Source organism: Ambystoma mexicanum, chromosome 1q, assembly GCF_040938575.1.
Source record: "Ambystoma mexicanum isolate Mex_15411 chromosome 1q, UKY_AmexF1_1, whole genome shotgun sequence".
Lineage (NCBI taxonomy): Eukaryota > Metazoa > Chordata > Amphibia > Caudata > Ambystomatidae > Ambystoma > Ambystoma mexicanum.
In genome coordinates this window covers 666,779,591-667,933,023 of record NC_090922.1, presented here as the reverse complement: position 1 = coordinate 667,933,023, position 1,153,433 = coordinate 666,779,591, and the positions used below count along the sequence as shown (strand labels likewise).

At 44.6% G+C, this 1,153,433-nt stretch overlaps 1 protein-coding gene across 1 annotated transcript; it reads right to left on the bottom strand.

Annotated features, from left to right (window-relative positions):
• Positions 1-477,504: 477,504 nt before the first annotated feature.
• LOC138535037 (dimethylaniline monooxygenase [N-oxide-forming] 2-like) lies at positions 477,505-1,024,080 on the bottom strand. Its single transcript, XM_069641264.1, has 8 exons — positions 1,023,937-1,024,080; positions 1,018,681-1,018,869; positions 966,071-966,233; positions 892,143-892,285; positions 798,086-798,282; positions 693,790-694,142; positions 602,502-602,574; positions 477,505-478,445 (listed from the first exon to the last, which is right to left on the bottom strand). The coding sequence occupies exons 1-8, from the start codon at positions 1,024,078-1,024,080 to the stop codon at positions 478,070-478,072; spliced, it is 1,638 nt and encodes a 545-aa protein (XP_069497365.1). The 3' UTR covers positions 477,505-478,069.
• Positions 1,024,081-1,153,433: the final 129,353 nt, after the last annotated feature.

The following is a 1,153,433-nucleotide window of genomic DNA, read 5'->3' as shown; positions in this document are numbered from 1 at the left end:
CTTTAACGCCAGAGAACAGCATCTTTAAAGAACCAATGTAAAAACACTTATAAAACATAACTGAAGCTTCGTTTCCCAAAACACTGTGGAGAAATGAGAAGTTTAGTCCAAGATGATGTGAAGTCCAAATCAAACACAGCACAGGTCATAACAGTCCTTTCCCCTTAACCAACTTCCTCTTTCTTTGAAGCTCAGAAGACAGTTAAGTATCTCGCTGGCACTGTGTCTGTTATTAGCATGTTAAGTGTATTTATTACCGTCTATTCAGGGGTGTGAATAATTATATATTGTAAATGCTATGCTAGTGCAGCACGGGAGCAGCACGCAGGCCGAGCACGACACGGAGCAGAGCTGACAGGGCACTATCAGGCCGATTCATGGAAATACAGTCAAAAGTATCGCACGCGGCTGGCGCAGAGTGTTCCCGTGCGAATGTCTGCGCCAGCCGCGTGCGATAAAATCCATTTCAGCGCACATCGTATTCATGGATTAATCCTCCAAAACAAGCCGTGGCGCAGAGTGGCGCAGCGACCCTGCAGCAGCGCCAGTTACGCCCCCAAGAACGCCCTTGCACAAGGAAAAGCCATCAAAATCGCTAAAACATCGCAAAGGGCTGCGCCAAACCTTGACAAGTTTACCGGACTGCCAAAGCGGGGAAAGTGTATTACGGGTTTCGTGGATTTCAGGGGTGGATTTCAGGGGATTTCAGGGGTGCGCGAGAAGTATAACACACGATGGGGCCTGGGGGAGCGGGGTGCGTGAATTCCAGGGGCCTGCGGGTGGTTTCACACGCGATGGGGCCTGGGGGAGCGGGGTGCGTGTATTCCAGGGGCCTGCGGGTGGTTTCACACGCGATGGGGCCTGGGGGAGCGGGGTGCGTGTATTCCAGGGGCCTGCGGGTGGTTTCACACGCGATGGGGCCTGGGGGAGCGGGGTGCGTGTATTCCAGGGGCCTGCGGGTGGTTTCACACGCGATGGGGCCTGGGGGAGCGGGGTGCGTGTATTCCAGGGGCCTGCGGGTGGTTTCACACGCGATGGGGCCTGGGGGAGCGGGGTGCGTGTATTCCAGGGGCCTGCGGGTGGTTTCACACGCGATCGGGTCCGGGCCTGGGGGAGCGGGGTACCACTCACCGTTTGCCTTAAGAACGCGTAGCCAACACCCACCCGCTGTGAAGCATAACCTGCGAACCCCAACAGCTGGAAAACACACGCACCGCACCCCCGAAAGGCACGTACGAGAAATGGAAATCCACGTGGGATCTCCAAGCCCTGCCAGGGCAACGCCCGTGCGCGATACGTCACAGACGCGCTTACGCTGTAAGGGCCTTTGGTCCAATAAAATCGCGTTCGCGTGCTGACGCGCATACGCGCTAAGGGCCTTTCCTCGAATTACACGCAGACGTGCTGCATTTTCACGTGCAAAATCACTCCGTATCAAGCTGGCCACGCGTAAGCACATGGAAGACCACGCTCCTGCCCGAAAGGCCGAATTGCTGCCCCCCAGAGCCCCGAGCAGCCTCCCACGAGCCATCTGCTGCTGCCTGCCTGCCTGCCTGCCTGCTGCCACCGTGCCCTGCCATTTGGTGCCTGCACATCAGCCATCTGCAGGGTTCCAGTTGCTGTGTCCACCCCTGCTGGAACAGAAGACTCCCGACTGGGATACCATCGCTCCACAGCCCAGCCCCAGGACCCAGTTGCCCACCCACGCCTGCCTCTGGGGTTGCCATGTCGAGCCCACCACCATCTGGCAGCACTGGCAACCCCCAGCCAGAGAGGCAGAGGGCCACCAGCTTCACGGCCACCGAAGTTGGTGTCCTGGTGGAGCATGTCCTGGGGCATTATGATGCCCTCTTCGGAAGACCACGCGCCAACAAGGAAGGACGGGAGAGCATCTGGGACGATGTAGTGGTTGCCATCAACGCGGAGGGGGTGGCAACCCGCGACATCAAGCACATCAAGAAGCGCTGGGAGGACTTGAGGTCCAGGACCCTCAATAAGGCCCGGTGCCTCGCGGAGGGGGGCCGGGCACGCCTGAGTGACATCCAGATGAGGGTCCTGGAACACGTAGACCCAGTGCTCCACGCCCAGATCCTTTGGAGGCAGACCCGTCTGGAGTTGAGCGGTAAGTGGCCAAGCATTGCTGTGTGAGACAGGGCATGTTGCAGTGTGCTGGTTGTCTGATACTTGCCTGTATGTGTGACATAGGCCATGTACGTATGTGTGTGTGCAGGGACATCATGGTCAGGCATGTGAGTACAGTGATGTGTGAACCACATGGTTGGTGCATGTGTTCTATTGCAACATGGGGGGCTCTATGCGGAATGGACACATGGAAGCATGGCAGTCTCTGTTCCTGGACATGGGTGGGGGTGAGGGATGGGTGCTGATGCCATGTACATGTATGGTGTCCATGTCTGTGTGTCTGACCTGCGTGTCTGTGACTTGTAAATGCCATGGATGCATGACACATGTCTGTGACAATGTTTAGATCCACTGATGCAGCCTAGTCATCCTTGTATCCACTGCGTCTGTGGTGTACGAGGCCAGATGGATGGAACTACGGTGAGGTGTGTGCATGTGATGGCAAGACCCATGAAGCATATGAGTTTAAAACCAACATTGTATGAATCATGAGTCCCTTGGTCATGTATGCCAATGTCCATAGCATGCGCCATGCCTGTTACTGCATGTGTTTGCCTGCACTGACCCATGTGTTGAGGAGGGACATGATGGAAGTGATGTTTGACAGTGCCACTCATCTGCTAATGCTTCCTGACTAGGGGACCATTGTACAGTACCCTGATGCTTGTGTTCTATGTCTCCCTCTACACAGTGGCAGGTGAAGAAGAGGGCGGAGAAGGCGCTGTGGAGCAGGGCGGCGGGGATGCCCCCACGGCTGCAGCGGAAGGGGTGGGTGAGCCCCCACAGGGGCTTGCAACGGCGGAAGACGGCGTGGAGACATCCAGGTTGGTGGTTTCCACAGAGGGGGAGGAGGCCGCTACTGAGCCACACATGGGGCCTGGTGGGGGCATCCCCGCTGGTGCAATTGGTGCAGTCCAGGGCCAGGGGCAGGAGGCAGCACAGGTCGCCGTGGAGGGGCCTGTGCATGTCACTGTCCCTGACACTGTGACTGCACCACCATGCACCAGCAGGGATGCCCCATCCCAGGCCCGTCCGCAGGTAGAGGTGATGTCCATGTCATCTGACACTCCTCTTCCTGCGGACGAGGGGACCCCTGGCCGTGTGGAGAGGGTCCTGATTGGTGTCGCGTTGCGCACGGCTGTCATTCGTGATGAGGTGCATGCTTCCCGGGAGGAGCATGCACATCATCACGAAGAGCACCGTGCGTACGTGAACCATTTGGGAGCCGCCATGGTCGGGGGTTTCCTACATGTGTGTGGCCTTCTGGCGGCCCTCTCCTCCTCTGTGGGGGCTATGCGCCAGTCGTGCTCCATGCCGTCTTCCCGCCCAGATGCCACCAGGGCCCCCTGTGGACCTGCCCCGACCAACGCAGCCAGCTCGGTGGGGACCCCATCCCTGCCACAGTCGGGAGTCGAAGGTCCAGCAGGGGTGGACACACCAGCAACTGTCCCCCTGCAGATGGAGGATGTGCCGGCATCATCTGGCAGGGCACGTGCACGACGGCATCGGTGGATTCCATCAGCCTGGATGCCGTCGTGCTGGCAGAGGCAGTGGCGTCGGAGGCAGCAGCAGGCTCGACGTGGGAGGCATCATGGCTCGGGGCCATCAAGATCAGAGGGGCAGGCATCGGCCGGGGGGCAGGAGAACCCTGGGATGGCAGTGTCTTCCGTGTGGGAGCAGTTGGTCCAGCGGATAGGTGCGGAGCGGCAGCGGGCGGAAGAGGAGCGGCTCACCATGGTCAGGGCGGAGTTCTCCATGCGTCGGGCGTTGAGGCAGGCTGAGTGCCTCGAGGAAGCTCGCAGGGAGTTTGAGGTGAACACGGGGTTGTCCCTGCGAGACCTCGGGGCCAGGACAGAGTCCCGCCTCCAGGACATCGACATGGAGTTCGAGGATGCCCTGGCCCACAACATCACGGAGTGAGCCGCAGGACTTGCCCGCTGCCCTTGTAAATAGTTATTTAGTGTTAAGTTTCCTTTTTTTTTTAATTTCTTTTGGTTGCGCTTGGACAATGCACCACGTTTTTTTATATAGCTTTTTATTAGGTAGTTTTTGTTAGGTTTCCTTTCCTCAGTTGTGCTCATGGACACTGGATTGTTGTGTATAGTTCTACATTTGAATCTTCATTTTTTCGTTTTTCATCACCATGGAGGAATGGTTTTCCCTTTCTTTTTATAGTTGCATTTGATTTGTAGGCCTGTGACTTTGGACAACATTACTTTTGGATTTCTTATGATTTTGATTTCTGGTTCTTGATTATTTCACGGCCATCCAGCTTTCTTTTTTTTTATTCCCATAGTTGTTTTTTTGATTTGCATTGCTTTCATTTGTGTTTAATACATTTTTACATTCATACTTCAATGTGTGGTGTTCTCTCATTGGTTTCATGCATGTCAAGTTATGGGTTTCCACATTCACTTGCAACCATTGTGTGTGGGTGACGGACATGTGTTCATTGTCATACTTGCCATTGGGGTTGTATCATGTAGTTGCCTTTACTATGGGGGTGGTTGTAATACTTGGTGGGGTCTTTGTGCTGGGTGGGCTGGCCATAAGGGACATGATTGAGGATCGTCATGTGCTGGGGGAAGGGGCATATGAGTGTAACATGAGTGGGGGCCTGCTGGCAGGTGCCCCACACTGCTGGGGGGTTGGGGTGCAGGGGGACATGAGTGTAACATGAGTGGGGGCCTGCTGGCAGGTGCCCCACACTGCTGGGGGGTGGGGGTGCAGGGGGACATGAGTGTAACATGAGTGGGGGCCTGCTGGCAGGTGCCCCACACTGCTGGGGGGTGGGGGTGCAGGGGGACATGAGTGTAACATGAGTGGGGGCCTGCTGGCAGGTGCCCCACACTGCTGGGGGGTGGGGGTGCAGGGGGACATGAGTGTAACATGAGTGGGGGCCTGCTGGCAGGTGCCCCACACTGCTGGGGGGTGGGGGTGCTGGTGGACATGGCCATGGTGTATGGGCTGCCTGCCGGACATGGCAACGGGTGCAGGGTACTCCCCTGTGGTGTGGGCTGCCTGCAGAGGCCGTGGAGGGTGTACACTGCCAAATCACGTGTAACACCTCTCGCGCACCCCTGTAATACACGCACCCGCTCCCCCAGGCCCCATCGCGTGTGAAACCACCCGCAGGCCCCTGAAATACACGCACCCGCTCCCCCAGGCCCCATCGCGTGTGAAACCACCCGCAGGCCCCTGGAATACACGCACCCGCTCCCCCAGGCCCCATCGCGTGTGAAACCAACCGCAGGCCCCTGAAATACACGCACCCAGCCCATTCGCGTGTGGAATTTCTCACGCACCCCTGTAATACACGCACCCAGCCCATTCGCTTGTGGAATTTCTCGCGCACCCCTGTAATACACGCACCCAGCCCATTCGCGTGTGGAATTTCTCGCGCACCCCTGTAATACACGCACCCAGCCCATTCGCGTGTGGAATTTCTCGCGCACCCCTGTAATACACGCACCGAGCCCATTCGCGTGTGGAATTTATCGCGCACCCCTGTATTACACGCACCCAGCCCATTCGCGTGTGGAATTTCTCGCGCACCCCTGTAATACACGCACCCAGCCCATTCGCGTGTGGAATTTCTCGCGCACCCCTGTAATACACGCACCCAGCCCATTCGCGTGTGGAATTTCTCGCGCACCCCTGGAATACATGCACCCAGCCCATTCGCGTGTGGAATTTGTCGCGCACCCCTGATATACACGCACCCAGCCAAAACGCCTGTGCGCACCCCTGAAATGCACGCACACGCTCCCCCAGGCACAATCGCTGAGCTGTGTATACGGTATTTTTTAAGCGCACATTTTGGCGCACATGTATTGGGACGCTACCGCCTGCTTTCTGTGGCGTACGGGTATGGCCCTGTGCGCGTCTTTGGCCCTGCGATGTTTTACCCGATTCGATTCCATGAATGCCTGTTGTGGGCGAGCGTCTGGGCGTTCCGCGCACTTGCCTCCTGGACCTCCCCTGTGACGCCCACATTTTCACGAGTTGTTCCCCATTCCGAGATTCACGCCCCGGTTTCCGCCTACTTTTGGGATGTGCGCCGCGCTATGTGCGAATTCGCTGTGGCTTTAACGCACAGCGTTAGATGACCTGTGCGCTAGCATGCGGCGCGCACTTTTTCGGCGCACATCCCACTTTTTGCTCGTGCCCGTGCTTCCATGAATGGATGTGCGGTGTTTTCTGTGCGATTTTCTGCGATTTTTTCTGTGGCACTGCGATTCGCACGTTTTCGCACGCGTGCGCCGGTTTTTCCGCGCACATTATTTCCATGAATCGGCCTGTATGTCTTTTCTCACTGTTGCTCGACAGGTGCTTGCGCATGCGCGGAGCAGTACCACCATTTCACGGTAACCTGCAGTGCACTGCAATGCGAATTATGCGACTGAGCCACCCGAGGAGTGCTGGCTTCTTCTCGGTGCCACCGTTCTTTCAAGACCTCTGGGAGAGTGAGGAGAATCCCGAAATCCTCCGCCCAATCCCGCAGGGCCCAAAGCATGCTTGGAGGAAGATCCGCCTGGCAGGGTGCGCACAGGGTCTGCAGCAGGAATGAAAAGAATGGCTGAGGAAGGCTTTTTGCGAGTCTTCCACAAGGTGTTTGCAACAAAAAGACAAAGAACAGAGAACACGAAGAGGAGGAAGACCCCTCTTCGAACTCTGACATCGGAGATGACTGTCCCGAAGGAACAGAACACTGAAAGGGAGGAGGAGAGAGATTTTGACCTGGAAGATTTGATTAACCCTAAATCTTCCATTTGGGAACCAGCGCCGAAAGTGGCAAAATACCTGCACAGAAGAATTTGCAAACCCCTGGGCAGAGTGCCCCAGGCCTTCCTAGGAAGTAAAATTGCAGCCACACCATCATTAGACTCCACGATAGTTACCTTCTTAGGTAAATTCTGAAAGGACGCCAAACAGGAGATAGATAGGTCATGGCGAAACCGCCAGGACAGACTATTGGACATATCGGGGCCAATAGTGAAAATAATGGAGACGGCCCAAGCAGCGAAAGATAATGGTGAAAGCATAGACAAAGACATCCTCTTAGGATGGGTGCAGAGAACGCCAATTGTGCTCTATCCATGAAAAAGCGCAGGTGTATACTACTCAAAATAGACCACAGGCTTGCAGACCTTGCAACAACTGAAGGCAGAGAGAGAGCAGACTGCCTGCTTTTCAGAGATTCCTTCATCAAAGAAATGGCTACATTTGTGGGGAACAAACACACGTCCATGAAGAGTGTTTTCAACACAAGAGTTTTCGACAGGGCTGGGTGAGGCCAAGGCCACTTGTCCAGCAAATGTTTTCACCAGCAAAGCTCCCGAGGAGGGCACACAGGCTATTTTAATACAGGAGCCACCTTTCCGCAGTCACGAGGAAGAGCTGACAGCAGCTGAGCGTGGAGAGGAGCTCAGGAGCAGCTGCCAGCTCCCCCACGCGAGTGAGGCAAGCGAACAGACGCCTTTAGGGGGGCGAATAGCACAGCGATTGCATTACTGGTGCAACATCACGAACGATGCATGCGTGCTGCACTGCTGGCCCATGCCAGGAGAACCTCATCCCTGTTATAGGACCTAGGTTTCTAGATGAGCTGGGAAAAGTCAGAATTACGCGCAACACACACACTCTGGAGTTCCTGGGAGTCACAGTGGACAAGATCAAAGCATTGCCAAGATTATCGCCACACAAGATGCTCACGATCCGCAAAGAGATTTCGGCAACAGTGGTGAAGCAGAGGACATTGCTCATGAGCATAGTCTGGATAGTAGGTCTACTGGCATCCTGAATTCAAGCAATATTCCTGGGCAGCTGCATTATGGATCACTCCAGAAGATGAAGATTCAACACCTGCGAAGGATCCTGTTTTAGGAGCAGGAGGTTCCGATTTCCAGCAGAGCGTGGACAGAGATGCAGTGGTAGTTGGACCACATGGCAGCCCAGAATGGCAGCGCGATCTTCGTTTGCACCCTAGATGTGATAACAGAATCAGATGCCAGCAGGAAAGGATGGTGAGCCCAGTGCGTAACAGTGACCACATGAGGGAAGTGGTCCCAAGCGGGAACTGAGGTACCACATCAACTGCCTTAAGCTATTAGTGTGATCGTTCATGACCAAAATCTCTGACACCTCGCTCAGTGAAATGCTGCGTCCTCCTAAGAATGGACAACATTTCAGCGGATAGGAATACCAACCATCTAGGTGGCACATGTTCCCAACTACTAGAGGAGCTAGCCAAGTACTTGAGCACTACTGCCTGGAAAGAAACATCTCAGTAGAGGCAGAGTACTTACCAGGCTTGGTAAACGCGGTTGCACACTGGAACTCAAGACATGTGAAGGACACCAGTGACAGGAGGCTGAACAACGAAGTGTCCCAAAGACTGATGCACACATGGTTTCCATGTGCCACAGATATTTTTGCTTCGAGACTCAACCGTCAGCTGGAGGAGTTCTCCAGTTCAAGGCAATGCCCAGCAGCAGCAGCAGCAAAAGATGCCTTTCTCCAGGAATGAGGTCCTTTCCCCCATTTGTCATGATCATGTGTATGCTAGTAGCCCTCAGGAGACAAGCAGTCAAACTAGTGTTAGTGACTCCTCTCTGGGCAATGCAAGCATGGTACCCGCTTGTTAGGGAGAATTCTCCAGAAGGGCTAATTTCCCTTACCTACTGAGTCTCTCAGCAGCTTTGCTGGTTTTCTAGGATTTATATTTTTCACCTGGTAAGAGTGTGAGCCTTTTATTCTCACTCTTGCATGTGTTTTGCTGTGAGTTTGACATTTTTGTGTTCATAGACTATGGAGCTTCACCTACTCCATAGGCATCATCTTTGTACTGTGTGTTGCACAGCACCTTTAGTGATTTTTTCAGACTTTCCACTTTAAACTCCATTTTCTGGGACTGACTACTGTCTCCCAGAACATGTAAAGTTGCCATTGACTTTATTAGCATTTTTAAATTCCCAGATCCAGTACAAACTATCTTCCATAGAGTACTGTAAAGGCTTAATAGTTATCCCTTTGTGTCTGTCTCTCATGGAACATTATTTCGTTCCCCTTTCTTTAATATTTGGCTGGTGACAGTGGTATCTACCATATTTCCATTACCGTGGTCTATGTAAATAGCCTGGTACTGTTTTAGGCTATCTTGGTAGCCTCAAACTTAAATAAGCTGGACCACATTTAGTTTTATTTGGTTCCGGCTGGGTTTATTCACCATTTCTTTTTGTAAAGGTCTTTCTCGTGTTTTACTCGGCGCGCCAAACCAGGTTTGGTTCCTTTGTTCACTGTCCTTTGGTGGTCTTCTGCACAGAATCCCTCCTTATGCGCCTGAGAGTCTGGGTGGACAGGATGTGAGGGAGGGGTCTTCGGCCCCCTGCAGAGGGTTCCCTTGGAAACCCAAGTCACACTCTGGTTTGATTGGCTAGGTGACTGTCCTGCCAGGACAGCCACCCTGCCGTGTGATTGACAGCCAGGCTGTGTGAATGGGGGAAAACTGCATAAAAAGCAGGTCTCTGGGACTTGGAAGGCAGACTCGCCACTGGATCGAGAGAACTGAAGAGAAGCTGAAAGTAGAGGACCACTACCATGACTGAACCTCCCGGTGAAGCCCTGCTGCGGGTTCCGAATCTCCAAACTTCGACGACAGAGAAGATCTGCAAGGAATCCCTTGCCAAACACCAAGCAAGGCCTCCCTCCCCTGGTCGAATTTCCTGTGCACAGCTGCAGTGAACCAGATAGCCAGGAGGACCGGACCCTGTTTGGGTTTTAAGGAGCGCACCTTTTATTTTTTGCTTTGCTCTGCTGCTGGTTTCTTCCCTGGGCAGTGCAGGGCCCTCCAGACTTCCTCCTTCGTGTCAGTCCAACAGTCGCTTCAGGAACCATGAGCCTGCAGCATCTGCCAGGAATTCTGCCTCAGCTACAGCATTCTTTTTCTTCTAAGGTTGTTCGTTCCGTCCGACCGCAGTGAAAGTGTTTTAAATCTTTTGCCAATCTGAGGGCTTGTCCTTCTCTACTCTTTTAAATAACTTTTCCTTCAACCAACATCATTTCGAACTCTTGGCAAAGACTTAACCGCTAACTACTTTGAACTGTGTGATCCTCTGCAAAGACTCTGAACCATTAACATTGGCTCAGGCCTATTGATTTGGATCCTCAATGTAGCAAGCATTTTCTAGATTGCCCTGCTTACTTACCTGTTGGTGTTGCTTAATGTTGTATAACCTTGTCTTTCCCTCCCTTTTTAATTGCTGGAGTGCCATTTTGCTCACACTTTATTTTGAGCTTAACTTGTCCAGAATTGGTTGGGTGTTGTGAAGTACATTAAGAGTGTGATGTTTCTGCTGCTTTATTTAGTGAACTGTTTTTCAAATGAATGTGTAAATAAATGCATATTCTTTTACTCAGAAACCTTGAGTCAGTCTGTTTGAACCATCGTAATTACTGTCCTTTGTGTAACTTCTGATACTGCTCACTTTACTCTTGAGATAAGTCTGGCTGCTCAGTCAACGCTACCACTTTAGTGTGTAGTACAGGCTTGTACCAAAGGTGAATTTGTACTTGCACTTGTAGTCTTAATTGTGTGTGGTGTTCCCAAAGGGTACTGCATATGATTCTGCCTAACACTGCTCCTCCTACAGCTTTACATAGAGCTGCCAAACTAACTCCCCAGGATACCTCACATAATTCAGAACCCATCAGGAGAACTCCATCCGGTGGTATGGGACAGAAGGCTGAAGCAAATGGCATGGAAGAGTTCCAGAGTTCGTGGAGAAAGCCAGGGCTTTTTTGAGTGAGTTGCTGACAGTTCATCATTAATCCCTGGGCACCAGGTACAGTGAGTTCCTATGGAGCAGCTTCGACTAGCTGGCATGCCTGATGCATGCAGAGGGACCAAGATCCCATTGTGGCAGATGTGGTAGAAGAAGCAAACCACCTATCCGAGTTAGCATCAGAATGGAAGGCTTACAAGACAATAAATATCTATAGGTCAGCGGTCTCGGCGGTGCACACACTCATAAAGGGTACACCTATTGGGGGAACATCAGCTAATCAGAAGGCTTATGAAAGTGGTTTAGCTAACAAATCCTCAATTCACCAAAGTGTCAGGAGCAGCGAAACAGGAAGTGATGTCACATGACCTTTGGCCCAGATGGCATCAGTTCTTGTTTAACCCTGATGACACCACCAGAAGTGACTTGTGGGCTTAAAAAAAAGTGCATACTTGCACAATAAAGCAGACTAGAATATTTTCGATACTAAGCACATTTTAACAAGAGTACTACCTTCATATGCCATACATGATATGATAGGGTTAGACCCAATAGAATCAACATAGGCAGAGGCACTGCCACAGATATGCCACTTCAACATTGTATGGCCATTTACTACCATATTATGCAAATTATAGCTGTGTTTCAGGTATTGTCATTATATGATAAGTAGAGCCCCTACATTGCCAGTTGCTGCAATATTACAGTATCCAAAAATCCAATAGATGCAAGTCGACAACAGTGCACAGGAGCATTAATGCATTGATTCATGATCATGATTTGTTATTTATAGATAGTGTTTGCCAAAGCAGTATACATAGCACATAATTACATACAATTATCATCCTTAGTGAAGTTGGTACTCATTTATCAACCTCAAAAGAATGAAAGGCTGAGGTAGCCTTGCCGGGATTCGAACCTGCATATCACACATAGATTGCAGCAGCGAGCGCTCAACCTGCTGAGCTATCTTACTGCTTTGCTATTAAAAATGCAATGTCACAATAAGAAAACATGTCAGAACTGGCTGCACAATGTAGGCCAGACACATAATACCACTTATCATGTTTGGTATAGCCTTGATGAAGCACAGTAAAAAAAAATGCCATGTCACAGTAAGACATAACTAGATGGGCTGCACCAAAATGCCAATCTAACCATGTAATAACACGTATCATGCTTACTTTATTATAGATGCTCAGAAAAATATACCATGCCACAGTAAGGAAAGGCTAGAATGGCTGCACCCAAAGGCAAGTCTAGCCAGGCAATTACACTTATCATGATTGTTTTATCAGAGATGCCCAGTACAAATTGTTAAGCCACAGTAAGAAATGGCTAGACTAGCTGCACCAAAATGCTAGTCGAGCTTTGTTAAGTGCACATATGATGCTTACTTCGTTATACATGCCCAGAAAATATGCCATGACACAGTAAGAAATGGCTATGCTGACAGCACCCAAATGCTAGTCTAGACAGGTAATAACATGTATCATGCTTACTTTATTATAGATGCCCAGATGCCCAGTACAAATATAATGCTGCAAGAAGAAATGACAAGCCTGGCTGTATCAAAATGTCAGTCTAGCCACTAATATATATATCATGCCTGCTTTATCATTGAGGATAATTATGCCTGAGTGTACCCCTTCCGACACCTCCCCTCTCCCTCCCATTATTCTCCTCCAACCGCCAAAATCAGCTCTTCAACCCAGCATAACCTTCACATCCCTCTTCCTCGTCCTAGTACTTATGTATGAGGCAGGTTGCTTCATAGGTAGGTACTGGGACGAGGAAGAGTCAGTCTTTGGGTGGGTTGGGTATGCAGAAGTTTGGAAAGATTGGGTTAATGGGGGTCAGTATCCTAGTTCAAGTACATCTTCTTCCATTTGAGTTGTATTGCTGTGGATGTGGTTGTTGCTGATTTCCTTTAAAGGCCATCTGACTGGTGTGTGATGGTGCGGCACCCTCCCAGATGTATCCTAATGAGTATTGTATAATGTGATTGGGTGTGTCTAAGTCTTTCCCTGTTTCCTATCTATCTGTCGTGACATGAGTCTTTTGGAGCTTCGGAGCAGCAGGGAGTGGTTCCGGGCCAGGGTGAGAATGATGGTTCATCCTAGAACTTGCGTCTTGGTCTGCCTGTGTATATATATATATTACACAGCCACATTAGTGGCTGTGTAGTTATGGTTAAGTTGCTGTTTCCATAGGAAGAGCCCTTTTTGGGTGGCTTATAACTTCACTCTCCCTGGACGAATCCTCACCAAACTTTGCAATGGGTCACTCTGAATCTTTTTGCAAAGTTTGGTGAGGTTTGGTCCAGGGGGGGGCAAAGTTATAAGGGGGGGTCCCAAAACTTATTTTTTTCCCATAGACTGAATGGGGAAACAACTTTGCTCAGGCCTACAGCCCAAACCGTTGGACGAATTTTCACCAAATTTGGACCAGGAGCAGCGGCTTGGTCCCGAAAGTGTGCTTTTGCAAATTTGGTGAAAATCTGTCCAGTAGTTATTTAGAAAATGAGCAAAAAATAGGTTAAAATCAATGTGTGATATCTATGTTCGGTCCGCGGACACACTTCCCTGTTCGCTCTGCGGACAGTGTCCTGATTGGCCAACCGGCTTGCGTCATGTCCGCGGACATGCAACGTGTTAGTTGATTGGACGGTGAAGAGCGTGAAGCGTGTCAGATTTTCAGGAACGCCCACCATCTTGGATTCGCGGACGTCCGCGGACAGCACGGTGAAACCTGGTGGAAAAGTACTATTTAGTAGAGTGTGTTGGTGTGTAAAAGTGTTTGGGGAGGGTGGGGCAGTAAGAGATGGGTTAAATGTTTTATTTATTTAGGTGGTAGACCTGCCTGTTGTGTTCGCTCTGTCCGCGGACAACGCAAATGTTCTAAAATGTTCTAAATAAACGAAATGGGGGTGTTCTGAGGACACTACGCCTGTACGTATTGTTCGCAAGCAAGCTGAAAGTGTTCTAAGAACACATCATGTGTCCTGGGATGTTCATCAATAAATAAAATGGGGGTGTCCTGAGGACTGTATGCCTGTCCGTTCTGTTCGCAAGCAAGTTCAAATTGTTCTAAGAACACATGTTTGCAAGCACGTTCAAAGTGTTCTTAGAACACATTATGTGTCCTGGGATGTTTGTAAATAAACAAAATGAGGGTGTCCTGAGGACGTTATGTCTGTCCATACTGTTAGTAGGCAAGTTGAAACTGTTCTAAGAACACTCATGATGTCAGCGGACATTAAAAGTGTCCATATGGCAAACTTAAAATGTTTGACTCTATGGGTGTGATATGCTGCGGTGGTTATGGCTAGGGCATAGAGTCTTACACCCAAGACTCTATGCCCTGGCCACAACCACCGCAGCATATCACACCCATAGTGGTTTATAACTTTGCGATCCAAGAACAAATTTATAAGCAACAAAGTTATAAGCCACTATGGGTGTGATATGCTGTGGTGGTTGTGGGCAGGGCCTATAGTGTTGGGTGCATGGACAAGATCAAATTTATAGGCAGCAAAGTTGAAACTGTTCTAAGAACACTCATGATGTCCGCGGACATTAAAAGTGTCCATATGGCATAGTTCAAATGTTTGACTCTATGGGTGTGATATGCTGCGGTGGTTGTGGCCAGGGCATAGAGTCTTGGGAGCATGGCCATATGCTTTTTTTGGTAGATTATACCTATTGTTGTGAAGGATTTTTTACCAAGTGATACTTGACCATGTGTGAATCCAGTCAGCTTGCAGTTGTTTTTGGTACCATCTGCATTGTAACACAGAAGCATTAATATTACGTATTTACTATGTGTTTGTATTAGTAAGGTGGCGCGATTATCTGAATTGCAGGAAGTACATAATCTACCATTGTACGTTTTGTACAAGTTGCTGAAATGGAACAGATTCACAATTAGGTATTGATACATACACAAAGCACTCATTGGGGATTTGTTCTTGTGTCACATTGTTGCAAAGAGTGCATGTGTGTTTCCACTTCATTTATAGGTATGATTTTGTTTTCCAGTACTTGTAGTAAGTACATTAGAAATTCTTGTGGATCTTCCTGTGAGTTTATAGTGAATTTCACCATTCCAGCACAGTAGTCCAATTGCTGTCTTATTCCATAAACGCTATACGTGTTGTCAGGATTGTTTGTTGTGTTTCTATGAAGTACTAACATTTGCAAACACAATTGGTCTGTACTGTGTAAGTAAATGTTGTCAACTATTGGTGGTAATTGAAATAGAATATTCATTGCTACATTTGCGTAGCAACTTACACCAATTACATTTGAAAGTTTAAATGGACCAGGTAGTTCTGTATCTGAGTGCTTTTTTGGAGTTTGTCTTCCTTCTTTGAAGAAGTACCTGGTTTACTTTCCCTAATAGGTTATTTTTTGATTGTAGTACTTGATGAAGTATTAGTTTCTTTTAATCTCTTTGGAGGATTTTCAGTGACATCCTGTTGCATTTCTGTTTGATTTAGTTTTCTTTTAGAACATTTTACTTTTTGTGGAATAGGATATGTTTTTAGGTGGGGGTGTATAGTGAGCGAAGTCTATTGTTTTCTGAAATGCAAGGAATATCAGCGTTTAGTTTACTTGCATCAAAGTTGATTAGAAATAGACCGTTAAGTGTACGTAAGCGTCATAGTGCTACATAGCTCATGCCTTCTTTAAAGACTGTGTTACCAATGTCTATCAATGCTTTGTCTAGGGTAAGACATTGTGATTTATGAATGGTGACTGCGTATGCAAGAGTTAGAGAAAATTGTTCTCTTCGTAAATACATGTCTTTGAAGAGAAAGAATCGAGCTGTTGAGCATCCTATCCTTTTCACTTCTGAAAGTTTGTCAAAGAGAATATTGACAAACTGAATGTTTTTGTCATGTGGGTATGTTTGAAAGCCAACAACTGTACCCAGTGCTCAATTAACTAGTCCTTGATCCATGTCAAGGTTACGTTTAAGCATTACTCTGCAATTTAAGGATAATTTGAATATTTTTTCCAATCCAGCTGTGTTGGAGATTGAATTTTCTAAACTATTTAGTCTCGTTGTGGCTTGTTCATACATGGGTAGTGTCATATTATTGGTTGCATTTCTTTTTTTAACATTGTTTCATTGAATTTGAAACAGCTTGCAAGAGTTGGCATTAAGGCCATACAACTGAAATTTTTGTGGGCTAATTGTTCCATAACATCCGTAGCACATGCATTATCGCCATAAAGTGCATGAATGTGCCGGATTTTCAATATTGCTTGTGCTTCTTGAGATAATATACCAACTCTAATACTTTTTAAGATTTTGGCATAAGTGAGATCTGTAGATTGCCGCATGTTTTCTGTTAATTTTCTGTATTGGAAATCTTGCCAAAGGTTGACATTTCCAATGCTGCCAATAGTTTTACGGCAAAGTTTGTGTCCTAAGGTTTTAAAAATAGGCTCACCTTTCACTGGTGTCAATTGAAGAAGATCTCTGAAAACAATAATGTGTTTTCCTCCAAAGAGCTCTTCGTAGTTTGTTTTGAGTACTTCTTGGAATCTGAGGTGAATCAAGACCAACATTAGGTTGGAGACCATGCTCACTTCATCTATTAGTAGCATTTTCATTTGTTTTAATACTCTGCATAGTTCCATTGCAGCTTCTGTAGAAAGTTTGTAATAGTCTAATTTGTTTTGGTGTTCTACTGGCAGGAGTAGTAATCGGTGTAAAGTGACACCGCCTATGTTGTAGGCAGCTAAACCTGTGGGGGCAGTGACAACAGCTGACAGTTTTCTATAGACTAGATTTCTTATAGTTGAATGATGTGTTGATATCATTTTGATATAATGGAAGGTGGTTTTGCAAGTAGGTCCTGAAATGCAGGCCAATGAATGTCCTTGTAGTCCTGTGTACTTGCGCACTGGACAGGTATCCATATTTTGCAGTAGTTTCATTTTGATTTTGCCGTTGCCTTTCACATATTGATTGAAGAATTGGCGTAAAGACTTGAAAGATTCTTTGGGAATGTTATACATTGACGTGCATGGCCATTTGTATACTAGACGTTCTGATTCAGTTGAATGGAGAGGTAATTCTAAGTTTTCTGGGGATATTTTTGTAAGCAGTATTTCTTGTTCCAATATGGTATTATTAACTTTTTCATTACCTCGTCCACTGCTATGTATGGCAATTGTATTTGTTTGCTTTTGTTTGTATGCTTCTTCATTAAAGTATGGTTCTGTGCTCGTAGTGTGACTCCATTCACCTCCACAGATACTTAAGAAGTTATTTCTGTTGACATTTAATTTATTGAGAAGTCTTTTTTGTAATTTAGTCATTAGTTTTATTAGTGGTTTCATTTTGTTTAACACTAAAATAAATAACCTTCTTTTGAGAAGGATTGCACTGTCTATCAACGCTTCTAAGATTAATTTCCTACGATAGGTTTTAAGGGTTGAGTTTGATTTCTCTCCTGTTTTTATAAGATTTTGAAGGACTCTGTGATGGAACATTTTTGCTAAAATACTTTTTTTGGTATGCTTAGTTTGCACTATATCAAGATTTATAGGAGCAGTTTTATCTGTAGTGGTAGCTGATTTTTTGTTAATTGTTTTGTGGTTTGTTTTACATTTTGATAGAGGAGGCAAAGTTTCTGTACTTGAAGCTTGTTTTGTTTTGCTAAATGACGGTATTAGCTGTTTTGTTTTAACTTTTTTTTACAAATTCTGCTAGAGATGGATGCTTGTTTTGGACACTTTTATTTTCATTTGCTCTGCTTCTGCGTTGCTTTCTACGGACTTGATTTTTGGTAGGCATTCTTTGGGGTCTGTTGAAATAAGTAAAAAGCTGGAGCTAGGGTGTGGGTTAGGGCCGTGGTGCTATTGATGAGTCACCACCTACCACCAAGCAGCAAGTTCACCTTCCCACAAGATGGCGAGCTTCGCTGATAAGGGAATGCTTGAACTGAAGTTACTTGAATGGACAGCTATGCGAAAACGTCCGTAGTTTGCTAAAGTAGCCTGATCAGGATCATGGTTCAGGAGTAGGGCTTTTTGGAGACTTTTATTTCTTCAATTATTATTTATTCCTGTGGGCTGTAATATGCAATGTCGGTATGAAAGTTCAGCACTTGCTTCAGACACTGGTGTGCTGAATACCTGCAGGGCCGACTCCGCCCTTGTTCTCAGATCAATACATTACGCACTATTGTGTTGGGCAGTGAGCGATGCCCATTTTGGCTGTGCTCCAATGTGCAAGAAATCAGCTCTGAATCACTCTGTGAGAACGTGGGGATGTTCTCTTTGTTCTGCTCAGCGCTGGTACATCAGTCCGATGCTCCCCCCCCCCCAGATGTAGCAGGGACTGCAGATGTGTATGGATTTTGGGAATCACTTTTTGATAGCTTCAATCCAACTTTGCGGCTTCTACTAAACCAGCATTTAAGATGTTTTATTTTTTATTTGTTAACAAAGTTCCTTAACTTGCTTTGTGAACATTATTATGTGAGGCTTTTTTTTTGCTTTAATACTGTGTTTTTTGTTTGTTCTTAAACAGTTGGCTGCAAGGAGTTTAAATTGGCTACTGTAGATTAATGGCCATTACTCTCTCACTTTTCTGGACTTGCCACGTTTATTAAGGAGCTTCGCTGACAATATGTATGCTGTGTCTTGGCGCCTGTAATATATGCTGCTTGATAGCATCCGATAATAATAAACCGTCCAATAGCAAGAGGATCATGATGATACTTTGCTCTACAGCGCTTTTGCCCAAGTGCTGTACTCAGAGCATGGTTATATGTAGTTATTACACAATCAAAGTTAGTAATGAAAATGTGTTGTTTATATAGTGCTTTCACCAAAAGTATGCATCTACCAACCTTGCAAGTGCGGAAGGCCTGAGACCATCACAGAGGTGTTGCTGGGGTGTGGGGGGTGGCGCTAAAGAGGCTATAGTCCTGGTCTTCTGGTTGGAGCCCCCAATAGAAGCTCAGGGGCTACAAGCAAAAGGCTAGCTAGCCGACAGTCCCGACATTAGTTTAACCCCAGAACTTTTCCACACCTAGCAACACCCCTGGGCCATCTCAGAAGCCCTGAAGAAGGGCAATCAATACACAAATACCAAAGGGTCTCAACAATACGCAAATTCCTACATTATGCACTTCCGTTGGTTTCTTTTAATGCCTGTCCTGACCCCAATCATATCATTTATAATTAGTATTATTGAACTGAAGTTCCTAAATATATACAAACAAGTTACCTAGAGGGTTCGCCACATCAGGATACATCCCTAAGTGAGGTTCACCCACTGGTGGTGTCCCTGCTTGAGCTAAACTTGACCAAAATGGCAGGTGATGCCAATGCGGCACAGCTTGTGAGGTGCCTACTCTCGACCTTACATGGATTCAATAGTAAAATTGTGTACCTGCCAGATTCCTTTATGGGTCCATGTTTCAAAGTAAAAGTGGTCCCTTTTCTCAGGGAGGAAAACTTGCACAAGCATCATAAGGAGACATTGTACAAACATGCACAAGGATTCCTTGCTGCAGTTCAAGCAGCATCAACTGGAGAAAGAACACTGGCAGCCAGAAGAACACCAAAGTGCCCACATTTTACCAAGTGTACAAGAAATGTCCATCTAAGGACTGACAGCATCAGTGTCAAGTACATCAATGTCACCTGTCCAAAGCTTTGTGAGAAGTGTGGGTGCATATTGTGAGGAGAGGAATCTCTGGGACACCCTCCTCCATGCCCAGGGCACCTTGAAAAGAAATGTCATCAACATCAGCCATCAGTAGCACAGATGCTTGATGCCTATCAATTGACATTTCACCCATAGGAGGGGATGATGGCGCATTACAGTATTGGCACAGAAAGTGACCTGTCTAGCCAGCAGCACTTGTGTGAGTTGCTGTTGAATCACAAAGCATTCACCCAGTCAATGTGAATTCTGAGAGAGATTTTGGTGTGGCACATCGTTGGCCAAGACTATTGTCTCTAACAACAGGAGAGGCCTAGCAAGGCTGTGTGTTGAACAACTTAATTTATAAAAATTAGCAGTCACTTCATTCAGAAGACTATGGAATGCCATCTAATTGCCATCAATCGAAATTACAATACAATTACTAACCATGAGCAAAACACCAGCTCAGAGGTTGATGAGGATTTGTTACCCAGTGCATGTCAGATACTAAAAATTGGAGCAGGATTGTTTTGTGTGATGTGTGGTTTGGAAATAGAAGCTGGAGAAGTGGCCTAGTGGCCTTGACTAGTTGCTGTCTTACCCATGCAGTTGCCTATAATGTGAGTAATGTTTTGCCTCACAATAATTATACCACTTGTCAAAAGGTCTCATATTCTCCCATGGTAGCAGCCACGTGGTAAGGCTCTCAGGTTCTCAAAAAGAGCACATCCACCCCTTAAGGTTCTTAGTTTTTCTCAAGCCTCTAAGGTTGTTGAGTTGTTTCACAGGGCACATCCACTCACTAGAGCGTTCAGGTTCTCCCACAGGGCAATGCCACCCCTCACAGTTCTCAGGATGTGTTCACTCAGTGCCATCATCCACTACAGTTCTCTGAATTTTTCGACGGGGCACGTCCACCTACTAAAGATTGTGGGTTCTCCCACAGGGTGAACCTGTTATCTATGGTTCCTGGGTTCTGTCACAGGATGCAGCCTCCCCCTTAGGTTCTCAGGTTTTGTCCATATGGCAGAGCCAGCAACACAAGTTTCTGGATTCTCCCACAAGGGCGTGATATTGCTTAAGGGTCTCTGTTTTTTTTCACAAGGTACAACCACACCTCAAGGTTGTCAATTATTCCACAGGGCCCAGCATCCTTCTATGGTTATAGGATTCTCCCATATGGCACAACCGCCCCTCATGATTCTCACGTTTTTTCAAAGGGTGCAACTAGCCACTAAGGTTCTTGTTTTTTTACAGGGCAAACCACACACTGAAGTTCTCGGTTTTGTGCACGGGACAGAACCAAACTTAAGCTTAACAGATTTTTTCCCAAGGCACTGTTGCCTACTTAAGTTCTTGGGTTTTTCATAGGGTACATCCACCTATTTATGTATTCAGGTTTTCCCCTGGGAGCAGGGCAAAGGCACCCCTTAAAGGTTTCATGTTCTATCACAGGAAGAAGCCACCTTTTAAGGTTTTCAGATTTTTTTGTGGGTGCAGCTGCCCACTAGAGTTCCCACGCTCCCTCAAAGAGCATATCCTAAAGTTCATCACCTCTCCCACAGGTCCATCCCACTCTTGTGGGTGTGGAGCCTTATTCCTTCCCACCTGAACAACATCCTGCAGAAGGGAAGGGCGGTGTAGATCCAAGTGCCTCCTTAGGTTACCCGTCACCACTACACAGTCCAGCTCCCCCTGCTAATGAACTGCGTTCAACAATTTCAGTGGGTACCTCCATTCGTCATAATATAGTGGAGGGGTTCCTTCCCTAGGAAATGTGTTGCCATTGGCTCACAGCTCCCAATAGCTTCTCTGGGTGGCACAAGCAACGGGGGCCTGCTGCCTGCCACAGTTTCCAGTGTATCTGGCAATAATTGGGCAGGCTGGACTGGTGTAAGGGTTTTGGCACTGTGGGCGTGATTTTGCTGCCATGTTGCATCGTGGGCAAAGGAAGTTCTATGACCCTCTCCCTCCTCAGAACTGCTGCAGAGGGCAGTGATGACAGCCAGGTTGATATTAGCAGCCATTGAGACAGATAGCTTGTCCTTCAGGTTGACTTATGCCATCAATGGACATAGTTCCTCATGACCATCACCACTATGGTGTGGCTCTTACCCTTTCCCTTCTGCCCCTACGTGATCCTCTTCCCACAGCCATTCACTATACAGAAAGCATCAGGTCCCCGCCTGATGGTCTTGGTTGATAGTTGGGAAAAATAGTCCCACACAGGACCAAAGGCCTGTGTAGGAGAATGGAGGCCCCCTCTCTCTGTGACTTCTTCTTTGCCTGGCCTTCCTTCTCCACTTTGGCAGGTGCAGGAAGAGTCTTCTTAGCTGCCTCCGCAACCCCCCTTTATACCTGCTTCTCTTCCTCCCCTGCAAGCCTTGCTGAGGGGGCCATCCCCAAACTCAGCAACAAATCACAGGTTGCGGTACACTCTGGGTTGGCCTAGACTACCACCCCAACTGCCAAAATCAGCTCCTCATCCAGAATTACCTCCACGTCCTCTTCCTCGTCCCAGTACTTACCTATGAGGCACCTTGATCCATAGGTAAGTACTGGGATGAGGAAGAGCTGGATTAAGAGTAATGAAGATTACAGGTAACTAAACCAGGCATTACATCCATGTCCCTCTGCGTGATCCCAGTACGTGTGCATACACAGGCACTGGGACGAGGAAGAGTAGAGCTAGAAGTAATGAAGATTACCAATAAGAAACCCAGGCATTAAACACAAGCACACACCATTATCTCCATGCCCCTCTTCCTTGTATCAGTACTTACCTATGAGGAATTTTGCCTCACAGCTAAGTACTAGGATGAAGAAGAGTTGGATTAGGAGTAATGAAGACTACATGTAACGAAACCAGGCATTACACCCACGTCCCTCTACCTCATCCTAGTACGTGTGTATGAGGCAACATGTCTCATACACAAGTACTGTGACGAGAAAGAGTAGGATTAGGAGTAATGAAGATGATCGGTACATAATCAGAACATTCACCATACACTCACACACGCACACCCAGTCACCCATTCATTTACATGTGCATCCTTTCACCATACACTCTCACACACAAACCCAGGTAGCCATCCATACATTTACATGTGCACCCTTTCAAGAAGGGTATGCTACTGTGGGTGAGGGGGGTGATCCAGCAGAAGGAGCTCAGGGGAAGGAGCAGCCTGTAGATGTACCAAAGCATCAACTGAAATAATTTCTTTATGAAGGCAGAAGGACTTCAAAAAGAAGTTACTTCTTTTTGAAGTCATAGACCCCTATGACATGAAGGCTTCCAGGGTGGAGGCCTCCATGTCACAGTGTGAGGAGAGTCCTATGACTTCAAGAAGAAATAGTTTATTTTTAAAGTCTGCCTGCCTTCATAAATGAATTATTTCTGTTATGGCAATTGGTCCCGTAATGGAAATAATTTCTTTATGAAGGCAGAGTGACTTAAAAAAGAAATTATTACTTTATGAAATCATAGGGGACCCCCGCACACCGTGACATGCAGGACTCCAGCTTCATGAAAGGAACAAGCGTTCCTGTTAGCCTGAAGGCCTTGTTCCCTTTCCCGGATCAACGGATTCAAAGGTAAGAAAATGTATTTTGTATAAAAATGTGTAAGCATTCATGTAAGTGTGTGAATGCTGATGAGTGAAGGAGTGCATGATGTATGGGTGTCTGCCTGGGTGTGCGTGTGTGTATGGTGAAAGTATTACAAAAGTATTTCCATGTTAGCATGACACGTTTCGGTCCATCAACCTTCTCGAGAGGCATTTGAGGCTAAAGAGTAATAGTAATATATAGTTTAGTACACTTAGAAATTCATGAAGCTCACCCTCTAACCTCGCTCAGAAAATAGGCTTAAGATACCTTTTAAACATAAGCATCCACAAAGATGCAATTATCATGGGATATCCTCGAAACACCAAACTATCCCTGAGAACAAAAGACCAACCCCTGTATACAAATAAGTAAACACATACTAATCTATGTGGACCGGTGCCCACAAACTGCACAAGGGTCCCCCCTCTTCATCTATCATGGGAGAATTCCCATCTCCATGCGTGGAAAAATTCAGCTCCTCCTCTGACTCCACTGCAACCTGCTTACTCTTCCCCTCCCATCATCACATGCAACTCATGATAACCTCAAATTGGAATTTTGAAAACTGTTTGAGAACCATGTCTGGACAAACTTTGAGAAATCAAAGTGAAACACCAAACTATACCAAAAGGCACTCAGGATCCTCTGGGAGACAATCATACACAGGCACTGCGAGACTTGTCCTTGGCCTCAAGCCCGGGGACTGTATCTCTCCAGGACTGAAATCTCTACACTGGCTCCCAGTGGCTGCGAGGATAAAGTTCAAAACCCTCTGCATTGTCCACAAGGCCTTCTGGGGCCTGGGTCCTAAATACCTTCAACTCTCTCTTCCCAAATATCTTCCTTCCCGAGCCCTTCGCTCATCCGCCTCTAACTCCCTCAGGGTTAGCCGCTTCTCGAAGCAACGAGCTGGGGGTAGATCTCTCTCCGCGGCAGGGGCCTCCCTCTGGAACAGCCTTCCTGCCTCCCTGAAACTTGAGGAGAACCATCTCCGGTTCCGGAAGCACCTCAAAACCTTCCTCTTTGCTTCTGCTTTCCTTCTCCCTCTCCCCTGCTGAACTGCTAATTAATTTTCACTGAAACTGCACTGATCCTGCAACTGGACCACTCTAAACGGCCTCGGTCCTGGGCCCTGCCACTCTCCACTTGCACTGATGCCCTGGAACCCCTTTGCACTGCGGGACTGTCTCTGTATCCCTACAGCCCCCCCCCTCCCCCAGCACTTGTTCTGCACTTACCTCACACTTGCCACCAGCTGGCCCTATTTATTTATTTATTACGTACGCCACTTACCTTGTACTGCACTTTTCCCCCTCCCCTTCCCCTTGCACTTTTTCCCCCTCCCCTACCCCTGCACTTGCGCGATCTGAATGACACCTGGCCTAGTAGGATCGTTGTCTGTCTCCCCTTGTCCCCCCCTCCCTGCCTCGTCGCGCCTTGAAACACTTGTGTATAGGCGCGTTACAAATACCATGTCATATCATATCATATCATAATCAATGCTCGACTCAAGAACATTAAAATGTTAATACATTATGTAATCAAGAAAGAATGATTGTAAAATACTTAAAACAACAATCCAAGGGAGCCGTCCAAGATGGCGACTTACCAGTGAGCTCTGTGTAGCTCCTACATCAATCCTGATAAATCGTAGCTTCTTTGGTGCCTAAATCACCCGCCAATGCCACCATCAAATTTGCGAGGCAATTTGGCACAAAACGTGGCCCCTATTCCATCCGATGCCCGCTAATTAGCCCCAAAGATCCGGCTTAGAGGAGACCCTGCACGCCCGCGCGGAGTCATGGCCTTCAGCTGCGACGCTGTGAGTGCCAAGAGGGAGAGCAGCCTGCCGCGGAGTGGACCAGCGCTGAAAGGGAACATCCGGAGAGCACCAGACACGTCCCACCGAGAGCTCTGGGCCACAGTGGGATGCTGATGCGTGCGCGGCCCCAGCGCCTGGGAAGGCGGGGGAGCTCCTGGAGCTGTGGAGGACTGGCGCGGAGGGAGGAGGAGATGCTGCTTCACCCAGACGAGCTCCGAACAAGAATCAGGTACGAGCGACCCGCGCGGCTCTACAGACGCTCACCCGTGCGGCGGGCTCCCCAGCTGACCCGGTCCTCCCGTGTGACACAATACTTATTGGCAGCCGCGGGGGCACCTCTGCAGCCAAGGACCTGTGTGCTGAAGGGACACCGATCATGGCTGGACCACCCAGGACCACCTAGAGGGCGAGCGACACAACGCAGAGGCCCGCCATAATTACAGAACACTTAACTGGAACACCCCGGGGCAACGTGTGTAGCTGATACTTCAGGGAGCACCACACAGCCCCTTTCCAGTATACCAGGTAGAGAGACTGTGGGGGAGAGCCCACCATCAAGTTACTGTCCCACACCATCAGAAGTGGCTGACAAGAACTGTAAATACTAGTCTTTAAGAACAGAACCGTGGTGGTATCATTACACAACCCTGGTGTGCTTCGAGCCACAGACACAAACTATCCTGCCCATGCCTAAGAGGACCGACCCAGTTCCCCTACGTGGCCCCACCACCAGCACAAAACTAGGTGGCTGACACACACCACAGCCGGCACAAATCCCCCTTCCAGGAGAAAGGCAACAGACATAGGCCTCCTGCAGAGGACAACACCGTCACCACCAGTCGTGGCTCAGCGCCTCGATTCCGCGCCTACCGAACGCCGCGAGAAGCATGGCAAAACCATGCAAAGTTCAGCCACAAAGCTCCTCGACCCACCCACAGAAGCAAGACAATCCACCAGATATAGGTATAGACAACCAGCCAATAACCCCAAGCCTGATCCTGGCCACCACCTGAGCGCAAAAGTACTCACATCAGAGCAGGAAATTGGGAAAATGGATAAATCACAAAGAAAATTGAACTTTGAAACCAGCTCCTCCTCCAAAGTGCTTAATCCCAACAGCAGACCACAATCACCCACACAGGCACCCCTCCAGCAGGAGGAAGAAGTGCAAGACTTCGACATCAGAGAAATCCTATTAGACCTGAAAGCAGGATTGGAGGCCTGGGAAGCAAATTAGACACACTTACCTAAAAAGTCGACCCGCTCCAACACCGTCTGGACAAGCACGCAGACAGACTAGATACAGTTGAACAGCGGGTGTCAGACCTCGTCAACGGCGCAACATCCCTAACCTCCAGGGTATCCTCGCTGGAATCACAAATGAAAGCAGGGTGCGCCAAAAATGAGGATTTAGAGGGACGCTCTCGAAGAAATAATATTAGGATTGTTGAGGTCAGAGAGCAACAACTCAAGATCAAAATGGAAGAACACGTGAAGAAGATCTGCATGGAACTATTCGGAGCGGAGACCCTCTCCATGCTGTTCATTATAGAAAGAGCAAACAGAGTTCCCAACACGAGACCAATCCCGGGAACAAACCCTCGCCCAATTATAGCAAAACTGCTAAACTACAAGGACCGCGATGCAATACTCAGGGCAGCCAGGGAAAAAGGAGACCTTCAATTCGAGGGAGATAACATACAATTCTTTCCAGACTTCTCCAAGGTAGTCCAGGCGCAAAGAAGATCGTACGCAGCCGTTAAACGCTGATTGCAAGATAACCAAATACAATACTCAATGCTCTTCCCGGCGAAACTCTGCATTCAATATGAGGGCAAAACCCAGTTCTTTAACACACCGTAGGAAACCAGTGACTGTCTAGACCGTGCCGGCTGCAGACCCGCCTCGACAATGGAAGACCACAAATGAGAGACCGGATGAGAAGAGACCTGCCATAAAACCACTCCACAATAAACGCAAGGCAAAGGCATCATGTTAAAACCAATACTACAAAATAACCACCACAGAACATATCTACGACAGCAGAAGGGAGCCCACCCCCCTCTTGGAGGGCTACCAGCGCCCCAAGCACAGCAATGTTGACTGTTTTGTTTAGAAGTGAACGTTCATCGAGGGCCAGTTGGGTTGCCCACGCATGGGAGGGAAGATAGTTATACAAAGACGCCATTAACTGCTCACCCACGCACCACAATGTCCACACAACGGAACGGCATCTGGATGAAAGCAATTTCCGACAGACTCTTACACGCACCTAGACTCCAGCCGCAATCAAACGCCCAAGGCTCGCCCACATCCAACCATCCTCCTAGATGCCAGTGACACTGTTTAAAATCAACCAGCAAAAACCAGGAAAATCCTCCAATACCTCCGAAGACACGAAATCAATGTCGCCATACTACAAAAGACCCATCTCCTTCCGTCCTCGGAACAACATTGGGCCAAGTCCTGGGGATGCCATAGATATTTCTCGTCCTACTCATCCTTTGCATGGGGAGTCGCAATCATAATTGACAAAAGAGGAAACCTCAGCCTGATTGACTCAAGGAAAGGCGCAGAAGGGAGAGCCCTACTGGTGAGAGGGTTACTGGCAGGGAAAGAAGTAGTCATGGTAAACTCGTATGCTCCAAACACTGATGGCCCAAACAACTTTAACTGGGTTATGACTCAACTAGGAAAGACCAACGCAGCGACCATTATTTGGGGAGCCTTGAAGTCAAAGAAATTTGCCAGGCATTTGATCTATCTGACACGTGGAGACAATACAACCGGGATGCAAGAGAATACACTTTCCATTCAGCTGTCCACAACACCAGCTCCCGTATAGATTATATTCTGGCATCTGCCCACAGTCCATTCAACTGGGGAGCGAGCCAAATTCTCCTACGATCCTTCTCAGAGCACTCAATGGTGACACTCGAAGTCATACTATCCGGCGCTGCAACACCTGGTCTCAATTGGAGGTTCAAGCCTGGTTCACTAGCCGACGTCGTGTTTGCAGCAGAACTACGCCAAGAAATCACATCATTTCTAGAAGTAAATCAGGGCTCCGTAGACTCGGCTAGCACCATATGAGAAACATTAAAATGCTATATCTGTGGAGTATGCATGGCAAAGGAGAATGGCATGTTAAAACTGATCCGCAGAGAGCTGGCTAGTAGCGAACAGCGCCTGAAGGAACTGGAGCTCAAACACACCACCACCATGGATTCACATACCCAAGCTGAGTTAAAAAGAGGAACTACTGAAGTTCAAAGAAACGGCCGAACACGAACTGAAATTTCTAGGACACAAACATCAGATCCGCCAATACGGAGAAGGTCAAAAACCGGGTGCACTGCTGGCCCATCTATTAACAATCGACAAAACGCCCACCTGCCTGGAACGCATCAAAGATGCACAAGGAACACTAGTCTACACGGAAGAAGAAATAGTCAACGTGTTTCGCAACTTCTACCAAAACCTTTATAGTTCCAAAGGCAGTATAAGCCCAGAGTCAATGAAAGGCTTCCTGAATGACACTGAATTGTACTGGGTAGCCACTGAGCTACGTGAACCTCTAAACGCACCTATAACACTAGAAGAAGTTCTGGAAGCAATTAAATCTCTCCCAAACACTAAAGCGCCAGGCCCTGATGGACTCATAGGGGAGTTCTACAAAGCCCATGCAGCAACTGTGACCCCCCTCTTGCTTCGTGTCTATGAAGAATCAATAGACAGAGGGAGCCTCCCACACACACTGCGCGAAGCCAACGTAATAGTACTGCACAAAGTAGGCAAACCCCCAGAAGATTGCGCATCATACAGACCGATCTCCCTGATCAACTTAGACAATAAGATTCTGGCCAAAATTCTGGCAACACGGTTACTCCCCCTAATGCCAGCCCTAGTACTCGGCGACCAAGCCGGATTTATCCCGCACAACCTATGGCATCAGAAGGCTATTTGGCGTCATAGAGGCCCTTGATCCAACACAACAGGCAATAGCAGTATTGCTTGACGCCGAGAAGGCCTTCGACTCAGTGGAATGGCCCTACATTTTTGCAACGCTCAGACAAATGGGGCTAGGGAACTTCTTTATCAAGTTAGTATCGTTGCTATACAGCGACCCAAGGTCCTACATAACACTAGGGAATTCTAGATCCTTAAGTATCAAACTAGAGTGCGGGACTAGGCAAGGATGCCCCCTCTCAGCTCTAATTTTCGCCGTAGTGATGGAACCCCTTGCCTCGAGGCTAAGATCCAACCAACTGCACAGGGGCCTTAAACTGGGACCCCACAGACTAATAGTCTCCCTCTATGCTGACGATGTCATGTTATTTGTAAGCGACCCCCAAACTAACTTCAACCCTATAATGCATGAAGTGATCAAGTTCGGCCAAATGTCCGGCCTCAAAACCAATCACTCGAAATCAGTAGTATTCCCTCTGACTCCGAATACCATTGAGTTTACGGACGATCACGGCTTCAAATGGGAAAACTCAAAGGTCCGGTACCTGGGTATCTATATGTCCCTGAGTCACAATGATATATATAAAGACAACTACGTGACAACACTAAGCTCCTTGCAGGAACGGGTCCACAGATGGAAGTCACTGCCGTTAACGCTATGGGGTAGAACCTCACTGACTAAAATGGTTATTCTTCCCAAACTCCTCTATTTATTTACAAATATACCGTTGCTCATCCCAAAGTCCTTCCTCCAAAAAGTCAAGAGTCTTATCCTGGAACTACTATGTTCCCTTCATTCCCCAAACAGCCACCAACATGGGACTTACTACATAACGTAATCCAGGCCCAGGGAGAAGGGAGACTAGAGTCACTGTTATATAAATCCCTGTTAACCGACACAGAAACAATTGACCCCCGGGTGAAGCAAAAATGGGAAACGGCCATTAAAGAAATAATACCTGCAAGACTGGACCTATATTCTCTGTCAAACCCAAAAAGTTGCGATAAACACTAATTCACTTCAACTTTGTGCATCAAACCTATTACACCCCAGTTAGAAAACACAGACACCACCCAGAAATGTCGGTGCAATGCGAAAGATGCAACACTGCAAATGCAAACTTTCTCCACTTGGCCTGGAAATGCCCGGAACACACCGATTCTGGACCACTATTTTACAAATAATAGCCGACATCATAAGAGAAGAAGTGACCCCACTCCCGCTAGGGCCCTCCTTGGGTTGACCAAGTACTTACAACCCACAACATGAAAACTACCAGCTCTTCTTATGGTGCTGGCATGGAGGAGGATCGCTATGACATGGGGCCGTGGCCCACTACCTACGATCGAAGCCTGGAAAAAAGACATTCTGTACTGCCAAGACATGGACAATGAATTCATAAAGACACTACCACTACATGCACGGCCCCCCGACATCTGGGAGCCATACATAGTATATCTACTAAATAGCATTGAGACCTTAGATTCAGAAACCCCAGAAACATAAACACAGCGTATGGAACAGTGAAACTCAGAAAAAGTGCAAGAGACAGACCATTTCGGCGTGGATGAGTAAATAATTATATGTTTACTGAAGCGGGCGTCAGGGGCGGAGGGAATTCGAGCAGTGACGTTTCAAAGTTGATATTGTTATGGATACACCCGGTTGGTGCAAATGTATATGTTTATATATGCAAATTCCAAAAAATAAAGTCTTAGAAAAAAAAAAAAACAATCCAAAAGATGTATATAAATGTAAATGAGTGATCTATTTGATGTGTAAACGAAATCCATTCCAATCACCATTTCATCAAAGCATTCTAGCTATTGTGAAGGTCACTAAAACAATTCGTTCAACAAAGCCTCATACAGAATCCAAACATATGTCTATGTTAGCATGACGCGTTTCGGTCCAGCAACCTTCTTCAGAGGCAGTTGAGGCTAAATATTAATAGTAATGTATTGTTTAGCACACTAAACAATTCACAAAGCTCACCCTCTAACTTTGCCCAGAATATAAGCCTAAAAGGTACAATTATCATGGGATATCCTCCAAACACCAAACTATCACTGAGAAGAAAAGCACAACCCCTGTATAACAATAAGTAAATACTATGTTTATTTTATAACACAACACGACAGACCAGAAACATGTGGGAGAAGATGACACAGGGAGGGGATTAGGAGGCAGGGCATCTTTTTTGCCTTTTTCATATTTTAAAAGGGGACAGGCCAGAAAATGCAAAAGAGAAAATAATTAGTGTCTCTCTTTGATATGGGGTACACTAACAACACGTAGAAAAAAACATCAACAAAGAGGCACAAAAATGCCCTACAAAAAAACACAACATAAAGAAAATAGACAAACAACAACAACATCAAACAGCTGCAATGCCTCAAATCGCCACTCGAAATCTCCCCAAATCCTCCTAAAACCCTTCAAGTGTGAACCTGCCCTGTGTACTCTTTCCATCACAGTGTATTTAAACCCATAGAGGAAAGGAAAGCGAGCAGGGCCTTATGTAGGGGATCAAACTTCATTTAGGAGATTCTAAGGGTATGATTGGCTGACGAAACTGGAACAAACTGAAAGACTGAGCCTGAGTGGGCTCTGATTATCTTTTAGTGAATAACATGTAATTCTACCCGATATCAATGGCTTGTGATTGGATAACAGATTGTTGTGTGTGACCCAGAAGGCTGCCTCAAGTTCATCAGAAATTCGTCTACACCTAAACTCTGTTCCATTCCTGTGGTAGGGCCGCAGAGACAAGGGCAGCGCATTATCTGGACTGTTTGTGGCTGTAGGAGCTGGGACTGGAGTGCACAGAGTAAAGAAGCAGCCTCTGTGTTCTCCATGTGAACGCCGTGTGAACGCCACAGCTGATTTGTAAAGACTGTTGAGACTGGGCTTTGTTTCTTTAAGAGCCCTCAGGCTATTCAGACACGTGTCACGTGACCAGACACGTGACCAGGAAGAGGAGGACTTAACGCAGTGCGCCTTACCCTTGCGGCGAGAAGCCCGGCTGCGGAGACATTATCTGGACTGTTTGTGGCTGTAAGGAGCTGGAAGAGGTAGTGCTAATAGGCTAGCACGGAAAGCAGGGATCAGTGCGTGAAGACCGCTACCCAGTGAAGAGCAAAGGACTCCCGTGTGGCAAATTGTCTGACGGTAAGAGATGCCATCTACTCCGGCTTAGCTCTGAACTTAACCCTATTCCACTGCATATCTTACCTTGAGGAATTATAAATATATTGAGCAGTGGAATTGTTGAAGATAGTCACTGTTACTGTAACTGGGCATTCGGGAGTCTAGACTATACCTTTGAGCATACTCCCCGATAGTCGGGTCCCGCAGGACACTCCCTGACCCACTGGAAAAGCCTCTGTGTTCTCCATGTGAACGCCGTGTGAACCCCACAGCTGATTTGTAAAGACCGTTGACACTGGGCTTTGTTTCTTTAAGAGCCCTCAGGCTATTCAGACACGTGTCACGTGACCAGACACGTGACCAGGAAGAGGAGGACTTAACGCAGTGCGCCTTACCCTTGCGGCGAGAAGCCCGGCCACGGAGACATTATCTGGACTGTTTGTGGCTGTTAGGAGCTGGAGCAGGTAGTGCTAATAGGCTAGCACAGAAGGCAGGGATCAGTGAGTGAAGACCGCTACCCAGTGAAGAGCAAAGGACTCCCGTGTGGCAAATTGTCTGACGGTGAGAGATGCCATCTACTCCGGCTTAGCTCTGAACTTAACCCCATTCCACTGCATATCTTACCTTGAGGAATTATAAATATATTGAGCAGTGGAATTGTTGAAGATAGTCACTGTTACTGTAACTGGGCATTCGGGCGTCTAGACTATACCTTTGAGCATACTCCCGATAGTCGGGTTCCGCAGGACACTCCCTGACCCACTGGAAAAGACGGAACAGTATATTAGACTGTCCCCTGCTCTTGTTGCTAGGGCGGGTAAAATAAGGGCAGCTTGAACACAAGGAAAAACAGAAAAAGGTTGGAGAGACCGTAGGAGCAACAAAAAGAAAAATTTGACATACTCTCCCTAAAATCCCTGAGCACCATGAAGCTACGTAGCAGGGTACTCTCAGAGATCATAGATGCCCAGAGTGGGATGGCTCATATGTAGTGGAGCAGGATTACAAATGCTTTCAAACGGATGTGTGGAGCCCCCGGGTCATGTTGAACAAAGATCATTGAATCTTAGTTCTAACCCATTCGAAAAGGTTTTTGTGTAATTGTAAAGCTTGCATTTTAAACATAATTTGTTTCCTTTTGCAATAATAATAATAGCCTGTTTGCAATGGAGCTTGAGCTTGGCCCCATGTCATAATAATCCATGATTCCTATCATAATAAAACACAGGATATTCTTCCAGGAAACATCTCTTAGCCTGGCTGTTTCACTGTGATCATGCAGGACAATGGTTCCAACGATGACTCAATTGGGGAGGATGGATAGCTCAAGAGCAACGCGTTTGTCTTGGAAGCAAGACAACCAAGCGCAACACAGGTTTGAATCCGCGCTTAGAAACCACTCGTTGGTAGTAAGTAAGTTGGTTATAGTAAGTAACCACTTCCATGAACATGTTGTCATACCTAGAATGGACCCTTTTTATGAAAGATTTGTATTCCCTCATTATTAAATGCTAAAACGTAGGAAGTACTTCTAAAACAGGGCTATTTCCCTTACCCCACATTATGGAAGCTACTAGCATTCTGATTGCACCGTCATAACTATTCTAAAGCGCACTATCACTCTATATTTAAAGTTACACAGATGTCAGTAAAGCATCATTGTACCTCTAAACAAAATGCAGCACAGACAAATGTACTGGGCAGTAGACTGTGGACTGTGCTGGATGGTAACTGCCTGCAGTCAGGGCCATCTTAAGGTTTTTTCAGGGCCCTGGGCATGGACATCTTTGGGGCCCCCCTCAATCAAACCAAAGGAATTAAGTGATCAAGTATATCTGGTGGCACCCCCCCCTCACCGTGAGCAAAACCCATAGGTAGACATGCCATCTCGGAGCATTCAAAATAAGCAGGTTTACTCCCTTTAAGTTCCCTTACCCTCTTCATTCTTGCTCTAATCAGATTGATAAACAATTAGCGGTTGAAGGCCAACATTAGCAGCCTACGAAGAGGTTACTTCTCTTCTAGAATAGAAACAGGATACTTTTTATCAATATCATCCGGCAGGGTATGCAGCCTGTAGTATTAATGCAGTACTGTATGTAAAAGGTACATGTAACCCAGAATAGGCAGAGAGCACACTTTAGCTGACTCAGAGAATACAAAAGTGTTCAAGCATGGATAGAGTAGACCAATTGTAAGGAGGGAGAAAGCTACACATACCATAGCATGGGTAGTGGAGGCAGATTAGAAGCTACCAGGAAGGTGCCTCTATCCAGACAGACTGAGATTAGAAGTGGGACATAGTTTTCAAATAGCGTTGCCGTTAGAGATCAAGGGAACAAGTGCCTGTGGTGTGCAGTATATCAATGCTCACTATTATAGTGGAAGCAACGGTATAGCCAGTGAAACCACGAGTGAGGCTTTTATGATGATCATACCCTGAGAAGGAAATCACACTGAGGGGATGACAATTTTGAAAGGTTTAGGGACTGGCAACACTGAGAGGTTAGGGAATACAAGATTAAATGAGATGCCCAGGATCACGTATTGCTTAAGGGGTGAAGCTGGGATGTGTGCCAACACTGCAATTTCTGCATTTGAACACTTTCTTTTCCAGCTCTTACCATGTACTAAAACAATCTCATTTTATAAAACTGTCTTGCAAAGTACACAAATCACATTTCCAAACCTGACCATTTTTAATACCAAAATATTACAGAAAGGTGTTACGCAAAATGGAAATGATTCTAGCTACATTCTCTCCATCATCAAGGGAAGTATATAAGTACCAGAATACCAATCGTTGTGATTTAACAGATTTCATCTATGTGTGTCTTTTGTACTTTTAAGCTTTAAATACTTCCAAAACAATGACTTGTGAAATTGGCATTCATAAATATGCAGAAAAACCTTTGACTTTTATACAAAAATCAAAACGTTGTTTGTGTCAAACGAACAGACCTTAGAATATGCTTGCCCAATGCCTACAACATCTGGTCTGCTCTCTCCTGTCTACCACCCCTTCCACTCAAATGGCCTACATAAGAAGAAAGATCAAGTAATGAGCTAAACGCTATCACCAGCATGCAAGAAAGCAAACCTCACAGAAGACAGCACAGTAATGCAAGAGAAATATGATTTGACCAGGATCACTGTATCCTGCTGGCAAAGTCAGGATACAAGCTTGAACACTTTGGTCCACAGTCTTTTATTCACCTTTTGGATTAATAGTTTATGCTCATCTTTGGAGGGGATTGCCTAGATTTTAGAACGCCCCATCTGAACAAACCAATTTCTAGACCTTCACCATACGAATGGCATGTTAGTTTTTATAGCAACCCTATCTGGTGCAGGAGCATTGCTGATAATAGCACCTCTTATGTTGCAAAACCAAGTACATATGCAGGTAGGTTTATAAACTTCAGTCATAGGAAAGTTTCAGCTAGCCTTGCTGGAATGTGCTCTTCTAATCTTCCATATGAACACACATCTCTGCAATGCGTGCTTAACACACTGAGCTAACGTCTGAACCATTGTGGCACTCAATTTATCAATATGGATTTCAACTTTGGCTATTGCACATGATCGACATAATTCCCACAAGAAGGAAAGAATGCTACAGAAGTTGTGCAGTATGGAACAAACAAACTATGTATTCCACAGTGAACACAGAAAGCATTACATGATTAATTGATAAGGCAGAATGTACTTGTCAAAACAGACAGACAATAGGTTTAGCGCCTCAGCAGCATGTCATAAAATCTGCTGGTGTGTGCTATTTAAGTCTGGTGAACAATGGAATCTTACTTTAGATCAGGCAGCCTTGTGTGGGCCCCCTCCAAGGTGGGGGCCCTGGGCAAGTGCCCCTTTTGCCCTCCCATAAAGACGTCTCTGCATGCAGTCCAAGTGTACTCTTTAGCTGCGCTATAGAAATTGGCACATATGTAAGCAAGGTAAGGTCAGTGAAAGGGCAAATAGGCATGAGATTAGTGAGGGCACTTAAGACTTGCAGAAGGGCTACTGCCATCTTGATATAGCCTATTACTGAGAGTTTAATACAATTAGCACACGGTTACTTTCGTATGAATGCATCTTCTTAAATTAAAGGAAACCTATTCAAGCATGGCTACCGAGACAAATAGGAAAGGAGCTCATAAGAAAGAGCCCGGTTTTCTATTTCGTTAGTGTCCATTGCTCAGCAGAGCCAATATGAGTCGAGGAGCAGCAATGAGAGGCACGAACATAACTCTCAACCTTTTGTGTTGCCAAGGTGGGTGTAGAGACCAGATTTTCTTTTGAGTGGGTGAGAGCCCATTGAAGTGAATAGGCGTATACGAGCTTAGCGGGTGAGCCAGCTGATTGCAAAGCAGGCAACAAAGGCCAAAAGTATGTGAGTTGAGAGCTTTGCAAGAAGTCAAGTTTGTTTTAAGGTAACTTTTATTTTTATTTTACATGCCTCAGATTTAAAATGAGACGAGTAGCAGGGAGTTGCCAAAAGCTTGCTCAGAATGCCGGTTTGTACCGCAGGTACTTTCTGTGCTCGGAGCAACATAATTGGCCTCTCATCCACCCCAGTTGCTAATGAAGCACATGACACTATCAGTCATCCCACCATCATCATGCTTTTGGGCCTGGCCCTATTTTAAATTGCCTGTGGGACTGTAGCAGGAGTTATGCAATAGTGATATGTCAGGAGTGCCAGGTCTAATTCAAAATGGGCAAGCTCTTTGCAATGTATTCACTACATTCTACAAAGCATTTCAACCCACTAGGGTGATGTCATAAGAATGCGTGTGCCACTTGTATCCCCCTCCATCATAAATCTGAATGATAACACAATTGTTAAAGATAAAGTTAAGGTCGTAATATATATCCTTTACCTTTGTTACATGTTTTAAGCACTGTTCGTGATAAACCTAATGTCGAATATGCTATGAAGTCATTGGAAAGATGTCACCTCTTTATTTTCCTTTTCAATTGTGTTTCACTTTCTTTTTTCTCTTTATATTATGGTTATGCTGTTTATTTTTAGCAATGAGTTCCTCTAGATGTCTGTAACTTGCGAATACATGTATCGTCATTACTTCTTAAAATAATAAAAAAAATATTAAAATTAAAATAGAAATTGTTTATTCAAATTTCCATTGTAGGAATGCTTTGAAAACGTGTTGGTGTGTGCCTCTGATCTCTGTCAGAGTGATGCTTAATATTGTTGATGTGTGGCACTCTCTCCTGCGTCAGTGTGGCATGATCTCCCACCTCCGTTATTTCGGTCAGGCTATACATTGTGCCTCTCTTGCTGTGCCCATCAAAGAGTAGCTGCAATCTGTTGCTCTGCACAAACGGTCCCCTGTGGAAGTGCAATCAACAAGTCTTGGTGAATGTCAAGCTTTACTCTTAGATTGCTGTTAGAAATGGCTGGCGTGCCTTACTCTCCCTTTGTAGAGAGTGTTGGGATGGAAATGAGTCTGTCCCGTCCCCATATGTGCTTCCAAATCGGGCAAACCCCATATGAGGCAATGTAACCCACAAGGGGAGAGAGGCATGCATCATTATGTACCATATAATGACTTTCCAGCGCTTAAAAGTAAGCTTTCAGCACTAGAACTGCCCACACTATGTGAAGCCATTTTGTATTAGGCCCAACCAGAGCAGGCTGCAGGTCAACCATGCTTTCACTCCCAAATCACCCAGTCTCGTCCATGCACAACATGCCAGCTCTATTTGAGCCTTGTTTCCACGGAAGTCCATTTCTCTCTCGTCCCTTTAGTGTTGCGAATATTTAATATCACATCAAGGAATGTGCCTGACACTGAGCGTGCCTCAAATCCCCACCCAGCCTGACCGGTGATGGTCACACACCACTAACCTGACCCTCACGCCCTTTGCTTTCTGATAAGAATCCAACCTGAGGTCCTAACCTCCATAAAATATCCACTCGTCTCGGGAGGATAGCTCAGGGGCAATGTGCTCGCCTTGGAAGCAAGATGACATGGTCCACGCTTAGAAACCCCTGGGTATTAAGCGCGTTATAAATAACATATCAAATCATATAATATCACTACAGACCTAAAGCCCACAGGACTGTATTTTCCCGTTACAACAACACACGTCTGCAGTGGCATGAGATACTGGGAAGGGTAAATCAAAGATCAATCCTCAGAGGGGAGACACCGGGTGCGGGGAGTGCGGCATCAAGGCAGCCCACAATGTATGGGTCAGCATGAATGTATTTTATCCTCCCCTCCCCAAGGCACCCCTTTCCTGTGCCGCCCAGGTGCCTGCCATAATGAATGAATAGTCTGTTTCTGTTTAATTTAGCAAGATACACTGTGTTTTATGCTTGCCCTGACCTTCACTGCGCAGATGAGCCCAGCTGACCCACATGGAGCCAGATTGATGCAGAAGAACTAACCAATTGTAGTCTGGCATCCCCTACGGAGCAGATCCATGCGTAGGGCCTCACCAACCAGGCTTGCATATTTTGACCATATGTAATGATGTCACTGATGATTCTGTATGCCTTAATAATGTATTTATTTATGACATTTGTTATAATATTGTTCATGTAGACACTGCCAGAGCGCTCTCAGGCAGCAGAGTCCTTTGCTGGCATTTGTATTTTGTAGAATTAAAACCTTGTTATCCTTGCAAAGCTATCTCTTGGCCTATTTCCCTAGCGGGGTGTATTTACTCTGGAGTGTGCGTTCAGTGGGGCTCGCCCTCAACAGGAATTGTTGGACTGTGCCCCTTTGCCATTCAGGCGCATCAATAAAAATAGCTGATATGAGTTACACTGTTGACTCTCTCACAGGGTCATGGGAAACTGGTTACATTTCCATGAAAGAGAAAGAATTGATCATTCTGACGTTTTAGGAATCAGATCATCATCAACATTATTTAGCCTCTTGCCACTGTTGGGAAGAAGAGAAGGTATTCACACCCCCTAGGCGATACCGAATGAGAAATAAACACTAGTGGGCCCATGCAGGTAGTAGAGAAGCGGGGGTGCACATAGAGAAAGAGGCACAGCCGAGCCAGAGTGGCTCCAACAGCAGACCCCTTGCATGAGCGCTAACAATACCCACACCCTGACCAGGTCTCACAGAGTTGAAGAAATTCTCCATTGTTCTGCAGAAGTTACAGGCCCTCACTCCCTGGGAGTAATGCTCCCAGCAAGGTCATGAGAAGGGAGCAGCGCACCTGTTGGCAGTACCATCCCACAGAACAGATAGCAAGGCCCTCCTGGCCCAATGATCCATGTACAAGAAATATAGCTTGGCAGCACTTTCATCCTAGGACCCTTGCATGCCACAGGATCTTCTAAGCCCAGACCATGACCTTAAACCTTTACACCCCCTGATCGATCACTAAGATCAGAAGGCAAGGCTATCGTGCCTTCACAAGTGGGTCACTTGATTTGTTCAGCGAGGTGCAAGGTGGCGTCTAAATTATAGCACAAACCGAAGGTGGAGGCCCTTGGGAGTGCTGATCTGCCTGGGAATGAGTGTAGTGAATAAGTAAGCGTGACCTCAGCTCTCCCCCTAGTGCCTCGATGTATCAGCCATGATAGTATAACATTGTTATTAATAGTGTATAATTGATTGTTAGACCAGCCTTGCATCGGATGACGTGCCCTGCGGTGCCCATGCTGGCGAAGACGGACAGATGGAGATGGGCCAGTTGCCTCATATCCCATATGGAACAGACCCTACATGTATATGTGCCATCCACTAGGGATCGGAGAATTGTTCTATCTGTAATTGATGCTGTTTGTGCTTATAACATGCCACACAAGCGGGCGGAGGGCAGAACATTCCGTGGCAGCAGAGTCCTTTGTTGGCTCTTTTCCTTTTTGCATGGAAATAAATACTTATTATCCTTGCAAGAGTTTCTTTGGCCTTTTTCCCTAGCGGATTTCATTGTTTCTGGTGTGAGTGTACAAGGGTGTGCCTTCATTTGGTGATCCCGAGGTGATCCCATCGGTTCCTGTGCCGAGGCCGCTTCTCTGGAGGAGCCATGCCAACATGCAGCGATCAGTCCCCAAAACGTGTAATTCCTAGAGGTTTACAGGAGCCATTTTCACAGAAATTCTGTCTGCTCTTTGAAGCGGGTCATGGCTTGAAGGAGAGTGCAAGCCAGCGTTAGGACCCCGGGATGGAGGAGTTTGGGTGAACACGCATATGCAAGTATGCACTTGCAAGTGATAACATGTAGGGGAATGGTATATGGGGAAGAGTGTGGTATGCGACTGAATGGAAAACGAAGGTGTAGGTGTGTATTTTTTTTTATTATTATTGATTTTTAAGGACGGATAGGAAAAACAGGAGTGTAGGGAACCTTCCTGAGTGAGGGCAGGGGGTGGTACCACCTTTTTGTGTAATGGAGGAGAGGAAAACAAGTAAAAGCCCTGCATAATTAGTGGGATTGGATAATTGTGGAGGTTGTTATTTTAGCTTGTTGTTTTAGCTTTCTCTTTTCTGTGTTTTGTGATTTATTGAAGGAGGTAGAAGCCCAAGAGTAGGCAGAGTCTTTTAATTGTGTTTTGAATGAGTGAAATATTGAGGGTATGTGAAAGGGTGAGGATTGGAATTAACTTGGGCTGATGGGGTGGAACAGACAGGAACGATTTTTTGGGCTGTAACATTGTTGCAGCGTGTGCAGCGCGAACCTAGGAGCATAGCAACGCTTTAAAACATGTAAGATCACTGCGATGGGAGGGGAGACTCTGCTAGGGTACGTGTACAAGGTTTTGCCCCTTTATATTTATTATTTTATTTATTTATAGGTGTATAACACTGCTGAGCCTGCAGCACAAGGGCGCACAGATACACAAGTAGACAACAAAAAGACAGGACGGTTGGCAGAGGGAGGCGGAATGCTGCCTGGGGGTATTCAAATAGAAGATTCTTCAGTGACCTCCTAAAGAGATTGATGTTAGCTTCTTGCCATAGGGGTAGATGCAGCATGTTCTAGGTTTTGGCTGAGCATACTTTAAAGAATTTGCCCAAACCTTGTGTTCGTTTGAACACTGGGCAATTTACCTGTACCAGGTTAGATGATCGCAATGATCTGGCCAGATTGTAGGGGGATAGTAGGTTTTTCATGTAGGCATGCGCTTTGCCATAGAGGCACTTATGCACCATGGTGGCTGGCTTAAATTCAACTCGAGCTTTAACAGGGAGCCAATGTAATGCCTGTCTGTGCTCAGATATATGTTTTTTTCTTTGTATTTGTTTAATAATGCATACAGCATTATTCTGAATGACCTGTAGTTTCTGCAGGCTCTTCTTATCAGCACCAAAGTGAAGGGAGTTGCAGTAGTCTACCCTTGACAAGATGATGGATCGTGCTGTGATAGTGTAATTATTTTCAGTAAGATGGGTCGAATATTTTTTAGTAGCCTTAGGTTTTAGGTGCAGTTTTTTTAGGTCTGATTGACATGGGTTTCTGCACCCAACGATGAGTCGAGATGTATGCCAAGGGTTTTAATCTTGCTCAGGACTGGAATATTGCAGTCGGGAATGGGAAAAGCTTTGTAATTTGATGTTTGTTTAGCATTAGCTTGCAGAGTTCCAAAGATTAGAAGTTCTGTTTTCCCTCCATTGAGGCACAACCAGTTTTCTGTCATCCAGGTTTCAATCATACCATAGATGTGTTTTAGGTTCACTGAGTCGATGACGTAGTCACCAGCAATATCCAATATAAGCTGAGTGTCATATGTGTAGTTGGTAAAGAATACCCCAGTCTTTTGCAGAGTGGTTGGATGTATACGTTGAAAACCACAGGTGACAAAACAAACCTACTGGGGTGCACCACAGGTCGTGGGTGCAGGAGCTGCAGAGGCATTTCCCCAGTAAACACTAGACACTTGACCAGACAAGAAAGATTGGATCCATTCAGATGTTCAACGGGAGCAGCAAGCAGTATTTCCCTAGATGTATGGTAGGCACTCATGATTCCGGAGATCAAAAGCCGTTAACAGGTTGAGAAGAGCCAGCAGTCCTACCTTTCCCACAACTACAATCCCCAACAGATATGATTGAAGATCGACAAGCACAGTCTCAGTACTGTGGGAGGGTCATAAACCCGATTGTCTGGGATGAAGGACGCCAGAGGTTTCTATAAAAGTCTAGATTTGGAACATAGCTGCTTTATCCATGACCTTTAATAGAAAGTGGCAATTTGTTATTGGTCTTAGATTACTTACGTCGGTAGAGTCTAACCCTGTTTTTTTTTTAAAGTGGGATCACCGTAATATTTTTGATGTTTTCAGGGACAGTACCGGTGCGGAAAGAGACGTTAATAAGTGTCTTTGTTGTCTAAGATAATTTATTGTGGTGAGATATTCCCTGGACAGGCTAACGGTTGCATAGAACCCATCATCTTTGTCAGGTCTGGGATTGACACTGGTTGGAGAATGAAAGCACAGGAGTTTGTCGTGACAGAAGAGTAGTGGGGGTAGTCTGAGTCTTAGTTTGGTTCATTTCAACATTCTTTATTTTGTTTCTCACCTTACATACTTTCGTCTCAAAGGCCGATTGAGCTCTGGTACAGTCCAAGTTTGTAGGTGTGAACATCACTGATTGGGCTTTTGGTTTTTGCGAATGTTAGAATTTCAAATAGCTTCTGGGATTTATTGTTAGCATCATCAATTAGTTTGTTAAAAAAGTTCCTTTTGGGATTTGATGATTTCTTTTTTGTAAAGCCTCTCTGGGGTTTTCCAAGTAGCTTTATTCTTAGAAGAAGGGTATTCCAGCCATCGTTTCTGCGCTTTCCGTTTATCTGCTTTCATGGCTTTAAGCTCACTGTGTCATAGTCGGCTGTGGGGGTATCTCTTTGCCAGCTTTTTTGAGAGGCTGTAATTGCATCTATAGAGGAGCCTCGTATTGTAATTTAATACTATAAGGTCTTTTATTCCATGTTGCTCCTTCTTACTGCTCATTGGCTATCTTGTTAGCACCCTTCTTGGCTCACGGCTAACCTGATCGTGGTTATCATTGGCTGATTGGACCTCATGTAAATGTTTATCCCCGTTCTCTCTAATTTTTTCATTTTATGTTTTATGTTGCGGATGTATTTAATTTTGTCTCTATCTTTGTCTGTGCCCTCACACCTCAGAGTTCAAGGCTGCACGATACAAATTGATTAAAGTAAAGCAAAGTAAAGGTGAGCACCACTTTTGGTGTCCTGTATTTTCTCGTACAGTCTTTAGATGGGCTAGTTTATCTAATAAATTTCCAAACTCAAGATTATAGATATTGACTATTAGATCAGGGTGGTCAGACTCAGTAGTACTAGCCATGATTCTGATGATGCACTTTTGGAGGTCTGTTCCCAGTACTTTTTTGAAATTACGATTAGTGACTTTCTTTATCAGGTTATTTGCTTTGGCTAGGGTGCTTTGAGATGTATGCAGAATTTGATCATAGAATGGTCAGTCCATATACACGCCGCGGTACTTTCAATATTGATATCTAGGTTCCTATTCACAATCCAGTCTAGGATATTGGTTTTGGGTGTTGTCGGGTCATTATTGACTACAAGGTGGTCAACAGTCTTAAGGGTTGATTCAAGAGCGATGGCTTCTTTATCTACAGTGTTACCTTGCCATCTATTAAGATCACCCACGAAAAGAGTGGTGTTATTTGTCCCGTTCTGATCAGATAGAAGTTGAATAATGTCACCATTCAAAGATGGCATCTCCACAGGCAGTCGGTAGATCAGTATAAACTTAATGCTGCTACATGGTGTGGGGGTAGTTTTTAGATGTATTAGGTTAAAACAACCTAACCATTGTAATTTTTTAATTAATTTTTTGAATAGCTTGATAGAATTTTTGTCAATAATTGCCAGGCTGCCTCCAATCCCCTGCTCTCTGTTTTGGGGAAAAATGGAGTAACCCTCTAGAGTGGCTACAGTGATTATTGGGCCACTAGTGTCCGTAATTCAGGTTTTCGTCGGGAATAACATGTCAAGATCATGGTCAGTGATATAGTCCTGGATTTCCAGTGCATCTCTGTTACGAGATCTTCTATTTAATAGGTCTAACTTAAGATTTATTATAGGCCTGGATTTGCTATTTCTTCTTTGTTGATATATTTATGAGATTCAGGTTTTATAGGTCGGGTATGGAATCCTTGATTGAGGTTTTGTTGTTTACATGTATGTCCTCAAACGTGGAGGGTGAGGTTTGGGTATTGACGCCATGTGATATCTAAAGTGTTTCTCGCAATGGGTGGTGCAAATATGTTATTTTGAGGGGGGTCATTTTGAGTGGTTGGCATGCAGCTCTCTGTGGTCACATTAGTCTGAGAGGGTAGAGTGCAAAGGTGGGGACAAAGAGGACCTTCGGTGGGCTCAGTCAGCTTTTTGAGATTCAAACTCCTGACATGGTCGGGCTGAATGCACAGAGTGCCTGCATGAGCTCTCCACTGGTTCTCTAGTTTGGCTTGTATTTTTTCCAGATGACGTGCTACTGTAGCCAAGCGCTTTGCTTTCTGGCTGGCTAGTAGCAGGTTTAGCTCCGTGGAGTAGCGCATGGTGCTCTATGACTCCGGCTTGGTAGGGGCTGTAACAAGTGTTGGTTTTACTTTGCTTTTCTGGTGGGGAGATAGTTAAGGTTAGATGCGCGAGGTCCAGTTGGGTAGTACACAGCTTAGTAACAAAAGGGACAGCCCTTCAGAGGGAAAAGGAGTATGGGCTATCTAAATATCAACATGGGGGGCATCGTTCCCTTAGTATTTTGCTATGCGTCTTTTATTTAGGCAAACAGACTTATGTTTTTGTCATGTGGGGTACACACTTGGCAGGCTAATAGGTCCCTGGACATTTCAGCAGGTTTACTTGGTGAGACTTCTTCTGTGGACTGGGAAAGGTCTCCCTTCAATGTGCTTAGACTTAGGTCTCTCTGTGTATCATTTATCTATTTTCTTAAGGACTGGATTCGGTCGGAACTTGCTCCGTTGGAACAGCGCATTTTTATTGGCACTGGTCGAGTGGGGTGTGCAAAGTGCGACTTCTGTTCAGGGGGTCGTTAGTTGAAGATTCCCAAACTGTTTGCCAGATGGCACTTGTGCGGTGTCGAGGCCAGCCTCCTCACGGGTTTAAGAAGTTGATTAGTGGGCGACAGAGACGGGGTCCTAGTCAAGTTGTATGTAGCAGCCGAGGCTTCTAAGGAGCCCATGGACCTATTACTGTCTATATATAGGCTGCCCTCTATATGTGATCTGTTCATTCAATTCCTGACATTGACCTATCATTAAGTCACCCTTATGTGTTCGGCATTGCAACTTTGTATTTGTATAGGTTGCTGTAATGTGACTACTATTTGAATTTGTAAAAATTTGGTGAATTTTCACAAGTCACTGGAGGTGAAGGTACACCACAACTATCACTATGAACGATTGAGTTTATGTTTTTTGGGGTAAATGCATCCATACTTGGACATGGACTTTACCACCAAGAACCCTGCTATAAAAGTATACAATAAGTAAAATAAGATCAAAAGGAAGCAAACTAATAAATGCTGTCCTTCTTCTTGAATTAATCTGTTGTGTTCTTTTGCTTAAACATTATTGTAAATGATCTACATGGTACACTGAAGCCTGCCAAGTGTGTACCCCGCCTGACAAAAACATAAGTCTGTTTGCCTAAATAAAAGACAAATAGCTAAATATTTAGGGAGGGCAGTACACAGCTAACTTTGACAGGAGTGTAAGGGTAACAACTTACTTTTGATCCGATTGATAGTCTCCTAAAGCCGGTTCGCCGAGTTCCAGTGAGGACCTGCGAAGACCATGCTTGTCTCAGGTGCGCTGGTGCTGGTGCGCCTAGTCAACCATTTTGTAAAATGATGTCGCTGCTGGGTGATGTAGTTTCCCTTTCTGGTGTTATTTGACTACTGCTGGATTTATAAGGTCAATAGCTGCTTTAAAAGCAAGTTCCAGCAACTCTCATGCAGCGTAGGGGGACATTAGACAAAATCAATGACTATGTTTCGAAATAAAGAATGAACAGTTCTGCTCAAAATCAGTAACTATGATTACTAACACGCTTCAGGAAAACATGTGCACCATGTGAAATCACTCAAGCGATGAGACAATATTCACAAACACACTTCACTCTGCAAACAAGAATAACTGGCTATGGGACAAAATTGAAAGGCACCACAAACAGTGGGTAATAGAGAGACAAGGGGGATGCCCGCTCATGACCAGAGTAGGGCAGCCATAATAAGGGAATTTTGGAACACATTTCTACATTTTTACCTGCTAAATAAAAAGGCAAGCAGCTTCAGAAATGAAAAGAGATTCTAGATTTATGGAGAAATGATCAAGGATGTGGCAGATACCAATGAAAAGGATGGACCAGATACCCACGAGGGAGACACGCAAGCAGAGGGGAGTAAGGCGAGACCAACAGATAAATGGGTGTATCCATTGACAACGCACCAGCGACAGGTTTTCTAACCCAACATATAAATCTACACAGGCTTGTGTCCCACCACCCCCATATATACCCACTCCAGCAACCACTCCCCCTTCAGAGTGCTCTGGGTAGTGGTGACTAGAAGAAGCACTAGAATCAGCGCAAACCAAACTAGCGTGATTGCAAGCAAAACAAAGTGAGGCGAAGGGGAACTGTTTAGATGAGTGGAGAGCGAGAGACATTTTGTATAGATTAGACAGCATAGCAATAAAAGATGTACACATAGAGATTGAAGGGAATGGCCGAGGAGCCGTCACAGGGTATGTAAAAATAAGGTTCAACAAAGGAGCACGGGGCCCAGGAGAAGATGGGATGAGTACTGTGGATGAGTTCAAAGATGTTGGGGAGGAGAAAGTACAACAGGCATCTGAGACAACCATACAGGTGGAGAGTTTGTGGGACAAGAGGGTAACAAGGTGTTTCCAAATGGCAGTGCCAAGAAAAAAGGGAAGAGAAAAGTCAATTATGCAACATGTCATGAGCGAGGATGAAGACCCCATACAGTACATTATTAATGTTCAGGAGCTGTGGAGAGCAGAGACAGGAGACCATCGGGACCCATCAGTTCCTCTTTTTTATTTTGTAATGAAAAAGGGCTTATGGAAGGAAGTACAATAATACACCATTGCAAGCTAATAAAGACACAGCACAACAATTACAGGCAAATGAGGCAAAACTAGTGTAGAGGAAGGAGTGGTGACCACATGCACTTGCAGCGATCATTGGGAGCGCACAAGGGAATGCGAATGTCAGGAATACAGCATTTTGGCTGATGGGGACAAGGGCAGTGGGGGGGTGAACAGCCATTCTACACTCAAGAGTGGCAACAAGGAGGCCAACAGCATGGGAGGGTTGGGGTTAGGGGAGCCAGAGGGGGCTTTGGAGGAGGTATGGGCCTGTGAGGATCAGGTATGGCCCATCAAAATGCAGGATTTGCAAGAAGTGGGGACATTTTCCAAGGGAGTGTAGGAGCAGGCAGGACTTGGACACAGCACAGTGAATAACTATCACCCACCAGCCCAAAATATGCAGCAGATTCCCACATCAATAATGACCTCATCTCTTATAAAATACACCAAGCATACATACAGCTCCCACCCAGACCCCCGGAAGCACAAGCCCCTCTCCAGAATAACCAACCACAGCATTACCCACAGCAACCAATGCCCTAGCATGGGAACAATAGCATGCACACACCCAATGAAGTGCCAAACAGCACTGTGGTACCATACAGGGTAGTAAGTGTGTTGGGGAACAACCCTTTCATGTTCCCTGAGTCGAACACATTCCCTGACTAGGACAGCCCACAGAGAGCGCTTGCGTTCCCAGTTCGATCTATGATGGTTCTCCCTGATGAGGAACCCTTAGTGAGTACAGATATAGGAAACAAACAATTCATTTTTATGGTCTACACAAGTGCCACAAAATCACGCATCAGTGAGAGAAGATTCCAACTGTCAGGCCAGACTCTTGACATGCAGGGCTTCTCTGGGGCTGTATCCATGTTTCCATACACTAAGGAGGTTGACATTAAGATAGGGGGAAAGTGGTGCGGGCCCCCCTGTTGTATTCTGGAAGCTGTCCGGTCAACTTGTTGGGCAGGGACCTGCTAAGCAAGTTGAACATGACAAGTCATTTACAGACAGTGGCTAGTGAGTGCAATGCCAGGAATGCGTGCCATCAGGGCCATGCTTATTATTCATGCATTGGGCAGTGAAGTGGTGGTTTGTGGAATTCCCTCAGACCCAGACATGTTCCTGTATGGGATAACGATACTTGTGGAGGCGGTGCCTCACATTGGCAAGGGTTGGTGGCGTTTGCCCACAGACTTTATTTTTCAACTTGCTGTATCCCCTGATTTTGGGCCAAGCACTATACTCTCCTTATACTTGTGGGGTCTGATGGTTTCTGCTAAAATAATTGTGGTGATTGGAAATGACCAACATTGCTGCGATTATTGCACATTACTGTATAGTGACCCCACGATACCCCTGAGAGAGGTGACTGATGCAGATTTATTTGAGGACAGGCGGATCATGGAGAGTTAGTACTGAAAATGTACATTCCCTGTGAAATTATGGCACAGTACATGGTGCCCCTGAACACAGGGCCATGAGACCAACCCACACCATGTGGGGCATGTGGCCTTCACTACACCAATTCTTGCAACTGCAGAGCAGAAGAGGTGGTGCGACCTTCGGAGCGCTCTATGGACTGGGACTTTGCCACAAGAGCCAAGAAGGGGTTACACCTATACGAAAATTTTCAGCTGGGGAGGACCATCCTGACTGTTCTGTTGTATGTTGTACCTTTTCTTTTTTATTAAAAGTTCCCAGCCACTTTTTAGTTAAAGTTAATCCTATTTACATAGTACCCAAAAAACAGTGAATGCACTACATGGTCTTGGCATTCTCCTTGGTTGCCAATGTCCCCTATGTGAGATGTATCAAAATTTGGATCGATTTAGATTGGCTAGCCAATGCCAAGGTCAAGACCACTTCACACGTTGGAGACTTCACCAACTTACCTGAAGACCAGAACAAATCTTCTCCCCATTGAATATCCTCAGCTTGAAACTGAGATACTCTGCCCATCTTGACTGTGCCCTACCAACCCTGCCTGTCGGACTCAAGTAAAGGACCCTCATCTCTTATTTCCCAGTCCCCAGGGTCCATCGCCAAATCAGTGATAGCAAGAACAAAACACTCTCTGCGGGCAGGGTTTTAAGAGGCCTCTTCCAAATCCAAGTGAAGGATACAAGACCCATCCTACTAATAGACAAAGAAGTTTTCAATGACGTCAGGGATCCAGAAGACAAGGACTGTTGCTTGGAGTGGGATCTCCTGGGTACCAGGACCCAGGTCAGAAATTAAGGATGCACCAACCTGACAAGACTCATTGGCAAGAGCCATTGAGTCATTCAACATGCCTTACTGAACAGTCCCACCTGGGGAAGTGGTCAGCCAAGGAAGGGATATCCAGATCAAGTCACACCTGCCATGGGACTGTAGCCACTAGCCTCCAGCAAGATACTGACCAGTGCAGAAACTTGGGCAGAAAGGAACAGGGGCAGAAGTGGGAGCCTCAACTCCAACCAGCCTCCTGGACAAGCTTGTAAGACTAGAGCTAGCCCACCTGGGCAGAACTGAGCTTCAGTACCACCAGTTTCCCTTTTATAGAAATATGCAGAAGAAGGGGACGCTGATGCATGCTTCCATAATGTTGGGAGTATCCCCAAGGCTGTCCTAAGGCAGAGGACCTTTGGGTCCCATTATATTGCCACACTTCTCACCCGGGAACTACAAGCAGCGTACCAAGTCCTTAACGTGACAGACAGTTGCCTAATGGCATTCTAGAGTGGTTTGGGTGTGACTCTAAATATCACTGGCAGCATCTGTTGGATGTTCACCTGCAGCCCCAAGAGCAGGCTCAAAAAATGTCCTACCGGATCAAGTTCCTTGTCTAGAAGCAGATGTCCTAAAAAACAGTGGGAGAAATCCATACAGAACCAGTCCAAGAGCTGTATGTTACCTCACTGCAAAGACACATAAATAAACTCCATAAGCATTCACTGGAATAAGCCATACAGATTTGTCATCGGGCTGCAGTAGAAGCAATAGTCTAGGCCTACTGGGCCTGTAAGTTGGGACCCAATGTCTCCCAGCAAGACATTAGACCTGGTGTCGGGCCACTAATATGAAGAAAGACCAGGACCAAGAATATAGTTATCCCATCCATTCAAAGCTCAGGAACAGTCATGGCACCCAGAGAATGACCTCAACAAACCTACCAGGGAGACAGGAGGCAACTGTGAAACCCAAAAGGTGAGTCTAAGGGCCTCATTACACGGTAGGCGGTAAGAGTTTACCGGTACCGGTATTTTACCGGTACCGGTAAATCCTTACTGCCTTACTACGAGGTCGCTTTGCGGGTTGGGGAATTAAACGCCTGCTTTTTGCAGGTACCGTAATTCGCGCCTTCCCCATTCCCATCAAGCCCTATGGGGCAAAAATGGGAATGGGGAAGGGCAATGGTGGAAGGGGGAATTACCGCCCCACCAACCTTGGAATGGGGCGGTAATTCCCCTTTCCACCAAGGCAGTGCCGGTATTTTACTGGCATGAACCATGGCGCTAATAGCGCCATGGTTCACCGCCTTCCGTGTAATGAGGCCCTAAATGTTGCAACATGTACACCCTATCCGGTGTTATGGATATGCTCAAATGGGACACTTGGCTTGGAATTGCCCCTCGCCACCAACAGCAAAAGCAATGGATGACAGTTATTGTATCCCAGTTCACGGCATGATTCACATTCATCGCTGATTTTTGGCCATAAAAATGAATAGAAAAATATATAGTGGGGGATGGTCGGGGGGTTAAAGGGATATAAGGGGTCAGGGTTGGGAATAGGTAGTAATAAACTGGGAAGGGGGATTGGGTCCCTTTTTCTCAAAAAAACAATGTTGAGTTTTTCTGGTTCTAAAATCAGCCGAAAAAAACTCAGTAAAAAAAAAACTGCAGATCGAATGACATACAACCCAGATGACATGGATAACTCTAAAAATAAATGGTGGTTAGAAAGTGAATATCATACCACCGGGATGGCTGAGGAGTCAGAGATCCCGGCACACGTACACCGGGGGAGGACCTATTACCTACCCATCCTCCTGCTGTGTGGGTTGACCTTGTGTTTCCTGAACAAGTCAAAAATGTGCACCCAATCCCAGTCACCTGCATCCATGTTGATAGAGACATATATCCAAAGGCCAGACTTTAGTTCCAGGTTCAAGAGGAACAATGAAGCAGAAATGTTGCTGCTTCCAGGGTTGCAAGAGGAAGTAATCCTTGGCATGACCTCTTGCAATTCAACAGGTGGTTCCAGATTGCCAAAGAGGACGAACCAATGGCCCAGCAGAAAGACTTCATGCACTGGGTTGGGGAGATGGAGTGGCCTAGGGATGTTCTTCCTTGCTCAGAGGGAACCTTCAACAAAAGCCAGTCTTCTTTAAAAAATCACATAGAAAGAGAGATTACAGATAAGGGAAGGGGGGTTTGTGGAGAAGTTGCCTGTTTGGTTCAGCATCAGATGGGAGAGGATTCTTCGAGGATCTGTGCTTCCAAGAGGCAGTAGATTTTGGGACTGGTGGCAGAATTCAAAGGATCCCTAGCACACACTTTCTCCATCACAGTAGCAGCACCATACACCCACCGACAATTAGGGCAACTAACCCCAGGCCCTTCCCTTAAAACATAAGCCCTGAAAAGGCTAAATACAGTAGAGATATAACCCACTCCCAGCTTAGGCCAAGCAATACCTGCCCCATGCCCTAAAATAGAACTCCTGAAAAGGTCAGTCAGAATGACTATACCATAACTCCTGCCAAACATAGGCTAATCAATGCAAGTCCCTTCCCTCAAAACAGAACCCCTGAAAAGGTTAGTCACAGTAGCAATACCATAAGAATTCCCCAACATAAGACAACCAACAGCTGGGCATTCACCTAAAACAGAACAACTGAAAGCCCTGCCCCGTCTTCATGAGCTACTGTGAGAGACCTCCCCCTTGAACTGAAGAAACGGAAGTCCCATATGTAGCGGGTATTGTGAGGCACGCAAGTATAGTCAGGTCCAACAATCCATTGGAGGGGCATGCAGACCCATATGGGTCTGCAAATCTATGTACAAAGTCTGGGACCCTGTGAGTATGCAGGAACAATATAAATAGTACACAGAACAGGAGAATAAAGTTAAAATATACTTTTCAACTTCTGTTAATAATAATCCTACTTCTTGTCTTCTAGCTATTGAATCCTGGAAGTTAGATCAGTTTCTCGTCTTAAAGGCTACTAAATCTGAAGTTTTCCTTTTTCCCACTAATACTATTCCTTCTCCTTCTCTGCTCTCTTGTATCTCATTTCCTCCTCCAAAACTACCTATTTCATCTCCTTCTCATAATCTTGGTCTCTATCTTGATGCTGATTTATCCTTTTCTCATCATATCTCTATTACTTCATGCGCTTGTCGCTAATGAAGAGGAGCAGACATACACATCCGCAGGAGATCATACTCCCCGACCTCCCCTGCATTGGAGACATGCAACAGTGCCTTGTCTAACACCAGCTATTATACCAATAACGCAGCAAGTATTTGGAAGATGGTATCCATTAAGACAACATTTAAATGTACCCTCGAGTTGATGAAAGCCTGCAGGGGGAAATCCCTGAAGGAATATGAGAAAGAGCTAAGAAAATGGACTGATGATGTCATAAGAAAGTGTACACAAAGTTTCTGAAATACTGACTGTAGATAATGTATGAATCCTAGAAGAGAAATGACAAAGAAGAAGATTGCACAGTAAAAAGTGCTGATGATATGAGAAGTATAATAGAGGTTCATGCGCTGAAACGCAAGATAGATTAAATCATCATATAGGCTAGCTACAAGTAGTGAATGGAATGCAGGCGGGGCCACCATTGTACAGAAACTGGACATTGGTATCATGAAATAAGTAAGACAATGAATCATGAAGAGAAAAGGAAATGCTGTGTTGCAGTAGAATAGGAGGTTGTAGGAGCTGCATTGCGAGGCTGCCTGGCCTTAAGTCAAGAACTGAGAAGTCAAAGCCAGCTATCTACGCTGAAGAGGAACATGTGTGCGCAGGATGAATCCTCTGACGTTAAGGTGCAAGAAAGAACGAAGAAGATGCCAAGTCTTAATTCATTAAAACATTAAAAACCTTGCAGAATCAATAGAATCGTGGTCTCTTGTCACGTGAGTCGAGGCTGAAAATAGGGCTTGAACTTGGAGTTCCAGATACGATAGCGAGTACCCTCACTCCCATTGCATTCCTAGGACAAGAAAACTCTGCAGGCCAAGTACAATCAGAATTTCATGGCAGAAGGCATGTGTGTTGAGAGATGTTGGGCTAACTGGGTGGTAGGGCAGCTCCATGTCCTATCTATTTGCTCTTGGATCGTGAATTATGTGATGCTAATTGAACCGAATAGTCCAGACATGGCACAAGCATGCCAAACCAATTGTATTAGTCCATATAACGAAGGACCTCATGGCTTGAGAAACCAATAAAACACTGTATTACTGTTTTTTTTCTTAAATGACACGTATGAACAGGTAGTCATGAGTTGGTTATCATTCCATGTTCTTTCTGGAGCTACCTTTTTTGAAATATTTGCAAGGAACTTGGGGTTGGTCACCCTGAGTTACCAGGGGGCAACCAGACGTGGGCTTCCTGCTCACTGTGCTCAGAGAGGCACAGCTTCACCTCACTGATGAGGCCCAACAAGGCCGAAGCACATGTATGGGGTTGCTGTTGGTACTCTTGTTAAGAGAGGAATTGCCATAGCATTTTGGTGCTGGACTGCCCATGTGGGCGGGACAAAGACTGATATGCAAATGGATATTTCCCATCTGTGAAAGGTACAGTGAGCAAAAAGTGAGCGTGTGCTGCAAACTCTCATCTCAGAACAGGTTATCATGCCATGTTCTTTCTGGAGAGGAGCGCCTGCTACCTTTCTTGAAATATTTGCAAGGAACTTGGGGTTGGTCACCCTGAGTTACCTGGGGGCAACCAGACGTGGACTCTCCGCTCACTGTGTTCAGAGAGGCACAGCTTCACCTCACTGATGAGGCCCAACAAGGCTGAAACACGTGTATGGGGTTGCTGTTGGTACTCTTGTTCAGAGAGGAATTGCCATAGCATTTTGGGGATAGACTGCCCAAGTGGGCGGGACAAAGACTGATATGCAAATAGCTATTTCCCATCTGTGAAAGGTACAGTGAGCAAAAAACGTGTGCTGCAAACTCTCATCTCAGAACAGGTTATCATGCCATGTTCTTTCTGGAGAGGAGCACCCGCTACCTTTTATGGAGAAAAAAAAGTCATGAGTTGTCCACCTGATATCTGACAGCCAATTTCAAACCTATCTCCTATATGATTGTATATCAAGATGTGTCCCTTAACCAATCCCAACCCTTGATAGATTTCTCACTAACATGACGTCATTCTGACGCACAAAGAGAGTATATAATTGTATTTCAAATGGAAATCACTGAGAATGAGCGTACAGCCGTTGATGTTCGTTGTAACTCCCTGTTTTATATAATTGCTAATAAAACAGCAACTTGCCATCTTCTTGAGTTTCTCTGCTTATTTGGACTCAGAATTATTCTGGTGTAATCCCATCCAGTAACATATACACGTTTCCAAGGGCTATTAGCTCATGCAGTAGCAGAGGATTGTTTCGATGTAAACTAGTTTGACTTCAGAGTTTCGGATGATTGTGTATCCTCTGCCATTAGCTGGAAGATTGTGGAGTTTCCTGTGGAGAGCTGCAGATAGAAATAAACTTGCAAGAGAAACTGAGATGGTGGGCAGGTCCCTCTTTGAAGAAATTCCTGCTCTGTTTACACTTGTGATCCATGGACAGAAAGCAAAGTGGTCGGATTGAAGGAGGAGTCGATACCGAAGGCTTCAAGACGATTAAACGGATGCAAGTAGGCTAAAGGAAATGCCAATATATAGCTGTGGGATTGTGATATTTTATGAAAATATGTTGGGTAATGGGGGATTTTGTGTGGATAACAGAATGCCTTGGTATTCCTTTTTCAAGAGAGATAGAAGAAAACATCTCAAATTCCATGCAGATATTAGGAGAGAGGATACACACAGTCAGGACCGTGGAAGGGGAAATCTCATACTCTGTACAAGGTAATATAATTGGTGGCGTAGGAAGAATACCTCTTACTGTAAATATTATAGGGAAAAGAGAAGGTGATCAAATGAGGTTTAATGCATACTGTGTTATTATTTTGATAATTGATGTATGAAGTTCTGAAAAGCGATCAATTGTGAAATTTGGAATTGAAGTTGTTTTGAGTTAAGTGTAGTGAACGATTAGCACCAGTCAGAAGACATATAGGTTGATGAGACAAAATAGGATTGACCAGCGATTGATGGTGCTTGCTCATATTTATTATTTTTATGATTAAAAGTGGTGAGCAATAAACTCTGTGATGAGTAGAGATTTATTAAATATAACACGATAACGATCTGATAAGTATCGACAGTACATTGTGACTTGTCATTATAGAGGATACTCCTCTTATGCACCTTTGCAAAACATTACCACGACATGCGCCCACGCTCAAACAGTACAGTGCAGAATGGGTAAAGGGAAAAGCTGATAAAATGTTCATGTCATGGCTACAAGTGGATCATTATCAAAGGCAGCATTACAACACATGACCACATATGTGCATGATGCATGCACAGGAAAGAAATTAGAGAAAATATTGGCAGTTTTAGAACTCTGGAAAATGTATCGAGAGAAGAAAGAGGACCCGCCACCAGAGGAGTGGATGCTCAATCACCATAAAGGGGAGGTGATTGGAGCCCTAAGCTACTCTTACTCAGCCTGAAACCAGGAATGTAGATGCAGAGGAGACAGGGTTTTATCCTTTAGAAGAATTAAAAGCAGTGGCGGGGTATAGTAACCCAGTATATGCACCCCCTTTTAGTAGTGATGACAGTCCAGAAGAGAATAAAAAGAAGGAAGACCCTTGTTGGTTCATACGAGATAAAGAGGAACAAGGCAAGAGATCGAATATATCAACAGATATAGACATGGAAATTAAGAGATGGAAAGGAGAGAAGGATAGGGCTGATGAGTTAACGCTTGACAGAACTAATGGATGAAAGGACAGCTATTACTCAAGATAGATGGGAAAAGCATCAAGGGGGTGAGGCAAAAGGAAGACAAAGACGAGCAATAAAAGAAGGATTAGGAACAGAGGAAAGCAGTTTAGGGAGGATGAGCAAGGAAAGAAAAGCAGGGAACGACGGGAAAAGATGTATAGAGAAGAACAAGAGAAAGACAAAAAGCGAGCAGAGGAACAAAGGAAGTATGAAAGTCAGAAGAAAGAAAAGGAAGAAAGGCACAGTAGAGAAAGAAAGAGAGAGGAAGAAGAGGCATAACGAGTGAATGCAAAAGATAACAGAGAAGAAGAGAAGAAGAACGGTGAAGAGAAGAAATAAGAAGGGAAGCACAAAAGCAAGAAGAAGAGAGGGCAATAAGAGATGCGAGAGAATGAAGGGGAGTGAAGAAGGGATAAAACAGAATAGAAGGCAGTGAAATCTTGACACCAGCCTCGTTCTTAAAGAACAAATAAGACCATGCAACGAAACACAGGGGCAATGGGAGACTATAATGGACATTTCATTTTCCCAATGAAAGAAGTGACTGAAGAAGTACCTAAAGTAGCACAAGAATAGGAAAGATATGATACAGAAGGTATTTGAGAGAGGATTGATAAGTTAAATCAGTCAAAAGACACAACAGTGAGTATTCGACTCAGGGGAGTGGCAGACTATCCCAGATACCAATAACAAAGGATGAGGAGGAAAACATGTTCATTGATGAATGCAGAGCTTTGTCTTTGAGTAGATTAGATTTAGATAGGGAAGAGGAGGATGATAGTCACACCAGCCGGGGTGTAGCAATGTCAGACGAAGAAAGGGAGTCAGGTCTCATAAGATAGAAGGGGAGGGTGCATGCACCCCCTTGGGAAGTTGAAATCTGGATAAGGAGGTAGTTGGTCAGATCTGGAACTGCCAAAGGAAAGAACACCAGATCCATACAATATCCCAAACTTTCCCAAAGATGATTGCGTAGTGTGAGAGAAGAATCCCCACCCTATGTGAGTAGGTTATGGTCTTTACCAGCACGAAGACAAAGAGGGGTGATTACTCCTTCATTGATTAACCGAATATTGGGGTCCAGTTATGGGATGGGGTTCACACAATTCCCCTTTTTAGAGAAGGGGGGAAAGACCACAATATATTCCATGGCCTCAGATGGATAGGGATAACTTAAAATTCAAGTTCCCTAGTTTGACTTCGGAGGCTGGAAAATGAATATATGAATGAGAGAAAATGACAGGTATAAATATGTTGGGCATAGGTGGCATGAAAGGTCTACTGGCAGATATTCTTGTAGAGAGAGCTGACAACATTTGGAAATGAGCAGGATATGCAAGTGTGACAGCACAAAATACAGCACATGATGGGGCGCCCTTTAATAATTGTAGGACCGATGATTGAAGGGCTCTCAGGATGCAGTATCCCGATACGTCAGATGTGGGTGCGACTATGGCACGTAAAATGAAAGAAGATGATGACACTATTGCTTATTTTCAGGATATTCAAGAGACATGGTTGCTTGAGATGTGTGAGCCTTGGGAAAAAAACAGTGGCATTATTCTATCACATTTTGTTCCACAGAGTGCCAGATACAGTACATATACAACTGAAAAAACAAGTAGGAATGGAACCATAGCCGTGGGCTGAGATACAGTTGACCTTTGTGCATTATTGCCGATTGTTACAAGAGAAGAATAGAAAGAAAGATGAGAACAGGAAGGTTGAGGAAGCCAAGTTAGGTCAGAAGAAAGTGTCAAAATCTGGTATGGAAGGTGCAATATTGACAAGTGGAGAAGGAGGAGGAATGCAAGAAACATTGTGTGCATCGCAGGTGAATAATGTACACCCAGTGGATCAAAGTGGGTATGGGTTTTGGCCTTGAGGTAGAGGTGGAGGATTTAGCAGAAGAGGAGGTGGATTTCAGAACACTCAAGGTGGATTTCAAAATGCCCAGGATGGAAGTCAGAACACTCAGCAAGAATATAATGGTGGGTTTGCCAGAGGGCCACCCCCATTGTGTTGTATTTGTGGGATAGTAGGGCATGTTGCACATATATGTAAATGCTGAGGAAACATGCAACAAAATTGACAAAATTCAAGAGGGGGACAGGTCATCCACCGCCATGCAGCACACAAACACGAGAGGGCTGTGCACAGGATCACACATCCGATAAAACACAGGTGCCACAAGCACATCAGGCACAACAGCAAGGGCCAGTGCATATGGACCCACTGCAAGCGCAGTGGCAACAAGCACCTATGCAGACACAATGGAAAGTGAACACAGGGCAATCACAAGCACCTAGGATAGGGGGTGTCACTGGGGTAGGAGGGAACCCATTTACAGGGACAGGGATGAATTTGTACCCTCAACAGGACAGCTCACAGGGTGACTTCATGTGTTCAGTACTATCAGTAACACCAGACCCACAAGAGGAAACATACGACGATAGGAGGCAAATCTTTTTCCTATAGACACTGGGGCGACGCGCTCTTGTATAAGGGAGCTACACAATTAGTTCCTTTTACTGTAAAATCACCTGTTTCTATAGGGGAATGTGACATGTCTGGCCCCATGTTATATTCTCGACAAATGCTAGATAACATTCCTTGTAGAGATTTGATGACAAAACGTAACATGGTGATTTAATTCACTGATAATGGAATAGTGTACTCCACTCCAGGTAAAGACTGTTTAGACATAGGAGAGTTTATACTAGCATGTACAGGACAAGTGGCTCTACAAGCGGTTCCAGTAGATCCGGAAGTCTTCGAGTATGGGTTAGCATTTTATTAATATGGCTACCTGCATTAGCAGGGGAATGTATGAGGATACCTGATGAATTTTTATTTAGACCACAAGCACCTATGGATGAGGAAGAAGGGCAGTTTATTCCCATAGACTTGCAAGCAGCTATAGTACAAAGGGAAATAGAAATGCTTGAAGGAGTAGATGATGAAGGCAGAGCATGGAGGACAGTGATAGCTCTTGAGGAGGGATACAGACTGACTGATATAACAGATGAAGATATGTTCAGAGATGAACGTATAGATGATTAGCTAGTATGTTTCATAAGCATTACATATTGGATAAAGATTGAGAAAAGGGAAGTCCCATTGCAAATGGCACTGATACCGGAAAGACCAGAGTTCTTTCAGGAAGACGTAGAAAAGGTACCAACCGTCCTTTGGACTACAGGCCCATATGACGTTGGTCTATTGAAGGGAATAGGGGAGGTTAAAATAAAACTCAAGCCAGGAGTAATTTTACCCCAAGCCAAAAACTGCCCCATGTCTTGAGAAGCTGATGAGGGCATATTTTAGGCTATGTCAGCATTAATGAAACAGGGAATCCTAGTGCCGTGCCATTGGAGTCTTTGTGCAATACGGTAGTGTATCCGATAAAAACGAAAACAAAAGGGGGGTCATGGAGATTTATCCAGGACTTGCGCCCTCTTAATCAGATTGTATAAGTGGAATTTCCATTAGTTCCGAACATTGCAACAATATTGTGTAGCAACCCAGTTGAAGCTAATTATTTCACTGTGATTGATTTGAAAAATGTATTTTTCTCGATCTCATTGCACAAAGACTCACAAGACCTTACTTCCTTTGAGTTCAGATACAAAAGACTAAAACATACTTGTTTGCCTCAGGGGTACTGTGAGTCCCCTTCAATTCTTAATAGGGTCCTACAGATGGATTTAGGTGATATTGAACTCAAATGTGTGGTTATTCACTACGTAGATGACATATTAATCTCTAGTGAAACAGAGGATTAATGTAGGTAGGGCCCTGTTCAGGTAAGGACTGTATTGGCAAACAAGGGATTCAAAGTATTGCCAGGAGGAGGTTTTGTAATATAGGCCACTTCATTTCATATGAAGGAAAGAAAGTGACATCTGAGCGAGCTGAGGTTATCATGAAAACACCAAAGCCAAATACAGTGAGGCAAATGCAGCAATTTCTGGGCCTATGCAATTATTGTAGGGCCTGGGTGTTTGACTACAGTTCACACACAAAACCACTTTTGCAATCACTAAAGAAAGCACAAGTGGGAAAGGAGAAGATAGAATGAACTGAAGAAATGCAGGAAGGATTTGAGGAATTAAAAAGAGCAATTTATACAGCTCCAGTTTTGGGAATTTCCAATTATAGCAAAGAGTTGTATTTGTTTTCACACACCAATGGATCAGCAATGGCAGCCATGCTCACACAAAGAACAACACTGGGGCATAAACCTTTGGCATATTGCAGTGGGATTTTAGATCCAGTTATGAGAGGTCATTTTCCATGCAAACAATCATGGCTGCTGCTGCGTTTGCAATTGAGGAGTCCACAAGAATTACCATGGGCTCTGCAATGACTCTATATGTGGAGCACGCCTTAGTTGACATTTTTGAGGAACCAAAAAGTACATTGATGACACAAAGAAGGTCGGCATATTAAGTCATGATTTCTAATCCAGCGATTAAAATTGTGAGATGTAAAATAGTGAACCCAGCCACGTTTGTAGCTGAACCCATAGAAGAAGGTGATCATGTAAATGTTTGCACTAGCTATGTTCTATGTTATGATGATATACCCTGTGTGAAAGAAAATGCTTTAGCAGGAGGGGAGATTCCCTTTATTGATGGTTTGTCAAAAATTAATCGGATTAGTGGGGAGAGGCATAGAGTATCTGCAGTTGTAAAACACAGATTAAATGGTGAATTTGAAGTAGTGGTGAGTGCAAGACTACCATCCCATTTTTCAGCACAGGCAGCAGAATTGGTAGTGCTTATTGCCGTGCTCGAGAAACACAAAGATCAGGAAATTACAGTGTACAGTGACTCTGCCTATGTGACATCAACCATACATGCAGGGCTGTCACGTTGGAAAAGGAGGTGTTATCTCCATGCAGCAGTCACTCCAGTGCAACATGCTTCTTTATTGGACAGGCTCATTAAGGTACTACAACTCCCAGTGGCCATAGCGGTCGTAAAATGCAGAGCTTATACTAAACACACAGACTTTATTTCTCACTGAAGCAAAGCTGCAGATTTAGAAGACAAAAGGGTTGAGTATTCCTCTGAAATTTTGAGTTTTGAAACTAAAATGTTAAAGAAGTTTCAAATAAAATTATGCTGGCATGAGAGGGGTTTATTATGCTGTCAATTATGCAACTAATAGAGATACAGGGTAGAGCACCACAAGAAGAGCAGGGGCTATGGAGAGGTAAGCGGTGTACTTTATCCCCCACAGAGGCACTATGGAAACAGGAAAGCACAGGAAAGCCAGTGATGCCAGCAGCATTACTAAAAGTGGCACTTTAGCAGCTGCATTTCCCCGTGAATACGTTGCACAGTTCATTGTTAAATAAATCGTGTGTCGGAAGTTCAGGGCTGGGCATACACTAAGAATAATCGAAGGAATAATACCCTGTCCAAATGGCCGCTATCAGAATTTGTATATTGACTAGATTGATATGCTGCAGTCATTTAATGAATATATAGGTATCTATTGGATGTGGTGTGTCCATTTTCTCGATGGATCAAAGCTAGTCCTTGTACACCTCCTGATGCCACCTGTGCAGCGAAGTACTTAGTGCACAAGGTATTTCCTAGATGGAGTGTGTTGGAAGCATTAAAGTCAGATAATGGTCCACACTTTCTCAATGAGCTGTTTGAATAAATATGGCTTTTATTGAATGTAAAGCATACGTTTTCTTCTGCTTTTCCCCCACAAGCAAATGGGATATGTGAGAGGCTCAACAGCCTCCACAAGGAAAGAATAGCAAAGATATGATTAACTTTGAAAAAGGGATGGCTATATTGCCTACCCCTAGCCTTGTATGCCCTTCGAAATCAGCTAGGTTCAGATCATCACCTTAAGCCCCATGAATTAATAACTGGGCACTGCATGAGGAAACCCCTTACACCCCCAACTAGAGTTAGAAGTGATGGCCAGAGTGTAGCACAGGCTCTAGGTGATGAGATGCACGATTATTTGACATTCATGACTACCCATATTTTTTTCATTTCAGATCAAGTCAAGCATCAGAGGGAGGGGTAGAGGAATATCGAACAGGACGGCCCAGTAATCGATCCAAGAGAACACGCCCAAAAGATCCAGCCATTCCCACATTGAAATTGATAGACAAATGGGAAATTGACCTGGAAACATCCAATTCCAAACATCTCCTGCCTAGCAGGTGTATGCTCAAAATTTCCATAGGCAACAAAAGCATAGTCCATATTGTTGGGTCGCACAAGCGTCCCTGCTGCATTTTATTTAGGCAGTGACATTCTCAATCGCTTTGCCATTAGTTTGGACCTAATAAACTTCAAAGCGTGGTCCTGATTAGCGGGTAATCCAATGGACTTTGATGACCCAGAAAAAGCATTTCGATCAGCTCAACTGCTGCCATATGTAGTTGAAATACAGATTGGAGAGGAAGTCGCCATCCCAGAACGGACACAACAATTCTCACTGAAAGTAAAAATTAAAAGAGGACAGAAAGTGAAAAATCCTGACGCATATGTTCACCTGTCAGGTTGAGCCCGTTCCTCCCCCCGTTCCTCACCTGTGGCTTCCGTTTCGCTGACCTTAGTAGCTGAAGACTGCTTTCATAAAGGCTTCTAAGTATCTTTGTTTAATTTCTCCTTGGATTTCCTGTCATGTAAATAAGGTCTGGCTCCCTCGGAGGCCACCTTGACAGGAAGTGAGACCTGTCTCGGGGGGCCCCGAGGAGCCAAACCCCAGTTGACAGGGAAAAAGCCATTCGGCACCAAAAAACATTGTAGTAGTCCTTGATGTTGGTAATTGGAGCAATAATCCGAAGGGAAGATAGGAAGGCTGGAGGAACTTCAGGTAACAGGAAACGCTGCTACACACAGTAGGTTAGAGGGATGACTCCGGTAAGAAAATAGGCTCAGGTGAAATAGGAGACTCCGGATGGCAGAGTATGTAAGCAGGAGCCACCGAGCAGCACCAAAGCTGCTATGCACAGTTGAGAAGAAAGAAAAATGGGAGGTATCGTGATAGAAGGAAAGAGTAAGTAAATAATAGAAAGATAAACCCCCATGACCCAGGTAAAGTATGTAGCCCGAGAGATAGAGGGAGTAATGCGAGGCACCTCGAAAGAGGCAGAGTAAGGGACCGCTTAGAGAGAACGGCGAGACTGCTGAGTGTAAAGTAAAGAAGGATACGGAAGTGGCAGCGTGCCGAGAGAGAGAGAAAAAGAAAAGCGGGATCAAAGGGTACAAAAGGTGGGAGTCCAAAAGGGAGCACAAGCGAACCGGGAGGAGATAGGGGTAGCAAAAGTCAATAGAAGGCTGCTAAACGAGGTTAGCGTAGAGCGCAAGTATCGACAAGCAAAACATACAGATCCAATGTGCCGGGTGGTGGGCGGGGCCTGTTCTTATAATGGAAGCCGCCATCTTGGTAGAGGACTAGAGCACAACTTCCAGGTATGCCACAACTTCCATCTACGGGTCCTGACATCACCTCAACGCCCATTTCCAACAGCAAGGGTTGGGGTTAAACCCAACACCACTAGTCAATACAGAAAACGGCACCATTACAATAGAGGTGGATAACAGTGACCTTAGGAGTATCACTCTGGGCGCAGGCACCATTATTGGAATGGCGGTTGATGACCAACATTTTTCCATAGATTTAGGTAACAAACTGGTAGGACCAATCCCCAATGACTGTTTTGACAGTGATAGCGACAATAAGACAACACCAGACAGGATCTTCACCCGTCATGGGGGGAATTTCCTGGTGTACTCTTCCTGCCCTTATGGTAAGGAAGAGGTGACCTGTGACTTCAGGAGGGATGAGGTGATCTTTCAAGTCCACCAGGACTGCCTTCCCCACCTGAAGCCATCAGTCCAAGCCAGTACTTTGACCAGGGACTTCTCCACCCAGCTGGAGGAGGCTGCTGATATAGCCAAACCATAGGTCTTTCTGGACTTCCGGCAGATGGTTGAAGAGAGAGTCAACCTAGCTGATGCCTGCGAGACTCTGGAGCAAAAGCAAAAAATTGAAACAAGTTTTCTTCGATTTTCAAGATCTCTTTGTGGTGGACTCATATGAATGTGGTCGCACCAACATCCACACAACAACAATTCCCACGGACCCTGAAATGACTCCAGTGTTTGTGAACCAGTATCGCTTGCCTCTCGCATCAATGGATTCCCACACTGAAATAATTAAGAACCTTGAGTCCCATGGGATAATTTGTCCAGTCCACAGCACATTCAAAAATCCGGTGCTGGGGATTTTGAAACCAAACGACCAGTGGAGACTCTGTGCTGACCTAAGGGGGCTCAACAAACGGGTCCATACTTCCCGATGGCCTCTTCCCTACATTGACCAAGGGCTGGCCCAGATCCAGGGGTCAAAGGTATACACTGCCATTGACCTGACCAATGGGTTCTGCACTGTACCTGTCAGTAGGGAGGACCAATACAAGCCGGCCTTTACCTTCAGGGGGCAGCAGTACACTTGGACCCATACTCCCTTCGGATACAGCAACTCCGGCAATGAATTTAACATCTTTCTACATAAGGCCATGCCCGACCTGGGTGAAAGGGGTAACCTGGCCTACGTAGATGATGTTCTAAACAAAAGCTCAAATGTGGAGGAACACATAGCGGAGATTCGTTATGTTCTGATACAGTTGAGGGATGCCGGAGCAAAACTTTCTTTCCAAAAGGCACAGTGGTGCAGGACCAGTCTCAATTTCTTGGGGCATGATATAACTCCTGAGGGTCTCTGTCCCCAGGAAAATAAAGTAGAATCACTCCAGAAACCAAAAGACCCCACAACTCTGCGGGAACTAAGGAGCCTCCTTGGACTGACTAATTACAGCAGAACGTTTATTGAGGACTACGCAGAGATCACGAGACCCCTGATCCATTTGTTTAAGGGAGGGGTCAAGTGAGAGTGGGGTCCAGAACAAGCCGAGGCAGTAAGACAACTCAAAAGAAGCCTCTCACAAGCACCTTGCCTAGCTTACCCTGTCAAAAACAAGGAGTTCTTCTTGGAGACAGGGTTCTCAAATACATGCTTGACTGCAGTATTATATCAAAAGCATGACAAGGTCAATAAAGTAATCTCCTATGCAAGTAAGACTTTATCCTCTGTGGAGGAAAAATTCAACGATTGTGAGAAGGCCCTCCTGGCAACGATGTGGGTATTGAAGATTTACTGCCCGTTTATCTAGGGGCAACACATCATAGTGGAGACTCCACACCAGCCTCTGCAGTATCTTCAAAGTGACAGAAACCGGGCCGGAAAGGTGAGTGATTCTCGAATTACTTCCTGGATTCTGTCAATGCAAGGCTTTCCTGTGGAGGTCAGATATTGCCAAAACAAGAAGAGTCCCTTCGCACAAGATCTGGCTGACTTGAATAATTGTGCCAGAGAAAACTGTCTCGAGGAAGAAAGTCTTAAAATCAAGGATAACATGGAGGCATACCTTAATTCCCCACACAAGGTCTATGAAGAAGACAAGTTTGAGGGAATGCCCACTGTCTATGTGGATGGGTGCTCCTACCATGTTGACAACAACGGGGACCTTTCTCTCATCTGTGTTAGTAAACCCTAACTTCTTATTGATTTGATTAAGAAAAGTAATTCCCAAACCAACTGAAACTAGAGTACCACACATGAATGCGTATGAGCGGTCGTGAATGACTGATTCCTGTGTGGCATTCTCTTTTTTGTAGTCCTTAATATAGCATAAGAAAACCTATCTGTCATCTTTAAACCCGAATTTCACTTTTCCATTTTCGTGCCTATTTTACAAAAACAACTTTTACTGAAACATCTATAACTCCCTCAGTTTTTATGATGGAAGCGGAATTTCAACTCCTACTTGTACCTAACATCCTTAGCTATCTATAGAACTCTAAACCGCAGTGCGATTGTTATAGCGAATATCGCATAAGGAAAACTTTGCCGCAATTTGCCTTTCTGAGAAATTTTACACGTGTGAATTAGCAGTAAATTATTTCCCACCATGACTTTGAGATTTCAAATGTTTTCTTCTGACTAAATCATTGTGATTGTTTGCATCTGCTCAAAGTGGCTCCCATAAGAATTTAAATAATTTAAGTATTTCTGACCACATTTGGTGTTTTTGTTCAGCCAATTCCAAAGACAATTTCAAAGCCATGCTGACAGTTGAAAAGTCAATTCCATTTTTCTCTTGTGTTTGAAGGGGGAAGGTGGGAGTGATATTGTGTTTGATTTGTGTTATTCCTGAGTACCTCCTCTCTCTTCACATATATTTCATTGCCTATTGGGGGGTTGAGGGGTGTTGCAGGGGAAACCTCTAGCCATAGTGATATCTGTTCCAAACCAACCAAAAAGTATTCTTTTCTGTGCTACATTTGTTTTGTGCTTATTATTTGATTCCTAGTGCATTAAAGATATTATTCAGTGTTTTGTCACCCCATTGGTGATTGCTCTTACCTATTAAAATATATTGTGATTAAATTCTAAATACATAAATAAATATTTACCTTTGCAAAGCAGCCTGATTCCTTGTTCAGTGTGACCGGGGTAGGGGGGGGGGCAGTCTCAGGAGAAGGGTGTGATATGAGTGTTATATCGTTCAGAATATTAAAGTTATAGATAAAATAAATAAGGGTTTCATTTGCGCACTACATGCTGGGCGTGACTTGGGTGTGTGCCAGATTGAAATCACTTACAAGATGTCACCTTGGCATCTGGAAGTCCTGAGAGAAGTAATGATGTTTTCCACCTCGCTGGTTGTGACTTGTGAGAACTTAAATTCACAAATGCATTTCAGTTGGAGTTTTGTTGGTTCTGGGACCGAGTCGGTTTTGGCAATATTGAGCCTTTTGGCTGCAATTATTTTTTGGAGGGTGGCTATTTTGTTTGACAAAGCATTTTGTATGTCTGTGCACCAGATTTTCCTTGGTACAAGGATCCTCGGGGGCTATGTGGGATTCAAGTTCCCTTAAGATCGCAAAGAGTTCCTTGGTGCTGGAGCTGGCTTTGTTGATCCAGTTGTTGTAAGTTTCTTTTTTAGTTCAAAGGATTTCAGCTTTGTAATTGCTTGCTGATTCAGTTAAGTTGCGTTTGTTTTCTTTGGATTTCTCCATAAAACCTCAAGTTTTCTTTTTTCTGCACACATGATTTTTAGCTTGGTGGTGTACCAAGTGTTAAAATGAGCTTTTGGTTGGTTTTTTCGCAGTTTGAGAGGCGCAATGGTGTCTAACGCACGGGTCATAGAGGAGTTGTACATTTCAACTTGGTTGGCTGGGTCTGTTGATTCTGAGGCGTTGTTAAAGGTGGGTAGTAAGAGAGGCATGAGCTTATCGGTAGTTATGTTTTGTTTGCTCCTCGTAGGGCAGGGAGGCACTATCTGATTAGTTTTGGTGTCTATTTGGTTGGTCTGAGTGGTGAAGGAGACGAGAAAGTGATCTGTCCAGGTTAAGATTAGGATAGATGAGATGGCAGTCTCTGCATTTAGGTCTGCTACCCAGTCAAGAGTTCTACCTTTCTCGTGAGTTGGTTGATTGACTCTTTGCGTCAGGCCCAGTTCCGTTAAGACGTTGGATAATGCCTTAGCTTGAACGTCATTAGGGTCATGAAAGGCCAAATTGAAATCACCTAGCAGCAGGATTTGGGATGAGGGCTTGGTGTTGCCTGAGGGTAATGTCATGATGTCTTCTTCGAAGGAGCCAATGTGGCCAGGGGGTCTGCAGATTAAGTAAATGGTTATGGTGTTAGTCATGGACGTGGGAAGTTTAACTGTAAGTAGTTCACAGGACTTTATGTTGGGCGAGGCGATTACTCTGAGCCCTAGGCTAGATTTGGCCATGATGGCGATGCCACCACCTTTCGAAGTGGCTCTGTCAGCTCACACAATGGTGAAATTGTTGGGTACGGCTAGTGCTAGCGAGGGTCCTGCTGCCTCATGTAGCCAGGTCTCGGATACAGCTAGGAGGTATAGGTCTCCTGTGGTGATTAGATTGGCTATATCTGTGGCATGGGCCACCAGCGATCTGGCATTGATCAAAGGACCTTTTATCTGGGAATAGTAGCGGCAGGAGGTTGGTTTGAATTTTAACTTGGATATATCTTTTATTCCTGGAGTCTTAGAGGTTGCACAATTGTTTATGCTTTTAGTGCAAGATTTGTCCTGCGAGTTAGAATGTAAGGCGTGGTTCCTGTTGAGTCTGGAGGTGAGCCTGGCATTTCTGTCCTTAGTAGAGCAAGGTTGATTCGGAGTAGGTTTCCTAGCATATAGGTTAATCCATTGTACTGGAGGTAGGGTTGCTACTGATTCCGACTTGGTGATGGAGATGATGCTGGAGGCCTTGGGGGTTTTGCGTAGTTCAGGTTAGAAAGAAGTGGGTCTAATGTTCAGGTGGTCTGAATTAATGTTAAGGGAAGGTAGGAATTTAGAGGATTTAATCCCTGATGTTAGTGGTGGAGTCATATTAGATGTGGCTTTTGGAAGCTCTGAGGGCGAATGATCCGTCAGCGTGAGGTGATGACTAGCCTGAGCTAGGCTGAGCAATAAGATATCTAGGAGGCAGCCGGCAACATGCATATTGTGGTCGGTATATGTAAGAGGAGTGTCATTCCACTCAGAATGATAACATAGGGTACGAGGTACTGTTGCGCACTATGGTGTAAACGGTAGGTTGGCAAATCAGATAGTACCGCAGTACTGATCAAAATTAAGTAACAGCGGGCGATTAAGAGAGGACATATCAAGTAAGGTGTTGCACTGTACAGATCACACAATACAGCCATACAATAGAGAAGTGCAAGGCTCACCATACAGTACAGCAATGCTAAGGCAAATGTGGGGCTCACCATAGAGTTCAGCAATGCAATAGGCAAATGCAGGGTTCACCATACAGTACATCAGTGCAATAGGCAGATGTGGGGTTCACCATACAGTACAGCAATGCAGTAGGCAGATGCAGGGCTTACCATAGAGTAAAGCAATGCAATAGGCAGATGTGGGGCTCCCCATATAGTACAGCAATGCAATAGGCAGAAACGGGCCCTACCATAGAGTACAGCAATGCAATAGGCAGAAGTGGGGCTCACCATAGTGTACAGCAATGCAATAGCAGATGAGGGGCAGTACAGCAATGCAATAGGCAAATGCAGGACTCACCATTCAGTACAGCAATGCAATAGGCAAATGCAGTGTTTCCCAGTACAGCAATGCAATAAGCAAATGCAGGGCTCACCCTTCAGTACAGCAATGCAATAGGCAAATGTGGTGTTCACTATACAGTACAGCAACACAACAGGCAAATGCAGGGCTCACCATTTGGTACTGCAATGCAATAGGCAAATGCAGTGTTCACCATACAGTACAACAATGAAATAGGCAAATGCAGGGCTTACCATAGAGTACAGCAATGTAATAGGCAAATGTGGGGCTCACTCCAGAATACAGCAATGCAATTGGCAAATGTGGGGTTCACTGCACAGTACAACAATGCAATAGGTAAATGCGGGGCTCACCATGGTGTATAATAATACAATAGGCAGATGCGAGGCAGCCGCATAGTAATGCAAATCAGTTCAGAGGCAGTAGTATATGGCATGATGCAGTATGATAGGTGCTGTTAATAGTTCAGTAGTATACTTCTTGTGGTACTGTAGAGCGTTCAGAAAGGGCATAGGTGGATTGAATAGGGTTGTTTGGGTTGAGTGATGCACGTTGAGGGGCACATCGCTGTACACTGACCGGCGGCGCTGGGGTCAAGTGTGTCAATTGGGGAAGGCACACAGCCGTGCAAAAGCGGTAGATCAGATCATACTGGATCGCAGGTGATTTATGATGGGCCACAGGGTGCGGGCGAGTGTGGGAGCAGGTTCGGATAACCCTAGGGCTGTAACACTGTATGTGGAATTATGGCAGTGAAGCGTCTTCGTATTGCAGAGAGAATAGTGCGGGAAGTGAAACAAAGTGGGCGTACTACAGGTAGTAAAGCAATGTACAGTGCTTAAGGATAGGTGGCCAGGTGGAAATTCTTTGGAGCCTCTTACCCTGATCAGGCTGCGTAGGTCCTGGCTACCCCGACCCTTCTCAGCACAGCCAGGCATGGACAAGGGGACCTTGTTCTAAGGGCCTTAGTCGTGTGGGGCCGGCTTCTGCCTCCGGTCCCACATGATTGGCTGTTAAGCTGCTCCTACAGGTTGCTAGGCAACCGTCATAAACAAAATTACGATTGTTGGGCGGCGGCCATCTTAGTTAACATGACCACAGAGTACAAACTCCACGTGGGTGAGAGGCGTTGCTAAAATCACAGAGCCAGTAAATGATGGCTAGATGCAGCTTTATGGCTCAGATGTTCTCCAGAGCGAAGACGCTCATATCAGGTAAGCATCAGGTGGGTGAGGAGCATGTAGCGCTGCTCCTGCAGCTCAGAGGCTGCGATGATGGTGGAGCTGCTCCTCCAGCTAGGAGGGGTCAATGGGGTCTTGCCATGATGAGGTGACTCGGCAAGCAGTAGTGAATGCCAAATGGTTGCAGATCACCAGATGACAGCTGTTACAGACAATCAATGCCACTATAAAAGGAAGAGTTGAGGACCATAAGGTTAATGACCCTCCAGAACAGGTGCGTCCTTGACATGATTACAGCAATGGAAGGAAGTGCTTGTGCCAAGGTCGGGCCTTCTTGCTGTACTTTCATGTCATCCCATGATGGTGAGAACAGGACTCTGACGGATGCTACAACTATATTGACAGAACTGCACACAAAAATGGAGGAGACAGGGGCTATTGGAGATGACGATTGTTTCTCATTTCTGTTTGCATGGATTCTTGACTGGATGGCAAATGTGTTCAGGTTCCTTGGAAAAATATTGGGGATGATAATGTTCGGATGCTGTGTTATAAGGATAATAATGGGGCAATGCCAGGAAAGAGCAAAGAAAGCAGTGGCAATGAAGATCATGATTGATGTGAAGGATGAAACAGAAGACAACACGCAGACTAAAAGTACCATTAGAAACCACATAAAAGCCAGAATTGTGGCACCTGAAAGAACAAAATTCCCGTACCCAGGAGACATAAGATTTATGTTGGACGTTGGGTCTTCTATATCCCAAGGGGAGAATGTAATAACTTGACCTGGAGTGTGAAAGAAAACATCAAAAATGCAGGCACCCTGAGGAGCTGATGAAGATATGGATACCAAAGAAACCCTTATTCAAGAGAAGATTCAAAGAAGCAGGAAAAATGATTCCGATGGGTGTTTTTCCATGGACTTTTTGCCCCAAAAACTTTTTGCATTTTTTAAAAATTATTTATTCTTAGGGGGTTCCCCCAAACCCGCCGTCATCTACCTATTTTTTATTGCTGACCACCCCAAACTCTTTATATGCCCTTTCCCACCCCCCAAAAAAATGTCAATATGTTTTATCTTCAAACATTCTGTGGAAAAACACCCATCGTAAAAATGGGTGTCATTGATAGGATGTTGTACCAAATGTACATTTGCTGAAACGCAGGATAGATCAAGTCATTGTATAGGCTGGCTAGAAGTAGTGAATAGAATGTAAACAGAGTTGCCATTGTACAGAAACTGGAAATTTGCATCACGAAAAAAGTAAGCAAAAGAATCATGAAGAGAAAAGGAAAGGCTGTGTCGCAGTAAAATAGCAGGTTGTTGGAGCTGCGTTGGGAGGCTGTCTGCCCTGAAGTCAAGAACTGAGAAGTCGAGGTCAGCTATCTATGCTGAAGAGGAACATGTGTGCAGAGTATGAATCCTCTCACGTTAAGGTTCAAGAAAAAACACAAGAGATGCCAAGTCTTGATTCCTTAAAACATTTAAAAGCTTGCAGAATTAACAGGATCGTGGTCTCTAGTCACATGAGTTGAGGCTGCAAATAGGGCTTGAACTTGAAGTTCCCGATGTGATAGCGAGTGCAAGGACAAGTACAAAGAGATTTTGATGGCAGAAGGCATGGGTGATGAGAGACTTTGGGCTAACTGGGTGGTAGGGCAGACCCATGTCCTATCTACTTGCACTTGGGTCTTGGCTTATGTGCTGCTAATTGAACCAAATGTTCCAGGCATGGCACTAGCATGCCAAACCAATTGTAATAGTCCATATAATGACGGGCCTTATAGCTTGAGAAACCGTTGAAATGCTGTGTAGCTGATTTGTCTTAAATGACATGTAAGAAGAGGTAGTCATGAGTTGTTCACCTGATATCTGACAGCCAATAACAAACCTAGCTTCTATATGATTGTATGTCTATATGTGTCCCTTAACAAATCCCAACACTTGATTGGTTTTTCACCATTGCCACGTAGCATGATACCATTCTAACGCACAAAGAGAGTTTATGATTGAATTTCATGTGAAAATCGCTGAGAACGAGCATGTGTCCATTGATGTTCGTTGTAACTCCTGAGTTTAGATTATTTCTAATAAAACAGCACTTCTTGAGTTTGTCCGGTTATTTGGACTCAGAATTATTCTGGTATAATCCCATCCAGTAACAGATGCACATTTCCAAGGGCCATTAGCTCAATATCATCTGTTTAACATTTGCAAATCTTGTCCTTTTCTTACGTTTGATGCCACCAAGCTTGTGATTTCTTCACTTATCTTTTCACAATTATTCTATTGATCTGCCACACTCTTTGGACTCTCTCCATTGGCATCTTTAAAGTCTGTTTTCAATGCTTCTATTCATCTCCTATACCTTCTTTTCACTTCTGACTCAGTTTCTCTGCCATTGTCATCCTCTGGCTGGCTTTCGTTTCACTCTTGTCTCAAATGTAACTTTCTCTCACTTGTCTTTAAATCTCTCTATGGCCATGTGCCCTCTTATCTTTCCTCTCTTGTCTCGTTTTATTCTCCAGCATGTGTCCTTCATTCTCAGTATCAATTTATATTATCAGTTCCTTGTTCCCCCTGCGCCCAATCACAATTTTGATATTTTACTTTGCTATCTGCTTCTCACTGGAATGCTCTTCCCATACTTCTTTGTTTTGTTACCTCTTAGTCTCAATTTTTTACTACTCTTAAGACCTTCTTCACTTGGAACGACAACAATGAATATCTTTTTGTAGTTTTTAACCCTATATTTTAATGAACTGCTACATTTGTTCTCTATTCAGCGCCTTGGCGTAAAACGCTATATAAGTCACAAATAAATACAGATACAAAACCATCTTTAGTTGATGTGCCGAACACAATCAGCTTGATCTCCTTTGTAAAGCAGACCACCATCTGAATTCCAAAATGGCTAAAGGAGTTCAAATATATATAGGCCAACCCCTCAGCCTCACCCTCTCCTACAAAAAACTGCTCTATGCAGCCACTCCCTGCCCTTCAAGATTTAGGGACCAGAGTTACAGATCCTTAAGCAGAGTTGGACTTGAGGGGACGGGAATTCACCTATATATGCCAGCCAACCCAGCCCAGTGGTCTGAGGTGGAAGAGCAGGAGGCTCAGAGTTGGGGAAAGACAGGAGGTTGGAAGGAAGAGTAAGGCCAGGAGGCTACCAGAGAGAAGGAGGCTGGAGAGGAGGCACAATGTAGAGCAGGAAGGGGTGGTGAGAGTTGAGGGACTGGAGATGCAGGAGCAGTTAATATCTGGAGTAGAGTGGAAGGAGCTAGTAACAACATAAGGAGATAGTAGGGAGGAGCTAAGCTCAGGAGTAGATTGGAAAGACGTGGAAGAGGAAAGTATGGAGAATATAATAGCTGGGTGTGAGTGGAAGGTTGTAATACAAAAAGAAGGTGGGAGGAAGCAAGATTGCAAGATCTGAAGCAGATCAGAAGAAGCTGAATACCACTAACAGGGCAAGTAAAGAGCAGGGTATATCATGAGTGGTGGGAGGCTGAGAAGTACTAAGAGGAGTGGCAGGAAAGTAAGTAGCAATAACCAGAGTGGAGAGCAAGGAGGTGGTTAGAGAAGGTCTGAATAGGAAGGAGACAGTAACAGAGCAAAGTGAGAATAGGGGTGAAGTCAAAGTCCAGGAGGTGGTCAAATCGGAAGGTAAGACTTGGCAAGGTCAAGATCAGTTGGAGCTGACAAAAGTACTGGGCAGAGAAGTAGATACATTTTCATCCTCCAGGAGTGAGACAGAACCAGGAGTAACATCAAGGGAAAGTGGTAAAAAAGAGGCAAGTAGGACGTGAAGGAGTCCTTGGAGTAATAAAGCCTATGATGAAGATCAGGCCAAGCAATATAGAATAGGCAAGTTCAAGCGGGAGGAGGAATGAGACAGAGTCAGGGAGAGTGCAGTCAGTACGGATAAGGGGAGAGTAAGGTATCTAAAGGTTTGGTGAGCCAATTTAAGGGACCCTCTTTAGGTCTCCCTGTCAGCCTAGGGCTCTAAGGACTGGAAATTAGATGCGAGAGCCGAGCAGGCCTGATACCAAGACCCAGGGGGGAAGAGAGAACCACCCAGAGTTTTTGGTTGAACGTATTACCTTTTCTGTTATATGAAAGCATCCCTTTTAGTGATTCCCCTGTACAATAAACCAGTGGTTGAACTGCATGGTGTTGGGATCTTTCTTGGTCCCTGCTGTCTCCTATGTGACAGATGATACTGGTATTTTCTGCTGATGGCAGCTTGGAGTACACCATCAAGCTTTGCTAAGCAGTTCCGGTGCTGTATGATGAGCTGAAATGCATGCAGATTGTGTGTGACAGAATATTTCATAGACAAGGAGTCAAACAGGAACACATAATATCACACAACAAAGCCAGGCTATTTAACATTTGCATTAGTGGTAAGAATTGCACCAGATGTACTGCTTTTACAGTATAAATGAAAGAGCGTCACTCCACCTTTTATCGAAAAACAGGGTTTACATTTTAATTCAACCCATTTATTCATCCATGGTTAAAATACACAACATGGTTCTGGTTAACAAACAAAACCCCTTCCTCAGGTGGTTTGTAAAGCAAGAAACACATATTCTTATGTACCAACACAAGAGCAACAAAAGAGCGCGAGACACCAGATGTTGGCCCGATTCATAGAATCCTGTGCAGAAAAGGTGCAAGCACCGCGTGCCAAGAAGGAGCGTGCACCAGCTGTGGCGCAGAGAAATGATTGTGCAGCACGCATATTCATGGATTTCCGGAGGCATCAGTAGCAGTGGGGAAAGGAACATCAAGCTGCTTCAGAAACGCCCCCAACACGCCCAAACGTACAATAAAAAGCAAGTGAAATGCTGAACATGGCGCAAGCCCCCGTGCCATCGGCCCAGCATACAGCCCCCCTAGCAAAATTGCGTGAAGACTCTGCACCCCAGCCAAATCACGGGAAAAATCTGCACGTACCTCAGCCACACCCTAGAGTAATTGCATGAAAACTCTGTGTGTACCCCTGTCGCACCCCAGCATAATTGCGTGAAAACTCTGAGCGTACCCAGCTGCACCCCAGCCAAATTGCGTGAAAACTCAGCCTCTACCCCAGCTGCACCCCTGCCAAATCATGTGAAAACTCTGTGCGTACCCGGGCCGCACCCCAGCCAAATTTTGTGAAAACCCTTTGCGTTTCCTGGCCTCACTCCGAGTAATCGCGTGAAAACTCAGCCCGTACCCCGGCCACACCACAGCCAATTTGCGTGAAAACTCAGTGTGTGCCCCGGCAGTACCCTAGCGTAATTGTGTGAAAACCCCACGCGTTCCACGGCTGCACCTGAGAGTAATTACGTGAAATCTCTGTGAGTACCCCGGCCGCACCCCTGCCAAATCGCATGAAAACTCTGTGCGTACCCCAGCCACACCCCAGCATAATCGCTTGTAAACTCTGTGCGTACCCCGGCTGCACCACAGCCAATTGCATGAAAACCCTGTGCATTCCCCCGGCTGCACCCTAGAGTAATCAGACCCGTCCTGACGGTACACCCACACCCAAGCCCCCATCACTCGTGCGGCACCCTGCAGGCTGCGCACTCCACATGGGACCCCTCAGACCCGTCACCCCTCACCCACCCTGCAGACAGCCAGCTCTACATGGGACAACCCAACCCCTGTCACCCCTCACCCAACACTGACACTGCAGGCAGCCCACTCCACATGGGACACCCCAGCCCCTGTCAACCCTCACCCCACCCAGCAACTCATCCCACTCCACATGAGCAATCCCAGCCCCTGTCACCCCTCACCCCACCCTGCAGGCAGCCCACTCCACATGGGACTCTCCAGCCCCAGTCACCCCTCACCCGACCCTGCAGGCAGCCCCCTCCAGAATGGACATCCCAGCCCCCGTCACTGTTCAGCCCACCCTGCAGGCAGCCCACTCCACATGGAACACCCCAGCCCCTGTCACCCCACACCCCACACCCCACACCCTGCAGGCAGCCCACTCCACATGGGACACCCCAGCCCCTGTCATCACTCACCCCACCCTGCAGGCAGCCCACTCCACATGGGACACCCCAGCCCCTGTCATCACTCACCCCACCCTGCAGGCAGCCCCCTCCAGAATGGACCTCACCTGCATGCAGGACACTGACATAGTGACACATGATCACTCCATTGATGGCGTGTCGTGCACCTTGACTGCCGTGTTGTGACACCACCCTGAACATCCATGGCAAAACGTATCCTGCAAACACAAATAAATGCATACACCTGGGCCACATCCTTCAGTGTGGCAGCTGCTCAAACACAATTGCTGTCTGCAACCATCTCCCAACATACACATCTGACTAGTTAATGGTAAAGTAAGGCCCTGCTGGCCATGTGACAATGTCATGTCACTAATCCCCATGGCAAAATAGTAACACAATGACAGAATAAAAAGCAGCCTCAATGTGTGCCACATGAACAGACATTTCCCAGGTGTGTCACGGCCTGAGCATCAATGAACTGCCATTACCAGAACAGATATCCCAATAAACATATCACTGCTCCTCCCATGTGTGAAGGACATGATATGAATTCATATCAAATGACATGGCATTCATAATGCGCCTACACACAAGTGTCAGAAGGTGCAACAAGTCTGAGGAGGGCTAAGAGTGAAGACAGAGAGAACGATCTAGGTAGGCCAGGCGACATTCAGATTGCGCCAGTGCATGGGAAGTGGGGAAGTTGAAAAATGCGGGGGGAAAGGAGAAGGGGCAGTGCAGTACATGGGAAGGTCATCATAAGAAATACAACAACAAAGAAAATCATAGAAGTGCGGCCAGCTCATGGCAAGTGCAAGGCTAAGTGCCGACATTATGTGTCAAGTACAGGTAAGGGGCAGTAGGAATACAGAGAAACAGTCCAAGGGTGGGGGATGCCAGGGAGGCAGTGCATGTGTGCAAGTGGCGGGCGCGGGGACCTTGGGCTGAGGTCAAAGGCTAGCCAGGTGACCAGTGCAGATTCAGACAGGAGTTCAGCAGGGTAGAGGAGGACAAAAAGCACAAGCAAAGAGGAATGACTTGAGTTCTGATTTAGTACGTGGCAGTCCACCGATGTGTAAAACCAAAGTAATGCCAATATTGCATGACAATGCAAGATGCAGACCAACACCTGTGACAATGATAACTGCACAAACACATGCCAGTGAAGGAGAAAGCACTACATGTGTGTGAGACACAGAATCAAGCAAATCATGTGCAAATACTGTGAACATGTAACACCCCCACAGTCACCCCACCCGCCTCCCTCACAAGCACAGGAAATGCCACTTGCCGTGCACACCCAAACTCCTCCTTCACACTCCTCCACTGGTCCGCCATATGTGAACATTCATCACGCAAAATGGATAGTGAACATAACACATGCATGCAAGTAAGCAGACACACGACCAATGATGGTCAGTACCAGGGACACTAAACCTACAAACAAAGTGGCATACTAGAAAAAAAAAATATCACAGAAACAATGACTGTGAGTTAAGAAAATTAATTATGCTCTACAAATGTATTTTCCTCATACAAAATGCAAATCATAGTTCGAAATATATGCATGAATAAATAAAAAGAATGGAAAAATGTCCATGTCCATGAAAGTCAACTGCAATGTCTGCAAACTGAAAACAAAAAAAACATTAATGCATGGTGAAACAAAAAATTGAAAAAGCAAGTAAACTAAGTACATTAAAAAAACATGGAGTAAAGTCCAAAAGCTCAAAATCATAAATGAAACAAATGTAAACTTATACCTAAATAACTATTTACAAAAAGGCAGTGGGCTAATCCTTCTCCTCGCCATCCTTCCTCAATGTTTCAGCCAGGGCAGCATCATGCACTGCGTCCACTTCCCCTATCCGGGCCCACGCTCTCACCCCGAGGGCTTGCAGGGACTCCAGCATGGTCCTCTCCATCCCCTCCCACTCTCTGCACATCTCCTCGAGGACCTCATTCCGTCTCTCTTCCCAACGCAGCGCTATGTCTGCCCTGGCTATGGTGAGTCCTACCTCCTTAGCCCATTGCCTTTCTGCCCCGATTTGCTGCCCGTACCACTCCATCACGGAAGACATCCTTATCCTAAGGTCCACATTTGCATCCTGCTTGACGCCGGATACCTGCCCCTTTCCGATAGCATGCCCTGAGTCACGAAGCCTCCTACTCAGAGCCTGCTGCTGCCTTATTGCCCTGGGCCTACGTTGCCTGGCCAGCCTCCAGGCTCATGAAATTACCCGGGGGTGTCTGGCATGTGCCCTGCTCCTGAGTGCCTGCTCTCCCTCCATTGCGTTGTCTCCTGTGGCCTGGATTGAGGCAGTGACCACCTCGGCTGATCCAACCTCAGGCAAGGATGTGATCTCCACCAGGCGGGCCGATGTGGGTTGGACAGGTACTCAGGGGGCCCTGGTGTCATCTGGGTTGGAAGGCACCAGGGAGGACAACTGGCGCACTTAGGAGGAAGATGAGGAGGGGGTTGCATAAGTGGCCAGCCCACGCACCCAATTTGTGACCAGGAATGTAGCTAGCCAGTTCAGGAGATGCCATACCTCATTGTGATGATGTGCAACCCCCCTATTAGAAGCCTGCACATCATTACGAGTGACCACAATATGCCTTGTAATACCGGCTAGCACAGGTTCCACTCTGTCATGAATGGCGTGATCCTCAGGCATTGGGGTGTCGGTTTGTGTGGAAACCTCTGACACCTGTGGATGGGTCCAGCATGGGGCATGCCGGCACATGCATACTGGTGCAGGCACAGGCCCTGGGGCAGGATTTGGCACAGGCACCTCCACGGCAAACTGCACTGCATCCTGCCCCTGAGTCTGGGCTGCACCAGTCACACCCACCTCATCACCCCCGCCGGGCCCCATGGACTGCTCCTCCTCCCCCGCCAACATGGATGACTCCTCAGCATCGTTCATGCCCACACCAGACTCCTCGCTCCCTGATGATGTAGATTCCAAGGGGCGTGACTGGGCCTTGCGTCTCTGCCCGCTGGAGGCATCTACACTGGCTTGCTCCACAGCACACTCGGCCCTCTTCTTCCAACACCGCTGGAGGTATGTGTTAGTGCTCGAGTTGGAGACTGGTTTCAAATCCTGGCTTGGCCACTTAACCAAAGTGTGTGCTCCAAGGGCAAATCATGTTATCTTCATTCGTCTCTTTGCTTACTCATTGCAACTTGTTTTGATGTGCCATCTCATGATACCCTCCAGTATTAAAGACTGATTCTCTGCCATACATTTCTGTGATGTCACTATATATGCAAATAAGAGGCCCCCACATATCATTTGCCACGCGGGGCCCTACAAATCATCAGCCCAGCTGGGTCTTAGGTTGGTCCCTCAGAGGGACCCAATAGGACTCAATTTAATTGTTTCAATTTTCCATTTTATGTTCAAATCTACCATTTTGACTTAGTGATGAAAGTGAAGCTGATTGCGAGGGCTCAGCGATCTCTGGACTCTCTTCACAATCTCTGGACTCTCTTCACAATGAAATGACATGGCCAAGTGTGTCAGGGCCTTCACTAAAGACATTAGAAATCACTGAGCTGAGACATAAAAGGGACTCCTCCCCTATATGTTGTACATCACAGCAAAGTTCTCTCTCACAGTCAACAGTGTTGCATAGTAACCCTCCTGGGAGCATGGTAGCTCCCAGGATATTGTCATGGGTCACGTGGCTGTTGCCACGTGACCAACCGAATAAAAGTAACAAGCCGCCTCCAGCTCGTCAGTCACACTCTACCCTGGCTCCGGTGTCATCCTTTGTGTGCCTGCCTGGCACAACACCACGTGGTGTAGGCCCAGGGACCGGGCCCACCACGAGGCCGGCGCCCCTGCTGGGCAACGCCGACCTCCACTGACTGTGGGCCATGTGAACATGGCTATTGGGGAGGACCCCGGCCTGGGTGCCCCCAGAGCCGGGGCCGTCGTGTGCTGGGTGCCCCCAGCAACCTGAGGACCTCCAGTGATCTGGAGCTCGCGGGGTGACCCCCACGACATCATCTGCGGTGTGAGCGCCGCCTAATGTAACCCCATCGGGTGCTCCCGACCTGTGTCTGGGGCTGCCCAGTGATTCGGAGCAGCCCCCATAACAAACAGCACACAGCTGTGTTCTTACAAGTATCTGTTCCACGGGGTGAAGCTGATGGTGTGAGGGCTCAGCTCAGTGATCAAATCTGCACAAATTATCAGATAATTAATATCCGTGTGCACAGATTAAATAACACAAGCGAACACTGAGCTTCACTCAGAGGCACAAGGACTCTCTCGTTAAAGCACAGCCATGCGCTGTTGCACTACAAGGGCCAGCAGAGCACTCTAACACGTGTGCAACAACACACTTCACCACCAAGTGATGAGACAGGGGAGCACGGATGGCCGACAATTCACGATACAACACCATCGCTGTACCTTCTGTGTTGCCACTGAAAGGCCTACAAAGTGTGAAGAAGGAAGAGAGCTCTGCTCAATGCAGGTGGTTTGCACACCTATAGGAGCACTTGTTGTACTGTGTGATGCACAGAAAGTGGTGCTTGCTGCAAGAGGGTAGACCCAGAAAGGAGTGGTGTGCTGGTTCCAGTCTGCCGCTTGGCACCACTCTAGGCTGATGTTTTTCTTCCTGGGACAGGAGCTGAGGCATGCCACATCTCAGATCCCGAGAGACAAATGTTGCCAAATCTCGGCCCCTGGGTAGAATACTCGTGAGGACTCCAGAGAATGACATACAGTTGTCACCCAGGGTTCCACACACACAGAATCAGGCTAGCAAAATGACAGTATGTAACACAGTTTCCAAAAAGAAATGCATTATGCAAAAACCATAATGTCCTCTAGACACCACAAAATAAACAAAACCCAGTTAAAAGCAAAATGCACATGGAAAATGTAGAGTATTAGTCACCACACATTCCTGCTAAGCAATATAGTTATAATTAAGCGTTAACCACCCCTTACAAAGGTTGGAATGGGTGATAATGGCCATAGGGCATTCCACCCATTCCAGCACTTGGAACGGGTCATTAACGCCATTAGCACCTGTCCCATGGGCTTGGACGAGGCTAATTTAAGACCAAGTCTGGTCACAGAGTATTTGGGTGTAGACTCTAATCTCTTTCCTGAGGAGCTACGAGACCTGCTGCTGCTGTGTATCCAGTCCTCTTTCTGTGGTGACTGACATTCTCCTTCATAACCTCCCAAACTCTGCGGAGCGGCCGTGGAGCTTGGTCACAGAGTCTTTGTGACTTCGGGCTCTGCAAGCTTACGGCCCTTAACTCTGTGACAGTCTACGACCAACTGTGTGGTCCTGCGCCTAAAGGAAATGCGTGAGTTATTTTCGACAACTACAGCTACAACCTACTATCACCCCGAACAAAGATGGCTAATACATCTGACCCTCGTACCAGATTATGTGGGAAGGCTGGAGCAGCTTTGCCTTGTACCCCGCCACCGGCCTCGGCACAGCCAATGATTGAACAGACGTTGTCCAAATTCAACACCGGAAGCGAGAACCCTCACTGACAGCAGCGCAAGTGGGAAAGGCAGGCGATAATAGCCCTCATCACGACTAACATGACGGTGAACAATGTTTAAACCCCGCCGATGCTGCATCGAGCACAGAGACTGAGTTGGTCTCTCCTTTGAATCTACCAGTACTGGGTAACAATGATGATCTTGTCAAGCCTGACCGAGAGGGCAGTTCCTCCCCCGACCACCCGCAAATATTGAACATATGGATAACAATACGAAATCCTTCAGTGGAAATAACCTGATGACAAATTATCAAGGAAATGCACAAAACATCCACCCTGGTTTGTTTGGTGGAAAAGAGCCATTAGGAGATCTTATACCGTTACAAACGGAAACCCCAGCTAATCTATATCAAACCGTAGTCCCAGAACAATCACTCCAGAGTATTGATGAGAAGGCTGATGGCCGGCCACTACTGCCTACATTGGGCGCAAGGGATGAGAAGTCTGAATTCCAAGAAAAGGAACCAACAGTGCAAGGAACCTTGGAACGACTTAGTGACGAACCCGACTTGGACAAACCGCAGATGGTACTCTTTGGTACCTCTTTCCACAATACGCCTCAAAAATATTATGAAAAGACCTCACTGGACTGCCAGCTCTCTCATTCAGAATGGATGGTAGTCTCACATCAGAATGGGCCCCCAATCAATCAAAGGCTCCGTTGAAAGGCTGGTCTGAGCTAAGAGGGGCTGTGACGAAGAAAGAAAAGGCCCTTATGGCTAGGCTACAATGGCAGAAAACTTATACAAAGAAAATCAAAATGGAACAAACCATTTTCTAGATGAATCAGCCCCCCAATACCCATGCTGCCTGTCTACCATTAGATACCACGGAAATAGAAACTCTGATGAGAAGTCACGAACAAAGGATAGTCTTTGGGGAAATCTGTGACGCCAGGAGAAAAGATACTCAACGCACTTTGATGCCGTCTGACAGAGGAACCTACGGCAACTTAGGTACCTCACCAGAAATAATTCATGGACAAGAATGAGAACCAACAAGTGCCTCTCTCCCAAGATGGAGAGAAACAGGATGAACGGAAGATAGATCAGAAACGATGTTTGGACCAGAAGGAGAATAGATGCCAATGTGAACAGACAGAGGCACACCAACATGAACCTATTCCAACCACCATGATCGATCTTCAGAATATGTTGATTGGGCCGACCTCTCAATCAATGATTTAATTCATAAAGCTACAAGAAGCCAACTTTGACATGATCAAAGACCAAGCCACTCTGTTGGCTTTGATACATACAAAACAGATACATCTTGAACATTTCATCACAAACGTCATAATAACACTGAACCTAATAATACAAATGGAGAAGCACTTTTAGCTCTTAGGATTTCATTGTGCCAAAGCTCGAATGATCTCCACCAAAGACCCTGAGAGACACCGACTCCTCAAACAAGAACCCCAGGAGGTCTACTTTAAAACAAAGACAAAGGGAGAAATCACGAGATGTTCAATGTTAATAGACAAAGATTCTCACTAGTCAACCACAGATCAACAAAACAACTGGAGTAGATCAAACATTGCAAGATCCAACATTACTAAACATTTTATATGGAGAGACATGGAAGACTACTCCAAAAAATGGTGAAAGGGTAATAAAAGATTCTTATAACCACTTGCTCCCCACACCAAACCACCACTTGTTGGACTGTATGTTCGTGGACATGGCCATTTATTCCAACAAGCCACCCCGACCTTGAGAACTTCCAAATAATATGTTTGCAAGAAACGTGGATCGCTCTACAACCGATCTGTGATGAATTCATTACTCATATGAATCCAGCCATCCATCCAGCGGAACCAAGGAAGACCATCATCAGGAATATTGATGCTGATTAAAGTTGATTCCAGTGGATACCATCAATCTGAATGCTTGGGCTCAATCTTCCATCTTACAAAGGATTGACGACAACCCTGATAGCAATCTCAAACAAATGAGAACACAATCAAGACATTTCTTGGGAATCCTGAACCTTTATTGGAACCCCATGGCCATCAATGATGAAATATTTATTGATTGTGCTTTCACGGCTATCCATGTAGCAGCTGAAAAATACCACAACATCAAATTTATTCTCTGTGGTGATCTGAACATCCACCTATTTGATTCAAAGGGCTGCTTAGTGGAACAAAGTGAACTGAACAACAGAGCTCGTAGATGGTCAAAGGAAATTGCGATCAGATACCTGACCTTAACAGGTAAAGCTCAAGATAGAAATAAAGAACTGATACCACTTGGACGCGGGGGATTTCTAAAGCTATAATAGATTACACATATGTATCCCCCGGTATATTGGATGCTACATATAAAACCAAAAACATCCACGCACCCAACAGTGACCATCATAAATTGACAATCTTGTGGTCAGGAATTGGCTACCAAAGGAAAAAACAACAGCTGCCTCAATTGGAGTTAAACAGCACGATGAACAGACTGCGCCTTAAGCAACATCAAACGGACCAATTACCTTAAAGTTTCAAACGGACACATAGGCAGGGAACCGTAAAAATGAATTATGAATGGTTACTACCTCTTTACTAACAAAAAGTGAATCTCAAAGTAATTACTATAAAGATACACAAGCATCATTTTAATGCTCAAATCATGGAGAAACTCTTCAGAAGTTGAACAGCGAGGAAAGATTCAGGTGTATCAAACGCGAAAAACAGCGCAATAACAACTGGCTGAAAATGACACAAATTACATTACATCAAGCAGATACCGAAAACATCCTCGAAACCCTTAAGAACAGAAAAGTAAGAGAGCTATGGAACCTGCTAAACCCTAACGTGAAGTAACAAAACCACCTAATACTGAATGTAGTAGAATCTTAATGGATGGACCATTTTACTGCCTTTTACAAACCACAGTGCGTGGTCTACACCGATGATATACCAATAACAACAAATAAATGGAACCTAGCATGGGACCAGGATGACATTTGGAAGATAATTAACAAGCTAAATATGTCTCGTGCCCCGGGGCCTGAAGGTTTATCCAAAGCAATCATCAAGCAAGCTTCTGAGTTGTGGGCAGATGTCACCACCCAAATACTCAGCCTAATTGCAGAATTGAATCAGACTCCAAACACTTGGAAGATGGCATCTCTAATCCCAATTTTTAAGCAAGGAGAGAGGAAGGATCTGCTCAATTACAGACCCATTGCCCTGTTGGATCCTCTGGGAAAGATATTTGCTACCTTTCTGCTGAATAAACTGACCAGCTGGGCACAGATCAATAACAGATTTGCAGTCAGACAAACGGGCTCTGCTAAAAAAGTGGGCGCAAAAGGTAAATCTAATTCTACTAAACCTTATCAACCAAGAAGCCATCATAAATAAAACACAAGTATTGGCAGCATTTGTCGACCTGCACTTGGCTTTGACGAAGTAAATAGGCAACTGCTCTGGGACAAACTATCGAGATGGAACTGTCATCAAGACATCATCAAACCCATAACATTGCTATACTCGAATACCAAGATGACAGTTAGGATGTCTAAAGAAGGAGTTCAAACAGGACTGATTGAGACTTGGAACTGTCTAAAGCAGGATTGCCCACTTGCGGTGACCCTATTTAACCTATATACATGCGACTTTGAAGAGCATATGCACTCAACTTTCCTAAACCCACCGAAAATTAACTCTGTCCTGCTACATGTCATGATGTATGCAGATGATATTGTTTTATTGGATAAAACGATTGGTGGTCTACAACAAAGCTTGAAGATGATGGAAAGATACATGGAAAAAAAATGAACTAGAAGTCAATACTGTGAAAACAAAAATCATGCCCCTAACTAAATTATTAACAAAAACATTGAGATTGCCAACATTAATCCTTGAAGGGAAACCATTCTCAGTAGGGTCAATGTTCAAATATTTACAGGTATTGATCTATCACTCAAAAACAGAAAAGGAATGGTCCAACTATCTGGTAGTGAAGACACAATCTCTAGCCCGACAAGGAAGATTCCTCCTACCAAATATGGAAAATTCTCATTCAAAGCCATCATCGCCTTTTACAGACAAAAGGTGGTCCCAAGCCTGATCTATGGGAGCGAAGCTATGATCAAATTCCCCATGACCGTGTGGCAGACACTCGAAGCAGTATTTTGGAGGAAAATTCTGATGTTACCTCCCTCATTTCCCATGCCAAAAATCGGATTTGAGGTAGTAACCCAATCACTGGTATCAATGGTTCTGTGGAAACAGCTAGATCTATAGAGTAAAGTGATGAATGACGAGATTCCGGCAATCGATATTTTATGGAACAAGGCGAATGCAATGTTTATTAAAGCCCTGAATGCATGGAAATGCGATATGGAAGCGAAAATGATGATTGAAGATATATTGTTAGAAATGCTATTAAACCGTCCGCAGTATACTAAACGAAAGGTCCAACTAAACAATTGGATTAAGACGCTACAAGAAAAAACCATGAAGCATATGAATTTGCAATGTGATGCAGAGATAAGGGCAATTAACCAGATCCAAAGCTACCTCTCAATTTTTCCAGACAAAGCCATTCGCGACACATACCTAAAACTGCGCCTCAACCTCCTTCCGATGAGATATAGGCTGGCAATAATGAAATTACTTCCAATAACCCTACAACATTGCAGGTTCTGCAATACCATTGAATTCATTGAAACAATCCATCATATCATCATGGAGTGCCCTGCATTGATGGAAAAGAGAAATATTTTTAGAGACCATTTCAAGATATCCTCAAAACAGATGGAGCCTGAGACTAGATAGGCGCAGATCCTCCTAGGAAAGGATAAAAAACTGATCATCGCTATCATCCAATTCTGGAACAACATCATGGACTCAACCTAAGTCAACCAATTGATAAGAGACTAAAAGCTGTCATAACGCTTGATATGGTGATTTAATACACATTTGAATGCCCATATGAAGCACGAGAAAGTCTAAAAATGAAAGGTTTAATATGTAAACTACATCATTTTAATAAAAAATAAAAAAAAGCATTTTCTTTCCATGAACAGGTCACCTCGCAGCATCCAGTTCACGGAAAGGAAATATTATACAAACATATTTGCCATGAAAATGGAAGGCGGGGCTCCACACAGAGCACCTCTTCCATTTCCATGGTGGCCAAATGGGGCAGAGTGCATGGAGCAGCAACAGCTGTGGCTGCAGCACTCTTCCCCCCAGGTGCAATGAGGTAAGTGGGGATGGGGGAGTGACAAAAAAGTGAACGGAGGATGGAGGGAAGAAGGCGGCGGCAAACCACTCATCGCATGGTTTGGAACACAGGCTACATTGGCAGTATCATCCCACATTCCTACCCTACTGATTGGTTGGCTCCCCCACACAGGGCGCTACTATTGTGCATGGGTTCTAGAGCAATTTGCAACAAACTAATTTTCTAAATGCTGTATGCCCCTACTATGATGTAACAATAGAGGATTATGTAAATCATCATCCTTGTTCTGGGAAATCACAGCTGGGGAATACAACATCCTTTTCTCTGCTTCCCACAGTTCACATTGGATGCCTGGGGAAGCAGAAGAGAACCAGCCCCTGCCTTTATAAACCGCAGTTCTCTGACAATGAGGGAGCTACATGCCTGGCAGTTTTGAACAGCTGCAGCTCTGCAAAAGTTATGTTATGGTATGTTATGTGATGTTATGTTATGCTATGCTATGTTATGTTATGTTATGTTGTGTTATGTTACGTTAGGTTATTGGGCATTTGTAGAGGACCTTTTACCATTGGTATGATTCCAAAGCGCTGTGGGTTGAACGCCCTCGGGGTGCGTTGTCCAGGTCAGTGGAGAGAGTAGTGTAGTAAAAAGTGCTTGGGTGCACTCTGTATGTGTGCAGCCAGTGTGGATTAAGTGATGTGTAGCTGCATTCTAGTGCTAGGTGTGGTGCAGTGGATGTGTGATATAAGTATAATGTCTGAAGAAAATCCAATTGTACTTGTGTAGCAGCAGTCTGGTGGTGGTTGAGTTTTTGAATGGGATTATGTATGCAGCCAGGATGATTTTTGTGGGGTATAGTATTTATGCATCTAGGCCGAATTAATCGAGGGGTATAGATGCATTATATCTTTTTTTGGTGCAGAGGAGAGAGTTAGCATATTGGTGTATTTGAGTGGCTGCGTGGATTGGAGGGAGACACTGTTCCTGATGAACTTCCAGTGCCTGTCGAGGTGACAATATCTTCCTTCGGGGGTTACAGGCTATTAGGCAAAGGTAATCGCTGTGTCTTGTTGGGTCTGCAATTGCTTATTGGAGTACCGCTGCATTCAGTTCAGTTCACGGCTGGTGCTTGTGAGCCCGGTCAAGCATCAGTGTCTTTGATCATCACTGTTTCTTGCTGCGTCTGCAATTGCTTGTTGGAAGCACCTTCTCAATGTGCGGTTGTATCAAGTTCTGTCTCAATGGACATACGAGTATATCCTAGATATGGTTGCAGGTGCTCAGTGAACCGAAGGTCCAGCATCTGGCCATGCCTTGTTGTTTGTGCTGTGTCTGACTAACATAGTTACATACAACACATTGATGTCCCTTGCAAGTACTTGCCTCGCCAGTTTAATTGCCTGATTTCTAGACCGTATTCCCTTGAGGGTGGAACTGCAGTTAGAGCATAAGTGCTACTGGATCCACATTTGTAGGGTCCCAGGTAATTGTTTACAGCGGGACATCAGGTATTCCCATCCTAGTTTATGGTTTGAATTTGAGAAATTGCACTGCATCAAAGTTCTTTGAGAGAACTGGGTGTGCACGAGTGATCAAGCCCTTATCTGATAGAAGAGTGCAATGAATAATAGCAAGAGACAAAGAGCAAGCCCAATAAAGCATGAGAATACATGATTTACTACACCCCACGTGAAAAGAGTTCCAGGATAAATTCCCAGATGGATAAGATTAGGCATCAGATGATCCGTGGAGTGGAGATAAGATGATCCCAGAACAATTATGTCTGTTGGACGATGACAACCAGATCTGACCCAAATCATATTGTTCCAATATAGGTCCTAGAAGGACCTTGGTATATAGTTCTGCTCATTAAAATTTCCAGATAAGTAGGATTAGCAAAGATAGACATCTCCTGGACTGATAACGTAGTGCGTATCAGGAGGAGGCAATGATCAATCTCAGTCCTGGTATTGGTACATAAGTGCTAATAGTGCTTGGGTTACGAGTGCAGCACAATCGATCAAAATAATTGCAGATAGATATATATTGGCCTCAGAGCGTAATGAATACCTGGTGGAGGAAGGCAAAGATCCAACTCAGTCATGGCCTAGGTACATAAGTGTTACTAGGATTCGGGTTTAAACGCTAGGGCAATGGTTCCAGATAGTTGGAAGTAGATGTCTCCTGACCTGACAGCGTAATGCATACCTGGTGGAGTGGACACACAGCATCCCCAGTTATAGCATAGGGTCTGAGTGCTAGTATGACCAGGGTTTGGAATCCAGCCTGTAAACTTCTAGGCTGGATAATTGTAATGTATTGAATAAGTCATTTACACAGCACCCCTCCCCATTTGCATGGACCCAACGTACCCCACGGCCAGAACACCCCCGGTGACCGCAGTCCAAGTGTGGGAGATTCCAAGAGTTCATTTATGTGCATGTGTGCATTTGGCCCGGTTAGGACAGAGGTGGGCCGGCAAATTTCCAGAAAGCAGCCCAGAGGTCAGGTACATGGGCGGACACTTTGGGCGGTTTAGGACAGAGTGCCAGAGACTTGACATGTGGCCAGCCAGACCGAAACTTCAAAGGTCGTCGCTGCACACCAGTGGTGGTGGGGTTGAAGCAAGTCAGGGGGCCCAGTGTGGACAGGGATGCAAGCAGCCAGACCAGAAAAGCACAGCCACAGCTGCACTTCAAAGTGCATGGATGGGCGGCCTTGCCCGCGGCCTTTGTCCACAGACTTGGTGTAAGGTACACATACCCTAAACTCGGATGGAGTTCATCTTCAATGTTGTTTTTCAAGGTCCAGCATAATTGCCTTGTCTCGCCAGTTGTGTGCTCCCTAGAATGAGAGCCTGAGCAGTGGAAGAGAGGCCGAGGGAGTGATGTGCGATCTTATGAGGGTGATGGGGAGGCAACTTTATCACCTAGATTTTGGGTACTTAGACAGGGGGATAAACACCTAAAATGGTGGCACAACAGTAAGTGCCGAACCACCTAGATTTGAGATCCATGGATAGAGTGAGAAATGCCTAAAAGGGAGCACAATAGTAAATGCAGAAACATACAGATTTGGGATAGCTGGTAGAGAGAGAAACATGTAAAATAGGGGCTCAACAGTAAATGCAGTAGCACCTACATTTGGGATAGATGGATAGAGGGAGGAACACCTAAAATGGGGGAACAACAGTAAATGCAGTAAAACCTAGATTAGAGATAGCTCAGTAGAGGGAGAAAGGTCTAAAATGGTGGCACAACAGTAAATACAGTAACACCTAGATTTGCAAAAAGAGCGCCTCAGATGGGGACCCAAGAGTTAATGAAATGTTACTTAACGGTTGGAGTGTAGCATTGATGGGACTATGACTTACTATCTAGCAGACCTTGGTAAGCTATATTAAGAAGCTGAGAGGGGCAGTAGGGCTTTTCAGAGTACAGTGGTTGCTGTATTCCCCACTGTGAGAAACCTGAAGGTGTCTCCCTGACTGGTCCCCGGGGATCTGTCATACAGGTGGCCAGGACACACCCATCCAAATTGGATCCAGTTCCTTAGGGTGTACCAGTGAGGGAGGATCACCTGGGTGGGGGGTCCTCAGGCAGTGAAAGTGGGACAAAGATGGATGAGATGCGGTATCCCCCTTCATATAACACCTTTTCCACATCCTACCATGTAGAATACTGTAAAGTAGACCCTGGGGAGGGGTCTTTAAGCGAGCGCACCAAAGCCCAGGAAACATGCCCCAATTGGAGCGCTCAGTCAAAAGCAAGCAGGAAAATAGAGCTAATACCAACGTTTAAAACCATACCCCTTAGACTGTTACACAGCAGGCAGATCAGCAATGAAAAACATGCAGACCACCCGGAACCATACTCACTGGAGCGGGATACAGACAGCCCGCATGATGGGCCTATCTCTCAAGCATTCCCAACACGGCAGGATGCTGACAGGTGGCGCTGCAGACCCAGTCCTCAGGCTTACCAAACACCCACAGGGGTCCAGTCCCCCGGGTCTGTCTTGAGGATGTTGAGACGTCATGCCAGGGGGGAGGAACCAGGGGCCAGAACATCCCCTTACACCACGCAACCAAGGGAAAAGAGCCAACAGACTCGGGCTGAGGAGAGACACTCCTCCCAAGACTGCCGGAAGGAAGCTAGAGGAAATCAGATGGCAGCTCTTAAGCGAGGCGGTGCTAACAAGCACCAGCCAATAGCATATGTGCTAGACCAGAACGTTTCAGATTGGTGAGGAAGCAAGCTAGGGGCAGGACATGAAAGCCTGTGTATTTATTCTTTTACAGAATGGTGATCAGCAAGGAGAAGGAAAGAGAGAATGGTGGGCCTATCCGGGATACAAGGAGTGAGAGGCAGTCCAGGAAACTTCCTCTTCCATACCTATGAAGGACTTGACAGTGAGGAAACTATCAAGAGACATTATAATCAGTTCAGTTAAATTTGATTTGTTAAATAAAGATATAATTTCAGCATCAACCCACAGTTCCCTAGTCTTCCATTTTACAAGTGGCGATGAAGGTGGGATTTGGCAACGCTAATGGAAAATCTAATTAAGACATTGTTAGAAGAACAGTAGCAGCTGCAGCACTCAAACAGCTGCAGACTCACAAACCGTTACAACTACCATATAGGCCATACAACTACAGAGTACTTTCTAATGACGGCCCAAGATAAACATCATGAGAACATTGTGTGTCTCACAGACTTTGTCGCCAGTTCTAGGAACCAGCCCTAGGTACCAACAGCTTTGTTACAAATATACAAAGAAGGGCAAGACCCTGCATTTTTCTTTACCACATTTGAAAGGATTGCAAGAAAGGCCCAATGGCTGCCTGATTGATGGGGACAATACGTGGCACCCTTGTTATCCGGGGTGGTGCAGGGGATATACCAGGCTGTAAACCCAAATGGAAGCACACCCTACAGGGAGATCAAGGCCACAGTGCTTGACCGATTGGGCTTGGATGAAGAAGCTTATCGGATACAGTTGCGTGACACCAAATTAAGGGGGGGAGAGAGTCCCCGACAACTATATTATGGTATCAAAGACCTGGTTGAGAAGTGGTTACAAGCACCCACCCCTGCCAACCAGAAACTGCTCAACAAGATCAAATTAGAACAATTTGCGGAGGCACTACCAGGGCCTATGCAAAAATGGGTGCAGCAACACCACCGACCCACCCTAGCAAAAGCTGTAGGTATTGCATCTGCGTATCAGAAGGCTGGCGTAAACAGGATGCCCACGCCCAGTGCCACTGGATAGACGGTCTTGCCCAGCACTGACAGTCCAAAGGAGACGACAACCATATACCCTAGATGGAGATATATAGAAGAATCACCAAGAAAGCCGGATGAGAAGAAACCTGGGTCTGATGAAAAACCTATTGCTACGGGATATCGACAAACCCAATGTTTTGATTGCAGTGAGTGGGGTCATATAGCGAGATTCTGCCGCAGGAGGAGGACCACAGAACCCATGGAGATTGGATATATGAAGTCCTATCCTGAACAACCTATCCTGAGTCCCTATATCGTGGATATCCGAGTGGATGGGAGACCAGCACGTGCATTACTGGACAGCGGCAGCAAGCAGACCACCATCTCACCAACCGTGAGTAGTTCTCACAATTTACCTAATGTAGTGGTACCGATCAAATATATACATGGGGACATGAAAACTTATCCTATGAAAGAAATACAGATAGAGATAAATAATGATGTGACATCCTTAAGGACTGCTGTTTTACCCTCGTTACCCACCACAGACCTACCCCACTTTGACCAGGTGATAGAAGGGAGATCAGGAAAGGAAGAATCCTGTCTTAAAACAATCACCCCAGAAACACCACAGAGAAAGAACCTGTCCGAAGCAATGAAGAAGGAACAGGCTGGCCTGGTGTCAAGCCAGTTATATGATGCGACCGATTGATTGGAAAACTGAAGACCATGAGGAGTCCATTAGGCATAGACCCTTACTGACCATTCCCTACTGATAGCCAGAGAAAGAGATAACAAGAAGGAAGATCCGGACGAGATCCAGGATTCCTATTTAGACAAGGGCTGCTATACAGGAAATACAAGGCTGAAGATGATACCACAAGGGGCAGCTGGTGTTACCCAAAACCCATTGAACGATTATAATACAGCTGGCTCACCACCACCCTTGCGGGGGTCATATAGCATCACTAAAAACACAACAGAACATTCTGAAAAGGTTCTATTGGCCCGGGATATATGGGGAAGTGGCCTGATTCTGCAAGGAATGCCCTACATGCCAGCTAACTAGCGGAACCATCCCTGCCAAGGCACTGCTACAACGCATGCCTCTAATATCCGTACCGTTTCAGAGAATTGCCATGCACATAGTAGGTCCCATGGAACCAGTCTCGAGAAGATACAAGTTCCTTCTAGTAATCATAGACTATGCAACACAATACCCAGAGGCATTTCCCCTGAAGGGGACATCAGCTCGACAGCTTTGTGACCAACTAATACCCTACTTTGCTGGAGTAGACTTCCCTTCTGAAGTCATCACGGATCAAGGCACTAACTTTATGTCCACTGAATTACGAAAAGTATGTGAATGGGTGATGATCAAACAACTAAGGCGGTCTGTTTATCACCCACAAACAGATGGGCTTGTCGAAAGGTACAATAAAACCATCAAGAAAATGATAAAAAGAGTAACTGGACCAGAGGGGAAGGGCTGGGACCAAGTGGTACCGTTAGTACTAATGGTTTTGAGGGATTCTCCCCAGTCCTCTCCAGGCTTTTTTCCCTTTGAACTACTGTTTGGAAGACAGCCACGTACAATCTCGACCTGGAAAAGGAAGAATGGGAAGCCACAGAGGAAGTATCATTGACAGAATATTCTGAGGAACTCAAGAAACATCTAACCACCCTGCGCACTGTGGCCAAGGAGAATCTCGGACAAGACCAGTCAGTCCAGGAAAGAGGCTACAACAAGAGAAGCCGCAAAAGAACTTTTAAACCAGGTGACCAGGTACTGGTACTCCTTCCTACAACCCATAACAAATTGTTGTTCAGGTGGATGGGCCCTTACGAGATCAAGGATGTTGTCAGTCCAGTGACCTATCGAGTCCATCAACATGACCGAACACAAACGGATAAAATATATCACATGAACCTATTAAAGGAGTGGACCAAACCCCTCCCAGTGGCGGTAATGGACACATAAGAGGGAGAAGAAAACTAACAGACCATTCAAAGAACCCAAGACCACTTTGAGGACGTACAGTGGGGAGCGGCATTAACCGCAGACATGAAATCAGAATTGATGTCCAGGAGGACCACCCACGCAGAAGCTTTATCCTCTCTACCAGGGAGGACCACCCTAATTGAACATACTATTGAGACAATACCAGGGCAGACCATAAGGCTCAGACCTTATAGGATTCCAGAAGCCAGACGTCAAATAATCAAAAAAGAAGTAGATGACATGTTGCACATGAACATCATCGAACCCTCAACAAGTGCATGGTGTTCCCCAATAGTACTTGTCCCAAAACCTAACAGATCAATCTGTTTTTGCATGGAGTGCCGTAAGTTACATTCAGTGTCCCAATGCGAGGCCTACCCTATGCCAAGGATGGACGAATTGCGGGAAGGACTTGGTTCCGCAAACTTCCTAAGCACCCTAGACCTAATTAAAGGGTATTGGCAGATTCTCCTAAGAAGCCATGACTGAAAAAAGACTGCCTTTGCTACGCCTCAAGGGCTGTACCAATTCAAGGTCCTTCCATTGGATTACATGGGGCACCAGCAACGTTCCAGAGGTTAATGGATATGGTGTTGCAACCTCATAACAGATTTGGCGCAGCCTATCTAGACGACATTATGGTATGTAGCAAAACATGGAATGATCATCTCCAACACCTGCAATCAGTGGTGGCAGCGTTGCTTAAAGCCGGCCTACACATAAACCCCAGGAAGACAGTAATAGGAGCACATGAGACCAAGTATTTGGGTCATCTAGTGGGAGGGGGGTTCTACGACCACAGGTCTCCAAAGCCGAGGCCATAAAGAAAATCCCAACTTCCTCCACCAGAAAACAGATCAGAGCATTCCTAGGATTCATCAGGTACTATCGAAGGTGTATACCTGACTTCTCCACTGTCACAGCACCCTTGACAGGAACAGCAGGTCACCCAACCTATCCTCCATCGAAGAAGCACTGAAAGCTATTGAAGTACTGAAAAGCTGAATGACTTTAGAACCCATCCTGAGATGGCCAGATTTCCAGAAATGCGTCTATCTGCAGACGGATGCCTCAGACCAGGGGTTAGGAGCAGTTATCTCACAAGAACAAAACAGAAACCTCAAACCGGTTTGTTTTATAAGCAGGAATCTGGTTCCCCACGAGTCAGCGTATTCTACTATTGAAAAGGAATGCTTGGCTATCAAGTGGACTGTCGCTAGCCTCAAGTACTATCTACTGGGTCAAAGCTTTACACTGTATACAGACCATGCTCTGTTACAAATGGCTCGCCAAACGTAAGGACACCAACCAACGAATTCTGCATTGGTTTCTATCCCTACAGCCCTTTGACTTCATTACCTTGCACAAGCCTGCCAGGTTCCAGTTGTTGGCTTATTATCTTTCCAGATGTTCACCCTTGCCCGACCGGCCTGGGACTGTGGTGGGGATGTGTAAAGTAGACCCTGGGGAGGGGTTGTTAAGTGAGCGCACCATAGCCCAGGAAACATGCCCCAATTGGAACGCTCAGTCAAAAACAAGCGAGAATGAGAAAATAGAGCTAACGCCTACATTTACAACCATACCCCTTAGACTGCTACACAGCATGCAGACAGGCAATGAAAAATGCAAAGACCACACGGAACCATACTCACCGGAGTGGGATACAGATGGCCTGCATGGCGGGTCTATCCCTTACCATACCCCACATGGCAGGACCCAGTCCTCAGGTGTACGAAACGGCCACAGAGGTCTGGTCCCCCAGGGTTGGTCTCGAAGATATTGAGATGCCATGCCAGGGGGGGAGGCGCCAGAGGCCTGAACATCCCGTTACACCACACAACCAAGGGAAAAGAGCCAACGGACTCGGGCTGAGGAGAGGCGCGCCTCCCAAGATTGCCGGAAGGAAGGTAGAGGAAATCAGACGGTAGCTCTTAAGGGAGGCAGTTCTAACAAGCACCAATAGCATACGTGCTAGACCAGAACGTTTCAGATTGGTGGGTAAGCAAGCTAGGGGCAGGACATAAAAGCCAGTGTATTTACTGGGGATGTTGTGCATTCTTTTACAGAATGTTGACCAGTAAGGAGAAGGAAGGAGAGAGTGGTGGGCCTATCCGGGCTCCAAGGAGTGAGTGGCAGTCCAGGAAACTTCCTCTTCCATACCTAAGAAGGACTTGACAGTGAGGAAACCATCAAGATACATTATAATCAGTTCAGTTAAATTTGATTTGGTAAATAAAGATATCATTTCAGCATCAACCCACGGCTCCCTAGTCTTTCATTTTACAGATACTCAGAAACTCTACCCCCACTCCTTTTCTGACAAGAACACTTTCACACACCATGAAAGATAACAGACTAACACCAAAGCCATTTACCTGACATGTCCCAACACAATGGTCAGGAAAAGTCAGGCAATGGACCAGAATCACACACACCTGATGGCCCTTTCCCTTCCACACAGGGATAAAAGGTGGAGCACGAGAGCACACTACGAGCAAGGCAGACCGCACAAGGACACAGCTATCCCAGTATAGCAATTCAAGAGGAAGAGAAAGGTGGTGAGAATCAAAGGAGCGACAAGGAGAGAATGACCTTGCCCTTTCCGACCCAGACCCTGTGAAACCTCTGTGAAGGAATCGTAAGACTGCAAACAATATTCAGCGGGTGTTGCAGCAGATGTCAACGGTACAAAAAGCCCTCCTACACTTATAATCAAGTCAGGTAGAGATGCTTGCTACCATGGTATCATCCTTGACTCCATAGACAAGAAAAAACAAGTGGTTTATAACAGCCAGTGAGTTAAGGGGAGAACTGATAAGAAAACGAACTGTGTTGAATGAAAGTTGCAAATGGCAAATTAAGGGAAAATCAAAGAACTGTTAACTCCTACGGAGAAAGCCAGCTGCAGAGGGGTCCAGTACCACGTGGGAACTCCCTCGAGAGACTCTGGATAATTGCCCCACTGTTGAAACTACCGATACCAGTAGGCCTAGGGAAAGCTGCAAGAAAAAGGTCAACGTGGTCATACAGGGGTCTAGAAAAATCCCCTGTACAGATAAAAGTCTTTGACCGACAAACCATTGGAAAGTGATGGGAAGTGGATCCTGCATAGTGAGTAAGTAGAAGAACCTGAGAGGCTGGCAAACGTTACCCCGACTGAGGGATGCCTGCAGAACGGGGCGAAGCATGATGCCCAAATGTTCATTGTGTTGACAAGAGTGAACCAGACAGAGGGATATCCACAGCGGATTGTCTAAAAGGACATTAATACAGCAACAGGTGAAAGAGTTTTTGAGGAAAGCCGTAGTGAACCCAAAGGAGGGAGGCAAACATTCGAGAAGGGTCTGAGCCCAGAAGAGGGGGATCCAGGGGTGAAAAGCAATCACTCAATGACGCGTGAATGTAGCAGATGATATCTTTTTGAATGCAATTGATAGTGAACCCGACGGAGAGAGGCTGACATTCGAGAGGGGTCTGATCCCAGAAGAGAGAGACCTAGGGGTGAAGAACCATCACCCTAGTCATTAGGGTAATGGGGGCCCCTGCAGCTCCCATGGTGTGGGGGGCCCTGTCAGTACATGTTCTGGGAGGGAGACCCACTTCGAAGAAAGAAATGCACAAAAATGTTTGTTTCAACAAAAACAAATTATGTTTCTTTTTAAATTCACTCGGCATTCATAAAGAAATGATTTCTGTAACAATGCAAAGGGTCTTGAACTTGATCCTTGCAGCCACCGGGAGCCAGTGGAGTGATTTCAGGGCTGAAGGGATACGTTCCCTGGGCTTGAAGCCAAGGATAAGTCTCACAGTCCTGTTCTAGATTAGTTGCAGAGGGTGGAGAGTAGAGGGAGGCAGATTGAGAAAGAGGCTGTTGCAGTAGTCCAGCCTAGAGAGAACCAGGGCTCTGGAGACAGTGAGCTTCTGGGGGAAAGTGAGAAAGGGAATAGTCCCTTTGAGGAGGAGCAGCTGGTAGTGGGACTTCTTGGCAATGTCCGAGATGTAAGGAGAGAAAGTGAGAGTAGATTCAAAGATAACACCAAAGTTGTTTGCCTCACAGGAAGGCGATGTAAGAGGTCCATGGGGAATAGGACAAAATGACAGAGGGCAAAAAGTCTGACCCCCAAAAGTCTGACCCCCATTTATCCGCAGATATATATATGGGGGGTAAAGTTAATAAACATGTATAGGGGTAAGGTGGGGGGTCTGGGGGTTCTCCCCCATGTAAATATTTGCGGAAAAATGAAAATAAAAAAAAGGTCAGACTTTTGGTAGTCAGAAATTTGCATTTGGTGGTTTCACTTAGATCCGTCCAAGGTGGGTGGTCAGAGTAAGAGGGAAAGCAGGGGTAGGGGTCCTAATGAGAAGGATCTCCATCATACTGGCTTTAAGGCAGAGATTATTGGAGGTGCACCAATCCTGAGTCATGGATAGACAGTCAGGAATGAGCGAGAGAGGAAAAGAGACTGAGGGGAGCCTGAAGGAAAGCGGAGTGTCATCCGCATAACACTGAAAGTTAGACGAGAAGGTAGAGATCAGGTGGACCAAAGGGGCCAAGTTGGACCTGGGAGGGGCATGCAAGAGGAAGGAGGTCAACCACTCCAGGGCTTGATCTGTGATGCCCAGATTCTCATGGAGTCGATTGAACAGGATGGTGTGGTTGACCATGTTGAATGCAGGGAAAAATAAAGGAGGCTAGGACAGGAGGAATGCTGGAATCAAAGTTGGAGAGCAGAGCTTCACGGGTGTTTAGGAGAGTAGTTTACGTGCCTCTGGCAGCTCTGAAGTCAGACTGATGGTCATGGAGACAACCAACAGAATCAGTGTGGAGTATAAACTGGGAGATTTTCAAAGAGTTTGCCCAGGAAATGGGTGATGAAGATTGGGTGGTAGTTTGCCGGGCAGGTAGGATCGGTAGACAGCTTCTTGAGGGGTGGATCTATAAGGGAGCGCTTAAGGGGAAAGGGGAATGTTCCAGTGGGAATCTAGGCTGGCACAGAGTGTGGTACAACCTGTGATTTGTTGCCAAGTTGGGAGGGAGACCCTGAGCATGGCTCGCAGGGGAGCGTCCACATTTTGTGTTAAGCCACTGAACCTAGTGCAATCAGCAAAGAACTTTTGTTTATTATTTTGAACATATCAGGCACTAGGAAGAAAGAAACTTAACCACCAAAGGTCCTGATATCACTAGGAACTTTTGTGGATCTGAGCCCAGAAGAGTGGGATCCAGGGTTGAAAAGTCATCACCCAACGTACATGCAGAAAGGAACTTTTTGTTTGTTATTTTGAACACATCAGGCCCTTGGAGGCAAGAGACTTTAGATTAAAACTGAACTGTCGTTTCGTGCTGGGAAAGCTGAACAGTGTGCTGTGCTCAGGAGTCCTGCTTTGCCCCGTGCTCGAAATGCAGAGAAGGGAGACCACCGGCTACCACATCCTGACTTATCATTTGTGAACACTTATTTCTTTCTTGTCAATTATCTCCCACACACTTTTTTGTATTTAGTTGTAAGGATTGTCAATAGTCTCTTTTTTTTTAGTATAGGCCCTTTTGATTTGACAAGATACCATTAGGACTGCCTTATTATTATTTAATGGTCATAGCCTGCTCCCATCTTATATTTAGGTTTAGATTAGGCATTTTTCCAACCGGCATATACAGTTTAATAAACACCCTTGAAATGTAATCACTTCCTTACACCACACCATGAGTTCCTTATATCACTCTCACCTTGTCAGTTGCTGCAGGTTAACGATTGCAGGTTTCACAGGCAACCAAGGCAAACACTGACTGGAGCTGCTTCTTTGGAGGTGCCTTTTGCCTCAGGGCCCTTACCCGAAGGGGCTGCCTGGGCAGAATGGCTGCCCTGGGTCGTTGTACTAATAAGGATCTAGGAAGCGAATGGGGCTGGGGGCTATTGGGAGAGAAACAGGGATGAGCCAGGAAGCAGGGCAGAGGACAGGGAGCTGTAATGAGAGAGACAGTGAGAAAATGGGGGCAAACGCCTAACTGGATGGGGGAGCAATCATCTGAAGCAGGCACAGGGATGGAGCAGCAGGACCCATGTTCACAGGCCTGCTGCTGTGATCTGACCATACAGAGACTTGCAGAAGTAGGTAGTGGGGCTGCAAATGCAGCTGGACCAATCACAGGCAGGGGGGACGGGAAGTGGAAAGGATCTGGGTGGCAACGTGCATAGGGTCGTGGGGTAGCCAACAAATATGCGTAAAAGGAGCGCAAAGAAAAAGCAAAGAGGAAGAATGAATGAGAGTGACCGAGGCAGGCCCAGGGTGAGATCACCAGGACTTGCATTCACAGGCCTACTACAGTGATATGACCAGGTAGCAGGGCTGCAAAATCAGCTGGACCAATCACGACCGCAGGCAGGAGTGGCATTGGGCTACAAAGTGCATCGGGGAGGGGAGATCCAATGAGTATGGGGAAAAAGAGGGCAAAGAAAAAGGAAACTGGAGGAATGAATGGAGACACTGATAAAAAAGGGGGCAAATGCCGAAATGGATGCAGGAGCATTCACCTGAGTCAGGTCCAGAGACGGAGCCACAGGACCCAATTTCAAGTGACTGATTTGTGGCTGACAAACTGTTGTAGAGATACCCTGCAGGGGTGTTGTTTAGAGGATGAGAGATGGTGGGGTGTGTGTCAGGTTGCCAGGTACTCATTTGTGTCTGGGTGTGGATTAAACACAGAAGCATGAGGGATTGGGAATGTTACTGGACAACATTATTGAATGTTTTTGTTTTATCAGAGTTAAGAGGGTGAGCACAAGAGAGGGGAAATGGTGTCAGGGAACCTTCTACTGCTTCTGTTTATTTGGCGGTGGTAGGAGAAACATGCAGGGGAGGGTGGGAGGACATGTGCTATTGCTTTTATTTTTGCAGACAAACATAGAGGTGAAGTAGGAAGGCAGGAGGCCAGGTATTTCAATATTATAGAGAGGGACATGTGGGAGTTCATTGTTTATGTTGTCTGTGGATCATTCATGCCTCTCTTCTCCACCCCTTGTAAATCTGGGCCTTGGGGTCAACACAGGGAGGGATGCAGAGCACCATGGACAACATAAAATTGTAAATGGGTAGCTGTTAACTACTGGGTGTATCCCATCTTGCGGTTCCCAATAAGGTCAGAGCAACTCGAGCTTCACCTTTGTTATCTATCATATGTAACATGAAACCGCTCGACTAATATTTCCACATAGTTGATAGATACTCATCTTTAATCGTATATAGAAGTAGGTCAGTATTTTCTGATAAATAGATGTACATATACTGCTACAGCAACATCTGTGGTGTGTGTGGGTTATGTGAGAAACATCAGGGTATTCTCACTCCTACTCCACTTGGACCTTCTGTGCAGGCGGCCAAGGAAAGGCCATCTGTATTTGTTTATTATTTATGTCGCGCATTGAACCCTCAGGTAGCTGGGCACTTGAAAACATGATGGTTACATACATGTTAAGAGGTTCCATCACTCTTGGATGCTGACCCTGGGGGTGGAGAAGTGAGGGAGGATCACCTGGGTGGAGGGTCCTTAAAGATTGGGAGTGGAGTGCCCTTGGGCAAGACATGGAATCCCCCTTTCCCTATTGATGCCCAACCTTACCGTCCCCCGACCTGTATGGGCTGTTAGAATCCAGCTCCCCTCATTTTCACACATGTGACACTTGACAGTACTGGGAAGAAGAAGAGACAACTAAGAGTAATAAAGACACTTTAGTACTGGGATGGGGAAGATCCCTCCAAAGATCTATGAGGGTCTGGCATGTACCTTTGATTATGGTTGTCACGATCCGATTACTGACCCAGCACGGTTGGGCCCAGGGGAGGGGTGTTTTTTTCCCCATGATAGAGTAGGTAGGTGGTGGACAGGTATGGTGGCTGGCTGGCGTAAGCGTGTAGAATGGAGCAAGGCCACAATCTACACCAGTGTGCCTACCAAGGGAGAAGAAACGCCAGGCATGTGCAAAGGAGCGCCAAGCATTGGTTCTTCATCGCCTGCTCATCGTGGTTCTTCCTCAATTCTCCGACTGTTGTCATACCCGCAGTATCTGTGGACCTGAAAAGCAAGGCAACAGTGTGAGAGATCCCATTCCGTTATTCGACCACCGCCCGTCCCAGTGCCTAGTGTGCTCACCTGCGCAGTGAGTCCCAACTTTGTTCCTTCAGCCTCTCATTGCGGCGTTGGCCTTCAGTCGCTCAGCTCGTGTGAAGAAGCAAGCCATTGTGAAAGTAAGCTCAGTCGCTGTACAGAACAAGTTTGCAAGCACAGCAAGTTTGACACCCGTGTTTAATGAAGACTTATCTGTTCACCGTCGTATCCTGTGTGTTGCAGCCGGCCTGGACCATGCACCTTTAGTGAAGTACCTGGAGGAAGATACGTACCTGAGTACTGCGACCGTAGTCGAAAATATTATGGTGAGCAGTTCTCGCTTTCCGCCAGCCAGCCAACCCAGGCTCTGAGGGGTAGGGCAGAAGGGAAGGCCCTACACTTATACTTACCCTGTACTTACCTTCAGGTCAACCTGACCCCCCAGAACGATACATCCCAAAAGTCCCGAAACCACCCAGGTCCCTCCCAACTTCACAGTCCCCTGGGAGTTAATCCCCAGTCGACCAGTGGGGAACAGAGTGGCTGGGACGAACATCAGGGTGAAAGCAGTCAGCGAGGGGGCTACACATCAGTACACACCGGATCAGGTACCCCTGCAGGGCACCAGAGGTAAGTGTGACATGAGGCAGGCAGTGCTAATCAAGAATCCACACCTGCACCCCATCAAGGGGCTGCTGGCGTATAAATAAAAACCAGTAAAGCAAGGAATAGAGCAACAGGGAGACCAGCAGGAGACTGTCCTGAGAAGGCAGCCATGGTGGGACCGGAGAAGGATCCAGGACGCTGGCAGTTATCTTAGATGACTTTTGGGACTTGAAACTAGTGGGCACAGTAATAGCCACAGGTCAGGGAGCCTCCACAATGTAGAGCAAGCAGCAGGAGCTGCTAATGAGCCTGGAACAGAGAAGACACCACCCGTGTCCGGGAAGAAACCATGTAAGTAGTGGCATGTCGAGAGAAACCCACATCAGGAGAGTGGGGCTCGCACCAGTGAATTTCCCTGTTTCCGAAGCAAGGAGGAAGTAGCAGGAACCATCGGGAAGAGACACAGAAGGCTGATGAGTCTCGGAAGGTTGCTCAATGCCCTAGGGGACTTCTATCGGACCGCAAGTGAATAACGATCCGTTAAAGTAAGCTAACAAATGCATATTGAATACTGAACTAGACGGAAACTTAACACTGGAGAAAACAAATGCATATTGAATTCCAAACTAAATGGAAACTTAAAGTTAAGCAGCATAACTGCATATTGAATACTGAACCAAATGATAACTAAAAATTAGGCAACATAAGGGCACGTTGAACATTGAACTAAAAGTAAACACTATTGAATGCATGCTACACAACGATTTAACTCAAACCTTGAAGTTAAGCAAAAGCTGAAGGAAGCAAAACAGTGAACTTTTATAAGTAAATGCAGTGTTATGTTATGTTATGTTATGTTATGTTACTTGGGCTTTACATAGCGCTTTATATATCCTTAGTTTGACCTCAAAGCGCTGGTAGGCTGAATACCCTCAGGAACCGTCGTTCTGGTCAGTAGAGAGGGATAGTGTCCCAGGGTGCTTGGGTGCACCAGATATGTGTGCAGCTGATTTAATTGCCAGATGGTAGCTGCATCCTAGCGTTAGGTTTGGTGTTGTGGTTATCAGTTAGATGTGTGCAGTCTGGTGGGTGGACACCCAGACTGGGCTCTGGCTGTGTTAGGCCTGGAGGACGCCTATGTGAGCAATTAGCTGGAATGTGCTCAGCTATCTGCGTTTTATGGGGTGATGAGGTGATCATGGGTTTGTGTTCATATGTGGACAGCTAGGCTGAATTAGTCAGTGGTATAGCTGTGTTCTAGTTGGATGATGGTGTATAGTATAGAGTAAGCGTAGTGATGTGATGTGATGGTTATATTTAACGTGCCCAAGACCAGGCACATGAACAGGATGGCGGGGTGGAGAGCGACATATGGACACATAGAGACAGGGGTCTGGGCTTACAGCGACAGCAGGGGATACAGATATAAAGCAACAGCAGGGAACTGAAAGTAGGATAACATTTACATTAGTATTTCATCCACTCTGTCCATTTGATTCAATCTGTCTGTTCCGTCCACTGAGTCCGTTCCATCCACTCTGTCCGTTCCATCATTATGTCCATTCCTTCCACTCCATCCACTTCTTTCATTCTGTCCACTCTATCCATTCCATCCAATCTATCCATTCAGTCCACTCTATCCATTCAGTCCACTCTTATTCATTCCATCCATTTCAACTATTCTGTCCGTTCCATTTACTCTATCTATTCCATTGCTTCTGTCTATTCCATCCACTCCATCCACTTCAACCATTCCATCCACTTTATCCATTCCATCCATTCCATCTACTCTACCCATTCAGTCCATTCTATCATTCCGTCCACTCTCTCCATTTAACCATTTCGTCTATTCCATTTGTCCTATCCATTTGATGTATTCTATCCACTTTATCAGTTTCGTCTATTCCGTCCATTTCCTTGCCTTTCTATCTAGATGGTAGATTCGATACTGGCTACCATTCATGATTTCATCTAAGAGTGGCGCATGCACATTAACAATTTCATATAAGTTTTGTGCATGTCATCATCCACATTTTAATCTAGATGCGAGGCAGGCTAGTGTTCATGATTCCATTCAAGTGGACACATGCTAACATTCAAAACTCTATCGAGATGGGATGCAGGCCAGTGTTTACGATTCCATCCAAGTGTGGCACATGCTAACATTCACAATTTCATCCAAGTGTGGCACATGCTATCCCTCACATTTCTATATAGATCTGACACAGGCTAAAATTCACAATTTCATCCAGCTGTGGCGCAGGCCAAAGTTCACTATTCCATCCAAGAGTGGCACATGCCATCATTCACATTCCTATCTAGGTGTGGCGAGGCTAAAGTTTGCGATTTCATCTAGTTGTGGCACACGCTAAAGTTCACAATTTCATCTTGGTGTGGGGTAGGCTGAGGTTCACAATTCCATCTAAGAGTGGCACATGTTATCATTCACATTTCTATCTTGATGCGACGCGGGCTAGAGTTCACAATTTCATCTAAGTGCGGCTCAGGCTAAAATTCACGATTCCATCCAAGGTTAAGGTTCATACTTTCATGTAAGAGTGGTGCAGGCTAATGTGCACAATTTCATCTAAGTGTGGCATATGCTTTCATTCACATTTCTATCTAGATGCGACGCAGGCTAGTGTTCATGATTCCATCTAAGTGGGGCACATGCTAACAATCACAATTTCATCTAAGTGTGGCACATGCTATTCCCACATTTCAATCAAGATGTGACGCAGGCCAAAGTTCACGATTCCATTTAAGTATGGCACATGTTATCATTCAAATTTCTATCTAGGTGCGGCTCAGGCTAAAGTTCACGATTTCTTCTAAGTATGGCACAGGTTAAGTTCATCATTTCATCTAAGTGAGGCACATGCTAAAGTTCACAATTTCATCTGAGTGAGGCACATGCTATCATTCACATTTCTGTTTAGGTGTGGCGTAGGCTAGAGTTCACAGTTTCATCTAAACGTGGCCCTGGCTAAAGTTCATGATTCCATCTAGGTGTGGGGCGGGCTGAGGTTCACAATTCAATCTAGGTGTGGCACATGCTATCATTCACGTTTCTATCTAGATGCAACGCGGGCTGAAGTTCACAATTGTATCTAAGTGTGGCTCAGGCTAAAGTTCACGATTCCATCCAAGGTTAAAGTTCATAATTTCGTCTAAGAGTGGCGCATTGTATGTTCTATCCCTGTGTGCAATAATAAATAACGTGAGGCTAATGTTCGCAATTTCATCTAAGTGTGGCACATGCTTTCATTCACATTTCTGTCTAGATGCGACTCAAGTTAGTGTTCTTGATTCCATCTAAGTGGAGCACATGCTAGCATTCACAATTTCATCTAAGCGTGGTACATGTTATTCTTCACATTTTTATCAAGATGTGATGCAGGTTAAAGTTCACGATTCCATTTAAGTGCGACAGATGCTATCATTCACAATTTACAATTTCATCTCACTGTGACATATGCTGACATTCACAGTCTTATCTAAGAGTGGTACATGCTATCATTCACATTTCTATTTAAGTGTGGCTCAGGCTAATGTTCACAATTTCATCACCTGAGTGCGGCACATGCCATCATTCACATTTCTCTTTGGATGCGACGCAGGCCAGTGTTCATGATTCAATCTAAGTGTGGTGCAGGCTAAAGTTCACAATTCTATCAAATGTGGCACAAGCTAAGGTTCACGATTCCATTTAAGTGTGGCACATGCTATCATTGACAATTTCTAACTGTGGCGTATGCTGACATTCATAGTTTCATCTAAGTATGGGACATGCTATCATTCAAATTTCTATCTAGATGTGACGCAAGCTAAAGTTCACAATTTCATCTATGTGTGGTGCAGGCTAGAGTATACAAATCTCTCCAGGAGTGGCATTTGTTAATATTGACAAGTATGTTAGTATGCAATGAAAGGCATCATTTACAATCCTGTCATGAATAGATTTAGGCTGATAGTCACAGGTCTTTCTAAGTATGCCTTGTTTACGTTTTGGCAGCCCATGTTATGGAAAGAGAAAGGTAGAGTGGCGGGGCCTTTCCAGAGTAGAGTAATTGCTCTACACCCCACCCATGCCACACTTACAGTTTTGTTGGTGTCTGTCAGCTGCTGGTTTCACTGGCTTCCCCTGCTGACACCGGCGGACATATCTTGGAGCCGCCACTGTAGGAGCCGCCCTTTGGCTTGGGACCCTTAGCCAGAGGGGCTACCCGGTAGAGGGCTGCCCTGGAAGAGTTGGTTATAACCAGGTGAGTCAGCCAATCAGGGCGGTGGGCGGAACAAGAGGCGGGAGGGAGAGGGGAAGACCAGGAAGGGGAGGCTGGGTAACACAGATCTACACGGGGCCTGGGCCAACTATTTCAGTAAAAATGGGCACAAATGGGTACAAACACTCACCTGCTCCTGCGATGAAAATGGGGAGCAGGGGATACAAGCAGGACACTAGGCCTAATGCTTGCCAGAGGGAGAACCAATGAGGGGCAGTGGGCAGGATGGGAGGTGGGAGAGAGAGGGGAAGACCAGGAAGGGAAGGAAGGGGAGGCTGGGTAACACAGAGCTACAAGGTTCCTGGGACAACTATTGCAGTAAAAATGGGCACAAAAGGGTACACACACTCACCTGCTTGTGCGATGTAAATGAGTGCAGCAAGGCCACAGATTGGCAAGAGGTGTGTGACATGTGGTGGCAGGGCGAAGAGACTAACTAAGGAGAAGCCAGACGACTGCAATAATACACATAAAACCAAGAGGCCAGTAAAAGGAACTAAGTGAAGGGCACTTGGTGCACAGGAGCAAGTGCCAAGGAACCTTTGTGGGCTGAGGAACGCTGGGATCGTGGTTGCATGACCTGTGCTGGGTGGACTGTGCGGTCTTACGACTGCACCTAGACCAGAGAGCCCTGAATGGTGAAAGATAAGGACAAAGTGAAACAGCCCAATTAAACCATTTAACATTGAGTTTTGTTAAGACTTTTTGAAAAGATAGAAGCCAGTATAAGTGAAAAAGTTAAAGTCTTTGGGAAGGGAACCCTGAGGCTTAAAGGACTGCACTTGTTGATTTGAGAACAGAGACTCGAGGCCATTTTCTCTTATATTTTATTACTTGAAACTTGGTGAACGGAAACCCAAAGAATTGATTTTCACCTGTCTAACCTTGTACTGTAGAAAGGTAATATTGAGATTTTTTCATGGAACTTTCTTATGCCTGGGGAAGGGGAGCTGAAAGAAAGCTACAAGCTGGAAGAAGTTCAGAACTTTAGGATGAACACTACTTCTTTTGACTTTGATATCCCTACACATTGATTAGCTTAGTGTTTCACGGCAAAGATATGTTTTGGGCAAGGAAAGGACTTTTAAGATAAACACTTTGATTCAGACTTTCCTTAGTTTCATTCGGGTAGGAAAATCCCACCTTAGCATAGGGCAAATTAGGTCTTTAACCATCCTGACATTTAAGGTAATAAATATCATTTTTTTTAATAAAACATTTTATTGTTTTTCATAACAAGGTCGAAACAACCACAAAACAAGAAAACAAAAACAAAAGAAAAGGACAGCAAAAGCATAAATATCTTTTGTTTGAACTTGAAGTCTGTTGTCTGTGTTTTGCTTCAAGATGCCTTCAAAGTGTCTTCTTTTCTAATTCATCAATGCGAAAATCAAGTTAGTTCAGGAATGTAATGAAGATTACATGTAGTATTGTAGCCATTAGAAATATTATTGTGCACCTGTTTAAATGTGGGATTTCATAGCTGAGGAAACTGAAAAATTAAAATTGGTGATATCACAATAATAAATGAGGAAATAGAGGAAACATTTACAGATCAGATCCCCGATCAAACCTCCAATGAGGTGTATACATGTAGAGCAGAGGTTTTGTTCAATTGTTATGAAATGCAGATGTATGTTCAGGGAAGGCCTGCACATCCTCAAGCTGACAGTTGCCTGGGACTGGTAGATGGAGTATCTCCAGCCCTGGCAAGAAGGCAAAAGTGATACTGTGGCAGTTCGTTTTCTCTTCGTCTGTTACAAAGGGCAGGCAGACATATTACTGGATGCTAGCCAGTACTGGCTAGTGCACTGCCAGCACTCTGGAAAAAAGAATTTCCTGCTTCCGTCTGAGAACCTGTGGGCCAGTAACCTTTAGAAGGCCATGCACATGTAGATGTGTTGGTAATTGGCAATCTAGCCATGCACCCGATTCCTCCGCCTCTCACAAAATGACAGCAACCTTGTCATTTGCAAGGTTCCCCAGGTCAATCATTAGAGTAAACTACATTGGGTAAGTCTATTTGTTGAACTATGAAAGGATGGAAATGACAGACCGTGAACTTCAACAGGTTCTTCGTTAAATCCATCAGAAGACATGAGAGTGGTCCACTGATTGGGGATGTGTCAAAACGAAATCAATAAATCAATCTCTAAGGCCCTGCACTGAAGAAGGGGAGATAGACATCCCTGGAATTGTGCAGGAGAAAAGAGACGCTCCCCACAAAAATGTGAACAACAAGTCCTTGGCCACCTGCAGAGATTCTGTTTGAAATGTTAGCGCAGATTAACGGGACAAGGAGGATTTGATCATTTTGAACCAATACATTTTATCTTCAAGGATTTCTAGCAATAGCTATTCATGGGTACCTCTGGTGGCAGTGTCACTTTAAACATGACTTTGCCAGCCAATCTGAGACACTGCCCACAGATAATGAGCAACTAAAGACCCATTTCGTCCTGTTGGGGTACTCAGTATGATAAATCCAACATCTAAGAGATAAAATGGTTTCCAGGGGTGGCTAATACCAGTAATTGTACACAAGATCACAAGATCACAAGTTAAAATGGCAGGTATTCAAGTACAGTCCCACACTATTGATACCCTAAGTTTGACTTGTATCTTTGCTGCTCCTAGCACTCAGAGAATATCACACCTGTTATGAGGCATATTTAATAAATATTCCAATAGATTTTAAACAATACCAGTTCAATGATACTTTAATTTTCATATGATAAAATCACATACATAAATTCATGACATTATTTTACAGAATTACACAATTTTACAATCCAGTGATGTTTGTATCAATTTCTCATGAATTCTCATGTAAATGAAATAGCTATGCAAATAGAAGATATGAAAAGGATGAGATATCAGTGCAGTAGGGCTCAGTTACAGTCACACCTCATTTCCCCTGTACTTCACTGTCATCTTGTAATGGCATATCAGACTAACTCACTAAGCATGTTATGATTTTCCATCAAAGGCCAAGTCCCTTACAATACCCACTTCTATTAGACTATGCAGGAAAATATGTTGCCATCTTTAAATTAAAATGCACAATTTGTTGTTGCCGGGACTTAAACCACGGACATGGTTCATATATAATATGGACGCGTTTAACTAGCTGTGCTAAATTCCTTGCTTCCTAAGCCATCTTTATCTACAATAGCAATATCTACAAGACTATAGTATTATGGGCTGCCATGTGTAAACTCTCCCCAACATATGCGTTCTTCCTGGCGGACAAGGGTTTCAATCAATCTTGCCAGGAGTCGCTCAGCTTTCACTTTCTCATGGCCTGTAAATGACAGTAACTGTAATATCAAACAAGATGAAGGGCTTAACTGGTAAATAAGCCTATCATCTGTGCAGACGGATCTATTTTCTTCGCTATATGGAGGCAATGAACGTTCATACAGGACCAGCTGGTGACATTTTTAATTGGAGGGGTATACACGTTGGCCACAGATATGGCAGCGTAAAAACATTTTCAGGCAGGCTGTGTTCATACATTTTCATGCTGGCTGCACCTGTACCTACCAATATTCCCATATAATAATGTACACATATTTTCATATTTGCTTTGTGCCTAATGATAGTAATGATTTAAGAAAACATGGCCAAACTGTCTCTGCCAATATATGCAACTACCAGCACATATGAACACACTCTTGTTGGCTTTGCCATTAAAAATGGCATGCTACAATAAAAAAAATGTGGACACGTAATGACTGCATGCTTACATTATCGAACATGTCCAGTGAAAAAATGTGATGCTACATTAAGAAATGGCGGCACCAAAATGCCTTTCAAGCCACATAACACTGACCATGCTTGATTTATCATAGATGGCAAGTCAAAAAATGTCATGTCAAAGTAAAATCTGTGTAGACTAGCTTCTGCACCAAAATGTTATTCTAGCCACGCAATATCACATATCATGCTTACTTTATCACAGATCATCTTTGATAAAACAAGCATCGTAATATGTGTTATCTTGTGGCTAGACTGGCATTTTGGTGCAGCCAACCTAGTCATTATTTACTTTGCCAGGACACATTCTACAAGGCATCTGTGACAGTTGCCTAGTAAAAAATGTCAAGCCCACAAATCAGAGGCCTGTTCACCAGTATGGTGAGGACCGCTCATCATGCTGGTTAGCAGGACTCTGATTTATCCACAAATCAAAGGCATGCTCACAAGCACTGTAAGTATGAACTGTCAAATGAAAACCACATTTCCCTTTGACAGATCAAGTCAGCCCAGGAGCACTCCCTCAGCTGTGTGCTGCAGTTGATGGAGTGCTCAGCGTTTTTATTGGGCTGGCTTGGCAGCTTATCCTAAATGTGTGGGTTGATGCCCTGTTCGCCACAATGGATGAGCCGGCCCTGTGTTTCACAATACATTAGTGCGACGGGTGTTAACTGGGAGGTTAGTGATATTAGTGAAATTACCAGCTATAACATGTATTTAGTATGTAAGAAATAAGCTAATACATTCATTTGTTTCCCATGCGTTGGAACCTATTTCTTCTATGCAAGATAGTGCTCATCCCCGGTGACCTTCTCCCCAAAATCAGGACATCGTTTTCAACTGAAAATAAATCTCAGGATCAGGAGACAGCGAACCCAATTTCTGGACATTCCTGGCAAAACCAGGTTATCTGGTCATGCTAAAAGTGTGGGGAATTGGAGATATGGTTGCAAAAAAGAATATGTTCATCAACCTTCTGGATGTCTGGATTGCGCAGGTCAATGAACCTGAAAAGATGGATCCAATTGCTACATCCAGGGCATCAATGGTTTTTTCTTTCTATGACAGAGGAAGCAGCATCTCGGGCAAGGAGAGTTCAAAAGCCCAGAGGTCAAGGAGAGGAACATCGAACTATCTATCCAAAGACTCATTGACACTGCTTTAAGAATACAAGCAAAGCTAATGCCAAATGGCTCCAAACTGTGCACTGGGAACTGGTCCAGATTGCAAATGACACTGATCAAGAGTGCAACGTCATAAGGGTTGAGCTGCGTGCACTGAGGTTGATAACAATGCAGAACCGTTACCTCTTGGATTTGCTGACAGCAATGGAAAGAGGTGTGTGCAAAAAGATCAGGAGTTCATGTTGCACATTTGTGCCTTAGGAAGATGCAGAAATAGGGTCCCTGTCACCCGTAATAGCTGCAGTGCACAACCTGAGGGCCAAAATGAAGAAAGAAGCCAGTGGTCAAGAGGAGGACTGGTTTCCAATGGCTTTTAGCTGGGCTCCATATTGGCTGGGAGCGCTGGTGACGATGTTGGTGCCTATCATCATGTTTATCCTGGTTCTTTTCTGTATGTGCCAAGTAGGACTCCACTGTTGTGCCAAAGCAGTGCCTAGTAGCACAATGATGAAGGTAGTACCTCATAACACAAAAGAGATAGAAATACCCTATCTCCCACATCATCCCCATACCCTATGGCCCTTAGAATTATAAGATAGTGTGGGTAGATGTGTCAGGGGATGAGGAATCTACCTACATGACATGCACTCCTGAAGAGTATGCACATGCAGGATAAAGCCTGTTGAATGTATGTAGGGCATGGATACCAATAAGGGGCACGCCACCATTTGAAGCTGTGGTAAGGAGAGAAAATGAACACAAGTGTGTGGAGGGATTCGTTATTGTAGGAGTAACGCAAGGGGTAATGTTGGGAAGGAAATTAACCTTTCCCACCCCCTAGGCACTTCAGAGTAAGGTGAGACCCATAGACAGACATGTGAATTACCAGCGGGAGAGGGCCGTGATGAGAAACCCTGCATGCACACAATATTGCATGAATTGCAGATGCATAGGCTTAGTGTGTGCATATAAAGAGATGTAATTTTGTAGTTATGGTAGACATGTTTAGCCCTACAAGGCTGCACGGTAAACATAGGCTCAATGGAGAAACCTGAACAGGTGGAAGCGCTGATGGTAGAAGGACCGGGCTGATAATTCCCATAGAAGCTTCCCCTTTGTTCCATAACTTTTGCAATTACTTGTTATTCCTAAAAGGATTGTGCCTTGCAAGGCCACAAGACAGTACCAGGCAGCTCACAGAGCACTTTCATCACAGTCCTTTTATCACAGCCAGGCCAAAGCAGGCCCTGACCCCCACGCAGCCAACCATGCTAACACCCACAACTGTCCCAGTCCAAGACCCCTGAATTCCCTGATAGTAGGTGACCCTTGACCATCAATCATAAACCAGATGGCCATAAAATATCTAAACAGACACAACCATTTCACCTTGTTCCATAAATACATCCTTTGTAGTAGGAGGTACAGAGAGGAATACATTATAGCTCAAAACGAGGCTGGAAGCCTTGGTTGTGTAGAGTGCGATATGACCCGGGCAGAGAATGTGTGGGTCAGCATGACCATGTTCCCCCCCCCCCCCCATGCCAGTCCCCAGGGCTCCCAGGTGCATGCTATAATGATGTAGTACTGTTATCATACAATAGTAACCCTGGAACAACATGTGAAAATCCTGACCTTCAGTCCCGGGAGAGATGAGCCAATCTGACCCCATGTGAGGAGAGGCAAGCAGACCAGATTTGAGCCAATCATAGCCTGGCATCCCCTATTTCATGATGTTCTTCTGTAACCTATGTAATGTATCCTGTCACTTTTGTTTGCCCTGCTGCTCTTCCTATGTAAGTCTGTATTAAGCAAGTATTATGTAACAGTGCCCCGATGCCCCAGGGCTGCTGTGCGCTATATACACTTTAATAAATAAAATAAATACATAGGGTGTACCTTATTGTTAGAATGATGGTGCGTCAATAATCTGAAACAATATAGAAGCCTCAGGATCCTGCACAACATTTAAGCTGAAGATATTTTAGAAAGATGCAGGTATATCTTGTCATGTAAAATATCAGATAAATCAAGTATATAAAAAAAATCTTATATGCATATATGCAAGCTGTAGCTGTAGATTGATTACGAATTTACGGATGTGAGCTTTTTCATGTATGCTTTATTTTTTTTAATGTTCATTTATTTGAAGAAGAGGGATGTCAATTTCTGTCAGAAATGACTTACAATAACACATTTACAGATGGAGAGCCATTCCCACAAACGGTGCCAGTGCAAACACGAGAACAGTGCTGATTGTGTCAGTTTATGAGGGTGTATAGTAGGTATTTGTAGTTGTATGTACCCCGCATAAAATTATAAATGAACCCTTTTCTACTTTTCCACTCGGGGTTTTACGAATTTTTCAAGCCATTTTAATCTGCTACTGTTACTTCAATATCTTCAAATGATGTGAAGCAAGACTACAACTACCAGGATGCAGTTTGATCATTATAGGGCATTTGACTCAAAATAATAGCATGAAGCTTGGTCGCGGTTGAAGGCCGTGACGTGTATTTGAGTGGCATGGCATTAACCCAACGAGCAATAAACAAATAAATAAATCCCCCTGGAGACTGGGATTAAGCGCGGATTGTACTCACTGTTTTCGAGTCTGAAAAAGAGGAGCCCTTTATCTTCAGAGTTAGGGGTGACGCTCTCAATGTTTTCTTAGCTGCAGTTGCAGCTCCCTCACTTCTCGAGTAAGGTTAATTGGCAATGACAGCAGGACGCTGTTTTTCAAGCACTGCTACTTTTCAGAATGAGGGTGGCCAGGAGGCAGGCAGCACCTCCCTTTAAACGCACGCCTTGGCTAACATCCCAGACAGAAAATACTAATAAACAAATGACAGTCGATGTGGGTGACTAGAGGCAGGCGGCCGCTAGAGGTTGTTAAACGTGTGGCACAAGCGCTTGCTCTCTGAGACTGCTGGGGGTCGTGCTCAATGCTAATTGGAGAGGGTGGGTTGTGGGGTATTATCTATCTGTATCGGGTCCCGCCAACAAATCATCCCATGCCAGTCCTATGGTTTCTACTGCAGAGCCTCGGAAACATGTACTGCAATGCAATTAATTCAGCAGGAGGGGGCCAGGACTACAGATCTCAGAAATCATTGCGTGTTTTATTTGACCGGTTTAAAGAACTTCTATGGAGCGGACAACCGAATCTACCTTGACCCTAGTTCAAGTTTACCAATGGGGGAAACAAAACGTAATGCTACAAGCAGAGTTAATTGTGAGATGTTGGGTAATTTCTGCCCACACTTCAAATGTGTTCATTAAACAAATCCCATAGTTGGTTTCAAACGTAGTTGGAATAGTAACACAGTAGTGAGCAACATGAATGAACTATCTCGCAGGATTAGAGCTCGCTTCTTGGCAGACGTCAATCATTGTTAAACCTCGGTGCCAATCCCTCAGTCTACAGAAACATGCGAGGCTATTAGCAACGTTTTCATCAGCAAGACAGATAAGATACGACGACAAATCAATACTGAAAAATCGGTCGCCCCCTGCGCTCGAACCGACTGAGCATAACACAAACCTGGACCACCTTCACTCCACTCACTCCCAAGGATCTTGCTGACAACGTTGCGTCACTTGAACCAACCATATGCAAAGATGGCACACTATCCACTACAATTCAAAGCTGATCAAGGGGTGATCCTCAGACCCCTCCTGGAATAGTACATGCCTCCCTCGCACAAGACATCTTCTCATGCACCCCGGAAATAGGACTGAGCCATCCTCTCTTCAAACACACACCCTGAACCCAGATGGTCTCCTAAACTACCGGCCAATCACAAGCTTCCCATTCATTGGTAAAAAAAATCATTAAGGAAGCAGTTGCCAAATAACTAGTTAATCAGATTAACTAACATGACCTGCTTCGCATTTGCCAATCTGGTCACAGGCCTAAATATGGCACTGAAACAGTCACCACCCAGGTCATAGGTGATGCTCTTCAATTCATGGACAAAGTCTACTCATGCCTCCTGGTCCTCCTCGACCTCTCTGAAGCGTTTGGCATGGTCGATCACCTCACACTGACCAGCAACTTGCAAATATACTGGGTTTCTCAGAGACAGTTCTGAATTGTTATGTATCTTGCATCTAGAACAGGCACAAAGCCACTCAGATGGGCAATTTAGGTAAGATTGCTGCTCGGTCACTGTTGCAGATTCCCACAGGCTCAATACTTTTGACACAACATCTCACTCCACCATTACAGATGTAGCCCCACCTTTATTTGATCCCAGTTACACTGTTGTGGCCATAGCACCTAGGTCAGAATGGGGACCCAATGTGACCATCTCTCCTCTCCTCCCTATTCCAACTGAAAGAGAAGGGTTAGTCAGGCAACCTGTGGGATATTGATGACACTTGTAACAGGAGACGGGCTACTACCAGAGTTCCTCCTGTGTAAACACTATAAAGATATAATCCTAATCTATCATAAATGGCACCAGACACCAGGGTGGATTTTTTTTTAGCCCCTATGGAGAACTTTGCTTTAATTAACAGCAATAATGATACACATCAACACTCTTATGTCCCTTTGTATTTCGAATTACTCCTCACTAATGTTGCCCACCATGGCCTAATCCTCCTCCTGGGGACCTGCACCTTCAGCCTGTCCCTCTCTTAAAGGAGTCATGGAGATACACTAGGATGAAGCAATGGAACAGTCCTGTTTTTCCTATCCTGTGCCACCCACATAGAACTTGGACTATAGGACCGACCCTTTGGTTGACCCCTCTTCCCAGGACAGCCTTAAGCAGCCCACCACCTAAACTAACAAACCCAAACCAGGCCAACCTACAATAACACATCCCCAGCTACATGCCTAACATAATTATTACAATAATTAAAGAATTTTTTCTTTCACTGTTTTTACGGATAACCATGGTTATTCGTTGGTGGTGGGAGCATGCAGATAACCGTTGAAATTCAGCGGATGTGGGAAGTCGTAACCAGCTTTAGTTGGCACCCTCCCATTGCAAAGCCAATGAGCATATACATATTACAAGAGAAGAGATTCACAATGACATACAAAATTGCATTATGGGGGACATAGCATTATGGGGGACATCCACAAGAACACACTAAGTTAAGCTGGTCAAGAATTCCCATATCTGCGGAATTTCAAGGGTTTTGCTGCGTTTAATCTGCTCAATTTACCCACACTTTACCTAAAAAAATGTCGGTGAATATATATTACACAAACCACAGTAGTGGCTGTGTAGTTATGGTTACATTGCTAATCCCATAGGAAGAGCACTTTTTGGGTGGCTTTTAACTTCGCTCCTCCTGGACGAATCCTCACCAAACTTTGCAAAAAAAGTATATGGCCCCCTCTGAATCTTTTTGCACATTTTGGTGAGGTTTGGTCCATGGGGGGGCAAAGTTATCGGAGGTCCCAAAATGTATTTTTTTCCCATAGACATAATGGGAAAAAACTTTGCGCATGCCTACAGCACAAACCGCTGGATGGATTTCCACCAAATTTGCGGCAGGGGTGGCGGCTAAATCCAAAAGGGTGCTTTTGTTAATTTGGTGTAAATCCATCCTGTAGATTTTTTTAAAAAATGACCAAAACGTAAGGCAAAAAAACACATTTCCCTGTTCGCTCTGTGGACAGGACATCGATTGGCTAATCGGCTTGCGTCATGTATGCGGAAATGCAATGTGTCCGCCGATTGGCTGGAGTGAGGTGTGAGGTGCTTCACATTGTTTTGATGCACACGCCATCTTGAATCTACCGACAGTGCAGCGGCGAACAGAGGCAAAATGCAATCTTGGGGAGTTGTGTAGATGTGCTTGGGGAGGGTTGGGGAGTAAGAGATGGGTCAAATACTGTATTTGTTTAGGTGGCAGATGCCCCTGATGTGTTCTTCACCATGTCTGCAGTCTTCGTGGCTGTCCGCGGACATAATAAAAACACTACTGATTATTTTACTTTAGTATGATGTTGGCTTTGGGTTGTTAGTAGAGCATTGATTGTAATTAATATCCCCTATAAGCAGTCCACATACCACAGTCAAAATGTTTGGTAGTATAGGTGTGTTATGCTGTGATGGTTGTGGCCAGGGCCTAGAGTCTTGCTTCCAAAACTCTAGGCCCCGGCCACAACCTCCGCAACAAAAAAAACACCCATAGAATCAAACACCCATCAAATATCCACAACCCAAAGGTTTGTGTACTGTTTCATTTGTAGAGTTTGTATGTGAAGTTTTGGCTAGGCTATGCAGTTAAGATTGTAGAGTTTGTAACAAGGACTGCAGTGTTTGCGAGTCTATTTATTTTATACTTACTGGTTGAGTTTTTTCATGACATGGGTAACTGGACCAGACATACTTTTTCGATCTCTGTGATAAAATAAAAGATCATATGTTAGAGTAGGTAGTTCATAATGAGTTATTGCATTGGATAATAGACATTTCTGTATTTTGTTACCCTCATATTTAGTACTTTACAAGTACTATAGTTTAAACCAGTGTACTGCGCAATTTGCTCAGTTTCTGTGTTTGTTTTCTAAATCGTTGGGTCTGTGGGAAAAAAATCTATGCTGGATTAAAAAAAAAACTTCTATGTTGTGGTACAATATATTTCTTTCATTGTTTTACTGTTTATTCCTTGCTAATCTTCTATCTGTTGACTTGTTGCAGAATTTTGGGGCAATTAGATACCTGTTGGCGTATTCTAATTGTTTATTTCTACTTTTATGCTATTCATCTATCTGTTGGGTTATTACAGATTTGTTAGGGCAATTAGATACCTGTTGGCATATTCTAAGTGTACATTTCTTGTTGATTTTAGTGGTATTTATTTGATCTGTTTGCTTGTTGCAGAATCTTGGGACAATTAGATACATGCTGGCGTGTTCTAACTGTGCACAGTTTTGACGTCAAAGTTTTGCTTATGTTCATACACAGATGTACTAAATTTTGATTTTAAGAATATTAAGTAAGCATTTACAAGATTGTCTGGTAATCTCTGCTTTAGAGTAATGGTACTATCATTACATTCGAACCATCCACAATTCTTTTTTATACATGCAGTGTAGTGACCTGCATTGGTTGTGGTTACTGCGTGGTAGATTATACCTATTGTTGTGAAGGTTTTCTTACCAAGTGATACTTGACCATGTGTGAATCCAGTCAGTTTACAGTTGTTTTTGGTACCATCTGCATTGTAACATAAAAGCATTACTATTACGTATTTACTATGTGTCTGTATTTGTAAGGTGGAGCGATTATCTGAACTGCATGTAGTACATAATCTGCCATGGTTTGCAATTTGTACAAGTTGCTGAAATGGAATGGATTCACAGTTAGGTATGGATACTAGGGGTGTACCGAACCTTGGCTTCGAGTAATTATTCGGACGAAATTCGGCTAAAAAGTAATTATTCGGTTTCGGCCGAATGCATACTTGAAGCCTTACTCGAAGCCGAAGTTAACACACTATAAATTCCTTCACTGAAAAGACCTGCTCCCATATTAAAGCAACACGTTCGCCTTGTATGCAGAGCTTAAATACAGCAGTTGCTGCACAAACCATATGAGCCACTAGATGGCAGTCAAGTTGCACACAAAAGAACTTGCATTGCGTGAAAAACCAAGCTGCTTGAACTATCAGCATGAACAGTATTTATATCGCGTCCCTCCACCAATCCAGTCACTTTTAAAATATGGATTTTCTGCATAACTCGCTTGGAAACGCCTAGCAGCAAGCCCCCATTGATTTCTTGAAGGCACCTCCAGCGCCTGGGAAATCGGATTGAAGGGCTAACAAACATCTCTCTCTCTAAACAGGACTCACACGCAACCAGTTTGCATTGCTTTGCTAAGTGGGGCGGGACAGGCATGGTAAAGGAGGGCAGGGGCACTTTGGATTTCAATGGGATGGGAGGATATCCGAGTCCCCAGGAGGTTGTTGAGCCCGGGGGTGTGAGAGAGGCTGGTGTCAGTCTCATTGCACTGCATAACATCTCAGGGCTTCAGGCTCTCCATAGGTGCTGTGCTCACAGTGTCTATCTCCCCCCTGCAGGTGCGTCCACTGACAGTTAATGCCTGCCCTCGCCTCAACGGCGCTGGGCAGGCATTGATTAATGGCATCTCTTTGTATGGCAGTACAAAGAAGTGGCCCCTTAAGCATGTGTTGCTGCTGCATTATCGAATTTCAATAGAAGGTAGCCTAATGAATGTTCTTCAGTGAATGCAGGCTTGCTCTGCTAACACGGTTGCAAAGTAAATGTGCACAATGATGCATCTCTGTGGATATTCGTAAAGCATGAATATGAGCGATCACCTTGCCTGCCCCCTAATTGTTCGGCCACTTGCAGAGATAAGTACATCAGTTTTTAAAAGTTTTAGAAATGGATACCATGGTTACAAAATGCTCCGCCAAGTTGAAGTTACACAAATGAAACACAGAAGAGTCTAACCCAATTACAAAAGGAGCTAATGGAATCCTGTGCCCCTTTCCCATCCCTACACAAAAGCCAAGATGACTATTCGGCTCACTATACGGTTCCGGCCGGATAGTAAATTTACTATTCGGTATTCGGCCCAATAGTAAATTTACTATTCGGTACACCCCTAATGGATACATAAACAAAGCGTTCATTAGGGACTTGTTCCTGTGCCACATGGCTGTAGAGAGTGCATGTATGTTTCGACATTTATGAAATCTGGAAGATTTCATTTATAGGTATATTTTTGTTTTCCAGTACTTGTAATAAGTACATTCGAAATTGTGGCGGATCTTCTTGTGAGTTTATAGTGAATTTGACAATTCCAGCACAGTAGTCTAATTCTTGTCTTATTCCATGAAAACTGTAAGTGTTGTCAGGATTGTTGGTTGTATTTCTAAGAAAGACTAACATTTGCAAACACAATTGGTCTGTACTGTGTAAGTAAATGTTCTCAATAATTGGTGGCAATTGGAATATAATATGTATTGCTACATTTGCATAGCAATTTACAGCAGTTATATTTGAACATTTGAATGGACCTGACAGTTCTCTGTCAAAGCCATTTGTTCGGAGTGTGTGTTGCTTCTTTGAAGAAGTAGTTGAGTTACTTTGACCAGTAGATTCTTCTTTGGTTGTGGTACTTGATAAAGTATTAGTTTCTTTTGTTTTCTTTGGAGGAATTGCAGTGGTATCATGTATCGTTTCAGCTTGAAGTCGTTTTCTTTTACAACATTTTTCTTTTTGTGGAACAGGATAGGTTTTTAGATGGGGTTGTAGAGTGAACGCAGCCTATTGTATTCTAGAATGCAAGGAATGTCTGCATTCACTCTTTACTTGCATCAAAGTTGATTAGAAATAGCCCGTCAAGTGTATGTAAGCATGATAGTCCTACATAGCTCATGTCTTCTTTAAATATTGTGCTACCAATATCTATTAATGCTTTATCTAGGGTAAGACCTTGTGATTTGTGAATGGTAACTGCATATGCTAGAGTTTGTGAAATGATTCTTTGTGTACATACATGTCTTTGAAAAGAAGGAAGCGGGCTGTTGAGCGTCCTATCCTTTTAACTTCTGATAGTTTGTCAAAGAGAATATTGACAAATAGAATGTTGTTGTCACAAGGGTTTGTTTGAAAGCCAACAACTATACCAAATGCTCCATTAAACTAGTCCTTGCTCCACATCTAGGTTACGTTTAAGCATTACTCTACAGTTTAAAGATAATTTTAATATTTTCTCCACCCCAGCTGTGTTGGCAATAGAGTTTTCTAAGGTATTTATTCTTGTTGTGGCTTGTTGACACATGGGTAGTGTCATACCATGTACATCCAGGTTATCTGTGGAGCAAATTTCAATTAGTGGTTGCATTTCTTTTTTCAAATTTGTTTCATTGAATTTTGAACAGCTTGCAAGAGTTGGCATCAAGGACACACAATTGACATTTCTGTGTGCTAATTGTTCCATGACATCAGAAGCACATGATTTATGGCCATAGCGTGCATGGATGTGCCTGGTTTTTAATATTGATTGTTCTTCTTGAGATAGTACATCAACTCTAATACTTTTTAAAATGTTGTTGTATCTTAGGTCTGTTTTCTGTTAATTCTCTGTATCGGAAATGTTGCCAAAGGTGGACATTTCCTATGCTGCCAAGACTTTTACAGAACAGTTTGTGCCCTAAGGTTTTAAAGATAGGTTCAGATTTCACTAGTGTCAATTGAAGAAGATCTCTGAAAACAATAATGTGTTTTCCTCCAAAGAGCTCTTCGTAGTCTGTTTTGAGGACCATCTGAGGTGAATCGAAGCCAACATTAGGTTGGGGACCATGCTCACCTCATCTATTAACAACATTTTCATTTGTTTGAAAATTCTGCATAGATCCATTGCAGCTTCTGTGGAAAGTTTGTAATAGTCTAATTTGTTTTGGTGTTCTACTAGAAGGAGTAGTAATCGGTGTAAAGTGACACTGACTATGTTGTAGGCAGCTAAACCTCTGGCAGCAGTTAAAACAGTTTGTTGTTTGTCAATTGTTGAAGGAACTTGCTTATGATTTTGATTAAGAATGTTTTGCCTGAACCAGCTTCACCACTCACGTATAGCAGTATAGGTGTGTAGTCTTGGCAGGTACAGTTTTTATTTTCATGTTCCACACCATGTTAAATTTGTTTTGTTATTTCTTGGAAAATACTACTCTGCTCATTGTTCAGTTGTGATTTCAGTAGAGCGAAATCTTTTGTAGCTTGTTCATACTGACACATGGTGTTTTCTACTTCTATCATGGCTAATTCTGCCTCATTTGCTATTAGTGGCTGTCCAAGTGGTTCTTGGCTTCCTGTTACAGAAGGTTGACTACTGTTGGGAGTGTCCACTTGTAGTTGGGCCTGGAGTTCTTCTTCGTGTTGCCGTTCATTGTGCAATGTTGTTTGGTACTGTGTAAAGTTTATGTCTGTTATAGTGCTTTCATTTGCTTTGAAAGCGTCTTCATAGGAGTCATATGTATCCAGTAACTCTTCTTCTTTTCTCCATGGTTTAAAAAGTTGTAGCAGGGACATGTAATACAGTTCTTTATGTTGAGGAGTTTTTAATGACAATTTGATATGATTAATTAGGCTGTGTTTAGTAAGTTTCACTAAGCTGCCTTCACAATTTACAACTCTGTATCTACCTTTCTTTTCATCTCGTTTAACATTATTTTTGTATGTGAAGTTTTGGGCTACGTGGTAGAGACACATGGTTTCCAAAGTGGTACTCCTGTTTGGGTAGTATGTGTCTAGTAAATTGTTTTTCAAAATGTCTAGGCTGTTGGGATCATTTTTGGCTATTGTTTCTATGTCCTCATATGATTTGAGAACTCTTTTTCTAGATTTTGCAGGACCAAGACTTAGCCATACTATATTGTCAGATTTTCCAAAGTACCAGTTAAGCGGTCTGCAGCTTCATAGCAGCCACATTCTCTATGAGAGATCATTTTTTATACCTAAGATGTACAATTTCAGTGATACTGTTTTGTTAGATGATGTGTCATCCCAGAGGTCCTGAAGCTCTGTTTTCTCTGCTTTGGTTAAGTAGGCTGTGACATATCGTGCAACTGCAGTGGAATTGTCTGCAATGTACTGCACATTTATGTTTCCATTCCATAGGAGGGCGATGAATGCATTATAATCATTGATGTATTATGATTCTTCTGTTGTTTTTATGTAATATGTGTTCTTAGGTGATTTACCTTTGATACTATGGCCCTCATTAAAATGAAGGTGGTAGAGGGTTAACGGCGCTGATAGAGCTGCCGGCCCTGTTAACCCCCTACTGCCTCACTTCGAGGTCTCCTCGCGGCACCCGCTAATGTCGCCTAGTAAAACCAGGCGTCATTAGCGGGTGCCGCGAGGAGACCAGGATGCAAACAATGGGCCCATCATTAATGGGCCCGTTGTTTGCATCATCCCCATTCCCATTGAGCCCTATGGGGGCTCAAATGGGATATGGGATGTACCGGCTGCGGGTTCCCTGAATGGGGAAGTACCGGACCCTACAAGGTCACAATGGCCAGGTTTTTCCCCATTCACAGAACCCGGACCCGGTAGCCATGCCGAAATTGTGGCATGGCTACCTGCAATGTCATAATGAGGCCCGATGTCTGACTGAAGACATGACGTTGTTTACTTGACCTGGTGCTCAAACTGGTCTAGGGACACCAAAGTGGCATTTGGTGTAGTATTTACCTTTTTTTTTATATTTGCAACAACAATATTTCCCACATTTGTGTTGTTGAAATTGTAACATTTGTGCATGAAGGTCACTATGTGTTGTTTGTGAAGGGATTTCATAAGTGACATATTTTTGGATGAACTGCAAAACAGTGGCATCATTGCCCTGACCAAATTTAGGAGCATCTTTAATCCATAATAGCATGTGGATGTGTGGTGCTCCTCTGGCTTGGTATTCTTTTTCTCCAAAAGAAGTGCTGAACTTTTCGGGGGGAGTAACAGTCTTATTACAAATAAAGTGTAGCATAGCAATGAAGCGATGATGGAAATATCTTGATACATTTACAGGATCTAGAGAGCAGAGTTCTCCTGGTGTTTTTATATCTATGTTTGTTTTGTTTTTGTTTGTTATGCATAGGAAATCGTGTTAATCTTACCATGCATATTGTGCAAAACTTAATGTAACAAACCAAGTGGGTGGGCCAAGGTTTCTTATCATACAGCGTAAATCTCCATGACGTCGGAACCAGTATTCTTGCTAAACCATGCTAACCATGCATGTTTGCTAAAAGATTTGTAATACTTGACTGTAAAATATCATCTTTTTCTTGCACTTTTTGTAATAATTGCGTAGCTGACATATTTTGAAAATGAGTACCTGATTTTAATGTGTGTGCAACTCCATAGCATAGAGTTACTAGTTCACTTTCAAAGAGAAAATGGAATATGTATTACATGTTTTGTCTGAATCTGGGGTCGTCAGAATACATTCGTAAAGAGCAAAATTCTGATGCTGTTATTTGTGTGGGTCTATCATCGTACCTTCCTCCTTTTCCAGTAGGAAAGAGTAGAGGAAAGGCTTGTGCTTCTATACTTTTTTCCCATATGCTGATTGAAGATCATTTGGCTTGTCGCATTTGGTACTTTTCAGTGCATCATCTATAGTGTCTTTAGAGTGTGAAGGATGAATTGTATAACGGTTTAAAATATTGGATTCTGTAGCAGGATTTAGAAGTTCAAATTGACAAGTTTCTGGTAACTCTTGAATTATTTCAATGGTTTCTCTCAGGTTTTCTTCAATATTAATTTCTCTGTAGTATTCATTATTGTTTTTTAGATATTGCAGAGCTTTTCTAAATTTATGTAAGTCCACAAGTTGTTGCCAATTTTTTTTGTCTTTTGTAGGTACGCCATTTACTAAGACAATTAAAGATTGATCTATTGACCGTTGCACTCCTAGAGTGTGTACATTTTCTTTGAGATCTAATGGTAAATAAACTACTTTGCCACAAACGCCTTTCATTAATTCAGAGGGAGGTAATTTTGCTGTTTTTGGTTGGAGGCGTAATATTGCTTGAAATGGGTGGACTGTTTGAATTATGATGCTCTCATATAAATTTAGATGTTGCAGGGGTTTTGGTAGTGGGAATAATTCCAAGTTATTTGTGATAGCACGTGAAGGTGTTTGGTTGTTGTCAGGTTTTGCAGTGCAGTAATTGCAAAGTATTCAGGGGTCAGTAATGTCGTAGTTGTTTTCTGCAATAAGGTAGAGAGCTAATTGGAACCATTTGGAATCTTCATTGTATTCTATTTTGTACGTTATGTCTACAGTGTTTGTGGTAAGTTTATAAGAAGTCCTGCGGCAACACATACACACATGGTTTGGTACTTCAGCTGAGGTACTTTTAAACTTCAGTATTTCTTTTTTGTATGTGTTTAATAGAAGGTTACTATTTGTACAGTAGTTGCTAGTTTCCTGTACATCTATTGCATTTTGTAAGTGGCTTTCAATTCCAAAAAAAATTCTTTGAATATGCTCTATTTCTTCAAGTAGTTGGTTGGCTCTACCAAGAAGAAGATTGTTATTTAAATTTGCTAGTGCTAAAGCAGGACTTTTAGCATAGTAGAGTTTTTTGTACCAGATTTATTATAGTTGAATGATGTATTGATATCATTTTAATATGATGGAAGATGCTTTTGCAAATAGGTCCTGAAATGCAGGTTAATGAATGTCCTTGTAGTCCTGTGTATTTGCGCACTGGACAGGCATCCGTATTTTGTAGTAGTTTCATTTTGAATTTGTCTTTGTTTTTTACATACTGATTGAGGAACTGGCGTAAAGATTTGAAAGAATCTTTGGCAATGTTACACATTGATGTGCACAGCCATTTGTAGACTGGACGTTTTGGTTCAGTAGAATGGGGAGGTGATACTGAGTTTTTTGGGGATATTTTTGTGAGCAGATTTTCTTGTTCCATAATGGTGTTATTAAGTTTTTCACACCCTCGTCCACTGCTATGTATGGCAATTGGTTTTGTTTGCTTTTGTTTAGATGCTTCTTCATTAGAATATGGTTCTGTGGTCATGGTGTGACTCCATTCACCTCCACAGATGTTTAAGAAGCTATTTTTGTTGATATTCCGTTTATTGAGAAGTCTTTTTTTTGTAGTTTAGTAATTAGTTTTGTTAGTGGTTTCATTCTGTTTAAAACTAAAATAAATAACTTTTGAGAAGGATTGCACTGTCTATGAGCGCTTCTAGGGTTAATTTCTACGGTAGGTTTTAAGGGTTGTGCATGATTTCGCTCATGTTTTTATAAGGTTCTGCAGGACTCTGTGGCAGAATATTTTTTGTAAAATAGTTTTTTGGTATGCTTACTTGCCATGACATCAAGATTTATAGGTGCAGGGTTAGCAGTAGTGGTAGCTGAAGTCTTGTTAATTACTTTCTGTTTCATTTTACATTTTGATAGAGGGGAAGTTTCTGTACTGGAAGCTTGTTTTGTTTCGCTTAACGACTGTATTAGCTGTTTTGTTTGAACTTTTTGTACAAAATCTGCTAGAGATGGATGCTTATTTTGGACAATTTTATTTTGATTTGATCTACTTCTGCGTTCTTTTCTACAGAGTTGCTTTTTGGTAGGCATTGTTTGGGGTCTGTTGGAGAAAAAAAAGAAAGTGTGGGTTTGGCCGTTGTGCAGTGTATGCATGCTTTGTGCTTTAGTGTCTGAGTATGATGGTAAGGATGATTGTGGAGGTGTGTGATTGTGCAATGGGCATTTACATCAAGTTGGGAATGCTATGTATTTGTGTGTTACTATACTGGGCTTCAGATGACAATATAAAGTATGGAACTGGTAAGGGGAAGCACTAATACTACATTTAATGGTAACGGGTTAATACACTTGTTTGTTCTACAATACTAAAATGCTAGTGTGTTTGAGTAACAGTTAGAACATTATGTTAGTATTGTACTTACTTTTTTGTATGGAAAGAGTAGGTTTCTTCTAAGTCCTTGTTCGTACTTCAGACGCTGCTGCTTTTCAGGAGACTGGTCTTCATTGCAATTGTAAAAGAAATAAGTAAGTGAATATGTCTGTTTATAGCAGTTTTGTTAATGTAGGCATTGTTATGTTTTTGTTTCATAATTATACTGTTATTTCTCCCATCTTATAATATGAAATAATATTTTTTTAGGTGTGTGTATGTAAACACAAATTTGGAGAGCAGAAAGGTTTGCAATTGACACTTCATCATAGCAGATAGGAGAAATGACAGTAAGTTCACTTTACAGTTTTTACAGGGTAAGTGGCAGTTACTCTGTTTATATTTGTATTTATTTTATTTTACATTTTTAAAGTGCTCACACAGCCTGCGGGCATCGAGTCACTGTTACAGGAATTGCTTGTTTTTTAGTTGCGTAATTATTTTATCTTAGTTGTGTATTCATAATATGCTTAAACACCCAGAGGTTTCTAAGCGAGGACTCGGGGATCGAACCTGTGTTACTCCGGGTCGTCTTGCTTCCAAGGTGCACATGTTGCCGCTGCGCTATGCTCCTGGGATGTATTGTATTCCCAGAAGAGCTGTTCATGTACTGTGTAGAATATATTCATACCTGCAGTCTGTGTTCATGCATGTGGATGTTCATGAATCTGCAAGTAGAAGTCTTGGGGAGTTTTATAGTAGTTGTTGCTGTAGGTCCTTTGCAGTCACAGCCAAATTGTACTGAGAGTGATCAATCGAACATCTAAAGTGCTATCTCTGTGATAATAGAGTTAAATGTAGAGTTCTTGGATGTGATTGGTGGATGATTGTGTGACTGCTTAACAGTAGCCAATGAGGGAATGGTGCAGAGTGTGAAGTGGAAATGGTAGAAGGGCTGCCCCAGTGTTCCGCACTCCACGGTCACCATGGTTGTCCGTGGACCAGCCGTGCCAAATCCGGGGTTTCTCAGAAAATCCAACATGGGAAAGGGACTGTAGGGATCAGCCAATCAGATGTTGAAGTTGTGGTTTGTGTTGAAAAGGCTTTGTGTAGTGAAGATGGCAGAAGGTGAGAAAGTCAGGGTGTTTTTGCTCGGAAATATGTTTGTTGATAGTTTGGAGCAGTATGCTAAATGTAGGAATGTGGCAAATAATTTTGATGTAAAAGGAGTGGAGGACGTGTGGAGCACTGTGTCTGTTTTTTATTTGCAGGCAATATTGGAAGTTTGCCAGGATATGGCTAGGTTTAATAGTACAGATGTAGTTGTCCTCCACTGTGGTGCTGTGCATTTGGGCTATGTCAGTGCCCCTACTTTGTTGCAAGATCTGCATAACTTGGTTCAGGCAATCATGAAAGTCCTTCCAAATGCCAATGTTATTTTTTTCTTCTTTGTTATCTGGGGCAGTATGGGACAATAGTTTTGTGTTTTGTCCAAGCAAAATATTGCTAGGTGTGCAATCAACCGAGGCATGTATGCTTTCATGCTTAAAGCTGATATGTTCTTTTGTAATAATGAGAACATCGATTTTGGTAATGTTGTTTATTGGCATTTCTTTATCTTTTATGGGAAATGCCATGCTCTTTTGGAACATTAGGGTTGCTTTGGAGAAGCTAATGTGAAGATCTTTAGAGGAAAATAAGAATAAAAACAAAAATAAATACAAAATGAAAGTTTTTTTTGTAGCATCTGCAAAAAAAACAAAAAAAATGTTATTTTCAGAGCCAACCTCAAAGGGGAAATAGGGCACACTATTTAAATTTTCATTCCGCACGTTCAGATTTTTGATTTGTCCACAGACACTGCATTTGTCCACTTACACCACATATTACATATGGGGATTTTGGGGTTGAGAGGCATGCAAATGAGAGCAGAGCAAGGGATCGTTTAAGAAGGTGTACTGGGTGTGCTCTGTAAGGCGAGAGTTTGTCAGTAGGTCTTTTTCCTGAGGGAAGAGCAGGTATCTATGGCTGTGTGTTTCAGAAAGAAGATTGTCTGGATTGTGGGAGGTTCTTGGATAAATTGGTTGGAGGTGCATGCAGATCGCTGTGGAGTGGCTGCACATCTTGGATTCTCTCGTGTGGAGGTGCACTGGCATGGAGTGCATGGAATGAAGTGGGTGGGTTTCGAACCTCTCTGTGCTTCTTTGGTGACGCAGCGTCATCCAGACATTAGTATTATTCATTGTGGAGGGAACAGTTTAGGACATGTGTCTGGAATCTCTTTGCAATTTGAAATGAATAAAGGACTTGGGAAAGTCATGGACATGTATTCAAACTCTAGAGAAATTTTTTCCTGTATTGCGCAGAGATAAATGTGGTTGCGTTCTTTTTCATTTGGTCCACAAATGGAGAAAGCAAGACGCAATGTTAACAAGGTTGTGTTAAGGATTTCAATCAGGCACACACCCAGGTCTCGCCTAGAATGTAGTGCACAATGAAATCCTTATTTATTTGTGTCTATAAGTTCAATATTCTGAATAAACTCATATCACACCTCTCTCAAAACAACCCCCAGGTCACACTGAACCAGGAATCAGGCTAGTTTGTAAAGGTAAATATTTATTTATTTAATTAATATTCAAATCACACATACACTTTAATATATAGATATATGGGGCAGCAATCACCAAGTATTGACAATACAATTCAAAATAAGTAAAGCAATTGAATTCACTTATGATAATGCAGAATGTAAAACACAGGAAAAAGAACAGTTTTGGTTTGTGAACAGATATCGTTTAGGTTAATATTTCCACCTGCAAAGTACTTTAAGGCACAAATGATCAATCCTACACAGATGTCAGTAATCAGCAGGTATTCAGGAATGAAAAGATAATGTCTAGAGTTGAAACAAACAAGAGAGAAAACCGTTTTTGGAAAGGGACACTTTTAAACTGACAGGTGAAAATGGCTTTGTGAAATAATGCAAAATGATGTAAAAATGCTTAAATGGAGAACAATTCTTAGGAAAGAAACTCTAAATAAGTCCTAACACACATGAGCTACAAGATAAACAACAGAACACACTATAGATCAAGATGGGAGTTTAGAAACACTTTGAATTGGAAAAGACACGTGTAAACTTTGGAAAATGCCAAAATTTCACTATGCAATATTTGAAAGAGAGGGTCAAATACAATGTTCTGTTTCTATATATAAATTTGAAGAAGTTGTGGAGGTTTTAGTGAGAGGTGTTTTTGCAAAATAGGCACGAAAATGAAAACAGAAATTCTGTTTTAAAAATGACAGATGGATTTCATTACACTATATTAATGTCTATGAAAAAGAGAATGCCACACATGAATCTTCACAGTTACGTGGCCAGCATAACCCTTCATGTGGTGGAGACTCAATTACTTTCTGGGATCTACTTTAGTTACTCAAAATCACTAATGCCTTAGGGTTTTGTAACATAGATGAGAGGAAATCTGCGCAAAATGGTTCTGAAGTTAAAGATGGGATGGTTGAGATAGGGATAAGACAATGCAAATATACTATGGGTCACTGTTCTTCCTATTAATACTTACAGTCCCTTTTAATTAAAATTGGACCGTCACGGTTCTGGTCATGGATCGGGTCAGGTCTACCGGCAGCAGGGCACTTCTGGAGGGATTGGATCAATGGCGCAGTTCTGGTCAATTTTGAACTGCACCTCAGACTGGATTTTGGATGGGCCCTTCTGCTCACTGGACACGGCAGATTTCAGGATGCAAGTTTCAGCAGGCAAGCCTTAATGGCAGCAAGCCAAACTGAATCAGAATTACTCTTTTAAGTTTTGGGATGGTTGAATTTGGGTTTAGCTAAAAAGAGTTCAGCAATGCTATAGTTTGGATTCTGCAAAGAAATCTGGATCTTCAAAGAAGTCTTAAGTCAGCTACAAGATGAAGAGTTCTGGAACAAGGTGCTATGCGGAAATCTGGTTGTGTTCTGGAAGGAGTGTGTCCTATGTGTTGTGTAGTTCGTATATTTATACTACCAAATTACATCACCAAGTTTATGGTGTGGGCAGAATTTCAAAAACAAACCCCCACGGCTGTGAGTGGCCATAGGCACTTGCCTTGTATTGGTTGGCAGTCAGAACAGAGACAGAGCTGTCATCTTTACGATGGGATTTAGGAACTCCCACATTGATTTTGAGCATAATTTAGCTTTCCATGAATTCACATTTTTACAATTATTCCCTCTGCTAAAATCAGATACATGCATTATATTTTTTATGATTTATCCTGGCATCCTATTCCCATCTCTGTGAGAGCTGTCTTTCTCATGCTATTGAATTTCATCCATTTTAATCATAACAGTTTGGATTAATAATTTCTAATTCGGTACATCTCTGGGCGCTTATCAGTGGATCATGTACATCCAATCTTAAGCTTGCAACATTAATTGCTCTGCTACAATGAAAGTTTTTTCGTAACTTTGTTTCCTTAAGTGGTACAGGTGTCATCAATGTCTTCAAAGCAAAAGCCTGAAATTAGGTTAACATCTACCAATTTCGAGATTTATCCTTCTTTAGGTTGCACAGTTAAAGAGTTTAAAATTTAACCACAAATACAAATTTAAACACCAAAAAGTTGCTTTGAACAGAGTCTTATTTTCTCTCCTTTCAACAAACAACAGCTGTCAGATCTCTTTGATCAGGGTGGGGTGTAGAGGGAAGCATCCTGCACCTCCCCAGCAGAGCCTGTCCTTTGTTCTTGGCTCAGCCACAAGACGAATGTCTAATGATTACATTGTGCTCCATATGCGAGAACCATTAAGGCTTCCTGTAGAAAGGGGTTGCCAAACTGAAATGTCAAACTTACCAGGCTGGCCACTGTCCAATCAGAATTAAGCAGTTACTTAACTCCAATACTACAATACTGGGTTGCTTTTAAAATTCATAATGAAGTCTTTTCTTTAATACATATAAAAATAAGCACGATTTATAAGGGATTTGGACATTTAAAAGAATTAAGCCTTCACAAACATGCTTTAAATAGGCAAATTTGGCACCTCTTCAGAGAAAAAGCATGTTTAAACTTGGTTTGACATCTAATTTTCTTATGCAGCTGTCAGGCAGTGTGGTCTGGATTCCTCTGACTGCACTTGATGATCTGTGTTTTCAGCACACTTTAATTTCAATTCTTCACTTGGAAAATGCCTGCAATTAGTGCCAAAACAGCACTTTGAAGGTTGCAATTGGTTAAGAAAACCTTCTGTGGCCTGGATTTATGTGAGAGGTAACAGCACCCACTGGCATTCTCCTGCAGGGAGTTCTTGTTTGGACATCCACTTTGCCTGTGTGTGGCAAGGTGGTTCAGCCATTTTGTGATCTATGAGCTATGCACAGTTTTGCAGATTTGGCGTGCACAGGGGTTAGCTTCTCCATTTTTGGCCGTTTCTTTCCCCCATTGGCAAAGGGATGTAGTAGGGCACTTTGGCATGAGTTGGAATATCCCACAGCTATGTGTGCCTTTTGATAGATATTGGTATGTCCTCTTTTCAGAATGAAAACATTATGTTTTGTAGGAGACACATTTTTCGCAGAGATGGAGAACATCTTACTTATGCGGGCAATCAGATTTTTCTGCGAAATATATAAAATGCATTGCAATCTTTTTTGGAAATACAGAAATCCATTTTGCAGTAGGTGTTGACCATTTGAAGTTTTTGAAACACAAGAAAACACCACAAAAAGGCTCTTTTCAGAGCCACCACTTCCCCCTGTAGAAAAGTGCAATGGTTCTGATACGGCAGTACTCCCAAAAAATATATGTCCCCGGACTGTCCGCAGACTTCTAAAAATGCACGGGGCCCTGCAATATTTATTTGTCACTTCTATTTTTAAACCGTGAAAGGCGGCTCTGAAAAGAGCCTTTGCTTTTTTTATATTTTTTTTTGTTTTTTTAAACACAACACACAAGGAAAGAAGGGGAAATGAGGGTAAGGAAGGGACACCAACCACAGTGATAAGAAAGGACATGTGGAGAGAGGAAGATGTAGGGTGGGCCTTATTGAGGTAGGTCACCGACCTTCTGATGTTCCTTAACTGCAGTCTCGAAAGCACTCAATATTGTGACCTTCACAAGGTAAGGGTCAACAGCATCATGGATGGCCTGTGAGGCAGCTGGAGGGATGCGCTGTCACACAGGAGTGTCTTTTGTGGTGACAGGAGCGGAAACGGAGGATGCTGCAGAGGACCTCAACCTACTACGTTTATCGCAAGGTATAACGTTACGAATATCCCCATTGTGGAACAACATTAGGTGTTGCTTCATTGATGTAGTACCATAGCTATACGAACCAGGCTTGCCACGACTGAGCACCATACGGCACTGAGTGCAGATCACCTTGCTCACATCAGCTTTTGACTTTCCATCAGCAGTGATAAATAACCACCACACCCAAGACTCACGATGAGTGCTAGTAGTAGGGACTTCCACTACCTCATCCTCTTCATCCTTCTCTGCATCCTCATGCCTGTTCCCCTCTGCAGGCCCTTGGGGATGTGGTGGTGGTGGAGGGGGTGGTGGTGCTGATGCCGAGGCAGTAGCAACAGAAGAAATTTGGCATGCCATCTGGAAGATTAATAACCAGGAACCAGGAACCAAGAACAGCAACCTGCACAGTTGTCCTGTTGTAAATCTTGGAAATCCAAAAGTAGAATGAGGATCAGCTCTGGGGTGTGGCCTTTTATAGGAGTGTAGTTGCGGGCTTCACGGACACCCACGCTGGTCGTGGACACATCAAACACCAAGAAAGGGCCCAAAAAGTTCCAAAAAGTATGTAGATCGGCAGGGACATTGTCTGGGACATGTGCAACCGTGAACTTTTACTGTAAAATACTTTGGAGTGCTCAAAAAAGCACTTTTTAAATGTTCAGGAGCCCGGACAGTGTCCGCAAATCAGGCCACACACTCAGCGTGGGTGCGGTGACATGATGACATTGCAGACACGCTCACAAATGGGACGGCTGTCCGCAGGACACCAAATGAGCAGGGACGGTTGTGCGCATGTGTGAGGGTGTTCTACGGACAGTGTTCGGGTCCTCGAACTTATTAAAAGTGCGACACACGTGCGGTGGACAGTTACGGACAGGCACGATGTTCGTAGGAGCCAACGGTGTGGTGCGCATGTGCGCGGGTGTTCTACGAACAGTATTGAAGTCCCCGAATAAAATGAATATGCATCAAAACTTTGCGGACTGGAGGACAGGATATGTGTTTTACGGATATATTGATTCTGGTTGCCAACAATACAAACGGGGGGGGTGTTCTTAGAACACCCCCATTTTGGGTGATTGCAGACAGGCAGACATCTTGTGTGTTCTAAGGACACCTCCATTTTAATTACAAACAGTACGAACAGGTATATTGTCCTTAGGACACCCCCATTTGGATTAATTGCAGACAAGCAGACAGCCTGTGTGTTCTAAGAACACCGCCATTTTAATTATGCACAGTATGAACTGGTATATTGTCCATGGGACACCCCCATTTGGTTGATTTTGGACAGGAGGACATCTTGTGTGTTCTAAGGACACTGCCATTTTAATTACGAACAGTACGAACAGCTATAGTGTCCTTAGGACACCCCAATTTTGGTTGGTTGCGGACATCCCCGGACACTCGCGCTGTCCGCGGACACCCTAACTGCCTTTTAAAAAAGAATAAGACACAGGCATATACTAAGAACACACTTAAAATGTTATTATTGTTTAACAGTATACACATCACAAAAGAGAGCGGGAAGCAGAAACTGGATCAAATCCAGGGGAAATAGGGGTTTGGACATGATGTATGGGAGGGGAGGAAGGATGAAGTCTCATCGTAATATTTTTCTTGCTGGGAGAGTTTGGGGATAGTTGGCTGGGACATGGAGAGAGGAAACAGGTACATGTGGGACAGTGCTATTTAATCTTTTCTTTAATGTGGTCCTCAATAAACTGTTTTAGAAGATTGAACGTTTTCATTAACATATCCATTTTTAGTTCCATTAGTTTCAGAGGATCTTCTAATGTCTCTCTTGGTATATTACACTTATTGTCTGTATGGTCTGTTAAAAAAATATATATGTTAACTACACATAAAGTAATGGTTATTAATTGGCTTATATAGAGAAATGTTGTGTCTCGTTGTCTTCACTCATTTCATCTAGTGGGAAATGTTCTTCCAGCCATTCCAAAGTACTGGACATATCTGTGTAAAAAAAACAAAATATTAGCTTTAGTGTATGTAATACTGAAAATGTATAAATATATGAAATAAATATTGGGTACTTACTAGTTTCTTACAAACATTTGGTGTTACTACTGTGTAGGTATGCTCTTGCTTTTTGCTGCACAGTTTCTGTGAAGTAATTCTGTTGGAGGCATATTTATTTTGTTTTGGTATATTCCATTATATTAGCAACGCTATTTCAGTGGATGGTTGGTGTCTTACATATACAGGGGGTAATTCATAGAATTCAGCGCACAAGTGGCACACGCGGCTGGCGCACAGTGTGCGCATGCGACTTTCTGTGCCAGCCGCGTGCGCTAAAATCCATTTCTGTGCACAGCGTATTCATGGATTCTAACATCCAAAACCAGCCGTGGCGCAGAGTGGCGCATCGACCCTGCAGCAGCGCCTGTTACGCCCCCAACCCCTCCCTGTGCGCCATGTACTGCGCACAAATCCTGTACATGGCACACAGGCTCACAACCTTGAAAACGCCTGTAAAACTCCCTGCACACCCCTCCGAATACACGTACCCCGCTGCGCGGGTAGTCTCACACGAGATTGGCCCTTAGCGAGCAGGGTACGTGTATTACTGGGGTTCACGGGAAGTTTCACACGCGATTGGCCCTGTGCGAGCGGGGGACGTGTATTACTGGGGTTCGTGGGAAGTTTCACACGCAATTGGCCCTGTGCAAGCGGGGTACGTGTATAACTGGGGTTTGGGGGAAGTTCCACACGCGATTGGCCCTGTGCGAGTGGGGTACATGTATAACTGGGGTTCACAGGAAGTTTCACACACAATTGGCCCTGTGCGAGCGGGGTACGTGTATTACTGGGGTTTGTGGGAAGTTTCACACGCGGTTGGCCCTGTGCGAGCGGGGTACATGTATTACTGGGGTTCATGGGAAGTTTCACACGCGATTGGCCCTGTGCGAGCGGGGTACGAGTATAACTGAGGTTCGCGGGAAGTTTCACACGCAGTTGGCCCTGTGCAAGCGGGGTACGTGTATTACTGGGGTTCGCAGGAAGTTTCACATGCGATTGGCCCTGTGCGAGTGGGGTACGTGTATAACTGGGGTTCGCGGGAAGTTTCACACACGATTTGCCCTGTGCGAGCGGGGTACTGTATTATTGGGGTTTGCAGGAAGTGTCACACGCGATTGGCCCTGTGCGAGCGGGGTACGTGTATTTCTGGGGTGCGCGTGAAGTTTCACACGCGATTATGCTGTCAGAGCAGAGTACGTGTATTTCGGGGGTGCGCATGAAGTTTCACATGCAATTTTGCTGTCAGGGCAGGGTACGTGTATTCAGTGTGGTGCGCGGGGAGTCCTACACGTGAATTGGCAGTGTGGGTCCTCCCAGGTGTCCCCTCTACCCCCTCCATGGCCCCTGCAGGCAGCCCACACCACAGGGGACTACCCTGCACCCCATGTCATGTCCCGCAGGCAGCCCATCCACCATGGGCATGCCCCCCAAACAAGCCACATGTCACCTTGCAATATGATCACCAACTCATGTCCCCCAGCACCCACACCCCCCAGGAGTGAGGGGCACCTGCCAGCAGGCCCCCACTCATGTCCCCCAGCACCCCCACACCCCAGCAATGAGGGGTACTTGCCAGCAGGCCCCCACTCATGTCCCCCAGCACCCCCACCCCCCAGCAGTGAGGGGCACCTGCCAGCAGGCCCCCACTCATGTCCCCCAGCACCCACACCCCCCAGCAGTGAGGGGCACCTGCCAGCAGGCCCCCACTCATATCTCACTCATGTCCCCCAGCACCCCCACCCCTCAGCAGTGAGGGGCACCTGCCAGCAGGCCCCCACTCATGTCCCCCTGCACCCCCACCCCCCCAGCAGTGAGGGGCACCTGCTAGCAGGCCCCCACTCATGTCCCCCAGCGCCCCCACCACCCCAGCAGTGAGGGGCACCTGCCAGCAGGCCCCCACTCATGTCCCCCAGCACCCACACCCCCAGCAGTGAGGGGCACCTGCCAGCAGGCCCCCACTCATGTCCCACTCATGTCCCCCAGCACCCCCACCCCCCAGCAGTGAGGGGCACATGCCAGCAGTCCCCCACTCATGTCCCTCTGAACCCCACCCCCCAGCAGTGAAGGGCACCTGCCAGCAGGCCCCCACTCACGTCCCCCAGCACCCCCACCCCCCAGCAGTGAGGGGCACCTGCCAGCAGGCCCCCACTCATGTCCCCCTGCACCCCCAGCCCCCAGCAGTGAGGGGCACCTGCCAGCAGGCCCCCACTCATATCTCACTCATGTCCCCCAGCACCCCCACCCCCCAGCAGTGAGGGGCACCTGCCAGCAGGCCCCCACTCATGTCCCCCTGCACCCCCACCCCCCCAGCAGTGAGGGGCACCTGCCAGCAGGCCCCCACTCATGTCCCACTCATATCCCCCAGCACCCCCACCCCCCAGCAGTGAGGGGCACATGCCAGCGGTCCCCCACTCATGTCCCTCTGAACCCCACCCCCCAGCAGTGAAGGGCACCTGCCAGCAGGCCCCCACTCATGTCCCCCAGCACCCCCACCCCCCAGCAGTGAGGGGCACCTGCCAGCAGGCCCCCACTCATGTCCCCCTGCACCCCCAGCCCCCAGCAGTGAGGGGCACCTGCCAGCAGGTCCCCACTCATGTCCCACTCATGTCCCCCAGCACCCCCACCCCCAGCAGTGAGGGGCACCTGCCAGCAGGCCCCCACTCATGTCCCCCAGCACCCCCACCCCCCAGCAGTAAGGGGCACCTGCCAGCAGGCCCCCACTCATGTCCCCCAGCACCCCCACCCCCCAGCAGTAAGTGGCACCTGCCAGCAGGCCCCCACTCATGTCCCCAGCACCCCCACCCCCAGCAGTGAGAGGCACCTGCCAGCAGGCCCCCACTCATTCACCCCCCTACATGAAATAAAGATGCACAATCATGGCCCACTTCTACACCAAAATACCACAGCACACCACCCCATTCTTGAGACGTAATAATTTCCCAATCCAGCACACACTGACATGCCTATCTCAAGACACAAACCAAAAGTCAACTATGTACATCCACACATGTCCGTCTTACACACACACACACACTGGTTGGCATTGATTGTGTAAACTACATTTTCACATGCATTAACCCAATGAGCGAATCCCACACATGGAACTAAAATATCAAAATGTATTATGTACAAAAATAAAGCAATGAAATGAAAGCATAACAAAATAGCAAACATGAAATGAAAAGCATGTGCAACAGATGAGTAAATGAAAAGTATAACCAATCCAAAGAAATCCGAAAGAAAAATAGTCCAAACTCTCCCTCCACCAAGGCAAATCCAAAGGAAACGTAAAAAGAAAAATCCATTGATCCATAGTGAAATCAAAAGAAAAAGTTCATAATAATCCATTGTCCAACTATGTACAATCCATTGTCTAAAAGAAAAATCCATTAATCAACGTTCAAAATCAAATAAAAAGTTCAAATAAATCCATTGTCCAACTATTTACATTCCATTGTCAAGGGTCCATGAGCACAACGAAAGAAATGAAACCTACCTAAGAAACTACCTAATAAAAAAAAAATATACAAATGTGTGTGGCATAGTCCATTCACCACAAATCAAAGGAAAAAGAAAAGGAAACCTAACTCTAAAAAACTATTTACAATGGCAGCAGGCTAGTCCGACGGCTCACTTCCCGATTTCCCGGGCCAGGGCATCATCGAACTCCTGCTCGATGTCCCGGAGGCGGTCCCCTTCCATGGCCCTGAGGGTTTGCAGGGACGATGACATGTGGACCTCCAACTCCCTGCGAATTGCCTCGAGGCACTCGGCCCACCTCAGAGCCCTCCACATTGAGATCTGACCATTGTGAGCCGTGCCTCTTCCGCCCGCTCTGCATCTATGGCCTGGCCCAACCGCTGCCACACGGATCACTTCCAATCCTCGGTCCTCCTGCCCTCTGGCCGATGCCTGCCCCTCCAATGTTGAAGGCCCCAAGTCATCACGGCTCCCACCTTGTTGCTGCTGCTGCTTTGCCTGTGCCTTGGCTCTTGCTGCCTGCATGTCCTCCTCCAGCTGGGGTGCAGTTGTTGAGGTGGTCACCCCTGCTGGACGTCCGACTCCTGACTGTGGCAGGGATGTGTCTTCCACCAGCCTGGCCGCAGGGTCAGAGGCAGCTCCACAGGGTACCCAGGTGATACATGGGTGGGAAGATGGCATGGAGGACGACTGGTGCATAGGGGGTTCAGCTGAGGAGGGGGTCGGAACAAGGTCCAGCAAATGGGGGAACCCGGCCCTGGTGACCCGTCCTAGTAGGTCAACATGGTCAACGAGGCATTCAAGATGACGTGCAGTGTCCTCACAAAAACACTGCAGGTCATGCCCCGTTGACGCAACGCCATCCCACTCAGGACAGGCTCAACCCGGTCCCGGATAGCAACGTCCGCAGGGAGAGGAAGGCCAGTTGTTGTAAGCGGATCCCCTACCTGAAAACGGGTCTGGACGTAGGCATCACTGCTGGTGCAGGATGATGCAGTCACAGGATCGGGGACAGGATTACACACAGGCACCTCTGCGGCGGCCTGTGCTGCCTCCTGTCCCTGCCCCTGCACTGCACCACTAGCACCAGTGGAATCCCCACCTCCAGACCCCATGTCTGTCCCTTCCATGGCCTCCTCCTCCACCAAACCCCCCACCAACCTGGATGACTCTGTTCCATCTTCCTCAGTCGGACCCTGTGGGGTCTCTGCTGCCCCTTCTGCTGCCGAGGAGTCCAACTCTGACCTCCGCCTCTTGAACCTACCCTTGGCAGCTGCGGCCTGGGACGCGGCACCGGACTCTTGACTCCCTGATGAGATGACAACCTGGGAGGGGAGCCAGGCCTTGCATCTCCGGCTGGCGGTGCGATCCCTGCAGCCTTGCTCCACAGCACCCTCTCCGCCCTCTTCATCAGTTGACGCTGCAGACAGGGAAAGATAGAATATTGCACCAGGCTGCACCATCCATACACATACAACAGCATCAGCATCCGAAGGTGAGCCTGACGTCACATGAAACACAGGGAGTACACAACACATGCACACAAACCAACACACTTACATGCATGTGTGCATGTCCACCAACTGTCAGATTGATGAGATCACCATCCATGTCACATTTGGCATTCAGCCTTCTACATGTCAGTGCCACATGCATCCATGTTGCATCACATTTGCAGACTTGTCAAATACACACACATACACATGTACACAGTGCAGATACATGCAGCTGGAAACAACATCCATGTTTGACACCACAACCATGCCAACGTACATACACAGTAATTCAAACATGTGTGCTCCCACATCTGCATTTGGCCGGCATGCTTACCCACACATACACCATCCATGTGTCTCACACATGAGAGGACTCGCATGTGTCAGCCTCACGCCCCTGTACATACACATCCATACATGGCCCTACAAAAACACATGTGCAACCTGCACACTACTGGCACACCACGACACACACAGCGTCCAATCATTATGCATGTATACTTACCACTCGACTCCAGACGGGTCTGCCTCTTAAGGACCTGGACGTGGAGCGCTGGGAATATGCGTTCCAGGACCCTCATTTGGTGGTCAGACAGGTGGCCCCGGCGCCCCTTGGCATCCGCTACCTTGTCGAGGGTCCTGGACCTGAAGTCCTCCCAGCACTTCTTGACATGTTTGATGTCGCGACTTCCACCCCCTCCTCGTTGATGGCAGTCATGATGTCCATCCAGATCCTGGTCCGGCCTTCATAGTCGGTGCGAGAACTTCCAAAGAGGGCATCATACTGCCCCAGGACTTGCTCCACCACGACACCAACTTCCCTGCACTGAAGCTGGTGGCCCTCTGCCACTCTGGCTGGGGGTTGCCAGTGGTGCCAGATGGTGGTGTACCCAACATGACAACCCAAGAGGCAGGTGTGGGTGGGCAACTGGGTCCTGGGGCTGGGCTGTGGAGCAATGGTATCCCAGTCGGGAGTCTTCAGTTCTAGCAGAGGTGGTCACAACAACTGCACCCCTGCAGATAGATGATGTGCAGGCAGCAAATAGCAGGGCACATGGGCAGCAGGCATTCAGGCAGCAGCAGATGGCAGGTGGGAGCATGCTCGGGGGTCTGAGGGCAGTAATTTGGCCTTCTGGGCAGGAGCGTGGTCTTCCATGTGTTGTTGCGTGGCCAGCTTGATACGGAGTGATTTGGCACGTGAAAATCTTGCACGTCAGCGTGTAATTCGAGGAAAGGCCCCTAGCGCGTAAGGCCCCAAGTAGGCAGGGTGGGGAGGCTGCAGGGGCAGCTGCAGCTCTATCCACCCCAGCTCTGAGCCTCCCAGCCGGGACAGTGTCGGTCAGGTCCATCAAACTGACGTTGCCCCTGCCAACATCACACTTCAGTCAATGCCTGCACCAAGACCTATGGTCATTGTGCATTCGAACACTGATAGTACCCAGACCACTGGCACTTCTGCCCCTACTGACCAGAGTGGCGTAAGCCACTCAGGTTCTGTTCCACCTTTGAAAAAGAGGAAGAAGGGTGCTCTGGCACTACAGGCTGAGACCCCAGACATGGCTACACACTCCGACACGTCAAGGAAGCCTAGCTTTAATGACACCGAACTTGATGCACTTGTGGCCTATGTGTCGGCACATAGCCGCAACATGGTGGTGACTGCAGGGTGCAAGACCACACCTGGTCAACGTAGGGCACACTGGCTGACCATCGCGCACCGCATAAGTGCCCTTGGATTTGTGAGGCGCACAGCTGATGATTGCTACTGAAACGCAGAGCAAAGAACAAGCTGGCCTCAAATCATGCCGCTACTCTGGTGACTGGCGGTGGGTCTCCACCAGAGGACAACAAACTCGCTGAACATGAGTCTGTTGCTGGGACCTTCGTCACAGAGGAACAGATCCAAGGCGCCAAGGCGTGGGAGACCTACCTGATTACGACACATTGTCCGGTGAGTGCCCATGCATCTGTGTGTGATCCATGTGTATGTTGTTTGGGTGACGGGTTCTGATTGAGTTCCAGGTGAGAGTGTGTACTTCTGAGTGTTATGGGTCACCCATGTGCTTCCTCCGATACATTCACATGCCTTTGATTTGGGTATGACAGTATCCCTTCTGCCCACAGTAGCCAATTAGCCCCACATTACTGCTGTGCTATCACCTTGCAACAACATTGTTCTGATTTTTTCTGTGTTCATTCAGGCTGATTGTTTAGATTCTGTCATTGTTTACACCCCATATTGTGCCACATTTGTTACCTGGTTATGTGAATGATTAGACCACTCAGGGCGAGAGAGTATTGGCCTGATGAAATTTATTTTTAGGGCATGTTTGCATGTGGAACATGATAGTTGTTTCCGGTCATGATGAAGTGACCAACCATTGATGTGTACATCTGCCTACAATCACTGTATTATTGTACACTGAACGTGCTGCAGTGTGAGGCACATGCATATTTCGCAACACTATTCTGCATTAATCTTCTCATCATGTCCATGTGATATGGATGTGTGACAGTACTCATTCACTGACATATGGCTGTAGTTGTCTAATTTACCATGGCTATACTACATGACATCTGTGTGCTGGCATGTGTCATGTATGTGTATTGGATATGCCATTCACAGGCTGATATGTGATGCTAGTGTTACACAACATGCTGCGAATGTGTTGCTTTCCATCTTGGTGTCCTCATTGTCTGCCTTTTTGACTCCCCTTCAAACTCATTGACAGTGCATGCATGCCAGGGTTATAGTCATGTGGGACATGTGTAAACCATGTACAGGATCTCTGTCTTGTCAGGCCTATGTGTGTGCTATGGTGCTCATGCCTGTTTTCATTTGTTGTATTTCATGTTTTTGCAGGTGACGACACACTTGATGCTGGTGAGGTTCAGGAGATGGTGCAGACCCAGGAGGATTCTCAGCCACGACCAAGCACCAGTGGGGGATGTGGTGTGGTGGTGGGTGAAAACACTTTGGTACTGAAGACCATACTGTTGAGGGGTGTCTCTGGGTGCAGCTCCCCAGACCTCTATTCAGGTGCTGAGTCGGATGATGAGACTTATGTGCTGTCGCAGGTGAGTGCTTCTGGCACAGAATGTCGTTTCTGTGGGGAAGGGGAAGTGGAGTCTGTGAGGCATCTGTTATGTGAATGTGGAGCTCTGGTATCTTTAAGGGACGGTGTGCTAGTACATTGCTGGGGGAATTGCCAGCCTCCCAGCCACCCAGCCTGGTAAAACCCCTGCTCTGAGCCTCCTCAAAAGCAGGAGGCTGACATCTTCCCCACCAGTACTAAGGTAAGTGTGCCCTCTGCGCCCCCTCTCCCCCACACCCAAATCCCAATTTCCACATCCCGACTGCATCCACGCTTAGTTTGCGCTCCTTCATCTTTTGCCGGTGCCGGTCTGTATTTCCGGGGCAGCACCGTCATTGTGACAATGGCCTCCATAGAAAGGGACAGTGGACTACATTCAGTTCCTTTCTCCCTCAAACTAAACAAGGTGGCCACCAGTCGGATGATGAGACTTATGTGCTGTCGCAGGTGAGTGCTTCTGGCAGGGATTCTGTTCTGTCCAACCCACCTGCACCAGGGTAGAACCCTCTATGGGGATGTCAGTGTTGGTAGGTCCGCCTTTGTCGGTTACGGATGTAGGGTCACACTCCACAGCATCTGATCCTGTTCCTGGGCCAGCAGATCAGAGGGGGAATGCAGTCCTGCAGCCTCAGGCAGTGCCAGCACAGCAATGTGCAGATCGCCTTGCCCCAAACAGGTGTGGTGCCTGCCGACGCGGTGGCCGTGCACCACCAGGCAATACTGTACGGGAAAAGTCCATGTACGGTATGGCAAGCCAACAGGCAACATCAGTAGAAATGATCACACGTTCACTCTCAGCTGAGCTGCAGGCAACACGTGAGGAGATCCGGGCATCACGTGAGGCCATGTGTGCAGAAGTGCAGGCAACCCGTGAGGTGCTGCATGGGGATCTCTGCACTTTAATCCTCCAGAATCAGACCTTCCAGTCCTGCATGCTTGCTGCCATGGAGGACCATACCAGGGTTTTGCGTGGGCTGCCTCCCATAGTGCCACCACCTCCTGAGGCAGCAGCAGAGGGTGAAGAGAGCGACAGCAGTTCTCCCACAATGGAATAGCCGTGCAGGCCATGAGCCCATGGAGGTATTTATTTTTCTCCCAACATCCACGCAGGTGGGTGTTGGTGTGCACCCTGTCCTTGAACCTCCTGTCCCCCACATGGCCATTTTTGATTTTTTTTTTTTTTTACTGTGTGTTGCCTTGTGTGGCTCCCGTGGGCATCCACTGTATTCTGGCTGGGCACATGCAGGCTGGTCCTGAGTTTGGGTTAGATACTTGGGTTCGTGACACACACACCCTTCCTGCTTCCCGTTTCCATGGGCTTGCAAAGGGTGTCACCAAGCGACAGTGATTTACACAGTGATACTGGGCTCCCATGAGCTGTGTGGGCAGTCTAGTCAATACTGTGTGGACATCCCTAGTGGGTATTGTTGTTGTATTGTACACTGCATGGTGTATTGATTTGTGCTTGTGCATCCATGTGTTCATCCTAATTTGCAGGTTCCTTCCTCATGTCTTCACAAGGATGTCTCCTTTGCAGATGGAGTTCATGTTGTATGCAGTACACTGACACATTTGTGTGGCAGCAACACTCTGGAGTTGGAAGGGGTCGATGTGCTGGCTTATTGAGGTTGTATGACTTACATTACTTTGAGTTTGTACTGTCAAATTTTGGCGATGTTTCATGCTGTGTTGCTGTATTGTGTTGCTGGTAAGTATTTGGTCATGTGTGCTGTTTGTCATTGATTACTGGGAGCATATTGTCTGTGGGCAGTTTCCATTTGGGACAGTGCACTTTGTGACACTTGTGTCATGTGTTGTGCATTGCTTTCTTTGCTTTCACATTGCAGGACATGCCATGGTGTGTTGGGTGGTGGAGATGGGGAGGGGTTGGGTGACATGGCGCTATTTTCATGTTGTATTTTGCAAGGGGGTAGTCATTCATGCAGCATAAATGTGTGTCTACTGTGACACAGCATTGGTTGTCTTTCGGTAGGTAGGGATGCACACAATGTAACACTTCCAGGTGACCAATCTCAGTCTGGTATGGTTGTGACAGTTGACTGTCCCTTATGTCATCATCATTGATTGTCAGCTGGTACATGCCAGGGCTGTGTGCACTCCACAGGGGTGTGATTGTAGGTGAAGTAATTAGCCACCAGTTGCGTACGGACTGCCTCACCACGTGCCCTTTCCCCTCCCATGCGCAGCGGGCGTGCTTGTGGTTGGCGATGTGGGGGCACCACCATGTCCACCGGCAGGCCCCGGCGTGTTGCAATGTTGTGCAGGACACATGCTGCCACTATGATCCTGCACACTACTGGGGGCGCATATAGCAGCTGCCCACAAGAGCGGTCAAGGGAGCGAAAGCGTGACTTGAGCACTCCGAATGCGTGCTCCACTATGCCCCGGGTTGCAATATGGGCTGTGTTGTATCTTACCTCGGGTGGTGTGGTGGGGTTCCGAATTGGCGTCATCATGTGGGTACTCAGAGGGTAGGAACTGTCCCCTGGGGAGGTGATGATGGGTATCATTAGTGGGGTTGTGTCATTACTCAGTATCTGACATGCATGCATGTGCAGGGGCATTTATACTCACCAAGCAGCCATGTATCACCATACTGCCCAGCTTCTAGGTCCCGGTTTAGGGTTGACATTCTGTAAATGAAACTGTCATGGGTGGACCCTGGATAGTTGGCATATACTGAGGTGATGATTCCCTTGGCATCACATACTACCTGCATGTTGATGGAATGCCAGTGCTTACGGTTTCTGTAGATGTGCTCAGTTGCCCTGGGAGGACGTAGAGCCACATGGGTGCTGTCAATGGCAACCAGCACTTTGGGGAAGTGTGCCACCCCGTAAAAATCCTGGACGACAGCCTGCCTTTCTGCAGGTGTTCTGGGCAGGTATATGTGCCTGCGGACTGATGGGCGTGCAGTCATGATGGCCAACACCTGGTGCAGGCAGCGTGACTGTGTGGCCTGTGACACCCCCCCCCCCCACTATGGCACTTGTCCGCTGAAATGAACCAGTGGCTAAGAAGTGCAATACATTGAGCACCTTTTCCAAGGGGCTTAGTGCTTGGGAGCACAGGGTGGGTGATGTGAGGTCATCCTCCCACTCACTCACCAGGTCGAGTATTTCGTGAGGTGGAAACCTGTTCCTCCCTTACACCTAGTCATCAGGAATACAAAAAAGGCTGTTTCTGGGTGTAAAAATTCTGGCCCTGACTATCCTCCTCATCCTCCTGCGGTATCCCACGACCACTGCTGCGAGGAACGGTATATTCATCTTGGCGTCTGAGCTTGTTTGCTGTTTGCGCACACTTTTATGCCGCGCGAGTCCACGTACGCCTGCTTTCTGCTGGCGTACGTGTTTCTGGATTAGCGCGTCTTTTTTGGCTCACGCGTTAGCCCCGTTCGATTCCATGAATATGTGTCGTGGGCACACGTATGGGCGTTCCGCGCATTTGCCTCCTGGACTTCACCAGTGACGCCCACATTTTCACGCATTGTTCCCTGTTCCACGTGTTACGCCCCGTGTTACACCTACTTTTGTTGTGTGCGCTTCGCTATGTGCACTTTAGATGTGCGCGTAGCGCACGCAGTTTGAAGACATGTGCGCCAGCGTGCACCACGCAGAATTTTAGCACACATCTATGGATTTACACACGCACAGACTTCCATGAATCGCTGTGCATGGGTTTTCGCTGCGATTTTCGCACTTGCGCTGCGATTCGCATGCTTTCGCACGCTTGCGCAGGAATATTCAGCGCACATTAATTCCATGAATCGGCCTGACAGTTTCCACTACTTATTTATTATTAAATGTAATGTATTTATGTGGTGGTTTTTTAACATGTTTGGTGTTTTTAATGTATGATACATTTGTGATGTCATTTTTGATGTCTTGGGTGTTAGTCTTAGCAGTGCACGGTGGTGGCGCAAGTTATGGTTACTTAGCGTACCGTAACTTGCGAATTTCAAGGGGTTTTCAGTTTACGTGGAACCATAACGTCCCTTTAACAAAGTTTTTTTCACTGAATTTCATAGGTTTGTAGTAGCGCAATTTACCCATATCGTCCCTTTAACAAAGTTTTTTTCAATGAATTTCATAGGTTTGTAGTAGCGCAACTTAACCATAACGACCCTTTAACACAGTTTTTTTCCACTGAATTTCTTAGGTTTTTAGTATCGCAACTTAACCATAACATCCCTTTAAAAAAGTGTTTTTCACTGAATATATATATATATATATATATATATATAATATATTCATTGAAATCTGCTCAATTTAACTGCACTTTATCTAAAGTTTTTTCAGTGAATATATATATATATATATATATATATATATATATATATATATATATTCATTGAAAAAACTTTAGTAAGGGACAGTTAAGGTCATTAGATTTAATGCAGCAAAACCCTTACATCTTTACATACTATACTATTTGTTACTTCAAACTATATACCATATACTGCATTTAAAGAAATTACAGCAAAATAAAATGTGCCTTAAAATTACAGCAGAATAAAATGTATCTTGAAAATATGTATATGCATTTTATGTAAAACAAAATAGTCCTAAAATGTGAACATGTAATTCATGTAAATCTTTTATTAGTCAAGTCATATACAATGTTATGTCTGATGTCAACAGTGATGTCATCCGTGATGTAATCAGTGATTTCAACATTGATGTCATTAGTAATGCCATTTGCGATCTAATCAGTGATGCCATATAATGTAATTTGTGATGGCACCAGTGATATTATCAGTGATGTAATCAGTCATGTCATATGTGATGTAATAGTGATGTCACCAATGACATCATCCATGATGTAATCTCTGATGTCATCATTGTGGTCATATGCTGTGCAACAGAGGGCAAGACGGTAAGGTGGCTTTGTCTGCATTGTCAGTCGAATTTTAGGGGTTTTGTTGTGTTACATTTTCATCTTGCGTCCCTGCAAATAAAGTTTTTTCCCTGAATTTCAAAGGTTTTGTTACATGGTATAGCTCACATTAACTGTTTCCAGAAAAAACATGTTTTCATTGAATTTCAAAGGATTTGTTAATGTATACTTTATACATTTTCTATAGTATCTTCTCTATAGAAAGCAGAAACTCTATTAGTTTGTGCCATATACAATTCCACACAGTTCCACCAATATGCAAAGGTTTTTGCATAGTTACCTGTTAGGACCCTCTGGCCATTACTGGCTACATGACATTTGGACAAACCACCGGATACAGCTCATTTTAAGCATCAAAATGTGAGCAACAAAACTCAAAGGTCCCTCTGGGGTATGTCAGCCAGCCATTCTCACCCATTCTCAGTGCAGTTTACTTGAGATTCCAAAGCACATCAAGCGATAAACGACTCAGAACATCAACCTAAAGGATCATTGATTTTCAACAATTGATGAGAGTGTTATCATGTCTGTCTACAAAACCCTTGCTGAGTACAGGTAGTTTTTGCTAGTAATAAATAATACCATGTACACACATTACAGAAATACTTTCTACAAATAAAAATATTTAAAAAATAAAATAAATTGCATTATTTCTTACCTCACATCTTCATCTTCTCTTAATTTCTGTATCTTAGTCAGCATGAAATCTGTGAATAAAAATGTAACTTCATTCATAATGGAGAAAAAAAAACACGGGTTCATTTTCTTTCCATAATATTATTGTATGAATATTTAATGTATTCTTAGTACTCACCAATTAAGGTTGTCACTATTATTCATGTGGCTGTAGAGGAAAACATCTTCTCTTTGGAGAGAAAAAGAACTCAACTTCTCCAAAGTAAAATATATGAAATGTTCCTATCTTTACAAAAATAGTGTATCTAATTACTGTAAATTACTGTACTTGTGTAAAACTCTAATATTTACAATAATGCTAATATATACATAATTCTAGTGTTTGCAAAAACATTAAACATAATATTTACATACTATTTACGGTAGATATTGCTAATACATCCTTTTCCTATATATATTATTATACACACATATTGGGCCTCATTATGAGACCGGCGGTAGCCGTGCCGATATCATATTTTGCGCCCACAAATGGGCAATTACCCAGTCATTATGGCCCCGCCGGACCCGGTAATTGCCCATTTCGGGGGCCCCGGAATAAAATGCTTTCTATTCCCATTTGAGCCCCATTTGAGCCCAACATGCTCTCCTCGCGGGTGCCCTTACACCCGCCAGGTCAGACCTGGAGGGCGGGAAGGCACCCATGAGCAGAACTTGCCGTTTGCCGGTCCGGTAACAAAGGTACAGGAAACCTTACCAGTACTGTTGTTACCGGACCGGCAAACTTATAATGAGGCCCATTATGCTACTTAGCTGATAATGACATCACTCTTTTTAAACGTTTTTCTTCTGATATGGTTTATCGAACTTTTCAGTACATATCCTATTTTTTACACAGTTAACATAAAACTCATTCCTGTTAATGATTTAACTTTTTAAAGAATTTCCTTCCAAAGTAAAGTGAAGTAAATAATTCAAGCATGGTTATTCCGACTCATGAACACTTCCCATATCAAATCGTAGCACACCGTCCCTTAAAGATACCAGAGCTCCATATTCACATAACAGATGCCTCACAGACTCCACTTCCCCTTCCCCACAGAAACGACATTCCTATGCAACTCTTGCTGTCTGGCACCATGCTCCCTCAAATTCCCCAGTTCTGTTGGTGTTAAATTTTCGTTTGAGGTAGTCCCACACCACATAATTACCCACAAATTGATGAATGTATATGGGTCTAGCCCTCCTTGTCAGGATATAGGCCATAAACTCAGTTGCAGAGTGTTTGTGCTGAGATTCACTGTCACCTTTTCCTGTCCATAATTAACTAGTATGGCTTTGATAGTTGTCTTATACTGAGGGTAGGGAAAGCTGAGCAGATTCCATGCACATGTGATAACCAGCTGTTAGCTATATTACTGAGCTTGGCCACATTGCTAAGCGGCATCAAAAGAGCATGGGACTGTGGAGCGTCGAATATCAGAGCCAGGAGGGAGCACACCAGGCCATTAGACAATTTCCAGAAGGTAGTCAGACAGCTCAAGAACATTCTGCAAAGGATAGACATCACATTGTACTCCAAAAGGACCGTCTCGATCACTGTACATTGAGGAAGACGCAATAGAGTCCTCAACAGATATATTACCAGTGTAGCCACTTCATATAATCTGGATCCCTGCTTGTTGAATTATGGTAGATAGTGCGACGACATTAATACCAGTGTTAGAGTTCTTCCGGAAACCTGTCTGGTTGTAAGGGATGATGTAACAATTTTCTGCCCATTCCTCCAGCTCTTTAAGGAGGACCCGGGCAAACGTTTTTTGAGGTACATCCAACATGCTGTTTCTCAACTTGAAAAAACAAACTAAACAAGATGGCCACCATGGATGAGGGAGAAAGGAACTAAATGTAGTCCACTGTCCCTTTCTATGGAGGCCATTGTCACAATGACGGTGCTGCCCTGGAAATACAGACCGGCACCGGCAAAAGATGAAGGAGCGCAAACTAAGCGTGGATGCAGTCGGGATGTGGAAATTGGGATTTGGGTGTGGGGGAGAGGGGGCGCAGAGGGCACACTTACCTTAGTACTGGTGGGGAAGATGGCAGCCTCCTGCTTTTGAGGAGGCTCAGAGAAGGGGTTTTACCAGGCTGGGTGGCTGGGAGGCTGGCAACTCCCCCAGCAATGTACTAGCACACCGTCCCTTAAAGATACCAGAGCTCCACATTCACATAACAGATGCCTCACAGACTCCACTTCCCCTTCCCCACAGAAACGACATTTCTATGCAACACTTGCTGTCTGGCACCATGCTCCCTCAAATTCCCCAGTTCTGTTGGTGTTAAATTTTCGTTTGAGGTAGTCCCAAACCACATAATTACCCAAAAATTGATGAATGTGTATGGCTCTAGCCCTCCTTGTCAGGATATAGGCCATAAACTCAGTTGCAGAGTGTTTGTGCTGAGATTCACTATCACCTTTTCCTGTCCATAATTAACTAGTATGGCTTTGATAGTTGTCTTATACTGAGGGTAGGGAAAGCTGAGCAGATTCCGTGCACATGTGATAACCAGCTGTTAGCTATATTACTGAGCTTGGCCACATTGCTAAGCAGCATCAAAAGAGCATGGGACTGTGGAGCGTCGAATATCAGAGCCAGGAGGGAGCACACCAGGGCATTAGACAATTTCCAGAAGGTAGTCAGACAGCTCAAGAACATTCTGCAAAGGATAGACATCACATTGTACTCCAAAAGGACCGTCTCGATCACTGTACATTGAGGAAGACACAATAGAGTCCTCAACAGATATATTACCAGTGTAGCCACTTCATCTAATCTGGATCCCTGCTTGTTGAATTATGGTAGATAGTGCGATGACATTAATACCAGTGTTAGAGTTCTTCCGGAAACCTGTCTGGTTGTAAGGGATGATGTAACAATTTTCTGCCCATTCCTCCAGCTCTTTAAGGAGGACCCGGGCAAATGTTTTTTCAGATACATCCAACATGCTGTTTCTCAACTTGAAAAAACAAACTAAACAAGATGGCCACCATGGATGAGGGAGAAAGGAACTAAATGTAGTCCACTGTCCCTTTCTATGGAGGCCATTGTCACAATGACGGTGCTGCCCTGGAAATACAGACCGGCACCGGCAAAAGATGAAGGAGCGCAAACTAAGCGTGGATGCAGTCGGGATGTGGGAATTGGGGTTTGGGTGTGGGGGAGAGGCCCCCTCTCCCCCACACCCTCCGCGCGCAGAGGGCACACTTACCTTAGTACTGGTGGGGAAGATGGCAGCCTCCTGCTTTTGAGGATGCTCGGAGCAGGGGTTTTACCAGGCTGAGTGGCTGGGAGGCTGGCAACTCCCCCAGCAATGTACTAATTTGATTAATTGTGACATTTTGTTCTTAATGACTTCCATTTTTGTTTCTGAGCTGGAGCACAAGGGGGCATGTACATCTGTTTTCCTAGGATAGCCAACTCGAATATATTGATGGATTGCGCATTGTCATGCTTCAGGAGATCTGGTTGACTGCTCCCCTTGTGGTGGATGGATGGACATTCATAACATGTGAGGCCTAGAAGGGCCCTGGAGGCCGCCCTAAGGGGGGGCCTATGATTGGGGGTAATTAACTATATGGGGCTGGCTATCTCCACTTCCAGTGATATTCTAATGGGCAGAATGTCCTTGTATCCAGAATCTGCCTCTGCCCGCCCCCGGGAGATTTTACTCATTGTCATCTTTGTACCCCTATATGAAGGAAGCGTAACCACCCTGCGAAAGGAAATGTAGGGAATACTGGGAGATTTGAACTTTGATTGTCCAATAATTCTCTGTGGGGACTTTCATGCCAGGATATCACTATATGACACTGCATGGGAGGAAGATCTTCTTGAGAAGATGTGGGCTGTACTTAGAGGGCCAAAAACAGAGAGCACATTGCTGGGGGCTGTAGTGGGCAATGCTTGCTGTCAATGCATGGCTTCACAATGATTAATGGCACACGTCCCTCAGATAACCCGCCCAATTTCAGCCGGCTTTGCATTGGAGGGAGCAGTATCTTAGACTATTTATTTGTTGCCAATTTGACCCCCATTGTGATGGACATGTGTGTTTACTTGTGTCCGGAGAGCAATCATTTTCCAATTCAGGCACATCTGGACCTACGATCAACAAAGCAGACCATTAGGCCTAAAGGGCAGATAAGTGTTAATACTGGCAAGAATTGCATTTCCTGGAGTAACCGGAATTTGGCCGTGGGTATTATGGTGCTGTGAGATAAATTGGGTTATTTTGTTCGCCAGGTGGAGGGGAGTGTCCTTTCAGTGATTCCTCAGTTGAAGAGGGCTATGGGAATCATAGAGGGGTGCTCCATGACAACTATCCTTGAAATGGGCAGGATGGGTCACGGTCTCAGGAGTTCGCATCACTACTCTTTCAACAGGGAAATAAGGGATCAAAAGAGGAAACTGAAGGGGGGACTGAGGGCTATCGCCAAGTGTGAAGCACTGCCGGTGCACCACGAAGTAGAAACTCAAAAATCTAAGCTTTTGCAATGCGGTATTCCGTGTAATGCGATTGGGCTTAGGCCAATATTAAATATAAGGAGGCACTATATAATTACGGTTTAACACCTTGTGTTCCAGCTCAGAAACAAAAATGGAAGTAATTCAGAACATAATGTCACAGTTAATCAAATTAGTACATGGCTGGGGGAGTTGCCAGCCTCCCAGCCACTCAGCCTAGTAAAACCCCTGCTCCGAGCATCCTCAAAAGCAGGAGGCTGCCATCTTCCCCACCAGTACTAAGGTAAGTGTGCCCCCTGCGCCTCCTTTCCTCCACACCCAAACCCCAATTTCCACATCCCGACTGCATCCAAGCTTCGTTTGTGCTCCTTCATCCCTTGCCGGTGCCGGTCTGTTTTCCCGGGGCAGCACCATTGTGGCAATGGCCACCATAGAAAGGGACAATGGACTACATTTAGTTCCCTTGTCTCTGATCCATGGTGGCCATCTTGTTTAATATGTTTTTTCAAGTTGAGAAACAGCAAACATGCTGTTTCTCAACTTGAAACAAAAAACTATTAGTATCCCGGTACAATGTGCTAGAATACTAATAGCAATAAAGCCCTCCGGCCGGGGGCGTAACTGGGGCAGATAATGCCCAGGCTAACGTTAAAGCTTTCTCTTCACCCTGGCTTCTAACTGCCCTGGGGCATTACCTGGCACAGTAATTCCCCGCCCGTCAGGGTTTTTTGCTTAAATAACATTTTATTTACACTCAAATGTACACTAACAACAAAACACTAACTATATACACATATCTTACGTTTCATGTTTGTACAAACTTTATTTTTAAAAGCTATGCATGCATAGGAATTGCAGAATAGTTTACGTAACCTTACTCAGAAAACTGTGACAATTAACCTAACCATGTCACCAGTTTTACTGAGTATATTCAGCCATGCTGAGAGTGTATCATTATTTTGAGTTGAAACATTTTAATGTAAGGTCAGACTATAATCTGAATTAATAGCAAGACAAATGTAATATTACACTGACTATAACTGAATACATAGGGCCTCATTACGACCCTGGCGGAAAGGGGTTTGCGGCAGCGTTAGCTGCGCCAACCCCTTTCCGCCAATTACGAGTTCCCTTTCCGCCATGGCGGTTTTTACACCTGCTTTTAGCGGGTGTAAAAAACCATGGCGGTAAGGGAACTTGGTGTTAATTACGCCACCGTAATTTACGGTGGCGTAATTAACGCCTTCCCCACTCCCATTATGCCCTATGGGGCAAAAATGGGAATGGGGAAGGGTAAATGGGGATTGGGGATTTACCGCCCCGCCAAGGTCGGAATGGGGCGGTAAATCCCCTTACCGCCATGGCGTAAACGTAGTTAGCGCCATGGCGGTAAAGTCACGGCCCTGGCGGTAACTTACCGCCAGGGTCGTGATGAGGCCCATAGATCATTAATTCCATGCATTGTGCATCTGTCTTTATTGTCATTAAAATACTTCGTGTAAGACCTGTGTGTGCCCTTACTTTGGCCACCTACACACATAAGAAGTTAATGACAATATTCTACACTTACAAATACAATTTTTTTTTAAATGTCGACTTGTTTGATCATTTACATTTCTGTGATTTTACATTATAGCTCTCTTTAGAACAGTTTATTTTTTTTGGTTTCATATGTAAACAGTTCTCAAAGTACACTCCCTAGCACTCAAAATAGTTTACATGGAACCCACATTTTTTACCATATTCACCTTTGGAAAATAAATCAAATATATGTACAGTAACGTTTCTACTGTAATCATATACTACTTCAAGTATTATCAAACGTTTTATTGTTTGTGTCCTCTTATTGACAGTATGCACACTGATTTTCCAGAATGCAAATAAACTAGGAATATAAAACTTTACACAGTTTTACTTATTTATTTATTTATTAGCTATTTATAAGGCGCTTATGCAACAAGAACAGTATTTCAAAGTGCCACAAGGCAAAAGGGAAGGAAGCAAAGGAAAAAATAAACAAACAAATTACAATGAATAAATAATAAAAAAGAACAGAGGTCCTACTAGCCCTTGTGACATTCGGAATGTGCAAGTGCAATGAAACAAGAAGGGTAGGGTGGGGGTTTAAGGGCTAAAGTGTAACACACTGAAACAGTATCAGCACACAAATATTGCATCACTTGTAGTACATCACTTGTATACAAACATATGATATGATATGGCATTTATAACGTGCCTGTACACAAGTGTTTCAAGGCAAGGGCGGACACAGGGAGGACAAAAAACAATGATCTTACTAGGCCTGGAGACATACAGAATGCACAAGTGCAGGGGAACCGGCAGGCGAGAAGTGTCAGGGGGTGGGAGGGTGGACAAGTGCAGGACCAAGGAAACAACAGGAAACAGCAAGTAGTGCAGCCAATGGGTGGTAAGTGCGGATACTCAAAAGTGCAGACAAGTGTCTGATAAGTGCAAGAGAGGGGACTGTAGGATTACAGATACAGACCACAAGTGCAGGTGTTACTAAGAGGCAGTGCGGGTTTGCCGCTGGACAGGCAGGGACTTGGGCCTAACCTCAGAGAGTGGCCAGGTGACCAGTGCATGGATCAGACAGGAGATCAGCAGGGGAGAGGAAAAGAGAAGGCGGAAGAAGAAGGTCTTGAGGTGCTTCCGGAACCAGAGATGGTTCTGCTCAAGTTTCAGAGAGGCAGGGAGGCTGTTCCAGAGGGAGGCACCAGCCAAAGAAAGAGATCTGCCCCCAACTGGTTGCTTGGAGAAGCAACCGACCCGTAAGGAGTTGGAGGTGGAGGAGCGGTTAGCTCGAGCAGGAAGATATTTCGGTAGAAAGAGTTGGACGTATTGTTTGTTTGTTTGTTTATTTATAGCGCGTGCCAGACCCGAAGGTATCCTGGCACGTGTGCAAGAATACTTTAAGCTTACAAGTTACAGTTACATAAATACAGGATACATTGACAGCAGGAAAAATGATTACCCTAAAAAGTTTGTACACGGGGTAATATACAGGGTTATATACACAAATATTTGAACATAGTGATGTATACACAGTATACATTGAGAGACAAAAGCAGGGTGGAGTAGGCTAGGGGAAGAGCACATAAGTATGCGTTCAACTACAGATTAACAGATGGATAAGACGTAAGTAGTCCTGGTGTCGGTCAGTTACAGGTCATTTTCTTTGAGCCATTTAATGCAGTTAAGTCTGAAGTGTGGATAGGATTGGTCAGACCTTAACGAAGTAGGGAGGGAGTTCCACAAGTAGGCTGCTTTGACAGGGAAACTGTTCCCTCCGGCAGTGCTCAGTTTAAATGGGGGCACAACTAGCTCGTTGGTATATGCTTCTCTGGTGGGTCTAGTGGCAGTTCTTCTTTTGAACCTTTCTGTATTTGGGGGCTAAGTCATTAATAATTTTGAATGTTAGTGATACTGTTTTAAGGTTAATTTTGTCTGCTGTAGAAAGCCAATTAGATTGTCTTGTGACATCTCAGATATGCTCTCTTTTTGAGATTCCTAAGGCGGCTCTGAGGGCATTATTCTGCAAGGTTTGGGTTTTTTGCAACGTGTGTTTATTCGACCCTATATATAGTGTGTTACAATAATCCAATTTGGATAATACCAGAGCTCTTGATAAGGTAAGGCAGCTGGTAATGGACAGGAATGGTTTTGCTGCTCTAATCAGCTTACAAGTGTATACTCACCTGCTTTGTTAGACAGAGGCAAGAGTCGAGGTAAAAACCTAATGTTTTTACCTCTTTTGCTACTTTAATGGTGTTGCCATCTATAACAAATGATGAATAAACATTGTTCAGTTTTTTGATATTTTGTGTATTCCCGAGGAAGATGAGTTCTGTTTTGTCATCATTCAGGCATAGACTATGATGGGCCATCCATGCCTGAATGATGAGGTATATCTTATTCACCAAGGCCAAATCCTGTTCATAATCCCCCAAAAGTGGGATGAGGATCTGAGTGTCATCTGCGTAGTTAGTGTAGGTGGCACCCAGAAGGTCCATATCATCGAACACGGGATTCTTGAAAATGTTATACATGGTAAGAGAGACGCAGGAGCCCTGGGGAATGCCACATGCGATGGGTACTGGGTCAGCAACTGCAGAGGTAGAGAAAATCCTCACGGTTCTGCCACTTAAGAACAACTTGATCCATGCAATGGCATGTGTAGAGAAGTGGGCTGCAGATTCCAGGTGGGTACAGAGCACATCATGATCTACCAAATCAAAGGCAGCTGAGAGATCCAATAGGAGGAGTAAGGCTGTTTTTCCAAGGTCTCTGAGCTCATCGACCTGGGTTTTGAGATCGATGAGCGCGGTTTCTGTACCTGCTGAGGCCTGAAGCCTGATTGTCTGGTACCTAATAGTTGATGCAGCTCCAAGTGTTTTTGGATCTGTAAGTAAGCAACTCTGTCTAGTATTTTTAGCAGAAATGGTACCGTTGTAATTGGCCTATAGTTAGTCGGGATGGATGGGTGCAAGGTTTGCTTTTTAAGGAGGGGGAGGACCCATGATTTTTTTAGGTTGTCTGGTATCGTGCCTGAAGCAAAGGAAGCATTATTGAGTTTAGAAATAAATGGGAATAGGTCTGGCTGCATCTTTTATCAGTTGGGGTGGGCATATGTCGCCTCGACAGTTGGAAGGTTTGAGCGAGCGTATTATCTTTTCAATCTCTAAAATAGTCACTTTAGTGAAGTTGAATTTTTGTTCTGGTTTAGTAGACGTAGGTGGTTTACCTCTTTGAGTGGTTGAGGGAGGAATATTTTGTTTCTTTTTCTCAATTTTAGTTTGAAGTGTAGCTATTTTGTCATTTAGTGCTTTTTGGATGTTGGAGCAACACATTTTATTTTTGTCGCAGTTGTCCGGGGCAGGGATGCGGTTTTCCAGTTCCTTTAGTATAATGAATAGCTCTTTTGTTCCAGATTTAGCCTGCAGTATTCTTTTGCTAAAGATATCTTTTTTAGCTTTCCTTATTTCGTTTTTGTAAGTCATAGAGGCGTTGATGAGAGCTGCTTTATTAGTCTCAGATGGAGTTAATCGCCAGGTGGATTCACATTTGCATTTTTCAATCCTTAGGGATTTGAGGTGAGGGGTGAACCAGGTGTTTAAGTGAGCTCTGGGCTTACTTTTTCTCATTTTCAAAGGGGCAATAGTGTCCAAGGCTATTGGCATGGTTGAATTGAATTCATTCACTAGGGTTGAAGGGCTTAGTGATTCAGGTATGGCATTTAAAGTTGGGAGGATAATTGGTAGCAGTTTGTCCATGGTTATGTTTTTTTTATTTCTGGTTGGTAAGGGGGGAGCCAATATATTTTCCTTAGGTTGGGTGGTGTTTACATTTATAAGGAAGGTTATTAGAGCATGGTCTGTCCAAATTTGTGGGCTGACATCAGTAATAGTTACATTACAGTTGTGGTTGGCTACTCAGTCGAGTGTTCGACCTTTTATGTGGGTAGGTTGTGATATTCTTTGGGTAAATCCTAATTCTGTGATGACTTTGGCGATATTGGTAGCTTGTAAATCTTTGTGGTCAATGAAACCTAAGTTCAAGTGTCCCAGAAGGATGGTTTGCGATGAGTTTTTAAAGTTATTTCAGAGGATCATTGAGATGTCCTCCTCAAAAGTTCCAATGGGACCTGGTGGCCAATAGATGAGGTGAATATTGATAGATTGAGAGGATGAGGTTAAGAGTTTGGCGGTTAAGGATTCACAGGATTTGGTGTTTGACGGTGTTTCTATTTTTATGGTGAGATTATTTTTAGCGATGATGGCTAGGCCGCCTCCTCGAGAATTGGTTCTGTGTTCACTGAGGATGTTGTAATTCGGGGGCAAGGCAAGCATCCGAGTGGGTCCTGCTGCTTGGTGAAACCAGGTTTCCGTTATGGCTAGGAGGTCATAATCACCTAATTGGATGAGATCTGCAATTTCGGTAGCATGTACTATTAGTGTTCTAGCATTGATAAGGGCACCCTTCAGATGGGTGTTTGGTTTAGGTGTCGCAAGGGTGGCACGACATTTCTTTTTGGTTGTCCTCTTTTTGGTTGTCCTCTTGCTTAAGGTGTTTAGTTTAGTGACATTGAGTTGGGAGTCTCTTCAATTACTAGAATTGATGACTAGTCTGGCTGGAGGTTCATACATTTTAGGTAATCTTGATCGTAATTTGGCATTTCTGCTTAAGGTGTCGCATGGGATGTTTTTTAAGGAGTGGCAGGGGATAGGTAACTTTATAGTCTGAAAGTTAGTTTCTGGGGTGAAGGTCGGTAGGCGCTCATTAGAGTTCGATGTTGCGGTGGGCATAAATTGTGGTAGGAGTTTTGCTATTATCATTGTGGACCAGAGAGTGGTCAAATAGAAGAGGGTGGAGGTCCTCCTATCTCTAAAGATGATTATCTATGTCTGGTGGAGGGGCCACAGTGATGTCTAGGTAATAACTGATAGATTATGGAGCTCATGGTTTCTAGCATTATAGTAGTGCCAGTCGTAGTGGTGGGGAGCAGAGTGGTGTGTCTCTGGCTAGGCCAGGGGCATAGTCTGGCACCAGGTTTACTAAGTTGTGAAAGCAACTCAGCGGCTGGCAGTAGGCACAGTTCTAGTAGTTAGTTATTGCGGATAGGCATGCTCGCAATATAGGTATGCTAGCTAAATACAGCTATCAAATGGCAATGCAAGAGGAGGCTAAATGCAACTATCAAATGGCAATGCAAGAGGAGGCTAAATGCAACTATCAAATGGCAATGCAAGAGGAGGCTAAATGCAACTATCAGATGGCAATGTAAGAGGAGGCTAAATGCAACTATCAAATGGCAATGCAAGAGGAGGCTAAATGCAACTATCAAATGGTAATGCAAGAGGAGGCTAAATGCAACTATGAAATGGCAATACAAGAGGAGGCTAAATGCTGATATCAAATGGCAATGCAAAAGCAGATATTAGATGGCTATACAAGTGATGCTAAATATTCAAGTACAACTAACAAGTGGTAATGCAAATGGAAGTACATGGCTAAATGCAGATATTAGATGGCTATGCAAGTGAGGCTAAATACTGAACTACAACTAACAAGTGGTAATGCAAATGGAAGTACATGGCTAAATGCAGATATTAGATGGCTAAGCAAGTGAGGCTAAATACCCAAGTACAACTAACAAGTGGTAATGCAAATGGCCCTGGTGCAAGCAGGAAGTACTCACATTTGGGGTTACACCTGTGATGTTTAGTACTGCGTCTGCTGAGTCCTGGCATATCAATAAGTAGAGACTAGTGAGCTGCAAGGGGCAGAGTTCATTGCCCTGGTCCTGGTAGTCCTGGATAGGCACGGGTGGGCGTAGGCCTTAGAGGTAGACGGGGGGTTTCTGTAGGGGCTGCACGGCTGTGGGGAGACAGAGAGGCAGGCAAATGCTACATAGCCCTCTGCTGTGAAGAACAGCTGATGGCAAACAGGCGTCACGCTGACCCTGTCGTTTTGTTGATGCTCAACTTGAAAGTGCTGCACTTGCCGCTCTGGAAGGTGGTGGGGCTCACCGTATAGGCAGGGGCTGAGTTTGTAGGAAGGCGAGGGCAGCTGAGGATATGCTCAGTGGCAGAGCTTAGTGCTCTAGTGCAGCCAGCAGCTCGGTCAGCTCTGTCAGGATCCAAGCCTTTTCCGATACGATGTAGTGTGGAGAAGTATGGAGAAGTCTGCAGTAGAGTTCCTTGGAGGTAACAAAGGGGGAGTTGGCTACGGCACAGAACTTGCACGTAACAGGTGCAGAACAGGCCTTTTCCCTCAGCGCCTTCTCCAGAATGGGCCAGATTCCACCTGCCGGTGGGGGCTTCTGGGGCTAAAGCGGTGGTGTTGCATAGCAACCGGCACCAGCCTCGCTTTCATGCCGCTTTGTGGTCCCAGCCCCAAAAAGCCTTGTCGACGATGCAGATTGCCTTGAACTTGATCCTTGCCCCCACTGGGAGACAATGAAGAGGTTTCAGTGCTGGAGAGATACGATCCCTGGGCTGGAAGCCAAGGACAAGTCTCGCAGTCCTGTTCTTGATGAGTTGTTGAGGACAGAAAGTAGAGGCAGGTAGATTTAGAAAAAGGATGTTGCAGTAGTCCATCCTAGAGATAACTAGAGCTGTGGAGACAGTGAGGTTCTGGGGGAAAGTGAGGAAAGGAAGATACCTTTGAGGAGGTGCAGCTGTTAGTTTGACTTCTTAGAGATGTCAGAGATGTGAGGAGAGAAGGAGATTGTGGAGTCGAAGATAACCCCGAGGTTCTTAGCCTCACAGGTAGGAGCAGGAAGAGGGCCCCGGGTGGTTGGTCAGAGAGTGAGAAGAAAGGAGGGTGCTGGTGATCTGATGAGGAGGATCTCCATCTTACTGGCATCAAGGCATAGATCATTAGTGGCACACCACTCCTGGATTGCGGAGAGACAATCCGGGATTAGAGAATGTGAACTGAGTATCATCTGCATAGCAATGAAAGTTGGAGTAGAAAACAGCTATGCAGTGGGGGAGAGGTGGCATGTATTGGTTGAACAGCCGAGGAGAAAGATTGGACCCCTGGGGAACACCACAGGTAGAGAGAGAGAGATAGAGGAGAGGAAGGACCAATGTTGGACCTGGGAAGGTCGATCAGAGAGAAAGGAGATCAGACAGGCCAGGGCCTGATCAGTGATACCCAAGTTATCAAGGAGCTGGTTGAGCAGGATGGCATGGTTGATAGTATCAAAAGCAGAAGAGAGATCGAGGAGGATAAGGACAGAAGAATGGTTAGGGTCGACGTTTGAGAGCAGGTCTTCATGGATGTTCAGGAGAGCAGTTTCAGTGCTTCTGACCTACTTCATGCTTCTATCTTTATACAGATAAAGGTCCTTCCAAACATCATCTACACAGTCTTTTACTTTCTTTTCTATGTACAATTTTTGGATTTATCTTCTGTAGAATGTGCGTCGACAGAACACACAAACATACTCAGGTTTTTCACTTGAGGAAGGTGCAAAATTTGCCATTTCTTGACCATACACATGACACATTAGATCCTCTGAAAGCATAGGATCATCACAGCCACTTCCTAGTGATTCTTCTACATGGAAATCATATTTGAGATGAGTGGTTTTTATCATCTCAAGAGTAGAAATTAAATTTCACAATCATCAGTTTTCTGCAGCATCTTGATTTGTCATTGTACATTATCATTTCTGTGTAATTGTAAGAATTCCTTTAAGTATTTGTCAATATTACACAAGGAAGTACCTTTCCATACTAGATTTTCTTTTCTTACTTCTATTGGACACTGGCCTAATGTATCTTCTTCACTTGTTCTTGATTTTCGTATTTCTTCACTTTCAGAAATCAAAATTACACTTCATATCCTCGTTCAGTTTCTGCAATATTAAGAGTCACATTGCATTTTTTACTGTACATCTCTTCACTGAAAACTCTTTTTGTATGTGAAGTGTGTTTCCAATCTCTTCCTAACACATCACAAATGTTTTCTTGTGTTATTTTGAAACGTTTTGATAGAATCCCTTTGAGACCTTAGTCAACTTGTTTAAATTGTTTCTATGTGAAAAGCCATTGCAATGATTCTCTCAAATTTATTTTTCTGCAAGAAACGCTTCAACACATGAGCATGATCTGATTTCACACTTCTCCAAAGCTTTGAGAACTCTTGAGAGTGAAACATTTCTTTATGCATATTCCTAATCCTGTCTCTTAAAAATAATACAGCGCTTGTTTTTCTTTTTTAACTATCTCCCATTTCTTCGAAGGCATTCTTAATCTATACTGCAGAAAAAAAGAACATAAATAATACTTAAATTACAAGACCAATGTCATATGAAGAATTGAATATGCAATCAGCTTAATATATACAGTCGAAAACTGCTATTGACCAACACAATAAAAGTATTGTAATTACTGCTAAGTACTGATAATTGGATAAAGTCTAGGAGCTACTAGCTATTAGATATGGTTGCCACAAAATACTACAGTTCTAAAATAAAAACGTACACTTTATGCCTGATACCTGTTATGACCCCGGTTCGTACAGCAACTTTACTCCCAGGTCGGCTCTGGCAACCTACATGAACTCATAGGTATCAGAGCACCTGTGTGCATAGAGCCATTCCTTCCCCTCATTAGCAGAACAGCAGTGCTCTATCCCGTGCTCGGATGTTCGTGTTGATACAGTTCCCCACCAAGATGGGCATCAGAATTGGATGAGGTGAATCAAATCCTCCTCCAATATGGCCACTATGTAGCTATGCACACGTCACTCCGGATGAGGAACCAAGACATAAAAGCATGGACAAATCAGACCTTGGTGTCTCGCAACTGCTTCAGTACATTGGACCACATCTCAGAAGACTTCAGATTAGGTATTTAATCAGGTAAGCATATAATATGTTTGAATGCACTTTCAATTTCTGTATGCTGTAGCAGCACTTTCTAGTAGATGCAGAGTAGGTTCCTTAGTAAATGTTCTTTTTGTTATAGACCTGTTTGACCATACCCTCTGACAGTAAGAAAAGTCCTCAAACTTTCTCCTGTGGCTACATTAAGAAGATTCACCATTGCAGATTGGGTTATTATTCCTGTGATGTAACAGGAACAAACTCCTTTTCAGATGGTTCGAGCCAGGCAGAGCAGGAGATAGGTATGGTCCCTAAAAGGTCAGTTAAATACCTTTCTATTGTACTGCAGAGAGGGAGAGGAGCCTTAGAATAACTTTTCTCCTTTTTCTTCTCCCACCCAGCTCCTGTTCAGGTTATCTGGAAAGATAGCAGTGGTTGGACAGCTAATAAGTTGTCCCTGCCTGATTTTAGCTAGTGCTCTCTTGTGCAATGTGCACAGGTGGTCATTGGTTAAGGTAATGTCATTGGTTGACGCCGTTCATGACTCCTGAGGATCCCTCGTCAGACAAGTTTCAGGACAAAACCTAGTTTTCACACTTTCTGCTAGTAAATAATTATTTAGTGCCAACTGTAGGACACAAATAATCTCCTGCAACACTCGTATGAGGCAGATATAAAAAGAGACATATAACTGAGACACATACTGTTTGTTCAAATACCCAACCCTTCATGCTCCATACTAACCCCTGTACTCATTCACACCCAATAACTACCACCGCCCATTCAAAATGCATCTTCCTGTTAAATCTTTCCACTCAATGATTCTTTGATCATGTGCCCATGTTCTTATGCAATATATATTCTTGTAAAATGTGACATAGTGAGTAAGTATTGATACACCCAAACAAAAGTCTCCTTCGCCAATGCTTTAATGCATTCCATTTACACCACAGCTAGGATTCAAGCTTTGGTATGAAAGAGAGAATGACTGCAACTGTACTCGCATTCAGAATATCTGCTAAAATGGATTAGCATTCTTACAGACAACATAAACACCCTGCAATCTACAGCGTTCAATATGTTGTGTCCTAAAATTCCCATAATCCCTCAACATTCACTGTAGCCGCTAAATCAGAATTTAATTAAACAGTAAAACATATGAGAACACCAGATTGCAGAACCCAAAATACCTTTATTGGATTATTGGAATCCATTCCTATTGCATACCCTTGGAGTGACATTTGCCTTATGTTATGAAGGCCTCAGGGCGCAGTAACAGCACTTAGGGCCTAATTATGAGTTTGATGGTATCTCAGCAGTTAATACACTGAGATACCACCCAGCAGAATTACCACCAGATTTCAAATGGCAGTATGGTGGTGTTAGTCCCCATATATGTAGTCTGTAGGACTCCATGGGGATGTTGGTGGAATTAACACTGCAGTAATTCAGCCAGTGTTTGTTCTGCTGAAATGGCTGCATTTTGCTGGAGGTTTCTCTTCCACCTTACCTCCAAACCCGTAGTTCGGAATGCATGAATCTGGCGGTAATGTAGTGGTAACTCTGTTACCACTGCATTTCCACCGTTTTTGGCCACATCGCCGAACTCGTAGTCTTTTCATAAAATCAAATATGATAATGGTACTAACCTACCATCAATAGTAAGCAGGCAATAGGAATGCTACCAGGTTTAGCTTTTGAGTATGCATGCCAAATACTTTTTTCAAGAACTGCTGCAGTCATATGAAGTGGCCATTTATGTTAGCTCCTGCAAAATGATCCACGTGCCTGAGCATATAATAGCAGTGGCTGGCACATTTCTAATCGTTTTTAATTTTTCTAAAACTATTATCTTTTTCAATAATTGTTTTACTATTTAATGCATTTAAAAATGCTGGAGATCCCTATGGCTTCCACCTACTTTATGCAACAGTATTAGTGGGTCAGCCCGAGAGCCCTCCATTCTACAGGCTCCATGCCACGCAAGCATGAAAGGGAATGCACACACTTATAATTAAACCTTCTCTGTCAGGATTCAATAAAGGGAGGGTTTAATTCATGTGGAAATATTGCTTACCATGCGTATCATGCGTACCATGCGTACATGCTAACAACTGTTCAAAATTGCAAGTACATGGGGGGTGGCGCTGTTGAGCAGCCCAAGATGGCTGCTTAGTCTCATAGCTCCGTGCGGCCTGGCCGAAAATCCGACTACAACTGCGGTTCCTGACGAATTTGCAGCCCTATATTTAGAGGAATCACCACTGTGCTCCAGCTGCCTGCTTCACTCTGATCCCAGCTCGAATCGGCCACGGGAAGCCTGAAAAAGGGACTCCTCGCCCGGCTGACTGGCAGCCTGCAGGGCCCTGCGCGCGCGGCCGGCCCACTGCCTCCTCCTTGCTGGCTCTCTATTGGGGTGATTGGCAGCCGCGAGATCCGGTGCCAGTGTGGAACGTCTCCGCTGGGGCCTGCGGTGTGCCTGGTCCTGGGCAGCTGGAGCAGGACCCTGCCATCAGCTCTGGCGGCCCTCTGCAGTGGCACTGTTGCGCGGGGGCTTGCGCCAGAGCGCGCCCCGACTCGCCTGTGTGCCGGCTCTGAGCCACCTTCATCACTGGGGTGTGCAGCGGCTGGGCTGGAGCCTGGCTGCCCCCTGGACATCGCGTCCCACGTTCCTGGGACCTCCGGACGCCAGGTGAGGTGCGGAGGGTGGGAGTGCCCGCATTGTGCCACCGGCAGTACTCTCACTCTGGCCCCCATGGTCCAGCCTTGAAGCCCTGAGAGGCCTCCCACCCTGCCCTGAGGGGGTGGGTGCACCATCTTGACTGTCCACCTAAGCGGGGGCCCCAGGAAATCCTACACACTGGTCATCTCACCGGACTTGGCCACTGCGGCACCAGACTGCGCAGTGTACCCCCCCAGCGGGAGGGGGCTGGAGGAGTTGAACCCCTGAACTGGTGGGGTCATAAACTCTCACCTCCCTACTCATTCCATCTGAGGTGCCTGCTCCACGGGGCCTGGCGCATTACCCCCTTGATCTGCAGGAGGGATGGGCCCCCGCACCGCAGTGGCCGTACTTTTCGTTCAGGGGACTATCTGTATTGCTGAGCCGGCTTCCTAGCCTTGTTTGCCCCTGAGTAACTCGACACACTTGACATTCCTCTTGCCCCCTGGTCTGTACTGTGCCCGCGGCTTGCCCATACCATTGCCACGTGTGCACTGCCTGATATCGACCATCGACTGGTTCCTACATACCTCAACTCTCTCAACTATCCCGCCTGGGTCCCCTGAGCCGCCAGAAACAGCTTCAGTGATGCCCAACAAATCCAGAGGGAGCTCGAAGGGGGGAGCCATGGACAAATTCGCTAGGACCGTCCCGAGGGCGGAATCTGGCCCCTCCTCATCTCTACAGGAGGACTCTGAACCAGACCCTCACCCCTGCACGGTGGCCCCTGACTTGACCACACTATTGGAAACTAAGGCCAAGAACTTTGCTTCATTCCACGAAAAACTAGATGACATTAATGCCAATGTTGCCACTCTGAAAACGCATGTGGATCAGATGGCCACCAGGATCACAGATGCAGAGAGTAGAATATCTACGACCGAGGACGATATCCAGACACTTCAGACTACAGTTGCCTCCCTATCTCGTAGGAACAACCTATGAATTATTGGGGTCCCTGAAAACACCCTGAAGGGGCGCATGGAGGACACAATTGAGGCCCTGCTCAGAGAACTCCTCGGCAAACCGGATCTCTCACCCTATTTTACAGTGGAGCGTGCACATCGAGCCCTCTCACCACGCCCCAAGCCGGGTGACATCTCGAGCGATATCATTGCTAGGATTCAAAACTACCGCGATAGGGACCTCATCCTCTGTCTGGCGCGTGAAAAGGGAGACCTAAGACTTGAGGCCAATACCATCAGAATTTTCCCTGATTTCTCGATAGCAGTGCAACAGGAGAGACACCAATTCTTCTGGGTCAAGAAACTACTTCGGGAACGGAAAGTCCCATATGCCATCCTGTTCCCCGCACAACTTAAGATTAAACGGCACATGCCACATGGTTGAACAAAAACCTGACCAAATAGAATTTCGCTTCCAGAATAATCAAATCCCAGACGTGACAGTAATTGCAGTAGGACAACAAACTGGGGATGGGGAGTTCTCTCTATTTCTGAAAATCAACCTTCCTTCCAGTCTAAGGTGGCATTCCACACTGGAAGGAAACACTCCGAAATTCTTTACAAATTCACAATCAGAAAATCCCACTTCTATAGGCCAAAAAGATGGGAAATCAGCTCAAATCTTGGCTGATATTCTGAAAATTGGAGAGCAGTTGTTCATTCCTATTCAGTTAAATGAAGGGAAGGACTGTGTTCTCGCCCAAGTCTGTGTGAACAACGGTAAGAGCTTCATCAGCGAGGCCATGTTCTGCAAACTCCCAAAAGATCCAGCCATTCCCACATTTAAACTGTTAAACAAATGGGAAATGGACCTGGAAACACCCAATTCCAAACATATCCTGCCTAGCAGGTGTATGCTGAAAATGTCCCTAGGCAACAAGAGCATAGTCCATAATTATTGGGTCGTGCGAGATGTCCCTGCTGCATTTTACTTAGGCAGTGACATTCTCAATCACTTTGCCATTAGTTTGGACCTAATAAACTTCAAAGCTTGGTCCCGATTAGCGGGTAATCCCATGGACTTTGATGACCCAGAGAAAGCATTTCGGTCAGCACAACTGCTGCCATATGCAGTTGAAATTCAGATTGGAGAGGTTGTCACCATCCCAGAACGGACCCGACAATTCTCACTGGAAGTAAAAATTCAAAAAAAGAGGACAGAAACTGAAAACCCTGATGCCTATATCCATCTTAATGCTCATTTCCAACAGCAGTATCACTCTGGCCACAGGCACCATTATTGGAATGGCAGTTGATGACCAACATTTTGGCAAACTGTATTTCTTTACTGTGCCTGAAGAGGCGGTGACATTTATCGAAGCACACATCCCACCCCATGCTCTGGATGGTGCCCGTGACGGTGAGGACTGTCCTCGCGCGTGGTACCCTAGGGCGATCTGATCTATCTAGTAATTTCCTTCTCTCAACTAAAATGTGTCAATGGCAATAATGTACTGCAACCTCATCGATCTAAATCCCGTGTATGGTCAGCCGGCCTGGGGTTTACCCTGGGTCCCTTGGACATCATTCTTCGTTCTTCGTTCAGAGCATGGGACTGACCAAGACCTTTTGCCACTTCATCATTACCATCTGGTCCCATCAGTGAACTGCTGAAGTCGAGACCTGACCTGACCTGTGATCCGGTTACCACAGAACCTGACCTGACAGCTACTTCCGTCCTACGCAATACTCAAGTGGCCGTCTGCACGGCAACAGCACACCTCACTGCGATTGCAATGTTCATGTTTGGTTTGGTATTATTGTTGGTTGGTCCCAGTTGGGCCAGAATATGGGCATATCCCCGTTGGATAGTGACTCTGACCTCCATTGCTCAGGGAGTGTCGAGTCACCTGGTGGCACCTTCACTGGTTCAGTTAGTGGCGCATGCTTTTGTGGGGGGGTAATTCCCACTGCAAGTTGGGGGAGGGCAGTGAGGGTGGGGGTGGTAATGTTGGGGATTTGGGGAACTGTATTGTAAATGACAGGGGCAGTTTGGCAGACCGCACGACATCGGGGCACCCCCACGGGGGCTTTCTTTATCCACTGTGTAAGTTTCGACAAAGGTTGTGAGATGTACCCTAGTCTCCTAGTCTTCTGAAATGGCGACAATAGTGATGTCCTGGAATGTCCGGGGTTTGAGCAACTACACCAAAGCCCGTAAAATCATGGCCCACACCAACAGGCACGGCTGTAAAATACTGCTCTTGCAAGAAACACACTCTGAGGGCCATTTGGCTAGGTGCATGGCACCGTCATGGGGTCCCCATAGATATTTCACCTCCTACTCGTCCCGTGCCATGGGGGTATTGATGATGGTCCATAGGTCACTCAGGTTTGTACTCCACAAGAACTATATAGACTCAGAAGGAAGATATGTTAGGGAATACTTGCTGGTTAACACGTATGGCCCCAATGTGGACTCTCCCGACTTTGTCAACAGGGTGGTATCTATATTATTGGGATATGTGGGAGTGCAGATCATCTGGGGTGGGGACATGAATTTCATATTGGACACCAGACTGGACAGAACAGGCACTGCCCCCAGACTGCTTTCTAATGCGGTGCATAGACTCCTGGCGCACAGCACGACGCTTGATGTTCGAGACGCATGGCGGGTACTGCATCCGCAGATGCGTGAATACACTCATTATTCCTCTGTGCATGACAGCTCCTCCAGAATCGATATGTTCCTTTTGTCTCGTACGCTCCTGGGGAGGGTGGTTGAAACTCAAATTTTGGCACGCACCTTATCGGACCACTCACCTATTCGGTTATCTGTAGATTTAGGAGTCCCTGCCCCCACGTTTCAAGTCTTTGGCCCTGCAGGACATAGTATTCAAGGCGGATATTCTGTCCGACATATAGTCCTACTTTGAGCTTAACTCACCCCAGTCCACCTCCCTGGGGGTCCGTTGGGAGGCCTCCAAAGTCTTCATCAGGGGAATGTCCATATCGAGGGAGGTGGGAATTCTCAGAGCCATAAGAGCAGCCCTTACCCGCTCCAAAACCAAATTACGCGACCTAGAGAGCGCGCACCCTACATCCGTTGACCCGGCCACTCTCTCTCGAATCGGTGAGGAACTCCAATTCTTTAATGAACAAGCCACCAGGGAAGTTCAATACTTCAGTCGCCCACAGGCGGCTCGCAAATATGGAGAAGGGGACAGGCCTGGCAGGACGCTGGCTGCAGTGGCTAGGGGTGAATGGGATCCAGCGCAGATCACTAGCGTTAAGGACAGCTTGGGATCGGAACAATGGACCGATCAACAAATTCTGGAAGTCTTTGTGGACTTCTACGCATAACTATACTCCCAGCCCCCTGAGCATAGTGAGTCCCAAATGCATGACCTCCTTGAGCAGATCCCTACGACGATCATCTCCCCCACTACCAGAGACCAACTAGATTTCCCCACACTGCTTGATGAAATAGTTGAGGCGATATCCAAATTCCCCAAGGGAAAAGCACCCGGTCCAGACGGGCTAACAGCAGAGTTCTATCAGGAGCACGTGGCCATTCTGGCACCCAAATTGCTGGAAGTTTGGAACGAATCGCTCCGGTTGGGCACCCTTCCCCCGACACTACGTGAGGCCATCATTACGGTCCTGCTTAAACCTGGTAAGCCTGCAGATGAGTGTGGATCTTATAGGCCCCTCTCATTAATGAATCTGGACACTAAAATCTTCGCCAAAGTGATTGCTAGCCGCTTTCTCCTGGTCATGTTCTATGTGTTACACGACGATCAATCAGGGTTTGTTGCAGGGAGATCGACGTCCCACAATATTAGAAGGCTGTTCAATGTCATGGTCCACATTGACCAGGGCGCAAGTGCAGTGGCGGTCACCTTAGATGCCCAAAAGGATTTTGATATGGTGTCTTGGAAATATACTTGGCTGGTATTGGAGACTATGGGTATAGGGCCAAACATGATAGCATATATTAAGTTGCTGTACACTTCCACGGTGGCTAGGGTTCGAGTTAACTCCCAGACGTCCGCTCTGTTCCCTCTTTCTAGAGGCACCCGACAGGGATGCCCATTTTCCCTGATGTTGTTCTCCCTGGCAATAGAGCCAATGGCCGACTATATCAGGGAACGGCACGCATGCAAGGGGATACGGCTGAAAGGCGCCCCGGTGATTGTCTTGCTGTTCGCGGACGATGTGTTGCTTTTCATAAGGGACCCAGGTGTTCATCTAGACCCAATCTTACGTGATATCACCTGCATAGGTACATACTCTGGGTTCACTATAAACTATACTAAATCTGAGATCTTCCCCCTTACTAGCTCCACGATACAACCGATCACTGAGTACCCGCTCCGTTGGTCCCCGCAAGGAATTAGGTACTTGGGAGTCCAGGTGTCCCTGACCAAAGATTTGTTACTCGCAGACAACTATTGGGCTGTGGCGGAGCAAGCTGAGGCCAAAATTGTGCGCTTGCGCGCCCTTCCACTGTCACTAGCTGGTAGACTCTCACTGGTGAAGATGATCCTACTTCCCAAGTTACTATACATTTTCGGTAATGTCCCCATCTGGCCGGGTAGGAGATACTTCGCGAACATGCACAAATTGCTTGCCCAATTCTTATGGCACACTGGTGCGGTGCGTAAGAAGTGGTCAGACATGTCTCTGCCATATGACAGAGGGGGCTTCACAGCCCCGGACCTGCTACGATACTGGACAGCATCACAGGCACAGTTTGCATCGTACTGGTATCCTGGGCCCCCACCCCGTACTCATGTCAAGCTGGAGGTTCTGGCAGCAGCAGGCACTAATGTAATGTCTTTGATTCTAGACAGAAGGAATGAACCAGACTCGCCCATTGATCTGGTCCGGACCATGGTGCAGGCCTAGGCCCAGATGTTTAAAACCTGTGACGAACAGTACCCGTATTACAAGTGGCTCCCCACCTGGAACCTTCCCGGGCTGGAACCCACACATGACATCACACTGGCACGACACTGGGAGGCCCTGGGATACCGTGCCCTCACTGATTTTTATCCAGAAGGGCGGTTTATAACACCACAGACGTGGAGGCCGGGACACTCAGGCTCCGTTATGGAGCTTCTGCAGTTCTACAGGTTCCACGCTGCTTTCCGCAGTGCGTGGCCTGACTTTCCCGATGAGCCCCAGGACTCCCCTGGAATTGCTTATATCGCCGTCTCGGGTGGCGCCCGAGGGGTGGTTTCTTCATTGTATAAAGTGTTATTGACTACTGCCTCTCCCCAACTGTCCAGGGCCCGGGACGACTAGGCCTCCGAGCTGGAGGTGGAACTCACTGACCAACTGTAGGAAAAGATGTGCTCTCATACTAACAGGGTGTCCCTGAACTTCCGTTACCGCACCATACAATATAAATTGCCCAACAGGCTGTATTACACTCCATGTAAAATTTCGAGGTTTACATACTCTGATCCACGGCTCTGCCCCCGTTGCAGTGCGGAGGTTGCGGACCATCTTCACATGTTTTGGAACTGTCCTGCGCTGGCCACATTCTGGAGTAAGATCATAGAGACACTGTCTGTAATCACTGATTCTGTTGTCGAGCCCGACCCGATGGTGGTCCTGTTTGGGGTTTGAGGATCTTGGGGGCCTAGGGACATGCTTAAGTTCTTGAACGTGAGCTATGTGGTGGCCAAAAAGTGTGTTCTTCAAAGTTGGAAGAGACCCGACCCCCCCTACATACCAGAAATGGTTGAATCTGCTCACATGGTCTCGAAACTGCAAGGAAGAATTCCTGGGTATGCTCCCGACCCGTTCCCGTCCCCATAATATTTGGTCTGCTTTCAACAGCTATCTGAATAGCCTAAATGATGCTTCCTCTATGGACGAGTCCTCCCAGCCCTCTCCGTTAACTATTTGAGATGTTGGTGCTCCATGATATGTCGCTACTTGACCACTGTTGCCTTACTCTTGCATGTAAGCCCATTGTATTCATGTATTTGTGTACCAAATGTGTTACTGCTGCTCTGATGTATGTGTGTACGCTATCTGCCTCTGTCAACAAAAATAAATGTTTAAAAAAAAATAAAAAAATTGTAAGTACCTATTTCCCAATATGCAATCATGTCTGTAACAGTTACATTCCTATTGTGAGTGCTGTTTACCATGTAAGAATGCCAGTGTTCACAATAGAAAATAACATGGCTATCACGTCAGCATGCCAGCGACCATTTACTCACTTTAGACTATATAATGCAAATGTGAAAACTAGCCCATAGTGCACATGCATATACACCGATATTTGACCTATTGGTTTAACTCCCTCTATGCAAATTCAAAAATGTGGGAACAAGACATTTAGAAATACTCACTATTAACATATCAGGTCCCCAGATCTATAATTCACTCTAGAAAATCCAGTAGTAACACTTCAATGCATTCCATTTATGCCATACCTCATTATCAAGCATTTCTATGGGAAATAGCAGAAATAAAACACTAATTAAGCAATATAAGCCGAGCGGCGGGGGCATTACCGACTCAGGTAATGCCCCCGGGGCCCATAGTTATAGGTCTGAGCAAAGCGTTTCGGGACAGAAAAAAAAAAAAAAAGAAACAACAAAGAAAATGGCCACCATGGAAAGGGAAAACGGAATCCGTCTTCCCTTTCCATGGCGGCCATCGGGAGCGGACGCACTGGGAATGCAAGTGTTCCCAGCGCGTCCGGCCCGAAAGAAAAAAAAGAAGCAGAAGGTAAGTGGGGTTGGGAGGGAAAAAAAATAAAAAACGTACCTGCGTACGGAATGGCCCCGCTCCGAGTCTCCACACGGCTGGAGGCCTCCCTCATCCCTCGCCGGGGAAGCAGGAACAAGCAGGTAAGAGGGAGTAGGGGGGAGGAGGGAGGAAAGGGAGTTAAAAAAAAAAGCCTTACCCGAATCCCTGGCATGGGGCGAAGGCAGCCTCTCAGCCGCGGGGAGTCTCGGAGCGGGGATGGCCCCGCTTCCAGCCTCCTCATTGGCTGAGGTGTTGAACCACCCCCGCCGAGGACAAGGCGGCTGGAATCCAGGCCGAGAATCAAAGGATTCTAGGCCGGGTAAGGACCCGGCGAGAGCCAATCAGAATGCGTGTTGCATTCTGCTTGACTCTCGCCGGGTACTAATTCCATTTACATTGAGTGTGAGGCTGGATGATACCGGTACTCTATCTGCGGAGTTATTGCTCAACAGGGGAGTTAAGCAGGGATGTGTGCAGCTGCCCTGTTATTTAACATCTACCATCGCTGATGTGTCGCCATGCCTGGCTGCTGCTACTGGGTGCTATCCTAGAATTGGTGGGGTGGCAGTGCCGTATATGTTGTATGCGGATGACTTGGTGCTATTTAACCACACTTATCATGGTGCAATGGACATGTTCGAGGAAATTATATCTTTCACTATAAAATGACCTGTCAATTAACCTGGATAAAACTAAGGTGATGTTGGCAGCCGACAGGAAGGTGAATCGGATAGTTTGATGGACAATTTTGGGTCAAATGGAGTACGTGGAGAAGTACTCATATCTTGGTCTTGAAATGAGTGCTAGAGTTGATTATACATATATCAAAGAGGCTAAGCAAAGGAAGGCCCAGCAGTTAATATATATGATTGATACATTTGCTAAACAAACCACAGGTTACTCCTTGGAGGGCATTATTATCTCATACAAACAGAGTTTTTGTCCTATGGTATTGTACGGGCTTGAAGCAATCTCAATGTGCGATCTGACTTGGCTTACCACATTGGAAGGTTTCTTTTGGGAAAATATATTAAAACAGTCTCTCTCTACGTCAGTCGAGTATTTAATGCTGGAACAGGGTTTGCTATCATTGAAAGGCCGGCTCCTCATGAGGAGGGGGAACTGTATTTGAAATCAAATCTCGCCCTAAATGTCCACTTCTAGCCTTGATGGGAAAATGTAATATGACTGTCAGTTTGAAGTACTAAATACGAAATTATTTGCAGTAATAGGCTGGTTTCCAGATTTTAGACGAGGTACAAATTATCACATTTTAAAGGCTCTGTTCAAGAGATGGTTTGAGCAGTATGACTGGGAGAATAACTACCATTATGTATCTACTTTACGTACGTATCAGTATGTAGCTAATGTCAGTCATCAAAACTACAAAACTCAATCTTACTTCGGCAGAGCTCCAGCCCAGATATAGGCAACCTGATGCTTGGACTGCACAGTAATCAATGACCTCGGTTAGACCTTCAGGGAGCACACAGAAAAATGTTGCTCGAAAAAAGTGTGTGCCAGATTTGTAAAATAGCACAAAATATTGAGATTGCAAAGCATGTTTCCACAGAATGCCCAATATTCGGAGCAGCCTATATGTCTATATTAGGACAATATGTGCACTAATACCACTCTATTAAATTAACAGAATTGTGGACCTATTGCTTTAATTCTGAATCCGAGAGCTTGCACATTGCACTTTATCGGTTGTGGCATAATATTATTAAATGTCTCCCCTGATTTTATAGTAAAAGATTTTTAAGGGTATGTTATGATTTCATTATCATTTTTAGCAGGCATAAATTAGAAATTTGATAAATAATATTGGCTGTATAAAGAAAGATAGCTATTTATTGAATGATTATACTTTGTATTGATGATAAGGTAATTTAATACTGTGTAATGCAAAATAATGTTATTGTTTGCTTTGTAAAGGTTCTTTTAGAATCAGAACAGTAAATAAATTAAATAAATAAATAAATCTACAATTCACTCTAGAAAATCCAGGAGTATTACTTCAATGCATTCAATTTATGTCACACCTCATTATCAAGCATGTCTATGGCAAAGAGGAGAAATTTACATTTACACTACTCCCTTCTACTGTGCCACACAAATGATCCAGCATGTGTGCTGAAATGTGTTAGCATTGTTACCCACAGCTTAAAGGCACTGCAACCTTCAGCTTCTCATATGTTCTGAACTACAACACCCTCAATATTCACTATAGCAACTGAAGCTGTTACGAATTGTACACAATGAAACATCTGAAAAACCTTCATTAGATTGTTGTAATGCATTCCTGTTATATACTTGGAATGACCTGTGCCTTATGTTATACAAGCCTCAGAACCTACTGGCATCACTTTCTCTTTTCATAACATAAAGTGTGCTACCGATAGTACCCTAGCACCAACAGCAAGGAAGTATTAGACATTCCACCAGTTTTGAATTTCGAGTAGCCATGACAAATGCATTTCTCAGTCTAATTTCACATGATTACTGGTCATACACATTGATACAGAAACACTCTTTGTAGAAGCACACATAGTCCACAGTATAACATTTTTCAAAAAACACATTTTTAACCTTCAATACCCAATATACTATGTAACAGTCCTCTTTTGATCTCCTCAAAAGAGGTGGTTCCTAATGGGTTGAAGGTTTGGTAGGATGCTTGTAATTTTCCTTTCAACATAGGTGCTAGATAGCACATTTTAATTTCCTCACCCGATTGATCCTCTGGGACAATCTCTCAAAGTTTAGGAAAATAAATCTGAGATCTTCACCCTATCTGTAATTACCATGTGGGAGAAGATGTCTTAGTTGACTTGCTGTTAATTCCTCAAGACCTTCCCGATAGTTGGGGTCTGTCTCTATCTGATGGATTACAAGTTGGTATAATTATGTTTCTAGGAGATTCGTGTTGAGGTAGTTGGTCGGGTGACTCTGGGATTCCCTCAACTCTTCCTGACTGCAACTCTTGGGAAGTCTCAGAGGTCACTTCTTCCCAGTCCTCGGAATTCCCTTCCTCTTCTTGGTTTCATTCAAATGTGTTGGAGGATTCGCCAGGTGTTCCTGGGCAACGACACAGAGGTTCTGATTTCCCCCATGCGACAATTCCTCCTCTGACTTCTCTGAGAGATCTGACCATTGGGGAGATGGATCGGTATTCTCCTTTATAGACTTTACAAGCCTTTCCTGTGTACGTTTTTCTGTTTCTTCCTCACTGTCTGAGTCTTCTCTTAAGGAAGAGATTACAGGTGTTCTCTCAGTATCTAAATGTCGTGGTCTTCTCAAACTCAGTTTTGTTCCCAGTAATACTATGGGTGGTAACTCTTTGCCTGCCTAGACCATGCACTTCTAGGGGTCTAACCACTATTTATCTGGTGGACTAGGATTCCACTCTGACATCATATGTATGGGCTCAGAATAAGGAGGCTGACAGAAAGTTGGCATGTTTGTCACTAAACACTTTTATTATCAAATAAGGAAGAAAGAAAGAAATCAAAAAGAAAGGAAGAAAAAAAGAAAGAAAGAAAGAAAGAAAGAAAGAAAGAAAGAAAGAAAGAAAGAAAGAAAGAAAGAAAGAAAGAAACAAAGAAAGACCAGCTATCTCTCCCTATTCCTAAGACACGTTTCCCTGCCTCAACTAAAGAGATAAGGTGACTGTCAGGATGTGTGTCAACTAAAAAGTGTCCACTGTCCTATGTCAAGAAAGCCTTACGCCCCTTACACTAGAAACTAAAGAATAAGGCATTATTCTTCTGGTCCCAGGAGAATGACTCCACTCTCCTGGGTTTTGGTTTCTGACTTGTTGAAACCATTCCAAAGCCTTATAACAGTCTTGGGTCTTACACGTTGCCAGGAGGAATGGCTCCCTTGCCCTGAAGGTAAAGTTCCCAGCAATACTTTCTCACACATTATCAGGGGTAATGGCTCCCTTTCACAGGCATTTTTGGACCTTAGTGCTGGTCTGAATTGCCAGGTGAATGACAAGCTTCTCCTGGTATCCTGTTCTCAATTTGTTGCAACCAGGGGAAATGACTCCCTTCTCCTGGTCTTTTTTCACTAGGCTCCACACCTACAATGCCTAGTCTTGTTTAACCTCTTCTTTGAAATGGCCCACATGGTTCATTTCCAAGTACTGCCATGAGGAAGATGACTCATAACTTTCATGCTCTGGGTCCCAGACACTGGTTTCTCTTCTTCTTTGAACTGGCCCACTTGGTTTACTTCCCTGCCATGTACTGCCATGAGGAAGATAACTTGCATCTCTTTCCTGTCTGGGTCCCAGACACTGGTTTCTATTCTTCTTTGAACTGGAGCACTTGGTTTACTTCTCTGCCAAGTACTGCCACAAGCAATATGACTCATATCTCTTTCTGGATCTTCACAAATATGGTTTCGTACCCGACCCTTATTTCTCTCCCCTTCTCTTTATGTCCCCTTTGCTGCCCTCCTTGCCAGCTACTGACACAATGGGGATAGTCCTCCTTGTTATATCCATATAGGGCTTTTTCCTCCTGTACCTTCCAGCCCCCACTGGTCCGTGTGCCTCTCCATAGCTTGACTGTTTCCGAGAAGCGCTGCCAGTTCTTCCTGGAGTCCTCTTATGGCATGGACGCTGCCTCTTTCATTCCTGTTACCTTCTGCCAGCCTCCAGTTACTGTATGGACACCCATGGGCAAAGGAGTCCCGTTGTCCTCGTGACACTGGGAGAGGACTTCTCTCAGCTCCGTCCTGGCCTACTGCGCATCTCCTATGAGTTTCCCAGGCTTCACAGTCTCTCGTCCCGGTCGGCTGTCTCTCTCTGATAGGCAGTCCTTCTTTGTTTTTTATGGTGTAGGGGAAACCACGCCTCTTTGGAAGTTTAAACAGCTGTGGTTCCTTCTTTGTATTGCTCTTCATTGTTCCTGTGCACAACCTCATCCTAGTGGTTACCTGTTCGATAATCTTCTTGCAGTGGTTAATCTTCTTTGTCACCGTCAAAATAATAGGGGAGCTGTGACTATAGCAGATAGAAGAGCTGGCAAGGGGAGGCTGAAGGAATGTGTCAAAAGGTTTGGAAGGGCAGGGGTTGGGGTGTTGTGTGTGATTATACCCAGGTGTTTGTCTTTATCCCTAGGTGGGAGTCTCTCCCTATGAGATCATCCAGCATGATACCACTCCCAGGGGGACTATCGGGTAGCTGCTTCACCTCCCTGGTCTCATGGGAAAGGGCCTCCTTTTGGGGAGAAGTGATGACACCAAGTAAATCATCACATTTTTCAAAAACCAATGGCGATGAAAGAGGACTAAACATCCCAACCTAACAAAGTGCCTGACACGTTTTGACTTCAAACTATCACATAAAAGAACACAATTAAAACAATCAAACCTACCAATTACAAACACAGAAATACTGACATCATTCATACCCTATTGCAACTAATACTTGAATTACAAATGATCCTGCATTTTCAAGAAAACAGTGACAGAGTGCAGACATGATGGCTGGAGGTAAACCTCTGTGGGTGTAGGAGACTCGAGGATGTGTTGGTTGATTTATTAGGGAAGCCTACATATTGGCATTGACCTGAATTTACCAGATTTTAGAATTATATGGTTTGGATTGCGAGGAATGTGATGGTGGCAAATGTTTCCTAAATGGTTTAGCATCAGAAGCAGAGAGCAGTCAGATGTCATACTTATTCCTTGCAGAGGAAATTATATGGGGGATGGAGGAGGAATATCTCTGTCTTGGATTATAAAACAAGATTGGAAAAATGCATGGAACTCTCACACCACCTTCATTTATCCAACATAACTGAACAGCAGAAATGGAAGTGGACCACCAAATTGAATTCCAAAAATTGAGAAATCACATAGAAATGTGAATCAAGTCGTTTCTGCTTTTTTATCAGAAATCATACACAACACGATGTGGAGCAACACAGGGCTGATCCCCGGGTCCGCGCTTAGAAACCTCTGCATATTAAGCGCATTATAAATAACCCAATTACAATTACAAAATGTAAAAAGCAAACATTTTCTTTTACTATTATTGAATAACTTTGATTATACCACGACTATAAAAAAACACTTCACACACTACATTTTCAATATGATTAAATACCTTCCATAGGTTGCTCTTAAATGAGCTGTTGTGTTGTATATCAAAATTATACCCCAAAAAATTTATTTTATTCTGAGAACCCCTCTCCTTCTCCACTACTGCATTCCTTCAAATAATTCAGAAAAAGTAGCAACATTTCTCTGTGCTCTTCCCTTTAAATGGTTTATTAATTTATTTTTGTCAAAAAGAACATATACTGTGCTCCCAGTCAAAAATATCTGTCCACAGCTCGATCACATACTTTCTTTCTTCAAACTCCGTCTAAAGTGATATTGTAAAACCAGAACAATTTAGATAGTCAAGCTTTTCATAAAGTTGACCTATATCTTTCACATCACTGTTAGTGTCATTCTCAGAATTATATATTCCTCCACATTCTTCTGAACAATCAGAATAATCACTTGATAACCCAGTGAATGAGTTGTCAGAATTTGTTTCTTAAATTACCCCCATTGTTCCACCTCTAAAACATATTTATGATATGATATGATATGATAAGGTATTTGTAACGCGCCTATACACAAGTGTTTCAAGGCGCGACGAGGCAGGGAGGGAGGGAAACAAGGGGAAGACAGACAAACGATCCTACTAGGCCAGGTGTCATTCAGATCGCGCAAGTGCAGAGGTAAGGGGAAAAGGAGAAAGTGCAGGGGGAGGAGGTGGGGGGGAAAGTGCAGTACAAGGTAAGTAGCGTAAATAAATAATAAATAATAAATAATAAATAAAAAGGGCCAGCTGGTGGCAAGTGCGAGGTAAGTGCAGAGCTGGGAAGGGGGCTGTAGGGATACAGTGACAGTCCCGCAGTGCAGGGGGAGCCAGGGAGGCAGTGCAAGTGGAGAGTGGCTGGGCCCTGGACCGAGGTCGCTGAGAGTGGCCCAGATGCAGGTATAGTGCAGAATTCAGTGGGGAGTTAAGCAGGTTTAGCAGGGGAGAGGGAGAGAGAAGGCAGAAGCGAAGAGGAAGGTTTTGAGGTGCTTCCGGAACCGGAGATGGTTCTCCTCAAGTTTCAGGGAGGCAGGAAGGCTGTTCCAGAGGGAGGCCCCTGCTGCGGAGAGAGATCTGCCCCCAGCTCGTTGCTTCGAGAAGCGGCTGACCATGAGGGAGTTGGAGACGGATGAGCGAAGGGCTCGTGAAGGAAGATATTTAGGAAGAGAGAGTTGAAGGTATTTAGGCCCCAGGCCCCAGAAGGCCTTGTGGACAATGCAGAGGGTTTTGAACTTAATCCTCGCAGCCACTGGGAGCCAGTGAAGAGATTTCAGTCCTGGAGAGATACGGTCCCTGGGCTTGAGGCCAAGGACAAGTCTCGCAGTTCTGTTCTGGATAAGTTGCAGAGGGCGGAGAGTGGAGGCAGGCAGATTAAGATAGAGGCTGTTACAGTAGTCCAGCCTTGAGAGATCCAGGGCTCGGGAGACAGTGAGCTTCTGGGGGAAGGAGAGGAAGGGAAGAATACCTCTGAGGAGGTGCAGCTGGTAGTGTGACTTCTTAGAGACGTCAGATATATGAGGAGAGAAGGAGAGTGTGGAGTCGAAGATGACCCCGAGGTTTTTAGCCTTGCAGGTAGGGGCAGTAAGGGGGCCAAGGGAGGCCGGCCAGAGAGCTGCAGGGAAGGAGGGAGTGGGTGTGCCGATGAGTAGAATCTCAGTCTTACTGGCGTTAAGGCAGAGGTCGTTGGCGGCACACCATTCCTGGATAGCAGACAGACAGTCGGAGATGAGGGAAGGAGAGGAGGAGGCCGAGGGTAGCCTGAAAATGAGCTGGGTATCGTCCGCATAGCACTGGAAGTAGGGGCAGAGAGTGGTGATGCGGTGGGCAAGGAGTGCCAGATACTGGTTGAAAAGCCAGGGAGAGAGGTTGGATCCCTGGGGGACACCACAGGTGGAGAAAAAGATGTCAGAGAGGAAGGAGCCCATTTGGACCTGGGAGGGTCGACCGGAAAGGAAAGAGGTCAGCCATGCCAGAGCCTGACCAGTGATACCCAGGTTATCACGGAGACGGTTGAGCAGGATGGCATGGTTGATAGTGTCAAAGGCAGAGGAGAGATCGAGCAGAATGAGAACAAAGGGAGTGTTGGAATCGAGGTTCAGGAGCAGGTCCTCACGGATGTTCAGGAGAGCAGTTTCCGTGCTTCTGGCCACTCTGAAGCCGGATTGATGGTCATGAAGATTTCACAAACGTCCACCAATTGCATGTATACAGTCTTCAACTCCACATCTGCTAAGAACACACAATATCCCGGAAGACAATATAAAAAAATCCCATATTGAAAAACCACAACGTCTTGCAAAATACACCTTGTATCAACCAATCACACATTGTTTTCGAACTCATTGGTCTAGACGTTTTCAACCTGACCTGGATAATCGTGGTTAAAATATATGCAGGTCACACTTTATAACGGCAGCTACCAAAGCAGCATTTATGATTGCAAAAATTGAAGCCTGCCAAAGTACACAACGTCCTATTGGCTGACCCATAAATGTGGCTATGGTGGTGAGCCCACAGCACAATCTAATATTGCCAACTCATTTAAATTGTTAAAAAGAAGATTTCCCCCTTTTTTATGGCTTTTTATTTTGGGTTCCATGACTCGTAACGGCTGCTATGAGAGGTGTGCTGACATTGGCTGGTGGGATCCCCGCAGTTACACCCCAGCCGTTATAGCCACGGTTAGCAAAGCACACCGAAAACGCACAACATCCATTGGTTGTCCTATAACTGTGGCCACGGTAGGCATGGTATAACTGTGGCTACTCTGTCCATCTGAAACAAACTTTTAAAAGGACAGTTGCAGAACAAACAACCCCAGACCACACCAGAATTAAACATTCCCAACTCATTTAAATCATTTAAAAGAAGATTTCCCCTTTTTTCCAGCTTTCTTTTTGTGGGTTCCCTGGCTTGAAACAGCAGCTATCAGAGACATGCTCTCATTGGCCAGCGAGATAACCATGCCTACATGCCAATCCAACCACACATGCGATAACCATGGATATAGAAAAAATAAATTGCTCATAGGTGCAGTATTCCCGCGGTTACACAGCCGTTTTGTAAGAAGACTTTTTAAATGGCTTTTGCTAATACAAGAACCAAAGTCCACACCACTTTCAACCATTTCAAGGCCATTGACTCTGTGAGAACAGACAAAATCATGCATTTTTGAGTCTTTTCTTTAAGGTTTCTCTGGCCCGTAACCACAGTTATGAAACCACACCCCCCGCAGCACCACAACGCCATTCCTGATTGGTTGTCTGTCATAACCACTGTTATTTCAACACATCCACAAGAAACTTGTATGATTCTCTCATTGCTTTTTTGTCTTGCCCTGAGACACCTCTCACTCTTGCAAGCAAAAGCTTTTTGCAAACAAAATCAACAATTTTTCCTATCCCTTTTTACCTTCCCTTACTGCTTAAACTCTCTCCTTTGTCTTGTCAGCTGTGAGTATTGTTTATTCTTTTTTTAAGAAGTTTTCTTTTTGGTGGGATTGGACCTCATTATGACCCTGCCGGTTCCGAAACAAGGGTGCCCGTAAACTCACTGGCACCCTTATTTCAGGACTGGTTTGTGTGCCAGAACTGCTGTGCTCGACAAGTTTGAACCTGTTGGGTGCAATGGTCACGGTAAGCAAAGCCGCCACGGGAGCGCCAGCACCGTTAATAACAGTGCCAATGCTTCCATGTCCCCACTCCCATAGAGTCCTATGGGACTCTATAAAAATGGGGATCAACACAATTACAGGCGCCTGACTTCCCGTTTGCCAGAGTTGTAATCTACGCTGGCACCGTGAAGTCAGGCGCCAGTATTGTTTTATGGGTCTTATGGCAACCCACTGGTAGCACCTGCAGGGTTAGCTACAGGCCCCTATTGAGGCACATTGGCCCTCACTATAAGGTTGGCGGAATGGGTTTACCGGCACCGGAAAAAGGTGCCGGTAAACCCGTTCTGCCCTATTACAAGGTCTCCTCGCGGGACCCGCAATGGGCGCCTGGAAAAACCAGGCATCCTTACCGAGTCCCGCGAGGGGACCAGGGAGCTAACAACGGGCCCGTCATTAACGGTGGCTCGAAGGGGAATGGGGATGGACCGGGTCCGGGTTCCTCGGACGGGGAATTACAGGTTCTGCCAAGGTTGCAATGGCCCGGTAATTCCTCATTCGAGGAACCCGGGCCCGGATTGCGGAATGGAGGCAATCATGCGGCTAAAAGCGGCATGGTTACCTCCAACCTTCTAATGAGGCCCATTGGGCCTCATTACAACTCAGGCATTAAGGGTTAACGCCGTCGTTAACCCTTAACGCCTGATTCCGATTTTAACGGCTGCTTTTAGCAGCCGTTAAAATCCATGCCGCTAACCTGCCATGATGCTAATTACGCCACCGTAATTTACGGTGGCGTAATTAGCGTCTTCCCCACTCCCATTATGCCCTATGGGGCAAAAATGGGAATGGGGAAGGGAAAATGGGAAATGGGGATTTACCGCCCCACTCACCTTGGAATGGGGCGGTAATTCCGCCATCCACCATGGTGTAAACGTAGTTTACACCATGGTGGTAAAGTTGGCGCAATTAGCGCTTGGGTCGTAATGACCCCCATTGTCTTTTTGTCTAGTCTTTATTGTTACTGTATTCATTTTCTTCCCTGTCCTTCTTTTACCATCATGTCACTAACTTCTCTGATGACACTCAGTGTGCCTCATTACGACCCAGGCGGTAAGTTACCGCCTGGGCCGTGACTTTACCACCATGGCGTAAACTAAGTTTACGCCATGGTGGTTGGCGGACTTACCGCCCCATTCCGAGTTTGGCGGTAAGTCCCCAATCCCCATTTACCCTTCCCCATTCCCATTTTTGCCCCATAGGGCATAATGGGAGTGGGGAAGGCGTTAATTACGCCACCGTAAATTACGGTGGCGTAATTAACTCCATGGTCCCTTAGCGCCATGGATTTTAACACCTGCTAAAAGCAGGTGTTAAATCCGCCATGGCGCTAAGGGACCTCGTACTCAGGCGGTAAGGGTCGGCGCTGTTTACGGCGCCGTAAACCCCTTACCGCCTGAGTTGTAATGAGGCCCAGTGTGTCATTACCATGTAAGGACACTGCAAGGAGGATAATAAAGGTTGAATGAGACCTATGAAATCATTGATTGGTGGATGAGGGAAAACGGCTTAGCACTAAATAAAGAGAAAACCGAGTTGATGGTAAATGGTACAAGTCATAAAATAAACAAACTGGAAGAGTACTACAAACACTTTGAAATAGCTGGGTGTGTCGTAGAAACTAAAAAGAAAGTGTAAACTCTGCGGTTATCTTGGACCAAAACTTAAATATGAAGGCACACTTAGGCAGCCTGGTGTCCTCCACAGCCTATCATGTCAAACTGCTGGCCTAACTCAGACCTTTTACTTCCCAAACTAACTGTGAGACTATTGCTAGGCCATTGTGGGTTCAAAGGTCACTTACTGTACTACTCTACTGGTGGGTGCAGCAAAATCCGATATTGCCAGATTACAGATGCTCCAAAACACCATGGTTAGAACCACTGCAGGTCTAAAAAAGACTGACCATGTTTCAGAGGCAAGACGTGGACTGCATTGGTTTCCTGTTGCTGCCAGGATCCAGTTTTGGCTGCTGACCATCACACATAAATGCCTTAGGGGTTTTGGCCCATGCTACCTGACAGAAGCACTGACAGTAAAATGCAATATCAGAACGCAAAGGTCAAATAACTCTAATCAACTACAAATTACCAAAGACATATAAAGTGTGTTTTTTTATGAAAGCTCCTAGGCATGGAATAATAGCCCACCTGAACTCAGAGATATTGGGCCTCATTACGACCCTGGTGCTAATGGGTTAACGGCGCCGTAAAAGGCTGCGGTGCCGTTAACCCATTAGCGCCTTACTACGAGGTCCCTTTGCGGGACCCGACCTGAACGGCTGGTCTAGACCAGCCGTTAAAGTAGGGACCCGCAAAGGGCCCTTGGTGCTAAGTACGGTAACGCAATTTGCGGTACTGTACTTAGCGCCTTCCCCAGTCCCATTGAGCCCCATGGGGCAAAATGGGAATGGGGAAGGGCCAATGTTCAATGGGGAATTACCGCCCCGCCAACCTTGGAATGGGGTGGTAATTCCCCATTGAAAATTGGCAGACTCGTTACGATACCGGCACCAACCATGGTGCTAATAGCGCCATGGTGCTAAAAGCGCTATGGCTTAGCGCCAGTATCGTAATGAGGGCCATTGGGCCTCATTACGACCCTGGCACTAAACCATGGTGCTATTACCACCATGGTCCACGCCGGGGTCCGCCATGGTGAATGGCGGAATTACCGCCCCATTCCAAGGTTGCCGGGCGGTAATTGGGCTCAATGGGAATGGGGAAGGCTCTAAGTATGGTGCCACCAGCCGTTAAGGTCGGGTCCCGCAAAGGGACCTCGTAATTAGGCGCTAATAGGTTAACGGCGCTGCAGCCTTTTGCGGCGCCGTTAACCCATTAGCGCCTGGGTCGTAATGAGGCCCATTGACTCTATGGCAGCCTTTAGAAAAGGAATTAAGACGCTGCTATTCAAATAAAAAAGTTCCCATTGGATAATCTCTGTTAATCATTATAAGATCTTTCTGACTATTTGCCGTGCCCTCACGCCCGCAGGTTTTTTGGTTGCACTATACAAATAAAATAAAGTGAACAGTGACAGCAGCGATGACGGGCGACAAGACAATGATGTCAACTGGGTTGCCACCACTTCACCCAAGCGCAAGAAGGCAGAGAGCCGAATATTGGCACCAGACAACTGCAGATATTTCTTTGTGCCAGAGTGCCACAGCTTAAAGGAGGTGGAGGAGGTACGCTGAACCTTCTGCTGAAAAAGTCCTGCGACGGGGGCCATCCGATTTGCCACCCCAGAGCCTGGGAACCTCAACCTTCATCCAACACCTTGAGAGGGTCCACTGGGATGAGGTGGATGAGTCCTATGGGCAGGCCCACCAAAAGCAGAAGTTCAAGACTAATGGACCCCAAGCAGAATGACAGGTCTGCAATGCTGCATCCACCTGCATGACCATCAGCTCTGGCTGCATCATCTCCAGCAATATCTGGGGTCACAGCTGCAGCACCTCCTACCCGAGGGTCAACGGCTATACCACCTGTGACCCAACCTGCTGTCATCCGACCGGTGGCAACCCTGAGAGAATGCATGATCTTGTATCTCATCTGCCACAACAGGATTCCTGTGGGAGGTCCACCCTTGATGAGTGGGCAGTTGCAATTGCAATTTTTTTAAGTGGAAATCCCCCCTTTTTTGACAAAAACCCACCCAAAAATGTAAAAACCAAGAAATAATATATATTTCCTTTCTTTTACTGCTTGTTACATGTTCCAACACTAATGTTCACTCCCCCCGGTTTCCCCCTCCTCCTTTGAACCCCAAAGGTTCTTTTAAGAACCACACTTAAAGTAATTAAAAAATAGGGAAAAAAATCACATAATACATAACATGGATTAATAAAGTATATGTCATCCATTTTATACAGTATGTGTCACTACAACCTTATATTTTGCCCCTGTTAGGGAGAATTCTCAAGAATGGCTAATTTCCCTTACCTACCGACTCCCTCAGCAGCTTTGCTGGATTACTAGGATTTTTGTTTTCACCTGGTAAGAGTGTGAGTCTTTTTTCCTACTCTTACATGTGTTTTGCTGTGTGTATTTAACATGTTTGTGTGTTCATGGACTGTGGAGCCTCACCTACTCCATCTGCATCATCTTCCTACTGTGTGTTACAGAACTTCCCAACTCAGACTCCATTTTCTGGGGCTGACTACTGTCTCCCAGAACATGTAAAGTTGCCATTTACTTTATTAGTCTCTTTTAAAACTCACAGACCCAGTACAATCTATCTTAAACAGAGTTCTGGAAAGGGTTAAAACTGATCCCTTTTTGTCTGTTTCTCTTGGAGCATTGTTTCGCTCCCTTTTCATTAAGACTTTGCTGGTGGCAGTGGTAACTACCCTATTTTTCCTACCGTGGTTATCTTAAATAACCCTGGTATTGTTTTAGGCTATCTTGGTAGCCTCAAACTTAAACCCACTAGACGATATACATTTTTTTTACGGTTCTGGCTGGATTTAATCACCATTTCTTTTTGTAAAAGTCTTTCTCGTGTTTTTCTCTGCGCGCCAGGTTCCTTTGTTCACTGTCCTTTCGCGGGCTTCTACACAGAAGCCCTCCTTAGGCCTCTGTATGTCTAGGAGGGACAGGATGTGAGGTAGGGGTTTAGGACTCCCTACACAGGTTCTCCTTGGAGACCCATGTCGCACTCTGATCTGATTGGTTGCGGTGAATGTCCCGGTGGGACAGCCAGCTTGCTGTGTGATTGACAGCCAGGCTGTGTGAATGGGGGAAAACTGCATAAAAACCAGGTCCCTCGGGCTGGAAAGGCAGAGTCGCCACTGGAATGAAAGAACCGATGAGGAGCTGACAGAAGAGGACCCTACAATGACTGAACCGCCCGGTTAAGCCCTGCTGCAGGTCAGAATCTTCATACTCAAACAACAGGGAAGATCTTCAAGGAATCCTCTCCCCTTGAGCTGGTGGGAACAACCAGTTTACCAAACTGCTCGCCAGTTCTCCCTTCTCTGGTCAAATTTGCTGTACAGAGGCTACAGTGAAACGGATAGCCAGGAGGAATGGGGCCTGATTGCGTTTTAAGGAGCAAACCTTTTATTCGTTGCTTTGCTCTGCTGCTGGTTTCTTCCCTGGGCAGTGCAGGATGCTCCAGTCTTCCTACTTCGTGTCAGTCCAACAGTCGCTTCAGGAACCATGAGCCTGCAGGACCTTTCCAGGAACGTCCGCCTCAGCTGCAGCCTTCTTCTCCATTTAAAGGGATAGTCCAGTAAAACATTTTATTTAAAGAATAGATGGGCAACATTAAAAAAGAAATACTAGCACTTTTTTTTTAAACTTCCTATGTAAAATTTTGAGCTATTCAAGCTCAAAATTCACAAAAGCAAGCACATGGGCACATCCATTTTGTGAAATGGGTGCCCGCCTGTGCTGGCTTTTGCTTTTGCAGCACTAATGAAGGAAATGCCAGCCAGCTGTAGTAAACAAAATCTACCGCTGGGTGGCTTTTCCTTCATTGGTGCTGTACGCAGAGGACGGGGACCGGAGACCAGAGCAGGAAAGCTGCAGCTGAATCTCGGTAAGTGCTATTTTTTTTTTTTTAAATAAGCACTAGCTGCGGTTTTTTTTCTAAGTTTTCCGGGCTGGAGGAACCCGGAAAACTTAGAAATAAAACCGCAGCTTTAAAAACGTATTTATGTTTGCGGTCGCTTTTGAAGCGACCGCAAACATAAATACAACGTTGTGTTTGAAAACGCTGCGGTTTTTCTTTCCAAGTTTCTCAGGCTCCTCCGGCTCGGAGGAGCCTGAGAAACTCAGAAAGAAAAACCGCAGCGTTTTCAAACACAACCGCGTTGTGTTTCTGCCTGCTGTGGCTATCACTTTGGGTCTCCGGTGCTCCCCGAGGGGAGCACCGGAGACCCAAAGTGAAAGCCAAGGCAGGCAGAAACACAACACGGTTGTGTTTCTGCCTAAATCTGCCTTCCCATTTGGGGCTCTCGGGCTCCCCACGGGGGGCCCGAGACCCCCAAATGGGAAGGCAGATTTAGGCAGAAACACTGCAGCATTTAGCATTTCCCACTTGGGGCTCTCGGACCACCCGTGGGGAGCCCGAGAGCCCCAAATGGGAAATCAGATTTAGGCAGAAGCACTGCAGCATTTAGCATTTTCCATTTGGGGCTCTCGGGCCCCCGTTGGGGAGCCTGAGAGCCCCAAATGGGAAATCAGCTGTAGGCAGAAACACCGCGGCATGTAAACACAACCGCGTTCTGTTTCTGCCTGCCTTGGCTTTCACTTTGGGTCTCCGGTGCTCCCCTGGGAGCACTCATGTGTCTATGTATTATTGTTTCATTCATTGCATGTACTTCTGTTTTTTTATATAAATGAATACATTTTTACATATGGTCCTGTGATCTATCACAGCCAACTCAATGTTTGTATATGCTTATATGTATCAAAGTATTATTTTGGTAAAAGGGTTTCATACACAATTTGATTAGGTTATTTTTTTATTTGAACTGGTGTCTTCTCAATAGGATATGAAATAACTCAAATGTACTAGTAAGGAGAATGTGTGTGTTGTGCAATTTGGTTTCTCTGCTCTCCATTCTCATGTCAGGGTACCCTGGTGTTGTCTAGATATAGCAGGGCAGGGGCTGGCCACACACTGTCTGCACATGTGGCCGGCATGGACAACGATCTGGCATGGCAGCCGTGCTCCGTCATCTTCACCCAGGCCACAGCATCTTCAATGGCCTTCCCTTCTGGCCCCAGGATGGGCCGACAGCTGACTGCTACAGAGGCCATGCCACCTAGTCCTGGGCCACCGTGTTCATCACTGTTCGGGGCTGGGCAGTCATATTTACCCGACTGCACCACCCCTAATGGCTTGGGCTCTGTTCTACTCTACAAAGGGCATGGCTTTCTCCGTGGCCCGTCTACGCATGCCGCCGGGGACACCGTACTTCTATGGCCTTGCTGGTCTGGCCCAAGGGTAGGCTGTAAGGCTCCTCAGGCGGTGAAGATGCTCCGGCTGCCCCACACATGCGGCCCAAGCTAGTCTCTATGCTAGGCCCCCTACTGGCATATGCAGTCCAGCTTTCAGTGCTTTTAATGCCCGGGGTAGTTACATACCTCGGCTGCCCCAGGGTGCTGCAAGCTGGTCCTCTTTCTGTATCTCTCTCTCTCTGACTCCCAACATTGCTTTCTTCCTCAAGGTTCTCCAAAGACTCCAGTCCATGTCCCAGGTCAGGGGTAGACCTGTTCATTGTTCTTTCTCCCCAAAGTTTCATAGGGCACCTGAGAGGGGCTTGATGGTGCAATCCACAGAGAAAGCAAGTACGTGTCAACAGTAAAAACACAAACGTATACACCTACACATTAAATAAAGTATTTTCTTTTCACTGCAGTGTCGCTGTCTTTTATTTATCTTCTTTCTCTGGGGCTTTAAGCAATGCCATCCACTTAGTCAGGCCCTTATTGGGCCATGGGCGATATGAGTATGATACTCAATTATATGTAAAAGTCAGTGGTATCCAGGAAAGCTCACGCATCAGAAATGTCCTCTCATCTGCCCAAGCCTGGATGACTAGCACATACCTGAAGCTCAATTCCACACAGTCCGGAATTCATTCTACTATGTCATTCATTTAAGCAAGATAACATTCAATAGTGGCTAAAAGTCATGCATCTTGTTGGCTTCCCACCTCACCTGACTACCAATGTAAAATCACTTGAGTTCACTACAGACAGCACACTCTCCTTCCAGCAACACACATCCTTCCACGTGAGGACGTCAGAGCCACTGTGCAGGCCTTGGTAATCTGCCAATGCACCAAGCCCCACTTGGGGCCACACGACATGCCATTGCACATCTCATGATGGGAAACAAGAGATTCAACCACATTTCTACCATTCTACGGGTGCTGCACTGGCTTCCCATCCCAGCCAGAATACTCTTTAAGATGGGCTGCATTATCAATACTGTATGATTGCTCACACACCTGCCTACCCAGCTCAAATGCTCCGTAGCTCATATGGGTCGTGCTCCTCTAGACTCAAACCAAAACTGGTCCAACAAATGAACAGGAAACATGCCTTCCCTTGCCACGTCCCTAAACACTAGAATGCCATTCCAGTGGGAATTTGGACTGCACCAATGATCTTGCAGTTCAGGAAGAAGTGCCACCTAGTCTCCTTGCATTCCCACATCACATCCCACTCAAATCGCCAGGACATCCAACGGCAGATATTGTAACATATTGTAACCCTAACCTACCTCGTATGTTACCTTCAATGACAGGGGCAGCACACTGCTACTTCCTAGCTAGGTTTGCACAAGACAAATCCTCAATTATAAGTGAAAATATAAAAATGTAAGCACTTGCAACGACAGTGAGGTCATTTACAGAAACAAGATGGTTATGTGTAAGGCATTTTGGTGGATATTCTGAGTTTGGTAGTGTCAACACCAAGGCGGCAATTCTTTTTCCACCGTGTGTTTGACGACCACCAAATTACTGCCATTTTTACTGCAGTGCCAGTTCCTGACTTTGTACTTGAAGGGGAGGATTTACCTCTAGTCAGTCGTTGGCAGTAAACTCTCAAATGTAATGCCATAAAGTAGTAGGTTTATCGGGCGCTTAATAGCCGCCTTTGGGACATCTGCCAAGCGCCTCCAGAAATAGGGATTAACACCATCATCTCCTGACTCATAAAGTGTGGTAAATTCATCAGACTAAGCGGTGGCAACAGTAACTAATGTTAGTGGTATTTATACACAAATACTGCAAAATTCACTATGACCCTAATAGTGGGTGGAATGGTCACTGTGGCATGGGACAGACAGGCTTTGTCATGCCATTTGTAATTTGCACAGCAAGTGGATATATTTCCCTAGATCAGCAGATAAGACATATCCATTGAATACACCTAGTAGAGACATCATTATATTTTCGCTGTTTTTTTTTTTTAAACCGGCTTTCCTCAGGACAAGAAGTGTTTGAAAACATTTTAGCAGAAAAGCATCCTGTTTCCCAAGAAGGTCAAATTGCATTTTGGACTAGGGCTGGCTGTCTACCCATTGTCTTCCCCTGCAAACACTTTTCTTCTGAAATCCTTATGTATTTGTATGTATTGAAAAAAAGAAGGTGAGTGCTTCTATAACAATCACTGTCAAATTACCACCAATATGAAATATGTCAATCACGAGTTCAGAGATACATGTATTATTTATTTCTGTACAGATAGCTATCTGGCTCCCAACACCTCACAGTGTGCACCAGCAGACACCATGAGGGGAGAGAGTGCTGGACATTACAAAGCATTACATAGTCCAGCCCTTCTCCAAGTTAACATTTTACTAGGGCTCTTACCCAATTCACATGACAAATACAGCAATGTTGTCTTCAAACAATTGAGATGCTTTTATATACACAAAATAAAATGGTAACGTTGGTTCTCCAGCTTAAAGTAAGTCCAGTTTCAAGAAATGAACATAATGGGTTTCTGCAAAGGCACACAGTTTCAGCTATTCAGTATTCTATTCCACTGTTTGAACAAGGATGAAGGTATTGGTGCAGGCAACATCTAAATAGTAGTTTAGTTCAGCTCCAGGGTTTCTTAGTGCAGGACAAACATTCTGCTACAGCAGCCTCAACATGTTAACACAGTGCAAAGTTCATCTTTCCCTGCTGCAGCCGAAAACACAGCTTAACATAAGACAGAAACAGGAGTTAAACAAAATGGCAGATGATTCTAAAATGGCGGCAAAGTCAGCTTTACTCAGGTTAATTCGGACACTGTTTTCAGTGCGATGTGAATGTGCTTAGGCCAATGTTCATTATCAGGTGGTATTATGTGAAATATGGTTTTACAAACACTCTTTTGGCCTAAGCCAAGAACATTTACTCAGACATTTTCACTATACAAAGACCATGTATCATTATCAGAGCAACTTGAGTCACTGGCTTCAGAGATATCAATCACCATTAACTCCTTGATGGTAATATACTGCATTACTAAGACACTGGTAGATTTTTCAAGCATATGTATCGTAGGTGCTAGTGTACCTAGGGCTTGTGCCCAACATCCTCCTATCATAGAACAAATGACAGGCAGACATTGTATACACCAACAGCAAAACAGAAAAATCAGAAGGACTACCATTAAGACTGCAAAGATTTCAGCAGGTCCCGGAACCACGTGCTAATATTCAAGTTTCCCTCTGGGACATGTACTCAAGGTATGTAGATTCTGAATTGCCTTAAATATGGTGGGAGAGGAGTCGGGTACAAAAACGCAACATGCAGATCACACCATTTTGCATACTCCACCACACTCAACCAGAATGATGTCTAACACCATCCTATTTTGGAGAGCCACTAATCTAATTGCCTTTAGTTCTAGCGTCATGTTATACAAAATATCAGTGGTCCTATTGATGGTTTTCTCCAATATCCTTGCTAATTTTCTGATATCTTTAGAATTCATTATCTGTCCCCAGAATGGCACGAATGATTTGGCAACATCACCCATGACTTGTGAAGGAGTATCATCATTCTCATCCGCGTTGGATGAGTTTTAGAGACTTCAGCAGTTGTGCCAACATATACTCCTGGCAGCAATATACCCAAGTAACAAGTACCCTCCCAATCTCTGGGTAACCACGGATAGGCCTCACTGCCGCAAACAAAGTAAACAGGATCTCTTCCATACTGTCACGTCTCCCAGTCCACGCATTGTTAAACAATCCACAATTACACAGATGAGCCCGGATCTACCTGGCACGACAGTCACCTCTCATCATGGCGCAAAGAAACGGTATTCCGCTCGACCACGGAGCGCGCTGACTGGCACTCGGGGAGTTTTTCGACCCTCATTGTTGTGACAACTTCCATGGAAACTTCTGCATTTCCGCCGAGGAACATGGAGATTCACGCGCCACGTGAGATGAATGACTACCAATCACATTCATCATCTGTTAGCACGTGATTTTCCTCACGCTTCTGTGATGCGCATCATGTGACTGTGGTTAGCAGTTAAAAGCATCGGAAGCCACAAAGTCAGTGCTTCTCAGCTGCCTCTTAAGGACTGTTTAGCATTTTGAATCTCATTGGATATTTAGGCACTATTACCACGGACTGCTTCATGGATTTGTCTTTGTCCTTCTCTTTGCATCTGTTACCTTTGCCCTGGTTCTATTTCTACTGGTATGGACCCGGACACTCTCAACGGACTGCATAACGAACTGCCATTTGCCTGGAACTTTTGGCCTTGTAACCACTGTTTTTTCATCTCGTTTTTTGATTCTGGACTCTTGTGCGGATTTATTTTGACCCAGGTGTTGAACTGTCATCCAAGCCTCACTGGATACCGACCCATTGACTCTGCTGTTGATCCCCTGATACATCCCATCCTTTGTGGCCTTGTTTACATTACACTCAGGTAAGCCTTATTACAACTTGTTTTCATATAACCTTATCATCATTGCACTTTGTTTGATAACCATCTATTGCATTACAGCGCTCAGGGTGTCCTTCCGGCGTTCCTGGTTCCAGAATGACGGCTCACTTCACCTATAGCCTCAAAGATTGCACAGGCAGTGATTGGCCATTCTGCCTGTGTGGTACTTGGGGACGGAGGTATTCATTAATCTGCACGACCATCAAGATTAGAACACATACAAAGGTCTATCCTCACTGTTTAGAATTGCAATGATAGTAAAACTCTCTAATGTACCCATTGGTTGAGAACCTTCTCTTCATATGCAGAATGGATCGGAATTGGGATTATGATTGATAGTATAGGAAGGAGGCATGGCATCCCTATTGCCTAAGAGAGCCATCTTGAAGGTAATCAACGACTGAAAAGGTCTAGAGAGTCTGTTAGAAGGCCTAATAGAAGCAACATACAGCTTGCTCCTATTTGCAAACAAAGAACATCCTAAAGGTGTTAAAACTCGCTTTTCAAATTCATTAAAATTAGTCCAATCAAAATTCCCAGTGACGCTATCGTTCCATCGGCCAAAGAATAATGCCCTAAGCAAAGTGTAGCAAGCAGTAATTAAAGGGAGGGGATGAATATAGCAGCCCAGTCCCTTTTCCCCATTACAAATGCGAACACACCCAGCAGTTTGTCTTATTTAGGATGGCATGGGTTGCATTCATAATTAGCAAAAGAGTGTTATTATGATAACCCCCTCTGTGTTGGAAGTCTCGAGGAGGAAGAGTGTGCAGATGCTCATATGGTGGAGATACAGTGGAGGTGCTTGCAGTCAATAACAAGACATCAAGCAGATGCACATTTTCTAGATACCAGAACCCAAATGTCAATGTAATCATAAAAATTGCTATTATTGTAACCAGTAACCATTTGGTTCTCGAAGACCATGACCCTCGACGGCAGATTCATCATCAGAAAAGTGACCAACATGCTTTTTAGTATGAACGGCTTTTATAATGGGCATTGTTTCTCAGTGTCGGTTAAGAAGCCTCACTGTTAGGCTTTTTTAGATCATCCGGCGGTGGCTCCTGACCACATGGCCTATGTTGATAGAAGGTAACTTTGCTGGTCCCCACCTCTTATTTGTATTCAGAAGAGGAATGACGAGGGATTGGTTCAATGGTGGTTTCTTCTGAGCACAGCCTATGCTGCACTTTATGTTGGATTCCGTGGTCGCAGATCGTACCTTAAGACTCCAGGTACGGTGTGATCGGTGAACAAAGTGTCGTTGTTTCCTGAAGACAATGAGGAAGCAGAAACAAGATCACTTGATGGTGAAGAAGAATTTGAAGAAGAACTTGAAGAAGCAACAATCTCCCAGGCCCCACAGACTCAGGAAGGACTTTCATAGACAAAGCAGCAGTCTCCCCAGGCCTCACGGGCTCAGGAAGGTGTCAATTAGAGCAAGCTCAATTTGGGCATCAAGATCATCAATTCCCTTCTCCTCTCCTTGTCGTGGGTCAGAGGATAAGGAATCCTCTTCACGTGCGTCACGTGGATCCAATGTTTCTACCCTGACACTCGTACGGCGGTCTTCATGGGTAAAAGGACTTGGTGGGGTCCCTTCCAGCGAGGTGCAAGACAGGAGCCCCTCTCACATTTTTTGAGTAGGATCCACTGGCCAGGTCAGAGTCGATGACCTGGGCCCTCATATTTTACTGGGAGGGCTTCTCGCACCTGTTGATGAATCAAATACAAGTTTTGAGTTAACTGGTCACAATAGTCAAAAAGAAGTGGTTGTCCAACATCTCTCAACAGTTTGGGTTTTGGTATGTTCCATATATTGGCTGGCCTCCCCATGATGATTTTGTAAGGGGAGAGCCCTATCTTTCAGTGTGTGGTCATCCGCATTGACAAAAAGGCTGTTGCTAGGGTATCAGGCCATTTAAAATGACCATGCACACAAACTTTTGCTATCTTGTTCTTCCATATACCGATATGGAATTCTACAAGTACGGCACTCTGAGCGTGCCTGGCTGAATGGAACCGTTTATCGATCTGTAATCCCGCGCATACTTGCAGGATGACAGCAGCAATAAAATGTGGACCATTATCAGACCAAATGACTCTCGGCAAGCCAAACATAGGAAATTATTCCTTAAGCATGACTTTCTCCGTTGACATTGCTGTGGCATCTTTTATAGGAAAAGCTTCAACCCATTTACTGAACGCACAAATAATTACTAAAACATATTTGTAGTTCTGACAACGCTCCATCTCAATAAAATCAAAATGTATCAAAATGGACAACTCTATCAGCAATCTTTTGAATATTAGTATTAAACCAGACAGGATCTAACAGTTCGCAAATCTTTTTGGCACATATATGCGTTGGACCATGAGCCATTGTCACCATAGCGGTAACATAGGCATTGGGTAGCATCCATCTTCGCTTTTTATTATCCACCCAACAACCCTCATCATCTAAGACTTGCTAGACCCTCAGCCCATTGTTTAATTTCATCTAGAATAGCATCAGCCTGAATTTCTTTTATACAGCCAATTCCTTCATCTATCATACAAGTGTCAGTGACCCCTTTTGTTGGATCTAACATGTACATTTTGGAATGCAAATCGGTGGCAGTCCATTTGGCTATTCCGTCAGCAAAAGCATTTCCTTTTCCTACATCATCCGTCACCTTCTGGTGAGCAGTACACTTCATTAATTGCTAACTGTGTAGGAAGCGCAAGTGCCAAAAGTAACTGAACTATTAAGGTGCCACGCTGAATCTTTGTTCCATGCGAGGTCAAGAAACCTCTCTCAGCGCATAGTCGACCAAAGCTGTGAACTACCCCAAAGGCATATTGGTTACCCATGTATATGTTCAGCCATCTGAAAATTCACAGGCTCTAATCAACGCAATAATCTCTGCGGCCTGCGCAGAATTATGCAGAATTTGTTTGGTTTCCACTATAAGCCGCAGTGGATGTACCATCCAGAAGATTAAAGTAGGAGCCATCACAAAACAGCTCCCCTTGCGGATTCTTTAGAGGTGTATCACTTAAATCAATTCTGCCGTTAGTTTCTTGTTCTGTGGTATAGAACCAATCATGAGACATCTTGTAACTACAATCAGTTTCTTGCAGAAGAGGCAATAGTTCTGCCGGATTTAATGAGCAACATCTCTTAATTTGGATATGCGGAGCAAATAGAATCAGCTCATACCTTGTTAGTCGTGCTGATGTGAGATGTGGTGTCTGCATTCTGTTTAATAGAACGTCTATGGAGTGGGGTACCATCACAGTTAAAGAATCACCTAAAACCATACCCCACTTTGTTTTACAGATGCAGCAGCTACAGCTCTCAAACATCTCGGCAAAGCGCATGCAAAGGGTCTAACTTTGATGAAAAATAACTGCACATTCTATTCTTGCCCCCATGTTCTTGTGTCACAACAGCCAAAGCACATCCATCACAGGCATGTACATAAAACACAAAGATCTTTTCGTAATTTCGTGTGCCCAAAACTGGTGCTGAACACAACAAAGCCTTGAGCAGATAAAAAGCGATCTGGCAATCCATGTTCCGTGGGATAGGCAAAGAAATGCCCTTCTTTGTCAGTGCCAACAGAGGTTTTATCATTAATGAAACATTTGGGATCCGTTGTCTACAGTATGAAGCCATGCCTATTTAAACTCTGCCCTCTTTCTGTGTCTTTGGGAGGGACATGCTAAAGATGCCTTTTATCCGTTCAGGTGTCAGTCTTCTTCCCTCCTTCGACAGGAGATCGCCTAAATAGGCAACCTCCTGTTGACAATATTGAAACTTCTTCAACAAAGCCTTATGCCCATGTTCTTCTTAATGAATAAGCAGTAACATGGTGCCCTCCTTGCAAGCAACTTCAGAATCTGCAGCTAGAAGCAAATTGTATACGTACTGCAACAACGTGCAAGTAGAAGGTAACTCAAGCATATCAAGCTGTTCTTTCAATGCTCTTCTATAGATGCTTGGACTCTGAATGTACCCTTGTGGCAGCAAGTGAATGTAAACAAGCATCCCCCTAGGGTGAACACGAACAAATATCTACTATCAACATGTAAAGGAATGCTGAAAGAAGTGTTTTTCAAATCCACAACACTAAAATGTGTAGCCGTAGCTGGAATCATTGTCAATATTGTAGTAACATCAGTTACAATCGGAAACTGTAGAGCAACAACCTTATTAATGGTGCGCAAATCAATAATGATCTGAAAAGTTATTGCATTGTCCCCTTTCTTATAAACTAGTAGAATCAGACTATTACACACGCTCCCTGCAATTTCCTCAATCACACCAATATGTACAAAATAAAAAAAAATACTCTTCAAAGCCTGTTCACCTTCAACCGAAATCTTATGCTGCAGAATACGTGGCAATTTAACACCTGGTTTCAACACAATTTTAATTGGTTCAATTTGTAAAATGCCAACGTCATTGTCATTAACTGCCCTTAGGCATGTCGGAACCTTATTCAATTCAGGTGGTAAAGGTCTAGACACAAATTGTGGGTCAGAAGTTTGATGAGGTGAAATCGTTAAATGCACTCCATCTGGAGAACAGTAAATTACAGCATTCAATTATTTTAATAAATTTAATCTCAACACATTTTCGCCACAATTTGTCGTCAAAAGAAATGGACATGAATCATTGAATGGCCCCAGTGAAATCGGTACCGGCGAGAGACCGGACTAACCACTGGCATACCAGAGAACCCTACAGAAATGTTGTTCTGCCCTGACAGTGAAATATCTGGAACACATGATTCATCAATAGAACACCTCTGCACGCCTGTATCTATCAAGAATAGATGCTCCCTATTCCCCACCTTTATTTCAAAATAGGGCCCTTTCTGATCGACGGGAATAGGTACAGCTTCGGGTTGTCCCAGTGGAACAGTATATCATCAAATGCGAGATCCTCAGAAAAATAGACAGTTGAAGGATTATCAAAAATCTTCTCACTATTAACACTTTGTTGCTGACTATCTTGTGAAGGTGTCTGTTGATTCTGTGCAAACTGACTTCTACCAGGACCCCCTATCCCAGGACGGCCTATGGCTCGTCTACCCATGGCACTGTATGTGCTATTCGATCTCTGCTGAAGGATTTGGCATTGTGCTCGCCAATGGCCTTCCTATCTACAATATGCACATTGGTTCATGTGTACAGGACCCAGTTGTGCATTACCCTGTGGTATAAATTGACCTCTAAACTGTGTATTCCCTGCTGCAACAATACTCTAGTTTTCAAGTCTCTTTCTTTTCCACTCTCTCCTTCTCTGTATGAAGTTTTTTTTCATAGTACTGAGCCATATGTAATACTTCAGATTGTGATTCGCTTGCCAAGCGCTTTAAGAAGTCATAATCTGTGATTGGATTTCAGGCAACAATCCGCGCACAAACTTGACCAATAAAATCTGAAAATACCTGTTCAAATCAATTAAAATATTCAGTCGCACCCTCTGGCTTCAATTGTATGCAAGCCGTAAATGTGTACCATATGATTCTTTTCTCAGGAACCAGAGTTTTTAATTACGCTACTATTCTATCTGGTAACATGAGTATCACTTGTGACGGTTTCTCACCAGCATTCCTTTCCCCAACTATTTGTACTAAGTTATCCCATGTATCACCCATCCCTGCCAGATTGTCTACAGTTCTAACCTGCTTCCATAAATCAGCAGGAAGGATCACGGGAAAAAGCAAATCTATATCACCCAGTTTGAAAACTGATGAATGCAAAACATTGGAAATTGCAAAATAGGCAAATCTGAACGCTTATTAAGCAACAAAGCTAAATCAAGTGACAAAGTAGTTAAAGCAGAATTGGGCAAAAATACTCTCCTATAAATGACCATCAAATCTGTGGGACAACAAACTTTTCTCTTCATAAACTCATCTTGTAGATACTCTACCATCACCTGTAACACTTTCCTTTCCTTTGCCGGAGCATACTGGCTAAACGTGTCATGCACTTCAATGGGAGAAATTGAAACATCTGAAATCCATCTAAGAGCGTCTCTTGTGCAAGTGCGCATTTATTCACTCATTGGTTTCAATGGAGCAAGAAACCGTTTCTGCACATATGAGGCTTCCCGTCCATTACCATCCAATTCATCTTTCTGTAACCGATCTAGCTCCCTTTTAAACTCAAATACCTTCTCAACGTGCTCATGTACTTTCTCTGCAGTGTCCCTTGAGCGGGCAAGGACATTAAAATACCTCAACCCCTGTGGGACATTCATTTCCAGCAAATCACTCCATATATCAGCTAAATGCATTCCAATCCCTTCTATCAAAATAGTCTGTTCAGAATGATTCTCTTAGACAGAAATCGCAACTAAAACAGCCGATTCATCGCCTTCGTCTACATATTTTTTAACCCATGTATGCAATTCTCTTTTTCTAGCTTTAGATACTGTACCACGAGTCACTATTCTTGAATTAACTCCTGCCCCTTCAACTACTACAGGTAGAGCAGAACCACTTGGTAAGGAATCAATAGGTAACAAAGGCAATATCGCTGGAGGTGCAGACAGATTTGAGGGGACGGCAACTGTCGGTAAGGATGGAGGTGCAGGAGGAGGAACAACAACAGGAAGAGGAACAACAACAGGAAAAGGAGGAACTATAACGGAAGGAGGCACAACAACGGGAGGAGGCACATAAGGAGGAGGTGCAGTTGCAACAATTCTACGTTCATTCAACAATTTGTGAATTAGTTCATCTAATGTATGAATATCTTGAGAGGGATATATATTTTGCACATTAAGTGAGAAAGCCCTATCCATACTTCTGATAGATTCAGACTGTTTCTGCTGATCATGCGATAATGCTTTTTCAGTATTTGTCATGTGTCTACATGATTGTTTTTCTTTACTTATGAGTTGCTGCATAGCTTCCTTTCTCCAATCTTTAATTGCATCAAATGCTGCAGGCCTAGCCTTTTTCTTCAGCAATATAGATTCTAAATACTCTAGGCAGGCAATTTCAAAACTGCCATAGACTGGCCACTGAAGTTCAGAAACATGTCTAGTTTGTCTGTGCCAAATATCATTAAATACGATACTACTTAGGCCATACTTACAGTACATTAAACAATCTGGCAACTCATTGGGTGGTGCCAGTTGGCCTCGTCCCAAAGATTGTTTATCTCTGTGGAATAATACACGGAAACAGGAAGACAATTTTCCAGGCATATCAGATCACTGGTGTTACCTGGCGTCATTTGTATTCGCGATTACAAAACTGCAACCAATATCAGGATTCTTAGGAATTGGGGCACAACTCACCTGATTTCAAAGATACTAAGGGTCTGATCTGATTTCAATGGATCATCATGGCTGACGATTTTGGCAAAGAGCCCACCTCGATATGGGGACCCTCGTCAAGATGTTCTCCCAAACCGCTTGCTCACCGTCCAGTGATTGGATCATGCAGTACTGCTGAGGAGTCATGTCTCTTACATGGAGCCCCTTCACTCTCCAATCCCAGTCCGGTAGCTGCGTCTCTTTTTCAGCAATGTTGACATATCGAAGCTTACTACCATCAAAATGAAATACGCCAATCACGAGTTCAGAGATACATGTATTATTTATTTCTGTACAGATAGCTATCTGGCTCCCAACACCTTGCAGTGTCTACCAGCCGACACTGTGAGGGGAGAGAGTGCTGGACATTACAAAACATACATCTTTTATACACAGTCCCGGTTACATTGTCCAGCCCTTCTCCAAGTTAAAATTTTCTCGGGTTCATACCCAGTTCACATGACAAATACAGCAATGTTGTCTTCAAACACTTGAGATGTTTTTCTATATACGAAATACAATGGTAATGTTGATTCTCCAGCTTAAAAGAAAGAAATGAACACAATGGGTTTCTGGAAAGGCACATAGTTTCAGCTATTCAGTATTCTATTCCACTGTTTGAACAAGGATGAAGCTATTGGTGCAGACAACATCTTAATTGCAGTTCAGTTCAGCTCCAAGGATTCTTAGTGCAGGACAAACATTCTGCTCCAGCAGACTCAACATGTTGACACAGTGCAAAGTTCATCTTTCCCTGCTGCAGCCGAAAACACAGCTTAACATGAGACAAAAACAGGAGATAAGCAAAATGGCGGATGATTCTAAAATGGTGGCAAAGTCAGCTTTACTCAGGTTAATTCGGATGCGATTTTCAGTGCGATGTGAATGTGTTTAGGCCAATGTTCATTATCAGGCGGTATTATATGAAATATGATTTTACAACTGTACATGAGGAAGCTAAGAATGAATGCAGCAATCATGCTGTACTGTGCTTTTCATGAGGTCATGAGGTCATAGTGATAATTGTGCAAGTAATGATCCAGTGAGGTCAAGGGGGAGATTGTAGTAAGAGCATGGAATTTGGACAACACAACTGACCACCTAATTTTCGTGCAATATATACTGATAATTACATGTTAATATACAGTTATTCAGGTGAAAATAAACTATGTAGAGCAGGGGAGAATAGGAGATCTTTGTATAGGGACAAACTGCAGGTATACAGCAGGATACTCTTCAAGGGAGAGGTAATGGAGTAACGGAGATTTCAATGTAGGATTAGTAGTGATATTTTCGATGTTGGTGGAGGGAGTATATCAGGAAAGATGGGCAAGGAGAGAAAAGGAGTGGAAGTGGGAAGCAGCACCGACTATGAAGATTCTTAAATGAAAGCCCAGAAAAGGCAATAGGCCAAAGGTCCTAAGCAGAACTTCTAAAGTCAATTCCCTGCTTTTCATTAATTCCTAATAGGTTGACTGTCTTCTTGACATTTTGATGGCTTGCTCCCCTGTAAGCTCTAGGTTTCCAAGAGCATATTTCACACCATGTAACCCACACACTTCCTAGGCGGGTTCCCTCACCTAGCTTGCTGCGAGAAACCTACTGTTGGTAATGTGTGTCATTTTGAAGGCGTAGAACATGGCTGTGTCCCTGGTGTGGGCGTACCGTCTTCCCTTGATAAACTCCAGTTGTGATGCCATTATTAGGATGGAAAGGGTGTGCCACACAGGTGTAGGCATACATGTTCATGGCTTATATATATTTGTTAATATAAAAGGAACGCTTGTCCAAAGGATGTAGTGCAGAGAACCTGTTATGGAACCTGCCAGCCCCTGCAAGTCCATGAGAGTGAGAGTGTTATGTACCCTTCAAATCCAGATTTCTACATTCTAGAAGTCTCAACCTGAACCATTACCTCTGTTAACCATCTAAGGTCAGGAATGTGCCTCGCCTGCTTGGAGAAATTACACTTAAGAACTGAGACAATGCATTTTGAATTGGGTGTGAAGTGTGGGTGTGCTTCTAGCGATGCTGTTGGGTGGGTGCGCTGTGGCATGCATGGCTTAAATTATATGGCCTATTTGACTTTTATATGTAATGGTAGCAATATCCTTAATGTGTCAAGTATTTATGGATGTCATGTTTTGTTGTAATCCTTCCTGTGAGAGACCTGAAGGTTTCTCCCTGACTAGTCCCCGGGAATCTGTTATCCAGTTGGTCAGGACACAGCCATGGCTATTGGATTCCGTTCCTGGGGGTGGACCAGTGTGGGAGGATCACCTGGATGGGGGGTCCTTGGGGAGTGAAAGTACCGACAGGTGAGATGCTGTATCCCCCTTCTTATAACACCTTTTCCTTATAACACCTTATAACACCAGTCTACCACGTTGGATACTCACACACTATACCCCCTTTTTTGACACAAACACTTTCTTACACCATGAAAGACAACAGACTAACACTAAGGCCATTTCCCTGACATGTCCCAATGCAATGATCAGGCAAAGTCAGGCAATTGACCAGAATCACACACCTGATGGCCCTTTCCCTTCCCCTCGGGGATAAAAGATGGAGCACAAGGGCACAAGACGGGCAAGGCAGACTGCACAACAATAGGGCTATTCGAGTATGGCAGTTCAAGAGGAGGAGAAAGGTGGTGAGGTCCAAAGGGGCAACAAAGAGAGAAACAACCTTGCCCTTTCCAACCAAGGTATGCGAAACCTCTATGGAAGGAATCCTAAGACTGCGAACAATAGCCAATGTGTGTTGCAGTAGATGCAAGCAGTACACAGAGCCCTCCTCAGCTGATAACCAAGCCAGGGAGAGACGCTTGCTACCGTGGTTCCATCCGTGATGCCAGAGACAAGAGAAGACAAGTGGTTCATCATAGCCGGTGAGTCAAGGGGAGAGCCAATAAGAAACAGAACTGTGAAGAATGAAAGTTACAAAATGGCAGAAAAGTTAAAATAACTGTTAATGTTAAGGGAAAAGCAGCTGCAGAGGGATCTGGCACCACGTGGGTGTTCATTCAAGAGACTCTGGTTGATCCCACGTTTTGTTAAAACTACTGATACCAGAAGACTCTAGGAGAGGTGAGAGGAAAAGGCCAAAGTGGTCATACATACCTTTAGAGTCGAAAGTCTTTGACTGACAAACCAGTGAAAACCCGAGGCGAGTGAATCCCGCATCATAAGAAAGTAGAGGGAAAAGTAAAGCTGGCAAGAGTGAACCCGACGGAGGGATGCCGATGAAACAGGGTGAAACCTGAGGTCCCAATGAACAGTGTGTTGACAAGAGTGAACCCGCCAGAGGGATGTCCACAGTGAACTGTTTAAAAAGACATTACAATTTGTGAAGCCCACAGGAGAAAGTGACCTAAGGAAAAGCCATAGTGAACCCGACGGAGGCAGGCTGATATTCAAGAGGGGCCTGAGCCCCGAATAGGGGGACCCAGGGGTTAAGAATCCTCACCCAAGTGCCATCAGAAAGGAACTTTTGTTTGTTGCATTATACGGATTAGGTCCTCGGAGGCATGAGACTTTTTTGTAGAAAAAGAGGCTTAACCACTGAAGGTCTTGACAGCTGAGAGCTGAACTGTCGTCTCGTGCTGGGGAATCTTGAGTGTGTGCTGTGCTCCGCAGTTCCACCTTGTCCCATGCTCAAAACATGGGGGAGACCCCCGGCTACCACATCCTGACTTATCATTTGTGAACACTTTTTTCTTTCCTTTGAATCCTATCAAACACGAATCCTATAACACACTTGTTTGTATTTAGTTTTAAGGATGGCAATAGTTTCTTTTTAGTATATGCCCTTTTATTTGACAAGACGCTACTAGGACTGCCTTATTATTATTTGATGGTTGTATCTTTCTCCCATCTAAGATTTAGGTTTTTCCCAAATTACTTACACAGTTTAATAAACACCCTTGAACTGTGATCACTTGTGTCTGTCTTCACTTTTGCCACCATGAGTTCCTTACAATCCCCTTTTCATGTTTCCACATGCTACCCCTTTAACACCTGTCCCATTATCTCCCTCATAGTGTCATTAATGATGTACAGCGGAACAAAAAAGAGACTGCTGCACTGCCTGTTTGTACTATATACAGCACTTCTGCTCGGAGTGCCACATTTCCAAACAAATAAAAAATAAACACAGAAAGGGTGAAACATGACTGCACACCTCTCGGTTTATGGTCAAGCTAACCTAGCACAGCATCAGAACCATATCCCTAATAACATCTATTATTACGGGCCTAGATGTGGGAATAAGACAGCATGAAGCACTACATAAAAATATAATACTAGTATTACAATTCTAATATACTGGTCAGTCACTGCGTCATTTGATGACTTACACCTTGATATCTAAACTAGGCCAGCACCATGGTTAGACCAACAATGTTTTAATGAGCCTGTGTGTTATCCTGCTTTTGTAGTGCTTCCTGCCTTAGCTTATTGCTTCAAAGTGCTTTGCCTGTCAGAGAGGCAAAGGAAGAGTATGATAGAACATTCAGTAGTGGCAGGGAGAAGCCAAGTTGGGTAGATAGTTGGGGTGAGTGATAGATGAGATACACAGGAAGGCATGGGAAAGAAAAGGTAGAGGGGCTATGTGTACAATTGCACCAAATTTATCATGGGACTCAACTGTATTCTATGGGAAGCTGTGCCAAGAGGCGAGATAGCTGGAGAGGAGGTGTTCTCAGTGCAAGAGAGATTTTTCTGGGAATTATTCACTGCTTGATGAGTCTGGCCATGTAAAACCCATATGCGTTCTTCCCCAGGCCCCTAACAACATTTCGGAGGGGTTGTATGTTAGCAATCCGAATTTTGTCAAGTTTTCAAGTTTGTAAAAGCTCTCTGAAAAGCAAGCAAAAACCCACACGTTTTTAATTTTATTAATTTATGACATGGTTATCAAAACCCTAGGCTTGAGCACAAAGGGATTATGACCAAGCCTTGAGCCTTCCAGTGTCATGGTGTGCCAGGACATGTAGAAAACACAGCTTGCAAAGTGCCTCTTCTTACACCCCTAAAACCAGAATGGCTCTTCTTCAAGGACCAGAGCCGGTGATTTCCATCTGAAGGTATGATGTTCTAAACAGCCAGGTTCTTCTTCATCTTCTTCTTCTTCTTCTTCTTGGGATGGCTCCTCAAGGGCCAATTGCCGGCAATTTTTATCTGGAGAGATGATGGTCGAAAAAGCCAGGTTAAATATGTGGGAAAGCTGTAAGGAAATATGGGCACATTTAACTGAGGGTGGGATTTTGACCACAGGTTCCTTGGGAGCAGAAGACCAGTCTGCCCTTTCTGAAAGTTCCTGAGTCCTGCTAGGGCCTTTCAATAATGTTAATATTAGGGTGAAAGGCCGGTATCCTCTTATTCTGAGGCTGAGCACTTATGGGAGTAAATTTACATAATCCAGCCCTTGACTAGCCTTCTCACCTGGGGATGCAGTTACTGTGTTCTGTTAACAGAGGGCATTATGTGAATGTTAGGTCAAAACAGGGGTGTGTGGTATAATTAACAGATTAGATTTCCAGGTCTAACTTCTGTTTTTTTATTTTATTTTTTATTTTTAGTGTTTAGGGGGTTGCAACATGGTGGTGTCTTAGAGCTCCTTCAAAAGCTGTTTAAAATTAGACATTTACAGCAAAACATTAAAATAAAACCTCAACATAATGTAACATGACCTAAGCCGATGGTATAAAAGGAAACTGACATCATTTTCTCCCCCCAAAAGGATTGAATGGGTACATACAGTAGCACCCAGGTAGATTTTAGTCAATATGCATTTAGCTTTGAGGAAATAACACGTTGATCCCAGCAGATCAAGACATGGCAAACATGTTTCTACTTATTAAAACATGACAGGAGGTAGCATCACATAACACAATGTAGCATACCAAACCTAATTCAGTATAGCACTTCAAAACAACAGGGACGGGTATAGATAGATCTTAGTACAGGCACATAGCAAAACATCAAACACATATACATACTCTCCTCCACACTCACCTTCTGCTGCTCCGAGCAGAGGCGTTGCTAGGGGGAACTGGGGGGGCCATAGCCCTGGGTATTTTGGTTGTAGCCCCGGATAGAAGCTACAAGCAAAAGGATATAGCTAGCCCCGAATACCGCCAGTCCTGACATAAGCCTAGCCCCTGATCTTTTCCATATCTAGCAACACCCCTTGCTCCGAGGGTGACTGAGCTCATGATGAAATGCCTGCTCTTTTTGAGGCCAATGCCCTGGTTCTTCAAAGGCAAGGGGCTCCACCCTTCACACGTTTGTTCACTCTGCCCGGGGCAAATTACTGTTTCCCTTCATTAAGAGGTGCCATTCCTCCTTTCATTAAGAGGTATTATCTCTCTTGGCCAGACTGAGAAACATTTGGATGCTTTTTTGTGGATAGTGATGACTCATCCTTGAAGCAACTGGTGTCTTCATAATGAAGTATCTTTTTACTTTATTTGTTCATTTATTTTACTGGACTAACCCCCAGGCTTCTGCTTCTGGGCAGAGTGCTTAAGGACCCAAAGCATGCCATTGGCTCTGCTTTAGTCATACTAATGAGTCTCTCACAGTGTCATGGTGAGCATGAGCATGTCAAAGCCCTACCAAGAAAACATGGCTGGCAAAGCCCTTCTGCTTTTTTACCTAGGTGGGTAAACCTGTGATCAAGTAAATACATTTAGCAATCCAGATTAGGTCTAATGATTTGCGACACTTCAATGCTTGCATATTAACACATCTAAATCATCTCTCTCTCTCTAGAGACGGTTCTTATACAGTGTGATACAGCATTAACCTGCATCTTGACACCCCACTCCACACCCCAGAACTTGATTTACTTTGCTTGAACATGAATGCCAATAGCTGAGCAAAGGACAGCTACAAAGCCCTGCTTTATTTTGGAAAGATTACCCAGCCTCTCCATTAGAGCTTGGGGATAAATACTGACCAGTAGGAAGACGGCGCCTCGGGTAAACCTATGAACACTGCTGCCCAGGCTGCCTGATGACATGGTGGTAACCCATATGTCTGATTTTAGTCTGCTTTCTTCCTTCTTTACCAGACTGCACTATCCCAGCATTCCATGTCTAAATTTGGACCCCTGGAAATTGAAGATTCACACATTGACCCATAAATTGCTTAGGAAAAAGAGGTATTACATCCGGGCTGCAATACACTTAATACCATACAGTCTATGATCTATGTCAAGCGTCATAGTAGTCATGGACTTTGAGAACATTGAAGTACTAGTAATACATTCTCGGTAGAGATTAAAATTCACCTTTTTATATGTCTGTGCTGTGAGAAAGATATTAATAAGGGATCTCTCTATCACGATGTATAGGCTCCAAGATGAGTATATTATGTATAAGAGTAGGCAAGGGTAGGCAAGCCCAGCCAGCCCAATATCACAATACGAACTGAATATCCCTTTTGACATTCAGCGGTCCTCTGATATCTCCTGGGACCTATACAACCACAACAAGTATTGCTTCAACCTGGAGAGTGTTAAATCATACACCAGCCATAAGAACTACAAAATGATCAAAACAATATTGTAATGTACAAAACATTAAAAACATGTACACATTACACAACTTAATAACATGTGCCCCATATTGCCCTCCCACCTCCATTTTCTTAAGACAAAACAAAATCTCACTACTCTATTTAAATTGAAAATGCAAAACTCTTTCCTATGGGCTGTTCACCCTCACAAGCAACATTTTTGGTTGTCCCAAATGCCTAATTGCCTTACATGATCAGGTTTCTCCAGTTATCAACATTTATGAGGGGATTCCTCAGGGGTTGAAGACAGTCTACAGAGGACAAAAAGGAAATTAAATCTCCATTAAAATCTGCCTTAAACAGCTATCCTTCTATTGGCCGATACACTTTGAAATAACAAGCACCATTTCCTCTTTAATAATATTTCACTGGACAGGACCTTGTATCCTAATGGCCTTTCTATGTGAACACCCCAGGAAGCGCACACACTTTCTCAATGAGCGGTACACTGTCAAAACATCCACATATATATGTATTGCTGTCAATATAGCCCATTAATAGCTAGTGTCTATACTTGTGTAACTATTGGAAGAAGCATAGGGCGACAACTTGTACTGACCTTTACACTGACCTGCAAGTCCTACTCAGTTGCTGCTCTTCATATGCATCAGACAGATCTTCCAAGAGTCAATTTCATCTGTAGGTAAAACGCTCATATTGGAGTATCCCTGTTCCTTTTTGACTTCAAACACAGGTATACAACATTCTTTGGGCCACATGCTAAATTGGCCAATGCGGTAAAAAGGAGCCAGTATTCATGGATAAGAGCCCTTTCCGGGACCAGCTGACTACAGATTTGCCGGTGGGGCACCAGAGTAACCTCCAGCTTTTAACAGGTGCCCCACAGGCAAAAAACGTCATTATTATCTGTTATCGCAGGTGCCAGTAATGATGGTAAATCCACTCATAGAGTCCTATACTCCCAATACCGCTGGACCGGGTGCCGGAAACAGTAACAACATTATCCTGGCAGCTCTACTGCCAGGATATGGGCAATGTTAGAATTAGGCCCCCTAATGCTTCTGCAAGCACTCATCTCACCTTTAGCTATCTTAGCGCAAAATTGTTAGTAAACACATGCAGGCCAATATCCAGTATGATTTCGGATGCCTGTGTCAATATTCAGCGTTTCTCTAATGAAATCAATCTTTAATAAGAGAATCGTAACAATCAAAGAGCTACCACACCAGCAGAACTTATAAACATAATTGCCTCTGTCCGTGCTTTTATCTAGTATAGACTAGACCATTGCCTGACACACACTATGAGCTTAAAAGGCAACTAGAACTAAACATGACTTTTATATCTTTAAAAAATTGAAAATATTGCAGAACTGCTCCTACAGACCACTATTGACATCTAAATACTATTTCCAAAAGATGTCTTCATTAAGTCGCATGAGATGAACTACTATCAATAATAGGAGCCTTTGTCCCGTTAACAACAGGACCCGTTTCATGCCATCTACATTGCATGTTCCTTTCTTTAACAAAACCCATTATAAGTCATGTACTTTATGATTGAAAATCATATCATGAGTCACATGAATTTCTTGAACACTCTGATTACGGACATTACCTCTATGTTCTAGAATTGATGCCCTATCTTTGTGCTTGCTTTAACCAATCCAAAGCTTGTTACATGGAAAAAATATGGCATAGACCACACATCGAGGATTAAACTTGGGGAATTCCTCCTTACACCAAGGGGTAATGAGACTGTAGAGGAGGTCCCAGACATGGCCTGCACCCATGCCCCTCATTTCGAGGTACAAGGAGCGGACTCGCCAAGATATGTGACGTATGAGGAGCAGATGAACCATCAAAGAGCTGCACTGGGACTCTGCCCAGTGTACATCGGAAGATCCATACCTATTGAAGCGCCCATAACCAGACAACCCTGGGCAGCACGGTACCCTATCAGACAGCCGTACCAGCCGCTGAGACGAAATGAAGACTACCTACAGATGGTCCATGAAGAGACCCAAAAAGCCTTAATGGAAGGCCAGTGGAAATGACATAAGGGCCTGGACAGACTTGCGAATAGCTATGAAAATAGATGTAATGGACACAGGGAAGAGACAATGTTAAAACGTAAGGAAACGTTGCTATGAGATGAGATGAAGTAACCAACCAGTTAAACGTGTTTAAATAGGCTTGGAACGCAAGAAGCTAAGAAAACGATACTGCTAGCAAAGCTTAGTAGAAGTATAGAGCGGCAAGCGCCAACTATATCTACCTCAATAAGGCACGCCAGGGGCATTGCTAGGAGGGGACTAAGGGGGCTATAGCCCCTGATCTTTTGGTTGTAGCCCCGGATAGAATCTCAGGAGCTACAGCCACAAGACTAGCTAGCCCCCAGTCCCAACAGTTCCAACAGCAGTGTAGCCCCGGGTCTTTTCCAGACCTAGCAACTCCCCTGAGGCATGCTATATAAGTGCGACTCCATTTTGTAAAAGCAGATGTATGCCCAGGCGGCCAGAGGCCTGGTTTCATATCCCAGCCAAAGCCAAGAGAAGGAGCAGAATCGAAACTCAACAAAGAACGGCTCATGCCTTGGAAATCAAGGTCATCCAGAGAAAGGGAGGAGAGCATCAGCTAACACGAATCAAACTTCAGAGCGTACCAGCCTGCCCCATGAAGGTCAAGATAAGGGGGGCCCATGCAGGTGGTGAGAACGAAACAGAATTAAATACACTAAAAGCTGGAAACTGAAGCAGATTCATGGTGAACTAACACGTGATCAGCCAGGCGCAAAGAGGTACCACCGCCTGATGTCACCCTAGAACCCGATGATGCCATAACTTTTCTTGATAAGAGGCTACAGTTTCGAGGCCATACCCAGCCAACTATTTGACACATATCCCAAGATACTGATTGATGGAAAGGAGGCAGGGTGAAACTTGGGACACCAGGCACCTGGGTGTCCATTCTGCATGCTGCTAATTAAAAGTGAAGATGTATGTCTAGGGGTGTAACCTGCCCAATCACAATGGACCAAGTTATCTAGGGTCCTATATATTGTAGAACCAATGAGATGTCGTACCTGTAGTGATGTCTATCACTTGTGATATAGAGGGAGGGGTGTAGACGCCTACCCGATAAGAGTAATCCAATCCACATGCTCCATTATCATATACAGATATAGCACCTATATTTAAATTAACTTTCCTAACCAATTATATTGCATGACGAGTTTTTAGAATTAGACGTCAATGATGACAAGTTTTGTGTGTAAAATTGCTGTTCAACTGAAGTTCAAGGAAGTCGGAGCGAGACAGGTGGTTGCAACGATGCTGATTCCCAACTGCTTCCATGTTTGATGTACTTGTCATTAAATTGCCTTCCCTTTGCCAAACTACTGAGTCCTCATTATTGAGTCGTGTTGGAGTAAATGAATCCTGCACCCCCATCCCTCACGTCGTGCAGGATTCAACTAGAGGGTGAGCACTGACCTATGGGCCCGTCAGTGGATATCTCGTCCTCTTTTACACTTGGTAGCGTAAGGATGGTTTCACCATCGGTTATGGATTATTGATTAATATAGTTATAAGACACCTATAGACAGACGGCACAAAGTAACTCTAGGCCTTCGGCAATATCACAAGTCCTTTTGACATTCTGGCTGAGTAGCCTGAGAAGCTTCCCGCGGACCATGATAGTGTAAATCCATAAAAATCTGCAGTGGGTCTGAAGGAACCCGCCTTTGCAAGCAAAGCCCTTCTCATTCCCACGGGCTGCTAATCGGACGAAAGAGCGCAAGAGGCTGAAAAGGAGGGGCGGTGACCCAGAAGCTCCAGAGAGGAAAAGATGTGATCAATGAGTGAAACAACAAACTCGTTACTTTGGCAAATGTCTTGTAGGCATTAGAACAAGCAAGGGAAAGGTAACGGAGGGTGGCGGAGAAAAAATAAAATGGTTAGAAGTAGAGAAGACTGTATACATATAAGGGGTTAATAAATCAAGTATGAACGAGAAAAACGTAAGGTTACCAGGGGGCACCCGAGAGAAAAACGTAAGGTTACCTGGGGGGCAACTGAGAGAAAAACCTAAGGGACAATTAGACTACGATGACGTTTAAAGATGCATTAAAGGAGTTTGTTTAAACTCCATGACGGGGTATTGATTAGAAGGCAGGTATATGTATGACCATCTGGTGTCGGTCTAGTCTGTCAAGTGTCTGTCCTGCAGAACGAAGAAGATGCAAGGAGTTGTGTAAACTGGGAATATTCATAATCTGACTCTGGTGGGGAAATGGAGGATGAGGCACACAAGGAAGGGAGATGGTGCGAAAAACAGCTCCCAGCAGACCGAGGGATACGATGGTCAGATGCTAGCGAGTCCGCAAGTAGTACAGCAAAGTCTGCCGCACAGTCCTGCCGTCATGAAGGAACACCCAATGGTCAGAGGGGAGGCGTCAGTACCTGCCTATGCAGACAGATTGAGGGCATTGCCAGGGAGACAGCAAGGTGGGAATGCCACCCCAGCGGTAGACAGGAGAGCTATGGGGAAAGAAAAGGAAGACTGTGCATTCCAATTCCCGCTGCTAGAAAAAGGGGGAGCAAGACCACAATATATTCCATGGCCACACATGGATCGAGAGAACCTGAAAAATAAGCTTCCATTGCTGACATCGGGAGCTGGGAAATGGATAAATGAGTTAGAGAAAATGACGGGAGGTGTCACCTTAGCAATAGGAGACATTAAGGGCCTCCTAATTGCCATACTTGGTGAAAGAGCAGACGATGTATGGAAACGGGCAGGCTACCCTAGGGTAACCCTAATTAACACCTCCCATGACGGAGCGCCATTTAATAATTGTAGAGCAGCAGTGTGGAAAGCGCTGTGAACGCTATATCCAGACACTTCTGGTATGGGGGATATAATGACTCAAAAAATGAAAGAGTCAAAGGATCCATTGATTTATATCCAGAATTTTCAAGACGTTTGGGTGCTACAAATGCATGAGTATTGGACAAAATCTATCCCTGTATTCTACCATATATTATGCCAAGGGTTGCCTGAGCCAGCGCAAAAACAGCTCAAGAAATTGGTAGGAATAGAAGCTAAACCATGGGCCGAAATACAGTTGACAATTGCGCACCACTGCAGATTGTTGAAAGAGAAAAAACAGAAAAAAGAGGCAACTCGTAAGGGTGAGGAGGCAAATCTGGTGCAAAAGAAACTCTCAAACTATGCTCTCAATGGAGCCATGCTGACAAGCCCAGCTGAACTGCACGCACAGCAAGCGACTAACCCATCGCTGAATAATCAGGGTAGTGCAGGATTTTCCCTGAGGGCAAGGGGTTTCGGAGGAAGAGGATGGCTTAGTAACCAGGGTGGGTTTCAAGGTAACCAAGGTGCATTTCAAAATGTGCATATGGGCAATCCAGCCACGCTGGTTGGACAGATAGCCCGACCACCACCGGTGTGTTGACTATGTGAAATAACAGGACATGTGGCGTGCATGTGCAGCAGCCAAGGCATGTGGCAAAACAGCCAAGGAATGGGAACAGGCATGGTGAGTCAGCCTGCTGTCCCACACCAGGCCAGTACCCAAAATCACACAGTGCAGCAGGAGGTGTCAGGCTTGCAGCAAGGTGCGCAGCAAGTGGTTCAACCCTCGCACATGGGGAACGTACGGCATGAACAATCTCGGAAGGCACCAGCGCAAATGTCGCAGGGCACAAGCTCCGGAGGGATAATCAACCCCGGAAATGGGGGAAAACAGTCGGCCAAGCTTATAAATGAAATAGGACAGCTCACGGGGGACTCTGATGTGTTCTATCCTATCAGTGACACCAGACCCTAAGAGGGAACATAGGGTGAATATCATCATAGGGGGTAAAGAATATTCCTTCTTGGTTCACACGGGTGTGACACACTCATGCATATGAGAAGGCAAGTTTTCCTTGTCCGGCGAGGCCATAGATACTCAGAGTTTCATGCGAGCTCACAGTAGAGTTCCCTTTACAGACGCTCTCCCAGTCTCTGTGGGAGAGCGTGAAATGAATGTACCCTTATTATATTCACGTCAGAACCCAGTAAATATCCTGGGTCAGTACTTAATGACTAAGTTGAATATGACAATTTCGTTTACCGAGAATAGTATAGTGTGCTCCACTCCAGGAATGCATTATTCGAACGTGTGCAAAATGATCAGAGCATACTCCGGACAAATAGCCATGAGAGCTATACCATTAGAGCCAGAAGTCTTCGCATATGGAATACAGGGGCTCATGGCGGGATTGCCAGGCCTTGCAGATAGAACTATCAGGACACCTGATGAGTTTCTATTCAGACCAAGAATACCTATGCATGAAGAAGGTATTGCATGAAGATTTCCCTTAATGATACAATCTGCCGCAGTGCGAGGGAAAGTTGTATTGGTCGAAGGATATGACGACGAAGGCAGACAATGTTGTGTGATTATTGCCATCGAAGAAGGGTATCGAGTGACTGACATCACCGAAGACGATCTGTTCAAAGAACACCCTGACCTAGAAGGGACAAGGGTGGAATTGAGTCTCATATTCTGGGTCAAAATGATCAAATGGGAGGTGCAACAGAGAATGATGTTAGCGCTGATATGTCCAAAATACTTTGATGACGACATGGCCCAAGTGCTTGTCGCGGTATGGACTACAGGGCCCTATGACGTAAAAATGACGTAGGCCTCCTGAAGGGGGCAGGTGAAGTGAAAATTAAACTGATACCAAGAGCAATTTTACCAAGAGCACGACAATATCCTATGTCCAGAGAGGCAGATGAAGGGATCGCGAAGACAATTTCTGCCATGATGGAGCAGGGTATCCTAGTGACGTCAGAATCACCTTGCAATACGGTGATTTACCCTGTCAAGAAATCAAAGGGAGGGTCTTGGCGTTTAATACAAGATTTAAGAGCTTTAAACGACATAGTTGAAGTCCCTAATCCATCCACAATTTTATGCAACATTCCCACTGAGGCAAAATATTTCACGGTGATTGACTTGAAAAATGTGTTTTTCTCAATCCCGTTGCACTGTGACTTACTTTCAGACAAATGCATCTGAAAAGCACGAGATTGCCACAGAAGTATTGTGAGTCTCCGTCTATCTTCAATAGAGTCCTGCAAATGGACCTAAGCAATATTGCAGTAGACAGTATTGTCTTGCAGTATGTAGATGACATTCTGATCTGCAGCACCACTGAAGAGCAATGCAGGCGTGACTCTGTCCAACTGACTATACTGGCTGAGAAAGGATATAAGGTTGACAAGGAGAAGTTACAATACTGTCAACAAGAGTGCTGTATATAGGCCAGCTAATCTCACACGAAGGGAAAAAGGTAACCCCAGAAAGCGCTGACGCTATCATGAACATGGCTAAGCCGCTCACGATAAAACAAATGCAAAGCTTCTTAAGCCTGTGCAATTATGTCAGAGCATGGGTCTTCGACTACAGCTCGTATACCAAGCCATTGCTTCAGGCCCTAAAGAAGGCCCATGCGACAAGGGAAATAATCAAATTGACTGAGGCAATTGAAAAGGGGTTTGCAGAACTCAAGGGTGAGATTTGTAAGGCCCCAGTTCTCGGGATTCCTAATTATGCAGAGGAATTCTACCTGTTCTCACATACCAATGGTACTTTTATGACGGCAGTGCTTGTGCAGCAAACCTCACTGGGGTACAAGCCCCTAGCATATTACAGCGGAGTCTGGACCCGGTCATGAACAGCCACTTCCCATGCGAACAAAATGTAGCTTCTGCCGAGTTCACCATTGAAAAGGCATCATCCATTGTGATGGGGTGCTCTATGACATTGTACGTCGAGCACTGGCGATTCGGCATACTAGAGAAGCCAAAGTGCACACTGACATCTCACAGAGCATCCGCATATGAAGTGATTATCTCTAACCCATCGATCAAGATAGTGCAATGTAAAACTGTGAATCCAGCCACGTTCATAGCTGAGCTGGTCACAGAAGGAGAACCCGTACATGACTGCACGAAATATGAGGAATTCTATGATGAAATCCCCAGGGTAAAGGAAAATGACTTGGCAGGTGGTGAGATCGTGTTTATTGATGGCTCATCAAGAATCAACCTAGAAGATGGACAAACATACACAGGCGTGGCCGTGATAAAACACCTAGCGAATGGAGAGTTCCAGGTACTCGTCAGTGCACGAACACCATCTCACTATTCTGCGCAAGCTGCAGAACTATTTGCGCTGATACTCGCCATTGAGAATCATGCAGACCAGGAAGTAACGGTGTACAGTGACTCTGCCTATGTGACATCTACCGTGCATGCAGTTTTAGCATGCTGGAAAAGGAGGGGCTACCTCTGAGCGGACGGCACGCCAGTGCAACATGCAGCCTTATTGGACAGCTTGATAAAAGCACTACAGCTCCCAGTGGGCATGGCAGTCGTGAAATGCGCCACCCACACCAAAGGGACAGATTCATGGAAATCATGAAGCGGACACGGAAGCCAAGCACGTGGCATCCAAGGATGAACCAATCATGGATGTGGAGGTGGTACGTACCCATGAGCATATGATGGCAGCACGAGCCACACCAGAGGCCTATAGCAACATGGGACAGACTCAGCTAATGGAACTCCAAGGGGAGGCACCTCAGGAGGAAAACAACTTGTGGAAGCGTCGAAAGTGTTCCTTAAACCCCTCTGACGGGTTGTGGAGGCAAGACAGCACTGGTAAACCAGTAATGCCTGTCACCCTACTGAAAGTAGCATTGGAGCAATTACACCACCCTATACACATGTCAAAAGAAAATCTTGCTGCAATGATCGCAGAAGACTGGTTTACACCGAATTTATCAGAGCATGTTGCGTTCTTCATGGTGAACTGCATAATCTGCCAGCAATTCACCGCTGGGCACACACTAAAAGTAGTTAGAGGAGTTATCCCCCAGCCAAATGGGCCATTCCAGCACTTGCATATCGACTACGTCGACATGATTCAAGTGTGCAACGGGTACAGGTATTTAATTGTGGTGGTGTGTCCATTCTCTAGATGGATAGAAGCAGGTCCCTGTGCACACCCAGACTGTGCTGCCAAATTTCTGGTGAGGGAAGTGTTCCCTAGATGGGGGGGGTGCGAGGTAATGAGGTTAGACAATGGGGCTCACTTTGTTAATGCAGTTTTCGAGCAGATCAGCTTGTTGCTTGGTATTAAGCACAAGTTCTCATCGGCGTATCATCCGGAGGGGAATGGCATATGTGAGCGGCTCAATGGCTTGTTAAAGGAGAGGATAGCCAAGCTGAAACTCACATTAAAAAAGGGATGGCTGCACTGTCTACCACTGGCATTGTATGTACTTCGGAACCAACCAGGCTCCGACCATCATCTCACGCTGCATGAGAGTCACAGGCAGAAGGATGAGCACCCCTCTTACCCCCCGAGATAGAGCTAGATGTGATGCCCAGCCAACAAGTGAGGTCTTGGGGACAGAGATGCAGGAGGACTTGAATTGTATTACATCCAGCGTCTTTGTTATTTCAGGCCAGCTGCAGCAACAGCGAAAAGGATACAGCAGAGTACAAAATACAACAGGAAATACTGAAACAGACGCAATGCAAGGTGTAGGTGTGCCTCTCATCTTCCCTGGGGATGCTGTTCTTATAAGGAACTTTACAAGGAAGAAGTGAAATGAGCCACAATTCAATGGCCCTTTCATTGTAGAGGACTGCACTCCTTCAGCCGTCAAAGTCCAGGGCAGAAGGGCATGGCTCTTCCTGAATGACATTAAACCTTATATAGGAGAAAGCCCTCGAGCTGCATCCAACCACAATGAAGCCACAGACAACGGGGAAGACCCTCAGCACGTGCAGACAAAGATCCATGGCAAAGAAGATGGACGCATGAGCAGCAAAACAATGACAAAGATCTCTGTTTTAATTTGTGACTTTTAAATAAGAACATTTCCCCAAACCAAAGAAAGGTGATAAAGAACAATAACACGGACACTCTGTGCACCACAGTTGCAGGATAAAGAAGAGAACTACATACACAAAGCCACAACAACACAGATAAAATGAACTATAACGTCACGCTCAAGTAGTATAAAGAATCAAGACTCCGATAGGAAAAAAAAGACATTTCTAGAGAGCGTAACACAGCACCCTGAAAGCAACCAGTGTCGAGACTTTGTCTACAGAACTTATGGTATCTCCCAGCAGAGACCTCAAGTGGGATGTGCTAACCTACTTCCAGATGGTGGTAATATCATACCCATCACTCATAGAGAGAGAAATCAGTGTCACAGACTTTATTCAAGATCTTGTGAACGAGAAAATAATCAGGCAACTGCTGACTGTCATCACGGAAGCCTTTGCCGAGCTACCCAAGCAAAACAAAGAGGAAACAAATGCTTCCACCACCAGTAGACATTGATGAACTCACATTTACTTTGTTCTTTCAAATAATCGAGAGATGCCCAAGACTCGTCGTGAGACAGCAACTGAAACATGTACTTTCATCGGAGTCCCAAGAAACCTGGCTCAGTTGAACCAGCTGTGGACTAAACTAAATCACCTTGTGGTAGTCCAGGCAACAGGAAGGTGCAGAGACTGTGCGAATCAAAAGGAAAGCTCATGACCAGGACCCAGCCAAACAGGACAAATGTCCCTATCACCCGAGGATGCACAACGTCCTGCTTAGACTAGTCACAGACTATCCAGAAATGGTGGGGAGGCCTGCAGATGAGGACGTCATCACCTTCCTTAGAGACCCAGCCAACGCCCCACACATGGGCACACTCCTCCATGGCATAATGTTCCAGGTGGAACTATCTAACTTCAAGCGAGAATACCTTAGGAGGTTCCAGTGAGACTTTCCACCGTGGGACAGATAGTGGAAACAGAGAGACAGTGCTTTATCTTCCGCAGTGGGACAGATCGTCGAGACAGAGAGACAGTGCTTTATCTTCCGCCGTGGGACGGAGCGTGGAGATAGTGAGACAGTGCTTTATCTTCCGCCGTGGGACAGATCGTGGAGACAGAGAGACAGTGCTTTATCTCCCGCTGTGGGACAGATCATGGAGACAGAGAGACAGTGCTTTATCTTCCACCGTAGGACAGATCGAGGAGAGCAGAGACAAGAACTACACCATCTTATTTTTTCTTTTTACCTTTTCCTCTTTTTTCCGTATTTTGACTTTATTTTTCCTACCCAGTTTCATTTTTATGTTTTATATTTATTTTTACAACATTTTATTTTGTGTGATTTTTAGCAGTTCCACCTTTTCATTCCTTCGCATTGAACAGGTTCCCAGAGATTATCGACAGCACCCACAAGAGGGGGGACACTTGAAAAGCACTTGTCACTTAGTAGTAATGAACTCATGAGCTATGAGATCAGAGCAAGAAAAGGAATAAATAACTGATTACGGACTTCTTTGAAATGGGGGCACAGAACAGTAACTTGGTTTTACCACCAGCACAGAGGCGCCCCGCTTCCCTGGAAGGAAATGCTGCCAGATGTCCTACAAGTCTATTGTGTGTATAGTAATTATCATTGTCTTTCTATCATTGACTATCAGAACTGCTTTCTTTATTGGTGTGCGAAGTGTCCAAATCTCAGTACACCCACCAGATAATGAACGTCTGGGGCCTACGATAGCACCCAGACCCTATATAGTCATCCCAGTCCCAAGAAAACCTAATGGTAAAGTTAACACACTAAAATTAAATATAATTAGCAGTGATACAGACACACTTGAGGTAAAGAATGACGAGAAAAGCTGGAGACAGGCTCAGCACGGAATTAATGAAAACGCAGCACTTACCACTGCACGCACCCACACACAGAATGCACACAGACAATACAGGGCCTCCAACAAAGGCAGCAGAGAAGGGGAGACTGCCTGCCGAACAATCAGTTCCAGAAAATAGCGGAAGCAACCAAGAAGAACCAAGTGAGAAACCAATGAAAGAGGGCATAACTGTCATGATGCCTACCTCCAAGGAGCCGAGTCCGACCCAGCAACCCCAGAGGCAGGCATCATTCCCCCCAGGGAAGTGCCAGCGGGCCCAAGCTGGGGCCCTTTGGACACAGTCCTGGCGCCTCAGGCGCCAGGCTCATGTTGTACCCCTGTCCTGGCGCCTTAGGCGCCAGGCTCATAAAGCTAGATATGTGTTCAAGTGTTTCAATGTGCACTTACCTGATGCAGACCATGCTGCTACATCCAGGCCCTCTTGAGGCCTGAATGGAACTACTTTACCTGTGGGACTACTTTCCACCTGGGTGTGGTCGGGGAAGGATACATACATGATCGGTGGAAGGATACATACCTGGAACTTCTTCCAAAGCTATTTAAACCACACCCGATCAGCAACTCTTGCTTCGCGTTGTTCTGCTCCTCGCAGCTGGACGCTCACCTTGTCAGCTCCTGCATCTGGACTTCAGCCACGCCTGTCAGCATCCTGGGTCACCTGCAAAGGGAGATAAGAGAGAATTGGGGAGAAAGAAGACCTTACCTGCTAAAGCTGTACCACGGAGACATTACACCGACGATCCTGAAAGGGAAGACATCATTTTTTAAAGCATTTCGTTTCGATCGCTGCAGCGCTGCATTTCACTCACCTTTCCTGGGCACCTCCATCTTCAGCAGCGATCATCCGGATCCGCAGCCACTTCCCAGTGCCTAGAGAGAAAAAGACAAGAACACAAGGTGAGAGAAGGAAGGGAATAGGAAAAGCTCAGTTTCCTTCTAAGACTTACCAGTTGGGTCATTCCCATTTAATTTCGGGTCCTGCCGCTTCCTGGCATTCCGGACCCCGGCCCCTAATGGGAAAAAGACATAAGCGTTAGCACTTGCTGCAATAAGACTATGAACATTATTATTAAGCTTGAACTTTTGAACTTGCAACAGAACTCTTACAGCGCCTTACCTGAATAGTCAAGCTTATTTGAACTTCCATCAAACCTCAATCCAGTGAAGTAACTGGGTTTCAACGCGCCCCTGTATCAGAAGCAGGATGGAGAACTCATCCTTCCATACCCTAAGGTGAGACTTCACGGGGAATCGTGGAAGGGTATTGTGGAGGGTTGGAAGGAAGTGGGAGGCTTGAGCATTATTCCGTCAGTAGGTAATACTCCCTTTTCACGCACAGGGGAATATTCCTACGAGCCAGAGAAGCCAGAGTAGAGGGGCCTTACCTGTCCATCTTCAGAGTCCTGCGCTTCACCATTGAAGAAGCATCAGCACTCGAAGCCAGACCTGCGCCTCTGTGGGAATCAGGTGAGCGTGACAGAATGCAAAGACTACCCACAATTTCCCACCCGGGCGCTATGGAGACTTCCGAGACAGATCAGCTGGCCCAGCTTTTGGGAGAATTACGGGCAGAAGTGCACTCAGCCCGCCAGGAGACTAACGCTCTCAAAAGAGAACTGATCTTATCCAAGGAAAGAACAGATGACCTGGCCAAAAGGTTATTGCAGGCCCAGGCAGGGTACACTCCTTTACCTAATTCCAGAGGTACTTCCACATCAATGGGATTGAATAACCCGGTACAAATCAATCTACCTGGACACATGCCTTTGGCTTCGCCTGAACGTTTTGCGGGGGATCCCAAGAAATATGCCGTCTTTATGAACCAATGTCGTTTACACTTTCTATGCAGACCTGGGGCCTTCCCTAACGACCAGACCAAGGTAGCCTTTATACTATTTTACCTCAGTGGCAGTACTGCCGATTGGTCTATTCCATTGGTAAATCAGGATGATCCCATTCTCCAGAATTTTCAGGGTTTCCAGGCCAGCATGGAAAGATTGTTTGCTCGACACTCTCAAGGACAGGCCCTTGATAACGAACTGCTATCCTTACGACAAGGTAATCAGGATCTCCTGTCCTACGTTGCCACCTTTAATAGACTGGTTGTGGAAACTGGATGGCCAGAAAACAAAAGGATCACATTGTTTCATCGAGGCCTGCGCAGAGAGCTTAAGGATGTTCTAGCTCAGATAGTAGATCCACCCCAGGTCTGCGCAGACTACATAGACTTGGTGGTTCAACTTGATCACAGACTTCAAAATAGAAAAGCAGATCGGTTCAAGTACGAAACCCGAGTACCGATCAAAACCCACGCCAACTTCAAGAGTACCGACCTATCCGAACCTATGCAAATCGGCAGTGTTAAAGGACCATTAACGCAGAAGGAACGAGAGAGAAGACGGCAAATGCAACTTTGTCTGTATTGCGGGACTTCCGGTCACTTTCTTCGAAATTGTCCGGTTAAACCACCTAAGAAGGTGGTTGGAGCCACTGATAACGATTTATTGACACCTGATTCGGGAAACGACCTAGCCCGACAAGCGTAGGGGTCTGCTTGCCGAGCTTGAAAACAGATTCTTTGACCTCTCATTTTGTCATGCCAATGGTGCTCGTGGACCCAAAACAGCCTCAGCAGTTGCATGCTATAAAAGCATACATCGACAGTGGAGCTATTGGAAATTACATAGACCGTGAAATGGCTTCCAGGATTAAGCTCCCACTCCGGCCGAAAGTAACCCAAGATGTCATTACTACAGTAGATGGAACCAAAATAGCCTCAGGGCCTGTAACGCATTCCACTGTTGAAATGACACTGGTGGGTCAGGATGGACATAGGGAAACAATCGTGTTTGATGTGATCAAGGCCCCACAATTTCAAGTAATTCTTGGAATTCCTTGGTTAGAAACACAGAATCCCAGAATTGACTGGCGAGCAAAGAAGATAAGTTTTCCTGATTGTGAACCAACATGTTATCCAAGAAATCCAGTTATGGGTCTAACCTCAGCAACTTCCACCCCTGTACAGCTACCGTCAGAATACCAAGAATTCCAAGACGTTTTTCAGAAGGAACAGGCTAACACGTTACCTCCCCATCGGTCTTATGATTGCCAAATCGATCTGGTACCCAATGCTCAACTACCTTGTAGTAGGATTTATGCTCTTACGGAACCTGAGAACCTGCATTTGCGTCAGTATTTAGATCAGTACCTAGCCAATGGTTTTATTCGCCCGTCCAAGTCTCCTGTCTCTTCAGCTTTGTTCTTCGTGCCGAAAAAAGAGGGCGACCTTAGAACATGTATAGACTATCGCGCCCTAAATCAAATAACGATTAAGAATCGTTATCCTCTGCCCCTGATCCCTGAGCTTATCGACCAGGTGAAAGACGCTTGTGTGTACACCAAGTTAGATCTTCGAGGAGCTTATCACCTGGTACGTATAAAAGAAGGTGACGAATGGAAGACTGCATTCCGCACCAAATTTGGGCTCTTCGAATATCAGGTGATGCCCTTCGGTTTGTGCAATGCAGCTGCCGCCTTTCAGTACTTTATGAATGATGTTCTTCGGGAACTTATCGATGTCTGTGTCATTGTTTATATTGACGACATCCTGGTGTACTCTACTTCAGAATCCGATCACAGAAAACATGTTAGGGCAGTTCTTGAGAAATTGCGCCAGCACAGACTATTTGCAAAGCTCGAAAAATGCGTTTTTCATACCACAGAAGTTGAGTTTCCCGGATTCATCCTGACACCACAAGGAGTCCGAATGGACTCGCGAAAGGTGGACGCCATCCTCCAATGGCCATCTCCTAGCTCGGTGAAGGGAGTTCAGAGCATGCTCGGCTTTGCCGATTTCTATCGAAGATTCATCCCGGAATTTTCCCGAACAGTCCAACCCATCACAGCTCTCCTAAAGAAAAACAAACGCTTTGAATGGACTCTTGAGACCGAACAAGCCTTTCAGGACCTGAAAATCAAATTCACCTCTGCACCTGTATTAAAGCACCCGCACCCAGATCTCCCTTATATTGTGGAAACCGACGCATCCAGTTCGGCCATGGGAGCTGTCCTGTCGCAAAGAGACCCAGAAACTAACCAACTACACCCAGTGGTCTTTTGGTCCAGGAAATTTTCTCCTCCTGAAATCAACTACGCAATTACCGACAAAGAGTTACTGGCTATTAAATCTGCTTTCAAGGCTTGGCGTCACTACCTTTTCGGGGCAAGACACACCATCACCGTAATTACGGACCACAGAAATTTACAGTATTTAAAGACGGCCAAAGCTCAATCTTCACGACAACTCCGATGGGCTCTATTCTTTGCGGAATTTGATTTTGTAATTACCTATCGCCCTGGCTGCAAGAATGGTAAAGCGGACGCCTTATCCCGGATTGGCATGGAAGAACCCAATTCGAGTTTAGAACCTGTGCCAATCATACCTGAACAAAGAATCTTAGGCCTAACTTAATTGCAAACTATTGAGGACATCCAAACGCAAGTAAAACAACTTCTAGACTCTTCAGCCTTACTGGAATGGAGTCAAAAGGGTCCTCATTACACCGTTAAGGATGATTTACCCTACTTCCAGGAGCGGTTGTTTCTGCCAAGTAAAGAATTGCAAGAACTTGTTATTGCCCATCATCATGAATCATTAATGGAAGGACACCCTGGTATCGCTAAAACGGAGGAAAAAATCAAACGCCACTTCTGGTGGCCTTCTTGGAAAAAAGACATAAAGTCTTTTGTATTGTCTTGCGGAATTTGCGCCCAAAACAAGGGTCAAAAGAAAGGGCCAGCCGGCCTACTTCAACCCTTGGATATTCCACCGGCACCATGGCACACCTTGTCAATGGACTTTATAACTGACCTGCCTCCTTGTGCTGGTTACAACACTATTCTTGTAATTGTGGATCTATTCTCCAAAATGGCCCACTTTATCCCTTTAAAAGGTTTACCTTCAGCTTCCACCTTGGCCAAGGAATTTCTGGAGAATATAGTTCGCATACATGGTTTCCCTTCCATATTAGTCTCGGATCGTGGAAGTCAATTTATCTCCCATTTTTGGAAGAAGTGTTGACAACTAGCACAAATAGATGTGCGGTTATCCACCAGCCACCACCCCCAGACCGACGGACAAACCGAGAGAACCAATCAGACTCTCGAGCAATATCTTCGGTGCATGTTACACCAATCCGAGTTAAATTGGAAAGACATCCTTTGGATCGCAGAATATGCATACAACAATTCAGTGCATTCTGGAACCGGACAAACTCCTTTTTATACTTTGTATGGTCACCATCCTCGGACCTCTGACCTGGATACACCTCTGACCCTGGAAATGCCCGCAGTAAATCATTTGCATTCCACAATAACCCAAGCCTTCAACGAAGCTGCAACTCATTTACAGCAAGCCAAGAAAAAGTATAAAGAAAACGCTGATTTGCACCGAAGTAAAACTCCTCCTTACCAAGTAGGAGACCAGGTATGGCTAGCAACGAAACATTTACCCCTCAAGGGCCCGCGAACCTTCAATCCCAGATTCATAGGACCTTATCCCATCAAGGCTATAATCAACCCCGTGGCCTTTAAACTGGATTTACCGTCCAACATGCGTATTCATCCAGTTTTTCATGCATCACTTTTGAAGCCAGTACAACCAGGGACCCGACTGTCCAAGCCTCCAGACCCAGTTCAAATTGGAGGAGAATTAGAATTCGAAGTTAAAGATATTTTAGACTCCAAGGTGTTAAAGTCAAAACTCTTCTATCTTGTTGACTGGAAGGGATATGGACCTCAGGAGAGATCGTGGGAGCCTAGTAACCATGTTCACGCACCTCGATTAATACAAAGGTTCCACCGGAGATTTCCGAACAAGCCAAGACCCCCGGAGGGAACAACCTTGGGAGGGGCCTTGAGGGGGTTACTGTCATGATGCCTACCTCCAAGGAGCCGAGTCTGACCCAGCAAACCCAGAGGCAGGCATCATTCCCCCCAGGGAAGTGCCAGCGGGCCCAAGCTGGGGCCCTTTGGACACAGTCCTGGCGCCTTAGGCGCCAGGCTCATGTTGGACCCCTGTCCTGGCGCCTTAGGCGCCAGGCTCATAAAGCTAGACATGTGTTCAAGTGTTTCAATGTGCACTTACCTGATGCAGACCATGCTGCTACATCCAGGCCCTCTTGAGGCCTGAATGGAACTACTTTACCTGTGGGACTACTTTCCACCTGGGTGTGGTCGGGGAAGGATACATACCTGATCAGTGGAAGGATACATACCTGGAACTTCTTCCAAAGATATTTAAACCACACCCGATCAGCAACTCTTGCTTCGCATTGTTCTGCTTCTCGCAGCTGGACGCTCACCGTGTCAGCTCCTGCATCTGGACTTCAGCCACGCCTGTCAGCATCCTGGGTCGCCTGCAAAGGGAGATAAGAGAGAATTGGAGAGAAAGAAGACCTTACCTGCTAAAGATGTACCACGGAGACATTACACAGACAATCCTGAAAGGGAAGACATCATTTTTAAAAGCATTTCGTTTCGATCGCTGCAGCGCTGCATTTCACTCACCTTTCCTGGGCACCTCCATCTTCAGCAGCGATCATCCGGATCCGCAGCCACTTCCCAGTGCCTAGAGAGAAAAAGACAAGAACACAAGGTGAGAGAAGGAAGGGAATAGGAAAAGCTCGGTTTCCTTCTAAGACTTACCAGTTGGGTCATTCCCATTTCATTTCGGGTCCTGCCGCTTCCTGGCATTCCGGACCCCGGCCCCTAAGGGGAAAAAGACATAAGCATTAGCGCTTGCTGCAATAAGACTATGGACATTATTATTAAGCTTGAACTTTTGAACTTGCAACAGAACTCTTACAGCGCCTTACCTGAATAGTCAAGCTTATTTGAACTTCCATCAAACCTCAATCCAGTGAAGTAACTGGGTTTCAACGCGCCCCTGCATCAGAAGCAGGATGGAGAACTCATCCTTCCAGACCCTAAGGTGAGACTTCACGGGGAATCGTGGAAGGGTATCGTGGAGGGTTGGAAGGAAGTGGGAGGCCTGAGCATTATTCCGTCAGTAGGTAATACTCCCTTTTCAAGCACAGGGGAATATTCCTACGAGCCAGAGAAGCCAGAGTAGAGGGGCCTTACCTGTCCATCTTCAGAGTCCTGCGCTTCACCATTGAAGAAGCATCAGCACTCGAAGCCAGACCTGCGCCTCCGTGGGAATCAGGTGAGCGTGACAATAACAAAATCCCTCAATAGAACAGAAGTAGCCACAAAGGAACTCACAGAGATCACACAAGCACTGATAGATTATTTGTTCCCATTCATAGTCAGAGCAACCAAACTGCATGAGGAACTGAAAAATAGAACTATAGAGACTATAACAGTAAGCACGTCAGCTCAGATGCAAGGAACAAGCACCAGACCGATGACACAGCCACGCATTGGGGAGTTGGTGAGCCAACAGTGATTAGAGAACCTCTATGGAAGATTACAAGAGTAAAGGAAAAGAAACAAAAAACCTTCTCCTACCACTGCGATACAGCCAAGAAGGCCTGCTCTACCAGGTCGCACAGAGTGGAAAAGCAGTACAGATGCTTTTAAGGACATAGTAATAGCAAACTACAGAAGAACACTGAGAATCAAAATAAGCCTGCATGAAGATAACAATGAGCTCTACGATTACCTGGACAGCACAGCCCATCTCAGAAATAACATATGGTACCAGCACATGAAGGAAGTAGAACTAAGCAGGTCAGAAGGAGAATGCTTCGTCTGTGCTCTTCTACCATACAGCATGGGAAAATCCAAGATCTTCGTGGCTGTAGAAATTGATGTACCCACAGCACACTTTATGTCACATGTAACAATGTGCAACACCAGAGGACAATTTATGGGAAGAGATGCCTCGTTGATATGGGCCAAAAAAAGGACTACCCAGATGAAGATGGCTACGTCCAGGACATTAAGACAAGAAACAGGGTGCATACACGGAATCACATGATCAGATACAAGAATCCTGACGTCAAAGGATCAGGAACACATTGGGAAATAAACCCGAGACTGAACGTTCAAGGAAAAACTACAGAAGAGGCTCAAATTTGGAAGAACAGAGGCCAAATGCAGATCTGGGGGACAGTAGTTTCCCCTGGTGGATGGGAAGAAGGAGTAGTTATATGCCGAGCATGGATGGTCCTTGGAGCCTGCAAGGAAGCAATAGAAAACTCTCAAAAACTGTGCAAACCCCTGTGGCCAAAGCTAGTAAAGTTACTAACATGGGTCGAAGATAGAGCCCGAAACTATGCTTCAGAAACAATGGCACAAGGAAGATGGGAGAGAATCTAAACTGCCAACAAATCTTTGAAGCCCCAGGAATGATGCAAGGAACTGCAGTAATTATGGACCATTACTGGGCGTGTGGATCCAAAGCATCCATAAGGTTGCCAAATAAATTGGGGAGGCCTATGCACACTAGTGAACATCCACCGTTCCTGCACTAGTGATCCCCAAAAATGACCTGTGTATTGACAGTTTCCCGAGGGCAGATGCTCATCTAAGAAAAAGGAGATCTGCAAAACTGTTATCCAGGATGAAGAGAGAGAATTTCTTTTCTACCAAATCAGAAGAAGCATTCCATGCAATCCCATACGAGCAAAGACTGTTTAGCCTCACCTCAACAGTATTCACAACACTACTCCTGCCCCACGTCGAAGTTGGTGTAAACACGAAATGGTTGCAGATAACCAGATGGGAGTTATTGTAGACCATTAACTCTACCATTAAAGGATTTAATGCAATCAAAGAAGAACTGAGAGCAATCAGCCTGATGACCCTCCAGAATAGATATGTTCTAGACATGATCACAGCAATGGATGGAGGTGTTTGTGCAAAAATCGGAGAATCATGTTGCACATTTGTACCATCGCACGATGAAGAAAATGGAACCCTGACAGAAGACATAGGGATGTTGACAAACCTAAAGAACCAAATGATTGATGAAAGTGATGAGGTGGACAACGACAGTTGGTTTGGAGCCCTGGTCTCATGGGTCCCACAATGGATGGCAGGTATATTCTGGGAGCTTTACTAGCAATGGTACTGCTAGTATGCTGTGTTATCAAGATAATGATCACACAGTGCCAGAAAACTGCGAAGATAGCCATTGGGATGAAAATCATGGTCGATGTTGAGCCAGGATGGAAGCCCAGAGATTTGACCAATGAAGAAATAAGAGACTTTGTGAAGGCTAGCTAATTTGTGCCAGAGGGAACAAAGTTTACATATCACAGGAAACAAAGAAAGTATGAAGGGAAATGGATCTGCTGCAGCCCAAATGCACATTTCTACCCTTGTGCTTTTAACCTGTTGGCTACATCTATAGCAGCTATACATACTGGTACTTAGTAATCGTAAGTACCATCCAAATGGTATGCTTTCCTTTAAAGAGCAGGGATGTGTGAGAAACCTCACAGTGTTCTCCCACCTATTACCCTGGGATCCTCTATTCAGGTAGCCTGGGAAGGGCCATCGCCTTTCGATCCCGACCCTGGGGGTGGACAAGCGAGGGAGGATCACCTGAGTGAAAGGTCACAGGGGATTGGGAGGGGAACACCCAAGGGCGACACATGGTATTCCCCCTTTTCCAATTTCACCTCAAAACCCTTTCACTCGGCTTTCATGGGGTATTTCCAAACCCATTCCATCTTCCCCTCTCCATTTCCAACAAATACAGGGGCGAGGAAGGGGCAACAAGGAGGAATGAGGAATTCCCATAGGAATAACATAGGGAGTGTAAGGGAAACTGGCTGCAGAAAGAACTTAAGTTATCCCATTGATAGAGTCAGTAAGAGTCAGGCATTTACTAATTATAACTCACACCTGATTTCACTTGACTGTGTTCCAACTATAAAAGGTGTTGTTCTGCACAGGTGCGAGAGCGAGCTGGGGATGTTGTCTGGATCAGAGAAGCCAAGGAGCAGAGAGCAGCAGGATCTGCAGCCTGGAGAAGAACGGAGTGCTGAGACGCTGGCCCAGTATTTGGAAGGGGCTGAAGCGTGCAAAGGGTGCCATGTCTCCAGAGAGCCGGAGCGAAGCACCCTGCATGCTGCTTTTGGCAGTTTGAAAATTGCTTGTTCCCTTGGGACATGCGCCTGTCCCAAGGGCATCTGAGGGACAGGTGGTGAGACCCTGACCTTGACCCTGCACAACCAGAAAGGAGCACGTGTCAATGCGCTGCTGCCCGTGTGAGTCTCATGTAATTGAGAGAGAAATTCGAGAGCATGTAGTTGACTGAAGCGGAGCGGGAGAAAGGACAATGTGTAAAGTGGAGCGGAACAAAGTAAAGAAACCAAAGAAAGCTGGTAAAACAACATAGATTGAAAGAAGAGTGACAGAAGTAAGAGAAAGCAAGGAAAATCAGAACACGAAAGGGGTGTGAATTGAAAGACAGTACAAATGGGGCAGAAGCCACCCGAAAGGAGAGAGAAGGCTGTAAGCGACCCGGCAGACTGAAATAAGTGTGCAAGTGCACACAGGAAAGCTGGAAAAGTTGCCAGTGGGTATGGGAAGGTAAAGAAGGTGCAAGTGTGCATGAAGAAAGGTAATGAAGGTGCCAGTGGACATGAGAAGGAGAAGAAAGTGCAAGCATGCATGAGAAGGAAAGGAAGGTGCCAGTGGGGACGAAAAAGAAGTGAAGAAACAAAGGGGAGCATGAAGGGGTGCAGACAGCACTTGAAGGAAAAGAGTTAAAGAAGGTTAGGACACAAAGAGAGAGGTTCAATATCAGAGTGGTCACACTTAGTTGGAACAAAGAACCTGGCATTTTCGAATGTCTCTGATGCTACCCCTTGAAAGAACTGTATATGAAAGAAATGTACTTCCTGACCAAATTAATTTGTGTAAGGGGGTCTAGTTTAGGGAAGGAAACCCTGAGAGGCTGTAAGTGATTTCAATCAGGCACACACCCAAGTCTCACCAAGCACGTAGTGCGCAAATGAAACCTTTATTTATTTGTATACATAAATTCAATATTCTGAATGATACACCACTCATATCACACCCTCCTCAAAATACCCCCTAAGTTACACTGAATCAGGAATCAGGCTAGTTGTAAAGGTAATTATGTGTCTATTTATTTAGAATTTAAAATCACAATATATTTTTCATAGGTAACAACAATCGCCAATGGGGTGACAGGAACAATTAATAATATCTGTAATGCACTAGGAATGAAGTAATGAACACAAAAAGAATGCAGCAAAGAAAAGGATACTTCTGAGTTGGTTTGGAACAGATAGCACTATTAGGGGTTCCCCTTGCAATGCCCCTCAACCCACCAATAGTCAATTTAAATAGATGTAAGGAGAGAGCAGGTAGTCAGGAATAATGCAGACCAAACAGAATATCACTACCACCTTCCCCTCTTAAACACAAGAGAAAAACGGATTTGATCTTTCAACTGTCAGCATGGCTTTGAAATTGGCTGAGGAAAAACACAAAATATGTTCAAAATGCTTAAATTATTATTAATTCCTATGGGAGACACTTTGAACAGATGCAAGCAAACACAAGCAATTATTTAATCAAAAGGAAACAGTTGGGATTTCAAAGGCCAAGTGGGAAATAATTGAAAGGTAATTCACACACATGTAAAACTTTTCCAAATGTCAATGTGTGGCAAACTTTTACTTATGCAATGTTTGATATAATGGGTCAATCACACTGTTTCAATGCAAATATGTAGCTGGGGATGTTAGGTACGAGTGGGAGTTGAAATTCTGCTTCTATCTTAAAAACTGAGGGAGTTATAGAGGTTTTAGTGAGAGGTGTTTTTCGAAAATAAAGACATGCATTTGAACCAGGACTTCAGATTAAAATAAAAAAATATGGCTTATGCTTTCATTTAAGGCTAGAGTGTTCAGTCTAGACAGCCAAGTCCGGACGAAGTAAGCTCTGAGACTGATTCATGACTTCAGTGACAGATCCCCATCACCTTCCCCGGCGGCACCAGTCCAAACACTCAAAGTGGGATTTATGGATCAGAGTTACACAAATAAAGATGACTATAAAAATGGTGCTTTAGCAACTAAACAGAATAAGATAGCACTAATGATTTTGACACTGTTACTGGTTAGGAAGGTAGGGATAGTTCATAGATCAGAATGGAACAAGATAATGCAAGGTGTACAATAGTTCTCTAGCATCCTATTAATACTCACAATCCACTGAGATTTTAAGATTTTTGGACAGTTACGGTTCTGGTCAATGGATTGGATCTATCAAGGAAAGACAGCACATCAGGTGCTGGACTGGATCAGCTAGGCTGGTAACCAGAACTGCACAGGATCTGCCCTTCTTGTTTCTGGGTATTTCAAATATGCAGGATAGCGAGTTCATCAGGAAAGCCTTATGGTAGCAAGCCAGGTAGTTTCAGGATGCTAGCCCACACCGCAGCGCTTCTCTGGGTTGTAAGGATTATTTTGAGGATCGAGGCCTAACTGAAAATGGTTCAGCTACTGCTTGGCCTGGTCCTTGGCATCTGGATATGGAAGGATGTTGAATGGTGGATGTTGAATGCTGGATCAGAGTGCTTTGCTGGAATCAGAAGAGTGAGTCCCTATGTGTTGTCAGCTGTCTCTATCCTTTTAAATGACATCACAAAAATGGGTGTATGGGCCGACTTAACTAAACTCGCCCCTGTGGACTGGGATTGGATCAGAGCCTCCTCTCCGCCTTATATCTTAGTGATTGGCTCAAACACAGGTGATGTCATGTTTATGGTTTGGTTTTTACAATCCTTAGAAACCTCCCCTAATTTCTAGTATCAAAATTGAATTTTGTCCAAAATACATATTTATACATTTGTAACCGCTTCAAAAATCACACACACGGATTACATAGTTACAGAGAGGTCTGGCATTCAGATAGATACAGTCAAGGGCATAACAATCAGAATAATACAGATATGAAACAGTTAAGGGCAAACAATCAGCATAATGCAGATAAGATACAGGGCCACTGGCAGCCGGGGCTTCAGAAGTTGGACTTGTCAGTAAGCCAGGTTTTTCCCCTAGTTTTGAAGGCACTGAAGGAGGGTTCCATTCTAATGGTGTGAGATAGGGAGTTCCAATGGTTGGTGGCTTGAACGGGGAAGATAGCTCCACCTGCAGTTTTAGGTTAAACATGGGGACTGATAGTAGGTGTGTTTGGGAGGATCTGGTGGGTCGGGCTGGCTGGTATAGGGAGAGATTTTCTGAGAGATATTTAGGTGCAGAGTTGGCCATACATTGGTGGGTGATAGCCAGAGCGCAAAGAGATTCTATCGCGCAGTGGGAGCCAGTTGGCTTTCTGTCTAATGCTGGTAAAGTGGCTGGATCTGGGAATGTTTAATGCTGCTCTAAAGGAGTTGTTTTGTAGGACTTGGAGTCTGTTGAGATTCTGTTCAGAGGTCCAATGGAAGAGCGTGTTGCAGTAATCTAATTTGGAGAGCACTAGCGCTCTAGCTAGCTAATGGGGGACAGGTATGATTTACCGGCATTGATTAACTTGTTAGTGTAAGCTGTTGATGAGGCAATGGAGCTTACTTGTTTCTTTAAGGATAATGTGGATCAAGATAAACACCTAGGGTTTTTATCTCCTTTTCAATTTTGATCGGGTGTCCATCAATGTTGAAGGACATATACCACAGGTCCAATTTGTTAAGGCGAGTTAGTTTGGAGTCAGCATCGTAGCAGCCTAACAGCGTGATGAGAACCTGGTTGTCATCTGCGTAGTTCATTTAGATGACACCCATTCTTTGGAGATGGTTGAAGAGGAGCTCTGTGAATATGTTGTAAAGTGTCGGTGAGACGCAAGAGCCTTGGGGCACCCCACAGTGGATGGGGATTGGGGCTGCTGAGGGTGAGAAGACTCTGGTGGTGTGGTTGGATAAGAATTATTTAATCCAGTTAGATGCATTAGTAGAGAAGGCTGCTGCAATGGTTAGATGTTCCGTGAGAATCTGGTGGTTGACCAAGTCAAATGCAGCCGAGAGGTCTAATAAGAGGAGCATGGCACTTTGCCTTTGTCTTTGGCCTCGTCCATCAGTATTTTCAGATCCAGGAGGGCGTCTCAGTGCCATGTCTAGGCCGAAAACCAGATTGTCGGAGACCGAAGAGACTGTTGTCCTCCAGGTGTTTCTGGATTTGCAGGTATGCAACTCTGTCCAGAATTTTTAGGAGGAAGGCGACGTTTGTGATTGGCCTATAGTTAGTAGGTATGTTGGGGTCTAAATTGTTTTTTTTAGGAGAGGCATGACCCAGGCTTCCTTGAGGTTGTTGGGAACAATACTGCCCTTAAAGGAAGAGTTTACCATTGTGGCGATGAATGGGGACAAGTCTTTAGCACATTCTTTGATAATAGGGGCCGGGCACGTGTCTCCTTGACATCTTGAAGGCTCTAGGCCTCTGATGATGTCTTCTACTTCCTTGGGCGTGACCGGGGATAATGTAAATGGCAGGCACTGAGGGATTTGAGTCTTGGGAGAATGTTTAACGGGTGAGCTGCTCGAAAAGCTGTTCTTTTTGGCTTCTATTTTGGTTTGGAGTGAGGCTATTTTGTTCACTAGGGCTTGTTGTATTTTGGTACACCTGGCTGCATGTTTTGTGCAATCTTCTGAAGGTGGGTCTGGGGATTCTAATTCCCTTAGGATGCTGAAGAGCTCCTTGGTCCCAGATTTGGCATTAAGGATTCTGTTGTTATAGATTTCTTTTTTAGTGGTAAGAATGGCAGTTTTGTAGGAAGCTGCTGCTATGGTGAACAGTGCCTTGTTGTGGGTGGTAGGTGCTTTACGCCAGTTAGATACTGCCACTCTTTTTTCATGCCTTAAGATTTTTAGTTCTGGAGTGAACCAGTGGTTGAGGTGGGCAACAGGTTTGGCTTTTTTTAGTTTGAAAGGGGCGAAACTGTTCAAGGCTTACTCTGAGGTGTTGTTATGGAAGTCGACCAAGTTAGTAGGATCTAAGTTATTGTAATTAGTATCGTCCAAGATGTTTTTGATTAGGGGGTGAAGATTAGGCAGTGTTATGTTACGGGTGTTCCTAGAGAGAGTAGGGGGGACAATGGTAGGCCTCAGAGGTGTGGTCCCCTGACTGGCAAAGGATATGTAGTGGTAGTCTGTCCAGGCTATAGGCTCATTCTGGAGAACTAATGCTCATCATGCAGGTTTGTTGTAATCTAGTCCACCACTTCAGGCTGTAACTGCAAGCAGAATATTTTTTCCCATTCAAACCTACTGCTTCGGCCATGCCGCATGGCCGAATAAGCAAATTACAGTACACATTTCTCCTTGCTGACAGTCCGGCCCATTGCCCAGACATCAATGTTATATCACTGTGTTGTGTACTTACATTTTAAAAAAACAATGCATGACATATTTGCTAAACCATGCTTTCCAGTTATTGCTGATCCTCCTTGTGCATATTATCTACAATCCCACCCAGCACTTCAACCTGCACCCACAAGCACATTTTGTTTCCCTTTCAAACCCATCCCAATTTCGAAAAGAATTTACCAAATAGGCGGTCCCTGGTGGCCATGCCCACTTTAACCCCATTGCTGGTCGCTCGTGGAAATCATGCTTTCAGGTCCTTGCCAATGCTCCTTACATGAGTTTGCTGCAAATCCAACCATGTTTTATTTTTAAAAAGTGTCAAAATGTATATACATGTAATAGTCACATAACGTAGCCGCCACTTGACATAATCCATTCAGACTTTGCACAACCATTCTAATTTTGCTCCCTATTGACAAAATCCCACCAAACTTTCCAAAAACATTTACATTTATATCTAGATCTAAAATCTTTTTGCAAACTGTTGTGCAGATTCGTCAAATGGCACCACATTCATAAGCATTTACAATATTTTGGGACCCCCCTCTCATTTTGTTGCTTCTTGACAAAACAGCACCACACTTTGCAAAACCATTCACAATCAGGTCTAGAGTAAAATTCCAAACTTTCATGCAGTTTCATTGAGTGGCGTCAACATTATAAGCCATCCAAAAACTGCTTTTCACCAACACTGCAATTCAGAAATAGGAACAGATGTCCCCGAACATCTCAGATGTTCGCGAACATCACAGGACTGTCCCAGGCATCCGTACTGTTGGCGGATGTCGGAAAAGGAAAACCACCTATTTTGTTGGCTTTATTAAGGCCATAACCCATCCCATCCTTATCACCCCTCAACTCCCCAGAGATTGTTTGATTAGTTTGACAAATGCAATATTGTGTTTTTTAATATGTGTGTACCGCGTTGTTCGTGGACACCAGCCTGTGTCCGCGAAAACCAACATGGCAGGCATTTCCATAAATCTCACGCTTTTCACCATCCAATCAGCGGGACGTCTGATGTCCGCGGACATCACGTCAGCCACCGGGCCAATCAGAGGCCTGTCCGCAGACCAAATAGGGAAGTGGGCCCACAGACCGAACTCAGATATCACTAATTGTTAAACCTACTTTTTGGCCGTTTAAAAAAGAAAGTACTGGACGGGTTTACAGCAAATTTACTAACGCACGCTTTCGGGACCAAGCAGCCACTCCTGACGCAAATTTGGTGAACATCTGTCCAGCGGTTTGGGCTGTCGGCATGAGCAAAATTTTGTTTCCATTGCGTCTATTGGAAAAACCACACATTTTGGGACCCTCCTATAACTTTGCCCCCCCTGCACAAAACCTCAGCAAACTACGCAGAATCAAACTGGATGGGCCATATGCTTTGTTTGCAAAGTTTTGCAAGGTTTCGTCCAAACGGGGATAAACTTATAAGCCGCCCAAAAAGTGCCCTTCCTATGGGTTGAGCAACTTAACCATAACTACAGGGCCACTACCGCAGGCCCTCTAATATGTTAAAGTATGTGTGCAGGTTTGAATAAAGCGAAACATAAAGTAGCAGTAAGACCAGGCTACGTATTGGCTGGCTATGGAATACAACATTGTTGAATTGAACTACTTAGTGGTGGTTGGCTACTCATTAGCATTTTGAAAGAAACTAGATAAATGGCTTACTAAGCCAGCATGATTGTATTAAGGGTCTCTTCCGTTCACATTTCAAGTTTAGACCAGCACTCAATGGCTGTTGTTGCTATTTTTAGTTTGGCTATTAGGTAGCGCTGTAAGCACTGCCTAAAAGCCACAACTATTATCATGGGAAGTGAAGATAAGAGAAAAGTGGCATCTGAGGACAGACACACAGTCCATTGGTGTTGTTTTGTTATTTATCCACCCATTGTCTGCACAGGGCCCTTTAAACCTCTATGACCGTAGCCACCCTCTGCCCGCCCCTCTCTGTCCAAGCCACATCCCACTGGGGTTTCTTTCAGCTACATCCTGACCAGCCTTCTGAATTGTACCGGCTTCATTGCTGCTGTGAACCAGGTGCTGTTGTTATACAATTGTCATAACTAAGTATGCCTTCAGCCGCTAGATTTATCATTGACGGACATTGCCTGATACCACGTCCACTACCTCCATTTTGTTTGCAGGATCTACATGTTTTTGCCTTTGCTCGATCATGCTGTTCATGGCCCCTTGGATGGCAGCGCTGCCTCTGGTGCTCTAGTCTTGTCTGTTCTTGACGAGGCGGTGGTGAAGCACACAAGAATGTGCATTGGCAGGAGATGTGGGCGAACCTTTCAGTCCTCTCCGTCCTTGGGTGGCAATAAATCATTAACACCCATAAATCTAATGAAACCCCTAGGGCATGAGTGGTGTGTACATGAAAATGGTCAGAGAGGTGATGAGGTGCAGGTGATTTTTGAAAGAGTAAACACATAACAAACTTCTGTTGACATTTTGGCTATCTCTTGACTACTATTAACTACAGCACAAACAATGAACATTTTAAAGTTAAATCAAATGACTTCAAGTCCTAATAATGTAAGTGGGGGAACTCATCAACAAACGCAATGGGATGTGACGTTGCCAGAAATCAGCATATCAAGGTGAAATATTCATATTTCATTAAATTGGCTTTCAATAACCACCCAAATTGCACAGGACGAATGGCATTTGCCTTTCATAAAATCAACACACAAACACAACAAAGAGAGGGTATTTTCTTCTAATAGTGTTTTTGAAAACGTTAAAAGGTGTGCATGTTTTAGACTCCAAGAACCAATAGAAATGTTTTCCCTGGAACTTGCAGTACCGAAATGAGACACTTCACCTTTTGTTGTTTGCTGTTTCTCAACAGGTTACATAGTGCAGTGGTTCAGTGTCAGGCCTGAAAACCTGACGACTGCAGTTCGATCCTGAGATCGGATTTAATTCATAAATTCAAAGAGGACTTTCATTGTTTCTTATTTTAACTGGGGCGGACTGAGTCCACCCTCTGAAAAAAGTGCCCTCGATTGGAGCCTTGCTTCACACCCTCTTTATTTTCTATTCTGTAAAAGACGGTACACCCAATTTTTCTCCAACTTAGTTTTCAATATTCTAAAATGAGAAAGAATAAACTGCCAGAATTCAAAGAAGAAAAGACAGGACTGGATGGCCTCGTCCCCCACGGCAAGGGGGAACTGGAGAGTTCTGCAGGAATTCAGTGTACGCGTTGTTCTTACTAATGTGAGGTTGACATCAGAGCCCTAAAAAAGTTCCACATAACTTTGAAAGACATTGTATCTGAGTCATGTTTGCAGAGCTGCGACATGTCACCATGCGTGTGTGGGTTGGTCACACTGCCCTGTTCTTCCTTTGGACTTTAGCATTTGTACGTACAAACTAATGATGAAATGAAGGTATGACCTTCCAATCTTTTGAGCTACATGGACGAAGAAAGGTTTTATGTTTATGTTTATTAGGTTTATATAGCGCTTTAATCCAAAGCGCTTTACAATATAACAACAAGGTAATGATGGAAGAAGCAAGTTAACAATCATGAGACAAACCAGCGAAACAATATGTAGAACAGTTTCCTAATATGTAGAACCATTTTTACATTAAAGTTTACCCTATAAAGGAGTGTTGGGGAAATGATTTCTTTTATTTTGTGCACATAAAGAACTTTTTTTATTTTTATTTTTATTTTTTTCCCATAAAGTACTTTTTTAAGTAAAACCCAGAAGCACACCTAACGTTTGGGGCAGTTCCATAGAGTTTTCAGAAAATCCCTTGTCAAAAAAATATATTTTATCAGACGCACATAATTTGTTCAAGGGAGTGAAATGGTAGTAACATGTACGTCTCACCCAAATAAAGATTATAATGGTTTACGCCATTTTGTAGTATAAATATGCCACCATATATAAAGGTAATAAGGTAACAACACATGGGCCTCATTGTGAGTTTGGCAGTACATCGACGAGGAATCCTCGGATTTATTGACAACATTGTTTACTTTTACCTCCACTCAGACACCAGAAGGGAATTGCGCGTGGTGGTATTGCAGTGTACATCCTCATTTTTATAGTGCATAGGACTCCATGGGGATTTGTGATGGATTTAGTGCGACTGGTATTTTTGCCCCTGGCTATTAAATCTGCCATATTTGTGCCTTAAAGTGATGGATTTGCCTCATCATCATGTTGGAGGCAGATCATCCAATTCAAGGTCAAACTCTGAATTTAGCGTTGAGGTAAAAGCGGCAGGAATTCCGTTACCACCATAAAAAGTGTTACTAACGGAACTACTGCCACTTTTTCACCACACCGCCAAACTCGTAAAGAGACCCATTGGTTGCAGAGGTGCGCTGGATTTTAGGGAAATGGAGGGAGTGATTGGGGCCTCTACCGAAGTGATGCAACATCAACTTTCAACTTTGGCATCTCTGCTTCATTTGAATACACACGTGGTAAACATGTCTTCTTCTCAGGGACAAATGGCAAAACCGTTACAAAGAAGGCTATCCATCAGCTTGGGCACTAGGATCATGGGAGGATGGCCTCGTTAGTGATTTGCCACTGCCTTCTTCTGGAGAGTGTCATAGAAAGAAACATTTAGAATGGGTTAAAACATGGAACTTCGAGAGAACAAATTCCTGTTCATACAATCTCCGGTAGAATCCTTCAGCTTTCCACCAGGCCCTTATTCCATGCAAGATCCCAACCCTCTGACCCTCATCTCACTTATCACAAGAGCCACATCTCCCCTATACACAAAAACATACAGATTCAAGCCATGGGCATCATTAGTCTCCCTCACCCAGAGCCATTCGGATGGGCGTGATAAAGAAAAAAGGGGGAATACTCCAAAATGGAGTAACCAAAACTTTACAGGAGTTTACCAGTATTACAAAAGGTTTTGCAGGGACAGGGTGGAGAGTGATACTGTAATTAGAAGGTTTGGAATTAAAGAACCTTCCTTCTTTCTACCAGCCGCTGAGTGGGTGTCAGCATGCACTAATATGACTTTGCCACTCAAAGACATTTTATAATCTGGTTTCAGGTGCAATTAAAGCCACAGAAGGACACACAATTCTATGATGTAGTTCTAGATAGGTTAAAATAGTTTGAATTTGATTATTTTAAACTAAGAGATTGGTTTAGCACAGTTCTGGCTGAGTACTCACACTATATTTTGGACAGGAATGCGACTTCCTCATGGATCGGGTCAGGATTGGCTGTGGTTCTCTCGCCACTGGGTACTGGTTCTGCGCACAGCGATCTGGGTCAGCTCTCAGCACTGCACAGTTCTGGTCTCTCTGGATCTCTGGTCTCTCTGGATCTCTGGTCTCTGGAGATTGATGGATTTGATGGATTTGAAGTCTGGAGTCTCCCGGCAAAGCGTCCCGCAAGAAAGTGGAAAGTGAATGTCCCTGTCTGGCTTCCAGTGGCTCTTTTTATGTCTTTAGAAAGTGGGTGTGTGCATAGCATAACTGAGCCTGCCCCTCTCAACTTATCATTGGCCCAGTTCTCCTCTCTCCCTTGATTGGGGGAACTGAGTTGTGAGTCAGAGTGATGAGGTAGGTTTATGGTCAGAGGATCCTCCCCTTGTCAAATTGCACACAAATCTATTTCTGATCCAAATACATATTTATCTATGTACCATTTTTCTAATATTATATGTCCAGTTAACATATTTTCTGTAGCACCAAACCATCCGATCCCAGTCTTTGTAAGATGTCGTGTCCACTTATGACAGAATTCTGCCCTTTTCATCAAGAACACAACCTCTAAACCTTTCCAGATTTTATACAAATGTGCACAAGGGATATGGGTTTCAGATGATAAAGTGTCAGATTTTTAACATGCATACATTTGGAGTAACAACCCTCTTTTCCTCTTAAAATGTGCACAGAAAAATCACAAGAATGATGATATTATTTATATCATTTTTACAAGTCTGCACTATGAATTATCCATCTTTTTAAAATTATGCTCTGGCCCCGAAGGGGTGTGGTTTTCCAAAGCACATGGCGGAATTTCTGGTTTGTCCACTTCCCCCAAGCTCAGCTTGCTCACAGATGCAGTGCCTCTTCCCGTTTCCTTCCAAGAGGAAGCCATTTACGACCCCCCTAATTTAACTTTTGCCTGGGCCAAGGACAGTGCTTTGTTTAGTTTCCTGCAGTCCCCAGGTGCCACTCCCCTAATTCAATCAGAGAGGTGTCATCTCCTTTTGGCAGGGGCAGCAGAATGCAGCCAGGCCTGGGAACACAGCTGCTGATCAAGTTTCAACTCCTGTCGGGGGTAGTTGTCAGGCAGAATTCAATCTCTTTAGGCCAGGCTTCAGCTAAATGTCACTTTGGTTCCCAGTTTTCTACATTCAAACCAAACTTGCAGTTTTCACACATGCAGCTAGAACGCTGATTCTAAATTCAAAACTATGACATTTAACAGTTGCAAACTATGTGACACTCAACAGTAGGTCACTCATTTATTTTAAACATTTAGATTTTAGTGTCTTTCAGTCCAATTTCACTTCAGCTGCTGACATCCACAGCTCAGCCAGTTTTGTTATAAACATTGTTTTGGGCTCTTCATCTTTCCAGATTTTGGTGTTCAGTGAGATTTTTGAATATCTTGCAATGTTTAAAATAGGCATTTTTAGCTTGCATTTCAGAGAAACAAAGGTGATTTCAAAGCTCTTTTTGAGCCAACCGGCACTGCTGTTTTTCCTTTCGCACACATTTCACTCATGGCACTCCTGGCCCATCACGCTCGCACTGGTGGTTGGCAGGTCAGGGGAACATTTTGGTGTGCGCCAAAACTGCGCGGTTTTCCTGGACTCTGGTGCAATGTGGGCTTTTCCGCCCTCTTGGATTTCCTAAGCCCACAGCACCAAGTGTTGTAGCATAATAGTCCAAACGTGGGTCATGACACCCAACAAGTCCCCCGCCTGACTGCGCTTTGATTTCGAGTCGAGGGGGAGTCGGGTGCAAAGGATGTTTTGACCCACGCGCTGGTATGTCCGCATCATATTCTTCCAATTCCTTAGACGGCACAGTTCAACATCTTTTCCTCCATCCAGTTGGAACGATCAGTTCTCCTCGCCGGTCCTGATGGAATATTGGGCGGTACCCCGGGCCCCTCGGATCTTTGCTCCCGGTCCCCGGGTCGTCCTCCTTGGGCAGTCTCTATGGTTTCATCTCTCCTAGGATGATAAAGCAAAGCGGCAATATATATTCCTAGACATTTTTCCAACACTACTAATGGTGTGGCGAACATACACATTTTTTACATCTGGATACATTTTTCAGTCTTATTTTAAGAAAACAAGATATAACAGGAAACATTCTCATACCAGAATCATGATATTTTAGCGACTATATGCGGGATATTTTAGGGTTGGAACTGAATTACTCTTGAGCGGCCCCCTCTGGGATTCCAGAGGATTCCTCCAGTTGCTGCAGAGTGTGCCTGGGATGGCAACACTTTAGCTGATTTATATGTACCCACTTGTCTTCACCTTCCGCCAGACTACCTTTGGGGATGCGGATCTTATACGCTACTGGGGAGACCTTGTCTATAATTTCAAACGGTCCCTTCCATGTAGGCAAAAATGTTCGCTGTTTGGCCTGGTTTCTTTGGAAATTGTATAGATAGAGCGGGTCTCCCATATTATATTCCTTCCTGGTGGTCTTCAGGTCGTATTGGGTCTTCATGCTATCAGCTGATCTTTCTAGATTCCGCTGAGCATAGGCAAAAGCATGCTGAAGGTGTTTCCTTAAATTCTCCACATACTCATGAGTTGTGGAGGCATTTATCAATGTATGCTCTTGGGTCCTGTAGAGCAAATGCTGGGGAAGCACCATCGTGCGTCCAGTCATCAGCTGAAACGGTGACATTTTAGTTGCAGATGAAGGGGTAGCTCTGATGGCCATTAGGACCAGAGGTAATCGGATATCCCAACTTGGCCCAGAATCTGCCACAAACTTTTTTAATATGCTCACAATAGTTCGGTTATAGCGTTCTACTGCCCCAGAAGAAGCTGGCCCGTAAGCAATATGTAGCTTCCTTTTGACCCCCAGTATCTCCCACATCTTTGTCATTACCTCACTAGTGAAGTGGCTACCTCTGTCTGACTCAATCCTTTGAGGTAGACCAAACAGGGAAAAGATGTGGTTAATCATCAGGGCAGCTGCTGTTTCTGCCTTGCAGTTTGGGGCCGGGAGACATTTCACCCACTTGGTAAACAAGCATATTACCGTCAACATGTACTTGGTTCCTCTAGATGAGCGAATCACAGGGCCTACAAAGTCGATTTGCAAATCTGACCATGGCAGTGTCATCCCCCTCTTTTGGAGAGGCGCCCGGTGTGTGAGGGATGTTGGCTGAAATTGTGCACACACAAGACACCCCTTCAAGTATTGGTCGAGGTCCTGCACCATGTGTGGCCAGTATGCAACCTCTCTTAAGATTTCCAGTGTTGTGTGAAACTCCCTATGACCGGCGGTGGCCGCATCATGGGCGTGACTTAACATCAGGCTTCGGAATGAGGTAGGAAACACCCACTGATCATGGCCAGCTTGCGATTTCCTTACCAACAACCCGTCTTGGATTCGGAACATCTTTGGACATTTGATCAACACTCTAAGGTCCTCCTTCCCAATGTAATCGGTATCCGTCAGGGAAAGTTCCCAGGGTCCTCAATGTGTTGGTAAAACTTGCCAATTATTGGATCCCCTTTTAAGCCGTAATCAAATCAACATCAGGGGTCTCCTTACTCATTGTGCAGTTGAAAGATCCTTGTGAGCATTTTTCTGGGACCTAGTGATAGCAGTGACCTGGATTTCCCCCAACAGGGTCTCTATCTCTATTAGATCCCCTTGGATGGCCCCGGTTTTGGCAAGCTGATCAGCTAAGTAATTTCCAGTTTTGTCTGGTCCCTCTACTTTGGAATGACCCTTGATCTTTTTCCAGTAGATGGTCATCCCATTCGATGTGACCAGATCATCAATATTTTGGATTAACTTCCCATGTTTCAAGGGTTTGTTATTAGCAAATAACATGCCTCTGGTTCCAGGTGCTCCACGAACCCGTTCCGTACATAATCCAAATTTGTGATTATGACGAGTTTGTGGAGTTGATGTTGGACAGCAGTGAGGATGGCTTGATGCACAGCCATCAACTCTGCTACCTGACTACTTCAGGGACCAATTTTGTACCCAGCAGAGGGTTCTGAAAACTCCTTCACCCATGCATTCCCTACGCCGGCCACCAGTTCTTTCTCCCCGTTGTTGTCAACATGGTAAGAGCATCCATCCACATAGACAGTGGGCATTCCCTCACACTTGTCTTCTTCAAACACTTTGTGAGGGGAATTAAGGTATGCCTCCATGTTGTCCTTAATTTTTAGACTTTCGTCCTCGAGACAGTTTTCTCTGGCACAATCATGCAAGTCAGCCTACCATTGCGCGAGGAGACTCTTCTTGTTTTGGCCATATCTGACCTCCACAGGAAAGCCTTGCATTGACAGAAACCAGGAAGTAATTCGGGAATTACTCACATTTCCGGCCTGGATTCTGTCACTTTGGAGGTATTGCAGAGGCTGGTGTGGAGTCTCCACTATGATGTGTTCCCCCTGGATGAACGGGCGGTGATTCTTCAATGCCCACACCATTGCCAGGAGTGCCTTCTCACAATCGTTGAATTTTTCCTCCACAGAGGATAAAGTTTTGCTGGCATAGGAGATTACTTTATTGACCTTGTCCTGCTTTTGGTATAATACTGCCGTCAAGCACGTATTAGAGAACCCTGTCTCCAGGAAGAACTCCTTGTTTCTGACAGGGTAAGCTAGGCAAGGTGCTTGTGAGAGGCTTCTTTTGAGTTGTCTTACAGCCTTGGATTGTTCTGGACCCCATTCCCACTTGCCCACCCCCCTTCAAGAGATGAATCAGGGGTCTGGTGATCTCTGCGTAGCCCTCAATGAACTTTCTGCTGTAATTAGTCAGTCCAAGTAGGCTCCTTAGTTCCTGCAAAGTTGTGGGATCCTTCAGTTTCTGAAGTGCTTCCACTTTCTTTACTTGGGGACAGAGACCCTGAGGAGTAAGCTCATGCCCCAAGAAATTAACACGGGTTCTACACCACTGTGCTTTTTGGAAGGAAAGTTTTGCTCCGCGGCCCTCAACTGGGTCAGGACATAACGGATCTCCGCTATGTGTTCCTCAACAGTTGAGCTTTTAATGAGGACATCATCTACATAAGCCAGGTTAGACTTCGCACCCAGGTCAGGCATGGCCTTGTGTAGGAAAATGTTGCATTCATTGCCGGAGTTGAGGTATCCGAGGGGAGTCCGGGTCCATGTGTACTGCTGGCCCCCAAAGGTAAAAGCCAGTTTGTATTGGTCCTCCCTACTGACAGGCACGGTCCAGTATCCATTGGTCAGGTCTATTGCAGTGAATACCTGTGACCCCTGAATCTGGGCCCGCCCTTGGTCAATGTAGGGCAGAGGCCATCTGTAACGCTCACCTGATTCCCGTAGAGGCGCCGGTCTTGACTGGGCGTATACCGTATCTGCAAAGGTGATGTGTAACACACGGCTGGCTCTTTGGGCTGGACCTCTGTGCACTGTATGTCTGACTTGAAGGGTAAGATGTCTGCAGATAGAAAATATGGGATTAAGGAACTGGGTTATTGAATGTCTCTCTCTTCTTCCCTTTCTCTTCTCCTGTAGAACCCCAAAGGTTAACGCTCTCACCTTAGGTAAGTGAACGCTGTGCTCTCCATCTGCCTCGGGGCAGGGTGCTGTAACCAGTTTCTTCACTGGATAAGGGGAGCAGGCCTCTTGACTTCAGAGGACTGCTGTCCGTCGTTTACTGCACGAACGGTAAGTTTCGAGTAATTCTAATGTCTTTAAAGTCTTTAGTAATGATGTTTCTTGTTTTGCAGGGTTCCGGCGATGGCGGATGACGGGCTGAAGTGAGTTGAAGATGGAGCCCGTGTGATGAATAGAAGCGCCTGGAAGCACGTAAGTAAGCGCTTGTTGCCTGCTTCACGATGCGCTCTAACTGTCTTTTTATTTTGCAGGTACAAGTTCGGAGCGGCTGCAGGGTGCCGGAATACCCACTGGGTTAGATGTGGAAAGGAGTAATGGCACGTGAGTATTAAAGTTCCCCAATGTATTTAAACGCACCTTGTTTTGTCTTTCAGATGCGGGATGCAGCGCCGAAGGCCTCCGGAGCGTGCGAAGAGTTGGTAAGGTTTTGTCTTTCAGATGCCGGAATGCAGTGTGAAGACCTCCGGAGCGCACGAAGAGTAGGTAAGCCTTTGTCTTTCAGATGCCGGAATGCAGCGCGAGGCGTTGGTGACAGCCGATGGACCAGGTAAGTGAAGAGCTGTCACTGAAGACCGTAATGCTAACCTGTTCTTTCTTGTCTTTATAGGTGTTGCTGAAGACTGGATTCAGGATGGTAAGCCTTTTTCCTTAGGCCCGGGATCAGATGCAGAAGACACGATGAGCGTTCTGCTGCAGAGGATGCAGAATAACGCAAAGCAAGATTCATCCATCGGGTGTGGTTTAAATAGCCTCCTGTAGTGCTTAGGTGTCTCCTTCCACAGCCACGCCTAGGTAAGAAAAGAGTTCCTGCTTTCCAGAAGAGTTCCAGTGTTCTGAATCTAGGGAGTGGCTCCTGCCCCACCCAACAGGAAAAGTAGTTCCAAACAGAAGAGGATCAGAGGCTCAACTGGCAGGCAAGTAAGCAGCATGGTCTGCTGCAGGTAAGTCCACCCAAGCATTATGAGCCCGGCGCTTCCAGCGCTGGGACTGGGCATATTTATGAGCCTGGTGCCACTGGCGCCAGGACTGGGTCCAAAAGGTCCCAATTGGGACTGGTTGGCACTCGGAACCTGGGTTATGGATCTGCTTCCAAGGGAGTTGGGAAAACCCTGACCTTTTGGAAGCAGAGATCATGACAGTACCCCCCCTCAAGGCCCCTCCCAAATCGGGCTTCTCCGGGGGTTTTGGCTTGTCAGGAAAAGTTCGGTGAAATCTTTTGATTAGGCGAGGAGCGTGGACATATTCAGCAGGTTCCCAGGATCTCTCTTGGGGGCCGTAGCCTTTCCAGTCAATTAGGTAAAATAGTTTAGATTTGGAGATCTTGGAGTCCAGAATGCTTTTGACTTCAAACTCGAGTTCTCCATCAACTAGGATAGGTTTTGGAGATTTAGTTAGTCGGGTTTGAGGTTGCACGGGTTTTAATAGAGAGACGTGGAAGACCGGATGTATCTTCATGTGCGGGGGCAAGTCCAACTTGACCGCTACTGGGTTTACTATGGTAGTGATGGAATAGGGACCAAGGTATCTTGGGTTGAATGTGCGTGGCCCTTTTAGAGGTAGATATTTGGTGGATAACCAGACTTGATCCCCTACTTGATATTGAGGGGCTTCCTTCCGATGTTGATCTGCTCCTTTCTTGTATTGTTCTTTAGCCCTTTGAAGGTGAGAAACAGCTTCCTTAAAGGCTTGGGTGATTGTAGAATGCAGGTAGTCTACTGCTGGTGTTTCAAGATCTTGGAGGGGATCCAACTCCGAGGTTCGAGGGTGACTGCCGTACAAAAGAAAAAACGGGGTTTTCCCAGTTCCCGAATGGACAGAGTTATTGTAGGCATATTCGGCTATCCAAAGGATGTCTTTCCAAGTTTTTTCAGTTTGTTGCAGCATGCAGCGTAAATACTGTTCCAGAGTTTGATTGGTCCTCTCGGTTTGTCTGTCGGTCTGAGGGTGGTGACTGGTCGATAGTCTCACATCAATTTGAGCCGACCGACAGCAACTTTGCCAAAAATGAGAAATAAATTGACTACCTCGATCCGAAATTAGAACCGAAGGAAAACCGTGCAGTCGGACGATGTTTTCGAGAAATTCTCGGGCCAGAGTTGCTGCTGTTGGCAAGCCTTTGAGCGGAATGAAATGCGCCATCTTGGAGAATAAGTCCACGATTACTAGAATCGTATTGTATCCGGAGCATGGAGGTAGATCGGTGATGAAGTCCATAGAAAGCGTATGCCAAGGGCGAGGTGGGATGTCAATAGGGCGTAATAGGCCTGCTGGTCTTTCCTTTTGACTCTTGTTTTGGGCGCATACTCCACAGGACATTATAAAGTCTCTGATATCTTTTTTCCAAGACGGCCACCAGAAGTAGCGTTTGATCTTTTCTGAGGTCTTGGCCATACCGGGATGTCCTTCCATTAAAGAATCGTGATAACAAGAGATTACTTTTTTCTGTAAATCTGTGCTGGGTAGGTATAATCGTTCTTGGAAATACAATAAGTTGTCCTTTACTGCAAAGTCCTTTCCCTGCAGATGCCAATTCTGTATGTCTGCTGGAGTTACAAGTTGCCTGGCCTTATCCTTAACTTCCTCTATGGATTCTGTGGCGGTTACACCCAGAATTCTTTGTTCGGGAATGATTGGTACAGGTTTAGGGTTGATCAAGTGTTCTTCCACTCCCATCCGAGAAAGGGCATCAGCTTTACCGTTCTTTGTACCAGGTCGATAGGTAATTATGAAGTCAAACTCGGCAAAGAATAATGCCCAACGGAGTTGTCTAGAGGACTGGGCTTTTGCGGTTTTCAAATATTGCAGGTTTCGGTGATCCGTAATCACAGTAACAGTGTGTCGGGCCCCCAGCAGATAATGCCGCCAAGCCTTAAAGGCAGACTTGATAGCCAGAAGTTCCTTGTCAGTAATCGTGTAATTGATTTCAGGAGGCGAGAATTTGCGGGACCAAAATGCCACGGGATGCAACTGATTGGTTACCGGGTCCTTTTGTGATAGAACTGCCCCCATGGCAAGGCTTGAAGCATCAGTTTCCACGATGTAGGGGAGTTCGGGGCGAGGGTGTTTTAAGATTGGTGCAGAGATAAATTTAGTCTTCAAATCCTGGAAAGCTTGTTCCGCCTCGGTAGACCATTCAAAACGTTTGTTTTTCTTTAACAAGGCAGTGATGGGCTGGACTATTCGAGAGAATTCGGGGATAAACCTGCGGTAAAAGTTAGCGAAGCCTAACATGCTTTGCACACCTTTTACGGAGGATGGTGATGGCCATTTGAGAACTGCATCGACCTTCTTTGAATCCATACGCACTCCGCCAGGTGATAATATGAATCCCAAGAATTCAACTTCAGTCACGTTGAAAACACATTTTTCCAACTTAGCGAAAAGTTTGTGTTGACGCAATCTTTCGAGGACCATTTTCACGTGTTTCCGATGTTCAGATTCCGATGAAGAATAAACGAGGATGTCGTCAATGTAAACAACAACACACATCTATGAGCTCTCTGAGGACATCGTTCATAAAATATTGAAAGGCGGCCGGGGCATTGCAAAGTCCGAAGGGCATGACCTGATATTCAAATAGCCCATACTTGGTGCGGAAGGCCGTCTTCCATTCATCGCCCTCTTTTACTCGTACCAAGTGGTAAGCTCCTCTAAGATCCAGCTTTGTATATATGCATGCTTTTCTGACTTGGTCCAGGAGTTCAGGGATCAAAGGTAACGGATATCTATTCTTAACTGTGATCTGGTTCAGGGAGCGATAATCTATACAAGTTCTAAGGTCTCCTTCCTTTTTTGGAACGAAGAACAAAGCTGAAGAAGCAGGGGACTTGGAAGGACGAATAAACCCATTTGCCAGGTATTGATCCAGGTATTGTCGAAGGTGAAGGTTCTCAGGCTCGGTGAGGGCATAAATTCTACTACAAGGAGGAGTAGATCCAGGTATCAGGTCTATCTGGCAGTCATAAGACCTATGAGGAGGTAGAGAGTTAGCCTGATCCTTCCGGAAAACATCTTGGTATTCTAGGTATTCGGGAGGTAACTGGGGAGTCTCTGAAGAAATTGCTGCCAGTGCAACACCAGGTGGAGGGTGACAAGTAGAGACACATTCTGGAAACTGGACCGTTCTTGCTCGCCAATCGATCAGAGGATTGTGTTTCTCTAACCAAGGTATTCCTAGAATAATCTGAAACTGAGGGGCCTTGATCACATCGAACACGATCTTCTCATGGTGTCCATCTTGACTTACTAGCGTCACCTCTTGAGTGGTATGCGTTACTGGCCCGGAGGCTATCTCCGTACCATCCACCGTAGTAATGACGTCCTTTACAGCCTTGGGACAAAGAGTTAGATTCATCCTCAAAACCATTTCATGATCCACATAATTGCCGATGGCACCGCTGTCGACGTAAGCTTCAATTGCATGTAATCGATCCGGATTATCAGGGCTAATGAGGACCATAGGTATCACGAAATGCGAGGTCACGGAACTGGTTTTCACGCTCGGCAAGAGGACCTCTATTCTTGTCGGGCGAGGTCGTTTCCCTGCTCAGAGTTTGTAACTTTGGTAACTGCAGCTCCTACTGCCTTCTTGGCAGGTTTCACCGGACAGTCTCAAAGAAAGTGCCCTGAGTTTCCGCAATAGAGGCATAATTGCAACTGTTTTCTCCTTTCCCGCTCCTTTTGTGTTAGAGGACCTTTCAGACCCCCTATTTGCATGGGTTCCCCGGAGTCTACTCCTTTGGAAGGAGTTGGCGGTTTGGAAAATACTCGAGCATCAAACTTGGAACGATCGGCCTTCCTGTTCTGCAGTCTGTGATCTATTTGAACGACTAAGTCTATATAGTCCGAACAATCTTGTGGGGGGTTCACTACTTGGGCTAACACATCTTTGAGCTCTCCACGTAGACCTCTATAAAACAGCGTAATCCTTTTGTCCTCAGGCCATTGAGTTTCCACTATCAGTCTGTTGAAAGACGCAATATAAGCCAAAAGGTCTTGATTACCTTGCCGCAACGAAAGAAGCTCATTGTCCAAGGCCTGCCCCTGTGAATTTCTTGCAAACAGTTTTTCCATACTGAGCTGAAAAGCTTGAAAATCATGGAGGACCGGATCATCTTGATTTACTAGAGGGATCGACCAGTCTGCCGCATTGCCACTAAGGTACGAAAGCACGAAAGCTACTTTAGCTTGATCAGTTGGAAAGGCTGCTGGCCGGCATAAGAAATGCAACCGGCACTGATTGATAAATACTGCAAACCTCTTTGGGTCACCAGAAAATCGTTCGGGCGGAGCCAGAGGTACATTCCCAGGTAGGTTGATCTGCACTGGATTCATAGAGGATGTAGAAGGAAGATTTCCCCCAGATGCGGGTAACGGGGTCTGTCCGGCTTGTGACGGTAGCAATTGTCTAGCGAGATCATCTGTTCGCTCCTTGGAAATAATCAGTTCCCTTCTTAGAGCGTTCGTTTCCTGACGGGCTGCATGCACTTCTGCCCTTAGTTCCCCAAGTAACTGGGCTAGCTGGTCAGTATCCGAGGTTTCCATAGCGCCTGGACGGGAGTTTTGTGGTAGGCTTTGCGTTCTGTAACGCTCACCTGATTCCCGTAGAGGCGCCGGTCTTGACTGGGCGTATACCGTATCTGCAAAGGTGATGTGTAACACACGGCTGGCTCTTTGGGCTGGACCTCTGTGCACTGTATGTCTGACTTGAAGGGTAAGATGTCTGCAGATAGAAAATATGGGATTAAGGAACTGGGTTATTGAATGTCTCTCTCTTCTTCCCTTTCTCTTCTCCTGTAGAACCCCAAAGGTTAACGCTCTCACCTTAGGTAAGTGAACGCCGTGCTCTCCATCTGCCTCGGGGCAGGGTGCTGTAACCAGTTTCTTCACTGGATAAGGGGAGCAGGCCTCTTGACTTCAGAGGACTGCTGTCCGTCGTTTACTGCACGAACGGTAAGTTTCGAGTAATTCTAATGTCTTTAAAGTCTTTAGTAATGATGTTTCTTGTTTTGCAGGGTTCCGGCGATGGCGGATGACGGGCTGAAGTGAGTTGAAGATGGAGCCCGTGTGATGAATAGAAGCGCCTGGAAGCACGTAAGTAAGCGCTTGTTGCCTGCTTCACGATGCGCTCTAACTGTCTTTTTATTTTGCAGGTACAAGTTCGGAGCGGCTGCAGGGTGCCGGAATACCCACTGGGTTAGATGTGGAAAGGAGTAATGGCACGTGAGTATTAAAGTTCCCCAATGTATTTAAACGCACCTTTTTTTGTCTTTCAGATGCGGGATGCAGCGCCGAAGGCCTCCGGAGCGTGCAAAGAGTTGGTAAGCTTTTGTCTTTCAGATGCCGGAATGCAGTGTGAAGACCTCCGGAGCGCACGAAGAGTAGGTAAGCCTTTGTCTTTCAGATGCCGGAATGCAGCGCGAGGCGTTGGTGACAGCCGATGGACCAGGTAAGTGAAGAGCTGTCACTGAAGACCGTAATGCTAACCTGTTCTTTCTTGTCTTTATAGGTGTTGCTGAAGACTGGATTCAGGATGGTAAGCCTTTTTCCTTAGGCCCAGGATCAGATGCAGAAGACACGATGAGCGTTCTGCTGCAGAGGATGCAGAATAACGCAAAGCAAGATTCATCCATCGGGTGTGGTTTAAATAGCCTCCTGTAGTGCTTAGGTGTCTCCTTCCACAGCCACGCCTAGGTAAGAAAAGAGTTCCTGCTTTCCAGAAGAGTTCCAGTGTTCTGAATCTAGGGAGTGGCTCCTGCCCCACCCAACAGGAAAAGTAGTTCCAAACAGAAGAGGATCAGAGGCTCAACTGGCAGGCAAGTAAGCAGCATGGTCTGCTGCAGGTAAGTCCACCCAAGCATTATGAGCCCGGCGCTTCCAGCGCTGGGACTGGGCATATTTATGAGCCTGGTGCCACTGGCGCCAGGACTGGGTCCAAAAGGTCCCAATTGGGACTGGTTGGCACTCGGAACCTGGGTTATGGATCTGCTTCCAAGGGAGTTGGGAAAACCCTGACCTTTTGGAAGCAGAGATCATGACACCATCGGGAAGTATGGACCCGTTTGTTGAGCTCCCTTAGGTCGGCGCAGAGTCTCCACTGGCCGTTTGGCTTCAATATTCCCAGCACCGGATTATTGAAGGTGCTGTGTACTGGACGGATTATCCCCCTGGACTCAAGGTTCTTAATTATTTCAGTAAGGGACTCCATGGATACCAGAGGCAAACAATATTGCTTCACAAACACTGGAGTCATGCCAGGGTCTGTGGGAATTGTTGTCGTGTGGATGTCAGTGAGACCACAGTCATATGAGTCTACCACAAAGAGATCTTGGAAATCCAAGATAACTTGTTTCAACTTTTGCTTCTGTTCCAGAGTCACACAGGCATCAGCTAGGTTGACTCTCTCTTCCACCATCTGCCTGAAGCCTGGAAAGACTTCTAATTTTGCTATCTCAGCAGCCTCCTCCAGCTGGGTGGATAAGTCCCTGGTCAGAGTGCTGATTTGCACTGGAGGCTTCAGGTGGGAAAGGCAGCCCTCATGGACCTGTCACGTCTTCCTTGCCATAAGGACAGGAAGCATACACCAGGAAGTTCCCCCCATGCCGGGTAAAGATCCTGTCTGGTGTTGTATTATCATCACTGTCACTGTCAAAACAGTCCTTGGGGATTGGTCCTAACAGTTAATTTCCTAAATCAATGGAGAAATGTCGGTCATCAACCGCCATTCCAATAATGGTGCCTGTGGCCAGAGTAATACTCTGTAAGTCGCTGTTATCCACCTCTATTGGAATGGTGTCATGTTCTATGTTGACTAATGGTGTTGGGTTTGCCCCCAACCCTTGCTGTTAGAGAGAAGCATTTAGATGAATATAAGCATCAGGGTTTTTCAATTTTTTTCCCCTTTTAACTTTCACTTCCAGGGAGAATTGTCGGGTCCTTTCTGGGATGGTGACTTCCTCTTTAACCTGAATTTCAACTGCATAAGGTAGCAATTGAGCTGACCTAAATGCTTTTTCTGGATCATCAAAGCCCATGGGATTATCCGCTAATCGGGACCAAGCTTTGAAGTTTATTAGGTCCAAATTAATGGCAAAGCGATTGAGAATGTCACTGCCTAAGTAAAAGGCGGCAGTGACATCTCACACAGCCAGGCTCTGAGCTGATTTCACATCTTTCTGGACTATAGGAGTGGGAGTGTCTGATTGTGGATTAGTAAATAATTTCAGAGTATTTCCTTCCAGTGTGGAATACCACCTTAAACTGGAAGGAAGGTTGATTTTCAGAACTAGAGAGGACCCCCCATCACCAGTCTTTTGTCCTACTGCTATTACTGTCACGTCTGGAATTTGGTTGTTCTGAAAGTGAAATTCTACTTGGTCAGATTTTTGTTCAACCATGTGGCAGGTGCCGTTTAGACTAACATGGTTGACACTCTGTTTTAATTTTATTGATCGGCTAGTCTGGGTCCAGAGGACCTTGTTTACGCAATCTATTAGGGGTGACAACCTTCTCAGTAGGTCATTCCCTAGTAAACAAGGGGTGCCCTCTGGAGTCAATACTATGACCGGATGTTTCACCTTGTGTCGCCCAATTTTGATGTCCAAATCTGCAGTCCCCTCGACGGGAATATCCTTCCCGTCAAAGTTCTGGAGTTGTCCAGGAAGAGAGGTGAGAGGAATATGGTAATTCTCCCCCCTTCCTGCATTTAGTTCATCAAAGGCCCTTTTTGACAGAAGTGTAGCTTGGGATCCAGTGTCCACCAGTGCCACAATTGTACCCTGCCCCTGTACTTGTACCGGGGCATACTATCGTCCCTCCTTCTCCTCAAGGGGGCACAGATAATGCACATTTTTGGACAACTGGTGGGCTAACTTTCTGGTTTTGGACATTGAGAGAGAAGAATTTGGGCAGAATTCTGTGGAGAGTCATGGGAATCTGAAAGAAAAAGTTTGCAACTGGATATTGATGCGGTTTTTCCCCTGGTTCCAGTTCTGGGCCGCCCCCCACCCTTTTTGGAGGCAGTCACCTGGATGGGTTTGAACCAGGGGTTTTCGGTCTTGTTGGTTCTGGGATAGAATGATGGGCGGCAACAGCTCAATCCCCACATCTACCCAGTCTAGGTTGGAATCCCTTGGGACCCATTTTTCCTTGGGAGGAGTTCCCCCATCTCTGAAGGATAAAATACTTTTCCCAGAATCCTCTGAGGATCCCTCTCTCTCAAATTGGAAGACCTGTACCTCCTCCACAAAATGGGTCTGTTTGGGTCCTTTGTTTCTCCTACCTCCTCTTTGCTCCTTGGGTGGCAGACTTTCAGACTTTCAGGGGTAGGAGATTTTGTTTCTGGTTCCTGGTTTTCCAGGGGCTGTTTACAAGTTGGGAAGGAAGCTTCCTCCAAGGCTTTACAACCCCCTTCCCCTTGTGCCTCCTCCCTGGGAACCGGTGGTTTATCGGGGTGCTGCCCCCGTCATTGTTCTGGAGCACCAGGCCCAGAGTTTGAGGCATTCTGTGGTGGCATGCTCATCTGAGGGTTCTGTTGAGCCCTCAGTATGTGACCCAGATCCCGGGCCATATTTTGGACCTGGCGCTCAAATTGGGAAACCCGCTCAGGCTGATACGGGGTTCTGTTTTCTCCCCTGGGCTGATCCCGGGAAGGGTAGCTATCCCTTCTCTGGTAGTACCCTGGGTTGGGAAGATTTGGGTACCCCTCCACCCTTGGCCTCCCCTCTCCCGAATTAGGTTGTCTGGGCTCAGGAAGGTGGTGAAAGAAGGATGGATGATTTTGGGGCTGGAAGTTGGGTGGATACCTGGGGAACAAGTTCTGCCCAGGATTTGGTGAATTTCTGCCCTCCTGGGGGAAGTGCGGAGGGAAGTTCCCTGGGTTGGGCGCTTGGTTGGATCCCCCCCCTTGGGCTGGAGGAGTCCACACATAACCCAGTATTGGTCTGTTTCCCTTATAGCGGGGACTTACATAGTCAGGGGAGCGGGGGACCCCATTTGTGGGACTACCTCCTTGACTCCCTGTCTGTGACTGGCCCGAGGGCCTTCTGGGCTGTGAATTATTTGGTGCAGGCAGGTTTTTAGGTCCCCCCATCTCCAAATCTAAAACGGGGGCAACCTTTACCTCTGCCACCTTGGCAGCAGCAGGGGTGCTGTTGGCTTTGGGGTTTTTGGGCTGATTCTTATTTTCCACCGGTTTCTGCACCTCATAGATGCGGGTGGCTTGCTCAATGACCCAGTCTAAAGATCTTTTCTTGTGAAAATCTCTCACGAGCTGGGTCATTATGTATTTGGGGAGAGCATGGAAAAATGTGTTGATGAATTCTCTGCTGTCCGTGTGCACCCTTCTGGTGGTCTGCGCAAAGGCACGCTTCAATTCTTGCACGAATTCTTGTGGGGCCTGATCCTCCCCACATTGCAAATTGTAGGCGGCCTTGCGAGCCTCTTGGGGATTCCGGTGAACAGAACAATGTTTCAAGATGGCCGCCCTATATGCGGACCATCTTGAATGGTTTTGGTCCTCCAGCCCTGCAAAGAAACTGGATTCTGGGGAGAATGTCCATTTGACGTACTGGGTGCAGCTACTGCTGTCCTACTGCTGTCCTTCAAATGGAAGGTCTCCATCATTTGCTCAAAGAGCTCCAAGTGTTCCCACACAGAATACTTGGAGTTCTTGTGATAAGGCGTGATGACACTTCTGATTGCCTTAATCTGTTTTAAGGGGTCCTTAAGCAAGGCCCTTTTTGCCTTATTGGCCTTTTTGGTTCGGGTAACCCTGGTCCATTCATCCTCTGACTCAGAAGCACTGCTCCCAGAGGTGCCCGTCTAATCTTCCAGGTTTCCCGGATTCTGCGAGCCTGGGAATGGCTGGCAGAATGTGGGGACCTGGTCTCCTGTGTCCTGTGACTCTCAGAGGAGTTTTCAGATCCCTCCTTGCTACCAGGATTTGCTGGGTACCCGCCCCACTGACCTTACTGGGCAGAGGTTTTCAGGATGCCCGTAGTGGGCTTACTGTCCTGGGGTTCCCCACTAAATTGCCTGTGCTTGGGTGCCCATGCCCGGATGCCCGCCCATCCATTCCTGGGAGGTACTGGCCTATGAACCCCATACTTTTGGCCGGATAGTAATCTGCCCTCCCTGTGACCCTGTGCTCATGTGCGCCAGGGGACATGGGGGGGCAGAGTCCAAGGACTGGAGGAGATGAAGGCATCTGGTACTAGGGCTCCTGAGGTTATGCTCAGGTGTTTCCCTTTCCCAGCGAACATCATCTCTATCAGCCCCTGTTCCCTGTTACAATGCAAGAGCCTGCGCTTTCAGTTCCTCAGTTAAGGCCTTACTAGACTCTATCAGTCTCTCCTGCATGGCTACCTGTTGCGGGAGCCTATCATTGTGCTGACAGAGAGCCTCATTCTCTCTCTGTGCTTCCTGGTTGGTCCTGGAGTACTGGGTCAGTCTTTGCTGCAGGAGGGTTACCTCCTGAGTCCCATCCCTACTGGCCTGCTCCTTTCTTGCCAGAGCATCTTCCACCCTCCTGGTGTGCTCTAGCAAGTCGTGATGCTCTTTTTGGAGGTCACCCAGCCCCTGGAGGGCCAGGTGATTTTCTTCAATTTTTTCTTTTAATTGGCAGACTTCCTGGCCTAAGGTGTCCCTTTCCTGACTAAGAGCCGGCATCTGTGCCGCCAGGTCGTCCCTCTGCCTTTGAAAGGCACCAGCTTTCTGGCGCTCTTCCTAAAATTCTGTCTGGATGTCCAGGTCTTTCAGAATCAGTTTATTGCTATCCTCTTTTTCTCTATCCAATTGGTTTTGCAGGGTGGCTACCGGCTTTGTGCATGCCATGTTGAAATCTATCTGTTGCTCCAGCTTTTTCTGGCACTGCAGTAAGGAGTCCAAACTGTCTTGGTGCTCCTTCTGCAAAGCCAGAATTCTGGTATCCTGGTCAGCCTTTTCCTGTTGCAGGATATCCATATCCTCCTTCATTTTAATGATGTATTGTCTACTCTCGTTTTCTGACTCCCGGCTTCTGTGCAGCCTCTGCTCAGAAGAGACCAGGTCAGATTGGGCCTTTTCTAATGCCATCTGTTGCCTATTTGCCAGATCTTGGCCTTCAGCACATTTGTCCTGCATGGCTCCCATATATAGATACAAATATGCCTCTATCCTGGCAATCTTATTGTGTTCATCTTTGGCCTTAGGAGCCATATATAGTTCACTCAGGGCCACATGTAAGGGACCCTGATCTCTCCGAATATCTGACCCAGTTGTAGTGACCTGTTGTTTGATCGCCTGCAACCATACATTTTGGTCCTGTTCAGACCATTCACCTCTCACAAGCAATTCATGTAAGAGGTGCTCCCTAGCTATCTTCATATCTACAGAGGTCGTCATTCTGGAGATTGATTTCCTTCCTGACTTACAGACGTTTGTATTTTATTTTGCAAAACAGACTGTTTCCTTAGAGCGTTCCTTTGAGGAGTGCTTTACAGTATAACACAGCGTGGTGATCCGACAGAATTTATATATTCTGTCAGTTAGCACACTGTATTAATCTGCGCAAGTGATAGATCTAATCCAGAATCCCCGACTACGAGCCCCCACTTTGTTAAATGACTCCTATCAAGCAATCTCACTAAGTCAGTGCCTGGTCTGGGATGCCCAAGGGAAGCCCTTATTTATATATTTTTATGTCCAGTTCGTGTACTCTGGATGACCACCCTTATATAACACCCCTCTCTTAAAATCCCCCCTGAACCCGCTGAGCCAAGAAGTAGGTTTGTTTTGCAAATTGAAAAGGTTTATTTGAAAAATTAAACAATAGAGATATATCACACTTTTATAATAAATTAATAATTGATAGCACACTTGTGAATATGACAGTGAGTGATCAACAATGGATGATGTGATACTAGCACACTGGTTTAATTACTTAGGAGTAGTATAGAGGATAAGGTAGCTGAGAATGCTTTATATGGTGCAAGGAAATGCAAGGTGGAAAAGAAGCAACACAGGAATAAACTTGATATGATTTCAGCAAAAGGTAATAGAATCACTTTTCCCCTTTTGGCAATTCACCCCCCTTCTATGCAATGTAAGAGGTGGAAGTAACACACACAGTCTTCAGGAATGCAATCACAGTACAATACGAATTCAGTCCCCCCCTAGCAAGCTGAGAGCAACAGGGATGATTTTAAACACAGGCAAAGTACTTTAAAGGTGGTATGCAAAGAAGGGAAAAATATGCTAAAAATTATTTTAATTCCCTCTAGAGGTTCAGGGTGAGTGATAGCTACTTTAAATTAGTTCAGGATCACTTTAGCAATGCTCTAGGAATGATTGTCAGGTTGTAAACGAATTTCAGCAAAGGAAAGCAAGGAGCTGCTATTTTGACACATGAAGAAATTTGAGCCAAATCGCAAATCGCGGCAATTTTTCTGAGTGCTTCGAGTGCGATTACAGAAGAAGTATAATGAATAGAAAGTCGTTGGAAAGCCCAGAATCTTAGCTTTAAAATGAAAGTTAAATCTCGCTTCTATCTCCAACGGTTCAAGAGTTACGGACGAATTTGTGGAGATAGATTTTCAGAAATGAAATTTTAAAGTTTCAGAATGACAGATGACAGTTTTGCAGCTTTAAAGTCACAGAAGGACACACAATTCTATGATGTAGTTCTAGATAGGTTAAAATAGTTTGAATTAGATTATTTTAAACTAAGAGATTGGTTTAGCACAGTTCTGGCTGAGTACTCACAATATATTTTGGACAGGAATGCGACTTCCTCACGGATCGGGTCAGGATTGGCTGCGGTTCTCTCGCCACTGGGTACTGGTTCTGCGCACAGCGATCTGGGTCAGCTCTCAGCACTGCACAGTTCTGGTCTCTCTGGATCTCTGGTCTCTCTGGATCTCTGGTCTCTGGAGATTGATGGATTTGAAGTCTGCAGTCTCCCGGCAAAGCATCCCGCAAGAAAGTGGAAAGTGAATGTCCCTGTCTGGCTTCCAGTGGCTCTTTTTATGTATTTAGAAAGTGGGTGTGTGCGTAGCATAACTGAGCCTGCCCCTCTCAACTTAACATTGGCCCAGTTCTCCGCTCTCCCTTGATTGGGGTAACTGAGTTGTGAGTCAGAGTGATGAGGTAGGTTTATGGTCAGAGGATCCTTCCCTTGTCAAATTGCACACAAATCTATTTCTGATCCAAATACATATTTATCATATGTACCATTTTTCTAATATTATATGTCCGGTTAACATATTTTATGTAGCACCAAACCATCCGATCCCTGTCTTTGTAAGATGTTGTGTCCACTTATGACAGAATTCTGCCCTTTTCATCAAGAACACAACCTCTAAACTTTTCCAGATTTTACACAAATGTGCACAAGGGATATGGGTTTCAGATGATAAAGTGTCAGATTTTTAACATGCATACATTTGGAGTAACAACCTTATTTTCTGCTACTACTTCCCAGAACATACCACAGAGTCCTGACACCTCTTAAAATGTGCACAGAAAAATCACAAGAATGATGATATTATTTATATAATTTTTAAAAGTCCGCACTATGAATTATCCATCTTTTTAAAATTACGCTCTGGCCCCGAAGGGGTGTGGTTTTCCAAAGCACATGGTGGAATTTCTGGTTTGTCCACTTCCCCCAAGCTCAGCTTGCTCACAGATGCAGTGCCCCTCCCTGTTTCCTTCCAAGAGGAAGCCATTTACGACCCCCCTAATTTAACATTTGTCTGGGCCAAGGACAGTGCTTTGTTTAGTTTCCTGCAGTCCCCAGGTGCCACTCCCCTAATTCAATCAGAGAGGTGTCATCTCCTTTTGGCAGGGGCAGCAGAATGCAGCCAGGCCTGGGAACACAGCTGCTGATCAAGTTTCAACTCCTGTCGGGGGTAGTTGTCAGGCAGAATTCAATCTCTTTAGGCTAGGCTTCAGCTAAATGTCCACTTTGGTTCCCAGTTTTCTACATTCAAACCAAACTTGCAATTTTTACACATGCAGCTAGAACGCTGATTCTAAGTTCAAAACTATGACATTTAACAGTTGCAAACTATGTGACACTCAACAGTAGGTCACTCATTTATTTTAAACATTTAGATTTTAGTGTCTTTCAGTCCAATTTCACTTCAGCTGCTGACATCCGCAACTCAGCCAGTTTTGTTATAAACATTGTTTTGGGCTCTTCATCTTTCCAGATTTTGTATGCACACAAGAATACATTCTGTCAAATGTCTGCTGGTGTTCAGTGAGATTTTTGAATGTCTTGCAATGTTTAAAATAGGCATTTTTAGCTTGCATTTCAGAGAAACAAAGGTGATTTCAAAGCGCTTTTTGAGCCAACCGGCACTGCTGTTTTTCCTTTGGCACACATTTCACTCATGGCACTCCTGGCCCATCACGCTCGCACTGGTGGGTGGCAGGTCAGGGGAAAATTTTGGTGTGTGCCAAAACTGCGCGGTTTTCCTGGATTCTGGCGCAATGTGGGCTTTTCCGCCCTCTTGGATTTCCTAAGCCCACAGCACCAAGTGTTGCAGCATAATAGTCCAAACGTGGGTCATGACACCCAACAACGGCTACGAAAGCCGAAACACATGTTATCACAAAGGGCAACTTATCATCAAGCAACTTATAATAAATAATCATTTGCACAAGATTACTGGCGCAGTCCAATGTCTGAGTTTTTTTTATATACAATAATATTGATGTTTGTGCATTGACAGAGGCCTGGGTCCCAATGGTAGGTCTGGCGATTTCTGAAGGATGTGGGATTCATTGTTGGGATAGAGGACATGGCAGAGGTGGGGGTGTTGCAGTGATATTTAAACGCGAGTTAAAAGTCTGAGAGGTCTAGTCCTGAGGCCTTCCAGATACAGAACTACTATTGGTCAAAATAGGTATTAACGCAGAGACCACCCTCAATGTACTCGTGCTTTGTAGAGCACCAGTAGCAAGGAAGGAGTTCTCGACTATGCTGAGTGATTTTCTTCTTCCTATCCTCAATCCAAACTCCAAATTTATTTTGATGGGTGACTTCAACTTTTGTCTAGGTTTTGAAGAGGATGATTCAGCAGCGGCCCTGGAAGACGCTTGGATATCCTGAGCTTTCAGCAACAGGTCAGAAAGCCCACACACAATAAGGGTCATACCCTTGATTGGATAGCTACCCATGAGTTAGAGGTCTCGGATCTGATATATTCTCATGCCCATGGTCAGATATTTTTTTTATCCATTACCAGATTCATCAGCCTTCTATTCATAGGAGATTGACTAAGGATAGAGATGTTATTATGGTAAGAAATTGGAAAAAAGTTAATCCCGATTCATTAATGCCACTTCTTGTAGCTGCAGTACCAAAGATCATGTTATCTGATGAACTGCAAGTCATGACCAACCATCTCATGAGCACATTTGAGGAGACTTTGGATACTCTTGCTCCTTTAAAGAAAAAACGTGTTTCCTATGCTCATAAAGGCAATAAGTGGTTTAATACAGAGCTCTGAAAGCTGAAAGTAGTGAAATTGAAATTGCTCTATGACTAAAATAAAAAACAGGATATTTCAACTTTGGCTAGGTACAGATCATCAGCAAAGGATTATAAAATCGCTCTGATTTCTACCAAAAAGGAAATGTTTAAGAAACGTATTGTTAATGCTAGCTCAGAAAGCAAGGAACTTTTCAAGATTCTGAGAGAGCAAGAACAATTTAAGGGGCCTGCCAAAGGAATTATTTGCAAGGATGACATTTGGTACAATAACATTCAGGATGCCATGGTAGGGAAGTTATTGACAATTAAAAAACGGAATAGAGGATCAAAAACGTACATGTAATCTGCTACTTGATGACCCAGTAAGGAAGATGCCGAGTAAATTGGACTCTGAAATGGCTTTTCAATTCTCTTTGATCTCAGAATCAGACTTACTAAAGGTTATCTGCAAGCTTAAAAGTTCTAGGGGTAGCGGTGACCCGGGATCCTCAATGATCATTAAGACAAGCTCTGCCCCTCTCCTACCGGCTATTTGCAAATTCATAAATACATCTTTTGCAGAGAATCATGTTCCTGATATACTGAAAAAGGCATGGATTCTACCACTTATCAAGAAACCTGGTTTATGCCCTCTGACTGCCAGTAATTGTAGACCCATTACAAACACCACATTTCTGTTAAAGATTCTGGATAGGGTCGCCTATGATCAAATCTCAGAATATCTTAATCAACATCATATTCTGAATGATCTTCAATCTGGCTTCAGACTGCATGATGGCACCTGCCCTTCTGGATTTGAAGGCAAAACTACTTGATACTATGAATAAGGGACAAGCTTCCCTCCTCAAGATTCTGGATCTCTCTGCTGCCTTCGACCTGGTGGATCATTCGATCTTGTCCACCAGGTTGAGGGAGGTAGTACATTTTTCGTGCGATGCAGTTTCCTGGATTGGCTTGTTTCTTAGTAACACGCAATGTAGAGTTGTCAGCAGAGATGCTGAGGCAAAGCCTTTTACTTTATTATATGGTGTAACACAAGGAGCCTGTGTTTCTCCATCATTGTATAACCTCTTCATGGTCCCGTTCTTTGACATGTTGGAAAGTAATGGGATCAGACTAACGAATTATGCAGATCATACGCATCTCACTGGAATATGGAAGGAGGATGAGCACAGTTAATCTGGTTTATGATATCATCCAGGTATGGATGATTCAAAATGGGTTGGCGCTCAATAAATATAAAAGGGAGTTTATGGTGGTTAGCTCATCAAAGAAAATCCAAAATTTAGGACAACAGTGTAAACGTTTTTTTTATCGCTGATTGCAAAATTGAGGTGCAGAGCAAAGTTAAAACTCTGGGCATAATTCTTGACCAGAACCTTAATATGAGGGCACAGATTAGTGGGCTGGTCGCTGCGTCTTCTTACTACATTAAACTTCTGGTGTCTCTACCTCCTTTTATTTCACACAGGAATGCTGAGACTATTGTACAGACAATTATCAGGTCCAAGCTCAATTATTGCTGCAGCCTGCTCATTGGAAGTTCACAACTAGATTGTGAAGGTCTTCAAGAGTTTAAGAATAGTACGGTCAGGGTAGTCTGTGGACTCAATTGCAGAGACCATGGACCTCATTACGAGTATGGAGGTAGCCATGGTGCTATTAGCGCCATGGCTGCCTCCATACCGGGCTCCAATACCGGGTTCCTGCAATGAGGACTTACCGGGTCATTCCGACATAGGAGGACCCGTTAATTCCTCCTTGCAGGAACCCATCCCCATTCCCATTGAGCCCCCATAGGGCCCCATAGGGCTCAATGGGAATGGGGAGGGAGGTAATAACGGGCACATTACAACTGGCCCGTTATCACCTCCTTCTTACCCTCGCGGGACCCGGAAAGGATGCTTGATTTTACCAGGCGTCCTTACAGGGTCCCGCAAAGGGAACCTCTTAATTGCACATTCCGTAATGAAGGGTGCCAGTCCCGTACCGACACCCTTCATTACGGGAGCGCAAGCCTCGTAATGAGGCCCCATGTCTCTAATGCCAGACGACACCTGCACTGGCTTCCAGTGAGGGCCAGAATTCAGTTTCGACTTCTTCCGATTACTCAAAAATGTCACCTTGAACTTATGCCCTCCTATTTGATGGAACGACTGGCTATAAAGCATAATTTAAGAGCCTTAAGATCAAATAATACTAATTTAAAGATTCACGTTGCAAAACCTAGAAATCCCTTGTGGGTTAATTTGCCAACGCTGCCCCAGAGCCTGGAATTCTCTTCCAGGGGATCCTAGGGAACTAAAGTCAGTGGAAATCTCCAAGAAGAACCTGAAAACATTCCTGTTCTATTAAAAAGGACTTCTGGGCCTGGATTTCACCTATAGTGTGCTTAGGTGTATTTTATCTATTAAAGCGGCGTTAGAACTGTTCTGTTTTATTTGTTTCTTTTGTTTGTTGGTGCCTGTAAGGCTTCGGGTCAATGGAGTGCGGTACAAATAAGTAAACATAAACATATATGGTAAATGTTGATGCCAAGGTATCGGAATGAGTCTGGGCACCATTTCTGTTCCTGTTTGGTTATGTTTTGGTAGTAGTCTCTTGCTGTTTAACATAAAAGCACTGGTCGTATCCCAGTTGATGTGTAGCCCTGAGACTTTACTTTAGTTTATGTATATTTCGGGTAGTAAGGGAGATTTGTTTCAGGGTTATTTAAATATAGTAAAGTGTCATCAGCATATATACATATGGCGTTCCCCACTTATCATGATGCCCAGATTTTTGTATTGGCCCCTGGGTCGGTGGCCTAGTGGTATACGAGCTAGGGTATCCCTGTCACTTTCCCCGCCGAATATTCCATGCAGCTGAGATTGCTTTACCCATTTTAACTGTGGTGATTGGGTTAGAGTAGAGCAGTTGTATCCATTTTATCATAGTATCTCCGAGCCTGTATCTTTTTAGAACTGCAAGCATACATTGCCAGCTTAACGAGTCACATACTTCGATGTATTCTGTGTAGATTGTGCATAGTGGTTCTACTTGGGAAACATCCAGTTTGATCTGGATAATTGAGGTGCGGTAGTAAGGGGTTTTAGTCTGTTAGCGATTAACATACTTAGTATCTTAGCGTCAATGTTCAGCATGGATAATAGTCTGTAGGAGATGCCGTTCCATCGGTCTTTCCTTGGTTTCGGGATGTGGATAATTAGTGCCTCATTCATAGTGGGAGGTACTCCTTTGTCATATGCAAGTACGTAGGTATTTAGTAGGGGCTAGATTATTTTGTCTCTGAATTTTTTGTCAAGTTCGGTGGTTTACCGTCATTGCCCTTATTCTTGTCGGTTGGTAGCAATGTTATTTATTAGCTCATCTAGCGCTTGGGATTGTTACATGTCGATGGTGGGGATTCTTATCAATTGTGGGGTGTCTGTTCTTTGGTCATCTACTGTGATTTCCAGTTGGGTGTATAACGCTTCATAGTATTTCTTGAAAGTGTTTTTTTCTGTTTGTGCATAACATGTCTCTCCATCTCTAAACCTATGGAGTCTACGTTGGTTCTTGGTTTTTCGCTGTCAAGATGCAGTGTTAGTAGCCTGCTGGGTTTATGGTGAGTCTCAATGTATATAAGACATGTCTGGTTTACCTAGTCCATGCTTCACATCTAGGCATAGTTGTCTGCGTTCCCTGAGGTTCTGTTCAGGCTGTGGGGTTATTGTGTTTTCTATGTTCTTTATTTGTTGTTCCAATTGTTTAATTTGTGTATTCAATGTTTTCCGCACCCAAAATATGTTGGAGAGGCATGTGTAATGTGTCTGTGTTTTAAGCATCTCCAACAGTATGTGAGGATTTAAGGCAGATCCTAGATTGTCTTCAAGGAAATAGTCTATCCTGTCTGAGAGTGTGGAGCTGTAAGCATTGTCCAAGAGCTCTGTTGGATTCAGGCTCTAAGTCGGGAGGGACGGTCTTGAGTACTTGATCTTTACGGTAGTCACTAGTGGGGAGAGTAATCTGAAAGTGTTCTGCCTAGGTAGTGTGTTTTTATAAACAGTTGGACATGTTCTTGACTAGTGAACAGATAGTCCAGTCCGGTATAGATACTGTATGGGTGGAGCAATCGGAGTAGGTGAGGTTTTGGTGATGGCTTCTTTGCCATATGTCTGTTCAGTTAAGGTTGGTGGTTATCTACTGAAGTGTCATATTGGTGGGAGGAGGAGGTTGTTCGTTCAGCCTGGAGCCATGTACTGTGGGATCTAATAAACTGTTGAAGTGCCCTCCCCATATCCATATTGTCTTCCCATCTATTTCATATTTGATTATATTGTGCGTAAGAAAGTGTGCTGTGCTAAGGTTAGGAGCATAACCATTTATTAAACATAAGCAGCTACTTTGCAGCCTTCCAGTCAATATAACCACTCGTCCTTCATGGTCCTCCGGCATTGTTTCCCAGATGAACAGGACCACTTTTGAGATCCAGGTAATCTCGCCTCTGGCGGCCCCATTTTGTTTTTGAATTTGATCCTGCCCAGCGGTGTCTAATTGGGTTTCTTGCAACATAGTTATATGTTTTCTAGTAATGCATTGCTTAACACGACAACACATCATGAAATAATTCATCCCCGGGATATTTCATGTACTTATCTTAACTGATGACATGTAAGCAATCTAATAGAGTTCTTCGAGTGCATAGCTCCCTTCAGCCCACCCCACCAATCTTCTGCAGATTTGCACTATTTTATTTTTTGTTCTGTTCGTAGGTTCCTCAGTCATTCAGAATCCATTAGAGCTGACGAAATTTACCTTTGGGTTACCCTTTTAGTGTTGATCCATAACTTTAAAGTAGTAAACTTTATAACATTATAGAATGATCTAAAACAGCAAGCTATTAGAGCAAATCGTCTATGTTCTGCCCTATCCGATACCTCCGACGGTGCAGCTCCAGTTGGTGCCTACCTGCCATTTGCAGTGAGCTGAGTTGCAACAACATGTCCTTAATAGTTCCTAGGTTTGTGGTAGTGCGTGTGATAGTGGTTATTTCCAGCGTGATCAGTTTGTAAGATATTTCTATGATGTTGCTTCCTTAGTGTTGCATCTTAGAGTTTGGTGAGTAGGAGTGTGTTTCATTCCTTTGGGTGTTCGTAAACAGGCTACTCTGGGAGACATCTGTTGGACTTCATTGCTCAAAGTATTTATTTGGTCCTGTTTGAGGAGGGTGTTCCGTCACTTGTGAGTAATGTGTTGAGTATCTTGAATTCGGTGAAATGGCTAAAATTGTGTTGATGGGTGTGGATTTGGTTGTTCATGTTTTCCGAGTATCCTTTTTTGGCGTCTTCTATTAGGGAACACTGGTCAGCTGATGTTTCCATCCATGCCTTCTTTTGGTGGGTTGCGTATGTCTGCACTTTATTTCGAAGTCTGGACTTCTTCCAGGGTGTCAAAAAATGAATTCTGCCATTGTGTATAATCTGGAACATCTGTATGTATTTTAGTTGTAATTGCTGCAACCTGACATTTACTGTTTTGAAAGTGTGCCTTTGTTTTTGAATATATCATTCAGTCTGGGTAGATGGCTAAGGTCAACGCTTCCCTTTGCATCTTCCTGCCTTGTCTGCTGAATCTCAAAATTATTGATCTGTCCTTGTAATTCAGTATCTTGGCAATAATTGGCTGTGGTTCAGCACCCGAATGGGTGGGTTTCTCATGAGGGCCCTGTGCTTTCCACTGCAAACCCCAATGATAGTTAGCCCGGTCCCATCTCTTGCATTAAGAACTTTTTTGATGTATTCTGTCCTTTCAGTTTTTAGGGCAGTCCTATTATCCTGATGTTACTTATTCTTGCTCTTCTACTCTTTTTTTCCAGTGTTTTCATGCACTCTTGGAGGGTGTCAGCTTGTTTTTGGATGGAGACTTTCTCGTGTTGTGCGTCCACTAGTTTAGTTTCTGAAGGTCGTGTCTACAAGTTTAGTTTCGGAAGTAGTCACTCGATCCGTCAATGTCCTGAGGTCTTGTCTTAGTAATGTTTCATCCACGTTATCTGCCCAGTCTTATTTTCAAGTGACGTGTGCATTGCTGCTATGGCGCCCAGTATTTGGTTGTCACCATTCTGCATGCTTTGAGTGACCGTTTGTGACTCTGTTTTGTCAAGGCTTTGAGTGTAAAGATCAATTTTTACCTGCTTAGTTCGTAGTGAAGGGCCAAAGTGGGGGGGATCTGCTTCCCCTGCCCGGGTTGAATTGAATGTTGGGGGAAACCAGTGCTTAATAAATGCGGACTATGGTTCTCTTTGGGTTGCTGTCCACTATTTGTGTGAGCCTGACCAGAAAAAGTGGATGGCAAGAGTATGTCATTTACTGTTTTACTCCCCAAAGTACCATGTATTATTCAGTGATCACATTTGCCACTCAGCCATATCTGGGGAGCATGTCACGTGGCACCAAGTCATTTCTGCAAGAGGTGCACGCCACTGTTTATTTCTGTGTGTTTTTATTGTTCCCCCAGGGGCCCAGCAGCGTTCATCTGCACACCCACATGGTGGCGGTCTGCTTTTATGCCCAGCCTCAGGTCTTTCCATCCAGACGGATGCCGTTATGTATCAGTTGTGGTTATTCCAGCAAGTACAGCTGTACCGTGACCATCCCCTACCACTCACAGGGTAGATCGCTTGGAACCCGCAGTTTGCACCCCCTCCGAGCTCAAGCTTTAGATTGATTGTTCCTCTCTGGGTTGCCTGCTGTGCAATTATGTCTCTGCAGTCTATCCTCTCTTCAAGGGCACCCTTGTGGTACTACTCTTTGCACGGTCGCCATCTTGGGGTTTCTCACACCAGGATGAGAACCTTCCCTTCCCTTTGTATCTTTATTTTCTTGTAGAATCTTGTTACACCTTGGGAGATATTCCTTTTAGCTGGTCATCAGTGCAACATTAGCCCCGCCCTGCCCCCCCCCCTTAAATTGTGTCTAGTTATAGCAGTGATCATTAGGCAGAAAAATTATTTTCTATCTTTCGTGTATATATATTTGGAATTTATAATCTTGAACACAAGAGTCTGGGAGTCTTGGTAGCCCAAGCTCTGGTGTGGAAAAAGCAGCATTGTAAGGTATTTGAACATATTGTCCATAAAATAATTGTTTAATGTCCTTTGGATGGTGGGGCACTGGGCTGGTAGAGGCCGAAGATCAGGATGCAGCCTTGGTTGTAAGCCCCGGACTGACCACTAGAGGTTCATTATAGGAAGCAAGGGCCCAGAGCAGATGAACTGCACCATAGAGAATACAAGAAATGTAAGCAATGGTAAGGGCAATGCAAAGGAGAAAGACTTCAGGCATTGTGACTCTTTCTTAATCATTCCTATACATTCTGGTTGGAAATTGATGGTTGGGGCTGCAGGGAAGCTGGGAAGCTGCAACCGAGCCCCATTGCTTCTGGAATCCCCAGCCATTGTGCAATAATTCAATAGGCCCCTCCAGTGAGAGGGTGGCAGGCTAGTTACACAATGTTGGGCCTAAAAAAGAGATATTTTTTCCCAAAGTATTTTCATAAATGTTGTGTATCAATTAACATATCTGACAATACTCAACTCTCTCAAAAAAACTTAATATCCAGTAAATGGTCAGTCATACCTTAACACAGTAAACCATAAGCAAGTTATTCCTCCCTTCCAACAAAACCCCCCTTTGGCCCCACACCTTCGCCCCCAAAATAAAGTCTAGTTCAACTAAAGTGTTCTGGTGACAAGGGAAAACACACAAATTCCTAAACTGTATACCGTGTTCCCTCTTGCCTAGAGAGAAATGATGTCCTACCTTTCACTCCGACTCCACCTATCCCAGATATTCGACACCTAAGACTCGATCACATCAAAAAGGTTCATCCTCCTGTGTCTGTGGGGGCACGTGATGATTATAAACTCTGAAGTCAGGAAGGACATCAGTGGTCTCCACTTTTGCGCGAACCCCTCACAGTCTTCTGCAATGTCTGTTGCCATCTTTTTCATAGCCATCACTGACCATAGCCTTGCCCACCATAGGTTTAATTGGGGCATTTCCTTGTTTTTCCAATATGCCGTTATGACCATTTTTGCCATCAAGGGTTATTGCAGTACTCTCTCTAGAGAAGAGGGAAAATTGGGCTTTGTCAGTGATAGCCAGAAACGCCAACCCCAGATAAAAAGGTGTGCTCAATTATTCTAGAGATGTATGCAGTTTCCTGTTCCCAAAAAGGTTGGATTTTCGGACACTCCCACCATATATGTATGTATGTTCCAGAGGCCCCACATTCCCGCCAGCACTCCCCCGCTTCTTCCGGGTAAATGATATGCAGTTTATCAGATGTTACGTACCAATGTGCCATTACTTTGTACGCCGTTTCCTTTAATTGGGCCGCCTTAGAAACTTTTTTTGTTCTCCTTATCCCTTCCCACCCCTTGTCCATGATGTGTCTGCTTAAATCCTGCTCCCATGCTTTCATATAAGCCCATCTCCCTTTCTCCTCCTCATTGAGCAATATCCAATAGATGGCAGTAATAAGTACTTTCACTGTGCTTGCCTCCGTCACCAGTTTCTCGAAGGGTGTCAATCCTCTAGTAGCTGCCTTCCTAACCATTTGACCCATCATCCAATATATAAACTGTATTGAGACTGATTCTGCTCCCTTTCTGGGTTCATATGAATAGGGGTTAATGGTGATGGGAACATAATGAGGTTCTTACATGTAGCTAGTTGGTCCCATGCATTGTATGCTGCTCTGGTAATGGAGTTCCTATAAATCGACTGTGGCTTTGGTATCTAAGCATCCACATAATATGCCACACTAGGATACCACTAGCTGCCCTATCCATTGCCCACCACGGTTTGGTCAAGTCGATTTGCCACCATTCATTTAATATACAGAGATGTGCTGCCAGGTAATATGCTTGAAAATCCATTGCCTGAAGACCCCCCTTACCTTAATTGGCTCTTATTGTCATTCTAGCTAACCCCCCTTATAAAGGAGGCGACTTCACCCTGCAAAGTGAGGAGCACTATTTTAGGAACTCTCACCGGGAGTGCTTGGAAAAGCTATAATAAGCGGGGGGTGGGTATGTTCATTTTAATAACATTGATTCTTTGAAACCACGAGATGGTGATCTTGCTCCATCTCTTCAGGTCTGTCCTAATCTGTTCTACTAGCATAGGATAGTTAATATCACATAGCCTGCCTGAAATTGCAGATAGCTGCTCTCCCATATGTTTAATACTATCCCTTGACAATAAAAATGGGAGTGATATTTTCAGATGCGTGCTCACCTCAGTAGAAGTGATTACATTTAGGATCTCGATTTCTCTAGTTTTGCCTTAAAACCTGAGGCTAACCTATATTCTGTCAGTTCGTCCTATGCCGCTGGTAATGAGGGTAACAAATCTTATAGTGAGAATATGACATTGTCCGCAAACAGCACCAGCTTAAATTTCACTTCCCCAAACTAACACCCTGATTATCCTGCCAAGATTTCACCCTTTGCGCAAATGTTATATTATTGCAATTTGTGAAGCACAGGGTCGCCCAGAGGCATCATGGCACTAGAAAAGGAGGCTCCTCAGCCGAGAGAGAACCAATGGAAGACCAGAGTTTATAACAGGTAGGTTTTCAGAGCTCTTCTGAAACCAAGATGGTCGGCAATGGCTTTCAGTACAGGGGGAGACTGTTCCACAGTTTGGGCGCGGCAATAGAAAATACTCTGCCGCCGAGCCTTTTCCGATTAGCTCTAGGAACGATCAACTGGTTAGAGCTTGCAGAACAGAGATCCCGAACCGGTATATATCTAGTGAATTTAGTCTGTAGAAATTCAGCACCCTGGGCATGAATAGCCCGGTGGACGATGCACAAAGACTTGAAATGGATTTTCTGCTTCACCGGCAGCCAGCGAAGTTGGCGTAGGACTGGCGTGATGTGAGCCCCATAAGTGGAGCCAGTGGCTAGCCTGGCTGCAAGGTTCTGCATTCGCTGGAGACGATGGATGAGACCAATCGGTTGTGCCAAGTATAATGAATTACAATAGTCCAGCCGTGAGAGCACTAACGCAGCCACCACAGGAGGACGAGGGGCTTCAGGGATCAAAGGCATGACCCTCTTAAGGACCCAGATCTGATGATGGGTGGACTGACAGATGGCCGCCACCTGGTTAGCCATAGACAAGGAGGCGGAGAGGAAAACCCCCAGGTTCTTCATTTTACCAACTGGGCCAGGCAAGGGGCCCAGAGAGCGAGGCCAGAAAGCAGGGGTCCATAGTAGGGGACTAGGAGGACATCCTACTAACAAAACCTCCGTCTTGTCCCCATTAAGCTTTAACCAGTTCTGATCCATCCATATCCCGACTGCACTAAGACAGTCATGGAGGCAGACTGCAGCCTCGGATTGATCCTGATCCAAGCGAATTAAGATTTGTGTGTCACCCGCATAGGAATAACAGTTAAGCCCAAAAGAACGGATGAGACAAATCAGGACCCAAATATATATATTAAACAAAATCGGGGACAGAGAGGATCCCTGAGGGACCCCACAGGTGAGGGAGCACGGAGTAGATAGGAAAGGAGGCATTGTAAGGGTCTGCAAATGGTTTCATTACCATTTTTAAAAGAAGGGAGGATAGAGGCAGTAGGTCTTCCGTAAATAGCCACAACCCATTTTACCAGGATAGGGCCCATACCCATCCCTGTCATTACTTCAGTGAGGAATGTCCAATTGGCTCTGTCAAAGGCCTTCTCTGCATCGAGGGAAAGCAACCGTGTTTAAGCCCTGCCAAATCACGTGGATTTATCTATTAGGTGGGACAATTTCCTAATATTATCGAATGCCTGATGCCCCATTATAAAACCAGTCTGATCTCCCAGCTGCATCCCTAATATCTTAGAGAACATTATTTCATCAGACTTGAATATGGCAATGGGTCAGTAGGACATACTTGATGGTCTTTGCCTGATTTATGGATCACGCTTATTGTGGCCTGGCTTATTATGTATGAGATTCTTCCTGAAGCCAAGAAAGAATTGAACAAGTCCGTAACCTCCAACAACTGTTTTATAAAAATGATTTGTCAGGCCATCCAGTCCCGGTGCCTTATTTGACTTTAGTGATTTAATTGTGAAGAGAATCCCTTCTTTTATCTTACATCTGTCGTTGATGTTCCCCATTACTTTGTAAGTCTACCGCCTGAGCATATTCACAGCACACCTCTTTCCCCACTTTATCTGGTGCATACAGCTTCTCATAAAATGAGCAAAATGTCTCCAAGATAGTCTCTGTATACTGAAACAAGTTCCCCACAGGATTTCTAATCGCCTTGTTCCTTGCCCTGGCTCTCATCTTTTTATGCTCTTGCTAACATCCTGTTCGACTTGGTGGCCTTTTAAAAAAACTCACAATTTAGATTAAGTAGGGCTTGCTTCACTCTGTTGACATCGATGGTATTGATTTAGCCCCTCAGAGCTGCCATTTTCCGAGGCAGCCTGGGGTATGCACCTTGCTTATATTTCTTTTCCATAACCCCCAATATCAGCTAGAAGTTTCTCTCTCACTCATCCTTATTTTGGCCATGTGCATACCCAGAGATAGAAACCTGCCTCTCATCACTGCCTTAAATGCATCCCATGTGTTATTGCACTATGTGTCTCTAGGGGTTTGTGGCGTGTGCAACTACTAGGCCACCTGGTGAATTGTGCTGGGAGTGTGCAGTGCGTCTTCCTCTCTCTCCTTCATCTATCCTCTGACACCCTGATGGCGGTCATCAGCTCTCCTATCTAAGCTAACTGCTACACTATCACCTAGCCACCGTCTCTCACGAAGTCTGGGGGAAAAAGCAAAAAAAAAGATACTCAGCGCAACCCTGGCCTACCCATCGCAGACACCTATGTCAGCGCATCTTCCAGACACATTCACCAATATCTTCTACTCTGTCCCCTTCCCAGATGTATGGACCCCTCATCTCATCTCTCCCCTCTCCCCTTTCACATCCTCTCCCATCATTGGTGGGAAGTCCTCTTGGTAGGCTTCTCATCTTCCCGCAGAACGATTAATGTCTACCGCACTGCACTATGTTGGTTCAGGGTCCTCAACCCTACCTCCTTCTCTTTCGACTGGTGCTTGCTGTGCCTCATTAACTTCCTTACCAAAGCCACAACCTAACCGTACTGGCGATGGGGTTGCCTTCATTTTTCCTGAGTGGGTTCTTCCTCCCTCATACACACCCAACGTTACTCCTCCTTTGAGAGCCTTGTCTGCAAGTTGGTCATCTCTCCCTCCTCCTCTCTGACCATTGCCACGATCTACAGGCCACCTGGCACTACCACCCTGTTCCACTCTGTATGTGCTGATTTCTGCTCCTCTCTCTTCTCAACCTTCTCAAAACTCCTTCTCCTGGGCAACTTCCCCATCCACTTGACTCCTCTATCACAGCATCCTCTATCTCCTTGACCTCTGCACCTCGCTCTCCCTCTCCATTCTCCACTCAGATCCAACCCACTCGGGAGGACACACTCTTGATGCCCTCCTCAACTCTGGTCTTTCACTCTGCCCCCTCTGATCACACCCTTCTCATGGTCAGACCACTCTCTCCTCTCTTCTTACTTGGGTCCACTCTGCCCTCTGACTGCACCTCCTCCAGCCCTGCCAACCTCGTTCACGAACATCCGTCCGATGAAATGAGTGTCAGCTGCTTCCTTCTCATCCACGTTAGTCACCCCCCACCCCTGTATCTACCTCTGACTCTGCTCTCAGCAACATCCATCTGGCCATTACTAACACTCTGGACATCCTTGCCCCAGTCATGAGGATCCGCCTGAAACCTGCTTCTAAGCATAACACCTGGTACAACTCTGAACTTTCAGCCCTGAAACGCAAGGGTAGAGCTGCAGAACGGAAGTGGCAAACCTCAGGCTCACCCTCTGACAGACTGGCCTGCCTCCTGCTCGAAAGGCAACACAGCTTCTCCATCCTACCAAGAAAAGGGCCCACATTCAGACACAGGTGTCTGGTGTATCCACCAACTCAGATGAACTCTTACAACTCTGGACAGCCTGAACACCCTTGCCACCCTCCTCCTAACCCCTGCCTACCCCCCTTTCCTCCTATGGCCCCCCACCCTCCTACCACCTCTCTCTCTCCTCCTTTTGCCCGTCACACCTGATGAAGTCACCAGAGTTGTCTGCTCTATGAAGGTCTTCTCCAAACAGGTTTCCCCTTGCTCTTCCAGAACAGTCGAGGACAACATTGGCTCTCTTGCCCCCAGTCTTGCTGATTTCTGCAATCACTCTTTTGCAAATGGATCGTCCCCTCCTGAAAAAACCTTCAGCAGACTCTACTAATCCAGCTAACTACTACCCTATTTCTATCACCCCCTTCCTTGGGAAACTCCTTGAGAAGTTGGCATTCTCCCCAATTTACCTCAAACACTGAACTTGTTGATGGTCTTCACAACCATCAATCTGGATTCCGAGCAACCAAAGGTATGGAAACTGCTCTTCTGAACACCCATGAAGAACTGCTTGTATCTCTGGATTCTAACTCTCCAGCTATCATCATTTTACTTAATCTCTCCTCTGACTTTGACATGGTCAACCCCTCCATTCTCATAAAAAGTAGGTACCTCATTGTGCGCACTGGACTGGCTGACCTCCTTCCTAACTGACCATCCATTCCAGGTTATTCTGGGCACCTTCTCCACTTGTCGTGTCCCCCAGGGCTCCAACCTCTCCCCCTGGCTCCTTAACACGTACCTTGCTCAACTGGCATGGATCATTTCCTCCTTCTCCCCCAACTTCCAATGCTACGCAGATGACACTCAACTCTTCTTCAAACTTCCTGTTGACTCTCTCGCCTCTTCCATCATTCCCGACTGCTCATCTGATGTCCAGTCTTGGTGCAATTCCAATGATCCCTTCCTCAATGCAAGCAAGACTGAGATCCTTCCTATTGGGAGCCATGCTCCTTCTTTCTTTCGCTCACTCTGTCCATCCTCCATGGGCTCTGCCCGTTTCCCTTAATCTGAAGTCAAAAACCTTGGAGTCATCTTTGACCCCTCACTCTCCTTCCTCCCTCACATCCAGGACATTGCCAAGAAGTCCAACTTTCAACTATTCCTTCTCAAAGGAATTGTCCCTTTTCTTACTTTACCCCGAAAGCTCAATGTCATCAGAGCTCTGGTTCTCTCTAGGCTTGATTACTGCAACAGCCTACTGTTGAATCTACCCTCTTCCTCTCTACGACCCCTCCAGCTAATCCAGAATACTGCAGCAAGACCAATCCTTGGCCTCAAGCCCAGGGACTGCATCTCTCCGGCATTATAAACCCTTCACTGGTTCCTGGTTGCTTCACAGATTAAATTCAAATCCCTCTGAATCATCCACAAGACTGCCTGGGGCCGGGGACCACGCTATCTACAACTTGCTATTACTAAATATTCTCCTTCCATACCTCCAGGTTGCCCTGGTACCAACTCTCTGAGTGTGAACCGTCAACAAACAGAGGGCCGATCTCTTGCTTCAGCAGGCTCAACCCTGTGGAACAGCCTCCCCCTTCCTCTTTGTCTTGAGCTGGACCACCTCAAATTCCTGAAGCTCCTAAAGTCTTTCCTTTTCACTTCCTCCTTCCCTTCTTCTCTCCTCTGATAACCTCACAGTCGCTACAATTGGTAACCAGGGCCCTTATGTCTCCTCAGGGCCCTGGCCTCCCACACTCAATCACCTCAGCTCTGCCTACACGTAGCACTTGCCTCGGCACCCACCAGTCTTCCCCACGGCAGGCCTGCATTTACCCACATAATGCTGCTCTATGCTCCCAAGCACGTACTATACTTGCCACTTACATCTGCTGCTCACCCACGAGCATTGACATTCAAACACTTACACCCACTCCTTCACCCCCTCTTCTCTCTCTGCACTTGCATGTTCTGAATACTCACAAGGCATAGTAGGTTCGTCTTTATCCTTATGTGTATATATTGTTTCAAACCCAGGTTCCCTCCCTGTTTCCATGTGGACGCTTTGAAACACAATTTGCTTGTTTTATAAGCACCAAAGAATTACACAATAAATAAATAAATATAAAAACATTATAGGTAATAGAAATCACACCCCACCTCTTTGTGGCTCACAATCAACTTCTTGTTACACAAGTTAATTACACCAATGGGTAGGAAAATCACATATTATATTACTTTTCTTTCTACAAATTTCAAATTAAATGATCATCAACACTGGTCCCTGCATAAAATCACTTCACATTTGCAATGCTGTACAATTTCGATTTTCCTGCATGCTTAAAAGGCTAGCAGGTGGGTTACATAGTTGTACCAATGCATAGAACAAGTATGATTTCACCAACACCTTTGCGCAAAATAAGCACAGGGTGATTTAGCAGTGGTTTTTTTCACAGCCCGCCTGCTTTGGTCTGTGCTGGGGAAGTCGGGTAGAAACATTGGGATGATTGAAGAATTTTGGATTTCAGACCAGCCTCCACTTAATGGCCTGTGTTGGGGATGCTGGCAGATTAGAGATGCTTTTAGTTTAGGGACAAAGGCACCCCTTGTCCTAAAGAAGTCGGGGTCAACAGGACACATAGAATCATCCAATTAAATTATAGTCTATAGTTTTCAGCACACACCGGGAATGAGCTTTGTTAATTTCAAATTTTAACAGGAAATCACCCCCTGGTGTTTCGCCAAGGGAAATTCATTCAATTAGTATTTTTAATTAATTTGTCTAAGAATCTACACAGTTTTGTCCCCCTTCCCACCATAAAGGGAAAGGATTTAAGGCAGGCAGACTCCGCCCACCTTTTGGATTCACCTACACAGAAATCCTCTGTTTAAAGTTCAGGAAAGCCAGCTGCATTTCAAGTCCCTCGTGGAGGATAGTGAAGGAGTCTGGTCACTCTACTCTCAAGCATGGTCCCCAACACTCCACCATAGGACCCAGACAGCTTTTAGGCCTTCCCAGAAATAGACCGCTCCACCCAGATGCAATCTCAGCAATCTCCTTTGGTGATTCCTTGTGGCTGTCAGATGGTAAGTTTCAGCAACGCTCTCCCTTTTTCATGGTGGATCCACTTTATACAGCAGCAATGACACCATCAAGTTCACAATCTTGGGGAGTACCCTGCAAGAGTTATCGCAAATAGGATTGGACAGTTAAAGGCATGGTCTAGTAAAAAAATTTATTTCAAAAATAGATAGCCCACATTAAAAAAAAAATACTAGCATCCTCCGTTTTAAAACTTCCTATGTAAAATTTTGAGCTATTCAAGCTCAAAAATCGAAAAAGCAAGCACAGGGGCGCCGCCATTTTGTGAAATGGAGGCCCTCCTGTGCTGGCTTTTGCGGCACTAATGAAGGAAAAGCCAGCCAGCTGTAGTAAACAAAGTCTACCGCTGGGTGGCTTTCCCTTCATTAGTGCCGGGACTCGGAGGACGCGGACCGGAGACCAGAGCAGGAAAGCTGCAGCTGAATCTCGGTAAGTGCTATTTATTTTTTTTACAAAAAATAAGCACTAGCTGCGTTTTTTTTTTCTAAGTTTTCCGGGCTGGAGGAGCCCGGAAAACTTAGAAATAAAACTGCAGCTTTAAAAACGTTGTATTTATGTTTGCGGTTGCTTTTGAAGCGACCGCAAACATAAATACAACGTTATTGTGTTGGAAAACGCTGCGGTTTTAAAACCGCAGCGTTTTCCAACACAACCGTGTTGTGTCTGCCTGAATCTGCTTTACCATTTGGGGCTCTCGGGCTCCCCATGGAAAAGCAGTTTCAGGCAGACACAACGCGGCGTTGCGGAAAACAACCGCGTTGTGTCTGCCTGAATCTGCTTTTCCATTTGGGGCTCTCGGGCTCCCCACGAGCCCGAGAGCCCCAAATGGGAAATCAGCTGCAGGTAGAAACACTACGCATCATGTAAACACAACCGCGTAGTGTTTCTACCTGCAGCTGATTTCCCATTTGGGGCTCTCGGGCTCCCCACGGGAGCCGAGAGCCCCAAATGGGAAATCAGCTGCAGGTAGAAACACTACGCGGCATGTAAACATAACCGCGTGTGTTTCTGCCTGCTGTGGCTTTCACTTTGGGTCTCCGGTGCTCCCCTGGGAGCACCGGAGACCCAAAGTGATAGCCACAGCACAGCAGGCAGAAACACACACGGTTGTGTTGGAAAACGCTGCGGTTTTTCTTTCCAAGTTTCTCAGGCTCCTCCGAGCCGGAGGAGCCTGAGAAACTTGGACCGAAAAACCGCAGCGTTTTCCAACACAATAACGTTGTATTTATGTTTGCGGTCACTTCAAAAGCGACCACAAACATAAATATAACGTTTTTAAAGCTGCGGTTTTATTTCTAAGTTTTCCAGGCTCCTCCAACTAGTGCTTATTTTTTGTCAAAAAAATGAATAGCACTTACCGAGATTCAGCTGCAGCTTTCCTGCTCTGGTCTCCGGTCTGCGTCCTCCCTAATGAAGGGAAAGCCACCCAGCGGTAGACTTTGTTTACTACAGCTGGCTGGCTTTTCCTTCATTAGTGCCGCAAAAGCAAAAGCCAGCACAGGAGGGCCTCCATTTCACAAAATGGCGGCGCCCCTGTGCTTGCTTTTTCGAATTTTGAGCTTGAATAGCTCAAAATTTTACATAGGAAGTTTTAAAACGGAGGATGCTAGTATTTTTTTTTTATGTGGCCTATCTATTTTTGAAATAAAATGTTTTACTAGACCATCCCTTTAATCTTCTTTCTCCTCCCAACTCCAGCCCATCTCTAAGGATTGGTTTAGGAGTCTGGAGCAGACATATGGCAATTCCCATTTGTAATTGCCATTTGCTCTCACGTCCATTTTTTCGGCACAAACAAGTTATGTATCAACAGCTTTGTGATTTACCAGTTAGTGCCATAATATATTTATTTTCTGATTCAGCTAGTCAGGGGAATTTAATTAAACAACAGCCAAGTATGTACCATGTTGCATGGCCGTTTGGCGTTTTGCCACAGTTTTTACATAAAGCACAATTGTTAAGAGCATGCAATTTATTATCCATATCCCTAATTTCACCCCCACCCATTCACCAACTCTCAAATTTTGAACATTTTCAGATCAGCCAGAAAATCATTTCGATGCCCATTACAGTTCCCTGAGTCGCAGGTGGATTAATTTTATATCACCAAAATCTCCTGGAAAGTATCTAAAAAATGAAACATACATGATATGATATGGCATTTATTACACCTATACACAAGTGTTTCAAAGCATGACAAGGCAAGGAAGGGGAAACAGAGAGAAGACAGAGAGAGCGATTCTACTAGGCCAGGTGACATTGAAATTGCGCAATCAGTACAATTTATGGTGGCTGAGAAAAAGGCCTACGTTATAGTAGTCCTTTTAAATTGATAGTAAATCTTCATGTTAGGCAAATGATAGCTCTCCTGCCTCCAGACTTTTTGTCTGTCTGAGCCAGCCTGTAAGCCAGCCTGTAATCAGAGTTTTTATTAGTCTCTTTGTGTTTTGAAGCATTGCTGTTTGAACTTGGTGGCCACTGATCATAAATGGGGGATGTATTTGCTACACAGAGATACCCCACTGTAGATAATGAGCCAGGTCGGCCCTGTGATGTCACAAGGCCTGTGTATGATCTGAAGGGGACCACCATTTTGATCTGAATTTCATTAATTTCTTGTATTTCTTTCAAAGTGCAGCTCCTCTTAATTGTACATCCCTTCTACATTATGGACATGCACCTGCCAAGGAAAATTGTCCTGTAGATACAGCATGTGTAAAGAAAGTTTGTTTTCCATCACCTCTCAGAAGGACACATTTTATTGCAGTTGTAAATGGAAGGGGTACAAGCCAGGCTTTCAGTGGGGGAGTTTTTTGTGAATTTTGCCCGGAGCCTCACCATTTGTCCTGGTCTGAAATGGAATCACACATTGCATTTTCTAACATAAGCCTTGATTCCTTGACATACAGTGTGTTTTGAGGGTCCACTTTGCTTTTTTGCTGAAATTATTCAATCATTAATAAAATACACTTTTAATTATCTGCTGTTCATTTTCCTGCAGAAAAGTATGTCTGAATCGTCACAGTGCATCACCTTTTGATGGGTGACAGTTTCAGTGAAAATGCTGCATTCTATTTTTTAGCCAGTAATGTGATGTGCTTTTCTAATCTGCACTTGAATTACATGTTTATTTTAGCCTTCTCTGGATTTCCTTTCCAGAAACACACCTGCATATTCTGCCTAAATAGGCCTACAGGAACGTTTCATGCCAACCAAGCAGGCTTTTCTTTTCAAATGTGTGCTGGTATTTTGCATGCAAAGCAAAATCTACCTTACTTCTTTAAAACACCCACACCATGTCTTTTCCCTGACATCTTTATGTTGGCAGGGGGACATTTGTCTAATGCCTTGCTTCAACTTGCAACCATACATGCAAAGTTGTCAGGGTTTGAAAATCCTGTTTTTCATGTGAAAGCGACCTTTGAATTTAGTATTCCTTTGTGAATTTATTATTCCTTTGTGAATTAAAATGCTGCTTTTCCTTTGGCAATGCCAGGTAGTCCTTTTGCACATGTCCCTTCAGTTCCTTGGGTTGGGTCCTTTGATTCCCCCCTACATGAACCCCCTCTTCTTCCATGATTCTTGTGTGAGGAAGAGCAGAGCAGAGTGGGGTTGCATCTGATGTCCCCTTTTTCTGTTCTGTTGAAGCCCATCCAGCTCAATTTTCTTTATTGTCGAGTGGGGACTCCAGTCTCCCCTTTCGTCTTTAGGTTGGGGGAATAACAAAGCACCCTCTTTCTTTATTAGGGAGCAGGCACTCCAGCATCCCCTTCCATCTTTGGGTTGGGGAAGTGGCATGACAACCCTTTGCTTCCTTCTTTCCGGAGTGCCTAGGGGCTTTCCCACTTGCCTCCAGGCTGGAAGCGAATGGAGTTATTTTCTAACAAATAGAAGAAAAAAGAATTGACAAAAATAATAGCAACATAAAATTATAACTCACAACATTTATACTATTTCACAAAACCTTATTTATTTTCTTTCTCTTTACAATGAACACCAAGTGAATTAGTGTGTGTGTGTGTGTGTGTGTGTGTGTGTGTGTGTGTGTATATATTACACGGCCCACGGTTGTGGCCGTGTAGTTGTGGTTAAGTTGCTAAACCCATAGAAAGAACACTTTTTGGATGGGTTATAACTTCGCACACCCTGGACAAATCTTCACCAAACTTTGCAAAAAAAGGTATATGACCCACTCTGATTTTTTTGGCAAAGTTGGGTAAGGTTTGGTCAAGGGAAGGCAAAGTTATAGAGGAGGTCCCAAATTTAATTTTTTTCCCATAGACATAATGAGAACAAATTTCTGTGGACCCTAGAGCCCAAACCGCTGGATGGATTTTCACCAAATTTGCGGCAGGTGTGGGGGCTTGGTCCCAAAAGCGTGCTTTTGTTAATTTGGTGTAAATCCGTTCAGTATTTTTTTTTTAAACAAACAAAATGTAAGGCAAAAAAAATAGGGATATCTATGTCTGTTCCACGGACAGGACACCGATTGGACAATCGGCTTGCTTCATGTCCGCGGGCACACGCCGTGTTGTCTGATTGGCTGGGATGAGGCGTGAGGTACATCAAATTGTTTCGATGCATCTGCCATGTTGGATGCGCGGATATACGCTGGAAGTGAGCATAAATCCAATTTTGGGGAGTGTGTTTGTGTTTATGAGTGCTTGGAGAGGGTGGGGAGTAAGAGATGGGTCAAATGCTGTATTTGTTTAGGTGGGAGAAGGCCGTGATGTGTTTGCCGTGTCCGCGATAACTGTGGTTGTCTGCGGACATACTAACACCCGAACATTCTAACACTGGGCGCACTACTGGCTATTTTAGTTTAGTATGATGTTGGTTTTGGGTCGTTAGAAGAGCAGTGGGTGAAGAGGGTATGTATTGAAGAGTTTGTACGTTGGTTGTAATTATTTTTTAGAAGGTTAATTGAAGTGGATAGTTTTGAGGTGGATGTATTATGTTTTTGGGTTATTGTTATTTTGTAGGTGTTTGTCTTTATGGGTGTGTTATGCTGCGGTGGCTGTGGCCAGGGCCTGGTGTCTTGGGTGCATGGCCAAAGGTAGCCCTTCAGCCATGCACCCAAGACTCTAGGCCCTGGCCACAACCACTGCAGCATAACTCTACAATGCTACCAAACATTTTGATTGTGGTATGTGGGCTGCTTAGGGGATATGTTTTCAAAAATGTGAGAACTGATTTCTGTGGTGCTTGGAGATGGGAGAGTCTGAAATAAAGTAAGGGTTGCAAGGAAGGAGCTGGTGTTTGTGTTGCAGACTGAAGGAAAGGGGGGAGATGTTGTAGGTCTTGCTTTACAACACTGCATAGCTGTAGATGATGTGATAGATATGACTGCACCTGTGCATAGTTGAATGCTGTTGTGAAATCTAAAACAGAATAAGCAACCAGCGGGAAAGAGAGAGCTGTCTAGATTGGAAGAACAGTTGTAGAGGCAGTGGTGTTGTTTCAGCTGGGAGCCTTTGAAATGATATTGGCTATCTGTCCGCATAAATCAAGATGCATGTAGATTCTGGCTGCGTTTAATTTTATAACACATTAGAAAACCTTTTACATAATTATACTGTTATTTCCCCCATCTTTTAACATTAAATTACACTTTGTTAGATAGCTGTGTGTGTTGTGTCTGATTACTAATATAGTCATTTGTAAAGGAAGTTGAAATGATAGAATGTATGTGAAATATGCAGAATGTATAGAAATGAAATTGCATGTACATCTTATGCACTATAATGCTTTAAATGCTATCATGGTTGTAATGTGGTTAAATATGCGGCAGCGGCTACAGAAATGATAGAGTGAATGAAGAAAATAACAGTTTGCACATTGCAGTTAATAATATGGGTAAATAAAAATTTGGAGAGCAGACAACTTTGCAAGTGACACTTGATCATAGCAGATAGAAGAAATGACAGTAAGCTTGTTTTACAGGTTGCACAGGGTAAGTTGCAGTTACTCTGTTTATATGCATTTAAAGAAGAGATGAACATGTACCATACATGCCAATCCTCCTGATTTCGGCGGGCGACTCCTGATTTTTCAGTGAAAAATATTGCTCTTTTTTTCACATTCTCCCGCCGAAAATACATCTTTGCCCAATGCATTCTTATGACACAAGTGTTGTCTCCCGATTATTAAGAGCAAATGTCCCTTCCAGGTGTGTCGGAATATTGGCATGTATTATGTACTGTGCAAAAAATATTCATACCTGTACTTTGTGTTCATGCATGTGGATGTGCATGAATTTGCAAGTAGAAATGTTGTAGAGTTTACTAGTAGTTGCTCTAGGTGCTTTGCAGTTACAGCGCAATTGTACTCGGATAGATCAACAGTACATCTAAAGTGCTGAATTGTGATGATGGAGTTAGATGTAGAGGTCTTGCATGTGATTGGTGGATGGTTGTGTGACTGCTTAACAGTAGCCAATGAGGGAATGGTGCAGAGAGTGAAGTGGAAAGGGTAGAAGGGCTGCCCCAGTGTTACTTACATGCTCCGCCGACAGCGCGACTGTTCGCAGACAGGACATGCACATCGGGGGTTTCTGGGCATGAAATGGGAGTGCATTTTGAGGATTAGCCAATCAGGTGTTGAGGTTCTGCTTCGTATTGAGAGAGGCTGTGTGGAGTGAAGATGGCGGAGGTGGAGAAAGTCAGGGTGGTGGTGCTTGCAGATATGTTTGTGAATGGCTTGGAGCAGTATGCAAAATGTAGGAATTTGGGAAACAATTTTGATGTAAAAGGAGTGGAGGTGGTGTGGAGCACTGTGCCTGGTTTCAATTTGCAGGCAATGGTAGAAGTTTGCCAAGATATGACTAGGGTTAACAGCTGTTATAAAACATCAATATTTATTAAACATATAAAGCATTTATATAAGAAATAAAAAACTTACAAATTCATCAGTATCCAAGTAAAAAAACACTGTTTTAAAATATGTGATAAGACATGACCAATTAGGTTGGATAACATTGAATGTAGATCCAGTCGTTAATATACTATAGAACCACAATTTGATAGTCTCTAGATTAATACTGTCCTTATATAGACTTAAATTATATATCAATGGTTATTCTATTGATCATTGTACTGTCTCGACATGTTTCAGTTCTTTTTTCTGTGTATATAGAACTTTCTTCAGGAGAATTGGCACTTCATTCAAAATTTAAAAACAACAATCTGTAATTTTATTCTATAGAGCCGAAAGTTTATCTGGCCGATTGTTAGCAGTGCACACGCTGTATCTTGCATGGTTTCAAATTGTTGTAACTGTTGGAAAAACAACAAGAAAACATAAAAACATAAGAGAAAGGCTATTAATGCTAATATCTCTAAGAGAAACATATATCTCGAGCCTGGACTGAAAGTAGCAAACACCTTGTCCAGTCTGTGGAGTTCGACAAGAGGCAAACTTGATTTAAGCAAGAATAAGCTTCTTTTGGTGAGCGATTCCCAATTACCGGATATTCACCCTGCAAAAAAATATTTGCATTTTATTTAGAACCCTGAGAGATTGTGAGCACATAGTCCCGTATAGAGAAACCAGTACGTTAACCTTAATGAGTTAAAGTCATTTTAAGGAGTTATATTTTAAAAAAAGTAGAATTTTAGAAAAAAGGGGTTGAGAGAGTTGATCCATTACTACAAGCAAAGAGTATTACCAAATGTTAGACCTACTACTAGTTACCTGTAGGTTAAACCTTGCTACGTGTTGCAATAATGTATCCTTGAAGTAGGATAGATTTCAAGAGGCTCTCATGGCAGCGAATGTTGTCCACCATTAGTTCATAAAGTACTCTAGAGAGATACATAAGAGATTCGCTCAGTAAAACTCTTTTTAGTCTCATGATTTTTAGATACCCTAGATAATAGATAATAGAAGATCTTACCTAGAGATGTCTCTATGTGAGCAAATTCCCACTGTAGTGTACTCGGGTGCTGATTACAACCCGGTCTTCTTTCTTAGGAAGAATTCAGTTGTTCCTATGGAGATATATAAGGGAGACATTCCTTTTGATTTATATTCAACACTGGTCTCGAGATTAGCATTAACCGCACTGTAATAAGTATCTTCCTTAGGATGCAGCCCTAGCTTCTAGTGTAAATCGCAAATATTCTTACCTTTTTAGAGGGCATGCGGTCTATAAAGTCCCTGCAACGTCCTCGCTCGATCGGTGCATTAAGTCACGTAATTTTCGAAAACGCGCCCGCCATCGTGGGTTGGACATATAACCATGCTATAGTCATTTCTTAGCGTTAATAGTGTATTACGGCGCAGTAGTATGTCTAACATTTGGTAATACTCTTATTACCAATACCAATATTTTGCAGAGGACAAAAAACAGAACTATTTTCCCATATTGCCCTAGGTACCAAACCAGAAAAAATTACCTTGGCATTTGGAAGTAGTTTCATTACTGCCTGAACCAAGTTTTCTAGATCTTTTAACAAGGTAGGTGCACTGACATAGCCCAAATGCAAAGCATCACAGTGCAGGACAACCACATATGGACTGTTAACCCTAGCCATATCTTGGCAACCTTGTACCATTGCCTGCAAATTGAAACCAGGCACAGTGCTCCGCAACACCTCCACTCCTTTTACATAAAAAAAGGTTAGCCACATTCCTAGATTTAGCATACTGCTCCAAACCATTCACAAACATATCTCCAAGCACCACCACCCTGACTTTCTCCACCTCTGCCATCTTCACTACACACAGCCTCTCTCAATATGAAGCAGAACCTCAACACCTGATTGGCTAATCATCAAAATACACTCCCATTTAATGCTCGGAAGCCGCGGATGTGCATGTCCTGTCTGCGAACAGCCGCGCTGTCCACGGAGCGTGTAAGTAACACTGGGGCAGCCCTTCCACCCTTTCCACTTCACTCTCTGCACCATTCCCTCATTGGCTACTGTTAAGCAGTCACACAACCATCCACCAATCACATGCAAGACCACTACATCTAACTCCATCATCACAATTCAGCACTTTAGATGTACTGTTGATCACTCCAAGTACAATTGTGCTGTAACTTCAAAGCACCTTCAGCCACTTCTAGTAAACTCTGTGCCTCCAGAAAGGAAAGTTTTTCTCGGGCTTTCTTCAACTGGGTTAGAACATGGCGGATTGCTGCTATATGTTGTTCCACAGTTGAGCTCTTGATCAGAAAATCATCAACCTAGGCTAGGTTTCCCCTTTTAGCCCTAGTCGGGCAGGTTTTATGTAGAAAGATGTTAAACTCATTGCCAGAGTTGATATATCCAAAGCGGGTTTGGGTCCATGTGTACTACTGTCCCACCAAAGGTAAAGGCAAGCTTGTACTGGTGTACCCTACTCTCGGGTGCTCTCCAGTAACCATTGGTCATGTCAATGGCGGTGAACACCTTTGACCCTTGGATCTGTGCCAGCCCTTGATTGGTGTGGGAAACTGCCCATCTTGACATGTGGACCCATTGGATCAACTCACTCAGGTCTACACATATTCTCCATTGGCCATTTGGTTTGAGTAGCCCCAGTACCAGGTTGTTGAAGGTACTGTGGATCGGACAAATTATCCCAGGGGATTCTAAGTTCTTAATAATCTCTGTGAGTTATTCCATGGACACGAGAGGTAACAGTTATTGTTTCACATATACTGGAGCCATCTCAGGGTCAGTGGATATGGTGGTTGAATGAATGGGTGTGCGTCCACAGTCGTATGAGTCCACTTAAAAAATATCTTGCATTTCCAGGAATACCTGTTTTAGCTTTTGTCTTTGCTCCTCGCTCTTAGAGGCATCAGCAAGATTGATCCTTTCCTTCACCACTAGTTTGAAACCTGGAAAGACCTTGGGCTTGACAATTTTAGCATTATGCTACAGTTGGGTAGAGATAACTCTTTTGATGGTGTTGACCTGGGCAGAAAGTTCCAGGGATTCAAGGCAGTGGTCCTTGACTCTGAACACTACCTCCTCCCTTCTGATGTCATGGTCGACCTCTTTCTCGGCAGGAAGAGAACACCAAGAAATTCCCCCATGCCTAGTGAAAATCTTTTTGGGAGGAATACCGTTGCTGATGTCAAAACAGTTGTTTGGGAGGGTCCCATGATTTCATACCTAAATCAATAGAATAATTTTGGGCATGAACCGCTACTCCAACAAAGGTGTCTGCACCCAAAGTAATACTTTGAGGGTTGCCATTATCCACCAATATGCGAATGGTGTCGTGTTCTAGGTCGATTAGAGGTTTCAGATTTAAATATAAATCTCGTTGTTGGAGATGGGAATTTAGATTTAAATTGGCATTTGTTTGAGGTTCTGGCTCCCCACAACCCACCTCAATTCAGCTCGACATAATTTCTACACTTACCCCACCCCATATATATATATTAAATTAAGTTTGACCCCAAAAAAAGGTCAAAACAATTCGATCAAATGTTTTAGGTCAAATGTTTTTAGGTCAATTATGCCAATATCGATCTTTTGGGAGTTTCCTGAATAATTCTTTGCTGATGAAGCTCTTTCGATTATTTAGGCATACTTTGGCGAGCACCGGCTCCTCCACCTCATTTAACTTGCTGTTTCTTCTGATTTTAGAATGGTGTAACATTTTAGGGTGTTCTCTTACAGTGTGGATTGCCACTTAAAACTGGAGGAAGGTTGAATTTGAAGAATGGAGAAGGGTTTCCATTACAAGTTTGTATTCCTACAGAGATGACATGGATGTCTGGGACCTGGTTATTCTGGAAAGGGAACTCTGCATTATAGGAACGTTGATCAATTAAATGACAGTTACCATTCCTGCTTTCATAATTAGTACTCATTTTTTATTTGATCTGCCAGTTAGTCTAGGTCCAGAGAACCTTGCTTATACAGTTAATCAGAGGTGATAACCACCTGAGGAGATCGTTCCCCAGGTGTGCCCTCTGGAGTCACTGCTATCGCTGTATGTTTAACTCAATGTCGCCCAATTTTCATTTCCATATCTGCAGTCCCATCAACGGATATATCATTCCCAATGAAATTTTGGAGTTGTCCGGGAAGTGGTGTGAGGGGATTTTGATGGCCCTCCCCCCCATCCTGAGTTCAGTTGGTCAAAGGCCTTTTTGGACAGGAAGGTGGCTTGGGATCCAGTGTACACTAGAGCTGATAATTCACACTGACCCTGCACCCTGGCCGGTGCATAGAATTAGCCTTTTTTCTAATTTCATGATTTTCTCATAAAGCTCTAAGTGCCCCAATACTGAATATTTTGCATTCTTGTGGTAGGGAGTCAAAATGCTTGTTATGGTCTTTATCTGTCAAATTGGTTTGTTAACAAAACCCTTCTTCTGTTTCCCTGTCTTTCTTCTTCTGCACCAGAGTCCATTCCCCTTCAGACTCAGAACTGCTACTGGTACTCTCTTCCGTGTCTTATAGGTGCTCCCTAGCTCTATGAGGCTGGGAATATCTCTCAGAACATCGGAGTCTGGACTCCACTCGCCTGGACAGAAGTGAGCTCCCAGGGTCACTTTCCTGGTAGTTACTTTTAGGCCCAGTATTTCACTCAGTCTCTTCTTCCCTCCTTTCAGGTAGTCTGGGAAACTCCCCCCATCGACTGAATGGATGGAAGTTTTTAATATGCCGTTGCTGGGTCAAATCTCTGTATTTTCTCTTCCAGCAAAGTTTCCTTCAACACATTTTGAATTTCTAATTAAATGATCATCAACACCGGGCCCTGTATAAAAGCACTTTACATGTGCAATCATCCTGAAATAGGGATGATTGAAGATGTTTGGATTTCAGACCAGCCTCCACTTAATTTCCTGTGCTGGGGAGGCTGGTAGTTTAGGGATTCTTTTAATATAGGGACAAAGACACCCCTCTTTCTAAAGAAGTCGGCGTCAACAGGACAAATAGGATCACTGAACACCGAGAATGAGCTTTGTTAATTTCAAATTTAAACATAAATCACCCTGTGGTTAATTAGGCCAAGGATCTACACAGTTTTGCCCACCCACCCCCTATAAAAGGGAAAGGATTTATGGCAAGCAGACTTTACCCACCTTTTGGTTCCCTGGGGAACACTTCTACTTACATAGAATGCCTTTGTTTAAAGGTCAGGAAAGCCAGCTGCATTTCAAGTCCCTCTTGGAGAATAGGGCAGGGGTCTGGTCACTCCACTCTCAAGGATGGCCCCCAACACTCCACCATAGGACCCAGTCAGCTTTTAGGCCTTTCCAGAAATAGACAGATCCACCCAGATGCAATCTCAGCAATCTCCTTTGGTGATTCCTTGAGGCTGTCAGATGGTACATATTAGCAGCTATCTCCCTTTTTCATTGTGCATCCACTTTATATGGCAGCGATGACACATCAAGTTTATGATCTTGGGAGTACCCTGCAAGAGTTCTTGCAAATAGGATTAGACAGTTAACCTTCTCTCTCCTCCCAACTCAAGCCCATCTCTAAGGATTGGTTTAGGAATCTGGAGCAGACATATGGCAATTCCCATTTGTATTCGCCATTTGTTCTCATGTCAAATTCTTTGGGCAAAAACTAGTTATGTATCAAAAACATTGGGATTTACCAGTAACTGTCATAATGTATATATTTTCATATTCAGCTAATCGGGGGGAATTTATTAAAACAACAACGAGGTCTGCATCATGTTCAACAGCTATTTGACCATTTTCCACCTTTTTTACAAAACGCATAATCGTTAGGAACATGCAATTTATTATCCACATTCCTAATCTTACCCTCCACCCGTTCGCCTACTCTCAAATTTGGAAAACGTTCAGATCAGCCAGAAAACCATCTTAGATGGCCATTACTATTCCCTGAGTTGTAGGTGGTTGAATTTTATATCACTAAATTGCCTGGACATTTTCTAAGAAAATGAAACATTCATGTCATCAGTACGGCTAGTTATAATAGTCATTTATAATTAATAGTAAATATTCATGTCGGGCAAATGGTTGCTCTCCTGCCTCTAGGCCATTTGTCTCTCTGGGCCAGCCTGAAATCAGAGTTTCTATTAGTCTCTTTGTATTTAAGGTTTTGCTGTTTGAAGTTGGTGGCTACAGATCATAAATGGGGGATGTATTTGCTACACAGAGATGCCCCACTGTAGATGAGCAGGGTCAGCCCTGTGATGTCACAAGGCCTGTTTCTGATCTGAAGGGGACCACCATTTTGAACTGAAAGACCTCCATTTCTTGTATTTCTTTCAAGGTTCAGCTCCTCTTACTTGAAGCCCCTGTTTTCACACTTCCCCTCTACATTCCAGAAATGCACCAGCCAAGGAAAATTGGCCTGCAGAAGCAGCAAGTCTAAAGAAAGTTTGTTTTCCAACTGCCCTCAATAAGACACATTTTAATACAGTTGTAAACTGTTGGGACACAAGCCAGGCTTTCAGTGCAGCGGGGGAGTTCTTTGTGAATTATGCCCAAAACCCCACCATTTGGCCTGGGCTGAAATGGACTCACACATATTTTCTAACATCAGGCTTGATTCCTTAACATATGGTGTGTTTTCACGGTCCACTTTACTTTTTCACTGAAGTATAGGGCTGTTTCTTTAAGCAATTAATAAAATACACTTTTAATTATCTGCTGTTCGTTTTGCTGCTGAAACGTGAGTCCTATTGTTTTAACCTTATCTGGATTTCCCTTGTAGAAAGAGACTTGCATAGTTTACCTAAAGAGGCCTACAAGAACTTTTCATGGCAACCAAGCATGATTTTCAAATTCAAATTCAAATTCAAATTCTTTAATGTGATACAGGTTGAAAATAAATTCAAACTTTACACATATTACAAACACATCCTAAACATACAACCATATAAGTCAACATCAAATATAAAAAAACGTTTTGAAGAACATAAATTCATCAGTGTGCAATACATATAAAATGAAATAAAGATAAGATAAAATAAAATAAGAAAGCAAATGATTAGGCGGTTGTTATTCGGGTCCAATTAAGGTCCTAAGCCTAATTTAGTCATTTGCCATACATTATAAAGTGCAATGAATAAGTGCATGTTACATGTGTTGGTACAATAATGCCAGAACGACAATTCATGAATGGCTAATAGATCATGTACAAATTCACCCAGAAATTTTATAATCGGCTCTTTCATGGCCTTACATTGCGTCAGAAGATGCCTAGCTGTTTCTAGGCATGATAAAGATTTACAGAGTCGACATGTCCGCTCATTAGTAGGGATATTATTCCAAGCTCCTCTGTTGGTTAGGGTAGGCAACTGTTCTAGCCGAAACAGAATGATAAATAGTCGGAGTCTTCTGGTAGGGCAGAGATATAAATAGGCCTGAGGTCTCATATACTGATATGTGCGGTATTTCACAAAATTATATGACTTGAGATTACTCAAATGGGAGAAGTTTTCTAACCAATCCCAGAGTTCTATTTTTTTCTCAAGTGCGTGTAAAGTTTCATTCGATACACAAGTCCCTCTACAAGTCCAGCCAATGTCGGTGAGGAATTTGCTCATATCTTTATGGAAGGATAAGGTGGTATTTTTTTTAGTTAGTTCCTGCTGAATAACCGACAATAGGGGATTAGAGGAGTGTCTTATCTTCAAGTATATCCCAGCTCTTTTTTTTAATACCAACGCTTTTAGAGAAGGTAGGCCCAATTCCAATCTTATTACAGCCATAGGTACCCGCGGAGGAAGTCCCAGCATGCGTCTCCAGAACTTGCCTTCAATCACTTGAAGCCACTCTAGCTCAACTGTTAGCAGCGACTCAATACCATATATAACCATAGGGGCAAATACCCCTATGGCGTGAAGCCACCCTGTTTGTTGGTAAAAGATGAAACTAATGATATTACTTGTAATGCACGTGTGATCCGCCCCTGTTTACATAGTGTATAATCACCTAGTGGTTCTATTTCCACTCCTAAGTATCGGTAAGAAGGAGCATATAGGATAGAATTTTTATGTACTACCAATGTTATACGGGTTACCCTTTTCCTGGTAAATCTAAGTACTTTAGTTTTATCCAAATTAATGGACAACCCATTGGTCTTAGCATAGTCCCAAAGAATACGAGCCGAGCGCCTAAGGCCACCTATGGTGTTGTCTAGGACTACCAGATCATCGGCATAGGCCAAGACGGGACATAGTGCATCCCCCAATTTTGGTGGGCAGTTGTCTACATCTGTAAGGGCCGCAGGAATGTCGTAAACATATAGGTTGTAAATAAGGGGTGCTGAGACACATCCCTGCTTTACCCCCCTATTTTGAGGCACATTGCGCGTTGTATTTCCCTCTTGGTTGAGTCTAAGGCGCACCGAGGTATCATAATGGAGTCATTTAAGATAGTATAGTAGACCAGATGGACATCTCATTATTTCTAGCTTGGTCCAGAGTCGCTCACGAGGGATGGAATCAAAGGCGGCCTTAAAATCAATAAAGAGGGCATACAACGGGGGCTGCTCTTTAGTAAGTGCTCTCGTGCGCAATATGTCCATTACCAGTAAGTTATGAGATGTAGAGAAATCCCGTCTAAAGCCACATTGGAATCTGCTAAGTATATTAGTATTGTCAACCCATTTTTGCAACTCAGAAAGTAGTAAAGAGGCAAAGAGTTTCCCTGTGATATCTAACATAGATAGCAGCCTATAGTTATTAGGGTCTGAGCGCCTACCTTTTTTGAATACTGGGATGAGAATAGCAGTTTGCCAGGATCTGGGGATATTTCCCTGGGCTAGTATCTTGTTAAAGAGTAAGGAGAATAACTCCGCCCAAAATACCGAATTATTTTTGATCACAATATTTGCTAATCCATTAGGGCCAGGGGCTCTCGAGGACTTAAGGGAGGAAATTTTATTAAGAATTGCTTCCGGAGAAACGTCGAAAGGGGGAATAGTCGGGGCCTCCTCTATGGGTGTAGTCCAGGACTTCTCTACCCATGTATTCTCATCAATAGGGTTGACTAAAGGGCCTCTGACTTTCCCTCTATTCTCATTTAGAAGTGCCCAAATGCTACGCGAGTTCCTAGAACAAATCGTGGTTATGAGTCGCTGATCTCTGTTATTTCGCTCTATTCTCTTAATATTTTTGATCTCGGCTCTATATAGAGTTTTAAAGGTTCTTAATTTCTCACGGTACTGGATTTCAGAAAGGTTCAAGGTTTTCAGGGCACGGATCGCTCTTCTATGTTCTCTCTTAGCATCTCTAATTTTTCTATTGAAGGGGGGTAAAATTCCTCCCGCTTTTAATATAAGGCCCTTTTTGGCAGAAGCATGATAGCCTGAGAAGCCCGATATCCAGTTTTCAATTTCATTTATCGTCATATCGTGAAAATCAGGGAGGCCCTGCATGGTGGTGCATTTGAGAGCTTCAGAAGCCGCTCTGATGTTTTTCTCTGACCATATGATTCTAGTTCCTGGGCAATTGGATTGAATCTCTCCAATATGCACTAGGGGGTTAATGGGAATCGGCATAGATATTAGACAGTGCAGCGCAGCATGATCACTCCATCCATTAGGCTTAACCCACATGTCTCTTACTTTGGATTGGATCTCGGGGGTCATAAATATATAGTCCAATGTGCTAAATGCTGATCCGTTTGTCCACGTGTGCTTCCCAGGTCTGTCGCTCAAAGTGCGGCCATTAATCATCGCCAAATCCCAGCATTCAAACAATTGTAACCACTCAAGTCCTTCGTTCTCCCTCTTACTATGGGTCATCAGGCACTTCTCACTAAGCCCTTGGTTGGTAGATATAAGAGTGTCGTCTGTCATGTGGCAATTAAAATCTCCCACAACAATGATGGCCATATTACGAGTTCTTAATGTCCAAGTGGACAGTACATCCTGTATGGCCTCGTGTAAGGTGTCCCATGCTACAGCTCCCGGAGGATTATACAGATTAATAAGTAGAAATCTACTACTACCATTTTCAGTGGGATATTCTACTTCCACCACCAGTAACTTATCTTCAGCATTACACTGTATTTTCCGGGACTTCATAGTGTTGGTAACCCCTATCAACAGGCCACCATACGGGCGGCCCTTACAGCCTTGTTTCGCAAATGATTGATGTATAGCAAAACCGTCTAACAACAAAGAGTCAATTGACCATGTTTCCTGCAGACAAATATAACTGTGTTGCTGTAAAAAGGCAGAAGAGCCGTCTGTCCTCAGAAGATGTGAGAAGCCTCTACAGTTCCATGAGAGTAATGATGAACATCAATGATTTTGCAACAGCTGGGGTAAGGAATCTAACAAGGACTTGAGTGCTAGTTGTACTTCTACCAATAAAGGACTATCTCCAACTCCTGTATTGCACTCATTACTAGCGGATGTGATCCCAACTGGTTCCTCAGAGATAGCTGAGGGATCCCTCTCTTGCGGGTCTACATCAATGTCTATATCCACCGCTCTCAGTTCTTCTTTATAACTTCTCAATAGTTGCACAATATTGAGAAAAGCACAATGTAGGGCAGATACATTCGGATTAGGGCCCGACAGAGGTTCGATGAAGAGAAAATCATCAGATTTCAAAATACGCAGTTGTGGAATATGTTGTAGCCGAGTTAGAAGCTCAGAGCATGCCAACCAGGAGTTCTTATTCCTAGGATACAGATTTTTGATGAAGCATATGCGATTAGTCTTGAATTCAGGCACTTGCTCCTGCTGTTCCAAGAGAGCATGCTTAGTCTGGTCCTCGGAGGACCGTTTCTCCGGGGCGGGCTCAAGGTCGGAGGACGAGCCTACTTCATCGACAGGCCCTGTGTCCTCTAATACAGTTTCCTCAAGGACCATGCCCTGAGCCTTATCTTCAGGGACTAACCAGTCCGTGAGCAGACCTTTTTTTGTTGCTGCTCGCAGAGTGGCTCTAGTCTGTCTTTTCCTAGCTTTTTTTGAGCGAGTTTCAAATATAGGTCCTGGCCCTGTCGTAGGGGATGGAGCATGTATAGTGGTTGGCTTATTTTTGAGGGCCTTTCTGGCCATTCTACGTTGTTTGCGCGTGAGGGGAGGTTGGGGACGCTGTTCCAAATCTTGTTCCTCTGCCTCCGAGGGAGTATCTTCGATTAGGATATTATTATGGGATGTCCCATGCACCGATTCCCTCATCTTCTCGTCAGCTTGTTCTTCCATCGCCTCGGCTATTAGGAGAGCATCCGATAGATTCGCTTCGGTTTCTTCTCGCAAGATATCCTTCGAGTTTAATGTCGTGGAGATAGAATTGGTGTTGGATAAGATGCGTCCCGTCATCTGTAGTAGTATCTTCAAGGCAAATTGGAGTGAAGCTACAGATGTTTGGAGCTCGGCTAACTGTGTAGCAGTAGATTGAGAACCTGTGCTCTCAGCCGTCTCAAGGTCCGGCACATCCTCCATTGAAGCCATTGCGAGGTTCGGGGAGAGGGATAGACGTTCCCCGCTTCCAGATATATTATGTCTCCCTGCTTCCATATTCACGTTATTTTCTTTCAGGGGAGAGGAAACTTTAGATGTTATCTGTGGCATATGAGTCTGCATCCCTCTCTGAATCGTTAAACATAGATCTAACAGTGAGTTATTGTCGATGTCATCGAAGTTAGATGAACTTAGAGAGGTGCCTCCTATATTTGCCGGTTCGGTCGTCTCCTCAATTGTGGTAGAATTGGTCTCAGGGGGGGGGTTGACAGGAAAAAACTCCGTAATGGCTCCCTGTACTACAGGTAAGGTATATTTCGAATTTTTCTTTACTTTGCCTCCCTTTATGTGGGTCTCCTTTGGTTCTTTTGTAGTAGGGATCCTGTTTTTCCGTAGATTATAAGTCGAATGCTGCGCTCTTTTTCCCCGCTGCATTACGGCGTTTTTTATTTCACCCTCTTTCAAATGGATAAGTGCAAGCAGGCTGAGAGCGCACTGGAAGGTACCGGGTCAAAGGCTAAAGCCTGCAGTCCCCGGCTTATGAACCTCTATTGGTTTCTTATTCAGGGCGTATAAGAGGGTACTTGCAAATATGCGCACTGGGTATCGATCCCCCAGTGCACCCCAACAGGCTCGTAAGTGGAGGCTAACGTTGTGTTGCCTCTGGAGCCCCAGCAAGAAGTTGCACAAGAGGTATGATCAAAGGTCCACCACCCCCAGCCACTCACTCAATCCCCTTTATTTCTGTATTGTCTGCAGGATACAGTGAGGCAGGTCGATCCCTGCATTCACCAAGCGTGGGCACCCACTGGGAAGGGGGAAGAGAGGTGTGGAAGGGGGGGGGCTGTCCACCAATATACAATGAGGCAGTTCAGTGCTTGCCCTCCTCACCTCATGGGTGGGCAGAGTGCCTCAACCCGACTCGTCGGGGCTCTTCCCCTGTGCCGCACTCTCGGAGGGCCTCGCATCGTCCTTCTGTGAGCACAGAGCGGGGTGCCCCAACGCAGTACACGGCTCCTTATTCGCCCTATTGCAGTCCCACAGGAGCCCACAGGAGCCCACAGGAGCCCACAGGAGCCCGGCCCCGTCGCACAGGCCCGACCCCCGTCGCGTTCGCTTCCTTCTTTCGGCTCCTTCTTTCGGCTCCGCACTTTCCGTTAGAGGAAAGGACCCTCGCTCTAGCGCGAGCGTCGCAATGCGTGCAATGCGTGTCAAGCCGCACCTCTGCTCGTCAGTAACAACACGTTCAGAGGCCGCTTCCGACACTGTGCGCGAAATACGGGACAGTTAGCCACCCTATGCCCACCTTTTGAAATGTTTTGCCAGTATTTTGCATGTGAAGCATAATCTACCTTAATTTTTGTCTTTTCACTGACATCTGCATGTTGGCCGGTGGACATTTTTCTCATGTCTTGCTTTAACTTGTAAATACACATGTTTTTGTGTCAGTGTTTCAAAATACTATTGTTCATGTGAAAGGGACTTTTGAATTTCTTCTTCCTTTGTGAATGAAAATGCTGCCTTTCCTTTGGTAATGACAGGTAGGCCTTTTTCACATGGCCCTTCAGTTCCCTGGGTTAGGGCCTTTCATTACACCACACATTACATAGTATTGCCATCCTCAATTTCAGCTTCCCTCCCTGTCCCACCTTCCTTTTACTCCTGCTGCTCGTCCTCCCAGTCTAGCATTGGTCTGTGTGCCTTTGCACATGTGACCGGAAATCTAACCAAACACTGTAGTGCCCATAGTCTGTTCTAAAGGAGCCCTTGCTCAATTTGCTTGCAGGTCCTGCATCCCACAAGCTCGGGTAAGCAAGCAGTCTCATGTGTTCAGTGCGAGATTTGATTACTGTCATGGGTATCAGGCAGGTAGTTGGGGCAAGCTGGGTGGAGGCTTGGTAGGACTGGCATAGGCACACAAAGAACCCATAACAAATCCCTCCTTTCATTCCTTCCTAGTGTTTGTAGTAACTTCTTGGCTACCACTTCCGGTTGCCAAACAGGAAGTGCATTATAACTCATGAGCTCTCTAGTGTTTAGGTGTGGCTGGCTATATAAGCCACACCCAAGATTCTTCCAGTGCTTTGTGTTGCTTACTGTGAGCTGTATCAGCAACATACTTGCCCTGCTCTGGATCAGCCAGCATCTGCTTACCTGCTCCGGATCATCCTGTTTCTGCTTGCCTGCTCTGGATCATCCTGCTTCTGCTTGCCTGCTCCGGATCATCCTGCTTCTGCTTACCTGCTCGGATCATCCTACTTCTGCTTACCCCCTATGAATCATTCAGCTTCAGCTTACCTGGTTCTTACTCCACGCCGCAACTATCTCCAGTCAAGGGGGACCCCTACACCAGCACCTGTAAGAACACAGAAGAACAGCGTTACCACGCACACATCAGTAACGCTGCGCATACTCACCAAATCTTCCTGCAACGCTGGAATCCAGGTTAGTTGCACAAGCACACAAACCCCTGTAAGAAAGAAAAGACATTATTCATTGCGCTCGCTTCAATAATACGGACACTTATTTCACTGCGCTCTCTCTACGTGGTGCATACTTACCAAATGCCTCCATGCAAACTTACCTAACCAGTCTCCAGTAGCGCTGAACCCGGACTCGAGGCGCTAATACCACATAATTTCTCCTGCAAGGGAAAGGGAGAGACATTACCAGGCGCACTCGAATTGAAGGCGGTGTGCAAACCTACCATCACTAGATTCTAAACGCAGCGCTACTCACCCACAAAAATACCGGCAAACAAACACAATACAGACAATTTTGGACACTCAACATTCTCTGTGCAACGTTCACTTGTGGGAAGGACTTTATTGCCAGTGAAGAAACCGGCCCCTTGAACTCTAGGCCTCGCTGTGAAGGCATAAAACAGCGTTTGGCATCTGAACTCAGCCTACAGACATTGACACCTATCACATGAGTGAATCACGCTCCTGCAAATGCAGGATGGAGTGCACACCCTACTAAAGATCAAGGTAAACCCATAGGGGGACATCACAGCACACAGTAAAGAGAAGGGAAGGGCGCTGGGAAATCAGGCGAATTCAGGTCTGAGTGTATACCTTGTATTTGACAGGTATTCCTCTGGATGAAACAGGGGAAGTGAAGACTCGGGGTCAAGGGAGGCTCATCCATCGCTCCTGCAGAGACACAGGTAAGTGTGACAATTATTTTCTGTTTGGATTCTCCATGGTTCCTGTTATGCTGCATTTGTTAATCCCATGCCCACTTCCAGCTTCCCTCTCTGCCCCGCCTATCTTTTACTTCCCCTACCTGCTTTGCCTTTGCACACATGACTGGATTCTCCCTCTTCGGGGTCTCTCTTAGGACAGCCTTACACAGGCAGCTAGCGAAGGACTACCTACAGCAAAGGGCAGCTCCCTACTGGTCAACTCACCTTCCCATTTCACTCCTGTTCACCCAAGGAGTCCCAGCCAGACCAGTATATGCTGTGAGACACCTGAAGGTGTCTCACCCGCTAGTCCCTGGGGATCTGTCCTCCAGGTGGCAAGGAAACGGCCATCGCTTTTGGATCATTTCTGGGGGTGGACCAGTGAGGGAGGATCTCCTGGATGAGGGGTGTTCGGTGAGTGGAAGTGGGACACCGAAGGGTGAGATGCGGTATCCCCTTTCCTGTAACACCTTTTCCCAACATACCCTATAGGATACCTAGAAGATCAATCCCCCCATTTCCCGACACAAACACTTTCTCATGGACAGTTCATCATGAGTGACAATGTACTAACACCAGAGCTGCATACCCGACATGTCCCAACACCCTGGTCGAGCGATTACTAATCATTACACACACCCGACTCCAATCACACTTACCCACATGGATAAAAGGTGGAGCACGAAAGCACACTCGGAGCAAGGAAAAACTCACGAGCATGCAGCAGTTCCAAGGTGGCAATTTAACATGAGGAGAAAGGCGGTGAGACCGAAGAGGGTTGCAAGGAGGGAAGTACCCTTGACCTCTAGAAACCGCTACTTTTGCAAGCCTTGGAAAGTGAGGAGCCTAAGACCGGGAACTCAAGCTAATCAAACCTACACTGTGCATCAATTATATCTGGGGCACTCATGTGTCGATGACCCAGGCCGGGAGGAGCGATTGCCGCTGTGGTACTGTCCTTTCCTCCTGCAAGAAAGCCATGCCAGTAGAGGCAGCACAGCTGATGAGTCAGAGAAACCGATAAGAATTCAGCTTGTGTTTGAACCAAGGTTGCAAGAGTCACCATTGTATGAAGAAATCCACAAAGGACAGTGTTTGAAGCGCATGTGATGAGAGGCGCGCACAGGTGGACACTAAAGGAATTAATGAACTTTGTATCAAAGTGGTCCTGCAACGGGTCAAGCTAAACCCTCTGCACATTCGAAAGTCTTTGATAAATATAAAGTGAACTGGAATTGGTCAGACCCCAACTGAGGGAGACTGATTGACTATGAAGAAGGGATCTGAGCCCGGCTTAGGGGGACCCGAGGTGAACAGTGAAACACCCGAGAAGGAATATTTTTGGAATCATAAAATAAAGGGAGTACAGAGAGGTCCTGGTTACCTTGCAGTTAGACGTGATATATTAGGCCCTTGTAAATAATGAGGATCTCATGCAGGTTGCTGTGTCTTTAGTATGTGATTGTATTGTCCATGATGTGGACACATAATTAGAAAGAGGGTGGTCAGCCGACACGTGTTTCAACCCCAAAGGGTCTTTATCAAGGCAATTGTAGTATGTCTGGGGAAGATAATCCCATGTCATTCAGAAAGCCGGTTGGCAATTTTCTGTCAGTCTTTGAAGAGTCCCTAAGGCTGTTGCTTTGTGGTGCGGGTCACTCGTCTGTGGACGGTGAGCTCGGTGACTGACAGAAAATTGTCAACCGGATTTCGGAATGACATGGGATTATTTTCTGTCTGTCTTACTTCGATACCATGCCTTCCTTGCAATGCTAAGTAAATAAGGTTTGTGGTTACTACCACTGCTTTACTTTTTTTGACCCATATTGTGCCGCTCCAACGGTAAGCCTTTTATCCCAATTGACTGCATCCTTTCCCTGGAGTGCCCCTGCTAAACTCAGACCCTACCTGCTACTGATTTGAGTTCAGGAACAATTGTCTGAATCTAGGTGCTTTTGACACAGCTATTGTTTTGAAATTAGGTGTTTCCTTAACACTACAAAAGTTTTGGGTCTAAGTGCAACTGTTTGAATCTATGTGTATTATTAACACTGCAACTTGGGCAGACTCTAGCTGCCTCTCAGTACTGCATATGCAAATGATTGGACCCCCTCCCTCCTCCATCACACTTGTACCACATTCTGCATTCCCTGCTTCTATCTAAACTCAGCAGCTATCCTGAACTCTGAATCACCTTTAATTTAAACCTGTTGCCTACCTACACCTGCCTCCCTGAGGCCTACAACACAAACCTCTCCCCCATCATGCTTAGCAACAGCTCCAAGGCAAGAGGGGCTCATTGGCACTCCATAACCCAATCCACCACCTCTCCAAGCCCCCCACTGCTTCTCCCCCCCTACCCACATCCATGCCCTGCTAAACCCCCCTCCACTCCCTGACATCCCTTCAAGCCCCTTCAGTACACAACCCCTCCATCACCACAGTGCCCTTCCTTCCCAATCCCCCTTCACCCTTCAACCCTTCACCCAACCAACCTTCAGATGCCTAAGCACAGCTCGCACAGCCCTAGTTAAGATTCCACAATCTGCAGCCCTGCCAACCGGTGTCCAGTCATTTGGTCGACAACAAACGGGTCGACTGCAATTTGGTCGACACCATTTGGTCGAATGCCAAATGGTCGAATTTTTTTTTTTTTATTTATATATGTTTTTTGTGGGTTTTCGTGTGGGAAAAAAAAAGAAAAAAAAGGGGTTTGGGGGGGACCCCCCCAAACAAAACCAAAAAAAGGGGTAAAAAATAAATAAATAAATTCGACCATTTGGCATTCGACCAAATGGTGTCGACCAGTTGTCCCGTCGACCAATTGTTTTCGACCAAATGTCCTACAACCCTGCCAACCCTCACACATACACCTCAGGCACCCCCTCACCACCCAAAACCCCAAATCCTATACCTCAACGAACTCCCCCATTCGCAAAGCAAACTAACACTCTTCCCCTCCCCAAGCTTGACCCCCACCCCCTTCAGAACACCAAGCCCCCCCACCATCATGTGCACTTTTCTCTCCCCGTCTGCTTTCCACCCCCAGCACCACCATAAACATTTATCTCCCACTTCCCCCTTGCACATCCCTCCCTCCACTGTCCTCTCCTTGGTATTCCCCCTTAGAATCTCACCTTCCCAGCACACACACCTACCCACACCCCCCTGTCCACAACCCTCCCACACTCCCGCTCATACCGCCCCTGCAAGCATAGTTATCAATGCCAGATCTGTCACCAAAAACAGACATCATTTTCGACTTTGCCTCTTCTGAAAACCCAGACATCCTCTTCATCACTGAAACATGATTCTCTGATGACTTCCTGACCAACACACACGGTCTTCCCCCCGCCCCGGGATACTTCCTTGTCATACACAACAGATCCAGCAGAGCAGGAGGGTAAGCCATCCTCCACAAACTACACCTCAAAGTCATACACGCTGAGAAACAACCCTGCAAATCCCTGCTGGTTAAATTCTAACTCTCACCCACCCATACCCACAGCTTTCTACGCCTTTACAGACTGCCCCTGTGGTTTGCTAGTGGCCATGCCGATCCCTCACCCTTCACTTACCCTGCTAGGAGACCGGTTTGACACCCCCCTACACTGCCATGACCCGTTCACTCATTGACAACATGGAAGCCTTCAACATGACCCAACTTGCATTAGGACCCACCCACATAGTAGGACAGACCCTGGAAGTAGTATTCAGCTCAACCAATTTGATCTCCCCTCCTTCCACCAGCCCCTAGTATGGACAGATCACTCCATCTTATTCTCTCTTATGACCCCCTATAACTTTGGCCCACCCCCCATCTCCATCCCATCTCCCCACATGCCTCTCTGGATCAAGGTCATTGTTTCCCCAGACCTACCTAATTCCTTGCTCTCTTCCCTTCCCAACCTCCATCCCCTAGGAGGAACACCATCTATCGACCACTTTGAGTGATGGCTCTCAGATGCCCTCACTCCTCTGACCCCTCATAGACCCGTTCCCACAGACCACACTCCTCTTCCCCCGACAACAAAGTCACCCTTTCCCTGTCAAACCACTTCTATAACATTGCCATTGAAATGAACCTCACTATCAGCACTAACATGTATCCCCACTTACTCACTTCTTCCCCCACCATGCCTGTCCCTACCCCCCTCTTCCCCTCCTTCATCTCCCTTCGTGAATTTCTTAAGCTACTTTCCAACAACCACCCCTCAAGAAGCCCCTGGAGACCCCTGAACCGCCACCCCTCTCTCTCCTAAAAAACATATCTCATATACCTGCACAGGCAGCATCGCCAGATCAATAATTAACCATTCGCTAATAACAGACATCTTCCCCAGCATCCTTTAAAACCTGCTATGTCAAACCCTTACTTAAAAAGCCCTCTCTCGACCCCTTCCTCCAATCAAACTACCACCCAATCTGTAACAACCATTTTTTCACCAAATTCTTAGATTGAACGTCATACTCCCAACTCTGCCTCTTCACAGAATCCTACAGCCTGCTCAAACCTTCCCAATCTGGCTTCAGACTCCACCATGGAACTGAATCTTCCATGGTATCTATCTGGGATGACGCAAAAAGAACAGCAGACCCAGAAGGTTGCGCTCCCCTCATCCTCCTTGACATCACGGCAGCATTTGACACAATCAACCACGTCACACTCACTGACAGACTCCATCTTTTGGAGATGGATCTCTGCCTTCCTCTCTAATCACTGGCAAATCACCACCATCCACCTCTATTCCCTCTCCACCCTGTCTCTCCGGCGTCCCACAGAGAGCATCCCTCTCCCCCTCCTCTTCAACCTCTACTTAGGCCGCCTCCCTATGCTCCCACAACCTTATCTGCTACAACTATGCAGACTACACTCTGATCATTTAGAAGATTCCTGATTCCCTGTCCTATCCTCTCCCAGACCTTGCCTCCTGCCTTGTGGATATCGACCACTGGATGATGGCCAGCCTCCTCCTCTTCAATACTGGCAAAACCAAACTCCTGATTTGCAGCAAGAGTGCACCCCCCCAACCTACCCACTGGTTGCCCTCCCTACAACCCAACTGCAGCATCCACCTCAGTAAAGAACCTGGGATGCACCCTCAGCTCGGACCTTACAATTTCACGCCAGATGAACAATGTCTCCAGATCATGCCACTATCCCCTCTGTGTCCTCAGCCGGACCTTCCCCTATCTCCTATCACCACAGAAGCACTACAATTCTGGCCATTATCCACTCCCACCTGGAATACCCAAACTCCCTCTACATAGGTGCCCCTGCCTTCCATCTCAGAAAGCTTCAATGGTTCCAAAACTCTGCAGAAAGACACCTCCCAGCCCTCTCCACAAGAGAACACATATCCCATGCACTCAGGGTGCTCCATTGGCTCCCAATTAGCCGACAGGCCACTTTCATAACAATGTGCATAACCCAGTGTACCCTCCACAAGAAAGGCCCTGAAACCCTCCAAAACAAACGCTCTCACTACCAACTCAACAGAAACCTCAGATTTGGCTCTGCACACCTCCTGTTGGTCCCTCCTTTCAATTTCTACAGATTTGCCACAATCTGGAACTCCCTCCCTCTCCACCTCCGCCTACTAGAGGACCACCTCACCATCAGGAAGACCCTCAAAACCAGTCTTATCCATCTAGCTTAAATTTAGATTAAATCTAGCTTAAATACCTAGAGCAGGACACCTTTTCCCATCCACCTGGTATCGAATTGATTCCTGAACAGAGGATTCATGCTTTGGCGGCATGCCCAGGGCACCCTCCCCAAACAGATTGTTGGGCTTGAGGCATAGGGCAGACCCTACTCCCTGTTTGCTCCCGTTTGCCCGTGGACACCTGATGGAACAACCTACAGCAACAATTAGATAAGGTGGTACAGGCAGGGAACAGACATCACTGTGCTCTGGTAAAACCCTGCCACTCCTACATCATTACCACCTGCTCCTAAGCCTGTGCTGTTTCACGCTGCACTCTATAGTTTGCCTTTGTACTGCCAAAACACTGCACTTGGAAGAATTGTTAGGTAACCAAGGTGTCTCACTTGGGAGAACCGTGAGGGTAGGTAGTGTATTGCACCTAACAAATGTTTCGTATCCAGGAGCATCTTTCGTGTGTGTTTCAATCTAGATGCTTTTATCACACAGCCAAGGTCTGGAATCATGGGGCTTTTAGCACACAGGGAATGTGTTGAAACTAGGAGCCTTAGCACCCAACAAATGTTTGGAATCTAGGGGGCTCTAACACTCAGTAAATGTTTTGAATCCAGGGGGCCTTTAGCACACAGCGAGTGTCTGAGCCTAACAGTTTTAGCACAAATGAAATGTTTTGAATCTAGGTGTATTGTTCACACAGTGAGTTTTATTAGTCTAGGGACTTTAGCACAGAGCAAATGTTTGAATCTTTGTGTGATGTTTCACACAGTGAGCATTTTAATTCTATGGTGCATTTATTACACAGTGAATATTCTGAATCCAGGTGCATTTTGACATAGCGAGTGTTTTTCAATCTAGATACTTGGTACACAATGTTTTGAATCTAGGTTCATTGTTAACACATCAAGTGCTTTGAACCTAGGTTCATTTATCACACAGCAAATGTTTTGAATCTAGGGGCTTAGCACACAGTGAATATTTTCATTCCATGTGGCCTGCCACAGTAACCGTCTTGATTCTAGATGCATCTAATGCACAGTGAATGGATTTACACCCAGCAACTGTTTTGAATCCAGGTGCATCTAATACCCAGCAATTGTCCCAATCCAGGTGTTCATACACAGTCATTTTACACAGCTAGAATGTAGTTTCTGTATTGGTGTTAGAGAACCAAGAATGAAGACTTTGCTTGAACCGCAGGCGAATGTAGAATTTAGCCTCACTAATTTTAGATGAACGAAGAATGTAGCCAATGCGTGAAATCTAACAGCATTTAGCCAGTTAAGAAATCTAGAATAATCTGTTCATTGTAAACCCGTCTTGAATTCAAGAATTTGTAGAAAGTAGCCACTGATTCAATTCTAGATGACTTGGAGTGTAGCCAAGGTACCAATTCTAGGTAACAGTTAGAATTGGCCAATGCATTGCATTTTCACACTCAATGCATATGGAAAACCAGCCGAAGGCACGGCCACCAACACGCAGACATCGGCCATCATGCACTACTTGAAGACTCTTGGACCACCACCTGTGGCATACGAATGCAGCCCCCGTTCAGGTGCGCAATATCAATACTTTCCCAACAATCTGTTATTCTTTACAACTTCTGCAACTTCTGTTCCTTATGCAGTATTGAGTTCTACTAAGTCTTCACAAAAAAAAGCATAAAATCATATTTAAAACTACCAACTTTCATATGTTTCCTCATTCTTGCTGCAATGTTAAATGTCTTTAAAGTTCAGTTACAAAATAGGCTTTTTAAAACCAAAAGGAAGTCTATTGTCACTTATCAGTTTTTTTGTTTTCCCCAACTGTAAGCAAATGTCAATTCCTTTGAAGAAGTATGAGGGGCCTCTCCCTTGACTGAAGTTTACTGCCCCTCCCACTTCAAATGTGAGAGTTTTAGCCTGCTATTGTCTCAGCCTGGGGCAAAGACGAATGTCTGATGCGACTTGGGAAGTCCCATTGTCCTGGGTATTCAAAGCCTCTAAGCTAGCAATTAGCCTTTCCTGTGCCAGCAGTTTATGAGGTGTCACCCTTTCTCAGCTCTAGCACTGGCAGAGCAAGTTTTTTTTATATAGTTTACCAACTTATCCTGGGTTTTAACTTTGATTTTCTCATTTGAAATCTTGACTGAAGCCTATGGAATCAAAACAGTTTATAGGAGTACTTTTACCAGCAATAAATATTTGTAACATTTCTAAATGAGCATGCCTTTGCACAACAATGTATTTTTAAATAGGCGGTTTTGCTCTTCAGTGAGGAAAAAGCACATTTTACTATTCCGTTTAATTCGGTTTCATCTGCAGCAAATGAACACTTGGGGCAGCTCTAGTTCTTCCTTGAGTGCTGGAATTGTTTGCAGCATGGATACATGCATCAGGCATCTGTTTATACTCTTTCTCTTACAGCTGATTCTTTAGATACTCTTGCAAAGTTTTATCTGTATTTCCCATGTAAAATGAAAACACAGTCCCTGGTTTGCTTTTCCAAAGATACTTTTGACAGGAGCTGTCATTCAAATGAGGCCGGTTCCTCTGAGACACAAGGATGATTCTGGGCATTGCAGGGCCTTTTTGATCACTGTGGTTCATGAGAAATTTGATGAATTTACCGCCCAAACAGCACGTTTACGGTTGGGAAAGTGTCATTTTAAAGAGGCATTTTGGGTTTTCAGCACAATGATGCTGCCTCTTAACTTTCACTCCATGTTTAATGTTGCAGAGCATACTGGCATATTCCTGCAGTGAGTACTCTGTTGTACCCCCCCTAAAATGTGGGTGGCAGAGTAGTGCATCCATTTTCAGGTTGTTACAAAATGCAGTTTAGAGGTCTTGGTGCTGCTATTTTGTGCTGTTTTGTTGCACCAATGCAGCAATGTGATGTAACATAGCACAGCTGAGTGGGTCAAAACTCCCACAGATTATATGACAGATCATGTTTTAGCAGTTGCACCGTGTAGTGCAAAGAATTGATTCTAAATAAACACATCCACTGTTATTCATAGTAATGTATTTCTGCATCAGTTTGCAACCAACTGCATTCTTTCTGATGACATTCTACACTATTGAAGTGTTTCTTCTATGTAATAAGTCAAAACAATAATTCACGCTCTATCCGGGTTCGGGCCTCAGGTGATGGTTCATTGTGTATGGGACCATTGGGACAGAATGCTATCTGTGAGGGTGGACTATCCTGAGCTTTTTTGATTTTTAGAACCAAAATAATGCTGGCAATTCTGCCTTTGATAGTGAGCAAAGCTAATCAAACTTACTTACATGTTTGCACCATGCTGACAGGTATAGTGCAAACATGCAACACTACTTAGCCTATTTGACACCCCTCAGCAGCTGCCTTGTAGTTTGGCATCATGGCAGTTACTGAGTGATGTAAGCGGATTCAATTCAACACTACAGCTAAGTCAATGCCTAGTCTGGGATGCTGAGGGAAACCCTTATTGATATATTTTTATGTCCAGTTCGTTTACTCTGGATTACAACCCTTATATAACACCCCTCTCTTAGAATCCCCCTGACCCCACTGAGCCAAGAAGTAGGTTTGTTTTGCAAATTAAAAGGTTTATTTGAAAATTAAACAATATATATATATATATATATATATATATATATATATATATATATATCACACTTTTATAATATATTAATGTTTGATAGCACACTTGTGAAGATGATAGTGATCAACAATGGACAATGTTACAGTGGTACACTCTTTTTGATGGCTTAGAAGTGATGTAGAGAGGATAAAGTAGCTGAGAATGCTTTTATGGCTTCAAGGACAATGCAATGATGAATGAAAATGCAGTACAGAAAATAAACTTGATGTGACTTCAACAAAAGACAATGGGCCTCATCAGAAGGTTGGGGCTAAAAATCTTGCCGAACCGGCATGGGGGTAATAACATGTCTGGCTTGGCACCAACCCGCACATAGCGGTTGATCAAGAGTTCGCGGGCGTGCGCATCCCTGCATGCCGGAACGGGAAATGCCATGGCGGCCATCTTTAAAAACACAATCCATTGCCAACCTCCACCTACAGGACCCTCTATACCCCAACTCCCAGGCCACCACTGACAACATGTCGAAGACCACCCGGAGAGGCACAGCCCGCCTGCGCAAACCACGTTTTACAGACGATGAGCTGAACATGTTGGCCGACACCCTTGTGGCAAATTCAGAAGTGGTGTTCTGCAACGACCTCAGGCGTCCAGCCCAGCTCAGGAAAAAGGCCATCTGGGAAGAAGTTGCCCAGAAAGTAAGTTCAGTCGGCACCACTGCACGCACAGTGCGTGATTGCAAAAAACGTTAGGACGACCTCAGGCTGAGAGTCCGGCACATATTGTCAGCTAATCGGAGCCAGGGGCTGGCAACAGGAGGAGGACAACACTCCCCACTGAAATTGGCCAGATGGGAGGAGACCTGCAGCTCCATCATAGACGTGGAGTCCATCGAAGGAGTCGGTGAAGCAGAGTTTGGCGTGCCAACATCGGCAGATGAAGGTGAGTGTCCCTACTGAAACAGTAAAAATTATCATAATCACCCTCCTCCAATTGTGGCTGCTACACCAGCCAACAAATGGGCCATCATGCACACCTACACATATCCATGTACGCATTCTGGGTCTACCACCATCCCATCCCAATGCATGTTGCGGTCATACACGAATACACCCACAAGACACATATCAAGTGCATGTGCCACCCAGGACGACCCTCCCAAAACACATCAATGTGCAACTGCACCCAACAATGTGTACATGTGGACACGACTACGCTATCAGAATCCACTCTTCAACATAGCATGTACACAGTCCCCTACAAATGCACAAATGCAACTGATCAGATGGCACCACATGTCCAATGACTAATGCATGCACAATGCAAGCGGAACAATCACTGAAATCCTGCCACTCTCTGTCCCCCACAGGTACGGATGCTGACAGTGATGAAGCGCAAGGGAGTGCACAATGCACAACACCAGCCAAAATACCTAGGAGGCAATCTGATGGCACAGGTCCATCAACCTCAAGTGGACCAAGGATGGGCCATGCAGGAAGCGGGCCAAGAACCGGTGCAAAAAAAGCACCACAGACAAGTACAGAGGAAGAGCTGACACCTGCACCTGCATCTGTGGTCACACCATCCACACTGGCTGAGGACACAGCAGGCATGGAGCATGGCACACATTCTGCTGCTGCCAGCACAATTGGGGAGATGGCTGCATCGGCTGATCATAGTGTTGATGAGGTAGCTGGGCCGGACAATGAGGGCGATGCAGGCCTTGTCCACTCAGAGCCTGTAGTGCACACACCAAGCCCGCAGGCCACCCCCACAGGACACACCTTAGCGGGACACATCCGACCAGGGCAGCCATGGACAGTGGTCTCTGGCCATGCACAGCCCCATGATCCATGCTGTGCCACCACATCACCCACCAACCACAACCCACACTGCCATACGGGACCTTGAGGGACGTCTCTCCAGGATGGAGGCCCGGCAGCAGGTGATGCAAGGCTATGTGCAGCAGTACCTTGCTGAAGGGGAGACAACACGCCGTATTATCCAGGACAGCACCGCGTCCGTTATCCAGCCCATTAACCCAAATGCACAGCAAGTGCGTGATGGCTTCAATGTCTTGGCTCAGATCCTCACCAGGATTGCTGACCGCATGGACCAACGGCAAACCCAGCCCCTTGGATCACAACCATCCGGGTCATCCGCATCATCCACGCCATCGGGCTCGAGGCAGACCAGCCCTGTGCGCATGTCCCTGCGGAGTTCACGCCGCACAGAGATCCAACCCCCAACTCCCAAGGGTGCTCAACAGTAGCAGGGCCACCCTGCATAATCCCTTTGGGCATACATGCAGACACATGTTGTGCCATAGTTGACTTTGGGTGTTAGGGGGTGGGTGGAGAGGTGGTGGTGGGTGTAGTGTGTAGTACTGGGGTGTTTGGGGGAATGGGAGTAGGTTGGGGGTGGGTGGAGGGGTGGTGGTGGGTGTAGTGTGTAGTATTGGGGTGTTTGGGGGAATGGTAGTAGGTTGGGGGTGGGTGGAAGGGTAGTGGGGGCGTGGATTGTTGTATCATGTTGTACTTAATTCCTCACAAATACACCAGTTGTGTAACAAACATCACATGAGTGGACATTGCTGATTTATTGCATGTCAATTTATTGCTTCATGGTGATTTGCGCACATGTGCCCACACACCCAGTGCCCACAGTTCACAACACATGGCACCCTCTGCATCAAAGTACATCAGAATGATTGGTCTATGACCATTTGGCGCACTGCGCGACCCTCACGAGTTTCATGTCCTGGCCTATGTCCTACTTCTACTCCTTCCTCTCCTTCTACTTCACCAGGTGGTGGCAGCTCCACGTCAGGTGGCAGGCGTATGTTCCGCCGGATGCACATGTTATGTAGCATTACACATTCTGTGATGATCTTGCCCACTTTCTCAGGCCCGTTTATGAGTGCCCCTCCCGACCTGCTGATACAGCGAAACCGTGCCTTCAAAAGGCCAAACGTCTGCTCAATGACCACACGTGTACGTGTAGGTGCACGATTGAAGTCCTCCTCGTGCCCGTTCTGCGGGTTCCTGACAGGGGTGAGTAGCCACGGCTTCAGGGGATATCCAGCATCACCTACATGGGAGCAGAAGGAGGTATGTGTGAGGATGAGGCTCAGTTGACAGGTGCGCTCAGCCTGTACATCATTCAAGGTCATATGCACTATCTCGTCATTGGCAGCCACATCCACATGACTGTCAGCCCTGTACAGTGCATGCCAATCCATAGAGGGAGTCTTGTGTGACATACACGACCTAGGGTCCTAGGATTTTAAAGCACCAGGGAATGTATGTCTTGGCTAGGGGCATTTTGCATGCATATGTGAGGGCTGTGTGTCTGCAGATGACTTAAGAAACGACCATTCCCCCAATCCATCTGCCCCCATGGCCCAGAGGGCATTCCCCTAGCATATTCATGTACCCCCCCAATCCATCTGCCCCCATGGCCCAGTGGGCATTCCACTAGCATATGCATGTACCTCCCCCCAATCCATCTGCCCCCATGGCCCAGAGGGCAGACTCACCCAACAGCTAGCCACTTCGTACAACGTCTCCTTCCATGTAGCGGGGTAGTGAGGAGTTCCGCAGCACCATGGCATCATGCGTGGATCCTGGGTATCTGGCACAGCAGTGTGTTATTATCTGGCTGGCTTCACACACCATCTGCACATTGATGGAATGGTATAGCTTCCGATTGCGGTAGACCGCCTCCACGGCATGTGGGACTACCAACTCTAAATGGGTACAGTCGAGGGCACCAATTACATTGGGCATGCCTGCCAGTGCATGGAATGCTATTTTGGTGGCATTTGCCTCCTGTGGTGTCCTTGGTAAGGATATGTAGGCATTTGCGTGCTTCAGTAGTGCATCCAGCACTTGGTTTAACACAACAGAGAAGCATGATTGGGACATGCCATGCATTTGGCCCACTGTGTGTTGATAGGTGCCTGTGGCCAGGAAGTGGAGCACAGATGCCACCTTCAGCAAAGGGGGGATGGCTGTGCGGATGTTGATCAGGCTGACAAAGTCGTCCTGGATTCATTCCACTATGTTGGTGATGGTGTCTCTGTCCAGGCGGTACAGGGTGTGGATCTGTGCTGGGGTTAAGTCAAATGGATTGGACCTTATACGTTGGATTGTTGGCTGTCTGCGGGGAGCGACTGCCTGTGATGGTGGTATTTGCTGGGCATGTCTCACCCTCCTTCTCCAGCGTCTCCTCTGTGTTTCCTGTTGTACTGCCTGCTCAAGGAGTAGCAGTGCAGGCATGTCCTCCAGGCCCAGTATGGCAAGTACAAGTGGTAGCATTTTGCCTTGGAGGGGGGTGTGGTGTGTGGGTGTGCTCCTTTTGTGCTGACCCTGACTCCATTGCCTCCACCTGTGCTGATTGAGTGCACCTGTGGCACTTGGTTACACAGCAGTTTGCTGTTTACGGGTGGTCCGCGATGCCGGTTTGCCGGCATCATGGTGGCCCTTCTTACAGGCATCTCAATGCCGGTATGTACTTGTGCATGTGACTCATGGTCTCCCCTTCTTTGCGGCATGCCGGTATTAAGGCGTCCCCATATGCGCGCGTGCCGGTACGGTGGTGCACGGCCACAGCAGGTCCTTGGCGATGCCGGTAGCAACGGCATCTAGGGTCATGATACACCGGCCCGGTAATGGATGCCGGTATTGCCTTACCGGTGCCGTTCTTACCGGAGCGCCAACCTTGTGATGAGGGTCAATATAATCACTTTTCTTTGACAATTCACCCCCCTTTATGCAAGGTAAAGAGATGGGAGGAAAGCACACAGTTCTCAGGAATGCAATCAAATATAATTCAGTTCCCCCCTAGCAAGCTTAGATGAAAACAGGTAGGAGTTTTAAACACAGGCAAGATACTTTGATGTGGTTGCAATTAAGTGAAAAATATGCTAAAAAGTCTTTTTATTCCCTATAGGAGGTTCAGGGTGAGTGAGAGATACTTAAATTAATTCAGGATCACTTTAGCAATGCTCTATGAATGATTGTCAGGTTGCACACGAATTTCAGCAAGGAAAGCAAGGACAAATATTTTTACACGTGGCTGAAATTAAGCAAAATGTCAAATCGCAGCAAATTTAGTCGCGTGCGTCGAGCGTAATTACGGAGGTACTGTAAGGAGTAGGAAGTCGGTGGTTCTAGCTCGTTGGAAAGCTTAGAATCTTAGCTTTAAGATGACAGTTAAAACTCCTAGCACAAACGGTTCCGGAGATACGGCCGATTTAGTAAAGGTAGTTTTTCGGATTTTAAATTTTTAAAGCTCAGAATGACAGATGACAGTTTTCAGTTTTAAAGATGACAGAATGACACGATTCTAGGATGCAGTTCTAATAGGCTAAAATAGTTTGGATTAGATTATTTTAAACTAAGAGATTGGTTTTGGCACAGTGCTAGCTGGGTACTCACACTATAAACTTGGACAGGAATGCGACTTTGTCACCGATCGGGTCAGGATTGGCTGGACTTCTGCTAGCAGTTCTTCACAGCGATCTGGTCTCTGGTTCTCTCTGGTTCCGGATACAGCACTGCTTTCTGGATACTGCTACAGGTTCTTGCAAAAGTTCTTGGCAAAGAATTCCAACAGCTTGCCCGGCTGTTGAATAGTTTGGTTGGTTTTAAGGCCTGCTGAAGAGGATTCAGCTTGTGGATTCAGGCCTCTCTGCTACAAATTCTGGAGTTAATTTCTGGTCTCTGGAGATTGAGGGATTTGAAGACTGGATCTCTGGATGTGAAGTCTGAAGTCTCCCGGCAAAGCGTCCCACAAGAAAGTGGAAAGTGAATCCCTCTACCTGGGTTTCAATGTTCCTTTTATGTGTTTTGAAAATGGCTGTGTGCCTGGGCCTAGCTAAGCCTGCCCCTCTCACTTATCATTGGCCAAACTTTCCTCTCTCCCTTGATTGGGGGAAAGAAATGGAGTGTCAGAGTGATGCTGTAGGTTTTATTGTCAGAGGAACCTCCCCTTGTCAAATTGCACACAAATCTATTTCTGACCCAAATACATATTTATCCATGTTCCAATTTTCTAATATTATAGGTCCAGTTAACATATTTTCTGTAGCACCAAACCATCCGATCCCTGTCTTTATACGATGTCGTATCCACTTATGACAGAATTCTCCCCTTTTCATCCAGATAACGACCTCTAAACCTTTCCAGATTTTACACAAATGTGCACCAGGGATATGGGTTTCAGATGATAAAGTGTCAGATTTTTAACATGCATACATTTGGAGTAACAAACTTTTTTTCCGCTACTATCCCCAAGAACATACCACAGGGTCCTAACACCTCTTAAAATGTGCACAGAAAAATCACAAGAATGATGATGTTATTTATATAATTTTGACAAGTGCGCACTGTGAATTATCCATCTTTTTAAAATCATGCTCTGGCCCCAAAGGGGTGTGGTTTTTCAAAGCACATGGTGGAATTTCTGGTTTATCCACTTCCCCCAAGCTCAGCTTGCACTCACAGGCACTGCCCATCCCAGTTTCTCCCAAGAGGAAGCCATTTACGACCCCCCTAATATAACATTTGCCTGAGCCAGGGACAGTGCTTTGTTTAGTTTCCTGTAGTCCCCAGGTGCTCCCCCCCTAATCCAATCAGAGAGGTGTCATCTCCTTTTGGCAGGGGCAACAGAATGCAGTCAGGCCTGGGAAGAGTTGTTGAGCCAGTTCAACTCCTGTCGGGGGTAGTTGTCAGGCAGAATTCAGCTAAATGTCACTTTAGTTCCCAGTTTTCTACATTCAAATCCAACTTACAATTTTTGAACATGCAGCTAGAATGCGGATTCCAAGTTCAAATCTATGACATTTAAACAATTGCAACCTATGTGACACTCACAAGTAGGTCACTCATTTATTCTAAACATTTCGATTTTAGTGGCTTTAAACCCAAATTCACTTAAGCTGCTGACATCCCCAGCTATTTTTCATATATACATTAAATAATTACTTCCTTCAAGTCATTTCAGAATATAGTTTTACATTGTATCCACCTCTTAGCAAGTCTTTCCTTGGCCTGGTTTGGGTTCATTTGTTCAGTTTTACACCAAAGTTGGTGGTTTTAAAATGCCGGCTTTCTGATAGTGGTGAGCACCAGTATTGCATCCATTTTTGACATTAAGAAAATGAATTCCCCACAGTTCTGGGTTGCTTTTGGCAATCAGCATTGCCCTTCCCAATGGTTTCAGGCTACTGTGTATGTAGCCCAATGGTGGTTTTAGGCAGTGCCCTCCTGTGCTCACAACATAGGCAAAAATGGGTGGCAGCCTATTCTTCATGTTTTCCCTGTGCACTCTCTGGGGAGTTCTGGCCATCATGATGTTTTCAATGCCAGTAATGCACAGTTTTATGGTAGGGCTTGGATGCATGGGTAAAAACATCCCACAAGCCCCCCCTCTTGCGATGGCCATTCTGATCTTCACTGATGGAACTCGCAAGATCTGGGCTGTTCGCCTCATCTTCTTCCAATTCCATAGATGGCGCAGTTCAGCATCTTTTCCTCCATCCGGTTGGATCGATCGGTTCTCCTCGCCTGTCCTGATGGGAATATTGGGCGGTACCCCGGGCCCCTCGGATCTTTGCTCCCGGTCTCCAGGTCGTTCTCCTTGGTAAGTCTCTGTGGTTTCATCTCTCCTAGGATGATAAAGCAAAAGCGCCAATACCTATTCGTAGACATTTCTCCACCACTATTAATGGTGTGGCGAACACATACATTTTATATATACGGTTCCATTTTTCAGTCTTGTTTTGAAAAACAGGATATAACAGGAAATATTGACATTAGGTTACTATATTTTTGGTATGTGGAATATTTTAGGGTTGGCGCTTTTATTGATCTGGGGCGGCCCCCTCTGGGATTCCAGAGGATTCCTCCAGTTGTTGCAAAGTGTGCCTAGGATGGCAACACTTTAGCTGATTTATATGGACCCACTTATCTTCCCCTTCCGCCAGACTACCTTTAGGGATGCGGATCTTATAGGCTACAGGGGAGATTTTGTCTATAATTTCAAACGGTCCCTTCCATGTAGGCAAAAATGTTCGCTGTTTGGCCTGGTTCCTTTGGAAATTGTATAGATAGACCCGGTCCCCCACAGTATATTCCTTCCTGGTGGTCTTCAGGTCGCAGTGGGTTTTGATGCTTTCTAGATTCCGCTGAGCATAGGCAAAAGCATGCTGAAGGTGTTTCCTTAAATTCTCCACATACTCATGAGTTGTGGAGGCATTTATCAGTGTCTGCTCTTGGGTCCTGTAGAGCAAATGCTGGGGAAGCACCATCTTGCGTCCAGTCATCAACTCAAATGGTGACATTTTAGTTGCAGATGATGGGGTAGATCTGATGGCCATTAGGACCAGAGGTAATCGGATATCCCAACTTGGCCCAGAATCTGCCACAAACTTTTTTAAGATGCTCACAATGGTTTGGTTGTATCTCTCTACTGCTCCAGAAGAAGCTGGCCTGTAAGCAATGTGTAGCTTCCTTTTGACCCCCAGTATCTCCCACATCTTTGTCATTACTTCACTGGTGAAGTGGCTACCCCTGTCTGACTCAATCCTTAGAGGTAGACCAAAACGGGAAAAGATGTGGTTAATCATCAGGGCAGCTGCTGTTTCTGCCTTGCAATTTGGGGCCGGGAGACATTCCACCCACTTGGTAAACAAGCATGTAACAGTCAACATGTACTTGTTTCCTCTAGATGAGCGAATTACAGGGCCTAAGAAGTCGATTTGCAAATCTGACCATGGCAGTGTCATCCCCCTCTTTTGGAGAGGCGCCCGGTGTGTGAGGGATGTTGGCTGAAATTGTGCACACACCAGACACCCCGTAAAGTATTGGTCGAGGTCCTGCCCCATGTGTGGCCAGTATGCAACCTCTCTTAAGATTTCAAGTGTTGTATGAAACCCCCTATGACCGGCGGTGGTTGCATCATGGGCGTGACTTAACATCAGGCTTCGGAATGAGGTAGGAACCACCCACTGATCATGGCCAGCTTGGGATTTCCTTACCAACAAACCGTCTTGGATTCTGAACCTTTTTGGACATTTCATCAACACTCTTAGGTCCTCTTTCCCAATCTGATCAGTATACGTCAGGGGAAAATTCTCAGGGTCCTCAATGTGTTGGTAAAAACTACCAATTATTGGATCCCCTTTCTGAGCTGTAATCAAATCAGCATCAGGTGTCTCCTTACTCCATTGTGCAGTTGAAAGATCATTGTGAGCATTTGTCTGGGACCTAGTGATAGCAGTGACCTGGATTTCCCCCAACAGGGACTCTATTTCTATTAGATCCCCTTGGATGGCCCCGGTTTTGGCCAGCTGATCAGCTAAGTCATTTCCAGTTTAGTCTGGTCCCTCTACTTTGGAATGACCCTTAATCTTTTTCCAGTAGATGGTCATCCCATTCGAGGTGACCAGGTCATCAATGTTTTGAATTAACTTCCCATGTTTCAAAGGTTTGTTATTAGCACATAGCATGCCTCTGGTTTTCCAGTTAACCAGGTGCTCCACTAACCCGTTCCGTACATAATCCGAATCTGTGATTATGACCAGTTCGTGGAGTTGATGTTGGACAGCAGTGAGGATGGCTTGATGCACAGCCATCAATTCTGCCACCTGACTACTTCGGGGACCAATTTTGTATCCAGCGGAGGGTTCTGGGGACTCATTCACCCATGCGTTCCCTACGCCGGCCACGAGTTCTTTTTCCCCGTTGTTGTCAACATGGTAAGAGCATCCATCCACATAGACAGTGGGCATTCCCTCACACTTGTCTTCTTCAAAGACTTTGTGTGGGGGATTAAGGTATGCCTCCATGTTGTCCTTGATTTTTAGACTTTCGTCCTCGAGACAGTTTTCTCTGGCACAATCATGCAAGTCAGCCAGACCTTGCACGAGGGGACTCTTCTTGTTTTGGCCATATCTGACCTCCACAGGAAAGCCTTGCATTGACAGAATCCAGGAAGTAATTCGGGAATTACTCACATTTCCAGCCTGGATTCTGTCACTTTGAAGGTATTGCAGAGGCTGGTGTGGAGTCTCCACTATGATGTGTTCCCCCTGGATGAACGGGCGGTAATTCTTCAATGCCCACACCGTTGCCAGGAGTGCCTTCTCACAATCGTTGAATTTTTCCTCCACAGAGGATAAAGTTTTGCTGGCATAGGAGATTACTTTATTGACCTTGTCCTGCTTTTGGTATAACACTGCAGTCAAGCACTTATTAGAGAACCGTTTCTCCAGGAAGAACTCCTTGTTTCTGACAGGGTAAGCTAGGCAAGGCACTTGTGAGAGGCTTCTCTTGAGTTGGCTTACTGCCTCGGATTGTTCTGGACCCCATTCCTACTTGACCCCCCCCTTCAAGAGATGAATCAGGGGTCTAGTGATCTCTGCGTAGCCTTCAATGAACTTTCTGCTGTAATTAGTCAGTCCAAGGAGGCTCCTTAGTTCCCGCAGAGTTGTGGGGTCTTTCAGTTTCTGAAGTGCTTCCACTTTCCTTTTTTTGGGACAGAGACCCTGAGGAGTAATCTCATGCCCCAAGAAATTAACACGGGTTCTACACCACTGTGCTTTCTGAAAGGAAAGTTTTGCTCCGGCGGCCCTCAACTGTGTCAGAACATAACGGATCTCCGCTTTCTGTTCCTCCACAGATGAACTTTTGATGAGGACATCATCTACATAAGCCAGGTTACCCCTTGCACCCAGGTCGGGCATGGCCTTGTGTAGGAAAATGTTGAATTCATTGCCGGAGTTGAGGTATCCAAAGGGAGTCCGGGTCCATGTGTACTGCTGGCCCCCAAAGGTAAAAGCCAGTTTGTATTGGTCCTCCCTACTGACAGGCACAGTCCAGTATCCATTGGTCAGGACTATTGCAGTGAATACCTGTGACCCCTGGATCTGGGCCAGCCCTTGGTCAATGTAGGGCAGAGGCCATCGGGAAGTATGGACCCATTTGTTGAGCTCCCTAAGGTTGGCGCAGAGTCTCCACTGGCCGTTTGGCTTCAATATTCCCAACACCGGATTATTGAAGGTGCTGTGTACTGGACAGATTATTCCCCCGGACTCAAGGTTCTTAATTATTTCAGTAAGGGACTCCATGGATGCGAGAGGCAAGTGATATTGCTTCACAAACACTGGAGTCATGCCAGGGTCTGTGGGAATTATTGTTGTGTGGATGTCGGTGCGACCACAGTCATATGATTCTACCGCAAAGAGATCTTGGAAATCCAAGAAAACTTGTTTCAACTTTTGCTTCTGTTCCAGAGTCGCACAGGTATCAGCTAGGTCAACTCTCTCTTCCACCATCTGCCTGAAGCCTGAAAAGACTTCTGGTTTAGCTATCTCAGCGGCCTCCTCCAGCTGGGTGGAGAAGTCCCTGGTCAGAGTGCTGATTTGGACTGGAGGCTTCAGGTGGGAAAGGCAGCCATCATGGACCTGGAAAATCACCTCATCCCTCCTGAAGTCACAAGTCACATCTTCCTTACCATAAGGGCAAGAAGTGTACACCAGGAAGTTCCCCCCATGCCGGGTGAAAATCCTGTCTGGTGTTGTATTGTCCTCACTGTCGCTGTCAAAACAGTCCTTGGGGATTTGTCCTAACAGTTCATTTCCTAAATCAATGGAGAAATGTCGGTCATCAACCGCCATTCCAATAATGGTGCCTGCGGCTAGAGTAATACTCTTTAAGTCGCTGTTATCCACCTCTATTGGAATGGTGTCATGTTCTATGTTGACTAATGGTGTTCGGTTTACCCCTAACCCTTGCTGTTGGAGAGAAGCATTTAGATGAATATAAGCATCAGGGTTTTTCAATTTGGTCCTCTTTTAACTTTCACTTCCAGGGAATATTGTCGGGTCCTTTCTGGGATGGTGACTTCCTCTTAAAGCTGAATTTCAAGTGCATAAGGTAGCAATTGAGCTGACCTAAATGCTTTTTCTTGATCATCAAAGCCCATGGGATTATCCGCTAATTGGGACCAAGCTTTTAAGTTTATTAGGTCCAAACTAATGGCGAAGCGATTGAGAATGTTACTGCCTAAGTAAAAGGTGGCAGTGACGTCTCGCACGACCCAACAATTATGGACTATGCTCATATTGCCAATGGAGATTTTGAGCATACACCTGCTTGGCAGGAGATGTTTGGAATCGGGTGTTTCCAGATCCATTCCCCATTTGTCTATCAGTTTGAATGTGGGAATGGCTGGATCTTTTGGGAGTTGGCGGAACATGGCTTCGCTGATGAAGCTCTTACCGTTGTTCACACACACTCGAGCGAGAACAGAGTCCTTCCCATCATTTAACTGAACAGGGATGAACAACTGCTCTCCAATTTGCTGAATATCAGCCAGGCTCTGAGCTGATTTCACATCTTTCTGGACTATAGGAGTAGGAGTGTCTGATTGTGGATTGGTAACGAATTTCAGAGTATTTCCTTCCAGTGTGGAATACCACCTTAAACTGGAAGGAAGGTTGATTTTCAGAAATAGAGAGGACCCCCCATCACCAGTCTTTTGTCCTACTGCTATTACTGTTACATCTGGAATTTGGTTCTACTTGGTCAGATTTTTGTTCAACCATGTGGCAGGTGCCATTTAAACTAACATGGTTGACACTCTGTTTTAATTGGTCGGCTAGTCTGGTCCAGAGGACCTTGTTTACACAATCTATTAGGGGTGACAACCTTCTCAGGAGGTCATTCCCTAGTAAACAAGGGGTGCCCTCTGGAGTTACTACTATGACCGGGTTTTTCACCTTGTGTCGCCCAATTTTAATGTACAAGTCTGCAGTCCCTTCGATGGGAATTTCCTTCCCGTCAAAGTTCTGCAGTTGTCCAGGAAGAGAGGTGAGAGGAATTCGGTAATTCTCCCCCCTTCCTGCATTTAGTTCATCAAAGGCCCTTTTGGACAGAAGGGTAGCTTGGGATCCAGTGTCCACCAGTGCCAAAATTGTACCCTGCCCCTGTACTTGTACCGGGGCATAGTATCATCCCTCCTTCTCCTCAAGGGGGCACAGATAATGCACATTTTTGGACAACTGGTGGGCTAATTTTCTGGTTTTGGACATTGCTAGCGAAGAGATTTGGGCAATTCTGTGGAGAGCCTGGGGAATCTGAAAGAAAAAGTTGGCAACTGGAAATGGTTTCGGGTTCTGGGCCGCCCGCCCCTTTTTGGGGGCAGTCATCAGGATAGGTTTGACCCATGGGATTTTGGTATTGTTGGTTCTGGGATAGAATGATGGGCGGCGACAGCTCAATCCCCACATCTACCCAGTCTGTTGATTCGGTTTTAGGTTCCCCTGGTTCCGGTTCTGGGCCGCCCCTGCCTTTTGGGAGGCAGTCACCAGGATGGGTTTGAACCAGGGATTTTTGGTTTTGTTGGTTCTGGGATAGGATAATGGGCGGCGACAGCTCAATCCCCACATTAACCCAGTCTGGGTTGAAATCCCTTGGGACCCATTTTTCCTTGGGAGGAGTTGCCCCATCTCTGTAGGAGAAGATCCTTTTCCCAGGATCCTCTGAGGATCCCTCTCCCTCAAATTGGAAGACCTGTGCCTCCTACACAAAGTGTTTCTGTTTGGGTCCTTTGTTTCTCCTACCTCCTCTCTGCTCCTTGGGTGGCAGATTTCCGGGGTAGGAGATTTTGTTTCCAGTTCCTGGTTTTCCAGGGGCTATTTACAAGTTGGGAAGGAAGCTTCCTCCAAGGCTTTACACCCCCCTTCCCCTTGTGCCTCCTCCCTGGGAACCGGTGGGTTATCGGGGTGCTGCCCCCGTCATTGTTCTGGAGCACCAGGCCCAGAGTTTGGGGCATTCTGTGCCGGCATGCCCATCTGAGGGTTCTGTTGGGCCCTCAGCATGCGGCCCAAATCCTGTGCCATGTTCTGAACCTGGCGCTCTAACTGGGAAACTCGCTCAGGCTCATACGGGGTCCGGTTTTCTCCCCTGGGCTGATCCCGGGAAGGGTAGCTATCCCTTCACTGGTAATACCCTGGGTTGGGAAGATTTGGGTACTCCTTCACCCTTGGCCTCCCCTCTCCCGGATTAGGTTGTCTCGGCTCAGGGAATTGGGGAAAGAAGGATGGATGGTTTTGGGGTTGGAGTCCTTGTGGATACCTGGGGAAAAAGTTCGGCCCAGGGTTTGGTGAATTTCTGCCCTCCTCTGGGAAGTTTGGAGTTAAGTTCTCTGGGTTAGGTGCTTGACTGGATCCCCCCCCCTTGGGCTGGAGGAGTCCACACATAACCCAGGATGGGTCGGTTTCCCTTGTAGCGGGGACTTACATAATCAGGGGAGCGAGGGACCCCATTTGTGGGACTACCTCCTCGACTCCCTGTCTGTGACTGGCCCGAGGGCCTTCTGGGCAGTGAATTATTTGGCGCAGGCAGGTTTTTAGGCCCCCCCATCTCCAAATCTAAAACAGGGGCAACCTTTACCTCTGCCACCTTGGCAGCCGCAGGGGTGCTGTTGGTTTTGGGGTTTTTCTGTGCATTACTTTTATTTTCTATGGGCTTCTGCACCTCATAGATCTGGACGGCTTGCTCAATGACCCAGTCTAAAGATCTTTTCTCGTGAAAATCTCTCACGAGCTGGGTCATTATGTACTTGGGAAGAGCATGGAAATGTGTTGATGAATTCTCTGCTGTCCGTTCGTACCCTTCTGGTGGTCTGCGCAAAGGCACGCTTCAATTCTTGCACAAATTCTTGTGGGGCCTGATCCTCCCCACATTGCAAATTGTAGGCTGCCTTGCGAGCCTCTTGGGGATTTCTATGTACAGAAAAATGTTTCAAGATGGCCGCCCTATATGTGGACCATCTTGAATGGTTTTGGTCCTCCAGCCCCGCAAAGAAACTGGAGTATTCAGGGGAGAATGTCCATTTGACGTACTGGATGCAGCTACTGCTGTCCTTCAAATGGAAAGTCTCCATCATTTGCTCATAGAGCTCCAAGTGTTCCCAAACAGAATACTTGGCGTTCTTATGATAAGGCGTGATGACACTCCTGATTGCCTTAATCTGTTTTAAGGGGTCCTTAAGCAAGGCCCTTTTCACCTTATTGGCCTTTTTGGTTCGGGTAACCCTGGTCCATTCATCCTCTGATTCAGAAGCACTGCTCCCAGAGGTGCCCGTCTGATCTTCCAGGTTTTCCCGGATTCTGCGAGCCTGGGAATAACTGGCAGAATGTGGGGACCTGGTCTCCTGTGTCCTGTGATGCTCAGAGGAGTCTTCAGATCCCTCCTTGCTACCAGGATTTGATGGGTACCCCCCCACTGACCTAACTGGGCAGAGGTTTTTAGGATGCCCTTAGCGGGCCTAATTTCCTGGGGTTCCCCACTAAATTGCACTGTACTTAGGTGCCCATACCCCGGTGCCCGCCCATCCATTCCTGGGTGGTGCTGGCCTATGAGCCCCATACTTTTGGCTGGATAGTAATCTGCCATTCCTGTGGCCCTGTGCTCATGCGTGCCAGGGGACATGGGGGTGGCAGAGTCCAGGGACTGAGAGAGATGAAGGCCTCTGTTACTAGGGCTTCTGAGGTTATGCTCAGGTGTTTCCCTTTCCCAGCGAACTTCATCTCTGTCAGCCCCTGCTCCCTGTTGCAATGCAAGAGCCTGCGCTTTCAGTCCTCAGTTAAGGCCTTACTAGACTCTATCAGTCTCTCCTGCATGGCTACCTGTTGCTGGAGCCTATCATTGTGCTGACAGAGAGCCTCATTTTCTCTCTGTGCCTCCTGTTTGGTCCTGGAGTACTGGGCCAGTCTCTGCTGCAGGAGGGTTACCTCCTGAGTCCCATCCCTACTGGCCTGCTACTTTCTTGCCAGAGCCTCCTCCACCCTCCTGGTGTGACCTAGCAAGCCCTGATGCTCTTTTTGGAGGTCACCCAGCCCCTGGAGGGCCAAGTGATTTTCTTCATTTTTTCTTTTTAAATAGCAGACTTCCTGGCCTAAGGTATCCCTTTCCTGACCAAGAGCCTGCATTTGTGACACCAGGTCGTCCCTCTGCCTTTGAAAGGCACCAGCTTTCTGGTGTTCTTCATCAAACTCTGCCTGGGTATCCAGGTCTTTCAAAATCAATTTATTGCCTTCCTCTTTCTCTCTGTCTAGTTGGATTTGCAGGGTGGCTACCTGCTCTGTGCATGCCCTGTTAAAATTGATCTGTTGCTCCAGCTTTTTCTGGCCCTGCAGTAAGGAGTCCAAACTGTCTTGGTGCTCCTTCTGCAAAGCCAGAATTCTGGTATCCTGGTCTGTCTTTTCCTGTTGCAGTATATCCAAGTCCTCTTTTATTTTAATGATACACTGCCTACTATCATTTTCTGACTCCTGGCTCCTCTGCAGCCTCTGCTCAGAAGAGACCAGGTCAGATTGGGCCTTCTCTAATGCCAACAGTTGCCTACTTGCAAGATCTTGGCCTTCAGCAGATTTGTCCTGCATGGCTCCCATATAGAGATACAAATATGTCGCTATCCTAACCATCTTGTCGTGTTCATCTTTAGCTTTAGGAGCCATGTATAGTTCGCTCAGGGCCACATGTAAGGGACCCTGATCTCTCCAGTTATCTAACCCAGTTGCCGTGACCTGTTGTGTGATTGCCTGCAACCACGCATCCTGGCCCTACTCAGTCCATTCACCTCTCACAAATAGCTTATGTAAGAAGTGCTCTCTGGCTATTTCGATGTCTACCAGTGTCGTCATTCTGGGATTTGAGTTCCTTCCTGACTTACAGAAGTTTGTATTTTATTTTGCAAAACAGACCGTTTCCTTAGAGCATTCCTTTGAGGAGTGCTTTCACAGTGTAAAACAGCGTGGTGATCTAACCGGATATGTGTATCCGGTCAGTTGGCACACTGTATTAAGCTGCACAAGTGGTAACTCTAATCCAGAATCTCCGGCTACGAGCCCCCACTTTGTAATCGGATTCAATTCAACACTACAGCTAAGTCAATGCCTAGTCTGGGATGCTGAGGGAAACCCTTATTGATATATTTCTATGTCCAGTTTGTTTCCTCTGGATGACAACCCTTATATAACACCCCTCTCTTAGAATCCCCCTGACCCCACTGAGCCAAGAAGTAGGTTTGTTTTGCAAATTAAAAGGTTTATTTGAAAATTAAACAATATATATACAATATATATATATATATATATATCACTTTTATAATAAATTAATGTTTGATAGCACACTTGTGAAGATGATAGTGATCAACAATGGATAATGTTACAGTGGTACACTCTTTTTGATGGCTTAGAAGTGATGTAGAGAGGATAAAGTAGCTGAGAATGATTTTATGGCTTCAAGGACAATGCAATGATGAATGAAAATGCAGTACAGAAAATAAACTTGATGTGACTTCAACAAAAGACAATGTAATCACTTTTCTTTGACAATTCACCCCCCCCTTTATGCAAGGTAAAGAGATGGGAGGAAAGCACACAGTTCTCGGGAATGCAATCAAATATAATTCCCCCCTAGCAAGCTTAGATGAAAACAGGTAGGAGTTTTAAACACAGGCAAGATACTTTGATGTGGTTGCAATTAAGTGAAAAATATGCTAAAAAGGCTTTTAATTCCCTATAGGAGGTTCAGAGTGAGTGAGAGATACTTAAATTAATTCAGGATCACTTTAGCAATGCTCTATGAATGATTGTCAGGTTGCACACGAATTTCAGCAAAGAAAGCAAGGACAAATATTTTTACAGGTGGCTGAAATTAAGCAAAATGTCAAATCGCGGCAAATTTAGTTGCGTGCGTCGAGCGCAATTACGGAGGCACTGTAAGGAGTAGGACGTGGGATCTAGGCTCGGAAAGCTTAGAATCTTAACTTTAAGATGGCAGTTAAAACTCGCTCCTAGCACAAACGGTTCTGAAGATACGGCCGATTTAGTAAAGGTAGTTTTTCAGATTTGAAATTTTAAAGCTCAGAATGACAGATGACAGTTTTCAGTTTTAAAGATGACAGAATGACACAATTCTAGGAGACAGTTCTAATAGGCTAAAATAGTTTGGATTAGATTATTTTAAACTAAGAGATTGGTTTTGGCACAGTGCTAGCTGGGTACTCACACTATAAACTTAGACAGGAATGCGACTTTATCACCGATCGGGTCAGGATTGGCTGGACTTCTGCTAGCAGTTCTTCACAGCGATCTGGTCTCTGGTTCTCTCTGGTTCCGGATACAGCCTCTCTGCTACAAATTCTGGAGTTAATTTCTGGTCTCTGGAGATTGATGGATTTGAAGTCTGGATCTCTGGATGTGAAGTCTGAAGTCTCCCGGCAAAGCGTCCCGCAAGAAAGTGAAAAGTGAATCCCTCTACCTGGGTTTCAATGTTCCTTTTATGTGTTTTGAAAATGGGTGTGTGCCTGGGCCTAGCTAAGCCTGCCCCTCTCACTTATCATTGGCCAAGCTTTCCTCTCTCCCTTGATTGGGGGAAAGAAATGGAGTGTCAGAGTGATGCTGTAGGTTTTATGGTCAGAGGAACCTCCCCATGTCAAATTGCACACAAATCTATTTCTGACCCAAATACATATTTATCTATGTACCAATTTTCTAATATTATAGGTCCAGTTAACATATTTTCTGTAGCACCAAACCATCCGATCCCTGTCTTTGAACGATGTTGTGTCCACTTATGACAGAATTCTCCCCTTTTCATCCAGATAACGACCTCTAAACCTTTCCAGATTTTACACAAATGTGCACCAGGGCTATGGGTTTCAGATGATAAAGTGTCAGATTTTTAACATGCATACATTTGTAGTAACAACCTTTTTTTCCGCCACTATCCCCAAGACCATACCACAGGGTCCTAACACCTCTTAAAATGTGCACAGAAAAATCACAAGAATGATGATGTTATTTATATAATTTTGACAAGTCCACACTGTGAATTATCCATCTTTTTAAAATCATGCTCTGGCCCCAAAGGGGTGTGGTTTTTCAAAGCACAAGGTGGAATTTCTGGTTTATCCACATCCCCCAAGCTCAGCTTGCTCTCACAGGCACTGCCCCTCCCAGTTTCTCCCATGAGGAAGCCATTTACGACCCCCCTAATATAACATTTGCCTGAGCCAGGGACAGTGCTTTGTTTAGTTTCCTGTAGTCCCCAGGTGCTCCTCCCCTAATCCAATCAAAGAGGTGTCAATCTCCTTTTGGGAGGGGCAGCAGAATGCAGCTAGGCCTGGGAAGAGTTGTTGAGCCAGTTCAACTCCTGTCGGGGGTAGTTGTCAGGCAGAATTCAGCTAAATGTCACTTTAGTTCCCAGTTTTCTACATTCAAATCCAACTTACAATTTTTGCACATGCAGCTAGAATGCTGATTCTCAGTTCAAAACTATGACATTTAAACAATTGCAACCTATGTGACACTCACAAGTAGGTCACTCATTTATTCTAAACATTTCGATTTTAGTGGCTTTAAACCCAAATTCACTTAAGCTGCTGACATCCCCAGCTATTTTTTATATATACATTAAATAATGACTTCCTTCAAGTCATTTCAGAATATAGTTTTACATTGTATCCACCTCTTAGCAAGTCTTTCCTTGGCCTGGTTTGGGTTCATTTGTTCAGTTTTACACAAAAGTCTGGTGGTTTTAAAACGTTGGCTTTCTGATAGTGGTGAACACCAGTATTGCATCCATTTTTGACATTAAGAAAATGAATTCCCCACAGTTCTGGGTTGCTTTTGGCAATCAGCATTGCCATTCCCAATGGTTTCAGGCTACTGTGTGTGTAGCGGAATGGTGGTTTTAGGCAGTGCCCTCCTGTTCTCACAACATAGGCAAAAATCGGTGGCAGCCTATTTTTCATATTTTCCCTGTGCACTCTCTGGGGAGTTCTGGCCATAGTGATGTTTTCAATGCCAGTAATGCACAGTTTTATGGTAGGGCTTGGATGCATGGGTAAATACATCCCACAGTAATATGTTCATTCCTGTACACAATCTGATGGAACCCAAAGTTCCAACAGCCAGGGACTGCCTTTAACTGAGGGCAACCCTGATCCAAATGATTGATGTGCTCTCATAACCTGGTGGCAGATTAATACCTAAATGTAATCCATGTCTAGTTTTTACATGGTGACATATGGGAATATAGAATTACACTAGCCAAATGTCTTTTTGCGTAATTTGTTAGCCTGTCCTTTGACACATGGGCCCCTCACTCCTGTGGTTTGATCCCATCCTCCACCAACACAACCAGTCTTTCCCAGAGAAACAAAGGCTTTACTGGAACTTGCCTCAAATGGATTTTTTTCTAGTAACTCTCTCATGATAGCATTCTGTGCATTCACTGGCTGGGACTGAATATCCCCCAAAACCGACCATTTGGGCTCAGCCCCAGCAAAGCTTTGTTATATCTGAAAAGACTTTTCACCTACCAGGGTGACGAGATCCACCCAATGGGGCAGGGAGAGGCCCATGCCTCAAAGGAATGGCTCTGACAGAAGAAGGGAATGTGCACCAGGGTGGTAATTACTAGAGACTCCATGTCCAACCACGTTGGAATCACACAGGGCTCTTACACTTTTGTGTGCTCCCACCCCACTTACTGTAGGCAAAGCCCTCTAGACTGAGATCGCCAGAGAAAGATACTGATCACAGAGCCAGGATTGGGCCCTTACACAAGGCTTGGAATGGCCCAATCAATTGTGACAGATTATCTAGAGCCTTCCTTTAATGAATCATCTATGGAGTTCAGGAGGATTTCGGCTGGACCTCTATTGGGATATATATAGCCCAGTGTCCTCTACCATATACTGGATGATAAAGGCTACAAGAAGTGAGGCGGGGGGAGTCCCTTCCACCAGAGGAACATTTCAAATGAACTGCTGTGGAGTCAAGGCCTACCTGCTGCCTGAACGCTGGAACCAGCATCCTGCTCACTGGAGGGAGTAGCCAGGGCAATGCTCTCTGATAACCTTCCTGGCTGGGGAAAGGCAGAGCAAGGAACCCTGGAAAGGGCCCCCCAGCAACCCAGAAACAGGGAACTGCTCTGTGCCCAACTTACTGCCTTGATCTACTTTCAAGCAGATGCAACAGCTTTCGAGCTGCTGAAGGCCACTCAGAGCTGCATTCAACACTCCTCACTTTTCAATCTGTTTGAAGCCATCGAGCAGCTGACCCTACCATTACCTTGCTTGCAGTCCAGCCATTTGAGCCAATTGCTGCCAAAGAATTACATCACATCATTGGACCTTGTTGAAACAACATAACCAATTTTACCATTTCGAGATTCCAACTTGACCATCACCTGCCTGGTCATTGAGATTCAAGCTCATCACTGCTGCAGAGCCGTATCACAGCACTGGATCATCTCCAGTTGACTCGACAATTTAAGGCACTCACACCATTAAGAACTGACTACATTCTCAGTCTTGGCATCTAGAACCCTGCCGCAACACTGTAATAACAAGTCAAAAAGATACTCACCACAGCATTTAAGGACCCACTCTTTGACTTTTTAAAGACTTTTTAAAAACATCATCATTGAACCTGAGCATTGCTGCCAGTCTTCGCCTGGCCTTCAGCCCCCAAATTATAGTGTTTTTGATTTATTGTTTGTATTTTTAGTTTATTTAATGTCTCTTACATTTTTTGGCCAGTCTTTTATTTTGGTACAACAGTGCCATTGTTTCGATGCTTCTTTGCTAGCTAACAACCCTCCTGATGTTTATAGCCTGTCGTTGGCCTACATTACAAGAGGCAAAGGCGGTATGCCCGTCAGGCTGTGCATGTTTCACATTCTTGATTGGGCTCACTGCAGTGGCAGGCTGGAGCAGAGTAAAAGTTTCATTCACCACTGATTCACTCTAGCAGAGCAATAGTCATTTTGTCACAATCATTTAACCTAACCCCAACTCAAATCCTATCTTTTGGATTTATTATAAATCTAACTCTAAACAACAAGCTATAAGCCTGTCACCCAGATGTATTACAAACCCCATCAACCTTGCCCAATGCGGGATGGGGCGTGTATACTGCCATCCATTGAAAACTCAGTTTAAACTTGTACAGGAATAGGAAACTATTGAAAAGCCACATTAACATTGATGTAACGTTTCTTTATGCATTGCCATCTTTTTTTCAATACAAAAAACAATTCTGCCATCAAGTTTGTAGGTCTAGTTAATTTCTCTTATGTCAAGCAGATGAACTGAGTTAGAAAACATGCTGTTCGGGTTCGGGGGGGGGGATTTTAAAGAATGAGTGATGCATGCCCACACCGTGCCTCATTGTGAGTTGGCCAGTGCAGAATTAACGTGCCGTTATTAACATTTACTGGTACGTTTCTGCATCGGCCAACTATAAACTTTCCGGTTAGGTGCCTGACTTACCTCCAGCTAAAAGCAGGTGGTAAGTCAGGCACATTACTGGCAAAAATCGCCAGCATTACTGGCACCAGTGTCGGTAAAACCAGCAAAATCCTCCATGAAGTCGAATTGGACTCCATGGAATGGAGGTTTACTTCCAACACTTGCACTCGACATACAGTGGTAATACTGCCGGACCGATTGCCAGTGTTTCAGTTTGTTGATTTCCTGGCAGATTTACCGCCAGGATACCGGCAAACTTGTATTTAGACCCAATGTTTGTGCAGCCAGCTCATAACTAAATATGACATTTACAGGGCAAGAGGCTGGGTGAATCTTGCTACATATATCATCATTGCATTGTTGTATTTATTCAATGTATAAACATCTTGTGTATAGCGAATAGATCCACCAAAATGCATGAGACAGCTGAAAGGTAAAGATACGCCGGGTAAAATAGGAGCATATGCAGTAGTGGGGAAAAATACAATTCAAACAAAACATGTGATGATATTAAAATAAAGGGGGCATAACGTTGCAAATTCTCTTAATCATCTAAAGTTGGTTCCATAGCTAGGTTCTGAGTTTGTTTCTTTAAGTTGGCAAATCTGGAACTTGAAGCAACGTGACAGGGAGTAAGCTCTGACAAGCAACACCTTCTCTAGAATTCAAGAATTTCAGTTCATACAGACCCATGAAATATAAGAACTTGATGCTGAAGCGATTCCTATCTCCTAAGACCCTATAGTCCACCTGAAATATCATGCTTTATGGCCAGGTAGCTTCATGTTTTGGCAGGAACCATCTTCCAGCTCAGACACCAAATCGAAATGAATCCTTGATTCAGGTTCTAGCTGTTCCATCTGTCTGAAAACTGGGGTGATCCGGGAAAATGTCCTGGTCAAAGCCACCAGCCTGGCAACACAATTAAGTACAGCCATCAAGGGTGGCCTGAGGGAAATCAAAATGAAAGTAATGACCAAGGTCAATGCAAGAAATCACAAGAACTTCTAAAATCAGAACTAGGAGGAAGAGATTGCATAACTCAAAGAGAAAATGAGTGTTTGTTGGATACTTTCACCAAGGCATTAATATATGGGGCACAAGGAAAAGCAGGGCCCAACTTGAAACCAAGATTTGGCAGTGAAATGCATGTTATGCAGTGTTACACGGCTTTGATACTCTGCCAACTTACCACTTTGAGAAAGATGCACCCAGAACAGGGCAGAACAAACACAAGGGTTTCGATGGAGGAAAATAATAAAAACTGTTGTTGATGTTCACCTTTTTGCCATTTTTGGACAAGTCTCCCCTCCGGACTGAGGAGAGCAGCTGTGTGCGTGTTAATCGAAGACATATTTTATTTTTATTCGAACCGGAACAGCAGGCATGCGAATGTCACTTCAGGCCACCATGGTGTGGAGACAGAGTCTCATTGTTCTTTGAGACAGTCCCATGAAACACAGCCTGGCTCAGCGAGTGATCACCAATCCCTTGCAAATCCTTGATGCCCTGTTAAGAAAACACAAAGTGCCTTGATAGACTATGATAGAACACCGGCAGCCAAGAATCTGCAGCCGACACCTTTTGGGTAAAGAAATGTAGGAAGACCTTAGAATCTCTTGAAGACATCTGTGGGAAAAGGCATGGATGTTGGAAAGCCACACTGTATCCCACTGTAGTGTTTGTTGGGAATGGGTCAGCCCCACTGATGAAAGGATGCTGGACATCTGGAGACTGCTCTCTGGGGAAGACCTCTGGTCTGCAGGGGTCTCAATCTAGTTAGCTACGGAGGTGAAGAAAGAGACCTTGCATACACTTGCCAACTTCAGCATTAACTAGGTTCTCATTCATTATGTTCTCTGAAGGCCACATGATTTCCCTCACCTCTCCTTCATTTAACCCTGCACAACTATGAGACACTGGAAATGACAGACCTGAAGGTCATGAATCCTGAATGAAGAGCTTTGCTGGGATATCAGCTAAAAAGAAGAGAATCGCATTTGCATATGACGCTCCAGAAAGAAATGTCTTTGATAGGTCTGGATTCCTACCAGCTCCACAGGCTCCTGCTGAGCCCAGCATGAGGCCATGTGGCTTGCCTCAGACCGTCCCAACGTCCAACCACAGAGGAAGCTTGCCTGAACTCGCACTGTCCAAACACATAGGTCATCACTTTGTTCAGTATCACAAGAAAAGACAGCAACACACAACTGTATGTCATTATAATAGGCAGTGGGGGAAACCCATTAGATATGGGGCAAAAGCACTAAAGAGAGTGGCCAAGGAGATACAGGGTCAATCAGAAGACAGTAGGATAGAGAGGAAAAACTGTCTAAACCTGTCCTAACCCAAAGGTTTAGGAAAAACCTATCCCTAGGAAGCGCTGATGTGCCGCTTACAAACAGGGGGGGACAGTAAAAGAAGTCAAAGAGAATTCATTTTTGAAAAACAACAACAACATGAAGGTTGTTAGACTCCTGCATGTCCTTGGTCACTGTAGGTCCTCTTAGAGGAAGAATAGGCAGAAGAAGAGGATGTAAAAGTAAAGTTTACACCTTGGTCTAGAGATACAATTAAATGAGAACAAATCTGAGCTGTCTATTGTGGGTACAAAACACTTTTAATATCACATAGACAGGGCAAGACTTCCCAAGGTGACTCTACAAGTAAAATTAGAGAGAAAGGCTCAACACAATATTATTGTATTGCTGTGATCCAAGCTTGGGGATGAGCCAATTTCAAGTGAAGACAAAGTGAAGACAACATGTGGGCCACGTTAACCATTCCTAAAAGGTGTTTAAATGGTAGGAAGGGCCGTAAGACCTCATAAAAAGACATACAAAAGGTTGTTCATGGTAAAGGTAGAGCATGTTTTGGTTCTCCACCATGGAACAACCACCGTCTACCGGTTTCAGTGGTGTATTTTGGGTGTAACCACTTTCATCAGGACAGTCTTCTAAAACAGGGGGGAAGTTTTCTATGGCGATACTCAATATTACATCACCATATTGCTGCCACGGGATCCAAATACTTTACCCCATTTTCTAGTGCCAGTGCAGGAAGGTTCATGGAGAAAACCTATGGGAAAACAAAGCAAAAAAAGCCAAAGTCACTCCCCAGACATTGCCATATGCGCTAATGCTTAAGAGGCAACAGGAAAAATCACTGCGTCTCTTTTCATAGATCTAGAACGACCAAAAACTAGGGATACAGTGTGCACTGCGGAGATACAGACACATTCAAAATTAGGTTAAAGTTACATAGACACAGATTGTGTGGTCTATGGATCTGTTTGGTATCGCAAGAAAATGAGAGGCCTGTAATTTTGTTGTTTGCGAACCCACACATGCCTCTGTTACATCACCAGCGTCCCAGAACAGGACCATGCCACAGACAAAATTGATTTTTTTTCCAGTGGCCTAACACCAACCCACCATCTACATTTTTAGGACTACTTTGAACAAAAGAAATGATATCCAAAATGATTGGAGGAAAACAATAAAACAAAGGTCAGCCAGCTATTGCGGAGGCGTGAGCCAGAAGCCATTTAGTGAGACAGGAATGCAATATGCAGTTGGGAGCGTGCATACTATCCTCAAGCTTGCACAAACATCAGCACAGTGTACTTCACCCCTAGTCAGTGTTTTACACAGTGCTATATAGTGCCTTGATGACCTTTTGGCCTCCAGAGTTGCGAATTGGAATATGCATGTATTATTCCAGACTCTCTGCCTTAAACTTGCTTTAATTTGTTAGCCACTAGTTAACCAGCGAACAGCCTGGTGAACCTTCTAACTTTTCTTTGTGTGTTCCATAACTGTGCTGCTGCTGACTGATTTCGGTCACATTCTTAAGATTGTAGGATCTGAACGTACCTCTGGCATGGTTAATGAATAATCATGTTGTTGGTGGGAAGAGTATGGAAGGATCCAATTAGTGTGCGACGTGGGTGATTAAGTATAGTTATGAGGATTGCAGGCTGGATTTCAGCGGTTTCAACTGTGTAATGAGTTATGTTTTCTTGCATTAATGTTGGTTGGCCCCTCCACACCACCTCAACTCACTCTTGGGGCTGTGGGTGGAAAGAAGGATTAAGGCAGCTAAACAAGCCATCAGACATTCCACAGTGCAACTGTCAATTTATAGTCGAAGCTTCACTTTTGGAATGCCATCTGGTGAAGGCTGGATATCCTGAGTGTTTTTTTATTTGTAATAAATAAAATGATGTAGGTAAATGTTTCTGAAAGGGGGGTCTCCTAATCTGGCCCCCTTTTCCTAAAGCTTCACCCCAAAGCATACAGCATCCATGGGCCTTTTCGGTTTCTGTTCTCCTTGCACTGACAGCAACTGCTCTGGAGTGGCAGCAGAGCAGGTTCAAAGGTCACCTGCCTATACCTGACAGATGATGGAGGTGGATTTTTAATCCATTGAACCTTTGATTCAAAATATAATTGTGTGTCCTAGTCAGCTTGGCAGCATGATAAATTATAGATATAAGACATGTCTGGTTTTGACATGGTGGCGATTAGTGTGACACAATTATGCTAACAGAGGAATTTTTATACCATTCTAGTGTCAGCTTGGTAATCAGTGCTCAGCTATAACCGAGATGTGTACTAGCCACCTAGCCTGTGTGTGTCCACAACAGCTGCCAGGGATAATGGCCAGGAAGATGCTATGTTATCCTCCTGAAGGACAAAGGAACCCTCCACAAGCAGATCCCTGGAAAATGAGTGCTTCAAAGTCAACAGAGACATACATTTGCACAAGGGTGCTGGCCACTGGAGTCCTTTTGAAGTCAGCAGACATGAGAAGGGAGCATATGTAGGGGGCAGAGGAGAGAGGTAGACAGAGAGGGGTTATTCCATTTTCTGCAGACAAAGACAACCCTTTTTACAACAGCCTGGATCAGACCCCTTACAGCAGGCTTGCTTTGGATCACTCCCCTCTGAGCGTTTTGATTTTAGAAGGAGAAGACACCCTCTTATTAGTTGATTCATCTTTGGACTCGGGAATAGATTATCCACAACAGAATTACACTGAATCCTTCTTTCAGAATTATCTGCAATAGAGGTGAAATCAGAAGTTTCCAGGGCAGAGGAGAGCTCTGAAACTCGCCGGTCACCAGCATCTTCTGTCAGGCATTGCATTATATGCCTACAATTTGAACAGGTCTAACTCCAAGCCATACAGGCCTGCTGCCACAAACGTAATATGCATATTGCTTTTGACAGGAATGCATTTTGCAAATGGCATATCTCTATTGAAATTGAAAGAAGATGTATTTCACATATACGCGTTCTGATCTGTAGATTATGACAACTGTCTCTTGTCAAGCAAGGGCTAAAAAGCTACAGAACTATATAGATAGCACGATTGGTTTAAAATGGTCATCCTTACAAGCCACAGAAGCGTGGTACATTTAAAAATGTTTTTTTTTGTGCGCAAAAAACGCAAGATTGATTGATATGGCCAGAGCAAAAGCCTTTGTTTACAAATGTATTTCCAAAGCAACTGATCTCCCTGCTCTGTCACAATCAGCACATCACCATGTTATCAGTATTACAAAAATATGGCAACAAAGCGAGCAGCAATTAAAAACTTAAGAAGCTAATTGTTGAACTAGAGGAGTATTTTGAAAGGATTTAATTGCACAATTGAACTGCACATCACGATAGCTCTAGTTTTCCTTTGCATATTAGCATCTAAAACTGCTTGACTAAACAAAAAAGACAGATGTCCAAGTTAATATAAATAGCAGACCAACCAAGTGCAAACACTTAATTAAGACAAAATGATAGCCAAAAATGTGTTGGATACACACTGATGTCATGTACTATTTGACAAAAGCCCCACTTGTTCAAAACATGGGTTCGTAATGGCAAGTTGGCTTCATTTCAAATGTAAAGAAACAAGGTGCTCAGTTTTTACTGATTACATGAATGGCATCTGTTCGTATTGGATTTGCTAACAGGGAAACATGGCAGGGACTAATCCTTTATCAGCCATCTATTTCAGGAGGCTGGGATGCTCTTCTGAAACTTCACCAAAGGCTGTGACCTTGTGAATTCTCTGGCAGCAAAAGCCTGGAGGACAACTGCAGACCCGCAGGAATTTGAACTGCGTTGGTGAGGAAGCAACCCGAAACCTTAGTGAATAGGCCAAGAGTGTAACTGTAGTCTATCAGCCTAATGATTGGCACTAATTCTGATTTGTAATAATATGGATGTAAAGCTAAATTACACATCTTAAATGCCTTGAAACTAGCAGCAAATAGTTTCATATGCCTTCACCCTGAGACAGACTGCTAATGGGGATACAAATTGACATGTTGCCTATGTTTCCTTTATTTGATAATTGGCAGAATACATACCAAACAAGGGCTCGTGACAGTGGCATTATAAATCTATACATTCTGTACATGTCAAACCAATTAATCAGGGTACCCAATCATTTAGAAACTGAGATGGGGCACTTTAGGACATTTAAAAGCATTGACAGCCTAACGTAGCAGGTTATATAACATTTTATACACCTTCCATATAAAGATGCAATCCCTCCCGTATATCTGATGTTGAGTAATGGGAGTTTCAGAAATATAGGTCTCTTCTATGATTGTTTGAAAATTCATGTAACCCTTCGACATGTGAAAGTCTTTTACAGAACTTCTAGCATTTTTTATACACTTTTTAGCAATAAACCAGACCAAGTTGAAAAATCTACATTTGATAATTGAGGTTTGCCCAATATTATAATAATAATAATACGTTTTTTTATATTACGCTTTAATCTAAAGCGCTTTACATAGGACATATTTACATACGTTACTATTATTGCCCAATCGAAATTGGTACTCATTATTGACCTCAAAAGGAGGATAGGCTGAGTTGGCCTGGCCGGGATTCAAAACCTGCGACCTGCAGATCAAACAGGGATCACAGCAACAAGCATTCATTATTGGCTATAATGTGGGGGGAATGCCCATAATCTCATCTGCTGTCATAGCAACCTCAAGCTGGAAGTGAGAAATGTAGGAACAAGGCTGAAAACATGCATAAAGTTAGCAGGTGACCAATGGCAACTGAGGCATGCATTACTAGCAGTGGAAAAAACCATCCCAATTCTGGCAAGTGCGTAGTGTAATCTATTGAGAATCTTAAATTTAATGAGTCAGTGCCTAGAACTCAGAGAAGCTCCTTTAGTCAAACAACAGCTATTCCCGACATTCATCAGAGATCTCATAACAATGTCAGTCTACTATTGAGAGGGAATTCAAGGAAGGGGACATCACTTGATATTGCTTACCAGATTATATAGTGATGGGACTTTCTCTACAATAAAATGTATACATGGGTGTGATTGAGTTTCACAAGGAAACGTAGAGCACTTGCGTTTGAAATTTTCCCTCATACAATTGTATTTCAAAACCAGTACCGGATCATTACCCAGCTTGGAGGAAAAAATATTAAGTGGCACAAACATCCCCTTAGGAAACATATAGCCAAGTTGAAAGGGTTTTCTTTAGTCCTACCCAGTGTGAATATCTTTATCCAGGGTTAATACAGTAAGTGGGAAACCTGTTAAGGGTATGTACCTCATCTGCTATATTGTACATATTTCTCCTCTCACTCTGTATCTACTGTTGGCTTGTGTTTCTTTTTGCAGATGTGACAGAGGCTGTGATACCCCTGGGTTTGGGCCTTCACTAAATGCGATAGATAAATAAAATGTAGCAATAGTAAGGAACCGAGATATCCAGATGATGAAATGGTCTTGTGCAGGTACTAACAGTTGTCCTAAGTGGCTCATAAGGGCAGGAATCATCCTATTGATTATTAGATACAATAGATTTTAGATTAAAGAGAATCACACTGGGCCTCATTACACGTTGTGCGGTAAGGGTTTACCGGTACCGGTAAGGGTACCGGTACCGGTAAACCCTTACCGCCTTACTACGAGGTCCCTTTGCGGGTCCTCCCTTAACGCCTGGTTTTTCCAGACGTTAAGGACGGGACCCGCAAAGGGACCTCGGAGCTAATTACGGTACCGCAACTTGCGGTACCGTAATTAGCACCTTCCCCATTCCCATTATGCCCTATGGGGGCAAAAATGGGAATGGGGAAGGGCCTTGGTGAATGGGGAATTACCGCCCCCGCTCACCATAGAGTAGGGCGGTAATTCCGCCATCCACCAAGGCGGACTCGGTACGGTACCGGCGGCAACCATGGCGCTCATAGCGCCATGGTTACCGCCTACCGTGTAATGAGGCCCACTGTCTCTCAATTCCAACATGTAAGATCATTTTGGAAGATGTAGATCAATATGAAGCTAATTGTACTTGTGCCACTAGATAACAGAGCTCAAAAACAGGGCTCCCAGACCACCAAGCTCAAAGGGCTTCACAAAAGTACAATATTACATGCTGTTGCCAGCCACCAAGAATCCAAGATAACCCACCCTGCAGAACAGCTCCTGCAACTTACCAGCGGTGAATTTCATGGTGATTTCTCTTACGAAGAGCTCTAACTAGTTGGATGCATAATTGGTCACTGCTAGCCCATATAGTTGGTTAGAGTCCATGACGTCTAACAGGCCTAGAAAATGGACCCCAATCATGCACCATGTCTAACCTGACCATAATATATTAGTCATTGGGTTTGTGGCGAGGAGGTTGTTGGTCCCCTTCCTGGCACACAGTGAACACTCACACCTGCTGTATAACCTCATGATCCATGGCTGGCGACCACCGGCAATGGTTATCGAGGCACTGCTTGGTGAGAGTCATCCCAGGCTGGCAATGATGCACTATAACGATGAGAGAGGATCTGAAGGATACATATGCTACTTCACACTAAGCCAGATCCAGTGGATGAGTTCTGCTGACACTTTCCAGAAAGGCGGCAAAGTGGGTGGTAGAATCTTCTCAGTAAGCCATCTTTCTTTGGTCTGCAGTTCGACCAGCTATAGAAGAGCGGTCCCTGACTTTGAGTTACCAGTCATTGACGCACAGCCTCACATGCCCTCTGCTACATCGTTTAGGCCACATATGTAAACATGTCCAACTTACTGGCATTGGAGGCAATGAAAGACTGCTTTCTTGCTGTGCAATCGAGCTACATGGCGAGCTATAAAAGGGGACTGTCTATAACCGAAAGATGTGCTACAAGGGAGGTGTCTTCTGGTGCCATGATGTGTAGGGGAGGTTTGTGATTCATGTGCAGGGTAAAGGTGTTGTCCAAAATGTAGGTCTGGAAATGTTCTCAGGGCAACATTTCTTTCTAAACGACTGAACAGTTCCTTTCAGACTCACTGACATTTATGGTGGCAAACACCATGACAGACTTCGAATTAGGGCCCAACTGCATTTGGAGAGCTTCTAAACCACAGGTTTTTCCACCTAGTGCAACACTCGTGGCCTTCATTAAACTGTTGCATGGTTGTGACTCTTCTAATTCCGACCTTGCACCGTACAAAAACGTTGAACCATTTGTTTTTAATGTGCCCGTAAGTGTTCGGATTGATGAGAAATTGTGGGCGAATTTGGCAGACTATTCCACCAGACCAATACAAGTTATTGTTTTCACTAGGGGTATTCTTGAAGGCCTTGTCCGATCCAAGTTTGGGCTGAACATTTTTGTCTGAGATGAAGTAACACAGTCTACTTGCCATTGGAAGAAACGGCATGTCTCTTTCAAAAGGGTGAACCCGTTGTTGTGTAGCATGCACACATCTCCAAGGAGGCTACCACTTTTGGCCTGTTTTATCGTGACGTAAAATAGGCCATCCTGGAAGAATACAATATTCTTTTTGCCCCTAAAAAAAGGTCACCTCGCCCTTTGGAAGACTGATGGTTTTCAGTAAAGAAACAACTGCATTCTTGGGTAGTGGAAGGTGGATGTTGACGCTTTAATGTCAGTGAAAGGTTTCAACACGCTTTGCAGCTTGTATTGGTGGTAACCTAATTATTTTTTAAAAGAACACTGTACTCAACTTTTTACAATGCCTTTTTTCACAGTGCCAGAGTCCTTCCTGAAAATGGCAGAATCTTTCTACGATAGGGCTCTCTCCAGTGTTCTAGGGTGATGCCCAAATCTCAATGTTAGGAGGGAGGATAGCTCAGGGGCAACGTGCTTGCCTTGGAAGCCAGACGACGTGGAGCTACACAGGTTCGATCCCGGATCCGAACTTAGAAACCTCTGCGTATTAAGTGTGTTATAAAGAACCAATTTTAAATGTTCCTACCAGACCAGTAGCACAGATTCTTCCTGTGTTCCACCATGCTAGAAAATATTTGAACAAAAAGCACCTTCTTCTTTATCCCATAAGATCTATTTTGTGTACACCATGACCATCCGGTTCATCGTCTGGTACTTCACCCTTTGAGAGGCTCACAACGACCCTGCGGCAGGAAACTGCTAACACAGCCATCTTCCAGGCTGCCACTGAAACACATCTAAATTGCGCCCTCATCAACGCCCGTTCCATCCCTGCTCATGCACCAGATTTGCATGATCTAATCACCACCCATGACCGAAACCTGGCTTCAGGAAGCATCTGGCCCACCTCCGGCTATAGCACTCCCTTTGGGCTACACATTCTCCCGCCAAGACCGCCCTCTCACCAAAGGAGGTGGAGTGGCACTCATAGCCAAAGTCTCCATTGCTATATTAATAGAACAAAGTATGGGGTAGGAGGTACAAGAATATCGTAGCATACACTCGAGGCAATTGGGTCAAACTGTCTTTTAAGAGTCTGTGTGATTAATTCAGGTTAAATTTCAGGTGCAGCAGGGAGAATCTCGAGGCCACTCGAGATTCGGAAAACGAAAGCACAAGACACATACGGCGGTTGCCAGCTGGTAGCCCTAAAATGCACTCCTAGTGAGACCTAGTCCCCAATGTTATTACAACCAAGTCATTTCAATTCAACTCCCAGTGGGAAGTGTTTTGACCTACTATGGTTGCTTTTGTAAATTAGTTTCAACGTAATAAGTTTTTTCATCATTTAAATGATATTCATTTGATAAGCAATGTATGTTAACCTCTGTCAGTCTGCTTGTCTACAGTCAGGAACCACAAGGCTGAGACAAAACAGATACAAGGCAGAAAATGTGTCTTTATATATTGACAAAAAACAATTTACACCACACCATTAAAGTATATTTTGGGATAACACTTCAGCAAAATTATATATTCATACAATTCATAAACAATAATAATAAAGTTGAGCTGAAAGCAGCGCTCACAAAAAGCGTAAAGTGTAAAGAAGCTTATACACAATTCAACTCCTTAGCATAAGCAATTAAAGAAGGGATTCATTTGTAGCTAAGAAACCACATAAGCATGTTAATCCTTCTGGGCAGTATCATTCACTCTGCTCAGAGCTTCCTAAAGAAACTCCTATAAAATCATGTGTGCCAACGTGTTTCTGATTAATCAAAATCCATCTTCAGGGCGGGGGCGTGTTTTAGTCTCAGCAGTGTTCAATTTCAATTCCTAAAACGGATAAAGATAAACTAATTAGACCTTTATGGTAACAGGGAGATTTATCAAGTTACTCTCATGTAAGTAGAAGTACACTAACCTTGATTCCTGTGTAGCTAGAAAATACTGGCAACTACGTGCGTGGTAAATGCAAAGCAAATTGTAAGTGTCCATTCTAAGGCAAGAGTCTCACTCTAGAGTGATACATATGTTGTCTAATCTACTTACCCGGTAGGAAGAACAACTCCTCTCCCCGGGTAATGTGAAGGTGGCAAGCTGTGATTTCCAGTGTAGGCGGCTAAAGGCAAGGAGAGATATGGAAGGTCAAGTCTAGGGAATATACACCATAGCTTCTGGATAGACATATGAATAAATACAATCTATAGCTGAATTGGGGTCTAACTGGAATCAGATAAGTGAAAACATGGGTAACTGTATTTGTGTGAGGTAAAAACTTGACTACATGATAACACACACAGTCTATGGTCTGACGCTAAATGGCGCTTTATAAATTGTGCCCCTGGGCGAGTACTCACTCGTCTTTTAAAGGACAAATGTGATTCTGCAATATATTACTGTCTATACGAGAGCAGGGGAGTCAGGGCTCAGGGTATCTCGCTAAAGACACTCACCTTCAAGAACCACCTTAGACAGAGGAAAACACGCATCCCATTGTCAAGACGCGCTGCTGGTCTCTGGCTTGTACTAATGGTTGCCATGGAGGCAGCACGCGTGCGCATCCGGCTCCCGGCGCCATCTTGGTATGGGACATTTCGTCTGCAACTTCTCATTTGCAAGATGTAGATGCAAAACAGGTCACTTCCCAGCAGGACCTTAGCCCCGCGAGGGCAAGGTTCCATGAGGTCCAAATGCCTAAATGTATTTTGAAACCCCAGTGCGTGGGGGACTAAGGTTGACATGATTGCGACGCGCACGTGCATCGGGACTACAGTCTCCAAAGCAGCACATCAATGTGCTCGCTTCCTTGGGTTTGCATGATAGTGTGCAGCCAGATGTTAATGCGAAGTCCCGTGGGGCGCTGCTCACTCATCACATTAGCGTCATAAGTGGGGGGAAAAAAGTGTATGTCAAACCAATTGGGAATGATGAAAAAAGAGATAACAGTCTGTGTGGGTAAGTCCTGACTCATACCTGGGTCCAGACAAGTGAATACGTTTGTTCAACACGAGTGATGGGGATGGCTGATGAGTAGGGGTATAGTGGCACTTAAGGAAGATTAAGGGTGAGAGGAGGGGCACCAAAGCAGTATTCAACTGCGTGGTGCCGCTACCTCCCGCTAGCAATTAAGATAACCATCTGGCGAAAGTAGATCGCCAGGGGTGCTCAACACTCATAATTGAAATGGCTGATGTGTAGGATTATAGTGGCACTTAAGGAAGATTAAAGGCGGTTGGAGAGGCACCAAAGCAGTAATCTACTGTGCAGTGCCCCTTCCTCCCGCTACAATTAAGGTAACCATCAGGCGAAGGCGGGGTCATCGATTGGCAATCTGCCAACTCCACCCTCTCCCTGAGGGTCACCACATTGATGGCATGGTGAAGAATATTCCTAGTATAAACAAAAATACATCAAGACTTGTGGGTCTCACTGAGACTCCTGTACTCAACCAACAGTTGCATTTGAATTTTATCAATCTCCCGGTGTGAGAGCCATTCACATTCTGATCAATTGGTAGGTGTAGCAGATACTACTGTCCAGAATTCAGAGATTTATGAAAACATAATTGAACCTCCCGGTGCCAAGGCCGTTCACAATCTGGCGTGTCACTGTGGAGCATGACAGCTCAGTCATGTTCAGTCCGGATGCCTTGAAATCATGTGATCGCAAATATAAGTTCAACTCAATTGTAGCAACGACTCTTGCTCAGGATCTAACCTCAAGCATGCTGTAACAGGTACTATGGGGTAGACTGTTAAAAGCACTACAACAGAACACTACAGAGGCTCTTGGGCTTAGACAATCCAATAGATCGATCCAAGCAATCTCCCTCTGGAGTAGTCTCTTGTGGACATTCCCCCCCTTGGGCCCACCTTTGCTTGTTCCAAAATCACACATTTTAGTTGGGCAATAGAATGCCTGGCTTCCAAAAAGTGCATTGACACTGGTGATCTGAGACTTTTTGTCCGAATGTTGGACTTATGCTCAGTCCAATGCAGTTTCGCCTGTCTCATGGTGATCCCAACATAATAAAAAACACAGGGGCATTTGAGAGCATACACGACATCTGTAGAGTCACAAGTACACAAGTGTTTAAGTGTGATGGGCTTTCCTGTATGTGAGTGTGAGATTGTGTTCCCTGGAAGGATGTTACTGCAATACTGGCAGTTGTGACAGTGTTGAGTCCCCTTGTGTCTTTTCGGTGTCCCTTGAGGCAAAGGTAACTCTGCTCTAACTAGACTGTTTCTTAGGGCATTACTATTTCTGTGAGCGAAAATTGGCAGTTGCTGAAAGAGTGGTTGTGTCAGGGGCCCCATTTACAGCATTGGCCAGTTACTTTGGGTAATAGTCCTGATTTTTTTTGCTCTGAGCGGAATATGTGGTAACATACACCATCGAGTCATCTTTGTTCCGATTTTTGGATGTAAGTAGGGTATCTCTCTTGATGGTTGCCACTTTCTCCTCGATTTGGGCTATAGTAGTTGGATTGTAGCCTCTTTCCTTGAACTTGTGACATAAGGATGCTGATTGTCTCACAAATTCTGTGTCTTCTGAGATGTTCCTCCGATAGCGTAGAAATTGGCTTAAGGGGACGCTGTCAATTGTCCTACGAGGATGAACACTCGTTGCCAGTAGGAGGCTGTTCCTGTCGGTAGCTTTAGTAAAAATATGTGTCTCCAAATTATCTCCTTTGACGTAGACTTCGACATCCAGGAAATTGATCATAACTTTGCTTGTCTGAGTAGTAAACTTGATTCTCGGGTGCATTTCATTCATCATGCAGATGACGTAACCACCTTGCCGATGTCAGAACATGTTCTGTTTCCAGATGATACATATAAGTATTGGCGTAAGCTGGGGCCATTGCGGCCCCCATACTGGTCCCTGAGACTTGTAGGTAGAATCTGTCTTGAAATCTGAAGAAATTATTCATTAGCACCAGTTTGAGCAATGTTAGAACAAATATCTGATCGCCCTGGCAGTTGTCACATTTTAATAGTAACCATTCAACAGCCTCTAGGCCAGCTTCATGCGCAATATTGGTGTAGAGAGAGGTTACGTCCATAGTAAATAGAGTATCCCTATCTTTGATAAACTCGATCTCCTTTAATTTTGTCAAAAAGTGAGTGTGTCCTTGATGTAGGTCGGGGTTTCCTGTATAAGGGGTTGTAGGATTTTATCCAAGTATTTTGCCAATGGTTCCAAGAGGCTGTCTGTTGCCGCTATGATGGGTCGCCCAGGAGGGTCTATATGTCTCCTGTGAATCTTTGGGAGGATATATATTACCGGAGTAATTGGGTGTGTCGTCTCCAAGAATCTGTGTGTTTTTTCAGAGATCACCTCCCTTGATTCAGCCTCATCAAGAACCTCCTTTATCAGGTTCCTTACTTGTTCCGTTGGATTATAGTCAACTTCCTGATAGGTTTCTCGATCCGCTAGTTGTCGTTCAATTTCCACAATGTATTTGGACTTGCCCATCAAAACAAGGGCACCACCCTTGTCTGCGGGTTTGAAAATAATCTCGCTGTTGTCAAGTAGCCTTTTAAGAGTTTGTCGTTCTCTCATCGTGAAGTTCCCTCTTTCCTTGGTTCTGAAGGGAATTTTCTTGAACTGATCCAAAACAGTTTTTTCAAACACTGACAGGACATGATTATTAATAGGAGGATTAAATACGCTTTTTGGTGTTAGTTCGAGAAAAGGTTCCCTGGTGTCTTCCTCTTCTGCAAGCTCATTTAAAAAGACTTTCAATTTCAGTTTCCTCATCAGTTTAAAAAAGTCAATCTTTTCTCTCAGTAGACTAGTATTTAAAATAGACCACGCCAACTCCCACAACTACGATCTCCCATCCCTAAAAATCGCCACCTCACACAACTGCACCATCACATTTCACATTGTATATCACCCACCAGGCCGTCTAGCTGACTTCCACTCCTCCATCATGCACCTTGTACCGAGAGACCCCGCGGCCAGTCGATAAAGTCGGGGTTTTCTCTTCAGTACTTTAAGACGAGATAGCTGCACCTTGAGATGGATGGGGTGCAGGTTTTCTTACTCCAACACCAATCAATAAGGACAGCTCAATGTTTTGGCAAAGGGGAGTCCGTTTAATGACAAGTACAAAAAACGGGGAAACATGGAACTCGACAGTCGTCTGACAGCCCGTCTCGCTTCAACTCCCTCGAACTTCATACAAAACATAACTTTTATACCAAAAACGCATCATAATCTGATGTGTAACACTCAAAAGTTAACAAAAAGGTAACTTTAATAAAGGTGCTATATCTGTATATGGTAACGGAGTGAGGGGATAGGGTAAATACTGTCAGGTGGGCATCTAAGCCCTTCCTTCAAAAATGACTACTGTAGACGTCACTAAAAGTATGACGTTTCATTGGTTCTACTAACTATAGGACCCTAGATTATTTGGTCCATTGTGATTGGGTTGGTATCAACCCCATGCATACATCTCCACTTTGCTTAGCAGCACACAGAATGGTCAAGCAGGTGCAGGGTGTCCCCCAATTCACCCTGCCTGTCTACCATCAATCATCACTTTATGAGCTGTGTGTCAATTAGTTCACTGTGGTTGGCCTCAAAACTATATCTTCTTGTCTCGGAAAAGTTCTGATATCTCTATCTGGGTGGGTGCCAAGCGTAGGTGTATAACTGTGCCTCATCTCGTTCGGCTGGTCACGTGCTAGCACACCATGGATTTACCTCGTTTCTCTCAATTTGTGTATTTGATTTTCGTTTCAGCCTGCCACCTGCCTACGCCTTCTTATCCACTGCGGCTCTCTGCTGGTTTATCTGCTCATCATACGTCACATATTTCAGTGTGAATGTTCCAGGTACTTCAAAATGGGTGACTGGAGTGCAGGCTATATTTGGGCCCTCCTCTACACTCTCCCCTCTGGTCAATTCATTGACCACTTCCTTCTTTGGGTTCATTTTTATTGGTTCTTCTATATTCATCTTCATTTCATCTTCTGGGTTCATTCCCTCTTCATCTTCTGGGTCTGTACATGATGGTTTTAAGAAGTGTCTCTTTGGAGTCCATATGTTTATTACCCCTCTCAGGCTTCCTGCTGTCTTTACGTGTTCGTCTATGTTCCATGTCATCAGCTGACATTGTCCATTTGGGCTGCAATAAATCCTTCTTCCCACATAATTCCTGCGTTTCCTGGGATAAAGAAACTTTGTACCTTCTGGTGCATGATATGATATGATATGATATGGTATTTGTAACGCGCCTATACACAGGTGTTTCAAGGCGCGACGAGGCAGGGAGGGGAGGAACAAGGGGAGACAGACAACGATTCTACTAGGCCAGGTGTCATTCAGACCGCACAAGTGCAGGGGTGGGGGAGGGGGAAAAGGGGAAGGGGAAGGGGAGGGGGGGAAGTTCAGTACAAGGTAAGTGGCGTAAAGTAATAAATAAATATGGCCAGCTGGTGGCAAGTGCAAGGTAAGTGCAGAACAAGTGCTGGGGAGGGGGGGGGCTGTAGGGATACAGAGACAGTCCCGCAGTGCAGAGGGGTTCCAGGGCATCAGTGCAAGTGGAGAGTGGCTGGGCCCAGGACCGAGGCCGTTTAGAGAGGTCCAGTTGCAGGATCAGTGCAGTTTCAGTGAAGAATATTAGCTGTTCAGCAGGGGAGAGGGAGAGAGAAAGCAGAAGCAAAGAGGAAGGTTTTGAGGTGCTTCCGGAACCGGAGATGGTTCTCCTCGAGTTTCAGGGAGGCAGGAAGGCTGTTCCAGAGGGAGGCCCCTGCCGCGGAGAGAGATCTACCCCCAGCTCGTTGCTTCGAGAAGCGGCTGACCCTGAGGGAGTTGGAGGCGGATGAGTGAAGGGCTCGGGAAGGAAGATATTTGGGAAGAGAGAGTTGAAGGTATTTAGGACCCAGGCCCCAGAAGGCCTTGTGGACAATGCAGAGGGTTTTGAACTTTATCCTCGCAGCCACTGGGAGCCAGTGTAGAGATTTCAGTCCTGGAGAGATACGATCCCTGGGCTTGAGGCCAAGGACAAGTCTCGCAGTTCTGTTCTGGATGAGTTGCAGAGGGCGGAGAGTGGAGGCAGGCAGATTAAGATAGAGGCTGTTACAGTAATCCAGCTTCGAGAGAACCAGGGCTCGGGAGACAGTGAGCTTCTGGGGGAAGGAGAGGAAGGGAAGAATACCTCTGAGGAGGTGCAGCTGGTAGTGTGACCTCTTGGCGACGTCAGAAATATGAGGAGAGAAGGAGAGTGTGGAGTCGAAGATGACCCCAAGGTTTTTTGCCTTGCAGGTAGGAGCAGGGAGGGGGCCAAGGGCTTGCTAGCCTTCATAAAGTCTCTTATTTTTTCATCAGTCAGATCTCTGAACTTCCATCCTGGTTTGACATCAATCATGATCTTCATCCTTATGGCTTTCTTTGCAGTTTTCTGGCATTGTGAGATTATTATCTTGATAATGCAAAATCCTAGTAATACCATCACTAGCAAGGCTCCCAGGAACTTGAATATGTCTGCCATCCATTGTGGGACCCAAGAGAACAGTGATCCAAACCTGCTGTCATCATCAACTTCGTCAGTTTCGTCGATTATCTGGTTCTGTAGCTTCGTCAGCATACCTATAGCTTCTGTTAAAGTTCAGTTTTCCTCGTCGTGAGAAGGTATAAATGTGCAACATGATTCTCCTATTTTTGCACAAACTCCTCCATCCATAGCTGTGATCATGTCAAGTAAATATCTGTTCTGGAGAGTCATCAGTCGGATGGCTCTTAACTCCTCCTTGATCGCATTGAATCCTTTTATGGTTGTGTTGATGGTTTGCAGTAACTCCCATCTGGTTATCTGCAACCATTTAGTATTTGCTCCAACTTGGAATATTGGCATCAGAATTGTCGTGAACACTGATTAGGTGACACTGAACAGCCTGTGTTCATATGGGATTGCATGAAATGCTTCTTCTGATTTGGCAGAGAAGTAATTCTCTCTCTTCATTCGAGTTATCAGTTCCACAGATCTCCTCTTCCTCAGTTGAGCATCTGCTTTCAGGAAACTGTCAATGTTCATGTCGCTTTTCGGGACCACTAATGCTGGAACGTGGACCTTCACAATCGTAAAAATCCTTGCCCAGTCTCTTGGCAGTCTGATGTATGCTTTGGATCCACATGCCTAATAATGGTCCATAATTACTGCAGTTCCATGCACAATCCCTGAAGCATCAAAGACTCGTCCACAGGTCTGATTCTCCCCCATTTTCCTTGTGCCATTGTTCCTGAAACAGAACTTTGGGCTTTCCAGTGGGACTATCTGCAAGGGTCCTCCTTTGTCTTCGACCCATGTTAGTAGTTTTGCAAGTTTTGGCCATAATGGTTTGCAGCCATTCTGCACAATGTCAACAGTTTGTAGAGTCCAGTGATCATCCATGCTCTGCAAATCACCACTCCTTTCTCCCATCCGTCTGGCAAAAGCACTGTTCCCCATATCTGCAGTTGGGCTCTGTTCTTCCACTTTCGAGCTTCCCCTGGAGTTTTTCCTTGGACATTCAGTCTTGGGTTCATTTCCCACCTGATTCCTGCTCCTTTTACTCCGTGCTTCTCATACCTGATCACATGGTTCCTAGTATGAGCTCTGTTTATCGTCTTAATGTCTTGAACATAATCATCTTCATCGGGATAAGCTATTTCAGTTGCCCATATCAGTGAAGCATCACTCCCATAAACTGGCCTCTAGTTTTGCACATTGCTACGTGTGAAAGACAGTGTGCTGTCTGAAAATCAATTTCTACAGCCACGAAGATCTTGGACTTCCCCATGCTGTACGGTAGGAGTGCACAAACGAAGCATTCTCCTTCAGAATGTCGTCTTCCCACTTCCTTCATGTGCTGGTACCAAATGTTGTTACCTAGGTGTGCTGTGCTATCCAGGTAATCGTTCAGTTCATTGTCGTCTTCATGCATGCTTCTCTTGATTCTTAAGGTCTTCATGTAATTGCTATTACTACATCTCTGAATGCATCTCTGTGGCTTTTTCTTGCGGGAGGGTTCTAGGTATCTTGGTCCATGTTGCAGGCCTCTTCATCTGCGCCATTTGAGTGTCCAGGAGTCTGGCAGCTCTTTTCCTTTCTTCATGCATTTTTTCTCTGCTGTGTGCAAATGCCCATGCCAACCAGCCTGACACTGGTCCGGTATATGGCTGTACTGTGGAACTGGTACTTGTACCTTGTGTTGGAACATATATGCTTGGTGATACGATCCCTGCGGGTTTATTTTTCTGTCCCTCATGCAGTTTCCTTGCTCTGGCTATGAACGGGAACAGTAAGTCTAGTAACATTTGTGTCCTTGCAGAGAGTTTCTCAGTGTTGGCTTTTGTTTTCTCAAGAGTTTCTTATTTGACTGCTTCTGTTGGCTTTTCCTTTAACTCTTCTTGTTTTCTCACACTATCTTCTGTGAAGGTCTTTATGGCAGGCAGTCTCATCCCTCCTGATGTTCTGGTTTGTGGTTCTGCAGTCATAGATGTTAGGTCTGTTTTGTGTTCATTCAGTGTTTGTGTAGTTGTCAGTGTTTTTTCTTCATTCATTTCATGCCGACCCTGTCTCTGGCTTTCCTGCCCATTTGTTACCAAAAGTGTGTGTCTATCACTGTTAATCACATTCATTTCAAGTTAATTTACTCCACCATCAGATCTTCTAGGGACTGTAATGACTATATAAGGTCTGGGTGCTTTTGTGGGTTTCATATGTATATCATTAGTTGGGTGCACCGAAATTGGAACACTTTGTGCACCAATATAGAATGCAGTTCTGATCGTTAATGACAGTAGAATAATTATAAATACAGTGCATAAGTACATGATGGTTCGATGTGTGAGGCGACAGCATTTCCTTCCAGAGAAGCCGGGGTGCCTCTCTTCTTGTGGGAGGACCAGGTCGCTGCTCTGGACCACCATCTCGATCATTCACCAATGTTAATGTTAGTATTTCCTTATCTAATGTCGTTTTTCAAGTTCTGAGTTTATGAGTGTCTGGTGGTCAAAGGTGTTCCCCTTCCCCTTCTTGCATGTGGCAATTGTCTTTTGATTCAGGATACAGTACCTTTGTTAGACTATGGAAAAGAAATTAAATTAAATAATACTTCAGTGTGTCCCTTTACTGTGCATGTTCAAAGTAGGTGAGCTCCCAGTCCACCCCCCGAATCTGCTTCAGTCCTGAGTACATGTTGGACACTGGTCAGTATGAAGAAATAGGGAAAAATAACAACCAATGTAACAAATGGAGTTCTTGACTCTGCTTCCTCGATCTGTCCCTCGGCGGAAGGTTTCACAATCTTCTCCTCAGAAATCGATGGAGATTGGAAGTTTTGATTTGAGCTATAATACCCTGCAGAGCATGCTTAGCTGAGTATACTTTAATGGATCTCTGAGAAATGTACGTATGTCAACATTGATTGGTCTTCCCACTAGCTCTGGAAAGTTCTCAATGAGATGAAAGAAGACATGGTATGCCAGTCTGCTGTCTTCTAGTGATAGGGACATCTGTCCGGATTTTCGTTGAGATTCAGGATCATATGTTTTATCCTTGATGTAAACAATGTCTGCACTGTCCGTTTGCGTGGAGTGCGACCAGAAATATTATATTGTGTAGGAGGCGACTTTGGTTTTCTGTATTTGTTGGATCTCGAAGGAATTTTAACGTATCAGTTGTTCTCCTGACAATAGATGGACAGTCTTTAATTATGCGAAAGAACAGTGTGTTGATGAGCTCATCTATTTCTGCCTGTGTTGGGAACTCGGGAAGTACAATGAATTCTTCTGCAATGACAGTAAGCAGTTGTCTTATTATTTTTTCATTTTCAGGATCTGGGAGAAAGTCTGCGGCACTTGTGATCCTTCCTACCAATGACGGGTATGATCTCCGCATTAGGTTGAAATAGCTTACTATGTCCTTTGTGATGTCTCTACTGTGGGACTTGGTGTGGAAGGAATCAGGGTACTGTATCTTCTTCCAATTTATGTATCCTCTGTCAAAATTTGGCATAGTTTTCTAATTTAGGCTTCCGCGTGCCTCAGTCCAAAGTTCAAAATCAAACAGACTATGGTGTTGTTTACACGTTCAATTTTTCTTCTTCACCCTGTAACTAGGATGCACAGAGTGCCTGTTTTTTATGTTCTTATCCCCTTTTTTGCTTAGAGCACTGTCCAAAATGAAGCCACAACTTTTGCAAAAAGTTTTTGTCTTTATTTCGCTGGTTATGCATCCTTCTTCCTCATCATGGATCTCGTCTGCACGTGCACTGGTTCTTCCCCATTGCTCGTCGATTCCTCTCATTGGGGTGCAGGCAGGGGGCCTTCCCGATGTAGGGTTTGATATCACCGAGAAAAATCCACGCTCTCCTGTAGTTTCACAGCGGACGGAGTGCAGTCCTCTACGATGAAAGGACCGTTGAATCTTGGTTCGTCCCACTTTTTCGTTGTATGATTTCTCACCAAGATGGCATCACCAGGGAAGACGAGTGGAACATGTAGACCTTGAACTGAGTCTGATGTAGTGTCTCCTGTGTTCTGTGCTGCGCTGCACCCTTTTCGTCGTCGCTGCAGCTGCTCTGAAATTACAGTAAGGCAAGATGTCATACAGTTCAGATAGTTTTGCATTTCAGACTCTAAAACCTCTCCTGTTGACTGGGCATCACATCTGGCTTTATCTCGGGGTGTGAAGGGATTTCTCATTCTTTTTCCTGTGGCTATCTCGTGTGGCGTAAGATGATGGTCGGAGCCAGGTTGGTTCAGAAGAGCATACAGTGCCAATGGAAGGCAGTGCAACCATCCCCTCTTTAGAGTAAGCTTCGACTTGGCTACACTTTCCTTTAACAAGCCGTTGAGCCTCTCACAGATCCCATTACCTTCTGGATGATACGCTGACGAGAACTTGTGCTTTATACCAAGCAGCAAGCTAAACTGCTCGAACACTGTATTAACAAAATGAGCCCCATTATCTGATCTCATGACCTCGCACACCCCCCACCTGGGGAACACTTCCCTCACTAGAAATGTGGCCGCACAGGTAGAGTCTGGGTGTGTACATGGACCTGCCTCATTCCACCTAGAGAATGGACACACCACAACAATTAAATACCTGTACCCGTTGCATACTTGAATCATGTCGACGTAATCGACATGGAAGTGCTTGAAAAGGCCCATTTGGCCTGGGGATGACTCCTCTCATAACTTTTAATGTGTGCCCAGCGGTGAATTGCTGGCAGATTATGCAGTTCACCATAAAAAATGCAACATGCTCAGCTAAATTTGGTATGAACCAGTCTTCCGCGAACGTTATTTTTAATAGGGCTACAGGCATTACTGGTTTACCAGTGCTGTCTTGTCACCACAAACTGTCAGTGGGGTTTAAAGAACACCTTCAATGTTTCCACAGGTTCTTCTCTTCCTGTGGTGCCTCCCCTTGGAGCTCCATCAAATGTGTTTGCCCAAGATCGTTATAGGCTTCCGATGTTGCCCGTGCAATCATCATCCTTTCATTGGTGCATGCCATTTCCACTTCCATAATCGTCTTACTTTTGGATGCCATACGTTTGGCTTCTGTGTCTGCTGCTTTGTTCCTGCGTGAGACAAAATATGTCCCCTTGGTGTGGGCAGTGCATTTCACAACCGCTATGCCCACTGGGAGCTGTAGTGCCTTAATCAGCCTATCCAATAAGGCTGCGTGCTGCACTGGCGTGTCATCTGCTCGGAGGTAGCCCCTCCTTTTCCAGCGCGCTAGGCCTGCGTGCACTGTCGACGTCACATAGGCGGAGTCACTGTACACCGTTACTGCCTGGTCTGCATGATTCTCAATGGCGAGTATCAATGCCAATAGTTCTGCAGCCTGTACTGAATAGTGTGATGGTATTCGTGCACTAAGAAGCACTTGAAACTCTCCATTTGCTGTGTGTTTTCTCACAGCAACGCCTGTGTATCTTTGCCCATCACTTTGTTCGATTCTCGACTACCCGTCAATAAAGACGATCTCTCCTCCTGCCAAGGCATTTTCTTTCACCCTGGGAATTTCATCATAGAATTCTTGAAAGTTTGCGCAGTCATGTATCGGCTTTCCCTCAGTGATTGGTTCTGCAATGAACATGGCTGGGTTTACTATCTTACATCGGACTATCTTAATCGATGGGTTTGATATGATCACTTCATAAACAGAAGCTCTCTGAGATGTCAATGTGCCCTTTGCTTTCTCTAAAATGGCAAATAGTGAGTCCTCGACGTACAATGTCATGGAGCATCCCATCGCAATGGTTGTAGCCTTCTCTATGGCGAACGCTGAGGCATCTAAACTTTGTTCGCATGGGAAGTGGCCTCTCATTACTGGGTCCAGGTTCCCACTGTAGTATGCTAGGCGCTTGTACCCCAAGGAGGTTCTTTGAGCGAGTACTGCTGTCATGACGCTGCCCTTTGTGTCTGAAAACAAGTAAAATTCCTCTGCATAATTGAGAATTATGAGAACTGGAGCTGTACAAATCGCTCTCTTGAGTTCAGAAAACCCTTCCTCCATGGCTTCAGACCATTCAATCTTTTCCTTTGTCACTTGGGCCTTCTTTAGGGCCTGAAGTAAAGGCTTAGTATAAGAGCTGTAATTGAAAACCCATGCTCTAACATATTTGCACAGGCCTAGAAAGCCCTGCATCTGTTTTATCGTGTGAGGCTTAGCCGTGTTAAGTATGGCTTCAGCCCTTTCTGGGGTCAACTTCTTTCCCTCATGTGAGATTAGCTGGCCTGTGTACAGCACTTCTTGTTGACAATATTGTAACTTTTCCTTGTCAACTTTATATCCTTTTTCAGCCAATAAAGTCAGTAGCTGAACAGAATCGTGCCTGCATTGCTCTTCTGAGGTGCTGCAAATTAGGATGTCATCCACATATTTTAAGACAACACTTTTTAGTGCAATATTGCTCAAGTCCATCTGCAGGACTCTGTTGAAAATAGACGGGGACTCACAGTATCCCTGTGGCAGCCTCGTGCTTTTCAGACGCATTTGTCTGAACGTGGAGGACGTCAGATCTTGTGAGTCATGATGCAACGGGATTGAGAAAAATGCATTTTTCAAGTCAATCACCGTGAAATATTTTGCCTCAATGGGTATATTGCATAGAATTGTAGACGGGTTATGGACTAAAGGGAACTCGGCCTTGACAATATCGTTGATCTTGAATTAGCCTCCAAGACGCTCCCTTTGAATCGGCTAAACCAAGGTATTGAATGACGACTCTGACGTCACTAAGACGCCCTGTTCCATCATTGCAGAAATTGTCTTAAAAATCCCACCTGCCTCCCTGGACATAGGATATTGTCGGACTTTTGGTACAATTTCTCCTGGTTTCAGTTTAATTCTTACTTCTCCAACCCCCTTCAAGAGGCCTATGTCAAAGGGGCCTGTAGTCCATACTGAGACAGGCACCTTGGCTATGTCGTCATCAAAATATTCAGGACGATTTAGTGCCAACATCATTCTCTGAGGTACTTCTCTTTTAATCATCTTAAGCCAAAAGGTGAGACTCCCGCCCACTATTGTCTCTCCCATATCTGGTTGCACTTCAAACAGATCATCATTGGTGACGTCAGTCACTCGATATCCTTCTTCGATGGTGATAATCGCGCACCATTGTCTGCCCTCCTCATCGTAACTGTCAACCAACACCACTTTCCCTCACACTACAGCTGTGTGTATCATTAAGGGAAATACTTGTCCATCTCCTCATGCATTGGTATTCTAGGTCTGAATAAGAACTCATCAGGGGTTCTCATGATCCTGTCTGCAAGGCCTGGCAATCCCGCCATAAGCACATGCATGCCATATGCGAACATTTCTGGCTCCAATGGTATGGCCCTCATGGCTATGTGTCCTGGGTATGCTCTAATCATTTCACTACATTTGAGTAGTGCATTCCTGGAGTGGAGCATGCTATGCCATCCTCTGTGAACGAAATTGTCATGTTCAATTTTGTCATTAGGTCTGGACCCAAAATGTTTACTGGGGTCTGACGTGAGTATAATAAGGGTACATTAATTTTGCACTCTCCTATGGATACTGGAAGTGCATTTGTAAAGGGAACTTGACTGTGAGCTCCTGTGAAACTCTGAGTATCTATGTCCTTGCCAGACAACGAAAACTTGCCTTCACATATGCATGAGCATGTTGCACCCATGTCTACTAGGAAGGAATATTATTTACCCCCTACAACGACATCCACCCTAGATTCCCTATGAGGGTCTGGTGTAACTGATAGGATAGAGCACATCAGGGTTCACAGTGAGCTGTCCTAATTCTCATACAAATTTGGCCCACTGTGCACTTGTAGGTTTTTTTCCCCTTTCCCATTGTTACTTCCCCTTCCAGAGTTCTGGGTCTGCCTGTGCTCATCGTTTGTGACACTTGCAATGGTGCCAGTTAGGATTATACTTGTGGAAAATTCCCCATGCTCTGAGGTTGTACTCCTTGTACTTCTTGTACTCCTTGTTGCGCTCCTGGCACTTGTTGTTGCACCGTGTGATTTTGTGCAACACCCTGTTGTAAAACTGCAGGTGGATTTGCCATACCTGCTCCCATTCCTTGGCCGTTCTGCATCATGCCTTGATTTATGCATGTGCGCGGCAAGTGCCCTGTCACTCCACACAGCCAACATACTGGTGGTGGTTGGATTATTTGTCCATTTGACATATCCAGGCTTCCATTTTGCACGTTTTGAAAACATCTTTGATTATTTTGGAAGCCTCCTTGACTGCTTTGCCATCCTCTTCTCCTAAATCCTCTTCCCAGTGGTTAAAATTCTACATTACCCTGATTGTTCTGTTGTGGACTAGCCACCTGCTGAATGTTTTGTTCAGCTGCGCTTGTTAGCATGGTCCCCTTTCAGCTAACAAGCATTGAAGGTCGGGATGGTCCTCCAGGTTGAGTACCTCTCCCACAGGAAAGTCTGCTGGCTCTTCTCCCACAGGAGTTGAGATGGGATTTACCACTGGGCCCAGCACGTCCGGAGCATGGATCCCAATGGGTGCTGTCGGAACAGCAGGAAGAGCAGGGGCTCCTTCCACAGAGGTGGCCGTCTTACTTTTCTGTTTCCTTCACGCCTTGGGTTTCCCTGTCGGCGAGGGTACCGGGCTCGCAGCTGGACCCTGTGTGACTTGCGATCGTGTGACCACCAAAGCAGCCATGGGTGGACCATCCGTGATCATCCCCAACTCAACCAAATCGTTGCCGAACAAAATGTTCGCAGGCACGTTGTCCTTAACCAGGACTAGAAGCTTTGTTGTCTTGTCTCCAATCGTAATGTTGACTAAGGCTACAGGCGATAATTTGGGAAATTTGGGAGGCCCACCAGCTAACCTGGTGGTTCTCAGAGGAGCACCTACATAGTCCTCTGGCTTGAGCAGGGTCCGTCCACCACTGTCATGCTTGCCCCAGTGTCTCTCAAACAGGTAGAAGGCTGGCCATTCAAGAGGACACTTCTCAAAAACCTATGAGTGTTTTGTGGGATAGTCACCAGTACTTCTGTGTACTGGTCCCAGGCCCCAAGGGACACTAAGGAAATCTCAACGGGAGCACCAAGGGTGATCCCAGTAGAGGAGGGGAGGACAGTGGCCTCCAACTCAGGTAAGGAGTAGGAGTAGGTCAGGCTGACAGCCTGGACTCCAAGTGCCTTACCCTTACACTTGGGGTCACCCTTTCGGTGATCCAGAGCCCCACAATCCCAACAAGTGCCAGGAGTGTGGGGAATGGTACTGGAACCACTGGGACACTGATTTGCAGCAGGTGGACCACTACTCTTACTCCCACCCACAACAGACTTATCCCCACTAGGTTTTTGGGTCTTCGGAGAGGAAGGTTTTGGTTTACCTGACTGTGACTGCTTTTGGGACTCCTCAGCTTTCTGAGAGGCCCCCATTTCTTTGTCCTTGTCCTTCCCACTGGAGTCCTTAGGGGACACCCGGTGGGAGACCCACTTGTCAGCCAACCTAGCCAGCTTAAAGGGGTCCAAAATGTTCTGGTCAGCAACATTCTAACACAGCTCTAGTGAACAGGCTTCCGAAAAATGCTCAAAAAACAAGAGGTGGGACAATTCAACAAACGTTTTCACTTTATAACCATCAATCCACCCCATCATGTTCAATGGCGCAGCACTGACCCAGTCAATCCAAGACACATTCTCTTGTTTCTTAAAATCCCTCAACCGTTTAAGATATTGGGTAGGCGTCTTGCCAAACTTGGCAATCAAAGCAGACTTCATGCATGCACGCATACTGACCCCTTTCTTCCACACTCAGTTTCAGAATACAGTCATATCCAGTCTGAGGCACTCTGCTTAACAAACACTTAGCCCAATCTCTCTTATCAACATCATGAATTGCACAAGCCATCTCAAACACTTCAATCCATTGGAGGATATCAGAACCCTCCGCCTACACACCAACCAAATCTTTCATAAACTTGGTTGCTGGGGTTCTGACACTCTCAACTGGTTCAGCTGAAGTCTCCAATCGAGCTTTCTCTAACTGGATTTGCTGACATTCAGTGTCCTTGTATTTGAGTTCAAGATCCCTATTCTTGAGTTCCACTTGCTGTGCCAACTCCTCTTTCTTAAGCTCAGCATCTATCTCCAACTAGCAATATTCAAAGGTCATTTTCATCCTTAATAACTCAAGCTCCAAGGAAGTGCTGGGGTTTGGAACAGAGGCAGTAGGAATGGTGGCATTCCCAGAAACAGATTCAGGAACAACCCCAGAGGTGGAGACCTCATTGGTTGCATTCCCCCCCCTCATCAGGAGTTTCACCATCAGTCTGGTAGTCCACCAGGGCAGCTATCAGCGCAGCCCTAGTCTTATCCATAAAGTCTAACTCCCTGGCTTCACAAGTACTCTGGAGAGCCTCTAAGCTCATCCTAGTCAATTTACCATTTACAATAGACTCCATTGCTTGTAGTGCAGTTATCTTGTACACAACTAAACCTCAATTTAATAAAGTACAGATATTTTGTAAGTGGCACGGTTATACACTGATTCTTAAAACCATAAGCATCCTACCGCTGCCAACAGTGTAAAGACTGGAGGGGGTGGTCTGTACTTCTGCTCTGTATATGGTAGAGGAGAGGCACAGAGTGCCCCAGCCAAGATTCTCTATGCGGTAGCTATGGTCGAGTAATCAAGGCCTAGCTTCTCAGGAGGTGATGCAGGCTGGTTCTTAAGTACAATGTAGTCCCCAAGCCCCCACAAAGGAATGTCCACACACTGTATTAGTTAAAACAGTCTTTATATAATTCATATTCAAGGTTATGTACACTATCACAATAACTCACTTTGTGCTCAGAAAATCCACAATGGTAAATATATACAGTTCTAAAGTGGTAACACAAATATTATCAGATCTCATTAAAGTGCATCAACTATACTGTCAAAATGTCACACAGATCAATAACAAGGAAACCAGCAGTAGAGAGAGGAAGGAAAGCAAGATGGTTGGAACAATTGGCAGAATACTGGCCCCGTACCACTAGACATAGTTCTGTGTGGAGATCCCCCCACCTGGGCAACCTGTAAGATAAAGATGTATCACAAGTCCAGTCCATATATTGTTCTGCAAGTCTTATTTCCTTCTACAATAGTTCTACACCCCCAATGTACCTGGATTTGTAGCGTTCGTCGACAGGAAATCGACAGCCCTTTTTGAGTGTCCTCCCTTTAAGTCAGGAGTCATGGGTCGTCAAATGTCCGACGGAGAACAGGGTGAACTACGGCAGTGAAGTGGCAGCTTCGTTCCTAGCGGTGCTCGTCGACGACAGAGCGTTGGCGTTCTGCAAGGAAGAGGCGTCCGAGGCACCTCAGTGACGATAGTTCTGGACTGCAAAGAGATGATGAAGAACTGTGGCCCAGCAAGGGCGTCGAATCATTGGCGTCTCTGTGGTCTTTAGGTGGCGGGAAACCCACCGGCGGATGCTCCTCTGCGTGTCGATGGTCAGGCCTTCACCAGCAGGATACAGCGGCGATGATGCGGACGAGAGTGTCCGTGGATCAAAGGAAGTTCTTAGGCAAACGGGGGCACAGGGCTCCAGTCAGCGACGGCGATCGTCGACAGTGGCGGACAACAGTCTGGATGCTTCTTCTTGGGATTCCATGGCAGTCCCCCTCTCCGGTCGGCAGCCTGTCGTAGGTCTGTCTATGAGGGAGCTTTGGCAAAGATCAGCTGGTGCACAATGGTCCCTCCTAGCTCAGGAAGAGGGCGCCTTGCCAGGTCCTCTCTGGGTCAGTCCTTGGAGACACAGCAGCTTTCAGATTGTGGAGGAGAGCAACAGCAATTCTTCTCGTCCAGCAGGGCTCCAAGGTCAAGCTTCAGTTGCTCCAGTTACTCTTCGTAGTGGACTTCAGCTTCTGAACACGAATTCTGCCAGTGAGAGGCCCCCAGATATACTATTTGATCTCTCATTCATTCTGCTGGGTCACACTCAGGCAACCAATCGGTCAGAAGGGCATTCATGCAGGCAGGCAGCCAATCAGGTGCATAGTGCATTCAGGCCATTCACTTTTCTCCAGACACTCACAACAAGTTATGTGTATTGGGACAAGTACCCAGCCATTCAACACTCCACACTGCATTCATACCAGTTTCGGGCAGGGCTGTCTCAGTCATTGTGTCAAACACCAGATACTAGACACCCACAACACAGAATGCGTATTCGTCACACACTCCATTCACCCAGGTTCCACCCACAGGCGTACCCACAACATACAGTCATTAGGAAGGCTCCAGCCAGTCTGGTCAGCACTTCACAACAACACCATATATGGAATTTCCACCCAACAGCCGGACAGGGGGAAGGGACGGAGTCAGGGCTTCCCAGGACTTTGGGAAAACAAGGTATCAGGCAATAGAAAGCAAGAGGCCACAGGGGCCATCTTGTTTCCTATCAAGAATCAACTGATTCCAATGGCAGGGCCTGGGCATCCCCAAAATGGAGGATACTCAGAGTACCTGTCAAATTCAGCATGGAGCTGCCACCAGCCCATACCCTGCGGGCCACACACAGGTGCCCAAAAACATACACTAGGGGCACAGGGTTGTACCCCCACCCATGGGTTCCATAAGGGTATCCCATGGGTCTGTTCACCAAACCAAAAGAGAGAGCTGCACCTCCAGGAGTCTCACATGAACTCCTGCGCGGAAAACACAACATAACACACGATAAAAAGCAGTAAAGGACAAGGATACGGAGGCCCTGTATCTCCGATGCATTTACAGCATCACAGTGTGCTAATGGAGTTATGTCTTCCATGTTTAAATCTGTTCCCTTTCCTCTGATATAACACTTGTCAAAGCTTTTGTATGGTTTAAACAACTTGTGACAATATGAGCGAGCACCAAACACTGCAAGCTCCAATCCAAATTTTCCACAAAAAGTTTTATATTACCAATTTGTTAAAAAAAACATCAATTCATGTGTGATTCTGTCTCAGCTATTGAATCGCACACATTTTTAATCGATTCTCTTGAAAAAAAAAAAGATTTCTCACATATGACGTCACGACAGAAAACATGTAAGACAGATGCTTAACAGACTAGCCAGACACCAGCTGGACACAAATATCTTGCCTCGAATCATTGCCCCTTCATGGAGTGTAAAGAAACCCCTTTCACAACGTCTTGAAACGTTCTGGTAGTCTATTTGTTCCCCATTATGTGGGAATCTGGGTACACGTTTCTTCTGGCTGCTATATTTAAAGCGCAGGAATAAGGCAAATCCTCTCACTTCTCAGGTGTCCGCCCTGGTAACCTCTCTCTTCTCGGGTGTCCACCCCGGTAACCTTTATTTATTTAATTATTCTCAAGTAATTATCCCCTTATATATATACAGCCTTCTCTACTTCTAACTTTATTTTGTTTTCCCTGCTCCCTCTGTTACCTTTTTCCCTTTACTTGTTCTAAGGCATGCACTGTTTGCCAAAGCACTACATTTTTGCTTCACTCACCGTTCACATGGTTCGTCTCTGGATCCTCGGGATCACCACCTTCATTACCGCCTTCATCAGATTTTCGCCCGATCAGCTGCCCGTACGAATGGGAAGGGATATGTGGGAAAGAGGGGCCCTTCAGGCCCTGACTGCAGTCTCTTGCTTACACTACCATTGTCTACGAGGAGCTTCACGGTCTTCTCAGCCGAATGGCAAAAGCATTGTGATATTGCCGAAGACCTAGGGCCTTATTACGAGGTTGGAGGTATCCATGGTGCTATTAGCACCATGGCTAACCCCTTACCGCATTCCGGGTCTGGGTTCTCGAAATAACGGCTTACCGGGTCATTCCAACCTTGGAGGACCCGGTAAGTCCCCATTCCGAAAACCATTCCCCATTCGAGCCCCCATAGGGCTCAATGGGAATGGGGATGGAGCTAATAACGGGCCCGTTATTAGCTCCCTGATGCCTTAGCGGCTCCCGCTAAGGGACCTCGGAATATGAAGGCAAGGGATTACCAGCACCCTTACCGGTGCCGGTAATCCCTTACCTCCAACCTCGTAATGAGGCCCCTAGAGTTACTTTATGTGGACGGTCAATAGGTGTCTTACTTCAATCAATAATCGATAGTCGATAAACCATCCCATCTTTGCTGTCAAGTGTACCGAGAAACCCCCGGCCGGCCCATAGAGTCGGGGTTTGCTCTTCAGTACTTTAAGATGAGATAGCTGCACCTTGAGATGGATGGGGGTGCAGGTTTTCTTACTCCACCACCAATCAATAAGGACAACTCAATGGTTTGGCAAAGGGGAGTCCGTTTAATGACAAGTACAAAAAATGGGGAAACATGGAAATAGACAGTGGTCCGACAGCGCGTCTCGCATCAACTCCCTCGAACTTCATACAAAAAATAACTTTTATAACAAAAACGTGTTATAAAGTTAACATGCAATTCTATTGGTTGGGAAAAGCTAACTTTAATATAGGTGCTATATCTGTATATGGTAACGGAGTGAGGGGATTGGGTAAATACTGTCAGGTGGGTATCTAAGCCCTTCCTTCAAAAATCATTACTGTAGACGTCACCAAAAGTACGACGTCTCATTGGTTCTACTAACTATAGGAACCTAGATTATTTTGTCCATTGTGATTGGGTTGGCATCAACCCCATGCATAAATCTCCACTTTGCTTAGCAGCACGCAGAACGGTCCAGCAGGTGCAGGATGTCCCCCAATTCACCCTGCCTTTCTACCAGCAATCATCACTTTATGAGCTATGTGTCAATTGGTTTGCTGTGGTTGGCTGGGTAGGTGCCAAGCGTAGGTGTGTAACTGTGCCTCGTCTCGTTCAGCTGGTCATGTGCTAGCACACCATGGATTTACCTTGTTTCTCTCAATTTGTGTATTTGATTTTAGTTTCACCCTGCCACCTGCCTACGCCTTCTTATCTTGTTCCTTCAGTGGCAGAATATTCTGTTCTTAACTCCGAATTAAAGTAGCTACTAGTTCATAGATTCAATCGATATGACCTTGGCTTCCCCGGCAAAAGCTGCCTCTGCCACATTTTGATTCAGCCTTTTTCCTCGTATTACTAAAATATGAAACTTCTTGCGTTTGGCCTAGAATAACCTGGGTTAGTTCTGCTTTTCATGCAAAGTGGATTTGCACTTGTATAACATGCTTCATTTTGAGGTAGATTGTGCACAATGGCGCTTGCCGCTCTATTCTTCTACTTAGCATAGCAAGCCGCACTGATTTCTTTAGCTTTCTTTCTTTTACAAGCATATGTACAGGCATTAGCTGGTTGAATATCTTCATCCTGCTTTCATCTTAAGATCCCTTATATTTCAACAATGCTATCTTCTATGGGTGCGTTAATCCAGGCCCTCGTGATGTCACCATTCATCTTCCATTAAGGACTTTTTGTGTTCTTCCTGTACAGTACTTAAACAATCTTCATTTCGTTTAATTTACTAGTAGGGTTTCCTTAATGGGGACCTTACTGCCCATGGTTGTCTGGTTATTGGTACTTCAATAGGTGTCATTCTTCTAATAAGTACTGGGCAGAATCCCACTGCGGCTCTCTGCTGGTTTATCTGCTCATCATACGTCACATATTTTGGTGTGAATGTTCCAGGTACTTCAAAATTGGCGACTGGACTGCAGGCTATATTTGGGCCCTCTTCTACAACCTTGTCTCAGATAATCTCAAAACATCCTCTAAAGTCATCCTAGCAGGTGACCTAAACTTAGGGCTTCACGACCCCAAAGATACTCCAGCCAAAAACCGGGCTAAAGCACTAGAAACTCTAGGCTTCTCACACTCCATCATCAACCCCACTCACAACAAAGGCTGCACCACCGACTGGCTAGCCCACCACAACTGTGCCCCTAATGTTACAGCCAACCTCTCACTTCCATGGACAGACCACCACCTCATCCTCTTCACACTCTCCACACAGAAGGACAAAACGCAACCATTTTACCTCTGCCCTCGGCATCCACTAGAAGTGCACTCCTCATCACTAGGGAAATGTTAGCACCTTATCTCAAGGTCCCAGCCCTTGAGACACCGTTCTCCAAAGATCCTGAGGCTTTGTCTCTCTCCCTCAACACCATTCAAGCTGAAGTTATTGATGCCATTGCTCCTTTAAAAGTCCACAAAGCCAAATTAACTAAACACGCTAACATCTGGTTTACTCCTGAACTCTCAGCCCTATGCACCAAAAAGCATGCAGCCATATCTAAATGGCAAGCAAACCAATGTGCAGTAGACAAACTTGAGTTTACCAAACTGTCTAATGAATATGAAAATTCTATTGTCCTTGCCAAAGCTATCTCATTCAGCAATGGAATAGACAATGCCCAGTCCAACTGCAAAGAAATCTTCTCCATCTTTAGGGAGCTAGAACCCCCCCCCCCCTCCAGCCATACTAAAGAATTAAGCATGGTGCGCTAACATACAAGTAGCCATACTCCTCAAGCTTGACACTCTGCAGAACAAAATCATAGCAAATCAAGTTAACCCACTCCTCGCCAATACGTCTCAACCATCCACATCTAGCCAGCAGACTACCAACACCACTCTCTTCTTGTTCAGAGACGTCAATGAGACGGAAGTCACTGCCTTCAAGAAGAACATCAAACCATCCACGTGCAAAGGGGACATCTGCCCTGCATCCCTCTTCAAGGAATGCACGGACCTGCTCACACGTTCATCACGGCATTCATCAATGTCTCTTTTGCATCAGGATTTGTTCCTCCAAGTCTAAAAGAAGGCTGGGTTTGTCCCCTTCTAAAAAAACTCACTTGATCCATTCGATCCCAATAACTACAGACCCATAACCACCATACCATTCCTGCCTAAGATTCTGGACAAAGCAGCATACCTGCAAGTCCAGGAATTCTTAGAATCAAAGAACATCCTAGGTGCCTAACAATCCGGCTTCCGTCCAGGTCACGGCACTGAGACGGCCCTACTGGACCTTAAAAATCAAATTGATGATATCAAACTCTGGCAAACCTGCCCTTCTCCTCCTATTGGATCTACCGGCAGCATTTGACCTTGAGGATCACAATCTACTATGTCAACATCTCTCGTCCTCAGCCTTCTTCTCTCTGAATGCAATCACCTGGATTGCATCCTTCCTTGAAGGAAGAGTCATGCGTTTCTTCTCAGACCTAACAGCTGCAAACCCAGACACCATCCTCTTTGGAGTACTGCAAGGCTCCTGCCTATTGCCCACTTTGTACAATATTTTTACTATCTCCCTGTTCAATTTACTTGACTCGCTCGGCATGATGTACACTAATTATGCCAACAATACTCAAGTCCTCATGCCTCTCACCGGCAACTATGAGAATGATTCCAACACCCTTAACTCCATCTACACCACCACCCACACATGGATGGCGGAAAACTGTCTGTGCTTGAACGGGGACAAAACTGAACTACTACTGCTAGCCCCCACTGACTCACACATCACCCTTGATGCTAAATACCAAGCCTTCACCATTGACAACACCATCCCAGTCTCTGAGTCAGTCAAAACTCTCAGAGTCTACTTAGACACTAACTTTACTTTGTCCAAACAAGTAAGCGCAATAGCCTCATCTGCAGCCTACTATTCCAAACTCAATGCCACCAGACCGTTCTTATCCACCACCAACTTTCTATCAAATGCTCGAGCCATCATAGCCTCAAGGCTAGACTACTGTGATGTACTCTATACAAGAAGCTCAGCAAAAAACGTGGACAAATTACAAATCATTCAGAATGTCACCCTCCGTGCAGCACTGGGCATCTCCGAAAGGGAACATATCTCTGCAGCCAGACAACAAGCGCACTGGCTGCCTGTCCGACAGCACATCCTCTTCAAGACACTTGCCAACACGCATAGATGCATCCACCACACCACACCTCCCTACCTTTCCCACAGAGTCCTCCTGCCTCCGGCTGCAAGACCCATTAGAACCCCATTAGAGCCCCATATGCCAACCTTCTGCCAGTCCCAAGAATTAAACGTGAATAGGCAGTGGCCCAAGCTTCCCATTCATTGCCTCTAGACGCTGGAACTCACTGCTGCATTCCCTCAGAAGGGAACCTTCTCATCTTGCCTTCTGCAAGGCCCTCAAAACCAGACTGTTTGTCTGAAGTGATTCTGTATGACCACAATCAAATGTAACCCTGCTGCTCCCATTCGGGTTTGAACAATGTAGCCAAGCCCGCACAATGTATTCAGAGAACCATGCAAGCTTATCTAACCAATGTAGGGCGATTGTAATCAACCCAACCACCTAAATATTGCTAGTAAACACATGTATGCGGGCTAATGTAACCTATTGCCCACCTTTGTGCTGCCACTAAGACATATTCCTAGATTTAAGTGTAAATTGTACACCATTCCAAAATGATCATCACTTAAATGCAGAACCTGATTTCAATGCAGTCCCGTTTCTTCAAAAGACTTCTACGGCTTTGATTTTTTTGTTTTTTTGTATTGTTTGATATTTTGATTTGCTGTTTGGACCTGCTCTTTAGTTTTCTCCATGTGTATGCCTATTTTTATTTTAGCCATTCATTTATTTAGAAACAGGGGACAAAAGATTCCGATGGCTGTCTACAGTCGGTTTTCGCAATACTTAAATTACCAAAATTATTTTCAATTCCACTACTAATTATCAGTATTTTTTATGTTCATTCTTCTAATGGGTTGCAATTACTGTCATCGGAGGATAGTGTGGGAGAGAAGTGTGTAGCGATAACATGGTTCATCCTTGGAGAGTGACATGCCTTGAAGAGATGTGCGCTTTTTCCATGACATTTACAATATACACTCTGAGAGCATTCTCTCAACAATATGTGCTTGCAGCGTACTATGGGGTTTTCATAACTGTTTACTGCCGCATGCGCAATGGCAATGGCGTTCTCATTACCCGATGCACAGGAGGTTGCATGCCCCGCAGCAGTTCCACTGAATGTGTCCTGTTGCAGATTATGTTGAATGCTTCCCCAGCAGTAGCGCTGCTTGTTTGCTTGTGGTGTGTCTGGTGTGGATTGCTTCGGCAGCTATGCTTGATGTGTGCTCTTGATTGCCTGATGCACATAAGGTCCATGCTTTCCACAGTTGTCTGGAGGTGCACTTTGTGGGTTATGTGTGCTGTGTTGCATACGTACTACGCTTAGTCATTAAGCGGATTCAGTGCTGTGCTTTTGATTGAGGCAATCCGGTGAATGGGGATGTGATGAGGTAGAATGCTCCATACAAAATGTGCACCCAGATGTCAGCAGCAGGAGAAGAAAAGTGCCCTCGTGATCCCAAGACAAGTGGCTCTGTAGACATGCTGGAGCCTGCACACAAAGTCAGGCAGAGGGCGAGCAGGGGCGCCAAGGGCACGAAGTCCTCTCCCCTCTCTCCACACTTTCCAGGCCTCACTCCTAAAGGCCGGAAGTCAGTATCGTAAAACGAGTGCACTGAAGCAGCACACCACCAGAACCCTGCACACTACGAACCTGCTCTGCACCACAAACGCTCTCGGTATGTGAACGATAGAAAGGCTGAGGAAGCCAGCGAGCAAAGCACTAGATCAGACTTCTTGCTTTGTCAGTCTTGGAAGTGCTGATGTTAAAGCCAGCAAGGCTGGGGTGCTTGTGACACCTGGGAGCCAAGAGATTCTCTACTCCGTGCCTAGGGCTGGCTTCTCCCAAGTGCTTGTACATGGGAGAGTACTCGCGCACTTGTACATGGGAGAGTACTCGCGCATTATTGCTCCATCATCAATCGAGGCTTCTTCTTCATACCAGACTGTGGATTCATCATCTAGAGGCACAGAAGATGGGATGCTGCTTTTCTCTCCCATGCAACAGTTTCACAGGATAGCCAGTTTGGGGCGTGGGGGTGGGTAACCAGGCCCTTGATAGCATCGTTGGCAATTGTGTGAACAGCTTTGAATGCACTGGCAGTTCTTAGTAAACATATGAGAACCTAGACATTTGAAAGGGGTGGGGTGAGGGGCTGTTGGAGTAGTGGCCAATCCTAGCTGCAGCATGGTCTCATGGCAAGTGTAGGGCCAAGGCAGAAGCCATGGGCCTACAGGGTCAGCTGACAATGCGGGTGTTGTGGTTAGAGCTCCTTCTCACCCTATTCCAATACTAAACCAGCAGTGATCCCAATCATAAAGGTGAAGCAGGCAGAGGGTAACATGTATACACTTCATTTGCCATTTGGGGACGCACAGGCCAAGGGCAGGAGGGTTGTAAGTGGGTACAGAAGCCACAAACACTACAACAGGGTTACAAAAATCAAAGAATGTCCAACCAAGGTTCTAAAAACTAAATTTGTGTTATCTCTTCCTACCTTGCCTACCCTCTCCGCCCGCTCTCTTAACTGCCAACTATTTGGTTTTTAATATCTTTTCTGTTGTTTCTAGGATTTAAAATTGGATAATCATTTCAGAACTTCTGTAAATTTAGATTTGGTCTGCTAATATAAGGGGGTACATTGTAATTAGAGGATATGTGCAATTGGATAGCTTTGCGAAAGAGCCTTGAGAAAGAGCACATTTGGACGAAACATGCGTCGGCTAGGGCAAGACCTTGAGTTTTTCCATGTGTGAATATCAATATATTTTGTAAAACACAGCTTGGACAAGCACAGTGTTCTGGTGTATTGGTTGGATATTGTTAATTGTGCATTATGTTAGGGCTGTACACACAAGAGTCACAAGAGTCACTGCAGCTCTCCAATTAGATAACAATGGTCAACTCTTCCATTTGGGTATTACCAGAGCGAGTGTTCATACAATTGCCGTGTATTACTTGCAAAACGGATGGTTTCTACAATTCGCTGCAATGAGTCACGCCAATGTTGGCTGGCTGGATGCATACATGGCAAACAAACTGCAGATTCTCTGGGCGAGCGATTGGGATGCAACTGTCTCTGTAATAAATCTTGTGTCACTGCAGCCTTTTTCAGGTGCAAATCTAACATGCCACAATGTGTATACACCTCTGAGCAATATTTGGAGGCAGAGAGTGGTAAGTGGATTTCCCAATTTACTTGCATTAGGTGAGGATATTTTATGAATTTAAAAGTAAAAAGAACAAAAACGCGTCTATGCTGTTCAAGTTGCACTGCTGGAAAAACGTGAAAAGCATGGACGATTTTCGGTGTGGCATAGCCGGCCTTAGGAGACTCCTGATAGATTCCGATTTGTGTACCTTCATTCGGGTTTATAATGTGGTATGTTTTCAGAAAACCTGGGAATTGGGCACAATCACATTTCATGGGTATGAGGTATTTCAGGTGCTGGCGACAAAGGAACTAACGGCAGGCAGGCCCTTTGGAGGGTTAGCAACATGGATCAGCACTGCCTTCGACTGGCAAATTTCCAACGAGTTTAGCTCCCCTGATGCCCAGTATTTGATGTTCAGTTTACCGGGTGCCCATCCAATTTCCATGTTCAATGTGTACAATCGGGTAACAAATAAAAATATGAACCACAAGATCGAAATAGCGAGGAACCTTGTACAAACAAGATATATACTAGAAGGCCTGGAGCACCGTACTATATTGGTTGGTGACCTGGACTTGAAAAATTAGCCCCCCCGCCCCAGATTTGGAGGAGGCATGGGACAATTACGATGAAGCCTGGGATATTCCAACCTTGGTCTAATTTTTGTCGGGAAGGTCCCACCCGCAGTCCCTTGGCTGCACTGCTACACTCCTTAGCATGAGCCTAAGGGCCTGCAATTGGCGCCTTGGAGAGGACAAGCCGGCAAAACCGACTTTCCAAGGGAAGAATAGTACCTCGCAAATCGATTACATCTTCCTATCCATGCAATTATGGGCTAACGGAAAAGCTTTTGAGGTTCTGGAACAACAGGTAAGTGACCATAAGCCCCTGTCCTTGACACTGATTAGCCTGGGTAGAGCAGCCACTGTGTGGTAATCCCAGCTATTCTATCCAAATCCAGGAGCAATCAAAACAAAGAATCAAATGACTGGATATTGAATTGGAACCATTGAGACCGAGAATATAATAGCAGATACTGCCAGATCTGGAACGATTTTTAATGATAGACCTTGGCAATGAAGATATCTATCTTATATACGAAATATATAAGATTTTGTGGTTGCATGTAATAAAGTCACAGTGAAAATATCAGTTTAAAAAGAACAGCAAAAAGGCTGTGGTGTGGCACCCCCAATCCATGTAATGGATGTGGGGGACACCCCTGGTATCCCAAGACCCACTATACCACACAAGGGGACCGGGGGGCACCCCTGCAACCCCATCCCCCCTTGTGTGGTATAATGGAAACACTTATCAGGTCACACCACAGCCTTTTTGCTGCTTTTATTTAGTAAAAACAGCAATTTTTCAGCAACCATATTACCGGATACCGATTTCGTTACTAGACCCAGCAGGATTATAAAGAAAAGTACCATAAAAAGGTTTCACGAAGACTGCAAATTGGCCAAGCTTAACATCAAGAATTGCCTAAAAAGTCCACAGGAACTTGATAGAACAGAATTGAAGTGCTCATGGGCAAGGTACCAATCCCTGATAAAGGGCCTCATTACAACTCTGGCGGTAAAAATGGCACGGCTGCTGCCGAAGTTGCATTTTTTCCAGCACCCGTGAATGGCCAAGAACCGGGTCATGCCGAGCTCAGCGGTCCCAGTAATTGCCCATTTGCGAGTGCCGGTAACATGGGAATTCCCATCCCCATTCGGCCCCATAGGGCTGTATGGAAATGGGGACATCAGATGCACCGGCACATGCAAAGTTGTGCCGGTGCATCCGACGTGCTGTGCTCGCGGGTGCCGGTCAGCCACCAGGAAAAACCTGGTGGGCTGTCAGGCACCTGCAGCACAGCCAGTAGTATGGCGGTCTGGGAACTACAGTACCGGCATGCTTACCGGTACCATAGTTCCCGGACCACTATGCTTGTAATGAGGCCCAAAGTCTAAAAAAGATAAATATCCGGTGTGAATGGGACAAACTGCACGAGGCCTCTCCATCTGGGAACATTGGTTCGTTTTGGAGGCAGGATTGTGCAAACAAAAGGTGCGATGCGGATTTGTTAGTTTACATCAGCCCAAGTAACTGGAGAAACCACTTCCAAAACATGTATGGAATGGAAGTCCCATCCAACAGCTAGGGTACCACACCCCAGACTTGGGACATAGGGGACATCCCTACCCCAATCCAATTTGACCTGCAGATTAACAATGCTATTTGCTCCCAGAAATGGGGAAAAGCCCCTGGACTGGACTTTGTACGAATTGACCTTATTAAGGAGGAACCAACAGTTTGGGTGCCTGTGCTATGGCACCTATTTAACACAATTGGACTTAGCAAGGTCCCTTGCTCTTGTCCAAATGCCACAATAATTCCCATCTACAAAAAAGGAGGGCGGGAAGATCTGGGGAATTTCAGGCCAATTTCCCTGTTGGATAGGGTGGGGAAAGTATTTGCCAGAGCCATCTACGAATATCTTCAGGCGTGGGTGGATGAGGAAAATGTGATAGACCATCTCCAGGCAGGGTTCCGGCCCAGAACAAGTACCATGGACCAGGCATTCTTGCTACACAGAAATATACGGTCCTGAAAAAGAAAGTGTTCTCTGTGTTCATAGACCTCAGGACCGCTTTTGACTGCGTGTTACGGGAGCTGTTGAGGACTATATTGGTAAAGAGGGGGGTGCCAGCTAACCTGCAGCGCATCATAGTACAACTTTATTCTAATAACAGTGCTTCTGTACGGTGGGGCTTGGGGGCGAATTAACTAACCCCTTCGAGTTGACCAGAGGAGTGCGGCAAGGATGTGTCCTTGCCCCCTCCTATTCCTTTATATACATCGACAAGGTCATACGTCATGTAAGATTGAACTGTCAGGAACACCCGAAATGAGGCCACAAAGCGATCCTGATGCTTCGCTTCGCAGATGACGTAGTTCTTCTACCCACATTGGCGAAGGGATGTGCAATTACCCTTGAAGCATTTGTGGAGAAAGGTTCAGAGCTTCATTTCAAGATTAACACTGGCAAAACAAATTCATTAGTCTTTCACCCCAAATAAAAAAAGAACATTAAAAAAAATCACAACATGAGTTGAATAGTAATGGCACCTGTGTGCCATCTCATGATTTCTTTTGGGATTAGATTCAATGACATGGGCAATTGGACATCGCAGGTGTATAAATCCAGCGCAACACTGGAAAAATTTGGGGCAGCAATATGGAGATTTTTCACTACCTATGGTCAGGGTGCCATATTCTGGGCTATTGAAATGCATGTTACACATGCCAGAGCTGCTACCCTGTATGGGGCAGAGATCTGGGGCCATTCAACCAGCAACAAATTGGGCCTGGCCGAAAGATGCTTCTTGAAAAGGCTGCTTGGGCACCAACAACATACCAGGCAACCCTGTTTATTTGGAACTAGGCCTTAGGCGAAATCCAAAGAGATGCCAATCTCAGTCATAGTTTAAGCCAATCTGATGCTGGTCTAACACCTAAACTTAAGATTTATCGTAACCTTAACACACATGCTGGAAACTGAGGGCGGCAGATCCTTACCCTGGTTCACATATGTTAAAAGATCCCTGGCGGATATGAATAGGGGAAAGCTGTGCGACAATCCCCTGGGCATCACCTTGGGTGATGTAGAAAAAGTGAAAAAAACCTCACGCGAGGCAGCTGAGGTCGAACTAGTTAATGCATGCAACGAGCTGGCCATGGGAGTTACCTATTTGGCCAGCAAGCCAGCTTTGGGGTTAGAAAAAACCTAGATTTGTTTAAAAGGCACATACTTTGTATTTGAAATTCAGGTTATCTCAATTGAATCTAGCCAATCATACCAAAAATTGGGAACCTGATGGAAACGAGTTATGCTTGGTGTGTGGGCTTGATAAGGAATATATTGGCCATGTCTTGTTCTTTTGTCAAAACTATCGAGTGGCCATGTGCAAGTTCCTGAAGACAATATGTAATGCTCATGGTATTTGAAAACGCAAAGCCTTATTGCTTTTTAGGCGAAACAAGGACATACATGTAGTATTTTTTTGCAGCAAGCTTTATTCACCAAGCATGGCGCACAAGTGCAAGAATATTAAAAGCTGGAGAACTTGGGAACTAATATGTGACCATGCTAATATTAAGACCCCTATCCATGAAACATTGCATACACCGTATCGTTTTTGTACTTTGATAATGCTGCTAGTACCTTGCTAAATACACTTTATGCAATTTTTGCTCAACTCGCCAGGATTGGGCATAAAATCGGACACTCTTCTGCCCTCACACTACGATGATGTTGGTAACATATGAACTAATGCACCTTTGCAATTTCTTGTATATCCTATCGGGTACAATTCCAGGAGGTTGTTATTGTTTGTTTTGATCTTTCTGGACAGATTGTCCCATTTTGTGCTGTACATTGTGAAGAATACTCTAATAGTTTTCTTTGTTTTAGAATGTTGCTCACTTTTATTCACCCTCTTCAAATACGATGATACGATCATATGTGTAATATGTTGCATCAATCACTGTATTATGTTCCTACTCACTCTGTTCTGATTCTCTCCAATTAATCTGATTGTGATGCTGTGTTTTTGGCTAAATGACAAAATGTCGAATTAAAGCCGAATGGAATGTTCTGGCTTGCATGTTCTTTTCCTCCACCCTTCATCCTCTTCCCCTGCAAACACTGCCTCCACACAGGGCCGCACGCACGTACAAATGCACCAACATTAACACGTGAGCACTGCGCACTCATCGACTGCATACAAACTGCACATCATGCACACACTAACATGAGCACGCAGACACAGCCCTTCCAACATTTAAGCATTCATGCATACACACAAAAAGATGTCAAACATTACTTTGTCATTGTCGCCAAGTCTCTGCTGCTGAATACTGAGCTATACTATGACCCTAATGGCCCACCCCACAGCCACAGATCCTCAGCAATTCAGTAGTCAGTACCTGCTACCAATCAGGGGACATTCTAACTCACTGTGTTTACACAGACAAACAGCGCCAGTCAGGTATTTACAAGTTTTGACAGTTCTTTGCTTGCCTTTCATACATACATGGAATTTAATGATATACATGATTATTAGATTTTTTACGTTTGTGCACTTGCATGTGAAGGCGGTGGTGGCTGGTTTGGTTGGGTGTAGGGGCAAAGTGTGCAAGTTGTGAAAGTTATTTACACGTTTGGACAGTTCTTCGCTTACCTTTTATACATACAGGAAAAAATGATATGGGTAAGCGCCCTCTTTTTTGATTCGGGGGGCCTAACTCGTGAGGGGCTAATCAATGAGAAGAAAGAGTACAGGCTACCCCAACATTTGACACAATGCGGTACAGGCAGAAACCAACAGTGAGACAGAAGTGAGTCACTGTGACGATAGTTAACAGGTAGTGGTCTAAAGCTGGTAAAACAAAATGTATTCATAATTGAAAGTACACCAATATTAAAAACAGCTATATAAATGTGTCTAACAATTTTTCTAATGTGTTCCAAATTAATTGCACACAATAGGACAAAGATCATAAAGATGAAGTGATGAGAATACAAGTCTTTAGACCTTGACATTATTACCCAAAAGAAGAAGAAACTAGTCCAGACAGAATCCCATGGACAAATCATGCTGGAGTATTTAAAAGCAGGAGTAATCCCAGAAGGTCTCCAAGTCAAGAACATTCCACAAGTGCTCTTAGATAACCCTAAGTTCCTAGGTAGGTTCAGCAGCGTGGGCAACAAATGCTCACGTGATTGCGTTATTCTTGTCATTGAGACAGCGGAAGAAGAACAAAAAAACACAAAGAACTTAAAGCATCAAAAGAAAAAATACAGAAAGAGACTGTAATTCCGGACATTGAAAATCAGCTGGAGAAAATTAGCAAAGAAATAAAGAAGTTGAAACAATTTAGCCTAGCTAAAAAAATCTGGAAGTTAAAAAAAGGCATTGACAATTACAAAGAAGAGAGAACCTACCTGTATCTAGTCCCCGGCTTCTACACACAACAACACCTAAATCAAAATAGAAGCAGGGGCTACAATTAACAAAGATACCCCAAGAAATGTGTCACCTTTTTTGAACACTTCAAATAGCAGTGTCTCGGATTCATCCAACGGAGGCCCCTCCACCTCGACCGGAGGAAACCAACAATATAGGGGATCACAACTGTTTTTTCAAGGGTGGGGATGATGAGGCAAAGTACGCCAACAAGGACACCACAGGATGCGCACAAGGCAATGGGTACAACACCCCCTGCCAGAAATGTTGTAATTCCAGTCTTCAATCTAAGGTATCACACACTAACAGAAGAAGAAAGCAGCATCCTCAGCAAAAGCTTAAGCTTTGTCCCAAGTACCTCCGCAGACAGGTTCACTACTGAGGACATTTTTCAGAATTCTATGCCTACGATTTTTGTTCCGCAATTCAACTAAAGACAAACCAGACCAGTCTAATACAACAGGGCTAAAACCCCCACCGGTTTTTACCCCTTGTCCTTGATGGTATGCAGATAAATCTTAGCCTTTGAGAACAGGATTCTCAAAGAAATTGACATTATGTTCACAACCAAAATCATTATTCAGACAATTTGACCAAACAAGAGAGACTAGCAATAAAACAATCTGGAAAGCAAAGACGAGTTTGTCATCAAACCGGCAGACAAAGGTGCCGGCATTGTATTATGGTCAAGATCCCTCTACGAAAAAGAAATTTTAAGACATCTCAGTAACGACAAGTTCTACAAAAAATTGGATGCTAATCCTACACGCCGCCTATTAGCAGAAATCGGCAGCTTGATGTCTCATGCATGGACAGAAGGATGGATAGATGACGATGAGAAGGCAGTTTCTAGTCAAAAGAAATCTGACCACACCAGCCTTCTACTGTTTACCCAAGATCCACAAGAACGCAAAGTGCCCACCGGGTAGACTGATAGTGTTGTGCATTGGGTCCGTTTTACATCTCTTGTCCATTTACGTAGATGTACGTCTCTGCCTCTTTGTGAGGAAAATGAAATAATGTGTTCAAGACATGACATCAATGATACAGATTTTAGCTAATCTCAATCTTGAAAAAGAAGACATCTTCGTCACCTTAGAAGTTGAGTCTCTCTACACTAGCATCCCCCAAGAAGAGTGTATTGAGGTCCTTAGGGAATAACTAGATAGGAGAGACAACATCAAAGTACCAACAGCCTTCATCTTAGAGTGCATCCGTTTAGCCCACAGGGAAAACCTTTTTCTCTATCAAGACAAATGGTATAACAGTGCCATGGAAACTAGCATGGGTGCAACCTTTGCACCAGATGTAGCAAATCTCTTCATGGACAAATAAGAGGCCATCTCAATCTATAGGGACAACAACATCTTCATCACCCAGTTCTGGTGTTGGCATCGCTATATAGATGATGTTTTTTTCTGATTTGGAGGGTCCCACTGGAAAAACTATCTGACTTTCTAACATGGTTACCTCTCCATAAAAATTCACGATGCATTACATTCTTACCCACATCTCCTTCTTAGATCTAGAAATTTACAAAACTGAGCAAAAACGAGATCACCACCACCTTATATAGAAAACCTTCAAACAAAAACACCTTACTCGCCTTTAACAGTTTTCATCCCTTGGCACCGAGTGAAAACCTACCATATGAACAATTTTGAGACTGCGCAGAAACCGTAATACACTATCAGATTTTGATAGCAACAGCAAAGATCTCAGTAATCGCCTAGCAGCCAGAGGCTATCCTCCACAAGTAGTATGCCGGGCATGCAAGAGAGCCCATAACACGAACAGACAAACATGTCTTTCAAAACCACTCTGAGATCAACAAGTGGAAAAAATGGCATGCATGACATCTTGCTCTCCACTAAGCAACCATCTGAGAAAAACCATCCTTCGACACTGGGACATCCTCAAAACAGATACATTCCAGCTTGCCAAACCACGTTTTGCATTCAAGCGGAGCGAGAACTTAAACTGCCTGGTACTTATGAAGAACTACAAACCCAAAGGAATTCCCAACTGAATCTTTGGAGTCTATCACCAGTAGTTGGACATTTTAAGTGCGGCAATTGTTCCATATGTGGACTCACCAAAAGATTTTAAAGAGATAAACATCTAAAGTATTAAATGGAACTAGAATGCTGATAAACCACCACAGCAAGTGGACAATATACGGCATCAAATGCCTGTGTGGACTCATCTATGTTGGGAAATGCAAGAGGGAAATTAGACAACAAATCTGTGAACACAGATGCTGCCTCAAACATCAAGTAGCCGACAAGTTTATGGTGGCACACTACAAGGCAAAAAAATCACAAATATACAGACATATTCTGGTTCATCATTCAGACAGTAAAAAGCCCACCTAGAGGAGGAGACCACGACTTAGCACTCAGAAAAAAAGAACAAAAATTGATCCACCGTTTAGACTCAGTGAAGAAGCGTCTGAATGTGGCAATAGAATGGAATCTATACTTTAATTGAAATCCCCTCCTATTCTTTAATTGAAATTCACTTCTGATAAGCCCCTACTTGTCACACGCCCTGAAAATACCCCCTTGTGAGCTGGCCACAGTACCCACCACTGTCTGATCCCCCTGACTGAGCCTCATACAGAACAACCAACTGTTATACAACATCAAAATACCATGCGCAGCCCCTCCGGCAACCTTCAGGTTCCTACTTGTATGCGGCTCACCTCTGGAGTTCCTTACTAAATTAGCTCCTACACACTCCACTTGCACTAAAGGCCACATGCAGCAATGGGATTGTACCATTTTACTGACAATAAAGGTCTGCAAGGAACAAAAGTTCTAAAAATGCTACCACCACAGGTTCGAACACTAAAAGTTCAATTTGGCTGTAGCATTGCAGGTAAGTTAAAAAAAAAGACTGGAGGGGCTGCGGGGGTGTCCCCCGCAACACCCCGCTCAGTATACTTCACAGTATAGTGAGCGGGGTGTTGCGGGGGAAACCCCTTCAGCCCCCGTAGTATTTACCTATGTTCGCATGAGAAAGGTGCAAACTTTTGGTAGTTCGCACCTTTCTCACGTGAACGTTCTGACCGCGGGAAAACCAGCCGCAGTCAGATCACGTAGATCCGCGGCAATGGCACGTTATCAGATGCAATCATCTTGCCAACTACACAGCTTCCATCATGCAGCTTCTAATACAATACTTCCCCATGGCCATCTATTACCTTCCAGTAGTTTCCAGCCAACTACTTTTTGAACCCGGCCCCACCAGGGTTTTCACTTAAACCCCAAAAAATGATCTCCTTCCTTTATTAACAATACTGCAATATCTGAGCCATAGACCGAGCATTTGTAGTCACCTAGCCGCACGAATCCGACATTTCAAGTGCTAATAAAGATTGCCTTAAAACACCCAACGTGTCCCATTCACGTACGCATGCACGTATCTGAGACAGCGCTTACTCAATCGAACATCCATTTAGACGGCACCGCTCAGCAAACTCAGAAGTAACACTCTTGTTCCTTTATCCCTTGTGTCCGATACCGCCTAGTAACACTAAGCTATCAACAGGCACCACATTAACGTGGCATGTCCATAGCGGCAACATAGCCATGGCGTCCACTTTTCTATGTAACGACCGCCAGCGCTCACAAGCTCCACCCTTAGACCTTGTCATGTCGGCGAACCATCCACGCTGTCTAAATTATCCTGGATAATGATCACCTTTCATTTCTCCAGACATATATCTATCTAATAAAACCCGGTAGATGCCTCGATGTAACATGTGCAGCATTTACAAGACCGTCCAACACTCCGCCAGCAATTCTGAGCTCAATTTTACAGCTCGCAATATGCATGACTGCAATATGCACAACATGCCGCCCCACAAGGTCAGCCGCTATAATAAGCTAACAGGCACCTCTCCCTATTTTTCAAAACTACATGTCGGGCGACGCTTCAGCCTAGAGCTTGCTTTACAACACCTTGACATATGCTTAATGGAGAGAGTTTTTATTACATCATAATGAGAGGCGCCCATTCTTTTTCACAGAACGCTTCCTGGTTACTGCGACATCATGTTCAGCCTGATGAACGAAACATCAACATAAGCCTCATAAGAGCTTCTTGGTTCGCCTGGTTCACTTTACAAATCAGGTAAATTACAAACTTTCCATTGTGTAATATTTACCAGTATCAAAATGGGCGATACTAAACACACAAAAATGACGGGGAACTTGTTGTCCTCTCTCGCCCCTCTATGCAGTAAGTACCAGAGTAAAATGAAGATTTAGTACTGTATTGATGACAGTCCCAAAGCAAACTTGCCCAAGATACACATAAGCGATAGAAGGTAGGTAGATATCGACAGTCACAAGAGCAACTGATATCGCTCTCCACAATTCAGGTTAAATTAACAGGTATTTTCTATCCCAACACGATTTTATTTTTTGACAGACTCTTTACATCCCCGAGGGGGGAGTCCATACTGAAACCTCATCACATGCAATATTACATTCCTGAAGGAAGCACAGAGGATAGTTTAGCCATTTAATCTGAAACCATGTTCAGTGATCCCCGAGCTGGAAACACAGACAGTTTCAACCATTGAAGCGTGATGATAAAGAGTACAGCAGACAAAGTCACTTGAAGTACTAACCTCACTCAATCTTTGTGATCTTCGTCCCATTGTATGCAATTGATTTGGAACTCATTAGATCTATTGTTACACACATTACATGTGCTGTTTTTAATATTGGTGTACTTTGAATCATGAATACATTTTGTTTGACCAACTTTAGACCCCTACCCATTAACTATCGTCAGAGTGACTCACACTTCTGACTCACTGTTGGTTTCTGCCTGTACCGTATTGTGTCAAAGGGTGGGGTAGCCTGTACTCACCTGCATTGTGTTCTCTTCCATTCATACATACATGGAATTTAAATAATGTTGAAGATGATTATTATAATGGTTTACGTTTGTGCACTTGCATGTGAAGTTACGTAGGGCCTCATTACCAGTTTGGCGGAAAAGTGGAAGATTTATCTGCAGCAAAATGGAGGTAAATCCTCCACTTTTCCTACAAAAATCAGTGGCAGTGCCGTGGCAGAATTACTGCTCCCAGTAATTTTGTCAAAATCCCTTTTGAGTCCTGTGGACCACAACAATGGGATTTATAACACCATTCCACTACTAATAACACTTGGTGGCAAGACCTCTGGGCCGAGTAGTGGTAACAGTAGACTAGTTTATTGGTAATGTGGCAGATGTACCACTGAATTACTGCCAAACTCGTAAAGAGGCAGATAATGTATTAAAAAAAGGAAAGAAAATGTATGTTATGTTGAGTTTTGGATAGTGTTAAAGGGAAGGATATGTATTACATCGTATAAAAGTATGACATGTTAGTATATTAATAAATGTGCCAATTCTTGCAGTACAATGTCAGAGGGTACATAGAAGGTTATGAGGCTGGAGGTGGAATGGTAAAGTGGGAGATCTAGAAAGAGAGAAGACAGATGCTCTGACTGAGAGAGTTGGCCTCACTTGTTGGAGCTGTCAAACTGGCATCTTGAATAAAGATGTAATGACTACTTGGAAAATTCTGGATTATTAATACCGACAGCTTCCCATTTCCCCCCACTGCCTTTATGCATGCAATCAGTGTCGAATATTGTAGACTTTGTCTGGGAAACGGGTGCGCTTCAAGGGTACAACCACCAAAACTGACTGGATGCATGAATTACAGTAAAAAAAAAAAACTAAAAAAAACAAGCCAGCATGATGTATCTTTACTCAAATGCACAAACCTTACCTGTGACATTATTTTGGCCCATGGCGGTGTAAATGTCAAATAAATTCCCCTGAAAAGACAACCAGACTCACTGTACACTCATGCTTCAAATGCATTAAACAAGCTGCCCACAGTTGTATCTAATAGGACTCAAAAGCACACCACGTCGGATACTTCACTGAACCCTAGTCCCACAGACTCATGTACGTGTGCAATGGGGCTTTGGTATATTTTGTGCAGCCGTATTCACTGTCAGTGGAGTTTCCCCACTATAGACTTGCTGGTGCTAAACGTGGGTTCCCATCATCCATGAAGAAACAAAACGAAATACGAGAGATAAAAAAAGCGGAGGATATTGCCATATAGAGCAGGACATACCTTTGTGTTATCAGTTTGCTCTTCTTTTCAATATCTTCCATGCGCTTCTCCAGGGGAGGCAGTTTATTGAGCCCTAGTAGAAAAAAAAGAAAGTTGAGCATGTACTGACGCTGAACAGTGTTGCTGCTAGCAAATTCCTCACAATTTAGATGCGTCTACTTATGAGTCAAGAGCATGACCTGGTTAGCCAGACCTGACCTGGAAACCTAGGTAGGAGTGCATTATCATTCCTGGGGCATGGTCAGTGCCCCTCACCTGCCTTCACCCCTGTGAAAGCAATCATCAATACTTCCCACCTGCACGGGGGTGGACTTTATCTAACCAAGCACTGCAAGGGCTGGGGAATAATTTAAGGAGGCCAATCACCTGGTTGTCCGTGAAATATGCTCGCCCGCCTGAACCTGTACTCCCGAGTACATCAGCGGCTCACAGCACGCAAGTGAGGCAGAAGTACATTTCACCATGACAGGCCAATAACGCACAGCTTCAAACTGCTAGTGGCCGGTGGGAAAAAATAAAAATAAATAAATAAACTATGCATTTGCTAATCCATTCTTACTTGTTCCAAATAGGCACACTGGGAATGCTTTTTTGATTCATGTACCACATGAGTTAAACCATTTGTGATTCGTGCTTCTGAAATGCACGACACCCCGGCCCCCCTTCAAATCTCTTGTTTTAGGCTATTGCACAGTGGGGGCAAAAAAAGGCATCTGAATGAGTACATTCGGGATGAGCCCATTCCCATGCCCTTTGTGAATTGGGTTAAGTCCCCTATACAGGCAGAACCTCACCCAAGTTTGCGAGCAGAGACCGAAGCTGCACATTCCCACCACCCTGTTTGGGGCGGATCCACAAAGGAGTCTGTTCCAGTGAATGAAAAAAGGGTACTCTACTGCAACTACATTGCTTGCGTGACATTCATTGTTCACATTTCTCAAATGGAAAATCAGACTGCACACAATCGTACGCCCCTTTTTATCATTGTGTGCATTTGAGCAAATCTGGGCGATTGGGTTTAGTGAGACCTGGTCACATATTTGTGTATGTTGCGCATTCACAAACGGGATCCACACACAATCAAGTGAATACCCATGCATGCATCCATTAATTCGCTGTCTGCTTGAAACAGGCACAGGATACTGCACAATTCGTTGAAAGGTAATTTCAGACCCATTCATCTTTGCAGTGTCTGCAGTTCATGCCGCCAGGGCTGGACTGGCCCACCGGGACACCGGGACATCCCCCGGTAGGCCTCGAGGCATAGGGCCTCTTTAGGTCTTAGCGGAACTGCGGAAGGATACCTAAATAAACAAAAGAACATCCAGCCTGAGCCGGCCTGGGTGGCTTGCATGAAATTGGCAACACATTTCATTTCTTTCTAGGGTTGAGGGTGGGCCGGCTTACGCCTGCACATTTAAGGACAGAGCACCGCGCATGTCAGGTCTGCGGCCCTGGTTTGTGTTCAGTCAAATTCATGTTGCATCACATAATGTGCTGCACACATTGCGCAGGGGCAGAGCTGCGCACAGCTGGCAGGCGGGAGACCTTTTGTCTCAGTGCACTGCTCTGACTGAGATTGCTCTCTGAATCTGACAATGGCGACTGGCATGGCGAGTGGAGCAGGGCAGTATTTTACTCAGGTTAGTGCATTATAAAATAGATAAATTGCTTGGTGCCGGTGGGCGGCAGTGTTGGAGCTCGAGCCTCGGAATGGCTGCAGACGGTGGAGAGGAGTGGGATTGGGATTGCTCAGTGCCGGTGGGCGGGGGTTTTATTTAGGGCCTGGTTACCTACCCCGCTCAATCAGTCATTGGAAAGCACCCTGCAATTTAGGACCGCTGCACTCACTGTTGCTGTGCTTGTTAACAGCTTTTTTTGAAATCATCATCAAAGTGCTTGCCTTTTTCTTTAATAAGTATCTGTGCAGCAATCACTGGCATCCTGCATGTACAGTAACGGTATTTTCAGTATCCCACATGTCCTGGAAATCCCTGTCTCACGTATGTCCCAATACTACTCCTGGGCTGGTATCTTGCATTTATTAATTGTAAATGCGTAAAGCGCTACATGCAGAGCAAACTGTTTCAAAGCGCGGAAGAAAAACTGAGCGGGGTAAACAAGGAGGCTGAGACATGAAGGCATGGGGGTAGGGGATTTACCTATGATTTTCCAGTGATCCTTGTTGCATTCCAATAGTGGAGGACAGACACTTTAACAACAAGTATTTAACGATATGCTACATAACATATGATTAAATGCATTTAGCAAAGTTAGAGTTCATTGCAATTGTCACTGTGGTGGCAATGTCACAGTGCAAGGGCCTATGATAGATGAATGCTGTCATGAGATGGCGGATTGGTTGTTGGATATGGGTCAGAACTTGGTGTGGTGGGGTGGGCAGTGCACGGGATGAGGGGGTGGGGTGTTGGTGAAAGACTGCAGGCCCTGCAGTTAGAAATCAAGGTTGATGAATTGGAGGAGAAGCAAGGCCTGAAAGACCTGTACAGCACTGAATCATATTTTCTTCTCTTACATTCAGAGGGCGATCACTGCACATTTTGGGGCCTAGTTGGGTAATAGTCCTACCTCCGCCGCAGAGATGATTTGGTTTGTCAGCCTGCATTAGTACCAGTGTTGCAGACCTGAGGGTACCCAAATGGTTGGTTTGTTAGGCGTTGTGAGGAGGACAGACCGATAATTGTGCCAATTATTCAAATACGCTCCTGTCAGGATGATGCATAGAGTTTTGAAGGTCCCTTTCGGTGGGCATTGTAGTAGAGATATGAATGCCCTTACATGGGAACATTTCTTCAAACAATTAATTAACCCAGGTGCTCTGTGGACGTTTGCAGGTAGGCTGATGTAAATGCTGCTGCTGCATTAGGCCAGGCCAGGCCAGGCAGCAGAGTGCTCTCTGGTTCTGGCACCTCTGCCTAATCACAAATGTCAAGTAAGGGTTGATTTTTACTCATGATCTGTAGCTGATGATGGGTATTTGTGCATACATCTGGCCGCGGCACTCCCTGGACAGTGCATGTGCTGGTAATGCCCGGTGTCATGTGTGTGCTGCTAACAGTGCTCATGGCAACTCCATGTTCCAGGGTCCCAGTATTTTGCATGCGCCAGCACTTCCAGTCAGTAATCACGCTATCGTGCACACGCCAGTGCTGCCGCTCCTGGTATCCTGAATGCTCCAGCACTCCCGTATTGTGTAAGGCAAGCGGGGGGGGGGGACTCAAATATGTTGAAATTGCCTCTTGCAGCCATAACACATCTTCAGCTTGCCCTAATACAGGGACAGTGTATTCATGCCTACCATTTATGCAAATAGACATATTTAAATGATACTGTGCAAGAGAGTCCACTGAGGCTTTTGTACTTTGCTTTAATTTATCCTGGAGCATGTTCTCTTCCGTCCTGCTGTTGGATTTTAGAAACACATGAGACACAAAATGCAGGGCACACTTACCGTGAGCATATTCTCTGTCTAATTGAAGATTAGACATGTGCCAATTTCTTATGTGCCATAAACGGCACTTGCCCACTGACAGCTGCAGAAGTAATGGCAATACCATGGTTAGGCCTTTCAGGGCAGCACCGCCCAATGATACCTGCGCCCCCCATCCTGGGTTTTTTCCGCTTGGCGATGAACTGCGCATGTGGGACCTTTTACAAAACCCAAAGCACACACATGCATCAGAGACTGGAAATGTCCGGATTAACATGATAGACTGTTTTTACTTAATGGGGTCTTTCATAACGATGATACCTTCATGTAGCGCACACTGAACACAAGCCTCCAGAAGCTAAATTAGTTCATGCATCTATAGCAGCAGCAGTGCATTTATATATAAAAGACAAGGCTTCGGGTGCGGGTGGCTTCTCACTTGGACCATGCCCGTGCAGTGTGATCAAGTTTTTTATTGGGGCGTACACCTGCGCCTGTTGGTCATACAGGTTATCTGAATGGACTGGGTCCTTCTGTGTGCTCTAGCTCTGCTACTGACTGCTATGCCCACCCTACTCTACATCAGTATTTGACGTCGCAGTTGTCACGCAGTATGTGACTCTGGCATGCAGCTTGACGTCGCAGTTGTCACGCAGTATGTGACTCTGGCATGCAGCAGACTTTTTTGTTACATGATGCTACTTTCACCAGCAAAGAGAATATATCGAATTTCAAACAAGCAAGCAAGTATTGAGTCTTTGTCTTAGTGTTGTGGGTATAGGCGGGTTGGAGAGGGTGCTGGGTGGAGGTGCAGAGTTGTATGTAATGTGAGCTGCTAAAGCGATTTCCATGGCAGGCGTAGGTGTGCGTAGGTATAGTATGTGCATTTCGTATGCATGGCACAGACTTATTCTGCATGGGCTGGCAGGGGCTACAGATCTCGGTCACTCTTGTTCAGAATTATGTTAAGTAATATGATTAATTCAAACACCCTATCCCTCCCTTTGCAAACCGAGCAGTGTATGTCAGCAGGGTCACTTTTAAAGGGTCACAGCCCAGTTCATCACTAACTTGGTCCTTATAAAGTGGCACAGCCCTGTGCATTACTCTCAGTGCCATGGGGCATAGTCGGCTCCAAGCACACAGCACGCAGGCTATCATTGAGGCTTTTCAGTCCGCAGCCTCACCCACAGTCCAATATTGTACCACCCACTTAGAGGAAAGGGCTTTGAAAGCGAACAAATGGTGATTTTCAGAAGGTCTCCAGCAGCGGCTCCTGGGAGCAGAAGGAATGTGCGAAATGCTCTGTCGGAAAAGGACCTGTCTCATCTTCCTAGGCCGAACAGCTCTCTTGTAACTCGCAAACTTTTATTTCAGGTAAATCACAGAGAACTCCCCGACACATGAGCATTGCCTGCTGACAGGTGACATTGGGCACCATTTGCCCACGCGAGGGTCATTTTGAGAATATGGGGTTTTCGAGAGGCATCGGCTTGTGCTCCCCTTCAGTCCAGTGCAGGGTGGTCTCTTAAAAGGGCAGGCAATCAGATCCTACATTGTGGGCTTACGAGAGCAGTGAGCTCTACCACATGGACAGTTATTAGAAATGAGGGCCTGCTGACATCTGTGGCGAAACCCATTCACCCACATTATGATAATTCACAAAACAATGGTGCACCAATTCACCTAACTTCAAAATAGTTGTTCGCTTGATTGCGGGAGCAATGTGAACTGGCTCATCTACCCAAGAACTGCCTTCCAGGCATGGGTGGAGCCAGTCTCAAAGTTTGGAGAGAGTGTGAGGGGGCTGAATGACACGTTTGAAAGCTGATCATGCATGGAGCCATCCACCTATTGGGCTTTCGGCCCCGCCTCTGAGCCCAGGAGGCTGCATAACTATTTCATTCTCCTTTTGCCCATCAGATGCATCTTTCAACCCAATGCAGGAGTTGTTTAATTCCAAAGTGCCATGCTAATCACTGGAGGTGTAGGCCATCTGCAAGTTGAGGCCGTCCTTTGGCTTCATCATAGTTTTTTTTTTTTTTATCATGGCCCGGTCAGGCTTTTGTCCTCCGGCTCTGTATGTTTTCTGCTGCTGTCGCAAAGTTAATTATGTAAATCCATTCTCCCACGTGAGAAATTTGACACGCTCTTGCCATCGCAATCCTTTGCCATAGGAACTCCCTGCTGGGCAGCACAACTAGTGCTACCATCTGCCTCAAAGTCGGAGGGCTTCAGCCCTCCCAAGCCAAGGCCTGGCGCCGCCCATGTCTCCAGACCTGGACCACGATGTGGACACCCACCCAAGCAGTAGGAGCGTGTAGCTCTATAAGAAGCAATACCTTCATAAGTTTAGGACACTGCCTTCTCTACTTTGAGAGATCATGAACTTATTTAAAACATGCCTTTTTAAGCCATATATGTTTAACACATGCTTTAAATTCACTAATTTTGACTAATTGTATTCAACATTTTCTTGGGGGATACTCCTAATCCTGTCATAGATTGGTTGGGCTCACCCGCTGTGCTTGCTCGTTTCGCTAAATATGGGGCCACTTTGAAAAAAAAACCCAGGGCCACTTTTGGTTCCCAGTCCGGCCCTGCATGCCGCTACACACCTATACACATTTATAACCCTCTAAGTGTACAATTAAGTAGCAGAAGCCCTTTAATACCCTTCATGTGACAATGGGGTCTCAGAAAGCATCCAGATTTTGGGAGCCAGTGAATGCAGTAGGGTCAAGAAAGAGTGGCTGGCACAATGGACACTCGTTGAGGGGTTGGGTGCCACCATTTTTGCTCTGTTAATTAGTCCTCCATAAATGCATGGTTTACTTTTGTGAATTAGGTGAACTGCGCGTTTGACGAAATGGTCATCTCAGAAAATTGCTAATGACATTTTCTAATATTCAAATATTTGTGAAGATCAACTTGTATGTATTTATGTTGAAGAATTGAAGCAAACGATCAGAGTAAATTCACAATATGAAATCATAATTTATCATCATCATTGTACTATACTTCGGTACTGGACCACAAAAGTACAAAACTAAACAAGATACAATCAATCAATAAAACAAGTCAATCCACCTAGTTGTAAAATTACTGTAGAATGCAGGACCACAGGAAGGACAGCCAAGACGCAGGAACCAGGCAGGGAAAGGTGAGTACAAAACAGTAATGTACTTTATTGGTTTCAGTTTAGCAGGAGAGGAGGCTTCAACATGCTTCCAAGTCCAGCTCCCATCCTGAACGTCTCCATCCGTCGAGCACAGGACTCCCAGTCCCCTAGCATTGTGCATTATATAACACGTTCCACAAGCATCTGAAGGCACTTACAATCATGCATGTTACCACACACCTCCCTTCTTTAAAGAATACAACCACACAGAACCAACACTATACATACAAACGATACACAACAGGAAAACTTACAATCACAATAAAACCATAGCACCTCTTGCCTGGCCTGCCACGCCAGAGCCTCGGGCCTGCCACACCCAAGCACGACCTGCCCAAACAAGGGCAACACCTGCACACAACAAGCAGAAACCTAACCTACTCTGACAACCATAATAAAAAAGCCTAACCTTCTGCCAAAGTCGGCCACACGCCAGCCTGAGCATTGTCAAAGCTAGGCACAACCTCGCTCAACAAACGAGTGCAACCCACAAAACACAACCAAAATCCTGTCATGCTACCAACTTACAAAACACCACCAGAGACAAACAGACCAAAAACCAACACACCCACATCTCCCCAAGAAACACATAGACGCATTAAAGGACAGAAAATAGACTAACCAAACAAAGAACACACTAAAGCAAACACCACTGCAAGAGAGCAGCATGTTATAACACACAAACACCCATGTAAACATTCTTCTCCAAAGTTCAGGCAACCTTCAAAATGACTTGAAAACATAATAAATAAAAAACTGCTAATACTAGCCGGCTCTACTCTAGTGCACTAATTCCACAAAATCTACTCATAAGTGGTGTCTGAACCTCCTAGAACTACTACCATGCACCTACCAACACAGGTGCACAACCTTCCTCCTCTACTACAGGTGCTACACAACTGCACATATACTACTGTGGGATACACTGACCATGCCAGCAGAATCCCCTACCTCACCAAACTATATCCCAGCAGTCACCAGCAGAATGGCAGTACTGGTTCTGTTGAGCACTCCTCCCTTGCATCAAAACTGTGCATTGCAGTCTCCAAAATGATGGCTGCGACATCTTACCAGCCACACATGGGGCAAGATGGAACACCCCGAGAATGGCTGCCAGTGTGTTCCTTACGTGCACTAGAGAAAAGAATTGAAAAGCAGCACTTCTATACTGCCAGCTCACAACTTTTTCACTGAGAAAGAAAATATTCAGCCTTTTAAAAGGACTGCGCCCTGAGGCTCTTTTTCATCTGTTCAACAGTACACAGTTCTGATCCAGTGAGACCCATATAGGTCCCTCCATATTCAGGGTGTTCCAGCAAAAAGGGGGCAGTTCTCATTGAATGACAGGCTGTGTCAGGCAAGATCTGTGAAATAACAAAGAAACTTCACTTCAAGCCATACGCAAAATCATTTTACCTTTGCAACAAAATAGCACAGATAAACCCTTCACAAGATCTTTCTCTCTCTTTGCTCATGTCAGTTCATTGGGCCCTTTCTTTGAACAAATTCCTGTGTAGTAGAAATTGACTACGGTCATTGAAATGCTTAGAATAAAGATACCAGGAAATACCACCTTTGAAAGTGACAGCAAAGGAAAAATGAACCACATGTAAATTGGTGCTCTTTACAAACAAGAAAAGATATCTTTAAAAGTGAAATGTTGAATGGAAGACCTTTCCTTGCATTGAAATGTGATGGGGGTTTGTGTTAAAACATATATAGGATGTTTAATGCCAACAGTGTGGCTTTCTGGTTCAGGAAAGGAAAAAAAATAAAAAAAAAATAAAGTTACTTTGAAACCAGCAGGACAGGTTTGTAGGCCCTGGCTTCAAAGGACTGACTACAGGATCTACCTTCCCCCAAGTGTACCAGCATCTGGGGCCTATGCATAAGCAGGGGTTAAGAATTTCACGTCCTCATTAGACTCTGCGGTAGTGCTTCCGCCGGGTACAATGGATTTCTGGGACACATAGGTGTGACTTTTTAAGCAGCACCTCCCCTCAAATTAAATTGGGGATCTTCAGAGACAAATCCATGATACACAGGGCTAGTGTCTGACAGTTGGTTGTGGGATGAAAAAAAATCCCTTATTTGGAAGATAATGCTGGCCATTTGGGGCAAAAGACTATTCTGAATTAATAAACTCGAAGGCTTTTATGTCTGCCACTGGGAAACGCAGGAATGCAAAGGTTGAACAGTTTAAATGTAATTTTTGTGGCATTTAAACAAGATATTGTGGCTTCCCCTAGCATGTAGGAGACGCAAACGGCAGAAAAATGTAAATCGTGGTAAAAGTATACTTGGTGCAACTTTAAAATGTAATGCAAACATGATTTGTGATAATAGGTCCCCATATATAAAATTGTAGAACTTTAGGTGAAATATTTCCCACTGAAAAGTGCAAAAGATTATTAGGAGGGTGAAATGACAAAGTACAGACTTGGGAGTCGGAATGCCCTTCTCTGCATGAAATGTGTCTTTTGCCTATGTGATTTTCAAAAATGCCACAACTGTCAAAATTTGCTATTTATGTCATAACTTATTTTTGGCAAAAATGACTGTGGGAGGGCATGGGCAATTTAAACTCATACCAAAAAACTGATGTCATGTTCTTGAAGACCAGCCGGTTAACAGGAAGGCGGTAACAGTAACACCTGACCAATCCAGTTGTTAGAGGCAAGTCAAGCCAAGGCCTGCCCCCATGGTAAATCCTGAGATGTCACCCACCTTATAAAAGGAGAGACTCAGAGAGACAAGGGACTCTCTCTTCTTAATTTTCCAGCTCCTGTATATTTAGATATTCCATCTTCAATCTACAAGATTCCAGACCAGAGCATAGCTGACCCTGTCCAGGCAGCACCATTGATCCAGAAAAACCCCCACTAAAAAAAGAATCCCAATAACTCAGGAAGAAAGGGGAAAGGTGGCAGAATCCTCATTGGGATATCCAGCGCTGCCTACTTGCCCTGCGACCCGCTCTATCCAGCTGAGGTGCCGCTGCACCGTGACCAGGCCTTTCCCAAGCTATTTTCTTCTGGGAGAGTTTGCCTCTTTGACCAGTGAACAGATATTGCCCTGCTGTCCAGAAACCCAGAATCTGTCCATAATACCCCATTCAAGTGCTTGCTGTAAGGATATCCCTTCCCCAACAACCACAGCCTGCTTCCCTTGCTCTGTACCTGGTATTGGATTCCACCTTCCAGAAATCCCATAAGTGCCTTAGCAAAAATCCTTAACTGTCAGAATCCTCTGTGCATCCTGTCCCTGATCTCCAAGTGTTAGCGCCATTCTTCCACTCATTTCTGTCTTGTGTGAGTCCTACTATTTTGATTAAACTAATTAATTCCCACATAAAGAGCCACAAGATGCGAAGGGGTTACAATTGCAAAGTAACCTGTGCCACGGGGGATGTCTCTCTTTTCTAGCCACTAAAATATAGTTTCTGTAAGACTTGTCCTTTCCTTTTAAAACCGATTTTCTCTGTCAACTGCTTTTATTTTTAAAACCGAATTTCCTTTTTTGTTAATTCATCTAGAGTTCCCTTTTCACTGTCATATTATCCCTGTGATGTGCATCTGTCATTCAGCATAAAAACCACATTCCAATTATATTTCACCCATTTTTCAACCGTTTTGACACTTAAACCTGTGTAAACTAGCAAATGCAATTTCTATGTGTGTGATTTGGCTGCACTGTGTTGTCACTTCAAAGTTGATTTTTCAACTGCATGCCCGTTATTGGTACCTTGCGTTGTAGTTGCTAGTGTTCTTACATCCCTGATACTGTTATAACTCATATTTACCTCATTCATTCCACCGCACATTTAAATGAAATATTTACTAATTCTGTGTGTTATTTTGTGCAAATGAAGAGGTTTTTAAATCTCGTGGGGAAAGGTCGGATTTTAATCATGTTTGCTGCCTAGTATACCTGACTCCTTGCTGCTCCTTTCTATCCACTCAAAATTCGATTAATTGGGGTTTGAGGGAGCATTGCAGGGGGAAATCTTAACTCAGGTGCTATCTACCCGAACAGTACAATTGCTCCCATTCAATTGTGCTTTGGATATGTTATAGTAGAAGGTCAAACTAAGTTTATTTCATCAATGTACCTTGTAATTATCACCCCATTGCTGATTGCTGCCCAATATTACATTTGTGTGATTTTCTTTCAATTTAAAATAAATAAATATTGTTTTACCACCACCCGCCTGGTTCGTGGTCCATTTTGACCCGGGTTATTTGTAAAAGGGGAAGTGAGACGGGTTGGGTGCCAGCTCAATCCGAATTCTAGGACATTTAGTAAAAGTGTTTTAATTGTGAGCTGCATCCTAGGCTAGTGTGTTAAGCAACTTCAATTCAGCAATCCCACTAAGTCAGTGCCTCGTCTGGGACGCCCTTATTTATATATTTTTATGACAAGTTATACTCTGGATGATAAAGCCTTATATAACGCCCCTCTCTTAGAATCCCCCTGACCCCACTGAGCCAAGAAGTAGGTTTGTTTTGCAAATTAAAAAGGTTTATTTGAAAAATTAAACAATAGATATATATCACACTTTTATAATAAATTAATATTTGATATCACACTTCGACATATGACAGTGAGTGATCAACAATGGATGATGTTATACTAGCACAATGATTTAATTACTTAGGAGTAGTATAGAGGATAAGGTAGCTGAGAATGCTTTATATGGTACAAGGAAATGCAAGGTGGTAAAGAAGCAACACAGGAATAAACTTGATATGATTTCAGCAAAACAAAATATAATCACTTTTCCCCTTTTGGCAATTCACCCCCCCTCTATGCAATGTAAGGAGGTGGAAGTAACACACACATTCTTCAGGAATACAATCACAGTACAATACGAATTCAGTTCCCCCCTAGCAAGCTTAGAGAAACAGGGATGATTTTAAACACAGGCAAAGTATTTTAATGGTGGTATGCAAAGAAGGGAAAATATGCTAAAAATGATTTTAATTCCGTCTAGAGGTTCAGGGTGAGTGAGAGATACTTTAAATCAGTGCAGGCCAGCCCTATCAATGATTCACAAACGGTTCAAGAGATACGGACGATTTTGTGAAGGTAGATTCTAAAAATAAAAGTAAAGCTCAGAATGACAGATGACAGTTTTGCAGCTTTGAATCAACAGGAGGGACACGATTTCTATGATGCAGTGCTCAATAGGTTAAAATAGTTTGAATTAGATTATTTTAAACTAAGAGATTGGTTTTGCACAGTTCTGGCTGAGTACTCACACTATACTTTGGACAGGAATGCAACTTCGTCACGGATCGGGTCAGGATTGGCTGCGGTTCTCTCGCCACTGGGTACTGGTTCTGTGCACAGTGATCTGGGTCATCTCTCAGCACTGCACAGCGATCTGGTCTCTCTGGATCTCTGGTCTCTCTGGAGATTGATGGATTTGAAGTCTAGAGTCTCCCGGAAAAGCGTCCCGCAAGAAAGTGGAAAGTGAATGTCCCTACCTGCGTTCCAGGGGCTCTTTTTATGTCTTTTGAAAATGGGTGTGGATGCTAACTTTCTTTGCCCAACCCACTCACGATTTGATAGGTCAAGGATTTCTCTTTGATCTGGTTTGAGAAGGGAACAGTGAGTCAGAGTGATGAGGTAGGTTTATGGTCAGAGGATCCTCCCCTTGTCAAATTGCACACAAATCTATTTCTGATCCAAATACCCATTTATCTATGTACCATTTTTCTAATATTATATGTCCAGTTAACATATTTTCTGTAGCACCAAACCATCCGATCCCTGTCTTTGTAAGATGTCGTGTCCACTTTTGACAGAATTCTGCCCTTTTCATCCAGATAACGACCTCTAAACTTTTCCAGATTTTACACAGATGTGCAAAAGGGATATGGGTTTCAGATGATAAAGTGTCAGATTTTTAACATGCATACATTTGGAGTAACAACCTTATTTTCCGCTACTACTTCCCAGAACATACCACCGAGTCCTGACACCTCTTAAAATGTGCACAGAAAAATCACAAGAATGATGATATTATTTATATAATTTTTACAAGTCTGCACTATGAATTATCCATCTTTTTAAAATTATGGTCTGGCCCCGAAAGCATGTGGTTTTCCAAAGCACATGGTGGAATTTCTGGTTTGTCCACTTCCCCCAAGCTCAGCTTGCTCACAGATGCAGTGCCCCTCCCCGTTTCCTTCCAAGAGGAAGCCATTTACGACCCCCCAATTTAACATTTGCCTGGGCCAAGGACAGTGCTTTGTTTAGTTTCCTGCAGTCCCCAGGTGCCACTCCCCTAATTCAATCAGAGAGGTGTCATCTCCTTTTGGCAGGGGCAGCAGAATGCAACCAGGCCTGGGAACACAGCTGCTGATCAAGTTTCAACTCCTGTCGGGGGTAGTTGTCAGGCAGAATTCAATCTCTTTAAGCCAGGCTTCAGCTAAATGTCACTTTGGGTCCCAGTTTTCTACATTCAAACCAAACTTGCAATTTTTACACATGCAGCTAGAACACTGATTCTAAGTTCAAAACTATGACATTTAACAGTTTCAAACTATGTGACACTCAACAGTAGGTCACGCATTTATTTTAAACATTTCGATTTTAGTGGCTTTAAGTCCAATTTCACTTCAGCTGCTGACATCCCCAGCTATTTTCAATACATACATTAGACAATTACTTCCTTCAAGTCATTTCAGAATATAGTTTTACATTGTATCCACCTCTTAGTAAGTCTTTCTTTGGCCTGGTTTGTGGGCTTTTCCGCCCTCTTGAATTTCCTAAGCCCACAGCACCAAGTGTTGCAGCATAATAGTCCAAATGTGGGTCAGGACAACCAACAAGCCCCCCCGCCCGACTGCGCTTTGATTTCGAGTCGAGGGGGAGTCGGATGCAAAGGATGTTTTGATCCACGCGCTGGTATGTCCGCATCATCTTCTTCCAATTCCGCAGATGGCACAGTGCAGCATCTTTTCCTCCATCCGGTTGGATCGATCAGTTCTCCTCGCCTGTCCTGATGGGAATATTGGGCGGTACCCCGGGCCCCTCGGATCTTTGCTCCCGGTCTCTGGGTCGTTCTCCTTGGTCAGTCTCCATGGTTTCATCTCTCCTAGGATGATAAAGCAAAGCGGCAATACACATTCCTAGACATTTTTCCACCACTATTAATGGTGTGGCGAACATATACATTTTATACATCAGGATACATTTTGCAGTCTTATTTTAAAAAACAAGATATAACAGGAAACATTTTCATACCAGAATCATGATATTTTAGAGACTATATGCGGGATATTTTAGGGTTGGAACTGAATTACTCTGGAGCGGCCCCCTCTGGGATTCCAGAGGATTCCTCCAGTTGCTGCAGAGTGTGCCTGGGATGGCAACACTTTAGCTGATTTATATGTACCCACTTGTCTTCCCCTTCCGCCAGACTACCTTTGGGGATGCGGATCTTATAAGCTACTGGGGAGATCTTGTCTATAATTTCAAACGGTCCCTTCCATGTAGGCAAACATTTTCGCTGTTTGGCCTGATTTCTTTGGAAATTGTATAGATAGACCCGGTCTCCCACATTATATACTTTCCTGGAAGTTTTCAAATCGTAATGGGTCTTCATGCTATCAGCTGATCTTTCTAGATTCCGCTGAGCATAGGCAAAAGCATGTTGAAGGTGTTTCCTTAAATTCTCCACATACTCATGAGTTGTGGAGGCATTTATCAATGTCTGCTCTTGGGTCCTGGAGAGCAAATGCTGGGGAAGCACCATCTTGCGTCCAGTCATCAGCTCAAACGGTGACATTTTAGTTGCAGATGAAGGGGTAGATCTGATGGCCATTAAGACCAGAGGTAATCGGAAATCCCAACTTGGCCCAGAATCTCCCACAAACTTTTTTAAGATGCTCACAATGGTTCGGTTATAGCGTTCCACTGCCCCAGAAGAAGCTGGTTGGTAAGCAATGTGTAGCTTCCTTTTGACCCTCAGTATCTCCCACATCTTAGTCATTACTTCGCTGGTAAAATGGCTACCTCTGTCTGACTCAATCCTATGAGGTAGACCAAAATGGGAAAAGATGTGGTTAATCATCAGGGCAGCTGCTGTTTCTGCCTTGCAGTTTGGGGCCGGGAGACATTCCACGTACTTGGTAAACAAGCATGTGACCGTCAACATCTACTTGTTTCCTCTAGACGAGCGAATCACAGGGCCTACGAAGTCGATTTGCAAATCTGACCATGGCAGTGTCATCCCCCTCTTTTGGAGAGGCGCACGGTGTGTGAGGGATGATGGCTGAAATTGTGCACACACAAGACACCCCTTCAAGTATTGGTTGAGGTCCAGCCCCTTGTGTGGCCAGTATGCAACCTCTCTTAAGATCGCCAGTGTTGTGTGAAACCCCCTATGACCGGCGGTGGCCGCATCATGGGCGTGACTTAACATCAGGCTTCGGAATGAGGTAGGGACCACCCACTGATCATGGCCAGCTTGGGATTTCCTTACCAACAAACTGTCTTGGATTCGGAACATCTTTGGACATTTGATCAACACTCTAAGGTCCTCCTTCCCAATGTAATCGGTATCCGTCAGGGGAAAGTTCTCAGGGTCCTCAATGTGTTGGTAAAACTTACCAATTATTGGATCCCCCTTCTGAGCCGTAATTAAATCAGCATCAGGGGTCTCCTTACCCCATTGTGCAGTTGAAAGATCATTGTGAGCATTTGTCTGGGACCTAGTGATAGCAGTGACCTGGATTTCCCCCAACAGGGACTCAATCTCTATTAGATCCCCTTGGATGGCCCTGGTTTTGGCCAGCTAATCAGCTAAGTCATTTCCAGTTTTGTCTGGTCCCTCTACTTTGGAATGACCCTTGATCTTTTTCCAGTAGAGGGTCATCCCATTCGATGTGACCAGATCATCAATATTTTGGATTAACTTCCCATGTTTCAGGGGTCTGTTATTAGCACATAACATGCCTCTGGTTTTCCGATTAACTAGGTGCTCCACGAACCCGTTCCGTACATAATCCGAATCCGTGAATATGACCAGTTTGTGGAGTTGATGTTGGACAGCAGTGAGGATGGCTTGATGCACAGCCATCAACTCTGCTACCTGACTACTTCGGGGACCAATTTTGTACCCAGCGTAGGGTTCTGGGGACTCATTCACCCATGCATTCCCTACGCCGGCCACCGGTTCTTTTTCCCAGTTGTTGTCAACATGGTAAGAGCATCCATCCACATAGACAGTGGGCATTCCCTCACACTTGTCTTCTTCAAAGACTTTGTGTGGGGAATTAAGGTATGCCTCCATGTTGTCCTTGATTTTTAGACTTTCGTCCTCGAGACAGTTTTCTCTGGCACAATCATGCAAGTCAGCCAGACCTTGCGCGAGGGGACTCTTCTTGTTTTGGCCATATCTGACCTCCACAGGAAAGCCTTGCATTGACAAAATCCAGGAAGTAATTGGGGAATTACTCACATTTCCGGCCTGGATTCTGTCACTTTGGAGATATTTCAGAGGCTGGTGTGGAGTCTCCACTATGAAGTGTTCCCCCTGGATGAACGGGCGGTAATTCTTCAATGCCCACACCGTTGCCAGGAGTGCCTTCTCACAATCGTTGAATTTTTCCTCCACAGAGGATAAAGTTTTGCTCGCATAGGAGATTACTTTATTGACCTTGTCATGCTTTTGGTATAATACTGCTGTCAAGAACGTATTAGAGAACCCTGTCTCCAGGAAGAACTCCTTGTTTCTGACAGGGTAAGCTAGGCAAGGCGCTTTTGAGAGGCTTCTTTTGAGTTGTCTTACTGCCTCGGATTGTTCTGGACCCCATTCCCACTTGACCCCCCCTTCAAAAGATGAATCAGGGGTCTGGTGATCTCTGCGTAGCCCTCAATGAACTTTCTGCTGTAATTCGTCAGTCCAAGGAGGCTCCTTAGTTCCTGCAGAGTTGTGGGATCCTTTAGTTTCTGGAGTGCTTTCACTTTCTTTTCCTGGGGACAGAGACCCTGAGGAGGAATCTCATGCCCTAAGAAATTAACACGTGTTCTACACCACTGTGCTTTTTGGAAAGAAAGTTTTGCATTGGTGGCCCTCAACTGGGTCAGGACATAACGGATCTCCGCTGTGTGTTCCTCAACAGTTGAGCTTTTAATGAGGACATCATCTACATAAGCCAGGTTACCTCGCACCCAGGTCGGGCATGGCCTTGTGTAGGAAAATGTTGAATTAATTGCCGGAGTTGAGGTATCAGAAGGGAGTCCGGGTCCATTTGTACTGCTGGCCCCCAAAGGTAAAAGCCAGTTTGTACTGGTCCTCCCTACTGACAGGCACAGTCCAGTATCCATTGGTCAGGTCTATTGCAGTGAATACCTGTGACCCCTGAATCTGGGCCAGCCCTTGGTCAATGTAGGGCAGAGGCCATCGGGAAGTATGGACCCGTTTGTTGAGCTCCCTAAGGTCGGCGCAGAGTCTCCACTGGCCGTTTGGCTTCAATATTCCCAGCACCGGATTATTGAAGGTGCTGTGAACTGGACTGATTATCCCTGGGACTCAAGGTTCTTAATTATTTCAGTAAGGGACTCCATTGATGCGAGAGGCAAGCGATATTGCTTCACAAACACTGGAGTCATGCCAGGGTCCGTGGGAATTGTTGTTATGTGGATGTCGGTGCGACCACAGTCATATGAGCCTACCGCAAAGAGATCTTGGAAATCCAAGAAAACTTGTTTCAACTTTTGCTCCTGTTCCAGAGTCACGCAGGCATCAGCTAGGTTGACTCTCTCTTCCACCATCTGCCTGAAGCCTGGAAAGACTTCTGGTTTTGCTATCTCAGCGGCCTCCTCCAGCTGGGTGGAGAAGTCCCTGGTCAGAGTGCTGATTTGGACCGGAGGCTTCAGGTGGGAAAGGCAGCCCTCATGGACCTAGAAAATCACCTCATCCCCTCTGAAGTCACAAGTCACATCTTTCTTACCATAAGGGCAAGAAGTGTACACCAGGAAGTTCCCCCCATGCCGGGTAAAGATCCTGTCTGGTGTTGTATTGTCATCACTGTCACTGTCAAGACAGTCCTTGGGGATTTGTCCTAACAGTTAATTTCCTAGATCAATGGAAAAATGTCGGTCATCAACTGCCATTTCAATAATGGTGCCTGCCGCTAGAGTAATACTCTTTAAGTCGCTGTTATCCACCTCTATTGGAATGGTGTCATGTTCTATGTTGACTAATGGTGTTGGGTTTACCCCTAACCCTTGCTGTTGGAGGAAGGCATTTAGATGAATATAAGCATCAGGGTTTTTCAATTTTTGTCCTCTTTTAACTTTCACTTCCAGGGAGAATTGTCGGGTCCTTTCTGGGATGGTGACTTCCTCTTTAACCCGAATTTCAACTGCATAAGGTAGCAATTGAGCTGACCTAAATGCTTTTTCTTGATCATCAAAGCCCATGGGATTATCCACTAATCGGGACCAAGCTTTGAAGTTTATTAGGTCCAAACTAATGGCAAAGCGATTGAGAATGTCACTGCCTAAGTAAAAGGCGGCAGTGACGTCTCGCACGACCCAACAATTATGGACTATGCTCTTGTTGCCAATGGAGATTTTGAGCATACACCTGCTTGGCAGGAGATGTTTGGAATTAGGTGCTTCCAGGTCCATTTCCCATTTGTCTATCAGTTTGAATGCAGGAATGGCTGTATCTTTTGGGAGTTGGCGGAACATGGCTTCGCTGATGAAGCTCTTACCGTTGTTCACACACACTCGGGCGAGAACAGAGTCCTCCCATCATTTAACTGAACAGGGATGAACAACTGCTCTCCAATTTGCTGAATATCACCCAGGCTCTGAGCTGATTTCACATCTTTCTGGACTATCGGAGTGGGAATGTCTGGTTGTGGATTAGTAAAGAATTTCAGAGTATTTCCTTCCAGTGTGGAATACCACCTCAAACTGGAAGGAAGGTTGATTTTCAGAAATAGAGAGGACCCCAATCACCAGTCTGTTGTCCTACTGCTATTACTGTCACGTCTGGAATTTGGTTGTTCTGGAAGTGAAATTCTACTTTGTCAGATTTTTGTTCAACCATGTGGCAGGTTTAAACTAACATGGTTGACACTTGCTTTAATTTTATTGGTCGGCTAGTCTGGGTCCAGAGGACCTTGTTTACGCAATCTATTAAGGGTGACAACCTTCTCAGGAGGTCATTCCCTAGTAAACAAGGGGTGCCCAATTTTGATGTCCAACTCTGCAGTCCCCTCAACGGGAATTTCCTTCCCGTCAAAGTTCTGAAGCTGTCCAGGAAGAGAGGTGAGGGGAATTTGGTACTTCTCCCCCCTACCTGAATTCAGTTCTTCAAAGGCCCTTCTGGACAGAAGGGTAGCTTGAGATCCAGTGTCCACCAGCGCCAAAATTGTACCCTGCCCCTGTACTTGTACCAGGGCATAATATCTTCCCTCCTTCTCCTCAAGGGGGCACAGATAATGCACATTTTTGGACAACTGATGGGCTAATTTTCTGGTTGTGGACATTGAGAGAGAAGAGATTTGGGCAAAATTCTGTGGAGAGTCTCGGGAATCTGAAAGAAAAAGTTGGCCACTTGAAATGGTTTCGGGGTCCCCTGGTTCCGGTTCTGGGCCGCCCTCCCCCCTTTTTGGAGGCAGTCATCAGGATGGGTTTAAACCGGGGGTTTTTGGTATTGTTGGTTCTGGGATAGGATGATGGGCGGCAACAGCTCGATCCCCACATCTACCCAGTCTATTGATTCGGTTTTAGGTTCCCCTGGTTCCGGTTCTGGGCCGCCCCCCCCTTTTTGGAGGCAGTCACCAGGATGGGTTTGAACCAGGGGTTTTCGGTCTTGTTGGTTCTGGGATCGAATGATGGGCGGCGACAGCTCAATCCCCACATCTACCCAGTCTGGGTTGGAATCCCTTGGGACCCATTTTTCCTTGGGAGGAGTTCCCCCATCTCTGCAGGAGAAGATCCTTTTCCCAGGATCCTCTGAGGATCCCTCTCCCTCAAATTGGGAGACCTGTACCTCCTCCACAAAATGGGTCTGTTTGGGTCCTTTGTTTCTCCTACCTCCTCTTTGCTCCTTGGGTGGCAGACTTTCAGGGGTAGGAGATTTTGTTTCCGGTTCCTGGTTTTCCAGGGGCTGTTTACAAGTTGGGAAGGAAGCTTCCTCCAAGGCTTTACACCCCCCTTCGCCTTGTGCCTCCTCCCAGGGAACCGGTGGGTTATCGGGGTGCTGCCCCTGTCATTGTTCTGGAGCACCAGGCCCAGAGTTTGGGGCATTCTGCGGTGGCATGCTCATCTGAGGGTTCTGTTGAGCCCTCAGTTTGTGACCCAGATCCTGTGCCATATTTTGGACCTGGCGCTCAAGTTGGGAAACCCGCTCAGGTTGATACGGGGTTCTGTTTTCTCCCCTGGGCTGATCCCGGGAAGGGTAGCTATCCCTTCTCTGGTAGTGCCCCGGGTTGGGAAGATTTGGGTACCCCTCCACCCTTGGCCTCCCCTCTCCCGGATTAGGTTGTCTGGGCTCAGGGAAGTGGGGAAAGAATGATGGATGATTTTGGGGCTGGAAGTTGGGTGGATACCTGGGGAACAAGTTCTGCCCAGGATTTGGTGAATTTCTGTGGAAAGTTAGGAGGGAAGTTCCCTGGGTCAGGTGCTTGGCTTGATCCTCCCCCTTGGGCTGGAGGAGTCCACACATAACCCAGGATTGGTCTGTTTCCCTTGTAGCGGGGACTTACATAGTCAGGGGAGCGAGGGACCCCATTTGTCAGATTACCTCCTTGACTTCCTGTCTGTGACTGGCCCGAGGGCCTTCTGGGCTGTGAATTGTTCAGTGCAGGCAGGTTTTTAGGCCCCCCATCTCCAAATCTAAAAGGGGGGCAACCTTTACCTCTGCCACCTTGGCAGCAGCGGGGATGCTGTTGGTTTTGGGCTGATTCTTATTTTTCACCGGTCTCTGCACCTCATAGATGCGGGTGGCTTGCTCAATGACCCAGTCTAAAGATATTTTCTTGTGAAAATCTCTCACAAGCTGGGTCATTATGTATTTGGAGAGTGCATGGAAAAATGTGTTGATGAATTCTCTGCTGTCCGTGCGCACCCTTCTGGTGGTCTGCGCAAAGGCGCGCTTCAATTCTTGCACGAATTCTTGTGGGGCCTGATCCTCCCCAGATTGCAAATTGTAGGCTGCCTTGCGAGCCTCTTGGGGATTCCGGTGAACAGAAAAATGTTTCAAGATGGCCGCCCTATATGTGGACCATCTTGAATGGTTTAGGTCCTCCAGCCCCGCAAAGAAACTGGAGTATTCTGGGGAGAATGTCCATTTGACATACTGAATGCAGCTACTGCTGTCCTTCAAATGTAAAGTCTCCATCATTTGCTCAAAGAGCTCCAAGTGTTCCCAAACAGAATACTTGGAGTTCTTGTGATAAGGGGTGATGACACTCCTTATTGCCTTGATCTTCTTTAAGGGGTCCTTAAGCAAGGCCCTTTTTGCCTTATTGGCCTTTTTGGTTTGGGTAACCCTGGTCCATTCCTCTTCTGACTCAGAAGCACTGCTCCCAGAGGTGCCCGTCTGATCTTCCAGGCTCTCCCGGATTCTGCGAGCCTGGGAATGGCTGGCAGAATGTGGGGACCTGGTCTCCTGTGTCCTGGGCCGCTCAGAGGAGTCTTCAGATCCCTCCTTGCTGCCAGGATTTGATGGGTACCCCCCCACTGACCTAACTGGGCAGAGGTTTTTAGGATGCCCTTAGTGGGTATATTTTCCTGGGGTTCCCCACTAAATTGCACTGTGCTTGAGTGCCCATACCTGGATGCCCGCCCATCCATTCCTGGGAGGTACTGGCCTATGAACCCCATACTTTTGGCCGGATAGTAATCTGCCCTCCCTGTGGCTCTGTGCTCATGTGCGCCAGGGAACAGTGGGGTGGCAGAGTCCAAGGACTGGGAGAGATGAAGGCCTCTGGTACTAGGGCTTCAGAGGTTATGCTCAGGTGTTTCCCTTTCCCAGCAAACTTCATCTCTATCAGCCCCTGCTCCCTGTTGCAATGCAAGAGCCTGCGCTTTCAGTTCCTCAGTTAAGGCCTTACTAGACTCTATCAGTCTCTCCTGCATGGCTACCTGTTGCTGGAGCCTATCATTGTGCTGACAGAGAGCCTCATTCTCTCTCTGTGCCTCCTGATTGGTCCTGGAATACTGGGCCAGTCTTTGCTGCAGGAGGGTTACCTCCTGAGTCCCATCCCTACTGGCCTGCTCCTTTCTTGCCAGAGCATCTTCCACCCTCCTGGTATGCTCTAACAAGTTCTGATGCTCTTTTTGGAGGTCACCCAGCCCCTGGAGGGCCAGGTGATGTCCTTCAATTTTTTCTTTTAATTGGCAGTCTTCTTGGCCTAAGGTGTCCCTTTCCTGACTAAGAGCCTGCATCTGTGCCGCCAGGTCGTCCCTCTGCCTTTGAAAGGCACCAGCTTTCTGGCGTTCTTGATCAAACTCTGCCTGGATATCCAGGTCTTTCAAAATCAATTTATTGCTTTCCTCTTTCTCTCTGTCTAGTCGGATTTGCAGGGTGGCTACCTGCTCTGTGCATGCCCTGTTAAAGTCTAGTTGTTGCTCCAGCTTTTTCTGGCTCTGCAGTAGGGCGTCCAAACCTTCTTGGTACTCCTTCTGTAAGGCCAGAAATCTGTTATCCTGGTCAGACTTTTCCTGTTGCAGGATATCCATATCCTCCTTTATTTTAATAATATACTGCCTACTATCATTTTCTGACTCCTGGCTCCTCTGCAGCCTCTGCTCAGAAGAGACCAGGTCAGATTGGGCCTTCTCTAATGCCATCAGTTGCCTACTTGCCAGATCTTGGCCTTCAGCACATTTGTCCTGTATGGCTCCCATATGTAAATATAAATATGCCGCTACCCTGGCAATCTTGTTGTGCTCATCCTTGCCTTTGGGGCCATATATAGTTCACTCAGGGCCACATGTAAGGGACCCTGATCTCTCCATATATCTGACCCTGGTTCAGTGATCTGGGGTGCGATTGCCTGCAACCAGACCGCCTGGTCCTGATGAGCCCACTCACCTCTCACAAATAGCTTATGTAAGAGGTGTTCGCTGGCTATTTTGATATCTACCAAGGTCGTCATTCTGGAACTTGATTTCCTTCCTGATTTACAGAAGTTTGTATTTTATTTTGCAAAACAGACCATTTCCTTAGAGCGTTCTTTTGAGGGGTGTCTTTACAGTGTAACTCGGCGTGGTGATCCAACAGAATTTATATATTCTGTCAGTTAGCACACTGTTAGCACACTGTATTCATCTGCACAAGTGATAGATCTAATCCAGAGTCCCCGGCTACCAGCCCCCACTCTGTTAAGCGACTTCAATTCAGCAATCCCACTAAGTCAGTGCCTCGTCTGGGACGCCCAAGGGAAGCCCTTATTTATATATTTTTATGACAAGTTATACTCTGGATGATAAACCCTTATATAACGCCCCTCTCTTAGAATCCCTCTGACGCCACTGAGCCAAGAAGTAGGTTTGTTTTGCAAATTAAAAAGGTTTATTTGAAAAATTAAACAATAGATATATATCACACTTTTATAATAAATTAATATTTGATATCACACTTAGACATATGACAGTGAGTGATCAACAATGGATGATGTTATACTAGCACAATGGTTTAATTACTTAGGAGTAGTATAGAAGATAAGGTAGCTGAGAATGCTTTATATGGTACAAGGAAATGCAAGGTGGAAAAGAAGCAACATAGGAATAAACTTGATATGATTTCAGCAAAACATAATATAATCACTTTTCCCCTTTTGGCAATTCACCCCCCTTCTATGCAATGTAAGGAGGTGGAAGTAACACACACAGTCGTCAGGAATACAATCACAGTACAATACGAATTCAGTTCCCCCCTAGCAAGCTTAGAGAAACAGGGATGATTTTAAACACAGGCAAATTACTTTAAAGGTGGTATGCAAAGAAGGGAAAAATATGCTAAAAATGATTTTAATTCCCTCTAGAGGTTCAGGGTGAGTGAGAGATACTTTAAATCAGTTCAGGCCAGCCCTCATCAATGATTCAGGGCTGGTTACCAGGTTGAAAACGGAATTCCGTAATGGAAGCAAAAGACAAATATTTTTTCACACGGCTGAAATGAAACAAAACGTCAAATCGCGGCAATTTAGTCACATGCGTCGAGCGCAATTACGAAGGAACTATAAGGAGTAGCAAGTAACAAACGGTTCAAGAGATACGGATGATTTTTTGAAGGTAGATTCTAAAAATAAAAGTAAAGCTCAGAATGACAGATGACAGTTTTGCAGCTTTGAATTAGATTATTTTAAACTAAGAGATTGGTTTTGCACAGTTCTGGCTGCGTACTCACACTATATTTCGGACAGGAATGCGACTTTGTCACGGATCGGTCAGGATTGGCTGCGGTTCTCTCGCCACTGGGTACTGGTTCTGCGCACAGCGATCTGGGTCAGCTCTCAGCACTGCACAGCGATCTGGTCTCTCTGGATCTCTGGTCTCTCTGGAGATTGATGGATTTGAAGTCTGGAGTCACCCGGCAAAGCGTCCCGCAAGAAAGTGGAAAGTGAATGTCCCTACCTGGGTTCCAGTGGCTCTTTTTATGTCTTTTGAAAATGGGTGTGGATGCTAACTTTCTTTGCCCAACCCACTCACGATTTGATAGGTCAAGGATTTCTCTTTGACCTGGTTTGAGAAGGGAACAGTGAGTCAGAGTGATGAGGTAGGTTTATGGTCAGAGGATCCTCCCCTTGTCAAATTGCACACAAATCTATTTCTGATCCAAATAACCATTTATCTATGTACCATTTTTCTAATATTATATGTCCAGTTAACATATTTTCTGTAGCACCAAACCATCCGATCCCTGTCTTTGTAAGATGTTGTGTCCACTTTTGACAGAATTCTGCCCTTTTCATCCAGATAACGACCTCTAAACTTTTCCAGATTTTACACAAATGTGCACAAGGGATATGGGTTTCAGATGATAAAGTGTCAAATTTTGACATGCATACATTTGGAGTAACAACTCCCCAGAACATACCACAGAGTCCTAACACCTCTTAAAATGTGCACAGAAAAATCACAAGAATGATGATATTATTTATATAATTTTTACAAGTCCGCACTATGAATTATCCATCTTTTTAAAATTATGCTCTGGCCCGAAAGGGGTGTGGTTTTCCAAAGCACATGGTGGAATTTCTGGTTTGTCCACTTCCCCCAAGCTCAGCTTGCTCACAGAGGCACTTCTCCTCCCACTTCTCCCAAGAGGAAGCTATTTTACGACCCCCCCCAATATAACATTTGCCTGAGCCCAAGACAGTGCTTTGTTCAGTTTCCTGCAGTCCCCAGGTCCCACTCCCCTAATTCAATCAGAGAGGTGTCATCTCCTTTTGGCAGGGGCAGCAGAATGCAACCAGGCCTGGGAACACAGCTGCTGATCAAGTTTCAACTCCTGTCGGGGGTAGTTGTCAGGCAGAATTCAATCTCTTTAAGCCAGCCTTCAGCTAAATGTCACTTTGGTTCCCAGTTTTCTACATTCAAACCAAACTTGCAATTTTTACACATGCAGCTAGAACACTGATTCTAAGTTCAAAACTATGACATTTAACAGTTGCAAACTATGTGACACTCAACAGTAGGTCACTCATTTATTTTAAACATTTTGATTTTAGTGGCTTTAAGTCCAATTTCACTTCAGCTGCTGACATCCCCAGCTATTTTCAATACATACATTAGACAATTACTTCCTTCAAGTCATTTCAGAATATAGTTTTACATTGTATCCACCTCTTAGTAAGTCTTTCTTTGGCCTGGTTTGGTTCATTTGTTCAGTTTTACACAAGTGGCTGGTGGTTTTAAAACGCCGGCTTTCTGGTAGTGGTGAGCACCAGTATTGCAACCATTTTTGACATTAATAACAACAGATTTTGAACAGCACCATATTCCTTAGCACTGATTTCGCTCATGGCGCTTCTGGCCCCTCACGCTCACACTGGTGGGTGGCAGGTCAGGCGACCATTTTGTTGTGCGCAAAGACTGCGCGGTTCTCCAGGATTTTGGCACAAATGTGTGCTTTTCCGCCCTCTTGGATTTCCTAAGCCCACAGCACCAAGTGTTGCAGCATAATAGTCCAAATGTGGGTCAGGACACCCAACAAGTGGCAAGAGTCCTGGTCTGGTGTGTGACGCCTGATTAGAATCCTTAACACTACAAAACATCACCACACGACAACCATTCACGTGACAATCTCAACTACTGATGCTACACAACTGCACAAATACGTCAAAACATCATGGTGATACACAAATACATCAGAACAACACCACAAGTGCCACACAACTGCACCAATGCAACACAACTGTACTACTGGTGCTACACCAACAGCACCAAAATCCACAGCACTCCTCCACAACTAGACACCAAAGCCACATCTCTCCACGAGCGATGTGCACACCATACATCCACAACAGAAGCCTCACAACATCCACGCTATACCAAGTGATATTCCGCTCCACCAACTGCAACAAGCTCACACCACTTCAACACTCCCTCACATGTACACAAGATGGAAACACAACAATATTCATGCGACAATAGTGGTGATCAGGCACTAGACTTGCGAATAAGAATATAGTGTGACATTTCTGAAACAATTGTTAAAAACATTATCTCTACATGCGATAGAACATAGCCCCAAACCCATCCAGTACATGTAAAAGGCATATAAATACATGAACAACATGGTGCAGACTAGAACTGCTGTCAGTAAACTTCTATACCCAAACATGGCTCTTATTTGAACCATCAAGACAAAAACACCCTACCTCCTACTTACACACGGCAATGCTGCACTACCACAACAATAAACATCATACATGTAACACACCCGTTCAACACTAACACTGCATTAAAAAAATCACTACATAAATAGACAGCATTTAAATTGCCCATAATACAGTGCTCCCAAAAACACATTTCTAAATCGCTACCTCTTCATTTCCACCCACAAACACCTCACTTAACCAACATGCTCTGCCACTATATGACTGGGCACCAGCTTCCCTCGCGGCATCAATGATCCTCAACTGGTAAAACGCTTCGTAAACAAACTTAACTTCGCCCTAAAAGGTTCTTACACTGTGCCACAAACGCTGGGATGAGGAAACACTAAAGTCATGATGCTGAGCGTCACAACAAAACCCCTTCATTCTTCACAATACACAGGATAAACACATTACAAATTCCGAGTCTTGCTGTTCCTCAGCCAAAGGCAAGGTTCCACTGACGGCTGAAACTCAGTTACGGGGAAGCTGTCCAGTAACAATCCATCTTTTTACACCAAGTAACTTTAATCTCCCGGGAGTTACTGCAAGCTATTAAAACACCCATAGTCACTGCAATGCAATCCTCCATTGCCCTCATCCCATCTGAATTTTAAAAGTAGTCTGCAGGAGAGACAGTCCGTGATCGGCTCCATTTGTTTAGAACGCAACACTTCCTCATAAATACGACACGCTGCCAAAAGGCATACGTCATAGCGTCCTTTCCTCTAACACGAGGACAAAGTCACTCCTATTGTGCCTAACAGGCAGGGAATCCTCAAATGCTCTGAAGGGCCACGCTCTCGCCAGACCCCACAGCCTCCTGCATATGTAATCATTGACTGACTGGAAATCGAGTGAGTTGGAGCTCCACAGGACCAATGGCTCCTACCTTGGACCCCGGCAACAACAACTTTTCTCCATGTTGCACAGTTTCTTTACCACTCTTCTGTGATTTAAATGAACTTCCTGCAGTCCCTGCAATCACACCATGGTGCCAATACTTTGGTGAGCACTCCTTCCAGCTATCTGCAGAGTTTACACTACTGGCAGCACACCATTCCAATTCACTATGAATTGCTGCCATGAAAGCATTAACTTCCTCGACCTGAGAATAGAAGTCAATGAAGACAAACTTTCCTGTAATCTATTCAGAAAGGAAACAGATCGCAATACGCTACTGCATTACAGTAGCAATCACCACAGCAATCTACGGAACAATTTGCCTTATGGGCAATTTCTAAGGGTATGACGTAACTGTACGGAAATTGGACAATTCAAAGAACATGCAGCGGAATTAGAACAAAGATTGAGGGCAAGGGGATACCCGAAGACATTGGTAAGGAATACAAGCAAAAGAGCATTATACACCCCCCGTGAAGCCCTCCTTACTCCCAAAAACAGGAGCACTGACAAAGACAGATTAACATGTGTTACCACCTTTGGACAGAATACCACCAATGAAGCACCGGCCAGAATGGCACTTAAACGTGCGAGGAATCTAAAGGAGCATCTAACTTATGACCGCTTAAAGAAAACCACTAGGACAACACTTTGGAACTTGAGGGATCTCTCAGGCCACCACCCATGTGGCCAGTGTGTAGCATGTAAATTAACCAAGAAGGTTAAAACATTTAAGATTGGTAACAAACATTGGGCACTCATACATTTTTCGAATTGCAAGACCATTAATGCAATCTACTTGATCGAATGTCCCTGTGGCCTACGGTACGTGGGACAGACCCAAAGACCGGTCAACAAACGGATAAACGAGCACCGCTCACGTCTCCACTGTAAGACACAGAATGCCCCATTGGTCCCCCACTTTCTTGAATTCTGCCATAGTCCAGATGACATGACTTGGGGGGTGATCAATAAGCTGGAGAGCAATACCAACATCAAAAACGCTCTCAAACATAAGGAAGCATGGTGGATTTTTAAGCTCCAGACACTAACCCACGGCCTGAATGGGGCCAAGGTCACTTGGGAATAAAGAGGGTCCCCAATACCGTTGAGGGCTCTTGCTCGGCTGAGCATATCTTGCACCAGCACTGCCACTCCTCAGTACTGTTCAGTGCTAACGTGCGCCTATACTATTCCTTTCTTAAACCTACTGTATGACAACATGGTAAAGGTTGTTGCCACCCTCTGTGCAACTATCCCCACCGCCTCCTACATATGAGCCTGACGATTCCCTGGGGGCCGCATGCGCCTTGTTGTCTGCGCCACACAGTATGAGCCATGCCCTACTACTTTTTCGTTAGATTATTTACCACCTACCTCTGGCCAAACCGCTACACCATTGCACTTTTTGCTCTGCGGCGCACTGTGATCTTTGAACAGAATACAATCATTACTCTGGCTGTCAATTTTCATTTCACGCTGCGATGACTTGATCATTGCCACCCAGGCTCCGCCACACAGATCTCTGGGGCCTTTGTTCCTAGACCCAGTCTCCTGTTCTGCACCAGGCACCCCCTTTTTCTCCCCTCTATGTTTTTAGCCACTCACGGCCTCCTCCTTGGCGGCCGTGATTGCATTAGCGTTGTCATAACAATGCTACAGCCACCTGTGCTTTGCGCATGCGCGGGACTATTTTCCACTAATCCCTAGTACATGCGCACCCGATCATTCACTGGTACAGCTCCCTCACGGCGTTAGGAAAGCTGTACCCGCAACGGAGCACAAAGCAATACTTGGAATTAGCAATTCCACCACAGGTAAGCACTCGTGTGCAATAGAGGCTCGCTTTACAAGCCCTATTCTTAGCTGGCTGTCTTCCTCCCCCGCTACCCACCGTGTGCTAATTGTGGCACCATTCTGCTTACTCTCTGCAGCTGTCTACTGTGATTACTATGAAGTGCTGACAGTTAGCATCAGCCTGCAGCACGCCAGTTCTCCCACACCTCAACCGGCCGACTGGGGACCTATCCATTAGGACTCCTCTCTAAGGTATTACGACTTCTGAGGTTTCTCTGTACCTATGTGACACACTAATATAATGCTACAATGGCGCTTTTCTCTGTTTTTTCTCTACTTGCATTATTAGAGTTTCACCCCTTGAGGCGACCCTTCTTACTACACAAGGGACCCCAAAACCCCCCTTGTAGGTGCACCCACCTTGTGACAGCCGAACCATCCCTGCACGTGGATGCCAGGTTCCTAGAGTGAGACAGGATCCCGCCCCGCCGCGGCGAAGTCCGGCAGCTCTCAACCACAGGTTGGCCCCCCCGCAGCTCCTCCATTTTAACAATTCAGATTATGACTGTTTTTGTTGGTATTACAATATCAATATCTTTTACTCAGATTGCATGCCTAGGCAGCAATACTTTATCGTGTTAGCACTTTTGCTTTTTAAACAGGTATTGAGGCCTTATTTAAGTTCTCATTCCTTACCTTTTCTTCTCTTTCTCTTTTTTTCTCTTTCCTTATATCATACAGAGATTTCCAAACCGGAGGCCCAGACGAAGGCGTTCCATTCTCCAGCCGAAAAAAGCCCCAAGGCCCAGCACTTTATGTGCCCTTTTTGACCTTTACAACTTGATAGGGGGCCCCTCCCCCTGGCGTAGACCGATGGTTTTGGTCCTCTGCTCTTGCAATTCAATTGACACCCTGATTTGATTGTTCTGTCCCCCAAATACAGCTGGGCAACTTGACCATGTGGCCTTATTAGTGGACTAACAAATCGGGCTCTCTTTCCCCCCACTCCCCCTTTTCCCATATTTTTCTTGTGCATTATTCACAAGCATCTTTTTGGATATACCAATATTGGTTCTACTCTGACTGAATCCACTCTGACCTGTGGAACTTTACCCATTGGACATCCAACTTAAAACAGAGTGACTAGTCCGCCTTTGTTATAACATGGGGACCAAACAATTGGCCAGCATATTAATTCTAATTGTGTTATAAAACAACTGAACAACTTGTTGATACAACTGAAAAAACCCTGTTTTTTTCGTTCACTGTGCACAAATATGTTTTTTTTGCACCACTAGATGATACTAACCCACTCACTGTGTGACTTCTGAACAGCGAGAGTATCCATTGTGAAATTGTTTTTCCAACTATTGTACTTATGTTTCTTTTTCTGTTTAGTAACTAGCCAGCTATGGCTCATGATTTCTTGGTTAATATAAAAAATCAATAAATTGAATTCAATTACAATTAAGAATGAGGGATTTGTGCCTTCTTCTATCACGCTTGATGACCTAATAATGCATGTAAAGGATATTTGGCTTACTATTTTGAAGCACTACCCTGAAGTTTTCATAATAGAACTATTTAGACACCCCGGCATTAGGACAGTGTCTTTAAGTTTATCTGTGGATGGAGCCTTTTCTGTTCCCCATCGCTCCACTCCTGAAGCCACATCAGTACAGGCCGCAAAAGTGTCTCTGCTGGAGTCCTCTCTCCCTTCGTAGCGCCACACATACTCTCTCCTGGCTTCTACAAGACTGATCTTCCTCAAGACTGCTCCCATCCTCGTCGCAAAAATGTAGTATCAGGTCCACAGGATGGACAGCCAAGACACAGGAACCAGGTAGGGACGAAACAGGAATGTACTTTATTGGTTTCAGTTCAAAGATAGAAGTTTAGCAGGAGAGCAGGCTCAACATGCTTCCATGTCCAGCTCCCATTCTGAAAGTCCCCAACTGTCCAACACAGAACTCCCAGTACTCTACTATTCTGCTTTACCTCACACATACCACAAGCATCTCAAAGCACTTACAATCATGCATGATACCACAATTACCACAATTGCATACAATAAAAAATCAGCATAGCCGAATATTAACTAAAAAGGTGAGCATATGGCCTGGAAACGTGCATCTGTTACTGGATGGGATGACACTAGACTAATTCTGATTCCAAATAACAGGACAAACTCAAGAATATGGCATGTTGCTGTTTTATTAGCAATTATCTAAAACAGGGAATGAACATCACAGACGTACTCTCATTGTCGGCGATTTCCCCATAAAATACAATGATATACTTTCTCTGTGTGTCAGAATGGCATCATGCTACGTGGCAATAGTGAAAAACCTATCAAGGGTTGGGATTGTTTAAGGGACACATCTAGATATACAATCATATAGGAGCTATGTTTGGTGTTCGCTGTCAGAGTTAAGGTGGACATTTTATGACTACTTCATATGTGTCTTTTGAGAAAAATCAGTTACACAGTGTTTCATTGGTTTCTCAAGCTATAAGGTCCTTCGATATACTCACTAGTACAATTGGTTTGGCATCCTTGCGCCATGTCTGGAACATTCGGTTCAATTAGCAGCACAGGCAAGACCCAGGTGCAAGTAGATAGGACATAAAGCTGCCCTTCCACCCAATTAGCCCAACTTATCATCACCCATGCCTTCTGCCATGAAATCCTCTTTCTACTTGGCCTTGCAGAGTTTTCTTCTCCTTGGAATGCAACAGGAGTGAAGGCACTCACTTTCGTGTCTGGAACTCCAAGTTCAAGCCATATTTTCAGCCTCGACTCACATGACAAGAGACAACACTTCTGTTCATTCTGCAAGCTTTTAAATGTTTTACTGAATTAAGACTTCAAACAAAAAGTGACCAATGCTCTGTGCACACTTTTGGGCATCTAATAATGCAAAATCATACTTCTTCAAAGTAACATTTTTAGTGTCAATTTTTTAATCTGAGTTATATCAAATAAAAATTCAAAATCAAACTTTAGGCATTCAATAATTTATAGCCAGTAAATAAACATTACTTTACAAAAACATTTCTAATACTTCTTAGTGACTGTTTTAAATCCAAAAGTACATGTGATCAATGTCTCAAAGGAGTCCTTAATAGGTGCATTGCCTGTTTTTCTCTTTCCTATTAAACAAATCCATTTTTTCAAGATTCATCCCGTAGTTCCTAACGGATGATCGTCCTATTGTAGTGAACCTTGTATTCACGACACGTTTCGGGATAGTGACGTCCTTCTTCAGGTGGGGATAAGTGTCTTTTTCAATAAACGTTTTTCTGCAAATTAAATCATATTGGTATTCCTATTAGTTTTGTTACACCGCTTCTTTACTTTAAATCAATTTCTTAATTTTAAAAGAGATGGTGGTAATGATTTGTTCTTCTGACCTGTAAACCTGTGATTGTAGAGTTTTCCTTTGTTTGACAAGATACTACTTTTGTTGAGTATTCATATAGGTCCTTAACCTATATCTTGACTTCAAATGGAGCACCATGTGGCCCAAATCTGAAAGTGAATTTGAGGTAAATTGAATCCTTGTTGTTGTGGCACAGTGGTTTTTGCACCGGGACCAGTCGCTACAATAATAGCACTGTGCCCCAGTGCAAAAACCGATATTTTATTAGTATTTAATTCCTATCTATTACATTCATCATGTGTTGACATTTCTCACATCTGCTGGTGAGATGATAAGGAGTCTTAGTGCCGCTGGGTGGCGTGCGGTTGTTCGATGTGATTTTTGGAGCTCTTATCGGCACGTAGCTGCATTACAGATCTTTGCGTTCCTGCAAAATGATCATTGTTTTTAAATCTGCCTTCCTGTGATGTTATTTTGCTGGGAGGGAGGTTCATGTTAGTCATAAATTGTTAAAAGGTACCTTCCAAGTCTTATTCGATGTTTTCCTTGCTTCTCATCTCTCAGGCGGTGTTGTGCTCTATTCCTCATAAGAGAGCCATCCGCTGTTCTCACTTGTTTCTCATGGCGTAATTTCCAGCGCATTCCCTGTGTGATGTTAACATGGGAGATTCTTCTAAGTTGTCTATCTTTCAGCACTCGACTGCTAATCTTTTTGAGTACAGCATTATTTTCCTCACCTTGTTCGTAGTACGAAGTTACTTGATGTCGTCCTTCTCTCCAGCACTGCACGAGCCTTGTTGTTCTCATAGCTATGGAAACCGACTGGTTTACATTTCCTGATTAGTATAGCTGTTGTTTAGAGGAGGTGACTTAGATGTGTTTTTGATGGCTGCCATCTTGTAGCGAACTACTTTGTGCCATATTCTCTGTGCCATATTCTCTATGTTTATGCTTGACATCTGATTACTATATGGGTTTGTTTAGCTGTTCTTATTTACCTTAAGTCTCTAGACCATTTCAATTATCCCAAAATGATTACTCCGACGAAGCTTTTTGATTACATATTTCCACTGTATTTCATAATTCACAAGAAACAGCTTAGGTCCCAATCTGCATTCATTCCAGTATGTTTCTTTTTGCAGTAGCATTTTGGTAAAATTTCCACCCCTTCTTGATAGTTTGACTTGCTCCAATATGATGAATCTGATTTGTGCAATGTTGTGTCTCTCTTTTTTTGAAGTGCTGTGCCACTGGCGATTTATCCGATCCCATCCGTATGTTTGACTTACGTTTGGACCATCTTGTTTTTGCCTTTCTGGTGGTCATTCCTATGTAATATATGCCACAAGGACATCTTATTCCGTAAACCACATTTTTTTAATCACATGTGGATGACTGGTAGAGACTAATGTTGTACCCTTTATGGGGGTGGTTAAATCTGTTACCTTTAATTAGATTATTGCAGTTGTTGCAATTGTGACACAGTACCATCCCTTTATGTATCTCCAATGTTCCTCGTTTTGCTGCAAAGTCTGCTTTGATCAAATGTTCTTTTATAGACTTACTCTTATTGCAGTCAAAGAGGGGGTGGTTCTGGGAAAAGTCTTTTCATCATCGGGTCAAGAGTCAAAGTGGTCCAGTTTTTTTTGATTATCCTCTTGCTTTTGGGACTTTGTTGTGAAAAGGTTGTCACATACACTAATTTCTCTCCTTCCTCCTTGTTTTTTGGTTTAAGGGCATCTGTCCTGCTGATATTTCTGACTTTTACTGCACTCATATTGATGTTAGATGGTTGATATCCTCTTTTTTTTAATTTGCTTTTTTAGCTCTTTTGTTTTCTTGTCATTTTCCTCTTGTTCAGAGATGTTCGTCTATATCTCAAGAACTGACTGAATGGTATGTTTTCTATTGTTTTCCTTGGATGAAAGCTGCTGGCATGTAGTATACTGTTTCTGTCTGTTTGTTTTGTGTATATTGTAGTTTCCAATTTCCCTCTTTTTGTGTATAATTGTACGTCCAGAAATTCAATTGTTTCTTTACTTGTTTTAGTTGTCAGTTTTATTCTTGGAGCCATTGTGTTTAAATGTTGGAAAAACATTGTTAATTCGTCTTCTGGGCCATTCCAGATCTTGAATATGTCATCAATGAAACGTACTAGACACTTTAAATGTTGCGTCATCTTTCCTCACTGAAGATGTTCTTTTCTTCCAAGTAGGCCATGTAGGTATTGGTGTAACTGGGGGCCATAGCTGCCCCAAATGAGGTTCTGGATATTTGTATAAAATAGCTCTCTTCAAACATGAAGAAATTGTTCTGCAATACAATCTTTAGTAGCTTTAGAATAAAAACCTTGTCTGCTTTACACTCTGTGTCTGGTTTTAGTAGTAGCCATTACATGGCTTCTAGTCCGCCTTCATGAGTAATATTCGTATATAAACTCACAACGTCCATCGTGAAGAGGATGTTATTTTCTTCATCGATTTCTATATCTTTTAATTTATTTAGGAAATCATTAGTATCCTTGATGTAAGTTTTGAGTTATGAATTGATGGTTGGATCGCTTGGTCTATCTATTGAGCTAAAGGCTGTAAAAGACTGTTAGCAGCGATTGTTGGTCTTCCAGGTAGATTTGTTAGATTTTTATGAACTTTAGGTAGTATGTATATAAATGGAATAGATGGATATTGATTTGTTAAAAAGATTTTGGTGTGAAAATTTATCAATTCGTCAATCTCAGCTTCTTCCAATGTTTTTCTTTTTCTGTTGGGTTTCAAAGATTTCAACATACGTGTTTTCATCAGCAAGTTGCCTTTCCACCTCAAATCTATATTGTTCTGTGTTCATCAGTACTAATGCCCCTCCCTTGTCTGCTGGTTTAAGAATTAGGTTAGGATTCGTTCAAAGCTTGTCTAACACTTGTTCTCTTTTCGTAAAATTTGACTTAGTTCTTTTTTGATAGTTTTGTTTTTTGAGGTCTTTCAGAACTTGTTTCTGGAATACATCCAGTAAGGGATTCTGTGTTGGAGGCATGAATGTACTTTTTGACTTCATTTCTAAATATTTACAGTCCTCTTTGGGTGTTCCCCATTCACATGTGTCAAAAAATATCTTTAGTCTCATTTTCCGGGTTAGCTTGAAAAAATTGATCTTCTCTTTTAGAAGTGAGCTGCTGTAATTCGGGACAAATGAAATGTTCTTTTGTAGGGTTTTTTTCCTCAAATTTACTTAGCCTGTAGTCGGAAATATTAATCACACATTTTTCTTTTGCATGAAGTTCACCTTCCGGGTTGGTTTTTTTTCTTCTTGCCTCTTCTTGTTTTTCCCTGTCTAAAAAAAGAGGCAATATTTTCTGTTGGTGTTTTCGAAAGCCTTGATGTTGATGGTAATTGTTTGTCTTTTTCTGCAGTTGTCTGTCTTTCTTGTTCTTGTGATTCTGACTCCGCACTTGAGGCTTCAGATGCGCCACTACCTGTAGTTGGTTTTCTATTCTTGTAAGGTGACTTCCCACTTCTGAAGTTGTCTTTTTGTTGATGATATTCCTTCCAGGAGTATACTATATCTAGCTTATAATCTAAAGTGTCCCTACGGAGATGAATGAGACGGAGATGAATGCCATCATCACAGGCATCACCGACCCTCTCTGGTGGAAGCACTGCAGGCAACCCGGTACGCGGCGGTGCAAGAAGAAGGGAGCCAGGCAGTTGATTGCTATGAGCAGGGAATCCAAACCCAAAATCCTTTACGGGTTACGGAACCTGGGAACAATCTAAATCAGGACCGGGGATGCTCGAGTGATATGGAACAAGCCAAGAGTACAGAAAGTCAAGAGACTCGGATGACCAAGTCTAGAGAGGAGAAAGGGATGCAGATCCTGGTGGGCCACAGAATATGACAGTCTTGGAGAGAGATCAGTCGAATAAGCCACTGGATGAAAGCAATGAAAGCTTTAGTGAATTGAATGAACAAGGACTGAGTGATATTTGTACATTTTCCTGAAAGGAATATTTATTTGATGTGGATTTTTCTTGCGAGCTGCTATCGAAGCCCAGGCCAGGAACCTTGTCTTTGAGGAACATTTACGTTGAAGATGGTCTGAAGCAAAGGGGTCAGCTAGGAGGCGTTGACAAACCCTAGGGTGAAAGGCCATTTCTTTGTTTTGTTTCTTTTTATCTAGTGGTAGGGCCAAGTAGTTCGACAGGTTAGAACAGAGTACAGAGTTTAGTTATTCTGACAAGCACCTCAGTTTTACTTTCTTAGGAAGAGAATCCCCTTTTAGCAGTAGGGCAAGTGATGGGTTTTCTTTTTATTTAAATAAAGAGTGGAATCATGTCCTCTGGTCCGAGGCTTACTTCTGGTTCGCTACAACTGGCACCCAATTCCACCATTAACAATGCCCCCCACCCCACACTGCCACTCACTACACACACAGGCCCCACACATGCACAGCCCTCACCCACACACTGCTTGTCCCACACTAACCCAATAATAATTTGCTCACATACACTAAAAAAGACTCCCAAAGACATACTGCCCCCACACAAACACACACAGACACCCGGCATACTGCATATACAGTTCCATCACACACACTAATCCCCAAACTCGGTCTTCCCACACACAGTCTACCCACACACGCTGTCGCTTCTCTCCAAAAGCATCGCCACTCCACCACCCATACACTGCCCCACCGCACATTGCCCCCACACACTTGCCACACACCCACTGGCCCACATACACAAGGACCTTGGCACACAATACCACCTCCAGACACATTGCCTGCACATCCTCAATGCACACACATGAACGCACTCACTGCCCACTAACACAAACTGTCCATAGAAAACACACTGCCCACACACACACACTGTTCTCGCTCCCACAGTGACCCCACACACTGCCACCCACATCCACCATGCCACAGACACAGTGCTCTCCATGCACACTGCCTTCCACACAGCCCCCACACATGCACAATCTCTCCCCTCACACAAAACCCTACGCACTTTGCCTACACATGCTGCCTATAAACACTCCGCCATGCATGACCACTGCCCACACACACTACCTCTGCCTCCACACAGAGTCCCAGACACAGCCCTCACACTGCCACCACCATGCACAGTGCCACCACATTCATCTCCCCCATGCAGACATCCCCTCACACACATTGGCCAATATCACATACATGCATTGCCCACTCACTAAACCTGCAACCCACTGCCACAGACATTAACACTGCACAGACAATCTAACACTGCCCCCCACAACCACATACAGCCTCCATATCAATTACTGCCTGCCACTGAAAAGGAGACCTGAGCTGAGATTCCACCAGCAGGCGAGCACTTCAGGGGGAGCTGAGATAAGCAGTGTCTGTGTGTGGCACCCACCCTGATTTATCGCTCACGTATGGCTGTGTCCTGGCTGGAAAGAATTGTCAACAGGGATGTTATTTAGGGGTCTCCCTTGCTACCCCTGTGGTCTCCCTTGCTACCCCAGAAAAATACATTTTTTAAAAAGTGTTGTTTTTTGTTTAAATGCAAAGTCCTAGGCTTTGGCCAGCGCCATGTGGCTCTTTGCTTCTGGAGTGGCTGGCTTTCATGTTCAGGGCTTGGATTTATTTTTTAATGAACTTGGGTTCCACAAGTCTAACACTTTCAGCAGTGACCCTAAATAAGAATGAATAGGAATACCAACTAATTTGTCTTTCTAGAATTCTATACAATAACTGCTAGACTCATTAAAGGGTTATTTCAGGCACACTTCAGGGGGGAGTCACTGATTTAGTATTTTCTTGAAAACCTCAACTCAGCCTTTTATCCTTCTGAGGTCGATAAATGAGTACCAGCACAGGTTGGCTGATATTGTGTGTATATTTGTTCTATATAAAGCGCTTAAGCGTAGGTGCTATATAATGGTACATCACTGTCATTTGGCCATGGACCTCTGCTTGCATTCACATTATTTAGTAGTATGGGCCTATACACACTGATATTAACAATACATATGGCGATCCATTCTTGTATGAAATGAATATTGCATTATAGTGATATCGTAACAATGTGTTTTGTAGCTTGCTTAGGAACAATGCTATGTGATGCCACATCCTGTTTTGTCAAGGGGTGAAAGGTTGTGTTCCATCGCTTCCTGTGATATCACTTTGGGGCGGGGTCAAAAGACATCACTTCCTGTGATGCCATCAGCAGTCAAGGGTCGTGTGATGTCACTTCTGCTATCCCTGGCGTTTTGGTGAAATGACGTCCCTGAATGTCAACAGCCTTTAAGGATGACCCAGGAGTGATGGTTTCTTCTAGTATTTGAACACAACCAACAATTTACGCAATTAATCAGTGATATTAAAAAAAATTCACTGAAGGTGTTTATATTTCCTGAAAAATGCATGTTGGACATAATGAGGCAGGCGCAGGATTTAAAGAACATCAATCTGCTATAATGGTTTGCCTTTCACAGCCTAATGGTCTGGACATTAACGAAATAACATTAACTCCCTTGAAGAAGTATCTTAGAGCAGTCCTTTAACTATTGTTTGCATGGCAATGTGTCTAAGTAATTTTAATGCTTCTGTACATTGCTAAATGCCTAAGGAATGTGAATCTTTGAATTTATGGCTGTCAGGCGAGGTGCCTCTTGAATGTGCATGTGAAATGTGTCTCACATGTAAACGACTAGGGCATTTTCCATAATTTTTGCAGCTCGGCGGTTGGAGTTATTTTTTTTAAATATCAAGGACCCTTACTTGAGAGACCTGATGGAGTACAACGCATTAAACCTGTTACTCTTTTGTAATAGATTTGCAATTCTTAGTATTTGACGCATGGTGAAACTCACCAAAAAAAAGGCAAGAGAACCCTTAAAAAAAAAATACTGACCCTCATTTGTCAACGACGGTTTGGCCCTTTTTTGCAACTATCTAAGATGCGTAAGAGAGTAGAGATGCTAGCGGTCAGTGGTTGCAGTGTACCAAAAGAAGTAGTAGAACTATGTCCCCTGCTGGCTTGCTCCCGCTACCCACAAACCCCATTGCCATGCCTCCTCCCATGTGCAAACCAAACCTCCAAACAAATGTGCCTACTGTTTAAGGGAATGTTCAGTGTGGTGCACTGAAGTGCAAGATTCAACATCTTCCTAAACTTCTATTTTAAAATGAAACAATTCCAGAACAATTTCTTTTTAAACTAAAAATATAGGAACCGTAAACTAGAGGAGCACTGCTCCCCAAAGCTCCTGCCCACATCCTCCACTGCTATGGGTTTGCTGGAGTATATTTTGGCTTCTACTGAGAACTGCTTTTATTTGACTACTATTTTCAATGCTCATGTATTATCTTTGCCTGAGAAGAAATCCTCTGTGTTCTTGTGTTTGATGAGCACTAGAAGCACAACACTGCAAGCGCAAATGGTTGTTGTTTTAGTAAGAAAAGTGTATTGTTGGACATTTGATTACTTTTATTGTTGGTCATTCACACGAGTAATACGTTGCTGGGCCTACTACCGCAACCCCTAATTTTAAGTCTGCTGGGTGCTCAAGAGTAGAGGGAGAGAAGAGGGTTTGAACTACTTGCGGACACAAAACCTGACAGAGCCCAATGCAGGCCTTTTGATCTGCCTCTGGCTAGGAGGTTAGGCTCTGCCATAGCAGGGTGTGATGGAAATTGTGTCAAAATGGTATTTGTGTGGTAGTCAGACACATTTCAAAGAAAACTAGTGAATACAAGTTTAAACAGCATTTTTTAGTTTGGAAATGACCCACATTATTGCTACGCCTATGATTAGTAACGGAAATCTCTTCCTTCTTCTTTAAGAAAAGTAGTAGTGGAGATGCAGTGACGATGAATGTTAGTGAGGATTCAGTGGAAGAGCAAGATAACATAATCAAGCAAGCTAATGAACAGGCAGAGCCAGAAGCAGAACATGACAGTGACGAACAGGCAGAGCCAGCATCAGGGACAGAGAACAGGACAGTAGCAGCATGGCACGAGAGTGAGGAACAGGCAGCAGCATTAACAGTCAAAGAGAGGGCGAGGCAGGACTCGGCTAGAGCTATTCAAGCTGTACCCGGACCAACAGGTGAAATAATGATGGTGTGTCAGTGTGACCATGATAATAAAATAGATGGCTGGCTGAAGAGTAAGGGCCTCATCACGAGTTGGGCTGTAGCCCTTAAATGCGGTGGTAACGGTATTACAGCCGCATTTAAGGGCTGGGCCTATCACGAGTTGGGTGCTAAATGGGCTGTTTTACCTCCAGCCTTTCTCTGGAGGTGAAAATCCCCTGTTTTCGGCTGTATTACCGCCGGCTGTATTAGCCCGCATAATTAGCGCTGAAAATACCCCATTGAATCCAATGGACCCAATTGGGAATGGGGATTTACCGTTAACACCCAACTCGTGATCCGGCGGTAATACAGCCGGACCGGTCGGTGCTAGGGCTATTACAGTCAGCGGTACTACAGCCGGGAATACAGCCCAACTCATGATGAGGCCCAAACTCTTCTTTCATTCTTCTAGATATATCCCAGTCAAGAGGAGAGGGGCCCAAACAGCCATATCTGAGGTTTTCCCCCTCGGACTGTTCGGGGGGTAGAAGACGGGGCTTCATGAAAGAATGGTACTTCACACATAAATGGCTGGAATACTCTCAAAGTAAAGATTCTGCCTACTGCTATGCCTGCTGGCACTTCAGTCTCCCCTCCTCGGGTGATTCAGTGTTTACATCCGAAGCAGGATTCAAAAATTGGAAAAAAGCAACTTACAAAGATGGGGGGTTTGTAGGCCATAGCAAATCAGAATCACATACTATTTCTATGTTAGCATGGGCAGAATATGAAAAGTCAATTGCAAGCAAATGTTCTCTCTCAGCCTCCTTAAATGCAGAATATAATAAAATAGTGAGGGAAAATAGAGAGTACATTAAAACTTTTGGAGAAACCCTGCTCCTCACAGCAGCGCAAAACATTGCACAGAGAGCACATAAAGAAACAGAAGGCCAGAATAAAGGAAATGTAATCTCTATTATGGAACTGCTAGCGAAGCATGATCACACAGTCAAAAAAAAAAATGACAAGTCAAGAAAATGCAACATACCTTGGGCACAGTACTCAAAATGAAATAATTGATTGCCTGGCTGAAATTGTCCGCACCTCAATAATTAATGAAGTTTCACAAAGTGGGGCTTTCAGAATTATGGTCGATGAGACCAAAGACATTGCCAAGAAGGAACAAATGTCCTTGGTAATTTGATATTATTACAATTGTTCAATATGTGAAAGCTCCCTCACATATGAAGCAGCAGAGCGACTAGATGCTGCAGCGCTTTCACAGAAAATGATACAAATTCTACAGAAGTATGGCCTTGGCTACAGAAATCACCTTGTAGGGCAAACATATGATGGTGCCTCTGTCATGAGTGGAAAGAACACAGGTGTGCAGGTGTGCAGGCATGCATTACAACAGAGGCCCCATTAGCTTTTTATGTTCACTGCAATGCACATTGCTTGAATTTAGTATTAGTTGATAGTGTAAAATGCATCCCTGAAGCCTATTGTTTCTTTTGTCTTCTGCAGAAACTGTATGTGTTTGTGTCAGGGTAATATGTGCATCAAAGATGGCTAGAGGTACAGAGGGACATGTTTCAGGGGGTCCCAAGAGAGTTTCAAAGATTGATAGAGACAAGCTGGGCCTGTAGGTACAATGCTTGCAAGACTGTGAGGGACAGACCGCCAGCCCTCATACGTCTACTAAAAGAAATATCTGAAGAGAAAAATGGTGACAGAGCGGTAGAGGCAAGAGGTCTATTAGCCCAAATAGATTTAGAGTTGGCTGGCCTCCTTTTAACATTCACAAATGTTTTTGATGACATAAAACATCTGTCAGATATGTTACAGTTCCCACAACTCAATTTAGGCACGGCAGTTACCCTTGTTAATTCACGTGTTGATACATTAAACAGTTATAGAGAGGGTTCTGTCTTTAATGAGATTTGGAACAATACTATGACCCTTGCTGATCAATGCAACATTGCTGTTGCACCTCTAGGGTGTCAGGTCCCACCAAGTTCTAGGCTTGAAGGGTATTACATTTCCACGCCTATATTTCAAAGACATGCCAATACAGATAAGGAGTCATTTCGGGCAGGCACATTTATTCCAATTGTTGATGTGCTTCTCTCTTAGGTGAAGAGAACATACAAGCCTTGAATCCCTTCAGTCCCACATTTTGTGAGACAAATGCAGTGTTTCCATTTGCCTCTCAATACAACTGCAGCAGTGAGGATCTAGAATATGAGATCCCTCATGTCAAGCAAATTCTTGATAAGAGGCAAACTAGTGGTTTTGAAAATCCGACCAGTTTAATAGAGCTCAGTCTTCCTTGAGCCATATAAGGAAGTGTTCCATGAGATGTTTAAACTTTGCAAAATTGCACTTACATTACATGTGAGCACCTCAGCATGTGAACATAGTGTTTCTGTGCTAAAGTTAATCAAGACTGCCTTGAAAAATACAATGAGTGATGAGAGATTGAGCAATTTTGGGTTGTTAAGTGTAGAGTCAAGAAGGGCTAGGGCGATAAATCTTGATGAATTTGTGGATGTGTTTGACAAAAGACACAGTAACAGGTGATTGAAACTATATTCATTAATAATATAATAATAATGAATAGGCTGAGTACAGAGTAGGCTACATTAAAATGTATATTGTTGTCCATGATCATGCACTTTTGCTTTGTTCATGTTTAGTTTGCAAGAATACACACAAAAGAATGTAGCCTAGAAAAGCGGGGATGTAAATAGGTTGAGCAGGCTATACTAAAATAATATTCTTCATTATCATGCTTTTTGTTTCCTTTTTGTAGGTATATATTTTAGTTTACAAGAACACACAGCAACATGTACCAAATACAGTTGTATTGAAAAATGTTTAGGCCACTGTGTTGTTTTTTACTTGAGTAGGCGTGTTCTCAGTAAATGTTTTGTTCCTTACAATCAATGTGCTCCCTTAAATTAAAGCTGTGTATTTGTCTTTTCAAGTCAAAGTCGAACAACTATTCTGTTTGAAGAACAATAAAATGCCTTACATGCATTTACACATCACATATTACTTACATAGCACAAACAGGATTGTGGAACTCAAAATGTTAAACGTACTGATATTAGCCTATGCGCATCAGATACATTAATTAGTTAACTGTTATTTAATGAACGCAACTATATCAATATGAAATTCCTTAACTCTCATATATACATAGTTTTCAACTGGACTACATACTACATCGGCATAATAGATTTCCTGAAATTCAGTTATATGTTTGTTTTGGTGCCACCCCAAGATTTCCTGAGGCCTCATCAGGCCACCCCTATAAAAGATTTCTGGGGGCGCCACTGGTAGACAAGTATGAGCAAGAGTGAAAACTGAGCAAAACGGCACAGTAAAAACCAAACACAAATGGCACTCTAGCAATTTCTCACAGGGAAGGGAAAACACAAGTTATACAGGAATATCTTCTTACACACCCTAGCAACACTTCCCATCAGTGTGTGACCAAGATTAGTCAAGGTAGTACTTTAGTATGCATAATACTTAAATGAAAACCGAGCAAAATGGCACTTCACAAGTTTTAAAAAGGGGAAGAAAGAGGTGGTTATAAGAAGTAGGTGCACCAACACAGTTCTAGTTGAGAAGCAATCTAGAGAAGGCAGTTCTAACAAATTTAGCCAGAGTCCATAGGCCTGTGCCAGAGTCAGTGGTACAGGGCAAAGGGCTAAGGAGCAAAATGTTCTTGTAGCTGCAGTCAAGTCTTTGGTTAACAATTCGAAAAGGTGGATGCAGAAGGTGAAAGACAATGTTAGAGGATAGGGGCGGCCAACCCAACAGGTAGGTAAAGGATTTAAAACACCTTTAGCAATACCACGCGAAAAGGGCGGCCTGGTGGAACAATGTACCTTGAAATGTAGAAGAGGCTCCTGCGGTGGTGGTTGTTCCTGGCAGTTCCTGCAGTTCGGGTGATCCAGTAGAGGAAGAAGGACTCTCGTCGTGGTGAAAGGTTCGGGTTACTGCACTGGCCAGGGATAAAACCAGCTGCGGTGCTGCCCAATGAATAAAAGGTACGCTCCTTTAAATCGCGGTCCGGGTGGACGGGTGCCTGGCTATCCGGTCTCTGCGTACAGGGTACTGGCAATTCAATCAAGGCAGGTCCAGGAAGGCGATTGGCAAACTGGTTGGCCCCACCAGCTCAAGAGAAGAAGTCTTTGCAGATGAAGATTTTCTCTCGTCGTGTGGAGAAAAGTGGTGAGACGCTGCGACAGGGCTTCACCGGTGGTTCAGTCGTTGCAGATGTCTTTGGCTTCTCTCCTCTTCGGCTTCTTAGTTCCAGTGGCAACGTCTTGCTCTTTATGCAAAAAGATCCCCATTCATACAACCTAGCTGTCACTCACACAGTGGAGTGGTCATCCTGGCGTGAGACCCACCAGCCTTTCAGGGCAGAGTGCGAGATAGGTTGCTGAGGCAACCCTGTCCAGGGGTCCTGCACCCCCTCCCACACAATGGATCCACCCCAGAGTCAGTGGCGCCGAAAGGAGGGCTTCTTGGCAGATGCCCGCCAAAAGGACGAACAAAGGATCCCCGACCTAGGTTAGGAGTTTAGAGAAAGACACGAGAAAGAATTGATATCAAAGTTCTGGCAAATAAAACCTACCAGAGTAAAGTTAATATAAAAATAAACCAGCGGTATGTTAGAGGCTGTCAGTAAATGTGGTAGCCTTGAACAATGGGAAAATCCCATAGGGAAATATTCGAGGTCGAATATTTTTGGTAGTAACCACTGCCACCAGCCAGAAATCTTTGAGCGAGGGACTGTACGGTACCCTCTCAAAAATGAATATAAGGAAATAACTATTAACCCTTGCCATTACCTCCGTAGTAAGATGGGTTGTACTGGTTTTGTCCATAAAGATTGACTAGTAAAGTCAATACGGACTTTACATGCCCTGGGAGACAGTAGTCAGTCCCAGGGTATGGAGTCTATGTTTGGGGGTCGCTACAACACCCCTGTGTCACTGGACGGAGGGTGCTGTGTAACACATTGGATAAAGATGGTTCCTATGGGAATGAGATAAACCCCATAGACATTAAACACAAAAATAGCCTAGAACACACATAGCAAATATGCCTAAGAGTGGGAAAAAGAGTGACACTCGTAAAAGGAGAAAAGAACAAACACTTCAAATCCAGCAAAGCTGCTGGGGGACTCTATAGGTAAGGGAAATTAGCCATAGAATGAGAATTCTCCCTAACAGTTAGCACATTCCTTTGATAAATCTTTCAGTTGTCTGTATAAATCCTTTGTTTGTTTGTTTGTTTATTTATTTATATGGTGCACCGGACCAGAAGGTATGAAGGCGCAAGCATTACAAGTATATTCTCAACTTCGTTAGAGTGCTGTACATTATTTACATTTGTATACAAAGGACGCATTGAGGAGATGCAGTTACAAGGAGTACAATTACAATTACGAGAGAGTTACATGTTGAAAGAACATTTTCAGTAGTTACGGAGGTGTCAGTATTGGTCTTTGTTCTTTAGCCACTGGATGTAATTACATCTAAATTGGTGGTAGGATTGTGGTGATCTAACGGAGGGTGGTAGTGTGTTCCAGTGTTGGGCAGCTTTCACCTGGAAGCTATTACTGCCCATTTTCGTTAGCTTGAATCTGGGGACAACAAGCAAGTTAGCATTGCTATTTCTGGTATGTCTGTTGGGAGTGTATCTAGTTATTCTGTCGGCTAGATAACGGGGAGCTGCGTTGTTAAGGCATTTGTGGGCGAGGGAGGCTACCTTAAGCAGGATTCTGTCCGAGGTGGTGAGCCAGTTGTAAGTTCTCCTAATATTTGAGATGTGTTCTCTTTTAGGGAAGCTAAGCGCTGCTCTGAGAGCATTGTTCTGTAGGATTTGGATTTTATTGGTAACCTGTTTGTTGGCACCTACATAGAGGGAGTTACAATAGTCCAGTTTTGAGAGTATGAGGGCTCTGGTTAGAGTAATGCAGCTTTGGGTGGAGAGGAAGGGTTTGGCTGAGCGTATAAGCTTGCATGTGTAAGCTGTGGAGGAGGCCATGGAACTGACCTGTTTATGGAAGGAGAGGGTGGAATCGAGGTAGATGCCAAGGGTTTTCACTTCCTTAGCTACCTTTATAGAGTTGCCATCTATGGTGAAGCTGGAGTAGTTGAGGTCCAGTTTGTTTAGGTTTGTGGCTGATCCCAGGATGATGAGTTCGGTCTTGTCATCATTCAGGCATAGGCTATGGGAGGCCATCCATGCCTGAATGATGAGGTACACCTTGTTCACCAGGGCCAAATCCTTGTTGTAATCTCCCGTCAGCGGGATGAGGATCTGGGTATCATCCGCATAGTTAGTGTAGGTGATACCCAGACTGTCGAGATCATCAAACAGGGGCTTAGTGAACACATTATACAGTGTGGGGGAGACACATGACCCCTGAGGGACCCCACAGGTGATGGGGATGGGGTCAGCGGAGTCCGTGTTGGAAAAGACACGCATGGATCTATTGCTCAGAAATGATTGGATCCAGCCAATAGCATCTTGAGAAAAGTGGGCAGCCGAGTCTAAGTGGCTACATAGGATTTTATGGTCAACAAGATCAAAAGCTGCCGAGAGGTCTAGGAGGAGCAAAAAGACAGTTTTCCCATTATCTCTCAGAGTGTCGATTTGGGCCTTGAGGTCAATGAGCGCGGTTTCTGTGCCGTGTTGGGGTCTAAATCCTGATTGCCGAGCTCCTAGAAGGTGGTTTTGTTCAAGGAATTTTTGCAGATAGGCTGTCTTGTCGAGGAATTTTAGTAGGAAGGGGACAGTGGTGATGGGTCTGTAGTTAGTGGGTATGGTTGGGTCGAGTGAAGGTTTTTTTAGTAGGGGGAGGACCCAGGATTCTTTGAGGTTGTTGGGGATGGTACCTGAAGAGAAGGAGGCGTTGATGAGTTTGGTAATGAATGGATATAGGTCTCTGGCTGCGTCTTTGATGATTTGAGGTGGGAATAGGTCGCCTTGGCAGTTGGAGGGTTTGAGGCCGAGTATGATTTTTTCCACTTCTAGTGTGGAAACTTTGGAGAAGCTAAAACGATGAAGGGGGTAGAGGGGAGGGTGTTGGAGGCCAGTGTGTGTCGGGGTGATGTTAGGAGGTTTGGAGTTGGATAAGGTCTCTTTCTTGTTGTTAATTTTGATTTGGAGGCCTGCAACTTTGTTGGAAAGGGCATTTTGGATACTGGTGCACCATTGTTTGTCTTTCTTACAGGTGTGTGGGGCCGGGATGGGTGTCTCTAGCTCTTTTAATATGGAGAACAATTCTTTAGTGCTGGATTTAGCATGCAGTATTCGCAGGTTGTAAGATTCTTGTTTGGCGAGGAGGATTTCTTTTTTTTAGGTAGAAACTATTTTGTTGAGGATCAGCTTGTTGCTGATAGTAGGAGCTTGTCTCCAAATGTGTTCCTTTTTGCATTTCTCTAATCTAAGGGCTTTTAGATGGGCCGTGAACCAGGTATTCAAATGTTTTGTCGGCTTGGGCTTTCTCAGCTTTAGTGGTGCAATAGCATCTAAGGCTAGGCGAATGCTTTTGTTATAACTTTCAACAAGATGGTGGGGGTTTGAGTTGGCTGGGAGTTGGTTCAATGTAGGTAGAATGAGAGGGATGAGTTTTTCCGCCGTTATGTTTTTCTTGCTTCTAGTCGGGATGGCTGTGACTATGGGATTGTTAGCGATTGGGCTGGACGCTACAAGTGTGAAAGAGAGGAGGTGGTGGTCTGACCAAGGTTGAGGGGTGATGGCAGTGATGGAAATCACACAGTTGTGGTCTGCTATCCAGTCAAGGGTTCCCCCTTTGTTGTATGTGGGGGTAGACACTCTTTGGGTGAAGCCTAGTTCAGACAGTGAGTTGTTGATGGCGGATGCTTGGGTGGCTTTAGAGTCATTTGGCCAACGTTAAAGTCTCCTAAGAGGAGGTATTTTTAGGATGGAGTTGAGGTCTGCCTCGAAGAAGCCTAGGGGACCAGGGGGTCTGTATAGTAGGTGGATGGTGGTGGTTTGGGAGTTAGTGGTGGGGAGTTTGGCTGTGAGGAGTTCAGTGGTGACAGGTTTAAGGTTGAGGTGGGTTTTGGCGATTATAGCAAGGCCACCGCCTCTAGAATCTGTTCTGTCTGCTCGGAGGATGGAGGAGTTCTCAGGGATGGCTAGCGTAAGGGCTGGGCCAGCTGCTGCATGAAGCCAGGTCTCCGAGATGGCTAAGAAGTCTAGTTCTTCCGTTAGGATGAGGTCTGCTATGTCTGTTTCGTGGGCTACTACAGATCTCGCATTGATTAGAGCACATCTTAAAGGTGTGGTGGCAGGTTTACTAGTGGTAGGCGTGGGGGTTGCTGGTCGAGTCTTGTGTTTGGTCTTAGTAATTGTTTTGGTAGGCTTGGGTTGGTCTGTGCCGTTGTTGGAGGGAATAGCCATGGTGTAAGACTGGGGCCAATTTGATGGTTTGGTATGGGTAGCATCCCTAGCTCGAGGCTCATATATTTTGGGGAGTCTGGCGCGTAGTTTGGAATTTCTAGCAGAGAGGTTGCAGGGTGTAGAGAGGTATATGGTGGGGGGTGAGGTGGTAATAATGCTCGTTTGGCCCGGGGGGGTGCTGAGATAACTGGGTGCGTGGATAAAGTGGAGGAACACTCTCAGCAGTACTGAGTATATACCCGGTAGGTACATTTTGGTGGAAAGGCGGTGAGAACAGTGGACATGTGTCTAGAATCAGTTGGTTCTGAGTTGCAAGGTTCCTCGGCAGAGGGCTAGACAGTAGAGTTCCGGAGCGCAAGGGTGTCAGGAATCACCTTGAGTTGCATATATTTGGTGTGGTGGGGCTTCAGAATAAGTATGAGGGTCGTAAGGTATCCAGTGTCACACTAAAGTGCATTGACTAAGTGGGGTAGAGATTCACCTAGAATAAAAAATCAGGTAGACAGTTGAAACACACTACATTGCATTGACTAAGTGGGGCAGAGATTCAGCTAGATTCAAAAATCAGGTAGACAGTTGAAACACACTAAATTGCATTGACTAAGTGGGGCAGAGATTCACCTAAATTCAAAAATCAGGTAGACAGTTGAAACACACTAAATTGCATTGACTAAGTGGGGCAGAGATTCACCTAGAATCAAAAATCAGGTAGGCAGTTGAAACACACTAAATTGCATTGACTAAGTGGGGCAGAGATTCACCTAGATTCAAAAATCAGGAAGGCAGTTGAGACATTTTTTACACTAAATTGCATTGTCTATAAAGTTGTCAGAATTTAGCAGCGACAAAAGTGGGTGCAGCAGGGAGCACCTAGATTTGGCAAGCAAAATCTTGGATACTGTAAGTACAAGTTGCTATTGTAATTGCTAGAGTGGCCAGCAGCCGAGCAGGTGGTAGCAATCTAAAAGCAGTTACATGGAGGGCACTCTAAATGCAATAGTAGAGGCAGTCAAGCAGAGGCAGGTAATTTAAGTACAAAACACTACTGTGACCATTAGTTAAGACAGTTTCAAAACAGACTGAGTGCAGTGTGCTTTGCAGGCGATCTCATGGCAGTTTTTAAAATAGACAGTCCAACAGTGAACAAAGTTTTAGCTTTCTAAGTGCCGATTTCTGCTGTGCCGCAGGCAAGCGTGGAGGTGCAAGACAGTGACGACATGTAGCTAGGCGTTGCGATGTTAGTGCATTGAGAATTCAGCAGTTACCTGGTGCTTGACAGACAGGGGATAAGCCAGACAGCAGATCCAGGCATAAACAGGCATTAACAAGTGTTGGCCTTGTTACTGTGGGCCTTGGGGAGTGTGGGCCGGCTTCGCCTGCCGGCGACCAATGGGGGAACAGATAGGCACGTCGGCCAATCGGCCAATCGAATGAGGGCGTTGTGGCCTCAAGGGGCTTGTAGTCAGACAAAGGGAAGGCGGTCGGCCATTTTGGAGGGTGCAAGTACCTTGTGTACTTGTATGGTGAATGAAATACAGCAACTGTATTAAAGTTTCATTACAGTGAAATAGGCTGTGCAGAGGCTTGCATTTGATGTTGGTCGGTGGCGATTAACGGATTAACAATAAAACAGCGATTTTTAGGTGATCAGCGCTCAAACTTAGCGCTTACCTTATTAGCCTGAAAATGAAGTGGTCATGCTGCAGGGTGCCCGTTGCTCCTGCAAGGGCGGGGGCTGGTCCTGAGAGCTCCTGCTCTTTAAGTAAATCAATGAATTCGCTTATAAGCAATGTTTTTTTTTTTTTTTTTTTTTTTTTTGAGTGATACATCTTTATTTCAGAGAAAAAAAATACATAAAAAGGTACAATCATAATATGCATACAATACTATAAAAGTAGTCTTTTGATAAAAAACAGATCTATAAAATAATAATAACAATCAATACAACAGCAGCAATGCATGCCATTAATATTTAGCAGTTTATAACATTTTATACACGTTCAAATTCCCATATCCATCATTATTCAATATCTTTTAGGCTGAAATACAGACAACATATTTGCTGCAATGCGCTGAGACAAATGCGTAGTTTTTTTGCATAAAGCCTTTAAAATAGCCCCAATGCATTTTTCACAAATCTATGTAATTATTGTTAATACTGACCATCAATCTAGCAATCGAACTTTTTTTTTTTATTTATTTTTTTTTAAACTTTTATTTTTGCTGGCAGTGGTAGATGACATACACACACATTAGGCCGATTATGATATAACAGTGCAAGACAAATGTAATACATGGGGATGTACATAGGCAGCGAGGGATGACCCCCAAGATGAGGAAAGCAAGACAGTGTTGCATAGAATTCCGTACATAACAGTGGAGACTCAGGGAGAACCAACACCAGAGGATGGGACATCAAGACCGTTAAGGTAACTGTTGAAGGCAGTCCAAATGTTTTTTGGCCGGGAACGGAATGGGAGAGTAGTAATATAATCTTCCTCACAGTTTCGGGACCAGGTCAGTAGATTCAGCCATTTCTGAAAGGTGGGAGGAGCAGCACATTTCCAATTTTGCAGGATACATTTTATGGCTATTATACAACATATATTCAAGAGTTTGGCCTCCCCTCTGACCCCTTCATCACCCCACACTCCGAACAACACCCCCATCGGGTCAGGCTCAATCGTCACGTCGCAAATTTCGGACAGTGTTTTAAAGATCTCATCCCAGAATGGGGCAAGTTAGGGGCAGTCCCAAAACATGTGGAGATGGCCAGCGTCTTCCGCTCCGCAGCGGGGGCAGAGCCGCATCTCAGAGCGGGCAAACTTGGAGAGTCTACGCGGGGTATAGTATAGCCTATTCAGCAATTTGTATTGTATTGTTCGGTACCGGAAATTCAGGGATACCTTGCCGGTATGGGAACACAATTTACCCCACAGATGGTCTGTAATGTCAACCCCCAGTTCAGAGGCCCAGTCGTCCCGGGCCCGTAAGGGCGGTGGTGTGGCAGCTGTGAGCTGGAGTTTATATAGCGATGAAACTACCCCTCGGGCCCCGCCAGAGTTGGCGATATAGGCAACAGCGGGATGGTCAGGGGGTTCGTTAGGGAACACAGGCCAAGCGGTCCGGAACGCTGCTCGGAGTCTGTAGTATTGCAGCAGTTCCAGCGGTGTACCAGCGTGGGATGGCTTCCAAGTCTGTGGTGTTATAAACACCCCATCCGGATAGAAGTCAGTTAGGGCCAGGTATCCTAGGGACCGCCAGTGACGCGCCAGAGCTGTGTCATTCGTGGGTTCCAGCCCGGGGAGCTGCCAGGCGGGGAGCCACTTATAGTATGGGTGTTCCGCGGAGCCTGCAGCAAACAACCGCCCCCAGGCTGATAGTGTGGTCTGGACTGGATCTATAGGTGAGTCAGGTACGTACCGACGATGTAAAATTAGAGTCATGATATTGGCGCCGGAGGCAGCAAGGTTTTCAAGCTTGACGTGCGGGCGAGGGGAGGGTCCGGGGTACCAGTAAGTGGCAAATTGTGCCTGCGCTGCTATCCAGTATCGCATCAGGTCAGGGGCTGTGAACCCGCCTCTGTCGTAGGGCAGAGTCATATCCCCCCACTTTTTCCGCACAGCACCGGAGTGCCACAGGAACTGCGCACATAGCCTGTGCAGATCAGTGAAGTATTTCCTGCCAGGCCATATGGGAACATTTGTGAATGTGTACAATAATTTGGGAAGCAGTATCATCTTAACCAGTGATAACCGCCCAGCAAGTGACAATGGGAGAGGGCGCCAGCGCGCAATCTTGGTTTCGGCTAATTCTGCCACTGCTAGGTAATTGCTAGTCAAGAGAGTCTCCTTGGTCAAGGACACCTGAACTCCCAGATATTTAATCCCGTTGGGGGACCAGCGGAGTGGGTATTCAGTGGCCGGCTGGGGCGTGGAGTGTGTGAGGGGGAAAATTTCGGATTTGGTGTAGTTGATAGTAAAGCCTGAGTATGTTCCGATACGAGTGATGTCCCGAAGGAGAGGGTCAAGGTGGAGATCTGGGCTCCTGACGAAAAGCAGGATGTCGTCAGCGTAGAGCGAGATAATTTCGGGTGTACCCTGGAGGCGTATCCCTTTGCATGAGTGACGCTCCCTGACATAGTCCGCCATGGGCTCGATGGCAAGGGCAAACAGGATCGGGGAAAACGGGCAGCCCTGTCGGGTGCCACGAGAGAGAGGAAACAAGGCTGATGTTTGGGAGTTGACGCGAACCCTGGCGACTGGGGATGTGTATAATAGTTTGATGTATGCGATCATCCCGGGTCCGACGCCCATGTTTTCCAGGACCAACCACATGTACTTCCAGGACACCATATCGAAGGCCTTCTGGGCGTCCAAGGTGACCGCCACCGCACACACGTTTTGACTGATACGAGCCATGACGTTAAGGAGCCGTCTAATATTGTGCGATGTGGATCTACCAGGGACAAAGCCGGATTGGTCCTCATGTACCATATATGACATAATAGGAATGAAGCGATTGGCAAGCACCTTGGCGAAGATTTTCGTATCCAAGTTCATGAGTGATAGGGGCCGATACGAACCACAGTCATCTGCTGGTTTGCCAGGCTTGAGGAGGACCGTAATAACGGCTTCACGTAGAGACGAGGGAAGGCATCCCAGCTGGAGGGCCTCATTCCATACCTCTAGCAATTCGGGTCCCAAAGTGGCCACATGCTCCTGAAAGAATTCAGCCGTAAGCCCGTCGGGGCCCGGCGCTTTCCCCTTCGGGAGACTTGATATGGCTTCCACTATCTCATCTAGTGTAATGGGGGAGTCCAACTGTTCTCTTGTTGCCGGGGAGATGATAGTGGTGGGTATCTGGTCTAAAAGCTCGCGCATATGGGATTCGCTATGTTCAGGGGGTTGAGAGTATAGTTTGGAATAGAAGCTTGTGAAGACTTCCAGTATGTCCTGGTCGGACCACTGAGTCGTTCCATGATTATCCTTAACACTGGTAATGTGGGCTTGGCCCCATTCCCCCCTGGCCAGGGCAGCGAGTGTCTTGCCGGGTCTATCTCCCTCACCGTATTTCCGTGCAGCCTGTGGACGACTGAAGTACTGCACTTCCCTGATTGCCTGTTCATTGAAGATCTTGAGTTCTTCACTGATCTGGGAGAGTATACCAGGGTCAACGGAGGCCGGGTGGGCCCGTTCCAGGTCACGTAGCTTAGTTTCAGTGCGTGATAGGGTGGTTCTTATGGATTTGAGTACCCCCGACTCCCTAGAGATGGACGCCCCCCTAATGAAGACTTTGAAGGCGTCCCAGCGGATCCCCCGGGAGGTGTCCTGTGGTGAGTTGTTGTCAAAGTAGGACTGGATATCTGCAAGTATGTCTGCTCTAAAAACTATGTCCTGTAGGGCAGCAGATTTAAAGCGCCATGTGTTAATAGTGGGGGCTGGCATGCCCATGTCAACAGACAACAGGATCGGAGAGTGATCAGATAGTGTGCGAGCGAGTATACATGTCTTGGAAACCCTACCTAGCATAGGACCAGATAGTAGGAATAGATCGATCCTGGACGAACTGTCGTGGACCGATGAGTAGAAGGTGTATTCCCGTGTTGACGGATGTAGAGCTCTCCATGCGTCATGAATGTCAAGTGTCTTGCAATGGGACAGGAGTCTGCGCGCTGCGCCCGACGGGGGCCTGGGCGCTATGCCAGTCCTGTCTAGGGAGGTGTCCAGGATAAAGTTCATATCCCCGCCCCAGACGATTTGCACATCCGTGTATCCCAGCAGTATGGAGACCACCTGGTCAATAAATTCGGGGGAGTCGACGTTGGGGCCATAAGTATTTACGAGCAGGTAATCTCTATTGGCAATGGCGCAGTACAGCACAATGTATCTACCACAAGGATCTATATAGCTCCTATGGAGGACAAACTTAAGAGACTTGTGGATCAATGTTAGGACTCCTCTGGCGCGTGTGGAATAAGAAGTAAAATATCTGTGGGGTCCCCAGGTAGGCGCAATGCTTCTGGCCAGTGGACCAGTGGAGTGTGTCTCTTGCAGGAGCAGTACCTTGCAGCCGTGTCTATTGGCATAAGCCATGATCCTGCGGCCCTTGGTGTAATTACTTAGGCCTCGGACATTCCATGACATTATCGTCACTGACATCTTAGCGCATCAGACAAGAATATCACTAAACACAATACCCATGGAGGACAATCTCCCACTAGGTGATACTCGCACCAGTGTCCCCCTCCGTGTGCCGCAAACTCTGTCCCCAGAACCCCCGATCCCAGGGTGATTGTGATTGAGACAATTGCATGCATCTCTACGGTTTTAATGTACATCCCACAAATTTTGTTGAATTTCAAATAAAAGAGTGAGCATGCACAAATATAGGTGAGCCGGTGTGTATCGCCCTGCCATTCCGCCACTGCCTTTTTCTAAAACATTTCCCGTGTAACAAACCATACCTCCCCCCGCCCTCACTGCCCACCCCCAACTTGCAGTGTAAATCCCTTGCCCCCAAAAAAATGTGTCACCAACAGGTCCGATTCTCCCCGAGGGGTGGAGTTCGGAGGGCGAAATCCAACAGGGATAAGGCCCATTCTGTGCCCAACAGGGGCACCGATGCAGTGACAACCAATAAACCAAAACCGTTGCCATTGCAGCGAGGTGTGCTGTAGCCGTGTGGGTGGTTCTTAGACAAAGATGTAGGACAGACAAGGCTGTCGTGAGTAGGTTCTGCGATGAGCGGATCTAAAGACAGGAGCCCATGTCCAGCAGAGCTTTGCGGGAGAGACCAGAATGAAGGAAGTTCTAGGGTTCGTAGACAACACGATGTTCCGAGCCGCAGGGGGAGCATTGTCCGCCGTGGTTGGGTCTAGTCTCAGCCCGGTCAGGCGCTGGGGGAGCCTGATGCGATGGATCTGTAGTGTGCTGTTTCCATATGCACGTTCAAGGTGACGGATGTTCCTGATGGAGAAATAGTGACCGGCCTGAGTTACCACTCATCACCCCTCATCAACCGGGGCCCCCGCTGGGTTGGGGAGCGGTAGGTGCATCTCAATGAATTTCACAGCCTCCTCTGGAACAGTGAAGAAATAAAGTTTCCCATTATGTGTGATTTTGAGGCGAGCCGGGAACAGGATGGCATACGGAACGTTACGTTCTCTGAGCAGCTTTTTAACTCCGATGAACTGACGCCTCTCCTGCTGGACCGCTATTGAGAAGTCCGGGAAGATCCTTATAGTATGAGATTCGAGGCGCAGGTCTCCTTTCTCTCGTGACAGCCGGAGGATGAGGTCTCTGTCCCGATAGTTGAGGATCCTGGCTATAATGGGTCTTGGGATGTCGCCCGGTTTGGGCCTCGGTGACAGAGCCCGATGAGCGCGCTCAACGGTAAAGTATGGGGACAGGACTGGGTTGCCCAGGAGGTCCTTAAGCAGGGATTCCACAGCGTCTTCCATGCGGCCCCTGAGGGCATTCTCAGGGACACCGACGATCCGCAGATTATTTCTGCGAGAGCGCGATTCAAGGTCGTCGCACTTCGCTTTCACACTGCGCATGTCACGTGACAGGGACGCCACTGTGTCCTGTAGTGCATGTATTTCGTCCTCATTGGTAGATATACGATTTTCAGCGTCGCTGATTCTGGTCCCCGCCTGATCCATCCGCGTTTTTAGGGAAGCAACATTGGCATTGATGTCGTCTAATTTCTCATGAAAAGACGCAAAGTTTTTGGCCATCGATTCCATAAGCGTGGTCAGGTCTGGGGGTGCGGGAGTGGGGTGATGGTCAACTTCCAGATCATCCTGGATGGGCGAGTCCTGCTCCGCCTCTCCCCTCGGGACAGCTTTAGCGAATCTGTCCATGGCACCCCCTTTATGGTTCCCCTTGACCTTGCCAGGCATTGTTGTTATAGGTCCACGGACAACGCAGACAGAGGGCCCGGCCACAGGGGGGAAGAGTATGGTCCCAGGTCAGGGTTGCAGACTGTAGATGTTGGGATTATTCCAGCCGAGATGTGAGCAGGGCCCAGGAGGGGCACGAGTAGGCAGGGGTCAACTGGTACGGCGGTGTAAGGTGGTTCCAGGGACTGTAAATGAGAAGGTGCTAAGACCACAGGGTCAGCCGCATCAGTAGAAGGATCCGGGGGGTGGCGTCGCGGCACAGATGAGGGAGCTGGATATGGCTTACTAGTTGTTATCCCGCCTGCCACCCCGCTGAAACACCAGAGTCACACAGGGGTTTGGAGCCAGTGTCTATCAGGCTGCTGGGGCAAGAGGTGCGCGCCCTGGGCAGAACCTACGTCGAGGGGCGCAGGGGCCAGGTGTGAGTTCTCCAGGGAGGGGTCCCTGTACCGCCCCCAGCAAGACGCGAGCAGGTGGCCGCTCCACGCCACCGGGGAGCGGAGCCAGTCGGGAGGTGCTGGGCGCCGGGGCTCGCCGGGACGAGGCCGCTGCAGCGCGCCACACAATATAGGGTCAGGTCGGGCCGCGGTCCGCCCGCCCCCCCCGGAAGGATGAACAGGGGAGCAGTGGGGGGAGGAAGGGGGGCAAATCGATCCCTCCCCTGGAGGGGACCAAGTTGGCACGGGCAGCCACTCCTCACCTCGGGGGGAGCCGCTCCACGCTCCCCAGGAGCCGCGACACCCTGCGGGGGACGGCGACGAAGGTCCACAGCCGGATGGGCGGGCGGGCGAGGCCGGGGCGCGCTCCGGCGACGGCCCCAGCCGCAGACCACCGGTTCGCCGCGGAGTCCCAAGGAGCGCGATCGGGCCGCAGTCCGCCCAACAGAGCGCCAGGAGGGGGAGGCGGGCCGAGAGGCGGGGGCGGGATCCGAGACAGCGCCGCGGCCTCCGCGATGAAGAGGGCCGCACCAGCAGAAGGCCCAGTCCGGGGCTCCCCAGGGACGAAGAACAGCCGGAGCTCTCCCGGCGGCAGCACAGTGATGTAGGGCAGCGGCACTGCAAAAAACAGGAACGAAACGCACGCTGTGGCCGCAGATGCAAGCAGATTTCTACCGATCCCACACGGAGCTCAGTGGCTAGGCAGCCATCTTGGGCTGCTCCACAGCGCCACCCCCGCTTATAAGCAATGTTGAATATATTTTTCACTTATTGAATGAAAGTGAATTTTCAACATTATGGTATGCTATTGATCAAACACTTCAGACCAAGGGTAAACACATAAATATTCTTGCTACAATTAGAGGAACCAAGTAATATTGGTATTGGAGACACTCCAAGGTTAGATGCATGATTAGAAACTTGGGCCCTTCAACTTAGTTTGTGACTTTAAGCTGCCTTGAGTATGGTCGGAATGATCTTGCAGAGTGGATTTGTAAAAGTAATCCACAGAAAGAAGTCATAGAATACATGAAACCAGGAGAATTGTGTTCCATGGACCTGTAAGTGTATCACATTTTTTCATCACAGATTTTTAGCCATGTTACACTTTACATGTAATACAAACATGGTCCATTAGGCACTGTGGAACATATCTTTTGGAAGAAAGAATACCAGGCATGTCGGGCTACACATATTCATATGCTGTTGTGGATTAAAGATGCTCCTCAGTTTGGTAAAGAAAGTGATGACTGTGTGATGGAGTTCATTGAAAAATATGTTACTTGTTTCATTGCTTCTTAGCACGTGAATGCTGAGCTACGGAAGAAGGTGGAAAGGTGTCAAAGGCACTCAGAGGAAATACAAAAGTAAAGACAAGTACTACACTCAATGCAGATTTGGCTTTCCAAGGCCTGTGACACCAGTTGGTCGAGTGAATAGTTTAATGTCATCTGTTCAACACCATGTTACTGGTAAGTCATAGAGAAATGCCTATCTTTAAAAAAGAAATGAGGAATGCCAATTCATTAATGATTACAATCCTGTCATTGTTCATCTATGGAATGCAAATACTGATGTACAGTTTATTGCTGATGATACAACAGCTGTTGTTCATTATGTTACAGCATACATGACAAAAGCTGAAAAGAGAAAGATTTATCAGCAGGTAAAAGACTTAGTCAGAAACTTCTAATCTTCAGTCTGAAGATGTTTTCACATAGAGTGTGTGGTAGCTGCGAAGCCGCAGATCAGCTAACTAGTTTGCCTATGTATGGACGTAGCATTAATGTACTTTGTTCAGGTCTTGGTCCAGCTAATACTAGAAATCGAGTACTGAAGCCTTTGAGTGAAATTGAGCAGTTAGCTGAAGCAGTAACTGACAGTTCAGAGATTCTGAAAACCAACTTTATTGATACATATTATCCAAATCGATCTGAAGTCTTGGAGGATCCTTGTTTATATGAAGTAGCACAATGCTACTCATATCGAAATATTGAAGCAAACAGTGAAAGAGGACGGTTTAAAGTTCATGGATATACTGGTTGTCTAGTGAGACATGAGAAGGCAAGACCCATTAAGCACATGACACTGTCTTGACAAACTGGTACTATTGTATCTTTGTCTTTTGCAGTTGTTCTTCCCATGGCGTGCAGAGTGTGATTTCCTTGAAAGTTTTGAAACTTTTGGAGAATCATTTCATCCTCAAAAGAATTTAATTACATATCCACAATCTAGACTAGTACTTGGATATACTGGAGAAAGAACTACGTAAAGTAGAAATGCTGGCAGTTGAATTGGCAAAAGAGACTCCTGAGGGAAGATTCTGCAGCAGTAAGTCGAAATGTGCTTGATGAGCCAATTATTCAAACTGCTGTTGAGCATGTCATGGAGGAAGTAGAAAGTGCAATGCAACAAAGTAAAGTAAAAGATGCAAATTGTGATGAAATAGTTAGTAAGCTTAATGCAGAGCAAAAAGAAGTTTATTATAAAATTGAAGATAGGTTCTTACATGGTTTACAGCATGACAAACGTGAATGTTCATGTGTGGAATACAAACCTGTATTATGTTAGTGGACAAGCAGGAACAGGTACATCTTTTTTAATTCATGCAATACGAGCTATGATCCAAAATGTAATGAATTCCTCTTTGTCATGTATTGTAACTGCTCCTACAGGTTTAGTTCTTAGAAACTTAAATACCTTGACTGTAGTAGAAGTAAACATGTTGTCAAACGTAATGATAGTTTTACTTCACTTGTGAATGCAAGAGGTTTTGAAGACTGACTACAAAGTTTTGTTTGGAGGTAAACATGTAATTGTTTTTGGAGACTTGTTACAATTAACTCCTGTGAAAGGTCAGCCAGTTTTCAAAATGATGCAATCTAAGGATACTCAAAAACAGTATAGGATGTATTGGTAATTGTATCCTTTGGAATTGTTTTGAATTCCAGGAACTTACCATTAACACAAGGCAATCTGCAGACTTAGAGTATGCAGAAATGCTTAATGAGATCTGTATAGGTGTTCTTAAAGGAAATTGTGAAAGCAGTCTTAAAGAGAAGGCTGATTTCTAACATGTTTGATGCAGATTGCAGTCCATCAGATGTCATGTGGCCTCTTAAGGAAAGAAACATTTCTTGTGTTGATTTGATGTGCACACTTTCAGAGTGTAACAAGTTTTACTCTACAATGCTACTGTCAGAGAAGCAAAATATTATGGAGCTAGAATTGTGTGATGTTTTAGATGGCCATGTTATGTATTTAGAGTTGGATAAGAGAGGAAAAGCTAAATTAGGTCAAGTAGAGAATTACATCTATAAAACAGCAGGTCTGGAAGGAATTTTAAAACTGTGCATCAATGTACAAGTAATTTTAAAAAGAAACCTTTATCTAGGAATTGGTCTAGCAATGGGAAGAGTGATTGCATTTCACACTTTTCCTCACAGTATAAACATTGAACATGTTGAAGTTAAGTTAGATCGTGTAGAAGGAACTTATTTGATTTCTCAGACCTCTGCACGTTTCATGCTTTTTAAGGATACCTTTGTGAAAAAAGCACAGTTTCCATTGTGCTCTGCTTATGCAATACCTATTCATAAATCACAAAGGTTGACTCTAGAAGCAGCACTAGTTGACATTGGTCATACAGTGTTTAAAGAAGGAATGTCATATGTAGCTTTGTCACGTGTGAAAAATATAGAAGGTTTATTTTTTATAAACTTTGATTAAAGAAAAGTCACAGAGGACATCTTTTATATTGAAGAATATAATAGGTTGCATGTACTGTATTCTCCTCAGTTGAACCTTATACCTGTTCTTGCGAAGCACTCATCCAGGAAACATAAGGAGTCAGAGAAAGTAATTTCAAATGAAATCGGTCCTTGTAAGACTAAAAAACAACATAATTTAACAGAGTTGGAGAATTGTTCAACTGTAACATACTTTCATTGCAGATTTAATAACGATACAGGAGTTGAATGCTAATGTAATGCAGCTTTGTGTATGTTGTTTTAAATGACTCCATTGATGCAAGAAGTAGCTTCCACAGCAGAGAAGCAGCTATGTGTGGAACTTTCATTTCTTAAAACACCTGTAGATGAAAAACCACACAGTTTACATTCAGCAATGTCAATCTGAAATGTAATAGCTGTTGTAACTGGAAATCATCAATTTTCTCAAAACACACAGAAACATAGTCAAGAATATGTAATGACTGTCTTCAATTTATTAGTGAAGGAAACTGTTAGTGTAGATAGGTATGTAGGAATTAGTTATGAGTGGAATCATATGTGTCCACAATGTATAAATGTTATTCTACTCCAGATCTTTGTGAAAGATGTGTATATGTGCCTATCCCTGATCAGAAAAGTGGACATTTTTCTGATCTTGTAACTAAAGCATTCCATGACATGCAATGCAGTGACTGGGGTTTTAATTTACAATCAACAATGTTGGGATGGAAATGAGTCCATCCCACCTACCTAGATGATTTCAAATAAGGCGAACCACATATGAGCCAATGTAACCTACGGGGGGGTACAGCATGCATCACTAGATACCGCATATAAGCCCTGCAGCAACTACAAGTGAGCCATTAACACTAGAAATGCCCATGCCTTGTGACTCCATTTTGTAATAGGCCCAAACCGAACAGGCCAAAGGCCCGCCTTGCTTGCATTACCCAAGTCACTGAGCCCCATATTTGTACAATATGCCAGCTCCGCTCAAGCCTTGTTCCCACAGAAGTCTGTTCCCCTCTTGTCCCTACAGTGTTGTGAATATTTAGTATCACCTTCAAGAATGCACCTGACACTGAGCGTGAGACAGTACCAGGTCCTAAGCTGTGCCCATTCATCTTTACCCGCCCGTCATTGGCCTCTATCCTCCACCCTGCCGGATTGGTGCTGGTTGCCCTCCACCAACCCGACCCCCACACCCTTTGCTCTCTTATAAGAATCTGACCCCAAGGTCCTAACCTCCATAAAGTGACCACTATAGATCTAAGGCCCACAGGGCTGTATTTGTCCCTAGCAACAACACACGTCCCCAGTAACATGAGATAAAGAGAAGGGTAAATCAAAGATCAATCCTTGGAGGGGAGACACTGGGTGTGGGGACTGAAACATCAATGGAGCCCTGAATGTATGGATCAGCATGACTGTATTTTATCCTCCCCTCTTCCTGGCACCCTTTTCCTGTGCTGCCCAGGTGCCTGTCATAATGAATGAATAGTCAGTTGTTTAGTATAGACAGATACTGTATAGTTTATGCATGCCCTAACCTTCACCGCGAGGATGAGCCCAGCTGACCCACGTGGAACCAGATTGATGGGAGCAAGCCCATGTGTAGGGTGCCTCCAATCAATGTCCCCAGATGTTACTGTATATTGTGATGTATTTTGAAGTTATAAACCATTGTTTGCTAATGTAAGACCAGAGCGCTCTCAGCCAGCAGGGTCCTTTGCTAGCACTTGTATTTTGTACGAGTAAAACTTGTTATTCTTGCAAAGCTATCTCTTGGCGTGTTTCCCTAGCGGGTTGCATTTACTCTAGAGTGTGCGTACAGAGAGACTCGCCTTAATTTTGTGACCCCCACGCGATTCCTCAGCCCCCGTACTTGCAGTGATATCCAGGTGGCCTCTAAGGAAGGGCCATGCCCACCTCTAGTGACCAGTCTCCAAAAATGCGTACGCAGCAGAAGGGGTCCCTGTGGGTGTCGTCTTTGCAGAAATCCTACCTGATCATTGGAGCCGAGTGTGGCCCCAGGGAGAGGCCCAGACCTGTTGTGGATTACCCATGCATGGAGGCTTTCGGAAGAATGTGAACATGTGAGTATAGATTGCAAGGAATAACAATGTCTGGGTTTAGGTATGGAATAGTATGATAGAGGAGAACACGGGAGGAGTGAACGTGAGTGGATAGATTGACGATTGATTGTTAGAAGTTTTATGGCCATTTTCTTTTATTAATTTCTTAGTTTTTAAGTTATACAGAGAATATGAAAGAGGAAGGAAAGAGAGCCTCTCTGTCTGAGAAGAGAACGTAGCAGCCACAGTGCACTGTCCCGACCAGTGCAGGGAAATAAAAATAAAGAGAAATTTAGGAGCCCTGTATAATTCGAGTGCTCAGGAAAAAGTAGTAGTTGTTGTTTTAGCTTGTTATTTTCGTTCATTATTTTCAGTGTACTTTTTATATGTATGGAGGAGGCACAGGAGGGGTGTATGGAGTGAATGAGAAGTGAGTAGAGAGAGTGTGTAGTGAATGATGGGGGTGCTCTGGGGGGTGGAAACAGTTAAAAGGTCTGTGTTTTGATATAAAAAGAATTGTGACCACACTGACTGACAGTGAAGGACAATTGTAATTGTGCATGTGATAACGGGTAGTGAACGACATTGCACGACTCTCTGGTGTCGACTGACAGGGAGAATACTGCACACACATTGCTGGGATGCCCTTTAGACAGATGACAACAATGGGAGCAGACACACCCCTAAACCATACATATACAGTGACAAAATTAAGAAATATCACAGTCAATGGGTGACGGAAACTAAAGTGGAAGAAATGCCCCTCTCCTGGCAAGGTGGGTGATCCTTTGATAAGTGTGCATTGGACCATATGTCAACATAATTGACTGCCAAATACAAGGGGAGACCACTACAGAACTGACAAGAGATTTTAGATTTGTGAAAAATGTTCATAGAAACTGAAGCGCTCGAGGGAGGAGGGGTAGCGCCTAAGGACAAAGCAGTGATGAACAAAGGGGAAAGTGAAAAGGAGGGGGAACAGACAAAGACACTTTACCCATTATTAACCAAGTCCACTGAAGGGTATGCAAATCCTACGTATGTGTCCGTATGTCACTCCCCCAACAGTGTCCACCCATACAGGGGTGAGTGTTCGAGTGCTAGAAGTAGTATTATCCACCATGCGCAGAGTGAGCTAGATTACGAGCAGCATGTGAAACAGCAAGGGCAGCAGAGGTCCCGATGTTGCCCACAGACACCCCTCCCATACCCCTGTGGAGGAGTGGAAATCTGGGGACATTTTGTTCAGGATTGACACTGCACCTATAAGAGCTGTACATGTGGAATGTGAAGGGGAGACAGATAGCCTGGGTTACGAGAATGTAGGATCAGCAAGAAGGGATGAGGAGTATTAGAGTGATTTGGATGACACAGAGGAAGAAGCGGTGGGAAGGGCAGAAGGAGCACCCACCACCACACCAAGGGTCGAAAGCTTTTGGGATGAAATGTTAAGGGAGCGACTTGGGGAAAATAGCATTAGCCTAGCAAAGTGGAAGTGGTCTAAAAACTGGAATAATTAAAACAAAGTTGCAAATGCCTCTATTTCACAAAGGTGCAGCATGCCCCCATTATATCCTGTGGGCGCAAATGGAGAAAAACAATCTTCTTAAATCCTTCCCCCCACTTACTGCGGGGGCAGGGAAATGGATCTATGCATTAAAAAAACACACAGTTGTGGTGCATCTTGCCATATGGGACATCCAAAGTTTGTTGGTATCAGCAATGGGAGACCACGCGGAGTCACTGTGGGTGAAGGCAGGGTACCCAGGAGTAACACTGAGCAACGACTCACATGATGGGCATCATTTAAAAATATCAGGGCACGAGTTTGGGATGCCCTGAGAAGGACCTTCCCTGACACTCCCGATTTACAATCAATAATGCCATGCACAGTGGGGGATGAGGAAGATGTTGCACAGTACATTCTTCGGGTTCAGGAGATGTGGAGAACGGAGATGGACAGTACTTGGGACCAATCAACGCCCTTATTTTATTTCATTGTGAAGCGGGGCCTCCCCAAAGAAGTGCAAAAGGCACTTGATAAGACAGCGGGGTGGAAGCAAAAGGTTGGCCCGAGATCCAAAGTATTATAGTGCTTCATTGTAGGAGGATCAAAGAGCGTGAAAAAGAAACTATTCAAAGACGGCAGGCAGAGGAAGCGAAACTAGTTAAAAACAAATTTGTGAAAGTAGCAGTGGTGTCTGTGGCACTGCCCCCAGAACAGATGAGCGAGGAAGGGTGTGCCTCCGTCGCCACACAGGTGAGGATGGCAGCTGTGTGGGCAGACAATGGGCAAGGACGGGGGAGGAAACCAACAGTACACAGGACCCCAATGGCAATGAGGGCCACAAAGAGGATGAGGTGGGTTCTGGGGGCAAAGAGTGGGGATATGGAGGACAAGGACAAAGGGTGGGGGAGGACAGGGGCAATGTTGGTCATGCAGGAGGTGGGGACATTTTTCCAGAGAGTGCCACAACAGACATGGGGGAAACTATGGTTACAATCAACATTCTTACAGGATCCACACCCAGGAAGCCCACAGGGGCCTGCCCAAGGGTCAATAATGACCCCATACAAAATACACTGAGCATGTACTTAGCTGCCTCCCCAAATCCCTGGGCCATATCCACACCCACCACAACAAAAGGTGATGCAACAGAACCAGTCCCGCCCCAACCCACAAGCCGAGGAAAACAGACACCTTTTTGCCACAGCACTGAATGGTGCAGCGTCCCTCTATAAGGGAGCCACTGTGGTAGGAGGGAACCCTTTTTCGTTTCCAGGGACAGATACCTATCTTGACTAGGACAGCCCACAGGGAGCACTTGCATGTCCAGTACTATCAGTGACCTTGCATCCAGAAGAGCAACCACTGGTGGGGGCAGAGATAGGAAATAAGCAATTCATCTTCATGGTGGACTCAGGAGCGGAGAAGTCATGCATAAGTGAAGGTGACTTCCCGTTATCATGAAAAACCTTCGACACACAGGGATTCTTTGAGGCTGTAGTAACAGTTCCATACACAGAAGATTTAGATGTCAAAAAAGGAGGGAAGGTGGTACGTGCCCCCCTGCTCTATTACAAAAGTTCCCCTGTCAACTTTCTAGGAAGAGACCTGCTCAGCAAATTAAATATGTCCATCTCATTTACAGATTGAGGGGTTGTCTGCGCCAGCCCTGGCATGTGTACCCTCCAAGCAATGCTAGTAATACACACAGTGACTAATGAGATGGTAGTGAGAGGGATACCTGTAAACGCTGATATGTTTTTCTACGGCTTTTGAGTGCTGGCCAGAGCAGTGCCCCAAACTACCAGGAAAGAATAGAGAGTACCTGCTGATTTCGCTTTCCGACCTGTAGCAATCCCTGAGGTGGTTGCTGGTACTATCTTGTTGTTAGATTTGGAGGGGTTACAGGTGTCTGCAAAAAGAATTGTGGTACTGGGAACAGACATCCATGGGTGCCAATGACACACAGTGTTGTGCATTTACACCAATATACATTTGATGGAACTATCAGATGAGGATCTGTTTGAGGATGCAAACGATGATGGAGAAATAGTACTGGAGATTTTTATCCCTTGTGAAATAACAGTACAGTCTAGGAAAGTACAGAGTCCCATTATGGCAATTGTCAATGATCCACCCCCATTCTGTGTTGTTGATCTACAGCAGGTTTCCGCCACACTTATGGACCACAATTCCACATGATGTAGGGATGCTAAAAGAGGTGACCCCAGTAAAAATAACACTGAAGCCAGGTGCCATACTGCCACAAGTAAAACAGTTCCCCTGCCCAGAGAAGCTGAGCATTCAGGAAACATTGCAGGCCCTATTACAACAAGGGATTATAGGGCCCTCAACGTCACTATGCAATACGGCTATCTATCCAATCAAAAAGACATTAGGGGGTATTTGGAGAATGACACAAGAGTTGCGCTCCCTTAATGACATTATACAGAAGGAGTTTCCTCTTGTTCGTAACCCGGCATGCATCCTGTGCAGCATCCCGAACCAATCCACCCATTTCACTGGAGTGGATATGCAAAATGCATTTTTCTCAGTGCCACTTGACCCAGAATCGCAGTATGTTACAGCATTTACTCTGGGAGGGAAGCAATACGAACACCATTGATTGCCCCAGGGGTACTGTGAAAGCCCCAGCATCTTCAACAGAATCTTACACAAAGACCTTTCAGGTGCCCAGCACGATCATTCAATATGCAGACGACCCACTGGTCTGTAGCGACAGTGAACAGAGCTGTTGAAGGGATTCCATTGTCTGACTCAAACTCCTGACACAAAAAGGGTACAAGGTAGATAAGAAAAAACTCCAGTATTGCTTACCAGATGTATTTTACTTGGGCCAACTCATATCCAAAGATGGCAAAAGAAAAATCTCACACAGAGCTGCCACAGTGCAAGCCACTCCCAAGCCGATAACCGTTAAAGACATGCAAAAGTTCCTAGGGGTCTGCAATTACTCCAGGGCCTGATCTTAGATTATGCAGCATACACCAGACCACTGTTGCAAGGCCTTCAGGAGGCCCAGAAAGAGGGAAAAACGATTGAATGGACAGCATAGATGTCGACTGCTTTCAATGACTTGAAAGATGTAATTTCAACAGCTCCCGTTTTAGCAACCCCAGATTATACACAGGAGTTCTACTTATTCTCACATTCACATGGTACCCTTATGACTGCAGTACTCACACAGAAAAGCTCCCTGGGACACAAGCCTTTGGCATACTATAGTGGTACACGTGATTGGTTCAAGCAAGGGCAGTTCGCCTGCGAACAAGCACTAGCTACAGCCGCCTTCGCCATTGAAACGAGTTCTACTATCCTGATGGGCTGCTCAATAACATTGTACATTGAACACTCATTGTTCACAGTTTTAGAATGATTAAAGTCTACTCTAACCACACAAAAGGCATCGGCCTAGAAGATAATTTTGTCCAGCCATCACATCCATGTGGTGCGATGCAGAACAGTCAACCAAGCCACATTGCTTACTACACCATGCACTATTGAGGACATGCAACAGCATGACCGTGCAACATATGAAGGGGAGCGGGATGACATTCCCAAAGCCAAAGTAAGTGCCCTAAATGAAGGGGATGTGTACTTCGTTGACGGGTCAGTGTTGATTGACCAAGAAATAGGTGAAAAACATGTTGGGGCAGCGGTGGTACGGTTGGAGGAAGGGGAATACGATTGCCAAGGCATTATTCTGCACAAGCAGCAGAACTCGTAGCACTATTTGAGGCCCTAAGAACATCAAAGGGGTGCTGTGTTACCATTTATTCGGATTCTGCATACATCACCACAACGGTGCATGCAGGTCTGTCCAGGTGGATGAGGAGGGGGTTCAGAAGGGCAGATGGTTCTCCAGTACAACATGCAACTTTACTAAACACATTAATTTCGGCCCTCGCAGAACCCTCTGTAGTAGCCGTAGTTAAATGTTTAGCTCACACCCAAAACACAGACGAAATCTCATTGGGAAACGCAGCCGCCGACATGGCAGCAAAACAAGTGGCGTACCTACCATTCCAAACAAGTGCAGACTATGTCCTTACTACCTCTGTGATGCCCCAGGCAGTGGACACATACACTGCACTTCCACTAGCACAAATTATTGAACTGCAATGCAGGGCACCTCCCGAAGAACCAGGCATATGGTCAAACGTGAATGCATCCAAGCACCCTCGACCTCATTTGGTGACAGCAAACAACAGGAAAAGCTGTGATGCCTGTCAAGCTCTTGTGTAAAGCATCCAAGCAGCTACATTTCCCATCCCACAGTTCTAACCACAGTTCTAAACAACACATTGCTGCTGATCTCCAAGAACATTGGTTCATTCCAAATCTACAGGACCGCCTCACTGAGATGGTGGTCCAATGTACTACCTGACAAGAATTTAGCACTGGTATGACACTGTGATCTGCACATTGATAACGCAGACATGGGAGATAGATGTAACAGAGCAAGATATCTCATTGGGTTGGTGTGTCAATTTTCTTGATGGGTGGAAGCAGGGCCTATTGCCCACCCTGATGCAAAATGTGCTGCAAAATTCCTTGTTAGGGAAGTGTTCCCCCAATGGGGAGTGTGTGATGTCCTGCGATCATACAATGGGACTCACTTCTTCAATTAACTGTTCAAGGAGGTGACAACATTGTTGGGAATCAAACACAAAATGTGTTCCATTTACCACCCACAAGTGAACGGACTGGTGGAGAAAATAAACTACCTCCTCAAAAGTAGACTGTCCAAATTGTGCAACACTCTCAAGAAAAATTGGGTGTATTGCTTAGCCCTGGCACTATTCCAATTGCGCACACAGCCCAGAAAGGTGCCACCATCTGTCCCCCATGAAATAGTGACTAGTCGACACATGCAAATGCCACTGTCACCAGTGAAGAGGGCATCTGATGGCCACAGATCTGCTACTATCTTAGGAGAGGAATTCAAGCAATATCTCACACAGCTCACACACGCGATAAGATGCATTTCAAAACAAATTGCAACCCCCTACACTGAAAACAGAGAAACAACTACTGCCACCTTGACTGACACTTCCCCAACCCAACCCCTTGTTCCGGGGGAGTGGATCTACGTCAGGCGCTTTGTCCGGAAGTGGAACACGCCAAGATTCCACAGACCCTATGAGTTGTGTTCTCTACCTTTCTGCCAGTAAAAGTAAAAGGGCTGAGGTACTGGATATATCTTTCGGATGTTTGCAAAGCCCCAAGTAGCACCACACAAAACAAACTGACTTAGGATGACCAAACTACCTCAACATAAATAGCCCTATGCCCACATTATTTTTGCATATCATATCATATATCATATCATATCATATCATATCATGTGTAATGTGCCAAAAGACATGCATTACTATTAGAGCATGGGCTACAAGAAATTAAAGTCTCTTTCTCTCTCTCTCTCTCTCTCTCTCTCTCTCTCTCTCTCAATGTACCACCCATGCCTGTATGAGGCCCACTGGAAAACAAGGAACAGCAACCTCAAGTGTACGGTGGGCATGCTAAATGTCCCAATAATTTGATTGATGTGCTGCTTGCCTTTCCATGACCCGTGAAACGGACACACCGTCTCTGCACTGTGCCGGAGAGTGTCAAGGGTTCGCCTGTGGGTCATAGAGTTGGAGACAGGTGTGACAGTTTGTAGTGAGTCTGCAAAATGGTAAAGCAGGTGCGGCTTGGTCACTAACACAGTTGTGCATGTAAAGAGAAGTAAGCAAACAGCAGATTCTTCGGAGAACAAATAATATCACGGCTGGTTAGAACAGTACTGTAGCCGCATGGGTCACGCTTAATAATTATAATGCTCCTGCATGTATTGAAGTTGCGTTTCTCCTTGTTGTAAGCATTCTTGTATGGCACAATTCATTCATCTCTGTGCATGCTAGTCCTACGGCTAATGGCGGACCCTGAACTGTCCGTACTGCATGTGATGAGAACAGCAATGCAAGCATAAGGTACCAGTGGGCAAGGCACTACCCTGCCAAAAATGCAGTAGGTTAATTTCATGTACAGCATTCTCCACATAGGCTGCAGCCTACAACAGGGACACTCCTGTATGGCAACAGAGCTTTACAACACCCTTGTACAGCATATGCTGCGCTAATTACCCTTACCTGCCAAAGGGCATTATACTGTGCATCTACTGCAAAGCAGTGCTCTACAGAGGGAAGCTACTTTGAAGTGCTTAGGAAGAGTCGGTCCGGGAGCATGACAATGACTGGCGGCTATTTAAGTGAGGGCCACCCAACATTTCCCTCTTTCTGCACGTGCCCTAGGGTATCCCTGCAGGTGCTGGCCCTTCCGTACTGGCCCTTGCCTTTCGTTCCTTCGGTGGCGTGTGTTACAGACCCAAAGAAATAGAAATGAACTGGAAAAGGAAAAAAGTTAAGTTAAGAAAGCTCCTTTCAGAGTTTAACAATGGAAGTGGCAATGAAGGGAGGCAGGGCACCGCGCATCGTATACCCTGAACAGATTGAGCGCTAAATAAAAGGAGCCGTGGTGCTGTGGAAAACACTGCCGTTGAATTGGATAGAAATGGCTCGCTGTTGAAAGAGATTGTTTTACGTGTTGCAGTGTGTTTTCAAGAGCTGCAGTGTGCAACACCTACCACAAACATTCTTCCTATACTTCTAAAAAGGGCAGCAAGGCAATTTGTATAGGGAGTGTCAAAATCCTAAATGCACGCTATTTGAGGGGAAAATTCTTCGTGCTGTGAAACGTTAGATTCCCATTGGTAAAGTATGACATTGGCACAAGTCGTAAAAAACAAACAAATAGACTTCTACACAATCTACCGTGCTTTCCCCATTTCTGGACCAAATGAAAAATTACACGGCGACATGGGTGCCTGTGTAATGGGAGAAAAAAATATGCAGGAGATCGGACGCATGACCCGGCCAAGTGCCTCCTTCAGCGCAAACAGCACTGAAAATCACGTTACATATTGTGCAATTTTACCTCCACAATGAACAACAATGATATCGTTGTGATGGCGCATCACCAAAGTCTCACACAAACAAACCAAAATCAGTCACTTCATTGTAGGTACTGCATACGACTACAAATCTACATGAAACAATCCACAATGAGCTCCCACTGCACACTGTTTTCCATTCACTGTCAATCAATGTATTTAAAACTCCCCCACAAAGCATACGCTGTGGCTTGTGCAACACACAGCCAAAAGCGCACCCTTTGCATTTTGCTCGACAAATACACTGTGCCCAACGGTCTGTGCGTGCAGTCCACCACCAGAAACCTTATTGACCAATCCCGTGTCCTCCAAAGGACCAATTCTATGGCCGCCATCTGCAAAAGGGGAATAGGTCACACGTGCAACCCTGCAACTCTTGCGATGTCCGCTGACTTTTTGGGGTGTGCGCACGCAGGTGTCGGGGAATACATTTCAACCAGGGTAGAGGACCTCGTCAGCAGTGGCGGCTCTGAAAAGTTGCTTCCTAGAAACACAATTTTTTGCAATGTTTTAAAGTATTTTTGTGTTTTGTATTTGAGTTTACAGTAGGGTCTTCAGTGCAGCCTTTATATTGGAAAACAAAATATCATTGCCACCAGTGGTCAAAGAAATTCCATTAGCTTTGAAAAGGTGTATATATCAAGAACCAATGTTGTCGTTCTTACAGGAGAACATCCCAGCAGCACCCAAGAAGTCACACATTTTTCAGTTGATTACACCCCTTCCAACCTCTGGCTGACAACAACAATTATTGGAATAGTCCTACACTATTCGTGGTGGTATACATGAGAAAAGCACCTTGGCAGTGGGAAAAATGTGCTTCACTGCTTTTATCAACTTCTTGAGTTGACGGTACACACGGGATCAAGCCATGGAACCCAAATGCAATGCTTCATTTTGCACGACCACAGCATACACAGTTGCAAAAGTGGTCACTCATCGACTTTGAGCAAGTAGACCACCTAAATTGCGCACATCGCCACAGCAGCACAAAGCGCCCACTGTCTCCAAATCGAAATCACAATGAAAGCCTTTTTCGAGCAGATCTTCAACAAACTCATCACCAACTACCAAAACAGTGCGTCAGTCCATCTCTGCCTGCCACCCTCACTGCACAGAGTAATGGAAAAAAATGTTGCCGCTCTTGATTGGACAATTCCCACAGTCCCATTTCCATTGGACAGCATGGTGAGAAGAGCAGAATGTGGCACGTGAGCTTCCCGAAATACAGCGAGGGCCGCGCCCCAGCAAAGCAGGAGTAGTCCTTCTTCCCTTTCCACTACTGTTGCTCCACCACTACCTCATTGGCTACTATTGAATAGTGACACACACATCCACCAATCACATCCAAGCCGCCATCATCCCATACTGTCACTCCTGTACAGCACTTCAAATGTACTGTTACACATTCACACTACAAGTATCATGCCATTCCAACGCACGTCCACTATAAAGTTCTGCCAAAAGGATACACGATTTCTCCATCCACATACATCACATGCCCACCCAGGATGTGGCATGTGTAATCTTGAATGTACGGCGGAATCCGCGAACTTTTCATGATAGTGAAGAGTGGGGGTCGGAGGGGCCGGGGGAAGACATTTCAAGCAGGGTAGGAGATTGGGTCTTCCATCGTGGTTGTGGAAAGTTTTTTTTTTTTTTTTAATGTTTTATGTGCTTGCAAGCAACTTTTTTCTTTTTTATCTTTATATGTGTTTCTGTTAGAAAATGGCATTGCCAATGATGTTCAAATAAATGCCATTTCTACGAAACCACTGCATGTTTTGCGACCTCATGATCTCATAGTGGGTGGAGAACATCCCAGCAGTCTGCATAAATTCACACATGCATTCATAACACACCTTCCGACCTCTGGCTGGGGACAAATTACACCGGCATGGTCCCACACTCCTCTTGGTGTTATGCATGAGAAAAGGACCTTGGCAGAAGGAAGAATACGCATCACTACTTTCAGCAACCCCTTGAGGTGACGGATTAAATGTCCACATGACATGTAACCCAAATGTAGACAAAATCAAAGTTCGTGACAGAGGCCAAATATTAGCAAAGGCGAACCATCCCGCCGAAACTGCAGTCATACTGACAGCCCCAGAAAGGTCCACTCCTTCCAACTCGAAATTACCAGCAACGCCTCTTTGCACACAACACCTGTGCAGATGGCGCACAAAGATATCACTGACGATAAGCACTGTGCGTCTCTCCATCTCTACCAACCTCACAACACAGTATTCGGAAATAATGCTACCACCCCTTCCTGTCAACCGCACCCTAAACACCTGATTGCCTAATTCCCATAGTTCCATTTCCATGCCCACTATACTCATAATGGAAGGATGTTGCACATGTGCTTTCCAGCTACAGCGAGGTCCACACCCAGTAAATCAGACACAATACTTTTTCCCTTTGCACTGGCATTTTTCCAGCACTGTCAGCGCACTTCGCATTTGCTTCCAAAGCACCTCCACCAGAAACCTCTGCTAAAAAAATCCATGATTTCAACATCCACAAAGATCCTGAGCGGCACCCAGCACACCTTTGTCCATGCACAGAACAGTCTAGCCCTTCGCCACACCCAGCACAACACTATAGATCCATACATCCGACCATGTGGGCAGCTAATGTTATCCACAAAAGTAACATACGTACCTAACTCCCCCACACCATAACACAGCCATCCATGAAACCATGTCACAATTAGCAAAATCCACCCCTACCCACTGCCATTCACAAAGTATTGTGTCACTGCAACCTTACCACAACATCTTCACAACATTGGGCCTACTTCGGAAAATCTGCACAGAGCAGAGTAACCAAGCACATATAAGCTGCAATTCACCCATACCCTCTTCTATACTCACAGTATACAAACACTGCACCCTGTGACCACACTGCACAACTTCTCACTACACCATCTCCAGCTGTGCATCAAATACTGTAGCATATTCCAACTATCACCACATGGAATGAACAATACACAGTGCTTTTAACTCACGTCTGCTGCTGTAGCACACCTACAATGTGCTCCACAACCATTCTCCACAGATCAGCACCCTGTGACTGATGCACTGTCAAAACTGCATTGCTGCAATGGGTGTGCTCCTTGCACACATTCACTGCAACGTAATGTAACCATGCATGTCAGCATGTCACCAACTACCACAATCCACATACGCATCACTGCCACCAGCACTCCTACCCAACCACTGCACTGCAATGGAACTCAACAGTTACCATAATCTACAAACATAACACTGTCTCTGGCACCCCTATGCACTTTCATTCACATACTATGGTCTTTCCTACTTCCATTCACAAAGTATTGTGTCACTGCCAACCTAACCACAAAATGTTCACACCATTGCCCGTACTCCAACCAATCTGCACACAGCACACTATCCAAGCACATATCAGCTGCACTTCAGCCATACCCTCTTCCATACTGACAGTATGGAAGCACTGCACCCATTGCCCACACTGCATGACTTTTCACTGCACCATCTCCAACCACACATCAAAAACAGTACCATCTTCTACCAATGACCTCACCTACGAAACCAAACATACACGCATGGCAGCTTACTTCTGCTGCTCTATGGCCTCTGAAATGTGCTCCACAACCATTCTTTACAGGTCACCAACCTCTAACTGATGCACAGTCACAAATGCATTACTGCTGTGGGTGTGCTCAAGCCCTAGGCTCTTCAGTGCATGGCCTACGGTTTTGGCCATGCACCCAATAGTCTAGGCCTTGAACATGCCCTCCGCAACGTAATGCCACCATGCATGTCACAATGTCACCAACTACCACAATCCACATACACACCACTGCCACCAGCACTCCTATCCAACCTGCACACCACAATGGAACTATGCAGCAAATAATGCAACAGTTTGCATAATCTACAAACAAAACACTGTCTTTGGCACCCCTATGCACTTTCATTCACATACTAGGGTCTTACCCACTTCCATTCACAGTATTGTGTCACTACCACCCTAACCACATAATGTTCACATCATTGGCCCTACTCCAACCAATCTGCACACACCACACTATGCAATCACCAGCCTCTACCTGATGCAGAGTCAAACATTAATTGCTGCGGTGGTTGTGCTCAAGCCCTAGGCTCTTGAGTGCATGGCCTTTGGCCTACGGCCTTCGGCCATGCAACCAATAGTCTAGTCCTTCAACACACCCACGGCAAAGTAATGCAACCATGCATACCCCCATATGCCCAACTACTGCAATCCACCCACATAGCACAGCCACCCGCACTTCCACCCAACCTATGTCATGTGCAATTTACTCCCCTTCTGAAATTCCCCTGCCAACACTCACCATGGAAAGAGGTCGCCGCAAACAGGTCACTGCACAAGCTATCAGGCTGTTACGAAAGCTACCTCTATTCACCACACAAGGTAGTCGCCTGTCGAGGTACCCGCAAATTGGCACAATACGCACGAATACTGCAGGAACACCTCTCTCTTCTTCCACCTAATTACAAATGCCACATGAACCACTTCTCACTCCCCCACCGTTTCCATTCCTTCTTGCCGGCAACACATGGCGTATGGTATATTTTCCAGACCCTTCCGCACTGTCCTCGGATACACCATGCCAGCGTTTGCAAAAAATGTTGACGCACAGTACGCTTTCCTCCAGCCAACCACCGGCCTTGTCCAAAGTTCTCCGACAGCACGCCGTACTGCAAGCCAATGACACTTCTACCTGCGGAGCAAACAGTGAAATGGGTCTGCGGAGCGGAGCCAGATATCACTAATTTTTAGAGACATACATTTCTGTTATTTGCAACAAATGTACTGCTTGGATTTCCACTGAACACACAAAAGAATTCTTTCTGAACCAAGCCCCTTCTCCTACCGCAAATTTGGTGCAAATCCGTCCAGCCGTTTGGGCTGTAGCCATGCACAAAGTTTTTGTCCATTCAGTCTATGGAGAAAAAAAATGTGTTTTTGCAAAGTTTGGTGTAGATTCCTCCAATGGGAGCGAAGTTATAAGCTGCCGAAGAAGTGGTCTTCCTATGGGATTAATAATTTAACCATATCTACACGCCCGCTAACGCGGCCCGTGTTATATATGTTTGTTTTGATTTTTTTGTTGAAATAAAGGGGGGAAATTGCCACTTAAAAAGAAAATTATCGATAGCAGGTAATCTGGTGTTCAGCGATTAACCTCTGCCAGTCATTAAATTTGTCACCTCCCTGGGCTACCCATTCAAAGCATTTTCGACATATGACTTGGAAAGATCAGGTGTCAGCAAAACAGGGAGTCTCTTCAGTTGACGCCGCTGCTGAAGTAGAGGCTTCATTGCAGTTGGTGATGTTGTTGCACTGGTGGATGGAGGTGCTGCAGTTGGTGCTGATTTCTGTCTATGCAAGGAATGTCATCACTCATATTTGTGATGTCATCATTGATGTCATGGGTGTCATTCTTAGCAGTGCACGGTGGTGGCGCGAGTTATGGTTGCTTAGCTTTCCATGAATGGCAAATTTCAGGGGTTTTTCGGTTTTACTTGTAACCATACGTCCCTTTAACAAAGTTTTTTCACTGAATATATATATATAATATATATATATATATATATATATACATATACATATTACACGGTCACGGTAGTGGCCGTGTAGTTATGGTTAAGTTGCTGTTTCCATAGGCAAAGCACTTTTTTGGGCGGCTTATAACTTCGCTCCCCATGGACGAATCCTCACCAAACTTTGGAAATAAAGTATATGGGCCACTCTGAATAATACATTTTCTGATGTTTTGTCCAGGGGGGGCAAAGTTATATGGGGGGTCTCAAAACGTTTTTTTCCCCCATAGACTGAATGGGGGAAAACTTTGCGCATGGCTACAGGCCAAACCGCTGGATGGATTTGCACCAAATTTGAGGCAGTGGCAGGGCTTGGGCGCGAAGCGTGCTTTTGCAAATTTTGTGACAATCCATCCAGTAGTTCCCTTAAAAACGATCAAAAAGTATGTCTCTAAAAATTAGTGATATCTATGTCCGCTCAGCGGTCACACTTCCCTGTTCGCTCAGTGGAGAAGATTGCAATTGGCTATTCCATGGCATGCTGCCCGCAACCATGTTGCGTTTTCACCGATTGGTTGTGGCACAGCGTGAAGTGCGTCGTAATCTTTCGATACGTCCGCCATGTTTACTTCGTTTTCTGTTGAACGCGAACATCGGCGCTAACATACCTAAACGAAGAAGCCACCAATGCACTTATAACACTTATGGAACACTGTTTTGAAAGGTGAGCGTTAATGAGACGTGGTAGTAGAAAGTCAAACATTGAAGTATTCTTGTTAGCACTGTCATACGGTACAGTGCAACTTGCTACTCATTGTACAAAATGAATTTACTGCGTCCATTTCACAATACATAAACAGAATTACTGCGATCAGGCTGGCGTCCTACTGTTTGAAATCTCAGCCAGCCACCTGCACTATTTCCTACACACAGCCCTTCTGCACGTGTACGGCAGTAGCGGCTCTCATGAATAGACACTGATATGTTGTTGCAAAATGAGAATGTATTTGCATTCGGAGTGAAGGCCACTGCATTTTCTCTTTCAATACGAGCTCAGTACGGCTGCATATTTGTCGACACCCATAATGGTCCCTTGTTTTTTAACCTTGTGGTACAAGGAAAGAGTAGAAAGAATGTAAGGAGTAACAGTTTGAAAAACATATCGTTTGATAAGGTTATGCTTCAAAAATGTTTGCACCGACCATGAGAAATTAGTTCCTGAACAGGCAGTCTTCCACATACACTTGTGTCTGACTACAGCAAACTCAATGGAGGTGCTCCACATCATGTAAGTGCATTTTTGCCGCCTATATACTGAATTGACATTATGTTTTAGTTTGTAAAAAAAATATATATATTTTCCCTAATGATTTACAAGTTTTATGTGCCGTTGCAATTTATTTCATATTATGGACATTGCACATTGTCGCCGTTTGTAGGGTGCCACTACATTTCCCCAAATTAAAATAATATTTCATAAAAAAGGTATGTGTTACAATTTAGTTTTGTGCACAGGTTGTGCACTGATACACGTTTCATTTCCCCTTCCACGCGCAGCCACTTCCAAACAAAAATTGTATTATTAATAACGACGTTCCAGCTTTCTCTGCCGTTTCGATTTATTTTTCCAATTATGTACATTGCACATTGTCGCCGTCCTTAGGGTCCCACTACATTTCCTCCTATTGAATACATTTTTTTACTGAAAATAGTATTTATTACAGCTGTGGTTTATCCAAAGGTTGCGTATTCATACATCTTTTAATTCCAATTTCCTCATCAGATACTGCCTTCCCTATTGTGATTGTTACGGATTACAGATGCCCAGTGACGGCTTCTTTAACCGTCAAATGCAACTGTTCATAACCGGCTGTCTGAGCGTCATAATTCACTGGGATGATCGTGTGGGCCCTCTGTGTCCCTACGCTGCTGTCGCTATAAGAAGTAACGTTCTATCCTTTATGGTGGTGTAGATCACAGCGGTTGTCGTCGTCTTGCACATCAATTTAGGAGGAAAACGACTACTGTGGTGGCAACGCTTACTTTCTGTGTGTGGAAAAAAACAACGTGACTTTTAACATTCTCATTGTTGACCAAAGAGACAAACTTAATACTTCTATGGAAAAGTGAATAGTGCCATCTTTTCACACAGTTCATTGCGAAACAAAACTACTTTACTAATTGCATAGGGCGATGATTTCACTCCGTTTTTTGTGAAATAAAACTACTGGACACATTTTGAAATGTTTGTGTTTTCTTTACAAATTTACTCTCTATTTTCACAATGTGGTATGCTACGTTGCAGGTCGTAATGTGTTCTTTTGTAGGTGCTACATCATGGCACGTACGTCCATATGGAGGCAATTGTTTAAGCTGCCAAGGAACGTTATGGAGAAAGGTACTCCATACCACTTGCATTGGCTACGGGAGGGTCAGGCCCATCTCATATGCATTAGTGCCATCAGGCCAATTTCTGCCACCGTTAGCCCAATTTCTGTCACCCAGATGCCCTATGCACAGAAATGTTTGTACAATAATATATGGTTACACCCTCCCAATACACATATCTTCACACCTTTCGACCTGTGTCATTTACAAAATGATGTGTCAAAAGGTGAGTGGTAATGGTGTTGCATCCAGTATTTCTGATGTCATTGCGCTTCCCATCATAGAGTTTGTTTGGCATTTTATATCAACGCAAGTACACTACTCCTTTGTTTTTTTTACGCACAGTTTTATAGAAAAAAATGAGTACATGTACAACACATGTATGTAAAGGGCATTGACAACGACTGAAAAGCTTTGTGTTGTGCATGTGATAGTCTTTTCATATTTAACAAGTGTCATAATATACATAACTAATCAACGGTACAGCTTCTGTTTGTGATGTCATCTCTCTTGTCCTGGGTGTTAGTGTTAGCAGTGCACAGTGGTGCGGGCAGTTATGGTTGCTTAGCTTACCATAATGGGGGAATGTGCAGTGTTTTTTGGTTTCACTGTGAAGTATAACATCCCTTTAACAAAGTTTTTTTACTGAATGTATATATATATATATATATATATATATATATATATATATATATATAGCAGGCAACGAAAACAAAGAGGCTAAACATGTGATGTCGTCAGTGATGCCATCAGTGACATTTGAGACGACAGCCTTCATGTTCTGGTTGTTAATGTTAGCAGTGCACAGTGGTGATGGCAAGTAAGGGGGCTCAGTCTGCCATAACTGGCGAATTTCAGGGGTTTTTCGTTTTTAATTTGAACCACAATGGGGAGGGTGAACATTTTCTTTTTTTAGTGAAGTGCACAGGTTTTTCGTAGGGCAACTTAACCATAATGTCCCCTCACCAAAGTTTTTTTTGTAGTGAATATATATATATATATATATATTTATATATATATATATATATAAATACACACATACACTGTAGGGGCTGGTGCATTGGATCCATAATATGTATGAATCTCATGTAAGAGCATGGTCCTAGTTACCCCTAGAAATTATTGTACCTGATTCTCTCTGGATCCTCAGGGCGGAGTCCAATGTATGTTTTTTCTTTTGTCTTCTTTGTGTTTACTAGCGTTCCCTTCGTGATGTAATTTGCTTGCACTTCATCTGAAAATGTGAAGAGATTTAGTGAATATCTTGTCTATAAGTACTGAGGGCTGTTTAAAGTGTCCCCCACTCTCCATTTTGTGATGCCCATGTTTAAACGTACTGTATTAAGGGCTGTAGGCGTGAGCGCATCCTTGGGGGGCCGGCATCGGCTTAAACTGGCAAGCACCACTGTGGTGTGCATGCATCTTTTTTTTAATTACCCGGTAGTGCCATATTGCCATTGGCAATGTTGGCATTATGCATGCGTAACAGATACTTTGCGTCCCGTTGCTAGGTAACCAGCACAGTTTTGTCATTGGAATCAAAATTATTTGGTGCCACTACCAAAGTTGGAAAGGCATATGGTTTGCAGCAAGTGTGGCCCTGAAGGTCCAGTGTTGTAGGAATACCGTTTGGGCCCAAGTTATTTGAAATATGCTAGCACAGATGAGGACATCCACACATCTCAGCAGTGTGAGTTTTCAGTTCTGTTACGCCGGTGATTCACATCTACATGTCTAGTTAAGTCTAACTTACGATTGTACCCAAGTGTGCCTGTAACATAGGTGTTCAATTACTAGTTGGTGCAATGTTATTGCTGCGCACCCAAAGTGACCTTCAATGTGGTAACCTAGGTTGACATAGCTACTGTGTGTCAGAAAAGCATTGCTGTATGATCGTCCTGCCGGAAGAGTGGCTCCAGGGTGAATCACGTAGCTTGCATTTATTTGTGCCTTAATCATGAAATAACATTTCCCTGCAGTAGGATGTGGCAGTGTGGGATTGCATTCATACCCTACTATCATAGGACTCTTACATGGGAACACCTAACAGGTCACTGAGGTAGGTGGTGGTCATACAGTATTTTAGGTTCAGTTCAGGGAGTTGAATGGGCATAGCCTCAGATGATCGGAATTAATGTATAAGTGCCTTATGCTCCAAAATGTCTGAATAATCTTGAGAAAGGTAATTCCTTGTTTAATCCTGTTAGATGTGTGCCCAATTTGTGGACCCCCCAGGACTGCTTGTGTAGGAGTGCCCTTGTGCTGTTGGCAGAATTGTTCACTGTATCTATAATCCACCAGACCATGTCATTGAGTGTATGCTGGAGGGTTAAATAGTGTGATACCAGTGGTGCTGTCCGTGTCTTGCATCTTATATGGGAGCAGTGCTCCCTTATTCTCTTGTGTACCGGTCTCAATGTTTGGCCAATATATTTCATACCACAAGGACACTTTATAGAGTAAACTACATTAGGTGTTTTGCAGTTGGTGAATTGTTTCAATGTCCATGGTCTGCCCTCCACTGTGAAAGTGTTGATTTTTCCTGTGAATCTGCACACTGCGTAAGTGCCACATGGATGATGTCCCATGATCTGTCTCAGGTTCCATAGTGAGGTTTTAGTGGATTGCTTCTGGAATTGGGCATGTGTAAGATGTTCCTTAAGGTTTTTGGACCTTTTTAGTGCTATTCCTGAAAGCGGTTCATCTGGGAGAGCTAATTTTACCAGAGGCCAGAATTCTTTGATGGCTTATCCTATCTGAGGTGTATTTTGAAAATGGGTGGAAGCACATGTCATTCTTTGGTGACCCTGTTGTACGGGTCTTTCCTTGGGTGTCAAGAGTACCTCACGTGGAGTAAATCTTGCTCTTTTTCTCCACTAACTGAGTCATTTTTTTAGAGTAGCCTCTAGATTTTAATCTGTCAGACAGGCCCCTGCATGCAGCTGGCAGTCGTTGAGGGATATACAGTTACGACGTACCCTCAGAAATTGACCATAAGGGAGATTATGTTTGAGGGTAAGTGGATGAAAACTTTCATACTGCAGCAATGTATTCCTGTCCGTGGGCTTCTTGAACAGTGTGCATTTCAACTTTCCATTGTCATTACCAATACAGAGGTCCAAGAAATGGATCTCATGGTCACTCGTGTTCACCGTAAACTTAAATTGGGGATCCTGATCATTAAACCAGATTATGAATTGGTCCAAGCGCTCCCTGTTACTTCTCCAGATGAGAATAATGTCATCTAAGAAGTGCTTTCATTTGTGAATCTTTTGTATGTAGGGGTTGGTAGTGGAGAAAATATGTGTCTTCTCTTCAAAGCATGCCATGTACGTTATGGTAAAACGGGTAAATGTGGCCTCCATTGCTGTTCCATTAACCTACTGATTAAATGGATCATCCAATTTGAAGAAGCTTTTCATAAGTGCTGCGTCTAGCAGATCTACTATAAACTCTGTTGCTACCCTTTGCTGTAGGTCATAGAAGTTAAGCTGACTTTGAACACATGCCAGGGCTAAATCTTGTGGAATGCTGTTATATATCCATGGTTAATAGCATTTTCTGCAATGGGACCAATTGTTCTTCCTCGAAGCACACAATGGTTGCCATGATGTCCCATAGGTAGGACTGTTCTAGAGAGCTCACTGGTTTCAGGAAATAGTCTATGAATGTATTAACTGGTTCCAATATTGAACCCCACCTTGAAAGGTTTGGATATCCTTTTGGATTACTTGGGTATTTTTGGAATGGCATAGAAAAGCAAGGTTCAGGGTTATTCAGGAAATCAAATTCCTGTTGTGTTATCCATTCTCTCTCTCTGCCCAGTTCTGTACTGTCCAGTATTGTCTGTTTTATTACTGTGGCTAGGTTCCTTTCAAGGGGGAGATAGTTTTCGCTCCGATCTAAAAGCACTGTCACCATTGTCAAATACAGATCTCTGGCTTGGACCACAATCCCTCCGCCTTTATCTGCTGTCTTTATTACGTGCTCTTGATTTGAGCTTAGACCCTTGAGTGTATGTCTTTCTTGGTTGCTAAGATTGTGTCTGACCATTTCTTTCTGGGTTCTTAGGTCTTGAATTTCTTTAAAGGCACATCTCCAGAATGTGACCACCACCATGGGCATCTGGCTCGCCACTGGGGTAACTGTAGATTTGGGGAAGAGGCCCGTGTCTTTGGGGTCAATGGAGTCTTGATGGTTTAAAAAAAAACTTTAAGTCTAATTGTGAAGAAATTTCTAATTTCTGACTGCTGTATGTCAGTTTGTTCGGTTAGTGGGGTCAAATGAGAGACCTTTCGATAATATTGAGATCGCATCCTGTGTTAGTGTTATATTGGACAGATTAAAAACTGGGATTTATAAATTAGGGTCTACCATCTTGTCCTGCGTCTGTGAGGACCGAATGTTGTTGGGCCCGGGTTCCAATATTTCCCTTTCGGTGGGGCTCCCATTGTTGCCCTCTGGGGTCCCCTCTGCCTAAAAAAGGCCTGCGCTGTGCCCTATTTGATGTTCGATTGTACTCACTGTATTGCATAGGATCATCCTCTGCAGAATCTGAGCTCGAGTGTCCTGAGAATGGACCCACTGCCTGCAGGATCTTGGCAGGAAATAATGTGGTTCTGTTCCTATCTTGTTCCTATTGTCTAACCAATTGTCTGCCAAATAGGGAAATACTGTCTCTAATTTGAACTCTTTTATGTCCCTTACTAGTTTCTTGGATTTTTTGTTCAGTGCGGTTGCCTTGAACTGATCTATTAGCGACACCACCAGATATGTTACAAACATGAAAGTGTTACTGGGGATGATTACCTTCATTTATGCGTAATCTTTCGTATAATAACATCACTGTTCATGTTTCAATGAGAAACATGCAAAATGTATTTAATTTTAAACAGAATAGTCATGCAATATCGTTAAACCATAATGTGCAACATGTGCTTGCCTACTGTTCAAGTTGAAATATGTAAAATGAATAGCTATGCATGAACAAATGCTCTTGGAGGCCCTTCAGCAACATACTAGGTAAAGGGTTAGTCATTTGAGCATGTCAAGTGATACATTTAACTATAAACATAATAGTCATTCAACATCCTTAAACAGTTAAGCATGTCAATGAAGGCACAAATAATCACATTTACCAAGTATGTAACTTGATATTTAGTAAATTGCAAGTGCTTCATTGTATGACTTTTTTGCAGCAATGAAATAAGAAAATGGTGATTGCCAGAAAAAGGCACAGCTTCTGCTTCATTGTAGAACTTTTTTTTTGTTTTTTTGCCAGAAATGGGATAGTTAAAGAACCTTGTGATTGTCAGAAGCTGGCACACCTTCTGCTGCAATATATTACTTTTTCCCAGCAATGACATAGTTAAATAAACTTGTGATTATCAGAAGCTGGCAGCTTCACTGTATGACTTCTTCCCATCAATGAAATGGTTACAGAAATGTGTTTTACTGTATGACTTTTTTTCCAGCAATGAAATAGTTAAGGAAACTTGTTATTGTCAGAAGTTGGCATAGCTTCTGCTTCATTGTATGACTTTTTCCCCAGAAATTAAATAGGTAAAGAAACTTGTGATTGTCACACCTTCCTGTGAAGTAAACAGGAATAATGACACTGAGAAACCAACAGTAAAACATCAGCATGCACGAAAGTGCACTAACACTTCCACCTTGAGGCAACAAAGTGAAATGCAAGCAATCATACCATCATACCTATTACACCTTTTAGAAAGTCCCAATGGAAATGCCCAAAGGGAACATTTATTTTTTAACACTATTTTTTTTAAATTATCATTTGTTTCCACGGATATATGACTATAATGAGAGAAAGTATAGCTATTAAGTTACGAAAAAGATTGAGTTTATTTTTTTGACTAGCATGATTGAGTCGTGTTTTCAGAAGGTGTGAATCTGAAACAGTGTTAGTTGTTTGTTGCACATATATGAGATGGTGCATTTGGCACATGAATAGTTTTGACATACGACAAAGGATTAGGAGAAATTCTAGGACTTCTAGGTAATACCTACGAAAAACATCTTAAAATACATCTTAAGCTCCTGCACATCTGTGCAGTACACTATGTGTTGCACATTGTACCACCTGTGGCTAAGATGACATTCAATAATATATAGAAAGGTGTAATCGAATCCATCAAAACTGTTAGCTGTTTAGGAACAGGATAGTATGCCCTATGTTGAAGGGTACAAACAGCATTAAAAAATGTACGACATGCATTACCAAAAAGCATATGTACATAGATGTAATACATACTGAGGTTTGCCTACGTTTAACAAAATTCTGCAAATAATGTCTCTTGCACAAAACATAACCTTAAATAAGATATCACAGGCCCGATTCTGCCAAGTATTTTTACCATGAGCACATCTCATCAATTGCACCTAAAAAGTGTGCCCTATGTACATAGGTGTATCTGTAAGTGATCAGTGTGCATGAAAACATGCGTAAGGTCTTTTCCAACACGATTCTGCATTTGTGCAAATAAGGGGGCATTTTCAATACACATCAACATTCCAAAAATGGGAGGTGCATTGAAATGTGCAAAAATAAAAAAAATAAAAAATGCGCCTGCGTTGAACAGGCGCAGGGAGATACGCAAGGTCATGTGTATTTTCTTTTTAAGTGATACCACTGTTGTCACACTTGCATTCCTATATTTCTATTCCCTAAACAGTGATAGAAATGCTTTTATGTTTTTATTATTTCACTTTGAAATGAACTTACATCACTTACTTGCTGGTGGGAGCCTGCCGTACATTAGTGTCAAGAGTGCACTCCCCACACTAACAGGATACCACACTAGTTTGGCAAGAGCCTGCATTCTACTACCGCACAGCCCCCCTGAAATAAGCAGCTCACCTTTTGAGCCTCAGGTGACCTGTACATTTCTCAAACAAGCAAGAATATAAAGGTTTTACCACTCCACATAACCTGACACATAATATTATGTCCGCATGTTGTGATATATGAAATATGCATCGAATAAGGGGCACATGTTATGTAAATAACGTAAAATGAAGGAGTACAACACAAACATGAAACCTTTGCAACGTCTATGGTCTTAAAAGAGAAATTCCATAAAAAAATGTCTAACATACACCACAATTACAAAACACAAATGTATGCGTGGACAGAAGGGAGGTGATGAGTCCTGTGAATGACAAGTGATAGCATTGTATGACAGGTCTGCAGAGAACTGAGTGTAAGGCTGAGTGTGGCCTGGGTGAATGTTCCATGAGAGTCGGTAACAGGGACGTGGAGAAAAGATGGTCTGCCTGGTGTGTCTCTCTTCCCCAATGCGCTGTGCTCGAATCAACAACCTGTCATCTGCGCCCATCAATACCACAATAAAACAACGAGTACGGGGAGCCTGAGGTTCCTGGAACATTTGTCTATTATCAGAGCTGTACATTTGGCAACAAGCTTGAAAGTGGCCTCGGTGTGCAACCAGCACTGTGTGAGGGGGCAGTGAACAAGACACACAGCCCCTAAAGTCATCACCAAATATCACCATTCAGCTTCCACAAGCAGCTTTGCATCACAGCACCATTCAATGTATATTGTGTGGCATTTACCCCTCCCCCTCACCACCCATGCGGTGTAGCTGCCTCTGAAGAGGGCCAGGATGAATGTACAGCAAATTCCCAGGAGAAGAGCACCGGGGGAAAGTTCACCCCATGCAAGGTTAATCAGCCCTCCATGTGGTGAGGCTCAGGGGAGAATTCACCCCACTTCTTCATATGATGAATCAGCCCTAACGCTCTAAATACTCCAAATAAAGAGGTAAAGGGGTGAGCGCACACGACTCCAAAAGGGACAACACTCCTGCTGCGAGGCAAAGAGGAGCACCCACCCCACGTCCAAAGGCACATCAGGATAACCCTCATAGTGTGAGAGTGAAAGGATAGGAGCCCCCACGCTAATCAGCATTGCAATTGATCAACAGGACCATTTCCGCTCTAAGGCACAGCCAGAGCAGAATTTAACTAATGTGCAAACTGTCTGTGAAAAAAAAAAAAGTTTCACATTAAAGTCTTTCGGCACGCAAGGCCCAACATGCCACATGGAGAGGCCCCACACAGATCCCACCAAACTGTCTAGGATCTGACGGTTGAGCTGAATCCAAATTAAAATGTTTTCCATGAAAGGCATGCCGAAGTTGAATGTGGTTACAATGGTCATTGGGTGGCCCCAGAATGTTAGTGGAGATGTAAACTTCTAATTGGGGTCCTTAACGCAAGCCAATTCTCCATAAAGATTGCTCCTGAGATATCGAACTGTTTGTGAATGTTTGTGCTCAAAACAAAGACAGTAACTTAAAACAGAGTGAAGAATCCCTGCAAAAGAATTCTGTAAAGAACCTTCAAGTTGTCTGCCCAGTGACTTTGGGAATCAGTCTTCCAACCTCGAGAGTTTGACTAGGACCACAACTCACTTCCTGCATTTCAGTGTGACCAGATAAGGTGCAAGCAGTGACCATTGTTCCCACTGAATCTTGCCATCCCAGGTCAAGTATGCTACCTAGTTTCTGGGAGAAAGGCCGGTGAAAAGCTAGATGCCTTGCAGTTGACAGAGTTAGTGACCCGGAGCTAGAGTCGGTGACCTGGTGCTACACAAGACATTTTAAGCATAGACGCAGCAAGGGCAGCCCAAGGCTCATAGAACTCGTCAACCAAGCATTGTTCACCAAGCTCACTTGCCTTTGTGTCCAAACCACTCTAGGATACATCTGAGTATGTAGTTATATGTTGGGACACCACTCATACCACTGCCAGTACAAGTTACACATAGGACTGTGGTCCCGATTTGCTTGACGTGACTGCATTGTACCCTAGCATCAACAAACACCTGCGACTCTGTAAGGGTCCTGAAGACCATTAGGAATGTCCCCCTCACTCATGGACCCACTGACAACTCAATTCCAAGCGACCCTGATCAAGGTGGGGCGAACACTGTGATGCAGTGGAACTAGGCCAGGGGTTCCTAAACCACACTATTTAGTGTCATATTTGTGCAGCCTTTCATTTGACCAGGTGCATTGAATGCTTCTTCCTAAAGAATTGGGATTATCTGGGTATGGCTCCATCCGTATCAATGCATGTGAAATGTAAATGACCCAACTCTATGTAAATCATTTAAAACAACACATATCTGTTATATTCAAAGTGATAATGTGTGACCATGTATCTCTTCTTCTCCTATACCGTCTTAGGAGTGTTGCCTTGGTTTCATGATCACCACTGGCATTCAGTGGGCAAAAGAAAATTAAAGGAGCTAAGTTTGCCTATTAAGGGTGCCAAAATCCTACCCTGGAACATGGAGAAAATAAACTCGGACACGTGTAACATGGAAAGGCCATTTTGTTGAGGTAAACCTGGTCACTGGGGACTTTGTGCTCTCTGCTGCTTGTGGATACACCGAACACTGAACACGTTGCAGGTACCTGCATTTACCTTGTATATCGCCTTTGGTGAGTAGGACCCAGTTTTCATCAACCAATACAACCCCTAAGCACATTGCGACTAACAAAGTATTTACAGTGTCATATGATACCTTGTCAAGCGTATTCATGTAAAATCTGAATCACATGCAAAATAAAAAAAAATTGATATCGCGCTTCACGCGCGAGTCCAGCCTCTAAGCGCGGGACCAGGTGCTGCTCCGCATTCGCATTGTTTTGTTTCCAATACAACTGCGCTGCCCCTGAGCTATCCTCCCGGCCCAGATGGGTCTGAGTCAAACTTCTCAAAAGTTTGAGTGTGTTACAAATGAGAATTAGGATACAGATTTTCAATCTTTTTCTAAAAACAAGTTTAATTTAACACTCAAATGACGTGAACCCCAGTGAGTTGAATAAGTGCTTTATTTGAATGAGAGGAAAATCACACTGACTTGCTTGAGGGACACTCCTGACAGATTTTGTTAGGGGCGCCTGATGGACCAAAACATCACATAGAATAGTTTGAATTAAAGCAATTGCACGTTTTTAAACAAATTTAGCATCTTTGTGTCTTCTTCCAACCCCTCCTTTTCAACCCCTCTTTTTCTTATGATAGTCTTCGTATTTCATGCTGTCATACATCTGCATTCTGGCATTGAATTATGCACGATGATTTTTAAAAGTAAAATGCTCCCTTTCACTTAACCATCATGGGGCTCGTTTTACAAAGAGGGGTAATTGCAAACAGGGGACTGCCAACGTTATCTCTTACATACTGTTGGGTCCCTTAAATGCAGTTTTCCACATTCATAGAGCTGATCAGAAAATGAAGGTATCGGGTAATAATGTCCCCATACATACCGTCCCCAATAATAATGTCTCCAGGAAAAGACATTGGTGACATTATATATGGTGACATTATGTATGGGGACGGGTTGAGGGGATATCCCTGCTCCCCTTGTAAAAAAAATAATACATTTGGGAGTTGCGGGGGTGTCCCCCGCATGTTCAATGTATTAATGTCTTCGCAAAAAACGGCGACTTTTTTTGTCAGGAGATATTTTTGCGGGGACATTATTACACGGAAGCAAAATGAAAGAGTAAAACCAGGGACAATCGTCTTTACTCTTTTATTTTACTCTCCATTTGGGAAAAGATGTCACTTCTGCCTGGAAATCAGGCTTTGCAAACTGTATTTACAATGGATTGTGCCTTCTTTTAGCAGGTGCTGATTTTTGGCAGATTCCATAGGAACGCTACTTGTTTTACGCCTGCATGAAAATGCAATGCAAGAGTAAAATAAGGTGCTTCTGCAGGAAGATTGAGAAAGAGGAGGAAGAAATGCATATCCCTTTCCATCGCCCATTCAGCCTGCAAATAAAATCGAAGATGCCCTGGAGCAGGACAGGTTTAAAGACTGGCAACAGCCCGTTGTGCCTCGTTTTCACACTTATCTCACTGCTCCACCCGTTTTCAAATGCGCCCCAAAGTCGGGAGAGAAGACTAAAGTGGGTCACATGCTTTAACTAAACACGCATTGGCAAAGCAAACAGTCTGGGATTTTGTTTAGACATGTGAGAGGCATTTTCTTCTAAGCATTGATATTCTGATACTAACTGGCCATAAGATCGCAACAGCTGGAAAATAGTTTAATTAACTGGACACGTGATAGCATTGCTGGAAAATGCATATTTAATTCCTGAACCTATGCCCCAACTGTTGGCTTTATCAGTGCTTGTTTTAACAGGACTTCAGTGCAAGGAACATATACTCAAGTGGCAAAAGGCACACTAAGTTAAGACATTCCATTATACCATTAGCCATGTATTGCTACAATTAAGCCATTAACTCTCAGCAGACTGCTTAGGAATAACTCTGGCAGGCTTAAGTTTGATGTGAATACATGATAGAGTGGACTCAAAGAGTTTGCAGGAGGATGAGTTTTAGGAGGGGAGGGGCAGGCAGTGGGTGGGGCTGGCCATAGGGATTAGCATGACCTTAGGCAGTCAATGGGTGGGTATTTATAATGAAACAACACCTACGAGCTGCGTGTCCCTCCACATATGCCATCTTGCAACTATCTGTGCTCTAATGAAATAGGTTTGGCTTATTGTTGAAGCACCACCTAATGGCCCAAACTGAAAATGGAACTTACAAGCCTTATCCAACTAAGATGGATTCTCCTACTCTTCCACCCTCCATAAAACTGTGAAATCCTGAAGATGGCCAAAATAATTGCGTCCTACGGATGAACCCATCACACGAGTATAAACAACACCCTACTCTTTACTTTTGCGATATTGTAGACTTCATGCCATCACCATTTATTAAAAGCAGAGCCTTTTTGTTTTTTTGGGGGGGTGAAGTGTTTAGCTCACTTAAGACAGAGAAACATAGATAGTTTAGGCGATGTAGTGATGCATGACAGGGTAAAAAAAATTACTTGGAGAGCCTGGATGTATTCTGTCAATGATATAAGTGCATAATAAGTAAATGCATCAAATCTCGGTAGGTTTTGGAACTACAAATGTAAAAGATAACAGCAATTCTCACATTCTTCCTTTTTTGTGCATTTAAGGAAAAGCTCATGCACCAGAGTATGATATAAAATGTGTTAAGAACGTGGGGAAATTTGCATTTATAAAATGGATGTAGGTATCTGTGCCATTTCTGTGACCAGGAACATAGAAGCAACTAAAGCAAGGAGGCAGAACAGTCCAAGAGCGAACGCGAGTGGTGATCTTCTGGCCTTGTTTTTTACCACTCTCGTCTTCATGGGTTTAAATATCCGGTCCCACTTTGTGAAAATCGCATCCCTGGCCCCATTCCACTTTCCTGGACCAATGAGGCGGAACTGTGGTGGTGTGCAGGCACCGAAGCCGATTTCAAGCGCCAGCCGAGGGTCAAACAGGAGGAAACTGAAGAAGTTGGGCTTGACGCCAATCTCTGAGGCAATCTCGTCGATGTACTCTATGTACTCAATCCTCAGAACGTTCTCCTGGAGCTTCCCATACCTTAATCAAAGAAGAGGGCATACATTACACAACGGCTGGATTTAAGCACAGTCAAAAACATGTCTCCATCTCAGTTCGCACTGGGGTAATTCTAAGATTATTTTATGGTTGCATATTAGCAGCAAAGTAAGTTTTTTAAAGATCGTAGGTGCCAAGCACCCTGAGCATCTCATTTCAGATTCTATTTCCATGTATCTAGATGATTACAATTTCTCAATGCTTTCCTTATAGCAGCCTCCTAATTACAGGCCCTGCATTAGCAGCCCTGTAGTTATGATTAAGTTGGTCAACTCATAGTAAGAGCACTTTTTGCGCTGCTTTTAACTTCACCCCCCATGGATGAATCTTCACTTAATTTAGCAGTATAGGGCCCCCTTAAAATGATTTTGCAAAGTTTGGTGCAGTTTCATCAAGGGCAGGGGGGGGGGGGGCAAAGTTACAGGGGAGTCCCAAAATTTGTGGATATCCTCATAGACAGAATGGAATTTTTGTTTGCTCACGACTACAGCCCTTACTGCTGGAGGGATTTTCACACCCCAAAAAATTGGCAAAATGTAGGAAAAAAAGAAATGAGGTATTTCTGGGTTTGATCCATGGACTCGCTTCCCTATTCAGTCTGCGGTCACCCCCCTGGACCAATCGGGGGGGTGGCTTGATGTCCGCGTACACCGGACACGCCCACTGATTAGATGGTAAAAAGCGAGGTGCGTCATATTTTTTGAAACTGTCGCAATGTTCGATCCGCGGACAGCCGCCGCTGTCTGCAGATAGCGTGGTGGGGAAAACATCTGGAAAACATATTTGGGGTAAAGATGATATGGAGCTATTTCTATAGGTGAAAACAGTGGGTGCTGGTGCCGCCCTGTCCGTGGACACCGCGGTAGTCCATGGACAGCGTTGTGAACAAGCGTTTTGGATAACACATTTGGGGTTATTTGATGGCTGCTAGAGGGCTGCAAGAGGGTGAGAAAAGAGTTTGGGAGTGGAATGCAGATAACATGGAGGTGCTTTTATAGGTGAACAAGGTTTTGTAGATGCTGCAGAGTCCGCGGTCAATATTGGTGTCCGCGGACATCATTTCAATTGCAGGGGGGTCAGAGCGAGTTCTGTTATTTGAAGGTGTATTGTATTTACTTGATATATGATTTAATTATATTGTGGTGGTTGTGGCCACTGGCCACACAGAGTATAATAATATGTATATAGTAATTATAGATACTATAGGGGGAGTTTACTGTATTTTAATATGGTGGAATGATATAATTCAAGTGTATATGGTATTTGTGATCGTAGTACAATTGAGGATAGTGCTCCTTGATCTTTGCTCTTCCTTTGACACGGTCAACCATTCTATTCTCATTAAACGGCTACATGATACCTTTGGCATCACGGACTGCGCACTGGACTGGCTGACTTATTTCGCTCACTAACTGCCCATGCTAGCTGCACTGGGCCATTTCCCCTCCACCTCCTCATTGTCTACCTGCAGCATCCTCTAGGGTTGTATCCTATTGCTGTGGCTCTTCAATATGTATCTTGTCACTCTGGCTCACCTAATCTCCTTCTTCTCTCCTCATTTCAGAGTTATGCTGATGACACACAACTTTCCTTGACACTTCCCTCTACTACTTTTTCCTGGCCGTGTTTCATCCCTAATTGTCTAACGACCAACCAGGCATTGTGGGTGGCTAACAATCTCTGTCTCAATGACAGTAAAATGGAGATCCTTCTTATTGGGACACCTGTTCCCTGTTTCCCTCCTAGCATCTGGCCGCCCTCCATGGGCATTCTACCATCACCATCCTGTGAGGCCAAAACCCTTGTGGTCATCTTTGACTCCTCTCTATCCTTCATTACTTAAATGTTAGGTCTTGTCAAGAAGGCCCAGTTTCAGCTTCATCTCCTTACAGGCATTCTACCGTTCCCCACTTTCTCCCAGAAACGTAACATCTCTAGAGGCCTGGTCCTGTCTAGGCTGGACAACTGCACCAGTCTTTTTATCAACGTCCACCTTTGGTCACTACACCCCCTTCAGATAATCCAGAATAGGGCTGGAAGACTTATCCTTGGACTCAATCCCAAGGAACGTATCTCTGCAGCCCTAAAATGCTATATTGGCTCCTGGTGGCTGAAGGATGAAAATCAAGATCCTCTGTATCATCGACATGGCTTTCTGGGGTCTGGGACCACACTAACTCCAACTTTATCTCCCTGAATACTCCTCTGATAGAGCCTTCTGCTCCTCTAACTCTAAGTCTCTGCTTGTTAGACGCTTCTCAAAATAGAGAGCAGGAGGCAGAGGTTTCTCTTCAGCTGGCGCCTCTCTTTGGAACAGTTTCCTTGCCCCTTTCAAAGTTAAGCCAGAATTCCTTAAATTTTGGAAACCTCTGAAAACTCAGCTTTTCTCTACCTCTTTCCCTCTATCCCTTCCCTGTTAACTCATAGTACTGCCAGTGAGACAGATGGCCTAGTCCGTCATAATCCTCACAGGTTCCAGGCCCTATAAGCAGTCGACACCAGTACCCCACCCATTCAGCACTGCCCCTGTGGGTCTTCTGCCTGGCGGCTCTGCACTCCACCCTTGGGCCGCCTCTACCCCAGCAGTTAGCCAGTGGCCTTCCACCTTGGCATCCCTTGGCACTCCCATCCTGTGCTCCCATTAGCACTTGCCCATCCTTACTCCCACTTTCATTCATGCACTTCTGTCACTGCAGAATGCATATGTGCATTTATAGCAGCACTGTGTGGAACATCTTTGGATAAATAAGGGAAATGCAGATGCAAAAGATTTGCAGAACATTGTGAAGTAGCAATGGGAGTGTGGAAGTTTAATATGTTGATAGCGTTATATGTAGAGATTTTGGAAGTGATTGGTGAATGGATGGGTGACTGTTCAAAAGCAGGCAATTAGGGAGTGTTACAAACATAAAAGTAAAAATGGTAAAAGGGCTGTCCTGTGCGATGGTGTGCATGTGCCATCCGGGACATTCAATGATGCATTTCCTGGAAAGGGGACTGCGGAGACCACGATAGTCATGAAGGTCCATGGATTATGATCCTTACTGTATGCTTGAGAAAAGAATTTCAGCCAGAAAATTGTTTCTGTTTTTTGTCTAGTATACAATTGTCTATTATTTCCATTAGCATAGAAGAAAATGCTAATGGAATGTTTGAGAATCCTACCGAGTCTAACTACTTTACAATAAAATGTAAAGCAGATGGACTCTATAAGATATTGCTTTAGTTCTATTTTTTAACTGTGAAAGGTGGTTCCTAAAGGAACTTTTTTTGGTGTTTGATTTTGTATTTGTTTTTCTTTTTTTGTATGAGAGGCCAGGATGTAAGGTGGGGGAGGGACAAGAGGGAAGCGGCACTAACCAAATATATGGAGGGGAAGGTGGACAGGGGAAGATGTTTGGCCTGCTTAAATGTAGGTAGGGGGCAGTGATTCGCATGCTCCTTCATTACAGACTCAAAAGCACTTCAAAACAGTTCCCCCCTGCACAGTGGTATGTTGCAGTATATATGTAAAATGCCATGCTCTTCCCTGTCCTCACAGGCATTCACCAAGTGCCCCCCTCATATTTCCATGGTGCCTCCACTCCCCTCAATTGCTTTTCCCCTCCCTAAACCTATCCTGGCCAATACACCATTCACTGTTTGGTTTGTGTGATGCATTTTGGTACTCTGAGGTTGACGTGATTGAAATGCTAGTGCTGAATTTCAGGAGTTTTGTTGCATTAAATCTGATCGCCTTACCTCTCTCTTAACAAATGTTTTTTTCACTGAATTTCAAGGGTTTTCCAATACCTTAGTTTCCTTAGGGCCCACTAGCCATGGCCTTCGGCCTTGTCCACTGCACATGTTCTACCAATCATTTTCTTTTGGGCCCAGTAGCCATGGCCTTTTGCTATGGCCAGTGCCAACAGGCGAACATGTTGCCTAGTTTCCTGAGGTCTCATTAGCTGTGGCCTTGGGCTGTGGCCTCTGTGTGCATTGCACCACTATCTTTCTTTTTGGCCTGCTAGCCATGGCCTCTGGCCATGTCAAAAAATGACTTTGTTAACAAACACCCATTGCCCCCTCCTCGTAGATGTAGGCAATGCAGATGTTAAACCTTTTTTCTTTCTAACTCCTAAGTCCTCCAATAAGTTCACGGCAATCAATTCCAAAACAGACATTTCTGCGGAAGTGTAGTGGTTCGCCGATTCCCACGATAACGGAAACAATTGCTCAGAATGAAAAAGTCTTCAATGTCCTCACAGGCACTCAACATGTGTCCCCCTCTTTTTTCCAGGTTCCCTCACTCCACTCAATTGCTTTTTCCCCTTCCTAACCCTCTCCCATTACCCCCATCACTCATCGTTTTATGTGATGCACATTTTTCTAAGCACATCTTGCGAAGTTACCACTGTAATCTCATGAGATACCCATGGTCATCCCCTGATGAGCCAAATACTTTCTAGCCGCAACTGTCACTCCAACCCACCCTCAAATCCCCAACTTCACATGATGTCTTCTTTCCCACTCCCAACCTCTAGCCTGATGTGATTGGTATTGCTATTCGTATTTATATAGCGTCTACGGCAAGGTCATCTAAACGCTGTGGTTCAAAACAATCAGTGTTCCTATAGGAGTGACTACATAAACTGAAGAGTTTTGAGTCTCTTTCTGAAGACGATAACATTATTAGACTTTGTAAGGTTGTGGCAGAGCTCATTCCAAAGTTTAATGGCATCCTTTTTCGACCTCCAAATAGGGTTCTTTCATTTGCGGCATCTCCCGGTAATATAATGCGAATGACATGCATAGAGCAACAACAAAAAAGGCGGCTTTTAATTTCTGAAAACCTTCTCTGCTGCAAAGCACCAAAGAAGATATATATAAAGGTTTTAAGGAAAAGGGAGAACCCCCATGTCTCTGGAAATATTTTAAAAACCACTGGAAGGATTTACCCCAAACCAGTCAAAGGCATTAAGTCAATGTTTGTGCCCAAATAGTTTCTTATTTGCGCTACAGCTCTTCAAAAACAGCACCTTTTTTCTTTGGAAAATGTATGTAAGTAGGCTGAAAACAATGTTTTTTGTTTTCATAACTTTGACATTTTTTGACAAATTGTTCCCAAAGTTTCCATTTGGGGGACCCTTGACAAACATATGGCTTAGAACATTTCATCAAAATCTATCCAACAAGTCGAAAGTCATTAGACTCTCTCAATTTCTCTGCCGCAAAACACCAAGACCGATATAAAGGTTTTAAGGAGCAGGGTACACCCTCTTCTCTGTCCAATATTATAAAACTACTGGATAGGTTTACCGCAAACCAGTCAAGAAACTTAAGTCCACACTTTGTGCTCGTGTTGTTTCTTATTTGGCCCAAATCTGCCAAGCAGTTTACGTGTTACAGCTGTTCAAAAACTGCACTTTTTCGCTGTAGGAAAATGAATGGGCTGAAAACTGAAACTGTGGTGTTTTTTTTTTATTTATTTTTATTTGGTTGGTTGATAAATCAACCTTTCAAATATAACAAAGTAGCAAATATTTAAGAACAAATGATAACAATTTGCAATGTACAATATACATAATACAATTAGAATTGCAAATGAAACATTTTAAAAAAAGGAAAAAAGAAAGAAAAAAAACAATAAGACATGTTTAACCTTAGAATAGTTACAAATTTCTATATTCATAACAATTCTAGAAGTTCTGTCAATCCTCACCTAAATTGGCTTCCGACAACACATTATCCAGGAATTGCACAATTGCAATTCTAAGTCCCAGCTTGTTACTTGAAAAGATTTTAAACCAAATTTCGTCATCGGTCAAAGGTACGTATATCTGTAATTGTTTGCTGAAAAATGTCTTTCTTGTCTTGTCTAGGGCAGGGCAGACTACTATTATATGTTTCAATGTCTCACAGCACATTGTATTCTGGCAGAATCGACAATGATTTAGATCATGAGTAATCAGACCCCTCCTAGCCAGGATTTCAGTTGTCGGATATAAATTAAACCTGAAACGCAGATATTGTTGCCTTATGTGGGGTGATGGGAATTTCAGCAAATAATCTGATATCAGCCGAAATTTTTTATGACCAAACAACTGAGTGTCAAAATCTTTGTAAGTACAACATTTCTCCCTGGTGCGTATCCAATCTGTCTGATACAATTTTTGCTTTGCTCGATTTGGATTTGACAAGAGTACATGTAATGTTATGGAAGCATCAGATAGAGCATTTAAAACGCAATTTCTCCAAGTACGAGGAAAAAGATGGTTAGAGTTCACAAGATAGTATGCAACAGGACTCAGTACATTGCGGTTTTCAAGACCTAAGAGACATTTGCGTAGGAAGGAACACATTTTCCATACTAATTGCACATAGAGTGTAATCAGACCAAGTTCATACCTTATGAGTGGCAGTGGGGTGCAGTTCGGAAGTTTTAACAGAGCTTTCCAAAATTTAGATTCAAGCATGTCCCACACTGATGGATTATGCAATAGTTTAGTTTCGGCACCGTACAATAATATAGGAACCACTTTTGCTTGATAAAATGACACAATATGCTGAATTGAGAATTTACCGAATTTGGGCATTAATATGATGGCCTGTGATTTTAGTGTTTGAGGCTTGTATGACAAAGAATCTACATATGATTTTTCTGAAATTTTATTATAGATTATAATGCCCAAATACTTGTATTCAGAAACATTCTGCAATTCAACATTTTGCAAATGCCACTTGTAGGTTCTTTTACCAGCTGTTTTTACATTTGGCAAGCAGGTCACTACTTGAGTTTTTTCCAAATTAATAACAAGATTATTGTTTAAGGAATAGGTGGATAAAGAATCAAGTAGATTTTGCAACCCTCGTGGAGTTGTCTACAAGAGAACCAAATCATCTGCATATAGCAGCCATGGGACCAATTGCAAGCCCAGTTTAGGAGCATCAGTTAGTACATCAGAAAAGGACTCACCAAGATCTAAAATGATCTGATTGAAAAGAAACGAGGCCAATATGCAGCCCTGTTTAAGGCCTCGAGCTGTGTGAATGGGCACAGATAATGAGCCTTCGGTTGTCAACCTAACCTGGAGAGTAGTATTTGTGTGAAGTTTGATTATTGCAAGAAGTGAGGGTGGACATTCATATCGCACTAGTTTTTTATACAGTAGATTACGATCGATAGAGTCGAATGCAACCCTAAAGTCTATGAATGCCAGGTATAAAGGTTGTTTTTGGGTGAAGTAGTGAGATCTTATCATGTTTAAGGTGATAATGTTAGGGGCAGTACCCAAACCAGACACAAAACCTGCCTGGAAAGGATCTCTTTTCTGTTGATTGGAGGCCCACACATTAAGATCTCTAAGTACGATGCAATTAAAGATTTTACTTGGTGCGTCTAGTAATGCTATGGGCCTGTAGCTGGCAGGGTGAGTTCTATCACCTTTTTTGTGGACTGGTAAGATTATGGAATGGGTCCAAGTTTCCGGAATGGTTTGTGTCAGATTAATGTTGTTGAACATATTCCATAGAATGTCAGTCCAAATATCTGGGAATTGTTTCAGGGTAAAATTGGACAAGCCATCGGATCCTGGAGCCCTTGAGGTGGTTGCTTTCTTTATGAAGTATGAAATGTCTTCTTTGTCAAACTTCAACAGAAATGTGTTTGGTTCTACAGTGGCAAGTCCACCAAGCGAAGTTTGCGGGAGCTCGTACAATTGCGTGAAGTGCGTAACCCAAGCTTGTTGTGGAACGTTGTTACATAATAATGCTATTTGGTGCCCTGTTGAAATCTGATTAATGGTAGCCCATATTTGGGCAGTATTCTGCCCAGCAATATTTCTTAGCATACATGCACTGTCATTTTGATATAGCGTGGCTTTCATGGTTTTCATCCAATTCTTGTGTTTAGTTTTCAATTTTAATAGGAAGCCATTCCTTTGCTCTATTGGTAATTTTAGAATTTGTCTCTTATGAGATCGATATGACTTTTTCGCAGATTGAATTTGCTTACTAAACACATGCAAATGTACTGATCTAGGCTTTGCCTGGTGTGATAGATTAGATTGAAACAATTGCATCAAGTTATGGTACGCGATATTTTTGGTATTCACCGCACTGGTTTTATGTAGTTCCGTGGCATAGAATTGATTAAAACGTTTTAAGGACGTTTCAGACCATCTTAATCTATTGCAGCCTGAATTGATAGAGAGAAGTCCAGCCGCGCATTTAGAATATGTACTTTCCAAGATTTCTGTCGAGACCCAATTAGCAAATAGAATGTTATGGTCGCTTAAGTTAGTGTCTTTGACTTGAAAACTGACCACATTGTTGATTAAGCCCTTATTGACGTATATATAATCAATTATTGCCGTGGACGTACCCCTATGCCACGTGGGGTGAGGAGGAATATCGTCAACAAAAGTACCATTCAACATTTGCAGACTTCGAGATTCAACAAAATGCAACCATAAAGACAATCTAGACTTGTCATGAGTTGGTTCCAGACAATGTTAATTGAGGTCACCTGCTAGAATGACATATGGCACTGATATGTCAACATAGATTAAGTCCATTAAGTTATTCAAGTCTTTCATAAAACCATGATCAGATATACCAACTGGGTTCCAGTACATGTTAATTAAAACATAAGTGGAGCCACCAGCTTTGAGTTTCACAGCTTGTAGAAAGGGATTAGAGGAAAGCCAGTTTTCAGAGGAAAATGAAGGAAGTTGTTTAATTGCAATGAGCAGACCTGAAGTCGGTCTTCCCAATTTTTTCTTAAGAGCGGGATTAAGATATAAATCATAATTGTCCCAGATTGGGAGATCAACAAGCTATGTTTCCTGCATCATTAATATATCGGCGTTCATAGTGCCCGAATTAGGACTATTAATGAGATGGCGATGACCCCTCGTGTTCCAACTGATTAAGGTGACCAAGGATTTTTTTTTTGTAAGATGGCTTAGTTAGTGCATGTCAAACTCTCTGATACATGTACAAAGCATTTTGGTCAAATCCTTTATATTTGACTCAGGATTTTTTGACATATCACACTTACTCTCAATTAAATCTCATCGTGATACAACTTCTGGAAGTGATGTGGTCGATGAATTTATGTTAAGAATAAATCCTAAATCGTAAAGTTGTCTTTTGGCAAGCCAAATTGTGTTCAAGACAACTCGTGAATTGATCCATACCTTCAATGAAGAGAGTGAATGCTCATTATCAAATTCAACTAACTGCAAATCAACCGAATTAATGTCTTCTAGCGCAGGAATCTCTGAAAATATTGTTAGTATAGATCTGCGGTTCAGATCATATTGCACACTCGGAGGAGGCCTGCAAGCTATGGTTAAAAAATATAAAGCAGGTCTTTTGGTGTTTGCTTGCAATTGTTTTTTCACAATAGTTGATTGAGGTTTTACCTCGGCAACAGATGATGTTGCTTGATTACAGACTTCACTAGCTTTCTGCAACGCTAATTGGAGTATATGGAGAAATTGTGATGGTAGTGTCACCAGATCACTACCCTCTCCAGTCTTCGTGGCCAGTTTCTCAACAGTTTTCAGCGGAGGGGGAGCGTGAGATAGAAGACTGTTCTGAGGGTGTGATGTTGAGGATGAACTCAGGTTTGTTTGGTTTGTGTGATGTTGGATTGAACATAGACTAGGAACTTGACAAGAACTAGATCGTAAAGGTAACAAAGGAGTTGATTTGGGTGCATTAGTGCCAATGGGTATAGAGAGAATTTTATGTTCACTATTCACCTGTTTTGGTAGGAGGCTAGTGGCAAGGGATGATTTTATAGGAATTGTATGCTGCTGAACTGAAGTTTGTGTCGTATCTGTTCCGTCTTTATGCTCACAACAATTTAGAGTTTTTTGGGATGGTTGCCTATTCATGTATTCATCAACAGCATGTCTAATTTCTTTCCTTCTTAGTTCAAGTGCCTCTTGTGTGGGTCCATCAGACTGACCTACACATCCTGCCTTATCTGCTGAGGGGGCAGTGGTAATCTGTGAACTTTGAGCTCGATCCATGTCAACCTCTACCGCTAACAGGTCGTTAAGAGGAGTATAAGATGTAACCTTCTTTAGGGGCCTAGAACCCGCAGCATCTTTCCGAGCTTGTGCTTGCTGCTGATATTTTTTTGCAATAGCATTAGAGACTAACAGTTTGCCTTTTTGCGTGTTAGTGACTGCTTTGATGAAGTGTTTAGTCTTTGAAGCACCATTGTTTTTTGGAATGGACATGTTTTTTGTTTTCTTCGCATCAAGAAATCTAACGTGCTTCTGTTTATCCGACCGTGTTGTGTCAAATAGTGTGTAAACAGGTGACTTAGCTGAAGGCTCTGAATTAAGTTGAGGGTCAGCCTGCAACGCCTTAACAGTAATGTGTAGCCCCACAGGTTGTCTCTCCTGGATCGTATCTAGTGAGTTAACAATGTCTTTGGGGGGCTGAGTGAGTACGGCCAAAGGTCCAGTTTTAGTGGAAGGAGCGGTTTGAAATTTGTCCTGAATAGGTTCTGAGAGGTGTGGAAGTACAGGGTACTTATTCTGCAGAACTACAGGTTTTATAACGGAAGGACTCAATACAAAGTCTGCATGGCAGTCAGTTTGTGTAGCTACATTGGCAGAGTTTAATGTAGGTTTAACACTGCTAGAATGATGCTGTTTTTTTAATTTCGTGGCTTGCATAAAGGCGGATTGCCATGCTAATACTTTTTCTATTTGTAGATTCTGATTTGTCAGTTTCAAATCAAGGGTCTCGAACAGTTTGGCCATTGATTGGATTGCCAAATTTACTGAATTTAAAGTAATTTCTAGTAAATTAGGCATTGGTTGGGCCTCTGCTTTTTTAGGGGTGTTAGAGCCGTTGATGCGCGGGTTGCGGGGCGTTGGGGCCATATATGAGAATTCTAAAGCCGAGCGTGAGTGATTGTTGTTTGAAAATAACTCAGGTGAGGCAGAAAGATTTTGTATAGAAGAGTGAGATAGGTGAGAAGGTGTAACATTTTCTTGCGGCAGAGACGCCTGCTCACTGATTGTGCCATAAGTATTTACTATAGTTTCTTGGGCAGGAGCTGTAAATATATTGCCCAATGCCCAATATGACACTATCAGTAAGTGACCTGTCTGAAATGGCAGGTACTGCGGCAGGGGTAACGTATTCATCAGCATTGAAACACTCACTTGGAATGCCAACGCTGTTAGTGTTCACAATTGTAGGTGTAGAAAGTGGTGAATCGGGAATAAGCAGAGGAGGGATCACTGCTGATATACTATTTCAGGTGTTTTGCATCATGTCAGAGTGATCTTTACAAAACTGACGAATGTCAGCGTGCCCTGCAGATTTCAAACCCCTCTTACTTAACATATGAGATTTTCGTGCGAGCGGGGTTGAAGTGTCCGTGCAACTTTTGGGTAATCTCTTTGAGGCATGCACATGTGGCCTGTGCTCATTAGTACCTCTTGTTAATGGTCCCATGTTTGGCATTCCTGATTTTAAGGTCATTAGGACGCACTGCATAATTTAACAAAAATAATACTTACAGAACGTATGTCTAAACGAAGATCAACAGAAATAAGAGTATCCAAACGTGATGTAGAGGTTAAATAGTTAAAAAAAGGCTGCAAACAAACGGGAAGAAAAACAAAAAGAACCGCAATCGAGCGGAGCTTCACCGGTGCTTGTGCGATGGATCACGGTGCACAATACAAATATGAGTTTAAAACCATAAACCAGCAAAAGCAGCAAACAGCTAATAGTACTTTCATGTACTTTACGTGTGCGCGCGCGAGTGCGCTGGGCATGCTATTTTTGAATTCAAGTGGGTTGGATCAAAAAAGGAAGAAGGAGTCACTGGCCCAATCAAAAGGGAGCTGCAAACAAGTAAGAGAGGGGAGGAGTTTAGTTCAGCCACCAGTAAAGAAAGAAGTCAATATACGTTTACGTTCCAGTAAAGGAACTTAAGTCACTCTCACTGTTTTTTTCTTTGATGGAAAGTCAGGCAGCTTCTGTGTGTCTTTGTAAAGACGTCCGCTTCGTGTGCATTCAGAAAAACAGCAGAGACACGAGCGAGCAGGTTCTGGAAAGGAAAGCACAGACGTCCGTAGTTTAGTCAGTTTCACCAGCGTTCTCTCACAGCTAACAGTACTTTCATGTACTTTACGTGTGCGCGTGCGAGTGCGCTGGGCACGCTATTTTTTAATTCAAGTGGGCGGGATCAAAAAAGGAAGAAGGAGTCACTGGCCCAATCAAAAGGGAGTGTTTTTGTCTTTGATGGAAAGTCAGGCAGCTTCCGTGTGTCTTTGTAAAGACGTCCGCTTCGTGTGCATTCAGAAAAACAGCAGAGACACGAGCGAGCAGGTTCTGGAAAGGAAAGCACAGACGTCCGTAGTGTAGTCAGTTTCACCAGCGTTCTCTCACAGCTAACAGTACTTTCATGTTTTGTTTTCATAATAGCTGTTTCATTTTATAATGTGTTGTTCCCAAAATGTGCAGCTTGCGGGGGCACTTGACAAACATTTTGTTTTGAAAATGTCATCCAAATCCATCCAGAAAGTCAAACGGTATTAGCAATAGAATTGTGGGGGAAAATTGCTACTTTTTAAATTCTGAAATGCCTCTCAGCCTCTCAGCTGTGAATCACCGTAGCAGACATAGCTATGATTTTGGCAGAAGGGGGCACCCCTTCCTCCATCAAATATTTTAAAAACTACTGGGTGCAATAACTCCAGCTCCCCACCCCCAGAAATGGAGTCAACAGTTTGTTCCTAAATTGTTTTGTACCTGGTCCAATTCTGCGGTTTGGGCTGAGCGCTGGAGCAAAAACTGACTTTGTTGTCTTTGGAAAAATGAATGGGCACTCGCCCGAATGTGCTTTTTTTGTTTTCTTAATCACATTTTTATTTTTAAATCATCTTTCCCAAACTATCGAGTCAGGTGGACCCCAGATGTACAAAATTGTCTGCAACATTTCGTCAAATCCGTCAAATGAGTCAAAAGTTATTAGCAATTCATTTTTTTGATTTCCTATGTAACTTTGACTCACCTTAACTATAGGGTGGAGACCGCTGCCCTGAAATGTATAATAGGGCGGTGGTCGTCACACTATAGTTAAGGTGTGTCAGACTCCCATAGGAACCTTGAAAAATTCTATTGTTAATAACTTTTAACTTGTGTGACATATTTGGCTGACGTTTTGAAGTTGATTAGGGTCGCTGCAGACTGCAAAGTTTCATAAAGATTTGTTAAAAAAGAAGTTATTAAGAAGATAACAAAAGAAGGCTGCAGCTTACTTCCCATTCATTTTTCCATAGAAAAACTAGGTCAATGTTTGCCGAACCGCACAGCCTAAACTGCTGGACGGATTTGGACCAGGTCTGAAACAACTTGCCATGAAACATTTAAAAGAGGCCTTTTTGTGGTTTGGGGTTATTCCATGCAGTCGTTTTTTTTTATATTTGATGGAGAAGACGGTGTCCCCTTTTCAACAATAGATAGCCATATCTTGGGTAAATTGCCAAAACCGTGTGGTTTAGGAATGAAACGGCCGCAGTCTTTTTTTTTTCTTAATGCGAGAGGTAGCCGCGGCTATAGCCGAAGATATCGGAAACTAAAACGCAGAAAAAAAGCCATTTGCAGGTAGAAAATAAATGCAAATGCCATCAGTCTAGAGGTGGAGCGGAGGGTGGCTAGAGGTCACCAAGTGAAATTTGGCAGTTGGAGGGGGTCTAGGGACTGAGTTTGCATCACAAAGCTTTTCAGTAACCTCAGCTATATTGATGAATAGCCGACATCTCAAAGCAAACTGCGTCACAGAAACAGGTTTTGTAGTGGGGGGGAAAGGGAGAGGGCAGGGGAGGTGAGGAGGCCATCTGGGGATTGGGGGGAGTTGGCACAGATGATGGGTGCACTTGGTGCGGTTTTCTGAGATTCACGGCTGTAAAAAATACAGATTACTGTGGCTCTGTAGTCCATACATAAAATGACTACAGATAGCCAAGGATATATGTAGTTCTGTACCTGTGGCTATAGAAAAAAGTTAAACAAATAAATAATAGATATTTTTACAGCTACAGTGATGTCGGGTGTGAATAATCACCATCCACACAGTAACCGGATAGACCCTGCTTAGCTTCAAAGCAAGGGAGCAGCTGGCATCCTCAGGTGTTATTGCCTAATAAATAAGCACACATTAAAAGACCACTTAGAGCAACATGGACTGAGGGGGTCGGCTCCTTTCTCACTTTGAAGCTAAACAGGGTTGCTCCTGGTTACTGCATGGATGGGAGACAGCGCACAGTGCGGATGTTGTGTGTTTTCTTAGATTTAAATATCTCATAAAACACTAAGAAAACAAATGTGCTAATGTTAGACCTGCAAAGTAATGCACTTTGAAACAATTTTTGTTGCATTTAGCTGAATTGCATTCTGGTATTTGTAGTCTCCAAGGCAAATTGGGGGTTGGGATTAAGCCACAATTGTACACTTTTTGGCCAACATAGTTCATAAGGATTGATATATTTAAGTGACACTTTGGAATGTGTATTATTCAAGTTATCTTTACAAAGCAGGGTATTTTTGAAAGCTATACATGGGGCGAGGAGGGGAAATGATGCAAGGGCAAGTAAGTCATGAGTATTTTCCCAAGATGTGGCAAGAGAAGTTGCAATCCTGGACACTGGTGCAGTTATTCGCCCGTGATTATGGCTGCTTTTCAGGGCGCAAGTAAAGGACACATGTGAGTGAAGAGAATAACATTTTATTTTTAGGTTGGCAAGCTTGCTCAAGTATTTGGCTACTAGGATTTTACTCAGGTTGTCATGTTCCAGTGCAGATGCTTACCCACAAGATCAAAAGCACTTGTTCCGTATTGGGATTTTGTTTTCCAGGGAATATTTCATGACATGTTGCTGAATTTAAAAGGTGAGCATCTTTTATACTTTGCCAGCATATGTATTGGTACATTTCCTCTCTCAGGGTATTTTTCTGGTGTTCATTACATTTATTAAAGGTCCAATGCTATTTTCTCTTGCACACTTTCTTTAAGGGGAAGGTCAAATGAACTACATTTGTTTATTTCACTTTAAGATATATGTTCACTTACTGAGCGTATATTCATCAGTGGCAGCTTTTGATGTTTGCTTTGGGGGCAAAAGTGTTTTGGCATATGTTATTCAATCAGCCGGTCATTTTTTTCCCTTTTCCTTGTTGCTTAAATTGCAGTTAGTTGCGGTCATGCAACGTATCACACCATTCACCAAGAGACCTGCCATAAAACAAGGGGCTTGTAGTACGCTGCTTAACCAAAGTGTGAAATCATTATACATAACAATATCACTGTCAAAACAGGTCAAAATCAGTTTGTGATTGATGAATATCTTGAAACAATGGGTTGCAAGTGTTTTAAAATATAGATATGGAGTTGCTGTGCGCACTGGCCATAGCTAGTGGTCTGGTAGTGTTTTAAAATGGATAGTGCGCACAGCCAAACACAGTGCCCACTGGCCATGACCGGCACCCATGGCTAGGGATCTATGTAACAATTAAAAAAAAATTAACAAGGCTGAAAAAACGATTTTTTAAATCGAATTCTGAAAATACCTTTCTTTCCAATTTAAATGTGGGGGGGAGACCCCCTGCAGCCCCTCCACATGCCCCCATCTTAATGTATTCACTTACCCCACCCCGCCACCTATTTGTTTAGGGAAAGGGTGCAAATACATTTTATAATTTGATTAAAGAAATTCAGCCTTTTTGGCCTTGCTATTTTCATTTTTGTTTTTTGGGGGAATTACCGTGGTTAGTGATTTGGGAGTGTTTTAAAATGGAAACTCGGCCCAACCGTAGGCCGGTTGGCCTTCAGCCGTGCCTACTGTATATTTTAAAACACTAACAGGTCACCAACCATAGCCTTTGGCCTACAACCTTCAGCTCTCTCCACTGTATATCATATACACTAACCAACCACTAGCCATGGCCTTCAACACAACACAGGTCAGTGTCCAAGGCCTTTGGCCATGCCCACTATATATTCTAACATAAAAATGGGCCAATTGTCATGGCCTTTAACCATGGGCAGTGGCTACATCCTTTGACCATGCCCACTGTATATTTTAAAATACTAATATGCCAATAGCTATGGCCTTAAGCCATGCCCACTGTATATTATACAACACTAACCAGACACTAGCTATGGCCTTCGGCAGTGCCCACTGTATATTATATACACTAAACAGCCACTAGCCATGGCCTTTAACACAATACTGGCCAGTGGGCATGGCCTTTGGCCAGGTGGTGCGGCCATTGGCCGTGCCGACTGTATATTTTCACATATTAATGGGCACTAGCCATCGCCTTTAGCCGTGGACAGTGGCCACGGCTTTCCACCTTATCCACAGTATATTTTAAAAGAGTAATGGGCCACTAGGCATGGCTTTTAGTCATGCCCGCTGTATATTTTAAAACAATAACCGATTTTATGGCCTCTGGTGATGGCCACTGACCACAGTCTTTGTCATGGCCAATTTCACGCCCTAAATTGTTATTAAGATAATCAAAGTTTTTATGAGCTCACCTATTAATGATGTTCTGTGAATGCCATTATTATTATTTATTTTTTTATAAAGTATTTTATCGTTATTAACATAATACAACAATCACAATAAAGCAACAATCAAACAAATCAACTTGAAGACTGTCATGGTCATTCATAATCAGTGGAGATATTACCCATAACAGCAGAGGTTCAGCGGCTTCCTCAGTACGTGTAGTAATATGTATTACAAAACATCCAGTGCACATTCCCCAGCTTATAGGAGGGATTCTCAGGTCGCTCCTTCTTCCCATCTATCCCATATTTTCGAGGCTTTGTTAGGGCAGCCTCGTGCTGAGTAAATCCTATGTTCCATCATAGCGCATATGTCCATATCTGATTTCCATTGGTCCAGTGTTGGGGAATCAGGGGCTCCCCATTTCTGCGCTATGTTGCGCTTGATCAGTCCCATCGCCGTATGCAGGAGTAATCTCTCGCACTTGTTAGCCTCTATCTCGTCAGGCACACCCAGGAGTAAGGCCCTTGGGTCCAGTGGTATGGTGCGGGTCAGAACTCGGGAGAGTTCCCTACAGCATGCATTCCAAAAAGCTTGTATCCGGGGACATGCCCACAAGATGTGAATGAAGGTTCCCTCCTCATCCCTGCATCGCAAACTGTTCGGGTTTGGGGCCCGTTTCCAGCCATATAGGCGTGTTCTAGGGTAATAAACCCGGTGTAGTATTTTCAGCTGCACAAGTGGAAGCCTAGAGGAAATAGCTATTTCTCGGGGGTGAATGAGGACTTGTATCCAGTCCTCTGGATCTATCTCCCCCACATCCGCTTCCCACTTCGCCTTCAGCTCGTTCAGTTCAGGGGTAGCAAAGGAGGATATGGCATTGTAGAGGATGGAGGTGCATTTGGTGGGAATATACGCCGGGAGGATGTTACGCTCTATAGGGGTATAGTCTGGTATCTGTGTGTCTACTGTTAGGTAAGGTCTTAAGGCGTGGGCTAGGCGTATGTAGTGGTATCGTTCCGTGTTTGGGATCTGAAATTGCAGTTGCAGGTCATCAAATGGGGTCAATCTCCCCTCCGTGAGCATATCCCCAACCCTGATGACCCCTGCTTTCACCCACTTGGGCCATGGCTCAAACTTCCGGGTCTCAGCTAGGTTATTATTTTGCCAGAGGGGTTGTGCGGTAGTAACTTTGTTTTCCCACCCAATGAATCGGTGTGCTTGTCTCCATACCATAATCATGTGTGTTGTGGTTGTGGGTGGGGGAGTCCTCGGGAGGTGTTGATAAAGGAGGGACAGCGGGTCGGTGTCCTGCATAGTGGCTATCTCAGCACGTATATGAGGTAGGTCTCGGTTTCCATGAAGAAGATCATTAACCACTGCCAGTTGTGATGCCCAGTAGTACGTTTGGAGACGGGGAACTCCTATTCCTCCCTCCCAGATCGATCTTTGGAGTGTGGTTAACGCAATTCGTGGCTGGCCTCCCCCCCATATGAGATCCCTGAGAAGTGTCTCCACTTGGTGGAATTCCAGATCTAGGATTTTAAGTGGGGCATTCTGAAGAATGTAAAGGAATCTGGGAAGGGTCATCATTTTAAAGAGTGCCGCTCTTCCCATAAGTGTCAGGGGGAGGAATTTCCAGTGTTGGACGTCAATAGTGAAACGGTCTGTGATCGGTCGGAGATTGTGTTCTATATAACTTGTTAGGTCCCCAGATATCCATATTCCCAGGTATCGAAAGCCCTGTCGTTCCACCCGGTACGGGCACTCCTGGGGGATTGCTTGTTCTCCACCCTTTACCGGAAAGAAAACTGATTTCTCCCAGTTGATTCTGAGTCCGCTGAATTCCCCAAAGCGGATGAGCAGTTGTGTTACAATGGGGGAGGACCTTGGCGGGTAACCCAGATATACAAGGAGGTCGTCTGCATACAGGGATGTACGATCCTCATGTCCCTCCGGCCATCTGAATCCTTTCCAGGTGGTGTTTTGGCAAAGCCAAAGAGCCAGGGGTTCGATTGCAAGGGCAAATAGGAGAGGGGATAGTGGGCATCCCTGTCGTGTACCCCGACCCAGGGGGAAAGACCTGGAGGACCAACCGTTTACTTTTACTTCAGCTTTGATATTAGTATAAAGTAACTGCATCCATCCCAGAAAGGCCTCTCCGAATCCCATACGGCGCATGATCTCCCAGAGGCCATCCCATCGAATGGAATCGAACGCCTTTTCGAAATCAATTGCCAACAGGGCCAGGGGTTCGTTTATAAACGGGGATCTCTCCAGTGCCAGATGGAGGCGGCGTAGATTCATCCGAGTCGATTTGCAGTGCATAAATCCACATTGGTCCGGATGGACCAGGGTGGGTGCAACTAATTGTAATCGGTTCGCTAATAACTTAGCGAGGACCTTAGCCTCCCCGTTGATCAGTGATATAGGTCTATAGGAGGCACATTCATGTGGAGGTTTGCCAGGCTTGGGAATGGCTACGATAGTCACCTTGCAGAGATCTGGTGGGAGAGTCCCTTGTTCCCGGGCAGCAAGGAACATTCTATGCAGAGGAGCCGCTGTCTTATCTGCCCCTAGCTTTTGCCAGGTTTCAACAGGGAATCCATTCGGGCCTGGTGCCTTCCCTGATTGGAGCTGAGATAGCACCTCTGAAATCTCAACCTCCAATAAGGCAGAGTCCAGCTGGTCCCTCTGTTGCCCCGAGAGAGTCGGCAGTGTCTGAGTGATAGCTGTCGCCCTGTGGTGTAACTATTTCCCGGACATGGCGTTGTCCTTTGTCCCTTCTCTGCAGCCAGGCGAGCAATTTACCCGCCTTGTCCCCTAGTTCGTACACCCTCGCTCTAGCCTGCCAATGGGCCTGCTTAGCGTCATCCATCGTTCTGTTCCGGAGGCACTCTTGGGCGCGTTGGAGGGATCGGTGAGTCTCGGGCGTAGGGTCAGAGATATGCTTAGACTCCCAGTTACTCACTTCCTCTTCGGCTTTTAGTATTTCCCGAAGCCGGGTGTTTCTTTTATGTGTCGTCCAGGAGAGAATCTCACCCCTGAGCACTGTTTTATATGCCTCCCATAGTATCACAGGGTTGTCCACCGACTCCTCGTTAATTTCGAAGTATTCGGCAGATACTTCCTCTAGGCGATCTATCAGTTCCGGGAACCCTAGATAATAGCTATTAAGTCTCCACGTTCTAGGGGGAAGGGGACCCTGCATACATATTTCAACTAAGAGAGGTGAGTGGTCCGAGATGCCCCGAGGGAGCAGATCTGCGGACATTGCCCTGTACAGGTCAGTATGTGGTAGAAAGAAGTAATCCAGTCTGGACATGGAGCCGTGAGCGCCGGAGTGGAAAGAATACTCCCTAACATTCGGGTGTAACTCCCTCCATACATCTCGGAGCCCCAGAGCAGATGTAAAGTTGGCTAATCTAGTAGGAGTGTCTGGGTTGTGATTTCGGAGATGGGAACGGTCAATGTTATCATTCATGGTGTCATTGAAGTCTCCCCCCAGAACGAGTGTATCAGGGTGGTGTTTCCCTATAAGGGTAGTGAGGTCATCCAGTAACTCCTGTCCCAGCCCGGGTGGAGAATAGATTGAGGCAATAGCCACCGTCTGACCCCAGATCGCTCTCATGATGAACACGTATCGGCCCCTCGGGTCCCGTTCTACAGTTTGTTGAATAAATGGGATGCGTTTGGGTATTAGAATGAGGGTGCCCCTGGAGCCCATTGTGTACCCCGCCTGAAAGGCAAGGTGGTAGTTAGTCCTCTGAAAAAAGGCACAGTTAGATCCGGCCAGGTGGGTTTCTGTCAGGAGGGCCACATCAGGGGAGTGTCTATTTAAGAATTGCCTAAGAAGACGCCGTTTAATTCCCGATCCCATCCCATTCACGTTCCAAATAAGGAATTTCAGAGATTTAGTATGTCACATGGGTGTTTTGCTAGTCTGTGCGGAGGATACTTATTACACATGATGTGATTTTCAAGGGTGTAGCGATCAGTGAAAAATGGCGATATGGTACCCGCCTGTATCAGAGGGGCGGGGGTGTTCTGTAGAGCGGTGCAGAGCGTCTTCAACCAGAGATAATGGTTCGTTTGACCTATGAGCATGTGACAGTCTTGAGATAACAAACAAGGTTTAGAACATTCCCAACTCACCCCCACCCTATACTCCACCCCAACACGAAGTACCTGTCGCCCAAACATAGCTGAACCTTCAACTTAAGGTGTCAGCTCAAAAACCAGACCCTTGGGTAGGGTCTAGATAAGCAAGAAAAAGAGAGAAGGGGGGGGAGGGAAAGAAAAAGAAAAAGGGGGTTTACTAGGGGTGGGATGAGAGCTTCCTCCAGAGTTCCCTCCCTTGCGCCCAATGTCAACATCTTCCATGGTGGATTACTTATGCGTCGGGCTCAGAGGTGCGAAAAATGCACGCCCACATGTCAGAGCATTGCTCCTAGGCCCCCGGATTAGGGGACAATAGTTCGTTTAGTGTTCTTCCTGTTCTACCACTGGCTCCAGGATCTCCTGTCCTTCCCGGTCTAGGTTTCTCCTCGGGGAAGCTCGCCTAGGCCTCAGTCGGGGTCTTCCTCTCGGTCCTCTCGGTCTCCTCGGTCTTGCAGTCCAATCGCCTTCTACGTGAGCCTCCGCCCATTTCCATGCCTCCTGTGGGTCATTGAACAGTAGTTCCTTTATGGTATATCTTTAGTTGGGCCAGGAAGAGCAGGCCGTATTTCACATTCAGTTGAGCTAGTTGTCTCTTGAGCGGCTCAAACGATTGTCGTGCCCGCTGCACTTCTCGGGTATAGTCCGGGAAAAAGGCGATTCCAGAGCCATTATGGGTAATCGACCCTTGCGATCGTGACAGTTGCAGGAGGGCATCCCTGTCTTGGTAGTTGAGTAGGCGGGCAATGATAGTACGTGGCGGAGCACCCGGGAGTGGTTTGCCCGGTGGCATCCTATGAGCCCTCTCCACTGAAAAGAACTTTGAGAAGGATGTGGCCTCGAAAATGTCCACGAGCCACTGCTCCAGGAATAGTTCCATGCATTGTCCCTCATCCCCCTCCGGCAGGCCCAGGATGCGGACGTTGTTGCGGCGGGATCTTCCGTCTCCATCATCCACACTTGATTCAAGGGTTTTAAGGAGGTTTAAGGCTTGGGACAGTTGACGATTGATCCCGCCAATGTTGTCTTCCACTGCAGAGATGCATTGTTCCGCCTCTCCTGTTCTGGAAGTCAGTTTCTGCAGGTCGTGGCGCAGGAAGGAGACATCCGCCGCCATGCTGTCTATTTTGGTCTCCGTGGAGGATCGGGAGTTAGCAATGGCCGCCATTACATCATGTAGGGAAAGAGAGCCGTCCCCCATGGGGGAGTTCGGTCGTGTTGCTGGGCCCGCCGGGGCCGGGGTGGTAGCGACGGCAAATTGGTCCATACTGCTCTGTGTGGATGGTTTTTTCTGCCTGTCTTTCCCCATAGCTCCGGAGGCCGTGGAGCATCCGGCACAATGGGTCGAATGATATTATTTATACTCAGTTGGATCCTCTCTGGTGTGTGGTGTTGCAGCCCTGCAGCGGGTCAGATGGAGAGCCGCGGGTCCCCCAGAGCGTCCTCCAACGGGCTAATATGTACTTCGGGTGCCCGGGGCTTGGCGTCCTTTATTGGGGTTTCACGGAGCCTCCAGAGATCGTGCAGGCCTCCGGTGTACCTCACAGTTCACTCGCCAAGTGGTGGTCCCCTTATGCCTCCTATGCGGCACTAGAGTTCGTTTTCTGTATGGAGCAGGGGGGGGGGGGAATCCCACCTACCTCTGGCGCAGTCGAGCCGGGCCGTTGCTGTCCTCCACCGTTCGGCGCTGAGTCGAGCCGGCCCGGGAGCAGGAGCCGCCTGTCACCGGGATCGCAGGAGAGCTCGGGTCTGTCCGGGCGTCCTCCGGATGTCAGGAGGGTCAACTGGTGTCCGTCTCGTATACCGCTTCCACACCGCACCACGTCAGGCCGCCCCAAGCTCCAGTCATGCGGAGGAGGTCTGCCCTCAGGCCCCGGCGGCCATCTTGGTTTTGCAGTGCGGACAGGGCAGCCGGCTTTCAGCAAACTGTAGATTTGGCCCGCCGGGTGGGCAGATAGGTGCCCAGATTCCAGTCGATCCCAGCCCACAGCTTCACGGGCACAATCGCGGCGTTGGTATCGCACGAAATCCCCAGGAATCAGGATAAAAGTGCAGGATTGTATCAGCGCTCACGGGAGCTCACTCGGCTCACGTCCGCATCGTTCGTGCGCTCTGTGAATGCCATTATTGATGTAATCTGTATATACAGTGTAACTACTGTTGTCACCAGTGATGGCATCAGTGATGCGATCTGTGATGTCATCAGTGTTCTCATAGAACATGCAATTAGTGATGTCATCAGTGATGTGATCTGGGAAGTCATCATTGTGGTCATAGGCTGTGGAACAGGGGGTGTGAAATTAAGGTGGGATTAGCTGAATTTCGTTGCGTTAAGTTCTCACCCAAACGTCCCTGCAGCTAAAGTTTTTACCTGGAATATATTATAGGACAGCGGTCACTGCCCTGTAGTTAAGGTGAGTCGGAGTCCCATAGGAACTGTGAAAAAATGAATTGCTAATAACTTTTGACTTGTGCCTGTTGGGTATTTTGTGGATATTTGGGGCTTTGCAGTATTTTCTTACCGCCAAAATACCTTTAGCAATAATCACTCTCTGTATTCATATTGGGTCACACATGACAATAACACATTGCATTATTTCAGAATTCAGACCTATTTAGATGGTATGCGCGGTAGTTTGCGTGGTTGGTTGGTAGAGTGATTGGTTTATTTGTGGCCCCAATATCCAACATCCCTTGTTTTTTATCTAGATTGTTCTTGATCACTAGAGAGACCTCAGGCCTACATTTTAGGGATACCACATTTTCAGTGTTAGTGTTGTGTGCCACCATGGGCTATTGTGGTATTTTTGTGGTAATTTCCACTACCTTATATACAGTAGGGAACTATGTCCAGAGAGTCTCTCTTCCCGTTGACTCATGTACCTCCAACAGGCTATGCTACAAACAGTCACTCACAACTGTCCATACTGAATAGAATCATGCACACATCTGCCTTAAAATGACAATTACACTGTTTAAAAATCTCCCCACGTTTAAACCTTTCCCCATGCAAAATGAAAGAGAGAAATAATACACACTAGCTATCTGTTTTCAAATGTTTTTGTATTATAGAAATTTCTTTTAAACACAGTTTAACTTTTTTTATAGAAATAAGTGAAATGGTACAACATTATTTGTGATAAAATGAACAGAGAGCTGCGAGAATATATTCAATTGGTAACATTAAATATGCTGATAAGAGACTGAGACTCCCTTTTATACACTGACTGAACAGTTTCGCACACTTTCGCACAGCTCCCACTCGCTTCTATAATTACCTTATCTGTTCAGCATGAGTTTTCTTCGGCTATTCTCTTTCTGAATTTTGCTCCCTTGAAAATCAACCCCAGTGAGAACAAGCATCTGCCGTTCTCAAACCGGGGTTATTGCCTGGAACTCTCAGCTTTTGCAGCAGGAATGCCCCAGCCAGGAAACAGGTCCTTCTCCCAGCTCTGCAAGATCTCGATTGTTCTATCCCTCCCCTCAAGCTTCTCCAGCAAAGTTCTAATCACAGCCTCTAGCATGATACTTGCTATGACGCTGCTCCAATCAAAATCAATCATGTCATCTCCTCCCTCACTACACAATGGCTCACTTCTACAGTAAAAATTGTAACAAACTGATTTCCTGTTCCTTCGAGCTCTTTGCTTCCTGTAGTTACGTGGACAGAGCAGCAGAGAAAAAAATGAATGTGCGTTTAAAAGTTCACTTTCAGAGTAGGCCTAATTCTGCAGTGGAGACACATTTTTATTAATGGGTTATGTTAAATTAAGTTTTATTAGTCAGGTTAGTTATTAATAAGGTTAGTTATTAAATTTCAAATGTGTCTCTTGCAACATAGGCGTTTCAGGTGAAAAATAGTGTGCATTTTGAATGTGCACATGTGTGCTTTTAACTGTAGAAATAGATTTGCATCTTACATGTAAAAATAGTTTTTGACTGAATAGCCTGTCTTTACTTATATGTCCATGTTACTCTGGCAACACATATCGCAATGCACCACACCCATGTGGTGGTGCAGCATCAAAAAAAAAAAAAAATGCTACCTGTGCAGTAGTGCTGTACTCTGTGCTGTAACACGCCAAATATCCTTACATGCCACAGATTTGGACAGCATTTTGAAGTTAATTAGGGACATGCCTTCCACCTTGAACCCGCAGACTGCAAACTTTGGCAAAGATTTGTTAAACAATAAAAAAGTATATTAATAGGTGCCAGCTTTTGATTTTCACTAGGGGGGCAAAAGTACCTGGGTATATGTTATTCTTGCAGCCGGTAATTTTTTTCACTTTTTCGTGCTTCTTAAGTGTGGTTAGTTGAGATTGTGCAATGTATCACAACAGTCACCAAGAGACAGGCCATAAAACAAGTGACTTGTAACACACTGCTTAACCAAAGTGTGTGATACTCAGCAAATACATTAATCTCACTGCACAATGCCCAAAAACATTGTGAGTTCTCCAAACCTGAAATCTTGTATACCGAACAAAGCCACTGTCAAAATAGGTCAAAATCAGTTTGTGATTGATGAATGTCTTTGAGTGATGGGTTGCAAGTGTTTTAAAATATTGAGTGGCCCTGCACACCGGCCATGTCCGAAGGCCATGGCTTGTGGTCTCGTAGTGTTCTAAAATGGACAGTGGTCACGGCCGAAGGCTGTGTCCACTGCCATTGTCAAATGCAGTGGCTAGTGGTTTGGTAGTGTTTTAAAATGGACAGTGGGCACAACCGTAAGCCATGCCCACTGGCCATGTAGTGTTTTTGTAAATGTATAAACAGATTATATTTAGTGAATACATCTTAGATATATTAGGCACAAACAGGAACATTCTAAGCAGTCTACTATTTATAATTCAAATTTCATCTTGTACCAAAGTATTTATTTATTTATTTATTTAATGCTTATTAGTCGCTTATACAATTAGAAAATACTGTTTCAAAGCTCCCACAGGGCAAGGAGGGAGCAGGGAAGGGAAATACATTACAACAACACAATATTTAAGAACAGGGGGGCCTCCTATGTCTTGTGAGTATTCAGAACGTGCAAGTGCAGAAAGGAAGAGGAAAGAGGTGGTAAGTGCTGGAGGGGCCAAGCTTGGGGCAGAGCCATAGACGAAGTGCTAGGATGTGCTAAATGGCCTGGGCAGTGGGCGGTGAAAGTGCGATCCTCCAGAGCAGAGGGTGTGCAGATGCTAAGTGCTGTGGATAGACAGGAGCTGGGAAGAATTTGTGTGGGAGGTTTAGCAACTGTAGGATTAACAGAGGAGAAAACTAGGGAAAGAGGAGGAAAGGAGGAAGGTCTTAAGGAGCTTCAGATATTAGAGAAGATCCTCCACAAGGTGCAGGGGAAGGTGGAGGGTATTCCAGAGGAGGGAGCCTGCAGAGGAGAGAGAGCGACCACGTGCTCTCTGTTTAGCAAACCGATTTACACATAGAGAGTTGGTGCCAGAGGAACGAAGTGGTCTAGAGGGAGAGTATTTAGTGAGATAAAGTTGAAGATAGTGTGGTCCCCAGGCCCAGACAGCCTTATGGATGATGCAGAGGGATTTTAATTTAATCCGTGCAGCAACCGGGAGCCAGTGAAGACTTTTTAGTGCCGGCGAGATGCGTTCCCTGGGATTAAGGCCAAGGATAAATCTCGCTGCCCTATCCTGTATAAGCTGGAGTGGTTGCAGAGTTGTGGAGGCAAGGTTCAGGAGGATGCTGTTACAGTAGTCAAGTATAGAGAGAACCTGGGCTTGAGCCACATTGAGCCTCTGAGGGAAAGTAAGAAAAGGTAAGATTCCTTTGAGAAAGAAGAGCTGATAGTTCGACTTCTTGGCCATGTCCTGTGTGTGAGGGAGGAAGGAGAGAGATGAGTCGAGGTTATGACTTCAAGGTTTCTAGCTTAAGTTGAAGGCAAACAGGGAGAGCCCAAGTAGGAAGGCTAGAGTGAGGGGAAGAAGGAGGGAGCAGGGGTGCCAATGGGACGGATATCAGTTTTACAGGCATTGAGGCAGAGATAATTGGAGGTACACCAGGACTGGATGAATGATAGGCAGTCAGGGATAATGGAGGGTGCAAGAGGATCAGCAGGGAGTCTGAAGAAGCACTGTGTATCGTCTGCGTAACATTGGACGTTGGAGGAGAAGGAGGAGATGAGGCATGCAAAGATATCAGGGTAGATGTTAAAGAGCCAGGGGGAGTGAATAGAGCCCTGGGGGACACAACAGGTGGAGATGGAAGTAGGAGAGGAGAAGGGGCCAAGGATGACTTGGGAAGAGCTACAAAGTAGTACAAAGTAATTCTTCACAAGTAGTGATACGATGCATGTGTAGCTGTTTACTGTTTTAAACAATGCACTTATTGCTATGAACTATTCTAAAATGATAATATCACATATGTTGAAATGTAAGAGTGTTCTAAATATGGGTAAATACCTAGAGTGATGTTTTGCCTGGTGCCCCTAGTTAAATATTCATTGATGTCATATAAGATATTATGAACAATGTCACTAGGGATATCACCAGTGATGTCTTCAGGGATGCCATTAGTGATGCCATCAGTGATGGCATAGATGATGTCAGCAGTGATATCATCTGTGATGTCATCATTGTGGTCATAGGCTGAGCAATAGGGGGGTGCAGAGGTAAGGTGGCTTTAGCTGAATTTCAGGGGTTTTGTTGCATTAATTTCTCACCTTAACATCCCTGCAACCCAAGTTTTTTCCTTGACTATCAATAGTTTTGTTGTTCAATAGATTGTTTCCACACATGGCCAGTGGCCACAGCCTACAGCCGTGCCAACTGTATATTTTAGAAAACTTCCTGACCACTAACCATGGCCTTTGGCCATGGACAGTGGCCACGGCCTTTAGCTGTGCCCACTGTGCATTTTAAAACACTACCAGAACACTAGCCATGGCCGGTGGGCACATCCACTCTATATCTATATTTCAAAACACTTGTAACGCATTGCTCAACGATGTTCATCAATCACAAACTGACTTTGACCTGTTTTGACAGTGGTATTGTTATATATAAAAGATTGCAAGCTTTGAGAACTCAATGTTTTTAGGCAATGCGCAGTGAGATAAAATTATTTGGCAAGTATCACACACTTTGATTAAGCAGTGTACTACAAGCCCCATGTTTTATGGTCAGTCTCTTGGTGACTGTTGTAATTAACCGCACAACCCCAACTAACAACATTTAGGCAGCACGGAAAGGGTAAAAAAAAAAGGACCCGCTGCAAGAATAACATATGCCCACGTACTTTTGACCCCATAGCAAAAATCAACCATACCATGGTTTACCGTGTCAAAACTCTGTGGACTGTCGCCCATCCATGCAGTAAGCAGGACCGACCCTGTTTAGCTTAAAAGCAAGAAACAGGCCTGCCCCATCAGGCCATGTTGCTCTAAGTGGTATTGTAAAGTGGGTCCATTTATTAGGCAACATAGTCTGAGGGGGCTGGCCCCTTCCTCGCTTTGAAGCTAAACATGGGCGATCCAGTTACTGCATGGATGGGAGACCTGGATGGCTATTGTGTCACTGGCCATATCCTTTGGCCAGGGCCAGTCACTATAGCGGTAAATATTTCTTTAAAAAAAAAACTTTGTACACCATCAGCTACATGTAGTCATATTAAAGCTGTGAATATCGGAAAACCGGACGGAAAACAAAAATGCTTTCCTGCCCCTCCAGGCCCTCACCAAGTGCCCCCCTCCTCTGTGCCTGCTCCCCATCACCTATGATGGTCTCCTCACCTCCCCTCTCCCATTTCCCCCACAAGACATGCTGTTTCATGTGATTCAGTTTGCTTTCAAATGTCTACTATTCATGGCTATTCTGTCCATAGCCGAGGTTACAGAAAAGCTTTGTGTTGCAAACTAAGTCTGTAGACCCCTTCCAACTCCGAAATTTCAGTTGGTATTATCTTAGTTGCCCCCCACCACACCTCTAGACATTTGGTATTTGCATGTTTCTTGACCAGCAAATGGCTTTTTTCCTGCGTTTCATTTTGTGATAGCCTCGGCTATAGAAGCGGCTATCTCTTGCATCGAGCAAACGCAAAGATGGCAGCTGTTTCATTTCTAGAAACACCTGTTTTGGGAAATTTATCCAAAATATAGCTATCTATTTTGGGGAATGGGACACCCCTGTCTCCGTGAAATATTAAAAAAACTACTGCATGGAATAACTCCAAACCACAAAAAGGCCTCAAGTTAACGCTTCGTGCCCAAGTTGTTTTGGACCTCTTTCAATTCTGTCCAGTGGTTTGGGCTGACCAGTCTGGCAAAAACATACCTTTTTTGTCTACGGAAAATGAATGGGATGTAGGGCGCAACTTTTTTTCTTAGTAACTTTTTTTTTTTTTAACTAATCTTTACCCTCTGACAAACTGGCCTGCTGCCTCCTTCAAAGGCAATATCGACTCTGCATCCACACCAAGAAAAGAGTCTTTACCCAAGCCTGCACCGCCGCGACATCACACAACACGGCTGAACTTTTCAAAGTCTGTAAGGAACTGGCCAATCCTGCAGCAGTCTCCTCTTCCGTCACATCCACCCAGGACCTTTGCTCTGCCCTGCAGCAAACTTCACCGCAAAAACCCAAGACATCCTTTCCTCTCTCACTTCCACACCATACATCAACACCTCTGGAGCCTCCCTTGGCCCTTCCACCACTTCTTCTCACTTCTCTCACTCCCATCACACCTGATAAGGTCACCAGACAAGTCCGGTCTATGAAGACCTCATCCAAACAGATGGATCCCTGCCCCTCCAAAACCATTAAGGACAACATTGACTTGCTTGCGCCAGCCTTGGCTGATCTTTGCAATCTCTCTCTTTTGCAACTGGAGTTTTCCCAACTTCTCTTAAGCACTCCCTTGTGCACCCTCTGCTTAAGAAACCCTCTGCTGGCCCTTCCATTCTGAAAAACTACCACCCCATCTCTATCACCCCTTTCCTGGGAAAAGTCCTGGAGAAGCTTGCTATCTCTCAGCTCACCCTCCACACTGAATCTGTGGGTTGCCTCCACGAGCATCTGTATGGCTTTAAAGCATTCAGAGGCATGGAAACTGCTCTTCTGAACACCCATGAAGACCTGCTCTCAAATCTTGACACAAAGACACAAACACTCCCTCTGTCCTCATTCCTCTTGACCTCTCCCCTGCCTTTGACAAAGTAAACCACAACATCCCGATCACACGTCTCTATGACACCCTGGGTATCACAGTCAGGCTCTGGCGTGGTTAACCTCCTTTCTTTCTGACCGCCCATCCCAGGTGGAACTTGGGCCCTTTCTCACTACTATCACTCTACTGTCCCCCTGGGTTTTAACCTATCCTCCAGGTACTTCAATGTCTACATGGCTGCCATGGCACGTGTGATTGCCACATTCATCTCTAACATCCAGTGTTTTGCAGATGACACGCAACTCTCATTCAGTCTACCCTCAGTCTATTCCTCTCCCTTGCTCATATCTGACTGTCTGTCTGCAATTCAGTCTTGGTGTGCTGCAAACGACCTCTGCCTCAATGACAGTAAGATTGAGATTGTTTGCATTGGGACTCCTGCTACCGCTTTCCCACTCTCTCTCTGGCCGCTCGCCCTTGGCCCTGTGCCCGCAACCACCTGTGAGGCAAAAAACCTTAGGGTCATCTTCAACTCCACTCTCTCCTACTCCACTCACATTTCGGGCATCTCTAAAAAGTCCAACTACAAGCTGCACCTCCGCAAAGGTACTCTTCCTTTTCTCACCTTGCCCCAGCAGCTCACTCTCTCCAGAGCCCTGATTCTCTCCAAACTGGACTACTGCAACAGCCTCTTTCTCAACCTCCCTGCCTCTGCTTGGGCCCTTTGCAACTGATCCAGAACAGAACCGCTCTGAATGACTGTTGTTTTTTTCCCCTTGTTCCCTCCCTCCTTGAGTGCTTTGAAACACTTGCCTTGTTTATAGGTGCTTTACAAATAAACATTATCATACCATACCATACCAGACTTTGCAGTCTGGGGGCTAAAGGGGTTGGCAAATCCCTAATTGACTTCAAGATTGCAGCCAAATCCACTGCACGTATCAAACGTTATTAGCAATTAATTTTATGGGAGTCCAACTCACCTTAAATCTAGGATGCAAAAGCTGCCCTGTAATATATATTCTAGCAGGTTTACCAGTGCTTCGCACAGTAGTTCATGGGGCTGAAGCATGTAAGTTTGAAGTGCCGTACCTGTACGTGTACAGCTGACGCATGTAAGCTTTGCACTGTTGAGATGGCATATATTCATCACCTTCCGTGGGAAATGAAGTTCTTGTAATTATCATGAGAGATTTGCCACGATGTGACGGACAATGTTATTGCAAACACTATTGAAGAGACATTCACCATTTCCTGTCACTCCCATAACTACAAAAGCACTGTTTTGTGTCACCCGCATGACTTCAAAAGTGAGTGCCGCTGGGGGTGCTGTTGTGCGGTCGATCATGATGGCTGTTGCCTGAGAGGCTCCGGCTGAGGCCCGCATATCCTGCCCAATATCCTCCATCTCTCGGACCTGATTCTCCTCAGCAGCTCGGCGAACGCTTGCTGAACTTGTGCGGCACGCGCTGACAGAAACATCTCAGCCGCGGGCGGTCTGTGTGCCACGGACGAGTGGAGGTGCCGGCTGCGTCCTTGTTGGTGCGTTAGTATCGTGGGTGGAGGAGGGGTAGCTTCCCCACGGGCCCTCCTCGCCGCCCTTCCATCTCCTGACGCCCGCGACTTTGGGACTGGAGTCGCATTGGGCTACTGGTGCCACTGACGGTCCTGAATGTAACAACTGCCTGCAGCCGCGTCAGAGCGGATTTGGCCCCGGACCCTGGGCCCCGTGACTGGCTGGCTCTGTCGGTGCTACTGCCTGCCTGGCCCTACGCCTGGACTTACCTGGACCTACCTGTGGGACTGTGCGGGGAGCTGCGTCGGGGCTCCTGTCGGGTCCTCGGCTCACCTCTGGATCCGGTACTGAGTGCGGGGTGCAGAGATCTTGGCCGCCCGCCGTTGCCAACCTGATCTGCTTGGCAGTCGCCGTGGCCGATGGTCGTGTTGCTCGCTACGCAGCGGACCGCTGTCCTGGATTGACGGCGGGGGCTGGCTGGCACCACTCGGAACTGAAAGCTGTTTGGTGCTGACTGGGCCCCGTAGGTCGGGGTGAGACGGGCTTGTTTTTTCCCCGCTGCCAAGGGGGCGGAGGGGCATTCTCTGTTGAGTTCCATCCCAAGCCTCCAAACTCATTTTGTCTGCTTGGCCCCTACCCCCGGGATGGCATTATTGCATTAAGGACACAATTGCTCCTCTGATCATCTACCTGCGTGCTGCCTGGGACCAGGTACCCCCTTCATATATTGCCCCGATGAGCTGCACTCCCCCTGCACCCAGGCTGATATTGTTGCAGGACCAATGCACTGTCCCCTGGACTGAGGAATGCGGGGCACCAGTATACTGTTGAGCGGCATCCTCTCTGCTGGAACAAGGCATCATCGCGGGGGATCCTAGACAGCACTCAGGCTCTATACTACGACGGTGCACGTCTCCTCCCTGTGGCCCCACTGGCTCCTGTTTCATTTCTCATGGTGGTGTAATCTCCGTCTGCCGTTCAATTCTGAGAGGAGTGTGGCGAGGAGGGCTCCCTCGGCTGTCCACTGTTCCTGACAACGACAATTACCTACTCTGTGCAGTAAAAGGCCTGGGCGCCCAGTAATTGCACCCGCTTGGCAGATCGGCACATAACTCATTAGCTTGCTGCTGAGGTGCCTGGTCCTGGCTGCGGAGGGACAGTATACTGAACTTAGGCTGCCTGGGCCGTGCGAGAGGGCGATGCGGGCTCCTGCCTTTTGTGACGCTGAGGGACCGTTCTCACCTCAGTCATCTGCATAGACCATGGGGGGCTAGACCTCATCTTCATTTCTGGCATGCTGCCGGCTCCATCTCCTCCGATCTCTCCCCGCTATGGGAAACCACAAGAAGCAGGCCAAGATGGAGCAATTTGCCCGCACCGACCAACCTTCCAGATCGTCATCCCCCTCTTCGAGTCAACCTCCATCTCAAATCGATGTTGCTGTCCTAAACCAGACTTTACTTGCTTTAAAGAGCAGTACTGATAACCTGGGTGCAAAAATAGACTCCTTAACCTGTAAGGTAGACATCTACGCCATACAGATTGATAAACTGTGCGGGCATATGACAGAAGCGAAGCAGCGTATAGGAGAGGGCGAAGACAAAGTTTCTACTCTGCAGCGTGAGGTGGCAGACCTGCAGCAGGCTAATAAAAAGATCACGGCTAAGAATGAGGACCTGGAGGGGCGCTCCAGATGGAACAATGTACGCATACTTGGTGTGGCGGAATCCACAGCAATTGACAATATGGAGAGGTTCACTGAGACACTCCTCACTGAAATACTGGACCGCCCTCCACTTACATCGATGTTCATGGTGGAGCGAGCACATCGCTCTCCAGCTGCGAAGCCTCCGCCTGGTGCACCGGAACGCCCGATCACTGCTAGAATTTTTAATTATCGGGATCGCCACACAATCCTGTGCTCTGCCAGGGAGAAGGGAGAATTGCGGTGGGGCTCCTCTGTGATCCGATTGTTTCCGGACTTCAGTCCTGCGGTTCAGGATCAACGTAAAACATTTCAGTCAGTCAAGTCCGTTCTCACACGAAAAGGGATCAAGTACGCAATGCTTTACCCAGCTAAACTTCGTGTTCAACACAATGGGTCTGCAGTCTTCTTCACAACCCCTGAGGCCGCTGAGCGCTTTGCCTCAAGCCTCCCGAACCCTGCGAGTCCCTCGGGATGCTCTCCTTCCCACTCCAACGGTGCCAATTAGATAAGTTGAAATGGCGATCGCTGACCCGTGAGGTTGGGTCCCAGAGGCATTTCCTATGACCGAGGCCTTTTGGAGCGCGCAGGCCGCTTACAGTGCTCCACCTTCACCAGCAGTCACTGTGGTTTGATTGTTTCTTATGGGGTTTGTTTGGGGTTGGGATGGGGTAGGGCTGCCGGTAGGTTTCTGGCGTGGGTGGGTTTGGGGGGCGGGAGAGCCAAAGTTCTGGCAGGGTTGTTCTTTGTTTCTGGTTGCCTTAGCGCTCACCCAGTCAGACACAATGGGCCAGTAACTGTTGCATGACTGAAGCTCTGTATCATAGCGTCCCCCCAGCTGTTATGTTTGCACATACGACGGGTGGCGGAAGGCAGAAGGCTCTCTCAGTCTTGTCTTGGAATATTAGGGGGTTTACCAACCCCAAGAAGTCCCGTTTGATTGCAAATTTTTGCAGGAATCACAGGGTCAATATACTCTGTCTCCAAGAAACACATCTGTCTAGGGGAGCCCCCCTTCCTAGGCTTGCCGGGTGGGGTATTCACAGGTATGAATTGTGAAATAATATGATCGAGCGATTTTAATTTAGCCCTCACGCTGGACCTGGATAGATCTGGGACCAAGCAAACTTCCCTCCCTCAAGCGGCTAGAGCTTGGGCTGCCATCTCCCAGTACCACGACCTGCATGATGCGTGGCGATCCCTGCACCCCCCGACTCCAGAGAGTATGCATTCTATTCTGGAGTGCATGGTAGCTGCTCTAGAATTGATTATGTTATGGTCACTCCCAAGTGCCTTAGGAAAACCGCTGTGGCTTCTATCCTTCCACGCACCCTCTCTGACCACTACCCCGTCCTTGCTGGCATCACCGTCCTCACAGACCCCCCGGGTCACCTAATGTGGAGATTTAGGGCTTGCGCTTTAGAAGATGTGGCCTTCCAGTCAGAGATAGGGCAGGATATTCAAACGTTCTTTCCATTTAATACAGAGTCAGTTTCAAATCAGGGTATAGTTTGGGAGGCATTTGAGGTTTATCTGCGTGGTTGTTGTATTTTCAGGGAGAGCGGGGTGCTCAAGGAGATCTATGCGAGTCCTTGAAGACAAGATTAGGGAAAGGGAGAATTTGCAGGGTGAAGCCGATACCCCTGAGCTCCGTCATGAGCTGTTGCCCCTTTGGGAGCAATTGCTGCCCCTGGCTGCTAGCGAGGAGAGATATCTTGGGGACCCTATCCTGGCCCAGAGATACAGTGACGGGGATCGCCCGAGTAAGACCCTAGCATGGGCCATTCGGAAGGAACGCCGGTCCACCGTGGTGCTTGAGGTCGTGGGGCGTGATGGAAGCTTGGTTAGAGACCTGCAAGGGATCAATCTAGAATTCCACGAACATTATAATCAGCTATATACGTCGTGCCCGCACCCCGGGCACGATGTGCTGAACCGGTATTTAGATGAGGTGGCACTGGGCTGGTTGGATCCGGAGCAGGGCACCTTGCTCAATGATCCTATCCCGGAAGAAGAAATCTGCAAAGCCATAAAATCTCTCCCTAACGGTAAGGCCCCCGGGCCAGATGGAATAACAGCGGAATTCTATAAAGCGTACGTGGATTTAGTGCTTTCCCATTTACTTAAAATGTATGACAGCGCTTTCTCATGCGGGTCTCTCCCAGAATCCACCTTAGATCAGCCCTAGTGACTGTGCTCCTAAAGCCTGGCCGTGACCCCCGATATATGTCCTCATATCGACCATTGTCACTTATTAACACCGACAATAAAATCCTCACAAAAATTCTCACTGATCGTATCCTTCCTCACATGCCAGCTTTGGTCCTTCCAGACCAAGCTGGTTTCATCTCTAGTCGTTCCACCCAATTTAACTTGAGGCGGTTATTCACCTTAATGCATAATGTTAACCCAGAAGTCCCTCTAGCCGTAGCAGTGCTCGACGCAGAGATGGCCTTCAACTCCATCGAGTGGCCCTTCCTCTTCGAAGTCCTTCGCCGATCCGGGTTCGGATTGATGTTCATAGAGTGGGTTAAAATATTGTAAACCGCCCCTAGGGCGGCAAAATGCACCAACGGCACAGTCTCGGAATACATCTACCGTACGCGGGGAACTCGCCAGGGGTGCCCTTTCTCACCTGTCCTGTTTGCTCTTGCCATGGAGCCACGGGCGTGTCACATCCGGGAACTGCATGCGCACAGGGGTGTAGTGGTGCGCACACACCGAGCAGTGATATCCTTGTATGCCGACGATATCCTCTTGTTTGTTAAGCACCCTCGGCAAAATTTAAATCCTCTGACCCAAGAGGTGGTCAGGTTTGGCAAATTGTCCGGTCTCAGAATCAATTGGACTAAATCAGAAGTCCTCCCCCTGACCCTCTCTGTGCAGCAGCTTGATGCGGGAGATGGTTTTCGCTGGTGCCCGCAGGGGATACGTTGCCTAGGAGTGAGGGTTTCCACCACGGCAGATGCCCTATACAGGGAGAATTACATACAGACCCTAGAGGAATTGGAGCAGAGAGTGGAGGCTTGGATATTACTTCCTATGTCCCAGGCGGCTCGTATTGCTTTGTCCAAGATGGTCATCCTCCCTAAACTATCTTTAACAACGTCCCACTGTGGCCCCTGATACGCTTTTGGGCTTGTGTCAGGAAATTGATGACAAAGTTAGTCTGGGCCGGTAAGCAGCCCAGGGTAGCGTACGATACTCTCGCCCGGCCATACCACCAGGGTGGCTAGGAATGCCCCGATATGTTTTTATATTACCTCTCAGCACAGGCGCACTACATTGCCGGTTAGAGCTCCCCGAGTTCTGATATCCCACACAACCATCAAGCGGCAGCAATCACTTCTCCCAAAGCACTTATGGGGCTACTATGGGGCAATAGGGGTCCCGTCCCGGGATAAGATCCCTGGGATAGGATCTACCAGTTGCTCGGGTCCACTTCCCGATACCAGCCCTGTTTCCCGATTTACAATATAGTTGGGGTTCCATTAACACATGAAAAATCCTTCAAGGAACTGTTTTCGGGATTGGGGGTGCAGACTCTTTGTGATTTAGTCCATAACGACCAGATGGCGTCCTGGGAGGAACTTAAGTCCAGAGGAGTGCATAACTCAGTGTCTTTACTTTATTACTACAGGCTTCGGGGTACACTTAAAAATATGTGGCCGAAGTTTCCCCGAGCTCCTTCACCTCATCCAGCCCTGAGCCTTATTATACAGCCGCAATCATCTGGTAAACTGGTGTCTACTATATATAAACTGATCAGTGGGGGCAGGGCGTGTGGTAATCATAGACATGAACACATCTGGCAATCCGCCCTTGGAGCGCCTTTGAGTGAAAACCAATGGAGGGCAATCGGCATGTAAACTTGGTATATATCCCTGAACTGCCGATATAGACTGCTTCAGTTCAAATTCATCCATCAGGCATACTACCCCCCCGCCGCCCTTAGCAGGGTCTTCCATGGGAGTCCTTCTGTATGCAAGAGGTGTGGGCACACGGATGCAGACTTTTTCCATGTCGCTTGGTCTTGTCCCTTCATTAGGCCCTACTGGTCCAGCATAGAGGTGGTAATGAGTGCGATGCTACCCTCGCCGTGAACGTTCTCTCTGGAACTTTGGTTGTTGGCTCTGATAGAGGATGGCACTCATTCGGAGACAAAGCTGTTAAGTATGGCCTCTGTGTTGGCTAGGTATTTTATAGCTAGATTCTGGAGAAGATCCAATCCGCCCACTGTTACTAAATGGCTGGAAATCATTAACACTTCTGAGCGAACAGAGACTGGATACGCTTCTGCACTTCCTCCCTCTAGCCGCCCTCTTGACTATTGGCCCCCTTTGAGACAATACATGGTAGATATGTCCTTAACGGTGCAATCTCCTGCCTCCTCCCCGGACCACTCTCAATAATGCAAGCCTGTGGCCGGCTGGCCTGTCATCTCGGATTCTGGGGGGAACTGGAGTGAACATTTTCTCCTCCTGTTGTGCACTATTGACTTCCTGGAGCTGTTTGTCTAAGCTTGACTCTAGTGTTTTGTGTCAGGGTTTGGGTGGGTGGGTGGGTGGGCGAACCTGTGGGCTGGAGGTAACTTCTTTGTTGTTGTTTGTTATTTGAATACTCAATAAAGAAAGTTTTAAAAAAAAGTGAGTGCCGCTAATATCAGCTAGAATGCTGATAGTGTGGAAAGTTTGGAACAATTAACTGCTGAAGTTTTCATGAACTGCTGAACTTTAGGAACAATGAAGGTAGAACTACAGCAAAACTATGGCATGGGAACCACATTGCAGGGGTAAGCACTGCCGAACGCTTAACAAGACAAAAAATCCCCAAAAGGTATATTTTATACTTGTTGCATTGTCTGCAACATGGGACATACGCACATTTCAGGTTTGTAGCGTGTTGGGGAGTATGCTGAACATTTCAGACACACACACACCCAATCATTGCAAGGTGCTTAAAAAAATAGATAGAAAATGTACATTTTATACTTTTTACTTTGTCTACACCATGGAACCTACCCACATGCCAAATTCCAGGTTTGCAGCATGTTGGGAAGTATGCTGAACATTTCGAAAAGACACACACACATCCACAAATGTCCCTTATACATTAACAGTACAGGATGGAAAGGGGGCTCTCTGGTTCCCTGCACAATTCTCCTACACAGCCGCTGGTGTTCCCCTCAGATCTGTGTGATTTGTTCGAGTTAATTTGATTGTGGTGGAATTGTTTGCATTTTTTTTTCTTTTTTGGTATTTGTCTCAATTATATGCGGAGGGAGATCCCACACAACCCCCACTCAAGCCCCCATATTAATTATTACCCTAAACCCACCCCCACATATATTCGAGGAAAAAATGTGTCACCCAAAGATTCTATCAAATTCACCATGATCAAATCAGCTGCGGTCAAATTGGGTAATACCGTTCTCCTACCAGTTTCACTGCTCAGCACATCCTCAGGGAGGCAGTCTTTACTTTCCACTCACAGCCAGTGCAGGTGTTGTCCATCAGTGTTGATTCTGCTGCAGTGGCTGAGTAGCTGAATTTTGCAAGGAACCAGAGTGTGCCCCTTCCTTCCGGTACTGGTAATATTCTTGGATCTCTGGAGGGTGGAAGCATCAGAGTCCAAAAGGGTGCTGCACCAGAGTGACACATGCCCTGATCTGGAGTGCCACACTGGGTTACTCCCCTCTCCCCCACTGTGGGTCTGGGTGTGAGCTGGTTCCCTGTTGTATTGCACAAAGTAGCTAGTCTATTGGAAAACGACCAGGGGCACAGATTGCAACTCTCTTGGCTTGGTTGCTAGAGGCGCTGGAGATGGAGAGAGAGTCTGGACCTTTTGGAGATCACCTTGTTTAGGGTCCAATAGATCAACACATATGTGTTTTCCGTGATGCATACATTTAGGACACCTTCACATTTTCTGTGAGGTACATTGCTGAAGATGGTGTTTTGTAGGAGGTTATTTTTTATAATTTTTCTTTCTTTAACTATGGTTAGTGGGGTGGGCATGGTGCCTCATTTCGGTGCGCTGAAGGAGTGCTGTCAGGAGAACAAATGCAGAAGTCCTGAACGGTGTCGAGTTTTGAAAATCACAACAGCCTTTCAACAAGATGTTTGCCCTATTGGCTGCGCCATCACGAGTCTCTCATTCAATTATGACTGAGGCCTAACTTGTCCACGGGTCAAGAGCAGTATTCACAGCAAACTCTCCCGCTCCCAATTCTCACACATTCAGAGGCCTTCCTTCGGCCATCCTGCACATCCAGAGGTAATAAGGTACCTTCCACTGAAGCGGCCAGTTGGTGTGCATGAGAGCTTTAGTGAAAGGGGAGACTGCCATCTTTTTTTTATTTTTTATTGAATTTGCTGAACAAGTCAAATTTTGTATTTATACAAATGAAATTAAAAAGGAAAAATGATTAATTACACCATACATATATCATTACATATATACAATTCATCAATCATATAAAACAGGGAAAAGGTACAAAAAATAAAAGGAAGAATCAGTTAAAACATTCAATGTTTCCCTTTCTCCTCTTAACAGCAAACATATAACTTCCACATTTTCATCATTTCACATGTTTCGCACTTCTTCCAAAACAGTGATATGATAATAATTTCAACGTTCTGACCTTATTCATCAACCTCCCCACTGAATCAACAATACATTAGGATTTGCTTCCTCTTGAGAGGTTTAAAAACTCCAAGTATTTCACAATAGCCACCTTCAAGGAAGTATGTTGTCAATGGAAAAGAGAATTCCACATTAAGTCAGATATTATAAAACAATAATCGTGGAAAAAGTGCTGGAAATACTTCACTCTCAAATCCAACAATACAGGACATTCTGTCAACAAATGAATCAAAGTTTCTGATTGTGCACAAATCTTAAATTATCTGCAATAATGTTTGTCTTTTGCAAGAATTCTACGCATTGTCAACACCTTATTGGTGCTCCATAAATTCAGCCTGAACCTCGGGTATTGATTGGTCAGGCTAAGGGCTGGGGACTTAACCAGATAGGATTCCACACATTTACCGTTTTGGGGAGAAAGGCATGTAGCTTGAATGCATTTAGTTTCATACAGCTTTCTCGCTTAACAATCCAATCTCTCTGATCGAGTTTCAGTTTGGCCCCGTTTGGGTTAGTTTTAAACAAAACTTCAGATACACCAGCATCTTTCATATAATCGTGTACCTTTAGCAACCATTCATTAATTTTCTTATGAGATGTGCCAGTTATATATTTTGAGATGATACTCATAATCGAGTTGTCTTTAGTTGGCAAAATGCATTTACGATAAAAGGAAGGCATCTTCCACATATACATTGTGCTCAAGGATACCAAGCCCAGCTCGTGTCTAATGGCACATATCCACTGGCATTAGGGTAGATTCATAACATTTCACCAAAAATATCCTTCAAAACGAGACCAAAATACTTCTGCTCGCCACTCTCTTGGCTCTGCATCATATCTTAATGTGGGAACCACTTTCTGCTTGTAAAATCTTATAGCGGGCATCAAGGAAAAATGTACCATATTTGGCCTGGATAATGCGAGTCTGGGCCTTAGCTGTCTTGAGTTTTCTGTATATCTCAACGTAATATGGGACAACAGAACAATCATTATTTGTGCCGAGTCCTAAATATTTGTACTTATTTACCACCGATTGTTCTCTTGAAGTCCCCATTTTGGATATGTTTTTTTCTGACCTTGAGCAGTGAAGTTAATCAAAATGTTTAATTTGTCTTTGTTACTTGTCAAATAGTTTACTTCTGCATAAGTTTCCAGCTGAATAAGCAAAGCCTGCAAACCCCTCGGTGTTTTAGACAATAACACGAGGTCATCGGCATAAAACAGCCAGGGAATGCTCCGATCATTCAATTTAGGAGAGTCAGACACCGCTTTGGCAAATGAAAACCTCATGTCGGAAGTAAGGAAGTTAAAAAGGACTGAGGTCAGCATACAGCCTTGTTTTAGGCCCATAATAGTTGGAATAGGGGTCGAGAGAGTTCCATCTATTGATAATCGAATTTGAATTGATGTATTGCTGTGTAATTGGTCAATCCAGTACATCAGGGCTGATGGACAAAAGGTCTTATGCAATTTTTCTCTCAGGAGTTCCCTTGAGATAGAATCGAATGCAGCCTTAAAATCTTTATAGGTCATATACTGTCTGCTTCTTTTCTCTTTCATGAACTTTAATCGCATGCAAGGCCATCAAATGTACAGTTCTCCCCAAACCGGCAACAAAACCGGTCTGGAAAGGATCTGATTTATCTGATGTGTTCATCCATGATAAGAAATGTTTCAGAATTATCCGGGCGAACAACTTCCATGGGACAACAAGGTGTAAGTGATTTCAATCCAGCACTCCAATTAAGTCAATGCCTAGTATGGGATGCCCAATGGAAACCCTTATTCATATATTTTTATGTCAAAAGTTCTTTTAATTCTGGATGATGTACCCTTATATAACGCTCCTCTCTTGGAATTCCCCCAGTCTCACTGAACCAAGAAATAGGTTTGTTTTGCAAATTAAAAGATTTATTTGAAGAATTGAACAATATATATATCTCACATTTATAAATATGGATAATATCTGAATATCACACTTATGAATATGAACAATGATCTGCAATGGGTAATATGACAATATCAACCATCTCTTTAATCAATTAGGAGTAGGAATAGGAAGAATAATGTAGCAGAGAATAACTTTGTGTGGTTCAAGGAAATGCAATGATAGGAAAGAATGTAACACAGAAGGAAACTTGATATGAATTCAACCAAAGACAATATAATCACTCTTTCCCCCTGTTGTTACTCACTCCCCCCAATATGCAATATGAAGAGATGAATGAGGGCACACAGGTAACAGGAATAACAATCAACAATTGCAGTTTCAATCCCGATTCCCCCCAGCAAGCTTAGAGAGAACAGTAATGATTTTATACAGGTCAATTGCTTTTAGATGTGGTTTGAATTGGATGGGAAAAATGCTAAATGATTTTAATTCACTAAATGAGATTCAGAACTAGTGAGAGTTGCTTTGGATTGGTTCAGGTCAACACTAGCAATGATTGTTGAATGGCTAGCAGATGGAAAACAAAATTCTGAAGTTGAAGTCAAGAAATAGCTGTTTTTACATGTCTTGAAATTTACCCAAATGCAAATTCGCAGCAACATTTCCGCGTGAAGGGAAACGTGATTATGGAAAAAACTATAAGGAATTGGAATGTCATTTTGGGCTGCAGATGTTAGCTTCAAAATGACACTTACATTTTGTTCCCAGCACATACGGTTCAAATGTTAGAGGTTTTAATAAAGGTCGATTTTTCTCAAACGGAATCAAGATTTCAAATGAAATTGCGCTTTCAATTGCAAAGAGGTTGGCTTACACTAACAATGATCACAGGATTAGATGGATGAGAAAGGATTCAGAATGGACAAAAGAGATTCTACAATGCAGTCTGGATATGTTGGAATGGGTTGGATGGATTACTTTAAACTAAGAAATGACTATGGGCAGTTCTATGCTAAATACTCACAACTCTGGTTTAAAATGGACCCATCAAAGATCTGGTCAAGGGTTTGGCCTGGACTTCGCTCGCCACCTGACAGGTCTCAGCCGCTTGGTTCTGCTCTCAGCACTCAGGCCTCTGTGCGGCCTCTTGGACTGGATCTGATGGGTTCTGGGTTACAACTCTGCTGGACTGATCTGGATCTTGGGTTCTAGCAAAGGTTGTTGGCCAGAAGCAGCAAACAGCTCAGCCAGGCTGTTGAATGAGTTAGGTTAGGCCCCGTGGAAGTTAGGGGTTAAATCAGGTTTGCAAGATTTTAAAAGCCTGCTGAAAATGGTTCAGCTTTTTGGGTTGGGCCTTTGCTTCAGGGTTCTAGAGTCTGGTTCTAGAGTCTGGATCTGGAGTCTGGTTCTGGAGATGGGTTCTTCCTGCAGAGCGCTTCGCTGGTAGATCAGTGATGAGTGAAAGTGTGTCGTGACTGTCCTCAGCAGTACCTAAAGTGGGTGGGGAGGCTGATTGCCTATGCCCAACCCTCTAAGGATCTGATAGGTCAGAGACTTCCCTGTCCCCTGATTTGAGAAAGGAACAGTGTGTCATGAGGTGTCATCATGTGTCAGAGTGATGCTGCCATTTACAATCTAGGGAAGAACGTCCCCTTTGCTTTTACCCAGAAAATCTATTTTTCCCCAAAAACATATTTTCAATATGCACAACTGGTTAATAATACATATACACATCACAGATTGCCTAAGGTAAGTTTCGGTCAAAATCTTATCTTCCTACGTGTTTTGGTTCATAAATGACAATTTTTCGTGCTTTTGGTTGGTTACACATTTTCGGATCTGTACGATTTTTTACACATACATGCACATACCCTCTGGGCATATTCCTGTAATTTTTCATGTTCTTAGCATAATCACAATAGCTACAATATTAAAAATTTTGTGTTCAGTCTCTGAATGTCGCACAGATTCCAGATAAGTTTTAAACTGTGAGTGAATTTTTCATTTTAATAATCTCTAAATTTCATATTTTTGTCAGTTCGGTACAATATCTTTTCCTAAAACATATATTTAGTCCAATTTCAAATCCACATTTTCAGTCTGGCCCGCCTCCAAAGCTTGGCCTAGTCAGAGAGTCACATGGTCTTCTTCCTGCCAGGGCAGCTGATGCCAGTCACACCCAAATTAGCATTTCCACTCAGTTCAAGGACTGCATTGTCTCTTTCCCACAGCCACATTCCAGAGTGCCCCTCCCATTTCCTTTCACACGTGCCTGTCAGATACTCAGCAGAGCACAGGAGAAAAGATTCCTTTGTTTAAGGGAGAAGGTGTGGAATGTGTTTGAAGCTCAGTGTGGGAAACCTCTTGGAAGTTTAGCTGAATCAGGTTACCTGATAGTCCATTTTAACATTGTTCCTTTTGCAAAATTACAGTTACAAATTTAAAATAAGCAAACATATCTTCAATTCCAGTCTTTTTCAATATGAAAATCAATGTGTGGCACCCTATATCGCATTTGATGCAAGTCCCTTCCTTGGCATATTTAGCTTTTTGAGACACAAGTTTCTCCTGTCAGATTTAGAAATCGCCAGCGTCTGACAGAGGCGAGTAATGATATTGCACCCATTTTAGACAGATTTCTTTCCAGCAACTATCTTCAAAAGTGGACTTTGTTCAGATAACCTATACTTCTGCTGACATTATATTTATGTGGATTCTTGAAGTAGAATGATGTTCAACCCCCAACAGGAGGTTGGATCTTTTGGGTGGTTTGTGAGCCATGATTTTTGCAAATTTGACAACCAAGAAAAAACGGATTTTCACACAGCTCTGTGTTTCTTTTGCAATCAGCCTTGCTCTGTGGGCAGCCAAATGATGGGTTTTGGCAGTGGTCTCCTGTGTTACCACTGACATAGGCAAAAGTGGATGGCGGCCTATTTTTCAGATTTTTACTGCGCATTTCTGGGTGATTTTAGCGAACAGAATGCTTTCCAGTGGCCATTCGGATGTTCCTGATGCAAGCAATGCACAGTAATGTTGCAGGGCCTGGACTATTGGGGAAAGACATCCCACAAAGGAGAGTGACCGGTCTGTAATTTTCCAGGTCCTGGCGGTTTCCTTTTTTTTTACAAAGGGACCACAATTGATTTTTCTCAGGAAGCAGGGACTTTACCGCTATGTAGCACTTGTCTAAATATTGACATTAGGATTGACTTCCATGCTTCCTGGTGTGTTTTCATCATAAGATTGGATAGGCCGTCGCGACATGCTTAGCTTGCTTATATGAAATATAAAATATATATCTTCGACATCAAATTCAATATTAATGTCGTTTGGCCCATTCGACTTCTCACAATCTCTCACATGGGGAATATTCATTTCTGTATAAAGTGACCTGTAAGATTTCAACCAAACTTCTTCGGGAACTGCATTGATTTGAACACTTATCTGATGTGTACCTTGTGCCTTATTTAAAAGGCCCCATATAAGAGCAGGGTTCTTGTTTGTGAGTGTCTGTAACATAATCTCATAATCCTGTTGATATAATTTTGCCCACCTTCTTCTCACCCAGTTCTTATATCTATTCTTCAAAATTCTTAAATTCCGTTGGATAGCTCTTGTAGGCACCTTCATAATAGCATGTCTATTTGCTCTATATTTGGCTCTCACTGTTACCAGCTCTGGATCATATGTGTGTAAATGACTAATGCTTTTATGGCCATCCCGCATGGTCTTATGTTTGTATTTTTGCAATACTGCAACATATAGACCACTTGATGATATAAGGTCTGGGTACAGAATATTGGAAGGATATTATAACTGCCAATTTAGGTCTCTCAATAACTCAGGTGTCCATCTAAAATGATTTTTAGCATTTGTGGCAGATCGATTTCGAATGCAAGACCTTTCTGATCTAACTTTAAGGCTTTCACAGGACCACGTTAATGATAATAAATCATGGTCACTGCTCGTTTGATATTTTACATGAAATAAATCTATAAATGTGAATACATTTCGGCTCACATACACATAATCTATTAAGGCTACTTGCTCCCCCCTGTTCTATGTGTTCCTTGGAGGAATATCGCCAGAAACTGACCCATTCACCATCAGTAGCTGCCTTTCCTCCATGAAGGCCATTCAGCGTTTCGCCACTGATGACAGCTGGATGGTTGGCACTGTTAGACATTTAATGTTTAAATCTCCTGCCAATATTATATACTGAACCGTTGGATCTGAAACTATGCAACCCATTACCGTCTCAACGTCCTTGAAAAATTCATTATCTGTAATTCCCACATTGTTCCAGTATATATTCACCAACGCTGTGGTACAACTAGGGGATTTGATTTTAACCAGTTGGAGAAACATGTTCGGAGATAGCCACAGAATCATTTCTAAGTTGGCTGTAGTTCTAACTGCAGTCATTAAACCAGCCACAGGTCTTCCTCTGACTGGGAGCTTGGCGGGAACCAGAGATATGGTATGTTTCTCCCAAATTAGAGCTATGGTTAGCCAAACCTTTTTGTAAAGCTATTATGTCATACTCATTAAGGGGATTCGAGTCAGTGAATGTTAGATGTTTGTAACCCCACGTATTCCACGAGGCAAATGAGCATGAAGATAGTTTTGAGGTGGCGAGTTGTTAATTGGAATTATGGGGAAAACTCTTACCTTTACTCGTGTTTTGAGAACATGTTAGTCTGATACCCTGATATATTGTATGAGCACTCATGTTGGTCTCGGGCTGTTGACCCCATGACTGATGCTTTACTGGGCCACTGACAAGTTGTTTGCTAACCAGGAAGCCCATCAAATATAGTTCTTCTCTGGCTTGCCATATTACATTCATCACAATGCCGGATGGCATCCATAGTTTTACTATGGACAGATTACGTTCATCTATGAATTCTATTTTGTCGATGTCACTCAAGCATACATCTTCCAGTATCAGGATCTCACTCATAATGTTCAAAACACTAGACCTATTTAGGTCATAGTCTTCAAAGGGATTGCCTCTGCATTGCATTATCAGACAAGATAAAGACATTTGCTTTGTACCTATTTCTGGTTCCATTCTATGCTCCTTGAATGTCACATGACTTTTGCAGGTAGATGATTTTGGAGAACTGCGATTCATGAAGAGATTTACTGAAGCGCAATCTCTTCCCTTCTTTGTTCTAACGTCAGATGACCCACTTTCCATCTGATCACTATTCGATGCTTCATCAGCTTTTGATGAATTACCCTGTTGAGTTGTCGCTGGATTCTTAGCATTCTGGGCTGACTTATCTTTAAGCATTCCATTCTTTGCTGCCTGCGGATGGAAGGAGAATCCCCATCCTTCTGTTCTTGTTCAACTACTTGAAGCAGTGTGTCCAACGGTTTCGTATTCTAAGCTTTCCTCAATCCAAATCTGCTGTTTCAAATTATTTTGGTTATTTGTCATTGCAGTTTTATTTTGAATAATTTTATTGTATTTCTTCAATACTGCTGTACTTGCTATTTGTAAATTGGGTTTTGGAAGAGATATCTTATTAATAAATTGATGGGTGCCTGACCGTTTCATTGCTGTTGTCATTTTGATGTTTTTGCTTTTTATTTAGCAGGCGTGTAACGGTCCACTTATTTTTTTACCCCGAAAACATTTTATAAAGGCTTATTTCCTTTCCTGTGTCTGTTACAATCTTTTCAATGGGATTTACGGCAGAAGCTGGATTTAATTATTTTACAGATTTTCTTGTGATCTGCCTCCCCTGATTAGATTTTTTTTCTATTATTATTATTTTTGTTACTGCGTTTTTTTATCCTGCTTTCTGATGGCTGTGTCACGACCTTAAGTTCTGTCAATGTAGTGTGTCCCATTTGCCCTTCCAAGATCGCAACGTTGCCATCGTGAAAAGGTACCATTCAGTATCTAAGTTCTCATATAGCTTAGCTAAGGTAAATGAAGCTGTATTGATAGCCTGTAACATTATTTCTGTTCCTGCAGGTACAGCTAATTGTGTTGTTTCCAGAGTGTGTTGCAATGAGATTCTCACTTTCTGGGGGTCGGCTGTGTAAAGGAAATCGATAATACAGATGAGTCCCGGGCTGATGTTGAAAACATCACCGGGGATGGAGATAATTCACTCAAAGGTCGTTTCGCAAGAGGAGGGTTTGAACCGCTACTTTCCTTGCTCGCTTTTAGCTCTACGGGGGTCAGGGGTTTACAAAATCATCTTGCCGCCCTGGGAGAGCTTGATCGAGCAAGGCCGACTGTGAGAGTGCAGTGACTGCTAAGGTAGAGGGACCGGGGTGTAATCTTTCGGAACTTAAGCCGAAATTAACATTTCTCTCATGTGCACAGTCGAAAGTATGGTTGTTTCCACCAAAACTGAATCCATCACAAAAACTCCTCCACTGACGAGTCCGGAGGATCCATCATAAGTCAATTTCAGTTCCTAAGTCTCTAGTCGCTATCCATTTTGGGTTCAGGGTCTGTGCTTGACCGTTGGTAATTAATGATTTTGCTCAGAACGGGGTAAAACCCGGAACAGGCCGGAACGGGCCGGAACGGTACCCTAATATATACAATGGCAGCAAAACTCACCTGAAAATGATGCAAACACACATGAAGAACATTTTGGAAATGGGAAAGGTTGAACAATGTGCTGTCATTAACCCATTACTGCCCAAAATCTAAATTTTCACACGAAAAAGTACACGGAACGGTACCCTAATATATAAAACGGCAGGGAAACTCACCTGAAAATGATGCAAACACACATGAAGAACATTTTGGAAATGGGAAAGGATGAACAATGTGCTGTCATTAACCCATTACTGCCCAAAATCTACATTTTCACACGAAAAAGTACCCGGAACGGGCCCGGAACGGTACCCTAACATATAAAAAGGCAGAAAAAATCACCTGAAAATGATGCAAACACACATGAAGTACATTTTGAAATGAGAAAGGTGGACCAATATGCTGTCATTAACCCATTACTGCCCAAAATCTAGATTTTCAAACGAAAAAGTACCCGAAACGGGCCGGAACGGTACCCTACCATATAAAAAGGCAGCAAAAATCACCTGAAAATGATGCAAACACACATGAAGAACATTTTTAAATGAGAAAGGTCCACCAATATGCTATCATTAACCCATTACTGCCCAACAACTACATTTTCACACGAAAAAAGTACCAGGAACGGGCCAGAATGGTATCCTAATATATAAAAAGGCAGCAAAAATCACCTGAAAATGATGCAAACACACATGAAGAATATTTTGAAATGAGAAAGGTGCACCAATATGCTGTCAGTAACCCATTACTGCCCAAAATCTACATTTTATCACGAAAAAGTACCCGGAACGGGCCGGAACGGTACCCTAATATATGAACTGGCAGCGAAACTCACCTGAAAATGATGCAAACACACATGAAGAACATGTTGAAATGAGAAAGCTCCACCAATATGCTGTCATTAACCCATTACTGCCCAAAATCTACATTTTATCACGAAAAAGTACACAGAACGGGCCGGAATGCTACCCTAATATATAAAACGGTAGTAAAACTCACCTGAAAATGATGCAAACACACATGAAGAACATGTTGAAATGAGAAAGCTCCACCAATATGCTGTCATTAACCCACTACTGCCCAAAATCTACATTTTATCACTAAAAAGTACCCGGAACTGGCCGGAACGGTACCCTAGCATATAAAATGGTAGCAAAAATCACCTGAAAATTATGCAAACACACATGAAGAACATTTTGAAATGAGAAAGGTGCACCAATATGCTGTCAGTAACCCATTACTGCCCAAAATCTAAATTTTATCACGAAAAAGTACCCGGAACGGGCCGGAACAGTACCCTAATAAATAAAAGGGCAGCAAAACTCACCTGAAAATGATGCAAACACACATGAAGAACATTTTGAAATGAGAAAGGTGCACCAATATGCTGTCATTAACCCATTACTGCCCAAAATCTACATTTTCACATGAAAAAAGTACCCGGAATGGGCCGTAACGCTACCCTAATATATAAAACGGCAGCAAAAGTCACCTGAAAATGATGCAAACACACATGAAGAACATTTTGAAATGAGAAAGTGCACAAATATACTATCATTAACCCATTACTGCCCAAAATCTACATTTTATCACAAAAAAGTACCCGGAACGTGCCCGGTACGGTACCCTAACATACAAAAATGCAGCAAAAATCACCTGAAAATGATGCAAACACACATGAAGTACATTTTGAAATGAGAAAGGTGCACCAATATGCTGTCATTAACACATTATTGCCCAAAATCTACATTTTATCACGAAAAAGTACCCGGAACGGGCCGGAACGGTACTCTAACATATAAAAAGGCAGCAAAAATCACCTGAAAATGATGCAAACACACATGAAGAACATTTTGAAATGAGAAAGGTGCACCAATATGCTGTCATTAACCCATTACTGCCCAAAATCTAGGTTTTCACACGAAAAAAGTACCTGGAACGGCCCGTAACGCTGCCCTAATATATAAAACGGCAGCAAAACTCACCTGAAAATGATGCAAACACACATGAAGAACATTTTGAAATGAGAAAGGTGCACCAATATGCTGTCATTAACCCATTACTGCTCAATATCTACATTTTCACACAAAAAAGTACCCGGAACGGGCCGGAACGGTACCCTAATATATGAAACAGCAGCGAAACTCACCTGAAAATGATGCAAACACACATGAAGAACACGTTGAAATGAGAAAGCTCCACTAATATGCAATATGCTGTCATTAACCCATTTTTGCCCAAAATCTACATTTTATCATGAAAAAGTACCCGGAATGGGCCGGAACGGTACCCTAATATATAAAACGGCAGCAAAACTCACATGACTATGATGCAAACACACATGAAAAACATGTTGAAATGAGAAAGCTCCACCAATATACTGTCATTAACCCATTACTGCCCAAAATCTACATTTTATCACGAAAAAGTACGCAGAACGGGCCGGAACGCTACCCTAATATATAAAACGGTAGCAAAACTCACCTGAAAATGATGCAAGCACACATGAAGAACATGTTGAAATGAGAAAGCTCCACCAATATGCTGTCATTAACCCACTACTGCCCAAAATCTACATTTTATCACTAAGAAGTACCCAGAACTGGCCGGAACGGTACCCTAACATATAAAATGGCAGCAAAAATCACCTGAAAATGATGCAAACACACATGAAGAACATTTTGAAATGAGAAAGGTGCACCAATATGCTGTCATTAACCCATTACTGCTCAAAATCTACATTTTCACACAAAAAAGTACCCGGAACGGTACCCTAACATATAAAATGGCAGCAAAACTCACCTGAAAATGATGCAAACACACATGAAGAACATTTTGAAATGAGAAAGGTGCACCAATATGCTGTCATTAACCCATTACTGGCCAAAATCTACATTTTCACACGAAAAAAGTACCCAGAATGGGCTGTAACGCTACCCTAATATATAAAACGGCAGCGAAACTCACCTGAAAATGATGCAAACACACATGAAGAACATTTTGAAATGAGAAAGGTGCACCAATATGCTGTCATTAACCCATTACTGCCCAAAATCTACATTTTATCACGAAAAAGTACCCAGAACGGGCCGGATCGGTACCCTAATTGTTAAAACGGCAGCAAAACTCACATGAAAATGATGCAACCACACATGAAGAACATTTTGGAAATGGGGATGGTTGAACAATCTGCTGCCATTAACCCATTACTGCCCAAAATCTTAATTTTAATGTGAAAAAGTAGGACCACCCTGCTTTTCACTACTTAGTTGGAAAGAGGTCTTCAAGTGGACAGAGCCCAGCCTCGTATGTGACACAGCAAGGATCATAAAATGTCTTCAAGGTGGCTCAGCAGCTTATAAACACATTTCATGCAAACAAGGAAGCATAAATGCCTAAGAAGGGGCCCTTAAAAATCAGACAGATCATCTCTTATTTGGAGAAACCTAGATGTGCATCATGAAGAAAGCTGTTTCATTGTTTTCTTTGTGTAATGTGTAATGTGTTATTTCTTGCTTTCTCCCCTGTTCCTGTGTTGTGAGCCTGGGTGCTGTGGAATGCTTGTAGAATGCCTGCCTCTGGAATGTTGAGAGAGTGTTTGAGAGCTCCTTGCAGCTTGGAGGCCGGGGCTTGAATGATGGCACTGAGGCTTCAGCTGCCAATCAGAGAGGATGTTGTGACGTTGCTAATAGCTGAGGATGTCGAATGATGTGCCATTGAGGGTCAGCATCACGCACTGTACAACGGTTTGCCGGTGCACGCCTCTAAGAGTTTGAAGTGAGTCTCAGAGGAGGAGTTGTGTCCTGATAGTAATGCTGCTGAAAAGAAAAAGCGGCAGGTAACATCTAGTGGGGGCACCCAGCATGGAATGCTATCTGAGCCGGAGCTGGGAGCTGTTTCAGGAGAGCGTGAGTGTGCTGTCAGCATAGTGAACAGCTGGGTGCTGTGTTTGGAGAGCTGTGTGGGCACAGTCAGCTCAGTGAACAACTGCTACCTGAAGCAGTCAAGTTGGCAGTGATGGAGGTTCGTCCGAGCGTGTGTTGGGGTCAGGGTCACAGGTACCAGCATGACAGCTGCTCCGGGTATGGTGTGGATTGCACTATGCTGTATCCGGACTACATCTCTGGGAAGCAGGAATTGACTGTTCGCCGGGCAGAGTGCTGTGGATTTTGCCGTGGTTGTGGGGCTGACCTGGGTGATCCAAGAAGTGAACAACTGCCAACATCCTGTCTGAACTTGGCCTGACCCAAAGAACCAACGCGCCTACTCATAACAAAGGGACAATATTAAATTGGGTGGCCGAATATAACTGCTACACTAATATCTCCTCCATCTCTACTCAAGTCTGGACAGACCACTCCCAAGTAAGCCTAAAACCCATCTGAACAAGTGGTCCACACCACACCTAAAAAACGTATGGCAAAAAAAAGAAACTCTCAGGCTTCCTGGGGACTACTCCACTCTGGAGCAAACAGAACCAAACTCACCAAGATCTCAACCCTTTACAAAAAAAGAAATGTGCCTGGCCAAACGTGAATCCTACAACAACCGTATCTCTCAAGCCAATTCTAGTATGAAGGAATTATTTATGATCCTCAAAGAACTAGAGACCACTACCCCTATGCCAGACACCTGTGCACTAAAGACATAATTTGGTGCTTTGACATCCAACATGCGCTCTCTAACAAAGTAACTAGCCTCCAAAATAAAATATCAATAAAAAAAGCATCTCTAAATTTCTCATCCCCTCTTAACAAGACCCTTCCGACATCCCTCCCACCGCTTCAACTTTTCTAAAACCTCTATTCTTGAGCTAAAAAAAGTCATGCTTTCTCTTCAACCTTCCAACTGCCAGTGCAACCTTTGTCCAGCCCGGCTTATCAAGGATGCAGCTAGGGATCTAGCTCCCTTCATATCTAAGCTCATTAATGCTTCATTCGCGACTGGCAGCATCCCCACCAACCAAGAATCGTGGGTGCTCCCATTGTTAAAAAAACAAACCATAGACCCTCTGATACCAACTAATTGCCGGCCAATCACGACAGTACCTTTTCTCTTAAAAATATTAGACAAAGTTGTATGCATACAAATTCAGAAATAATTGGAACTACACCACCTTTTAGGAGCACTTCAATCAGGTTTCCGTCCCCAACATTGAACAAAAACCGCCCTCATTGACCTGAAGGCCCAAGTCGACGAGCTAAGGGACAAGGGGAAATCAGCCCTCCTTCTCCTCCTCGACCTCTCAGCTGCATTTGACCTTTTGGATCACAAGCTATTATGCAGCCATCTAGACTCAGCCACACACTTCTCCAAAGAGGCCATAGCCTGGATTGAGTAATTTTTAAGTGATAGGACCATGAGGGTCTTCTTCTCTCCTGCCCCAGGGATGCTGCGTCTCTCCTACTCTGTACAACATATTCACGAAGCCCCTTTTCGACGATCTGGACCATCTTGGTATCACCTACAACAACTATGTAGATGATACTCAGATTCTCCTCCCACTTTCAGGGGATTACGTTAAGGATTTGGCCCTGGTGAATAGAGTTTACCCATCATCCAGGCATGGATGGCAACGCGTGGTCTATGCCTGAATGATGACAAAACAGAGCTCATCATCCTGGGTACCCCCTCTAACCTCAAAAAATTATACCATGAATATTCCTCCTTCATAATTGACGGCAACCTCATCAAAGTGGCCAAGGAGGTAACAACTCTAGGCTTTTACCTCAACTCCACTCTATCCTTTACAAAACAAGTAAATGCTCTGGCCTCTGCTAACGCTTACACTTGTAAACCTATCAGAACCGGCAAACCCTTTCTTTCCAACAACAGTTGCATCATCCTGGCCAGAGCCCTCATTCTGTCCAGGTTGGATTATTGCAACGCCCTTTATATAGGTTCTAATAAATCTATCATCAGGAGAATCCAAACCCTCCGATATAATGCCCTTAGAGCGGCCCTCAGAGTAGCTAGAAGAGTTCCTATATCTGAGACCAACGATAAAATCCAGCTAAAAACTGCATTGCTTATTCACAAATCTTGGAATAATGCCGTTCCCAGCTATCTCTCTGAGAGATTCCACAGACAGACATCCACCAGACCCTTTAGACTAGTCATCACTAATTGTCTTTCCACCCCCCGATTTAAATTATCTAAGGTTAGAGGCAGCAGCTTTCCCATCAAAGCGGCCCAGCTATGGAACTCCCTGCCTTCCTCACTCCGAGAAGATCAATCATACCAGAGCTTTAGATCTAACTTTGTTAACTGGCTCAAGTCAACAGATCAGTAAGGCCTGGCAGCCCTCACCACTTTGTCCATAGCCCTAATGTTGTTGCCACTATGTTTTTAACATAGTTCTCCTTGCTTGTGCGCCTCTTTTGTAAAGAATCGTAATTATCTTCTGTGTCTTTCTATGTCCATATTTGTTTGCCATATGTAATGTATCTCTGTAATCTCTGTATCCTAAGCCGTGTGCCGTCTTGTAACCTCTGCACCTTGATACCCTAGGGTCTGGCGCGCAATACAAATAATAAACAAACAAACAAACAATATATGGCAATTTTCCACAAGCTACATCAGGGCTTTATGTCATTTTTCAGGGATTTGTCCATGCTGAACCGTGAATATTGATCAACAGTGTTATGTGAAGTGAAGCCTGTTTGGATGTAAGTTGTCCATTGGTACGTTGTGGATTTTGGTGGATCTGGGACGTGTCTGGTGTATTTTGGTAAAGACGTTGCCTCTGTTAGTTAAAGGAAGTTGAAATTTGGTTTGTTCTTGCATGTTGATTTAATTTTTGCCTCCACAGGTCTGTCAGAATATGGATGTGAGAATAGGGCATGGACTTACGGGGGGTTACTTGTGTATGTGGTGTGTCTTGTGCTCACTGGGTGGCCTAGCAAACCACCTTGTGGGGTTAGACAGTTTTGTTTGTGTTTTGTGTGGCAGGGTAGTGCCAGCCACCTGGGCTGCTAGCTGCCAGCACATGGCACACCCAGCACTTTGGGGAGGTATTATGTGCCCGTGCCATTTGTGTTCATGGTTGTGGTTTGAGAAAGGTTGTTGAGCGTAGTTTACCTCATTAGTTTGTTTCTGTGGAGGTGGACCCTGCACTCACATGTTTTTTTTTTTGCCATTTGGTCAAGTGTGCTTTGCCATTGTGCGTTGGGAGGACCCCAGTACCCTTTGTGCGGTTGTCGCTCCCACACCTTGGATGTGGTGGTCTCAACCTATGTGTTGTTCTTGTGGTTGGGGTGCTCCTTGTTGGGGCACTGGTGGTGCCTTTTCGTGTGCCATCTATTTGTGGTGGTTTAGTGCTGCTTGTCTGTCGAGCAGCCTGAAGGCTGGTTTGGTTAGTTGATAAAGTGGTTTTGTTTGGTTGAGGTGGGTAGTCGGCAGTTGTTCCGAGGGGTGTGGGGCCGGTGCCCTGTGTGAGTTCCTACTGTTTGGTCAACAGTGTGGATGGTGATGCGTTTTGGGTTGTGATGTTTTCCTAGCATTTCATTGGTAGGACGGTTGAGGGGATTTTGTTTATTTTAATTTTATTTATTTATTTAAATATGGTGCTGAAGGCCCACAGGCATTGATTGGGGCTCCAGGTAACATCAACACCAAAAGACATACAGAAAGACGGGACAGAAGTCAGGAAAGTTGGGTCATTTCAAAGGGAGCTTTACTTAAAAAGAAAGGTTTGTAGTTGTTGTCGGAATCTTGTATTGTTTTGTTCTTGTCTCAAGGTCAAGGGGAGAGAATTACAAAGTTTGGCTGAGAGGACTGGGAAGGATTTTCCCAGTGTGTTAGCCCGCTTGACGCTTGAGATGGTTTGAGTGGCAGGTTTCTGTGTTCTGAGCAAGTTTTATAGTGACTGAATATTGGACCTGTCATGGGTCACTTTGAGATGGTTGGTTTTTTGGGATTGTTCTTTTGTCTCTCTGTTCCATTCCCTTACTCTTGTTGGTTTTATTGCAGGTGATTTGTTATGTCTTGCTTCCTCCCCTGTTCCTGTGCTGTGGCCCTTGGTGCTGTGGAATGCTTGTAGAAAGCTTGCCTGTGGAATGTTGAGAGAGTGTTTGTGTGTGTGTGTTCCTTGGGGGTCAGTTGGAAGTGGGCTGCTGGATTGACTGGGTGCTGGTGAATGTCTCCTATGTCTTTCTGTACTTGAAGATCCTTTTGTACTTACCTGCTACCTAATATCCTGGAAACTATGTAAGTAAAGAAGATACCTACCCCTGCCTGGCCTCCCTGTGTCATCACTGAAGTACCCAATTAACATAATGCAAAAGAAGTGAAACATTTCACCTCTTATATCAAATACTACTGTAACAGTGCAGAGGTAGTCTATGCATGTTGTGCCAAATCCCAAGCTATTTACCATGAGGCCAGGGAGGTGAGGCTGCTACCTGATTGTCTCCCTGGGGGTGGTACTCAGTGGGTGGATTGCATGGTGAGGGAAACCCCTCATGGGGCCAGTTACGATCCACTTGGGAGAATGCAGTGTTCCACTCCTTCACTTCTGTCCTCTACTTCCCTTCACCCAACTCAGTCCCCACTTTCCTTATCTTCTATTCAGACCATTCTGGTCCCCCATACTTTAGTATGTTACAGTGGAGTGGAATGTATAATTCACACGAATGGGATGAGGAAGAGGGAGACTCACCATAGCTTAATGCAAAGGATTACTGAGATGAAGGTGGCAAAATCCCACAGCGGAAGCAACACACACGGTACAGTTGTGAAGAAGCAATCCCAATCATAAAAAGGGAAGAAGGACTAAATGGTCTGTGGAATCTGCCCTGGAGGAGCAAGAACAAGATGCTTGTTCTATGCTAGAGAATACAAAGGCTAAGAGCTGAGACTCAGATGCGTGTAGCCAGGAGAGAGGCCCAAGCAAGGCGGACCTGGCCAGAGGCAGGGAGAAAGGAAGCCAAACCGCCAAAAGCATACCGAGAATGAAGACACAGGCAGCCAGAGACACAAGTAAGAATCCGGAGCTGTGGAACCGCGGGAAAGAGAATGCCAAACGCAGCTGCAGCAGACAAACTCCGCTCCACCACTGATGAGACCGGAGACCACCCAGACGCTTCCCAAAGGTATGGAAAGGGTTGGGCTGGTGGCAAGGGCATTAAGAGAGCTAGAGCAGCTGAAACCCCATGCAGGTATATCCCAAAGAGCACAGAGGGATGCAAGTGGTACTATATTTGATACAAACTTTGTAAATCATGCAAAGATATTCTGAAGAGCACAAGGGGATACCAGTGGCATTATACGTGATACAGATTTGATAAATCATGCAAATACATCCGGGAGTGTACAAAGGGGTGAAAGAACAATGAGAATGTAGTAAAGCAAGGAAGTCATCCTAAAGATTTCAAAGGAATAAAAGAGAGGATACTCAGACAAATGCCAACCTCAAGAAAATGCCTATTTGTGATAGTACCTGGCAGGAGAATATACCAGGTCTGTCTGAGTGGTTGGTATGGTTTTTGGGTTTTTGGGCTCAGCTATATGGGTATTTGAGAGGGGTATGACAGTGGCCATCTAATGAAAGGAACAGGATAATAAAGGGGATAGGGAGGTGCAGTTTAGCGAAGTCGGTCCTTTAACAGTCTGGGGTACGAAGGGGTCTGTGGGAGCACAGGAAGGGTTGGCAGAGCAGGGGATGGGAAGTGTGGAAAAAATCTGAGCTAAGGGGGATGAGAATGTGAGATAGTGGAGAGAACGTACTGAGGGGTGGTAGGGAAAGGAGGCTAGTGAGATTAGGGATACCTAAGCCTTTTTCAGTGAGAGACGAAAGAATGAAGAGTGGTTGGGGGGGAGAATGGTAAAAACTGATGTTCCTGGAAAGTTTGTGACAGTAAAAATGGAGAGAAGAGATGAGGTTGGTGTAGCAGCGTGATGTGGCAGAGTGCAGGATGTAACAGAGTATGGGGAGTGATTCCTTGTAGGAGACAAGAAGAACCTGGGAAATGATCTTACAGCAGCAGCAGAGATGGATGTGCATATAGTATGATGAATCAGTAGTGATTCCCCCAGAATCTTGACCTGGGACCCTTCTCATTTGGTCAGGGGAAGGCAGCCGCTTCCTGATCCCAACCTTGGGGGTGGTGTTCTGCGGGAGGATGACATGGGATGGGAACAGGCCAAGAGGAAGGAGAAACTCCCTTGCCAATTTCCCCCGAAACCCCAATCTTAGAATGGCTTATTGTAAGGTAGAAGACGTTACGAAAACTGACTTGGTTGACAGGGACTTCAAGTCCCATAATTCCTTCAGTACTGGGACAAGGAAGAGGGATGCCGAGGAATACTGCTGTGGGAGTAGTCAGCTAATTAGTGTAAACGATCTACACCTGAGGGACACTGAGAGGCTTAAAAAGCCCCCTCAGGTGCAGGAAGAGGGAGAGCATGAACAGCATTAGAAGAGAATGCAGTGCGGGCCTCAGAGGAAAGCAAAGCTGGTGTGAGAGAAGACGCTGGGACCAAAGTGCAGCCAAGAGCAGTGTCAAGTCCGGAGAGTGTCTTTGCCTCGAGCTATTACTGTTGCAGAGGTTGTACAGCGGGGAGCGTAAGAACCGGACGCTTGCCCATTGAAGGCTTGTTGTGCAGAGGTTGCGCAGCAGGAAGCGGAATTAGTGAGGGAAGTGTACCCTCGTTAAAGGCTTTAGGTGGCTGAGTTCCAAGCCTCTAAGGAAGCTCCAAATTCGAGTGGCATGAGCAGAGGTGGACCAGACTAGGCTGGTTGCCTGACTGCGAGGAGCCACAATGTCAGAAGACCTGCGAACACCAAATGGAGCTAGATCGAGCAACTTAACTGGTAAGTTCACAGCTTGCAAGTGACTCGGGAGCGCTCTGACACTATCCACAGCAGGCAGTTTCACTCGCGTGTGAGTGAGAGAAGCATTGATTACAATTCTGAATACCGAACTGTACGAAACCAACAAATGTTTTACTTATTAAACCAAGGTGACTGTGCAAGCAAGCATGTGAGTTGGTGGAAGGCCCAAAAACCCGTGGGGAAGTTTTAGTCCAAACAAAAGCATACAAACAATACCAAGCCAAGAGTATTAAAAAACCCAGCAATACCAATACAACAAACATTGCTCAAGGTCTCGGGATGATAGCTCGGGGGCAATGTGCTCGCCTTGCAAGCAAGACGGCACAGAGCACCACAGGTTTGATCCCCGGGTCCGTGCTTAGAAACCTCTGGGTATTAAGCATGTTATAAATAACCTATCATATCAAATAACCTATCAAGGCAAGAGGGGAATATTGGTAACCCCAAGAGTTGTGAGACGTTCTCTTTATGTGTTGTGTTATGAAATACAGATCACTAGATGATATAAACACACATTGCCAAAGCCAACACGGTCACGATATGGTTGTTGGCGTAGAGGGGAAAGAAAGGTGGCAAACCAGGTTGCCCTTCTGAAGAAGATTATCCAGAGGAAGAGAAGCATTGTTACAGAGGAATCCTAAAGAGCACTAATATGATTCCTTGTTTCGAGGAAAATGGTTTAAAGTTTGATGCTAAATAAACCTTGTGAAGTTGTTCTTAGTTGGAAGTTACCACTGAAGCACACTTTGTTCTCTTGTGAAGTATTAGACGGGCAGGTGAGTAAACCCGTGTGGAAAGTTGGTGAAGTAGAAGGCCTGGCATGAGTGAAAACCAGGTAGTAGTTGATGAGAGTGCTAAAATGTGGGTCTAACAAAGAACTCTTTAAATCTGTTCTTACTCCGGGAGGAGTTGGAACACACTATTTCTTTTAAAATCAAAGGTATGGAATGGGATGGAATGGAATAGATGGAATGGAATTGATTTTGTAAAGCGCAACATATGCCTAAGGGCATCTTGGTGCTCCCTACAGATAGAAAAGAAACATTTTCAGAGCTTTGCGAAAAGCCAGAAGAATCGGAGTAGCTCTGATAGAAAGAGGTAGAGAATTCCAGAGAACAGCCATAGCCACTAAGAAAGCGCGGACACCAATGCAGCTATACCTGAGCGATGGAACAGTCAGCAAGCAAGCGATAGCTGACAGCAGAGCTTGGCTCGTGATGTAGGGCACAAAGTTCGCCATGAGGTATTCCAACCCTTGGCCATAGAAAGCTCGGTGGACCAGGCAAAAGGCCTTGAATTGAATGTTTGGCCATCAGCAGCCAATGGAGTTTGCGGAGAACAGGGGAGATGTGACAGCCACGAGGAGTAGAAGTCACCAATCGCGCAGTAGCATTCTGGAGGACTTGCAGGCGATGAAGTATATAAGCAGATTGGCCAAAGTACAGAGAGTTGCAATAGTCCAGTGAGGATGTAACCAGAGCAGAAATGACAAAGACACAGAGATGCTCTTGGATATAAGGGATGACCCAACACAAGAGCCTCAGCTGAAAATGCCCTGCTGGCACACAGAGCTGACTTGTGACTCCATGGACAAGGATGCAGTGAGTTTAACCCCAAGGTCCTTGACCATTGAGACTGGCTGAGGAAAGGGGCCCAGGGAGGCAGGCCAGAAAGCTGACATCCAATGAGTAGCAGCTGCAGGGGGGGGTCACCACCAAATCCTCGGTTTTATCACCGTTCAGCTTATCCCAGTTGGAATGCATCCATTCTCCCACGGCCTCCAGACAGGCACGAAATCTGGCAGCTGACTCAGGGCTGGAGAGATCCAGATGAACCAGTATCTGCGTGTCGTCGGTGTAAGAATAACGGAGGAAGCCGTGAGCGAATATCAGTTTGGTCAAAGGCTGGACGTAGATGTTAAATATGACTGGGGAGACGGTGGACCATAGCTGCAGAAAAAAAGGAGGGAGTGACAGAATTTGACAATGGGCGGAGAGGAAGGAAGATAACCAATCAAGGACGGTGCCTGAGGGGCCGGCACCTTCCAAGCGGCCTAGCAGGACTAAATTATCAATGGTGTCAAAGGCGGCTGATGGGTCCAATAGAACCAGAGCACTGATGCTGCCCCCGTCATGACTCTGCGCCAAGTCGTCCATGACAGAGACCAGGACACTCTCGATACCACGTCCTGGGCGAAAAACCTGATTGTGAGGGGTGAAAGAAAGAGGATTCCTCAAGAAAAGTGGAGCGTAGTGGACAGACCAGGGATTCAAGAAGTTTCTTCAGGAAAGGTAAAAGGGAGATAGGATGGAAGTTAGACGGGATCAGTGGATCCAACAAGGGTTTCTTTAACAGTGGGATCACAGTGGCCAGTTTAAGGGAGGCCAGGATCACTCTCGCAGAGAGGGATGTATTAACTGTTTCTGTCAACAAATAAGCAATGTGAGGAAGGATATCCTAAATAAGATGAAGAGCAGTAGGATTAAGAGGGGATGATGACCTGAGCTTAGTGACAGCAGTGGTCACCTCTGGAACAGGGAAAGTAGGAAACACAGACCAAGAAGCGGCCAGCAGAGGCTCAGATGGCCCAATATCATTTGCTGCTATTTTAAAGTTAGCTGTTTGTACCATATGTTGCTACTTCAAAGTTAGCTATTAGTACCATTTGCTGCTATATTAAAGTTAGCTGTTAGTACCATCTGTTGCTACTTCAAAGTTAACTGTTAGTACCATTTACTGATATTTTTTAGTTAGCCATTAGTACCATTTGCTGCTACTCTGAAGGTAGCTGTTAGTACCATTTGCTGCTATTCTGAAGTTAGCTGTTAGTACCATTTGTTGCTATTCTGAAGTTAGATGTTATTACAATCTGTTGCTACTTCAAAGTTAGCTGTTAGTACCATTTTCTGCTATTTTAAAGTTAGCTATTAGTACCATTTGCTGCTTTTTGTGACCTTGGCTGCGCCCAGTGACTACCCTGTGCTACCCCATACTGCATTACAACCATCCTGTCTCCCCTTATCCCCTCTCCACTACTCTCCCTTTTCTTCCCCCTCCTCCATGACACCTATGGCACTCTCTGCCTCTCCTATTTTTTTCTGACGGTTTCTCCATTGACTATCCTACCCTTTTCACCAAGTGTGGTAGGAAGAAGTTTAAAAGGGATATCTTGGACTCTAACCGTGGTCTCCCTATCGCTGACACCTACTCCAGCACTTCCTCCAGACAGACCCTCACCGACATTCTCTTTGTTGTTCCTTCGCCAGACCTTTAGACTCCTCTTATGGTCTCTGTGCTCTCTCCCTTCTCTTCCTCACCCATTAATGGTGGCACCTGGTGGGAGGCACTCCTGGACCCCTTCCACTCCTCTAAGGTAATCATTAATGTCTACTTTAATGGCACCGTCATAGTCCAAGGCCCTCAGGCCAACCTGCTCCTCTTTGATAGATGCTTCCCACGCCTGATCAATTTCCTTTCTTATCCTGCTGTCCCGTCCCTTCATGGGCTTCCTTGCCCCCCTCCCTCTGCGTCATCCTTGGCTACCTTGCCCTCTCCTCCTTCCTCTTCTGCCCCCCCTCGGACTCCTTCTACACCTCCGCAGGGCGTATCTCTGATTTGTACCCCTCCCCGGAATTCATTCATGGATGGCAACCTTCTCCATATTGCCACTCTAAACTCTCGCTCAGCTGTCAAACACTCCTCGGACATCTGCCGCCTCCTGGAAGAACTTGACCTAGATGTCCACGGTCTCACCGAGACATGGTTCACGGCCAGCTCGGTCACAAGCTTTGACACTCTCCTCCCCGATGGCTGTAAAATCCTCTCCACGCCCAGATCCAACCATTCTGGAGGGGGTGTAGCCTTGATCTTCCCGGAGTGGATTCCTGCCTCTGACATTCCTATGCAGGCCTACTCAAATGCTTTGTCTGAGGCTTTCTCTCTCTCCTGGCCACTCTCTTACCATGGCTACTATCTGTCAGCCACCTGGTCAAATCACCTCCTTCCTCTCTGAGTGGGCAGACCTCACCTCCTCCCTCCTGGCCTCAACCACTCCACTCCTCCTTCTTCGAGAATTCAACATCCATCTGGATGCTTCCTGTCCCTCCTCTGGACTCTTTCGTGACCTCTGAGACTCTCTCTATCTTTCTATTCTCCCCTCTGGGCCAGAACATCTGCCCAACATCTCATCTGTTGGGCACACTCTGGATGCTCTGATCTATTCAGACCTCCCCCTCTCTATCCCTCTGACCACTCCTCTCTCCTGGAGTGATCACTCTCTCCTTTCCTCCCATCTCTCCCTCTCTACCCATCAGGTCAAGCCAACTCCAACACTGCCACGTACCTTCTCGGTCATCCGACCCATGAAGGTTGTGCCATTTGAGACTTTCACTTCCACCCCCCCCCTCCTCCTCTGGCTGACTCACATCCTGACACAGCCCTTTCCATGCTCGACTCTTCTATCTCTGATACTCTTGATGTTCTTGCCCGTCATGAAGATCCGCTTGAAGCCCAAAGCCAAGTGCAACTCTTGGTATGACTCTGACCTAGTTACCCTTAAACGCAAGTGTAGGGTGGCTGAGAGGAAATGGCAGGCTTCTAGTGCATCCTCTGACAAACTGGCCTGTGCCTGCTTCAAAGGCAATACCACCTCCTTGCCCACACTAAGAAGGGAGCCCATATCCAAGCTTGCATCTTTGTGGCATCTAACAACGTGGCCGTACTCTTTCAAATCTGCAAGGAGCTGGCCAACCCTGCTGCAGTCTCTACCTCTCCTGTCGCCTCCCAGGTCATCTGCATGGCCCTGGCCTTTCATTTCATCTAAAAAAAACAGGACATCCTTTCCACCCTCTCGTCCTCTCCTCCTCTCCTCCTCCTCCCGCTTCTCTCTCTGTTACCTTTGGCCCCCCTGCAGCTGCCTCTCCTCCCTCTTTCTCATTGTTTCCTCTGTTCTCCCTTGACGAGATTTCCAGAAAGTCAAATCTATGAAAGTATCATCAAAACAGGTTATTTCCTGTTCATCCAAAACCATCAAGGACCACATAGACACCCTTGCTCCTGCTCTGGTCGACTTCTGCAACTACTCCTTCGTCTCTGGAGCCTTCACCTCCCCTCTGAAGCACTCTCTTGTGCACCCTCTTCTCAAGAAACTCATAGCCGATCCCTCTTGCCCGGGTAACTATCACCTGATCTCTATCACTCCATTCGTGGGCAAACTCCTGGAAAAGCTGGACATCTCCCAGCTTAATCTTCACTCCGATTCTGTTGGTTGTCTCCATGGTCATCAGTCTGGCTTCAGAGCTGCCAGAAGCACAGAAAGTGCTCTCCTGAACATCTGTGAAGACCTGCTCTCCAACCTTCATTCTAATATCCCATCTGTCCTCATCCTACTCAATCTTTCTTCTGCCTTTGACACGGTCAACCATGTCATCCTGCTCAATCGTCTCAGTGATAAACTTGGTATCACTTATCAGGCCATGGCTTGGCTGACCCCCTTTCTCTCCAACCGACCCTCCTAGGTCCAACTTGAGTCCTTCCTTTGCTCTATCTCACTTTGTACCTGTGGTGTTCCCCAGGGGTCTAACCTCTCTCCTTGGCTTTTCAACCAATACCTGGCACCGCTCGCCCACTGCATTGCTGCTCTCTACTCAAACCTTCAGTGCTATGCGGATGACACCCAACTTGTTTTCAGGCTCCCCTCTGCCACCTCTTCTCTGTCTCTCATCTTGACTGTGTGTCTGCAATCCAGGTGTGGTGCGCCACCAACTACCTCTGTCTTAATGCCAGTAAGACAGAGATCCTCCTCATTGGCACAACTGCACCTTCCTTTCCTGTCACTCTCTGGTCGGCCTCCCTTGGCCCTCTCCCTGCTCCCACTTGTGAGGCTAAGAACCCCTGGGTCATCTTCGACTCCACGCTTTCCTTTTCTCCACACATCTCTGACGTCTCAAAAAAGTCTAACTACCAACTGCACCTCCTCAGAGGTATACTTCCTTGCCTGTCCTTCCCCCAGAAGCTCACTGTCTCCAGAGCTCTGGTTCTCTCTAGGCTGGACTAATGCAACATCCTCTTTCTAAATCCGCCTGCAACCACTCTCCGCCCTCTGCAGCTCATCCAGAACAGGACTGCAAGACTTGTCCTTGGCCTCAAGCCCTGCGATCGTATCTCTCCAGCCCTGAAATCTCTTCATTGGCTCCCAGTGTCTGCAAGGATTAAATTCAAGACCCTTTGCATTGCCCACAGGCTTTCTGGGGCCTGGTTCCACAATACCTTGAACTCTCCCTTCGTAAATACCTTCCTACTTGAGCTCTTCGCTCCTTCACCTCCTTCTCCCTCAGGGTCAGTTGCTTCTCCAAGCAACAAATTGGGGGTAGATCCCTTTCCTCTGCTGGGGCATCAATCTGGAACAGCCTCCCTGCCTCTATGAAACTTGAGGAGTACCATCTTCGGTTCTGGAAGCACCTCAAGACCTTCCTCTTTGCTTCTGCCTTCGCTCTTCCTCTCCCCTGCTAAACTGTCTGCTATAGCACTGGACACCTGGTTACCCTCTGATATCAGCCCCAGACCCCTGCCCTCCAAGCCGCACACCCGCACTGCCTCCTGGAAACCCTTGCACTTGGGTCTGTATCTGCTACCCCACAGTCCCCTTCCAGCACTTATCATTCACCCGTTCTCTACACCTTATTTTCGCACTTACCACCTGCTGGCCGCACTACCTGTGGTTGTTCAATCACGTGTTCAGCACTATCCACTCCTCCCCTGCCCTTCGCATTTCCCCCTTGCCTCTCCCCTGCACTTGCACGTTCTAAATGTCACTGGGACTAGTAAGATTCTTGTTTTGTCCTCCCTTGTTTCCCCTCTCTTGCCTCGTTGCGCTCTGAAACACTTGTGCATGGGCGCAATACAAATAAAATATCATATCATATAAATATCAGTCTCAGAAGGAAGGTGAGTAACAGCAATATTCGATTGAATAGAAATGATTTCATCCATAAAACATGTGGATAAGGAATCACAAAGGGCCTGAGAGGAGGAACCGGTAAGCTAGTAGAGAGATTACGAACCACTTTGAACAACTCCCTGGGGTGATTCACAGAAGTTTCAATAATAGATGCAACATAGACATGTTTGGCTCATGAAATGTCAAGGTGATACAGAGAGGTGATCAGAGACAAGGCAAGCTTGTCCCTGGGTGTATAAGAGCGCCTCCACTTTTGCTCCATCTGTCTGGGTTGTAGGCGAAGGGCACACAGCTCGTCCATGAACCACTGCTGAGAGGGGCGTGAAGATAGCCTAGATGTCTTGAGCAGAGCAAGGCTATCTGCAACTGCGGTCAGAGTCCTAGTTAAACAATTCATGCCACAGGGGACAGCCCTGAAAGTCGGGCAAGTATAAAAGAGGTCATATAGGTTTTAAATACTGAGTGCCATCCACGCAGCTGGACCAATTTGACTGGTGGAGCAAATGGTGGGCCCTTAATGCCCCAGGTGAAGGAGACAAAGAAATGATTAGACCACGGGATTTGAAAGGCCGCAAAAAGAGTGATCTCAGTATCTGCTGAGAAAATCAGGTCCAAGGTGTTACCTAAGGAATGGGTCTGTTCATGAACCTGCTGTGGGGGGGAGAGCTCTTTCGTAGAGGACCGAAAGCTTTGAATCTTAAAGTTCTCCACCTCATTGACGTTAATGATTAAAGTCACCCACAATTGTAATTGGTTATTTATAACGTGCTTAATACCCAGAGGTTTTTAAGCGCGGACCCGGGCATCGAACCTGTGTTGCTCCGCATCGTCTTGCTACCAAGGCGAGCACTTTGCCCCGGAGCTATCCTCCCAACACAATGGCATATCATCCTGACAAAGAGAGTTTTTGGTTACTTGAAGGAGACGAATGTAAAACCTGTTCTTACTCCAGGAGTAGTTGGAACAAATCACTTCTTTCGGTACATTGTTGATACAACTGAACTTTTTATTATCAAGTTATGAATCCGCAAGAACTGTGATGGAACTTTGAGGCAAAACAGAATTTCCTGATTTCTTTTGAACTGTGGAGCAAAACCTTGCTCAAACCTGGGGAAGGGGAATTAACCCAGGTTATGAGAAGAGGCAGTGGGCATATTGTGAATGTGGTTTTATGTTATATATAATTGTTGGATTAAACTGCCATACATTTCCTTAATGATTTAATGAGTATACAAGTGTGAGGGACAGATATCCGTTTGTAAGAGTATTTTCTTTAGTTTCTTCTACGCAGGAAAATCCTTGTCAGGGTAGGGATAGAGTGGTGTTTATCCTACGCTTTTATTCAATAAAATGGCTAAAGTTGAAAACTCTTTACAAAGTAGGCCGCCTCACATTTTTTACCCCTCACAACAGGTTCTGAGATGTTGCATGGTTGGGGAAATCCAAGGTTCAGGACACGGGCAAGAGGGATAATGGTATTCAACGTGAGTACTAGTGTGGGGAGGCCTTCTCACTGGAGTTGGTAACAGATGGAAAGAGCACCTAAAGGAAGGGCCTGACTTTATTCAGTTGCAGAGTTATTTAGTCCAGTGAGTTTCAGAAAAATTGGGTCGACTGATTGTGGGAGAGGGACCAGAAAATTGTCAGAGTGTGAGGAATCAAGGTGAAGACAGTGGCCGTAGTCATGTTCGGCAGGTTGAATTGCCAGGAGTTCAGTGGCATAGATTTGATTAAGTGGTCCAAGTCATTGGAAAAGAGAGATTGAAGTCTCAAGGAGGCCAATAGATGAGAATTATGCAAGAAGAGGTGGAGCAAGGAGCTGAATACAAATGTACTCAAAAGAAAATGAGATTAAGTCATTGGGGAGAGAGGTGGAAGGCGTGAGCTCCAGGGCAGCCTTGCCTGAACAGACATAGGCTAAAGACGAGAGGCAATGGGAAGCGCCCTCCAGAGCAGCTCCACTCCCTGTTTGCCCCTGTTAGCCCATGGACGCCAGACGTAGACAACCTACAGTGACTGACAAGTCAAGAGTGGTGTGGGCGGGGAGTACAGCCATTACTGTACTCCAGTAAACACCACCACTCTTTTTACCTAATATCATATATCTACCTGCATTCCATGTTTTGCATTTAGCCTAAATGTGTAAGTCAGACATGTGTTTCTTCTAACTAACGGTACTAAAAACAATCAAATTCTACATACTCAACTGCAAACTCTGAACTGGACACAACCATACCTCTACCGCGCCGCAACCCAGATGCACTTCACAACACCCAACCCAGCATAAAATCAAACCAAACACAATCATACCTCAGCACCACATGCCGGCTACCAACTGAAAATGCACCAATGCCCAGTGACCAGTTTCTCCGAACTGAAGCTGTCAACAGTACCTCAAAGTACTCTTGCTGTTTTCTCTCTCAATCCCACTAACAACCCCGCCCCAACACTCCTTACATTGCAGATCTGCCAGTGTGCCAAGAGACCACACCAGTGGCAACAGTGTGCGGTACAAGATCTCATAACATTAACATCATTTGTCAGTGTTGGCATCAAATGCCCAGCTTCTTCCACCATATGCTCAGGCACTTTTGTGATAAGACTGTGCTCTTCTACCATACAGCATACCCTCATACATTTAACTGACAAGTCCTACTCCATATATTCAGGTACTGGCAGAGACATCACTATAGACCCGGTTCGTGAGTAATGGGTTAATGACAGGCATCGTTTAGCCTTTCTCATTTCCAAATGTTCTTCACGTGTGTTTGTATCATTTTCAGGTGAGTTTCGCTGCCATTTTATATATTAGGTTACTGTTCCGGCCCGTTCCGGGTACTTTTTTGTGGAAAAATGTAGATTTTGGGCAGTAATGGGTTAATGACAGCATATTGGTGCACCTTTCTTATTTCAAAATGTTCTTCATGTGTGTTGGCATCATTTTCAGGTGATTTTTGCTGCCATTTTATATGTTAGGGTACCGTTCAGGCCCGTTCCCGGTACTTTTTCGTGATAAAATGAAGATTTTGGGCAGTAATGGGTTAATGACAGCATATTGGTGCACCTTTCTCATTTCAAAATGTTCTTCATGTGTGTTGGCATCATTTTCAGGTGATTTTTGCTGCCATTTTATATGTTAGGGTACCGTTCAGGCCCGTTCCCGGTACTTTTTCGTGATAAAATGTAGATTTTGGGCAGTAATGGGTTTATGACAGCATATTGGTGCACCTTTCTCATTTCAAAATGTTCTTCATGTGTGTTTGCATCATTTTCAGGTAAGTTTCATTGTCGTTTTATATATTAGGGTAGCGTTCCGGCCCGTTCCGTGTACTTTTTCGTGATAAAATGTAGATTTTGGACAGTAATGGGTTAATGACAGCATATTTGTGCACCTTTCCAATTTCAAAATGTTCTTCATGTGTGTTTGCATAATTTTCAGGTGAGTTTTGCTGCCATTTTATATGTTGGCCCTTGATTTCACTGTGCCACATTTAATGCTTTGTTGTAATGTGTCTATCTTTCCTATCTCCCTGGCATGCTATTCAGGATGTTTGTTTGCATGTACGGGATAATGAGTGCCCGGAGTACGCGATGCCTTGTGAGTGCGCTGCTTTCACTGTGCTACTCTAAATTCTTTAATACACAGTTATGAATCCTCCCAATAGTATGTATTTTGTCAACCTCTGAAGCATGAAAAGGAGACCCACGCCGGCTTCGTATGTGACCAACTTTGCACCAGTCCTGCAGATGAACTGGCCTGCTGTTAAATCTGTTACCAGTTTAATGGTATCCACTACACAGTGTCATTTGCTTTCTGACTTTGAGAACATTCAGACATTTAATTGCTAATGTTACTGTAGTCAGAAGGCTAACTATACCTGGTTAGATAGCTCAGTGGGTTGAGTACTCTCTGCTGCAAATGTGTGTGATCTGCAGATTGGGGGCTTGAATCCTGAAAAAGGTCTACTCAGCCTTTCATCCTTCTGATGTTGATAAATGAGCACCAAAACAGGTTGGGGATGTTGTATGTAGGTTTGCTCTATGTAAAGCACTGAAGCGTACATGCTATATAGTAACTTGTCATTTGGCCTTGGACGTCTGCTTACAGCCACAGTAATTAGGTAATGTGGACCTATACCCACTGTTATTGACGATACATATGGTGATCCATTCTTGTATGAAATGTATATCATATTGCAGTGATATGATATCAATATGTTTCGTAGTGTACTCAGGGACAATGCTATGTGATGCCACTTCCTGTTTTGTCAAAGAGTAAAAGGTCATGTTCCATTGCTTCCCGTGATGTCACTTCAGGGTAGGATCAAATGACAACACTTCCTCGGATATCATCAGAGGTCAAGGGTCGTGTGATGTCACTTCCGCCACCCCAGGCATTTTGGTGAAATGACGTCCCTGACTGCTAATTTCAAATTAATACGACCAAGACCAACGTAATGTGTTTTTGAAAGCGAAGTTAATCAACAGATTTATATGGAAAATTAATGATATCAAACTCAAAGTAGTCGAAGATGTTCCCAGAAAACGTTTGAACGAAGGAAAGATGTCAATGAGCTCCTTTGGAATTCTTATCGAGCAATATGGAGGCTTTTCTTTATTGCCTCCCTTTGAGGCATATACGGTTAACGTTGTTTCCTCTATTTTATATGGGCCCCAATTTTGTTTCAACATGGTTAAAGCATGTGGAGTGCAAGTCACGTGTCGATGTGCAAGTGCTCTCGCGCAGGCACTTCATTATTTACATTGAGCGATGGGATTCAATCTGAGAGTGTAGACATATGCAAATCCTTTGAGAGAAAATGAACGGTTCTGAATGAGATTGACTATGATGACGATGAAAAAGAAAGCTAAGTCGTTTGATTGGTGTAAGAATGCCATTTGTATGAGCTTTACCTTGAAAGTGCAGTCACACAGCTCAGTTGCCAGGGAAAACACGTCAACGCCGGTTTATGCTCTTGAGGTTGAAACCATTCGACATCGTGGGCGCTCGAGCGAATATTTCAAAACATCTGCATAGATGGTATAATGCCATGGGTGACATTGCGAAACATGTATTGCTCTAAACTGGATGGCTAAAGACACAAGCTTTTTTTTTTAACAAGTTTGTAAATAGTATTGTTTTTCTTTGCCAGCTGAGTTATGTAGGAGGTGTTGACAGTTTTCGTTAATTCTTGCAGGTTGTAAAATGTTGATTCATGTTTTGGGAAATAATGATTGAAAAAGAAATATATGAATTATATTGTTGATATCTATTGAGAAATGGTTGTAATTGTTATTATGAAATGCGTGTTTCAAAAGGTCTGGTATACACCATAATGCACTAAAAATGATATGTGAAAAAACTCCTCACAGGGGCAATTTGAAAACGCCCCTCATGAAAACTGGATTTAATTGTGCTCTCTTTCGATTTCAGCTTTTGGGATGTTCTTTGAATCTCCGGCGAGTCTCATCTGAACATGTTACTGCTCTCCATCATCACTCACTCTGCAAAGCTATACCCTGATCCATTCACTGAAGAGGGCTCTTTTCTATTACCTCACTGAGAGTGTTTGGAAGAGCACATTGGACAGGTCACCACAATTACCCCAGCCAAACCTTGTTAGATGGTGCATCCTTGACTTAAATTGTTATGTGTAGTTTGTCAGGCCCCTTATACTGTGACTGCATGTGGATTCCACACGCACAGCCTCCTGGTATATGTAGTAAGTAATTAAGCAAATGTGGACTTGTATAGGACCTTCTGCCACTTTTGTTGACCACACTGAGTGGGGCTCTGTAAGAAGGGCGGTGGGTCGTTAGTGGGGGTAGTGGGAAAGGCAGATGGTGAACCTGTCATGTTGATGGGTGCTGGTCGGACGTACCAAGGTTTTCTGTGATTATTGTATTGTTCCATACGTTTGGCAGAGACACTTGCGAGCATGCCATCTAACAGGGAGGGTCCACGATATAGGCAGAAGTGCTTTGTGTAAGGATACATGCTAACGCCTGCAGTACCGTCTGTGTTCATTGTACGGAGGTAGATCTTTATAGGGGAGTAGATTAGTTGGGGGAACAGACAGTCTGGGATACAAGTAGTGGCAGAGGAGTGAAGAGGATGGGCTCCTTTTGAAAGTCAGGTAGTATGGACCACCACGTGGGGTAAACATACCTTATATGTTTGCCATAGTATGTTTTTCCACATATTGAGTAGTAAGTGGGGGCCATTCCTAAGTAGAATATGTAGCAAATAGTGCTTGTAAGGCACATTGGGTCAATAACAGGACAGAATTACAATATTCCCACTGGCCCACATCGCCGCACATATGTGGGCTACAATCACAAAACGGGCCAGCAGTCTGAGCATTGCTCTACTACTCTATTGGCCAATCACAAGACGGGCCAGCAGCCTGAGCATTGCTCTGCTACTCTATTGGCCAATCACAAGATTGGCCAGCAGTCTAGCATTGCTCTACTACTCTATTGGCCAATCACAAGACGGGCCAGCAGTCTAGCATTGCTCTACTACTCTATTGACCAATCACAAGATGGGCCAGCAGCCTAGCATTGCTGTACTACTCTATTGGCCAATCACAAGACGGACCAGCACTCTAGCATTGGTCTACTACTCTATTGGCCAATCACAAGACGGGCCAGAAGCCTAGCATTGCTCTACTACTCTATTGGCCAATCAAAAGACGGGCCAGCTGTCTAGCATTGCTCTACTACTCTATTGGCCAATCAACAGACGGGCTGGCAGTCTAGTATTGCTCTACTACTCTATTGGCCAATCACAAGACGGGCCAGCAGCCTAGCATTGCTCTACTACTCTATTGGCCAATCACAAGACGGGCCAGCAGTCTATTGCTGTACTGCTCTATTGGCCAGTCCGAGCCTACTTGATACATGCAGTTTCTGTGCATTAGCCACATTGCAGCATTGAAGTCAGTTTAGCACCATTTATTTTCTTGTATGCGGGTTGACATATTCTTGAACTCTTTTCTTGTTTTAGGTAAAATGCTTCAAACTTGTCCCTATTGGTCTCCTGTATACAGACCCTGAAAGATTATGTTCAAAGCCTGAGCCAAGTGCAACAAGCACACAAATAGTGGCAGGAGGGCGCCATACAAGACCACTTACAATACTGTTAACACATGTACCTATGGCCTACCGTGAGGCCTGCTTGCCAATGATGTTAACACATGCACTGCTATTTGTAAAGGCATGCAGCAGCATAGTGTTTCTAATATAGGGCTAGTACTCTTCATACACTCACTCCATTTAAGAAGCCTAGCGCCATCATATCAATCCAAGGCTACCCCCGAACAAGAAATAGGCTCAACCATAGGTAAGTCTTCCCAGAACTAAGACACTCATCCACTTACCAACATGTTCACACAAAATAACTCTAAAATTAGTAACTTATTAATTCACCTGTAGCCCCAACAAGTTCGAATTTCTATTACCAAAGCGAGGCAGCAACCAATTCCTAGATGTGGTCAATAATCCATCGCCTCGTTCTGGACGATCACACGCAACAACATTAAAGAGTGTGAACAAGAAACCACGACCTAGGAATGAATCATCATGTATAGTACCTTGGACCTCTGTGGCCCCAACAAGTTACTGCTCAGCGACAGCACTACCAGATTGACTGACCTCTCAAGAAAATCCCCAGCCAACAGCTAGTTCCTCCCCCCACCGCCATCTCAACAAAGTCAGCTAAGGACCATCATTGAGTGATACAGTCCATCACACAGACAAAGTAGGATTATTCATGTGTTCCTTCTGTTTGGATGGCTCGATGTTATAAGGTTGCGTGCCCTCTTGGGCTCGGGAATCCACGTGTTATCAGTTTGGATGGAATTGTCACCACCAATATTAAGAATGAATTGGATATTTTAGAAGCCTCTAGATTCCTGTTGTAAGGTACACTAGGAATCACCTAGAGCCCTAACCCGGTCCTGTGACGCTGACAAACCCTTGCAAGTGCCTGACTTCATCTCGCGCTCTGAACCCTTGAACGACACCTTCAACCGCTCTGCCTTCCAACATCTATCTCTGAAGAAAATGTATCCACACGATCGAGACAAGACTCAAATGATATCTGCTTCTTGCCCATTTTCAGGCTTATTACCTGACAATCTCACCTTTCCTTTTCTCAGAAACTCTGGACAGGAGTTGATGTAGTGACACATTCTAGCTCTTTCCACCCAGTGCTGCGCCCCTTAGGATAGAGCTGAGCCCTGCGGGAAATGTAGTCCAGCTATCACATAGTTACGTGGCACCGTCCTCCTTAATCCTAAACTCACTCCACCTCAGCCTCCTCTCTACCGTTCCACTCTGTACCACAGCTATTCTCAGAACTAGTTCATAAGCTATGTCAGCCACCTGCATGGTGGTCAAATATTTTCACATCCGTTCAGACTACGGTCTGCCCAAAGGCCATTGAAACCACAGCGCTTCAAAGCCATAAAACATGGCAGCAGGCGCTATACAAATACCACATAACCTAACATAACATAACATGTGGCCTACTATGAGGCTTACTTTGCCAATACCCACTAAGGTGTGCTGCAACTCACTGCTAAGTTGAGGTGGGAGATCTGCTCAATTTCTGTTGCATGTGACGGCATATCGTTCAATGGGCTTGCACACTGCATGAAGCACTCCACACTATAATATACAGCTGGGTCCCATGAACATTTCAGGACATCTGTCACATAGTCTCTTCCATATGCATGTACACTGGATATAAAGTGTAGCAGATCCCTCAACTGTAGGCAGTTGCCCTAGGGGCTCATACACTGTTCTGCTCATTCCTGCTACATTCACTTATAGCACTGTGCCCTATGGCAAACAGCAAGAGCCCATGAAAAAGCCGTGCAGCTGTCACATAGTTTCTATGGTTTTTCTTACACTCCTTGCCTCTTCTCCATCCTCTCTTCAGCTTCCAACATCTCCACACCACAATTCACTGCATTCCGTAGAGTCTTTTCTGCTCCATGCATTGCGCTGCCCCTCGCTATTTGCTTTCAGACTACGGTCTGCGGAAGCACCATGAATCCTACATTGCTTCAACACCATTACATATTGAGGCACATACAAATATAACATGCCATTATTTTGATTCCTGTCCCTTGTGTTGTGGTTGGCTTGCAGTTAATATTAATAGTAGTATTTAAATAATGTTTTAAGTGCAACTCATTACCAGAAGCAACCGTTTCAAGGTGCTGTGCAAAATACATACAATCCCAAAACAACACATAACATACAGAGACAAATCAATGCATACAACCGCTAAACAAAAAACAGCTAATCAGATGAATCCTACTGGTACTGCTCCGATTACCCATTACGGAACATACAGAGTCAGCGGGTTGCATGTTACAGAGTCAGAGGGTTGCATGCTACAGAGTCAGCGGGTTGCATGTTACAGAGTCAGCGGGTTGCATGCTACAGAGTCAGCGGGTTGCATGCTACAGAGTCAGCGGGTTGCATGCTACAGAGTCAGCGGGTTGCATGCTACAGAGTCAGCGGGTTGTATGCTACAGAGTCAGCGGGTTGCCTGTTACAGAGTCAGTGGGTTGCATGCTACAGAGTCAGCGGGTTGCATGCTACAGAGTCAGCGGGTTGCATGCTACAGAGTCAGCGGGTTGCATGCTACAGAGTCAGCGGGTTGCATGTTACAGAGTCAGTGGGTTGCATGCTACAGAGTCAGCGGGTTGCATGCTACAGAGTCAGCGGGTTGCATGCTACAGAGTCAGCGGGTTGCATGCTACAGAGTCAGCGGGTTGCATGTTACAGAGTCAGCGGGTTGCATGCTACAGAGTCAGCGGGTTGCATGTTACAGAGTCAGTGGGTTGCATGCTACAGAGTCAGCGAGTTGCATGCTACAGAGTCAGTGGGTTGCATGCTACAGAGTCAGCGGGTTGCATGTTACAGAGTCAGTGGGTTGCATGTGGGTGGCAGGTATTTCTATAGTTGAAGGGCGCCTTCCAAGGCGGTATGAAGTGCATAAGTGTATAGTTGGATGAGGTGTGATGATGGCCTCATTCAGTAATTACTCAGTCAGGTTTTTGCCTATTGCCTGAAGGTTAGGTGATCCTCTTCTCTGTGGCGTGTTTGGGTAGCAAGTTCAAGAGCGTTGTTGCTAGGAAGGAACCCCCAATGCCTTCTCTGGTTGACTTTTGGTACCATTAATAATGGGCTGGATTGCAATGTTCTTGATGTTATGTAATGTGGGAACATCCTAGTGCTGGATTTCGAGGCCCTGCCATGGTCCACAAGGTGGGTGATGAAGAGACTTTTGAAGTGGATCCTCTCTTTGATTGAAAGGCAGTGAAGTGTGTGGAGAGCCAGGATGAGTATTAACATCTTTTCAACCTTAGGAGTGATCTGGCTGCCGTGGTTTTGACCCTTTAGGTCTGATTACACATATGGCCGTGTTTCCTCTGGAAATACTGCCAAATTGAATTATCATTACTGCATACGGCAAACATACAGTAACGTTTAGGATCTGCATGATTATCAGTCATGTGGACACTTGAGCTAATCCCCATTTTGGAGTCCTATACAACTCCATGCGGAAATGTTTTATTACAGCACGTGGGTAGTATTGCATGTAATAATGCTTTTGCAAGGCAGTAATTGCCGCCTCACAGATGCTGATGGAATTAAAATGTTTTGGTAATGAAACTCTTAGTTTGGCGGAGCAGTGAAACATGCAGTATATCCAAATAACACATTTTTAGTTTGTTCTTGGGGTCCAAGGTAGACTCTTTTGATGTATTGTAGTGTTAAATACCAGAGAGGTAACTGCCATGGAACTGCAGATCATGAATTCCGTTTTGTCTGGGTTGACCTCAAGTCTGTTTGGGGTAATCCAAGAGCCACTGAATACAATGATGTCTGAGTACCTGTTTTGCTGATGGGACCCAGGAGGGTGGGCTATCAAGAGAAGAGCCCAGAGGTTGGACATTTTGAGCACTTCTCATATCAGGTTGTGTTGAGGTGATCTGAAAGCTGCTATGAGAGTTGCTTCTGTTCTCTCAGCAACACATGGGTTGGATAGAATTCCAAGGAAAGACATGGGACAGATCTCCCCTGAGGAATGGAGCGGGTGTGGGAAGGAACTTGAAACTTAAACGGTTGGGAGAGGAGGTAAGAGAGTCAGCAGGGATAAGAAAACAATGCTCCCTGGGGGTGGTGGCCCCAAGCCCCCCCCAGGGTTCTAGTAACTCCAAGAGCTGGGCCACGTATCTTAGAAGTGGCCCAGCATTATTCGTGAGCCCCAGGCACCCACGGAGCCTGCACCCTTGTCGGCCAGTCTGGGGGCCAGAACTGGCGGACCCAGAAGTCTGAAAGTCCGAGTCCATGCGTGGGGTGTGGCCAGGGAAAGATCAGTTAAATCCAGCCCTGAGCCGCATTTGTGGGGGAGCCTGGGACTAGGAGGTGCAGCCAAAAGAAGCAGAGCGGTGCCAGCCCACTCATAGTCAGGGCGGGCCAGGGATGAGGGCACGGACTGGGTGAAAGTGCGCTGGCCAGCCTCGTGCCAGGGTGGGGGGCAGCGAGAAGAAAAGTGCCAGGTCATATTCTTGCAGTGGCCTGGGTGAAGATCCCAAGCACAGCGCATCCATCTGCACATGAGTGCAGAGAGGAATAGTATGGTCCTCCCCCCTGCACCGCATCGGGCCCCACGTTGAATGAAGTACTGACCCGCGCCAGTGTACTGTGGTGACAGCTGGGGTACCCCGCATGGGGCACGGCCAGGATGGAGGCAGCACCTGGGATAGGCAAGCCCCTCTGGAGCAGCAGGGAGGAGCAGGTACTTCCCATAAAGGAATAATCACACCCAAAGGTGCAAAGAAGAGCAGCAAAGGGCCATTGGGTGTGGCTGACTGCAGCAACCGCATCCTTAGACATGACGTAAATATATATAAATGTGTATATTTATCTATTTATTTGTTCCAATATTTGTACCTGAAAGCTCGATTCAGCAGCACAGTCATCTTGTTTCAAATTATGACTGTCACAGTTTTAATTTTGTTGTTGTGTGCCTGTAAGTCTTGAAAGTATTTTTTAGGATGACATTACTTTGCATTCACATACTTGGAGTTTTCATTCAGGAGGGTAATGTCGCTACATATGTACCCTTTTTGCTTAACATAGCATTTATATATTTGTCAGGCTGGATTACAATGTGACTTGTGCATTTTTCATGCCATTGCTGTGAAATAAACACTTATTTTTATCAAATGAAATGAGAGGAATTGTGGTCTAATGTCTAGAGGGCAGACAGGGCTCTAATCCAGTCTTCAGCAGCACTTACATACAATGTGAGATCTTGCAGAGATAATGTTCTCACTGTGCTGTATGTGGCAACTTTGGGATACCAGGTACTGGCTTTCTGTAATGGGCAGGGAGGGAGGAAATTAAGAAACTGTTAAACGTCTTTTCAGACTGGACTACTCCTCAGATGTTCCCTGTTTTTACGCACTTCTGAGCTACTTTTATCACATTAGAATTGCCACTGCTTGTACCCTTAAACCTTTTAAACAGTGATAGTCCTAGGTGTCAGCTGCAGTCCCCCTTAGATTTTTTTGGACGCTGGGCTCACCAATATATTGCACTTGTACTTCATGACGTTAACTGTTGTATCTGTTGCTCTTGTCATATGCCAGACGGCCAGCTAATTCTACTTCACCTTTTCTCTCTCCCTTTCACATTTTTTATTTATTATTTCGTTTTATTTATATCCTAGCGGTACCACCTGTCGTTACCTGGGTCTGTTGCTGACATGCACGTGGGGTCTGCTAAAGCCTTGTCTATGTTTTATTGTGTCATAACTTCCTATTTTTTAAAGATTGCAAAGTTGGCAATCTCCCAAAATCGCTTATACTGATAGCATAGGGCCGGGCTGTAAAGACTGGTAGGGGGTGTCTGTACTTCCGCTCTCTATATGATAGAGGAGAGGCACAGAGGACTGCAGCCAAGATTCTCTATTATTGGTAACGTAGTCGAGCAATCAAGGCCTAGCTTCTCAGGAGGTGATGCAGGCTGGTTCTTAAGTACAGTGTAGTCCCCGAACCCCCACAAAGGAATGTCCACACACTGTATTACTGAAAACACAGTCTTTATATAATTAATATTCAAAGGTATGTACACGATCACAATAACGCACTTTGTACTCGGAAGTCAATAATGATAAATATATACAATTCTAAAGTGGTACCACCAATGTTATCAAATCTCATTAAAGTACATCAGCTGTACGGTTAAAATATCACACAGATCAATAACGAGGAAACCAGCAATAGAGATAGGAAGGAACGCAAGATGGTTGAAACAATAGGCAGAATGCTGACCCCTACCGCTAGGCACAGTTCTGTGTGGAGATCTCCCCACCTGGTCAACCTGTAAATAAAGATATATAGCACAAGCCCAGTCCATATATTGTTCAATAGTCTTAGTTCCTCCTATGAAGGTTTTACCCCCCCAATGTACCTGGTGGAGTAGAGTGCTCCGAAGAAGCGTCGACCGATCCTTCTTGAGTGACTCCCTTTAAAGCAGGAGCCACGGATCGTCGAGAGGCGTCGAGGAACTCGGCGTTCGGTGTCGGGGATTCGACGACCCTTCTTGAGTGCCCTCCCTTTAAGGCAGGAGTCACGGGTCATCGAACGTCTGACGGTGAACAGGTTGAACTACGGCAGTGAAGTGGCAGCTTCGTTCCTAGCGGTGCTCGTCGACGACAGAGCGTTGCCGTCCTGCAAGGAAGAGGCGTGCGGGGCACCTCAGTGACGATAGTTCTGGACCGCAAAGAGATGATGAAGAACTGTGGCCCCGCAAGGGCGTCGAGTCGTCGGCGTCTCTGTGGTCTTTAGGTGGCGGGAAACCCACCGGCAGATGCTCCTCGGCGCGTCGATGGTCAGGCCTTCTCCAGCGGGATAAAGCGGGTGACGATGCAGACGAGAGCGTCCGATGATCAAAGTGAAGTTCTTAGGCAAACGGGAGCACAGCGGCTCTGGTCGGCGACGGCGGTCGTCGACAGTGCCGGACAACAGTCCGGGTGCTTCTCTTTGAGATTCCGCGGCAGTCCCCATCTCAGGTCGGCAGCCTGTCGAAGGTCTGTCTACCAGGGAGCTTTGACAAAGATCAGTTGGTGCACGATGGTCCCTCGTAGCTCGGGAAGAGGGCGCCTTACCAGGTCCTCTCTGGGTCAGTCCTTGGAGGCACAGCAGCTTTCAGATTGTGAAGGAGAGCAACAGCAATTCTTCTCGTCCAGCAGGGCTTCAAGGCCAAGCTTCAGTTACTCCAGTTACTCGTCTTAGTGGACTTCAGCTTCTGAACATGATTCCTAGCAGTGAGAGGTCCCCAGATATACTGTTGATCTCCCATTCATTCCGCTGGGTCACACTCAAGCATCCAATCACGACTAAGGGCATTCATGCAGGCAGGCAGCCAATCAGGCACACAAGGTATTCAGGCCATTCACTTCTCTCCAGACACTCACAACAAGTTATGTGTATTGGGACAAGTACCGAGCCATTCAACACTCCAATCTGCATTCATACCGGTTTCGGCAGGGCTGTCTCAGTCATTGTGTTAACCACCAGATACTAGACATCCACAAGACAGAATGCATATTCATCACACACTCTATTCACCCAGGTCCCACCCACAGGAGGTACCCACAACATACATCACCGGGAAGGCTCCAGCTAGTCTGGCCGGGCCTTCACAACAACATCATATATGGCACTTCCATCCAACAGCCAGTCAGGGGGAAGGGACAGAGTCAGGGGTTCCCAGGACTTTGGGAAAACAAGGTAATGGGTAATAGAAAGCAAGAAGCCGCAGGGGCCATTTTGTTTTCCATCCGGAATCAACTGAAACCAATAGCAGGGCCGGGGTATCCCAAAATGGAGGATACTCCGCGCACCTGTCAAATTCAGCATGGAGCTGCCACCAGCCCATACCCTGCTCTGTGGGCCACCCACAGGTGCCCAAAAACATACACTAGGGGCACAGGGTTGCACCCCCTACCCATGGGTGCCATAAGGGTATCCCACGGGTCCGTTCACCAAACCAAAAAGAGAGAGAGCTGCACCGCCAGGAGTCCCACATGGACTCCTGTGCGGAAAACACGACAGAACATACGATAAAAAGCAGTAAAGGACAAGGATACGGAGGCCCTGTCCCTCCGATGCATTTCCAGCATCACAGTCGCCCCCCCCCAGACTGAGGTGGAGGGTGCCTAATCTCCCACGGGATAGACACCCTCATCCAGACGGTCAACATACCTTCTGGAAAGGTCATCTGCATTATCGTGAATCTTCCCTGGTCTGTTCTCTATGGTGAAGTATAGCCCTTGCAGGCTAATGGACCACCTGAGCAGTTTCGGGTTCTCACCCTTCATCTGCATAAGCCACTTCAGGGGCTTATGATCTGTTTGGACCTTGAAGGTAGACCCCCTAAGGTAGGGCCTAAAATGCCTAAGGCTCTAAACTATACTAAACATTCCTTTTCAACAGTAGCCCACCTAAGTTCTCTACCCTTGAGTTGTCTACTGATGAATATGATAGGATGTTCTCTCCCTTTGTCATCTAACTGGGACAAGACAGCTCCAATTCCGGTGTCGCAGGCATCAGTCTGGACGATAAAGGGTCGGCTGTAGTCAGGCGCACACAACACGGGTGCCCTACACAGACTTTCTTTCAAGCCATCAAAGGCCCTCTGACAGTCTTCAGTCCAATTAACCTTACTAGGTTGTTTGGGCGAAGTCAGAGCTGTCAGTGGTGCAGCTATGGTTCCATAGTCTGCCATGAAATTGCGATAATACCCGGTGAGGCCCAAAAAGGCTCTCACCTGGGTTTGAGTAGTGGGAGTCTCCCAGTCATCTACATCCTGTGCCTTACTGGGGAGAGGTTGGATTTGACACCCTCCTACCTCATGACCAAGATATGTGACTTTCCCCTGAGCTATCTGGCACTTGGGGGCCTTGATAGTGAGGTTAGCCCTTTTCAAGGCCTGCAACACTCTACCCAGATGTGTCAAGTGCTCTTCCCAAGTGGAACTGTAGACGGCAATGTCGTCTAAATTGCCACACAAAAGGCTTCCAGTGCACTGAGAGCATGGTTGACCAATCTCTGGAAGGTGGCAGGGGCATTCTTCAACCCAAAAGGCATGACCCTAAACTGGTAGAGTCCCTCTGGTGAGAACGCCGTCTTTTCCTTGGCATGGTCCGTCAGAACTATTTGCCAATAGCCTGAGGTGAGGTCAAAGATGCTCACAAATTTGGCAGCACCTATGGTGTCCATGAGCTCATCAGCCCTGGGCAATGGGTGCGCGTCAGTTTTGGTGATGGCATTGACTCCTCTGTAGTCCACACAGAACCTCCAATTCTTGGTACCTGCCTGGGAACTTGCCTTGGGGACAAGGACCACAGAACTGGACCAGGGACTGGTTGAGGGTTCAATAACACCCAGATCCAACATCTTGGCAACTTCAGCCTGGATGTGGTTCTTAACCGTATCTGACATTCGGTAGCTCCTGCTCTTGACAGGCACGCTGTTACCAGTGTCAATCTCGTGCTTACATCATGGTGTAAGGCCTGGCGTCAGCGAAAACCGAGAGGCATACTGCGGGAGCAAAGTCCTGCAGGCCCTCTGCTGCTCAGTTGTCAAATCTGGAGAGAGATGCACTCGCTCCACTGAGCCATCCTGAGGGTTGCTATGCAGCAAATCAGGAAGGGGCTCACTCTCATCCTCTTCTTGCTCTGAAGCCAGCAAGAGACATGAGACTTCGGCTCGCCTGTGGAAAGGCTTGAGCCTATTAACATGGAATACCTGAGGGGCTACCCGTGGGATTCCCATGTCAACCAGATAATTGACCTCGCCCATTTTGGAGATTATCCTGAAGGGTCCAGTCCATTTATCTGCCAATGCCCGAGGCTTGGTAGGCTCCATCACGAGGACCTCCAATCCCCGAGTCCAATCCATCTGCGACGCTTTAAGGTCATGCCAGTATTTGTTCAATTCCTGCTGGCCTTGAGATTCGCTGTTGCTTGACCCATCATCTGTGTCATCCTCCGTCTGAGGCCTAACACATAGTCCCCCACTTGCTTGGTGGGACCTGGAGGGGTGGCTTCCAAACCTTCTCTGATCAAGGCAAGGGGCTCCCTCACAGGATGTCCAAAGAGTAACTCAAAGGGGCTGAAACCAACACCCTCTTTAGGTACCTCTCTGTAAGCAAACAGCAGCATTGGCAGGAGGAGATCCCATTTCCTCCTTAGGTGCTTTTCCTAAGCACCTAGCATGCCCTCGAGAGTTTTATTAAATCTCTCAACCAAACCATTGGTCTGGGGGTGGTAAGAGGTGGAGAACTTGTAGGTTACCCCGCACTCTTTCCACGTGGTTTTCATGTAACTAGACATGAAATTGGATCCTCGGTCAGAGACAACCTCCTTGGGGAATCCAACACGGGTGAACATGCCCAGGAGAGCCCTGGCAACCACCTTGGCAGTAACAGGTCTGAAGGGGTATAGCCTCAGGGTACCTGGTGGCATGATCTACCAAAACCAGGATGAACCGATGTCCACCTGACGTGGGAGGGTCAAGGGGACCGACAATGTCGATGCCCACCCTCTCAAATGGTGTGCTAACCACTGGCAATGGCTGCAGTGGGGCAATGACACTGCCTCCAGTCTTGCCAGACAACTGACAAGTTGGGCAGGTCCTGCAGTGCGACTCCACTTCTACTCCCATCCGAGGCCAGTAGAAATGGGCAGAGAGCCTCTGCTTAGTCTTCTTGGTACCAAGATGACCAGCCAAGGGCACCTCATGCGCCAACTGCAGTAGGAAGGCCTGTAAACCTGGGGTACCACCAACCTCTTGAGGGCACCAGGTTCAGACTTAGTGTGCTCACTAACAAGAAGCTCACCCTCCCAATAAATCCGGAATGTCCTAGGCACTTCTCCTTGTGCCTGGGACAGGGCCTGTTTCCTCAGACCCTCGAGAGAGTGACACTCTCTCTGTCCTTTACAGAAGTCTGCCCGGGAGGGTCTCCCTTCAGCTAACACGCATTGAAGATCGGGACGATCCTCCGGGTTGAGAACCTCTCCCACAGGAGAGTCTTCTGGCTCTTCTCCCACAGGAGTTGAGACAGGGTTTACCACTGGACCCCGCCCGTCCGGAGCATGGATCCCAATGGGTGCTGTAGGAACAGCAGGAAGAGAAGGAGCTCCCTCCACAGAGGTGGCCTTCTTGCTCTTCCTTCGTCTTGCCTTAGGCCGCGCCTCCGGCTCGGTACCTGACTCCCAGCCAGACCCGGTGTCACCTGTGATCTAGTGACCGCAGCAGCAGTCATGGGAAGACCATCCGCGATCAATCCCAACTCTACTAGAACCAGGACAGGAAGCTTTGCTGTCTTGTCTCCAATTACGAGTGTGACTCGGGCTACAGGTGATAATTTGAGAGGCCCACCAGCTAACCTGGTGGTTCTCAGAGGAGCACCTACATAGTCCTCTGGCTTGAGCAGGGTCCTGTCCACCACTGTCATGCTTGCCCCAGTGTCTCTCAAACCAGTAGAAGGCTGGCCATTCAGGAGGACACTTCTCAAAAATCTATGGGTGTTCTGTGGGATAGTCGCCAGTACTTCTGCGTACTGGTCCCAGGCCCCAAGGGAAACTAAGGAAATCTCTACGGGAGCACCAAATGTGATCCCTGTAGAGGAGGGGAGGACAGTGGCCTCCACCTCAGACATGGGGTAAGGGTAGGTCAGGCTGACAGCCTGTACTCCAAGTGCCTTACCTTTACACTTGGAGTCACCCCTTCTGTGATCCAGAGCCCCACAATCCCAACAAGTGGCGGGAGTGCGGGGTACGGTACTGGAACCACCGGGAGCCTGCTTTGCAGCAGGTGGAACACTACTCTTATTCCCACCCACAGATGATTTATCCCCACTAGATTTTTGGGTCTTCGGAGACGAGGGTTTAGGTTTACCCGACTGAGACTGCTTTTGGGACTCCTCAGCTTTCTGAGAGGCCCCCTTTTCTTTGTCCTTGTCCTTCCCACTGGAGTCCTTAGGGGACACCCGGTGGGAGACCCCCTTGTCAGCCAACCTAGCCAGCTTAAAGGGATCCAAAATGTTCTGGTCAGCAACATACTGACGCAGCTCCGGTGAACAGGCTTCAGAAAAATGCTCAAAAAACAACAGGTGGGACAATTCAACAAAAGTTTTAACCTTGTAACCATCAATCCACCCCATCATGTTCATGTGCGCAGCACTCACCCAGTCAACCCAAGACACATTCTCTCTTTTCTTAAAATCCCTGAACCTTTTAAGGCATTGGGTAGGTGTCTTGCCAAACTTGGCAATCAAAGCAGATTTCATACACTCATACTGACCCCTTTCTTCCACACTCAGCTTCAGAATACAGTCATACCCAGTCTGAGGCACTCTGCTTAGCAAACACTTAGCCCAATCTCTTTTGTCAACTTCATGAATTGCACAAGCCATTTCAAAAGCTTCTATCCATTGGAGGATATCTGAACCCTCCACAAACACACCAACCAAATCTTTCATGAATTTAGTTGCTGGGGACCTGACACTCTCACTGGATTTCGCTGAAGTCTCCACTCTAGCTTTCTCTAGCTGGATTCTCTGACATTCAGTGTCCTTGTCTTTGAGTTCAAGATCCCTATTCTTGAGTTCAACTTGTTGAGCCAGCTCCTCCTTCTTAAGCTCAGCATCTATTTCCAACTTGCGATATTCAAAGGCCAATTTCATCCTTAATAACTCAAGCTCCAAGGAATTGCTGGGGTTTGGAATAGAGGCAGCAGGAATGGTGGCATTCCCAGAAACAGATTCAGTAGAAATCTTAGGGGCAGAGTCCTCATTGGTTGCATTCCCCTCCTCATCAAGAGTTTCACCATCGGTCTGGTAGTCCACCAGGGCAGCTATCAGCTCCGCCCTAGACTTATCCACAAAGTCTAACTCCCTGGCTTCACAAGCACTCTGGAGAGTCTCTAAGCTCATCTGAGTCAATTTACCATTTGCAATAGACTCCATTGCTTGTAATGCAGTTATTTTGTACACAATCAAACCTTAATTTAATAAAGTGTAGATATTTTGTAAGAGGCACGGTTATACACTGATTCTTAAAACCATAAGCATCCCACCGCTGCCACCAGTGTAAAGACTGGTAGGGGGTGTCTGTACTTCCGCTCTCTATATGGTAGAGGAGAGGCACAGAGGACCCCAGCCAAGATTCTCTATTATTGGTAACGTAGTCGAGCAATCAAGGCCTAGCTTCTCAGGAGGTGATGCAGGCTGGTTCTTAAGTACAGTGTAGTCCCCGAACCCCCACAAAGGAATGTCCACACACTGTATTACTGAAAACACAGTCTTTATATAATTAATATTCAAAGGTATGTACACGATCACAATAACGCACTTTGTACTCGGAAGTCAATAATGATAAATATATACAATTCTAAAGTGGTACCACCAATGTTATCGAATCTCATTAAAGTGCATCAACTGTACGGTTAAAATGTCACACAGATCAATAACGAGGAAATCAGCAATAGAGATAGGAAGGCACGCAAGATTGTTGAAACAATAGGCAGAATACTGACCCCTACCGCTAGGCACAGTTCTGTGTGGAGATCCCCCCACCTGGGCAACCTGTAAATAAAGATATATAGCACAAGCCCAGTCCATATATTGTTCAATAGTCTTAGTTCCTCCTATGAAGGTTTTACCCCCCCAATGTACCTGGTGGAGTAGAGTTCTCTGAAGATGCGTCGACCGATCCTTCTTGAGTGACTCCCTTTAAAGCAGGAGCCACGGATCGTCGAGAGGCATCGAGGAACTCGGCGTTCGGTATCGGGGATTCGACGGCCCTTCTTGAGTGCCCTCCCTTTAAGGCAGGAGTCACGGGTTGTCGAACGTCCGACGGTGAACAGGTTGAACTACGGCATTGAAGTGGCAGCTTCGTTCCTAGCGGTGCTCGTCGACGACAGAGCGTTGGTATCCTGCAAGGAAGAGGCGTGCAGGGCACCTCGGTGACGATAGTTCTGGACCACAAAGAGATGATGAAACCCACCATCGTCGACAGTGGCGGACAACAGTCCGGGTGCTTCTCTTTGAGATTCCGCGGCAGTCCCCGTCTCGGGTCGGCAGCCTGTCGAAGATCTGTCTACCAGGGAGCTTTGGCAAAGATCAGCTGGTGCACGATCGTCCCTCGTAGCTCGGGAAGTGGGCGCCTTACCAGGTCCTCTCTGGATCAGTCCTTGGAGACACAGCAGCTTTCATATTGTGAAGGAGAGCAACAGCAATTCTTCTCGTCCAGCAGGGCTTCAAGGTCAAGCTTCAGTTACTCCAGTTACTCGTTGTAGTGGACTTCAGCTTCTGAACACGATTCCTAGCAGTGAGAGGTCCCCAGATATACTGTTGATCTCCCATTCATTCCGCTGGGTCACACACAAGCATCCAATCACGACTAAGGGCATTCATGCAGGCAGGTAGCCAATCAGGCACACAAGGTATTCAGGCCATTCACTTCTCTCCAGACACTCACAACAAGTTATGTGTATTGAGACAAGTACCGAGCCATTCAACACTCCAAACTGCATTCATACCGGTTTCGGGCAGGGCTGTCTCAGTCATTGTGTCAACCACCAGATACTAGACATCCACAACACAGAATGCATATATGCATATTCGTCACACACTCTATTCACCCAGGTCCCACCCACAGGAGGTACCCACAACATACATCACCGGGAAGGCTCCAGCTAGTCTGGCCGGGCCTTCACAACAACACCATATATGGCACTTCCATCCAACAGCCAGTCAGGGGGAAGGGACAGAGTCAGGGCTTCCCAGGACTTTGGGAAAACAAGGTAATGGGTAATAGAAAGCAAGAGGCCACAGGGGCCATTTCGTTTTCCATCCGGAATCAACTGATCCCAATGGCAGAGCCGGGGTATCCCAAAATGGAGGATACTCCGCTCACTTGTCAAATTCAGCATGGAGCTGCCACCAGCCAATACCCTGCTCTGTGGGCCACCCACAGGTGCCCAAAAACATACACTAGGGGCACAGGGTTGCACCCCCCACCCATGGGTGCCATAAGGGTATCCCACGGGTCCGTTCACCAAACCAAAAAGAGAGAGAGCTGCACCGCCAGGAGTCCCACATGGACTCCTGAGTGGAAAACACGACAGAACATACAATAAAAAGTAGTAAAGGACAAGGATACGGAGGCCCTGTCCCTCCGATGCATTTCCAGCATCACACGGACCCTGCTCCATCCCAGTGCAGTGTGAATGGGTGAGGTTGGTCAAATTTCACTATCGCCAATTTGTTTGTTTATTCATTTATATTGCGCTCCCAACCCGGAGGATATGCATTTTCTTGGTTACACACAGAGTTAGTACAATAAAGAATTACATAATATCAGATTTACAGAAGCAAACAGAGGCAAGCGGGAATGCACAATAATATACCATGAAGAACAGTTCAAGGTTGCTAAGGTCTAGGGGGATGGTAGTTACAGTGCAGTGCACCCCAGTGCACCCCAGACTTGTAATGCAACCTCGGGCCAAAATGTCAGCCCACCAACTGTTGTCGGGCTGGAATCAACAATTGCAAAACGACAATCTCCCAAAATCACCTACACTGATAGCACAGGGCCGGACCCCGCTCTGTTCAGGTCGATAGGGTGGGGTTGCTCAAATTTCATTATCGCCAGTACAACGTGGACTGGTATGCTGACCGTGGGCCAAAATTTCAGTCCACCAACTGTTATGGTGCTGGAGCCAATCGCAAACATGCAAACACACGTTGACAAATATATATATAGATGTGAAGTGGTTAAGCAAAGGTAACCATACAAATTGGTGCAAAACAAACCAACCAAAAATACAAAAACACCATTTCTCAGACAATGCGACATAGTAAAATCAATTAACAAGAGCAAACACAGAATAATCTGAAGAAAGTACAATTTGTAATATAGAGCATAATAGTATAATCTCGTACGACTTGTTAAAAAATGTTACTATTGCTATAAAGATTGTTACAAAAACAAAGGGGAAACTCTGTTGTTAAAACCATCAGAGTTATCTAAACCCGATCATATTCAGAGGACACAAGCATTTCGGAACTGCGATTGTCAGAGCTGATGAGCTCATCCAGAACTCTTGTGTTCACAGCCATAACTCATTACGAGTGACTCTTGCAAGAGACAATTGGCCACATTACAAGTTTGCTGGTCTGGAAACAACAATGCCAGTAAGCTTACTGGCACCTTTGTTTCCAGACCGGCACTAAGAGTTCTGAAGGCGGGTGCCGCTCCGCCCGACAGGTCAGACCCGGCAGGCGGCACGGCACCCGCGCGCAGTCTTTGACGGAAGCACCGGCACTGTTATGCACAGTGCCGGTTCTTCCGTCCTCGGGAGTTATGAATGCCGCTGCTTGATTTACCGGACCGCCGGGGCTGTAATGCCCCTGTTATTCCGGCAAGTCAGGTGGCGGTAAATCGTCACGAGTCCGGTGTCAGCCTGCCGGTTCTGCCGGCACGGCTCCCGCCAGACTTGTAATGAGGCACAATATTCACAAATTCTGAAGAGCAGAACATTCAATGAATAAATGGTGTAGAGTTGGAATGGAGTTTTCATTGTTGTACAGAGTACAGTGCTGGGCATTGTGGTAGATTTAAAATTAATGTATTGAATTTGCCCAGTAGGCATTAGATTTAATCTAAATTACAGGAATTGACCCCTCCAATATGAATAGGGGAATTTTTCCAAATATCGGGCTGGACTCCCACTGGCTTATCTACAATAGAGATACTATTATTTTTTTATTTATTGGATTTTGTAAGACGCCTGTACAACAAATGGTGTTTCAAGATGCCACAAGACAAAAAGGGGGAGGGGGGACAAAGGAGTAAGATAACAATAACAGTCCAACTAGTCCTTGTGACATTCGGATCGGGCAAGTGCAGTAATGCAGTAACAAGAAATGCGAGTGGGGGGGTGCCGGACTGCGCAAAATGTGAAGTGCTAGGGTGGGAAGTGAAGTGCAGGGTAAAGAGGAGAGAGTGCAAGTGAAGGGGGAAGAAGGCCACAGGGGCTAGGCGGGTGCTAAGGGGCTGCCAGGTAGGCAAGTGCTAGGTATTGCATTGGGTGCCGTGGGTGAGGGTCCACATGCTAATTGTGAGGAGAGAGATCTATCCCCCACTCTCTGCTTAGAGAAGCATCTGATCTGCAGAGAGTTGGACCTAGAAGACCAAAGGGCTCTAGCTGGGAGGTATTTAGGGAGAGAGAGTTGGATGTAGCTGGGACCCTGGCCCCAGAAAGACTTGTGGATGACGCAGAGGGTCTTGAACTTGATACTAGCTGCAACTGGGAGCCAGTGGAGGGATTCAAGGGCTGGAGAGATGTGATCCCTGGGCTTGAGGCCAAGGATAAGTCTCACAGTCCTACTCAGGATTAGTTGAAGGGGGCGAAGGGAGGATAAAGGAAGATAGAGGAAGAGGCTGATGTAGTAGTCCAGTTTAGAGAGGACCAGAGCTCTGGAGACATTGAGTTTCTGGGGGAAGGTGAGGAAAGGGAGAATGCCTCTAAGGAGGTGAAGCTGATAGTGGGCCTTCTTGGCAAGGTCCACAATGTGAGGAGAGAGGGAGAGAGAGGAGTCAAAGGTGACACCAAGGATATTTGCCTCACAAGAGGGTGAGGGGAGGGAACCCATCGAGGGCAGACAGAGGATAGGAGCGAAGGAGGGAGCTGGGGTCGTAATGAGAAGTATTTCAGTCTTACTGGCATTAAGGCAGAGATCATTGGCAACACACAATGCCTGAATAGCCGACAGACAGCCAGGGATGAGAGAGGAGGAAGAGGGGGCAGTAGAGGGAAGCATGAAGGAGAGCTGCATGTCGTCTGCATAACACTGGAAGAAGTGAGGGGAGGAGGAGATCAGGTGTGCCAGAGGGGCAAGGTAGATGTAGAAGAGCCACGGCAAGAGGATATTGCCTTGAGGGATGCCGCAGGTGGAGAGTGTGATAGGGGAGAGAAAAAGGCCCACTTGAACCTGGGAAGGTTGGTCAGAGAGGAATGAGGTCAACCAGTCTAATGCCAGGCCCATGATGGCAAGGGTATCACAGAGCCGATTTATCAGAGTGGCATGATTGACCATGTCGAAGGCAGAGGAAAACTACAGAAGGATAAGAATGGATGGAGAGTTGAAATCGAGATTTGAGAGCAAGTCTTCAAAGGTGTTCAGTAGAGCAGTTTCTGTGCCTCTGGCTGCTCTGAAGACAGACTGGTGGTTGTGGAGACAACCAACAGATTCAGTGTCTTGGATCAGTTGGGAGATGATCAGCTTCTCCAAGGGGTTTGCCCAGGAGTGGGGTAACAGAGATAGGGTGGGAGTTAGCCAGGCAGGAGGGGTTGGCAGAGGGATTTTTGAGGGGATTTTTGAGGAGAAGATGAACAAAAGAGTTATTCCTGGAAAAGCGCATTTTTGGTTTTACTCGGGTTCTCACACAACATACCAGCCATTTGTTCAATGCTGTAAAGAATGGACTCACTCAGGTTTGAAAATGTTTTCATAGGGCCTATATCATTGTTCTGTATACTCTCCTTTATATCAGTGTAAAGAGAGCCAGTCAAGGGATTCAATATATTCCTGTAAAAGGAGAGTTTATTCCAGTCGAACTACCCCTTTACAGATATTAGGCCCAACTCCTATATTAGAACAGGGATCCAATGAGATTTGGGGAGAGTTAGTGTTTTTATCCACTTGACAGACTCAATACCATCCCAAACGACATGTCTGGAGACATGGGAATCATCTTGTCCATAGAGCAAAGAAGGGATCACTTTTATTATATAAAAGCCAATAAGTGGGAGCTATGGGACTCTACAGTATTTATTGAATACTGTCTTTATTTGGACTAGCAGGTGATCTGTCTTACCTTTAAATCTCATATCATAGAGGGAAACATTTGGAGAAGCAACTAGGTTTAAACCTAGGTAAGTTACATTATCAGCCAGAAATGGGGAAACATTATCCATTTTACAGCTGTATACATATAGTTTTCTTGGATTTCTAGCAAATTTTAAAATGCTTGCTTTACTCAAGTTAATCGTAAACTCGTTGGAAGCAGCATATCCAACATTAGCACCAAGAAGACACTGTAGACCCAGTTGGGTTAGTGCCAAAAGTATAACGTCATCAGTGTAGGTCAGCCAATAGATCATTGTATTTTTGGTTTCACAAAAATAGCAGGTTCCAATGTGTCTCAGAGATCAACAAGGCAGAGGTTAAACAGGCAAGGGGCGAGAACACATCCCTGCTGAAGACCTCTGTGTGTTACAAAACTATTAGTTAGACAACCCTACCTATTCATCTTCACCTGCAGGTAAGTGTCCTCATGCAAATGAACCAGAATGGCCAATAAGGAGTCTGGGATGTTCCATTGGTTTAGCTTCGACCAGAGCAAAGCTCTGTTAACTTTGTCAAAGACTTGAGAAAAGTCAACAGATGGCACATAAATGGGAAGACCGTCCTTAGACAAAGCATTTTCCTGGAGACAACTCATGATAAAGCTGTAGGGTCCCCACCTTTCTGAACCCAATTTGATAATTACTTAGACTCCCACTCGAGCAGGCCCACTGTTCTCAATCCCTCCGGATGAAAGAGGCAAAGATTTTGCTCTCTGCATCTATGAGTGTTATAGGACGGTAGTTCAGTGGGTTTACATGATCGCCCTTTTTATATCTCGGTATGATGATCCAACATTTTCAAGTTTTGGGGTAGATTTAGTGATTCATATATTTTCAGAGTATTAGTAGTACAGTCACCCAGAGAGCTGGAATACTTTTGAAAATATGATTACTGAGCCAATTAGGATCTGGGACTCTTGAGTTGGAAGATTTTCAGGTCCGACTTTCAATGTCCTCAAAGTTAAATTTTAAGGTCCATGGTAATTGAGCCTGTGGGACAACCCTATTCCAATCTGTAATGGCCCAGAACATTTGACTTCCAGACTTCCTCAGCCTTAGGATTGCACTGGGGATTCTCTTTACTAGAAGACATTGCGTTAATTATATCCCAATAATTAAGATAATGTTTTGTAGTGACATTGCGCAACATAAGCTCACCATCCTGCTGTAATAGAAGATGACGGTATGTTTTATGCCAATTTTGTAGTATTGGCGCAAATGTTTCACTTTCTTATTCCGTTGGTCTTCTGGGAGCATTAGTTTATATAAATGTCGTAAACTTTGCCTTAAAGTGGATTTGTTAGTTTGTACTGTTGGGTCAAAGCGAAGTAAATTTTGTCTATGTGTTTTAGTTGTTCGTCTTTTAGAATGGTCATTGTTAGACATACATCTTAAAAAACTATCAGACATTACAGCAGAGAGTTTCATCTCAATTGTTGTATTCTCAAATGTTTTTCTCATTCATATGTTAAAAGCTCATGCATCAAGGATCCTTTTTGCAATCTTATTCCTGCCCAAATTAGCAGACAGTTTTATTCGCTGTTTTGCCTGTTCGTATTATGTTTCAAGTCTGAGAGTAGCACTTAAGATATTGTGATCACTGGCATCCGTAACCAGTATGGTGAGGACATCGCAATTATCAAACAATGATGGCAACAGAATCAGATAGTCTATTCATGTGGACAGTTTTCCATTTTTCCAGGTATGTCTCCCAGGTATATCACCCATAATACTACCATTCGCAACAAGCAGATTCCAATCGTCAAAAGCGTGTCTCATTTTTTTCCCATACTTAAGTGTATTGGGACAACCAACCAGGAAAGATTTGTCAGAGACAGGGCCCTGCAGTGAGTTAAAGTCACCACCTATTATCATATATTAACCATCCTTGCTTCCCATGAAGCTTTCCATGACATTGGATAACAGAATTAAAAACTCATCTAGCACTGAAAATGTAAATTAACTATCAAAATTGGATTTGGAGTAGCGTCTCCCATTAAAATTAATTTAACTTTTAAAAGCCCATTGTGTATATTTGAAAAAGCCTTGTGTTTCAATAGGACTTCAGGTTTGATGGCTAAAAGGAGGACGCCATATGGCCGACCACCAAGAGATGACGTTGCAAATTGCTGAATCACTACATACCCGTCCATAGCTAATGGTGTCTGGGACCAGACCACCTGTAGTTATATAATGGTACGACGTTAAGGACCTTTCCCGCTCCTTTATTATTTAAAAAGCTATTAAAACCCCTTACATTCCAAGAGAGTCATGTCAATTTTTCCACAACTTGCTTTTTGTTAAAGACCTGTGCCCCTGTCGTCCAATCTTCTAAAGTCTTTTGCTATGTTCTGAGCTAACCATGACCAGTCTTCTTGATTATTTACAGCGAGTCTGGGGGCACCAACTAATTCTACTGATCACACTGTAGTTGTGCCCCCCTGAAGTTTAATTTGTAATGATTCAACATTATATCCATCGTCGACCAAGGGGCAAAATGATTACTTATTTCCTGTATCTGTGATCTTTCCTCATAATAAGGGGACAGGTCATATCCCATTTGTCGAATTGTTTCTGCTTCAGCTTGAAGCATATTCATGTCAATCTTTGGTGAAATGGTTAATTGTACTATAACTGTTCGGACCTAATCAATGAAATAGATAAGGTCTATATCTTTAGAGGTTATTCGGGGAAGGACTTCATGGAATAGATTCAATACATTTGCACAATTTAAAATAACAGTATTATCTATCTGTATGTACAACAAATTCCAATATAAGTTGTTGTGGGAAGTACTTTTTGTTATCATTGCTGATGTCATTTTCAATTGCTTTGAGGTTACCAAGATGCCCATTTTGCATTGAAGTTGGAATTAAATGGCCGGATCAGAAGATATTAGGCAGTGGGCTAGGGCCTTTGCTGCTGTTTGGGACTCCGTTTCTCTTTATACTCTACAGACACTCCAATAAGCAATGTAGGAAGCATTGTTAGATTAAATCAGCCTCAGATACTTATAGACAAAGGTTTTTTCTGATGTATGAGATTCCACGCAAAGGACAGACATTCCAGGCTGTTTCTCTTTGCACTGGACTGATGGCACCGTTGGATTAAGTTGAGTAATGTCCGTGGGAGGGACCTCAGACCCACCCAGATCAATAGGAGAATCACCAGAGTACCAAGGTAAAGATAATTTAAAGTTCACCATACGAGACTTAACAGAAGTTATTTGATGAGAGCACTCAGAGTTTTCAATTATTGGTATATGCATACACATGTACAGAACTGTGTGGACGGAAACTGTGCTCTCAATGTATAATGCCTAGAATTTTGATTTATCTACACAACCTAGGTACCTTGTTTTGTGATTTTCTTTTCAGATTAGAATGATCTACTAAAGGGTCCTTCGCTGTGATGAGCGGATTTTGGATATTAATTTACAGTTGCATCCTCCACTACGGAAAGAGAAGTGGTTCAACTAAACTCCCTTTCATCCCAATGTCTTCAAGATGGGGTGTTGCTTGGGGGTTGGGCCCACTTTCCCCAATCTTTGGAAACCCTGACTTCGTACCAGGCATACATATTATGAGTTATGAGAGTTGGGAAAGGGGGGAAATGAGGGAATTAAGGCAGCGCTACGAAGCTGGTAACCTATGGATGTTTGTTGAGTGCAAGGCCCAATTTAACTTAAGCAAGAAAGAAAGATTCAGGTACATATAGCTGCGTCACTGAGTATCACATCCAGTAGTAACGTATAACGCAACATGGTCCTTACGTGCGCTTGAACTCACCTATCTTGCTGGCCTGGCTAGAGCTAAGGTATCCTCCCTATAAAAGCTTTTGGGTCGCTCAGGAGCACCTACTCTCCCTACATGTTTAAATGGGAGCAAGACTTGAGTTAGCAAATTGGAGAGAACTTCTGGAAATGGATTTGGGACAGGAATCACTGTGCAACTAGATGCACTACTGATGGGAAATGCTTACTGAAGGTTTGCTACAGGTGATACCTACACACCCAACAGGATACCAAAATGAATCCATCCTACCCCAGAGTGTGCTGGAGAGGATGCAACAAAACTGGTATGTTGTTCCACACGTGGTGGGACTGCGTTAGAGCCCAATACTTTGGAAGGAGGTGCCGTCCCATATCTAATCAATCACTGGCATTCATCTTCACCTGGATCCACTGATTGTGCTTCTGGGGGACATGGTGGATGAGGTCTACATGGTTACAGGTCACATGGTAAACCTGGTCACTCACCTCCTGGTTCCAGCTAAGATCACAATAAAAAGAAATTGGAAGGCCCAACTGGGGCTGTGCGTTCAAATGTGGTGGAGAAAAATGAGGGAGATTTTGGCAGCTCAAAAAATCGCTGTTCTGTCACTGGGAATGTATGCAAAATATTTAATGTATGGCTGCTGTTTATTGAATATACAGAGAATGCTCTTCCTCCTTTATACAAACCTAACATGTATACATATTTTTCACTGTTATGAATGTTAAGTTGGATTGTGGGAAAGATGTAACGCGCGGAGAGGAGGTGCCATGTGGAGTGGAACATGCGCTGCTACTGTTTGAGAATAGGGGAATTGCTCGGGCTAATTGAATAAACTGTCCAGAACATGTGGTATTTGGTTATAATACAATTGTTTGCTAGTATTTATCATGCAAGTATACTTAGTGTCTATGTAGTTCCGCTCTGTCTCTCCATCATACAAATGATGGAAAATGGGGCGCGATGTAAATTAAAGGCATTAAACCCTTACTCAAGGCTTTTAAGCCTTCCATTCACGTTACGCCCTCCACAAGCACGAGCTCCTTAGTGAATCGAGGGTGCCGTACCAATCCACAGGTCGAAATGCTGCATTTTAAAGCACATTTTTAGAAGGAACTGGAGAGAAAAACATCCATCGTTTTTAATAGCAGAGCCCTGAACTACGTATGACGCTTTCTACTTTAGGACTGATGACAACGGTAACAGAATTTGGCTGTGGATTCCTGATAATGCTCATAATCGCTGACGTACAGATAATGTTAATCTCCATCAACGGTGACACTGAAGACAATCTCATTTAGGATGTACATTTGGAAAATTAAAACTGTAGACATCTCTGCAATGCAACATGTTGTTCTTTCCTTGTTTGCTAAATAATTAAGGGCACAGTTGCTCTCTTTGCTCCAAGTGTTCAATGTATGGGTGTATGTGTGTATGTGCAGTTTATGAGCAGTGTGCAGGCATGTGGGCAGCTTGGGTGTTGTGGTAAACCAGAAGATGGATTCAGATGATTAGAGGTCATTTTCAAGGAGTTTTATTAACATAAAAGAATCAACATTCCTAACTAGCCTTATTTCTATGAGGGAATTCCCCTACCTAGTAAAACAAAACACTAAGGGTGCACTTTAAAGTACAACATAAAGTTCTTCGGTCAAAATCCCATTCAACTAACTGGCCCTACCACTTTAGAAGAAACATCTAACTACAAGGGAAAGGGGAGGCTTAGTACAATAGCCTCAGCAGAGCATTGGCTGTGCGCAATTTATACTTGGTTTGTTCTTGGTATCAAAGTTCCCTTTTCACATCAGGTAGGCAAAATACGGGTGTGACAAAATATAACAGAGGTGAGATACAAAGTAGCAAACCTATATTGGTAAATACTGTAGGAGGCAAAATGTTAATGTGCATGATGTTATTTGTCTCCACAGGATCCTAGAAGTGTTGGTAGATGAACTTTAGGGTTCATGTTGTGCAAAGAGTGTTCTACGGAGATAAGGTCATAGCTCACACCCTTGACTGCTCCGGTGTGGTGTTCTTCTTTTCGTAAATGCTGGCATATACAGTTTGAAAGGTTTGCAGGAAAGTACCTTTTCCAATTGATTAATTGAAGAATGAATGAAAGAGGGGCAAGCCCAGGTATTTGTGTTGTGTTTTTGTAGATGTTTGGTATGTACATATCTGTTGGTACTCTTGATGGGTTACTAGCATTGAATACGGTTTTGAATTTATGTTTGGAGAATGGGTGGGAGGCCGTAGGAATCCTTGTGGGTGCTTTGTTGGTGCTAGTTTTGTTCTGTGGTTGGGTGTTAGATGCTCTTGAATTGGTTTGACGTGTCTTTGAAGTGGGTGGTGATTGAGTCACAGGGTTCTTGTGATGGGGTCAGTGTAGTTTAATGGGCTGATGGGTCTTTGAATTTCTTCATGATTTTAAGCATTTCCTTCTCATCACAGAGTAGTGTTGCCTGTATCCTGGCAATTTGTCCTCCAGATCTGCATCATTCTTCTGTTCTTTCTTGACGTTGCTGGTATACTATATAGCTTGATTTAGTTTAGCATATTTGAAGGTGTTCTTTGGGGCCAGCATATTAAAGGCTTTGGAAATAATTCATTCATGGAGGGAGTTAAGTTTGTCATTTGGGGCTCTGGGTAGTCAAGTGAGGTGGGATGAAAATGCAATGCTTCGAAGTCTGTGTGTACCTTGTCCAGCATGTTGTTAGAACATGGTCTGATAGTTGCTTTGGATAAGGATGTAGTATGGGTGAGAATTCATTTATTGTTTTTTTTATAACGCGCCGAATACCATACCTGAGTTTGGTTTCTAAGCGTGGATCCGGGGTTTGAGCCTCTGTTGCTCTGTGTGGTTTTTGCTTCCAAGACAATCGCATTGCCCCTGTTCTATCCTCCATTCACAATGGTGAATATAATAGTGTGGTTGCCACCACAAGGTAAAGTGATGGGCTACAACTATTTTGATTTTCTTGTTGCCGAAAACTCACCCAGAGCATGTCCGATGGATGGCTGTGGTCTCTCGCTTTAATTTCTTTAAGTACTGGGCATCCAGGGTTGCTTATAGGGTTTTGGTAGCCGTGTTTTCTTTTTCCTCCAACCGAAGGTTGATACCTTGAATGAGGAGTTGGCAATCAAGTAAATCAAGTATGAGGTTAGTTACTGCATTCCTTATGTTGCTTGCAAATGAAGGATTGCATGAGTTCTACCAGCAGATTAAAAAAATAATACTTGTTGACGTGTATAGCATGGTGCAATAAAATAAGTGGCATTTGCAGTCCAGGATGTTGTGCAAGGGTGATTGATAACTTTGAGTCTCTGTCTACAAGTGCAATTCTTACTCCTCTTTGTGAGTGTGGTTGACAAATTAAAATCATAGTGGGATGGGGTAGCACGTCTTCGATGCTACGTTTAAATATGGAGTTGGCAATGAAGATGCAGTTAGTTCTGTGGTTGTTTCTTTGCTCCTCTCTTGACTTGTTAAGTCGCTGGGTTGATTTTGAGTGTGCCATGTGGGTTTAATTCATCCTTGAATAGATTGAAATTGTTTCCTGTAGGTTTGAGAGCAGTGTTGGTTTCTTTGGATCCTTAGATGTAGGTCTTCTGGGGTTTGGCTGTTTTGTTCCTTTCTGAGATGAGGGGTTTGATGAATATAAAAAAAAAAAGGTATAACTTTCATCTCTCTCTTTTCACAGTTCTTGATTAAATTCGTTTGTTTGATCAATATGGGTGTGCTACAACTCCTGATTGTCACTGGTACCTCTCAATGTCCCGGGAGGATAGCTCAGCGGCAACATGCTTGCCTTGGAAGCAAGACAACACGGATCGATCCCGCCTCTGCGCTGTGTATTAAGCGCGTTAAAAATAACCCATCATATCATAATGTATTATGAGATGAATAATGAATATAGAGAAATAGAACAAGGGTAGACAGGTCAAGTGGAGAATAGCTAAATGAGCAAAATGGAACACCCATTTGAAGGTAACAATAAACACTAAAGTTTAATAAATTAGAACACGCTTAAAACAAGTATTAAATCAGCAATAGTGTGACTCTAATCACAAATCAAACAATTTCATAATGTTCACACTGCATATCATAGGAAAACAATAACAACAAGGCCTATTAGGGAACAATAATTACAGAGGTAAGTAAAAAAAATGGGCGCAGTGGTAAATCACTGTGTACAATTCTCGACAACTTTACAGATATTTCCAATCTAAAAACTCTGATGATTTCCAGAGTCATAAAGTCTCATGAGATGAATGCATGAGTCTGGCAGACGGATTATGGTTATCACGACTGGTGCTTCTTGGATGTTGGCTAGTCGGAATGTCGTTTAATATCTCTGGTACTATGCGCAGGTTAGAGTAGTACGTACTGTCGGAGCGGAATAGGTTATAGCGGGTGAGTGCATCTGTCTGCGTTTTAAGACTGTGCATTTGCACAGTGTTAGGGCGCATGTTCAGTGTGAGGATTATTTTGCAATGTCAGTTTATGTGCAGTGAATCGATCTATGCAGAGTGTAAGGGTGAAGTGTGAGCATTAATCTGCAATGTGAGTAGTATGTGCTGTGTGGCATTATGTACTGTCAATAGGTGTATACACAGTATAATGTTATGTGCAGTTTAAGGATGTATGGAAAAGGTGTGAGTATATGGATTTTATTTGTATACCCACAAAAGGCACACACACACACACTTTCACACACAGCAAACAGTGTTAGGGTATATGTAAAGTGTGAAGGTGCATGTGCAGTGTGCAAGAACACCTCCATACTCAAAACAACATGGTATGATTAACTGCTCATTGATTGCAAGAATTGGCAAATGCGTCACTAGCTGGGCATGTGATCACCATATGTAAGGTAAAGCCCCCACCTGTGCAGTATCTTCCAAATACATCTGTAAATTATCTAATAATGCCACTATATTCTCGGCATAGTCACTATACAGAAGGTATGCAATTTGTGATGAATACAGGGAATGTGTCCCTTCTCCCCAAAGGGGAGCTGCCCCCTGAGAGACTAGGGAGGTGATCCTGCTATACACATCCCTCACTAGGGGTTTGGGCAAGCAGGGTCTAACTGGGAGTGCCTCCCCTTTAGGGGACAAGGACTCCCAGTTGAAGAACGTTATAACATTTCAATTAGCCCCAATGTCTCACATAATGTCTGCATGCATGAGAGCAGATGATGGTATTAGTGTAATAGGGCACGCACACATGCTTGGTTTGGTTGCTGTCCTCTCCTTAAAGAAGATGCCCCAGGACCAATGAGATGGTGTCCCTCAATTTAGAGATCAACATATAAGGGACAAAGCCCTTACCTGGAAAGAGAGTGGAGCTGACATGAATCCAGCCAACCCGAAGGAAGCCACGCAGACACTACATTGCTGCTGCCACACAGAGCCGATACAGCCTGGAGGCAAGACCACAACAGCTACATGGTGGGCAGAGAATCTGCTCAACGCTGTCAAGCCCATGTGTGTCAGGACACTGCAGCCCCAAAGTCTCTGCCGGTGGGAGACCAAACTACGACCAAGGTAAGATACAGTTATGCTGAAGAGAAAGCAGCCATGCAGAAGGTAGATGCAGAGAAGGCAGCCACAGAGAATTCAGCTGCAACAGGATGGAAGGAGCCAGTGTCCAGAGCAGGACAGTGCCTCAACAGATGGAACAACCACCTCCCCCGCAGAAGAAGACATCAGAACAACAGGTAGACGATATACAATAAGGAGAGTGCGGGGGCAGGTGAGTTGCGCAGCACAATGCAAGAGACTGAACAACAAAGCCATTCAAGTATCTTACGGGCCACAGGGCCTAACGAAGAAGATAAAATAAACCCCAACAAAGGTGTTCAAGAATCCAAAACAGAAAAGTAAGATTACTAGAAACCGGGAGATAAAGGAATCCCTAAAAGAGGGTGAACGAGAAATCTACACCCTAAAAGGGAAAAGAGTGAAGATGAGAAAAGGTCCCGAAAAGTGTTTATGTGAAAAACGCAGTCTTCCTGACAAAGACACAAGCCAGAGAGGCAAAAGCCTGGATCGGACAAAGCCACAGTTGGTGGTGAGAGAACCAGAATTGGTTTCCTGAATTTGAATCTAGAGGTCCACGTGAGGCCATCAAAAGGTATCCCATCCAGGGAACCGAACAGCCTTGAGGGGGGAGCCAAAGCGGGTCTTTGAACAATTGGAGTGCATTTGAAACCGAGTTCTACCCGCAGGGAAGAAACTTGTCACGTTTAGCAGGACTTGTGAGAAACGAAGGCTTATATCCATAGAAACCATTCGAGGGTCTCCTTTGAAAAGGGGACTACTAGACACTTGAAAATATACAAATCACTGTGAAGGAGTGAACCCAAAGAACATATCCCACGGGGATCCGAAGAGTGAGGAAAGAAAACGGACACGAGAGAGATATACGTGAAAAACATAGTCTTCCTCAAAGAGATATCAGACTGAAAGTCAAGGGTCATAGATCAGCCAGATAACCAAAAACCGTAGATAGTGAGTGATAAAAACTATACATAGCAGACATTTGAAGATGAATCTACAGGTCTACCTCTGGCCAACAAAAGTTATCCCACGTGGGGAACAAAAGCAACCGAAGGGGTAAATTAAAGTTAACATTTGAACAACCTAAGCACCCTCTCAAACAAATAATAGAGACAGTGAAGAGACTTGTAAAGGTGCCCAGTATTGTGAAAAGAGGCACAGGAGTGTACCTTTCTTTTTTTTTGCTGTAAGAAACTGGTGAATAACTTTATGGTTTATTGAAACTGTAACAGGAAACCAGCTCTGAGAAATGAAGACGAACATTTCTATTTGTGTTTGCCTAAGAACATTTGTGATTCATTGGAACTGTGAAAGCAACAGAAAACCTGGAAAACTGAGATGGGCAATTTACAGAGACATTGGTTGGGAGGGGGGTCATGCACCACCCAACACAAAGCAGAACACTTTCCCAAATGTATTTTTTTCTTTAATTGTGGTAGGGTCAGGCAGACAGCTTAGGTGTGGAAAGAGGACCAAGCCGATGCATGTATGACATCCTGAGGAGCACCTTTGTTTTTTCTATCAGATGGGAATCTCTCCATTGCAATAGGGCTAGATGGGGATAAATCTGATGTTTTGCATCAAACTATTCAATTGTTCTTGTCCTATCTGATCCACCACAAATGCCAGGTACTGCCATCATATGCTAAGTGCAGCTCAAATATCCCAGTAATTCCATGGTAAAACTGATAATATGCTCATACATACGGTGTAACATCACAGGTGCTGCCATTGTATGCTGCACATGCCCCAATAATTCCATCACACACTAGGCCCAGTCACTACATGTGAGGTATACCCTCACATGTACAAGTGCTGCTACCATATATGATATGGCATTTATAAAGTGCCTGTTTCCAAGTGTGTCTAGGCGCAACAAGACAAGGAGGGGGAAATAAACAGAGGACAAAACAACGATCTTACGGGGCCTTGTGTCATTCAGATCACGCAAGTGCGGGGAAGAGGAGAAGTGGGAGGGGGAGGGGAAGGAAGAAGTGCAGGCAAATCAATAAGTGCGGCCAGCAGGTTGCTCATAAGTGCATATCCATGCTCAGCCTCAAATGCCATAATAAAGCCATAATGTGCTAGCGCCAAACACAGCACTCCACCCAGACACCAGCTCCCTTTTCAAACTGCAGCAATGCAATCCCAAAAGCCAGTTCTAACTGCAGATTTGCCAAATTAGGTTTATACATGTAACACAATTATGAGTGATGTATCGCTCAATTAAGGAGTTGTCAAGAATGTTGATTTTTTATTTAAAAAATAACCTTTTGTCACATGACAAGGGTTTGTTTAAGGTCTGTGCAAATGTTTCCTTAATTGTGTAACCAACCTTTTCATTTTTTAAACAACTTTTTCCATTATATTTTTGATCACTGTATTATTTCTAATTTATGTTAAGCTGTTCACTTAAAAAGTAGCCGGGAAGAGAACAAGGAGGGGAAAACAATGCAGGGCAGATCAGCAGCCCATCAATTGAAACGTCACTGATGAAAGATAAAACATGGCAGTGAGGCAAAGGTTAAAGTATACTGGAAAGGGTAATAGGACAGGAGAGGCAAAAGGCAGCAAGATAATCAATAAACAAACAAGAAACGAGGAAAGAGAAATGGAGAATACGAGGGAGAATCTGATAGAAAGAGATTGATATAGTGAAAAAGGAGCAGGGATGAAAAAGGAAAAACACAGAAGGGGGAAAGAGGAAAGGCAACAGAGGAGGATGAAGGAAAGCCAAGAGGAGAGAGAGTTAGCAAACGTATTGGGGTGAAAGAGTAAAAAAGAAGGGCAAAAATGGCCAAAGCGGATGAAAGGGCAGAAAGGAGATAGGGGAAAAGGCCAGCAGTGAGAGGGGAAAACAAGAGACAGGACAACCATCAACATGCCCAGTAAAAGCAACACAGGGGCCCTTTGGAAAAAGCATTACACAGCCTAATAAAACAAGCATTGGCAAAGCCAATAGGTCTGGCTTTGTAAATGTAGAGAGGCAGATTTTTCTGTTAAGCCCCCAAAGGAGAAAAAGGCATGCCCTCTAGATTTTAAAAGTCTGCATCAATGGTTTTGACAAAGCGTATCATTCCCGTGAAGTGAATTCCCCAGTGATTCCACTTCATATCTTCCAAAACAAAAAAAAAACATGTTTTCTTAGCAGCCATATTTGTTTAATTTCTTAGACCTGGAAATGTGAAGCATAATCTATGAATTTGCCAGTTTGTGTACCTCAAAATCCCTGTTGGATTATACACTGCTGCTTCTATGCTGGATTTGACTGTCCAAGGAGTGATCCAATCGGCTTACTTAAGGGCTCTAACTTTTACTTTAACATTTGGATGACATAGTTTAAAAATGTTAAATGTTCAGGGAAACAAACTTTTTTTCTCATACGAACATAATGCTATTATTACATAATGCAGGTTACAAAATAATTCTTTAGCCATATGGTCAACAGAAACACACGTTAATGAAATGACTTCTAAATCTTGAACGTAGCCACTGGTGTGTAGCTATCAGAACATTTAAAATCAGTTTTTGTCATTTAGCAGAAAGTTTGTAAGTACAGCTAGAAGGTGCTGTTGGCTCAATTTAGTTAAAAACTGAGGCGAGAGCGTTAGCCGATTAAGTGACAGACACCTGCCCCTGTGCAATGGCGGATGCGTTTGTGAAGGAATCCCCACACAGGAAGAAAGACTCCTTCATAGCGTTGTGTGTCAAGTTTTTCAAAAGAGTTAAAATCTCAGACTATAGTGCTTTCCCAAAATCCTAAAACTGCTCTGCAATAGGCATTTTCACTTTCCAGTGTTGATTGCTTCATTTCTTCTCCTTGGTGACAACATAAGATCGTACAGATTGCAGTTTGCCCAAGATCATGAGGCTGCACTGTGATAAATATCTCTACCACCATTACTCACTGTACTGATTTGATGTGTTCTATGTCTAGAATGCAAGCGCTCAGAGTATACTGTTTGCAAAATCTACTTTGCTACTTTGCATTAACTCCCTTCAACCTCATAGCCCGATTCCTTTTCTTTCCTCCCTTGGAAAATAAGCCACTACAACATACTGACTGGCAAGGATCACAAAGCTGAATTGTAATTAATCACTCCATCTTTATCATGTCTTAATTGCTTGTCTTTGTTAAGACAGCCTCGCAAGTACCAAAATTACACAGAGGTTCTGGAGCCAGATTGAACCAACCTCAATAACTAAAATAGACAAAATGCAAGTGGGATTGACTACATATACATTCCATAGGTGTTAATACTTCTGATTGGATAACAACAATCTGATGGCTCCTCCTGAGACCACCTCTAAATTGATAATAGTAAAAAGATGTCACTTTTACAAAAGAATATTGGTTGGCATAATACGTACTGGGCAGCCTAACGTTTGGAGTTTTGCTTGGTTGGCTTTCTACTAACCAACCTCGGGCAACTGGCAGCTCGTCAAGATGAGCCAGAAAGGAGTAGGCAGAGAGAGGACCATGGACTGCTTTCCCTTCAATTAAAAAAAAAAATACCATCTCTTATTCCGAGGCCATAAGCCAGGGTGATTTCTTTGTATTCAACCTTGTGCAGCACCTCGTGTCTGGGAATATGCATGAGGAGTGAGGCAGATGTCCTAGCGTTGTCCGTTGCTAATGAATAGACAGTGTTCTGCAATTATGGCTAATGCGGGATGAGACCGCGTTTGGAATGATTTCACCCAGCTTTTATTAGGAATTTAACTAATATGAATGTGAATGTTGTAGTTCCTTTTACCACTGGGATTCTCTTGAGTTATTTTTCAAGGTTGTTTTTGGCTTCTAGTTGTCCTGCACCTGGCTTACAAAGGCTAGTTGTACTCTTAATTAATCATAGAATATGTGGCTTGCGTATTGGGAATTGTTATCTCGTGCTTCCACTACAACGTTCCTATCCTCCCTTTTTCATGGTAAGCTTGGCTTGGGTTGCTAGATACTGTCTAAGCTCTGTGCGGATCTGTATTTTTGTTATTTCAGTATTTTGAGTTCTCATGAAGTCTTGAGGCCTTTCATTTACTTAGAAGCGTTCTGCGGGTTCCATTTTGGAAAACATGGCTGCCCATTTCTCTTGCATTTCTATATTAATGAGCTATATTTCCATGTCATTCATGTTGCATTCAGCTTATACATTGCTTGTGTTAGTATTCTTTATGTCTTATGGATGCCATGTTAACATTCTTCATGTATAAATGCATATATTACCTAGTGTTTGCATTCATCTTCATGTTGATTGCACATTTCCCTCGTGTGTAATGCATGCACATGTATTATTTCATTGTCGATTTGTTTATTCTTTCCTTCTTTAGCTTAGATCATGTCCATCTCCTGTTGTACCTGCCTTGGAAATGGGTGGTATGGTTGCCTTAGTAAGTAACGTGTCTCACCTACATGGTATTGGGCTGGGGTAAGGGCAGTAGCTATTGATTATGTAACCATCTGCCTCCCAACACCTTTCCTTCACATGAATACAAGAGATCTAAATATGATTGTCTTGTGATCAGAAGGAACTACTTGATACAGTTACCCTATAACTATCCTCCCTGAGAACCTTATAGAGTAACACCGGAAATATTATGCTTACAAACAATAACACATAGAAGTTATTTTTGTGAAATCTGATGATTTATGTTCTAATTTCTAAGTCAGCTTTTTCTACAATTGATAGCTTATATTTCTTGGAGCTTAAAAGATTGTTGCATTGATTTTTAACTTAACCAATACCACGGCCCATATCAACCTTGTGCTATGCAGTTTAATAACTATAGAATAAAACATAGCTTCTAATTTATTTGAAGGATTTTTGTATGTACTGTAGGAAGTGGTTGGTGTTCTACCAGGTATGAAAATATATATGCAGAAAATAAAGATGGATTGGCCTGTTTTAATTCCGATCTTGGTTTGTTTTCTTGCTAATGTTTAGAATTCCTTTCATGGGTTGTAATGGAAGTAGGTGCTCTTTGAGGCTATGATTGGTCCCCCAATCCTTCTTGTGTGCCACTGCTGGGGTTGTACTCTGTATCAGAGGTGTAGCTGTTAAAAAACACTGTCTTCTCTTACAAGAAGCAGGACTGTAGTAAAGCTGGTCATCATAATCACCTTCAATATCTCCAACACCAAAGCCATCATCAACATCATAGGCCAAATTCAAGGATTGGCGATTCAGTGGGGCTTCTGGGCTGAGTAACATCATGCTCCTCTAACTTGGCTATGGCTCTGCTGCTCCTGACCAACTGCTAAGAGCTGTATCCAACCTCCCTCAAGAACGTCTACTACTCCTGCCACAGATTCTGTAACAGTCTTTTCAACTGGCACCTCAACAGACCACTGCAGAACCTGGACATGTATGATGGTCTGCTGCAGCAAAAGAGGATGGAATACATCCCCACTTGTGCCATACTCCATTCTTAGGGAACGTGAGGTTTATGCTGGCTGCACTGAAGTGGCAGAAACAGCTAAGCCATAGATGATATTGAAAGGACTAGAGGCCAACCCCACAAACGAGTTGGAATGCTTGCACAGTTTGTTGTAGCAGTAGTGGATATACAACATGAGTTTATTGACTGACGTTTTACTACTCTACTACCCAAGATTCATGCATCCCCAGCAATTGCAGCATATACCATTTTGGTAGTGAACTGTGCACCATTTCCACTCTGCCTTCCTCTCCTCTTCAAACATTTGGCTTTTGGCTTGATGGACATATTGTTTTGTGATGAGTTGTACCTCAAACGCTACAGACAAAGGAGGTGGAGCTCTATGTCCATATCCTGCGATCACCAGCAACCACCGCTTCCAACAATGTTATGGCACCAGTAAAATGTCCTCATCCCCAAAATAATTCAACTGCTTGTTTTGTGAGTGTGCTTGTTCAGACAAGCTGCCCCAGTGCAAAGTTCTCCCTGGTCTACCGCTTACAGTGTGCTCAAGTAGGTGGTGTGTTGTGTGACACTGCCAATTAACCATCCACTATGTGCCCACTTCCCCAAAAAATGTCCAAAACCCCCAAATTCTTTCCTGACCCCCAAAAGTTGTGACACATACATTTAGTTGAACTGATTGTGTATGGGTGCATGTTCGATAAAACAGCCCCAGTGCATATCTGCAAAGTATATTGTTGAGTTACCTGGCAGACAAAGTGAAACCACTCATAAAATCCCAAAAGCTAGCCTGTCTTTCTGTAAAATGCTGATTGCTCTTAAGTGGTGTTTTTGAAAATAAAAATAAAAATCATGTCATGTTGTGCACGCCCTAAAATCCACCTACCCAACTTATCACCCATATTAAATGCACAACTGGCATTGATGTGTTTATTTTTTTTAATTTTATTTATTTGCATATTTTTTACAAAATATCCCCAGCAAAAAGAAAACAAGCATCCAATTATTGCATGTTAATCAATTTGATACACTACAGATACATATACAAATAAAAGTAAAAACAAGGCAGAAAGAGGAGCAGGTGGGAAAGGTTGGCAGGGGAGAGGTAGAGAGAAGGAAGAGGAGAAAAGGAAGGTCTTGAGGAGCTTCCAGAACTTAAGGAGGTCCGGCTCAAGGTGGAGAGTGGCAGGGAGGCCATTCCAGATGGAGGCACCTGCAGAGGAAAGAGATCTACCACCCAGTCTCTGCTTGGAAAAGTGACTCACCCACAGAGAATTGGAAGTGGACGAGCAGAGTGCTCTGGAAGGCCTTTGCCTTTGCTCTGCAAAGGCTTTTGAACTTAATCCTTGCAGCCTCTGGGAGCCAGTGGAGGGATTTCAAAGCCAGAGAGATGCAGTCCCTGGGCTTGAGGCCAATGATAAGTCTTGCAGTCCTGTTTTGGATGAGTTGCAGAGGGCGGAAGGTAGACTTAGGTAGTTTGAGAAAGAGGCTGTTGCAATAGTCAAGCCTAGAGAGAACCAGGGCTCTGGAGACAGTGAACTTCTGGGGGAAGGTGAGAAAAGGTAGAATACCTCTGAGGAGGTGCAGTTGGAAATGGGACTTTCTGGAGATGTGTGAGATGTGTGGAGAGAATGTGAGAGTGTAGTCGAAGATGACCCCAAGGTTTTTCTGCCTCACAAGAGGGTGAGGGCACGCCAGAGTGAAAGAGGAAAAGTGGGAGCAGGGGTCCCAATGAGAAGGATCTCCAACTTACTGGCATTAAGGCAGATAACATTAGAGGCACACCATGCCTGAATAGCGGAAAGACAGTCAGGAATGAGTGAGGAGGAGGCCGAGGGTAGCCTGAAAGAGAGATGTGTGTCATCCGCATAACACTGAACATTAGAGGAAAAGGTAGAGATCAAGCATGCCAAGGGGGTTAGATAGACATTGAAAAACCAGGGCGAGAGGATAGATCCCTGGGGAACACCACATGTTGAGAGTGTGATTGAGAAGAGGAAGGACCAAAGTTCAACCTGGGAAGGTTGGTCCAAGAGAAATGAGGATAGCTGTGCCAGAGCCTGATCCGTGATGCCCAGGGTATCTTGAAGATGGGTGATCAGGATGTTGTGGTTCAGCGTGTCAAGAACAGAAGAAAGGTCGAGGTGGATGTGGACAGAGGGAGAGTTAGAGTCAAGGTTAGAGAGCAAATCTGCACAGGTGTTCGGGAGAGCAGTTTCAGTGCCTCTGGCTGCTCTGACGCAAGACTGATGGTCATGGAGACAACCAACATATTCAGTGTGGAGGCTTAGCTGGGAGATAGACAATTTCTCCAGGAGTTTTCCTAGGAAAGGAGTAATAGAATTTGGGAGATAGTTTACCAGGATGGAGGGGTTAGCAGAAGGCTTTTTGAACATTGGGGTGCACAAGGTAGTGCTTCAAAGGAGAGGGGAAAACTTAATGGTTCTGGAGGGGCAGGGAGACACCTGTTTGGATGTGACTTTCATAGACTGGACTTGTCTGGAAACCTCCTCAGGTGTGACAGGAGAGAGGGAAGAGAGGCAGAGGGGAGAAGGGGCGGCCAAGGAGGGTCTGAGAGAGGTAGAGGGAGGGGAGCAGAAGAGAGTGAGGACAGGATGTCCTGAGTTTCTGTAGTAAAATGAGAGACCAGGGCAGAGCAAAGGGCCTGCATGGGTGTTGTAGAGGAAGATGCTGCAGCAGGATTGGCCAGCTCCTTGCAGATTTTAAAACGTTGGGCCGTGTTGTCAGATGCTGCAGAGATTCAGGCTTTAATGTAGACTCTTTTGTTTTAGAGAGGATGGTGAGTCTATATTGCCTTTGAAGTAGGCGGCAGGCCAGTTTATAAGAGGGTGAACCTGAATCTCCCCATTTCTGTCCAGCTGCTCTGCGCTGGCGTTTCAGGGCGGCCAGGTCAGAGTCGTACCAAGAAATGTACTTTTTGGCAGGCTTCAGGCAGATCCTCATGACAGAGGCAATGATGTCAAGAGTGTTAGAGATGGAAAGGTGAAAGTTGGAAAGGGATGTGTCAGTATGGGAGTCAGCAAAAGGAGTAGATGGAGGAGAGCAGGTGGAGGCACTGACACTCTTTTCATGGGTCAGATGACCTTGAAGGAGGGTGGCAGTGCTGGGTAGGCCATAGTCAGGGGAATAGAAAGCTTCAAATGAAAAGAGAGAAGAAAGTGATCAGTCCAGGAGAGAGGAGTAGTGGGACGGTTAGAGAGAGGGATGTCAGTGGAGACGAGATCATCTAAGGTGTGTCCAGCAGAGTGGGACGGACCAGAGGGTAGAAGGGAAAGGAAGAGAGAGTCACAGAGGTTGCAGAAAAGTCCTGAGGAGTCAGGAGAGTCCCTGTGTATGCTGAGATCCCAAAGGAGGAGAAGCTGGGAGGTAGCATAGAGGAGAGAATAAGTGAGGCCAGCCCATTCAGAGAGGAAGAGGGTGGCCTGGCCAGGTGGCCTGCAGAAGGTGACCTGGGCCAGAAGAAACAGAGAGTCTGCAGACCAGGCATTGAAAGGATGAGTAGCCTTGAGTGGGAATGATGGAGAATCCACTCATGAAATATCAGGGCCACTCCTCCTCCGGACCTGTTGGGCCTGGGCTCGGAGAGCATCTTGTAGCCCACAGGGAGATGTGTGGAAAACCTTAAACCATTTCTCTGTAAGAGTGAGAACATCTAGATTCAGCAGTTCAAGGAGGTGGCAGATGTCAGAGGAGTGTTTGACAGCAGAGCGACAGTTTGGAGTAGCAGTGTGGAGCAGGTTGCCACTTTTGAAAGACTTCCGTGGAGGGGTACAAGGGACAGGGGTTCACATCGGAAAGTGACAGAGGAGCCTGGGAGGTAGAGAGAGGAGGAGGCAGAGGAACCAAGGAAGATATGGATGGCAGAGGAGCTAGAGAGGTGGCGGCCAAGGGAGGCGAGGTAGCCAGGAGAGCCAAAGCTGGCAAGGGAACCAGAGTAGCGGAAGGAGGGAGTGGCAAGGGAGCCAGGAGGAAGATGGCAAGGAAGCCAGGGTGGTGGACGAATGTGGATGTGGGGCCAGCGCAGAGGTAGCTCGGGTGGCAGAAGGAAGAAAGTCGAGAAGGTTGGGCTGAGGCCCTTGTACCAGGACAGTACCATTGAGATAGACATTAATGATGACTCTGGAGTAGCAGTGTGAAGCAGGTTGCCACTTTTGAAAGACTTCCCGTGAGGGGCACAGGGGACAGGGGTTCACATCAGAAAGTGACAGAGGAGCCTGGGAGGTAGAGAGAGGAGGAGGCAGAGGAACCAAGGAAGACGTGGATGGCAGTCAAGAGAGGCGAGGTAGCCAGGAGAAAGACATCTGGCAAGGGAGCCAGAGAGGTAGAGGACGAGGCAGGCAAGGGAGCCAGGAGAGCCAAAGCTGGCAAGGGAGCCAGAGTAGCGGCTGAGGGGGTGGCAATAGAGCCAAGGAGGTAGATGGCAAGGTGCCATAGGAGCGGAGAGAGGGGGTGGCAAGGGAGCCAGAGTAGCAGAGGGGCTGGGTTGTAAGGGAGCCAGAGTAGCAGAGGGAGGGGGTTGCAAGGGAGCCAATGAAGAATATGGCAAGGGAGCCAGGATGGTGGACAGAGGTGGCCGAGGGGCTAGCACAGAAGTGGCTGGGGTGGCAGAAGGAAGAAAGTTGATGAGGCGAGGGAGGCGCCTTTCGAAAAGTAGAAGGTTGGTCTGAGGCACTTGTACCAGGATGGTACCATTGAGATAGATATAAATGATGTCTCTGGAGGAATAGAAGGGGCTAAGAGGACCTCCTAATGTGTGCCACCATTAATGGGTGAGGAGTAAGGAGAGAGCAGACCGACCATATGAAGGGTCCACAGGTATGGTGAAGGAACAACAAAGAGGATGTCAGTGAGAGTCTCTCTGGAGGAAGCACTGACATAGGTGGCAGCGATGGGAATGCATGGGTTGAAGACCAGTGTGTCCTTCTTGAGCTTCTTCCTACCAGACTCAGTGAGAGGAGAAGGATAGGAGATAGAGAAACAGTTAGAGAAGATGGGGTAAATAGAGAGCACCATAGTTGGTGTGGGAGGTAGGCGAGAAGGCACTTTGCAAGGCTGAGAAACTGAGGTCCAAGGGAGGGGTGCAATGGGAGGGGGAAGGAGAAGAGAGAACACAGTGATGCACAAGTACAGTGAACAGGCTAGGATCAGTGGGTTACAGTAGGGTAACAACCTCTACAACAGAGTACCGAGAACAACAGAACAGCCACAGGCAATGAGTACCAACAGTGGGAGCCGGCTCAGAACACCCAAGGGGGAGAGCTGGAAGCCAGAGCTGGGGCACCTATACAAGAGGAGAAAGGCCTATTTGAAAAAGCAAATCATGAGATGAGAGCTGTTTACAAAGCATTACAAAAATACTCCAAAACTAATCGTGCAGAACTGTTAATTCCCAAATCTGCTCATCATACTTCAGCATCTAATCAAAGGAGACCAATTTCAATCATCACACAGTTTTCAAGAGATTCATCCACCTTATACAAACTTGCATCCAAACACTGGCATTTACTACATTTGGATAAAGATCTTGCTCCCTTTATCACAGAAAAGCCCAAGTTCACTTTTACCAAAGCCAATACTCTTCGGAACCAACTCAGCCCCTCCTTTTTTGACCTAATTGACACCAGAATTTCCTCTACATGGTTGAAACAACCTGTTGGTTTCTACAAATGTGGTAATTGCAACCAATGCCAATATGCACATCACAATTGTCAAGAATTTGCTGATACTAGTGGGACACAAATTCAAATCAAAGACTTCATCAATTGCAAATCCAAATCAGTTGTATATGCCATTATATGTGTTTGTCACAAACCATATATAGGCAGCACTATAAGACAATTGAGAGTTCGCATTAGAGAACATCTCTCCAGTCTCAATAAAATGGACACCAACTTGACCCTGGCGATGCACAGGCAAACCCAACATCAAATGGACAACAAAGCAGACATTCGCTTTATAGGTTTGATCAGAGTAAAATGTGGAAAACGAGGTAGCAACACATGCCTCAAACTCAGACAATTGGAATAAAGCTCATTTACCTCTTTCGCTGTACTGACATAGGCCTCAATACAGACCATGAAATGCATGTATTTCTATAATTAATTTTGTATTAGACCTTTAATCACAAGTCTAATTACACTGTATATATTTTTTGGTACTAGTAATGTCAGTTGCTTCTTTGGCATTACTTGATATTGCTCTAGATTACTGTAATAGACCTAGCTAATCCATACTTATGACACCCTCTCCCTCCTATCTCTATACATGTACATTCATATAGATTTTTTTTCTAATTTGATTATTTGTAACATTGCTGCTGCTATTACAAATTCATTATTCTTTGTGAACTTATAGCAACATTATGGGAACATCTCATTTGGCCATCACCACATGATTCTGTGACCACATTATAACTATAGATAGACATTTCCATATTATCTAACTAACTGCCAATAAGTAATTAATTAATCGTCCCCAATGAGCATTAAAATAACAACCTTTGCACTATCTTGTGCCCCATGGATAATGTATACCTAAACAAACTCACAAGACTTTTTGTTTGTTTACTTAGATTCAGCCGCAATCGCGGTGGTGCGCATGGCGGCACCAGCTTCAACAAGCGTGTGACGTCGTGCGTATCACCGGCGCATGATGTCATGTGCACTACCGGCGCGTGATGTCACAACTGTGTCCGGAGCTATGACTTAGTGTCTGCCGCTTCCAACACGGACGGAAGCGGCACGTACACTACTTTGTGATGGGGATTTAGCCCCAGGATTCGTAGCACAGTATTTCACTGCTCAAACAGGTACAGTAGCCAGGCATTCCTCCCAATTTCTTTTCCCTAGCACCACTATTCGTATACCTTCTTACTATCATGTACATCTCTACCTATGACCACACTTCTTATTTAATTTTTAGACCCACGCATTGAATGACCAGACCATAATTTGCAATATTGATATCCTGAATAAATACTATCAGGGAAATTCATCTGTCCCTTTCCCTGAACCGCTCGCTCTGTTTTTAGCCTTATCCACTGCTATCAACAATTAGTTTACCTGTTTCTTAATTCCACATAGGTTGTCAGGTCTATGCTTTGACCCTGATTATACTCTACAAGTGGCTATTCCACTTACCAGGACTCACGGTATGTGACATCCAATATGTCCTATACATTTATTTTTTTAATTTATTTTGGTATGGCTAATTAAATTAACTTTAAAAAAAAAAACATACCATAAGAAACAAAGAGAACATAAAATATTCAATTTTACACAATTTTAAACCTAAGAGTTAAGACCAAATTAACAAATAAACTTGTACTAAGTTTCAAAGTTACAATGCTATACCGACTCAATTCGTGATAAGGAGTCACATGCTTAACAAATTGGGCAAGTGCAATCTGAACAGAAGACTTTGTGTTAGTTAACAAGTAGTTCCATATTTATTCTTTAGAATGGAATATTTGGAAGTTGCATTTTGCAAGAAAATACTTGTGTCTCAAACAGCTTAAAGCTGGACATTCAACCACTAAATGACGTAATGTTTCAATTAATTGGTGGTTGCAACAATATCTACAGAAGGTTTGATCTTGGGACACCAATTGTCTTCTTCCCAAAATCTGTCTTGTTAAGCACAAATTCAAGCGGATGCACATCATCTGGGCTCTTACGAAACTGGAAGCACATTAAATTAAGTAAGGTTCAGGGAAACGCATTTTTTAGTGGGCTGACTTTACCACTTCACAGTCCACATATTCCAAACATTGGTTACGTGTGCTTATCCAGTCAAAATGAAATAATTTCAGTTTGGCCTTTGTTGGATTCATCAACAGTAGTTCAAGGGCGATATTAGCTTTATCTAAAGTATCCAGAACACAGTCCACCCATTTCTTGCCAGAAATTAACAGATAGTTGGCTAACACACCCAACATGTTGGAGGATGAAGCTCCAATTAGACACTTCTGATAGAGCAAACAGAATTTCCACAATACTTGAGTGCACACAGAAATTAAGCCTACTTCATAATGAATCAATGGTATAGGGATGCACTGGGGCAAGCCCAGAACTCCCTTCCAAAAACAAGATTCAAAATGATCCCAAAAGGCTCTTGGCTTTGGTGCTACGGTCTCTGCCCCGTAGGTAATTATGGGCGTTACTTTTTGTAGAAAAAAACTAATAATGTGAACTAATGTGAATTTACCATATCTAAATAGTAAAATTTTAGCTTGTGATGTTAGTGAGCAAGTTTTCACGTCAAGGGTTATGAGATAAATGTTATCGTTCATAACTTCTGTGAAGGGAAGACCCAAATATTTGTACTGCTGCACTGCGATTAGGTCTTGGTTGTAAAGAGACCAGGTAAATTTACTCGTTCTTTTTATTGCAGTTTTGTGGCAAACTACTACTTGGGTTTTTTCAAGATTGATAATAAAATTATTCTCAGTAACATATTCCTGGAGTTTGTGTAAAAGATTTTGAAGACCATTAGGAGGCCAAGACAGTAACACCAGATCATCGGCGTATAGCAGCCACGTAACCTTTTGTTTACCTAGTTTGGGTGAGTCAGCTATTACGTTCTCAAATTTGAGGCCAATAATTAGCAAAAAGAAATTAAATAGGGTAGACGCTAAAGTACATCCCTGTTTTAAACCTCTTTCAGTAGGAATTATGGCTGATAATAACCCTTCTAAAGATAATCTCACTTGCAGGGAGGTGTGCGAGTGCAAGAGTTTAATTAATGTGAGAATCGAAGAAGGACAGCCGTGTTGGAGAAGTTTCTTAAATAGAAGTTGGCGATCGATCGAGTTGAATGCAATGCTGAAACCAACAAAAGCTACATAGAGATTATGGTTTTCATTAACATATTTGTGTTTGATCAAATTAAGTACAAGCATGTTAGGGGCAGTGCCAATTCCGCTGACAAAACCAGATTGAAACGGGTCTCTTTTGCGTTCGCGCTTCGTCCAATCATTTAGCTCATGTAAGATGATACGACTAAACAATTTGCCAGGGGCGTCTAATATGGCAATCGGACGGTAGCTTTGAGGCAACTGACAATCACCTTTCTTATACAATGGTATAATTATGGCATGTCTCCAAGAGGCTGGTATAGATTGGGTAAAGATAATATTTTTGAAGATTTGAAATAAAACTTCAGCCCGTAGGGTCGGATTGAGTTTGAATAGTTTGTTCGAAAGCCCGTCCATGCCTGGGGCTTTAGAATCACTTAGTGTGGAAATAATGTGCAATATATCACATTTTGTGAAATTAAGATGGAATGGCACGATACTTTCACATTGTTGCTCCACCAGTACCGTTGAGGGTCTTGCATAGATCTTAGTGAAATGTTCAATCCAGCTCTTCTCTGAGACATTGTGTGATTGTATCATAATTTGGGAAGTGGATGTAACTGCATTAGAGAGGTCCACATTTGAGCCGTGTTTTGATTACGAGTCATAGACAACATGGCCTCGCCATCCCTTTGATAAAGGGAAGCCCGGTGTGAACGCATCCAATTTTTATGTCTTTTTAATCAGGATAGTTGCCCTATATTTTGAAGGGAGAAGAGCGACAATGCGTAACTGAGCAGGATATTCAGTTTTCGTCCTTTTAACCAGTGTGTCAAAAACGTGATTTCTCACTGGAAAACTGGCTTTTGAGGTGTTTTCGAGGGAGTCAATCATTGGCTTGTTAAAATTTGGTGATCACTGTCACCAACAGACATTACATTAAATGAGACCCCATTCATGAGTAACTTTAGATCGACATATATATAATCAATGATGGCTTTGTGTATTCCACATTGCCAGGTGTGTTTTGGAGGAACGTCCCCTGCACACGATCCATTCAACATGCACAAACCTCGAGAGGACATCATATGTTCCCATTGCATTAGTCTGGAGTTTCCTAAAAGTTGTTTAGCCGAAAAAAAATGCAAGTTGAGATCGCCAGCTAATACAGTGTGACAGATTTCTGGTGACATCACAATAAAATCCAACATGCAAGTCATATCCTTAAAGAAACTTTCATCGTTGATACCATTATGATTCCAATATACATTAATTAAAGCATACAAAGTTGAACAGATTGAAACTATAGTTAGCTGTACAAAGGCATTCTGGGAATAAGATGACACTAACTTGATGGTAGAACTAATTTTGAAGGCAGTTAGAAGTCCCGACATTGGGTGTCCTTTTTCGACTTGCAGAGCGGGAGTAAAGTGCATAGTGTGATCTTGCCAGGTGGGGGGTTTGGTGAGCATTGTTTCCTGGAACATAATTATGTCAAACTGATTTAGGTTTACTTTATAGTTATTAAACAAGTGGGAGTGACCACAAGAGTTCTAGGAGGCAAATGATAGCGGCCTATTTTTTAAATTGTGGGCTTAGTTAACTGGATACTACACAGTTACATTCACGTTTAGATTGCAAATCACGCTCAAAATGTTCCTCGTCACCTACAATAGCTGCTACTTCAACATCTTGCACTGAAGCTTTGATTAGGTCGTTAGCTGTTGAAGGACCAATAGTCAGCAGGAAACCTATGTTAAAGAGTTGGTTTTTAGCAGACCATATAATATTGTGAACCAAACGAGAGCGCAGCTTCAAACAGCTAACTGTCAGTATATTTTTATCAATAATAAACTTGTTCAATGTCATCAAACCCCACATCTTCTAGTTGATTTAAATCAGAGAATATCTCCGGGCGACAAGCAATGATTAGAGAATTCAAATTATTGTCCCGCAAGGGACCTGCTAGTTGTTTCTTCCCGGTGGCAGGTTGATGCTGCAATTCAGCCACCAGCTGAAGTGTGTTTTTAGATATAGCTTTAGGCAATAGAGCTTGTAGCATCATAGCTATTTCTAGTCCTTGACCCTCCAGTGTTTTCGCCTCTATTCTAGTTTTTTCAGTTGAATTCACACCTCCTCTTTTGTCAGGAGCGAAATGGACTATTTTTTGGTCTTTAGAACCGGATTTACAACAAACATTTGATGGAGGTTGGCTTTGTTCCCGTAGGTTTCTTTCGGGGGCCAAATGTGTGGAAGAGATTGTTTGCTGTGCACTTACTAATGGCAGGTGGACAAAGTTAACCATGTAGGCTTCAACAGCCCTTCGAATTACATCCTGCCTGGAGGTCTGGCCAGTAAGGTCAATAGAATTTCCCTGCTCTATGGGGGGTGCCAATAGAGACCAATTGAGGATTTGACCGTTCAACTACTGACAATGACTCATGACTCTCAATGGCCTCTACCAGTTTGTCCAATGGGGCACGTGGTATAGGATTTAGTAGAGGCTTTGGGTTTCCTGCTCTGGCTTTCCGCTTCTGATTCAAGAGCATGTATTTTTTCGTGATAGCAGCAGATGCCATGGTGCTTTTTGGGGTATTAAGAGCATTAATAAATTGTTTTGCAGAATTTGAAACATCACCTTTTTAGTCTTTATGTTTTTGGACTTCTTTTTTTCTTGTACTACTCACATTTTTTTCTGAGGATTGCCTAGATTTTTATTTAAAGGATTGGAGGCTAGTGTTTCCCCATTGATAGATTTAGTATGCATTTTATATATGGTCCCTACCCTTTCTTTTCCGACTCAGTTACTCCATAGACAGTAGTTACACCACTCATTGGTAACCTTACCCTCACAATCCGTTTGGTTCAAAGGCTACTTGAGTGCTCCATTGATTCACGGTATATGACAAACTGTCCCAATTGTGTCGGATAACATTTCCCACCTATCTTACGCATGGTTCTTTTCTTACCCTTTTCTACGCACCTTCTCCATAATTTGCAGTCCCACTATTTATTGGTGTTCTTATCCTCACTATTCATAGTCCTCCCTTGCGCATACCCCATGCCCATGAGATGTTCCCATTTGCATGCTACTTTGAATGCTCTGTAACTAGGTATAATTTGTTCAATGTATCCTTTTTCACTTTGTACCTTTCATTCTATTTGATGTTCCTTTGCAATGGTCACTCCAACACATGTGATACCATCCATCGCCCAACTGAACCATGGTATCGTTTTTAATCAATTTTTATGACACTTTTTTCTTTTCAATTCATTACAATAACCTACCAATGGCTTGATGAATGTATTTCATAATTTATTTGTTTCATTTTCCATGATATGATGATCTTGTTTCACAATATCTAACGTCCCTATGATGTGTTTAATTTATCTCATCATGCTTTGCTTTTGCTATACTCCAATGTTTTTGTTTTTATATACTATGTTTTTTGTTTATTTAATTACCTACACATGTACAGCCTTGATAAGGATCCGAAGGGTCGAAACACGTTTCGGCTAGTGTACTATCAAAAATCAAAATAAATATAAAGACTTCACTTGTCACAGTACAAGATCCAATTTGAATGAACTTATTTCTTTTAAGAACTTTCCGAATACATATTGATCTCAACACGGGGGATTCGCACGTTGATCTTACCTTCAAATCTCTTTTCAGTCATTTGTATTCTGGGTGAGCTGCGCTGTTCAGGGGATTTGGCAAACTGGAGACGTCTGATGAGGTAACTGGGTCATTCGGCCTGACAGTCAAAGAAGCATGGAGGTATAGACAACTAGCACACTGGCTAGAAGCGGCAAGGGGGATGAGTAAGGCAACTGTCAGAAGCTCACCTATTATCAAGCTAGCACAGTCTTGGAAAGGAGAAGGGGCTAATCAGTAAACGCTACGCTACCTTGTCTGATTTCTCATTTGCTGATCATAAAAATGAGGGGATAGCGACAAACTGGCAGTAGATGTATGGGAGCAGATCCCGGAGGGCAAGCTACAGCACATGCTACGCAGCTTTGAAAGGGGTGCTAGGGAGGCGCAGCTTAGACTCACACACTTCAAGATCATCCAGAACTGGTATTGGAAGCCCCCTGCAAACTTGTGATGGCCAACCCCTCCAGGGCCGACAAGTGCTGGAGGTGCCAATCCTTGGGTGGGGATCTGCTGCACATCTTGTGGTCCTGTCCTAAACTGACAGGCTTTTGGTCTTACATTGACACAAAGGTCCTAAACACGCTAGGAAGTGTCATCTCACTTGACCCAATTCTTTGTATCTTGCATGACTTGTCAGGGCTGCATAACCTCACAGACAGGGAGGAGAGATGGGTGACTACCGCATTATTGGTAGCTAAACAGCTTGTGCTGAGACTGTGGAGATCGGCGAGCAGTCTGACGACTGACATGTGGGACACAGAGATGATTAGGGCTGCTACATATGAACGGGTGATCCATAGGGCTTTGGATAGATAGACTTCCTGATGACATGGGGTCTATTCCTGCGACATACCCAGGATTGATAGCACACTGTTGGGGGGCAGGACTCGAGTGCCCCTCTGACCCCCGTATGACAATGGAACTGCTCCACAATCTCCCTCGTTAGCCAGAATGGGGGCTGACCTGCACAGGTGGGCTACACACAACAGCGACATTAACTGCAATGGTTTGTTAAGTTGAGTTTGAAAGGTTGTTGTTTCTTTCTCTTGATACCTGTTTGTATCATGCTGATGTAGTTGGCCCCTTATCTTTTATTTATGAACAGTCCAGGAGATAATTTGCACCATGGGGAACTGAAATATGTAATGAAATATTAACTGATACATGAACTGAATATGGACTGCGACTATCTTGTAATTATACTGCCTGCGCACTATGGATTTTTATTATAAACTGTATTTGCTTCTCCACTGGTTTTACATTTTTTGTTTATAAAAATAAGAATTCTAAAAAACAGAGGAGCATTTTACAACATTTTCCAGATGTCTATGTCCACAATATATGAAATGATTGTCATGGTAAATCACTTTCATAATGCTGCAGCCACAAAATATGCCGGCATTGACAATGTAAATCACTTTGATGGTGTTGCTCGCAAAATAAATGACAACATTTCCACTGAAAAAGCCTTTAATGATGCTGCTGACAAAATACATGCTGGCATTGCCACTGCATATCACTTTGGTGACATTTTACCCAAAATATATGGCAGCAATCCGACTGAAAATCACTCTCATGATCCTGCTCACAGAATATATGCCGGCATTATAAATCACTGTAATTATGTTGCACCTACAATATACAGACCATTAAAACTGTAATTAGCTTTTGTAATGTTGGTGTGGCCACTCTCCCCTGCCAAACACATTCACCCATCACACTTGCACACATGCATGCACTCACATAGTCAGTCATATTCACACACACACTCTCCCACAGACATGCATACACTTACTCAGACATGTACAAACATTCAGATTCTTGCACAACCACAATCACACACACACAGACATACACTGTATAACATTTGATGTACGCATACACATGCATTCACAAAATTGTAAACGTACCATTTCTCATTCTGGTAGGCAACAGCGATCCATCATGGGCAGACAAGTAGGAGCGCGAGCAAAGGTTAAGGAGCAACACGATTAACTTCATTAGCATTAGCATTGGAAGGCGCGCTACAGAAAGAGGGAAGACTGGAACCACATGGAACACGTGGTACCAGATGAACTAAGCGCTTGATTTGTCTTTCAAATGGCAACTCTCGGGCTGCAGCTGAGAGAGAGAGAGGGTGATATCTTATGCCAAGCAGGACTTTTCTTAGACAGTGCTATGACAGGCGTGACAGGAACATTCGTCTAATCCTTTTCCTGACATTGGGGAAAGAACAGTGGTGGTAAAACCGCTGCCACCGTTCTTTCCAGACCAGCTGATAAAGAGTCCTGCAGGCTGGAGGTGTCACTCCCACCAGGTCTGACCTGGCGGGTTTAACACCACCCGCCTGCAGGCGGACATGGAAACACCGGCTCTGTCAAAGACTGAACCGGTTTTTCCATGGTCCCCATCCTCATGGAGTCCTATGGGACTCCATGGGAATGGGGACTTACAGAATTCCGCCTCCGGAATTCCCGGGTCACCGGGGTCGTAATGCCCCGGTAATTCCGGGAATCACAGAGGCGGAATGGTAATACGAGTCTGGCGGTAACCTGCCAGTTTTTCCAGCTCGGTTACCGCCGGACTCATAATGAGGCCCATTGTCGCGCAAGAGTTGACCCAAACCCGACTGGATGAATGATCCATGGGAAGGAAACAGCACGCTAACTACTTACCATCCTTAAACGAATCTGAAAAATCCATATCCATAGTATTGCTTTTCTTGGGAAAGTTGGCTTCACCAAGTTCTTGCAGCCAAAACCAGAAAAAAGGCCAAACAAGGAGAGGGAGAGCTGAGGTTCACTTGTTTGTAGAGGTTAACCCAAACAAAATCTGCAAACGAATCATTAATCATTCTGCAATATTACTCATATGCTGACGACACCCTGATCTATGAAAAGATTCGTATATCTTCTGATGAGATATCACACCTGATAAGTGGTTTCCCCCGGTTCATGGTTAGATGCTGAGTAATGAAGTGCAAATCAACCCTTATTTTATTGTATTTGATTGTTTAAAGCGTGAACCTAACTCAAGAGCAGCAGAGTGCTGCACAGGGTGTGGGTAGCCATCTTTTGGGATTAGTCCAAAGTTCCAGAATTTCAATTTACTCTGATTTGTGTCATTCAGTGAGCTATTATCAGGACATTCGATTTGTTTTTGTGGAAGTCAATGAGCGCAGAAAGGACTCAGTGTCGTGACATTCCAGTGAACTATAGTCCTGCAGACTCATGCATTGGAGACATCAAAATCGTCCCCAGACTGGTGTCTGTTCTGGGCAAAGCTCAAGACCCTGTACTAAGTAACCTGTCAGGATCCAATACTGGAATGTGCCAAAATCATCATGAAGAAATTGAGTTTGGCTGTGGGCATCTACAAATAAATACACCTAAATGAGCGTGTCGTGTATTTTTTAAGTCAAATTCATAGCCGTTTAAGAATAGTTTATTTTGTATACTGTGAAGCACTATGAGCCATACTTTCCCAAATATAGGTTGCTGGTCCTGTACATTTGTTTTCCGTTTTAAAAAGATAAAGAGAATTGTACAATAATAGAATATACCAAGGGCATTTGGCATACTACTGTTCTATGTCAGCATGATGTATTTAGAATGTTTGAATTGTTTAAAATAATTTTTTGTCTGTTCCAAAATGGGGAGATCCCCTCTGTACCCTTATCGTCTCCCACCTCTTCTCCCTTTCTGTTCCTTGCTTACATCTTTCCTATTTTCCCCTATTTTTACATTTTTTCCCTGTCCTTTCCCCTCGCCTTATTTCACAGTGATGTCAAAGCAATTGGTCAATAAGGAAGAAATCAAGAATGCTTTTTTTTAAAATGTCAATGTAACGGAAGGCACTATGAAACATTTCATACCTTTCTGTAATCAGTGTGTTCTTCTTAGCAATATCTTCCATGCGTTCCTCCAGCGGAGGGAGCTTATTTACCCCTAAAAGAGGAATACAAACATGTGCCATATTATGCACTGAAAACATTTGCAGCAAGCAGTAGAGTTTAGGTAGACTCATTTTTGTAACAAGAAACATTTATTTAAATTAGAACTGTATTTTGTTGTAATTCACAGGCCATGACAGACCGTGGTCACTGTCCAGCAGGTGGATTCATAGACAGTCAATATATTGATGTCTACACAATGAAGACACACCCCCTCTCACGTGTCCCAATAATTACACACCCCCCTCATGGAATAAGACCAAGAGGGAGAGATTGCAAGGATAACAACGTATATTAAAGTAATATGCAAGCAAAGAACTCTGCTGCCCGAGAGCGCTCTGCCAAAAATTACAAGGGCAGCATATTATAAAAGACAATTGCGCCATTGGTGACGATTTTAGACTGCAGCAGTTGCAAGGTTGCTGGTTGGTAGGGAACATATAGATGCGCCTGCTCCATAGGGGATGCCAGACGCCTATTGGCCGTTGCTCCCTCAGTCGATCTTGTTGCACGTGAGTCTTCTGGGGTTATTGTTACGGTGAAGGTCAGTTCAAGCGGGTGTTACATTTCTATCTAAGATAAACAACAGGGACTGAGTAATGGCGGATACCTGGACATCACATGCAAGGGGGGTTCTTTGTAGAAAGGGGATAATACATTAGCATGCCGACCTCCACATTCAGGGCTTCACTGAGACCGCACCTTCTGCACTCCGTATCTCTCCTGGGGACGCGATTTACTGCCTATACTTCTGGTGCCTCATGATATGATCAGACATGTGTTGTTAGTTGGAAGAATATATTGCTACCTAAGATTAGGCCTGGAGTGGGTGTTCTGCAATGGCCAGGGCGAGGGGGTTAGATGCTTATGAAAGGAATGGTGAGGTTGGGGTGGGTGAGCTGTGGCCTGACGAGGTGGAGGGTGAGGGGGCACAGGCTGTTTTAGTGGAGATGGATGGGCATTTGTGTAGTAGCCTGTCCATGTCCCATGATCTTTGCCGAGGACATTCTGTGCAAGAATGATACTAGAAAATTGCAACATTGAAAGGACCGTGAACGGATGGACTTCCATGAGAACAAGCCTTAAGTGGAGCAGGTCTAATGTGGGAATGGCTTGGCCCCTCTGCGAGAGAGGCTGGCGGTGCGAGTGCACTCCCGGAGTGGTAGGTTTCAGGCCTAGTAAAAATATGGCGTTTAGGCCTGGTACAAAATGGAGTTCAATGACGGGGAGGTGGATAGTGTTATGAGCCTATTTCACTTAGGTTATAGGGCCCTTACCCATACACAGTAGGAGGGGGCTTTGTCATGCATGGCTGTGATGATGTTTATTCTTTTTGGTGAGGCCTAGGGGTTTGGGGTAGGACCATATCCTTGCCCACATTCCCCCCTTTCATTACTCCTTCAGTAACGAATACCCTTCCACAGTATTTCTACGTTAATTCGCCCTTCTCTCTGCTTCTTCCCAGGCAGGGCTACCCTTTATAGGCATCAAAGCATGGCACACAATTCTTAGGCTCTCCCCATGTCAGGCTTATTCTTCAGGAGTACAAGTCATATATATACATCCCCCATCCCCGTCTAAATCTCCCCATACCTCTTTATAATTTTCGAGGTCCTGTGGTTGTATAATGGTTGTGTGATAATAATTGTCCACCTTATCCCTAGTGTGGTATATTGCTACCATATGGTATTTGGGTTCATTGCTCTCTCCTGTTTGTATTTGGGCTTCCTGAGTATGGTGAGGCACGTTATTGCGATTTCTATTCCCTATAGTCACCATCATCATTGCGCTACTAAGTATTGTTTTTGCACAGCATCGGAGACCCAACTGGCACACACAAAAAATCAGAATGAACACAATGATGGGGACAAGCATCTTCATAATTGTCCCAAGCCATGACGGCACCCAGCCGAATGCCATGTTAATCCAGTCATCTTCCTGTATTGTATTGTGGCTTCCTTTTTCATTTTGGCACCCAGCTTGTGCACTGCTGCTATCATGTGTGAAAGTGTCCCATTAACAGCACCTGCAGAAGGTACGAAAGTGCAACATGAACTACCAATCTTTTTGCAAACCCTGCACTACATAGTTGTGAGGAGGTCGAGGACATAACGATTTTGCTTTGTCATGAGTTGGAGCGCCCTCAGTTCCACCTTGATGACGTTAAACCCTTCTTCTGTGTCGTTTTCCAGTTGGATCAGCTCCTACCTGACGATCTGCAGCCACTTGGCATTCGCTCTTGTTTGAACACTGGGCACGAGGGAGGCAAATAATGTCTCTGCTGAGTTGAAGACTTTGTATTCGTTTGGGATCTGTGCAAGCAAATCAGAGGATTCTTGAGACAGGTAGTTTGAGGAGAGCTTTCTCCGAAACAGAGGATCATGCCTCTCTTCTTCTGACAGTATTTGAAAGATGGGGGGTGGTGCTGTGAATGCTATGTCTGTGGGCCTTGGTGCTGTTTCCCCGTCTGCAGTCACAGCTCCCCCTTTAGGTGCTCCTGGGGTACGACCAGCAGCGCAGAATGCAATGTTGTGAGTGCGCAATAGCCCCTCCAGGATGGTGGAGGTGCAGGTGCGCTTTGTTGCCTCAAACCCATTAATAGTCCATTATTGCTGCAGTTCCTTTTCGCAGGTCTGGAATGATTATTTTCCTGTTGCAGCGCTTATTGGAACCCATAGGTATTTTTCCTTTGCCATAGAAACACAGTTCATAATTCTCTCATGTTAGCTTTGTGACGTGCTCTGTCCATACGTGTGCACATGTTTTTTCTACAAAGTCCAGTCTTTCATTAAAAAGGCCACAGAGCCCCTCGCCTTGCACATAAACATTGATTTTTGCCATTTATTTTCCCCAAAAGCTTGTGCCATCTATGGCCAGAAATGGTTCTTTAAATCAGTTAGTGATTTTTGGTCCTTTTTTGCATCTCCTCTCATCTGGCGGGAGAAGCTTCATTCTTACTTTATGTGCCTGAAAGGTTCCTTGTATACTACATAGTGCAAGGTGGATGAGACATTGTGATTTTATTAAGGGTACTTCTTCAGCTGCATGCGGTATCAAGGAACACATGTAGCAACTCCCATTGGTCGTTTGTCTTCCCATGGCACTCATATCCGAATACCAACTGTTAGATTGCCTGGGATGGCAAAGGTCCACCACTTTATCTAATCCTAACCCATGATAGGCATCATATTTGTACTGGCGTGCCTGCCTTTTCCTTCTACTATTATGTAGAAGGGATTGTCGTTTCCCTACTAAACTTCCACATAATCTGTCGTTGTTGCACAGTGATCGTTGTCATTTGATGGTAATAATTGAACCATTAGGCTACGGCACAGTGTGATTTGGGAGCTGCTACAGGTGATATTAATGGTAACAGGCATTACAGATTGTTCATTAGGAAGCGGGGAGACCTTTGTATTTACATTGACAGTTCCATACACCATTGTTTGGAAAACCGTATGCATATCAAATATACTTTCAGTCACATCATTTACATCTAAAAAAGAATTTGGGGTTACCTTGGTTGAATTTTTGTGTAAGGTGGTCAAATTTAATGAAGTATTACTGTTCCATATCTGGTCTTCACCCTCCCCCCTTCTTTTATATAGGCTCCCCAAATAAAAGCCATTCCCCAATAAATCCCCAAACCAAACAGGACTGTAAAAAATATAGCACTAAAGTACAAGCCACAATCATAACTATACACGCAGGTTGCGCTAACTTTATTCCTACTGCTATCTAAATGAACAGTTGGATTGAGTGGCGTAAACTCCAACATTGTTGCACCTATGGAAAAGGATAAAACAGGGAGGGTATTAATAGAAGTATAGATAGAATATATGGAAGCGGGGGGAGAGGGAGAGAAAGAGAGAAAGGGAGACAGCATTTCATACATAATGAACTTTGATTTTTGGTTTTGTCTGACATCATTTTTCTGAGAATAGTGGACCCATCACCTATTGTTTTCATGTCCTTAGGGGACCATGGCAGTTGTTTGTCTTTCAACTGGACAATTTGGAGGGGTGGCACCCTGTGCTTTCCTGATATCTGACAGATGTATCCAGTACCACAGTCCTTTCACTTTTATAGTGAGTGGAGTGCAGTGGATTAATTCAGAGTCAGAATTTTTTGTCAGAAAGTTTTGTCAGAGTTCCATTTTCTGACAAAACTCTGTACATACACTAGTTCTCCTGGCATTAGAGGTTGTGCAGTGCTGCTTCCTGTTGGGATCTCAGTGGTTGTTTTGTCATTCACAATGAATGGAGGTGCAATTTGTTTTGAGATGCATCTAATTGCTCGGGTGAGAAGTGTCAGATACTCTTTGAACTCTTCCCCTACCACTGTGGATGCCCGATGTGCATCAGATGCTCTTCTTACTGGTGACAATGGCATTTGCATGCGTCTACCAGTTACTATATCCCCTGGGGGTGACTGGTTGTGGTCCTTGCTAGGCTGTGTGCGCAGCTGAAATAGGGCCAGGGGCAGACAATACACCCCATTTTTCTTAAGGGAGGTGCACAATTTGGATAATCTGCTTTTGAGGAGGCCGTTTATTTTTTCTACCATTCCATTCACTTGTGGGTGGTATATGGAACACATGTTATGTTTTACCACCCAGCATTAGTGTGATTTCTTTAAATAACTCATTGAAAAAATGGGTCCCATTAACTGATCGTATTACTTCACATACTCCCCATCGGGGAATGACTTCTCTCACTAGGAATTTGGCCACACACTTCACGTCAGGGTGGGCACATGGACTTGTTTCCACCCATCGAGAGAAGGGACACACCACCACAATTAAATAACGCGCTCCGTTACATCTCTCGCATGTCTGCATAGTCAATGTGCAGTTCACGGAAGGGGCCCACAGGGCGGGACAGAGTGCCCTGTAGTGTTCTTAAAGTCCTCCCTGTGGTGAAAACCTAGCATGTGGTACACTGGACCACCATTCTGTTGAGGTATACTTGGAGGTTTGGGACAAACCATCCTCCTGTAGATCGGCAGCTTATGTGTTGTTTTGAGCTGTGTGCTGGGAAATTAAGTTGTTCAAGTGGTACATATAGCAGTTCCATTGGCATCACTACCTTCCCTGTGGCATTTTGTCTCCATAATAGATCAGTGGGCGATTGGGTACAACTGTGCTTAATCCATAGTTCTTGTTCTGCTGTTGGTGCTCTACTTTGCAGCTCTATCATTTGGATTTTGGGTAATGCATTGTACCTGTCCGCTTTGGGAACTTCTGTTTTTCTTACTAGGATACATTCTGTGCTCATGGGTATTGGGAGCTATGCTGCTTCTTTTGCTGCTGTGTCAACGGCTGCATTTCCCAAAGATATTTCGTCCTGGTTCTGTGTGTGCGCTTGGCACTTCACGATTCCACTACAGAGGGCTCTGCAAGGGTGTCAATCAATTTCTTCTGCACTGGGGATCCATCTGTTCTCCTAAACCCCCTTCTTCTCCATCTCGGCAGTCCAGCGTGTACCATGGTGGTTACGTATGCTGAATCTGAATAAATTGTCACAGCACACCCTTTTGCTGCATGAAGCGCTTCGATTAATGCTATGAGTTCTGCTGCTTGCGCGAAGTAGTGCATAAGCAAGTGTTTCATGATCAGTATTTCATATTCTCCTTCCTCCATCCTAACTACTGCAGTCCCTACATGTTTTTCACCCGTTTCTTGGTCGATGTACGCTGATCCATCGATGAAGAACACTTCTCCCTCCTCGAGGGCATATTCTCTGGCCTTTTGAAAGTCTTCTCCTTCTCCCTCATATGTAGCACAGTCATGCTCTTGCATGTCTTGGACGGTCCATGGCTCTGCGAGGAACGTGGCAGGGTTTACTGTCTTACACCCAACCACATGGATATTCGGGCTGGACAATATCACTTTGTACGCTGATGCTCGTTGGGTTGTAAGGGTGGACTTTGATCTTTCTAATATCGCAAACAGGGAGTAATCAACATCCAGGGTGACATTACAATTGTTGAACTCTTTTCAATTGAGAAGGCAGATGCAGCAAGAGACTGTTTGCACGTGAATTGACCTTGCATTACAGAATCGAGCGTGTCACTGTAATAGGCGAGTGGTTTATGACCCATTGAGCTTTTTTGCGTAAGTACAGCTGGTATTAGGGTGCCATTGGAATGTGAAAAGAGGTAGAATTCCTGATCATAATCAGGTGTGGCTAGTACTAGAGCTGTTGAAATTAACTCTTTTAGGTCATTGAATGCTGTCTCCATTTCTGTTGTCCAGACAATATGTTTTTTTTCCTTCTGTGACTCTTTTAGTCCCTGCAGAAGGGGCTGTGTGTATGCTGCATAATCTAGAATCCATGCTCTACAGCAATTGCAGAGTCCTAGAAACAACTGCATTTCTCTAACTGTGTTTGGTTTGGAAGTGGCATGCATTGTTGCCGCTCTCTCGGGAATTATTCTTTTATTATTCTTTTGCCATCTTTTTAAATCAATTGGCCCAAGTACAGGACCTCTGCCAAACAGTACTGCAATTTGTTCTTGTCTACCTTATACGCTTTTTGTGCAAGAAGTTGGAGAAGGGCAATGGAGTCCCTTCAACTACTTTCTTCGATCTCACTGCAAACCAATAGATCTTCTACATATTGAATGATGGTGCTCTGGACTTGTATGCCACCAAGATCTTCATGCAATATCCTGTTAAATATGTTGGAACTCTCTCAATACCCCTGGGGCAAACAACAGTGTTCATACCTTCTTCGCCTCAGGGTAAAGACTGTGAGATACTGTGATTCAGGGTCAAGAGGCACTGAGAAAAAGGCATTTTTCAAATCCACCATGGTGAAGTGCGTTGCCTGTTTCAGGATGCTGCACAAAATGGAGGCAGGATTTGGAACAAGAGGGAACTCTTTTCGGACAATATCGTTGAGGGGACAGAGGCCCTGTATCCTACGCCAGCTCCTCCCTGTTGCTTTCTTAATGGGGTACACAGCAGTATGGCATGGGGATGTCGAGGGGACAATTATTCCTTGCTCTAGGAGCGCTCGTAATGTTTCTTGAATCACTTCCCCGGCCTCTCTCAACAACAAGTATTGTTTTCCTCTGGGTACAACTGCTCCTGGTTTGATTGTTATTTTCACTGGGGTCACTTCTCTCAATAATCCCACATCATGGGTGTTATTAGTCCACAGGTAGGATGGGACTTGTTGCCTATCTGTGTCATAAAAGGGAGGTGGTCCGCTGGCGATAGCTATGAGGGGGCTTGGCACCTTTATGTATTGCACCATAATGTCACAAGGAATATTGATTGCGAGCACAATTTCTCTGTCATTGTTGTCGTCAGTGAACAGTTCTTCATCAGTCAATTCATGCAATGGTATATTAGGGTCAGTGCAGAGCACTGTACGCCACACGCATCCATGAATGTCAATTCCAATTGCTACAATTCTTTTAGCGGACACTTGCACCTTTTCCAGATGTAAAGAAACAATTGAACCAGACACTATTTCTGGGGTTGCCACAGGGCAAAAGACAAAATTAGAAGCCACTCTCCATTCCTTTCTGGTGAGTTCAGGCACTGCTCTTGCCAGCACCCGGATCCTGTACAAAAACATGTCTGGACTTACTGGTACTCCTCTCGCTTTTATTTCATTGACCACAGTAAGTATTAACAGCATGGCCCTCAATGTGCACATGCCAGGGGTGGAACAAACAATCCCTCTTTCGGTGAATGATATTGTCATTTTTAATATGCTGAGCAAGTCTCTTCCCAGTAGGTTGACAGGAGAACATTCGTAATATAATAAGGGTGCTCGTACTACCCTCCCTCCTATCTTAACGTTATATCTTCTGTGAAAGGAACCGTGACTACAACCCCAAAGAATCCCTGCGCATCGAGAGTTTGGCAGATAACGGAAAATCTCCTTCACAAATACATGACTTCTCCGCCCCGAGTCCACCATAAAGATGAACTGTTTGTCTCCTATCTCTGCCCCCACCAGTGGTTCGTCTTTTGGATGCAAGGTAGTAGACAGTACTGGACACGCAAGTGCTTTCTGTGGGCTGTCCTAGTCTGGATAGGTATCTGTTCCTGGGCAAGAGAAGGTCTCTCCAATGAGTATGCATAATCCTTGATAGGGTGCAGGTGCATCATTCGGGACAGTGGCGAATGGGTTGTTGTTCCTCATCACTTGTTGTGTGGGGCGATTATGGGGGGCTTGCATCATATGTGGGGGGTGACGGAGTGTACTATAGCCAGGCATCGGGGGAGGTGATGGTGTGTGCGGTAAAGGTGTCTCATATGCTCCCTGTACTGGTCCCTGTGGGCTTCCCAGGTGGGGGTTCCCATAGTATAATAGGGCTGGTTGTACTGGTGATTCCCTCCCTACCAGCTACGGCAGTCTTTTAAAAATATCCCCACCTGCCGCAGGACCAACACTGTCCTTGGCTCCCTTCTCTAGTGCCTTGCCCTCCAAATCCTTCTCCCCTCTGCCCCCAGGACCCACCTCGTCCTCCGCCGGTTTTCCTTGCCACTGGGGTCCCATGTATTGTTGCTCTTTTCCCCACTGTTCTTGCACATTGTCTGCCCACACTGCTACCAATCTTGCCTGTGTGGCTACAGAGACACCCTCCTCCTCCCCTCTCTGTTCCAGGGGCGGCACTGCTGTTACAGCCATGACCTTCACTAACTTTGTCTGGACGAATTTCGCTTCCTCAGCTGACCTCCACTGAATAGTTACCTTTTCTCTCTCTTTGATCCTCTACAATGATGCACTATCATGCTCTGACAACAATGACAGAGAAATTGTGCTCGCAATCAATATTCCTTGTGACATTATGGTGCAATACAGAAAGGTGCCAAGCCCCCTCATAGCTATCGCCAGCGGACCACCACCCTTTTGCTTCTATGTCTGCTATCTTATCCAAAGCCTTTTGTACTTCTTTTGGGAGACCCCTCTTTATCATAAAATAAAATAGGGAGGTAGACTGGTCCCACGCAGTGCCTGTCTCTGCGCGCCACATTTCTTGGACCCGGAGGATGAACTGCGCAGCATCTTCCTTTTCCCCCATGGTGCATTGCGTTATGGAGTGTAAGTCTGGGGTATCGGGAAAGTTCTCCGCAGCTCATCCCACACCTGTGGTCTGACATTATTAAATGATGCCCCATCATGGGTATCGTTACTTATGGTCACACCCAGATAACCTGCTTTCACCCACACTGATTCTGCTTGGTCACCAAATACGGACACTAGGAGGCTTTTGATATCTCCTATTGCAAGGGGCACCCCTGATGTGTTTTTCTCGAAAGCATAAATCCATTTCTCTGTGCCTGCCGTGAGTGGTGGGAGAGACTTGAGGAGGTTGTTTTTATCCACCTGGGCCCACGGGACATTATGGGGTTGCCCCGCTCCCTTGTGGATGAGGGGAATATGTAATTTTGATTCTGCTTTTCCACCTTTCACTCCTGCTCCTTTCTTTTTTGCTAGGGCCATCCTCCCAAGCCTGCTTCCCATGCATCCTCTACTCAAGGGGTGGCCCATTGCATCTGTTGTACCCCTCCTACTGCACCATCTTCCAGTTCATCAAAATCGCTCCAATACTCCTCGTCCCTCACCGACCCCATGTTCTCATATCCCAGACTATCGGTTTCCTCTTCCCGTTCTACTTTCACTGCACGTATGGGCGTGCTGTCAATCCTGAAGAGGAAATCTGCCGATTTCCACTCATCTTCCGGTGGGGGAGGAGTGGCCCTCGGGGGTCGGAGCCCACCCTCTGGTCCTCTTGCTGCTTCACACTCTGCCCGCAGTCGAGCCAACTCTGTGTAGTTGGCCATTAATGCCACCTCAATATCCCTGGCGCTTTCTGTAGTACGGTTGGGGGTGGTGGCTGATGGGACATAAGGTGGCAGTGGGGTGGTGCTTGGTGTTGTTTGCACACTTCCCCCTGATACAAGAGGGAGAATTTGAATACCCTTCTGCTGGCCGTGTGAGTAATGGATATATTTTCTTTGGTTCCCCGTCTGGCTTCCCACTCTCCACGATATTCCCATCACATTTAGTCAAGGATTCTGTTACTGGCCCCTTTTTTTCTGTGGTGGGCGCTTCCTCAAACATGCGCCACAAGTCTAATATTTCCCTTCTGTTTTGTAACTGTTTCCCTTTGTATTTGGCCGTCAAATCGGTGGATAGGTGGTCTAATATTCCCTTGTCAAAAGACCCCTCCTCTGGCCAAGCGTGGGATAGTCCCTTCCCCTTTGTCTCGGTCACCCACTGTCCGTGGTACTTGTTTATTCTATCACTGTATAGGGGTAAGTGTTTACAGATGTGGGATAGAGGGGTATCAATCCCCATGATTGGTTACTCCCTTCTGACGCGCCAGTCCCAAACAAAAGGTAAATAAGCTTTTCTTTCCCACCCGGTTAGACCATAACCCGTCTTTACACTTGGGGTCTATTATTGTCATATAGACATACACCAACTTCTTACAAGTACAAATAAAGACACATGAAACAAAACATATGCCTAATCACACACCCCTTATTTTTCCCCATTAGAGCATTAAGATTCTTACCCTTTCACTCCGCACTCACATCATCACTGCCCCTCCTGGGCCTCCTCCGTGCATATGAAAAACTATATTGAAAATAACGAGCTAAACTAATAAGTTAAAATAACAACCCCTACTTCTGCCAAGCCATCTAATTATATGGGCTCCTACTTTGTACGTCTTTATAACTCTTGATCCGCACTGGTCGAGACAGTGCACTGTGGCGCCACCTTCCACCGTCTTTCGGGGGCAGGTTCCGGTATCTCCTCTTCAATATTCTTCTAACATAATAATAATAAATGGCCATATAAAAATTCTCCACTTTACAATCACCTCTTTCATTCACCCTCAATCACTGCGTGTTCCCTTCAATCTCCCTGCTCTATACCCAAAAAGAAACCCCACAATTTGTTTTTCCTTGCGATCTATTCTCACGTGCCCATGTTCTTCCGAGGCCTCCATTGGCGGTTAATCCACAGCACTTCTGAGCCCCTCCCTGGGGCCGCACCCAGCTCCAATGAGCAGTTGGGTATTTGCAAAGCCGGAACCCACAAGCAATGCTTCTGCTGTGTATGCGTTTTAGGTGGGACATCTTTTAGATAGACAAATTTCGATGGAATGGTGTTAGATGGAATGGTTTTAGATGAATTGACTAGATACCATTATAGGGCCCTTACCCATACAGAGTAGGAGGAGGCTTCCTCATGCATGGCTGTGGTGAAGTTTATTATTTTTGGCGAAGTCTAGGAGGGTGGGGTAGGACCATATCCTTCCGAACAACATTCATCAAAAACAAACAATAAGCAGTCCTATGATTTAGGCTCTCATTATGAGTCTGCCAGTAGCCTGCCGGTGCTACCCGCCGGTACTACCGGCGGGTTATCGTCACACTCGCCTAGCTCGTTTCCACCACCTGATATCCCGGTAATACCAGAATATTACGGGCGGCAGAGGAACGGTTAGTTGCCATTTCCGTGGAGTCCGAAAGAACTCCACGGGAATGGGAATCCTAAAGCACTGGCACCATTAGAAACAGTGCCGGTGCTGCATTGAAAAATGTGCTGGTAGGCCTGCCAGTAGTTCACAGCCCCTACCGGCAGACCTGTGGTTTGCCCGTCTGGAAAAGGTGCCGGTACCCGTTGTTACCAGCACTTTTTTCCAGCCCGGCAAACTTGTAATCCAAGATTGCACAAATCAGACTTCTGTTATAGTTGCATGCCAGCTTGCTGCTTTGTGGTCCCTTGGCATAGCTATAGCCAACTTGGTTAGCTTCCTCTTAATGTCTCTCAAAGCATCATGTTTTAAGTGAGTGACAAAACACATGACTCTGGGAAACCTTACTATATAACAAAGTGTATACCTTCTTCTCAGCATTCTAGACTCCTCGTATGTGGAAAAGGTTTCTCATTGTTTAAAACCCAAAGCAACCTAAATGGATAAACACAAATAAGGTGAACTGTCCTTTCTAGGTCCTGATGTTTCACAGGTGGGAGTATAGTATCACCATTTGAAAAGGTGTGTACTACACATAGAACACTGTGAGACCAAGCTGGGGAAGCTTCCTCACTTGTTATTCAGGTAGACAGGATTTCAGGTATCAGGTAAGGACAACAGGTAATAGACATAAAGGGACATCCACCGGCACCCACTCAGTCAAGCAGCTCCCTTTCAACTGACACTCAGGGAACACTCAAACACAAGCACTCTCTCAGCATTCCAGAGGATGGCATTCCACCGGCATTCCGAGCCCACGAGCCCTCAACACAGGGACAAGGGAGAAGATAAGACACAGCTCATCTCCCCCCTAATAACAGAAAAAGAAGAAGGGAACGGAATGGAGAAACACAACAGTACTATCCCGAAATTCGACTAAAAGTTTGATGCCGAAAACCAAAGTAACAAACATCCCTCTGCACAAACCAGAGTAAAAAAAAAACAACAACAAAGCACAGTGAACTGCCCTCACAAGGGTACTGGGCGCCCTCCAGTAAAATACAACTGGAGTGGAGAGAACCACCCCACGAGGATACCGGGCGTCCATCTCCACAGACCAAATGCACTGGTAAAAACAGAAAAAAATAAACTTTCCGCCAACACCCAAAGTTGAAACTAATTGGTCAATACAACACCAACCCAGGTGTCCAACACTTCTAAACCACACAACCATGAAACAACAATTCTACCACTCCTGGATGTCCAACATCCTGCCAACCAAATGGTGTCCAACGCCCAAGGCAGAACCCAATTTGCCAATAAAACACAGACCCCCCAACACCCTCAACCACACAACACAATTTGCCAAAACAACACTGACCCGGTGTCCAAAACTCTACATAACACAACAGTGGGGTGTCCATTACCTCTACAAACTCCCTAACCCCGCAACGTGCTGGGTGTCCAACACCCCTGTCTTAATCCACAGTCCTTTTGATGAGCATTGTATCTACAAACAAGAGGGAGAAAATAACAAATAGTTTAATGAGACTGAGAAAAAGAAGAGAAGGTATGTACACAGATTTTGAATATTGCTGCCAATTGGAACTAATATAGATGTCCATAAAACCAAAAATCCGTAATAATCAGTAATTTCATATTCATTTGAGGACCCAACCCCCACTACTGTCCTGTGCCATCCAACATTGGACTGCAACATTCTATAAAATGGGGTTCCGCTATGTCCTATTGTTAATCAAGACTGGTGACATACACCATTAATCTACTCCAGTTGTTAGTTCAGATAGTCCTTATACATATTTAATGAGCATCCATCTTACCTAACTGCCGTTAAGCTCTCCCATAAAGGTACTATTTACCATACGTATTTGTATACATGAGTGTCATGCATAAATATGTATCTGTGTTCAGTAGCAAATCCTAAATGGCACTCTAGGTGTGTATCAACAGGTTGCCAGGAAACAATCTCTACAAAAAAGGAGTGGTAACCCATTTGTATAGTAGTCTCATGTGGTTATTAATTTAAGTCACATTAGACCATTGGGAAACAGCATCTCTATGTGCTTGTTAATCAGTGTTGAGCTCACTAATACTTCTATTGTATAGGCACAAATATCCATAAGATACCTTGTATCGATTACATCATCATAATCCTTTCGAGTATGTTTCAATCATATCTTCCTTTCTACTTCTAGGTCAAACTTGTAATCTAAAATAATATGGACCATCTTTAATTCCCTTCACATTACGCCACTGGGAAACAGCATCAAAATGTGCTTTGTAGTCAGTGTTGTGCGCTATAATACTTATATTACATAGCAAAAGTCTTAATAAAATACCTTATATCTATTGCATCATCCTATTCCTTATGAGTGTGTTTCAATCATGTCTTCATACCCTCTTCTGAACCCAATTGGGAATCTAAAATAAAAAGAACCATCCTTAATTCCCTTCAATAACAATCAATTGTAAAACTTAGCTACTCAAAACTACGGGATATATAATTAGTCAAGCCTTACCATATTTCAAAGCATTGTGTGACAAAGGGCGTTGGCTTCCCGCGTGTAGGATCGCTGACACCGTTTTGTACACAGTGTGACGTGTTGAGTGGGTGACATCATCTGTTTTGTGATGTCATCCTTTGTGTGACATCACTGCGCTATTTCGGCGCTATTTCGTTGTGCGGTCATTGGAATTGGTTCCAAAGCAAAATAAGTACTGACCACTTATAAATCAAATTAGGAGAGCGCAGCATCCCTCTATCAAACACTGTAATTATTTTTGACTAGTTGGTTAATTAGGGTCCAAAAATTCCAAGTATTCTTTCAGGTGAGGCCACAGCCCGCAACATATTTTCTCCATCATTCTGTAGATGGATAACGTGGTATGCTCTATGCCAATTTGTGCACTTCTGCTTTAGCATTTTAACTTTTAGATTATACTCTGCATTTAATGCATAATTTTTACATAGCCACCTCATCACACCTTAATTGTTTTGTTTTTACCTGAATCACCGGATCAAAGTGATATCTATGACATGTATCAAGTAAAATCGACCTCCATGGACTCTTATTAACCTACCATAGAAAGCGGGTAAGGTTTCCGTGGTTAAAAACCTCCCTTTTTTATCATATTAAAGTTCATGAGAAAGTACCTCATTCGCTCATTTAATGCATTTATATTAGAGAACCTCTTTGCTAATCTTTGGCCCTGATGAGAGATCAGCAAATCGTTCTATTCTGACTTTCGCTCATCCTCAATCGTAAAGTTAAGTTCCATTATGAAGCTATTGTGACCGCTCAGGCAAGTATTATCGATCCTGATTGACATACATAACTCCCATAGAGCACAAGACAACACTATAAATTCAATTTTCAGTTTTTCCATGTTGTGTAACCCTCTAGTTCTCCCTTTACACTTCCAGTCTCCATCCTCAAATCCCAATTATCGCAAACATCTTTCCATCTTTTACCATACTTATGATGTGAATTCATCTTTGTTCTATTTCCTTCTTTTTCTAAACATTCGATTTAAAATACCCTGCCAAAATCAGGTGTCTGCTATTGTTGTTAGCTATGTGCTCTTCAAACAGTCTCTCCGGGCCCATAATGAACTCATCCAAGTAGGAACTCAAGGGATTCCAGCAGATGTTAACCAGTAGAAGGCTATCCTTCACCAGATCCCCCTTCAATTGAACTCTTACAGATAAGTTGCCATATATGCCATATGACAGTGCCTCTGCATCTTCTATGATGGTATTTTCTGCTGCAATAAACAATCCACCTGATGGCCGGCCCACACTGGACTTGATTGCCAGTTGTTGAATTGTGGTATAAACATCTATCACCAATTGTGCGGTTAACCAAATGTCTTGATCTTGCATTCTTACCTTACTCAAAAAACTGTTATAACCCCTTGAGTTCCAATTTAGCCTCACACACTCTCCTAGAGATGCTTTACTGTTAAAGGCCGGTTCCCCTTTCACCAAGTCTCCTAAATTCCTTGATAAACTATTGGGAAGCCATAGCCAATTTTCACAATCTCTGATTTTATTATTTTGTGACTGATCTTCCCGCTGCACCATTCTAGGCACAGTCACATTTCTCTGACGGGTAATTTTTAAATCACTTTGCCAATTTCGACGTCCGAGGTCCAGTAATTTTTGCTGCAAACGAACACTCTTACTGTTACCCCCATGGTACGGTAAAATATCATAACCCACTTGCTGAATCCCCTCAGCCTCTGCTAATATAATTTTTCCACAATATCGGGGCGTGAATCATCTAAATAATACACAGAATCAATGACTCTAGATGTTAATACTCTGAGGCAAGGAATCTCATGCCAAAGTTTAAGGACATTTGATCTATTTAAAATGAAATCGGCATCAGTACGCAATAGTTCCAATATCAGTCTATTCGGCATGTGCTCCATCTGCGAATGTCCTTTATCGAGGTCATAAGACACTTCTTCATGCATGGGAAAAAACCTGTTGCTGGAGAAAGAAGGAGTTCTGCACGGTATCCAGTCAATTTTTTCGAAAACATATTTTCGAAATGCCCTTTTGTCGAAAACAAAATGGCGAAAAACATTTTTGGAATGTTCTTATTTTAATTTTATATGTATTATTTGTGTTTCGTTAGTAAAAAAAAGTGTAAAAAAAGGGGGGTTGGGGGCACCCCCCATTTAATGTTTTTTAAACATTCGAAAACATGTTTTTTGGCAATTTTGTGCTGACAAAATGGCATTTCGAAAATGTGGCATTCGAAAAAATCACTATGAACCGTTCTGCACCACTGTAAAGTGATCCATTATGTATATTTAATGTTGAACACCTCTGTAAAGTGCTCTGTTGCTTCCCAAAGCTAGGTCTGAGCTCAATAAATACTATAATGGGATATGAGTTCAAAGGGACGGCAGTTGTATGCAGTGTGCAGGGAAGTGCGGGCTCGGGCGTTTGAGGGGGGTAGAGTTGACACGAAGAGAGGAAACTATTTTGAATCGCCTTAGGGTGGGTCATGCTGGGTTGGCGGGATGGAAGTGTTTAATGGGTAGAGTTACATCAGCGGCGTGTGAGGCTTGTGGATGCCCAGAGACTGTGCCTCATCATATGTTGGATTGTGTGCAGCGGGAGTTCGGATGAGTGGCATTAGGGTAGTTGTACAGGGGTTATCTGATCTGTTCAGTTGGAAAAGAGGGGTGTTGAATGAACAGTGTAGGTTCCTGCTTCAGTTTGTGCGGGAGACTGGGAAGTGGGATGAGATCTAGTGGAGGTTGATGGCTGATTGGTGCTCTTTTTGGCGAACATCATCTTAATAGATGGAAATCGCCGGCTTCAGATTTCTGGAGTCATCCTAACAAGAAGAAGAAGATAATAATAATAATAATAGTAATAATAATAATAATAATAATAATAATAATAATAATAATAATAATAATAATTCCAGAAACCTGCCCGTGTGGGCATAGGAAGCAGGAGGGCTTTTCTTTAGTTCCTGAGTAATTTGTGACACTGTTAGAGACTTTGAGGATATAGTGTGTGTCTCTGCATTCTGCCTCATTAATGTTAGGCTTTCATTTAAGCTGAGTGCCGCAGAAGTGGCGTATGTCATCTCCATGGCCTTAGCAGAATGTGACTTTATTGGAGACTTTGTGGCTGTGGTTTGAGACTCTCTGTATTTCCTCAACAATGCTGAACCTCGCTTAAAGCAGGTCCCAGGAAGATGGGATATGTCATGATCAGGATGTCTGTGGCCTTGTGGATTGCTGAAGAGGATGGAATGCCACCTGTGGTGATACGTTTTCCAGCTCTGTTGTTGGTTTATCCAGCTGGGATATTTCCACCCGAGTAGCCACAGTTTTCTTACCCCCATTCGATGTCTCGCAGGGATGTCATTTTGGGGTCGCCAGGGGTCGCCACCGTGACCCCTGAGGTCACCCTTGCAACCCCTAAAAAATAACTATTAACATTCTTTTTTTTCTTCTTTTAAAAAAAGAAAAATACAAAATGAAGCTCCTGGGCTGTGGCCAGCACGATGTGGCTTTTTGTTTCTTTGGGGTAGCTGGCTTTCTTCTTCAGGCTTCTTAAAAAAAAACAGGGGTTCCACAAGTGTAACACTTTGAACAGTTACCCTAAATAAGAAAGAATATGAATAACAAATAATTTGTTGTTCTGGAATTCCATACAATAATTGCTAGACTCATTAAAGGTTTATTTCAGGCCACTGATTTAGGGGGTCATTCCGAGTTTGGAGGCAGCCATGGTGCTATTAGCACCATGGCTGCCTCCAAACCCGGGTCCGGGTCCGGTGTCTCTGAATGGGGACTTACCGGGTCATTCCAACCTTGGAGGACCCGGTAAGTCCCCATTCAGAAAGCCATTCCCCATTCCCATTTGAACCCCTATAGGGTTACAAATGGGAATGGGGAAGGCGCTCATTACGGGCCTGCAAATAGCGGGCCTGTTATTAACGCCCTGGTCCCCTGACCAGATATTCTTTGCGGGACCCGCTAAGGGACCTAGGAATGCGGCAGTAAGGGTTTAACGGCACCGGCATCCTTACCGGTGCCGTTAAACCCCTACCGCCCAACTCGGAATGACCCCCTAAGTCTTTTCTTAAACACCTCAAATTCACAATGCAGACAAAAACCTCCAAAAAGCATTTAGAGTATAATAAACATCCGTTTCGGACCAGGGCCTGATTCACATAGCATTTCCTATGGTATTGCGCCATTATAAAACACTTCTGTGAATCAGGGCCTATGTAATTCGCTTTTCGCAAGTTACAGTTATAGTATGTTTTTTTTCTGACCGTCTCTTTACGAACATCACAAGATATTCCATCTCTGTGTCCTCGGTCACTTGACAAAATCCTTGTGTCTAAAAGTTTGTGTGCAGTGTAGAAATGGTTGACCATAGAACATAAAGAGGCCCTTGATTTAATTGTGCCACATTTAATGCTTTGTTGGAATGTGTCTATCTTTCCTATCTCCATGGAATGCTGTTCAGGATGTTGGTTTGCATGTAGGCGGTAACGAGTGCCCAGAGTACGGGATGCTGTGTGAGTGCGCTGCTTTCCCTGAGCTACTCTGAATTCTTTAATACACAGTTATGAACACTCCCAATGGTATGTATTTTGCCAACGTCTGAAGCCTGAAAAGTAGATCCACGCAGGCTTGAAATGTGACCAACTTTGCACCAGACCTGCAGATGAACTGGCCTGCTGTTAAATCTCAGTCACCAGTTTAATGGTGTCCACTACAGTATGTAAATTTGCTTTCTGAATTTGAGAACATTCAGACATGTAATTGCTCATTTTACTATAGCCGGTAAATTAGCTATAACCGGTAAGATACCTCCTGGGGTTGAGCACTCGCTGCTGCGATGGGTGTGTGATCTGCAAGTGGAGGTTTGAATCCCGGCAAGGCCAACTCAGCCTTTCATCCTTCTGAGGTTGATAAACGAGCACCAACACAGGTTGGGCGATATTTTATGTATATTTGTTCTATGTAAAGCACTCAAGCGTAAGTGCTATAGAATAATACATCATTATCATTTGGCCTTGGACATCTGCTTGCATTCACAGTCATTTTGTAATATGGGCCTAAACATACCGATATTAACGATACATATGGTGATTCATTCTTGTATGAAATGTTTATCACATTACAGTGATATTGTAACAATATTTTTCGTTGTGTACTGAGGAATAATGATACTGCTATGCTATGCCACTTCCTGTTTTGTCAAGGTGTGAAAGGTCGTGTTCCATCGCTTCCCGTGATGTCACTAACGCTCACCTGGTTCCCACGGAGGCGCGGCGTCGAAGGCGCAGAACTCTGAAGATGGACAGGAAGGGCCCCTCTATTCTGGCTTCCCTGGCTCGTTGGATACCCTCCTTAGGGTTTGGAAGGATGAGCTCTCCATCCTGCTTCTGATGCATGGGCGCGTTGAAACCCAGTTACTTCACTGGATTGAGGATTGATGGGAGTTCAGGTAAGCTTGACTGTTCAGGTAAGGCGCTGTAAAAGTTCTGTTCAGAAGTTCAAGCTTAATAATAATGTTTGTTGTCTAATTGCAGCAAGCGCTAATGCTTATGTCTTTTTCCCCTTAGGGGCCGGGGTTCGGAGTGCCGGAGATATGGCGCCGACCCGAAGTGAAACAGTTCTGGATGAGCGCTCAGGTAATGTCTTTGCATTCGCTCATTCAATGTCTTTGTCTTTTTTCCCCATAGGGGCCGGGGTCCGGAGATGCCAGGAAGCGGCAGGACCCGAAATGCAGTGGGAATAATCCAACAGGTAAGACTTAAAAGGAAACTGAGCTTTCCTTATTCCTTTTCTCCATCTCACCTTTGTTCTTGTCTTTTTTCCTCTAGGCGCCGAGGCGTAGCTGAATCCGGAAGATCGCTGCTGAAGATGGAAGCGCCTTGCCAAGGTGAGTAAAATGCAGCGCTGCAGCGATCGAAACGAAATGCCTTTAAAATGATGTCTTCCTTTTCAGGGCCGTTGGAGAAATGACTCCGGGATGCAGATTTAGCAGGTAAGGGCTTTTCTTCTCCTATTCTCTTCCTTTCTCCCCTTGCAGGTGTCCCAGGGTGCTGGCAGGCGTGGCTGAAGTCAGGATGCAGGAGCTGACACGGTGAGCGTCCAGCTGCTAGGTGCAGAACAACGCGAAGCACGTGTGGCTGTTCGGATGGGGTTTAAATAGACTTGGAAGAAGTTCCTGGTATGTATCCTTCCACCAATCAGGTATGTATCCTTCCCCCGACCACACCCGGGTGGTGAAGTAGTCCTACAGGTAAAGTAGTCCCATTCAGGCCTCAAGAGGGCCTGGATGAAGCAGCAAGGTCTGCATCAGGTAAGTGTGCACCCAAGCACTTAAACACATATCCTCTTCTATGAGCCTGGCGCCTAAGGCGCCAGGACTGGGGTCCGCTATGAGCCTGGCGCATAAGGCGCCAGGACTGAGTCCAAAGGGCCCCGACTTGGGCCCGCTGAGACTTCCCTGGGGAAAATGATGTCTGCCTCTGGGGTTGCTGGGCCCGGCCTGGCTCCTTAGAGGTAGGCATCATGACAGTCACTTTAGGTTGGGGTCAAATTACATCACTTCTTGTGATGGCATCAGAGGTCAAGGGTTGTGTGATGTCACTTCCGCTACCCCAGGCATTTTGGTGAAATGACGTCCCTGATGCCTCAACTGGTTTCATGTTCGCATTCGCCTCAGATTTTCTCTTATGAGCCCCAGTCAGAGAGGGTATGTTATCGGTCATAGGAAGTACTTTAGCCGTCCCTTCTTCCGTCCTATGAAGATTACGCAGGAATTTTCTTGCGTTATACCTACAGTTGTTTTTTCGACCATTTTTCGATTTATTAAGTCGCTTTCTTCGGTGGTAATGTGTTTTCTGTTGGACCATCATTCGCAACCAGATGTATATTATCACATAATAATGGCACTGGAGTTGTGGCATCCACCACTGCCTCACTGCTATTTGTCAGCTGAGTGGTGGCATCCAGTACTGCCTCACTGCTATTTGTCACCCGAGTCACACTAACATATTTACCATTCATGGCTGCCAATACCAGAGCTAAAGGGGGGCACAAGGATGTTAGAACTGGGATGAAAGATGTGGCGCAAGGCCTGCCAGGTCATGGAGAACCCGACCCCGTGTTCTCCGCAAGTGCTGCTAGTGACACTGACCGGAGTGGACGAGCAACTGGGGAAGACAATTCGTAAGCATTGGAAACCGGTGGGCATTGCAACGCTGGGAGATGTATGGCAAGATGGAAAGATAATGGGATTTAACGTATTGTAGAAGAAACTGGTCTACACTCAGGGCAGTACATTACGTACACCAGATTGGTGCGGCGGGTGAAAGAGACATGGTCAGAAATGGTGCTGGAAGGTCAATCCGACACGGCCATAGAAACAATTTACGACATCTATGAACTGCTAATGTCCAGGGTGGGAAAGGAGGTGACCCAGCTGAGACGGGATTGGGAAGTGGAAGCGGGGGAACCCATTAATGATGGGTTGTGGGTCAGGGTTCAGAGGTACCACAAAAAAGTGTCCAGGAATGCGAGGCTGCAACAGATCCAGCTATATGTTACTCAAAGAGTGTACAAGACTCCCCCATATGATTGCTCAATTCAAGAACGCAGGAATACAAACATGTCCCAAATGTGGGGAAGTGAACGCAGGGATGATATATATGTTCTGGGCATGCCCGGAAATTGGGAAATTCTGGGAAGAAGCAGCCAACCGCTTAACCGAGAAAGGGATCACACTAGATGTGAAATCTGTGTGGGCATGCATGGTAGGGGGGGTTTCTAGACTGCGCAAACTGAAACACGCAGGGCTTTAAGTGGGGTAAGAAATCGAGGGGGGGCCCTCATTTGGGGGCGTTGCTTGTGGGAGGGGCGTGGCCTAAAAAGTATGCAAATCATAGGGTATACACACAAATATGTATAAATGTTATATATTTGTGTGCGTACCTTATTATGGTGTGTGTACTGTGCAAGCCATCTTTTCTAACATATTTCTATGTTTAGAAAAGATGGCTTGCATAGTACACACACCATAGTAAGGTACGCACACAAATATATAACATTTATATATATTTGTGTGTATACCCTACGGTTTGCCTAGTTTTCAGGCCATCTTTCTTAAACATTTCGGGTTTATAAAAGATGGCTTTGAAAGTACACAATTCAAGCCGTCTTTTATAAAGCTTTGACTACGGACAAAATTGTCTGTCGGCAAAGCTTTATAAAAGATGGCTTGAAATGTGTACTTTCAAAGCCATCTTTTATAAACCTCGAAATATGTCGAGGAATCCCCAGGTTCGCCGAGGGTTAAAGACCTGCGACCTGGGGAAACAAAGGGACAGTAACCGCCTCTGGTGACCTCTCGCGCGAGGGGTCACCAAAGGCAGTTACTATGACTGACAGAAGTGGCAGCCAGACACAGCGTTGCTGTGGTTGGCTGCCACTTTTGTCAGAACGCCTGACTTCATGGCAGGCGCATGCATCTCTCGTCGCGGCTGCGGCCGCGACGGGATAATGCATCCTGCCAATGTTGCGGGCGGTGGGACGGGGCCCCGGCAGGGCCCCGGCTCAGCCCCACTTTTTGGAGACTGCCGGGGCCCGGCCCACTTTAAGCACTGGAAACACGTGAGTAAAGTATACTGGCCAAGTGCAGAATTGCCATTGGTTGGAAAGCAAAAAATAGACCAAAGGTAGATGTTTGGTGGTACGATCTCCAGAAGTGGGCAGTAGCGGAAACATTGGTATGGAATGAAGCTGCCAATAGAGGGGGGATGAGTAAGCGGAAACTCTGATGGCCTGGAGACACTTAGAGGCCGCACTGTCTGGGTCCACACAGGCCTGCCTATGTGAACATGATTCCTCCGGAAATACAGAGGGGGAGGTACCCCTAGAGGAAACAATGGCAGATGGCGAAGTGGAGTAGGCTCGTGTATGGGGGAGGGTTAATGGGGAGACAGTGGACACTATTTTGTATATGATGCTTGCTTCATATGATATGCACTGCTGGGTTTGTTCTTTTTTTTGTTTGTTGATTGGTTTTTGTAAAAGTTAATAAAAATTGTTTAAAATAAAACATATTTACCATTCTCATTTAGTCCCTTGTGAACTGCTTGTTAAGACAATTAGATTTCACTAAATTGCATGCTTTGTGCCTCCAGCTCCCACTTTATGTAGACATACAGCAGCACGAAGGAGTTCGGGACCATATTCAACATTGAGATCGACAGGGCTGTTTTTTTCCAAATCATGCAACGTGTGATGGAAGCCCTGCTATGATGTAGGGCTACAGAATGAAAGGGTATGACTTTCATTATCCATAGTTGGTTGGTGTTCAGTCATGAAGGAGGTAACCGCCCCCAATACCGTAGAGCAGTTCCCCCATCACCTTACCACTAACTTGCAGGATTACTTCGTCTTCAGGCGAGTTGAATTGTGGGTCCTGTAGGTCCTGATGGCCATTTCAAAGGTGCATCTCGAGAATACTCCAGTCTATGATATAATTACTCTCTGCCTGTGCAGGCATGCCAAGTCTCCCGCAACTCGTGCGAGTTTCCAGCAGAGGCAGACAAACTCCAGCACTCCCGCATGGAGACACAATACTCTCAAAAAAAGAATGGATCCTGTCATCAATGTAGGAAGTGTTGTAAAATGCATATGCAAAGCTAATTATGCGCTAGGACATATGTATTTAGCTATATTTTGATAACTCTTTTCCCCAGTGTTCGAGTGTCTGACAGCCTGTGAATAATGTGATGTCATGTGTCACGGGAGACCATGTCACGTGTCAGGGGGCGGGAGCCGGAAATAAAGAAATCACCGGAAGTGGCAGTTTGGTGGCAGTCCGGGTTTATGCCTCCTATCAATTGGTTGTGTGTCATTTAGCTCTGCGCTGCGATCTGCAGGCCTGCACAGGCTTGGGGCTTCCACTTGAGGCCTTGCATCACTGGTGCCTCCAACATCACACTGGCGACGAAGCCGACGTGCTCCCCACTCGTGCCCACCACCACAGACAGAGATCAGCAGCTGCCCGTCACCACAGACACATCAGAGACCCCGCAGACAGCAGACCATCAGAGACATCAGAGACCCTTATCGCTGTGCTGACAGAACGCTGTGCTGCCTACTGACGTTCCCTGCCTCACGAGCCTCGCTCTCAGACCCCCAACGTTCTGCATAAATCCTCTGCTTGCATGAAAATTCCATTCCAGCAGTATGTTGTGAGCCCACAAACGCTCCGGTCTTACGCGAGCCTCACTCTCAGACCCCCAATGTTCCGAGGCATGACTCACCACCATAATTTCATCGTGCTCGCATGAACGTTCCATCCTCACGCAGATGCACATGAGCCTCAACTTCAAGCCCCAATATTCCGTTTGGACATTCTACGGTCTCATTTTCGCCGCATGAACATCCTGCACGCTCCGAAGCATGCAAGTCTCCATTTCAAGCCCTAACGTTCCATTGTGACAAGTTACAGCCTCATGGTCATCGCGCGCTCACAGGGCTTCGATCATATAACACTCAACATGGCTCGCATGCATCTCTTCACCTCACAAATCTTCTCTGACACTGTGAACACAGAGTCTACACCTGCTCAGGGCACTGGACACTACTATACCCAGCTGAACCAACTGGAAGGAGAACACCAGGTGAGAGAAGCCTGCTCTCCATACCTCCACGTCCCAATCACCGTCCAAGTAAAAAGGTGACCGGCCAGCACGTGCTCACACGTGCGTCATGAGGCAAGAACTATCACTTCCCGCGCACGGCCACACGACGGCCAAGAAACATGTCCAGCACGAACGCAAGCCCTTCAAGGGCAATCGCAAGCCCACTTAATAGGAGGAGCATCAACCCAGACCACCCAGACTCAGCACTCACCACCCTCATGGCACCCTTCGATCCATTTACCTCAGGGGCAGCTATTCGCTGGGGAATCTGGCTACAACAATTTGAAATGCATTTTGATGCTAGAGAGATCACTGCAGACAGGAAAAAACGCACATTCCTTCTGCTCAACATCAGAGCAGCAGCACTATGCCTCTTCAACACTATCCCCAACAATGGTGACGTAAATGACTATGACGCCGCAAAGACTGCGCTCACAAACAAGTTTAAGCCAGACCTCAATCCCAACTACGAGTGATGTGCACTTTTGCTAGACAGCGCGAGAACGAAACGGTGGACAACTTCCATGCCCACCTATGAGCGATGGCAGTAGGTTGCGAATTTCCTAACGAACAGTTCGCCATCCGGCTCCAAATAATCAATGGAATCTCGTTGGAAAAGATGAGAAGGGCAATCCTATCAGAAAAGAACATAACACTATCTCGAATACTTGAGATGGGGCGCCTTTGTGAACACACAGACGACCAGGTCGCAGCCGTCAAGAGACGCCAGAACAGCCAAGAATGAGGAAGCAGAAGCTCAAACCCGTCCAGATCCCACATGCCTCAAGGACGAGAGAACGCCTGAAAATGGTGTGGTGGTCCATTGCACCGGGGAGAAACATGCACTGCATGGGGTTCTACCTGCTGGAAATGCAATCGCCTCAACCACTATGCAGCAGTCTGCCTGCATCTACAAGGAGGGGGAGACCATGAACAGATGCAACAGCGACCACAACACCACCAAAAGAAGTTCGCCCCACGGGAAACCACCCGCCAGCCGAGCAGAAGAGGAAGAGCGAGGGCCGTAGACCACATACAAAAGTCCCCAGACACTAGTGAAAGCGAGGAAAGCAGAGGGAGCACCGCACCCGACAGACGGGACAAAGGCGAGAGAATCCCAACAAGAGAGTACACTGAGTACATCTCATATCAGCGGTTGAACCTAGGTCCAGACAATGAAAGAGACCCTCCTGCACAGTCATCTCAGATGGAAAACCAACATAAGTGGTCATCAACACAGGAGAAACCGTTAAAATCATGCCAGCAACCGCCTTTGACAAGCTCAACCCAAGGACGGTGCTCCAGGACAGAAAGGTACGACTCTTCGCATATGGTTGTAAGAAACCACTACCAGTGCAAGGATCCTTCAGATCTGACCAATCGCACAACAACACCGCCTGCCGAGCAAGATTATACATAGTTGATGCTGGCTGTGAGACTCTCCTAAGCTGCAGGACAGCAGAAAAACTGCAGCTGATCCACTTTGCATTCAGCATCCAACATGCAAAAATCAACAACCTACTCCAGAAACACCACCAAGTGTTCCAAGGCAGCGGCTGCCTGAAAGGCAAGTCCATTAAGCTACACATTGACTCCACCTTTGAGCCAAAGGCAGTGCAACATCACTGAGTACCCTTCCACATGAGGGAGGCCGTGGAGAAGGAACTCGAAAAGCTGGAAAAGGCAGGGACAATTCAGAAAACCTTGGGCCAACCCTGTGGATGTCACTGATGATGGTAGTGCAGAAACCCAAACAACCAAATGCAGTGCGAATCTGCATTGACATGAGGCTCCCGAATGCAGCCATTGGCAGGAAGCGACAAATCACGTCTACCATGGATGAACTTATCGTCGACCTAACAGGTGCGACAATATTCAGTAAACTGGACCTCAGGTCAGGATATCACCAACTCAAACTAGCAAGGGAGTCGAGGTACATCACCACTTTCTCCTCCCACCTTGGCCTGAGGAGATACAAACGCCTGAATTTCGGGATATCGTCAGCCGCTGAAGTGTTTCAACATGAAATCCCAAAAGTCCTAAACAGCCTAGAAGGGACGACAAATATCAGTGATGATATCATTGTGTATGGAACAAACAACAGAGAACACCACAAAAGCTTGGCAGCGGTATTGCAACGGCTCGAAGATGCCAGGCTAACATTGAACGCAGAGAACATTGAACGCAGAGAAATGCGAATTCAGCAAAGAAGAACTCTGTTTCTTTGGCTACATTTTCAACTCTAAGGGAGTATCACTGGATCCAGCAAAGGTGAATGACATCAAAAGCACCAGAGCACTGCAATCCGCCACTGAAGTAAGGAGTTTTATGGGGATGGCGACATTCGGCGCAAGATTTATCCCAGACCATGCTACTCTAGCAAGCCCCCTCCACGAACTCACAAAGAAAGACCAGAAATGGGAATGGTCGCCCATCCACCAGCAGGCCTTCCAACAGATCAAAGACTCGCTATCTGCATCCACAACAATGGCGTTCTTCGACATTGAAAGAAACACGGAACTCCTTGTCGATGCCCGGTAGGCCTAGGAGCCGTGCTTACCCAAATCGAGAAATACGTCAACGTACACCCCATCACGTTTGCCAGCCGTGCATTGACCAAAACTGAACAAAACTATGCAAAACTATGCACATATTGAGAGGCCTTAGCAATCTTCTGGGAATGCAGACATTTCAAAGTTTACCTACTGGGAAAGCAAGTGAGGGTGTTCTCTGACCACAAACCCCTCATCCCCATCTTCAAGGACTTGGCACCACACCCCCCGGCATGCATCAAAAAGTGGATGCTACACCTTCAGCCCTACAATATCGAGCTGGAGCATCGGGCCGGACTAGATAACCCGGCGGTATATGTCCCACCACCCACGGCCCGCTACAGACCAAGAAAGGCAACACGCTAGTGAAACAGATGAACATGTATGCCACGCTCAAGCTGGCCCATACTGGGCACCAAGGAATTGTAAAGACAACGTCATGCCTGAAATCCCGGATGTGGATACCCCACATGCAACAGTGAGTGATGGACCTCGTAGAGTCCTGTGCAGCATGCCAGGCCACCAGGAGAGCTGAAACCGCAGAACCCATCATCAGTACCCCAAGGAGCAACAAAAGGTGGGAATCTGTCAGCATAGACTGCACCATCGCGGGAGAGGGCTACCTCCTAGTTCTGGTGGACAAATTCAGCCAATACCCAGAGGTCAAACATGTGGCATCCACCAACGCAGTGACAATGATCCTAGCACTGGAGAAGATATTTGTTGATTTGTTGATGAATTGGATATTCCATCCAAAATCAAGAGCAACAACAGGCCACCCTTCACCAGCCAAGAACTTCCACAATACTTTCAAGACCCCAACATATGGCACAAAAGGATCACCCCAGGCTGGCCACAAGCCAACGGTGACGCTGAACGACTTACAGGCTCCTTTTTTAGCCCTGGTGCTTTTAATATGCAAAACTGCACATGTCGAGGTGCAATGGTTTTTTAATCTGTCCCAGTCTTTTTAAACATAGGGCAAACTTTGATCTAGTGCTATTCCCGTACAAACCTTGCACTTACACTGGTGCAACGTTTCTGTTATCTGGCCCCAGGTGTTAGTGTTATGAGTGGGGAACCCACGTTGTATAGTGGGCCTGAGGTTCTATGTAGATAGGCGTTCCACCACCCATTGCTTAGGGGAAGTTGCCCCTTAAATAGGGAGAGTTAGGGCCTGATTCACAGAAATGTGCCCAGAAATCCTGCAAGAGGCGTGCGCCGAGAAGGACACTGCGTGAGCCTGCGCGCAGAAAGTAAAAAGTGCCTTGCGTATTCATGGAATTGTTCACACAAAGTAACTATATTCGCAAACAGTCAAATCAGGCAAACAGTTTGTGGGGTCCGCAACAAGCAGTCATGCATCTCGGGGACCCTGCACGGGGTCCTCTGTAACTGTTCCCAGCACCCCGACAACCTGCATAAGAAGAATCGTAACTCAGTCTAAACTCAGAAAATCTGTGTGTGAATGTAACTGTAATATGCCATCTCGTTGATTGAATCTTGCTGAATGCCTGACCTATGCATACTCTCGCCTGCTACACCACTACCACACCAGCACATTTGAGGCAAAAGTGCAGAGTCATTTTACCGTGCCTTTGTTTTCACAGTTACCTTGACACAGGTAAAACAAACATTGGCAAAGCCAACAGTTTGGGTTAATTTGTAGTCAGTGCCATGATGGTACTACCTGGTGATAAGTGGCAGCCTATGGCCAATATGTTAGCACCTTGGTATATTATGTCCCCTATACAGGAGCCAACACCGTTGGCTTTGCCCATGCTTGTTATGAACAGGAATTAAGTGCAAAGATCAGACACAGGAACACACATATTGCTAATACATCAAGTGGCTGAAGGCCCACTTGGTTGGGGCATTTGTACTTCACCAGTAGCTGGTTTATTGCTCTAAATAAAACATTACCTTTCAGTAGACTCCCTGGAGATACCATAGGCATCCCCATTAAAGCATAGACCTAGCTCAAAGAGATCCTGGAGGAAGGGTGCTTTGGACTGGGGCGGAGGGGGGAGGGGGACTATAGTGGAGTAGAATGGCCATAGGGACAATCATGGTCATGCGTGGACAGGGGGCTGATACAAACCGAAAAATGTTTTTTCCCTCTCACATCCTATCTTTTCTAGCTTCACTTCCCAGGCCAATAGTAATGGGCACTGCTTAAAGTGCCACCTAATTTCCCAAACTTAAACACATGCAGAATCATACTCCAAGTCCTTTATCTGATTTCGCGCCCGATTTTAAACATGTGCTACCTGCCTCTCAGCACCTTCAGGAGAGGTAATCATTTGAGCTTGGTTGGCATTGTGAGCAGGGAGCTCAGAGATACTTCAAGAAAGCATTTTGATGTATCCTCTGTTTGCCAACAAATGGTTAGGTTGGTGGAGGCACAGTCATTTTAAGATTAACCCCTAGCCACTCTTCCCCTCCTGTCCCCAGTCCAATCTCTAAACAGGGAAACGAAAACTAAAGGGACAGGAGTCATTGTAAATATTTCAGGAAAGGATATGGTTGCCACTCAAAAAAGAGGTCATAGAGAAAGGTACGGGTAGACATAAACAAACTAGGAAGGGAGTGCACAACAGGTAGAAATCATGCTTGCATTAAACTAAGGACTAATCAATGATGTCTATCTATCATTGGCATTTACCTTTTGCCAGCTGCTATTGTGCAAATGTCACAGATAGCACCATAACAAACCCTGGTTGAAAATGAATAATTCTCTTTTGAAATGTAATATCCTGGCCTTATTACTCCTTGTCTACAACGAAGGCCATGCATGAATAAGACACTTTGATATTCCATTTGATGTGCCATATTTAAGTGAAACAATGTGATGGCTGCTTAATAAATGGTTAGATGCAAAGAAGGCATTCACTCAATAAAATGTATGGATGGTGTGCATTGGGCACTGGCAGTTTAAAACATTTTTATAATTGATCGACAATTAGAACATGTTCTTGTACCCAGAAATCTGGTCTGCATCAGCACACGTTTAAGGCGGGGCATCTGCCTTATATAACTCAGACATTAACTCACATTACTTAACAGCTCTCAGACTGCCCAATGTGAAGGGGGAGGTGTCTGAAAATGTCCTTTATATCTTCTTTACATTATGGCACTTGTTGTGTTGTTTTTTTCATCGAACATGCTTCACTAAAGAAATGCCAGCTATGGATGACCTATTCACATCTGGCACGGGACAGCTTGAGAGGGCTGCCACTTTAGCCTCTGCTGACATGGGAAACCAGGTCATCCATGCCTTCATGATGCTTTGTTCCCGCAGGGTAGAAAGGCCCATGCAGAATGGGCGTACAAAAAATAACCCCACTCTGCAGAGACAGTCTAGTAAAACATTGACAAACTCTGCAGTTTTGGCTCCTTCTTGATGCATGCGCCAGGCACTGCCATCAAATGCCCCTATACTAACACCATTTTCCGGCTGGTGCTTCTTATGTTTGGGTAGTACCATTTTGGCAGTGCCTGGAAATTGCAGCTCCCATCCCAAAACTGTTGACTTTGTCAATGATTGTTTTACTATGTATTGGTCAGCGATTTCTTTATTATTTTGTCTTTGGTTTACAGAAGGAAATGTATAGACGATCCTTCAAACTATGACAGTGATGCATAGATGCACACAAATTCATAATTCTGCAGATCTCGTATACAGTACATCCTCCTGTTAGTGGTATGTTTCATGTAAAGAAAAACTTGAAGTTGACTGCAAGTTCTTCACTACATCCTCTGGATCTATCCCAGTTTTCACATGTGTGGAAGAGCACACACAGAAAGAGATGGAGTGTTGGGAATATATCTGCATGGGAACGCTTGGTACCTTACATCGACCAATTTTTTTTAACATGTATGGTAGGTTAGAATCAGGACTCAGATGACTAGACTTTGTGTAAAGGGTTTTATTTTTATCGACTCCAAATAGTTTTTCCCTAAATCAAATAGCACAAGCTCTGTTCTGTAACAAAAGGAAGACAAAGGGGTGCTCGTCAGGATGTCTAAAAGTAATAAAAGTCCTACGTTCGCAATCCTACTCTATCCTAACCACTTTCAATATCTTTCAAAACAAACAAAAAACAAAACAAAGAACGACTTTGCAATTATTACTCTGGCAGGGATGGCTGCTGGCTTTGTCTTCTCCACTCTCGCTGTCACTCTTTTGTTAGTGCTCTTTCTTTTTCCTTGTTTCATTTCTGGCTGTTCTTCACTGTTTTCTTGTCATCATCCTTTCTCGGAGTAGCACTTGGACACACTGTGGTGAAGTGGTTGAGCTGTCCACATTTCCGGCACATCAGGTCTTGCGCTGGATGCGTCTCCCATTCGTGCCATGCTCCGCAACACCACTTACACGGTTGTGTCCATCTTGGAGCTCGGGTGCCTCGGCCTCTGTTCCTCATTTCCACGGCTACTGTCGCATCTGATTTATTTGTATCAATGGGGAGTCTACTCATCGCTGCTTCCATGGCCGCCGCCTCAGTGTCCTTGCTTTCCCTTTGGCACCCCATCTCTAGGATACGCTCTAGTGCTAAATTCCATTCTGACAGGATTGCTCTTCGTAGTTTCTCCGAAGATAATCCATGTATGATATGTGTCGTACAGCAAAGTTGTCATCAGGAAATTCACATCCAAGCGCCATCTCTCTCTATCTGGAGTGAAAATCGTTGCTCTTCTTATCCGGCCTTTGCTGTGCCATGCTCATTTGAAAGTGCTCATAATCTCGATTGAGATGCGGCTTGAACTTGTTCAAAGCTGTCTTCGCCACCTCGTAGTCGGTGCCTGGGCCACTGTTGGGTAGTACTGAATGGAATAATCTCAATGTTAGCGCAACTAGTTTCAGCATCAGAAAGGTCCGTTTATCTTCCTCCACTGTGATTTTCCTGGATTCAATGTTTAGTTCGAATTGTTGCAACCAGAGTTCCCACCATAGGGCTGCTCCTGGCGCATACGGCTCAAACAGCTTCATGAATGTCCCTTGCAATTAATCCAGCCACGTGGCTGCTTCTGGAGGTAGTTCAACACTGCCAACCGCTCCTCTGGCTGGTCTGGACCCTACTGCTCTTGCTGGAAATGCCTGCTGATCATCCACCATCTGCACTGTGAAGCAATCTGTCCTCCATGGTGCGTTTGCATTGTCTTCTGCTTGGGGCCACTGCTGCCCGGGCTGGACCACCTTCCTCCTGTTTGTCTGGGGATGCTGTTCCCTCGTCCGGGCACTTCGCCGACATGGTGCGACTCCTACGGTCACCCGGCGGAGGCCCGGTGAGCTTGCTCTCACCCCTTTGCTAATGTGCTGCATGGCCATTGAGTGTCCAGGTCACACATGCAACGTGTGCTCGATACTCGGTCCTGGGGCATGGAGGAGCCTGCCGTGAGTTGGAGCTGCTCACTATGCAGATGCGATCCGCTAGGCTCCACAGCAGTAATAACGACAGTGACTCTGTATACCGTGTAACTGGCACTCCCCCCGTTTCCAGGCTCATGCTCTGCTTTTATTCCTCTATTTTATTTTATTGGGCATTTGTAAGGTGCTTATACATCAAGATATTGTGTCTCAAAGCACCCACAGGGCAAAGGGAAGGGAACAGCAAGAAAAAGGAACATGATAAAAATGACGAGAAAAAGAAATAAAATAAAAGCGATCCTACTAGGCCTTGTGAACATTTGTATCGTGCAAGTGCAGAGAGATAGCAGACAGGGGAAGGGGGTAAGTGCTAGAGGTTCCAAAGAGGCGTGAAGAGACAGAGAGCCAATTGCAATGCCAACAGGTAAGTGCCAGAGAGCCAGTTGCAAAGGCAACAGGTAAGTGACCACTAGATGGTAGAGGGGTCACCAGCCCATAAGTAAGTGCAGACCTCTGGGAAAACATAGGCTAAGGACAAGGGCATGTGGAGGTCGGATGCTGTGGGAGAATCAAGAGAAGATCAGGACCCAGAAGGACACATAAGGGCCCAGACAACCAATCACAGCGACTGTGGGGATTATCACAGGAAGGAGACAGAGAAGGAGGAGGAGAAGAAGAGGAAAGTCTTGAGGAGCTTGCAGAACTAGAGGAGATCCAGCTCAAGATGGAGATAAAGGGAGAGGCTGTTGCAGAGGAGGGAGCCAGCCAAGGAAACGGAACGTCCACCTGCTCTCTGCTTAGAGAAGTGCTTGACAAGCAGAGAGATCCGGAGGATCAGAGGGATCTGGTGGGAGAGTATTTGGTGAGAGCAGTTGCAGATAGCGTGGTCCCTGGCCCGAGACAGCCTTATGGATGATGCAGAGGGATTTTAATTTGATCCTTGCAGCAACCGGGAGTCAGTGGAGGGATTTTAGGGCTGGATAAATACGGTCTCCGGGCTTAATGCCAAGGATAAGTCTTTGCAGCCCTATTCTGGATAAGCTGGACGCGGCAGAGAGAAGAAGGTAGGTTAAGGAGAGGCTGTTACAATAGTCCAGCCTGGAGAGAATCAGAGCTCTGGAGACATTGAGCTTCTGGGGAAAAGTGAGGAAAGGGAAGGTACCTCTGAGGAGATAGAGTTGGAAATGTGCCTACTTAGCCAGGTCCAGAATGTGAGGAATGAAAGAGAGAGAGGAGTCGAAGATAACTCCCAGGTTTCTGGTCTCAGAAGAAGGAGAGGAGGGAGAGCCCAACGAGGGTGGCCAGAGTGAAGAAAGAAAAGAGGGAACAGGAGTCCCGATATGAAGAATCTCAGTCTTGCTGGTATTGAGACCGAGAACATTGGAGGTACACCAAGACTGGATAGCGGACAGGCAATCAGGGATGACAGGGGAAGTCAGAAGAGATGCAGAGGGAAGTCTGAGTTGGGTGTCATCTGCATAACACTGAAAGTGTTGGGAAAAAGTAGAGATAAGGTGAGCCAGAGGGGAGAGATAGATGTTAAAGAACCAAGGCAAAAGAATAGAGCCCTGGGTAATGCCAGAGGTGGAGATAGAGGGGGTGAGGAGAAAGAACCCAGGATAACCTGGGAGGGATGGTCAGTGAGGAAGCAGGTCAACCAGTCCAGTGCCCGCTCTGAGATACCAAGAGTATCATGGAGCAGTTTTATGAGGATGGAGTGGTTAACCGTGTCAAAAGCAGAAGAGAGATCAAGTAAAATGAGAACAGAAGGTGAGATCGAATCAAGAGGTGTGAGCAATTCTTCACAGGTGTTCAAGAGAGCAGTTTCTGTTCCTCTGGATGCTTGGAATCCCGATTTATGGTTGTGCAGGCAAACAGTAAATTTGGGGAAGACCAACTTCTCCAGAAGTTTCCCAAGGAAGCGAGTGAGAGAGATGGGGCAGTAATTAGCCAGGTATGAGGGGTTGGCAGAAGGCTTTTTCAGGAGGGTCGCACAAGGGAGCGCTTGAGAGAAGAGGGGAAGGTCCCAGTAGAAAGAGAGTGATTACAGAAGTCTGCGAGTGCAGGGGCAAGGGAGACTATATTGTCCTTAATAGATCTGGAAGAACAGGGAGACCTGTTTGAAAGAGACCTTCATAAGGCAGGCAACTCTAGTGACCTTGTCCGATGTGGTAAGAGAAAAGGAGGAAAGAGTGGATAGGGGCTTAGGAGGGACTGATTTTGGCAGGGGCATCGGGGCAGGGGTAAGGGAGGAAGATAGCGAACTCAGGATGTCCTGAGTTTTAGCAGTGAAGTGGGAGGCCAGTGCAGTGCAGATGGCCTGGGAGGGAAGAGGTGAGGCAGAGATTGCAGATGGGTTGGCTAGTTCCTTGCAGATTTTAAAGAGTTCAGCCGTGTTGTTAGAAGCTCCAGAGACGTGGGCCGGCTGTTTGCCCTCTTCTTGGAGTGAATGGAGAGACGATATTGCCTTTGGAAAAAGCGACAGGCCAGTTCATCAGAGGATGAGCTTGAGGTCAGCCACTTCCGTTCATCAGCTCTTCACTTGCGTTTCAGAGCTGCTGGATCAGAGTCGTAGCAAGTGTTACGTTTGGTGGAAGGTTTCAGATGGATCCTCATGACAGGGGCAAGAATATCGAGAGTGTTAGGGGATAGCGAGATCTAAATTGTTGAGAGCAGAGTCAATGGTTGAGTCAGTAGTTGGAGGGAGGGGATGAAGGTGAAAATGAATCCAGCAACTGACACTCATTTCATTGGCCGGGTGTCCCCAAACGAGGCAGGTAAAGCTGGGGGAGGTTCGGTCAGAGGGCTGAGAGATCCCAAGTGAGAGGAAAGGGGGGTGTGGTCAGACCAGGAGAGTGGGGTGGAGGGTGAGGTAGAGAGCAATAGATAAAAATGGATGAAGGCATCAAGGGTGTGTCCAGCCAAATGAGTAGGACCAGAGGGGAGAATAGAGAAAGCGAGAGAGGTGCAGAGGTCACAGAAGAGATTGGAGGACCTTGCTTGAGGAATCTAGGTGGATGTTGAAGTCACCCAGAATGAGGAGTTTAGAGGTGACGTCAAGAGAGAGGAGGAGAAATTGGCCCATTCTGAAAGAAAGGAGTAGATAGGGACAGAGGGGTCTGTAGAAAGTGGCAAAGGTCAAAGAGGAAGTGGGAGAGATACCAAGCTCGCAGACCAGCATTTCAAAGGAGGAGTACGGCTGGGTGGGTATGAGGGAAGAAGGGACCCCATCAAGTAAGATCAGCGATATGCATCCGTACACCACATCATGATCTACGTGTCATGACTTGCTCTGTTACAACATCACAAGGTGCATATCCAGCCCTCATTGTATATTCACAGCCCAGACAATGAGACAATGTATACACTGTCATGTCACTAAAGCTTTGTTTTGACAAAAATTACAAATAGACTTAAATGTGCATGTATGCATACACAGGTGAGGTCTAATTTTGCTAGTGAAGATTTATTTGCTTTTACATAAATTGCAAACAAACTTAAGTGCGTAATGCTAATACAGTACCCATGACAGGATCTGCTGACCAGTTGAATATGTTAAAAGTGGTGATGTGGGGATCAGTACTTGCCAAATAGCTACAGGTACAGAGAAGTTGGATGATGAAAAGTAGACCTAGAGCCTTACAAGGTTTTTGCAAATTTGTTAGAGGGAAAAGTATCAACATTGACCAACGGAGACTGATGGAGGACCATGCCCTGATGCAAGGACATTTTTGGGAAGGGTTATGACCATGATATTGTTAAAGCAGCAGGAATCAGCGCTACAGAAAGATCAAGAGAACAATGTATATATTTAGAACAAAACACAACAAAGATGGATAGAATAATTGAATTATGGAATCCAATACTTAATTCAAATCAAGCATTCCATAAGGCATGTGATTTCTTTTTTTAATTATAATTCAGCCAATTAATTGAAGGTGCAAAGCCATACTCTACATCCGGTCAATGGATCTAAAATCATAACATATAAGTCATGTTTGGTTGAAAATGCTGAAGTGTCTCCTCTCCCCTATGTAGTCATGTACAGAACAGGATTGCCCGACAGTTTTGATATTTCAGTTCATGTTGCGGCAGATATGTCCAAAAGCTCCAGTATATTCTTCCAGAATCTGGTTAGATGGAATATTAATGAGGGGTTGTTGCCTTCCATATATTCTCGCCACAATTTGTTTGTTGCGTGTAGGCGCTTACACCTGCTGCCAGCAGTGCCCTACTTGGTTAAAGCTATACACGAGCACAATAGATCTTTTTCAGACTCGGCTTCCCGATCTTTTCTAGTGATCACCCATCTAGGATCAAATGAATCCAAAGTGTCCAATTAATTTAATTTGATTCTCAGGTAGTCAGCACGTAAAAAGGAGTTGGGAGATTCTTTTAAGTAGAGTCTAGGATGGGTGTATACAGTTAGACCATCTATACAATCTATACTAGAAACCTCTGATGCCAAATTAACCCATGCATGTTCTCTAACACGAACAAGTATTGCATTACCTTCTTTTTGATATCTGGTTCTAGATAAATTAGACATGTTCAGGTCTAGGAGTGTCTCCCATTTAGTACCTAGGTTAGGTCTGTCAGCACATATAAGAATCTTGTTAAGAATGATCATCCTATTTGCTTCCGCCAACAGGAAAGTAAGCAAGGAGCTACCAGTCCACCTTCTTAGTTTCCAATCGTACATTGCACACTGCATTGTATGTAAAGCTTTAACAGAAGGAATATTCCTTTCACATTGGAGGAATTCCACTGGAGTTCTCATTGGGAAGGTCATAAATAACTTAATGCAATAATTCTGCATTCAAACAAATCCTTCTCTCTCTTTCTTCACCATATTGTGCTTGTGTAAGTGATTTCAATTAATAAAATATCAACAAGAGCCAATGTGTCTAGGAGGGAGAACACACAACCAGTGATATTTTGATCAAGGGTGATCTCATGCGCAAATACCAGGCATAATCAAAATTTTAAATATAAATGATTCTATGAAAAAATGTTTTTGTGGATGTTATTTTTGCATGACCCATGCACCATGTTTCTGCTCTTTGCCGCTCTCCATGCCTATGAGCAGTAGTCATCCTTTTCCATTCCTTGGGGCTTTGTTGTCCCTCACTGGCCGCTTGAGTTCTTTTGACCTACTTTAGGTAATGTGGGCAGCGTGCGGCCTATACTCTTCAGGGCGTGTGTGTACTGGCACAGAAGCAATACAAACAACAATAGTATGGGGGTACCATAATAAGAAAATGAACAGCCAAAGTTCTGGAAAAGTAGGATCTTTAATTAAATGAACAGTACACACAACTAATAAAAAGACTACTGGCTCCCCCCTGTCAGGGAAAACACAGAGAAAGCAGACTTTAGACTAAAGTGCATGCTTGGGTTGTAGACTCGGTGCTCAGGCCAAGAGCTCAGCAGCATGTCGTCAATTTCAAGAAGATTTCTTTAAAAAAGGTAGAGAAGAGGATGTTCTTTAGGGTGGACCAGGGGGACAGGGCCTCTTCAAACACCTTATGATCTTGTCTTTGGGTTTTAACTTTATTGAGCCAGGCTTTTTGATGTTGAACCAGGAATCTGGGCGCTATCTGTGTCGGGGTAAAGTTGAGGAGTGACAGGCTCCAACTATACAGTGCTGTTCAACAGTGTTGACAGCTTGTGGGTCTAGACCCCAAGGAAGGCAGGCAGTATAGAGGCTGTCAAGCATCCTTCACATCCAGCAGTTCCTTAGCAGCTTGGATAGTGTCAAATATGCCCAAGGTGGCATTCAGGCAGTTCAGAGATGTAGGGAAGGAAGACTCAGGGGTCACTTCATTGGTCCTGTGGTTGGTGGGAGACCCAGTCCAGGATCTCAGGGGCAAGGTGGGTCCTTTCTTTGGCCCTTCAGAATGAGAAAGGTTTGAAAAGGGCACTTGGAGGATTTGTGTTCCCTCCAGTGGCAGGGTGCTGGGTGCAGTGCCTCATTTGCAGCAGGCCTTACCAACACAGCAGTTACACTACAAATGTGCCTTTGGGATGAGTGGGGAGAAGAGCTTTCCCATTCCGTGGAGCCTTCTGTGTTCACCTCTATGGCAAAGTACTTTGGAATATACTGTAGGCCCAACAGAGTTTCAAGTGAATCCTTCTTTTCTTGAAGTCCAAAGATGAATCAAATAAGGGAAATATGCTACAAGAAAAATGCTGCAGCAGATTGGTTGAGCGCAAGGTTGTCGCCCAGGTTCCAAACAGGATGCTGTAACAAGTGTCTATTTTTGGCCCAGTGTCATACCGAGAGTGCATTGCCTACAGGAAGTTGGGATGGTGAAGTAAGTTTGGGGAGCCCTAGCAAAGTTGCAAATAGTGGAATCCCTCTCTGGACTAAACCTCTCTTCTGGGGAGCTCTAACTCCACCCTCTTCTTCTGTCTGCTTACTTTGTCATGTCAGGCCTGTCATTTAAGCACAGGTTCCGAGGGTTCTCCTAGAGGAAGTTGTTGACCTCCCTCAGGGGGATCAAAATAGAGGTTTCCTGGGCATGTTCCCACATGCTTGCTGTGGGTGCACCCAGACCGGATGGCTAATACACACCCAGCTCTGTCATGAATATCTCAACTCACCAAGCGGACAGTAATATGACATTCAATCCTTGTGAAATTATAATGGTATAATCTCAGTTGCCACCATGTCTTAACCAATCATGGCTTATATTTAGATATTGACATGCAATCAGCCTGCTGGAATACAAAATTAGAAGAATTTGAACCAGGGTGGCAGGGAATTAAAAAGCTTCCTTTGCCTGATAGAAATGTGTGTTCTAGCAGCTGTTCAGAAATGCTCATGTGACCTTTGAACCTACCCTGTAAGCACTTCAGGGCAAATACTTGGGATGTTGGGAAACAGTCACAGCAAACATACATGATATGATATGATATGGCATTCATAACGCACCTGTACACAAGTGTTTCTAGGCACAAAAAAAAGAGACACTATGCTTTTGGCATGGATCATTGTGAAAGGGGCTCTGGTTTGCATGTGTTTCTTTCAGAAATAGAATTACCTGCATCATTTTACATCTAAAATCAAACATGTTCAGTCTATCCTGCCCTCACCAGATGGCATTCTGTCACACTCCTCCTATCCGCATCCATCCCTGCAAGGCTCACCATCCCTCATATTGCCCCTCACCATTCTTCCCTGTAGGGCATAGTAACACTGTCCTTGAAATCTCAGCAGAAAAAAACCTGACCCGCTCTTGCATCCATAACACAAATGTATCTTGAAGGAATAAATGATTTGGGGAACTGTATCACCTGCCACTTTGAACTATCTTATCTGAGCAGGATAAACAGATATATATAGATTATAATAAGGATGACAAAATACTGAACCAAAATCAAGAAAGCAGATAAACTGACAATATTAATGAAACCATTCCCTGTGTTCAAGCACCCTATTCATTTCTTAGGGTAGCAAAGTAGTGAACATATAAAAAAGGGAAGCATATTTAGGGGACTATCGAACTCTGAGAGGAGCATTGTGGGTGCACACATTAGGGACCAACAAAGAGGTTGGTCTCCGTTCTGTAATTGGATTGATCAAATACTTGTAAATCAGTAATTGCTGAGAATCCAGGTCATCTATTGCTTTTAAGCACGTTGGACCTCGTTCTGAGTATGGCCGTGGGGTAAAAAAGTGGCAGAAAAGTGGCAGTAGTGGCCTTACCACCACTGTACTGCCATTCACTGCACTGCCATATTCAGAGTTTGATGGTTGTATGGATAGAAAAGCTCTCAGGCTTGCATGGAGGTTTACGCCCCACAACATTACATTACAACATTTATAATGCGCACTACAGACCCTCAGGCATAAAGGCGCAGACAGGTGGAACTAACAAACATAAACCAAAGAAGAGGGTAAGGCTTCTAGACTAGGCCTACCCAAACAGAGGCCAATGGCAAGTGACTTTGGGTGGAATATCATATCCCCTCTCAAGTGAAAAGCAGCGTCTTCAGATCTCTCTTAAAGGCTCGTAGAGAACTTTGACTTCTCATATTTTCTGGCAGCTGGTTCCAGAGTTTAGGCGCTATCAGAAAGAGAGCACCATTCTCGGCTTTTGAGGTTCTGCATCTTGGTTGAACGAGATAATTCTGAGTGCAGGACCTCAATGCTCTGTTATTAACTTTAGCATTGATATATATATGCAGATATGGTGGCATCAATCGTAGTCTACATTTAAAGGTGATGACGAGAACCCTGAATTTGACACTAGCCTCAATTGGTAGCCAATGAAGAGTGCGTCGGGCCTCCTATACATGGTCCCGCCGGGAGAGGCCTAGAACAACTCTGACCGCCCAGATCTGCACTGCCTGGAGCTTGTGTATATCTTGCTTGTTGACGTCTAGTAGAAAGCTACAGCAATAATCTATCTTGCCCCCTGTTATTTCCTGATCAATGGTTTCAGTGCTTGCCCAATTAATAAGGGGCCTAAGATGTGACAAAAGCTTAATGTAGTAAACTGATGCCGAAACAACAGCAGTTACATGGGCTCTCATTGACAGGGTCTGATCGAGTGTGACTCCCAAGATTTTTGTTTTAGGCAGGGGAGAGATGATGTCATCTCCTAGTTTAAATTAACTATATGCCTGATTCAATTTGCGCAAAGCGTCTCGGCTACCAACTATCAGAAGTTCGGTCTTACCCCTATTAAGGGCTAGATAGTTATTCAGCATCCACTTCTCTATAAGTTTGAATATTCTGTTTATTTCCTGTTTGTCCTGCCCATGAGAACCTGTTAGAGGGACGACACATTGTGTGTCGTCTGCATAGTTTGAAAACATAACCCTCCTCCTCTAGCATAGAGAAGAAGGGAGTAATGAATAGGTTATACAGACAAGCGGATGTGCTAGCCCCCTGTGGTACACCATAAAGTACTGGTATGGGTGAGGCTTCAGCTACGTCCGAGCAGACACTGCTGAATCTGTGCTCCAGAAAGGAGGAAATCCAAGACGCTGCCGTATCTGAGAAGTTGGCAACCTCCTTTAGTCTAGAAATCAAGATGGTATGTTCGATCAAATCGAACTCCGCCGATTGATTGAGAGAGATAATGAGAGAGAGAGAGCACCCTTATCAACCTGAGCAAGGAGTTTAGACTTCAGCTCAAGGAGTGATGTCTCTGTTCCAAATCTTTTCCTAAAAGCAGATTGATGGGAGTGAAGAATTGGATAGTGATCCAAGTGCTCCGCAATCTGACTATAGGCAACCCTATCCAATATTTTGAGCAAGAATGGAGTGTTAGAGATAGTGCGATAGTGCAAGGGGTTGTCCCTAGGTAATCCTGGTTTCTTGAGAATGGGGGTGACCATTGTTTGTTTGAGGTCATCGGGGACCTTGTCCTCCTTCAATGAAGAGTTTATAAAGGTACATACTGCTTTTAATAAACGAGGGGTACAGGTTTTCATTATCATAGAAGAACATGCATCCCCTCTGCAGTGGGAGGTTTTCATCTGTTCAATAATTTTTGTTAATGCTATCTCAGATATCGGGTTAAAGTTAAATGGGGGAACCACAGGGTTGCATCTCCAAATGTAACGCCCCTGGCAAATTCTTCAAATCCTCAATGAAGTCCCAATGGACTCCATGAATGGTGATTAGAACCGCTAGGCCACCACTCAGCCTCTGGCAGATTAACCAGGATTCTGAGTTGCAGTAGCTGATTGAAACTCCTAAGGGGGCCCGTCCTCCACTCTTACCACTCTCAATACAGTTTACTATGTTCTTATACACTGACCTATCTACAATTGCTCACCATTTTCCACCTTTCTATACTCGCCATGTTAGCCATCCATGTGGGCTCCAAACACAAGGCAAAGCTATCTTGGTAGACATTGCTCATCGCCATTATGTAGCCGGGCAGGCGTGTCACTGCAATGCAGTTACACCACTGAAGTAAGCAGAATATGTTCACAGAGAGTTTGGAAACTGGGCACACACATTACTTTAATGTTTCAGCCTTTGGAATGTACTATGGTGTGCATCAGACAAGAAAAAGGTTGAACGCGCAAGTCATGCATGACAAGCCTGACGGCAAGTGACCCGTTAACATGGAGAGTTCACCATCATCTCAGTTTCTACAGAGAATGCATCCAGCATCATAGAGGTTTAAACCATATGTTGCATCTCATAGAAAAATGGGTTTTACCCACAAGTCTTACCTCAAGAGGGTTCATTGAAATATTGCCTATTGTTATGAAGAAACAGAAAATTTGATATTATCTGTGGAGTCATATTCTTCTTTTGTGCCAACTATAAGCCGAAACTATTGCATTGGCGTACGGCGAGGAGGGAGATGGCATACGAGGAGGGGCACATAGCTTGTGGGTGTTGTTTGGTTAGTTACCCACCTATTGACTGCCCATACCCATACTAATTGCTATAGTCATTTCCACCCAATACATGCCCCTGCCAGCGCAAAACACATACTACAAACACGTATCTCTTTGAACTTTCTTTATAAAGTAGTAACATCAAACTTCAGCCTAGACAGAGTTGTTTCTAAGCTGTCTGCTAAGACTGAATAGCCTGCTTAATAAAAGTATTTATAAAGCTAACGTTTTTATTTGTTAGATCATGAAGATTTTTAGCAACTTTTATTACAAATTCTTCTCACATAATAAGAGATTTCAGAACAGATTATTAAAGTAAACTCTACACCGTTCAGAAGAAAGGCTAACTTTATATAGGTTACATTCTCGAAACATGCAATCATTCTTTGTGTGTTTTGCTTTGCAATTGGTCCTGCAGTGGCTTTTAAAATGGCCACTGATAATAAATGCGTCTAAAATACTAGCTGGTGTGATGCACATGATTTCAATGGAATTTAAAACATTTTATGTTCACTGTATTTTTAGGAAACTTATCTTTGCAGATGAAAGTGTAAAATATACCAGGAATAGCTTCATGCATGAAAGGTATTGGGTGCACCACACATCTCATTACTCCCTTCATGGGCTTTGCTACGATTCCTGCTAGGAGCTACTTCACTTTAAATGCAGTTAGCAATGCCATCAAACACACATACATCCTGGCCTACTTTCTTTCTGTTGCTGGTCCATCTTTGGAAGACAAATGGGACAGTGCTGTTCAAAATCTGTAAAATCTTAAATCTGTTAAATCTTAAACATATGTGATGAGTCCAAGGAGATAGTCACCTATTCCCAAGGGGCAGCCACCTCCATTGGGAGAAGGGAGGTGAGCCAGCTACGCTTAATACTCACTAGGGTACAGGCTAAGTGGTATCCCTCTGAAGGTCACCCACCTTGGAGGATAGAGACTCCAACAGGGGCATAAGTCACTATCTGACTCCAGACTCAAATATCATTGAAGGGTATGCAGGAGTCGGATTTTGCGATCACCATGAACAAACTTTAATAATGGCTGACTTGGCTTCTGACCCTAGGTATGCCTAATAAACTGTGAAGACTAAGGAGAGACAAGTGAACCCAGTGATCAAGGTGAGCGGAACAGTCAGGAGCTGTGTTCCACTACTGATATTTTTTTCTGGTTTACCATGCCTTTACTTTTTACGACCATATTCACCATTTTATATAGAGGATTTGTCCATTCATGTCCCTGTGCAAGTGTAAAGTTGTAATAGGAGCTTAGTTACTAGTCACTTAGACTATTGGAATGCCACGGCCGCAACATTTGTCACATGTTGCATTTTGTTTCCACCCACCCTCTTCTCTGCCAAGACCACAGTTCCACTACTTTTTCCAGTACACTTCTACCACTGAGTGAACCAGCCTACTGAGGAGCTTCCATGGACAGCCAATCACAGCGGAGGCTACAAAGGCCCTGTGGAGCTTAATCACACAAACATAAGTGTGGCCAGAAAGAGAGTGAGAACACCAACATCTGTGAGCAGCACCACGATGAGCACCAGGAGGATGCGCCGAGGCGCAACAGATGGCTGGAGAAGCCTCTAGAAGTTGCGAGAACGAGGGAGAAGATCCTTGGAAAGGCGAAGCAGAGCCCAGCTGCAAAGTCATGTAAGGGACTCTGCACTGACCAAGCTGCGAGAATGAATAACAATCTTGGAAGGCAGACGCAGAGCCCACCTGAAAAGTCACATAAGCAACTCTGCAGCAACAGAAGAGTCGATCAGACTCAACGTCCCTCCTGAGGAGCACCGTTCGAGACAGTCAGGTATGCAGGACTCAACTGTAGATAGAGGGAGGCAAAGGCGAGAGAAAGAGGGAAAAGAACCCAGAGTGAAGAAAGGATGACTCATCACCAGAAAGACCCTCAGGTTACCGCCAGAGAAGGAGTGAAAAGATACACACGATCTCCGCCATAGAACCGAAAAGGTTAAAAAGAAGTTGAAACGTCAACATAACCAACCTGTGTGGTCCTAGCAGACGGGGCACCAACATGCATTGTGATCGACACAGGCGCAACGGTGAAAGCCATACCAACCTCGACAACGTACAGACTCATCGTCAACTGCAATGAAAGACAGTTACACTATTTGTGTGTGGATGCAAGAGGCCCCTGCGATCACAGGATCGTTCAAATCCACGTTAACGTACAAAGGAGGATCCTGCTGCACATAAAATGATGTAGTGAATGCAGGAATTGAGACTTTTCTCAGCTGCAAAATCTCAAAAAAGCTGAATATCATTCACTTCGCCTTCACCGCTCTGAACTCTGAAATTGAAGAACTACTTGACAGACATTCAAAGCTCATCATCATAATGTTTATTTCAGAAATGAACAAAGCTTTTCATATAAACAATACAAAATAGAAAAAATAACAATATAGGGCCAAAAAAACACCTGTTGTAAAAATGATCACATCAATATCATATTATAAAAAACTGCAATAGAGAAATCACATTTCATAACATATTCCTGAGAAAACGCTTTCTAATATAAAGTGCTATTTTGAGATACAATGAAAGAGTCCACCCAACACGTGGAGAATCACAAAACCAATTCACATAACAATGGACGTAAACAGAGAGCCTCTAGCACTCTCATGTGCCGGGCAGAAAAACAGAAAATTAGCGAGAACCACATATGTAGCATCACACAAAGAGCAAGACTGATTGCCATACTTCCCCTGTCCAATAAACCCCCACCGCCCTTAACAAAACACAGTCAAACCTTGCCCTTGTTAAAATGACTCGGTCTGCTGGTGACTTAACCCATAATACATATTTCTGTATGCCAGGAGACGTAATAGTCATCAAACTTCTTTTCTTAGGTTTCACCAGCTCCAAACTCTCTTGCCTTAAGCCTACATTACCACAGAAGACGTTAGTCAATGATCTTATCTACCCTCTCGATACAACATTAGGAGGTGGGTACAAATGTATGATATTAATTTCCAACATTTGTTTCTTAATGTGACTCAGCCATGGGACCTTTCACCATTATCTTTAGAACTCATGAAATTAATACGTTCATGAGTAAGAACTGCTTTTTCATTGCCCCATAGCCTGAGCCAGTGAAGAACAGGCATCAGGGAAATCTCATCCCCAATTAATTTGCAGCCCAATTCCAAATGTACCCCAGAATTCAGAGTAGAGGGTGGTAAGCCCAAGGCCAAAATACTTTTTAAAAAAATGTGTTCTCCACTACTTGGAGGGAGTTGTTATTAGAGTATCCCCATAGCTCCATCACAAATCTGGCAAAAGAAGCCGCTTTGCCATTGTACAATTTTAGCAGCAGGTCAATTGGTTTGGCTCTAAACATACCAATTGACCTGGTAATACCTCCCATGGCCTGCTTAAAGCAAGCTGTCTGTTTGCTCGCATGCGAATTTGACCCAAAATTGGATGAGTAACTGACCCACAGATAGTCGAAATTATCGATCCTAGGGATCAGAGCCACCCACAATAAATCCCCTTCGACTACACCATACCCGTCCCACAATGGCATACCACAACAGACTTCGCTGCATTAACCACCAAGTCCAAGCTGCCCATGAAGCAAGCGTGATTGAGAATAAGTCGCTGTAAGGCCATCAGGTAAGCGCCATTAAAACAGTGGCATCCGCGTACACCATAACCGGTAGGGGGTGACCACCCATCTTTGGAGCATCAGATGAGGAGCTCATTGAGTGATCAAGAAAACCATTAATGTACAAGCAGAAAAGCAGAGGGGCCAGGACACAGCCCTGGAGCCCCCCCCCCTGACTCCACTTTGAATGAGCCTTTATACCTCCCATTGGCCTCACTCCTGACACAAGCCTGTGTAGAATCATGCAATCATGCCAAAAGGTTCACCAAGGCCAGGGGACATTTCATGGATCCGAGCACAGTCCACAACTTAGCTCGATTGATGTTGTCTAAGGCCGTGCTCAGATCCATGAATGCCAAATAAATTGGCTCCTCCCTTATGTAAATCGAGTGAGAAAGTATCACACAGAGGTTAAAAGACTGCTTGGCCGTGCCCAGCCCTGGCCGGAATCCCAGCTGCACTAATGAAAGCACCCCACTGTCGACAACCCACTCCTCTAGCCTTGCCAAGATTGCACAACCAAACATTTTGAAAATAGAGTCCAGCAATGAGATGGGCCTGTATGAAGCTGCTGCATCCCACACCCCCTTTTTAAATATTGGATAAATGGTTGTGCAGGACCAAGAGGAGGGAACAGCTCCCCCCTCACAGATGGCATTAAATCCTTGTGTTAGAACTGGAGCCCACAAATCCGGGGCCACGCCAAACAAATCTGCCGGCACTTTATCGGGACCAGGTGCCTGATTACAGCGCTGGCAGCCAATGGCTTTAGTTATTTCCACTACTGAAAAGACAATCCCTAAGGTAGAGCACTTCCCTCCAAATCCCCCCTATTCTCCTCAATACCAAAAGTACCATTTACTTCCCCTCGTTGTGCAGTATATAAGGATGAAAAATGATCCATCCTGGTCAGATCAGAGACATTGAAACCAGAGCTTTCTGATTATATTTGTAAAATGGGCCATGATTCGCAATTTCCCTGAAATATTTGACATCATTATCCTGGGATGCTCTGACCCGTGTACCCCATGCCTCGGCTTCAATTAATCTTTTTCTACTAGCCAGAGCCTTTCTAAAAAGGGACCTTGCACAGATAATAGTGTTTGGTGGCATGGAGATTTTTTAATACTAGGAGTAAGTAAGCCTTAGCTCTAGCACATCCATGGTCAAACTATCCCGTCCTTGGCGCTGCACTTCTTTTACCCATTACCCGGGTAAACATCATTGAACAGCCTTCCTCAATAGTTCCTCTCTCTTGTCATTATTCCACCTCAATCTACCTCCCGATACAGATGCACATACCTGCGGCAAATAAACATGCCCTGATGAAGCATCTCTCTTGCCCAAGACAATACCAAGCTTAGTGGGAAATTGGTCACTGCAAGTGTCCATCACCACTTTAAACCCCCTCACTTCCACTGAAAAATTCACTGGGATACAAAAATAATAAATAGAAGAACTACTTACATCGGAGGAGAAAGTTATCCTACCTGGAATGTCACCATCATGGCAACCAATGTACAGTACGCATTCCCCAATCATGGAGGTAATGCCACAACCTCTGCCCCTCTGCGCACAATCTGGAATCCATCATAATCGGGGCCGAGAACCCTGCCCCCACATCCTCCATATCATCATACAACTTGGGACCTGGCCCTCCTCCCAACTTTGCTATAATCGTAAACCAAGATTTTTCAAAGAAATCTGTAGGATATACTCCTCCAACACTAAGGCAAGAATTTGTAGACATTCAAAGCTGTTCCAGGGGATTGGGTGCCTGAAAAACTGAACAGTCACCCTGCATATAGATCCCACAGTGGAACCAAGAGCAGTGCGACACAGGGCAGTACCATTCCATATGAGAGAAGCCGTGGAAGGTGAACTGAACAAATTTGAAGATTTTCACATTATCGAGAAGATGTCCGGCCCCATTCTGTTGTTATCCCCGATGGAGGTTACGACAGAACCCAAACAACCGAAAGCCATAAGAATCTGCATAGACATGCATCTGCAGAATGTGACAATTGACCGGGAGAGACATATTGCCCCTACAATCGATGAGCTGATAGTTGAGCTAACGGGAGCAAAGATCTTCAATAAACTAGACTTAAGCTCTGGATACCACCATATGAAGCTGGCCAAAAAGTCACGTTGCATCCCTACATTCTCCTCTCAACTCATACTCAGGAGATTCCACCAGCTAAACTTTGGCATCTCGTCGGCTGGCGAAGTGTTTCAAAATGAAATTATGAAAGTGCTCCACGACCTGCCAGGAGCCACCAATGTCATCGATGACCTACTGGTGTATGGTAAATCACTGAAAGAACATTACAAGTACCTATCAGCAGTACTTTAATGCCCTGAGGAGTCGGGGTTGACACTCCATCCGGAGAAATGTAAGTTTGGAAAACACAAATTAGCATTGTTTGTCTATGTGTTCAATGCAGACGGAGTATCGCCAGATCCAGTAAAAGTGTTATATATCAGAGGTGCGTACCCCGCCACCAATGCCACAGAAATAAGGAGTTTTCTAGGCATGGCAATGTATTGCATTCATTTCATTCCAGATCTGGTGACCGTGGTGGCGCCACTCAGAGACTTGACCCGAAAGGGTCCCCCTGTGGGAATGGGGCAAGGAACAGAAAGAAGAATTTCAGAGAATCAAAGAATCCCTCCTGGCCGGCACGACCATGGCATTTTTTGATGCATCTAAAAACACACAGCTGCTGGTGGACGCCAGCCCTGTAAGCTTGGGCACAGATTTAACACAAGTGGACAAAGAAGCCACTAGGTACCCCATTGCATTCACCAGCAGAGTGCTAACAAAAAACAAATCTATGTGCACACCGAAAAAGAGGCATTGGCCATCCTATGAGGGTGCAGACATGTTCATGTGTACCTAATAGGACACCCTCTCAAAGTCTACACAGGACACAAACCCCTAGTGCCCGTGTTCGAAGGCTCAGCGGGAAGGTTTTCCTCCAGAGAAATTGGGTAAGTGCTCCAAACATCTATGGATTCTTACATGACTCCAAAACGGTGACTGACATCATGACCCTGTCACTAGTCATTTGTCAAATTTGCACCCCACAAGTGCCATTAATGGTAAGGAAGTGTGATGGTAGTATTCTTAATGATGCCCAAAGAGACCCCACACCTGCCACCCTCGTCATCTCAATGCACACGCTCAACTGATTCGATCTGCACCCAACCACCTCCTGGGCTGTAAATCCACTCTGCACACAACTAACATGCTACCAGCACTCACAGATAGCAAGCACATCACAACTCAAAGTCAAACGCATCAAAGTTAAAATGAAAGAATCGCAAAACTCTCAAGTTATCCCATGTCATAAGTAAGCAGCTCACCCAATCCTGTTTGTTTTCCATTCTGGCAGTCGTAGAACTTCATTTAAAATGGGAAAGTCATAACTTCATGCACTGGCATGCTACGAATAAACCCAGTCCCAAATGGAAAGAAAAATCCAGGACTGGATCAGGGCCTAGCAAACAACATGAGTTTACCCCGAAGCTCAATCTTTTCAGAGAGTCCAAACACCATAACATCCCTGCATTACCCAGTGATACTGTGCACTGAGGGCAACACAAACGGATTCTTTGTGTGGCATGGACGTGATGCAGGAGGCCACAGCCAACTGAGATCAAGTGTCAGGGGCCTGATCAAGAGATGATTTCAGCCACACTCTTACAGGGGATATTTAAAGCTAATGTGAACACGTGTGATACATGGGTTCTATGTGAAAAGACCTAGTTGTAATGGTCTCAAGAGAAAAAGACTGATATACAATGCCCGATTTTCTTTTGATCATAAAAACAGCATTGTAAAGGTCTTTCTCTCTTGAGACCTTTAAAATGATTTAAAAAGAAATGTGGGGCCTGAGCCCTCCATTGTTCTTCCGTAACCCCTCCCACCCTACCCCACCTCCATTGGCACACCCATCCCCACGCCCCCCACCCCCCACCCCCACCCTCTCCATTGGATTTCAGCCCCCTTCCCCCTTCCTCACCCCAGCCCAAACCAAAAATCATACATACAGACAACGCACACGCACCCACACACCCATTCTCCTTGCCCTCCGCTTCTGGGTCCCGCAGAGCCTGTCAGCCCCTGTGCGCACTTGTGGCATGACAGTTTGATTTAGAAAGACCGCTCTGTGCAAGCACAGATCGGTATTTCTAAATCGGTATTTTTGTGAAAAAATCTTTATTAAAAGATCTTTTCACTTAGGACCGATACATGGCATATATACTCCCAACAGACAAAGGTTAATTAGCATCATATTATCATAACTAGGGAAATGCTGTCAATTGTTTATAAGCACAGCAAGATGTGACACTGGCATGTCAGTTACACAAAATGTGCACCTGTATGTTATGTTATGTTACTTTGCATTTATATAGCGCCTTATGTACCATTGGTATGGTCTCAAGGCGCTGGTAGGTTGAACGCCCTCGGGAACCGAAGTTCAAGTCAGTAGAGAGGGTCAAAGGTGCATGTGAGCACCGGATATGTGTGCAGCTGGTGCAGCATTCGTGTAATAGCTGCTTCATAGCGGTAGGTGTGGTGGTTGAGAGATCAAGAGTATGTGTTCGTTCTGGCAGGTTTTATCCAGACCGGTTCTGGCTGCGTTAGGCCTGAGGAGAACCCCTGGCTGGAGGGTGTGAAGCCAGCAGTGTTTAGTTAGAGTGATGTGGAGTATGAGGCAGATGTTGGTATGAGAACAGCTATACTGAATGGTGTCATAGTATCTCTGTGTTCTAGTTGAGTGATGGTGTAAAGAGGGTAAGCATGGTGATGTGATATGATGGTTTACACGCTCTTTCAAACGTTACATGCACTCCAGCCATTCCATGTATGTTGCGCACTTCTATCGCTCCAATCAGTTCCATGCACTCCAGTCCGCTCCATGCACGCCAGTCTGCTCCATGCACTCCAGTACGCTCCATGCACTCCAGTCCGCTCTATGCACTCCAGTCTGTTCCACGCACTCCAATCCGTTCCACGCATTCCGAACTGTTTCATGCACTCCAGTCCTTTTCATGCATTCCAGTCCGTTCCATGCACTCGGATTTGTTCCATGTACTCCGATCATTTCCATGAATTCTAAGGTTTTATGCGCCCCATCCATATATTTCACCCGTACCTTCCAGATATTTCACCCGTACCTTTCACATATTACACCAGTACCTTCCACCTACTTCATCCGTTCCATCCACATACGTCCCCATTCCATCTGCATACTTCCCCATTCCATCCGCATATGTCCCCATTCCATCTGCATATGTCCCCATTCGATCCGCATACATCCCCATTCCATCTGCATACTTCACACGCTCCTTCTGGTTCATGCAGTCGTCCGCTCCACGCACTTGTCCGCTCCACGCATTTATCCGCTCCACGCACTTGCCCTTTCAATGCCCTCGCCCGCTCAGCGCCCTCGCCTGCTCCACGCACTCGCCCGCTCCACGCACTCGCCCGCTCCACGCACTCACCCGTTCTATGCACTCACGCGCTCTACGCACTCACGCGCTTCTATGCACTCAGCAGCTCTTACGCAATCATCCGCTTTATACACTCATCTGCTCCATACACTAGTCCGCTCTACACACTAGTCCGTTCTACGCATTCATCCGCTCTACACACTTCTCTGTTCTTACACACTCATCCGCTCTGCACACTCGTCTACTATGTGCACACGTGCGCTTTGCGCACTCATCTGCTCTGCTCACTGGTCCGCTATGCGCACTCGTCCACTCTGCGCACTCGTCCGTTCTGTGCATCCATCCGCTCTATGCACCCATCCGCTCTACGCATTCATCCGCTCTTATACATTCGTCTGCTTTACGCACCCGTCCGCTCTACACGTTCGTCTGCTCTACACGTTCGTCCGCTCTACACAGTCGTCCGCTTTACACAGTCGTCCGCTCTACATATTCGTCCTCTCTAAGAATCCTTCCACTCTGCAGACTCATCCGCTCTACACACCCATCCGCTCAACGCATCTACCGGCTCAACGCACTCAAACGCTCCACACACACCTCTGCTCTATGCACCTATCTGCTCCACGCACCCATCCGCTCCACGCCCCCATCCGCTCCATGCACTCATCCGCTCCATGCACTCATCCGCCCCACTCACTCATCCGCACTAAGCACTCATCCTTTCCACGCACTCTTCTGCTTTATGCATTCATCTGTTCTACACAGTCCTTCGCTCTATACACTCATCCGCTCTATACACTATCTGCTCTATACACTTGTCCACTCTACACACTCATCCGTTCTACCCATTCATCCGCTCAATAAAGTCATCCGCTCTACCCACTCGTCCGTTCTACACTCATCTGCTCTATGCATTCATCCGATCTAAGCACCTATCCGTTCTACGCTCTACGCATTTGTCCGCTCTACACTCATCCGCTCTACACACCCATCTGCTCTACACATTCACCCATTCTACACACTCATCTGCTCTACACACTCATCCGCTCTACACACTCATCGTTATACACACTCATCTGCTCAACGCATTCATCCCCTCAAGGAGCTTGTCCGTTCTATGTACTCATCCGCTCCACGTACTCATCCGCTCTATGTACTCGACCATTCCACGGACTCATCTTCTTTATGCACTCATCTGCTCTACACAGTCCTTTGCTCTATACACTCATCCGCTCTATACACTCATCTGTTCTATACACTCATCTGTTCTATACACTCATCCGCTCTGTACACTCATCCGCTCTGTACACTTATCCGCTCTATACACTTATCCGCTCTATACACTCATCCGCTCTGTACACTCATCCGCTCTGTACACTCATCTGTTCTACACATTCATCTGCTCTGTGCACTCCTGCGCTCTACGCACTCCTCCGCTCTTATGCACTCAGCCGCTCTACACGCTCATCCGTTCTACACCCTCGTCCGCTCTATGCATTAATCCGCTCTAAGCATTCTTCCGTTCTACGCTCTACGCACTCATCCGCTCTACACACCTATCTGCTCTACACACTCATCCGCTCTACACACTCACCCGCTCTACACACTCACCCGCTCTACACACTCACCCGCTCTACACACTCACCCGCTCAACGCATTCATCTGCACAACGCATTCATTTGCACAACGCATTAATCCGCTCAGCGCGCTCACCCGTTCCACGCGCTTCTTCCATTCTACCGATTTCATCCGCTCCACTCACTTCATTCATTTATCATGCATTATCGGTTCAGGCCATGTCACTTGGCATACGTAATGGATCCGTTCCGTGCGCTCTATCTGTTTCATGCATTACATCCGTCTCATGTATTTGAATTGTCTATTCTGTACTTTCCATTTATGCCATGCATTCATACATTCCATGCCATCTGTCTTTATACTCATGACTCACCTGTATTCCACTTTCCATCCTCTTCACTTTATTCAATTCGTACTTTTTGTTCATTTTGACCATTGCAATCATTGCATCCATTTCATTAATTTAGACTTCATTACTGTTTTCATACGATTTATTCTTTTATCTACTTCACTGCTTTGATCTACTTTACTCATTCTATTCTGTTTGTCCTTTTAGTTTACATTAGCGGTTATTAGTTGTTGATTTCTCGCTTGGATCTGGATGTTGTATTGTTATTTGTCTTATTGTTATTCAAGATCTGGTATTTGTTGAGTTGGTGTCATTGAGATGTTGTTATTCAGTTTGAGTTAGTTTGAGTATGGGGTTGGTTTTAGAGGAAGAGCAAGTTTTCAGTAATTTGCGGAAAGACTTTAGATCTTCAGTTAGGCGGATGTGGGGTGGGAGTGCATTCCACAGTGTGGGGGCCAAGGCTGAGAATGATGATCTGCCTAACCTGACTGATTTTGTATTAGGAATGACTAGGAGGCCGGCTGAGCTTGATCTTAGAGTACGTGGGGGTGATAGGGTTTCAGCTTGTCTTGAAGATATTGAGGTCCGGTTTTATGCAGTGCTTGGTGAGAAATGCAAAAGGTTTTGAAGGTCACCCTTCGGGCCACCGGGAGCCACTTTAGAGTTTTGAGGGCTGGGGAGATGGGGTCTCTCGGGCCGAGCGCTAGTAGCAGTTTGGCTGTGGCGTTTTGTGCTCTTTGTAGTTTATTCAGTTGGTAAGTGTGGACTCCGAGGTAGAGGGGGTTAGCGTAGTCTAGTCTTGATATAACAATTGATTGGACCGCGGCGAGTCTGTTTGGAAAGGAGAGGTATGGAAAGATGCACCTAAGAGTTTTAAGGTGCTAGTGGCAGGACTTTGAGGCGTTGTTGACTTGGCGCTAGAGTGTAAGGTCAGAGTCAAGAGTGCATCCAAGGTTTTTTACTGAATTAGAGGGAGTCGGTGAGTTGCTCATGGCAGATGGCCAGGGTAGTGGTTGTGGAAGAAGTTCGGAGTTGCCACATACCATGATTTCGGTTTTGGAGGGGTTTAGCAAGAGGTGGTTTCTGGTCATCCAGAGCTCTATGTCGAGGAGGCAGGAAGCGAGGTCAGGTTGGCAGTTGGGTTTTGAGTTCAGGAGCTTTAGAATTAGTTGAGTGTCATCAGCGTATTTGTAACATAGGATGTTGTGTGAACGAATTATCGGTGGGAGGGTGATTAAGTAGAGATTGAACAGGAGGGCAGAAAGGCATGCACCTTGTGGAACTCCCGTGTCGACCGGTCGGGATTGGGAGGAATAGGTGGAGAGTTGCGTTATTTGGTACCTATCTTTGAGGAACAAAGCTATCCATTTGAGAGCAGTTCCACGAACTCCTAGGGAGTGGAGGCGGTCAAGGAGGATTGAGTGATTGATTGTGTCGAAGGCGGCGGATAGGTCGAGAAGGATTAATGCGGTGCCTCCCGCGGAGTCTGCCGTGATTTTAAGGTCATCCCAGATTGAAGTTAGGGTGGTTTCAGTTCCGTGTCATAGGGATTGTGGGGATGTCGAGCCATATGATGAAGTCTCCTAGAAGAGTGAGGTTGGGATGGTTTAGTTGAAGGGTGGCAATAGAGTCGCAGAGATTGTTTGAGAATTGTCTATCGTAGCCAGGGGGTCTGTAGATTATTAGGAAGCTGTTTGAGGATGACGGGTAAAGGGATAGTTTAACGAAGAGTGATTCGCAGGAAGGAATGGAAGGTTGGTTGTCGATGTTTGAGGCATGGAAGTGAGACTTGTAGACGAATGCTATTACCCCTCCTCTAGAGGGACGGTTCAGTGGGATAAGGGAGTAGTCGGGGGGAAGGCTTCGTTGGCGATGGGGGCAAAGCTGTCAGAGAACCAAGTTTCGGTGATGAAAACCAGGTCTGGTTTGTCAGAGGCGAGGAGGTCAAGTTCGGATCGGGCATTAAATAGGATGCAAATCATTTCGGTAGGTGAGGATGGTGTCGGAGCTGCAGCAATAGGGGGTGGGAGGGGACAGGGTGGAAACTGGAGAGGGGTGGGGTGGTTCATGATCGATGGGAAAAGTGGGCGAGCAGAAAAGTTGGCGGGTTTCGGGTGGGATTGGATGGATGCGTGTGTTCGGGTGATTGGGTTTGGCACGGGGTATTTGACGGTGGAGTGTGGGGGGGGTTGGGAGTTTCAGTTGCGGTTGGTGAGAAATCGGGGGAGAGGAGTTTCAGGAAGGGTGATTGGGGGAATGAGGTGGAGGGTCGAGATAGGGGAGGCGATGAGTGCTGAGAGAATGAGGGGGACCAGGTACGTTTCTTCTTTAGTGTCTTTGTTGCGATTGGTGTGTGCGAGATGGTAGGGGGGTAAGAGGGGGAGATGGATGAGGCTTCTGTTCTTGCTAGGGCCAGGCGTGTGGTTTTTAGGGAGGGGAAGGGGTGTGGTCGAGGGGGAATGATGGTGGGGGTTTGTGGTAAAAGCGGGGGTTGCATGATTTCTGGCCAGGGTGTGACCAGCATGTTAGTGAGGGGGGTGGGTATGATCAAAGTATGCTGATCGGTGGGGAGGTTCGGAGGAGCAGTGGTCTTAGGGTGATTGGCTCACCATCTTGCCCCTCTGGCCTTGTGTTTGGAAAGGGGATGGGTAGGGGATGAGGTGGAGGGTGGGATGATTTGGGGAGGGGGGCCTGGCCGGGGTTCGGAGGGCGGAGGCAGTCCACGGTGGTCGTTTCCGGTAGACCTTGGTGGATTGGGTGCACTCATGGTTAGTTTCTGCTATTAGGTATATGTTCAGATACAAATTACACTTTATATTTGGACTTATAAGTTGGCTATATCGCTGGGTGAGATTATTCTTTGTTTCTGGGTTCCACTAAGCAGGGTGATATTATTCACTTATTCTAGGTTTTAATGTACTAATTGTAACTAGGATATGCTGTTAGGTGGCCTATTTAGTTGCACTACTGCACAGTTACACAGTTGGGTAGACTTTCTTCTAGCAAGCAGGAATACAGGTAAGCTATTATGGAGAATTTTTTATGTAACAACGCCATAGGTATACTTTTAGGTGAACTTTTAAGTGCAATTTAGAAGGACTTTCTAAATGCAGTACTCGATTCTTTGAGGGCGTGCTATTAGGCACACTTCTAGGTTCAAGCAAGGGGGGATGTTAGGCACACTTCTAGATCTGAGTTTTGTACAGAGCGGATATTGGGGATGCATTCTATATTCAACTAATAACTCAAAGTTAATAGGCACACTTTTGCACAGAGAGGAATATTATGCACACAGAGCTATTAGGCACACTTCTAAGTTCAATTTGTACAGAGAGGATATTAGGGACACTTCTGAATTCAACCAGGACACGTTATTAGGCGCATTTCTAAATTCGGGCAATGTGCGCTATTAGGTCCACTTCTAAATTTAGCTTTGTACAGAAAGGATATTAGGGACACTTCTAAATTCAACGTTGCACAGAGGGGATATTTGGGCACACCTCTAGATTCAAGTTTTGCACAGGGAGACTATTAGGCTCACTTCTTAATTCAACTTTACACAGAGAGGATATTAGGCACAATTCTAAATTCAACCAGGGCACGCTATTGGCCACACTTCTAAATTCAATCCGGCCACGCTATTAGGCACCCTTCTAAATTCAACTTTGCACAGAGATGATATTAGGCACACTTCTAAGTACGATTTGGCACAGAGGGGATATTTAGGCACACTTCTAAATTCAACCAGGACACGCTATTAGGCACACTTCTGAATTAAACTTTGCACAGAGAGGTTATTAGGGACGGATCTAAATTCAACCAGGGCACGCTATTGGGCACACTTCTGAATTAAGCTTTACATAGAGAGGATATTAGGTACAAATCTAAATTCAACCAGGGCACGCTATTGGGCACACTTCTAAATTCAGCCAGTGCACGCTATTAGGCACAATTCTAAATTCTACTTTACACAGAGAGGATATTAGGCACAGATCTAAATTCAACCACAGCACACTATTGGGCACACTTCTGTATTAGGCTTTACACAGAGAGGATATTCGGCACAAATCTAAATTCAACCATGGCACGCTATTGGGCACACTTCTAAATGCAGCCAGGGCATGCTATTAGGCACAATTCTAAATTCAATTTTACACAGAGAGGCCCTTAGGCACACACTTCTAAATTGAACGAGGGCACGCTATTGGGCACACTTCTAAATGCACTTCTAAATTCAACGAGGGCACGTTATTGGGCACACTTCTAAATGCAAGCAAAGCACGCTGTTGGGGACGCTTCTAGATTCAACCTGGGCTTGTTATTGGGCACACAACTAAATTCAACCAGGGCACGCTATTAAGCACAGTTATAAATTCTACTTTACACTGAGACGATATTAGGCACGGATCTAAATTCAACCAGGGCACGCTATTGGGCACCCTTCTGAATTAGGCTTTACACAGAGAGGATATTAGGCACAAATCTAAATTCAACCAGGGCACGCTATTGGGCACACTTCTAAATGCAGCCAGGGAACGCTATTAGGCACAATTCTAAATTCAACTTTACACAGAGAGGCCCTTAGGCACACACTTCTAAATTGAACGAGGGCACGCTATTGGGCACACTTCTAAATGCAAGCAAGGCACGCTTTGGGGACGCTTCTAGAGTCAACCAGAGCTCGCTATTGGGCACACTTCTAAATGCAAGCAAGGCACGCTTTGGGGACGCTTCTAGAGTCAACCAGAGCTCGTTATTGGGCACACATCTAAATTCAACCAGGGCACGCTATTAGGTACAATTATAAATTCGACTTTACACAGAGAGGGTATTAGGCACAAATATAAATTCAACCAGGGCAAGCTATTGGGCACACTTCTAAATTCAACCAGGGCACTTTATTGGGCTCATTGCTAAAAGCAACTTTGCACAGAGGGGATAATTAGGCACCCTTTTAATTTCCAACGTTACACAGAGAGGATATTAGACATAGATCTAAATTCAACTTTGCACAGAGGGGATATTTAGGCACACTTCCAAATTCAAGTTTTGCACTGAGAGGCTATTAGGCACACTTCTAAATTCAACTTTACACAGAGAGACTATTAAGCACACTTCTAAATTCAACTTTACACAGAGAGTATATTAGGCACAGTTCTAACTTCAACTTTACACAGAGAGGATATTAGGCATAGATCTAAATTCAACTTTGCACATAGGGGATATTTAGGCACACTTCCAAATTCAAGTTTTGCACAGAGAGGCTATTATGCACACTTCTAAATTCGACCAGGGCACGCTATTGGGCACATTTCTAAATGCAAGCAAGGTACGCTATTGGGCAAACTTCTAAATTCAACTTTACACAGAGAGGCTATTACGCACAAATCTAAATTCTTGGGCACTCTTCTAAATGCAAGCAAGGTATGCTGTTGGGCACGCTTCTAGATTCAACCAGAGCACGTTATTGGGCACACTTCTAATTTCAACTTTACACAGAGAGGCTATTAGGCACAAATCTAAATTCTTGGGCACACTTCTAAATGCAAGCAAGGTTTGCTGTTGGGCACACTTCTAGATTCAACCAGGGTACGCTATTGGGCACACTTCTAAATTCAACTTTACGCAGAAAGGATATTAGGCATATTCTAAATTCAACTTTGCACAGAGAGGCTATTAGGCACACTTCTAAATTCAACCAGGGCACGCTATTGGGCACATTTCTAAAAGCAACTTTGCACAGAGGGGATATCAGGCACGCTTCTAAATTCAACTTTGCACAGAGAGGCTATTAGGCACACTTCTAAATTCAACCAGGGCACGCTATTGGGCTATTGGGCACACTTCTAATGCAATCAAGGTACGCTGTTGGGCACAGTACGCTGTTGGGCACACTTCTAAATTCAACTTTACACAGAGAGGATATTAGGCATAGATCTAAATTCAACTTTGCACAGAGGGGATATTTAGGCACACTTCTAGATTCAACTTTACACAGAGAGGCTATTAGGCACACTTCTAAATTCAACTTTACACGGAGAGGATATTAGGCATAGATCTAAATTCAACTTTGCACAGAGGGGATATTTAGGCACACTTCCAAATTCATCTTTTGCGCAGAGAGGCTATTATGCACACTTCTAAATTCAACCAAGGCACGCTATTGGGCACATTTCTAAATGCAAGCAAGGCACGCTATTGGGCACACTTCTAAATTCAACTTTACACAGAGAGGCTATTAGGCATATTCTAAATTCAACCAGGGCACGCTATTGGGCTATTGGGCACACTTCTAAATGCAAGCAAGGTACGCTGTTGGGCACGGTACACTGTTGGGCACACTTCTAGATTCAACTTTACACAGAGAGGCTATTAGGCACCCTTCTAAAATCAACCAGGGCACGCTATTAGGCACAATTCTAAAATCTACGGTGAATTCCCTTTTCAATGCACAACTATAACACAGATATGCCATTCTGCACACTTTCTCAAAGCAACAATATCACAGCAATACTGTTAGGAGGGTTTTCTAAATGCAATGGTGATTATTACAGCAGTTTAGCTTCTAGGGTTGGGTGGTAGGGTAGTAAGGTGTGAAGTAATTGCTTCTGTCCCTGCCCTTGCCACACTTTCTTGTAGTTGGCTTCTTGCTTCTCCTGCGGATACCAGCAGATACGATTTGGAGCCGTCTCTGTAGGAGCCGTCCTTTGCCTCTGGTCCTTAGCTGATGGGCTGCCGGCCAGAGGGCTGCCCTGGGAGAACTGGTAATGGAGGGGAATCTTCTCGTCTGGACCAGTCAGAGCGCAATGGGCGGGATGGGAGGCGGAACAGCTTTGAAGCAGGGGTTGCTGGGGGGGATTTCACAGGCAAACAGGCAAGAGTGGGGGTAAGGGGCACTTAAAGGCCAAAACAAGTCCCAAATATGAGGATTACAGGGGCCAACACTCACTGGGCTGGATGAAATTCCAAATGGAGGCCTCGGTGCGGCTACGGAAGCTACACTTCCCATAACACGGCCAATGGGCCAATCGGAGCACGATGGGCGGGATGGGAGGCGGGAGGAGGAACAGCTATGAAGCCGGGGTTGCGGGAGGGGATTTCACGGGCAAAAAGGCAAGAGTGGGGGCAAGGAGCACTAAAAGGACAAAACAAGTCCCAAATATGAGGATTACAGGGGCCAACAATCGCCGGGCTGGATGAAATTCCGAATGGAGGACTCGGTGTGGCTACGGAAGCTACACTTCCCACAACACGGCCAATGGGCCAAACAGAGCGCGATGGGCGGGATGAGAGGCGGGAGGAGGAACAGCTATGAAGCGGGGCTTGCATGAGGGGATTTCACGGGCAAACAGACAAGAGTGGGGGCAAGGAGCAATACAAGGCCAAAACAAGTCCCAAATATGATGATTACAGGGGCCAACACTCACCGGGCTGGATGAAATTCCAAATGGAGGCCTCAGTGCGGCTACGGAAGCTACACTTCCCACAACACGGCCAATGGGCCAATCAGAGGGTGATGGGTGGGCTGGGAGGCGGGAGCAGGAACAGGTATGAAGCGGGGGTTGCGGGAGGGGATTTCATGTGGATGAATTGACATAAAGACAGAAGAAAGGCACATGGATTCCACACCAGGTTGGGGCAGAAGCCTTATGGGGTAGACTGGCAAGTTATCTGGGTGGAAAACTGCAGGTATATTTTCCCCAAAACCAACACAGGTACCTACTAGGGAAGGCTCAACCGTGTATTGTTTGGAAGGGTCAAGGGCACATGAACTGCTGTCATGAGGCAGAAAGCAGGTAAGAGCAAAGGAGTGAATGCTGTTAGGGACGCAGGGGACATTCATCATTTTAATAGGGGTTAGAGACCCCTCTCGAGCCCTTGTGGTTCGTTCTTTTGGATTGCAGGACAAATATCCCACTTGGATGCTTTTTCACTTCCTTGAGGACAAGTTCAAAGGATATGGAAGCGTGTACGAGGGAGTGCAGTAGAAACAAGGGCTTCATTACTGATTAACCTTACATACGTTTCGCAAGGCTAGCATGTTGCCTTGGGCTGCTTATTGGCACTTTAAAGCATCTTCAAATCTTCTGAAAGTGTAAAAACCATAACTGTATTCAAGCGTGTGGGCAGACACAGTTCAATGTGCATTAAGCATCTATGGTGTTAGCAACCAAGTAAGGCAAGCAACATCACCCTGGTGCACGCTGCTTGCTCCATGTGTGTGATCTTAGGTTCTTAGGATGACTAGGTTCTTAGCCTCGCAGGTTGGGGTAGGAGGAGGACCAAGGGAGGCCGGCCAGAGAGAGAGAGGAAAGGATGGTGAAGGTGTGCTGATGAGGAGGATCAGACAAATATCATTGGCGGCACACCAATCTTGAATGGCAGTTAGGCAATCAGAAATGAGAGAGGGAGAGGAGGGGGCTGAGGGCAGCCTGAAAATGAGTTGAGTGTTGTCAGCGGAGCACTGGAAATGTGAGCAGAAAATGGCAATGCAGTGGGCGAGAGTTGCCAGGCATTGGTTGTAAAGCCATTGCGAGAGGTTAGATCCCTGGGGAACACCACAGGTAGAGAGGAAGATAGATGATAGGAAGGACCCAAGTTGGACCTGGGATGGTCGATCCAACAGAAAAGAGGTCAGCCAGGCCAGAGCATGATCAGTGATACCCAGGTTATCGCGGAGACGGTTGAGTAGGATGGTATGGTTGGCCGTGTCGAAGGCAGAAGAGAGATCGAGTAGGATGAGGACAGACGGAATGTTAGAGTCAAGGTTAGAGAGCAGATCTTCACGGATGTTCAGGAGAGCAGTTTCCGTGCTTCTGACAGCTCTGAAGCCAGACTGATGATCATGGAGATAGCCAATAGAATCGGAGTTGAGGTTTAGCTGGGAGATGGCCAACTTTTACAGGAGTTTGCCCAGAAAGGGAGTAATGGAAATTGTGTGATAGTTAGCTGGACAGAAAGGATCAGCTGTGGGTTTCTTAAAACGAGGATGCACAAGGGAGTACTTCAGAGTGGAGGGGAAGGATCCTGAGGCAAAAGAGTGGTTGCAAAAGTCAGCAAGGGCCAGAGCGAGTGTGTCAATGTGGTCCTTGATGGTGTTAGAGGAACAGGGATAAACTTGTTTTGACGAGGCTTTCATAGATCGGACTTGTCTAGCTACCTCATTGGGGGAGAAAAGAGGAAAGGATGAGAAGGGGGTGGGGGGGGGTGGCTGAGGGAGTATCAGTGAGCATATATGGAGAGGGGGGAGGAGGGGTAGGGGAGGAGAGGGTGGACAGGGTGTCCTGGGTTTTTGAGATAAAGTGAGAGGCAAAGGCATTGCAAAGAGCCTGGGTGGTAACAGGAGGGGTAGAGACTGCAGCTGGGTTGGCCAGCTCCTTGCAGATTTTAAAGAGTTCGGCTGAGTTGTTAGATGTCGCCGAGACACGGGCTTGAATGTGGACTCTCTTCTTGGTGAGGACAGAGAGGTGGTATTGCCTTAGGAGCAGGCGACAGGCCAGTTTGTCAGAGGATGAACAAGAAGCCCTCCATTTCCTCTCAGCCGCCCTACACTTACGTTTAAGTGTAGCGAGGTCAGAGTCATACCAATAATTACACTTAGCTTTGGACTTCAGATGGATCCTCATGACAGAGGCAAGAGCATAAAGAGTATCAGAAATAGAAGAGTAGAGAAGGGATAGGGCTGTTTCAGGGTGTGAGTCTCTCCTGTAATTTCTGATGCAATTGCCTTGCTACTAATGGGCTCAAAGTTGTGCCTACTGTATCATACCTTTAGTTTGACTGTTAATGTATCGAGAATTATCAAAACTTGTGTTAGCCCATTGATGTCAATATGATGTCAATATATTTTCATATTATAAATCATGACCTAACCTCTTCTTTAATCCTTACCAACTCATCCATCATTCACACTTCATTTGGAGCTCAAGAATTCTTCTCTAAACCAGTCTTCATTAAATGTGCATTGAGCAGTGACTGTTCCTGGCTGAAACATCGCTTCACAGTTGAATTGCACATCATGTATGGTATTTCTAAGCTGGATGTGTTTCTGCCATTGTGTGGGCATTCTTTAGGGATACAATATTTTGTATTCCATGATGTGTCTCCTTGTGGTCTTGAGGATAATTCTGTGTTTCTTTTGTTCTTTTCTAAGGGGGTTCTCCATCCTTCATCATTATTGCAACAACTACATTAAAAAAGTGGTTTACAACTAGGTTGACTTGCTTACATTCTGCTGATCCGAATTTCACATTAAAACATACCATTTCAGTGTTTTGGGGAAATTAAACCAATTCCATTAATGATACACAACATACACACGTTAGCATACGTCGTCATTCATTTCATTTATATTAAAACTGTGTGGATTACATATTTTTTTAAAAATGCCAATAAAAAGTTAAAACCCATGCATCAAACTAAAAAATAAAATATTACATTTAAATGAAGGCAATTTCTAAAAGACTTCTGTTCAGTCTTGCTCAATAAAAGGAAAAAACATCCAAGCGGAATATATGACCTGCAATCCAACAATGAAGCACAATGGACCTCATTATAAGTTTAACGGTCCTGGAACTACGGTACCGGTAAACTTGCCGGTACCGTAGTTCCCGGGCCAGCAAACCACGAGTTCTGTGGGTGGGCTCCCTCCCGCCCGCCTGGTGCTACCTGGTGGGTGGAACGGCACCCACTCGCAGCCCATGTCGGATGCCCCGGCACCGTTATAAACGGTGCCGGGGCATCCAACCTCCCCATTCCCATTGAGCACATATGGGGAGCATTTTTTTCCAGTACCCAGGAATGGCCGATTACCGGGTCTGGCGAAGCCGTAATGACCTGGTAATTGGGGCGCTGACATTTTTTTTTATTACAGACACGCTACCGCCAGGGTCATAATGACCCCCAATGCCGCTTAAACATGCCTGATCCCCTATTTTCTGAAGGAGGGAAATAGGAATGTCTTTCTTATGATGGCATCATTTTAATGAAACAACAGGAAATGGGGTTAGTCTTCCACCCTTGACAAGTTCACTTACTGTGATTACATTCATTTTTACCCCATCGTCTGGGGTGGTGGTGGTAGTGAAGAGGAATGTGGGGAGTGGTGAGTGAAGTTTGATTTGAAGTACTTACCATGAGAAAATTACCACAAGCAAGGAATTTGTTTTTGTTGAATTAAGACAGAACCATCACTTAGCACAGTGAGTCTCTAGGCATACCCACACACATTACCTTTTATTTTGCTCCATTTAATCTGAGGTCTCTCTCATTCATATATTCTTCTAAATCCGTGTATGCCATGATGCATATACCCCCCCCTTCTTGGAATGTCAGTGTCAATTCACTTACATTCACTAATAATGAGTTGATGTATAAATTGAAAAGGGCGGGGGGCACTGTTAGGCAGAATTGTATGCAGTACCCTTTGGGTACAGCACACACAATTAAGACTACAAGTGCAAGTACAAATTCACCTTTGGTACAAGCCTGTACTACACAGTAAAGTGGTAGCGATGGCCGAGCAGCCAGACTTATCTCAAGAGCAAATGAGCAGTATCAATAGTTACACAAAGGACAGAAATTACTATGATTCAGACAAACACTGACTCAAGGTTTCTGAGGAAAAAAATATACATTTATTTACACATCAGTTGTATAACATCTCACTAAAGCAGTTGAAAAATCACACTCTTAATACACCTGGACAAGCTAAACTCAAAATGAAGTATGAGCAAAGTGGCACTCCAGTAATTTAAAAAGGGAGTGAAAGACAAAGTTAGGTAACAATTGAGCAGCACCAACAGGTAAGTAAGCAGGGCAATCTAGAAAGAGGAACTACAGTGATGGAATCAAATCAAAAAGGCTTAGGGCCAAAGTCAATAGGACAAAAGTCTTTTGCTCAAGATCACATAGTTCAGGGTAGTTTGCGGTTAAGTCTTTGCCAATGGTTCCGGACGAAGTTGGTCGGCAGAAAAGTTAGTTTAAAGAGTAGAGAAGGACAAGCCCTCGGATTGGCGAAAGGTTTCACCCACTTTCACCGCGGCTGGACGAAACGAACAACCGGATTTGCACAGTACCTTTAAATGGAGAAGAAGCTGTAGCTGAAGCGGACGTTCCTGGCAGTTCCTGCAGGCTCACGGTTCCTGAAGCGACTGTCGGACTGACATGAAGTAGGAAGACTGGAGGGTCCTGCACTTCCCAGGGAAGAAACCAGCAGCAGAGCAAAGCAACAAATAAAAGTGCGCTCCTTAAAACCCAAGCAGGGTCCGACCTTCCTGGCTATCCGATTCACTGTAGCTCTGTACAGCAAATTCGACCAGAGGAGGGAGTCCTGGCTTGCAGTTTGGGCGAACTGGTTGGTCCTACCAGCTCAGTGGAAGAAGATTCCTGGTGGATCTTCTCTGTTGTTTGAGCTTGAAGATTCGGACCTGCAGCAGGGCTTCACCGGGCGGTTCAGTCATTGTAGGGGTCCTCTTCTGTCAGCTCCTTGTCGGTTCTTTCGTTCCAGTGGCGACTCTGCCTTTCCAATCCCAGAGACATGTTTTTTATGCAGTTTTCCCCCATTCATACAGCCTGGCTGTCAATCCTGGCTGGGACAGTCACCTAGCCAATCAAACATGAGTGTGACTTGGGTTACCAAGGGAACACATGTCAGGGGTCCTAAAACCCCTCCCTCACATCCTGCCTACCCAGAATTTTAGGCACCTAAGGAGGGCTTCTGTGGGGAAGCCCACGAAATGACGGTGAACAAAGGAACCAAACCGGATTTGGCGTGCAGAGTAAAACAAGAGAATGACATTTTCTAAAAGAAATGGCAAATAAACCCAGCCGGAACCGTATCAAAACCTACATGGTCTAGCGGGTTTAAGTTCAAGGCTACCAAGGTAGCCTAAAACAATACCAAGGTAATTAAGATAACCGCAGTAGGAAAAGTCGGGTAGTGACCACTGCCACCAGCCAAGTCTTGATGAAAAGGGAGCGAAACAATGCTCCAAGAGAAACAGACAAAAAGGGATAAGTATTAACCCTTTCCAGTACTCCAAGTAAATTAGGGTGTACTGGATCTGTGGATTTTTAAAGACTAATAAAGTTAATGGCAACCTTAAATGTTCTGGGAGACAGTCCCAGAAAATGAAGTCTGAGTTGGGAGGTCTAAAAGACAACCCTGTGTCACGGCACTGAAGTTGCTGTGTAACACACAATAAAAAGATGATGCCTATGGAGTAGGTGAGGCTCCACAGTCTATGAACACAAGAAAATGTTAAACACACACAGCAAAAAACATGTAAGAGTGGGGAAAAAGGGCTCACACTTTTACCAGGTGAAAAAAAAAATCCTAGAAATCCAGCAAAGCTGCTGAGGGACTCAGTAGGTAAGGGAAATTAGCCATTCTTGAGAATTCTCCCTAACAGGCACTGCACATCATCACTACCTTGCTCCCTTTTAGATGGACATTTTGAGATAAGCCCCCTCTCCCCCGCGGCCATACCGTACTCTAGCAAAAAAGCTCCATTGTTTTGACCGATAATGAGGTAGGCATTCTCAAGTCTCACCAAGTACCCCACAGCTTGGTCCAATGAATGCAATTGAATGTGGAATCAAGGTCCATTAAACCCAATAAATCCCTGAGTGGAACTGTGCATGAACTTAATGTTATACTCTCTGGCCCAATCCATTATTCTGTTGTGCAAAACCCTTCTAACCCATTTTGCTGATGAATTGAGGAGCGAAATGGCAGGATAACAGTTCAGATCCTTTCTATCTCCCTCCTTGAAAAAAGGGTTGATAATTGCCTCCTTTGAGCTGGGTGGAGATGCACAGAAACGAGCGTAGCATTAAATGCTACAATGAAGATTGCAGACTTAATCTTGGCTTCATGTGTAAACAGTTTGTTCGAAACTGCATCTAGACCAGCAGCCTTCCCATTTGCTTGGGTGGGCAAAGCATCCTAGGGTAAGTACACAATGCATTCTTCCAAACGAAGTGAGACCACTGCAGACATTCAGACCTTTTGTAGGTACCAGCCAGAACTCTTTTGGATTGTTTGATACAGCGTCCTATTCCAACATGGAGATCCTTCCAGTTGCATTTCTCTTTTCCCCTCCTTAATAGAGCTTTTAAAGTTATATCGGACCCACACTATATGCAACGTATCACTTGCCAGTTTTCTAACGAGTCCAAAAGAATATGTGTTGCCCAACCACAGTTGTGGTTAAACCAAGCCGCTTTTCTTTCTCGATGGCCAGTATTTCCCTATATACAGTGAAAAGGCTAGATGCTGACAACAATTTATCTCCCAATGCAGATAATATTATTTTGCCTGAAGTTGTCACATTTAAAACAAGTACTATGGCCCTCAAGGTGTGTGAAATACTTTAATTTAATACCTTGCGAATAGAGAACTGTTTGCTTGACAATTTTGAGGGCCAGCTTCCTAATTGATTGCCATCAATACGCATGGTTAGGATCAATGGGTAATGATCACTCATGACCCAGAACATAGTGCTTCTTTGTCAGATAGTCTTCCACGTTTGATTTCAAAATCTTTCACCTGTGACCTCTACCAAAAAACTGTTGATAGTCGATCTTGACCTCGTATTGCAAAAAGTGAATATCCCCATTATATCTAAGAGGAATCTTCCATGTAATGAGTGCATGCCTAGTTCTAGCAAGCTAGAACAAAAGGTTCTGTCCACATAATTAGAGTTCTTGTCTGTCATGATTGGGCGTGGGATGCTGCAGGCTAGGTGTTCCTCTTTGTTTAACTGGTGTTCGATTGAGCAGTCCCTAAGTTTTATGTTAACCCCCCACCCCCCACCATGCCCACAAGATGTGCACTTTTATTAGAACAAGATTGAATTTACTCGCTAGATCTCATGGCATATACAAGGCAGATCAAGGGTTCTCCCTGACCTGGGCCATGATGAGAATCATAAAAATGCCTTGCTTGCCTTCAGTCCCCTATCTCTGTGGTTATTTCCACTGACAAAAGTGTTGGGGTAGAAAGGGAGGTGTCCACGACTTTACACTTTTGGTTTTGCCGTGTATATATTGCTCGACCTCAACCATTTCTAAACCTTTTGTTTATTGTGCTTGGGTGGCGAATACATTGAAATTAAACTATGGTATTGATGTCATTTCCTACGTCTCCTGAAACATAGCATTATCACGCTGGCTAATAAAATTCACAAAGTCCGGATCCTTTAGTGTCTTTCCTAAATCAGCAGCATTCCATGACAACACTTTCAGGATAGTGTCTGGGGCAGGTTCTCTTGCTAGGCCTGCACAAGGGGTGTGTTCTTCGTGAACCCGTATATCCTCTCCTTGGCTCCTTTTGATGGAATGTAAGCTTTGGAATTTCTCAAAACTGCCTCCAATGATGCTTGGTTTAAATCTAGAAGTTGCTCATTGATAAGTCCAGCCCCGCTTTCTTTGGAAACAGTCTTGAGCAAGCCCATGGGCCTAATGCCATAGCAAGTATGTCTTTTCAGGGGTGTACCAGTCATAGTGCAGGTGGGAAAAGTTGTTCAAACAGATTTCTATCCGTGCCTCGGCTATGATATTATTTTTTTTGCTCCAAACAAGATTGTGTATGTGGCGGGTGACAAAGGAAACTCTTACGCTGCACCCTCCACCATACTTACAAACTGATATTATTCTTAAAAGCTGCAGTGCCTTGTCAGATATCCACAAATACCAACATTATTGGTTAAGACCTTTGTCTGAATGAGTCTATAGGTGTTCTTATTACCATGAAAACAATCTTTAAATGTACAGATGAGAATGCATCTTCTCCATCAATGTAGTGGGCCTTGTACGCCTATATTGGCTTGCCCTTAAGGCACAGATGCCTCAGCCACTGATACTAAATGGATAAGGCTTTATTTAAATTGGCTCAGATACTCTTCGTGCTGAGACTAGTCCATCGAGAGACCTCTGATGCCAGTGGTTGTACAAATGCTGTACAATCATCAGGTCTAGGTTTATTTTTTTAACAGGACACAGTTAATTGTGTTCCATCTCCTTCTTGTCCAACTTTATCCTCTGTCATAGGCCCCAATTTTAGCAGCGATTGTGTAGGATGTTCAGCCATAGTGGAGTTGCCCGTGCATTCGTTCCTTCCAGGCAGACATCCAGCCTTGTTTTCTAATAGCACTACATTTCTTAATTGACCTCCTGGAGGTTCAGACTTGTGCTGTAAGAGGAGGTCCCTCTGAATGGTGTTACTTTGGAAGTGCAACATATTTTGTCTTTCCTGTACCTCTGAGCCCTTTGCCGTTGCTAGAGCATCTGCCCATACAACCGGTCCTGGATCTCTTTCTCCATTAGATGCTCCAATGTCCAGACTTTATAAACTGTCTGAACTATTTGGGATTGCCAGCCCTTCCCTAATGCACTTTGTTTACATGTTCTTACTGACAATCCCTTCATGCCCTGAAGGAACGTCAGTTTGTTCCTTTTCACTTGAACAACCAACATGCTTGAAGGGACTGGATGTTATGGGGGATGCTGACATACTGGCCGAGAGGTTATCTAGTCTTAATTCAAAGCTCTCCAAGCCGTCGGCCATAGATAAGTCCCTGTCCCTCCATTGCCTGCTCTTCAATTACAGAGCCTTCCAATAAAGTTTGATCAACCATTGGATCTGTTTTTTTGCTATATGCAGACTCATTAAGTGGCTCTATATCCTAGGTGATGTCAATATCCGAGCTATCATTGGGATCATCCAGAATGGAAAATGCTAGTGAGACTGGCAATTACACTGATGGTAACTGCCTCGTTCAATCCTCTAAGCAGCTCCCTGCCAACCCGCCAACCCAAATGGTGGAGTATTAACTTTCAGAACCTTTTCTAGTGCGAATTCAGCAGACGTTTGAGCTGGTGGCTGCAGAAGGACACAGGATAATGCCTCATAGTTAGAGGTTGAACCATTAACTAGGCCTCATAGTTAGAGGGTGAACCATTAACCATTAACTAGGCCTCCTGTTGGATCTTCTATATGACAAATATCAGTGCCAGCAATGTTGTTTTTGTTTACTCTAGGAGGTTTCTTATTACTGTTACTTCTAAGCACCCATCGTAGCAATGAGCACTCTGTGCCTCTTGCACTGCTTCTCTGTGCAACTCCATTTGCACTATTTTCTCTAGGGTGATTCTCTTCTTACTGAGGCCTTGATGCCCCTTAGGACATTTCTTCTGGAATTTCTGGGTTTTGTACAATCTTGGAGTGTTGAGGGCACCTTTCCCAGCGCAGGGGGGTTGGGAGGGAGTACTGATGCAAATTGATAACTGAACAGCTGTTCAGATGTGGGTATATAGATAGTAAGTATGTGAGAACGCAGGAAGGCAAGGACCACAGATGACCCTTTAATAGCTGTATATATGCAAACATATATGAGCTAAGTTCAATTAAGCTATGTTTCAGCTGTGATCACGACACTTCAGTGTTAATGCCATGTTGTGCCGTCATCATTACTGGGCCTGCAGCAAGCTGCTGCACTTAGATGTAATGTACATTAAATGTATGGTGTCTACAGCATGTGAAATGATGTGTGCAATATGTCATTAAAACATAGGAAGGACTCTTGGTTTTCTAGCTAATCCTTCAATCGTGAACTCCTATGGTGGTTATACTTACAGGGAAAAGCAACTGCCCTATAAATAAGATAAATAAATACAATACTTAAAATAAATTGTACATTTTGAAAGTCCTTTTCGGATCATCTCTTACAATACTCGTGGGCACCGGTCCTTTCTCCAAAATGTTAAGGCATTGGAAAACTGAAGAATGCACATGTATTTTTACTCCAAGAAACTTGGTTGACTGCTCCTTTTCGCTCGATGGCTATACGTTATGCTTCTCCCTCTTGCCGATACCAAAAGTAGGCCACCCCAAGGGGGTCTTTGTAACTGGGCAAGGAATCCTTTGCACTTGAAGAAAATGATAGCCACCAAAACGAATAGCAATGTGTTGTGCACTGAACTGATTAACCCTGCATTTGGCAGAGGCCCAATCCTGGTTCTTCCTCTCTATGACCCTCTGTTCTTCTTTAACTTCTTGTCTGACTGCTATTTTGCGTGATACTATCAGACCTTGGCACTTGCACTACCCAAAGGGAGGGATTGTTGTAACTGGAAATTTTAATGTAGATTGTCGTGACTATTCTGGTGCTCTTAAATTGGGGCCTAGGGTACGGGGGGCTCCCAGAGGTGAAAGATGGTGTGGGGCTCTAGCTGAATTTGAGTTGTCCACGGTTCTGCCAAACAAAGAGGATGAAATGTCCACCTGGTCAAATGGAATTTCTAATAGCTTTATTGATTTCATTTTTTGAATCCTGCTATTAAGAAACTCTCAATAGTTCCGATTAACATGAGTGATCATGCTATTGTTTAATTTGTATGCTTGATTACTAAACCTCTGGCTAAGGAAAATCTAACCTTTAACCTGACTGTTAACACCCAGGGTAACCATTTGAGATTGTCAGTGGCCAATACATCTTAGTTAAACAATGCTCTTGCCACCTTGGAAAATTCGGGGAGGGACCCACTGATCGAATGTGAATGGGATCTAGAGATTTTTGTAAGGCTCTACAGTCCATCTGCTCGTAGTCTTACACACATTAATGGCCTTGTGAATGGGAGAGGGCATCTTTTTGACGTTGGTGTGACCAAGAAACAAAGGGAACTGAACGTGGCACTACGAAGAGAAATCAAAATATGAATAAACTTACCAAGAGGACCAACTGTTCCAAACTGAGATCCCATTATAAATCTTGGCTTTGCAGTTATCGATCTAGTGAAGCCTGTGCAGGCTGGAAATATGTGAATCAGCTTATTAGGACCGGGGACTCTGGTAAGTTCTGGCATATGATTCGAACCTGTGGTGCTGGATTGGCCACAATTGATATTTGCTGTCTCCGAAGAAGGCTGGGCCAGCAATGTTGGCTCATTATTTTCGGATAAAGATGTATTGCCTATAATCATTGGTTATGAAACGATGGTGGGTTCCCTGGTATGGCAGCATATACATAGGGCTAACCTGGTTAAGACCTTAATGCAGGTCAAATCTTCTAGAGAGGTTGGCCCGGATGGTTTATCCAATATGACAATGAAGAGTGATCCCCGTCTTTGGGCTCATATCCTGAAACAACTGTTTGTCCAAATTTGTGAGACTGGTAGATTTCCAAGGTCTTGGCAACAGTCTATTCTTATTCCCGTCCAAAAAAAGGGCCCTCGGCAGGTGCCGGGAAACTATAAACTGTTGGCTATGTTAGACAGCAGTCTGAAGATTTTCTCGTCCTGCTTTTGGAGTTCTTAACAGAGTGGGTGGATACAAAGGGACTCAGCCGGGTTTCAGAAAGAAGTGTAGCTCAGGGGCAAAGCACTCGCCTTGGAAGAAATATGATGCAGAGCAACACAGGTTCGATCTCTGGGTCCACGCTTAGAAACCTATATATGACCAATTATATATATATCCAAATATATATATGTATATATATATATATATATATATACATCCCACTCGATTTGGGCTCTTGGGCTCTGTAGACTTTGATTTCGGACACACTGCTTTCCCCGGAGTCTACTCTATAAGTATGCTTTGTAGATTATAGTTCTGCTTTCAATAGTGTTAATCGAAGCAGACTTTGGGAAAAAGCTGCCCCAGTGGGATATCAACCCTTCTATCCTTTATTTCCTTAAGCTTTTGTACAGTGACACTTATGTCAGTGTCCGCTTATCCAAAAAGGGAGACTTAACCGACACTCTACCTACTAATCAAGGCTTAAAACAGGGATGTGTTTTTGCTCCCATACTTTATAACCTATATGTCTCGGATTTTGCCCCTAGCTTGACAATGGTAAATAATGCCCTGCCTCAGTTTGGTAATGCCTCTATTAGTTCCCCAGTATATACAGACAATACTGTGATCTTGGATCGCACACCAAATGGCCTGCAACGATCACTGGATGTGTTGGGGCAGTATACTAGGGGGAATGGGCTCCAGATATATGCCCAAAAAACTAAAATCATGTCCATTGGAAAAAAAGCTCATGGACAGCCCTCCATCTCATGGAGGCTCTGTGACCTTCCTATTGAGCAGGTTAATGAATATAAATTCTTGGGTATTTATATTAGGAACACCTTGGCCCTCATTACGGCCATGGCGCTCCCGTAATGAAGGGTGCCGGTACGGGACTGGCACCCTTCATTAAGGGATGCCCTATTCCGAGGTTCCCTTGCGGGACCCGGTAAGGACGCCTGGTAAAACCAGGCGTCCTTAGCAGGTGCTGCGAGGGGACCAGGGAGCTAATAACTAGCCCGTTATTAACGGGCCCGTTATTAGCTCCCTCCCCATTCCCATTGAGCCCTATGGGGGCTAAAACGGGAATGGGGATGTTTTTTCCAATGAGGACTTACCGTGTCCTCCATGGTTGGAATAGCCTGGTAAGTCCTCATTGGAGGAACCTGGTACTGGAACCCAGTATGGAGGCAGCCATGCCCTTATTAAGGCATGGCTGCCTCCATACTCGTAATGAGGCCCCTTGTCTTTCACTTACCTGTCTGAAAGAGTCTTGCTGAAGGCTTGGAAAAAATGGTTCACCCTTTGGCGGGTCATTGACAAACATAAGGGGGGGTCGATTGAGGCTAAAGTGCAGGCCTATAAGCTTTCTGTAATACCAGTTATATTGTATGGCCTGGAAATATATCCAGAAAGTGCTGTGTATTGATTAACAATGTTGGAAGCAAGAATCCTGCAGTCCTTACTGGGCCTTCTGTGACGGTCCCAGTCCAGGCAATTAGACTCGAATTGGGTCTCCAATCTTTAATCTCGCTTTGGAAGGTGTCCGTCTGTCGATTCTGGGCCAGTATAAGATTTGTAACATATCGGAGCCCCTCTTTGATTGGACAGATTATTGCCCAATGCACAGAGATGTACGCGTATTGTATGGTTCAGAGATATGGAGTCTGTTGCCCTCCAACACTTCGCTGAGACTGGCGTGAGTGTACTCCCTGAGTCAGAGCTAGACTTCCATCTGTGTGGGTATGTCAAGAAAACTGGGCTATGTGATAGAATACAATCTATAGCACACTTGGCTGGCACATGGAAATACTTAAGTTATTCTCAGCAGGGTGACTTTGCGGAATTCCTGCGTAAGTACCTGACTACTCCCCATTACCCTGTACTCACACGCTTCATTCTTTTTTTAAGTTTGGAGATTTTACCAGTCTTGATAAATACTGGCGCTTGGAGGGGAATACCTAGAGATGAACGTTTATGCAGGTTGTGCAATTTCCATTTAGAAACCTCACATCACATTCTCACAGATTACACATCTTTGACCCATACTTATCAAAAGGCTTATACCAATTTTATCAATTACCAATCTGATCAAAGTTGGAGACAATTTTTTGTGGCCAAGTCGTTGTTGGTCATGGCTGCGGCACTCCACATATAGTTGCTGGTAAAACCGAGACTCAACCCTTAGTCTGGGTGATCCTCGGCTGAGAATACCATTTTTTTAATTTTGTTATTTTTTAAAATGTTTGTTGGTTTAAAACAAAATAAGCAAGCCATCAATCGGCTTTACAAATTAAATTAAATTAACCATTTACATGTCATTGCATCTCTCTTCACATCATTAAAAAGAAGATAATTATCTTAAAAAGATGTCCAAAAGTGTAATATTTTGCGATTTTGCCAAAAGGAGGATTAACCATTAACCATCACAATTTCATTTAGATTAAGTCAGCACATTTGATAATCTCCCACCTTAGAATAGATTCGTTTTCAGATTTTAGTTTTTGTAGAATTGCCTCAATAAACTTAAGCATTTCAAGAAAGAGGCTAGTGCTTTCTCCATTAGCATCCATTGCCACCAGGATTCATCAAGATCCATAGAAACCACCATTTGCATTTTCTTTAGATGGAGTGAACGTAAAACTATTACGTTTGGACAAACAACCACCCAGTGCGACAATGTTTCAATCTGATCTTCTTTTTTTACAGAACTGACAGGTTGCTTCATTTTGCAAAATCTGTTTCCTTTCCAAGGCAGTCTCATTAGTGGGTAGAATATTAAGTCTTACTCGTAGGAGTAAGTCTCGATAAATGGGAGATGGAAATCTTTTTAAATATAGTATCAAGTTATTTAATCCTTTCTTGTCTGTTTCTCGCGATGGTCTTCTGGGATCTTGATTTCTCAACCACAGAGTTTCAATCCAGTCTTGTTCAATACGTTTTATTTAAATTTTCGTAGGATTAAAGAGTAGGTCTTCTTCGCTTAAATTTCACTGTTTCATTATTAACGCAATCTTGGACCACCAGTGTTGGATGATGGCATCATTACATCTCTCTGGGAAGCAGAAGATTTCTAGAGGAGAATTTATTTCTGCCAACCTAGTTTTTCTGTATAGCGAGATAGATTTCCATAACACCATACTCTCTAGTGATTGCAATTTAAGTTCTTCGTGAATTACTGCTATCTTAAGGGCATTGGGTAAACGTAAGCATGTTCGCCAAAAAAGGCCTTCCAAGAGTGGCCAGATTTCCCATGGTAGGTGAAGCATTCCTTTGGCACCATATGTCAATATGGCAGCAACATTTTGATGGTAAAATGTCACCAGAGGTATCAGGGAGAATCTTCCATAGGATTTTGGATCCTTGGGAAGCTAGACGTTTCACTTTTAGTCAAAGCACCTGATAATGAGCACTCTCATTGTTGTTTTATTGATCAACACACCAAGATATAAAATGGTGTCCATAACTTCTAGTTGCACACCATTTGCCTACCAGCTTAATTTCGTAGAGTTTGGAATTAGACCAGATGACATTTGTATAATTCTTTATTTCCGAACATTTAGAATCATATAATTAAGTTCCAGGTATTTTTTAAAACAATCTAATCGTCTTTGCAGGCCTATGGTGGTAAGATCAATGAAGACTATATCATCAGCATAAAGTATCCAAGCAATTGCTTTGCTATCTATTTTTGATGGAAATGCTCGAACCTCAACTTGAGGAATTCCTAGATCAGATATATATATATATATATAGGCTAAAAAGGAATACGGCAAGGGCGCATCCTTGTTTCAACCCTCGCTGTGTCGGTATTTGCTTTGAGAGTGTGCCTGCATTCGAGAGTCTGATCTGTACTAAAGTATTAGAGTAAAGAGCACGGTTTCCTTCGATTAGGTCTCTTGGACAGTGCCACTTGGTTAGTTTCAGCCAAAATTTAATATGATTTACACAATCAAACGCTTTTTCTAGATCTAAGAAATCCATATATATTTTTGCCTTATTTTCTAAGGCTGTTTCTTTCAGAATGCCTAGCGTAAAGATGTTTAATGATGTTCCAATCCCTTTAGTGAATCCTGTTTGTTGTTGATTAAGGATTCCTGCATTCTTTACCCATTTGGATAGATCTCTCAAAAGTATTGTGGCAAACAACTTTCCCATAGAGTCCAACAATGCTATAGGACGATAGTTATGCAGATTTTTTCCTGTCCCCTTTTTATGAATTGAAACAATTATGGCTTTGCACCAGGCTGTTGGAATCTGCTTTGATCTTAAAACTTGATTAAGATTAGCATTACGATTCTACTCCATGCCTCTGGATTTTTTTTGAGGAATTGGTTAGATATCTCATCGGGGCCACCTGCTCTCGAGGAGCTAAGTTTCTTGATTCTGTCTTCGACGTCAGCTACGTCAATTTCGATGTTCCACTTACGCATAAATGTTACCGGTTCCTTGGGAAGAGTATCTTGAGGTGCTGAGAATAGGTTTGTATAATGATCACACCAAGACTTCTCACTAATGTTTTGCGAGCATTTTATCGGATCAAAATGAGCCACCATTACTTAGCAATTCCGAGAGATCACGTGTACTTTTCTGGGCTAACGCCTTTAACATAAACTCGGCTTCTGATTGGAGACGTTGTGATCATGTAGCAATTAGCCAATTTTATATGTCTGTTTCTTCAGTCGGATTAGTTCTTTCCACCTGGTCTCTTTACACTTTTTTATTCTTCAAATGTCAGCTCGCAATTTTTTCTTTGCATTGTAAACTTTTAAGTCAAAGTGATTTTGATGGTGGCCCTTATATTGTTTACAAGGTTTAGAGAAGTCTTTTATGATTCAAGTGTAATCGACCAGATTAAACTCATCACTTGGGCATTGTTTAAGAATATGCCCTATCTTTGCTCTTTCTCTTTTACCCATTCTCAGTCTATTTTGTCCCCAAGAAACTTCTACTGAACCCATGGTTTCACAACGATGTTTATTTCCTTCAAGGTTAAAGGCTATTGCGATTAGATCATGATTGCTTATACATTGTGGTTTGACTTCCAGAAGGTGGACTCTCCTTTTTAGATTTCTTGATACAAAGAAGTCATCCAAACAATATCTCGTATCTCCTCTACCCCAGGTGACCTGGCCAGGGATATCACCCATTATAACATCATTAAGCATATGTAAGTCTTTTACATCCAATTGTTGATGCCACTTACGAGCATTCCCAGTTGGATCATTCTCTTTTTTTGGAAAGCCCTTATTGTCTAATAAGTGCATATTAAAATCGTCACAGATAATCACTAGAGCATCATTCAAGCCTATGGTAACTTGATCTATATCATCACATAGTGATTGGAGGAAATTACTTTCATCTCTTTGGTTAGCTCTCCAATAGTCATTCAACAATATGACTTTTTCCAGAGCATTTTGAATTCGTCTTTGAAGATGTAAAATCTGAATATAAGGGTTTGGAATTCTGTGATGTATTACTTGGTAGACAGAGTCTGTTTTTATCAGAGTTCAGAGACCAGAGAAGGGTAGCCCCATCTCGCCCTTGCCGGCTGGATTTAGCAAGGCTTTGTATCTATTGCATGCCGGGGCAGATCTTAACCAAGTTTCTTGCATGCATATCACCTCATATTTTAATAGGTCCGGTTTCTTGCCCGAAAATAGAGATTTAAAACCTCTTGTGTTCCAACTTGCTACCCATGTCCATGAGGGTGGAACGACATTAATAGTCTATTGGAGTTTTCGATCGGCTAGGGCTACAGCAAGCCAATTCCATTGGTTGTCATTGGAGATTGAATTCCTTACAGATTTACCTTCATTATTTCTCACGATAAAGTGAATTTTTCGTAGATCTTGTTTTTCCATGAAGATCTGGTTTCTTGGATTACCCGATGGAAAACGGATCTTGGCCATTAGTTTATCATCATGATCTGGGCGAAGATTTAACATTTTTAAAATTTTTGGTTTGGCGATTTCCAAGATTGTTTTTTTGATTGATGAACAAGTCCCTTACTTTTGGGATTATGAATCCGTGGATACTCATGTCGATTAATTTGCGAGTGAACTCTACTCTTGAATTCACAAGATTCTCTAAGTGAATTGTATCTTTGTTCACATCTTGGCCTCTGTACAATAGACTGACAAAAAGTCTTGAAGGGCATTACCCAGTCGTGAAAGATTCTCGGTCTGCTCTAGCATTCGCTTCTTGATTTGCCAAGAATTCAAGTGTATAATTACTTCGTCCATCAATTTCTCCAAGACAATTTCTACTATCTTTAGATCATCAGTAGATATAAATCTTAGACTAGGTAAGTGGTTGAAAAGCTTTATCACTGTTAGCCTGTTCAAAATTGGGACTTTTCTTTTATCAATACATTCCAGATTTATTTTTTGATCTTCTTTGTTTTGATCTTTGCCGGTAAGCCGAGACCTTATGTTCGTATTCAGGCACTTCAAGGGGGCTTTTGATTTTTTTGTGTCGATAATTTTTCCCTCTTTTCCTCCATTGTAAAGAATACTACAGGCATTGTAAATTTTTCAGCACAAGGCTTATCAGTGGAGGATTTAAGGTTTGCTTCCTTTTTTTTGGGAATCTTGTGATATTTTGGCAGCAAGGTTTTCAATTTCAGCCCATTCGGATTCAGAGAGGTCGTTCCAATGTGCATCTTATGCTTCATGCTCTATGCACTCTACTAGATCACTAAGAGCAGATGAATCATCCAGATCATCTATCGTTACCTCATTTCTAGATGGGCCAATAGGAAACATGGTTATTTTGCTCTTGGGGATCAATGAAGTTTTGACCACCAGCACTAATTCTTTCTGTGCTTTCTTGGCAGGTTGGTCATCTATGAGTTTAAGTGGGATGTGTAGATTTCTTAGGAATGCGGGAGAGCCTGTCTCTTTACGTTTTCTTTTTCAGAGGTGGCTGTTTTTTCTTTTTCTTTTGGTCTTTATTTAAAGACTTTTTGATCATCAAGCCTTGATCGGGTCTACCTTTGGCCAGGTCTTTGTCTGTAAAAATTGAGAATATATTATTGTCAGCATTTTTTACTTGAGCTGGAATTGTTAGATCAATGATAATTACTGGAGGCAGGAGGTCATCTGAAGGTAACAATGGTTCTACAGCTTGTTGTGGTAGAGCATTGAATGTATACATTTTTCACATGGCACGCATCCAGCGACAATCCTCTAATATTGCTTCCATTAGCATGGAATTATCATTGGATTCTCTCCTCGTTAAGTCAGACAACCGGTTTTGCCACATTAATGACATTTCAGCTTCTTTGTCCAAATGGGTCTCAACTCAGGTTACAAAGGACTCCAGGGTTGGTAATTTGGTTTGAAGCATGGGCATCAAAGTGGACTGGTCTCTCATGGATTCATGTAATGCTTCATATAGCTTTAGAAAAGGCGACAACGAGAGGGAAATAGAGGCTACCATGATTCTCTAAAGGTCAACTCTCTCCAGGTTCATAGACGTTGGGTTTGGCTTTGCTTGATCTGATTCCCAATTAGCATCTACTAGACTTGGATTGGACAGACTACTCGAATCAGATGAATTTAGGTGATTTTGAGAGATAGAATTCCTCGCGTCTTGTCTCGTCTCTGATGTTTTATAGGGAGGTGATGACATAACGTTTTCCCTATCTGGACATTTATCATCCATGAGTTGCGGGTGGACAGCTTTTGCATCAGTAATCAATTCTGATTCATTAGCTGAGCCAAATGATAGATGTCAGTCCATTGACATATTACATTCAAGCTCAGTCAGCTTGAGTTGAATTGTGGCCAAGCTCTTTCGCTTTTGAGTGGACATTTTTTCAGCAAGAATTGACAGATCTTTAACCGATTGTGCAGCAAGATCTGAATTGTTCATCGTTTTGGCAGAATCCATAAGGCTGAAGTCAATTTCAGTAGTTGGATTGGCTAGGGGGTCCAGTTCCAACTTTGAAGATGTCCTATTTCCTTTCGGCGTATAAGTAGGATTGTCATTTGAAATGGACCGAATGGAAAAAGTTCCATGATACACCACTTGTTCAGAATCCACAGGCATTATAAAAAACTTCATCCAGCTCACCGTCGTTGATTTGTAGACGCTAAAGTTGCAGCAGTATCAATTGTGAGATTTCGTTGTAGAGAATTAATTTTGGCTATTGCATCCCCTTCTTTTAACGACACACAATATCTCGCTTGATTTCCAAGAGTCTGCATTTTGTAGCTATTTAGTAATTTCATTTGCGTTTACTGGCTTAAAGGCAGTTTCAGCGTTCAATGCTCTTGTTAGCCTTGAGTTGGGTGTTAAATTTGTATCCATATCTAGATGTGCGCCAGCGTTAGCATCTATAGTGAGTTGAGTATTAATCACTTTTTTTACCTGGCGAGTCTTCATTGCCACTAGGTCCCGAAGAAAATATCAAAAAACAAACGTGCAACAATGTGCTCAGAAAATCAAGGGCTAAATGGACTCCTTCACAGCAACAGAGATCAAAGGGCAAAGCCCTGCAGTCTCTCCGTCACTGTAACAGCTCTGGGGAATACAGTAGACACAAAGCTCGGTAGACCGTTCAGCGCGGTTCTTATACTGCAGTAGTGTGAGTAAAGTTACTTACAGTTGATTTCCCGTCCGTGTGCACCTTCCGCCAGAGTCAGGATGATGCGATTTTCAAAAGGCGAACAGAAAGCCAGGCAAGCCAGCAGGCGGCAGACTGTTAAATTGCTAAATTGACGGCTGGACCAACACTCACGCCACGCTACACCTGCCAACTGTCACTTGACTCTCTTCGCTCCGCTTCGGTTGAGTTGGAGTTTTTGAGTCAGTGGCAGTAAGTTGGTAGGAGGGGCTCGCAGAGTTCCCAGCATGCACAGGAGAATTAAAGTGAACCACACTCCTTTGAAGCAACGTTTCCAGCATTGTCAGCAAGGTGTAATATTCCATTTGAAACAGGTCACAGTGCTCAGTATTTGTATGTTGTGGAGGAAAATGTGCAATAAGGTGCTTCTATTTTTGGTATTAATCAATTTGACTAAAATGAAATATGTTATTTATTCGATTGTTAGAATGTGTGTAATTTGGTCATTTATTGCGATTTAATTGTGATTTTTACACTTAAGAAGTGTCTTGATGTTTTTACATCTTGTTTTTATCGTGTGAAATGTTGTTTCAACCATATGCACGTAAATAAAATAAAATAACTGTCTCTATCAACTGGTGGTGAACAGTACATGGGTTATGATGGGTTGTGGTGGTTGTCAGTGCTGCTCAACACAGGCCAATGCTTATGTCAATGCCATCTTCCCATTCCCAAATCTTTAAATTAAAGTGTTGAACCATCAGGACTGGAAAGATCAGATTTGTAATACAAAGTGTATGTTCTATTAGTCTTCTCTAGTGGCAAGGACGTGTATGCTTGTACTTTTTGCATAGACTTGATTAAAGATCAGCAGTTAAGGGTTAAAGGTCCTACGGTTTTGCCAATGCACGTGAAGTAGTTAAATTGCCAAGCAATCAGACATATGTCCGTGGCAGTGTTGCAATCTGTTTTTGTTCCCCTGGGCTGTTCATCCATGAATCTATTCTCTGATTTTCTTAGCTCTGGCTAGAGAGAGCTTTAGCTCAATGTCAGATCTCTAGAATATACATATCAGAGAAGAGTCTTGGTGTCAGCCAGTAGCTCCATGATGTAGAACAAGTGCGTTTTGCTGGAAGCAATGTTGCAGCGGTAGCCATTCAGGTGAAGAGCTAACCAAGTTGGAGGAGAGATTTGTGAATGACACTTTTAATCGCATGTTCTGTTTCACTAATGCTTGGTATATTCATGCGCTTTTCACTCTTGCACTGCATTAGATTGTTAGTGTTATTTTGGTGTTTGTTTAGGTCTGCTCTGCACAGCAGGACACAAGTAACCTACATTTCTGAAGCTTGACCTGTTGGTTTTGCCAATGCCGATAGTACTGCTTCTTGGGTGGACCTTATGAGATGTGGCACGTGGAACGCAATGGATACTGTACACATTTCTATTTTCTCTGCTATTTGAATTGCATGAAAGTTTATCTGCAATCTAAACAATAGGCTCCTACTGCGTTTAGTGTTACCTTGCAAAGAGACAAGATTGTAGCTGTCTTTGTCAATTAAAAGATATGGTGAAAGCAACCCTTTGCAATGGAGGGTTTTCTCCTGTGCGCGGGTTACAACAAGATATGGGCAGCAGGAGAAAGCAGCCCCCCTCCAGATTGGTTCACTCACGGCAGAGCGAGACATGGGGCACGTGTCCCTTTTTCTGCCCGGTTTCCCTATTGCCTGACTTATTTGTTAGGTCCTACACCAGCATAGAAGCATGGTTTCACATCCCAGGCAGCCTTTCCAATCCGGCCGTCAATGGGTCAGTATGCAGGTGGTAAGAGTAGCAAGGTGGGACGGTGGAGGTGGCTACTGCACGAGGACTGCATGCACACTGCACTCTTCTCCCAAATCCAGGCTTGCAGATCCCTCTGCCTGCGACACGTGAAGCAATACCAAAGCAACGCACACATCAGTCCCCACAAGAAACAACACAACGATGGCTGAATCACCGCAGAAACACACTAAGAGGCATACAGAGGAACACAACTTACTGGAGGCCCGAACTCACCTTGAAAGTGGGTTTTGAATTATTGCTCCACGCCCTTTACTTTTACGGAGAAATGAAAGTGTAGAGGCAGGGCTACACGGCTACCACGCAACCTTAAGTAGGGGAAGAACACTGGCTCTGCCGATGAGTTCACTGCCCTTCTTGCAGTCCTTTCTTGCGACGGAGAGGACAAGGAACAGCTCAAAGGAAATGACCATCTATTAAAGTAGAAGCAAGCCGCCCACTGAAAGTGAAGGAGGAAGGTTGATAAACCTTGATTGCCTTTACTCTAAGTGGCAGCCAGGGATGCTCACTTTTAGGAAGCCGAAATCCATCCCATACACAATAATACTGCTTTACTAACATCAAGAAGATGCACCCTCTCCTCCTCTGGAGGAAAAGGAGATTGAATGCAAGCTGTGAAGGCAATCCCATGATTAATCTGAATATTACCAGGTCTTTGGAAACAAAAGAAGGTCCTGTCCACGAAAAGGCAAACGAAATATGGGAGCAGTAGAAGGGCTAAGGTGGGAGGGACCAAACTAGCACTTTCTAAGTTAGAAAATGCATACTACCCCTTTATGAAGGAACTTCATATACACAGAGAGATCTCACAGGGTGAGAACTGCTTTCACTTGAGGGCAGGCTAATTCAAAATTGTAGTATGGTCATGTGCCATACCGCACAATCTCAGAAACATCCCACATGCTTCACAAAAGGCACTCATTGCAGCCCCCTTTCAAAAGGTTCCTGTTCTGGAGGGGTGTAAGACATGGCCTTAAATAAATCCTGGAGAGATGCCCAATGTCTAACAGGAGTCTGTAGCGTTAAAGAACTGGAGCTTTCTGCACACCAATAGCTCTATTTCCAGTTACACTTAATACTGGAGCTCCGTGTTCCCAACAGCCAAACCGAGCGGAAAATCTGCCTTAATTCTCCTGTTGGAGAGACGAGGACTCAAATGGTTAAGGGACCACAGGGAGGATCCATTAATGTTCTGCTGTCATGAAAATCAGTAGCAGGACCACCATCAGCATCAGAGCCCCTTATTCCCTCATTTTCAAGCAACACTATGTAGATGTGCGGGTGTCTGTGTGTGTGTGTGAGAGAGAGAGAGGGAGGAAGATTCTGGGAAGAAGTGAAAACCCAGCTTAAGGTTACCTCCTGCCATGTTCTTTGTTCCTTAATGCTTTAAGCATACACATAAGAAAAAAACTCACTGTGCTCATGATCAGCATTTCTCTAAAACGCCAGTGAGTTTACGAAGCAGGTTAAATATCCAATCAGCCATATCCAATCACCCACATTTATAAATCCAGAAATGCCTGTGTTTTCCCCGGTGGGCCTTTCAGTTGGACATCTATCAAATGGACAAATGGATTTGATTGTATTCAGTTGCACAAATTGGAGTTTGCGGCAAGTGGCCTACAGATCATGGCCAGGAGAAACACACTCAGATAAAAAAAATACGAACCGAAACCAATTGACAACATTCCCCACCAATAAAAGATTGAAAGAAGAAATATGGACATTAGGAAGCAAGGCCATCTCTACTCTATTTCCAACCACATATCTGAGGATCAGGACCGCTAGTTTAAGGGGGCGTTTTTTAGGTACTTTGAAACTACCTGTGGAATGTATATTGAAAAAACAATTTAGATATATATATATATATATATATATATATGTTTTCCCACTCTAGATAGGACAATCATAGAAAAGTTAAACATTTAAAATGTGGAACTGACTTCACAAATGTTTTTCCTGAATTAAAAATGCATGTGTTGATGGACTGTTCGGCCAAAATGTCATCCTGAATGATACCATCGCCTGAGATAGATCTGGCTTCTTGCAGGCAGACATTTAGTCGAAGAGTGGTTGCACATCTCCCTATATATAGCACTGTAAACACTGAGTTAAATAGCTCATTAGTCTGGCTTACTTTCCTGCTATGAATGGCCTAGCTCGGTTGCAATAATTAGTATGATTTGTTAAGTTTGCAACCCGTTTTGGTCGTACAATGACAGGCATCAGCTAGGTCAATGCAGCGTTCGTTTGTTTTTTAGTAGTATACACCAAACTACTGACAAGGGACACATTGGCGCATAAAATAGTCCCGGGTATCAACAAAAAGTGACCCGCATTCATGTATCTATATCCATGACTTTTAATGACAAACTGACACAAAAATACTTTTATTGAATTAACTTGGAGAATTATGCAGAGGTGGTTCAATGCATATTTTTGGAAAGTCTAAATAACTTCTTCAGCAGACTGCCCAGAGCGAAATGAGTAGCACAGAAACACGCTGGGCAGTTCATTAGTATTTGCGGAAAAGGGGAGGGTTCTCAGTTTAACCTTTATTGGATGAAGGAAAGGTATGCATTGCATGCAGACAAACAGTACATTTTGGGCATCAATTGCTGGGATAATTCTTTATAAATGGGTTTAAAACGACCACCTTTACAGTCTACTAAATCAATAAAATGGCCCACAAGGGTCCAGAAAGCTGCCCAGTACTCACCTGTAGGGCCAGCCCTTCGAGAACTGCTTTAGTAGTCTACTGGCCACTCTCGTTTAGAGTAAAAAAGGCATCTTTCTCTGAAAAGATGTTTAATGGTCGGGAAAGGTTTTCCAGTAAATGTTGACTAGGCACACAGACTTTTATTATTATTATTCTTATGGTATTTATTGAGCGTGGACCTAGCTTCGAGAAGCAACAGAGCCCTTTGCAGAGGTATACACAGTACAGATGCATAACGCAGCACTTTTCAGAGGTAACAACAGAACAGATTTACAGCGGGGTGTAGGATACACAGGGGCACAGATGAGGGGTACAGCTGTACCGGTTAGCTGGGAGGAGAGGGGCCGGGGGCGCCTAGTGAGTCAGGTGGTGCGAGGGGCGATGTGATGGCCTAGTTATTGAGGCATAGAGATTCCTTGGAGAGGTGGGACTTCATTTCCCTTCAGCTTTTGCAGACGTTTTACATTTACTTTCACAGACAACAAATGTGCTTTCGATGAAGTCGAAGCTGTCTCTCAAGACCAATGTTATTTTGGAACTCTAAATACTAAACTGTCACTGCATCGTGATAGCAGGCGAAACAAAAGATAATTTCTTACAAATAAAAGTGTTATTCAGTAATTATGTAAATGCAAAAAAGTCATTTGATAATGAAAAGAGAGAATAAACAAAATATAAGCTAACTTTGTATGTGTGCACCACACAACTTTACTGCTGTAACAAGACCAAGAATGCTCAGCCTGGCAGGGACCACACTTGCTGGCATGCGTGGTGGCCCTGCTGTCCAGCATTGTACCATAGTTATTTAAGCAGTGGACCCTCCCCCCATTACAGTAAGTGCGTTTTTAGTGGATATTTTCTCTTGTGTATATCCAACAAAATAAAAATGGAAGTACGTGAAGGTTATTATAACTATGAACTCCTGGAAACATTACATTCAGAGTTGGCGTCTACAGCTGGTAAACATTGGCATAGACAAAGGCAGACAAAATGTGGGAGGAGTTGCTTAATGACCTGCAGGCTGTAGGCATAATTAGTGCACACATTTCATCCGTGTACTACTTTCAACAGAGCCACTGATCTCAATAGGGATGGTAAAAAAGCAACAATGTAAATGGGACCGCAGTGTGCAGCTTAGGTGTGACCTGGGGCTGATGTGAGACACTGATGAGAATCCTACAAACCAAAGAAAGGAGTTGAGATTTAGCATAACGTTGCATAGTATGGCAGTGTGGTGTAGTGTAGGGACTAACAATGAACCCGATTAATTATTAATCCACTAACCATTAACCTCAACAGACTAAACTATTAGTAATTAGAAGGTCAAATGCGGGTCTCCTGACAAATGCTGATGCATAAAAAGTCTTGCTAAAAGAAAAGATACATTCTTGTGGTGGGAGGGAATGCACGAAGAGGCACATAAGTGTGTTCGCCTCGCTGAGCCAATTGTGAATATATTTCTCATGTTATCATTTGTCCAGAAAAGATAAATGGCAAATAAGGATGAATATCCTGAAAAATATAGAATGTTTTCTCTCCACTGTAAAATGTGAAATTACATGTATTTATCGTTTTGCTTCTTTTTCCTATGATTGCAAAATCCACATCTAATTGGTACATGACGTTACTCTTTTACATGCAGACGTTCTATGCTGTACTAAGAATTTCCAACTGGATTTTGATAAGCCGTATTTGGACTCTGTCCTATTTTTAACAAATTCGGATAAAAGCCAAAGAGTGCTGTTACAAAAACCGTGTGTGTGCATGGCCTGTCATTGTGTGGGTTTATTCTTTCACAATAAGACATTTTAGTGTGCCCAGTACTGCAGTAGGTCTGGAATTGTAGCAAGAGGTCCCAAATAAAAGAACATAACAGCAAGCTAATTCCCCATACATTAGCAAACGAAAATTAGGAAAATATATTGTGGCAACTTATTGCAAGTTGCTGCATGTAACGGAAGTGACCTAGAGATATAAAAAAGTCCTCACACGTCCTTCAGGTTTTCTGGGGGTGATTAAAAGGCAAGGCTTTTTGCTTCCTCTCCTATACCATTTTTTATAGCGATTGCATTTGGGGGCCATGGGTGATTAATGGATGTTTTATTAATGTATAGATGCAGAGTTGCTGCTCTTAGCAGACTGTGATGCTGTAGTTTGTGCTGTGGGAAGATACTGAGGTGTCTGGTGATTAAAGGATGCTGTATTAATGATATAGATGCAGAGTTGCTGCTGTTAGCAGAGTTGTGGGGCTGCCGTTTGTTCCGTGGGTAGATGCTGGGGTTTCCGGTGATTAATGGATGCTGTATTAATGATATAGATGCAGAGTTGCTGCTGTTAGCAGAGTTGTGGTGCTGCCGTTTGTTCCGTGGGTAGATGCTGGGGTTTCCGGTGATTAATGGATGCTGTATTAATGATATAGATGCAGAGTTGCTGCTGTTAGCAGAGTTGTGGTGCTGCCGTTTGTTCCGTGGGTAGATGCTGGGGTGTCTGGTGATAAATGGATTCTGTATTAATGTATAGATGCACAGTTGCTGCTCTTAGCAGACTTGTGATGCTGTAGGTTGTGCTGTGGGGAGAAACTGAGATGTCTGGTGATTAAAGGATGCTGTATTAATGATATAGATGCAAAGTTGCTGCTGTTAGCATGGCTGTGATGCTGTAGGTTGTGCTATGAATAGGTGTTGGTGGGTCAGGTGATTAACGGATGCTGTAATAATGTATAGATGCAGAATCCCTGCTGTTTGCAGAGTTGTGGTGCTGTTGCTAGACATTGGTGGGTCTGGTGATTAATGGATGCTGTATTAATTATATAGATACAGAGTTGCTGCTGTTAGCAGAGTTGTGATGCTGTTGTTTGTGCTGTGAGTAGATGATGCTGCTCCTGGTGATTAATGGATGCTATTTAATGATATCCCCCATCAATTTGCTCTTGTTTACCCCACGCATTCATCTATACACATCCAATCCTTGGTGCTGGCACTTCTGTCAGCTGGCTTGGCAACCCCAGTTCTCTCCTTTGTAACATGGAGAATTGCTTACAAACTAACCTGGTGAAAGCCTCCACATAACTAAGGCCCATCACGCAACCACACACCAACCATATTTAGCACCAGGTATTGTCTTCTCTAGATACTGCCATCACGTTGTACCACCAAATTAATTTACATAGAAACTTACCTGATTTGATAGAAGAGCCTCGTGCTGCAGGGTGGTACAACAGCATCGTTAGACCACCAAATTAATTTACATTGAAACTTACCTGATTTGATAGAAGAGCCTCGTGCTGCAGGGTGGTACAACAGCATCGTTAGACCACCAAATTAATTTACATTGAAACTTACCTGATTTGATAGAACAGCCATGCGCTGCTCCACCGCCTTATGTGATGTACTGCAACCATAACCTTAAGCTATATGATGTACTACAAGCACAACCCTAAGCTATGTGATATACTGTAACCTCCTGCCTTTTGAGATGTACTGCAACTGAATCCGTAACCTTAAGCAATGTGATGTACTGCAACCGTAATCTTAAGCTATGAGATCTACTGCAACAGTAACCTCCTGCCTTATCTAATGTACTGCAACCATAACCTTAAGCAAAGTGATGTGCTGCAACCTAACCTTTAGCTGCATGATATACTGCAACCGTGCCCTTAAGCTATTTCAATATATAGGAGACAAAAAAACGAATAGCACATCACACTCAAAGATGACACAAACATTCACCGGCAACACACCCAGTCAAGAACTGGTAGCACTGCACGTGCACTCACAGAAGTCATACAGAAAAAGACAACTAACGAAAACAAACCACTCAAAAGCACAATAAATCACACCACACAACACATTGCTCCTGGTGCATACTGCATGCGACAAAGACGAGTATAAAGATATCACGAGCAGAAACCACTGTCAACATGGAGGGATGGCCTTCAGCTTTCAACAGAGAAAACCCAACCAGTCAAAAATGTGTGTAAAGAAGGGGCAACCGTCATCGTGAATGTGAGAATGGGCACTGTGTAATTCTGGGATGCTGCTTCATTGGCATTGCAGGCCCACTCCATGGCTCGTCTTCCTGAGTGAGACTTGTGATGTGGCCTGCGCAAAAGGAAAACATGTTGACTTTGCAGCTTCAGGTCGTAACGCTATCAGTTTAAACAACATGCACAAGACGGAAGATGTGCAAAGATGAGTAATAGATCTCAGGAGGTTGGCAACAGTGCTTATTTCGTTGCCCCATACATTTGCAAGAAAACACTGCAAGAATGTGTGGACTTTTATCAGCAAATTATTTACTCGTTCAAAAAATGTTGCCTTTTTTTCGTGGCACTGGATACCAAAAAACTTGTTATTAAATAAGAATTCCAACTCTTTCCTAAATTCTCTTCCCATTTTGAAAAAAAGTCGGTTTCTTAATGTAAACATGATAAAGTAACGGTTTTACGAGGTGAACGAGATTTCTGTTTAATCTTCTCGGTTTCTAAAGTAAGATGCTGCAACTTTCAATCCTGAGGGAACTTTTTGACACACTTCAGTGTTAAGGAGAATAGAACACTCAGATCCGATTGTTTCTGAGTGTAGCATTGATGTTCAAGGTACTGCTATGAGATTTTTCACATCACCCCGTTCGTCAGCAGGGAACCCCCACATTAATTCAAGACTTCGGACCTTCACTGATAGACGTTCCTCAATGTTGCAGGTGCAAGATATCTTTCCTGAAGCTCATGACGCCCAACAATGATAGAGTTGCCACCCATTGACTTACCCATGAAGACCCTTGTGGCCCAGCGCGCCTGCAGCTCTGATGCAACCAAAATGGGAGCGATGGGCTGGATGAGGCCAATGAGTGCCAGCGTCGGTTTCTCCAGGTCCGGTGGAAACACATTCTTGTAGAGGACAACATGGCTGTCATTGACTTTGATGGCCGACTCTTGCAGGAAAGGGAAATCAAAGTTTATCCCTGTTGCAAAGATGATGACGTCTATGTCCTCTCGGGTCCCATCCTCAAATGTGACCGCCTGTTCGTGGAAGTCTTTCGTAGCCGGTTTCATCACCACCGAGCCTCGAATTATGCATGCTGGCAGATCATCGTTGGCCAGTGGGTCTTTCCATTCGGAGCTAGTGAGAAAGAAAGTGCATATGCTATCAATTAAAACCTTAGATTCATCTTTTGCAAAATGTTTAGTGTAGTTCACTTACATACATAAACAAACTAGAGACTACCTCCACAATTAGTGCTTTGTTTTCTCATAGTATCTTAGACAGTTTTGAAGAGGTCGCATACACAGGACCTTGTGCTGAACTACAGTGTATTGTGCAGACAATGTAATGTGAAGAGAGTGCATGCTCTTGCGCTGTGTGCACATGGATAGTATATCTCTCTGTTGCACTATTATTCATTAAACTGCATGTGGTCTTTCTTAACACACATTTTCAGATGGTACAGCAAAAAAGAACATGTGTGGCCTGCGCCAGCAGCACATTCTACTACATTTCCCTTGCTACTTTCCCTTGATAATGTATTGTAGCATTCTATATATTGAAGAAAGTATAGCATCTTACATGTGGAAAGATAAGAATGCAAAGTGTAACATTCCATATGTTGATGGCAGGGAATGTACACAATTTTATGTGGAACTGTAGGGTTTTGCATCTTATTTTAGAATGTGCAACTTTAGGAAAGCAAAGGAACAGAAGGAAAGCTGACTTTGAAGGAGCCAATGGGGCCTACATGTAGCGCTTAATTATTTTTTTTAAATGTATTTACACAGTACAATTACTTTTTATTTAGAACGTTTTATACCTTCCATGTTCATCACTCAACGAAAGGAAAAATAACAGAATGATAGAAAGAAGAGAGAACAAGAGAAAAGGAGGGAATCTTAACTCCATGACAGACTACGTCTAACGAGATAAGTGATAGGCAGTACTAGGCAAGGCCATCTTAGGCCATCGTTCCACTTGTGGTCTGTGGGATGTTTTTACCCATGCATCCAAGCCCTACCATAAAACTGGGCAGTACTGGCATGGAAAACATCATGATGGCCAGAACTCCCCAGAGAGTGCACAGGGAAAACATGAAGAATAGGCTGCCACCCATTTTTGCCTATGTTGTGAGCACAGGAGGGCACTGCCTAACACCACCATTGGGCTACACACACAGTAGCCTGACACCATTGGGAATGGGAATGCTGATTGCCAAAAAAGCAACTCAGAACTGTTGGAATTCATTTTCTTAATCCCAAAAATGGTTGCATTACCAGTACTCACCACTATCAGAAAGCCGGCGTTTTAAAACCACCAGACTTTTGTGTAAAACTGAACAAATGAAACAAAACCAGACCAAGGAAAGACTGGCTAAGAGGTGGATACAATGTAAAACTAAATTATGAAATGACTTGAAGGAAGTAATTATTTAATGTATATGTAAAAATTGTAAGTGATTTAAATTGGGAACAAAAAGTGACATTTAGCTGAAACCTGGCTTAATGAAACTGGATTCTGCCTGACAACTACCCCCGACAGGAGTTGAAACCTGCTCAGCCACTCTTCCCCTTGCCAAAAGGAGTGGTCACCTCTCTGATTAGATTAGGGGTGGAGCAGCTGGGGACTACAGGGAGTTGAACAAAGGCCTGTCCTGGACTCAGGCAAATGTTATATTGGGGGCGTCGTAAAATAGCTTCCTCTTGGGAGAAACTGGGGGGCAGCTGTGCCTCTGTGAACAAGCTGGCTTGGGGGAAGTGGATAAACCAGTTATTCCACCATGTGATGTGGGAAGCCACACCCCTTTTTGACCAGAGCATAATTTTAAAACGATAGATAACTCATAGTGCGGACTTGTCAGAATTATATAAGTAATATCATTATTTTCATGCTTTTTCTGTGAACATTTTAAGAGGCGTTAGGACCCTGTGGTGTATTCTGGGGGGTTGCTAGCGGAAAACAGGGTCTCACTCCAAATGTATGCATGTTAAAAATCTGACACTTTATCATCTGTAACCCATATCCCTGGTGAACATTTGTGTAAAATCTGGAAAGGTTTAGAGGTTGTTATCTGGATGAAAAGGGGAGAATTCTGTCATCAGTGGACACAACATCGTACAAAGACAGGGATCGGATGGTTTGGTGCTACAGAAAATATGTAAACTGGACCTATAATATTAGAAAAATGGTACATAGATAAATATGTATTTGGGTCAGAAATAGATTTGTGTGCAATCTGACAAGGGGAGGTTCCTCTGACCATAAAACCCACAGCATCACTCTGACTCACATTTCCTTCCCCCAATCAAGGGAGAGAGGAGGAATTGGCCAATGATAAGTGAGAGGGGCAGGTTTAGTTATGACCAACGCACACACCCACTTTCCAAAACACATAAAAAGAGACTTCTGGGACAGGTAGAGAGATTCAATTCCATTTGCTGCGGAGCATGCTGACCGACGACTTCACATCCAGAGATCCAGACTTCAAATCCATCAATCTCCAGAACCTGTAGCAGAAATTAACTCCAGAATTTGTAGCAGAGATGCCTGAATCCACCAGCTGAATCCTCTTCAGCAGGCCTCAAAACTAACCAAACTATTCAACAGCCGGGTGAGCTGTCTGAATTCTTTTGCCAAGAGCAATTGCCAGAGAGAGAACCAGAGACCCAGACCGCTGTGAGCAGAACTGGTGCCTGATTGACCTGCCGTATCCAGAGAGGCTAGACCAGCAGAGCTGACCCAGACCGCTGTGAGCAGAACCAGTGACCCAGATCGCTGTGAAGTGCCGAGACCAGAACTGGAGTCCAGTCCAAAACCTGACCAGATCCGTGGCGAGGCCCATTCCTGCACAAAATATATTGTGAGTACCGCCAGAACTGGGCAGAACCCAATCTCTTAGTTAAAATAATCTAATCCAAACTATTTTAACCTAAGTAGAACTGCCTCCTAGAAATCGTGTCATCTGTCATTTTTAAAGCTGCACAACTGTCACCTGTCAATTCTGCAGCTGCAAGCTGTCACCGGTCATTTTGAGTTTACTTTAAATCCGAAAAACTACCTTTATTTAATCGTCCGTATCTCTGGAACCGTTTGGGAACAAGCCTAGAACCGACTTCCTACTCCTTATACTTTTTCCGCAATCACGATTTACGCACTCGCGAAATTTACAGCGATTTGCGATTTTGGCTCAATTTCTCCACTTGTCAAAATAGCAGCTCCATTCTTTCTTTTGTTAAAATCCGTTGCAACTTGGTAATAAATCATAGAGCATTGCTAAAGTGAGCCTGAACTAATACCAACCCGCATCTCCCACTCACCCTGAATCTCTAGAGGGAATTAAAATTAGTTGGCACATTTTCCCATCCATTGCCATCACATTTAAAAAGCATTTTGGGCCTGTGTTTCAAACTCCTACCTGTTTCCTCTAAGCTTGCTGGGGGGGAACTGAATTTCGTATTGTATTTGATTGTATTCCTGAGAACTGTGTGCTCCTCTTTCCATCTCCTTCCATTTCTTACATTGCATAGGGGAGGGGGGTGAATTGCCAGAGAAAAAGTGATTATCTTATCTTTTGCTAAAATCATATCAAGTATTTCTGTACTGCATTTTTTCCTCATCATTGCTTTTCCCTTGAAATCGTAAAAGTATTTTTGCTACTTTATCCATCCTATACTAACTCCTCATTGATTGTAAAGAAGTGTGCTAGTGCCAGATTACCCATTGTTGATCAACAGCATATGTCTAAGTGTACTATCAGATATTAATTTATTATAAAGTGTGATATATATATATTGTTTAAATTCTCAAATAAACCTTTTAATTTGCAAAAAAAACCTACTTCTTGGCTCAGTGGGGTCAGGGGGATTCTAAGTGGGGGGTGTTATACAAGGGTGGTCATCCAGAGTACTGAACTAGACATAAAAATACATTAATAAGGGTTTTCCTCAGCATCCCAGACTAGGCATTGACTTGGCTGTAGTGTTGATTGAATATCGCTTACAAAAGTGGGGGCTCGGAGCCGGGATATTCTGGGTTAGATTTATCACTTGTGCAGATTAATACAGTGTGCTAACTGACAGGAGACATACATCCGGTCGGATCACCACACTGTGTTACGCTGTAAAGCACTCCTCAAAGGAACGCTCTAAAAAAATACAAACTTCTGTAAGTCAGGAAGTAACTCAAATTCCAGAATGACAACACTGGTAGACATCAAAATAGCCAGAGAGCACTTCTTACATAAGCTATTTGTGAGAGGTGAGTGGACTCATCAGGACCAAACAGTCTGGTTGCAGGCAATCGCGCAACAGGTCACTGAAACAGGGTCAGATACATGGAGAGATCAGGGTCCCCTACATGTGGCCCTGAGTGAACTATATATGGCCCCTAAGGCCAAAGATGAACATAATAAGATTGCCAGGATAGCGGCATATTTGTACCTATATATGGGAGCCATGCAGGACAAATGTGCTGAAGGCCAAGATCTGGCAAATAGGCAACAGATGGCGTTAGAGAAGGCCCAATCTGATCTGGACTCTTCTGAGCAGACGCTGCTCAGGAGCCAGGAGTCAGAAAAGGACAGCAGACAGTACATCACTAAAATAAAGGAGGATATGAATGTGCTGCAACAGGAAAAGGCTGACCAGGATACCAGATTTCTGGCCTTACAGAGGGAGTACCAAGAAGGTTTGGACACCCTACTGCAGAGCCAGAAAAAGCTGGAGCAACAATTAGATTTCAATAGGGCATGTGCTGAGCAGGTAGTCACCCTGCAAAGCCACCTAGATAGGGAAAAATAGGAAAGCAATAAACTGATTTTGAAAGACCTGGATACCCAGGCGGAGTTTGACCAGGAGCGCCAGAAAGCTGGTGCCTTCCAAAGGCAAAGGGACGACCTGGCGGCACAGATGCAGGCTCTTAGTCAGGAAAGGGATACCTTAGGCCAGGAAGTCTGCCACTTAAAAAGGAAAATGGAAGAAAATCACCTGGCCCTCCAGGGACTGGGTGACCTCCAAAAAGAACACCAGAACTTGTTAGAGCACACCAGGAGGGTGGAGGATGCTCTGGCAAGAAAGGAGCAGGCCAGTAGGGATGGGACTGAGGAGGTAACCCTCTTGCAGCAGAAACTGGCCCAGTACTCCAGGACCAATCAGGAGGCACAGAGAGAAAATGAGGCTCTCTGTCAGCACAATGATAGGCTCCAGCAACAGGTAGCCATGCAGGAAAGACTGATATAATCTAGTAAAGCCTTAACTGAGGAACTGAAAGCGCAGGCTCTTGCTTTGCAACAGGAAGCAGGGGCGGATAGAGATGAGGTTCGCTGGGAAAGAGAAACTCCTGAGCATAACCTCAGGAGCCCTAGTACCAGAGGCCTTCATCTCTCCCAGTCCCTGGACTCTGCCACCCCCATGTCCCCTCGCGCACATGAGCCCAGGGCCACGGGGATGGCAGATTACTATCCAGCTAGAAGTATGGGGCTCATAGGCCAGTACTTCCCAGGAATGGAGGGGCGGGCATCCGGGTATGGGCACCCAAGCACAGTGCAATTTAGTGGGGAACCCCAGGAGAGTAGGCCCATTAAGGGCATCCTGAAAACCTCTGCCCAGTTAGGTCAGTGGGGGGGATACCCAGTAAATCCTGGTAGCAAGGAGGGATCTGAAGACTCCTCTGAGCGTCACAGGACACAGGAGACCAGGTCCTCACATTCTGCCAGCCATTCCCAGGCTCGCAGAATCCGGGAAAACCTGGAAGATCAGACGGGCACCTCTGGGAGCAGCGCTTCTGAGTCGGAGGATGAATGGACCAGGGTTACCCGAACCAAAAAGGCCAATAAGGCAAAAAGGGCCTTGCTTAAGTCCCATTGAAACAAATAAAGGCAATAAGGAGTGTCATCACGCCTTATCATAAGAACGCCAAGTATTCTGTTTGGGAACACTTGGAGCTCTATGAGCAAATGATGGAGACTTTCCATTTGAAGGACAGCCAAAGCTGTATTCAATATGTAAAGTGGACCTTCTCACCAGAATACTCCAGTTTCTTTGCGGGGCTGGAGGATCAAAACCATTCAAGGTGGTCCACATCCAGGGCGGCCATCTTGAAACCTTTTTCTGTGCACAGAAATCCTCAAGAGGCTCGCAAGGCCGCCTACAATTTGCAATGTGGGGAGGATCAGGCCCCACAAGAGTTTGTGCAAGAATTAAAGCGTGCTTTTGCGCAGACCACCAGAAGGGTGCGCACAGATAGCAGAGAATTTATCAATACGTTTTTCCATGCCTTACCCAAATACATAATGACCCAGCTCATGAGAGATTTTTTCATGAGAAAAGATCTTTAGACTGGGTCATTGAACAGGCTTCCCGGATCTATGAGGTGCAGAAGCCTATCGAAAATAAAAATAACACGCCGAAAAACCCCAAAACCAACATCACCCCTGCTGCTGCCAAGGTGGCAGAGGTAAAGGTTGCCCCCGTTTTAGATTTGTAAATGGGGGGGGGCCTAAAAACCTGCCTGCACCAAATAATTCACATCCCAGAAGGCCCTCGGGCCAGTCACAGACAGGGAGTCGAGGAGGTAGTCCCACAAATGGGGTCCCCCGCCCCCCTGACTATGTAAGTCCCCGCTACAAGGGAAACCGACCAATCCTGGGTTATGTGTGGACTCCTCCAGCCCAAGGGGGGGGGATCCAACCAAGCACCTGACCCGGGGAACTTCCCTCCTAACTTCCCCCAGGAGGGCAGAAATTCACCAAATCCTGGGCAGAACTTTTTCCCCAGGTATCCACCCAATTTCCAGCCCCAAAATCATCCATCCTTCTTTCCCCAATTCCCTAAGACCAGACAACCTAATCCGGGAGAGGGGAGGCCAAGGGTGGAGGGGTACCAAAATCTTCCCAACCAGGGGTACTACCAGAGAAGGGATAGCTACACTTCCCGGGATCAGCCCAGGGGAGAAAATAGAGCCCCGTACCAGCCTGAGCGGGTTTCACAACTTGAGCGCCAGGTCCAAAATATGGCGACGAGATCTGGGTCACATACTGAGGGCTCAACAGAACCCTCAGATGAGCATGCCATCGCAGAATGCCCCAAACTCTGGACCTGGTGCTCCAGAACAATGACGGGGGCAGCACCCCGATAACCCACCGGTTCCCAGGGAGGAGGCCCAAGGGGCAGAGGGGTGTAAAGCCTTGGAGGAAGCTTCCTTCCCAACTTGTAAACAGCCCCTGGAAAACCAGGAACCAGAAACAAAATCTCCTGCCCCTGAAAGCCTGCCTCCCAAGGAGCAGAGGGGGGGTAGGAGAAACAAAGGACCCAAACAGACCCACTTTGTGGAGGAGGTACAGGTCTTCCAATTTGAGGGAGAGGGATCCTCAGAAGATCCTGGGAAAAGGATCTTCTCCTTCAGAGATGGGGGAACTCCTCCCAAGAAAAAATGGGTCCTAAGGGATGCCAATTCAGACTGGGGAGACATGGAGACTGAGCTACCGCCGCCCATCATCTCATCCCAGAACCCACAATACTGAAATCCCCTGGGTCAAACCCATCCTGATGACTGCCTCCAAAAAGGGGGGGGCGGCCCAGAACCGGAACCAGGGGAACCCACAATGGCTCTGATCTCCAGTTGCCAACATTTTCTTTCAGATTCCCAAGACGCTACACAGAATTCTGCCCAAATCTCTTCGCTAGCAATGTCCGAAACCAGAAAGTTAGCCCACCAGTTGTCCAAAAATGTGCATTATCTGTCCCCCCTTAAGGAGAAGGAGGGAAGATATTATGCCCCGGTACAAATACAGGGGCAGGGTACAATTGCGGCACTGGTGGACACTGGATCTCAAGCTACCCTTCTCTCCAGAAGGGCCTTTGATGAACTGAATGCAGGAAGAGGAGAGAATTACCGTATTCCTCTCACCTCTCTTCCTGGACAACTGCAGAACTTTGACGGGAAGGAAATTCCTGTCGAGGGGACTGCAGATTTGGACATCAAAATTGGGCGACACAAAGTGAAACACCCGGTCATAGTAGTGACTCCAGAGGGCACCCCTTGTTTACTAGGGAATGACCTCCTGAGAAGGTTGTCACCCCTAATAGATTGTGTAAACAAGGTCCTCTGGACCCAGACTAGCCGACCAATAAAATTAAAACAGAGTGTCAACTATGTTAGTTTAAACGGCACCTGCCACATGGTTGAACAAAAATATGACCAAGTAGAATTTCACTTCCAGAACAACCAAATTCCAGACGTGACAGTAATAGCAGTAGGACAACAGACTGGTGATGGGGGGTCCTCTCTATTTCTGAAAATCAACCTTCCTTCCAGTTTAAGGTGGTATTCCACACTGGAAGGAAACACCCTGAAATTCTTTACTAATCCACAATCAGAAACTCCCACTCCTATAGTCCAGAAAGATTTGAAATCAGCTCAGAGCCTGGCTGATATTCAGCAAATTGGAGAGCAGTTGTTCATCCCTGTTCAGTTAAATGATGGGAAGGACTCTGTTCTCACTCGAGTCTGTGTGAACGACGGTAAGAGCTTCATCAGCGAAGCCATGTTCCGCCAACTCCCAAAAGATCCAGCCATTCCCATATTCAAACTGATAGACAAATGGGAAATGGACCTGGAAGCACCTAATTCCAAACATCTCCTGCCAAGCAGGTGTATGCTCAAAATCTCCATTGGAAACAAGAGCATAGTCCATAATTGTTGGGTCGTGCGAGACGTCACTGCCGCCTTTTACTTAGGCAGTGACATTCTCAATCGCTTTGCCATTAGTTTGGACCTAATAAACTTCAAAGCTTGGTCCCGATTAGCGGATAATTCCACGGGCTTTGATGATCCAGAAAAAGCATTTAGGTCAGCTCAATTGCTACCTTATGCAGTTGAAATTCAGATCAAAGAGGAAGTCACCATCCCAGAAAGGACCCGACAATTCTCCCTGGGAGTGAAAGTTAAAAGAGGACAAAAATTGAAAAACCCTGATGTTTATATCCATCTAAATGCTTCTCTCCAACAGCAAGGGTTAGGGGTAAACCCAACACCATTAGTCAACATAGAACATGACACCATTCCAATAGAGGTGGATAACAGTGATTTAAAGAGTATTACTGTAGCCGCAGGCACCATTATTGGAATGGCGATTGATGACCGACATTTCTCCATTGATTTAGGAAATGAACTGTTAGGACCAATCCCCAAGGACTGTTTTGACAGTGACAGTGAGGACAATACAACACCAGACAGGATTTTCACCCGGCATGGGGGGAACTTCCTGGTGTACACTTCTTGCCCTTATGGTAAGGAAGATGTGACTTGTGACTTCAGGAGGGATGAGGTGATTTTCCAGGTCCATGAAGGCTGCCTTTCCCACCTGAGGCCTCCAGTCCAAATCAGTACTCTGACCAGGGACTTCTCCACCCAGCTGGAGGAGGTCGCTGAGATAGCCAAACCAGAAGTCTTTACAGGCTTCAGGCAGATGGTGGAAGAGAGAGTCAACCTAGCTGATGCATGTGTGACTCTGGAACAGAAGCAAAAGTTGAAACAAGTTTTCTTGGATTTCCAAGATCTCTTTGCGGTAGACTCATATGACTGTGGTCGCACTGACATCCACACCACAACAATTCCCACGGACCCTGGCATGACTCCGGTGTTTGTGAAGCAATATCGTTTGCCTCTCGCATCCATGGAGTCCCTTACTGAAATAATTAAGAACCTTGAGTCCCGGGGAATAATCCGTCCAGTCCACAGCACTTTCAATAATCCGGTGCTGGGAATATTGAAGCCAAACAGCCAGTGGAGACTCTGCGCCAACCTTAGGGAGCTCAACAAATGGGTCCATACTTCCCGATGGCCTCTGCCCTAAATTGACCAAGGGCTGGCCCAGATTCAGGGGTCACGGGTATTCACAGCAATAGACCTGACCAATGGATACTGGACCGTGCCTGTCAGTAGGGAGGACCAATACAAACTGGCTTTTACCTTTGGGGGCCAGCAGTACACATGGACCCGGACTCCCTTCGGATACCTCAACTCCGGCAATAAATTCAACATTTTCCTACATAAGGCCATGCCCGACCTGGGTGCGAGGTGTAACCTGGCTTATGTAGATGATGTCCTCATCAAAAATTAATCTGTGGAAGAACACATAGCGGAGATCCGTTATGTTCTGACACAGTTGAGGGCCGCCGGAGCAAAACTTTCCTTTCAGAAAGCACAGTGGTGTAGAACCCGTGTTAATTTCTTGGGGCATGAGATTACTCCTCAGGGTCTCTGTCCCCAGGAAAAGAAAGTGGAAGCACTTCAGAAACTGAAAGGCCCCACTACTCTGCGGGAACTAAGGAGCCTCCTTGGACTGACTAATTACAGCAGAAAGTTCATTGAGGGCTATGCAGAAATCACCAGACCCCTGATTCATCTCTTGAAGGGGGGGTCAAGTGGGAATGGGGTGCAGAACAATCCGAGGCAGTAAGACAACTCAAAAGAAGCCTCTCACAAGCGCCTTGCCTAGCTTACCCTGTCAGAAACAAGGAGTTCTTCCTGGAGACGGGGTTCTCTAATACGTGCTTGACGGCAGTATTATACCAAAACCATGACAATGTCAATAAAGTAATCTCCTATGCGAGCAAAACTTTATCCTCTGTGGAGGAAAAATTCAACGATTGTGAGAAGGCACTCCTGGCAACGGTGTGGGCATTGAAGAATTACCGCCCGTTTATCCAGGGGGAACACATCATAGTGGAGACTCCACACCAGCCTCTGCAATATCTCCAAAGTGACAGAATCCGGTCCGGAAATGTGAGTAATTCCCGAATTACTTCCTGGATTCTGTCAATGCAAGGCTTTCCTGTGGAGGTCAGATATGGCCAAAACAAGAAGAGTCCCCTCGCGCAAGGTCTGGCTGACTTGCATGATTGTGCCAGAGAAAACTGTCTCGAGGACGAAAGTCTAAAAATCAAGGACAACATGGAGGCATACCTTAATTCCCCACACAAAGTCTTTGAAGAAGACAAGTGTGAGGGAATGCCCACTGTCTATGTGGATGGATGCTCGTACCATGTTGACGACAACGGGGAGAAAGAACTGGTGGCCGGCGTAGGGAATGCATGGGTGAATGAGTCACCAGAACCCTCCGCTGGATACAAAATTGGTCCCCGAAGTAGTCAGGTGGCAGAATTGATGGCTGTGCATCAGGCCATCCTCACTTCTGGCCAGCATCAACTCCACGAACTGGTCATAATCACCGATTCGGATTATGTACGGAACGGGTTCGTGGAGCACCTGGGTAATTGGAAAACCAGAGGCATGTTATGTGCTAATAACAAACCCCTGAAACATGGGAAGTTAATCCAAAACATTGATGATCTGGTCACCTTGAATGGGATGACCATCTACTGGAAGAAGATCAAGGGTCATTCCAAAGTAGAGGGACCAGACAAAACTGGAAATGACTTAGCTGATCAGCTGGCCAAAACCGGGGCCATCCAAGGGGATCTAATCGAAATAGAGTCCCTGTTGGGGGAAATCCAGGTCACTGCTATCACTAGGTCCCAGACAAATGCTCACAATGATCTTTCAACTGCATAATGGAGTAAGGAGACCCCTGATGCTGATTTAATTACAGCTCAGAAGGGGGATCCAATCATTGGTAAGTTTTACCAACACCTTGAGGACCCTGAGAACTTTCCCCTGACGGATACCGATTACATTGGGAAAGAGGACCTAAGAGTGTTGATGAAATGTCCAAAAATGTTCCGAATTCAAGACGGTTTGCTGGTAAGGAAGTCCAAAGCTGGCCACGATCAGTGAGTGGTTCCGACCTCATTCCGAAGCCTGATGTTAAGCCACGCCCATGATGTGGCTACCGCCGGTCATAGGGGGTTTCACACAACACTGGAAATCTTAAGAGAGGTAGCATACTGGCCACACATGGGGCAGGACCTCTACCAATACTTGAAGGGGTGTCTTGTGTGTGCACAATTTCAGCCATCATCCCTCACACACCATGCGCCACTCCAAAAGAGGGGGATGACACTGCCATGGTCAGATTTGCAAATCGACTTTGTAGGCCCTGTAATCCGCTCGTCTAGAGGAAACAAGTACATGTTGACCGTTACATGCTTGCTTACCAAGTGGGTGGAATGACTCCCAGCCCCAAACTGCAAGGCAGAAATAGCAGCTGCCCTGATAATTAACCACATCTTTTCCCCTTTTGATCTACCTCAAAGGATTGAGTCAGACAGGGGTAGCCGCTTCACCAGTGAAGTAATGACAAAGATGTGGGAGATACTGGGGGTGAAAATGAAGCTACACATTGCTTACAGGCCAGCTTCTTCTGGTGCAGTAGAACGCTACAACCGGACAATTGTGAGCATATTAAAAAAAGTTTGTGGCAGATTGTGGGCCAAGTTGGGATATCCGGTTACCTCTGGTCCTAATGGCCATCAGATCTACCCCTTCATCTGCAACTAAAATGTCACCATTTGAGTTGATGACCGGACGCAAGATGGTGCTTCGCCAGCATCTGCTCTACAGGACCCAAGAGCAGACACTGATAAATGCCTCCACAACTCATGAGTATGTGGAGAATTTAAGGAAACACCTTCAGCATGCTTTTGCCTATGCTCAGCGGAATCTAGAAAGATCAGCTGATAGCATGAAAACCCACTATGACCTGAAGACCACCAGGAAGGAATATACTGTGGGGGACCGGGTCTATCTATACAATTTCCAAAGGAACCAGGCCAAACAGCGAACATTTTTGCCTACATGGAAGGGACCATTTGAAATTATAGACAAGATCTCCCCTGTTGCCTATAAGATCTGCATCCCCAAAGGCAGTCTGGCGGAAGGGGAAGACAAGTGGGTACATATAAATCAGCTAAAGTGTTGCCAGCCCAGGCACACTCTGCAACAACTGGAGGAATCCACTGGAATCCCAGAGGGGGCCGCTCCAGAGTAATTCAGTTCCAACCCTAAAATAGTCCACATATAGCATATGAAATTCTGTGATCCTTGTATATACAGATGTTCTTGTCTCCTAATTTAAAAAAGAAAATGTATATGTTCATATCTTCTGATTCATAAAATGTATATGTTCGCCACACCATTAATAGTGGTGAAGAAATGTCTACGAATAGGTATTGCCGCTTTGCTTTATCATCCTAGGAGAGATGAAACCATGGAGACTGACCAAGGAGGACGACCGGGGACCGGGAGCAGAGACCCGAGGGGCCCGGGGTACCGCCCAATCCTCCCATCAGGACCAGCAAGGAGAACTGCTTGATCGACTGGAGGGAGGAAAAGATGCTGAACTGTGCCATCCATGGAATTGGAAGAAGAGGAGGCGAACATCCCAGATCTTGCGAGTTCCATCAGCGAAGGGACAGAATGGCCATCGCAAGAGGGGGGGCTTGTGGGATTTTTTACCCATACATCCAAGCCCTACCATAAAACTGGGCAGTACTGGCATGGAAAACATCATGATGGCCAGAACTCCCCAGAGAGTGCAAAGGGAAAACATGAAGAATAGGCTGCCACCCATTTTGCCTATGTTGTGAGCACAGGAGGGCACTGCCTAAAACCACCATTGGGCTACACACACAGTAGCCTGAAACCATTGGGAATGGCAATGCTGATTGCCAAAAAAGCAACTCAGAACTGTGGGGAATTCATTTTCTTAATTCCAAAAATGGTTGCATTACCTGTACTGACCACTATCAGAAAGCTGGCGTTTTAAAACCACCAGACTTTTGTGTAAAACTGAACAAATGAAACAAAACCAGACCAAGGAAAGACTGGCTAAGAGGTGGATACAATGTAAAACTATATTCTGAAATGACTTGAAGGAAGTAATTATTTAATGTATATGTAAACATTGTAAGTGATTTAAACTGGGAACAAAAAGTGACATTTAGCTGAAACCTGGCTTAATGAAACTGGATTCTGCCTGACAACTACCCCCGACAGGAGTTGAAACCTGCTCAGCCACTCTTCCCCTTGCCAAAAGGAGTTGTCACCTCTCTGATTAGATTAGGGGTGGAGCAGCTGGGGACTACAGGGAGTTGAACAAAGGCCTGTCCTGGACTCAGGCAAATGTTATATTGGGGGCGTCGTAAAATAGCTTCTTCTTGGGAGAAACTGGGGAGGCAGCTGTGCCTCTGTGAACAAGCTGGCTTGGGGGAAGTGGATAAACCAGTTATTCCACCATGTGATGTGGGAAGCCACACCCCTTTTTGACCAGAGCATAATTTTAAAAAGATAGATAACTCATAGTGCGGACCTGTCAGAAAGTAATATCATTATTTTTATGATTTTTCTGTGAACATTTTAAGAGGCGTTAGGACCCTGTGGTGTATTCTGGGGGGTTGCTAGCGGAAAACAGGTTCTCACTCCAAATGTATGCATGTTAAAAATCTGACACTTTATCATCTGTAACCCATACCCCTGGTGCACATGTGTGTAAAATCTGGAAAGGTTTAGAGGTCGTTATCTGGATGAAAAGGGGAGAATTCTGTCATCAGTGGACACGACATCGTACAAAGACAGGGATCGGATGGTTTGGTGCTACAGAAAATATGTAAACTGGACCTATAATATTAGAAAAATGGTACATAGATAAATATGTATTTGGGTCAGAAATAGATTTGTGTGCAATCTGACAAGGGGAGGTTCCTCTGACCATACAACTTACAGCATCACTCTGACTCACATTTCCTTCCCCCAATCAAGGGAGAGAGGAGGAATTGGCCAATGATAAGTGAGAGGGGCAGGTTTAGTTATGACCAACGCACACACCCACTTTCCAAAACACATAAAAAGAGACTGCTGGGACAGGTAGAGAGATTCAATTCCATTTGCTGCGGAGCATGCTGACCGACGACTTCACATCCAGAGATCCAGACTTCAAATCCATCAATCTCCAGAATCTGTAGCAGAAATTAACTCCAGAATTTGGAGCAGAGAGGCCTGAATCCAACAGCTGAATCCTCTTCAGAAGGCCTCAAAACTAACCAAACTATTCAACAGCCGGGCGAGCTGTCTGAATTCTTTTGCCAAGAGCAATTGCCAGAGAGAGAACCAGAGACCCAGACCGCTGTGAGCAGAACCGGTGCCTGATTGACCCGCTGTATCCAGAGAGGCTAGACCAGCAGAGCAGAGCTGACCCAGACCGCTGTGAGCAGAACCAGTGACCCAGATCGCTGTGAAGTGCCGAGACCAGAACCAGAGTCTAGTCCAAACCTGAACAGATCCGTGGCGAGGCCCATTCCTGCACAAAATATATTGTGAGTACCGCCAGAACTGGGCAGAACCCAATCTCTTAGTTCAAATAATCTAATCCAAACTATTTTAACCTAAGTAGAACTGCCTCCTACTGTCACCTGTCATTTTGAGTTTACTTTAAATCCGAAAAACTACCTTTATTTAATCATCCGTATCTCTGGAACCGTTTGGGCTAGGAACGGGATTTAACTTTCCTCTGAAAGCTTAGAATCTAAGCTTTCCAACAAGCATAGAAATTACTTGACTTCCTACTCCTTATAGTCGCTCAATTTCCCCACTTGTCAAAATATCAGCTCCATTCTTTCTTTTGTTAAAATCCGTTGCAACTTGGTAATAAATCATAGAGCATTGCTAAAGTGAGCCTGAACTAATACCAACCCGCATCTCCCACTCACCCTGAATCTCTAGAGGGAATTAAAATTAGTTGGCACATTTTCCCATCCATTGCCATCACATTTAAAAAGCATTTTGGGCCTGTGTTTCAAACTCCTACCTGTTTCCTCTAAGCTTGCTGGGGGGGAACTGAATTTCGTATTGTATTTGATTGCATTCCTGAGAACTGTGTGCTCCTCTTTGCATCTCCTTCCATTTCTTACATTGCATAGGGGAGGGGGGTGAATTGCCAGAGAAAAAGTGATCATCTTATCTTTTGCTAAAATCATATCAAGTATTTCTGTACTGCATTTTTTCCTCATTGCTTTTCCCTTGAAATCGTAAACGTATTTTTGCTACTTTATCCATCCTATACTAACTCCTCATTGATTGTAAAGAAGTATGCTAGTGCCAGATTACCCATTGTTGATCAACATCATATGTCTAAGTGTACTATCAGATATTAATTTATTATAAAGAGTGATATATATATATATATTGTTTAAATTCTCAAATAAACCTTTTAATTTGCAAAACAAACCTACTTCTTGGCTCAGTGGGGTCAGGGGGATTCTAAGAGGGGGGTGTTATACAAGGGTGGTCATCCAGAGTACTGAACTAGACATAAAAATACATTAATAAGGGTTTTCCTCAGCATCCCAGACTAGGCATTGACTTGGCTGTAGTGTTGATTGAATATCGCTTTCAGGTCTCTGGCTCATTTTCTTTCCCCCATCTTTGTGCTAAAGTTTCTATCACTTTAGAAATCATGTCCAGAAAGGTCGTCAGTGTAATGATTAGTGTGGTTCCCTCGCCTGACAGGAGAGAGGACCACCATTCGTCTGCAGTGAAGGTCTTGCTTTCCTCAAAAAAACAGCCAATATTCACGCTCTTGAAGTTGTGAGTGCCTGGCAGAATAGGACCAGGTGTTTTAAAGTTTCTCTCTCCTCTTTCAGTTTACATAGTCTACAGCCAGTGGGCCTCTTTGTCCCCTTGTCTCTAGAAGCCAAGACTTCCTGAGTTGGATAGAGGTTCAACCGGAACCTCATACATTTTGTTCTTATTGCATAATTAGGACACCTCAACAGGTATTTAGGTAATATGTTGTAGGGGACCCTTGTTACAGTCTCCTGGAGGCATATGTTTTCTTTGCTGGCTTTGTCCAGCATCAATATCCAATCCTGTCGCCAGATCCTAGTTTTCACTGAGTCTGGGTTGGTCACCAATTCTGTTGCTGTGATGTGGTCCAAGGCTCCCATACAGGTGCTCTTCCAATCCTGCATCCCACGATCCCCTACTGTTGAGACTTGAGTGTCGTGTAGGCAGAAGAGGCCTCCGTCCCCAAATGCCGCACAGAGAGAACCCAAAGTCACTCTCTGTGCAACCGTTGAGGCCACAGGCAGAGATGGTCAAATCCGGGACCGCGAACCTCTGGGACCCCAAGCTGCTGCAAGAAAACACAGGTTAATTACCAAGCAACTAACAATAACCACAGTGCCAGAAACAATGCAAAAGGTCTTACCAAGGGGGGTCAAGGAGGAGGTAATGAACCTAAGAGAGAGATCCGGGACCCACGTGGACCGTTGTACTCCAGAGGGAGTGGTAGTCCACTTTCCACCTGATGATGGTAGCGTGGTAGTCAGCTATGGAGCTATGAAACAGGAAGTCCAAAAGGAACCAGATGCAAGATGGATAATCCGGGAGGCAATCCAAATAACAGTCTGCGATCAAAAGCCAAAACACGTCCAAGGTAACAAAGCCATATGGTTGATCCAAGAGGAGTCCGTAGAACAGGCAGGGTCGATTCCAAGAGTAGCCAGAAGTCCAAAGAGATACGTGACGCCAAACAGGATGCAAAGCACAGCTGTGAAGCAGCGAGTACCCGTGCTTCCTGTGTTTAAATACTCGCGCTTCTGGTCACGTGGTGCGCTACTGGATCACGTGAGTTGACAAGCGCGTCACGTGACCTTACAGTCCCGCGACGCGGAAGCCCGATGTTAGTCCTTCGCAATCCCAGACGCCAAGGTAGCTGCCAGTGCAGAAATGGCCGTAGTCTGGCAGGAGCTCTGTTACGGACAAGGAGCGCCCGTGCACGCGAGCTGCCAGTGAGTCCACGCGAGTCCCAGAGTGGGAAGGGAGAAAGGGATGGGGGGTGGAGGCGTGCCATAGGGACAGCAAGGTTCCAGGCCAGTACAGGTGTGCGTGTGCGTGTGACAGGGATCGTGACACCTACTCCCAGTAGAGCCCTCTTCAGCATCCCGAATCCTCTTGTCTGATCAATTGCTGTAACCTTCCGTAGGAAAGCAAGATTTCTCTAGGTAACATGCTCTTGCCTTACTACTGCCATTGAGAGACATTTTGGGAGATTCAACAAGCTTTTCCAGTAGATTTTTTCTAGATGGTCTCAGATGTTTGAAGATAGAGCCAGGAATGTTTCTGCTCCGTATGTGACTATAAGCACTACCTTTGCTTTATAGAAAGTTTGGGCTGCTGTAATGGAAAATCTCCCATATTTTCTTTGGATCAGTTTTCCTTGCCGTGCCGGTAAAAACGGCACGGCTGTCGCCAGAGTCATTTTTTTTTCCGGCGCCTTAGCAATGGGGAATCACTGGGGCATTACAGCCCGGCAGTCCCTGCGACCAGGAGTCGGAAAAAGTAACTCCCCATTTCCATTTGAGTCTCATAGGACTCAATGGGAATGGGGAGGACGGAAGCACCGGTGCCAGTAGTTTACCGGCACCATTGTTACCGATACTGGCACACTCATAATGAGGCCCAATGATTTGTTTTTTTTCCTCGGCATGCGTTCATGAGGGAGGTCTCTTAGGGCTGTGTTTATACAGCCCACCAAGTACAAAATTGAAGTTAGTTCTGACAAGTTTTCATTTCCCAGGTGTCAGATTTTTTTCCCGGTCTCCTCCCCCTCGCCCGGGTCAGGATTTTGCATTTCTTCACATTTATTTTCAGTCCGTTCTCAAAGATGTACTTTTCCAGGGCTTTAAGTTGCCTTTGTAGGCCTATGTAGGTTTGATCCATTAGGACCAAGTCATCGGCATAGACTAAATGATCAATCTCTCCCCTACAATGTTCTGTGGGAAACTCAGAGTTTTGTACAAAGAGTCAGGGAGGTCCGAATGGAACAAATTGAACAGGGCTGGTGCAAGTGGACACCCCTGTTTTAGGACTCTAGCTGTTGGAATTGATGCTGAGAGGGACCCCCCCTTTATCTAGCCATACACAAAGGGTTGTGTCAGTCTGCAGGTCTTCAAGAGCCTCCAGCAGGTTTTCCGGGAATCCCCACATTGACAGTTTAGTCCATAGTTTCCTTCTGTCGACTGAGTCAAAGGCTTGCACCAAGTCTATAAATGCCACAAAGAGTTTGCTTTTGGTTTTCCTTTGGGGGTTCTTTAAAAGGTTGATCACAAATAGATTAAAAGACGTGATCATGCCCTTAACAAAGCCAGACTGCCGGCTACCCGAGGTCTTAATCAATTTTTTCAGGCCCACCAACACTAATTTGGCAAAGACCTTGCTGCCAAAGTCCAAAAGGGCTATAGGTCGATAGTTACTAGGATCTTTTCTGTACCTCTTTTTGAAGACGGGGAAAACTATGGAGGACTTCCAAGACAGAGGTACTTTCTTTCGCTTTTTGACATAGGCAAACAAGGTAGTCAGAGCATTGGCCCAGATTTCTGGTTCTTCTTTTAGGTGAGCATTTTTTAAGCCTGTCCAGGTCTGGAGCTCTTGAGCTGCTTGCGTTGAGGATAATTCCCAGAATGGCTTCTTTTTCATTTGAAAAGGTCCATTCCTTGGCAAAGTCTGTTTCCCCTTCGACCTGTAGCTCTTCATCCCCATTAAAAACTCTTCCAAAATGCTGCATCCAGTCCTGCACAGCAACTGAGTTTCCTAGAATGTCATCCTGGGGGGTGTCAAGGGCATTAAGGTGTTTCCAGATCTCGCCTTTTTGCTTAGTTGAGATGCTCTGCATCATCAGCTCAGAATCTTCCTGCAGCAATTTGGCTTTCCTTCCCTTAATCAATTTTTTGTACTGTTGTCTTCTAGATCTTATTAATGGGAAGGAATCTGGGCTATTTGCTCTTTTTAATTTCCCCAAGTCTCGCCTCAGCCTATGTTTTTCCACTACTATGTTGTGATCGTAGCAATGTTTATGTTTGTAGGATGCTTTGGAGCCCAAAGATCTTGTTTCCATGAAGGCCAACAGGAGTCTGGAGTACTCCCAGGTGTTATCCTCATTGTTCTTTTGAGCAGAGATTCAGGTATTTATCTGATTCGCCAATCTTTTGATTTTTACAGCATCAATTTTTAGGTGGATACAACCTTATGTGATGGATACCAGGCATACAAATTTGTCTTGTGGAGGCCAAATTGTTCTGTTCATCAGAATATTAACTATATTGTGGTCACTGCTAGTTGTTTGGCTAATTTACAAAGAAGAGATCCATTGGAGGCGGTTTCCAGAAACAAAGACGTAGTCCAGCACCTTCCTTGTGTTGCCTCACCATCACGTGTGGTGCGCTGGGATATCGCCCGCGCTTTTCTTGTTTAACATATGTAGGTCCTGTAGGTGTGGCTCCTCCATCCAATGTTGGCCTTTGACTAGGGATCCATCTGTTTTTTGATCATGATGAAATTGGACCTCCTCAACATCAAATGACACAGACATGTTGAAATCTCCACAAATGATGACCATAGGCCCTTCACGATGGTCACGCAATGAGTCCAGTTTCCCTGGTATGCAATTTCAATATCTGCTGAGTTCCAGTAGATATTACACAATAAAAACCACACAGGTTTCTTTGACCTTAGCCTGTTGCATCTGAGCTTTGTCAGTTGAATATATGGCTTTAAATTCCATGATTCCACGATTTCAAATAGAGCTCTAGCTTTGCTCAACGCCAGGAGACCGGAAACTGGTCTTCCCTTTTCCCCCTTCACAGCGGGCTTAAGAAGAACAATGAACAATGAACCCATTGAGGATTGGGGGCTCTCGTAGCCACGTCTCCTGAAGGCAAACAAGTTCGTGGTTACCCCTCTTCCTTTCCAAAAAGATGGTTCAAACCTCTGGTGTTCCCGCTCACCAAGGACCATGTAGCTAAACCCTTTTGAATTAATGGTTAAGCTCTTTTCTTTTGAACCACTAGGGCTTCCGCCAGCCATTGACACAATCCTCTCTTGTCTGTTTTACACTCTGGGTTATTGCAACACTTTATTTCCCTTTCTGTTCTATCTAGGTTTCCCACCATTATAGGTAGGGGTGTGAAGTCCTTCACTCCAATTTCCATGCATTTGTTTTCCCCTGGGAAGTAGTGTCCCTTTTTGAGGTTTGATTTTTGTTACCGTCTTTCTCGTCTCGTAAAAGTTTTACTTCAGGCACCTGGGTGGCTTTTGGTTTATTAAATCAGTTAGCCCCCATATGGTATATCCCAGGGATAAAATTGCTGATGATTCCTCTAGTGTGGCTTCCCTGATTAGCTCATCTTGAAAGTAGAGTATGATTTTGTCCAATCTCTGTTCTGTAGGAAATGCCACCTTGGAAATGCTGTCTGTTGTTAACCATCGCAGTCTGAGTATTTGCTGCAGAATTTTGAGGATGTTGCTTCTGTTTAATGTCAGACCATCGTCTGATTGTTTCATCCTTTCCAGCATAGCACCTAGGATACAGTTGAAGTCCTCAGGACCATTTTCTCCCTTACGGTTCCTCCGCTCAATGTTGTTTCCCCACCTTAAGGTGCCACTTCTGTCCGTTGAGGACCAAGTACGCTCTCCCTCCTGTTTCCTGTAAGTTGTAAAGATCTTCACAGGGCTATTATCACGGTACATTACATTTGCAGAGTTTTGGAGCATTTTAGAATTCATCCTCCTTTGCTCCAGCATTTTTAATCCGTCTGAAGAAGGCTGACTATCCTGAGTCAGTAGTATTCTGGTCTCAGTGTTTGCAGGATTTAGGAGTTTGTCTTCCTGTTCGTCGCCTGATGATCTAGATTTAGGTTCCTTGGGATTGTTGTTTTCATCCTCCACTGAGTAAACAGACATCTGCAAGAGTTGATCATCCACTTCCACTTCTACCATGTTTCTGCTCTTTGGATTCCCAGAGCACAGAGTTATATAACTTTCGTTTCGCTTCCTTTTCTGGGTTTGTCTTTTATCCCCTCCATGCCCTTTGTTTTCTTCCGCCATGTTTGGTAATGTTACATTTTTGAAGAATCGTCTTGCGTTTTTTGATTTTGTTTTGGTGGCATGGTCATCAGCCTTGTGTTTAGTTGTTAGTTGATTTTGAGTAGCCTAAGGCTTAGCTCCTAGGTTATTTTTTTGATTCGTAAGCCTCACAAACAGGGTTATTCTGTCAGGTCTTTCAGAATAATGGGTTCCTTGAGGATAAGGGGTTGTGATTTAGGGCCCACAACCCCTTCTGCAGTTCCAGGCAGTTCTACCACCTCCTCCGGTGATGCCACATTTTCTCCCTCAATCAATTGTCCCTGGTCACTCTGGGCACCTAGTGAAAACACTTGAGTGGATATGCTGTTTTTGTTGACCATTTTGTTGAAGATATTTTTTTTTACCTCAATGGTAACTCTATTAGGTTTGTTGTTGGTATGCCCTGAAACCCCCCATTTTGGCTTCTGGGCTCTTTGTCCATATGCTTCAGCCAATAGAGCTAGTTGCCACTCAGGGCTGGTATATGGAAGCTCTTGCCTCGACCAGTCAGAAATGGTTCCCCCTGGCTCCCTGGACCTGCGTCTCCTGGTTTTCTCTTTAATAATGGGGTCCAGAATCCAATGTAGAAAAATGTTCATCTCTTCTTTGTTTATGTCGAGCTTATCTTGTACCATCGCTATAAAACCTTCAACAAAGACAATTTTGGAGTGCAGCATCGCCATCATAGTGTTTTGGTCTTTTAGCTGATCGTTGATTGCCTCGTACAATTTGGTGAAAAGAGTTATCAACAGTGACAGTGCAGCGACTGTACTGGCGTTTATGGCTGCTTTATCAGAATTCGATGTTTCCTTTATTTCTGTGATGTCTCGGCGGTCCTGTGAATTGGTGAAATGAGGAGCCTGGGATTGTTATCTTTAGAAGAATCATAACACTCATTAGAAGAATCCATACTATCTGTAGAGAACCATTACCCATTATTAGACTCACTGTTAGAGAAACATTAGAGACACCATTACCCAATCACCATTACTTTGCTATGGAATCATTCCATTATTGCATTCTGTTTAGTTCTAATTAGTACATTGCTCAAGTAGACACTATCCAATATTAGACTGTCACCTTTGTATGCATTTGCAGATTTGCTTATAGATTGATATGTATGCATATTTTGCTTGCCATTAGGAGAGAAACATGCTGCCACTTTGCACTTTGCCATTTGAAATAGAATGACACTTGCATATATCTGAAGTGCCATGTAGTGTTTTAGAGACATGATATATACTCACCATGATATGCTATGTATTTATGTTTGCATTAGAAATAGCGCTTAGGCTGTGAGAGAAACTTATGTTTGCACTAGAGAGAAACGAATTAGGCCTGGAATGACACACACACTGGCATATTTGAAGTGCCATGGAAAGCCATTTAGAATAACACACATTGTTATGCTTTGTAGAGACACATTTTGAGATATGATTGACACACATGTATGTATGTATGTTGAGTTACTTAGAATGAGTTTTGCATTATGTTAGTGCTTGCATTACGAGAATAGTGTAAACGTTAGAAAGCATTAGGCTGGCATTTGAGAGACATTTTCTGATGGAGAAAGACACTGGGCTCAGCGCAAAAAATTGATGGTTAACACTGTACCAGGAATTTGTTATGGAACACTGGTAGATAACATGAACCCTTGTCCGAGAGGGAAGCTTATCAGCTTGGCTGGTGTGCTTCGCGGAGAGACTGCAAGGGTGGGGGCTGCGCCATGAGCACGATGGAGAGATGGAGAGGTGCCTTTTGTAAGAGAGGAACAGGCCCTAAAAGAGCATTTTATAATGAAGAGTGGTGCTTACAGTGCAGTGAATGGAGAAACAGGGAATAGATGGTGTTTTCGCACCAGACTCAGAAGGCCAAGGCAGAGAGATATAAAGTTCTATGTCACGCTGACAGCACATGAAGTGACAGGACACAAAAGTACACGCAAAACACAGACTTGCAGGCACGTCCTGAATATAGAACGCTGAGACAGAAAGAGACATTCTTAGAATGTTACCATAGAGATCTGTGTGTCATTGGAGACTATAACCAGGAGGGCTGGAGAGAAAGGAATTAGGAGTTCGAGAGAGTTCGAGAGAGATCGGGAGAGCCACAGAGGGAGCTGGTGGAAATGGTGCTTGGTGCAGCAGACTGATGGGCCTTGATGAGATCGATGAGGCAGAGAGAGAGAGAGCTTGAGAGAGCGTGGCAGTTGGCAGTCTTGAGGTCTGCCACTGAGTGATTGAGGCCTGGCAAAGAGAGAGCTGGAAAGACAACAGAATGGGAAGTAAGGTTGAAGGAGAGGATTGTTGGATGCTTGAAGCTTGCATTAGATTACATTAGAACCACACACTTGCAGCACAGGCTTACATAGTTACTGCATGGTAGCTTTGCACCAGAAGTATAAAAGGTGCAAATTAGACATAGCATTAGAACTGCCTGCATTGTTATGCATTATGCTTAGCTGTGTGTATATAAATAAATGTATCCCATTGTTATAAATTGAATCGATTCTTTGTGTTTTCTTTGTGTCTTAATGTTATTTGTTATTGCCCACGGTAGTAAGATAGTTGTATGTTATTAGGCGTAATCTAGGAGTACACAGTGCACATAGGGCCTTTGATACTAATGCAGGGGGTGTATTGTGATCCACACCCCAATAGGAGATTGTCCAAGATTGTCTGAAGACCGGAGGGTGCTTGCCCAAAAAGGGGGGGCAACACGATGGTTAGGGGTTTTGTTATTTCATGACTGACAGTCCCCGTTTAGTGTACCTGTTGTTGGCATTGGGCGGGCTGGTTTTATCATTATCAGGTCTTCTGTAGACCTGTCATGGGGTGGTTCCAGTCTGCAATTTTTTTTCCCTCAGAACTGTGTCTTAATAGAGAGGGTTCGGTATCCCCCACCCCATCCCACGTCCTCAGGGCATGGGTTTGACTACTAGTCTCCTTCACTGAATTTTCTTTCACTTGACGTTCAAGCCCTTTATTTTGAAACCTCCACCCCAGTTGATTACCTAATTCCAAGGTAGTCAGGTTCAAATGTCTCTTAATAGTTGCACTGGAGCCAGGTTGACTCCGGGCATAGAGTTCATTAGTGGACTCCTCTAATTCAGGCCAGTTCGCCAGTAGGTCCACGTTCTACAGGTTCTCGAGCCCCGGGTCCCATGAGGGGACTGGCCTTGATGCCTTATAATTCTTATTATTATAATGGAATTTCTGGACACCCCCAGCCAAGGTGATTCTTAGCCCCTTTGGCTTATATGTATCTGGACCTTTTAAGGAGCGGTGGGCTCGATAGTATAGCCTCCCTCCACCCACCCCTTTGGCATCTTCTGGTGGTTTTATCAGAGGAGTTAAACATCGGGGAACATCTTTACAAGGCTGTAACCCCAGGTGCTCTTAACAAAAATAAGAAGAAACATACTGGTGTATCTGGAACCTTTTAATGGTGACACACTGGTCAAGGCTGGAGCCCCACTAAGTACTGGCGTTGTGAATCCTGTTTACTTTTCTCCTGAGTTTGCTCCATGAGTGCCCTGGACCTGAGATTCTCATTACTACTGGAGAATTTAGATCGGCTATCAAGTGCTTTGTCAGAGGCTGTGGATGTAGAAGGGCTCGTCCAGAAATTCAGCCACTTTCTGCTGAGATCCTGCGAGCCCTGGATTGTACCATCCATAATTGCCTCCCAGTAGTTTACGTTGACTATTCCCTCTGAGTGTGTATATGCAGCATCTTGGTTTACCTATGGAACTTAGATTGGAGTCAGAGAGCTCTTTTATTGCAAATATCTCTGACCTCTGGTGCGACTTTCAAGAGGATCGTGGTGTTGAATTTACTTGCTGAACTTGGATCGGATTCAGATTATGCTTTCAATTGCAAATATCTCTGATTCTCGCTCCGACTTTCAAGAGGAGCAGCGTTACTTCAGCGGCCGCAAGCATTCTCTCTCTCCGGTACGCCCTTCGATTCTGCCATGTTGCCTCACCGACCACTAGAATGGCAGAGGCTGCATCTACGAGAGCAACGCCTACAATGCGTAATAGCTACTTGGTTCCTTTGCGTGTGGACGCGCGTCAGGAGACAATAGATAAATGCACACCGTAAATAACGTGGCAGCCATTTTGTTGCTGCAGCAACTAATACAAATATTGCTCCGCCACACATACTGAGCAGTGTTATGAGCAGTGGTGAATACTTTATTGGACGCTTTTAACAAACCACTGCAGTGAACGCTCAGCGGGTGACTGACACTACAACATTTTATACGTACAATATAGCTTGCTCGTGAATGTTATATTTGCTTACTTAGTACCTTGTTGATCAATTAACACATTGTATCTGTTTGCAATTGTTTCTCCCAGCAGGGCATTTTGGATATTCTTGTGTATACTGTATAATACTAGTTTCACAATTATTTTTTGGAAAGCCAAGGTGAACCTGTTATTCCTTGGAAGAGGCGGAAGAAGAGGTTTGAACATTGTGTTCTAGATGTACATGGTTTAAATGTTGCCAATGAGAGGAAAAAGTGTCTACTATTACACTGTTTAGGGAATTATGGTCAGGAACAATTTGAAAATGTACCAACCCTGCCTGAAGAAGAATCGACTGATTTATCTTATCTGAGTATGATGAATGTGTTATGATGTTGGACAAACATTATGAGAAGTCGATTAGCATAGTATTGGAGAGGTATCACTTTGGCAAAAGGAAGCAGTTTTTGAATGAGTCGGTGGAGCAGTACATTACAGCCTTGAGGGGTTTAGCAACCACTTGTGATTTAGGAATCACCCTAACTGAAAGACTTTATGATCAGTTCATGTTAGAGTGTACTGACTGTAAGATTAGAGAAGCATTTTGATCTAAAAGCAATCCCTCTCTAAAGCAGGTGCTTCGAGTTGCTAAAGAGGCAGAGTACACCCACAAGTGCATTAGAGAATTAGAAAGGAAGACAACAGATTCTGATATAAAGAAGAGTGAAGAAGTGGAAGTTAGGGAAGTATTACCCATACAAAGTAAAACATTAGACAAGAAGAAACCAGTTATCAGAAAGAAAGGCACAAGATTTAAGGAGAAGAGAGATGATGAAGACAGGAAGAGATGTTTCTGTTGCGATAGCATATTTCTTTTTGCCAATAGTGACACATTTTCAGCGGTCAAGGCCACATGTACAAAATGCAACAAGAGAGGTAATTTTATTAATTGCTGTAGAACAAAGAAAAAAGATGTTCAATATATGGATGAGTTGTGTGATGATCTCGAAAACCAATGTCAACCATTAAGATACATGGTATAGAATTTGAAATGGTTATAGAATGTGGTGCTAAATACACGTTGATGCCAAGAAAAATATTTGAGACTAAGTTACATGAAAAATATGAGCTTACTAAGGTGGATATCAGACCTGTAGTATATGGTGGGAAACACACTGATTTACTGGGATGTTTCTGGACCACAATGCAGTTCAAAGATAGGATTTCCAACAGAAGAGTCTATTAAGCTGGTCTCATCAAAAGAGACTGAAAATAAAGTTAGATCCCAAAGCAGAAGAAGTAGTATATGTGGTGGATGGTAAGAGTGGAAATGTATCTGCTAAAGTTGAGACTCATGAGGTTTTTAAGAAAAACTAGGTTGTTTTAGAGGTTACATGCACAAAATAAGGATGAAATCGAATCATGTTCCAGTAGTTCAGAAAGCGAGGGCTGTTCCCATAAATATCAGATTTGCTAATAAGAAAGAACACAAAGAAATGAAGAGGAATGGAGTGATTGAAAAGACAGACTCCTCTGACTGGATGTCCCCTCTTGTAATTGTACATAAAACCAATGGAAAACTAAGACTCTGTATTGATTTGCAATTTGTGGTCAGTAAATAGGTCTGTCATACATGATAGACATCCATTGCCAAATATTGCAGAGATGTTGGGCACCATAATGGATGCCAAAATTATGAGTATGTTAGATTTAAGGTCCACATACCACCAAATAGTACTATATCCTGATTCGAGAAATATCACAGCATTTATCATGGCAATGTAAACACATGGCATTTGGCCTACTGTCTGCCGCAGCGGTTGTCCAACGAGTTATGTACAAATTATTTCATGATGTTACAGGAGTACTATGTTTTCAAGATGATGTACTAATATATGCTGACACTACGGAAGAGCATAATATGAGGTTGAATGAAGAGAGTGCTAGACATCTTTCTAGAACATGGTTTAAGACTTAGCAAGGAAAAGTGTAAGCTTCATAGAACTGCAATTCAATACCTGGGGCATGACATTTCTGAGAAAGGTATCAGGCCAAAAGTCTAGCTTGTTAATAGTTTCTAAATTTTCCCAGTCCGTGTAATAAAGCACAAGTTGCTTCATTTGTAGGAATGGCTGAGAACTATTCAAAATGTATTCCAGGTCTAGCTACACAGCCATAAACGTGAGAAAACTTGTAAAGAAGGGTGTTACATTTCAGTGGCATAGTGTGTGTGAAACAGAATTTCAGGACATCAAATCTGCGCTCAACAAAGACCCCACACTAAATAGATATGATTCAGGTAGAAGGACCATAATACCTACTGATGCCAGCAATCATGATTTGGGTTCTGTACTATCCCAAGTGAGTGAAGGGAAAGAATACACTTTAATGTTTGCATCCAGAGTTTTGAAGGAAGCAGAAAACATTGAGAAAGAATTATTGGCAGTACAATGAGCAATACACAAATTCCACCCAAATTCTAACTACGAAAGGTTTAGACAAAGTATCATCCAAGATTAGAAAGTGGGTTGCCAGTTTTCAAGAAGACTTCCTTTAACCTAACCACATCCTCATACTCGCTTCACTGTGTTACAGATTATTGTAATTGTTGGTTTGACTGTTGAGATTGCCCAACAAGCAAAGGACTCTTAAACTCACTTGGAGACATAGGTCTTCAAAAGCTTATTAATAAACCAACATACATACTTGTTCACTGTAAGATGGTTTCCTCTAAGCCCTCATGTGGCTTTGTTTTTAAAAAAAACATTAAGCTTGTGTGATCATCAAGGAATGCCCTTCCCTTTTCTTATACACTGATCAGTCTGAAATATCTCCCAGTCACAGCCAGGTTCACCTATTATAAATGCTTACAAATTACTTTGGAGTCCATGACTTCCTTAGTAGTGTCATTTTCAGCTCAGTTCTTTCGTTCAATTAGTCACAACCCCCCAGGATTTAATCAGGACTCGCAACTATATATTACGGCTCTCTATAATTTCAGCCACTGTACAAACCCCAAAGAACTAAATTCATAACAAATACACGAACATTGATAGTATAAACAGCTGCTGGATGAACAAATTGCAATTCACAACATTGAACGCAAGTGTTCTGTGTCAAACTCGGACACATCAAAGTAAACAAAGCATCTTAACATAGTATTGAAAACAAAATCAGTGCAAACAAACCATATTTCTCTGACAGAATTATTTCACCATCATTATTACTGCATTCTCCAATTCAACAAGCATTAGCAAAGCCAATAGTTTTGGCATTTACTTCTGTTCTTTGCATTTTCCATTTATAGGCACAAGGGTGATTGGTTGAGAGTGCACTGCTTTATTTATTTGTACACTTATAGCAGCGCACAAAGCCTCAAGGCATCTAGGCACTAGTTACAGTTACAAGCAACTTGAGTGTGGGTGCACATTCTGGAGGTGCTAGTGGCTATGTCAGAAAAGCATGGTAAGGAATGAAAATTACAACTCTTAGGGTGGATTGTGAATGCACCCTCCGGTAAATTCTCTCCCAGAGGTGCTGGGGACTACGTCGGAAAAGCATGGTAAGGCATGAAAATTAAAACATAGTGTAGATCAAGAATGCACTCTCCGGTAAAGCCTCTCCCAGAGGTGCTGGGGACTACGTCGGAAAAGCATGGTAAGGCATGGAAATTACAACATAGGGTGGATCGTGAATGCACCCCCCTCCCGTAAAGCCTCTCCCAGAGGTGCAGGGGACTATGTCGGAAACACATGGCAAGGCATGAAAATTACAACATAGGGTAGATTGTGAATGCACCCTCTAGTAAAGCCTCTCCCAGAGGTGCTGGTGCCTACGTCAGAAAAGCATGCTAAGACATGGAAATTACAACATAGGGTAGATTTTGAATGTACCCTCCGGTAAAGCCTCTCCCAGAGGTGCTGAGGGCTATGTCGGAAAAGCATGGTAAGGCATGGAAATTACAACATAGGGTAGATCGTGAATGCACCCTCTGTTAAAGCCTCTCCCAGAGGTGCTGGGGACTATGTCGGAAAAGCATGGTAAGTAATGGAAATTACAATACAAGGTGGATGGTGAATGCACACTCCAGTAAAGTCCCACTAGAGGTGCTGGGGGCTGTGACAGACAGTATAAAAAAGGAATTTGTGGCATAGTCATGGACGTGAATTAGCTGTTGGGAGCCATGCGAGCGATGGAATTTGATAAGCAAGTTCGAGTACAGTGTAAACGGGCGCAGGAGAGTACATTAACACTTGATAGAGTGGAAGCCCCAGACAGGCTCCGAGAGGCGTAACGGTGCATTATACCTTTGAAAAGGGGCGATCATCATATTTTGGGACAACGGAGCAATATTAAACAATGAGTGCTTGCTGTGTGCAATAGCCGACAGCTGCGCTTACCTGCAGAGCCTGTTCTGGTTAGAACTGAGCATCCGTGGGATGCCATGGACTGGTGGCACAGCTTGGAGGAACGGCTAAGGTGGCAATAGTTTTCAGATCTTTGAATTAGTTTTGGAATAAATACATGGATAAATTGATTTAGCCAGAATGCCGGCCATGCCTGGACAGGCCACACAGGAAGCAAGAGCCTTGTAGGTGTTCCTTTGGAGGGGCCGGCTTCACTTGCCGGCACCCCTGGATTGGGTCAGTTGTTTCGACTTGCGGCCAATCCGCAACGACTACAGCTGGCTCAGAGAGGAAGCATCTCTGATGCTGAAAGCTAGTGGAAATTGCTGCAGCCATTTTTTAAGGGTATTGGGGCTCCAAGACATGCTGATGCAGCCCAGCAGGATTTACCTCACAGGCAGCAGTTGTCTTTGTGGGGGCGCAGGGGATCAACAGCAAACATAGGAGATGTGATTGGGTGCCTTGGGAACCAGGAGGCTGCTGCCTCCCTGGTTCTTCGCATCAAAGCAGGATGCAATAAAGGGTGCAGGTGTGCAAGAGAATAAGGGAAATACAGCAAAGGAGGAAGCCATTGGTAGAGGGTGCCATTTATCATGAGCAAGAGGACATATGAGCGAGAAAGGGTGGGTTTAGGGTGGGTAGGGTGGGTGTTGATTGAGTGGGGATGTTGGTAGAGAGACTGTGGGTATGTGTAGAGAGAGTGTAGGTGGGTGTCTGGGGGTTAAGAGAGTGGGAGTAGGGTGGGTGGGGCCAGGGTGAGTGGGGGTAGGGTTGTTGGTGGTAGGGAGAGTGGGGTAGGATGTGTGGGATAGGGAGAGCAGGGTAGGTGGGTGTTTTTAGAGAGAGTGGGGTGAGTGGTGTGAGAGAGAGTGGGGTGGGTGGGGTAGGAAGAGTGGGGCTGGGGTAGAGAGAGTTGGAGTAAGGTAGTGGGCGATGGCAGAGCGAGTTTGGGCAGCGAGAATTAGGGTATTGTAGAGAAAGTGGGGATAGGCTGGTGAATGTGGGTAGAGAGAGCAGGGTGGGTGGGTGTTTAGGGAGAGCGAGGTAGGTGGGTGGTTGAGAGTAGAGTGAGTGGGTGTTGTGTGAGCCAGTAGATATATAGAGAGTGAGTGCCTGGATGGAAGAGTATGGATAGAGAGGGGTGGGTCTGTAGAGAGGTCGGGTTGGTGGGGGAAGAGAGAGTGGAGGTAGGGTGGGTGGGGAAAGAGAGAATGGGGATAGGGTGGGGGAAGAGAGAGTGGGGACAGGGTGGGTGATGGAAGAGAGAGTGGGGATAGGGTGGGTGGGGGTAGAGAGGGTGAGTGTAGGTGGGTGGTGTTAGAGAGAGTGGGTGGGGAGAGTGGGGATGGCGAGAGAGAGTTGGAGTAAGGTTGGTGGGTGGGTGTAGAGAGGGTGAGGGTGGGTGTGTGAGGGGGTCAGTGGGTCTAGAGAGGGTCAGGGTGGGTGGGTGTAGAGAGGGTGAGGGTGGGTGGGTGTAGAGACGTGGGCATAGAGAGGGTCAGGGTGGGTGGGTGTAGAGAGGGTGAGGGTGGGTGGGCATAGAGAGGGTAGACAAAGAGGGTGGGGTACGGTGGATCAGTGGGGGCAGAACCACCGGGAATTGGGTGGATGTGTGGGGGCAGTGAGTGGGGATAGGGTGGGTGTAGAAAGAGCAGCGCGGGGTGGGTCGGGTAATGAGAGCTGGGTGGGTGGGTGTGGGACTAGAGAAAGTGAAGGGGTGGTAAAGATAGTGGGGTTAGGGTGGATGGGTGTAGAGAGAATGTTGGCGGTAGGGTGGGTGGAGGTAGAGAGAGTAGGGGTAGGGTGGTGGGAATGTTGAGAGAGTGGTGGGAGTATGGTAGGTGGAGGTAGAGAGAGTGGGGGTCAAGGTGCATGGGGCAGAGAGAGTGGGGGTAGGAAAAGAAGGTGGGGTAGGGTGGGTGGGGTTAGAGAGTGGTTGTAGGGTGGGTGGGTCTAGAGGGAGTGGGGGTAGGGTGAGTTGATCAGGTAGAGAAAGTGCGGGTAGGATAGGTGGGTAGGGTTAGAGAGAATGGAGGGTTGGTGGGTGAGTGAGGGTAGAGAGCGTGGGAGTGAGAGTTGGGTGGGTGGTGGTAGTTGCATGGGGGCAGTAAACACGAAGAAAAAACTAGGCTCGGCAGGAATCGTCGAAAGTAGCCCAAAATAGCTGAAACAAAACCCAACCAGTAAATGTAATGGGGGTGGGAGGGAGGACGTAGAGACACTGGGAGTGGGTTTGGTGTGGGTAGAGAGAGTTGGGGTGGGATGGGTTGCTGATGGTAGAAAGGCCCAAAGACTAAAAAAAGATTTGCCTCTGTGTTGGCCCAAAATAGCTCATCATATGCAGAAATAGCCCAGTAACCGGGAAAATGTTAAGCCTGGCACCTGCCTTGCTTCTTACAGAACTGGTGATTGAAGCCAATATTTTTAGGCAACTCCTTATTAGGTAATACTGTGGAGGGGTTTGGAAAAATAAATTTTACTGAGTTTGCATTTTCATGCTCTGGCATTTCCAATTGTTATGCCAACCAGATATTCTCAGTTCAGAACCCCCTTCCCTCACTCTCTTCTGTGACAATGGTTGTATGTTGTATGTTTGTTGTATGTTTGTATTCTGTTTCTCGGGTAATATGTTTTTTTGACCTACCTGGGACACTTCCGCTTATCCTATATACTTGCTGGACTTGCTACACTTTTTTTCTCTCCTTCAACTAAATTAACTCTTAAGTAAAGTCAAAACATTTAGCTCTTCCCAAGGCACTTATTCTGCTAAAAATCTTCAAACATAGCAGTGCCCGGTGTGAATAAAATAGGGTGCTTGAACAAATGCATCATTTAACTCCAATTAGCTCTTAAATATGCATCTGCCCTACCATGTCTTAAAAACCCTCACTGGAACCCAAGGACCGGGCTGACTTTCACCTAAATTCTCTGCTTCCTTTTTGGGACAAACCTGAAAGTGCTTTTGCCAGTCAGCTGTAAGTTATTTATCCACCCGGACTAGGAACAGAAACTGTGGTATTAAACTAGTACCCATGAAGGACAATTTAAGAATGTTAGTAGATGGTATCAGGGTTGGCACACATGCCCTATCTGAACTAAGAGAGGCTTTTGAGACCCTTGCCCATGCTATTGTCAGGGCTTAACATCAACAGTTTGGAATACAAGACAATGCACTGGAATGGATTTGATATTTTGTCTAGAGCAGAGTACAGATAATTGCTATCCTTCCATTTGTATCTAAAGCCTATAATGTCACTTGTGGCATCCTAAGGGCTCTGCTTTCTTGTCACTTCTTTTTAGTTCATGTCTTCAGGCTTTAACACCCTGCAAGCCCATGGCCTATCCTTTGTGAAGTTTGCTCTTCGATAATGATCTTCAGAATATCAGAATCATGTTTCAACTTAATGACTTTGGTTAGCAAGTAGACTGGACATAAATATGCTTAGGTTTAATGCCGCTGAGACAGAGCTCGTTATGTGTCGATCCCGGACTCCATCTCCTGAGCAAAAATCTGTGTCCCAGCTATATTGGTCACACGCCAATAACTGTCTATCTAGGTGAAAATCTTGGAGTAACCATTGAAAATTGACTTTCCATGACACAACAAGTTAGCCGAATAGTGCAATTCTGTTTCTGTTTAAAATATTTCCATTGACCCTATCTCAAAGCAGATCCCATTTGTGAATCTCCTTAAATTACTGTAATGTGGTCTATCACAACATACCGCACTACTCCCTATAGAAGCTCCACAGTGTTAAACACTCATTTGCCAGAGTTCTCCTGAAACTACTACTAAAAGCTATGATGAATGTTATCCTGCCTTGTCTGAAGAATCCAATGCGTTTGTTGGTTATAAGGGAATTGACATGTATAATGTTTTACCACTTTGCATACAAATGTCTGATATGGTTTCTGACCCTATTTAGGCACTGTCCTTAACTTTTGCCCCAAGAACGGAAGATAAGTCGTCCCCCTTGATGCATGAAAGGAGCAGAGCCCATCCCTATTGGAGAGAGGAAACAGAGAAGCCCTCAGAGCTAGAGGGTAAGAACCTCCTGCTGGGAGGCGTGTCCTAGCAAGGTAAGCCTACCCCCGGTGTGTGGCTACAACCCATGCTGGAGCCCGTGGAATACTCAGCAAACTGGCCTCACCACAGAGCTGAGAGATCTGGCGCAGGAAACCCTGTGGTGGGAGCCGGATCTATAAAGGCATGGCTAGAAGCCTAACCACCACCAACACTCTGCTAGAAGCCAGCGGGAAGGGAGCAACCCCTGCAGCCAGTGTGAAGTAAGCTGGCAGAAGAAGATCATGCCACCTCCCCAAAATGTCCGACCAGGGGAGCAACGCCAGAAAGCACAAGATATGCAGTCGCTCATGGAAGTCGGTACGTGGGGGAAAGGCCAAGACAGACTTCAAAGAGGGGTGAGAACAAAACTATCCAAAGGCGGGGTGAGAAACAATCAACCCGAAGGTGGGGTGATCACAAATAAAACCCAAAGTGGGATAATAGCAGACAAACATCCAGATAGGGTAAGAATTAAATGACCCCAAGCTAGGGTAACAATGAGCAAGCCCCAAGGTGGGCCGAAGCTAGATGAAAACCAAGACTGGGTCGGAATCCCGACACCACAGCGAGGAGAGTGAACCAATTTGTCCCAAGACGGAGTGAGAACGTACTGGCCCCCAGACGTGTCAAGAAAGAAGTGACCCCAAGATGGGGTGAGAAGATGCTGACCCCAAGGTTGGGTAAGAGGGAGCAAGCCCCAAGGTAATCTGAAGGGACACAAAAAGAATAAGAATGAGAAACCGCAGGGAGGAGCAGCCATCTAGAAGCAAAAGAGTAGAGGAGATACCATGAGACTCAGTGGAGGAAAACTCCAGGAGGAAAACTTGTGTGGACGTATAAGCGAAAAAGCCTTCCCAAGGGTAGCAAATATCCGGGATTATGATAACATGCCTTGTAAAGCAGAGAGAGAGAGAATGTCACTGGTCCAAAGACTCATACATAACCGTAAGGAAGTAAGAAGTAAGAGACATTTCGCTGCCTGATTACTTGAACTGTGCAATGGGGCCCCTTTTTGAGACAGAAAAGTAACATTGGGGTCAGAAACCAACCACAAATTGATCATTGGGTAACAGACTCATGTAACTGTTTGTGTTCGCTTTTGTCCTGTTTGTAGTGCTAGGTACAGGCATCAGGCTAGACTAGGCTTCTGGACAGCGGACTGAGATGATGTTTTGGGGCATACTGGTGAACACCATTTAGACCTCTTTTTTCCTTTCAAACAGGGCCCAGAAACATGGGGACAAATATGTTGTTAAAATAAAGCACAAGATGTTCACCAAGATGTCGCCTTGTCTATCTCCTGAATCTGACTTACCAAAAGTTTTCTCAGAAGTTGGATTCAAATAACCTGATACAAGGTTGGGACTCATGCTAGTGAGATGCCCTAACCCAACAGCTAGGCTCTGCGAGCGTGAAACTCTAGTTCATTGGTTTTAACCTTGTCAGTATCACTGAGGTAGAAATACCCAGCCAGGAAAGAAGATTAATCCTGATGGGCATCACCATCCTAAGGTTAGCTGCCAAGTCAAAGTTAGCCTGGAAGTACCTGCCCAACACCTCCAGGGACACTCAAGGCTTTGGAAAAGCTGACAAGAACCCGACTCCCTCATTCGCAAGCGGAAGAATGACGTTCACTGAGATGACACCTTGTCCATCTCCGTATTCTGACTTACCACAGAGCTCCTGATTCTGACTTAACACAGAGCATACATTTCCCCTGCACTAAGGCAATTACATTTGCTCTTGTTGCCAAAGCAGATCATTTACCCATATATGTCCTTTATTGACAGTGTGGAGTATTTTCAATGACCCAGACTTTCAAGCAGGAACTTTACTCCATTTGTTCCTCTATGCTCATCCACTCTTCATTTACTGATTCGACCCACTTCAAGCCTGCAAAGATGTGGTAATCTGGCTTATTCAATTAAAGCCACTGCTCTGTGGAATGCATTTCCCATTTGCTTCAGGTTCATTATCTGGAACCTATATTTCAGGAAAACCCTTAAAAATTAAGTGTGCTATTGCATTTAATTGAACAGAAAGATGAGGTCCAATGTGTGCACTCTCCCGTCCCCCGCACAATTTCCAAAGCTGTAACAATCAGCCTATTCTTAGAGACAAAAAGTCATACAAATTTCTGATGAGTTTAGATTACACAATATCCAACACAACAGTTGAAAATAGTGTGGCTGTTTATTGACCTCATTATGTTCTTGAAATCAGGCAGTCTGAACAGAGCTGACGTGTTTCGGGGTCAAACCTCCTTCTTCAAGAGCAATCCAGACTGCAAGGAAATACCAAGACAAACTTACAAGGTCTGTAAACTCATATCAAACAAACAGTGTGATAACCTGCTTATAAGACCGTGGAAACTACTGTGTTATTCATAACATGGTTATGTGCAGAAGTCGTGTTCCAAGTGGAAATACAATTCCAAGTAAACCCAATTAAACACTTCCCCTGAATACATGACCCCATGGGACTGATCATTCTGACTATGCCAACACATTATTAGATCTATGCAATGTATTTCTCATGTCTAATACATAACCAGGTAAATGGGAAGAATGTGTTAGATACACGTTGCATCCTCTACACATCATCTTTGATATAATTGGAGCACAGGAATTTGTAATGTTTCTATTTTTTCAAGTATTTTTTTTAACATATCTGTTTAATGGTCTGTTATAGATAGTGTACAACTACGCCTGACTGCATGTTGCGAGGAATCCTTCTGATGGTTACGCTCTAAAATAAGCCCCTATAGAAGCTACCTTCTTGTCGGTTCAAACTGTTAGAGTTTATTTTGTGAATTGATTTATTGTGCCTCATTGGATATGGGAATGTAACCAAATGAGCCAATTTGGTGTTGACCCCGCATTTAATTACAGCATTTTCCTTTTGATGAATATCTTGTCACTGCTATAAACTTATCGTGTTCCTTCTCTTGAATGGACGCTATATTTTTAAAGCCTTCGGTTGGTCTGCTCTGGATCTTTGTATCTAACTTCCTGCACCTATCTAAGATGGCCACCTAGGCCTCCAGATTTGTGATTAGTCTGTGTTTAATTTCCCTAGTAAGTTGGTTTACGCCCTTCAATGCTTCACTGGGTTTCCACACAGAGTATCCACAGTTCAATGGCGTACCATCACACAGCTCATGGGTTTGAGCCAGCGTATATTTCAGGGTAAGCCTTATACACTAGTTTGGGTGTGCTGAATTCTGCTTTTAGATGAGTGGTGGATGGGAATTGTTATTGAAATCGTGAGGTTGCTTTATGCCTAGATGTGTTTTGTTGTAGTGTGATACGTAGGCACGCGTTGTAGGACTTGCATTTACTACAATAAAGTCTTCTAAAGGCTTCCAGATGTTCCCGGGCTTATCAAAATTAATGTCACGTCTTTGCGCCATTCAGGGACTTGGACTTCTACTAATTTTAGGGTAAGCTTCAAAACCGGGCATAGAGTGATTGGCTCCGCTTGGGAAAGAGTGGTGGATAGATACTGCTGATAAGTTCTTGTAATAACGTGATGCTTTTACGTTTCTTGCAGAGTATATTGCACAGTGTTAAGGACTTGGATTATTTGCATTAGCTTATTAGCTACCTCTGGGAATCAGCTCTTTCCGCTCAATCTAGTTTTCAAGTATTGTTTTACCACTGTTGAAGATTAGGTTAGTGTCAACTATGCTAATTGCTTTGGGAACTTAATTCATTAAGAGCTATCTTTGATTGTTTTTATTATTTTTTGTTTCTTCTAAATGTCAATAGATCTTGTGGGCCTTGAACAGGTCTTTTATGTTCACCTGATGAGCTTCAGTCATTGTGGCCAGGTATGTCCACTACCGGTCTATCTTTATCCTAACTTTGGTTATTCACACATTGCATGTTCCCTGCATGCTACACCAGGGTGTTGACTATTAGGCTTTTCTCTCACCCATTTTCTTTGAATCACTGGGTTAAATCCAATTGGCTCTTTGGACTCTATTGGGTTTACTTGGAATTGTATTTCCACTTGGAACACGACTTCTGCATATAACCATGTTTTGAATAACACAGGAGTTTCCAGAGTCTTAAAAGCAAGTTATCACAATATTTGTTTGTTTGATATGAGTTTACAGAGCTTGTAGGTTTGTCTTGGTATTTCCTTGCAGTCTGGATTGCTCTTGAAGAAGGGGTTTTGACCCCGAAATGCGTCAGCTCTGTTCGGACGGATCTGTGTGATTTTCCCACGACGGAAATGACTGCATACAAAAGGTATGCAAGGGAAATGTACGAAATACAAAAATGTTTGTACATTTCCCATGCGGACATCCATAAAAAAAAAAACACCACATCCATACAAACACACACCCCCACTCACACCCCCAACACACCCCCACCACTCTACTTATCTTTCTTTCCGACGTGCTGTGTCCCCGCGACGCTGGTTCCCTTTCACTTACGTGATCGGGAACCGGCGCCACAGGGTCCTTTTCTTTCCTTTTTTTTTATTTTTGTTTAACTTTTGGTCGGTGAGCTTCAGGGGTGTCCCTTGCAACCACCTCTCACTATACTCTATGGTATGGTGAGCGGGGTGTTGTGGGGGACACCCCTGCAGCCCCTGTAGCCTTTTTTTTTTTTTTTTGTCAGGCAGCTGCAGGGTTGTCCCCCGGACCCTCCGCTCACTATACTGCATAGTATGGTGAGCAGGGTGTTGGGGGGGGGACCCCCTCTGCCCCTGCAGTGTTTTTTTTTTACCTACCTAAAATGCATACCACAAAAGGTTCGAACTTTTGGTGTTCGGACTTTTGTCAGTATGCATTTTAGGTCTTTTCGTAAGGTCAGTACTTTAGGTGCGGTCATTTTGGCCGAAACCCGGAATGAACTGCCTGATTTGAAGAAGATATTGAAGTCAATAAACAGCCACACTATTTTAAACTGTTGTGTTGGATATTGTGTAATCTAAACTCATCAGAAATTTGTATGACTTTTTGTCTCTAAGATTTGGCAGATTTGTACAGCTTTGGAAAGTGTGCAGGGGACGGGAGAGTTCATACATTGGACCACATTTTTCTGTTCAATATAGTTTGTGATCTTGTGTCAGGATCATTGTTCCTCCCCTGCACCTAGAATCTTACTACCTATTGCTAATTTGAATTGATTGATGGTTCCAAATTAAGGTGTGCACTAACAATTCTATTCATCTATTGCATTTAATTGACATAACATAACAAGCCCAGTGAACACCTTTCCTGGGAAATTGCACTGAGCCCTGTGCTGTCAATCCTAAAGTGATCCAAATACCCATTATGCATCACGACCACTGTGAAGCTATACAAGTATGACGCTTGCTGGCTGGGCTCACCCTCTTACCTATATGCTAATTTCCTCTTTGTGTTCCCCACATTCTCCTATCCATGGCCTGCTTTTGACTCTGTCACTATTGATAGTTACTTGGTAGTCCCAGGTTTATTCTCTTGAGATTGCATGGGATGCCTAAAGCACTAACTGGCAATCATGCATTGACACTTAAACTGCTAGCCAGTGCCATTACACAACTATGCTCTGACAAATTCTAGTATCATCTTACAAATAATAGAAACATCCGTCACTGGAAAATTGTCACTATCACGAGTTTGAATGTCCCGTTTTTGATCAGCACTCCATCTGACCCACCGCCTTTCTATTTAAATGCACTATAACTATTACAATCAAATACCTTCTCCCTCAAACCCTTCCTATCTTCCCAATTGTTATTCTGTCTGTTTTCTATCTTTACTCTCGCTTTTTCTTCCCTCTCACCCTGGCCTTTTACTTCCACATACCAAGGTCCGGGTATTCCGGGCATGGGCAGAATATGCCACTTTCTAGGCAAGCCACTGTGCAGTAAGATCTATGGTTTTATGAGCACAGTATAACTGATGATATAATAAAGACTATACAGTGCAATGCACAAAAACATCTCCAGTCCCCAACACAGACACCCACATAGACACCTAGTCATTCATGCACAGTAGGGCTGGAAGAACAAAGCACATTTAAGAATATACCATGTGATGCACAAAAACATCTGCAGGCCCCAACAGTTAGAGTTAAACACACACACACATACACCGAAATATACACAACATAATCCGCTGCCCTAAAACACACACACACTCTCCCTCACATGAATGCACACCAACACACCAATATATTGCCAAAAGTCATGCCTGCAACTCTAGATTCTACCAACATCATTTACCCGCAACATTCGCAAAATAGTCCACACACCCAACTAACCCACATTTGCGGAAAATGATTGAAAAACTATGCACATGCTTAAAATCTTGCCACCCCAAACAAATCTGTGAACATAACTACGATACATATCAACCAAAACACCCTTAAGATAACTCAGAAATCAATGGGGAGCATTTTTTTTTAATAAAGCTAAGGCCATCACATAAAACGTTCAAATATACGCATTTTGGGAATATCAACATTAAAGGAGAACTTTGTTTAAGCCTTAACTCACGCTTAAAAATAATACGTAAAAATGTAATATCTGCAGATAGGGCCTGTTAGAGAATGTATTAACTAAGGTATTTATGTAGTAGGTACTTAACATTTTACATTTAAGCAATATAACCCTCGCGTTGGAGGCATTACAACTCAGGAAATGCCCCGGGGCACATAGGTAAGGCCCCGAGCGAAGCGAGGGCCTTACCGAAGGCCCCGGGGCATTACCAGAGTCAGTAATGCCCCAAAGCAAGGGTTATATTGCTATTAGTACCCCAGCCCGCCAAAAATTGCGTGACCGGGGCACTAAAAGCTTTTTTTTTGTCCCGAAACGCTGCAGCATTTCGGGAGAAAAAAAAAAGAAAATGGCCGTCGCCATGGAAAGGGAAAACGGAGTCAAAAAAAAAAAGAAAACTGAAAAACATGTTTTTATGTTGCTGTAATAACAAGTGAATGCAGATGTTTAACAAATCGTATATGCTTTGCTTTGATGGCCATGACAATGTAAATGTGGATTTGCATGTGTGCCTTAAAATAACTGTGTTCATGTGTTGGTGTTTGTGCACAACAAATCTATGTAACTACAGTGATTAATTATAGCTTATGAGATTTATTGTATAAAGGGCATGATGATTAATGAGTTTACCAATCTTTCTTTGCATCTAGAAGTGAATGAGTCCAATGAACAAAAAGTTGCAGTACTAGGTCTGGGCTTTATTTCTGGGTTGAAGGCTTTGAATAAAACAGTAAAAATTGGTAAACTGGAAGAGAAGTTGCTTTTTCCTACATATTTGGTGGAGATGCTGGGGATTCTTAGTTAGTGCACCAGCCAGGCGTGGCATTGTGTTGTCAGCAGTGTGCTATATTTGGAGTGAGCTCTAAAGATAAAGGTGTAATATAGTGGTTTTGTGAGTTACGCAAACAGGCTGAAATATGTCAGAGGTTAGCATGGCAGATTAGCAGACTATACTGAAACAAAAATCTTTGTCTAGGAACCTGGTCATTAGAGAGTATTAATTTATGACGTGAACGTTTAAAGTCTGAGATTATTTTTCAATCTCCAGATCATTTGTTTGAAGAGGGCATGACATTGCACTCATGTTTAATTAAGCTATTTGACTGCATGATAGGAAAGCACAGAATGATAGTATAATTTGTCTGGTTACCAGGTTGTGGTTCGTTTTTAAAAAGGGTGTTGGATATTCAGAGTCATGTATTGCAAACACTTGCGATGTATCAAAATGAATTGCCAGAAGCATTTGAAAAATGGAGTCAACTAGAAAATGCCTCAGGCAAGGAGAGGAAACAGTTTTCACATCTGCAAGCCAGATGTAAGAAGTTAATGGATGAGGTGTTCCACTTACAAAGGCGTGCTCGGTGATGTGATACAGTGCAAAGTGAATTGAAGGTGAAAAGAAAACAGAATACATGAATATTTGGAATACATTGACCAGTTCAAAGGGGAAATAGGTCAGATTCAAGTTGATAGAGATGCGGTTGTGATAGAAGTGCAATCGTTACGTAAAGACAATAAACAACTGTTACATGATTTTCAGTACTTAAGAGAGGAGATAACTAATTTGATGACAGAGAGTGAAACAAGTTTGAAAATTGCTGCTGGTAATAAGGAGCAAGTAACAGGAATTAATGTACCAATCACAAGATTAAAACGGGAGCAATTTAAAATTGATACCATGCATGACGAAACAAAAGCTTTATAACTACAGATGAGGAAATTAAAATCGGAAAACCGAGAATTGAAAGTGCGAATGTTACATTTGCGTAACAATGAGCTGCAAAGCATACCAGTGAATGAGCCTGTGTTTGTTTTATGGAATGGGAGCTCAGCCAACAACACCGGAGCCAAGAAATGGCTGGATGATAGGTGGAGGGATTCTCTGGCTCAGAGTGAGGGTGTGAAATTCACTGAGGAGAGAGAGATGTGTAGATGGCTCACATACCATGGATGAATTGGCCATTAAAAAAGTCTTCAGCATAATTGAAACTTGGATGGTCCAGAACAAGTTAGCACTTAACAAATCTAAGACTGAGCTTCTTGAGCTTCTTGTTATTGGATCCTCTCATGCTCTAAATAAACTTGGTTCAAGTTATGAGAGTTTTCAGCTGGGTGAAGATACCATCATTCCTTTAAAAAAAGTGACCACACTCAGGGTCTCATTTGACCAAAGATTGTCCATGAAGCAACATGTTAGCAGCTTAGTCTCTTCATGTGCCTATTATATAAAACTACTAGCTCATCTAAGGCACCTTATATCTTAGGAAAATGCAGAGACCATTGCAAGAGCAATAATTGGGTCAGAAATTGACTATTGCTCAAGCCTCCTAATGGGCATAGACAAGACTGACTGCAATAAACTACAAGTGGGCCATAATTGGGCGGTCAGAGTAGTTATGAAACTCAAACATAGAGATCACGTCACTTCTGCTAGACGCACTCTGCACTGGCTCCCTGTGGAGTCTAGAATTTTGTTCAGGACCCTAACCATAATTTAAAAATGTAAACAAGGCAAGATGCCTGACTATCTACAACAGCTCCTGCCTATGAGATCTAATATTAGAGCCCTTAGATCGAATAACCAACATCTGCTAGTTGTTCCGAAATGCCGAACCGCAAAGGTGGCCAACTCAGCCTTCTTTTCCATCGGGGCTATTGTCTGGAACTCTGTTCCCCTGGAAATGAGAAGTATTGAGTCACTTGAGTTCTTTAAGAAGAGGCTGAAGACTCATCTTTTTAACTAACCTGTTTTAACCTTTTATCCATAATTTTAGTCTTTCCTGATCTTTGTCTATGACGTCTTGCTTGATGTGTCTTTCTGTTCTCTTGTAGCGCCCTCATGCCTTAGGGTCCATGGCCGCACTATATAAATATTTTAAAGTAAAGTAAAAGTAGAACAGAACAAACTAGAAGGAGAAATAATGCACATTTAAATGTTAAATGAACAGAAAGAGGGGATAGGGAAATGGGACCACAAAGATCTCACAGCCATGGATGGGAAAGGAGATGCAAGGCATGCAGATCTGGTTAAAGTTATGAAATTGCTTAAAAAGATTTTATGGCCATTTACAAAGGATTCTGATGGGTCCATTTAGGAAAAACTTGATCCGGTCATACACATTTCTCAAACCCAAAAATGGCCCAAAAGAGCAGTACGTTTGTTTTTTCCATTGGTCAGTCTACACTAAACATGCTGGTGTTTTGTGTAGCTTAACAGAACAACACAATGGGGGTCATTACGACCCAGGCGTTAAGGGGTTAACAGCGCCGTAAAAGGTTGCAGCGCCGTCAACCCCTTAACGCCTTACTACGAGGTCCCTTTGCGGTTCTCGACCTTGGGACCCGCAAAGGGACTTTGAAGGTAATTATGGTACCACAATTTGCGGTACCGTAATTACTGCCTTCCCCATTCCCATTGAGCCCTATGGGGCAAAAATGGGAATGGGGGAGGGCCAATGGTAAATGGTGAATTACCGCCCCGCCAACGTTGGAATGGGTTGGTAATTCCCCATTTCACCATGGCGGAATTGGTAAGTTACCGGCGTTACCCATGGCGCTAATAGCACCATTGGTCAACGCCAGAGTCGTAATGAGGGCCAATATATCGATAATGTAATATCCATTTCTGTTTGGCATAAACATTTCAATAATACATTTTGTATGCCCAAAGGGACCAAGCTATCATTTGATATCATTGTAAAAACAGAGAGAAAATATTGAGGCTGAGTACCCCAAAAGGAAATACACCGAACCAGGTTACAAAGGAACATACAAAGATCTTTAATTTATACTCAACAGTTTCAAAGGACAAAACAATCAGATAGCTATCGGCCCTCAGTACAACACAGTGAACTCCAGCATGGTTCGGTGTGCTCAGCGAGTGGGACTGTACATTAGAATTAGGCGCACTTTTATACCCTTTGCGAACATGATGTCCAACCCTACTGCAGGTTAATATTCCTCTAATACATTACTGGTTCATGCCGAGTTCACACATCTATATGCTTAGGGTTTGCCTTTAATGCATTCGCCAACAAGTCTACACGGTAACAGTGTATTTTAGGATTCCTCATAGAGTCTTCTCAAACATTAATACAATGTAGTTAAACAAGTGTTCTCAGTTCAGTATTTGGATACATTGTTCTTAACATATGCTCGCGGATTAGTTTCATTGGCACAAGTAATCCTTTACACACAGGTCAATGAAGGACAAGGTCTCAGTTCGCGACCCCAACAAGTGGCCTGCAGGCAAGTTACATATTAGTTGTACGCAGAGGTCAAGACGGCCATGTTGTATTTCAGAATGACATCTTCCACCATTTTAACTTACACAGTGACGTTGCAGAGAGAACCTAAAATGGCAGATTGACCTGAAATGGTGGTTTACATTGATTCTAAGGTCAGGACCTTGCAACACGGATTTCTTCGCAGTGGCTTACAAGCAACTTGGCGTAGGCCAATATACATATATTCATCGCAATAGGAGGCACGATATAATTTCCCGTTTGACATCATCACCTTGGGTGCCTGGCGTGAGTCATATACCCATGAGATGAGACGAACAAGCAGATTGAACGGATGGAAAGGATGAGTAGATATAACGAATGGAACAGATGAAAAGGATGGAATAGATGGAATTAATCAAGTGGATGGAACGGATGCAGAAGATGATACGGATACAATAGATGGAACAGATGGAGTTGATGAAACAAATGGAGTGGATGGAACAGATGGAATGGATGGAACAGATGGAGTGGATGGAACAGGTGGAGTGGATGGAACACATGAAGTGGATGGAACGGATGGAGTGGATGAACAGATGGAGTGGATGGAACAGATTGAGTGGACGGAACACATCAAGTGGATGGTACAGATGGAGTGGATGGTACAGATGGAGTGGATGGAACAGATGGAGTGGATGGAACAGATGGAGTGTGTGGAACAGATGGAGTGGATAGAACAGATGGAGTAGATAGAACAGATGGAGTGGATGGAATGGATAGAGCGTATGGAACAGTTCGAGTGGATGGAACAGACGGAGTGGGTGGAACACATGGTGCAGATCAAATTAATAGGAAGGATGGAACGGATAGAGCACATTAAACCTATGGACTGGACAAAATGATAAAGTGAACGGAACTGGTAAGTGGATTGAACGGATGAAGAAGCTGGAACAGATTGGAGTGGGCGGAGTAGACGGAATGGATGGAATAGATGGAGTGAATGGAGTGGACAGAACGGATAGAATACATGGACATGCTAACCGTCTCAAGCGCTTTACTGATAACTGCCATATCACACTACCATGCTTACTCTCTCCTATACACCATCACTCAACTAGAACACAGCGATAGTATGACACATTCGGTATAGCTGTTCTCATACTAACACCCGCCACAGACTCCTCATCTTCCTAATTAAACACAGATAGCTGAGCAAACACCGCCAGCTTAAGCGTCTCCTCAGGCCTAACACAGCCAGAAATCAGTCTGGGTGTCCACCCTCCAGAATGAACACATCCAACTGACCTCCCCACCACCACACCTACCGCTAAGAAGCAGCTATCATGCAACTGCCACATCAGCTGCACACATATCCGGTGCACCCACACACCTTAAGACTCTCTCTCTCTCTACTGACTTGAACTACGGTTCCCGAGGGCGTTCAACCTACCAGCGCTTTGAGATCATACCAGTGATACATAAGGCGCTATATAAATGCCAAGTAACATAACATAGCATAACATGAGTCAATTGTAGGAAATATTAAGAAATCCAGAAATTCCTCAGCCAAGGGCCCCGACAGTATGCCAGTTATCATTTTTAAGCAAAACCCAGAGCTCTGGGCTCGGGAGGGAGATGGCTGCTCTTTTTAACAATATACCAGCGGAAGGTCCTTTTGCATCAACCTGGTATGCCTCCTATGTGATACCAATATACAAGAAGGTGGGGGCGCAAGGATCCAGGTCATTATTGCCCTATCGCGTTATTAGACACTTCTTCTAAGATCTTTGCATCACTTCTCCTGGATGTCCTTGCCGCCTTTGCACCATCAATTCACCATCCGTTGAAGCTTTAAACAGGTTTGCGGAGGGGATTTGGAACATCTTTGAATGGCTTGCTTGTAACTTTGCTCTTTAGTCAAGCATGGAAAAAAACTTTAGGTCAGAACCTTTATGTGGCTTCAGTGGACCTATAGCTCAGCAGGTTGAGCGCTCACTGCTGCAATCTGAGTGTGATCTGCAGGTTGCAGGTTCGAATCCCAGCAAGGCCAACTCAGCCTTTCATTTTTCCGAGGTCAATAAATGAGTACCAATTTCAGTTGGGTGATATTGTATGTAAATATGTGCTCTGTAAAGCACTTTGGATTAAGGTGCTATATAAATAACACATCATTATTATCATTATCATTTTATTGCATGGATCGAGCAAAATTGTGGAATAACCCATATGACTGGTGGATACCCAGGTGCTTATTGAACATGGTTATCCATCTTCACTCTAAAACAATAATACATGTAAGATTAAATAGCAATGGTACTATAGGCACTCATTTAGAGACGTTTGTCAGATTTGTGATGTGTTCTTGCCCCCAGCACTTTTTCATTTATACTGATCGGTTGTTATGCCATCATCACACCTACCTGGCCTGGCAGTGTGCCGTAGGCGGAAAGGGTTGAGGGTTCCCTCCGCTGCTGCGTTCGCTCGGCCTCCGGATGGTTGCCATGCTCCTGGACTTCCCTGGCGCCTGTCTCAGCGGTCATCTTGGTGCTTGCCCTGGCGCCTGCAGGCGTGGCGGGGATTCCGTTCTCCTTTACGGGCCCCTGCTGGACGCGGCACCTCACGGAGGAAGGTCACGTGACCCGGAAAGCGGTCACATGACCAGGAAGCTACACGTAACTCGGTCACGTGACCCAGAGAGCGGTCATGTGACCCGGAAGGACGCAATAAAAAGGGATCAGCCCTTTCATTCATTGCTTCTCAGATGTTCATACGGCGTGTAGCTCTTCCTGTGCTCCTTGCTTCACTGTTTTTTGACCTTTTGGATTCCGGACCTCGTTACTCTCGTGGATTACGCTTGGTTTTGTTTCTTGGATCTGTTTGGACTGCCTAATTGTACTGCCTGGACTTTGGATCTTGCCTTTTGGATTGCTCTTGGATTTGCCCTTTGGATTTGGTTTATTGTGAACTGCCTACCTGAACTGAACTGCTCAGACCTGTGGAATTGCTCTCCTGGATTGCATCATTTTTCCTACCGCTTTGACTCAGGTATTTTCTTTCATCTGGAATCAAGCCTTTGTTCTGCATGTTACTTCCAGACCACGCTGAACCCTTCTACATAGAGGTTCCCTTTCCTTTCCTCTGACCCAACCCACCACACCTTCAGGGGTAACAGTTAGATTCCAAACTTTCATAGGTCATCCCAAGGGTAGGTGTTTTTTCTGCCTGTCTGTTGATGCTTGTTGTGGATACCCTGTATCTATTAAGCTACCCTTGTATTTCCTTTGCAGCCATCCGGGACCAGGTGTTTCCTGTTCCTGCCACCTGTGACCCCAATAACCGGTCAGCAAGTCTTTTTATCCTCTCTGACTGGTGCTTGGGGATGGAGGTATACTAATCCATGTGGACCTCAGATCTTGACATCGGTCACTATTATTCTGTTTGACAAGACCCAAATTGGGCTTTCTTATCTGCTTACAACTTTACATCTATATCTAAGCACTAATAACCTGGAATGTCATTCTGCAAAGTCAATAATTATGTAAATCCCAGCCCTTTCAATTCGTCTATTGATGGGGTCAAAATATCTGAACTTGACACCTTGAAATACCTGGGCTATTCCATTCGAGCAGACAGTGGCTTTGCTGACTTAGATACAAAGATTGTCCCAAAGCCGATGCCCTATTTGGCAAAAATGCTCAGGATCTATCATGGATTTTGCAAATGTACTATGTTACCTATGTTACGATACTATGTGGGAAAAGTGTTAACGTCTTTATTGTATGGATTTGAATTGTTCAAGAAAAATCTGAAGGCTCTTGAATCCTTGGAGGGTGCCCTCTGGAAACAATTGTTAGGTCTTCCAAGTTCCGTACCTTTTGTAATAATTAGACATGAATTGCATACCCAATCCCAGAGTTGTTTTATTTCCTGGAATACGTTTTTGAAATTGTATGCAAAGATTTTAAATCCCCCTCCCCCCAATTCTTTGTTTATTGACCTCAACTCTTTGATGGTCTCAAACCAGTCGATGGTTCATAATGAATTGACAAGCACATTTTGACTAATTGCATTTTCCGGAACGATGAACTTCTCACCAATTCTGATAATCTACAAAGAAGAGCAGAGATTTTGGAACAGAGCTGAGATCAGGAGTTTATCGCCAAGTATAAACTTTTTAAAAAGTATGGGAACATACATTACTCAGTCACCTTACTGCCCAAATATCTTTGTAAATTTCCCAGCCCAACCTATAGCCAAATTTGTATGCGTTTTACATTTAATTAACTGGGCCACCCTCGAGAGATGGGGACCAATCAGGAATATTGTGCCCCATGATCAGCGTTGTAGTTTCTGTGGTGATGTTTACTCATTAGAAACTTTAAAACATTTTATGTTGAATTGTATTGAAACCTTTAACCTAAGAAGCAGCTTTTTGGGGACATTTGTTCACTGCTCTGACTCCTTATCTCGAGAGGATTTTTTGCATAGACTTTTAACTGGACACCAAATCTGCCTTGGTTCAGACTCTCATTGGCACTCATGCCCTTTTGGTGGAAAATGTTTACTGTTCTAGTGGGTAAATGCTTGTTGTCTTAAGTGTTATATCTTTACATTTTAACTATTTTCTTGGGATCTTAATGTTTTAATTGTTTGTGTATAAGCACATATTAATGTATGTGTAATTAATTATTAAAATCGTGTGTGTAAAAGTTTACTAAAAACTGAATACACAATAAAACAATTATTTTTTAAAGAATGTTGCATAAAAGAGAACCAGGAACATAAGAGAGAGTAGTCAGTAATAACCTTAATAATACTAATATAAAAAGTCTTACATTGCCCCATTTGTGGGGGTTACCAGAAGCAGTAGGACATTACCCCTTTGGTAATTGTATAATGTGCGCACAAACTTTGAGAGTAGATGAAGTTGATTTGGGCCTACAGTACAATTGGATACTTTGTAGTTTAACCAACTGTAATTCCAAATGGGTTGTAGCTATGATCATTTGCCGTTGTAAACTGAAATACATATGGAAAACTGAGAGAAAGGTTAAGTGTTGAGTGATTGACCACAAGAACTGCCTAATAAAAACGAGTAATGGAGGCACTCATGGAAATCCTTACATGGAATTGGACCACAAACCGGAAGAATCTAAATGGGTCGAGCTGCAGAAAATACAGGAAACCGATACACAACAAAGCAAGGAGAAACTAACACTGTTGGAGCAGAAAATGATTTACTGCACACCAAGTGACCAGATGGGTGGAAATGATAATGTGGAATGAAAGACGCTTAGAAGACTAGCAGCATAAAGTAAACAGTTCATTTACAAGAGATCCTATAAAAGGATACATCATATATTCAATTATTCCATCATTAATTTTCAGAGCAGAGGCCATGCTGGGGTGCACGTACGCAACATGGTCGTGGTGTGACAATACATATTGGAACAGAATCCTGCATCTCCCAAAAGGGACCCCCAATGCTTGTACAAGATATGAATTAGGTCTGACGTCTATTAACGCCATGGTAACGTGGAACACTCTGTCTCTATGCAGGAAGATTAAGGCGCTGAAGATCTACCTCAATTTAATATCTTGAAACAAACTGGGGAATGTTCTGCAATTGATTTGATTCAGATAGAATGGGAAAGCAGGTGCGTAAACTTATTAGCACAACTAAATTCAGATAAAGAATCACTATTACAGAATCCGAACCAAGTGAAAAAAAAAACTGTGGGAAATTGGTTGGTGTGAAACTTGCGACACTAGAAATGCACAACGCTGTATGTATCTTGCGGCTCAGGAAGCCAGGGCATACAATACAATCCCGAAATACCTGGAAATATTCTCATGTGCCAGCAAGAGAAGAACCTACATGAAATTTTGAATGAATCTGTTCCAAACAAAGGAAATTCTGCACCTACGACAATCGATTACGACTCCGGACGACCAGTGTCGATTCTGCAAAACAGAAAAAAAGACTCTGAAACACCCGACCCTATATTGTACTAAACTCTCTGAACTAAGAACAACACTATTGGGGAAGGTTGTTGGCAGAAAGTCCTTGTTTATCTGGGGATGATTGGTCGAAAAGGATGTTCGACGGAGTTGATGTCAAACTAGTATATGCATTGATATTTTTTTGGAAGCATTAGAAAAGAGACTGATGGAATATGAAGTATTAAACACTGCTGAAACAGGCTAGCTCAGATAGGATATTTCAGGACACAACGTGCCATGGTCATCTACACTTTTCCTGATGTACGAAGCAAACTTGTGAAAAAGGAAATGCATTCTTCATTGCTCTCTTTTCTGCGTTTGTTGTTGGTCTCTTTTCTTTTCTTGCTTTGCTCTCTTTGTAATGAACTATATAAAAATAAAAAAATAATAAAAATAAAAAAATATATGTTCAATCTAGGCCACTGAGAATGGGAGATAATATCAGATGCATTTAAAAGGGAATAGCCTTCCACACACTATACCAACAAAGACCACACCCAAGCTCAACTCCCGCACCCTTCTTCTTCACGTACTTATCATACAGACTAGATAATGCAGATACCACTAGAGTACATCTAAAAAAGAAAAGTATTACCAGCCGTTAAGGACGGGACCTGCAAAGGGACTTTGTAGGCAGTTACGGCACCGCAATTTGCGGTACCGTAATTGCCGCCTTCCCCATTCCCATTGAGCTCTATGGGGGCTCAAATGGGAATGGGGAAGGGCCAATGGTGAATGGGGAATTACAGCCCCGCCAACCTTGGAATGGGGCGGTAATTCCGCCATTCACCATGGCGGGATCGGTAAATTACCAGCGGCAATGGTTACCGTCTTTCGTGTAATGAGGCCCATAGAAAGCTTTGTGTTGCAAACTCAGCCGGTAGACCCCCTCCAACTCCCAAATTCCACTTGGTGCCCTCTAGCCACCCCCACCCCTAGCCTCATGGCATTAGCATCATTTTTGACATGCAAATGCTTTTTTCCTATGTTTTATTTTCCCATAACCTCGGCTATAACCTCGAAAATCTCTCACATTTAGAGATAAACAAGATGGAGGGCGTTTCATTTCTAAAACCCCCCGATTTTGGTAATTTGCCTGAGATATAGCTATCTGTTTTTGAGAAGAGGAACCCCATTCTCCGTCAAATATTAAAAAAATTACTGCATGGAATAACCCCAAAGTAAGCATGGATCGTGAGTCAACGCTTCGCGCCCAAGTGTTTCAGACCTGGTCCAAATCCATCCAGCGGTTTGGGCTATGCGCTTTGGCAGAAATTGACCATGTTTGTCTATGGGAAAATGAATGGAAAGTAGGGCACAACTTCTTTTGTCTTCTTAATACCTTTTTTATTTTTTTATGGATCTTTACGACACTTGGCAGTCTGGGTAGCCCACGAGTTCCTAATCACTTTAGTAATTTCGATCAAATCAGTTACTTTAATCAAAAGTTATTAACAATAGAATTTGAAGGGGTTCCTATGGGAGTCTGACTCACCTAACTATAGGGCGACTATCGCCGCCCAATAATATATATACATATATATTACAGGGCCCGCGGTAGCGGGCGTGTGGTTATGTTAAGTTGCTAGACTCATAGGAAGAGCACTTTTTCGGCGGCTTATAACTTTGCTCCTCCCAGAGAAATCCTCACCAAACTAGGCAAAAAAAGTATATGGCCGGCTCTAACTTTTCTCGCCAAGTTGGGTGATGGTTTGTGCAGGGGGGGTAAAGTTATAGGGGGGGTCCCACATTTTTTTTCCATAGACTGAATGGAGGATAACTTTGCGCACGGCTACAGCCGAACGGCTGGACAGATTTTCACCAAATTTGCAGCAGGAGCGGGGGCTTGGGTCAGAAAGCGTGCTTTTGTGTGTTTTGTGGAAATTGGACCAGTAATTATTTTGCAAAACACTGAAATGTAGGTCCCAAAAAATGTGTGATATCTGGGTCCGCTAAGCGGACCCATTTCCTTGTTCGCTCCGCGGATCGAAGTGTCATTGGCCTGCGGTACGCCGTAATGTAGGCAAACATTGGACGTGGCCGGTGGTTGGCTGGAGGTAAGCATGCTGTGTGTGAAAGTTTTTGGGAAACGCCGCCATGGTGTATCGGAGGCTAGTGGCGCACCAAAAGGCGTTGGAAAACATAGTTTGCAGGATCGGCTGGTTGAAAGAGGACAAAGTGAAGACGGCTGCAAGTGGTTATGTTGACATTGTGCGTTTGGGTTGTTTTGCGGCGGTGGGTTTGTGGCGAAATGTTCCCATGCTTGTCTGACTTGGCTTGTAGTGCTTGTGGGTAAGACTTAGCCTTTTTACTGGATGGGCATGGTATGTAGAAAGCGCATAGGGCTTCAGTACCATCTACGCAATGTAATGCCTCCATGCCTGGGAGAGTAGTGAGGCACTTAGCGGCTGGGTATGCAGCCGAGTCTCGACCCACCGTTGCTGCAAGGGAGGCCATAACGACATGGAGAAAAGGAAGGATTGTTTGGCAGCAGACTGTAGCAATATGGACAACTCCCCAGCTACTGACATACACTGCATTGGTGGTTGGGTGCACAGGGGACTATCATATGGTGGTCAGTGTAGGCAGATTGTATAGGGGATGGGGAGTGCATTGGAGATAATATGAGGATAATTGTAGTCGGTGTACTATGTTGTGTTGTGCCTGCCTTGTGTGCATGGCTACAGCCCTCAGACATAACAGCGTGGTCACTGATTGGTAGGTGTGAGAATGTTGCCTTGTTTGGGTCCATTAGTGTAACTATACTTATTTGTAGACAGGAAAGTACCATGGGAAATGTTACCATGCATGCCTCTATTGCCTTCCAGTGGGTGTTTAGTAGGAGTAGGCTATACAGCCTCCGCCTATGTACCAAAGAGCCTAGGGCTTGGGCACAGGCTTGCTTTAGGGAGGGCAATCAAATATTGGAACATGGAAGGAATTTGTACACAGGTACTCACATATACTTTATTGGTGGCCAGTTGTGGAGGCGACTATCATTTTTTGGTGACAGCAGGAAGACTGCATTGGGGTTGGGGAGTGCATTGGAGACAATATGAGGATATTTGTAGTCGGAGTGTGTGCATGCTGGCCAGTGGTTGGAAGTAGGTTGGAGAATGTAGCATTGTGTGAGTTCATTAGTGTACCCATATGTACCAGTTGTGATATGGACCCCTCCCGCAACAACTGACATACACTGCATTGGTGGTTAAGTGCACAGGGGACTATCATATATTGGTCAGTGTAGGTAGACTGTATAGAGGATGGGGAGATAATATGAGGATATTAGCAGTCAGTGTAATATGTTGTGTTGTGCCTGCAAAGGTCATACTGCCTTGTGTGCATGGCTACGGGCCTTGACTGGAAGGCACTGGTTGGAAGTAGGTGTGAGAATGTTGCCTTGTTTGGGTCCGTTAGTGTAGCTATACGTATTTGTAGGCAGGAAAGCACCGTGGGAAATGTTACCATGCATGCCTCTATTGCCTTCCAGTGGGTGTGTAGTAGGACTAGGCAATTGGGTGCATGGGCGGAGCCCATAGGCCTCTGTCTATGTACCGAAGAGCATAGGGCTTGCCCACAGCCTTGCTTTAGGGAGGCCAGTAAGACATGGGCACATGGAAGGAATTTGTACGGAGCTACTCACATATACTGTATTGGTGGGCAGCTGTAGAGGTGAGTATCATTTTCGGTGAGTGCAGGCAGACTCCATTGGTGATGCGGAGTGCATTGGAGACAATATGAGGATATTTGCAGTTAGAGTGCTATGTTGTATTGTGCCTGCAAAACCCATAATGGCTTGTGTGCATGGCTGGGGCCCTTGGACATAACAGGTGAGCACTGGTTGGAAGTAGGTTATAGAATGTTCCTTTGGGCCCTTGGAAATAACTGGTTGGGCACTGGTTGGATGTAGGTTGTAGAATGTAGCGTTTTGTGAGTTTGTTAGTGTACCCATACGTATAGGTACTCAGGAAAGGTACGTGGCCACATGGTAGCATCCTGTCTATATTGCATTTTAGTGGGTTTGTTGAAGGAGTACGGTATTGGGTGCATGGGTGGAGGCCATAGGCCTCCACCTATGTAACCAAGAGCGTAGGGCGTGGGCACAGCCTTGTTTTAGTGAGGGCAGTCAGACATTAGCACATGGAAGGAGTTTGTATGCAGGTACTCAAATATACTTTATCGGGGGGTAGTTGTAGGGGACACTATCATTTTTTGATGAGTGCAGGAAGACTTTATTGAGGATGGGGAGTGCATTGGAAACAATATGAGGATATTTGCAGTCACAGTGCTATGTTGTATTGTGCTTGCAAAACCCATACTGCCTTGTGTGCATGGCTGGGGCCCTTGGACATAAGATGGTGGGCACCGGTTGGAAGTAGGTAACAGAAAGTTGCCTTGATTGAGGTTATTACTGAACCGATATGTACCTGTGGACAGAAACGGTAAGTGGTGACATGTTTCCATGCATGTGTCTATTGCTTTGAAGTGGGTGTGGCGAAGGAGTAGGCTGTTGCTAAGAAACCCGCAACGCAATGCTGCTATGTATGGGGGTACTGTGATATTGGTATTTGGATTGTAGACATATGTACAAAGAGTACTTCCACTTTGCCTTAGGTCATTTGCATAAGATATTATAAGCATACCTTGTGCCATACAATACACTTGTAAATATGTGAGTGTTGTAAGGTCACATGCAGAATCACTGTGGAGTACATGGTGCAGTTTGTAAAGGGGCATTGGTGAGATAAGACACCATTTGCGTTAGGAGTGGTGTGGACGAGAACAGAGCTGTAGTAAGAAAGTGGGACATGAAAGGATTATTTTACTGCGCAACATTTGCGACATGACGCATGTACGCAGATAGTAACATAGCAAGCGTTGTGGGGTACGTGTGCAGGCGACAACCTTCAGAGGCTATTGGGAATGGGGAGTGTATTACAGATGATATAGGGATTTTTGTAATCAGTGTATCATGTTGTGTTAGGAATGGCAAGCGCCTACTGTCGTGTATGGATGGCTACGGCCGTTTGACTGAACAATGTGGACATTGTTCGGAAGTAGGTTTCAGAATGTTGCCTTTTTTGGGTCAGTTCTTATACTGATATGTAACTCCAGCGTACAGGGTTGTAAATATGTATGAAATATATATGTCTCCTGTGGGTGCTCACTGTCTCAGTATGGTAGTGGAGGAAATGTTGCAGTTGGCACACTAGTAGAGGTGGCGTGAAGTGACTGCACTTGAATGTGATGAACGTCATTGGCCTTGTTGCCATTCACATACTGAGATGCCACAATTAATGTACAGTATGGTATACCGCTCATAATACCCTGTAATTTGAGAGTGAAGGAAGATAGTGCGACATGACACGAGTTAATAAACCTGTAACATATGGATAAGGTACAGTCCAACACACATACATTTGCAGCCAACAACATCATGAACGCTGTTATGTCCAGCTATATACAGGATGGAAGGCCATCTGACTGTTACCTTTGTTTGGCGTTCTTGTTGAGATGGGCAACGGAAGCGGGTGGAGCTTTTAGTGTGCTCAATTGTAATGTGTGCATCGCTTCCGTTAGCTATGCTTGTGTGACACATACAGCATTGCAGCAATCACTGGCGTCAGTGACTTCACTTGTGGACAGTCGTTCCACACGGCGTGCACTCATTGTATTTATTTTATGTGCATGCCAAGCGTAGCACACTCTGTCATATGAGCACCTAGCTGTGGAAAGGAACAACATAAACAAAAGCAAAAGCGGACATGCGCACGCAGAGTAAACGGTTCCAGAACATTCCATACTTTACTAACAATACAGTGAGTGGTTGAAAGTGCTTTATTTTGCCACAGAATGTAAATGACAATGTGCAGTTGGTGCATTCATCGCTTTTTTGCAAACAAAATCCAGTGACCAATGCCATCTGTGCAATTCTGTACTTCTGTTCCCTTTAAGGAAAGTGGGAAAAAGAGTACTTAGTGGTGCTTGGTGGCGCGTTTGGAAAATACATTTTCTTTGAAAGGTAGAGAAGGTAGCATCTGGTGCCTCTGGGATGGCTTCCGGAATGAAGGTTTTCAGGTTGGTTCGTATAGCAGAAACCACAAGTGGAAATAGCGGCCCATATCAGTCGACCCAGATGATAATGATGGAAAAGAAATTGCTTATGATTATCTTCCAATGGTTGGTCCACCAGCCGTCTATTGGAAGGTGGAAGGTGTGGCACGTGCAGTAAGGTGCGAGATATCTGAGTAGAAAGAAGAACAATAGTAGATGTAAGCAGGTATTAGTTGCAGCGTACAGGACAAAACGTTGCGGAAAGGATAATGTAGTAATAGCTGTATGTTTGATGGACCATGAACTGTGTGTTAGTGCGTAGCGTCATATGTTACCCCACTGCCTTGGTCTGTGGTTTGTAGGTAGTACTGTGATTGTACGGCAGCACACAAGAAAATGCCTTAGAACCGTTGGGACTAAATGCTGTTTTCATGTGTTTCCTTTTTAGATAGGTTCACAGTGGTAGCGAGTGTAGTTGGACCCACGACACAATGGGCCTCATTACACGGTAGGCGGAGAACCATGGCGCTATTAGCGCCATGGTTCATGCCGGTAAAATACCGGCACCGCCTTGATGGAAAGGGGAATTACCGCCCCATTCCAAGGCTGGCGGGGCGGTAATTCCCCCTTCCACCATTGCCCTTCCCCATTCCCATTTTTGCCCCATAGGGCATAATGGGAATGGGGAAGGCGCTAATTACGGCACCGCAAATTGCAGTACCGTAATTAGCTCCCTGGTTCCCTTTGCGGGTTGGTTTTTAACGCCTGCAAAAGGGACCTCGTAGTAAGGCGGCAAGGATTTATCGGTACTGGTAAAATACCGGTACCGGTAAACCCTTACCGCCTAAAGTGTAATGAGGCCCAATGTGTCTGTGTGTCTGCAAAGAAAGAAATAGAAGAAGAAACATAATGAGGGTCACCTCAGATGGCTGGGGAATGAAGGAGCTGCTTTGGTAAGAAGTACATCAATGAAATGCGAGCTGTACATGTTTGTGTGCCGGTTGTCCGCAGCGCGCACCTATGGCTGTTATAACGTACAGTACACTGAGGGTGTGTTGACGTAGTAATTGTGTGGAAGGGCATACAAAGGGCAGAACAGGGAATGTAGCAGTGTACGAGTGCGCAGAAGGTGTGGTGCTTTAGTGTACGACTTGCGTGCCATGTTCGTCTTGAATGTCTGCATTCGGACAGAAAGGGAGGAATTAGCCGGCAATGTGTTTCGATTGTAGCATGTATTTACGAATTTTGGTAGTGTCTTGACAGGGAAGGTAGTGCAACGTACAAGTTGATATGATGGTGAATGCACAGATGGCAAAATACACAAAATGTCCTTTTACAGTGGCGAGGGACCAGTTATATGTGCAGTGTGTTTTGAGGCAACAGTGGGTAATGTGAGACTGTTCGCTGTTTCAGAAGACGCAGGTGGGTGGTTCATCGTACGCACTTTGGTGTCATGCTGCATGACCTTGTTTGGGGCTACAGTTCAGGAAAGGAAAGCACTTAGTGTGAACGTTTGTCTCACATTGCAAGGCGGTTTTGGGCTTTAAAAAAGGAAACAGAAGTTTAAAATGTTAAGCAGTAAGGCAGTGGTTGCAATATGGTTGGGGAGCTATGATGTATGCGCTACTGGGAAATATGGGTTGGATATGTGTCTTGGAAATGGTGTACATAATAATGAAAATGACCTAATGGCATACACAGTGCCAGTGGAAAGGAAGGAGCCTAATGTTGTAGCAGTTAGGATAGTAACCTAACATGTATTGAAGCATGAATGAAGTTGTAATGGTGTGATTGTGCTGATTGTAGGGTAGGTTAGTGTACGGTTGTTAATTCAGTGTGTGCACTTATGATAGGCTTAGGTGACCAGTGTACGTAGGAAACTGGTTATGTATTCTGTGGAAGAAATATCAGCCAATGTGCACAGTAGTGGCTATGGGGTAGGTGGCTGCATTATGTGTGGGTTTAGTGGTATGTGGATAGATGTTTGTATGTATACTTCTGCAGAGCAGCGGCAATAGCGGGAGGGTGTACAATGTTTACTGTATGACTGGAGGCCCTAAAATGTACAGGGTGTAGTGAAGCATGTAGGGTGTAGCCACAAGCTGCATGCTGTAATATAGGTGCGCATTTTAAATGGTGGCATTGGTATGGGTATACCAGAACTAAGTGCACTTATTGCACTGTGGATATTGTACAGAAGTATAATAGCAATCGTTGCAGACTTACTGTTTGGATTGAGGAAGGCCTGCACTGTGTTTTTTGTAAGGAGTGTGAAATGTTGTGGTACTGGTTGCTGCGTTATCTGTGAGAAAAGAGAACAGAATATGTTAGCGCAAGTATTTTGTTAGTTTGCAGTCTACAACATAGCATACATTTCTTTATTTTGTGGACCCTCATAACTAGTACATCGTAAGTACTAGGCTTTGAACCAGTGTACTGTGCAATCAGCGCACTTCCTGTGGTTCTTTCCATAATCATTGGGTTTATGGGTAAATATAATCCATGCTGGATTGAAACAAAACTTTGAAATTTCGTTGCTACTATGGTGCACAATGAATGATAGTGACGTTTGGAGTGGTTACAACACTTTTTAAGGTGTACTCCGAAAGTAGAAGGAAATGTAGGGGTGTACTATATCTGGACTATACAAGTTGGTAGGATGGGTGACCTGGTAAATTGTAAATGGTTTCCTGCTTACTTTTTGTACCACTGTTTGTTTATGCGTTTGGTTGCTGCTGGTTGTTTGCAAGTATTATGACGTTGTTCTGTGCTAATGCAGAATTCTGACTGCAGTTACGTACCTGTTGGCATAGTGTAACTGCTCATAGTTTGGAAGTGTTTGATGCTATATTTGTGGCACAATGGTTGTAGAAGGTTGAGTTGGGTAGTTATGATGCTGCAAATAACATTGGTGTATTCAGGTTGCATCTAGATAGCAGGTGGCATATTCTAACTATTTGCAGTGTCTCATTTGTAAAGGGTATGTAGAGAAGCTTGTGCATTCCTGTTGTTACTTGGAATTTTGTGTATATTTTGATGTGGTACTGTCCAATTACGGATTTATGTGGTTGTACGTCCATATGTGTTGGAGTTGTATGACTACTCTCTGAGAGCTTGTGACTCATTTGCGTAAGTGGTGGTTTAGAGGTTACTGAGGATAGTTTTGAACCCTCATACTTAGCACTTTCCTTTCCATGTATCCAGTCGAAAATACTGGTACTGTGCTTTGTGTACACAAACTGTTTGTGTGACTGTACTCCTTTGGTTCATTGGGGATAAAATTGTCAAACACACACTGTAATGCAATTTGTGAATGCTTCCAGTATGGTACATTGCTTTAGGTCGATAGTCTGGAAGGAAAAACGTTTTTTGTCTACTTACGAAGGCACTGGTTGATGCTGGGGAATAAGGTATAGTAGGTTTGTACATCAATGAGTACATTTTGGCTTTAAGAATATTAAGTAGGCATTTGCAAGGTTTGCAGGTAGTCTATGCTTTGGATTAACACCATGACGATTGCTTTCTAATGTATGCAGTATAGTGGCCTCCATTGTTGGAGTCACCTGTGTGGTAGATTATGGCTACAGTTGTGATGTTTTTTTTTTGCCAAGTGATACCTGTCCGTGTGTGAAGGCAGTAAGTTTGCAGTTGTTTTTGGTACCGTCGGCATTGTATCGTAAGAGCATTAATATCACATATTGACTTTGTGAGTGTATATGTAGCGTCAAGCGAATGTCAGAATTGCACAATGTACACCACATGCTATGGTTTGCATTTTGCACCAGTTGCTGAAATGGAATGCAGTCACACTTAGGTATTGATAGATACACGAAGAATTTGTTAGGGACTTGCTCCTGAATGCCATGCTTGCAAAGAGTGCATGTATGTTTCCACATGTGGGAAATGTGAAAGATTTGATTTATAAGTATGTTTTTTCTTTCTAGTATTTGCAGTAAGTACATTAGAAATTCCTGTGGATCTTCTTGTCAGTTTAAAGGGAATTGTACCATTCCAGCACTGTAGTCCAATTCTTGCTTTATTCCTGAGACACTGTAAATGGTGTCAGGATTACTTACTGCATTTCTGTGAGGGACAAACATTTGCAAACACAACTGGTCTGTGCCAATTAAGTAAATGTTTTTAACAACTGCTGGTATTTGGAATAGAACATTGATTGTTATATTTGCATAGCAATTAACATCTGTTGTATTAGAAAATGTGAATGGTCTAGCTACTTATGTGTCTGAGCCGTTTTATGGAAGCGTACATGCTTTCTTTGCAGAGGCATGTTTTTGTGGGTGGAGTTGGGTAGGGTTTGTCTATTTTGCTCCTTTTGTATTTTCTTTTGGTAGTTGCTATAGTATGAGTTTCTTTCATTTTCTTTGTTGGTAGTGTGGCACAATTATTTAGTACTTCTGATGGAATGAGCCTTCTTTTCAAACCTTTTGGTTTTTGAGGAATAGGGTACATTTTTAGATGGGGTGTGTACAGTGCACGTAGTCTATTGTATTCTATGATGCAAGGAATTTCTGCGCTGACTACGGTTGCATCAAAATTAACTAGATACAGTCCTTCCTGTGTATGTAGCCGTGACAGTGCTATGTAACTCAAGCCTTCTTTGAAGACTGTGTTGCCAATATCAATCAATGCTTGATCTAAGGTTAGACCTTGAGATTTATGAATGGTTACTGCATAAGCTAGCGACAGAGAAAACTGTTTTCTGCGTACATACATGTCTTTGAAAAGAAGGAAACTCGCATTTGTGCGTCCTATATTTTTGATTTCTGAAAGTTTATCATACTTGATGTTCACAAACTGAATACTGTTGTCCCGTGGGTATGTGTGGAAGCCAACAACTGTACCAAGTGCTCCATTAACTAAACCTTTCTCTACGTCAATGTTATGCTTTAGCATAACTCTACAGTTGATACATAAAGTAAACATTTTCTCCAAACCAGCTGTGTTGGAGAAGGAGTTCTCCAAGGCGTGTAGTCGTGCTATGCCTTGTTGACACATAGGTATTGTCATACCATGTACGTCAAGTTTGTCTGTGGCATGAATTTGCACTACTAGTTGTTTTTCTTTTTGCAGCATTGTAGCATTCAATTGTGCACAACTTGCTAGAGTTGGCATTAAGGCCATACAGATAACATTTTTCTGAGCTAATTGTTCCATGACATCAGTAGCACATGTGTTACACCCGTACAGCTCATGGATGCATCTACTATTGAGAGTAGACTGTGCCTTCTTTGATAGTACACCAATCCGTATGTTTTTTTAAATGTTGGCATAGGTGAGGTCTGCAGACTGACGCATGTTTTGAGTTAGTTCTCTGTATTGGAAATGTTGCCACAGATTTACATTCCCGATGCTTCTAAGACTTTTACGGCACTGTTTGTGTTCTAAGGTTTTGAAGATAGGTTCACCTATGACTGGTGTCAATTGAAGGAAATCTCTGAAAACAATTACATGTTTTCCTCCAAAGAGTTCTTCGTAGTCTGTTTTGAGTACCTCTTGCAGTCTGAGGTGAATCAAAGCCAACATTAGGTTGGAGACCATGCTCACCTCATCTATTTGGAGCATTTGCATTTGTTTCAAAATTCTAGGTAGCTCCATAGCAGATTCTGCAGAAGGTTTATAGTACTCTAATTTGTTTTGGGGTTCTACTGGGAGGAGTAGCAATTGGTGTAGAGTGACTCCACCTATGTTGTAGGCCACCAAACCAGTAGGGGCGGTTATAACCGCAGAAAGGTTGTTGTTTGTTAATTGTTGGAGGTATTTACTGATAACTTAAATAAGAATGTCTTACCTGACCCAGCTTCACCACTTGGATACAGCAGTACAAGCTTGTAGTTGTCACAGGTGCAAGTTTTACTTTCGTGCTGTATACCATTTTCAATGGTTTAACTTACTTCTACAAAAATGGTACGCAGTTCATCGTTTAGTTGGGATTTAAGAACTGATCCCACATTCTGATTCAGGTGAATTTGCTTATAATGAGTTTTAAAAACAAATATTTTGGATTATCTTTTTGTTGACTTTTTCTCATGTATATTGACTGCTTTCCAAGTGAAGCATCAACCTCTTTTATTCAACTTCTATGGAACTCAGAATTTTTAAAAAGTTCTTGGTCAATGGAAAAAAGTTTTGCCATAGAACAATAGTGTGTATCTTGTTACAAACAAAATTGAAGAGAAAGTGAATGGACCGAGATTGCTCGGTAGATTCTCCTATATTCTGGAAAAAGGGAGTCATTACAATTTCTTAAACTCCATTCCCAAAAGATGAAAAACAAAAAAATTTTTTGAATACTAATTGTTCCATGTTGAAATGCATAATTAAAAAATGCAACTCTATTACATGTGAATCTTTAAGTCTATTTGTGTTTAGGTTTCACACATGATTGAATACGTGTGACATGACTAAATAACTTAATGTGTACTATAAAAAAAGAGTACCCCCTTTAAATCCAATTGTCAGAGCGAACCCACTTGTGTAACTTATATTTGTGTCGACAATACTTGTGTCTTTGGAATTGCAAAATTTGTGCTCGTATGTGACAACGGGTACTTTCTGAAGGGATTTCCCAAGTGACATATTTGTGAATGAACTGTAAAATAGTTCCATCACTGTCCTCACCAAATTTAAGAGCATTTCTAAGCCACAAAAGCATGTGGACGTGTGGTGCTCCTCTGGCTTGATATTCCTTTCTCCTAAAGAAGTGTTCCACTTCTCCGAGGGGAGGAAGTGTATTATTGCAAATGTAGTGTAGCATGGCAAGGAAGCGATGATGAAAGTAGCGTGACACATTTACTGGATCGAGAGAGCACAGCTCTCCTGGTGTTTTCATGTTTACACCTGTTTTGTTTTTGTTTGCTATGTGTAGGAAAGTGTGCAAGTCTTCCCATGCATACTCAGCACAACTTAAAGTGACAAACCATGCGAAAGGGCCAAGGATGCGTAGCATACACCGTACATCTGCGTGCCGTCGGAACCCATACTATTTCGTACCACGCATGTTCGCCAAGAGATTTGTAACACTTGACTTTAAAAATTCATCCTTCTCTTGCACCTTTTGAAGTAGTTGTGTAGCAGGCATGTTTTGGAAATGGGATCCTGTTTTTAATGTGTGGGCAACTCCATAACATAGCATTGTTAGTTCACTTTCAAAGAGCAGGTGGAATATGTACTCCACGTTCTGTCTAAACCTAGGGTCTTCAGAATACATACATAAACAGCAGTATTCTGATGCTGTCATTTGTGTGCTTCTTTCATCATATCTTCAACCTTTTTCAGTGGGGAAGAGTAGAGGAAAAGCTTGTGCTTCCACACTTTTTTCCCATTTACTGATTGGCGCTCTTTTGGCTTGCCGCATTTGATATGTTTCTAGTGCATCATCTATGGTGTCTTTGCAGTGCAGTGGGGGAATTGTATAGTTGTCTAAAATACTGGAGGCTGCACTAGGATCTAGATGTTCAAATTGACCACTTCAGTCCTGAATTATTTCGGTTCTTTCTCTCAGGTTTTCTTAAACGTTTATTTCCTTGTAGTATTCATTGTTCTCTTTGAGGTACTGCAAAGCCTCTCTCACTTTGGTCCACTAGGTGTTGCCAAATTGTTAATCTTTTGTTGGTAAACCATTTACCATGATAAGCAGAGATTTGTGTATTAGCCTTTGCACTCGTAGAGTGTCTACATTTTCTTGGAGATCTATTGGAAGCTGGACTACTGTAACAGCCTCTATCTAAATCTGCCCGCCTCTACTCTCTGCCCTTTGCAACTCATCGAGAACAGGACTGCGAGACTTGTCCTTGGCCTCAAGCCCAGGGACCGTAGCTCTCCAGGACTGAAATCACTACACTGGCTCCCAGCGACTGCGAGGATCAAGTTCAAAACCCTCTGCATTGTCCACAAGGCCGTCTGGGGCCTTGGGCCAAAATACCTTCAACTCTCTCTTCCTAAATATTTTCCTTCTCGAGCTCTTTGCTCATCCGCCTCCAACTTCCTCAGGGTCAGCCGCTTCTCGAAACAACGAGTTGGGGGCAGATCTCTCTCCGCTGCAGGGGCCTCCTTCTGGAACAGCCTTCCTGCCTCCCTGAAACTTGAGGAGAACCATCTCCGGTTCCGGAAGCATCTCAAAACCACCTCTTTGCCTCCGCTTTCTCTCCCCCTCTCCCCTGCTAATACTACTGAAACTGCACTGAATCTGCAACTGGGCCACTCACCGTTCTCGGTCCTTGGCCCAGCCACTCTCCCCTGCACTGCCTCCCGGCAACCCCTGCACTGCGGGACTGTGTCTGTATCCCTACAGCCCCCCTTCCCAGCACTTGTCTGCACTTACCTTGCACTTGCAACCAGCTGGCCCTTGTTATTTATCCTGTATGATGTATGCTAATAACCATGTACTGCACTTTCCCCTCTCCCTTTCCCCAATGCACTTTTCCCTTCCCCTCTGCCCTTGCGCGATCTGAGTGACACCTGGCCTAGTAGGATCTTTGTCTGTCTCCCCTTGTTCCCCCCCTGCCTCGTCGCGCCTTGAAACATTTGTGTATAGGCGCGTTACAAATGCCATATCATATCATATCATAAATAGACTACTTTACCACGAATGCCTTTCAGTAATTTGGTGGCAGGTAATTTTGCAGTTTTTGGTTGAAGCCGTATTATTGCTTGAAATGGTTGCACTGTTTGTATTATAATGCTCTCATAGAAATTGAGCTGCTGTAGTGCGTTTGGCAGTGGAAATAGTTCCAAATTATTACTAATTGCCCGTGAAGGCCTTCGGTTATGGTCAAGTTTTGCAGTACTGTATGTGCACAGTATGGAGGTGTTGGTAATGTCCTACTTGTTTTCTGCTAGATTGTACAGAGCAAATTGAAACCATTGGGATTCCTCATTGCCTTCTATTTTCTGCATTATATCTACAGTTTTGGTGCTCTTTTTATAGAAAGTTCTCTGACAACACACACATACTTGGTTTGGCATTCCAGCAGAAGTGTTTTTGAATTTTGTATTTCTTTTTTGTATGTGTGATATAAAAAGTTGATAGCTGCAATGTTGTCAGTACTGTTGTCTGAAAATGCTGGAGTGGGTAAGTGCTCTTGACTTCCACAGTATTTCCTTTGGATGTGCTCCCTTTCATCAAGCACTTGTTTGGCTGTACTGTGTAGGAGAATATCATTTAAATGTTGGAGTGCTAACACTGGAGTTTTTGCATAGTACAGTTTGTACACTAGATTTCTGACTGTTGAATGGTGGGTTGCTAACATTTTAATACGGTGAAGGTGATTTTGCAAGCTGGTCCAGAAATACAGGCTAAGGATTGCAGTGTAGTCGCGCACTGGACAGGAGTCCATAGTTTGTAGTATTTTCATTTTTATTTTGTCGTTGCCTTTGACATACTGATTGAGGAATTGCTGCACATTTTTGATTAGTCATTGGCGAACGTTGCACATTGATGTGCAAGGCCATTTGTAGGTGAGGCGTGTTGATTTGGTGGATAGGAGAGTGACATCTAAGTTTGATGGTGATATTTCTGAAAGCAGTGTTTCCTCTTCCATTATGGTATTGTGTATCTTTTCATACCCTCGTCCACTCTGATGTAAGGCAATTTCGTTAGTTTTTTATTGTTTATATGATTCTTCATTGAAGTACGGCTCTGTGTTGGAGGTGTGACTCCACTCACCGGTACAGATGTGGCCAAAGGTATCTATGGTGACATTCCGTTTGTTTTCGAAGTAGTGCTTGCAATTTACCAATTAATCTTGTTAGTGGTTTCATTTTCTTCAAAATTACTACAAATAATTTCCACTTTGCGCTTATAGCACTGTCTACAAGAGCTTCTAGGATGACTTTTCTGCTGTAGATTTTCAGGGTGGACCTTGATTTCCACCCTCTACTTGTAAGGTTCTGAAGGACTCTGTGGTGGAACATTTTTTGTAAAATTACTTTTCTAGAATGCTTGCTTGTGATTACATTTCCATTTGTACGTGCTTTGTTAGGAGTAGTGTGCGTTGCACTGTAAATAGTGGTTTTTCTTTACATTCTGACATTTTGCCAGATCACTACACTATCTTTATTGCTAGATGCATTTGTTTTCCTTAATGACTAAATTACCTCTGCTCCTTTACCTTTCTGTTCACGTTGAGATTGCAGTGGATCGGTACTTTGTGTGTTTGTAGGTTGCGTGGCTCTCTTTCTGCATTGCTTTATACAGAATTGCTGTTTGGTAGGCATTGTGTAGTAGCTGTTGGCAAAGAAAGGGAAGTGTGGGTGTGCACATTTTCAAATGGATATGTGTGCAATGTGCGTCAGTGGGTGAATGGGAGGGTAAGCAGCTATTTAAGTGCAAGTGTGTGGCTGTGCAGTGGTGTGTAAGGTTAGGTTGGGGACACTATGTTAGTATGTGGGAATGATTCTAATGGTGGTGACATAAGAAACACTTATGTGCTACCAGGCGTCACAGGACGATATGTGCATATGCGCAGTTGTGCCACAGATAAACGGATGCTACTGAAGTTATAAGCACTGAAGTTATAAATCAGCATGGGTGTGATGTGGTGCAGTGTTTGTGTGCACGACCTAGAGTCTTAGGTGCATGGCCGCAGGCCCTGCACCCAAGACCAAAGTTATAAAAAGTGAAGTTACAAGCCACCATGGTTTTGATATGCTGCGGTGGTTGTGGATAGGACCTACAGTCTCGGTTGCATGGCTGCAGGTTGTAGGCCGTAGTTTCTACATCCATGGCTCTAGGCCCTGCCACTGCACTACATTAGTCAGAGATCAGACATATATATTCGCTTATGTATGAAATGTGTGAAATTATACTTACTGTTTAATTTGTTGAAATTCGATATATTTCTTACATGACTTTAGTACTTGGAGGAAATATTCTTTTTCAATTTCTGTTTAAAAGAAAAGAGCATGTTAGTGTTTGTATTTTATAAAGACTTCTTACATTGTATAATAGACAGTTTAGCTTTTTTTTTACCCTCATGTTTACTTTACAAACCAGTGTACTGTGCATTTTGCTCAGTTTCTGTGTTTGTTTTTCAAATCATTGGGTCTGGGAAAAAAAAAATCCTTGTCGGATTAACAAAAACATTTTTTTTGCTATGCTATCAACTATTTTTTTGTTTCCTTTGAGTGTTCACTTGTTGTTTCTGTATGTTGGCTTGTTGCACATTTTTAAAACAGTTAGATACCTGTTGGTGTATTCTAACTGTGTATTTATTGTTACAAATCAGTGGTGCTCCTTTATCCGTGTGGTTGGTAGACGTTCTTGGGCAGTTAGATACCTGTTGGCGTATTCTAACTGTTTATAGTCTTTCCATTCAATTATTGTTAATGTGGAAGTAAACATTAGTTGTTAAATTTTGGCTTTAAGAAGATTAAATACGTGTTTGTAAGATTTGCTGGCGATCTCTGCTTTAGAGTAATGCTACTATCACTACATTTGAACCATCCACATTTCTTTTTAATATATCCAGTGTAGTGACCTGCATTGGTTGTGGCTCCTGCGTGGTAGATTATACCTATTGTTGTGAAGGTTTTCTTACCAAGTGACACTTGACCGTGTGTGAATCCAGTCAGCTTGCAGTTGGTTTTGGTACCATCTGCATTGTAACGTAGAAGCATTAGTATTATGTAGTTACTATGTGTTTGTATCAGTAAGGTGGAGCGATTATCTGAATTGCAGATAATACATAATCTGACATGGTTTGCATTTTGTAGAAGTTGCTGAAATGGAATGGATTCACAATTAGGTTTGGATACATACACAAATCGCTCATTAGGGATTTGTTCTTGTGTCACATTGTTACAGAGAGTGCATGGAAGATTTCATTTATAGGTATGTTTTTGGTTTCGAATACTTGTAGTAAGTACATTAGAAATTCTTGTGGATCTTCTTGTGAGTTTATAGTGACTCTCACAATTCCAGCACAGTAGTCCAATTCTCGTCTTATTCCGTGAACACTATACGTGTTATCAGGATTGTTTGTTGCGTTTCTATGAAGGGCTAACATTTGCAAACACAATTGGTCTGTACTGTGTAAGTAAATGTTGCTAACAATGGGTGGCAATTGAAATAGAATATTCATTGCTATGTTTGCGTAGCAACTTACACCACTTTCATTTGAAAATTTGAATGGACCAGATAGTTCTGTGTCCGAGTGATTTTTTCGGAGTTTCTGTTCCTTCTTTGAAGAAGTACCTGATTCCCTTTTACTAATAGCTTCTTCCTTCCAATTGATGAAGTATTAGCTTCTTTTGCTTTCTTTGAAGTATTTGCAGTCAGATTCTGTTGCATTTCTGTTGGAATTAGTTTTCTTTTACAATGTTTTCCTTTCTCTGGAACAGGATATGATTTCAGATGGGGGGTGTACAGTGAACACAGTCTATTGTATTCTACAATGCAAGGAATATCAGCATTCACTTTACTTGTATCAAAGTTGATTAGAAATAGGCCATCAAGTGTACGTAAGCGTGATAGTGCTACGTAGCTCATGCCTTCTTTAAAGACTGTGTTTCCAATATCTATCAATGCTTTGTCTAGGGTAAGACCTTGGGATTTATGAATGGTGACTGCATATGCAAGAGTTAGAGAAAATTGTTCTCTGCGTACATACATGTCTTTTAAGAGAAGGAATCAAGCTGTTGAACGCCCTATCCTTTTTCTTCTGGAAGTTTGTCATAGAGAATATTGACAAACTGAATGTTGTTGTCATGTGGGTATGTTTGAAAGCCAACAACTGTACCCAGTGCCCCATTAACTAGTCCTTGCTCTACGTCAAGGTTACGTTTACAATTTAAGGATCATTTTCATATTTTTTCCAATCCAGCTGTGTTGGAGATTGAATTTTCTAAGGTATTTAGTCTTGTTGTGGCTTGCTGACACATGGGTAGTGTCATACCATGTACGTCCAGTTTGTCTGTGGAGCAAATTTCAATTATTGGTTGCATTTCTTTTTTTAACATTGTTTCATTGAATTTGAAACAGCTTGCAAGAGTTGGCATTAAGGCCATACAATTGACATTTTTAGCACTAGTTGTTCCATAACATCAGTAGCACATGCGTTATCGCCATAAAGTGCATGGATGTGCTGGTTTTTCAATGTTGCTTGTGCTTCTTGAGATAGTACACCAATTCTAATACTTTTTAAAATGTTGGCGTAAGTGAGGTCTGCAGATTGACGCATGTTTTCTGTTAATTCTCTGTATTGGAAATGTTGCCAAAGGTTGACATTTCCTATGCTGCCAACAGTTTTACGGCAGAGTTTGTGTCCTAAGGTTTTAAATATAGGTTCACCTTTCACTGGTGTCCATTGTAGAAGATCTCCGAAAATGATAATGTGTTTTCCTGCAAAGAGTTCTTCGTAGTTTGTTTTAAGTACTTCTTGCAATTTGAGGTGAATCAAAGCCAACATTAGGTTGGAGACCATGCTCACTTCATCTATTAGTAGCATTTTCATTTGTTTTAATACTCTGCGTAGTTCCATTGCAGCTTCTGTAGGAAGTTTGTAATAGTCTAATTTGTTTTGGTGTTCTACTGGAAGGAGTTGTAATCGGTGTAAAGTGACACCGCCTATGTTGTAGGCAGCTAAATCTGTAGGGGCAGTTACAACAGCTGACAGTTTGTTGTTTGTCAATTGTTGAAGGAACTTGCTGATGATTTTGATTAAGAATGTTTTGCCTGAACCAGCTTCACCACTGACGTACAGCAGTATAGGTTTGTAATTTTGGCAGGTACATTCTTTACTTTCGTGTTGTACACCATGTGCAATTTCTTTTGTTACTTCTTCAAAAATGGTGCGCTGATCTTTGTTAAGTTTTGATTGTAGTACAATTAAGTCTTCTATATCATCTTCATAGTGACACATGGTGTTTTCCACTTCTGTCATAGCTAATACTGCCTCATTTGCTATTAGTGGCTGTCCTAGTGGTTCTTAACTTCCTGTTACAGAAGGTTGACTAGTGTCGGAAGTGTCCTTATCTAGTTGGGCCTGGAGTTCTTCGTGTTGCTGTTCATTGTGCAACATTGCTTTGTACTGCATAAAGTTCACATCGGTGATAGCGCTTTCATTTGCTTTGAAAGCGTCTTCATAGCAGTCATAGTTATCTAGTATTTCTTCCTCTTTTCTCCATGGTTTAAAAAGTTGTAGCAGGGACATGTAATATAGTTCTTTATGTTGAGGAGTTTTTAATGACAATTTGACATGATTAATTAAGCTTTGTTTGGTAAGTTTCACTAAGCTGCCTTCACAATCTGTCACTCTATATCTACCTTTTCTCTCATTGGGTTTTATATTATTTTTGTATGCAAAGTTTTGGGCTATGTGGTACACACACATGGTTTCCAAAGTGGTACTCCTGTTCGGGTAGTATGTGCCCAGTAAATTGTTTTTCAAAATGTCTTGGCTATTGGGATCATTTTCGCAATTGTTTCTATGTCCTCATATGATTTGAAAACTCTTTTTTTAGATTTAGCAGGACCAAGACTTAGCCATACTACATTTTCAGATTTTCCGTACAAAGCAGTACCGGTTAAACGATCTGCAGCTTCACAGGCGCCACATTCTCTTTGAGAGAGCATTTTTATGCCTAGGCTGTACAATTTCTGAGATAGTTTTTTGTCTGATGATAGGTCATTCCAGAGGTCTTGAAGCTCTGTTTTTTCTGCTTTTGTTAAGTAGGCTGTAACATATCGTGCAACTGCAGTGGAATCGTCTGCTATGTACTGCATATCTATGTTTGCATTCCATAAGAGGGCAATGATTGCATTGTAATCATTGATATATTTTGATTCTTCTGTTCTTTTTACGTAAGACGTGTTCTTAGGTGATTTACCTTTAACGCTATGTCGAACTGAAGACAGGAAGTTGTTCACTTCACCTGTTTCTGTAACTCGTCTAGGGAAACCAAAGCGGCATTTGGTGTAGTATTTCCCTTTGCTTTTGTATTTGCGACGAAAATATTTGCCACATTTGTGTCTTTGAAATTGTACAATCTGTCCATGAAGGTCACTATGTGTCCTTTGTGAAGGGATTTCACAAGTGACATATTTTTGGATGAACTCCAAAACAGTGGCATCACTGTCCTCACCAAATTTAGGTGCACCTTTAATCCATAAAAACATGTGGATTTGTGGTGCTCCTCTGGCTTGGTATTCTTTTCTCCAAAATCAGTTGTTTAAATCCCGCCCTAAAATGGTAGATTATATTTCTTGAGACATAGTGTATATATAAGGCTGATTTGACTCACCCACATTCAGGAGTGGCCACAATTTGATCACTTCTTTTTTAATTTTATTAGTTAATGGTGAAAAACTGAAGATCGCCGGACTTCCTGATCTATGACTCTCCTGAAAAAAGATGGGAATCACTAAGATTTCTGAACTGGACTCTGAGAAATTATGAAAAAGACCAGAACAGAAGGAACATGGGAGAATTGAACTCTTGAAAAAAACTTAAATAACTGGATACTACTTTCTGAGACAAATAAATACAAGTATCCAATAGGAATACGGTCATATGTATCTCTTTTTAACACCCTGCGGATAGAGAAACTTAATAAAAATATATTTTTTCACCTTTGAAGCAGTTTTTAAAGGAATTCTAAGTACCTCATAGGAAGGCGAATCAAATCTAAAAAAGAAAAATACTTTATTCAAATACTCCTACAGAATTGATAAACCTAAGTTTTCTAATGTGTGAACATATAAGGGTATACTGAGGTATGAGACCCCTCCTCCTCCTGGTCCTTTTGTGTCATGTAATAGAAGGCTGCCATGTAGAGAACGGTTGCTAGTCTGTTCTAACACTATTACATTTTGTAAGTGGCTTTCACTTCCAAAATATTTTCTCTGGATACGGTCAACTTATTCTTGTAGGTATTTGGGTGTACCATGCAGAAGAGTGTTATTTAAATTGGCTAGGTCTAAAGCTGGACTTTTAGCATAGTACAGTTTATACACTAGATTTCTTACATTTGAATGATGTGTTGATATCATTTTGATATCATGGAAGGTGCTTTTGCAAATATGTCAAGAAATTCAGGCTAATGAATGTCCTTGTAGTCCTGTGTATTTGCGCACTGGACAGGTTTCCATATTTTGCAGCACTTTCATTTTCATTTTGTCTTTACCTTTCACATACTGATTGAGGAACTGGCGTAAAGATTTGAAAGATTTGTTAGGAATGTTACACATTGACATGCACAGCTATTTCTATACTGGACGGTCTGGTTCATTCGACTGGAGAGGTAATTCTGAGTTTTCTACCGATACTTTTGTAAGCAGTGTTTCTTGTTCCATGATGGTACTATTGATTTTTTCATATCCTCGTCCACTGCTATGGATGTCAATTGTGTTTGTTTGATTTTGTTTGTACGCTTCTTCATTAAAATATTGTTCTGTGGTCGTTGTGTGACTCCATTCACCTCCACAAATATTTAAGAAGTTGTTTTTGTTGACATTCTGTTTATTGAGAAGTTTCTTTTGTAGTTTACTACTTAGTTTTGTTAGTGGTTTCATCCTATTTAACACTAAAATAAATAACTTCCTTTAGAGAAGAATTGCACTGTCTACGAAAGCTTCTAGGATTAATTTTCTACGGTAGGTTTTAAGGGTTGAGGGTGATTTCGTTCCTCTTCTTATTAGATTCTGAAGGACCCTGTGGCAGAACATTTTTGCTAAAATACTTTTTTTCATATGGTTTCTTGCTACTATATCAGGATTTATAGGAGCATTGTTAGCATTAGTGGTAGCCAAATTCTTATAAAGCATTTTCTTTTTCGTGCCACATCTTGATAGAGGAGTTCAAGCTTCTTTTGTTTTGCTAAATGACTGCATTAGCTGTTTTGTTTGAACGTTTTGCACAAACTCTGGTAGAGATGGATGCTTACTTTGGACACTTTAATTTTCATTTGCTCTATTTCTGTGTTCCTTTCTACGGACTTGCTTTTTGGTAGGCATTCTTTGGGGTCTGTTAAAAAAAAGAAGGTATGGGTTGTCTGCTTTATAATGTATGTGTGCTGTGTGCATGCGTGTATGAGTTTGATGTGGAAGATGTTTGTGGTGGTGTGTGAATGTGCATTGGCCAGTTGCAATGATTTTGGCCAGTTGCAATGATTTGGGAAGGCTATTTTTCTGTTTGTATGTTACTACACTGTTCTTCAGATGAGAGTAGAAAGTGAGCTAATGGAGAGGAGAAGCATTAATAGTAAAGGTAATGGTATTAAATTAAAACAGCTATTTATTTTGTAGTACTAACATTCTAAGCCTTGTGTATGTCATTTATGTTCCAAAAACACAGGGATTTGTGTGCCATTCTGCCTGTTAATCTTTGTTTAATAAATGGGGATTTGTGGGCAAAATGGTTCAGAAATCAATGTTTTTTTTGGAGCGCAAATTACATAAATAACCCACACAGTCTCTTTGAGGAACAATAAGAATACAAAGGTAGTGCTGTACTTACTTTTTATTGTGGAATGATGAGGTTTCTTCGGATATGTTGTTTGCAGTGTTGATTTTCAGGAGAGTGGTCTTCACTGCAATTGTAAAAGGAAGAAGTTAGTAATTTTGTGTGTTTAAAGCAGTGATGTTAATGTACACGGTCATTTTTCAGCTTTCGTGGGGGAATTCTCGTTTGATATCTCAACACAGTGTATGCATGCATTTCATTTCACTATGTCGAGCCTTTTCATGCTATTTGCTGTATGTTAGTTAAACCTGCTTTGCAAATGAGTACAATTTTAAGTTCATGAAATTCCCTTGGTTTTTTTTCAGCTGTGTTGTACATAGCAGAGAGGTTTGGAAGTGATATGTCATTATAATAAATGGGAAACATTTAAATACTTTCATATTATAAGTAGGAATGCAAAGAATCAGGAGCACCTGAGAGGGAGATGTTACCACAGCAATCGGAAACGTTTATTTTTCTCATACGAGGCATTGGAAGTAGCATTAATTTAGGCGGAAGACAGTAAAAAATGGTGACATTTTTTAATGGAAAATCGAGTTTCGCACGGAAATCGGGAGGGTTGGTAAGTACGTACAGGTTATGCGGGAGATAGTAAGAAGTAGTGTGATTTTTCAATGAAAAATCGGAAGTCTCGCGCTTAAAGCCAGAGGGAAGGCCAGAGAGAAGGCTACCCTGACTGAGCTGAGCTTCAATGTGTGCAAACCTCGAGCAGGAGCTCCACCACCCACCTGCATGCTGCCAGAGCAGCTGCAATCACCCCTGAGATGCCGCAATCCAGAGGTAAGCTACAGGCATATGATCTGCTGTCTTAGAGCACCTCTTATCATCACGGAGCAACATCGCCAAAATTGCTTCTAAATTTGCTTTTATTGTGTAGCACGCTTCTTGGTAAATTCTCGTAAGCTACCCACCCATCCAACTGCTGGCCCCACGTGTAAACTGCCTGTGTGCAGTTTGCAATTATCAAAGTTCGTTTGTTTTGAAGCATCTTAGATGGCCGCTGTGCTTTGTGCTGGTCGTGCCTGACCCTGTATTGGGTGTATGCCTGACTCCATACCTGCTATTCCTGCCTAGGGATTGGCCACAAGCTGCAACATAGCCTGCCACCTATCACCGATAGGCGAGAGCCGCCCAATGCGAGGGAAGGCCAGAGAGAAGGCTACCCTGACTGAGCTGACCGAGCGTCGCCGGCGTGTCGGCATGCCACGCTGGAGCGGGCATTCGCCTTCACGGTACTATTATACATGTCGACCCTGATCTATGCATTTATACTTGCCTATATGTTCTTACTTGCGCATTTCGATGTTTAGCTTTGCCTGGTGCTTGTGCTAGCTGCACTTCTGTCCTTTGCAAACGCCTCCTACGATATGCTGCACGTTGGGCTACTAGCGCTTAAGACCGTGACTCCCTGTTGTTTCTCCCTCCGCGATGCTCAGATAACCTTAACTGCACTTGCCTAATCATCGTGATCATCCATCCCAATTAATCACGCTGCATTTGCAAGTCTCCGCTTCTGCTCATTTGAGCTGCCCACTAGTCTGCCCACTCTCCCTAGACTTTCACTTGCATACCATGTACTCGTGCACCAGGCTTTCTACATAGTATCTTCATTACGGCATACTACTATCACAACTTGTGCGAACTTCCTGCCTTCAGACTCGCTGCGGTGCACTTCAGCCCTTTTCACGTGGAGTAATCCACCTACCAGCAGACTCATGTTGCATGTGAACTACCTTATTGAAACTAGCTTAACTTGTTAAACGCCCAGCCACCAGCCTCTTGCGTTGAATAACATACTTTCCTGCCATTACATTTGTCTATGCGAACACTTAATCACCAGCATCTGCTACCCTGCAGTCCAACTAATGCGATCAATCAGACTGAAGTATGTTAGTTTACAATGTACGTGTGTTATAGACAATGTTGCCATAGTATGTGACCTTGTTACATCTTAGCTTATGTCAACATTTAGTCACCAGCCTCTGCTGCCCTGCAATCTGGCCTATCTCAACTAATGTGTTCTACTAGACTGAAGTCTTTTAGCCTACCACGTATGTGTTCTACAGATTGTTGTCACAATACGCTACCCCGTTATCACTTAGCCTGTGATTGTTCAGCTACTAGGCTCTACTGCACCTCACCTTGCCACCCGTTAGATTGAAGTCTATGCTCCTTTCACTTATTTTACTCTGCGTTGTATAACAAGCGCGACAAGCTATTTTGCAAGTGTACCTAAATCTCAAATCTAGTTGCTACTTTACTTGCCTGTCAATCTCGCCATTTACAAGCTATTTTGCATGTGTACCTAAATCTCGAATTTAGCTGCTACTTTAACTTGCCTGTTAATCACGCCATTTACAAGCTATTTTGCAAGTGCACCTAAAACTCAAATTTAGCTGCGCTTTTAACCTGCCTGTCTGCCCCAGGGCTTACATGCACTAGCTAAGCCAACAACATCCACCATCCCTCTAGTATCCCGCACCAAATCCACATCTGAACTATGCCAGCCTGGCTCTTACTCATCATGTTCCCCTTCTGCATTATGCCCGATTGCACGCCATGTAGTAGAAATAGTTACATCCCATTCAGTAATGGACTCGCCAAGCTTGGTTGTCCTAGACACCACCCTGTTCCCTGCCCCACACCCTTCCTGCCCTCCATGCCTCCTTTCCCCCACAGTGCCCCTACAGACCACAGTACTAAAATCAGCGTCACTCTAGGTAACTTTCCACCTAACCTTGCCTAAGATGCCTACTCTGACAAGATCCAGAACTCACGCAATGCGCCAGAACATCGCCCTACAGCCTACCCCAATCTCATTACCCGCAACAACAGACTAGGTTGTAGACTCCTCACTCTACCTAGCAAAATGCCCAATACTCCTACAACTAAAGTCACTAATAAAAATACCATTGTAAATACGGTGTCACTCAAAGGAGCCTTACTTAATGTTAGATCCCTCGTGGCCCACCCTACTGAAATTGCCGACATCATCCGCTCTGCAGACATAGATTTCTTCGCCACCACAGAAACTTGGCTTCATGCCGCAGCAGGTCCCTCTCTAACCCTTGCGGTTCCCGACAACTACTCCATCCTCAGGGCCGACAGACCTAATGCCCGTGTAGGAGGTGTAGCACTCATATTCAAATCCTCGCTTGACATTAGATCTATCACCTCCACCCTACTAAATTCTTGTGAACACCTATCCATTAAAATTCAAACTACCCCTAAGAACACAATCACCTTGGAACTAATATACAGACCCCCTGGCCCCATAGGTTCCTTCGAGGAAGATATAACTTCCCTCATAGCAGAAAATTCTAAACCTCTTTCACAAAATATTATTCTAGGTGACTTTAACTTGGGATATAACGACACCCCTGCATCCTCCCTTGCACAATGCACAACTACACTCAACTTAACACCCTACCTACACATCAGAAAGGTAGAACCTTAGACTGGCTCGCTGCCCACAATTGTAACATTACCTGCAAGGACCCCCAACCACTTATATGGACCGACCACTTCCTACTCTCATTCGACATTAGCACTAATAACCCACACCATCTACAGTGCCCACCTGCACCAGCATGTCTGACGAGAAGTAAGCGGAACATTACCGCTGAAGCCCTCATTCCATTGGTTCTATCCACCCTAAACATGATCCCCGACACATCGGATCCTAACCTACTAGTAGACACCTACAACAACGCCATGACCAAAGCTATTGACCTTGTTGCCCCTCTAAAACTGCGTAAACCTAGAGCCCATCTTAATTCCTGGTACACACCTGAACTCAAAGTGCTAAGAAATAAGAAAACCAGAATGGAACCCTGTGGAAAATGAACCCATCAGAGGAACACAAAATCAACCTCACAAATGCTTCCTCCCTCTATAGAAAAGAAATAATTTGCACTAAAAAGGAAGCCTACAATGTAAGAATAAGTAATGCAAACTCCAGTGCCAAAGAATTATTCACCATCTTGAAGGAGCTAGAAAACCCCAATCCTCCGACGGACACAACTTTGAAGGACCAACTTTGGTGCACAAGTGTCCAAGATGCCCTTGCGAATAAAATCACTGGCTTACAAACAAAATTGAAAACAAAAGACTACAACTCTCCAACAGTAGCCCCCCCCTACCCCTAGCCCACCCACTACCTCTAACACCAACCATGGCTTCACCTTCAAAAAAGTAACCACAATAGAAGTGCAAAAAATGATAACCTCTCTCAAACCGTCAAACTGCAAAGGGGACAGCTGCTCCGCACAGATTATAAAAGATGCAGCAAGAGACCTCGCCCCATTTATTTCTAAGCTTATAAACGTTTCATTCTCCACCAATTCGGTACCCAACAATTTGAAACAGTCATGGGTTCTTACCTGCAAATTCAGTGTTACTTAGAGTCCAACCAATTACTTGGATTGCGTCAGTCGGGCTTTTGGCCTCAACATGGAACAGAAACCGCCCTTGTTGATCTCAAAAGCCAGATCGACGACATTAAAGATAAAGGCAAGGTGGCCATCCTACTCCTAGATCTTTCAACAGCCTTCGACGTGGTCGACCATAAAATACTCTGTAACCACCTTTCTTCTGCTGCCCACTTCTCTCCCTCTGCTGTCACGTGGATGCAGTCCTTCCTGGCCAATAGAACCATGAAGGTCTTCTCACCGGTGGCAGCAGCAGACCCTATCCCCATCACTTGCGGTGTCCCTCAAAGCTCATGTGTTTCCCCCACCCTATATAAAATCTTTACAAAGCCTCTCTTTGATAAATTGGATTGTCTGGGTGTCATCTACACAAATTATGCGGATGACACCCAGATACTCCTCACCATCTCGGGCAACTACAATACTGATGTTACCAGGATCAATTAAATCTTCTCTGTCATTCAGGCATGGATGGCCACACATGGCCTCTGCATGAATGACGAGAAGACCGAACTGCTCATTGTCGGTTCACCAAACAATCTACAAAAATTGAGCCCTAACTATTCCAACATCATAATCACCATCCCAGTCGCCAGAAATGTGAAAACACTTGGCTTCTATCTCGATGCCAATATTAACCTTACTAAACCTTACTAAACTAAACAAGTCAACTCGACCGCATCAGCATCAACTAATTAGAGCCTGCAGACCATTTCTTTCCTCTAACAATTGCCTTACGCTAGCTAGACCTCTCATACAATCTAAGTTAGACTACTGTAACAGCCTCTACTTAGGTGCCAACCAAGCGATAATTAGCAAACTCCAAGTCCTTCAAAATAATGCGCTACGAGCAGAGCTAAACATTCCTAGGCGAGAGCACATCTCTGCCACCAGAATCTCATGCAAATGGCTCATCATCCAACAAAAAATCGATCTAAAAACCCTCTGCCTCACTTATAAAGCTCTCAACCAACTAGCACCCCCTACCTCACCAATAAATTCACCATGAAACCTTCCATCAGAACCACTAGATCCTCCAACACCCTATGTCTCACAGTGCCTATATTTATCTCTAAAAGAGCCCGACGCTCGAGCTTCACTGTCCTCGCCTCCCAACTCTGGAACGCCCTGCTACTGAACATTAAGTCATCCAAATCCTTCCAGTCATTCAGGAAACTTGCCATTGGGTGGCTACTGACAAAAAGTCAACCTTTAAGTTAGACTCAGCCACAAATTGTATATTTTGTACATGCCTCTTTTATGTCATTTTGGTTGATAGTAACTTCACTGACTGTATATTCTGTATATAACTGTTAAAAATATAATTGCTAATTACCACGTACTGTGCCTTGTAACTTGTACTAAGCGCCCTTTTACTCCCGGGTCCGGAGCGCTATAGAAATAAAACAAACAAACAAATAAAGCGGGAGCTTTGGTATGTATATACTGACTATGCAGATTTAGTGGCATTCATTTCTTCAAATGATATGAGAACAGTTGCACATGTAGTCTGAATAATAAAATCATACCTGTACTTTGTAATCATGCATGTGGATATGCATGGAGCTGTAAGTAGAAATCCGCGGCACTTGCACAGTAGTTTTTGTAGTAGGTGCTTTGCAATGATATGGGACTTGTATTCAGAGCGATCAACAGTACATTTGAAGTGCGCAACTCTGATGACGCAGTTAGATGTAGAGGTCTTGGATGTGATGGGTGAATGGTTGTGTGACTGCTTAGCTGTGTCCAATGAGGGAATGGATTCGCGAGTGATGTGGAAAGGGTAGAGGGACTGGCTAAGAGTTACGTGCCGCACAGACACTGCGCTTGTCCGTGGCCAGGGTGTGCCACATACGGGGTTTCACAGCAAATCCAGCATGGAAAGGGGACTGTAGACATCAGCCAATCCGATGTTGATATTGTTGATTTATGTAGAAAGAGAGTGTGTGCACTGAAAATGGCAGAGGTGGAGACAGTCAGGGTCTTGATGCTCGAAGATATTTTTGTCCATGGTTTACAGCACTATTCAGAATGTAGGCATGTGGCAAACAATTTCGATGTCAGAGGAGTGGAGATGGTGTGGAGCCCTGCGGCTGATTGCAATGTAGCGGCAATTCTGCAAATTTGCAGAGATATGCATAGGATGAGCAGTCCCCATGTGGTAGTTTTGCACTATGGTGCTTCCCATTTGGGCTATGTAAGTTCACTACTTTGTTGGGAGATTTGGAACAGTTGGTTCAAGCAGTCATTAACATCTTTCCAACTGCGAAAGTAATGTTTTCTGGCTTACTCCCTAGAGTAAAATGGAACAACAGTTCTGTTTTTTGTCCTGATCAAAGTGTTGGTAAGTGTGCCATCAATCGTGGCATGCGTGCTTTCATGTTAAGAGCTGGTATGTTTTTCTGCAGCCACGAGAACATTCTTTCCAGTAATGTGGCTTATTTTGAAGCAGATGGTGTTTCTTTATCTTTTTTGGGAAATGCCATGTTCTTTTGGAATGTAAGTCTTGCTTTGGAGAAGGTTATGTGATGATTGTAGGAGTAAACTAAGAAGAAAAAAACGCAAAAAAATACAAAATAACAGGTGTCTGTCAGGCATCTGCGAAAAAATAAAAATAAAAACGGCTCTTTTCAGTGCCCACCTTAAAGGGGAAAAGGGGAATACTATTTAAATGTCCAGTCATCACGCTCAGATCCTCTACATGTCTGTGGACATGGCGGTAGTCTGCTGGCAGCGCGTATTACATACAGGGATTCTGGGGTGGAGAGGCATGCAAATGAGAATGAGCGAAGCTAGGGATTGGTCAGTACAGTTCAGTGGGTGTGTTGTGACCAGAGAGATTTAGTGAGAACATGTTTTTCCTGAGAGGAGAACAGACAGCTATGGCTGTGTGTGCTCGAAAACAGATTATCAGGGGTTTTGGGAGACTCATGGATACATTGGTTGAAGGTGCATGCAGAATGTTGCGGTATATCTGTATATCTTGGATTCCCTCATGTGGAAGTGCACTGGCATGGAGTGCGTGGAATGAAGTGGCTGGACTTGGTACCTCTCTGTGTTACTTTACAGACAGAGCGTCATCCTGATATAATAATCATTCATTGTGGAGGAAACAGTTTAGGGTATGTCTCTTGGAATTTCTTTGCAATTTGCAATGAAGGCAGGACTTGAGAAGGTGATGGACATGTTTCCAAATTGCAGAGTAATTCTTTCTCGTATTGCACAGACAAATGTGGCTGCGTTCTGCTTCATTTGGTCCACAAATGGAGAAAGCGAGGCGCAATGTCAATAAGGCTGTTTGTGCCTTTCTAAGAGATGTTGGCATGTCCTCTTTCCACAATGAAAATATTATGTTTCGTAGCACATTCATTTTTCCCAGAGATGGAGTTCATCTTACATATGCTGGCAATCAGATTTTTCTTCAAAATGTACAAAATGCATTGGGCCTCATTACACGGTAGGCGGTAACCATGGCGATATTAGCGCCATGGTTGCTGCCGGTATTTTATGCGCTGGGCATACGTGTTCCAGGACCCTCATCTGGATGTCACTCATGCTGACCCGGCCGCCCTCCGCGAGGCGCAGGGCCTTGTGGAGGGTCCTGGGCCTGAAGTCCTCCCAGCACTTCTTGACGTGCTTGATGTCGCGGGTTGCCACCCCCTCCGCATTGATGGCAACCACGACGTCATCCCAGATCCTCTCCCGTCCTTCCTTGTTGGCACGTGATGTTCCGAAGAGGGCATCATACTGCCCCAGGACATGCTCCACCAGGACACCAACTTCCTTCACACTGAAGCTGGTGGCCCTCTGCCTCTCTGGCTGGGGGTCGCCAGTGGTCTCAGATGGTGTTTGTCCCAACATGGCGACCCCCGAGGCAGGCATAGGTGGGCAACTGGGTCCTGGGGGTGGGCTGTGAAGTGATAGTATCCCAGTCGGGACTCTTCTGTTCCAGCAGGGGTGGACACAGCAACTGGAACCCTGGCTGATGTGCAGGCACCAAATACCAGGGCACGTGGGCAGCAGGCAGGCAGGCAGGCAGCAGCAGATGGCAGGTGGGAGCGTGCTCGGGGCTCTGGGGGGCAGTAATTCAGCCTTCTGGGCAGGATTGTGGTCTTCCGTGTGTTGTTGCGTGGCCAGCTTAATACGGAGTGATTTGGCACGTGAAAATCTTGCATGTCAGCGTGTAATTCGAGGAAAGGCCGTTAGCGCGTAAGCGCGTTAGCACACGTACGCGGTTTCATTGGACCAAAGGCCCTTAGCGCGTAAGCGCTTCTGTGATGCGACTTGCGCAGGCGTTTCCCTTGTGACGTGGGCATAGTGGTTCAGCACGCGTGAAAAACTGCACGTCCGTGTGTAAATGTGTGTAATCCGAGGAAATGGCCTACGCGCGTAATTGACGTGACGCACGCGGGCGTTTCCAACAACACGGGTGCATGTTCATCGTACACGTCCAAAAACTGCACGTCCGAGTGTCAGCTTGTGTAATTGGAGGAAAGGGCCTGAGCGCGTACACGCGTAAGTGACGATGTACGTGTGGGCTGCTTTAAAAGGTACGTGTAGGACCCCATTTCCTTGTACGTGCTTTTCGTGGAGAGCGAGTGGGTGAATTCTGTACTTCTTGTTGGTTCACACGCGATTACTTCACAGCGTTTCAAGTTCGTACTCCCTGTTACCTCTGACAGCGTTCCGTTTTTTTTTTGGGCCTGTTTCCTCAAACAGCGTTCACTTCTTCTTTTGTCCTGTCTCCTCAGACAGCGTACAATTATTCTTTTGCCGGAGGTGTTGCCAACACGCACACGTGCATTTTTTCACGTTCTTTTTCCAGGCAGACGGTGAGTCGCACACACATTTACCAACTGTGCTTGCCCCGTCTGTTGCGTACCCCTTCAGAACTCATTGGAGGCTGCGTGTAACACGCGTATGCTTATTTTTGTGTTTCTGGGTGCCACAGCGTAGTGCAGGTTCATTTTTCCACGCGCATGGTCTACGAGGGGTTGTGTGCATGTTACTTTTTGTTTTCGGGGTGCCTGTGCGTTGTGTGACCTGTCATCTTCCCCCAGGGCTCACAGACAGCCTTGCTAGAGCACTAGGGTACGAATTCCATCTAGTACCCTAACCCTTTCACCCCCAATTGCCCAGGACAATTGTTTACTGCAACTCCCATATGCACAACAACATCAGTGCCATGATTGGGAGGTGACCAAGCGGTAAGGGAGGCAAAGGTGGCCGACCTCCAAAAGGTGGGCATGGTGGGCACGGTAGGGGACGTGGCTATGATTTGCAGGGTGCCTCTAGACCCCCATGTGTGGAGGACCAATCAGGGACACCCATGCTCCCCCCCCCCATGGTTGAGGGAAACGTGGCTGACACCATCCCAGCTCAGCCCTTGTTGGACCAGCCCATTGTGGCACCTGACCCGGCACAGGATGACTCCCAGGCTGACTTCCAGGTCAGCAAGTCTAAGCCACGTGTGCTGGTGCAAGTTGGTGTCACCAGGCCACGTGGATCTGGGGCAGCGATGTCATCTGCTGCCCCAAGTAGGCAGGGTGTGGAGGCTGCAGGGGCAGCTGCAGCTCTATCCACCCCAGCTCTGAGTCTCCCAGCCAGGACAGTGTCGGTCCTGGTCCATCAAACTGACGTTGCCCTTGCCAACATCACACTTCAGCCAATGCCTGCACCAAGACCTATGGTCATTGTGCCTTCGCACACTCCCAGTACCCAGTCCACCTGCGCTTCTACCCCTACTGACCAGAGCGACGCAAGCCACTCAGGCTCTGCTCCACCTTTGAAGAAGAGGAAGAAGGGTGGTCTGGCACTACAGGCTGAGACCCCAGACATGGCTACACAGTCCGGCATGTCAAGGAAGCCTAGCTTTAATGACCCCAACCTTGATGCACTTGTGACCTATGTGTCAGCACATAGCCGCGAAATGGTGGTGACTGCAGGGTGCAAGACAACACCTGGTCAAAGTAGGGCACACTGACAGACCATCGTGGACCGCATAAGTGCCCTTGGATTTGTGAGGCGCACAGCTGATGATTGCTACACGCGGTGGAATGACATGAAACGCAGAGCAAAGAACAAGCTGGCCTCAAATCATGCCGCTACTCTGGTGACTGGCGGTGGGTCTCCACCAGAGGACAACGAACTCACTGAACATGAGTCTGTTGCTGGGACCTTCGTCACAGAGGAACAGATCCAAGGCGTGGGAGAGCTGATTACGAGGCATTGTCCGGTGAGTGCCCATGCATGTGTGTGTAATCCATGTGTATGTTGTTTGGGTGACGGGTTCTGATTGAGTGCCAGGTGAGGGTGTGTACTCCTGAGTGTTATGGGTCACCCATGTGCTTCCTCCAATCCATTCATGTGCCTTTGATTTGGGTATGACAGTATCCCTTCTGCCCACAGTAGCCAATTAGCCCCAAATTACTGCTGTTGCACTTGAACTATCATCTTGCAACAACATTATTCTGATTTTTTCTGTGTTCATTCAGGCAGATTGTTTAAAATATCCCATTTTTCATATGCTTTTTTCATCCCTAATGCCACATATGTGACATGCTTCTGTCATTGTTTACACCCCACATTGTGCCACTTTAGTTACCTGGTTATGTGAATGTTTAAACCATTCAGGGCGAGGGAGTATTGGCCTGCTGAAATTTATTTTTAGGGCCTGTTTGCATGTGGAACATGATAGTTGGTTCCTGTCATGTTGAAGTGAGCAACCATTGATGTGTACATCTGCCTACAATAAACTGTCTAATTGTACACTGGATGTGTTGCAGTGTGCGGCACATGCATATTTTGCAACACTCTTCTGCATTAATCTTCTCATCATGTCCATGTGACATGGATGTGACACAGTACTCATTCACTGACATATCGCTGTAGTTGTCTAATTTACCATGGCTATGCAACATGACATCTGTGTGCTGGAATGTGTCATGTATGTGTATTGGACATGCCACTCACAGGCTGATGTGTGATGCCAGTGCTACACGACATGCTGCGAATGTGTTGCTTTTCCATCTTGGTGTCCTCATTGTCTGCCTTTTCGACTCCCCTTCAAAATCATTGACAGTGCATGCATGCCAGGGTTATAGTCATGTGGGACACGTGTTAACCATGTACAGGATCTCTGTCTTGTCAGGCCTATGTGTGTGCTATAGTGCTCATGCCTGTTTCCATTTCTTGTGTTTCATGTTTTTGCAGGTGACGACGCACTTGATGCTGGTGAGGTTCAGGAGATGGTGCAGACCCAGGAGGATTCTCAGCCACGACCAGGCACCAGTGAGGGACGTGGTGTGGTGGTGGGTGAAAACACTTTGGTACTGCAGACCATACTGTCGAGGGGTGTCTCTGGGTGCCGCTCCCCAGACCTCTATTCAGGTGCTGAGTCGGATGATGAGACTTATGTGCTGTCGCAGGTCAGTGCTTCTGGCAGGGATTCTGTTCTGTCCAACCCACCTGGACCAGGGGTAGAACCCTCTATGGGGATGTCAGTGCTGGTAGGTACGCCTTTGGTGGTTACGGATGCAGGGTCACACTCCACAGCATCTGATCCTGTTCCTGGGCCAGCAGATCAGAGGGGGAATGCAGTCCTGCAGCCTCAGACAGTGCCAGCACAGCAAGGTGCAGATCGCCTTGCCCCAAACAGGTGTGGTGCCCGCCGATGCGGTGGCCATGCGCCACCAGGCAATACTGTATGGGAAAACTCCATGTACGGTATGGCAACCCAACAGGCAGCATCAGTAGAAATGATGGCTCAGGCAATGGAGAGGGTGGCCACTTCCATTATCCCCCCTGAAAGGCAGATGGAGCAACAATAGCAGGCAACAGACTCCATTTGCCAATCACACAGGGAAGACATGTTGGCGTCCAACAGGGACCAACGGGCGGCACTGGAGACTCTGCGCGAATCCATATCAATAGAGTCACAGGGCCACAGGGAAGCCCTGAGGGTGGAACTCCATAACCTCAGGCAGAGTCTGCTTGAACTTGAGGCTTCCCGAAATGTTGGGGCAGAACAGCAGCTGGAGCAGCTCACATGTTCACTCTCAGCTGAGCTGCAGGCAACACGTGAGGAGATCCGGGCATCCCGCGAGGCCATGCGTGCAGAAGTGCAGGCAACCCGTGACGTGCTGCATAGGGATCTCTGCACTTTAATCCTCCAGAATCAGTCCTTCCAGACCCGCATGCTTGTTGCCATGGAGGACCATACCAGGGATTTGCGTGGGCTGCCTCCCATAGTGCCACCACCTCCTGATGCAGCAGCAGAGGATGAAGAGACCGACAGCAGTTCTCCCACAATGGCATAGCCGTGCAGGCCATGAGCCCATGGAGGTATTTTGTTTTCGCAACATCCACGCGGTTTTTTTACAGTGTGTTGCCTTTTGTGGCTCCCGAGGGCATCCACTGTATTCCGGCTGGGCACATGCAGGCTTGTCCTGAGTTTGGGTTAGATGCTTGGGTTTGTGACACACACACCCCTCCTGCTTCCTGTTTCCATGGGCTTGCAAAGGGTGTGACCAAGTGACAGTGACTTACACAGTGACATTGGGCTCCCATGATCTGTGTGGGCAGTCTGTAGTCAATACTGTGTGTATATCCCTAGTGGGTATTGTTGTTGTATTGTACACTGCATGGTGTATTGATATGTGCTTGTGCATCCATGTCTTCCTCCTAATTTGCAGGTTCCTTCCTCATGTCTTCACAAGGCCGTCTCCTTTGCAGATGGAATTCATGTTGTATGCAGTACACTGACACATTTGCGGGGCAGCAACACTCTACAGTTGGAAGGGGTCGATGTGCTGGCTTATTCAGGTTGTAAGACTACCACTACTTTGACTTAGTACTGTAATGTTTTTGCAATGTTTCATGGTGTGTTGCTGTATTGTGTTGGTGGTAAGTATTTGTTCATGTGTGGTGTTTGTTATTGATTACTGGGAGCATATTGTCTGTGGGCAGTTTCCATTTGGGACAGTGCACTTTGTGACACATTTGTCAGGTCTTGTGCATTGCTTTGTTTACTTTCACATTGCATGACATGCCATGGTGTGTTGGGTGTCGGAGCTGGGTAGGGGTTGGGTGACATGCCGCTATTTACATGTTGTATTTTGCAACTGGGTAGTCATTCATGCAGCATAAATGTGTGTTTTTTTTGTGACACAGTATTGGTTGTCTTTCGGCAGGTAGGGATGCACACAATGTAACAATTCCAGGTGACCAATCTCAGGCTGGTATGGTTGTGACAGTTGACTGTCCCTTATGTCATCATCATTGATTGTCAGCTGGTATGTGCCAGGGCTGTGTGCACTCCACAGGGATGTGATTTTAGGTGAAGTAATTAGCCACCAGCTGCGTACGGGCTGCCTCACCACGTGCCCTTTCCCCTCCCATGCGCAGCGGCCGTGTTTGTGGTTGGGGATGTGGGGGCACCACCATGTCCACGGGCAGGCCCCGGCGTGTTGCAACGTTGTGCAGGACACATGCTGCCACTATGATCCTGCACACTACTGGGGGTGCGTATAGCAGCTGCCCACCAGAGCGGTCAAGGGAGCGAAAGCGTGACTTGAGCACTCCGAATGTGCGCTCCACTATACCCCGGGTTGCAATATGGGCTGTGTTGTATCTTACCTCGGGTGGTGTGGTGGGGTTCCGAATTGGTGTCATCATATGGGTGCTCAGTGGGTAGGCACTGTCCCTTGGGGAAGTGATGATGGGTATCATTAGTGGGGTTGTGACATTACTCAGTATCTGGCATGCATGCATGTGTAGGGGCATTTATACTCACCAAGCAGCCATGTATCACCATGCCGCCCAGCTTCTAGGTCCCGGTTTAGGGTTGACATTCTGTAAATTAAACTATCATGAGTGGATCCTGGATAGTTGGCATATACTGAGGTGATGATTCCCTTGGCATCACATACTACCTGCACGTTGATTAAATGCCAGTGCTTGCGGTTTCTGAAGATGTGCTCAGTTGCCCTGGGAGGACATAGAGCCACATGGGTGCAGTCAATGGCACCTAGCCCTTTGAGGAAGTGTGCCACCCCGTAAAAATCCTGGACGAGGTATATGTGTCTGCAGACTGATCGGCGTGCAGTCATGATGGCCAACACCTGGTGCAGGCAGCGTGACTGCGTGGCCTGTGAGACCCCCCCCCACTATGGCAGTTGTCCGTTGGAATGAACCAGTGGCCAAGAAGTGCAGTACATTGAGCACCTTTTCCAAGGGGCTCAGTGCTTGGGAGCACAGGGTGGGTGATGTGAGGTCATCCTCCCACTCACTCACCAGGTCGAGTATTATGTGAGGTGGAAACCTGTACCTCCCATACACCTGGTCATCAGGCATCCCAAAAAGGCTGGTTCTGGGTGTAAAAATTCTGGGCCTGACTATCCTCCTCCTCCTCCTCTTGCAGTATCCCACGACCACTGCTGCGAGGAACGGTATATTCATCTTGGCGTCTGAGCTTGTTTGATGTTTGCGTGCACTTTTATGCTGCGCGGGTCCACGTATGCCTGCTTCCTGCTGGCGTACATGTTTCTGGATTAGCGCGTCTTTTTTGGCACATGCATTGGCCCCGTTCGATTCCAGGAATACGTGTTGTAGACGCGCGTGTGGGCGTTCTGCGCATTAGGCTCCTGTACTTCCCCCGTGATGCCCACATTTTCACGCGTTGTTCCCCATTCTGCGTGTTACGGCCCCTGTTGCGCCTACTTTAGTTGTGTGCGATGCACTATGTGCGCTTTCGCTGTGCGCGTCACGCACGCTGTTTGGAGACATGTGTGCCAGCGAGCGCCACGCAGGATTTTAGCGCACATCCAGGGATTGACACGCGCACAGACTTCCATGAATCGCTGTGCGCGGGTTTTGCTGCGGTTTTCGCACTTGCGATTCGCACACTTTCACACGCTTGCGCAGGAATTTTCAGCGCACATTAATTCCATAAATCGGCCTCTAATATGTTCATGTGCTGCTTTTTAAACTTGTGTATTTTTTATATGGCTTGATAGAACAATTTCAGATACCCCCTGACTGTTTGGGTAGTGTTGATCTCGTCCCCGCCCGTCCGCAGACAGGCGCTCAGTCCGTGCCCTTCAAATATCATTAGCGAGGGGGTTCAGTATGTTCTATGTTACATATAGACAAGTAAGGGAATTATAGTACATATCTCCCAAATTCACATGATGAACGTGCATATTCAGCAAAAAAACTTTGCTAAAGGGACGTTATGGTTAAGTTGCCCTACTAAAAACCTGTGCAATTCACTACAAAAAAACGTTATAAACGTGACGTTACGGTTCCAAGTAAAACCGGAAAACCCCTGAAATTCGCCAGTTATGGTAGGCTAAGCAACCATTACTCGCCCCACCACTGTGCACTGCTAACACTAACACCCAGGACATAAAAGATGACATCACAAATATCACTGATGACATCACTGATGACATCACATGTGCATTTACTTTTCATACAAGTGGTTGTGAATGTAATGTTGGCAAAAATGTATCAGGGATTATCGGGAAATGTGTAATAAACTACATACTTCATTACGCAATGTAGTGTTCTAAAGAACATTCCATTGCAGTGTTCTTTCTAGTACAGGAACCTACTCATACAGAAATGTAGGTATAGGCTGCGGCATACACCACAGAGGTGCTATATTTGTAATTTTCCAAAGTTATATAATAAAACGGTGAATGTTCTGTATCAGCCTTTCCGTACTGTGAAACATGTAGCTAATAATGCATCACTTACTACATATTTCTACTAATACACACAAAACATAAATAGACTACAATGCATACAAATATGGGCTTATATATGGAGAGTAAAGTAAGCAAACAAGAGGCAGTATCATTAGCAACTATGTATAATCTACATGATTGTATTAACGCACAAAAATGATTGTTGTGTTTCAGGCCTGCTTCTTCCTCTATATATGTACATCATAAGATGCAATTAAATTCTAAGGAAAGTAGTGTAAGAACATGTGAGAATAGCAGTATCTATAAATGTAATACCTTTTGAAAGTTAAGTTTCTGACTGTCAGTAAATAAACCCACCTGGCCTAGATATGGCAGTGAACAAAAAAGAAGTGGCCAGACATGTGATGTCATCAGTGATGTCATCAATGATATTTGTGATGTCATCTTTGATGTCCTGGGTGTTAGTGTTAGCAGTGACCAGTGGTGGGGCGAGTTATGGTTGCTTAGCCTACCATAACTGGCGAATTTCAGGGTTTTTTCGGTTTTACTTGGAACCGTAACGTCACGTTTATAACGTTTTTTTGTGAATTGCACAGGTTTTTAGTAGCAAAACTTAACCATAACGTCCCTTTAACAAAGTTTTTTTTAGTTAATATATATATATATATATATATATATATATATATATATATATATATATATATATATATATATATATATATATATATATATCATAACTTACACAACATTACTATATTGGCCCCAGTCCATGTTCCCATTGATATCTTTCTCTTCCACCACCTGAATCACTACATCGCCGGGCACATTAGGGTCCTGAGCCCCTGACAGTGCCCCCATCAATGGTCAGCAGTATGATCTAACTCCTGGTGATGACCACCTGAGTTTGAGGCCCCCACTTCGAAGGTGCCAGTGGATTCCCACTCTGACTTTTGGGTGATGTGAAGAGGGTCCCCGAGCCAAGGAACGGCTTCACGCTGGGAATAGGAGAGATTGGGGAATATGCAGTAAAGTAGGGGTGGGCTGTGCGTGTGACCTAGAGAAAGAAGTACTTGCTACCTTCTCCAATGGATCAGCCGAAGAGACTCTGGTGCCCACAGCACATGCAGCTTCAACAAAGAGCAGGCAATGTGTGGAGGAGAGATCGGACAAGTTGCTGCAATGCATAATTCCACGTACATGGGTTAAGGCCATCAGCACAAAGACGCATCACAGAGGTGTAGGCCCTGCTGGAACACCATAATCAAAACCAAAAGGGAACACCATCACAACAGTCGGTCTGACAAAGGAAAGGAGCTCTGGTTTGCCCCCAACCTCAGACGGAGGTCAACAAGACCCCCCAATTTCTCATTACTCACAGCGCAGGGTCCCACATTGGGATTCAAGAGAGAGGGTGCCGCTGTGATGTTTTGGAAGGGCTTTGAGACACTCCAGCTCCTTCCACCCCCACAGACTGACTGGAAATCCTCCCTTCAGCAATTTCATTTTTAACGATCCCCGGATCCAATCGCATCAGCTTTAAGCAAGGATATGACGGAGGAACCTGGGGATCAGGTGTCCACAAAAAGGGACATTGCTGCCCTACTAATTAAAATCAGGGGAATATTGGTGGTAGATTGGACAAGCTTGACCAGAGGGTTGCCAAGCTGGATGAGTGAGTTTCGCGAGGTGGAGAATAGCCAATCTTCCCTAGATGCCTTGGAAACTCAGATCAACATGCGATTGTTGCAATTGGAAAGACGAGAAACCGAAGTGACACTAAAGATGGATAATTTCGAGAACAGGGAGAGGAGAAATAACTTGCACTTTTTTGGCTTTCTGGAACGGGAGGGCGAAACGGAAAGGGACATACACAAATCCATCCATGATGTAGAAAAGCTTCTATTTGGAGATGACACTATAGATGAACCAAAGATTGACAGGGCCCACAGAGCCGAAGGAAGGACGGGAGGGCCAAGGTCTATCTTGGGGCGTTTTCATAATTACCCTGAGAAGTTGAGAATCCTGGAGAAAGTTCGGAATGTGGGCCTGATCCAGCAGGACTCTGGCAAAATCACAATCTTCCTGAGCCTTTCCTCCTTCACGTTGGCAAGATGCAAGATGTGTGGGCCACTCACGAAATAGCTCAACGAAAATGGGGTACGCTATCGTTAGGGGTTTTCTTTCTCCATCTCGTTCGAAAAGGACAGCTATAAATATCAACTGGTTACAGAGGAGGACATTCGGCTAGTGACAGGGGAACTGGTATGACACCCGCAGAACTCAATTGAATAGAAGGACAGCAGGGTTTGAGAGGAACCGTGGAGCATTGGAATCCTCAATAAATGCTGCATGCCGGGCTCTAGGAAGTTCAGAAAACTGAATATCCCGCTGAACGCTTCCTCCTGAGGGCTGAATTCACCTGTGACTTTTCTGGTGGCTGATCGATCTCTCCTGCCACAGAGGCCGTGTGTTGCTCTAACTGTTAATATGTTGTTATGAGTGTTGACAAAAGATTTGAGGGGGTGGCAATGGAGAGATGGGGTCGGATGGTGCATTGAGGGGTCAGTGAGGGTGTGAGGGAAGGGGTCACGTGTGAACAATGCAGGAAGGTTTTCAATGTTCAGACTTTGGGTTGATGGGGTTTGGTTGTTGGTTGTATGATTGGCCTGGGGGGGTATATCCTCCATGGGTTACTTTTTCATATTACCCACATGCTCTGTGGTTGTTGACTTTGGTGTTTGACTTGGTTGGTCAATTATTGTATCTGTTAAAGCTTAGAGGGAGGGGCTAAGGCTGGGGAGCATAGGTGGGGAGATGTGAGTATGCACAGTAGTGCTAAGTGTGGACAAGGGCCGGGGTGGGGACAAAGGTTCAATGAGGTGTGCTGTGGTTATTTTGTGCTGTGGTTAATTTGGTTTTGGGGGTTGAAAGGGCTCAAGTATGAGGGTGATGTGTGGATATTTCCCAGCAGTTCGGGAATGCCTGGTGGTCCGGTCCTCGAACAGTGATGTTTGCTGGGTGGGGCTGGATGTCGCAGGAAGGTGTGGTGGGTGTTCGGGGGTGGAGGGGATAGGGGAAGTAGGGGGAAGAGTGGTTTTGGCATGGGGATTTGATTCCAAAGAGTGGTGTGACCTGGGGCTTATTTCTTTGGGACGGTGCGTTAAACTGTGGACACGACTCAATGATTACATGGCTATGGTGGAGATAATTAAGGGGGGGTGGACTGTCTATGAGTTTGTACGTTGAATGTGAAAGGGCTCAACTCGGCAACTAAACGCTCATTGGTGAATAGAGTATTTCAGAGGGGGGATGCAGGTCCTCTTTTTGCAGGAAACTAGGTTCTCGCAGGGGATGAAAGGAATGTTCCATGTGGTCTTGTTGGACAGGTGTATTGGGCATCAGACGACTCCCAGAAGGGTGGGGTGTGGATCCTCTTGCACAGTTGGCTGAGGATGGAGCAGATACTGATGGGGAAAAGTGGCGACGGCGGAACAATGTTGGTCTCAGTACTCATTAAGTTGGTTGTGTGCCTTAATTTTACAATGATGTAGGCCCCTAATCAAGGAAAATTGCGATTTTTGAGGGTCACAATTGCGAAGGTGGCGAGGGAATGTGAAGAGCACATAATAGTTATGGGGGACCTTACTATGTGGGCAAACCCATTCCTGGACATGCCAGTTCCTGGTGTAGATGGTGGCGGGGCTCCCCTGCTGGTTGTGATGGATTACAGGCCTGTCTGAATGCTCATGCTGTGGGACAGTGCCCTTGAGAGTGAGATATCTCTGGTGAGTTGGTCGCATCATGACAGGATTTTTATTTTTATTTTTATTTTGTATTTATTTTTCACATTTATAAAGTGCACAAAACAGCCTTTGTGCATCGTGGCGCTGTTACAATCAAGGCTTACTTAGTTACATGACAACAAAAGATGGGGAAAAACATAAGGCAGCCTGTAAGAGATTTGTGGTTACAGTAAACCCCATCCAGGACAGGTGGCATTGAGGAGTGTGAGATAAACACAGAAAGGGGAATATGATATGTACGTAGCTGAATGGCTGGCAAACTTTAAAAGTATAGCGCAAGCAGGGTTATTTAAAGAGCGTGTCCTTATGTGCTTTCCGGAAGGCAGTGTGGGATGTCTGGTTCCTGAGGGTGATTGGTAGGGCGTTTCATTGTTTAGGAGCAATGAAGGGGAAGCTGGCACAGCCAGCTTTGGCCCTTTTAACAGTGGGGATGATCAACTGGTTGGCATAGTTCAATCTTTGTGGTCTGGCAGAGTTAGTTCTGGCAATTTTATCTGAAAGATAAATGGGGGCTGTGGGGGTGAGGCGTTTGTGAGTTATGGCAAGCATCTTGAATATGATGCACTCTTTGATGGGGAGCCAGTGGGCATCGCATCTGGCCTGGGAGATGTGCTCTTTTTTGTGAATGTTTAGGGCAGCCCTGAGCACATTGTTTTGAATGACTCGGAGTCTGTGCAGGTTCTTGGAGGATGTGCCAGCAAAGAGAACGTTGCAATAATCATGTTTTGCTCCAATAGTGGCTCCAGCTATTGAGAGGCAGTTTGGTTTAGACAGGAATGGCTTCACTGAATTAATCAGTTTAATTGTGAAGGAAGCCGAGGAGGCAATGGCACTGACCTGGGGTGTCATGGAGAGTGTGGAGTCGAGGTATACCCCCAGAGACTTTACTGAAGGTGAGACAGTGATTACAGTATTGTCTATTGTAAATTAGCTGTATTTATTATCGAGTTTGCTGAGAGTTTCACTAGGGCCAACTATGAGCATTTCTGTTTTATCCCCATTGAGGCAGAGCACGGTGGCTGCCATACCGGCTTGGATGGTTGAGTAAAATAGGTTCAGTGTCTTGGCAACTTGTTCATAAGATCCAGAAAGAGGAAGAAGGACCTGAGTGTCGCATCAAGTTTGTCAAAAAGTGGTTTGGTGAAAATATTGTACAGGGTAGGTGATGTGCAGGAGGCTTGGGGGACACTGCAGTGGATGGTGGTGGGTGTTTCACAGGCCTGATCAGAGAATACTTTCATGGCTCTCCCCTCAAGGAAGGAGGTGATCAAGTTTGTGGCTCGAGGTGAGAATTGTGCTGACTTCGTGAGATGTCTGCAGAGGACCTTGTGATCCACGAGATCAAATGCTGCAGATAAATCAAGAAGGAGGAGGAGAGTGGGTTTGCCTTCATCCATTATCTCCAAAAGTTGTTTTTTTAGATCCAGTAGGGCAGATTCTGTTCGATGACCCGGGCGAAAGCCTGATTGCCTCTTTCCTAAAATGCCATTGGATTCAAGGAAATTCTGGATTTGGGTATAGGATGCTTTATCAAGGATGTTCAACAGAAATGGTACCGTGGTAATGGGACGGTAGTTGTTGAGGGAGGAGGAGTCAAGGGTAGGCTTTTTCAAGTGCGGGCGAACCCAAGCTTCTTTAAGGCAAGATGGGACAATGCCTGACGCAAAGGAAACATATATGAAAGCTGTCAGAAAAGGTGCAAGGGTGTCAGTACATTCTTTGATGATTTTGGCTGGGCAGATATCCCCTTTACAGCTAAATGGTTTTAGGTGTTTTAGCAAGGCTACAACTTCAGATTCAGAGACACCCCTGAAGGAGAATAGGTTTTTGTCCTGTTGGAGTGTGTTTTTCGTGGGCGAAGAAGGGAGGTCAGACTTAACCAGGGCTTTATGGTGTGCTTGAATCTCTGTCTTGAGCAGGGCTGATTGGATATTTACGCACCAGGCTTCATTTTTAACAATGTCTTGTGCACTTGTGGCAGGAGTGGTTAGTTCTCTAACGATGATGAACATTTCTTTAGATTCAGATGTGGCTTTCGATATTCTGGTATTATATGAGTTGGCTTTAGCTGTGATAATAGCTTTTTTGTAAGGATTTGATAGTTTTTCTAATTCATCCTTGAGGGAATCCTGTGGATGGTTTTGCCATTTAGTGAATGCTTTGCGTTTGAGGGTGCGTAGTTCCCGGAGATCAGAGGTGAACCAAGAGTTTGCATGCTTTTACACTTTGGCTCTTTATTGTTCAAGTGGTGCTATGGTGTCGATTGCTGATTTAAGGGTGCTGTTGTAAGATTCTGCTAAAAACACTGGATCTTTAGAGAAGGGAGGCTTAAAGCATGGACCTTCTAGAAAAGGCAATAGGTTGATTTTGGTAAGTTTGCGTGCACTCCTGGATAGTAAGGGTGGTGCGGGAGTGCTGAGTTTGGTAGGATTAGGGGTGAGTATGGTGAAGTGAATGATGTGGTGGTCATTCCAGGGGCAAGGGGTGTTAGAGCTAATGGCTGCAGAGCAGTAAGGTCCACAACCCAGTCCAGGGTGTGTCCTTTGGAGTGTGTGGGGTCAGTAATACATTGCACAAACCCCATATCTTGAAGTTCTTTGGTAAGAGCTTTGGCTTGTTTGTCCTTGGGGTCATTGAGTCCCAGGTTGAGGTCTCCTAGTAGGATAGTTTTTATAGTCATTTTTAGGTTCTCAGCTAAGAGATGCAGTAAGCTTTCCTGAAATTCTATAGATGAGCCCGGGCGTCGGTAGACAGTGTGGATGGTGATTGTGCAATTAGGGGAGAGTTTTATAGCTAAGGAATCTGTGTTCCCTGCCAGTTTGGAGTTTACTTGTCTGAGGGACAATGACTCCTTGACAATGATGGCTACTCCTCCCCCTTTCATAAGTAATCTGTCCTGCTGGTGGATTGTATACCCTGGTGGCAGGGCTAGGGTGATGGAGTGTCCTGCGGCCTCATGGAGCCATGATTCAGTAATGGCTAGTATGTCTAGGCCAAGGTTAATGAGGAGCTCACGGACCTTGGTGTGGTGGGCAGGGAGCAAGCGGGCATTTATGAGGGAATATTGAAGTGGGCAGGGGAGGCTATGGGGCTATGCTTAGAGGTGTGAGGGCTATGATTAGAGGTGTGAGGGCCGATAGGTGCTTAGGGTTGAGAAGTGGTGGCAACTGGAAGGTTAACGCGGATTGTGTGGTGGATGGCGTGAGGTGGGTGACCCTTGTGTCTGGCCAGTTTCTTCTCCTGTTGCAACGTGGGCCCAACAGGGATGTATTTTTGTGGATACGGGGTGCAAGGGGTAGGCAGTTGGATCAGGTTTAGGTAGGGTGACTGAGCGAGGTGGGGCTGAGAAACGTGAGGACCGGCCGCTCAGCATGAGGTTCCTGAGTTCAGTAGGCCTTGAGCAGACCTGGCGCTGTATTGGTTTGGTACGGGCTCTGAGCATGGTGAATCTGCGGGCCAGGAAGCCAGGGGCCTCTCTCCATTGTATGAGAGGTGGATTGGGTGAGCTAGATATTGCATGTGGGAGGTGTTTTCTGCGCTCAATATCGAATAAGCCATGTCACAGGGGGAGGTCTGGTGGGCGTGTTGAGTTGGGCTAGGCGACAGCAGGCAGCAGTAACTGGAAAACAGTGCAGCGGGTAGGCAGCAGTACATGATAAACAGTGCTAGATGCAGGCAACTGAGGTTAACCAATCGTGCTAATTTCACGGTGATGTATTCACTTTGAAAGGCTATGCAGAGTATTAGTCATGTGTAGATGCAGCATATGATACTTTTTAGGAACAATAAAGAGTAAAAACAATCAATAGGACGACTTATTATCAAGCATCGACATTTCATAAATGAGTAGTGCGAGCCGTAGTGCACTCAAATGGATTATTAAGAGTGTTACTATTCGGCACCACAAAATAGGCATGAAAGCTGGGCAAACCATAGTACGGTACAGAGGAGTCACAAATCAAAGTCCTAGTAACACGGCTGCATTTCACAATAAAGCAGAGTGGCATGTAAGGTGGTCATAGAGGAAAGCAATGCGGTACTGACAACTAGGCAATTAACCTCTGAGCTGAGGCTGCGATGGGGGGAAGCAAGTAGGCAGCAACTCAGTGTAGGAGGGACTTCAAGCAATACAATAGACTAGCCAAGCAAAGTATCATTAGGCAAGGTTATTTACACATGCAGCTGGACAAGGAAGTTTGGTTAGGGTGGGTATTGCGCACTGCAACCATGGAATGCCGGACAACAGAAATTGAATTTAGCACCTCTGCGGATCAAAGTGTCTAGAGGATTAACGTATATGAGTGGCAGCGAGGTCTGTCAATGGATCACTGGAGCAAGGCAGTTTATGGAGGGAGAAAGAGTTTATGTGCGTTTCTGTGGTCCTCCCAGCTCCGGAAAGGCTCGCAACAAAAGCCTTATCCGTCTGCCTTTGCCGGGGGCCAGTTTACGTCTGCCGGTCATAGTGATTGGCTAAAGACCCAACAGGCAGCTAATAGGATGAGACCTGAAGCTGTCCAGGCAATGTAGGGCACGAACAAGCCTGGTTTCAATCAGCGGCCATTTTAGCTGCTTCCACGTGAAATACTTCTCTGCAGAAACACGTGGTGTGTCTGGGAATACGGCAGAGCCCTGCTCGATGCAGCGGGCTGGATCTAAATAGTAGGAGTAATAAGATATCACAGACATTGATATCTCGTAGCGGTTCGTTACCTGCAATGAGAGGATAGCTGTGAGGGTTTACCTATGGATGGCAAGTGCCGGCTGGTGTCGGTGTGCTGCTCCTGCAGCTAATGTCACTGGATCTATCATGGCAGGGGTTGACTGCCCGACACTCCTTGTGGCATTGTAATTAATCGCTGTGGAAGGACCCGGTGTTTAGGGGGACTCTGAGGTGGCTATTCAGGAATATTTTCTTGTTAATGATATGTGGGAGGTTGAAATGGCTACTGTCTGGGATGCTGCCAAAGTGACATGGAGGGGTCGGTTGATCAGGGAAGGGGGCCAAACGAAAAGGGAGAGAACCTTACTCAAAACTATGTTACGTCTGGAAATTGGTGTGCTGGAAAAGGAACATAAAGACATTGGGAGCAGGATGGAGGGGCTGGTGGAGCAGGCGAGGGGTAAAAGGGTGGATCTGTCGCTCTTGGAGGAGGGTAAGGTTGTACAGAAGCTTCTGTTTCTACTGCAGAGGTATTATGAGATAAGGGGATAAGGCTGATGCATTGTTGGCTGCCCGCCTTTGAGGACAACGAGCCAAAAGATGGATAACGGCAGTGCAGGGCACTGATGGGCGAGTGGAAAAGACTTCTGAAGGTCCCATGTGTTAATATCCCCGCAAAAATATTGCCATACAAAAATATTGTCAAATTGTTGCAGTGATATTAAGGCATGGAACCTGAATGGGACACCCCTGCAACTCCTGTATTATTTTAAAAGGAGCATGGCCCCCACCCGCAACCCCTGCTCCCAAACAAAACCTAATATTATCCCCATTAAAAATATCACCTATGCCCGTTCCCGACGACCATATATACAGCGATATTTTTGGTGGGGATAATATTACCTGATACCCTTCTGAAGGGATTGTGGATGGATTTGCTTCCTTTTATGAGGGGTTGTATATGGGTGAGGGGGGTTGACCCTGGAGACCTGGAGGCCTACCTGTATGGGGTCTCTCTCCCAGTTCTGATTCCCAAGAAGGTGGCCAGTGTGGACGCTCCAATAACAGGGGAGGAGGTTTTAGATGCTATTCACAGGCTGCAGCTAGCTAAGGCCCCGTTAGAGGACGGATAAACGCTGGGTCTCTAAATATCGTTCAGTTTGTTCCTTGTCCTTTACTTGACCAAGTTGTTTAGCAACATCCTGTCATTGGGGCAAGCGCCCAGATCCTATGTGAGGGCCCTCATCTCTGTGATCCCTAAGAAAGGTAAGGATCCTCTTCTTTGCACTTCCTATAGACCTATTCCTCTTCTTAATATGGATGCGAAGATGTTCACTCGGGTCCTCGCTTCTAGGCTGGATACGCATATGCCTCGACTTGTCCATTCGAATCAGGTGGGGTGCCAGGGGGCGGATACAATGAGAAAACATTACACCTCATGGATTTGGCAAGGGGTGAGGTGGGGAATTCTACGTTGCTTTCAATTGATGCAGAGAAGGCATTCAACAGGGTCGACTGGACTTTCCTTAAGGCGGTTTTGTGCAAGTTTGGTTTTGGGAGTAGGGTCTTGAATGGGATTATGGCATTGTACTCGGGGCCGATGGCGTGCGTGTCAGCAAATGGACAGTTTTGTCCCGCTGGTTTGGTTTGGCCCGGTGTAGGAGACAGGTTTGCTGCCTTTCACCTCTGCTTTTTGCTCTTTCTCTGGCACCACTGGCCCAGAGGTTGAGGGAAGATCCATGAGTGGAAGGCATAAAAGTGGGGGAGGTGGAGTGCAAGCTGGGGTTGTATGCACATGATATTTTGTTGCCTCGTGGGAACCCGCAGGGAACGGTGCTGGCAGAACGAATTGGCCAGTATGGGAAGTTCTCAGGGTTCAAAATTAACAGGGATAAATCTATTTTGTTTCCCTTTGGCAGGGGGGGTGATGTTTCATGTTGGGATATTGGCGGACTGGACCATTTTGAAATGGAGGTGCGGGAGAGCCAGTTCTGCTTATGAATTCCAGGGTTTGTATGAGGTTAATTACCCCCGTCTGATTGAAAGGTTTTATAAGGACTTGGTGAAATGGGAACGACTCACCATCTCGTGGATGGGACGTCCAAATGCTATCAAGATGAATTTCCTTCCCAGATGGATTTTTCTATTTCAGATGCTTCCCATGAGGCTATGTTTAGAGAAGTGAAGGGATGTCTAATAAAGTTCTTATGGCAAGGGAAGAAAGCACAGGTGGCGAATTATATTTTGGTGCTTCCAAAGTGGGGTGGGTTTCCCCATTCTATATGTGCATTATAAGGCAGCTCTGCTTCTGGTCATGGTACCCCACTTGAGTGGAAAGGTGGAGCATCAGTGGGTTGGTTTGAATAAATATCACCAGCAATGTTCGGGGAATGGTTGTGGGTGCAGTGGAATCGGATTCTGCGTAGGATAAGGGAACATCCCATTCTTGCTACCTTGTGGACTATTTGGCGCAAGGGGCCTGAGATGCAGGGGGTTACAACTTGGCCCTCCCCGTTGAGTCACTTGGGGACTCTGGGATAAGGGACTATATTCCTAACTTGGAGAAGTTGCAGGGTTTGTTTGAGGTGGGTTAGGAGTGGGTTGGACAGTTATGGAAGAGGGGGCTGTCTGTCCCCCTACCGGAATTGGAGGAGGCGGTAGTAATTGGGCCTTTTTCTGTATTCTCCTATCTGCAGCTGAAGGGAGTGATTGTGATTGTTCTTTTTGAAAATGTTTTATATCACGCTTAATACCGTAGCTGGTTTCTAAGCGCCAGCCTGGGATTTGAATCTGTGTTGCTATGCGTTGTCTTGCTTCCAAGACAGACGTGTTGCCCCTGAGCTATCCTTATGGCAATGTTTGGAAGGGACAGGTGCAATGGTATCTTACTCTGAAGGAGAACGTCCTTGACTCTCAGACAGAGATGAAGGGTTTGATTTCCTTGCTGTACGGAGCCCTGATAGAGGTGGGTAAGGGGAGTATGGACAGACTTTGGGTTTGTGCGGAAAGGGGCTTGGGTGTAGGATTGGTTGGGTGCTGTGCATAGCTTGTGTTGTAGGGGATGTAAGGTGTTGATTGCTTGTCAGTATAAGCTCCACGCTATACAATTGTTGCATAGATAACAATACGACGCAGTGCACCTCTCCAGGATGTTTCGGGGCAGAGTCCACTCTGCTGGCACTAGTGTGGTGTGTGGACAGATTATTGGCATATGTGATGGGGGTGTGATAAAGTACAGGTTTTTTGGGATGAGGTGCTTGGATGGATAAAAAAGGTTGATGGCATCTTGCGGGTATCAGTTACTATTATCCCCACCAAAAATATCGCCGTATATATGGTAGGGAACAGCCATAGGCGATATTTTTAGTGGGGATAATATTAGGGTTTTTTGGGAGCAAGGGTTGCAGGGGTGCCCCCGATCCTTTTAAAATAATACAGGGGTTGCAGGGGTGTCCCCCGCAGGTTCCATGCCTTAATATCACTGCAAAAATATGGAGATATTTTTGTTTGGCGATATTTTTGCAGGGATATTAACACATGGAAGCATCTTGCGGGTACAGACGCTGTTGCTTGTGCTGTTCAGCCTGGAAGAGATTGGGGGGAGAGTATCAGGGATAAGCTCATATGGCACATTGTTTACTCTTGGCGGCAAGGGCATACCTGGCAATGCAGTGGAAAAGGCTAGAGTTACCACAGAACATGGAGTAGGTCGATACGGCTAAGAATATTTACGCGATGGAAAAGATCACAGCGGCCATCCATGGACACAGGGTGTGTATTGAGACAGAATGGATTGGGCCCCTCCATGCTGTGGAGGTGACCTATGGGCCGGTTCTGGGCTTCACCGTTTGGGGCATGTTGTGGTTGTGGCTTACTGTCTGCCTTCCCTTTGTTTCTTTCTTTTCCTCTTTGCATGTGGTATTGTTCCTTTGCTCATCTGCTCAGATATCGCACAGTAGTTTGTCTTGAAGTTCCTATGGGTCCGGAGGTGTTTGTTGCTATGGTGTGGGGAGTTAGAGGAAGCAGAGGGAAGAGGTGAGCTGCAGTGGGCTTTCATGTTTATTTATGGTGATTGGTGTGGTTTTAACTGCTGCTCTTATTTTCCTTTTTTGAGAAATGCTAAAAAAAAGGTTAAATTAAAAGGAAGTAGTAAAAGTAGAAAACTAGTAGTTTCTTTTGCTTTTCTTAGTGATGGTCAGTCAGGGGTGGTTCTGGTGTGCTGGAGTTGAGAGTTACAATCCAATGGAAGCAAATCAGAATGGTCATTGATGGGATATATTTGGTGCTTGTGGCTGGTCAATAGAATCGAGGTGAAGATTTTGGGAGGAAAGGGCTTTCTGTCTATGTTGATGCACCAGAGTGAATGTCTTTGATTGAGATGCAATGTATTGCTAAAGGGCCTGAGACATGAGGGTAGCCCCTGGAGTCAGTGACATGTGCTAGTTACAGAGGGTTCTACATATGTTTAGAATGTGTTGAAAGAACTTTTCATTTGAAAATGTTCTGGTTTTTGGTTTAGGCAGTCTAGCATTATGCTTTGCTTTGTCTCTGAGCAACGTTATTCTTTTCATAATTTGCTTTAGGTTTGAATATCTTGAACAGGTAGGTACACATTTCTTTTAGGTCATACATACCTGTCACGCTGCAAACCATAGATCTCTTGGTCAAACCATTTATTGAGCTTCCTTTCAATTAACCAGTTGACCAATGGTTTAGGAAGACGCAGTTGGATGAAGCTCTTGAAGCGAGTTAATGACAATGTGTCAAAGGGATAGCCATGATCAGAAAGGCGGCTCAGCAACCAACCACCTCTTCTGGTGCTGATGTATACCTGCAATATACAAATTAAAATAATTAAACCATGCCCTCCTTCTCATGTTCTTACAAACTAAAGTTGATTACTTTAGGCATTATTTATTTAAAGTGGTGCAGTCATCAGCTGTATATGGTACCTTCACAATCTATCAACAACAGGGAAGAATCCAATAAAAGGTATTCAGAAGTGGCAAACAATCTCTTTGGATGCTGGTACTCAGCAAAGTAAGTTGCTTTTTTATTTTTTCTTTCCTTGACTTTTGAGCTCTTTCTAATTTCAACATTTTTACTTGAGAAGCGTCAATGGCCTTTGTCGGGATAGGCACCGCAGTATTAATGGACCATTATTGGGCCTGTGGGTCCAGCGCATCCATGAAACTTCCCCCAAATTGGGGAGTATTATGCTCCATGGTACAGATAAGCATGCCCCCGTTGGTAGTGCCCCAGAGCGACTTGCACATTTCAGACTTCCCAAAAATGTAAACACATTTGCGAAGAAGATCCCTAGAGGCCAAACGAACAAAACAAGGGAACAATTATACCTCCAAAATTATGGAAAGTGTGCTTCATGAAATTCCATGGGAGCACAGATTGTTTAGCAGGATGGAGATGTTCTTTGTCTCCCTGACCCCGGGGTGCAGACACATACCAATGCTAAATGGTTGCAGATCATCAGGTGGGAGCTGCTACAAACAATTAATTCCATGGTGAAGGGCTTCAATGCAATAAAGGAGGAGCTAAGGGCCAAAAGACTGATGACCCTCCAAAATAGGTATTTCCTGGACCTAATAACAGCCATGAAAGGCGGAGTTTGCACAAATATTGCTGAATCTTGCTGTACTTATAGACCTGAACCCTCACAGAAGCCATAACACTACTGACCGACCTTCAAATGAAAATGATTGAGGAGGTAGAAGACATAGGGAATGATGATTGGTTAACATGTCTGTTCTCCTGGATCACTTCCTGGTTGGCTAATGCATTCAAGGTACGAATAGCTATATCAGTACTGATACTACTGGGATTCTGCACCCTGAGAATTAATATCAGCCAATGCAAGAAGACAGCTGAAAAGGTGGTGGGAATGAAGACTGTGATAAATATGGACACCAGAGTACATGTGTACACACAAACAACTTACAACCTACCTCATCTGGATTTGAAGCAAAGTCCTATTACGTGGGGCATTGGGTATTCTTCTACATGACCTGCAGTGTGGACAAACACATAAAACATTCTGGTGACCTGAGGTGGGGGTGACAAAGATATGGACCCCAAAAGGATCTCACTGGGGAGAGGGACCTCAAAGAAATGTGGTTGAGATGATCTCGGCTAGAGGGGACAAGGTCGAGAGACAGATGTATGTGTCATCTGTAGCATCGTCCCCTCCCCCATCTCCATATCGAAGGAACGAATGGAGAGTATCATTCATGGAGCCTTTACCACTTCCATCACCATATAATGAAAGTAAAAGGCGGTATTTGCTCAGACAACCCTACCGGCCTTGTCCTGAAGTAATCAGAGAAGAAGTGGACTTGCATAATCAAGAAGAACTGAATCTGGTGTGATCAGGGTGCCGAAAGAAATAACATTCTTATTGAAGCTGACAAGCGTAGATGCATTGGACACAAAGCAGACATACACCCACCTTGAAGCTACGCAAACAATAGGTTAAACTGCACTTAGACATGTATAATATGCTTGTACTCAGTAGGTTAGAAAACATAAACACTCTATACACTGAAACGCAAGACACACAACAAATACACATAAAAGCCTGCTTAAGATATAAAAGGAGCAGCAAGAATGAGTTGCCATATAAAACAAAATGGACGACAAGGCTACAGTCAAATGAATGGAAGACACTGGGGGAGAAGCAGAGCCTGCAAGCAGAGCAGACCTGCTGAATTAGCTAAAATCATGGGGCCAAGCAACACAGAGGCCAGCTGCCCAACCCCTGCCAGGGTTAAAGTGGAAGGGGGAGCTTTGTGCCGTCACCAAAGTGAACGGAAGATAAAACCACGGGCGAACACATTTCTCTTAGGAAAAAACCAACTCATCGAACAACCAGATGCTTATTAATTAAGGATACAGCATTGAAGGGAAATAGCTTGACCAAGTTTCTAGAGAACACAAAGGGTAAAAACACGTATAAACAAATGGATGAAAATCCCAGTAAAATGAGAGCAGAATGATACAAAACCTGGTCTTGACTAACGTGACCAAGAGTTGAAAACAGTGCCTATTCATTAAGGCATGATACAGAATGCACCTGCCAGCAACTCCTTAAAGCTTCTAGGAAATACGATATGGGACGAGTTTAAAGCTGGAAGACCTGACTCTGTCCTAGAGAATTAGAGATGGTTGTTTTAATTGGGGAAATGGCCTCTCAATGCCTCTCCCCCTACCGGTACGGTTACTCATGTGTTGATGACCCACCAACTAATCAAAGCTAGTAAAGTTCACGCCAACCAATTCTTAGCCTCAATTCACAATATCTCATAAGTAAACACATCAGACAATCCTAAGGTAAAGAAATTACATGTATTCTCTTTTATCAATTTAGAGGTGGTCCCAGGTAGAGCCATCAGATAAAGGATAGCCAATGAAAAGACTTAACTCTATACCTTCTATACGTATACCATTCCCTTAACCAGTGCCAATACCTCATAGGTTTTTGTAACCAAGATTGTGACGTGGCGTCAATGATGACATATTTTCTGTTTTTAAACCATTATCATGCTTGACAAAGTGGAGAACTCTGAGTATTTGTTGCTTATGGCTGTCATTGCTTTATATGACTGATAATAAAACAGGCAAGGTTTTGGATTTCCCACCCCTCCAGTACATAGAGTTAGGGTAAGTAGAATCAGGTGACATCACCATTAGAGATTTAACATTGCCATTAACACTGATGAAATCAGATGAAATCAGATGGGGTGCCATCGCTGGAACTTTGGCCCTAGCGACAATGCAAGAAGTCACAGCACATGACCTGTAGCCCCATTTAGCTCAACTTTAAACTTACACCTGCTCTTTCTCAGCCAACCTTTCCTCCTTCCATTCCACCAACCTACCTACACTGACCCTCTTGGGCTGCACACTTCCTTCATTATTTTTACTTGCCTATTTCTTCTATCTCCGACCTGCGTCTTGACTTCCCTTCATTCCTCCCTGTTCTTGCTCTTTTCCTCTTTTTCCCTTGATCCTTCAGCCACAACCTGGTTTATTATTATTATTATTATTATTATTATTATTATTATTATTATTATTATTATTATTATTATTAATATGGCCCAATCTTCGGTAAGCAACAGAGCTCTTTCCAAGGCATAGAGGGATGAACATGGTGAGACAAGCAGAGATATATGGGAGGGAGGAACTAACAACGGTGGGGGGGGTGGGCAATTTAGCAACAAGGGATTTACAAGAAAACCAGGTTACATAGCAAGTGTAGGGTGTGTGTACCTTGGTTTTAGGGAGGAGCCATTTCGTTAAGTGGAGAGTCTTGAGCTTGAGGGTCTAACTCATACATCACTATCCCTCTCCATATCGCCCTCCATTCCCTCTGCAGCCAAAAACTCAATGCTCCCTTTTTCCCAGGAATTTCAATCTCACCTATCCCCTTTTCATACCATACAACACCTGCTCATCATCTACACCTCCTATCACTTTTCATTTGGTCTTTGGAACGCACAATCCCTCTGCAACAGGTCTTCCTACATCACTGACTTTTTCAATTCTTTTCACCCTCAACTTTCACATCTTGATATCACAGAAATCTGCCTATGCCTCCTGTCACTGCAACACTAGCTGCTCTCCACACTAATGCTGCCACCTTCTCACATTCTTCCTGACTCTGTTGGGAAGGGTGGTGGTGTGGGTTGTGTATCAATAAGGTCATCACAACTATTCCCCTATATTGACACCCTGGTCCTCATCTCTTCTTCCCCAACCTGAACTTCTCCTTTAGTCACTTCCTACCAAAATCAACATTGTCATGCTGGTGGACTTTAACCTTCCCAACCCCTCTACAGCCCCGCCCACCTTGAACCTAACTCCCTCAGATCTGACCTCTCTTTCTACTACTTCCATTACTAGCCTACCCACTCCAGTGGGAGCTCTCTTGACCTTGTCTTTCCCTCTAATTTGCTCTCGCCCTTGTACCCTCTACTTACTGCTCTCTCTCTCTCTCTAATGGCTACACTGTTCACTTTACTATCTCAGTCCCTCCACCCTGTAGTACTTCTCTCTCTCTTCAATGACCAAGAGGAAATTTGGCAGGACACATTTACACTTGCCTTGTGATCTGAAGGCCACTTTCCTGTCTCTCTTCCCTATTCATGCTTGTTACACTGACTATGATTTTTCTGACTTTCACTGTGCACTTATGACTCCTTGTGAACAACACTATCCTGCTTGCACATTCACACCTTCCCGTCCCCATCCTCAGACCTAGATCATCTTGGAGATCCAGACCCTTAAAACAAGTGTGTGTCATGACCTACAACACTGGCGCAAACCACAGATCCTCCATGCTGCTCCTAGATTTTCCTTGCTACCCTCTCCTCTGCACTGGACTCTGCCAAATCCTCCTACTTCACAAACATAATTGTTTCCCATTGCAATCATCCCATCAACCTTTAATCAACCATCCAAGCGTTGGTCACACTTGCCAAGCCAATATCCATCACCTCCTTCCTTTCTGCTGATGACTTTCCTTACCAATTGTCCTCTAAAATGTTTGCAATTCATGACACACTCCCAGCCGTCCTCTCATTCCCTTTCCCACACTTCTTCTGTTCATCACCTCTCCCCCTACTCTTTTTACTCGCAACTACTTCTCCCATATCTCTCCTACTGAATTAGCACCCATCCTCCTCAGGCAGCACCAACCCAATTTGTGATCCTATAGACCTGCTTGATCCTTACATGACCAAAGGCTTAGTCTCAATCACCTGCCCTTATCTCTCTGAGCTCTTTCACCTTTGTCGCTCCATCAGACTGTTCACTGCCTTATTCATATCTGCAACCTGCTACCCTTTTTGAAGAAGCCCTATCCTGATACATAAATCCCAGTGAACTATTGCCCAGTTTCCCTCCTTCTCCCTAATTCAAAAGTCCTTTAACGAGTGGCCTTCAAACCAGTCATTAAGTACCTTGAGGATAATGACCTTGGAGATCCATTTCAATATGACTTCAGTAGAAAGCACTCCACCAAGACTGCACTAATGCATGTTTCAAGCTTTCTCTCTGATGTTCACCACTCCAAATTCTCTTTTAAATTCCTCCTTTTGAACATCTCTGCTGCATTTGGTTCTGCTGACCATTCATCTCTCCTCCTTACTCTGCGGGATTTTGGGTTCTGCAAACCTGCTGTTGCCTATATCGCTTCCTACCTGGAAGATCACACCTTTAAAATCTCTGGAAATTCAGAAACCTCTGACCCCCACATCTTTCTGTGTCGGCGTGCCTCAAGGATCAGTCCTTGGACCTCTTCTGTTCACCCTGTATAACTCTGCCCTGGGAAGACTTATTCCATCCCCTGGCTTTCAATATTGCCTCTTTGCTGATGGCACTCAAATGTTTATTTTATGTATCCCTCCTTCCCAGTCATCTCTGAATGAATTACTAACTAATCCTTTGAAATCTGTCACTGGATGGCTTTCGTATACCTCATGCTAAATTCTCCAGAAATTGAAGTAATCTTTTTCCCGACTTCCAATCCCATCCCTACATTTTCCTTCCCACCTGACCTTCTTGCTCCCTCTCCAAGGCTCACAATTGTGGGGTCCTCTTTGATAGCAACTTCAGACTGTAATGATCCATCACTAACAATGGCTCTGATGCTCAAATTAACCTTCTCACCATCTGTCCTTTTCTTACCACTCTACATAAACTCTAATCTATGCCCTTGCTCTGCAAACCAGACTACTGCTGTAGTCTACTCATTGGCCTTTCTCTCTACTCCTTCTAACCAAAGGGCCTACTCACGGATTTACCGTTGGGATACTACTCAAAGCAAATAGTCTTACTGCAACTTGGTCCGGTACTATTAGCGCCGGAACGCAAGTTGCAGTAATGCTGTTAATGCCCATTTTTCTCCACAAGTCCATGGAACTCTATGGGACATTTTCAGCGCATTCACCCCCAGCTCAAAGCTGGAGGTGAGTGCTCCAACCTTCCCCAAAACTCAGGATGGGGCAGAGTGGTAATGTGGCGGTAATAGCATTACTGCAACATTCCTACAGATCCGCCCAACCCATGATGAGGCCCAAAGTTCTCAACTTCACTAACCACACTCTCTGCAACCTATCCACATTGGTCCACTCACTATCTCATTACATCTGCTCCTTCTCTGCACTCAACCTCAGTGCCCCATTCCTTCCCTGCCTCCTCTCACTTCAGCTCTTTCTCCCTGGTTTCCCCTCTACTTTGGAGCCAGCTGCACATCACAAACAAAGCCAGCCCAACTGTGAATCTCTTCAATCTAGGCTTAAAAAGACTAACTTTCTAAAGAGGGTGCTCTGCTGGGCCCATCCTCACCCTCCCCGCCTGATCCCGGCACCCTCTCCAGTACCACGTGATAATGCAATGTTGTATATTTATACATCCCTCCTCTCTAGTTTGACGCACTTGCCTCCTAGGTTAATGTTACGTTTGTAATCACCTGTTTGTTTTTGTTTCTTTTGATTTGTCCGTGGTTTATGTTACACTTTGTTCACTCCCTCATAAACTGGCTCACAACTTGCTCTCATTTTTGTGCTATTGTACAGGCACCTTTCCGGGGAATGCCCCGCCTCTGTAAATGTGTTATTTCACGTCATTTCTAATTGTAAATGACCTCCCTGTTCTTCATACAAATACAAATCAAAATGACTTTTGACCCTGACAATATCACAGAAAATCATAACAATATTAATAATAATGTCAACTCCTACTAAGCATGGTAAAAATTGCTTTTATTTTGACAAAATGTTGGTATTTAATTTGGCAACCTCAGAAGAGTAGGATATACCTGGTTTCAATCCGTTAACTGTCGTTTGCAGACAGATTTCCAAGTGAGTGCCTTACCTGATATAACATGTTACTAGCAATCTCTCTAGAAAATACATCACTCAATAAAAAAATGAACTAAGTTTAAGCATAATACAAGGAAAAATACATGAAAGAAGATAAAATTAGGTTTAGTTATAATATATGTGTATTGCTGTTATGATATGTCGGCTTGCTTCTCAACATTCTGGTGAGTGGCATTTGTTATATGTTGGCTTTTTTTTAATTCTGTTTTTTTATCTCTTTCTCTCCACCTGATCTTGGATTCTTCTTTTGGTTTGGTGCCTGGTTTGGTGGACTGGCTTCTGTGTAGGACCCGGGCTTCGATTGGCTTGTGTTTGTGTGCTGTTTTTTGCATTGCTGAACTGGATAAACTCAGGCTTCTAGGACTCTTGGATTTCCCTTCGTTTTGAAACTTTTTGTAGATTTGTCTTATTTCCCTATCGTCTGGATTGCCCTGCTACTCAGGATTCCTCTTCTGCCTTCCTGCACCTGGATGCTCGGTGACCCCGATTGTCACCTGGCCTCTTCTACATGGCTCTCCCCTTCCTATAGGTTTGCCCTTGTGCAAGCAAGGTTAGCTCCTTGCAGGCTTTTGGGACTTGTTGCACAGGACATCCCGATACACTCAGGGTGGCACCCTGACCTATGGACTGTTACTATTTGCTTAACAGGAAAAGCCGTGATTAGAAGCATCAGAGATCAGGTAGGTGCACTGTCATGGGAATTCTGTCAACAAGGTTGGGGCTTAGCTGTCCCGGGAGTAATTACTGCGTGTTTTTCCTTGCAGGTGGCCGATAGCTTTCGAGTCCCTCTTCACCTGATCGACTGGTGGAATCTATATTTCAACATTCCACTGTCATATAAGGAGAAAGGTATTTTGCCTACAGAAGCTGTATATTGGTTTGGCTTTTCCTCTGGTATTAGTCGAAATCTGACAGTAGACCTCCTTGCTTGAGACTTGAATTCCTTGCTAGAAGGATAGAGGAGTTCCGGAAGACTGGGAAAATGGGTTTCTTGCCACAATTAACTGAATCGGGCCTGCTCCTCTTTGCAATATCATACAGGACAATTCTTAATGCTTATAGATATAGGTTAAACATGTTTCTGATTTCTCAACCAAGTTGAACTTTCCAAAGGTTTTCTGATGTCTGGTGGTACAGAGGACACTAGCAATATGCCTCAATTGGGTCCTTACCTGTTTTGCAGATGAAAGATGAGTTTCAGAATATGCTTCGATTGGTGATCCTAATTTGATTGATTAGAGACTGTCTGCAGGCTCTGGATAGAGTGTGGCCTTTCAGGTAAGGCTGTGCAGTCAGTCAAATGGTCTGGTGTGCCGTCTGTCCTGTAGATCCCCTCGCTCTTTTTTAACCACTGTGTAGGGTGATGTATGCAGTGGTCGAAGTGTATGAAAAGAAGTAGTGGAGCTATGTTCCCTGCTGGCCTGCACCCACTCCCCACAAACCCCATTGCCACGACCCCTCCCACACACAATACACCCCCCAAACACATGCACCTGTTGTTTAAGGGAACGTTCAGTGCAGTGCACTGAAAGTGAAGGTTTCAACTTCTTCCTACACTTTTATTTTAAAACGAAACCATTCCGGAACGGTTTCTTTTTAAAATAAAAATATAGGAGATGTACAAGGTAATTTTAAAAAGTAGGGGAGCACCGCTCCGGACCGCTCCCGCTCACTTCGACCACTGGATGTATGTTTTGATTTGTGAGTGCCAAGTATGTACTCATATATGTATTGCGTCACATACTGCAAAGTCATAGGTGCTCATTGATCAAGAAGGCGAGGAGCAGGGACATTGGGGAGAAGAGGCACAGTGAAAATGGGGGTGCATAATGCTGGAGTATTTGGAGGTGGGAAATTTCAAGAGGAGTTGATCCGTGGAACTAAGTTCTTTGAATGGGGTGTAAGGTTGCACACCGTGTTCAAGGATAGCAGGAGCAGAATCATGAAGGCATTTCTATATCAAGCTAAGCAGCTTGAAAACATTGTCAAAGTATTGATCTACATTCGAACCTTTGGAGATACACACTGGCACTATTTATGTCATCAAGAGCCTCATATAAAAACCTACATAGAAATGTGTACATGCAACAAAATATGGGGAACATAAGAGTTAACACCTTGTCCTAGTTGATTTTGTAATTTACGCAAGTGCTTAGAAGCACTGTACACAATATAGATTATAACGTACAGGACTATAGTGCTTGGATGTGCATTGCACTATACACTATACAGAACCATAGCATGTAGATGTGTACATTGGCCCTCATTACGACCCAGGTGGTAAGTGATCGAAATTACCGCCATGGCGTAATGAGCGTTAACGCCATGGTCCGATGGCGATAAGAGCGCCATATTACGACCCATCGCGCACGAGCATTACGCCATGGCGGTAACGTAAACTACGCCATGCCGTAAACAGCCATTACCGGCCTCGTTAACAGCGCAGGGTGACCTACCGCCACCCATCATTGCGCCGACCGTAGTCAGCGGTGACCGTAATTAGCGGTGACCGCAATTAGCGGTGACCGCAATTAGGCGGAACCGGAAATAGCGTAATCGCGGCGGAACGGGAAACAGCACAGCGGCCATCTTAAAAAACACAATCCATTGCCATCCTACCCAACCACACCACAACCAACCCTCAAACCCTGACATTCCCATAACCCACCCATTTCCTCAGCCAACCATGCCGAAAGTTGTCAAGAAGGCATGTGACAGGCAGCGGCAGGAGCGCTTCAGCCGTGAGGAACTGCAAATGCTTGCAGACACGCTCCAGGAGAAGGCCGATATTGTCTTCTCCGCTGAGATGACCCGGACAGCCATAGGCCGCAAAAAGGAGGTGTGGGAACTTGTGGCACAACGTGTCAGTGCTGTTGGAACCACCCCACGCAGCTCCAAACAGTGCCGCAAGAGATGGGACGACCTGCGGATCAGGGTCCGGGGCATTATGTCTGCCAACCGTAACCTGGCCCTGGGAACTGGCGGGGGAGCAGACTCCCCACTGAAGATGCAGCCATGGGAGGAGACATGTGCCTCTCTGATTGGCATTGAGTGCATCGAAGGTGTCGGCGAGATGGAGAGAGGGGCCCCGACATCTGGAGACACAGGTAGGTGCCTCATATCCAGCCTTGCAAGACACCCTGATACACTTGCACGTGACAATCACAATGTGGCAGACGCAACACATCAGCAGATGAGCCACACCCTGCGCACATGCAGCATGTACACTGTACAGTAGGCAGACACACACCTGCATGCAAAACCGAACCTAAAGGGAGGCAACCTGCATGTCACGGGCTACTAACTCCACCATCTATCCATACCACTCTTCACAATGCCTGCTCAATGTCCGCTGAACCATCAATAACAGTCACCCTCCTCTGCTCCACCACAGGCTCGCAATCGGACACTGGCAGGGACGACAGCACCAGCACCCCAGCCAAGAAGGCCAGGTAAGTGGGAGAAGGGAACCAAGCATCCACCTCTGCTGGACCCAGGCAGAAACCACGCCAGGCTGAAGAGGCCAGGGCAGCAAAGTCCCCCGAGGAAGGGGTCGTGACAGCGCCTGCAGCCCAACAACACCCACTGTTGCCCACTGAGGGCAATGTGTCAGCAGGGAGCAGTACTGTTGGGGAGACTGCAGCCATCACTGCCTGCTTCGACAGTGATGTGGAGGATGACACTGGACTTGGCCACGACACGCAACTGCACTCACCACACCTATCCCCAATCAGCCATCATGGAGATGACACCCAGGGCCCATCGCCAGCTAATTCATGGCCAGCAACTCCAAGCCCAGTGGGAGTTGTGGAAGATGGGAGTAGTCCCATTGCTCCCCCATTGGCACCCTCCATTGGGCCAGAATTCCAGCTGTCGCTGGAGCAGATTGCCAACAGGCAGGAAGCACTGGGCACACTCCTCATGCAGCATGTTGCAGAATGTGGAAGTGCCAGTGCAGCCATGGAGAGGAGTGCTGATGGCATCAGGGCTGCCATCCAAACTGCCAGCAGGGACATATGCACCGAACTTGCTGCAGTGCGGCAGATGATGAGCCAGCTCATCCAGACAATTGTGGACACATGCCGTACTGAGCAGCCCAGTACATCCTCAGCTGCAAGTTCAGCACAAGCCTCTCCCGTCCGCAGGTCATCCAGGACCCTGAGGAGCACAGGCAGGGGGGCCCCAGGTTCCGGGAGAGGGGGCAGTCAATAGTGTGCTGAACTATACACACTTCACCACGGGCACTGTCACATGTTTGCAGGGTGTTCAGGGGGGAGGGGGAGGGGGGAATTGGGTGTGTTGGAGTGTTCAGGGGAGAGGGGGAGGGGGGAATTGGGTGTGTTGGAGTGTTCAGGGGGGAGGGGGAGGGGGGAATTGGGTGTGTTGGAGTGTTCAGGGGGGAGGGGGAGTGGGGAATTGGGTGTGTTGGAGTGTTCAGGGGGGAGGGGGAGGGGTTCTGTTATACCTGTTCAGAAGAACAATACACTTTTTCTTTTCTCACAAACGAAATGTGTGGACATTGCTCATTGCGTATGTGTGCTTTATTGTTTTACAGTCCACAGTGTTGACATACCAGACACACACAGTGCCCTAAGTGCCATCCATATGTTACACACTCGCTGTGTGTGCTAGAAGTATCGGTCAATGACATTCTGACGCATTATATGCCCCTCCTGTGCATCGCTGCCTCCCTGAGGTGCTGCCCCATCCCCATCATCATCATCCCCATCATCAGGTGGTTGTGGTTCTGCGTCAGGGGGCAGAGGCACGTTTCGTCTGATGCACATATTGTGTAGCATGACACATGCCCTGACGATCTTTGCAACCTTCTCATGGCGGTACAGGAGTGCCCCGCCAGACCTGCTGAGGCAGCGGAAACGTGCCTTCAGTAGGCCAAAAGCATGCTCTATCACCACACGGGTACGTGCATGGGCATGGTTGTAGTCCTCCTCATGCTGGTTCGATGGGTTCCGCACTGGTGTGAGGAGCCACCTCTTCAGGGGATAGCCCGCATCACCTGTAAAATGTGAGAAAAGAATGTGTCAGGAACGAGATTGATTTGTGAACATGACGCACAGCCATGCCTTGATTCTGACTGTTACTGTGCACCATTGGAGTTGTGGTTATGGATTTACACTGTGCAACCAGTATGTGTTCATGGCTCTCATGTACTGTTTTGCATGCAAAAACACAATGCAGGGGGGGCGATTGCCTTGTGAGTGGCCATCCACTGTGTCCATTCAGGCCGTCATTCATGTGACCCTGCACGTGTCCTGTGAGCTTGAAGCTCACATGATAGCAACATTGATGTCTGGCTCATTATGACCCCAGTGAGCATTACTGGTGTCAATGGGGACAGTTTGTGGGTCTTGTAGTGGTGCATTGATGTTCCTGTCTGTCATGTGCCTCCTTTGTGCACAGTTGTGGGGGACAGGCCTTTCAGTAGTTGGTGCATGGTGACGTGCATGTTGGTGGTTTTCTTTAGGGTCAATGCGGTCACAATTTGCACAATGCACTTGCAGATGGTTGTGTCGTTTTTGGGATGCACTTTCATTCACATGTTGGGATGATTAGGTCAGGCATGATGTGTACACTACTCTGTTGACGTCAGTGCTGCCACAGGGAATGATCTGGCTACTGCTAGTTGCACCCATGTGACGTATGCATCACCCCCCTGTATCTGCCAGATGGAATATGCATTGGTACTTCATTCAACACCCACTTTGCATTTCCATGCTCATGACATTAGACTCACCGAGTAGGTAGGATCTTGGGCCTGCATGTCGCTCCATGTAGCGTGGTATTGTGGAGTTCCGAAGGACCATAGAATCATGGGTTGATCCGGGGAATCTGGCACAACAATGTGTGATGATCCTGTTGGAGTCACAGACCATTTGCACGTTGATTGAGTGGAAATGTTTACGGTTGCGGTACGGTACCTCCATGGCATGTGGGACCACCAATTCAACATGGGTGCAGTCAATGGCACCAATGCAACCAGGTATGCCGGCCAGTGCATGGAAACCCACTTTGGTGTTGGCAATCTCCTGGGCAGACCGTGGTAATGAGATGTGGTCATCTGTGTGCTTGAGGAGGGCATCGAGCACTTGCATCAGTGTACGCGAGAATAATGGTTGTGATATGCCATGCAAGTGCCCCACTGTGTGCTGGTAGGTGCCTGTGGCCAGGAAGTGGAGCACGGACACTACCTTCAGTAGGGGGGGGGTGGCAGTGGGTGTTTCAATCATGCTGACGATGTTGTTGTGTATCATGTCCACAATGGTGGTGATGGTGTCCCGGTCCAGTCAGTACAGGGTGTGGATCTGCTCAGCGGTGAGGTTGAATGGGCTGGCTCTGATGTGTGGGATTGGGGGCTGCCTGCGTGGTGGCACTGGCTGTGCTGGTGGGGCTTGCTGGGCCTGCCTTGCCCTCCTTCTCCTCCTGCGTCTCCTCTGTGCAGCCTGTTGTTGTTGTTGTTGTTGTTGTTGTTGTTGTTGTAGTTGCTGTTGTAGCACTCGCATTGCTATCAGGTCCTCCAGCCCCAACATTGCTAGTCCTATTGCTATCATTGTGGAGTGTGACTGGGTGTGGGAAGGGGTGGGGTGTGCTCTTTTTGTACTTCCTGAGTCTGTATTGCCTTCACCTGTGCTGTTTCTGTCCACCTGTGGCAGCTGCATTCACTTTACATGGCCCTTTACGGTTGGTTCGCGATGGCGTAATTAGCTCCATGGCGGTAAGGTACTTAACGGGCTGGGTGATGGCGTTAGGGGCATGTCCGCTTGGGTCGGCATTCGCGTACCTTTCCGCCATGGCGCTAAGTACGGTGTGGATGTTCGCGTGCGCGCGCCCTTGGCGCAGTCAGCGGCAGCGTTAGCTACGATGCCGCTAATGACATCGTAGTTTACGGTCACGGGTCGTAATCGGCCCTAGCGGAAGACGATGGCGGTAATCGTTTACCGCCATCGTTTTTTGCTTTGCGCCAGGGTCGTAATGAGGGCCATTGACTCAGTCACAATGCTTGCTCAGAATAGAACAATGTGCAACATTTAGCCTATCTGCTATATTTGGCTTTTCTCTAAGAGAAATTGTTTTCAATTTCTGAAGGAGCACAACGTTAAACAAAAGGGGCATTAACAGAAACAGTAGATTGAAATCCTTGCAATGCACATGTAATGACTACCCAAGGGATATTTACAATTAGCTTTGTATACTGCACACATGATTGCACCATGTGACCAAGCAAAACAGCACGTGCGGAATGTGATTGAGCCTGCAGATCCCTCACTAAAGCCAGGCTAAAGCCTCCTCCCAGGTGGCCAGGGAAAGGCAGATGCTTCCTGATCCTGACCTTGGGCTTGTTTTCAGTGAGAGGATCACCTGGGAGGAGAAAAGGCCAAGGTAACTGAGAGGAATCCGTGGGGTGAGACACAGTATTTGCCTTCCTCTAAGGAAGACATATCACAGATGCCAAAGTATATAATGGCTTATTGTCATAATTTGTATATTCCACAAGTTGGACATCCTTCTGTGGGTAAACATAATCCACAACCCTTTGGTGTAAAGAGAAATAAAATCCCTTCTGAAACCAGAGAAACTCGTATAAATGAAGTCTCCGCTAACAGCAAAAAATGTAGTGAAAGGATTTATGTGAATAATATGTCTGAATTTTAAATAACTTTATTCCTCCTACCAATCAAGCCCCATGACTAATCCTTATAGCACTTCTTTAGAACATGCTGTGAAAAACAGAATCCCCTAAGTTCTGGGACAAGGAAGAGGGCTGAAGAGGATCAATGCAGGAGTGATCAACTAATTGATGTAAATTACCCACACATGAGGGAGACTGGGAGGCTTAAAAGGCACCCTCAGGTGCAGGTAATCAGGAGAAGAGAAACAGAGGCCAAAATAGAGAGTAAACGAGGAGAGTAGTGTGAGCAGAAGGAGCAGTGCAGACCGTGTATGTAGCTGAGGTCGGGACTGGAGAAGGAAGATGGTGAGACTGCTGGAGAGCCAGAGACTGTGGCTGGTCCAGAGAGGGTCTGTGTCTCCAGATGTCCCAGTTGCACAGGTCATGCAGTGGGAAGCATGCCGAGGGAATGCTGGACCTTTGAAGGCTCATTCTGCAGAGGCTACGCAGCGGAAGGTGAAGTCAGTGAGGGACGTTTTCCCTCTGGAGAGGTCTCTGGTGGCTGGTGTGCACCAGGACCTCTCAGGAGCCAGGAAGGCTCCAGCAACAAGTGGCACGGGCTAAGGCGGAATAAGACATAGTGTTCGCCGGGTCACTGGGAGCCAGAGCAACGGTATACCCGCAACCACAGAGAGGATCAGAGGCATGCAACCTACCCAGTGAGTTCACAGTGTGAAAGTGACTCTGGGACGCTCCGATAACACTCGCGTGGTACAGACAAAGGGCCTCATTACACGGAAGGCGGTAATGGTTAACGGCCACCGTTAATGGTAACGGTGGCCGTTAACCATTACCGCCTTACTACGAGGTCCCTTAGCGGGTTGGTATTTTAACGCCTGCTTTTTGCAGGCGTTAAAAACCAACCCGCTAAGGGACCTCAGAGCTAATTACGCCACCGCAAAATTGCGGTGCCGTAATTAGCGCCTTCCCCATTCCCATAGAGCCCTATGGGGCAGAAATGGGAATGGGGAAGGGCAATGGCGGAAGGGGGATTTACCGCCCCACCAACCTTGGAATGGGGCGGTAAATCCCCTTTCCGCCAAGGCGGTGCCGGTAATTTACCGGCATGGTCCAGGGTGCTGATAGCACCCTGGACCACCGCCTTCCGTGTAATGAGGCCCAAACAGTTTCACTCGCGTATGAGTGAAAGAAGTGTTATCAATATTTTTTAATACTGAACTTTTACAAAGCAGTGAAAGTAGCGAGTGACTGTAAAATTGGGCATGTGAGTTTATGGGAAGTCCAACAAACTGGGGAGGCAACAGTGTTAAAAGCTAATGCCTACAACTATAACCCAAGCCAAGAGAATTTAAAGCATAAGCAATATAAGTCCAACATATATTGCCCGCTCAGCTTCAGTGTGTGGATGACGCACAAGGGTCATGAGCCATGTGTACTGGGGATATCCAGAATCACCTGCAGGGGAGTGAATGCAGGTATGAGGACAAGGTAGGTTCAGTGGGTGCACAAGGCTCAGTCATCAGTGACATTGTCAACAGGATCAAGTTCGTGTTGAAGAGGTCATGCTATCTCATTGCAATGTTGGCATCCACCCTTTGACTTCCAGGACATGAATGGTGTGAGGTTGCCATACAGCTGTGTATCTATGTATGTGTGAGTTGTTATGTGCATCACACTCATGTATTACATGTGGCCTACTTATCATTTGGTCCCTTACATTGTGGAGTGTGCTGTGCTAGGGGCAGCATTGAATCAATGGAGTACTTACAACTTGCAACGCCTCAGTTTCTAAATGTAACAGTACTCTGTCCCTTGTCACTGGAGGAGGGGACCCTTCTATCTGCTTGTGCATTCGACATGTGGTTAGCCCATGTGTCATTGGCATTCCCTTTGGCTGCTGTTGCATTTGCTGGTTGGCACTATTATGTACAGTTCTCCAGGCATGTGATTGGCCAATCAGGGGTCAGTGTTTCAGGGATGTACATTGTCGTTATTCAGACTTGTTTTTTGTAGTGCTTTTGTGGATGTGCCTACCTTCGTGTAACATTGGCATGACTGTTGAGTGGCCAGGGTGGGATGTCTGTGCTGTGTCAGGGTGGGAAGCTATACTGCAACACACACAGGAGGCTTTGTGGTAGTAGGGCTTCCATATGTGACTGTGCTGCCACATGTCTTTGCCATCCAGACTGGGTGTTTCTGCTGTGTTGGACATGTCCAAGAGTTCTCGTGCAAGGTACATGCATGGGAATGTTGAAGTACTGGTGCTGCCTATTGGCATGCAGGGATTTCACTGTGTATGACCATCCCCATCAGATGTAATTCAAAATGCATTACGGACTGCATTTGTACTCACCCAGCATCCATGTGTTTTGGCCTCAGTGCCTTTCCATGTAGGCTGGCAGGGTACTGTTGTGCAGGACCATGGAGTCGTGGGTGGATCCTGGGTAGCGGGCACAGCAGTGGCTGAAGGTGAGGCCAGGGCTACATGTCATCTGCACATTCAGGGAATGGTCATTTTTCAGATTCTGTCTGCTGCCTCATGTGCCTGGGGTGGTACGAGTGCTACATGTGTGCAGTCCAGGGCTGATATAACATTCGGAACTTGGGCAATGGCATGGAATTGACCCTTCAGATGGTTCACCTGTGCCTGTGTGGCTGGCAATGCAATGTGCTCATTCACATGGATCAACAGTGCATCCAGCACCTGTCCCAGCATGGCACTGAAGGTGGACTGGGCCATGCCATGCATCATGGCAACGGTGTGTTGGTAGCTGCCAGTCCCGAGGAATTGTAGCACGGACACAAGCTTCACAAGCGGGGGCACTGCTGTGCTGATGGCTATACGGCTGCCAATGTCATCCTGGATTGTGTCCAGCAACTGGCCATCAGTCAGGGCCCAGGGTGTTGGCCTGACCCTGGGGATGGCTGGCCGCCTTGCTGGTGCTGCTCTCCTCCTCCTTCTCCTCATCCCCACCACCCCCTGTGCTCCCAGGGCCCTGGCCTGGTTGGCTGGCCTCTGTAGCTCCAGGCGCAGCAGGTAGATGTCCACATCAAGGCTCCCGGCTCCAAATGGCAGCATGGTGTTTGGAAGTGTGTGCTGGGCATGGCTGGGTCCTTTGTAGGCCTCTGATTTGCATTGGTTTCACCTGGGCCCTTATTGCTGTCTCCTCCCTGCTCCTGCTGGTGTAATGGTGTTGGGGAGGGTGTGTTGTGCATGGATGGGTCCTTTGTAGGCCTCTGATTTGCATTGGTTTCACCTGGGCCCTTATTGCTGTCTCCTCCCTGCTCCTGCTGGTGGAATGATGTTGGGGAGGGTGTGTTGTGCATGGGTGGGTCCTTTGTAGGCTTCTGATTTGCATTGGCTTCACCTGGGACCTTATTGCTGTCTCCTCCCTGCTCCTGCTGGTGGAATGATGTTGGGGAGGGTGTGTTGTGCATGGGTGGGTCCTTTTTAGGCCTCTGATTTGTATTGGTTTCACATGGGCCTTTATTGCTGTGCCACGTGTTCTTTTACCTCCAGCATCTGGCTAGGGGTATTTTCGGCGGATTATCAGCTGCTTTTCTGGCGCTAATAGCGCCTACGCCAGACTCGTGATTGCTCTGTTATAGCGCAAATGGATACTGGCGATTTTACAGCCGATGCTTTTACGGTCGGCTGTACTTGCGCCGGCTGTAATGGCGTCGGCGGTATTTGTACTCGTGATCCAACGGACCCTTAAATCCGGCGCTGATAGTGTTACCGCCAGATTTAAGGGTTACAGCCAAACTCATGATGAGGCCCTATGTGTGGGACAAAACCTAGTATGACTGGTATCTAATAGCTTGATGATGTGCATGTAACTCTGCAGCTATTTAGTGACCATTTGTTCAAGGAGTTTGGAAATCTAGCAATGGGACAGTAATTCAAAATATTGTGAAGATCAAGAGAAGGCTTTTTGAGTGGTGGAGTAATGAATGCCTGAACTGATCCTTGAGATGGGAAGAGGTTAAGGAATTCTAAAGAGGTTAATTCATTCTTTAGCGTTTACTAGAATCTCATTGCATTCCATGGCTAGGCCTGGAGGACATTAGTCATTGGATTATCTGGTTAACTTTAGGCTTTTAATTAGCAATAGGAACGCTCCAGGAAGTACAATTACGGAAGGGAAGGTGTGTCTAGCGTTCTGTTTAGGGCTGGGAGAGAATGTCACAGGATGCTAAGACTTCCTTGCTAATTTTTGTCACCTTTTTGTAGAACAATGGGTTTGGCCATTACATAGCTCTGGATGTGAGAAACCTTGTTTAGGATATTAACGGTGTGAAATAGATCCTTATTGATGGAGGTAGGATTTTGAGTGAGAAGTGGTTTTTGCATCATAAATAGCTTTTAAGTCTAGTTTTCTGGCTTGTTTGATGGGCATGAATTGAATTTTGAATTTACCTAAGAGGTTATTAGTTTAGGATCCCTTGGATAGGTCCAGTAGTGCAGATTTCAGAGTGTTCTTGAGTACGTGGGACTATTGTTTCCTTTTGGATTGTAATTATTTGAGGAGGTCTGATTGGTTGTTGTATGATATGATATGATATGATATGATATCAATGATATGGAACAGAGGGACGACGGACAATGATCCTACTAGGCCAGGTGTCATTCAGATCGCGCAAGTGCGTGGGAAGGGGGCAGGGACAGTGCAGTACATGGGAAAGATAATAACAATAAGTAAATAAACGGCCAGCATGTGGCAAGTGCATGGGTAAGTGCGGGCATCATGTGTCAAGGGCTGGTAGGGGGACTGTAGGGATACAGAAACAGTCCCCAAGTGCGGGGGTTGCTAGGAGGCCAGTGCAGGTGTGTGACCCTGGCGGGGGAAGGACCTGGGCCAGAGATAAGAGAGTGTCCAGGTAGCCAGTTCAGTTCCGGTTACGGCCAGGGGGTCAGCAGAGGAGAGGAGGAGAAAAGGCAGAAGCAAAGAGAAAGGTTTTGAGGAGCTTCTGGAACCAGAGATGGTTCTCCTCAAGTTTACGGGACGCAGGGAGGCTGTTCCAGAGGGAGGCACCAGCCGAAGTGAGAGATCTACCACCAACTCGTTGCTTGGAGAAGCGACTGACCCTGAGGGAGTTGGAGGCGGATGAGCAAAGAGCTCTAGAAGGAAGATATTTAGGAAGAGAGATTTAATGTTATTGAGGCCCCAGGCCCCAGAAAGCCTTGTGAACGATGCAGAGGGTTTTGAACTTAATCATCGCAGCCACTGCGAGCCAGTGCAAAGATTTCAGTCCTGGAGAGATACGATCCCTGGGCTTGAGGCCAAAGACAAGTCTTGCAGTCCTGTTCTGGATAAGTTGCAGAGGGCGGAGAGTAGAAGCAGGCAGATTTAGAATGAGGCTGTTACAATAGTCCAGCCTAGAGAGAACCAGAACTCTGGAGACAGTGAGCTTCTGGGGGAAGGAGAGGAAAGGATGAATACCTCTGAGGAGGTGCAGCTGGTAGTGTGACTTCTTAGAGACGTCAGAGATGTGAGGAGAGAAGGAGAGTGTGGAGTCAAAGATGACCCTGAGGTTTTTAGCCTCCCAGGTGGGAGCAGGAAGTCTTACTGGCATTAAGGCCGAGGTCATTGGCAGCACACCACTCCTGGATAGCAGACAGACAGTCAGAGATGAGCGAAGGAGAGGAGGAGGCCGATGGTAGCCTGAAAATGAGCTGAGTGTCATCCGCATAGCACTGAAAGTTGGCGCATAGAGCGGCGATGCAGTGGGAAAGGAGTAGTTGGGTGATCTGGGAAGGATGATAGAATATTAAATGACTGTACCAAATTGTAGGTCTAGATGAGAAGGGAGTTGATGAGGTGGGCAGCTGAATACCATAGCTACAGATTAACTGAAGACAGTATACTTTAGTGTGAGTGAGGTCCTTCTTGCGGTTTTTGGAATTACCAGGAATTGAATAATAGAGATATTTCTTGTTTAATCATACCCAACATTTCAGTTTCAGAGCGCCTGGTGACAAGTGTTACAAAATACCATCATTATAGTGCACATGTCGGTACTCGGTTTATGACCTCAGAAGGATGATGGCATGAGTTGACCTCAAGGAGTATTACACTCTTGACCGAACAGCATGCCATATGTGGAGCTATCTGTTCCCTCATCATAGGTTTGTGAATTATTTGGGGCTGGGTTTGGAAGGCACATAGATCCAAAGTTTGAAGTCCCTGAAAAATAAGGATGGAGCTGAATTACTGGAATAGGGAGTAGATCTCTTTGTCACCTGGAGTAATGCATGCACTACTAATGTTAAGTTCACCAGCTATCGTATAAGGGTAGAAATATCATATTTAGATGTACTAATTACAAGCAAAAATAATATTTTAAGGACAAGGATATACAGAAAACATACTGAAACGTTTACCATGTTATACTATGACAGTTATTATCCATTGAGTCTGAAAATTGACTTTCCTTACGGGCAGTTTCTTAGACTTTGACAAAAAACACTAAGATTTCCTTCAAGAAGAGGAAAAATTAAATGAAATATTATCCAAGAAAAGTAGTAGTTACATCCTTAAACAAGCAATCCATACTAACCATTTGAATTTGCACCAAATTAGGACGTGAGAGAGCCACATGCGTAGGCTGGGTTGTGTAACCACAGAATTCACTTTTAGACATAAAGAGAAAAAATGCATTTTTGAGAACTGGCAACTATTGAGGGATAGTACCAAATCCATAGAGTCTCCTTATTCACCTTTAAAAGAAACAAACATCTCCATCACAGATTGGTTCAAGCATATAAACACTCTACAACAAGATCACTAACACAGATTTGGCGTCCATCCCCATTTGGGGCCACTATCCCTGCGGAAACTGTGGAGGTTTTCATTTGAATGTCTACGGCAAATTGAAATAGAGAGTTGTTTCCTCTTGATCATTTAATGTATTTCTCATAAGTGATTGTGTGGGCGCTAATATATGGACATGACAACCATAAAAGTCTTTGTGAGATTAAGTGAATATTGTTCATAAATAAGAGGAGGTACAATCCCATCCAAAATGGTACAGCACTTGCAATCTAAACAATCAAATGCATTGGAATCTCATTGAAAAAGTAAATGTACCATATAGAGGTGTAGACTTTGACCGGATACTAAAACTATGCGAACAATATTGGATTAAGACTCTTAATTCAATATGAGAAGTTCTGAATAAAAGGGGAAGACATGCGCATTATTGTGAAGACATGCATGATTTCAGTCAAGAATTGCATTGTGTATGTTATGATTGCTGTCTATATAATGTGTGATGATGTACGTTTGTTCACTATAGTAAACTAGTCTGTGAAATCACAACTTTATAATGTGTGATGATGTGCGGTTGTTCACTATAGTAAACTAGTCTGTGAACTCACAAAGACCTGCAAAGCTTGCAGATAATCAGGGGAACGTATCTGAAATGTACCAATCAAAACAACCAGGGCACAGGCGGTTGGGCAGCAAGATCCCTGCAAAGCAGTTAGCAAAGCCAAGAGGATGCATAACACCACAGAGCGAGTATGTCTACTAGTCTGAATCCAAGATGGTTCTAATGACAAGCTACAACTATAAAGCTGCATTTCAACCAGTTTAAATTGGTCCCATAATTAACCAATGCAGGTGCTGATTGCAAAAAAGTCTAAGATCAAATCCATCCAATTATCTAATAACTGCAGCAACATACATACTAAAGTGATATTACAGTGTAAACTACTTACAAATCCCAGCATGAATATTCACCCTGGATTTCCTTTTAGCCCATGGTCTGGCAAAATACAGACTTATTTTAATGATAACAGCTTAATGAAGAGGTGGATCTACACAGTAGTATTACATCTCTGGTTGGTCATACATGTCCCTCCTATAACATAGGTATTATATAATAGCTTCTCAGGTTTCTATGTCCAGGGCAAAGGAGAAGAAAGTGCATCACGGTTTCTTTTCAGAAATTGCATACTGGGCAAGGATCCTCAATATCATTAATCCAATTGGCGACTACACTAGCAATGTATACCAAAACAGAATTTCATTTATAGTGCTCTATTGTATGGATTAGTAATCAAGTCAAGGTATCTTTCTCTCCACAATACAGACTTCGGTGCCCAGTATTCTCTTGCCAGCAAAGATCCAGTGGAAGAGCTCAGCCACTGATCAATTCATCAAAAGCATTTTAATCAACATTTTATTCCTTGATTAATGAGTGCAGTATTAGACCACAAATGGACCAAATCCAGGGAGACCAGTATGGAGTGTATATTTGAGCACCATGGTATTGATGCCCCCCTCCTCCAAGCTGTGCTTGCAGATCCTCAAAGGCTTCCGAGTAGTTTGCTAAATAGGGGGAGGACCAAAGGTGGACCCAGTCCAAGATTGGCTTTTATGATATTTCCTCCACAAAACACCTGTGGCTAAGATCAGTCAGCAGAATATACTTCTCATTGTTCAATGGGAGCCGTATTCCTCTCTTGAATAATTTTATTCAGGTATTGCCAATTTTGAATGACGCTGGTAACCTCATATCGCTGAGCCATAAATGGGCGTCGTTTTTTTTTTATAGGTTATAGGCATCCAACGCCGGTGGAAAAAGCACAGCCCCTACAACTGGAAAAAACACAATGTTGCATGGACCCTTTATTGAGTCTTAAATCAGCCTTGTCAAATTGCCTTGTTCACCTTCAATTGCTTTGAAAGTCGATACAGAGATAACTAAATGTATCCACTTGTTCAGTGAGGATCCCCTCAATTTCCAGGGACACACTTGTGCTTCTGTGTCTTTTAGTTGAATAGAAAACCATACTTTTCATCTATGTGGATTTCTAGGCCAAGTTCTTTACAGCTCTCTCAAAAAGTGTTCAGTTGAGTCTTGAGGCTGATATGGTCAATTATATGATGACGGCATCATCTATGTAAAGATGGATGGGCACCTTTACTTGGCCCAATGTCAGGGCATCTGTATGCAGCGTACAAAGTTTTTATTGACAAATTTATCCATCAGGATGCAAAAGAGGGTTGGGGCTAGTACACACCCCTGTCTAACCCCCCTGTTAATATTGATTGGATCTGTGACATTCCCCTCCAGATTCCACCGTACAACTGCCCTGTTACATCTATATAGACAAAAGATAGCCCTGTGAAGTGCCAGGGGGATAGTTGCCTCCAGCAATGATTTCCATAGTTTAATTCTAGGGACCCAGTCAAAGGCCACCTTTGGATCAATAAATACAGCGTAGATCTTCATATTGCTAAGAATTGCATACTTTTGTAGGATAACGAACAGACAGAAACCCGGGTCCATTCTTCTAAGACCTTGCTGGAATCCGGCTTGATGATGCTTAATAATATTCCCATTCGCAGCCCAAGCTAAAAGGTGTTGTAAAACAAGTTTTGCTAACATTTCCCCACCCAAATTCAGGAGGGAAATTAGGCAAAATTTGAGGGATTTTCTATGTTGCCCTTTTTGTAGATCGGAATTCTGACAAAGACCAAGACACATGAGTTCTAAATTGGGAGGTGATAGCATTAAACAGACAGTGTAATATTGGAGGCCAAATATACATTTATGACTTGAATAAGTCAACCAGTATTTTATTAGACCTGGTGCTTTGCCACTTTTCTATTTGATAATTTTCTTTCTAGCTCCTTAAGGGTGAATTTCAATGCATATTGACGATAACAATCAATTGATCTTTATTTGTCTCTCGTCCATAAAGTGTGAATCAAGGCAACAATAAATACAAGAGCAGCCAATAAAACATACAGCACAGTGATATTAATCAAGCACACTAATAGGTACAGGATGATTTTCCTTAAAACTTAAAATACATTGGAATGTTATACAACACTTTCACGAATCTCTCAATCCCAACAATACCTATACAGTGGTCCACATGTCTGGCTTCAAACTAACCATGATAGACAGCTTAAGATAGAATCATATTATTTCCTACAGACCTCCAGTGTACAAGTACTTGAATTACTAGTACAATTCGTATTTTCGACAAATAAAGTTTTCATCGACATACATGAGTCCTAGTAAGATTTCCATAAACAGATAAAAAGTGCTAGTGATCTAGAGCATACAAACTTCCTCTTATAAAAGTAATTTTGCTAACAAATGAATACCCCTTAGTAAAGTGCTCATGTTCGATAACATACAAGCTACATCATAAAAAGGAAACTTTTAAAATGTCTTTAAAATGAGTAGGCCCGCTATTAGGGTTGTCACTAGTTAGTCAATTCCTAGGCATAGGCTATAGATGATTACTACTGTTTTGTAAAGGCCCAAGCTAGTCTTCCTTGCCAATAGTTTATATAATCTTAGATGACACCATCCAGTGTCTCATTCTCTTATTCCACGCTTTGGATAGAAATCGGGCCACATTTTTCATTACATCCTAATCACTTGTAGATTTAGACAGTCTTGAGGCATGTCCAACATTCCTTGTACCATTTGCAATAAATAAGGGTTTCAAATAAAGGATTATTAATGCTTTATAAAGAGGACAGCAATTTAAAGTGTACCATTTATTCCTCATGCACAGGATATGGACAGAGATAGAAATACAAGGGTCTGTTCCTTTTCCACCTGGCTGTGAATACACTGAGGGGTAAAATCCCAAGCTATAATTTAAGAAGGAGGATCCAATCCTTTACCTCCAACCTAATGAAATATTTCTCGCAACCAAATATACTCTATACTACCCAGTATTCATTGATTAATCAGCTGCCTTTGCTGTTGCACAATTTAATATTACTCACTGTTTCTTTATATGCGTTTCTAAGGGGTTTTTGGCCGAAAGGCCCTGACAGCAAGGGTTATCCCAAAATTCTGACAGGTGTAAAGGATGCAGCATGGTTTTGATATACTTAAACCAGGGGGAATTGCTGACACCGGCTGAAGATAAAAGATCTTTAATTGAGTCATAATACATTTTTAGAAATTCAGAGTTCTAGATCTTGATCCAGTATAGAAGAGATGTTAGCCTTATTTTTTGGACTATGCCATCTATCCCCAGTTGAGCCCCGACTGCCAACGAAGGTGCACTGTATGGTAGCCCCAGTAGACATTTTCAAAATCTTATTTTCTTTGACCTCAATGCTATTTAGGTTTGTATGGCCCCATATGTCTGCCCCATATAGAGCGGCAATAACTACCTGTGTGCTATAGACTTCTGTGGCACCCAATATTACTCTGCTGTTAAACATTTTTGAGAGGGAGAGCATTACCTCCCCTTTACAACTTAGAATGGAACAACTTTAGTCAGTTTGTGAATTACAGTACATATAAGCATTGATTTGGATGCCAAGGTAGTCACATTCCTTCCCTATGTCAACCATTAAACCATGAATATTGACCTTAGGGCAGTAACACTTCATATGTCTCCACGGATTACATACCACGATCGTAGTTTTACACACAGTCAGCTTTAAGTCCTTATCCTTTGCCAGTGTATTAAAGGTTACTCATTTGCGCTGGAGGCCCACTGGAGTTTTAGACAAGCAAAGAAAAGAATTGCTAGTCTCAGGACTGGGGCATCCACGTCAAGATTGTCGATAGTTGTAATCTGGTCATTTATATACATAGAAAATAACAGGGAGGCCAAAACGCACACCTGTCTAACTCCCACGTTGATCTCAAAAGAGAAGTTTATCCGATACAATGGCCTGTTCTAACTCTTGCAAAGTTATCGGTACACAAAAGCCTAATTGTAATTTTCAGGACATCAGGAATTCCCAGAGTTTCCAATAATAGCCACAGTTAAGGTTGAAGTCGAAAGCTGTCTGAAGATCTACGAATGCTATGTAAACATTTTTTTTTTTATTACAACAAATGTATGCAAAATCCTTTGAAGATTAAGAACTGGGTCAGTAGTTGATATCCTCTTTCTGAACCCAGCATGTAGCGGAGTGAAGTTATGGATAAGGCACCATTCTTCCAGCCTAATCTGTAACACTTTGGCAAATATTTTTCCTAGTGAGTTGAATAGTGAGATAGGGGGATCATATTGTGGTACATTTTGTAGTTCCTTCTTGTAAATTGGGATTTAAAAAATCACCTTGCCAAATATGAGGCAGAGTATTGGCAGGTATCAATACATTAAAGAGTTTGGTCAAGAAGCGGATACAAATAGAGTGCTTTTCCCTAAAGACATCGGTGGGTGTGAAATCTGTCACCAGTGCCATTCCAGCACTTCGGGCACTCAATGCCATTTCCACTATCATGGGTGAGAACAAGTTAATATAATCCTCAGTACTCTCTACATCGAAATGGTTGGGGTTGGTCGGCGGATCCCCACCTGATTCCCCTTTATATGAAGTAGCATAATAAACAATCCATTGTTGTTCGGCAATATCAATATTATTGATATGACCACTATCACCGTCCCCCCTTCTGGCCTTCTTGCTAGCTGCCAATACCCTTTTCTGTTTTTTGATTGGCAAGCTCTATTCAGATTGCTGCACGGTTGTCTTAAATACTTCTCTTTTTTCCGAAGTAATAGGTCTTTGTAAACTATTCTTAAATGGTTTACAGTATGCATATCCCTCCCCATAGACCTTTTTATTTCATTAAGCAGAGCCTTTTTAGCTGCTCTGCACTCACTGTCATACAAGGTCTTGTTGTTTATTCATGGATGCATGCCTGCAAATGGTTAGTTCGCTCTGTGGGTAACTACCAGCTGGATTACTTCTACCAACCTCTCATGGAAATTGATTGGATTAGACTGAATGATGCTGTTAAAGTATTCAAGCAGTAGGGGTAGCATATCATTTTTATAAAAGTGGTATATCCCGGGACACATTCAAATTGGACCATTGGACCTTTGTAATTGGCATGTCACCATTAAACTCATTCAGAGCTCTGTTGTTATTTGGTTTTGTTAGAGTCATGATCCCTTTCTACCCTTTCTTCCACCCTAAAATTGGTGATGTATCTCCATGCAATTGCCTCTACTAGGATATAATCGATTAGGGAAGATTTTCAATTTTATCTGTAGGTCACACCTGCCAGTGAATTCCTGGCTAGTCTACCATTACAGGCCCTACACACACACCACGTATAACAATGTTGCCATTTATTCAGCATAGCAGTAAGGTGCAAGGGGGAACTAGCAGAGCACAGGGGTATTCCCCAGGATTTATCCGACTCAAGCATTAAGTTGTCTGAGACTATAGAGGGGTTAAGTTGCATGTTAAAATCTTCAGCAATCAACATGAAATCCTCATGATTGTAATGGTTATCAACCAATGTCAGAAAATTACTCTCATATTTTGTGATTTCGGTTTGGTCAGGTCTCTGATATCACATGACCATGACTCAGATGACATCCCAGGAAGAGACAGCATAGATAATAAAAATATCAATAAAAGAACAAATAGTCACTGAAGCAGACAAAAGAATATTCTATACCAACTTTTGAAATGATTTGACAAAATATAATGCGTTTCATTGACAAGGTACATTTTTAATGGCTTTGCAGTTAAGTATCTGTAATAGGTCAGAATCAGGACTCGGACAACATAACATTCTTTTAGAGATTTCATTCTGGCTAAGTACAAACAATCTTTCCCTAACTCTGCAGGCTCAATCCCTATTCCTCAAAAGAAAGTCTGAAAGGTGCTTGTTAGGACGTCTCTAACACAATGGGCCTCATTACGAGTTTGGAGGTAGCCATGCCCTTAATAAGGGCATGGCTGCCTCCAGACTCGGGTCTGAGTCCGTGGTCCCTGAATGGGGAAATACCAGGCCATTCCAACCTTGGAGGGCCCGGTATTTCCTCATTCAGGGAACACATCCCCATTCCCATTTGAGCCCCCATAGGGCTCAATGGGAATGGGGTGGGAGCTACCAACGGGCCCGTTAAAAACGTGCCCGTTGTTAGCTCCCTGGTCCCCTCGTGGGACCCGCAAAGGACATCTGGTCTGACCAGACGTCCAGAGCGGGTCCCGCAAGGGAAACTTGTAATAGGGTGGAATGGGTTTAAAGGCACCGGCACCTTTACCGGCGCCGTTAAACCAATTCTGCCTGCCTCGTAATGAGGCGCAATAAGTCCTTTGCCCAGAATCCTATTCTTACCTGTTCACTTTCCCCATCTCCATAAGAAAATATCCTAAACAATAAAAACAAGAAAGGAAAACTATGTTAGTGATGGCTGCTGATTTCTGACCCTGCCCTGTCCCTTTTAGCACAGGCCTTTGCCCATAGTTCAAGTAAACAAAAAGGCAGTTCTAAGTTTACTGGTTCCAGTCCAGATCTCTCTCTGTGTATTGCCACTCTGGGATTCTTGCAGTCTCTCTCCCCTCTTTGGGGGTCTCAGGCTCTCCCCACTCTGGGGCTCTTTCACTCTCTATTCTGGGGTGTTCCCACTCCACACTCTAGGGTGCTGTTTTCTCTTGCTCCTCACTCTGGAGGCAGACGAAATAGAACCCCACACTCTGGGATTCCATTCCTCCTCACTGCCAACTCTGCAATTTCAATCTTTCCCTCTCTCCCTTCTGGGATTTCAAGCTTTCCCTTTCCCCGCTCTAGTGTTTGGTTTCTTCTCACTCCCCACTCTAGGGTTTCAAGCTTTCTCTTTCCGCTCTGAGCTTCGTTTTTTTCTCCCTCCCCATGCTGTGATTTCGACCTTTGTTTTCCCCACCCTACAGTTGGTTTCTCCTCACTCACCACTCTAGGGTTTCAAGCTTTCTCTCTCACCACCCTGGGGTTAGGTTTCTTGTCACTCACCAATCTAGGGTTTCATGCTTTCTCATTTGCTGCTCTGGGGTTTGAATTCCTCTCACTCCCCACTCTGGGGTTTCAAGCTTTCTCTTTCTGTGTTCTCGATTTCATCTCCTCTCTCATTCACTCGATTGCCTGCATCCCTCTGTCATTGAGTGGCTGCATACCTGGCTTCCGGTGGTGGTGCTCCTCAGGAGGGCTGTCTAGCTTCTCCTGCTTCTCTGCTGGTGCAAAGCCACTTACGTAACTCTTCCACTGGGTGCCATGGCACTCTCCTTGGGCTTCTCTCTCGCTTCTTGGCAGCCTCTCAGTGCTATTCCCAACAGGCGTCTGCTGTGGGCCATTGAGCAACCGCATACCAGATGTCCTGCTGCAGTGTTCTTCGGGAGAGCCATCCAGTTTTTCCTCCTCTTGCGCCAATGCAGAGGCGCTTCCACTACTCTTCCACTACTTGTCACATCACTATTTCTGCTGTGCCATGCTTCACTCTCCTGCAGCGTGTGCCCACTCAGCATGCCAACACTAGTGGTTGCTCTTTCTTCCCAGCCACTTCTCCTTTGACCTGTATTGTTTGGTTAAACTCCATGTGGCCAGCTCCTCCATGATTGGTCGTCTCATGGACCCTCCTCCAGGGGGGCTGTTCACTCATCTGTCCTGATTCTTTGTGGGAGATTGGGGATGTCTAGGGTCAGAAGCCAAGTCAGCCATGATAAAAGGGAGTTAACGGTTATTACAAAACCTAGTCCTTGCACACCCTATATAAGTGTTTGTAAGAGGAAGGGAGGGATGATAACTTCTACCCCTATTAGGGTCTCTGTTCCCTAAAGGGGAGTCAACTCCATAGGGATCGTGTTTACCCTGTTCCATGGGTTAAGTATACCAGTCTCACCTCTCTAGTCCCAAAGAGGTTCGGCTCCCCCTTTGGGAGAGGTGACAATCTCCATGGATTCGTAACATATCATGTAAGGATGAGAAAAACAAACTAAATTAACTAATGCAAAGAGTTTCTGTGTATACACAGCCATTTTGGATGAAGCTTGTAGCAACTATGAACTCATATCATGGTATTCTGTAAGGGAATGATAGACACAATTTGACTTTTAACAGATATGATAGATTGAGTTAAAATGTGTTGATAGGCCTACTCTTTATTCGATTATTATTATCTGTACAAATTGAAGAAAGCTTTTTCATTGTACACATAACCTCAAAATGGTTGACTGAGTTAGATTAAACCTAAATTGTATTTTTATGCAGAGCTGTCTTGACACCAGAATGCAAGTGTTACTTGTATTGAAAACAGGCAATTATAAATCACTGTGACTAAACTAGTAAACACGAGATTCATTGGCACAGCTGTGTATACCCAGGCCAAGTGTTTGTCTGTAAAATACAAGAAAAATAGGCTATATACATTATACATTCAGGATTTCTATTGCCCTATTATTTAACTTTTAGCTGGATGGCCTACGTGGGATGACATTAATGAATGCATGGCCAGCCAGTTATAACAACTTCAAATAACAGAGTCTTCAAACAGACCTTGACCTCGTACCTGTCGGAGCCATAAGGCCTGGTGTTGGTTTCATTGAAAGGAGCTGATTGAAAGGGCATATTGTTTGTGAACGCAGACATTGCCTGTTGACATTAAGATCTGCAACGTATGATATTGTGTGCAGCATTAGAAAATGTTTGTTTTAAAGCGACAAATAATAAAATACATTATTAGCTCTCCTTTTGAAATCCTTTGTCCGATTTAGAAACCAAAAATAGATTTGAATTCAGCAGATTGGTCCCAGTCACAACATAAAAGAAGGATATAGTAAAGTGTATTAAATATTGATAAATATACATATTTAATTAACTCAATTGTGCATAAGTTCAGAAGTGTCATGCAATTCTGAATATATAATTTTTGTTAATGCCACAGGTCCATGCAAGGAATTATAAGGGAAAGACATAGTTCAGAGCAGTTTGATAATAACTGACATCTAATGCATCCCCTTATGGCAAAATAAAATACATTGGGCCCTTCGAAGCAAAGAGTAGGATCCTACTGTGTTTCAATAAGTGAAGGGAGCCTATCAAATACTCTGTCTAATTCACACTTGCTGTGTTTAAATGATGCTGCATGGGTCGAGTATGCTGGGAATTTAACTTAAACATGAAGGAAAAACAGAGAAAAGGCAGCAATGGAAGAGATCCTGCCCGGCAGGAGAAAGGTGTATTGGGGTTCCAACTGGAAGTAGCTTATGGAAATTCTCCTTAAGAAGGCCTTTTCTAGAGGGAGCTAAATGCAGAGGACTTTCCCAAGAAAGGACCATATTGCCTGAGAGGGATTTGGGAGGAACCGGACTAAAAGGAAGATCGTGCCTGGTGGCAATCCCTGAAGCTGGTTGATGTCCCTACCTGTCCTCAGCCTTTGAAAGACAACCCAGAATTGAGAACAAAAATAATTGTCCCAAGAACTAATTAAATACCAGGTAGAAATGTAAAGCATTTGGGGGTATCCTGTTTACAAGCTAAGTTACAGAAGGGGGGACTGGGCCTGTAAATTACAATTTGGGGAAGTACATTACACTATCGCACCCTCGAATCTGTAAATGTTCCGGGGATATTAGCCTCAGATAGTACATCATTATCAATTTCCTGTCTTTTCACAGTAACACATTATATCTGTGTTTGTGAGTGCTGTGCACAGTGGATGTCTCACAGATGTGCAGGAATTAATACAATTCTTGACCAGTGAAAAACATAGTTTAGGTTAAAGAAAAACCTGACTATCACATAAAAGGAAAATACTGAATAGAGTTTTCAAGTCAAATGATCAATGTCATTTTTCAAGTAACATTGCAGAGAAATAGAAAGATTATACCATACGTGGATTCCTAATGCCAATTAAAATTATGTTGTATCTTCTATACATATACATTTTATGCTTGTGTGACATTGTAACATGTGAAGTTGTTATTAAGTGAAATATCAGTAATGTATATCTTTATTGTTAGACATCGTAGGTTGCTGGTTTATTTTGCAAAATGTTTGATAGAGTTATTTTTCACATAAAAGTAAACTGTTTCTTCTGAGTGATGTGTTTAAAACAGATAATTCATTCGATATGAAACCGATGAGGTAAGGAAATGGGGATTTTACTTGTATGTTATACCGGTTAAGAGTCTGCCTTTCTGTCTGCTTCTAGCACCCTGGCCAGAGGATAGCCAGAGAAGAAGAAAGGGAGTGTGTTTCTGATCTGCAGCAACAACGGAGGATAGTTATTGTGTGAAATTACTTGAAAATCATGTGTGCGAAGAAGATTGTTCTGGTCATAGAAAGGTCACCCTAAACAGTAGTATTGACAAACGGCAGTGGCTCCCTAGTTGCTGTTGCACTCCTGGAATACAGAATGCTTTCGTAACTTTCTGTCCACTCATTATAAGACTAATTTTATATTAAAGGCATGGTCTAGTAAAAAATGTTATTGTCCCAACGGGTCGGCCATGTTTTTTTAAGCCTAAGTGGCTCGATTTTAGAAAACTTTCCTATGGACCTTACCCAAGTTTTCGTCCATTAAACGCATGCGAAAACAAGCACCAGGGAGCCGCCATTTTCTGATAATCCTATCTTTTCCCCGATCGCCCTGGCTGACCTGCTTTTGCGGCACTAAATCAATTCCCCCGCCCCTGAGCCTGTCATCAGCAGACTCGTACCGCCCATTTCCCAACGCCAAAGCAGGTCTCGTGTCAACATTCGCTGCGCTTCAGCTAATGACGTGTCGCCATGGAAATGGCAGGACGCCTCTCTCCTCAATAAGTATAAACAGACCGTTTCACAACACACAGCAGCCGATTTTCGATTCCATTCCTCTCTCTGTGTTACTTTGAGTATTCTGTGACTCGTTTCAGTGCTCTGGTCAGCTACCTTCGCCGCTTGTAGCCCGTGTGAACAGATACCAGTACCACCGCTATCAATTATTTTAGTTTGTTTAACACACAATGGCTACAATAATGCCCTACATGTACGAGCCCGAGTATACCGAGGAGGAACTACTGGAAAGGGAAGCACGCGAAAACGATGGGGATTCGGACGGCAGTTGGCAGGACGAATCAACAGATGAAGAGCCTGGGCCTAGTCGAACGGACGGCGTCTCCACCTGGTGCACATGCAATCGGTGCGAGCTAATGCCAACTGAGGACGAGAACTGCTGCTGCCGAGAAAACTGGGGATGCCTGGCCTACATTTCGGAAGGCGAGCCACGACCGCAATGCATCACCGAGCTGCCAGACTTCAGGGCAGCCTGCCTCACACGGGCCGTGTTGAGAATAATGATGGTGCTTATGCACGAACTTCGAGCAATTGTTCGTCCTCGTAATCCGAGTAACGAGTAAGTATACTCTGCTTGTCATGCCACTCCTATTTCATGTTCTTCTACTATATCCAAAATTACATCTACATATCATTGTAACGCATGTAAGTCATTCAATAATGTGCATTGTCTAGATAGCATTTGTCCGTGTAAAATGCCATTAGTTACAAGAATTGTCATTGACAACAAACGTTTATTAAACTTATCTGGGTCATTTAAAAACATTCCTTTTCACAGGTGGTACAGGCTGGTGGCCTATCGTTCCTTTACATGGTGGCTTCACGGGAGGCTTGGACACCGCGTTCGAAGAGTGATACCCGCCTGTGCCGTTCGTGCCATTAGAGAAACGTTCCCGAGTGACAGCGGTCAGTACAGGGGATTTTCTCTCGCTGTGCTGCAACCTGACCTGTATCATTTTTAAAGTCTTGTATTTTTGTGTCATGAAAATAAGATACAAAATAAAACACCACATATATTTTAACAACGTTTGTCTCGATTTTTTAAATGAATCAAGTGTGTCTCCATTCAAGGATGGACGTCAGACATCTGTGCTCCGAATGGATGAAGGTCTGGTTGCTGTGAAGCATGGTGGTCACTATCTATCTAAGCTAACATAACATATTCTCGATAATGCATGCACTAAATAACACTTTTTCAAAGTCTTTCAGTAGGTTATGTCTCTATAAAAGTCACACATATATCTATACTAACAATTACCATTGGATTATACAGGCCTTAGGGTCTTGACCACTATAATACACCGGTTGAAGTGTGGGTCTGTGCTCACAAGAATCTCCGGTATGTGGCATTTGTTATTGATAAGCAACGATATACTATCATTGATATAAAGGCAATATACTGTATATTGATATGAAGGCGGTTCGCGCCGGTGGATGTGCGCTGGCATGGGGGGCTGTGACGGGCGCAAACGGCCAAGGTGCCAAACTACATGTACACTTCTTAAGGTGTCCCACGCCAAGGGGCCATCGGTCACATGGCCTCCTCAGACCCTGTGTCTCCAGGCAGGCCTCCCCTGAGGCAGGCCGCCCCCCTGCAATCCACATAAGTGTGTCTCCATTCAGCAGTCTTCCTGTGCCTTATCTGCACGCCCCAGGGCCATCCATCCCACCCCCCTCTATCAAAGGCGGTTCACACCCGGGGATGAGCGCTGGCATGGGGGGCTGTCAGGGGCGTGAAAGGCCAAGGTGCCAAACTGCATGTACACTTCAAAAGGTGTCCCACGCCAAGGGGCCATCGGTCACATGGCCTCCTCAGACCCTGTGTCTCCAGGCAGGCCTCCCCTGAGGCAGGCCGCCCCCCTGCAATCCACATAAGTGTGTCTCCATTCAGCAGTCTTCCTGTGCCTTATCTGCACGCCCCAGGGCCATCCATCCCACCCCCCTCTATCAAAGGCTGTTCACACCCGGGGATGAGCGCTGGCATGGGGGCTGTCAGGGGTGCGAAAGGCCAAGGTGCTAAACTGCATGTACACTTCAAAAGGTGTCCCACGCCAAGGGGCCATCGGTCACATGGCCTCCTCAGACCCCGTGTCTCCAGGCAGGCCTCCTCTGAGGCAGGCCGCCCCCCTAATACCACGACATACATACGTCATTCATTCACAAACACACCCCAGTTTCTTATACTTTAAAAACCACTCGATATGTCTCATGAGAACATCTTTGTGCTTTGCAAGTCAACTCTTGGGAACCACTGAGATCTATGCTAATTTGCTCGTCGTCGTGCTATCCGTGAACTTCTGTGACCGTTTCGAGCATACCCATCAGTGCGCTACCTGTGGCCATCCACCTATTCTCCCGCAACATACTGCTCTGCTTGCTGAATCCAACTGTTTGTTGGTCAAGGTAAGGCCATGTATCCTGGTCATATTTCGCAGATTTTTAAATTTCTATCTATTTCTATCTATTTTCGAGTAGAGTACACAATAGTGCTATGTTCATTGGTCTCATTGGTATTGTCTTGAGTTTCCATTGCTATGCTATCAATAGATCTATTTATTTTCATCTGTGACTATTGTGATTGAATTGCATCCTTCGGGGGTCCAGTCAATAATGTTAGCATGTTTCCTTCTCGTGCAAGACAGAACATCCAAGGGACGAGTCACATGTTCAGATTTCAGTCACATCAATTATACATTTCTGCAACTTATGCAAATACTAAGCAGCACATAATGAACTGGTATAGTTCCTGCGACCAAAACAAGCCTTGCATTGATCATTGTATGATTCATTTACTTTTGTATCAAATCTTTACTCTTGAAGATTGTATAATAATGTCGATATTTACTTTTCAGATTTATCAACAATGCCTGCCTGTTCGATTAGCGGTTGCCCTTCGAAGACCCATGCGAAATCTGAAGGAACTACAATGCATGTATTCCCGAAAACTGTTGATCGAATAAGAGAATGGGTCAGACATTGCGGATATCCACTGGATGAGCTGGAAAGTAGAGTCCAACAAGTATTAGAGGACAAGAGGGGTGATCGATACCGCATCTGCAACCGGCACTTTTCCTTGGACATGTACACAACTTCTTGGGTAACAAAGAAGAATAAACAGCGAACGACACGGAAATTGCGCGAAAACGCTATTCCCACTCTATTCGTCCACATTCCGCCACCGGTGAGTCAAGTGTCCGGATTTAGCTTTAGGCCTTGCGGTAGTGTGTAGCCGAATGGATTAATAGATATTGTAGGTGTTCTATCCCTTGTAATAATTTCGATATTGATATGAGTGTATAGTTTTTTGAATAATGATATTTATCAATATATTCTTTTTCGATTTCATAACCCACAAACGTAATGTATATATATATGGGGACAGGGAACTGTGCTGTATTGAGCATTTTTCAAGTATTCTGTCGGCTTACATGGCTATTTTTAATATTGGCATTTCATTATCAATCATTAATTGACCTTTACAACTTCTTGACTATCCCTTGAATCTGAAGCAAGAACATTCTACATCCTTGACGTGGTCGCAGTTATCAACCACTTCTAGCGCGTATCAGGTAATCTTAGTAGGCTAATCCGCTACATACTTGTTTTATGCATGTCAAGTAATAGTTTTATTCTATCGTGTAATTATTTTACCGAATGTTTGGTTACTGCTTTCCAATTAATATACACCTTAGTTATCGTCCACTGGTGTTTGTTTTCAGTTATAATTAGTGTTATCCATACTAATGCAAGTACTGTCTTTCAGGGAGATGCTGAAGCGTCCGCCACATCTACAACATTTCTAGATGTTTTTCAACATCAGGAGGTATGGATACTGACAGCTCCACCGAGCGTCATCATCAGAGCTGGAATTCTTGTCGTTTGATTGTTCTACACAATGTTTCATTCGTGGTTAGCCGTTGATATGTACCTGTGCTGTCGACCCCAGGTGTGTGTTATGTTTTCACAATTGTAATCCTCACTAATGCAAGTACTATGTTTCAGGCAGTTGATGGAGCGTCAACCCCTGCACTTGATGCAGAGCCTGACATTCAAGTATACGAATCGGCGCAACAGCTTTCGGAAGTGCGCACTACATTTGCAACATCCATAGATATTCTTCAGCAGCACGAGGTATGGATAATGACAGCTCCATCATGCGTGATCATATAACGTGATTCCATTTGCTATACTTTCTTCCTTATTAACGCAAGTGCTGTGTTTCAGGGAGACGACGGAGCTTCCACCACAATCACAACATCTCATTTAGATGATGCAGATGTAAAGGAATTGTTGAAATAAGTCGATGAAATGTGATCATATTTGGATTTTCCTTGATTCTTTTGGACAATGCATCATTTGCGGTTATCTCTTTATATGTACCTGTGCCGTCGACCCCAAGTGTGTGTTGTGTTTCCAATATTGAAAAGCATACTAATGCAAGTACTGTGTTTCAGGGAGATGCGGATGCCTCCTCTCCAATACAACCATTCATGGCAGTCCATGCAGAGTCAGAGGTATGGATACTGACAGTTCCATCAAAATAGATCATCACTGGTCGAATACTTGTCCTTTGATTGTTGCACACAATGTATAAATCGTATTTGGCTATTGAGATGTACCTGTGTGTTCATCCTCACGTGTGTTTTATGCTAACAATATTTTGATACATAGTAATGAAAGTACTATGTTTCAGGGAGACGATGGAGCCTCATTCCGTGCTGTCTATGCGGATACAGAAAATATAGTCCTTGCAGCGCAAGAGGAAGGGAGGACATGCGGAAACGAATCGGAGCTACAGCGTGCAGATGTTGAAGGTCGAGTCAAAAAAGTTGCAAAGAAAAAAAAACAAAAAAAGGTTAGTTACAAACAGTTCATAACTTTAAAAAAATGTTTGTGCTGGGGACTATTTTATGTTTTTTTCCAGTCAATTCTACTACACTCCATCTTGTGTTTAAACTGAACATCCCTTTTCCAATATCTCCTCCAGTTACCCGTGGGTGTCAGAACTATACACACACAAACAGTGAAGCGAATGAGAGATGTGGCTTGCCAGACCGTGTACACTATGGAGGAACTATTAATTGAGGCGAGGTGTGTTCAGGCTCGAGATGCTCATGTCCAATGGCCAGAACATGAATTAATTGTGTTTGGAGACTACAGCAAAGTTGCATTGGACCATAGCTACAGTGCGACCGCACCACCACAAGAAGATGTTATTGAATGTATTGAAGATAGCTCTGAAGTAGTTGCAGATCAATTTACACAATCTACACCCACCAAAAATTTGCCACCAAAAAACCTGTCGACATTGTTGTGTTCTCCCATCAATGTTGAAGTAATAGATGTTGAAATGACAGTGAATGAACCAGCCGCAGCATCCATAGACACATCAGAACTTGATATCAGCGATATTACTTTCCAATGTGTTGAAATCTCCACAACGTCAAAGGCCGAAACAACATTGACGCAGGATAACAGTCTAATGAAAGAGAGCAAATACATTGTATTTGACAGTTGTTTGATGGAAATTATAACTATGCTGAAATGTGTGCATTCCATTAGAGGGAATGTATGTGGGAAGCCATTGATTAATGTGACTCGTCAAATAAAAGGCAGTAACGTCAAAATAAATGCCGCCTGTAGATTAAATCATAGGTTCTCATGGTCTGCACAACCAATGCTGGGGAAAATGCCAGCAGGCAATCTACTGTGTGCAGCTGCATCACTTTTTAGTGGCTCCAGTTTTCGAAAGTTAGAGGCTTTCTTTCAGTTTGTGGGACTCCATTTCATTTCTAAAGCGCTGTACTACACATACCAACGTGATTATCTGTTTCCGGCCATTAGTGATGCTTGGAAAATTGAACAATTGTCTCTAGCAAGTACATTCGAAGGCAAACGATTCAGGCTAGCCGGCGATGGACAGTGCGACAGCCCTGGATTTTCTGTCAAGTACTGCACCTACCACTTTCAGGACATGGATAGTAAGAAAATTGTGAGTTCGGTGGTCGTGCAGGTAACACAATGTACATCGTCAGTGGCCATGGAGAAACTAGGTTTTATAAAATCAGTGGAATATCTACAATCGAGGGGAATGCACATCGACCTCATAGCCACGGATAGACACGTTTCAATTGCCAAGACAATGAGAGAGCAGTTCCCACATATTAAACATCAATTTGATGTATGGCATCTTGCTAAATCAATCAATAAGAAAATCTCGGCTGCAGGGAAAAAAAAAAGGTTTTGAAAGTATTTTGCAGTGGTCACATTCTATCACCAACCATCTTTGGTGGAGCTCAAAAACTTGTGAGGGGTCAGTGGAAATACTACTTGAAAAATGGCGGTCACTGGTGCACCACTGTACCAACGTTCACTGCTGGACAGCAAATGAACATTTCCACCAATGTGAACATGGCCCTTTGTCCCCAGAGGAGGCACGGAAGAAGAAGTGGTTGATTCCATCTTCACCGACACACAAAGCCATTGAGAAGATTGTTTTCGACAAAACTCTATCAAGAGATTTGAAAGGACTGACAGAATTCTGTCACACAGGAGATTTGGAGGTGTTCCACAATATGTGCCTAAAGTACAGGCCAAAGCGCTTGCATTTTAGCTTTCAGGGCATGAAACATCGCACTCTACTAGCGGTCTTGGCCCATAACAGCAATGTCGGACGTGAACAATCTAGGACTAGAGGTAAAGTAAGGATGCCTCGCTACACTAAGGTGTTTTCAAAACGAAGTAAGCAATGGGTGATCAAACCAGTCTATGATGAAATGCAGTTCGACTTTGTGAAAGGCCTTATTGTTGCTGTGTTAGAGAAGCACAGATATGGAATTTTGGACGTTTCTGTGCAGAGCAGTGATCCATTGCCACCGAACATTGCGACTGTACCATGCCCACCCGATGCACAGCTGATTGTGAAGTACAAATCCCGGTTTAAATAATTGCAAAACGATTGTCTTTTTGTAAATAAATGTTATTGTACAGTGTACCTGTAAACCTAACCCCTACCTTCACCATCATGGGTGGCGAACAAGCTGGGTGTCATCTTTGAATTCTCACTATTCACCTCACATATGTGTATGTATATATTTTTCTCATGTCGCATCTCATGTAAATGTAAATGCTGTGCACTGTTAACGTAGGGGAGGCTTGCGTATTGCAAATAATAAAACAAACAAACAAACAATAAATCTCACTTTTAACTCAACTCCTGTGGTACTTTATACTTTCCCTGACCTTCCGCCAAAAATTAAATGTCTCAATTTGGGCTGCAAAGCTCGCAGACAACGTGGACAAAATTGGGGCACTTAGAACGCGCCAGCCAAGCGGGCCGTGGCATTTGGGAGAGAAGCCAGTTCGCATTTGCACATTGAGGCGCACTACATAGACGGATTCTAAACTTCAAGTTCTCATAGATGCCTATACTACGTGATGTTGCAAATAAAGAATGCGAAGGACAGCGCCCAGATGAGGCCCACAAGTCGCACTGGAAGTATAAGGGTCTATTGTTTTTTGACCTTGAGACAGGGACCATGCCGAAAGAACTACATTTGAAGGGAGTGCGCAATGACGTAAGAGACGATAAGGCAGAAAATTCAGAAACTAGACCAAGTTTCAGTTTTAGGTCAGTATACGAAAAATCATTGTTAAGAGCACGGTCCGTTTTACAGACTGCATTACGAAGAGACACAATGGAAATTTCAAATATAATGTAAGTAAATCTTTACACGCTTTTATACCGGAATGAAGATTTAATGAATGGATGCATGAATAAATGAATGAATGAAGAGCTAGGAAAAGCAAGTAAAACTGTTCGTAGTGGGCACATGGGCATGCAGGTCCACTGGTCTCACCGATCTCGCTCCTTGGCCCAGCCACTTTTCCCTGCACTACGGGACTGTCTCTGTATCCTTCAGCCCCTTCTCCCGGCATTTACCTTGCACTTGCCACCAGCTGGCCCTATTATTTAATTTGTATTCAACTAACCTTGTACAGCCCATCCCCATGCGCGATCAGAAAGACACCTGGCCTAGTAGGATCGTTGTCTGTCTGCCCTTGTTCCCCACCTGCCTCGTCACGCCTAGTAACACTTGAGTATAGGCGCGTTACAAATGCCATATCATATATCATATCATTCCTCACGCATGTAGACTGTCGTTTATCATTGTGTGTTGGCCTCGATTTATCTCGTTACTTTTCGCATTGATTTTAGAGACGAACATACTCCATTGAACTACCCTTGCAAGCAAATAGTTTCTGATCGGCCGTAATAAATAAAATGAGTAATATTAATGAAGTTCGGCTAGCGAGACTAATTATCATTTTTTTGTTTTCATAACAGGTATTTGATCCCTTACTGCCACTGCCATCTGTTTGAGACACCGGCGGATGGATTCTTCAGCAGACACCTGCAGCTTCGTGTCAACAACTGGAGCACGATCACCATATTATGGGACGATCGCCAAGGGCCCACATGCCCTTACGCTGTACTAGTGGCTAGAAGCAACATATCAACCTTTAGGATGGACTAGTGCCTAGTTGATGGAACAGCCTTGCGGTTCACCGTGCTTCTAAAGTGATTCTTTTTACGAAAATGAACACCCTGTGTACCATAAAGGAACAGCGCGTGACTCAAGATGAAACGGAACAGTTATTGCGGATACAGATAAAAGAAAATAAATGGCTTCCGGAGTTCATGTGTCAATTGCTGAATATTCTCTAAACATTTAATGTCAAATAAATGTACTTTACCAAATGTACCGTGTTGCTGTTTCATTTTAAAGTACAGTTTCATATTCCGAATTGTGGCGCGCTGTGTTGTGAGTTGATCTGTGTTGGTTTCCGGGTTCTGTGTGGAGTCGCGCAGAAGACGACTGGGCGCGTTTGCCTACGCAGCACAGTAACGTCACGGGGAGAGGCGCGGAATATGAATGTTTTGATAATGTCAGGCTCAGGGGCGGGGTAATTGATTTAGTGCCGCAAAAGCAGTTCAGCCAGGGCGATCGGGGAAAAGATAGGATTATCAGAAAATGGCGGCTCCCTGGTGCTTGTTTTCACGTGCGTTTAATGGACGAAAACTCGGGTAAGGTCCATAGGAAAGTTTTCTAAAATCGAGCCACTTAGGCTTAAAAAAATATGGCCGATCCGTTGGGACAATAAACATTTTTACTAGACCATGCCTTTAAAGCACAATGTATTGATGCATCAAGAAACCTGGCTGGTGGAACAAATGCTCATGGATAGTTATAAGAGTATCATGAATCCTCCTTGAAAGGGATTCGGGGTAGACCAGTCTGAGTCTAATTATTGCAATTAAAAATGTGTTTGCTTGGGCCTTTTTTTGGAGAAGAAAAAGCAGTAGAACCTTGGTTTTTGCAAGCATCTTATCTAATGCCCTCCTATTGGAAGGAAACATTTCTTTATTTTTATGTGGTATTTAATGGTATATGTACACATCCATCCAGGAGGATTAGCATTTAACTCAGTTGCCAGAGAATTGGATAACATTTTGGAGGGGTGGACACGTTTGGGTCATACTGACAAAATCATTCTATGTGGTAATCCGAAGACCAAATGCCCTGGAATACATGATATTTTTGCAGAAGATAAATGTGGCATACATTATAATCTAACTATGGTTAAAGGTGCAGGAAAAGTGGTCCCCTATTACATAAACATATCAGGAAAAAAGAGAACTCCACAGTAATATTTGTAAGTTAATCAAAGATTGGAATCTAGAGGGAGATAAATATTTAATGAGTCTACAAAAAATGTTGAACGGAAATATCTAAATTGGTTAAAATTATATAAAGCAAATCATATCAAGATGGCTGGGAAAATATGTTGGAAGTTATATGAAGGGGAGATTCTAAAGCTTTGTGGTGACAGCTTTAGGTTTACTGTTTGAACAAATCGATTTTACAGATGAACCCCATAAATGTTGCTATGTGGCATCAAGATATTAAACAAAATGTTTCTAATAATTCTGAGAAGAAGATCCTAGTTGAAGCTATGAGGCAGGCATGGTATCACAAGTTAGACACAGATATAAAGATAAAAGTTTCAACAACTTTATTAAGCTTTGAATGGGGGTTGGAGACTGCCTAGCTGGCCCTAATTCTTTAATGGGAGTAATCTCAACCATCAAAGTAAAATAACATAGTCCATGTCAATCAGTCAAACAAAGAAAAAGTCTATGTCAGAGACCTATACTTACCCTCACGCTGTACAATAACTAAGTGTGGGAAAATGTATGAGAAATACAAGAGTGTATCAAAAGAAAGTCAGAATGGCAACAAAGTTTATTCACAACTCCCTTCCCCAAGTTTAAGTCAATGGGGCTTTTTATATGTTCCCTCTTAAAGTGGGTAGTAGGGACAGTTGAAAGAATTCACCAAAATCTTTCAGGCTTCCCTTTGACTGACCCAATATTAGTTCAATATGTATCACAGTTCTCTTCAGACTTCCCTTGCCTGGTTCACATATCACAGTTCTCTCAGGCGTCCGTCGCCTGGTTCACATAACACCGTTCTCTCAGGCTTCCCTTGCCTGTTTCACATCATCAATATAACACATTTCTCAAATAACGATATTTCAGGTGAATCTTTCACCATAGGCACCTCAGATAATCTTCTTGGCTATCAATTTACTTTCAGATCGAACACTTTCAAAACTGCAAAGCCTCCCCTAGGGCCTATGCATGATCACTTCAACACAATGCATCATGGTTATTGTAGTTCCTTATATTCACTGTGCTCTTCTTAGCACCTTGTTTTCACGTTCACTCTCTTGGCACTCTCAGGAAGTCTCACTTACTTCATTCACTTTCATTAACAAGCCCTTTTAGGATCACAGCTTCTTTCCTTGTCAGCCTCCCTGTTCCACTTTCTTTCAACATCCATTTAACACAGTCAGTTTTCTGCTCCTTTTCTGAGGGAGGTTACAGTTCACAGAGACTTTCGATAATGCGTCTTTCTTTCTCTGCAGGACCACTCTCCTACTCGGTATTTCAAAACAACAATTGTATCTTTCTCTTTTCGCATCTGCCGTCTGACGTGTCGGCTTCATTGCAACAATGTTCACATTTGCGTCTTCACAAACCGGGCTCTCCTTCACATCAAGAACTCACTGGCTGTGATAAAATGTAATTGGCTCTTCTCTGGTATCGCGTCCGAGGTCATGGTCTCTCCCCTTCTCTTCTCAGACCTTCCCGGCACTCCTGTCATTCTGGGGAAATGAGTAACCTTCAGGCAGATCAAAGAGAGGATTCCTCTAGCTGCCTCTTTGGCTCCTTGGAGATATGACTCCCTCCCTCACCTTGCTTTCTCTTAGTCTTGCTTGCAATCTGTCAGCATCTCGGCCATTCGTTATCCGCAGCCTGGTGTTCAACAGCCCTTGCGTAACCAATCTCGTTCTCCGTGTCTTTCTGTGCTCCACCTCTCATACTCTGGGTAGCCGTCAATGAGTTTCAGGTGTGTGTGATTGTGACTGAGTGCCTGACCCTGCCTGACCTCATTAGTGGGACAGGGCCATCGCGTGTTACTAGTGGTAATCTTCCTAGTCTCTGTCTTCCTCTTCCTCATCTCAGTAGTTAGGCTGATAAAGAAAGGAGGGGAATTATGGGAGTTTTAGTATCCTATAAAGGTATAGGGATTTTGGGGTAAACAAATGTCAGGAGATGAGGGATACCATGTCTCACCTTACAGTGTTTCCTCCCGACTCCCCAAGAACCACCTAGCCAGGCGATCCTCCCTTAATTGTCCACCTCGAGGGTCGGGATCCAATAGCGATGGACCTTCCCTGGCCACCTGAATAAGGGATCCCTGGGGATTGAGTAGTGAAACACCCTCAGGTTTTTCCTAAAGTAAATAAAGAAAGAATTTGGAATGCCACCTTTACTTTTTAAAATATCTAACAAAAGATCAATCAAGTAAAGCAAACTAGGGCCCAGTGGATTGACAGCCACGCACATCTAGTCTTAAAGAATAGAAAGGTGGCATGTGCGTCCACCCTTGGAAATTCCTTTTGAAAAGGTAAGGAAGATAAACTCCCTTCCAAAACCATTGGTGGAATCTTTGATTATTCCTATTTACAAGAAGGGTAAATGAGAAGACTCCCAGGTCATATCGACTTACAGCCGGATGTGTCCAGCAAAATGTTTGCTGTCATACTCATGGATGCAGTTAATAAGTGTACAGCAGAAAAGCAAACTACCATTTGAAACAGGATTTAGACGTGGACGTGGCACCAACATGGACATCTTTCTGGTTAAAATACTAAAAATGGAGTATGAAAAAAAAGGGAAAAGGGTGAGCTACATGCAGCCTTTTGGGATATTTTGGAGGCCTATTGCATGGTGAACAGAAAGAGGCTCTTGCAAAAGCTAATAACATGCAGAAGGATGTAGGCCTGCTGCAACTGATCATATTGCTGCATACTGTTGTATTGTAAACTCTGTATAAAGCTGTGCTGCCCAGGGTGTTAACTCAACAACATTCTGGCATGGAGGGTTCATCTTCACTGAAAGGTTGTGAGAGGGCTGTTTGGGAAGGTGGCGGGGGTTCCAGGAGAGACCGTTGGAGATGGAGTGAGAAACAGGGAGTTGTGAGGAGGATGCTCTGGGGGGCGAGGGGTTCCTTCTACACACTTATGTCTGTGGACTTATCTTTATTTGATTTAATTTTGTCATTTGTATAGCACCTTTCACCATAGGTATGGTCCCAATCCGCTGTAGGTTGAAAGCCATCGGAAGGACCAAAGTCCAGAGTATGGGAAAATAGGAGGTGCTAAATGCGGGTTTGCATTATTGCCATTAGAGATGAGGGGCGGCCATCTCCCAATGAAGCCACCCATGTCTCATTGGCATGTGGATGGGTGGAGAGAGGTGCACTAAAAGTAAGGTGGAGGTGGTGTGCAAGAGCATAGTCATTAAGTGTGTAGCTACAGTTCAAATTGTTTGTTATGAAAGGTCGCTGCATTCTTATGGCAGAAGTGTTGTACAATGTGTCATTCGATAAGTATGAGAAATCAGAAGCATGCAGGAGTGAGGCCGCGCCTTCAGCTAAATTTCCGAAGACACTTAGTGTGAGAGAAATACATATATTGGCTAGGTACAGAGGGTAGGCCCCACCCCCCTCAACTGAATGTATAGGAGATAGACCCCACTCCCCACAAACCGAATGCAGACAACTTGTCGGGTTGATAACTTACTCTAAATATTGCAAAAATCAGAAATGTAGTGCCTTTCAGAAAAGCGCTTTGAAGGGCAATCTATTTTGTGGGGTCAGAATGCCATGCCCAACGAGAGGGTATGTAGAGTAGTATACATTTATCACAGATACCGAATGTCTAGTCTTGAAATTGAATAGTAACCAAGTTATGATTAACTCTAAGATGGTGTTAGGCATACAAATAGTGGATGTCTGCAAAATCATGCTGAAATAATGAAATAATTACCTCATAGCAGTTCATTGAGGCAAGGACAAATCCAGACAGTTTGTTCAGACTTATCGGCAATTATTTGATAAATGACGCAGTTGGTGTTCAAGGCAAGGTAGCAATAGTACAGACAACTGGTCAGCGTGCAACAGTTGCAGGGGTTCACAGGGAGGGCACACATCTGATACCCATACTTGGGCACCTGTGACAGGGAGACATGGTGCTGCTTGCTCAGATTATTTCAAGTATGTCAGCCATGTTCTTTTTTGACACATCAAAGAATCTGTTTTAAAGGTCGGGAATATCTCACACAATTTTAATTAGTTGCATGCGTAGGTATTACATGGGTACTTGGTGAGTGACAGTTCAGTCAACCAACCCTAGAAGGGGAAGGGGCTTGTTTTTGATTGCCTAAACCAATGAGAGTAAACTGCATCATGAAATAGAGAACTGTTCCAAATGCAAAATGTATATAAGGGGGCAGGATTCAGAGCATGTTAGCTATCTGTTGGAGTTCTTGCTGTATGCTGTGTGCCTTGCCGTACCCTGGAAAGAATAAAGATATCTTTTGAAAACCAGCCTGAGTGTCCTGATGAGTTTCAGCCTGCCTTTCCTGATCTAGGGGTGCCAAGGCCCAGAGAGGATGTTGGGACCATCTCTTCAGCTACACTCTAACCATTGCCGACCTGCTATAATCTGTCTGAGTGCATTAGTATGCCCACTCTCAAATCCACCCAAGAACAAACATTGCCCACCCTTACGTACAATATATTGTCCACCAACAAATCCAACTAAGTACAATACCATGGCAACCCTCAAATCCATTTAAGTACCGTACATTGCCCACCCTCAGAATTCAACTAAGTGTAATACGTTGCCCACCCTCAAAATCCATTTAAGTGCAGTAGATTGGCCATCCTCAGGATCCATCCTGGATCCAGGATCCAGAAGTGCGATACATTAGCAACCCTCAAAGATCATTTAGTGCAATGTGATGTCGGCCCTCAAATCCATGTAAGTTCAATACATTGAACACCCCCTGCCCCAATTCATCTAGGTGCAATGCATTTCCTGTCTTTCAAATCCATTTTAGAGCAGTGCATTACACACCCTCTGGTTCTTCTACGTGTGATGCATTGGCAAACCTCAAAATGAATAAGAGTGGCAGAGTTTTACCACAGCACAGTAATGGCTGTGTTCACCGCCCATACCACCTTACCTGAGTGGTAGCTGTAGGTTGTTCTATACGGCATCCATTGGCGAGCGGGGCATACAGGGGAAAGGAGCTGTCCTTTGCCATGACCCTTTACCTGCTGCCCGAGTGAGACTTCCCTGTGACCTTCACTGAGGCAGGCAGCTTCATGCAGAAACATCTAATGACGAGTCAGGTGTGCAGGAGCGACAGGAGGACTGACAGATGTGTTGCTGGTGGTCCACAAGGGGATCACGAGGTTGCTCAGGTCAGACATGAGTGGATGCCGCCCAAGGGATGCCCTAGTTCCATTACCCCCTTTGCTTGCCCGAGTGAGGTAGCCCCATGTGGGAGACGATCAGAGTATGACTAGTTGACGTCAAATCAAACATTATGTATAGATAGGGTGGTCAGATAGGAAGGGCAGCATTGTGGTGGCTTGGTTTCAATGAATGAGTGTGAAAGGGGGAAGAGTGACTTTGTGTGGGGAGAAAGAGCCTGGTTTTGAGAGCTTTGCTGAAGGAAAAACTGTCCTCTAAGAGGCGGATGTTGAGTGGAAGGGAGTTCCAGATTGTGGGAGCAAAGACAGAGAAGGGGGAACCTACATTTCTAGAGAGATTGGATGGTCAGATGAGGAGGGATGATATGGATCTGAGGTTTCTGGATGATTGGTATCTTGTGAGTTTTTTTGGAGGAATAAAGGGCCTTTTTTTGTGGACAGCACAGTGTGTAATGCACAAGGCTTTGAAAGTAGCCTGTCAGCTGATAGGTAACCAGTGGAGCACCATGAGGGCAGGGGAAATGTGATCTCTGGGGAAAGGGCCAGGAGGAGCCTGGCCACAGAGTTTTGGACACACAGGAGCATTTTGAGCTGAGAAGCAGGTGTGCCAGGATAGAGGGTGTTAGTGTAATCTAGGCGGGAAAGGATGATAGCAAGGATCGCTGATAGTCTGTGTGCATAAGAGAGGTAGGGGGTGGAAATGGCAAGAGCTTGCTACTGAATGGATGTGGCGAGAGAGAGATAAATCAGAGCTCAACGTGTATCCTAGGTTCTTTACCAAGGAGGATGCCGAGGGGAGTAGGGGGCTTAAGCAGGGTGGCCACAGAGCTGGTTGGGGGAGGCGTGATGTCTTAAATGCTCCAAACCAAAATTAGCACTTGCTGTAACTAGTCCCGACACCCACAACCTTGGCTCTGCAGTGAGACAGAGTGGGTTCAAAGGACAAATGTGCATCCCTGGCAGGCTCATCCCTGGCAAGTTCAATGTCCAAGAAGGCATAAACTGTTTTTCATTTTTTGTCCCTCTGATCTACATTCTGATAATTGTATGCCTTAGTCAGTCTGGCAGCATGCACATCTTTAAATATAAGCCATGCCTTGTTGTGGCATGTTGACTGATAAGAGCATACAATTATACAGCACAGCAATTCGAAACCACACTAGGGTCAGCTCTAAGCAGAACTGCTGCTAGGACAGGAATCATATGTATTAGTGTCTGGTCTGTCTGTCTCCACTACGCCCATGTGGAGCAATAGCCAGGATGTGCCCCCTTTGATTCTCCTACAAGAGGGTTAGAACCTTCTCCCAGGCCATAGGAATTTCCCCATGAGGTCTCATGGGAACATAAAGCCAGCCTCACACCACTGGAATCCTTTGGAAACCAGCAAGCATGGAAATTGGTGGGGTTAGAGTAGCCAGAGAGGGAAGGTGGGCCTGGGAGGGGCCCCACCATGTTGGGTTCTGTTAGGACTAGCTTCCTTTTTTCTGTTCCCACCATATCCTACAGGCAAGTTGCTCTGGGGGTGATGGCAAATGGTCCTAGTTACAACAAGGATTGCCCCCCTTATATCAGGATTGCTTTGGACCAATCATCTGTGGCATTTTGGGTTTGAAAGGAGAAGGGTACGCCTCATTCTTTGATTCAACTTTGGACTTCCACAAGGACAAGAATAATTTATTGGGATCCCTGTTGGGGATACAGTCTATTCCAAATTCTTCAGCCATGCTGGTGAAAACAGAAGGGGTCTAGGACAGAGGACAGCTCTGCCCCCTAAACATCCCTGGGGACAGCAGTGGTGATGGCTGTTGAACCATGGCCTCTATCCTGGCTGAAATGGAACCAGGCTCCAGTTGATTGGAGTTGAAGGATTCCCTGTAGGTGTAAGCCAAGCTCCCTAGAGTGGAAGAGCAAAAAGGACTCTTCTTGTCCTGAAACCCCTGCATTGGGACTCCAAGCGACCACAGAACCAAGAAAGTGACACCTGGCTTCCCTGCATTTCAGATCCACATCCATGCCAGATTGGGTACCTTTGACACCAGCACCTAAAGCACACAGAGCTCCAGTTTGATGCCAAAAAGAATGGCTCAATGCTGTTGATCCTCAACAACAAGAACGTAGGGTACTGTGAAGAAGCCCCATCTCCCTGGTCCACGTTTGGTCCATGGTGAATTTTTTTTCTTTTAAATTTTTTAATTCAAACTTTATTGGTTTTCAACATGTTACATAACAAACTATGGCCAGCACATAACCACACCTCTCAAATAAACCACTAGATACAGGCCAGAACACATCATGCCCAACATTTTCTCCCCACCCCTACCCCCTCCTAGCCTCTCCCTACCCCTCCCTTCCACTGGCATAGGCAAACACCTTGATATAAACCAAGCATGTCTCTGGGCAATTTAAATTATTTGACTCTAGTCAGTATGCCAAGCCTCTCCCCACCAGTCCCGGTTCTTTCTTCATATTTTCCCCCCGAACCGCAGAGTGTCTCTGTGTCCACATCACCACCCTACCGTTCAGATCCCCCACTCATCATGTTCCCGTTGTTGTCACTAGCCATTACAGCAGCATGTACCTGGCCCTAAATGTCTCCCAGTCCACTTCCAGTTCCGTACCCCCTCCATGTATGGCCGCTGTTAGTCATTCCATATAGATGTTACTTGCGGTAAGCAACCACTCCTTTTTCCCAGGGAGCAGCACCCTCTTCCAGTGCATAGCCAGACATGCCCTCCCTGGCAACAACAGGAAGTGTGCCAGATGCGGGAGACCAACATAATCCCTCTCAGTGCTCCTCATTTCAAACAGTACTAATAGTGGTGTCAGCGTTCAGGATATCCCCTCGAGGTGTTTCACCCACCCAAGCACCTCATCCCAAAACATCCAAACCTTCTCACACCCCTACGACATGTGCCAATAGTTTGCCCTCACCCCGCACTCGTCCCAACAGAGAGGGCTCACTTCCAGGAGGATTTTGGAAAGGCGGACCAGGTCATACTGCCAACGTTGAAGCAATCAATGCCATGCAGCTTGTATTGGGCCAAAATGGAGACCTTAAATGCTTTATGACAAATTTGACCCTACAATGGCTCATGCACTTCCATACCCAGGTCCCTCTGTCATTTCCTCTGCAGCCCCTCTGTGTTCAGCGTTCCTGCCTCCACCAACTTGCCATATAAGGAGTAGATCAACCCCTTCATGTCTACTTGCGAGTCCATTATTTTCTCAACTGGTGTAAGGCCCCCCTGAATTCTCTCCTTTCAAAGCTCCTGTGTAAGTATTCCTTTAATTGCAGATAGGAGAACACCGAAAGACTGCGCACCCACAATGGTTCTTCCAATTCCACTATGGAAATAAAGTGGACCTGCTTCCACAGCTGCCCAAAGATGGCTTAGCGGAGATGGGCACGACTTTACCCCTATCGTTTCTGGCCCATTCACCAGATCTCCCTTGTGACCCCCAGAATGGGATGTGCCCTAATCCTCCCCGGTATCCGGTTCCTCGGGACCCAGAGTCATTACCCAACTGTAGCCATCTGAAGGTGGAAATTATCAAGCGCTACCCACTGGCGGTCCCCTTGTTCTCTGATGTGCGGGATCAAGATTCTGAGCTGGGAAGCTCTACAATAGAGTTGCATGTCAGGGAAACCTACCCATCCCCACTTTCCATAGGCACTACCAGGACATTGTATGCCACCCTAGCCTTCTTTCCCTGCCACAGAGACTTAAGGAGCTGCCTCTTCATTTCCCGGAATATAGACTCAGTTACCGTAATAGGGAGCATCTGAAACAAACATAACATTCTTGGGAGGAAGTTCATTTTAATAGCATTAAGTCACCAGAGCCATGTGATAGTCAACTTTCCACATTTTTCCATGTCTAAATACAACTTGCGTATCAAGGACTGGAAGTTTGCCTTATACAACCCCTTTATATGCCCAGTAACCAATATTCCCAGGTATTGCAGTTGGTCCTCCTTAATCATCATCCCCAGAGAGGCTAGCTGTTGTTGGTCCCGTTCCTCCATTGGATTCAAAGGGAACAGGATGGATTTACCCTTATTGATCTTGAACCAGAGAACCAACCATATCATTCAATTAAATCCACCACCACCACAGGGATAGATACTGCGGGATTCCACAGGAGCAGCAGTTTATCATCTGCGTATAATCCCAATTTGTACTCCACTGCCCCCACTGCAATTCCCGTTACATGTGGATCATCCCGCAACCTCTGGGCCAGCGGCTCCATGGATAGAGCGAAAAAAAGCAGCAACAAAGGACAGCCCTGCTGTGTCCCCTGCCCCACCCTGAACCACCGGGCTATCCATCTGTTCGCTGAAACCCACACCTCTGGGCCAGAGTACAGTGCCATGACCACTTTCAGGAATCCATACCCCAAGCCAAACTTGCATAAAACCACCCTAAAAAATGTCCATTCCATCCTATTGAATGCCTTCTTTGCGTTCACTGCCAGGAGCATAGGATTACCACCTTTCCCTCGAGCCATATCGATTAGATGCAAGGTTTTCTGCATTGTATCTGCGCCCTGCCCTCCCCGTATGAACCCCACATGGTCTGATTGGACCAGTTGTGGCATAAATACATCTGGTCTTAAACCCAACACACTTGTGAAGATTTTTGCATCCACATTGAGGAGCGAGATCGGGCGATAAGATCCACAGGCCTTGAGGGATCTTACCCTCCTTTGGTATCGCCGATATAAGGGCCTTTCCGAATGAGTTCGGTGCCAGACTGGTTTCCAACTTCACCATATGTGGGACCAGTACCTTTGCACCTTTGCAAATGTTTTATAGAAACCTGGGGTATATCCATCTTCTCCTGTGGCCTTTCCAGCCCGTAACCATTGGATTGCTTCCGTGACCTCCTCCCCGGTAATGGGGGCGTCCATCCCCATAGCCTTCTGAGTGGTTAACATCGAAAGGGAAACCGCCCATGTTTAGCCTCATTATCCTCTCCACAGGGGCGCTCCCCTCTGCGTACAGCTCCTCATAGAAGGAAGCGAAAGTTTCAACTTTCCCCGCCGCTGTCCCCTCTACTGTCCACTTCAGGCCCCCCACTCCCTAAGATCCATCTTTCCGCTTGCTGTCCCCTTAAGCAGGTCACCAGCAGAGCGCCCGCCTTATCACCTATCTCTTAGTATTTCTGCTTCACGAACTGGAGCTTGCAGACTATCCTCTCCTCCTCTAGTAATCGCAACGCAAGCCTTTTCACCCGCACTTCCTCTATCCATTCTCCCGCCCCTTCCTCCGAATTGTATATTTGCCTTTCGAGGGCCCTTATCTCTGTTTGCTATTTATTTTCTAGCAGCGTCCTCTCTCTCTTTCTCCAAGCACCCTCTCTAATCAGGATTCCCCTCCATGTCACCTTTGCTGCATCCCTCACCATGCCTTGGTCCACCTCACTGGTGAAATATTCCTTGATCGCACCCTCCATATTTTCCCTAAACACCTTATCCACCCATAGTGACTTGTTACACCTCCATACAGAGCTACCTGCCTGCAATCCCCGCCAGGATAGGTCCATAGAGACCATGTCATGATCCGACCAGCTGATCAGGTATATCCCGGGGCCCAGCGCCATCTCCCACAGCTCCCTCGTGGTGCACAGATAATCAATATGAGTGTAGGTTCCATGCAGTGGTGAATAAAAGGTAAAGCGCTCTCTTGCGGATGGAAAAAACGCCACACATAACTCAATTCGTAAAAATCGCACACCTCCTGGATCCCCTATCCACCCCCCTGAGCCTTCCATCCCGAACTGGCTCAGTTTCCTTCTGTCTAAGGCAATATCCGCCCACAAGTTAAGGTCACACCCCCCACAATCATGCACCCGTACCATCCGTCAGCATTTTCGCTAGCATAGGGCGCACAAATTTCAGCTGTCCCTGGTTGGGGACGTACATGGTTGCGAAGGTAATCAGCACACCCTTGATGATTCCTGGCACTGCCAGCGCCCTCCCGTCCACACTTCTTCACACCTTCTCCTCCATCATCCTAAGTCGTTTATGTAATAAAATGCCTACCCCACCTTTCCTAGTTTCTCTTGAGCCCCAGTAAGTCTCCCCAGGTAGCCCACGGGGCTCTGTTCTTTCCGCCCCTCGGGAAAACCTTGTCTCCTGAAGAAAAAGTACATCCATCCTCATCCTCCGAAACTCTCTATCCACCAAGGACCGCTTAGTAGGCGAGTTGAGCCCCTTAACATTGAACATGCAGACCCCCAGGTGATCTGAATCCCTCATTCTACTTAAGTTGGTCATTGCCATTCCTCGTTTTGTTTCCTTTACCCGAGTCCCAGTGGATCCAAGCCCAAATCCATCTGGGTTCCTTCATCATCTCTTGTCCATTCACCTATGCCAAGTTCACTTATCCCCCAACATCCCCTAGCAACTTTCCCCTCCCCAGCACTGCTAACCGCCCTTGGAGCATCCAACCCCAGCCAATTATCATCACTGGTCTACTACCAGACCACCACCGGAACCAAATCCATCAGGTTTCTGCAAGGCACCTCTCTGGTTCAATAGCACCCCACTCGCTCAGGATATTGAGCATATGGCCCTTACGAACGTGCATATGGAATGGATGGGATCACACCAGAATAATTCTGACTCCAACAATGGAACCAAAACAGGAAGATGGCAAAGTACTGTGATATTAACAATTCTCTAAAACAGGGAGGTTACAACGAACATCAATGGACGTACGCTCAGTCTCTCAATGACTTCCACACAAAAAATAGTTCTTACACACAAAATGCATCAGCGTGACATCATACTACATGGCAATAGTGAAAAACCTATCAAGGGTCGGATTGGTTAAGGAAGATATCTAAGTATACATTTATATAGGAGCTAGGATTGGTATTGGCTGTACATTATCAGGTGGACAACTCATGTAATTTCAGAAACATTGGATACACAGTTTCTCATTGGTCTTCAAACTATAAGGTCCTTCGTTATATGGACTGATATAATTGGTTGGCACACTTGTGCCATGTCTGGAACATTCAGTTAATTTAGCAGCATGTAAACTCAGACCCAGGTTCACGGAGATAGGACACAAAATCAACTCACCACCCAATTAGCCCAGCACCTCTCATCACCCATGCATTCTGCCATGAAATTGTCTTTGTACTTGGCCTTGCAGAGTAACCTTGTCTTTGATAATGCACGGGAGTGAAGGCCCTCGCTATCGTGTTCTGAAACTCTAAGTTCAAACTCTATTTCCATCCTTAGCTCACGTGACAGGAGACCATGATTTGGTCAAGTTTTCAGCCTTTAATGCTCTAATATGAATTAAAGCTTGGCATCCTTTGTGTTTTTTCTTGTACCTTAACATGAGAAGGTTCATCCTCTGCATACTCGTTCTTCTTCAGAGACAGCTGACATTGCCTTTTAGAATCTTGACTTTAGGACAGGCAGCCTCTCCACACAGCTCCATGAGCCTATTATTCTTGCAGCGACACAGTTTTCCATTCCTGCTTTGTGGTTTCTGGCTTACTTAATTTGTGATACCAATTTTAAGCTTTCTGTGTAATGGCAGCTTCACCTGCATTCTACTCACTACTTATAGCTTGCTTCTATGGTGACTTAATTTACCTTGCGTTTCAGCGTCTGTACATTTATTGAACGGTTGTTCTCAGCAGCACTTCGTGCTCATGTAATCTTTTTCTTTTATACTTAAGAATTCAATTGATCCTTACTTCACCATTAGCCCGCTAGGATCCATACATCATCTTCAACCAGTATCTTGCGATGTCGAGGACACATTCTTATGACATCACTAGCTCCTCTTCTTTGCTCTTTCTCATATTCCTTCAGGGAGTTCCTCCCGCAGGTTATCGTCACTTCAGGGGTACATTGGATATGGTTCTGTTAATGGGTATCTTCTTCCAAACACTTGCTGTGGTATTGGCACGACAGCTGGTGTCAAACAAGGCACGGTCTCATGTCTCTAATATAGGGGATGTAGGGGGGTGGGATCTGCTGCAGATGTATAAAATGGATCTTCTACATTCCTCCCTCTGGTCGAGTCCTCGACCACCTCCTCAAGTCTCTCTGCGTCCTTGTATTTTCGCTTGAAGAAGTGTTTCTTGGGTGTCCATATTTTCATCACCGCCCTCAAGGTGCCTGCCGTTTTAATGTGTTCATCCACACTCCAGGTCATGTAATTACAATGGCCATTCGGGGTACAATAGACCCATCGTCCCAAGTATTTTTTATGATCCTTTGGGTACCAGAACTTCATTCCTTCAGGTGCTACAATGCTGGCCTTTATTTAATCTATGACGGCGTCATCAGTCAGCTCCTTGGGTTCTGGTTCATCCTTGGCATCAATCATGATCTTCATTCCTACTGCTTTCTTTGCCGTTTTCTGACATTGTGCAATTATTATCCTGATTAGACAGAATACAAACATGATCAGCACTAGTATTGCTCCAAAAAACTTGAATATGTTTGCCATCCAATGAGGAATCCATGCGAACAGGAATGCAAACCAACTGTCATCTTCAATGCAATCTGTCTCTTCCTCCATCTTTGGGTGCAGGTCACTTCACATCGATAGGGCCTCCGTCAAGTTCCATTCTCGCCATCGTGAGAAGGTGAGAATGTGCAATATGATGGCACGATCTTAGCGCAAACACCTCCTTCCATTGCTGTGATCATGTCAAGGACATACCTGTTCTGGAGGGTCATCAATTGTATGGGCCTCAGCTCTTCTTTTTTAGTGTTGAATCCTTTTATAGTCGCATTGATTGTCTGCAGAAGCTCCCACCTGGTGATCTGTAGCCATTTGGCATTCACCGCTGTTTGAAGTGCAGGCATACATATAGATGTCATTATCATGGCAGTCTTGCTGAACTATTTGTGTTTATCCGGAATAGCTTCATAGGCCTTTATTGATTTGGATGAGAAATAGTACTACCTTTTCATCCTTCGAAGTTTGAGTGATCTTCTTTTTCTCAAATGGTCGTCTACCTTTGGAAATGTATCAATGTTCAGATCGCTCTGAGGAATCACCTATGCTGCAACATGGACAAACACCAAATAACACACTCCACCCCAATTGGGTAACTTCATATATGCCCTAGATCCGCAGGCCCAATATCGATCCATTAGAACATCTGTCCCTTTTCTCATTCCTGGAACATCAATTGTGGTTTTGCACCCTTTATTCTGTCCAACATAATTCTTTCCATGTCCCCAGAAACAGTTTGTGTCTAGCATATGATCAATGTCCCTTAGCTACACCTGTCATAGCACTGCAGGACAGGACATGGACATATAACACTGCACTTGGCATATAATGGCAGCATGCAGGCTTGTGAGAATATACATAGAGAATACAGTAGCATCACTAGCACATAAGAGGCTGTGCTGGGAATATATTGGTAGCACAAAGGCTTGTGAAGGACTTACATACAAGACATATGATCACAGCGCTTGCCCATGTTAGAGTGTACTACGCATATGATGGCAGTGCATGCGCATATGAGGATGTTCAAATCCAGTATGTTATAACTGTTTGTTACACTTCGGACTTCGCTGCGGGCTTCCTTGCAGAATACGACTCCTTTAAAAAGCTCCTCTGTGGAGCAGATACAGGTTGCCATGGCGCCTGTACAAACTACGACGGAGTCCGTGTCAGCTGACACGTCCTGTGCGTGGAAGACGTACGGCAAGACACACCCCCATACGGCTTTAAAACCACGGTCTTTCAAGGGGCTCGTTGGTGCTAATTAGCGTTACAAGCTACAGCGGTTACGTCCGTTTACTCCTTTGTGTTTCCTCCGCACGAATTCCTAATCTCCTTACTTGGTTCTGACCCTTGCCTGGCTTCTGGATTGGCTTGCCTCCTCCTTTATTCCTGTCGTGCTCACCTGGCTTCTGACCCAGAACGTTATTGGATTATTCTTCCTGCTTCCTGCTGTCTCTTGCGGTACCTCATCCCAGCTAGCTGCTACCAGACGCGGGATGACTTTGCCCTCCTCGCAGGTGACTTGCTATCAACCATCCGGCACTCTTCTAAGCCTTATCTGGATGCGTGTGTGCTCAGGTACATATTTGTAGTTGGCAACTCCATCTCTGCTATTTCTCCACATCCTTGATTGGATTTTTCCTTTTGTTGGATTCTGGGACATTGAGTGACTGTCTTGTGAACTTGTCTTCAAGTGCATATTCAAGTGCATATAAACACTTTGCTGATTCTGCACCAACCCGGCACTAGTGCGACCCTCGTGCCGCTCGGGTTTATTTCCCTATACTAACATTCCTGTTTGTTGTTTTCTCCTGTCGTTGTCTTCTGTTTCATGGACTATTATCCATCCTCAAAATACCCATATTTCAGGTTGGTTGTTATTGGTTCAATACTTTAGGAAGTCTCTATAGAGTTATTTCCACTCACTGTGCTTATTCATATTTTGTAGATTCACCCCGGGGAAGCTCCACTCCAATACTTACCTAGGTTTTTTCCTTTATTATACTGCTGTTCTGATTGCTTGGTTTATTTTCAACACTGTATAATATCTTTGTATTCCTTTGCAGCATTGGTATTGGCGGTGTGTGTTCTCCCCGCTCTTTTATTCAATTGACACCTCTGTCTGACCCAATCGAAACAGCTGAGAGGTACATTGTAGAAAAGAGCCCCTCTTTGAGGAAGCCTGAGTCTTGTACTCAGGGGAGCTGGAATGGAAGGCTGAATATTGATTCTTGTACAACCATCATCTCCAAGGTCACTCATCCACGTCTTGGGCCTACTTCGGAGTGGTGAGTAACACTGTTCCTGGGGTATGAGGTCAACAATGGTGGTCTGTGAATGTACATTGCATAGAGAGTCTGGTAGTACTTGGACATGTAAGTACTTAGCATATGATGGCAGAAAATGGGCAGCCTATAAGGCTCTTCCTTGCAAATGTCAGCAATAACTAGCTAGATGAGAATTTGCCAGGTCATAAAAGGCTGGACCTGGATATACAAGGCTTCACTTGCAAGCTAGACCTTAGCTCCTGGGTCAGCAAAATCTTGATCAATGTAAAATTACCAATACCCAGGAGCTACATTGAGCTCCTGCCCCGCTAACCTCAATTACGACTCCTGTATCACCATCAGCTCCGAAAGCCACAGAATTCTGTCCAATAGTCCAGACAGCAGCAAATATCAGAAACAGATGATTTGCATTGCACTGCATCACTGCAGCTGTTCTTCAGAATCCAGGTAGGAGGTGAGTTCAGCACCCACATTTTTACTCAAATCGATGATTCAAGTCTTTGGGGATGTATGCCAAGTGCTTCCGTCTTGCTATGCATTTTTCTCAAATGCATAACTCAAAAACATAAATAATGAAAATAAAACATATGCAAATGAACAATGCACCTAAATAACAACACTAAACAGAGGAAAAAGACATTCCATAAAATATAACTTAAAATAAGAAAAACGTACATTGTGCTTGAAATTGTCACTAAATAGAAACACATTAAGATTTCACCAAATATATAAAAGTAAACCAAATAAAATGTTTCCATCTCAAAAAACAAAACAACAAAATATGCTTTGCCTTATGTGGTGAATCACCGTTATTTTCAGAAAATAAGGAGCTGAATTTGTTTCCCTTTTAATTGCAATCAGCAATGGTAGTGTAATCTCCCAATTGCCCAGTGACCCTCTGACTCATGGCGATAATGCATTTAAAAATGCAAGTCAGCCCTTATGAAAGATTTAGTTACTCGCCTGCGTAAAAGAGAAAACATTCAAACGTCTGTCAGGAATGAGGGTGAGATTGAATGGACCAAGTCCCATTCATTTGCAGAGGATAAAGATGGAATTTGTCTAACAATGCGAAGCCCAGCAAGACAGTATGAAAAGAGAGAGGCAGCAGCTAACGGCTATTGTTTGTCTGGACACACCACCAGAGAGCTGACTTCATTGCGAAGCAAAGACCACAAACTGCCCAAAGGAGATAGTGTGCTAGGACATCGGCCTACGTGAGGAGAAGAAGCTGCAGCGCTCTGCTTCCGGAAATCCTTGCTTAGAGATGAAGTCTGCTGAAGGCTGGTCTGACAGAACCAAGATTCTGGGGGAAGTAACTGATGAATGCTTACCTGACAAAGCCAAGATGCTGAAAAAAGTCTCTGGTTAACATCTGGTAGTCAAAACCAAGAAGCTGGTGGATGTCTCTACTGGACACCCTGGAGGCTGATGAAAGTCTTGCCAGGCAGTGGCAAGAGGCTGGTATAAATATTTGCTTAACATGCAGCTCACTCTTATGAACGATTGTCTGACATAGCTAAGATGCTTGTAGAAGTCCCTTAAGAAAGGTTGTAAAATGGCTCGTAGACGGCCTCTTTTTTCACCAAAAGCATACATAAATGAATAAATGCAACAAGAATAATAAATTAATACATGAATAAAAGAAATCTAAATAAAATATGTCACTGTTGACACAGCTGCAAGGCACACTCTGATCTCGCCCTCAGTCCCTGTATGGAGCGATGCATCCATCTTCCAGTGAAGCTTTCTGTCTGACTGCTCATGCTCCCCTCATTTTAAGCATTTGCTAGAGCTTTCTGGCTTTCCAGGTCTCTACCTGTTGACAGTTGCCATAGGCCCCTTGGCCGGAGTGACCCATGGTAACCCCAAGAGGCAAAACTCTACCCTTTCTCAAGAAAGCAGCATACAACAACTACATACCTTCTCTTCGGCTTTAGCAAATTCCATAACAACGTTATCAGGTACCAGCTGGCACCGGCTCATTCTGGCCTATGCATGCATCTTCTCTCCAACGTGTCCTTGGAGCAAAGCAGGAGAACTCAAAACCCAATGCATAATCGGGATTTCGGGCCTGATCAATACATCATGACCGTCTGTCATTTGCTCGGTATCAACAAGATCCCAATAGCTTGCTAGCAATTACTTCTCAAACGCAGTGTATATATCTCCAGCCTCAGGTAATTTGCGACTCCAAAACCTGTTTTCTGTCTTGCTTTCGCCACAAGCTCCAGTTAGCATAATTTTCTTGTTCCAGACACATTCAACTCTACTTCTCCTGACTACAAAGGCCACAAATGAAGTACACGCTGCACAGTGCCTTTTGCCAAGTCAAACACTCTCTGCTGTTCCTCTCCCCACTCAAACTCATACTTTTTTCACGTCATTTTGTAAAGTGGAGACAATATTTGCCCTAAACCCAAACAGCCCTATGAAATGCTGAGCTTGTTTCTTGTTCACAGGCGTGGTAAACTCAAGTATATTTTGTGGGGCTTCCGGCACCATCTCTCGATGCCCATTATGCAACTGAATTCCCAGAAATACCATAGTCTCAGCTGGCCCTTAAATTTTGTTAGGGTTTATCTTCCACTCTTCCTTCTTCAACTCGTCAATGATTAATTCTAACTGATTTCACACAGATGGCCCATCTTTGCCCTGAATCAAAATGTCATTAATCTAATGTGAAATCTACACATCAGGTTTATATGGTATTTTGTCCAAATGTTCTGCCACCAGCCGGTGACAAATGGTTGGGCTGTGCAAGTACTCCATAGACAACCAACTGCTCCTGGCACTCCTCAGCAACTGGAACAGAGAAAACAGCATTTTCTAGGTCTAATACAGCATACAAGGTTCTCTCAAACTTGTGTACTTTTGTAATCAAAGTGATAGCATCTGGGACTACAGGTACTAAAGGATCAGTGTATTTGTTCAGTTCTCTATAATATACCATCATTCTCCAGCTCCCATCCCCCTTTTTCACAGGCCAGACTGGATTATTCCAAGCAGTAGTAACAGGGCGTAACACGCCTGCTTCTACATATCCCTAAATAGTGTCTGAAATGTCCTCATGTCCCCGGGAATACGGTATTGCTTCATAGATACACACTTTGTGGCCAAAGGCATGTGCACCATGGCATTTTCAATTTGCCTACAATAACTGGTGTACATGTTAATGCATTCACTCAAAACCAATTATATACTCAAATATCGGGACAATCAACACTTGATAGTTCTGCTTTGACAAATTGCCTATCTTCATCTCCACTCTTGTCTGTACTGCAGGTGTTGCCTTTCCCCTCAGCCCAGAAATGGTAAAGTGTCGACCTTTAAATCGTGAAAAATTTCTATGAATCAATGAAGCCTGCGCCCCGGTGTCTATCAAATCTCAGACTTCTTATGTGTTTCCAGGTTTCCAAAATATCTTAACATTAACATGAGGTTGTCTGTCAACTTTTCTACGAGTGTAAGCTTCCAGGGCTTAGCCATAATCATAGTCAAATTTGGAATGAGTATATCCAGACTTGGACTCTAACATTGCACTCACCACCTTTCTCAAATCAGCATATGTTGGCTGGTACGGGGACGGTGTCCCCATAGACCCTTCTTCCTGTTCCTCCTCATGAGGAGCCAAAGTTGAAGTGTCCCTTTTCAACTTAGTCACCACCCATCTCTTAACTTGTTTATAGCACTCCTTCCCAAAAAGCACTCTCTTTTTGTATAACTCATACATATCCCTGGTTTCAATACCATCAATCTCCTCCCGTGGTACACCATCTTTCAATAATGCCAAAAACATGTCCTTTCTTGACACCCGGGAGTCTCTACTATAATGTCTCCTGCCCTCTGTTCTTCTCCCACTGGGCCCCTTTTGCGCTCTCTGTCTATCTTCACCTTTGTCCCACCCACTCACCCAAGTCTGACAGTTGCAGAATTGCATTAACCACTTCATTAGTTCGTTTCCAGTCATACCTACAAATAAAGTCATAATGACACTTTTATATGTGGGTGGCCCGTTCTTATACTTAAATTTCTCGTTGACACCGACAGTGGCACCACCCCTATATGTACCGATTTGTCTACTTGAATTGCGTCCTGAATGGCATGCTCCCTGATTTTCTAAATCACCTCTTTCAATGTGTGCCACTTCTTTCCCTCACTGGGCCAGTCAGTGGTGATAGGATACATACGGTTACATCCTTGGCCCACTAGGTGCATCAGAGACACCTGCGAAGCTTGGCCATTTGCATCTGGAGGAGGCCCGGCCTCTATACTTCTTGTATATTGTGTCATTGGACAGAGGCAGGAAGTGCAGGGAATTAGTGGAGTCTACCAACAGGACCCCGGCACCCCCATCAAACATTCGCACCATCCATGTAAGCAAGGGCTTGCATGTTCTCTGCCTCAACCAAGTATTAACCTCCCCAACCTCTTGACATGTGTCATCTTCTAGCATATTCAAATCCACAACTCACCCTCCTGGGTTATGGGGATGGGGGCCAGCCCAACCCCTCGTTACTGGTTTGGCAGTTACTGGGCCTCATTACGACCCTGGCGGTAAGGGGTTAACGCCAGCGATAGCTGCGCCGACCCCTTACCGCCAATTACGAGGTCCCCTAGCGCCATGGTGCTTTTAACACCTGTTTTTAGCAGGTGTTAAAATCCATGGCGCTAAGGGACCATGGAGTTAATTACGCCACCGTAATTTACGGTGGCGTAATTAACGCCTTCCCCACTCCCATTATGCCCTATGGGGCAAAAATGGGAATGGGGAAGGGTAAATGGGGATTGGGGACTTACCGCCCCGCCAAGGTCGGAATGGGGCGGTAAGTCCGCCAACCACCATGGCGTAAACATAGTTTACGCCATGGTGGTAAAGTCACGGCCCAGGCGGTAACTTACCGCCTGGGTCGTAATGAGGCCCACTGTCTTTTGTCAGGTTTCGATTTAGATTCTGCATCCACCTCTAGGGTACACTCCGAGCCAATGGAATTCCAAATATCACCATCCCACTGATCGGGGTTCCAATCCACCCCTGCTGTGGCAATTACAGCTGTCACCTTCCCTTTGTTTATATTACCTCATCGTTTTTTATATTTATATCGAGCAACCCTGATAGCTGCCCGCTCAGCCGCTGCCTGATATTTATCTGCATTGTCGTGCCCAAATTTCATTTGTAATCGCTGCATTAGCGAGATGGGCTTTGAGCCCTTCCTCTCTGAAACTTGAGGAGAACCATCTCCGGTTCCGGAATCACCTCAATACCTTCCTCTTTGCTTCTGCTTTCTCTTTTCCTGCTGAACTCCTGGTTGAAATGAAACTGCACTGGTCACCTAGGTACCCTCTGATCTTGGGCCCAGGTCCCCTCCCCGCCAGTTGCACTCCTACACTGGTTGCCCCCCTTGCACTCAGGGCCTGTTTCTGTATCCCTACAGTCCTCTACCAGCACTTGACACTTGATGTCTGCACTTACCGTTGCACTTCCCCCAGCTGGCCTTCCTTTTTATTTATTTGTATTTATTTGTTCTACTGTGTGATCCCATGTACTGCACTGCCCCCTCCCTTTTCCCCTCCCACCTGCCCTGCACTTGCGCGATCTCAATGTTACCTGGCCTAGTAAGATTGTTGTCTGTCTTCCCTTTGTTCCTCCTCCCTTGTCTCGTCGCGCCTTGAAACACTTGTGTTTAGGCGCGTTATAAATGCCATATCATATCATATCATATATCATATCATATCATATCATAGCAGCTAACTCTTTCTCTAAACACAAAATATCTTCATTCAGCTCAACATTTTTCTGGTGCATTCTTCTGTAGGCATGCAATAGAATCCACCCCGCCTCCCTAGCACAGTGAATTAATTTCCCTTTTCCATTGAAACCTGATCTAAACAAAACACAAACTCTGTGGGTCCTGCCTCACCTAGACTTTCATCCCACTGTTCACTCAATCCTGCGCTGCAGGCCCATTCCTGGGCCAATTAATCATATGGGCTCTTTGCCCACCCTGGTATCCGAAGAGGACCCCTTATCTTTTTTCTTAAACAAAGTGTTCATATTTACAATAAATCACAATAATCTATCTACAACAACTTATTCACTGCAACCTGAATGCAGTCACAGAAAGTGCACACGCAAACACTTATTAACGCAGCCTGACTCCCACTGCAAAGGGAAAAAAACGTCACTTTCACTATACATATTGCCCATCAGCATTCAAGCACAGATCCCTTGATGCCTGGAATTCTTCATCACAAGGCACCCTGCCCACAGAGCCAAATGTTTTGATTTTCACTGAGTGCATGGATATATTTCTATTTTTCTCCCCAGTACAATGAGTGAAAAACTTTGGATGCTGAAGGGCAAATATCTACACAGTCGGCTAGGTTGTAAAATGGCTCTTATATGGCCTCTTTATTCACCACAAGCATACGTAAATGAATAATTGCAACAAGAATAATACATTAATACATGAATAAAATAAATCTAAATAAAATAAATCACCATTGACACAGCTGCAATGCACACTCTCATCTCGTCAGCATTCCCTGAAAAGCTCCCAAACAGGCAGGCAGAGAGATCTTGGAATCAATGGGCCTGTGGAGAGGCGTCCATCCTCCAGTGAAGCTTTCTGTCTGACTGCTCTGGCGCCCCTCATTTTTAGGAAATAACAACAGGGTAAATTCAAAGACATTATGGGAAAGAGTTCCTTCCAGCAGACTAAGTACACGGCGCCACTCCAACTAAGCAATCCTTACCACGCTGAGTAGAAAAAGAAATCTGCAGTCCGAGAAGTTATACACTTTGACAGTTTAGAGTTCTCCGGCCACACGCTATGGCATGACTGGGGATGGACCAGCTCGTTCATATTGCCTGATCTTGAGGCAAGCTGGAAGACTGAAACATTTCTGAAAATAGTAACGGTCCTGAAGAAGGTAGTTAAAACGAGATAAACCATTGAAACTGGTCGACTTTTCTTGTCATGGGGGTTCCCATGATCATTTAGATATCCCTGACAATAAAGGGGGATACGTGAATATAAAAATACCTCCTAATACTCACTGCCTTTTAAGGTGTCCCAGTAAGATGGTGTCAGGCCTCTACCCTACTTACCAAACCTCCTCCTCACCTGATTCTTTGGATGACTTGTCCTTGGTAATGGAAGTTGTCTTCTTGCGGGACTTCCTCTTGTCTGGTGACTGTTTCTCTTTAGACTTTCGGTCCTTCCGATTGTGTAAATAGGGTCTGGCTCCCTCGGAGGCCACCTTGGCAGGGACTGGTACCTGTCCTTGGGGGACCCCAAGGAGCCAAACCCCAAATTCAGGGAAAAAGCTGATTGGCAGAAAAAACCCTGATGTCCAATTTCACTGGATTGATACTGGAAGCCTGTGGTCTTGGATGGTGGCAAGTATAGTGGTAAGAAAAGGTTCAAATCGGAACCCAGCTCTGAAACACTTCAGTGGCAAAAGCCCACAATTTAGTATGTAAATATGATTAGAAAATGAAGTTAAGAGGACCTCGGAGGCCAGTGAAAAGTAGGAGTAGCTAAGAAGGATAAAGGTTTGAACGGATAGAGTGATGAAGAAAGCCGGCTGCTCCAGGGAGGAAGCGCGGTGATATATCCAAGAGTGAAGGCTGGACCAAGAAGGATAAAGAGGATAAAGAGGTAAGAGAGGAAGGCTGCAGAAGCCTACTACTGTGTAAGCCAGAAAATAACAGAATTGGGTTGAGCAGGAACAGAGAGAGCTGTAACGAACACTGACCTTCCCACAGATGGAACCGAGGAGCTACGCGGATAGAAACCTGAATCCGAAGGATGGGTCAGGTAAGAAAAGAATGGTGGTAGGACGCCAAGGGATAGAAGCATGGGGCAGCGCCAGAACTGAAAAAGCTATTACGGACACTTACCCCTCCCACAGATGAAATCACGGGAGTGTCGCCGCAGAAAGAAACCTGAAACCAAAAGGTGGCTCAGGTAAGAGAGGAATGGCGGTAGAACTCCAAAGGATAGAATCACGGAGAACGAAGTGAAACTGACGAACAGCTTAGAAAAGGAAAGTAGAACGAAATGAGAGAGGATACAAGAGCGGAACTGCAAAGGTGAATCTCAAGGAGTACAGAAGGAAAGCACAAGTAGAATCTCAACGGAGTAAACAGCGGAGCACTGTAAGGGAAAAAACAGATACAACGCACAGAGTAGTGGGCGGAGTCTGTTTACATTCCTAAGTCTGCTATCTTGAATGAGAACTAGAACGGGGAGAGCATACCTTGAACTAATGTCTCCAGTAATGCCATAGCTTCCACCGACGATTCCTGACAGATGGGTACATTTTCATACATCAATTTTACTAACACAACCTCTTGCATGTGGCAAACTTGATGCCCCAGGGTGAATAAAATATATATAGAAATCCCACAGCGAAGCAATGTCCATGCCAGCTAGTCAGCTGTTCCAACGGGATCAATGACCAGTCGTGTTGGTTGCAGTAGCCAATAGGTTGATTTTTGCTGGTTGCTCTTTTGTGGAAAAATCCTAATGAAATCTGATATACCCATACAATTGATGAGATGAGGGACAGTTTCCTCGCAATCTATCCCTGTTAGATAGGCATTGTACCATACGCCATCTAGGGCCAGGCACCCCCGCTAGGGTCAGGGTGTTCTTCCTCCAGGGACAGATAGCACGTAGTTTTTAGCAATTATCAATTGTTTTAATAACTTGTCTACTAAACTTGCATCAACATTTCTTCTCCCAAAGAACTGTTTATGTAGTGTTACAGCCCCTCATTTTAAGCCATCTGCAAATGCATGATGGCATTTTCCAGAACTTTCTGGCTTTTCATGTCTCTACCTGTTGACAGTTCTCACGGGTCCCTGGCTAGAGTGAGCCATGGGACCCCCAACCCCAAGATGCAAAACTCTCCACTTTCTCAAGAAAGCAGCAAAAAACAACAATATAACTTCTCTTTGGCTTTAGCAAATTCCATAACAACGTTATCAGGTACCAGCTGGCAGCGGCTCATTCTAGCTAATGCATGCATCTTCTCTCCAATGTGTCCTTGGAGCTTAGCAAAATAACACAAGCAATAGGCAGCACTGACAACATGTTTACCAGTGGAATAATACGAAAAGAGTTTGTATCAAGTGCAGCTTCCACTGAGGCCTGGAGCAAATGTCCATTATGGCTCTGTCCGCACCCAAAATGCACTGCACACAGGTACCATGTTTTAGTCAAAAACATTACACAGAGCCAAGATAATGGTAAGAAAATCTGAAGTATGCTCACTTGATAAAACAACAAGGTTGTTGAAAGCCTGTGAAGTGATGAAAGCTTCTAAACCTGAGATGTCTGAGGAACGAAACGAAGGAAACGAAAAGGGGAAACAGTAAAACCCAGTGAATAGAGGGGTGTTTCCATTTGAGTTTGTCACTGTTCAACAGAATTATCGGCGCAGTGTTCCAGTTTACTTTTTGGGAGAGAATGTCATAAAATGGCATTCATAAGGAGTACAAGCAGGCATTGTGTGCCCTGCCAAACTCAGGGTCACCAGGAAGGGAAGGAATTCATTTATTGGAATGCTGAGAAGGCTGAAAAGATTCAGAATACGTTACCAGAACTTTCAGCAGAGGAAGGCAAAGGCTGAAATAGGAATTGTTCCAGACTAATTGCTCCAATGATAAGAGGCTTTGGGCCTCATTATAACCTTGCGGGTCCGGAAACAACGGTGCCGGTAAGCTTACCAGCACCATTATTTCTGGACTGGCAAAGTACAAGTCTGTTGGGCGGCTGTGTCATCTGGCCCGGCAGCTCTGACTTGCCGGGTGGACTGGCACCCGCCCACATCCTTTCACGGAAGCAACGCCACTGATATTACTAGTGACCGTATTTCAGTGGTCCCCATTCCAATAGAGGCCTTATGGGACTCTATGGGAATGGGGAATAACATATTACTGGCACCTGACTTTCAGGCTTCCGGGGTTGTAATACCCCATTGATACCAGCAAGCTAGCTGCCTGTAACTGTTTACGGGTCCGGCGGCTACCTGCCTGTTTTACCAGCACGGTTACCGCCGGTCCCATAATGAGGCCCCAGGTGTTGATAACATGTTTTTGTGGTCTAATTTTTGTAGTGGTTATGCTTTCTTCATCTCTTTACTCATACTTTGCTCAGCGCTGTCAAAGGTTTATGTTGGTTAAATGACCCGGGCAAGTTAACAATGTACTGTGGGACATATCTGTGTTAGCTGAATGTTCCCTGAAATGTAGAATCAGTACTGCCTCACAATAACAGCGAGGACATCCAGGAAGACCTCTGGTTGATATGGTGTTGTGTAACGCTCACCTGGTATCCACGGGGACGTCACTCAGCCTGTTCTGACCTCTTACGACCTCAAACCCTTCCCTGGAGTCTACTCGACTGGAGACTGGGCCTGAAACACAGGATTGGTAGAGTTTAACTCCCTATTGTCTCTGTGTGCTTGAACCCCTTCTTCCTCGGGGTCCAACCCTTCCCTTTGATCCACAGCTCACCTTGTTTTCTTGGAAAGTGTGCTCTCCGTCCTGCTTTCAGCTCAGGGACGCGTTGATTGATGCGGGCTTGTTGCTGCCTAGTTACTTCACTTTCAAGAGTCCGACAGGTAAGTATAATGAGTCTTTTGAACAGTTCTCTAACTTCGTTCCTTTCCTTCCTTAGATGATGGCCGGCGTCCGGGGATGACGAAGTGCTGCTGAGATGAGTAGCGCTGAAGGTGAGTGAGAGCGCGATGCGCGATGCGACCCTTTCGTATTTGTATTGAACTGAGTACTTTTTCTGTGTCTTTTAGGTGCTGCAACGTTTTCAGCGTGGATGCCGGTTATGAAGAAGAAATGCGGTGAGTAAGCGCGGTATGCGGCGCCTCTAGATGTTTCCACGCTAACCTGGAGTGTCTTTTCCCTCTTGCAGATGGATGAGGAGTTCCGGAGACAGAGTTCCCCCAGAGCGGCTGCGATTCAGGTAAGCGTGTAAAGCTCGTACAGTCTTTAAAAATAAGCAAAGATTTGCTGAATGCTTACTAATGCCTTTTTTCTGTTCTTTTCCCTTTTCCTTAGGAAGCGGCTTGGCGGGATGAGAATGACACTTCCGAAGATGCCGGCAGAACAGAATAAGCGATGAATGATGGGCAGAAGCGCCGCAAGGTAAGGCTGTTCCTAACAGTGTTCTTGTTCTTGCAGGAGCTGAGCGCAGAAGAAAGATGCAGGCCTACTGGAGACCGATCCGAACACGGTGAGTGTCACGCTGCAGGTGCAGAAAACACAAAGCATGTTTCTCAGCCTGGGCGTGGCTTAAATAGTTTCTGGGTATCCCAGGTGTCTCTGGGCTGAACCACACCCAAAAGACTAGACTGCACATGCAGTTCTGGGAACCGAAATATGTGGGGGCATCCATCTTGTCCCCATCAAAGCACTACAAGTCCAATCCCCAATGTTATCCTATGGGAGTGAGTGAGTCTGGTGCCACAAGCGCAAAGTCTGACTCCAAGTGGGTCTTTGGAGGGATGGAGAGGCCTTTGAGGGCCATGTAGGTGATCGTGGCCTGGCTCCAGCCTGACATCTTGGAGGGCTGGGGACATGAGGGGCAGGAATCATGACATGTTGTTTCAAGAATGTTGCTTTATGTAAGGTTTGAGGGCCCTTCTCAGGTGCAGGAGAAGTGAAGGGGTTAGGGGTGGACAAGTTCAGGGGAGGCCTGGGGGGACCAAATGTGCCCAGTCAGTCAGAAGCTCGGGTAAGTGCTGAGAGATGCCACGCTCAAGGGTCATTGACCAAGTGCAGTAACTATGAGGCAAGTGCAGGCCCGGAGGCAAGTGCAAGAGTACTGATGAGGGTGCCAGGGACCTATGATACTCTGAGGTACACCAGGCGGCCAGACAGAAGGTTGTGCGGAAAAGGAGGGAGAGAGGGATAGAGCGGAAAGAAAGGTTAGCAGGGTAGAGGGTGCGAGAAGGAAGAGGAGAAGAGGAATGTCTTAAGGAGTTTCCAAAACTTAAGGAGATCAGACTTAAGACATAGTGTGGCAGGGAGGCTATTCTCCATCCAAATCTCTGCTTGGAGAACCGCCTCACTCGCAGAAGGTTGGAGGTAGATGAGTGGAGGACTCGGGAAGGGCAGTATTTAGGTAGGCATTGTTGCAGGTAATTAGGTCCCTGGCGCCAGAAAGCCTTGTGGACAATGCAGAGGGTTTTGAACTTGATCCTTGCAGCCACGGGGAGACAGTGGAGGGATTTTAGTGCTGGAGAGATGCAGTCCCTGGGCTTGAGGCCAAAGATAAGTCTACCAGTTCTGTTCTGGATGAGTTGCAGACGGCACAGAGCAGAGGCAGGGAGGTTGAGAAAGAGGCTGATGCAGCAGTCCAGCCTTGAGAGAACGAGGGTTCTGAAGACAGTGAGCCACTTGGGGTGGGGGGTGAGAAAATGAAGAGTACCTCTGAGGAGGTGTAGCTGATAGTTGGACTTTTTAGAGATGTCCGAAATATGAGTAGGGACTGAGAGAGTGGAGTTGAAGATGACCCCAATATTTTTTGCCTCACAGGAGGGTGAGGGCGCAGGGCCAAGGGAGGCCGGCCAGAGTGAGAGTGGGAAAGCGGGAGCAGGAGTCCCAATGCAAACGATCTCAGTCTTACTGGAATTGAGGCAGAGTCGTTTGCAGCACACCATGACTGAATTGTGGACAGACAGTCAGATATGAGCATGGTAGAGGAGATTGCTGAGGGTAGCCTGAAGGAGAGTTGCATGTTATCTGCATAAAACTGGAAGTTAGAGATGAAAGTGGCAATCAATGTGCAAGGGCAGCCATGTAGACAGAGAAGAACCAGGGGGATAGGTTAGAACCCTGTGGAACACCACAAGTTGAAAGAGTGATAGTAGTGAGAAAGGACCCAAGTTCCACCTGGGATGGGCGATCGGAAAGGAAGGAGGTTAACTACGCCAGAGCCTGACCTGTGATTCCCAGGGTGTCATGCAGATATGCGATCAGGATGTTGTGGTTTACTGTGTCAAAGGCAGAGGAGAGGTCAAGAAGAATGAGGACAGAGGCAGTGTTAGTGTCAAGATTCGAGAGCAGGTCTTCACATGTGTTCAGAAGAGCAGTTTCCGTGCCTCTGGATGCTCTAAAGCCAGACTGATGGTTGTGGAAGCAACCAGCAGATTCGGTGTGGAGGGTGTGCTGAGAGATAGCCACCTTCTCAAGGAGTTTTCCCAGGAAAGGGGTGATATGATATGATATGGCATTTATAACGCACCTATACACATGGTATGGGGATAGGGCGGTAGTTTTCAGGAAAGGGAGTGCTTAAGAGAAGTTGGGAAAACTCCAGGGGCAAAAGAGAGATTGCAGAGATCAGCCACAGCTGGAGCGAGAGAGTCAATGTTGTCATTATTGGTTTTGGAGGGGCGGGGGCACCTGTTTGGACGAATCCTTCATAGACCGTCCTTGTCTGGTGACCTCATCAGGTGTGACGGGATTGAGAGAAGAGAAGAGAAGTGGTGGAGGGGCCAAGGGAGGCTACAGAGGTGTTGGTGTAAGATGTGGTGTGAAGGAGAGAGGAAAGGATGTCTTGGGTTTTTGCAGTGAAGTGTGCATTCAGGGCTGAGCAAAGGTCCTTGGTGGGTGTGACAGAAGAGGAGGCTGCTGCATGATTTGCAAGTTCCTTACAGACTTTGAAAAGTTTGGCAGTGTTGTTTGAGGCCACGGAGATGTGGGCTTGAATATGACTTTTCTTGTTGTGGATGCAAAGTCGAGACTGCCTTTGAAGGAGGCAGCAGGCCATTTTGTCAGAGGGTCCGCCCGACGAATTCCATTTCCGCTCAGCTGATCTACTGTTGCATTTAAGGGCAGCCAGATCGGAGTCATAGCAAGAATTGCACTTTTTGGAAGGCTTCAGTCGGACCTTCATGACAGGGCCAAGAGTGTCAAGGGTGTTAGAGATAGAAAGATTGAAGTTAGCAAAGGCTGTGTCAGGATGGGAGTTGGCCGCAGGAGTAGGAGGCGGAGAGTAGTTGGAGACAAAGGCAGGCTCTGTCACCCTTTTCATGGGTCTGGTGGCTTTGAGACTGAGTGGCCGTGTTGGGTGTGCCAATGCAAGAGGAGAGGAGAGCTTCAAGTGTGATGAGAGAAGAGAGTGCTCCGTCCAAGAGAGAGTGGTAGTGAGAAGGATAGAGAGAGGGATGTCGGTAGAGATGAAAGCAGCCAAGGTGTGGCCAGCTGTGTGCGTGAAGCCAGAGGGTAAGATAGAGAGGGAGAGAGAATCACATAGGTTGCGGAAAGGTTCTGAGGAGTCAGGAGAGTCCAGATGGATGTTTAGATCACCCAACAGGAGGAGTTTAGAGGGGGAGACCAGGCCATCGTGGTGGCTGATAGAAGGTGGCCATAAGGAGAGATGATTTAGGAGAGAGTGAGAGCCTGCAGACTAGGCACTCGAAGGAGGAGTAAACCTGAGTAGGGATGACGGACACAGGTACCCATTCTGGGAAGATTAGTGCCACTCCCCCTCCTGTCCCCTTGGGCTTGGGCACAGAGAGGATCTTGTATCATTCAGGGAGGAGTGTGTCAAAGCTTGTGACAGTGCTGTCCTTGAACCATGTCGCCGTGATGGCGAGCACATCAAGATCCATGAGTTAAAGGAGGTTGCAGTTTGACAGCAGACCGAGAGTTAGGTGTGGACATATGGAGCAGCTTGCCATCTTTGCAGGTCATCCATGGGGTGGAGCAGGGGATGGTGGTCCCCCCCTGAGGGTGGCAGAAGAGCCAGAGGGGTAGTAGACGGTGGAGGAGGCGCCAAGACCGACAGGGGAGCCGTGACAGTGAGGAAAGGCAAGGGAGCCTCTGCAGAGGAGGAGAAAGGTGCAGTAGGCATGGGAGCCTGTGCAGAGGAGGAGGAACGCACAGCAGGCAAGGAAGCCTGTGCATAGGAGGAGGAGGGCACAGTCGGCAAGGGAGCATGTCCAGGGGGAGAGGTAAGGTTTGAGAGGTGAGGTAGGAGCCATGATGGTCCCATTCCGATAGACATTAATGATGACCCTGGAAATGGTGAAGAGGTCAAGGAGGACCTCCCAGCGGGTGCCGTCATTAATGGGTAAAGAGGCGATAGGAGAGAGAAAGGCAACCATGTGGCGAGTCCACAAGTTGGGTGAAGGAACGACAAAGAGGATTTCTCTGAGAGTCTCTCTGGCGGAAGCCGTGACATAGGTGTCTGCAATAGGAAGGCCTGGGTTGGAGCCCAGTATGCCCTTCTTAAGTTTCTTCTGGACAGATTTAGTGATAGGTGAGGGATAGGAAATAGAGCAGTTGTTGAAGATAGGAGAGATAGATAGCGACATAGCTAGCTGCAGTGGTGAGGAGGACACTTACCAGGCTGATGTACTGAGGCCAAGGAGGGGAGGGCGGGGAAAAACACAGTGGGGGGACATAGAGGGTGGGCCGACACTGAGTACAAAGTAGGACATGCAGGACGTTAATGCAGGATGTACTCACAGCAAACGCTAATTTTTGAAAGGTAGTGCATTAACAGTTGTGCACCCAGCAAAAGTGATTTGTCAAAAAATGGTAAAAAAAAGTACACAGCTGAGTTTGATTTTAGTTAAAGCAGAATGAGACACAATGCAGCATGTGCACACAGCCACGTTCGGTTTCAGGCACAGCAGAATAAAACACATTGCAGCATGTGCACACAGCAAAGTTTAGCTAAAGCAGGATTAGGGTACTGTGAGCACAGTACAGGTGAGACAGTGTGGAGGGAAGAGCAGTCAAGGGCATGGAGGATAGAAATGTGTGTATGGTAGTGGATGCTGACCCACAGGGAAGTAGAACGATTGTCACCTGGAATTCAGTGGGCCAGGACGGAATGGTTCTGTTGCACCACCTCCATATTGATCATGATGGTTAGGAGGGGTGAGTGACTTTTCGAAGCAAGAAAAAGGTGCACAGATGTAAGGCAGACACAAACCTAAATTTGATTTTAAAAAACAGGTAGAATGCAGTGGGAGGAGTGGTAGGATAGATGAGTGAAGGAAGGCAGAGAGCAAATGCAAGTAAGAGGCTAAGGCAGTTAGTTGAGGAGGCAGTGGAAGAGTTCAGCCATCACTCACTGATGGATTAAAGGCGTCCATGGGTCCAAGTGAAAGTGGTAGCAGTGGATATCTGAATGCTGTTTCATAGTTTGAGGAGGGTGAGCAAGCAGTAGAGGGCCTCCAGGCCCTTCTAGGCCCTGACAGGCACAGACAGGAGCCTTTGTGCAGGGCATTGGTTGCAGGGGCCGGCTTATGCCAGCTGGCTGAAGCGATTATCTCTTTGAGGAAGTGGCAGCCAATCAGAGGAGGGCAGCTTGTGGATGGTGGCTTGCTACTCAGGCTGCAGAAGGCATCAGCCATTTTGTAACAAGCATTTTCGGATGGCAAATTCAAAGGGCTCATTGCTTCTGGGGGTAGGCACCTCCAGGAATCACTGTACCAACATGTGCACAACGAAGATAGGAGATGCATAGGCACCCAAGTAAAAATGGTGCGTGCGAGCTCTCCGCTTCAAATTTAAAATAATACATTTTAAACACAGCATCAGCCCCTATAAAAAGTCCAAAGGGCTCACCTTGCAAGCAAAAGTGAAAGTTAAAATGAAAGGAGGAAGTGATCAATAGTACTGTCATCATTTTTAAGAATAGTAATTGTTCTCCACAATTGGAAGTCCGATTTTCAATACAGTGGAAAACATGGAAGTCTTTGACTTCTAGGCTCCTATTGTTTGGACATTATTTTGTTTTTGTCCATGCTAATATACATCTAAAAAGGGTTTAAGTGAAGGACATAATGTACTTCTTCAAATGTATGTGAACAACTGATATTCAAGAATGATTGCAAAAGGAAGATGTTTTCTTCACTAAAAAGAGAGTTTTCCTATGATGAGAAGACCGATGTCCAGACAATAGAGGGAAAAGTCAATGCCATTTACATGCCCTTTCACACTTAATGACATCTCATTTGAGAATGTCAAAATCTTCATTGGTATGTTTTTACTGCCCATCAATGTATAATCAAATCAAATGCTACTGCCAGACCTGTCTTATTTGTTAACACACAAGTTCTAATGATGTCCGCCAATAAGACACCAATGAAACTACTACCCATTATAAAAAGTCCCTTTTGGATGCATAGCCATGGACATGTGGGTATATTTGTACAATCCAGAAGTGACTTATGTTATATTTTGTTCATACTTGATTATGCCACGAAGTACTGTGTTGATGTCTGGTGCCTGGATCTGGGGACTGCCAATGAGGTGACCTAGGTGCCTCCCCAAGTCAGTGGGTGATGGGCCGGAGGAAGAATAGGGAGCATGCCCTGGTCACCCTCCCTTGGTCCCCATGGCAGGGGTCAGTCAATGCACCCCCTCTTGTGGAACCCCCCCCCCACCAACTGAGAGAGCATAAAGCTCTTAATAGGTAGAACCAGAACCCTAGAAAGGAAAATAAAACACTCCCCTTTAGTTGAAGTAATTTGAATTAGCTGGGAACCAGTAATGCCTGCTGCTATATGGTTGCAACCCAACTGCAGTATCACATGAGTCATTTGAAAGTCCCAGCAAGATGCTTGGGAGGTCTGGAGACCCATACTTGATATAATGCTGCACAATTGCAGGTTTCTAACACATTGTTCTCTGCATATGAGCTCGAAGAACTGTGTTTGATACAAGGTTGCAAGCTATCGCCTATTTCACTGTATGTCATACAAAGTTTCCAATTCATTGGGCCTTATTATGAGGTCAGAGGTAACCCGCCGGTCCCACCGGCGGGTTGCAGCTGACCCCAAAACACTGTTTCCAGTGCCTGACTTCCCTGTGCCACCGGGACATTACAAGTCCCAGTGGCGTGGGAAGTCAGGCATTGGATTTTTTAAGTCCCAATTCCCGTGGTGTCCCACAGGACTCCATGGGAATGGGGACTCATAAGCACTGGCGCTTCCATGACAACTCTGCCTACCGGGCCATTGTGCCCTGCCGGGTAAGCAGGGTAAGCTTATTGGCACCCTTATTTCCAGGCTGCCACACTCGTAATAAGGGCCCATTGTCTTCAGGCAGAGCATTGCCTTGCTGTGGATACAATACTACAAATTCACAACAAGACAGTATTTGCAGTACATTTACGAATTTTTCAAAGCTTACCAAGAATGTTACCATCTTAAAAATCAAACAATAACAAGACATGAGACCTGGGTCCTGCACTTCGAGCCCTGGAGAGTGGCAGGAATTGGCAACTGAAATCCAAGATGGCGGCAGGCCATGTGATCACTTGTTCCAACCCCTTAATCCCAAAGTGTGGCCAGGTGAACACAGCTTAAGCAACCAATCACAAACTTAGCCCACTAACAGGACACAGATGCAGACCTTCATCAAAAGCCCAAACCCAAGGGGAGGAAGGAGAGAACTATAAACCCCAGAAACCCCAGTCAGCTGGTGTGGGTTGTTAAAGAATATTGCGGCAGGTGTTTGGAGTATTAAGGGGGTGCTTGAGACATGAGGCATACAGCGACAGGACAATGCAGCCTCCAGCACAGAGGAGAATCACGTTCTGAGCCTCCTCATTGGCTGGGAGGGGAAGACCATGCCCGCCAGGTAGTAATGTTTAAATCTGCATGGCCAGATTGGTATTGCAATGTGGCTTGTCAATGCTGGGTTTATTGATCCATCAGTGAGCAAAACAGCTATCAAAACATTTGTAAACACATGATATACATTGCCAATCTGTTTTCCAGGCCTGTTCTTCAAATACAGCCTATTGCACTTAAAGTGTCAATTTCATGACGAGAATGATTACCAATTATGATCTGCTATGTGTGGTACTAATGGAAGCACAAACAAAAAGAGCCTCTGTCAGCTACCCATATCATTCATTGATGGAAGGCTTCACAAAGGGAGGGGCCCTTAAGAGCCTCTCACATGACTCATTATGTCACCATGAGGTATTACATAGCCAATTTGAAAGAAATTAAATTTAGCACTTTGAAATACATTTAAAATGCCCAAACAGTGGTTTGACTGAATCTTTGCATTGCCTAAACATTTTTAAAGAAGGACAACTGTTCTGACATTTGAGGGTCTCATCTTTGATTAGAGACCAATCATGATATTGTGATAAGTATTACTAATTAATGAATTATATAAATATTAATAATTCAGTCATTTTTCATTACACATACATGTGTCTCTGAATCCATTAGGAAAAGGCACATCTACAAATCTATATTTTATTGTTGGGATATATTCCTACACAGAGGTACAGAAGATAATACGTATCTGAATGCAAAATGTACACCCCAACATTGGAACATGTGCAGAAATATGACCAACCTATGAAATGAAGGTGTTTATTCCCTGAGAATGTCTGCCTGTGAAGCAAGCCAATGGAAAGACATGCCCAATTAAACATAGTGATGACATAGTGTGGGAATATTGAACATTATATATGAAAAAACACACTGGAATTGGGAGAAGAGCTCTGGAATTGTGAACGCTGCAGAAAAGGGAACCCTTGTCTCAAATGGATGTGTGCTGGGTTTGGAAACTATCTGGAGGTGATTGGCAAGTGGTGCTCACAATTGAAATTATACCATGCCTTACTTGTCGGGCATGGTTTGATTTCAATTGTGACCACTGCTTAGCATGCTTGCATGGTAAGAAGTGTTTACAAATACAATTAAACCCTTCCTGACATGCGATCATGTCTTGTAGGGTCCATATGTAATTGTGCCTGCTCCCTGCCATGCTAACATGGCAGGGAGCCTATCTATCTATCTATCTATCTATCTATCTATCTATCTATCTATCTATCTATCTATCTATCTATCTATCTATCTATCTATCTATCTATCTATCTAAGTTCTTGTACTGCGCCACTAACCCGTAGGCCTCAGGGCGCACACAGGAGAGAGAAAAAGACAGACAACAGATAGCATGAAAAATTCAAAGAAAACATGAGACGCAAAAGAACCAAACAGGATCTAGTACTCAGTTTTGGCATTGTTACGGGGCCAGAGAGTTTATACAATGGATCCCTATGACGTCCGCTTGCTTTAAGCAGGTGGACCCCATAGGAATCTCCAGCATTTGCTTTGGCATGAAAATCAAAACAAATATAATTGATCCCTTCCTAACATGCGAGCATGTCGGGCAGGGTCTAACTGTAACTGTGCACGCTCACTGCCATGCTAGCATGACAGGGAGAATGTACAATGGACCCCATAGGGATCTCCAACATTTGCTCTGAGATGAAAATCAATGCCGGCACAAATGCTTGTGCATTTGTATGGCAGAGAGGAAGGAGGTGGAGGAAACCCAAGTTGTGTTCTGCCCCTACTCTCCGCCATACAAATTAATGGTAATAGGGAGCCAAGTTAATGAAAGATGTAATAGACTTACAAACCGTTACTCCAGACCAAACATAATCCAAACCCCAAAAGGAACTACAATGCTAGTTTTTGAAGATATTAATAAGCTTAGGTGTATACGTCTGTGCAGTGCATGTCATTGTGCAAATGTGTTCTGCACTAGTTCCCAGCTGTCTACTGCTTCCTCACACTTCAGAGGATCGAGGATTGTGTGCTGCACCTGTTCTGGTCTTCATTGTGCCTCACTCTTCTTGCAGGTGATGTTTCGATGCGCATGCACGTCGAAGACTGGTGTTTGCTTATGAAATCCCCAATTCATGTATTTTTCACATGAAAATCTTGCATCATTGTTGAAAAGTGTAGCATGGTCTCTGATGCTAAAAGTGTCAACTAGTCTTCTTTGTTGTTTTTCTGTCCACTGCTTAGTGCATTGTTTTTTTCATTTTACAGCCGGTATAGTGCTTATTACTACCCCATTGCTGTCATGATTTTCGGCAAGAGATGTTTGTGATTGCGGGTGATTGGAAGGTCTGGTGTGGTTAGTGCTCTTCTGGTGGATGCTCCGTGTTTGTGTGTGTGCTGGTTCTTTGTGTCTGTGCGGTTTTGAAAGTGGATGGATGTGTTGCATACTGAATGCTTTAACTATGATGTTGACCCCATCCAGAGGTGCCTGCTGGAGTCAAAACATAACCAAACTATATGCTCACTAATAAGTCCATAGGGAAGTTTTAAGGACATTTTTAATCTTATTCCTTTGACAACTGAATAGTGATTGTGTGCCTCTAAATGGTTGTAACTGCAAAACGATATGCTTTGTACGATCCTGCGCTTTCTGGTCGTCTTCTAAGTCAATATTGAGGCAACACTGTCAGAGAAACAATCTTTCCTAACACACATTGAAGACCTGATTTACAAAGCATTTTTCATTGGGGGTTTCAAGGAAAAACGCTTTTGTAAATAGGGCCATGATAGTCATATCCTCTTATTTCTCACATCCCGGGTAAGAAATAAGCAGTGACAAGTGCCCGTGTATTTTCAGACTCAGCGGTTGTAACCTTCTGAAGATATAGTTATGAGAACTGTGTGAACACATTGAGCATTGCCTCAGCTCCACCCTTATATTACTTAGGCAGACATTGAACTTCTGAGAATGTCACTTTTAGTCTGTCAAGTCGTTATCATCAACGTGTTTCGCCGATAATGAGTGGCCATTGTGCATGCCTCTAAAATGTTAGATTCTATCGTTTTCTGCACCGTTAATGAAATAGAATAAAATAATTATTCTGCACTTCTAGGGATCCTAGGACAATGCAGTGCTTTCTAACTTTAGATCTCCAGTCCTTAAAATGTCCAACCGAGTAGAACTCTGTGTGTTTGTGTGAAACAGTCACTGAAGAAATTGTGTATTGAATGGATCCGGTTTGTGGTGAGTTCGGGGTTAATTGACCAAATTATGTGGAACCTCTAAGTTTTGCTTTTGGAAGGGTGGAAAATACAAGATGAAACAAAACTAGTTTTAATTTCCGTACCTGCACACTTTTATACTTTCTGTATTAAAATCATAAAGGTACGTGTGCAAAGATTTTGTGTTCTTTACATTTCTATGTAAAATAACTTTAATAAAAACACGTTTTTAAAAACCATTCCTTTTCACAATAAATGTTTCCTAAAATTTCTTCTGTGGTCGCACATTTTCTTGGGGTTAAATTTGGTGAACTTTCATGGACGCTTTTCCATTTTCTCGCAGAAAGTGTATTGTAACCAAAGCTATGGTATCGCTAGTGTTAAAATATAATACATTCACACATGTTAAAATGTGCTTGTTCAGTGGGCAATATTTTTTTTCATTTAGCTTTTTCTATAATCATCATGAGACAAGACCATGCCTAGTGGGAGCTTTGGATGCTACCATGGACAGCGGATGAAGAAACATGCAGAGAGGGCCTCTGCATTGAGGATAGATTTTGATTTGTTCTTTGATTCTTTTAAGAGAATTTTCTTTCCATGCTGATTGTACTGTTCAGTAACACATGTGCAGTGGCAGACTTTATGTATGGACGTGAGGCTCCACCCCTGCTTGTGTGGTAGGCAGCACAGCCCCATTATTTGCAAGAGAATGTGCTTCCTGCCTCTGAGTTTAGGCGTGCACCCCAATATGTTTTGTATTTTTTGATTTTTCAATTTGGAACCCTTTGTGCTCTGCAAAAAGCCCTGTGTATAATGACAAGAGGCTGGTGAGTTGTAGGAAGGGCACTCCTGTAGCCTCTCATCATTGCGCTACTAGGGTAGGAGCATGCTGACACACAGGAGAGGAGTACTCTCCTATCAGTCAGCATGCTCTGTTTGGGGCGGGCCTTCCGTTCATGTCGTGGATGGTGCCAACGGGCTGAAAGTGCAAGCAGGTGGAGGTAAATGAAAATATGTCTTTTGTGTAATGTGTTTTATGTACCTGTGCATCACAACAAGTGCAGTTGTCAGAGGACATGTACAGACTTTCTTTGCATTCCTATTGCTTCTTCTCCATTGTTCAAACACCAATCCCTTCTAGAGAGATTAATTTCAAAACTCATGAAGAATTATTTTGGATTCAATTTATTATTTTTTTATTCATATTTTCTTTTTTCTCTTCCAAACATCATCATGTTCATAGATATAGGAACAGTGTACAAAAAGTGACGATCATTGATAAACAATATATATTTAAAATTCTTACTACAGAATGTAATACAAAATCAACTAATCAATTAATGTAATTTCATTGTTATCATCATAAGACACCATACTGTAATCACACATACCTATTCATACACCTCAATCACACCCATCCTCATTCAAAACAAACCAATCATACTGGGCAAAAAAACGCTATTGTAAACCTTTGTTTCCAAACATGTAAAGACTATCTATTAGACCGCTGATGCAAATTCATATTTATCATCTAACAATGTGGCAATGGATTTATATCATATTGGCACATATTCTCAAATGAGTCTGAACATGTACAATTCACCGTATACATTTATGTAGACCAAAAAACTGTCGAAATCCTAGAAAAGGGAACTAGAATAGTATTCGTGTCACTCGAGTTTCGGGGCTGGTTGCTAGTGAAGTATTCCAACCAGCACCCTCATCAGAACATATAAACAGTCTTTGTTTTTGATCACAAAGGTGTGTGTTCAATTTTCTTGAGCCAACAAATTGTCTATGCTTTAGACACATCCATATTCAATTAGAAAATGTTCATTACCCCGAGCAGAACACAGTTTCTCTGCAGCAAAGGGACCCAGCACCCTAGTGTAGTGTTTGTGCCGCTGCTCTGCATGCTTACTTGCACACATGTATGTCTCTTTGCAATGGAGATCTAGATGACAGTCCACGGGACAATGCCATGATCGACCAGTGTGCAAATTGCCACAAAATTCTTGGCTTCTAGGCTGTTGGCAAAAATTGGGGAAGAAGAAATCACCCCAATAAAATCTTTGTATGTGGGCGACCGTCGTTCATCGATGCTGCTCACTCGAAAACAGCGTACCGTTTCTGCATTCCTTGCAGTGCGGATCTAAACAGTCTGGAAAAACGGCACGAGATGTACCAGTGCATGCAAGTGGGGTTGTCTGTGTGTATGTGCAAATAGCCTATGTGTGAATCTGTGAGTGTTTGTTTTTATGTATGCATGTATGTAAGGAGTTGTCTGAGTGGTATATGAATGCTCGGGTGAATGAGAGCGTGCATGTTGTGTGAATGTATGAATATGCAGGTGAGACTGCATTTTGTGTGAATATATAAGAAGTGTATGTTGTGTGAATGCGAGCAAGTGTGTGCCTGCCTTTCCATGAGTGCATGAGGGGGAGAGGGTCTCTAATTTGGGGCAGGGAATTTCACTGCACATCAAGGGTAAACTATGAGTGTTATTACATATCTAGAAAGGCATACTTGTGCACAGCCAGTATAGTTCTACTTTCTTATGTGGAAAGTGATTTTTTACTGGGCATCAAGGGTATGCAAACATGATGAGTGTTATTCTATTGTTAGATCGGCTTTCATTGGTGCAGTAAGTCTTACAATACTTGCTCACTGTGGCATTTTTTACAGGCCATCAAGGAAAAAGCAAACATGATGAGTGCTATTGGTGCTAGACTTGCCTACATTTGTTTGCAGCTAGTCTAGCTATACTTACTTACTGTGGCATGGCATTTTTACTGACAAAGCCAAAATAGCTCTTATATGGTATTAATGGCATATAGTGGTGCTGTCAGCATGGATATGTATAGGCACAGCTGGAATTAACATGCATGTTTTTGACACTGGATATATTTTGGGCAAAGGTATAATTTAAATGTGTTTATGGAAAAAAGCTCCTTTGCACTTTTGGTGTCCTGCTTTAATTGGACTTTGTCCTGTGCTACCATACAAAACCGATTGCAAACTTTGTGGATTTTTACCCAATTTATCAAAACATTTTGCAAGAATATACACCATTTGAACAAATTATTTAAAAATAATTCTTGGGGGAGAACCACGCCTAAAAACATTTTGTTGGTTTAGGCCTGTTCGCTATTCTTAGTTGCTCTGGCAAATTTGAGGCAAACATTTACATCCACACACTTAGAAAACTCACCAGCTGAACCCTGCATATGTCGCTAATTGGAGGTGCTAGGAGTCTGGCACAAGTAGTGCATGTATAAACACTGACAAATATCTTTTGTGACCACAAAAACAATGCAAAATTCCCTCTTGCTGTCCAATGCTAAAATAGCTGATAATATGAAAGAAGGAGTTGTGCAATAAATAGAGCTATGCAACGCCCAAGAAATAAGCAAAAGGGCTGCCTTCTGAGTACTTAGGATCAGCCATTGCGTAAAGGCATGGGCTACTGTGCAAATTGAAGCTAGAGTTGTAGAATGCTGCCTGTAAGAGCTCTTTTAGTCTACCTTGCCTAATCCATTGATATTTGTTCACCTATAGATCTCCATTCCATTGCAAAGGCGCAATTTGTGGTTTAAAAGGGCTTATATTTTGTTTTCATGCTGCCTGTTATAGTGATGATTTTTCACTTGAGTGGTGCTATTAGAACTCTCTACATTGGGAAGAAAGCTGTTGAGTTAGGTTTGCAAGTGCACTTTTTTTCCCATGTTGCTTCTACCAAACCTGCTTCATAAATGGCGCAGTGCAGTCTTGCACATGTATTGCATGACCATACACTATAAAATATGGTTAATAGCTGTCACTGTGCAGTCTGACGTAAGTAAAATAACTGCAACCACGACACCCTTGTGTTACATTTGTAAAGGTGAAACAGACCTATTGATTTGTGTATTTAACAGTTTTCACCGTCGTTGGTATTGCACTGATATTTGTGGAACCTATGTGCCGCATTTATATTTGTTCTACGTATGGTTTTATAAAGGAGGGAAGCTGCTCCATGATACATGGTAAACAATGACAGACAGAGTTTTTACCACAAAAAATATGCAACTTTACCCTCTCACCATCCCACGTTCAACAGCTAATACACATAAAGAGGTCGACCTGCAACACAGAGGAGAAGCAGGGAGTGTACCTGAAAAAGGAGCAAAATGGTGTGTGAGTGCATACGGTCAACCATTTTGCACAAGCCAGGGTTAAAGTGGAAGTTCACTCAAAAATGTTATTGTCTCAAAAAATGGGCCATAATAAAAGATATATATATAAAAATATTTTTAAAGAAACTTTCTATGTAACCTTTTGAGCAAATGAGGCTCAACGTTTTTACATGGGGAATCCATTTTGTGAAAGGATCAGCCTCCCCTGTTCATGTTAAGCTTTGCTATGGTGGCACTGATCAAGCAAATGCCCCTTACTGGGAGCTTTTGCTTACTGCTGCCAGAGAGCAGAGCTTAACATGGAGAGGAGGCTGCCACAGTGTTTACAATTGCTGTGACTTTCATTTGATGTTTTCTGTGATCCTCAAGCCCAGGGAAGCTCAGAAAACGTAAACTGGAAGGCACAGCAATTATAAATATTTTGCCGGCTGCCGGCAGAGTTTTCAAAATTGCTGCGACTTTCTTTTCTAGTTTCCCGAGCACAGGAAACTGAAAACTAAAGTCGCAGTTATTATGAATTGACCTAAGAGGTTGCAAGGCCACTGAAACAACAAAAGTGTAGCAGCGGCGTCCAAAATGGTTTCACTTTTGGATGCGGCCGCAAGAGTTGATGCTGTGCTGGAACTAGTAGGTAAAAGCCATACAGAGGTTTGGTGATCCATACACATGGAAGGACGGTGGTATGGATCATCCTGCATAAGTAAATTCATACCAACATAGATTTCTGTATGTTTTACAGATAAAGAAAGCCCAAACTATGTGAGGACCCGCAAGAACTAAAGTCATGCCGTCAAACACAAGAAGTAAGTAATGTTGAGACAATTATACCTCTAGCCTTTGCATTAGATAAACGAGAGGTACATGGGCTAAAAGGGACACTTGTTAATTCTCTTGTTCTGTAGTTGTGTACTCAAGCACATATCTTTGGTCCACACTGTCCATAATTAATGGAAGTATCAGCAGTAGCGACACAGAACTACACAAATGTCAGAGTACAGATATCTAACAGTAGCCAGTAGAAGATACAGGTAGGTAAATGAACATCTGCAATGTGTAGATTTTGAGAAAGTTTGGACTATAGAAACATGTGGTAGTAATAGGTTGTTATACTTTTTCTGCAGTGAAGTAAGGGAGACGCACAGCGAAAAGCAAATCATCACCCGAAGTTGTCGGGCTGATTCAGAGAGCCACCAGAAAAGGAATACAAGTACTTCTCCAATTAAGACTGTTTTACCAGTTGAACTAAAACAGAGGCTGAACAAATAATCCTTGAGTAGATTGGATAAGAGAGATAGCTGTTCAGAAGTGGTGTAAGGAAGTAAACTTTATAAGAATGTAAGGCTCCTAGCAGCATCAGAAACAACAGATGGGTGTGGGAAATAACACAGGTAGTATGTGAGTGTGGAGAAGGAGCAGTAGCCCTGACAAAGTTCTATGGATGTTTGCCAGAGTAGAGAGAACGAAACATGTTGGGTATTGTTGATGGTTAAATAGACCCAGTTTTGGGGTTCGTGATATACTTGTGAATGGGTTATTTAGAAGTTGTTGTACATATGTATGAGGATATATCAGAAGTGAAAAAAATATTATTGTAGCACATTGCACTTTAAGATTGTTTTTAGGATATGTGCTGTATTATGTACTGATTTCATATTGGTTAAATGAATTCTGATACTGCTTTTTTGACGAGTTTTAGGATACTAATGTGTTTTAGTACTTGTTGAATTAATTGATGTATTAATTAAAAATGTTTATGAACTAAAAAGAATGGCTACTTCATCCTATTTCTAGCAGTCCACCCAGATTTCAAGTGTTGATATGCTTTGAGCAGACACATTGTGTTTTTAATGAGAATCACTAACATGTTCAAAACTACTACCATTAAGGTGCATTGTGTAAGTATCCTTTTTCCTCCTCCAAATAGTGTATTGAGTTCTTTTATTTGCGGCTTCTCCCGGTAATATCGCAGGAATAACTTGCATTGAGTTGAGAAAAAAAGGTGGATTTTCATTTCTGAAAGGTCTCTCAGCCTCTCTGTTGAAAAGCACCAAGGCTGATATATGTAAAGGTTTTAAGGAACATGAGCACCCCCATGTTTCTGTCAAATATTTTAAAAACTACTGCATAGATTTACCAGTCAAGGAAATTAAGTCAATTCTTTGTGCCCAAATTACTTCTCATTTTGTCCAGATCTGCCCAGCAGTTTCACGCTACAGATATTAGAAAAATTCACTTTTTCTCTATGGGAAAATGAATGGCAGTAGTTTGAAAACTGCGTTTTTTATGTTTTCTCAAAAAATGTTTCATTTTTTAACACATTGTTCTCAGAATGACCAGTTTGGGGAGGGTTCTTGACAAACCTTAAGGGCCTCATTACGAGGCTGGTACTCCTGTAATGAAGGGTGCCGGTACGGGACCGGCACCCTTCATTACGGGACGCCCTATTACGAGGTTCCCTTGCGAGATCCGGTAAGGATGCCTGGTAAAACCAGGCGTCCTTAGCAGGTCCCGTGAGGTGACCAGGGAGCTAATAACGGGCCCATTATTAACGGGCCCATTATTAACGCCCTCCCCATTCCCATTGAGCCCTATGGGGGCTCAAATGGGAATGGAGATGGGTTTTTCCAATGAGGATTTACCGGGCCCTCCAAGGTTGGAATGGCTGCTTCCATACTCGTAATGAGGTCCTTTGTTTAGAAAATGTCATCCAAATCCATCCAGCAAGTCAAACGTTATTTACATCACTCAGCCTCTTGGCTGCAAAGCACCAAAGCCAATATAAAGGTTTTAAGTAGCAGGGGGCACCCTGTTGCCTGTCTACCAGATGTATTTACTCCAAACCAGTCAAGGCAATTAAGTCAAAGCTTTGCGCTCAAATTGTTTCTTATTTGTTCCAAATCTGCCAAGCGATTTTTATGCTAAGGCTATTCAAAAACTGCACCATTTCTCTAATGGAAAATAATGAGCTGAAAACTGTAATGTTTTGTTTTCTTTACTCTTTTTCATTTTATAACATATTGTTTCCAAATTTTGCAGTTTGGGAAGGGGGAGGAAGCCAGGGTTTTACAAATATTTTCTTTTGAAAATGTCATCCGAATCCATCCAGCAAGTCAAACGTTATTAGCAACAGAGTTTTGGGAAACATTGTTGCTTTTTCATTTCTGAAAAGTCTCTCAGCCTCTCTGCTGCACAGCACCATGGGAAATATAGTTTTTGTTTTGGAGCAGGGGGCACCTCCTTCATTCATCAAATGTTTTTAAAACTCCTAGATGCAATAACCCCAAACCTGCCCTGGAAATCGAGTCAGCGCTTCATGCCCAAGCTGTTTCACAATTGGTCCAATTCTGCACAGCAATTTTTGTGTTTCAGTTTAAGAACATTTTTTACTTTTTCTCTGTGGGAAAATGTATCTAAGTAGGGTGAAAATACCCTTGTTTGATTTCTTAATAACTTTTTAATTTCTTAATGGATGTTTCCCAAAATGTCCAGTCCTGGTGGGGGGCCCATGACAAACGAATGTTTGCATTTCTTATGGATCACCTAACTATAGGGCCACAACCACAACTCTATAATAACCTATCTGATGATTAAATCTTTCTAACAGTCGAATCCAAAATCACGATTAAAAAATAGTAATGGGTGAAAGGTTTAGAATTATTCTGAACCACTGGCAAGGCTCTGGGCAACCTTCCACACCACTGTTTATTAGCCTGTTTATGTCATTACAAAAGGGGTCCAGCTATATGCAAATCAGGCAGGTACTGCCACCAATGGGAGCAGCCCAGCCGAACTGCTAGGCCAGGTCCCCTGTGCACGGAAACACAAGAAACACAAGCAACCTCAGCCAGGTTTTGGCTTTGTTGGGTCTCGTCAGTGAGGTGCAGCTTGGTTACCTATGGCTCAGCAGGCATGGAGCCCACATCTGGGCATATCCTCTCTCACATAGGGAGAGGAACTATAACCAAAAATGTGATTGGTGGAAGGTTTTAAATTAATCTGAAACACAGGAATTGCTCTAGGCAACCTTCCACATCACCATTTTTCAGCCCATCTGCGTTATTGCAAAAGGGGTCCAGCTATATGCAAATCAGTCAGGTACTGCCAGCAATGGGAGCAGCCCAGCCCAAACTGCTAGGTCAGGTCCCCTCTGCACAGAAACACAAGCAACCCAAGACATGTTTTGGCCTTGTTGAGGTGCATCTTGGTTCCCTATGGCGTAGAGAACAAGGGACCCACATCTGGGCATACCCTCTATTACACAGGGAGACAAACTATAATCAAAAAAGTGATGAGTGTAAGGTTTTGCGCCATTGCAAAAGGGGTCCAGCTAAATCATGTTCATTTCAAATTTTGATAATGCCTTATTTCTGATCCTAAATAAAATTATTTCCTAAATATTAATTAATGTGTTTTTTAAACACATGTTAAATATCCATCTCACAAAAAATGTATTATTTCTTTAATACATTATGGAAAAAAATCATGTGTTAATGACACCTTAAATAATTAATTTAGTTCCTGAGGAAAGGTGAATATTGGGAAATAGAGTGGCTTTCTGTCCCATACCCATTTAACTGCACACCCACAAACACATATTTAGTTTTCCAAAATGACTTCTTATTTATTTGTCGGAAATGATGTCACGGCATTGCGCTCTATGCAACATCATTCTCGTGATTAAACAAAAACAGTTCACATGAAACCTTCCTTCTTTAGATATTGTTATAAATATTCCAAATCAATATCAACATATATATTATGCAAATTACTAAATTGTATGAAAATATAAATATGTATTAAATCTCAATTGGAGATGCCATTTGAACTCTAAAACTTAGTTATAGCATAACACATCTCAATTCACGACGTTGGGTTCTACGTGATGAATTAATTTCAATTTACTTTAGTTTATCTTGCAAAAATAGTACTCAGAGAATACTCTCTGATGTTTAAATATTGTTCTGAGTTTTCTTAATTACTATTAACATTTTTTCTGAGCCTTTGAAAATCACTAAGTCATATGAAACATGACACATATGTATTGAATGTCTTAATTGCAGATGACAATTGAATTCTTAAACTTATAATTGAAAAGTGATTAAAATCCTCAACATGTATAACAGCTTTCATCTAAGTGTGAACACTATTCACCAAGAACCTTATCTACACTGGATTTTATTTCTACCTGGTGGTTAATGTATGTTAAACTTCTGTGTAAATATATAAATAAGAATTGTGTGGACTGATTACTTCTGGATACATATTCCATTCCATACTGCTCTACAATGGCATCAAAAAAATCAATCAATATCATCACTACAGCCTATAATATCTTAATGTCAAAATAACTCATTTAAAAAAACACAAACAGTTCCCTTTCCTGATTAAGTCTTGTATGGCATGTGCCCATTTTGTGTATTCATTTTGATTCTTTTTTTCTTAATGTGAGTTCTCTATTTCCTTTAATGGTTGGAAAATGGACCTCTTCCAGGGCCATACATTTAATTTAACAGACCTGTACATTTTGAAGTTCTGTATTCCAATGAGTTTTTAAGAGGTATTTCAAATCAATTTTCCTGAAGGCTCTGACATGATCCAGTATGAATATTTTATGTTCTCTGATCATGCTTCCAATATACCACTTCAAAAATGTACATCTAATTGCACAAATGTCATAATTAGTATTGCATTCGAAACGTGTGCTAATTGGTGGTTTGCTTCAGTGTCCCCACTTGTCATTGCCAACCAATTGTGAAGGCACCAAAGAGGCTTTCTTGCTGTTTGTCTCTAAGTTATCCTTAGGTTTTTAGAAAACTTTGACTAATGTTGCTTCTGATTGTTGAGGCTTTAGGGTACATTATTAAATGTTTTTCTGATAGATATTTTATCTTTGTCAACTTGTGGTGTTTTCAATAGCTTTGAAACACTATTTCTTATATCATGTACGTCGGTACTAAAAGTGGCGAAAAAGTGTACTTGTTATTCTCTTTTTGTATCTTTAGATTTTTGTGTATCTCTTTGTAACAAAGAGTTTCTTGAAATTGTGTTGGCCTAAGCCAATTCTTGATGTATAACTCGATGTGTATTACCTCTAGTTTTACATTTCTCCACTGCTTCTTTTGTATATTTTTTAATATTTTTGAATGTCACTGCAATTCCTCTTGATTTTAAGTTACACTTCAAAGAGTGTATTGTAAATGATATGTTGATATTCATTTGTTACTTTGTTATACTTGCTGGATCTGTTTTTTGTTTCTCTTGCCTTACTTGTCATAGCATTGCTCCTTCTCATATTCTTACAATATCTATATGTAGCATTAGATCCATCTTTTCTTTTCCTGAAATTTAACGTAGGCAGAGCTCATATAGATAATTGACATCTGCTATTTAAAATGTGGGTTTTAAATATGTTTTACATATTGTTTTGTAAAGGAAGCAAGCTGTTCCTGATGCATGGTCAAACACTGACATATTTGGTGAGGGGCCCATTCTAATATGCGTGGGCAAGTCATCATTTTAATCTCTGCACTATGGCATTGTGCAGTATTGTAGAGCCAGTCACCAGCAACTGATGTACATGAGTACTCTGTCATAGGCTTTAGTATACAGTGTTGTGCACTTCGGCACCAACATTGGATGTACAAGGTTGCTGTACGGTAGGTAGTTGATTGGTGGTGCAATGCAATTTGGCACTGAGACATGCCTACAGGGATCGATCCAGTACCACACATGGCTGGTGCTGTGCAGTCTCGCACAAGTAATGTACCTGCAGGCAAACTACCCATGTCACTACATGTTTGGATGAAAGATATGGCTATGAATATGGGCTTCTTTAAATGGCTTTTGTACCAGCTTTATTGAAATGTCTGTGTTCTGTATTTGGCCATATAAGAACAGATTTTGAAAACATAGACATGCGTTTACACATGTGTTTACTTTTCACACATCTGTCATGTTACTCAAGTGTATCTCAAATACAATGAACATTATATACAGATAGTATTCATATTCCTACAACATTACAGTTGACCCCTAAAATACATGTGCTTGCGTACATATTTTTCAATGGGCCTCTAGAAATATTAGCCACACAGCAGGGTTATAGGGGAAAGAGACATTCTAGCGAAGCAAAGTTGAAATCCAGAGGATTTGCTACTGATACATCCCATCTTAACTGAAACCACATTTCTGTATGTGTCTTCAAGGCCTATGTGTAGGTTATATTGTTATTGTGAAAAATAAAATATGTCAGCATTACAGACATATGTACACCCCAAATTGTTGTTTATGCACATATTGTATACTCTGTAAAGAATATTTTAAACCAAAATGCTTATTTCCAGCTGGCATTCATTCTTTTACACATGGCAACACAGTTACCACTAAAGGCTATCATTAGACATCGTAGATATTAACACCATCCCCATGCAATCAGAAAATGAGCATTATGTGCTTGACTGCTCAGAGGTTATTAAGTGATCAGTATGAATACAGAAACTCAACAGGAGATTTTGGGCAGGCCAGTTTGCAAACGCCAAAGACCCAACCTGTGTCTTTCGCAGTGATAATTGGATATCTGCGTAGTTAGGGTACCCAATTGATAGCATTTGCTTTTGACTGAGTACAGAGCTGATTTCAATGCTTGTGGTTTAACCTTGTCTTTTTGACAGCAGGTGATGAAAGAAAGAACTGTGAGCCCTTCTGCCCCGCATCTTCCACTCTGGAAGGTGAGGGGGATACGTTTTTCACTACCCCCGACTCTGGAAAGTAGGGCAATTGTCCCCTCATGCTCTCTGATTATTACATCCCTTCCTCAATGTCATTTGAAAATGTCAGGAAGGAAATATGTGGGGGGCTCTTGGCACAGATTTGATGTATGCTGTATTTAAATCAGATTCTCTGTGTCATTGTGCCACAATGACTGATCTATTCACAAACACCATTTAGCTGTAGGGAATCTTTTATACCATGGTTGGCCAGTAATGTATTTCACTGAGCTTAATATTACCAATGAAGCAAAACACTTGCATACGTTCCTTTGCCCATCAAGACAGTTCCAATATCAAATCTGTATTATATTGGTCTTTTAGAATGACAGATATAGGAATATTGGTCTTTCTGTCCCTTCTCCAGTATTTGGGTGCTTGTTGCATAAGGGATCACATTGTTTGCATTTGAATAGCCATAGCCATGAGTTAGTTCGGTATTAGTTCTTGATTTAAGAGGGACAATCCCTTTCTGTCAATAAGAGCATTGGACTCAAGTGACTCCTATAATCTCCTGTGATCCAAGCATACTGCTGTGCTTGCCATGCATATCCTCGTTGGCTTCCACATTCAATGTGGCCACAAACCTCATCCATGATGAAGTCTTTTTAAGTCTACCGCCTATAGGCCTGAATCCACAGAGGTAAAGGATTATGCAGCCTCAACCAGTAGGAGACAGCACTTCCTCAACTACAAAATCCCGAATGAGGTTGAAATAAAAAAAAAAGCTGGTGCATTTAAGAAGAGCTTTATTGACTGTTTTCTAAACCTAGCTTGCACTTATGAGAAGGCAGAAGATACATCCTGTTATCACAGCAAAAAAAGAGAGTGGGGTCCATCACCAACATACCTTTGCACTAAGATATGGTGTCGGGAATTTACTAGAACTGTCTTTCAGGAAAACAGTTTACAAGCTGAACTGTCTGAATTTCTTGTTCAAGGAATCCGGTAGTGGATTCTTCATGGTCATCTCTCAAACAAGGAACAATGTCTTAAATGATCATCATGGTGCAGTCAAGTACAGCATGGAACCATATGTATAGCAACAGTTTTAAATCCTGCTGACTTATGGGCAGATACATTGAGTAAATACCATGAATTAGACCAGCAAACATTAATTGAGGACACAATGCAACGCTTTCTGTACCTGGGAAGCCACATGGCTGATATATGCAGCTATATCAACTCCGCTGTTGCCGACTCCAACCACGAGCACTCTCTTGCCCTCAAACTCAGCTGGGTGTTTGTACTCACGGCTGTGTAGATATTTGCCTTTAAACCTTTCCAGACCTGTGGGGAGAATAAGCATTTCATATAAAAACCAAAGATGAGCGAAAACATGGTAATGATAAGTCCCCAGCAGCATTGCAATGTCAAAGTATTTACCCTTCTAGACACATCCCATCTTTAGATGCCCCAAACCTTGTTTTTGCTACAGTGTATGGCTCCTCAGAGAGGAGCATTTCATTTGCTGTTCTGTTTTTTGATCAAAGACATTGATGAGTTGCTGGGAGGGTTTGGTGCCAATACATCATACCCATTCATATAAAATCTACTCACATTCTAGAATTTGTCAGAAAGAAATGGGACTGAGATTGAACTAACAAAACTGACTTTCTACCAATTTCATGTGAGGCTGGGGAACCAGCCAAGTAATGGAAGCGTTGCAAGGGCTGCTGTAACTATCATTTTGACACTACTAAAAGATACTCTTTTTCAGAGAATGAGTCCAAGATATCAGAGGGAAATTGAGAGTGACGGAAATGAGAGGTAGGGTTGGAAAGTAGGCAGACATTGGGATCGATGGCGGACAGAGCAATTTTTGGATATAGGGAAACAAGGACATCAACTGGGAGCAAAGGAAAGATGAGATTCAAGGCAAACTGGTATTGATGGGAACAAATAAAATAAGCAACATGGAGTTGATATGAAAAATGAATGATGCCAATGAGAGAATGACAGATATCGAGATGACAAGGGCCTGGACAGGTGGATGTGAGAGAGTTAGCTGTAAAGGTGAGAGAGAAACACTTCGGCAGGAATGACAGAATGCGGGAGTAGAGGTTGTGGTGTTAGAGGCATAAATACAGACATAGCAGTGAGAGAAAAGGCATATTAAATCATTGCCTTCCTGCAGCCTCAGTTCCCTAGAGTTCACCTAGGGAGAAATCATTTTATTTATGCTGGGTGTGATGGAGATCATCACTCGGAAGCCATTATAGTTGCACCCCCTAGCAGTCGCATTGCTTTATTTAATGTAGATTTTGAAGGTTGAAATATTTTATGATATGTTCATTTCATAGAAGAATTCTTAAACTAAGAAATAGGAAGCAATTCATGCTTCATTCTCTCAGGGGATGGATGTTCTGGCGAACAAAGACACACTTGTTAATGTGAGTGTCATCTCTCTACTGGTGCATGTGAATCTGCACCTTGCACCAGATCCCCAAAGACTCTGAGTAAAGATTAAATAGCACAGGGACATAGGGGTAATTATAGGGGGGCAGGTGGTTTTGTCCCCCCCCAACTTCTGTGCCATGCCTTTTTGTCCCCCCCAACTTTTGGAGGGAGGCAGGTGGGCTGCAATCATCAATTATGTAATTGGACAGCGCGAGCCCTGCTGGGGTGCCCAGCAAGGCTTGTGCGGTCTCATTACATAATGTATAGATGCAAGGCACCCGCGCTGCAACACATTCAGGGATGCCCTGAATGGCTCAGTCCATCACTCTGGCTGGCCTGACTCAAAGTCAGCACCCAGGGTGCTGATCTGGGTGTTGCAGGGCCTGGCGCCTCTGCTGGCACTCTAGCAGCAGCACTTCCAGGGGACACGGCACAGAGAATCACTTTCCGGCTTTCTGTTCGTGTGACAGACAGGAACTAGGAAGCTCATTCAGCATGCGGGTTTCTATCTGGAGGTGCGTGAGTACGAAGATATGCAGAGCAACTCTATAGTCATTAGGCTTTTCCATTATAATACCATGATACATTAACATAAGCTTTGAAGTGAATCAGAGTCACTTGCAGAGCTGCAGATAAGGCACAATGGGCCTCATTATGAGTCACCCGGTATGGAAATAACGATAGCGGTAAATCCGCCTCCACCGTTGTTTCCATACCGGGTGATCTCGAGTCCTGCAGGAGGAGGTGTCATTCCCGCCAGGTCTGACCTGGCGGGTTTAACACCACCTGCCCGCAGGCGGACGTGGAAACACCGGCACCATCAAGGGATGGTGCCGGTGTTTCCACTTCCCCATTCCAATTGAGTCACATCGGACTCAATGGGAATGGGGATTAACCAAATTCCGCCTCCGGAATTCCCGGGTCACCGGGGTCGTAATGCCCCGGTAATTCTGGGAATCACAGAGACGGAATGGTAATTTGAGTCCAGCGGTAACCGGCCAGAATTTCAGGCACGGTTACCGCCGGACTCGTAATGAGGTCCAATGTGATTAAATGATTTGATCAGGATCACACACTTGGTTAAATGTTGAAACTGGGATGTGGACAATTTAAGCGACTGCACACATCTTTCCAGGTTTAGTTGATATAGATATTTGTTAAGGTTTTTGCTTTACATTTCATGTGCTTAAATAATTATTTATAGCAAAGCATTGGAAGCTAACCACATTACATAATAAACTAGCCTTTCATAGTAAACTAACTATACTCTATATACATTGTCATAGAAATATGTTGATCAATGGGAGTATGGCTTTAATTTTATTCTCCCCATTCTGCATGCAAAGTCACAATAGCATCACGTAGATTAATGTGAACCTGACAAATCCCCCTTGGGTTTTAAAGCCATAGTTATTCCTTCATAACGCATGCAGCGTTATGCACCCTTCTCATTTCTGATCACTCCATCCCATTCACATTTCTAAAGGTACAAAAGTCCCAGCTAATAGTACCCCACCTCCCTCCCATCAGTGCCTACTCGCTCACATTGTTGATTCAGAGCAACGTGAGGACCCTCTGCTTCCCGGAGCTCCTTGGGACATTGTCCTGGCAGTGGGACACCTCTACCATTTGGAACAAGCAGGAATTGCTCAGCACACATTGTCCTGCCAGCGGGACACCTTTGCCGTTGGGCGCCCTCTTTGATGTGCCGAATGAGAGAGTTATCCCAATGAAAAAAATTCCGGTCTGGCTCTTAAATGAACGTCGGGGGGCAACTCGCCCCCCTGTGCCTCTCCCACTTGGTACTCCACTGCTTGGAGCCATTTGAACACAGGAATACATACCTTAATTTTAATCAGTCAAAATCTTGTAGAAAAAATCTATCAGCAGGCACATATAAGGTGATGTGCAAAACCCTAGTTTGGAGATATATGGCATTTAAAAATTGATACCAAGTATACTTGGTCACCCAATGCACTGCGTTAACCAATGGCTTCTGCCTTTGAATGAAAGGAAAAATCAAGGGAATTGCTGACATTCCAGTGAATATGGTCCTTTCGGCCATGGCTTTATAGTTCAGCTAGGTCAAGTCAACTTACCCCAAAATGTCAGGGATCAGGGGGTGATAAGGTCTGGTCTGCTCAATGGGCATTGCGCCACTGTTTCCATGTGTTATTGTATATGTATATATAAAAGGCGGGTGCACACAGTGTATGTCAATGGAGGTGCTGGGTGCATTTGTGCGTGAGTGAGAGTGTGTGCAAGCATATGTGTGTTGATGTTTGTGTCTGAATGAATGATAAATAATGCATTGTTTGTATGTTCTATTGGAATTAAGTTTGTCAATGTTATGTTGTGTCACTGGGTGCATGGCAGGCCAACTGAAGCTGTGTAGGGCCCAATGTAATTTTAAGAGAGCGTCAGCAATGGACTCTATGGTGTAGTAGTCTAGTGTTACAGCATAAAGCAAATGTGACTTACGGGCCACCCCCGTCTCCTGTTTTTCAATGTTCAGACCACACAAGGTGACATATAGATGACCTATGTCATCATATAGCTAAATGACTCACAAGACTCTTGTGATTGGGTATGGGAAACTTTTGATTAATTTATTTCACAAAAATAGTTTCCTCATTACAAAAATATAATACTTAAAAATGATTCACAACATATCACAAATTCAGAAAACATGTTATCGAGGGTTGGTATACAAACAAACACAGACTGGATTTCTCACTGTGTTGTCTGATAGTGAGTTCTGCAAAAATGTACGAAAAGGTTTTTCTAAAGAATGCTTCAGTTGTTGAACACCTTTTAAAGATCAATTGAAGAACTCTGAGAACCAGAGGGTATTACCATAGTGTAAGATCTCATTATCACACAGTTTTTGACATCAATATTTTCTTTTCATTTGGGACACAATTCACCAATTTTTTCACAACACACGTGCATATGTACTACTCTTATACCCTTGTATCTTCATTGTTATTCTATGTCTCTTTGAAGTACTGAATGTCTGTTACCTCTGTACATTTCCCAATTCAAGGAGGATGTTTTTTTGAAATGATGTAGTCTAGTGTTATCCATCAGGGATTTAGGTTGTTTAACCGAGGTACAAAATCACAGCGAAATTTACCTTAGTCATTTTCGCTGCGAATACGTTTTTACCTCGGTACAAAAAACCAAACCCATCTCCCCCTAAGCCACCAGTACACCCATAAACCCGACCCTACTTACCTTTTCTCCATCTGCCGCCTCTCCTGTACCCTGCAACATCAGATCCATCCATCTAACCCTGGTTGGATCTGATGCTGAAGGGTCCATTTTTCTTCTTTTTTTGTTGGGTCTCCTGCCACCAATGCTGAGGAAGCGAGGGACACCCCTGCAACCGCTGAAGTAAAAAATACTGAACATGGGGACACCCCCGTAACCCCACCTCTTCATGCTCGGTATCTTCAGCTTCAAACTAATGGTGGTGACCAAATTCAGTCAAATCTACCATTCAACCAAATTTTATCAAACAATTTGGCCGAAACTATCCCTAAGAGCCACCAGCTGCCCTCTCTTTACCCCACCCTTGTCCCCTCCAACATTTTCAGCAAAGTTACTCCACTGCACAGGGACCTTGTTTGCCCATTAACCAATGTTTAATCAATTGTGACTGACTCCCTGACATCCTAATCAGCTAACAACAAAAACACAGTTGATGATGCAAGAGGTCAATCAAAGCCCCGTGGTCAGTTGTTCCAAAATGCAGTTAGAAATACAGCGGTACAAGGAGTCAGAAACTTTCGTTCATCCAGCACCTGGTTCACATCATGCAGGGCCTCCAGGGTCACTATCCCTGTGCTAGAGACCTGAAAAATAGATTGGTAGTGTGCCTGAACCTTTTCCTTGATCAAAGAGCTCATCGGCTATCCAAAGGTGAACCACCCCAAGTTCCACCCCAGGAAAGTAACAGATGTTATAGGCCAAAGTTACTTCGAAACTCTGGGTCAAGTGTAGGCTTGAGGACAAAGTGACCAATTTTCCATAAATTGCCTTACAAATGATACTTGGCAACCATGTTACCCAATTCTCTAGAAACCAAGAAAAATGGATTTGAATAAATATGGCAAGATGATTATCCCCAGGAGAATTACATGGTTTTAGCCCCGTCACCATTTTCTGCATCTTCACAGGCAATACAGTACCTGTTTGCAATCGCACCATACATAGTTCACCTTCATCATGGAAAACGTACTTATCAGAATCAAATTGGAATCTGATCTCTCTGAGACAGGGTAAGTTTCTGTGAAACGGGTCCAAGCATTTCAGAGAGGTGCTAATCATTACTCTTTCAATCTGGGGTGTTGTAACCATGTCTGTCTTAATTTGGAGCATCCATAGAAAAGTGGTTTGTCACAGCAACAACAAACTATTTCAGATAGGTAATGCACATCCTTTTGGGGCTGTTTCAGAAGATAAATATTTCCTCTACGTATGTTCATCCTTGCAGTAGCCAAACAATCCTGAATATGTTTCATTTTTATAGAGCAACAAAATGTGTTGGTAGTCACTAAGGCCTAAGTGTTGTACAATGTGGCCAAAGGGTGAATTGATTACATGTTGGTAGTAGTGATGGAGCTCATAGATAACTGTACCTTTGAAGATAATTCGTTGTAGGATTTTTGGTAATGTTTTGTAGAATAATTTGCACATCAACAACAGAAAACATAACATTTTATATACAGCAACAGCATTGGATAGGCAATGATCTAAATTAATCACCATTGTGGCGCATAAATGGCTAAGGGCATGGAAATAAATGGCTTGATAAAAAGTTATGATTATCACATGTCACCATTAGTGGACCGTAAAAATTGGAATTCTGAGCGGATTAATATTAAATAAGGATCTATTCCCCAAGGGATTACGTTAGCTCCTGAGAGCACAGTCCTCTGGGTCATATTTACACAGGGCTGCAGGCTAACTTCAATTTATAACAAATAAAAAATTACAAAAACAATTTGAATTCTTTTTTGCTTTTCAATTTAGGGGGATACCTCCTAACCCCCCTGTTTCCTCAGCTTTACTAACCCCCCACAAACACCCAGCCCACCCCTTTTAATCCCTTAACCCACCCCCTATATTTACTTCTAACAAAAAATCTGATATGTTTTAGTTATTTTTAATTCATTATAAAAGTGATTTGTTATTGTTAATTCTTTGAAGTCAATGTATACCACACAACATATCAGTTGGACTCAACAATAGCTCTATTATGTTTAATTTTGCGGTGGGCACAGCTGATGCGAGAAACAAAAGCTACAATTCGGCACAGGATAATTGGTCTGCTTTACGTTCGCACAGCGACCAACCTGAGTCCTTAGCCACCATATTCTGCAGCCTGGACCAGTCTTTCCATCCGGTCCACAGCCCTTTCAGGCGCTGGTGTCTGCTCTCAGTAAATAGGCCACTCCACACAGCAAACTAAAAACCACAGACATATAGAGCCTTGGGAGTTGCAGAGCTCAAACACCCAGCAGGCTCCAACATCTGTGCCCTTGTCCCCTCGCAGGCTTTGCTCTCACGGCGGGATTACGAGTTTTAACATTTTCTGGTGTCTTGATGGGGGTGGCGCTCCAAAGCACAGCAGCGGGCAGTGAAAACAGTAATACGAACAAGTTGAGGACTCCCACTGGAGGCGCCCACACCCGTGCCCTTGTCCCCCCACGGGCATCACCCTTGCGGGGGGATTAGGAGTTTGAAGCTTTTCTGGTGTCTTGATGGGGCAGAGTGTCAAAGCACAGCAGCGGGCGGGACAAAACCGCAATACAAGCAGGATGAGAACTCCTCCTTCAGGTGCCAACACCTGCGCCCTTTTCCCCCCGCAGGATTTGCCCTAGCGGGGGGGATCTCTGGTGTATTCATGGGGTCAGAGTCTCAGAGCACAGCAGTGGGCTGGAGAAAACAGCAAAACAAGCAGCAAGACCCACGCCCGTGCCCCCCTTCTGTCTTTTGATAATGGTGAATGCTGATGGAGTGTTGAAAAAGATAACTGCACAAGGAGACAAATCATCATATTTCACAGATGAAGTGAACGAACACCTAAACGGCGATATTCGAATATACAATGTTGCCCTGGTTGTGAGGGGGAGAATGACTGAGCTTGTGCAATTCTTGGGGTTCAAACTAATTCTGTGGAGTCTAATCATAAGGAGAATCTAAATAGTTCCAAATCATGTTAAAGTCCCCAACAAGAAATGAATCCAGGGACGTATGATGGGTGCCAGTACAAGCCATAACCTTGATACAAAAAGTAGTCAATTTTAGTAGGACTGTAAATAGCATATACATGGAAGGAATCATGCAGAGACGCAGCACCATTTAACCCAAGAAACAGCAAGCCCAAATGTTTGCAGCAGCACACCTGAAAAAGCCTTCAACAACTTGCCTTTTACATTGACCACTCCAAATTCTTTCCTACTTCCCGATCTGTGAACGCAAGACCCTTGAAAAAGATTACTGACAACCACACAATCTACTTGGGAATAGATGAAGACAATTTGATTCTGGAGGTTGTTAATCTAATAAGATTTCCCTTTGTCTCACAACCAGGTGCATTGGGAGCATTTAAAAAAATACATGTTTGCAACACTTTTTTCCTGATACCCATTAGGGCCCTGAAAGTGAATTCCTGGCCAATCACTGTTGTCATTACATGCTTGGCTGGATGCCTTAGCAAATTAATTCTGAGCTATGAGCCCAAATGTCAGCCAAGGTACATCATGAAGAGTACCACAATCCAGGACAATGATGATGCTCTCATCATCAAGGATAAAGATAGCGCCCGTTGTTTGCTGGTTCTGCTTGACCTTCCTCCTGGCTGCCTGCAATACACCACAGCAAGCTTTTTTGCGGAATCGTAATGAAATCTTGCCCAAGCAGAGCGGGGGTTGCGTGGGTGTCCCCCGCTCTACTTGAGTGCCATAACGGGAGTCGGGATTTGCAGGTGTGCCCCCACTAACCATTTTGGTAAGCGGGGGACAAGAAAGGAAAAAAAGAAGAAAAAAAAAAGAAAAGCACCCTGTGGCGCCAACTCTAACCCACGTTAGTGGGAGCCACTGACACCGCAGTGATAGCAGGGTGTAGGTGGCACACACAGAAGTGTGCCGCCGTAAAGGTGGGTTGGGGTAGTTGGGAAGGGAAATGCAGGCCGGGGGATGCAGGCACAGTGATCTACCTGATCATTACACTGCGCCGTAACAAAATCCATCAACTAAAAGTCATGTTAAGCTTCCACATAAAACTGAAACACTTGAAATGCCCCTCTTGAACGTTTGCTCCACTGATACGTGAAACAATGTTCAAAAGCTAAGGTGGCAAATTGGAATTGAAATTCCCAATTCCTTCACTCCAAGGTCGCAGCGCCACGCTGAGGGCAGTCAATAATTCACAAACTTGAGATAGGGAAGTACAATCACATCAGCCAGCCTATAACTCAGTCAGGTGTGGATGCTGTAAGTAGACTAGCGGTGGCTGTGAGGGGTGAGGTGGGTAATCAAACAGGAAATAGAGAGGAGAGTGCGAGGCAGTGGCCACGGAAGAGCAGTGGGAGTGAAGAGAATAAGAAGAAAGGAGAGTGCGGTAGGCATCATTATAGAATTTAACAAATCTTGAAAGGACAGCAAAGAGTAGAGAGATGGGGGTCGAGAATAGACAGTTGGAGATGAAGGCTCCTTGTTCTCAGTGAAGGTATTTATGGTTTGGACCATGTATTCTTTGAACAACCCAGACAGATTATATTAATCTTAATTTGATTTGTGACATCAAGGGCAGTGTCAGAAGAATTGTCAAGCAATTTAAGTTATATCTTTTTTCAGTATGGTTTTGTAATTTCTTGTGACGTATGCTCTAAAAATATTTTCCCAGAGCTTTGGCTAGGACATATTTGGAGAAGGGGTGGGTAAAACGGGCAAAATTCACTAGACAGATGAATTAGCGTGCATTGTCAATTTCTCCAGAGATGCAAAATGGGAACTTTTTCACTCAAATTTGTAATTTCTGCCTGAATTATACGATTGTTTGCAAAATGTTGGCCAAATCAGGTGCTGTGAAACATTTCAGCAGCCTAATTGACCAATATCTGGTGCAAAAAATATGAAATTTGGGAAAGAAATACAATTTCAGTCTAGAATAGGAAATTGTGAAAAAGAAGCTGTCGACCAGAAATTAGGGCCGCATTGCACCCATTTTGCTTTGCCAGCAGTATTTTCGCCCACCCCTAATGTAGAGTTGGCTCATGATACCCTTCCGACTCACACTACTTGCGGTAGATCAGCTACTGTGGAAAGTAGATATGTACGTGTATGTGTGTAGGGGCTAGAAACAGTGGAGTAACTTTGCTAAAAAAGTTGGGGGGGGACAGGGGTGGGGTAGAGAGAGGGCAGGTGGTGGCTCTTAGGGTTAGTTTCGGCCAAATTGTTTGATAAAATTTGGTTGAATGGTAGATTTGACTGAATTTGGTCACCACCATTAGTTTGAAGCTGAAGGTACCGAGCATGAAGAGGTGGGGTTACGGGGGTGTCCCCATGTTCAGTATTTTTTACTTCAGCGGTTGCGGGGGTGTCCCTCACTTCCTCAGCATTGGTGGCAGGAGACCCAACAAAAAAAAAAAGAAGAAAAAGTGACCCTTCAGCATCAGATCCGACCAGGGTTAGATGGATGGATCTGACGTTGCAGTGTACAGAAGAGGAGGCGGATGGAGAAAAGGTAAGTAGCGTCAGGGTTTATGGCTGTACTGGTGGTTTGGGGGTACATTGGTTTGGTTTTTTGTACCGAGGTAAAAACGTTTTCGCAGCGAAAATGACTACGGTCAATTTCGCTGTGATTTGGTACCTCGGTCAAACAACCTAAATCCCTGATGGATAATAATAGAGTACATCATTTAAAAAAAAATCCTACTTGAATTGGGAAATGTACAGAAGTAACAGACACTCAGTACTTCAAAGAGACATAGAATAACAATGAAGATACAGGGGTATAAGAGTAGTACATATGCATGTGTGTTGTGAAAAAATTGGTGAATTGTGTCCCAAATGAAAAGAAAATATTGATGCCAAACACTGTGTGATAATGAGATCTTACACTTTGGTAATACCCTATGGTGTTCAGAGTTCTTCAATTGATCTTTAAAAGTTGTTCACCAACTGAAGCTATAAATTCTTTAGAAAAAACCCTTTCGTACATTTTTGCAGAACTCACTATCAGATGACACAGTGAGAAATCCAGTCTGTGTTTGTTTGTATACCAACCCTCGATAACATGTTTTCTGTATTTGTGATATGTTGTGAATCATGTTTTTAAGTATTATATTTTTGTAATGAGGAAACTAGTTTTGTGAAATAAATTAATCAAAAGTTTCCCATGCACAATCACAAGAGTCATGTGAGTCATTTAGCTATATGATGACATAGGTCATCTATATGTCACCTGCTGTGGTCTGAACATTGAAAAACAGGAGACGGGGGTGGCCCGTATTTCACATGTGCTTTATTCTGTAACACTACTAAACCATAACAGTCCATTGCTGACACTCTCTTATAACTTACATATGACTGGTGGTCTATCTTTAAAATTCAATTGGGCCCTACACATCTTCATCCGGCCTGCCATGCACCCAGTGACACAACATAACATTGACAAACTTAATTCCAGTAGAACATACAAATGCATTATTTATCATTCATTCAGACACAAACATCAACACACATATGCTTGCACACACTCTCACTCACCCACAAATGCACCCAGTACCTCCATAAACATACAGTGTGTGCACACACCTTTTATATCTACATATAGAATAACACATGGAAACAGTGGCGCAGTGCCCATTAAGCAGACCAGACTTCATCACCCCCTGATGCCTGACATTTTGGGCTAATTTAACTTGACCTAGCTGAACTATAAAGCCATGGCCGAAAGGACCATATTCACTGGAATGTCAGCAATTCCCTTGATTTTTCCTTTCATTCAAAGGCAGAAGCCATTGGTTAACGCAGTGCATTGGGTGACCAAGTATACTTGGTATCAATTTTTAAATGCCATATATCTCCAAACTAGGGTTTTGCACATCACCTTATATGTGCCTGCTGATAGATTTTTTCTACAAGATTTTGACTGATTAAAATTAAGGTATGTATTCCTGTGTTCAAATGGCTCCAAGCAGTGGAGTACCAAGTGGGAGAGGCAGAGGGGGGCGAGTTGCCCCCGACGTTCATTTAAGAGCCAGACCGGAAATTTTTTCATTGGGATAACTCTCTCATTCGGCACATCAAAGAGGGCGCCCAACGGCAAAGGTGTCCCGCTGGCAGGACAATGTGTGCTGAGCAATTCCTGCTTGTTCCAAATGGTAAAGGTTTCCCACTGCCAGGACAATGTCCCAAGGAGCTCCGGGCAGCAGAGGGTCCTCACGTTGCTCTGAATCAACAGAACATTACAATGTGAGCGAGTAGGCACTAATGGGAGGGAGAGGGGGGGTACTATTAGCAGGGTCTTTTGTAACTTTAAAAATGTGAATGGGAGGGAGCGATTAGAAATGAGAAGGGTCCATAACGCTGAATGCTCTATGGAAGAATAGCTATGGCTGTAAAACCCCAGGGGGGATTTGTCAGGCTCACATTAATCTAACTTTGCATGCAGAATGGGGAGAATAAAATTAAAGCCATACTCCCATTGCTCAACATATTTCTATGACAATGTATATAGTGTATGGTTAGTTTACTATGAAAGGCTAGTTTATTATGTAATGTGGTTAGCTTCCAATGCTTTGCTATAAATAATTATTTAAGTGCATGAAATGTAAAGCAAAAACCTTAACAAATATCTATATCAACTAAACCTGGAAAGATGTGTGTGGTCGCTTAAATTGTCCACATCCCATTTTCACCATTTAACCAAGTGTGTGATCCTGAGCAAATAATTTAATCACATTGGGCCTCATTACGAATCCGGCGGTAACCGTGCCTGGAATTCCGGCAGGTTACCGCCAGACTCGAATTACCATTCCGCCTCTGTGATTCCCAGAATTACCGGGGCATTACAACCCCGGTGACTCGGGAATGCCGGAGGCAGAATTTGTTTAATCCCCATTCCCATTGAGTCCGATGTGACTCAATGGCAATGGGGAAGTGGAAACACTGGCACCATCTCGGGATGGTGCCGGTGTTTCCACGTCCGCCTGCAGGCAGGTGGTGTTAAACCCGCCAGGTCAGACCTGGCGGGAATGACACTTCTGCCTGCAGGACTCGAGATCACCCGGTATGGAAACAACGGTGGCGGCGGATTTACCGCTACTGTTATTTCCATACCGGGTGACTCATAATGAGACCCATTGTACCTTATCTGCAGCTCTGCCAGTGACTCTGATTCACTTCAAAGCTTATGTTAATGTATCATGGTATTATAATGGAAAAGCCTAATGACTCTAGAGTTGCTCCACATATCTTCGCACTCAGACACCTCCAGACAGAAACCAGCAAGCTGAATGAGCTTCCTAGTTCCTGTCTGTCACACAAACAGAAAGCCGGAAAGCGATTCTCCGTGCCGTGTCCCCTGGAAGTGCTGCTGCTAGAGTGCCAGCACAGGCGCCAGGCACTGCAACACCCTGATCAGCACTCTGGCTGCTGACTTTGAGTCAGGCCAGCCAGGGTGATGGACTGAGCCATGCAGGGCATCCTAGCCCTGAATGTGTTGCAGCGCGGCTGCCTGGCATCTCTGCATTATGTAATGAAACAGCGCAAACCTTGCTGGGCACCCAACAGGGCTCGCGCTGTCCAATTACATAATTGATGATTGCAGCCCACCTGCCCTCCCTCCAAAAGTTGGGGGGGGCAAAAAGGCATGGCACAGAAGTTGGGGGGAATAAAACCCCCTGTCCCCCCCTATAATTACGCCCATGGCTAGAAAAGTTTTATAGCATAAACACAGCTAGGAAGCAGACTTTTATTGTGTATAGCAGGCAAAGATGAGGGGAAAAGGTCTGAGAGTGCTCAGTGGCTAATGGGATATTTTTAATAGTCTTTGGTTTCTTTCTGGACTACCTGAGGGAAGGAGTGACTCAGATGTGAATTTTAATGTTGTTCCTGGGCACTAATTCTTAGCATGAGAATACCATTCTATAAATTATTGTTTTCCATCTTGTCAATGTTGTGGCTTCTTGTTGTGATAACCGCAATTATTTTGAGTTGTTCAGCCATGTTGGCGGGTGCATCAGTTGTCACGGCCTTTCATGTAATGAAGCTCTCTCAAAGATGATACTTGCCTGGAGGAGTGCCAAGCCAGCACCTTCAGCCGGGGCATTACGTGGTCAAATGTATTCAATCATTTTTAATTCATGTAATTCATCATCAGCTGCCGCGTGCTGGGTGGATTTTAGCGTGGTCAAGTTGTAGGCTGAGACATCTGCAACATTGTGTAGCCCCCATCCAGGTGGGAGAGGGTCATTGAAGAGTTATTGTATGATCATTGTATGATCATTGATTTTAGTATATGAAATAATACTTTTCTGGTATTCTTGTGGCTTGAAGTCAGGCTTAAGATTTAGAAAAGGATATTTTTGATCGTTTGGCAGTTGATGTTGTGATGAGGTACGTAAATTCCATGAGTAATGCCTATCTCGTCTCAATGGTCAATGGAATAAATCAAAGTGTGATGTCTGGGTTTGTTGAGAGGGGGATTGGTGACTGAGGAGCTTCCAGGAGTTGAGGTACAGTGGGTTCCTGAAGGTGAACTTTCACAAGGCCTTAAAGATTCCCTTTTCAACTGATGCTCTGAATGCTGTATCATGGGTACATGAAGATGCAGAGGATGCATACAGATATATCCGTTTCCAATGGCTCTGTGATAAAGAGTGGTTTGAGGGTAATGAGGTTGACGGTGCCTGAGACATGGAGTAATGGAGATTATGCATTGATGAGCAAGACGTTTCATGACTGTTTGGCTGGAGGTTTGCAAGTGGAAGTGAATAGGATGTCAATATTGTTATGTGATTTGGAGATGCATGAGTGTTTGGGGTGTTTGTGTGAGTGGGGATTGTGAGAGGTATGTGAGGTGTGATGCCCAAGGTGCAGGGCTTAACTGCTTACCAGTGATTTAATTAGGAGTAGGCATGTCTGAGTGATGGTTTAGCACACTTTTCTATTATCAGAGTTATAAAGGTTTTATGGTGGCATCCGGGAGTTGTGTTATCTGCACCTTCTGCTGTGTAATTAATCAAGAAGGATGCATTATTGTCGCCGGACACACTTAATTTGGCATAATATATATTGAATTTTCAGATTGAAGAATTGATTGAGTCATGACACTTCAGCACACTTGGAAATCAAAGTTGAATAAAGTTAGTTCAATGAGGTTTTTGGTGGCCAACAATCCCTGCAGATTTTCGCAAGTGTATTTATTCTTGTCTAGTTTGTGCACATACTCATTCTTCAGATATTAAAGTTATCATTTTTTTGTAGGTTACCTTCTTCTAAAGTAATATGGTAAGACATACATTACACAATGTAATCGTATTTCTGATGATTGTATCTGCTCAGATTCACATGCTGTGCATATAGTCTGACAACTAGTGGTAACCGCGTAGCATTGCATTTTTTTTTGCAGATCGAAAAGGAGCATGGGCATGACTGTAACACTATCACTAAGGTGACGTGTAGTGTACCCAAAATCCTTCACTTGTCAACGTCCCTCCAGTTTTTGTTCTGCCGTGAGGAAGCCTTACAGAAGCGTGAGTGAGTACAGAAGAAAGAAGGTGTAAAATGTCTATGTTCCTTCTACTCCAAGAGGGGAGGAAAGGTGGGCGCATGTGAATCTAAGCAGAAAAAAGCATCAGAAATACTATTACGGTGAGCAATGTATCTATTTTGATGTTCGTGAATCTGCTTAGAATCACATGCTGTGCATAGACTAGCCAGAAGTACCAAACTGAAGGTGGTGGGATCTGTGAAGTGACAGTAGCAAAAAGATGTCTTAGCATGGCTTGTCCCACCTGATAATCAGACTTAGAGTGTCTGTCTAAGCAGTAGTGTTGGGTGAATGTATGAACAAAATTCCAGGTTGCTGCTTTGCAAATGGAATCTAGAGGAACATTTGCAATAAATGCTATGCTGGCCCCTGTGCCTCGAGTAGAATGAGCTCTAAGCGCAAAAGGTAGGTCACTCTTGGCAAGAGAGTACCAGTGTGCTGCAATTTACAGTCCTTTTGGAAATAGGTGATTTAGAGACAGGGTCCCCTTCTCTACCAGCTGCCACAGAGACAAAGAGTCTTTCTCAGTGGCTTAGCTTTTTCAAGGTAGAATATCACTGCTCTCCTGACATCTAGCATTTGGAGGCTTCTTTCTGTCAAAGTAGTGGGGTTTTGAAAGAAAGTGAAAAGTTTGATTGATTGATTCACATGGAACTTCAAGATGAATTGGGGTGCAAAGCGTGGGTGTGTGCGCAAAACCACCTTGGGGGTCATTACGAGTATGGCAGTAGCCATGCCGGTAAATACCGGCACGGCTGCCGCCGGAGTCATGAATTTTCCCGGGAATGGGAAATTACCAGTGCATTACAGCCCCGGCGGACCCGGTAATTGACCATCGCCCGAAAATATGACTCCCCATTCCCATTTGAGTCCTATTGGACTCAATGGGAATGGGGAGGAAAATTGCACCAGCACCATTCATGAATGGTGCCGGTGCATCCGTCAAGGTCTGCGAGCGGGTGCCTTTCTGCCTGCCAGGTCAGACCTTGCAGGCAGAAGGGCACCCGCTCGCAGACTCGTAGTTTGCCGGTCCGTTAACACCGATACCGGCAACCTTACCTGTACCATTGTTACCAGAGCGGCAAACTTATAATGAGGCCCCTTGTCTTTGTGAATAGTTACAAATGGGTCCCAAACTGAGAGGGCTTTGTAGGGGAGGGATAGTATCACAAGTATTACACTGACAGGTACAATTTTAAAACCTTTATTGAAGCTGTTGGGGCTGGAAAAACTCCTATTTTGCCCTTTAATTAAGATAGGAGTAGTCTCGAGAGTCTGTCAAATCAAAATGGCCTATGCTAACAAAACCTAATGACTGTCTTATGTCTTGTACAAAAAGTGTATAAAGGAGAAATGTATGCAAAGGAAAGATCAGTGTTAAAAAATTAAATGTGGTTGAACCAGCTCTCCTCCCCACATTAGACCCCTCGGGGTAAGGCTGTCCCTGTAGGCAGGATAACACACTCTGGCTCGGCTCTAAACACAAACAGTTCCAAAACATGGGTCAAGGCCCATCTAGCCTTCCACGTTCAAGTCTCTTCTCACAACAAAGTTCACATAGGTTCCCCTAAGTCAGGCTCAGACCTCTCACAACAAAGTTCAACAAAACTTGCAAGGGGGCACCCTTCCCCAAGCTTATTACACTTTGGGTCTCACTCTGTCGGGCTCGGACCACTTTTGGGTTGTTGAAGACTTTCGAATGTGCGTGGCTTTCTTTACAGAGCACCACAGGACCGCTTCGACTCAAGGTTCACAGTTTAACTTTCACTGTCCCCTTCTCTAGGAGTTAATTTTGCTTACTTCTTTTTTGCGTTCATTCGCTTTATCACTTCAAACAATGAACCTTTTACAGAGACTTTCGAGTGGACTACTTCCATTCGCCGGACCACTCCGTTACTTAATATCGCTGATTTCACAGTTGTCCTTACTTCAAAGTTCATTCACAGGTCTGCCTTTCTATGCATCTCACCCACACGCGTGTAGCCTTCACTTGAGATATAATGTTGCTACTTCAAACTTTAACTCACACCGGTCTCTCAGGCTACTTGCCAACTCACCAACTGTGTGTGTCTCTTTCTTGGTTTTACAATTTCCAATTCACGTGTCAAGGTTAGTACAACAGGCTTGACCAAGTCTCTGCAACTCTGCTGTTCACCTGGGAGGGTCACTGGTGTCTTTGAAACACGATGAAACCTTCTGATGTGGGATCTGGACTTCTCCACGTGTCTTCCATGGCCTGTCAGAGGCAACGACCCTCCAGTAGGGAACTCTTGGGGTTATAAACCCGCTGCTCTTGTCCCTTAGTCCATCGCCTTGCTCCAGCTTTGCATTTGCCCTGGAAGTTCTGCTCATACTTGTGTTCGGCCTTGCTCAGAGTGTGTCTCTAGTTTCTGCCTTTTATTCGTGTGAGGAGAGCTAAGTAGAATTAGATTTATGCACTTAGAGTCAAGTGCCTGACTTTGCCTAACCCGATTAGCGGGATATGTCCAGTACAATGTGTGAAAGTTAGTGTTGTTACTCTCAGTCACCCTCTTCCTCGGCCCAGTGTTTGTGTAGAAAAGGAAGGGGGAGTTGGGAGCGCGGGAAATCCTAAAAAATAGGATGGGTTAGATAAACAAATTAGGGGGGAATACTGTGTCACCCCATCGGCTGCCTCACCCCCACTCCCGAAGACCCCTCACTTAGGTGATCCTCTTGCACTGGTCCACCCCTAGGTATTGGATCCAAAAGCGATGGCCGTGTCCTAGCCACCTGGATGACAAGTCCCTGAGGACTAGCGGGTATGACACCCTTTGGTTTCTCACAGCCTGCAGTTTACTAACTCTCCTTATCAAGGTGATATGATAGGTTATTTATAACACGCTTAATACACAGAGGCTTCTAAGCACGGACCCGGGGATCAAACCTGTGGTTCTCTGTGTTGTCTTGCTTCCAAGGCGAGCAGGTTGCCCCTGAGCTATCCTCCCAAGAGGTGATGGCAACTAGGAAGGCAGTCTTATAGGTGAGGGCCTTAAGGCTAGCCCTGTGCATTGGTTTGAAAGAAGGTCCCTTTAACTATGTGAGGACAACATTCGAGTCCCATCTGGGAGTTGGGTTGGATATAGGGGTTGAGTTCTTTTTACCACCTTAATGACAGAAATGTTCCACCATGAATCCTTGCCCTGGGATGTGGTATACTCAGAGAGAACGGCCAGGTGGACCTTTAGGGAATTGAAGACAAGTCCTGAGTCTAATAGGTGTGTATCTTCTGTATGTGCCTCCAGTTATGAGCCAGTTATCGTGGTAAGGATACACAGGAATGGACTGCCTGTGCAGGTCAGTCGCTGCTAGCGCTAGTACCTTTGTAAACACACTCGGGACTGAGGCAATACCAAAGGAGAGACCTGATAGTGCATGTGCACTGGCAACATTGAAATGTGAAAGTATGCATCTTTCATGGCCAATGTGGCCATGTAATCCCCCTGCCGCAGTAATGGGATTACTTCTTAACAGTTGTCATCCTGAACTTTTGAGATTGGACAAGGTACAAGGAAGTATATTGAATAAATACCCTTGTTTACCTGGAAATGAGGGATGACTTCGATGGTAGCCTTTTCCAGCAGGACCTGGACCTCGTTCAACAGGATGTGCAGATGGTCTGATGCCAGTTGTCTGCTCCCAGGTGGATGTTAGCGGGGTGGCTGGAGGAATTTGATGCAGTACCCGTGGGCGATGGTCTTGAGTACCCACTGATCTTATGCGATCCCCTCCCACGTGTGGATAAATGTTGTTAGACATCCCACGACCAGGGAAGTGTGGGAGGGGACCTGTACTGCTGAGTCACTTGGAGGTGGAGGCCGACAAGCCTCTGGAAGCAGAGTTTCTGCCTCTGCCTTTTCCTGATGAAACCCTATTTGTTGAGGAGACTAGAACCCACTGGGGGATTCCTGTCCTGAGGTTCAGTTGGAGCCCCCGCGAACCATATGCCCCCAAAAGGGCCGGCGGGTGTTGTAACTGCCTCGCTAGATGAAGGGCTTAGCTAAGATCAACTGAGCAATTTTAAGTTCTCGTGCTGCTTCTTGGTGGTCTCCAGAGCCTCATCAATTGCTTTCCCGAAAAGGTTAGCTTCCTCCACCAGCTTATTGATCAGGGAGGCCTAGGTCTTCGGTTTAAAACCTTAATTTTTTAGAAGGGTGTGGCATTTGAGAAGGATCCCCTGGGCAAGGACACTCCCCGCAGTTTCGGCAGAGTTTATGCAGAGTGCAAGGTATTTTTAAGAATATTCGGGGTGACTTGCTGTCCCTCCGCAACCACTGCTAAATGGTGGGTCCGAGCGTTGTCTGGGACATCTTGGAGGCCCTCCTGGATGAGACCCCACTGAACATCACTGTAGCTCACCAGTAGCATGGTATTGTTGTCTATCCTGGTGGAATAGGCGGCAGAGGTGGTAACACGCTTGCCAAGGGCATTTCATTTCTTGCATGCCTTGCAGTCCTTGTCGGAAGGGGATTCTGATGAGGACAGTGGTACCTCTGCCCTCTTACGTGTAGTGGTGATGACCAGGGAGCCTGGGACGGCATGGCCCCTGATGTACAGTGGGTCAAAAGGAGCCGGGCAGAACATTTTCTCCACACAGGGATTAACCGCACATGTGAGCAATGAGGGGGCCAGACGCTTCTTGACTGAGTTGAACAAAGGGATAGCTTGGCTGACGGGGGTCTTTACCTTAAGGATACGTTCGACAAAGTCTGAATCAGGGACAGCTTTTTGTGGGGTGATCTGAAAGTGATCAACAGCCCTTTTTAGAAGGGTATTGAACACCATCTGGCCAATAATAGGTGAGTCCCTGGTATGCGGAGTAGGAGGGGCATCCAGGAAAATGTTTGCTGGGTCTGTGTCATGTGGGGGGTGGTAGGCCACGTGCCCTGGTCATCTACAGGGTTCCAGTCGGGGTTCTGATAAGTAGAGCCTAGGCCGTCCTGGCCAGAATCTTGGACATAGAAAATGTCTTGAGCAGGGGCACCTGGTTCATCCAGAAAAGACCCACCTGGGGGTCCTGATAGGATTCCACCAGAGATGAGAATTGACCACATGGGGAGTGGAGCCTCTGTGACTTAAGAGGGACAGGGGTAAACATCCCTATGTCTCTTTAAAGTATCATCAAATTGTCCTGAGAAGTTAATGAACTCTGAAATTGTATTCATACAAGCCTTAAATGTGTTCCTGGTCCATTCAGAGGAGTCTGAGGGATCAGGTGGGGGGAAAGGCCATGCAGGAGGAGCTGTGTCTTGGTGTAGGGCTTCAGAAAGAGGAGTAGAGGCCGGCAAATAGTCCTCAGGCAAAGAGGAGGCCTTATTGGAGTCCAGAACATGCAAATTATCTTTGGAAAGCTTTTCTCACACCTTTGGGAGTGTTTTTGATGAGTGGACCCATTTCGGCACATCCTTCGATGCTACCTTGTCTCTCGGCGACACTGCGACTTTCGGTGCTACCGCGTTGGAGGCCATAGATTCAGTAGGCTCGCCGGAAACAGAGGAGGCTTCACTGTCATGCATAGGACAGGTGCGCAGAGGGCGAAGTACAGAAGACACCGCCAAGGACATCCACAGGCCTGCAGGCACAGAAACCTTCCTCAACAGCTATGCCAAGGGAAGTTTAGGGGTTGTGTACTTTAGAGCAGGTGGTGCCTGTGTTTCCCTGTCGCCAGGATGTGGCTTCCCCATAGCACTGTCAGCGGCATGCTTGTTGGTGCCAGGGACTGACAAGTGGGAGCGCGAGGTCAACGGCCTACAAATTGGTGCCACAGTTGCTCACATACTCCTCATCTGAGGCGACGGTGCCAGCGGGGGAGTAACTCTCGGCCTGCATTGCATATGCCACCCACCGGTCTTGGGTCAAAAGAGCTTACAAGCTTTACAGTTACGCTTGTCGTGATCACAAGGGAGACACTTATTGCATCGGCGATGGGTGTCTTTCCAAGGAAATTCGCTATTGTAAGACGGACAAAACTCGAAAGGCGTCCTCTCCATAGTAGAGGGAAATGGAAGCCAGACCAAAGGAAAGGGGAGAGAAGGGGTGAAGAAAAGACAATTAAAAGAGAAGTCAGTGTGAACAAGGCCTCACTCACCCAACTGTAAAGGACATGCCGGAAGGCCAAGGCCACGTGTAACACAGTCATTGAGCAGTCAAGGGATGGATCAACGGCGGACAGGATCAGGCACAGAACAGCCATCGAGTAGTCATCGAAGGCAAGCGAACCCGCCGAAGAAACAGGAAACAACAATATAAAACTCTTAAGAACTCTGCATTATGTGCAACTCACTAGTGAGGTGGAAAAAACTATCTGTGGGACCTCGACACGTAAAGGATTTTGGTTACGCTACACGTCAGATTGGGGATAGTTTTACAGTCATGCCAATGTCGACGTCCCTTTTCGATCTTCGAAACAAAGATAAAATTCTCTGCAATTACCACTAGATTTTGGACTATATGCACAGCATGTGATTCTAAGCAGTTTCACAAACATCAGAACAGTGAATATCTTTTCTAAAATAACACATTTTACATCCTATGTTCAGTCATTAAAAATAATTTCTTACAGAGATTTGCAATACATATCAATGTTTTTATGATATTTATCAGTGGGTCAAGGTGGATCATCAGAGTGTACAATAATACTGTCATGGCACCAGCATGGCAGCCAAAGCTTTGGAATCTACATCATGGGCTGTGATATACGAGCCATCAATGTGTCATGGGGCATCAGTACCCGGCTGGCGTGCAAGGCCATCAGCCTTGCCACAGCAGCATAGTGCTCTGGCACTGCTGAGCAAAATCTCGGATCGGTTGGCATGCGTTGCCTGTGTTGGGTTTCTCCCTGGTAGACAGATTGTGCCTTACTATTACTGCCTATTGGAAAAAATATATTTTCTAAACTGTTTTTAATGCCACTTTTAAATGTCTGACACTGAGTTTGTTGTGTATGCTATAGAAATGGTACCACTCACTTGCTCACTCACTCTTATCATTACTCTGATCTGAACAGCTTGGTAGTGTATTTCTTCAATTGGTGACTGGATCAAGACTTATTGGAGTTTTTCTTCTCTCCATATTTGCAGACAGACTTTGCTTAAAAATTCCAACCTGGCACCATTATGGCTCCATTATTGGACCAGGGGAATTTTTGCCCTGGGATTTGTCTACTATAGATACCTAGTCCAGCAGGCATATTAATCTTTGTTTTTAATCAGAGGAGGCAGAGTGGCTACGGGGAAGGGCCACGCTTGTCTCTGAACACAAACAGAGAAAGTCAATCTGAAAAATTCCATCTATTAACCAATCAAGATTTTCTTGATTGATAATATAGAAAGTATCAGCATACGTAGCATTAGCCATGATTCTCAAAATTACATTTTACTTCTTAGTTGTTTCCACAGTTGATGTCTATGGAACTGCTGGTCACCTGCCTATTCTAAAATAAGACAGCATAGTTAGGCATAGTCTGTTGATGTCAAGAAAGATCTGTTATGCATAGCAATTTCAAGATTGGATGCATGGTGAAGAGGTTCTCACAAAAGAAATCCTCTCAACTCATTATGAAAATGATCACTACCATCCATCTCTGTAATATATGCAAAATGAGAGAGTTTGGGCCATTTTTTGTGGTTATTTTGTATATGCTTCATTGCAGCGAAATTGAACAATTTTAATCCATATCAGGATACATATTTTGGGATAAAATGACCAAACATATATCCTGATAAGCATATAATGATATGCCATGTAATGGCTTGGTTATTGTATGACATGACAATCACAGTGAACCCAGCAGTACTAGAAAGCTCCCAAATAGCTTGTCACTCCTGGTTTGACATTTCAACAAAGCTCCAAGTTTGGCAGTCACAGCAAACTCCCATTTTACATAATTCCAACACTTAACCATTCTAATTCAAACCGTAGTATCCTTGAGCGCAAACTGCCACTGGAGAATCTCTGCTACTGCAGCTCAAACTGAAAAGTCGCATGACATGTTTGTATGCTCCACTGAACATAATGGTAAGCAGGGTTGCCTTGGTTCGAAGACTTAACTAATTCATTACTTACGAAAGATATAGCTCGAACAAAACTTGATTTAACTGAGTTTTTTATTTTGTTGTTACTTTTGTTTTAGTTTTTTCGTTCAGATTTATTATGGGTTTGAAGAGCATCTTCTTTACCAGCCTTTATTTTCTTTTTATGTTTCTTTCGGCCATTCATATAGTTGTTGCTTGCATATAGGTAGGTTGCATATAGGTTAGATTGATGAAATTACCTATTTTCTCAGAATTGTGCCAATGTCGAGCAAGTCTACTATTAACAGTTAACAGGAGTCAAGAAAGGGAGTTCTTCTGAACCAATCCGATCTGTTAAAGAACTAGACTGCTCACTTCGGTCTATCCGAGTGATCTTCATGGTTTCAGATATAATAAGTCAATGTCAATATTGGTTAGCTCTTTACTTTGCATGAATGAACATGCTGGATTGGTTTCGCAATTAAATATATCAGCACTATCAGAGCAGATGGGAGGGGAATTTAATTTCTGAAAAGGGGTTGAATGACTTTCAGCAGGGTTATGCCACATCTCCTGAAGAGAACCGTCCCTAGTCCCATAAAGGGCTTCCCTTCCCAGGTTATCCTCCCACTGTGCACCACTCCCAGGGGGGTTATTGTAATGTGGATGCACCAGCATGACCCCCTGTGAAATGTCTCCCCATAGGGGAATAGGGATGGCATCTTCTTTACCAGCCTTTCTTTTCTTTTTATGTTTCTTTCGGCCATTCATATAGGTTGGTTGCATATAGGTAGGTTGCATATAGGTTGGATTGATGAAATTACCTATTTTCTCAGAATTGTGCCAATGCCCAGCAAGTCTACTATTACCACTTCTTTTCCTGGTAAGACGTCTTGCATGTTTGCGAGTCTTCTAAACTCTTCCAGAACGGATTCAGAGAGTGGTGTGTCTTCAAAAACCTCACTCAGTCTGTGAGTGATTGGGGAACCCATGACCACTGCAATGTGCTCACTTGTATCTCGGTTTGTTGTTTTTTGATGAGGATTTGTTCTCAACAGCGCCTCGATCCATTTAACTGCGCTTTCTGTGATTGTGTTGAATGTGGTGGTGTTTGCTTCCAACCTTTTCATGGAATCTTTCATATCCATGATAAATTTAGATGTATCATTATTTATTGCCATACTAAGACACATCAGGGTCGATTCGCAGCTTCCCATGTCTTTTTTGAGTTCCAGTAAAGCACCTGAATTGTAATGGACTTCGGCTTTAAGTAGCTCGAAGACATTTACCAGTGATGTCAGAACAAAGCTGAGCGATGTAAGAGTTGCATCTGGGAGAGATTTCGAGTTGTGATTTACATCTTGGTCTTTTCTTTCTATATTTAAAGTCTTAGGCGCCGTCGGAAAATGCGAAAGAGAGACATTCAAGCCATCATTCTGTTCTTCCAGGCTCTGAGCGTGCGAGAGTTGCATGCACTCTGAGGTGGTATTGTCGGGTACCATTGCAGTTTTCTCTCTTCTGTTATCGACTTGCTCTCGCATGATAAAGAGTGTGGTCTCGAGGCTCTCCAGATTTTGCGTATTGCCAGCACTCCATCTTTTTTTTTGGAAAGTGCTCATTTATTCTCTTTTTGATGTTTTTTGCTGTAACAGTAACATCAGGGACATTGACCCACAATGAGTGCACCTGTTGAGAAGTTCTTGGAGACTTCTAGGGTGGCATCTGGTGGAAAGATACAATGTGGGCTCACGACTTCTTGCATGAGCACTGACATGACCTGATTTAAAATATCGGATCTTGTTGAGGTCTTTGACTGGTGAAATGTAGTGCTGGTTTCCACCCACATCCCATTGTCCAGTTCTGGGTCCCGGAGATCGTCGGTCATTGCACTGCTGTATAGGTTGTACGTTTTAGGAGAGCATGGGGCTTTAGTTAGGCTGGGCATTTCAGGGACATTTTAATTCTTTCAGAATCAGCTCTCTGAATGAAATTAATGAAATTACGTTAGTTTCTTACCTTGCAGCGCCACAGCCTCACAGCCTAAAAGCCCTACAGCCACTTCCAAGCCACTTGCCGAAAGCATGCGCGCCCAAGGTGAGTGGCCCCTGGTATTCGTAGATAGAGGGAGAAGTGGGCGGAATTTTGGCTATGTGTAGAAATATCTGTTGATTCACAAAAGAGAGCGTTCCGCACAGCCCAACAGCCACTTCCAACCCACTTGCAAAAAGCACGTGTGAATTTCATTTGCGACCTTGTCTTCCCTACAGGAGTCCAGATATCTTTGAAATGAAGTGCCTCATTTTGCTTCAAGGTGGCTTCCAAGTTAACAGGAGTCAAGAAAGGGAGTTCTTCTGAACCAATCAGATCTGTTAAAGAACTAGACTGCTCACTTCGGTCTATCCGAGTGATCTTCATGGTTTCAGATATAATAAGCCAATGTCAATATTGGTTAGCTCTTTACTCTGCATGAATTAACATGCTGGATTGGTTCCGCAATTAAATATATCAGCACTATCAGAGCAGATGGGAGGGGAATTTAATTTCTGAAAAGGGACTGAATGACTTTCAGCAGGGTTATGCCACATCTCCTGAAGATAACCGTCCCTAGTCCCATAACGGGCTTCCCTTCCCAGGTTATCCTCCCACTGTGCACCACTCCTAAACACAAATTGATACAATAAGAGTCCATTAGTTATGATACAATATAAAAATCTAATGCTGGCCTAAACAATGTCACTCATTATCTTCCTCATCTTGCTCATCCTAGTTGCTCTTCCCCTTCCTTGCCTCTCTTCCTTATCTCAGGCACTCTCCTTTACCCTTGTCCTAACCCCTCTTGCTCACCATTGCCCCCTTTCTCTTCCTAGTCCATATTCCATATCAACGTCTCCTTTCCTTCCTAGAACCTCCTTCTCTACTCATCCTGGTCCCTCTTTCTCCTCCAAGTCCCTTTTCTTCATCTTTCTCATTCTTTGCCTTCCCTTTTCCTCATTTTAGCATGTCTTCCTTATTCTAGTCCCTCATCCTATTCCCTCCAGCTCTTCTTTGTCCCAGTCCCTCGACTCCTCCTATTTTTCTTCCATGTACCTCTTCCTCGTCTTATTATCTCTTACACACTGTTATACGTAATTTTCATCCTTATTCTTCCTCATCATCTTGGTCCCACTTCTAATGCCTCATCCTAGTCTCTCTTCCTGTTGTAAACCCCAGCCTCACCCCTCTTGCATATCCTTAATCTTCCTGTCCATCTTCCTCCTCTTTTTACTCACCCTAATCCATCTTTTCATCCCTTTTCCTCATTCTAGTCCCTCTTCCTTGTCTAGACCATTTTACTCACCCTAGAACCTCAACCTATTCCCGCTTTCCGTTCCTTGGTCTAATCCCACACATTTTGCTATTTTTTCTTCCACATCTCCATTTCTTCCACATGGTCCCCTTTCCTATTCAGCAACCAAATACTTCCTCTTCCAGGAACCTCATCTTTGTTCTAGTCTTTTATTCTCATTGTCATTCCTCTTCCATGTCCTCCACCTTTTTCCTCATCACTCTTCCTCATCCTAATCCCTCTTTTTCATCCTCTTTCTTATCCCTCATCCGGGTCCTTTGTCCTCATTCTAGTGATTCTTACTCATGCTAGTCCCTTGTCCTATTCCTTCTTACTCCTCTGAATACAGTGTTCTATTCCCTCTTCCTCATCCTATTCCCTCTTCCTTGTCCTAGTCCATTTTACATGTCCTCATCCCTCTTCCTTACTTTAGTCCCATTTCCTCTCCCTATTCCTTTTTCCTCGCCCACGCACCTCTTTCTCATTGTAGTCCCCCTTTTCAGTAATAGTGCCTGTTTCTCATCCTAGACATTGTTTCCCATTCCTCTTATTTGTCCTACTCCCTCTTGCTCTTTCTCCTCCTGTTTCTTTCTCGCTGTTCCTACTTTCTTGTGTCCTTGTCAATCCTACTTCCTCATTCTCATTTCTAGTCCCTCTTCTTCATCCTATTCCCTCATCCTAGTTTCTCTTGTCAGTGCCTCGTTCTCTTCTTTGCCCTACTCTGTTTTCCTTTTCTAAGTCCAAATATTTTACCTGTTGGGTCCAAAGGGATGCATTGAAACTAAGCAAAGGATGAAGTGTTTCAAGTAAATTCTGAATTTCCCCATTTTCCTTCATCCAGCCAGACCAAACTTTCTCAAAATGTCTTCAAGGTTCAGGCAAGTTTGGTATCACAGTTTGTATAAAGCTCACATGGTTGGAGTACATGCTCACTCTTGTAGGCAAATCCAGAAGAAGGAGGTTAATTGTATATGCCCACCAAACACCCCTAGAGATTCTAGTTCTCTGACTGACCAGCTGAACCTTTAAGAGTGCCATCAGAATCTGAGTTTATCCACCAAACTCACACATACGTTTGAGTAGGATTTTGAGTACTGGCGAAACATGCAAGAAATCAAGAGTCTTTCAAATCCAAAACAGGCAAGCACCAGTTAGGACCATGGCTTTCATGACAGGTGTGTACCCATAACACCTCTTGGTTTGCTCTTAATTATAGTTACATTCTGTCCGATTCATTCCTGCTTGGAAGCACCTTTGTCAATCAAGGACAGCCAGCAGGCAGCAATCAATGAAAAATGTGACCTGGAGTAAGTACACAATTGAAGGCTCTACAATGTGAAAAGTCCCAAAATGTACTGAGGTTTTATGATCTTTGGGTTGTTAAAGTGATGGGCCATCTGATTTATTAAGCTAAATCTAAAAGGAGTATCTGCTGATTGGTTCATTTGTGAAAAGAATTAAATAGGTTTAAAACTGTAAACAGTTTTAGGCATTTTTCCCACTTGCCAGGTGTCCCAAGTCTAGGTGTTTTCTACTGACTGCTGTGTCCCAAATGTGGACGTTTTTCCCACTTGCCAGGTGTCTGAAGTCTGGGTGTAATTACTGCTGTGTCTCAAATGTGGGTGTTTTCACCATAGAATACTGTGTCTCAGTTCTAGGGGTTTCCATACTGCTCCAGTATTTCAGATCTAGGTGTTCTTCCCTTGGCTGCTTCAGACCACTTCTGGGTGTCTCTCCAATCACTGTTTCTTCAATTCTGGTTGTCTCCCCATCTAGCACTGTGATCCAGCTCTGAGCGCTCCCCCACCACTGCTGGGTTCAGTTCCGGGATCTCTCTCTAGCATTACAGCAAAGCCCCCCAGAACTAGGGCTCTCAACAGTACAGGGACCCAATTTAGGTGCTCCACCACCGCCGCTGTGCTTTGAATCTATGGGTTTATAGGAGATATCTAGCAGAAAAGTAGAAAGGCAGCTGTAAACTGAGTGAAGACTTTGCAGACAGCCCAAAGGGTAAGGCTACCAAAGCGCACACTCAGGAAAAACCTTCCAGCCCTCCCCTATTAGGACCTTTCCCTCAAACCAATCTGTAAGCCAAAGGACCCCGAGTCACACGCACCACCCTATCCCAACGATAACCACAGAAAACAGAAACCACCAAGAAAACCACGACTATAAGGGGAACCTAAAACTAAACAAATATAAAAGACAACAAGAAGTCCCCCAAAAACTCAGAAAAAAACATAATAACAAACTCTAAAATAATTGGAAGACTAGAAGAGAACAGAAAATGCCACACCAAAGAACAGTATGATGCAAGCGAAAACTAGGAGAAAGGATAAACAAAATGGAACCACACCAATTCACCACAGAACCAAATACCACACAACAATGGAGCACACACCCATAAACGTGACAGGAAAAAGACCAAATTCAAAAACAAGACAGAAATCATTATACCTAACACCATACCTCACTACAGACCACATGCCAGAGCATCATACAACCACCAGAAAGGTTACATACACTGGCAGGATACCAGGACTGAACAGGAAAAGAGCAGAAACATGCAGAAGGAGAAAGATGGAAAATTACACCTTCACGCCATACATCACCAAAACCAGGGGGGATCTAAAGCAACAACAACTAGATGCAGAAAAGGAGCCAGAAGAGGTCATGGAACCAATACGAAACCTAGCCGATCTACTCAATGACGAAACAGACCTAAAAAAACACATCCTACATCCTGAGAATAATGAGGAAACTCACCACGAAGGCTACACAAAGACGAAAGCAAGAACAAAACAGGATACTATAAAGAATAAAGTACACTGCAATCTAATGGTTTATAGACATAAATTCGAAATCAAAAATTTCGAAAGTCAAAAAGTCGAAAAAAAAATGTCGAAAAAAATAATGTCGAATTTATTTTTTATGACGTTTTTTTAACCCCCGTTTTTTTTTTTTTTTTTTTTTTTACCTTTTATTTTTAATATAAACTAGAGCCCAAACAAAAATATCGAGAAAAAAAAATAATTCGACATTTTTTTTTTCGACATTTTTGATTCGACTTTTTTGACATTCGAAATTTTTTTTTCGATATTATGACTGGACACCCAATCTAATCAATGCATGGTCGATGTTCAAACATGTTACAGAGATCTACGGTCTACTCTACGACAGTGGAATTGCCATCCTATTCATCACAGAAACCCAGCTAGATGTTTTGTTATGTTATGTTATCTGAATTTCAAGAGCGCACGTACGCCAAAGGCATCATGGCGCTGACAGTTAAAGCATGTCAAGAGGAGCTAAAATAGGTGAGTTTTCAGAAGGGAGCGGAAAACAAGATGGTCCACCGTGGTACGTAGGGCAGCAGGCAGGGCATTCAATGCTTTAGCAGCGGCCAGCGAAAAAGCCTGTCGGCCAACACGAGAGAGTCTGACCCAGGGCACTGCCACTTTGGAGGCTGACTGAGAACAGAGACAGCGAGATGGCACATGATGTAGAATTTATTTTTGAAGCTATTCTGCCCCTATGCCAGAGAAAGCCCGTTGGACAAGGCAGAGTGACTTAAACAAGATCCTCTGCTCCACTGGCAGCCAGTAAAGCTCTCTGAGCAAAGGGGTCATGTCTGTCCCATAAGAGCGGTGCAGCACAGCCCTGGCGGCTGCGTTCTGCAGAAGTTGGAGGCATTTTATAAGAAACCGCGGATGAGCCAAGTACGAGTTGCAATAATAAACTGCACTCAGCACAAGGGCAGCCACTACTGGTGCCTGAAATTATTCCTGGATGTAAGGGAGCACCTTACAAAAGATGTGTAATTTAAAGTGATTCTAAGTGATCCGACCACGGCTGATTTTGCCGCGGCCGGAATGTTCGCATGAGAAAGGTGCGAACTACCAAAAGTTCACACCTTTCTCATGTGAACACACTTATATACTAAGGGGGCTTCAGGGGTTTCCCGCACAACCCCCGCTCACTATACTGTAAGTTATAGTGAGTGGGGTGTTGCGGGGGAAACCCCTGCAGCCACTATTTTATTTTTTCATTTTTTTTTTGCTGGTGTGCTGCCGGGGTCTCCCCCGCAACACCCCGCTCACTATGCCACATAGTATAGTGAGCAGGGTATTGCAGGAGACAAACCCCCCGCAGTCTTTTTTTTTTTTTTACTTACCTGCAATTCTACCACCAAAGGTTCGAACACCATCGCACAGTTGCATGCATGTTTGGGGAGGTTGAGTATTTGTTGAATGTGCGTTTCATACGTTTCTGAGAAGAGGATTCTCCTTTAATGCGGGCGACAATGATGTTCCAATTCACACCTGTTTACAGCTGTGCTGGGCCATTGTCTCACACCATTAGCATGGGCTGAAGGAGGTTAAATGACAAAGGGGCTCCTATAAACCTGTGCAAATGAAGAAGAGCGGGCCGAGCCCCAGGTGTGAGGCAGTGTTCAACACCTCGCTGCCAGGTTACACTTCACAAAGAAGGCTCCCTTTGAAGTGCTGTGGGCCCACCTCAAGATTTACTGTCTCACTTAATGGCCGGAGCAAAGGATTGCATTGTTTGTTTGTTTTGTAGCAGGGGTAGCAGGGTGCAGTGGCAAGGAAATGCAAAACTTACAAGTTACTTCATAGTATAACGTACAGTAGAGAATACAGTAGGTCTCTGGAACACAGATAATTACAAAATATACAAAGTTCAAGTAAGGTCAATCAGAGTTGCAGATGTATAGCGTCAAGAATTAGTACAAGTAATTCAGTAGGAGGTAGGTGACACAGGTCAACTGAGGTCAGTCGAGGTGAGGAGTTGAATGACATTTTTTATGAAACGAAGATAGGGCAAGTCCACTCTTAAGTCTTGTGGTAGTGAGTTCCAGGTTTTTGCAGCGTTTCCCGGGAAGCTATTTCCTCCGATCGTAGTGAGTCTAAAGTTCGGTACTGTCAAACAATTAGAATTAACAGCTCTGGTCAGTCTGAGAGTTGTTCTCCTGTGGAATTTGTCAATCAGGTATCTAGGGGCGGAGTTATTAAGGGCTTTGTGGGTCAGGGATAACATCTTGAGATTTATTTTGTTCTCAGTGGTCAACCAGTTGTGATGGCGTCTGGCGGAGGAGGTGTGGGATCTTTTGTTTATGCCTAGTGCTGCTCTCAGGGCATTATTTTGTAGTCTTTGAGTTATTGTTTTATTAGCTCCGGAATATAGAGCGTTGCAGTAATCAATTCTGGAGAGTATTAAGGCTCTGGCCAGGATTAAGCAGCTGTTATTGGAGAGGAATGCTTTACCGGCTCTTATCAGTTTGCACGTGTAAGCCGTGGAAGAGGCAAGCGATTTTAGATGTTTATCAAGTGAAAGGGTAGAATCAAGATAGAATCCCAGGGTTTTTACATGCTTGGACACTTGGATGATATTCCCATCTATGTTGAATTAGGAGAATTCCTGGCCTAGTTTTTTGATATTGGCTTGGGTGCCGAGGATAATCAACTCTGTCTTATCATCGTTCAGACAGAGGCCATGAGTGGTCATCCATGCCTGGATGATAAGGTACACCTTGTTCACCAATTCTGTGTCTTTCGCATGATCCCCAGAAAGCGGGAGGAGGATCTGTGTATCATCTGCATAATTAGTGTAGGTGATACCGAGATGGTCCAGATCATCAAACAAGGGCTTGGTGAAGATATTGTATAGAGTTGGGGAGACACAAGAGCCCTGGGGGACACCGCATGAGAAGGGGGTGGGATCTGCCGCTGCTGAGGGGGAGAAGACTCTCATCGTTGTTTCACTCAGGAATGACTCGATCCATCTAATGGCTTCCGGGGAGAAATGAGCGGCGGAATCCAGGTGACTACAGAGGACTTAATGGTCCACCAAATCAAAGGCAGCTGAGAGGTCCAGGAGTAGCAAGAGTACTGTTCTCCCTTTATCTCTCAGCTCGTCAATTTGGGATTTCAAGTCAATAAGGGCAGTTTCTGTTCCGTGAAGGGGACGGAAGCCCGACTGTCTCTCTCTCCTAGGAGGTTGTGTAGTTCTAGATGCTTTTGAATTTGGTTTTATGCGGCTTTGTCCAGAATCTTGAGAAGAAACGGTACCGTAGTGATAGGGCGGTAATTAGTGGGGATGAGGGGGTCTAGTGTCTGCTTTTTAAGGAGGGGGAGTACCCAGGACTGTTTAAGGTTGGCCGGGATGGTGCCTGAAGCAAAGGAGGCGTTTATCAATTTAGTGATAAAGGGAGATAATTCTCTGGCAGCGTCTTTTATTAATTGCGCAGGGCAGATGCCACCTTTACAATTAGATGGTTTAAGCGACAGGAACATTTTTTCAACTTCCAAGGTGGTTATTTTGGAGAAGTGGAAGGTATTACTATGTGCCATCAAATTATTGGTATGGGGCATTTTAGGCGAGTCCTGAATTTTGAGTACTTCTTTTTTTTGCTGGATATTATTTTGGAGTGTGATAATTTTATTTGTTAAGGCTTGCTGGATATCTGTGCTCCAAGGTTTGTCCTTGGTACAGGCGTCCGGTGTGGCGATGGGAGACTCAAGTTCCTTTAGAATGGAAAAAAGCTCTTTCATGCTGGAATTGGATTTGGCTATACAATCATCATACGAGTTACGTTTTGCCTGGCAAACTTCTTTTTTGTAAAGTGAGGAGAGAGAAGTTAGTTTAGATTTGTTATCGACTGAGGGGCAGAGCCTCCAGGTGGTTTCACTCTTTCTTTTCAGAATGCATAGGTCTCTGAGCTGTGGAGTAAACCATTTATTTAGATGAACTTTTGGTTTGCTTGATCTAAGTTTGAGAGGTGCCAGTTTATCTAGAGTAGAGAGCATGATATTATTAAATTATTGCACTAGGGTGCTGGGGTTTAGATTAGCTGGTAATGCGTTGAGGGTCGGTAATATAGCTGGGATCACTTTCTCTGCCGTGATACATTTTTTATTTCTGGTTAAGCAAGGTGGCGCTAGTGGAAGGGCTGTGGGGTTAGGTCTGGAAGTAGCTAGGTTAAAGGACACCAGAGAATGGTCTGTCCAAAGTAAGGGCATTATGGACGAAATAGTGGCTGAACAGTTGCAGTCAGCTATCTAATCTAACGTTCTTCCCTTCAGGTGCGTAGGCTTGTCAACTCTTTCTGTTAGGCCTAATGCGTGTATAGTATTGGCTACCACTGTAGCATTAGTATCCGTGGAGTCGTGTACACCTAAGTTAAAGTCCCCAAGGAGGATTAGTTGAGAACAAGGTTTGAGGTTATTAGTGAGTAGGATGTGGAGGACCTCTTCAAAGGTGCCTAAGGGGCCTGGGGGTCTATATAGAAGGTGGATGGTGAGTGCTTGATTATTATTTATCTGGAGATTGGCAGATAGGGTCTCGCAGGATTGGATCGATTGGGTAGGTACTAGTCTGAGTGAGAGGCTTGTTTTAGAGATTATGGCGATGCTGCCACCTCTTGCACCTTCTCGGTCGTGTCTGATTATCGTGCAGCCATCCGGGATGGCTAGCATGAGCAAAGGTCCTTCTGCATTGTGTAGCCAAGTCTCTGTGATTGCGAGAAAGTCGAGGTTACCTTCAGAGATTAGGTCGGCAATGTCTAGGGCATGGGCGATAAGCGATCTCACGTTAAGGAGTGCTCCAACGATGGTTGGGGTCTTAGTGAACTCTGTGGCTTTGGGGGATAGAGTGGTAGATGTATTTGGTGTTTTAGGCTTGTTATTCTGAATTGGGCAAATATTGGAATTGGGTTGAAGAGGTAGCCTAGTATAACGAGGTTTACAGATCTGCTGAAATTGATTTTGATATTGGTAGGGGGAAGAGACCTGCAGAGAGGTTTGTGCATTTTAGTTAGTCTGGCACGGAGTCTAAGGTTTCTACTAAGTGTGTCACATGAGAGTGATACAGAGGTTGTTGTCTCAGGGGACCCATGGCTAGGATGTAGATATTGGCGAGGAGAGTTACAGTTGAAATGTATTACAGACGTCAAAGGAGGCAGGGTGTTAGGCAGGTTAGCATCTAGCATGATAAGTGAGTGTAGGATAGTCCTCAGTAGGACTGTGTAAATAGGTGGTAGATACATAGTTATATAAAAGAGGCCTATCTAGAATACCACATTAGTATCATTAGGCAACAAATACAAAGCACCGTATATGCTAGAAACATCAGCATGTAGGAACAATTTGGTACCGGTCGTCACCTACGTACTAGATCAGTGTAATGTATGTAATCAGTGACTCAATGGCAATAATTCAGCTATGTCGACTAGGTGAGTACAGGAGCGAAAATACAATCAATGACTCAAAGGTAATGGTTCAGCTATGCCGACTAGGTGAGTACAGGAGCGAAAATACAATCAATGACTCAAAGGCAATGGTTCAGCTATGCCGACTAGGTGAGTACAGGAGCAAAAATACAATCCATGACTCAAAGGCAATGGTTAAGCTATGCCGACTAGGTGAGTACAGGAGCCAAAATACAATCAATGACTCAAAGGCAATGGTTCAGCTAGGCCGACTAGATGAGTGCTGCAGGTTACAGGTAGGTGGATAAACATCACAGCTGTGCGGGTGGTGAGCAAGTATGTGCAAAAGCGGCATGCATGCGAACAATTTAAAGAGCGAGGCAGTGATTCAAACCAAAGTAATAATATGAGCGAGGTGGCTACTTTGGAAATACACTTTAGGGGGGAATGTTTTGTTTTGTCTTGCACTCAGTCTTTATCTGCCTTAACAGCATTGTGGTAGGGCCTGAGGCACACTAAGAAACAAACTTGGATTTCACGAGGTCCCAGCACAGCTGCACGGAACCTTGTACATCAGCCTGAGGTATTATGTATTTATGTTAAGCCTTGCACAGAGTCAATATCTGTATGAGCTTCAGGACAAACCCAGTCATATTTTTTATAGACACATGCACCCCAGTTAACCTGTGATAAAAAAAGAAAGGGGCAGAAAAATATTTATGTGGTAGTCTGACAAAAAAAAAAGAAATGCATTTCAAAGAAAACTACTGAATGCAAGTTTAGGCAGCATTTTTGAGCTTGGCAATGGCCCTCATTCCGAGTTTAGAGGTAAATAACGGTCCTTACCGGCATGGCGTAAATAGCGTGTCCGGGCAGTCATCAGTCCGCTAATAGAGGACAATTACGACTTTGCGGGCACAAGCTTTGCGCCATGCCGGTAAGGTAATTACCGCCATGCCGTTAAAGGCACCTTAAATGCCCTTAGCGGCATCAAGCATAGCGCAGATAGCACTACCAACAAGGTCCTGAAGAAGGGAGCTGCCTGCCTGCGGAAGGAGAGATTTAATGAGGATGAGCTGCAGATGCTGGTTGACACACTGCAGGAGCAGGCTGTGAGAGTGTTCTCAAACAACATGAAGAGAGAGGCAATACTGAAAAAAGGATATCTGGGCACTTGTTGCTCAGAAGGTCAGTATTGTTGGGAACACCCCACGCACAATCAAAGACTGCAGTAAGCACTAGGACGACCTGCGACTTAGAGTTAGAAATATTCTCTCAGTGAACAAGGCAATGGGAACAGGAGGAGGTCCCAGCTCACCAGTCAAGCTCACCCCATGGGAGGACACCTGCACCAGCATGATAGGAATGGAGGGGATAGAAGGTGTTGACGAGATGGAGTGTGGCGCCACAACATCGGGTGTTGGAGGTGAGTGTTTTAGGAAAACATTGTAATGCCGGGTCTGATGAAAGTCAACCAATATGTCAGTCCAAAGAGTCAAGCCATGGTCCAACACACACACACACCCAGAAAAGTAGGCAGATGCATCACAGACACATGCAGATGCCTGCTGCAAGGCAATGCCATACCTGACACATAGCACACAAAGATGTAAATGGCATGAGTCACACAGCGGGCAGGCTCCAAATAATGTGCATGTCAGATAGCATAGCTCTTGGCCAACATGAGTGACGCCGACTTATGCCTGCATAACCCACCCATGTATCAACGTGCTCATCCAAACACAAATGCCTATTACCCCCAATTGTGTGGATGATCAATTGTCCAAATGTATGTATGATGCCTATCAAAACATCACTCATGCTGTCCCTCTCTTCGACCCCCAACGGCTCTGACCATGACAGTGATGGGCAGGATGCAACCGCCAGCAAGACCACACCCCGGAAGAGGTCCCGGCATAATGCCAACTGCCCTTCGACCTCGAGGGGACAACCCAGGGGCCGCCATGCACCAACTGGCAAGAGACCCCATGGTTGCCATTGCACCGATGCCGCCAAGGCCCGTAGAGGGTGAAGCACCACCACCCATTGGCCATCCTGAGGAATCAGGCGAGGCACCACATTCAGAGGAGTCTAGTGTGGCTGGGAAGATGGCAGCCACAGCACCCCTGGCTGTGAAGGACCCAGAGGATGACATATGGGTGCCCGTTGAGGACAAAGCATCGGAAGTGGTCCGTACGCCAAGTCCAGCGGCATCCCCCCGAATATCGTCCCTCGATACTGACCACCCCACCAACCCAGAGCAGCCTGGTCATGAGCAGATGGAAGGGCACTTCAGTCCCATTTTGATGAGTAGGGAGGCTGAGCAGGCTGAGCAGGACAGCCAGGTACCAACAACCTCCACAGGTGCACCTGCAGGGCCGCAGCGGTCAGAACAGCTGACTGCCCTTGTGCGTCAGTTTGTTGAGAACAACAGACTGGCCAGTCAGGAGTGGCGTGAGAACTTTGCCTCCCTAGGCAGGACCATAACAGAGAACACTGCCGCCATGGCCAAATCCTTTGCAGATAATACCAGCCGCCTCTGCGAGGAGGTCTCGGCCCTCTGCCAGGTCTTAGGCCGCATAGCGGATGCCATGGAGGCAGGGCATCTGGCTACCCAATACCAGCAGGTAGCCACACCGTCATCATACAGTTCGACCCAGACAAGCCCGCTCCACAGGTCGGCATGTACCCTGCTCTGGCAAGACATGCCGCCACCTGGACCAGGGAGTATGAATTGATAGTCAGGGCAGCCTCATGTAGGCATTGGAGACCTGATGGGACAAGTGTGGGAGGGTTGTGGGGGCAGGGTGTGTGGGAGTGGGGGAATTGTGGAGGCATGGGGAAGGGTGGTGAGGGTGTGTGGGGGAGTTGTGGAGGGAGGGGGGTGAGGGTGGTGGAGGGTTTTTGCACTTTCGTTAACATTGTTATTTTTAATAAACCTGTTGTGTGAAAAGCAAGACCTGAGTGGACATTCATCATTGCGCATGTGTCATTTATTCATATACAGTGCATAGGGTACATGTACCCCCACACCCAGTGCCCTCTGTCCAACTATCATGTCACCCTCTGCTGCCATGTGTGTCAGAAATATTGTGCAATCACTGACTGGCACACCGCACGTCTCTCCTGTGTATTGGCACTGTGATGATGTCTAGCCACATCTTCCCCATCCCCTTCATCATCACCAGGTGGTAGCAGTTCAATATCAGGGGGAAAGGGCACGTTCCGGCGGATACACATATTGTGCAGCATGATACATGCCATGACGATCTTCACCACCTTCTCATGCCTGCAGAGGAGTGCTCCACCCGTCCGGCAGAGGCAGCAAAATCGTGCCTTCAACAGGCCAAAGGTCTGCTCACTGACCACACGAGTACGGGTATGGGAACAATTGTACTCCTCCTCGTGCCTGTTCTGTGGGTTTTGGACAGGGGTGAGGAGCCACGGCTTCAAGGGATAGCCACTATCACCTGCATGAGAGGCAATAAAAGGTAAATGTTAGTTGATTCATGATGGACAGCTGTACTAGTCACACGTGCCAGCAGATTATCGTTGGCCACATGCACATGTCCCTGGATGTATATGTATTTACGACATTTTTAGTCCCTCAATGTGTCCTGTGCCATGGACTAATGGTGTGGGTTGCATCTTCAAGATGATACACAGTGTGCTCTGCCATCTTGTAGCTCATGCATCGTGTACACATACAGCTGTGTTAGTGTGAAATTTGTGAGGTGTTGTTTTCTGTGAGATTTACTTAGAGGGAGCGTTGGCAGTAGTCTGGGCAATCAGCGCAGATAATTCCCATGGTGACATGCAGCACTCCTCTGGGTGTGGCGGCCCTGTGACAGACACTGGATTCCCTAGTTGGTCCAGTTTGATGTACTCCTAGGGACGCTTGTCCTGTGTGGTGATATGCTGGAGACAGCAACATAGTGCATATGCACTGCATGGTGCTGGATGGTGTTACGGAGGGTGAGGGCCACTTATGAGTGGTGCACGTGTTGTGGGATGTGGAGTGGTTTCCTGTTAGTCATGTAGTGATAGGTGTCGACCTTACTTCATTCATATGGAATTTGGGTGTCATGTACCATTAGTGATGCTTTGGGGCACAGTATTCGGTGATGTGCACATCGTGCAGTAACATCAACATTGACACCATAGTGGTGTATGCACGTCGTCCAGCATGTCGCTCCATGAAGCATGGTAGCGTGGAGTTCCGCAGGACCATAGAGTCATGAGTTGATCCGGGATATCGGGCACAACAATGTGTGATAATCTGCTGGCGTTGCATACCAACTGAGTGGTATTGCTTGTGGTTGCGGTACACCACATCCATGGCATGCAGGACCACCAACTCCATGTGGGTGCAGTCGAGGGCACCTACACAATTTGGCATGCCTGCCAGTGCATGGAAGCCAACTTTTGTATCAAATATCTCCTAGGGAGTCCATGGTAGAGATATGTAGTCCCTTGTGTGCTTTATGAGGGCATCCAGCACTTGGTTCAGAATCCAAGAAAATAAGGGTTGTGATATGCCATGCATGTGCCCCACTGTGTGCTGGTAGGTGCCTGTGGCAAGGAAGTGGAGCATGGACACTAACTTCAGTAAAGGGGGGATGGCGGTGCATATTTCAGTGAGGCTGACAATGTTGTTGTGTATCAAGTCCACAATGGTGGTGATGGTGTCCCGGTCCAGACGGTACAGGGTGTGGATCTGCTCTGGGGTTAGGTTGAAAGGACTGGCTCTGATGCGAGGGATTGGGGCTGTCTGCATGGTAACGGTGGCTGCACTGGTGGGGCATGCTGGCCCTGTCTCACCCTCCTTCTCCTGCGTCTCCTCTGTGGTGCCTGCTGTTGTTGTTGATTTTGTGGCAATGCAAGCATGTCCTCCAGCTCCAGGTAATGCTAGTACTATTGGAATCATCTTGTGTCGGAGGGGGTGTGGTGTGTGGGTGTGCTCCTTTGTACTGGGCCAGACTCCATTGCCTCCACCCGTGCTGATTGTGTGCATCTGTGGCAGTTGGGAACACTGCTCAAGTCATTTTACGGTTGGTCTGCGGTGCCGGTATTTACGGCATGCCGGTAAGCACTTTCAATGCCTTCATGAAGCCGGTATTTGCATGTCCGCTTCACTTGTGATCTCCTCCAGTTTACGGCTGCCGCTATTGCCGGCATGGTGGACCACGTGCCTGCGCCCATGCCGTAATTTACTAGCGGTCAGGCTGTTCAGAATAGCCCGTAGCGGTAAGCGATGTGGTATTCATTTACCGGCATCATTTTTCCCTTAGCACCAACCTCGGAATGACCCCCAATGTCTTTTTTTTTATCTATGAAAGTGTAAGATGCACATTTGGAAAACAATAGTCTGCTCAGCATTATAAAGCTTGCTTTACAGTGATGGCCCCCAACCCAGTGCTAGTAATTGGTGGACACTACATAGGTTTCAAGCAATACATAAGCAATGACAGCTTATGCTTCATGCCGTGTGTGGGAAAGAGCTATTCGGTTGGAATTCAGCTTCGGCCCAATACTTTGGGCAACTATTTGGTATTCGCCCGAATACTAAATCTACTATTCGGTACACCCCTAGCCACCAGGGACCGAGTATTAAGCAGGCCACCTTTCAGGCCAGCCGCAGGGGAAGTGTTGAGTTGAATCGGATGTTTAATAAAACCCATAGGAAAAGTAGTGTTGCAGGGGGCAAGGGACAACAGAGTACTGCGGTCTAGCTTACCTTGCCTAGTAGTCCCCTTAACCAAAGTCCCATATATGTCCTGTGCATGGACGGGCACAGACGGGCTTGCATTAAGCGCGCCTCCGATGCGCAAAAGACGCACCCGATGTGCCCGACCGCTGCACATAGATGCCGGAGAGGAAACAATGTGACAACTGGCCCCACCTGCTCAAAATTAGAGAGAGGACTGCCAGACTGCCGGGGAGCTCAATAATCAGTGTAAGCGTCGTAGCAACACGTTAGAAAAGCACAATCAGCACAGCAAGTTTAAGAGCAAAATTGGAAAATTAAAACAACTAAAATGTATAAAAGTACCCAATAAGCTTGATTAACGGCCAGAAGGCTTTATAGTGGCAAGCGGGAACCTCACCTTCGAGCCTGCAGCGTTTCAGTACGGCAATACATGCCAGAGTTGGCAACTACAAAGTCACACTACACAGCTGTCTACCCCACAACTTCAAATGCATACAGGTAGACAGGAAAGGAAAAAGAGGAGGAGGACTTGCAGTAGCCTACAAAGAACAACTGAAAATAAAAACAGCTGACCCGCTGAACATCCCGAACTGCAAATACCTTGTCCTTCACCTGACATCAGACCCACAAACAAACCTCACATTCATACTCATCTATAAACCATCAACCTACTGCAGCCTTCATAGATGCCTTCATAGAAGCCATCACAAACCTAGCTATCAAACATGATCACCAGGTCATCCTTGGTGACTTCAAAATATGGGTTAAAGAAGAGAACCCAAACTCGCACAAATCACTAACTAAGCAGCTCGACACAATGAGACTATGACAGATGGTGAAAGGAGTGACACACACGTCAGAACACACTCTTGACTCAATCTTTGGCAATAAAAAACGAATCTCAACTGTGCCACCACTACAAATACTATGGAGCAACCACCTCATTAAACTGTTCGTGATTCAACTACCATCAAAAGCACTCAAACAGCCCCAAAGGTTTTTGCCAATCAGGAAACAAAACTGGAATACAGTCAAAAGCAGTAACTTAGAAGAACAACTGGAAACCACAAAGCCATTGATCATAACCTTAGATGAAGAAGCAGACCTAATCCAGAAATGGATCACTGAAACAATTGACAGCATTTCCCAGAAGAACCCCTTATCCTATCATGAAAGAAAACAATGGCAAAAGGGTTCACACCCCAACTCAATACAATCAAGAAAAACAAAAAAGAAATTATAACAAGAATGGAGGAAAAACTACAACCAAACCAAAGAATAATTTATCAAAACCAAATCCGAGCATACACATATTAAACTCTTAAAGCCAAAAAGAAATGCTATGATGACTGACTCACCAAAGTCACCAACACTCAGAAAGAACTATTCAACATCGTAAACGAGATGAGAAATACCCCTGGCTGCAATAACACACCAGTGCCTTCGCAGAAATTATGCGATGATCTTGCAGAAGATTTTAAGAATAAAATCACTGACATACACAGATCATACAAAGTAAACCAATCAACCAAACCTAACCCGAGATCACAGAACAAGCTGAACAGTTTCACCCAAATGTCAAGAGAAAAACTCCTCAGCCTGGTGAAAAAAAAACAAGGCAGGCACCCTAAACGACCCCTACACACCTGACTTCTATAAATCAATCCTTACACAGGGTACACCATTGGTATGCTACCTAACCTCCTTCAACCTATCACTCTCAATAGGGAGAGTACTGCAAGCATTCAAATCTGCCTACATCAAACGAATCCTCAAGGACACAACAGGCAATTTGGAAGACGTCTCAAACTACAGACCGATCTCAAACATTTCCTATTCAGCAAAACTATTAGAAACATATGTCTACGAACAAACACTGGAACACGTAGAAAATCAGAAAATATTGGACCAGGCACAAGTTGGCTTCAGACCCATGAGAGGCATGGAGACAGCATTTCTCTCTATATGGGACGACCTAAAGACCAACGCATGCTCCAACACAAACTCGGCACTGATCCTACTTGACGTCTCCGCAGCATTTGACGCAATCAGCATCCTTAACATCCTCAAACATCCTTATCAAAAGACTAGAAGAAATAGGGATCACCAACACTGCGTTGCTCTGGATTAAATCTTTCTTGTCTGAAAGAACAGAAATAGTATGGATGAAACCATGCAAATCCGCACTGCAGAACCGCACCTGTGGAGTACCAGAAGGATCCTTGTTAACGCTGCTCCTCTTAAACATCTATATGGTGCCACTAATCAACCACATCAAAAGACACTGCTTCACTTGCTACAACTGTGCAGATCACACCCAAATCATCTACATAATTGACGATGAACAAGAGGAGAACACAATGCTAATAGACTGTCTCAAAGAACACTACCAATGGATGAACACTAACAACCTCAATCGACACGGACAAGACGGAAATCATGTTTACATCCAACAACCAAGGAAGCAACCAGTACATCCCATTCCGACAGAATTGGGAACATCGCCCACACTATCCAAAGTTGTCAAAAACCTGGGAATCCTAATGGACAACGAGCTAATCCTAGAACCGCACGTAAACGCGATAATTAAGAAACGCTATTTCCATCCACCATGATAAAAAAGATTCTACCTTTCCTCTTCTTAACACACAAAACACTGGCCATCAACTCACTCATCATGCCCAGGACAGACTACGTCAACAGCTTATACCTCAGCATGCCGGGCTATTTAGTGAAGAAACTGCAGTGTATACAGAACGCAGCTGCCAGACTTCTCAAACTCTCGCAAAGGGACTATATCAGTCCAGCGCTAAGGATGCTTTATTGGCTCCCAGTCAACAAACAAATCACCATAAAAACAATGTGCATAACACACAGACAATCCACGGCCTAGGAGCATAGTTCATACAAAAGAAAATCTCCATCTACCAGCCGACTAGAACACTCATATCCAGTGACAATAACCGCCTAGAACCTAAACCATACACAAGGAAAAAACTTGTTGGATCACCATTTTCTTGCTCAGCTGTAAAACATTGGGACTCCCTCCCCAGAGAAATACGGACTATGAAGGATCATCTAAAATTCTGAAAACTTCTAAAAACTGGTGTCTTTAACTCTGAATGGGACGAAAATTAATGAACAACACCCACGCACCATGAAATACACTGAAAAAGGTCAGAATGGGGTGGAGTGCAGGGAGATGCGTCTGAATGGGAGGGAGAACTAGGTGTACTCGTCCCCATAAAGGGTAAAAGGGGCAACAGGGGATTGAGATGAGTCTGACTTCATTGGACCACAGATAGAGGGCCTTACATTAATAAAAGGGCAGAGAGAGGTGTCCCGATACAGGAACTGATGGACCACAGGGAATACCCCCTCACCCTCGGAGAAGCCCTTGGGGGTGATAATTGCTGCACACCAAAATATACTAAAGGGGAAGGGATATGGGCGGCACCTAGTCTGAACACTATGGGAGAAATGGTAAAGTCACTGTATAACCTTATTGAGGACCCACACTTCTGGACACAACATAGGAGTGGTAATTGTAGCACACCAGAATGTATGACAGGGGAAGGGATATGGGCCACAGTCAATCGAAACCGAGAGGGTAGGATAGAGTACTGCCACTAACCAACCCTACTTAAAAAAAACATCCTCTACATACACCTCTCATACTCTCAACTAAACACATGCACTTTACTACACTACAATAACAAAACAAACCACACATAGCCTCGCCCAACAGCACAAGGTGGCTACCAATCAAAAAACACACCTACGCTCAGCGTACAGTGTAAACCAAACTGAAGCTACCAACATCACATCTCTTTTGCTCTTTTCTCCCACTCTTTCCAACTAACTATCCCCCCTTGCTTCACAGACCCACCAGAGCACCAGGAAGCCAAGCGACAGTGCAAGGTATAAGACCGGTAAATAAATATAACATAAGACATTTCTGTTTCTTTAACAAGCTCACACTGTTTACTGACTTCTTCTCCACATAATGCATACGGGTCTGATTCAAACAATGAAAAAGCAGTTGACTATTTCTTGATAATACAAGCTGCAAATGCCTTTACAGACATCCTGGAGCCAGAGTATCTAAAATGTGCACCAGTGCCAAACAGTGAGCAAATGCGTTGATAATATAAAACAGAGAAAACCGGTTGTATCACAATTCATATTATCTAACAAACGTGTGCATGAGGCCAAAGATGAAGAGACTGTTTTTAGAACAAGGAGTGTTGCATAACAGAACACAAAAAGGTGTTCACTATATTTCTCTTTATGTTATGCAGCAAACGTAGTTAATAAAACATTCTGCTTCAATTTTTCCCCTGGTGAAAACCCTTTTTGATAATACTGATTGCAGCTAAACTAGTGTGTGCGCCATTCTGCATTATCTAAACTGCAAAATTGATGGTAAATACGCTTGCGCCACTTTTTTGCACAAGTGCAAAGCTTTGGTAATTTGGAAGAGGGACTACAAAAAAGAGGAAAAGGGGAGATAATGGGGAAGAAGAAAGTGGGATTAGAATAAGAATGAGGACGAGGTAGAAGAATAGGGACATCGACAAGTGACTCTGATGAGGAAGAATAACTAGGATGAAGAAGTGCTAGGATGAGGTAATGATACAATGCCGATAGACTAGGATGAGAAAGGATATGAGGGATGAGGAAAAAGGGGGAGAGAGGCTTTAGATGAGGAAACAGAATAGGAACATGGATGAGGAAGCAGGTCTATCATAAGGAATAAGGACTGGAATGAGGAAAAAGATCTTGGATGAGGATGAGGGATTATGACTAGTTAAGGACTCTGATGAGAAAGAGGGTCTCAGAAGAAGAATAGGGACTAGAATGTGGAAGAGAGACTAGTACAAGGAAAATGCAGCGGGACTAGGATGAGATGGAGGGACTAGGATGAGGAGGAAAAACTAGAATGAGGAGGAGTATGGGGGACCAGGTAAGTGAGCATGGTGAGGTAGAAGATGGGATATGAGGATGGGAAGAAGGACAAGGATGGGGAAGAGGGGCGAGGAAGAGTGACTATAGTAAGGAAAAGTGATTAGGACAAGGAGGAGGAACAAGGAAAAAGGATGAGTAGGAGGGACAATGAAGAGGATGAAGAACTAGGAGGGACTACAATGAGGAAGACAGACCACAATGATGAACTGGAGAAAGGAAGAGGGGTTAAAATGAGGAACGGAGAAGAAAGACTGGGATGAGGAAGAGCAAATGTCAGTATTATGTAGAAGATGTAAGAGGGATGGTATGGAGGAAGTAAAAGAGGAAAAAAGACTAGGAAAAGGTAGAGGAAGAGGAAAAGGGACTCCTTTCTGAAGCATTGTGATAAAGCGCTATATGTGGAAAATCCCAAAAGGGGCACAGGCATCCAGAGACATGTCATGGCTTATGTTCAAGTTTTAAAAAACATATCATTTCTGAAATGCTCCATGATCATTTGAAAACCGGGCTGCAGTATAGTGTCAATGAAGTGAGAAAAACCTGCACAATATGGATGTGAAGTGTGTGAATTCCCTATTTCAGACACTTGTACTCAGTAGCCAGAGGCAACAACGTTTTCATATCTTGCATACTTAAAATGTACACACTCAGATAAACACAAACCAACACACCCCACATACACACCTACACCACAAATTCCTACAAACACATACATTCACAATCCTTTGCCTCAAAACCTTTACCCCTCTGTTTCCTCTCTTGGCCACTCACACCCATCTGATGAAACGAGAGCACTGGGGTTCAGTGAACGTTGTAGGGTTTGCAACTTTCTTGGCTCAAGCTGGTCACTATAGCCTGGCTTTAAGACAAAGGAAACATTAACAAAATATTCATTTGTCATGCAGTGTCACGGTCATAGCCCCTGGCCTGGGGACTTGGGGTCTCTGGGCCTCGCCACAGTGTTCCTGCAAGGCCCCAAGGGCCCAATCATGTCCCTCTCGGCTGTCCTGGAGCCAGTCCTGGCACCTTTGGCGCCTTTGGCGCCAGGCTCATATGGCAGATGGAGTTCCCATTGGGGAATGGACCAACATGACTGCCCCCACAAGGTTCAGTTTGGAACTGAACCATGCAGTCTATCATCTAGGGTGTGGTCCACCCTGGAGGCACCTGGGATACCTATAGGCTATTTAAGCCACGCCCGAACTGAAGCACATGCTTCTCGTTGTTGTGCATCCGCAGCGTGACGTTCACCGAGACCTGCTCGCAGCATTCCATGCCTGCATCTGGGGAGAGAAGAACACCAGTATTCTGCCTTACCTGTTCAGCAACCCAGCTCCTCGATCGCTCTGGAGTCTTCTCTAGAACCTGTCCTCACCAGCAAGCAACATCCTAGGGAGTGAGAGAGAAGGGGACAATTTAGTAAGCGTTAGTCTTTCGATTCCAATGCCTTTCAGGCTTGCGCTTACCTACCGAAACTCTCCTGGTATTCGACAGCGGTCCGGACTTCTTCCACTCTGTGTTCCACTTCTATCTGATCGCACTTCTTCCAGGATCTTCTCGGTGACCTGTAAGGGAAGAACAGCACAGGTTAGCCAAATTCCAAAGACGCTCATAGCACCGCGCTTTCTTGAGAATCGCCCTCTCCATCAGCTCGCCGTCTTCATCATCCCTTCTTCACCTACGAGAAAAGGAGGAGATTAACAGGGCAAATACTATTACGGACACACACTCTTTAAGAACTATAGACTTACCTCAAGAGCGGAGTCGCAGCAGGACTGGATTCCCGGGCCCACGCCAGTGAAGTAACTTGGCAGTAAGGTTCCCAGCCACGACGCACCCCTGCACAGAACAGCAGGACGTAGATCGCATTTTATGGAGATACAACATGAGGAAGACTCTTAGGGGATCACAGGGGGGCACTTGGGAGGTGGGCCCCGAGAGAAGGAGATTGTGGCTAAAACAGACTTTCTGTCTTCCAGAATAGACCCACGGCAGAACGAGTCCCCGGGGGAGGTGAACCCGCATCGGAAGCGATCCAGTCCAGTTGGGTGGCGTCTCTGTGGATACAAGGTGAGCTTTACATGCGGTGGCACCATCATGATGCCACTTTCATGGTGCCATTCATAGACATCACTGGAAGAAAGTCCCTATTTGAGGGTTACTTTACCACAGGAACTCATGTCTCAGTAGCAGACAGCTCTACCCAATCTCCCTTTACTTCCTTTCCCTACGGTTGGCTGATAAGAAGGGTGCCACATATCTAACACTAGCAGCACATGACAAGAAGACTGTAGGTAGATAGGTCTGTAGTTCACAGTCACACCCCCGCACCCCATATGTTCAATGTGAATGTTATTTTTGCATGCATCAAATCACATCTTCCAAAGGTTGTAAAAGGAATTGTTCACTGAACATTCCAGTGAAGAGAAATAAACAACTAGTTTCAGAAACTTAATGCCAATGGTTATCACAGTCATCATTGCAGGTATGCATGCCTGGGAAGGAGCCAGTAATCGCAACTATCACTAGCCATCTTGAAGAAATATTGTGTGCACTTCCAGTGACTGCAAACAAACCTTAGAGGCCGGTACCTTCCCATGGAGTAGCCAATCGTGATTATGCTAATTGAGTTCACTTAGCTAGGGTGCAATGATGCATTTCTTACAAATCAAACACCTTATCCATCTCACAGAAAAGACTAATGAACAGGCTAATAACTAGGTACAAGGCAATTATGAGCTAAATAAAGTAATGGCGTGTTTCATAACTAACAGTTGAATGTGTTGTTACGGAGATGCTTTACACTGATGTTCTCACATATTACATTGTTTTGCTGACTCTTGCTGGAGCTTGTTTGTTGTTCCCATCAAAGAAGGTATAATTATTGTTCCAGGTGTGGTAAACAGGCCATGGTCCAGGCATGCCAGCATCAAACGAGTTTGAGCAGGTTTGAAGCAGATTGAGGCATGCCTACATGCCTGAACCTACATTTGGTATACTTCACAAAGTAAATGCTATGATGTATCCTGCTTCAAATGGAGTTGTGAACTACTGCTCTGCTGATGAGGTTTCTAGGATGCTTCATTTTTGGTTATCTATTAACATATACAGCATAGGGACTGGTGTGCCAGTCCATTCAATCTCAAAGTTCACTCACCAAAATGTCAAAACATTCTTTCTGCAATTAAAATATCAGACTTTACAAAAGTTGACTTCATTGCCAGCTGCAAAACCTAGGTTTGACAACAATGAATACTATGGGGGCTCATTATGAGTTCCCGGACCGAATAAAATGTTGGTAATTCCGGCACCAGCATTTTTTCTGGACTGGGTAAACACAAGTTGGCTGGTAGGGGCAGTGAACTACCGGCAGGCCTGACCTGCCGAAAGTTTAGGCCCCTACCAGCAAATATATGCCAGAATCACAGGCAACGCTACCAGTGCCGGTAATTCCGGCAATCCCATCCTATCGGGTCCTGTAGGACTCCATGGAATGGGAATTTACTGGCCTCACCACAGCCTGTAATACTGTAATATCTCAGTTATACCGGGATATTGGGCGGTGGAAATGATAAGGCAGTTTTGCCGGTATCCCGCCGAAATTACAGGCGGGATACCGGCAAAACTGTAATGAGGGCCTATAACTGAGAAGAGGGGAGGATTGAATGAAAGTTATATGCCAGTGCTTTGACGATATCCCTCTCTCTCCAGACTAATATAGTGCAGGCCTTGGTGTCCCCCATCACAACCAGACACGTACAGCATCTCCTGTTGGGGCCTTCATGTAGTCAGATGCTTCAGATTTTGCAAATGCAAGCTATTGATGAAAGCTGTGTGGCTGGGATTCCTCTTTTCTTATCTGAATCCATTGTCTCATTACAATGATGGGCTAATAGGCTGCAGAAGTGGGACAAGTTCACTTTGATGGGACATTTAACAACTTTGAGTAGTAGTACTTTGCCTTTTTATTGATTCTCAGTAGATGATCAACTTTATGGCCCTTTGTGAGGTTTCTATTCTGTTCAGTGTGCAATGAAAACACAGCATGCATATTGATATATATTGTTCATCTAGTAGAGCAAAAAGGATGCTGCTTGATGTTTTGTTTAGCAAACACTGGATTATTTTCCCAATTTAATGCATATTTTACTTGTGATTTTTTTTGGATAATGCCCTTAGCCAGTTGCATGTATACTGTACCTTTAGGTTTATCAAGTAAGCTTACCTGGTATATAACAGGTGGCCAGCCATTTCATCAAAGGCTTTTTACATTTTTTGTACAAAAGAGTATTTACTAATTACCTTTATATTTTGTTTCTCCGGTTTACTTAAAACATGTATACAAATATTAAAATGGTATCTCATTCATAAAATGCATTTTGAATGTACCAGGAGAGAGCATATTTTAAATTATGCATAGGGACATTAAAGACTATTTGTGCTCAGGCACATTTAAGGATATGACAGTATGGGTGCTGTTAATTATTAAATGGAAAAAAAAACATGAATGTTACACATTATACAAAACATTTCTGACGATGCATAAAAAGGATTGCTATTTATTTATTGGTCTCTGCGTTCTTTCCCTCATTGTGCAATCAAAACCTCTATGTCAGCAACTGTGTCCTGTAAGCCAGACATCCAGACAACCAAACACAGGAAAAAACAATCCTCTGAGGAAAAAGGATCGGTTCACATCTTTGAAAGGACACACATGTATTTTGTATACAAAAAGGAAAAAGGTCACAGGGGGTGCCGTAGAACCCAGTTGCCATTTAGCTCACTGGGTTAGTTGAAAGGATGCAGGTTATTATAAGGCAAATAACTGTCAATTGTGGCACACACTGTATACTGTATGTATCCCCACCCCCATTGGCTACCACCTATATACATTCTACCAATCGACTATAGTCCATTAGCTGATTGGTCACACTTTAATTTACCCCTGCCGTCTATCATGTGGCCCTTTATCCCGTCACCTTGGTTCCCCGCTACCTGATTGGTGGGTTGCTTGATCTGTTACCCTCCCCATGGGCCTATTCATATGATGTGCACCCATCATATGTCATATGTCAACAACTGTGTCCTGTAAGCCAGAATTCCAGACAACCAAACAATCCTCTGAGGAAAAAGGATCGGTTCACATCTTTGCAAGGACACAAATGTATTTTGTATACAAAAAGAAAAAGGTGACAGAGGGTGCCGTAGAACCCAGTTGCCATGTAGCTCACTGGGTTAATTCAAAGGATGCATGTTATTATAAGGCAAATAACTGTCAATTGTGGCACACACTGTATACTGTATGTATCCCCCACCCTCATTGGCTACCACCTATATACATTCTACCAATCGACTATAGTCCATTGGCTGATTGGCCACACTCTAATTTACCACTGCCTTCTATCATGTGGCCCTTTACCCCGTCACCTTGGTTCCCCGCTACCTGTTTGGTGGGTTGCTTCATATGTTACCCTCCCCATGGGCCTAGTCATATGATGTGCACCTGGTCTTTAACATGAGCTCAGTGGATACTTTCGAGGTCAAATTGGGCAGTTCAGACTAAAGGAATCCTTCATTTGATCCCAAACAAATGGGTGCCCACATCATACCTCCCCATCGCAGTACTAAATTTGTTGGCATTACCTTTTGCTCCTCGTAATACAAATCAAGAGGTGGTTCACTCCTTGCCCCCCCCTTACCTACTGCCCCTTCCCAGAGCTCTCCTGTGCCTTCAAGGACCACATTAATCAGCTAAATTGTGAAGGATTTAGATGTTCTGTTTGTGGGCATCTGGCAGTTCAAAATGGGTTAACCATCATTGTGGAGGGTGCTAGTGCCCTATTCTAGACCAGGACTTTGGCAGCTCAAGACCTCTGCCCAGACTCCTATGGGTTTGTCCTTCGGGACGGGGCTGCCCTACCATGCTCGGCCATTCACATTCCTTTCTGGTTTTGCAGGCCTGCAACACAATATAATTGTATTTTATCTATCAGGCCTGAATGCCTCTATGTTCAGTACCCTGCTGGGGCTTAGTTGTGAAAGGGATTCAGAACTCATTGCCATGCTGTGCTGCTACGTTCAGCCTTGGCCTACTGCAGACTAGGCCTCACTCTAAACAGGACAGTGCTTCAGTATTTCTTGCAGCAGGGACCAGGGCTGATGTTTACATTAGTCTTCATTACATTTCAACTATTGTACTCTAATATCAGATACAAACACACCCTATACCTGGACCTACCTATGGTTCCCAACTGCTACAAAACACTACATGTGTTACCCCTGTTGTGCATGCTTCAACCCCCTGTGGCCGTGCATGTTCTTCCTTGTGCAGCAATATATTTTCCTTAACTTAAATCATTTGGGTGGGCATGGGAGATGGATGTGCATCCCAAAAGTCCAGTATACATCATTTACAAATGTGCATCCCCTAAATTGCTATGAATCAAGTTCCAGTGGTGATGTTATTGTATCAACTCAATTGTCATTGTTTATCAAAAGGATATGTTAATAACAAAATGTAAACCATCTTCTTACAAATTGAATTTGATCTCTCTCTCTCTCTCTCTCTCTCTCTCTCTGCCCCTGCCCCAACCCAGGTGTCCGTGTGCCCCAAGATGGTCACTATATATCGATTACACCTGCTGTCTATTAAACTGCCTGGAAGTGGCACGCAAGTGGGCTGTTGGGCTGGGAGACTCTGGTGCTATGTTGCCCTTCGTTCCTTCGTTTTTTCAAATCAAAGTCAGTGTTCTGTCTCTACTACCTGGATCCCGCCTCCCTCCTCCCGCGTTCAGCATTTAACCACTGGTACTAGAGCACCCGCGCGCGCGCACCATGAAGTGGCACGCAAGTGGGCTGTTGGCCTTTTCGGCTGGCGGAGGTGGAGAGAGATCGCGTTACTATTCTGTTTCTGGGGTAAGAACGGCCTCCTATAGGTCATTATGGCAACTGTGCTACGCAACGGAAAAATATGTGCTATAAAGACCCCCGGGTATATACTGGCCATTGAAAATACCCAGGCCTCTCAGTGTGTTGGTACGAGATAAAATCTAATATAGATGTGCAAGTACCATTTGAAACCACTCCTATAGGAGATGGAAACAAAGATCAGAAATCCGTGTCCCCCCCGGTTATCACTATCCAAGAGGAGAACTTAAGGGGGGGAAAGTGGAGGAGGATATAAGGGCAAAAATGGATGCCATTAAACAGGAAGTGGAATTCTCCTATATGCACTCGCAAATACAAACAAAAATAGGTGCTCAATCTTTGGGGGAAGAGGACATTTCCTTTGTGCCTGCGGGCCTGTCATTTGATACCCAAATTCCAATTCAATCAAGTTTTCTGAGTATAAGAGATTCACTCAGTCAAAAGTTAACTGAGGGGACAGAAATTATGTCAGAAGAGATAAATATTGATGTATCCATGATGGGGCAGGCAGTAAGAACAGAATTGTGGAAGAGAGCCAGGCTCTCAAGGGGCCACTCTATGCCTGTAAATGGGTCTAGAAATGGGATTGATCAAGTGCATCTGTTTAATACACTTCCTCAATTGAGTTCTACCATACCATACAGAGTATTTTCATCAAAAGCTAAATTTCCGCAACCATCTGCCTCAATATTTACAAATACACAAGAGGGCTGGGGAGTGGAAGACAATAATGTTACAGAGGCGCAGAGGGGCCTTATACCAAAGGGGAATCTGTCGATCCCCGCTCCGGAAACTCATATTGATACTTCACCAATTTTAGGAGCTTCCCTCACAAGTTCCCCTATTAATGACAGAAATGCCAAATTTGAGGAATCACTGCCAGTAATATCTAGAATATGAAATCTTCTAGATAAAGGCCATGAGCTTACCCATTGGGAAATGAGAGACTTAAAAAGGGTTGTTCTGGATATCCAATTAAAACTCACCAAAGTCGAAGGCTATCTCATGGGCAAAGATGATAGGATGGTAACCTCAAAAAAGATAGATACCACACAAATTCCTAAAACAACTAACTCACAGGGATCTCAAACCTTGGCTGGTGGAAAGAACCTAAGGTACCCTCGAATGAAGTTGCACTATCCGATCAAAGACAACTCAACGAGGAAAGTGGGATGGCCTTGCAATTAAATGGTGCTGATACCTTAAAATCTATCAAAGAAAAAAAAATTAATTCAGGGAATCAGCGCAAATAGGAAAAATCTGAAAAAAATTGGGAAAATAAACATGAACCAGAGGGAAGACATTAGACCAAATGCAAATGACAAGACAGAAGGAACTGAGAATGAAAAAGTATACCCTCCACAAATGGATGTGGAAAATAAAGAGATAAAACAGTCACAACTTTCCAACTTTAACAAGGTTTTGGAGAAGTCGATATACCGACAGGTACTACCACAAGATATCTCTAACGTCCTGGTCAAATATCCTACGACCTCAGCAGAATCTAATAGATTAGGTTTTTCTTCTCTACCTCCAGCTCCATCCTTAGCATCCACCCCAATGGAGACCGTAAAGACCCCTGGGGTGGATGCAATTGAGGCGAAAATGAACTCTGATTCTGGGATCTCCCTGTTAGAGGGAACTGTGAATGAATGCCCAAAACTATCCCTGAAGAAAATCCATCAACCCCGGCCTGGGGTTGAAGGGGTAATTGCGAATCTCCCTGACACCATAAAAAAGATCATGATGGACCTCCTTCCTGAACTATCACGGTTGGGTAATAAGGATTTGGGGGGGGGGCCTCGAGATAAAAGAAAGTCTACCTCGGGTTATGAATGAGATACCCACCTCTTCCTTAAAAGAGACCCAATACAAGTGCCGGTTGGACAAGTACACATTTACCCCAATGGTGCCCAGGATATGAGGAATCCTACACAATATGAACCGGCTAGACCCTTACCTGTGAAGGATAGCGATCTACGGAATATAATGTGACGAAACATCTCATTTCCGGAATATCCAAGTATCCTTCTTTACAATTTGTGTGACATCGGAGGCCCATCTTCGCTGAATAGACCTCATATTTTGTCATTATTTAATGAGGTCCCTTGACTTAGGATGATTGGTTCAGCGGATATTTGTTTGGTGGATTTTATCCATCCATCTCGCTATGACCATGTCCGTATGGTTCCAAACTCACAAAAGATTTTTGAAATGATTATTCAGGAGACAGAACAATTCAATAGAATGGGTTACGATATCCTGATTTTCAGTAATGGTTGGGAGAAAGGAAATGTCCAGGAAATGGAAAAAGTAAATTCTGATCTTTGTAGGGATGAGTCAGATATATGAAAAGAAAATACTCCGACTCTCAAAGGAGGGCAGGGGCAGGATTTGGCTTGGTTAGCCCAAACACTTAGAGAATCAATGGGCCTCATTACATGGATGCCGGTGGACCAAGGTGCTATTAGCACCTTGGTCCATGCCGGTAAAATACTGGCACCACCTTGGTGGAAAGGGGAATTACTGCCCTATTCCAAGGTTGGTGGGGCAGTAATTCCCCCTTCCCCCATTGCCCTTCCCCATTCCCATTTTTGCCCCATAGGGCATAATGGGAATGGGGGAGGTGCTAATTACGGCACCACAAATTGCGGTACCGTAATTAGCTCCCTTGTCCCTTTGCGGGTTGGTTTTTAACGCCTGCAAAAAGCAGGCGTTAAATTCTCCAACCCTCAAAGGGACCTTGTAGTAAGGCGGTAAGGGTAAACGGTCACCGGTACTATTATTGGTGACCGTTAACCCTTACCGCCGTCCGTGTAATGAGGCCCATCTGAAATGCAAAAAATGAAACAAAACCTTTAATGTTACTAAAGTAGTGCACGATTGGAAATTCCTTTCATGGAACTCCAGGGGCCACTCGAATCTGATGAATTCTGGGGTTCTATGTGCAAAATTAAATCATTTGATTTTCTTTGTATACAGGAAACGTGGCTGACTGCCCCGATACAACTTGATGGTTTCATATGTATACATCTCTTAGCTAAAGTGGGATTACGTGGAAGACCCGCAGGAGGTTTGCTCATTGCAGCCAAACTTGAGCTATGCCACGTATTTTAGAATCAACTGAATGAATTTTGCACTTGCTGTTATAGTGGAATATGGAAGTGATTCGCACTTTAAATTGATGTCAGTTCTGAATATTTACTGGAACTCAAAAGTACCATTGGGAAATGCTGTTTCGCACTTGAACAATTCTTTATCGGCCATGTTGCTCAAATATAGAGGAATTGATATCATAATTTCGGGTGATTTTAATTCTGAAATCAAATATGGTTAAGGGATCGGGAAAAAGATGGGTGTATCAGTATTAAGGTCTACGTTGAATGCAGATAACGGGGGTGGTGGCTTCTTGCGTCATTAAGCAAAAGTCAATTAACTGTGAAATTTGGAGGAACTTGTTTGACTACTGGGGTTTGGACCACGCTAATGGCCTGTTCAATTCCTCTAAGTATGAGCATACTTGGTCGAATGGCTTTTACAAATCACATATTGACCATATCTCCATGTCAAAATCTCTTTCAGTAATATGTTCAGAATTCCACATAACTGACACAAATATGAGTGACCACAGATTCTTGGAAATTGAAATGGTATTAAATAACAGAATCCCAAAACGAAGCATAATGCAGATACACTCAATAGTGTCATGCGGTGGAAAACGCATAATTTGGCACGAAGGAAATGTTAATAAGCTCAACACAGTCTTCGTCCAAGACTATGACAGAATATCTCTGTGAATTAAATTCCAGTGCTATTCGGTCTTGAATTTTACTGAGTATATTACAAACTTGATAGGGAGATCAGTTAAACCAAGTAAACATGGTACTCTGAAACCCATCCACATACACACGTATGACCCTTGGTAAGGCAAAAGAAAAATCTTGCAAATCGTCAAATTAGATCTATTTTGAAAACCAATTTGACTGAGATTGAAAAAAAGAGAGAAATCCTACAAATTAAACAAACCAAAAAAAACTGGTTGAAAAATCTTAAGTGTGTCCTGCAAAATAATGATAATATCGATATGCTAGCAGCTCTAAAGGGGACTTTGGGTCGTGAATTTTGGGGGCTAATAAACGCACTTGAAAAAAGACAGGTTGTATTTCAATCGCCTAATGTACAGTCGGATACCTGGGGAAAATACTTTGCAATCCTCTACAAATGCAAAATGGCTATGACGCATGAACTTTTGCTCATAAAAAAGGGGTCCTGGGGTTTCGATTTCTCGATTGAGAATATTGAATCCCAGATCAAAAGGGCAAATAATTCAAGAGCGGCCGGCCCGAATGGGCTAACAAATAATACCCCGAAGAAAACTCCAGAATATTGGGCAAAATCGCTATTTATCTTTTTCAATTCCATTATACAGTCAAGACAATTCCTGAGTCCTGGAGGATATCATATGTTGTGCCCATATATAAAAAGAGGGACAGAATTTGCCCAACAAATTACCATCTGATCTCAATTATGGACACTGATTCTAAGATCTTTGCAGGGTTAGTACTGCAGAGAATAGAGCAATGGGTGGACCACAATAACATCTTACCCCCCAACAGTTCGGGTTTTCGCAAAGGGATGGGAACTGAAATAGGATGCCTGATTATTTGTTTGCTCCTAGAAAAGGCATGTAAAAAAACCGCATCCCCTATATATTTGGCATCAGTAGATCTGTCGCTTGCCTTAGATAAAGTGGACAGGGTGAGACTTTGGACAAAACTAGCCCAATGGGGCTGCCGTCTCATCTATTGACAGTCCTCATTAATCTCCATGAAGATTCGGCAATTCAGGTGAGATTAAACATGTCTGGCGATCTTTCCAAAATAATCCAAACTAATAATGGTCTTAGACAAGGGTGTTTATTTGCTCCTACTCTCTTCAATCTCTACACTACTGATGCTAATGTCCCCCTTACGACCTTTTCTTTGGTTTCCCCGAAGATAGAGGGTACTAAAATATGCTGGAATGCCTATGCTGATGACCTGCTTTTGGTCGATAATACCCCTTTGGGTTTACAGCGAAAACCTATGGCACTATCAATATACGCGCAAGAAAATACATTGGTGATGAATGAAATGAAGTCTGTCATAATATCTTTAACCACCAGGAAGAGAATTGCAAAATACAAATGACGAATAAATGAATGTCCTTTAGTAAAAGTAAGATCACTGTGCTAGTTGGGATTGCCTATATTTGGGAGTATTTCGATACATTCTTACTGGAATTTCTATTTGGAGAAAACAGATAAGCTCATTCTCCAAATGAGGAAGATCTCCGGCAAATACTGTAAATTCTCTATCACTCCCCTGATTAGGTTCTATAATTTGAAAGTTGTACCAAAACTAATATACGGCCTGGAAATTTTACTGTGTGAAACTGGAATCTAAGATCTGGCAGAAAATTATTTTTTACCTGCCCCAGAGTGTTCCCATTTCTGCAATTCGCTATGAATTAGGCATTATCTCACTAAATATATGAGTGAAATGGAAAAAATTGGCCCTATATCGGAACCTAGTGGTATCTAAAAAAACTCCCTTTACACACTACTGGGAGATAGACTGAGAAGGGGAATTAGTGAATCAGTATGGATGCTAAAACTACAGAAAGATTGTGTAGATCTCCTCAATACCATTAATGTTTCACATGAAATGTTATTTGTAAATCTAATGGGTTTGAAAAAAACGGCTGCAATGGTCTGACTGGGCCACCACCAAAAAAGGTGGCTGCCTCTAAGATCTATAAACAACTGGTCACAGAGGGGAAAGAGCTAGGTATGTTGGAGTCCTATCTGACCAAAATTCCAGATCCTATAAGGAGAGCAATCTATCTACGCTTTCGTTTCAATGTGCTCCCTACTGGGGAAATTCTTGAGATTAGATCTGCCACGGGCCAAAAAATCTTCTGTCGCTTTTGTCACTGCGCTTATATGACCAAATCACTTGAACATCTTCTTTTACACTGCACAACAATAGTCCAACAGAGATTAAATGTGTTTGGAAAATGTGTGCATGACCCCTCCAGTGTTCATACTGAATCACTATGGTGGTACATGTTACATGGAAAGTCAAACACACTAAAGCTAGCTGTGGTTACCTTTTTAGTAGAAGTGTGTGGTTTGGCAACCTTAGAAAGAACAAACTAGTACTGTAAAGAATGTATGTTAGAGTTCTAACTATTTCTTGAAGACAGATATGGGCCTCTCTCCCTCTCATGTTCTATCAATATGCATACGTTTTGAAATATGGAAAACACTACAGAGGGACTTTAAAAAGAAATGATATCTGTAAAGCAATGGACTATAATATATACTGTGTATTATGTTTCATGATTTTTATATTTGGAATAATGTTGCAATTGTTTCTTTTTTAATACTGTGAACATTTTACTCTACATTTTGTAAAGGTTTAATTTGTATAAACCGGATACAAATAAAAAAAGAAAAAAACTGCATGACTGGTGATGATGGGCTGAAGGCAAACACCTTATCTCTGTCACTTCCTCTTGGAACAGTGTGGATCTGAACTCGGCTCCCCACAATACGAATGTTACCAAAATAGATACCTTCCAATCACCTGCGTTTCTTTTAGACTTATACTATTATGCTCTTGTCCTCCTTTCTCAGATGTTCTGTCTTTCCGTTCCCTCCCTTCGACTCTTGTCCTGTCCTGTCTTTTCCTCCCACTCCCCTCTTTCTCACCCTCTCTCTTTCCTCCTCTCTCTGTCCCCCTGATGTTCTTCCATCTATTACTACTCTCCCATGCTGTCCACTACTCCACTCTACTTCTCTCCCCTTTCTGGTCTACTAATCTCCTCTCTTTGCTCTACTACTCTCTCCTCTCCACTCTACAGTCTATCCACACCTTTTCCCACGATCGCTGTACTTTCACCTTCCTAGTCACTTTTCCATCTTATCTCATTCACCCATTACTCAACATTCATTATACTCACTCACCTTGAACGAATTCTCAGCAATGCTCCATGTGAATTGCTGTCTGCCAAATTATTGATTCGACACACTAGCTTAAATGAAAATGTAGTGATTCCCTCAATCTAGCTTCTGTTGTTCTATGTGTCGCAGTCCAGCCCCCCGTTAGATCATCAACAGGGCTTCAGTGATTCTGATTATACTCTTTTATTAGTTAGAAAGTGTTCTGTTCTTCAATAGAAATCTATTTCGAGGGCAATAGCCTTTCAGCGATCTCCATGTGGAATCATTTATTTGGGCATACAGTAATTCACAATAACTGATTGGAGACAAGAATCAAATTAGTCAAGAAGAAGCTCACTAGTCTCTACGAGATTTCAAGTAGAGACTAAGCAAAACACGTGTCGGCTACCAGAAGCAAATAGTGTATTGTACATTAACCGACTGGTGTTTGTTCTTGTTATTTAAGTTTCATCAACACAGAGCTACTATATGTTTATCATTTCAGTTGTGAATACGTTTTGTTTGCCATTTCTTTTGAGTTAATAAAGGACACAGTAACTTTGATGTGCTGACTACTCAGAATATATCTGTTTATCATGCATCCAATTGGTGTTTGTCCTTATGACAAGTAGGGTGCATGGAGGTTTGGGATTTTTGTTGATTTCTCTACCATAGTCTAGACAGGCGAGGACATACCCAAACAACTGCAGCCCTCAATAACCAATATTGAAATATCTTGTGCAAATTAAAGAAATCTCAAATAAAACTAAGCGCAGGAAGGATCGGAGTTTAGGAACCTGTGTGTTGTGCGTTGCTACTGAGATACCTAATCAGGATTCAGGGGCCTGCCATGTTACTGAAATGTCTGTGGCAGGTGCATACACCTATAGAGAACACTTAGCTGTGTACAGGATACCATCTGTTTGGAGAATACATTGCCTGTTCAGATTGAAGAGGGGGGTTATTATGACAGTTTATAAAGCACACACCATAAACTTAATTGTTCTTTGGAATGTTAAGAACAATATTAAAGACCAGCATCACATAGACAGTCAGTCATATGTTTGCACAATGAGTGATATGTTTGTGCATCAAGCATATTGCCTTTGGTGTGTAGATATATACGCATTTGGATCTATGATGTTTCCTTGACTTTTTGGGCCAAATAACATTTTCATAAATTTGTTTTAATGTTTTTGCCATTTGTTTACCTTGAAAAGTGGGGGCGGGGGCTGCACTGTCTATCAGCTACTCCTCGCATATCCATTTCTATATACCTATACTGTCAATCATTTTTGGGGTAAGAAATGCTGAAAATGTAGTTCGACCAAATGATTGGTTGAAGAAAGTGGGGAATACCAAGTATTTATTGTAGGACACTGAAATTTGCTGTCCCAAAAAAACCAATTTCTATTTCAATGAAAGTGGGACTTCCAAATGTTTAGAAACATGCCTTGGGGTTTTGGAGGAGGGTGAGATGGTATAGCTGTGAGTTGCAAGAAAGAGTACAAGTGTTTCACTTGAAGGGAAATGATCTGAGAGCGGGATATGAAGAGAGGTGAAGAAATAGGATCGGTCTATAGCACAGAAATATGATTATATTGGTGCTAAGTTTGAGATGTCAAGATACAAAGACAAACAAAACAAATTCAGGAACACTGTGATACCTTTTAAAGTCTTGGTTAGATCTTAGAGCTTTTATATGTTACTCAAGGGCAACTGACCAAGACGTACTTTTGATGACACCCACTCGATATCATCTGGGAATTTCAGCACAGCAGTGTCTCAACCATACAAAACCATCCTAGGTAATCATTCACATCCGCAACGTATCATTTGTTAGCTCACTATCCATGTACATCAGCAAGGTGCAGAGAACTTTCCATATCTAAAGCATCCATGTTGCAGCATAGCATGCACATGAAGTACTTTCCATCTTTCCCTACCTGATCCGTTCCAGCATAGTAAAAGCATAGTAAAAGCATAGTAAAAGGCACTTTGCACTAAATGTCAAATGTTCCATCTACGGGCAGAAACAGAAACCACTTTTCTATACAACCCCAGGACAACAATGCACAGTACTTTTTCTTCACATCATGGCTGACCCATCCCAAGCCAAGAGAACAGTACATGCAAGGCACCCTATCATGACACCAGCACACATAAACTCCCATAAAGACATACCTGACCCATCCCAGGACAACAGCAGGGAATGAAAAAAAATATAATGAGCAGGCGCTATAGTTACCCTTAGGGAGGAGGAAGTACATGACATGCTGCACATTTAAGGTTCATATCAGAGGAAAACTATAACATTGTGTCCACTATATGGGACCCTTTATCCCTTTGTACGCATTCCCAAATGCACACAATTAGTGTCATATGGGTGTGTTTGTATGAGACCAGATGGCCTGGAGATTCAAAAGGAGCTCCTGGTAGCTGTTGAAGTCAAGTTAATCAGGCTCTTCTATGTTGTAAACAGGAGCTAAATGCAATATCTATCCCTTCCCGGCAACACAATAGCACCTTTATTCACAACTTTCAACTTGATGGAAACAGCCCAGGATATCTTATAGACTTTATAAAGCATTAATAGAAGAGTAACAGAATGCTTTGCATTGGAACCTGCCTGAGCTCAACCTGTCTTTTATCTTGCTCTGGTAAAATCACCAGATTTGTTCAATCGCAGCATATGAGGACACCCCACTGACATACAGATAATGTTTCATCTCCGATAGCATGTCCGCCCCATTGGCTGGGGCCTCAAAATATGACAACAATGTCACTGTATATCATTTTCACAGTTCTGCACCCACCACATTAAATTCTGCAATTCCCAGTGTTTTTTTTTCTATTTAATTCATCATTTTTATGAAGCTGCACTCACAATATATGCCAATGCCAGCGGAAGTTCATGATGCTGGCAGCTTTGCCCAAAATGTATGCCAACAACACTGCTACAGTGTCACTTTTCATGAAACCTAAGCCCACCACAATATATGCCTGTATCACCATACTCGCATTACTGTATGCAGAATTGTGCTTATGCACACAGATGGCAAACAAATAAATGCAGTACTTATATACAGGCACAGTGTTCATGCCATCAGAGGTTCTATCAGCCAAATATACCATCAAATCTAGATTCATTACTAGAAAATGTATTTCACCGTCACTAATTATCCAAGGAACAGACTCTGGGCTTGCACTATGGTCATTGCTTGGGTCACCATATTCAGAACATGTTATTGATGTATCAATTTCTTCTTCAACTGAATAGACACAGTCCATTATTTTGCACTTACAGTGCAGGTGCCTTTCCTGAATCGGGCTCACTGTGCACAAGTCTTCAAAGAATCCCAAAACCGAGGCAAAAGCATTGCAGGTCATCCGAGTTCAAGAGTAGGGCCACTTTGATGATGTCACACACTCACTATATGTCTACATTTCCACTGCAAATATATTTTGTGATATGTCCCCTGTCTACCCCCACTTTCATGGCACTTGCAAACACGCATATACACACACACACACACACACATACACACACTTACACTGACATAACATATACATAAATACATTAAATAGCGGGGTATGCTGTGTCACTCTGTACTTTACTGGTTTTCCTTTATATTCATGTACTGTTGCTCTAGCAGGTGCCAAGAGGTATCCCCATACCTCAATTGTAAAACATATTAAACTTTGTCAGTTTTGTATGGTGTCAGTCCATAGACGTCTATGTATTAACTTGAAGTCAGTTGTTTGTCAACATACAGTTTCTGTTTTTAACCTGTGTGCCCGTTATTCTTGTCTACATACATTTTTTGTTGATCCTATGGGCCCATTTGTCAACACGTGTTTCGACTGTATTTTGGTCTTTTTCGAGACTGGGCTTTTTACACTTGTTTTTATACACAATTATATATTAACATATATAGTGTTAACAGACAAAGCAGGAAACACAACTACCAGCAAGAACCAAATGGTTGTCCATGAAGCAGAAAAAAAGTGTTTTTATATCAAATAGAAAGGCAATTGGGGCTCTATATACAAACAGAGCAGATTTCTTCAAGTCTCCATCATCACAGATGCTGCAACGCAGCGGAGAGGAGGATGAGAGGAAAGCAGGGGGAGGGAGAACAGACCAAGACACACAAGAGGATCTTCAAACAAGAAGAGTAACCAGAGCGGGCACCAGAGAGCAAATGCAGAGAACAACATGAATACATGTGTTTAAACTTATCAGGATAGCTCTGACTCCTGCTGAAACTACAGTATTAAACAAAGGTCTGTCATTTGCGCCATCTATTTCTAGTGACCTCATTGACTTACAAGTAGATGCATTCATATTCGCCCGCAAAACTTAAATTTAATAAATCCTATGCAAACAAAACATGACAAATAGAAGAACATAAGGAAGGACTATGTTTCAGTGACCTAACTATCAGCGATAATGCAAACACTCACTTATTTTTGTCTATAGGTGAAGAAAGTAACACCATTGTGACAGACACCCTACAAAACTGAATATAAGATCTAGGAATTTGGAAATAAAAGAATTAAAACGGAGATCTAAATGTATCCCACCAATTCCAATGGACAATGTGATTGACACATTCCAGAAGGCAGTAGTCCAAGATATTAATAAACTTATTGACAAACAAAGACAGAAGAAGACAATGTGGTTGGATAATTTACAACCATCTGAATACATAGCAATACAGGACTTGCCAAATAACAAAACTATCATCAGAAAAGGGACAGACAAAGGGGGAAATATTGTGATTATGAACCGAGAAAAGTACATCAAAATGGCAAATATACACTTAGAAATTCCAGGATGCTTTTGGAACTTGAAAACGGACTCCATGCATACCTGACAGTGATACAGCCTACCATGTAGGAATTCATTCCGGAAGCAAGACCAATTATGAGTGGCATAGGTTGGGCTACTGAAAAAAATCTCAGAATACCTTGATATTATCATGTGCCCCCTTATGTCAAATCCACCATCCTACCTAAAAAATACCACATAAGTGCTAATTATATTGAAGGAACTCAAATGGGACACAGATTATCAGTTGGTTACACTAGACGTAAAAGTACTTCATACATCAATAAGAGACAAACTAACAATAAAGGCAATTGAATACACATTTAGGAATAGCTCGGCAACCTATTACAAGCAGGCACATATATTAAAGGAAATGTTACAGGTCACATTGGATTACAACAAATTCAAATTCAATGACCAGTACTATCAGCAGATTAATGGAGTAGACATGGTTGCTATATATGCACTGGTCCTGACAAAATTATTTGTAGGCCAGTTTGACGATTTACAAGTGTACACAGATTAGAGCTTTGTGGACCATGTGATATCATAATGGAGATATATAGACACGGTCTTCATGGTATGAAAAGACGAATTAGAAGTCTTTGTGGGCAGGCTGGACAATAACAATTTTGGAATTACATTCACATGTCATAGTCATAATAGTAGAATTCACTTTCTAGACTAGACTATCTATGTAGATGGCACAGGCTTAAAGACATGCACCTAAAGGAAAGAAACAGAGATCAACTCAACGCTGTACGCCACAAGTTGCCACTGGAAGACAGTAATAAATAACATACCCATTGGGGAATGTATAAGAGCCCGGCACAACTGTGAAGATAAGGACATGTTTGACAGGGAATGCAACCTCCTAACAAATAGATTTTGAGAGAGAGTTGCCTAAAAAAGCAGAGGACAAGGCACAAGAAATGGAAAGGGAGACAACTTGCGTACCCAAGGAACAACATTTAAATAAAAAACAACTAACTACCAACATTGTAACTAAATATTGCAAATACAACAATTTTTGAGGAACCATTGGCACTTACTACATTTGAATAAGGACCTCAAAAGCTGCTTGGATGAGACACCACAGATTATTTTCACCAGAGCACCCACATTGAGAAACATACTTAGCCCTTCCTACCTCACGAGACTAGACATGAGATCAAGTATCAGCTGGCTGCAACCAACAAGATCTGTTTTCCAAAGTGCGGAAAATGCACAATGTACAACAATGCCCTTGGGAGCACTCACACATTTAGGGGAATCCAAAGAATAAAGTTTAAAATTAGGACATGATTAACTGTAGGTTGAAGTCTGTTGTATATGCTATTCTACGCAAATGTCAAAAAACCTATATTGGCAGTACAATAAGAGAGTTAAGAATTTGCATTTGTGAAAATATATCTGCTGTTGTAAGTCAAGATCCAAATTTCCAATTGGCAGCAAATTGGCAGAGGATGTGCTAAATGGATAACAAGAGGGAGCTTACATTCATTGATTTAAACAAGGTTACCCTTGGCAAAAGGGGAGGTGACAAAGAACTCAGACTAAGACAAATTGAAACAGAAATTATATGCAAAATGCGCACAACATCATTTGATCTAAATACTGACCATGAGATAGGTGCTTTCTTATAAGAAAAACAATGATGGTTACCTATTTTTGCTGTGTATAGACATTGTACATGTGTTAGTGTTATCTTGTCTCTCTCATGAATTATAATTACAGATGCAGAATGATTAAGTTACTATGAGAAAATAAGGTAATCATAGTAGAGAGTGGGTAGGAAACTCAAACCTGTAAACCTGAGGATTGTGATCTAGAGAAGTATGCCTATATATACTAGTATCTAGGACAATCCTAAGTGTATTGAATGAAAGGCAAAGGAGCTGACATAACACATCAATCCTATTCTGGTGGGACTCCAGTCTTGCATAACAAGATAAGGTGTAATAAATGGCGTAACATCATACAATTTGTTTATGGTGTCTCTTAAGGTTATATCAATAATGCACTAAGTGGCTAAAAAGATATTTGGATTTCTAGTACAATGTAACTTGGTCCAATATAAGGGGCTGTCCTAAGCTATTGCTCTGATCAACTGCACAATGGACAACACCCAAAATGGAGTAATGTACACCAGCACTAAAGGGGCTAACAAATGCCGCGCATAGATTTGGAAGGAAATATTAATACATCTTTTCCATGAATTACCCAATATTATGGTGTGCCCGAATAGGCACTATGGGCAAAGCTTGTTTTTCACATTTTAAATCAACATAGTGGCAATGCTTCATACCAATAGAAACACTCACAATGATTCTGTAACTAAGACACTTATGTATTGTCAAAATTGGATACCAGTCAAATGGCTATCGTAACGTGTGACATCACAGGCAATACGTGTGATATCATAATGTGCACATCTATTTAGGTAGAATCCAAAATGGCGTCCATGGCTGAAAGCATGCAGAATTCCATCGAGCAACAGTGTCCTGCGGTAATACATGGGCTACACCGAAAGGCAAAGGACAGAAAAATAGGTACATCTGAAAATGGGAGGCATTTGAGGATTAATGTCTCCTATTTTGAGTAATAAATATTCTTATCCCCAAAGTACTTTAAAGATTGGTAAAAAGTAAAGACTGACCAATCAACAACCCCTAATCTAGATCTAGTAGTGCAGATTATTAAAGAAAATAATTGAAAACATAATAAATAGAGCCGATTAATAATATATATATACATATATGCCACAATGGAAACTAGTGTTGAGATTCATTATTCTGCGTTTACAGGAACAAAGGTGACCGTTATCCCAAATATGTGTGCTCCTGAGAAGTTTCTCTTACAAATTAAGTGGAGAATAAGGTGAGAAACCATGTGGCTAATGTAAGAATACGGCTAACAAGCTTAAGAAAGCCAGATAAGGTCAAAGATTATAATGCACAGCTTTAATAAGCTTACAGACACAGAGGTGCAGTCTTAATAAATCACTATCATTAATGAGAGCTGAGAGGACACACATTGGTGATGAAGACTCAGATCTAACCATAGCATGCACATTAGAGAAGAGTACTAACCATTATATAAAAACTAAAAACTAAGGTGATTTACATGATGGGAAGATAAACAATGGTTGTAAAAGGATACATAACAAATGGGCGAAGGTCGCCACATGACATTGATAAATAATGTGTTGTAACATGCTAACACTTCTCGTTACAAGCAAATGTGTCATGGGAAACAAGTAGGAACGATCTTGAAGGTGTATAATGCCCAAACTAAGCCAGCCATCAACTATGGGTCTTCACTGTGGGGGCATGAAAATGTTGCCATATTGCAGACCATAGAAAATACATTTTTAAAAGGCTATTGGGCTTACCAAGCTTGGCACCAAACGATGCAGCTCACACCGAGCTTGGGGTAAAACATCTGGAAGACAATTGGTACCAGGCCCCTATAGAACATTGGCTAAGAATACGCTCAAACCCCAGAGCAATTGTGACACAGAATGTAGTTAAAGTCCTGCTGTGTAGTTCTTGTTGGCACAAGTTACTGTGGTTGAAGCATATCTTTGGCTGTACAACTCAGATAAATGCCCCAAGCCTTTTCAGACCTACTAATTTGTTGACTCGCCAGGTGATCATTGCATATAAAATTAATTTGTGCACATTTGTTAAGCAAAGATGTGAATTAGCAGGGTTGTCCTTGATCTGAAATAAGAAACATGCTATTATTACGAAAATTGACTAGGTTCGCTTGATTGCGACTAGAGCACGCTTTGATTTGTTACTATTCCGTGCTAACACAGCGAACTGGAAGGTTTATGTTCAAGCCTCAGAGTGCCCATGCTGTGGCTCGCCCAGAGAGGATTTACTTCATTTTTTGCTATTGTGTCCGTATTATAGGGGCATTAGAAAACAGACACTGGTACCAATTTTGAAACAATTGAAAGGCACTCATTCTCGCCCTGTGTTAATGTTTTTTCTTCAGGCAGAGTCGTGTGTTGTAGCCTGAGGTAGAAGGACTGTTATGGGATCATTTTTAGAAGAGATGTTTCTATTTAGGATCATTTGTAAATGTTTGTGATGTTTTAGGTATTTTTATGAGTGTTTTAAAAGTAATGCAGTTGTATCTTAATGTGCTCATGTTTGATGGTTTGATCTGAATAAACTTATTATGATGATGCTCAGTATAATATATTGACTTTTACTTTCATTGTCTCTCTTTCCTCACCAATTCTCCCTATGCCAACCCGCATGTTTTCTGTATGGTTTGAAAATTGCTTTCTGGACTAATTGCCTGTTGTTTAATTTTCGTTTTGTTTTACAATGACTTTAATTTTGAAATGATTGGAAATTATTGATTATCCATGATAATGGTTTTATAACAATGCTGTTGAGTTAATATTTTGTATAAATATCACATTTGCTTGTTAACACTATACATGTTAATATATAATTGTATATACAAACATGTGTAACTAGTTCAGTCTCGAAAAAGACCGCAGTGCGGTCGAAACACGTGTCAAAAACGGGCACATAGGACCAACAATAAATGTATGTGGGCAAGAGTAACAGGCACACAGGGTTAAAAATAAAAATGTTATGCTGGCAAACAACTGGCTTCAAGTTAATATATAAGAGTTCTATGGACTGGCACCATACAGAGGTGGCAAAGTAGAAAATATAGACATAAATATAGACATGCCCGCACATATAGGGATGTGGGATGATAATTAAAAATCAGACTGTCCCAAGAAATTCCAGACGAGGGGCAACCGGGGACCTCATTACAAGTTTGGCAGTAATGAATTGTTCTGATTACGATAATGGGCCGCTCTGCCTAATTACTTACAAACAACATGCTATCCTGCAACATGAAGCCAACGATTTCATAGTACAATTCTCAACAATGAGAGTGAGAGAAATCACAAACCCTGTTGAACTCTGGAATCTGTGAAGTAAAGAATTCAAAATACACAGCTGGGTCTTCTGAACACTGTACAAAGAGAACCCCTGCTGCATTTTGGAACCTCAGGTGATCGTTTCTAAACCGCAAAGTTTGGCCAGGCGCTACTTTACAACTAACCATAAAAATTTATTTTGCATAAGTATGCAACACCATTTAGGCCCATTCCAAAGAAAGTTACTTGTTATGCTGTTAGGGTACTCTATGCTGTATGTTAATATGTTACATTGTATTTGTGAGTACACCATGCATCCACCACCTTTTTGTTTATATATGGAAACATGGAAATAGAGCTCGATTCAGCAATCATTATGACAAGTAGTGAGTGTTTGAATGCTTTCCATAAGCATGCATGAATCTGGCAACAAGTGGTGTGACCAGCGTGCACCAAAGGGCAGTTAGGTGCACGCTGGTCCTTTTTCCATGGCACACACCTCCGCACCACCAATATTCGTTTGGACCAGGTGTCCTCGGCTGCCATTTTGGGGCTAAGTGAGGTTTGTTTCTCTCGTCTCTGGCTGCCGGATGGCTGGAGATGTGTGCCACTTTGTCTCATGTGGTAGGCGTCAAGTGTTTCTTCCTCTGTCTGGAGTGTGGTGCAAAAGTGAAATGTTTCATAGTCCGGGTTTAGTTGTAGCATGAAATGTGCTCTCAAAGCATTTTTTGCAGACCGATACATGTCTGTGCCAGTCAGGGAGTCCAAAATGTGCAGTACATCATCCCCCACATTTCGTAGCAGGTGCAACCTCATCTACCTCGGTGTTGTCACGTCTTTGCAGTCCATTGACATCTCAACATTTAGTATCCAAATCATCCACCTGGGTCCTACAGACGAGGGTCTGTGTAGGGGTCAAATGATCCTAGTGACCCTGTTATACTGCTCTGATTGCTGGGTGCTTGTACAGGTGAGGCGAGTGATGCAGCTAATCTTGATGGGGTGCCTGGCCTGGGTGTCGATATGCCTGCAGCCATATTTCCCCTTGGTATGGTGTGACTTTCTGAAGTTTGCGGCCACCTTTCTCACCTTGATGTCTTTGGTGTTGTCTTCTGTGAGTTGCAGGACTCATGTAGGTTGATTTCTGTACCTGTTTGTGCCCGTGGTTCCACATATTGCTCTTCAGATTATTTAGATCTGTTTTTTGCGTGCCTGGTTCGCATTGCCCCATCATCGCCAGTGTTGCGTTTCATTATGGGCCCCCTGTTGTGCAAAAAGCTCCGGTGCACCACTCGTGTAGGCCGTAGGGCAGAGCATGCAGCTTTAATGAGGCACGTCACACCAGTAGTTGATTTAGCCCCGAACTGATGGGCTTGGCCCATCCGGGTCTTTATTAGCATGCCACGACTCGCTGTGCCAGCTGACGTGGCACTTATGTAACACTGCAAAAACAAAGAGGTGATGGCTGGAAGGTTTAGAATGAATCTTAACCTCTGGCATTGCTCTGGGCAACCCTCCAGACCATCGTTCTTCACCTGCCAAGCCATTACAGAAGGGGAAAGACCATATGCAAATCAGGCTTGGTCCCACCGCAAAAGGGGCAGTCCCGCCCGAACTGCTAGGTCACATCCCTTCTGCACGAGACCACAAGCATCCCCAAACATGTTTCAGGCTTTTTGGGCCTGCCATCACCTCTTTTGTTTAACGTATGTAATACTGCTGCAGCCATGCAATTTCGGTCTGTAAAGAATACCACAAGTTTAGGAGGGAATTATTGTCCACCACTGTTGATTCCATATTGATTGTTTCACTTCCCTCTGTCAACTCATGCTTAAGTTCTTTTCCATCATTATCATGGGTTTCGGGGCCGAAAGGGGCAATGATTTCCCCTTGTAACCACAATTGGGAGGTACCCCTGTTAAGCTAAGGTCTAGATCTGAAGTATGCTAATGTATGGTGAGCCATGTCAGAGGGCAAAATATTCTTTCTGGTGCCCTGGGTGCTATTATCTACTGCTGATGTTCTATGCAGGGTATATGCCTCTGTTTTTACTTTGGATTTTGCCACCATTTTGGTACCCAAACGGTAATAATTGAGAGGGTAATCAAAAAGGTAATCAAATGCTGACTCGCCCACCTTCAGCGCCAGACAGTTTCAAAATCTCATTACCATGGTGTCCTCAGAACCATAGGGACTGGACAGACTGCACCAATTGTCACCACTTTCTAAACCACACCACTTTTGTAATCCAGAAAAGCCATGTGACCATCTCACAAAAGATGTGGCTCGGCATTTGGCAATGGCGTTGCCTGGGTGATTCTAAGGTCATATGCTGGACAAACACAGCTCAAAGGGTCTCTTCAGACAAAAAAAACATGGTCACCATGCGTAAACTCATGTGTGAACTTCAAGCCCATACTACTGGTTCGAGGACTGCAAAGACGATTTACAAATATAAACGTGTTGTTAAAAACTCAGGACCTGATTCACTAAGCCGTTTCCAATGGGCTTGCGCAATTATAAAATGCTTCTGTGAATCAGGCCCACAGGCGTTATATTAAAAGCTCAAGTCAGCAGTGGGAATGAGTATACTACATTCACAAGTCCGCTGTTTAAACAATCTGCGATCTACCATCACGCCCTGTTAGCAGGCAACGTGAAGCTTCCTCAAGCCACCCCCCACTTCCCCGTCCAAGGGTGCTCGGAGAGCCACAGGACAGCGACCTACCACCGCAAGCAGGACTCCCACGGCAGCCACAGTACTAAGAAAACAACACCTGGCTTTTCCGTGGCCCCCACTACTGCAGCGCTACCTGAACTGATTCCTCTTGCAGACCAAGAGGAAAGAACCTCACAACATTACAGACGTCAAACACGTCAAGCTGCCCCAAGCAGCCCCAAGTCCTCGAGAGTTTGCAGCTACCCACACCTTTGGAATACCACTTTGGAAAGAACCAATTCACAGGCTTTTGGATGAGCAGCCAGCAAATACAAACGGAAATGTAGATGCTTACATTTATATAGTTAGATCCTCCAAGTCCTAATACAATTCTAAAAGTAAACATAATTTCACCTTGATCCTCCTACCATCTATATTGTATACCATCTAATGAAAACCCCCAAACCCATCAGTCAATCAATATGTTTATTCAGGCCATTGTCCATAAAACACATACAAAATACAAAAACACAGTATTAATAAAATCCTGTCCCCACATAAAATTCTAGATAAAATATCAGTCAAACACATTACATGACAATATGTAATAGCATAATACAGACAATTCATAAAATCCCATACACAAGGAATAAAACGAAGTACAAAGTGGACAATTCCTAGGATGTAAACATTCACAGAAGCAATGGCCAGCAAAAAGAGAAAGAAAAACAAATAGCATAGTCCCCAACTCGTTATAGGCAGTGCTATAACTGGGCAAATTATATCTTACTAAACATTTAGATCCATTGTGTTTAAAGGCCCTTCCTGTAATGCATAGCTCTTTTAAAAAAAAGATAATAATGCCAACGCTGTTAAAACAGAATCAGCAGTCAAAGAACCAAAACTGCAGGCCTATAGGAGTGGATGTTAGCTTCCTGTAAAACCGGCAGTTAGGTTGTCCGTCTGATGCTGCTATATCCGGGGCAGAACAATAGTAAGTGGACCAAATCCTCTTTTATGCCACCACACACCAGGCACCCTGCCAAATCGGGGTATCCTCTTCATTTAGCTGTAGTGCCCCTCAACTGAAGGCAGTCAAATCTTGCACGGTTGATTAACCAACAATCTTTCCTAGTAGAGCCTATATTAAATAGGGCTCTATCTCCTTCACACGGCTTATCACCGCATGATCTTTATCAGAATTGGTTGCATGCTCCATAAAGGACCTTTTCATTAAGAGCACCTCCCCCAAAATACATGTATAACGCCTCATCTGGGCTTTGGTCAGCAAGGCACCTGCGGGGGAAAGAACCCTTATGTTACCCTGGGACAAAGCTTTATCAATATGATCAAGTCACAGCATTTTTCTTCAGCCATCCCTAGACATTAATGACCTGATTATAAAGTGGAAAAGGGAAGCACGTTCATTTGCCCAGATTCAAATCCAAAATAGTATTGGGGCCAAAACCCACTGGTCCTGCCAGAATTCCATACCCAATTCCCTATGAATAGAGATGCAGGTTGAGGACCTTGGGAGTACTCTTCTGAAGAAAAGATGTTCCTTCACTTGAACTGCAGACATTGGCTCCTTCTCCAAATGGATAAAGTAAAAAGACGCCTCCACCATAATCCACTAATCCCCACTTCTTCCCACTTCATGTAATACTGGGTCACAAGTACACTGGACTCCGTGGTCAAACACATGTATTGATAAATGTAAAGTAGTAGCCTTGATCCCAGTAAACTAAAGTTATGTCAAGTAATGTAAACTAAACCCAGTGCTAGCTTGTCCTCTCCACATCAAATTCCCTCAGATCAAGCCTCGTCTCATTGGGTTGAGCATTAGGTGTAGTCTCATCCAACCATTTTGCAACCTGAACATGCTCAATTAACATGCTATGGCCACACACATCCAATGTAATATCAGTCTACATTCTGTTTTTACAAATAAGAGTGCAGACGGTAATTTGGGATGTCAATACCACACTAACAACTCAGGTCTATCCAGTTCTTAATTCAACTCTACAAGACTTGATGGTGTCCACTTTATAATTTAGAGCGTGGTTCGACTACAGAGAAGCACAAATACGCATTAGTATATTATACATTGCAAAATTGTCAGATCTTCTAATACTGTCAAAGCCGCCCAGGAGCCTTGTGCCACAATTAACTGCAGACAAAGAAAGAGAGCAGGGTGTGTAATGACTCATCTTTTGAACAACTTCTTCAAGATAGACAGACAGAAGGGACAGACAGATGTGTAGTCCCTGTTATAAGAGACTTAAACTGATTATTTGCACTCACCTTGGAAAGACTGAATTGGAAAATTGGACTTCACATTGCGTCCGCTGCAAACCATAACGGCATCAAAGATGGCCGACTCCTTCTGCCCCTCTATCTCTGTGACAACGTCCCACTGGCCGCTGATGGCGAAGTCTGGCCGTTTCCTGACACTGCACACCTTGGTCTTTAGGGTAAGGACACATTAAAACACACGTTTTTAATTAATTTTCAACCAGTAAGATAATGATTATCATCATAACAGGAGACAAGCGGATTTATTTAAAAAAATATATTTTACAGCTTTTTGAAAAGAGCATCTGTTATTTTAAAATTCAGTAAAACCGGCCTATGTATAGTCAATGAAGCCAATAGGATGGTTTTTGCCACTCCATATGAGCCCAACTTCTCATGAGATATCCATAGGGTGACCAGACGTCCTGGTTTTGCTAGAACTGTCCCAGAATTGGGAGCTCTGTCCCCCTTTGTCAAGTTATGTTTCCGTTGAAGAAGAAATGCTGCATTTTACAACTTAAGATAGTGTTAGTTTGTGATACGTTAGTGATGCATTAATTATAATATGTGTTTATTTGAAAAGTAACACTTAAACCCCTTTCTCTCCAAAGGCTTCTGAAGTGTAGTGCCTTTACAGCCACTTTCAAGAGTTAGTCCTACTTTTTGTTAGCTGTCCACTCCCGGTTTTTTACTTTTTAAAATCTGGTCACCCTAGGTATTCAACCCCTGCATTTAAGGGACATAAAGTGGCAGGGAGCTAGGGAGTGGGCATGGGTTTGTGTCCCGTCACAGCTACAAATGTAAAGTGTCATGAAATGTAAAAACAATAGTATTTTAACAACACTATGAGATGATTTGCATTATGGCAGAATGCAGAAATACTGTGTACAAAACATGTGTGAAGTGAAATAGACCTGGATGCCATAAGTAAAAGGCCAGAGTCAGCGGGGGACATGCCCCTAAGTAAAAAGGCCTGCCCTGAATTAATGTGGAAAACGAGGCCTAGGAAATCAAAGCAAGAAGGAGTAAAATTGGGCCTCATCTTAAGATATGTAAAAATGCCAACTGCCTGGCTTAAGGGAAAGACATATGGCAGGTTTGACAAACTATGGGAGAACTGAAGTAACATTCTCAGAAACAGCAGTGCCCAGAATATTAAATGAAAATGTTGAGATGGTGTTTCAAGTCTTCGCAGCAAAATTAAACAGTTTCACTGTGAAAGAAACGAATGCATGAATATTTGTTTTTCTCTTTAAACTAAAATATTGCTCATCAAAGTATCTGCAAGACTTTCAAAATATGAACTTGGTTTCTTTCTATCATGGTCCCATCACTAATGAAACAACAGTGCACAGAATCTATAATGGGATGCAGTTAGATGGAGTTCCATTCATGGGTGAACCTAACAAAATGATGTTTCGATTTTGCCTCTAAAGAGACAATGTTCACCAAAGCCACTAAAAGTGTAATTATAAGGTCTTCCTTAATAGCTGTATGTAAGGGACAACTTTATGGGACACTTATTTATACGGAAACTGTGTGAATTCTAAAGAGCTTATTTAAAGGCACAATGTGAACTAAAAGGCAATTTCCGCTGAGTGTGAAAGGCTTTGGGCTGCTTACAATTTCCTCAGATGTGAAATGGAATTCTTTCCTTTAGGTTGTCCTAGAGACCAAGTAAACTTCAAACTTGAGTGCTTCCCTTAAAATTACAACTTAAGTACTTGTAGAGATCAAATTTGTGGTGTGGACGAGATAAAGACAGTTCGGCTTTCCAGTATTAAGACCCCAGGCCCCACAAGCTGCAATAAAAACATGCATTAGCTGGTCATTAGCCTTTGGAATGCGCAGGCTAATCAAAACATAGACCTCTGCTTGTGTCATGTGCTCCTGGAAGGTGGGGGCTAGGGCTAATGAGTGGGTTTGACTGTCCATTGTGTAAAATGAGAGAAATGTTTTTTATTGAGTACAATTGACAATATTTATCCCACAAAATGCATTGTAGGCTTCCTGGAAAGGTGTTAATTAAACTCTTCTGGGCATCCCAACACAATTTCTGTAAGGTACACACAACTAAAGTTATTCAGGAAAAGGTGACAGGGGCCGTATTGTGTGTACCAGTGATGCAGACATTTGATAAAACATGTAAAATATGATGTATATGCTGCCCACCAAGGGACACATTTTTCACTGATATCATTCTGGATTAAATGAAGAAAAACAATAGCTCTGCACAGGAATGACATACAAACTCCTGAGTAGTGTCATTTGACTCATAGTAAAATATAGGTTTAAAAAATGCCTTGATATGTGTCAAAATATGGAGATTAAGGGTACTTGTCATGCAGTGAGATTCCTATGTCCTGAACCAGGCCAAGCCCCCTGTCAACGTGAGATGATGGAGTGGCCTCCTCCCCTGGAGTCCCAAAGCAATCCCACATTTTCAGGACCTATCAGCACACAGATGGGAGTGGACTAGTGACACAGATCCAATCCCTTCTGCAGGATCTATGACACATTAGTGATGTCATTTGCCCTATAACTAAGTAATCCTGCCTCAGATCAGGACGTTCCACTAACCCCTGAGCTAAGCTGAGGCCAAAATCTGGAGGAGCATCCCAGCACTAGCAGTGCAGCCGAATCTTGCAGAGGAGCCAGGAGACCTAGAAGCTGACTTGGGACCCCTTGGAGGAAAGAGGAAATCCTTGACTGACCCCACTGGTTGTCCCAGCAGTGGTGCTCTGACGATCCCTGATGTCCAGTCCAGACCTCCCATGCAAGTAGAACTAAACCCCAAAAACCATAGAGTGTGTAGGCCCGTATTCCTATAGCATTGCATTAGATAATTTCCCTTTTCCAAATCCCCATTTGCCTGTATTTCAGTCATTGCCTCATTGAAGAATCCCCATTTGCCTGTGTAAATCCTTAGTGTATTTGTCTAAGCAAATCAATTAATTATTTCACAGGATTGTATTGTTGGAACTATCTTATCCCAGTGTATTGTGAATTGGTATAGTTATAAAGTGTTGCTTAAAAGGATTAATCCCAGTGTGATCTGAGAAACAAATGTGTCCATGTGTTTAAATTGTGCCCTGGTAAACGAATTTCCACCTGCAACTATGTTTTCCCATTGCATCTGTCATCCTAATCAAAATCCGACATTCCTCTTGTGAGCAATGCTCTTTCCCAGAGCTTTCTGTCCTTTTAAGTATCAGTAAAAAATGAATTATATTTGCATTTTCTTTCCCATTGAAATTGGGCTCAACATCCCAAAAACTGATTTCCCATTCTGTTCCTCTTTCCCCATTGTGAGGTCAAAACGAGTTTCCATTTGCATTTTCTTTCACATTGCCCAGGCCTTGCATATCCTAAAACCGATTTTCCCCTTGTGTGCTGACTAGTTTTCTCTAAAAGCCCTGCCTGTCTTTCTATTCTTTTCCATAGCAGTTGTGACAAATAACTAAAAACCCCATTCTTCCATTGTGCTCTAAAAATTGATTTTCCCATTCTTTGCTTGCTCTCCATATTGTTTCTGCGCACTATATCCAAAATCTGATTTTTCCCTTGTGTTCCCACTCCTTGCCACTGCCTTCCATCCAAAACTGACAAGCCTAGTCGATGTTTGGTGGTGAGGGGGTGAGGGTTGCTGGGACTCGATCATTATTTTGTGCGCATGCACTTTCCTGTTTGTTTGCATTCATTTTCATTTGCCCTTGCATAGAGAACCCATCAGATGCAGAACACATTTCATAATGAGCACTTTAGAAATGAACATGGCTCGGAAGCACCTTCTATCCAAATTGTATATTAAAGGTGAATGGGCAGAGCAAGAGCATGAAGCATGGCAACATAGAATGATGCAAGAGTTTACCTCTATAAATATGGATGTGTAGCAGGATAATGGCCTGTTACATCAAGCCCTGACACATTTTTATATTACTCAGACCACTAGAGAGGAGCAAATTAAAATTGCCCATCTCACAGCATATATGTACTTCTCAGAGGTATTCTCCCTTTCCTCTCCTTCCCCCAGAAGTTAAAGGATGAGTTGGCTGCACAGCAGAAATTGAATCTAGAGCAAGAGTCCCAATTGTCTGCACAATTGTCAAGAAGGTGTTGAGAACCTGAGAGAGATCCTACTAAAATTGAGTTAACAAGTGGTGCACAATAGACCCTGCTTAGAGGGCATCTGTGCATTTCAAAATCAGATTAAGAAATTCAAAGAGGAGAATAGCCGGTTGGCCATAAGGGAGGTCCATTCCCAGGTGGAATTCGATACGGAGCGCCAGAATTTGAGCGCTATGATATGGCAGAGAGATCACCTCAGTGAACAGAATAGCACATTATGTCAGGAAAAAAATGCCCTGTGCCAGGAAGTGTGCCAGTTAAAGACAAACCTGGAGAAAAGCGAGTCATATTTTCAGGAACTGATTAACATGAGGGTAGAAAATAAAAAAAATAATGGGACATTTGAGAGAATTAGAATTGGATCTAGGGCAGACAACACAGACCAAAAGTGCACAAAGTGAGGAGATTAGGCACCTGCAAAAGAAGAGGTCTGATTATACCCAGATAGTACTGGCCGCACAGAGGGAAAATGAGGCCCTTTGTGAATAGAACAAGAGGCACAGTGATCAAGTACTGGCACAAAGCAAGGACATAGAAGCTACTCAAACACTGGTAGCAGAGCTCAGGCCTCCTATATACCATCAAGAGATAGGGGCTGAGAAAGAGAAATCAGAGGGATTGGAGAAGGAAATAGCTAGATTTAATCAGGCCTTGAGGAACCCCGAACAGTTAGGGTATTAAAGGACAACCCTTCCTCCTAGATTCAAGTGGCATTCCACACTGGAAGGAAATACCCCGAACTTTTATACCGATCAACAATCTGAAGAAAACCCATATCCCATGACAAAAGATAACGCAAAACCAGCTGATATCCAGAAAAAGGGTGAACAGTTGTAACTACTCATAAAAATGTCCATTGGCGACAAAAGCATAGATCATAATTGCTGCATTGTGAGAGATGTCTTCTCTGCATTTTACTTAGGCAGTGACATTCTCAATCGATTCACAATAAATGTAGACATAATTAATTACAAAGTATGTTTCTGATTTGCGGGTAACCCCATGGGCTTTGACAATCCTGAGAAAGTATTTTGGTCAGCCCAATTGCTGCCGTATACAGTTGAAGTTCAAACTGGAGAAGAGGTCCCCATCTAAGAACTGGTACGAATATTCACCATTCCCCTAAAAATTAAGCGAGGACAGAACCTAATAAAAACAGGACACTTAAATCAATTTGAATGAATACCTCCAACAACAGGGTTTGTATTTGAACCCGACACCACTTATTGACCTAGAACATGACACTATTTGAATATTAGTGGATAACAGGCACCCTAGAAGTATCACTTTGGGCGCAGACACCTTTATTGGAATGGCAGTTGATCCCCAACATGTTTCCATTGACTAAGGGAATGAGATCATGGGACAAATTCCAAATAACTGTCTCCTTTGTGACAACGGTATACCTCCGGAAAAGATTTTCACCCTGCAAAGGGGGAATTTCTTGGTCTACTCTTCCTGCCCGTATGGTGGGGAAGACGTAACCTGTGACATCAGGAAAGATGAGGTGGTATTTCAAGTCAACAGTGACTGCCTCCAATCCTCGAAACCTCCTGTCCAGGCCAACACCATAACAAGAGATCTCTCCACTCAACTAGAGGATACAGTGGAAATTGCAAAACCTGAGGTATTTCCAGGCTTCAGACAGAACGTTGAGGAACAAATCAACCTTGCTGATGCCTGTGAGACCAAGGAGCAAAAGCAGAAGCTGAAACAGGTGTTTTGGGATTTTAAAGAGATCTTTGCCGTGGACTTGTACAACTGTGGTCGCACCTCGATACATTCCACCTCCATACCAATGGACCCTGGGATGGCTCCAGTATTTCCAAAGCAATGCTGGTTGCCCCTCACGTCTATGGAGTCACTCACAGAGATTATAAAGAACTGTGAATCCTGTGAGATAATTCGTCCATTCCACAGTACCTTTAATAACCTGGTACTGGGGATACTAAACCCAATGGCCAATGGAGACTTTGCTCAGACCTTAGGGAGTTAAACAAATGGGTCCACATGTCGAGATGGCCCCTTCCCTACATCGATCAGGGACTGGTCCAGATCCAAGGGTTAAAGATGTATGCCACCATTGACCTGACCAACGGTTACTGGACAGTACCCGTGAGTAGGGAAGACCAGTACAAGCTTGCCTTTACCTTGGGGGGCAGCAATACACTTGGACCTGAACCCTCTTTGGATACATAAACTATGGCAACAAATTTAACATCTTTCTGCATAAGGCCATTCTTGATTTGGGCAAAAGGGGAAACCTGGCATATGTAGATGATGTTCTAATCAAAAGCTCAACTGTGGACGAACACATAGCTGAAATACGCTATGTTCTGGCCCAGTTGAAGAAAGTCGGAGCGAAACTGTACTTACAGAAGGCGCAGTGGTGTACGACCCACATGAACTTCCTAGGACAAGAAATCACCCCCGAGGGTCTCAGTCCCCAGGCGAAAAAGGTGGAAGCCTTACTGAAATTAAAAGACCCTATGACTCTGCGTGAACTAAGAAGCCTTCTTGGACTTACTAATTATAGTATTAAGTTCATAGAGGACTACACAGAGGTCACAAGACCCTTGGTCCATTTACTAAAGGCCAGAGTCTTGTGGGAGTGAGGTCCAGAGCAAGCCGAGGCAGTAAAACAACTGAAGAGAAGCCTTTCACAAGCACCTTGTTTGGCTTACCCCATAAAAAACAAGGAGTTCTTCTTGGAGACAAGGTTCTCAAATACTTGCTTAACAGCAGTATTATACCAGATGCACAACAAGGTCAACAAAGTCATCTTATATGCGAGTAAGACTTTGTCCTCAGTAGAGGAAAAATTCAATGCTTGTGAAAAGGTACTCATGGCAATGGTGTGGGCATTGAAGAATTACCAGCCTTTCATCCAGGGGGAGCACATGGTTGTCGAGACTCCTCACTAGCCCTTGCAATATCTCCAAAGTGACCCAATCTGAACAGAGAATGTGAGTAATTCTAGAATTACTTCCTGGATTCTGTCCATGCAAGGCTTTCCTGTGGAGGTCAGATATGGCCAAAACAAAAAGAGTCCCCTCGCTCAAGGTTTGGCTGACTTGCATGACTGTGCTCAAGAAAACTGTCTCGAGGATGAAAGGTTAAAAACCCAAGAAAATATGGAGGCGTACCTTTCTTCCCCTCACAAAATATATGAGGAAGACACATGCCAGGGATACCCACAGTTTATGTGTATGGGTGCTCCTACCCTGTTGCAAATCGAGGGGGAAAAGGAACTGGTGGCTGGCGTTGGGAATGCCTGGGTGAATGATGCCACGGAGCCCTCTGCTGGGTAAAAGATCGGTCCCCGAAGTAGTCAGGTGGCAGAGTTGATGGTACATCAAGCTATCCTCACTGCCCTGCAACACCAACTCCTCGAACTGGTCATAATCACTGATTCAGATATGTCAGGAATGGGTTCGTGGAGCACCTGATAAATTGGAAAGATCGAGGCATGCTGTATGCAAACAACAAACCACTCAAGCATTGGAAATTAATACAAGCCATTGATGATCTGGTCACCTCTAATGAAATGACCATCTACTGGAAAAATATCAAAGGTCACTCCAGAATAGAGGGACCAGAGAAAATTGGAAATGAGTTGGCAGACCAGTTGGCCAAAACCAGAGCCATCCACAGGAATATCATAGAGATTGAGTCCCTGTTGGGGGAAATCCAGGATGCTGCTGTCACCAGGTTCCAAACACTTTCCCAAAATGAACTCTCAACTGCCCAGTGGAGTAAGTAAAGTCCAGATGCCGATTTGATTACAGCACAAAAATGGGTTCCAATTATTGGGAAATGTTATCAACACTTTGAGGACCCTGTGAATTTTCCTTAGACCAAATCCGATTACCTCGGGAAACAGGATCTGCATGTATTGATGAAGTTTTCCAAAATGTTCTGAATCCAAGACGGTTTGTTGGTACGGAGATCCATCTCTGGAAGTGACCAGTGGGTGGTACCTGGCTCATTCTGAAGCCCGATGTTAAGACATGCCCATAGCGCAGCCACAGCCAGGCATAGGGGGTTACATACAACTTTGGAAATCTTGCGATAGGTTGCATACTAGCCACATATGGGTCAGGGCCATTGACCAATAGTTAGAAGGGGTGTCTTGTGTGTGCGCAATTTGAGCCAAGTTCCCTCACACACAGATCTCCCCTACAGAAAAGGGGGATGACACTGCCTTGGTCAGATTGCAAGTAGATTTCATCAGGCCCGTGATTCACCAAGTACATGTTAACCGTGACATGCTTGTTTACCAAGTCCAAGTGGGTGGAATGTCTCCTGGCCCCAAATTGCAAGGCAGAAACAGCATCTGCCCTAATGATCAATCACATCTTCTCATGGTTCAGCCTTCCCCAAAGGGTTGAGTCGGACCGAGGAAGTCACTTTACCAGTGAGGTGATAACAAAGATGTGGGAGATACTCGGGGTAAAGAGAAAACTCCACATTGCCTATCGCTTGCCTCGAGTGGGGGAGTTGAAGTGTGGGAGTTGAAGTTTGTGGTGGACTCTTGGCCTAACTGGGACATCCGACTACCCCTTGTCCTAATGGCCATCAGATCTACACCATCTTCTGCAACAAAAATGTCTCCATTCAAGCTCATGACTGGACTAAAAATGGTGCTACCGCAGCGTCTGCTCTACAGAACTCAAGAGCAGACCCTGATCAACGCATCCACGATCAATGAATACATTGAGAATTTGTGAAAACACCTTCAACATGCTTTGCAGAGGGGATGAAAACCCACTATGATTTAAAGACCACTAAGAAAGAGTACCAAGTTGGAGACAGGGTCTACTTGTACAATTTTCAAACGAACCAGAACAAAGAGCAGAAGTTCCTGCCTTCCTGGCGCGGCACCTTTGAAATTGGAGCTAAAATCTCACATGCCACCTATAAGATCTGCATCCCTAAAGGAGAACAAACGGAAGAGAAATGGGTCCACATCAATGAGCTATCATCCCAGGCAGAAATTGCAACTGATTGAAGAACCTAGTCAGGGTAAACCCCAGGAACCATCCAAAGAGTAAAGGTAAGGAATTGGAACCCAGACAAAGAAAATCATACATTCACAAAGAGTAGAACAATTATTCTTAGTTTGGAGTAATTATGAAGAATTGGAAAGTAAGAAAAAAATGGTAATGTATATATGGTATGTGTCTCTTGTTCTTTTGTTGTCAATCTATCGTTGACGTCCCACCCGAGGAAAATAATATTGCATGAAATTCTTAATCTTTTTCTTTCTTCTTGGCAGATTAAATAACTCCTTGCCTCTACAGGCCAGAGGGGAGCCGCAGGAACGGGAGAGGCCCAGGACCAAAAACATAATGGAAAAAGATCCGAAAAGAGTGGGGCATACCAGTGCACCACTCCATCAGGGCCAGGAAAAGAGCAGGCGCTCTGAAGGAGAGTCCTGGAACAAACCCAATAGCAGGCACACTCTAAAGGAGAGTCCTGGGATGAACCCAGGCAATGTGAAATTGATACCCAGCTCTCTCCTAGTTCTTCTCTCTGCATAAATACATCAAGAGCTAGGAGGGATATGTGGTGTGAAATATCACTGGGTGCCATAAGTAAAAGGCTAGAGTCATTGGAGTACATGTCCCTAAGTAAAAAGGACTGCCCTGAAATAATGAGGAAAATGAGGCATAGCAAACCAAAGCAAGAAGGAGTAAAATTGGGCCTCAAAATCTAAAGATATATAAAAATGGCAACCGCCTGGCATAAGGGAAAGACATATGGCAAGGTTTGACAAACTATGGGAGAACTGAAGTAACATTCTCAGAAACAGCAGTGCCCAGAATGTTAAATGAAAATGTTGAGGTGGTGTCTCAAGCCTTCGCAGCAAAATGAAGCATTTTCACTGTGAAAGAAACAAATTCATGAATATTCGTTTTCCCTCTAAACTAAAAAAATTCTCATCAAAGTATCTGAAATACTTTAAAAATATGAACTTTGTGTCTGTCTATCATGAGCCCATCACATATGACACAACAGTACACAGAATCTATAATGGGATGCTGAATTGGGTTTAAACAGCTGCAGTAACATGGAGTTCCTTTCATGGGTGAAAATAACAAAATGACATTTTGAATTTGCCTCTAAAGTGACAATGTTCACCAAAGCCACTAAAAGTGTAATCATGAGTTCTTCCTTAATAGCTGTATGTAAGGGACAACTTTGTGGGACACTTATTTATACAGAAACTGTGTGCATTCTAAAGAGCTTATTTAAAGGCAAAATGTGAGCTAAAAGTCCATTTCAGCTGAGTGTGAAAGGCTTTGGGCTGCTTACGATTTCCTCAGAAGTAAACTGAATTCTTTCCTTTAGGTTGTCCTGGAGACTAAGAGAGGCATGTAAACTTCAAACATGAGTGCTTCCCTTAAAAATACAACTTAAATACTTGTAGAGATCCAATTTGCAGTGTGGACGAGATAAAGACAGTTCTGCTCTCCAGTTTTATGACCCCAGGCCCCAGAAGCTGCTATAAAAACATGCATTAGCTGGTCATGAGACTTTTCAATGTGCAAGCTAATCTAAACACAGACCTCTGCTAGTGTCATGTGCTCCAGGAAGGTGGGGGCCAGGGCCAATGAGTGGGTCTGACTGTCCATTGTGTAAACTGAGAGAAATGGTTGTTATTGTGTAATATTAAGAATATTTATCCCACAAGGTTTGTTGTAGGCTTTCTGGAAAGGTGTCAATTAAACCCTTCTGGGCATCGCAAAACGACATTTGTAAGGTAAACACAACTGAAGTTTGTTTGTTTGTTTGTTTGTTTTATTATATTATTAAGTTATTTGTCAAAAGGTGACAGGGGCCTTATTGTGTTTACCAGTGATGCAAAAATGTGATAAAACATGTAAAATTATGATTCATATGCCGCCCACCACACATTTTTTACTGTTATAATTCTGGAGTAAATTAAGAAAAACTATAGCTCTACACAGGAATAACATACAAATTCCTGAGTAGTGTCATTTGACTCACAGTAGAATATAGGTTTCAGAAATGCCTTCATGTGTGTCAAAATATGGATATTAAGGGCACTTGTCATGAAGTGAGATGTATATGTCCCTGAACAAGACCAAGCCCCCCTGTCAAAGTAAGGTGATGAAGTGGTCTCCTCCCCTGGTGTTCAAAAGCACTCCCACATTTTCTGGACCTATCAGCACACAGATGGGAGTGGACCACTGACACAGGACCAGTCCCTTCTGCAGGAACTTTGACACATTATTGATGTCATTTGCCCTATAACTAAGTAACACTGCCTCCAATCATGACTTTCCACTAATCCCTGTGCTGCGGCCAAAATCTGGAGAAACATCCCAGCACTAGCAGTGATGCCTAATCTTGCACAGGAGCCAGGAGAACTAGTAACTGACTTGGGACCCCTTGGAGGAAAGAGGAAATCCTTGACTGGCCCCATTGGCTGTCCCAGCAGTGGTGCTCTGACGCTCACCGATGTCCAGTCCAGACCTCTCCTGTAAGTAGAACTAAACCCCAAAAACCATAGAGTTCATAGGCCCGGTATTCTTATAGCATTGCATTAGATAATTCCCCTTTTCAAAATCCCCATTTGCCTGTATTTCAGTCATTGCCCCATTGCAGAATCCCCATTTGCCTTTGTAAATCCTTAGTGTATTTTTCTCAGCAAATCAATTAATTTCCCCATTTATTTCACCGGATTTGTATTGTTGGAATTTGAAACCCACCATCTTTTCCCAGTGTATGGTGAATTGCTATAGCCATAAAGTGTTGCTCAAAAGGATTAATCCCAGTGCAATGTGAGAAACAAATTTGTCCCTGTGTTTAAATTGTGCCCTGCTAAACGAATTTCCATCTGCAACTGTATTGTCCCATTGAATCTGTCATTCTAACCAAAACTCAATTTTCCTCTTGTGAGCTACCCCCTTTCCCATAGCTTATCTGTCATTTTAAGCATCAGTGAAAAAACAATTCCATTTGCATTTTATTTCCATTGAAATTGCGCTCAACATCCCAAAAAACGATTTTCCCATTCTGTTCCTCTTTCCGCATTGTGAGGTCAAAACGAATTTCCGTTAGCATTTTCTTTCACATTGCCCAGGCGTTGAATATTATAAAACCAAATTTCCCCTTGTGTCTTGACTAGTATTCTCTGAAAGCCCTGCCTGCCTTTCTAAGTTCTATTCTTTTCCATAACAGTTGTGACAAATAAATAAAAACCCCATTCTTCCATTGTGCTCTGAAAACAAATTTTTCCCATTCTTTGCTTGCTCCCCATATTGTTTCTGTGAATTATATTCCAAATCCGATTTCTCCCTTGTGTTCCTACTCCTTGTCACCGCCTTCCATCTAAAACTGACAAGCCTAGTGGATGTTTGGCGGGGCGAGGGTTGCTGGGACTCAAGCGTCATTTTGTGCGCATGCACTTTCCTGTTGGTTTGCATTCTTTTTCTTGGTGTGTTTTGAACTGTTCTCTGATGGTAGTGGTGAAAGAAGTAAACGTAAATTCTTGTACTGTACATTTTGAGTTAACTCAGTGTGATGCTGGACCAAAACAGATATTTGTCTTTGTGTTGCCACACCATTGGTGGCTGTTGTAATTTGTTGGTTCTAATGTGACATTAAATAATAAATTAATAAATATCTTATTGATACACACCGGCCTGGTTCCTAGTCCATTGTGACATGGGGTGTTTGAGGAGGTTGGGTGTGAGATGGGTTGGAGGCCTTCTCAAAAGGATCTCTAGTATAAAAAATCAAAGAGTTTTTATTGTGCACTACACTCATTGTAGGGAAAGGAGATCCTGGCCTGCGTGTGCCGTGTAATAAATCGTGACATATGCATAATAAATCGTGACACATGCATAAAACATTTACAGATGTTTTTGATGTTCTACTCTATATTCATTGATTTGTATGGTGGGGCAGTGGCACATAGCAAAATTACCACTTCTCCACCCCCACCCGTTCTGCAATACACATCCTCCTGCATTGCCACCAGCATCTGGATTTGCTGCTGGTCCTAATGCATACAATTCCTATGGAATTCGCCTGCTTTCTACATATGCTAATAGCAGGTGGATTCCATAGGAATCAATTGTTAGTGCTGCCTGCCAAGTGTAAATGGGAGGCGCCATTTATACAATTTGCACTACAATGTTTTTATGGATTCTTTTAGCGCTTCAGTGTGCTTTTTTTGGACGTAAGTGCAAACGTAACAGTTCCCTTCTGTGCAATTTACAAGATTTTAGAAAATGACCTCCCTTAGGTCCATGGTTAGCAGCGGTTGTGCAAAACGTTTTATATATAGATGTATGAAACTCTTAAATTTGATAGATCCACTGAAGTTGGGCATCTCTGCAGCATACGACATAGTGGACCACAATGTTATGTTTCATTCCATCTAGTATATGCCCCACACTTTGGAACCAACATTGCATTGGTTTTCCTTTTTCTACATCGGTCGAATGCAATGCTTTCGTATTTGAGCCTGCTCTTTCACTACAGTATCGGATACATGTGATATTCCTAAGGGATCCCCATTATCCCCTGTACTCTTTAACATCTATCTGGTAGCACTGTTTACGTAGTGAGATTGGCATGATATGAGCATCCAAACACCCATCGGCAATACCCGGGTCTATGTGCTTTTTACTGGGAAAGAGGGTGAACTTCAGGACTCATAAAGAGTTTTTTGGCTATCCAAGCTTGGAGGGGCCATTCTTTTCTGCAGTTTAACAATGACCAGACCTAAATCATCCTCTTTGGAAAAAGGAAAAGATTTGCTGCATTTTAAATCCCTCTTCTGTTGGGAGGCAAGCTACCTCCGAAAACTTGGCACAAAATCTAGGCATTGTACATGATCCTATGGCTTTGAAACCACAGATCAATGCCTTGGAATGCCATATAGTATGAATATAGTGCCAGGGCAAACATATCTTAACTGAGCTGTAGTCCCCGAATACCTTCATTGAACAAATACTACGCTCAGAACCATTAACACTTGACTTTCAAAAACAGCATTCAGATATAGCACTCTGTACATTCATTGCACTCAGCACATAGTAAAAAAAGAGCACCATTTAGTATAATCACAGATAAACATCACACACAATTAACATTATTAAAATGTGATCCAAAGCATTTGTGTGTGAACAGAATTATTTTGCAACCAAGCCTGATGCTTTTAGATAGAAAGTCCTTGTACCATTGCTAGCATATGAATAGTGAATTTTTTAAACTATTTCTAGCTCTGTGCTTGTTTGAGCAGAAGTACATGTTTAACCATTGCTAGAATGTGATGCATAAGTATTAGTGCTATCAGAGTTGAATCTATTCAATATGGCAACGGTGTTCTTGAGAGAGTAACATTGCGAAAAACAAATCTAATTTGAACCAAACCAAGATAGGGCTTTTGAACAAAAGAGATAATTTGAAAACAAAAAGTTTAATAGCCAAATGTCTACATATTATGTTTTTGAATTGAAATAACAATCGTTGCAGTTACAGCAGAAAGAAGTAGTTCATGGTTTGCCAGCGTGAAGCACTTACAAGCTGTATGTTATATATGCCATACCAGACAACAGAACATAAAAGACAATTGTCTGCATGTTCCTCCCAGGGAAGTCATTTGGGGGTCACCAGGGGTCGCAACCGCGACCCCAGAGGTCTCCCTTTCTACCTTGTGGTCTCCTTTGCTACCCCTAACAAATAAATACAAAGAAAAACAATATATTCTTTTTATTTTTTGTTTCAATGGAAGCTCCTGGGGCTGTGGTCAACGCCATGTGGCTCTTTGTTTCTGGAGTGGCTGGCTTTCTTGTTCAGACCTCTTAAAAAAACAAGGGGTTCCACAAGTGCAACACTTTCAGCAGTGACCCTAAATAAGAAAGAATAGGAATAACAAATAATTTGTCTTTCTGGAATTCTATACAATAATTGCTAGACGGATTAAAGTTTATTTCAAGCACACTTCAGGGGGTGAGTCACTGATTTAGTGTGTTCTTAAACACCTCAAATTCACAATGCAGACACAACCTTCCAAAACACATATAGAGTAGAATAAGCATCCATTTCGGAGTATGTATTTTGCTTTTCGCAAGTTGCAGTTATAGCATGTTTTGTTCTGCAGTTGTCTCTGTTACGATCATCACAAGACATTTCATCTCGGTGTCCTCGGTCACTTGACAAAATCATTGTGCCTAAAAGCTTTGTAGAGTTTAGGAATGTTTGACCATAGCACATCAAGTGGCCCTTGATTTCATTGTGCCAAAATTAATGGTTTGTTCTAATGTGACTATCTTTCCTATCCCCCATGCTGATCAGGATGTTTGTTTGCATGCATGAGGTAATGAGTGCCCAGGGTACTGGATGCCTTGTGAGTGCGTTGCCTTCCCTGCGCTATTCTAAATTCTTTAATACACAGTTATGAACCCCCTAATGGTATGTATTTTGTCAACCTCTGGAGCCTGAAACGTAGATCCATGCAGGCTTGACATGTGGCCAACTTTGCACCAGACCTGCAGATGATCTGACCTGCTGTTAAATCTCAGTTACCAGTTTAATGGTATCCACTACAGAGTGGAATTTGCTTTCTGACTCTGAGAATATTCAGACATATAATTGCTCATTTTACTATAGTCGGTAAGATGGCGATAGCCGGTAAGATGGCTCAGTGGGTTGAGAGTTTGCTGCTGCGATGTGTGTGTGATCTGCAGGTTGCAGTTTTGAATCCCGGCAAGGCCAACTCAGCCTTTCATCTTTCTGAGGTCAATAAATGAGTACCAACACAGGTTGGGTGATTTTGTATGTATATTTGTTATATATGAAGCGCTTATGCGTAAGTGCTATATAATAACACATCATTATCATTTGGCCTTGGACGTCTGCTTGCATTCACAGTAATTTGGGCCTATACACACTGATATTAACGACACATATAGTGATCCTTTTTGTATGAAATGTATATCACATTAATGATATTGTAACCATATTTTTTGTAGTGTACTCAGGAACAATGTTATGTGATGCCACTTCCTCTTTTGTCAAGGGGTTAAAGGTTGTGTTCCATCACTTCCCGTGATGTCATTCAGGGTGGGATCAAATGGCATCACTTCCTGTGATGTCATCAGATTCAAGGGTCATGTGATGTCATTTCCGCTAGCCCTGGCTTGTTGGTGAAATGATGTAACTAGTTCCTCTACGAAAGAGATGCATGTCAAGCCACTCTGCAATTAAAGAAGAAGGTCTTGGAAATATTCATCAGGAGGTACTGCAGGGGTGCAGAGTGGGAGAATGCATGCATTAAACAGTCACTGGGAAAGTGCTGACTCCTCAGGGACTCCTCAGCCTATCTGTCATTACTTTCAGTAGAAGAGTCCCTTTCTTAGCTGCTAAGTCTGGTTTTAGGGGAACAAGAAGATTTAAAGTATGCCGCCCCCGTGGCCCCCATGAGTTTTTGAAGGTATGACATTAGAATGCTGTGATCCAGAGTATCACAAGCAGCTGAGAGTTCTTGCAGGATTGCAAGCTATATGTTGCTCTATAATGTCTGATGGCATGGCCCCAGTTCCCCTTGCCATTTGCAGTCATGCAGGATGGGTTTTTCTTCACTGTGGAAATAGAAAGTGGGATACTTGAGATGCAAGGGTATAAGATAAATAATTAGAGTCTGGCTTGTATTTCAGCAGTGGTAACTGCCATGTGTCCAGAACCGAGCAGAGGTATATTCACAATGATGTCCACAAGAACTGCAGTGACGGTAGATATTTGTTCTTTGAAAAAGTTAGCATGGCATGGGGATATTTTAAAGAGGTATGCATCCAGTGTTATGGAAGACCCAACTGATGGGCATTGCATGGCTGCAGTGTAATTGATGGTGGCTGGCAAGCGGTCACACGATTCATCTTCCCTACTTTTCTTGTGAAGAACCAAAGGAGATCATCCGAATGTTTCTGGGAGGCACAATCTAGTTCACTTGATCAAGGTAATTCATATCTTTGTATAACTTTAATAGTCCAACCATATTGTTACTTGTTCTTTGCTTCTGTACTGTAATATTGTTCATTTCTGCCCATAACCACTTTTTGTTAACTTTGTTTGTTATTAGGCCTGTTGTCTTGGTCAAGGTCTGATTTGTTCCACGGAAGGACCTGCCTTCTTCCTTTACTTTTGCGATCCGCCAACCTCTTGTTCACTGTTTTGCTCTCAAAATTATGTAAATATTCTCTTGAATGGTGCCTCAATGGCCAATATAATATGGATTGGATGCATATATTTGCTTTTCGACAGGAGGTTCTAAATTCACACAGGAATATGCGGGTGCATGTTTTTTACGTTTTTTTAAGAGTCTCATTAGCTCCATTTAAGGTGGTCCTAGGTCACAGATGGCCAGTAAACATGAGTGGTTTGTCCAGGAATGTGGGTGATGTCCATGTTAACTTGCCCAGTGCCTGAGGTGTAGCCCAGCAACATGCTTTGTTTATAGGTAACTTCATTTGGATGAAACCCAGGTGTTCATGTTGCTGATTAATTCTTTGGCTGGCTTATAGAATGATGCATGTGCCCACAGCATAAGGTCAGAGTGTATTAGAACTTTATCTGAAACAGTTTACAATTACATAGACAATTTAAAGAAGCTGTCAAAGATTTTTGGGTTGTATCCTAGGGCTTGATAAATAATGACCAGCATAAAGGATTTCTTACAGTACATTGGGCCTCATTCCGAGTATGGCGGTAAGGGATAGCGGCCACCGCTAACGAGAGCGGTGGCGGTAATCCCTTACCGCCATACTCCGAGTTCCCTTAGCGCCATGGTGCTTTTAACACCTGCTTTTAGCAGGCGTTAAATACCATGGCGCTAAGGGACCTTGATGTTAATTACGCCACCGTAATTTACGGTGGCGTAATTGACGCCTTCCCCACTCCCATTATGCCCTATGGGGCAAGAATGGGAATGGGGAAGGGTAAATGGGGATTGGGGAATTACCGCCCCGCCAACCTTGGAATGGGGCGGTAATTCCGCCAACCACCAAGGCGCTGCCGGTCCGGGTACGGCGTCAACCAAGGCGTTAATAGCGCCATTGGTTAGCGCCGTACTCGGAATGAGGCCCATTGTGTGTTTAATGGATAAGTGTTCAAATGGGGAAACTGCTTTTGAGTGTATTGTTTAATTACATTTGCTGGCTACTTTAATGCCATACAATTGCACTCAAGTTTGGCGGTAGCCATGGAGCTATTAGAAAGAAAGCTGCGTGTCTGCTTAAGACTGAAAGGTACAGCAGAAGCTGGAGATTAGGTGGGCCAGATGAGCCACGTAGAGATTGAAGAGTCTGGGTGAGAGGTTAGAGCCCTTGGGAATACCGCGTGTGGAGAGATAAGTGGTGGAGAGAAAGGACCCAAGTTGATCCTGGGAGGGTCGGTGCAGGAGGAAAGAGGTCAGTTACTCCAGGGCCTGATCTGTGATGTCCAGGTTCTAGCGGAGTCAGTGGATAAGGATGGTATGATTGACCATGTCGAAAGCAGATGAAAGCCTAACGTCAAGGAGGATGAAGACAGAAGGGGTGCTGATGTAGAGATTGGAGAGCAGATATTCACAGGTGTTCAGGGGAGCAGTTTCCGTGCCTCTCACTGCTCTGAAGCCAGACTGGTGGTCAAGGAGACAGCCAACAGTTTCATTGTGGAGAATAAGCTGGGAGATGGTCAGCTTTTCCAGCAAAAGTTTGCCCAGGAAAGGAGTGATAGAGATTGGGCGATAGTTAGCCGGACAAGCGGGATTGGCAGAAGGCTTTTTTAGGAGTGGGTGCGCAAGGGAGTGCTTGAGGAGAGAGGTGAAAGCACCAGTGGTGAAAGAGTGATTGCAAAAATTGGCCAAGGCTGCAGCAAGAGTGTCGATGTGGTCCCTGATGGTTCTGGAGGAGCAGGGGAGGACCTGTATGGATGACACTTTCATAGATCAGACTTGTCTAGACACATCGTCAGGTGTTATCAGAGAGACAGAGGAGAAAGGAGGAGGAGAGGGAGAGACGGCTAGAGGGAGGCTGAGAGCGGTAGAGAGAGAGGAAGAGGAGAGCGAGGAGAGAATATCTGGAGTTTAAGTAGCAAAGTGAGAATCCAGGGCCGTACAGAGGGCTTGGGAGGGAACAGGAGAGGTGGACACTGCAGAAGGATTGGCCAGCTCCTTCCAATTTTTAAAGAGTTTGGCCGTGTTGCTAGAGTCTGTATTGCTTTTGGAGCAGACGGCAGGCCAGTTTGTCAGAGGATGCACCCAAAGCCCTCCACATCCTCTCTGCCAGAGGTCAGAATCATACCAAGAGTTGAACTTGGAGGTAGGTTTCAGATGTATTCTCATGGCAGGGGCAAGGATGTCCAGAGTGTTAGTAAGATGCAGATTAGAGAGGGCTGTGTCAGGGTGTGAGTCAGCCACTTGAGTTGGAGGAGCAGAGAAGGTGGAGGCAATGGCATCAACTGACACCCACTTCATGGGCCGAATGACCGAGAAGGTAGGTGGCAGTGCTGTGGTGGGCTTTGCCTGGGCGACAGAGAGTGTCAAGTGAAAGGAAAGAAGAAAGTGCCCAGTCCAAGAGGGAGGAGTAGTGAGAGGGTTAGCATCCAAGGTGTGTCCGGCAGTATGTGTCAGACCAGAGGGTAGAATGGAGAGAGAGAGAGTCACAGAGGTTGCAGAAGAGACCCGTGGAGGGAACAGAAGGATGCATGTGGATGTTGAGGTCTCAGAGGAGGAGAAGTTGAGAGGTAGAGGCAAGGAGAGATGTGGAGAGGTCAGCCCACTCTGAGAGGAAGAGGGCAGCCTGCCCATGTGGCCTATAGATGGTAGCCACAGTCATAGAGAGGCCAGGAGAGTCTGCAGACCAGGCATTCAAAGAAGGAGTAGGCCTACATAGGAATAGCAGAGGCAGGGACCCACTCTGGAAAGACAAGAGCTCCTCTTCCTCAGGGCCAGTTAGTTCTGGGCAAAGAGAGGATCGTGTAGCTATCAGGGAGGAGAGTGTCAAAACTCATGACAGAGGTGGCCATGAACCATGTCTCAGTGGTGAGAGCGAGGACATCCAGTTGAGAGTGGCAACGTGGATCAGGTTGCCACATTTGAAAGAATTCCAGTGCGGGGTACAGGCTTGAGGTCCGACCCGTCAGAATGGAAGAGGTACCTGAGAAAGGGCAGAGGTGATAGCAGATGGTGGCAAGGTAGCCAGATAGGAGGCGGAGGAAGGAGGTGACAGAGGGGCCAGAGATGTGCTAGTAGGAGTAGCATGAGAAGAAAAGAAGTTGATAAGACGCTGGAGACACCTATCAAAAAGGAGGAGATTGGGCTGAGGACCCTGGACCAAAACGGTGCCATTCAAGTAGACATTAATGATGGTCTTTGAGGAATGGATGACGGACAAGATGACCATCCACCGAGTACCACCATTAATGGGAGAGAAGGAGATAGGAGAGAGAGCTGAAACCATATGAGGGGTCCATAGGTCCAGTGAGGGAACGACAAAGAGGATGCCGGTGAGAGTGTCTGGAGGAAGCACTGATGTTGGCATCAGCGATAGGGACGCCAGGGTTGGCAACCAGGATGTCCCTCTTGAACGTCTTCCTTCCAGATTTAGTGAGAGGGATAGGATAGGAGATAAGAGTGGCATTTAGAGAAGATAAAACAGAGAGCACCATAGAGGGCACGAAAGAGGAAGGCGTACGAGATTGACACGAGAGAACAGATAGAGAGATGCAGAGATGGACAAGAAAATTCCTGGGCCTGTTTGCTCTGTTTTCCAGCACAACATATTTTGTCTGGCATTTCCTTAACTGGAACAGTTACTATTACTGGATGGAGGAGCCACTTCATATTGTGTTCACGATAACAAGGTGCCAGTTAACAAGGCTTTTACTGTAAAGTAGACCTGAGGAGTGCATATGCCGACTCATGTGAGCTGCGAGAGAAATTGGTGAACGTTGATAGGTTAGAAGACTGGCAAGAGTGACAGCTACACAAGTGAGCATGACAAGTTGAAGGAGCTAGTCTGAAGAGACTTAAGTAAACATGTAAGGTAACAATGGGGTATTATATTTTCACAATAACCAAAAGAAGCTGTGACAATGGAATGCATTCCTATTAGTACCATATTATATACTACTGCATAGATCTAACAATGCACAATTTAATGTAAGGAATAAGGAGATTAGTTGACTAAGTAGATATGTGAAAGTGTTGCTTGATTGAGTATAATCTTTCGGAGTGGAAGCCCAGGTGCCCTCCTGACTGATCCAAACATGGGGCTTTTTTATGAGGTAGCCAAAGAGATGTGATATTCCCCATAAGAGACTGATGATTAGTCTTCCTAAGTATTCTGAAGGCTTTACCTCCCTGTGTAGATGATCCAGCCATACTGTACATTGATACAACCACTCTATCCACTGTCTTTTACTAAAAAGTCTTTGTGCGTGGTGCTTATTTCCCATGCTTTCCTTTGTGAATTGGAGTTCTTGGCAAAGTCGAGCATGTGTTTAGAATTGGAGTCCCGTCAGTTTTGTGATAAGGATAACAGGTATACAAACATAAATGTCCAGCCAAAGTCATGGAATGACTAGATTAAAAAATGTATCACATATTTCAGTTACATATTTCATCTTTTCGATCAACATGCCACCTCAAGTCATTTTGTTTTTGTTTGGTTACATGCTGATTATCTCTGCCAACCAGGCAGGTGCATTCCTGAGGGTAGTTGAATGAACTGAGTGAAGAGGGAAAGCTAGGAGCGATGTAATGAATAGATAACATGATTGCCATCAAGTCAAGAAAGGCCTTCCCCACACCACTGTTTACAAGTTGAACAAAGTTATCTAAAGGAATCGAAAACTTAGGTTGAAAAATATTTGGGGACAAATCCAAAGAGGGCTGGACATAGGCCTATGTGAGGAAACTGGGCTAAAATGTGGTTAAACATTTACTGCATGTACCTAGCTGCCACAGATTCCTAACCACCTCACATTTGCTACATAAATGGCATATAAAAGATAAAACCTTATGTTTGTTCTATACTAAAGAGATGTGCTCATTGTTTCAAATAATGTTCCTGTAGAGGAGCAGACGTACACATCCGCAGGAGATCCTACGCACACGCCTCCCCTGTATGTGAGACATGAGACTGTGCCCTGCCTAACTTCAGCTACTGCACCAATACCACATCGAGTATTCGGAAGAAGATATCCATTAAGCCAACCATATCTAAAGGAATCGAAAACTTAGGTTGAAAAATATTTGGGGACAAATCCAAAGAGGGCTGGACATAGGCCTATGTGAGGAAACTGGGGTAAAATGTGGCTAAACATTTACTGCATGTACCTAGCTGCCACAGATTCCTAACCACCTCACATTTGCTACATAAATGGCATATACAAGATAACACCTTATGTTTGTTCTATACTAAAGAGATGTGCTCATTGTTTCAAATAATGTTCCTGTAGAGGAGCAGACGTACACATCCGCAGGAGATCCTACGCACACGCCTCCCCTGTATGTGAGACATGAGACTGTGCCCTGCCTAACTTCAGCTACTGCACCAATACCACATCGAGTATTCGGAAGAAGATATCCATTAAGCCAACCATATCGAATGTAACCTCGAGTTGATGACGGCATGAAGGAGAAGATTGCTGAAGGAATATGAGAAAGAGCTAAGAAAATGAACTGATGACGTCATAGGAAAGTGTGCACTAAATCCGGAAATACTGAATGAAGACCATGTATGGATCCTAGAGGAGAAATGATGGAGTAAGGAATTAAGTGAACCTTAAAAGTGCAAAAGAAGAAGATTAAACATTAACAAGTGCGGCAGAAATTAGAAGTATAATGAATGTACAGACGCTGAAATGCAAGATATATCAAGTTATCGTATAGGCTAGCTACAAGTAGTAAATAGAATGTGGGTGGAGCCGCCATTGTACAGAAGCTGGACATTGGTATCATGAAATAAGTAAGCCAAGAGAACCATGGAGAGAATGAAAGGCTGTGTCGCAGTATAATAACAGGTTGTTGGGGCTTCGTCGGGAGGCTGTTTGGTCTGAAGTCAAGATCTGAGAAATCGAGATCAGCTATCTATGCTGAAGGGAACATGTGTGCGGTGGATGAATCTTCTCACGTTAAGGTGCCAAGGTGAGACATGAGACTGTGCCCTGCCTAACTTCAGCTACTGCACCAATACCACATCGAGTATTCGGAAGAAGATATCCATTAAGCCAACCATATCGAATGTAACCTCGAGTTGATGACAGCATGAAGGAGAAGATTGCTGAAGGAATATGAGAAAGAGCTAAGAAAATGAACTGATGACGTCATAGGAAAGTGTGCACTAAATCCGGAAATACTGAATGAAGACGATGTATGGATCCTAGAGGAGAAATCATGGAGTAAGGAATTAAGTGAACCTTAAAAGTGCAAAAGAAGAAGATTAAACATTAACAAGTGCGGCAGAAATTAGAAGTATAATGAATGTACAGACGCTGAAATGCAAGATATATCAAGTTATCGTATAGGCTAGCTACAAGTAGTAAATAGAATGTGGGTGGAGCCGCCATTGTACAGAAGCTGGACATTGGTATCATGAAATAAGTAAGCCAAGAGAACCATGGAGAGAATGAAAGGCTGTGTCGCAGTAGAATAACAGGTTGTTGGGGCTTCGTCGGGAGGCTGTTTGGTCTGAAGTCAAGATCTGAGAAATCGAGATCAGCTATCTATGCTGAAGGGAACATGTGTGCGGTGGATGAATCTTCTCACGTTAAGGTGCACAAAAGAACACAAAGGATGCCAAGTCTTAATTCAAACATTTAAAAGATTGCAGAATGAACAGAATTGTGGTCTCCTATCACATGAGTCGAGGCTGAAAATAGGGCTTGAACTTGGAGTTCCAGACACAAAAGCGAGTTCCCTCACTCCTGTTGCTTTCCGAGGACAAGAATACTCTGTAAGGCCAAGTACAAAGAGAATTTCATGGCCGAAGACCTGGGTGAGGAGAGCTGTTGGGCTAATTGGGTGGTAGGGCAGCTTCATATCCCATCTACTTGCACCTGGGTCTTGGCTTATGTGCTGCTAATTAAACCAAAAGTTCCAGTCATGGCACAAGCATGCCAACCAATTGTATTGGTCAGTATAATGAAGGACCTTATAGCTTGAGAAACCAATGAAACACTGATTTTTTCTAAAACTAAAATTTTTGAAGAGCTAGTCATGAGTTGTGCACATGATATCAGACAGCCAATAACAAACCTAGCTCCTATATGATTGTATATCTAGATGTGCTCCTTAACCAATCCCAACCCTTGATAGTTTTTTTTACTATTGCCATGTAGCGTGACGTCATTGTGACACACTACGAGAGTATATAATAGTTTTTCATGAGGAAATCGCTGAGAATGTGCGCTCATCTGTTGATGTTCATTGTAAACGTCCTGTTTTAGATAATCGCTAATAAAACAGCAACTTGCCATCTTCTTGAGTTTGTCCGGTTATTTGAACACAGAATTATTCTGTTGTAATCCCATCCAGTAACAGATGCACGTTCCAAGGGCCATAAGTTCATTCCTTTGCTTATTAGTATGAATATACTGCATTATGATCTGGCATAAAAAAGAGACAGGAATGAGCCAAACTATTAACCTTCTTACACCGAGATCACACGGTTGCAAACTCTAAGTACTCTGGATGCTGTTTATCATATTCTGTTTAGCTGGAGAAACTTCTTGTGATGAATTACCATCTGGCAGGGGTTTAAAAGCCCTGCCTTTTTTAAATTTGTAACCATTAATAAAATATAAAATTATGCAGGGAATTCCGTCTCTGAAAGGGTAATGGAGTGTTGATTGCAAAAACTGGTAAAGAGAGAAGACTGAGGGCGAAAGAAATCCAAAGACTCTCTTCTGAAGCAAAGCATCTAGATATTCTTTTTGCAGCAAGCAAGGATGACTTAACAAAATCTGAACTAAGAAAGGCAAAATATGAACTGAATAAACTTATTTCCAGCCAGGTCGACTATGCCTTATTCAGGCAAAAGGTACATTATTTTGTGAACGGTGAGAAAGCAGGGAGATTGCTGGCGCATAGACTGAAAGTAATGGAAAGCGATCGCTTTATTACTGCAATCAGAGATTTGAATAACGTGTTGGAGACGCAGCAGAAGGGAATTAACAATTTATTCCGTGGCTTTATGAGAAACTTTATGACTCTGAATTGACTTGTGAAAAAGCAGAAATGGAGAGGTTCCTTGATTCTTATACTTTCTCCTGTCTGACAACTGATGAGGCAGCAAGCCTTGAAGGAAGAGTGGAATTAGATGATATTAAACATGCGATTTCGAAGCTGTCTATGGGTAAGTCGCCTGGCATAGATGGACTACCTGGTGAATTCTATAAAGTCCTCCCAGATTCAGCACTGCAGCTTTTGACTGAAGTTTTTAATGATGCGTTTGTGTCTGGCTCGCTACCAGATATTATGAGACATGCATTAGTTACAGTATTGAAAAAGAAAGACAGATCTGCTACAAGGTGCGAAAACTATCGACCTATCAGTCTGATAAATTGTGACTGCAAAATATTGGCTAAAATCTTGGCTATTCGATTGGAAAAGGTTGTTTCAAGTTTGATACATGAAAATCAAGTGGGTTATGCCTCTGGCAGAGCGGTGGCAGACAACATGAGACGCCTGTTGTTGACCATTGAGAAAGGACGCAATCAGCTTGTTGCCAATGCAGTTATTTTGCTGGACGCTGAGAAAGCGTTTGATAGTGTTGAGTGGGATTTTTTGTTCACATGCCTAGAGAAAATGAACTTTTTTTAATTTATTTTTTTATTTTTTTTATTTCATTTAGTTTTTACAAACTTTTCGAAATGTATAACTATAAGAACACATTACGTGTAAGAGACAAAAGAAAAATCTTAATAAGACATAACAAACTATATAGGATAGAAGAACTAACATCATTTCCAATTCCACATTTGGACTACTACTAAAACTCTACATTTTGCTTCTCTACATTAGTTTTCCGCTATTCAAGATAGTCCATGACTTTACTTATTTAATAGTCTGTTCGATCTTGTGTTTTTTTTTTTTTTTCCATTCTTTCACTTTCTTCTGTCAATCGATAACATCACCTATATTTATGGCGGCTCCTCGTCAGCTGATTCTATTGGATTGGTCTCTAAACATATTTGGATTTGATCTAGGAATCTCATTGTGGCGATCCTTAGGGTTTTGCTCTCGCCAGTGTGTAGATGTCTCCACCATTCTTCTGCATTGTATGTCAGAACTCGGTTCCTCTCACGCCTTAAACATAGTTCGCGCTGATCCTTTAATTCAGCACAAAACAATATCAAATGCTTTAGGTTTTTGTCTTCTCTGGCACACAACCTGCACTTGGAGTTACTTGTTTCAATTGACCTTCTCCAAATTAACACTTCTTTTGTTTCGAAGATATTTAATCTGAACTTCAGGTATAATTTTCTTAGTCGTTTGCACGGTGATAGCATTAAATAGTTTGCAAGTATGTTACGTTTTTTGGCTTCTGATGGTACATTATTCATACACTTTTGTGCCGCTCTTTTCTCACATACTTGGATCCAGTCTAGATCTAATAATTTCTTTTTCACCAGGTCGGGGTTCTGCCATAGCGTTTGTTCATCCGACCCCACCTGTGCAAGAATCTCTTTGCACTGGCTCTTCCATTCATCTAATGCAGATTGCCTTGTACTCTTCTTTTGACTTAAAATTTTGACAGATGGTAAGTTTGCTTCTGCATTCGTTTTTCTAAACAGGGCCAACTTATTCCAGGCAATCCGTGCATTGAGTGATGAAACCCCTACTTCGTACAGCACACAGGCCGTTGGCGTTCCTTGAGGAACTTGCAGTATTTTCTTCCAAAAGACTCCTTCACATCGTGACCATACCTTGTGATCAACACCGAACATATTTTCAGCTCCATACGTAAGGATTGTGGTCACTTTTCCTTGATAGAATCTTCTTACGGGATCGTACGTAAATTTCCCGTATTTTTTCTGTATGATATTACCTTGCGTTGTGAGCTGCTTGCAACTATGTAATAGCTTTCTCAACATTGGCTCATCGTTTATGTTGGAATTAATGATGGTTCCTAGATATCTCGTATAGGGTACCTTATGTATCTTTTTTGGTCCTACATACCATGATAACTTCCGATTTTTGGATTTCCGTCCTCTTAAGTTTTCCAACACTAGAATTTCGGATTTCGCAGCATTGATCTCTAGCCCCAGGTCTTCAGTAAATGTTCTGAGAGCTGTTAATTTTCGTTGTAAACCAATGGGAGTGCGGTCCAAAATTACCATGTCATCTGCGTATAGAATGTGATTTATCTCAACTCCATTTATAGATGGTGGAAACGACACCACCGATGCTAGTGCGGGTCCTACATCAGCAATGTAAACATTGAAAAGTGTAGCTCCTAGTGGGCATCCTTGTTTGACACCCCTCTCGGTCGGTATTGGTCTTGTTAGATTTCCTTCTTTGTCTAACCTCACTTGGATCGAAGTTTCAGAGTAAAGATCTTTTATCGCCTGGAGCAGACATGTATTGCACCCTTTTTTTTCTAGTTTCGACCATAGGCTTTCTCTATCGACTCCATCGAAGGCATTTGCCATGTCGATAAATGCCAGATATATCTTTTGGCCAGTTCTTATCGCGTCGATTTTCAAGAGATTTAACATAAGCAAGTTAAAACTACAGCCGACTCCCTTGACAAATCCCGACTGGCGATTGTCGAAGATTTCTTGTCGCCTAATCCACCCACTTAGGTGTTGTAATAATAACGATGCAAACACTTTTCCTAGTACATCGAGTAGTGCTATTGGCCTGTAATTCGCTGGATCGGATCGAATGCCTTTCTTAAAGATCGGCACTATGATCCCCTGTTTCCAATTTGTTGGGATTCTGCCTTCTTTTGTTATCGCAGTGAACAGGGTATAGCAGAACTCTGTCCATTCATCTACATTTCCTTTTAAGTCTGCATTTGACAAGCCATCAGGGTCTGCTGAGCGTGACGCATTGCTTTTTCGGATAGTTGTTCTAATGTCGTCTCTCGTTATTTCTAATGTCCAGGGTTGGCTTGTGTCCATCTTTGTCAGACTTCCCTTTTTCCTTTTTTTGAATAGCTCAGTGTAGTGCTTTCCCCACTCTTTTTCTTGTACTGCGCTTGTCAATAGTGCTTTTTCAGTGCTCTGTGTATCGTTTAGTATGGCCCAAAAGCCTCTCGAATTCTTTTGATTTAGTGCTTTCAGGATCACCTCAGCATCTCTTTGTTCCAATCTCGATCTATGGTCTTTACACAAGTTATTATATCGGTTTTTTATCCTTTTTATTTGACTTTTTCCATCGTTGGTTTTGGATGAAAGGATTGTCCTTATTGCCTTCCTTAATTCTCTTTTTCTTTTAGTCACCTCGGGATCATATTGGTGTTTTTGAAATCCCGGTCTGTTCAAGGAAGGCCACTTTTTCGTTTTGTAAACTTCAAGGAACTGTTGGTATTCGATTGAAGCGGATGAGCTCAGCTCTTGATATTGTTGGAGCTGATTGGTTACTGACACAATGTCCTTCTTTCCCATCCGCAATCTATTTCGGCCCGGGACTACCGATATTTCGTGTCTCCATTGTTCCCTTTTCTCTAATTTATTTTTGTTCCATTCAACTGCTACAATATGATGGTCACTTTGTTCCGTTGTGTGTATATTCAATGAGATCATTTCTGCCAGAAGATTCTCCGATACAAAGATGTAGTCTATAATTGATCTTTGGGTACCTCTTTCCCAAGTCGGTTGCGCCGGTATATCACCACCAGTTACTCCATTCATCATTATGAGGTTTCTCTGGGCTGTTTCTTCTAGCCAGCGGTCACATTTTATCCTCTCTCTGCATTTTTGTACCGCCGTCGACTGCGAGATCTCAATCAGTTTCATATTGAAGTCTCCACACATTATCATTCTTGCTTTTGGATCTTCTGTTAGGATATTATCAATTACATCTAGTAAATCATCTTCAAATTTTTGATGGAATTTTGTTGTTGAGTTCCAATACACATTGATAAGATGAAAGGCTTCATGGAGCCCTGATGATTGGAGCTCAGATACAATGTGGCTCCATTGTATATAGGGTGATATGTTTTTTGATGACTTAATTCGCAGCCCACATTTCCTGTTGACTAACGTGAGTTGACCTGTCATAGGGCGGCCTTTTGTTTTTTTAATGGCTGGGTTAAACGCCATTTCGAACCCTTCAATGCATGGTGTCTCCGTTATCCACGTTTCCTGCAATACGATGAGATCTGCCTTTGTCATAATTTCTGGAATTTGGTTCACCAAATGTGAGAAGCCTCTCGTATTCCAAGAGGTTATCACCAAGTTGGTTCTTTCATCTAGCCATTAGCTCTTCTTTGCTCCATTCAAGGCTGGGGCTAGCCATTTCCAGGCTAAGCCCTCTTCGCTATTATCTGACGGGTCTTCTATTAGTGCAGCATTGCCTTCTTGTGGGTTCTCTATTGTTATTTTAATCTTTTTCAGCTGTATCTCTTCACTTAACCACTGCTGCCTCGTTTCCTCTTCGTCCTCTGATCTTCTCGACGCTTCTTCTCCTTTACTTTTTTTGGGCCTTTTGGATAATTCGTTCGGTTGATCTTTTGGTTCAATACCGGGCTGTTTGATTTTACCAATTGAATCTTCTCTCTCCGATTCCACCAGTGCATTGTCGACTTCATAAACCTGATAGCCTGCATCCAAAAGTTGTCTTTCACACATTATGACTTGCCCAGCCACCTTTTTCTCGTTAATATGGAGCAACACGAATTTCTGCAGGGCATCTGGTATCAATTCGACGCGGTCTATTCGTTGGCTCTTTATTGTTCTGAGTACCGGGATCTTTTGGAATAGTTGCAGAATCGTGTATCTGTTTAGCTGCGCATCATTTTTATAATTTTCTATTTTCTCAACCAGCACCCTGTATGACTTTTCTTTATGAACCTTATCCGTTCTCTTAGTTGTTATATTATTCTTCAGGGCAGTATCTGATGTTTTTGTTTCTCTTAAACTTATTTTCTTAGCCCCCATCATTTGTTTCATCTCAGACTGGACCACATTTTGAGAGTCCATGGGTGTTGTGTCTCTTTGTTCTTCAAGTTTCCTCTGATGCGAACTCAAGGCCCGTTTCTCTTCAAGTGTAAGAAACACTTGTCCTATTGTCTCATTTAGATCTTTATTCTTTTTAGGCGGCTCCTCTTTCCCCAGTGATTTCGGCCAAGTAATCATTCTTTTTCCTTTATTCAACTTCATTTTCGGCAGTTCCATATCTTTTGGAGGCGAGCATATTTTCAGTCCTGCCTCTTTATTCCCAGTTCGAATTTCCTTATCCGTCTTTTGCTCTTTTACCGCCTTTTGTTGAGTTTTCTCATCTGATGACTCATCTTCTTGTTCATCTACATCTTGGTCACTATATGTTGACAAATTTATCAACTCTTCGTCATCAGCTTCTTCCTCAACTTCTTCATCTATACTCCTCTCTTCAGACGTTGGATTTTTCTCAATTATATTTAGTTTAGCTGGAGACTTGCTACTTATGGATTGCCGTTCTGGCTTCTGATTTTCCACTTCTTCGATGACACCATGATCTCCTTTTTTATTTTTTGAAACCATTGACTCTGGATTATTCACAGTTATATTTAGGGCTTTAATATTTCGAAAGAAATTCGTTGAGCTTTTTGGATTTTGAAACTTTTGTTTCTGTTGATTTTTAGTTTTTTTCTTGCTCGTGTTCACTTTTGCATTGCCAGACTTGTTTTGCGAGTTTTTCTCCGGTCGCTCTTTTCTTTTGTCTTTCTCAAATATGTCGAACCACTCAGTTTCAGACTTCTTTTCATTTTCCAAGGTGCTCATCTCAGTCCCTGTAAAAATCCCGTCAACTTTTTCTTTTTCTTTCGTGGGCGTATCTTCTATGACCTCAATGTCTTTCTTGTCATTAGCCTTTCCTTTTTTTATGGAGACGTTTTCTGTCGCATCAGTATTCCCTCTGGTTTTTTTTCTGATCTCTTTGTTCTCTGGACTTTTGACTGGACAGTCACAGATCTCTGACGTGATGTCCACACTACATTGGAACAGCAGTTCTGTGTTCTCTTCGTTTCCTGATTCACTACTTTTGTACTTTTATTAGGCTCTCCAATAACTGTGTCGGTAGCGACATGACGTCTCTCGGTCACATGTATCTCATTTAAATGAGGTTTTTGAAAGGCTCCGTGTACTGTGGGTGATCTTCTATCAAGATGTTCTCTTTGTAGGAGTACCAGGGCTTGTTTCGCAACCTCAGCTAGAAGTCTCTTGTCCTCAGCTGTGTTTTTTAGAGACTCCCTTAAGGCTGTTAAGGTGATGTCATTGCCATTTCTCGTCACGCGGACTTGGGCTGTCATCTCTATCAGGTCCATCTCTAGTTTAACAATTTTCGAATTCAAAAGAGCAATCAGCGTTGTTTGATCTTTGAGGCTTTCGTTTAGATTTTCATATAATTTCACTAGCGGAGCCACCGCTATTGTTGTTGATGACATCAGTAGCGGACTAATTTTTGCTACCATCGTCTCAACACTTAAACTAAGCACATGTCGAAGTTCCAGTTCTTTCTGCTCGACCGGGCTTTCACTTGGGTGATTATCAGTTAACACTGTTGTTGACGTATCCTCGTCTTCTGATCCTGAAGATCCAGCGCCTTGAAGGTATTCGCTCGAGTGATTTGGAGTGATAGATGCCCTCTGATTTGATCTACCCTTAGTCCATTCGGGCATCCTTTCCATGTCTCTGTCCGAGCTTAGCCTTCTTCTATTCCTTTTTTGGGAGATCGCAATCTCCTGGTTTCTTAATTCAAAGTGTGGAGTGTTGACCTCCAAGTTCATCACTTCCTGTAGGTTTCTGTCCTTGGGCTGTTGCCGGGCGGTTCGGGGAACTATTCTTTCGCAATTTTCTCTATTCTGGTCAGTTCTTGTTTTCGCACATTTGGCGTTCATCTCCACCAGATTTTTTAGGACTTGATCGGCAATCCCTAGGGAGTCTCTTCTGCCAGGCAGTTCTTGTCTTTTTTCTGGTGGTCCTTTTCCGTTCCACTTTGCCACAGAGGATCCTATTTTGTTTACTTCAACTTCCTCTGCTTCTAACCACACATTCTTAGCCCCTGTAGGGCGGGGTGTATTTGACACTACCCCCTGGCTCGTGTGTTTTCCCAGTGAGTCTTCTTCGCATGTGTTGGTTGTTGATTTTCCTGTTTTAATATTTAATTTTAACATTTTGGTGACTTTTGTCCATGCCAGCATCTTTAGAGACGCCTCTACTCTTTTTGAGGAATCATCTATTTTGGCCTTATCCTCGTCGTCTGTATTGGATAATGATTCACTTAGTTTCCTCCTTCGCCGTGCACTCCTTTTGGTTGTTGCATTCACATTTTGTGAAACTTGATCTTCAGGGTTCGAGGCGTTTGTTTTTATAACGCGGTTAATCAATGCTGCACAGGCGATCGTCTTAGGTATATTAATCAAGCCCACATCTTCATTTGCAACTAAATCGTTTGTTCTGTTATTCTCTAAGAGGCAGTCTTTATTAGATTCAACTTCTATTTGATTTGTTTCCTTTGGCGTAAGCCGCCTCTTTATCTTAGTTATTGTTCTGTTCAGGACTCCCACCGGTTTCTTATTCACCTGCAACTCCTGTGACTCTAGCTCACCCTTTCGTGCGTCTGTTTTTTCTAGTCCATCGTCGTCTTCTTCATTGTCCAACCCGCACTCTCTTTCACTTTCACTCTCACTTTCGCTCTCCGACCCACTCTCTCTCTCACTATGCCTGTCGTCAAATACTGCATACTCAGTAAGTCCACCGCTCCCCCTCGTCACAGAGCCACCTCTTGTTTCTAGGGTGCGTGGGTCAGCGTGATGACTAAAACAAGGAGAGTGGGAATTAAGGCGGGCGAGTCGTGGGCCCTGGGGCTGTGTGGATGGTATCTCCGTTCTCTCCACCAGTTCAGAGAGTCTGTCAGAGAGTCTGTCCACCACCTCCGCTGGTAGTAGGGTAGTGGGTTTCTCAGCTACCTTAGTGGTCGACAACGTTTGTTCTGCTAGCTTGCCACGTTTCAGATGGGCACGTGTATTTGGAGGGGCTCCCAGACTCATTATGCGACTCATGCTGCAGCTCGTACTGCAGTCGCTGATCACTAAGCAATAGACAATAGTCAAGTTCTTTGCAGTGTGCAGCTGCTCTTACCGGGCGTTTTTCCACAGGCCAAAGTCCTCCCCGCAGGCCGCCACGGACCACCGGGGAACACGGGAAACACTTGCCACACTCCGCTACGCTCCGCTTGGTGCTGCTGGCGTTTTTAAAAGGTGGCTCCTCCTCTTCCTTGAACGCAGCTCGGCAAAAAAAAAACAAATTCAAAAGCCTCTCCACACGGGAAACACTCGCCACACTCCGCTACCTTCTTCTCTGGAACAGCCTCTGCGGGTGTCTGAGCTGTATCTTCCCGCTCAAGAATGTCCGCAGGTAAGCGATGGTGGCAAAAAAAAAAAAAAATGAACTTTGGGCAAGATTTCCGACACTGGGTTAAACATTTGTACAACAACCCGTCTGCGAGTGTACTAACGAATGGTCTTATTTCAGATGCCTTTGTATCATCGGGGTACAAGACAGGGCTGCCCGCTTTCACCTCTCTTGTTAATTTTGTCTATGGAACCACTGGCAGCATTCTTGCGGGCAGATGTGAACCTTCACCCTATTATTGGCAATGACCAAAATAACTTAATTTGGCTATACACAGACGATTTACTGATTTGCCTTCAGGACCCTGCTGTTGGTGTTCCTTACCTAATGTGAGATATTCAATATTTCTCCTCAATATCAGGATATAGGATTAATTGGAGTAAATGCGACATCCTCCCGATTAGTTATCTTTGTCAACGGCATGCATGTGCTCAATTTCAGTTTAGGAGGTGTGCAGTGAAGATGAGATGCCTGGGCATTTGGATTGGAGCAGATATAATGAAGCTGCCATCAATACATTTTGCGTGGATCCTCCCAAAGCTCAAATCAGATTTGGAGAGGTGGGGTCTTTTGAAGCTATCCACCTGGGGCAAAATAAATTGTATAAAGATGATTTTGGCTCCTCGGATAAATTACATCTTATCCATGCTCCCTATTAAGGTACCGGGAGACATTTTCACGGAGATCAATAGACTTATGCAAAGCTTTATTTGGAATGGGAAACCTACAAGGCTCGCAATTTGGAAATTTCAACTCCCATTAAAACTTGGGGGAATGAACTTGCCTAATTTCTTAGATTACCATTTATCGTTCTCCCCTCACCACTTGTGCAGGGTTGCTGACTCAGTGAATGAACAATCTGATCAATCTGAATTGTTGTCATGGGAGTGTGGTGCAGTTTCCCAACTGGACCCCAAAGCTCTGCTGACTACTAGGAGATGTAGATCAAAAAAGGCCAGCGCACTCACTTCGTTCTTGCAAGACTGCTGGTGTGCACTCTCAAGTCGTTTGAGTGCTGACCCCTACTTACACCCTGATGCATCCATATGGAATAATCCGGCATTGCTGTACCAGGGAAAAACGCTCTTTTGGTCGTAGTGGTTTGTGGCTTGTATAAAGTAGTTGAAAGACTTGTTTGAGGGTGGCTAATCGATACCATTCTCCCAACTTGGTCAGATGTATGAGATGACGGAATGTTCATTTGCTGAATATAGAAGACTGAAAATTATTATTTCTGCTTGTGTTGAAATACCGCAGTTGAATAATCAGAATGCTGCTTGGACAGCTTTAGAGGTGTGCTCGAGTGCATCACACCCTGCATCTACCATGCAAGGAATCATAAAAGCTAATCGAAAAGGAGATCCGAGACTACCGGCAATTTGGGCAGAGGAACTGGGTGAAAACATTGATTTGAGGTGTTGGCGTAGGTGCTGTGATAACAATCGACTGATGAGTTTGGATTGGGGCCTCAGGGCCTCTCAAACGAAATTGCTATTTAGAGCCTATTGGACACCTGAAAAATTGTTCAAGAGACAACTTTTGGACAGCGATCTTTGCTGGAAGTGTAAGCACTCAAAAGGTTCCCTCAGTCACTTGATTTGGTCATGTCCCAAAACAATGCAGTTATGGGAAAGGGTTTGTGAAAGGCTAAGTTTTGTCCTAAATTACTGCGATTCCCATGAATGCTTCCTTATTAGTTTTGGGTGATATATCTTTGCTGGATGAAATTGACTTTGGCAGGAAAGTATGGTAACTGCGTGCATGCATGGTGGCTAAAAAAATTATATTGAGGTCCTGGAAATCAAGTAGATTGAGGACTGGTTGGAGGAGCTTCTTACAGTTTCTACGTATGAAAAAGCCATCTACAAAAAAACAGATGCAAATGATACATTTTGGGACATTTGGAGCTGTTTTCTTGACATCTATGGATGAAACTGAACTTTAATTTGAGGACTTTACGCCTCTAGCTTTACTTGTTATTGATGAATATAACTATTTATTAGTTTATGTAATGGGTTTGTGATATTGTTGTGCTTGCTGCAAGGTTTCTTTCAAATGTGATTTTCAGTCATGAACTTCCATGTTCTCTCTCTTTTTCCTTTCTTCTCCTCCCCCCCCTCTATTCTTTCTCTACTATTTGTTATTCATATGTAGTTTATGATGAATTATTTAATGTGTTCTGACTTCGGTTGATTGTGTGCATATTAGTAGATTACTGTTATGATATGTTCTTATTTGTTATTATGAAAATACAAATTTTGAATTGAAAGGGTAATCTGCTGATCAGATGCCCCTTTCATAAGCTCCATGCCAAAAACACAGTCTGTTCATGTGACCTGCTGCATCAGAATCCAAAGCACCTACTCTACCAGTGACACAAAGCAGTTTTAGAGGTCAAAGGTGCCCATTTGACATCTGCACTGACAGCCAAGTCTCTGCAGTGCAGGGGCTTCATTTAAGATATTTACCACTGTACCAAAACTATGATGATCATAAACAGACCATGCTGGTGGCAGCTGGTGGCATAGCACTACTCATGATCATTGCAGCCACATCCAATGTGATATCACACATGTGTCAACTGATGTGAGCCAGCTCAGCAGTGGAAGATGATGTTTATTCTGGCCAGACAGGCTGATCATGCAGCCAAAATGACAGGTCAGGAACCTGAATGGCCATGCCTCTTCTTTGATCTCTTTGTGAGGGTAGGTAATACACTCCACAGATATAGCTGCACAACAGGCACTTGTCCTGGGCCAGGGCATCATATGAGCACACCCATTCAGAGGGAGTAGCCTCACACCAGGGTGCTACATTTGTAAGGCCTGTGATCATATTGAGATGGGAAGGGACATGGTTAGTAAGGGGCAGGGTTAGTGTAGACAGGAGAACTCTGTACAGTGGGGGAAGACTTACACCATCTTGTTCCTCTCTTCCTTTCTCTTACCTGTCCCCTCCATAGCAAAGCATTTTGTTTGTGATGTTGGAAGGGCAAAGTCCACTCATTTCAAAAGCAGGGAGTATACCACTAAGGCAGGCTAGCTTTATCCCAATCAGCTGTGGGTGTTTACCTTTAAAAGAAGGGGTCTCACAACACGTGTTTGAATCATCTTTTGGACTTCAACCCTGGAAGAAGATTTTCTTTGGACTCTGCTGGGAGAGAGTTCTTTCCAGAGTCCTCCAGTGTGAGGTGAAGGCAGGTATTCCAAGGCAGACGTGAGCACTTTCTGATAACCATTCCAGCAACCATTGAGGTGAACCGGCTGCTAGAACAAGGCCTGCCTCTCTGCCAGCCCAGCGATACCAAGGACCTCACCTTGTTGAAGGGCCCCTGCATTTATGTGGCAGCCTTCCTTGTGTATGTGAGCACGGGAGAAAGACTCATCTTGTCCCTGCGCCCCTGGATTGGGGCTCACAGCACCCCGAGAGCCAAAACAGCCAAGATCCTAGTGTTTTTTGCATTGAATTCTCTCCTTAGGGATGTGTTCCATGAACCGTTCAACACATTTTAACAACAAGAATCCTCCATTGCTGCCTTTTGCACTCTTCTGATCTTTGAATTGCTTGCAGAGTACCAAGAAGTCTGGTTTGGCACTGCCAGACCACCAAGAAATGAAAAACGGTACTATAAACTGCTTGCTGACCCATTTCCGGGCAGTAGAGAGTGATTAGCTCACTTTTTTTCCCTTCTGTACCATAGAACATACCCTTTTAAAGAAAATGGTAGTTATCACTTGTCTTACACCCCTGATTCATTTGTCAGAGGGCTGCATCTTGCTATTTGTGCGTATTCTGTGTTCTTTCCGCAGGGGTGGGCTTTGTGTAGTGGTTTTCTAGCTAGTTATTATTGTACAAGGTGTGTTTAATTATAGTACATATATTTTTTATAGAACTTAGATTTGACATTTCTTTATTTTGGACTGTTATATTTCACTGTTTGGGTTCCTACTGAACCACTTTAACATCCCTCTTAAAAGTATTGCATTCCCTCTGCCCATGTTACCCCAAAAGGTGAACAAATGTGATCTATGAACTGGGCATGTTTTACCTTTATGATTGTGCTGGCTCTTGGTTTGTAGAAGTGTGAGGGCTGAGTGGACACTTTAGCCTATACTCATCCTTGTAATCCTGCAGGGCAACAGCCAATTCGTCACACTTCCCAACATCACAAATGAATGCAGGAAGAAAGTAGATTTTTTACATAAACAATAAGTAGCACATATCTGGAAAATCCCCCATCTATACATATAATAGAATACAACATAGGTCAACTTAGTAAAAGATCTGCTGATTGGGATTCCTGGAGAAACAGAGACCTCACTGGGTGCTAGAAACCAAGAAGTGAGTAAGCCCTCTGAGATGCACCAGTGTCAACGTTACCCTGCCACGATTGTATTTCATTTGTGATTATGCATTGATGCCAGGTAACAACCAATTCATGTCAAATGGTGGCCTCTGGCTTTGGCCCACTGGATTAGATCGAATAGTGCCCTGTGTAGCTGATTAATTGTTACTCTATGGAAGTGCAGGATCCATTCTTACTGAAAATGACATATGTACGTAATTACTTACGTTAATATTTATAACATGCTACAAACCCACAGGGCTCGGAGTGCACATAACACATTCACATAACAAACAACAGAAGTAAAAGAGGCAGGAAAAAAAGAGGCAGAGGTGGCCAAATCAACTCCACAGTTGAACAAATAGGTCTTCACACCTTTCTTAAATTCAGTCAGGCGGGGACTGATCTTTACAGCAGGTGGCAACTCGTTCCACAATGAAGGTGTCTAGACATCAAAACAGGCTCCTCTAAATGTTCTTAAACTGTAACGCGGATCGAAGAACTCACCTGTGTGGGGCGGTCTTTAAACGATCTGAACGATAACGTCGAGGCCTTGCAGAGAGGCATTTATAGATAAGAGTAGCAGGCTTAAGCTGAATTCTGTGCTGAACTAGAAGCCAGTGCAGTTTTCATCGAGTACCAGTAATATAATCATGTCTACCCAACCCACATACTGCTGGTACGGCTGAATTTTATGTAACCTGGAGTTTCTTGTGATACCTCGATGAGGTGCCCACAAGTAGACTATTAGAATAGTCTAACTTGGAATTTATGAGGGCAAAAGCAACCAACGCCCTATTCGTCTTGGATAGATAGGGGCGAATCAGCTAGAGCAGGTTGGTGGTACAGGAGCAGGAGCATCAAATGTATGAGATATGTTTTCAAAGGACAGCTGTGAATCGAAGAAGACTCCAAGCGTCTTCACATGCTGGGCAACCGTATTAGAGCAACCTGTTATACAAAATTGTCTACAGCAAGGATCAGATTTCTTCAGTCTACGACCTGATCCAATGACAAGAATCTCATTTATTTTTATTATTAAGCACCAAGGAGTTCTGTCCCATCCAGCACTGTACAGACAGGTACAATTCATTGATGGTATTGGAATCCCAAGTGTAGACCCTTGACAACTCAAATAGAATCTGTGTTTCATCTGCATAGTTGCTATAATAAATTCCCAAACCATCCAGACGATCACTCAGAGATTTGGTATATATGTTGAAAAGGAGAGGGGACAAACACGAGCCCCGAGGGACTCCACAAGAAAGGGAAATTGGTTCAGCTTGAAAATCTCCCTTAGCCAACCTGGAGATACTTGGACCTAGGAAGCAGCTTCACTTGAGCATCTTCCAATTTTGATCAATCTATCCACCAATTGCGAGTGATCTACAAGGTCAAAAGTGGCAGAGAGGTCTAACAACACAAGAAGAGCGATAGAGCACTTGTCTATGTTCTTAGCAATTTTGGATTTTAAATCCAATAAAGCAGTCTCAGTTCTGTGCATCCTGTGAAACCCAGATTGTCTTAGTCCTAACACACTTTGGAATTCTATAAAGTCAAACAGTTGACAGCATGCACCTCTATCCAATATTTCTAATAAGAAGGGCACATTTGTAATCAGAATGAACGTGAGTCCATGATAAAATCTAAAAACTTTACAGAGGGGGGCATGACATTTTTTACTGGCCATATATTATAGATGCCCAGTAAAAACTGCTATGCCTGGGCCTGGAACCCCAGCACCCAGTACACGTAATCCCATCCACAATTAATGTGATCACGTGTGTGTGTACGAGGCACTAGCAGGCCTAAGCGGTAGGCATGGCAGTTTTTACTGGGCATTTCTGCCCAGTAAATAATTCCATATCTGTCCCGCCCAGAGCCTCAGACACATAATCTGCCCCCCATGCCCCCCCAGCATTTTTACTGGCATTAAGGGCAAAGCCAGCAAGTGAATGTTCGTACGTGGGGGATACTGCCGAAGAACATGAACGTTTTCTTATGGTATCATTACTGTGTAATATTACTGGCCACACACAGAGTTAGATGACCAATATGGGTGTCAGGACTCAGGGGCCAGGCACAGCTCCCTTGGTTCTATGCTAGGTGAAGGATTTAAGGGTTCATTAAAATACATTCTTACATATTTTACCTAGTGCAGTACACAGCATGCCCCCAGCCTGATCATCATGTGCATTGTGCATGCGTGGGGGTCCAGGCCCCCTTGGAGTGTAGCGTGGCCTGTGATTTGTTGCTGAGTTGGGGCGTGCAGGGGGCCCTAAACATGACTCCCGGAAGGGAGGGGGACACACAAAAATGTACTTGTATCTTCTCTTTCAGGGAGATTGAACATCATGAATAATTATGTCCAAGTTGATGTCACTCTTAAAACACACAGGTACTTTCTATAAACGTACTGAAATTAGGGTGTAGGGGTGTGCCTAGAAATTTGAGGTGTAAAAATTGAGATATTAAAATATGTACTGAAACATCTATTTCGGGATATGTTTGACTTCAAACACTATACCCTTCTTGGATTTCTTCTCTTTTTTTACCTTTTACGTAGTGAGAGCTGGTCACATGACCGAAACGTGTTAGTCATTAATATATACATGGCTTTGTGGAATCTAATGCGAATTGCTTTGTAAATAATATTTTGAATAATTGTACCGCTCAGATTGAATGTACATTGATTTTGTATAGAATCCCTACTTCAAAGTGTTGTTATTGAGTTGAGCATTGGTGGCCTCACCTTATGATAGGAGAGTCTAGTTCTGATAATTGTCCATTGCACACTAAGCCAGAGTGTGCTCACCTTTCACTCCTCACAAATTGAATCTCACAAAGTAAGTCAATCAAACTCATGAATATGTATTGATTTAGTGATAAAGTCGGTGTGCATTTCACCTAACAATTCTTGTTATAGAGGAGAATCACACATTTCAGCTGGGCTTACCGTGCAACTAATGTCTTGCACCATTTGTAGGTGCACCACAAGTTGCCACAGCATAACCTGAAGACCTCAGTATCCACTTGTTGGATCTTCACATTTCACATGTTGGGGGACTGCAAGAACAGTGCAGTGCCATCTCAGACTATTGCATCACACGCAGCAGAGCTTTAGGTGGGGTTTTCTTAACGCCAAGTCAATGTTAGTTACTGTCCATTGTCTGCTCTGTGATGCAACCTTTTGAGGAGGCTACCAAGAGGGTTAGCCATCGCAATGCATCACTCAGTGAAGTTCTCCCTTTGGTATACCTGCTTGAACTAAACCTCTCCAACATGGCAAAGCGACTTGGCAAGTGATGATGAAGAGGCTAAACTGGTGCGGGACCTGCTTACAGACTTGCGTGGTGATCCACAAGTTGTCAAAATGAAATGTAACATCAAGTACCTGCTAGCTTTCTATGTTTGAAGATGAAAGTTGACACTTTTATTCCCCTGGTATCAGGGGAGGAGGATTTGCAACAATTATCAGGCAGCAAGAAGAGCTGTCCAGATTGTTATCACCAATAGGCATAATAGTCCTTACTACTATTAGGACTATTTTTAAAGCACACACATGAAATTACATTTATCCTCTCTTTTCAGGGAGGTCAAACATCATGAACAATAATGTCTTAGTGATGTAACTCTAAAACACACATGACATTTCTATAAAGGTACTCAAAATGGGGTGCTGGCGTGTGACTAGAAATTTGAGTTGTAAAAAGGTAAAAATTAAAAAATGTATTGAAAAATGTATTTTGGAACTTGTTTGACTTTAAAAATGAAGTATTATACCCTTCTTGGATTTCTTCTCTTTTTTTACATTTTACTTGAGCCTAGTGATGCTTTTAAAGATGGTCACATGACGGAAAAGAGTTAAGCACTAATATTCATGTGGCTTTGTCGACTCAAATGTGAATTACTTTGTGAATTATATTTTTAAATTAACACTCATACTGTAACCAATGATATTTGATGAACATATGATCTTTTTCTATAAAATTATTACTTGAAAGTAATAATGTTGTTATTGAGTTGAGCATTGGTGGCCTCACCTTAAGAAAGGAGAGCCTAGTTCTGATGATTATCCTCTATGCCAATCCAAACATATCCTTTACAGGCTGACAGTTGTTAACAAAGGGTGTGATGACTAGGTGTAGTACTTGTGCGGAGCAGGGGATGTGCATAGTATTGCCGATCCATTGTCTCCCATGAGAAATCATAATTGCAAATTATGAGGCCTTAGCCTATTTGCTTGCACCTCCTCTACCTTCTTCCAGAAATCAGCTAACCTGTGGCTTCTGATCTAAAATCTTTGGATGCTAAATGTTGCTTGCTGTTGGACAAGCATACGTAGCTGCCTTGTATTATTCCAGGACTCCTCTTTCCTGGTAGTTAATAGAAAGGCTACCCTGTGTGCAATGATGGCCATGCAGTCAACGCTCTGACCACTGGTCCACATGTTCATATCAACATATGCATTTGGGCATGTGGACTGTTGTAGTATCCATTCCACTGTGGCTATAATGTGGCTGTACAATTCAGGTACTGCCTTTCATGAGAAACAAAAGCAGCTGGGAATTTACCAGCAGTAATTGGCTATTCCCAAAAGTTGGCGGAGTCTAGGCTTCTGAACAAAGAGTAGGACAAGAGGTCTATTACCAACATAATTGCAAGATTGCAACTGTGCCGAAGCCATCTATCATCTGACCAATGACATCTTTGTCCATGCTGAAATGCTTCCACACCAATGGCTTGATGCAATGGGGTATTACTGGTATGCATCACTGGAGTACTAGGGGGCAGGCTGGTCGTGCCATTTCCAAGCAAAGCAACAGCAGTAGTATTTTATGGAGTTATTATGTGGTCAGGTAGTATTATGCTGCTTGTCATTTGGTGTGGGGGAAGGATGCCCTTCAGGTCTTTTGCATTCTTTCCATGTCTGTGCGTGGTACTACATTAAATGGGACCACAAAGATGCAGTGCCCAAGCTGGTCCCTGCATTTCCTTGGCACAAAGATGTATGGCATATTGTGCAAGTGGCTGAATTAATGTGGATGTGCATAGTAGGCTATCAACACCCAGGCTGGGTTCTTCTGAACGTGATGCTGTTGGTGGCAATGGTGGGAGAGGTGGTGGCATTCTTTTAGGTGGCACATGATGATGATGATCCATTGCATATGCTCTTTCGACAGGAAGCCTGTTTTTAAAGAGTCTGTACAAAGTTTGGGGGCATAATTTTACCACTTCTGCCTCAGTGTCAATATTCACATTGTCCTCCTGGTCTTCATCGCTAGTGTCACTGCTTTCCATCAGCAATGCATGTCCCTGCCCAGACTCTGATGGATTGCGATCTTTGTCTTGTTTATCATCCATGTCATCTAAAATATCTTCATTTTTGCCAGACTCCTCCTCAGTGGATGGGAGGTGAGGAGATAAAGGCCTGGAACTTTCTGTTTCAACCTGCCGTTCAAGTGCACTGCGCGTCGTTCTTTCCCGATGTTTGTTACATGAGACCTGCTCCTCATCACCTGCAATAGTGGATGGAATTGAAAGTGCAACCACCTATGAAAGTAGGGGTTCACAATAATTGTGGTCAAATTCCTGTGCATCCTCTTGTGCTGTGTGCCCCTCAGAATGACTTTGGGGGTATGGGGTTGGAATGTTGGGATGTGATAACCTTCAATTGGGCTTGTGGCTTTCTGACATCACCAGTGCACACAGCAAGTGCTGCATCTGGGGTAAAGAGATCACAGGCATTGCAGCACAGGGAAAAGCTGTTATTTTCTGAAGGCATATTTGGGCCTCTCAGTAAATTCAAATATGAAATTAGTAATGGAGGAAATAGAAGGGTCAACTGACCGTAACAGATATGTTTGGTATAAGGAAGGTCGTAAACTACTTTCCGGCTGGGGGCTCTGTAATTTGAACATTACTGTGTACTCCGCTTTGTCTCACCTTAAAAAAATTGTAAAGCAGAAAGCTTTGAGTCAGGATAATGATCTGAGCAGGCAAAACGTTAACACCTTATCATCGTTGAATCTCTATGCTAGTTGTCATGTAAATGCAGCGCATGGAGGTGAAATTTGTAATATAAAGTCTGCTGAGTGCAAAAGATTGGTGCTAATGACCAGGCTGAATTTGCTCCCTCCAAATGAGTGGAGAAAGTGGGGTAAGTCCATCCGAGATGAAATGTCTATGTGTTCAAACATAACTTTATTCGGCTTTAAGTACTATAAAAGCAACATTACATCATAACATAAAATAGAACAAATTTCAAATCAGAAATACATCAATAAAAATTACATATTTTACCAGCACAACCTAAAAAGGCCTAAAATTCATAATCTTCTAAAGCATAAACTGGACATGTTTGAAATTCATATAAAACCAGTGGATCAACGTCGATGGGTGCTAAGGGTGCATTACACGTTACGGGGAAGATTTATCACAGGGTAGTTTACAAACTTCGAGATGAAATAAACTGCATTCACATCGTTGGAACTTTTACAGAATTCCACAGCTGCAAACAGTCGGTCTAATTCCCCTCTAACGACGAAGTGGCAACAGATAACATTCCCTCAAGCCCAAGTATCCTGGGTAAAATAACCAGAGATGCCTGATGTATTCTATGTAGCAAAGGTGCTGTTGAGAATCTCCCCTATTTTTTCCTATATGTAGAAAAAATGTAAACCCCTGTTTTAGAAATGTTAATATCAGGTTTTATCATGATGGTTACTTTTTATATGGAGTTGTAATGACATAAATGTTATCCACAGTGTATTTGAAATTGTGAAGCAGGCTCTTCTGAGACGGGCCAATTTATCAATCTGTCCCCAGCTCTAAACCTCTTTCTTGCTTGTATGGTCATATCAAGGAAGTGTTTTTTACAATATGATGTGTTGTGTCCAGCCACCGCGGCGCTCTGCGCGCGGGGAGACTGGGCCCCTGTGATGCTAGGCCGCGCGGCCTGTGGCGCAGCTCCAGCTGGAGCGAAAGAAATCACGCATGCACACAGGACGTTGGTTTGCCCGGAACTGCCTCCTGTGCTCGGGGGCGGGGCTTTTATTAGAATCCCCTGCGTCACCGCGTAGCGTGACGCAGGGCGGATGCAACATTCCTCCTTTATTTCAAATGAGGTTAACAATAAACAACACATGTGATAGAAACTTCAAATTTAACTAAAGGTACACTGTTCATATCCAGGGACCCTCCTTGCTCTCAGTCCACAGGGGGCCAACTACCATACATAGTCTCTGAGCCTGGTGGGCGGTCTTGTGGCAGTTCTCAAACCATACCACGCTCCTCTGGGGCTGACCCCCGCTGTCCCATTGGGTGGCTCACCTTCTCTGTCCGGCTCTCCCATGTCCGACTCGCTCCCCTGCTCCCACGTCCTGTCACCCGCCGCTGCCTCGTCCTGGAGGGCCACGGGCTCTTCTTCGTGGTTGGACTGGGATGCTTCATCTTCCTGGTAGCTCTCACCATTGGTCCATAGGTTGCGTGGCACCACCTTGAACCACGACGCATTTCGCGTCACCTGGTGGGATCCTCTCGTCACTGTCCCCATGGTCCAATGCCTTCCACTGACGGTCCATGGGAGCTCTTCGTATCTGGTGTCCAGTTTGGACCTTGTCGGGTTTCGCAGCATGACCACCTGGTTGCCCACATGGTGGTCGGACGGTTTTGCCCTCCTCTTCGCACTCATGTGTGCGTTGGCACTCGTCCTCCTTCTCTCCGTGCGCTCCGGGTCGACCTCATCCGGTGTCTTGCTGGGGTGGTGCGGGATCGATGACTTTATTACAGTGCCATACATGAGGTCGGCAGGCGGGACACCCGTCGTGCTGTGAGGGGTGACCCGGTAGTTCCGCAGAAAATGGTACAAGTCCATTTTCCACGGGCTGGCGTTTGCCTTCGACACTCTCAGTACTTTGTTTAGGGTCCTCATGAACCGCTCCACATCGCTGTTCGCGTGGGGCCACCTCGGCATGATGTGGTGGTACTTGATGTTTAGTTCTTGTAAATACTGTTTGAATTCTTCCCCTTGAAAGGGGGGCCCATTGTCGCTTTTGATGGTGGTGGGTAGACCATGTGTAGCAAACATCTTCTCGATGGCCGGGATGACCTCCTCTGCTGCTGTGGATTCCACTATCTCGACCTCGGGGTATCGGGAGTGGTCGTCGATAGCCACCAAAAGGTACAGGCCTTCTCGTAGTTTGCAGAAATCAATGCTAATGGCACTCCGCTGACCGAATGGGTTCGGGATCAGACGGGGCCCCGGTTATCTGGCAGGGCAGGCAAGCGCTTATCAGCTTTTCCACCTTCTCGTCAATCTGCGGGAACCATTCCCTGTGCCTGATCCGAGCTTTTGTCCGTGCCATCCCTTGATGTCCTTCGTGGGCCAGTGCCACTATTCTCTCTTGTATGCTTGGAGGGATGACAATCCAATTTCCCCGGAGCAGCAGTCCGCTTCTGTGATCGACAGGTCTTGTCTCACAGTGAACATCCCGGAGAGGAAAATCTTCGCTTCCACTGTCCTGTTGTGGGTGTTTTTCATGAACGTCTTCCAGTCGCCGGAGATGATGGCGTCCTTCACCAAGTCGCAGCATGGGTCTTTGTGAGTCTCAGTCTCAATGTCCTCGATGCTGGCAGCCTTCGGCCTCATTGCTCGCACCACCTGGCATATGTGCTCCTCGGTCTCTTCGGCCACTTGGACTTCTTGAGATGTGCCCGCCCGTGGGTGCCTTGAGAGGAAGTCTGCCGGGTTTCCACTCCCCGGCTGCTAGGCCAGTTCAAAATTGTACTGCTGGAGATGCAGCAACCATTTGGTGATCTGTGCCGGTGGGTGTGATGACGTACCCATGAAGAGTGGTAGTAAGCGTTTGTGATCTGTGATCGCCGTGAATCTCCGTCCATAGAGGTACAGGTGAAAGTGGCGACACCCCCATAGCACGGCAATGGCCTCCTTCTCATTGTGAGAGTAGCGCTGTTCCATCATCGTCAGAGCTATTGATGCGTATGCATTGGGCCTCTTCTCCCCCTCTTTAGTGACCTGCATGAGGATGGCCCCTAGCCCTACGGGGCTTGCGTCCATGAACAGTTCCGTTGGGAGCTCAGTGTCATAGTACGCCATTTTCGTGTCGGCGGACAGGGGCTCCTTAATGTTTTCGAACGCCTCCTGGCACTCCTGCCCCATTCCCATTTGACGTTTAGTTTGGTCAGTTCATGTAGGGGCTCCGAGAGAGTGGCCAGATTACGGATGAACCTCCCGCAGTAGGTACCATGCCCAAAAAACTGCGCACCTCAGTGGGTGTCATTGGCGGGCTTGCCGCTTGAATGTCTGCGACCTTCTGGGGGTCCGGGGAGATGCCCGTACTGGTGAATTTGTACCCAAAGATAGTGATTTCAGATTTGAGAAACTCACACTTCTCCTTATGTATGGTCAATCCAGCGTCTTCCAGCCTTCCCAGTAGGGTCCGGAGCCTCTTGAGATGTTCTTCCCTGTCGGGCGCGTGAATCAGGATATCGTCGCTCACACTGAGGACACCAGGTAGGTCTTGAATGACTTCTTGGATGGTTTGTTGGAAAACTTCAGCCGCAGAGGATATTCCAAAGCTCAGGCGTTTGTACCTCTGCAACCCCAGATGTGTCGAGAAGGTCATGATGTATCGAGAGTCTCTGTGCAGCTTTAACTGGTTGTACGACTTTGGAGAACACTCGCGACCCTGTGAGGTCAGCCATGATCTCGTCGAACGTGGGCGTGATGTGGCGCTCCCGCTTGATGCCGGTGTTCGGGAGACACATGTCTATACAGATCTGGACTTTTCCGGGTTGTTTGGGCTTTCTTGTTACCACCATCGGGGAGACCCATGGTGTAGGCCCAGTCACCTCCTCTATGATTCCGGCATGTGGAACAGTGTTCTCCTGTGTCACACTGCTTTCGGCTGTACCGATTCGTCAATGTGCAGTTTTATAGTCTTCTCTTTCAGACACCCTATCCCCTTTTGCAGTTTGGGGTATTGCTTTAAGATGTTCTCGACCTCCTGCACTTCATCGATTTGGCAGATGAACTTGACCAAACCCAGATCCTCAGCTGCGTCCCCACTCAAAAGGCATTCGATCCCCACCTTCACGACGTAGATCTTTGACCATAGCCTGTTTTCACCGTGGACTAGAGTGGTGCGGAACCTGCCGACAACTGCTAGGGGCTTCCTGCTGCCGTACGCAAACAGCAGTGTGTCCGTGTACTTCAGATCCGGTTGTGGTTGCAATGTCTGGAACATGCTTGTGGCCATGACATTGACGGAAGCTCCCATGTCGATGGTCATCCAGACTTGCTGATTCTGAATGGTGACCAAGCATTTGCGCCTTCGGAGGTTCTTTCTCTGTGGTGTCTGCCCCTGATCCAATGCAGACACAAGGTAGACCTTCCTCCCTTTTCTCACTTGTTCCTTGCTGGGGTCATGTTGCGTACCCGAGACATCATCGCCCTCTTCCTCGGTCGAGGAGTTGGCCGCTTCGACCCGCCTTGCACTGGCCTGCTTCTTCTTTTTGGTCCCACTCCTTTCTTGAGGATTCTGTGGGGGCTGTGCCGTGGTGCCTTCTGACCGGGAGACCTTGGTATAGTGGTCCTTCCTACCACATGCCCCACAAGTCGTTCCTTGTGCGGGGCAGTTTCGCCGTCCATGTTGCGGTTCCCCACACCATCCACACTCAGTGGGCCCCGGGATACGTGGTTGCCACCTGGTTTGGGCGTAGCTGCCACCAGCCTCGTCTCTCATGAATTGTCTGTTGGTGACATGGGACACCAAAGCTTTGGTGGGGGCGGGTTGCAGTTTGTGTAGCGTTGCCCCCATGCTGGCAGCCCTGGTGTTTGCCAGTTTCCTTTGTCGCCCCAATTCAAGAATCTGTTGGAGGGAGATGCCTTTCTCACCCAACACCAGTCTCCTCAGCTTTTCCGATTGGATGCCATTGATGATTTGCCTCCGGATTTCTTTTTCGACGTTTGTGAACTCACAGGACATGGCTAGTTTCCTCAACCGTGTGTGGTAGGTGTCCAGTGTTTCCACCTCTGCCTGAAAAGTGGTACAGAACATGAAAGTCTCATAGTCCGGGTTTAATTGGGGGAGGAAATGTGCCGTCAGGGCATCTTTTGCACTTACGTATGCGTCCTGGCCATCATCAATGTTCAGGGTGTTGAATATGCATAGTACCTCGTCTCCCACGCTTAGCAGCAGGTGCAACCTCATCTTCCTGGCCATTGTAATGTCCTTACACTCCATCGCCATTTCGAATTTCTGGATCCATAGCTGCCACCTGGGGCCAACTGACGAAGGGTCTGTGAAGGGGTCAAACGGCTGGATCAATCCTGAGGAGCTCCCTTGTGGGCGAGCCTGTGGTGATGACATCGACAGGTTTGCCGCCAATCTCAGTGGTGTGCTGGGCCTGGGGGTGGAGGTTCCAGTCGCCATGCTGAGGTCTGCTTGCCTCACCTTGGTGCATGTCCCTGGGCGATCCCTTCGAGGTTCCAGATGGGCAGCAGTAGCGATCTCTGGCGCCCCCCACGTGCACACGTGCAGCCCTGGGCAATATGGCTCAGCCTCGGGCTTCCTCCGACGTTCCCCGTGTCTTTTGACCCTTGAGAGGCAGATGGGGCGCTTTGGTGCCTCCCCGTCCTCATAGGCTGCCTTCGGCTAGTTGGGCCAGGTTGGTGCCGGTTGGGGATGCTTTCCCCAAGTAGAGAGGAAAAAAACATATATTTTTTTTTTTTTGTGGGTGGGGGTCACGTGCGTGTGCCCCCCACCGGGTGTCCAAAAATTGATGGGCCCCGGCCGTGGGTCATCTGGAGCCTGTCGAGCGCCGAGCGCGTGTGTGTCGAGCAGCTCACCTCGTCGCCATTGTTGTGTCCAGCCTCCTTTGTGTTTTATTTATTGTCTGTTAATGTAGTAATCCGATTCAATAAAGTTTACTTACTTACGTCCTGCCTTCCTGGAGGTCTGCAACTTTTCCCCACCTCAAGTGTCACATCAACGTCTCTCAATAAAATAGCACAACATGCTCTAAAGGCTTCTCTGCTGCTCCCTGGACCTGGGTGATGCCCTAGGACACCTGCACAGTTCCCCACAGTTCAAGAGATGTTATCTTGTGTTGTGACTCCCTGAATGTCTACTCTGCACCTGAGCGTCACTGATAGTTAAAATATGCCTCCCTGGATGTCTGTAACTTTCTCCTACCCAAAGTGTCACATCACTGTCTAAACACACAACAACACAAGCTGTGCTAAAGGATTCCCTGCTCCTCCCTGCACCCGAATGTCTCCTTACGGCTCCTACGCAGTTCCCCACAGTTCAAGAGATGTTATCGCATGTCGTGACTCCCTGAATGTATGCACCCAAGTGTCACTCATACACTCATTCTGTGCGCTCATTGACTTCTAGACTCTGCATGTTTTGCCTTTTCTCGGGTCTGTCACTTTACCCTGCCAAGTGACACTGTTATTTTCTCCAGACCCCAATAAGTCTGACAAAAAAATCAAGAATCGTGTACATGTATCCCACGGACAAGGTCCCCAAGTTGATCTCACTCTGAGGGATTCCCTCCTCCAATACTGATGCCATTTTTATATACATCCGCTGCCTTCCGATTTATAATATCAGACATTCTGCAAGGAAAAGAACTACTGAATGAGAGAGCAGCAACGTGCTGTAAGGAGTGGCCATGACAGAAACCACCCATTCATTTATTTGTCCAGTCTTTCTAAAACAAATTAAACCAAAATTAAATTCTTTTCTGAACTGAAAATAATTCAACTACACAAATAAAGAACACTTTTTCAAGTGGATGTGGGGTAAAATAAAACATGGCTGTGAATTAAGCAAATCTCCAGATATACAAGGCGCTTTGTGCTGTCTCTGCAAAGCAGGTGATCCCGGCAGGCAGTGTAGGCCCTGTCTGATAATTTACCCCACGTTCCAGTATCCCAGAATGCAGTATTAATGCCATAGAGTAGTCATTTCAGCCAACCTCTAACAATTTCAAACATCTATTATTTCTACAGGTTCGAATTTGGCTCAAATCAGCTCAACCACTTAAACTGGTGGCTTAAATCATTTGCCTCCAATGACAGGCTGCATTTATGTCTTTCTTTAGCCTATAACAGCCAAAGCATGGAACTACGATTGGACTAAGTCATCATACATGTAAAGTACCTGTCTGGACAATGATTATTGCAATATGCATGTGAATCATGATCTCAGGCCAAATCCTAGGAAAACTAACATATGCACATTGTGCAAGGTTGAGGCCTACATATTTAGACCTTCAGAGTATCTTTGTGATGTTATCAATGCAGTACCTGCAGGTCAAATCCTATGCTTAATGTCACCAAACAAACAAAAAACTCATAGGATATGTGATATCGTCAGTGATGTCATCGATGATGCCCTTTGTGATATCATCTCTAATGTCATGTGTGTTGGTATGAGCAGTACATGGTGGGGCAGCGATTTATGACTCTGTAGCTTACCATAACTGGTGAATTTCTTTAGTTTTTCGGATTTTGCACTGCAACCATAACATCACTCTTAAGTTTCTTTTCTGAATTTCAAAGCTTTTTATTAGAACAACTTAACCATATATACATGTCAGCACATGTCTTTGGTAGTGGTCGAAGTGGGAGGGAGCTGTTGGGAGCGGTGCTCCTCTACTTTTAACAAATGTTTTTCTGTTCCTATACTTTTATTTTAAAGGAATGGTTTAGTTTTATAATAAGAGTACAGGAAGAAGTTGAAACGTGCACTTCAGTGAAAGTACAGGAAGAAGTTGAAACGTGCACTTCAGTGCACTGCACTGAACAATCCCTTAAACAGCAGGTGTGTTTGTTCGGGGTTTGGATTGCATGTGGGAGGGGGCGGTGCCGATGGGGTTTGTGGGGAGCGGGTGCAGGTCAGCAGGGAACATAGTTCCACTATTTCTTTTGGTACACTTTGAATATTTGACTGCCCATTCTCTGACTTTTAATCGTAATAATATTCTGGGAGTGTGCCGCCAGCTATTACGTTTAGGTTTTGTGTTGTTTAGAAATAATGAAACCCTGGCCCACTTAAAACCCTGCTCTTTGTCTCTCTCTGTTTATCTCTCTCTCCTCCATCACTGTTCAATCCTTCCCCTACACCTATCCTTTTCCATTTAGTTAACTCTTCATCCCTACTTCCACTGCATTCATCTTCCATCCATCCCACTATTACCTCTGCAGAGATGAGCAATGGATGACAGAAGCCCTCTCTAGATGAGGGAATGTAACCAGCGATCACAGAACTTTAGTCAACAATTTTCTCTTGCTGACCATTAAGGACCACTGCTGCACCAGTCTACCCATAGCACACAGCAGTTGTAAACTCAAGTACCCCATGCAGAGAAGGCAGTAGCTTGGAATGTAACTACAAGGCTGGCCCCAGATAGCTCTTGTCAGTCCTGATGTGTGCTTTCAACTAGCGAAGTGTTAGGAGCACTGGTGTTAAAAAAGAATACATTCCACACACAAAACAAAATACTGCCAGATGAATCAGGGGCTCCTCACCTTAAGCTGTATGTGCTTCATGAGGTTGAAATGTTCTGCATACAGCTTGAGATACTCCAGGAGCCTGGAGTTGTGCAAAAAGTTGGGGAAGTGGTCCGGCATGAGGAAGTCACTGTAGCACATCATCTCCTTTGACGAGTTGGTCACGAGTGAATTGTAGATGCTTGCTCTGCCTTCTTCAACTTCTTCCTGTGTCAGCAATGCAGACAAGCAACAGGTACAATTAAGAAGGCATATCATCAATTCAGCAAGGAAATACTAAAGAATCAACATGTACATTTTTTGGTGGCTGGTGGGTTGGACTCTGACCACATTTGAAAATGAATTTAGCTTGCTTGCAACATATGGGCAATGACGCAGTCCTGCGTGCAAACATTAACAAACCTCAGTGTAGCTGCATTAGGGTGTACTCGTGCAAACCATTGGTGTCGCAATTCTCACGGCCCTTACTCATATTGTACACAAGAGGAAGATTCAGACACCAGAAAATTAGAGCCACCAAACACATCTGAAAAAATAAAGCCTTGAAAAAATGAATTCTAGTTTTTGGTGCTTAGCAGAAATCATGCTAATGGCTGTGTGGGAGTCAACAAAGCTAGTGTCAGGTGGTCAAGGAGGGTCCCCTTTATTACGAGGGATTCATGTTGCAAACACCATATTGATGATGGGGGGATGACAGCAAAACTGGGATAGTGTTGTAAATCCACATGAATCACGTAGAAAGATACAATATTAAAACTGTGAATGCAACACGAACACGAACACAAATCCATACAATGAGCCATGCTTAGTTGTTACACAGGCATTCTAAAAGTAGTTGGAACATTCTTGATGGGTAAGAGAATTAGTTACTTAGTATTCATGTTGTACAAACAGGGCAAGGTTCACAGTCCTTGCAAGGGACCAGATGTTATCTAGCCCTTTGTATTAAAATCTTTAAAGGGGAATAGTGATTTGTTTGGTGGTAGTAAACATAAGGCCCGGGGCCAGGGCCTGACGGTTAAGTATTTTTCCAGGTCATCAGAGGTTGTATGTGACTGCATAAATTAAATTAAGACGCCAGGAGTCTCTGGAATGGAGTTGGCTATCTATGGTTCAAACAAAATCCTGTTTAAGCAGACTTCTCTCAATTTGCCAAAATATTTCAGCCGAACCATGTGCAATCATACTTAAAGTTAAAGGACTTAGGCCAGTTATTGCTAGCAATGAATTATGTTTTCAATACCAATGTTAAAACATGTACTGACTCCAGGACTTTGAAGGTGGGATTTCTTTGAAGAGATTGTGTCCAATCGTAATTGGGGGGGTGCAGAGTAGTAGATGTATCTGGGACTGTTTAAAATTGTTGCAAAAAGTATATAAACTACTAACTGATATTGTATTGCTGAGATTTGGGTTAGTTTGGTCCTGCAACACCATCTAACCGCTGCCCCGGAGCTTTTGTACAATAAAATTGCTTTATGTACAACGGTGTACTCGCTTCATAAGTGGTGGGCCTGTTTTGGGTTAAGGTGATTAAAGGTCCACCCCCCCACTAGGTGTTATGGCATTCTCTGCATATGTGGGCTTCCTCGTAATCAATGCACATTCAGGGGATGCTCATCTGGATGTAGTGTTACAGTGCATGATTTTTGGAACTGTGGGCCGGCTTTGCTACAACAGGTTGTAATGAGATTGAAATGTCACCAATCGGATAGGCTTCCATAGTTGAAATAGCCCCCATCCTGTTGAATGGCTATTACATCTGGGTTGACAGCAATCCATCTAAATTCAGACAGTGCAGCACAGTACATACAGCCAGGGGTGAGAACCAAAATAGGCCCTGGAAATAATTTTCAAAGTGGCCCTATATTACACATTTTCAGGAAGCCCAACACTTTTCCTATGAGAGAATTTGCAAATACCACACAAAAGAGGCCCAGGGTGCAGAGGCCTCCCGGGAAATCTCCAGAGTTGCCTGTAGGCCAGTCCTTCCCTGTTTGCAGCAAGCAGTGGGGCTCCCTCACTCAAATGTAGTTGATGCCAGAAGACCTGCAATTTCACTTTGCCAACTTGAGCTACAGGAATTAAGACATTTGATTTTGCAACAAGGTGGTACACACTCTACTGAGCACGGCCAAATAACCTACTAAGGTTGGTCTGCAAACATGTTTTAGCTCGGAACGTTTCACAGAGGAGAAAAGTCTATTTCCGTATCAGCCTGGTCCCTCCCATAAGGGGACATGTGACTGATTAGTGTTGGTGTGATAGATTTGTGATCATTCACCTGGTTCTGATGAAGGATGTTTAATACAGAGGCGTTACCATTTTGTTATATGTCTCTCTTAGTTTTGGCATTTCATCACACAGATTCTTTTGATAAATGAATTCCAACTCAGCCACCACAGCTAAGATTGTTACTAATTAATTTGCTTGAAATGGTCATTGGGCCACAACTTTCAGCAGGTTGTGAATTTCCTAAGTTTGAGAGAATATGTAAACTTGAATAGGTCACCCTTCGGTGAACACTGTATCTTTGCGATCCCAATTTTAGTAAAGTTTGGATTGATACAAGTACCCACAGTGATGTACCACACCGGGCAGATGCACTTAGAACATTCACAAAAAAGTCTGCAGTAGAAAATCCTTGTTGACCCATGATATACTTCACATGTTTCGGGGCAATCCCTTGCTTCGTATCCCCTTGACTTTGTATTGGCTGAAAACGGGTTCAGAATCAGGCCAGATGCGAGCCTATGGCTGGTTTCTCACAGTCTTGAGTGCTGGTTCGATCTTGACATATAACGTCTTGGTGTTTATTCTAATAGGGTCAGTGCTGTACTGCAACTCTGATAGTTTCTCAAAGTGACAGTGACAGATTGAAGCCTTTATTATTGAACGTATTGTATGGTTAAGCAATGGACAACATAAATGAAGGAAAGCATATTGTACTGTTTCTGATTAAGGAATTAGTAGGGGAAGAGAACGTTTAAAGCTGAAGTTTGGATTGAAGGCATGGCGAACTCAGTCATGATGGAACCTGGTTTTTGGAATAAGGTCCTAAATCTCTAGGATCGACAGGGAATTGTCTAACACTTCCCTATTGCAGGAATGCTATGAAGGGAACCATTTGGGCTACTGCCCAATTAATTTTCTTATGCTTTTTTGTGTGCCTGATTAGAATCTCGTGTTGCTCTTTTTGTTGAAAACAATAGAAATTACGGAAATAAAAAAAGCTTATGATTATCACTTTCTTTTCATTTTATGGATTATACAAGAAGGATCATTTATTGTACTAACGAATTTGTTGTTCTGTTAAAAAATGCAATGTTATATGTACACGTTTTCTTAGGCTTTACCATTACAACCCATTGCCCTCTAAGACACCATGGGGGTCATTACCAGCTTGGAGATAACCTTGTTGCAATTTGCGGCATGGTTACCCCCTTACCTGGTTCCTTAAATGAGGAATTACCGGGCCATTCCAAACTTGGAGGACCTGGTAATTCCTCATTCCAGGAACCCGGACCCGGTACATCCCCATTACCATTCGAGCCCATATAGGGCTCAATGGGAATGGGGAGGGAGCTAACAACGTTGTTAGCTACCTGGTCTCCTCGCAGGACCCGCTAAGGGCATCTGGTTTTACCAGGAACCCTTTCCGGGTTCCTCCAGCAGACCCGTAATGGGGCGGTAAGGGGTTGACGGCTCCGGCACCATTACCGGCGCCGTTAACCCCTTACCGCCAAGGTCGTAATGACCCCCCATGTGTACATAAGTTCTTCACAACTTATTTATTTGTGTACAGCGAAGAACAATGCTCTTTTGATTGCAAAAGCATGTACAATTGATAAAATATCAGATTGGACGGGAAGAAGTGAGTTACTTACAATGGGGTGAGTATGAGTGACATTCTGACAAGCTTGTGGTGGGGAGTAAATGGAACAGTCACCAAGGACAAGACTTGAGTGGATTTACATAGATTAACGGCAATCAACATTAGACATGTTTAGATGCCGTTAGGTGATGCGGCAGCTATGCTAGGAATGTGACTATGATGGAAGACGTGTTAGAGTAGAGGCAGAGAAAGTGAGGGACAGAGGTAGGTTAGATCTAAGGGAAAAATGTTGGCACAACGGCAGATGAGAGGTAGGTTAAGAGGATAACTCAGTGCCAGTGAGGAAATCTTTTAATTTGGCTTTGAACAAATCGGTGTGTGGAATATTTCTCAGATGTCAGGAGGAAGAGAATTACATGCAAGTGGAGCAAGAAGAGAGAACGAGTGGAAGGGAGAGGAAGCTCAGGGAGGACGAAGTGCCACCAGGGTAGCTAAGAAGGCAGAGCAGAGATTATGAGAAGGCTTGCAGTGTTGTATAGAGGAGGGTAGATAAAGTGGTGTCATACCATAGATACATTTGTGACCCAGGAGAGGAAATTAAAATCTGGCCCAGAAATGTATCATCAGCCATCCAGCCTGGTGCAAATAAGAGGGGCGTTCAAAGAGAGCCCTGGTAGTGAAGTTAATGATCTTGTCCAGAGGACGGAAACATAGTTGGGGAGATCAAGAAGATGCTGGGAAAAAATATCACTGGACGATATTACCACTTCTGCCAGCTGTATTCATGGACTTTCGCCCACTTCAGCATATACACCTGGACTGGGGTAATGACGGTGGTTTTGCTGAAATGCCACTGGCAGCATTCCAGCAATACTGTTTTTTCTAACTTTCTTTACCCATTTTCACCATCATGATGATGGTGGAAATAGACATGTACAGTTGCGGTGTACACCAGTAATGTTCAATTTTGTAAATGGACAAAAGGGTACATTCAGACCCTTTTTATTCATTATATAGGTAAAGAGGCGTGAGTGGGCATCAGAGGTGTCGATCTTTTACCTCATTACAGTTTCCCAATGTAAAAGGATGTTCAATGGATTGAAGGGAAACACCTATGAGCCCCCTGTGAGCAGTAAAACAAAAACATACCAATATTTTTGGGGCTAAATTGCAATTTTCAGCTCCACATTGCTGGTGGAGGTACAAATTTGCAGAGTTCCATTTCGGAAATCCAGCTCTTTATTTAAATGGAAACCCACAAGAGGTAGTTCCTTGAAGAACCTAGAATTGCGCAAGCAGTACAAGTTGTGCCATTTGGCAGATATTGCATTTTTTTGCCATTATTGCCGAACTAGCAATGACCCCACAGTTTTAAGAACAAAGAAAAAAGGACATCAAATACCACAACAAATATAAAAGTATAAAAACCAGCCACGTACCGTATACCTCCACAGACCGCCAATGTCATTGCTCTTCTCAAAGCAGGTGGGCTCCAGGCCTTCCTCGAGACAGCTTTTAATGGCAGCTAATCCGGAAATCCCGGCTCCAATTACTGCAACCCTCTTCACCATAATTTCCTGCATAGATACACCAACAAATTTGTTGAGTGTGCTTCAAAATGTCTGATTCAAGAAATGCAAACCAGGGCAGGAAGCGGAAATATACAGCAATATGAAGTCATTGTGTTAGTAGACCAATTTGTGGGTAAATGTAGGCAGGCCAAACATGAGAAGAGAAAAAAACACTGGGGGCCATCATACCAAATCAAGACAAAGGGGCTGATTCGCAGAAGCGTTTTACAATGGTGCAAACGATAGGAAAATGCTCAGTGAATCAGGCCCCAAATATCTATCAAGCAAAAGCCAGGTCAGTAACAACATAGGGTCAGACCTGTAACAACATAGGGTCAGACCTGGATCATTGCTATGTAAACAAGAATGATACATTCTTATTAACTATTATAGGGTTGCCTCCTTAACCCCATGGATGTTGTTTCTTTAGCAACAGAGTTTATATCATCTATTATCAGATCTCTTCTTTTGTTAATGACTTATTTCTTCTCCCATGTTTTCAGTTTGGGTTTCGTCCCCGTCACTCCACCGAGACTGCTTTAGTGTGTGTGCTCAACTCTCTTCTGTCAGGTCACCACTCTAAACACTCTTCTTTTCTTATTCTTCTTGATATATCAGCTGCTTTCTACACTGTTGATCACTCTTTGCTTTTGGATTCTCTCTCTTCTTTTGGTTTTAGGGGCTCTGTTCTTTATTGGTCCTTCTCTTATCTATCTAACAGAAATTTTTCTGTTTCTTGGGGTGGAAAGACTTCCTCACCTTTCCCTGCTGAGCACGGTGTTCCCCAAGATTCAGTCTTGGGTCCATTTTTATTTTCACTCCATACTTAATTACTCGCTCGTGTTATTTCTTCCTTTGGAATCTCTCATCACTTCTACGCCGACGACACACAACATTTTCTATCCTTTTCATCTTTCACGCCAGAAATTCACCACATTCTCACTTCTTGTCTCTCTGCCATTACATCTTGGATGGCATTGCACTTCCTTACCCTGAATGCTGGGAAAACTGAGGTTCTATTCTTCCCTGCCAACTCATTTTTTCCACTGCCATCTATCTCTTTTCCACCCTCTACTCTTTCTATTTCTCCCACTGCTCGAAAACTTGGTCTTTATCTGGACTCTAATCTTTCTTTTACCTATCATATTTCTCTCACATCCCGCTCTTGTCGCTTTCATCTGTATAATATTCACAAAGTTTGCTCTTTTCTTACTTTCCATGCGACTAAACTGCTTATTCCTTCTCTTATTTTCTCTCGACTCTTCTATTGTTCTGTTATGCTCTTTGGTCTCCCTTGTTCTCGTCTTGCTCCTTTGAAATCTATATACCATTCCTCTGTTCGCTTACTCTGCCTTCTCTCCTATCGTGATTCCATTTCAGCATCGCTTGCATCTCTCGGATGGTTATCCTTTCATTCCCAACTCAAATTCCACTTTCTCTGTCTAGTCTTTAAATATGTTTATGGGCTAGCTCCAGACTATCTTGCTTTCGGGTCTCCTTGAAAAATCACCCCCTTCACTGTCCATGATTGTTTGCTCTCAGAACTGATATTTGAAGTACTTTAAACTTCATTATTTTTGTACCGTTGTTTTTAACTTTGTGCAGTGCTATGGACAAAAGACCTAATAAAATACAAAATACAAATACAAATATATTATATTGAATCAGTGTTGTTAGAACTAGGGTTTCACGTTGAAACTTTGACTCTGAACCTGAATACTCTGAATTCTGCAAAGATCCTTCATTGAAAATGTTTAGGTACAACTTGTGCAGTCAAAGAAGGAGACACACTATTGAAACCATTGATCTGAAATGATTTCCTCCATATTGGAAGGGATTACTTCTCATTCAGGCACTGCAAATAGCAGCTAGGGAGCAGTGGCGTAACACAAAATTTGAGGGCCCCCCTGCGAGTCATGCTGAGGGACCACCCCGCCTCAACTCAGCAACAAATCACGGGTAGCGCCACAGTCTGGGCCGTCCTAGATTATCACGCTTGCGCAATACACACAAACATGCTGCTGAAGGGGTATGCCGCACACTGCACTAGGAGAAAGATATAAATCTATTTTTTAATGCAATATACAACATACTATTATTATACTTTGTGAGAAAAATTGGCTATAAAGCCACAGTGTTTGTAATTGTTTTGTAAGGTAACACCAATCGAATACATGCAAGTCACCAAAAGTGCACAGGAACATTAATGCTTTGCTATTAAAAATGTCATGCCACAATGAAAACATGTCCAACTGGCTGCACAATGTAGACCAGTGTAGACACGTAATAACATTACAGTAAAGCATGCCAGGCCACATTTAGATATACCTAGACTGGTTGCCCCAAAATGCTGCAGGCAATAACACTCATCAAGAAGAGAGCACACATTAAAGCCTGTATTTCCGCGGCCTCTAACAACATGGCCGAACTCTTTCAAATCTGCAAGGAACCGGTCAATCCTGTTGCGATCTCTACCTCTCCTATTCCCTCCCAGGCCCTCTGTATGGCTTTGGCCTTTCACTTCTCCGCTAAATCTCAGGACATCAAGTCCACTAAACCTCTTCCTCTCCCAGCCCCCTTTGGCCATCTCTACCTTTCCTCCTCCTTTTTACGCTTTCTCTCTGACAACACCTGACGAGGTTTCTAGACATGTCCGATCTATGAAAGAGTCGTCCAAACAGGTGCTCCCCTGCTCCTCCAGAACCATCAATGACCATATTAACACCCTCACTCCAGCCTTTGCCGATTCTGTAATCACTCTTTCGCCACTGGAACATTTCCCTCACCCCTTAAGCACTCCCTTGGGCAGCCACCCCTCAAGAGGCCAATCCTACCATCCCGGCAAACTATTGCCCAATCTCCATTACCCCTTTCCTGGGCAAACTCTCGAAAAAGCTTGCCATCTCCCAGCTTACTCTCACACTGAATCTGTTGTTTGTCTCCATGACCATAAGTCTGGCTTCAGAGCTGCCAGAGGCATGGAAACTGCTCTCCTGAACACCAGTGAAGATCTGCTCTCTAACCTTGATTTCAGCATTCCTTCTGTCCTCATCCTCCTTCGTTCCTCTGCTTTCGACATGGTCAACCACACCATCCTGATCAATTGACTCTGTGAGAACCTGGGCATTACGGATCAGGCCCTGGAGTGACTGACCTCCTTCCTCTTGGACCGCTCCTCCCCTCCCAGTTCCAAATTGGTCCCATTCTCTCCGGCACCTCTCTCTACCTATGGCGTTCTCCAGGGCTCTATCCTCTCACCCTGGTTTTTCAACCTCTATTTGGCCCCTTTGGCCTACCTTATCTCTACCTTCTCCTCCAACTTTCAGTGTTATGTTCAGCCTCCTCTCCTCTCTCCCTCATTCCTGACTGTCTATCCGTGATTCAGAATTGGTGCACCTCCAACGATATCTGCCTTAATGCCAGTAAGATGGAGATCCTTCTCATTCAGACCCCTAGCCCTGCTTTCCCTCTCTTACTCTGGCCGCCCGCCTTGGTCGCTCTTCATTCGCCTTCCTGCAAGGCAAAAAATATTGGTGTCATGTTCGACTCCACTCTCTCTTTCTCTCTTCACATCTGGGATGTCGCCAAGAAGTCCCACTACCAGCTGCTCCTCTTCAAAGAGACTCTTCCCTTTATCACTTTCCACCAGAAGCTCACTGTCTCCAGAGACCTGGTTCTCTCTAGGCTGTACTATGGCAACAGCCTCTTTCTCAATCTGCCTTCCTCTATTCTCCGCCATCTGCAACTAATCCAGAACAGGACTACAAGATGTATCCTTGGCCTCAAGCCCAGGGATCGTATCTCTCCAGCCCTGAAATCTCTCCACTGGCTCCCAGTGGCTGCAAGGATCAAGTTCAAGACCCTTTGCATTGTCCACAAGGCTTTCTGGGGCTGGGTCCCGCACTACATCCAACATTCCAAAATACCTTCCTTCTCGAGCCCTTCGCTCAGCTACCGCCAACTCTCTAAGGGTTAGACCCTTCTCCAGGTAGAGAGTGGGGGGTAGATCTCTCTCGTCTGCAGGTGCCTACATCTGGAATGGCCTCCCTGCCCATATCAAACTTGATCCGGACCACCTGCAGTTTCGGAAGCAGCTCAAAACATTCCTCTTTTCCTCTGTTTTCTCTCTCTCCCTTCCCTGCTGACATAGCTATCTGCTGGACTGAATGGTTGCTTGGATACCCTCAGAGTCTCCCTGAGTCCAGTCTTTTTCTTGATAGGTCACCTTTGCACTGCCTCCAGGCCTACCATGCACTTAGGGGCTGTAACTGTAACCCTGCAGTCCCTTTTTCTCCTTGAACTACCCAGAGCTACGCTGCCCTGGCTGCACTTACTCAGAGCATTGCTGCCTTTTTTCCCCCTCCCCTCTCCCTTGCACTTCCCCCCTCCATTTCCCCTTGCACTTCTCGTTCTCGCACTTGCACGATCTGATTGACACAAGACCTAGTAAGATCGTTTGTCTTGTCCTCCCTCTATCTTCCCTCCCCTGTCTTGTCGCGCCTAGAAACACTTGTGTACAGGTGCGTTATAAATGACTTACATCATATTATATCATTTTATCACAGATGCCCAGAAAAATATACAATGCTGCAGTAAGAAATGGCTAGACTGGCAGCACCCAAATGCCAGTCTAGCCAGGTAATTACACTTAGCAGGAATGCTTTATCAGAAATGCCCAGTTAAAAGAAAGTCATACCAAATTGAGGAATGATTAGACTGGCTGCACCAAAATGCATCTCTAGCCACTAATACCACATAACATGTCTGCTTAGCCAGGACATGGCCAACCATTATGACTGATGTCACAATCCCGCCCCCCACACATCCCTGCTCCCTCCCACCCCCTACCCCAAACTCCAAAATCATCTCCTTGGCCCAGAATTACCTTGACATCCCTCTTCCTTGTGCCAGAGCTTACATATGAGGCTGCTTGCCTCATAGGTAAGTATTGGGATGAGGAAGAGTGGAACTAGGTGTAATGAAGATTACAGGTAGCTAAGTAAGGCATTATCTCCATGTACCTCTACCTCATCCCAGTACTTGTGTATGAGGCAGAGTGCCTCATACACAAGTACTGCCTCATACATAAGTACTGGGATGAGGAAGAATAGGACTAGGAGTAATGAAGATTACCAATAAGTAATCAAGGCATTAAACGCAAGTAGTGGTGCAACACCATTGAGTTGACTGGGTTTCAGCACTCCCCCCACCCCTGAAATTTTGAGCTATGTTGACTCGACCTGGCTGACCTTTATAGCAGTTGCCGGACAGATGTTAACAAGGGCTCAGCAATTACCAACTTAAAGCATTTCACTGTTAGTACCTGCATTAAAATTCCACATTTTTTAGGTAATTGAAATTGTGATGTGGGTTTAGGACTTGCATGCCAGGGGAGTGATTGGAAGGGTAGAGCGGACCAGGAGACCTCTCATTCTCACAGCAGTCCACAAGTGGGTGCTTTCAGACTTAAAGGAGAGAGTTAACTGCTTGTAACATTAAAGCTGCAATAGAACAGTCTCATTAAAATGTGTAAAGAGGTTAGATGCCCCACACAAATATGGTTGCCCCTCCCCACCGCCTGTGAAGTTGGCGCCTCTACCAACATTTGAAGGGTTAGCCCCCCGAAATGTAGGTTTTGTTGCGCACCTGAACACAAGCGCATACACCATTCACCATATACACACACGCACACCCAGCCATCCATCCATTTAAGTATGTACTCTTTCACCATACAGGCACAGCCAGGCAGCCATCTATGCATTTAAATGTGCACCCTTTTACCATAGAGGCACACTCAGGCAGCCATCCGTACATATAAGTGTGCACCCTTTCACCATAAACTCACACAGGCAGCCACCTATACATTTAAATGTACACCCTTTCGCCATACAGGCACACCCAGGCACCCACCCATACATTTAAGTGTGCACCCTTCCACTGTGCACACACACATGCACACCCAACTACCCATACATTTGTGTGCACCCTTTCACCATACACTCACGCAGGCAGCCACCTATACATTTAATTGTGCACCCTTTCACCATACACTCACACACGCACACGTCATGGGGTTGAGCAGAGCCCCATTACTTCAAAAAGAAATGGTTTCTTTTTGAAGTCACTCTGACTTCATTAAGAAATGATTTCCGTTAAGGACTGAGCCATAACGGAAATCACTTCTTTATGAAGGCAGAGTGACTTCAAAAATAAACAATTTCTTTTTGAAGTGATAGGGCTCCACTCCACACCATGACATGACGGGCTTCTGCTACAGAAATCATTTCTTTAAGAATGCAGAGTGAATTCAAGAAGAAATGTTTTGTATTTTATTTTTTTGAGAACTTTTTTTTGCATCTATTTATCTATTTTCTCCAAGTGGGGCCCCTTTCCAGGAGACATGTGCTGGCACCCCTCAACCCCCCCAGCCCCGAACCGTGGGGCCAATGCTAGGGAAGTAGCAATGAGCACTTGCTTTTGGCGAGGTGAGGTCAAAGTGTAGTTGTAACAGTGTGCAGAGGAGGGTATGATTCTTGCAAAAACTACTGGAGCAGCTTTCCCATGCACCTTTTAAGAATACTGTGTGTCTTTTCCTTGCCTCACTTTAAAACACCTCATTGTGAATGAAAAGTGAAGATGTAACAGTGTCCTGAGGTGAGCAGATGATTCTCACAAGAACTATGGAAGCAAATTCCCCTTGGGCCCTTTCAGAATACCTTGTTTCTTTCTCCAGCCTCGTTGTAAAACACCTCACATGGCATACAGCGCCCACAAAGTTCAATTCTATATCATAATTGGAGATGCAGTATTATGCTTCTCTGCCTTTAACGCCAGAGAACAGCATCTTTAAAGAACCAATGTAAAAACACTTATAAAACATAACTGAAGCTTCGTTTCCCAAAACACTGTGGAGAAATGAGAAGTTTAGTCCAAGATGATGTGAAGTCCAAATCAAACACAGCACAGGGCATAACAGTCCTTTCCCCTTAACCAACTTCCTCCTTCTTTGAAGCTCAGAAGACAGTTAAGTATCTCGCTGGCACTGTGTCTGTTATTAGCATGTTAAGTGTATTTATTACCGTCTATTCAGGGGTGTGAATAATTATATATTGTAAATGCTATGCTAGTGCAGCACCGGAGCAGCACGCAGGCCGAGCACGACACGGAGCAGAGCTGACAGGGCACTATCAGGCCGATTCATGGAAATACAGTCAAAAGTATCGCACGCGGCTGGCGCAGAGTGTTCCCGTGCGAATGTCTGCGCCAGCCGCGTGCGATAAAATCCATTTCAGCGCACATCGTATTCATGGATTAATCCTCCAAAACAAGCCGTGGCGCAGAGTGGCGCAGCGACCCTGCAGCAGCGCCAGTTACGCCCCCAAGAACGCCCTTGCACAAGGAAAAGCCATCAAAATCGCTAAAACATCGCAAAGGGCTGCGCCAAACCTTGACAAGTTTACCGGACTGCCAAAGCGGGGAAAGTGTATTACGGGTTTCGCGGAAACACGCGATTGGCATGGGTGCGTGGATTTCAGGGGTGCGCGAGAAGTATAACACACGATGGGGCCTGGGGGAGAGGGGTGCGTGAATTCCAGGGGCCTGCGGGTGGTTTCACACGCGATGGGGCCTGGGGGAGCGGGGTGCGTGTATTCCAGGGGCCTGTGGGTGGTTTCACACGCGATGGGGCCTGGGGGAGCGGGGTGCGTGTATTCCAGGGGCCTGCGGGTGGTTTCACACGCGATGGGGCCTGGGGGAGCGGGGTGCGTGTATTCCAGGGGCCTGCGGGTGGTTTCACACGCGATGGGGCCTGGGGGAGCGGGGTGCGTGTATTCCAGGGGCCTGCGGGTGGTTTCACACGCGATGGGGCCTGGGGGAGCGGGGTGCGTGTATTCCAGGGGCCTGCGGGTGGTTTCACACGCGATGGGGCCTGGGGGAGCGGGGTACGTGTATTCCAGGGGCCTGCGGGTGGTTTCACACGCGATGGGGCCTGGGGGAGCGGGGTGCGTGTATTCCAGGGGCCTGCGGGTGGTTTCACACGCGATGGGGCCTGGGGGAGCGGGGTGCGTGTATTCCAGGGGCCTGCGGGTGGTTTCACACGCGATGGGGTCTGGGGGAGCGGGGTGCGTGTATTCCAGGGGCCTGCGGGTGGTTTCACACGCGATGGGGCCTGGGGGAGCGGGTTGCGTGTATTGCAGGGGCCTGCGGGTGGTTTCACACGCGATGGGGCCTGGGGGAGCGGGTGCGTGTATTGCAGGGGTGCGCGAGAAGTATAACACGCGATAGGGCCTGGGGGAGCGGGGTGCGTGTATTCCAGGGGCCTGCGGGTGGTTTCACACGCGATCGGGCCTGGGGGAGCGGGGTGCGTGTATTACAGGGGCCTGCGGGTGGTTTCACGCGCGATGGGGCCTGGTGGAGCGGGGTGCGTGTATTCCAGAGGCCTGCGGGTGGTTTCACACGCGATCGGGTCCGGGCCTGGGGGAGCGGGGTACCACTCACCGTCTGCCTTAAGAAAGCGTAGCCAACACCCACCCGCTGTGAAGCATAACCTGCGAACCCCAACGGCTGGAAAACACACGCACCGCACCCCCGAAAGGCACGTACAGAGAAATGGAAATCCACGTGGGATCTCCAAGCCCTGCCAGGGCAACGCCCGTGCGTGATACGTCACAGACGCGCTTACGCTGTAAGGGCCTTTGGTCCAATAAAATCGCGTACGCGTGCTGACGCGCATACGCGCTAAGGGCCTTTCCTCGAATTACACGCAGACGTGCTGCATTTTCACGTGCAAAATCACTCCGTATCAAGCTGGCCACGCGTAAGCACACGGAAGACCACGCTCCTGCCCGAAAGGCCGAATTACTGCCCCCCAGAGCCCCGAGCAGCCTCCCACGAGCCATCTGCTGCTGCCTGCCTGCCTGCCTGCCTGCTGCCACCGTGCCCTGCCATTTGGTGCCTGCACATCAGCCATCTGCAGGGTTCCAGTTGCTGTGTCCACCCCTGCTGGAACAGAAGACTCCCGACTGGGATACCATCGCTCCACAGCCCAGCCCCAGGACCCAGTTGCCCACCCACGCCTGCCTCTGGGGTTGCCATGTCGAGCCCACCACCATCTGGCAGCACTGGCAACCCCCAGCCAGAGAGGCAGAGGGCCACCAGCTTCACGGCCACCGAAGTTGGTGTCCTGGTGGAGCATGTCCTGGGGCATTATGATGCCCTCTTCGGAAGACCACGCGCCAACAAGGAAGGACGGGAGAGGATCTGGGACGATGTAGTGGTTGCCATCAACGCGGAGGGGGTGGCAACCCGCGACATCAAGCACATCAAGAAGCGCTGGGAGGACTTGAGGTCCAGGACCCTCAATAAGGCCCGGTGCCTCGCGGAGGGGGGCCGGGCACGCCTGAGTGACATCCAGATGAGGGTCCTGGAACGCGTAGACCCAGCGCTCCACGCCCAGATCCTTCGGAGGCAGACCCGTCTGGAGTTGAGCGGTAAGTGGCCAAGCATTGCTGTGTGAGACAGGGCATGTTGCAGTGTGCTGGTTGTCTGATACTTGCCTGTATGTGTGACATAGGCCATGTACGTATGTGTGTGTGCAGGGACATCATGGTCAGGCATGTGAGTACAGTGATGTGTGAACCACATGGTTGGTGCATGTGTTCTATTGCAACATGGGGGGCTCTATGCGGAATGGACACATGGAAGCATGGCAGTCTCTGTTCCTGGACATGGGTGGGGGTGAGGGATGGGTGCTGATGCCATGTACATGTATGGTGTCCATGTCTGTGTGTCTGACCTGCGTGTCTGTGACTTGTAAATGCCATGGATGCATGACACATGTCTGTGACAATGTTCAGATCCACTGATGCAGCCTAGTCATCCTTGTATCCACTGCGTCTGTGGTGTACGAGGCCAGATGGATGGAACTACGGTGAGGTGTGTGCATGTGATGGCAAGACCCATGAAGCATATGAGTTCAAAACCAACATTGTATGAATCATGAGTCCCTTGGTCATGTATGCCAATGTCCATAGCATGCGCCATGCCTGTTACTGCATGTGTTTGCCTGCACTGACCCATGTGTTGAGGAGGGACATGATGGAAGTGATGTTTGACAGTGCCACTCATCTGCTAATGCTTCCTGACTAGGGGACCATTGTACAGTACCCTGATGCTTGTGTTCTATGTCTCCCTCTACACAGTGGCAGGTGAAGAAGAGGGCGGAGAAGGCGCTGTGGAGCAGGGCGGCGGGGATGCCCCCACGGCTGCAGCGGAAGGGGTGGGTGAGCCCCCACAGGGGCTTGCAACGGCGGAAGACGGCGTGGAGACATACAGGTTGGTGGTTTCCACAGAGGGGGAGGAGGCCGCTACTGAGCCACACATGGGGCCTGGTGGGGGCATCCCCGCTGGTGCAATTGGTGCAGTCCAGGGCCAGGGGCAGGAGGCAGCACAAGTCGCCGTGGAGGGGCCTGTGCATGTCACTGTCCCTGACACTGTGACTGCACCACCATGCACCAGCAGGGATGCCCCATCCCAGGCCCGTCCGCAGGTAGAGGTGATGTCCATGTCATCTGACACTCCTCTTCCTGCGGACGAGGGGACCCCTGGCCGTGTGGAGAGGGTCCTGATTGGTGTCGCGTTGCGCACGGCTGTCATTCGTGATGAGGTGCATGCTTCCCGGGAGGAGCATGCACATCATCACGAAGAGCACCGTGCGTACGTGAACCATTTGGGAGCCGCCATGGTCGGGGGTTTCCTACATGTGTGTGGCCTTCTGGCGGCCCTCTCCTCCTCTGTGGGGGCTATGTGCCAGTCGTGCTCCATGCCGTCTTCCCGCCCAGATGCCACCAGGGCCCCCTGTGGACCTGCCCCGACCAACGCAGCCAGCTCGGTGGGGACCCCATCCCTGCCACAGTCGGGAGTCGAAGGTCCAGCAGGGGTGGACACACCAGCAACTGTCCCCCTGCAGATGGAGGATGTGCCGGCATCATCTGGCAGGGCACGTGCACGACGGCATCGGTGGATTCCATCAGCCTGAATGCCGTCGTGCTGGCAGAGGCAGTGGCGTCGGAGGCAGCAGCAGGCTCGACGTGGGAGGCATCATGGCTCGGGGCCATCAAGATCAGAGGGGCAGGCATCGGCCGGGGGGCAGGAGAACCCTGGGATGGCAGTGTCTTCCGTGTGGGAGCAGTTGGTCCAGCAGATAGGTGCGGAGCGGCAGCGGGCGGAAGAGGAGCGGCTCACCATGGTCAGGGCGGAGTTCTCCATGCGTCGGGCGTTGAGGCAGGCTGAGTGCCTCGAGGAAGCTCGCAGGGAGTTTGAGGTGAACACGGGGTTGTCCCTGCGAGACCTCGGGGCCAGGACAGAGTCCCGCCTCCAGGACATCGACATGGAGTTCGAGGATGCCCTGGCCCACAACATCACGGAGTGAGCCGCAGGACTTGCCCGCTGCCCTTGTAAATAGTTCTTTAGTGTTAAGTTTCCTTTTTTTTTTAATTTCTTTTGGTTGCGCTTGGACAATGCACCACGTTTTTTTTATATATCTTTTTATTAGGTAGTTTTTGTTAGGTTTCCTTTCCTCAGTTGTGCTCATGGACACTGGATTGTTGTGTATAGTTCTACATTTGAATCTTCATTTTTTCGTTTTTCATCACCATGGAGGAATAGTTTTCCCTTTCTTTTTATAGTTGCATTTGATTTGTAGGCCTGTGACTTTGGACAACATTACTTTTGGATTTCTTATGATTTTGATTTCTGGTTCTTGATTATTTCACGGCCATCCAGCTTTTTTTTTTTTTGCATTGCTTTCATTTGTGTTTAATACATTTTTACATTCATACTTCAATGTGTGGTGTTCTCTCATTGGTTTCATGCATGTCCACATTCACTTGCAACCATTGTGTGTGGGTGACGGACATGTGTTCATTGACATACTTGCCATTGGGGTTGTATCATGTAGTTGCCTTTACTATGGGGGTGGTTGTAATACTTGGTGGGGTCTTTGTGCTGGGTGGGCTGGCCATAAGGGACATGATTGAGGATCGTCATGTGCTGGGGGAAGGGGCATATGAGTGTAACATGAGTGGGGGCCTGCTGGCAGGTGCCCCACACTGCTGGGGGGTGGGGGTGCAGGGGGACATGAGTGTAACATGAGTGGGGGCCTGCTGGCAGGTGCCCCACACTGCTGGGGGGTGGGGGTGCAGGGGGACATGAGTGTAACATGAGTGGGGGCCTGCTGGCAGGTGCCCCACACTGCTGGGGGGTGGGGGTGCAGGGGGACATGAGTGTAACATGAGTGGGGGCCTGCTGGCAGGTGCCCCACACTGCTGGGGGGTGGGGGTGCAGGGGGACATGAGTGTAACATGAGTGGGGGCCTGCTGGCAGGTGCCCCACACTGCTGGGGGGTGGGGGTGCTGGTGGACATGGCCATGGTGTATGGGCTGCCTGCCGGACATGGCAACGGGTGCAGGGTACTCCCCTGTGGTGTGGGCTGCCTGCAGAGGCCGTGGAGGGTGTACACTGCCAAATCACGTGTAACACCTCTCGCGCACCCCTGTAATACACGCACCCGCTCCCCCAGGCCCCATCGCGTGTGAAACCACCCGCAGGCCCCTGAAATACACGCACCCGCTCCCCCAGGCCCCATCGCGTGTGAAACCACCCGCAGGCCCCTGGAATACACGCACCCGCTCCCCCAGGCCCCATCGCGTGTGAAACCACCCGCAGGCCCCTGAAATACACGCACCCAGCCCATTTGCGTGTGGAATTTCTCGCGCACCCCTGTAATACACGCACCCAGCCCATTCGCTTGTGGAATTTCTCGCGCACCCCTGTAATACACGCACCCAGCCCATTCGCGTGTGGAATTTCTCGCGCACCCCTGTAATACACGCACCCAGCCCATTTGCGTGTGGAATTTCTCGCGCACCCCTGTAATACACGCACCCAGCCCATTCGCGTGTGGAATTTCTCGCGCACCCCTGTAATACACGCACCCAGCCCATTCGCGTGTGGAATTTATCGCGCACCCCTGTAATACACGCACCCAGCCCATTCGCGTGTGGAATTTCTCGCGCACCCCTGTAATACACGCACCCAGCCCATTCGCGTGTGGAATTTCTCGTGTTAGTGACTCCTCTCTGGGCAATGCAAGCATGGTACCCGCTTGTTAGGGAGAATTCTCCAGAAGGGCTAATTTCCCTTACCTACTGAGTCTCTCAGCAGCTTTGCTGGTTTTCTAGGATTTATATTTTTCACCTGGTAAGAGTGTGAGCCTTTTATTCTCACTCTTGCATGTGTTTTGCTGTGAGTTTGACATTTTTGTGTTCATAGACTATGGAGCTTCACCTACTCCATAGGCATCATCTTTGTACTGTGTGTTGCACAGCACCTTTAGTGATTTTTTCAGACTTTCCACTTTAAACTCCATTTTCTGGGACTGACTACTGTCTCCCAGAACATGTAAAGTTACCATTGACTTTATTAGCCTTTTTAAATTCCCAGAGCCAGTACAAACTATCTTCCATGGAGTACTATAAAGGGTTAATAGTTATCCCTTTGTGTCTGTCTCTCATGGAACATTATTTCGTTCCCCTTTCTTTAATATTTGGCTGGTGACAGTGGTATCTACCATATTTCCATTACCGTGGTCTATGTAAATAGCCTGGTACTGTTTTAGGCTATCTTGGTAGCCTCAAACTTAAATAAGCTGGACCACATTTAGTTTTATTTGGTTCCGGCTGGGTTTATTCACCATTTCTTTTTGTAAAGGTCTTTCTCGTGTTTTACTCGGCACGCCAAACCAGGTTTGGTTCCTTTGTTCACTGTCCTTTGGTGTTCTTCTGCACAGAATCCCTCCTTATGCGCCTGAGCGTCTGGGTGGACAGGATGTGAGGGACGGGTCTTCGGCCCCCTGCAGAGGGTTCCCTTGGAAACCCAAGTCACACTCTGGTTTGATTGGCTAGGTGACTGTCCTGCCAGGACAGCCACCCTGCCGTGTGATTGACAGCCAGGCTGTGTGAATGGGGGAAAACTGCATAAAAAGCAGGTCTCTGGGACTTGGAAGGCAGACTCGCCACTGGATCGAGAGAACTGAAGAGAAGCTGAAAGTAGAGGACCACTACCATGACTGAACCTCCCGGTGAAGCCCTGCTGCGGGTTCCGAATCTCCAAACTTCGACGACAGAGAAGATCTGCAAGGAATCCCTTGCCAAACACCAAGCAAGGCCTCCCTCCCCTGGTCGAATTTCCTGTGCACAGCTGCAGTGAACCAGATAGCCAGGAGGACCGGACCCTGTTTGGGTTTTAAGGAGCGCACCTTTTATTTTTTGCTTTGCTCTGCTGCTGGTTTCTTCCCTGGGCAGTGCAGGGCCCTCCAGACTTCCTCCTTCGTGTCAGTCCAACAGTCGCTTCAGGAACCATGAGCCTGCAGCATCTGCCAGGAATTCTGCCTCAGCTACAGCATTCTTTTTCTTCTAAGGTTGTTCGTTCCGTCCGACCGCAGTGAAAGTGTTTTAAATCTTTTGCCAATCTGAGGGCTTGTCCTTCTCTACTCTTTTAAATAACTTTTCCTTCAACCAACATCATTTCGAACTCTTGGCAAAGACTTAACCGCTAACTACTTTGAACTGTGTGATCCTCTGCAAAGACTCTGAACCATTAACATTGGCTCAGGCCTATTGATTTGGATCCTCAATGTAGCAAGCATTTTCTAGATTGCCCTGCTTACTTACCTGTTGGTGTTGCTTAATGTTGTATAACCTTGTCTTTCCCTCCCTTTTTAATTGCTGGAGTGCCATTTTGCTCACACTTTATTTTGAGCTTAACTTGTCCAGAATTGGTTGGGTGTTGTGAAGTACATTAAGAGTGTGATGTTTCTGCTGCTTTATTTAGTGAACTGTTTTTCAAATAAATGTGTAAATAAATGCATATTCTTTTACTCAGAAACCTTGAGTCAGTCTGTTTGAACCATCGTAATTACTGTCCTTTGTGTAACTTCTGATACTGCTCACTTTACTCTTGAGATAAGTCTGGCTGCTCAGTCAACGCTACCACTTTAGTGTGTAGTACAGGCTTGTACCAAAGGTGAATTTGTACTTGCACTTGTAGTCTTAATTGTGTGTGGTGTTCCCAAAGGGTACTGCATATGATTCTGCCTAACACTGCTCCTCCTACAGCTTTACATAGAGCTGCCAAACTAACTCCCCAGGATACCTCACATAATTCAGAACCCATCAGGAGAACTCCATCCGGTGGTGTGGGACAGAAGGCTGAAGCAAATGGCATGGAAGAGTTCCAGAGTTCGTGGAGAAAGCCAGGGCTTTTTTGAGTGAGTTGCTGACAGTTCATCATTAATCCCTGGGCACCAGGTACAGTGAGTTCCTATGGAGCAGCTTCGACTAGCTGGCATGCCTGATGCATGCAGAGGGACCAAGATCCCATTGTGGCAGATGTGGTAGAAGAAGCAAACCACCTATCCGAGTTAGCATCAGAATGGAAGGCTTACAAGACAATAAATATCTATAGGTCAGCGGTCTCGGCGGTGCACACACTCATAAAGGGTACACCTATTGGGGGAACATCAGCTGATCAGAAGGCTTATGAAAGTGGTTTAGCTAACAAATCCTCAATTCACCAAAGTGTCAGGAGCAGCGAAACAGGAAGTGATGTCACATGACCTTTGGCCCAGATGGCATCAGTTCTTGTTTAACCCTGATGACACCACCAGAAGTGACTTGTGGGCTTAAAAAAAAGTGCATACTTGCACAATAAAGCAGACTAGAATATTTTCGATACTAAGCACATTTTAACAAGAGTACTACCTTCATATGCCATACATGATATGATAGGGTTAGACCCAATAGAATCAACATAGGCAGAGGCACTGCCACAGATATGCCACTTCAACATTGTATGGCCATTTACTACCATATTATGCAAATTATAGCTGTGTTTCAGGTATTGTCATTATATGATAAGTAGAGCCCCTACATTGCCAGTTGCTGCAATATTACAGTATCCAATAGATGCAAGTCGACAACAGTGCACAGGAGCATTAATGCATTGATTCATGATCATGATTTGTTATTTATAGAGAGTGTTTGCCAAAGCAGTATACATAGCACATAATTACATACAATTATCATCCTTAGTGAAGTTGGTACTCATTTATCAACCTCAAAAGAATGAAAGGCTGAGGTAGCCTTGCCGGGATTCGAACCTGCATATCACACATAGATTGCAGCAGCGAGCGCTCAACCTGCTGAGCTATCTTACTGCTTTGCTATTAAAAATGCAATGTCACAATAAGAAAACATGTCAGAACTGGCTGCACAATGTAGGCCAGACACATAATACCACTTATCATGTTTGGTATAGCCTTGATGAAGCACAGTAAAAAAAAATGCCATGTCACAGTAAGACATAACTAGATGGGCTGCACCAAAATGCCAATCTAACCATGTAATAACACGTATCATGCTTACTTTATTATAGATGCTCAGAAAAATATACCATGCCACAGTAAGGAAAGGCTAGAATGGCTGCACCCAAAGGCAAGTCTAGCCAGGCAATTACACTTATCATGATTGTTTTATCAGAGATGCCCAGTACAAATTGTTAAGCCACAGTAAGAAATGGCTAGACTAGCTGCACCAAAATGCTAGTCGAGCTTTGTTAAGTGCACATATGATGCTTACTTCGTTATACATGCCCAGAAAATATGCCATGACACAGTAAGAAATGGCTATGCTGACAGCACCCAAATGCTAGTCTAGACAGGTAATAACATGTATCATGCTTACTTTATTATAGATGCCCAGATGCCCAGTACAAATATAATGCTGCAAGAAGAAATGACAAGCCTGGCTGTATCAAAATGTCAGTCTAGCCACTAATATATATATCATGCCTGCTTTATCATTGAGGATAATTATGCCTGAGTGTACCCCTTCCGACACCTCCCCTCTCCCTCCCATTATTCTCCTCCAACCGCCAAAATCAGCTCCTCAACCCAGCATAACCTTCACATCCCTCTTCCTCGTCCTAGTACTTATGTATGAGGCAGGTTGCTTCATAGATAGGTACTGGGACGAGGAAGAGTCAGTCTTTGGGTGGGTTGGGTATGCAGAAGTTTGGAAAGATTGGGTTAATGGGGGTCAGTATCCTAGTTCAAGTACATCTTCTTCCATTTGAGTTGTATTGCTGTGGATGTGGTTGTTGCTGATTTCCTTTAAAGGCCATCTGACTGGTGTGTGATGGTGCGGCACCCTCCCAGATGTATCCTAATGAGTATTGTATAATGTGATTGGGTGTGTCTAAGTCTTTCCCTGTTTCCTATCTATCTGTCGTGACATGAGTCTGTTGGAGCTTCGGAGCAGCAGGGAGTGGTTCCGGGCCAGGGTGAGAATGATGGTTCATCCTAGAACTTGCGTCTTGGTCTGCCTGTGTATATATATATATATAACACAGCCACATTAGTGGCTGTGTAGTTATGGTTAAGTTGCTGTTTCCATAGGAAGAGCCCTTTTTGGGTGGCTTATAACTTCACTCTCCCTGGACGAATCCTCACCAAACTTTGCAATGGGTCACTCTGAATCTTTTTGCAAAGTTTGGTGAGGTTTGGTCCAGGGGGGGGCAAAGTTATAAGGGGGGGTCCCAAAACTTCTTTTTTCCCCATAGACTGAATGGGGAAACAACTTTGCTCAGGCCTACAGCCCAAACCGTTGGACGGATTTTCACCAAATTTGGACCAGGAGCAGCGGCTTGGTCCCGAAAGTGTGCTTTTGCAAATTTGGTGAAAATCTGTCCAGTAGTTATTTAGAAAATGAGCAAAAAATAGGTTAAAATCAATGTGTGATATCTATGTTCGGTCCGCGGACACACTTCCCTGTTCGCTCTGCGGACAGTGTCCTGATTGGCCAACCGGCTTGCGTCATGTCCGCGGACATGCAACGTGTTCGTTGATTGGACGGTGAAGAGCGTGAAGCGTGTCAGATTTTCAGGAACGCGGACAGCACGGTGAAACTTGGTGGAAAAGTACTATTTAGTAGAGTGTGTTGGTGTGTAAAAGTGTTTGGGGAGGGTGGGGCAGTAAGAGATGGGTTAAATGTTTTATTTATTTAGGTGGTAGACCTGCCTGTTGTGTTCGCTCTGTCCGCGGACAACGCAAATGTTCTAAAATGTTCTAAATAAACGAAATGGTGGTGTTCTGAGGACACTACGCCTGTACGTATTGTTCGCAAGCAAGCTGAAAGTGTTCTAAGAACACATCATGTGTCCTGGGATGTTCATCAATAAATAAAATGGGGGTGTCCTGAGGACTGTATGCCTGTCCGTTCTGTTCGCAAGCAAGTTCAAATTGTTCTAAGAACACATGTTTGCAAGCACGTTCAAAGTGTTCTTAGAACACATTATGTGTCCTGGGATGTTCGTAAATAAACAAAATGAGGGTGTCCTGAGGACGTTATGTCTGTCCATACTGTTCGTAGGCAAGTTGAAACTGTTCTAAGAACACTCATGATGTCAGCGGACATTAAAAGTGTCCATATGGCAAACTTAAAATGGCTAGGGCATAGAGTCTTGCACCCAAGACTCTATGCCCTGGCCACAACCACCGCAGCATATCACACCCATAGTGGTTTATAACTTTGCGATCCAAGAACAAATTTATAAGCAACAAAGTTATAAGCCACTATGGGTGTGATATGCTGTGGTGGTTGTGGGCAGGGCCTATAGTGTTGGGTGCATGGACAAGATCAAATTTATAGGCAGCAAAGTTGAAACTGTTCTAAGAACACTCATGATGTCCGCGGACATTAAAAGTGTCCATATGGCATAGTTCAAATGTTTGACTCTATGGGTGTGATATGCTGCGGTGGTTGTGGCCAGGGCATAGAGTCTTGGGAGCATGGCCATATGCTTTTTTTGGTAGATTATACCTATTGTTGTGAAGGATTTTTTACCAAGTGATACTTGACCATGTGTGAATCCAGTCAGCTTGCAGTTGTTTTTGGTACCATCTGCATTGTAACACAGAAGCATTAATATTACGTATTTACTATGTGTTTGTATTAGTAAGGTGGCGCGATTATCTGAATTGCAGGAAGTACATAATCTACCATTGTACGTTTTGTACAAGTTGCTGAAATGGAACAGATTCACAATTAGGTATTGATACATACACAAAGCACTCATTGGGGATTTGTTCTTGTGTCACATTGTTGCAAAGAGTGCATGTGTGTTTCCACTTCATTTATAGGTATGATTTTGTTTTCCAGTACTTGTAGTAAGTACATTAGAAATTCTTGTGGATCTTCCTGTGAGTTTATAGTGAATTTCACCATTCCAGCACAGTAGTCCAATTGCTGTCTTATTCCATAAACGCTATACGTGTTGTCAGGATTGTTTGTTGTGTTTCTATGAAGTACTAACATTTGCAAACACAATTGGTCTGTACTGTGTAAGTAAATGTTGTCAACTATTGGTGGTAATTGAAATAGAATATTCATTGCTACATTTGCGTAGCAACTTACACCAATTACATTTGAAAGTTTAAATGGACCAGGTAGTTCTGTATCTGAGTGCTTTTTTGGAGTTTGTCTTCCTTCTTTGAAGAAGTACCTGGTTTACTTTCCCTAATAGGTTATTTTTTGATTGTGGTACTTGATGAAGTATTAGTTTCTTTTAATCTCTTTGGAGGATTTTCAGTGACATCCTGTTGCATTTCTGTTTGATTTAGTTTTCTTTTAGAACATTTTACTTTTTGTGGAATAGGATATGTTTTTAGGTGGGGGTGTATAGTGAGCGAAGTCTATTGTTTTCTGAAATGCAAGGAATATCAGCGTTTAGTTTACTTGCATCAAAGTTGATTAGAAATAGACCGTCAAGTGTACGTAAGCGTCATAGTGCTACATAGCTCATGCCTTCTTTAAAGACTGTGTTACCAATGTCTATCAATGCTTTGTCTAGGGTAAGACATTGTGATTTATGAATGGTGACTGCGTATGCAAGAGTTAGAGAAAATTGTTCTCTTCGTAGATACATGTCTTTGAAGAGAAAGAATCGAGCTGTTGAGCATCCTATCCTTTTCACTTCTGAAAGTTTGTCAAAGAGAATATTGACAAACTGAATGTTTTTGTCATGTGGGTATGTTTGAAAGCCAACAACTGTACCCAGTGTTCAATTAACTAGTCCTTGATCCATGTCAAGGTTACGTTTAAGCATTACTCTGCAATTTAAGGATAATTTGAATATTTTTTCCAATCCAGCTGTGTTGGAGATTGAATTTTCTAAACTATTTAGTCTCGTTGTGGCTTGTTCATACATGGGTAGTGTCATATTATTGGTTGCATTTCTTTTTTTAACATTGTTTCATTGAATTTGAAACAGCTTGCAAGAGTTGGCATTAAGGCCATACAATTGAAATTTTTGTGGGCTAATTGTTCCATAACATCCGTAGCACATGCATTATCGCCATAAAGTGCATGAATGTGCCGGATTTTCAATATTGCTTGTGCTTCTTGAGATAATATACCAACTCTAATACTTTTTAAGATTTTGGCATAAGTGAGATCTGTAGATTGCCGCATGTTTTCTGTTAATTTTCTGTATTGGAAATCTTGCCAAAGGTTGACATTTCCAATGCTGCCAATAGTTTTACGGCAAAGTTTGTGTCCTAAGGTTTTAAAAATAGGCTCACCTTTCACTGGTGTCAATTGAAGAAGATCTCTGAAAACAATAATGTGTTTTCCTCCAAAGAGCTCTTCGTAGTTTGTTTTGAGTACTTCTTGTAATCTGAGGTGAATCAAGACCAACATTAGGTTGGAGACCATGCTCACTTCATCTATTAGTAGCATTTTCATTTGTTTTAATACTCTGCATAGTTCCATTGCAGCTTCTGTAGAAAGTTTGTAATAGTGTAATTTGTTTTGGTGTTCTACTGGCAGGAGTAGTAATCGGTGTAAAGTGGCACCGCCTATGTTGTAGGCAGCTAAACCTGTGGGGGCAGTGACAACAGCTGACAGTTTTCTATAGACTAGATTTCTTATAGTTGAATGATGTGTTGATATCATTTTGTTATAATGGAAGGTGGTTTTGCAAGTAGGTCCTGAAATGCAGGCCAATGAATGTGCTTGTAGTCCTGTGTACTTGCGCACTGGACAGGTATCCATATTTTGCAGTAGTTTCATTTTGATTTTGCCTTTGCCTTTCACACATTGATTGAAGAATTGGCGTAAAGACTTGAAAGATTCTTTGGGAATGTTATACATTGACGTGCATGGCCATTTGTATACTAGACGTTCTGATTCAGTTGAATGGAGAGGTAATTCTAAGTTTTCTGGGGATATTTTTGTAAGCAGTATTTCTTGTTCCAATATGGTATTATTAACTTTTTCATAACCTCGTCCACTGCTTCGTATGGCAATTGTATTTGTTTGCTTTTGTTTGTATGCTTCTTCATTAAAGTATGGTTCTGTGCTCGTAGTGTGACTCCATTCACCTCCACAGATACTTAAGAAGTTATTTCTGTTGACATTTAATTTATTGAGAAGTCTTTTTTGTAATTTAGTCATTAGTTTTATTAGTGGTTTCATTTTGTTTAACACTAAAATAAATAACCTTCTTTTGAGAAGGATTGCACTGTCTATCAACGCTTCTAAGATTAATTTCCTACGATAGGTTTTAAGGGTTGAGTTTGATTTCTCTCCTGTTTTTATAAGATTTTGAAGGACTCTGTGATGGAACATTTTTGCTAAAATACTTTTTTTGGTATGCTTAGTTTGCACTATATCAAGATTTATAGGAGCAGTTTTATCTGTAGTGGTAGCTGATTTTTTGTTAATTGTTTTGTGGTTTGTTTTACATTTTGATAGAGGAGGCAAAGTTTCTGTACTTGAAGCTTGTTTTGTTTTGCTAAATGACGGTATTAGCTGTTTTGTTTTAACTTTTTTTTACAAATTCTGCTAGAGATGGATGCTTGTTTTGGACACTTTTATTTTCATTTGCTCTGCTTCTGCGTTGCTTTCTACGGACTTGATTTTTGGTAGGCATTCTTTGGGGTCTGTTGAAATAAGTAAAAAGCTGGAGCTAGGGTGTGGGTTAGGGCCGTGGTGCTATTGATGAGTCACCCTGGTACTTCCGTCTTGGTCTGGTTATGTGGGCGGTATTAAGTGTCCTAACATGGCTATCTCTTGCTCAGTCATTCTGTATGTCGTGTGGTGTCTTCCTTATATTCTTTCCAGTCGGTTGCTTAGGGGGGTTCGGGATCTGTGTCTTCATTCATCATTGTTTTCGTTACGCGTGTGTTCCTGTGGGCGATCTTCTAGTTATGAAGTGAAGAGCCAGGATTTGAGCAGTTTCCTGAACAGTAGGTGGTTTCTTGTGTTGCGTATGTTCTGAGGTAGGTTGTTCCAGGTTTTTGGTGCCTGGTGAGAGAAAGAGGATCCTCTGAGTTTTCTTTTGTTGTAGGGTTTTGGTTCCAGCTGGATGTTGTTGCTTGATCTGGGCAGGGACACAGTGTATAGATGTTGTATGGTTATGAGCCCACCCATTCGCTGGCCATCCTATTCCCTATTGCTATTCCCACCCATTCCTGCCTCTCCCTGCACAAAGATCTTCCCCATTGGAGCTGTTTGAACTTTGATAGCTTTTAACATAGCCCTTTGATTTGATGATACAGCTGCGCAGATGTCCGCTCATTAAGGTGAAGGAGCATGAAGCGTGCTGACATAGCACCCGGGCTTTGATATGTCATTTATAACGCGCCTATACACAAGTGTTTCAAGGTGCGAAACGGAAACCATTGGTAGGTTGGGGGAGTGAGCTCCTAACTTCCGGTCAGTGACTAATAGTGAAGAGGCGCAGTCTATTTGTGGGCCATTTTGAAATGGGCCATGATTCGAAGTCCAAGTGTGGTTTCTTATTTGCGAGCTCGCCGATCACCCGTGCCCCTTGTTCCAGCAGCAATGTTTGTTTGATATCTAAATTAGCATTTGTTATTTAATTACTGCCTTCTTCCGCTGGCTCTCCGCCTCACTGTTCTAGGCCCTGAATTATGGGTCCAGAAAGGTCGACCTCACTACAATGGCTAATGTTGGTAGAAAACAAAGGTCATGGTCAAATTAAAAGCACTTTGTTTTTGTGCATGCACTTTCAATAATAAGGCTTCCTCCGTTGATTCTTAGCACATGCGCTTAGCCAGGTGCGCCTCTGCTTACGTTACGTGCAGCTGCTAATCGCAGGCTAGTGTTTGGCAGGCAGTAGTGACGCACACGGATTTGAGTGAGGGCTTTTCGCTTTCACCCTGCATTGCTAAAGTATGCAGCCTAGCATAGGAAGAGGGACCACATTACTGACATTGTCTCCCCACTAAATAGTTCTCTCCTCAGCATCGTTTAACAACAGCACCTGGTAGTGCCATTTCCAAGCAGCAAGTTCACCTTCCCACAAGATGGCGAGCTTCGCTGATAAGGGAATGCTTGAACTGAAGTTACTTGAATGGACAGCTATGCGAAAACGTCCGTAGTTTGCTAAAGTAGCCTGATCAGGATCATGGTTCAGGAGTAGGGCTTTTTGGAGACTTTTATTTCTTCAATTATTATTTATTCCTGTGGGCTGTAATATGCAATGCCGGTATGAAAGTTCAGCACTTGCTTCAGACACTGGTGTGCTGAATACCTGCAGGGCCGACTCCGCCCTTGTTCTCAGATCAATACATTACGCACTATTGTGTTGGGCAGTGAGCGATGCCCATTTTGGCTGTGCTCCAATGTGCAAGAAATCAGCTCTGAATCACTCTGTGAGAACGTGGGGATGTTCTCAGCGCTGGTACATCAGTCCGATGCTCCCCCCCCCCAGATGTAGCAGGGACTGCAGATGTGTATGGATTTTGGGAATCACTTTTTGATAGCTTCAATCCAACTTTACGGCTTCTACTAAACCAGCATTTAAGATGTTTTATTTTTTATTTGTTAACAAAGTTCCTTAACTTGCTTTGTGGACATTAGTATGTGAGGCTTTTTTTTTGCTTTAATACTGTGTTTTTTTTTTTTTTTGTTCTTAAACAGTTGGCTGCAAGGAGTTTAAATTGGCTACTGTAGATTATTGCCCATTACTCACTCACTTTTCTGGACTTGCCAGGTTTATCAAGGTGCTTCGCTGACAATATGTATGCTGTGTCTTGGCGCCTGTAATATATGCTGCTTGATAGCATCCGATAATAATAAACCGTCCAATAGAAAGAGGATCATGATGATAATTTGCTCTACAGCGCTTTTGCCCAAGTACTGTGCTCAGAGCATGTTTATATGTAGTTATTACACAATCAAAGTTAGTAATGAAAATGTGTTGTTTATATAGTGCTTTCACCAAAAGTATGCATCTACCAACCTTGCAAGTGCGGAAGGCCTGAGACCATCACAGAGGTGTTGCTGGGGTGTGGGGGGTGGCGCTAAGGAGGCTATAGTCCTGGTCTTCTGGTTGGAGCCCCCAATAGAAGCTCAGGGGCTACAAGCAAAAGGCTAGCTAGCCGACAGTCCCGACATTAGTTTAACCCCAGAACTTTTCCACACCTAGCAACACCCCTGGGCCATCTCAGAAGCCCTGAAGAAGGGCAATCAATACACAAATACCAAAGGGTCTCAACAATACGCAAATTCCTACATTATGCACTTCTGTTGGTTTCTTTTAATGCCTGTCCTGACCCCAATCATATCATTTATAATTAGTATTATTGAACTGAAGTTCCTAAATATATACAAACAAGTTACCTAGAGGGTTCGCCACATCAGGATACATCCCTAAGTGAGGTTCACCCACTGGTGGTGTCCCTGCTTGAGCTAAACTTGACCAAAATGGCAGGTGATGCCAATGCGGCACAGCTTGTGAGGTGCCTACTCTCGACCTTACATGGATTCAATAGTAAAATTGTGTACCTGCCAGATTCCTTTATGGGTCCATGTTTCAAAGTAAAAGTGGTCCCTTTTCTCAGGGAGGAAAACTTGCACAAGCATCATAAGGAGACATTGTACAAACATGCACAAGGATTCCTTGCTGCAGTTCAAGCAGCATCAACTGGAGAAAGAACACTGGCAGCCAGAAGAACACCAAAGTGCCCACATTTTACCAAGTGTACAAGAAATGTCCATCTAAGGACTGACAGCATCAGTGTCAAGTACATCAATGTCACCTGTCCAAAGCTTTGTGAGAAGTGTGGGTGCATATTGTGAGGAGAGGAATCTCTGGGACACCCTCCTCCATGCCCAGGGCACCTTGAAAAGAAATGTCATCAACATCAGCCATCAGTAGCACAGATGCTTGATGCCTATCAATTGACATTTCACCCATAGGAGGGGATGATGGCGCATTACAGTATTGGCACAGAAAGTGACCTGTCTAGCCAGCAGCACTTGTGTGAGTTGCTGTTGAATCACAAAGCATTCACCCAGTCAATGTGAATTCTGAGAGAGATTTTGGTGTGGCACATTGTTGGCCAAGACTATTGTCTCTAACAACAGGAGAGGCCTAGCAAGGCTGTGTGTTGAACAACTTAATTTATAAAAATTAGCAGTCACTTCATTCAGAAGACTATGGAATGCCATCTAATTGCCATCAATCGAAATTACAATACAATTACTAACCATGAGCAAAACACCAGCTCAGAGGTTGATGAGGATTTGTTACCCAGTGCATGTCAGATACTAAAAATTGGAGCAGGATTGTTTTGTGTGATGTGTGGTTTGGAAATAGAAGCTGGAGAAGTGGCCTAGTGGCCTTGACTAGTTGCTGTCTTACCCATGCAGTTGCCTATAATGTGAGTAATGTTTTGCCTCACAATAATTATACCACTTGTCAAAAGGTCTCATATTCTCCCATGGTAGCAGCCACGTGGTAAGGCTCTCAGGTTCTCAAAAAGAGCACATCTACCCCTTAAGGTTCTTAGTTTTTCTCAAGCCTCTAAGGTTGTTGAGTTGTTTCACAGGGCACATCCACTCACTAGAGCTTTCAGGTTCTCCCACAGGGCAATGCCACCCCTCACAGTTCTCAGGATGTGTTCACTCAGTGCCATCATCCACTACAGTTCTCTGAATTTTTCGACGGGGCACATCCACCTACTAAAGATTGTGGGTTCTCTCACAGGGTGAACCTGTTATCTATGGTTCCTGGGTTCTGTCACAGGATGCAGCCTCCCCCTTAGGTTCTCAGGTTTTGTCCATATGGCAGAGCCAGCAACACAAGTTTCTGGATTCTCCCACAAGGACGTGATATTGCTTAAGGGTCTCTGTTTTTTTTCACAAGGTACAACCACACCTCAAGGTTGTTAATTATTCCACAGGGCCCAGCATCCTTCTATAGTTATAGGATTCTCCCATATGGCACAACCGCCCCTCATGATTCTCACGTTTTTTCAAAGGGTGCAACTAGCCACTAAGGTTCTTGTTTTTTTACAGGGCAAACCACACACTGAAGTTCTCGGTTTTGTGCACGGGACAGAACCAAACTTAAGCTTAACAGATTTTTTCCCAAGGCACTGTTGCCTACTTAAGTTCTTGGGTTTTTCATAGGGTACATCCACCTATTTATGTATTCAGGTTTTCCCCTGGGAGCAGGGCAAAGGCACCCCTTAAAGGTTTCATGTTCTATCACAGGAAGAAGCCACCTTTTAAGGTTTTCAGATTTTTTTGTGGGTGCAGCTGCCCACTAGAGTTCCCACGCTCCCTCAAAGAGCATATTCTAAAGTTCATCACCTCTCCCACAGGTCCATCCCACTCTTGTGGGTGTGGAGCCTTATTCCTTCCCACCTGAACAACATCCTGCAGAAGGGAAGGGCGGTGTAGATCCAAGTGCCTCCTTAGGTTACCCGTCACCACTACACAGTCCAGCTCCCCCTGCTAATGAACTGCGTTCAACAATTTCAGTGGGTACCTCCATTCGTCATTATATAGTGGAGGGGTTCCTTCCCTAGGAAATGTGTTGCCATTGGCTCACTGCTCCCAATAGCTTCTCTGGGTGGCACAAGCAACGGGGGCCTGCTGCCTGCCACAGTTTCCAGTGTATCTGGCAATAATTGGGCAGGCTGGACTGGTGTAAGGGTTTTGGCACTGTGGGCGTGATTTTGCTGCCATGTTGCATCGTGGGCAAAGGAAGTTCTATGACCCTCTCCCTCCTCAGAACTGCTGCAGAGGGCAGTGATGACAGCCAGGTTGATATTAGCAGCCATTGAGACAGATAGCTTGTCCTTCAGGTTGACTTATGCCATCAATGGACATAGTTCCTCATGACCATCACCACTATGGTGTGGCTCTTACCCTTTCCCTTCTGCCCCTACGTGATCCTCTTCCCACAGCCATTCACTATACAGAAAGCATCAGGTCCCCGCCTGATGGTCTTGGTTGATAGTTGGGAAAAATAGTCCCACACAGGACCAAAGGCCTGTGTAGGAGAATGGAGGCCCCCTCTCTCTGTGACTTCTTCTTTGCCTGGCCTTCCTTCTCCACTTTGGCAGGTGCAGGAAGAGTCTTCTTAGCTGCCTCCGCAACCCCCCTTTATACCTGCTTCTCTTCCTCCCCTGCAAGCCTTGCTGAGGGGGCCATCCCCAAACTCAGCAACAAATCACAGATTGCGGTACACTCTGGGTTGGCCTAGACTACCACCCCAACTGCCAAAATCAGCTCCTCATCCAGAATTACCTCCACGTCCTCTTCCTCGTCCCAGTACTTACCTATGAGGCACCTTGATCCATAGGTAAGTACTGGGATGAGGAAGAGCTGGATTAAGAGTAATGAAGATTACAGGTAACTAAACCAGGCATTACATCCATGTCCCTCTGCGTGATCCCAGTACTTGTGCATACACAGGCACTGGGACGAGGAAGAGTAGAGCTAGAAGTAATGAAGATTACCAATAAGAAACCCAGACATTAAACACAAGCACACACCATTATCTCCATGCCCCTCTTCCTTGTATCAGTACTTACCTATGAGGAATTTTGCCTCACAGCTAAGTACTAGGATGAAGAAGAGTTGGATTAGGAGTAATGAAGACTACATGTAACGAAACCAGGCATTACACCCACGTCCCTCTACCTCATCCTAGTACGTGTGTATGAGGCAACATGTCTCATACACAAGTACTGTGACGAGAAAGAGTAGGATTAGGAGTAATGAAGATGATCGGTACATACTCAGAACATTCACCATACACTCACACACGCACACCCAGTCACCCATTCATTTACATGTGCATCCTTTCACCATACACTCTCACACACAAACCCAGGTAGCCATCCATACATTTACATGTGCACCCTTTCAAGAAGGGTATGCTACTGTGGGTGAGGGGGGTGATCCAGCAGAAGGAGCTCAGGGGAAGGAGCAGCCTGTAGATGTACCAAAGCATCAAATGAAATAATTTCTTTATGAAGGCAGAAGGACTTCAAAAAGAAGTTACTTCTTTTTGAAGTCATAGACCCCTATGACATGAAGGCTTCCAGGGTGGAGGCCTCCATGTCACAGTGTGAGGAGAGTCCTATGACTTCAAAAAGAAATAGTTTATTTTTAAAGTCTGCCTGCCTTCATAAATGAATTATTTCTGTTATGGCAATTGGTCCCGTAATGGAAATAATTTCTTTATGAAGGCAGAGTGACTTAAAAAAGAAATTATTACTTTATGAAATCATAGGGGACCCCCGCACACCGTGACATGCAGGACTCCAGCTTCATGAAAGGAACAAGCGTTCCTGTTAGCCTGAAGGCCTTGTTCCCTTTCCCGGATCAACGGATTCAAAGGTAAGAAAATGTATTTTGTATAAAAATGTGTAAGCATTCATGTAAGTGTGTGTATGCTGATGAGTGAGGGAGTGCATGATGTATGGGTGTCTGCCTGGGTGTGCGTGTGTGTATGGTGAAAGTATTACAAAAGTATTTCCATGTTAGCATGACACGTTTCGGTCCATCAACCTTCTCGAGAGGCATTTGAGGCTAAAGAGTAATAGTAATATATAGTTTAGTACACTTAGAAATTCATGAAGCTCACCCTCTAACCTCGCTCAGAAAATAGGCTTAAGATACCTTTTAAACATAAGCATCCACAAAGATGCAATTATCATGGGATATCCTCGAAACACCAAACTATCCCTGAGAACAAAAGACCAACCCCTGTATACAAATAAGTAAACACATACTAATCTATGTGGACCGGTGCCCACAAACTGCACAAGGGTCCCCCCTCTTCATCTATCATGGGAGAATTCCCATCTCCATGCGTGGAAAAATTCAGCTCCTCCTCTGACTCCACTGCAACCTGCTTACTCTTCCCCTCCCATCATCACATGCAACTCATGATAACCTCAAATTGGAATTTTGAAAACTGTTTGAGAACCATGTCTGGACAAACTTTGAGAAATCAAAGTGAAACACCAAACTATACCAAAAGGCACTCAGGATCCTCTGGGAGACAATCAATGCTCGACTCAAGAACATTAAAATGTTAATACATTATGTAATCAAGAAAGAATAATTGTAAAATACTTAAAACAACAATCCAAGGGAGCCGTCCAAGATGGCGGCTTACCAGTGAGCTCTGTGTAGCTCCTACATCAATCCTGATAAATCGTAGCTTCTTTGGTGCCTAAATCACCCGCCAATGCCACCATCAAATTTGCGAGGCAATTTGGCACAAAACGTGGCCCCTATTCCATCCGATGCCCGCTAATTAGCCCCAAAGATCCGGCTTAGAGGAGACCCTGCACGCCCGCGCGGAGTCATGGCCTTCAGCTGCGACGCTGTGAGTGCCAAGAGGGAGAGCAGCCTACCGCGGAGTGGACCAGCGCTGAAAGGGAACATCCGGAGAGCACCAGACACGTCCCACCGAGAGCTCTGGGCCGCAGTGGGATGCTGATGCGTGCGCGGCCCCAGCGCCTGGGAAGGCGGGGGAGCTCCTGGAGCTGTGGAGGACTGGCGCGGAGGGAGGAGGAGATGCTGCTTCACCCAGACGAGCTCCGAACAAGAATCAGGTACGAGCGACCCGCGCGGCTCTACAGACGCTCACCCGTGCGGCGGGCTCCCCAGCTGACCCGGTCCTCCCGTGTGACACAATACTTATTGGCAGCCGCAGGGGCACCTCTGCAGCCAAGGCCCTGTGTGCTGAAGGGACTCCGATCATGGCTGGACCACCCAGGACCACCTAGAGGGCGAGCGACACAACGCAGAGGCCCGCCATAATTACAGAACACTTAACTGGAACACCCCGGGGCAACGTGTGTAGCTGATAGTTCAGGGAGCACCACACAGCCCCTTTCCAGTATACCAGGTAGAGAGACTGTGGGGGAGAGCCCACCATCAAGTTACTGTCCCACACCATCAGAAGTGGCTGACAAGAACTGTAAATACTAGTCTTTAAGAACAGAACCGTGGTGGTATCATTACACAACCCTGGTGTGCTTCGAGCCACAGACACAAACTATCCTGCCCATGCCTAAGAGGACCGACCCAGTTCCCCTACGTGGCCCCACCACCAGCACAAAACTAGGTGGCTGACACACACCACAGCCGGCACAAATCCCCCTTCCAGGAGAAAGGCAACAGACATAGGCCTCCTGCAGAGGACAACACCGTCACCACCAGTCGTGGCTCAGCACCTCGATTCCGCGCCTACCGAACGCCGCGAGAAGCATGGCAAAACCATGCAAAGTTCAGCCACAAAGCTCCTCGACCCACCCACAGCAGCAAGACAATCCACCAGATATAGGTATAGACAACCAGCCAATAACCCCAAGCCTGATCCTGGCCACCACCTGAGCGCAAAAGTACTCACATCAGAGCAGGAAATTGGGAAAATTGATAAATCACAAAGAAAATTGAACTTTGAAACCAGCTCCTCCTCCAAAGTGCTTAATCCCAACAGCAGACCACAATCACCCACACAGGCACCCCTCCAGCAGGAGGAAGAAGTGCAAGACTTCGACATCAGAGAAATCCTATTAGACCTGAAAGCAGGATTGGAGGCTTGGGAAGCAAATTAGACACACTTACCTAAAAAGTCGACCCGCTCCAACACCGTCTGGACAAGCACGCAGACAGACTAGATACAGTTGAACAGCGGGTGTCAGACCTCGACAACGGCGCAACATCCCTAACCTCCAGGGTATCCTCGCTGGAATCACAAATGAAAGCAGGGTGCACCAAAAATGAGGATTTAGAGGGACGCTCTCGAAGAAATAATATTAGGATTGTTGAGGTCAGAGAGCAACAACTCAAGATCAAAATGGAAGAACACGTGAAGAAGATCTGCATGGAACTATTCGGAGCGGAGACCCTCTCCATGCTGTTCATCATAGAAAGAGCAAACAGAGTTCCCAACACGAGACCAATCCCGGGAACAAACCCTCGCCCAATTATAGCAAAACTGCTAAACTACAAGGACCGCGATGCAATACTCAGGGCAGCCAGGGAAAAAGGAGACCTTCAATTCGAGGGAGATAACATACAATTCTTTCCAGACTTCTCCAAGGCAGTCCAGGCGCAAAGAAGATCGTACGCAGCCGTTAAACGCTGATTGCAAGATAACCAAATACAATACTCAATGCTCTTCCCGGCGAAACTCTGCATTCAATATGAGGGCAAAACCCAGTTCTTTAACACACCGTAGGAAACCAGTGACTGTCTAGACCGTGCCGGCTGCAGACCCGCCTCGACAATGGAAGACCACAAATGAGAGACCGGATGAGAAGAGACCTGCCATAAAACCACTCCACAGGAAACGCAAGGCAAAGGCATCATGTTAAAACCAATACTACAAAATAACCACCACAGAACATATCTACGACAGCAGAAGGGAGCCCACCCCCCTCTTGGAGGGCTACCAGCGCCCCGAGCACAGCAATGTTGACTGTTTTGTTTAGAAGTGAACGTTCATCGAGGGCCAGTTGGGTTGCCCACGCATGGGAGGGAAGAAAGTTATACAAAGACGCCATTAACTGCTCACCCACGCACCACAATGTCCACACAACGGAACGGCATCTGGATGAAAGCAATTTCCGACAGACTCTTACACGCACCTAGACTCCAGCCGCAATCAAACGCCCAAGGCTCGCCCTCATCCAACCATCCTCCTAGATGCCAGTGACACTGTTTAAAATCAACCAGCAAAAACCAGGAAAATCCTCCAATACCTCCGAAGACACGAAATCAATGTCGCCATACTACAAAAGACCCATCTCCTTCCGTCCTCGGAACAACATTGGGCCAAGTCCTGGGGATGCCATAGATATTTCTCGTCCTACTCATCCTTTGCAAGGGGAGTCGCAGTCATAATTGACAAAAGAGGAAACCTCAGCCTGATTGACTCAAGGAAAGGCGCAGAAGGGAGAGCCCTACTGGTGAGAGGGATACTGGCAGGGAAAGAAGTAGTCATGGTAAACTCGTATGCTCCAAACACTGATGGGCCAAACAACTTTAACTGGGTTATGACTCAACTAGGAAAGACCAACGCAGCGACCATTATTTGGGGAGCCTTGAAGTCAAAGAAATTTGCCAGGCATTTGATCTATCTGACACGTGGAGACAATACAACCGGGATGCAAGAGAATACACTTTCCATTCAGCTGTCCACAACACCAGCTCCCGTATAGATTATATTCTGGCATCTGCCCACAGTCCATTCAACTGGGGAGCGAGCCAAATTCTCCTACGATCCTTCTCAGAGCACTCAATGGTGACACTCGAAGTCATACTATCCGGCGCTGCAACACCTGGTCTCAATTGGAGGTTCAAGCCTGGTTCACTAGCCGACGTCGTGTTTGCAGCAGAACTACGCCAAGAAATCACATCATTTCTAGAAGTAAATCAGGGCTCCGTAGACTCGGCTAGCACCATATGAGAAACATTAAAATGCTATATCTGTGGAGTATGCATGGCAAAGGAGAATGGCATGTTAAAACTGATCCGCAGAGAGCTGGCTAGTAGCGAACAGCGCCTGAAGGAACTGGAGCTCAAACACACCACCACCATGGATTCACATACCCAAGCTGAGTTAAAAAGAGGAACTACTGAAGTTCAAAGAAACGGCCGAACGCGAACTGAAATTTCTAGGACACAAACATCAGATCCGCCAATACGGAGAAGGTCAAAAACCGGGTGCACTGCTGGCCCGTCTATTAACAATCGACAAAACACCCACCTGCCTGGAACGCATCAAAGATGCACAAGGAACACTAGTCTACACGGAAGAAGAAATAGTCAACGTGTTTCGCAACTTCTACCAAAACCTTTATAGTTCCAAAGGCAGTATAAGCCCAGAGTCAATGAAAGGCTTCCTGAATGACACTGAATTGTACTGGGTAGCCACTGAGCTACGTGAACCTCTAAACGCACCTATAACACTAGAAGAAGTTCTGGAAGCAATTAAATCTCTCCCAAACACTAAAGCGCCAGGCCCTGATGGACTCATAGGGGAGTTCTACAAAGCCCATGCAGCAACTGTGACCCCCCTCTTGCTTCGTGTCTATGAAGAATCAATAGACAGAGGGAGCCTCCCACACACACTGCGCGAAGCCAACGTAATAGTACTGCACAAAGTAGGCAAACCCCCAGAAGATTGCGCATCATACAGACCGATCTCCCTGATCAACTTAGACAATAAGATTCTGGCCAAAATTCTGGCAACACGGTTACTCCCCTTAATGCCAGCCCTAGTACTCGGCGACCAAGCCGGATTTATCCCGCACAACCTATGACATCAGAAGGCTATTTGGCGTCATAGAGGCCCTTGATCCAACACAACAGGCAATAGCAGTATTGCTTGACGCCGAGAAGGCCTTCGACTCAGTGGAATGGCCCTACATTTTTGCAACGCTCAGACAAATGGGGCTAGGGAACTTCTTTATCAAGTTAGTATTGTTGCTATACAGCGACCCAAGGTCCTACATAACACTAGGGAATTCTAGATCCTTAAGTATCAAACTAGAGTGCGGGACTAGGCAAGGATGCCCCCTCTCAGCTCTAATTTTCGCCGTAGTGATGGAACCCCTTGCCTCGAGGCTAAGATCCAACCAACTGCACAGGGGCCTTAAACTGGGACCCCACAGGCTAATAGTCTCCCTCTATGCTGACGATGTCATGTTATTTGTAAGCGACCCCCAAACTAACCTCAACCCTATAATGCATGAAGTGATCAAGTTCGGCCAAATGTCCGGCCTCAAAACCAATCACTCGAAATCAGTAGTATTCCCTCTGACTCCGAATACCATTGAGTTTACGGACGATCACGGCTTCAAATGGGAAAACTCAAAGGTCCGGTACCTGGGTATCTATATGTCCCTCAGTCACAATGATATATATAAAGACAACTACGTGACAACACTAAGCTCCTTGCAGGAACGGGTCCACAGATGGAAGTCACTGCCGTTAACACTATGGGGTAGAACCTCACTGACTAAAATGGTTATTCTTCCCAAACTCCTCTATTTATTTACAAATATACCGTTGCTCATCCCAAAGTCCTTCGTCCAAAAAGTCAAGAGTCTTATCCTGGAACTACTATGTTCCCTTCATTCCCCAAACAGCCACCAACATGGGACTTACTACATAACGTAATCCAGGCCCAGGGAGAAGGGAGACTAGAGTCACTGTTATATAAATCCCTGTTAACCGACACAGAAACAATTGACCCCCGGGTGAAGCAAAAATGGGAAACGGCCATTAAAGAAATAATACCCGCAAGACTGGACCTATATTCTCTGTCAAACCCAAAAAGTTGCGATAAACACTAATTCACTTCAACTTTGTGCATCAAACCTATTACACCCCAGTTAGAAAACACAGACACCACCCAGAAATGTCGGTGCAATGCGAAAGATGCAACACTGCAAATGCAAACTTTCTCCACTTGGCCTGGAAATGCCCCGGAATACACCGATTCTGGACCACTATTTTACAAATAATAGCCGACATCATAAGAGAAGAAGTGACCCCACTCCCGCTAGGGCCCTCCTTGGGTTGACCAAGTACTTACAACCCACAACATGAAAACTACCAGCCCTTCTTATGGTGCTGGCATGGAGGAGGATCGCTATGACATGGGGCCGTGGCCCACTACCTACGATCGAAGCCTGGAAAAAAGACATTCTGTACTGCCAAGACATGGACAATGAATTCATAAAGACACTACCACTACATGCACGGCCCCCCGACATCTGGGAGCCATACATAGTATATCTACTAAATAGCATTGAGACCTTAGATTCAGAAACCCCAGAAACATAAACACAGCGTATGGAACAGTGAAACTCAGAAAAAGTGCAAGAGACAGACCATTTCGGCGTGGATGAGTAAATAATTATATGTTTACTGAAGCGGGCGTCAGGGGCGGAGGGAATTCGAGCAGTGACGTTTCAAAGTTGATATTGTTATGGATACACCCGGTTGGTGCAAATGTATATGTTTATATATGCAAATTCCAAAAAATAAAGTCTTAGAAAAAAAAAAACAACAATCCAAAAGATGTATATAAATGTAAATGAGTGATCTATTTGATGTGTAAACGAAATCCATTCCAATCACCATTTCATCAAAGCATTCTAGCTATTGTGAAGGTCACTAAAACAATTCGTTCAACAAAGCCTCATACAGAATCCAAACATATGTCTATGTTAGCATGACGCGTTTCGGTCCAGCAACCTTCTTCAGAGGCAGTTGAGGCTAAATATTAATAGTAATGTATTGTTTAGCACACTAAACAATTCACACAGCTCACCCTCTAACTTTGCCCAGAATATAAGCCTAAAAGGTACAATTATCATGGGATATCCTCCAAACACCAAACTATCACTGAGAAGAAAAGCACAACCCCTGTATAACAATAAGTAAATACTATGTTTATTTTATAACACAACACGACAGACCAGAAACATGTGGGAGAAGATGACACAGGGAGGGGATTAGGAGGCAGGGCATCTTTTTTGCCTTTTTCATATTTTAAAAGGGGACAGGCCAGAAAATGCAAAAGAGAAAATAATTAGTGTCTCTCTTTGATATGGGGTACACTAACAACACGTAGAAAAAAACATCAACAAAGAGGCACAAAAATGCCCTACAAAAAAACACTCACCATAAAGAAAATAGACAAACAACAACAACATCAAACAGCTGCAATGCCTCAAATCCCCACTCGAAATCTCCCCGAATCCTCCTAAAACCCTTCAAGTGTGAACCTGCCCTGTGTACTCTTTCCATCACAGTGTATTTAAACCCATAGAGGAAAGGAAAGCGAGCAGGGCCTTATGTAGGGGATCAAACTTCATTTAGGAGATTCTAAGGGTATGATTGGCTGACGAAACTGGAACAAACTGAAAGACTGAGCCTGAGTGGGCTCTGATTATCTTTTAGTGAATAACATGTAATTCTACCCGATATCAATGGCTTGTGATTGGATAACAGATTGTTGTGTGTGACCCAGAAGGCTGCCTCAAGTTCATCAGAAATTCGTCTACACCTAAACTCTGTTCCATTCCTGTGGTAGGGCCGCAGAGACAAGGGCAGCGCATTATCTGGACTGTTTGTGGCTGTAGGAGCTGGGACTGGAGTGCACAGAGTAAAGAAGCAGCCTCTGTGTTCTCCATGTGAACGCCGTGTGAACGCCACAGCTGATTTGTAAAGACTGTTGAGACTGGGCTTTGTTTCTTTAAGAGCCCTCAGGCTATTCAGACACGTGTCACGTGACCAGACACGTGACCAGGAAGAGGAGGACTTAACGCAGTGCGCCTTACCCTTGCGGCGAGAAGCCCGGCTGCGGAGACATTATCTGGACTGTTTGTGGCTTTTAGGAGCTGGAAGAGGTAGTGCTAATAGGCTAGCACGGAAAGCAGGGATCAGTGCGTGAAGACCGCTACCCAATGAAGAGCAAAGGACTCCCGTGTGGCAAATTGTCTGACGGTAAGAGATGCCATCTACTCCGGCTTAGCTCTGAACTTAACCCTATTCCACTGCATATCTTACCTTGAGGAATTATAAATATATTGAGCAGTGGAATTGTTGAAGATAGTCACTGTTACTGTAACTGGGCATTCGGGAGTCTATACTATACCTTTGAGCATACTCCCCGATAGTCGGGTCCCGCAGGACACTCCCTGACCCACTGGAAAAGCCTCTGTGTTCTCCATGTGAACGCCGTGTGAACCCCACAGCTGATTTGTAAAGACCGTTGACACTGGGCTTTGTTTCTTTAAGAGCCCTCAGGCTATTCAGACACGTGTCACGTGACCAGACACGTGACCAGGAAGAGGAGGACTTAACGCAGTGCGCCTTACCCTTGCGGCGAGAAGCCCGGCCACGGAGACATTATCTGGACTGTTTGTGGCTGTTAGGAGCTGGAGCAGGTAGTGCTAATAGGCTAGCACAGAAGGCAGGGATCAGTGAGTGAAGACCGCTACCCAGTGAAGAGCAAAGGACTCCCGTGTGGCAAATTGTCTGACGGTGAGAGATGCCATCTACTCCGGCTTAGCTCTGAACTTAACCCCATTCCACTGCATATCTTACCTTGAGGAATTATAAATATATTGAGCAGTGGAATTGTTGAAGATAGTCACTGTTACTGTAACTGGGCATTCGGGCGTCTAGACTATACCTTTGAGCATACTCCCCGATAGTCGGGTTCCGCAGGACACTCCCTGACCCACTGGAAAAGACGGAACAGTATATTAGACTGTCCCCTGCTCTTGTTGCTAGGGCGGGTAAAATAAGGGCAGCTTGAACACAAGGAAAAACAGAAAAAGGTTGGAGAGACCGTAGGAGCAACAAAAAGAAAAATTTGACATACTCTCCCTAAAATCCCTGAGCACCATGAAGCTACGTAGCAGGGTACTCTCAGAGATCATAGATGCCCAGAGTGGGATGGCTCATATGTAGTGGAGCAGGATTACAAATGCTTTCAAACGGATGTGTGGAGCCCCCGGGTCATGTTGAACAAAGATCATTGAATCTTAGTTCTAACCCATTCGAAAAGGTTTTTGTGTAATTGTAAAGCTTGCATTTTAAACATAATTTGTTTCCTTTTGCAATAATAATAATAGCCTGTTTGCAATGGAGCTTGAGCTTGGCCCCATGTCATAATAATCCATGATTCCTATCATAATAAAACACAGGATATTCTTCCAGGAAACATCTCTTAGCCTGGCTGTTTCACTGTGATCATGCAGGGCAATGGTTCCAACGATGACTCAATTGGGGAGGATGGATAGCTCAAGAGCAACGCGTTTGTCTTGGAAGCAAGACAACCAAGCGCAACACAGGTTTGAATCCGCGCTTAGAAACCACTCGTTGGTAGTAAGTAAGTTGGTTATAGTAAGTAACCACTTCCATGAACATGTTGTCATACCTAGAATGGACCCTTTTTATGAAAGATTTGTATTCCCTCATTATTAAATGCTAAAACGTAGGAAGTACTTCTAAAACAGGGCTATTTCCCTTACCCCACATTATGGAAGCTACTAGCATTCTGATTGCACCGTCATAACTATTCTAAAGCGCACTATCACTCTATATTTAAAGTTACACAGATGTCAGTAAAGCATCATGGTACCTCTAAACAAAATGCAGCACAGACAAATGTACTGGGCAGTAGACTGTGGACTGTGCTGGATGGTAACTGCCTGCAGTCAGGACCATCTTAAGGTTTTTTCAGGGCCCTGGGCATGGACATCTTTGGGGCCCCCCTCAATCAAACCAAAGGAATTAAGTGATCAAGTATATCTGGTGGCACCCCCCCTCACCGTGAGCAAAACCCATAGGTAGACATGCCATCTCGGAGCATTCAAAATAAGCAGGTTTACTCCCTTTAAGTTCCCTTACCCTCTTCATTCTTGCTCTAATCAGATTGATAAACAAGTAGCGGTTGAAGGCCAACATTAGCAGCCTACGAAGAGGTTACTTCTCTTCTAGAATAGAAACAGGATACTTTTTATCAATATATCCGGCAGGGTATGCAGCCTGTAGTATTAATGCAGTACTGTATGTAAAAGGTACATGTAACCCAGAATAGGCAGAGAGCACACTTTAGCTGACTCAGAGAATACAAAAGTGTTCAAGCATGGATAGAGTAGACCAATTGTAAGGAGGGAGAAAGCTACACATACCATAGCATGGGTAGTGGAGGCAGATTAGAAGCTACCAGGAAGGTGCCTCTATCCAGACAGACTGAGATTAGAAGTGGGACATAGTTTTCAAATAGCGTTGCCGTTAGAGATCAAGGGAACAAGTGCCTGTGGTGTGCAGTATATCAATGCTCACTATTATAGTGGAAGCAACGGTATAGCCAGTGAAACCACGAGTGAGGCTTTTATGATGATCATACCCTGAGAAGGAAATCACACTGAGGGGATGACAATTTTGAAAGGTTTAGGGACTGGCAACACTGAGAGGTTAGGGAATACAAGATTAAATGAGATGCCCAGGATCACGTATTGCTTAAGGGGTGAAGCTGGGATGTGTGCCAACACTGCAATTTCTGCATTTGAACACTTTCTTTTCCAGCTCTTACCATGTACTAAAACAATCTCATTTTATAAAACTGTCTTGCAAAGTACACAAATCACATTTCCAAACCTGACCAATTTTAATACCAAAATATTACAGAAAGGTGTTACGCAAAATGGAAATGATTCTAGCTACATTCTCTCCATCATCAAGGGAAGTATATAAGTACCAGAATACCAATCGTTGTGATTTAACAGATTTCATCTATGTGTGTCTTTTGTACTTTTAAGCTTTAAATACTTCCAAAACAATGACTTGTGAAATTGTCATTCATAAATATGCAGAAAAACCTTTGACTTTTATACAAAAATCAAAACGTTGTTTGTGTCAAACGAACAGACCTTAGAATATGCTTGCCCAATGCCTACAACATCTGGTCTGCTCTCTCCTGTCTACCACCCCTTCCACTCAAATGGCCTACATAAGAAGAAGATCAAGTAATGAGCTAAACGCTATCACCAGCATGCAAGAAAGCAAACCTCACAGAAGACAGCACAGTAATGCAAGAGAAATATGATTTGACCAGGATCACTGTATCCTGCTGGCAAAGTCAGGATACAAGCTTGAACACTTTGGTCCACAGTCTTTTATTCACCTTTTGGATTAATAGTTTATGCTCATCTTTGGAGGGGATTGCCTAGATTTTAGAACGCCCCATCTGAACAAACCAATTTCTAGACCTTCACCATATGAATGGCATGTTAGTTTTTATAGCAACCCTATCTGGTGCAGGAGCATTGCTGATAATAGCACCTCTTATGTTGCAAAACCAAGTGCATATGCAGGTAGGTTTATAAACTTCAGTCATAGGAAAGTTTCAGCTAGCCTTGCTGGAATGTGCTCTTCTAATCTTCCATATGAACACACATCTCTGCAATGCGTGCTTAACACACTGAGCTAACGTCTGAACCATTGTGGCACTCAATTTATCAATATGGATTTCAACTTTGGCTATTGCACATGATCGACATAATTCCCACAAGAAGGAAAGAATGCTACAGAAGTTGTGCAGTATGGAACAAACAAACTATGTATTCCACAGTGAACACAGAAAGCATTACATGATTAATTGATAAGGCAGAATGTACTTGTCAAAACAGACAGACAATAGGTTTAGCGCCTCAGCAGCATGTCATAAAATCTCCTGGTGTGTGCTATTTAAGTCTGGTGAACAATGGAATCTTACTTTAGATCAGGCAGCCTTGTGTGGGCCCCCTCCAAGGTGGGGGCCCTGGGCAAGTGCCCCTTTTGCCCTCCCATAAAGACGTCTCTGCATGCAGTCCAAGTGTACTCTTTAGCTGCGCTATAGAAATTGGCACATATGTAAGCAAGGTAAGGTCAGTGAAAGGGCAAATAGGCATGAGATTAGTGAGGGCACTTAAGACTTGCAGAAGGGCTACTGCCATCTTGATATAGCCTATTACTGAGAGTTTAATACAATTAGCACACGGTTACTTTCGTATGAATGCATCTTCTTAAATTAAAGGAAACCTATTCAAGCATGGCTACCGAGACAAATAGGAAAGGAGCTCATAAGAAAGAGCCCGGTTTTCTATTTCGTTAGTGTCCATTGCTCAGCAGAGCCAACATGAGTCGAGGAGCAGCGATGAGAGGCACGAACATAACTCTCAACCTTTTGTGTTGCCAAGGTGGGTGTAGAGACCAGATTTTCTTTTGAGTGGGTGAGAGCCCATTGAAGTGAATAGGCGTATACGAGCTTAGCGGGTGAGCCAGCTGATTGCAAAGCGGGCAACAAAGGCCAAAAGTATGTGAGTTGAGAGCTTTGCAAGAAGTCAAGTTTGTTTTAAGGTAACTTTTATTTTTATTTTACATGTCTCAGATTTAAAATGAGACGAGTAGCAGGGAGTTGCCAAAAGCTTGCTCAGAATGCCGGTTTGTACCGCAGGTACTTTCTGTGCTCGGAGCAACATAATTGGCCTCTCATCCACCCCAGTTGCTAATGAAGCACATGACACTATCAGTCATCCCACCATCATCATGCTTTTGGGCCTGGCCCTATTTTAAATTGCCTGTGGGACTGTAGCAGGAGTTATGCAATAGTGATATGTCAGGAGTGCCAGGTCTAATTCAAAATGGGCAAGCTCTTTGCAATGTATTCACTACATTCCACAAAGCATTTCAACCCACTAGGGTGATGTCACAAGAAAGCGTGTGCCACTTGTATCCCCCTCCATCATACATCTGAATGATAACACAATTGTTAAAGATAAAGTTAAGGTCGTAATATATATCCTTTACCTTTGTTACATGTTTTAAGCACTGTTCGTGATAAACCTAATGTCGAATATGCTATGAAGTCATTGGAAAGATGTCACCTCTTTATTTTCCTTTTCAATTGTGTTTCACTTTCTTTTTTCTCTTTATATTATGGTTATGCTATGTTTATTTTTAGCAATGAGTTCCTCTAGATGTCTGTAACTTGCGAATACATGTATCGTCATTACTTCTTAAAATAATAAAAAAAATATTAAAATTAAAATAGAAATTGTTTATTCAAATTTCCATTGTAGGAATGCTTTGAAAACGTGTTGGTGTGTGCCTCTGATCTCTGTCAGAGTGCTGCTTAATATTGTTGATGTGTGGCACTCTCTCCTGCGTCAGTGTGGCATGATCTCCCACCTCCGTTATTTCGGTCAGGCTATACATTGTGCCTCTCTTGCTGTGCCCATCAAAGAGTAGCTGCAATCTGTTGCTCTGCACAAACGGTCCCCTGTGGAAGTGTAATCAACAAGTCTTGGTGAATGTCAAGCTTTACTCTTAGATTGCTGTTAGAAATGGCTGGCGTGCCTTACTCTCCCTTTGTAGAGAGTGTTGGGATGGAAATGAGTCTGTCCCGTCCCCATATGTGCTTCCAAATAGGGCAAACCCCATATGAGGCAATGTAACCCACAAGGGGAGAGAGGCATGCATCATTATGTACCATATAATGACTTTCCAACGCTTAAAAGTAAGCTTTCAGCACTAGAACTGCCCACACTATGTGAAGCCATTTTGTATTAGGCCCAACCAGAGCAGGCTGCAGGTCAACCATGCTTTCACTCCCAAATCACCCAGTCTCGTCCATGCACAACATGCCAGCTCTATTTGAGCCTTGTTTCCACGGAAGTCCATTTCTCTCTCGTCCCTTTAGTGTTGCGAATATTTAATATCACATCAAGGAATGTGCCTGACACTGAGCGTGCCTCAAATCCCCACCCAGCCTGACCGGTGATGGTCACACACCACTAACCTGACCCTCACGCCCTTTGCTTTCTGATAAGAATCCAACCTGAGGTCCTAACCTCCATAAAATATCCACTCGTCTCGGGAGGATAGCTCAGGGGCAATGTGCTCGCCATGGAAGCAAGATGACATGGTCCACGCTTAGAAAACCCTGGGTATTAAGCGCGTTATAAATAACATATCAAATCATATCATATCACTACAGACCTAAAGCCCACAGGACTGTATTTTCCCGTTACAACAACACACGTCTGCAGTGGCATGAGATACTGGGAAGGGTAAATCAAAGATCAATCCTCAGAGGGGAGACACCGGGTGCGGGGAGTGCGGCTTCAAGGCAGCCCACAATGTATGGGTCAGCATGAATGTATTTTATCCTCCCCTCCCCAAGGCACCCCTTTCCTGTGCCGCCCAGGTGCCTGCCATAATGAATGAATAGTCTGTTTCTGTTTAATTTAGCAAGATACACTGTGTTTTATGCTTGCCCTGACCTTCACTGCGCAGATGAGCCCAGCTGACCCACATGGAGCCAAATTGATGCAGAAGAACTAACCAATTGTAGTCTGGCATCCCCTACGGAGCAGATCCATGCGTAGGGCCTCACCAACCAGGCTTGCATATTTTGACCATATGTAATGATGTCACTGATGATTCTGTATGCCTTAATAATGTATTTATTTATGACATTTGTTATAATATTGTTCATGTAGACACTGCCAGACCGCTCTCAGGCAGCAGAGTCCTTTGCTGGCATTTGTATTTTGTAGAATTAAAACCTTGTTATCCTTGCAAAGCTATCTCTTGGCCTATTTCCCTAGCGGGGTGTATTTACTCTGGAGTGTGCGTTCAGTGGGGCTCGCCCTCAACAGGAATTGTTGGACTGTGCCCCTTTGCCATTCAGGCGCATCAATAAAAATAGCTGATATGAGTTACACTGTTGACTCTCTCACAGGGTCATGGGAAACTGGTTACATTTCCATGAAAGAGAAAGAATTGATCATTCTGACGTTTTAGGAATCAGATCATCATCAACATTATTTAGCCTCTTGCCACTGTTGGGAAGAAGAGAAGGTATTCACACCCCCTAGGCGATACCGAATGAGAAATAAACACTAGTGGGCCCATGCAGGTAGTAGAGAAGCGGGGGTGCACATAGAGAAAGAGGCACAGCCGAGCCAGAGTGGCTCCAACAGCAGACCCCTTGCATGAGCGCTAACAATACCCACACCCTGACCAGGTCTCACAGAGTTGAAGAAATTCTCCATTGTTCTGCAGAAGTTACAGGCCCTCACTCCCTGGGAGTAATGCTCCCAGCAAGGTCATGAGAAGGGAGCAGCGCACCTGTTGGCAGTACCATCCCACAGAACAGATAGCAAGGCCCTCCTGGCCCAATGATCCATGTACAAGAAATATAGCTTGGCAGCACTTTCATCCTAGGACCCTTGCATGCCACAGGATCTTCTAAGCCCAGACCATGACCTTAAACCTTTACACCCCCTGATCGATCACTAAGATCAGAAGGCAAGGCTATCGTGCCTTCACAAGTGGGTCACTTGATTTGTTCAGCGAGGTGCAAGGTGGCGTCTAAATTATAGCACAAACCGAAGGTGGAGGCCCTTGGGAGTGCTGATCTGCCTGGGAATGAGTGTAGTGAATAAGTAAGCGTGACCTCAGCTCTCCCCCTAGTGCCTCGATGTATCAGCCATGATAGAATAACATTGTTATTAATAGTGTATAATTGATTGTTAGACCAGCCTTGCATCGGATGACGTGCCCTGCGGTGCCCATGCTGGCGAAGACGGACAGATGGAGATGGGCCAGTTGCCTCATATCCCATATGGAACAGACCCTACATGTATATGTGCCATCCACTAGGGATCGGAGAATTGTTCTATCTGTAATTGATGCTGTTTGTGCTTATAACATGCCACACAAGCGGGCGGGGGGCAGAACATTCCGTGGCAGCAGAGTCCTTTGTTGGCTCTTTTCCTTTTTGCATGGAAATAAATACTTATTATCCTTGCAAGAGTTTATTTGGCCTTTTTCCCTAGCGGATTTCATTGTTTATGGTGTGAGTGTACAAGGGTGTGCCTTCATTTGGTGATCCCGAGGTGATCCCATCGGTTCCTGTGCCGAGGCCGCTTCTCTGGAGGAGCCATGCCAACATGCAACGATCAGTCCCCAAAACGTGTAATTCCTAGAGGTTTACAGGAGCCGTTTTCACAGAAATTCTGTCTGCTCTTTGAAGCGGGTCATGGCTTGAAGGAGAGTGCAAGCCAGCGTTAGGACCCCGGGATGGAGGAGTTTGGGTGAACACGCATATGCAAGTATGCACTTGCAAGTGATAACATGTAGGGGAATGGTATATGGGGAAGAGTGTGGTATGCGACTGAATGGAAAACGAAGGTGTAGGTGTGTATTTTTTTTATTATTATTGATTTTTAAGGACGGATAGGAAAAACAGGAGTGTAGGGAACCTTCCTGAGTGAGGGCAGGTGGTGGTACCACCTTTTTGTGTAATGGAGGAGAGGAAAACAAGTAAAAGCCCTGCATAATTAGTGGGATTGGATAATTGTGGAGGTTGTTATTTTAGCTTGTTGTTTTAGCTTTCTCTTTTCTGTGTTTTGTGATTTATTGAAGGAGGTAGAAGCCCAAGAGTAGGCAGAGTCTTTTAATTGTGTTTTGAATGAGTGAAATATTGAGGGTATGTGAAAGGGTGAGGATTGGAATTAACTTGGGCTGATGGGGTGGAACAGACAGGAACGATTTTTTGGGCTGTAACATTGTTGCAGCGTGTGCAGCGCGAACCTAGGAGCATAGCAACGCTTTAAAACATGTAAGATCACTGCGATGGGAGGGGAGACTCTGCTAGGGTACGTGTACAAGGTTTTGCCCCTTTATATTTATTATTTTATTTATTTATAGGTGTATAACACTGCTGAGCCTGCAGCACAAGGGCGCACAGATACACAAGTAGACAACAAAAAGACAGGACGGTTGGCAGAGGGAGGCGGAATGCTGCCTGGGGGTATTCAAATAGAAGATTCTTCAGTGACCTCCTAAAGAGATTGATGTTAGCTTCTTGCCATAGGGGTAGATGCAGCATGTTCTAGGTTTTGGCTGAGCATACTTTAAAGAATTTGCCCAAACCTTGTGTTCGTTTGAACACTGGGCAATTTACCTGTACCAGGTTAGATGATCGCAATGATCTGGCCAGATTGTAGGGGGATAGTAGGTTTTTCATGTAGGCATGCGCTTTGCCATAGAGGCACTTATGCACCATGGTGGCTGGCTTAAATTCAACTCGAGCTTTAACAGGGAGCCAATGTAATGCCTGTCTGTGCTCAGATATATGTTTTTTTCTTTGTATTTGTTTAATAATGCATACAGCATTATTCTGAATGACCTGTAGTTTCTGCAGGCTCTTCTTATCAGCACCAAAGTGAAGGGAGTTGCAGTAGTCTACCCTTGACAAGATGATGGATCGTGCTGTGATAGTGTAATTATTTTCAGTAAGATGGGTCGAATATTTTTTAGTAGCCTTAGGTTTTAGGTGCAGTTTTTTTAGGTCTGATTGACATGGGTTTCTGCACCCAACGATGAGTCGAGATGTATGCCAAGGGTTTTAATCTTGCTCAGGACTGGAATATTGCAGTCGGGAATGGGAAAAGCTTTGTAATTTGATGTTTGTTTAGCATTAGCTTGCAGAGTTCCAAAGATTAGAAGTTCTGTTTTCCCTCCATTGAGGCACAACCAGTTTTCTGTCATCCAGGTTTCAATCATACCATAGATGTGTTTTAGGTTCACTGAGTCGATGACGTAGTCACCAGCAATATCCAATATAAGCTGAGTGTCATATGCGTAGTTGGTAAAGAATACCCCAGTCTTTTGCAGAGTGGTTGGATGTATACGTTGAAAACCACAGGTGACAAAACAAACCTACTGGGGTGCACCACAGGTCGTGGGTGCAGGAGCTGCAGAGGCATTTCCCCAGTAAACACTAGACACTTGACCAGACAAGAAAGATTGGATCCATTCAGATGTTCAACGGGAGCAGCAAGCAGTATTTCCCTAGATGTATGGTAGGCACTCATGATTCCGGAGATCAAAAGCCGTTAACAGGTTGAGAAGAGCCAGCAGTCCTACCTTTCCCACAACCACAATCCCCAACAGATATGATTGAAGATCGACAAGCACAGTCTCAGTACTGTGGGAGGGTCATAAACCCGATTGTCTGGGATGAAGGACGCCAGAGGTTTCTATAAAAGTCTAGATTTGGAACATAGCTGCTTTATCCATGACCTTTAATAGAAAGTGGCAATTTGTTATTGGTCTTAGATTGCTTACGTCGGTAGAGTCTAACCCTGTTTTTTTTTTAAAGTGGGATCACCGTAATATTTTTGATGTTTTCAGGGACAGTACCGGTGCGGAAAGAGACGTTAATAAGTGTCTTTGTTGTCTAAGATAATTTATTGTGGTGAGATATTCCCTGGACAGGCTAACGGTTGCATAGAACCCATCATCTTTGTCAGGTCTGGGATTGACACTGGTTGGAGAATGAAAGCACAGGAGTTTGTCGTGACAGAAGAGTAGTGGGGGTAGTCTGAGTCTTAGTTTGGTTCATTTCAACATTCTTTATTTTGTTTCTCACCTTACATACTTTCGTCTCAAAGGCCGATTGAGCTCTGGTACAGTCCAAGTTTGTAGGTGTGAACATCACTGATTGGGCTTTTGGTTTTTGCGAATGTTAGAATTTCAAATAGCTTCTGGGATTTATTGTTAGCATCATCAATTAGTGTGTTAAAAAAGTTCCTTTTGGGATTTGATGATTTCTTTTTTGTAAAGCCTCTCTGGGGTTTTCCAAGTAGCTTTATTCTTAGAAGAAGGGCATTTCAGCCATTGTTTCTGCGCTTTCCGTTTATCTGCTTTCATGGCTTTAAGCTCACTGTGTCATAGTCGGCTGTGGGGGTATCTCTTTGCCAGCTTTTTTGAGAGGCTGTAATTGCATCTATAGAGGAGCCTCGTATTGTAATTTAATACTATAAGGTCTTTTATTCCATGTTGCTCCTTCTTACTGCTCATTGGCTATCTTGTTAGCACCCTTCTTGGCTCAAGGCTAACCTGATCGTGGTTATCATTGGCTGATTGGACCTCATGTAAATGTTTATCCCCGTTCTCTCTAATTTTTTCATTTTATGTTTTATGTTGCGGATGTATTTAATTTTGTCTCTATCTTTGTCTGTGCCCTCACACCTCAGAGTTCAAGGCTGCACGATACAAATTGATTAAAGTAAAGCAAAGTAAAGGTGAGCACCACTTTTGGTGTCCTGTATTTTCTCGTACAGTCTTTAGATGGGCTAGTTTATCTAATAAATTTCCAAACTCAAGATTATAGATATTGACTATTAGATCAGGGTGGTCAGACTCAGTAGTACTAGCCATGATTCTGATGATGCACTTTTGGAGGTCTGTTCCCAGTACTTTTTTGAAATTACGATTAGTGACTTTCTTTATCAGGTTATTTGCTTTGGCTAGGGTGCTTTGAGATGTATGCAGAATTTGATCATAGAATGGTCAGTCCATATACACGCCGCGGTACTTTCAATATTGATATCTAGGTTCCTATTCACAATCCAGTCTAGGATATTGGTTTTGGGTGTTGTCGGGTCATTATTGACTACAAGGTGGTCAACAGTCTTAAGGGTTGATTCAAGAGCGATGGCTTCTTTATCTACAGTGTTACCTTGCCATCTATTAAGATCACCCACGAAAAGAGTGGTGTTATTTGTCCCGTTCTGATCAGATAGAAGTTGAATAATGTCACCATTCAAAGATGGCATCTCCACAGGCAGTCGGTAGATCAGTATAAACTTAATGCTGCTACATGGTGTGGGGGTAGTTTTTAGATGTATTAGGTTAAAACAACCTAACCATTGTAATTTTTTAATTAATTTTTTGAATTGCTTGATAGAGTTTTTGTCAATAATTGCCAGGCTGCCTCCAATCCCCTGCTCTCTGTTTTGGGGAAAAATGGAGTAACCCTCTAGAGTGGCTACAGTGATTATTGGGCCACTAGTGTCCGTAATTCAGGTTTTCGTCGGGAATAACATGTCAAGATCATGGTCAGTGATATAGTCCTGGATTTCCAGTGCATCTCTGTTACGAGATCTTCTATTTAATAGGTCTAACTTAAGATTTATTATAGGCCTGGATTTGCTATTTCTTCTTTGTTGATATATTTATGAGATTCAGGTTTTATAGGTCGGGTATGGAATCCTTGATTGAGGTTTTGTTGTTTACATGTATGTCCTCAAACGTGGAGGGTGAGGTTTGGGTATTGACGCCATGTGATATCTAAAGTGTTTCTCGCAATGGGTGGTGCAAATATGTTATTTTGAGGGGGGTCATTTTGAGTGGTTGGCATGCAGCTCTCTGTGGTCACATTAGTCTGAGAGGGTAGAGTGCAAAGGTGGGGACAAAGAGGACCTTCGGTGGGCTCAGTCAGCTTTTTGAGATTCAAACTCCTGACATGGTCGGGCTGAATGCACAGAGTGCCTGCATGAGCTCTCCACTGGTTCTCTAGTTTGGCTTGTATTTTTTCCAGATGACGTGCTACTGTAGCCAAGCGCTTTGCTTTCTGGCTGGCTAGTAGCAGGTTTAGCTCCGTGGAGTAGCGCATGGTGCTCTATGACTCCGGCTTGGTAGGGGCTGTAACAAGTGTTGGTTTTACTTTGCTTTTCTGGTGGGGAGATAGTTAAGGTTAGATGCGCGAGGTCCAGTTGGGTAGTACACAGCTTAGTAACAAAAGGGACAGCCCTTCAGAGGGAAAAGGAGTATGGGCTATCTAAATATCAACATGGGGGGCATTGTTCCCTTAGTATTTTGCTATGCGTCTTTTATTTAGGCAAACAGACTTATGTTTTTGTCATGTGGGGTACACACTTGGCAGGCTAATAGGTCCCTGGACATTTCAGCAGGTTTACTTGGTGAGACTTCTTCTGTGGACTGGGAAAGGTCTCCCTTCAATGTGCTTAGACTTAGGTCTCTCTGTGTATCATTTATCTATTTTCTTAAGGACTGGATTCGGTCGGAACTTGCTCCGTTGGAACAGCGCATTTTTATTGGCACTGGTCGAGTGGGGTGTGCAAAGTGTGACTTCTGTTCAGGGGGTCGTTAGTTGAAGATTCCCAAACTGTTTGCCAGATGGCACTTGTGCGGTGTCGAGGCCAGCCTCCTCACGGGTTTAAGAAGTTGATTAGTGGGCGACAGAGACGGGGTCCTAGTCAAGTTGTATGTAGCAGCCGAGGCTTCTAAGGAGCCCATGGACCTATTACTGTCTATATATAGGCTGCCCTCTATATGTGATCTGTTCATTCAATTCCTGACATTGACCTATCATTAAGTCACCCTTATGTGTTCGGCATTGCAACTTTTATTTGTATAGGTTGCTGTAATGTGACTACTATTTGAATTTGTAAAAATTTGGTGAATTTTCACAAGTCACTGGAGGTGAAGGTACACCACAACTATCACTATGAACGATTGAGTTTATGTTTTTTGGGGTAAATATATCCATACTTGGACATGGACTTTACCACCAAGAACCCTGCTATAAAAGTATACAATAAGTAAAATAAGATCAAAAGGAAGCAAACTAATAAATGCTGTCCTTCTTCTTGAATTAATCTGTTGTGTTCTTTTGCTTAAACATTATTGTAAATGATCTACATGGTACACTGAAGCCTGCCAAGTGTGTACCCCGCCTGACAAAAACATAAGTCTGTTTGCCTAAATAAAAGACAAATAGCTAAATATTTAGGGAGGGCAGTACACAGCTAACTTTGACAGGAGTGTAAGGGTAACAACTTACTTTTGATCCGATTGATAGTCTCCTAAAGCCGGTTCGCCGAGTTCCAGTGAGGACCTGCGAAGACCATGCTTGTCTCAGGTGCGCTGGTGCTGGTGCGCCTAGTCAACCATTTTGTAAAATGATGTCGCTGCTGGGTGATGTAGTTTCCCTTTCTGGTGTTATTTGACTACTGCTGGATTTATAAGGTCAATAGCTGCTTTAAAAGCAAGTTCCAGCAACTCTCATGCAGCGTAGGGGGACATTAGACAAAATCAATGACTATGTTTCGAAATAAAGAATGAACAGTTCTGCTCAAAATCAGTAACTATGATTACTAACACGCTTCAGGAAAACATGTGCACCATGTGAAATCACTCAAGCGATGAGACAATATTCACAAACACACTTCACTCTGCAAACAAGAATAACTGGCTATGGGACAAAATTGAAAGGCACCACAAACAGTGGGTAATAGAGAGACAAGGGGGATGCCCGCTCATGACCAGAGTAGGGCAGCCATAATAAGGGAATTTTGGAACACATTTCTACATTTTTAGCTGCTAAATAAAAAGGCAAGCAGCTTCAGAAATGAAAAGAGATTCTAGATTTATGGAGAAATGATCAAGGATGTGGCAGATACCAATGAAAAGGAGGGACCAGATACCCACGAGGGAGACACGCAAGCAGAGGGGAGTAAGGCGAGACCAACAGATAAATGGGTGTATCCATTGACAACGCACCAGCGACAGGTTTTCTAACCCAACATATAAATCTACACAGGCTTGTGTCCCACCACCCCCATATATACCCACTCCAGCAACCACTCCCCCTTCAGAGTGCTCTGGGTAGTGGTGACTAGAAGAAGCACTAGAATCAGCGCAAACCGAACTAGCGTGATTGCAAGCAAAACAAAGTGAGGCGAAGGGGAACGGTTTAGATGAGTGGAGAGCGAGAGACATTTTGTATAGATTAGACAGCATAGCAATAAAAGATGTACACATAGAGATTGATGGGAATGGCCGAGGAGCCGTCACAGGGTATGTAAAAATAAGGTTCAACAAAGGAGCACGGGGCCCAGGAGAAGATGGGATGAGTACTGTGGATGAGTTCAAAGATGTTGGGGAGGAGAAAGTACAACAGGCATCTGAGACAACCATACAGGTGGAGAGTTTGTGGGACAAGAGGGTAACAAGGTGTTTCCAAATGGCAGTGCCAAGAAAAAAGGGAAGAGAAAAGTCAATTATGCAACATGTCATGAGCGAGGATGAAGACCCCATACAGTACATTATTTATGTTCAGGAGCTGTGGAGAGCAGAGACAGGAGACCATCGGGACCCATCAGTTCCTCTTTTTTATTTTGTAATGAAAAAGGGCTTATGGAAGGAAGTACAATAATGCACCATTGCAAGCTAATAAAGACACAGCACAACAATTACAGGCAAATGAGGCAAAACTAGTGTAGAGGAAGGAGTGGTGACCACATGCACTTGCAGCGATCATTGGGAGCGCACAAGGGAATGCGAATGTCAGGAATACAGCATTTTGGCTGATGGGGACAAGGGCAGTGGGGGGGTGAACAGCCATTCTACACTCAAGAGTGGCAACAAGGAGGCCAACAGCATGGGAGGGTTGGGGTTAGGGGAGCCAGAGGGGGCTTTGGAGGAGGTATGGGCCTGTGAGGATCAGGTATGGCCCATCAAAATGCAGGATTTGCAGGAAGTGGGGACATTTTCCAAGGGAGTGTAGGAGCAGGCAGGACTTGGACACAGCACAGTGAATAACTATCACCCACCAGCCCAAAATATGCAGCAGATTCCCACATCAATAATGACCTCATCCCTTATAAAATACACCAAGCATACATACAGCTCCCACCCAGACCCCCGGAAGCACAAGCCCCTCTCCAGAATAACCAACCACAGCATTACCCACAGCAACCAATGCCCTAGCATGGGAACAATAGCATGCACACACCCAATGAAGTGCCAAACAGCACTGTGGTACCATACAGGGTAGTAAGTGTGTTGGGGAACAACCCTTTCATGTTCCCTGAGTCGAACACATTCCCTGACTAGGACAGCCCACAGAGAGCGCTTGCGTTCCCAGTTCTATCTATGATGGTTCTCCCTGATGAGGAACCCTTAGTGAGTACAGATATAGGAAACAAACAATTCATTTTTATGGTCTACACAAGTGCCACAAAATCACGCATCAGTGAGAGAAGATTCCAACTGTCAGGCCAGACTCTTGACATGCAGGGCTTCTCTGGGGCTGTATCCATGTTTCCATACACTAAGGAGGTTGACATTAAGATAGGGGGAAAGTGGTGCGGGCCCCCCTGTTGTATTCTGGAAGCTGTCCGGTCAACTTGTTGGGCAGGGACCTGCTAAGCAAGTTGAACATGACAAGTCATTTACAGACAGTGGCTAGTGAGTGCAATGCCAGGAATGCGTGCCATCAGGGCCATGCTTATTATTCATGCATTGGGCAGTGAAGTGGTGGTTTGTGGAATTCCCTCAGACCCAGACATGTTCATGTATGGGATAACGATACTTGTGGAGGCGGTGCCTCACATTGGCAAGGGTTGGTGGCGTTTGCCCACAGACTTTATTTTTCAACTTGCTGTATCCCCTGATTTTGGGCCAAGCACTATACTCTCCTTATACTTGTGGGGTCTGATGGTTTCTGCTAAAATAATTGTGGTGATTGGAAATGACCAACATTGCTGCGATTATTGCACATTACTGTATAGTGACCCCACGATACCCCTGAGAGAGGTGACTGATGCAGATTTATTTGAGGACAGGCGGATCATGGAGAGTTAGTACTGAAAATGTACATTCCCTGTGAAATTATGGCACAGTACATGGTGCCCCTGAACACAGGGCCATGAGACCAACCCACACCATGTGGGGCATGTGGCCTTCACTACACCAATTCTTGCAACTGCAGAGCAGAAGAGATGGTGCGACCTTCGGAGCGCTCTATGGACTGGGACTTTGCCACAAGAGCCAAGAAGGGGTTACACCTATACGAAAATTTTCAGCTGGGGAGGACCATCCTGACTGTTCTGTTGTATGTTGTACCTTTTCTTTTTTATTAGAAGTTCCCAGCCACTTTTTAGTTAAAGTTAATCCTATTTACATAGTACCCAAAAAACAGTGAATGCACTACATGGTCTTGGCATTCTGCTTGGTTGCCAATGTCCCCTATGTGAGATGTATCAAAATTTGGATCGATTTAGATTGGCTAGCCAATGCCAAGGTCAAGACCACTTCACACGTTGGAGACTTCACCAACTTACCTGAAGACCAGAACAAATCTTCTCCCCATTGAATATCCTCAGCTTGAAACTGAGATACTCTGCCCATCTTGACTGTGCCCTACCAACCCTGCCTGTCGGACTCAAGTAAAGGACCCTCATCTCTTATTTCCCAGTCCCCAGGGTCCATCGCCAAATCAGTGATAGCAAGAACAAAACACTCTCTGCGGGCAGGGTTTTAAGAGGCCTCTTCCAAATCCAAGTGAAGGATACAAGACCCATCCTACTAATAGACAAAGAAGTTTTCAATGACGTCAGGGATCCAGAAGACAAGGACTGTTGCTTGGAGTGGGATCTCCTGGGTACCAGGTCAGAAATTAAGGATGCACCAACCTGACAAGACTCATTGGCAAGAGCCATTGAGTCATTCAACATGCCTTACTGAACAGTCCCACCTGGGGAAGTGGTCAGCCAAGGAAGGGATATCCAGATCAAGTCACACCTGCCATGGGACTGTAGCCACTAGCCTCCAGCAAGATACTGACCAGTGCAGAAACTTGGGCAGAAAGGAACAGGGGCAGAAGTGGGAGCCTCAACTCCAACCAGCCTCCTGGACAAGCTTGTAAGACTAGAGCTAGCCCACCTGGGCAGAACTGAGCTTCAGTACCACCAGTTTCCCTTTTATAGAAATATGCAGAAGAAGGGGACGCTGATGCATGCTTCCATAATGTTGGGAGTATCCCCAAGGCTGTCCTAAGGCAGAGGACCTTTGGGTCCCATTATATTGCCACACTTCTCACCCGGGAACTACAAGCAGCGTACCAAGTCCTTAACGTGACAGACAGTTGCCTAATGGCATTCTAGAGTGGTTTGGGTGTGACTCTAAATATCACTGGCAGCATCTGTTGGATGTTCACCTGCAGCCCCTAGAGCAGGCTCAAAAAATGTCCTACCGGATCAAGTTCCTTGTCTAGAAGCAGATGTCCTAAAAAACAGTGGGAGAAATCCATACAGAACCAGTCCAAGAGCTGTATGTTACCTCACTGCAAAGACACATAAATAAACTCCATAAGCATTCACTGGAATAAGCCATACAGATTTGTCATCGGGCTGCAGTAGAAGCAATAGTCTAGGCCTACTGGGCCTGTAAGTTGGGACCCAATGTCTCCCAGCAAGACATTAGACCTGGTGTCGGGCCACTAATATGAAGAAAGACCAGGACCAAGAATATAGTTATCCCATCCATTCAAAGCTCAGGAACAGTCATGGCACCCAGAGAATGACCTCAACAAACCTACCAGGGAGACAGGAGGCAACTGTGAAACCCAAAAGGTGAGTCTAAGGGCCTCATTACACGGTAGGCGGTAAGAGTTTACCGGTACCGGTATTTTACCGGTACCGGTAAATCCTTACCGCCTTACTACGAGGTCGCTTTGCGGGTTGGGGAATTAAACGCCTGCTTTTTGCAGGTACCGTAATTCGCGCCTTCCCCATTCCCATCAAGCCCTATGGGGCAAAAATGGGAATGGGGAAGGGCAATGGTGGAAGGGGGAATTACCGCCCCACCAACCTTGGAATGGGGCGGTAATTCCCCTTTCCACCAAGGCAGTGCCGGTATTTTACTGGCATGAACCATGGCGCTAATAGCGCCATGGTTCACCGCCTTCCGTGTAATGAGGCCCTAAATGTTGCAACATGTACACCCTATCCGGTGTTATGGATATGCTCAAATGGGACACTTGGCTTGGAATTGCCCCTCGCCACCAACAGCAAAAGCAATGGATGACAGTTATTGTATCCCAGTTCACGGCATGATTCACATTCATCGCTGATTTTTGGCCATAAAAATGAATAGAAAAATATATAGTGGGGGATGGTCGGGGGGTTAAAGGGATATAAGGGGTCAGGGTTGGGAATAGGTAGTAATAAACTGGGAAGGGGGATTGGGTCCCTTTTTCTCAAAAAAACAATGTTGAGTTTTTCTGGTTCTAAAATCAGCCGAAAAAAACTCAGTAAAAAAAAAACTGCAGATCGAATGACATACAACCCAGATGACATGGATAACTCTAAAAATAAATGGTGGTTAGAAAGTGAATATCATACCACCGGGATGGCTGAGGAGTCAGAGATCCCGGCACACGTACACCGGGGGAGGACCTATTACCTACCCATCCTCCTGCTGTGTGGGTTGACCTTGTGTTTCCTGAACAAGTCAAAAATGTGCACCCAATCCCAGTCACCTGCATCCATGTTGATAGAGACATATATCCAAAGGCCAGACTTTAGTTCCAGGTTCAAGAGGAACAATGAAGCAGAAATGTTGCTGCTTCCAGGGTTGCAAGAGGAAGTAATCCTTGGCATGACCTCTTGCAATTCAACAGGTGGTTCCAGATTGCCAAAGAGGACGAACCAATGGCCCAGCAGAAAGACTTCATGCACTGGGTTGGGGAGATGGAGTGGCCTAGGGATGTTCTTCCTTGCCCAGAGGGAACCTTCAACAAAAGCCAGTCTTCTTTAAAAAATCACATAGAAAGAGAGATTACAGATAAGGGAAGGGGGGTTTGTGGAGAAGTTGCCTGTTTGGTTCAGCATCAGATGGGAGAGGATTCTTCGAGGATCTGTGCTTCCAAGAGGCAGTAGATTATGGGACTGGTGGCAGAATTCAAAGGATCCCTAGCACACACTTTCTCCATCACAGTAGCAGCACCATACACCCACCGACAATTAGGGCAACTAACCCCAGGCCCTTCCCTTAAAACATAAGCCCTGAAAAGGCTAAATACAGTAGAGATATAACCCACTCCCAGCTTAGGCCAAGCAATACCTGCCCCACGCCCTAAAATAGAACTCCTGAAAAGGTCAGTCAGAATGACTATACCATAACTCCTGCCAAACATAGGCTAATCAATGCAAGTCCCTTCCCTCAAAACAGAACCCCTGAAAAGGTTAGTCACAGTAGCAATACCATAAGAATTCCCCAACATAAGACAACCAACAGCTGGGCATTCACCTAAAACAGAACAACTGAAAGCCCTGCCCCGTCTTCATGAGCTACTGTGAGAGACCTCCCCCTTGAACTGAAGAAACGGAAGTCCCATATGTAGCGGGTATTGTGAGGCACGCAAGTATAGGCAGGTCCAACAATCCATTGGAGGGGCATGCAGACCCATATGGGTCTGCAAATCTATGTACAAAGTCTGGGACCCTGTGAGTATGCAGGAACAATATAAATAGTACACAGAACAGGAGAATAAAGTTAAAATATACTTTTCAACTTCTGTTAATAATAATCCTACTTCTTGTCTTCTAGCTATTGAATCCTGGAAGTTAGATCAGTTTCTCGTCTTAAAGGCTACTAAATCTGAAGTTTTCCTTTTTCCCACTAATACTATTCCTTCTCCTTCTCTGCTCTCTTGTATCTCATTTCCTCCTCCAAAACTACCTATTTCATCTCCTTCTCATAATCTTGGTCTCTATCTTGATGCTGATTTATCCTTTTCTCATCATATCTCTATTACTTCATGCGCTTGTCGCTAATGAAGAGGAGCAGACATACACATCCGCAGGAGATCATACTCCCCTACCTCCCCTGTATTGGAGACATGCAACAGTGCCTTGTCTAACACCAGCTATTATACCAATAACGCAGCAAGTATTTGGAAGATGGTATCCATTAAGACAACATTTAAATGTACCCTCGAGTTGATGAAAGCCTGCAGGAGGAAATCCCTGAAGGAATATGAGAAAGAGCTAAGAAAATGGACTGATGATGTCATAAGAAAGTGTACACAAAGTTTCTGAAATACTGACTGTAGATAATGTATGAATCCTAGAAGAGAAATGACAAAGAAGAAGATTTCACAGTAAAAAGTGCTGATGATATCAGAAGTATAATAGAGGTTCATGCGCTGAAACGCAAGATAGATTAAATCATCATATAGGCTAGCTACAAGTAGTGAATGGAATGCAGGCGGGGCCACCATTGTACAGAAACTGGACATTGGTATCATGAAATAAGTAAGACAATGAATCATGAAGAGAAAAGGAAATGCTGTGTTGCAGTAGAATAGGAGGTTGTAGGAGCTGCATTGCGAGGCTGCCTGGCCTTAAGTCAAGAACTGAGAAGTCAAAGCCAGCTATCTACGCTGAAGAGGAACATGTGTGCGCAGGATGAATCCTCTGACGTTAAGGTGCAAGAAAGAACGAAGAAGATGCCAAGTCTTAATTCATTAAAACATTTAAAACCTTGCAGAATCAATAGAATCGTGGTCTCTTGTCACGTGAGTCGAGGCTGAAAATAGGGCTTGAACTTGGAGTTCCAGATACGATAGCGAGTGCCCTCACTCCCATTGCATTCCTAGGACAAGAAAACTCTGCAGGCCAAGTACAATCAGAATTTCACGGCAGAAGGCATGTGTGTTGAGAGATGTTGGGCTAACTGGGTGGTAGGGCAGCTCCATGTCCTATCTATTTGCTCTTGGATCGTGAATTATGTGATGCTAATTGAACCGAATAGTCCAGACATGGCACAAGCATGCCAAACCAATTGTATTAGTCCATATAACGAAGGACCTCATGGCTTGAGAAACCAATAAAACACTGTATTACTGTTTTTTTTCTTAAATTACACGTATGAACAGGTAGTCATGAGTTGGTTATCATTCCATGTTCTTTCTGGAGCTACCTTTTTTGAAATATTTGCAAGGAACTTGGGGTTGGTCACCCTGAGTTACCAGGGGGCAACCAGACGTGGGCTTCCTGCTCACTGTGCTCAGAGAGGCACAGCTTCACCTCACTGATGAGGCCCAACAAGGCTGAAGCACATGTATGGGGTTGCTGTTGGTACTCTTGTTAAGAGAGGAATTGCCATAGCATTTTGGTGCTGGACTGCCCATGTGGGCGGGACAAAGACTGATATGCAAATGGATATTTCCCATCTGTGAAAGGTACAGTGAGCAAAAAGTGAGCGTGTGCTGCAAACTCTCATCTCAGAACAGGTTATCATGCCATGTTCTTTCTGGAGAGGAGCGCCTGCTACCTTTCTTGAAATATTTGCAAGGAACTTGGGGTTGGTCACCCTGAGTTACCTGGGGGCAACCAGACGTGGACTCTCCGCTCACTGTGTTCAGAGAGGCACAGCTTCACCTCACTGATGAGGCCCAACAAGGCTGAAACACGTGTATGGGGTTGCTGTTGGTACTCTTGTTCAGAGAGGAATTGCCATAGCATTTTGGGGATAGACTGCCCAAGTGGGCGGGACAAAGACTGATATGCAAATGGCTATTTCCCATCTGTGAAAGGTACAGTGAGCAAAAAACGTGTGCTGCAAACTCTCATCTCAGAACAGGTTATCATGCCATGTTCTTTCTGGAGAGGAGCACCCGCTACCTTTTATGGAGAAAAAAAAGTCATGAGTTGTCCACCTGATATCTGACAGCCAATTTCAAACCTATCTCCTATATGATTGTATATCAAGATGTGTCCCTTAACCAATCCCAACCCTTGATAGATTTCTCACTATTGTCATGTAACATGACGTCATTCTGACACACAAAGAGAGTATATAATTGTATTTCAAATGGAAATCACTGAGAATGAGCGTACAGCCGTTGATGTTCGTTGTAACTCCCTGTTTTATATAATTGCTAATAAAACAGCAACTTGCCATCTTCTTGAGTTTCTCTGCTTATTTGGACTCAGAATTATTCTGGTGTAATCCCATCCAGTAACATATACACGTTTCCAAGGGCTATTAGCTCATGCAGTAGCAGAGGATTGTTTCGATGTAAACTAGTTTGACTTCAGAGTTTCGGATGATTGTGTATCCTCTGCCATTAGCTGGAAGATTGTGGAGTTTCCTGTGGAGAGCTGCAGATAGAAATAAACTTGCAAGAGAAACTGAGATGGTGGGCAGGTCCCTCTTTGAAGAAATTCCTGCTCTGTTTACACTTGTGATCCATGGACAGAAAGCAAAGTGGTCGGATTGAAGGAGGAGTCGATACCGAAGGCTTCAAGACGATTAAACGGATGCAAGTAGGCTAAAGGAAATGCCAATATATAGCTGTGGGATTGTGATATTTTATGAAAATATGTTGGGTAATGGGGGATTTTGTGTAGATAACAGAATGCCTTGGTATTCCTTTTTCAAGAGAGATAGAAGAAAACATCTCAAATTCCATGCAGATATTAGGAGAGAGGATACACACAGTCAGGACCGTGGAAGGGGAAATCTCATACTCTGTACAAGGTAATATAATTGGTGGCGAAGGAAGAATACCTCTTACTGTAAATATTATAGGGAAAAGAGAAGGTGATCAAATGAGGTTTAATGCATACTGTGTTATTATTTTGATAATTGATGTATGAAGTTCTGAAAAGTGATCAATTGTGAAATTTGGAATTGAAGTTGTTTTGAGTTAAGTGTAGTGAACGATTAGCACCAGTCAGAAGACATATAGGTTGATGAGACAAAATAGGATTGACCAGCGATTGATGGTGCTTGCTCATATTTATTATTTTTATGATTAAAAGTGGTGAGCAATAAACTCTGTGATGAGTAGAGATTTATTAAATATAACACGATAACGATCTGATAAGTATCAACAGTACATTGTGACTTGTCATTATAGAGGATACTCCTCTTATGCACCTTTGCAAAACATTACCATGACATGCGCCCACGCTCAAACAGTACAGTGCAGAATGGGTAAAGGGAAAAGCTGATAAAATGTTCATGTCATGGCTACAAGTGGATCATTATCAAAGGCAGCATTACAACACATGACCACATATGTGCATGATGCATGCACAGGAAAGAAATTAGAGAAAATATTGGCAGTTTAAGAACTCCGGAAAATGTATCGAGAGAAGAAAGAGGACCCGCCACCAGAGGAGTGGATGCTCAATCACCATAAAGGGGAGGTGATTGGAGCCCTAAGCTACTCTTACTCAGCCTGAAACCAGGAATGTAGATGCAGAGGAGACAGGGTTTTATCCTTTAGAAGAATTAAAAGCAGTGGCGGGGTATAGTAACCCAGTATATGCACCCCCTTTTAGTAGTGATGACAGTCCAGAAGAGAATAAAAAGAAGGAAGACCCTTGTTGGTTCATACGAGATAAAGAGGAACAAGGCAAGAGATCGAATATATCAACAGATATAGACATGGAAATTAAGAGATGGAAAGGAGAGAAGGATAGGGCTGATGAGTTAACGCTTGACAGAACTAATGGATGAAAGGACAGCTATTACTCAAGATAGATGGGAAAAGCATCAAGGGGGTGAGGCAAAAGGAAGACAAAGACGAGCAATAAAAGAAGGATTAGGAACAGAGGAAAGCAGTTTAGGGAGGATGAGCAAGGAAAGAAAAGCAGGGAACGACGGGAAAAGATGTATAGAGAAGAACAAGAGAAAGACAAAAAGCGAGCAGAGGAACAAAGGAAGTATGAAAGTCAGAAGAAAGAAAAGGAAGAAAGGCACAGTAGAGAAAGAAAGAGAGAGGAAGAAGAGGCATAACGAGTGAATGCAAAAGATAACAGAGAAGAAGAGAAGAAGAACGGTGAAGAGAAGAAATAAGAAGGGAAGCACAAAAGCAAGAAGAAGAGAGGGCAATAAGAGATGCGAGAGAATGAAGGGAAGTGAAGAAGGGATAAAACAGAATAGAAGGCAGTGAAATCTTGACACCAGCCTCGTTCTTAAAGAACAAATAAGACCATGCAACGAAACACAGGGGCAATGGGAGACTATAATGGACATTTCATTTTCCCAATGAAAGAAGTGACTGAAGAAGTACCTAAAGTAGCACAAGAATAGGAAAGATATGATACAGAAGGTATTGGAGAGAGGATTGATAAGTTAAATCAGTCAAAAGACACAACAGTGAGTATTCGACTCAGGGGAGTGGCAGACTATCCCAGATACCAATAACAAAGGATGAGGAGGAAAACATGTTCATTGATGAATGCAGAGCTTTGTCTTTGAGTAGATTAGATTTAGATAGGGAAGAGGAGGATGATAGTCACACCAGCCGGGGTGTAGCAATGTCAGACGAAGAAAGGGAGTCAGGTCTCATAAGATAGAAGGGGAGGGTGCATGCACCCCCTTGGGAAGTTGAAATCTGGATAAGGAGGTAGTTGGTCAGATCTGGAACTGCCAAAGGAAAGAACACCAGATCCATACAATATCCCAAACTTTCCCAAAGATGATTGCGTAGTGTGAGAGAAGAATCCCCACCCTATGTGAGTAGGTTATGGTCTTTACCAGCACGAAGACAAAGAGGGGTGATTACTCCTTCATTGATTAACCGAATATTGGGGTCCAGTTATGGGATGGGGTTCACACAATTCCCCTTTTTAGAGAAGGGGGGAAAGACCACAATATATTCCATGGCCTCAGATGGATAGGGATAACTTAAAATTCAAGTTCCCTAGTTTGACTTCGGAGGCTGGAAAATGAATATATGAATGAGAGAAAATATGTTGGGCATAGGTGGCATGAAAGGTCTACTGGCAGATATTCTTGTAGAGAGAGCTGACAACATTTGGAAATGAGCAGGATATGCAAGTGTGACAGCACAAAATACAGCACATGATGGGGCGCCCTTTAATAATTGTAGGACCGATGATTGAAGGGCTCTCAGGGTGCAGTATCCCGATACGTCAGATGTGGGTGCGACTATGGCACGTAAAATGAAAGAAGATGATGACACTATTGCTTATTTTCAGGATATTCAAGAGACATGGCTGCTTGAGATGTGTGAGCCTTGGGAAAAAAACAGTGGCATTATTCTATCACATTTTGTTCCACAGAGTGCCAGATACAGTACATATACAACTGAAAAAACAAGTAGGAATGGAACCATAGCCGTGGGCTGAGATACAGTTGACTTTTGTGCATTATTGCCGATTGTTACAAGAGAAGAATAGAAAGAAAGATGAGAACAGGAAGGTTGAGGAAGCCAAGTTAGGTCAGAAGAAAGTGTCAAAATCTGGTATGGAAGGTGCAATATTGACAAGTGGAGAAGGAGGAGGAATGCAAGAAACATTGTGTGCATCGCAGGTGAATAATGTACACCCAGTGGATCAAAGTGGGTATGGGTTTTGGCCTTGAGGTAGAGGTGGAGGATTTAGCAGAAGAGGAGGTGGATTTCAGAACACTCAAGGTGGATTTCAAAATGCCCAGGATGGAAGTCAGAACACTCAGCAAGAATATAATGGTGGGTTTGCCAGAGGGCCACTCCCATTGTGTTGTATTTGTGGGATAGTAGGGCATGTTGCACATATATGTAAATGCTGAGGAAACATGCAACAAAATTGACAAAATTCAAGAGGGGGACAGGTCATCCACCGCCATGCAGCACACAAACACGAGAGGGCTGTGCACAGGATCACACATCCGATCAAACACAGGTGCCACAAGCACATCAGGCACAACAGCAAGGGCCAGTGCATATGGACCCACTGCAAGCGCAGTGGCAACAAGCACCTATGCAGACACAATGGAAAGTGAACACAGGGCAATCACAAGCACCTAGGATAGGGGGTGTCACTGGGGTAGGAGGGAACCCATTTACAGGGACAGGGATGAATTTGTACCCTCAACAGGACAGCTCACAGGGTGACTTCATGTGTTCAGTACTATCAGTAACACCAGACCCACAAGAGGAAACATACGACGATAGGAGGCAAATCTTTTTCCTGTAGACACTGGGGCGACGCGCTCTTGTATAAGGGAGCTACACATTTAGTTCCTTTTACTGTAAAATTACCTGTTTCTATAGGGGAATGTGACATGTCTGGCCCCATGTTATATTCACGACAAATGCTAGATAACATTCCTTGTAGAGATTTGATGACAAAACGTAACATGGTGATTTAATTCACTGATAATGGAATAGTGTACTCCACTCCAGGTAAAGACTGTTTAGACATAGGAGAGTTTATACTAGCATGTACAGGACAAGTGGCTCTACAAGCGGTTCCAGTAGATCCGGAAGTCTTCGTGTATGGGTTAGCATTTTATTAATATGGCTACCTGCATTAGCAGGGGAATGTATGAGGATACCTGATGAATTTTTATTTAGACCACAAGCACCTATGGATGAGGAAGAAGGGCAGTTTATTCCCATAGACTTGCAAGCAGCTATAGTACAAAGGGAAATAGAAATGCTTGAAGGAGTAGATGATGAAGGCAGAGCATGGAGAACAGTGATAGCTCTTGAGGAGGGATACAGACTGACTGATATAACAGATGAAGATATGTTCAGAGATGAACGTATAGATGATTAGCTAGTATGTTTCATAAGCATTACATATTGGATAAAGATTGAGAAAAGGGAAGTCCCACAGCAAATGGCACTGATACCGGAAAGACCAGAGTTCTTTCAGGAAGACGTAGAAAAGGTACCAACCGTCCTTTGGACTACAGGCCCATATGACGTTGGTCTATTGAAGGGAATAGGGGAGGTTAAAATAAAACTCAAGCCAGGAGTAATTTTACCCCAAGCCAAAAACTGCCCCATGTCTTGAGAAGCTGATGAAGGCATATTTTAGGCTATGTCAGCATTAATGAAACAGGGAATCCTAGTGCCGTGCCATTGGAGTCTTTGTGCAATACGGTAGTGTATCCGATAAAAACGAAAACAAAAGGGGGGTCATGGAGATTTATCCAGGACTTGCGCCCTCTTAATCAGATTGTATAAGTGGAATTTCCATTAGTTACGAACATTGCAACAATATTGTGTAGCAACCCAGTTGAAGCTAATTATTTCACTGTGATTGATTTGAAAAATGTATTTTTCTCGATCTCATTGCACAAAGACTCACAAGACCTTACTTCCTTTGAGTTCAGATACAAAAGACTAAAACATACTTGTTTGCCTCAGGGGTACTGTGAGTCCCCTTCAATTCTTAATAGGGTCCTACAGATGGATTTGGGTGATATTGAACTCAAATGTGTGGTTATTCACTACGTAGATGACATATTAATCTCTAGTGAAACAGAGGATTAATGTAGGTAGGGCCCTGTTCAGGTAAGGACTGTATTGGCAAACAAGGGATTCAAAGTATTGCCAGGAGGAGGTTTTGTAATATAGGCCACTTCATTTCATATGAAGGAAAGAAAGTGACATCTGAGCGAGCTGAGGTTATCATGAAAACACCAAAGCCAAATACAGTGATGCAAATGCAGCAATTTCTGGGCCTATGCAATTATTGTAGGGCCTGGGTGTTTGACTACAGTTCACACACAAAACCACTTTTGCAATCACTAAAGAAAGCACAAGTGGGAAAGGAGAAGATAGAATGAACTGAAGAAATGGAGGAAGGATTTGAGGAATTAAAAAGAGCAATTTATACAGCTCCAGTTTTGGGAATTTCCAATTATAGCGAAGAGTTGTATTTGTTTTCACACACCAATGGATCAGCAATGGCAGCCATGCTCACACAAAGAACAACACTGGGGCATAAACCTTTGGCATATTGCATTGGGATTTTAGATCCAGTTATGAGAGGTCATTTTCCATGCAAACAATCATGGCTGCTGCTGCGTTTGCAATTGAGGAGTCCACAAGAATTACCATGGGCTCTGCAATGACTCTATATGTGGAGCACGCCTTAGTTGACATTTTTGAGGAACCAAAAAGTACATTGATGACACAAAGAAGGTCGGCATATTAAGTCATGATTTCTAATCCAGCGATTAAAATTGTGAGATGTAAAATAGTGAACCCAGCCACGTTTGTAGCTGAACCCATAGAAGAAGGTGATCATGTAAATGTTTGCACTAGCTATGTTCTATGTTATGATGATATACCCTGTGTGAAAGAAAATGCTTTAGCAGGAGGGGAGATTCCCTTTATTGATGGTTTGTCAAAAATTAATCGGATTAGTGGGGAGAGGCATAGAGTATCTGCAGTTGTAAGACACAGATTAAATGGTGAATTTGAAGTAGTGGTGAGTGCAAGACTACCATCCCATTTTTCAGCACAGGCAGCAGAATTGGTAGTGCTTATTGCCGTGCTCGAGAAACACAAAGATCAGGAAATTACAGTGTACAGTGACTCTGCCTATGTGACATCAACCATACACGCAGGGCTGTCACGTTGGAAAAGGAGGTGTTATCTCCATGCAGCAGTCACTCCAGTGCAACATGCTTCTTTATTGGACAGGCTCATTAAGGTACTACAACTCCCAGTGGCCATAGCGGTCGTAAAATGCAGAGCTTATACTAAACACACAGACTTTATTTCTCACTGAAGCAAAGCTGCAGATTTAGAAGACAAAAGGGTTGAGTATTCCTCTGAAATTTTGAGTTTTGAAACTAAAATGTTAAAGAAGTTTCAAATAAAATTATGCTGGCATGAGAGGGGTTTATTATGCTGTCAATTATGCAACTAATAGAGATACAGGGTAGAGCACCACAAGAAGAGCAGGAGCTATGGAGAGGTAAGCGGTGTACTTTATCCCCCACAGAGGCACTATGGAAACAGGAAAGCACAGGAAAGCCAGTGATGCCAGCAGCATTACTAAAAGTGGCACTTTAGCAGCTGCATTACCCCGTGAATACGTTGCACAGTTCATTGTTAAATAAATCGTGTGTCGGAAGTTCAGGGCTGGGCATACACTAAGAATAATCGAAGGAATAATACCCTGTCCAAATGGCCGCTATCAGAATTTGTATATTGACTAGATTGATATGCTGCAGTCATTTAATGAATATATAGGTATCTATTGGATGTGGTGTGTCCATTTTCTCGATGGATCAAAGCTAGTCCTTGTACACCTCCTGATGCCACCTGTGCAGCGAAGTACTTAGTGCACAAGGTATTTCCTAGATGGAGTGTGTTGGAAGCATTAAAGTCAGATAATGGTCCACACTTTCTCAATGAGCTGTTTGAATAAATATGGCTTTTATTGAATGTAAAGCATACGTTTTCTTCTGCTTTTCCCCCACAAGCAAATGGGATATGTGAGAGGCTCAACAGCCTCCACAAGGAAAGAATAGCAAAGATATGATTAACTTTGAAAAAGGGATGGCTATATTGCCTACCCCTAGCCTTGTATGCCCTTCGAAATCAGCTAGGTTCAGATCATCACCTTAAGCCCCATGAATTAATAACTGGACACTGCATGAGGAAACCCCTTACACCCCCAACTAGAGTTAGAAGTGATGGCCAGAGTGTAGCACAGGCTCTAGGTGATGAGATGCACGATTATTTGACATTCATGACTACCCATATTTTTTTCATTTCAGATCAAGTCAAGCATCAGAGGGAGGGGTAGAGGAATATCGAACAGGACGGCCCAGTAATCGATCCAAGAGAACACGCCCAAAAGATCCAGCCATTCCCACATTGAAATTGATAGACAAATGGGAAATTGACCTGGAAACATCCAATTCCAAACATCTCCTGCCTAGCAGGTGTATGCTCAAAATTTCCATAGGCAACAAAAGCATAGTCCATATTGTTGGGTCGCACAAGTGTCCCTGCTGCATTTTATTTAGGCAGTGACATTCTCAATCGCTTTGCCATTAGTTTGGACCTAATAAACTTCAAAGCGTGGTCCTGATTAGCGGGTAATCCAATGGACTTTGATGACCCAGAAAAAGCATTTCGATCAGCTCAACTGCTGCCATATGTAGTTGAAATACAGATTGGAGAGGAAGTCGCCATCCCAGAACGGACACAACAATTCTCACTGAAAGTAAAAATTAAAAGAGGACAGAAAGTGAAAAATCCTGACGCATATGTTCACCTGTCAGGTTGAGCCCGTTCCTCCCCCCGCTCCTCACCTGTGGCTTCCGTTTCGCTGACCTTAGTAGCTGAAGACTGCTTTCATAAAGGCTTATAAGTATCTTTGTTTAATTTCTCCTTGGATTTCCTGTCATGTAAATAAGGTCTGGCTCCCTCGGAGGCCACCTTGACAGGAAGTGAGACCTGTCTCGGGGGGCCCCGAGGAGCCAAACCCCAGTTGACAGGGAAAAAGCCATTCGGCACCAAAAAACACTGTAGTAGTCCTTGATGTTGGTAATTGGAGCAATAATCCGAAGGGAAGATAGGAAGGCTGGAGGAACTTCAGGTAACAGGAAACGCTGCTACACACAGTAGGTTAGAGGGATGACTCCGGTAAGAAAATAGGCTCAGGTGAAATAGGAGACTCCGGATGGCAGAGTATGTAAGCAGGAGCCACCGAGCAGCACCAAAGCTGCTATGCACAGTTGAGAAGAAAGAAAAAGGGGAGGTATCGTGATAGAAGGAAAGAGTAAGTAAATGATAGAAAGATAAACCCCCATGACCCAGGTAAAGTATGTAGCCCGAGAGATAGAGGGAGTAATGCGAGGCACCTCGAAAGAGGCAGAGTAAGGGACCGCTTAGAGAGAACGGCGAGACTGCTGAGTGTAAAGTAAAGAAGGATACGGAAGTGGCAGCGTGCCGAGAGAGAGAGAAAAAGAAAAGCGGGATCAAAGGGTACAAAAGGTGGGAGTCCAAAAGGGAGCACAAGCGAACCGGGAGGAGATAGGGGTAGCAAAAGTCAATAGAAGGCTGCTAAACGAGGTTAGCGTAGAGCGCAAGTATCGACAAGCAAAACATACAGATCCAATGTGCCGGGTGGTGGGCGGGGCCTGTTCTTATAATGGAAGCCGCCATCTTGGTAGAGGACTAGAGCACAACTTCCAGGTATGCCACAACTTCCATCTACGGGTCCTGACATCACCTCAACGCCCATTTCCAACAGCAAGGGTTGGGGTTAAACCCAACACCACTAGTCAATACAGAAAACAGCACCATTACAATAGAGGTGGATAACAGTGACCTTAGGAGTATCACTCTGGGCGCAGGCACCATTATTGGAATGGCGGTTGATGACCAACATTTTTCCATAGATTTAGGTAACAAACTGGTAGGACCAATCCCCAATGACTGTTTTGACAGTGATAGCGACAATAAGACAACACCAGACAGGATCTTCACCCGTCATGGGGGGAATTTCCTGGTGTACTCTTCCTGCCCTTATGGTAAGGAAGAGGTGACCTGTGACTTCAGGAGGGATGAGGTGATCTTTCAAGTCCACCAGGACTGCCTTCCCCACCTGAAGCCATCAGTCCAAGCCAGTACTTTGACCAGGGACTTCTCCACCCAGCTGGAGGAGGCTGCTGATATAGCCAAACCATAGGTCTTTCTGGACTTCCGGCAGATGGTTGAAGAGAGAGTCAACCTAGCTGATGCCTGCGAGACTCTGGAGCAAAAGCAAAAAATTGAAACAAGTTTTCTTCGATTTTCAAGATCTCTTTGTGGTGGACTCATATGAATGTGGTCGCACCAACATCCACACAACAACAATTCCCACGGACCCTGAAATGACTCCAGTGTTTGTGAACCAGTATCGCTTGCCTCTCGCATCAATGGATTCCCACACTGAAATAATTAAGAACCTTGAGTCCCATGGGATAATTTGTCCAGTCCACAGCACATTCAAAAATCCGGTGCTGGGGATTTTGAAACCAAACGACCAGTGGAGACTCTGTGCTGACCTAAGGGGGCTCAACAAACGGGTCCATACTTCCCGATGGCCTCTTCCCTACATTGACCAAGGGCTGGCCCAGATCCAGGGGTCAAAGGTATACACTGCCATTGACCTGACCAATGGGTTCTGCACTGTACCTGTCAGTAGGGAGGACCAATACAAGCCGGCCTTTACCTTCAGGGGGCAGCAGTACACTTGGACCCATACTCCCTTCGGATACTGCAACTCCGGCAATGAATTTAACATCTTTCTACATAAGGCCATGCCCGACCTGGGTGAAAGGGGTAACCTGGCCTACGTAGATGATGTTCTAATCAAAAGCTCAAATGTGGAGGAACACATAGCAGAGATTCGTTATGTTCTGATACAGTTGAGGGATGCCGGAGCAAAACTTTCTTTCCAAAAGGCACAGTGGTGCAGGACCAGTCTCAATTTCTTGGGGCATGATATAACTCCTGAGGGTCTCTGTCCCCAGGAAAATAAAGTAGAATCACTCCAGAAACCAAAAGACCCCACAACTCTGCGGGAACTAAGGAGCCTCCTTGGACTGACTAATTACAGCAGAACGTTTATTGAGGACTACGCAGAGATAACGAGACCCCTGATCCATTTGTTTAAGGGAGGGGTCAAGTGAGAGTGGGGTCCAGAACAAGCCGAGGCAGTAAGACAACTCAAAAGAAGCCTCTCACAAGCACCTTGCCTAGCTTACCCTGTCAAAAACAAGGAGTTCTTCTTGGAGACAGGGTTCTCAAATACATGCTTGACTGCAGTATTATATCAAAAGCATGACAAGGTCAATAAAGTAATCACCTATGCAAGTAAGACTTTATCCTCTGTGGAGGAAAAATTCAACGATTGTGAGAAGGCCCTCCTGGCAACGATGTGGGTATTGAAGATTTACTGCCCGTTTATCTAGGGGCAACACATCATAGTGGAGACTCCACACCAGCCTCTGCAGTATCTTCAAAGTGACAGAAACCGGGCCGGAAAGGTGAGTAATTCTCGAATTACTTCCTGGATTCTGTCAATGCAAGGCTTTCCTGTGGAGGTCAGATATTGCCAAAACAAGAAGAGTCCCTTCGCACAAGATCTGGCTGACTTGAATAATTGTGCCAGAGAAAACTGTCTCGAGGAAGAAAGTCTTAAAATCAAGGATAACATGGAGGCATACCTTAATTCCCCACACAAGGTCTATGAAGAAGACAAGTTTGAGGGAATGCCCACTGTCTATGTGGATGGGTGCTCCTACCATGTTGACAACAACGGGGACCTTTCTCTCATCTGTGTTAGTAAACCCTAACTTCTTATTGATTTGATTAAGAAAAGTAATTCCCAAACCAACTGAAACTAGAGTACCACACATGAATGCGTATGAGCGGTCGTGAATGACTGATTCCTGTGTGGCATTCTCTTTTTTTTGTAGTCCTTAATATAGCATAAGAAAACCTATCTGTCATCTTTAAACCCGAATTTCACTTTTCCATTTTCGTGACTATTTTACAAAAACAACTTTTACTGAAACATCTATAACTCCCTCAGTTTTTATGATGGAAGCGGAATTTCAACTCCTACTTGTACCTAACATCCTTAGCTATCTATAGAACTCTAAACCGCAGTGCGATTGTTATAGCGAATATCGCATAAGGAAAACTTTGCCGCAATTTGCCTTTCTGAGAAATTTTACACGTGTGAATTAGCAGTAAATTATTTCCCACCATGACTTTGAGATTTCAAATGTTTTCTTCTGACTAAATCATTGTGATTGTTTGCATCTGCTCAAAGTGGCTCCCATAAGAATTTAAATAATTTAAGTATTTCTGACCACATTTGGTGTTTTTGTTCAGCCAATTCCAAAGACAATTTCAAAGCCATGCTGACAGTTGAAAAGTCAATTCCACTTTTCTCTTGTGTTTGAAGGGGGAAGGTGGGAGTGATATTGTGTTTGATTTGTGTTATTCCTGAGTACCTCCTCTCTCTTCACATATATTTCATTGCCTATTGGGGGGTTGAGGGGTGTTGCAGGGGAAACCTCTAGCCATAGTGATATCTGTTCCAAACCAACCAAAAAGTATTCTTTTCTGTGCTACATTTGTTTTGTGCTTATTATTTGATTCCTAGTGCATTAAAGATATTATTCAGTGTTTTGTCACCCCATTGGTGATTGCTCTTACCTATTAAAATATATTGTGATTAAATTCTAAATACATAAATAAATATTTACCTTTGCAAAGCAGCCTGATTCCTTGTTCAGTGTGACCGGGGGGGGGGGGGGGCAGTCTCAGGAGAAGGGTGTGATATGAGTGTTATATCGTTCAGAACATTAAAGTTATAGATAAAATAAATAAGGGTTTCATTTGCGCACTACATGCTGGGCGTGACTTGGGTGTGTGCCAGATTGAAATCACTTACAAGATGTCACCTTGGCATCTGGAAGTCCTGAGAGAAGTAATGATGTTTTCCACCTCGCTGGTTGTGACTTGTGAGAACTTAAATTCACGAATGCATTTCAGTTGGAGTTTTGTTGGTTCTGGGACCGAGTCGGTTTTGGCAATATTGAGCCTTTTGGCTGCAATTATTTTTTGGAGGGTGGCTATTTTGTTTGACAAAGCATTTTGTATGTCTGTGCACCAGATTTTATCCTTGGTACAAGGATCCTCGGGGGCTATGTGGGATTCAAGTTCCCTTAAGATCGCAAAGAGTTCCTTGGTGCTGGAGCTGGCTTTGTTGATCCAGTTGTTGTAAGTTTCTTTTTTAGTTCAAAGGATTTCAGCTTTGTAATTGCTTGCTGATTCAGTTAAGTTGCGTTTGTTTTCTTTGGATTTCTCCATAAAACCTCAAGTTTTCTTTTTTCTGCACACATGATTTTTAGCTTGGTGGTGTACCAAGTGTTAAAATGAGCTTTTGGTTGGTTTTTTCGCAGTTTGAGAGGCGCAATGGTGTCTAACGCACGGGTCATAGAGGAGTTGTACATTTCAACTTAGTTGGCTGGGTCTGTTGATTCTGAGGCGTTGTTAAAGGTGGGTAGTAAGAGAGGCATGAGCTTATCGGTAGTTATGTTTCGTTTGCTCCTCGTAGGGCAGGGAGGCACTATCTGATTAGTTTTGGTGTCTATTTGGTTGGTCTGAGTGGTGAAGGAGACGAGAAAGTGATCTGTCCAGGTTAAGATTAGGATAGATGAGATGGCAGTCTCTGCATTTAGGTCTGCTACCCAGTCAAGAGTTCTACCTTTCTCGTGAGTTGGTTGATTGACTCTTTGCGTCAGGCCCAGTTCCGTTAAGACGTTGGATAATGCCTTAGCTTGAACGTCATTAGGGTCATGAAAGGCCAAATTGAAATCACCTAGCAGCAGGATTTGGGATGAGGGCTTGGTGTTGCCTGAGGGTAATGTCATGATGTCTTCTTCGAAGGAGCCAATGTGGCCAGGGGGTCTGCAGATTAAGTAAATGGTTATGGTGTTAGTCATGGACGTGGGAAGTTTAACTGTAAGTAGTTCACAGGACTTTAAGTTGGGCGAGGCGATTACTCTGAGCCCTAGGCTAGATTTGGCCATGATGGCGATGCCACCACCTTTTGAAGTGGCTCTGTCAGCTCACACAATGGTGAAAATGTTGGGTACGGCTAGTGCTAGCGAGGGTCCTGCTGCCTCATGTAGCCAGGTCTCGGATACAGCTAGGAGGTATAGGTCTCCTGTGGTGATTAGATTGGCTATATCTGTGGCATGGGCCACCAGCGATCTGGCATTGATTAAAGGACCTTTTATCTGGGAATAGTAGCGGCAGGAGGTTGGTTTGAATTTTAACTTGGATATATCTTTTATTCCTGGAGTCTTAGAGGTTGCACAATTGTTTATGCTTTTAGTGCAAGATTTGTCCTGCGAGTTAGAATGTAAGGCGTGGTTCCTGTTGAGTCTGGAGGTGAGCCTGGCATTTCTGTCCTTAGTAGAGCAAGGTTGATTCGGAGTAGGTTTCCTAGCATATAGGTTAATCCATTGTACTGGAGGTAGGGTTGCTACTGATTCCGACTTGGTGATGGAGATGATGCTGGAGGCCTTGGGGGTTTTGCGTAGTTCAGGTTAGAAAGAAGTGGGTCTAATGTTCAGGTGGTCTGAATTAATGTTAAGGGAAGGTAGGAATTTAGAGGGTTTAATCCCTGATGTTAGTGGTGGAGTCATATTAGATGTGGCTTTTGGAAGCTCTGAGGGCGAATGATCCGTCAGCGTGAGGTGATGACTAGCCTGAGCTAGGCTGAGCAATAAGATATCTAGGAGGCAGCCGGCAACATGCATATTGTGGTCGGTATATGTAAGAGGAGTGTCATTCCACTCAGAATGATAACATAGGGTACGAGGTACTGTTGCGCACTATGGTGTAAACGGTAGGTTGGCAAATCAGATCAGATCAAAATTAAGTAACAGCGGGCGATTAAGAGAGGACATATCAAGTAAGGTGTTGCACTGTACAGATCACACAATACAGCCATACAATAGAGAAGTGCAAGGCTCACCATACAGTACAGCAATGCTAAGGCAAATGTGGGGCTCACCATAGAGTTCAGCAATGCAATAGGCAAATGCAGGGTTCACCATACAGTACATCAGTGCAATAGGCAGATGTGGGGTTCACCATACAGTACAGCAATGCAGTAGGCAGATGCAGGGCTTACCATAGAGTAAAGCAATGCAATAGGCAGATGTGGGGCTCACCATATAGTACAGCAATGCAATAGGCAGAAACGGGCCCTACCATAGAGTACAGCAATGCAATAGGCAGAAGTGGGGCTCACCATAGTGTACAACAATGCAATAGCAGATGAGGGGCAGTACAGCAATGCAATAGGCAAATGCAGGACTCACCATTCAGTACAGCAATGCAATAGGCAAATGCAGTGTTTCCCAGTACAGCAATGCAATAAGCAAATGCAGGGCGCACCCTTCAGTACAGCAATGCAATAGGCAAATGTGGTGTTCACTATACAGTACAGCAACACAACAGGCAAATGCAGGGCTCACCATTTGGTACTGCAATGCAATAGGCAAATGCAGTGTTCACCATACAGTACAACAATGAAATAGGCAAATGCAGGGCTTACCATAGAGTACAGCAATGTAATAGGCAAATGTGGGGCTCACTCCAGAATACAGCAATGCAATTGGCAAATGTGGGGTTCACTGCACAGTACAACAATGCAATAGGTAAATGCGGGGCTCACCATGGTGTACAATAATACAATAGGCAGATGCGAGGCAGCCGCATAGTAATGCAAATCAGTTCAGAGGCAGTAGTATATGGCATGATGCAGTATGATAGGTGCTGTTAATAGTTCAGTAGTATACTTCTTGTGGTACTGTAGAGCGTTCAGAAAGGGCATAGGTGGATTGAATAGGGTTGTTTGGGTTGAGTGATGCACGTTGAGGGGCACATCGCCGTACACTGACCAGCGGCGCTGGGGTCAAGTGTGTCAGTTGGGGAAGGCACACAGCCGTGCAAAAGCGGTAGATCAGATCATACTGGATCGCAGGTGATTTATGATGGGCCACAGGGTGCGGGCGAGTGTGGGAGCAGGTTCGGATAACCCTAGGGCTGTAACACTGTATGTGGAATTATGGCAGTGAAGCGTCTTCGTATTGCAGAGAAAATAGTGCGGGAAGTGAAACAAAGTGGGCGTACTACAGGTAGTAAAGCAATGTACAGTGCTTAAGGATAGGTGGCCAGGTGGAAATTCTTTGGAGCCTCTTACCCTGATCAGGCTGCGTAGGTCCTGGCTACCCCGACCCTTCTCAGCACAGCCAGGCATGGACAAGGGGACCTTGTTCTAAGGGTCTTAGTCGTGTGGGGCCGGCTTCTGCCTCCGGTCCCACATGATTGGCTGTTAAGCTGCTCCTACAGGTTGCTAGGCAACCGTCATAAACAAAATTACGATTGTTGGGCGGCGGCCATCTTAGTTAACATGACCACAGAGTACAAACTCCACGTGGGTGAGAGGCGTTGCTAAAATCACAGAGCCAGTAAATGATGGCTAGATGCAGCTTTATGGCTCAGATGTTCTCCAGAGCGATGACGCTCATATCAGGTAGGCATCAGGTGGGTGAGGAGCATGTAGCGCTGCTCCTGCAGCTCAGAGGCTGCGATGATGGTGGAGCTGCTCCTCCAGCTAGGAGGGGTCAATGGGGTCTTGCCATGATGAGGTGACTCGGCAAGCAGTAGTGAATGCCAAATGGTTGCAGATCACCAGATGACAGCTGTTACAGACAATCAATGCCACTATAAAAGGAAGAGTTGAGGACCATAAGGTTAATGACCCTCCAGAACAGGTACGTCCTTGACATGATTACAGCAATGGAAGGAAGTGCTTGTGCCAAGGTCGGGCCTTCTTGCTGTACTTTCATGTCATCCCATGATGGTGAGAACAGGACTCTGACGGATGCTACAACTATATTGACAGAACTGCACACAAAAATGGAGGAGACAGGGGCTATTGGAGATGACAATTGTTTCTCATTTCTGTTTGCATGGATTCTTGACTGGATGGCAAATGTGTTCAGGTTCCTTGGAACAATATTGGGGATGATAATGTTCGGATGCTGTGTTATAAGGATAATAATGGGGCAATGCCAGGAAAGAGCAAAGAAAGCAGTGGCAATGAAGATCATGATTGATGTGAAGGATGAAACAGAAGACAACACGCAGACTAAAAGTACCATTAGAAACCACATAAAAGACAGAATTGTGGCACCTGAAAGAACAAAATTCCCGTACCCAGGAGATCATAAGATTTATGTTGGACGTTGGGTCTTCTATATCCCAAGGGGAGAATGTAATAACTTGACCTGGAGTGTGAAAGAAAACATCAAAAATGCAGGCACCCTGAGGAGCTGATGAAGATATGGATACCAAAGAAACCCTTATTCAAGAGAAGATTCAAAGAAGCAGGAAAAATGATTCCGATGGGTGTTTTTCCATGGACTTTTTGCCCCAAAAACTTTTTGCATTTTTTAAAAATTATTTATTCTTAGGGGGTTCCCCCAAACCCACCGTCATCTACCTATTTTTTATTGCTGACCACCCCAAACTCTTTATATGCCCTTTCCCACCCCCCAAAAAAATGTCAATATGTTTTATCTTCAAACATTCTGTGGAAAAACACCCATCGTAAAAATGGGTGTCATTGATAGGATGTTGTACCAAATGTACATTTGCTGAAACGCAGGATAGATCAAGTCATTGTATAGGCTGGCTAGAAGTAGTGAATAGAATGTAAACAGAGTTGCCATTGTACAGAAACTGGAAATTTGCATCACGAAAAAAGTAAGCAAAAGAATCATGAAGAGAAAAGGAAAGGCTGTGTCGCAGTAAAATAGCAGGTTGTTGGAGCTGCGTTGGGAGGCTGTCTGCCCTGAAGTCAAGAACTGAGAAGTCGAGGTCAGCTATCTATGCTGAAGAGGAACATGTGTGCAGAGTATGAATCCTCTCACGTTAAGGTTCAAGAAAAAACACAAGAGATGCCAAGTCTTGATTCCTTAAAACATTTAAAAGCTTGCAGAATTAACAGGATCGTGGTCTCTAGTCACATGAGTTGAGGCTGCAAATAGGGCTTGAACTTGAAGTTCCCGATGTGATAGCGAGTGCAAGGACAAGTACAAAGAGATTTTGATGGCAGAAGGCATGGGTGATGAGAGACTTTGGGCTAACTGGGTGGTAGGGCAGACCCATGTCCTATCTACTTGCACTTGGGTCTTGGCTTATGTGCTGCTAATTGAACCAAATGTTCCAGACATGGCACTAGCATGCCAAACCAATTGTAATAGTCCATATAATGACGGGCCTTATAGCTTGAGAAACCGTTGAAATGCTGTGTAGCTGATTTGTCTTAAATGACATGTAAGAAGAGGTAGTCATGAGTTGTTCACCTGATATCTGACAGCCAATAACAAACCTAGCTTCTATATGATTGTATGTCTATATGTGTCCCTTAACAAATCCCAACACTTGATTGGTTTTTCACCATTGCCACGTAACATGATACCATTCTAACGCACAAAGAGAGTTTATGATTGAATTTCATGTGAAAATCGCTGAGAACGAGCATGTGTCCATTGATGTTCGTTGTAACTCCTGAGTTTAGATTATTTCTAATAAAACAGCACTTCTTGAGTTTGTCCGGTTATTTGGACTCAGAATTATTCTGGTATAATCCCATCCAGTAACAGATGCACATTTGCAAGGGCCATTAGCTCAATATCATCTGTTTAACATTTGCAAATCTTGTCCTTTTCTTACGTTTGATGCCACCAAGCTTGTGATTTCTTCACTTATCTTTTCACAATTATTCTATTGATCTGCCACACTCTTTGGACTCTCTCCATTGGCATCTTTAAAGTCTGTTTTCAATGCTTCTATTCATCTCCTATACCTTCTTTTCACTTCTGACTCAGTTTCTCTGCCATTGTCATCCTCTGGCTGGCTTTCGTTTCACTCTTGTCTCAAATGTAACTTTCTCTCACTTGTCTTTAAATCTCTCTATGGCCATGTGCCCTCTTATCTTTCCTCTCTTGTCTCTTTTTATTCTCCAGCATGTGTCCTTCATTATCAGTATCAATTTATATTATCAGTTCCTTGTTCCCCCTGCGCCCAATCACAATTTTGATATTTTACTTTGCTATCTGCTTCTCACTGGAATGCTCTTCCCATGCTTCTTTGTTTTGTTACCTCTTAGTCTCAATTTTTTACTACTCTTAAGACCTTCTTCACTTGGAACGACAACAATGAATATCTTTTTGTAGTTTTTAACCCTATATTTTAATGAACTGCTACATTTGTTCTCTATTCAGCGCCTTGGCGTAAAACGCTATATAAGTCACAAATAAATACAGATACAAAACCATCTTTAGTTGATGTGCCGAACACAATCAGCTTGATGTCCTTTGTAAAGCAGACCACCATCTGAATTCCAAAATGGCTAAAGGAGTTCAAATATATATAGGCCAACCCCTCAGCCTCACCCTCTCCTACAAAAAACTGCTCTATGCAGCCACTCCCTGCCCTTCAAGATTTAGGGACCAGAGTTACAGATCCTTAAGCAGAGTTGGACTTGAGGGGACGGGAATTCACCTATATATGCTAGCCAACCCAGCCCAGTGGTCTGAGGTGGAGCAGGAGGCTCAGAGTTGGGGAAAGACAGGAGGTTGGAAGGAAGAGTAAGGCCAGGAGGCTACCAGAGAGAAGGAGGCTGGAGAGGAGGCACAATGTAGAGCAGGAAGGGGTGGTGAGAGTTGAGGGACTGGAGATGCAGGAGCAGTTAATATCTGGAGTAGAGTGGAAGGAGCTAGTAACAACATAAGGAGATAGTAGGGAGGAGCTAAGCTCAGGAGTAGATTGGAAAGACGTGGAAGAGGAAAGTATGGAGAATATAATAGCTGGGTGTGAGTGGAAGGTTGTAATACAAAAAGAAGGTGGGAGGAAGCAAGATTGCAAGATCTGAAGCAGATCAGAAGAAGCTGAATACCACTAACAGGGCAAGTAAAGAGCAGGGTATATCATGAGTGGTGGGAGGCTGAGAAGTACTAAGAGGAGTGGCAGGAAATTAAGTAGCAATAACCAGAGTGGAGAGCAAGGAGGTGGTTAGAGAAGGTCTGAATAGGAAGGAGACAGTAACAGAGCAAAGTGAGAATAGGGGTGAAGTCAAAGTCCAGGAGGTGGTCAAATCGGAAGGTAAGACTTGGCAAGGTCCAGATCAGTTGGAGCTGACAAAAGTACTGGGCAGAGAAGTAGATACATTTTCATCCTCCAGGAGTGAGACAGAACCAGGAGTAACATCAAGGGAAAGTGGTAAAAAAGAGGCAAGTAGGACGTGAAGGAGTCCTTGGAGTAATAAAGCCTATGATGAAGATCAGGCCAAGCAATATAGAATAGGCAAGTTCAAGCGGGAGGAGGAATGAGACAGAGTCAGGGAGAGTGCAGTCAGTACGGATAAGGGGAGAGTAAGGTATCTAAAGGTTTGGTGAGCCAATTTAAGGGACCCTCTTTAAGTCTCCCTGTCAGCCTAGGGCTCTAAGGACTGGAAATTAGATGCGAGAGCCGAGCAGGCCTGATACCAAGACCCAGGGGGGAAGAGAGAACCACCCAGAGTTTTTGGTTGAACGTATTACCTTTTCTGTTATATGAAAGCATCCCTTTTAGTGATTCCCCTGTACAATAAACCAGTGGTTGAACTGCATGGTGTTGGGATCTTTCTTGGTCCCTGCTGTCTCCTATGTGACAGATGATACTGGTATTTTCTGCTGATGGCAGCTTGGAGTACACCATCAAGCTTTGCTAAGCAGTTCCGGTGCTGTATGATGAGCTGAAATGCATGCAGATTGTGTGTGACAGAATATTTCATAGACAAGGAGTCAAACAGGAACACATAATATCACACAACAAAGCCAGGCTATTTAACATTTGCATTAGTGGTAAGAATTGCACCAGATGTACTGCTTTTACAGTATAAATGAAAGAGCGTCACTCCACCTTTTATCGAAAAACAGGGTTTACATTTTAATTCAACCCATTTATTCATCCATGGTTAAAATACACAACATGGTTCTGGTTAACAAACAAAACCCCTTCCTCAGGTGGTTTGTAAAGCAAGAAACACATATTCTTATGTACCAACACAAGAGCAACAAAAGAGCGCGAGACACCAGATGCTGGCCCGATTCATAGAATCCTGTGCAGAAAAGGTGCAAGCACCGCGTGCCAAGAAGGAGCGTGCACCAGCTGTGGCGCAGAGAAATGATTGCGCAGCACGCATATTCATGGATTTCCGGAGGCATCAGTAGCAGTGGGGAAAGGAACATCAAGCTGCTTCAGAAACGCCCCCAACACGCCCAAACGTACAATAAAAAGCAAGTGAAATGCTGAACATGGCGCAAGCCCCCGTGCCATCGGCCCAGCATACAGCCCCCCTAGCAAAATTGCGTGAAGACTCTGCACCCCAGCCAAATCACGGGAAAAATCTGCACGTACCTCAGCCACACCCTAGAGTAATTGCATGAAAACTCTGTGTGTACCCCTGTCGCACCCCAGCATAATTGCGTGAAAACTCTGAGCGTACCCGGCTGCACCCCAGCCAAATTGCGTGAAAACTCAGCCTCTACCCCAGCTGCACCCCTGCCAAATCATGTGAAAACTCTGCGCGTACCCGGGCCGCACCCCAGCCAAATTTTGTGAAAACCCTTTGCGTTCCCTGGCCTCACTCCGAGTAATCGCGTGAAAACTCAGCCCGTACCCCGGCCACACCACAGCCAATTTGCGTGAAAACTCAGTGTGTGCCCCGGCAGCACCCTAGCGTAATTGTGTGAAAACCCCACGCGTTCCACGGCTGCACCTGAGAGTAATTACGTGAAATCTCTGTGAGTACCCCGGCCGCACCCCTGCCAAATCGCATGAAAACTCTGTGCGTACCCCAGCCACACCCCAGCATAATCGCATGTAAACTCTGTGCGTACCCCGGCTGCACCACAGCCAATTGCATGAAAACCCTGTGCATTCCCCCGGCTGCACCCTAGAGTAATCAGACCCGTCCTGACGGTACACCCACACCCAAGCCCCCATCACTCGTGCGGCACCCTGCAGGCTGCGCACTCCACATGGGACCCCTCAGACCCGTCACCCCTCACCCACCCTGCAGACAGCCAGCTCTACATGGGACAACCCAACCCCTGTCACCCCTCACCCAACACTGACACTGCAGGCAGCCCACTCCACATGGGACACCCCAGCCCCTGTCAACCCTCACCCCACCCAGCAACTCATCCCACTCCACATGAGCAATCCCAGCCCCTGTCACCCCTCACCCCACCCTGCAGGCAGCCCACTCCACATGGGACTCTCCAGCCCCAGTCACCCCTTACCCGACCCTGCAGGCAGCCCCCTCCAGAATGGACATCCCAGCCCCCGTCACTGTTCAGCCCACCCTGCAGGCAGCCCACTCCACATGGAACACCCCAGCCCCTGTCACCCCACACCCCACACCCCACACCCTGCAGGCAGCCCACTCCACATGGGACACCCCAGCCCCTGTCATCACTCACCCCACCCTGCAGGCAGCCCACTCCACATGGGACACCCCAGCCCCTGTCATCACTCACCCCACCCTGCAGGCAGCCCCCTCCAGAATGGACCTCACCTGCATGCAGGACACTGACATAGTGACACATGATCACTCCATTGATGGCGTGTCGTGCACCTTGACTGCCGTGTTGTGACACCACCCTGAACATCCATGGCAAAACGTATCCTGCAAACACAAATAAATGCATACACCTGGGCCACATCCTTCAGTGTGGCAGCTGCTCAAACACAATTGCTGTCTGCAACCATCTCCCAACATACACATCTGACTAGTTAATGGTAAAGTAAGGCCCTGCTGGCCATGTGACAATGTCATGTCACTAATCCCCATGGCAAAATAGTAACACAATGACAGAATAAAAAGCAGCCTCAATGTGTGCCACATGAACAGACATTTCCCAGGTGTGTCACGGCCTGAGCATCAATGAACTGCCACTACCAGAACAGATATCCCAATAAACATATCACTGCTCCTCCCATGTGTGAAGGACATGATATGAATTCATATCAAATGACATGGCATTCATAATGCGCCTACACACAAGTGTCAGAAGGTGCAACAAGTCTGAGGAGGGCTAAGAGTGAAGACAGAGAGAACGATCTAGGTAGGCCAGGCGACATTCAGATTGCGCCAGTGCATGGGAAGTGGGGAAGTTGAAAAATGCGGGGGGAAAGGAGAAGGGGCAGTGCAGTACATGGGAAGGTCATTATAAGAAATACAACAACAAAGAAAATCATAGAAGTGCGGCCAGCTCATGGCAAGTGCAAGGCTAAGTGCCGACATCATGTGTCAAGTAGAGGTAAGGGGCAGTAGGAATACAGAGAAACAGTCCAAGGGTGGGGGATGCCAGGGAGGCAGTGCATGTGTGCAAGTGGCGGGCGAGGGGACCTTGGGCTGAGGTCAAAGGCTAGCCAGGTGACCAGTGCAGATTCAGACAGGAGTTCAGCAGGGTAGTTTTGTCTATTCCGTCCATTTCCTTGCCTTTCTATCTAGATGGTAGATTCGATACTGGCTACCATTCATGATTTCATCTAAGAGTGGCGCATGCACATTAACAATTTCATATAAGTTTTGTGCATGTCATCATCCACATTTTAATCTAGATGCGAGGCAGGCTAGTGTTCATGATTCCATTCAAGTGGACACATGCTAACATTCAAAACTCTATCGAGATGGGATGCAGGCCAGTGTTTACGATTCCATCCAAGTGTGGCACATGCTAACATTCACAATTTCATCCAAGTGTGGCACATGCTATCCCTCACATTTCTATATAGATCTGACACAGGCTAAAATTCACAATTTCATCCAGCTGTGGCGCAGGCCAAAGTTCACTATTCCATCCAAGAGTGGCACATGCTAACATTCACAATTTCATCCAAGTGTGGCACATGCTATCCCTCACATTTCTATATAGATCTGACACAGGCTAAAATTCACAATTTCATCCAGCTGTGGCGCAGGCCAAAGTTCACTATTCCATCCAAGAGTGGCACATGCCATCATTCACATTCCTATCTAGGTGTGGCGAGGCTAAAGTTTGCGATTTCATCTAGTTGTGGCACAGGCTAAAGTTCACAATTTCATCTTGGTGTGGGGTAGGCTGAGGTTCACAATTCCAGAGTGGCACATGTTATCATTCACATTTCTATCTTGATGCGACGCGGGCTAGAGTTCACAATTTCATCTAAGTGCGGCTCAGGCTAAAATTCACGATTCCATCCAAGGTTAAGGTTCATACTTTCATGTAAGAGTGGTGCAGGCTAATGTGCACAATTTCATCTAAGTGTGGCACATGCTTTCATTCACATTTCTGTCTAGATGCGACTCAAGTTAGTGTTCTTGATTCCAACTAAGTGGAGCACATGCTAGCATTCACAATTTCATCTAAGCGTGGTACATGTTATTCTTCACATTTTTATCAAGATGTGATGCAGGTTAAAGTTCACGATTCTATTTAAGTGCGACACATGCTATCATTCACAATTTACAATTTCATCTCACTGTGACGTATGCTGACATTCACAGTCTTATCTAAGAGTGGTACATGCTATCATTCACATTTCTATTTAAGTGTGGCTCAGGCTAATGTTCACAATTTCATCACCTGAGTGCGGCACATGCCATCATTCACATTTCTCTTTGGATGCGACGCAGGCCAGTGTTCATGATTCAATCTAAGTGTGGTGCAGGCTAAAGTTCACAATTCTATCAAATGTGGCACAAGCTAAGGTTCACGATTCCATTTAAGTGTGGCGCATGCTATCATTGACAATTTACAATTTCATCTAACTGTGGCGTATGCTGACATTCATAGTTTCATCTAAGTATGGGACATGCTATCATTCAAATTTCTATCTAGATGTGACGCAAGCTAAAGTTCACAATTTCATCTAAGTGTGGTGCAGGCTAGAGTATACAAATCTCTCCAGGAGTGGCATTTGTTAATATTGACAAGTATGTTAATATGCAATGAAAGGCATCATTTACAATCCTGTCATGAATAGATTTAGGCTGATAGTCACAGGTCTTTCTAAGTATGCCTTGTTTACGTTTTGGCAGCCCATGTTATGGAAAGAGAAAGGTAGAGTGGCGGGGCCTTTCCAGAGTAGAGTAATTGCTCTACACCCCACCCATGCCACACTTACAGTTTTGTTGGTGTCTGTCAGCTGCTGGTTTCACTGGCTTCCCCTGCTGACACCGGCGGACATATCTTGGAGCCGCCACTGTAGGAGCCGCCCTTTGGCTTGGGACCCTTAGCCAGAGGGGCTACCGGGTAGAGGGCTGCCCTGGAAGAGTTGGTTATAACCAGGTGAGTCAGCCAATCAGGGCGGTGGGCGGAACAAGAGGCGGGAGGGAGAGGGGAAGACCAGGAAGGGGAGGCTGGGTAACACAGATCTACACGGGGCCTGGGCCAACTATTTCAGTAAAAATGGGCACAAATGGGTACAAACACTCACCTGCTCCTGCGATGAAAATGGGGAGCAGGGGATACAAGCAGGACACTAGGCCTAATGCTTGCCAGAGGGAGAACCAATGAGGGGCAGTGGGCAGGATGGGAGGTGGGAGAGAGAGGGGAAGACCAGGAAGGGAAGGAAGGGGAGGCTGGGTAACACGGAGCTACAAGGTTCCTGGGACAACTATTGCAGTAAAAATGGGCACAAAAGGGTACACACACTCACCTGCTTGTGCGATGTAAATGAGTGCAGCAAGGCCACAGATTGGCAAGAGGTGTGTGACATGTGGTGGCAGGGCGAAGAGACTAACTAAGGAGAAGCCAGACGACTGCAATAATACACATAAAACCAAGAGGCCAGTAAAAGGAACTAAGTGAAGGGCACTTGGTGCACAGGAGCAAGTGCCAAGGAACCTTTGTGGGCTGAGGAACGCTGGGATCGTGGTTGCATGACCTGTGCTGGGTGGACTGTGCGGTCTTACGACTGCACCTAGACCAGAGAGCCCTGAATGGTGAAAGATAAGGACAAAGTGAAACAGCCCAATTAAACCATTTAACATTGAGTTTTGTTAAGACTTTTTGAAAAGATAGAAGCCAGTATAAGTGACAAAGTTAAAGTCTTTGGGAAGGGAACCCTGAGGCTTAAAGGACTGCACTTGTTGATTTGAGAACAGAGACTCGAGGCCATTTTCTCTTATATTTTATTACTTGAAACTTGGTGAACGGAAACCCAAAGAATTGATTTTCACCTGTCTAACCTTGTACTGTAGAAAGGTAATATTGAGATTTTTTCATGGAACTTTCTTATGCCTGGGGAAGGGGAGCTGAAAGAAAGCTACAAGCTGGAAGAAGCTCAGAACTTTAGGATGAACACTACTTCTTTTGACTTTGATATCCCTACACATTGATTAGCTTAGTGTTTCACGGCAAAGATATGTTTTGGGCAAGGAAAGGACTTTTAAGATAAACACTTTGATTCAGACTTTCCTTAGTTTCATTCGGGTAGGGAAATCCCACCTTAGCATAGGGCAAATTAGGTCTTTAACCATCCTGACATTTAAGGTAATAAATATCATTTTTTTTAATAAAACATTTTATTGTTTTTCATAACAAGGTCGAAACAACCACAAAACAAGAAAACAAAAACAAAAGAAAAGGACAGCAAAAGCATAAATATCTTTTGTTTGAACTTGAAGTCTGTTGTCTGTGTTTTGCTTCAAGATGCCTTCAAAGTGTCTTCTTTTCTAATTCATCAATGCGAAAATCAAGTTAGTTCAGGAATGTAATGAAGATTACATGTAGTATTGTAGCCATTAGAAATATTATTGTGCACCTGTTTAAATGTGGGATTTCATAGCTGAGGAAACTGAAAAATTAAAATTGGTGATATCACAATAATAAATGAGGAAATAGAGGAAACATTTACAGATCAGATCCCCGATCAAACCTCCAATGAGGTGTATACATGTAGAGCAGAGGTTTTGTTCAATTGTTATGAAATGCAGATGTATGTTCAGGGAAGGCCTGCACATCCTCAAGCTGACAGTTGCCTGGGACTGGTAGATGGAGTATCTCCAGCCCTGGCAAGAAGGCAAAAGTGATACTGTGGCAGTTCGTTTTCTCTTCGTCTGTTACAAAGGGCAGGCAGACATATTACTGGATGCTAGCCAGTACTGGCTAGTGCACTGCCAGCACTCTGGAAAAAAGAATTTCCTGCTTCCGTCTGAGAACCTGTGGGCCAGTAACCTTTAGAAGGCCATGCACATGTAGATGTGTTGGTAATTGGCAATCTAGCCATGCACCCGATTCCTCCGCCTCTCACAAAATGACAGCAACCTTGTCATTTGCAAGGTTCCCCAGGTCAATCATTAGAGTAAACTACATTGGGTAAGTCTATTTGTTGAACTATGAAAGGATGGAAATGACAGACCGTGAACTTCAACAGGTTCTTCGTTAAATCCATCAGAAGACATGAGAGTGGTCCACTGATTGGGGATGTGTCAAAACGAAATCAATAAATCAATCTCTAAGGCCCTGCACTGAAGTAGGGGAGATAGACATCCCTGGAATTGTGCAGGAGAAAAGAGACGCTCCCCACAAAAATGTGAACAACAAGTCCTTGGCCACCTGCAGAGATTCTGTTTGAAATGTTAGCGCAGATTAACGGGACAAGGAGGATTTGATCATTTTGAACCAATACATTTTATCTTCAAGGATTTCTAGCAATAGCTATTCATGGGTACCTCTGGTGGCAGTGTCACTTTAAACATGACTTTGCCAGCCAATCTGAGACACTGCCCACAGATAATGAGCAACTAAAGACCCATTTCGTCCTGTTGGGGTACTCAGTATGATAAATCCAACATCTAAGAGATAAAATGGTTTCCAGGGGTGGCTAATACCAGTAATTGTACACAAGATCACAAGATCACAAGTTAAAATGGCAGGTATTCAAGTACAGTCCCACACTATTGATACCCTAAGTTTGACTTTTATCTTTGCTGCTCCTAGCACTCAGAGAATATCACACCTGTTATGAGGCATATTTAATAAATATTCCAATAGATTTTAAACAATACCAGTTCAATGATACTTTAATTTTCATATGATAAAATCACATACATAAATTCATGACATTATTTTACAGAATTACACAATTTTACAATCCAGTGATGTTTGTATCAATTTCTCATGAATTCTCATGTAAATGAAATAGCTATGCAAATAGAAGATATGAAAAGGATGAGATATCAGTGCAGTAGGGCTCAGTTACCGTCACACCTCATTTCCCCTGTACTTCACTGTCATCTTGTAATGGCATATCAGACTAACTCACTAAGCATGTTATGCTTTTCCATCAAAGGCCAAGTCCCTTACAATACCCACTTCTATTAGACTATGCAGGAAAATATGTTGCCATCTTTAAATTAAAATGCACAATTTGTTGTTGCCGGGACTTAAACCACGGACATGGTTCATATATAATATGGACGCGTTTAACTAGCTGTGCTAAATTCCTTGCTTCCTAAGCCATCTTTGTCTACAATAGCAATATCTACAAGACTATAGTATTATGGGCTGTCATGTGTAAACTCTCCCCCAACATATGCGTTCTGCCTGGCGGACAAGGGTTTCAAATCAATCTTGCCAGGAGCCGCTCAGCTTTCACTTTCTCATGGCCTGTAAATGACAGTAACTGTAATATCAAACAAGATGAAGGGCTTAACTGGTAAATAAGCCTATCATCTGTGCAGACGGATCTATTTTCTTCGCTATATGGAGGCAATGAACGTTCATACAGGACCAGCTGGTGACATTTTTAATTGGAGGGGTATACACGTTGGCCACAGATATGGCAGCGTAAAAACATTTTCAGGCAGGCTGTGTTCATACATTTTCATGCTGGCTGCACCTGTACCTACCAATATTCCCATATAATAATGTACACATATTTTCATATTTGCTTTGTGCCTAATGATAGTAATGATTTAAGAAAACATGGCCAAACTGTCTCTGCCAATATATGCAACTACCAGCACATATGAACACACTCTTGTTGGCTTTGCCATTAAAAATGGCATGCTACAATAAAAAAAATGTGGACACGTAATGACTGCATGCTTACATTATCGAACATGTCCAGTGAAAAAATGTGATGCTACATTAAGAAATGGCGGCACCAAAATGCCTTTCAAGCCACATAACACTGACCATGCTTGATTTATCATAGATGGCAAGTCAAAAAATGTCATGTCAAAGTAAAATCTGTGTAGACTAGCTTCTGCACCAAAATGTTATTCTAGCCACGCAATATCACATATCATGCTTACTTTATCACAGATCATCTTTGATAAAACAAGCATCGTAATATGTGTTATCTTGTGGCTAGACTGGCATTTTGGCGCAGCAAACCTAGTCATTATTTACTTTGCCAGGACACATTCTACAAGGCATCTGTGACAGTTGCCTAGTAAAAAATGTCAAGCCCACAAATCAGAGGCCTGTTCACCAGTATGGTGAGGACCGCTCATCATGCTGGTTAGCAGGACTCTGATTTATCCACAAATCAAAGGCATGCTCACAAGCACTGTAAGTATGAACTGTCAAATGAAAACCACATTTCCCTTTGACAGATCAAGTCAGCCCAGGAGCACTCCCTCAGCTGTGTGCTGCAGTTGATGGAGTGCTCAGCGTTTTTATTGGGCTGGCTTGGCAGCTTATCCTAAATGTGTGGGTTGATGCCCTGTTCGCCACAATGGATGAGCCGGCCCTGTGTTTCACAATACATTAGTGCGACGGGTGTTAACTGGGAGGTTAGTGATATTAGTGAAATTACCAGCTATAACATGTATTTAGTATGTAAGAAATAAGCTAATACATTCATTTGTTTCCCATGCGTTGGAACCTATTTCTTCTATGCAAGATAGTGCTCATCCCCGGTGACCTTCTCCCCAAAATCAGGACATCGTTTTCAACTGAAAATAAATCTCAGGATCAGGAGACAGCGAACCCAATTTCTGGACATTCCTGGCAAAACCAGGTTATCTGGTCATGCTAAAAGTGTGGGGAATTGGAGATATGGTTGCAAAAAAGAATATGTTCATCAACCTTCTGGATGTCTGGATTGCGCAGGTCAATGAACCTGAAAAGATGGATCCAATTGCTACATCCAGGGCATCAATGGTTTCTTCTTTCTATGACAGAGGAAGCAGCATCTCGGGCAAGGAGGGTTCAAAAGCCCAGAGGTCAAGGAGAGGAACATCGAACTATCTATCCAAAGACTCATTGACACTGCTTTAAGAATACAAGCAAAGCTAATGCCAAATGGCTCCAAACTGTGCACTGGGAACTGGTCCAGATTGCAAATGACACTGATCAAGAGTGCAGCGTCATAAGGGTTGAGCTGCGTGCACTGAGGTTGATAACAATGCAGAACCGTTACCTCTTGGATTTGCTGACAGCAATGGAAAGAGGTGTGTGCAAAAAGATCAGGAGTTCATGTTGCACATTTGTGCCTTAGGAAGATGCAGAAATAGGGTCCCTGTCACCCGTAATAGCTGCAGTGCACAACCTGAGGGCCAAAATGAAGAAAGAAGCCAGTGGTCAAGAGGAGGACTGGTTTCCAATGGCTTTTAGCTGGGCTCCATATTGGCTGGGAGCGCTGGTGACGATGTTGGTGCCTATCATCATGTTTATCCTGGTTCTTTTCTGTATGTGCCAAGTAGGACTCCACTGTTGTGCCAAAGCAGTGCCTAGTAGCACAATGATGAAGGTAGTACCTCATAACACAAAAGAGATAGAAATACCCTATCTCCCACATCATCCCCATACCCTATGGCCCTTAGAATTATAAGATAGTGTGGGTAGATGTGTCAGGGGTTGAGGAATCTACCTACATGACATGCACTCCTGAAGAGTATGCACATGCAGGATAAAGCCTGTTGAATGTATGTAGGGCATGGATACCAATAAGGGGCCTGCCACCATTTGAAGCTGTGGTAAGGAGAGAAAATGAACACAAGTGTGTGGAGGGATTCGTTATTGTAGGAGTAACGCAAGGGGGTAATGTTGGGAAGGAAATTAACCTTTCCCACCCCCTAGGCACTTCAGAGTAAGGCGAGACCCATAGACAGACATGTGAATTACCAGCGGGAGAGGGCCGTGATGAGAAACCCTGCATGCACACAATATTGCATGAATTGCAGATGCATAGGCTTAGTGTGTGCATATAAAGAGATGTAATTTTGTAGTTATGGTAGACATGTTTAGCCCTACAAGGCTGCACGGTAAACATAGGCTCAATGGAGAAACCTGAACAGGTGGAAGCGCTGATGGTAGAAGGACCGGGCTGATAATTCCCATAGAAGCTTCCCCTTTGTTCCATAACTGTTGCAATTACTTGTTATTCCTAAAAGGATTGTGCCTTGCAAGGCCACAAGACAGTACCAGGCAGCTCACAGAGCACTTTCATCACAGTCCTTTTATCACAGCCAGGCCAAAGCAGGCCCTGACCCCCACGCAGCCAACCATGCTAACACCCACAACTGTCCCAGTCCAAGACCCCTGAATTCCCTGATAGTAGGTGACCCTTGACCATCAATCATAAACCAGATGGCCATAAAATATCTAAACAGACACAACCATTTCACCTTGTTCCATAAATACATCCTTTGTAGTAGGAGGTACAGAGAGGAATACATTATAGCTCAAAACGAGGCTGGAAGCCTTGGTTGTGTAGAGTGCGATATGACCCGGGCAGAGAATGTGTGGGTCAGCATGACCATGTTCCCCCCCCCCCCCATGCCAGTCCCCAGGGCTCCCAGGTGCATGCTATAATGATGTAGTACTGTTATCATACAATAGTAACCCTGGAACAACATGTGAAAATCCTGACCTTCAGTCCCGGGAGAGATGAGCCAATCTGACCCCATGTGAGGAGAGGCAAGCAGACCAGATTTGAGCCAATCATAGCCTGGCATCCCCTATTTCATGATGTTCTTCTGTAACCTATGTAATGTATCCTGTCACTTTTGTTTGCCCTGCTGCTCTTCCTATGTAAGTCTGTATTAAGCAAGTATTATGTAACAGTGCCCCGATGCCCCAGGGCTGCTGTGCGCTATATACACTTTAATAAATAAAATAAATAAATAGGGTGTACCTTATTGTTAGAATGATGGTGCGCCAATAATCTGAAACAATATAGAAGCCTCAGGATCCTGCACAACATTTAAGCTGAAGATATTTTAGAAAGATGCAGGTATATCTTGTCATGTAAAATATCAGATAAATCAAGTATATAAAAAAAATCTTATATGCATATATGCAAGCTGTAGCTGTAGATTGATTATGAATTTACGGATGTGAGCTTTTTCATGTATGCTTTATTTTTTTTAATGTTCATTTATTTGAAGAAGAGGGATGTCAATTTCTGTCAGAAATGACTTACAATAACACATTTACAGATGGAGAGCCATTCCCACAAACGGTGCCAGTGCAAACACGAGAACAGTGCTGATTGTGTCAGTTTATGAGGGTGTATAGTAGGTATTTGTAGTTGTATGTACCCCGCATAAAATTATAAATGAACCCTTTTCTACTTTTCCACTCGGGGTTTTACGAATTTTTCAAGCCATTTTAATCTGAGACTGTTACTTCAATATCTTCAAATGGTGTGAAGCAAGACTACAACTACCAGGATGCAGTTTGATCATTATAGGGCATTTGACTCAAAATAATAGCATGAAGCTTGGTCGCGGTTGAAGGCCGTGACGTGTATTTGAGTGGCATGGCATTAACCCAACGAGCAATAAACAAATAAATAAATCCCCCTGGAGACTGGGATTAAGCGCGGATTGTACTCACTGTTTTCGAGTCTGAAAAAGAGGAGCCCTTTATCTTCAGAGTTAGGGGTGACGCTCTCAATGTTTTCTTAGCTGCAGTTGCAGCTCCCTCACTTCTCGAGTAAGGTTAATTGGCAATGACGGCAGGACGCTGTTTTTCAAGCACTGCTACTTTTCAGAATGAGGGTGGCCAGGAGGCAGGCAGCACCTCCCTTTAAACGCACGCCTTGGCTAACATCCCAGAAATGCAAATAAACAAATGACAGTCGATGTGGGTGACTAGAGGCAGGCGGCCGCTAGAGGTTGTTAAACGTGTGGCACAAGCGCTTGCTCTCTGAGACTGCTGGGGGTCGTGCTCAATGCTAATTGGAGAGGGTGGGTTGTGGGGTATTATCTATCTGTATCGGGTCCCGCCAACAAATCATCCCATGCCAGTCCTATGGTTTCTACTGCAGAGCCTCGGAAACATGTACTGCAATGCAATTAGTTCAGCAGGAGGGGGCCAGGACTACAGATCTCAGAAATCATTGCGTGTTTTATTTGACCGGTTTAAAGAACTTCTATGGAGCGGACAACCGAATCTACCTTGACCCTAGTTCAAGTTTACCAATGGGGGAAACAAAACGTAATGCTACAAGCAGAGTTAATTGTGAGATGTTGGGTAATTTCTGCCCACACTTCAAATGTGTTCATTAAACAAATCCCATAGTTGGTTTCAAACGTAGTTGGAATAGTAACACAGTAGTGAGCAACGTGAATGAACTATCTCGCAGGATTAGAGCTCGCTTCTTGGCAGACGTCAATCATTGTTAAACCTCGGTGCCAATCCCTCAGTCTACAGAAACATGCGAGGCTATTAGCAACGTTTTCATCAGCAAGACAGATAAGATACGACGACAAATCAAAACTGAAAAATCGGTCGCCCCCTGCGCTCGAACCGACTGAGCATAACACAAACCTGGACCACCTTCACTCCACTCACTCCCAAGGATCTTGCTGACAACGTTGCGTCACTTGAACCAACCATATGCAAAGATGGCACACTATCCACTACAATTCAAAGCTGATCAAGGGGTGATCCTCAGACCCCTCCTGGAATAGTACATGCCTCCCTCGCACAAGACATCTTCTCATGCACCCCGGAAATAGGACTGAGCCATCCTCTCTTCAAACACACACCCTGAACCCAGATGGTCTCCTAAACTACCGGCCAATCACAAGCTTCCCATTCCTTGGTAAAAAAAATCATTAAGGAAGCAGTTGCCAAATAACTAGTTAATCAGATTAACTAACATGACCTGCTTCGCATTTGCCAATCTGGTCACAGGCCTAAATATGGCACTGAAACAGTCACCACCCAGGTCATAGGTGATGCTCTTCAATTCATGGACAAAGTCTACTCATGCCTCCTGGTCCTCCTCGACCTCTCTGAAGCGTTTGGCATGGTCGATCACCTCACACTGACCAGCAACTTGCAAATATACTGGGTTTCTCAGAGACAGTTCTGAATTGTTATGTATCTTGCATCTAGAACAGGCACGAAGCCACTCAGATGGGCAATTTAGGTAAGATTGCTGCTCGGTCACTGTTGCAGATTCCCACAGGCTCAATACTTTTGACACAACATCTCACTCCACCATTACAGATGTAGCCCCACCTTTATTTGATCCCAGTTACACTGTTGTGGCCATAGCACCTAGGTCAGAATGGGGACCCAATGTGACCATCTCTCCTCTCCTCCCTATTCCAACTGAAAGAGAAGGGTTAGTCAGGCAACCTGTGGGATATTGATGACACTTGTAACAGGAGACGGGCTACTACCAGAGTTCCTCCTGTGTAAACACTATAAAGATATAATCCTAATCTATCATAAATGGCACCAGACACCAGGGTGGATTTTTTTTTAGCCCCTATGGAGAACTTTGCTTTAATTAACAGCAATAATGATACACATCAACACTCTTATGTCCCTTTGTATTTCGAATTACTCCTCACTAATGTTGCCCACCATGGCCTAATCCTCCTCCTGGGGACCTGCACCTTCAGCCTGTCCCTCTCTTAAAGGAGTCATGGAGATACACTAGGATGAAGCAATGGAACAGTCCTGTTTTTCCTATCCTGTGCCACCCACATAGAACTTGGACTATAGGACCGACCCTTTGGTTGACCCCTCTTCCCAGGACAGCCTTAAGCAGCCCACCACCTAAACTAACAAACCCAAACCAGGCCAACCTACAATAACACATCCCCAGCTACATGCCTAACATAATTATTACAATAATTAAAGAATTTTTTCTTTCACTGTTTTTACGGATAACCATGGTTATTCGTTGGTGGTGGGAGCATGCAGATAACCGTTGAAATTCAGCGGATGTGGGAAGTCGTAACCAGCTTTAGTTGGCACCCTCCCATTGCAAAGCCAATGAGCATATACATATTACAAGAGAAGAGATTCACAATGACATACAAAATTGCATTATGGGGGACATAGCATTATGGGGGACATCCACAAGAACACACTAAGTTAAGCTGGTCAAGAATTCCCATATCTGCGGAATTTCAAGGGTTTTGCTGCGTTTAATCTGCTCAATTTACCCACACTTTACCTAAAAAAATGTCGGTGAATATAGATTACACAAACCACAGTAGTGGCTGTGTAGTTATGGTTACATTGCTAATCCCATAGGAAGAGCACTTTTTGGGTGGCTTTTAACTTCGCTCCTCCTGGACGAATCCTCACCAAACTTTGCAAAAAAAGTATATGGCCCCCTCTGAATCTTTTTGCACATTTTGGTGAGGTTTGGTCCATGGGGGGGCAAAGTTATAGGAGGTCCCAAAATGTATTTTTTTCCCATAGACATAATGGGAAAAAACTTTGCGCACGCCTACAGCACAAACCGCTGGATGGATTTCCACCAAATTTGCGGCAGGGGTGGCGGCTAAATCCAAAAGGGTGCTTTTGTTAATTTGGTGTAAATCCATCCTGTAGATTTTTTTAAAAAATGACCAAAACGTAAGGCAAAAAAACACATTTCCCTGTTCGCTCTGTGGACAGGACATCGATTGGCTAATCGGCTTGCGTCATGTATGCGGAAATGCAATGTGTCCGCCGATTGGCTGGAGTGAGGTGTGAGGTGCTTCACATTGTTTTGATGCACCCGCCATCTTGAATCTACCGACAGTGCAGCGGCGAACAGAGGCAAAATGCAATCTTGGGGAGTTGTGTAGATGTGCTTGGGGAGGGTTTGGGAGTAAGAGATGGGTCAAATACTGTATTTGTTTAGGTGGCAGATGCCCCTGATGTGTTCTTCACCATGTCTGCAGTCTTCGTGGCTGTCCGCGGACATAATAAAAACACTACTGATTATTTTACTTTAGTATGATGTTGGCTTTGGGTTGTTAGTAGAGCATTGATTGTAATTAATATCCCCTATAAGCAGTCCACATACCACAGTCAAAATGTTTGGTAGTATAGGTGTGTTATGCTGTGATGGTTGTGGCCAGGGCCTAGAGTCTTGCTTCCAAAACTCTAGGCCCCGGCCACAACCTCCGCAACAAAAAAAACACCCATAGAATCAAACACCCATCAAATATCCACAACCCAAAAGTTTGTGTACTGTTTCATTTGTAGAGTTTGTATGTGAAGTTTTGGCTACGCTATGCAGTTAAGATTGTAGAGTTTGTAACAAGGACTGCAGTGTTTGCGAGTCTATTTATTTTATACTTACTAGTTGAGTATTTTCATGACATGGGTAACTGGACCAGACATACTTTTTCGATCTCTGTGATAAAATAAAAGATCATATGTTAGAGTAGGTAGTTCATAATGAGTTATTGCATTGGATAATAGACATTTCTGTATTTTGTTACCCTCATATTTAGTACTTTACAAGTACTATAGTTTAAACCAGTGTACTGCGCAATTTGCTCAGTTTCTGTGTTTGTTTTCTAAATCGTTGGGTCTGTGGGAAAAAAATCCATGCTGGATTAAAAAAAAAACTTCTATGTTGTGGTACAATATATTTCTTTCATTGTTTTACTGTTTATTCCTTGCTAATCTTCTATCTGTTGACTTGTTGCAGAATTTTGGGGCAATTAGATACCTGTTGGCGTATTCTAATTGTTTATTTCTACTTTTATGCTATTCATCTATCTGTTGGGTTATTACAGATTTGTTAGGGCAATTAGATACCTGTTGGCATATTCTAAGTTTACATTTCTTGTTGATTTTAGTGGTATTTATTTGATCTGTTTGCTTGTTGCAGAATCTTGGGACAATTAGATACATGCTGGCGTGTTCTAACTGTGCACAGTTTTGACGTCAAAGTTTTGCTTATGTTCATACACAGATGTACTAAATTTTGATTTTAAGAATATTAAGTAAGCATTTACAAGATTTTCTGGTAATCTCTGCTTTAGAGTAATGGTACTATCATTACATTCGAACCATCCACAATTCTTTTTTATACATGCAGTGTAGTGACCTGCATTGGTTGTGGTTACTGCGTGGTAGATTATACCTATTGTTGTGAAGGTTTTCTTACCAAGTGATACTTGACCATGTGTGAATCCAGTCAGTTTACAGTTGTTTTTGGTACCATCTGCATTGTAACATAAAAGCATTACTATTACGTATTTACTATGTGTCTGTATTTGTAAGGTGGAGCGATTATCTGAACTGCATGTAGTACATAATCTGCCATGGTTTGCAATTTGTACAAGTTGCTGAAATGGAATGGATTCACAGTTAGGTATGGATACTAGGGGTGTACCGAACTTTGGCTTTGAGTAATTATTCGGACGAAATTCGGCTAAAAAGTAATTATTCGGTTTCGGCCGAATGCATACTTGAAGCCTTACTCGAAGCCGAAGTTAACACACTATAAATTCCTTCACTGAAAAGACCTGCTCCCATATTAAAGCAACACGTTCGCCTTGTATGCAGAGCTTAAATACAGCAGTTGCTGCACAAACCATATGAGCCACTAGATGGCAGTCAAGTTGCACACAAAAGAACTTGCATTGCGTGAAAAACCAAGCTGCTTGAACTATCAGCATGAACAGTATTTATATCGCGTCCCTCCACCAATCCAGTCACTTTTAAAATATGGATTTTCTGCATAACTCGCTTGGAAACGCCTAGCAGCAAGCCCCCATTGATTTCTTGAAGGCACCTCCAGCGCCTGGGAAATCGGATTGAAGGGCTAACAAACATCTCTCTCTCTAAACAGGACTCACACGCAACCAGTTTGCATTGCTTTGCTAAGTGGGGCGGGACGGGCATGGTAAAGGAGGGCAGGGGCACTTTGGATTTCAATGGGATGGGAGGATATCCGAGACCCCAGGAGGTTGTTGAGCCCGGGGGTGTGAGAGAGGCTGGTGTCAGTCTCATTGCACTGCATAACATCTCAGGGCTTCAGGCTCTCCATAGGTGCTGTGCTCACAGTGTCTATCTCCCCCCTGCAGGTGCGTCCACTGACAGTTAATGCCTGCCCTCGCCTCAACGGCGCTGGGCAGGCATTGATTAATGGCATCTCTTTGTATGGCAGTACAAAGAAGTGGCCCCTTAAGCATGTGTTGCTGCTGCATTATCGAATTTCAATAGAAGGTAGCCTAATGAATGTTCTTCAGTGAATGCAGGCTTGCTCTGCTAACACGGTTGCAAAGTAAATGTGCACAATGATGCATCTCTGTGGATATTCGTAAAGCATGAATATGAGCGATCACCTTGCCTGCCCCCTAATTGTTCGGCCACTTGCAGAGATAAGTACATCAGTTTTTAAAAGTTTTAGAAATGGATACCATGGTTACAAAATGCTCCGCCAAGTTGAAGTTACACAAATGAAACACAGAAGAGTCTAACCCAATTACAAAAGGAGCTAATGGAATCCTGTGCCCCCTCCAGGTCCAAGCACACAAAACTGGAACCATCAAGTCCACTTTACATAACTATAGAGCTGGGAGTAGACACCCTTCTCGTGTCCTAAGTGACTAGGGGGGTTGACTTGCCATTGTCCTAACAGAATTATGACTAGATGTGAAAAGGTATTTCTTCATAGAAAATAATATCTTTGAAAAGGAAGGCATGGCAAGTCACCCTTGTAAAGCTTTAATGAAAGGTTTGTTTGTTGCAATTACCTTGGAACAATGGGCCTGTGAATGAAAGTTCTCATTGGGACAATTTATAAGCACTATGATATGGCATTTATAACGCGCCTATACACAAGTGTTTGTATACACTGTGCATGTCCTTCACTGAAGTCTTGTTAAAACATGCATTGGCAAAGCCAACAGCTTTTACATGCGTAGGTACTTGCACCATTTTGCACCTGCAACCATCAATAGCCAGTTAATAACACTACGGTGGTACCTGGCAAGTGCCTTTCCCATCCCTACACAAAAGCCAAGATGACTATTCGGCTCACTATACGGTTCCGGCCGGATAGTAAATGTACTATTCGGTATTCGGCCCAATAGTAAATTTACTATTCGGTACACCCCTAATGGATACATAAACAAAGCGTTCATTAGGGACTTGTTCCTGTGCCACATGGCTGTAGAGAGTGCATGTATGTTTCGACATTTATGAAATCTGGAAGATTTCATTTATAGGTATATTTTTGTTTTCCAGTACTTGTAATAAGTACATTCGAAATTGTGGCGGATCTTCTTGTGAGTTTATAGTGAATTTGACAATTCCAGCACAGTAGTCTAATTCTTGTCTTATTCCATGAAAACTGTAAGTGTTGTCAGGATTGTTGGTTGTATTTCTAAGAAAGACTAACATTTGCAAACACAATTGGTCTGTACTGTGTAAGTAAATGTTCTCAATAATTGGTGGCAATTGGAATAGAATATGTATTGCTACATTTGCATAGCAATTTACAGCAGTTATATTTGAACATTTGAATGGACCTGACAGTTCTCTGTCAAAGCCATTTGTTCGGAGTGTGTGTTGCTTCTTTGAAGAAGTAGTTGAGTTACTTTGACCAGTAGATTCTTCTTTGGTTGTGGTACTTGATAAAGTATTAGTTTCCTTTGTTTTCTTTGGAGGAATTGCAGTGGTATCATGTATCGTTTCAGCTTGAAGTCGTTTTCTTTTACAACATTTTTCTTTTTGTGGAACAGGATAGGTTTTTAGATGGGGTTGTAGAGTGAACGCAGCCTATTGTATTCTAGAATGCAAGGAATGTCTGCATTCACTCTTTACTTGCATCAAAGTTGATTAGAAATAGCCCGTCAAGTGTATGTAAGCATGATAGTCCTACATAGCTCATGTCTTCTTTAAAGATTGTGCTACCAATATCTATTAATGCTTTATCTAGGGTAAGACCTTGTGATTTGTGAATGGTAACTGCATATGCTAGAGTTTGTGAAATGATTCTTTGTGTACATACATGTCTTTGAAAAGAAGGAAGCGGGCTGTTGAGCGTCCTATCCTTTTAACTTCTGATAGTTTGTCAAAGAGAATATTGACAAATAGAATGTTGTTGTCACAAGGGTTTGTTTGAAAGCCAACAACTATACCAAATGCTCCATTAAACTAGTCCTTGCTCCACATCTAGGTTACGTTTAAGCATTACTCTACAGTTTAAAGACAATTTTAATATTTTCTCCAAACCAGCTGTGTTGGCAATAGAGTTTTCTAAGGTATTTATTCTTGTTGTGGCTTGTTGACACATGGGTAGTGTCATACCATGTACATCCAGGTTATCTGTGGAGCAAATTTCAATTAGTGGTTGCATTTCTTTTTTCAAATTTGTTTCATTGAATTTTGAACAGCTTGCAAGAGTTGGCATCAAGGACACACAATTGACATTTTTGTGTGCTAATTGTTCCATGACATCAGAAGCACATGATTTATGGCCATAGCGTGCATGGATGTGCCTGGTTTTTAATATTGATTGTTCTTCTTGAGATAGTACATCAACTCTAATACTTTTAAAAATGTTATTGTATCTTAGGTCTGTTTTCTGTTAATTCTCTGTATCGGAAATGTTGCCAAAGGTGGACATTTCCTATGCTGCCAAGACTTTTACAGAACAGTTTGTGCCCTAAGGTTTTAAAGATAGGTTCAGATTTCACTAGTGTCAATTGAAGAAGATCTCTGAAAACAATAATGTGTTTTCCTCCAAAGAGCTCTTCGTAGTCTGTTTTGAGGACCATCTGAGGTGAATCGAAGCCAACATTAGGTTGGGGACCATGCTCACCTCATCTATTAGCAACATTTTCATTTGTTTGAAAATTCTGCATAGATCCATTGCAGCTTCTGTGGAAAGTTTGTAATAGTCTAATTTGTTTTGGTGTTCTACTAGAAGGAGTAGTAATCGGTGTAAAGTGACACTGACTATGTTTTAGGCAGCTAAACCTCTGGCAGCAGTTAAAACAGCTGACAGTTTGTTGTTTGTCAATTGTTGAAGGAACTTGCTTATGATTTTGATTAAGAATGTTTTGCCTGAACCAGCTTCACCACTCACGTATAGCAGTATAGGTGTGTAGTCTTGGCAGGTACAGTTTTTATTTTCATGTTCCACACCATGTTAAATTTGTTTTGTTATTTCTTGGAAAATACTACTCTGCTCATTGTTCAGTTGTGATTTCAGTAGAGCGAAATCTTTTGTAGCTTGTTCATACTGACACATGGTGTTTTCTACTTCTATCATGGCTAATTCTGCCTCATTTGCTATTAGTGGCTGTCCAAGTGGTTCTTGGCTTCCTGTTACAGAAGGTTGACTACTGTTGGGAGTGTCCACTTGTAGTTGGGCCTGGAGTTCTTCTTCGTGTTGCCGTTCATTGTGCAATGTTGTTTGGTTCTGTGTAAAGTTTATGTCTGTTATAGTGCTTTCATTTGCTTTGAAAGCGTCTTCATAGGAGTCATATGTATCCAGTAACTCTTCTTCTTTTCTCCATGGTTTAAAAAGTTGTAGCAGGGACATGTAATACAGTTCTTTATGTTGAGGAGTTTTTAATGACAATTTGATATGATTAATTAGGCTGTGTTTAGTAAGTTTCACTAAGCTGCCTTCACAATTTACAACTCTGTATCTACCTTTCTTTTCATCTCGTTTAACATTATTTTTGTATGTGAAGTTTTGGGCTACGTGGTAGAGACACATGGTTTCCAAAGTGGTACTCCTGTTTGGGTAGTATGTGTCTAGTAAATTGTTTTTCAAAATGTCTAGGCTGTTGGGATCATTTTTGGCTATTGTTTCTATGTCCTCATATGATTTGAGAACTCTTTTTCTAGATTTTGCAGGACCAAGACTTAGCCATACTATATTGTCAGATTTTCCAAAGTACCAGTTAAGCGGTCTGCAGCTTCATAGCAGCCACATTCTCTATGAGAGATCATTTTTTATGCCTAAGATGTACAATTTCAGTGATACTGTTTTGTCAGATGATGTGTCATCCCAGAGGTCCTGAAGCTCTGTTTTCTCTGCTTTGGTTAAGTAGGCTGTGACATATCGTGCAACTGCAGTGGAATTGTCTGCAATGTACTGCACATTTATGTTTCCATTCCATAGGAGGGCGATGAATGCATTATAATCATTGATGTATTATGATTCTTCTGTTGTTTTTATGTAATATGTGTTCTTAGGTGATTTACCTTTGATACTATGGCCCTCATTAAAATGAAGGTGGTAGAGGGTTAACGGCGCTGATAGAGCTGCCGGCCCTGTTAACCCCCTACTGCCTCACTTCGAGGTCTCCTCGCGGCACCCGCTAATGTCGCCTAGTAAAACCAGGCGTCATTAGCGGGTGCCGCGAGGAGACCAGGATGCAAACAACGGGCCCATCATTAATAGGCCCGTTGTTTGCATCATCCCCATTCCCATTGAGCCCTATGGGGGCTCAAATGGGAAATGGGATGTACCAGCTGCGGGTTCCCTGAATGGGGAAGTGCTGGACCCTACAAGGTCACAATGGCCAGGTTTTTCCCCATTCACAGAACCCGGACCCGGTAGCCATGCCGAAATTGTGGCATGGCTACCTGCAATGTCATAATGAGGCCCGATGTCTGACTGAAGAAATGAAGTTGTTTACTTGACCTGGTGCTCAAACTGGTCTAGGGACACCAAAGTGGCATTTGGTGTAGTATTTACCTTTTTTTTTATATTTGCAACAACAATATTTCCCACATTTGTGTTGTTGAAATTGTAAAATTTGTGCATGAAGGTCACTATGTGTTGTTTGTGAAGGGATTTCATAAGTGACATATTTTTGGATGAACTGCAAAACAGTGGCATCATTGCCCTGACCAAATTTAGGAGCATCTTTAATCCATAATAGCATGTGGATGTGTGGTGCTCCTCTGGCTTGGTATTCTTTTTCTCCAAAAGAAGTGCTGAACTTTTCGGGGGGAGTAACAGTCTTATTACAAATAAAGTGTAGCATAGCAATGAAGCGATGATGGAAATATCTTGATACATTTACAGGATCTAGAGAGCAGAGTTCTCCTGGTGTTTTTATATCTATGTTTGTTTTGTTTTTGTTTGTTATGCATAGGAAATTGTGTTAATCTTACCATGCATATTGTGCAAAACTTAATGTAACAAACCAAGTGGGTGGGCTAAGGTTTCTTATCATACAGCGTAAATCTCCATGACGTCGGAACCAGTATTCTTTTGCACCATGCATGTTTGCTAAATGATTTGTAATACTTGACTGTAAAATATCATCTTTTTCTTGCACTTTTTGTAATAATTGCGTAGCTGACATATTTTGAAAATGAGTACCTGATTTTAATGTGTGTGCAACTCCATAGCATAGAGTTACTAGTTCACTTTCAAAGAGAAAATGGAATATGTATTACATGTTTTGTCTGAATCTGGGGTCGTCAGAATACATTCGTAAAGAGCAATATTCTGATGCTGTTATTTGTGTGGGTCTATCATCGTACCTTCCTCCTTTTCCAGTAGGAAAGAGTAGAGGAAAGGCTTGTGCTTCTATACTTTTTTCCCATATGCTGATTGAAGATCATTTGGCTTGTTGCATTTGGTACTTTTCAGTGCATCATCTATAGTGTCTTTAGAGTGTGAAGGATGAATTGTATAACGGTTTAAAATATTGGATTCTGTAGCAGGATTTAGAAGTTCAAATTGACAAGTTTCTGGTAACTCTTGAATTATTTCAATGGTTTCTCTCAGGTTTTCTTCAATATTAATTTCTCTGTAGTATTCATTATTGTTTTTTAGATATTGCAGAGCTTTTCTAAATTTATGTAAGTCCACAAGTTGTTGCCAATTTTTTTTGTCTTTTGTAGGTACGCCATTTACTAAGACAATTAAAGATTGATCTATTGACCGTTGCACTCCTAGAGTGTGTACATTTTCTTTGAGATCTAATGGTAAATAAACTACTTTGCCACAAACGCCTTTCATTAATTCAGAGGGAGGTAATTTTGCTGTTTTTGGTTGGAGGCGTAATATTGCTTGAAATGGGTGGACTGTTTGAATTATGATGCTCTCATATAAATTTAGATGTTGCAGGGGTTTTGGTAGTGGGAATAATTCCAAGTTATTTGTGATAGCACGTGAAGGTGTTTGGTTGTTATCAGGTTTTGCAGTGCAGTAATTGCAAAGTATTCAGGGGTCAGTAATGTCGTAGTTGTTTTCTGCAATAAGGTAGAGAGCTAATTGGAACCATTTGGAATCTTCATTGTATTCTATTTTGTACGTTATGTCTACAGTGTTTGTGGTAAGTTTATAAGAAGTCCTGCGGCAACACATACACACATGGTTTGGTACTTCAGCTGAGGTACTTTTAAACTTCAGTATTTCTTTTTTGTATGTGTTTAATAGAAGGTTACTATTTGTACAGTAGTTGCTAGTTTCCTGTACATCTATTGCATTTTGTAAGTGGCTTTCAATTCCAAAAAAATTTCTTTGAATATGCTCTATTTCTTCAAGTAGTTGGTTGGCTCTACCAAGAAGAAGATTGTTATTTAAATTTGCTAGTGCTAAAGCAGGACTTTTAGCATAGTAGAGTTTTTTGTACCAGATTTATTATAGTTGAATGATGTATTGATATCATTTTAATATGATGGAAGATGCTTTTGCAAATAGGTCCTGAAATGCAGGTTAATGAATGTCCTTGTAGTCCTGTGTATTTGTGCACTGGACAGGCATCCGTATTTTGTAGTAGTTTCATTTTGAATTTGTCTTTGTTTTTTACATACTGATTGAGGAACTGGCGTAAAGATTTGAAAGAATTTTTGGCAATGTTACACATTGATGTGCACAGCCATTTGTAGACTGGACGTTTTGGTTCAGTAGAATGGGGAGGTGATACTGAGTTTTTTGGGGATATTTTTGTGAGCAGATTTTCTTGTTCCATAACGGTGTTATTAAGTTTTTCACACCCTCGTCCACTGCTATGTATGGCAATTGGTTTTGTTTGCTTTTGTTTAGATGCTTCTTCATTAGAATATGGTTCTGTGGTCATGGTGTGACTCCATTCACCTCCACAGATGTTTAAGAAGCTATTTTTGTTGATATTCCGTTTATTGAGAAGTCTTTTTTTGTAGTTTAGTAATTAGTTTTGTTAGTGGTTTCATTCTGTTTAAAACTAAAATAAATAACTTTTGAGAAGGATTGCACTGTCTATGAGCGCTTCTAGGGTTAATTTCTACGGTAGGTTTTAAGGGTTGTGCATGATTTCGCTCATGTTTTTATAAGGTTCTGCAGGACTCTGTGGCAGAATATTTTTTGTAAAATAGTTTTTTTGGTATGCTTACTTGCCATGACATCAAGATTTATAGGTGCAGGGTTAGCAGTAGTGGTAGCTGAAGTCTTGTTAATTACTTTCTGTTTCATTTTACATTTTGATAGAGGGGAAGTTTCTGTACTGGAAGCTTGTTTTGTTTCGCTTAACGACTGTATTAGCTGTTTTGTTTGAACTTTTTGTACAAAATCTGCTAGAGATGGATGCTTATTTTGGACAATTTTATTTTGATTTGATCTACTTCTGCGTTCTTTTCTACAGAGTTGCTTTTTGGTAGGCATTGTTTGGGGTCTGTTGGAGAAAAAAAAGAAAGTGTGGGTTTGGCCGTTGTGCAGTGTATGCATGCTTTGTGCTTTAGTGTCTGAGTATGATGGTAAGGATGATTGTGGAGGTGTGTGATTGTGCAATGGGCATTTACATCAAGTTGGGAATGCTATGTATTTGTGTGTTACTATACTGGGCTTCAGATGACAATATAAAGTATGGAACTGGTAAGGGGAAGCACTAATACTACATTTAATGGTAACGGGTTAATACACTTGTTTGTTCTACAATACTAAAATGCTAGTGTGTTTGAGTAACAGTTAGAACATTATGTTAGTATTGTACTTACTTTTTTGTATGGAAAGAGTAGGTTTCTTCTAAGTCCTTGTTCGTACTTCAGACGCTGCTGCTTTTCAGGAGACTGGTCTTCATTGCAATTGTAAAAGAAATAAGTAAGTGAATATGTCTGTTTATAGCAGTTTTGTTAATGTAGGCATTGTTATGTTTTTGTTTCATAATTATACTGTTATTTCTCCCATCTTATAATATGAAATAATATTTTTTTAGGTGTGTGTATGTAAACACAAATTTGGAGAGCAGAAAGGTTTGCAATTGACACTTCATCATAGCAGATAGGAGAAATGACAGTAAGTTCACTTTACAGTTTTTACAGGGTAAGTGGCAGTTACTCTGTTTATATTTGTATTTATTTTATTTTACATTTTTAAAGTGCTCACACAGCCTGCGGGCATCGAGTCACTGTTACAGGAATTGCTTGTTTTTTAGTTGCGTAATTATTTTATCTTAGTTGTGTATTCATAATATGCTTAAACACCCAGAGGTTTCTAAGCGAGGACTCGGGGATCGAACCTGTGTTACTCCGGGTCGTCTTGCTTCCAAGGCGCACACGTTGCCGCTGCGCTATGCTCCTGGGATGTATTGTATTCCCAGAAGAGCTGTTCATGTACTGTGTAGAATATATTCATACCTGCAGTCTGTGTTCATGCATGTGGATGTGCATGAATCTGCAAGTAGAAGTCTTGGGGAGTTTTATAGTAGTTGTTGCTGTAGGTCCTTTGCAGTCACAGCCAAATTGTACTGAGAGTGATCAATCGAACATCTAAAGTGCTATCTCTGTGATAATAGAGTTAAATGTAGAGTTCTTGGATGTGATTGGTGGATGAGTGTGTGACTGCTTAACAGTAGCCAATGAGGGAATGGTGCAGAGTGTGAAGTGGAAATGGTAGAAGGGCTGCCCCAGTGTTCCGCACTCCACGGTCACCACGGTTGTCCGTGGACCAGCCGTGCCAAATCCGGGGTTTCTCAGCAAATCCAACATGGGAAAGGGACTGTAGGGATCAGCCAATCAGATGTTGAAGTTGTGGTTTGTGTTGAAAAGGCTTTGTGTAGTGAAGATGGCAGAAGGTGAGAAAGTCAGGGTGTTGGTGCTCGGAAATATGTTTGTTGATAGTTTGGAGCAGTATGCTAAATGTAGGAATGTGGCAAATAATTTTGATGTAAAAGGAGTGGAGGACGTGTGGAGCACTGTGTCTGTTTTTAATTTGCAGGCAATGTTGGAAGTTTGCCAGGATATGGCTAGGTTTAATAGTACAGATGTAGTTGTCCTCCACTGTGGTGCTGTGCATTTGGGCTATGTCAGTGCCCCTACTTTGTTGCAAGATCTGCATAACTTGGTTCAGGCAATCATGAAAGTCCTTCCAAATGCCAATGTTATTTTTTTCTTCTTTGTTATCTGGGGCAGTATGGGACAATAGTTTTGTGTTTTGTCCAAGCAAAATATTGCTAGGTGTGCAATCAACCGAGGCATGTATGCTTTCATGCTTAAAGCTGATATGTTCTTTTGTAATAATGAGAACATCGATTTTGGTAATGTTGTTTATTGGCATTTCTTTATCTTTTATGGGAAATGCCATGCTCTTTTGGAACATTAGGGTTGCTTTGGAGAAGCTAATGTGAAGATCTTTAGAGGAAAATAAGAAAAAAAACAAAAATAAATACAAAATGAAAGTTTTTTTTGAAGCATCTGCAAAAAAAACAAAAAAAATGTTATTTTCAGAGCCAACCTCAAAGGGGAAATAGGGCACACTATTTAAATTTTCATTCCGCACGTTCAGATTTTTGATTTGTCCACAGACACTGCATTTGTCCACTTACACCACATATTACATATGGGGATTTTGGGGTTGAGAGGCATGCAAATGAGAGCAGAGCAAGGGATCGTTTAAGAAGGTGTACTGGGTGTGTTCTGTAAGGCGAGAGTTTGTCAGTAGGTCTTTTTCCTGAGGGAAGAGCAGGTATCTATGGCTGTGTGTTTCAGAAAGAAGATTGTCTGGATTGTGGGAGGTTCTTGGATAAATTGGTTGGAGGTGCATGCAGATCGCTGTGGAGTGGCTGCACATCTTGGATTCTCTCGTGTGGAGGTGCACTGGCATGGAGTGCATGGAATGAAGTGGGTGGGTTTCGTACCTCTCTGTGCTTCTTTGGTGACGCAGCGTCATCCAGACATTAGTATTATTCATTGTGGAGGGAACAGTTTAGGACATGTGTCTGGAATCTCTTTGCAATTTGAAATGAATAAAGGACTTGGGAAAGTCATGGACATGTATTCAAACTCCAGAGTAATTATTTCCTGTATTGCGCAGAGATAAATGTGGTTGCGTTCTTTTTCATTTGGTCCACAAATGGAGAAAGCAAGGCGCAATGTTAACAAGGTTGTGTTAAGGATTTCAATCAGGCACACACCCAGGTCTCGCCTAGAATGTAGTGCACAATGAAATCCTTATTTATTTGTGTCTATAAGTTCAATATTCTGAATAAACTCATATCACACCTCTCTCAAAACAACCCCCAGGTCACACTGAACCAGGAATCAGGCTAGTTTGTAAAGGTAAATATTTATTTATTTAATTAATATTCAAATCACACATACACTTTAATATATAGATATATGGGGCAGCAATCACCAAGTATTGACAATACAATTCAAAATAAGTAAAGCAATTGAATTCACTTATGATAATGCAGAATGTAAAACACAGGAAAAAGAACAGTTTTGGTTTGTGAACAGATATCGTTTAGGTTAATATTTCCACCTGCAAAGTACTTTAAGGCACAAATGATCAATCCTACACAGATGTCAGTAATCAGCAGGTATTCAGGAATGAAAAGATAATGTCTAGAGTTGAAACAAACAAGAGAGAAAACCGTTTTTGGAAAGGGACACTTTTAAACTGACAGGTGAAAATGGCTTTGTGAAATAATGCAAAATGATGTAAAAATGCTTAAATGGAGAACAATTCTTAGGAAAGAAATTCTAAATAAGTCCTAACACACATGAGCTACAAGATAAACAACAGAACACACTATAGATCAAGATGGGAGTTTAGAAACACTTTGAATTGGAAAAGACACGTGTAAACTTTGGAAAATGCCAAAATTTCACTATGCAATATTTGAAAGAGAGGGTCAAATACAATGTTCTGTTTCTATCTATAAATTTGAAGAAGTTGTGGAGGTTTTAGTGAGAGGTGTTTTTGCAAAATAGGCACGAAAATGAAAACAGAAATTCTGTTTTAAAAATGACAGATGGATTTCATTACACTATATTAATGTCTATGAAAAAGAGAATGCCACACATGAATCTTCACAGTTACGTGGCCAGCATAACCCTTCATGTGGTGGAGACTCAATTACTTTCTGGGATCTACTTTAGTTACTCAAAATCACTAATGCCTTAGGGTTTTGTAACATAGATGAGAGGAAATCTGCGCAAAATGGTTCTGAAGTTAAAGATGGGATGGTTGAGATAGGGATAAGACAATGCAAATATACTATGGGTCACTGTTCTTCCTATTAATACTTACAGTCCCTTTTAATTAAAATTGGACCGTCACGGTTCTGGTCATGGATCGGGTCAGGTCTACCGGCAGCAGGGCACTTCTGGAGGGATTGGATCAATGGCGCAGTTCTGGTCAATTTTGAACTGCACCTCAGACTGGATTTTGGATGGGCCCTTCTGGTCACTAGACACGGCAGATTGCAGGATGCAAGTTTCAGTGGGCAAGCCTTAATGGCAGCAAGCCAAACTGATCTTCAAAGATACATGCTTATATTTTAAGGAACAGTTCCTGGACTTCTCCTTCAGTTGAATGGCGCTGGATTCGATCTTGATTAGCTGCAAGCCAAACTGAATCAGAATTATTCTTTTAAGTTTTGGGATGGTTGAATTTGGGCTTTGCTAAAAAGAGTTCAGCAATACTAAATTCTGGATTCTGCAAAGAAAGCTGGATCTTCAAAGAAGTCTGGAGTCAACTACAAGATGAAGAGTTCTGGAAGAAGGTGCTGCACGGAAATCTGAATGTGTTCTGGAAGCAGTGTGTCCTATGTGTTGTGTAGTTCCTATATTTATACTACCAAATGACATCACCAAGTTTATGGTGTGGGCAGAATTCCAAAAACACACCCCCACAGCTGTGAGTGGCCACAGGCACTTGCCTTATTTTGGTTGGCAGTCAGAAAAGAGCTGTCATCTTTACGATGGGAGTTAGGAACTCCCACAATGATTTTGACCACAATTTAGCTTTCCCATGAATACATACTTTTACAATCATACCCTCTACTAAAATCAGACACATGAATTACATGTTTTTATGTTTTATCCTGGCGTCCAATTCCATTCTCTGTAAGAGCTGTCTTTCTCGTTCTATGGGATTTCATCAATTTTAATCATAACAGTTTGGATTTATAATTTCTAATTCGGTACATCTCTCGGCACTTATCATTGGATCATGTACATACAATCTTAAGCTTGCAACATTAATAGTTCTGCTACAATGAGAATTTTTTCATAACTTTGGTCCCTTAAGTGCTACAGGTTTCCTCAATGTCTTCAAAGCAAAAACCTGAAATTAGGTTAACATCTACCAATTTTCAGATGTATCCTTCTATAGGTTGCACAGTTAAAGAGTTTCAAACTTAACCACAAATACAGATTTAAACACCAAAAGGTTGCTTTGAACAGAGTTTTTTGTTCTCTCCTTTCAGCAAACAACAGCTGTCAGATCCCTTCCCCAGCAGAGTCTGTCCTTTGTTCTTGGCTCAGCCACAAGATGAATGTCTAAAGAGTCAATTGTTCTCCATATGCGAGAACCATTAAGGCTTCCTGTAGCAAGGGGTTGACAAACTGAAGTGTCAAACTTCCCAGGCTGGCCACTGTCCAATCAGAATTAAGCAGCTACTTATCTCCAACACTGGGTTGCTTTTAAAATTCATAATAAAGTCTTTAACACATATAAAAATGAACATGGTTTATAAGGGATTTGGACATTTAGAAGAATTAAGCCCTTCACAAACATGATTTAAATAGGTGAATTGTGCACTTCCTCAGAGAAAAAGCCTTTAAACTGGGTTTGACATCTAATGTTCTTATGCAGCTGTCAGGCAGTGAGGCCTAGTTTCCTCTGACTGTACTGGATGATCTGTGTTTTCACATACTTTAATTTCAATAGTTCACTTGGAAAATGCCTGAAATTAGAGCCAAAACAGCACTTTGAAGGTTGCAATTGGTTAGGAAAACTGTATTTTAAAGGCCTTTTTGGATTTTAACCCACTTCTGTGGCCTTGATTCATGTGACAGGTAACAGCACCCACTGGCAATCTCCTGTAGGGAGTTCTTGTTTGGACATCAACTTTGCCTGTGTGTGGCAAGGTTGTTCAGCCTTTTTGGAATTTATGAACCATGCACAGCTTTCCAGATTTGGCCCACACAGGGGTTAGCGCCTCCATTATTGGCAGTTTATTTCTCCCATTGGCAAAGGGATGTAGTAGGGCGCATTGGCATGGGTTGAAATATCTCAAACATCCCCCCAACTTCAGCGTGACCTCCAGTCATGTGGCAGTCGGGTATGTGGGATTCTTTTTCTTCTGTCCATGTGAAGAAATCCGGTTGCTTCTCCCATCAGTGAGTGATGCAACACGCTCTCCTCGCTGGCTCTGGTTGGAAGTGTGGAGCGACACTCTGGAACACTTGGGTTTTTTCCTCCCGGTCCCTGAGGAGTTCCTCCTTGGTGATTAGGTGGATTTAGTTCCAGCACTAGAAAACAGAACATAGCATGATTATGGAAATGTACCCACTACTGTTCCCCAAGGGGTTTAGTAGGCTGGATACATGCATTTAATAACAACTTACAATATTCCCTGCCTATATTCAATGATAGTCTTATACTTTCCTCCCACATACTCAATGAAAATGTAATAATTGTTTTCAGATCTCGGGATTTTCCCACTTTGGGTTTCTTGTAGGCTCTTCTATTTGCCACAAAGTATGCCTGGGATGTCAACTTTTTAGCTGGTTTATGTGCAACCACTTGTCTTGCCCTTCTGTCAAATTTCCCTTGGGGATGCAGATTCTGTAGGCGACTGGTGAGATTCTGTCCACAATTTCAAAAGGGCCCGCCAACTTGGGAGAAATGTGCGCTCTTTGACTTGGTTCCTTTGGAAATTGTACAAGTAGAGCATGTCTCTTACTTGATATTCTTTTTAGTTGTCTTAAGGTCATACTGTCTGCAGATCTTTCTATATTCCACTGAGCCTATGCAAAAGCATGTTGAAGGTGTTTTCTCAGATTCTCAACATACTCATGAGTTGTGGAGGCATTTATCAATGTCTGCTCTTGGGTTCTGCACAGCAGATGCTGGGGTAGCACCATCCTTCATCCAGTCATCAGCTCAAATGGTGACATTTTTGTTGCAGAAGAAGGGGTAGATCTGATGGCCATCAGGACAAGGGGTAATCGAATATCCCAACTTGGGCCAAAGTCTGCCACAATTTTTTTCATATGCTCACAATAGTTTTATTGTACCCCTTAACTCCACCACTATAGGAATGGTGGTATGCGATGTGTAATTTCTGTTTTACCCCAAGTATCTCCCACATCTTTGTCATCACTTCACTGGTGAAGTGACTACCTCGGTCTGACTCAATCCTTTGGGGTAGTCCAAAACGCGAGAAGATGTGATTGATCATCAGGACAGCTGCTGTTTATGCTTTGCAATTTGGGGCCGGGAGACATTCCACCCATTTAGTAAGCAAGCATGTTACAGTCAACATGTACTTGTTCCCACTAGAGGAGCGAATCACAGGCCCAATTAAATCGACTTGTAAATCTGACCAAGGCAGTGTCATCCCCCTCTTTTGGAGCAGAGAACGGTGTGTGAGTGATGTTGGCTGAAATTGTGCACACACAAGAAAGCCCTTCAAGGTCGAGGTCCTGCCCCATGTGTCGCCAGTATGCAACCCATCGCAAGATTTCTAATGTTGTATGAAACCCCCGATGACCGGCTGTGGCCACCTCATGGGTGTGACTTAGCATCAGGCTTGGAATGAGGTAGGGACCACCCACTGGTCATGGCCAGATATGGATCTCCTCACCAACAAACTGTCTTGGATTCGGAACATTTTTGGACATTTCATCAACACTCTGAGTCCTCTTTCCCAATGCAATTGGTATCCGTCAGGTGAAAGCTCTCAGGGTCCTCAATATGTTGATAAAACTTACCAATTCTTGGATCCCCTTTTTGAGCTGTAATCAAATCAGCATCTGGGATCTCATTACTGTATTGTGCAGTTGAGAGTTCATTGTGAGCATTTGTCTGGGACCTAGTGATAGCAGTGACCTGGATTTCCCCCGACAGGGACTCGATCTTAAGTAGATCCTCTTGGATGGCTCCAGATTTGGCCAGCTGATCAGCTAAGTTATTTCCCGTTTTGTCTGGTCCCTCTACTTTAGAATGACCCTTGATCTTTTTCCAGTAGATAGTCATCCCACTAGAGGTGACCAGATCATCAATATTTTGTATTCATTTTCCATGTTTTAGTGGTTTATTGTTAGCACATAGCATGCCTCTGGTTTTCCAATTTACCAGGTGCTCCACGAACCTGTTCTGTACATAATCTGAATCAGTGATTATGACCAGTTCATGGAGTTGGTGTTGCACAGCAGTGAGGATGGCTTGATGCACAGCCATCAGCTCTGCCACTTGACTGCTACCGGGACCAATTTTGTACCCAGCTGAGGGTTTTGGGGAATCATTCACCCAGGCATTCCCCACGCCGGCGACAAGTTCTTTTTCCCTGTTGTTGTCAACATGGTAAGAGCACCCATCCACATACACAGTGGACATTCCCTCGCACTTGTCTTCTTCATAAACTTTGTGTGGGGAATTAAGGTACGCCCCCATGCTGTCCTTGATTTTAAGACTTTGGTCCTCGCGGCAGTTTTCTCTGGCACAATCATGCAAGTCAAGCATGAACAAGGGACTCTTCTTGTTTTGGCCATATCTGACCTCCACAGGAAAGCCCTGCATTGACAGAATCCAGGAAGTAATTTGGGAATTGCTCACATTTCCATCCCGGATTCTGTCACTTTGAAGATATTGCAGAGGCTGGTGTGGAGTCTTCACTATGATGTGTTCCCCTTGGATGAACGGGCACGAATTCTTCAATGCCCAGACCATTGCCAGGAGTGCCTTCTCACAATCGTTGAATTATTCCTCCACAGAGGATAAAGTCTTACTCGCATAAGAGATTACTTTATTGACCTTGCCGTGCTTTTGGTATAATACTGCAGTCAAGCATGCATTTGAGAACCCTGTCTCGAAGAATAATTCCTTGTTTTTGACAGGGTAAGCTAGGCAAGGCGTTTGTGAGAGGCTTCTTTTGAGGTGTCTTACTGCCTCGGCTTGCTCTGGACCCAACTCCCACTTGACCCCCCCTTCAACAGATGGATCAGGGGTCTTGTGATCTCTGTGTAAACCTCAATGAACTTTCTACTGTAATTAGTCAGTCCAAGGAGGCCCCTTAGCTCCCGCAGAGTTGTGGGGTCTTTTAGTTTCAGGAGTGCTTCTTCTTTCTTTTCCTGGGGACAGAGACCCTCAGGAGTTATCTCATGCCCCAAGAAAATGACATGGGTCCTGCACCACTGTGCCTTTTGGAAAGATTGTTTTGCTCCGGCAGACCTCAACTGTGTCAGAACATAACGGATCTCCGCTGTGTGTTCATCCACAGTTGGCCTCCTATGTCTTGCCACCTAGGTTCTGAAGTAGACACTAGGCTCCATGAGCAGGTTACATGTGTCCATCTTGCAATGTATCCACCAACCAGTAGCGCCTACATACATCCTCTCACCCTTATGTAGTTTTTCCTCATGACCACCTTTCGGATTCAACTCTTATGATCACCAGAGCTAGCAATCTCAGGCCACCTACTTCTGGCTCCTAGAGTGATTTTTTACAGCCTGCCGTGCCCTGTGTTGCCAGAGGACAGGCATGGCAGTTTTTCCACGTTCTTTTTCACTCCCATTTGACGTGACAAACACTCCATCCTATACTCAGGACACACGACACCGTTACAGTGTCTCCTATTCAAGACACTACCTTCCTGCTCATGCGCGGTGGCTCCTAGAGACACTACCTTTGCGCTCTGTTTCATGTTACACTACCGCTATGTGCATGCGCCTTGGATCCTGTTTTCCACAGAGCATATATGCAGCTCTTTTCCCTAGAGTCAGCACAGGCGCCATTTTCAGACGCCGGTCCTGTTCCTATTTGCCCAGACTCCTGTAGGTAAGCCAGCCCGCACACCCGTCTGCAAGACGCTATCCCAGTGATGATGTATAATATTTTTCTACTTCTTTTGAGTCTGGTGGGCTCCTTACTCATGAACCCTCCTCCTCTTGTTATAGTTTTTCTCACACATAGGGCAAGCAATACTGCATTTATGCCTGTTATTCAGCCTTGATGACTACAGCCAGGGCTAACTTCACTGAAGCCCTCCTCCAGCATTGGGCTCAATCCAGAGGTAACCATCAGGTAACCACAGTTTCCCTGTAGTGGTAACCACTCTGTTTTTGATTTATCCTGCGCCCTGCCTTTACGGACACTCATTTTCTAGTGAGTCCTCTTTTCTCCAGGTTCCCTGCATTGCTTTTCCAGCCAGACTTTGACCCAATCCCCAGGGGTCATACGCCACCTCCCAACGGGGCCTCCTTCCAAGATCCGGCTTCCCTCCTATTACCTGCCAATGTTTGATGACTCCAGTTTCAACTCCTGCCCAGCGATGACGCCCTTTCTGATCATCGACTCCTACTCCCAGCACGAGCAGTGGTGAGTGGAGTTTATTTCTGGAACTACATAGGATTTGTACATTTTTATTAGATACTACCTTTTACCTGCTTAAGCACCTTGTTGCTTTTTTAACACAGCTCTCCCTTTTTTTCTTCACTTGTATTCTTCAACACAGAGTTTCCTGACTTTCTTGGCCCTAGTAGAAGGGTTCCACCTTTTCAGTCGAAACGTCAGCAGCACACAGACCCAGATTTTCCATGGGTTATACCAAGTGCTGCATTTATATTTCTAACATCTTACCCAGACGTAGAACAATTACGAGGTCAGACTTTAGACGGGCATAGGAGACCTACAATGAACGTCTCCTTTAATTTTACTCACATTCTGTGTTTCCTGTACCTAACTATATGCTAGCTTTCACTCACTAGCAAGTTGTTTGTTAAGTGTACGAGTGTACTGTTTATGCTTTAGATACCTGTAAACGTTTTGCATTGGATTTCAGCTACAACCATGCTTTTGTTCATTACAATGTGTATCATAAATTGTTATGTTTATATTAAAATATACTTAAATAAGATGTAAAATAAAGAGTATCAGCTAATTAAAAAAGCTGACATTTAGATAAAGTAAGAGACATGTGTTTATTAGCAGCAAGTTTTTGTTTCTAACGATGGATGCCCCACTTATATGGGCTTCCAAAAGGTTTTAAAACCAGTTTGCATTTAAACTGTCTTGCATATTTTTGAATGGTAGAGGGTAGGACAACCCCCCAGTTATAGCTTTTGATTAGAACATCATCTACGTAGGCTAGGTTACTGCTTTCAACCAAGTCGGACATGGCCTTATGGAACGAAGATATTATATTAATTGCCGGAGTTGCTGTATCCAAAGGGAGTCCGAGTCCAAGTGTACTGCTGCCCCCGAAGGTAAAGGCCAGATTGTATTGGTCATCCCTGCTGACAGGTACGGTCCAGTACCCATTGGTCAGGTCAATGGCAGTGTATACCTGCGACTCCTGGATCTGGGCCAGCCCTTGGTCAATGTAGGGAAGAGGCCATCGGGAAGTGTGGACCCATTTGTTTAGCTCCCTCAGGTCAACACAGAGTCTCCACTGGCCGTTTGGTTTCAAAATCCCCAGCACCGGATTATTGAAGGTGCTGTGGACTGGAAAAATTATCCCACGGGACTCAATGTTTTTAATTATTTCTGTGAGTAACTCCATGGATGCGAGAGGCAAGCGGTATTGCTTCACAAACACTGGCATCATGCCAGGGTCCGTGAGAATTGTTCTTGTATGGATTTCGGTGCAACCACAGTCATATGAGTCTACCGCAAAAAAAATCCTGAAAATCTAAGAAAACTTGTTTACATTTTTGCTTTTGCTCCAGAGTCTCACAGGCATCAGGTAGGTTGACTCTGTCTTCAATCATCTGGCTGAAGCCCAGAAAGAATTCTGGTTTGGCTATCTCAGCGGCCTCCTCCAGCTGGGTGGAGAAGTCCCTGGTTAAAGTACTGACTTGGACTGATGGCTTCAGGTGGGGAAGGCAGTCCAGGTGGACTTGAAAGATCACCTCGTCCCTCCTAAAGTCAAAGGTCACTGACTTCCTTACCATAAGTGCAGAAACAATACACCAGGAAATTCCCCCCATGCCGTGTGAAGATCCTGTCTGGTGTTGTGTCATTGTCACTCTCACTGTCAAAACAGTCATTGGGTATTGGTCCTATCAGTGCATTACTTAAATCTATGGAAAATTGTCAGTCATCAACCGACATTCCAATAATGGTGCCTGCGCCCAGAGTGATACTCCTAAGGTCGCTGCTATCCACTGCTATTGAAATGGTGTTGTGTTCTGTATTGACTAGTGGTGTTGGGTATAACCCCAACCCTTGCTGTTGGAGATGGGCATTGAGGTGGACATATGCCTCAGGATTTTTCAGTTTCTGTCTTCTTCTAATTTTGACTTCAAGTGGGAATTGTCGGGTCCGTTCTGGGATGGTGACTTCCACTCCAATCTGAATTTCAACTGCATATGGCAGCAGTTGAGCTGACCGAAATGCTTTCTCTGGATCATCAAAGTCCATGGAATTACCCAGTAATTGTACAGTGTAGCACAGTACCCTAACCCAGCAAGGTGTCTGTACCCTGCAGGCTAGCATGCTGTGTTAGATTTTCACGGGTGATATCTCGAATTCAGAATACCGGACGAGCCCCCAAAATCTGTTAAGGATTTCAATCAGGCATACACCCAGTTCTCGCCTAGCACGTAGTGTGCAATGAAACCCTTATTTATTTGTGTCTATAAGTTCAATATTCTGAAGGATTTACCACTTATCTCACACCCTTCTCAAAACACCCCCCAGGTCACACTGAACCAGGAATCAGGCTAGTTTGTAAAGGTAAATATTTATGTATTTAATATTCAAATCACACATACATTTTAATATATAGATATATGTGGCAGCAATCACCAAGTGGTGACAATACAATTCAAAATAAGTAAAGCAATTGAATTCACTTATGATAATGCAGAATGTAAAACACAGGAAAAAGAACAGTTTTGGTTTGTGAACAGATGGCGTTTAGGTTAATATTTCCCCCCTGCAAAGTACTTTAAGGCACAAATGATCAATCCTACACAGATGTCAATAATCAGCAGGTATTCAGGAATGAAAGATAATGGGCCTCATTATGAGGTTGGAGGTAGTCATGGCGCTATTAGCGCCATGACTACCTCCAATACCGGTACCGAGGCCGCCCTTGTTCAATGGGGACTTACCGGTTTATTCCGACCTTTGCAGTACTGGTAAGTCCCCATTGAAAAAGCCATTCCCGATTCCCATTTCAGCCCCCATAGGTCTCAATGGGAAGGAGGAAGGAGCTAATAACGGTACAGCAAATTGTGGTACCGTTATTATCTCTGAAGTCCCTTAACAGGACCCGTCCATAATGCCCGGTAAAACAAGGTGTTAAGGAAGGGACCCACTAAGGGACGTCGGAATAGGGCGCAAAGGGATTACCGGCACCAATGTCCTTAATGGTGCCGTATCCCTTTGTGCCCACCTTGTAATGAGGTCCAATGACTAGAGTTGAATGCAATCTTCCCTCCCCAAACAATAGAGAAAATCATTTTTGGAAATGGACACTTTTAAAGTGACAGGTGAAAATGGCTTTATTTTTATGAAATAATGTAAAATGATTAAAACAATTCTTAGGAAAGCAACTCTAAACAGGTCCTAACACACATAAGCTACAAGACAAACAAAGGTACACACTATAGATCAGGAACGGGGTTGAGGAACACTTTGAATGGGAAAAGACACGTGTAAACTTTGGAAAACTGCAAATTCGTGGCAAAATTACACTATGCGATATTTGAAAAAAAAGAGTCAAATACACTGTTTCGCGATGTGGTTGTGGATGAAGCTATGGGTCTTAGGTATCAATGAGAATTGAAATTTCCTTTCTATCTATAAATTTGAAGAAGTTATGGATGTTTTAGTGAGAGGGATTTTTGCAAAATAGGCACGAAAATGAAAACAGAAATTCGTTTTTTTAAAATGACAGATGGGTTTCATTCCACTATATTAATGACTATGAAAAAGAGAATGCCACACATGAATCTTCACAGTTATGTTGCCAGCGTAACCCTTCACATGGTGGAGACTTGATTTCTTTCTCGGATCTACTTTAGTTACTCAAAATATCTCATGCCTTAGGGTTTTGTAACACAGATGAGAGAAAATCAGCGCAAAAATGGTTCTTAAGTTAAAGATGGGATGGGTTGAGATAGGGATAAGACAATGCAAATATACTATGGGTCACTTCTTCCTATTAATACTTAAAGTCACTTGTAATTCAATTTGGACCATCACGGTTCTGGTCATGGATCGGGTCAGGTCTGCCGGCAGCAGGGCTCTTCTGGAGGGATTGGATCAGCGGTGCGGTTCTAGTCAATTTTGAACTGCACCTCAGACTGGATTTTGGATGGGCCCTTCTGCTCACTGGACACGGCAGATTTCAGGATGCAAGTTTCAGCAGGCAAGCCTTAATGGCAGCAAGCCAAACTGAATCAGAATTACTCTTTTAAGTTTTGGGATGGTTGAATTTGGGTTTAGCTAAAAAGAGTTCAGCAATGCTATAGTTTGGATTCTGCAAAGAAATCTGGATCTTCAAAGAAGTCTTAAGTCAGCTACAAGATGAAGAGTTCTGGAACAAGGTGCTATGCGGAAATCTGGTTGTGTTCTGGAAGGAGTGTGTCCTATGTGTTGTGTAGTTCGTATATTTACACTACCAAATTACATCACCAAGTTTATGGTGTGGGCAGAATTTCAAAAACAAACCCCCACGGCTGTGAGTGGCCATAGGCACTTGCCTTGTATTGGTTGGCAGTCAGAACAGAGACAGAGCTGTCATCTTTACGATGGGATTTAGGAACTCCCACATTGATTTTGAGCATAATTTAGCTTTCCATGAATTCACATTTTTACAATTATTCCCTCTGCTAAAATCAGATACATGCATTATATTTTTTATGATTTATCCTGGCATCCTATTCCCATCTCTGTGAGAGCTGTCTTTCTCATGCTATTGAATTTCATCCATTTTAATCATAGCAGTTTGGATTAATAATTTCTAATTCGGTACATCTCTGGGCGCTTATCAGTGGATCATGTACATACAATCTTAAGCTTGCAACATTAATAGCTCTGCTACAATGAAAGTTTTTTCGTAACTTTGGTTCCTTAAGTGGTACAGGTGTCATCAATGTCTTCAAAGCAAAAGCCTGAAATTAGGTTAACATCTACCAATTTTGAGATTTATCCTTCTTTAGGTTGCACAGTTAAAGAGTTTAAAATGTAACCACAAATACAAATTTAAACACCAAAAAGTTGCTTTGAACAGAGTCTTATTTTCTCTCCTTTCAACAAACAACAGCTGTCAGATCTCTTTGATCAGGGTGGGGTGTAGAGGGAAGCATCCTGCACCTCCCCAGCAGAGCCTGTCCTTTGTTCTTGGCTCAGCCACAAGACGAATGTCTAATGATTACATTGTGCTCCATATGCGAGAACCATTAAGGCTTCCTGTAGAAAGGGGTTGCCAAACTGAAATGTCAAACTTCCCAGGCTGGCCACTGTCCAATCAGAATTAAGCAGTTACTTAACTCCAATACTACAATACTGGGTTGCTTTTAAAATTCATAATGAAGTCTTTTCTTTAATACATATAAAAATAAGCACGATTTATAAGGGATTTGGACATTTAAAAGAATTAAGCCTTCACAAACATGCTTTAAATAGGCAAATTTGGCACCTCTTCAGAGAAAAAGCATGTTTAAACTTGGTTTGACATCTAATTTTCTTATGCAGCTGTCAGGCAGTGTGGTCTGGATTCCTCTGACTGCACTTGATGATCTGTGTTTTCAGCACACTTTAATTTCAATTCTTCACTTGGAAAATGCCTGCAATTAGTGCCAAAACAGCACTTTGAAGGTTGCAATTGGTTAAGAAAACCTTCTGTGGCCTGGATTTATGTGAGAGGTAACAGCACCCACTGGCATTCTCCTGCAGGGAGTTCTTGTTTGGACATCCACTTTGCCTGTGTGTGGCAAGGTGGTTCAGCCATTTTGTGATCTATGAACTATGCACAGTTTTGCAGATTTGGCGTGCACAGGGGTTAGCTTCTCCATTTTTGGCAGTTTCTTTCCCCCATTGGCAAAGGGATGTAGTAGGGCACTTTGGCATGAGTTGGAATATCCCACAGCTATGTGTGCCTTTTGATAGATATTGGTATGTCCTCTTTTCAGAATGAAAACATTATGTTTTGTAGGAGACACATTTTTCGCAGAGATGGAGAACATCTTACTTATGCCGGCAATCAGATTTTTCTGCGAAATATATAAAATGCATTGCAATCTTTTTTGGAAATACAGAAATCCATTTTGCAGTAGGTGTTGACCATTTGAAGTTTTTGAAACACAAGAAAACACCACAAAAAGGCTCTTTTCAGAGCCACCACTTCCCCCTGTAGAAAAGTGCAATGGTTCTGATATGGCAGTACTCCCAAAAAATATATGTCCCCGGACTGTCCGCAGACTTCTAAAAATGCACGGGGCCCTGCAATATTTATTTGTCACTTCTATTTTTAAACCGTGAAAGGCGGCTCTGAAAAGAGCCTTTGCTTTTTTTATATTTTCTTTTGTTTTTTTTAAACACAACACACAAGGAAAGAAGGGGAAATGAGGGTAAGGAAGGGACACCAACCACAGGGATAAGAAAGGACATGTGGAGAGAGGAAGATGTAGGGTGGGCCTTATTGAGGTAGGTCACCGACCTTCTGATGTTCCTTAACTGCAGTCTCGAAAGCACTCAATATTGTGACCTTCGCAAGGTAAGGGTCAACAGCATCATGGATGGCCTGTGAGGCAGCTGGAGGGATGCGCTGTCACACAGGAGTGTCTTTTGTGGTGACAGGAGCGGAAACGGAGGATGCTGCAGAGGACCTCAACCTACTACGTTTATCGCAAGGTATAACGTTACGAATATCCCCATTGTGGAACAACATTAGGTGTTGCTTCATTGATGTAGTACCATAGCTATACGAACCAGGCTTGCCACGACTGAGCACCATACGGCACTGAGTGCAGATCACCTTGCTCACATCAGCTTTTGACTTTCCATCAGCAGTGATAAATAACCACCACACCCAAGACTCACGATGAGTGCTAGTAGTAGGGACTTCCACTACCTCATCCTCTTCATCCTTCTCTGCATCCTCATGCCTGTTCCCCTCTGCAGGCCCTTGGGGATGTGGTGGTGGTGGAGGGGGTGGTGGTGCTGATGCCGAGGCAGTAGCAACAGAAGAAATTTGGCATGCCATCTGGAAGATTAATAACCAGGAACCAGGAACCAAGAACAGCAACCTGCACAGTTGACCTGTTGTAAATCTTGGAAATCCAAAAGTAGAATGAGGATCAGCTCTGGGGTGTGGCCTTTTATAGGAGTGTAGTTGCGGGCTTCACGGACACCCACGCTGGTCGTGGACACATCAAACACCAAGAAAGGGCCCAAAAAGTTCCAAAAAGTATGTAGATCGGCAGGGACATTGTCTGGGACATGTGCAACCGTGAACTTTTACTGTAAAATACTTTGGAGTGCTCAAAAAAGCCCTTTTTAAATGTTCAGGAGCCCGGACAGTGTCCGCAAATCAGGCCACACACTCAGCGTGGGTGCGGTGACATGATGACATTGCAGACACGCTCACAAATGGGACGGCTGTCCGCAGGACATCAAATGAGCAGGGACGGTTGTGCGCATGTGTGAGGGTGTTCTACGGACAGTGTTCGGGTCCTCGAACTTATTAAAAGTGCGACACACGTGCGGTGGACAGTTACGGACAGGCACGATGTTCGTAGGAGCCAACGGTGTGGTGCGCATGTGCGCGGGTGTTCTACGAACAGTGTTGAAGTCCCCGAATAAAATGAATATGCATCAAAACTTTGCGGACTGGAGGACAGGATATGTGTTTTACGGATATATTGATTCTGGTTGCCAACAATACAAACGGGGGGGGTGTTCTTAGAACACCCCCATTTTGGGTGATTGCAGACAGGCAGACATCTTGTGTGTTCTAAGGACACCTCTATTTTAATTACAAACAGTACGAACAGGTATATTGTCCTTAGGACACCCCCATTTGGATTAATTGCAGACAAGCAGACAGCCTGTGTGTTCTAAGAACACCGCCATTTTAATTATGCACAGTATGAACTGGTATATTGTCCATGGGACACCCCCATTTGGTTGATTTTGGACAGGAGGACATCTTGTGTGTTCTAAGGACACCGCCATTTTAATTACGAACAGTACGAACAGCTATAGTGTCCTTAGGACACCCCAATTTTGGTTGGTTGCGGACATTCCCGGACACTCGCGCTGTCCGCGGACACCCTAACTGCCTTTTAAAAAAGAATAAGACACAGGCATATACTAAGAACACACTTAAAATGTTATTATTGTTTAACAGTATACACATCACAAAAGAGAGCGGGAAGCAGAAACTGGATCAAATCCAGGGGAAATAGGGGTTTGGACATGATGTATGGGAGGGGAGGAAGGATGAAGTCTCATCGTAATATTTTTCTTGCTGGGAGAGTTTGGGGATAGTTGGCTGGGACATGGAGAGAGGGAACAGGTACATGTGGGACAGTGCTATTTAATCTTTTCTTTAATGTGGTCCTCAATAAACTGTTTTAGAAGATTGAACGTTTTCATTAACATATCCATTTTTAGTTCCATTAGTTTCAGAGGATCTTCTAATGTCTCTCTTGGTATATTACACTTATTGTCTGTATGGTCTGTTAAAAAAATATATATGTTAACTACACATAAAGTAATGGTTATTAATTGGCTTATATAGAGAAATGTTGTGTCTCGTTGTCTTCACTCATTTCATCTAGTGGGAAATGTTCTTCCAGCCATTCCAAAGTACTGGACATGTCTGTGTAAAAAAACCAAAATATTAGCTTTAGTGTATGTAATACTGAAAATGTATAAATATATGAAATAAATATTGGGTACTTACTAGTTTCAACAAACATTTGGTGTTACTACTGTGTAGGTATGCTCTTGCTTTTTGCTGCACAGTTTCTGTGAGGTAATTCTGTTGGAGGCATATTTATTTTGTTTTGGTATATTCCATTATATTGGCAACGCTATTTCAGTGGATGGTTGGTGTCTTACATATACAGGGGGTAATTCAAAGAATTCAGCGCACAAGTGGCACACGCGGCTGGCGCACAGTGTGCGCATGCGACTTTCTGTGCCAGCCGCGTGCGCTAAAATCCATTTCCGTGCACAGCGTATTCATGGATTCTAACATCCAAAACCAGCCGTGGCGCAGAGTGGCGCATCGACCCTGCAGCAGCGCCTGTTACGCCCCCAACCCCTCCCTGTGCGCCATGTACTGCGCACAAATCCTGTACATGGCACACAGGCTCACAACCTCGAAAACGCCTGTAAAACTCCCTGCACACCCCTCCGAATACACGTACCCCGCTGCGTGGGTAGTCTCACACGAGATTGGCCCTTAGCGAGCGGGGTACGTGTATTACTGGGGTTCACGGGAAGTTTCACACGCGATTGGCCCTGTGCGAGCGGGGGACGTGTATTACTGGGGTTCGTGGGAAGTTTCACACGCAATTGGCCCTGTGCAAGCGGGGTACGTGTATAACTGGGGTTTGGGGGAAGTTCCACACGCGATTGGCCCTGTGCGAGTGGGGTACATGTATAACTGGGGTTCACAGGAAGTTTCACACACAATTGGGCCTGTGCGAGTGGGGTACGTGTATTACTGGGGTTTGTGGGAAGTTTCACACGCGGTTGGCCCTGTGCGAGCGGGGTACATGTATTACTGGGGTTCATGGGAAGTTTCACACGCGATTGGCCCTGTGCGAGCGGGGTACGAGTATAACTGAGGTTCGCGGGAAGTTTCACACGCGGTTGGCCCTGTGCAAGCGGGGTACGTGTATTACTGGGGTTCGCAGGAAGTTTCACATGCGATTGGCCCTGTGCGAGTGGGGTACGTGTATAACTGGGGTTCGCGGGAAGTTTCACACACGATTTGCCCTGTGCGAGCGGGGTACTGTATTATTGGGGTTTGCAGGAAGTGTCACACGCGATTGGCCCTGTGCGAGTGGGGTACGTGTATTTCTGGGGTGCGCGTGAAGTTTCACACGCGATTATGCTGTCAGAGCAGAGTACGTGTATTTCGGGGGTGCGCATGAAGTTTCACATGCAATTTTGCTGTCAGGGCAGGGTACGTGTATTCAGTGTGGTGCGCGGGGAGTCCTACACGTGAATTGGCAGTGTGGGTCCTCCCAGGTGTCCCCTCTACCCCCTCCACGGCCCCTGCAGGCAGCCCACACCACAGGGGACTACCCTGCACCCCATGTCATGTCCCGCAGGCAGCCCATCCACCATGGGCATGCCCCCCAACCAAGCCACATGTCACCTTGCAATATGATCACCAACTCATGTCCCCCAGCACCCACACCCCCCAGGAGTGAGGGGCACCTGCCAGCAGGCCCCTACTCATGTCCCCCAGCACCCCCACACCCCAGCAATGAGGGGTACTTGCCAGCAGGCCCCCACTCATGTCCCCCAGCACCCCCACCCCCCAGCAGTGAGGGGCACCTGCCAGCAGGCCCCCACTCATGTCCCCCAGCACCCACACCCCCCAGCAGTGAGGGGCACCTGCCAGCAGGCCCCCACTCATATCTCACTCATGTCCCCCTGCACCCCCACCCCCCAGCAGTGAGGGGCACCTGCTAGCAGGCCCCCACTCATGTCCCCCAGCGCCCCCACCACCCCAGCAGTGAGGGGCACCTGCCAGCAGGCCCCCACTCATGTCCCCCAGCACCCACACCCCCAGCAGTGAGGGGCACCTGCCAGCAGGCCCCCACTCATGTCCCACTCATGTCCCCCAGCACCCCCACCCCCCAGCAGTGAGGGGCACATGCCAGCAGTCCCCCACTCATGTCCCTCTGAACCCCACCCCCCAGCAGTGAAGGGCACCTGCCAGCAGGCCCCCACTCACGTCCCCCAGCACCCCCACCCCCCAGCAGTGAGGGGCACCTGCCAGCAGGCCCCCACTCATGTCCCCCTGCACCCCCAGCCCCCAGCAGTGAGGGGCACCTGCCAGCAGGCCCCCACTCATATCTCACTCATGTCCCCCAGCACCCCCACCCCCCAGCAGTGAGGGGCACCTGCCAGCAGGCCCCCACTCATGTCCCCCTGCACCCCCACCCCCCCCAGCAGTGAGGGGCACCTGCTAGCAGGCCCCCACTCATGTCCCCCAGCGCCCCCACCGCCCCAGCAGTGAGGGGCACCTGCCAGCAGGCCCCCACTCATGTCCCCCAGCACCCACACCCCCAGCAGTGAGGGGCACCTGCCAGCAGGCCCCCACTCATGTCCCACTCATATCCCCCAGCACCCCCACCCCCCAGCAGTGAGGGGCACATGCCAGCGGTCCCCCACTCATGTCCCTCTGAACCCCACCCCCCAGCAGTGAAGGGCACCTGCCAGCAGGCCCCCACTCATGTCCCCCAGCACCCCCACCCCCCAGCAGTGAGGGGCACCTGCCAGCAGGCCCCCACTCATGTCCCCCTGCACCCCCAGCCCCCAGCAGTGAGGGGCACCTGCCAGCAGGTCCCCACTCATGTCCCACTCATGTCCCCCAGCACCCCCACCCCCAGCAGTGAGGGGCACCTGCCAGCAGGCCCCCACTCATGTCCCCCAGCACCCCCACCCCCCAGCAGTAAGGGGAACCTGCCAGCAGGCCCCCACTCATGTCCCCCAGCACCCCCACCCCCCAGCAGTAAGTGGCACCTGCCAGCAGGCCCCCACTCATGTCCCCAGCACCCCCACCCCCAGCAGTGAGAGGCACCTGCCAGCAGGCCCCCACTCATTCACCCCCCTACATGAAATAAAGATGCACAATCATGGCCCACTTCTACACCAAAATACCACAGCACACCACCCCATTCTTGAGACGTAATAATTTCCCAATCCAGCACACACTGACATGCCTATCTCAAGACACAAACCAAAAGTCAACTATGTACATCCACACATGTCCGTCTTACACACACACACACACTGGTTGGCATTGATTGTGTAAACTACATTTTCACATGCATTAACCCAATGAGCGAATCCCACACATGGAACTAAAATATCAAAATGTATTATGTACAAAAATAAAGCAATGAAATGAAAGCATAACAAAATAGCAAACATGAAATGAAAAGCATGTGCAAAAGATGAGTAAATGAAAAGTATAACCAATCCAAAGAAATCCGAAAGAAAAATAGTCCAAACTCTCCCTCCACCAAGGCAAATCCAAAGGAAACGTAAAAAGAAAAATCCATTGATCCATAGTGAAATCAAAAGAAAAAGTTCATAATAATCCATTGTCCAACTATGTACAATCCATTGTCTAAAAGAAAAATCCATTAATCAACGTTCAAAATCAAATAAAAAGTTCAAATAAATCCATTGTCCAACTATTTACATTCCATTGTCAAGGGTCCATGAGCACAACGAAAGAAATGAAACCTACCTAAGAAACTACCTAATAAAAAAAAAATATACAAATGTGTGTGGCATAGTCCATTCACCACAAATCAAAGGAAAAAGAAAAGGAAACCTAACTCTAAAAAACTATTTACAATGGCAGCAGGCTAGTCCGACGGCTCACTTCCCGATTTCCCGGGCCAGGGCATCATCGAACTCCTGCTCGATGTCCCGGAGGCGGTCCCCTTCCATGGCCCTGAGGGTTTGCAGGGACGATGACATGTGGACCTCCAACTCCCTGCGAATTGCCTCGAGGCACTCGGCCCACCTCAGAGCCCTCCACATTGAGATCTGACCATTGTGAGCCGTGCCTCTTCCGCCCGCTCTGCATCTATGGCCTGGCCCAACCGCTGCCACACGGATCACTTCCAATCCTGGGTCCTCCTGCCCTCTGGCCGAAGCCTGCCCCTCCAATGTTGAAGGCCCCAAGTCATCACGGCTCCCACCTTGTTGCTGCTGCTGCTTTGCCTGTGCCTTGGCTCTTGCTGCCTGCATGTCCTCCTCCAGCTGGGGTGCAGTTGTTGAGGTGGTCACCCCTGCTGGACGTCCGACTCCTGACTGTGGCAGGGATGTGTCTTCCACCAGCCTGGCCGCAGGGTCAGAGGAAGCTCCACAGGGTACCCAGGTGATACATGGGTGGGAAGATGGCATGGAGGACGACTGGTGCATAGGGGGTTCAGCTGAGGAGGGGGTCGGAACAAGGTCCAGCAAATGGGGGAACCCGGCCCTGGTGACCCGTCCTAGTAGGTCAACATAGTCAACGAGGCATTCAAGATGACGTGCAGTGTCCTCACAAAAACACTGCAGGTCATGCCCCGTTGACGCAACGCCATCCCACTCAGGACAGGCTCAACCCGGTCCCGGATAGCCACGTCCGCAGGGAGAGGAAGGCCAGTTGTTGTAAGCGGATCCCCTACCTGAAAACGGGTCTGGACGTAGGCATCCCTGCTGGTGCAGGATGATGCAGTCACAGGATCGGGGACAGGATTACACACAGGCACCTCTGCGGCGGCCTGTGCTGCCTCCTGTCCCTGCCCCTGCACTGCACCACTAGCACCAGTGGAATCCCCACCTCCAGACCCCATGTCTGTCCCTTCCACGGCCTCCTCCTCCACCAAACCCCCCACCAACCTGGATGACTCTGTTCCATCTTCCTCCGTCGGACCCTGTGGGGTCTCTGCTGCCCCTTCTGCTGCCGAGGAGTCCAACTCTGACCTCCGCCTCTTGAACCTACCCTTGGCAGCTGCGGCCTGGGACGCGGCACCGGACTCTTGACTCCCTGATGAGATGACAACCTGGAAGGGGAGCCAGGCCTTGCATCTCCGGCTGGCGGTGCGATCCCTGCCGCCTTGCTCCACAGCACCCTCTCCGCCCTCTTCATCAGTTGACGCTGCAGACAGGGAAAGATAGAACACAGGCATCAGGGCACTGTACAATCAACTGATACACACATGACAGTTGTACATGAGTGGCAGTGTCAAACTTCAGACATGGCATCACACTCCCTAACACACATGTCATTTCTACTCACACACATGAGCAATTCCACAGCAATATTGCACCAGGCTGCACCATCCATACACATACAACAGCATCAGCATCCGAAGGTGAGCCTGACGTCACATGAAACACAGGGAGTACACAACACATGCACACAAACCAACACACTTACATGCATGTGTGCATGTCCACCAACTGTCAGATTGATGAGATCACCATCCATGTCACATTTGGCATTCAGCCTTCTACATGTCAGTGCCACATGCATCCATGTTGCATCACATTTGCAGACTTGTCAAATACACACACATGCACATGTACACAGTGCAGATACATGCAGCTGGAAACAACATCCATGTTTGACACCACAACCATGCCAACGTACATACACAGTAATTCAAACATGTGTGCTCCCACATCTGCATTTGGCCGGCATGCTTACCCACACATACACCATCCATGTGTCTCACACATGAGAGGACTCGCATGTGTCAGCCTCACGCCCCTGTACATACACATCCATACATGGCCCTACAAAAACACATGTGCAACCTGCACACTACTGGCACACCACGACACACACAGCGTCCAATCATTATGCATGTATACTTACCACTCGACTCCAGACGGGTCTGCCTCTTAAGGACCTGGACGTGGAGCGCTGGGAATATGCGTTCCAGGACCCTCATTTGGTGGTCAGACAGGTGGCCCCGGCGCCCCTTGGCATCCGCTACCTTGTCGAGGGTCCTGGACCTGAAGTCCTCCCAGCACTTCTTGACATGTTTGATGTCGCGACTGCC

Coding starts and splice junctions, on each gene's coding strand:
- LOC138535037 (XM_069641264.1), bottom strand. CDS start 1,024,080: ATGCAGGAAATTATGGTGAAGAGGGTTGCAGTAATTGGAGCCGGGATT. Junction 892,286..966,070: donor TCCAATTCAGTCTTTCCAAG/GTGAGTGCAAAT, acceptor TTCTCCCCACAG/GTCTGGAAAGGTTTAAAGGC. Junction 478,446..602,501: donor AACACACTGATTACAGAAAG/GTATGAAATGTT, acceptor TCTTTGATTAAG/GTATGGGAAGCTCCAGGAGA.